This window comes from Rhynchophorus ferrugineus, unplaced genomic scaffold (assembly GCF_030347505.1).
Source record: "Rhynchophorus ferrugineus isolate W39M unplaced genomic scaffold, kcgeb_rfMv2 rfM2, whole genome shotgun sequence".
Lineage (NCBI taxonomy): Eukaryota > Metazoa > Arthropoda > Insecta > Coleoptera > Curculionidae > Rhynchophorus > Rhynchophorus ferrugineus.
In genome coordinates this window covers 23,512,521-24,617,649 of record NW_027472581.1, presented here as the reverse complement: position 1 = coordinate 24,617,649, position 1,105,129 = coordinate 23,512,521, and the positions used below count along the sequence as shown (strand labels likewise).

Sequence of the window (1,105,129 nt, the reverse complement as noted above, 5' to 3'; positions counted from 1 at the left end):
ACATATTAAAATATGATAAAAAACTTTGTGGGGTATTATTCCATTCCATAGAAAAGTTCCATTCCTTTTTACAGATCCACAGAACATTCAAATATAAAAGTAATCCTACTTCGTTTAAAATGAAATTATTAATTGCATATTAATAGTATTCAGTAATTTTTTTTCCTTTTCTTTTTTAAAGTTAGTACATGAAGAAATATATACATCTCCGTCTCGCTTATAGTACTGTTGGAAAATATAAGCACATTCTTTTCCCTCTCGCCATTTATATAGGAAAGGGTTCGTACAGTATACTATTATCATACTATTTTCAGTCGCTAGTTTTCTTATTATCGACTGTCGGTAGTTCCCAACGCTAGTTATTGCTTGGTTGATTTGACGAAAAATCTTAAGTCGTTCAGTGCAAAAGCTATTCAGTTTCCTTTTTGAGGACTAAATATATCATATAAGACCTCGTAAAAATATCGTAGACAACTGCTTCTATGGTGTAACGGTTAAAGCGTTCGGCTCCCAAACGCAGGTCGCGGGTTCGATTTCCGGCGGTGACAATAACTTTTTGTTGTTGCTTAGTTAGAACAATTATCAGTTTTTATCATTGAAGCGCTCCTTATTTTAAATCATTGTTTATTTATTCCTATTTTTCTTAATACGGGCTGCACCTTTACTTGGCCTATCCATTGTGATATTTAATAAAATAACTGCACAATTTATTGAGTAAATATCTATCACTAAACAGAGAAAAGTGAAATAATTTTAACAAAAAATTGAACCGACTCCAAAAAATAAATAAGGAACTCACTAAAAGGTAAAAAGTAAACATTGATTTTTAACAAAAAAAAAACATTAAAAAAATACGTACGTAATAATCGTTATGATAACTAAATAAAAATAAACAAAAACCTTATTTAACTTATATACTACACGCATTTTATATTGTACTAACAAGTTAATTGAAAAGTCCCCGGCCTGACATATAGATGGCGCTACTAGAATTAAATCCATATGTTTTTAGTTATCTCTAACCCTCAAAAGATGCGTGTATAAATTTGACAGCCCTCGGATCATTAGTTTGTGAATTATAGCATTTTGAGTGAAGCAACTTTTGTTATTGTGAAAAAATGGATAACACTGAATTTCGCGTGTTGATAAAATATTGCTTTTTGAATAAAATCAAATTTAAATATACAATAGCTCTACTATAAAATTATTGAACACTGATTGTTCTAAAAAGTTAAAGTATTACAAATATTTTAGGGATATTTTACAATTAAAAATAGTAATTATTACTACTAATTATTTAGTTATCTTAATTATTACCTTCTTGCAAGACTTCTTTATGTAGAAATATCACACTGACAGTAACTTGGTAGATTAATTGAATTTTATTACCACTAACATCTTCATAAGTAGGTTTTGATTTTCTGTAACTAAACAGTTGTAAACAAGTAGTACTAGATCTCCCATTAAAAAAGAATATAATTTATCTAACATGTTCATCTTCTTCACAATTTTCTCCCGGAGAATGATGTGAAAAATTGAAGTGATGATGTGCCCTTTTAAAGATTTCTCGAACATACTAGGTGATGGATGATGTTACTACCTCCATGACCTCTAATAGATCCAACAAAATTTTTTAAGCAATCTTGGCTAAGATTTGGTAAACAAATGTAGTTATTTGTAAATTTAGACAAAACAGATTTCTTTAAGGTAATAAATCCCCTAAAAGTAGCAATTACATTTTTAATTGATGGCACCGTAACAAATATTTTCTTAACAAGGCAATCGAATTTAAATATACAATAGCTCTACTATAAATTTATTGAACACCGATTGTTCTAAAAAGTTAAAGTATTACAAATATTTTAGGGACATTTTACAATTAAAAGTAGTATTTATTACTACTAAGTATCCAGTTATCTTAATTATTACCTTCTTGTAAAACTTCTTTATGTAGAGACATCACACTGACAGCATATGAACAACTTAGTAGATTAATTGAATTTTATTACTACTTATATATAAGTAGGTTTTGATTTTCTGTAAATAAACAGTATATAAAAAGACATGTAGTAGATAGATAATTTTATATGTACCTTATAAAATCAATGTTGGATATGCATTTACCTTAATACCTCTTCGTGAAGGAAGGGTAATTCTAAATTTTTCACTAAAATGTTCGTGACAGACACGATGACGTTAATATATTTGCATTGTGGTTTATCCAGGTAACGTACTACTATTTACTTGATCAACCCATTTTTGGAAAAGGAGCGAGATCATTCTTTGGGAAACGATGTCTAATTTCCGTAATAGATTTGCACCCAGGTACTCTAAATCTTTTACTACATGGACGCATTGTCATCAATTTTTATATTATTACTCCATAATAATTAATGTAAAATAGAAAATATGCAAAACGTAAAATGAAGATTTCTTGATCTAAACAAAAACCAAAACCTTCAAACAACAAACTTAAAAATGGACGCCCATAGTAAATGATGACTTCAAACAATTTGATCGACCAATCACGTTCCATGTTACCGGCGGCACCAGGAATTTAAACTAGCCAATCACAATTTGCGATCGCAGCGCTACCGTTGATTGAACTAAACAAAATATTTCCCCAAGGTCGCCTATACCGTGAAGTTTCTATTTCTTCTATGAATAATAGCTCGGATATCAAACTGACACAAATATGTATTTTCATATTAATTTTAGGATGTTGTGACATATAACATAACCACAATTTCTTCTCATTTAAAATTATTATTTATTGCATTTTGCTTAAATTTTCAAATTACATAATTTCCTATAATACATCACATAATACATTTAAATGTGTTAACCTAAACTGATGTTTTAAATAATCTCTATAGACCTACAAATAACAATAAAATCTAAAATAATTATTAAACCTTCAAACCGAATATATAAATCGCGGAAACAAATCTCGCGGCGACAACGCCGTTTTACGCTGTCGTCTGAATTTTACTCTGAATTCATTTAGTAAACCGTCAGGCATAATGCATATCTCTTTGGCATGTTGTAATCAAGATAGGAAAGTAGGTCTAGCCGCTCTATGAATAATTATTGTGTAAGCGTCGACTGCCATGTTAGAGGATGTTCTATTGAAAACAGCCTTTACTTCGTATAATAAAATTGTCTAACTTAATAGTGGATAATAGGCGTTCCATGATATAATGCAAATCAAATTGAATGCTTTAAGAAAACAATGCTTTTTGATTGTAGTAATGTTTTATACTAAAATTGTCTAACACGTGTACAAATATAAGTTTATTTGAATACGTATATTCATCTTTGTTTAAAATTACCGCTGCACTTGTTTTATCACATTTTAGGGTAATTATTTGGTTCGGTGAAACGAAATGAACCAGTGGTTGTTTACATGGTATGACCGTTATTTATTGGCAGTATTACAATGTGAAAATACAAATACTTAAATAAGGGCTGGTAGCGGTGTTACCTGAAGACGAGACTTGGGCAGTCGATGGTGGTTCGTCTGAACTGTACGTAAATAAACGTCTCGTCGCCCGTGTTTAAAATCTGAGAATATATTTCTGGGTATTTTGTAGACCGTTATTCCACGATATAATATTCGACATGCCTCAAGGTCGCTACAACATCAATCATTTTAGCTCAAGTTCGGAATATTTTTCGACTTACAAGTATAGTGGTTTAATTTTGAACCTGATCACTTAACTTTTATCTAACATGGTGTTTCCAATTTTTTGAGCATTTGATCGACGCCGAGGTCTTCGTTGATTTTGCTTGAGGATCTGGACATCTGTCAAGTGATTTGATTAGGATTATGTCTTTTCCCCGCAACGCAAAATTGACATGGACTGATTTAGACTTACTGAGCTCTCTATTAAAATCTCTAGCCAATTTATGGACCATTCATAGCTATTTGTACTTTTGTCGGACATCTAGATAAATATATTTTGCCATAATCACCGCGAGTATATAGTTATCATGGCAAAATATATATCTTTACCTAAGGCTGTAGAAAAAGTACAAGTAGCAATTAACAAGATCTACAAATAGACTAGAGGCTGGAAAATTCAGTTTAATAGTTTCAAATCTGTCCATGTTAATGTTGCGTTGCGACGAAATGACGAAAACCTAATTATATCACTTGATAGATGTCTATATCCTAAAGCAGAATAAGTTAAGTACCTCTGCATACATGTCGATTGTAGTAATTTGAACCTATAGTGTGCAAATATGGGGATGCACTAAAACATCAAACTAACTAGTAATCCAACGCACCCAAAACAAAGTTCTACGACTAATTACCAATACTTATCGCTACGTATCCAACGAAGAGGTGCACGATGACGATGAAATGGATATACGAAGTGATCCAAGATTTCGCTTTAAAACATGCAATAAGGTTGCTAAATCACAGAAACGTGGAAGAAATACAGCTATTAGACAACACACAGGAATATTTTAAATTGGGAAATACATACTGATGTATTAATCCCGTACTCGCCTTGTGTATCAATGCAAATACAACAGAACAATAGTAATAAATTAATTTGTAAATTAAGATTGTACTAAGCATATATAATGTAATACGTAATGAATTAAAAAAAATACTATATCGTTAGCAAATGCTCCAAGTACTTTTGCTTTTGTTGTTGGAATCATAAAGATAGATAGTTTCAGAAAAGAAAGATAATTTCGCTGCAATAATTTTTCATCTTGCAGATGCATGTGTAAATTAATTTAAAATATTTTGGATTTACGGGCAGAATATGAGATAGCAATATAACAGGTTAATTGAAAAGACTACTAATCCATATGTTTTTTAGTTAGTTCTAACCCTCAAAAGATAAATATTAAAAATTTATAATGAATAAATTTGAGTGCTGTCGGATCATTAGTTTGTGAATTATAGCATTTTGAGTGAAGCAACTTTTGTTATTGTGAAAAAAATGGATAAAGAGGAATTTCGCGTGTTGGTAAAATATTGGTTTTTGAGGGAAAAAAATACAGTTGAAGCAAAAACTTGGCTTGATTCCGAGCTTTCGGACACTGCCCCAGGAAAATCAACCATCAAGGATTGGTATGCTAAGTTTAGACGTGGTGAAATGAGCACCGAAGACGGTGAACGTAGTGGACGCCCAAAAGAGGTTGTTACCGACGAAATAATGTTTTCAAATAACAAATCCACAAAATGATTTTGAATGACCATAAATTGAAATTGATTGAAATAGCACACTCTAAAGATATCAACTGAAAGAAAGCTCTGTGCAAAGTAGGTGGCGCGCGAGCTCACTTTTGATCAAAAACAACGACGACTTGATGATTCGGAGATTGTCTGAAGGTGATCAAGCGTAATAAATCCGAGTTTTTGCGTCGATATATGATAATAAATGAAACATGGCTCCATAATTTCACATCCGAGTGGACTGCACACGATGAACCCGCTCCAAAGCGTGGGAAACGCAACAGTCGGCTGGCAAGGTTCTGGCCCCTGTGTTTTGGGATGCGCATGGAATCATTTTCATTGATTACCTTGCAAAAGGAAGGATCATCAACAGCGACTATTACATAGCCTTATTGGACTGTTTGAAGGACGTAATGACTGAAAAATGGCCACATTTGAAGAAAAAGAAAGTACTGGTTCACCAAGACAATGCACCTTGTGACAAGTCAGTGAGAACGATGGCAAAAATCCATTCATCCACCGTTTTCTCCAGATCTGGCCCCCAGCGACTATTTGCTGTTCTCAGACCTCAAAAGAATTCTCGCTGTGAAGAAATTTTCGTCGAGTGAAGAGGTGATCGCCGAAACTGAGCCAAATTGATTTTAAAGCAAATGACAAATCGTACTATAAAAATGGTATCCTAAAGTTGGAGGGTCGCTATAATCAGTGTATCGCCCTTGGAGGGAATTATGTTGAAAAAAAAAGTAATTTTGCCAAAAAAAGTGTTTTACTATGGTAGGCCGGGGACTTTTCAATTGGATGAGGAAGCAATTCGAAGCCCATGGCTTGCTGAGTTTGCCAACATTTGTATAATGCAATTGTCTGGTTGAGCTGGATTTGGAGTCTGTCATGGATGGCGTCGGGACTGTAACCGGTGGTGAAGAAAGCTGTGTTATCTGCATAAAATGCTGTGTGTGGAAGTTTATGCAGTGGGAAATTGGCCATGTGAAAATTGAACAGAGCTGGAGCCAGCGGAGCATCGTGCGGGACTACTGCGGAAATTTGTTTTCGAGAGGACAGTTCATCGCCGATCTTTACTTGAAAGGTTCTGTCTTCCAAGTATGAATGGATGAAAGAAATTAGATCATTCGCTTTAAGTACTAGACCGTTGGTTGAAAATGGCTCTAGCTTTGCGACCTTTTATGATGGATGGTTGCTGCGACGCGAGCAGCTTGATGGAGGCCTCAGTGTTTGTCACGGAACCCGAATTGTTCGTTCGAGACTATGTGGTGCGCGTCAGTGCGTGAAATTATTTAAAGCGAGTTATATCGCTTTTTCGGCAACTATGGAAAAAATATATTTAACAATGTTTCTAATTTATCTCTCTGACATACTGAATACCTACTCTGGCATAATTCTGACACGCGACTATTGCAGCAATAGGAAGATTGTTCTGTCGCCTTAACCACTGCATCACAGAGTCGTCAAGTTAGCAGATTAAAAGTGAATTCAACGTTAACATTGGAGTTTTATCATATTTTATAGGTTTAGGGACAATTTTAATATAAAATAATTCCTTCTAGTTAAGTCAAATTGTTTATGTCAAAACTGTTATGAAGAATTAAAACAATTAGCAAACATCTTAGAAAAAAAAAGTCTAAAATTAAAAACGGTTATTCCACGGAAAAAATAATATTTATTTGGGCTTTATAATAGTGAGAAAGAAAGAAATTAAAAGGGCCGCCCGCTGTTAATTAAAGCCGTCGTGAATGGACACGACGCCATTATAACCAAAAATGTTAAACGTTAAAAGTGAACAATAATTTTCCTCTTAAGTGTACCAGTTTCCGAAACTATTCTTTCGGGGCGTTGAGAGCCGTTTTTGCCCCATAAATCATAGCGGGCAATAATTTACACTCGCTATTGTTTTATTTTGTTATGATTTAAATTTTCTTTTGCCGTTGCGACGTGATTAATGACTAGATTACAATATTTACCGCCCGTTGTCTGCTGTTTTGGAGTTCGCTATTTGTTTAGCTTAATGCTGATTCTTCACAATAAACACTCCATTGTTTGGTAGAAAGAAAAAAGAGGAACGAAGACAGGCGCCGAATATTTTTTATTGGTGTTTTTTTGTTGTTGTCGGTTGCTCGGTAGAGGGGGTGTTTGTTGTCATTTTAATAGCCTTTGTGCGGTGTTTTGATTGTATTGTATTGATTTGTTATTAAGTTCTGTGTTATTTATGGTTTTAATACATCGGTGAAAATGAGGAAAATAACATATTTTCATTCAATATCTTTATTATTTTATTAACCGATTTCATATATATATAGATTTTTCTTATTATTTTTTTTTAATTTATTTATTTTATTCGAAAGATTACATTTCCTAGGTGGTTGGGTCTCGTATTTTCGGATGTTTGGTGATGGTAAATGTATGGTGGTAAAAACGGGCCCGCTGATATTTTTCCATAATTGACGTCGAGTACTGATGGTGTCGAGACTGATAACATGATGCTGAGGCTATCTAGCGAGTTTATGCTGCTCACGGAATAGTCGGATGATCTTAAGCTTCTTGTGTTAAGGAACTTCAAGCTGGATGCATTTTGAGCTACTCCATTGGAGAAATCTACTAGATAAATCGTTTGATAAGTATCTCCAGGAAAGGAAAAGGGCCATTCCAGGATCCGTGAATCAAATAAAATTTGTTGGGCAACGTATCGATGGCTTCTAGTCGGCCAGAATTAAAGAACTTGATGGGTAGATAGTAGTTAAAAGCAAGCAGTAAAACTTTTTTAATTAAGGGTATATTGGAGGTCAGATAATCACCCATATCACGTAAACAACTTACCAAACTATCATGCAGGAATGCCATGGCTATATCATCGTAAACGAGAGAACTGTAAACGAAATACAACATTTCAGTCACTAACTTCACCTCCCCACAATTCCCAACTTTATCCAGAAATATCCTGATACCCTAGAAAACACTTTCTAAACGGATGGTGCACGTCTAAACTAAACGATAGTCGAGTACTGCATGAATGGAAATCCCCTTCAATGACATCCCAGATAAACGTCTCGGGGTTGCCAGCTATTCGTTATCGGGTTCTAGTTGGCGCTGCTGGCACCCCGCCCGTATTCAACATCTGGGATTATACTTGTGGGTATTTTGTAGACCGTTATTCCACGATGTAAAATTTGACATGCCTCAAGGTCGCTACAATACTCCCCTGCCAGAATTTTACATACAATTATTTTAAGCAATACAAAAATGTATGAAAAAAAACCAAATACAAAAAAAGATATACCAAACAAAATATGCTGCATGAAAAGGGTGTGGCGACCGCCACGACCTTTTAGGCCACCACCAATTCACCATCAACAACTACAAAGGTTGGCAACGCCGGTGGATTGGTACCATGCAGTTCTGGAGTATAAAAGGCCATCACGACGACGTCTCGCTCTCTTTTCTTATCACCGTCCCCCTGTAACAGTACCACTTCCACAGCGCTACCGTACTTCCTTCACCTTAACCTAATATCCTGTCCATTCTCCCATCGACCACATGTATCAATCGCAAGTTGAAATAAACAACTTTGATTCAACCAGTGTTTTTAGTTCCCGTGCAAATTCCTTCCAAAGATAGTAGTGAGTGTTCTGATAAATAATCGCAGCGGCAGCCACACATTTCGACCGACCGACCGACCCGACGAACATTCCTACAATTGGTGATCCCGACGTGATCAAAGTGCCTAACAGGTAAATCAACTCAACATAAGCCACTCGACAGGTGCTTGACACGTGCATGGAAGGATAGCACGAGGAACGGAACTCATCAACATCACGTGGTCGACGACATCCCACGAGACTAGCCTGATGGACGAAAACCACAGAAGCCCATCATGTATACCAGCAACACATGAGCACCCTCGCCTCACGAAACGGGACACGTAACACATTTACAGGTACCCTCAAACAAAGCTAAACGCCTCAAGACGAACGACGTCCTGCTACAGCTCCGATGGCAGCTGATCCCGTAAAACTCCTCGCTCAGGTTGGGATCCCCATCTCATCAGCAGTCCCCGGGCGTTTGTTTGCGTGATTGCGGGTGCATTCCGGAACTTGCACCACATATAGGTACGTTCCACGGCTGTTCCACTAGGAGGGGAGTTATGTGGCGACCGCCACGACCTTTTAGGCCACCACCAATTCACCATCAACAACTACAAAGGTTGGCAACGCCGGTGGATTGGTACCATGCAGTTCTGGAGTATAAAAGGCCATCACGACGACGTCTCGCTCTCTTTTCTTATCACCGTCCCCCTGTAACAGTACCACTTCCACAGCGCTACCGTACTTCCTTCACCTTAACCTAATATCCTGTCCATTCTCCCATCGACCACATGTATCAATCGCAAGTTGAAATAAACAACTTTGATTCAACCAGTGTTTTTAGTTCCCGTGCAAATTCCTTCCAAAGATAGTAGTGAGTGTTCTGATAAATAATCGCAGCGGCAGCCACACATTTCGACCGACCGACCGACCCGACGAACATTCCTACAAGGGCTTTGAAAAATATGATAAATCGAAACGGTTGTGGTTGGTCCTGTTGCGATCTGGTACGGCTGTTGATATCTTCCGATCCTACAGATACCGTTGCTTCATCGTTGCTTTGACACTTGAAGGTGGTCCATCGACGACGTTGAGAATAAGCTATTTTTCGGACAGGGATTCCGTAATCGACGCTGTGGGAGGATCGATTGTTCGACGACGTGGTAGTTTATTTTCTTCGACGACGAGACGTTAGCAATTCTGGTACCTCAACGAAGACATGACGAGTCTACGGTAACTGCAATCGGTACCTAGCTTCTAGAGCTGCTCTGTGACTAATCCGTTGTCACATACGTTACGGTAATTAAAACGGTAATTAAAAATTAACGGTATCCGACCGAAGCTGCCCAAAACCTTTCAAATCAAAATGTCTGTCATTATGACGGAGACGGCGAGCGAATTAAGACATTATGATTTAAACATAGCGCCGAAAGAAATGTTTAGCAGAGACGCTGATGATTAAGCAGTGATGTAAAAATATCTATGAGTTCAAAACATTGTGAAAGACAACAAAACATTTTGACAAAAAAATTTAAAAAAAAATGAATTGGAAATAACTAAATAAAATTGAAGCTTCATTATTCCAGCACTAAAATAAAATTTAATGAGGAACAAATGTTTGAATGAATTTAATATAGAAGGAATTTGAAAAGGAATAGGAATAAAATGAAGAGGAATATTGAAGGTAAAATCGAAAACGAATCGAATTAAAAATATTGAAAATTTTGAAATAAAAAATATAACGGCCACGTAAAATACACCATGTTGCACGTACCCTCCATTCACGAGTCCAAACCCAATTTTGCGAAAGATCACGTCGGGGTCACCACTTTAGTGTAAATGATGTGGCTCGGTGAATGGAAGTAAAACGAAATGAAACAGTGATGTTTACATTATGTGACCGTTATTTATTGAATATATAAAAAAATGTGAAAAATACATATTTCTGGATTATATTTCTGGGTATTTTGTAGACCGTTATTTCACGATGTAAAATTCGACATGCCTCAAGGTACATATTGTTCTTAATTTTTTGAATGATTTTAGCCACAATACTCATATTAATAATCAATACTGCTATTGGCTGTTTTACTACACTAGTTATAATTTTGATAAGCCAACCTCTTTGAAAATAGTAAGGACTCGTTTAAGGTCCTAATAAAACGTACAAATATGAAACCAAATCAAACAACTTTTAGTTTAAATTACAGTATTTATTCGCCTCCCTAGAGCCTACTAACAATAAATCACCCAGATTATCTATTAAATCGACCACATAAAACCTAACCTTCTCATTAGTATCAACCCCTTCAAATGCAGCAACTTCATTCCAATAAACTTTCAGGTTTCCTTTAACTAATGAACAGGGAATAGAAACTTTATCGGCCAGGGCCTTGAAAAGAAGGGCCCGCTCGCAATGAAACCCGAGCCTGAGATAACCGATCGGTATTATATTGTTTCCCAACTTTGTTTTAAGACATTCGATATGTAGTTTGTATTCGTGGATCTTCTGGGGTAACGTAAGATTTTCTCGGGGACCGCAAAGAAGTGTATCGACGTATTCGGCCAGGAATTTACATCTGTCCTGGATTGAACCGCCGAGGAATTTCTCGTATTTTCGGATATGGTAAATGTATCGTGGTAAAAACGGGTCCGGTGATATTTTTCCATAATTAACGTCGAGTACTGATGGTGTCGATGCTGATAACATGATGCTGAGGCTATCTAGCGAGTTTATGTTTGTCACGGAGTAGTCGGATGATTTTAAGCTTCTTGAAAGTGTTAAGGAACTTTGACTATTCACGCTGGATGCGTTTTGATCTATCTCATATGAGAAATCTACCAGATAAATCGTTTGATAAGGAGAAACAAACATGCGTTCCAATATATCCAGGAAAGGAAAAGGGCCGTTCCAGGGACCGTGAATTAAATAAAATTTGTTGGGCAACTTATCGATGACTTCTAGTCGGCCAGAATCAAAGAACTTGATGGGTAGATAGTAGTTGAAAGCAAGCAGTAAAACTTTTTTAATTAATGGTGTTTTGGAGATGAGATAATCACCCATATCACGTAAACAACTTACTAAACCACCATGCAAAAACGCCATGGCTATATCATCGTAAACGAGAGAACTGTAAACGAAATACAACATTTCAGTCACTAACTTCACCTCCTCAGAATTCCCGACTTTATCCAGAAATATCCTGATACCCCCATTATCTAAAAAGCTCTTTCGAAACTCCTCAACCATCAACAGATACGTTAATATCTCACAACACAAATTCGAAATGGCAGTCGAGGATTGTTGGAATAATTTTAAAAGTTCCTTGTATAAATCGGAGGACAGAAATTCTTTCTGAAGTATCGGATGAACCAAATACTTGTATAAAATCTCTAGAATCATTTGAAAACTATCTTCTTTTAGTATCATCGACTTCGTGAAGAAATAGTTGAGAAGCGTTGATTTGAACTGCTTCTGGAAGAATATGTCAAGAGCTTTGCAGTTTCTTTTCATGAAATCGTAGATGGTCCTTAAGGCAACTTCATTCTGTGAGTCGTCGTCATCACCTTGTCGGTTTAATATATCAACAAGGGTTGCTGCAACAACAGGTGTCAGCATATGCTCGCAACAATATTTGTGTGTCGTCATGTTTGATACAGCTTGACATACCTTGTTTATTAATATTTTATTGGAATAACGAAAAAATGATAATATTGATTCTTCAACGGATAAATCAAACAAGGTTTGCTTCATCTCATTCATACTGGTTAATATCAGAAACACTTCAATTAATGGTATGAGATATCTTGGATGGCATGTCTTCACCCACTGGCACAGATCTAAAAATTCGACGGATTCTACGAAGTAATTATTTGTCTCTTCACAAGCTAAACAATTCTTGAGGATATTTAGAGCTTTATCATGTTGATCAACAGTCTCTTCTTTCATAATAATGGATAGCACTTTCTCAACTAGTCGTACGTTTTTAAAACTTTCTTGAATGAAAGGTAGTCCATAGCTGGACATCTTCTCGATGATATCCAAGACGATATTAGAGATTTTTATGTCATCATTATTGATGTGATGGATAACAATGTTTGGATCAAAATTCTTGCATTCTGATAGTTGACTCACTGCTGATGGTATGTCCATTAGTCGATAAAACAACAACAAAGTGTGATACAGTATTATAACATTCTTAGATACTTTCATATTTTCCAGAACTGGATTTAAAAGATCTGTTTTGAATATTAACACTATGATTCGAGGTATTGTTGCAACTTTGGATAGAATTTCGACACAATATTGTCTGATGTAAACATCTTTATGTTCTATATACATGTCAGTTATACGTAAAAAGGTCTCATCATACATTTCTTGATCAATCTCATAAAGGCCTTCATCGAAACCTAATAGTTCTGCAAGTAGTCTCAACGACAGTCTTAGGATACATATGTTTTTATCCATGTTCTTAACCAGTTTTTCTATAAGACCCTTCTTCGTTAGATATACAGGATTATTCTTACTTATGTCTGCATATTTCGATAGAAATAGAAGTGCTTCTAGTACCACGTCAGTTTCCGGAGACTCTAAGATTGTGATAGATGTTTCAATTTGTTTGGTATTGTAGACCTTTTCTTTGATATCGCTCTGTTTGGCTTTGTCTAATTTAACGGATTTGTTTTTTTCTGTTTGATCTGCTTTTCCTGTTTGTTTTGACATTTTGAAAGTGGAAGATGTCAATTGAGTACTGACATACTATCAAGGTAAGTTTTATGCTGGTTAAATTATCTTATCATATTTTTACGTAAAATTTTATGACAATTTTCAATTGAAATTTATTTTATATCTCGCATATAAATTTTATATTAGCTGGTTTGGTTGGCGCAGTGGTAAAGGCGACAGGACAGTCCAACTACTGTTCCGATAGTCGCGGGTTCGAATCCTGCTGGGGCATGGTAGTAAATTTATATTTGTAATTGTTTAATATTTGTGATTGTCCTAGATAAGAATGCAAAAACCGACAAGAAAAATGATTTTTCACGCCAGTAACCAGTCGCCAGTCGGTAAGTTTAATACCGAGGACCGTGGCTCGGAGATCACGTTAAACTGTAGGTCCAGTCCATTATTTATCCAGAATATTATTTCTCTTTGATTTTTTCCATACGACTTAGAAATGTTTACTAACAAATTGTGCGTATGTATTTGTGTATGTATTTTTGTATGTGTATTTGTATTTTTAAAATACAAATATGTTTAAAATATATAAAAACAAATATTTGTTTTTTTTATTAAACTCCACAAGGCAGTCAAAATGGCTAAAATCATTATTAGTTTGACCTGCTCGACCATATCAACGAATCAGCCTATAAAATTCGCCTGGTTGTCAAACGTCTGCAACATTCTTCAATACAATAATTATAATAAGGTTATAAGATTATAAACCAGCAAACTTTGTCTTAGCGTTTTGCTTGTTTTAATACATTTCAAATCGCAGCTTATTATTACTCCGGTTGAAAATGCCTAACATTAGATAGTCAGAGTCAGAGTCAGAAACAGATTGCGTCTTTAATCAGTTACTTCGAACAGGAACGAGATAATGGAGGCCCTTCCTTGGCAATAAAATGCGTTAGAGAGATAAGCGTTGATACTCTTAAAAACTATATTGCTGCGTTTTTTATTGGAAATATTTTTAGCTTGTTGCAGCTGCACTGAATATTAATATGGGTGTAGTCACTGTTAGTGACTGGTTTTTTCAATATAAAAATTACATCACAGGAAACTGTTAGTCTGGAAAGTTATTCATAGAAACTTAGAGATATGTAGCTTTTAGAGGGATGTAGAACATACCCTGTTGAGTAATATAGGAGTTAATAATAACCCACGAAGGGGTCTAATGGAATGTGCAGACATTGTTTTTGAAATACTACAATTTTTAAAAACATATCATAAAATCAAGGAAGCCTTTTTATTTCAATTTGTGTATTTAAAAGAGACATATTCTAGAATCGAACATTGGATTACTCATGGCCATATCAAGACAATATTAAAATTAGTGTAAAAGCAACAAAGGTAAATGTTGGAATAATAATTGATTAGGTTTTATTAGTCATAGCATTTATTATTAATTCATTGCAGATATGTTGTTCTTTATGCTAGAAACAGGAATAGTTTTATTCCTGGTGCAGAGTTAGTGTTTTCCTTCTAGTCCAAGGGTGACTATCATGGAGAAATATACCATAAGTTTTGAAGAAACTATGTTAGCGGATTAACTATTCCAAATTTTTACTCGGTAAATATAAGTGAAATGTTTAAATGCCTTCTATGTAATTTATTTGTTTAGAAATACGCCTGAAAAAAGATACATGATAGAACAGATGGATGAACATATGGCTGAACAATATGGTCACATAGTATTATATTTTTCTCCTTATCACTGAATATTCTATCCAATGGAATTGATATGGGGTGCGACAAACGATTATTTCAATAAATATGCAGGTAGAGAAGGATATACAAGAAAGAACTGTCTGGACATGTGGAAAGAAGCAATGTCTATAATTACATCTACTCCATTCGCAATGTCTATAATTACATCTACTCCATTCAGAAACTCTACCTCATAGGTGGTGTCGACAAGAGTTAATGTTAATATAATAAAATACATCTCTAACCTACAAACCATAATAAAATACATCTCTAACCTACAAACCATTGTTTAAGTCCTTCGATAATATATGTATTAGATGTATCTTAATATTATAATAAACTATATTTGATAACAGTATTTTTGTTTGATTATTTTATTATGTTTAAAATATTGTTATTTATCAAAATCAAAATGAATAAAAACTCGAGTTGATACAGCAACATTGCGAGTTCACTGTTTTATGGAATGGATAAATATATGTTATACTGAATTCAGATTTTGAAAACGAAATCGAAGTGGACAGGCAAGAGCAGATACAAAGAAATCGCGTTTCTACCTATATTCTTTGTAGAAAGGTAATCGAGAATTTCAAGATTTAATCAATTTATTTTATTTTTTCGTCCGGGTCGGTGTAATTTTCTTGGTATTTTCTTCGGTGGCATTAGTTGTTAAATGGCTTACGGAATGCCCCGCCATCTCGGTGTAATCTACATCTCACGGCCGTTCTTTGTTTCTGTTTTGCAAATTAGGAAAAATCTCGCTTATCCAATATATTTTTTTAATCTTTCCGTGTCAGATAAATCAGTTCGGAATGAAAATACAACTACGTGCCGAGCGCCTTAATGTCCATTTTTACTCGCCGACGGGGATTTTTGTTTCGCTTTAACTTTCTTCAAAAAATGTTTATCTGTTTACAGAAATTCGGAATTAATTAACGGGTCGCGGCGTTCTCCTTTCGCCTCCGTACAATTGCTGATTTAAATTTCGTCCAATCAGTTTTGTTCCAAAGAGATAAAAGTTATTACGTAGTTAATTTGTTTCAATCTGGATAATTTTTTGCAATTTTTTAAACAGGTTTTGTATCCTAATATCTCTTTCCTACTCTTACTACACTCTGAACAGTTCACGCGAATAGCGCTCTTCGACGACCCATCTATGGTTGAACAACCCATCGTGGGTTGAACCCTTGATGGGGTTTTATAGAAGGGTGCCACGTGGTTCTGGGATTTCTCCGATATTCCAAACCACGAAGGTGATAAGGGAGGCTCTAAATTATGGGACTCTTTTGACGTAATTACATTTCTTTGTATAAAAGAAAATTGTTTAATTTTAATTTTACGAAAATTATAATATTTTTTCTTTTGTATACTTTAATCTAATTTATTAGACCGTTTAACTGTTTTTGTAACATTTGTGGTATGGGTATATATTTTATTTAATGAAATAGCAGACACTCTAAAGATATCAACTGAACGTGTACATCATATCATTCACGAATATTTGGGCATGAGAAAGCTCTGTACTAAGTGGGTGCTGCACGAGCTCACTTGATGATTCGGAGCAGTGTTTAAAGATGATCTAGCGGAATAAACCCGAATTTTTGCGTCGATGTGTGGCAATGGATGAAACATGGCTCCGTCATTCCGTATTTGAAGAAAAAGAAAGTGCTCTTTCATCAAGACAATGCACCGTGTCACAAGTCAGTGAAAACGATGGCAAAAATCCATGAATTGGGCTTCGAATTTCTTCCTCAGTCACCGTATTCTCCAGACCTGACCCCCAGCGATTATTTCCTGTTCTCAGATCTCAAAAGAATGATGGCTGGAAGAAATTTTCGGCGAATGAAGAGGTGATCGCCAAAACTGAGACCTATTTTGAAGCAAAAGACAAATCGTACTATAAAAATGGTATCGATAAGTTGGAGGGTCGCTAATTAGTGTCGCTAATCGCTATCATCAGTGTATCATCCTTGAAGGGAGTTATGTTGAATAAAGAAACTAATTTTGCCTAAAAATGTGTTTTACTATGGTAGGTGTTATGACCATTAACTTCAAAAAGGCCCGAGATCGTGGAATTTTTGGGCATTTGTTAAGAGTCAACACACGTGTGTGATAGGCGTGAGAAGTTCCTAGCTGGCAGAGTCTTTTTCTCCCTGAAAATCTGAACGAATCGGTATGCAGAAAAGGGATTTCTGAACCAGTCTTCTTAGCTACCACCGAACTTGCAAGAGGAGCTTTAGCAATAAAGTATGATGCAACGAGAAATAGAATCAGAAGTTACCAATTAACTAGCGACAGTAACAGAATTAGACGGAGATAGAATTAAAAGAAGTAAGAACAGAACATCAAAATAAATAGAATAATTGCAGAATTTGCCCAAGAAGACTAATTAAGAAACAGTCAAGAGTGTCAAGATTTAATCAGAACTAAAAACAAAGAAAAATTATCAAGAATGGAAGTCAATAATAAAGTACAGTAGAATTTTTATATGTTGTGTGTATAATCATCAGTTGGGTCCGATAATGGAGTCAGTATTATCTAATACCACCAACAGTCTTAGGATATATATGTTTCTAATCATGTTATTAACCAATCTTTATATTAGACCCTTCTTCGTTGGATATATGGGATCATTCTTACATATATCTGCATATTTCGAACGGAGTAAAAGTACTTCTAGTACGAGATCACTTTCTGTACACACTGTTCGGTATTGCAGACCTTTTCTTTAATCTCACTCTGTCTCACTTTGTCCAATTTAACAGATTTGGTTTGTTCTGCTTGATCTGCTTCTTCTGTTTACTTGATATTTTGATAATGGATTATGTCAAATGAGTATTGACGTATCATCAAGGTAAGTTTTATTCTGGTTAATATATAACATTTTTTTACTTCAAATATTATCAAAACTTTCAATTTTTATTTTTAAAATTTTTTTTATATATCCCTTATAATTTTTATATCAACATTATTCGATTTATTAAATTAATTGTTACCTCTATTTAATAATGAAAGAAGTAAGGACGGAACATTAACATTAATAAATAATTACATAATTAGTCAATGAAGAAGAATTAATAAACATTATATTATATATATATATATATATATATATATTATTCATTATTTATATATTTTATGTTATTCATATAAATAAACAAAGTTTTTGTGCATTAATTTAGAGTTAGTGCAAATAACAGAGAAAATAAATTGTGTTTTACGTATTTTTGATTTATTATTTTCTCTCAACAGCGACTAAAAAGAGAGTAAAAGGAAAGTATTTTTATCTGTATTAGAAAAGCATGTGTGTTAATAAGAATTTTGATACTATATATGTCGATATTCTGATCATCCATACAAAAGTATTGCACAGTAAAAGTCCAGAGGAGTTTCCCTTGTTTCAAACACAACATCTGCCTGATTTATAAAGTAGTGGTCCAGGTGAAGGCCATAGTGAACTTTGATTGGAAATTTATATAGTTTTTTAGGGTTTCTCTAAGACTATTTTGTTGACGTTTGAATGGTTTGTTGGATGTTTATATTTTATTTACCAAGAAATTAAGGGATTTCTTGTAAAAGGCAACATTTTTATGATTATTTTTAATAACCTATTAGCAAGTATATAAAATACAATAGGGGATAATAATTTTAGTTCTTTTAGTAATTATGCCGGGTATGACAAGCTGCCTTCTAGATTATTCTTTAAGTTGACTATAAGGACATTAGATGGTGACCGCGAACTGTAAATTCTTGTCCATATTAAGGGGTATATTTAGTGCAGATACATTATTTTAGAGAAGTGTATGTTTCGAAATCATTTACTTTTGTATTATTTGTTTACTCTTAGTCTTGGTAATGCAGATTATATTAAAATTAATACTCAGCTTTTGTGTTATTAAGCATAATGTTACTGGATTCGTTAAGAACGTATTACTAACATATTGGTTATAATATCTATTCTTACATCCACCACTACCTTAATTAGTAGAAAAGAATGGCATCGTTTTGTAAGTAAAGCGTGTATAACAAAACCATAGTTGGAGTTTTTATTTCAGCACAGTAGAATACCTTACTAAGTTTAAGATTTTAAACGCGATTAAAGATTTAACAGAGAATACTTTTCTAGTTCTATTATGTTCTTATTATATATAGATATATTTCTTATTATGTTTACTATCTCCATTTTTCAATATTAGAACAATTGTTGCTTTTTCCATTTCTAACAGTACCCTTTCTGATCTCTATATTACAGTAATGTATTATAATAATGACCCATTGGTCTTGATCATTTTTTGCTATTAACTTGTTTTAATTCGAAATTCCTCTGAATAACTTATAACCCGCTTTTATTAATCGTAACGGGCTTAATACCCTTTACCTCTCGGAGTCGCAATTGCACTGTTGTACGCCTAAGACAGTACAGACCAGACAGATCTACAATTAGACATTCACATCGTTTTGACATCGTCTTGACAATCGTTTGACAATTTGATAATCGAAAATTTCTGAATAAATGCTTTCTGTAATTCGCCTGTTGGTTCGGAAGGTTTTCCTCCCGACAATTTTATGTAGTGAGGCAAATGAAAACCGTAAACTATTGTCATTAAGTTCTTCTTAGCTAATTTGTTCAACTTCTTGTCAGCCAGTTTGTTCTGAGCCTACATTAGAATATCCAGATAGCACAAATTAATCAGTTACTAGCATAAAAGTAAATACTTCTTGAAGTTGGTTGCAGAAGTCATATTTTGTGATATCTGAGCTTGCTTCAGTAGTTGCATACACGGATACTATATGTTTTTTGAAAAGAAAAATGATAATCACCACTGGAATAAAATAAAGTTAAGACTTCACCACTGATCGGTAAGATACTGGAAATTTCACCATATCTTACAGTTCAACAAAATTAATGTTTCAGTGATTTCTTCACTGGGTAAAACAAAAAATACTAATTTTTAATAAAAATGATTATAAAATAAATAAAATCATGAGCTCTGGATTAAACTACAGAAGGCGTTTATGTTATATAATTAACCATTAAAAGTTATTATAAATATTCTTAATATAATATCATCTTGAAGCTTGAAGTTTTTCTCTTTTACTGTTCTATCCCCTATGATGTAGCTGCAGGCTGGATATCAAAAGTTTTGAAATATTATTTAACAATATCTTGAATTGGACCTCTGGATTGCTCAAACCTGAAATATTTTCTGGAATCTTTGAGTATGTAGAAAGGAATAGGACTTGATGAAGTACTTTAACATGGAATACAGACCTATCAGCCTACTAAGTTCCATTTCCAAGCTGGCTGAAAGAGCAATTCTTTATGCCCTCAATGATTTTACGAAGACAAACAATATCATTCCAGATGAGCAATTCGGGTTCCGCGCTAAACATTCAGCCGTTCATCAGGCCCATCGGCTGGCCGCAAAAATCAACTGTGCTTTTAACCGACGTGAAAGACTTGGAGCCGTCTTCTTGGACCTAACCAAAGCCTTTGACAAGGTTTGGCACGAAGGCTTAGTGGCGAAATGCATCCGATTAGGTCTACTTGATGACCTAACAGCTCTTATCAAATCATTTCTGTCAGGACGATCGTTCCAGGTGAAGATTAAAGATATTCTCTCTAGCCGAAAAACCATCGACGCAGGAGTTCCACAAGGCTCCCCACTGGCACCCGCTCTATTTAATATCTTTCTTTCCGATATCCCTAGGAGAGCACAAGTTGAGGCTGCTTTTTACGCAGACGACACTGCTTACTTTGCTTCTTCAAGAGTAGCACCGCACATCCGAAGCAGATTCCAAAAACAACTCGATGAGACGGTCCAGTGGTTACATTTCTGGAGGTTGCAGGTCAACCCACAGAAAACCCAGGCCATCTTCTTCCACAAGAGGCGTTCTGCACCGAGCATTTCACGTCTTAAAATCGAGATCGCCGAAATCCCATGGTCAGAAGAAGCCACCTACCTCGGTCTTGTCTTCGATCGCAAATTTAGGTGGATTTCCCACATTCAAAGATCCCTCCATAAAGGTCAAGGTATTGTAAATTTGCTGTTCCCGCTTATCAACAGAGCCAGCAGGCTTCCTCTATCTATAAAATCTCTCCTGTACAAGATGCTGGTTCGATCAGTCGTTCTATACGGCTCCAGTGTCTATCTAAAATACGTCTCCCCTAGCCAGGTGGAACGTCTCCAAGTGTTTCAAAACAAAATTCTCAGGAGAATTATTAATGCCCCATGGTTCGTCAGGAACAATCAAATTCATAGAGAAACAGACGTCCCCCAAGTTCACGATTTTATATCCGAGGTTTATTCGAGATATTTCTCCACTCTTCGTCTCTCGGACAATAGATGTATTACCGAGCTGGCCGATATTTCAGGCCAATAACTCATTCGGCTCTTCGTAGCCTTATTCTATCACAGCCGACACTACCCCGTCGTGCTCTAACTCCTAATTGTCTCGACCTTCTCCGGCGAGCGATTAACTCATGTACCGCAAGCTGCGTGGTGTGATAACGACGCCACGTCCTTGCCTGGCCCTTGTGCCTCCTAACGGTGTTACCGGTTACGGGCACCCTCCTTACTAACAGTAAGAAGTATCAGTTAGGGTCATTGGATCAGCTGATAGGGTGGGGTTTAGTGGGTAGCCCAGAGGCAGCCTCCACATAACCAGTCCAACTCGCTTATTCTTGCGGGTCTTCCCGACCAGGTATCCGTAACAGGATTCCCCTACCCGGTTCCAGGCCAAAAAAAAAAAAAAAACATGGAATGTACCAAATATCCGATGGAACATTCTGGTAGAGAAAATTTTCTTCAGGCTATCTCGTTACATTACTATGCAATCCAATACTTTTATTGTGATAAATTGTCATTTAAATAATGTTTACAATAACCAGAAGTTGTATATTTTTCTAGCAAATTGATAAAAACTGTTTTTTTCAAGTCGAATAAAAACGTCTAGATTGGGTAATCAGGCATTACAAAAATTTGTCATGTTAATGTCAAACAGGTAACGTGAACACTTTAAAAATTGTATAAAACACACAAATAGTCCCTTCCGATTGCTAAATCTAAAATCGGTTCACTATGTTTTTAGATTTGAGAGATCAGAAGGACAACATTCAAAAATTGTTTAAAAGATGTCTAAAGTTAAGACATTCCATTGAAAAATTGTTAAATAATTGACTCATTGATGGTGTTAAGAAATGATATTCATATGCTATTATTAAAATCATGAACAAAAAAACAGCGAGAAATTTTTCACAAATCCAATATTTTTTATATATACGTATACTAATAATTTAAAATATTGGAAAATATATGAAAGCATAGTAACAGCATTGCTTATATTCATGTTGTCGTGAATTTTATTACAAAATAAAAATATAACATTTTAATAAAATTCTTTCCATTTAAATGTTTCTTTCGTCCGAATTTTCATTATTACCATTTTTATGAAATTTTTTAAGACGGTTGTTAATTGATGAAATGTTTGACAGCATCTATCGTGGCAATATTTGTGTAGCTGAGAAACAATTGCGTTACCACGTCAACGACTATTAAAAATCGAAATTGAGTGAAAGCTGAAGTTTGCGAGCAGATCGACTTGCGAGAGCGCAAAAAGTCGTCGATGGATAAATTGGATAAACACAAAAAAACCGCCAGGAAGCAGTTCGAGATTTATTTACAATACGTGAAAAGGTACCGCATCTTGAAAATGGGCTGGGCCGTTCAAAGGGAGTATCCGAGCGAACTGAGCAACATTTGGCAAGATATGACAATCAAACTTAACGATTGCGAAGGCCCTATTAGAGATACTTCGCACTGGAAGAAAGTGAGTCTTTTATCATACGAAATCGTTGACGCTTTGTCGCTACGCGTGACGCGCACAAAAGCTTTTTCTTCTCCTTTTATTGTGCTTCGGTATGTTTTCATTTTTATTTCATTTTTTGTCGCTTGACGTTTAGAATTAGGGCAACAATCAAAACATAATAACAACTTCGGTTTTTACGTAATAATGTATCGTTGATTGATAACCTGTCTTAAATGATCGAACGCTACATTTTTGAGTTGTCAATGAAGCCAATTGAGGACATAATTAGGCACATAATTTGTAAGTAATTGTTTGATAGTAGTTAGAAGAACTAATATAAGGTTACAAAAAATAGCAAGTAAGTTTTTTGCATTTTTGGCTGAAGTTTAAGAACACTGAAGTATTGTATTTTGTATTTGTATGAGAACTAAAAAAATATATACTTTAAGATATTTATAATTTTATTAAATAAATAATAATATATATAATATTTTATTCAGACCGTTTATTAGTATTTTTTTCCTATGAGGGTCTCTCTTAACAGTCTATATTTGATATGAAACATCTAGATAAACAAATTTCATCTGAAAGCGACTCATAAGATATTTTGGATTGAATTGAATCTAGTTTGAAATAAAATTTAAAGATCTTTTTTGAAATAAAGATAATTCTTAAGAATAATAATTATAATATTGTGAAAATTTTTTTACACAATAATTTTCAAATTGCAGGATGCTTTATTAATAATCAAGTTTTTTTATCATATCAATTTATAATTATATTATTATTATGAACAATTTATTAGCCAATTAGCTATAGTATATGGTGTTTAGTAGTAAATTTTCCAAATGTAGATTTGAAACGCTTGTTTCCATTTTGCCTGATATCACCAACATTTTTTTAGTAATATTTCTATTTCAGTAAATCTTCAAGAAGAATATTAGAGCTATTTGGTTTTCTTTAATTTTTTTAATGCGATCTATTTGGTTGATAGTCTGAGGACTATAATCTTTTGGATGCTAAGATATTATTCAAGTTTTTTTAATTACACACTTGTCGCTGGAAAAACTAACTAATTCCAACGAACGACATGTTTAAAACATCAAACGTTGGTTTTTTTAATAATCATTTGATTGACCATGGTTCAATAGCTCTTGGTGGCGTTATCATTAAAAAATTCAAGTCAAATCATCTCAAACAAATCGACTGATTTAGAACATTTATATATATATATATATATATATATATATATATATATATACTTATTATATACCATATTCAATAAACCTTTGAGTCGACTACTGAAATTTAGTTGAAGGATTTAAAAACTTTTCTAAAGGTCGAATACAAGAATTATAGTTCAATATATCGTATCCAAACTTTGAAGGGGATGAAATAACTGGAAAAATAAATTATCCGTTTGCAGTTTATTTACAGTAGTATATAATGCCTATGAATTTTACTGTCATCATGCACAATTAAGTAATTGGTTGATGGTGTATTATTATTATTTCAAAGTACTTAGGAATTTAAAAATTATACCTAATACGCTGAATTATACAGGGGGCATACTGAACTGAGTCATCTCATCACTGACATAAAAGTGGGCTTTGATGATGGAACTTTATTTTTCTATTATTATTTTTATGTAAGGATCTAAATATTTTTGTAACGTAGGATGTTAATGTGTTAATGTAAGCGTACTACTTTGATTTCGATAATTTTTTCTTTTCATATTATTTTTGAGTTGAGTAGAAAAATGAACAATGTATGTCTTTGAATTAATTTTATTGGCCTTATTTGAAACCTAGATGATCTTTCCGTCTTAACTTCACATCTAAGTTGTGTTATTGCTTGTTAATAATGCAAACAAATAAATTCAATTATTTTGATGTATATTGATTTTCTTTACAACACATTATTATTTAAAGTCGCGAATATAGGACATAGTATATAATAACTGAAATATCAAATATTCATAGCAAGACAAACAAAAATATTTCTTTTTTGATATTTCTAGATGAAATGATATTTTGAATAAAAATATTTCCTATCCGGTTTATTTCACGCCTCATCTCTCGCTGTAAAAATATTGTTATGTAATTGATATTCCTCTTTATAATTCGATATGTTTATTTCATTTTTTTTCCAAAAAATATTATTGCAATTTCGGGTAATCAGTGTAATTTTGTGTACATAATTGTACCGTGAATAGATAGTATTTGAGTTTCAATGTGAAAGACCTGGCAAGAAATAAGTTTAGTTTTTTGCATAGTCTAAAATAACATTTATTTTATATATTCAAATGATAATTGTCAATACGTGTTATGTTTGTTAAATATAGTGGATGTACAATTAATTAAATACAGTGGATTTAACTTTTATCAGTTTTTTTGATTTTTCATCTGTGTTTTTGGGATTTTGCAATATGTGCTATGTTGAGTGTCGTGCGTTTTGTTTTGACGATTCTGTTTATATAAAGGTATTTTTTCTTTCACAATGTTCAGTTCAAACACATCAAATATATCTATAATAGCATCGTCTTCTATAATAGCATCGTTCATTTTAATGTGTTTGTTCATCAACTTTTTCTTTGTATATTGTTTTGTATTGAATTTGCACTTACTATTAAATTTTGAGGCATTTAAATAAGTGAGGCAAATGAGGAATAGGATTGATTGATTATATTGGTGGAGAGAAAAAGAGATGCCTATGAGATGCCATAGAGATGATATAGTTATTCAAGGATTAGGGGTGAAGATGGAAAACTAGGACGAATTAAAGAATGACATGTAGCCTTTCATGCAATGCAGCTTCTGTATAGAAGAAGTAAAAACAACTGAAGTTAATTCATGGAGATGGATAAAACATTTATGAAATTAGATAGTATTTATGAAATTAGATAGTATCTAATAGAGGAGTTTTAATCACTGAGTTTTTATACATTCAATCACTCTGAAAGGAGATAAGAACATCAATTTTTATTAATAATTTTTATGTTCAGTACTCAGAAGTAAAAGACGACGAAAATGGTCGACATTTGACCCATGACTCTTTTACTTGGGGCTATCTTAGAAATATTTTCAATCACCAGTAAAAATGCGCTACAATAACATCTTTTTTTACCTGGTAAGCAATGAGACTGCTATATTGACAATTATTTCATCAAGACTTAAATTGTTTGAAAGTTCGTTGCGAGTTTGAGCTGGGTTTTCGTTCAAAAAGTGTTGGGACTATTTGTTTTCAATTTCTTGGCTCTCCAGGTCGTTATTTTATCGCTGACATCAAAATCAGCACTTTTAAATTATAAAATCCAAAGCCGACAATCGGGATATGATGGAGCAGCGTTAATATAATGTCTGATGGGCTTTGGTAGCATATTTCTTCAAATTTAACCACATAATTAAGGTATGTCGAAAATGTTACTTTGTAGTAGTGGTCAACAAAATCTATAAATAGACTAGAGACTGAAAAATATAGCTTAAGAGCTCCCAGCAAATCTGTCCATTTTAATTTTGTGTTGCGGCGAAATGACAAAAATATTGGAAACATCATACCAGATAAAAAGCACAGCAGAGTAAACTCAAAGTCAAACAACTATACTGATTAATCGGAATATACTGACAACTTGACCTAAAATTAAAGATATTGGTTATCAGTCAATCATAAAGCCAATTTGGACCTATAGGGTATACATATGGGTTTGCACTAAGACGTTAAACCAACTAGTATTCCAACGTACCTAAAACAAAATTCTACGATTAATTACCAACGCTTATCACTATATAACCAACGAAGAGCTAAACGATGATCTCGAAATTAAATAGATACACGAAGTGATCCAATATTTCGCCCCAAAATTGAAATAAGGTTGAAATGAATCAAACCAAAGGAACTTGTTCAGTGTATAGGTGTATTTTTAACTATTAGTAGATTAGTTTTATTTTAATTTGGGAAATACATGTTGATGTATTACTCCCGTACTCGCCTTGCTTGTGTATTAATGAAAGTACAACTTGTAATAAATTAATTATAAATTAAGATTGTACTGAGCGTATCTAATACAAGATGTAATTAATTTAAAATAATGAATGATTAGTTTCAGTTTGCACTGAAAAATTTTCGTTCTTATCCCGATCAATTTTTTAACTTATATAACTTATAAGCGTAACAGGCAGATCGATCAGAAGTTGCTGTGCATCGACGAGAAATAATGGAATCTATTTTTATTCTGATTAATATTATGTTTCAGGTTTTCACCGAATGGAAATCGCACACCAGACGGAAATTGAAGTACAATAAACAATTGAGTGATATCGAAACGGAACTGATTAATCTCACCGGATTAACGGGAACGCTGGAACGGAAGAAAACGAGAGTGCCGAAACCAAGATTTATTAGCGTAGGTTGTTTGTTTAATTTGTTTTACTTTTGACATTCAGTCAACGTTCCAGACACTGATTGTGTTTATTAAGAGGCAACGTAATTTCGGAAGCTTTCGGAAAAATGTTTTCGTTAAGGGTTTCTGTTTTGTCTCGTCGAAACTCGTTTTTTTGGTCGAGTTAAAGCGTCCATGTGATTTGTTTTTATTATTATTCAATTATTGGTATCTGATAAATTTTGATATTTAGGCTTTCTTTATATTGGTTTAACATAAAATTGCTCTTTGTCATATCCCTCAGGAACTTTATATGCCTTTTTGGTAACTTCAAAATTCGTATGAGGTGCTTGCATGTATTCTGATTTTGTCACTTTAAAAATTCATTTATTGGGAATAATATAAACAAATTAAATATTTTCCATATTTTTTTAAATAAATTTTTCTTCCTTCTGCTAATATGGTAATACCATGTCGATAGAACCATATTGGTTAGGCATCGATCCAATTATCGATCCATATTCGAACTTCTTTAGCATTTCAAAGCTGCGTGCTGCACTGATCTGAATAAATGGTAATTAGAAGACACTATGTGTGGTGAGCACCCTGGGTGCGGCCTAATTTCGACCATCCTAGCTGTGTCTCCTTGAAAACTCTTGCAACGTCTAGCTGTGCATTGCCATCCAACCTAATGCTTTTGCGTCTATCATTCGCTAATGCATTTTTTTTTTGTAACAATAAGTCTTTCAAATTCAAACGGTTCAATTGATATCTGTAGACATTTGCAGTGTTGGTGTGAATGGCTCTCATTGGACATAGTGTAATAGAACGAAAACTCAATAGGTGACCATGGACATTAAATATTTATTTTTTAATTATATTTTTGAAAATATTTTGTGATGAAGTCTTTTGGTTGTTTATATAACACCATAACATCACGTAACTAATATTTGATTTCCCAAAATTAAATATAATTCAATAACAACAAGACATATATTTTGTACAAGCACATATTTTGTTTCATATTTTGTTAGTGCTTTTAATTTAATAGGTTATATTAGAGTTCTATATTTTTGTTTCATTATTGAATTGAAAACAAATTTATAAAAATTCAATCAAAACATAAAGTGGTTTAAAATTTACATTTAAAAAAATTAATGTAAAATTACTATGATATTATTGACTAAGCAGATTTTTAGAATAAAATTGTGCAGAAGACTCACACAACATGAAACGATACGAAAATATTGACGCAACATAACAAAACAATCTTGATGCAGTCCCTAAGTGTTGTATAAGATATTGCCTTTTCACTATAAACCCTTATTTCATATTGGTCTACAGAGATAGCCGTAACGGATTTTAAACAAACATTTCACTTAACTCCTTCTTTTTACATTATAGTTGAGGGTTGTATATGTTTAACTTCATGATTTCTAATAAATCCAAAACAAAAATTCAAAATATTTTGGCTAAGTAGCCTTATGAAACAACATGTTGATTTGATAATAAGGTGAAAAATAGGTAAACTTCCTAAAAAACAATATACCGTATATATCGACCGTCCTGTGTATATGCATACCAGGTAAAAACAACGCTCATACACCACGCCGGCTTAATCCAGACAATTTCGGATTTTTTACAGTTCTATCTATTTTTTATATACTACTTGAAAGGAATAAGAGGTCAATTGAAGAGTCCCCGGCCTGACTCATAGATGGCGCTACTTGAATAAAATCCATATGTTTTTTGGCCTATGGCCTATTTTGAAGTAAATCACACTACAAACCGTACTACAAAAATGGTATCGAAAAGTATCGCTATAATCAGTGTATCATCCTTGAAGAGGATTATATTGAATAAAAAAACTAATTTTGCCAAAAAATTATATTTTATTATGATAGTCCGGGGACTTTTCAATTGACCTGTTACTATGTCTTATTATTATACTTTCTTGTACAGAACCAATTTCACTTCTTAGAACGAATATGCTTTATAACAAACTAATTTTGATTATAATTCAATCACGAATAGGTAGAAAACCACTAAAAATACTATTATTTACTTCTATAGCCAGAAAATTGTGCCCAAAATAAAAACATACAAACCATAGAACTGAAATGAACGAATCAAATATTTTCTTGACTCTTAGAATAGCGATTTAATCAAGTAATAAGTTCAAAGTAGTGACAGCGAAACATTTATCAAAATTACTTATAAAATTAAATCATAAGAATTCATTGAGAATCATTTTTTGCACTAGGGATTGTCATAGGGGAGGACTTCCAAAAAATATAACTCAACGTTGAACAGAAAATTAGAAATTATTAATTAAAAACAAATCCAGAAATAACTAAGGGAGAAATCTAACCGATGAAAAAGGAATATATTATTCGCACTGGAAAGTATCATGTCTACATAGTCCATCTATAAGAGATGCTGACCATTTAGAAAAAACTTTCAAACCAAACGAACTGATATTACATATAATTTGCCGGAATTAGAATGTGAAAATTCGACGATTCAGGCAATGACTTAATAACAGAACAAATTGCTGCAGAAACTTTTGGAAGATAGCTGTAACTATTATGATCCTAAAACCTCGCAAATCACCATGAAATAAAAGCCTGTAAGCCTATCTTACTTCTACCAGTAATACCTAAGATAGTAAAGGTAATAAAAATACTGCTGAAAAGAAAAAAACTGATTATAGAGAGAAAAAAATTAATACTGACAGATCAGTTTGGGTGACCAGGTGCATAGAATGACAGGTGTAATTGAAAAAGCCCCTGAATATATGATATGTTGGCTATATTCTTAGATATAGCATGAGCCTTTGACAAGGTAAGGCATGACGAGCTTGTTCATAGGCTACAAAAAATGTTAGCCAACAACACATTGAATTATTGAAACCTTACATTGCAGTTGGAGTGTTTAGAGTCAAGCCAGATGAAGCCCACTCTACAATAAAATAAGCTAAAACAGGTACTTCACAAGGAATTGTATTGGGGCCAATTCTTTACCTACTCTACAAATGTGATATATCACAAATGACGCGTATGTAGCGTGAGGTGCATTTAATAGAAAAACAGAGGTGTTAATACATAAACATTATTACACCAAAGAATAAGAGAGGGCCGATGGGTTGTCCTAAATATATATCTAGATATATGTTATTGTAAAGATAAATTGTAGGTTAGTCAGTTAGTTAAAAGTATTAATGAAAGTCATCTAGTTAAATAGAGACAGAATGGTGTCTGATGCGTTGGAGCACGTAAGCGAATCAGTCTATAAAATGAAATTTAAGCTGGTACTGGTCGACCCAGTTGTCGTGTTAACAAAATTTTTCAAAACATTAGTAGAGGTTATAATCCGGGAAAACGTTGTATTGTTAAATTTGATGCGGCAGCTTGCGATGTATTGATGTAAAATTTTGATGACATGCATTGGCTGTTTTATTTCATAGAACATAACAGGGGTGTGCAACTCCAATTGTAAGTAGTGGGGTTAGTTTTGTTTTGTATTAGTTAAGTTTTGTTTAGTTCAGTCATTGGCGGCGCTGACAACGTGAATTTGAGTGGTTAGTTTAGAATAGTTATCTAGAAACCTGTAAGGAAAATAGTTTGCTTTGATTGGTCTGCCATTTCGCCTGATTACTTTGTGACGTCACATTTATTGGCCAATAGTATTTAAATGAAAAGCAAATATAATTTTTAAAATTAATTTATTAAAATAAAATGCTATAAAAATATATATAAGTGTAAATAATATAAATATATATAAACAAAAAGCAAAACAAAACAATTATGAACTCTATTCTAGGCAAAATTAAAATATCTATAATTCTTCTATAACGCCTTGCCATATTTGTTTAGTGCCATCAATTTTATGGGATCTATTAGAGTTCTAACTTATCTTGATATATTGAAGGTAAAGTTAAAATCCTTCCCTGTTGATATTGCATTAACTTCATTAAACCAAAAATACAATCACACCTCATATTAACTTTTAAAATCTGGTCTTAAAAATATTATGGATTGGACAATTGAAACACTAAAAATTTATGTATTTTTTAAAGATATTCAGATTTTAAAGTATTTAATCTGTGGAACTACTTAATATAGAATGTAGACAAATATTGCATGTTGTCTCTTTTTCAGAAGTTTTGTTAAATAGCCTGAAATAAGACTAAAATACAATATTAGACCCTTGTTTTTCTCAGAGCAAAGTTCTCCGGAACTGAAAATATAGACTCAACTGGTGATTTAACAATCTCAAGTGGTACTAGATCTCCCGTTAAAAAAGAATATAAGTTATCTAACATGTTCATCTTCTTCACAATTTTCTCCCGGAGAATGATGTGAAAAAATTGAAGTGATGATGTGCCCTTTTAAAGATTTTTCGAACACACTAGGTAAAGGATTATGTTACTACCTCCATGACCTCTAATAGATCCAACAAAATTCTTTAAGCAATCTTGGCTAAGATTTGGTAAACAAATGTAGTTATTTGTAAATTTAGACAAAACAGATTTCTTTAAGGTAATAAATCTCCTAAAAGTAGCAATTACATTTTTAATTGATGGCACCGTATCAAATATTTTCTTAACAAGGCAATCAATAAATATACAATAGCTCTACTATAAATTTATTGAACACCGATTGTTCTAAAAAGTTAAAGTATTACAAATATTTTAGGGACATTTTACAATTAAAAGTAGTATTTATTACTACTAAGTATTCAGTTATCTTAATTATTACCTTCTTGTAAAACTTCTTTATGTAGAGACATCACACTGACAGCATATGAACAACTTAGTAGATTAATTGAATTTTAAGTAGGTTTTGATTTTCTGTGAACAAACAATATATAAACAGACATATAGTAGATAGATAATTTTATACGTACCTGATAAAAACAATGTTGCATATAGTTTTGATTGAACTGAACAAACCATTTCCCCAAGGTCGATTATACCGTGAAATTTCTATTTTTTCTATGGAATATAATTAATTAATGACGGTTTTTGTTCGTGCGTTCTCACAGGTAGATATCATATGTTTATACAATCCTGGAGGAAATAAGTTTAAGAAAGTTATTATATGAAAACACTTAATTATCACATTATTAAATAATTTGAAATAATACCTGTTAAACCTATGTAGATATTAATATTAACAACCGAAATATCGTCAATATATAGGAGTTCAATAATGTGAAACAGGAAGAGAAAGACAAGAACGCATTGAAAAGCGACGTGATAATAAAAGAGGAGATTCCCGATGGGTGGAGTGATACGACGAGCGCCAGCTTCATGGAAGAAGAAGTAATTGACAGTGGTAACGGCGAAGTTTGTCCGAAAACGGAACAAAAAATCGTTAGCGAGGAGAAACGGGACGTAAATAAAAAGCAAATTGCTGAAAGGGAAAATCAGAGTCACGTCGGGATGGGCCAGAGAGGAGGAAGAATTCGAAAAGTTGTTATTGTTGAGAGACCCCAGCCGACAGAAAAAAGTAATAACAGATCGTAAAGGCGGTCGTTTCTATATTGTTTTTATTTAGCCGCTACTTAAATATCTCTTTTCAGATGAGAGCACGGACCGGATGACGGATTTTGATCGAAAGAGAATTGTGATTACGACCGCCATTGCTCCTACTCTAGGTATTGGTAATTTTATTTTGATTTTCCTTGGCTCTGGTTAAAAATGCATTTTGAATTGAACATTAAATATTATTAATTAATTCATTAGAATGAAATAAAATTATTTAGGATATAATAAAAATCGCTTTTATATCACAAACTGGTATTGAGAATATACAAAAATGACTAAACGTCCAAAAAATCCTTAAACTCTTTAAAACTTATATAGTAATTAGTGCGAATTGGAATATCACCATCATTATATTGTTAGCCATGTGGAAAGCTAATTTTCATTGCATTCGCTAAATTGTTTAAACGGTAAAAAAATAATGCTCGTCGATGAAATGTTCATCTCAAGTATGTTTGGCGATATTTACAACGGTTTTTGGTATTTTATTCTTTTTTATATTAATTTTCTACTCCTCTCGATTATAAGACAAAAACTGGCAAAGTGAAAACAATTTTATAATAAAACTTGTTAATTACAAAGCTTAGACAGGTATAATTAATTAGTGACTACAATCTTCATACTGTCAAAGTGCCACCAACTGTACGTTCTTTTGACCAATTATTTATATGTTCTGTTTAATGAAGACTGTTTGATTTTTATGAAAATTATAAGTTTACATTCTTAGATTTGTATGGGAAAGTACTCTACTTCTAGCAACCTAATTAGTAATTATTTCTAGGAAGATATGTCTAGAGATATAATTTATACCTAGATAAAAACATACGTCCCAAAATGTCCTGAAATTCACCTTTTCCACGGGTTTATAGCTATTATAATCCAATACGCTCCTCTGACTTTGCTATTGGCATCTCCATTTTCTTCATCTCAAGTGTTTTATTTGGTCCCAGATACGCTTGGCTTCACATGCTATCGTACAGAATCAATATCTTAGAAATTAGCTTATGTAAATATTCCAAACCAATGCATAAGTGTTTGGAGTATTTTTGTTGCCATAAATAAATCTAACATAAATAAAATTAAAGCAAATAAACACCAGGCATACAAATACATTAGAGGCCGAATTAGCTTTATTAAAAATAAATTAGTCCTATAATGACATTCAATAGAGGTCGAGATGCAGTAAAGGATTGTTGCGCTCTAGTGGACTTGTTGCCATCAGTGTCTTCAACTGAACCGGTTCTTCTAAAAATGAACACATTTTCAGAAAAAGAAGTAACTAGATAATATACCGGCGAAGCTGAAGGAAAACTTTCTGTAGTAGAGTAGGAATGGCGGAAAAGCCATATATATATATATATATATATATATATATATATATATATATATATATATATATATATATATATATATATATATATATATATATATATATATATATATATATATTTATATATATATATAACGGCAGATCTGAAAATTAAAATATAATGCGATTTATTATTTTATGTTCATTAAAGTAGATGAAATGGTAAAACAACGGTGATTGAAAGTGATATCTCGTATGTTATATAGCCATATTTAGTAAAAGAGTCCGCAAAAAAAGTTTTAAGATCTTTTGCGACCTTTATTTTGTAATCTTTATGTCTTTTGGGTAACATTCAAATTTAATGTTATGCTAAGACTCAATTACTTTCCTAGCACATGGAAAGTGGCTCAAGTTATTATGATTCTTAAATCTGGGAAAAAATCAGAAGACGTCTCCTCTTATCGTCCTATAAGCCTGTTACCTATCATCTCAAAACTTTTCGAAAAACTATACATTAAGAGAGCCAAGATAATCGCAGAGGAGAGAAATGTTATTCCAGACCATCAATTTGGCTTTCGTAATAAACACTGAACAATAGAACAAATATATAGATTACGCAACCAAATTTAAAAAAAAGAACTTAAAACGATAAAAAATATTGCTCCGCTACATTCCTCGATATTTATCAAGCCTTCGACAACGTGTGACACATTGGACTGCATGTTAAATTGAAAAAGTTTTTGCCCCATACGTACTTTCAACTGCTGAAATCGTACCTCACACATAGACATTTTATTGTCAAACAGAGTGACGAATACACTGATCTACACCCAATATATTCGGGAGTTCCACAGGGCAGTGTTCTTGGCTCATTGTTATATCTATTGTATACATCTGACCTACCGAGTTCAAGAAACACTACTATTGCTGACATACATACAGCGGTTTTATCATCACACAAGGATCCAATTTCAGCCACAAGAAACATCCAACTTCACCTTAACAAAGTCGAATTGTGGTTGAAAACATAAGGTATCAAAGCAAATGAGACAAAATCTATATATGTGACATTCAACCTTGTGACAATTTCCGCAAGCAGACAACGTTCAATATCTGGGAATGCATTTCGATCTACGTTTAATATGGAAAAGATATATAGTGATAAAACGCAAGCAGCTTGAGGTCAAACTAAACCAAATGTACTGGCTGATCTAAGTTATCGTTAGATAATCATGTTTTGCTGTATAAGACAATACTTAGGCCCATTTGGATCTATGCTTTTGATCTGTGGAGTACTACTAGCAAATCTAACATGGATATGCTCCAAAGGTTCCAGAATAAAGTGTTGCAAGTCATCGTTGATGCCCCATATTACGTGTCCAACAAACTGATTCAGCGCGATATCGCTATAGATCTCATAACGAGTGTGTTTAATTAGTGTCGGAGTATTAGTGCGAAGTACTCTGAAAGAATATTAGTGCATCCCAATGCACTCGCCAAACAGTTAAATGTGCGTGATGACAGTGAAGTACGTAGGCTCAAACGTAAACTACCATATTAACTGATTAATAGACACATAGAGTGAGATTTAATTATCTCTAGAATAAGATAAAATAGTTTTTGGAATAAATAGACTTTAAAATAAGTTAGAATCATATCTAGAATAAGATTTAGATTATAAGTGTACACTAGATCACTCACTGAAATGATCTTCTACATGTCAGGATAGTTATATTAGTTATATTATATAACTGAAATCATATAATTATACTTATTGCTCAAGGTCAGATTGTTGACGTTCTAGCAAATTAATTTAAAAAAATGTCTTTTGGGTGTTCTGAATCCGAACATAGACTATAGGCCATACAAGATTCTCCTTGGTTAATATTCAGCATGCGCACTTACGAAACACTTTTAAATTTTATAGAGCGGGAATAATTGACAGAACATTCACGAAACACTTTTAAATTTTATAGAGCGGGAATAATTGACAGAACATTCACATGATATCATCCTTTTCGTTTAGTTAATAGAGCCTCTAAATAATTTGTTGAATACAAACTACCTACAAAGAAATTATCCGATAATATTAGGAAATTATTGGATATGCTGGAGGGACTTGTGGATAATGAAATATAGATTTAACATAGATATACACAATGCAAGTAATTACCAAGACACGGTGATTATTGAAAATAGCAGATAAGGCCCAAGAACATTATATAGTACCTTAGGGTTCAGAAAATTCAGAAATTGGTGACTATTCAACATCAATGATCTTTTCTCATCTAGTTCCACAATCTGCCCAGATGGCAATACGTATTTGTTATGTTTATATTGTATATACATGGCATGTAGAAAATCACTCCTTTAAGTGATCTCATAATAGTCAGATCGGATGATGATAGATGTTTTACTCTACGCACTTCACTGTCACTTAGCATACTTAGCTGATTAGCGAGTACATTGGGATGCACTGACACTCTTTCGAAGTATTTCACATAAAAACGTTGAATTAAACTAATTTTTGGTTCTAAAGGAATATCGCGTTATATCACTTCATTTGAAACATATGTTAGTAAGGAGCATCGACAATGGCAGGTAACACTTTATTTTGGAACCGTTGTTCCCCATAGTTGCATTTCATATGACCAATTAGGCTTGAGTATAGATTTGTACAATAATATCTTGTAATCTAATGATAACTTGGATTTGCGCCCGATGAGCCAATACATTTGGTAGAGTTAAGTCCAAGTTGTTTTCATTCCATTTGGCGAGTATGATATTTATACTCTTTGTTAATAGTCATATACAATTACGAGATTGATTGTTGAATGTTAAATGATAGGCTTTATCAAACGAAGACTGGTATATTAAGTTTGTAGAATATATCTCATTACACCTACATTAAGAATGAATCGAGTCTACCTACATTCGTTTGTGGAAATGACTATCAAACAAAAAAAAACGATAATAAATAATTTAGTAATACATAAAATACACCTATATTAAAATGATATTGAAATAAACTATATTTTATAAGATTTGTTTAATTTCTATTAGTAAAACTGTTTCAAATTCTACACAGATTTGTTCAAATGTATGGCATACATCAGGTTTTATATTTTCAACAATAACCATATATTTATTTCAAATGAAATTCATATTGCTTTCTTATTTCTCCTTACAAGCAGTTCTAATGACAAATATTCTGTAAAACACAAAGGCATAACTAAATGAAATTTTTAAGAATTATTTTAAAATTAATAATATAGTATATAATAATAGATTTAGTGTCTTAATAATATAGTTGATATAAAAAATTAACAATGGTTTATTATTTTTATGCAAGATACATTTTTCTGTTTCCCTTTTTTATGTTCCTCTACAGAAACTCTCTATAGAAACCTATCGAACAAATATTGTTTTTTTTCTAAAGCCTTACATGCGACTTTCAGCTTGCGGAGCCATTTTTGAGAGCTGCAATTAAAGAAATTCATTCAACAATTCAGTTCAGCATCAATTTGTGTTTAACAAACTTTGGTATAAGAATTTTGAAATATTACCAGTTTAGATAATTGAAATTGAAAATATGTTTTATTTGAAGGAATTAAAAGTGGTTGTATTTTACTTTTTATCAAATAAATGATATGAATAATGTGCGTGCTAATAATCCTTTATATCTACATTCATAGATATTTTACCAGGTAGACTGAGAAACGGTATGCGTCTAATATAAATAAATACCTAAAAGTATTAGCCAATTTCGAAGTGAAGATTACATATCAGTATTTGGTTTCTTTTTCTGCTTAGTTCTTTTTTAATTTAATCTTTCTATTTAAAATATTGAAGTAAATATGTACTATTTTAAATTTATAAAATAAATAAAACAAAAAGTGGAATTAATCACTATTTATCAGTAATGACAATAAGTGATACTGAAGGTATATACCAGATTAACTATCGAAATTATCCTGCGATACTAATAAAAACACATTTAATCAAAAACAGGGAGCATGGTAGTATGAAATATTAAATATGGAAATGAAGTAATAGAAGAGCACCTACCGAAGTTACCTGACCAAAAAGCCTATGCAATAGAAGCAGAACAAAACCAGAACGAATGACAGTAGATAAATAAACATGGATACAATTTAGGAAAATTATGGAAACAAAGAGTAAAGAAAATTGGAAAGATTTAAAATCTTATAGAATGAAATAATCATAATCATGTAGTAATAATCATGGAATAATACTAAAATAGAGGAGATGTAGTAACTGATGATGGACAATAAAGTAGAGATATAAATAATACTTTTCTAGAATTGCTTTGTACACAGGGTCGATACATGGAAAATATTACTATGAATAAGAAAATGACAGAAGATAGTAAGCATATAATATATTTGAAATATTATTAGAAAAAGACAAATTGTAACATATAAGATTGGCACATTAATTGCTTCCGTAGATAAAAAGGATGTTAATAGGGACTTTAATAATTTTGGAGGGATTACTCTGTTGTGCATAGGTTTGAGTATCTATGAATACATAATAGAATTACCATCGATAAAATATTACTAGAATTACAGAGGGGATAAAGACTATAAATTTAGCTATAATCAAATAGGCAAAGTACCATTTCAAAAAAAAGTGAAGATAATGAAAGCTGACGAAATCTGTATATGCAGTTTTTTTATGTACTAGTACTTGTACTAGTTGCAATCGAACTGAAAGAGCTTAAAGCAGACCGCTTAACATTACGTTGAAAATTGTTTGCTCAATGTCTTCTAGTAAAGCAATGAAGAAGTAAACTTGAACTATGAACGCTATTAAAATAAAAACATTAGAAATATATATATCAATATGTATGTTATCAATAATTGTAGTTGACTACTTTTTTACATCTAGTAAAGCAATGAAGAAGTAAACTTGAACTATGAACGCTATAAAAATAAAAACATTAGAAATATATATCAATATGTATATTATCAATAATTGTAGTTGACTATTTTTTACATCTATATTCAATCCAAATTTAAAAGAAAATAAAAAAATGTTTTGATTTCGATTTTTTCCCATAAATTCCTTTAATTCTTATTACATTATTTTAGGTTTTACATTGCCCAGACCTCCGATTCTACCTCCACGAAGGGAAATTGGAATCCAAGCCAATGTAAATAATTTTAATGAAGGAAGTTCGTCGAACTTTACAAAGCTCGAAGAAGCCTTGAACAATTTATCAAATGCAATCAACAGATATTGCGATATTGCCAAGAGACCGGTTAGTTAAGTGATACTGGAGTTGCCTTATTTTAAGTTTTTGATAAAAGTTTCTCTTGGTGATCTCTGTTCAGGCAGGGTATTTAATTGGTATGATTTCTTATTATTATAGCTTTTAGTAAAGAATAGTAGTAAATTTAATAAACTTCTGTTTTGAATACAAAATAAACTATTTTATTAGATGATTGATATTACTTACTTTGGTACCAAATAGTAATAATTAGCGTTGGGAATTATCGACTGAAAACAGTCGAAACAGTCGATATTCGCAAAACACTCGAAACAGTCGATAGTTAAAAAACTAGCGTGAAAAACTAAGCAAATATGTATGAAACCTTTCCTGTATAAATTGTGAGAGAGAAAAGGACGGAAATAATTTCTTGGGGGCAGTTAATATTATATGCGCTTATTTTTACCAATGGTGGTATAAGCGAGACGGAAATGTACATATTCCTTCACAGACTAACGTTAAAAAAGAAAAGGAAAAAATAATTACTAAATAATATTTACATGCAATCAATAATTTCATTTTAAACGAAGTAGAATTACTTTTATATTTGAATGTTCTGTGGATGTGTAAAAAGGAATGGAATTTTTCTATGGAATGGAATAATACCACACAGATGTTTTATCGTACTTTAATATGTTAATTGATATTTTTTAATAATATATTATAATAAATATAAACAATACAATAGAACTTAAACAAAACCTAAACACAAAGATGTACAATAACCATAAATACTAAATAAAAATTAAACATATACCTAATCATAGAATAAAAAACTAATTCATGACATGATTAAAAATTATCGCATATAACTACTAGAGCTTTTTAAAATAAAGTAAATGCTTTATTTATTATTGAACGGAAATATTTTTTAACAAAAATCGAGAGATTAATCGAAATATTACATATTATTGCCATAAAAGCAGTCAAAAGTATTTTACTATTTACCATTCCCAATTTTAATCGTTTTACCCTATTACAATAACAACCTTAAAAAATATCGTTTCAAAATGCTACTATATTAATATTCAATATATAGTTATTTACAAGCAATTACCAAAAACATTATGAAACTATATATATTGCATATAAATCTAAGTAGGCATAAATTGGTTACATTTTTGTCAAGGTCGCGGCTAGGACGACAGAGCCAGAATGTTAAAAATCAGTCGAATGAAACTAGTAGAACCACAAATAGTAACAAAAAGTACACGACTGAAACAGTCGATACTAAATAGTAACAAAATCAGTCGAACCGAAAATAGCGACTGAAAACAGTCGACTGAAACAGTCACTGATAAAAATGAGTAAATTCAGTTGAACCAACAATAGCAACTGAAACAGTCGATAGTAAAAAGTAGTCAATTACTAAATAATCGATAGTCGATTTCAGTCGATAGTTCCCAACAATAGTAATATTTTCTAAACAGTTATTCATACAACTCAATAATAATGACTCACCACCAGGGTTTGTAAACTAAGTGAGCAATTGACATTCCAGAAACTTCATATTTTGATGCCGATCCAACAATGGGATAATTTCGAATGGCAATAAACGTATTAATGTGCAGAAAGACCGCTGGAGTCGACCACATGAGTCTGTTTGAATTTTTGTCCTTTCTATAATACGATCGATTGTTGTGTGCTTGATACAATGTTAAACATAGTATTTTTTGAGTTTTTGTGAATTAATTTAAATCGCTATTATTTGACTAAAATGCGTACTTAGTCATAGAAGTTTTGCGAATCCAGTGTAGTGCAGAAATAAAAAACGAAAACATTTCCAACTCTATTCCAAAAACGCATTGATCAAGCCAAACAGTACAGAATAGCTAGATTAAACATGTGTATGCGATTTAGCATTGTTTTTACCTGGTATGTATATAATTACTTATATGAGAATTTGTGTTCATATATGTTATACATGTATATTGTTCTTTACAGATACCACAGAAGAAACCGAAATTGAATCAACATGAAACAACAGAAAAAATCATGAAAAAGTTATACAGAGCTTAAATATAAAATATGACGAAATGGGAAGGCAGCAAAATTACATTGAAAGTAAATGTGATTACACTATATGAGTAGTATAAAATGATTCAATATGGCCCCTAATTTTATTGCCCTCTAAATAGATGTGTGTAAAGTGCCATTAATTTAAAATTTAATTATTTTGAAAATAAATCTATTTTGGTTAAGATATTGAATCAATACTTTGGCTTAGGCTACTTAATCAAGATAGGTAGGATGCTTTTCAGATCTAAGGCATAGTCAGAATTATTCTTCCACAAGTATATTTAAAAAAATAAACTGAATGCACCTTTTGTTTACATTTATTTATCCGGTGATAAACGATAAACAGATTATACTCATATGGACCATTTCAATATGGTAATATGTCATGATTGATTTATTATATTGTTAATAGATTTTTAAGCTGTCTCTTTTATTTACTTATTTTTGTTTCAACTGTATTTTTTTCCTTTACAAAGCAACATTTTATTAACACGCGATAATTCTTTTTATCAACTTTCTCACAATAACAAAAGCTGCTTCACTCAAAATGCTATAATTCACAAACTAATGATCCGACAGCTGTCAAATTTATACAAGCATCTTTTGAGAACTAGGGCTAATTAAAAAACATATGGATTTGTGGCCACCGCCACGACTCTTTAGGCCACCATGCATTCAGCTACAAGTTCAAAGGTTGGTATCGCCGGTGCAGTTCCAGGCTACCATCACGACGACGTCTTGCTTTCTTTTCTTGTCTCCACATCCTTGTAACAGTACCACTTTCACAGCGCTACCGACTTCCTTTACCTAACCTAATATCCTGTCAATTCTCTGTCGACCACATGTTTTATTCAATGATAAAATGAACAAGTTTTATTCAACCAGTGTTTTTATTTCTCGTGCAAATTCGTCCCAAAAATAGTAGTGAGTGTTCGGACAAACAATCGCAGCGGCAGCCACATATTTCGACCGACCGACTGACCTGACATCATTCCTACAATTGGTGACCCCGACGTGATCAAAGTGCCTAACGGGTAAATCAGCTCAACATAAGCCACTCGACAGGTGCTTGACACGTGCATGGAAGGACCGCACGAGGAACGAAAACGACCCTTTAGGCCACCACGCATTTACCTACAACAAATTCAAAGGTTGGCAACGTCGGTGGATTGGTACCATGCAGTTCCAGGCTATAAAGGACCATCACAACGACGTCTCGCTCTCTTCTCTTTTCTTTTCTCCACCCCCTTGTAACAGTACCACTTCCACAGCGCTATCGTACTTCCTTTACCTAATCTAATATACTGTCAGTTCTCCCGTCGACCACATGTGTCATTCAATTATAAATCGAAATAAACCAGTATTTATTCAACCAGGCTTTTTAGTTCTCGTGCAAATTCCTTCCAAAAATAGTAGTGAGTGTCTGGACAAACAATCGCATCGACAGCCACACATTTCGACCGACCAACCTGAGAAACATTCTTATAGATTTAATTCTAGTAGCGCCATCTGTGTGTCAGGCCAGGATTTTTAAATTGACCTGTTATATTTATGCATGATTATATTTCATACACTATATAATGATATAATTTTGCTTTAGTAAATTTTACCAGAAATTATGCTTGAGTTTATTTTTAAATTTTATTCGCCAGTAAAATTTAGGATCAAGTTAAAGGTGATATTAAAATTATTATATTAAAAGTGATACAAATAAGATTGTCAACCAATCCCTTCATAACCAAATATTTTAACAGAATGTATATGAATGAAATGAATTGAAAGCAATGAAACCTGATTTCTAAAGCTTAATCAGATGTTATTCTAACCGCTACCAACTTTTGATGACTTTATGCTATTATTATTATCTTGCCTTGATACTCAATGTTCAATTTTGAAAAATCTTCCTTGATTTTATTTTGTACCTTTAAAAATTGTACCATTCTCAAAGCAATGTCTGGAGGCTTCATCGGACCTCTCTGGGTTATCTTTACCCCATTGAAATCCTATGTTTCCCAATAATATATGAAGGGATGTTCTACATCCGCCAAATACTTGCATATCTCTAGGTTTTTAATGGATACTTTTCAAAAAAACTAGTATTTATACATTTCATAAATTTGATCTTGGATACGCTAGCATTAAAGTGATCTTGATTCGTCACCAGCTTCCTACGAGGACGGTTTCACTTCCGTGAATCCAAGATTAGATTTTTAATAATTAGAGATATTTCACTCACAATGCCCCTACTAATATTCAATGCAGCTGTAACGTAATAACAAAATATTTCTAATAGAAACCGCAGCAACTTTTAATCCCTCACTCAAAATGTTTCGGTATCTTCAATCAGAGTAGTAATAAGCAGAGCAGCTAAAACGTTTGCCAATTAATAACCTGTAGATATTATATTAAGTTTTGAAGAATTTTGCAAACTTTGACAACCGGATGCCTTTTGTAGGACGACAGTAAAAAACCTAGACATCCATGTCTATACAAGTTTCGATTGGCTAGAACTACACATGCGCAATTTTTCTAATCTAGCCTGAGAGTTTTCACAACTACGCGTCCTTTTCTATATAGGCCTTGTTGTTTACCACCGTTCTGGTTAGAAGTCACTTTTAGGTTAATTTTGTATTTACATTTTGTTGAGGTAATATAATTATTTCATAGGAGAAATTTGCGGCAGATAATGCGAAAATAAGTGTATAAGGTGTCAATTATTAGTAAACTATTCTCATTTTATAACACTAATTTTGTAGGTTGCTACGGAACAAAGGATATATTTTGATGCTAAATAATATGGAAACAGGACTTATTTAAATAAAGGTAAGAATATTATAGATTTTCGAGATATTTCAACAGAAGAAGAAACGAAGAGTCATAAAATATCAGTGTACTGTAAATATAAGGTGTACTTAATAGAAAGTCGTTGGAATAAATTGATAACATAGGATTTGAAGCTTTGTGATTTATTTCTTTCGGTTTATATATACTTATAAAGAAAATGTAATCTAAGCAATATACTTCTAGAGACATAAACACAAACTATATAAATAAAATATTAAAACAAAGATTTGAATCAAAATAACTTGTCTTACATTTTCCTTTCGAATTGCTTTTTTTTTATTAAAATCTCTTAAGCACCTCTATGTTATTAACAATTTCGATTTGACATTCTTGATTAACTGATTTCGAATCTGTAGATATATTGTCTATTCTGTTATCGATGCCATTTTCCTTATTTACTTCTGCTTCTCACTGTGTGTTTCTTTGGTATGATTTTTCTAGTTTCTTGTCTTGCGATTTCATCAGTCTCTTCTCGCCCCGATCACTAGCTACATTATCTGCAAAATAATTAGTGCCCATTACACACTATAATACAAAGTTTTACAACTATTCTCGTAGATTGGATTGACATTTACATTGTATATTTTGTAATATTTGACTTCAAATTTGCCTGAATCTTGTTGAACTGTATGTATTTTATACTTATTTTTTGTACGTTGGGCTCTCTTATGGGCCCTAATAATTATACGATCCTGATAGATACTGGCGTTTGGTTTTTCAATGTTCAGAATCCTTTGTCAAATTTTCATATATACCAGATCATCTAACGAATCTAGTAGTTTTTCAACACTCTCGTATTACTTCTTTGTGCATTTGTTTTTAATAAATTATTCAAAGATTCTATGGCCATATTTGTATTGATTCGAAACATCTTTTAAAATATTTGTAAAATCAGAGATATATAAGCATAATAACAACTAGACAGAAAACGTGTACAAACATGACCATATTTTATTCTTACCCTTACTATAATCTTCAAATAAGTTCTGTTTAAATGTTATTTAACATAAAATTATACCCTTTGTTCCATAGCAATCTACAAAATTAGTGTTATAGAATGACAATATTTTACTAATAAATTATGCCTTATACACTTATTTTCGCATTATCTGCCCCTAATTTTGGCTATGAAATAATTATATTACCTCAACAAAATGTAAATACAAAATTAACCTAAAAGTGACTTCTAACCACAACGATAACAACGGTAAACAACAAGGCCTATATAGAAAAGGACGCGTAGTTGTGAAAACTCTCAGGCTAGATTAGAACAAATCCGCATGTTCAGTTCTAGCCAACCCAAACTTGTATAGGCATACATATCTGTAGGTTTTTTACTTCCGTCTTCTTTTGTAGGCTATTTTGGTTAGATGTTCGAACTTATCAGATAGCATTGTATCTCTTTTTAACTAGAACAAAATGAGAAGGAAGCTATGGTCTGACTAAACATCTTGATGACGAGTTCACTGTTATTTTTAATAGATTATACATTTGTAAATATAAATAACCTGATTTCATTTTATTACTACTTTTTAATAGCAATAGTAAATTCTTGAGCTTAATTTCGAAAAATAATATATTTGAGTTGTCAATAATACTGAACGTGCTTATTTCGTTACAAATTTACATCGGAAGTAAGTCTCTTTGTCTGGGTATTGCGCTCCAATTTGTTCAGTAACAACGCCACAAAGCCGAAACCTAGGCAAATTAAAACGAAACGTTTTCTATTATATCAAAGCAAACAATGATAACGAACGCGAATGTCTCTACGCTGATAAAACCTTTGGCGTGAGAAACTAAGATAAAATTTTCGTTCCTATTGTTAATACGAACGGCGAGAGAACCCGCAAGCTTTTGTATTTTGCATAGTAGATTGCGTTAATTGCTACGGTGGCAGCTGAGAAAACAAGATGCATTAGTTGGTTGCAGCTGCAGTAGTTTACCCGAACTGGAAAAACACAACGTTAATTTGGGATTTCCGTTTTGCATCTTTATATCGAACGGGAATAATGAGTATTTGTTTGCCGTTTCGCTGGAACGTACCGATTGCACAGACAATTTAAATAAGCGTGAAAATGTAAATGGGCATAGCGCAATTCACTATGGGCATATGAATTAACAGTCTTTCAATATCCCAATAATTTAGAATTCAATTCTGTGACATGTAAAACAAACAATACAGTAAAGAAATCAATTCTAAGAAAGCCCCTGGATTTGACCTAATAACTGGAGATTCTTAAAAGCATAAAGTGCATCAAATTATTAACATTCATATTTAATGCCATGCTAAGACCTAATTACTTTCCTAGCATTAGGAAAATGGCTCAAATCATTATGATTCTTGAACCTGGGAAAAATCCGAAGACGTCTCCTTTTATCGTCCTATAAGCCTGTGACCTGTGATCTCTAAACTATTCGAAAAACTATATATTAAGAGACTCAAAATAATTGCACAGGAGAGAAATATTATTCCAAACCATCAATTTCGCTTCTGTAATAAACACGGAACAATAGAACAAATACATAGATTAGTCAACCAAGTTAACAAAAACTTAAACGATAAAAAATATTGTCTCGCTGCATTTTTCGATATTTCAGGCGTTCGACAAGGTGTGACATACTGGACTGCATGTTAAATTGAAAAGGTTTTGACCTATACGCACTTTCAACTGCTGAAATCGAACAGAGACAGACATTTTATTGTAAAACAGGGTGCTACAGCCCATATATTCGGGTGTTCCGCAGGGCAGTGTTCTTGGCCCATTGTTATATCTTATGTATAAAGATGACCTACCGACCTCAAGAAATACTACTGTTGCAACATACGCTGACGATACAGTGGTTTTATCATCACACGAGGATCCAATATCAGCCACAAGAAAGCTCCAACTTCATCTAAACAACGTCGAATTGTGGTTGAAAACGTGGCGTATCAAAGCAAATGAGAACAAAATCTGCCCATGTGACATCCACCCTTTGTAGAAGAACATGTCCCACAGTAAAATTTAATAAGCATGAACTTCCGCAAGCAGACAATGGTAAATATCTGGGAATGCATTTCGATCGACGTTTGCATTGGAATTAACATATAGTGACAACAACTTGAGGTTAAACTAAACCAAATGTACTGGCTGATAGGGCATACATATAAGTCAATACCAGACCCATTTGGACCTATGGTATTGAACAGTGGGGTGTTTGCAAATTTAACATAGATATCATTCAGAGATTCCAGAATAAAGTGTTGCGAGTCATCGTCTGTGCCCCATATTACATGTCCAACAAACTAATTTAGCGCGACTGATTTAGTGCGAAGTACTCTGCCTATTACTAGTGAGATTATTATGCACCCCAATGCACTCGCCAAACAGTTAAATGTGCGCGATGATAGTGAAGTGCGTAGGCTCAACCACAAACTACCCTAAGAACTAATTAATAGACACATAGAGTGAGATAGATTTAATAATCTCTAGAATAAGGTAGAATAGTTTTTAGAATAAGTAAGGATAGGCTTTAAAATAGGTTAGAATAGTATCCAGAATAAGATTATAATATAATCGTAAAATAATAATTATTGCCCACGGGCAGATTGTTGACGTTCTAGGAGATTAATAAAAAAATTCTCTTCATCTTAAGCGCTTGCATGGTGATGTTATTTTTACTTTAAAATGTCTATAGTATATTCAAAATAACAGTGAATTCGTCATCAAAATGTTTAATGTATTGCCTATAGAAATTTGTAAATTCGTTTCAAAATTAGACGATATTTTCGTTCTCATTTTATTCAAGTTAAAAAGAAATACAGTGCCGTTTGATACATTCGAACACGTAACCGATTCAACCTACAAAAGCCATTCGGCTGTCAAATGTCTAGAAAATTCTTTAAAATATTAGTGATAATAATTGTAGGTTATATAGTGGTAAGCGTCTTTAGTCAGTCGAAGAGGAACGATATAGCGGAGGCCCCAAGTTGCTAGTAAAATGCACTAGAGTACTGCGTAGTAAATGAGTGTCGATACTGTTAAATACTAAGTTGCTGTGGTTTTTATTGGAAATATTTTTTAGCGTGATACACCTGTATTAAATATAATAGGAACTGTCACTAAAATATTTCAAAAAAATAAAAACAATAAGTATTAAGCGATCGAGCTTAACAATAAGCATTGAACGGATCTAAGGATTCAGCGAAATGGAACCGTCTTCATACGAAGCGGGTTACGAATCAAGATGACCTTAATGTTAGCTTTATTAGAAATAAATTTTATGTATTCTATAAAAACAGTGAGTAGTTTTTTCAAAATAAACATAATTTAAAACAATTATTTTAGAGGAAACGGTTCTAGGGAAGTAGAATATGCCTTCATACCTTATTGGGAAAAATTTAAATGGTATAAAGATAACACATGAAGAGGTCTAATGGAGCTTCCAGATAAAATATTAAAAATGACTTGTTATTTAAATTTGTGTAATTAGATAATACATTCATATATATTTCGAAATGGATCTTCCATTTCCGGTTCCTCAAGGCAAGATTATAATAAAAATTGCATAAATACAACAAAAGTTTACGGAAGAAGGTAACGTTAGAATAATATTACATTACGTTTACTTTTTTACCTTTGTCCATCAACTTTAGTTGTCTTAACACTATTTTTTATTATCATCTTGCCAAGAATAACCAGTAGGTATATTGGCCCCATTCTGAAATATCCATGTCTCATTTAAATACATATATTGAAATAATAAAATTTTTGATTTTATTACATGTTTTTTAAAAATTGTGTTCTTTTAAAAGTATTGTCTGGAAGTTCCATTAGACCTCTTCGATATTTTTCAGACTAACAGCTTCCTGTCAAATACTTGATTTCACTTATGTTTATATTGAAAAAACTACTCACCGCTTTTTGACATTTCATATATTTGATATCTGATTCTGGTAATATCAAGCTTATCTTGATTTGTTACCTCCCTTTGTATGAGGACGATTTCTTTTCGGTGAATCCTAGATTATGTTTTTAATTTTTTAAGATATTTCAGTGAACCTGTCCACACTAATATTCAGGGCAGCTGCAACACGCTAAAAATATTTTCAATAAAAACCGCAGCAAGTTTATATTTAACGGTAAAATGCTTACCTCTCTAACGAATTATCGCATTTTTAATCAGAGTAATAATATGCAGCGATTTTAAATGTATCAAAGCAAGCAAAACTTTAAGAAAACGTAACTTGACAATCGGAGGACTGTCAAACTGTTGAGTGTTAACAGTGGTTCGTTTATGTGAACTTATCAGACATCATTGTAACTCTTTTCAACTAGAATAAAATGAGAAGGAAAATATTGTCTGATTCTGAGACGAATTTACAAATTGCGGCAGACTATAAATTAAACATATTGATGACTTATATTCACAGCAACTTTGGATAGACTATGTTATGTGTGTTATGCTATATTGTAAGTATTAAACTGTTATTATATGATATTCAAATGTCAATTTGTTTGTCCAACTTCTAAGGTTACTTTTTGGATAATCTGCTAGTTCGACATGCAGTTAAACCCAAACACTTTTTTAGTGTGATGCTTGTTTAACTAAAATTACATCGATACTTAACATTTAAACCGGTCTTTACGTTTTAATTTTTTTTCTAATTTGAAATTTAAAACATCTATCTTTATTAGTCGCAGTCGAGCAGGTTCAATGCCACACCGACTTACAAAGATATCGCTCCTGTTTTTGTAAGATTTCAAAAAATGAAGCCACAATCTATTTTCGAAAACAAAGTTGACGGGGAACAATTGAACGCACCGAGGAATCCCGACAAAAACTTAATTAAACGTCGCGCCCTTGCCATTAATTAATTACGCGCCGCATTATCAGCCTCGATGACTGATGAACTATTTGAAAATATCCGCCGCAACTCCTTCAAGAATATAGAAGCCGCAAAATTTATCTTACAAATAATGGAAACGTTAGCTAAATTGAATGTTAGCCGAAGAACAATGGAGGAATGGCGGAATGGAATTGCCGGCATTATGTCAACACGCCAACAACTCCGCACTCGATCCAAGAAGGCTGATGGAAGATAAGGTTTTCCTTCGACGGATGTTGAACTTGCAATAGAGAGCGTCGTCGATGTTACGCCCCTCCACCCCTTTCTAAACACGAATATTAAATTTAATTATATAATTATGGAGGTTGGCACAATGTCGGACTGCACCAACGTGTGTATATATATATATATGCAAATGTGCCGATATAACATACCACGCTCGGATTTAAATGAAATAATATGGCGCCGATTGTAAAATGGATTAATTTCTGTTCCGTAAAATAATGACAAGCTTAGGCTCTGCCGTTAGTATACGTGTAATAAATTAATATACGTGGATCTGCTCTATGTATTAAGTATTCTAGCCAATCCATTTATTTTAGTTATCTAGAATGATGAAATTACCTAATGCTGCTAATGATATTTGATTTATTAGTAAAAAACATGTTTTGTCATCTATGTTATTTTTATCTAGCAAATGTTTAGCTAGGTATACTAGCCTGGAAATTTGGAAAAATCATATCAGCAAATCTAAGCCATCTAATAAATCGTTTGTAAGAGGATTTCTCTGATATTAAATTATTTATAGACGTAATAGGACAATTGAAAAATCCCCAGCCTGACACATATATGGCGATACTGGAATTAAATACATATGTTTTTAGTTAGCCCTAACCTCCAAAAGATGCGTGTACAAATTTGACAGCTGTCGGATCATTAGTTTGTGATTATAGCTTTTGAGTGAAGCAACTCTGTTATTGTGAAAAAATGGATAAAAAGAAATTTCGCGTGTTGATAAAATATTGCTTTTTGAAGGTAAAAAATATAGTTGAAACAAGAAATTGACTTGATGCCGAGTTTTCAGACAGTGTCGAACAGGGAAATCAGCCATCAAGGATTGGTATGCTAAGGTTAGACGTGGTGAAATAGCACCGAAGACGGTGACGCCCAAAAGGGGTTGTTACCGACGAAAACATCAGAAAATCCATAAAATGATTTTGAATGACCGTACATTGAAATTGAATGAAATAATAGATACTCTAAAGGTATCAACTGAACGTGTACATCATATCATTCACTAATATTTGGGTATAAGAAAGCTCTGTGCAAAGTGGGTCCCACGTGAGCTCACTTTTGACCAAAAACAACGACGAGTTGATGATTGAGAGCAGTGTTTGAAGATGATCAAGTATAATAAACCCGAGTTTTTGCATCGATATGTGACAATGGATGAAACATGGCTCCATCATTTCACTCCGAAGTCCAATCGACAGTCATCCGAGTGTACTACACTCGACGAACCCGTTCCAAAGCGTGGAAAAACGCAACAGTCGGCTAGCAAGGTTATGACGTCTGTATTTTGGGATCCGCATGGAATAATTTTCATTGAATACCTTCAAAAAGGAAGGACCATCAACAGCGATTATTACATAGCGTTATTGGACTGTTTGAAGGACGAAATCGCCGGAAAACGGCCGCATTTGAAAAAAGAAAGTGCTGCTTCACCAAGACAATGCACGCTGGGAAGAAATTTTCGTCGAATGAAGAGGTGATCGACGAAACTGAGGCCCATTTTGAAGTAAAGGACAAATTGTACTATAAAAATGGTGTAAAAAAGTTCGAGTGCCGCTATAATCAGGGTATCACCTTTGAGGGGAATTATGTGGAATAAAAAAATAATTTTGCCAAAAAAATGTGTTTTACTATGGTAGACTATGGTATGACTTTTCAATTGACCTGCTAGTTGTTTTAGTCATTCATCATACAGGGTCTACATCCCGGCATCTAAAAACGAAATTTTAATCGATTTTTTTTGGTTTATATGGTTTCCCGTGTTCTTCTAAATCGATAAAATTCTTTAAATTTGATGTGAGATTTTCTGTGCATTCTTCGTATTAAAGTATCAAATATCGAGCATCAAGGAAAAAAGTTAAACATAATATATTTCGCCAAATGACTACTATTCGGAAAAATGAGATATTTATTTAGGTAGACTAGATTCTAGAATGTATAAATATATTTAAATCCCAAAGAAATTAAGGAAATGGTAGCGGAAATGAAAACTACTAAAATATAGTAACAAAATAGAATACCATAACATAAAGATATCGTCAACAATATGACACAAATATTAAAAAGGGAAATACTAGAAGTTAAAGAACTCTCAAATACCTACCTGGTGAACGAACAGAAAACAGGGAATTTAGAAATTATTAAATTGCTTCCATTTATCAGCTTCGTTGCAGATATTCATCAAAGTACATGGACTTATACCGTATAAATTAAACAATTAAAGGAATGGAATCCCAAAGAAATTAAAGAAATAGCAGCGGAATATGAAAACTTCAAAAAGTATCAACAAAACCGAACGTAAGAAAATAAAAATACCTTAAACAATATAAAATAAAAATTAAAAAGAGATATATTGGAAGTTCCTCAAATACTTGTCTGCCGAACTAACAGAAGACTGCGATTTTACACATCATTAAATTGCTTCCATTTGTCAGCATCGTCGTAGTTATTTTGCAAACTAGATGCAATACGCCGCAAATTAAGTCCTCGATTAAAGGAATTTATTATCCCTAAAAATAAATTAAGAATCTACCAGTAGAAGAGGATAAATACGAAAGAATGCCAATAAAATTATATATCGGAGAATAAAAGCATTCATAAACAACTATCTTCTGAAAACGGAGAAGCAGACTATTCGCTCTGGAAAGCCGTCAAAAATATAATAGGACCACACACCATCCAATCTGAGAAATTTTGGATTAACCTTCAATTTACACCAATATTGAAATTGAGTATAAAATATCATCAAATGAGTGTGAACTTTTGACGATTCACCTAGTCATGTTAAAAGAAGTCAGCAAAAATAAAAAGTTAGTATAAACGTATGAGTTACGTTCAAAAACTGATATCAACTCAAAGAAAGTACCGGGCCGTCATTAATGCTGATTAAGACAGTATTTCAACTAGAACATGTACCGAATGCTTGGTAGATAACTGAATATTATTATCCGAAAAGCAGGAAAACCGACAACAAAATATTTCAGAGAGATGTCACTGTTGTCGGTAATAAATACTTGTAGCTAAAGTATTTGAAAAGCTTCTGTTGAAAATGTTTAAATAAAAAACAAAATAGAAAATCTAATATTTGTTGTAAATATTCAAAAATTCATCATGTGTATGGAAATGAGATAAAAAAGACTGAAAATGTTTGGCCAGCTTTCATACTGTCTAAAAACTAATCAACTATGCAGTCGATTCTGAAAGCCAGTGGAAGATAAGGTTTTCCTCCGATGGATGTTGAACTTGCAATAAGAGATCGTCGTCGATGTTACGAATCCCCCCCTGGAGGGGGGGCCCTCCAGCATCTAAACACGAATATTAAATCTAATTATATAACTATGGGGGTTGGCACAATGTCGGACTGCACCAACGTGTGTATATATATGTAAATATGGCGATATAACATACCGTGCTCCGATTTAAATGAAATAATATGGCGCCGAATGTAAAATGGATTAATTTCTGTTCCGTAATATAATGGCAAGCTTAGGCTCTGCCGTTAGCGTACGTGTAACAAATGAATATACGCGGATCTGCTCTATGTATTAGTATTCTACTTAATCTAGTTATTTTAAAAACTGTTTAAAACATCAATGGGATTTACTTATCCGGAATGGCTAGTCTAGCTAATGGTATGATTTTAGTTGAAGTAAAAAGAACATTTTTGTTATCGACGTTATTGCTATTTTGCATAACATTTACAAATTTTTATGGGGGTAGAAAAGTTACAAGTTACAGTTACAGTGGGGCAAAAGTTATTTCTGCAAAAAAATCGATTTAAAAGCAAAATTGATGATTTAAACAATAAAAAACACTCCAAATCTGCGCGCAACAATGTTGTTTTGTTCACAGTGGACGGTTTGTATTGGTGAAGGTCTTATTTACACATTATTTTCATAATTTTATGTTTTGAGTTTTAATGAGAAAAAACTAGCTGGATTAACTAGCTAATTCTTTCTGTGTTCGTCACTTCTTCGATAGCTCTCTTAGTGGTCTGCGGTTGGAGCCCTTTTATTTTAGTGCTCAGAGACTCTGTGATTTGGTTGCTCACAACTGACGATATCAGCTAGACTTTCTTGTCAATTAATGAAACACTTACTTTACACTAATTAATTTATTTGCACTAATTACAAGTTAAGTGAACCAAGTTGTTTCTTCATATGGGTCTTTCTAAGTAGATTTCTCGACTCTGACCTCACGAATTATCGCAAACTTTGAGTTTTAACTAACTTAACTGATGAAGTGAAAGAGAGTTTAGAACATCTGGGTTCTAGCTATTACTTTTACTTCCAAAATATACTGCATTTACCAATCACCTTATCTTCTAGCCAGTGATCACTTACAAGGGTTTTCAATATTCCAAATACGCTAGCGGCCAGACATTCCATCGTGTATTGATGATGTAATTATACATTGCTAAAAACCGCAAAAATGTTGTGTATTTCCGTTCCAAGGCAGAAAAATATTGCATTGTTTGTTATTAAACTAGTCAGTATAGCTCGAATATCGGTAATTAATTCACAGCAATAATGCCATTCTAATGTCAGTATTTACTATTTTAAATCCCTCTAAATATCTTTAAATTGTAATTAACGTAATATCGAGGTAAATAACACCGTTGGTAACATTTGAAGTTAGGCTTGATTTGTATCATTTATTCTGTATGTGAGTATTTAATAATTCTGTTCTAATAATTTTGTTACAGTTGCAACACTATCCAATTAGTATTCAAATCAGTGTTCAATATAATGTGGCTGGTTTAGTCATTCAAGTGGGCGTAAATTTAGTATATGTTAACAGAAGAAAGTGGGTTTCTAAATGTTGTATACTACTGGCCATATAATCTTAAAATACAAAGAATATATTTAGTTTGTTACAGTTTTACTTAAAATGAATAAAAAAATAATTTTTTCACATTTCTAAACTGGAATACACCTTTAAATTGTTGTCACTTAATAGCTCCGTTGTAGATGTTCAGCAAATTACTTATCATAATACTCCAGAAATTGAGAGCATAATTAATTGGGTTGCATCTCAAAAAAATTAAGTATATATTAGCAGAAATGAAAACTATAAAAAAATGGAAACAAAACAGATCACCAGAAAATTAAAATATCTTAAGCAATATAATACAAGAATTAAAAAGAGAAATATTGGAAGTTAAAAAAATCCACAAATACCTGCCTGCAGAAATAACAGAAATAGGGATTTTCAAATACTTACATTGCTGGCATTTATCAGCTTCGTTATAGATATTTAGCACACTGCGTGGACTACTACTCCAGAAATTGAGGTCACAATTAAAGGAATTGAATCCCAAAGGAATTAAGGAACTGGTAGTGGAGAACAAAGACTATGAAAAAATGGCAATACAATTAAACACCAAGGGATAAAATATGCACAAATAACTTTTTTAGATGTATCGTATCGTATAAATACTATATTTTAACAACATAAAACAAAAGGATAATTACAAAATATTTAAATATTTTTTCATCATACACGTTACCAATTTAGAACATAACAACTCAATTGAAAAGTCCCCGGCCGGAAAAAAATGGATAAAAAGGAATTTGGCGTGTTGATGAAATAATGCTTTTTGAAGGGAAAAGATAAAAAAGCAAAAAATTGAGTTGATGCCGAGTTTCCGGACACTACCCCAGGAAAATCAACCATCAAGGATTGGTATGCTAAGTTTAGACGTGGTGAAATGAGCACCGAAAACGAAAGTGAAAGCAGTGGATGCCGAAAAGGGGTTGTTACCGACGAAAACATTAAAAAAATCACAAAATGATTTTGAATGAACGTAAATGAAATTGAATGAAATAGCAGAACTCTAAAGATATCAACTGAACGTGTACACCATATCACTCACGAATATATGGGTATGCGAAAGCTCTGTGCAAAGTGGGTACCGCGCGAGCTCACTTTTGGCCAAAAACAACGACGAGTTGATGATTCGGAGCAGTGTTTGAATATGATCAAGCATAATAAATTCGTTATAATAGTTTTTGCGTCGATATGTGACAATGGATGAAACACGGCTTCTTCATTTCACTTCGAAGTCCAGTCGATAGTCATCCGAGTGGACTGCATACGATGAACCTGCTCCAAAGCGTGGGAAAACGCAACAGCCGGCTGGCCAGTTTATGGCGTCTGCATTTTGGGATGCGCATGGAATAATTTTCATTGAGTATCCTGAAAAAGGAAGGACCATCAACAGCGGCTATTACATAGCGTTATTGGACCGCTTGAAGGCTGAAATCGCTGAGAAACGGGCGCATTTCGTGAAGAAAAAAATGCTGCTTCACCAAGACAATGCACCGTATGACAAGTCAGTGGAAACGAGGGCAAAAATCCATGAATTGGGCTTCTAATTGCTTCCTCATCCACCGTATTCTCCAGATCTGGTTCCCAGCGACTATTTCCTGTTCTTAGATATCAAAAGAATGCTCGCTGAAATTTTCGTCGAATGAAGAGATTGTACTTATTAATGTTGTATTACTTGGTATAATTCATAAAATAATATACAGAACGCTGGTCCAATAGACTCAATAAATAAGTCACAATCCGCGTATCCAACTCTAAGAACCGTGAATACCTCTTTGGTCAGTAAATTCTATCCATCTAGAAGAACAGTTGGATTACCTTGTGTAATTCATAAAATAATAATCAGACACTGGTTCATTAGGGTTAATTATAAGTCGTTCTGAGATTATTGATTCACGAAACTGACATCATTAGTTTCTGGCTATTCACTATTTTCCTTGAAATAAAAGCAGGCTCTATCTTAACTAGGTAAAAGAAAATACGGATTTAAAAATTGTTATATTGCTGTCATTTACCAGTTTCGTTGCAGATGTTCAGCCCACCGCTTGGACTTATTACCCAGAAATTGAGGCCACAATTAAAGGAATTCAATCCCAATGAAATTAGGTAGAGAACTGGTAATGTAAAACGAAAATTACGAAAAAATGACCATACAACTAAACACCAAAGAAAGCAAATATGTACAAATAACTTTTTTATATGTAACGTATTGTATAAAAAACTATATTTTAACAAGATAAAACAGAAGGATAATTACGAAATATTTAAAGGCTTTTTTCCTCATACACGGTACCAATTTAGGACATTAGCATACAAGATAAATTTCAGCGAAACTTTTTAATCCAATTTAATTCCCCAAAAATATATTTTTATAAAATCCGTCGGGTTGTTTCTCTAAAAATCCTTAATATAAGCCATTTGCATAATATTAAGGTTTATACATTATGCATACGGTTTAAATAAAAGCAATTTTCTGTTGGAAAAACTTTTTCCGCCACCGTGTTCCTCATAAAGGCAAATATTCTTTTCGGATATTGTAAGCCAAAGTTTATATTATTTTATGCTCGTTGATTCTCCTCTTTTTTTGAGAGAAATTGGATACCACCAAATAAAAATATAATTAGAGATCGCTTACAATATTGTTTTCAGTGGATTTTCAGCTCGTTATAAATTATGTTGTTCCTTAAATCGAATAACCATCGAGGTAACTCAGTGAGTGGAAAGATTCCAGTCTAGTTAATATTAAAAAAATGAGCAATTATGAATTTATTAAGTTCACTAATACTGTGTAATATTGGTTATTTTCCCCTATTTAAAGTGGTTAAAGGGTAATATTCGGTGAATAAACAGAGATATGGAGCTCCAATGAGCTTTTGCCTCCTTGGTACAAGGCGTCTCAATAGAAAGTCTATGTTTGTTTAGATTATTACGTGAACTGAACGGATTGTTTGTTTCGATGATTTGTTTATGACGCTATTTTTGTGTGTCTGATATTGGGTGCGATCAGTATGTGTGCCTTAAATATAATCACTATTATTTGGTTATAATGTATCTTCATTCTCAGAAGTGTCGTGTATCCAGCGTATGTGCGGAGAATTAAAGAAGACAGACGTCGTTTTAATTGGAATAAACAACCCAAATTATGTAGATTAAGGATGTGTGTGTGGCATGGCATTTCTTTTATCTGGTACAGGAATACAACAGAAGAAATCATGAAAATATTACCCACACTTTAAAATCAAAATATGTCCAAATTGGGCCATGGCAAAATTACATTGAAGGTAAATATGATTATACTACATGAAAAGGTTTTGTTACCCTTTAAAAGGTTGTTTGTAAAGTGCCATCAATTAAAAACTGATTTATTTTGAAGTAGTTCATTTACTTGAAACAAATTTATATTGGTTAAAATACTTTTAATATTGTGGCTTAAGACTCCTTAATAAACTTAATAACCTTTTTAATAAGGATCTTAAAAAATACAGTAATATAAAATAAAATAATACAATTTGCAGACAAACAAGATGAGCTTGATTTTATAGGCAAAAGATTATCTCATGATTATTTTATTATATTTTTAATAGATCCTTAAGCTGTCTCTTTAACTTCTCGATTTTACCATAATAGGAGCATAGCAGTATTTTCGATATATATATTATACAATTTAATTTTTAGTTGTTGTTCTTTAGAGTATTATTCTTTGGTATGTTTTCCTCATTCTGATGTATATCATACAGTTTAACCGTTTTAGTTATGCGTTCCACAATTTTCACAACAACATTGTAAAAATAATTATAACTTGCATCAATACATTTTTGTGTTGAACAAAATGTTCATTACATACTTATAATTTAGCTTTTTGATATCTTATAATATTTGTATTTATATAGAATTCTATTTTAGTAAATTGTTTTGAAAAATTTGGGTTTTATTTCAAAATTTAATTGGTCAGTAGAATGTAGCATCAGAAGTTGGTAACGTGATGCGTATGAAATGCTCAACCAATGAAATGCTTTCCTAATAAATATTTTCATTACAGGTGCCTATAATGGTAATTTAAACTAACCAATGAAATGTAGCGAAATAACTTTCTCAGCGCCTTCTTGTTGAAACCACGCAAAACAATCCTGAAATTATTTCTGTTAAGTGAGCACTCTATATATTACTGTATACCTGAGAGTTGAGAAGTAATAATATGTGTCAGTTTTACAAAAATTCCGAGATCTCTGCTATATTGAAGGTTTTCATCACCTAAATGATGAGTAAGGTATATCTCTTATTCGATAATGGACAACCAAACAGACGAATAAGAACTAATAAAACTGTGAAAGTGGCCCACGGTCATCAAGAACCTAGAAACTAGAAAACTAAAAAAAAAGAACCTAGAAAGCATGTTAAATGAATTCGGATACCTTTCAGAAATGATGTTTATATACAACATAGAATAGTTAGATATAGAAGGCGATCTACCATATAAAATGTGACTAAATCAGACAGAGAGCACTACAAGTGGGAATATTTTTAGCGGGAAATTAAAAAAGTAATGACATACATAATAATAATGACATAAATACAATTTAACATTTGAATACTAAATAAAACAAAAACACATAAAAACAAATATAGACAATTTTTAATTTGGTTAATAATATAATTTTAAATCAGAATATGCTAGAAGTTGTGTAATACTGAAATAATTGAAATATTAAATATTATGTATGTAAAGCATATACACTTCAACCAGCACCAATATAAAATCTGTTTTCACAACGTTTGATACGAATATCCATCCATTAAAGACATCTTCTTCAGTGTGTCTAACATAATTACAATTAGAAGAATAAGAAGCAAAAACTGTCTGGATATGTTGAAAGAAGCATTGTCTACAATAACATCTTTCTTTTTTTTTTGGATGAATTAGATCAGACACACTGAAGAAGATGTCGGCAAATGGTGGAATCGTGAACAAGTTTTAGATAAATTGGAAATTAACAGCTTACTTATTCACTTGTATAGCGATTCCGAAAGTGATAGTAATTGAATGAAACTTTCTGAATATGGGATTATGATTCAATGTTGACAATTACGGAGCAAAGGCGATGAGGGTGGAAACAACTAAAGATGAGTATATAATTAATATAGGCTCTCTGTAGAAAATCGTACTGTAGTGTGTGATTAATGGGCATAGATCTGTGTGTAATTGTTCAGATTATATATGAGCATTTGTTTAAAATGGATGAATAGAAAAATAATACTTTAGGGTAAATGATATGGCTCGGTGAATGGAGGTAGAACGAAATGAAACAGTGATTTGAAAAACCGTTATTTATTGGCTATATAAAAAATGTGAAAAATACAATTAGATAAATCGGATGGGCGCGGTTTTACCTGGAGACGAGGCTTGGGCAGTCGATGGTGCCACGTCTAAATCAGACGATGGTCGAGTACTGAATGAACCTTCAATAACATCCCAGATAAACCAGCTATTCGTTATCGGGTTCTCGTTGGCACTGCTGGTACCCCGCCTGTGTTCAACATCTGGGATTATATTTCTGGGTATTTTGTAGACCGTTATTCCACGACGTAAAATTCGACATGCCTCAAGGTCGCTACAGCACTAACAGTTTTGCAGATATGGCAAAAGCATTAAGGAGAAAGACAGTGATATTAATGTGACTTTACGAGGAAACATTGCATCGATGGAAACAAGAACTAAGCGTGAAAGGTTAATTAGGTAGATTAGGCCTCCAGGGGACACTATTACATAACGAAAGGGAGCCTAGAACTCATAGTTGGTGCGGAAAAGAAAAAGTTCAAAGCAAATTTAACAAAACACAACCACAACCTACGAACTATTATGACTGCATAATTAATTATAGTTGATGTCTTCCGACAATGTATGCATTCGATATGCTATAATGCGATATGTTAACGTTAAAATAAATTATTTTTGATAACATTATATTTGTTCCATTACATTACTTAGATTAAAATTTTGTTATATGTCAAAGCCAAAATGAACTAAAACTCAGAGTTGAGGAGGCCGGAGGACGTTTTGACGTCATCAGTTTAGTTGATATGAGTGCAATGAAACACACTGAATAGGCTATGTAATTATTTTTTATAATAAAATCTGTCATGTGACACATTCCAAAGAATAACTCTTAGTCGGTACACATACATTGGATACTTGATTTTTTATTTTAGGGAAACCGCAACCCATCTAAAACATTTTAAATGATTTGTAGGTTTGAGATAAATTTTAAAATCCTGTTTTTTTTTCTCTTCGATGGTTACCAAAGTTTATCGGAAATGGAGGCTTTTAAAGCGAAAGCAAACTACGTTAATGTGATGACTCTCGGCGTAAGCTGGTGGAAAAAGTTATTTTGTCAAGTTTGGATAAATCACCAATTTATTATAGTCACCGCAAATTCAATAAGATAAAAAAGTTAGATTCGGTAAAGTTTTGATATGATTGAAAAAGGGGCCTTTTCGAAAAGCCTCTCGACGTTTACAAATCACTACACATATTGGATTAGTAATTTTCGTGAAAATGGATCAAACCTTAACATCGGTTGATAAGTACCCAGTTTAATTGACATTTAGTGCCTAAAAAAGTAAACCTTTTTTTTAACGTTTATTTATCTTATCTTTTCTCTATATATTAATCGGCTTAGCGAAAATTATGTCTCCCTTTTTGAGGAAAACGGGAATACCATCATAGAAGAAATTTTGAATTGTTAACAGTAAATTTGTAAACATTAATACATATTAAGGTTCGTAAGGATTAATGTTATAAGATATGTGAATAAATGACATTTTGCTGTTTGAACTTTGTATCAATTATTTTAATAATTATTTTAATAACCCAATAGTTAATTTAATGATTGAAAGTACATTTCTTTAATACACTTTTATAATTGTAAAAATAAATTACCTAATTGTATTTATTATTGTTTTAATATAGGTAATAAAGGCAAATATCACTTTCAAAATTCTTTTATTCATATATTCTCTATTTTCATATACAAGTATTTATTACTTCATTTATTATTCCACATTTATATTTATGATATGAAAGTGAAGAAAGAAAATACTGATATTTAATGTTCTGAAGTTGTTACAGCTCTGAAAATAATCTTGTTTATGATACTATGTTATAATATTCAGTGTTGTAATAATTTAAATTTACCAATACTTTGTTGATTATTGGAACTTTAATTAAATATTATTAAAAGATTAAGTTAAATGCCATTTAGAAAAGTTTAGTGAGTGTTAGTTCTTGAGATAGATTTTAATATGTTAAATAATAAGTTTTAATATGTCATTGATTTAACTTATTTTATATATCAAATAATTTTCTGATCTTATATAAACTGTAAACTGACAAATTTGGTTTCATATAACTTATAAATTATTCCCTTTATTTTGTTACGGAAGATTGTCTAACGGGAAAAATATTGTTTAACAAAGTTTAACAAAACGAGTTTAACAAATTGAGGACGAACTTGGATCACTAACTCTTTTGATGAACTTTTCTAGTTTTTTTTTGGTTGCTTTAGATAATTTAGATATCTATTAGTCTCAGTTCTTGTTTTATTCTTTGGCATAATTTTCGTTACTACTGACGTACATTTGTCATTTTCTGTCTGCACTTCGTATGCCCTTAATTCTTTCATTTCAATAATGTTAATATTTTCCAGGTGCTTGTTTTTTTCAGTTTATTCAGTATTTTTCTTCATATTACTTCTTTTTACTGATAAACTTTTTTTATGATATATTTTTTTTTACGTTTATCGTTATTGATAATTAAATTTTTCTTGCTTTGTTTTTTTGTTCTTTTGAATTCTATTAAAAAACAGTATCTCTGGTTGAACCTATGCTTAAGAGTAGTGTTGTCTTAATCCTTCTTCCTATTTAACCTGTACCTTCTGTTTTCTTTTGGCAATAATTCTGTAAATATTCTTTTTTTATTCTTTGAGGTTATAAATTTGAGGTTATAGGTTTTAGATTTGTTTTTTTCCTCTTTTTCATTATCTGTTTTTTATCATATTTATTTCGCTTTTTATAATGTTTATCATAATTTGTTTTATAATTTCAATTATGGAAACACACTAAAAAGATAATTTTTGGATTTTTTTAATATATTTTGAAATGTATTAATAAAATATATTTATCGTTGTAAAAGTACATTCTAAAACCGATATGCACCTATGGCAGTTTTGAGCATTTTCCGCGAAAAGTAATATAAGAAAATTACAAATTTTCCAAAACTAAGTACTAAGAGTAATTATAAGAACACCCAGATCCAATAGAAATGATTATTTACACCGAAATCCTTAGTTATCAACTGTTACTCAGGAAATAGAAAAAAGTGTAAAGGAGCATGTTGAGCCATTCCTTTGTTAACGAAGGAGTATTGCATCTCTTGGATATCAGTCGAACAAGATAAAGACTCAAAAGGATTAAATAGAAAAACCAGCAGTTTTAATAAATATATTATTACTATAGAGACCAAGTAAGAACCGATAAGTAAGATATTAAAATAATTTTATTAATCCAATTAATTAAAAAGCGTAATGAACATAGAAAGTTTGATATTTTTTGGTGATCATTGAATAGGTAAATTACAAAATCAGATGCACATTATAAACAATTTCTAACAATTCTAACAATTATTTTATCATATGGCTTAATATTTTAATATGGTTGCAACTCATTTCTAGCCATGATTTGATGATCATTTAATTGGTTTATATAGCAAGGGTTAATTTCATGTATCTGTTTATTTATATATTTATATTTTAGAATACATTAATATTGCATGCTTGCATATTTTAACTTCTGCGTACAATTATTTTTTGTTAATAATTTCTTCGTTATTTCCTGCAAATTATTTTGGTTTATACTACAGCACGTCTTAAAGGGGTTGCTGATTATTTTCTAGGAAATTCAACCGAAGGTTGTTAAGAAGATTTTCGTCTTAAGACCACCTCTGTTGATTAGAAGGTAATAAATGTTTTATTAATGAGGTAATTTATCTTTTAATCCTCTTAGAGATTATCTGTAATCTGTTAAGGCTCTCGCAAAGTTGCGTCTGATTCGGGAATTAATTAGAATATAAACTATAAACAAGAAATTATAATGAGCATGGTATTAATTACATTTTATTAAATCTATATTATGTTTAATGAATTTCGTTATCAAGGCCCGTGGCTTTAAATATAGGGACTTTTTTAATGTGGTCTTGATCTAAATGCTGCCATTTTTTCTCAATTTAAGTGAAAAATTAATAAAAATTAGTCCTTGGGTTTAATATTTTATATCACAGAAAAACTACAGATACGTTGTGTTTAATTTTCCCGATATTAAGTTTTATATAATTTTTAATATAATGTAATTTCTCTTTTGGTAATAGTCTTTTTTATAAAATATTTTCACGAATACTTTTTACATTTTCTTTTGATCTTTATCCGAGAAAATTGTCGGGAATATTGAGGAACTATCCCTTATTTTCTAGTAATTAGAAAAATGTGTGCCTATAAAAGCCTGTCGCGTCGACGAAATGAGGTGATTATTTGGACGGAGCTTCGGAAGGAATTTCTATTTAATTTCGAACGTTCTGAAAACACAGGAACAAAATTGCTGACTCATTTTTGTAGAGTATTTGCATATTTCATGTAGTTGATGAAGAATATTACTTATATTAATAAAATGTCGAGTGGTTATTCGTATTAGTGTATCTTACGTACCTTACATATATATAAAGGCATCCAAAAGTGACAGGAGAGTCAATTTTCTAAATAAAAATCGCATAGTTTATTATTTCGCCAACGCAAATGTTAATACGGAGTTATTAAAATATGGATAGAATATATATAATAAAATTCAGCATATGTATAATTATTTAATAAAAAAAAATGATTCGTGAAGATATTTCAAACATTTACAATTCTGTAATGATTACAAAATGATCCAAAATCACCAGAAGATATATTCAGTCCCAAGAGAAAAGAATGTGTATGTGTAAATTTCACTATGAGGTAGACATAATAAAACCTTAAATTAAAAATATTTCCTTTATTTGGTGATACAAAATGTATAAATGGAGTCATCAGGCTCAGTCATCGTCAACTATAGGGAGAGAAATTATATAAACAGGTATGAATTTGTATTTACCGCATAATGTGATTTATATATATTTTATTACTATTTTGAAGGTGAAATATCCGTTAAATGGGTTTAAATTACTTCAGATACAATGCCTAAGAAGTATGAAGAAATAAGAGCTGACAAGTGCAAGATAATTTGGATGGAAAAGCCACAGTCCTTATAAGAGGATAGTATCTTTTCAAATTATAAAGTAAAAAATAGACCTCCTAACAAGCATATTTGAGACATGTCTTGGAAAAAATGAAGGAGTGACATCTTGAAACTAGAGATACATCTGCTGTCTAAAGAATAACTTAGGTAAGTAACTCTTTTCTCTAAAACTACTGTGTTTAGTGAGTTTTACTTTATATTTTAGAAGAAATGTTCGAAGATATGGTTCTTTTTGGAAAGAAGCTAAGAAGTGATTGTTGAGTATACTGTATTTAATGGGTGGTTATTTTTACATGTTGATGTGTTCGTCGCATTTTAAAATGTTTGCATTGTTCTATGAATTAAATAAAATTAGTTGGCAAACTTAATATTTTCATTTTGTTAATAATCATTTTATATAAGTTTATTATTAAACATCTTTTCTCTCACCAGTTGTGAAATACTTTTTCCATATTATTTCACAAATTTTTGTACTATAGAGAATATAAATAAATGTAATTCCTTTCAATGAAAGATAAGAAAAACAATTCATAATTTCGACACGTTTCTTTAGTAATTACCATTTGTAAAATAGAAATCAAAGTTAAAGGTTATTTCAGATTCCTGCAAGTAATATATAAGTATTTTAAGTTTTCGTATTTTTAATGAGGTTTTTATATAATTATATGTATTATAATTAATCATTAATAGATATAAAATACTTATTTATCATTCAAAGACATAAAAAGTAATAAATAAATTACAAGGAAATCCAGGGTTATTTTTTCAACCAAAAAAAAAACATATGTCATTCAGAATCCCGCCAATATTTCCCACGTTCGCTCGAATTTGTTGGTCAGATCCCCGGCACCTAGAACTCATTCTGTTCGTCGCCAAGCGCTGAAAGTCGTTGTAGCGAACACTGGAACTAAGAAAAGTGCATACGCGCTACGACTTTGAACTAATTTTGAAATCTGTTCATCACGAATGTTCGCCAAATTCAGCTCTGCTCATGCGCATTTTCGATTTTCTCACGAAATTCGCCCCGAATGCTCAGGTCTGTACTCACTATTCCATTTTAAAAAATCTAGGTAAGATACCTATGGGCTCGAATAATTTTAATGAACATTCAATACTTTCAAACGTTTTTACATGTATATTCTGACAATTTTTCAACACGGTTATACCGTGTGGAAAGAACGACATTAGTTTAGCAGGAATTCAATCATCAATCAATTTTCACTTCTTGAATTTTCAATCTCTTGAATATCGAAACCATGTGCTAGCCAAGCAGTGAATTCACTACATTCAGTGAGTATACTGGTTGAAGCATAACGTCCCACTCGAGTTGCAACAGTGTCTACTACATCTACTACATCTTGTACGTCCCATCCTCTACGGAATAGGATTTATGACCATGAATATTCCATTTTGGTGTTGAGATAAATTGATTTTCTGAACTCATGACTTTTTTCTCTTGAAATTGTTCTAATAGATCCACTTTTCGTCGCCAGTCACAATATGTCACAGAACATTTTTCTTTTTTTTTACCTGGCAAGCAATAAAAATGTGATATTGAAATAGTTCGGAAATTGCAATTTCAGTCAATTAGTTTGGCATCCATTATCCATCTTTTGAGATCGGACTTTTTTGTCCTCTTTATTATTGACACTAAAATTTACACAATTGCTATATGATGGAGCAGCATCTACAAGTTGTAATAAAAAAGAATGTCGGGAATGCAATTTTGAACGTTCTAGGATTAACATCTGCATGCCATGACTCTGTAGTTTCTTTTTATTAATCTCTTAGAACTTCAACAATCTGCAATGAGTATTATATTATAATATTATATATTATAATAGTATTATATTATATTATAATCTGCGTGAGCAATAAGTATTATATTATTTCCGTTATACAATATAACTATGTTATATAGAAGATGGCTTCAGTATGTGACCTGCTGCATAAACTTGTAAACTAAATCTTCTTATTGTAAGGTCTATTCTAACTTATTCTAAAGGCTATTCTAAATTATTCTAGATATTAGTATAGTTCGTATGGTAGTTTGCGTTTGAGATTACGCAGTGCATTGTCGCGTATATTTAACTCTTGTGGCGAGTGATGACTTTGTAATAACTCAATAATACTAAGTGGAAAATTGTAATTTTATGTAGTTAAATGCCAAATTCATGTAATTTAACAGGTGACTTTAGTTATTCAAAAATTGTTTACATATACAAATAAAATATGCACGCAGAGGCATTCAAAACACAAACAATCGCAAAAATATCGATAACTTATTTAATGTCATAATATTGATACAGCTGAAAAACACGAACTCAGAGTTATATGTATGAGCTAAAAATCTGGATTGCCTTTATTGCTGAAAATGTCCACGAATAACATCTATTAAAGGAACGAAGACCCGGAATGACTTGTACATCAATAATTCCTCGCTGCCGTTCACCGCTGGAGCTGCTTCTTAGCTTCAGGCATCGATAAATCGTCAGTTACATCCGAATAAGGTACAAGTACTAATGACTAACTTAAATCACAAGAATTGTTTCTAGCTAGAGCCAAATTGCGAAATAGGTAGACGTATATTACAGCCATACGCTACGATAAATGTCAATAGACCTCTTAATTTATGGTACCACAATTGTTTCAGTTGTTATATATTGCTCAAGTTTATTGACGATTGTCGCACGGGTTGGGTCTTATGGATATTAACGCAGTTCAATTAGTCTGCTATTGATTGAGTTCTATTTCACTTAAAATGCTAATGCCGACGCTGGTTTACAACATTAATCATTCATTTCATTGTGGTACGATATTTTGTTTATTTAATGAAGTTTTGATAATATTTATTATCTGAAGCTTTATTCTATACAAATAACTGAATATTGAAAATTAGGTCACCACTGTTTCATATCATTTTAGACCTAATAATTCAGCCATAACCAAAAACACTCCGTCATATATTGCAAATCTCCCAACATACCAAGTCTATTAATAAGGCAATCAACTATCAGGGTTATTATCAAGAGTTTTTAGAAAACAGTACTTAATTTAGGAAGCAATATAGGAAAAATATAGTGACTACCAAGAAGTAAGAGTATAGAGGAAATAAAAATTGAAAAGTTAAAAAATATATTGAGAGAACTAAGTAACGGAAAAGCACCGTGTCAAGATATATATACAAGATACCAGAAAAACTGAAAGAAATTGGTCAGAAAACTACTGATTTATAATTGGAAATTTGCTATAGAGTATGGAAAGAGAACAAGGATTGAAAAATAGCAAGTATTGTTTCAATACATAAAGAAAGAGAAAACATAGATGTAATAATTAAGAAGGGAATGTATTGTCATGCATAGCAAATCACATATGGTAAATTTAAGGGCTGAATCTAAATTAATAGTCCGTTTTTTTAAATTGGAAATATTTAGTAACCGCATTATTTTACTAATTTTGACCATTAACGCCCATTTATTGATTTAAAAGATATCAAAAATGAATAGAGATTGAACCGAATCGTTTATACTGTTGGAGATCTGTCTCATGCATTAGGTTTTAACAGTAATCGCTCATTATTACTTTGTCCCAAAATCCTTGGTATCGCCTTTCGGTTTTCGCTATATATATTTCGGTCGAATGTCACTCAAAATACATTTTCTTATTTCATGTCTTGATTTTTCCAGAGGGGGTACACCAAGATATGAATGAAGAAAATTTATTTTGGGTGACATTCGATCTCCAATCTTGTGATAATTTTGCAGCAAATTATCGATTACGTGTTTATATTCCGGTCATATTTGTGGCTAGCGAGAGAGTTGCGAACAATACTTTGAAACAATAGCCCCTGATGTTGTTTTACCAGGCGTTAAATATGTTGTAAACTTTGCGTTGGCTTGTTTAGTTAGCTTCAACATTGGAAAATCTATTAAATGTATATTTGAAATATATATTTAATGAAACAAAATCCTTTTCATTGCTCGCGTATGATGAAGGCGATGATCTTTTGAGGCGAAGGCATTTTTTGTACTGGTGCCTGGAGAAATTGGAAATGGATTCGTATTGGCAATGGATGATTCGATTCGAATATTTTTTTTCAAAGGGCCCACTTGTACAGCTTTGTTCTGTTACGCGTTTACAAGACAAAGGTGGTATCCATGGCTTCTCAGTGTTTACATTAGCAATGGAATGGAACTGAAGTCAGGAGAAGGAAATGAATGCCAGAATTGGAAAAACCATTGAACTGTACTTCGAAAATTCATTTCATTAACAAAAAGGAAATATGAACCAAAACCAAAGTGGTAGTGTTCGAAGCAATTTATAGACTAATCCTAACATTCCGATTAGAGACGTGGGTACTGTACTGTCAAAGTGAGATACAAAGATAAAAGTAAGATACAAGCTGCAGAAATACAATACCTTAATATTGGAGTCAGTGGAAGAGTCATAAAACGAAGATAAATCACTCGGTGTGGAAATTTACGGTCTCTTGTGTTGAGATTCTCGGGGTGTTTTTCAACTTCCATTGCTTTCGTATAATGCCCTTTGATTCATGCATCACATTAACTTTCGCTTTTGTGTTATCAAAATCAATCTTCTGTGAAGTCATTTTCATATGTTGTGCGAGAGATGACGTTTTTTTTCGTTTTTATGGACCGCATTGCGATGTTTCTCTCTTCGTATATCTATTCATTATTCCCTGTAAACTTCTTGGCGTTTTAGCATAATTTTGGTCTGTGGTGCCTTTTATGTAACGCCGCAAATTTTTCCTAATGGCTTCTCTTTCTATTTTTTACTTTTTATTCGATGCATCATTTATTTTTGAAAATGAAATAGGTATTAGTGAAATAATGTTTTGTTAGGTTTTTTTTCCCTCGATATATTGTATTTATTTGTTGTTGCTTGTCATCTCTTCTGCAGGTACGTTGTTCAAAAGTGATACCACGTCAATATATATATATATATATATATATATATATATATATATATATATATATATATATATATATGAATTATCTTTGATAAAAACACAGGATGGTGGCAACATTCTCATCTAATCCGTTATCAAACAACATGAATTAAGGACGACGGAAAGATAAAATTGTAATAACCGTATCCAAATGAAATGGAATAACAGGAACATAAAATTTAATATTAAATAAAAGTTTGTTCGATCGGTCCCAAACGAGCTGTTAAAACGTAGGAGCCTTGCGTAAAATTGTATATAAATTGGTTCAGTGGTTATTGAGATATCCTGCTTACCGCCAAGTGCTTTTTTTAAAACAAGATTTCGATAAAAATGCTGTTCAAACTTTTTTCGCGCTTGTTTTATATTGTACGCATCGATACGTCTTAAACAAATTATCCTTGAAACATTTTAAAAATTAAATAGTAATGTTAAGGTTTTAAAATTAGTATTGGATTTGTAAAGACATTACTTATGGTGAACTTGTTAACTTATAAATAACAATAATTCTACTCAGTATGTTATATCATTTTATAACTTTTGTTAACTTTTATAACTTTTGACATTGATTTAGTGGACAGAGAACAACTCTTATTTATATATTAATCTTGATAACATTGATAAGTAATCTCTAAGGATATTATAAGATTATCAGAATTAGGAAGAATATTAGGTCACCAATTTAGTACAGAAATAATGTGCGTATAAAGAAGACGAAATCTTTACAAATTTATGTATATAAATCACTTTGGAAAACGATTTTGGATTATATAATGTATCATATAAAGGTCAAAATTCGCTTATCTCTTCCAAAAAATATTAAGGTTATAGAGGGCGATCTGAAGAATCAAAATAACTAAGATTTGCTGAGGCTACGATTAAGACGGGTTGTTATTGATGGAAAAGTTTGAAATGGTACGACATATACAACAGCCATAAACAACAGCTTTGAGCAATATATACGATATAGTTTTAAAGTAGTTTAGCACTAAATAATATACAGCAATACAAATGTTTGGAATTATTCGATTTTCTTTGTTTTATATTTTGCGTTTTCAGATCATACCTCATGGACATTTTACGGTAAAACAGGGTGACGAATACACTGATCTCCATCCAATATACTCAGGTATTCTGCAGGCCAGTATTCTTGATCCACTGTTATATCTATTGTATTCCGCTCAATACATACAAACCTCAAAAAACACTACTGTTTCAACATATGCTGACGATACAGCGGTTTTATCATTAAACAAAGATTCAATATCAACCACAAGAAAGCTCCAACTTCATCTCAACAAAGTCGAATTGTGGTTGAAAACATCGCGTATCAGAGCAAATGAGACAAAATCTACCCATGTGACATTCACCCTTTGTAAAAGATCTTGTCCCTCAGAAAAAATAAATAATTATGCATTGCATTGCATTTATGAACGCATTTTGATCGACGTTTAACACGGAAAAAGCATATAGTGACAAAATGCAAACAGCTTGGGATTGAACTAAATCAAATGTATTGACTGATAGGGCATAAAGCTAAATTATCTTTAGACAACAAGGTTTTTGTTTAATAAGTCAATACATAGGCCCATTTGGACCTATGGTATTAAACTGTGGGGTACAACTAGCAAATCTAACATAGATATTCTCCAGAGGTTCCAGAATAAAGTGTTGCGAGTCATCGTCGATGTCCCATATTGCATCTCCAACAAGCTGATTCAGCGCGACATCCCCATATAACCCACAACGAGTGTGATTGGAAGTGCTAAATACTCTGAAAATTGATATAAATGATTTGAATTAACCATTTTTCCGGTAATATAACGGTATGGTATTGAAAGAATAATTTTCATTTGGTCCATTGGATTTAGTTGATCCGATTTTGTACTTCATAAGAATTTGGAAACCGTGCGCCAATCAAGCCAAGCTGCATAAATTCGAACAAGGTAATCATAATGTCTTTGGCAGCTCGTAATACGGACCACCAAGACTTTATTATGATCATGAATATTCCACTGCATTGTCGATTTGGATGGTTCTTCTGAGCTAACTCATGGGTTTGTTCACTTGGGTTTGTCGTAGTAGATTCAATTATTGTCGTCAGTCACAATATTCTACAGAAAACATTCTTTTCTTGCCTGGTAACCAATGAAACCGCTATGTTCAAGCAGTTTGAAATTATATTTTAAGTAATTCTCTAGTTTTGAATATATAGTACTGCATTCAATGGCCTGGGAAGAGTTGATTCATCAACTGATAAGCTCTCTCATAGCTTCTTAAGAGTTTGAGCTGAGTTTTTGTCCAATACAAGTCTTGAAATACATTAACTTTTTTTATTCTCCAGGCTATTCTTTGTCATTGACTTCAAAATTACTAGTATATACTAAATATAACTGTTGTTTTATGTAGAGAATGTTAAAACCATAGAATTTAATTGGTTGTTGTTGTTTTTTTATATTGATATGTTACGTGTCCCGTTTTGTGATGCGAGGGTGTTCATGTGTTGATGGTATACGTGGTGGGCTTCTGTGGTTTTCGTCCATCAGGCTAGTCTCGTGGGATGTCGTCGTCGACCATGTGATGTTGATGGGTTACGTTCCTCGTGCTATCCTTCCATGTACTTGTCAAACACCCGTCGAGAGGCTTATATTGAGTTGATTTACCTGTTAGACACTTTGATCACGTCGGGGTCATCAATTGTAGGAATGTTCGTCGAGTCGGTCAAAATGTGTGGCTGCCGCTGCGATTATTTGTCAGAACACTCACTACTATTTTTGGAAGGAATTTGCACGAGAACTGAAAACACTGGCTGAAGAAATACTGTTTATTTTTAATATTAAATTATACATGTGGTCGACGGGAGAATTGCAAGGATATTAGGTTAGGTAGAGGAAGTACGGTAGCGTTGTGGAAGTGGTACTATTACAAGGGGATGGAGAAAAGAAAAGAGAGCGAGACGTCGTCGTGATGGTCTTTTATCGCCTGGAACTGCATGGTACCAATCCACCGGCGTTGCCAACCTTTGTACTTGCTGGTGGTGAATTCGTGGTGGCCTAAAGAGTCGTGGCGGTCGCCACAAAACCATAGAATTTAAAACTATTTTAATTTAAAATTAGAAGTTAAAAGCAGCGACACTAAGGGTTCTTATATATATAACCCTTAATGTCGCTGTTTAACAAGTCACCTCTTTTTTCCGTTAAATAAAATAACATTTTCATTTTTACAAACATATAATATTTATGTCGGTAGAAACAGCCAATGGATTTAAGCACTCAACGATGTTTCGGAAAATACTGTTACCATATATAGTGGAAGTTATTGTTCTTAAAGAATTTTTGCATTGTCTAAGGCAATAAAAAGTCCAAAGTGGTATAACCCCTTAAACTTTACAATAATAAATATACGGAGAGATATAGGGATAACAGCAGTATATTAAATAAAATTTGGCCATAAATTCCTCTCAATTGATAATTCAATTTATCTTCTGTTGAAGGTAGACGGACACATCTCAAACTTTAAACCAGTTTTACTATTGTTCCATAAAATAATTTATTATATATCTAAGAAAAAATAAAACGAGAAAATTGTGTCTTACGGTCGTTTTATTACCGAGACTCTCTATCTCGGGGAAAAGTTCCGTGAAGACTGTAAAAATAAATTAAAATCTAAGGAGCAAGAAAAGATCGGTCGTAAAGAAGAGCCTGTCCCAGGTTGCATTTAAAATTTAGGTGTCTGCATTCGGTGGGCCAAAAACTGAGAACCAATCTAATTTTATATTAATTTGTCGTAAAGCAAGATGGTCTTTTCAAGTTCTCGTCGAAATAGTTTCTCGACGAAGTGCTGTCGTTATAATTTAACGTCTGTTTAAAACTGTTTTCTTTTGTTTGGTTCGCGATAATTGCACTTTTATTAGGATCGTTAGTTGAGAAGACGGACCAGATCTGTTTGATGCATTTATGACCTACTGAATATAATACTGTTGTTTATTTAGTAATAAAAAGTAAAGGATATCATACCTAACAGATCTTATCCTATCTAAGCTATGAATATTCAATTCAATTTTGATGTACAATATGGTTAGGTTTGTCTCCTGGTGTAGAAATATATAAGGCTGAAGATTTTCTATCTTTTAATTCAAAAAATTCACAATGAAGCAATAATTTTACTTGAGGGTGCCTTGATGCTTACCAACATACCAACTAATAAAATGAACTAATAAATAATACAATTAGTAAGAATGAATGAATAGAAAGTTAATTGTGAATAAGTGAATAAATGATTTTGGCGACAATATGATTGCAAAATGGAATTACGCTATACTTGCTTCATCAGGTATTGCAGCTGCGTTGTTGGAAGGCGGTCGAACAGTTTATTCACCACTGAAGGTACCATTAAACATTGAAACTCGAACTTTCGAACGAAAACAATTTGATGACTGCATAATGGTACACAAAATTCCTTTGGAAGCACAGACCAACGTAGACGTACACGTTTTAATACTGCATTTTTAATAACAATAGGTGTTTATAATAAATTAATGATTATGCTAGGATAGTAGTTTTAATATAAAATTAATATTAAATGAAATTTATAAAACCAGTGGGTAACACAATTCAGGGGCTTCGTTTTTAAAATTAAATGCCTTACAATATGGTCATTGGTCTAATAGTTTTTAACGATTTTCTGTGAACTGTAATTCTTGTTGAATTATCACTACTATATAACCTAAAAACATATATTAAATTAAGCTTTCCCATAAAACCAAATTGTGGTGAGCAACTACATTGAACAAAGACCCTTTAACAAATTCAACACTGAATAAATGCTCTGATCGAATGGGCTGTATACTAAGAAATGAATAAAAACAATTTTTATGGATATTTTTCCACTAATACAGCTGTTGAAAGACATTTATGTAACTGTTATCAGAAATTGGAAAAATCTAAGTTATTCATAAATAACTAAACATTAAGGACCTCATTTCTATTGTTGTTCGCTTCACTTGAAATGCTCGACGTATAAAATTAACGTTACACAAGTACAATTACAATTTAATATACTTTAAATGGCTCCGGCGGGATTTGCTACTATATAAAGTTTATAGATATGGAGTATATAAATTGTCACACTATCTTGTAAACTTGTAAATGACTGGCAGTTGAAGACGTGAATTTTCATACTGTTTAATTTTCCTAAAATAACATAAACTATGGCCTACAGTATAATGACAATATGATAAAACAAAAACTATGGATACTATGAAGTTGACGAAATCTTTATGGACGCTTTAGTTACTTAAAACTAGTATATTAGATGTAAGAATAGATTTCGTCTTTTTAACAAAAACACTCCACCAGTTAAGTAATGAAGAATCGTTTGACTTGAACACAATGTTGTCAAGGATAGTGCTATTATTGAATTCTTCAACCAGTCATGAAATTTCTACTATAACTAGCGTATTGGTCTCAAAAAGGTGATCTTTGGAAAAGAAGTAAGAGTAGAAAGATATGTACAACACAAATAACAAATGAAAACCCGATATTAAAACAGTATGTAATCACATTGTTAGTTAATTCGTGTGGTGGCCATTTTCTTTCGTTTTGCATCTCCCCTGTCCCATGGAAATCTCTGGAAGTTACCACATGTTAAGCTGTTTGGAAGTTCTTTGGGAGCTTCAGCACATCATTTGTTCAATAAGACTCGCAATACCTCCAGGTTGTTCTTTGATATTGACATTAGCATTACCACTTTTAGATAGTTTAAACAAAAACCGGAAATTAGCACATGACGAAATGTAATAGTAAACCTGCTACGAGTTTATACATACTAAACAAGTCATTGATACTAAATGCAAAAATGTTATTTTATGAAAGTTATGTAAAAAAATGTTAAAACTCATTCTCATCAGTAAATATTGCTGATCAAAATACATCCCAACATTTAATATATATATATAATAATATTTCTGTACCGGTGCATATCACTGAATGCCTAAATATGAGTGCGTTCTGAGATGGTCTAGATTAAAAACAGAATCCGGTAGATGGCACTGAGGTAAGGTTACAGCAATTCTTTTTGAACTAAGAAAACTTAAAATAAAAGTGAACTCAAGTCATCAAGATGTTTAATGTATTGCGTGCCGCAATTTGTAAATTCTTTTTAGAATCCGAAAATATTTTCCTTCTCATTTTAGTCTAGTTAGTAAGAGACATAATTCTGTCTGATAAGTTCGAACATGTAACCGAATCAGCCTACGAAAGTCACCCGGTTGTCAAATGTTTGTAAATTTTTTAAAAATATTAATTATAATAAGTACATGATATAAACCGCCCAACGCTGTTTTAATTAATTTCAAATCGTTGCTTATTATTACTCTGATTGAAAATGCTTAAGCTAGATAGAAAATCGTTCTCTAATTAGTTACTTCAAACAAGATGATGAAATAGTAAAATTCGCTAGAGAAGTAAGTATCTTTACTGTTAAATATTAAGTATGTTAGTAGTTAAAATCATGTAATAAAATCAGAATTTCAATTCGTGTATTTATATAAGACAGAAGTGTATTTATATAAGAAGATATTTCAGAATGGGACTGAATGCCAAATGGTAATAAAAACAAGTGTGAAGTGTGTGAAGACAACAAGCGTTTATGGAAAAAGGTAAACGTTATAGACAAAGGATGGAATCGTGAACAAATGTTAGATTGGAAATTAACAGCTTAGTTATTCATTGGAATGAAACTTTCTGAATATTGTATTATGATTCAATGCTAATAATTCCCAATAGAGAGTGAACAACTAAAAGTAAGTAACAATTTATATAAGTAATATACGATAACTGTAGTTAATTATTATTGTACAGTGGGACAGATTTACGTGCAGATTTACACACATATCTGAGATATGTGTGTAATTGTACAAAATACACATGAGTATTTGGTTAACATGTATTAGGAGAGAAGGAATACTAACTGTTTTGCAGATATGGCAAATGAATTAGGGATAATGTAATTATTATTAGTCTAGTGTTATCACGAAAGGTATGTAACAAAAAACAGTAAATAGAAGTACAGTGATAATAAAAATGACTTTACAGGGAAACACTGTACCGAAGGAACCAATAACTTAGTGTAAAAGGCAAATATGCCCTCTAATGAAAGTAAAAGGTAATAGTTGGATATACACTTGTTAGCCTCACGAGATACCACTAGATAAATAAAACGCGCCAATAACTCTAACTCATAGATGGAATGGAAAAAAGTTCCATATAAATATAATAAAACAAAACCCTAAGCTTCAAACTATTATAACTGTATATTTATGTGGTATTAAGTCCTTCAATAATATATGAATTAGATGTACTATTATATATAGTATATTAATTAAAATTAATTATATTTGATAACGGTATTTTGTTTAATTTTTTAATTTAGATTAGTATTTTGTTGTATATCAAAACCAAAATAAAGCAAAATCTAGAATTGATCCGGTAACATTGCGACGTTTTGAGGTCATCGATTCAAATGACGTGAGTTCACTATTTTATTGAACAGACTATATAACAAAAATTTCGGGTCTCGGCAAGAATGACGTCTGTCTGGTCCGTTAGTATAGTATAAGCATTTGTAGCACTGAATAATGCACAAGATAAAGTTTTAAACCGGTTTTTAACCGAGTATATCATAGACTAATGTTATTCCTGGTTAAAATGCAGGAAGTGGTTTTACATCATACGAAATTTGAAAATATATTTTGATTGAAGTAAAAATACGCCACGAGAACTTTCGTACTTTAAAAAATATATTAACTTTCGGAAAATGCACGCGTCGGGGGCTCAATTAAAAAGTTTCTGACGCATTGGACTGAATATATTAATTTGTATTGGGTATAAATTTGTTATAAAGCCCATTTGTTTAAACTTTTAAAGTGCGTTTTCTCAGCGTTTTAAATCAAGTAGTGATCATCCAGCGATCGAAATTTGATGACATTTTATAAAGTTAATAATGTGGTCATGTATGTGGTCATGTATTATTAGAAATATATATGATATATAACATTAATTACAGTAACAAACGTCTGTATATTAAAATTCATGCAAACTATCAGAAGAACAAATACTCATAAACTTTTTTTAATTGGCATTTAATTAAATATATTTCCCATTAAGTTTTAATAATCAACAGGTTATGAATAAGTTTAAATTAATATAGCGCAAAACTCGGGTTTATTAAGCTTGGTCATTTTCAAACACTGCTCCGAATCATCAGAGCTTTCTCATACCCAAATATTCGTGAATTATATGATGTACACCTTCAGTTTATATCTGCAGAGTGTCTGCTATTTCTTTCAATTTCAATTTATGGACACTCAAAATCATTTTGTGATTTTTTTTATGTTTTCGTTGGTAACAACCTCTTTTGGGCGTCTCTGCGTTCACCGTCTTTGGTGCTCATTTTACCACGTCTAAACTTAGCATACCCATCCTTGATAGTTGATTTTCCTGGGGCAATATCCGGAAATTTGGCATCAAGCCAAGTTTTTGCTTTAACTGTATTTTTTTCCTTCAAAAAGCATTGTTTTATCAACAGGCAAAGTTCCTTTTTATCCACTTTTTTCGCAATAACAAACGTTGCATCACTCAAAATGCTATAATTCACAAACTAATGATCCGACAGTTGTCAAATTTATACACGCATTTTTTGAGGGTTAGGGCTAACTAAAAAACATATGGATTTAATTCTAGTAGCGCCATCTGTGTCCGGCCGGGGACTCTAATTGACCTGTTAGTAGTCAAAATGTTGTATCTTGTTGTGATCTGAGCGCACTACGCAAGTTTTTTTTTGTATTTGATATTTGAGTTATTGCAATATTTCTCTTTTTTTTTTATAATACTGCTTTTTATGTTCTTCATTGTTGCTTCATATATTTTCTTGGGGTTTCAGTTTCTGTAAGGACTGACATGATAAAGCGTCTAATACATTTTTCTGAGCCTTTGGTACATTTATGACAATTTTTGGAGATGGTGAGATAAGGTAAGAACTGTAATTTTTTTAGAGCAAATTGAGATTTTTGAAATTTGCTAATGTGTTTTAATAGATCAATGGTCATTGTTCGCCACGCTTTGTGTGTCATATTTAGTGTTAGAAAAGGGTTATTCTCGAACCATTTTACCACCGTCGCCTTATCCAGAATTTTATTTATTGCATTGAAAATGTCTCAGGATTATTCGTAGTTACAAAAGCTATTCGTACATCCGCTGAAGGGACCTTCGGAAGAATCTTCCCAGTCATATAATATTTTCTTAGGGTAGCGTTGTATGTTTACTAGGTTACGATGCAACCAGAGAACATGAAGTATTCAACATTTGAGAAGTTAAAGAAGTAGTTTCGTGTTAAGGTTGGTTTATTTCGTAGCCCGGTCCACTACGTTGTATATAATTAGCCTTAAGGAGAATTTACTTACTAAATATGTTACTTTTCCAATTTAATTGCGAGTAACCAAGGTGTACATTTGTAACCAACTTGATGTTGTACTCCAAGACATTTGACTTGTTATTGACTGTTATTTCGTCGAAGTGTGAACAAGAGAAAATTGAGTGCTTTGAAAATGTCTGCATTTGAACCGAGTAAATTACCTTTGAGGGAAGTTTTACTTTTGATATTTTCGAAGCTCATAGAACGCACTGACATTTTAAAAGAAATGACTTTGACGCCGAACACAAAGAACGTTTCAGAGAGATCCAAAAAGAAATTACGACAATGATTTAAAAGCATTACTAGATAATGATCCATGTAAAATGAAAAAAGAATATGTAGAGTTGTTGTGATTATCCAAAAGCTTGGATATTTTGTGCAGTATGAATTGTATCCAAGAAACTTCACAAGGCGTGCTATCATGTATGAAATTCTGCTTCAACTGTAAAGTGCTTTGAAAATATCTGCATTAGAACCAAGTAAATTACCTTTGAGGGAAGTTTTACTTTTTGTACTTTCGAAGCTCATAGATCGCACTGACATTTTAAAAGAAATGACTTTGACGCCGAACACAAAGAACGTTTCAGAGAGATCCAAAAAGAAATTACGACAATGATTTAAAAGCATTACTAGATAATGATCCATGTAAAATGAAAAAAGAATATGTAGAGTTGTTGTGATTATCCAAAAGCTTGGATATTTTGTGCAGTATGAATTGTATCCAAGAAACTTCACAAGGCGTGCTATCATGTATGAAATTCTGCTTCAACTGTAAAGTGCTTTGAAAATATCTGCATTAGAACCAAGTAAATTACCTTTGAGGGAAGTTTTACTTTTTGTACTTTCGAAGCTCATAGAACTCACTGACATTTTAAAAGAAATGACTTTGACGCCGAACACAAAGGACGTTTCAGAGAGATCAAAAAAAATTACGACAATGATTTAAAAGCATTACTAGATAATGATCCATGTAAAATGAAAAAAGATTATGTAGAGTTGTTGGGATTATCCAAAAGCTTGGATATTTTGTGCAGTATGAATTGTATCCAAGGAACTTCACAAGGCATGCTATTATGTATGAAATTCTGCTTCAACGGTAAAGTGCTTTGAAAATATCTGCATTAGAACCGAGTAAATTACCTTTGAGGGAAGTTTTACTTTTGATATTTTCGAAGCTCATAGAACGCACTGACATTTTAAAAGAAATAACTTTGACACCGAACACAAAGAACATTTCAGAGAGATCCAAACAAAATTACGACAATGATTTAAAAGTATTACTGGATAATGATCCATGTAAAATGAATAAAAAATATGTAGAGTTGTTGGGAGTATCCAAAAGCTTGGATATTTTGTGCCGTATGAATTGTATCCAATAAACTTCACAAGGCGTGCTATCATGTATGAAATTCTGCATCCGCGCTAAAATCTGAAAGGATTTTTTTCACCATATTGTTTCTGGTGATGAAAAGCGGATTATCCTAAATAAAAAGAGATCATGGAGACCACCTGATCATGCTCCAAGCTAATGCTCTATATTGGTGCGATCAGCTTGGTGTGTTATACTACCCCACTGTGGTTATCAACAACCATTGATATGTTTGACCCGATCATTGTATAAAAAACGACCGGAATACGAGCAAAGACACAACAGTGTTATTCTTCAGCATGACTACGCTCGACCATATGTTACAAAACCGATAAAAACACACTTAAAAATATTAGTCCGGATTATTACATATTTCATATGAGTGTATATGAGACTTCACTTCTTATGAAGAGAGTCTTCATAAGAGATACACCGTCTTTCAAGATGAAATCCGTAAATTATCTGAAATATAGGAAAAGTAGCGGACATGGACAAAACTTTGAATCAGAAACATTCTACCGATCAAATACAGTTCCATTCAAGGGACAATTATTTAATAACATATAAGTGGGAACATATTACTATATAACATAAACTTCTTTTCTTTATTATTAATTTTTTTTTTTATTATTATTATTTTTCAAGTAATAAGATTTACAAGAAAGGCACCTTGTAAATTATTTGATGTTGAGGGATCGATTTTGAACGAAAAGAATGAATAGTGTTGCCATTATATGTCGAGATATAGTAGGCGACATTCGGAAACATGGTCCTACATATAAGGGTTGTTTTCTTATGTATCAGTAATCCCTAATTCATGGATCATCTATGACCACTGTATGTATTTTTAATACACTGTTCTAGATTAATAATGTATTGGAGCTTGCAAATGCGAAAATAACTAAAATGGCTTTTATATTAAGCCCCATTACAAGAAGTCAAAAGAATATGCACGGGCGTGTAATCATACTGGCCACGATTGAAATATATTTTTTTCAATATTGACCATACCCGCATAATCCACTTAAGGGAGGATATATAAACTTATCTAGGCCCTATTTTATTTTATTACACGTTGTTCGGAACGAACGTCTCCGGAGAAGGGCCACCCCTCAGGCCCAAATACACCAATTTATTCGAACCTTTTTACTGCAAATCCAACGAGGGCCGGAGAAATGACAGGAGCATTTTTCATTTTCACATATTACTTATCTGCCGCAACCATGTGTTTCATCCTGCCCGCCCGACATGTGATTGATTAAGCCCGAATCGTTTTTCTTGGGGTTTGTCCACCCTTTTAACCTGGCGTCGGGGACGGGAAGGGGGACGCGGGCCGGACAAAAAAAGGGTTCTCGACCGATATGTCAAGGATATAACATAAAGCAAGTTGTCAACGGGCACTTCGCCTATGCCTTTTTTGTGTAATAACCCTTGTCCTCCTCAAAGTTTAAATAAATAAGCTTTTTGGCAAATTTACTCCCGACGCAAATTAATATACTCGGTCAGACGCGTCGTGAATTTCGAATGGAATGTTCAACATGTACGTTTATTAACAGGTAAGACACTTTTTAGGCAGCAAGATTTTACAGTACAATATATTTAATAAAAATAGAATATATACAACTATCAAATTGTGGTTAAATAAGCGTGTTTTAATCAATATACTCTGTCAGATGCGTCATGAATTTCGAATGGAATGTTCAACATGTACGTTTATTAACAGGTAAGAGACTTTTTAGGTAGCAAGATTTTACAGTAGAATGTATTTAATAAAAATAGAATATATGCAACTATTAAATTGTGGTTAAATAAGCGTGTTTTTTGAAACTCAAATTATTCTTTCTTTAAAATATACTGCAGAGTCCCTTTTATCTACCATGGTTTATCTGGACTGGACCTACTGTTTACCAGTGAGCGACCAACCTTTAAGATCATCCCAGAAGATATCCGATTTTACAATCTTGCCTAAAGACAAACACAAATGTTAAACAGTCACAAACATAACGCCCAAACCCCAGCAGGATTCAAACCCGCGTTTATTGCAACAGCAGGAGGACCGTCCTATCGCCCTTACCACTGCATCACCAAAGCGGATGTTTAATTTTAGTTTAGATTGTATTTGAAAACCTTTTGTTCCACAATCCGTATGAATTATATATTGTTGTTTTGAAGTATATAGTAGATGGTTGGTATCCATCACACCATTTCAAATTCTTATTGGATCTTGCAGGACATGGTATTATCAAACGGTTCCTAAAACAATTATCAATTTATATTTGCTTTGATGAAGAACAATATTTTTATCAGAATTGTTTTTTTATTGCGAAGAAGTTCTCCCATGTTATAAATGATGAATTTTTTCATGTTTATAGACATTTCACCGCAGCATTCAATTCTTCACCACATTCACAGTCAGTATGAACTTTTTAAATCATATTTATTTATATTATCAGTTTTATAATATCAGAGTAATTCACTAAAATCATGGCTTTTCAGCTTTAAGAATGCCTAAAAGTCTATAAATTATTTTCTTTAGAGATGACCAAGCCGCTAACACTTTCGCGGCCAGATTAAGTTTTCTTACTTGTGGGCTAACTTAATTTAGACAAAACATTCTTCGAATACAAAAATCCCTTACCATATCTAGGGTATTGACAAGATTTTTCATTAAACCAGGATTTAAGGGCGGAAGAATCATGTTTTGTTGTGGAATAAGAGGTTTATATTTAAGGTTTGATTTACCATAATTAATTTCTTACTAATCCTCTTGAATATCTATTAATACATAAAACTTGATTCAAAGTATAGTTTTTGTTAATTGTTCTAATTTTATTGTCATTATTGGACAAAACTATTCTACATATTGTAATAACTATCTTATTTTTTTTTTCTGAAATGATAATATTTTCTTAATTAAATTTGTACTTAAAAAATCTAGTGTTGTTAACGTGTTGCTTCGGAAGTTACAAAATTTGCTGAAGCTTTATAATATGGCTGGCGAAACTGCAGAGAATATTTGTTTTTCCTCCAAATATTCAATGAAGCCTGTTATTCCATGGACTTGATGATCGATTGTCAAGTGTTTCTGTTTAAATTCAACACATCCAATGCTCTTAAAGCAAAATGCATCTTAATGCTTAATGATGAGAAAAAAAGAAACCAAATATAATAATTGCTTACAAGAGGTTTGTCATGTTCGTTAAATTCATATTCCCTAAATTAGTTAACATAGTATTTTTTTGTTATATTCTGTTTTTTATAGTCTCCTTTTTTACCAACGAGGGCTTATCTAGACTGGAACGTTGTTTAATGTGGGGGCCGAATCACAGTCCTCGGCATTAAACCTACAGACTACACTGTGACCAACTTAGAGACCTTCGCAGAAGACATTCGGTCTTACTCAGCCTGGATACTGGCGTAACTGGGATGGTTATTCCTCGTCGGGCTTTCCACTGTTGCCTATAAAAAAATTATAATTACAATCAAAAAAATGAAGTAACATCAATGCCTTGCCAGGATTCGAACTCCCGGCTATCGCAAAAGTAGGAGGACCGTCTTGTTGTCTTGACCACACCGCCAACCAAGTCGGCCAAACTAATAATATGTTGAAAAGTACGAATATGTTTAAAAACTATGTTTCTTTAATGTAATAATATTTCTGTTCAAAATATTATATACAGTATATATAATAATTTGAAAATAATCATATTAAATATTGAAAAATCCAGTTAATTATTACTCAACAGATAAATTACAACAAAATATAAAATTCCTGTTAATTGATCAACCATCAATAACAAAATAATACAACCATTTATAAAAATCAAGAATGTTATAACATGAATTATTCATAAATCTGGTAGATATGAAAGCAAATTCCGGATAGGTACCGTTTTACTTTGGCGCAAACGCTAAAAATAACCGCAAAACTCGGGTTAATTTTCCAGTTTTACGATCGGAGCTTGTGGCTGCCGAAATCATCGTCCTTTTAAAAAAGATGCTCGATTATAAAGTTTTTATAGTACATAAAATAATTAATGAAGGACACTATGAAACATAATGGTGTATTTTGTATACGTATTAGAAATAGTAATAATAATCTTATCAGTGCCATCAATTGCCCATAATATTTAAACTATTTTAACGTAAATTTTGAATAGAAGTTATAGATAACCTACAAAAATACATTTGTACTAACACTAGCGGTAGTTTTTAAATAAAAACATACGAGGATAACATGGACAATGAAAGAATGCGATATACATTTAAAAAATTGTTATATTTTTCTACATAATAATTTTTGGAATCAATGGATTTGGTTCAAAACTTCCCCAATATCAAGATTCTTTTCTGGAATTGATATTGATGCAGGATGTCATGACAAATGCCTTAAAAAGGGCCGAAAACTGCATCGCGAATCGCGGTCACCATTTAGCCGATATAGTCTTTCAATCATAACGAAAAAAAATTTAAAGACCAAATAAATAAATAAACTTTTTATGAAAAGCAAACTTTATTTTCTTTGAGTAAAGTTATAGGCAATTAAAATGGTAGTGGGACTTTTACCCTACGTTGGAATTCCATTATTACGCGTGGTTTCATTTTCAACCATATTAAAATTTTATACTATTTATCATAAATATCCATTGTTCGATTGCGATATGAAAATTATTGCTACAAAATCATATTGTGCGCTACTGATTCTTTTTGAACAATATAGATATAAAGTTGACAAAATAATATTAACAAACTAAACTTATCTTTAATCATAATTGTAGCAACCTCTTATTGCATTGTATAACCAGAATGGAAATGAGCGAACATGTCAGTTAACAAGTTAAAATATGCTGATGGTAAGTCGACTATATATTCATACTTCTATTTAGTGTTCATGTTTAATCTTCGTAAAATAAACTTTGCTTGTTTTGCTTCTTGTAAACTGCTTAGTGACTGAACCAGATATACGTATCAAATATATACATCGGCCCTGGTGAAAATATCGTTATGTCGACTTCGATACTTTTAAAAATAAATAAATAATAACCTAATTAAAATATATAAATCCCAAAACAAAAGTCCGATATTCTACTTAGAAAATCCACAGTTTTTATATCGATATTTTAATTTGCAACTATAAGTTCGATATCTTCATTTATAATAATCAATACTTTTTTTAAAGAAAAATCGGTGGAAAATATCGACATTTTTTCACCTAATTCTAGCACCTTGGCCGATTGTTTTGATTTGCTACATTACCGTCCCCAGGTACTTGCTCTACCTATCTAACTTAGTTCCAAAAGATCTCAGATCAGATATTAGAGAATTCGCTCTAATAAACGTCTTGCTCATCTATTGTCTTTCCTTCCAGCTACATATCCAATACCTATCGTTATATCCTATTATGTATTAGCGATCACTTCAGAACTAATAAATCAAGATAATCAGTCTTCTTAAATTATATAAAAATCACATTTGCTCAATATAACTATCTTGAACTAGTCCCAAAATATATAACACAAATCTTTAATAACCAATTTTCGTATTTTCTATAATACTCTACATATATTTGAAACTGATGATAACGATGTTGATGGCGTAGAAGCACAACATATATCATTCGTAATTAGAAATCCATATAAGGAAAAAATATCGATATTTTTCCCCTAATTCCAGCAGCGTGGTCGATTGATTTGTTTTTCCACATTACCGTCCCAGGTTCTTGCTCCAGCTGGATGCAGTAGCAGACGATAAGCCAGTCTTCAATCAACATATGTCGTGGAGAATCAACACACATCATCAGAATATTAATTCTTAGCCGATCAAGAAGTTGGTAGCACGCCTCCAATGGCACCAACTGAAGCTTTATAGTTGCAAGAAGAGTTATTTGTTTAACTAAAATAGTTCATTTTAGTTCATTTAGTAGTTATTATTAAATATTTGACAATTAGAATATAATAATAAAATAATGACTTGAGTATACATTTATTCGTTCTACCGTATATTTGCAATAAAGTATAGTTTTAATTAGTCATCTAAAAACCATACACATACACAATAGTAATATAACATCTAAATTCCTTTTTCTTAATAAAAAAGAAGAAATTTACATAATGTGCTCGGCGGAAGTAGGTTAAAATATTCACCCCCAAATTCGAAGTCGGCAAATGACAAGCAATATATATGATTGATTGCAACTTTTATAGGTACGAAACGAAAGCAGAAGAAAAAACGTATTGGTTGTCACCGTACGAACATATATATGGCAGCGGTCTGAGAAATATTGAATGTATTCATAAATTTTTAATGAGATTCGATTTTAATAAATATTCCGACAGCAAATTGAACACAAAAAGTTCTATATGGATTTTTTTTACGAATGATATATGTTGTACTTTGACGCCATCAACATTGTCAAGCACAACGCCTGACTATGAATTATGAAATAATGTCGATCAGTATCAAATTTATGTACAGTATTATAGAAAATACGAAAATTTGTTGTATAAGGGTTGTGTTTTAATGTTTTGGGATTGGAGGTCAAAACAGTTATTTTGAGCAAAGATTATTTTCGTATTTTTTATGAAGAGTGATCTACTGTTTTATGTATTTACAATTTTTGTATACGCCTTTTTTATTTCGATGGGCTTAATTCTAAGACATCTAGTTTGAACGTGATAATAATTTTCCATGATCAATTGAAACATTTTTTCAAATAAGTTGAAAAAGTCTTTTATTTCAAACGATTTGCAATAGTTTTCATTGTTGTGGAAATTTATTCTTCTGTGGACGATCAAATATTTCATAGTATAATGTACAGAATGTACGTTGATCTTATACTGGACGTAATGCGCCACCATTATAATTACATCTTTTATTACTATAGAAGCTACAACGAATTTATAAGCGTTATAAAATGAACAAAACTATGAAATAAACTTAAATTTGTCAGCAAATAGTTTCGGTCTATCATTATTATAAATATTCTTGCATGTAAGAACATAAGATGTGTTGAATTTGTGCAGAAACATTTGACAATCGAGTATCAAGTCCATAAAATAATAGACTGCATTAAATCTTTGGAGGAAAAACAAATATTCTCTGCAGTTTTGCCAGCCATATCATACAGCTTCAGCAAATTTTGTAACTTCCAAAGCAACACGAGGAGATGTTAACATCAATAGATTCTTCAAATTTAATTAAGAAAATATTATCATTTCAGAAAAAAAAACAGTTTTGTCCAGTTTAAAATTTGGATTCTTAAATGATATCTTGTTTTCAGTAATTTTAAGGATAATCCGTAGACTGATCTGCAAAGAACAATGATAATAAAATTAAAATAATTAATAAAAATTACATTTGGAATCAATTTTTTGTGTATTAATAGATTTTCAAAAGGATTAGTAAGATTTTAATTTTGATTGGCTTGTGTAGTATCGTCTTTCCTTTCGATATAGGACTTCTATTTTCTATTATCAAAAAATAAAACAAATGTATTTTTTTTAAATAGTTGTAATATAAATTAAAATTTCTATAAAAGTTTTGATAATTTTTATCTAAAAAAAAACAGAAAAAAAATTACTGGCTTACTTAACATTTAAATTTAGTATAATTCATTTATGGATAAACTGGAATGAAAAAGTAATACATCGTTATAAAAAATTACTGAATTTATTAGATAATTTGCAACATAGAACAAATAATAATGAAAGAAATTAACCATTCTGGATGTGATTTAATGACTAGTCAACTTCTACAAGGTTTGTACAAAAATAGAATAAAATTAATAACATTTGCATTTGATACAACATTGCAAATCAATTACTTCTCCAGCGTTTAGAAGGAGTCTGAAATCATTGTCATTTTCAAACTCGAAAAAAAAATCACTTGCTAAGTTTTCCTGCAAGTTTTTTACCCGCAATTTCACAATTTTTTAAAATACTGAACCTTAAGAGACTTAAAACTATGACTGAAACTAGAAATATTATTCCAGAACATAGATTTCAACTAATAAGCCTGAAAATATGTTATAGTCACATATCACTTTGAAACCGGTGCCGAGCCCAAAAAAGACAAAAATAATAATATAATTTTGTGACATACACAAAAAATTAAATTAGTAATATAACAAATTTAAATAAATATAACTGTTTGGGTTCGGTACCGACTTCAAAGTAGTCAGTTGGTGGTTATACCTTATACCAGAACTAATAAATCAATAATGAATTACCGGAGCTCTATTAGGTACAAATTTTATGACACTCCCAAATTGATTATTATTCGTATGTCATGAACAACTAATAATAATAACTAAATAATAACCGACCTGAATATAGCAACTATTCTCATCAATCGAATTCAATCGAAATCGACGTGGAAAAATCACACACAAAAATGTCTGCACCTGCAAGCACCTGGTGACAGTCAAAAATTACTGTGGCTCGATGCTTGTATTAGTTGGATGTATTTAAAATTTGCAATATCAGACGATGGAGAATGATTAAGTCCACAATACACGCATTTAGCAAGACAAAAAGCACATTACTTTGCAAGTTCCGCAAGCTGTATATGGGGTATCAATTAACATTATCAAATAAAGATAAAATAATCGAAATATTAACCTGACGGAAAAATTTCTTTTGATAACCTTTTCACTAATTTTTTTCACGACGAACTTGAAGGGAGATAAAAGACCATTTAATAATCCAATCCACATAGAGTCTTCCATTACAAATAGATTTTCCGTTTCACACATTTGTGTACATGTTTTCATAATAAAAACTTTAACATTACATCTTTGCGGATTAATTTGCATAAAGAAGAGAGAGTTAACTGCAGCTTTTAATGTAACACGTATCATCAATGTGTAAGAAAACAGTTTCAATATCTTAAATGTAAAAATAAATAACTGCAAGTGATTCCAGATAGAACATATTCTCCTTAGAACTTCCGAAAAAACTTATACTGTTTGTGCAGCAGTTTTTGCTTTTTTCTGACATTAAGTATTTCGCTAGTAAATTTTTGTAATAACTTTATTGAATTTGACGTTTTTATTCAATACAAAAAAACTACATTGTTCAAAAAAATAATAAACGTACGTGAGTATATATGACTGAGGAAACAACATATCAATAATTAGTTAAATTGTTAAATTATATGAAATTTTAGGACTGTCTTTTATGTGAAAACTAAAATATTATTGAGTAATGTTTCAATTTCATTCTAACACAATGCAATGCTATCAATACAATACGTGTTAATCTGTTTTTCCATTATTTTCAGATTATCAAATGATTCGTTACTAAAAACAGCTATAATTTAATACCAAATGTTTAAGATATTAATGTATAATGATATCACATGGGCTCAAATGTCCCAGACTTAACATATAAATGGCGCTAGTTTTAATTCACCCACTGCTTCTTCAGTTAGTACTAACTTTTAAAAGAAAGCTGCGGAAAATTTTATGATATTCCAATGGATGAAACATGGATACATCACTTCAGTCCGGTAACAAAACGATCTTCATCTAAGTGGACAACCGTTGGTGAAAGGCCTATTTTGGGGCAAAAGTTAAATTGTTCTACAAAAGTAGTATTAAAATGTTAGAGCGGCGCTGGAACCATGGTGTGTCTCGTGATGGATATTACGTTGATGAATAAAGCCAATTTTGAACAAAAAATAGTGTTTTCTTTGTTACGCCCGGAACTTTTCAGTCCATGTGTTATATAGGTATCTCTCAACGTTATAATTGTACCACTACAAACATATACTTTTTCTATTAATGAATATAAATTTAAAAATAGAGCAACCACAGTCAAAAATTACTGTCGCCAGGTGCTTGCACTAGCTGGATGTATTTAAAATTTGCGATAGCAAACGTTAGGCCATTTTTCAATCAACAGGTGTCGTGGGGAATACTTGAAACCTAAATACCTAAGTTTTACAAGTACATCAAGAGACTTAATAATATGATTAAAACTATAAATATTATTCTAGAACATGGATTTTAACTTTGGTTTTGCAATGAGCCTGAAAATATAATCATATATCACTTTAAAGTCGGTGCCGAGCCTAAACAATACAGAAAAATATTTAATTTTGTGTTTAATATATCTGCTATTTAATAATAATATTATTGTTTGGGTTCGAGACCGACTTCAAAGTAGTCAGTTGGTGGTAGTAAAAATAATATAGTAAATATATAAATAGGTTTAGGTATGTATTAAGCTAAATTGTGTGTATCTAGTAGAATATAAAATACGTGTAGTAGATAGGTTAAATAAGGTTCTGTTTATTTTTATTTAGTTATGACAATGATTATTATGTACATATTTTATTTTGAAATGTTTCTTTTGTGTTAAAAATTTAAGTTTGTTTATTTTTTAATTTTTAGTGAGTTCCTTACTTATGTTTTAAAGTCGTTTCAATTTTTTTATTAAAAATTTGTTATTTGTTTTATGTTTGCATATGCTTTTAAATAGGGTTAGATTCAGAATAGTGTGAAAGGCAATTAATTTAGGACCGGGCAATTTATATTCCTTCGTCAAACGGACTAGGTTAGCAACAATTTGACGAAGCGGTTGGAAGTTTATTCACAATATTAATAAATCGCTATGGCGTATTAAAAGTTCCGTTGTCTAACGTCTCGACGATGAATTTAATCTAAATTATTAAATATGACTATTCGAAAGTAGTTCGTAATAAATGTAAAAGTTAATTAAGTGGGATAATAGAGCCGCTGGGACATTTGGGGATATTATTCAGTTATATTATATTATTAGGTTTCGGCGTAGCTTCGTTTAAAAGTTCGTAAAGCTGAGCTTAAAAAGGCTCAAATTGGACAATATTCTTTACTTCTAATTAGACGGCTAGACTATGTTTGAATTATATAATTGTGATACAGATTATACTCTTCTGTGAAGTATGGAAACAAGTTAAAAATAAGTTACAAGTCGGCAGAAAGTATATTCGATCGAGTTAGTATTGTAATCAATCTTCTATGCTGATTTGTTGTAATTTAACAGAAATTTCGATTGTATATGTACATGTTAGTCGTTAAGTTCAAAAGAAATTAGTATGTTATTAGAGAACAATGGCTGCTCAATGGTTGCTCTATATTTAAATTTATGTTCATTAACGAGAAAAGTATATGTTTCTAGTGGTACAATTATAACGTTGAGACATACCTATATAACATATGGACTGAAAAGTTCCGGGCGTAACAAAGAAAACACTATTTTTTGCTCAAAATTGGCTTTATTCATCAACGTAATATCCATCAAGAGTCATATAATGATTACAGCGCCGCTCTAACATTCCAATATTACTTTTGTAGAACGATTTAACTTTGGCTTCAAAATAGGCCTCTCATCAGCGGCTGTCCATTTAGATGAAGGTCGTCTTGTTACCGGAGTAAAGTGATGGATCCAGGTTTCATCCATTGTGATACATACATGTAAACATTCCTGTTTGTTACGTTTAAATATGGCCAAACGCTGCTCAGAATCATGAACACTTTTTTGGTTTTTGGTTAACAGTAAGCTAACGCAAGCACTCAGTTTGAACAGAGCTTTCTTATAGTAAAATGTTCATGCAATATAAAACCAAAACGTTCTTTTGATATCTTTACAATGCTAGCTCACTCGCGCAACTTCACTTTTCGATCATTCAAAACGATTTTGTTGATTTTTTTGATGTTTTCTGGTGTTACCACGTCCTTAAGGCGTCCACTGCGTTCTCCATCATCGATGTCCCTACGACCACGTTTGAAGTTATTAAACCAACGTTTTATTGTTGTTTCTGCTGAAGCGGGGTCTTTGTAACATTTTCGAGGCCATTGCTTCGCTGCCGTATTTTTCCCATCAAAAAGCAGTGTAAAATTAAAACACAAAATTGTTTTTGATGCATTGTTTTAAAATTAATAAAAGTAGTGTCACTTTTAACACAATAATTCATAAACTTGTGATTAGAATATCATAAAAATTGAGCAGCTCATGTATTTATTTCTTTTATCTCATATTTATTTGACAATTTCATTAGATACCCCATAAAAAGCTTGCGGAATTTCGAAGTAATGTGCTTTTTGTCTTGCTAAATGTGTCTATTGTGGACTCGATCATTCTTTTGGGTACGTAGAAATAGCCCAATTTTATGAGAATTTGGGTAGGTATGTTTCGCCTATTTTTCGTTTTTGTCTAAAAGTTTACACCTTATAGCACATTTTTGTAGTTTATTTACAGCTGTACAATTAGAGTTACAAGTTAGACTATTAGTATAAAAACAATATCGAAACTATTTTACGTGGCTGCAGAATTCATTTATAGTACATAAAAATAGACGGCTTGATGGCGCAGTGGTAAAGACGACAGGACGATCCTCCTACTGTTGTAATAGTCGCGGGTTTGAATATTGCTGGGGCATGGCCGTAAATTTTTGTTTGTGATTGTTTAATATCTGTGATTCTCCTAGGAAAGAGTGTAAAATCCGACAAGGAAAATGAGCCCAGTCACGCTAGTAATCAGGCTGAGTAAGAACGGATTTCTTCTGGGATGATTTCTAAAGTTGGTCACTCACCAGTCGGTAGGCTTAATGCTGAGGATCGTGGTTCGCAGCCCACATTAAGCTGTAGGTCCAGTCACTAAATAATCCAAGAGGTTAAAGTGACTAAATTAATATAACATTTATTTTTTTAAGTAAATCTATTTAGTTAAAAGAAGACTATTTAATTTTGTACAGGTTAGAAGCTTATCGTATATTATATATCGTTTGTCGTTTCGATTTTATTTAATTTTACTCTGTTTTTTATTCTATGTCCTCAAATTGTGATTAGGTCGATAGTAATTCTATGAATAACAACCTAAGATGATATTCTGGTGCTAGGGTATTATAGGTAAATTATTTAGTAACAACATTTAGAGGTCGTTATTTGAATTAGTTATTCTAGAACCTTACGCGTTCAGCAAGAATAAAATGTCGAGGATATAGACTTATATGTCTCATTAACCGCTACAATTTTTGTGATAAAATCCAAATAATAATAATACTAGGCCTAAAAATGTAGTTTTTGTGATGTTTTAGAGTTATTGTCTTAACTTGTGTGTATCTGGTCTGGACTTTCCGCTTAAAGTGAATTTCAAAGCATTGTCCTTGGCACTAAGCATACCGACTGGCGAGTAACCAAGTTAGATCATCCATCCCAGAACGTGCATTCTTTGCTGTATTTTGTATTCTTGCTTGATGGACAATCACTAACATAAATTTACAACCATGCCCCAGCAGGATTCGAATCAGCCACTATCGCAACACTAGGAGGCTACTGCAACCAAGTTGGAAATGTGAATTTTTAATAGAAAAATAGTAAATTATAGGCTAAATTAAATTAAAATTAGTTATAGGCATATTTATTATGAGTTGTTAGTGAATTGAAATACATTTCTTTATATTCATAATATTAAAAAATTACATAGAGCAAATACTACGCATTGTTATTAAGAAAACACAAAAGAAAGGAGACAGATACAACATAATTTAAATAAATATGAAGTACGGTTTGCCTGTGGCGTGTTCTGATAATGGAATTCGACGTAGCGTTAAAATATTTTACATGAATATTTCCGCTAACAACAACACAATGTATAGGGGATAACTGGAAATTTAAATAAACTAAAAAACCACCCATATGCACGTATCCGAAAGCGACTTAGACTATGACAGCTGGTCAGACTCAGGGGAAATTATCTTGCTCGCGCTTTTTATAGGAAGGACCGGAAAACTGTCCCGTTCAAGTGTTTTTTTTTGGTCCCCGAATTTGCATACATTTAAGAAGGGAGCTAACAAAAGAAATCGTATGTTTTAATATAGCGGTCGAATACCTGAAATATTCATGGAATTTATTTTGCGTGAAACCTTTTTATTTTCAGCCATTTTCGGTGGTAACGTAATTTTGAAAGAAACATAACTATTAAGGAAATAATACGGTACATTTTGTTAGCTACAGGTAGCTTTATAATTACATTTTATGCTCTGTCCTATTTTTTGTCCTACTCTGTATGTTCTTTTATGTTCGGGTGCTTTTCATTGTTCTTCTCTTGGTCTGATTCGTGGCATCATATGAATGGCATTGTACATACTTTTTGTTACTCAAAAGCGTTAGTCTTTATTTAATTTTCTTTGAATTTATCTGCTTCAATTTGATTATATAATGTTTACGTATTTCTAGATAATTTATTGTTTGCATACGTTTACTAAACATATCTATGCAATATTTTGAGGTTATAATAACCTACTGTTCGCAAAGTATAAAAATACTCAAGATGGATTGTTGTAAAACAAGCAAGATTAATTTTATTCTGTTTTTGATTATATGTCCTCAAATTTTTGTTAGTTTCAGGGTGCTTACACGGGCGACATTTATTACTAATTATAGGAACTTTTTTATGACTAACAGCGTCAATCTTCTTATCCTAAATATATAGTGGCTTAAAATATATATCTAAGTGTTTTAATCAAACATTAAAATCATTAGGAATAACATATAGTTGTATCTATCAGAAAAGATGATAATCGGAATTGATAATATTTGATTTGTCAATAGATCACCTGCTAAGATGGCTTTATTCAGTTTAAAATTATATCAACATGTTTTAATAATGTTACAACAAATATATTGTTGGCTAACAACATATATTATACGTGGGATATATTGTTTAATTTTAACAAAACTTGAATCGACGCCTAACTTGGGAAAAATATATAAAAACGAAGCATAAACAAATTGGGGTTAAACTCAATACATAGTATTTGCTTATTAGTAAATCAAAATACCCCGAGATAACAAGATATTGCTGTTTAAGAGTAGTAATTATATTAAGATCTAGATTAAAAGTTTGTACTGGAAATCGTACAGAAAGGAATACTCATATTTCTCTGATAGATTCTTGAAAATCTAAAGCAATAATAAATTAGCAAAATGATACATATTAAAAAGAAGTGAATATTTCATGATCAACTTTTGTACAAAATTTGTAATTAATTCTTCTTAATATATATAAGTCTTAACAAATAAGAAAATATTTTATACATACCTAAATGCTACTCAAAATGCTATGCATGTGTCATATGTTTATTATAATAACCGTAACTATTTTTTGGAAATTATAATGGCATTTTAAAGAGATAATTGAAAATCAACTACTGAAGATGGTTCACTGACAAATTTCGAGCTCTTAATAAATTAGTTGTATTAATTTAAACATTTAAAAGTTTGGTTTTATAAAATGCGCTGCAAATATATTATAGTTTATAGCCCTGACCGTTCTTAGCGAATATTTAGAAAAGATAAAGCGCTATCTCATGAATTATTGTTTATATCAAATTAGCAATACTAAAACTGACCATAAAGGAATGACTACCATAAAAAAGATAACTTTAGCATACTTAGTATGAAATTACTTATATTAAGTAGAAATCTTAAGTGCTTGTATGTATCTATATATTTATATCAATGATATATATTAGTTAAAATAAGAAGTATTAATGAAAACAACTTAAACTTAAAAAATAACGTAACCTGAACCGGTGCTTCTGACATTTATTTATATAATTTAACAGATTTCTAGTTAGTATTATTGTATTCTTCAGTGTATGCAGATCAGCATGGAAAATCTTGGAAAACTCAAAATTATCTTTGCAATATACATTTGTTAACAGGTTTAAAGAAATCCTTCAGTGAAGTCAAGCAAAAGTGCATGGATTTAAAATTCCGTCATATCCTAATTGTTTGATTCGATATTAATGATTTGAAGGTTGCGAATTTGATATCAATGTCAAAGATGAGCTCGAAAGATTAAAAAAGTTAGAAGATAATGAATTGCCGGATTTATTGCTAAAAAGCTTCCTGCCAGCTTAATAGACGATGAATCAACTGTTTAAATCCTATGGTATAGATCCAAGTAGAGGGAAAATGGCCACGCGGATTGAACTAAAATATGCGGTAGCCTAGAAGAGTCAACCCTGTCGAGAACGACACAGAATATTCATTGTCAAGTCTGAAGGGTATATGGTGCCTAACATACTTACTAGATATAGCCTCTTCTGATTACCACTTGTTCAGATCGATGAAACATGGCTTGGTTAAAACACTGTTTGAAATCGCTGAAGATTTGGAACGAATCGATGATTGACGAAAAAAGTCGTACAGAATGATGGAGAATTATCCGATTAATATATATGAATCAATTAATCACGATATATTAATATTTCTTAATAAATAGTGTAGTAAAAGGTGAAAAATATTTAAAGTAGTTACAGGTACATACAAATTACAGGTTACAGAGCAAATATTTTTTTTGGTAGTTTAACTCGACATAAAGAATTTATAATGAATTACATCTCGATTTTTACGCCTTACCATTTCTTGGATACAATTGCCTAAAAGTTTAATTTCATTATCTTTTATTTCCCCTGTAAGTTATTTTCGCTATTATTTTAGTTAATTTTCATTGGAAATATTTAAATAAAACAAAGATAACCAAAATAAAAGTTTGAGATAAGTTTAATATATATGCTATACATTTTTATTGCAAATTAAATATTGAAGCTTGCAATCAAGTAGCCGTGCCACGTTCGCCTTTATTGAAATATCTCTGCTTTACATTACTTCCCCTTCTACCCGTCTATTTAAAGCCGATTACGCATTTTAATATGTTTATTATGATAAGCGCGCCCGTCTGCTTTGTCTTACCGAGTGAAGCGCCCCCTACATATCTCGAAAAGAAATATTTCCTAACCCCCGGAAAAACCGCCCCCGCGACTGTTCGAGAATGTGAGAAGATCGCAATCTCTAATTATAGGTTTAAATAAGCTGCGGGGGTAATAAGAGTTGAACGGTGGATAAGGACGATGATGGAAAAGATTTATCTTTGGTAAAGCGAAATATTAGGGTTTTGTTACCTTAAGGTTGTTGTGATATAAGACTACAACGTTCTCGCTGTTCGCTATTAAATTACCACGTTCGGAATTATTGTTGTAATAAATTATTTGGGCAATTTTGCGAGATGAGGTGTTAAATTTCTTAGTATCGTGTCTCAAGGGGATTGATAAAATGTTCTAGCCTTGAGATATGACATAAATATATATTTTATTAATTGGTTATTTTGGTTTTGTTTGCCACTAAAGAAAGAAATTTCTGTTTTGTTGAAACAGTATTTTGATTATTTTTAACAGTTGACATCTATTGTGTTAGGATATAATTTTATTTATAGTTAACTCTTTTAACTTAAATAACATATTTTACATTCTATTTGTCCGAAGCCTCTAAAATATAAACATGCATATTTAAGTGATATATGAAGTGTTCTTACAAATTATCTGATAATGATTTTTAAACAATTCATTTATTACGTGTAACAAACTGCCGAGAAATGAAACAAAATACATATATGTTTGAGTAGTTGTGCACCCTTAAATCAAATGAATAATATTTATTTTATGGAATAAAGATACCCTATTTTCTATGGTTTGCAGGTCTGTATTTCGCTGAGAAGTAAATTTTGTTAACGATATGGTTTCTCTTAATAATTCATCATAATGCGATTACGATTATCAATAACACGTTAATTGAAAAGTCGCCGGCCTGACACATAGATGGCGCTAGGATAATTGAATCCATATGTTTTTTAGGTAGCCCTAACCCTCAAAAGATGCTTTCGTTATTGTGAAAACAATGGATAAAAAGGAAATTTGCGTGTTGATAAAATATTGCTTTTTGAAGAGAAAAAATACAGTTGAAGCAAAAACTTGGCTTAATGCCAAGTTTTCGGACACCGCCCCAGGAAAATCAACCATGAAGTATTAGTATGCCAAGTTTAGACGTGGTGATATGAGCACCGAAGACGGTAAACACAGTGGACGACCAAAAGGGGTTGTTACCGACGAAAACATTAAAAATATCCACAAAATGATATTGAATGACCGTAAATTGAAATTGAATGAAATAGCAGACAGTTTAAAGGTATCAACTGAACATGTACATCATTTCATTCACGAATATTATATCTGTGCAATGTGGTGCCGCGCTAGCTCACTATTGACCAAAAAAAATCGACGAGTTGATGGATTCGGAGCAGTATTTGAAGATGATCAAGCGTAATAAACTTCCAAATCCAAATTATAAAATAAAATTAAAATCGACAAGTAAATCGATAAGTAAAATTCCAATCGACAGTAATCCGAGTGGACTGCACACGATGAACTAGCTCCAAAGCGTGAGAAAACGCAACAGTCGGCTGTTAAGCTCATGGCGTCTGTATTTTGGGATACACATGAAATAATTTTCGTTGACCACCTTGAAGAAGAAAGAACCTTCAACAGTAACTATTATCTAACGTTATTGGGTCGTATGAAATACGAAATCGCCGAAAGAAACGGCCGCATTTGAAGAAAACCAAAGTGCTGCGTCGCCACGACAATGCACCGTGTCAAAAATCCATGAATTGGGCTTCGAATTGCTTTCTCATCCACCGTATTCTTCAGATACGGCCCCAGATATTTCCTGTTCTCAGATCTCAAAAGAATGCTCGCTGGGAAGAAATGTTCATTGAATGAAGAGGTGATCGATACAAAAATGGTATCGAAAAGTTGGATGACCGTGAATGAATGAAATTAATTGAAGGTTGGATATACTGATTATAGAGTGTATCGTCCTTGAAGAGAATTATGTTGAATAAAAGAACTAATTTTACAAAAAAATGTGTGTTTTTTTTGACTTTTCAATTGACCTGTTATTTTTGACATGTCATGTATATAATATAATCACAATAAATTTTTATTACCCACTTGGCAGATTGTTGAAACACTAAAATTAATAATAAAATAAATATTATTTAGTTTTTCGAATTAATTTTGTTACAGTAATATATAATATACTATAGAAATAGGGGTTCGTTTATATTAAAATATATTTGAGCTAACAGTATCGTTGTGGTCCCCGTTCAATAAGTCGAAATAAAATAAAAATTTTTGTTGTTTAAACTCCTCACATTTCATCATCCGGTAGGATTCCGTAGAGATCATAGGACTGTGCTCGTTTTGAATACATTCAATAACCAGAATTCAATTACTTACCAGGAGAAGAAATCAGATTGACGTTCTATTAACAATTGTCTCGCAGTTACTCGAAACATTCCTTAATAAAGTTAGCTGGACCTCAGGCAAAACTATCACAGCTAAATATCTTAGGTTACAGAAAGTAAATTGTTGGTGCCCAAAGATATATGGCCATAAAATATTTTAATTAGGAAACATCCATGTTTTGAAAATCACATCTAGTCGTGGATTTATGGCATACGAATGGTAGTTCGTGTGAAATTGCTGTGAACTAATATAGTCTGCTGGAATCTGGACAGACTCTTGCAGTTCCAGTTGTGCGGTTACCAAAACTTATTGCAGCAATTCATTTGCTCAGCCGTGGGCTGATTGACTTGGAATCACCACAAATTGGACAATGACCATTTATTTTAATTCCATTTCTTTGGTGGTTTGGAGAAGGGAGTTGTTATATCGCTTAACTGGTATGCTATTAGCTATCCAGGAAAAAGTAAGATGCTGTGTTTATATTAGACTGTAATATGTGCTGCGATGTCATGGAATTTCGTTTATAAGTATATAAGCAATACGGCTTGTGATCCGGTACAATAAGTCAGTTGTTGTTTTAAACTAATAATAGTTCATAACTTACATACATATTGATATAAAGCAAAGATAATAGGAAATAAATGTAGGATAGAAAAAAGACCATCTAAATAAGGATGATATGCGATATAAAAATAATTAATTTTTGTGTCCTCTCATCTCCAAATTACTAAATGCCTACTAATTTCGCAACGTACAATTTTCTCTTATTAAGTAGAAATTAGTTTTTTTTCTGCAGCAAAAAAACTCAATATAACGAAACTATTTCTCGGCGAGGATATCATAAAATGTTTTTTTATTGGTCGTCTAGCTACGTAACTGTCTCGTTAATACAAAAGCTCGGTCTATTTCTGCTTTTATAGTGATAGAAACAAATAGTGGCTACTCAGGTCTCACCGCCTATTATCTTGTTTTTTAGGCGGTCCCCGAAACTCAGACCATCTCTTTTTTTTAACAATGGCACAATAAATTTAATTGAAAGGTGGGTCGGAGGTTGAAAGTACCTTTTACAAGGGCCGATACAATTATTTTCTTTCTTTTAGGATATTTTCGTCGATCTAAAAAATAATTGATATGTGTTGTTTTGGTAAAGTGATATCGTTTCATCTTTATCATTTTTATTTTGTGTTAGAAGCTTAGAACAAAGGAATAATACAAAAATATGAGAATATAACCATTGCTTAGTCGGATGTATGGTACCATTGGAACAAGTGACAAATAAATTATGTCAGATATATACCGCAGGTGATACGGCTTATTATTTAGCTGTTTCTAGTGTTTTTCGATATGACGCTGTTATGAAATTGTTTTGTTGTGTTTTTATTTGTACAAGTTGTGTTCAATTTTTAGGATGTTTTTTTAGTTCCATACACGAAACTATTGTATAATTTTTTGAATAAGGTGTATAGTTTATACTAGTTACTTTCTGTTTTCTTGGAGCATATATATAAAGGGAAGAAAAAGAAAGGGAAGAGAGAAACTTGAATTAATACAAAATACAAAAAATTTATTATTTATTTGGAAGAAGTTGTAAATAATCCGTACAAAATAAGCTGCTGCTGTAAAAGCAAGTAGGAAAAATCTATATAGATCTATGCTATTATACAACTACGTCGGAATAAATGCCTGAGAAGTATTTTGGATGCACCCAGATACCATAGGACCAAATACTTATCCCGAGACCTTCGGATTCTAACTTTGATAGGGGCAATTAAGAGATTCACAACAACACATGAGGAAAGACTCCACTCTAATATTAACACCGAGGGGTTTCAAATCTTGGATAGCACATAAATAGAACGGATACTTAAGAGAACCAAACAGTGTTATCTTGTGTAGTTGTGTACTGAAGTGTACCTACTAGATGGCAAAAACACTATGCTACTAATTTATTTTTCACTTTATTTTATTAGGGAATTATTTATAAGGGACAATGGCGCATGAATTTCAATAAATTCTTAAAGCATATCTATTTATTTAAATTAGTACTAAATATAGAATACCATTTTAATTCTTCATTTTTCACGAATACTAGTAATATTTAATGATGATATTAAGTTTGATTTGATTAGCTTACAAGCTTTCGGCATAATGAATGCCGCATTGCAAAGAATTAAACACATTTGACTGTCACCTTAAAATAATATTGAAGGGATTTTATGCGTTTGTGGTTTCGTGCGTTTTGCCACCATGATTCTGAATCAAACACGAAGCCAATATTGTTGAATCGATATTTTGGCTAGAAAGCGAGTATCTGCAGAATTGGCAAGAATGTGCTAGTATAAACTTTTATGAATGTAACAGTTTTATTCACTTTTTAGGTTTAGTTTCATCTGATTTCAATTTCTTCTCAAGCTTCAATTAATTCCTTTCTGGAAAATTATTTTCATCATATGAGGAGTAGGTAGCTAGTTTCTGGGAAAATCATTTTGAATGGATCCAGGAATTGTAGAAATTGTTGACGGATAGTTGGAATAATTGTAATGAAGGCGGAAAAAATTATACTTAGAGAAAATATTATATATACAACTATAAATACGATGTCTCTTTTTTGTTTTCGAAGTCAATTTATTGCGTTCTTCCTTATATATTTTTTATATAGACTTTTTTGACTTTCTAGTTATATTTTTATCTTCGCAATTTAAAAGAGAGGGCTGATACTTGTGTTAAAAGTTGCTCCTGATGCCATCGTTTATCTTATATGTTGTTTCTGTTTACATAAAGAGGTTTTTGAGTAATTTTCCTGTATTTTTCTCGTATATATATTGAGGTGGTCATTTTGAACTATCATTCCCTTCAATATCCTCGTCTTTTTATTTGTTTGCTTTATCTCTAATAGTTTATATGAATTTTGAAATATGTGGCCATTTTCTATTATTTTTGGTACAAAGTATTTATACCAAAGTTTTGTCGACTCAAAATGGTGCTAACATTTTAGACTTTTAGAATTTTTATGAAAGGGTACCAAAGAACCGATTTTGTAGCATAATGAGTATATTCCTGGGAAACCCAAGAGTTATCGTGCCATAATTCCCACCTTTTGTACAAGCAAACATATCAATATAATCAAATAAAATTATCATATAGTAAACAAACCTAACACCTGCACAACTATTTGGTTTTATTAATTATCATTCAACAATTGACCAGGTTCACAGATTGAAGGATTAAATTAGTAAAGTAATTAAAAAGAGGCTATTAAGATAAAATATATGTTCGGCTATATTATTGTCTATGGCGAGACAGCGAGACAGCTTTGTTTATGCTACATAAAATGTTATCGAACTAACAAAATCTTACATTACAGCCACAATGTTTAGAGTCAAACAAGTGTAAGAGTACAATAACAAAATCTAAGTAGTGTATTGGGACCAACTCTTTACTTACTCGAACATGCGGTATACCGCAAATGGAAAACATCTGCTATTAAAGATACTGTGATCCTTGCTGTCTAAGATAATAGCAAGGAAACTACAAATAATTACAACAGTCAAGTGATAATATAAATAATTTCATTCAAAAATGTAAAATAAAAATTAATGAAAGTTAAGTCTGTGCCTGAACATGCATGTATAATAAGACAGCATAAACGCCGATAACAATAGATAATATTATAATTCAATATAAAAATAATACTAAGTATCTCGGAATGAACCTTGATGTGAATATTCGCTAAAAGGAAATAGAAAAGGAAAAACAGGAATTTTGAATATAGAAAGAAGTGTTGGTGAATTGTAAGAAAGTCATAACAAATGCATAACAAATTGTTATTACACAGGTAAGTTTTGAAACCTGTACGAACATACGGAATCCAATTATGGTGATATTAATGATTCAATATGGTGATTATGGTGATGTACATGAAAACAAGAGCATCGCAAGGAGACTTGATTCTCATTTCAATATCAAAGTATTATAACTTTTGGATAATACCAGGACGGAACACAGACTCAAAGAATAAAATCGTTTGTTCTTGTGTAGTGTAATGAGGTGCATTTAATACAATAACAGTAGTGTTAACACATAAACATTATTACACTAGAGACTAAGACAGTGCCGATTTATTCCCCTGGACATTTATCTAAATCTAAGTTAATGTAAATTTGCAGTAACAATGTAATAAATATTAAAAAACAATATTACCGGTTGATACTTTTATTTGGCATGTGACAAAATATGACATGAAATTTTTTAAATATTTTTACCAACGACGATTTATCTGGACCGGACCTACTCTTTAACGTGTTCTTCGAACCACGGTCCTCGGCATTAAGCCTACCGACTAGCGAGTGACCAACTTAGAAATCATCCCAGACGACATCTGATCTTACCCAGTCTGGTTACTGGCGTGACTGGAATCATTTTCGTTGTTGGATTTTGCACACTTGCTTAAGGATAACCACAAATGTTAAACAACCATAAACATAAATTTACGACCATGCCCCAGCAGCATTCGAACCCGCGACTATAGCAACAGTAGGTGGACAGTCCTGTCGCCTTTACCACTGCGCCAACCATATGGCCGGCAACAGCATGAATTGATTTCTTTGATATTTTTATAGTAGTCTTCTTTTTATTTGTTATTACAAGATTACCCGATTTACAAACTTCAATTTCGTTTAGTTCTTTTTTTTTGGAAAAAGTAACGCAGATCTTTACAGACCAATAATTTAATAAAATATTTCACTTCGTTTTGTTATTTTATTTAAATTTAAATTATATTGAATATATAAAATGATTTATTTGATTAACATATTTCGACCATACCAAAAACAAAATGTGGGATATGTATTTTTTGATAACGAATACGGTAATTATTATGCAATTAATCTAAATGTTATAGACCGCAGAATATTGTTACATAAAATTCCACAAAACACAACCGGAAATTTTGGTATTTTTAATTTATTACGAGTAATTCATAAAATAAATTTAATATGTTTTAGAGCATTATTTTGTTTTAATGTGGTTATTAGCCTGTAATTTATTTTTGATAACTAAAGGATCTTTCACAAATAAAGTATATGTCAGATTGCTTATACGAAGACAATTTAATAAGTCAGCGATTTTTAAAATTTTTCTTGAAATGTAACTGCCATCTACGAATGGACTACCGTGTGATTTTAAGTAATCTGAATCAATTAGTTCGTGTTTGAGAATCATTGACAAGTTCCCGACTTTTAACAAAAGTTAAAGAAAAAAGGGTGCTGATTAGGTATTAGTTTTTACACAAAAATATACTCACTGAAAGCGAGGAAAAGCTTGATAAATAGTATTGCTAATGTGCAGGGGGTGTGTAACCAGTACAAATGACATGGAACGCTTAGATCGCTGAAAGAGGTTGTTACGTCAGAAATCATCAATAAAATTCATGTATTAGACAATCAGATATCTGAGCTATTAGCGATAATATATAATTTTATATAATATTAATCTTATATATAAAAATGAATCGCAAAATATGTTCCTAAGCGCATAACTCAACAACGCCTGGACCAATTTGGCCAAATCTTTTTTTAAAATGTTCGTTGAAGTTCAGGGATGGTTTTTACGGCGAGAAAAATTAGAATTATTGCTGGAAAAACCCTAAAAATAGCCCTTTTTGTTTGAATTTGTTTCGTGTATCAGTTGACAATTCATCTGTCATCTGTCAAAAGTCATCTGTAACAGACAACTTTTTTTTTTTAAATTTGATATGACTTGAACTCAAATCCTTTTAATCCGTTCGAATTGTTTTATTTATTTAAAATTTTTTATTTGTTTAAAATTTAATTCAAATTTTAAATAAATAAAACAATTTGTACGGCTTAAAAGGATTTGAGTTCAAGTCATATCAAATTTAAAAAAAAAAGTTGTCTGTTACAGATGACTTTTGACAGATGACAGATGAATTGTCAAGTGATACACGAAACAAATTCGTATATCGTGTTTTGTGCAGAGTGTTTAGTTAGTTAGTGTTTGTTTAGTTCGTGATTAGTGAAAAAATAATTTATATTTGATTCGCGTGAAGCGCGAGCGCGACATTCAACTAATAATCGCGCAAGTTTGAATCCAGCTGCTTTCAGTTACGATGTGTCAATTGACTACAGTAACTACCAATGTGTTGTTATTGGTTCTATGAACTTGGTTTGCTCACACTGTAAGGCATTAAAATACAAAAACGAAGCCAATGGATTGTGTTGCGCAAATGGTAAAGTGAAATTGATACAATTGGATCCACCACCAGAACCATTGTACTCATTGGTTTCAGGAATAGGAACAGATTCTATACACTTTTTGACACATATTCAACAATATAACAATTGCTTTCAAATGACTTCATTTGGGGCAACAAATGCAGTTCGGGAAAATTTTATGCCAACTTTCAAGGTATGTGTTATAGCAGTTACTCATAATTATTTTAGCGAACAAAATTTTCTGTCACCAAAGTTAAGATGTGTTACTAATCTTCAATTTCTTAATCATTACGAAATATATCACTTAGTCATCATATTATATGGTGATTCAGTTTCAGTGACACTTTTATTATATTTTATATTTGATAGATATTAGTTAAAACTAAATATATACTTTTTAAGATCAAATATTATTTAAGTTTGATCATTGACAATCCATTAATTTATACCACACCATAATATTTTTTTTATTTACAGATACAAGGGCAAATATATCACAGAGCAGGTTCACTGTTACCAGTGTCAGATAGCGACAACAAATTCCTGCAAATTTATTTTATGGGCAATTCACCACAAGAAATTGATCTGCGTTGTGCACATAACAATTTAGTAAAAAGGTCTATTGTAGAACAATTACAAACTTTATTTCATCAACACAATCAATTGATTATATTGTTTAAAACTGCCCTGGATCTGATGCCATCCGATAATCACAAAATTGTAATCAGAGCTGATAAAACACCTGCAGGTCAACATACAAGACGTTTTAATGCACCAACTATTGATGAAGTTGCTATCGTTGTAGTTGGAGAAAACTTGGAATCCCGTGATATTGTTTTACATCGTCGGAATTTTCAATTACAACCTATAAAGGAAACACACCGCTCATATGATGCACTGCAATATCCCATTATATTTTGGCAAGGTGAAGATGGCTACGATTTATCAATAAAAATGATAAATCCCATTACAGGTAACTAAAATATTAGTTTAGCTATGGCGATAATATCTCAGTCACTATATTATGTATTTTAATTTTATATTTGAATGTTATTAAAACAAAATCTGTTTACAGGTTCTGAAACCAACAAAAAAGTCAGTTCAATGAACTATTATTCATACCGCCTAATGATTCGGGAAAATGCAGATAATCGCATATTGAAATGTCGGCGATTATATCACAAATATGTTGATGACATGTATGTTAAAATTGAAACGGAGAGATTAACATTCATCAGGTTGAATCAAACCAAACTCCGATCTGAAGAGTATATTCACCTTCGAGATGCGATTAATACTGATGGAAATGCACAGAATGTCGGTCGGATGACTATTCTTCCAGCAACATACATCGGAAGCCCTCGGCATATGCACGAATATGCTCAAGATGCCATGTCGTATGTTCGTCATTATGGTACAGCAGATTTGTTCATCACATTTACATGCAATCCGCAATGGATAGAAATTAAGCAGGAGTTATTACCTGGGAAATCATCCATTGATCGTCATGATATTACAGCCAGAGTCTTTAGACAAAAGTTGAAATCTTTAATGAATTTCATCGTAAAACATAATGTGTTTGGTGAGACACGCTGCTGGATGTATTCTGTGGAGTGGCAGAAACGAGGATTGCCACATGCACACATTTTGATTTGGTTGGTTGAAAAGATAAGGCCAAATGAAGTTGATGCAGTGATATCAGCTGAAATCCCTAATGTACAAGTAGATCCTGGATTGCATGAGGTAGTTATCAAAAACATGATACATGGTCCCTGTGGAACTCTTAATCAAAATTCACCGTGTATGATGGATGGTAAATGTTCAAAACGATATCCACGGACATTAATATCGGAAACAATTACTGGTAATGACGGTTATCCATTGTATCGTCGCAGATCGACAGCAGACAATGGAAAATCAACAATTGTCAAATTAAATCAACAAGATATTGAAATAGATAATCGTTGGATTGTTCCATATTCACCCATTTTATCAAAGACATTCAAAGCACACATCAACGTTGAATCTTGCCATTCAGTGAAATCGATTAAATACATTTGCAAATATGTAAGCAAAGGGAGTGATATGGCTGTGATTGAAATTGGTGCAGAGAATTCTAATGATGAAGTTACCCAATACCAAATGGGCCGCTATGTCAGTAGTAATGAAGCAGTTTGGCGAATATTTTCTTTTCCTATTCATGAGAGACACCCTTCTGTTGTTCACTTAGCTGTGCATTTAGAAAATGGACAAAGAGTGTATTTTACAGCACAGAACGCAGTACAAAGAGCTGCTCAGCCACCATCTACTACATTAACCAGTTTTTTTGAGACATGCCAAAACGATGATTTCGCACAAACATTGCTATATTCTGAAATGCCAAAATATTATACCTGGAATCAATCCTCAAGGAGATTTATACGACGGAAACAAGGAAAACCAGTTCCAGGATATACAGATGTATATTCCACCGATGCGATTGGCCGGATTTATTCAGTACATCCAAGCAATGATGAATGTTTTTATTTACGACTGCTATTAGTCAATGTACGTGGCCCAACATCATTCCAACAGTTACGAACTGTTGATGGTGAATTGTGTGGATCCTACAGAGAAGCCTGTCAACGTTTGCAATTGCTTGAAAATGACGCTCATTGGGATCAAACTCTCAATGATGCTGTAATATCATCACACACTCATCAAATACGAACATTGTTTTCTATAATCATATCTACATGCTTCCCATCAAACCCAATTGATTTGTGGATCAAGTACAAAGATTATATGTGTGATGATATTTTGTATCAAATACGGAATAGAATGGGAAATCCAAATATACAAATCAGTGAAGAAATTTACAATGAAGCATTGATTTCAATTGAGGACATGTGCTTGATAATGTCAAACAAACTATTAATTCAATTAGGCCTGACCGCGCCCAATCGTCCAATGCATGACGCTTTTAACCAAGAGTTGCATCGAGAAAGACTGTATGATCTCAACGCTTTGAAAGAATAAATTCAAACAAATCTTCCACTGTTAAATGAACAACAGAAGTATGTATTTGAAACTCTTATGAAAGTAACAAATGATGAAACTGGAGGGATTTATTTCTTAGATGCACCTGGTGGTACAGGAAAAACTTTTTTTATTTCATTAATATTAGCAACAATTCGCTCACAAAATAAAATTGCACTTGCACTCGCTTCGTCGGGAATCGCAGCAACTTTGCTTGAAGGTGGTCGAACAGCCCATTCAGCACTAAAATTGCCATTAAATATGCAAAGCAATGAAACTCCAACCTGCAACGTTTCGAAGAACTCTACAATGGCAAAGGTTTTGCAGCAATGTAAATTGATTGTTTGGGATGAATGCACGATGGCACATAAAAAATCTTTGGAGGCTTTAGACAGAACCTTAAAAGATCTACGTAGCAATAATAACCGATTTGGTGGTGCAATGATTTTATTAGCAGGAGATTTTCGTCAAACATTGCCAGTGATTCCACGATCAACGCCAGCTGATGAACTCAATGCATGTCTAAAGTCCTCCAATTTGTGGAAACATGTTAAAGTACTTCATTTAAGCAAGAATATGCGTGTCGAGTTGCAAAATGACCAATCTGGAAACATATTCTCTAAACAACTCATTGACATTGGTAATGGCAAATTTCCTATAGACATGTTGACGGCTTGCTTTTGCTATGACTATAAACAAGTCCCAGGGGCAATCATTAAGTGTTTGTGGTATTAATCTAGAAAACCCATGTTTCTCACATGGTCAATTGTATGTTGCCTGTTCCCGTGTTGGAAAACCATCAGATTTGTTTATCTATGCGCCAGGTAATCAAACAAAAAACATCGTATACCACAAAGCAATATAATGATAATAATAATAATAACTATGATTCACATGATTAACAATAAAGCGATTACTTACTTTTCAATCCTTATATATGTTTTATTTAATTATTTTTTATTCACAACGCCCTATCACCAGGGTGATGGTTCTGTTCAGGAGAATTTTTTAAAATACGTAGGCACAAAAACTGCCACATTACAAATCTTTTTGACAGGACGAAGTCTGTCGGGTCAGCTAGTCTTATATATAAAAATGAATCGCAAAATATGTTCCTAAGCGCATAACTCAACAACGCCTGGACCAATTTGGCCAAATCTTTTTTTAAAATGTTCGTTGAAGTTCAGGGATGGTTTTTACGGCGAGAAAAATTAGAATTATTGCTGGAAAAACCCTAAAAATAGCCCTTTTTGTTTGAATTTGTTTCGTGTATCAGTTGACAATTCATCTGTCATCTGTCAAAAGTCATCTGTAACAGACAACTTTTTTTTTTTAAATTTGATATGACTTGAACTCAAATCCTTTTAATCCGTACGAATTGTTTTATTTATTTAAAAATTTTTATTTGTTTAAAATTTAATTCAAATTTTAAATAAGTAAAACAATTCGTACGGCTTAAAAGGATTTGAGTTCAAGTCATATCAAATTTAAAAAAAAAAGTTGTCTGTTACAGATGACTTTTGACAGATGACAGATGAATTGTCAAGTGATACACGAAACAAATTCGTATATCGTGTTTTGTGCAGAGTGTTTAGTTAGTTAGTGTTTGTTTAGTTCGTGCTTAGTGAAAAAATAATTTATATTTGATATGCCTCCTATAAGACGAAGCAATTTAGGTAGAAGAACCAGAAATGCTATAAACCAAGCTAATTACCGATCTAATCGTACTGCACAAGAACGTGACGACGGAAATGAACGTGAAAGAATTCGGATATCACAAACGCGTGAAGCGCGAGCGCGACATTCAACTAATAATCGCGCAAGTTTGAATCCAGCTGCTTTCAGTTACGATGTGTCAATTGACTACAGTAACTACCAATGTGTTGTTATTGGTTCTATGAACTTGGTTTGCTCACACTGTAAGGCATTAAAATACAAAAACGATGCCAATGGATTGTGTTGCGCAAATGGTAAAGTGAAATTGATACAATTGGATCCACCACCAGAACCATTGTACTCATTGGTTTCAGGAATAGGAACAGATTCTATACACTTTTTGACACATATTCAACAATATAACAATTGCTTTCAAATGACTTCATTTGGGGCAACAAATGCAGTTCGGGAAAATTTTATGCCAACTTTCAAGGTATGTATTATAGCAGTTACTCATAATTATTTTAGCGAACAAAATTTTCTGTCACCAAAGTTAAGATGTGTTACTAATCTTCAATTTCTTAATCATTACGAAATATATCACTTAGTCATCATATTATATGGTGATTCAGTTTCAGTGACACTTTTATTATATTTTATATTTGATAGATATTAGTTAAAACTAAATACATACTTTTTAAGATCAAATATTATTTAAGTTTGATCATTGACAATCCATTAATTTATACCACACCATAATATTTTTTTTATTTACAGATACAAGGGCAAATATATCACAGAGCAGGTTCACTGTTACCAGTGTCAGATAGCGACAACAAATTCCTGCAAATTTATTTTATGGGCAATTCACCACAAGAAATTGATCTGCGTTGTGCACATAACAATTTAGTAAAAAGGTCTATTGTAGAACAATTACAAACTTTATTTCATCAACACAATCAATTGATTATATTGTTTAAAACTGCCCTGGATCTGATGCCATCCGATAATCACAAAATTGTAATCAGAGCTGATAAAACACCTGCAGGTCAACATACAAGACGTTTTAATGCACCAACTATTGATGAAGTTGCTATCGTTGTAGTTGGAGAAAACTTGGAATCCCGTGATATTGTTTTACATCGTCGGAATTTTCAATTACAACCTATAAAGGAAACACACCGCTCATATGATGCACTGCAATATCCCATTATATTTTGGCAAGGTGAAGATGGCTACGATTTATCAATAAAAATGATAAATCCCATTACAGGTAACTAAAATATTAGTTTAGCTATGGCGATAATATCTCAGTCACTATATTATGTATTTTAATTTTATATTTGAATGTTATTAAAACAAAATCTGTTTACAGGTTCTGAAACCAACAAAAAAGTCAGTTCAATGAACTATTATTCATACCGCCTAATGATTCGGGAAAATGCAGATAATCACATATTGAAATGTCGGCGATTATATCACAAATATGTTGATGACATGTATGTTAAAATTGAAACGGAGAGATTAACATTCATCAGGTTGAATCAAACCAAACTCCGATCTGAAGAGTATATTCACCTTCGAGATGCGATTAATACTGATGGAAATGCACAGAATGTCGGTCGGATGACTATTCTTCCAGCAACATACATCGGAAGCCCTCGGCATATGCACGAATATGCTCAAGATGCCATGTCGTATGTTCGTCATTATGGTACAGCAGATTTGTTCATCACATTTACATTCAATCCGCAATGGATAGAAATTAAGCAGGAGTTATTACCTGGGAAATCATCCATTGATCGTCATGATATTACAGCCAGAGTCTTTAGACAAAAGTTGAAATCTTTAATGAATTTCATCGTAAAACATAATGTGTTTGGTGAGACACGCTGCTGGATGTATTCTGTGGAGTGGCAGAAACGAGGATTGCCACATGCACACATTTTGATTTGGTTGGTTGAAAAGATAAGGCCAAATGAAGTTGATGCAGTGATATCAGCTGAAATCCCTAATGTACAAGTAGATCCTGGATTGCATGAGGTAGTTATCAAAAACATGATACATGGTCCCTGTGGAACTCTTAATCAAAATTCACCGTGTATGATGGATGGTAAATGTTCAAAACGATATCCACGGACATTAATATCGGAAACAATTACTGGTAATGACGGTTATCCATTGTATCGTCGCAGATCGACAGCAGACAATGGAAAATCAACAATTGTCAAATTAAATTAACAAGATATTGAAATAGATAATCGTTGGATTGTTCCATATTCACCCATTTTATCAAAGACATTCAAAGCACACATCAACGTTGAATCTTGCCATTCAGTGAAATCGATTAAATACATTTGCAAATATGTAACCAAAGGGAGTGATATGGCTGTGATTGGAATTGGTGCAGAGAATTCTAATGATGAAGTTACCCAATACCAAATGGGCCGCTATGTCAGTAGTAATGAAGCAGTTTGGCGAATATTTTCTTTTCCTATTCATGAGAGACACCCTTCTGTTGTTCACTTAGCTGTGCATTTAGAAAATGGACAAAGAGTGTATTTTACAGCACAGAACGCAGTACAAAGAGCTGCTCAGCCACCATCTACTACATTAACCAGTTTTTTTGAGACATGCCAAAACGATGATTTCGCACAAACATTGCTATATTCTGAAATGCCAAAATATTATACCTGGAATCAATCCTCAAGGAGATTTATACGACGGAAACAAGGAAAACCAGTTCCAGGATATACAGATGTATATTCCACCGATGCGATTGGCCGGATTTATTCAGTACATCCAAGCAATGATGAATGTTTTTATTTACGACTGCTATTAGTCAATGTACGTGGCCCAACATCATTCTAATAGTTACGAACTGTTGATGGTGAATTGTGTGGATCCTACAGAGAAGCCTGTCAACGTTTGCAATTGCTTGAAAATGACGCTCATTGGGATCAAACTCTCAATGATGCTGTAATATCATCACACACTCATCAAATACGAACATTGTTTTCTATAATCATATCTACATGCTTCCCATCAAACCCAATTGATTTGTGGATCAAGTACAAAGATTATATGTGTGATGATATTTTGTATCAAATACGGAATAGAATGGGAAATCCAAATATACAAATCAGTGAAGAAATTTACAATGAAGCATTGATTTCAATTGAGGACATGTGCTTGATAATGTCAAACAAACTATTAATTCAATTAGGCCTGACCGCGCCCAATCGTCCAATGCATGACGCTTTTAACCAAGAGTTGCATCGAGAAAGACTGTATGATCTCAACGCTTTGAAAGAATAAATTCAAACAAATCTTCCACTGTTAAATGAACAACAGAAGTATGTATTTGAAACTCTTATGAAAGTAACAAATGATGAAACTGGAGGGATTTATTTCTTAGATGCACCTGGTGGTACAGGAAAAACTTTTTTTATTTCATTAATATTAGCAACAATTCGCTCACAAAATAAAATTGCACTTGCACTCGCTTCGTCGGGAATCGCAGCAACTTTGCTTGAAGGTGGTCGAACAGCCCATTCAGCACTAAAATTGCCATTAAATATGCAAAGCAATGAAACTCCAACCTGCAACGTTTCGAAGAACTCTACAATGGCAAAGGTTTTGCAGCAATGTAAATTGATTGTTTGGGATGAATGCACGATGGCACATAAAAAATCTTTGGAGGCTTTAGACAGAACCTTAAAAGATCTACGTAGCAATAATAACCGATTTGGTGGTGCAATGATTTTATTAGCAGGAGATTTTCGTCTGATATATGTGATATGATATATTATTATTATAATGATAATAATAATAATAATTATGATTCACATGATTAACAATAAAGCGATTACTTACTTTTCAATCCTTATATATGTTTTATTTAATTATTTTTTATTCACAACGCCCTATCACCAGGGTGATGGTTCTGTTCAGGAGAATTTTTTAAAATACGTAGGCACAAAAACTGCCACATTACAAATCTTTTTGACAGGACGAAGTCTGTCGGGTCAGCTAGTATATATATATATATATATATATATATATATATATATATATATATATATACATATATATATATATATATATATATATTAATAATATAATCTAATAAATAAATAAATAGCAAACTATCTATTTATTTATTAGATTTATATTTCTAGATTTGAAGAATTGGATGGGTGCTAAGTGATTTGGGTCGAATAAAGAGGTCATCACTGAAACAAGCGCTTATTTTTTGAGTGCTTTGAGAAAACTTATTATTTGGAAACTTATTAATTATTCTGTAAGTTTTGTCATTTAATAAAGTAAATATTTTGTTTTAGTCCAATTGAAGTTTTTATAATGCCTTTTATTATTTAGATATTCAGTACATTCCATCATTTTCATAGCACATCTTCTAAAGATCGTCTGATTGATAGAATTAATCTGTATTAAAAACACTAGTCTATAATGGATGTTATAACACTAGAGATTCTGGTTTTCACAGAACATTTGGGCCTATATCTAGTTTCTAACTCGCTTAGTAGATACTTCATAAATTTAGAAACATCATTTTAATGTATTTTTGTTCAAAAATGGAATATTTTTTTATAATTGTCACTGTATTTAATATCTATAAACAATTTAAAACTATAACTTCGAACATAATAGCGTTATTTCTTGCATATAACACTGAACCTATTAAATAATTTTAAAATTTGAAAAACATTATATATTGTAATTTAAACGCAATCATACACATTTTATGGTTTCATTTAAGCTTGAATTATCAACATAATGCTGCAGACGTTTTGTAATTACTTGCATAAAGTTATGTTTGCAGCTTCAACTCTATAAAGGGTATAAACTAGAAATGTATGCTGCAGTATTTGCCGCTATATTAAACTGGGTATAATTCAGGATTAATTGTAAGTATACGTAAGTACCTGCAAGATAGTCTTTATTAATAAAAGTTTGAACTAGATGACAAATATATTGCCTTTAACAATAATGTTCAGGTATAGTAATCTCTGGCGAATATAGTAATGAGAGAAACTTTCTTAATTACTTGTGTAATTAATATGTATGTATCTTCTAGTAATTTAATAAAAGTTGTCAATTAATAAATGAAATATTTTGAGTTTTTATAATGCATTTTATTATTTAAATATTCAGTACCTTTCATCATTTTCATAGCACATCTAGAGATCGCCTGATTGATGGAATTAATCTTTATTAAAAACATTAATCTTAACATTTTTTTTGAGAAGTGAAAACTATAATGGATGTTATAATACTAGGGATTCTTGTTTTGACAGAACATTTCGGCCTATATCTTGTTTCTAATTCGCTTAGTAATTACTTAATAAATTTAGAAACCATATTTTAATGTATTTTTGTTCAATGGAGTCTTCTTTTATAATTGTCACTGTATTTAATATCTATAAACACTTTAAAACTATAACTTCGAACATAATAGCGTTATTTCTTGTATATAACACTGAACCTATTAAATAATTTTAAAATTTTAAAAGACATTATATATTGTAATTTAAACGCAATCATACACATTTTATGGCTTCATTTGAGCTAGAATTATCAACAAAATGCTGCAGACATTTTGTAATTACTTGCATAAAGTTATGTTTGCAGCTTCAACTCTATAAAGGGTATAAACTAGAAATGTATGCTGCAGTATTTGCCGCTATATTAAACCGGGTATGATTCAGGATTAATTGTAAGTATACGTAAGTACCTGCAAGATAGTCATTATTAATAAAAATTTGAACTAGATGACAAATATATTGCCTTTAACAATTATGTTCTGGTATAGTAATCTCTGGCGAATATAGTAATGAGAGAAACTTTCTTAATTACTTGCGTAATTAGTATGTATGTATCTCCCAGTAATTTAATAAAAGTTGTCATTTAATAAAAGAAATATTTTGTCTTATTCCAATTGAAGTTTTTATAATGCATTTTATTATTTAGATATTCAGTACCTTTCATCATTTTCATAGCACATCTTCTAGAGATCGTCTGATTGATGAAATTAACCTTTTTTAAAACATTAGTTTTAAAATTTTTTTTGAGAAGTGAAAACTATAATGGATGTTATAACACTAGAGATTCTGGTTTTGACAGAACATTTCGACCTATATCTAGTTTCTAACTTGCTTAATAGTTACTTTATAAATTTAGAAACCATATATTAATATATATTTTTTCAAAAATGGAGTCCCCATTTATAATTGTCACTGTATTTAATATCTATAAACAATTTAAAACTATAACTTCGAACACAATAGCGTTATTTATTGTATATAACACTGAACCTATTAAAAAATTTTAAAATTCTAAAAACTTTATATATTGTAATTTAAACGCAATCATACACTTTTTATGACTTCATTTAAGCTTGAATTATCAACATAATGCTGCAGACGTTTTGTAATTACTTGCATAAAGTTATGTTTGCAGCTTCAACTCTATAAAGGGTATAAACTAGAAGTGTATGCTGCAGTATTTGCCGCTATATTAAACTGGGTATGATTCAGGATTAATTGTAAGTATACGTAAGTACCTGCAAGATAGTCATTATTAATAAAAGTTTGAACTAGATGACAAATATATTGCCTTTAACAATAACGTTCGGGTCTAGTAATCTCCGGCGAATATAGCAATGAGAGAAACTTTCTTAATTACTTGTGTAATTAGTATGTATGTATCTTCCAGTAATTTAATAAAAGTTGTCATTTAATAAAAGAAATATTTTGTTTATTCCAATTGAAATTTTTATAATGCATTTTATTATTTAGATATTCAGTACCTTTCAACATTTTCATAGCACATCTTCTAGAGATCGTCTGATTGATGAAATTAACCTTTACTAAAATCATTAGTTTTAAAATTTTTTTTGAGAAGTGAAAACTATAATGGATGTTATAATACTAGAGATTCTTGTTTTGACAGAACATTTGGGCCAATATCTAGTTTCTAACTCGCTTACTAGTTACTTAATAAATTTAGAAACCATATTTTGATGTATATTTGTTCAAAAATGGAGTCTTCATTTATAATTCTCACTGTATTTAATATCTGTAAACAATTTAAACCTATAACTTCGAACATAATAGCGTTATTTCTTATATATAACACTGAACCTATTAAATAATTTTAAAATTTTAAAAACATTATATATTGTAATTTAAACGAAATCATACACATTTTATGGCTTCATTTAAGCTTGAATTATCAACATAATGCTGCAGACGTTTTGTAATTACTTCCATAAAGTTATGCTTGCAGCTTCAACTGTATAAATGGTATAAACTAGAAATGAATGCTGCAGTATTTGCCGCTATATTAAACTGGGTATGGTTCAGGATTAATTGTAAGTATACGTTAGTACCTGCAAGATAGTTATTATTAATAGAAGTTTGAACTAGATAACAAATATATTGACTTTAACAATAATGTTCAGGTATAGTAATCTCCGGCGAATATAGTAATGAGAGAAACTTTCTTAATTACTTGTGTAATTAATATGTATGTATCTTCCAGTAATTTAATAAAAGTTGTCATTTAATAAAAGAAATATTTTGTTATATTCCAATTGAAGTTTTTATAATGCATTTTATTATTTAGATATTCAGTACCTTTCGTCATTTTCATAGCACATCTAGAGATCGCCTGATTGATGGAATTAATCTTTATTAAAAACATTAGTCTTAACATTTTTTTTTAAGAAGTGAAAACTATAATGGATGTTATAATACTAGAGATTCTTGTTTTGACAGAACATTTGGAGCAATATCTAGCTTCTAACTCGCTTACTAGTTACTTAAGAAATTTAGAAACCATATTTTAATGTATATTTGTTCAAAAATGGAGTCTTCTTTTACAATTCTCACTGTATTTAATATTTGTAAACAATTTAAAAGTATAACTTCCAACATAATAGCGTTATTTCTTGTTTATAACACTGAACTTACTAAATAATTTAAAAATTTTAAAAACATTATATATTGTAATTCAAAAGCAATTATACACATTTTATTGTTTCATTTAAGCTTGAATTATCAACATAATGCTGCACACGTTTTGTAATTACTTCCATAAAGTTCTGTTTGCAGCTTCAACTGTTTAAAGGGTATAAACTACAAGTGTATTGTGCAGTATTTGCCGCTATATTAAACTGGGTATGGTTCAGGATTAATTGTAGGTATACGTAAGTACCTGCAAGACAGTCATTATTAATAAAAGTTTGAACTAGATGACAAATATATTGACTTTAACAATAATGTTCAGGTATAGTAATCTCTGGCGAGTGTAGTAATACGGGAAACTTTCTTAATTATTTATGTAATTAAAATGTATATATAGTATAACTTAATATTTGTCTATTCCAAACGAAAATAGCAATTTTGATAAATTGATTTAATCATTATGTTAATGTATTATTTTAACCTAATTTAAATTTTCCCAAATTATTTACTTAAAGCTCTTTTAATTCCAAGTATATTATTATTTCATTTAAATATCAATGTATTGATTAAAGATTGTAGTCAAATTTTCATTTACCTTGCTAAATTTTTATCAGGAAAGATAATGTTTTTATATTCTTTTACTATAAAAATGCCATAATGGAATCCTTTCTAAAAGGGTCATATAGAAATATTTGATTAATAATAATGGTAAATCATATTATGACCAATTTATTATTAGCATCAAAAAATAAAAAGTACCCCTCGTATATTAGGTTATTACTTAAATGGAGTTCTATTTCAACGCTGGTTGGTGGTGCAACATACAAAGCTATATTTTGGTGTTTCGTACACATATTAAAATAGGAATTATTCAGGAGTAATTGCAGTTGTGCATAGGTGTTGGTATACTGCTCATTATTTATACAGGTTGAAATAAGGTGAAATAAAACCATTAGAATGTAAAATATATTTTACTGAAATGTGGCAAAATATAGTAAATATGATGATATGTATATTGTATTGGATCTTAGCTTTTCATAATCTGTTCTCAATTAAAAAACCTAGATAAGAAACATATTATTTGAATTATAGCCTTCGTTTTGTAGATATTTTTTTTCTGTTTATGAATCTCAGAAATGTTTCGAAGTTTTGTTTAATAGGTTTATGGAGTCGCTAAAACCTCGACGTTATCGAATTGGGTGTCGAATAAGTATCTATATAACATTCAGTCGCGGGTCCCGTCCAGCTTCTTCTATTTACAGTTTTCTAAACCCACATAGTACTTCTTCTTTACCAGAGCTTTTTTGGCTTCGGAGTAAGAGAGATTATGAAACATCATCCTGTGACATTTGACGATAACTTTATGTTACGTTTTCCTATTATTAATACTTTCCTACTTCCTTTTATATAGTTTTACGAAAAATAGTTTTTCTTCATACTTACATATCTTAAATATTTATCCATTATGTAGAAAGGATAATGCATAATGCACTATTCAGTATATATATAGCTCCAAGCCAGTGCTCCGGTAAAACATCCCAGTCCCTCCAGTTTTTTCTGTTTACCCTTTTCTAAACCCACATAGTACTTCTTATACATTTACCAGAGCTTTTTTGGCTTCGGAGTAAGAGAGATTATGAGACATCATCCTGTGACATTTGACGATAACTTTATGTTACCTTTTCCTATTATTAATACTTTCCTACTTCCTTTTATGTAGTTTTACGAGAAGTAGTTTTTCTTCATGTTTACATATCTTAAATATTTATCCATTATGCAGAAATGATAATGCATAATGCACTATTGAGTATACCTATAGCTCCAAGCCAGTGCTCTGTTAAAACCTTATGACATATTTAATAGTGATCGCAAACGACTACAATTGATGCGTTTGAGCCTAGCACTTCTCGAAAAAGGGCCGGAAAGCGAGCAATGATATAACAACGTTAATCTTCAGCATGACAACGCTCGACCATATCTTGAAAATGTGATAAAAACAGACCTTGTTTCTTCTGATTACTACTTGTTCCCACATATGAGTTGAAACCTGTCTAAGCAGCGCTTTACTCCTTATGAAAAAACACTTTGGTGCGGGTTCATTGTGTGCTGTCCACTGGGATGATTGTCGATTGGACTTCGGAGTGAAATGATGGAGCCATGTTTCATCCATTGTCACATAAAACTCGGGTTTATTACGCATGATCACCTTCAAACACTGCTCCAAATCATCAACTCGTCGTCGTCAAAATAAGCTCGCGCGGCACCTACTTTGCACAGAGCTTCCTTATACCCAAATATTCGTGAATGATATTATGTGTTCGTTTAGTTAATATTTACAGAGTATCTGCTATTTGATTTATTTTCAATTTACGACCATTCACAATCATTTTGTGGATTTTTTAAATGTTTTCGTCGGTAACAACATCTTCTGGGCGTCCACTGCGTTCACCGTCTTCGGTACTCATTTCACCACGTCTAAACTTAGCATACCAATCTTTGATGGCTGTATTTTTTCCTTTCAAAAAAGCAATATTTCATCAAGACGCGAAATTCATTTTTATCCATTTTTTCACTTAACAAAAGTTGCTTCACTTAAAATGCTATAATTCACAAACTAATGATCCAACAGCTGTCAAATTTATACGCGAATCTTTTGAGGGTTAGGGTTAATCAAAAACATATGAAATTAGTTATAGTAGCGCCATCTATGTGTCAGGCCGGGGACTTTTCAATTAACCTTTTATAAGGCGTATTTAATAGAAAGTAGTTGGAATGAATTGATAACGCAGGATTTGAAATATAATACAAGGCAAAATATTATATAATTTAAAATAAACTAAATAATAGTAACAAAATAAAAAAAACATAATTTAAGCAACACACATTTAGAGACATACACAAATTATATAAATTCAATATTGAAAGGAAGATTTGAATCAAAATAACTTATCGTCATTTTCCTTATGAATTTCTTTTTTGTTAAAATCTCTTAAGCATCACCAATAATCAATAGTATAGGCTTTTCACTGTCGCCTAACGGACACATTAATTACACTTCTCTTTTGCAAACTAAATGAGTATAATGTAATAAATACCACATAAACAAAATATACACGATATCAGCGGAAAGACGAGGTTCGAATGACACCAAGCTTTCATATATTTATACTTTATTATTAATACCTACATTCCGTAAAATTACTAACCATTGTAATATTGAAATGGATTTCGGCTAAATAATAAAGTCTAGACTAAATTCCATTTGGCTTTAACCAAGATGTATTAGCAGCGTTTTTCTTCAAACATACCATGAGACTTTTCATTTTTACCGTACAGTTTAGGCCGGCATTTACCTCAAATTTATGAAAGGGAAACGTTATGATGCGAATTGAATATTTATTAGTCTAGACGGTGCTATATTCAAGTTTTGCGTTTTTTTCCGTACCAGCGGTGAGGGTATTAGAACGTGGAATATTTATTTGAAAATATAATGAACCATTAAGTCCTTAATCGTTTCTAATTTTTAACAGTGTAATTTTTCTTTTCTCATATCTTAAAAATGAAACTTTTTTAAAACATTCTTAAGCTAAAAAGTTTTATGCGAAGCAGATTTTTTATATATAAAGTCGTTCCAAAATAAGAGTAAACTTATGTCATCGCGATATAGAATGTATTACCTATTAAAATTTGTCAAATTTCAGACTGTATTTTCCCTTCTCATATCATTGAAGTTCATTTCTATATTTGCTCTATACTGCTGATATCCCTATAACAAAAGAAACAGTATCTGGAACATTTGCTGACGACACAGTTATAATGGCAAAAGATGTATCTCTGTCTAAGATTATAGAAAAAATGCAAGTAGAGGTCAACAGGATCTACAAATATACTGTACTAGATCAGAGACTATACTACAAATCTGTCCATGTTAATTTTGCGTTGCGGCGAATTGACAAAAACTTAATTATATCACTTGACGGGTACCTGATTCCTCAAGTAGAATCAAGTACCTCGAAATATATCTCGATGGTAGGTTCAACTAACATGAACATCATGTTGGACAAAAAGAAAAATATGAGTAAGGGTGTTAAATGACACCAACGTGGAAGTAATACAGCTGCTGGATAACACCCAGGAAATTAGAAGATTGAAGCGAATCAAACCACACGAACTTTTTCAGTGTATAAATTTATTTCTAACTTTATCTCAAGTAGCTTTAGTAGATTATTTTTATTTTTATTTGGAAAATACATACTATGTATTTCTCTCGCACTCGCTTTGCTTGTGTATTAAGGCAAGTACAACAGGATAGTACTAATAAATTAATTGTAAATTAAGATTGTACTCAACATATCGAATGTAACTAATAAAAACATTAAGTTGTATCATTTATGCTTGTATCATTAAGTTGTATTATATATTTAGGAATCTTAAGTTTACTTTAAAATTATTATCATTTCTTAATAATTTTTTTCATATTTTAGTGGTTTGTGTTTTCATCATTTTGAAATCTTCAAAAGTTAGTCAAAAAATCTTACAATCAATTATAAGCAAATTAGAATTGGATTTGGCAATTTTACAATGAATCTGAAAAATATGTTTGCGAAAATCTAAATGCCTAACCTTTTTTTTAGATATTTTCCCACAAGTTGTTTGTTACAGCTAATCTTACTTTTCGACATTTTTATTGTCTTCGCAAGATTTTAAAATATTTTAACTTTCTTTAGTATTTTATAGTTTATAACAATAAGTTAAAAGTATAGTAAAGTAATCAGACAAAAATAAAATAATAATTAAACAAGTGTAGCAGATATATTTTAAAAATTATTCTATACTTTCTATATACGCCATACAAAATGTAGAGTTGGCAGCACTATGTATTTGTCGTTGAAATATGCGTATTTGGGGAACCGTGTTTTGATTGCCTTTCTACATATGTTTTTATTTAATTTAATATACTTTTAGTACATGCTGTATACAAATTTAGTTTCCCGCCCTTCTCCATATAAACTTTAACTATTCTAAATCAATAATTTTAGATCTATTAGTGATTCAGAGTTTACACTTAATAAATAACTAGTAAATTGATAATTTGAATCAAGAATAACCTCCCAGGTTAGTTAATGTTTATATGTGCTATATGTCCTACTTCATTAAATAAACTACTTATTTAGCAATTTACACATTAAACATAATACTGTGACAAATGTGCTCCAAATATAGTATTTAGATATTTTGAGCAATAATATATTCAACATAAGTGGCTAAATAGTTGTATATATCCACGTTATAACACTTTTCCCTACTTTTAAAAAAGTTTCAACATTTGGATATGTAATCCTTGCTACCAGCTATTGAATCTGATAATACATTCTAGTCATCATTTGTTTATCGTACGGCTTTCCGTAACTCACCCATAGCCAATGAAAATAGAAATACATACTCATAATGGGAAACATTTCTACTTTATCGTTTAAACTCAAAATCAATTTCGGGCATATCTCGAAGCAAATATCAATTAATATTCAATTATATACATGAATTAACAATGATCAATACGTCAATTAGCATCTACAATTAAATAGGAGTAGCAAGTTTAAGTTATATTTATATATGACAAAATATATTGTATAATATCTACAATCTGTTTATTTGAACAACTATTTTTACTAAACTTTTCTATAGAAAAACGATTTAACCAAAGCTTTTTGATCTGTAATTTTTAAATATAGCAATATAATTAATTTTGAAATTAATTGAAAACAAAACAAGCCAACTAAAATGTTCTTATTTATTTAAAAATACGTTTATTTGCAATTAAAAAGAAACAAAAGTGTAGAAGTAAACTTATGCCCTTGACTCAGCTGGCAATGTTTACTCTACTGACTAATTTCTTCCCAACGAAACTTTCAGCCATCGCAATCTTGAAGCACCCAAAGCAACTTCGTCTAGACTGATGAATATTCAATTCACATCGTGTTGTTTCGCCTTTATAAACTCGAAGTAAATTTCAGTCTAAACGTTTCCAGGCCCGCGAACATGGGAAACCGAGTTTAAAGGGTTAGAATTGATGGAAGTCGCCGTTTGGGTCTGCGTCGACGAATGATAGAAATAGAGAGAGCACAAAATTAGTTCAAAAGTATTTTAGAATAACTCTGAAAAATCAGTTTAATTTGATTTTTGTTGGTTTCTTATGGACTACGTAACAAGTGGTGATTTACAATTCCAAATTAATTCATATTATACGAGCGAAGAAAATATGAAATAATTAAGTTAATGTTTTTTCACTATTTTTTTGCACTTTAATGTTTTATCATAAAAAAAACAAAAATTAACTTAAATATTAATTTGTAACTGTATAATAATAACAGTAATGGTATCTGTTAATTTCTTTAAAATTATTATGTACCTGAGAATTATTTTATATTTCTTATAACTCATCTAACAGGTCAATTAAATTCCCTGGCGTACCATAGTAAAACACATTTTTTTGGCAATTTTTCTTATTCAACATAATTCCCTTCAAGGGTGATATACTGATTATAGCGACCCTCCGACCTTTCGATACCATTTTTGAAGTACGATTTGTCCTTTGCATCAAAATAGGCCTCAGTTTCGTCGATCACCTCTTCATTCGACTTAAATTTCTTCCTAGCGAACATTATTTTGAGATCTGAGAACAGGAAATAATCGCTGGGGCCAGGTCTGGAGTATACGGTGGACGAGGAAGCAATTAGAAGTCCAATTTATGGATTTTTGTCATCATATTCACTGACTTGTGGCACGGTGCATTATCTTTGTGAAGCAGCACTTTCTTCTTCTTCAATTGCGGCCGTTTTTCAGCGATTTCGTTCAATAATGCTATGTAATAATCGCTGCTGATGGTTCTTCCTTTATCAAGAAAGCCAATGAAAATTATTCCATGCGAATCCCAAAATACAGACGCCATAACCTTGATAGCCGACGGTTTGCACCACTTTGCACAGAGCTTTCTCATACCCAAATATTCGTGAATGACATGACGTTCAGTTGATATCTTTAGGGTATCTGCTATTTCACTCAATTTAATTTACGGTCATTCAGGATCACTTTGTGGATTTTTTAAAAGTTTTCGTCGGTAACGACCTCTTTTGGACGTCCACTGCATTCACACTTTCGGTGCTCATTTCACCACGTCTAAGCTTAGCATACCAATCCTTGATGGTTGATTTTCCTGAGGCAGTGTCCGAAAACTCGGCATTAAACCAAGTTTTTGCTTCAACTGCATTTTTTCCCTTCAAGAAGCAATATTTTATCAACACGCCAAATTCCTTTTTATCAATTTTTTTCACAATAACATCAGTTGCTTCACTCAAAATGATATAATTCACAAACTAATGATCCGACTGCTGTTAAATTTATACACGCATCTTTTGAGGGGTAGGGATAACTAAAAAATATATGGATTTAATTCTAGTAGCGAAATCTATGTGTCAGGCCGGGGACTTTTCTATTGAAATTTTATCAATTGTTTATTAATTAGTAAAGACTAAGGGATTTGGATAAAATGTCGTAAAACTTGAAGTTACTGTTCTTTGATCTTTTACATTTGCTAGCCGATTAGTACATATATTCAAACGAATATCAATAACCAACATGCATCAACAATGTTCCTCAGTACTTTATCTTAGTCTAAACTTATCTTAGAGGTCTAAATCTCCTCAATTGTCGGTAAGGTATTTATGAAGATCATGGAAATGAGACGTTCCATTATATGTGTGCGGATTCGAATTGATTGATTTGAGGTTCAAGACAATGTTCGCTAAGGAAAAAATCGCCTCTTCGCTACTTTTCAATACAATAGTGGGCACAATTATACAAAAAGTGTTTAAAGACAGACATCTCGTTTTATATGATGATATATATTCGCTGATACAGATATTGAGGCTTCTAGTTAATTGTCATGATAAATTTCGCACTGCCATGCAATATAGCTTGACAATTAATTTAAAAAAAAATCCAAAACATTAACAACTGATGCTATTGTAAAACTCGACGGACAGTGCTAGAGAGGAGCACTGAAGACTAAAATCCATCCCTTTCGAATGCATATCCGGCCAATTCGGCTAATTGTTATCTATTCCTCCGAGACTTGAACAGAGGTACAGTCTGGTATTTGAAAGTTTGAAATGTGCAAATCCTCGAGGTATAAGCTTCAAGCTAAAGTTGAATATACATTTATACACTTAAGTTCATGTTGTTTGGCTCTTTTCAATATTCTGATTTCCTGTGTGTTGTCCAGTGACTGTATTGTTTCCACGTTGCTGTGATTTAGCAGCCTTACTTCATGTTTTAAGACGAAGTTGGGTCACTTTATATATCTGTTTGATGTCGAGATCATCTTTCAGTACTTCGTTGGTTACGTAGCGATAATCATTGGTAGTTAATAGTAGAATTTTGTTTTGGGTGTTTTGGATTACTAGTTGGTTTGATCTCTCAGTGCAGCCCCATATTTGCGCTCCATAGGTACAAATTGGCTTTGTGATTGACTGATAACCCAATATATCTGATTTTAGGTCAAGTTGAGAGTAGAGTTCCGACTAACCATTAGAGTTGCTTGAGTTATGTGTGATATAATTAGGTTTTTGGCAATATGAACATGGAGATATGAATATTCTAACGTGTATTGATGACGTGTATTTTCTAGTCTCTAATCTACTTTTAGATATTGTTGACCGCTACATGTACTTCTTGTACAGCCTTAGATAAAGATACATCTTTGCCATGATGGTTCTGTTGTCGGCAATTACAGTTATTATTATTTTATCGGCACGAAGCAGATGAAACACAAACACACTTCGTATTATAACTCTGACTTATAAAAAAACGTGTGCGTGAAACGACGATAAACGACTAATGAACAGTAAATGCATGATAGAGCGTCTAAATGACGGATCAACCGGTCCGAGACGCCGCGCTGACTATCAGATATGAAGTCATTAGATTAAAATGTGACAATCAGTGCACAGTTGAAGAACAGATTTAAAAACCCATGTAAATCTACCTCTTGTAGGAAAAATATCTCCTATAAAATATAGCCAGGACATGTACTAAAAACAACACAAATACCATTTGTTACAATTCAACTTAAAAAAAGTAAGGAAATACGACCTGTTAAACAGATAACAAATAAAACATCAAGATTTGGCTTAATCAAGTCAAATCTCGACAATAAAAAACTCATGTATACTTTAATATAATATATATATTAAAAAAGTAATAATATCAAGATTTAAATAATATTAATGAAAGAACAATTTACATTTATATAACTTGATACAGTATAGAAAAACACACATTTTGGTATATGCACCTTAAACATATATATGAGTTTTTCTCTCTTATAAGGATGTCCCTTAACAGGCTCTTATAGGAGGCGATATGCTCGGATGGCAGATAATATATGGGAAATCAATTTATTATAATGTGACTCCACGTTTTCTTTGTTGGGATCGCAAAGGCAGAGCTACGGAATTGAAATGAATACCGTCGGGCTATGTATACGGATATTGGATTTTACGATTAAATATCTCCAAGGTCCTTGGAATATTTAGATATCAGCTGTAAATTATCGAACATATTTGTTTTAACAATACACTTTAGAAATCAAATGTTGTGGATCGGAGTGGAATATGTTTATTTTTATTTGCATGTTGCTTTACACTCATTTGCATGTTTTATCACAAAGTCGTATATATTAGTTCTTTCAAATTTTTCCGGAACCGTGCTACAAAAATGGGACCGTGTGGGTAACTATGACACCCCACTGAAACACTTCGATAAGTTATGTAAGTTTTCCTTTAAGGCCAGGACATAAAAATGGTTTAGTTTCGTATCGGTGGACATTGCAAATGGGGTTTTTACATGTACTGCACAATAATTTAGTCTGCATGCAAAAGCTGTATCTTCGATATGCATAATGTTGAATCTCTCTTGTAGGATTTTCTTGAATCGTAACATTGCTGTTCGCAAGAAATAAATATGTTGCATTTGTTACAGTGCTGGGAAAATTATTACTATTTTGTTTCCTGTTTAGAGCATTAGGGAATAGAGTTTTGTAAAAAAAATCATCTAGTTCGTTCAATACATTTCCATTTGGGAACATTTTTAGTATCTATGATACAGGCTCTTAAATGGTCATCTTCTAGTTGAACGAATACATGAATATTCTCCATTTCTGACGATGAGATATGCATTGTGCACTTAGGATTTCGATGCGCTGCAGGCTTTGGGGGGAAATGAAGGTAACCCACGTAATTAAATCCAGTTTTTCGTCGCAAATTCCAATTAAATTTAATAATTTGTTCAAAAATAGGTTTAGTACTATATTTTCTAGGATTTTCTGGAAATAAACAACAACCAAAGAAACATTTGGAAAGTTATTAAAAAGAAACAGTATCTGGGATACCTAAAATACCCCGCTGGGCCACGAAAATGTTATCAACCTTAATTTATTTAATTTATATATCCATTAAAATATATAACATCCATTCTGGACATTTTCAACTAATGATACTACTATTTTTCAGGTATATACACTGACATATCTTTGATTTTTTTACTTGTTTGTCACAAGTTGTATTCATTGGAAGACCACATACTTAAAAGCACTACTTTTTTAAATCTCCCCTCCAGTTTGATTCCACTAAGGTGTATATTACGCCGTGATCCATTAAATGGAATTTGCTAGGAATAGTTGTAAAAATTGGTTCATTCTGTGATTTTCTGCCAATAGTAAATTATTTAACACATTATAGGGTATACTGAACTCTCAGGTATACGAATGATCCATGACGGGTTGAATGCGTAGTCAGTAAATACTATCTTGAATACAATATTAATTAGAAATACTATATTGAATTATATTTTCCATCAATTAAGTAGAGTATGTAATTGTCAGCTAAATGAAGCAGGGAAAATAATAATAATGATAAAATGCATTATTAATACTTAGATTTCGTCACAATTAGCTTAATGATACCGTTGTTGTTTGGTACTCAGACAGCTTGTCGGTAATGATATGTGAACTTTAGAATGCCCTGTGTTTGTTCGACATGTGTTAGTGGCTTCATCTTTATTTATAATCATAGAAAAATAGAGATTTAACTTCATAGGAAATTTTGGCGAAATGTATCGCAATGTCCAACATGTAAAACTCGCTATCTTTAATATATTACTTGTTTTAATCTGACTGGTTCATTTCGTTCTACGATTTGTTTATTTTGTATGCCATTTTCAATGTGCCCTATATAGAGAACATGTGTGGTTAGATTTTTATAACGTATATATTATTAATTAATTTTTATATAAAATAAGTATTATTTTATTTTATTAGTATATACAAGTCGGTAGTTGAAATTCATTCTCGTTCTAGGATGTGTTGTGTGTCCGAATGTACAAATAGTGAGGAAATGCATCATCGCTTTCCGTTAAAAAAGTACCCGGCGATCTTTAAGAAATGAGTAGAAAACATTAAAAATCCTGAACTCGTTGGGTTAAACATGAAATAGATTTATGATCGTTACCATGTCAAACACTTTTGTGATACATTTAAACTTTCCTTTAAGTACTTATGAACAATTTAGTGATGGCGAAAATAATACCACGAGCCCAGAATATGTACAAATGGAAATGGATCAAAATCAAAATTATAGAAGGTAAATTGAAGTAGTCAGTCACATATCTGTTCAAAATTGTTACCAGTAATTTCTACACTGTCTAACTTTATTTGTAGTGCCTATTGCCATCGTTCCAGGCCAACAACCAGGGTGTTCGAAGCAAATATCATCGATATTTAAACAAACACCAGAAGGTAATGGTAAAGTTAGTGTTCATGTAGCCAGTATCCTCCTTTCTGCTCATTCTTACCGTTAATTACTTGACTCTATAACTTCAGTCCAGATGTTCCTATAAGAGCAAACAAAGTTTTACAGTTTTTTTTTATTATTTTATTATACTGTCAGTAGGTCCTTGAAGCTATGTCATATTTTATTCAGCGATTTTGTCACGTCGATAATATAACAAAATTTTTGACAAATGTTTAAAAGAAAAATTAAAGTTAAAAACCTTCAATTGTGCATTCCATAATAATCTTTGGGATAAAATTTTAAAAGTACTAACAAGGTGTGATATATACTTTTGAATAAAATAGGTGAACAGAATATTAAGAGGGAAAGACTCAAAGTTTGCTCTCAGTATAAGAATATAAAAAAAACAGAACTCTAATAGATCCTATTAAATTGATGGCACTAAACAAATATGAAAAAGAAAAGAAAAACGGAAGAGATAATTATGATTTTCAATGCACCAAAATTTTTTACTTACGGTTTTATATATATGTATATAATTTTTTTTGTAGATATATTTATTTTTATATTATATTTATGTTTATTTATTTTTACATATTATATCTATATTTTTTAATTTTTAAATATTATATTTATAATTAATTGAATTCTATTTAATAAATTTATTTAAGAAAAACATTGATTTTATTTAAATTTAATTGGTCAATTAAACAGGACGTCAAGGCTGTCACGTCCCAAACATTACTAATGAGCCAATCAAATGTTTTCACAATAAAATATTTTTCTTACAGGTGCCTATAATGGAGATTTAAATTGGCCCATCATATTACTTGAATGGCCCGTTATGGCACCCTCTGAATATTGGGCAAAGCAAAACTTTGCGCCAAAGTCCCCTATCTCTATTACTCTATGTTTATAATATATTATGAATATTGTATTTTATATTTTGTTGGGACAAGATTGCATTTTAAGATATACTTTCCCTTTTAATTATAGATTTAATAAATATAGAATTAGTAAAATACAAGGTATAGATAAATTGCTTTTTTGAAATACATCAAAAGACAAGCATTGATAATTCTTGTTTATTACTCTTGACATTTCTTGTTTATTTATTTTTTAGATATATATATATATATATATATATATATATATATACTTTTAATTGTAAAAAATATTTTTTGCACTGAACAGGTCTGAGCTGCATTGGATAAAGTATATTAAAAACATATTAGTTGATTGGTTAAAGAAAGCATATTAGTTTGTCATGGCATTCAGTACTTCAGACTAGTAATAAGAAGAGAGGGTAAGGAGGTATCTATAGCTGAAGTAACAAGAAGACTTGGCGAATATGAGTTATAGAAGAGTGGAAAAATATCGGTCAAAACTAAAAGCATCTTCTTTGTAACACATATTTTGCTAACAGTAACAAAATAAGTAGACTTAGAAAGCTACAGTTGATACTCTTCTGACATATCTTTGCTATATATGGCTGCACTGTTGCTTTCGGAATGCATAAAATTTCCTAGACTATTACATTCATTAAACATTTTAATCTAGGAGGAACGATATCTTCAGTAATTTTTATCTTTCGAGTATGCTTAAAATGTTGACACAAGACATCATCTAAAATTAAAAAAAGTAAACTAGAATAAACTAAAATATAAGATATAAAAAAGTGTTTTTTTGAAATACATAAAAAGGACAAGCATTAACACTAGATATTTCTTGTTTATTTGCTTCCTTCTATGATCGTTATTACCTTTTGTCAATGTTGATACTAATATTTTTATAATTAAAAATATTCATTATTGTAAAACATAGTAACTTTAAAATATAAAAAAATAATTTTTTGCATTGGTTTTAACTGCATTGGGTAAAATATACCAAAAAACGTATTAGTTGGCTGTTGAAGGAAAACATATTAATTTGTGATGACATTCAGTTGGAATAAGTGCAGGAGTTGTAGAAGTTGGGATTAGTAATAAGGAGCGCAGGTCTCTAGGGCTGAAGTAAAATATCAGTCAAAACTAAAATCCGACTCTTTGGAACACATGTTTTGATAACAGTAACAAAATAAATAGACTTAGAAAACTACAGCTGATACTCTTCTGAAATATCTTCATACGTTACAATGTGATGTATTTATTTGACACATGATAGTGGCTTCACCTTTGTTTATAATACAATACAAATAGTGTACCTTATGTTATGTTAGAACAAGATTGCAGTTTAAGCTATACTTTCCCTTTTTATAATAGATTTAATATATATAAAATTAGCCAATTTTCTAAAAATACTAAATTGGCCTAATTGGTAAAATATATGGTACACATAAGGTGCTTTTTTGAAATACAACAAAAAGACAAGAATGAACACTAGATATTTCTTTTTACTTGTTTTGTTCTATGATCGTTATTACTTTTTGTCAATGTTTTTAATGACATTTTTTTCTTCTGCTTATAAAATTTTAAAATATTCATTATTGTGAAATATAGTAACTTTAAATTGTAATAAAATGATGTTTTGTACTGGTCTTACCTCCATTGGATAAAATATACTAAAAAACTTATTGGTTTATTGTTAAAGGAAAACAGAGTTGAAAAATTAATTTGTCATGACATTCAGTTGGAATAAGTGCAGGAGTTCTAGAAGTTGAGATTAGTAATAAGGAGAGGAGGTATTTCTGGCTGAAGTAACAAGAACACTCGGGAAGATAGGGTATAGATGAATGGAAAAATATCAGTCAAAACTGAAATCCGACTCTTTGGAACACATATTTTACTAACAGTAACAAAATAGGTAGACTTAAAAAGCTACAATTGAGACACTTCTGAAATATCTTTACTATATATGGCTGCACTGTTGCTTTCTTTCTAAGATTTTTCTCATTATTACAACAATTTTTGAATATATCGACTACGGTTGGTATAAAATTTCTGGACGATTAAATTTATTACACATCTTAATCTAGAAAAAACCATATTTCCGATATATTTTAATTCTGGAGTATCCTTAAAATGCCTCCATTTGGCGATTCTTTGTGATGCTCTTGGTCCTAAATCCATTGGATAAAGTATATTAAAAAGCATATTAGCTATTTGGTGAAGGTAAACATATTAATTTATAATGGCATTCAGTTAGAACAAGTTCAATAAGTACAAGTAAAATAAGTATACTTAGAAAACTACAGTTAATACTCTTCTGAAGTATTTTAACTATATACGGCTTCACTGTTGCTTGCCCTCAAAGATTTTTCACATTATTACAAAAAATTTTAAATATATCGTCTTCGGAAAGTATAAAATTCCTAGACTATTACATTTATTACACGCTTTAATCTAGAAAGAACGATATTTCCAATAATTTTTAACTCTCGAGTATCCTAGGTGTAATATTAAAAATTCCTCCGTTCGCAATCGCAATTTTATTCAAACATTTTATATAGCTCGCTCGAACCTATACGAGAGAGAATTTCTATTCTTTTCGGACTTATATTAAAATGGAACGAAAAGCCATTAACGTAGAACCAAAGAGCACTTTATTTTATAGTTGAACAAGGAAAATCGACATAACGGCTCGCAACAGTTTGTGGCGACGTGTGATTACAAATATCAATTAAAATTGAATTTAAAAATCAATTGAACGTAAGCTTATTGTTAAGCCGATACGTTTACTACTAGTTCTAGTGAAAGTTCCTCAGATCTTCTATTTTTAAACTACCTAGATGAATATAGACGGGTAATTCTGATCGGTGTTGAAAGCAAGTTACAGAAAAACAATTTTTCATTGGTAAAACTTTATACAAAAATGCTTCTATACATTGTATCATTTCATATATAAAATAAATTTTGCCTGCTTGGTAAGAGTGTAAAATCCGAAAAGGAAAATGACCGCAGTCACTCCAGTAACCAAGCTGGGTAAGACACGGATATCTGTTATGGGATGATTTCTAAGTTGTTCACTCACCAGTCGGAAGGTTAATGCCGAGGGCCGTGGTTCGCAATCCACATTAAACTGTGGGTCCAGTCCAGATAAACCCTTGTTGGTAAAAGGAAACTTTAGAATATATTTATAAAAAAATATATAAATTTTACAAATATTACTAGTGAGGAGGGAGTGTCTGTGGATATTGAAAAGAGAATACCAATGCTATTAAGCATCTGTTGAGAAGATAAATCAGATAAAGATATTGTCATTAATATATTTTAAGAACAGAAAGCATTGTCCTGAAATTAAATATTTGTTAAAATAATGTTTTATAATTACTTATTAAGTTTTTGCATTTATTACACGTACTTGTCTACAATTTTTTTTAGAAGAGATTCGCCTACACTCTGCTATTAGATTTTATTTTTAATAGCTGTAATTTTGCTGTGTTCTATAAGCTTTAATTTCTATACGGTGAGAACAACTGGGGAGTTCCGGCAAAAGTATTAACTGTAGGATCACAAAAGATGGATTTTAGGTGCTCAACAACTCATAAACTATATTCCAAGAAAGTAAAATTCAAGATTTGAAATTCCCGGCACCAACAACAGATTGAATTTGCTGTGGACTGGAATTTGGACACAGACTTCCAGTTTAGGCTGAATGGCCACCAAAGGCGGATTGCAAAGGCTATTTCCTACCCGTAAACTATTGGAATATGAAAATTTAGGTAAAAAGAGTGCTATTTCAAAGATTTTCAAAGGCAAACTGGCAGACGAAGGTACAAGACTCGAAAACAATTTTTATGACTATAATAAGCTGTCCAGATATCCATCTGGATTTTTCTTTAGGGGGGAGATGTTGGTCTGTTTTCTAATAGATAAGAACCCTCAGTGTCAAATTCTATCGCTTTTCAATACTTTGCCTCTTCTTTCATTAAAATAAGACAATTTTTTCAAGTGAATTAATCGTTTTTGTAATTATAAGCTTCTTTTATTTTATAACTTATATACAATACGCACAATATTTTGATGTTGGTTTTGCTCCCTACAAGGTTCTCATGTGTAAAGTTTTAAAATATATATATTACTGAATACTTATAGATGTTCTTCCTCGGGTACCGTGCTCTTTTGAGAATTTCATTTCTGTTTAAAAATGTTTTCCAATAAAAATAAAATACCTTACATGATTATAAAATTATTAATTACGTGAATTAGATCTCCAGAGGGTAACACTACATAAAAAATGCGGCTAGAAATGTAACAAATATTATATATATAACTGTATAATTAACTGTAGTAACTGTCTTAGTTCTTCGATTATATTTGCATTAGATATACTATAGTGTTATAATAAATATATTACAGTAAAGTTCCGGGATATATCAAAGCCAAAATAAACTAAAAGGTAATGTTAATGCGGCAAAATTGCGAAGTTTTTGCGTTATATACTTTGATGACGTGAGTTCACCGTTGTTTTGGAAAGATTATATCCTTTTCATATTCTGACATTTCGTTTGAAAGCTTTTTAAAATACATTGGTAAAATGCACATGTCTAGTAATAGGAAACACTCTACGCAAGTTCGCAAAAGAAATCAACTTGAAATCAATAAATACTTTATTGAATTATCTTTTCTATCAATTAATAACAGCGGATAATTGTCTAAATGAATGGATAACGTTTAAATAAAATCTAACTATATTATTAGTATTTACATTTTCTTACACTTAACTCAATGAAGCCTTTTGTTGTTGATTAAATTATTTAGAATATATAGTTAATCACTTAGCTTACTGGAACTCTTATGTGAACTTCGATATGTCGCTATTTTGATTAATAATGTACGTTAATAATATAACAACTATAATGTATCTTACATGTTTTTAAAGAAAATTTAGTTCACAACATGAATTTTTTTGTGTTAATATATTAGGCTTTAAATAGTATATCGCTCGGTTTCGCCTCGGGAATCATGACGAGCAGGATCGAGATTTCAACTTTTGGCCCGTGTGGTGTATACGATTTTTTTTCATAGCCGGTTGAAGGTACGTTATTAACAACATTCAAAACAACATTGATAATTATTTTTAAGGTTAGAGTGGTAAATAATAATGACAGCGGTAAAAAGCGGTTGTTGTAGCGTCAGAATAAATAGTCCCTAGCAGGGGTGTGCAACTGCAATGGTAAGTAGTGGGGCAAAGTTTCGCTTAGTCCAATCATTGGCGGCGCTGACAACGCGAATTTGATTGGTTAAATTAAAATAGTTATGTAGAAATCTGTAAGGAAAATACTTTGCTTTGATTGGTCTGCCACTTCCCCTAATTATTTTGTGACGTCACATTTATTGGCCAATATTATTTAAATGAAAATCAAATTTAAATTTTAAAATTAATTTATTAAAATAAAATCCTATACAAATATACATAAGTGTAAATAATATAAATATATATAAACAAAAAGCAAAAAAAAATTATGAACTCTATTCTAGGCAATATTAAAATATCTATAATTCTTCTATAACGCCTTCCCATATATGTTTAGTGTCATCAGTTTTATGGGATCTATTAGATTTCTAACTTATCTTGATATATTGAAGGTAAACTTTAAATCCTTCCCTGTTGATATTGCATTAACTTCATTAAAACAAAAATACAATCACACCTCATAATAACTTTTAAAATTTGGTCTTGAAAATCATTATGGATTGGACAGTTGAAACACTAAAAATGTATGTGTTTTTTAAAGATATTTAGATTTTAGAGTATTTAATCTGTAGAACTACTTAATATAGAATGTAGACAAATATTGCATTTTTCTCTTTTTCAGAAATTTTGTTAAATAGCCTGAAATAAGACTAAAATGCAATATTAGACTCTGGTTTTTCTAAGAGCAAAGTTCTCTGGAACTGACAATATAGACTCAACTGGTGATTTAACAATGAGCCCTTTTAAAAATTTCTCGAACATACTAGGGGAAGGAGGCTGTTTCTACCTCCATGACCTCTAATAGATCCAACAAAATTCTTTAAGCAATCTTGGTTAAGATTTGTTAAAATAAAATCCAATGTAGATATTTGTAAATTTAGACAAAATAGATTTCTTTAAGGTAATAAATCCCCTAAAAGTAGCAATTAAATTTTTAATTGATGGCACCATAACAAATATTTTCTTAACAAGGCAATCAAATTTAAATATATAATTCCATGTCCATAACAAACACCATGACGTTGATATATTTGCATTGTGGTTTATCCAGGTAACTTACTACTATTTACTTGACCAACCCATTTTTGGAAAGGAGCGAGATCATTCTTTGGGAAACGATGTTTAATTTCCGTAGTAGATTTTTACTCCGGTACACTACATCTTTTACTACACTGACGCATTGTCATCAATTTTTATATTATTACTCCATAATAATTAATGTAAAACAGAAAATATGCACAACGTAAAACGAAAATTTCGTGATCTAAACAAAAACAATAACCTACAAACAACAAACATAAAAATGGATGCCCATAGAAAATGCTGATTTCACACAATTTGATCGACCAATCACATTTCATGTTAGTGGCGGCACCAGGAATTTAAACTAGCCAATCATAATTTGCGATCGCAGCGCTACAGTTGATTGAACTAAACAAAACATTTCCCCAAGGTCGCCTATACCGTGAAATTTCTATTTTTTCTATGGTCCCTAGTTACGACTATAAATATGCATAACAAAATCTTTCCTCCCGCCGTTATAGAGGGCGTGTGTGTATATCTCACAGAGAGTAAATGTTTAATTTTTTTCGCTATTATTAGGGATGAAAGTACGTACTTTCGATCGAGGTATGAAAAAAACCTATTTATAGATGTTATTCTTCCAGTACCTTGCTCTTTTGAGCATTACATTTCTGTTTATTAAAATCTTCCTTCATCGAAAATCGGCTTAGTTAAGAGAGTTTATTTTTTGTGTTCCATTTTCACTAAATACTCCATCCATAAAGGACTTTTCCTATAACTTAAGAGCAGTAGACCGTATTTTTAACTAAGTAAATTCTAATCTCACGCCGCATTTGAACTCGAAAAAAAATACAAAAGTACAATACGGCGTTGGACAAAAAGAGGGAGGGAGAGCGAGAAGACCAGTTCAAAGTCTTTCCATAAAGATTTTTATTTCTCAATCAGTTTCAATTTGCTCGTGCCAGCCCAATAATTTTATCCCTTTGCTGCGCGCTGAGGGCCTTCATAAAATCTAAATTTATTCAACAACTCCAGTCATGCGTAAATTTGTCTTTGAATTTTAAAACAGTCTTTAAAAACGCGGGTGGGCCGGCGACTCGGTAAGTCGCGCACCAATTTATCCCTTTGTGCGGCCTTAAATTGTTTGCAATTAAAATGATAAATGTATTAGGGTTTTTAATAATTTAACATTTAAAAGATCCTCGAGTTAATTTCCGTCTAATGGGATCATTTCTCAATCTTCGAGAGAGGGACATTTTTCATGTTGCCTTTCCGAAATTAATTTCTAAAGTGGTGTGAATTAATCGACACACGATTTTTTTTCGAAGGAAAAGCGTTCCGCTTGGCGAACATTCGGCGATTTCATAATTTTCTTAATATATCTTCTTTATTTATTAAAACCACAAGGTGATTATACTTAGTAATTTTGTAATCAAAATGTGGCAACGATAATTAATATTCTCTTCCGTTCCGGTTTTGTTAGCTTATCTTTAATACTTGTCACTGAATTCAACTCTGAGTAGCAGCAGAAACTGTTTTTATGGTCCGTTCAATAAAACAGATTCACGTTACCTAAATTCATTACATCATATAGTTTTGATTCATTTTGGCTTTGACGTACAACAAAATTTTAATCTAAATAAAATAATTGAACAAAAATAATGTTATCAAATGTAATTTAGTTTAACAATATAGAACATCTAAACCTACAATTACTTAATGGTATCACCTGAAGGCCTAATTAACAATTGTATATTCAAGTAATAAATTTTACTTTCATTAGAGTTAGTTGTTGCTTCATTGTAAGTACAACTATAGTTCTCCTTAGTTTATTCTGTTACTATTTGTATACACCTTTCTTGATAAAACTAGATTTAATCACTGTATTCTCCCTAATGCATTTGCCATATCTTCAAAACAATATTCTTTCTCTCCTCACGCATTAGGCATTAACCAAATGCTCAAGTATATTCTGAAAAATTACTCACATATCTATCAACATAAACCTTTTACACTATACAATAAAAATTTCCTGCACTTAATTATATAGCTGATTTCATTCTCATCACCCTGCCTGCAAAATTGTCAGCAAAGAATCATGATCCCATATTCAGAAAGTTTCATTCAAGTGAATAATTAAGATTCCTGATACAGTTTTTCATTTTTTGAGATATTTCACTGGCCGTATACATACTAATAATCAGTGCAGCCAAATCACGTTAAAACATGTTTTCCATAAAAACCGCAGCAAGTATTTAACAGTAAAAATACTTACTATTCTAATAAATGTTATTGGCAATAGAGCGCCTCTATTATTTTTCGTTCCTATTCGAGTTAACTGATTAGAGTTCCGACTGGCCACTGTTCTGTCTGACTTCGGCATTTACAATCAGATTAAATAATAAGCAGCGATTTGAAATTTATCGAAACAAGCAAAGAGTTAAAACAACATTTACCGGTTTATAACCTATAGTTCTTATATTTAATATATTGAAAAATTTGGCAGACGTTTGACAATCAGACGACTTCTACAATCTGATTCGGTATATTCGAACTGGTCAAATAGCATTGTGTTTCTTTTTAACTAGCATAACATGAAAAGGAAAATATTATATGCAGCAGGCAATATATTAAAGGCCTTGAAGTGAGCCGTAATTTTACTGTTATTTTGAATGGACTTGTAGCGACCTTGAGGCATGTCGAATTTTACATCGTGGAATAACGGTCTACACAATACCCAGAAATATAATCCCAGATGCTGAACACGGCACCAGCAGCGCCAACTAGAACCGGACAACGAATAGCTGGCGGCAACCCCGAGATGTTTATCTGGGATGTTATTGAAAGGTACTTCGCTCATTCAGTGCTCAACTCTCGTTTGGTTTAGACGTGCCACCATAGACTGCCCAAGCCTCGTCTCCAGGTAACACTGCTGCCATCCGTTTTATTATTTGTATTTTTCACATTTTTTTATATAGCCAATAAATAACGGTCACATAATGTAAACACCACTGTTTCATTTCGTTTTACCTCCATTCACAGAGCCACATCATTTACCCTAAAGACTTTATACCGGTCGGACGGTCATATATTTAACTTAACGATATTGGTTTGGCAGCAATCCAATCATCGACCCATTTTTGCATTTCTTCGGCATTTCTAAAGCAAGTGTCGATTGAACAAATAATAATCAAAACGCTCTATGTCTGGTTACCAAAGAACTTTCCATTAGAGCTTCAAGAGTATATTCTTCAAAGCTCTTGCAATGTATGGCGGAGCGTTGTTATGTAAGGGGATGTCTTTGCGTCTATTCCTTGCTTTGGTTGGCCTTTTTTGTCGTTTGTAATACACTACTCCTTGCCGATTATCCCATTTTCAATTACGTTTTGTGGTAGCTATTTTCGCCCTCTTTGTATCTTTTGCATCATTTCGCTTTTGGAAGGTTTAATTGATTAATATAAGAGTGTATTCTTCAAAGCTCTTGCAATGTGTGGCTGAGCATTGTCATACCAGGGGATGCCCTTGCGTCTATTACTTGCTTTTGTTGGTCCTTTTTGTCGCTTGTAATACACTACACCTTGCCGATTATCCCATTTTCAATTAAGTTTTGTGGTAGCTATTTCCGCCCTCTTTGTATCTTTTGCATCATTTCTCTTTTTGAAGGTTTAATTGATTAATATAAGAGTGTATTCTTCAAAGCTCTTGCAAAGTGTGGCTGAGCGTTGTCATACCAGGGGATGTCTTTGCGTCTATTACTTGCTTTTGTTGGTCTTCTTTGTCGCTTGTTATACACTACTCCTTGTCGATTATCCCATTTTCAATTAAATTTTGTGGTAGCTATTTTCGCCCTCTTTGTATCTTTTGCATCATTTAGCTTCATGAAGGTTTAATTGATTAATATATATCAAAAATACTACATTGAGTGTTCCATGATTAGGGCCTGTATACACTAAATTGTCAATACCATTCAATATCACATTTAGGTCAGGTTGTTTTACTAACTCTAAAGATTAATAATTAATTAACATCTTGATTTAAAAGCAAAGCACCTGCATAGCGTAGACACGTTAGGAGAGGGACAACTGAAATCGCTTATTGATTAGCTTTTACTTTTTCTAAGGATTATTACTAATTTTGAAAATTATCAACACCATATGTATTACCAGTGATACACTAGTGAAAGACACCTCTAGAACAACTAGCTTAGCCCAAAAAAACTTTAAATGTACGAATCAAAAATTGCCAATTAATTAAATGTTTGTGCTAAGTGTCACTTCCTCAGTTAAGTTGCCAGGGTTTTATCTCAAACGTTTTAAAATACTTATCTTTTATCATTTTAATAGAGTCGATATCAAAATTATTTGGGAAACTGCGTACTGAAAAAACGTATTATACCAGATTTCCATTTTGGATTAACAGCGGTAGTTTGAAAAACATTTGAAGAAAATAATCATTACCCTGCAATATTCTTGGATGTCTTAAAAGGTTTTAATCTGGTATGGATTAATCTACAATAACATATGAGAACATTGCGACTGCCGTGTTAATGTCAATTACTGGAATCATATCTTTCCGATAGAAAATGTACAGTCTCGCGTGAAAGGCCATTCTCAGCACTTATTCCGGCTGGGGTTACCTAAGGTAGTGTCTTTAGTCCTGTATCTGCTCTACACTTCTGATAACCCAACAACAAAAGAATCAGGACTTAGAACATTGGCCGACTACATGTTATCATGGCAAAAGATATGTCTCTGTCTAAGGCTGTAAAATACAAGCAGCAGTTAACAAGATCTAAGAGTCTAAATACTTTAAAATACAGCTTAATAGCTCCAAATACGTCCAAGTTAATTTTGCATTGCAGTGAAATGACAAAAACCTAACTATGTCACTTGACGGATGCCTGATTCCTCAAGTAGAATCAGCCAAATGTCTCGGCATCCATCTCGATGATAGGTTAAAGTGCAAACATAATGTTAGAGAAAAAGCAGAGTAGATTAGACTTAAAGTCAAGCAGCTGTACTGGTTATTCGGAAGGTAGTTTTAACTTACTAGTCCTAAAATCAAAGGGATTGACTATCATAAATATATAGTCAATCATAAAGCCAATTTGGACCAAATGCAAATACGGGGTTACCCTAAAACATTAAACCAATTATTAATCTAACGGAGACAAAACAAAGATTTACGATTAATTACCAATGTTTATGACAAGATTTTGCATTGAAACATCACTGGGCATCACGTAGGAAATAAGAAGATTTAAGTGAACCAAACCACACGAGCTATTATATTTTTTTATAGTGGTAATGTCAGCTGGCAAATATGTAATGTTGAAAATGTATTTGTCTTTGTGGATAGATATTTTTAACAGCAATATTATTAACTTTCGCAAACTTCTTTTGAGAGTCATGATGTAAATATTAAAGTATCGACTTAACATTTTACAAATATTGAAATATTTCAATTTTGGAGGACACAAAATTGCAGAGAATAAAGTTTATAAAAATATTAAATAAAAATTTTGTAAATGGCATGAGAAAAATTATATATAATTGCACTAGAATTAATATACTGAAGATATTTATTATTTTTACGCATATTTTGTTACAATTAATCATTCATTATTTTTAGGTTATGTAGATACACGTACAATACGTTAACTAAAAGCTGGAGGTAGTCAATTTATTCATAGGGTTTGTCCAAAAATTCTAGGAACTGATATTAATTAGACGTTTACATTATTCGTGATATGTTTTAGAAATGCTTTTACTTTTTATATAGATAAACTATTGTGAGAATTTGGCTAGAGCGAAGGCAAATAAAGCGAAATTAGAATAAAAGAAGAAATTGAATACGATTAAGCATAGATAAATAAGTTATTGTTTTGTAAAATTAATGATATATATACTGGAGACTTCCTTCAAGGGAAAAGTATGATGGTATCCAAGATGACGATTTTTCTTTGGGAAACCTGAATGACATAATCGAATAAAGTTTCTGGATTTCTGTAAATAATATTCTGGAAAAGTAAATCGACAATATTTTTAACAACAATGATGTTTAAATATTTATCACCATATTAATGAGTATTACAGTAGGACAATCATTAATGCTCAATAAATAATAGCCCATTCTCTTAACCTATAATGATTATGCGTCAGTTGTTGATTGCTTGTGACTTTATTTCGTCAATAGTTTTATTGAAAAAAAAATAGTGATTTATACTAAAAACTTTCATTTAGATTAGAATAAAAACATTTTTGCAACTTTGTATATATGTTGTGGGAATACTTAGATTTTTTAATAGAAATTCGAATTGTAACATTATAAATGTGAATTATGGTAAATACATTTTGTCCTACTAATAAAACTGAATATTAAATCATAATTAGCCTAATTCCTTTCATTATAATTTCAGCCTGGAGTCGCGCCTGATAAAATGTCAAATTCTCTGCGGCAAAATCTCCACCCTTGGCAACACACATTGTGAAGTTTGGTTTCTGTTATGATTAGGTGCTTTTACCGTCGTACGGTGGTTTCAGTGATTTATCATCGGAGAAACTACACTTTGTGACCACAACCACCCAAATCGGAATTTCGAATTATTAATCACTCAGCAGCGGAGAAATATTAATAACAAGGAATATTCATTATCTGATATAGAATAAATACATTTAAATAGTTAAATTAATTGAATAATACCATCGTAAAATAGACCAATACATAAAGAGTTCTAAGATGTGTTTTTCATAGTTTTTGAAAATTTTTACAAACCTTATTTCATGGTTTTAGTATATATTAAACAGTTAATCTAGAGTGGTGACAACTAATATAAAATATGTCCATAATAATCGTTGTAATAACAAAATAAAAATAATAAAAATCTTATTTAAGCTATCTAATACATGTATTTTATATTCTACTATATACACACCATTTAGCTTAATAACCACCGGAACATATTTATTTATTTGCAATATTATTTGAACTACTACCAACTGATCATTTTGAAGTCGGTGCCGAGCCCAAGCAATTCAAAGATTACCAACAAACAAATCTAAATTAATATATATATATATATATATATATATATTAATCTATTTAATCTTTTATTTTTCTCTTTTTAGTATTTTGTCAATAAAATACGCAGGTATTTTATTTAGTATTAAAATGGCTAGGCCAAATAAAGTTGGTATTAGGAAAAATAGGAATAAAGAAACAATGATTGAAAATAAGGAGCGCTTCAGGCCTCGAGGTCCGCTACATAGCCTAGGTGATTTGACAAATGTTCTAACTAAACAACAACAAAAAATTATTGTCCCCGCCGGGAATAGAACCCGCGACCTTCGTCAGTAAGCAATTGCACTATAGAAGCAGTTTTCTTCAACATTTCTATGAGGTCTTATATGCTATATTTAGTGCTTAAAAAACAAACTAAATGGTTTTTGCACTGGACGACTTCCGATTTTCCATTACATCAGCTCAGTATAACATTATACAAAAATATCTGATTATTTTAAATAAAGAAATATATGAAAATTTTGTATGTGTCTTTGAAATATGAGCATTTCCCTTGATTTCCCCCCTTTCCCCCAACAGATCTTGATTTGTTTCCAATGGGTTCAACTTGGAAGTGCACTCTTTCGAATAAAAAAAAAGAAATTCAGCCCACAATTGACGGAGAAATCAGCGAACATACGAGGATGGTTCAAATATAATCGAGACAAACATTTTAGATGGCGCGCATGTGTGTTTTGAAGATCGTGACTTGAGTATGTCCCTTACGAACAGTGTGGCATAGTTTTCGTCGAGAGCGCATGTTTCACGCGCGTGCTACGTCCATGAGTGAACATCAAATACAGACCGCCGTAGCTCAACGTATTGTCATTCGTTTGTTAGTGTGGGAAGGCGTTAAAATGACGTAAATTTTTCTGCCTTTGCGAAATCAGTTCAGTAGTGAGTGCCTGAGTATGGCTGCTGTGTTTAAATGGGCCAAAGCATTCAAGGATGGCCGCGAAACCGTCCAGAATAAGCCGCATGATCGTCGACCGCGAACCAGCGTTATACCAGACAACATTCGCCGCGTAGAATAACTTATTTTGGAGGACCGTAGGATGAATGTTCGAGAGATTTCGGCTAAAGTCGCATCAGTATTGGTAGTTTAGAGTCTGTCATCCACGAACATCTTCAATATCGCAAAATAACGGCGCGATGGTTTCCTAAACTGTTGAACTTTGAGCAAGAATTTGCGCGATTGAAAGTTTCTCGCCACTTGCTGACGCGATACGAGGTCTCCGTCTAGTTCACTACAAACGGGACATGGGTACAGTATTACACTCCAGAAAGCAAGATGTCGTCTAAAAAGTGGATGAAGAAGGAGGAAGCGAAGACAACCAGGTCCACGGATAAGATTCTGTGTACAGTGTTCTTGGACAGGCGGGGCGTGCTGTACGTCGATTTTCTGTGTACCCAGCGTACCACTAATGCTGCAAACTACTCTAACCTTCTGAAAACACACGTGAAACCCCCTTATCACTCCAAACGGAGGAGCATTCCAGCACGAAGTGCGATTCTTCTCCAGGAAAACGCGCGCCCTCATACCGCGCGTCTCACGCCCGTTACTATACCCGAATTAGGATGGGAGGTATTGGAGCACCCCCTGCAGTCCAGATTTATAACCCTGCGACTATCACATGTTTGGACCACTAAAAGAAGCCTTTATGAAATCAAAGATTCAACACCTACGACGAGGTAGAGGAGTTCGTGTGCACATGGCTGTCCGAGTTGACCAAGGAATTCTTTGATGACGGCATTAAAAATAAATCCAGAAAGAATGACAAAATGCGTAACTAGTGAGGAGAACTACCTAGAAAAACTGTAGATTTTTAAAAATATTTTCCCTAGTAAATAAACGTATCAGAGTATTTGTATCTTATTTGAACCACCTAAAAATTACCCTATATCGCACTCCCCCCCTTCCTCCCTAAAAAATATACATACAGCCGAACATAGAACCTCTTACTTTTTCGAAGTCGGTTAAATATTAATCATATCCCTAACCCTATACTGGCTAGTGTACACTTTAAGTTTGTCCTATCATCTTAAGTGAAGAACTTTTCGATAACAAGCCTTTTAGTTGAATTGTGAGTATTCCATGACTGGATAGAAACTGCCAGGTTCAACGGAAGTTCGACGCTCTACTAGACCGCATAGTTATCTTCTACTTATTTTAGAATGCTTAAGTAAAATTAAGATTGTCGGAAAAGAAACATATCCGGAAACTGGATCTTCCATTACATGGGGGTTCAGTGAAAATCCTACATAACCTTCATTAGCCCTACCTTAATAGGTTCATTTTCCCAGTTGGGTATGCTTGATATATTTCCCTTCTTATCAAATCAAAAAGACGAGTAATTTCACTGTTTACCTACATGCGAAATTATGGATTGTTTCTCATATATACAAGATACATATACTTCAGCCAAATAGTCTGTTATTCTTGAACTGCCTTTGTTCTTTCAACCAGCTCCAGTTATTACCATATTATTTTTGTATAACAATCATGTTTGATTTTAATTTTCCTCAAAGAATCAACATTAAAACACTTATCAATTTTAGATGCTGATCTCTAAATGTATCAGCTAGTGAAGTTTTGCATAGAGATTTTAAAGGTGACAATCGAATAAATAATAGGTTGAGGTTATAAATTGTTAACGGATTTTGAGTCCAGAATAAATTTATGGTAAAGCACTATTAGGAAAAAGTCACCAATTCTGTTTCCGAAAAACCAGCCGCTGATGAAGATATATGGGTCATTGAATGATAGCTGTTATGTACAGCATTTACGTTCACTTAAACGAATGAATGGATCAAGTTAACTAAATATGAAACTATCAATAAAATTACTAATCTATGAAATATTAATTTAAACAATTTTGCCATAATTAATAATTTTGCAATATTATTTGTAATATATATCATAGATAGCAACAACATAATGTTACCATTTATTTAAAATTATATAGGGAGTATATAATCCCAAATAGAATTGTTAAAATTACTTAGATAATTGTTAAAGTAAATACATATTTATTGTTGATGGTTTTAATATTAATATCACATTTCCTAATAACGCTGCGCTATTATTTATCACATAATGCTATACTTTGCTATCATTAGAGTTATTTTAATAGCATATAACTCAATACGTATAATAGAGGTAAATTGATATGTAGTAGAAACTAGAACAATGTAATATCTATTAACATATTTTATTTGGTAATATATTTTAATATTAAGCAATTACCTCCATTAGACCATTAACATATTTACATTATAATTCTCTTAATAACATGAAATCATAATACAACTAACTTTAAAATAACTTTTCCATAAAAGTATATTTTCATTACGGTAAAATATTCGAAACTATAAAATGTAAAATGTTTTGGGCGTTTTTGAAAAATTAATTTTAAATGAAATTTAATGTGCAATATTTACATATGGCAAACATTTTGATATTTTTTGGTAAGACGTCTTAAACAATTTCATCTTTTAGTTCTAAAGTTGATGTGTCCACCCAATGTCTTTTACGTTAACCTATTTAAAAAATAGCTGAGATTGTGACTGAATTATACTTCAAACAATTTTACTGATAACCATTTTACGAAATCAGAAAGTCTTGAAATTAATCGTTCTAGGTATTCGTAAGTTCCATAATATGTATTTAAAAAACAATATATATGTGAATTACTTTAATAACATACGTTTTGGATTCGGGAAAATAACCCTATTTTTCACTTGTAATTATTGTAATTAATATATTGTATAGTATTACTACAAAGATTTTTTAAAATATAAGCATATGTTTCATATCTATTAACAGTTAATAATTATACGTATAATTGTATAAAACAGTTATAAAAAAACATGAAAAATTGAAATGAAAATATTTAATTATTGCTTTCCTTTATTTTATTATTTTTTTATTTTACAAATTATTAACAAAAGTGATCCTCTGAAAAATGTGAGCTTTCTTTCTTTCTTTTTTAATTAAATTCAATCAAATGTCAACTAATATAGAACAAATATTTTTGGACAGATGTGGTAGGAATATTCAAAAATAATCTCATATAAAATATTCATTAACAGTATAAGAAATTAAGTTTACCAATCATTATAAGAATAATTTTTTTCATTATATAATTGTTGGGAACATATATGAAAGTTGTGCAAATATTGGAAGTAGCAATCGAATAAAGTTTTGAAATAATATTGATTCATTGAACAATATAGTAAATATTTTAATAATCTAACAAATACATCAACATGTAAAAATAACCAGGCATTAACACTATTCAACAATTGGTCTTTTGCTTTCTTTCCCAACCTTTCTAGTTATGAAATTATTTAGTTAAAAAGATCTTTGAAGATTACCATATTTATTACCTTTTTTACTTCAGTAAGTACAGTAATTTTTAACAGAGTTGATATTATTCTCTATACTATACAGCAGCCCTCATATCATTGCGGTATCAATCATCCTTAATTTTTTCCAGTACATAACGATTTTGAATTATTTTGTAGTCATTAAAGAATTACAAATTTTTAAAATAATTTCAGCAAACTACAAATAGAATACTAATTCTTACCATAATCTTCAAACGAGTTGTGTTTCATCTTGTTGGTAGTTTGTTCTTTATAACTTTGTTTATTATGATACTAACCATGCTTACAGTAATTGGACATTCTTTAAAAAACGACCAGACGGTATTATTTTAGCAATAAACGTTGGTTTTCAGGAAAAGAATATCGTACACCTACCGTAGAAGATGATTCGCAAAACATTTTATTAAGTTATTTTATTATCAGAAGTATGTTTATAAAAAAACAATACGTGCCTGCGAGCAGAACGATCATAACCGATGATTGTTGACGACCAAGACTTTCCGACAGAAAACGCCATGAGTTCATTTCGATAACCAGAAAATACCGCGAACAGAGATTAGTTCACCGCATCTTCCAGATGACAGTAAATGGCTTCCACATAAAGCGTTGGCCGGCTAGAACTGCACATGCGCATTTGTTCTAATCTAGCCTGACAGTTTTCACAACTACGCAGAGAGTTGTGGTTAGAAGTAATTTTTAGGTTAATTCTATATTTACATTTTGTTGATGTAGTATAATTATTTCATAGGGAAAATTAGCGGCAGAAAATGCAAAAATATCTGTATGAATTATTAGTAAAATATTATCATTTTATAACACTAATTTTGTAGATTGCTATGGAACAAAGGGTAGAATTTTATTTTAAATAATATGGAAAGAGAACTTATTTCAAAATTATAATAAAGTTAAGAACGAAATATGGTCATGTTTGTATACGTGTTTTGTTTTTGTTTTTTATTCATTATACTTGTATCTTTTTGATTTCACAAATATTTTAAAAAATGAAAAAGCTAAATATTTAAATGAAGTAGCATATATTTTCGGAACAGTGTACTTAATAGAAAGTGGTTGGCACAAATTGATAACATAGAACTTGAAGCTTTGACATTTATTATTTAACTTAAAACATTTAATGTAACCTTTACTCGTCTCATTGAATGAAGAGGAATATCCAAATCTGCCAGAATCTGGGAAGAAAGTATGCAGACAATCTAGTGGTGACTTTTTCTATAAGCTGTTAGATACACAATAGAGTTACCTTAGCAAAAGGTATGTCTGCCCTTGAGGTCTCTAGTAATTTTAGTTTCTGAACTTGCCTCATGGGTCTACCATAGTAAAACACATTTTTTGGCCAAATTATTTTTTTTTATTCAGTATAATTCCCTTCAAGGGTGATACACTGATTATAGCGGCCCTCCAACTTTTTGATACAATTTTTGTAGTAGGATTTGTCCGTTGCTTCAAAATAGGCCTCAGTTTCGGCGACCACCTCTTCATTCGACGAAAATATGCCATATTTCATCTATTGTCACATATCGACGCAAAAACTCAGGCTTACTGCGATTAATCATCTTCAAACACAGCTGTGAATCATAAACTCGTCGTTGTTTTTGGTCAAAAGAAAGCTCGTGTGGCACCTACTTTGCACAGAGCTTTCTCATAACCAAATATTCGTGAATGATATAATGTACACGTTCAGTTGATATCTTTATAATATCTGCTATTTCATACAGTTTCAATTTACGGTTTTTACTCATTACTCATTTCACCACATCTAAACTTAGCATACCAATCCTTGATGGTTGATTTTCCTGGGACTGGGAAGTTTTTGGTTCAACTATATTTTTTCCCTACAAAAAGCAGTATTTTATCAATACGCGAAATTCCTTTTTATCCATATTTTTCACAATAACAAAAGTTGCTTCACTCAAAATGCTATGATTCATAAACTAGTGATCCGACAGCTGTCAAATTTATACACCCATCTCTTGAGAGTTTGGACTAACTAAAAAACATATGGATTTAATTCTTAATTCCGCCATCCATGTGTCAACCCAAGGACTTTCCAATTGACCTTTTAATATAGATTGCATTTGGGCATATTTTTATGTTTTTCCATAAAACCCACTTACGAAATATATTTAATTCAGTTTATGAAAATCAAACACACAATTAAAAAAAAACAGTAAACGAGCCAATCTCTTTAATTCTACCAATTTAATAAAGCAAATCTTAATGCCAAGAGGATCTGAATGGATTCGAGAACTTTAAGCTCAAAAATCGTCGATGGCGCGGAAGAAAAGAAAATATTGGAAAATAAAACCGGTAAAATGTGCTCGAAAGAAAAGTACCTTTGTTTGGGAAACTAAGCACGTATCGACCGGAGAAAATGAGATTTTGCAAATTTGGCAAAGAGCTAAGGGTACACTGATTTCTTCTTATTCATTGTGCGCTAAGCTTTGAGCATTATTTGGATTTCGGATTGTTACAAGAAAATATACTTTTCAATAAGTAAATTTATCGCATTGGCAGAAGTACATATATTTGGTCCCGGGAATAAGTGGCAAACTTTCAAATATTTATTGTGACCAAAAATGTTTGAAACCCTTTTATATATTGAGCTATCTTTTACTGAATCGGTGAATTAGCCTACATTATTCAGTAAAAAATAAATGGCTTTGGAATGGAAATAGAATATCTCATTAAAAAATAATAAATTGTATGTCCAACTAAACAAAAAAATATTTTTTGATGAATGTATGAGTAGGTAATTAACAAGAACATTTTTTTTCTGTCTCTTCTTTCTTTCTCAAGTGAGACAGACATAAAAGAAATGGGATGTTGGTCAACCATTTAGTAATAATTATCGCCTATGTATAATTGTTTTATTATAAATGTTTTAGTTATTAAGTTTAAGTTGTTGGACTTTAATTGTTTCCCAGAATAGTGATCAATAAGTAATCTGGAACTGGACTGGAATTTTTCAATTTTAATCACTGTATTTTATAATATTGTAGTATAACGAACCAGACCAAACCTTAAAAATTTTGTCTGAATGGATTAAGGCCTATTTTTTTAATTCACCATCAATTATCCAAATAAATTAAGAATTTAAGAATAAAATTAGAAACAAAAACCAAAGCATCTTTTGTGCATGAATATTTTAGTATATCATAACAGATCGCAAATTATGATTGAAGAGTAATGATATCTTAAAGGCTATATTATTTTACAGAAAGAAGTGGGGATTGAGGATGTAAATGTATTCTAATATACCTTTATAGACGTCTCACTCATCAGACCATTATATAAAACAGGTCAATTGAAAGGTCCCCGGCCTACCATAGTAAAATACAGTTTTTTGCAAAATTAGTTGTTTTTATTGAACACAATTCCCTTCAAGGGTGATACACTGATTATAGCGACCCTCTAACTTTTCGATACCATTTTTGTAGTACGATTTGTCCTTTGCTTCAAAATAGGCCTCAGTTTTGGCTATCACCTCTTCATTCGACGAAAATTTCTTCCAAGCAAGCATTCTTTGGAGATTTGAGAACAGGAAATAGTCGCTGGCGGCTAGATCTGGAGAATACGGTGGATCAGGAACCAATTCGAAGCCCAACTCATGGATTTTTGCCATCGTTTTCACTGACTTGTGACACGTTGCATTGTCTTGATGAAGCAGCACTTTCTTTTTCTTCAAATGCGGCCGTTTCTCGGCAATTTCGTCCTTCAAACGGTCCAATAATGCTAAGTAATAGTCGCTGTTGATGGTGCTTCCTTTTTCAAGGTAGTCAACGAAAATTATTCCATGCGCATCTCAAAGACAGACTCCATAAACTTGCCAGCCGACTGTTGCGTTTTTCCACGCTTTGGAGCAGGTTCGTCGTGTGCAGTCCACTCGGATGACTGTCGATTGGAGTTCGGAATGAAATGATGGAGCTATGTTTCATCTATTGTCACATATCGACGCAAAAACTCGGATTTATGATGCTTGATCATCTTCAAACACTGCTCCGAATCATCAACTCGTCGTTGTTTCTGGTCAAAAATGACCTTGCACGGCACCCACTTTGCACAGGGCTTTCTCATGCCCCAATATTCGTGAATGACATGATGTACACGTTCAGCTAATATATAGAGTGTCTGCTATTTCATTCAATTTCAATTTACGGTTATTCAAAATCATTTTGTGAATTTTTTTAAATGTTTTCGTTGGTAACAACCTCTTTAGGGCGTCCACAGTATTCACCGTCTTCGGTGCTATAAAGCCAAGTTTTTGGTTCAACTGTATTTTTTCCCTCCAAAAAGTAATATTTTATCAACACTCGAAATTCCTATTTATCCATTTTTTCGCAATAACAAAAGCTGCTTCACTCAAAATGCTCTAATTCACAAACTAGTGATCCGACGGCTGTCAAACTTATAGGCGCATCTTTTGACGGTTAGAGCTAACAAAAAAATATATGGATTTAATTCTAGTAGAGCTATCTATGTGTCAGGCCGGGGACTTTTCAATTGATCAGTTCACCCGCATTTCTTTGAAAATCAGTAATATAAATTTCATTTATATAAAAAAAAATTTTACTGACTTAATACACATTGAAACTATCAGTAGAAGGAGTTGTTTTCCTATATTTTATATGTCTGGATTATGCAACTACAATACAATAACATACTATTTAACTAATATTTTATTTACTAAATTTTATTAATTCTACATAATATTACAGCTAGTACTTAATTTAATAGACCGAAGATTCATTCATAGTGAAACGATGCATACCATCACCTTGACTTGTTCTAAATCCGTAATCCAACGTATCCAGATTCTGTTGTCGAAAAATTCGATTAAACATAAAATGAAAAATTATATTTCGTTGAATATTTATTTATTTTTTTTTTGATGAATACATTATGTTCCACGAACTTATTGAACAACCTCGTACACTTTAATACAACAACTGCTGACTTCTCATGAGGAATATTTCCACGTAAATGTAATTAAGACACCTGTCCCATTCAGTCGAAAATAGAATCTAAATCGAGTTATTTGGAACAAAGTATACCTCTCATATACAATAGACGACCCTGAAAGTTAGGAAGTTTACTAGAATTGTTACGTTGGAAAGTTTTGGCCGGCTCAAGAGACAAACAGATTACTTTTCTCTCGTGTCTAACGGATCCCGGGAAATATTAAAAAGTTTCGACTGAAATAGAAAGCCATAATAATACAAAGGCGAAACCTTAATGGTAGTTCGGATATATATTAATATCTCGAGGGAGAAATAATCTGAACAAAGCAAAATTATTATACAGAAATGAAAACATATATAAAAAAAACAGCTGAAATGTCCCGGGGCTGCTCCGTGGATAATAAAATATATGTATGATACCTCGAAAATAATGATCTTTACAGGATATCTATTAAAGATATATAATCTTTCGGTCATTAGATATAATATTACTAAGATAATGAAAAAAAGCGCTGTTTGTCTAGTTTGCTTCTTCTTTTAATATTGTATTTTAACGGAAGTAAGTGACAATTTACTGAAACCCATCTCACAGTCAGCTATAAACATGGTTTAGCAACAACTAGCAATATAATACGTCGCACTTGAAGGAGACCAAATGGATATACATGATCGTTATCCGTATTTTATTAGAATTGTAATCATGTATCTTGTTTGCAGTTGTAATAAAATTATTTGTGAGTATCGATGGCATATTGGTTGACCAATTTGCCATTCCTGATATTTTGCATTGGACTGCTTTACCCACACTTGCAAGGTATACTTTTCTTCAACAGTTAATTTCTGAACCAGAGCAGGCATGTTATGTTTAATTTCTTAATAATAGTTTTCAAAAAAATGGAAATAGTTGATGAGGGTCAATAGATCTGCTTTTAGAGCTTGAATGTAGAAGTTGTTATATCTATCAGCAATCTGAAATTGGTCGAAGTAGACTGATGAGTCAATAGTTCGGAGGTAGCAGTTTCATTTCTTTCTTTTGGTCCTTTTTTTTGGTTTTCTTTTTTTGGAATCACGGTGTTGTTTGCGTGTTTTTCAGAAAGTATTGTAGTGTGTGTATCTTACAATGGAATTGATAATGTTTATCAATTCGGCGAGTTGCTTGTATGAGAGCTATTTTAAGTCAATTAATTCAGCTTGCTGGTGTTTTCCGCAAGGAAAGTTGGCGATGTGCTGGAAGAGGATTAATAAAAGCGCTGCGTGTTCAGGTAAATTGACTGAGATTAAATGGGGGGCATTTTATCTGAGTCTCATACTATTTTGCAAGGAACTCAGTTCTTCGAACCGCAAAATTCATCGACCCTACGAATATTAAGTGTATGTAATTTTAACCTTCCACGTTAACCAATGCTTTTTAGTATATTGTTCGCCTCCCTCTTATTTTCTGGATCTGTATTATCAAGGGTTTATCTAAGGGTTTGATATCACTAGGAAATTTTACTTGTTATTTCTGAAAAAATTCTGAATTTAATGCTTCCTTTTTCAAACTTCCCAGTTTGTCTTTGGGACTTTGGAGATGGAAAGATGGGATAATAGTCCGAGTATAATTCGTTGAGCACCTATTTAAATAACAAAACCATTAATGCAATATGCTGCAAACCGGTGAGGGTTTAAAATGACACATGTAGATTAATTTTTTTTTATTATAATACATTACATTAAATATGCTAAATAGAATCTTAATTTACAAATTAATGTGTTACTATTGTTCTGTTGAACTTGCATTAGTATAAAAGTAAGGCGAGTAAGGGAGTAATACATCAGTAAGTATTTTCCAGCTTAAAATAAAACTAATCTACTTAAGCTGAAGTTAAGAATACACTTATACATTAAACATGTTTGTGTGGTTTGGTTCGGACTCTGGTCTTCTGATTTCCTGCATGTTGTCCAGTAGCTGTATTGCTTCCACGTTGCTGTGATTTAGCAACCCTATTTAATTTTTTAGGTCTATATCTTGGATCACTTCGTATATCCATTTGATTCCGGTGTCGTCGTGCACTTCTTCGTTGGTTACGTATCAATGACCATTGGTAATTAATCGTCAACTTTGTTTTGGGTGCGCTGGATTACTAGTATATGAATTACAAATGCAATATGTTGAATAAAATATTTGAAACAGTGGTAATATCATTGAAACTTGTTTCTTATGCGGCTTTTCCTCCTGATTATAAGAGAAAATCTAACAAAGTTAAAACAACTGTATATACAATAAAGTTTATTTATTACAAATATCAGATGGAACTAAATGATTAACGACGAAAACCTTCACTCTGACAAAGTGGTGCCAACTGTGTGCTCCCAGACATTTGAATGTTTTTTAAGTTTCGCGAAGACCGAGAAATTAAAATATATTCATTACCTTTGGAATTCGTCGGTTAGAAGTTCATTAAAAGGGGACAATGGCGACGACGCGATATTTTTAATCTCGTGTAGAAACAAAACACTGTTCTCCTCGCATAATTAAATACTTTTATGAAAATTGATTCGAATATCCCGCGCCCGTTAATTTTTTTCCTTTAGGCCGGCGGCCTTATCTGGGGCTACTTTTTAAACGTCCCCGTTGTGTTATAATGAAATTTTATGGCACTTTCAAGATTTCGAATTCGATAATATTGTGTCGTAGACCGTAAAGTCTAAACTCGGCGAATAAATTGAAGCAATAAATTACAAAGTAATTCGAGAGCTTTGTTGATTTTAATTTGCAGCAATGAAAAAAATGCCGGGTCGCTTAAGGGAAAGCCTCAGAGTATTGAAAAGGTTTAGACAAAAGGAGACGGGGAGCGTTGAAGTCGCGCGAGGAAAAAAATAATTAAAACGCTTTGTGCCCGTGCCTCGTATTTCTGTCTAGTCTGGACTTAAAATAACTCACGGCAGATATTTCGGGATTATTATGATTATAATTATTCTACTTTGTTCACTTTAATTAAAATTCCTGCAGCTCGGCGAACGAACGCGTATTGAAGCGATTTTCTTCAAATTCGCGTTATAACAGGAACTATTAAATTGGATAATTTTAATAAGAAAATCTGAGATAAGGTTATTATTTTTTCATTAGAATCTTGAACCAATTCTCGCCTATCCCTCAAAAAATTTTAACTATTCGAAAACAAAATAGAAAGATAGTTTACTGAAATTATTGTATATATTTTTCCCATATTTATGAGGCGATCCTCGTTTGAAAGAGATTTCTCATACAATTTTAGATATAAGGGTAATAAATCCTCTTCCTATACGACTAAATTGATATTTGCTTACATAGCTAGGCTTACATGCCGGGTGATATATGCTTACATAGCAAAGTATCTAAGAAAGACACTGAAGACGAAGCTGTGTTGAAAGACTCATATAAAGCATAAAATTTCAGAAAATATATTGACTGTTTATAACAAACTAGTGATTACTCTGTGGTCGAAATTCGACCACAATTTATATATTTACTACAGTCCCTAAATTAAAATACAGAAACAGATTTAGTTACTTTATTTTTTACAATTTATAAATTATAATAAGTACCCTATTTATAATCATTAAATGATCTATTGACATCGTAAAACTTAGGTCTATAAAGTAAATAACTAAAATAATTGATAATTGGTTCAAAGAATCAATTGTTTTATATATACTAATTATATTGCATTAGTCGTTAAACATTATTTTAACATTATTTTCTATTATTCACTATACAAGTACATTAATCAAGTCTTGTACTTGCATTAATGCACAAGCAAGGCGAGCACGGTATTAGTACATTAGTATGAATTTCCCAAATTAAAATAAAAGAAATCTCATGATTTCCTTCATGTTGTACAGTAGCTGTATTGATTCCACATCGCTATGATTTAGCAACCTTACTTCATATTTTAAGGCGAAATCTTGGATTACTTTATTTATCCATTTGATTCCGATGTCATCGTGCAGCTCTACGTTGTTTGTGTAGCGATAAGCACTGGTAATTAATCGTAAAACCTTTTTTTTTGGGTACGTTGTATTATTAGTTGGTTTGATGTCTTAGTGCAACCCTATATTTGTACCCCATAGGTCCAAATTGGCTTTATGATTGATTGATAACGCAATCTTTTTGATTATAGGTCAAGTTGAGAGTATCATCCGTCTAACCAGTATAGTTTCTTGACTTTGAATTTAATCTGCTCTGGTTTTTATCTAGCATGACGTTTCCAGTTTAAGGTACTATCGAGATGTATTCCGAAGTATTTGGCTGATTTGGCTTGAAGAATTAGGCATCCGCTAAGTGATATATTTGGGTTTTTGTCATTTCACCGCAACGCAAAATTAACATAGACAAATTTGGGGCTATTAAGCTGTATTTTCAAGTCTCTAGTCCATTTCTAGATACGCACATCCCTGTGGTGGTTTCTTTATAAGGGAGGTGATATATAATACAGTGGTGACTATCTGCCAACTATTTTAAAACTACCTGAATGAAAGCAGACATGAGACAAGAGACGAGAAAATATGAGATGAAACATTTTGTGATTAAAACCCATTCAAATTCTATAACTAATTTAAATACTTGATTGAAATTATCGTACATTTTCCCCATATTTAGGCCTAGGTGAATTCGATATTTGAAAGAGATTACATTATTCTCGGAAAGCTCATATAAAGCAGAAGAAGGAAAAACTATTAAATTTCGAAGAAGTGTTGACTATTAGCAAGATATTCTGCTCTATATAAGCTATTATTATTCTGTTGTTATATAAACAAATGCTTAAGCACATATAAACATAAGTCATCTTTATATAAGGACAAGCAAGAGAAAAGTGCAAGGACAAGCAATCTTATTTTACAAACAGACATATATTTTCGGTTTCATATCAAACTATTGAGGAATGTTTTCAATGCCCCGTATTGCATTCATAATACTGTAATATAAATATATTTCATTGGCATTATTATACAATTTCTTCACCATGTATATGATTACAGATAAGATAAATCAACACATCTCTATCAGAATAAATGATAACGAGGCGCTAAATACTGATTGAATGAAAACTGAATGCGACGCTGGGATTTGAGACTCGATGCGATATAAAAGAAAGAAAAAATAGCTATTAAATTTAAATTTAAAAATTTTATTGACTATTTAGAAGAAATTCTTCCCTATAAATATTCAATAAAGTAATGTTATATAAAGTTCTCCATACATATGACATCCAAATATTAGGTTATACTAAGAAAACCAATCTGCTGTTATGTTATATAATGCCTCGTGGTACTTCAGAAATCCCCTATATAACATGATCTTCCATCTGGACAGATTATATTATTAATATAAATACTTTTAAAATTAATACTTCTGATGATCCTACCAAATTTCGATGTTATAAATTATATCGAATGATTTCCCAAGTTTTGGCGTCTCCTAATTCAAATGGTCTATGACTGAGGAACCAAGCTACTGTAATCTGCTAATGGTTTATGGCTAAAGGGTATGGAATCTTCTCATCAAAGGTTGATCTTAGAGTTTGAACTGCGATACGTTTGTCTTCGGAATAGCCAATGCAACGTCAAATTTTCTTGATATGTTTTCTTTTTTTAATAAACTGGTGATTTTGTTGATAAGTAAATTGATATTGAAATATCAGATGTTATTGAAAAATCCTAAAAAAAAAAATACATACATACATATATATATATATATATATATATATATATATATATATATATGTATATATATATATATATATATATGTATGTATATATATATATATATATATATATATATATATATATATATATATATATATGTATGTATGTTTGTGTGTGTCAGTATGTATGACAGATAAAAGCAATCTGAACAATTTTACTTCAAACGCTTTATATAAAACAAACACCGACAATTTTCGTGTGAATTACAAAAGCGTTTTTGTACATAAATCTGTTTTTTTTGCGTATCATGTTTCATAACAAGTTGTATGAACGTATACATATCAAACATCCTGGCAACTTTAACGTCGCTTGCTTGCAAACGCAAAAAATAAAACTGTTGGATGTGTCGCGAAAAATGTAAAATAAATATGAGCATATCAAAATTGAAAACTATATTGTGTGTTAATTAAATGTCAATTTTAGCTTACTCAAAAAGCAGAAATATATATATATATATATATATATATATATTTCTTGAAATGTGATATAGTATTGGTACATCAGAATAATTTTACGTTCGGGTTAAGGTAAGAGTCATCAATTTCTTTTAGAACCGCTTCAATTCTTCACAAAATATATTCGTAGAGTTTCTGAAGTGTTTCCAACGAGTGTTAGGCTTTCGTATACAACAAAATTCTAATCTAAATAAAATAATTGAACAAACATGTCATCAAATATAATTTATTTTAATATTATAGCATATCTATAAACTGCAGTTAAAATCTCTTATCACTATTGCTTTCAAGAATTTTGCATACGTCTGACAAGTGGACGACGGCCGGTTGTCAGACACACGCAAAATAATTCAAAATATTAGTTGTAATTACTATAAGTTATAAACCGGCAAACGTTCTTTTAACGCTTTAATTATTTTAATAAATGTTAAATCACCCCGTAATATGTCATATCACTTTGTTTGAAAATTCCGAAAACAACAGATATTCAGGCACACAAATTGATTGCGGCCTTAAGAAGTTATTTCAAAAAGGAACGAGATAATGAAAGCTCCCTTATGCCCGTAAATGTCGTTAGAGAGGCAATTATTCATGATATTGAATACTATAAGTTGCTGTAATAAAATTGAAAATGTTTTTAGCGTGTTGCTGCTGCGCTGAATATTAATGTAGGTACTGTAAATCGTTAATGCTTACAAAATGATGAAGAATACGTTAGATTCAATCAAGATAACTTGACCATCTTGATATTGACTCTATTCCAGATCAAATATACAAAATGTACAAGAACAATGAGTACACAAACTACTTTATTGATATTAACAAAATTTAATAAAATCATTTCGGAGAAAATTGTTAGCAGTTAGTTAAATAAGAGTCACTTCATTTCTCGTAAATCAGCAAGATTCGCGAAAAACAGGAAAAACATAACAAATGACTGCAGAGTTACGGGCATGCAGCTTTTTGAGGGATATAAGGCATCCCTTTATACACTCTTATAGGGCATATGTTTAAATGGTGGAAAGATAACCCTCAAAGAGGTCTAATGCAACTTCCAGACATTGTCCTAAAAATAATTCAATTTGTAAAGGAATACAATAGGAACAAGGAAGATAAATTTGAATTTGTGTATTTTGGTGAAATTTGAATATTTCAAAATGATTCATTAGGGCATTCTTGGCAAGACAGTAACAAAAAAAGTGTAAAGACAACATCAATTGATTTCATTAGGTATTGTTAATCATATTATTTATTAATAATTAATTGCGGATATATCTTTACTTATGCTGGTAATTATTATGGTTCTATTCTTGGTGCAGAATTAGTGTTTTCCTCCAAATCCAAGGACGAATACCATGGAAAAATGAACCATGACCTGTCTTTATTATGGTTTGAAAATCAATTGTTAAAAAACCTGGAGGAACCATCAGTTATTATTTTCGACAGCGCACCATATCATAGCACACTGGTGGAATAAATCCCAATCAGTAAAGACTGTAATAAAGAAATGGCTTTCAAAACATGAATTGAGTTTCGAAGAGACTATGCTAAAAACTGAACTATTTCAATTGTTACAAGTTATAAATGAAATATAAATGAAATGTTTCATTGCGTTTTTTGAAATTTACTTTTTTTAGAAATAAGCTCGAAATAAGATATACAGTAGACCAGATTGCTGAACAATCTGGTCACATTATGACTTTTTCCCTATCACTGTATATTTACTCCAATCAAGTTGATATGGGGGATAGCAAAGAATTACTATAAGAGACATGCTGGTCGAGAAGGATATTCCATCAAGGACTATTGGGATATGTGGAAGGAAGCATTGTCGACCATAACACATTCGATTTGGATGAATTGGATAAGACATACCGAGGAAGAAATTGATATATGGTGGATTGTGAACATCTTTTAGACAGATTGAAAATTTACAGTTTAGTAATTGACTTGGACAGTTACTCGGAAAGTGAAAATGATTAAAGAAAACTTTCAGGATATATGATAATGCTGGAGAGTGATGAGAGTAGAAACAACTAAAGCTATGTATTTAATTAATAGAATATAACTGTAGAAAATGGTAATATAGAGCGTGAAAGATTTGTGTGCACAGATATGATTTTAATTGTTCAGAATTAAACATGAGCATTAGGTTAGAACGTATGAGGAAAGTATGAATACTAACTGTTTTATAGATATGGTAAATGCATTAGGCAGAATTCAGTGATTGATTTTATCAAGAATAGTGTACGCAGGTGGTAGCAGAAGAAATAAAAATATACCTTGATGTCAAGATGACTTGACATGTAAACACACCATCAAAGGAAACAAGAACTAAATGTAAAAAGTTAAATATGTCCCTGAATGAAAGTACTATGCGTTACTTTGATATATAATTGTTAATTAGGTGGATTAGGCCTCCTGTTGTTGTTGTATATCTAAGCCAAACTGAGCTAAAATTCAGAAAATTCAGAAATAAAAAAGAACAATTTAAACGATTATTCGTAGGACCATACCACATTCTGAAAATCTGAAATCTGAAATTTTGTGACTGTTACATCAATTCTTTCGCAGTTTAGCGTTAGCGTCCGTTATCAAGGGTTTTGCAATCGTAGACCTCCCATATATGTTAGTTTTGTGATTTTACTCAAAACAGTATTACTCAAGTGAGTGTTGAGTTTTGCTCTCACTGCATTACTGTGTCAAAGGTAGTTTTAAGATATCTGGCCGCAATCCTCCTTAAAGTTCGTCGAACTCTGTCTTGAACTGCGAACTTTGGTTTGCTACTATTATTCCTCTTCTTCGACGATGTTTTACCATTTTTAGTGTATATTCTCATTATCGTGGACGCTCGTCAAACAACATTTGAGATAGCACATATTTCACTAATCGCTTTCCTTAATAATCGCAGAATTCGTAGCCGTACAGGACTTGGCATGTCAACAGAGCAATGTATACACTTCGCATTATTTCCATAGAACCAGTGTTCCTAACATGCAACAAGATATCATGTATATTATTATTATATGATGCTGTAATATGTACTGTATATTAAACATTGTTAAGCAATTCATAATTTTTTAGTGGAAATCAAAGACGATAGCTAAAATATGATGAGACGGTATAACATTTTCCAAACTAGACGGAAAAAATAATGTGTTTTACTACTTTTAATCTTTTAATATATTCAACCAATTTTTTTAGTATCCTCTATAAGGTGGTAAAAATAAAAAAATATTTAAAGTTGAAACTTAATTTCAAATCTGTTACATCTAACAATAAGCGTTGTTTATCGAACACTGACTTTTTTCTTGGAGAAGCGAATAAAAGCCGATTTCCATAATGTATTGTGAGAGTTATCACTGATTTCCATAATGTATTGTGAGAGTTATCACTGAAAAGGAATGCCCCGGAGACGGTAAGACACTAAACTTTACACACGCTGTATACAAATTGATTGGCAGTCAACATAAATTTCCATTTCCACAGTATCTTAAGAGGAAGACAGGATTTCGTGGAAATGCCGCTTGATTCGTATTCTGTGTTGGAATAGAAATTTTGCGTTTTGCCAAAACATGTCGGATATTTTATGTGCAACCATTTTTATTCGTTCTCTATTTGAGTTCTGGCGTCGTACGTTCAAAGAATTTTCCAACAGAACTCAATATAAATGTCCATTTTTCAAAGCTAATGGCACCTTCTCCTAAAAACCATTTTGATGTATCGACGGAGTGGAGCAGTCATTTGTTATGTTTTTCCTGTTTTTCGCGAATCTTGCTGATTTACGAGAAATGAAGTGACTCTTAAATGTGTTATATTTGACGTGTTGATCGATCGTCATTCTGTTCAAGATATGATAGCATTTGTTTCATCAAATGTACAAGTAACAGTTTTATATTGTTCTCACTCAAATATAAAGCCCAATATCTTGCATTGCGCTGGGGTAATTTCTCATACTTGTCGTAAATAGTGAACTGCAACAAATATTATTGTATTTATTATGTTTTATGTTAGAGAGAGTATTTATGTATTTTAAAATTGTTACAGTTTTTACAAATATAAAAGAATGCTTTTTCCACAACCTCTTAGTTTAACAAAAAATTACATTTACAATATAATATATTGGCAATAGTATGGTTGTTTTCGAAAATGATAAACGTGAAGCATTAGAAAACCTTCAGGATATTAGTTATGAAAAGTTACCAACCCTATTGTGCTAATCTGAATCTAAAATCGAAGATACTTTGGACTTCTTACTGTTGATAGGTGATAAGTTAGGATACATTAAAAATCATCGTGGTCCAGATATTCGGCTACTTTCAGGACTATTCGTATATTGGTCGGTGCAATCTACTCGCCACGAGCCGAAATGCCAAAAGTGAATGTTGCCAAATTTAATGCTTATATAGATTTATATGTAATATATGTGGTTTTATGTTTTTCGTTTAGTTTGCTTGTGAATAACTATATATTGTAAATTAATATAGCAGCATTTTGGAACGATAGTTTTCGAGGGCAAAAAAATTAAATTGTAAATGATAAATAGTAAGATAATTTTGACTGGCATAATAGGTAATACTTTGGACTGGAATAATAGGTAATACTTTTTTGATAAATTTTCACCATTTTTGTCCAAGCCTCTTGTTTGTCAAAACTTTTGTTTTGACATAAAATCTTGAAAACTAAAATTAGATTCCAAAGGTTTCAGAAATTGCATACATCCAAAAGATTTAGAGAATTTTTTACAGTAGCATTTGTAAAATTTCTTTTAAAAATATTAACCGTAAAGAGGTGAATAAAGTATATTAAATATTTGGAATAAATACATTTACTGATAGGAAAGCCCTACTTTAATATTCAACAATTTAATTTGTTGAAAGATATCCCAACGATATCTTTTATTAATCGGTTAATAAAAGGACTGCAACATTCCATCAAATCCAGGATTTTAACAAGTGAATGGGGACAAAATTATAAAATTGTTTATTAGATGTCATCAATAGAAGACCGGAAATTTTAGAAATTAATACGATAAGCAGGATTTGGTATTGCAAATAATGCTGAAGCGATACAAAAAGTTATCACAAACGAGGTATCTTCCATTCTAGCTTCAAAAAATACAAATATAGTTCTACAATTCGAAATTCAAGACAAAACTACTGGCTAAGAATGTATTGACATCTGGAGATATTTTGATAAAAAATGGCTAGAATGAAAGAAGTAATTACTCCAAGTACTGCAGCAACTTTACAAATTTAGCAGTATTTAGAAATTCCATTTATTGGGCATTTAGAAAACACATTGGATTTTTGGCAAACCCATAAAATGAAACTACCTGAATTATATCAGTTACACGTAAAATATTCCTCTATACCCGCAACATCTGTCCTCTGGGAACGGGTTTTTTCAAAATCTGGGCAATTAATTAACGATCGAAGAAATCGCCTTGCCTCACGGGAGAAAAGTTGAACATGATAATATTCACAGTAATTTAAAAATATTTCCGTTCAAAAATAAATTAAACTTTTATTTAAAAAGGGTGTGGTACTTATTGTACGATCATTTTTATGTTCATCACGGATTAGATTTTTCAATGATTAGGTATATGTTTACATTTTATTTAGTAGTTATGGTTATTGAAAATCTTCAGTTTTTAGGTTTTATTTAGGTTGTATTGTACTATTTATATTTATTATACTATAATAGAAATTAATATATTAAAACAGGATAAAACATTTGTGGTGTTATTATTCCATTCCTTTTTACACATCAATAGAACATTCAGTATAAAAATAATCCTACTTCCTTTAAATTTATATTATTTATTACATGATAACAGAACTTAATGTTTTTTTTCCTTTTCTGTTTTAAAGTTATCTGGTAAATATCTGTCTCGCTTATACTACCATTGGAGAATATAGACATTTAAAATTAACTGCTCCAAGCATTTATCTCCGTCCTTTCCTAGCTCACATTTTATACAGACAAGAATTCGTACATCTTCGTCTCAGATCACGAGTGAAAAAAAAACAGTCCAACCATGCATTTGACTGAAAATAGTAATTACTATTCTCAGTCGCTATTTTTTTGACTATCGACTGTTTCGACTGTTTTCAGTCGATTCTTCTCAAAGCTACTTTTTACTTAAAAAGAAGGCCTTTGAATTTAATATTTCAGCATTTTAACAGGATTACAAATATGGAGAATCACAGGTAAGTTTAATTTTCAGTTGTTACAAGTAGGATAAATTAATTAAATGAGTTAAATTTTGGAGTGAAAATAAATTAGTATTTCAAGTTTATCTAACTAAATCTAATCTATATTTTAAGAATTTGTAAGGCTTTGAAAGTTGGAAGCCACAGGACGCTAAAGAAAAAAATATTATTGCTTAAAGAATTTTTCAGAAAACAAGACATTTTAAGAAGTCAAGAAGCTTATATACAACTGTATAAAGAGTAATCGTTAAGGTAGTATTTTTAATAAAACTATCGACGTGATTATTATCTTACGAATGAATTTTAGGTAGGGTACGATAAAGTAAGAAGAGCTACGCGCAAAAAATTAATTTGAATGTCTAAGTATTTTTTTTGTTAGGAATGCTATAAGTCTCAATATTGAAGCAATTACAAGTAGCCAATATAAATCCCAGAATAATATCCAACAATTGAATTTTGACAAGGTAATAGGGAATTATATATTTAAATAATTTCAATTATGTTAATCGTCCAGTTTATAGGAATCGCAGAAGTGCAGGAAAATATTGCATACCATTAATCCTATATATTAATTAGGAATTCATTAACTTAATAAATTGTAGTTATTAAAATGCAACCAGGCATTTTTAGTTCTTAGATAATTAAATTCACAGAACCGATGTTATATGATGATTTATATCATGACTGATTTATATCGTTACCTTACATTGCAGGGTTTACAGGCTGTGCTGACATGTTTATCTGTTACGCAGCAGATTCACAGTTTTTGCAAGATATATCGAGCGTCTCATATATTTTTCAAAACTAATTACTAATAAAAAATGCAAGGAATTCAATTCTTTATGAAAAGTAAGGGCTGTGATATAAATATTATCATTGAATGAAGAAAATGATATTAAAAAAAATAGAATGGTAATAACAGAATCAATGACGACCATGATGATGGGAAATGAGCTAGAAAGTAAAAGAAATAAATATTCAAATAAAGGATTTAAAATGTAGGTATAGAAATCCGGCGTAATGAAAGTCAAGAGAAATAATAAAATGCCAGGAAAATTAAGGAAAATGCCGGAATTTGAAAAACATTAATTTATATATCGTTATATATTTCCTTTTTGCTAATGAATTTACTATTTATCTTCTAAATCTCTGTCTAAACCTCGGTTGCCGGACATGGATTTTCTTAGGGCGAGTTAAAACCAAACTATAGGCAGGAAAGACGAATACCTAAGAAAAATGAATAATGGGTAAAACATTTCCACGATGATAAGTTAAGAAATATAAACGTCAACATTGAATTTGAGCAAATGTACACAGAAAGGACACCTCAGTTGGTAGAAGCATTTACAGCCTATATAATCGTTTTTTTTTCTAAATTACTCAGCAATATTATTATTTGTTTTATTTTAATACTTTTGATTATGCCAGTATTATTGACAGTGTGGAATAACAAAGGCAATTTCAGATAACTATATGATATGTATGAGGGACAGAAAACAGGTAAAGAGAATATGGCAAGCAAGGATGGAGAGTAGAAAAAGCAGAAGGCCAATTAAGCGAACTTGGACGAATGTATTAACAAACTAAACCAAACACCCACCCAAGAGCTGAGCTGAAACTGTAACATATATAGAGCAAGAGAGAACATACATTATAAACCACTTACATGTTACAAAAGGTATTTTTAGTTAGAGAATATATTAAGCAAAAATAAAGCCTTTTAAAATTATCAATCGTAATTTCAGAAAATTAATTTACCTACTTTATTGAAAAATATATGCAGCTCTGAAACAACAAAATATATGTTTAAAAATTTTATTCTTAAATAGCTTGACAGGATTCGAAAAGTTTACTAAGATATATGAAGAGTTATTTTTTTTTTACTTACAGAAAATTCGAAATACCAATAGACTCAATTGATTTTAATCTCGCTAAGTGATATTTGTCCATGAATGATTTCATCATAAATGTATAGTCATTTTAAAGTATTGGTAAATACTAATTAAGAATTAATCACCAATACAATAAAAATAGCTGTGAACTTGCTTTCCGCTTACTTAGTTTCGGTTAGTATAAATAACGGGATTACGTGTCAATTTATAAACATTTTTCAAAAGAGACATCGTCATAATTCAGAATTGAAAAACGACACGGAAAAAAGCAGATGAAAAATTCGAAATCCACGTTGCGACGGACTAAAACCGCAGCATAACCGCCCGGGGGTGTATTTATGCGCTGCAAAAGGGTTCTTTTTTTCGGATGATTGAACAGAATCTGTCTCCTGCATCGTATAAACCGTGATTTAACCGTACGTATCCATAAATTTTCATGTTTATCAGTATTGCGGTCCATAAAGTCAAATGAAGTGTTTATATCTCAGCCCGGAAGGGCCGTTATGTAGGCTGGATCAGCAAAAACCGAAACCTTCGGCGGTTTGTTTTAATATGGAAGTCCTGACCGATAAATATGGATACGTTTTATGAAACGGTCAATATGACGGCGATAAATAATATATTGTTGCTACATAAACTATGTATAAATAAAATGTTTAATATGTTGTATATTCAATGGGGGCTTATGCAAATTCTATTATAGGCATAATAATTTATTATATATAAATATACTCAATATGAGATAAAACAAGCTTCATTCAATTTAATTACAATGCATTTGTGTGGAATGGATAGGAAAATGAGCTCTTTAATAGGTTAATCCATTAGGAATATTATTTCATTTTGAAGATTATTTTTAGTTGGATAAAGCTATTATTACATAAAAATTGTTACATATGTATTTGATTAAATACTGCCTACCATTATTCGCAACCTGATCTTTGATAGCTTCAGAAGAATAAATCTGCTATTCAGCTAGACCGAGTCGGTTGACTAGAATAGATTACAATTTGGAGATTATCAAGCTAACTTTTAACCGCTTGATGGGCATGTTACAGACATTGTCCTATAACAAGGCTTTTTATCATCTTTTATCCTTGCAGATATGGTGGCCGTTTGTGTTGAACTCGATAGCGTGCTCTTGTAATCTTTTCGCCCATTTTTGGCAACTTATAGTACGCCAGACATTCTGCCACCGTATACACAACAAGACCTTTGCGTCATGAATTGGCTTGGCTTCATCGTGGACGTGAAAATATGAATGGGGGGTCTCAGACTTTTTGCGTTTGGGGTTATCATAGGGAATGCGCTTTTCATCTCCAGTAACTCCAAAGTATGGTTTGAGTGGTTCTTCCTAAGTTTAACAATATTCGGCAAACAGCTCCTCTTATATCACGTTTTCAAATTTTTCCGAAACGCTCGTGTCTTATTTTTGTCTTTGCTAAATTAAAGATTTGGCAAGTTCCCAGAAGTTACTTTTTTTGAGTGTATTAATCTCATTACCATATACCTCAGTTTTTATTCTATTCATACATTCATAATCATCAATCATTCTAATGTTTCCCTCAAAAGCGGATACATATTTTTTCTATTTATTAATATGTTCTATAAATGCATTATTATCCTATACATTAGTTACCAGTTGTAATTTAAATAATTTATTAGTTATAATAATTCATGCAACATTACAAATAATTTTTTAAATAATCATTTTTTGCCAAAGCAGAGCATCTTTGTGAATCTTACGCTTATTGATTTGAAATTTTAAACAGCGTTGCATTCAATTATGAGCAGGGTTTTATAATTGTATTATATACATATTATTGGTAGGAAGGTATCACAAATATGTCGTGCTTTAATTTACAAAATGTTTACCTGATAGATGATGAATTTTTAGCTTTTGTTTTACAATGTGTATTATCAAAATGTTTTCTATATATTTTTTAGTATGGTAGTCATATTCCTTCTTTTCCTAATCGTCCTCGTTCTCACCTGAATCAAAAATTAAAAAGCATATCATCGAAAATCAAAACTGGTAATTAAGTTATGACGGGAGCATCATCACCATAGAGTGCACGCTCCATAATATGGAGTTTTGTAGCAAGTATTTTCAAATCAAACAACAAAAGTAATAACGAAAAACTTCAGGTTTTCATGATTTGCCAGTTGAATAATTTAATAATGTTAAATGAAAAAATGTTGATTAAATGTTAAAACTATCAAATTTTATAGTTAGGTTATACTGTTTAACGGTTTTGTGCAAAATCGTTATATACCTTAAGTGTAGAATATAAGTTGTTGACCAACATCTGCAGTCTATTCTAAAAGTGATGAAATGTATTTAATACAAATGATTTACGAGAAAAAATACGAGATATAGTTGAAGATTACCATAATAAAACTAGCATTGAATCATATATACATATACATTATCACCATCAAGAAATCTAATCTTTTTGAAATTTGATCTATACATGAGTTGCTTTTCATGCGATGACTAATGACTCATATAAAGGGACAGAATGTAAACAAAGACTTGTATACTACATATCTACATTATAATATTACTTATCAAAATTGCTCGAGCTATAATTCGTCCAAAATAACATTGAACACGTCAAAATTCATAAAAATATATGACGTTATAACGTCGCAATGTTGTCAACTTGAACTTTTAGTTTATTTTGGATTTGTCATATACCATACTAAATTGTAATATAAAAAATAATGGCATAAAAATAATGTTCAAACAAAAGTCAAACGTAATTTATTATAATATTAAAGTAAATCAAATGCATATAGAAATCTACAGTTAATTATATACCCGCAACAGTTTGTAGCGTAGGGTTATTTTATTATATTTACATTAAACTCTTTTCCACGCTACCTGTGAAGTACAGTTCTATGCTCTTTTTATGTAGTGGTAACCCCTGAGGGCATAATCCATTCAAGACAAATGAGTTTTTGTAAACAATCATTCCTTCCATAAATCCAAAAAGTCCAAACATGCATTATAATAGTTCTTCGTATCTTAAACAGTGTACGAAGGGATAATCTACTTCCTTCAGAAAGCTTTACATTCTTATAAAGTTTTCTGAGAATAGTTCTCAGATTAATAGTTTCCTCTGAAATAATTGTATTAAATTATGACTTTATTGTGAACACAATATCGAATAAAATAACTCATAATTTTTATACATTTCATATATTTGATTCCGAATAGAACCAATATAAAGATAGCTTTGATTTTCCAACACCTTCGTATGTAGACGATTTCTCTTTGAGCTAAATATAACATAATAGTATTCTTCTCTTTTAGAGAGATTTTAGTGACAGTGCCCACACTAGTAGTCAGTTTAAAATAATTTCCAAACATTCAAAACCTGACCAACTTAATATTTCATAGTATCAACACTTACCTCCCTAAAAAAGTATAAATCCCTATAAAAAAGTATAAATCCCTATAAAGCATTTTGATGGCAAAAGGGCGCCTTCATTATATCGTCTCTATTCGAAATAACTCATTAAAAATGCAATCTTTTTCTTACTTTTACTATTTATAGGTTATGGCATTTCGGTCACAGAGTAATCACAGATATTATGCAGCGATTTTATATTTATTAAAACAAATAAAGCACCAAAACATTTGCCGGTTTATAACTTCTACTAATTATCACAAATGTTTTGAAGAATTTTGTTGACATTTGACAACCAAGCGAATTTTTTCGCTTGATTCGGTTAAATATTCGGAGGTGCCAGACATCAGTGCAGTTTTCCATTACAATCAAATGAGAAGGAAAAATACGGTCTGATTTTGAAACGAATTTACAAATTGTAATTGGCAATAAATTCGAATGTGTTGATGATGTTAGTTCACTGATATTTTATCTGGACTATATATATATTGTGGTATTTCTTATAGCCCTGTAATAATCTACAAACTTAGCTAAATGTATAAATATATATCAGTTGAACGAACTTATATAAGAAGTGTTGAACCACAGTGGGAGGGTGGGCAAAAGAATAAGAGAAGAAATAAACCGAAATAACTACTTATTAAGCAGAAAACCGGGCGAACGGTCTTACGTTGACCACGTCTTGTATCTTTAATTTATTTGCCGAGTCTCCCGTTACGACAAACGTAAGTTAGAATTAGGTTGGAAGGGCGCAACTGTAAATAGAGATTCCCGTATATCCAACAGAAAATTTCAGCAGGAACTTCGCTAAATATATTCCGAGATGGGTAACGCCGCTCGAAAAACAAACATTCGCAACAGAATTACCTTCTCCATAATTTAGACTAACCACAAAAGAATATTAAAACATTTTATATAATTGTTTCAAAAAAGATTTTAATGATAGTTAGTTGTTTTTTAGATATTTACCTACTTCTTTCTAATTGAAATATAACCAGGCATATTTTAGTTCTTATATAATTAAATTTATAGAACTCGTGCTTTTATATCATAATTTTTTACATTACAGATAATTTTCTCAAATTCCATAAGAGATCAGAAGCCCATATCAGGTGTAACATATTCCAAAGGTATAGGCATTTTTCGTTCTTTATAATTAAATTCATAGAACTAATGCATTTATATCATAATTTTATACAAAGCAAAACCATTTATCTGTCGATTGTGATTTCTAGCAGTTTAAACTACAGTCTGTCGAAAGTGAACTAACGTCATCAAGATGTATAATGTATGTATGTAGATGTAATAATGTATGTATGTAGATGTAATAATGTATTGCCTTTTACAGTCCGTAAATTCGTCTTAATACCAGACAACACTCTCCTTCTCATTTTATTGTAGGTAAATTATTCTAATTCATGATATTTAATTGCTTTTTAGATATTTACCTACTTCTTGATGATTCACATTTAACTAGAAATTTTTTAATTCTTAGATAATGAAATTCATAGAACTGGTATTTTTATATCATTATTTTTACATTACGGGATAAAACAGGTAAATTGAAAAGTCCCCGCCTGACACATAGGTGGCGGTACCAGAATAAAACCCATACGTCTTAGTTAGCCCTAACCCTTAGAATATGCGTGTATAAATTTGACAGCTGTCGGATCATTAGTTTGTGAATTATAGCAGTTTGAGTGAAGCAACTTTTGTTATTGTGAAAAAAATGGATAAAAAGGATTTTCGCGTGTTGATAAAATATTGCTTTTTGAAGGGAAAAAATACAGTTGAAGCCAAAACTTGGTTTGATAACGAGTTTTCGGACACTGCCACAGAAAAATCAACCATCAAGGATTGAAATGAGCAGCGAAGACGGTGAACGCAGTGGACACCCAAAAGAGGTTGTTACTGACGAAAACATTAAAGAAATCCACAAAATGATTTTGAGTGACCGTAAATTGAAGTTGAGTGGAATAGCAGACACTCTAAAGACATTAACTGAACGAGTGCATCATATCATTCACGGATATTTGGGTATGAGATGATGTGCAAAGTGGATGCCGTGCGAGCTTACTTTTGACCAAAAACAACGACGAGTTGATAATTCGGAGCAATGTTTGATGAACAAGGGTAATAAAACCGAGGATTTGCGTCGATATGTGACAATGGATGAAACATGACTCCATCATTTCACTCCGAAGTCCAATCGACCGTTATCCAAGTTGAACACGATGAACCTGCTCCAAAGCGTGGGAAAACACAATAGTTGGCTGGTAAGGTTATGGTGTCTGTATTTTGAGATGCACATGGAATAATTTTCATTGACTACATTGAAAAACAAGGATCATCAATAGCGACTATTACATAGCGTTATTGAACCGTTTGAAGAACGAAATCACCCCAAAGCGGCCGCATTTGAAGAAAAAGAAAGTACAGCTTCACCAAGACAATACACGATGTGAAAACGATGGCAAAAATCCATGAATTGGGCTTCGAATTCCTTCCTCATCCACCGTATTCTCCAGATCTGGCCCCCAGCGACTATTTGCTGTTCTCAGATCTCAAAAGAATGTTCACTGGGAAGAAATTTTCGTCGAATGAAGAGGTGATCTCCGAAACTGAGGCCTATTTTGAAGCAAAGGGCAGATCGTACTACAAAAATGGTATCGAAAAGTTGGAGGGTCGCTATAATCAGTGTATCACCCTTGAATGGAATTTTGTTGAATAAAAAACTAATTTTGCCAAAAAATGTGTTTTACTATGGTAGACCGGGGACTTTTTAATTGACCTGCTATGGGCGATAATACGATTTTTTGATTGATGACGATATAATTTTTAATCACAGTTTTTGTCACACTTATATCGAATTTTTTCGAGATTTTTTAAAATTATAGATCAGTATTATTTATATTGTTTTGTTATTTCTCATTATTACAGTATTGTTGGAGTATGAATATGTTAGAATAAGAGCAATATTAAGTAGGTAACTGATGTAATTCTGGAAATCTATCGGTCTCAGTAAGCCGATTTTATACGTCATTTATAACATATTTATAACTGCTAATTCAAACAAAAGTGAATATATCAAGATAGAGTAAATTCGGATATGATTTAGTTGTCTAATGTATAATTTTGTTAATATCACTGCTGATGACATTTTGACGTAAGTACATATGTATTTAGTATATGTAATATGTTTGCTACGTTCTGAGCATATCCATTTTGAAAACATAATTTGTGTTATGTTTATTAATTGCTAATTTATAGTTATGATTTTAATTATTTTTTTATTTATGATAATTAATAAGCGTCCTAAAGCTAATAAATTAGCTAATTATATATTACTCATACTTAATAAATAAAATTTTTAAAATTAATAAATTAAATTAAGTGGCGTTAACATAATGCATTGGTAAAATGTAAATGAAAATAAAGTATGAAGTAGTATATGTTTTGAAAGACACTATATCAACAAAATTGTAAGAATAAAGTAATTTTTGAAGGCCTCATAATGACAGAGAATGTAAACAGTAATTGGCTATCATGCACTTGTTCGTAAGGTATCAATATTGGTGTCATCGTTCATAGTGGATATTATAAGACACGATGCATAACCATATATATTTAGTAAACATATATAAGGAATATATGGATAGAATATATACATATACAGGATATCATTAGACGCCATAAGTATTATAGCTGATTTTATTTTAAGCTGTAATGGATTTGCAAAAAAGACATATCCAATACTTTTGAGTTTTCCATCGTTTATTTCCACTAATTGTGCTAATATATCAATAAATTTAATCTCATTGTTGCACCGTTACTGTTTGTTACTCCAGTGTTGCTCAAACTATTAAAGAGTTGCGGTTAGTTTGGATAAAATACGATTAAGAATAGTATTCATACGAATTTTTTTTTTGTAGGAATAACAAATTAATGTGTACGGTTTATCGAAAGGTATTCATTTGTGAAAGAAGAACACGACATATGCGAAAATTAAGAAGTATAGATTAACAAAAGTCAAGATTAAACAAAATCATATGTCCTCTTTGTTTGGATTTTCGCATGCAGCCTTTTCAGATTCACAATATAAATATTGTAAGCTTGTAAGTTTTGGGCAGTTGTGCAAATTATGTTCTTATTTCTTTTATTTTTTGCTTTTATTTCTTAAATTATTATCCACGTACATATAAGCTACTAATATAGCTGACACTGTGTGAGGAATATCGCCGAAGGCCATAATATCATAGCAAATCTGAATGAACCAGTAAGAATAATTCGTTGTTTTATATCAATAGAAGGTAATGGTGTGCATCTATTACCCAAAGTTACTCTACGTCCTCGCAGAATGATATTGCTTAACTTCCTACCATTAATTTTTTTTAATTTTATAGGGCACCTGAAAAGTTAACATCAATCAACATCAACATCAAATCAACAATCAATCATAGTCCATCATTGCTATCAGTTACCGTTTTTGTCTGTTTTATAGTGATTGCCTGTTTTCATAATGATCTTCCGTAAATAATTTACTGTTATGGACTAAGAGTTTTATTAACCATCCTGGTTAATCTATCATTTTATTGCCTGCCATTGTCTTCGGCTTTATTTGAGATTATCAGTATTTGTCGATATATTCATTTATCCATACCATATCCTTGTCATTAAAATTGGTTGCTCAGGTACATTATGTTTGCAGAATTGTCACCCGACCACCTTGAACATCAAGATCTCGCACGCTGATTTGCATTATTTATTTTGCCATTTATTGAGTGATTAGTTGTTATATCATTTGTTTTGATCTCTGTTTTTAGATATTTAAGATGTTTAATTATTTTATATTGTTTTCTTTTAACATAATTTTATTTTACCTTTATTTATATTTTTATTTTATTTACCCTGGGTTTAAAAACAACCCTCCACTTATATAAACATCGATGTGTATATTTTAATATTTTTTAATTATTTATTTTTTAATTAAAATGAATATCTGCATAAATGTTTTAAGGAATTCAGCACATACAAAATATAATTTACTCTATTATGATATTTTGAATTATGCCTTAATTAACAATTTATTGTAAGAATTGAAAATTAGTTATCATTATGACAGCGCGAATTTGCATTTAATTTAACGCAGTCGCAGTTTTCTAATCCGAGCACTATTATTATGCCGAAATTTAATTAACATTTCTGCAGTTTAATTGCCGATATTGGAAATGGAAAATCCAGTCAATATCACAGTCAGACTAGCTGCAAGTCGAACGTTTCGCTTACCGCGACGGCGAAATGTCGCTCGCGCAGATTTATAATTCAACAAGGACCGCGGAATTAAAATAATTTTATGCATTTCGACACGTTTCCTTCTCAGACGAAGCCCGTAGCATCGAAATGATTACGGCTCCGAGTTACTTTATAGACTGGAATCCTTTAGAGTGCTTAATATCTTTCGTTCAAATGGCGTGGAGGAAGATACCGCCGCCAAATCGATGAAACATGTTCGGGTTTTGGATTAATTAATGTCCCACTTATTGTTTCGTAACATCCAGTCTTATGGTGCTTTTAATAATTGCTTGTCTGGTTACTTCGCATCTACAGCCTAAGAGTCCAAATTAATGTTGAAGAATTTAAAATTGTTAAAACATCCGACATTAATGTTTTTAATAATTCTTCAAAGATACTAGCAATACTAGCAATACAACTAGCAAGCCAAAAAAAAATTAATATGAACATTTCGTAGCTTAAAATCAATTGATAGTCTTTATATTCGTCTGATCAAAAAATAATAAATGGTGATTTTCATTAATCAAAATGTTAATGTCGAATTTTATTAGGTTCCTACATGTATTTTGACCTATATCAATTTATCTTAAATCAGTAGTTTTGGTATTACTTTATATAAAATAAAAGTTCCACGCTTATTATTATTGAGTTCAATTATTCAGTGTAGATGCCAGTCATGTAGTAGAGCTAGCAACGTTTTTGAGAGAGAATTTCAGGTAAGTTGATCTCTTGACATATCATCTTTTTCACTCTCTCAATCAGCACCCGGCCCATCTGACTGGCGGCCGGGGTTGCGTTTACCAGTGCGTATTGTACTGTATAGGTACAGTACTCAATTTTTAAATTAAGTAAGAATGAATAATTTATAAATGAATTTTTGCAGGCTTAACATCGATATATATCGATATTTCTAGCCGAAATTTTTTTGACCGATATATCGATATATCGATATTTTTGTTAACCGATATTTTTCGATATAATTTCAAAAAAATTAATTATATTTCTTTAACATTATATAAAACCATGCAATTATTTTCAATAAAATTTTTTAATTGGTACTTAACGTTTAGTATAGTTTGCTTAATTTTAAAATTTGGTGTAATTCTGGTACTTAATTGCAAGGATTTTATAAAACTATCCATATACATTGCAAAAAAAAATCAATACTTTTTTTCTCCGATATATCGATAAATGTAGATATACATATAGATATATACATACATGTAGATATTTTTCAATATATTGATATATCGAAATATGGTTATTTTTTTCAACAGCCGACACCCCTATTGACAGCACACTTCAGTATCTTATTATATAATAATTGAATTATTGTCTGGCAAATGAATTTTACTAATTTTGATAATTAAATAATATCAAATAAAAATTATAGCCTTACTGAAATAATTAAAATTTTCTTTTTTTATAAGTAAAAAGTAGCGTCTGGCACATTATAAACAATTTAAAAAATGGCAATGAATTGAATATTCTTGTTAAACTTGTCAAAAGTCATAAAAAAAATATCCATTATTAATTAATTTAAAAATTGAGTATTTTTACTTGTACACATACGATGTGAACTGGTAAAAGTAGCCCCTACCACCTGTTATATAGGCCGGACGCTGAACGTCAAAGTGAAAGAGATCAAATGTCAAAAGCTTAGCTTACCTCAATTTCTTGTTTTCTCTACGTTGTTAGCTTCCGTATTAATGGAATGCCTAAATTTGCATTTTTTGACTTTGGATACTTGGGTTTTTAATTTGAAGCAATCTGCTAGGGAAATTCATAAAACACTTAAAAAGTTGTTAATGCTTTTAATTGTCGGCTTTGGTTTCAACATAACATAAAAAAATAATATAAAAGTGGTGATTCTAATACCTATGACAAAGTCGTAGGAACGTCTGGAGGAGCCAAAAAGTTTAAATATAAAAACTCACTGCTCAAAATGTAGCTTGACCTCTAAAAAAAATTAAGGCCAACTAGCAGTAGTTGAATGCTTGATTTCTAGACGTTTACATTCCATAAGACAAAAGGAGGAGAAAAAGAGGTCCAGAAATGCCATTTCGTACCGTTTTAATATCGCAGTTTCATTGCATGCTAGACAAAAATGAAGAGTTGTTCGTTAATTCCAAGAGCAAATTATTATGCCTAGCGCCATCCAGGAAAGCCATCCATATCAACATTCATCGCTAGAAAAAGTCGTAGAAAATGTTGGAAATTATTTTTATTAATATATATGTTCTACTGATTGTTCTCAATAAATATCTTTTTAAAGTGACCAAATGACCAAAATACATGTAACCACCTAATAATTCATAATTTTTAATCTTTTTAACACATCAATACCTTTTCAGAGAGCTTGTTTGTCACGTTTTTGTAAAATATTTACTTCCTAATATTCCACGTTATTCACCTGATTTAGTTCGGTCGCATTTGCAATTGATTGGAGATATTGAAATCTAATCGATTAATATTTTAACGGCTATATTAGAAATAAAATTCAACAACCTTTTCAAGGATTGTCAAAACATTTGTTTCAAATTGTTTCAATTGTTTTCCAAACATTATCATAACAATCAATACAGCGCCGCTCTAACATTTCAATACCACTTTTGTCGAACGATTTATCTTTTGCCTCAAAATAAGCATGTCACCAATTGCTGTCCACTCAGACGGCGATCATATTGATTGAGTCCGAAGTGAAGTGATGGATCCATATTTCATCGATTGTCAGATATCGACTCAAAATTTCCGGTTTATTTTTAGCGTTTAAACATGGCCAAACACTGCTCAGAATCACCAACACGTTCTTGTTTTTGGTCACCAGTTAGCAAACGCGGAACTCATTTTGAATAGACCTTTCTCATAGTTAAACGCTCATGTAATATAAAACCAACACGTTCTTTTGAATTTTTGATTTGAGCTAATTTACTCAACTTCACTTTTCGATAATTCAAAACCACTTTTCCTCGTAATTCTCCCATAAAAAAGCAACGAAATTGTGTTTGGTCCATTGTTTTCCAACCAACAAAAGTAGTGTCACTCTTAGCACAACAACACACAAACTTATGAGCAAAATATCACGAAATTTGAACAGCTTCCATTTGAAGGTTAGTACTAACTGAAAAAACAATGAATGCACCATCTATGTGCTAGATCCGAGACTTTTCAGCCCATGTGTTAAGGTTGTGTATCTAAGGAATATAACTTTCAGAAAATATTACATATATTATATAATAATACTTCAGTTTTGTTTATTTTATAAAGGAAATTTGATTTTTCAAATTTATCAAGATATATGAGATATGGAGTCAAATGTTTTTACTCTAAATAACGATGGGTGCAACGAGATTTTATTAGTTAAGATAATAAAATGGTAATTGTCAGCAATTAGCCACCTATAATTCACTTAAAATGAAAGATTATAGAGACTGAATATAGAGAAAATCATCAGTAAAAAAGAATTCTTTCCATACCGTTTTATCTATTGGCACGTAGAATAACTTCCATTGACCATTGACGATTGACCAAAGATTAGCTTCAATAGCGACTCAACAAAATTATAGATGCCAATTAAATGAAATTAGAGAATGAATATATTATTTAGGTACCGTTTTTATACGTTGTAAACGTATCACATTCCATTATCTTCTTCTTTTATTGTATTAGAGTATTTTAAAATTTCTTCTCATTTCTTTAAACATTTTCTACTTTTTATTAATACCTTCAAATATTCGTAATATTACATATATGTTCATATTATTTGACGTAAACATCCCTTTGTTCCATCTACAAAATTAGTGTTAAAAATTTATAACATTTTTCTAATAACGTATACTTTACAGACGAATTCTCGTACTATTTACTGCTAATTTTCTCTATTAAGTTATAGAAAAAATACACTAATTAAAGTATAATGAAATATTAACTTTTCGTTACCATTATAGTACATAAATCGTACTATAATGGTACCTTTGCTTCAAAATCACGCTGATTCAAAATCAAAAAGCAGCACTTCCTTTTTGTTCAAATGCAGTCGTTTTTCGGTGATTTCGTCCTTCAAACAATCCAATAACGGTATATAATAGGCGCTGTTGGTGGTCTTTACTTTTTCAAGGTAGTCAATGAAAGTTATTCCATGCGCATCCCAAAATACAGACGCCATGACTTTGCCAGCCGACTGTTACGTTTTCCCGCTCTTTGAAGCTGGTTCATCGTGTGCAGTCGACTCGGATGACTGTCGATTGGACTTCGGAGTGAAATGATGGAGCCATGTTTCATCCATTCACAGATGGATGAAAAAACTCAGGTTTATTAGGCTTGATCACCTTCAAACACCGCTCCGAATCATCAAGTCGTCGTTGTTTTTTGGTCAAAAGTGAACTCGCGCGGCACCCACTTTACAAAGAACATTCTCATACCCAAATATTCGTGAATGATATGATGTACACGTTCAGTTGATATATCTGAAGTTCATTTTACGGTCATTCAAAATCATTTTGTGAATTTTTTTAATGTCTTCATCGGTAACAACCTCTTTTCGGCGTCCACCGCCTTCGCCTTCTTCAGCGCTTATTTCGCTATGTCTAAACTTAGCATACCAATCCTTGAAGGTTGATTTTCCATGGGCAGTATCCGGAAATTCGGTATCGAGCCAAGTTTTTGCTTCAACTGTATTTTTTCGCTCCAAAAAGCAATAATTTATTTAGCTATGTGTCAGGACAGGGACTTCTCAATTGACATGTTATGCTACAATGGTGCCATATGTGACTAGTTCGAAGATATATTAAGTGATTTTTTTTTCTATACTTAATAGTATCACACTGAAATAAAAACTGCAGTGACAGAAGAATCATCTGGTATAAATATATCATTCCCAACGAGCGTACGTTCGTAGTTCCGGTCCGTATGTAACAAGAAATAATGGACGAACTGCGAAACAGTTTTTTCGCTCAAGATAAAAGTCAGTTAGCCGACGAACTTTCTTTGCTCTATTTTTACTAAACTGGAGAGAATAAGGTTGTGTAAGATTGTACCGTAAAAGTTTTAATTCCCGAAAGGTCGATGGTTTTCGAACTTAATTATAAACTACCAAAGTTAAAAATATTTAATGGATCAAACCCGGAACTTTTAAATCCGCTCCGAAATCTTATTTTTAATTAGCAAGCTTTAAGCGAGAGTTTCTTCTAAAACCGACAGCTAAATAATTATATATATATATATATATATATATATATATATATATATATATATATATATATATATATATATATATATAAATATATATATAAACAAAAATGTTGTCAAACATATATAATTTATTTTAACATTAACTCTTTTCCACACCACCCATGACGTACAGTTCTAGGCGCGTTTTTTATGTAGCGTTATTCCCTTGGAGGCCTGATCCACCTAATTAACAAGTATATATCAAAGTGCTTTCGCTTTTGCTTTCGTGAGAGAGCAAAACGCAAGCTTTTCATTATTTTTTATAATATATATATATATATATATATATATATATATATATATATATATATATATATATTTTTTTTTTTTTTCTTCTGCTACCTGTGCACACCATTCTTAATAAAATTAATCGCTGAATTCTGCCTAATTCACTAACCATATCTACAAGACAGTTAGTATTTATCTTCTCTTCATACACGCTAACCTAATGCTTATGTTTAATTCTGAACAATTACAATCGTATCTATGCCCTTTAGCCACTATCACTTTCCGAGTCACTGTCCAAACATTTCACTATTTCCATAAAATCATTCAACCATCTATCAATTTCTTCCCCGTTATGCCTTATCCAGTTCATCCAAACCGAAGGTGTTATTGTCAATAATGCTTCTTTCCACATACCCAAACGTTTCTTGATATTGAATATCCTTATCGACCAGCATGTCTATTGTAATAATTCTTTGATACCCTCCATATCTATGTGTCCATCCTTTTCAGCCATCTGATCTATTGTATATCTTTTTTCGGGCTTATTTCTAAGAAAAAGTAAATTGCAAAAAAACGGAATGAAATATTTCATCTGTATTTACCAAATAATAATTTGAAATAATTCATTCTTTAACATGGATTATTCAAAACTTATTTTATGTACTTTAAGCCATTCCTTATTTGCAGTCTTTGTTGATGCAATTGTTGGGATCTTCTGCATCAGTGTACTACGATATGGTTAATTGTCCATAACAATAACTGATGGTTTCTCCATGTGAAAAAAAAAGAAAAGCTGGAGAATTTTCAAACCACTGCAAAAACAAGTTATGGATCATTTCTCCATGGTAGTCTCTTTGGGCTTAGAGGAAAACAATATTTTTGCACCAGAAATAAAACCATTGCTGCTTCTAGCATCACGAGCTATATGTCTGCAATGAATTATTAATAAACTTTATGACTAACAAAACCTAATCGATAGTTATTCCAATGTCTACCTTCTTGCATCAACTTTTGTTAGGGATTAAATTTATGAAAAGTATAAAAACAGCGAGTAGATTTTTAAATATAAATTTAATATAATTATTTCAGAGATAACTGCGAGTATGGAACGTAACCATAGAAAACATAATGATATGTAGCTCTTTGAGAGTTATAGTGTCATCCCTTCAAACACTGTTAGGAAACATAGAATTTCAATAGTAAAGATAATCCAGGAAGAGGTCTAATACAACTTACATATATCGATTTTAAAGAATACAGTTTTTAAAGGCATATAATAAAATTACAAAAGATTTATTATTTCAATTTGTCTATAGTCTAAGATATTTCAAAATGAAATATTAGGCCACCGTTTAGCACCAAGATTGTAAAGACAACAAACGTTGATGGAAAATGGTAAAAGTTAATGTAACATTTGATTAGGTTTTGTAAATCATAATATTCTTTAATAATTCGTTGCAGATATATTGTTATTCATTGCTAGAAACAGGAATCAAACAAAAATATCCCAACAAGTGGTCGGCAAAGGCTGCAATTAAAGAAAAGTTTGCAAAACATAAATTTTGAAGATACGACGTTAAAGGGTGAAGTATTTCTAGTTTTTCATTGGTATCTATAAATGAAATATTTAATTTTTTTTATGTAAATTACTTTTTTAGAAATAGGTCTGAATAGTACACTGTAGATACACAATAATTGAGATAGCTAAAGAATATGGTTACAGAGTACAACGTTTTTCTACCTATTACTGCATTTTTAATCAAATTGTATTGTTTTATAATTTAATTTAATTTTAAATCTAATTTATTAACAAAAATGTACACAGGTAGTAACAAAAAACTTAGGAGAATACAGTGATATCAGCATGACTTGACAAGAAAATAAAGCAACGAAGAAAAGAAGAACTAAAACATACAACAACATATAATGTAAATATGCTTTTTAATGAAAGTAAAATATATTACTTGTATATACAATTTTTATTTAAGTGGACTAGACCTCCAGGGAATACCATAGGTTGTTTAGAAAAATTTTATTTCAAATATAATAAAACAACTCTAGCCTACAAACTATTGTGGATGTTTAATTAAATGTAGTTTAGTTGTGTCTTTCGATAATATTCGCATTTGATGTACTATAATGTTAAAATAAATTATATAGAGTATATTTAATTTTTGTACGATATGATATACATATTACTAATGTATGGTATGTATTATTTTATTTTTATATGTTATGTAACGCCTATGAGTTTCGAAAGACTTCCAGCTCCCAGCTTCATTTACTTTCTATCTTGGTAAAGGCGTTATCTGCTTTTTATGTCGTACATTTTTCTAGGTTACGACGCCGAGAGTGATTTTTTGCAGCAATATTTCCTGGAGCTGTCACGAAATTATTAAACTGGATTTTAAAATCGTTCCGTAGGAGGGCGCGCCTTTCTCCCTCTATTACCTGCAATTTATTATGTACGAGACATAATACAACTATTTTCTGTTGAAATGTCGAGGGAATAAACTATTAATGTTACGTTTGCGTAGAATTTATTCTGTAAAAGGTCAGAGAAATAGCGTCGGTGATATTATCATATATTTTTAATATTGTTCTGTAACATTTATTCGTGGAAATAAGTATACATATATAGTCTTTTTACAAGTATATTTTTATAGAAATACAGTATATTAATTATATATTAGGCCTATATATTAATTTTAAAGGGCTTTTTTTAAATTTTAAGCTTTACTGTGAACAATCTATAAAATGTATTTTATTCAAAATATAGTCAATACTTTTTCCCATCAAGTGAAACCTTGCTCAGACAAATCACGACAAGTAGTCATTAGGAGCAAGGTATGGGGAATAACGGCAGGTGAGGTAGCACCTCCCAGTTTCATATTTTCAAATATGTTTTCGCCTGTTTTGCAACATGTGGTTGAGCGCTACCATGTTGAAGAATACTGTTGTTGTGTCTGCTGGTGTACCGGCTGTTTGGTGGATTCATTAGCAGCTCATATTATATCACACCAAGCTGATCCCATCAAATAGAGAGCATTGACTTGAGGTCATGAAAATTCGGCTTTATCCTTGATGTTAACGAATAACCTCTCATGAAATATGTATTATCGTAATGTATGCACTTTTCATCACCAGTAACAATACGATGTTTATACATATATATATATATATATATATATATATATATATATATATATATATATATATAACAATACAAAACGACAATACGACAATACGACAATACGACAATACTCTTGGCTTCAACACAAACGGCAAAAATTACAGAAATTTTTTGATCATTCCCATGTTTTTCAAATGATTGGAAATCGTTTCTTATGTTATACAAAACATTTCTGCATATTTTTCTTGAGCAATACACACTAATAACATGCATTGTAAGTCTTTTAATATTAGTTCATAGGCCTGATAATTTTATTTATATATCAGGATATTTTCAAAATATTTTTAATTTTCACCGAAAACAGATTATGTATTTATAAAGTATATAAACATTTTTGACCATACTGCTTGTTTCTTTTTGTAAGTTATGTGTTATAAAATAAAAAAGCCTTAGTACATTTGAAATAATAAACTTCAGCAAGAACAAACTAAGCCTGAAGATGATTGGCAGGTAAATGGTCAAGCAATCTAGGTTTCAGCAAATCTAATAAAACAACAGGACCTAGCCTAATGTGTGTTAACTAAGTGTTTTTGTAACATTGAAAACCCTGGAGATGAAAATGAGTCTTTCTAGCACATCAACAATCAATAAAAATAAGAAACAGTGAAATATTTTTTTTCAATTATTTAATTGTTACATTATTATTAGTCGTTTCTGACTAACCTACAATTTGTCTTTAAGATAATTTAAATACAAGTATATAGTAGAACCCATCGGCCCTATCTCAGCCTCTGATGAAATAATATTTGTATATGTCACTGCTGTATTTTTTATTACATGCACCTCACTACTCAACACTACACAAGATCAGATGGTTTGATTTTTTTGAGTCTGTGTCCTGCTCAGGTGGTATCCAAAAGTAGCGATAATTCAATATTCTTATGAGAATGGAGTCTTTCCTCATATTCCCTTACAACTCTCTTGATTTCTTGACTGACTGTGGGTATCTGAAGGTCTCGATGTAGGTAATCAGTCCTGTAGTATTTGGGTACGCCCCATGCAGAACATCCCCATAATTGAACTGCGTATGTCCATATAGGTTTCAGTATTTGCTTATATAATAGCAATTTATTATGTACTGATAATTGTGTTTTTCTTCCAATTAGCTAATACATTTTCCTATATTTTAATGCCATTTATATGTTCCTTCCAGCGAAGTTTTGCATCAAGATTCATTCCTAGATATTTAGCGTTGTTGCAATATGGAATGATAGTATTATTTAATGTTATTGGTGCTTGTACGGACTGATTATAGGTGAACTGCATATGCATGGATTTACTTTCGTTAATTTTTTGTTTCCAAGCTTGTATCCAATTATTTACATTGTCACTTGCCTGTTGTAATTTTCGTGTGGCTTCTTCACTATTGTCTCCGACAGCTATAATCGCATTATCATCAGCAAATGTAACCATCCTAATATTCTCCATTTGTGGTATATCACAAGTGTAGAGTAGATAAAGGATTGGCTCCAGTACACTACTTTGTGATACACCTGCTTTAGCTTCTTTTATTTTAGAGTAAGCTTCTGCTTGTTTAACTCTAAACATTCTATCTGTAATGTACGATTTTAGTAGTTGTAGTTCAGTGTGTTGTTTTGGTAACATATTCTGTAGTTTATGAACAAGAATATAGAACATAGGCTTTTTTAGTAATATCTGTAATTCTGTGGGTCAATTGTGGAATGCTTATTAATAAACCCAAACTGTTGTGTTGGTACTAGGTTTTTTTTCCTCTATGATCGGTTTTATTCTTTTCAACAAGAGTTTTTCAAAAACTTTAGATGTTACTGACAGTAGTGATATAGTTCTATAGGCTTTTATTTCGTTTGGTGACTTTCTGCCTGGGACACGTTTTAATCTAAATGCTGTGTTGTTCAATTTGATGAGTTTTATAGTCTTATATAGTGTAGTTTGCAGTAATTCTCCTCTTATTAAATCATAGCTTGGTGATTTCTTGGGATTAATGTCAGTTTTAAGTGTTTAATTTTCATTCATGTTTGTTTGTGTTTAATTAATGTCAGTGTTTAGCTCTTTCTGCGTGACTAATTCACTCATCAAATTTTCAGCTTCTATGTCCGGTATTATATTTAGTTTACAATATGCTATACAATATACAATACAATATTAGTGTATTTTCTGGATATTCAGCAAATGCTTCTGTTTTTCGGTGATTGTCACGTGCCCAATGTGTTCTGTTTTACTGCCAATTTTTTCATAATTTTTGGTTTTTCATCTACCATTTCCTTCACATATGTTGGATAATTAATTCCTTTAATTGTACTCTTAATTTCTGAAGTATTATTCAAAGCAGCTTGTCGAATATCTATTACAAATTGTTCAACTTCAAAATGTATTTCTTCAATTGTCTTGAGGGATAATTATTAAAAATGATGTCTGAATCATCAGTTAATAATTGGTGATGATGTTTTGGGCATAAAGACTGTTTGAGATTAATAAAGAATCTTGATACTGCAAATAATTTCTTAAAAGTGTACTATTTATATATATTTATTTATGTTGGGTAGACACATTGGTTAACACTATACCACAGGTACATCGAGCTACAAAGATTTTTTTTATTAATAATTTTTGTATATGCATGTTCAATTTTTACCAAAAATAACAATATATTTTATAAATCCATAACAATAGTAGAGTGGATTTAGGTAGTTACAATATCTCAGTTCAAGTAATTTAAACGAATCTCATTTTGAAGTTACTGCATAATTTGCTTAAACACTTAAGTAATCTGTAAATAATTATCTGACAGTTTATAGCGAAATATTATTAATAAAGTGATGACGCCAGTTAAATTGTAGAAATAAAATAAAAATCAGTGAAACGCCTCGCACAATAAGCCTCCATGGAGGAGGCAAATTAACCCAATGGGCCTATATATTCCAGATACATCAGGCAGCTTGGATGCCATTTGTCACTGTTAAATTCATACAATGACTTTAACTTTCGCCATTTGTCAAACAAATGTCATAATATGATGATATGCCCGCAGAGAAGAGCGGGATTTTGCCGAATATATTAAGGTATAAATTTCCTATATTGTGGCTTAACTAAATTTTTTTATTTTACTTAAACAGCTAAAGTTTAGGAATACGACCGTTTTTAGACTGTATAATGTTTCTTTTTTTCTAAGAAATATTATCTGTGTAAAATATAGCTTTTGTAATACTAACTTTTAATTATATTACCTCACAAGTAAAAGTTCTTTTTAGTATAATTTTATGTTTTTACGACTAACATTAAGTTTTATTTATTATGTGAAATAATTTGTAGTTTTTTAAATTTATTTAAAATGGAATTGAATAAAATTATTAATAAAAATGTTATGTTAGTTAACTACTACTTTTTACATCTTTTGTACTCAATTTACTGACTAATTTACCGCACTAATTATACTGTCATTTTTCCATTAGGCTTATTATTTAATATTTATTAGGCTCTCAACAATCTAATTCTTAGTCAACCTTATCATTAAGCATTGTCAAGTTATAACTTAAATATATTTAACTTTCATAGCTTATAACACAGCAATATTTAACAAAATTTCATTAAACCATCAGATCATAAAAAAATAGGGCTGTATATGAAAAAGCTATCTTCTATCAGTTTACATTACACTTTTTTTGTACAAAGCTTGTTTAGTCTGATTTTTAAACGAGATTAAACCTAAAAACAGCGAAATCGTTTGCCCATTGTTATTTTAACAACACTCGTACACTCATGGCTATTATCGACATTATTATTGACATTAATAGCCCTTGTCCTTTGCAGATTTTGCAAAATTACTTTTAGCTCTAATTTTCTAATTAAGTTAGTATAATTTTTTAATTGGCCACCATTTTTAATCCTTTCAAAATGGCTGTTTGTCAACTACATCCTAGCTTATCTATTTTTACATCCGAACTCTAAAAACTAAAAAAATATATTTTTACTGCATTTAAACACAAATAAAATAAATGTATAGTTCAAAATACTCTCTTGTCATAGTTTAAAAGGCTGTCTTCTAACCAGCTGTCTTTAAAGATCAACATGAAACTTATTAGTGATCTAATTTTTTTCTCTTTCTGAAAATTGTACTGTGCCATAGATGCTTTTTCAAAGATTCTTTAACTTATTCATGTTAGTTGTAGATTCACATGCATGATGGTGAAACGACTATATCAACGATACTGATACTACAACAGAAATTAATTAGTCATCATTAGATAGATTCAGTGAATGTTCGATTGAAATTAACATAATGGAAATATTCTTCAAGTAATTAAAGTTCCTTTTTTACTTAAATTAACTACTAATTGTTATTTGGCTAAAGGTACTTTTGAGAATTATTGTTAATTGAAATAATAATTTAGAAACCAATGGGGTCATCATTTTTTATTGGCAGTAAGTCTCAATAGTGCCTAAACTAACATCAGCAAGTTATCTCAATAACATAGTAGCCATAACATCTAACAAAAAGTATACTAGGTCATATTTTAGAGGAATAATACATCCCGAAATTCAAGCTTGCTTGCTTATAGATGCATTACCATCGTAAATTATACATAGGAAATCCTGATGATGCTATCTGTCGGAAATAGCGACAACTCAATCAAGTTCCACAATAATAAGTATAGTATGTATCATCCTATTCTAATGCTGTAACTATTTTATATGCTAAACTTTTATTAGTTAAACACATAAATCTCTTCTATTTAACAAATGAAGATATACCACCTATAAAGTAATAAATTATCTAATTTAAAACATCATATCTTAATATTGCATACTGAGTGAGCTTAATTTGCAATCCATTTTTATATTAATTCTTTATTATATCAGTTTGACCGTAATCATATTTCTATCTGATACTAATAACAATAACTTACCATAACTTAGCACTCAAGTCATTTTCATGTCCTGTTTATTTTCTCTTTTGTATTAGTTTTATGCCTGCCTGATAACAAGTGTTAATTTTAATATTTTTCTGGAGTTTGGTAAAAAAATAATTGATATTTAGAGTTAAGTGAACTCTTTAATCGCTCATACATGCAGAGTATAGACGCATATATTTTACTCAGTTTACATGCCAAATCTTGTAGGTTAAAAGATATTTCAGTTGATTACACTTTAAAATAAGCAATCAAAACTAGTTAATTAATTTCATAATATATCTAGTGCCTTTCTGATTAGAAATAAGTAAGAGTTTTTATATATACAATATTAATTTTATCTCTTGTTAATGTTAGTTTTACCTCCAATACTGTGGACCATTAGTATAGCAACTTATTAAATTCGAAAGTCTCTTCGGGAATCTTCTTAATGAAATAAATAACGAAATATTACTTATATGTTGTTCGAATGAATTGTTTACTGGTTCCTTAATTGCAGCCTTTGTTGATGCTCTTGTTGAGATCTTCTCTACCAGTGTACTATAATATGGTGGTGCATTCCTCATAACAATAACTGATGGTTCCTCCAAGTTCCTTAAAAGATGATGACTAAACCACTTCAAAAACTAGTTATGGGTCATTTCTCCATGGTAGTCACCCTTGGACTTAGAGGAAAACACTAATTCTGCACCGGGAATTAAACTATTCCTGTTTCCAGCATGAAGAACTATATGTCTGCAATGAATTATTAATAAACGTTATGACTAACAAAACCTAATCGATAGTTGTTCCAATGTTTACTTTCTTCCTTCGACTTTTGTTGTCATTACACTATATTTATTATCATCTTGCCATGAGTGCCATTCTGAAATATCCATATCTCATCTCAATATACAAATTGATATAATAATTCTTCCTTAGTTATACTATCTATTTCCTATATTACCCAGTGTATGAAGAAATGTTCTACATCCCTCAAGTAGCTGCATATCTTTTGGCTATTTGTGGATACTTTCCAGACTAACAATTTTCTCTGAAATAATTGTATTAAATCATGTTTCGATTGAAAAAAATAAAATAAAACAATAAGTAGTGTTTTTTTACATTTCGTATATTTTATCTCTGATACAGCTAACATCAAACTGATCTTGATTCGTCACCTGTTTCGCATAAAGACACTTTCAGAAAATCAAGATAATTGCAAGAAGATATGAGAACAGGCTCCATTCTAATGTCAATGTCAAAGTGTTATAATTACCCAGTGTATGAAGGAATGTTCTACATCCCTCAAGTAGCTGCATATCTTTTGGCTATTTATGGATACTTTCCAGACTAACAATTTTCTCTGAAATAATTGTATTAAATCATGTTTCGATTGAAAAAAATAAAATAAAACAATAAGTAGTGTTTTTATACATTTCGCATATTTGATCTCTGATATAGCTAACATCAAACTGATCTTGATTCGTCACCTGTTTCGCATAAAGACACTTTCAGAAAATCAAGATAATTGCAAGAAGATATGAGAACAGGCTCCATTCTAATGTCAATGTCAAAGTGTTATAATTACCCAGTGTATGAAGGAATGTTCTATATCCCTCAAGTAGCTGCATATCTTTTGGCTATTTATGTATACTTTCCAGACTAACAATTTTCTCTGAAATAATTGTATTAAATCATGTTTCGATTGAAAAAAATAAAATAAAACAATAAGTAGTGTTTTTATACATTTCGTATATTTGATCTCTGATACAGCTAACATCTAACTGATCTTGATTCGTCACCTGTTTCGCATAAAGACACTTTCAGAAAATCAAGATAATTGCAAGAAGATATGAGAACAGACTCCATAATGACAATGTCGAAGTAAGATAATTCTTGGATAATACCCTAACAGGATAAAAATTCAAATAATCAAACTATTTGATCTTGGGCAGTGTAATTTAATATAGTTTAGTAGGTGAATTTAGTAAAAAAAAAACAGCAGAGTTAATATACAAATATTATTACACCAGTGACAAAGCTAAGACTGATGGATCCTCCTAGATATATAATTGGATTTAAGTTACTGTAGAGACAAATAATATCTTAGTCGGCAACGACTAAAAACAAATAAACAATACTAAAAATAAATTAAAATATCTACAAACATATAAACAGATATTTGCACCGACCTTTTTGTATTAATGGTAATTGTATAATGTAGATTGTATAATGCTTCAGAAATACATATTATTATTTTTACTAATCAAATAGTAAGTTAATAAGTTAATTTATCAGACTGTAGTTACAGAAAAAACTTTATAAAACCATTCCTAATACAATCTAAAATATTAATACAATTTTAAACTATTAAACATGTATATTAAAGAACTAGAACAAGTTTAATATTAAAGTTACCTGCATTATCGATTTTCTCTTGGCACGATAGTAACCGATGCTCACAGAACAGATATTTATTCCGGCGCTCTATGACGCTGTCTCCGCACCTTCTGCACCGAAAAAATTTACGACCTTTTCCTAGGAAAATATCCGCGGAATCTAAAACAAAATCAACTTGTTCCCATGATAAATCGTTTGTCCGTTCGTTTGGTTTTATTTACTTCTGTTTAACTGTGTATTATTCAGTACGTATATCGTTGAAGACTGTGCATCTAGAGAGAAAAGAGTATTATGACGAAAAGACATTAAACATTTTCTATTAGTTTGGTTTCAAAACTAGTTAATTAATTTCATAATATGTGTACCGTCTTTCTGATTAGAAATAAGTAAGGGTTTTTATATATACAATATTAGTTTTATCTCTTTTTAATGTTGCAAGTTTCACCTCCAATATAGTGGACAATTAGTAAAGCAGCATGTTAAATTCGAAAGTCTCTTCGGGAATCCTTTTAGGGAAATAAATAACAATATATTCTTTATATATATTAATATATTAATAGTTTACTGTTTTTTTTTCGCTTACTATATGCTAGGCTAAATGTAAACTTTATTCTTGTTTGATATAGCTTGGCCCTACCAAACATTTTATACAAGTATTTCGTTCTTGTCTCAAAATATTTCTATAACTAATATTAACTAACAAATAATACCCTTAAACTGTCTTAATTTTTGGTATCTATATTTAGAAAACTGTTAACTAACAAATCAATTGAAAATTCCCGGGTTTACCATAGTAAAACACATTTTTTTGGCAAAAATAGTTTTTATATATTCAAGATTCAACGGTAATACATTGATTATAACGACCTTCCAACTTTTTGATACCATTTTGTAGTACGATTTGTCCTTTGCTTCAAAATAGGCCTCAGTTTCGTCGATCACCTTTTCATTCGACGAAAATATCTTCGCAGCGAGCATTCTTTTGAGATATGAGAACAGAAATGGTCACTGGGGTACAGATCTGGAGAATACGGTGGATGAGTAAGCAATTCGAAGCCCAATTCATCGATTTTTGCCATCGTTTTCACTGACTTTTGACACGGTGCATTGTCTTGGTGAAGCAGCACTTTCTTTTTCTTCAAATGCGGCCGTTTTTTGGCGATTTCGTCCTTCAATCGGTCCAATAATGCTATGTAACAGTCGCTGTTGATGGTCTTTCCTTTTTCAAGGTAGTGAATGAAAATTATTCCATGTGCATCCCAAAATACAGACGCCATAACCTTGACAGCCGACTGTTGCGTTTTCTCATGCTTTGGAGTGGGTTCATCTTGTGCAGTCCACCCATCCATCCACCACACATCGACAAATGATGGAGCCATATTTCATCCATTGTCACATATAGATGCTACTCTCCATATCACTGCTCCGAATCATCAACTCGTCGTTGTTTCTGGAAAAAAGTGAGCTTACGCGGCACCTGTTTTACACAGAGCTTTCTCGTACAAAATATTCGTGAATGATATGATGTACATGTTCAGTTGATATATATTGAGTGTCTGCTATTTCATTAAATGTCAATATACGATCATTTAAAATGATTTTGTGGCTTTTTTAAATGTTTTCGTCGATAACAACCTCTTTGGGCGTCCACTGCGTTCACCGTCTTCGGTGCTCATTTCACCACATCTAAACTTAGCAGACCTATCCTTGATGGTCGATTTTCCTGTGGCAACTGTATTTCTTCCCTTCAAAAAGCAATATTTTATTAACACGCGAAATTCCTTTTTATCCATTTTTTTCACAATAACCAAAGTTGCTTCACTCAAAGTGTTATAATTCACAAATTAATGATCCGACACCTGTCAAATTTATAAACGCATCTTGAGGGTTAAGACTTACTAAAAAACATATGGATTTAATCCCACTAGCCATCTATGTGTCAGGTCGGGGTTTTTTCAATTAACCTGTTACAACATTTAAATGACAAAGATAGAAATATAACACTCACTATAATAAATACATATTTTAGTAGGCAACACTGACGCTCTTCATAGTGCATTGGTACCTGTTGGTATAATAATGTTGACGTTATGTCTATGATATATCAACTCAGCGCTCAACAGTCATCTAAGGCTTCTCAATAAATATGTTCTTATTTCCATCAGAAAATTCCACCTATGGTATGCTTAGTATACTTCCTTTCGCAACCCATGCGGTTTTTTCTAATTATATTTGAAATTTTTCTATATTACACATTTTCAGAGAGTTTTTTTACTATTACTAAGTGATTAAACATATATTAAATATTTCAGATACTTTGGTCCATAATATGTTTTTAATGACCTTTTATACATGGAAATTTTAAATAAATATTCGTCAAACTAAGAGCACGTCTCACGTGTTAGCGACAACTAAACAATTTATAGAGGTGGCTGAAGTCACACATGCTTTTAACATTCATAAATTTATTTTGCATATTTATTTAATTTTATATGAGTGGGATGTAATGGATTTACAAACTTTTCAAGATAATATAAATATAAATAACAAACAATATTTGTTTTAAACTGTTATAATTAACAAACATATTTCACCCTAGACTGTTGAAATAACACACACCAGTTGAGTAAATAATACTGTCCATCATTTTTGAGGTTAGATTTCACTTATCCTGTTCAAAGTTCGGTCATAGAATTCTGTATTATGTAATTTTGTAGATGTTTAAGAGTCTAATATTATGTATGTTAGAAGAAAGAAAATATAAAAAATATAAGAATGACAAAGAATGTTTAAATTTGCAAATATAGCAATACATATTATTAGTTTGGCCAAAATAACATCACAACGTCACAGTGTGTATAACATTTATACATTATTAATTACAATTATTAAGTGTCAATCTATTAAACGGTTGTTCACGTTTACATCAACTATCAAATTATTCTTCCCTGTGTCTGACAGAGTTTATCCAGTTCAAGGGTGTTATTGTAAACAATTCTTCTCTTCGCTTGATCAGATAATTGATTCTATATCCTTCTCTGTCGTTAGGATTGAATATGCAAAGATGGTGCGCAAGGCGTAATACCCTGCCTGATCTGCAGTGTATGTTTTTTAAATCCTGTTTCTAAAAAGAGTATACTACATTTATTGGCCGAGTAACAATTTGAACATATGATTCCGAAAAGACTCAACATCAAGGTTATCTCCATTCGTTATCCGTTACACATGTGAAAGGTTTGTTATTGTTGAATCTAATATTATATCGTTTTTCACTATTTGAAAGGTTTTAGTTACAGTGCCTATACTAATATTCAGTATAGATTCAAGAAGCTAAAAAATATTTGCAATAATAAACTAAACATTTAATAGTATCAATACTTATCTCTTTAACTGCATTTTATTGGCAAGATGGGCCTTTATTATCTGATTCCGGTTCGGAGTAACAAATTAGAGGCGTTAGAAGTGATTTGAATTTTATCTCTACAAGTAAAGCATCAAATCAACGTTAAATTACCTTATTATTATCACTCTAAGAAGTTTTGAAGAATTTTGTAGACATCAAATCAAACATAAGGTATGATTTTAAAATAAAATTACAAACTATACTTGTCAGTGCATTAGACGTCGTGATGACATGAGTTCACTGTTAGTTTGAATGGACTATACTTGGAAGTTTCAATATTTCTATATTCAGCCTAGCAACAGCTTAAAACAGCAATGAACCCACGTGATCTGGCAAAACATCGCAACGTGGCCGCACCAATTCTAATCTAAATAAAACTATATAATAAAAAATGTTATGTATTATAATTTATTTTAACATTATAGTACATCTAATGCATATATAGAAGAAGTTAAAACCACAATTAATTATACAGTCACAACAATTTTTCTGCATATAATTTTTATTCAATCACTGTCATTTTCACAAACACTAATTAAGTGAATATCTAAGCGGTTTATTTCCAATCTGTGAAAAACTTTCCCACGATTCTACCACTTGTCAATTTCTTCTTCAATGTGTCTGGCTGAGCTCATTCAAACCGAAGGTGTTTTCTTCGACAATGCCTCTTTCCATAAATCCAGACAGTTCTGGTTTTAATATCTTCCTCGACATGAATGTCTATTGCAATAACTCTTTGCAATATCCTAAATCAACTACATTTGATTAAATATGCAGTGATAAGGGGGAAGACGTAATAATATGTGGCCATGACGTTCAGCAATCTGATTTACCATATATCCTTTCTGAAGCTTATTTCTAAAAAAAGATTATATTTACCGGTAAATGTAACTATTTGTAATAATACATATACTAATGTAAAAGAAACTATTTGAAATAATTCATCCTTTAACATGGTTTCTTAAAAACGTATTTTATGTACTTTAAGCCATTCCTTAGTTGCAGACTTTGTTGATGCACTTGTCGGAATCTTCTCTACCAGTGTACTATGATATGCTGGTGCATTCTTTATAACCATAACTGATAGCTCCTCCAAGTTCTTTAAAAGCTGATTGAATCAATACAAAACTAGTTACGGTTCATTTCTCCATGGTGGAAAACACTAATTCTGCACCAGGAATTAAACTATTCCTGTTTCCAGCATGACTACATGTCTGCAATCAATTATTAATAAACGTTATGACTAACAAAACCTAATCGATAGTTATTTCAATGTTTACCTTTTTCCTTCAACTTTTGTTGTCTTTGCACTATATTTATTATCATCTTGCAATGTTCTTAAAATTGTGGAGTGTGTAAAGATGACCCACTAAGGAGCTTAATGGAACTTTCAGACAATACTTTTAAAAGACTACAAATTTTAAAAACATTCAATAAAATTGACGAATAATTATTATATCAATTTATATATTTAGATGAAACAAGGATATTTCAGACTGGTACATTGGCTTATGGCAAGATAATAAATACAGTAATGTGGTGTAAAATATACTGTAAAGACAACAAAAGTTGGCCGAAAAAGGCAATCTTTAGAAGAACTATCTATTAGGTTTTGTTAGTCTTAACAATTATTAATAATTCATTGCAGACATATAGTTCTTCATGCTGGAAATAAGAATGGTTTTACTCCTGGCGCAGGGGTTAAAATACATAAAATAAGTCTTGAAGAAACCATGTTAAAGAATGAACTTGAATAGGTATTCAAGTCGACAGGGATATTGAAACCAAAACTGCCAATATAAATATAGTAAACAAAATCTAACTTATAAATAATTGTGCGTGTATAATTAATTGTAGTTTTAAGTTCTTCGATGATATATACACTAGATGTACCAAAATGCTATAATAAATTATATTAGATAACATATTTGTTTAATTATTTTAATTAGTATGTATATAATGTACTAAAACTCAGAGCTGATGCGGCAATATTGCGACATCAATTCAGATGACGTGGGTTCTCTGCTGTTCTGAACAGACTATATGTAAGATGGCTGATACTAGACGGACAGCGGCGATCCATACCGTATTTATTCATTGGCGGGATTACGCTTTATCGTCGATTATTTCGTGAGTATTAAAACACAAAATGGGCCGATCGAAGTTCAATTTATTTTCTCATTAATATGCTAAATGTAATTACCGGGACGGTCAATGATGGTGGCGGCCCGAATGGCCATATAATAATGCGCGATGGGATCGTGAACAAATGATGCTGCGCCGAGCCGACGGAGCTACTTAAATCACGCGAAATTTACAGGAAATTCCCAACGGCCTGTCCAACGTATGCCGGCCATATATTCAACCACCCAAATCCAATTTACTTTTTATGGCACTAGTTTAATATACGTGTTGAATCATCTAATTTTTGTTCGAATTTATTTGAAGTGATTCTTCCGCGTATTCATTCCATGTTTCTGTTATCTGAACTGATTAATGAAGCTCAGCTCATTGATTTTGTTCCTAAAAAATCTCTCTATGCCTTCTGCCATGCAATTGAATTATACCTAGTTGCATGTTAACTGTTAAGTCTCCCATTCCTGATCAGAATTAGTTTTTTGGGGGTTTATGGTCCGATGAATGGAGGTAAGACAAAATAAAACATCGATTGTTACAGAATGTGACCGTTATTTCCTTTGCGAATACGCTTAGGCAGTTCATCGTGCCACGTTAGTAACTGTATGATAAAAAGTAACTCTCAATAATATCCGAGATCAACGTCTCGGTGTTACCAGATCTTTGTTATCGTTTACAGACCATCGTTGCTAGCATCCCGCACGAGTTCAATATCAGGGATAATATTTTCTGAATATTTTTAGGCCATTATGGTAAATTGTAAAATTAATATGTTTTAAAGTCGCTACACTTTAATGAAATTCACTAACGTTCACACGTGTTTTAGTTTTCCTTCTTCTTCACATTCTCGTCATTTACACTGTCCTAGTACATAGCTTTCGTATGCACAATGCCAGATCGGTTTTCAGAAAATTAATTATTGTATTAAGTTAGCGTTATTAACAATTCATAGCAACCTATAGCCAATTAAAAATGGTAATGACACACGTGACTAATATATGTCTGTTAAAAGTTGTAAATGTGTCTTACAGTCAGACAATTTTTCCTTCTCATTTTATTCTATTTAAAAAGAGATAGAATTCTGTTAGAAGAGTTCGAACATGTTCGTATGAAAGAGCCCGTAAATGTTGTACGTTTGCCAAACGTCTGCAAAATTCTTCAAAATATTTTAATTACGGGTTATAAACCGTCAAACGCTATTTTTACGCTTTGTTTTAATGAATTTGAAATCGCAGCGGTTTTTATTGAAAATATTTTTTGCGCGTTGCAGTTGTCTTTGCTTTGCGTTTCTTGAACAATAAGTTGTCTTTGCAGTAGTTTGAAAATCTTGTTGTTACTCGGTAAATATAAATAAAATATTTAATTGCATTTTATGTAATTTTCTTTCTTAGTAATAAGATCAGATTACTGAATCTTATGGCCACCGAGTATTACATTTTCCTCCCTATCACTGCATATTTAATCCAATTGAGTTGATATGGAGTATCGCAAAGAATTATTACAATAGATATTCAGGTCGAGGAAGATATTCAAACCAAAACTGTCTGAGTTTATGAAAAGAGGCATTGTCGTCAAAATAACACCTTCGGTTTGTGTGAGCTCAATCAGACACGTTGATGAAGAAGTTGACAAATGGTTGAATCTTGAGCAAGTTTTTGATATATTGGAAATAAACAGCTTGGTTATTAACTTTATTAGTGTTACCGACAGTGACAGTGATTTAATAAAAGTATAATGAATGTTGGTTTATGATTGATCAGGTTGATGAAAGAAGAAACAACTAAAGGTCAGTTTATAATTAATATACTTTAACTGTAGGAAATTGTATTATCGAGTGTGAAAACTATATGAGCATGTGTGTTATTGTTTAGAATATATATGAACGTTTGGTTAAAACGTATGGGGAGAGAAATAGTACTAACTGTTTTGCAGATATGGCAAATGCTTTAAAGAGAATGCAGTAATTAAAGGTAGTTTTATCAAGAAAGATGTTTACGGGTAAGAACAGAGGAAACTAAACAGAAGAATAGTAATAGCATAATGACTTTAGAAGGAAACATTGCATAGAAGGAAACAAGAACTAAGCGTAAAACATAAATATGCCTTTAAATGAAAATAAAATACACTACTCAGATATACAATGGTTAATTAGGGGGATTAGGCCTTCGGGGGATACCACTACATAAAAAAGGGCCTAGAACTCTACCTATACTAGTGTTGAAAAAAGTTCAATGTATATATAATAAAACAACTCTAACCTATACATTATTTATTGTAACTGTATAATTAATTGTAGTATTAAGTATTTCGAAAATATATTGCATTAGGTGTACTATAATGTTAAAATAAATTATAATACATAACGTTTTTGTTTGATTATTTTATTTAGATTAGAATTTTGTTATATCTCAGAGCCAGTATGTACTAAAACTCAGAATTGCTGCGGCAACATTGCGACGTTTTAACAGGTAACGTGTGTCACTACTGTTTTGAATAGACTATATGTCCGTAGTAGTATAACTTATATTTTACACCTTTTAATTTATTTTTCTATTTGGTATATATATCCAATACGCCAAAATTATTCTCCATGTGTTGATCTGATAATCCTCTCCTGGATTCGCTTAAGATTTTTGTAGTAGGTCTACTTTCATCGCTAAAAACAGTATGCCATTGAGGACTCGGCCAATATTTGAAAGGTTTGAAATGGAATCATTATCAATTCGTGTGGTTCCTGTTTTTCCTTCGTTTGTATATTTCCCATTGCATATTAATTTATTAACTGATAAGGTGTCTGACAGTCCCTTCAAAGTTCGAACAGGATTTTCGTGCGATAAATCTTGCAAAATTTTGATCTTCCAGGATGTTGTGATAATTGTAATAGTACATACCATGATCAAGTCTCTAAAAGTGTTTGTGAGCTTCGGTAGCAGTTTTAACCAAATCAAATATCAAAAGTAATGAATGTCGAAAAGGCAATTATGAGTGCTCCTGAAGTTCACATATATTAAAATCCTATCTAATTATTATAATATTTATATATTATCATGTAATTTGGCCAATCTGAAGTTTTTGTTACAAAACTTATAATTTACCTAATTAATTGGGTGTAACTAATATTATTCATTCCATTTTTTTCAATATTCATGATTTTATAAGAACGTATAATTATAGCAATACCTCAGAAAAAAGTTTATTACATTCATTTTAGACTTCTTGAATAGTTAATAATTAAAAATGGACTTGTTAGGTCAAAATTTTAAAACCTTAGACTAGAAAAATCAGATCAATTTTTGTCACGCAAAACAATTTCCCCTCTTTGATCCTTCTCTATTTTAACTTGAAAATATAATATCCGTCCCAAATATGACAATAATAAATTTTACCACAATGAAAAAGATTAAATCGAGTTATTCATAATTTCGCCAAATGTTAACAACCAGTCTAGGGAACGTTTTAATTAAAATCCGTCCACGTTACCCCCCAATCTAACTAATAATAAATATAAAAAATCGTTTCCCATGATACGTTTATAATATTGCTAAGAATAGTTTAATATTAATATTTATTAAGTAAATTGTAATATTGCATTATCACAGTTTAATGTAATTCATGACATTTGTGAAAAGATGTGATGTAAAAATAAAAAAGTCAGTTTTCATCAAGGCAAATTACTGAATTCAAGTATAAATTTTATGTCTGAATAGTCCGATTGGCTATTTTTAACTTCTTATGTATCACTCCATTAAAAACGTAGTATGATGCATGACTGTAGTACGCAACACTTTGTTTTGGAAACGTTGAATGCTGGCTTCCAAATGGAAAGTACTGTTATATCTTGTTGCCTCATATTAATGTTGGTTTGCATGCGATAAGCAAAAATATTTGGTTTAGCTTAAGTCTCAGTTGTTTTCATTTAGCAAGTACGTTCTACTTCCAAGTTGAACGTAGGACTAGATCCAACCGAAGATAATTAGCATTCTTCGCCTGCGGAAGTTGGCAAATATTAATATTCTCTTTTGTTTCATTGGCTTCGATACTCCAATTTCCAAGTCCACTCTAACCAATATCCATAATTTACCACCGTAAGTTTTCCGCCACAGTTGTATTTTGTTAAAGTGTGCCTGGAGTTACTTTGATGCTTTTATTGGGTATTTGTGAGTTGCCAAAATTACAGTGTCGTCGAAATATGTTGCTACAGAAATAACTTTCGTAGTCGGCATATCAATAGCATAATAGGACAATACCTGGTTGAACACGTTAAGTTCCACTATCCATTTTATTATTCCTATAGAATGGATATGAATATGGTTGAATATGTTCATCAATTTGTTTTTTGTAAACTATCTCCCTGTAAAGTAAGATTTCATTAGCTGAATAAGCTTTGAACTGGGAAAAGATGAATCTGGGCAATACATTGTAGCATTTAGTGCTGTATTTAGGCGGTGTACCTATGTTGATCTTGCATTAAGTGTATATTCGACTGTTAACAACAAAAATATATATATATATATATATATATATATATATATATATATATATATATATATTATTTCATATTCTACAAGGTTAGGCCTTTAAGAATATGCCCTTAAAAGGATATGTTATAATTTAAATTACTTTCGGCGATATTCTGTTTTATAAATGCATTACCTAAACCATAACATTGAAAAACGAAACATTAAACGAGTTTTCCTCAAAACTAATTTTTTCGAGCTGGTTGACATGATGTTTTAAGTTCTGTTGAAGGTATTTGGTTCAAATTTAATGTGAACTATAGATTATTCTATAATATAAAGTAAAGCTGTAATAAACTTTGGATTTTATCTATTTTTGGAAAATTTTAAAATTTTTAAAAAGATGATAAAAAATTTGTCGCTATTTTCAAACAGCCGCAATCAGTGTATACTTTGTGGGATAGTAACACTTTGCTAGATTAAAAATATTCTTATTTTTAATTAATTTTATGTATTTTATGTATTCTTTAAAAATTAATAAATATCTAATAAAAAAATTCTATATCTAATAAAATATTGTTCTTCTTATTTAATTTATGCTCAAAAAACCTCTAAAATTTATGCCTCAAGATTAGAATACATCCTTAAGAGTATTTTTCAAAATTATTTCCAGGGAAATGGTTGTTTTAGTGAGGCGGAATCTAAACCCAGGCTTCCAAAAATTAAATTATTTGTACGAACTACTTTTTTCCATACGGTTGGTATGAGATCTCAAGTTCTACTGAACGGATTAAATTGAGAGCATTCTCCATACTTTTTCTTTTGTATAATTGTAAAACTATTATCTGAGATTTTTATTGTAACCGTTTGTTTTTATTTACAATTTTTTAACCTTTTCTTTAATTGCAGATTATATTATTGTAAATATTTGGTCTTACCTCGTATAAAGTAATATGTATTATTTACACTTCTACATAATATTATTTCTGATAAATTATTTTATTAATTTTATATGTTTAAATATTTCCGCAAGTTAACAAGGTTATGATTTTATTAAATAGAGTGAGATCTCCAGCTTACCGTTCCACAAAAGGTGTCCGAAAACATAAATGACCCCTAAATGATGTTGAAACTAAAAGAGGGTAAAGAGCCTGTCATAAATATAGGCTAGAGGTCATCGTGTTAATGGGAGACATTCAACTGGTGTTTTATATTATTCATATAGCTAAAATAAAATTAGATACATTAAATATTCATTCACTAAAAAAATCATTCAAATGAGATTTCGTTCACATAAATACTGTGCGTTGATTTAAAATTAAATTGGTTTTCCAATTTCTGTTTAATTCTTGATTTTATGTTTGATTACATCCTAACCAACACACTGCAGTTAAGTAGTAGAACTTTGCATAATCCTCACAATATTCTGGCATAGTTAACATTTGATCACAGCAGTTGTGATGTCAGTCAGCTTGGTAACAGCAGTCATTAAAATGGGTGCAGTGGTAAAGGCGACAGGACGGTGCTCCTGCTGCTTCGAATCCTGTTGGTGCTTTGTCGTTATGTGTGTGAGTGTTTAACTTTTGTGATTGTCCTTAGGCAAGAGTGAAAAATCCGGCAAGGAAAATGATATCAATCACGCCAGTAACCAAGCTGGATAAGACCAGATGTTTTCCAGGATGATCTCCAAAGTTGGTCACTCGCCAGTCGGTTGGCATAATGTCGAGGACTGTGCATCGAAACTCACGTTAAATAATTTCAAATTTGGTAACCGGAAAGAGCACAGACAGTGTAGATTTTCTAAAAATTGGTGGGAAGGTGTTTATGAAGATCATCTATGTAAGACTTCACAAATCTCGCGAAGTGATTATACGAAATCGAATTAAATGTGGAGCAGGTCCAATTGTCCTTTGTATAGATTTTCGCCGTGCTGTCGACACTATATACTGACCCTCATTTTGAGCAGCTTTGGAAGCTAAAAATGTGCTCCTAACAGATATTGAACTTTTTCAGGCATCTTACTATGTTTTTTTTCAAATTCGATTTTAAAGGATATGCTTTTCAACATAATAGGTCAACTATAAAGTCCCCGGCCTGACAGATAGATGGCGCTAATAGAATTAAATCCATATGTTTTTAGTTCGCCCTAACCCTCTAAAATGCGTGTATAAATTTGATAGTTGGATCATTAGTTTTTGAATTATCGCATTTTAAGTGAAGCAACTTTTGTTATTGTGAAAAATGGATAAAAATGAATTTAGGGTGTTGATAAAATATTGCTTTTTGAAGGGAAAAAATACAGTTGAAGCACAAACTTGGCTCAATGCCGAGTTTCCTGATGCTGCCCCAAGAAAATCAACCATCAAGGATGGATATGCTAAGTTTAGACTTGATGAAATGAGCACCGAAGACGGTGAATGCAGTGGACGCCCAAAAGAGGTGATCGCCAAAACTTAGGCCTATTTTGAAACAAAGGACAAATCGTATTACAGAAATGGTACCTTGCTAATCGTACTATAAAAGTAAAAAATCATACTACTACAAAGTTGGAGGATCGCTATAATCAGTGCTTTACCCTTGAAGGGAATTATGTTGAATAAAAAAACTAATTTTGGCAAAAAATGTGTTTTACTATGGTAGGCCGGGGACTCTTCAACTGACCTGTTATATGAGAGGTACGAGAGGAGCAGTTAGGGATAAGATGGTCCAGGACGGGTGGATGACTCCAGTGGAAGTCAGGAAGATGGCACATCAAGCGATCTCACAGCGAATTTCAGTGAAAGCAAATCCCTGCGATAAGAAAGAGGTGGGGTGGATGTAAGACTGTACAAGTTAGTTGCAGTGGAAGATCGGAAGAGACCCAGTGGGGTACAATATCCTGAGTGCAGTATTTTGATTAGCATCAAGGGATTTGAGGTAAGTTGGAGCTGAGTGGAAGCCGTAGTCTAGCTTAGGAAGGATTATGGAGGAATATATTTTAAGTATGGTGTCCTGGTCTGCACATGTGTGCTAGTTAGATAATCAACACAGCATTTGCAAGTCCCTGGAACACCGAGTTTTAAGTTTGTTGATGTGATGCTTCCAGGATAGCCGGCAGTCGAAAATGACCACCAGGAACCTTATACGATCAACACTTGGGATTGAAGTATCATTAAGAGAGAAGGAATGGACGCAGGTAATTTGAAAGAGCGATAAGGAATCCAGGAGGACGAGGCAGAAAGACGATTTAATGCTTCTTGACGGAGCCTTTCTCGAAATTTAAGGCAACGACAATGTAGAAATAGAAAATAAGCTTTTACAAATCAAATTACATGTATGTTCAAACGAAATTTTGTGAAAATGGTTTTTTAATTAACGTTAGCTGAAGGGAATTTAATTTACATAGATGATATTTAATGTCTTCAATTATTTCAGTATATCACTAATTAAAATTATATTATTGGTATAATGAAAATGTTTCAATATTTAGTATTTATGTTATAATTCTGTTTATGTTTTTAGAAATAAAAATATTCGCGCTTGTGATTCTGAAGCACATAAATTAGTCACAACTTTTTATATGGGTGATCGCCTTCTATGTTTAACTTTTCTATGTTGACAGCTGTCTATTGAGTCATGATGCCTACTAAAACAAACTAATTTTATTGCTACGCGCGCTATATATTGAGCCTATACCTAGTTATACTGTGATATATTTAAATACATTGAAATAATACAATAATTTATGTTATTTTCGTATTTTATTCATAGTTCACTTTTGAGTTCCATTCTATTTAAATATGTTTTCCAAATACTCATCAGACTAATTTGCTTTTAGTGCATTACTTGATTTGTATTTAATATTCGATTACAATTAAAATGTTAGAATTGCATTCATTTCCAATTATTCAGGACAATCCGCTGACGTAGTCAAATTCAGAAAAGCTCGCTCGAATGTAAATCTCCTAATAAGCGTCAATTAACTTTTAATTTCAATCTCTATTTTAAAATTAAGTTTTCTCGTTCAAAAGATATTTTCGGCGTACATCTCGCGAACCTAATCTGGCGCCATTAAAAGATAATTAAATCAGATTTTTAGTAATTACTTTTCAGGTATTAATTATAAGAATCTCAAATCTTTCATTATTTTTTATAATTCTATTTATTAGTATTTAAAATTCCTGATTAACTTGTAAAATATTTAAATATAATATAAAGTAAAATTTATAGCAGCTGGACTATTACATTTTCGGATTTTATTAATATACTATAAGTTAAAATATATGATTATTTAGATTTGGTTTATATTTTTGGATATTTTTTTTCTATATTTTAAAGTCTCCTTTTATCAACTAGGGGTTTGTTTGGGCTAGACCTATCGTTTAAGGTAGGCTCCGAACCAGGTTCCTCGCCGTTAAACCTATCGATCGGCAGGTGACCAATTTAGAAATCACACCAGAAGACATCCGGTCTTACCCAGCCTGGTTACTGGCGTGACTAGGATTATTTTCCTTGTCGGATTTTGTATCCTTGCCTAGGACAATCACAAATATTAAACAATCACAAACATAAATTTACGACCATATCCCAGCAGGATGCGAACCCTCGACTATCATCGCCTTTACCACTGCGCCAACCAAACCGGCCTTTTTGGATATAATTATACATTCCAAGAAAGATCGTAGGAACATATATATTGAGAATGCCATATATATCAAGTGAATATTTATAAATAATTGTTTTTTACTATTTTCAATGTCATTAAAGTTGTTCTAAAATATCGGAAAATCTACATAATTATTGTAAAAATGTAGAGGAATGATTGAAGTCAGACATTATTGTAATAAAGATAAAAACATTTATTCAATTTAGAGGATTTTATATAAAGCCTCCTGGATGGTAGTTATTCGCTTTGTTGTATGTTTTCGGATTATTAATAACTAAAAATATATCTCTTGTTTTTATTGCTTCAGATGCATTACTTCAAACTCATGATTTCAGAATTATATTTTATATATTATATTATATATTATTTTGTTGCTATACGTATTAATAACTAATTTAATTTTTTTATTATTTACATTATAGTTTTATACGTTATAACAAAGTCTCCATAAGTGCCTTTGCCATTCAACCAATTATCAATTATAATTTTGAGATACATTTATTACAGTAAAGCAAGACAGTAATGTAAAAATAAAAGCATGTTTTCCTTATAATACATATCAAAACTCATGTAACAAATTGAAAAGTCCCCGGCTTGAGACATACATGGTGCTAGTAGAATTAAATTCATATGTTTTTTAATTAACCCTAACCCTTAGACGATGCGTGTATAAATTTGACAGCTGTCGGATCATTAGATTGTGAATTATAGCATTTTGAGTGAAGCAACTTTTGCAATTGTGAAAAATATGGAAAAAAGGAATTCCGCGTGTTGATAAAATATTGTTTTTTGAAGGGAAAAATACAGTCGAAGCAAAAACTTGGCTTGATGGCGAGTTTTCGGACATTGCGCCTGGAAAATCAACCATCAAAAATTGGTATGCTAAGTTTAGACGTGGTGAAATGTGCACCGAAAACGGTGAACGCAGTGGACGCCCAACAGAGGTTGTTATTGACGAAATCATTTAAAAAATCCACAAAATGATTTTGAATGACCGTAAATTGAAATTGAATGAAATAACAGACAATGTAAAGATAACAAGTGAACGTGTACATCATATCATTCACTAATATTTGGATATGAGAAGGCTCTGTGCAAAGTGGGTGCCGCTCGAGCTCACTTTTAACCAAAAACAACGACGAGTTGATGATTCGGAGCAGTATTTGAAGATGATCAAGCCTAATAAACCCGAGCTTTTGCGTTGATATGTGAGAACGGATTGGACTGCACACAATGAACCTGCTCCAAAACGTGGGAAAACCCAACAGTCGGCTCGCAAGGTTATGACGTCTGTATTTTAGTATGCGCATGGAAAAATTTTCATTGCCTACCTTGAAAAAGGAAGTACCATCAACAGCGACTATTAGATAGCATTAATGGACGGTTTGAAGCATAAAATCGCCGAAATACGACCGCATTTGAAGAAAAAGAAAGTGCTGCTTCACCAAGACTATGCATCGTGTCACAAGTCAGTGAAAATGATGGCAAAAAACATGAATTTGGCTTCGATTTGCTTCCTCATTCACCGTATTCTCCATATCTGGCCCGCAGCGACTATTTCTTGTTCTCAGATCGCAAAAGAATGATCGCTGTGAGGACATTTTCGTCGAATGAAGAGGTGTCCGCCGAAACTGAGGCCTATTTGCAAGCAAAAGACAAATCGTACTACAAAAATGGTATCGAAAAGTTGGAAGGCCGTTATAATCAGTGTATTACCCTTGAAGGGAATTATGTTGAATAAAAAAACTAATTTTGCCAAAAATATGTGTTTTACTATGGTTTACTCAGATATATTAACCGGAAAACTGTATTGGTAAACACGCCGTACTCATTTTTAATGTATACTTGATATTACTACCTTCCGTATTTATAGACTTAACTGACTTAATTCATTCATTTTTCACTTATGTACATGTTTTGCCTGGTGTATGGGCCTTGTTTATTGAAGATAGTCTTGACTTACACAAGATACGGTGACTAAAGAATATATAAAATTCTGTTAAACCATTTGTATCATCTAGTTTAAACGCAGTCTCATAAAATAATTATCAAGCAAGAAAGAATCAGTTGTATACATTATGTTAAGAAATCGTATTGATAGTTTATTTTAGACAACGTTAATTAAACAAATAACAGCAGGAAATATATTAAAAATAATTGCTACACCAACAATTGACAATAAATTGATATACTTGACAGAATTAAATATATAAGCTGCACAGCTTTCCATAAATAATCGTAAATCATACTCTCTTGGTTTATGTAACAATAAAAGTATAAATATATGAAATACAATAATAATAACAGTAATAAGTTTTTCTAAGTAGTCCCATCCAATGAACAACCGCTTTATTCTGTGTTGTATCACCAATATAATCAATAATAGTAATAATAATAATAATATAATAATATATAAATTCTCGTATGATATATAGAATTATATGAGCATTATTATTGTGTAATTAATTTGATAAAACTTAAATGGGAATTATTTTTCAGACGGTATAAGTTGATTTGCTCCAGAGAATAAAGAATCCTCAAAAGCAGCCAAATGCAATTTCGTATTGACTTTCAATATTATACAAATATTTACCGAACCGCTGATCATAATCAGATTCCAATCTTACTTTAAGAATTTTCATTTCCTCCTATAGAATTTTCAACGAGATGTGCAATTTGATTAAACTTATTCGGAAAACCCAACAAGTTTTCCAGTTCCGAATGGTTTAGATCGGAAATTCTTTTGATGCTGAATTAATAAGACCATTTATGGTTAGCACATGGACATGACGTGTTGTTTAGTTTAGAATTTAGTTGAAGTCGTCAATTGTATTTCAGCTAATAGTGTTTTATATAAAAAATGATTCAATGTTAATATAATCCACCAATTTCCTCGTATGTGATTTCTAATGAGTCTAACCAAATCTTTTTTTGCTTTGACACACAAAAGCATTCTAATTTAAATAAAATAATTGAGCAAAAATGTTATCAAAAATAATTTATGTTAACACAATAGTATATCTAAAAACTACAGTTAATCATACACACAGAATAATGTATAGGTACGAGTTAAAAGCTATTATCACTATTGCTTTTAAGAATTTTGCATACGCCTGACAGATGTACGCTGTCCGGTTGTCAGATGTACGCTAAATTAAATTTAAATTAAATTATTATAAACCGGCAAACGTTATTTTAGCCCTCTGATTATTTTGATAAATTCGTCGCTCCTTATTCAGATATTCAGGGCCACAAATTAATTACACCTTTAATAGGTTATTTCTAAAAGAAACTAGATAATGAAGGCCACCTTTTGTCGGTAAATTCCGTTAGAGAGGTAATTATTGATCATATTAAATACTATAAGTTGCTGCAGATTTATTGAAAATATTTTTAGCGTGTTGCTGCTGCGCTGAATATTAGTGTTGGTACTGTGAATAACATTGCTTACAAAATACTTGACTTGAGTTTAAATATACAAAATGTATAAGAACGGTGAGTACAGAAACTATTTTATGGATGTAAACATAATTTAATAAAATTATTTATAATAGTAGGAAATTCAAATTGTTATAAAACTGTTATTTTATGTAAGAAATGTCAAACCTATCGAATTAAACGGTTAGGTTGGGTTGTTTAACAACACTGCCACTTTACTTAATATATACTTTTTATATTTTTGTCAATAGATAACAGATTTCGGTGATCAAAATATGTTAGTTAGACAATGAATGAAATGTAGAGTTAATTCGGCAATGAAAACTTTTCCAGATAATTACAATTATCTCAACAATATCATTTTAGCTTTGACATATATATATATTAAATATACAATCCACAAAATACTGTAGGTTAGGGTTGTGTTTAATTATATTTACACTGAACTCTTTTCTACAGCACCTATGACGTTAGTGGTATTCCCAATAATTGTATATGCAAGTAATGTATTTTACTTTCATTGGAGAGCTTATTTACTTTTAACATTTAGTTCTTGTGTCCTTCGGTACAGTGTTTCCTTATCAAGTCATGCTGATATCACTGTATTTCTCCTTAGTTTCTTTTGTTTCTATCTATATACATCTTCCTTAAAAAATAGATTTAACTATTCCATTCTCATTCATGCTCCCCAATACATTGCCATATCTGCAAAACAGTTTGTATTGCTTAGTTTTTCACACATTTTAACCAAATGTATTTTCTGAACAATTACAGATCTAACTATACATAATGTTATACAGTTATCTTATATTAATTATATAGTTACCTTTAGTTATTTTATTTATCCTCTCATCACTTTGTCTTTGCAATTGTTAGTTTTTAACTTTAATTGTTAGTTGTCACACACCCGGAGATTCGTTCAGTCACTACCACTTTTTGAGTTGCTATTCAAGTCAATAAATTAGCTGACAAACTAATATTTCTTGTCGAATCTATGTAGCACTATTCCCCCATGTGTCAATTTCTTCTTCAATATATTTGATCGAGTTCATGTGAACCAGGAGTTATTGTACTAACAACTTTAACATAACCATACAGTTCCTGCTTTTATATCATTCTCGACCAGCACGTTTACTGCAATAATTCTTTGCCACACCTCACATCAATGCAATTGGATTGAATATGGAGTAGTAAGGAGGAAGATATAATATTCTGTGGCCATATTGTTCAGCTATCTGATTTATGATGTATATTTTAAGGCCTATTTCGAACAAAGTTAATTACATAAAATGCAATGAAATATTGGATTTAAATTTACCGGATAGCAGTTTCATCAGTTTATTGTCCATAATAAAAACCAAAGGTTTCTTCTAGTTCTTTAAGAGCTGATTTTTAAACCACGGTAAAAATACATTATGGTTCATATCTCTATGGTAGTCGCCCTTGGAAAACCATTCCTTTTTCCAGCATGAAGAATAATATACACGCAATGAATTATTAATAAATATTATGACTAGTAAAATCTAATTAAATTTTATTTTAAAGTTTACCTTTTTAAATATTTTAGTCACAATGACTGTACTAAAATTTAATATAGCTGTAATATGTTAAAGATCCTTCCAAGGAAAAGCACAGTAACTTAGTATATAATAATATAGTTGCTTTGAAGAATTTTGCAGACATTTGACAACCGGGCGACTTTTGTAGGTTAATTCGGCCACATGTTCGAACGTACCAAATAGAATTGTATCTCTTTTAACTAGAATAAAATGAGAAGGAACCTATAGTTTAAAACAAATTTACAAATTGCGATAGGCAATACATTAAAGATCTTGATAACTTGAGGGCACATGATTATTTTGAATAAACTATATTTCTATTTTAATAAAGATCTAATAAAGTAACTTATTTGTATTGTGCCATATAAACTAACTAGCACAAGACAAAATAAAAGGTCGATTTTTTCGAGGAAAGTTTTCGAATAATACAAAGACCTGAAAATCATCTTCGGGCGTCTCCGTTCGACATTGTCTTTTTAGTTTCGGCCTTGTCGGCGTTCGAACGCCGTTCAACAACTAGACGAACTTTAATTAAAACAACTGAAAACTCATAATTTTATGAAAATAACTCCGCGGAAGTTCGCCGAGACTCGCATTTCAAATTATAACGTCTATAACACGGTTTGGTATAGACAGGGGACTAGTAATTTATGGGAAGAGTTACAAAATTGTTTTAAATATGTGTAAAATTTGAATGATTATTGGCAAACTTTATACATTGTAGTTGGACAACGTGTTATTAATGATTTTAGCAAGGCGTCGCTCGTTAATGTGTTATTACGTCTTTGGTATTTTCTCTCTCTAGTTAAGCGGATGTTTTACGGCTCAAACTTTTGTCGTGTTCTATAGAAGATAAAGAGGTTCAATTATTTTAGGATTATATGCAGTTATGACTATATTTTGTCAAGAAAAATATAAAAAATGAATCTAAGTGATACTTAGTGTTACGTAATGCTGAGTGTGTACAAAAAAGAATCAGAATAAAAACCATTTTGCAAAGAAACATTAAAAATAGGTTATTTCATATAACATGGCTAGATTTTTTAAATTTTAAGAATTTGCTTGCATTATAATAAATTTTTAAAGGCTTTTAAAAGGCTTTACAAAGTATTGCGTGATATATTACATATGATAGTGAAGTGTGTAGACTAAAACATTGCATATAAATAATTATAAGAAGTGCTTATCGGAGAGATTGTTGAACCACTTAGAGTAATATTTAAAAAATGTTTTAAAATTGAGAAAAACTGGTAATTTTTTATAACTTTTTCTTACCTTTCTAACAACATGGCGTTACTATGTAGAAAGAACGATGTTGGTTTGGCAACCATTCAATCAACGATCTTCTTTCGCTCCTCCTCAAAATTTCGAAATCAGCCATGCCAAATCATCTGGGTGAGTTTACTGAGTAATGCGATATTTATCATTCTAACTACAATAATATATCCTTCACTTCTTCTATCCTTCTTCTTCTTCCGCTTCAGCTTTAATTTTTCTCAAAAGAAGCAGCAAGAGTAACGTAGAAAATAAAAATATAAAACCAACATAGAGATCATCTTAAAACTTTTGCGATTCATAGCTCTGAACATACAAGGTTTTGTGCCGTTTGTGTGTACAATACTAATAAAAAGGAACAACGTATATCGTTATGTGTAAAATACAACATCGTTCAAACGTCAGGAATTTATTTTAACGGTACTTTTTAACCTAGTTATGTGACTTTGTCTCCTAGGTCCGGCTGTTTGATGTTTTTTTGAATAGAGACTTGCGACTTCAGGAAACCGCAAACATTTTTAGCAATGTTAATCAGGTGATATTGGTGGCCAGTTTATGTCACTCTACGACGGATAACAGTATCCTGAAATTGTTAAAATAATCTCTTCCTCCGAAGAAAAGAAGATACCACTAGCTATTATTTGAAGATATTATCAGATAAAACATATCGATAATTAGATATCCTATAGACACATCTAGATAGATAAACAATTCAAGACTGGTTTCAAATAGCAAACTGCTAAGTTAAAAACCGTAGCGAAGGAGCGAAGAACGTAAACGCAGAATAGAAGGTTTAGATGCGATTAAATCATAATAGAATAATAATAATAATAATAGTAAATATAATTTGAATTAATACTTTTGAGTTGAGCTTGAGTTGATGTTGAAACATAACATGATTCAACCATTTATTGCAAAATACATGTAAAATCTAGATGGGGACTTAAATAGAAAGTGAAGTTCCGTCTATTCACCTAGCACTGCTCCTTCCACTAGTACCACTTATTCCGGTTGAAATTGGAATTGAAGTTGGCTTTAGGGAATCATGATCCTAGACAAAATTTTCACTGCCTGCTTTAGACTCGAATATTTCTCAACAAGCCACAGAGAAGGATCTCGTATAGACGTAAACCTGCCTGTAAAATATTGGAAAAATCCTTCTAGACAGAATTAAATAGCCCCTTTACAATCCCAGTGACAAGTTTGGATTGTGTTTTGGATTGTGATTATGGAACATTTGGACGAGTACATTGCGCTGTAAACGTCATCAGTAGATACCTATAAACGTTATAAAATAACGAACTAACTCTGTAGCACTACTTAAACTTATGCAATGAGAACAAATGGTCTACAAAACCATTATGAAACCAATCTCGACAGCATGGAGCACGGCAAGTAATAGCAATATTGAATTATTAGAAAGATTCCAAACCAAACTTCTAAAGCACATGCTCAATATTTCCCAAATCATGACCAACAAGTACATATATCGAGATCTCAATCACAAAATATTGAGAATTTAGAAGTTTATCTTAAATGGGCACATGCGATACAGTGTTTTAGTTTCTTAATTTGCCGCCAGGTGGCCCGAGGTATAAATTTGGTAGAGGAGCTGAAATTTGACATTTTCTGCCTATTCTATAAAATAAAAAGGCGTAGTGTACGTATGTGTATATTTGATGGAAATAATCAAAAATTTACTGGATATTTTGGACTTTTTGGTAATTCTATGCTTCCTATAGAAACAATTTGATTTATATATAAAGAATTTCGGTTTAATTTTTTTGTTCATTGCTGACAATTGTTAATTGTGTTTTTATGGTTCTTTTTTAGTTAAAATGATTTGTTTAAATCATAAGACATCCCAAGTTTTGTATCCCTGGATGTAGTACCATTTCACATAGAATTCCCAGGTTTCCTAGGGATACTGCTCTAGGTCAGAAATGGCTTTTAGCAATAAGTAATGAAAAACTGATAGGAATTAAAAAGATAATAGTAGGTGTTGTTTGTTTTGGTGGATGAAAAAAGTGAATAGAATAACAAAAGGCAAAAATGAAAAAAAAATTATTGTAATATCTAAATATAACACAGCCTATATGGATGATGTACAATTATATACTTACAATAAATATTTGGCAAAGAATATATTTAAAAAAATATTTCAAAATCAATAGTCTTCAACATATATATTGTACTGTACTCTATATTCGGCAAAGTTATATTTAAGATAATAGGAAATGTTCCATATGCTATAGTTTATTAAATTTAATCATTTAATAGATATAGAGAAAATTCTAAGAATTTTCCTTTGATATAACTGTAATGTAAATTTTACATATATTTAAATAAAACGTATTTTAAAGCTTATATTGCATTTTTATTAATAAAATATTTTAAATTTCCCGCTATTCATATTATAAATCGTGCCCTCTGGTGCCAAATTAATGCTAAACTTGTTCACTGGTGATATATGGGTCCACTTCAAATTTTTCTCTGTTTTGTGATCTCAATATGAGAATAGTGAAGCAGGAAATAAGTTATCGTAGCATAAAATATCAACAGATGCTTTAATTTCTTGTGGAAATAAATATCAATTAATTGCGAGAAGTTGTTGTGTTGTTCGAATTTCGAAGGCGAAGAATTTGAATTTCATGCGAATGAAATGAAGTTTCGGAAATCACATTGAGATATAGTACCTTTCGACTTTTGGTTCATTTTTCTTGCAGATATTCTTCCTTTTGGGTACCATTTCATATCATATAAAGATACAAAACATTGATATAATGTCTTGATAGAGTCAACAGATGAAACATTCTTCTGTCCGTAACCATAAGATGAGAAATATGTGGTTATAATATGATAATACTTAATACTTCTTACATTGTTTCCAAAAAAACAATTGAAAATAAAACATTTTTACTCATATAAACACTATTAAAACAGATTTTTAATTCTATTTATAAAATAATAAATAACGAAACAGAAATGTTTCCAAGACAAATAATTTTCGATGAGCACGATAAACACAGAACATCAACATTCGTACGGTATCTATTTCGATATAAATATTTCAACAAACAAAACTCGTCTTGCCCTATAAACGTATTTTATTGGTAACCGAGGCGACCGAACGGGAGAATGGTCCACTTAAAGGGCATTCCGAGCAAAACGAATACTTTCTTCCCTTTCCTGTCCATGTTTATCTGGTTAACATCGTCGTAGAAACGGAACACTTCCAGCCCAACGGGACATTAATATTGATGGCTCTCCCAATCCTCTCTGCGCTCCAACTGGTCTAAGATTCCCTTAATTTGCAGTTTTACAAGACCTATTTCCGATATAAATTTATTTTACTGTCTTGGTTTGTGCTGTGGCGCAGTTTTCACTGTGAATTATCGTGTATATGTAGGCAATATCAAGTTTTAACGTTCCGCAAGGATGTAAGAGTAGATTTATCAAAACATTATTAACGCCAAGTTTAAGCACGATTTATTAATACGGCGGCCGAACCACAATTATTATTGGAATTGTTATTTCGAAATAGTTGTAAACGATTGCCATTCATAATAATAAATTTATCTTTTCTTCCTTAATTTAAAAAAGTTATCTGTCTTTCGAATCACCGGCTTGGTAGTGGTGAAGGCCACCGAACGACCACCTTACTGCTGCAATAGTCGCAAGTTCGATTCCCGCCTGGGTATGGAATAATTTGTATCACAAATAATAGGCTTATAGGACGACAATAGTCTTCTGACCTTTTCCCTGGTTGGAAAATCATATTTACGAGGGTGGTTCAAATATGATGGAGAGTAACGCTGCAGACGGTGCGCATGTATGTTTTAAAGGTCGTGGCTTGAGTATATGATAGCTCGGTTCTTACGAACAGTGTGGCATAGTTTTTGTCGAGAGCACATATTCCTCGCGCGTGCTACGACCATGAGTGAACGTTAAGTGCCGACCGCCGTAGCGCAACGTATTGTCATTCGTTTTTTAGAGTAAGAAGGCGTTAAAATTATTCGTTAAAATCAAAAAACTTCCGGAAAGATGGACAAAATGCACACTAGTGAGGGGAAATACCAAGACATACTGTAAATATTTGTAAATTTTTTTAATAGTAAATAAACGTGTCAAAGTATTTGTCTCGATCATATTTGAACCACCCTTGTATTTGGGCCAATTTCCAAGCACTGGGGAAGTAGTTTAGAAGTTACATGACATAAAAAATATATGTTATTAACTTGAAGGCCTTTTCTTACAATTCTTGTAAAATTCTTCCGGTTATTACATGAAATCTGGATCCAATTTTTTAATATAAACTTTATTCATTATTATTGCTTTTATTTCCTTAACAGTAAATTTTTCATATGGTAAATCAGTGTGAAATGTAGTACTAAGAGAGTCAGAGTAATTTAAATTGTTTTCCTCGTCTACAGATATTTCGCACAAGAATAGATTAAATACGCTTTTTACATGTTAAACTATTTCTTTGTCATTCTCGATCCAGGTAGTATCACTATTCTTAACGAGTGGATTGTGTTGTTGGGACATTTTGATCTTTCTTATTTTCCAGAATATTCCGATGCATCAGTTGGCACTAAGTTTTCTATATATTCTTCTATATGTTAGTTTGTTCACTATTAATTAAATCTTTCAGTACTTTTATTGCAATGTTGAATTTTCTTCTGCTCTTGCTTGTTGTCAGGTATTTCGCAGTTTCATTTTTTTGCGATATTTTGTATAATTACGGATGATGTCAAGTTAACTTTTTGATATGCTGAACTACTAGGAGTTAGATACCATGCTGTATATTCATATAAACGACATGAATACGTATATATGTGTGAATTTCCTGAAAGAATTATGCTCTAGTGGTCTATTAGATTTCAAGAATTATCTGAAAATGGACAAAGACGCGTTCAACTTACTATTAGACCAACTTGTTGAGTTGACTTGTTAACTTCAACATAGGTATCTTGTTTAGAGACTGTAGATTCATCACCAGATATATCTTTTCTGCCCATTGCTGACTGGGAAGCGTCTTGTTGTTAAATTGTTGAGATTTCATAAGTTTTTAAATCGGCCTTCGGTCAACGTTGGCAATTTAAGATTGGATTAATGCTTATTTTAATTAAAACATCTCCCTAATAAAATAAAATAAAAACGAAATAATAAATTGTAAAAACTGTCCTTACACCTCACATCAACTTTTACCTTTTTAATTAAATCATTTGACATCGTATTTCGATTAACCACTTATTAATCATTTACGAAGCAATATATAATAGAATTTCTCGCTCGGTGGTCGGCAGTCAGGTACATCCGGACGTATCGAGAATATTAAGCAAAAACCGCAGGACTATCGGACAGGTTTTCCCCATTTTATCTGCTGTCACGTATAATATATAACGCGCCAAACTTGCTACCAGAAAAATTTCGATACGAATTAGCAGGATTTATAAAATTATATTTAGTGGAGTGATTAATATGTTGACGCCGCTACAGAACTTTTCCATTTGTGTTTGTTGTATCTAATATGTCGTATTATTTTAGTAAAATTGTCTTTAATTGGCCATTAAATTGATTATATTTATATATCATTTTTTTGCTCTCGGATCTGTCTCAATTCGTTTTATCTAACGTCATTTAAAATAATTTATTTTCGCATATTTTAAAGTATTGAAGTAATATTAAGTTATCCTTAATTATCAAAATTGTCAACTCAAAACTTAAAAATAAGTTACAACCAGCTTGATGCGAATGGTTAAGATTAGGGTTGGGAACTATTGACTGAAAACGACTATCGACTGTATAACAGCTCAATTGAAAAGTCCCCGGCCTATTATAGTCAAATACATTTTTTTGGCAAAATTAATTTTTTTTATTCAACATAGTTCCCTTCAAGAGTGATACACTGATTATAGCGACACTCTAACTTCTCGATACCATTTTTGTAGTACGATTTGTATTTTGCTTCAAAATAGGCCTCAGTTTAGGCGGTCACCTCTTCTTTCGACGAAACTTTCTTCCCAGCGAGCATTCTTTTGAGATCTGAGAACAGGAAATGGTCGCTGGGGGCCAGATCTGGAGAATACGGTTGATGAGGAAGCAATTCGAAGCCCAATTCATGTATTTTTGTCATTGTTTTCACCGACTTGTCTCACGGTGAATTGTCTTGGTGAAGCAGCACTTTCTTTTTCTTCAAATACGGCCGTTTTTCGGCGATTTCTTCTTTCAAACGGTCCAATAACGCTATATGTAATAGTCGTTGTTGATGGTCCTTCCTTTTTCAAGGTAGTCAATGAAAATCATTTCATGCGCATACCTTGCCATAACCACGATATAACTTTGCCAGCCCACTGTTGCGCTTTCCTACGCTTTGGAGCGGGTTCATCGTGTGTCCGCTTGGATGACTGTCGATAGGACTTGCGACGGAGTGAAATGATGAAGCCATGTTTCATTCACTGTCACATATCGATGCAAAAGCTCGTGTTTATAACGCTTGATCATCTTCAAACACTGCTCCGAATCATCAACTCGTCGTTGTTTTTAGTCAAAAATGACCTCGGGCGGCACGCACTTTGCACAGAGCTTTCCCATACTCAAATATTCGTGAATGATATGATGTACACATTCAGTTGATATCTTTAGAGTGTCTGCTATTTCATTCAATTTCAATTTACTGTCATTCAAAATTATTTTGTGGATTTTTTTAATGTTTTCGTTAACAATCTCTTTTGGGCGTCCATTGCGTTCACCATCATCGCTGCTCATTTCACCACGTCTAAACTTAGCATAACAATCCTTGATGGTTGATTTTCCTTGAGCAGTGTCTGGAGACTCGGCATGTAGCCAAGTTTTTGCTTCAACTGTATCTTTTCCTTTCAAAAAGCAATATTTTATCAATACACTAAATTCCTTTTATCCATTTTTTTCACAATAATAAAAGTTGGTTCAACAAACTAATGATCCGACAGGTGTCAAATTTATACACGCATCTTTTGAGGATTAGAGCTACCTAAAAAACATATGGATTTAATTTTAGTAGCACCATCTATGTGTCAGGTCAGGGACTTTTCAAATGACCTGTTAGTAAGTGACTACTGTTTAGTATCGACTATCTCACTTGCTATATTAGGCCGACGTATTATTCGACCGATTTTTAACGTTCTAGCTTTGATCCATTTACCGCGATCTTGATAATAATGTACCGAATTTATGCTTACATAAATTTATATGTAAAATATACGGTACATTAATATAGTACCATATTGGAAGTGTATTTTTCAAGATTTTTTATTCATGTAATGGGGTAAAGAGAACAACATTTTGACTGATAGCTAGTGAAATAAATTTGACTGCATTTATATTAACTTGACAACTATAAGTTCTTTTTTTCATTGACTATTTACGATTTTCTAAGTCTTTCCATGTTTGTTCAATATTTTGAAGGTTAAAATATTTTTCGTTGAAGTTTCAACGAATAGTAACCTTAAAATATTCTTGATTAACGATAACATTATTTTAAAAGGGTGCGATATTTAAATAGTCGATAAAGATAGAATGAAAATAACACAACAAAATATTTAGTGCTTATTATTCCATTCATCTTTACAATCAAGTCAAATATATAAAATAAAAAAAACTGTTTTACATAATTCAAACGTAACTGTTCTTTTGAGTATAATAAAATCCAGTAATTATATCTTTCCTTTTCTTTCCCAAAGGAAGTTTGAGAAGGACACAAAATACGTACATCATCGTCTCATATATGGCATGGTTGAAAAACAAAATTCCTAAGCACACTTTGGAGTGAAGTAGAAATAAATCAATTATTTTTATTATATTATGTCATTGTTTCTTTTCAAATATTGAAATATGATAAAACATATTTGAGATCCTATTATTTTCCTTTTATTACACTGCTAATTTAAAATTATTTAAAATGAACTGCCTTTTCATCTCTCAAAATTAGAACTCTAAGAAATTCGTACATATCTGTCTGTTATCACGAATAAAAAAACAGTGGAAGCGGCCATTTCACTGAAATAATTATTACTATTTTCAGTCGCTAGTTTTTTTGGTAACGAGTAGTTTGTTAACGACTGTTTTCAGCCGATAGTTCCCAATACTAATTTAGCTGATGCAACGGTCCTCTTAGTGACGCAATACTCGCGTATTCGAATCCTACATGAGTGTGTTTAATATCTATTAGTATATATATATATATATATATATATATATATATATATATATATATATATATGCCATCATTTATGAAATAGTGGTTCGAATTCAGATAAACCCTACTTAAAAATATAATGAAATGAATGGCCTAAATTGTGATGTAACCTTTATCGTGTTGCATTTTATTCGGTATTTCGAGTTCTTGTGAAGTCATGTTGGGTTGAACTGATTAAGTTTCCAAAACTCTTGCACCATGTGACCAAGCATAGTCATGCAAAATGATAAATATGTCTGTTACTCGCTACTGCTGGTCTTTTGTGAAACATTATGTCGATAAATTTCTTTTAATATATCCGTTTTTGTCTATGTCAATGTTGTTGGCTCTTCCGGACTAACCCATCACCTAATGCCATTTTGCGTTTGGGATTATTGCAGTAGATCCTATTTTTATCGCCAATCACAATACGCCAGAGAATTCTTTTTGTATGACCTATATTGTCGAAATGGTTTGAAATCGCATGTTCGATCAATTTGTTTAGTATCCATTTTTCCTTCTTTTGTATCTTTCTCATTGCGCGAAAACGCTGGAATTACTTTATTTATCAACTGCTAAACTGAAATGTCTTTAACAGTTCTAACGTCTGTATATAGTGAACAACTCAATTAGAATACATTTAATCATTATTTAATCATTACATTGTTAGTGGTCGTTTCCGACTAACCTACAATTTGTCTTGATGATAACTTAAATGTAGGTATAACTAGGACGACCCGTCGGCCCTATCTCAGTATCTGATGAAATAATATTTATATATGTCACTGCTGTATTTTTATTATATGCACAACACACTACCCAAGATCAGATGGTTTGATTCTTTTGAGTATGTGTCCGGTTCTGGTTGTATCCAAAAGCTGCAATACTTTAATATTCTCATAAGAGTTTCTCGGGATGTTGTTCTGAAAAATTTGTAAATTTATAGTATTTTTTATGTTACTCTTTACAGAACATCCCCATAATTGAACTAAGTATGTCCATATAAGTTTCAGTATTTGCTTATATAATAGCAATTTTTTATGTACGGATAATGGTGATTTGCTTCCAATTAGCCGGTACATTTTCCTAAATTTCAATTCCAGTTCTTTTATTTTCTTTTTTATATGTCCTTCCAGCGAAGATTCATTCCGAGATATTTAGCGTTGTTGCTATATAGAATGATACTATTATTTAATGTTACTGGTGCAGTACGGTCTGATTGTAGATGAACTGCACATGCACGGATTTACTTTCGTTAATTTTTATTTTCCAAACTTGTGTCCAATTATTTATATTGTCACTTGACTGTTGTAATTTTCATGAGGCTTCTTCACTATTATCTCCGACAGCTATAATCGCAGTATCATCAACAAATGTAGCCATCAAACTATAATAAAAGGAAAAATATTATTTTATGCAGAAAAATGTCAAAACCATGAAATTTAACAGTTAGGTGGGGTTGTTCAATAAATGTCTGTCTGTCTTCGAGATAAGACACACATCTATCTGTATTTAGGAATATTGTAATTGGAATACTGTACTTGTAGTGAATCGTCCATTTTATACCTTTTTAATTGTTAGTTTTTGATTATTTCTTCCACGGATAATAAGGGATGCTGGTCCCTAACCATGTCCTTGACATAGATCTGGTAACTTAATTTTCATATATATGCTATTCCATATTACTCTTTTTTTGTTGAGTCTCTTGCTACCCGGTATTTCTTGTCTCTGTTAGAAATAATTTCAATTAATATATTATAATTAAATAATCATAAATTTTTCGTTAAACCAATTTAATGCGTCTTTGATGTGTCTTGAAAGTCCTTTTCAAGAGACTCAGTACATTTGCTTTTTTTTAACTTCAACTAAATTTAAAAAATGGATTATAAAATTATATATCATTATTAGTGTAAAATTACTGATTCATATATCTATTCACCTATTTAATTCGTTCGGAATTTAGAGACAGTAGATGATATCCTGAGGCTTTATTGATTCATAATTAAGCTACTGTCGTCCCTAGAACTATATACAAAGATTAAGTCTATCTACTAAACATACAATTATAGTTGAGAGTTGTTTGCATAAATATTCGTGCTAATTACTGATATTATTGGATTAGTAATTAGAGCGATCTTGGGACCCTAATTCTCCTTTAAGATATTAAATAATTTGTATCGATTTATTTTTATTTCCATACATTCAGAAATATATTTTCTTTAACAATACTAACTCTGACAGGTATTATGTTCTTATCAAGCTTAATTTAAAATATTTTTAATCGACTTCAAAAACGAAGAAGTTTTATATTCGACTGTATATATTTTTAATGTATGTTCGCTGACTTCTCTGTCAATTTTATCTGTTTTTTTATTCGAAAGAGAGTACTTTCGATGGTCCCATTGGAAACAAGTCAGGATATGATGGGGAGAAGGGGGGAGATCGAGAGGAAACCTGAAATTTCAAAGACACGTACTAAGTTTCCACATATTTTTTTCTAAAATAATAAGATATTTATGTATAGTCTCAATGCTGAACTGATGTAACGGTACACCAACGGTTTAGAACGTTCAGCTAACACTTGGAGGTCGCGGGTTAGATTCATGGCGAGGTTAACGATTTTAAGTACACAAGAGGAAATCGATAAAAATTTGGAAAGCAATACAAACAAGAAATCAAATGATGAAGAAGATACTTCTCAAGGATTAGCTGGAAAATCAACTACCTCTTTAACTTTAGACAAAATAAATAAAATTTTGTCACCTGCTCATCTACTGTAGGTTTCGGTTATGGACCTAGATCTAGAAGGTTTTCTGCATCGTAACAAGTCAATTGAAAAATCCCCGGCCTGACTCATAGATGGCGCTAGTAGAATTAAATCCATATGTTTTTTAGCTAGCCATAACCCTCAAAAGATACGTGTATAAATACATTTTACAGCTGTCGAATTATTAGTTTATGAATAATAGGATTTTAAGTGAAGCAATTTTTGTTATTATGGAAAACAATTAATAAAAGAATTTTCGCGTGTTAATAAAATATTGCTTTTTGAACGGAAAAAATACAGTTGAAGCAAAAACTTAGCTTGGTGCCGAGTTTCTAGACACTACCCCATGAAAATCAAGCATCAAGGATTGATATGCTAAGTTTAGACGTGGTGTAATGAGCACCGAAGACGGTGAACGCAGTGGTCGCCTAAAAGAGGTTGTTACCGACGAAAACATTTAAAAAATGCACAAAATGATTTTGAATGACCGTAAATTGAAATTGAATAAAATAGCAGACACTCTAAAGATATCAACTGAACATGTACATCATATCATTCACGAATATTTGGTATGAGAAAACTCTGTGGCTGCCGCGCGAGCTCACTTTTGACCAAAAACAACGACGAGTTGATGATTCGGAGCAGTGTTTGAAAATTATCAAGCGTAATAAACCCGAGTTTTTGCGTCGGTATGTGACAATGGATGAAAAATAGCTCCATCATTTCACTCCGAAGTCCGATCGACAGTCACCCGAGTCGGCTGGCAAGGTTATAGCGTCTGTATTTTGGGATGCACATGGAATAATTTTCAGTGACTACCTTGAAAAAGGAAGGACCATCAACACCGTCTATTATATAGCGTTATTGGACCGTTTGACGGACGAAATCGCCGAAAAACGGCCGCATTTGAGAAAAAGAAAGTGCTGCTTCATCAAGACAATACACCGTGTCTCAAGTCAGTGAAAACGATGGCAAAAATCCATGAATTGGGCTTTGATCATCCACTCAAAAGTGTGCTCACTGGGAAGAAATATTCGTCGAATGAAGAGAATCGCCAAAACTGAGGCTTATTTTGAAGCAAAGGACAAATCGTAGTACTAAAATGGTATTGAAAAGTTGGAGGGTCGCTATAATCAGTGTACCAGCCTTGAAGGGAATTATGTTGAATAAAAAAAAATAATTTTGCCAAAAAAATTGTTTTACTATGACAGAGAAGGGACTTTCTAATTGACCTGTTATAAAGAAGCACAGGAAGATATTAAGAAAAAGGATAAGCAGCCAGCCATCCTATCATTAAAAAAAACTTTGTTTTATTTCATTTCTGTATTCTAAGTACATATAAATTTGTGACATGCGTACAAACACAATATGTACATATATACAAAAATTTTTCTTAATTAATGCATAGACATATAATTTCAACTATAAATCAAACAAAATTAAATTATTTTTCTCCTTTTAGTCCGTACATGGATGGACCCATCATTAATCGCAGTTTCAACAAACGGCTTTGATCTTATCGCAACGTAACCACCACGGATAACGAGAGATTACTGTATTACACTTTTGAACCTATTCACAAAAAGATTTCGCCTCGAAAATCACGCTAATTCATCCCACCCAACATCGAAGAAATAAAAAATGACAAAAATATATGATGATTTAAGAATTTAAGTTAATATTATTGACGGGCGTTCAATGAGGATATGTCGATTTATTATTTTGTTGGTAAAAATAAAACTTTTTTGCCTTTATAATGAGCATTTACTTCATTTTTCAAACCGGTTTTAACAAAATCATTAAATATTATAATTATTTTGGAATTAATGATTTAATATTGTTTTAGGGCCAAAAATTAACAAAGGGCACAATAATTTTGAGGTTTTTAATTTTTGTAGGTAATTTTGTAAATATTATAAATAAGTTAAACTTACCTATAATATTTCTGAACGTAATTATATGTCTTCCTGTTTCCTATCGAAGGAAGGGTCTTAAGCTGCTTGTGGTGTAAATTGGGGCTACCAGTAACAATAGCACTGGGGCTTAAGGTATTACATACAGTGTTGGGTATTTTGTCGATAAAGGCAAGTCCTAAAGCCCGCTTACAACAAGATCCATTGATACAGAAAGAATATCCAGTTTTTGATTCAGAAATCCTACTTGGAGGGATGCAATATAATTAATATGGATATGTATCGATAATGTCTTTGATACTAATGATCCGAAAGCATATTAAAATTATTGCGGGCTTTATTAATATTTTGCTGAATTTTCATTTATACTATTTGTAAATATACCTTTCGTTCTCAAACAAAAAATAATACGATATAAAATTCTTGGAGTTCGTAAGAAACTTCTTAGCTACATTGATGGAAATTATTGGTCGATTCTCTTGATTTTATCATCATAATAATACATCTACTATGTAATATGATCATAGAATTCCTTAATGATGTTACTCGACTGAATTAATAAACTCGAAAATTTGTTACGATATCATTATAGGCCTATTGAGGAGATATAAACCAAAAGGATTAAATATTTAAAAATTAAATGAAGATATTGTATCCATGAGAGATTATTTATTAAATAATCTCCCATCGCCATATTAACAATCCATAGCTGCCACTAATTTCTCTGATGCAATGATCCAAAGATATCTATTAATAAGCCTATACACCATGTAACCTGATAATTTCTGCGGGTAGACGTTGCGGACGCACCGGGTGAAAATATAAAAGTAAAACATTCAGGTTCGAGAAGTCTAGATAGTCTAGCGTCCTGTTTCTTGGTAAATAGTATTTTTATTTGAAAATATATTTGATGCTATAAATCTTATAACACTAACTACAAACTACTTCAGTGTTCGGTATTTCAAATACCAATTACAAATTGCATTTTGAGAAGTGATTTAAAAACAAATACCAAAGAGGTATATGTATTTAAATTACGTATATTAATTACAAGTAATTATTTAATTATTTATTATTATGTAAATAAGTAAATTAATAGATTAATATATTACATTATAATATTTAATTAATAATTAAAAATTAATACAATAATATTAATATAGTTAAAATAATTATATAATATTATAGTTATAAATAATTAATTTAATATATTATTTAATATATTTTAATTACAAGTAATTAAAATATGCATTACTCTGAATATAAAAGTATAGCTCCAATATTTAAAATGTTCATTTCACTGATATCTTCCTTTTTAACCGACTTCTAAAAAGGAGGAGATACTTTCCTCGGCTGTATATATTTTTTAATGTATGTTCGCCGATTTCTCTGTCAATTATAGACCGATTTTAAAAATTATTCTTTATTCGAAAGAGTGCCCTTCCAATGTAGTTCCATTGGAACCAAATTAGGATCAGATAGGGCGAAATCGAGGGAAGACATCAAATTTCAATGGCACGTACAAAGTTTTCACATATTTTTTAGCCACAGAGATCTTCACTTACTTTATATTTGTGTATTAAGTTATTGCTGAACTGATTTGACGAAAAATCCGAAGTAGTTTAGTATAAAAGCCATTCAGTTTTCTTTTTAAGCACTCACCATGTCATATTAGAAGTCGTAGAAACATTGTAGGCAACTGTTTCTATGGTGTAACAGTGAAAACATTAAGCTCACACGCGGGGGTCGCGGGTTTGTTTCCCAACAGAGCAGCAACTTTCTTTTTCTAGTTTGGTTGAAACATTTGTCAAATCATTTAGACTAGGTAGCGGGCCCCAGTGCCTGAAACATTCCTTATTTTCAATCATTGTTTCCACCACCAAAAAGAGGAAAATAATATATTTTTACAATAAAAAACTGAACCGACTTCAAAAAATAAATATGGAACTCACTAAAATGTAAGAAATAATCAAACTTAGACAATTAACACAATAAAAAACTTTTAAAATAAAATATATACGTAATAATCGTTGTAATAACTAAATAAAAATCAGTTTTAAGTTGGTACCAGATAAAAAAATGTAAAAATGAAAAATGATTGGGCTATTTCTTTGCTTCATTATCGTAGTTTGTAAAATCCACATTTTCTCTTTGTTTTTCCAATTCACCAGTTCTATTACTTTCCGAATGTACTGAGTTTTTATAATGAATAATAAATGGACAAATACATACTTTTTACCTTAAAATGATTTAGTTATTTCTGCTCTAAAAATTAACCTTAGGCAAATTTTAGTGTTAGTTTTATAAAACAGAAAGATGTTGCTTTAACGCTATTCGAAGTAAAATTACGACTGTCATCTTCAGGTATACCTGCTTCTCTTTTCTCAAATGAAATTGAATTCTGAGTGGGAAAGAGGGACGAGGGAAAGGAAAATTGAGATGTTGTTTAAAACGCATTTATATATTTATGAAGTTATACATTATATAGTATACTTTATTATTCAAGTATATTGACAAAAATGCGTCTTATAACCTTTCTGAATATAAATACATGAAACGTTAAACATAAACTTTAAACTGAGAGGGGGACCAGGGAATCGCAAACAAAATTAACATTTAAATTGAATTTACTTTCGAAGGTACGGCGAGTAAACTTTTTTCTCTCTCTTAAGTTAGACAATTTAGCAATTCAGTTTACAGTTTGGGTTTATTTCCCGATAAAATTCATAAAATAGTTCGTAAAATTTTTTATGTATCCAGTTTCACTTTTATTTAAATTAAGTCATCATCATAGAGTAATAACATTGCAATAACTATTGATTAGGTTTTGTTAGTCATAACATTTATTAATAATTCATTGCAGATATGTAGTTCTTCATGCTGGAAACAGGAATGTTTTTATTCCTGGTGCAGAATTAGTGTTTTCTTCTAAATCCAAGGGTGACCACTACGGAAAAATGGGTCATAATTTGTTTTTGCAGTAGTTTGAAAATCAGATTTTAAAAAATTTGGAGGAACCATCAGTTATTGTTATATGCAATGCACCATATCTACCATATATATAGCGCACTGGTGAGGAAAATCCCAACAAGTGCATCAACAAAGACTGCAATTAAGAAATGGCTTAAAATACATAAAATAAGTCTTGAATAAACCGTGTTAAAGAATGAACTATTTCGAATGTCAATTCAGATTGCTGAACGTTATGGCCACAGAGTATTATAGCTTCCTCCCTATCACTGCATATTTAATTCAATAGAGTTGATATGGGGTATTGCAAATATTTATTACAATAGACATTCAGGTCGAGGAGGATATTCAAACCAGAACTGCCTGGATTAATGGAAAGAGGCATTGTCGAAAATAACACCTTCGATTTGTATGAGCTCGATCAGGCAAGTTGAAGAAGAATTTGACAAATTGTAGAATTTTGAGCTAATAGATTGGAATTAAATAGATTGGTTATTAACTTGACTAGTATTTCTGAAAGTGACTGTAATGGAACAAAAATTTAAGAATGTTGCTTTATGATTCAATGCTAACGATTACTAAGACAGGGCGATGAAAGAGGAAACTGCTAAAGGTCAGTATACAATTGATATACTTTAATTTTAGAGAATTGTATTATAGAGTGTGAAAGCTTTATGAGCACGTGTGTTATTGTCCAGAATATGCATGAACGTTTGGTTAACATGTATGAGGAGAGAAATAACACTAACTGTTTTGCAGATACGGCAAATGCATTAAATAAAATGCAGTGATTAAATATATCAAGAAAGATGTATACAGATAGTAACAGTACAAACTAAAGGGAAATATAGTAATATCATAATGTCTTTACAAGGATACATTGCATCGAAAGAAACAAGAACTAAACATAAAACATAAATATGCTCTCTAATGAAAGTAAAATACATTACTCAGATATACAATTGTTAATTATGTGGATTAGGTCTTCGGGGGATACCACTACATAAGAAAACGCGCCTTGAACCCTACCTATACTAATGTGGAAAAAAGTTTAGTGTATATATAATAAAACAACTCTAACCTATAAATTATTGTGGCTGTGTAATTAATTGAAGTTTTAAGTTCTTCGATAATATATGTATTGGACGTATTATAATGTTAAAATAGATTATATTTAATAAAATATTTGTTCAATTATTTTATTTATATTAAAATTTTGTTATATGTCATAGCCAAAATGTACTAAAACTCAGAGTAGCTGCGATAATATTGCTGCGTTTCCCATGTAATTGCTATTTTGAATTGACTATATATATTTCTGTACAGTTAGTATATAATACGAGTTTATAGAGATAAGCGTAATAAATTTTTTTATTAAAATTTAAAAAAGAAAATTCTTTTAAATAATAAATAAAAAAACATGGTTCGATATTAGTTCAAAGCTGTAAGTCAGCGACCTTAAAAGAAAATGGACAAATAAAAAATAGAGAGATTTTTTATTATATTTATTGTATCCAGGGCGGGGTGTAATTTCGGGAAAGTTTTAGGCATGAGAGAATATTCGTATATGTTCTCCTAAAAGCAACATATATTAGGGAACCTGCATCAATAATGCACGTTTCACCTTGTTCTGTTCGAACAAAGCCCGTCTGCCTGTGAACTTTAACAGAAGCGAGGCGGTATTTCTGTAAAAGGTTTCTTGCGAATTACTTATTTCTTTTTGATCTAATTTTGTGTCTGCCACATGGTTTACGACAGTCTCATTACTAACGATTACTTAAACTACAAGCGAAAATAAACCATAAATTGGAAATGATAATATAATTTTAGTGGAAGAAAATGTAACAAAAATTGGATTTTTCTAAATATTAACATCACTGCATAGTATAAAACAAAGTCGCCTTTTCTGTCCCTATATCCCTATGTGCGCTTAAATCTTTAAAACTACGCAACGGATTTTGATGCGGTTCTTTTCAATAGATAGAGTGATTCAAGAGGAAGGTTTATATGTATAATACATGCATAATATACTAAGGCAACATTGCTAATTTTAGAGGTTTCTAACGTGATGTCGTAAATTAACCTATTTTTTTAGGCTTATTTGGCAATTAGCAAAAACGCTGCCTAACCCTACGAGTTAGATCAAATTAATATACTACAGTATTGTACACCATAAAAAGGTCTACAAAAAAGTCCGCGATGGTATATGTTTATCTATTAGGGATAACCCACATTAACCATTTTTATTGTTTACTTTTTACGTGAGAAAATGGCTTATTTACGAAGCTATTTTAAGCAATACGGCATTAATCCTTATCGAATTAAGTACCTTAAATACAGTGTGCAATTAATATAGATCAATATGGTTAATTACAGCATTTAAATTAAACAAATATTTTCGGAGATATTACAAATTTAAAATTTGCGTTTAAAAATGTGTAATGTAATAAAAATTGTATGAATTTAGATATTCCAAAGATAGCAGGAAATCTTCATAGTAAGTATAGGGGAAGAGGAATTGTTTTACTCCAAATTTAATGCGTGCAGGCCAAGGGCAGTAATGAATGAACCAAAAATACTGGATCGATTTTAATCATGTTTTCATTGAGTGACATAGGCATATATATTTTATGCCCGTGCAAAGTCGGAGCGGGCCGCTATGTTTTTATATACAACGTTCATATTTTTTCTGTAGTGTATTTAATTTAGTATCAGCATTGCACCCGTGCGAAGCCGAGGCGGGTCGCTAGTAATACATATAATGGTAAATTATTGCCTTTTCAGAGACTTGCATGACTTCAACATGCTGTCTAGAAGTTCATATGGATTATGAAAAATACTACTGCGGTAGAAATAATAAGACATAGATATAATATACTAAGACTTTCATTCTGGTAGCTAGACATATTATCAACATGTAATATTATTAGGTATTTTTAATTGGTATTAGTAATTTTTTAAAAATATATTTCTAAAGTCTCCTTTTACGAACTATGGGTTTATCTGGACTGGGCCTAAAGTTTAACGTGGACTCCGAACCACGGTCCTCAGCATTAAGCCTACCGATGGGCGAGTGACCAACTTTAGAAATCATCCCAGAAGACATCCGGTCTTACCCAGCCTGGTTTTTACACTCTTGTTTAGATCATTCACAAATTGTAAAAAATAACAAACATAAATTTACGACCATGCCCCAGCCGGCTTCGAACCCGCGGCTATCGCAACAGTAGGAGGACCATCCCATCGCCTATACCACTGCGCCACCACGCCGGCGGTATTAGTGATTTGATAATTTTTTTATCATAAAAAGCAAGTCACATTGGCAAATCCTCCAATATAAATAGGAATTTCATCGGAATATTGAACATTCAATATTAACATTCCGTAAACAACCAGGTATCCCAATCCCCAAGAAAAACGAATATAAAATCGACAGACTGACAAATGTTTAATTTTACCATAGAATTTTGACGATTCAAATTGTTACTATTCTCTCAGATTGTATCAAATAATAATAAATTTTTTAAAAACGTTAAATATGAAACTAATTATTTAATCCAATATCTAGATGTGACTACTTCGAGCTCATTAATTGTTTTAATTGCTTTGTTAAAAGCTGCAAGGGCATTTCTATGGTACGTTTGCAGGGCAGACAGAAGTAAAGTACAGTGCTTTTTAGTGTTGTTCTACGTTTTCATGATTAAATTTTAATCAAAATTAGTTCTTTATAATGCGTATTCGTTTTAAGACTCGTTCTAAGATTCGTTCTGTAACCAGGCATAAGTTAACCTATTTCTCATCCTCTAACCAACAAATTGGCGATAGTTGTAAAAGTATTGGCCAGTCAAGGTGAAAAAGATCCAAATAAATATGCTATGGCATAAGGCTACTTACCACGACAGTATGAATTATTATTTGGGATCTATTGGAAATCATGAAGTCAACAATATACATGACTTAGCAATTATGTAAAAAAAGTGAATTTTTTGTTTATGCTCTGTTATGGCTAACTTTGTAGATCAAGATAAGATAAGATTATAGAGACACGACAAATATATCATGAAACACTTAGCAACTCCATCAAGATTGTTTTATTATATTTTGTGTAGGTTTCTATTTTATTCCTAGATTCTGTCATGTTATAAAATTGGCATTAATTTTACATCTCTTTCAATTTACATATGCAGGCAGAAAAGTATTTAAATAAAAATATAGATCTTTGTATATATATATATATATATATATATATATATATATATATATATATATTCTATATAAAGTTTATTAAATTTTATTTTATAATTTTCCTTCAGGAATTCAATTTTGTTCTATTTAAATTTGATTGGTCTATGAAATGTGACGTTAGGTATGTCACGTTATACAGCCGTATGGCAAATTTTATCAAAGAACCAATCAAATGACCTCACAGCCGATTATAATGGCGATTATAATACCATAACCCCATCTAGATATTGGACGTAGCGAATATTTTCCAGAGATCCATATTGAGTTTTTTCTCTATTACTCTGTGATTAAATGTTAATAAAAAACATATCTGCAGCAGATCCACTATTCACCTCTAGCCATAATACGCTAGAGAAATATCAAGGAGATATAAAATAATCAAGGAGAACTCTCAAATTTCAAAAACAGGTATAAGGTATTCACATATTTGTCATCTAAAATAATCAAATATTTGGGAATAATGTTATTGCTGAGCTGATGTGATGAAAAATCATAAGTCGTTCAATACAAAAGCCATTCAGTTTGCTTTTTAAGCACTATCTATAATACATAACACCTCGAACACCTCGTAGAAATATTGGTGACAATTGCTTTTATGGTGTAGTTTTAAAGCGTTTAGCTTCCAAAGTGATCAGTAGGTAGTAGTTAAAATCATATTGTGAATAGACAAATAGGTAGGTATTGAGATAAATTGTTGTTAAAAGATTTAAACCGGGATTTTCACGGTTAGGGGCCAAAGCTTATATCATATATCATATATCTGGAAAGTTCCAGAACAGAAAATATTTAAATCTAGCGAAATTTTCAGGTATTCATCAGGATTTTCATTAATACTAAGTAATATATTACAAAGGCTGAAGAGTATGCTATGCTTTCATGAAATCATTTGTAGGATCCTATTAATTTTCCAAAACATTAATTATTTAGTATGGGACGAAAAGGTTTATTTGTTGTTTTGCTTTTTCGCTTTACTAAAACATACGAGCAGGATATTTAAGTGCTGTTAACTGGCCAACAAAAAGGAAAAGGTCGCCTAGAGCGAAAATAAAGAATTAATTTATCTGCACACGCACAGAAACATCTGCGTTACATTTCCAGAATGCTCGCCGTACCTAACAATGCAAACGAAATGGTTCACAAAGGAAGCGTTTAAATGTTTGCGACATACTAAAAAGTGTCTTTTTGCACTGCTCTTCTCCGGCTCGGTAAATATTCGTGTTCAGATTCCGACAGACAAAATCTAATTTACCACTGTTTCTAGCGATATTTGTTTAAGAAGAGTTTTCTAGTTACTGAATTATTTGTATACTAATTTTACATTTCTGTTAGCAGACTACCACCATTTTATTTTTTAAAAAACCGAAGAAAATAAATGTAAATAAAATGTTTACTTAAAAATTTGCTTCTGTATTTTATTCAGATGTATTTTTTTCATTTCTCAGTATATAGTCCCTCTAATAAAGCAGCCCATGTATGTCATAGATGTCGTCCAAAATACTGTGAAATGTAATATGTAAAAATATAAAATACGTTTTAATCCCGGGGTAGATCTTCCTTGTTATTTTACCTTAGTTAAAAAATACAGATTGCTATTTGATGCGTTGGAATAGGTAACCTAATCAATATATAAAATTCTATTAATGTTGGTACTGGTCCATCCTGTTGTTAAATTTGTACTAAATTCTTCAAAATGTCTTAAAATTATTAGAATATCAATCACATCTACGACAAGTATTACTTTTAATAAAAATATAAAAAACTGAAATTAAACATGTACATATGAACGTAAATTTTATTGTTTTATTGATGTTATTTATTTATTGTTCGTTAAAGTTGTATAAATCAAAATGCAATTATTTTGATTTAGTTTTAAAAATATACATGTTCAAATACTATTACCACGTAGGACTTGTAAAGCATATACTTTAATTATTTCTAAATTTACATATTGAAAATTTATATGAACGGTTTTAATATTTATGTTAATTTTATTTTATAACTATTTTGTAGTGAACATTTTTATTGATACAAGCAGATTGATGTTCAAATATATTGCTTGTACATTATGGGTTATACGTTTTTTCATAAGGCTAGCTTAAATATTTTTAGATAATTATTGTATTTATTATTTTAACCTGAATTTCTTTTAGCAGTGGTTAGAAGTAATGAAACGTTCAATGTTTAAATCAAAACTTTTAATTTATATTTACGCATTAACTATTTATTTTTTACGCGAAGTGGAGACTTGCTCGAACGACTGTAAGACCAATACTGCCTATCGAATGCCATTCTGATATAAATGAAACCTTTGAAAGGTAAGGATATTACTAAGGTATGGACTACCACAATGTAGTCCGTAGCCACTACGGTACTAGTCGTATGATGTAATACCTCCCTTTTAAAGGAAAAGTCACAGAGATGGCGTGGTCGTTATCTCGTCTAGTTGGTACAGGTATTTTGGATTATATTTTAAGAATTATCAAAGCAGGTTATATTTAAATCCAGAAATATATTATTAACCAAGATAAAATATATATCTATTAAGTAATAGGGGAAATAGTAATACTATTAGAAGTAAAAATATAGTACGTTAATAGACGTCCCTCGAATGCCATTTAACAGCGACGCTTCGGTATATTCTAAAACTCCCCAATAACAATTGACGAAAGGTCCTCGATATGACCGGAATACAAAATTTCTTTCGACTTTAATAAAATGTGATGAACTGCGTAACGCCCTAGGTCCTACAAATGCTAGTTATGGGGTTGCTTCTTTACATTTTTATTAGACAAGTTAGTTTACCGAATGCGAAAGATAATTCAAAGTTCTACCACGATCTACATTCGAAATACTTTCCACTTTTATGTTACATCGGTAAACATATTTTTTACAGAAACGTCCCTATGGAGTTGAGTATTGTCACTAAATTTTATCAATTTTCCTTTTTCTCTTGATATAAACGAAGTGATCAAGGAGCGTTCTCTATCACGTTTCATATTAAGATAATCAGACACATAGTTCACATGATAATACTACTTTCAATATGATGCTATAGATTCCTTGACTGATTTCGGTGATATAGTCGTTGAGAGAGACAGAGATCTGTATAATTTTATCTAATTTTAAGGCACTTTCGCGCAAACAAAATTGCCGGCTTGGTTGGTGGTAATAGTGGTCAAAGCGGCGGGACATTCTTCCTGCTGTTGTGACAGGCGCGGATTTGAATTTTGCTGGGGCATAGTTGTATACGTATGTTTGTGATTATCCATATGGCAAGAGTGAAAAATCCAAGGCTATTAACCAAGCTGGTTAGGACAGGATGTCTTCTGGGACGATTTCTAAGATGGTCACTCGCCAATCAGTAAGCTTAATGAAGAGGACCATAGTTTGGGGCTCACGCTTAGCAGTAGGTTCAATTCAGATAGAACCCAATTGGTAAAAAGAACTAATACATCACAAATAAAATCATTCAAAAAGGGTCTTGTCTTCTGGAGCCTGCTAAATCGTACTCCATTTATCAGGACAACAATTAATCAAAAGCTGCGAAAAATGACAAATGAAAAATAAAATATAGCGAGGCTGAATGTTGTACGTACAAAAAGAGGTCAATTATCAACTTACTTTACTTTCAATATAACATAAAAGAAAAATATTTCCATAACTGCATTTTGCTCCTAATTTTGTGCAGCAGGTCCGATACTTGCAGTTGGAAAAAATGGCACGAAATCAATAAGGAGAGTGAAAATAGCAGAGCACAAACATGGAGAATGAAAGGTATTGAAAAATAAATCAATCGGTGCATATACATAAAAAGATAACAACAAATACTACTACCATCCCATATAGCAACAATACAAGCCCCTTGGGTTTAATCTCAATACAAAACTCTGTTGGAAGAAACTCAGAAAAAAAGATAACTGGAATTTAAATATGAGAAAATTTGATAATTGTTAACTGAAAGAAATTTTTAATTATTCCAAGGATCTAGTTGTAGGTATGTTCTGCTAAAAACAATATAAATAAAATATGATGCATTTCTCAGAAGAAAATCTTCAAAAATATTCTAGATGAACCCAGGTTATAGGAATAATTCCTTTCCCCAAATTTTCAAATATTGATTGTTAAACACCAAATCAAGAGAATTTGAAAAAGATATGGTTAGAAACTTCATTTTCATATTTAGTACCAATATCATATTAGATAACAAGCAAAACACATTAGAACCAAAATAAAACAACTATACTGGTTAGTCGGAAAATACTCTCAACTTGATCTAAAATCAAAGAGGTTGATTTATAAGACAATTATAAAGTCAATTTGGACCTATGGGGTGTAAATATGGGGTTGCACTAAAAATTCAAATCAACTAGTCATCCAACGTTGTCAAAACAAGGTTCTTCGATTGATTACCAATGCTTATCGATACATAAAAAACGAAGAACTGCACGATGACCTGTAAATCAAATGGATTTGCGAAGTCATCCAAGATTTCGTTTTGAAACACGAAAGAAGATTACTAAATCAAACTAACGTGGAAGCAATACAACTACTGCAACCAAATCATGTGAACTTAAATAAAGTGTATAACTTATTGTTATAACTTATTTATTATACATATTGATGTATTTTCTCGCATTCGTCTTGCTTGTAAATTAAACCAAGTACAAATGAAATGTAGTAATAAATTAATTTATAATTAAGATTGTACTAAGCGTATCAAATAAAAATGTCTAGTACCGAAGTATTACAATTCTGGCATAACACTCGAGCTGAACACAGACTCAAAAGAATCAAAGTATTTGATCTTGAAGTGCTGAATCTATTAATTAGTCGGAAATAGAATTTACTTTTTAATTATAGAGTTAATATTATAGTTATAAAAAACTTTAACTTGCTTTTGAGTAAATTAATATCATTCTTTATAATCATATATTAAGTACATGTTAGTCATTGTTTCACATAATTGTAAAAACTCTATATTTCTGTTCTGTCTACCTATTATCGATAATTTTTATTTATTCATTCACTATCAGCACTATATGAGTACATAAGTGACTGTTAAATTAATATTGTTTTGCGAAATTGTCTGAAGACGTAACACAGGATTCTTCTTCTTGCGTTAACTTAGAGAACAATTTCAAACATAATGCAAAACCTTTGTTCGTTTAAATTCTTCTCTCCTATTGCTGTTTTGCAGTGCAAAACTGTAAATCAAATGGATTTGCACAGTCGTCCAAGATTTCGTTTTGAAACACGAAAGAAGATTACTAAATCAAACTAACGTGGAAGCAATACAACTACTGCAACAAAACCATGTGAACTTAAATAAAGTGTATAACTTTAGTGTAAACTTTAGCTAAAAGTTATTATAATTTTATAATTGAGGAATACATATTGATGTATTTTCTCGCACTCGTATTGCTTGTAAATTAAATCAAGGACGAATGAAATGTACTAATAAATTAATTTATAATTAAGATTGTACTAAGCGTATCTAATAAAAATGTTTAATACCGAAGTATTACAATGCTGGCATAACACTCGAGCTGAACACAGACTCAAAAGAATCAAAGTATTTGATCTTGAAGTGCTGAATCTATTAATTAGTCAAAAATAGAATTTGCTTTTTAATTATATAGTTAATATTATAGTTATAGAAAACTTTAACGTAAATTAATATCATTCTTTATAATCATATATTAAGTACATGTTAGTCATTTTTTCACATATTTGCAAAAACTCTATACTTCTGTTCTGTCTACCTATTATCGATAATTTTTATTTATTCATTCACTATCAGCACTATATGAGTACATAAGTAACTGTTAAATTAACATTGTTTTGCGAAATTGTCTGAAGACGTAACACAGGATTCTTCTTCTTGCGTTAACTTAGAGAACAATTTCGCAACATAATGCAAAACATTTGTTCGTTTAAATTCTTCTCTCCTATTGCTGTTTTGCAGTGCAAAACTGTAAATCAAATGAATTTGCAAAGTCGTCCAAGATTTCGTTTTGAAACACGAAAGAAGACTACTAAATCAAACTAACGTGGAAGCAATACAACTACTGCAACCAAACCATGTGAACTTAAATAAAATGTATAACTTTAGTGTAAACTATAGCTAAAAGTTATTATAATTTTATAATTGAGGAATATATATTGATGTATTTTCTCGCACTCGTATTGCTTGTAAATTAAACCAAGGACAAATGAAATGTACTAATAAATTAATTTATAATTAAGATTGTACTAAGCGTATCTAATAAAAATGTTTAGTACCAAAGTATTACAATTCTGGCATAACACTCGTGTTGAACACAGACTCAAAAGAATCAAAGTATTTTTTCTTGAAGTGCTGAATCTATTAATTAGTCAAAAATAGAATTTACTTTTTAATTATATAGTTAATATTATAGTTATAAAAAACTTTAACTTGCTTTTGAGTAAATTAATATCATTCTTTATAATCATCTATTAAGTACATGTTAGTCGTTGTTTCACATAATTGTAAAAACTCTATATTTCTGTTCTGTCTACCTATTATCGATAATTTTTATTTATTCATTCACTATCAGCACTATATGAGTACATAAGTGATTGTTAAATTAACATTGTTTTGCGAAATTGTCTGAAGACGTAACACAGGATTCTTCTTCTTGCGTTAACTTAGAGAACAATTTCAAACATAATGCAAAACATTTGTTCATTTAAATTTCTCTCTCCTATTGCTGTTTTGCAGTGCAAAACTAATCAAATTATCCAAACAAAACTTCAAAAATTAAATCGACCTAATGCACTCTCTATTATTGTTATACTCGGAACCGAAAGTTTCGAATGTAGACGTAGTTTGTTCCGGCTCATAGATTCTATTTTCATTGGCCTTTTTTCGATTCATTTGATTTCCCGATTTGTTTTATTTCATCAAACCTATTCACTTTTGTTTGAATATCGTGTTCGCATTATTTTAAAAGAAGTAAATATTCTTTCGACAAATACTTAGAATACGAGGGTTACGTTTCAAGATTTCGCAGAATTAGTATTGATTCCTAGCAGCTGATATTTCTATCATATAGTTTGGAATATGCTATAATGTATATATTCTAATGTATATATCGAGCGTTATCCCACAAAAATATGTGTTACCAAAACCTTCTTCAATCTTTGGTTCCCAAAAAACGAGTTAACGCAAATATCTACATCTATTTTAAATTTTGCCTAGAATACTTCTTTTCTAGTTCTTACCTTTAGCATTAATAGTTTTCCGTATTTACTAATACTTTAGTAAAAAACAGGTAAGTAACCTTACAACTTCTGGCGCGCCGCCAAAGACTTAATGGGGAAAACTTCAAATGCAATCCCCCCTCTGAAGGCCGATTCCTCCACGGATATCGCCCTTACAAATCTGGAAAAGGCGAGCTCCTCGCTGAATCATTTGAGAACCAAATGGAATCCATCACTTATACCAAAGAGACGTTAGCCTTCATGAATGATATTACCCCCTCCTTGAAGAGTAAAATGTTTCCATCATATCATCTTTCAAACAGCATAGTCTCTCCTAGAGGCCTCCAGATTTCAATTAAACGTATATCTTCTATAAAACTCCAGGCCCAGATGGTATCAAAGTAAGCCGTCTGAAAACCCTCACCAGCAACAAATTTTCAGAGCTTGCCAATATCATTAACTCCATCCTGACGTTAAAGCATATCCGAAAAATTGGAAGCATGCGATGGTCGCTGTTATCCCCAAGAGGAAAGCCAAATCAAATCCATCTGACTATAAGCCTATTGGCTTGATTAATTCACTCTCCAAACTTGCCGAAAAAGCGATATTACACGATATCACACAATTCGGCTTCCATGCCAAACACTCAATAATCCATCAAGCTACTCGCGTCGCAACAACCATCCATTATTTATGAAAGATTGCAAAGCTGGAGCCATCTTCCTAGATTTTTTAAAGCGAACCAACTAGGTCTATCGAATGACCTAATTTCCCTGATCCAGTCAGACTTGGAAGATTCTTCTCCAAAACAAGTCTCTGCAGGTGTCGCGCAAGGTGCTCCATTAGCTCCAGCCCTGTTCAACCTTTACATGGCTGATTTCTCACTCCTACAAATTCTGGTGGCTGCAATTTAACTCGAACAAAACTTAGGTTATTCTGTTCCAGCATAAGAAGGAGTTCCATGAGTATCCCCTCCAAATCGAAAAAATTATTATACCCGAACGTTCCAGAAGGATCATACCTCTGCCTCCAGTTCTACCGTAGGTTTCAATAGTCAGCTCAAATACAGCACGCTATTTACAAAGCCAATGGCCTGTAAAATCTACCAGTTCCACTCCTCTGCAGAAAAAGTAAACACACAAGCACCCAGAAAGCGACTCTATATAAGATGCTAGTCCGTCTAGTCTGCCTCTACGGAGCACAAGTGTGGTACAGATATAGTGGTCTTTGAGGGACAACTTTCACTATTCCAAGTGTTTCAGTCCAAAAAAGTTCACGCGTCACTCAATGCCCCATAGTTAATGAGGAATGTGAGCACTCACCTGAAATCACCAGTCATCCCGTTCGTGAAAAGCTTCACGAACATGCCCGGTGTAAAGTTCTCCCTTTAATTAGGCACCGGTAATTAAACCAGTTACGACAATCCCAGTCGTACACCAGGGTCTATATCGCCCGCAAAATATATCTATCCCAAACCCGAAGCGATATCAGCAAAAGACCATTTGATTTTAGCTGGTCAATCTGGGAAGAAAAATTAAAAAACAAGCATAACATTAGAGTTAGTTAATTGATTTTCTAATTATATTCATGCTATTCAAATTATATAGTCTATTCAAAACAGCAGTGAACCCACGTTATCTGAATTGATGTCGCAATGTTAGCGCATCAGCTCTGATTTTTAGTATATTATAGTACATTTAGTGTATATATTATCGAACTTAAAACTACAATTAATTATACGCCCACAATAATTTATTATATACAATATAAGTATAAAGCTAATCGAACCGGCTTTATTATATTTACATTGAAATTTTTTCCACACTAGTATATGTAGTGACCCATGTGCAATTTTTTTTATGAAGTGGTATCTCCCGAAGGTCTAATCTACCTAATTAACAATTGATATCTGTGTAATGAATTTTACTTTTATTAGAGATCATATTTACCTTTTACGCTTAGTTTTTGTTTCCGTCGATGCAATGTTTGCTTGTAAAGTCATTTTGATATTACTGTATTTAGTTTGTTCTATTACTACCTGTATATATCTTTCTTGATAAAACTTTATTAATCACTTAATGCATTTGCCGTATCTGCAAAACAGTATTATTTCTCTAGTCATACATTTTAACCAAAATTTCATGTATATTCTGAACAATTAAACAGAGAACTGAGCAAATAAAGTTTTTACACTCTATAATACAATTTCTTGCCTTAACTGCATATTAATTATATACTGACCGTTAGTTGTTTTCTCTTTCATCACCCTGTCATCTGCCTTTTTATCTGTCTTGGTAATTCTCAGCATTGAATCATAAACCAACATTCATAAAGTTTTATTCAATCACTGTCACTTTCAGAATCACTACTCAAGTGAATAACTAAGCTGTTTATTTCCAATCTATCAAAAACTTGCTCACAATTACACCATTTATCAATTTCTTTCTCAATGTGTCTTATCGAGCTCATCCAAACTGAAGGTGTTATTTTCAACAATGTTTCTTATCATAAATCCAGATATTTTTGGTTTGAATATCCTTCTCGACTTGAATGTCTATTCTAATAATTCTTTGAAATACCCCATATCAACTCAATCGGATTAAATATGCAGTGATAGGTAGGAAGACGTAATACTCTGTGACACTAACGTTTAGGAATCTGATCTGCTATGTATATTTTCTCAGGTTTATTTTTTAAAAAAGCATTTACTTTTTTACAACATAAAATGTTATTAAATATTTCATTTGTATTTACCGAAAAATAAATTCAAATATTTCATTCTTTAACTTGGTTTCTTCAAGACTTACTTTACGTATTTAACCCTTGGATTTAGAGGAAAACACTAATTCTGCACTAGGAATAAAACCATCCCTATTTCCAGCATGAAGAACTATATGTCTGCAATGAATTATTAATAATTGTTATGACTAACAAAGTCTAATCGATAGTTATTCCAAAGTTTACCTTTTTCGATCAACTTTTGTTTTCTTTACACCATATTTATTACCAACTTGCAATGATTAACTTAATATATCATTCTGAAATATCCATGTCTCATCTAAATATACAAATTGGTATAATAATTCTTCCTTAATTTTGTTATTTGTTTTTAAAAATTGTATTCTTTTAAAAGCAATGTCCGGAAGTTTATCTTTACACCAAATAGTTGCATATCTTTCAGCTGTTTATGGATACTATTCAGAATAATTCCATTATTCCCTGAAATAATTATATTAAATTATGTTTTGAATCAAAATACTACTTTTTTATACTACCGTTTTTATACACTTCGTATATTTGATCTCTAAAACAGCTATCAACTGATCTTGATTCATCACCCGTTTCGCACAAAGACAGTTTATTTTTGGTGAATTTAAGGTTATGTTGTTTTTTTTTTTAATTTTTGAGTTATTTTAATGACCTTGCCCGTAGATAATATTCAGTGCAGCTGCAACACCCTAAAAAATATTTTGAATAAAAACCTGGGATATTTGAAATGTATTAAAACAAAGCTTTAAAACAACGTTTGCCGGTTTATAACCCGTAATTATAGTACTTTTTAATTTTTAATTTTGCAGACGTTTGACAAACGGACGACTTTTACAGGCCCATTCAGTTACATATTCGTACTTCTTAGACAGCATTCTATCTCTTTTTAGATAGTATAAAATGAGAAGGAAAATATTTTCTGACTGTAAAATTAATTTAAAACCTTGGGCAGTCACCTATGTACCTTGATGACGTCAGTTCACTGCTGTTTTGAATAGACCATAGCTTTACATTTTAAGAAACAAGACAATAAATAAACAAGACTTACATTTTGGCTATAATTTAGAACACTATATACACTAATTGCGAATAGAATATTTTGATTTTAGGCTTATCTAAATGTTTGATGAGCGAATCAGCTAGTAATCGGAAGAAGCAATGTCTGTTGAATGAAAATGTGTTGTGAAATTTTGTCTCAACGTTATCAATTTCAAATAAATTTATCGTAATCTCTCTATTACTAAATCTTATTTTGTTTTACAGAAGATACTTATTTATAGAACTTGCTGGAATTTATAAGGTTGCATCTATTACTGTGTTCTTCACATAAATTATAAAATATTTCTGCTCTTAAACCTAAAATTTTAAAATCCTTATATATAAATGTCCACTTTCTTAAAATAATTAAAAAGAAGAGATTGTCCATTAATTTATTTAAAAAATTAATATACAAGAACTTTTCTGAATATTCAGATAATTATAGAACTTTGACCAACAACAAGATAGCAATAAAACAACGACAGCTTTCGTGGATAGAACGCTGGGGAAATAGCTGCTCATTAAGTCATGTCAACGAAACGACAGCAAATTGCTGGGTGACATGGCTCCACGTAGATTAAGTGAATGTTCCGTTTTGGACACAAAGAGCAATTAGAATTGCGTTTACGTAACTAGTTTCCGTGAAAAAATATCTCGCTACAGTTTACCGAAATGTTAGTAACATTACATTCAAGTTACTGCCATTCATATAGTTATGTGCTTTAAAATAACTTGCATTAAATTCTTTACTTTATTACTTTATTTATTATATTTCATATACATTTTTTGTAAAGAACAATTGTAGCATTTTAAAAATGATATAAAACCTGTTGTAGATAGTGTACAAAATACCAGTTTAACAATATAAGAAAAACTTGATATGTACTGCGCAAAAATGAATTGTATTGGATCGTATGTTTTAAAAAATTCCAATATATTTATGTTTACTTTTATCTACTATATTTTTTATCGATAAATCGATATTTTATTTATTTGGTATTCGGTACCTTTTTTCAACATTCAGGCGACATATCGATAGCATCTCTGAAGAATTCCTTATTTTACGTTATGAAAAGTTGGTTAGGTTATGTAATATGTTAGTTGAAGCAATGTCAACAAGTAAGGAAAGCAAATAAAGAAGGTTTTGTCTTCTAAACTTTGATATGTGATATGTTACTAAAAATTTTTTGTCACAGTATTTTCAATCCAAGATTAGCAATATATTTGATATATAACATTAATTAAAATAATAAATGTTTATAGAATATGTATTAACCTTTTTTATATGGCCTTTCATTAAATCTAATTTCTAATAACTTATAATAATTAACAAAGAATTAATAAGTTTAAATTACTACTGACTGAACATTATAATATGTATACATATCGCAGCTGAAGCTATAAGGTCACAAAAGGTGGATTGAAGGTACTCAGCGACCCCTAGCCATAAACTAGGGTTTGATTTTTATGGTAAAGATTCCAGGTTTAAACAATATCTCTAGTCCGTGAATTCCCGTCACGTGCATGACAATTCAATGTGTAAGGCTACCAAGGGCGGACTAAAGATACTATGGATTTCAGTCTAGTGGAATTTGCAGTTAAAGGTGAACAGCCATCAGTTTCTTGGTCGTAGATTATTGTAATAAGGAGCCACCAAAATTTGGAAATCTATTTCAGAGAGGTATACCATGGAAATTTAAAAGAAACAGTGCCAATTTAAAAATCTTCAAAGATAAACTGGCAGATGAAAATACAATCAATACTAAAAACTATAAGCTGTTTAGATAGAACAACGACCACGTATATGCCTTTAGCCGTTTCTTTACTGACTATTTTCTAATAGATAAGAAATATCAGTGTCGCCCTGTATCGTCGTTCAACAAGTTCACCGTTCCGTAAAATCAAACCGTTTTTTATGTAAAATAATAGTTTTTTTATTAATAACCTTTATTAATGAAAGTAAATCTGTACATGTGTAGTTCATCTGTAAACAGACCCTACAAGCACCAATAACATCAAGTAATAGCGTTAAATAAAGTCTATCCATATAGCAACCCCTAAATATTTTGGAATGAATCTTGATGCAAAACTTTGCTGGAATCAACACATATAATAAAGAAAAGAAAAGAACTGAAATTAAAATATAGGAAAATGTACTAGCTAATTGGAAGGAAACCATAATTATCATTACATAATAGATTGCTCTTATATAAGCAAATACTGAAACGTATATCGACATACATTCAATTATGGAGATGTACTACAAAGAGTAACATAAACAAAATATAAATTTTTCAGAACAAAGTCCTGAGATATATTGTGGGCGCACCCAAAACTATGGGACTATACTTCAATTACCCACAGTCAGTCAAGAAATCAAGAGAATTGCGAAGTGGTATCAGGAAAGACTCCATTCTCATGAGAATATTGAAATATTGCAGTTTTTGGATACCACCAGAACAAGATACAGCCTCAAAAGAATCAAACAATTTGATCTTGTGTAGTGTTGTGTAGTGAGTTGCACATAACAAAAAATACAACAATGATATTTATAAATATTATTTCACCAGAGACTAAGATAGGGCCGATGGGTTATATACTAGTTATATACTCCTGGTTATATACCTAGATTTAAGTTATCATAAAGACAAATTGTAGGTTAGATGGAAACGACTAGTAACAATGTAATAATTAAATAATAAATAAAAAATTTAATACTCTTTCACATATTGTAAGTTTAATTTATATTTAGTTTATATTTAGGTTTTGTTAGTTTGTTACAAATAAAACGAAGAAAGAAAAAAGAAAAAGCTAATTACATTTCCTGTTCCTACAGGACGTAAACAAATAATAGGCACGGGAAAGGGCAGAAAAATCAAAGAGATGGCAGGTCATCTGGTGCAGTGTGATAAGAAACCGGAATGGAGGGAAATGAAATGGAATGAAAGCCTCTCTCGGCGCGGGATGTCAATCTGTACGCAATTTTCTCTCAAAAAGAAAAATAATTAATTTCTAGAGCGGCTGAAGCGATATTGGTGTTTCAGATAGGAAGTCGTTTCGAGGCCGTTGTAGATATGATAATAAGGTTCCCCGTTTTTTGATTTCGATTGATTTTTTCGCGTTCACGCGCGATAAAAGGGAATTTTTTAATGAAATTAATTTTCAGCAGCAACAAAAACTGTTTAAAAATCATCGATAATATGTTTTTCTTTCATCTTTAATATATATAGGCTGTCCTTTTTAAAGCATATTAAATATTTATATAAATTAGTATTACTAAGCGAGAATAAATTTTTTCAATAAAAATTACAATAAAAGCAGAACAATTTATCAGGATGGGCTATATTAATTTTATTAATTATTTTTGTAAAGCTAATTTTAAACCTAGGACATAAAAGAACGGTTATATTTGATATATTTGAATAAAACAATATAAATATAAAATCTTAAACAAAAAAACAGAGATTAAAATAAATGAGCTACCTACACAATAAATGGCAAAAAAAATAAAGAAAATTCTAAGCGTGCCAGATCTTGGTATCGAGGTGGTCAGATGACAGCTCTGAAAACATACCTAGGCAACCAATTTGCAATGACAAGGGTGATATTAAAAACTGATATGAAATATAGCAAGGATCGGTGATTATCACAACAGATACTACTAATGCCAGGCAATGACGAAATATAATGATACTGATATAGATTCGTTAATAGTGGTTGCTAATAGTACAATTAATTAATTATGCTGGGGGGTCATAAAATTGATATATAATTGCACTGACAAGTATTGTTGCTGATAATGGATAGTGTTGATAAATAATATCAATGACAGATAGTGACAATGGTAGTTAACAGCAATGACGAAAGAAACAGTAATAGCCAACAAGTAACATACAATGGACAATAGCGATAATTGAGAGCAATGATAAGCTATTCTAGGATGAAGTATGAGATATGCATACGGTACGAAGGAAAGACAACAGGCACCGTACCACCTTCTACCCTAACACTAACAACAATGTAATAAATAAATTCGTTTCGTACAGAACAATTCTCAAAATAGTATGCTAAAATAAGCCACTTATACAGTTTATCAATCTAAATAATAATAATAAGTTAACAATAAATAAAAAGGTACGGATATTATACGATATTATCTGTTATAATTCCACAAATGAATTCTACCAAAATATCAATGTTAATGGTACTAATTAAAAGACAACAGACTAACTACAACTATAAAAATAGAGAGCCATGTTATCTGAAAAAAAACAAAAATAATGATGCTTCAAAATATTATAATTATATAATCTGATGCATATATAGTCCAACCTAAGTAGCAGTAAACCCGCATAATCTCAATTTATGACGTCAAAACGGTGCAATATTACTGCATTTAACGTTATTATTTTACCCGCTAGTTTATTTTAACCTAGATATATAACAACAAATCAAATAAAGAAAAAAAGTAACTATTAACTAGGCCTACAAATTAATTTAATAGGATTAAACAACTGACAGGTTTCACTTTGAAGTATGTGACTGCTGAATTTGTACCAAGTAAACCGTATTTGCAGGAGCTTTTACTTTTTTTATTTCAATTTAAAGAAAAGACAGTTGAAAGTTATCGAATATCGTGTGAGGTAAATACTGCTTTGGACGTTTTAAATTATATTTTGCAAAGAGCTTTCTGGAAAACTAAATAATACTATGAACTGCTAAACCAAATGAAACCATCAGTAGAGATCTCTACCGACTAAAATTGATGCGTCTTAGTCGAGCAGTATGAGTAAAGGACCGAAATACGAGCAATGACACAGCAATGTGATTCTTCAGCATAACAACTCGACCATATGCTGTCAAAACTGGTGAAAAAACACTTAGAAACATTAAAATGATACTACTCCACCTACGGTGTTCTCTAATTCTCTCTCTCTATTCTCTAGTTCCCTTACTCCTTCTGAATGCAACTTGTTCCGACACATGAGTCATGACCTGTCTGATCAACGCTTTACTTCAAAAAATCAAAGAACATATTTATCTTTATATGCTTAATTCTTGTTTCCTTCGTTCCTGAGTTTTCTTGCCAAATCATACTGCTATCACTGCATTATCCTTACTGAATTTGCCATATCTGCAAAACGGTTAGCATTCATTCTCTCCTCGTACATTTTAACCAGATGCTCATATATATTCTGACCCATTACACACTTATCTATTCACATAAATCTTTCACACTCTATAATACGATTTTCTACAGTAATCCTATATTAATTATATACTTACCTTTAGTTGCTTTCACTCTTATTAGCATTGAATCATAATCCCGCATCCAGAAAGTTTCATTCAGGCACTATCACATTCTGAGTTAGTATTCAAGTCAATAAATTAGTTGTTAATTTCTTTTTCTGTGTGTCTGATGGAGTTCATCCAAACTGAAGTGTGTTAGTGTAGACAATTCTGTAGTAATTATTTTCCAAACCAATTCGATTTAATTGAATATGTTGTGATAGGGGGGAAGACGTTACACTCTATGGCCATATTATTCAGCCATCTGATCTACTGTGTATAGTTTTCAGGCGTGTTTCTAAAAACTAAAGTACCTAAAATCCAATTAAATATTCAATTTTTATATTTACCAAGTGACAATTTGAAATACTTCACTCTTCAGTACGGTAACTTCAAAACTTAATTTATGTTTCAAGCCCACCCTTAATTACAGCCTTTGCCGACCACTGGTTGGGATATTTTTTTGGATTCCTAGCATGAAGAACAATATATCTGCAATGAATTATTCAAAAATATTATTATTTACAATACCTAATCAAATGTTATTCTAACTTTTGCCTTTTTTGTAAACTTTTGTTTTCTTTACACTCTTTTTATTCGGGTGTTGCCGAGGGTGGCCTAATGTTCCATTTTGAAATGCCTATGTCTACATATAAATTGAAATAACTTCCTAGTGTCCCTTAAAGTTATTATATGCATTTTAAAATTGCATTTTATTCTCCAGATCTGACCCCCAGAGACTATTTCCTGTTCTCAGGTCTCAATGCTCTTTGGGAAGAAATTCTCGTCGAATGAAGAGGTGATCGCCGAAACTGAGGCCTATTTTGAAGCCAAGGAGAAATCGTACTACAAAAATGGTATCGATAATTTGGAGGGTCGTTATAATCAGTGTGTGCTATAATCATGTTTAAAAAACCAATTTTGCCAAAAAAAATAGTTTTACTATGGTAGGCCGGGGAATTTTCAGTTGAACTGTTATATATGCAAAACGGTGCTTCTTTTTCAGGATCTACTCTAGTTAAATAATATATATTTATTGATATTTACATGTTATTGTTATTGATCGACGTCATTAATGATTATGTTATTTCATTATATATTAACGCGGCCTATATATAAACGTCCAGAGTATGTCCCATAATATTCTATCCGTAATGCAATCAGTAAATTTCCATGTCTGCAAATGCCTGTAACAGCTGCCGCATATAGGCCAAGATGAGAGGCTTTGGACATCGACGATATCACAGGCAATTAAACGTTGCATTAGGGCGCCTTTATGGATATATTTAGCAGCGGAGTACCGATAAACATAATTTATTATGTGCTTGGGGGACCAATATTACAGGTCGCTGACGCAAAGAATGCGTAAAAACACGTGTTAAATATCAACAGGGGTTAGGAAGAAGCAGTCTGATGAAAGCTGTATTATCTGGTAAAATATTGTTATGGGTGGCGTTATAAAAATGACGATCTTTATCCCATTTAATGCCGCAATAACTGGAGATATATCGTATGTTCTTAACTGGCTCATTCATCTGATAAAATTATATATACGTCTATTCAAAATAGCAGTGAACTCTCGTCATCTGAGTTGATAACATCAAAACATGGCAATCAAAACGCCGCATCATCTCTGAGTGGTAGTTCATTTTGGATATGATGTATAACAAAATTCTAATCCAAATAAAATAGTTAAACTGTTATTAATAAAAAGTTATGTGATTAAATTAAAAACAATTGTTATAAAAATATAATTTATTTTAACATTACCGTATATCTAATATATATATTATCAAAGGACTACAGGCGACAAGACCAGTAGAAGACTACAATTAATTATATAGTTATAACAATTTGGAGGTCAAGGTTGTGCTTTATTATATTAACATGTTTTTCCATACCACCTAAGAATTAGAGTTCCAGCCTAATCCGCCTAGTTCTTATCTCCTTCGGTAAAGTGTTTCCTTGTAAAGTCATCACTATATTTATCGTTAGTCCTTCTTCTCTCTATTGATCTATCCTTGGTCTCCTTTCTTGATAAAACTAGATTTAATTACTGCATTATCCCTAGTGAACTTGCCAAATCTGCAAAACAATTAGTTTTTTTCTTTCCTCGAACATTTTAACTAAATGCTCATCTATATTCTGAACAATTACACACATATATGTGCATATAAAACTTTCACATTCTACAATAAGATTTCCTAGAGTTATTGTATATTAATTATATCCCGCATTTAACTATTTCCACTCTCATCAGCATTGAATTATAATTCCTTATTCAGAACATTTCATTAAAGTGAATAGCTAAGCTGTTAATTTCCAATTTATCTATTTTTTCACAATTCCATCCTCTCTCAATTTCTTCTTCAAAGTGCTTGATCGAGATCATCCAAACCGAAGATGTTATTAACCATTCCTGTTTCCAGCACGAAGTACGATATATCTGCAATGAATTATTAATAAATGTTATGACTAATAAAACTTAATCATTTGCCTTTTACCTTCACCTTTTGTTGTCAGAAAACTATTTTTATTATCATCTTGCCATGAGTGACCGTTGCATATATTGGTCAAATTCTAAAATATCCATGTGGCATCTTAATACATAAATCGAAATAATAAGTCTTCCTTCATTTTATTATATGCTATTAAAATTTTTATTATTTTAACAGCAATATCCAGAAATTCCATTTGACCTCTTCGATACTTTTCAGGCTAACATCAAGCTGCTCTTCATTTGTCACCCGCCTCGTATAAATACGGTTTTTTTTTCGATAAATTCTATATCATATTTTTATTATTTTTTTTTTAGATATTTCAGTGACCGTGTCCATACTAATATTCACTACAGCTGCAGCACACTGAAAATATTTTCAACAAAAATCGCAGCAAATTAATATTTAGCAGTAAAAACTGTTCCTTACATTACCTGTCTAAAGTAATTGATTTTTAAGTCTTAAGTAAGCGATTTTAAATTTTTCTTAACAAACAATCATTAAAATAGCGTTTGCCGATTTTTTAGCCCTTATCACTGTTCTTTTGAAGAATTTTGCGTACGTTTGACAACCAGACGACTTTGGCAGGCTAGTTCGGTTACACGTTAGTACTTATCAAACAGCATTAATGTCTCTTTTCAACTAGAATAAAATAAAAAGGAATATATTGTCTGATTCTAAAACGTATATACAAAATAACTTTTGGTTTACAACGTTTACCGGTTTATAATCTTCAATTAACAGCTCAATTAAAAAGTTCCCGGCCTGACACATATATGGCGCCACTAGTGAAAATCCATATACTGCTTCAAAAGATGCGAGTATAAATTTGAAAGCTGTCAGATCATTAGTTTGTGAATTATAGCATTTTGTGTGAAGCAACTTTTGTTATTGTGAAAAAAATGGATAAAAAGAAATTTCGCATGTTGATAAAATATTGTTTTTTAAAGGGAAGAAATACAGTTGAAGCAAAAACATGGCTTGATGCCGAGTTTCCGGATACTGCCCCAGGAAAATCAACCATCAAGGATTGGTCTGCTAAGTTTAGACGTGGTGAAATGAGCACCGAAGACGGTGAACGCAGTGGACGCTCAAAATTGGTTGTTACCGACGAAAACATACACAAAATGATTTTTAATGACTTTAAATTGAAACTGAAGACACTCTAAAGATATCCACTAAACGCGTATATCAAATAATTCGCAATATTTGGATATGAGAATGTTCTGTGCAAAGTGGGTGCCGCGCTAGCTCACTTTTGACCAAAGACAACGACGAGTTGTTGATTCGGAGCAGCGTTTGAAGATGATCAAGCGTAACAAACACGAGTTACTGCATGAGTGCACTGCATGCATGCAGCAACATGCATCCAGTGAATCGGCTGGCAAGGTTATGGCGTCTGTATTTTAGGATACACATGGAATAATTTTCATTGACTACCTTCAAAAAGGAAGGACCATCAACAGCGACTATTACATAGCGTTATTGGGTCGCTTTAAGGACGAAATCGCCGTAAAACGCTTTTGAAGAAATATAAAGTGCTGCTTCACCAGGACAATGCACCGTGTCAGAAATCCATGAATTGGGCTTCAAATTGCTCCCTCGTCCACTACATTCTCCAGATTTTAAAGAAATTTTCGTCGAATGAAGAGGTGATCGACGAAACTGAAGCCTATTTTGAAGCAAAGGACAAATCTTACTACAAAAATTGTATCGAAAATTTGGAGGGTCGCTAATCAGTGTATTACTCTTCAAGGGAATTATGTTGAATAAAAACAACTAATTTTGCCAAAAAAATGTGTTTTACTGTGGTAAGTCGGGGTCTTTTCAATTGACCTCTTATTATTAACGTTTTGAAGTATATTTAACGAACAGGGTCGACCAATACCAACACAAATTGAATAGGTTGGCATGTTCCAATACATCAGATAGCATTCTGTTTTTATAGTATCTTTTTAACTACGGTAAAATTAGAAAGAAAAATCCTCAGTTTAAAATAAATTTTACATTTTTAAAAGACTGCAACTGACAATATATTTGAGCTAACCGTGATATTTATCACTTGTTTTATTGGAAAGGCTATATTATTGTTCGATTAATAAATTTGGCTTTATTTTGAATAAATAGTGGAATCTCTCATAATTTTAAAATATTTATACTTTTATTCACAGCTCTTATATGTTATTATAAAAAAAAAGTACCATCTTATATTACTTAACATAACAAAACCTTTAAAAAAAGTTCCAGATAAAAGAACACATCAATTAATAATAGCGTTTTTAGTGAAATGAACGAGCCTAAAACAAAAAGAAAAGCCTTCGAAGTTTTTAATTAAAACACTTCGATAACTGTTCAGTGCTATTGGCCGTGGAATATAACACCAAGCTATTCGGTTAGTACGGTATATTTTTTTGAATATTTTTCATATGGTCGTATCGAACAATTTTTTTTATCGTTAACGGTAATGGGTCGTGAAACATTTTAGGTTTATTACCATAAAGTAAATATTAAATAAATAAAATTTTTATTGTTCATGGGGTTTCCATATATGTGTGTATCCATATTCCTGCATTTTTCAGATAAAATTTTAGAGTAAAGTGTTACGTTTGATTCAGTTCCAAACCAAACAATATATATATATATATATATATATATATATATATATATATATATATATATATATATATATATATATACTAGCGACCCACCCCGGCTTCGCACGGGTGCAATGCTGATACTAAATTAAATACACTACAGAAAAAATATGAACGTTGTATATAAAAACATAGCGGCCCGCTCCGACTTTGCACGGGCATAAAATATATATGCCTATGTCACTCAATGAAAACATGATTAAAATCGATCCAGTATTTTTGGTTCATTCATTACTGCCCTTGGCCTGCACGCATTAAATTTGGAGTAAAACAATTCCTCTTCCCCTATACTTACTATGAAGATTTCCTGCTATCTTTGGAATATCTAAATTCATACAATTTTTATTACATTACACATTTTTAAACGCAAATTTTAAATTTGTAATATCTCCGAAAATATTTGTTTAATTTACATGCTGTAAGGAACCATATTGATCTATATTAATTGCACACTGTATTTAAGGTACTTAAATCGATAAGGATTAATGCCGTATTGCTTAAAATAGCTTCGTAAATAAGCCATTTTCTCACGTAAAAAGTAAACAATAAAAATGGTTAATGTGGGTTATCCCTAAAAGATAAACATATACCATCGCGGACTTTTTTGTAGACCTTTTTATGGTGTACAATACTGTAGTACATTAATTTGATCTAACTCGTAGGGTTAGGCAGCGTTTTTGCTAATTGCTAAATAAGCCTAAAAAAATAGGTTAATTTACGACATCACGTTAGAAACCTCTAAAATTAGCAATGTTGCCTTAGTATATTATGCATACATATAAACCTTCCTCTTGAATCACTCTATCTATTGAAAAAAACCGCATCAAAATCCGTTGCGTAGTTTTAAAGATTTAAGCGCACATAAGGATATAGGGACAGAAAAGGCGACTTTGTTTTATACTACGTAGTGACATATAAACGGCATTAATACAATGATAATATTAAATAATTGTCTTGGAGCGTTTTTAGAGAAATGAGCCTAAAACAAAAAGAAAAGCCTCCGAAGTTTTTAATTAAAACACTTCGTTAACTGTTCAATGCTACTGTCCGTGGAATATAATTCCAAGTTATAGTATATTTTTACCGGCTAGTACGGTATATTTTTTAAATATTTTTCATATGGTCGTATCGAACAGTTTTTTTTATCGTTAAAATAAATATCTGCTCCATTGCGAAACGGTAATAGGTCGTGAAATATTTTAGGTTTATTACCATAAAGTAATTATTAAATAGATAAAATTTTTATTGTTCATGGGGTTTCCATATTTTTGTGTATTCATATTCCTGCATTTTTCAGATAAAATTTTAGAGTAAAGTGTTACGTTTGATTCAGTTCCAAACCAAACAAAATATATATATATATATATATATATATATATATATATATATATATATATATATATTACAACGGCATTAATACAATGATGATATTAAATAAATGTCTTGGAGCTTTTTTAGTGAAATGATCGGGCCTAAAACTGTTCAATGCTATTGCCCGTGGAATATAACTCCAAGCTATAGTATATTTTTACCGGCTAGTACGGTATATTTTTTAAATATTTTTCATATGGTCGTATCGAACAGTTTTTATCGTTAAAATAAATATCTGCTCCATTGCGAAACCATTTCCAAACTCGTATATGTGAGCATAGAAGGTGGCCAAGTGGTATTTTATAAAGAAAAGAACATCAAACACTTTAAACACTTGAAGACATGTTAGGATGTATTTAAATAAAATGGTCTAAATTAGACAACACATGTTATAATCTTAAATCTGCAACAAACCGTGAATACATGGGTGTAAGCATAATACTCTAAAAGTAACAATAACGCGGGCCAGCAAGGCATTCCATGCCAGGGCCTCCCACTCGTCAAGTACAGAACGGAAACTAAACCCAACAAGTTCAAACATGTTTGATACTACGCATAAACTATTCTTCTAGAAGATATTTTACTCCGCAACATCTTTGGATTTGGCGTATGCGCATATTGGCTCATTTAATTTTAAAACAGAATAATCCGTGTATGGCGCGCATGCGTATTTACAGTTTTATTTATTTATTTTTTATCGTGATTATTAGATTTAATGTCGAACATATTAAGCAAGCAAATAGGTTCAGGAAATAAACAAAAATGGCAAAATTTTGGAAATAATAGATATTATTTTAAAAAATATATGTCCAGCTATTCTATTTTTATAAAAATATCATTATCATTATTTTTTATAAATAGAAATAAGCAAATATGATAAATAATTGATTTAATGTTGAAACTATATATAAGGAGAAAAACAAACATCGCAATTTTTTTGAAATAACACATTTTATTTAAAAAATTATTGAATAAAATGATATAATAAAAATAATTTCTATATACCTTCCTATGTTTATAAAAAGGCCATATTTAAATAAATTTACATATTTGAACAATTAACAAGAACTCCAAGAACCATACAAATAAACATTACCATAAAAAAAATAAAAAAGGCCAAAAATCTTTAGATCAAACACAGCCAATATAGTTACAACCAAACGAAAAAGACACCACTAAACATGAAAGCAGTAAAATTTTCCTAAAAATCTGCAAATATTATCGCTACTATTCTTCATCCACAAACCCCATTACAGAATTGACTAACTCGAGCATTCGATTAACATATTGTACATTTACTAGCCTAAAACGAATGGAAACGAAAGACATCTCAGTCAATACATCATTATATTTACAAAACAGTAATTTACTTACCTATTCTCTTGTAAAATAATTCATTGTATTTTAATTGTCATCAGATCATTAGGGTGTCGTTCGGTCGACTCGAAGAGAATTAAAAAGGAAAGACAATATAATTTCATACAGTTTATTCTTTTCTATGATTTATACTATGCAGGAGAGTGCGCATGCGCCAAATCCGGAGATGTTGTGGAGGGAGTAATGTATCCTCTCTTCTAGGAACCTAGCCACGGTTGTACTCGGACTACTTCTTGGGATAATGTGTATAAAGGTAATAATTTTAACATAAGTATTACTTCTAATACAATTGTTTATTATTTCTCTTGTTTTGAAAGTCATTTTGAAATCTACAGCTATTTCGGGATGAACTTTTGGCATATATTGATTTCTATATGATGTTGAAAATGTTCTGTTACAATTTTGGCAGCTAACATTCCCACTGTAAACAAAACTAGAGCTGTTACCTGTGCTTTTCCGTATTTTAAAACCAATATAAGTTAAAGTACCAAAAATAACACGACAATTTAATTATTATTCCTCCAGAATTATTAACGCAGCACTAAATTTAAATATTCTACACGTTTTTGTTGTTTTCACTTTGAAAAGAACATCATTAGAAAAGGAAATATTCTATTCTATTAGTATAACAGGTCAATTGGAAAATCCCCGGCCTACCATAGTAAAACACATTTTTTGGCAAAATTAGTTTTTTTTATTCAACATAATTTCCTTAAAGAGTTTTACACTGATTATAGCGACCCTCCAACATTTCGATACCATTTTAGTAGTACGATTTGTCCTTTGCTTCAGGAAAATGTCTCCCCAACGAGCATTTTTTGAAATCTGAGAACAGCAAATAGTTGTTGGGGGCGAGACTTGGAGAATACGGTGGATGAGGAAGCAATTCGAAGTCCAATGCATGGATTTTTGCCATTCTTTTGACTGACTTGTGGCACGGTGCATTGTCTTGGTGAAGCAGCACTTTCTTTTTCTTCAAATGCGGTCGTTTTTCGGCGATTTCGTCTTTCAAACGGTCCAATAATACTATATAATAGTCGCTGGTGATGGTCCTTCCTTTTTCAAGGTAGTCAATGAAACTTATTCCATGCGCATCCCAACATACAGATGCCATGACCTTGCTAGCCGACTGTTGCGTTTTCCCACGCTTTGGAGCGGGTTCATCGTGTGCAGTCCACTCGGATAACTGTCGATTGGATTTCGGAGTGAAATGATGGAGCCATGTTTCATATCGATTGTCATATCGATGCAAAAACTCGGGTTTATTACGCTTGATCATTTTCGAACACTACGCCGAATCATCAACTCGTCGTTGTTTTTGGTCAAAAGTGAGCTGGTGCGGCACCTACTTTGCACAGAGCTTTATCATACCCAAACATTCGTGAATGATATGATATCTTTAGAGTGTCTACTATTTCATTCAATTTCAATTTACGGTCATTCAAAATCATTTAGTGGATTATTTTAATGTTTTCGTCTGCAACAACCTCTTTTCGGCGTCCACTGCGTTCACCGCCTTCGGTGCTCATTTCACCACGCCTAGACTAGTTAATTATAGTAGCGCCACCTATGTGTCAGATCGAGAACTTTTCAATTGACATGTCATTTTTCTAAATAAATTAATCTGATTCGACGTCAGTTGTGATATACATCAGCTGTTTTATTGGATGTGCTATAATGTATTTGAATGTAGGGGGTATAATTCAGATATAAATTAATTTAAAAATATGAAAAATAAATATTCAGCATCAGTTGTATTTCGCATTCACTAAATTCAAATTTATCATGATATCTTTAAATTAAGTACTTTAAATTATGTACTATCATGTGTTAATTTATCACAGTAATTATTCTAGAATAGTAGTTATTCTAGAATCGCTGGATGATTTAGAGTATTTCTTATGCCAAATGTCCAGACTATTAAGGTTTGTTTTTGTTAATTAATTTTCAGAATAGATAATTTCATAAGCAATAGACGAGATATAATATTTAGTTACCATATCAATTTAAATTAGTTTCTATGGAACCCTTCTTACCTAGCTTAACTACAATAAATCTTAGAGTAAATTTTTCTCGTTAACTAGAAAGTGCTTCAGTAATTTAGATATACAATTTTTCTTTCATACTAGATAAATCTTTAGCCGTTAGCGGATCCGAACGAAAATATCAAACTGGTAGGGAAAGAATAACAAGACGTATAAGGGTATTAAAATCCAATTTCCGTAATAGAAAGCACAACAGCAGAATCATAAATAAAACAGCCGTAATACGATAATGCCCAACTATAAATAAAAAAGGATGTAGTATCGCCAATCCAGGAAAGTTAATTGCGTCCATAAAACAGACTTACGAATGCAATTTTAAGGCAGTTTATTGTGTGTTGTCTCTGTTCCAGAGCCCTAATGACGATTATAAAGAATTTTACGGGGTTACCATCTCGTTTTAAAAGGTATTTCCGGGGCGTATTTAAGTGCTATTTGTTTGTTAATTAAATTATTATTCAGCATTAGAATTAAACGGACATACAATTGTAGAAATGTTCGTCTAGTCGGTCGGAATGTGTGGCTGTCGATGCGATTATTTATCCGAACACTCACTACTATTTTTGGAAGGACTTAGCACGAGATCTAAAAACATGTGGTCAACGGTAGAATTGGCAGGATATTAGGTTAATGTAAAGGAAGTACGGTAGCGCTGTGGAAGTGGTACCATTGCAATGGAATAGAGAAAAAAAAAGAGAATGAGACGTCGTTGTGATGGTCTTTAATAGCCTGGAACTGCATGGTACCAATCCACTGGCGTTGCCGACTTTTGAACTTATTGTAGCTGAATGCGTGGTATTGTAGCTGAATGCGTGGTGGCCTAAAGGGCCGTGACGGTCGCCACACAATTTATTAATGATATATTAATAAGCACTATAATGAGTCTGAATTAGTAATAGTTATTTTTATCAGCTTTTATTGTGAAATATTGTGAAGCTTATTACTTTCATCTATTGTACATTAGTGGAGGTAGAATTTCCTATTTATGTTAGTATAATTACATTTCAGAGGAACGACCTTACCATACCCATCAGAGTAGCCAGATTCGGTTCTGTCCGAATGCCATTCGGTAATAACTCGCGTGGTTTTATCGAAAATTATTTCTAAATAATATTGACAAACTACTTAATATCAGAGAGATAATGCCGTAATGTTTTTTTAAATTCAACGTTTTTCTGCATTTCGGTCATAGCTGATATATATAGTATTTACATCTTCTTTATTTATTTTTCTTATAGATTTTTCTGTTAAAATATTCCTATCTCCACATAAAAATGTTTTTTTCACATAAATATTGTTAAAGGGATATTGCTGACCATGATCATTAGATATCATCACTAGGTTAGATTTAAAGCAAATTTCGTTCGTTTAAAATACAAGTTGAACAGCATCAGAAAATATTGGATTAAAAGTGGTTTTATAATTAGAAATCATTTTTGAGCGACTTCAAGAAAAGGAGGTTCTATGTTATATTTTTGCAAATGTATATTCACCGATTTCTCCATCAATTATAGACCGATACCCAAAATTATTTTTTTATTCGAACCAAGCCAGGATCTGATAGCGGAATCTGGGGAAATTGCGGGAAAACCTCAAATTTCAAAGACACGTACAAAGTTTTCACATACTTTTTTATCTAAAATAATCAGATATTTGGATAAAATGTTATGGCTGAACTGATACGACGGAAAACCGGAAGCCGTTCAGTGCAAAAGCCGCAGAAATATTGAAAGCAACTAGTTCTATGGTGTAGTGTTTAGAGCGTTCAGCGGGGGCAACGACTTTTTGTCGTTGTTCTAGTTTGGTTAGAATATTTGTCTAATCATCTAAGTTAGATAGCGGACCCCGGGGCATGAAGTGTTCCTTATTTTCAATTATTGTTACTTACTAAAAAGAAACAACTCACTAAAAAGTATAAAATGATGAGACTTATATTTTTATGACTATTAATATCATTATTTTAATATTATTTTAACTACTACCAACTAATCGCTTCGGTGAAATCGGTACGAGCAAAAAATTAGATTTGCTTTGTTAAACACTTTTAACACTAAGTTATATTATTATTTTTGTATTGTTTGAAGGCTCGGCAGCGACTTCAAACTGATCAGTTAGTAGTAATTAAAATAATATCTTAAAAAGACAAATATGTTTAGGTAGGTATTAGATAGTGTTGAGAACTAGCAACTGAAAATAGTAATTACTAATTTCAGTCAAATGCACGGTTCGACTATTTTTTCCATTCGTGATGTCAGACAAATATTTCGAATTGTTTCCTGTATAAATTGTTAGAGAGAAAAAGGCGGATCTTACTTGGGGAAAGAAAGAAAGGGACAGGAATAATTACCATGCAATGAATAATGTCATTTTAAAGGAAGTACAATAACTTTTGTATTTGAATGTTCTGTCGATCTGTAAAAAGGAATGGAATAATAACCCCTCAAATGTTTTATCGTATTTTAATAATATGTTAATTGCTATTTTTGAATAACATACTATAATCAGTTTAGATAATACAATGGAAAATTAAACATTAGTTAAATAAAAATTAAACATGAACCTAATTATAGAAAAAAACTAATCCATGGCATAACTAAAAATGATGGCACAATAACTATCATTTATTATTAAACGAAAATATTTTCACATGTTCAGCTTCTCTCCTCTTCGATTATTAATAATTTGGTCAGATTTTGAAAGGAATCTCGTTCCGACGGGATAGATGTTGCGGGTATAGCAGAATATTATAAATGTAATAGTTAGTAATTTAAATAATATAATTTTATGAGCTTGCTAAAAGTCTAATGAGTTTTCTAAACGGCCAATAAGTGGCAGTTCCAAATACTGCTTAATTTGAAAAGTTGTTGTAGTACCTGGCGTAATTAATTCTTTCATTATAGCTAGTTTTTTTTATCAAAATGTCTTCAGATGTAATACATTCTTCGTCAGTATTAGTATCTTGTATTCTGAGTTGTAGTAATGCATTTGAATTTTTTGAAGTTAGAATTTAAGATATCCCTTTTGTGACAATTTCTTGTATCGCATCAGCATTATTTGTAATACCAAATACTCATTAGTTAAATCAATGATTGCAAATAGCATAATTTGAAGATTATCTTTCAAAATATTATCAAACCATATAAAATTTCGCTGAATATATCACTCTACCGTAAAGTTATAACATAATAAATATAGATTGCAATAATTTCACTGTGTTACTTGCTGATAAAATAAATTTTAACTAAAAAGTGTCGCGACCATCATTATTTTATTGTATTTTTTAATAGCCAAGAAAATAAGTTGTTGAATACTAAAGCAGAGTTTTCCTATCAAAAAAGGTATTTATTAGAAAAATTTAGTATAAGTATTGAATATAGTTTATCACCTATTTAGGGTTAATATTTTTTTAGGAAATTTAACGGAAAGAAGGTTTGACAACCAAAAGACTTGAACAAAAATCGGGAGAGTTAGATCCCAACAAAAATCACTTAAAAAATTATTACCTATTAGTGTCATAAAAATAGTCAAAAGTATTTTACTATTTATCAACCAAAATTTTAATCTTTTTGCCCTATTATATTAATAATAATGAAAAATAGCCTTCCAAAATGCTCCTATATTAATATTATCATAATCATTTTTGTGAAGGTCTTGTCTAGAACGACAGAGCTAGAATGTTAAAAAACAGTCGAATGAAACTAGTTGAATCGAAAATAGTAACAAAAAGTACACGACCGAAACAGTCGATAGTAAATAGTAATAAACTCAGTCAAACAAAAATTTACGACTGAAACATTCGATAGTAAAAAGTGGTCAATTGCTAAACAGTCGATGGTCATTTTTAGTCGAAAGTTCCCAACGCTAATATTAAACTAAATATAGAAGAAGAATATAAAATACGTGTAGTAAATTAGGTTTTATAAGGTTTTTGTTTATTTTTATTTAGTTATTACAACGATTATTATGTACATACTTTGTTTTAAAACGTTTTTTTTTGTGTTAAAGTTTGATTAAGGTCGGTTCAATTTTTTTGTTAAAAAATATTTTTATTTCAGATTCTCGCAACTAAATAATAACATAAGCTTATTACTAGTTGTGAGATTTTTTATGCTAAGCCTGACATAAAAAATGACCATTTAGCAGGAAAGATAAACAGTCCGCAAATCGCAGAAACTACGAAACAGCTCGACTACACATAAAAAGTGGCTGACTATGAAGGGCGTCCCAGATAAATTAGCTTCCAACTATTTTTCTTCTTAATCCTGTCTTGGTTTTTTTCTTCTTTTTATCTTATCTCGGAATAAACAAATTAGTGTCCGTTACAACTATACGGATTATTTTGTTTCAGAATGCGGCATACTTTGTAAAAGTTATTGTTGACGAGAGACAGCAGAAAATATACCGACAGAACTGATTATACAGTAAATCGTAAAACGCTAGTTGTTTCTTATTAAACATATTTTTCATAATAAAGTAACATCACTAATAGTTAGTCACTTAAAACATTATTTACTTTTCAAAACAAATTCGAGATATTAAAAGAAAACTAAACGATGAATGGATTAACCAAAGGTGACCAAAATATTGCCTCCCTCCAAAAGAACCACAGAAAAAAACACCCAAAAAACAAAACAAACAAAATATATACCTGTTCAATTGTAACATGTGCTATTAAAGAAGCCTACGAAACTAAAAAAGGATATTCTTATATATATATATATATATATATATATATATATATATATATATATATACATATATATTCTCTAATGTAGCACAAGCCTTCGATAAGTTTTGGCTTGAAGGCCTTGTTCATAATCTGCAGAAAATGTTACCAAAACAACACACCGAGCTACCAAAATCGTACATTACAGCCAGAATGTTTAGAGTTAAACAAGACGAAGTTTACTCTACAATAAAAGAAGCTAAAGCACACCACAAGGAAGTGTACTGGGGCAAATGCTTTATATACTCTACACTTATGATATACCACGAATGGAGAATATTACGTTGGCTACATTTGCTGATGATACTACGATTATTGCTGTCGCAAACAATAGTGAAGAAGCTACACGAAATTTACAACAGGCTAGTGATGATATAAATAATTGGACACAAATTTGGAAAATAAACATTAACGAAAGTAACTCTGTGCTTGTGCAATTCACCTACAATCAGACCGTATAAGCATCAATAACATTAAATCAATCATTCCATATAGCAACAACGCTAAATATCTCGGAATGAATCTTGATGAAAAACTTCGCTGGAAGGAACATATAAAGAAGAAAAGAGAAGAACTGGAATTGAAATATAGGAAAATGTACTGGCTAATCGGAAGAAAATCGCAATTATCAGTATAAAATAAATTGCTATTATATAAGAAAATACTGAAACCTATATAGACATACGGAGTTCAAATATGGGGATGTTCTGCAAAGAGTAACATAAATAAAATACAAATTTTTCAAAACAAAGTCCTGAGAGGTATTGTGCGCGTGTGTCCCACAGTCAGTCAAGAAATCAAAAGAATTGCAAGACTGCATGAGTAAAGACTCCATTTTCACGAAAATATTGAAGTTGCAATAGTTTGAATATCACAAGAACAGGACGCAGACTCAAAAGAATCAAACCATCTGATCTTTTGCAGTGTTGTATAGTGAGGTGCATATAATAAAAAAATACAGCAGTTACATATACAAACATTATTTTACCAGAAACTGTGATGCGGCCGATGGGTCCTCCTAGTTATATACCTAGATTTAAGTTATCATAAAGACAAATTGTAGGTTAGTCATAAACGACTAGTAACAATGTAATCTGTATCTTCGCATGCCACTTCACCTTTGGAAATCTTCGAAATAGCACTGTTTCTACCCAAATTTCTATGGTGTACATTTATGGTTTTCTATGTTTTGGGGATTCCAGATTCCAATACTCTACGGCTATGAGAAAAAGCTGCTACAAACTTATGAGACAAAGACAAAGACAGATCAAACCGTCGCTTATTACATAACATATATACTATAATATTCTAGTACAATTTTCAATAATAAGGAAGCCAAAGCCAAATAGTGATACCTTGGTCATTTTGGTTTATCATTTGGGCACTTTTTATTTCCCCGTTTTTCAGATCTATTTTAACTGAATAATATTGTTAATCATTTCTTTTTTAATACAATCTTCTCTAGGCTTAAATTCAAAATTTATTCACTCCATATTTTTAGAGTTTAGACGAAAAGCGCCCTTGAAGTTGTTACACCTAGGAATGCCGAAAAAATAACAATATATTTGGTCGATATTTTTCGACATTTAAAAAAATTAAGCCTTATTAAAAATCTTTTGATTATTTTTAACTTTAACTTGATTTTAAATGTTTATTAAAAATTTCGCTACTTTCTAAAATATTTAGAGAATATCAACATTTTTTAGGCCTATATATCAATATTTTAATATTTTGACATCTTTTTTCTCCGATATATAGATATATCGATATTTTTAAAAATATTTACACCTAACATATAGGCTGAAAAATCCCGAGCCTAACACGTAAATGACGCTAATTTTATTGCATTCACCTTTTTTCAGTTAGCACTAAGCTTTAAAAGAAAGCTGTTAAAATTTCATGATATTCTACTCATATGCTTGTGAGTTTTTGTACTACGAATAACACTATTTTTGTTATTATCAAAACAATTAAGACAATTATCAAACAAATTAAACATTAAGACAATTATCAAACAAATTAAACAAGAATTAAAAACAATTTCGTGTTTTAATTTTACACTGCTTATTGATGGAAAAAATACCGTTCAAGAGGGGTCGTATAAACACCGATGATGCAGAACGCAATGGACGTCGAAATGAGATGGTACCACCAGAAAACATAAAAAATCCACAAAATGATTTTGAAAGTAAAGTTGCGTGAATTAGCTAACATCATAAAGATATTAAAATAACGTGTTGGTTTTATATTGCATGAACATTTGTCTATGAGAAAGCTCTGTTCAGTGGTTACTCACTCTTGACCAAAAACAAGAACGTATAAATTCTAAGCAATTTTTGGTTATGTTTAAATGTAACAAACCGAAATTTTTGCTTCGGTTTGTGACAATGATTAAAACATAGATCCATCATATCATTCCGAAATCAAAACGATGACCATTGGCCTATTTTGAAGCAAAAGAATGAAAATAAATCGTTCTACAAAAGTGGTATTGAAATGTTAGAGCGGCACTGGAATGATTGTATGGCTCTTAATGTAGATTACGTTGATGAATTGTTGAGCCAGTTTTTGAACAATTTTTTTTCTTTCTTACGCCCGGGATTTTTCAGCTCATGTGTAATACAACCGAAGCTTAGGCAGAAGTCCGGGCAGTTAAGTTATTTAAAAAAACAGTTTATTAAATAGTTATTATAAATGATTTTATCTTTTAAATTAGCGCTGACGATATTAAAACAATTAATTTTATCATTATCAGTCTAACAATTTCCAACCAATAATTGCAAATATTAAATATTAACAATCAACAGAAAATAATTGTAAAATTTCGAACGATGCATTAATTTACGTTATTATAAATTTATTTTACGGTTATGTCCGTGCACCTGTTTGGTCGTAATAGCAGCTTAGTAAAAATTTATGGGACATAAAATGTATTTTTCTCATTTAATGGGTCTGGCTCAATTGGTGACAATATCTTTTATATAAAAAACGATAAAAAGCGACCGATATTTTATTGGATTAATAAATAATCTAAATCTGTTACTGTTTCTAGTATTTAGGTATTTAGAATAGCTGAAACTTTATCATTTGATATATCGTTGGAATTAAAACAAATATAATTTCCTAGATAAATATGTTTATTGTGTCACAGTTTTTTTCCATCAATTTGATTAAATAATTTTGACGTTTTTGTCAAATTTTAGGAATACGTATTTAAAGATTACAATTGAAGATGAATTATTACTAATTTTAATAAGGTATTTATTTTTTTAACCAGGTAATTATAGTTAAAGTAATTATAATTATAAATATCATATATTGAATACAATATTAGTGATTTTTCTCGCTAATATTGTATATAGAATCTAAAATATCACTAAATGCTGTAAATGATCAAGGTTTAATATTTTCCTTTCTTTAACTTGGTATAGAAAAAGGGACGAATTTAAGAATAATTTTATTATTTAACATAAAACATTGACAGATCGATTTCTATACACATTGTTTATTGTAAATTACTCATACATTCACCAAAAATTATAAAGTTTTTTATGAGCTGAATATAAAATGTTTGTTTTTTGATGAAGTACTTAATTTTAACGAATATCATTTTTTTCTTATTTAGATAAAAAAAGCAAATGGCGCTATTGGTAAAGATGAAATGATATTAAAAAATTTACTTTTTAGACTCCTAACTATTATAAGCCTATGGGGTGCAAATAAGGGGTTGCATTAAAAATTCAAATCAACTAGTCATACAACGCTGTCAAAACAAGGTTCTTCGCTATGTAACCAACGAAGAACTGCACGATGACCTGGAAATCAAATGGATTTGCGAAGTTATCCAAGATTTCGTCTTGAAACACGAAAGAAGATTACTAAATCATAATAACGTGGAAGCAATACAACTTCTGGACAGCACGCAGGATGTCAGGAGATTGAAGCGAACAAAACCATATGAACTTATATAAAGTGTATACATTTAGTGTAAACTATAGCTATAAGTTAAATAATTAATAAATAATTATAATTTTATAATTGAGGAATACATATTGATGTATTTTCTCGCACTCGTCTTGCTTGTTACTTAATCCAAGTACATAAGAAAAGTAGTAATAAATTAATTGTAAATTAAGATTGTACTAAGCGTATATAATAAAGATCTTATAAAAAAATAACTATTATAAAGGTTTAAGGTTTTTTTTTAATTTGAAGCTTTATTGTGAAAAATCGATACAAGATATTTTATTCAAGGTATTGCCCATCGATAGCCGCTTGTTTTTCAATCTGTCAGATAATTTATGGATTTGATTTCAAAAGAACGATGGATCTTTTGAGGCTATCCAGGAATCGACCCATTGTTTGGTATCTTCATAAGAAATGAAGCGCTGCTGAGAGAGGGAAGGACTCATATCTCGATACAATAAGTAATAATCAAAACGAGCAAAGTCTGGAGAATACTGGTGGGGTAGAAATTTCTATTTCAATGTTTCCAAGGATGTCTTCACCGGTTCTGTAACATGTGGTCGAATGTTGTCATGCCGAATAACATTATTGTGTCTGTTTTATCGAGGAAAGCCTTGAAATCTTCGCCTTCAAATTTTGTGGGTCATCCAGAAGGCTATATATTTTCGGGGTCAAAATCAGCTGCCTTTTTCTTTAACTTGAAGTAAAAATTAAAACTTCCTGCTAATACGATTTACTCGATAGAAATTTAGACATTTTCAACGCACTGAAATAAATTTTAGTTCACATTTCGACGAAATGACAGATATTGAAAAGTGAGGCCTGTCACTGACGATTTTTGTTCTAAATCCTTCATTTTTCATCTGTTGTAAATCGTTTAAAATTAATATATTGATTTGATTACATTAATGGATTCGAAAATATAATCCTCACATTTCGATCTATATCGATATAAAGTACTATTTATATTGTTTAAAGTAACTTGAAAGTTATGTTTTTACGAGAAAACAGATTTCACGTTATTAACCCCGTATCATTATCCTGCACAAGTTGCATTCGATGATAAATAAAGGCAGGTCGGCATTGAACAAATAGAATAATTCAGCAAAATCGATAACGGTTAAAACCGAAATTCACGTCATTAATCAGTTTTAGTAGTCTCGCAAGTGACAAATAGGCCATTACGGCCATTGCTTAACAACTAAAGCACTGACTGTCAAATTTAAAAGATATTAGTCTTTTAAATCTCGTCCCGGATTTACCGAAAGGATTCCGAGGATATTAGAGATATCCTTGACCTTATTGTAAAATAATGCATTTTCCAAAAAAAAATAATTGCAATAGTTTCTTTAATACTCATGAAGAGAGGTTTCTTTATTAATTAATTATTACATTGTTATTAGTCGTTTCCGACTAACCTAAAAGTTGTCTTTATGGTTGAACTTAAATCCAGGTATATAACTAGGACGACACATCGGCCCTATCTCAGTCACTGCTGAAATAATGTTTATAAATGTCACTGCTGTATTTTTTATTATATACACCTCACTACACAACACTACACAATATCAGATTCTTTTAAGTCTGTGTCCTGTTCTGGTGGTGTCCAAAAGCTGCAATACTTCAATATTCTCAGAATGGAGTCCTTCCTCATGCCCACTTGCAATTCTCTTGATTCTTTGACTGACTATAGGTATCTGAAGGTCTCGATGTAGCTAATCAGTCCTGTATTATTTGGATGCACCCACAATACCTCTCAGGATTTTGTTCTGAAAAATTTGTATTTTATTTATGTTACACTTTGCAGAACATCCGAACACTCCGTGTCCATATAGGTTTCAATATTTGCTTATATAATAGCAAATTATTATGTAGTGATAATTGTGATTTTCTTCAAATTAGCCAGTACATATTCCTATATTATGAAAATAAGTACAATCAAGAAAAAGTTTAAGTTTGCTGAATTTTGGTTCATTATCTAATAGAATGCATCCAATTCTATAATTTTTTCGATAACAATTAACTTTCTAAGCCAACTCGGAGTCATTATCTATAGAGTTTTTTAAGAATGAATCGGAATTGAATACAAAAGTTGCAAGCTATTCTTGAAGCATTAGCAAAACTTTTTTTTTATTTGAAAGGCCTATGATGCCATTATGTATGAAATATAACATCGTTCAAATGCCACTTGTCACTCAAGTCCCTGTCGTTGCATTTGTACGCAAAAGTATCGTAATTTAGATGTAATATTACCAAAGGTGACGGGATTGAAGGTCCTCTAACCATACAACCTCCATAAAAAAACACATGTCCACCTCACCTATCCAAACACCTTAGTTTAGAGTGTAAATCTACCAAAGCCTAGCTAAATTGCCATGGGCTTACTCAGTCTACTGAAATTTGGACAAAGGCTACAGTTTAATGACTGCGGCCACTAAAGGCGAATTGTCGTATCTCAATTGTTGAGGCGTATAAAATTTGAAGACACCAAAACTTGAGAAAACATTCCATATTAGCTACAAAGTAGTAATATGATGTATAGTCGAGTCTCGCAAATAAATTTTATTACAGTTGTAATTTCTCCAGCATAATTATGCTTATCTTTTGATCTTTTCTTCAGATGTAGAGCGACGGCGTAATTGGTATGGTGCCTGGTGACATGATGTATTTATGTTATAAGGGTTTCATTTACATTAGAGTAAGTAGGTCCACAGTACTGTCTAAACATTGATTTCAACAAGTCACCATCTGTTATTGTTTCAACAAGCTTCCTGTTAAAATAATATTTTTTAGGCAAATTAAAAGTTTTTGTTTCACATTCTCTACTTATACTAACCTATATCCGATATAGAAAAATCTATGATACTTGTTAGGATAGGCAAGACATGTTCTATCGACTATTAAAGCCCAGTGAAACAAATATAGCTCCATAAAAATTATATTTTCTTTCAAATAATATACATTTCTCTTAAATATTAGCGAAGGAAAATTATATAGTACCTAAATAAAAACCTAAATCCTTTTTGGGCAGAGCAAATATTAGGTTTTCGTATAGTGGCAATGATTTACTGAATTCGAAACTATTAGAACTATCATATAAAAATATATAAGCAGCAGTAGATAAAATTTTAATTGAAACACATTATTTTGTTTCATTTATTGAAAATACCATTATATTTATTTATTAATTTCCATTTATAGAAAATAATAGTAAATATATTAATTTTTATCTATATTTTAAATTCTCCTTTTACCAACTAGGGGTTTATCTGGACCGGACCTATAGTTTATCGTGGGCTCCGAACCACCGTCCACGACACTAAGCCTACCAACGGGCGAGTGAGCAACTTAAAACTCATCCCAGATAACATCCGGTCTTACCCAGCATTTTCCTTGTCGGATTTTGCATTCTTGTCTAGGAAAATCACAAATATTAAACAAGCCGGCTTGGTGGCGCAGTGGTAAAGGCGATGGGACGGTCCTCCTACTGTTTCGAATCCTTCCGGAGGCATGGTCGTAAACTGTCGTAAATTTATGTTTGTGATTGTTTAAAATTTGTGAATATTCTAGGCAAGAGTGTGAAATCCGATAAGGAAAATGATCCCAGTCACGCGAGTAAACAGGATGGGTAAGACCGGATGTCTTCTAGAATGATTTCTAAAGTTGGTCACTAACCACTCGGTAGGTTTAAGCTGAGGACCGTGGTTCGGAGCCCACGTTAAAATTTAGGCCCAGTCCAGATAAACCCATAGTTGGTAAAAGGAGACTTTAAAACATATTTTAAAAAAAATATTAAACAATCAAAAACATAAATTTACGACCATGCCCCAGCAGGATTCAAACCCGCGACTATCGCAACAGTAGGTGGGCCGTCCTTTCGCCTTTAACAATACGCCAACCAAGCCGGCTCTATTATATTTAAATAAAACAATAATTGAAACAAAAATTAGTATTGAAATATTGAGTTATGAGTTCAAAAATAGTTGAAACGTACAGCCAAGAGAAAATGTTTATTATATATCAATATTACCTGAAATTAGAAGGATCTGTTGTGATAATCACCAATCCCTGTTATATCTCATGTATATTTTTAATTTCACCCTTGTCATTGAGAATTGGTTGCTCAGGTTCATTTTGAATTCGTTTTTAGAACCAAAACTCAACCACTTCAAGATCAAGATCTCGCATGCTTAGAATCTGTTTTATTTATTTTTCCATTTATTAAGTAGCTGTTATATCGTTAATTTCGATCACTGTTTTTATTTATTTCATTTTTTTATTAATATCTGAGAACTTGCCCGTGGGAAATAAGTATTATTATATGGTTTCCGTTATATAATATAACTACCCTGACATGTAGAAGATCGCTTCAGTATGTTAAGTATCTGCTGTACAACTTATAATATAAATTTTTTTCCAGATACGATTCTAACTTACTTTAAAGTCTATCCTGACTTATTCTAAAGACTATTCCAACTTATTCTAGAGATTATTAAGTCCCACTCTATGTGTCTATTAATCAGTTCGTATGGTAGTTAGCGTTTGAGCCGATGCACTACACAGTCATCGCGCACCTTTAACTGCTTGGTGCTGAGATGCACTAACAGCCTTTCAGAGTACTTCGCACTAATACTTATAATCACACTTGTTTTGTGTTCTAAGGGGATATCGCGCTGAATCAGTTTGTTGGAGGCGTAATATGGGGCATCGACGATGACTGGCAACGCTTTACTCTGGAACCTCTGGAGGATAGCTATGTTAAATTTGCTAATTGTACCCCACAGTTCAGGACCATAGGTCCAAATGGGCCTAGGTATTGACTTATACAGCAAAATCTTGTTATCTAATTATAATTTAGATTTACGCCCCATCAGCGTATATATTTGCTATATATTTTATCCATATAAAACGTCGATCAAAATGCATTCCCAGATATTTAACATTATCTGATTGTGGGAGTTCATGATTATTCAATTTTACTAAGGGTCAAGTTCTTCTAGAAAGGGTAAATGTCACATGGGTAGATTTTGTCTCATTTGCTTTCATACGCCAGGGTTTCAGCCCCAAATTGGACTTTGTTAAGATGAAGTTGGAATTTATTTCATATGTTAAATTGTTTGTTAAATTGTAACACTTTGTAAATTGTTACACCAAACCTTGAATATATGAATGAATCCTTCAAAATTAATCACAACGCCGACATATATATAACGCTCCTTTGTAATTTATGTACCATAAAAAAGGAATTTGTCAATTTATCCCAAAAATATGGAACTTTATTACGCATCCAAGTCAGCACAAGTCAGCGGGTGTTTGACGATCGGTCACCGAAGAAACACCACAAATGAATCATAAAGCAAATTGCTACTCGTAAGGCCCCGCTGCGTCAGCTTCAGTTATGGACGTCGCGTCGATGTATTAAACAAAGTTTCGGTTATAAAACGCAAAAGATCCTGATTTATCGTTTTTTCTCTCTTCGCTCATATGCTGGGGTTGTTCGGAATTATCATTTATTTAAATGTATTTTTTTCGTGAATTTCGTTGGAAGTTTAGTTTAAACTAATGGTAGTTTAAAGTTTCTTGTCTAATTTTTTGTTTTTGAAATTAGAAGTGATGAAAGTTTTATGCTGATAAATTTCTTAGCATTTCGTGTCGTATCGCCAACAGATAAAGCAAAGAGAATTATAAATGGAGGATTTCTTAAACTCTAGAGTAAAAAAGACAATATAAATCAGCTTTTTCAGAGACATAATAATTAAAATGTTTAATATTTTTAACCGACCTCAAAAAATATTGTACGTATATATGTATATTTTTTAATGTATGTTCACCGATTTCTCGGTCAATTATGGGCCGATTTTTAAAATCCTTTTTTTATTCGAAAGAACGCACTTTCGAGGTGGTCTCATTGGAACCAAATCAGTATCTTTTGGGGAGAAGGAGAGAAATTCGAGGGAAATCTTCAAATTTTAAAGGCACGTACAAAATTTTCACATATTTTTTATCTAGAATAATCAGATATTTGTGTATAATATTACATCTGAGCTGACGCGACGGAAAATCAGAAGTAATTCAGTGCAAAAGACATTCAGTTTGGTTTTTAAGCACTAACTAGTGCATATACTTTTATACTATAATGGTTAAAGCGTTAACCTAACAAACGGAGGTCACGGGTTCGATTCCCGATGGTGACAATAACTTTTTGTTGTTTTAATGGAACATTTGTCAATCATTTGTATCATTTGTATCACCTAGTCCAGGTAGCGGACCTCTAGGCCTGAAATGCTCCTTATTTTCAATCATGGTTTCTTTACACCTTTACTTGGCCTATCCATTGTAATATTAAATAAAATAACCGCGTAATTTATTGAGTAAATATCTAACACAAAAAGTGAAAAATAAAATATTTTAAACAAAAAAACTGAATCGGTCTCAACAAATAAATAAGGAACTCACTAAAATTTTAAAAATAATCACACTTAGATTTTTAAAACAAAAACACATTTTAAAATAAAATTTGTCCAGAATAATAGTTGCAATAACTAACTAAAAATAATTAAAAACTTTATGTAACCTATATACTATATGTATTTTATATTCTACTATAAACACACAATTTAGCTTAATACCTACCTAAACCTATTTATCTATTTACAATATTATTTTAACCACTACCAAGTTAGTAGTGGTTAAATAACTTTGTAGTCGGTGTCGAGCCCAAGCAATAAAAAAATAATAATACAATGTTGTTACATATACAAAAAATTAAATTACCAACAAAACAAATCTGATTTGTTACTCTAGATACTAGATGCTAGATATAAGTATCTTGACAGTTTTACACAGTACAACCTACTAAAGTCTGAATACAATCAAGTTAAAGGTTTAGGAACAGATAGACGATAAGTAAACAAATATTCATATCTAGAATTTACAGTGTATCCGTACTATGGTAATTCGGGTACTAGGGTCATGGACATAATCAAGGACAGATCCAAAAACTGAATGATAGAGGTGCTGAAAACATATCGATATATCGATATATTTTTTTTTAATATCGGTATATTATGGTCGTAAATTTATGTTTGTGAATGTTCCTATACAAGAGTGTAAAATCCGACAATGAAAATTATCACAGTCACGCCAGTAACGAGGCTGGGTAAGACCGGATGTCTTCTGGGATGATCTCCAAATTAGTCACTCACCAGTCGATAGACGTAATGATAGCGACCAAATTTAGACGACGTAAGTTCACTGATTTATTGAACGAATTGTATATCAAAATTTAAAAATATTAGAGGAAAAAAATCTTCAATTTTATGGAGTATTACATAATAATCAAACAGCAATTAAAGACATAAAAAGAATATTCTGAATTACACCAAGAAAATCTTCAAATTTCCCGTTTAAAAAATTCGATTATTTAATATGGCCAATTTCTCAATTCTCCTGCTGCATTGCTCGTAAATTGATTAGGATATTAGCTATTACAAGACGGTTTCGACCTATCGATATATCTAATTTTCAATAAAAGGGGCGCTTTTCATTCGGAAACATTAATAACAATTCTGACTCCCTCTTGATCGGTTCCTACGCAAATTGGCATTGGAGGAAATAAGCGGATGGGAGCCGACCAATAGGATGATTGAATCCGATGCATATTGAGCAACCAATAAATGCGCAGAATTCAGGGTGTAATTTTAATCATCATTCATATATGCCCTAAATTAGTTTTTTTAATTTTTTTAAATGTATTTAGTAAAACTAGAACTACAACTAAAAATTAATTTTAATTTGACTTAACCTAATAACAAAAAACTGCAACTAAGCTATTTTCCACTGAATCACTTAGTGTTCAAACATTTGCAAGGTCAAGGCTTTTTCCTTTGAGATATCTAATGCCATTATGCACATTTCGACGCTTCCACGTTGACGTGGTTCTAGAGTCTTCTTTGATGAGAATCTGCAAATGTTTTAATAGTGTCCTTAAACATATCAATTTCCAGGTCGTGATGAAGGCCGCAAACGTGTACATACGAAGGCGTATTCTTAACACTCTTTAGCACCTTAACAGGTCAATTTAAAAGTCCCCCCCTACCATAGAAAAACACATTTTTTTTGGTAAAATTAGTTTTTTTTATTCAACATAATTTCCTTCAAGGGTGACACACTGATTATAGCGATCCTCCAACTTTCGATACCATTTTTGCGGTACGATTTGTCCTTTTCTTCAAAATAGGCCTCAGTTTCGGTAATCACTTCTTCATTTGACGAAAATTGATTTCTTTCTCCCAGCGAGCATTCTTTTAAGATCTGAGAACAGCAAATAGTCGCTGCAGGCCAGATCTGGAGAATACGGTGGATGAGGAAGCAATTCGAAGCCCAATTCATGGAGTTTTGACATCGTTTCGACTGACTTGTGACCCGGTGCATTGTCTTGGTGAAGTCCTTCCTTTTTCAAGGTAGTCAATGTAAATTATTCCATGTGTATCCCAAAATACAAACGCCATAACCTTGCCAGCCGACTCTTGTGCAGTCCAATCGGATGACTGTAGATTGGACTCCGAAGTGAAATGATGGAGCCATGTTTCATCCACTGTCACATGTCGACACAAAAACTCAAGTTTATCATCTCTTCAAAGACTGCTCCGAATCATCAACTCGTCGTTGCTTTTGGTCAAAAGTGAACTCGCGCGGCACTCAATTCGCACAGAGATTTCTCATACCCAAATATTCGTGAATGATATAATGTACACATTCAGTTGTTATCTTTAGAGTGTCTGCTATTTCATTTAGTTTCAATTTATGGTGATTCAAAATCATTTTGTGGATTTTTTTAATGTTTTCGTCGGTAGCAACCTCCTTTGGGCGTCCACTGTGTTCACCGTCATCGGTGCTCATTTCACCACGTCTAAACTTATTATACCAATCCTCGATGGTTGATTTTCCTGTGGCAGTGTCCGGAAACTCGGCATCAAGTCAAGTTTCTGCTTCAACTGTATTTTTTCTCCCGTAACAAGGTGAGGTGGTGTCTAGTTTCTTCCGAAACTTCTCATGGAAGAATTATTGGGACTGAGGCATGGTAGAACATTATTCCCTTGATTTGATACCTTTTCGATAAACCAAAAATCAACATCGATATTTTAATATACAGCTATTTCGACAACAGACAAAGGATTTATAAAATATATTTAATTTTATTAAAAATATGTCTAACATGTTTCAAAGATTTCAATATTGCAATGAATAAGAAAAGGACCACAATATCACATCTCATTATTACTCTCAAACTTCACAAATACACCTATTTATTATTTTGAATAGTCTTCTTGACATTGATTTGTAAGAAAGTGTTCCTTGATATTCGACAAAAAAAAGTGATATCTTCTAGATTTGTTTTTCACTGAAACTCTGAAAAAAAGGTTAAATAATTAAAATTATTTTACAATATTGCCTTCCATAGCTTCTAATGGCATTTTATTTTATTTTAAATATTCCGTCATCATCTGTTACAGCTGGGACCTCTTGCTGTTATTCCTGCTAGTGGCGGGTTGGAATCCTGCTGGGACATGGTTGTAAATGTATAGTAGTAGGGAAGTAGGTAAGTATTATCCAGGTACCAGTAGGTAAATCATCCCCAAAGACATCCAGTCTTACCCAGCCTGGTTACTGGCGTGACTGAAATCATTTTCTTTGTCGGATTTTAGACTCTTGCCTAGGATAAGGACAAATATTAAACAATCACAAAGATACATTTACGATCATGCCCCAGCAGGATTCGAAGCCGCGGCTATCGCAACAGTAGGAGGACCGCCCTATCGCCATTGCCATTGCGCCACCAAGCCGGCTGAATTGAAAATTGAAATGGTATGAATTTATATACTCGCCAAACGGAAACAACTTGGACATAAACTCTATCAAATTTATTAGCTTATCGGGCGCAAATCCAAGTTATCATTAGATATCAAGATATTACTGTATTAATTTATACTAAAGCCTATTTGGTCATATGAAATGCAACTATGGGGAATCGTCAGCAAGCCAAATATATACATCATACAACCCTTCCAAAATCAAGTGTTGCGTGCCATTATCTATATTTTATACTATGTTGAAAATTTTATAAATGTGAAATAAAGTAATACAACACGATATTGCTCTAGAATTAATGGCGAGTATAATTCAACGTGTTTATGTGGAGTACTTCAGAAGAGTGTCAGTGCATCCCAATGTATTCGCTAATCAGCTAAATATGAGAAGTGACCGTGAAATACATAGACTAAAACGTTTAACACCATCCGATCTCATTATGGGACATATATAGACTTTAGAATAATCTTTCAAATAAGACTAATTAAAATAGCCATGTTCTACATGCCATGTATATATAATATAAACATAACAAATACTTATTGTCCTCTGATAAAAGATTATGGAACTAATAAGACTAATAAAAGATGTATCTATCATGAATGTCATGAATTTCAATTTAATGTAATTACATCAAGCATAATAAAAGAGCCATTTTTAAATTTTAATTAGGAATAGCATAAAAAATCACATAAACATAGCAAAATGAATTCAGAATTTTTTTAAAATTTTATTTCCAAAGCCTGACTATCATTTTTGAAGTATATTTTTTAGAAGTCCAGGTATAAGACTAATTGACTTCCATGTTTTGCTGACTTATATAAATCTACGCTTTCAGAACCACAAGATATTTTTAAAGACCGGATTCCGTACATATTATTATTAGCAAAAAATATTCGTATAATATATGAACAAAAAAAAGGTTACATTTTAAATGATCTTTAATTAAAGAAATAAGAAGCTTAAGAGAAAAATTATTAAAAGACCTTTAAATAAAAATCCGACATCTTCGAGATACGAGCTGTTCCTTCGGTAACGTTTATTTTTCGTCGGAAAAGTCAGCGGTCGGAGAGCTCCACCGTAAAACCTTTTATTGCATTATCTTCGGGCATCTTAATTAAAGCTTTTTCGGCTTTTTGCATATCTCCGCTAATTAGTAATAAGGGAGAAGTATAAATGCCTTGGAACGTTCTAAATGACGTTGCCACAAAAAGTCTCTGAAATACCTTTCGAAAAGCCCCCATCAAACTAATTTGATTCTTGTGATCTCTGCTTTGGAATTATAGTACAATTTACAATATTATTTTATGAGAAATTTAGGATATCTATGTTGCTAGCATACCACTAGGATAAAATAATAATAAGACGTATTGCATAAAACATCAACTAGTTATATGTAGATTACAAAATGTGTTAAGGCTATACTAATGCTATGTAAATAGATGTACTTGGTCATTATTCCATCTGAACAACTTACAATTTTTTAGTATTATTGCTCTTAATGGTTCAACAATCTGTCCAGTGTGCAATAAGTAAGTAATGATATCGTGTGTAAAGTATTAGTTAGTCCTTTTCGAAATGTTATTCTAAAATCTATATCCAAAGCGGATGTTGTTAAATCTTTTAATCTACACATTTCACTGTCATGTCGCACATTTAGCTGTTTAGCAAGCACATTCGCAAGTACACTAACACTCTTTTAAAGTACTTAACACAACCATTTTGAAATACATTCATTATGAGTTCTAGAAGGATATAACGTTGTATATATTATATATTATATTAGTACCGATTAGAAGCATCGACAAGGAAATATCGAAAAACTATCGATATATCGATAACATCAGTATATCGATATTTTTTGGCGATGTTTTTCAATATATTTTCTTAAATTAAATCTTGGAGTTTTGTACGTAATAATAACTTTATAAATATATATATAATAATAAATCATTTTTTAATTAATAATTTTGTACCAACTTCGTACTTAATTTTAAAGGTTCATCCAAAATATCTACTTTTTAAAATATTTAAAAATTATATATATATATATATATTAGGCTAATATTTCACTATTTGTATTTTTTCTTAAAAATACCGATATATTTTTTGTAAAATATCGATATTTTTTATACTTATACTTTACAAAAAATATGTCAAATCTTTTTTCTCTGATATATCGATATATAGATATAATTTTTAAAATATCGAAAACGAATTATTTTCTTTTTCGGTGGTCAACACCCCTAGTACTGATTATTGAATGTACCTTCGTCTGCCGGTTTGCCTTTAATAATCTTCTCAACTGAGTCTTTTCACCTAAATATCCATAGTTTAGCCTAAATGGAGAGATGCACAGTGATTTCCTAGTTTCTAATAGTTAATGCTTCGGCTGCTAAATAGGATTTGGATGTGTTGTAGTTTCTCTATCATTAGGTTGGAATACGTTAGCTGAATAGTCGGCGAATAAGTCTGCTTTTGAATAGTTGCGTTGAACCCACTGATTTCAATCAATTTTAATAAGCGGTACTCCAATAATTGGTCTTTTAAATCTCCTGCTTGCTGGGTTGCTTTCCGTAACGAGTAATCTTTGTCTGCTTTGGGGCTTAATTCACTTACATATTCCAAAAATAGCAACTATGTTTATAACTTTTGATTTATCCGGTTACTAGTTATGTTAAATATTGTTTTGTCTACAGCATTTCTGGTTCTAAGCTATACTCTTCTAGCTTTTCGACTTTTTTATCAATTTCCTAATTTCAAGGGGTAATTCACCTCATATTCTGTTTTCACTCTTGATATCGGTGTAGCTTCTTTTACAGCATATCGAATTTGTTCAAATACAGTTAGGGTTTGTTTCTCGCCTATACGATCGTCTATACTTTTGAGTCTTGCGTTTACAACTATTTGTTACCGCATTATAACTCTAAACGTGTCTCAATTTAAATTTACAAACAAGATTAAGCTTCTTTGTGATTTTCAGATTAGAATATTTTCATTTGTATTTGATTTTATGACATGTCTTTCGAAATGTAAAAATCTAGTAGGTACTGTATTACTGTTGGTGGATCAGTAAGCACGTTCGCGTTCTAAATTTATTCAAAATCGAAGCAAACTATTGTCTAAGAACTACACAGGTTTTTTGATCATAACAATGGCGTAGTCAAAATGTTTAAAATGGCACTGGTTCGGATGCTATCTGACAACCATAATTTCGTCATGAGACCTGCCAAGGCACCTGCCGGTAAACATACGAGAATGTTTCACCGACAATCGACGTAATGATTATTTTTACTGTCGGAGAAAATTTTCAAATAAACGTAGGTGATAGACATAGATGAAGTTCGCCGGATTAACTATTATTAAGTAAAATGTAAGCTTCAGCACAAAATATGTAAGTCCATCACCTAATGTTATCTGTGATCCAACCAGTATTAACTAAAATATATCATTTTATAGTTTGTTATACATTGACACAATTTCTGGCACTAATTAGAACGTGTATGTCTTGCTAAGAAACGGATTCGTTCGCGTAACAGCTGCCGTATTTACCCAGGTAATTAAACCATTCTCTCGGCAGCTTTATTTGGTCTTTGTTTCAAAATGGAAATTCACACCGGTGCCATCTTGTAATTATTTTCGCGTTAAAAAGTGATAATTTGCCGCACATACACGTCATCTGTTACGAGTTAGATGAGACGAAACGATTTAATTATCAATTATGCCTCGCTGGTTGATATAATAAACAGAAATTTTGTTTTCGATTATAGCGAAATAATAAGTAATTTTTCGACATCATTTAAAACACATCGGGGATATTATATTTTGAATTAGTCCTAACATTTTAAATATACTATAATAAATCGCTATAACCTCAACACTTTTATTTTATTTTATTAAATATGTATGTACTAATCGCTTGCCAATTTTATTATCATTATTACTAGTGTATATTTATTTTTCATTACCTAGGAAGACTACTCGTTTGCATTTCTCGATATTTCTGAAGGTTCTGATAAGATTCCAACTAATAAAGTTACCAAATTGTACTGAAAAGTCGTTACCGTTTTTTTTAATGTCCTGGCCCAGAGGGAGGTTAGCGGTGACGTGGGGTGCTAATCTCCCAACATGTCGACCAAGTCGCAAACAAGCAAGAACTTGAGCTGAGTTGTTGTTTGTGGAATGATTGAGATATGAAGTGTTTGATTTCTGAAGTGTCAGTTTCCCTCTGAATTTGATTATTTCTGTCAAACCATGGAGCGTTTAAGATTCTCCTGAGGAGCTTATTTTGGAAAATTTGAAGCCGTTTGACCTGGTTGGGTGTAACAAACTTGAAGTAGACATTAGATCCGTAGAGGAGTGCGGACCGAATTAACATCTTATAAAATAAGCATCTGATGGAGATGGGAAGCCTGCTAGAAGGGCAGATCAAAGAAGATAGCAGGTTTGCTATCCCCGAACCTTTCTGGGTTGTTTTCTGGGTTTGGGAATGCCAACCGAACCGTCAATCGAAGTGGAGACCTAGGTACGTGACGTTATCCAGCTTTGGAACTGTGGCGGTGTCGATCTTAAATTGGGAGACGCGCAGTGCGTAACGCTCCTTATAAAAAATTATGGCCTGGGTTTTCAGGGGGTTGATTTGCAACCTCCAGAATTTGAACCACTTGACCGCATGATCGAGCTGCTTCTGTAAATGGCTTAAGTTTGTAATGTTTTGATTTGAAAAATATGTCTTCCAAGCTATACATGTTATATTCTGCGAAAGTGACATCATCATAAATTTAAACCTTTTCAAAAATGTCAAGTTTCGTACCTGAAAAAATACATTTGCAATAATACGTTACTTTTCTTATTTAATGAAAAGAAAAAAGCCGCTGAAAATCGTCGTGTGTTGGTAGAAACTTATCGTCAGTATGCTCTAACACCATCAAACATTTAAGCGTGGTTTCGAAAATTCAAAAGTGGTGATTTCGATGTTCAAGACAAAAAACATTCTGGTATACCCAAAAAATTTGAAGATGCGAAATTGCAAGAGTTATTGGTTGAAGCAACCCGATGGTTAGCAACCGATTACAAGCGATGGGGATAATCAAAAAGATGGGAAGATGGGTGCCACATCAATTGAATGACGTCGAAATAATCTGTGAAAGGCTGCTTCGAAAGTATGATCGGAAGTCATTCTGCATCGAATAGCGACGGGTGATGAAAAGTGGATTTATTTTGAAAACCCTAAGCGCAAAAAATCATGATTATCACCGACAAGCAAAGTAGTCCGATCGACTCCAAGGCCAAATCATTTTGGTCGAAAGACAATGCTCACTGTTTTGTGGGACCAGAGGGTCGTAGTTTATTACGATACCTGGTGAAACAGTTAGTAGTGATTGCTACCGACAACACATTATCAATTGAATCAATTGATCGTAGAAAGTTTAGAATGGGCCCGAAGACACGGCAACGTGATTTTACAGAACAATAACGCACCGTCTCCTAAAGCAAAACCGATCAAGAAAGCGTTGATAACGCTCCTTCAGCCTACCAACAACACGCTCTTGTACAACAGCGCGTCGCCAATTTCGAAGAGATGTTGACCGTAGAAGGATTGTCCTCTTTTAAATATTAATAATCATAAACTATTGCAAACAGATACTGTTATATATCTTAGAATAAACATATTTACTAATAAAATCAAAACAACTTGTAAACAAATTATCCTCATAAATAATATATAATAGTAAATAAGATATTGAAGTATAAATCAATTCTTAGGCCTATATGGACGTATAGTATGAAACTGTAGGGCATTTTTAGCAAATTCAATACAGCCATCCGTCCAAAATGAAATGCTACGGGTCATCATTTACGCACCATATTTTGCAAGTAACTACCTAATTCAGCGCTATACCCCCCCTGGAAACTGTGAAATAACGAGTGTGATCCAAAATACCACTGTAAAGTTTTCTGAAAGAGTATCGGTGCACACGAATGCACTAGCTAATCAATCAAATATGTGAGATGTCAGTGTGTAGGTTAAACGATTACTACAATTTGACCTGAATAAAAGACACATAGAATAGTAATTAAAGTAAGTAAAATACTAATTTATAAGTTTGTACGGAGATTCACTTATTGGAGGAATTTTCTACATGTTATTGCGTAACATAAATCCCATCAAATACTTATTTTTCATTGGGCAGATTGTGGAATGCCAGAAAAGTGATTAAGAAAATTATTTAGGTATAGTATGCAATAGTAATTATTAACAAAATATTTTCTATACTCGGAAACTCATCACTTTTTTGTAAACCACTAATTTGATATAATAGTGAATCTCAAGTTATAAAGCTAAGATATTTCCCTATTATTTGTGCTGTGGTTAAAAAAGAAGGGAAGCGAGATTTTGTTGTTACATTTGTCTGTCCAACAGGCATGACGCAAAACTATTTTATGAAAATTCTATGTATTTATATTCCCGGTATAAAAGTTATTTCCGCAAAAAAAGTAAATTTTAAAGAAAAATTAAGGTTTGAAATAGTGTAATTTTAAATACGCGCTGAAACGCTCCAAATCTGTGCGTGACATAATCATTTTGCTCGCACTGGGCTGTTGGGACGAGTACAGGTTTTATTTACACACTTCATTTACATCTTTATTTTAAAAATGTTGTTTTGTAATTAGATATTCTAATGTATATCCATGATATAAGGTTCCATGACGTAATTATATATCAATATAAACTATAAATAAGTTATGTATTTTTGTTCCAAGTCACAAAAAAGTTAAAGAGATGTGGTTAAAAATTATAAAGCGCGAACCATCCTGTATAGTTTTAATATTGGTAATTTATTAGTATGAAAATTATTCTGATATAGGTATATACTAATTTAACTACATTTATTTATGTCTAAATGGTATCATAAACGTAATATTCAGATAATTATTCCCAACATATTTTGGATTGCCTTGATTGAATATTTTTTAGCAACAATTTTGCAAAGAAATATTTTATCTAAAATTCCATTATACTTTATACATGATTTTTATTAAATGAATTTCTCTGAATTTATTTTGTTCCATATTTCTCTATTAATTTATGGCTTTGCTTTAAAAACTTTTGCGAATTATTAACATGAACGTATAACAATGTGAGTTTCAATTTGAAGGGACAATGCTTGCTGAAAATGACAGGAAGGGTGGAAATTGGCAATGACACGTGCAGGGTACGTCTACGTCTCGCTAACGTTCGAGAATTCGCTAGCTTAAACTTTAAAATCAAATATTAGTTTGGATTTACTTTTTTGGATTTACACTTATATAATTATGGACCGATTTTCAAAATTATTTTTTATTCGAAAGAGATGGTCTTATTGGAGCCAACTCAGGATCTCATAGGGGGAAAATCGACGGGAACACCATCAAATTTCAAAGGCACGTACAGATATTTCACATATTTCTTTATCTAAAATAATTAGATATTTATATATAATGTTAGTCCTAAACTTATTTTTTTTTTTTTTTTTTTTATAATTATATACATTGTTACTAGTCGTTGCCGACTAACCTACAATTTGTCCTTATAATAGCTTAAATCTAGGTATATATCTAATAGGACTCATCAGTCCTACATAGTCTCTAACATAATAATAATTGTTTTAACACTTTGAGTTTTTTCTAATGCACCTCACTGCACTACACTACAACACACTACACAAGTTCAAATGGTTTGGTCCTTTTGAGTCTGCGTCCGGTTTTGGTGTTGTCCAAGAGTTGTAATACTTCGAAATTAACATGAGAGTGAAGTCTCTCCTCATGTCTCTTTGCAATTCTTTTAATTTCTTGATTGACAGTCGGTATCTGAAGATCTCGATGTAAATAAATGGTCCGGTAATATCTGGGTGCACCTACGATGCTTCTTAGGACTTTGTTCTGGAAAACTTGTATTAGATTTATGTTGCTTTTTGCGGAACATCCCCATAATTGTATTCCGTATGTCCATATAGGTTTTAATATTTGTTTATATAGAAGTAATTTATTATGTATAGTTAATTGAGATTTTCTTCCAATTAGCCAATACATTTTTCTATATTTTAACTCAAGTTCTTTTCTTTTCTTTTTGACATGTTCCTTCCACCGTAGTTTTGCATCAAGTGTCATTCCGAGATACTTAGCATTATTGCTGTATGGTATGACAGTGTGGTTTATGGTCAATGGTGTAAGCGCGGCCTGTTTATAGGTGAATTGAACATGCACAGATTTGTTTTGGTTAATTTGTATTTTCCAGATTTGGGTCCATTTATTTATAGCGTCAGTAGCCTGTTGTAGGTTTCGGGTTGCTTCTTCGCTATTGTTTCCGACAGCAAGAATAGCAGTATCATCAGCAAATGTAGCCATTGTAATGTTTTCGATTTGTGGTATATCACATGTATAAAGTAGGTACAGAATTGGCCCCAGTACACTTCCTTGTGGTACACCTGCTTTAGCTTCTTTTATTGTAGAGTAAGCTTCCTCTTGTTTCACTCTAAACATTCTGGCTGTGATGTAAGATTTTAATAGTTCGGTGTGTTGCTTCGGTAATATTTTCTGTAGCTTATGGACGAGGCCTTTGTGCCATACCTTGTCGAAAGCTTGTGCTACATCTAAGAATACAGCTGAGCATACTTTATTATCTTCATAGGCTTTTTCAATAACATCTGTTATTCTATGCACTTGATCAATCGTTGAATGTTTGGTAATAAACCCAAACTGGTGTGTTGGTATTAGGTTTTTTCTCTCTATAATTGGTTTTAATCTTTTCAAGAGGAGCTTTTCAAATACCTTAGCTATCATCGGTAACAGTGAGATAGGTCGATAAGCTTTTATATCATTTGGTGATTTTCCAGGTTTTGGAACCATTATTATTTCAGCCATTTTCCAAACGTCTGGGACATATTTCAGTCGAAATGCTGCATTGATTAAGTTAGTGAGCTTTATAATACCCTTTCTTGGCAGATTGTGCAGCAATTGCCCTGTTATTAAATCATAGCCTGGTGATTTATTTGGCTTGATGTTAGTTTTAATAACGTTGGTGACTTCTTTCGGAGTTGTTAATTGAATTGTCGAATTTTCGCCGTCTATGTCCGGTAAAGTATGTTCAATTTCACTTTCGTTTGGTTTGAAAGTTTTCTCTAAATGGTCAGCGAATGCTTCTGCTTTCTCCAGGTTGCTGCGTGCCCAACTTCCATGCATGTTTCTTATCGGAGGACTATGTAGACAGGATCGTTTTAGGTATTTAGTGGCTTTCCAGAGCGAGTAGTCTGTGTTCTTGTCATCTGTTAAATTTCGTAGATAGTTATTTATGGAATTGTTTTTAATTTCCAAAATTTCCCTCTTCAACCTTTGTGTTATGTTGTTTAAGATATTCTTATTTTCAGGTGTTCTATTTTGCTGCCATTTTTTCCGTAGTTTTCGTTTTTCAGCTACCATTTCCTTGATTTCTTTCGGGTAATTTATTCCTTTGGTTGAAGTTTTAATTTCTGGAGTGTTATTCCAAGCAGCCTGTTGGATGTCTGCAACGAATTTTTCGGTTTCATAATTTAATTGGTCTTCTGTCTTAAGGGGAACATTTAGTTGAATTCGATTGTTTATTTCTTCAACAAATCCTTCCCAGTCTGTCCTCTTGTTGGTTAATGTTGGATTTTGTTGTTTTCTTATAATGTTTTCACTCAGCGTCAAAATCACAGGTGTGTGATCTGAACTTAAGTCAAAATTTTCTTCAACTTCCATGTAGTTAGTGGTTATGTTTCTAGCTATAAAGAAGTCTAACAGGTCTGGAGTTTTCTCTGGATCGGTAGGCCAATAAGTTGGTTTTCCTGTCGACATGTAACTGCACCCTAGCTCAGCAGCTGCTTTATGTAATTCATTACCTTTAGTTGTCGTCATTCTAGATCCCCATCTTGTATTTTTAGCATTGAAATCACCACCGATTATAAATTTTTCTCCTAGGTTGTTTAGAACATTCAAGTAATTTTCTTTTTTTTGGTTGTATCTTGGAGGGCTATATATGGAAGCTAATGTAACCCTGTATTTGCTAGATATAACAGTTACTGCCGTTACCTGATTTTCTGCTAAACTGAGTCCGGGTTCTTGATGATGGCATATATTATTTTTTATTATTATTGCACTTCCTCCTCTTGCTGTGTTAGCTGGATGAATGGTGTGGTAAAAGTAATAACCTCTAAATTTAATAAAGGATTCCTTTGTCAAATGGGTTTCAGATATTAAGCAAATATCTATTTTTTGCAATTCTAGGAATACTTGTAGGTCAGCGTGATGTTTCTGAATCCCATTAGCATTCCAAATTGCGATGCGGATGTCTTTACTTGCCATTTTTAGTTCTTGAGGCCACCGCCCTATTGTTTTCGAGTTTAAGTAATCTTTCAGAAAACGATTCAATAATCTTTTCCTGGTTGTCCAGCTTTGCTATAAGTTTCAATAGCAGTTCGTTGGTTGTAACGTCTTCTTTTTTTGTTTCTTTTTGAGCGGTTTGGTTTATGCTTTGAGCATAGGTCATTTCATCGTTGATTTCGTTGTACATTTTTGGTTGTTTATTTTGAGTCACTGTTTTTTGCTCTTTAGCCTGACTGATTTTATTTCTTCTCTCTTGGAATGTTTTCGCAACTACGCATCCTCTGTAGCTTGCTGGATGCGCTTCATTGCAATTCGCACATTTCGCTTTTGTTCCTTTGGGTTTTTTGCATTCTCCCGTGATGTGTTTTCCTGAGCATTTTACACACCTTGGTTCCCTTTTACAGAATTTTTGTGTGTGTCCATGTAATTGGCATCTCTTGCACTGTGGCACAAGATTTGCCTTTCTAAGAGGTTCTATTTTTACTTCGACTCCTAGAATTTGTTTAATTTCATAAATTGCTTTTATGTCCGTGTTATGTTGGAATGATAACATAAACAGTGGTAAAGGCTTCTTCTGGACAACTATTTCTCCATTGTTATTTTTATTTCGTTCTTTTTTCAGGATATTTGTGACGTCAGTACATTTAAGTCCATTTTTTATTAACTCTTCCACTATTTTAGTAGTTTTAGCTGTCGGTGGAAGCCCTCTTGCCATTACTTTAATGTCTCTGGTTTGCTTATCTTCATACGAGTGCCATTGTAATTTTAGGAATTCCAAGCACTCAGCAATTTTCGTAAAAGTTTTACGACATTCGGCGTTTAATTTGATTTGTCCATTGTTTAATGTTGTTGCTCTAAATAGTATATTATTTGTTTTCATTGTTTCATATAGCAAGTCAAAGTCTGTGACATTACTTACTATAATTGGAGGTGGTCTCGGCACTTTTATTTCTTTATTCAATTCTTGTGCTTTAATGGTTTTTGGTTGTTGTGGTGAAGCTTCAGGTGTGTAGTTTGCTTTTCGTTTCTTATTTCTTTTAACTGTTATCCAGCCTACTTCTTTTTGCAATTCTTCCTCGTCTGTTTCATAGTTTACAGGCAATTTGTTTTCAGTGCACTGGTTCACTACGGGAATGCTAGTTGGATTGTATGTGTTTTGGTTTTTTATTAGGAGTTGTAGTGCATCTAATTGTTTTTGCATATTTGTTAGTGCAATTTCCAGATTCCGTCGGGCTGTTTTTTCGTTAATATACGCATTATAGAGAGCTTGCTCATTTTGCGTTCTCTTATGGTTTTCTTGACAAAATATTTGATTCTGTTGTGCCAGATAAGCTTCACCTGACGTTGAGGATTGTGTTTCCATCTCATTTAGTCTCTGGTTCTCTCTATTAATCATTTTTATTTAATGAATAGTTTAATTCACGTTTTTACAAAAATTTCAGTACCGGTATTTGTTTCAGAACCGTTATAACGCCGCATTTGTGGTACAGATGATGCACCTCCGACCCTTAACAGCCCCCAAAATTTTACCTTTGTTACTTTATTGCAGTGACCATCGTTTTAAACACATTTTCACTAAACATTTAACGCGCAGTTTTAACACTGTTATTGTCGTCACGGTTTTTACTTATTTTTTAAAATCGCATTTGTGGCACAGGTAGTACACTTTCAAATTTATTACACTGACCGTCGCTCCAAACACGTCTTTACTCTACGAAGGTCGAACGACAACTCATGTCCTAAACTTATGTGATGAAAAATCGAAATTTGTTGATCCCATCATATGCACAGCAATACTTTATGGCGTTGAATATTTCGCTTCGATAGCGATATGGATGACCCTGTATTAACTGTATGAACCTTATTAACTTATGGCCTTTTTTTGACTTGTGGTAGAAATTTTTAGTTCTTGAAAGCTTGAGCCGAGTTTTTAACTAATAAAACTTGCAATTTATTGACTTTTGGTCATCCAGACCGTTTTTTAATGTTCTTCAATGTTCTACCACATTTGATGGTTAAACAAATCGATTTTGTTTATTTGCCTTGATAAATCCCAGTTCAATTTTTACATTTATCTCTTGTTTCCTTTGGTGAACGACACCAATTTTTTAACCATGAAATATAAGATAAATAATCCAAATAAAATCAAAGTTCGCTAAAAGTTCTAGTGGTTGAACGTGGAATAGACAGTTAGGAAACGGTAGTAATTCGACTTAGTAATTCGACTTTTAATTTTAAAGTAAATGTATTTTTAATAATCCCTCTGTATTATAATATTATTATAAATAAATAATTTTGTTATTTGTTATACACTCATAACTCGATAAAACTAAATGTTATTTTATGTGGATAAATGTGAAAACTATCGAATTTAACAGTCATATTACCAATTATTTAAAAAAAAAGTTCCGCAAAAGTTCCGAAAAGAATCAAGCTCCGGATGAAAAGTTACAGTTCAAGGTACGACGATCGTTTTCCTGGTCTGGAGCGTCAATGTTATTTAAAAGCAATATCCCCAATATTCCTGATAGCGGGATCAAATTCAAATCCGAGATCTCAAAAGATAAAGCCCGTTTACCCGAGCTCGTCGAAAAAGGACTTCGAAACTCTTACCTCGGATATGACCTTTGCTGATTTTCATCTCGAGCCAGACGATGGGATGAGATCAGACAGCAAGCTGTTGGAAATAATATAAAGCAGAACTTGTTATTGGATATATACGAAAATTCCGTTAAATTCTTTTTTAAGGCATATAACAAGGGGTTTATTTTGTTCCATCCACGTTCCGACTCAATGAGCGCAACTATTTCGACTCGAGTAGGTTTTATGCCCAAACTTTTTCGACGTTTACATTCGATTAGGATCCGGCTTACGCAGGAGCTTTTTATATTTCCAGACATACTGAGTTGTCGTATGAATAATATCGATTACTGTTGAAATTTATTTTATGTTTAGGTAAATATATTCGTCGTTCATATTCAGATATAGAGTGCAAGCGCTATTTTATAATAATGTTTTAAAGATACAAATAAATTAAATTAAATTTAATATACTAAATATATTCTAGTTAATTATGAGGGTTGTTATTTTTATTTCTAGTCTAATAATGGGAAACAAATATTAATAGTAGAAAATGAATTGAAATAGATTACTCTTTACTATCGACCGACTCATTGGTCTACTTTATGTTGGTGCCTTTTTTTTAAATATATTTATTTTATAGTTTATTATATATATATATATATATATATATATATATATATATATATATATATTTAATAAACCTTTAACTCTTTTTGGCAATTAATAATAAAGGTTTGTTGCCTTTTTTTTAAAATATAATATATTTGGATCATTATATCAATATAATATCCATATTTTTGTTTTCCGACATTTTCCTTGACTATTGCAAAAAATTGCGATATATCGATATTTTTTAAAATATCCACCACGGTCCTCCGCAAAGACTAATCAGTAGTCCAAAAAGTAATCGACTGAAAATTGTAATTACTATTTCAATCAAGTATGTTTTCCACTATTTTCCCATTCGTGATAACAGACGAAGATGTACGAATTTCTCCCGTATTAATTTTAATTTGGCCTGTGACACAAAAATGGAATAATGACACAAATATACTTAAGAATATGTTAACAAAGGTAGCGATTTACAGTACAGATCACAGTACTAGATGGGTCGCTATGTAAGTAGCGACGAAGCAATCTGGCGTATCTTTTCAATTGTGATCCATGAAAGACCCCCTACAGTAGTCCATTTGGCAGTCCATTTAGAAAATGGTCAAGAGGAAAAAAGTCGAGGATTTGAGATTGTCGACACCGTTATGAACCAGGACGACGTAGTCAACTATCCCATGGAGTTTTTAAATTCACTGGAATTGCCTGGATTACCACCTCACAATTTGAAGTTAAATATAGGATCAATTGTCATCATGCTGTGTAACATTAATCAACCTCGACTGTGCAATGGAACAAGACTGGTTGTGAAAAAGATGTTGAATATCGTCATTGAGGCAACAGTCACAAAGGGAAAATGCAAAGGGGAAGATGTCTTAATCCTTAATCCCGCGTATAACGATGATTCCAACGGATTTACCATTCGATTTTAAACGTTTACAATTTCCAGTACGCCTGGCCTTTGCGATGATTATAAATAAATCTCAAGGCCAGTTATTGGAAGTTTGCGGAATCAACTTGGAGTTTCCCTGTTTCGCACATGGACAATTATACGTCGTGTGTTCGCACGTCGGAAAACCGTCATCTTTGTTTATTTACGCACCACAAAACAAAATAAAAAAAAAGTTTATCACAAAGCTTTAAATTGATTAAACTGTATCATAACTGTGTGGGTAAATATCTAATTGAAACCTTATAAATAAACAGTATTTCAGGAAAACTCTGTTTTTTTTTGTGTAATGTATAATTAATCGAAAATAATAATAAAAATTCATTCATACCGAGCATTTTTTTATTAATTACAGTTTATTAGGTCTTTTATTTATGGATTGAGGTAGTACGAAATCTGTTAGGCCAGCTAGTATTTTATATATTTGATTTGATTGTAAAGAGGAATGAAGTAATGAACACTAAATATTTGTTTCGTACCTTCTCAATCAATCAATCTCAATCAATTGTTTAACCATTGCACCCTTATTAAATACCAATATAATTTTATTTATTATTAATAGGTAATATATAGTTTATTCAAAGTATTTTGCACTTACGCCATCAAGATGTTTAATGTATTGCCTGCTGCAATTTATAAATTCGTTTTAGAATCAGACAATATTTTCTTTCTCATTTTATTCTAGTTCAAAAGAGACACAATGCTATCTCATTACTTCGAACACGTAAACAAATGAGCCTCTGAGAGTCGTCGTTAATAAGAGATTATTACTATATAATTAACTGTAGTTTTTAGATCTACTATAATGTTAAAATAATTTATATTTGATAACATTTTTGTTCACTTTATTTAGATTCGAATTTTGTTGTATGTCAAAGTCAAATTGAACTAAAATTCAGAGTTGATGCGGCAACATTATGATTTAAATGGCGTATGTACAAAATAACTTTGAACAGACTATAGAATAAGTAGGAATGTAGCGGCTAGGTCGGCAAACCCAGAACGTTAAAAATCAGTCTAATGAAATTAATATGTCCGAAAATAGTAAATGAAAGTACACGATTGAGACACTTTCGAAGCAGAATTGTAAATAACAACTTATTACTAAACAGTCGATAATATTTGCCAGTCGATAGTTCCCAACCCTATTTTTAATGTCTGGACTTCGCCGTTTTCCGTAACCTTGAAAGTGGTGTACCGAATTTACGGTACAGTCTATCAAAATAGCAATGAACTCACGTCATCTGAATTGATAACGTCAAAACGTGGAAATGTTGCGGCATAAACTCCGAGTTTTAGTTCATTTTGGCTGTGGCGTGTAACAAAATTATAACCTAAATAACAAATTATGTCTTAAGTAAAAAATTAAGTAATAAAAAAGTAAGACTACAGTTAATTACACAGTTATAACAATTTGGAAGTTAGGGTTGTGTTTTATTATATTTACATTTTTTCCCATACCATCTATGAGTTAGAGTTTTAAGTGCATTTTTTATGTAGTGGTATCCCCTGGACACCTAATCTGCCTAATTAAGAATTATATATCCAAGTAATATGTTTTACTTTCATTAGAGAGCATATTTACCTTTCAATCTTAGTTCTTATTTCCTTCGGCACAGTGTTTTCTTGTAAAGTAATTTTGATATCACTTTATTATATCACTATATCACTATAGATTATATCACTTATTTCTCCTTAGTTATACATCTTCCTTGATAAAACTAGATTTAATCATTGCATTCTGACTATCTGTAAAACAGTTAGTATTCTTTCACTCCTCGCACATTTTAACCAAATGCTCGTGTATATTCTGAGCAATTACACACATATCTGTGCACATAAAACTTTCGCACTGTACAATAAGATTTCCTACAGTTATCGTATATTAATTATATCTCACCTTTAGTTGTTTCCACTCTCATCACCCTGAATTGAAAATTGTCAACATTGAATTATAATCCCATATTCAGAAAATGTTATCAAAATGAATAAATAAGTTGTTAATTTCCAGTCTATCTATCATACATTTTCAATTCCATCATATATCAATTTCTTCTTCAATGTGGCTGATCGAGTTCAGCAGAACCAAAGGCATTTATGGCATTTAATACAAACTGATCTCTGCAGAACAGATATTAAAACGATTATCTCTGTCCTTTCCTCTCTCATAATTAAAATGGGAAGGAACTCGTAAATCTCCGTCTTTTGTCATGAATTAAAAAAGCATCGCACGTAAATTCCATCATTTTCATTAAAATACTATATTATAAGATCGGTAGGTCAGCTGTGTACAATATATATAACAGTGGACCAAGAACAGTGCCCTGCGGAACACATGAATATATTGGATGGAGGTCAGTGTATTCGTCACCCTGTTTCACAATAAATTGTCTGTGTGTGAGGTATGATTTGAGTAGTTGAAAGTACGTATGGGGCAAAAGCTTTTTCATGCAGTCCAATGTGCCACACCTTGTCGAAGGCTTGACATATACCGAGAAATGCAGCGGAGCAATATTTTATTTCATGTAGGTTTTTATTAATTTTGTTGACTAATCTATGTATTTGTTCTACTGTTCCGCGTTTCTTACGGAAGCCAAGTTGTATGATTATTTTGGGTCTTTTAATATATAGTTTTTCAAATATTCTAGAGATCACAGGTTCATAGAACGATAAAAGGAGACGCCTTCTGACTTTTTTTCTGGTTACAGAATCATGATGATTTGAGCCACTTTAGAAGACGATGAAATAAATAAGTAAATGATTAATGAATAGAGCATAATAAATAGAAAATAATAAATGGATAAGTGGAGATTTCATAAATAATAAATTGGAATTGAAAAGAGAAAACTGAAATAATCTGTGGACAAATTCACCTTTTGGTGAAGCTCAGGTTGTGCGGCACAAAACACAGCAAAATAAACTAAACAAGAAAAAGGTAGTGACTCTGAACATCGCGTCTTCACAAATGAACTCTTATGAAGTTCTAACTTCTCTTTGATATGTTAGGACATCACATCTGGCAAATACAGCCAGCGAAGAAACATTAACAATGATGCCATTCATGGTAATTATTACTGTATTCGCAAAGGCAACAAATTTTAGACTTAAAAATAAGCGGATATCCTGCCAATAATACTGTCGTTCAAACCCTTTTTTAAAGAACGTAAACGAACCAAAATTAAAAGGTCTATAAGGCTATTGAACTACGAGATGGTTTTCTAAGAAACAAATAAATAAAACTGGCTTTTTCAACTGTGACTGCAATGAAAAATAAAAAAAATTACGTTCAATATCATTTAGTTAACGTCATGAAAACAAAAAAACCCGCTGCAAAATTGTCTACTAAAAACACTTCCCCTAGCATCTGTTTACTATCTGCTTAAACAAAAGAGGGCCTTTACAACGTTATTAGGGAACAAATAGCATTAAATTATATGCACAAGACTAGAATAATAGCCCTCCGTCGTCCCGACAACAAATATTATCGAGGACATGATTACAGAGCAGAAGCGCCGTGAAAGCTCAGCACGGAAAAAGGAGACTTTCCGACATAATTACTTTTTCAGTTATTTTCCAAACGGGTCAGCGTTCCCGTGTTAATTTGATCATATTTGCAGTCGTATCGGGTAGGGCTCCAATTTCGGGAATCAGGTCACGTGTAGCCTCCACGAAAGGGAACGTCCCCTGACCGAAAGGGGAAAAGTGCCCCCGGGCCGCCGGCGAACGGAGAATTAATATTTTATTAGAAATATTCGTCTTTTGTTTGGGATCCACGACTGCCGTCTAACCGTTATAATTAAGAAATTTCTGATATTCGAGACTACGGGCTCTGTTTTCGCCAAATCCTATAGCAATTACGGGAGTAAACTTTCGGTCTGGTTGTTTTTTCTTGCTTTATTAATGAATTTTTCATTACTCTCGCATCTGTTATCGGTTTCCCACTGGTGTGCCCTTTGAATGTTTGAACTTGAACTGTTATTTGATGAATGTGCCGCGATAATATGCATTTTATTATATCATATACATGTGGGAGAGGTCATCCGTTGATTTATTTTTAATATGTCTGCATTTTCGATATTGACAATACTGTTGAACCACTAAGATAAGATTATATATTTCTTACTAGCGACCCGCCCCGGCTTCGCACGGGTGCAATGCTGATACTAAATTAAATACACTACAGAAAAAATATGAACGTTGTATATAAAAACATAGCGGCCCGCTCCGACTTTGCACGAGCATAAAATATATATGCCTATGTCACTCAATGAAAACATGATTAAAATCGATCCAGTATTTTTGGTTCATTCATTACTGCCCTTGGCCTGCACGCATTAAATTTGGAGTAAAACAATTCCTCTTCCCCTATACTTACTATGAAGATTTCCTGCTATCTTTGGAATATCTAAATTCATACAATTTTTATTACATTACATATTTTTATAGGGATATAGGGACAGAAAAGGCGACTTTGTTTTATACTATGTAGTGATATGTCTTCATTTTCGATATTGACAATACTGTTGAACCACTAAGATAAGATTATATATTTCTTATGAGTATCTATTAACTACAACTATAGTCCTTCCAATAAAACCGCCAATGCACCTCATCAACACCGTCGAACATATTGCCAAATTCACTGCCTGTCAATGTCAATGTGGGACTGCCTCTGGGCTTATTTCTAACATTGATTATTTCTAACATCATTTCTAACATTGAGAATTTGATTATTTCTAACAAACTGTGGAGCATTTAAGATTTTCCTAAGGAGTTTATTTTGGAAAACTTCAAGCCGTTTTACCTGGTTGGGTGTAACCAACTTGACATTAGATCCGTAGAGGAGTACGGACCGATTATCATCTTGTGAAATAAGCATTTAATGAAGATGGGAAGTCTGCTAGAAGGGCAGATCAGAGATATAAGATAGGTTTGCTATCCCCGAAACTTTCTGGATTGCTTTCTGGATTTGGGAATGTCAACCGAACCGTCGGTCGAAGTGGAGACTTAACTTAGAAATGCGTAACGCTACTTATGGAAAACGATGATGGCTTGGGTTTTTAGGGAATTGATTGATTTACAGACCTTCCTCTCTCCAAGCACAAAATAAAGCAATATTAATTGATGATTGATATATATATATATATATATATATATATATATATATATATATATATATATATATATTACAAAATTCGCCTAGAAATTGATTGCAGAATAATCGATGATGAATGGTAAAGATATAGATGTTCACATAATTTAAAAACAATCATTTTGCTCACTTTTCGTTAGTTTAGTTTATTTTTTGGCTATTCAGAGGTTATTTCTGACCTCTTTAGTAATTCACCCCAGCTACTACTAGAATTGTAGAAGACTATTGTGAAAAAAAGTGTCCTTGCGGTGCTGTAACTGCTTGAATTTTAACCAAAAATCCATTAACGTTACATATAAAAAAAGAAACTGGCTCACTGAACTATTAATGAAATAAAAGATCAATTCTCCAGCAACACTGTAAATATCATGCTGCTAGATAGATTAGAAAGAAAAAGTTTATTTTAAAGTTACAAAAATATTTTGATTAATACGTATTGTTTATTTTCAGTTTGTAGTTAATACATATAATTCCTTATAGCTTCAGCAATTAAAGAAACAATATTATTCTGTCGCCCTTTTTAACGCCCCAAACAAAATAATTGTTTTAGTTCGGTGAAAATTTGAACATCTCCTGGCATATCTAGATTTAGGTATGTTCCGCGAATAGTATAGTACGGAAGCTACTAATGTAGAGAAAACAAGAATTTCAGGTAAGGATCATGGATATTTTTAATAAACCCTTACAATTAAACATTTAAATTAAAGTACCGATTTAAAAAGTTTATTAAAAATAATTAAATAATATGACTTTTTATAATTTTAAAGAAATATATTTTTTTAATATGGAAAAATATCGAGTAACAAAAATATTGATACAATATCGATATTAAGCCTATCAAAACTCATTAAAAAAAGTCTTAATTCAAAAATTGAGTATTTTATTTGTACATGTTCGATGCGCGCTAGTAAACGCAACCCCTGCCGTCAGCCAGATGAGCCGAATGCCGACCGAAAAGTGAAAGAGTTTATTTGTAAAAAGATCAGCTTACCTCAATTTCTCTCTCGAATACGTTGCTAGCTCTTAGACTAGAAGTACGTGTGGGAAAAAATTAATTAAAAAATGAAGTTTTGAATCTCGAAATTTTATTCAAATATTATTAGCAAAATTATTAAAAAACTAACATACATTTATAGCTAGAGCACAATTTTGTTAACACTATTTAATCATCATATGCAAAATTATAGAAATAGTCAAAGTAGACGATAGTAACTAGCGAGTGAAAATAGTAATTACAATTTCAGTCATATGCACATTACGACTATTTTTCTATTCATAACAAAAGACGGAAATGTACGAATTTCTTCTCATATTAATTTTGAGAGATCAAAGGATGGAAATAATAAAAAAAAATTAAAAATAATTTTAAATTGGCAAGTGGCAGTGTGAAAAAAGGAATGGAATAATGATCCCAAATAACAGATTACTTGAAACGTTCCCGGCTTGACACACAGATGGCGCTATGATAGTATTGTTAAAAAAAATGATAAAAAAGAATTTCGCGTGTTGATAAAATATTATTTTTTGAATGGAAAAAATACAGTTGAAGCAAAAACTTGACTTGATGCCGAGTTTCCGGATATTACCCCAGAAAAATCAACCATCAAGCATTGGTATGCTAAGTTTAGACGTGGTGAAATGAGCACCGAAGACGGGGAACGCAGTGGACGCCCAAAAGAAGTTGTTACCGATGAAAACATCTAAAAAAAACAACAAAATGATTTTGAATGACCGTAAATTGAAATTGAATAAAATAGTAGACACTCTAAAGATATAAACTGAATGTGTACATCATATCATTCACGAATATTTGGATATGAGAAAGCTCTGGGCAAAGTGGGTGCCGCGCGAGCTCACTTTTGACCAAAAACAAAGATGAGTTGATGATTCGGAGCGGTTTTTGAAGGAGTGTTTGAAGATGATGGAGCGTAAAAAACCCGAGTTTTTGCGTCGATCTGTGATAATGGATGAAACATGGCTCCATCACATCACTTCGGCAGTCACTTTCAAGTCCAATCGGCAGTCAAGTGCTGATGCACCAAGACATCGCACCGCGTCACAAGTCAGTGAAAACGATGGCAAAAATCCATAAATTGTATTCTCCTGTATTATGTACCACCCTATTAGCTTCAAAATGACAGTCTTCTTTTGAATTATGTAAAATTATTTTTATATTCAATATATTTAGCTTCATTGTAAGGAGGAATGGAGTATATATACGACCGTTTTAAATACAATAATAATTATATTTACCGTTAATAAGAAGTATTTTATTAATAAGAATGTCGCATCGAATCATTCAAATATGAATGAAAGAAGTTTTAACATTCAAAAGGCTTCAACAAACTTTGAGAGACTAAGAAAATACGATAGCCCCAAGATAACGTAAGTGCAGTCAAAACTATTTTTTTATCAATCAAAATGTTTTTTTTTACCTTTTTACATTAACAAATAATCTTGAAAAATAGGGTCCCAAAATGCTGGTATATTAATGTTCAATAGATTATTATTTACCATCATATTACAAAGAAAACACAAAACATATATTCGCATATAGAATAATTCGCTACATTATTTTCAGGCGGTGGCTAGAACGGCAAAGCCAGAACGTTAACAGAAAAAGTACTCAGTTACTAAACAGTCAAGAGTTCCTAACCCTATTAAAAAAATGAGAATTATTTTTGAACATATGCACTTCATTAAATTGGAAATACACGCCACTGAAATCCGGTAATAGATCCAATGCACTAGCACACATTCCCTGGCCCCAGGAGGGATTTGCGTGGCCATTGACAAGAAATCACAGTCCTGCGAGGGCCCTATAACCTGACCGAAAACATATGACGTCGTAAATCTTGATACTAAGCCCTCTGGATCAGGATTAGGTATTGTCCACTATGACGAGTACGTGTTACCTATGTCGACATGGTGCAGGGTGACCCAGCCAATCTTTAGTGGTTTTCCCTGTTTTTATTTTCGGTCCGACGCAGGGACGTAGTTGCAGTCCTTTTGTTTAACGAAAATATACACTAATAGAATATCAATAGTTTAATTTGTTTACTTTACTGATATATATACACCGACTTTTAAATATTTTTTTAAATTTAAAACGAAAATAATATATATTATAACATAATAAAAAAAAACAAAGCTACTAAACAAAACAAAAATATTCAAAATAAAATGTTTACTTTTATTTTTCTTTATACACATTTTAAAGACTCCTTTTACCAACGATGGGTTTATCTGGACTGGACCTACAGTTTAACGTGGGCTCCGAATCACGGTCCTCAGCATTAAGCCTACCGACTGACGAGTGACCAACTTTAGAAATCATCTCAGAAGACATCCGGTGCCACCCAGCCTGACTGGGATCATTTTCCTTGTCGGATTTTACACTCTTGCCTAGAACATTCACAAACTTTAAACGGATCGTCCCATCGCTTTTACCACTACGCTACGAAGCCGGCTTTTACTTTCATTGCCTGTGTGTTACTAGGTAACCAAACAAATCACTAAAAAATGTGCCTTCATCATTTCATCAATAATTATCTTTTCTATATAAATCGAACCTTTTCTGCCCAAAAAGTGTAGCCGTGAAGAAATTTAGCATTGTTAAGCTTATACGGAGGATGTTTTTATGCCTAATTTTTGTTAATTTACTATAGAAATAACTAAATTCAAATCAAAAGAAATGCGCCCAAATAAAGCAATGAGGTATAATCATCAATGGGTGACACAATATATATATTATTAAAAATAACAGTGAACACATGTCATCACGATGTCGAATGTATTGCCTATCAAATATTATAAATTAGTTTTAAAATCAGACACTATTTTTCCTTCTACTTTAAAACAGATATAATGGTGTCTGATATGTCCGAACATGTAATTGAATCAACCTATAAAATTCGACGGATTGTCATATATCTGTAAAGTTCTTCAAAGCATTAGTTACCGGTTTGGTTGGGGCAGTGGTAAAGGCAGGACAGCCGACACTATGTTGTGATAGTCGTGGGTTCGAATCCTGCTGGGGCATGGTTGTAAATTTATGTAGTTGCGTACTTGTTCTAGGCAAGAGGCCAAAATCCGACAGGGAAAATGATGCCAATCACGCCAGTAACCAAGCCGTCTTCTGGGATGATTTCTAAGTAGGATACTCGCCGGTCGGTAGGCTTAATACCGAGGACCGTGGTTCAGAACCAACGTTAAACTGTAGGTGCAGTCCAGATAAACTGTCCTTGGTAAAAAGGAGAATTTAAAATATAAAAAAAACATTAGTGACAATTTACCCATTTTAGTTTATTTCAGCTTCGATATATAAAATCCCAACATAAAGAAAACAATTTAATAAAAATATTGTAAAATATTATTCATTTTAACATTATAGTACATTTAATGCATATTTATCGAGGGACTTGACAGTTAATTAAACAGCCACAATAGGTTTTTTAAAGGTTAGAGCTACTTATTATATTTACATTTCACTTTTTTCTAAACCACCTATAATAATCACCTGAAGGCTTAATCCACCTAATTAATAATTATACATCCAACTAATGTATTTTAATATCATTAGAGAATCTATTTTCCTTTCTAGGTTTAGTACTTGTTTCCTTCGTTGCTGAGTTTTCTTGTGAAATAATTCTGATATCACTGTATTTCTCATTAGTTTCTTCTACCTACTTGTATATATTTGTACTCTTTAACATGGTATCTTCAAAACTCAATGTATGTTTTTCAAGCCAATCCTTAATTACAGCCTTTGCTGACCACTTGTTGGGGTATTTTTGTTGGATTGCTGTTTCTAGTATCAAGAACGATGTATATGCAATGAGTTGTAAAAAATATTATTATTGACTAAACTTAAGCAAATGCTATTCTAAATTCTACCTTTTTCCATTAACTTTTATTCTTTTAGCACTTTTTCTTGTCAAGGGTAAAACATAAATAAAAATCACAAGCCTCTCTTAATTTCATTATATGGTTTTAAAAATTGTATATTCTTAAATGCAATATCTGAAAGTTGCACTGGACTTCTTCATGGGTTGTTTTTATACTACTTAAATCATGTTTCCTAATAGTGTTCGAAGTTATTACTTATACCTGTTGAAGTACTGAATCTTCCTAGGTTTTCTGTGTAGTAATATTCCTGGTATTTTTATGGAAAATATTTTTTGAATAAAGCTATCACCAAGGTAAGTAGATGCTTTCTTTTCGGTGAATGCAAAATTATATGCTTTTTCTTTAATTTGAGATATTTTAATTATAGTACGACTAATATTCAGTACAGCTGCAATACAATAAAAATATTTCGAGAAATTTAATATTTAATAGCACCAATACCTTTTCCATTCCTGATCGAAGTTATTGATTAGTAATAATCTTGACGTAATTTGTTATTAACTGAGTATTTATTTGGCCTTGGCATTTTCAACCAAAATTCATTTGGTTCCCTATTAAAGATATTAAAAACGGTTTGAAATTTATGCATATTAAATTAACCAAAACACCACATCATTTGCCGGTTTATAACCATTTCTCATTAATATTTTGAAGAATTTTGTAGACATTTGACAACCAAACTCTTAGGTTATATGTTAAAAATTATGAGAAAGCATTGTATCTCTTTTTAATTGGAATAAAATGAGAAGGAAAATATGGTCCTAAAACTAATTTACAAATTACGGCACCTTCAACTCTGATACGGTAGATTATACGCCGTATCTATTATGATCTATTTACAAAATATTGAAGTCGGTCTATTTTGCGGATGTATGTGAACCGACGAATAACTTTACGTCCTTGCGTAAATCTGGCAACAGTGTACCGTGAAATGCCAAAATTCAACTTAAATTCCAGGAAAAGTACCTTATTGGCAAGTCTTCACGTTTTGTATTTGAAACGATATTAAAACAGAAAATTAAGAAAATTCGTGCGAATTCAGATGTTACTAAATTGTAACTAATAACAGACTGAATAAGTAATTTAAAGCAGTGCTGTTTAAGATTTTATATTACTTGTGGTTATTCCCCTATTGTTCGTACTATTAAGGAGTTATGGTAGTTATGATTTAACTATTAACAAAGTATGGTCATATAATATATTTTACATTATTTGTAGGGAGAACAAATTAATGTTATAAAAATTATAATAATTAATAAGGATTAACAAAATTCCAGAATAACAAGAATCTATTGTCTGTTATCTGTTTACAAACTATTTAGAATTTTGCAAGCAGTTTGAGATTCGTAATATGTAAAAACTAGTCAGTCCATTTTCAATTTTAAGAATTTCAGGTGAACGATCAGGACAGCTACAAAAATTGTTCTTGATCAGAAAAAGGTAGTAATTAATGGTATGGCTTGTTGATATGTTTCTGTCGGTATAAACTTTTAATTGATTTCAGGTTTATGAGGACAAAAGACATGACTACAATGTAGAAAGTAGTAAATTAACAAAAGCCATATTAGACAAATTAAAATCAACAAAAGAAGGGATAAAATATTTTAAATTATATGAATATATATTAAGGTGTTTATGTTTAATGCAATTATTAATTTATTATTAAGTTGTGAAAAGTCAATAGTTTATTTAATGATTGTAAATACATTACTATACAATAATTTTTAAATTGTAAAAAATAAAGTGTCTAATTATTATCGTTATTACTTTAGTCTACAAACATATGTTATTAAATTAAGAAAAATCACATATCTATACTTTTTATATATACATTTTGTGTTCTAACATTACAGTTCTGAAAATAATCTTAATGATACTCTGATACTTTTGTTATATGTCCAGTGCTGTAGTCTTAAACTTATCAATATTTTTTTGATTATTGAAATTTAATGGAGATTAGATTTAATTAAATGCCATTTCAAAAAGGCTAGTGACTGTAAGTTATAGAGATAGTTTGTGTATATTTTAATATACAATTTATTATTTTAATTCATGTTACATATCAAATTTATTTCTGATCTTAAATTGAAAATATTCTGAGAACAAGTATTAGTAACATTACCATGTCAATTTTGAATTATACTCTTTATTATAAGAGTAACATGATTAATAATCGGTGGTCGAATTTTGATTATCGACTGATTACTAGTTTACATGATCTACATATATACATGATCTATATATCATATTATGTATCACAATTCTACATGTTACATATCGTTATATCGTTTTCGATATTTTTAAAAATATATCCATATATCGTAGGAAAAAAAATCGATATTTTTTTTTAAATAAGTACAAAAAATTCGATATTTTACAAAAAAATATTGATATTTTTAAGAAGAAATAAAATAGTGAAATATTAGCTTCAAAAATATATATTTTTTCTAAATTTCCTAATAAAATAGTCATATTTTTTCAGAAAATAAGGATATATGGAAATTATTTCTGCATCCATAGGGTATAGTAAAAATTTTGGCGACGTTGCCACAATGCTAAATAAGTTGGCGCCAAAATATTTTGTATCCTACCATAACCTTGATTTTAACTAAACTTTTTTTGTGGTCAATAGATTAATGCGTTCAGTACTCGTACAAGACAATTGAAAACAATTGTAAAAGTTAGTTGTTTAAAAAACTAAAAGTTGTTAAAAAAGTTAATTGTTTTTGTTATGTCGTCTTTACTAAGTGCGGATTTGGCAGCCGCGTGTAATGCCTTGGGTTATTTTGATGTTAAATCAAATAAATATTATGCCGATTCGAACACTTTGGAAACCGTAAAAGATTTGATTCGATATTTGAGGAGAGATGACGAAAGTCACGACATTCGAAGGCAGTTAGGGGAGAGCAAAGTTCTGCAAACAGATCTATTACCTCTTTTAAAAGGGTACTGGGAGGAGACAGATTTATTTGATGTTCTATTGAGGTAAGTAAACATAATTCAGTTACTTTTACTATTTATAAAATACTTATTATATTTATTGTTTTTCATACTTTGTTTATTTAGGTAATGCTTTATTTGTTGACATTTGGTTAGTTCCTTAGTATTATCAATTGTTAATTATTTATTAATAAGTTATTTATTGTAGTAAATCACAACAGTTAAATTTATATAATTATGTTTTTGTATCTGTTTAAATATTATTAGTTAGATAGTACTATTTATAATAACTAATTCTTATATTGCATGCTAATTTATAAGAAGAGATTAATATATCGATAGATTATATCTACTCGATTAATGATAATATATGTTTCAGATTTATAGGTGGGATATTGCGGTTTTTGCATTGTAATTGGAAATATATATATCTGTATAAAGACTGCAGTTTTTCATTTCAATACCACAACAAGAACTATTTTGTCGATTGGTCTTTATGTTTTTTATGTTATACTTTACTGAACTAATTTATTGGATTATTTAATAATTTTGTATTTATTTACTGGTTCTTTTCTTTCATTTATATACACTTATTCCTGTATCATTTATTCCATATATTTCACATTCATACATTTGCTATGTATTGTTAGTTTTCTAACATTCTTGATAGTTCCAAGAGTAGCTTATTAAAGGTTTGTAGGTTCAATAGATTATAAATATATTTTACACTTTAGCCTTGATGTTTGATGAATTACAGAATCAATCATATGAATTATGAAAAGTAACTTGTAATTGATTTCAATAATTTTAGGTCTTCAATGTACTAGTAAGTTATTGATGTTGTATTGATATTGCTGACTGAATTCAATAGTGATTCTTTTGATCAATATTAGTCCAGACCTACAAGCTATTACTCTTTTAAGTAACCTGTCATTTATCAGCAGTGTTACAGTTGTCACACCTTTAACATCTCTTATATTTTAAAACTGCCCAGTAAAAAACCTGAATGTTTCTCTCACTTAAATAAAAATGAATATGACAGGCAAATTTATTAATTCTAGTTTTGTGATATGTAACGATTTTAGAACAAAAGTTTTGCATTTAGAAAGGTCTATTTAATTACATATACTAATAACATTTAAAAGGTGATTATCCTTCTTTTAATGGCGTTTAAATTATAAATTGTTCAAAACAATTCCTATCAGGTTGTTGAACCTATAAATATCAATTGGTATCTCACTCTGCACTACATTGTAAAAGTTGGGTCTTTTCCTGAGGTAATTCATGATGTCTAATGCTTTGCTTCTATGATGTGGTTCCTTATTGTCAGTGGGTGGCCTTAGTGTTTTGATAGTTAGTGGGTATGCATATATTCTATTCAACATTTGTATGTCTAAAACTAGAGTTAAACAATATTTTTTATGTAATTTGACTTGACTCAGAAGGAGAAATATATGAGAATAGGCTCAAACATTTTCATTATAATGTAATTTACAATAAACAAGATAACGTAATTCAGTTTTCTTGATTTAAAGTCTTTGTCGAATAATTTTATTCAACAACTTTATTCCATTTACATATAAAGTGACTTTGTTCAAGTTATATTTCTAACAAAATAATAACTAAAACGGAAGATTATAAACAGTCGGGTTTTAGTTTATAACTCATAATTTCGTTAAGCCATAAAAGCGAGTTTAACATGTTATAGTTTACTGCCGCTATCTAATTATTTTTCAGCGGCAATTCTGATACATATGGATATGATTAAGTTTGAAATGAAACTCCAGAGGGTCTTTTCTGTCAAAACTTGAGCCCGCTAAGCTAACCTTAATATGAAACATTCAAAATTATATTTACCATAAAGTGGAATTATAAAAATCCGACTCTTAGGTCTTAAACCGGGAAACTTCATAGTCCCAAGTGCAAGCGGAAAAGCTATATTTCAAGATTTACATATTATTATGCTTACCTAGAACGAGCTATGCTCGCGGTGAGGTTTTAAGTACACTTGGTGTTGCTTACATTCCGACAGAGGTGCGGGTGGGGATAGCTACTTGGAGGAGTGTTGTAAAATGTATGGGATTAGGACTTTTGAGCGGGTTAAAGTTTCCCTCGTGTTATAGAAATAGTGTAGTGTGAAAAATGTTTTCTTTAAATTAAGGATGTAATTAGCGAGTATTGTTAACAAGAATCAATTACCACAATTTTTGCAGAATATTTCTTTGCTATACATTTCAGATCACTGTAATACTTTCGGTATTAAACAATTATGAAAAAATTTATTTTCTACAAGCTTTTATTTTAAAAGCTTAATTCCTCTTAAAGCTTCTTCGTGCTTAATTTCGATTTATTGAAGTAATTGTAATTAATACCCAAAATTTGTTAACTAAAGGCTCTTTGGCATAATTGTGTATCCATCCATAGTATACCTAAAATAATAATTTTACTAATTCATTGATATCTTTATCCAATATTTGCTGTTATTTGACACTACTTTGACACCAACTTGATTTTCGAGATCTTTTCTATGTTTTATTTCACATTATGTCATATAGTCAATGCTTTAAAATGTTTACAAATGTTCTGTTAATAATTCATAATTTGTTCTATTTGGCATTCCATCTATGCAAATTATGTAGTTAGTTTTATTTTCATATGTATTATAACAATAAATACACCAGGCTGATTAAAAGAATAATCTTTACCTAAATTATTAAGTAAAATTGCATTGTTTTTGCTTATTTATTTCGCTCTTTGATCTCACCATTGCATGTAGCTCTTCTTTAGCTTGTTTTCTATGGCTTTCATTTATCTATTGCTTTCTATTTTGTCTTATAACCCAGGTGTCCGAATTAAAATTCTATGAAACTATTTCATAACTGTTGATATTCTATGCAATATCCATTTTAACTATTGATCCACAAATTAATGAATTTATTACCTGCAATATTCGGTTACTGCTTTCAGGAGATTAATATCAGGTTTCATTTGTAAATGTATTTCTTAACAAAGCAATACCATTACAGAAAATCCTTAATAACCTTTATACTTATCTTTAGTACATTGATATACTTTGTCTCCAGGACCATATCAATGAATAATAGTCCTTAAGTACTTACTCAAAAATATTAGGCCTAAAAACTCTTCCTCGATATAATCGTTAACCGCGCTAAATTTCACGCCTCCAAGTGCTCCCGTTTTCTTTAATAAGGGAGACAACATTTTGTCCAAGACGATTCGTTCGAAATTCGCATTTTCAGAAGTAGATATCGCTAATCAATACAAGTACTTAATATAAACTGGATGTTACAATCAAATGATCCAGAAGGCCTAGGCTCTTCTTACTAGAATTATTTGATATTATTTTAATAGTTTCAAGCCAACCAGCCAAAAACTGCTAATGAATCCAAAAAAAACTTCTTACCCCATTTCTAAATGTCTAATCATTTCTATTCATTTCATAGTCATTTCTAAAAATTTCTAAAAATCGCTTTAGGGCACCACTATGAGGCGTTTTTTTGTGGCGTATTCGGCTTAAACGATACTTGGCTGTACATTAAACATCTTGATGAGTTCACCGTTATTTTGAATATACTACATAGTCTATCCAAGGTTGTTGTGAACATACGTCATCTAAATTTATGACTTCAAAACGTCGCAATGTTGCCATATCAATTCATGAGCTTTAGTTCAGTTTGGCTTTGACATATAACAAAATTATAATGTAAATAAAATAATTAGACAAAAATAATGCTTTCAAATATAATTTATTTTAACATTATAGTAAATCTAATGCATATATCATCGATTGACTTAAAACTATAGTTAAATACACAGTTATATTTTGTAGGTTAGGGTTGTGTTTCATTAAATTTACAAAACAGTTACTATTCTTTCTCTCCTGACACATTTTAACCAAATTCTCATGTATATTGTCAACAATTAGACACATATCTGTGCACATAAATCTTTTACACTCTACAATAATATTTCCTACAATTATCATATATTAATTATATACTCACCTTTACTTTACTTTTTTCGACTCTCATCACCTTGTCTTAGAAATTGGCAGCATTGAATCATATCATATTCAGAAAGTTGCAATCAAGTGAATAACTAAGTTATTAATTTTCAATCTATCTAACATTTATTCACAATTCCTATCATTTGTCAATTTTTTCTTTAATGTGTCTGATAGAGTTTATCCAAACCAAAGGTATTATCAACCAATCCTGTTTCTAGCATGAAAAACAATATATCTGCAATGAATCATTAATAAATGTTATGACTAATAAAACCTAATCAATTGTTACTCCAATGTTTACCTTTTCCCATCAACTTTTGTTATCATAACACTATGTTTATTAACATCTTACCATGGGTGACCATTGGGTATATTGATGCCATTCTGAAATAGGCATGTCTCATCTAAATACATAAATTGAAATAATAAGTCTCCCTTCATTTCTTCCATTATACCTCCTCGATACTTTTCATACTAACAGTTTCCTCTGAAATAATTGTATTAAATTATGTTTGTATTGAAAAACTACTCACTGTTTTTATACTCCACCCGCTTCATTCGAGGACGGTTTTTTCGTTGAATTCAATATTAAATGTTTAATTTTTTGAGATATTTGAGTGATCGTGTTCATACTAATATTTAGTGCAGTTGCAATACGCTAAAAATAGTAAGCAAAACAGTAAAAATGCTTACCTTTTAACGAATTTGACTGGCAAGAAGTCATTATCTCGTTCTTGTTCAAAGTAACTGATCAGAGACGCAATCTGTACTGTCTGGCTTCGGAATTTTTAACCACAAGCAGCTATTTAAAATTTATCCAAACATGCAATGCAATGAAACAACCTTTGCCGGTTTATATTCTCTTATCACTATCGTGTTGAAGAATTTTGTATACGTTTGACAACAGGACGACCTTGATAGACTAGTTCGTTTACGTGTTCGAACGTATCAAACAGCATTGTATCTCTTTTTAACTAGAATAAAATGAAAAGTAAAATGTTATCTGATTCTAAAACGAATTTACAAATTGCGGCAGGCAATACTTTAGATGTTTTGATGACGTATGTACAAAACTTCTTTGGATAGACAATATATGAAAACATATTAGGTACGAGGGTCACTATTTATATTTCGGGAATAGGAAAAAAAACAACAAATAGTTAAGCTGCGAATATATTTTTTTTTCAAAGCATTTATCCCATTCCGAATAAAGTATCTTCAAAACATGATTTTTGGACGCTCCACTAGCTTCTTCGGGCGATGAAAATCGTTGACCTCCAGTTTATTCTTCACGAATGGGAACAAAAAGAAATCATTGGCTGCCAAATCAGGGCTGTACGGCGGATAACCCATCAATTCAATGTTTTGAGTGTTCAAATAGTCTCTTGTTTGAGCTGATGTGTGAGAGCTCGCATTGTTATGATGAAGAACAATCCGGCATCTCTTGTTTATTTTCCTTATTTCACCGAAGACTTCTGGCAAACAAATAGTTGTGTACCAATCAGAATTTACTGTTCTACGATCCTCTAGAGGCATTGTCGCAATATGCCCAATTTTCCCGAACAAACAGGCCACCATTTCCTTCGAAGTGCTTTGTGCGCGAACAACTTTTGTTGGATTTGGTTCATCTTGGAACTGCTGCTTACTTTCAGGCTCATACGAATATATCCATGATTCGTGACTTGTCACAATTTTATAAACGTCTTTCGAAGCACCACGATTGAATTTCTTAAGCATTTCTTTGCACCAATCGATACGAGCCTTTTTCTGAGCAATTGTCAAATTGTGTGGGATCCAACGCGAACATAACTTTCGCACAGCTAAGTGTTCATGTAAAATATCATATATGCTGGTGGAATTAATGCTTAGGGATGCCTCAATCTCACAATAGGTGACATGACGATGTTGCTTAATCATTTCGCACACAGCATCGATGTTTTCTGGTACAACAGTCGATTTTGGACCATCTTCACGAAACTCGTCGGACAGCGAACTACGACCACGATTGAATTCACTAAATCAGCGATACACGGTGGTTTTTGATGGAGCTTTATCGCCAAAAGTCAAATTAAGTTGTCGTAAATCATCGCACGATAATGTTCACGATTCAATTAAATTTTTTGCCGAGACGAAACTTTCAACTAAATATAAAATAAACAAATAGTGTTCGTGCGACAAAATGTTCCGAGTACGTATATCGTCAAAAATGTCGAATTTTACGATGGAACCGTCACATGGACTCACATGACAACAGTGTCAATTCCTGAAATATAAATAGTGACTCTCGTCAGGGGTGTGCAACTGCAATGGTAAGTAGTGGGGCAAAGTTTCGCTTAGTCCAATCATTGGCGGCGCTGACAACGCGAATTTGATTGGTTAGTTTAAAATAGTTATGTAGAAACCTGTAAGGAAAATACTTTGCTTTGATTGGTCTGCCATTTCCCCTGATTATTTTGTGACGTCACATTTATTGGCCAATAGTATTTAAATAAAAATCAAATTTAAATTTTAAAATTAATTTATTAAAATAAAATCCTATACAAATATACATAAGTGTAAATAATATAAATATATATAAACAAAAAGCAAAAAAAAACAATTATGAACTCTATTCTAGGCAATATTAAAATAACTATAATTCTTCTATAAGGCCTTCCCATATGTTTAGTGCCATCAATTTTATGGGATCTATTAGAGTTCTAACTTATCTTGATATATTGAAGGTAAACTTTAAATCCTTTCCTGTTGATATTACATTAACTTCATTAAACCAAAAATACAATCAAACCTCAGAATAACTTAAAATTTTGTCTTGAAAATCATTATGGATTGGACAGTCGAAACACTAAAAATTTATGTGTTTTTTAAAAATATTTAGATTTTAGAGTATTTATGGAACTATTTTTTATTTAGAGTATCTGTGGAACTACTTAATATAGAATATAGACAAATATTGCATGTTGTCTCTTTTTCAGAAGTTTTGTTAAATAGCCTGAAATAAGACTAAAATACAATATTAGACTTTTGTTTTCCTCAGAGCAAAATTCTCTGGAACTGAAAATATAGACTCAACTGGTGATTTAACAACCTCAAGTGGTACTAGATCTCCCGTTAAAAAAGAATATAAGTTATCTAACATGTTCATCTTCTTTGCAATTTTCTCCGGGAGAATGATGTGAAAAAATTGAAATGATGAGCCCTTTTAAAAATTTTTCGAACATACTAGGGGAAGGATGCTGTTTCTACCTCTATGACCTCTAATAGATCCAACAAAAATCTTTAAGCAATCTTGGTTAAGATTTGTTAAACAAATGTAGTTATTTGTAAATTTAGACAAAATAGATTTCTTTAAGTTAATAAATCTAAAAGTAGCAATTAAATTTTTAATTGATGGCACCATAACAAATATTTTCTTAACAAGGCAATCAAATTTAAATATATAATTCCTCTACTATAAAATGATTGAACACTGATTGTTCTAAAAAGTTAAAGTATTGCAAATATTTTAGGGATATTTTACAATTAAAAGTAGTATTTATTACTACTAATTATCTAGTTATATTAATTATTACCTTCTTGTAAGACTTCTTTATGTAAAGACATCACACTGACAACATACGCACAACTTGGTAGATTAATTTTATTACTACTAACATCTTCATAAGTTTTTGAATTTCTGTAAACAAACAATATATAAACAGACATGTAGTAGATAGATAATTTCATATGTACCTGATAAAACCAATGATGGATATGCATTTACCCAAATACCTGTTCGTGAAGGATAATTCTAAATTTTTACTAATATGTCCATAACAAACACCATGACGTTGATATATTTGTATTGTGGTTTATCCAGGTAACTTACTACTATTTACTTGATCAACCCATTTTTGGAAAGGAACGAGATCATTCTTTGGGAAACGATGTCTAATTTCCGTAGTAGAATTTTACCCCGGTACACTACATCTTTTACTACACTGACGTATTGTCATCAATTTTTATATTATTACCCCATAATAATTAATGTAAAACAGAAAATATGGACAACGTAAAACGAAAATTTCGTGATCTAAACAAAAACCATAACCTACAAACAAACATAAAAATGGACGCCCATAGAAAATGCTGATTTTACACAATTTGATCGACCAATCACATTTCATGTTAGTGGCGGCACCTGGAATTTAAACTGCCAATCACAATTTGCGATCGCAGCGCTACAGTTGATTGAACTAAACAAAACATTTCCCCAAGGTCGCCTATACCGTGAAATTTCTATTTTTTCTATGACTCTCGTAAAACCCGTGCCCAAGAAATTTATTTTATTATTTTATTTTTTATGATTATTTTTTTATAGATCGGTGTAATCATATAAGATTCCGGGAGTACCCAGATCGACTTAGATTTAATATAGTTTCGGTCGATGCTATTTTCAAAACTACGACCGAAAATAAATTCGCGTATTATTTCCGCTTCTTTATGTTCGCGAAGTAAATTGAATTCTCCGTCCCCCAAGACGATCCTTTCGTGGGCGTTATTCATTTCGGAACTTTAAAGTTGGCGTCGCTCACCGCTCGCCGAAGCGGAACCATAAATTCCGTCAGATTTTGATTCGGACTCATAAACCTGTAATGTGACTTTATCAGGCCGGGCGTGTAACAAGCCGTCCGCCGGATTGGCCGTAAAAGAATTTGTTTTGGAATTTCAAGGGCCCGAAATTGATTTCGCTTATTGGGAAATCACATTACAGGCGAACCGGGTAAATAATGGGGGATAGAAGTTGGTTTTATTTCGGATTAATTGGGTGGCTTCTTTATGAACATGTTTGGTGACTCGATTTTTAATATATCTAAGTGGTACGCAAGTTTTTAAGTTTTTATTTATCGGTTTGAGCTTATTATTTTGACTTCTAAGAGGGCCTTTCAAAAACCTGAATCAATTTTGAGAAATTCGAAGAAAAGAAATACTGCCCTGCAATATTCCTGGATGTCTCACAAGCTTTTGACTGTGTATGACATTTGGTATTAATCTACAAAATGGGCAAATAGTTACCGCGCAATTACTGTCCATTGTTAAACCTATTTCGGCTGGAGTCCCACAGGGTAGTGTCTTGGGAGCGCTCCTGTATGTGCTCTATATTGTTGATATCCCAATAATAAAAGAAACAGTACTTGGAACATTTGCTGACAGCACAGTTATCATAGCAAAAGATGTATCTCTGTCTAAGGTTGTAGAAAAAGTACAAGTAGCGGCCAACAAGTTCTACAAATGGTCTGGAGACTGGATAATACGACTTAATAGCTACACATCTGTCCATGTTAACTTTGCTAATTATATCACTTGACGGATGCCCAATTCCTCAAGAATCCGATAAATACCTCGGAATTCATCTCCCTACATGACCAACGAAGACCTGCACAACGACCTCGAAATGTGGATATACGAAGTGATTAAAAGCGTGAAGTGACAACACGCAGGAAATCAGAAGATTGAACCGAACCAAACCACATGAACTTATTTAATTTATAATTGTATTCTTAACATTAGTTTAAATTGTATAATTTATTTTAATTTGTGTAAAATGTAGGGGTTTGTCTTCTGACGCAAAATTGCCAGTCGTTATTTTGTAGTACAGCGCTGCCAGATGCTAATTTTAAAAATTACGCGTCTGTGGATGATTTATATATAACAGAACCGACGAATAATCTACCTTACAAGACTTGGAATTGGCAACGCGTCGGCCAGAACCTAAAATATTTGTTTATATATTTTGTGTCACCGATCTGATGGTTATTCTAATCTAAGAGTTAGCAACGTTTTTGAGAGAGAATTTCAGGTAAGCTGATCTTTTGACATATCATCTCTTTCACTCTCTCTGGTCAGCACCCGACCCACCTGGCTGGCGGCAGGGGTTGCGTTTACCAGTTCGCATCTTACCTGAATAGGTAAAAGTACTTAATTTTTAATTAATTAAGAATGGATAAATTTTGTTTAATGGCTTTTGATAGGCTTAGCAGAAATATTTAATTCATTGCCAGACATTTTTATGATTGTTTATAATAATAAAAATAATTAAACATTATTTCAGTTGGGCTGTAATTTTTATATAATATTTTTTAAGTATCAAAATACCTAAAATTAATTTGCCAGACAATAATTCTATTGTTTATTAATAAGACACAGGGATTATGTCTGGAAAAGTAGTGAAAAAGGAAACTTAAATCAAGTTTCGTAATAATATAATCTTGTAATAATTAAATGTAGACACTAAGATGAAGGAATAATATTAGAATTACACTTTACAAAAGTAAAAGTAAAATAAAAAAATACGTAATTTAATGTTAGAAAAATGTCACAAAAAAACGGATGCATCTTGATAATCATCATCATCATCGCTTGCATTGTCATAATTATTGGTATCATCGTATTGGGACGTATTCTCTTCAAATATTTTATCATCTGTAAGAAAAAATATTCCGTTCAATAAATTCGGTCTAATCCTTTATTAATTTTTTGACTTACTTTCAATAATAATATCAGCTATTGACAATGGTAATTGTTCTCAAACAAACCAAACAAAATCAAATTTACCATCGTTGATGGTCTAACCAGAAGCAAGTGGTGATGAGCATTTCTTCAAAACTTTGTCACATAGCGAACTCTTAGTAAATGTTGTTGCAATTCAACCTTACACAGGGTGGTAGACTTGATGGATCGAAGTTTCGGAATTTTTTATTACTCTGTTACGATTTTTACTACAAAAAAACTTCTAAACCTGTTTAGATATCTTCAGTGTCAGTCTGAAGAATTTCGGCATAAAAGTCGGTTTCGCGGATATCTGTATCCAAATTGAAACTTGAAGCTGTATCTTCTGACGTGGTCTCATCATTCGACCTTGAGACAGCATTCCCTGACGTGGTTTGATCATTTGCACTTGGCGCAGCATTCACTGATGTGATCTCATCATTTGAACTTAGGACAGCAACTTCTGATATAATCTTATTATTTGAACTGGAAGTTGCATCTTCGTACGTGGTATCACCAATGTCTACTGAAATATTTGATAATAATGTAGTGGATTTAGATGTGATGGGAACATTGGCTTGTGATAAGAAAATTAATTTCAAATAAATTACGATACTTAGCTATTAAGGCTATAAAATTACTGTAGCATTGTCTATGATATCCATCAAATTAAACAGTTGTTAAAAATTAACAGTGAATCTTGAAAACTACCCGTTATAGCAGCTGTCGGCGTCCATCGCACTTGTGCTGTAATTGGTAACTGACAGCACTCTTTCAACTATTAATTTAATTAAATTTTCCGGACTTATTATTTAACAATAGAGTTATTGTCTGGCAAATTAATTTTACTTATTTTGATCTGCTCTACACTGCTGACATTCCAACCACACAAGAAACACTTCTTGGAACCTTTGCTGATGACACAGTTATGGCAAAAGATATATCTCTGCCTAGGGCAATAGAAAAAGTGCAAGTGGCAGTCAACAAAATCTACAAATGGACAAAAGATTGGAAAATTCAACTTAATAGCTCCAAATCTGTCCACGTTAATTTTGCATTAAGGCGAAATAATAAAAACTTAATTATATCACTCAATGGATGCCCGATTCCTCAAGCAGAATCAGCAAAATACCTTGGAATACCATCTTGACGGTAGATTAAATTGGAAGCATCACGTTAGACAAAAAGCAAAACACATTAGAACCAAAATAAAACAACTATACTGGTTAGTCGGAAGTACTCTCAACTTGATCTAAAATCAAAGAGGTTGATCTATAATACAATTATAAAGCCAATTTGGACCTATGGGGTGCAAATATGGGGTTGCACTAAAAATTCAAATCAGTTAGTCATACAGCGCTGTCAAAACAAGATTCTTCGATTGATTACCAATGCCTATCGCTATGTAACCAATGAAGAACTGCACGATGACCTGGAAATTAAATGGCTTTGCGAAGTTGTGCAGGATTTCGCCTTGAAACACGAAAGAAGATTACTAAATCATTCTAACGTGGAAGCAATACAACTGCTGGACAGTACACAGAATGTCATGAGATTGAAACGAACAAAACCATACGAACTTGTGTGAACATTTAGTGTGTATTATTAGTGTAAACTATAGATATAAGTTAATAATTAATAAATAATTGTAATTTTATAATTGAGGAATACATACTGATGTATTTTCTCGCACTCGTCTTGCTTGCTAATTAATCCAAGCACATAGGAAAAGTAGTAATAAATTAATTGTAATAATAATAATAATTAAGATTGTACTAAGCGTATCTAATAAAGATGTTATAAAAAAAAATTTATTTTGATACTTATAGTATCATATAAAAATTATAGCCATACTGAAATAATTAGATTTTTTTTATACATAATAAATAGCGCCTGGCACAGTTAAACAATCATAAAAATTTCTGGCAATGAATTAAATATTTTTGTTAAGCCTATCAAAAGTCATTAAAAAAATATCCATTCTTAATTAATTTAAAAATTGTGTTTGTTTACCTGTACATGTACGATGCGCATTGGTAAACGCAAACCTTGCCGCCAGCCAGATGGGCCGGGTGCTGACCGGGAGAGTGAAAGAGATGAAATGTCAAAACATTAGCTTACCTGAAATTCTTGTTTTCTCTACGTTGCTGGCTCCCATTCTATTCTTGGTTGCTTGATTTAGACGTATTTCCTTTTATTGGAATTTGTAACGCATATTACTTCGATGTAACTTTTAACCGTGCTAAATTTTACACCTGCAGGTGTTTTTCATCCCCCCCCCCGTTTTCCACAAAGGGGGGGGGGGGATATTCGCTGATTAATATATAGATAATTGAAAATTTTATGGTTGTTTTCCGTTTATTTTCTTTAATAATCTCCCGTATGACCTATAAGAAAAATTCGTTACCTTTTTTCTCGATTTTTCTACATTCTCGGCACAAATAATTTTCTACTGGGAATGAGAAGTCAATTTCCTGCGTTTAAAAGGTCGTTTCACGATCGATTTGGCGAACGGGTTACATGTAAACCGCGCACGGCTTGATAAAGTCATATCACGGGTTTATGAGCCCGAACCGAAATCCGAAGGATCGATGGTTTTTCGGCGAGGCGAAAAAGTTGAAGGACTTTAAATTTGACAATAAATAACGCTTGAGAAAGAGCATAGGAAATGGATTCAATTTAGTTCAAGACCGTAAAAGAGCGGAAGTAACACCGAGATTTATTGTTGTCGTCTTTGACAGATTCAGAAATCGTGATTGATTGGCCTATAAATTATTCATTTTATGGGGTAACGTTTTGAACCAATTTAATATATAAATTGAAGAAGGAATGGAGATGCAAGTGGGCCTAATTGTAATTAAAAGCCTATTAACTAAAAAGACCGTTTTATTTTCTCACTAAAAATAGTTTTTACTATAATATCTTCTTTAAATATTTCTTCATCAAAACGTGCCCAGGCATTTGGAAGATGGCGGAAATTATAATGATCACAAAACCTGGAAAGTTACCAAACGAAATAAAAGCCTATAGACCTATATCACTACTGCCAGTAATATCTAAGGTTTTTGAAAAACTCCTGTTCAAAAGAATAAAACCGATCATAGAGAGAAAAACCTAATGTCAACACATCAGTTTGGGTTTATTAACAAGTATTCAACAATTGACCAGGTCCACAGAATAACAGATGTTATTGAAAAAGCCTACGAAAGTAGAAAAGTATGCTCAGCTATATTCTTAGATGTAGCACAAGCCTTCGATAAGGTGTGATATGATGATTGTTCATAAACTACCGGGAATGTTACCAAAACAACACACCGAACTACTAAAATCGCACATTGCAGCCAGAATATTTAGAGTTAAACAAGACGAATCTTACTCTGCAATAAAATAAGCTAAAGCAGGTGTACCACAAGGAAGTGTAACGAAGAAGCCACGAAAATTACAACAGGCAAGTGACAATATAAATAATTGAACACAAGCTTAGAAAATAAAAATTAACGAAAGGAAATCTGTGCATGTGCAGTTCACCTACAATCAGACCGTACAAGCACCAATAACATTAAATAATACTATTATTCTATATAGCAACAACGCTAAATATCTCGGAATGAATCTTGATGCAAAACTTCGCTGGAAGAAACATATAAAGAAGAAAAGAAAATAATCCAATTAAAATGTAGGAAAATGTATTGGATAATTGGAAGAAAATCGCAATTATCAGTATATAATAAATTGTTATTATATAAACAAATACTGAAATCTATATGGACATACGGAGTTCAATTATGGGGATGTTCTGCAAATAGTAACATAAACAAAATACAAAATTTGCAGAACAAAGTGCTGAGAAGTATTGTGGGCGCACCCAAATATTATAGGACTAACTACCTACATCGAGACCTTCAGTTGTATTTCTGCGAGATTACCTTGTCACTTGAAAGAAAATCACAGCTATCATTAAATTTATTCTTTGAATACCTCCAGGTTGAAGTTTTCATTGGAAATTTGGCATTATGGAATATAACCTTCCTCAAAACATTTTGTAATTTGAGGGTGGTATGCGTTATTTACAGTAACTTAAGAATTTTTACTTAACTCCTGAACATTTTTGTGTGATTATTTTGTAACAATTTCGGCCGTTCAAAGTAGCAATGTGATGGGTGATCCACCGTACAGTCCTGAATTAGCATCCAACGATTTTTTTTATTCCTGTACATTAAATATTATTTACGTGGTCAATATTTTGTGAATGGTTGTGAAAGGTCTGGGTACAAAAAGAAATTCCTTCGAAAAATAAATTAAAATTCATTTAACATCCCACTGAATTAGTTCAAAAATCAAAAATTTTGGTATAAAGTTATGGTAAAACGTTTTTTACATTGGAAACGTAACGTTGAAACACTTTATTTTTAATTCTCTTTTAATGTTTAATCATTTAGTGCCGAACCACTTAGTCATATCTACTTTTTCTTCTATTCTCTTCTATTCTCTCATATCTACTTTGACTTCAACAAAGGAGACACAACAAATATTTTTTAATGTATGTTCGCCGATTTCTCTGTCAATTATGGACCGATTCTCAAAATCCTTTTTTATTCGAAATAGGCACTTCCGAGGTGGTCCAATTTGAACCAAGTTAGGATCTGGGGGAAGGCGGGGAAATCGAGGGAAAACCTTAAGTTTTCACATATTTTTTTATCTAGAATAACCAGATATTTGTGTATAATGTTATTGCTGAACTGACGTGACGAAAAATCAGAAGTAATTCAGTGTAAAAGCCATTCAGTTTGCTTTTTAAGCACTAACCATATCATATGAGAAGTCGTAGAAACTTGTGGGTAACATTCTAAGCCTTAAGTTCATATACTGAGGTCGCTAGTTCGATTCCCGAAAGCAAATTTTTTGTTCCAGTTTGGCTGGAACATTTGTTAAATCACCTGGACTAGGTAGCGGACCCCGGGGCCTGAAACGTTCCTTATTTTCAATCATTGTTTCTTTATTCCTATTTTTCCTAATACTGCCCAAAGTGGGCTATCGATTTTAATACTTAATAAAATAACTGCATAATTTGTTGAGTAAATATCTAACACTAAACACAATCATAACAATTTTTTTGGTGTGCCAGTTCGGTTTTATATTTTCATTTTATATTTCCAAATATAATAAATATTTGTATTTTCATTACGCTTTTCTTTGTTATAAATATTACTGATTGATATTTACTCTGTACTTTGATTCCTGTTTGCTATACGTAATTTAGACATACAATCGATTGAACGTTTTTGTAAATTGAGAAAAGAATTTCAAGAAAATGATTTCAACTGAACGGGAATGATTGGAGATGGGGAACCTTTCTTGTTTGTTCGGGAATTTGTTCGAATTATATTGGAAACAGAAAAAACTCCGGAGAAATTAAATGTTTGCTCTCATATTGTCGGTCTACCATTCCAATTACCGATTTGTGAAGTTTTGCTTCTGATATTGACAAATGCTTAAAAAATTCTTAATAAATAATATAACATTTTACTGTATAATTAATATGAAAATTAGACTTCATCTTGAACAATTTTATTACGTGCATTCTGGGATTCAGAAATCTGTGTGCAATTTGAATTTGAAAAAGAATTTTCTGCATTGTTGCATGATATTTTCATGTGAGTGATATTTGGGTTCACTGCCATGAAGTTGAATGAAACTATTAGGGTCGAGTTTTTGTAGGGGCAAATATTCATTTGTTAAATTAGAGACAATTTATTCTCTCTGTAATATTTATCATTATCATAGTTTCATAGTTTATATCTATTTATTAATTTATATGTGTTTGTTATTTATAGGCTAATTGTGAATTTAACCACCCCTGCTCTCATTTTATGGAATGAAGAACTGCCTTCTGAGAAGACTGTCCGAAATTACTATCTCCAGATAGAGGGTCATTTGCAAAATTACAAGGAGGCCTTTGCCGATGAAGCTGTCTGGGCTGTGTTGAGTACTAGGTTGAGCAAAATTTTAGAGATTGTAAGTAGAATATTAATATTTAGAATAATAATAAAATAATAAGTAAATAATTAAACTATATAAAGATACTAATATTAGCTAATTGTTTAGTTGCCAAAGAAACACCCTAAATTATTTATTATTTGTTTATAATATTTATAATTATTTAATAAAACATTATTATTTTGATTAAAATTGTTAATAGAGTAACGGCAGCCAAGATGGTATTCACTTCTTTCTAAAAATGGCCCTATGATTCTCATTTGCTGAAAGTATCTAAAAACTAAAAACGCCTATATTTAAATATATTTTATTGATATATTATAATTACATTAATTTCCCTTGACCATAAAGACATTGATATAATCACAGAGATATATCTCCACTAACTCAAACACGTAATCCACTGATATTATCTTCTCTCTAATATTTAAAACAAATATTAAAATAAGATAATATAACTATTAATGGTTCTGTTGTATTACTTTTTAGAATAAACTGAATTAACAACCTACCTAAATTGAGATACATTTTATCAAATATGACAACTGCAGTTCGGTCTATACAAGTCAAGTTTCAGAACAAATGACGAAAATTAGAGGTTACTACTCCAGCAGCAAAAAGGAACCTTGTTCAGTATCTGCATTAACGTTCTTCTAGAAGGCAAGCAGAATATCTTCGATAATAGTTTATATCTTCTGCCACTGCATTTCAATAAGGATAAAGCAATTAGTTTTTCGTCCAACCTGAAACGAAATTGATGGGACAGGCTGAGTTATCTGTAAATGAACATATAAATTTCAAGTTAGAACCTCCATTCTCTAATAATAAACATAAGTTTCTTATTATATACTTACCTCTGGGTCTTGTTGGGCTAGAAGAATCTCCTATATATCTATCAGCCTCAAAAAACTTATGTGATTTAATATTGCCATTGGGGGCAGATGTTCCTTGTCTTGTAGTAAAGGTAAAGAATCTCAATAAATATTGCTTAATTATTTCAATGCAATAAATCATTATTATTTAACAAAATACTTACCATTTAAATTAGTAGCAGGAATTACATCTTGTTTCAGCCATGGCTTTTCACATTTTGGTCTATAGTCTTCATCTTTAAAATGATTACAAACTTTCCTGGACCTACCTAGGAGATCATAAGAGATCCCCTTAAGATATTCTTTTTATTACACTAGTAAATTAAAATACACAGAATAATCTAAAATAATTGTGGAATATATATAAAAACACATACCGAAAAACTTGACGTAAATAAACAATACAAATTATATAATCTATAAATGGCCGTTAACTGTTTAGGTTAGAATTATTAATACCGAGGCCGAACGAGGGAGAAACACACATACATCTGTTGCATTTTTCATTTACATTTGGCCGCATAACGGGGATTCCGAAAAGCTTAAACGTGGGACCCGATTTTTCCATATAAGTTTCACTTCTAAATTTCTTTATTCTAAGACAAAAGTTGCTTCACTCAAAATGTTATAATTCACAAAAAAATGATCCTACAGCTGTCAAATTTATACACGTATCTTTTGAGGATTAGGGCTAACTAAAAAACATATGTATTTAATTGTAGTAGCGTCATCTATGTGTCAGGCCGGGGACTTTTCAATTGACCTGTTAGTTTTGATCTTGCAAATTAATTTTTTACCTGCCATTTGACCCGACTTTACTGTCCAATCATTATTATTTCACGGTGATCAACCAACTATTCCACTCGACACAATAATTATTTAAAACGGAATACGTTCTGGGGTCGATCTATGTTTGATTAAAGCAGCTCACTATCGGACTTTAATAGGACGGGCTGGGCATGGTCGACATCAAAGTCGTAATCATCCAATTTTATGTACATTAACGAGCGTGCATCGTTAATTAGGGAAATCGAAATTCAATTGTTATTTATGGAAGCGAAACGATAAAGTTTTAAATTAATTTGCCATAGGTTTGGTTAATTGCTGTTTGTTTGCAGTTGGCACGTATTGGAAAACTGAACTGAGATAGGTTTTAGTTTTGACTTTTGTATTTATGTTCATTGGGATTTGAATCTGAAATTACTTGACATGCAGTTTCTTTTAGTTACAATTACAGAACAGAACGTGGGGAAGTGCATGACAAGTAAAATTTCTTCACATTTTTACTTATTCAGTTAATGTGTTGGATCAAAACAACAATCATTGTGTTGATTAAGAATTGTTACTCACACTTTCATTTTTATTTGCATGGAGACTCGCCCTGGAGTAAAATTTCATTACATTTTTATTTATTCAGTTAATATGTTGGATCAAAACAACAATCACTGTGTTGATTAAGAATTGTTAGTCACACTTTCATTTTTATTTACATGGAAACTCGCCCTGGAGTGACGATTTGAACCGGGTTATGTAGGACTGCCTCTGGGCTTACAGATACACTAAATCGCAACCTCCTCACAGCTGATCACTGTAGATCACTACTGCTACTGCATTACATTTGGGTATTTGGCACCCGCCAACTGGGGTAAACATCACACTAGTGGGTACTGTCGTGTGGGGGTAAAATTAAAACTGTAGCGACGAATAAGGTCGTTGCAGTCTGGATAAAGAAGAGATTAGCATGTTGACCAGCCCAAGGACAAACCCATTTTCAGAAGTACTTGGGCTGAGTTATTTATGGAAAGCTTGTGACCTGAAATGTTTGATTTTTGGAGTAGTTGCTTGGGAATGCCAACCGAACCGTCGATCGAAGAGAAGACCTAGGTACGTGACTTCATCCAGCCATGGGATGGTTGCAGTATCGTTATGTTATGTATGTTAAATTGCGAAACACTTGAGTTGCAACTTGCAGAATCTAAATCACTGGACCGTGCGATTGAGCTGTTTTGGAGTCTTTTTTGAATGGTGAAGGAAGCCGTGTCGTCAGCGTATAAAGCAATATCAACGTGTTCTTTTCTCTATAACACCTCGAATCAAGCATCCCGTTTGTGAAAGATTTCATAAACATGCTCAGTGTGAGGTTCTTCATAGGAACCTGAGCACACGATAGCACCTTAATAAAATCCATACCCGTCCATAAACCCCGATAGTAAACAAACTACGGCAGTCCCAGTCGTAACTCAGGGTCTCTGTCGCCCGCAAAACAAACATATCCCGAACCTGAAGCGACATCAGCCGAAGACCATTTGGTTCTAGCTGGTCAATCTAGAAAACGAAAAAAAAATCTTTTCTTGATATATCTGAAATAAACATTTCAAATATGTTCGAAAGGAAAGATATGATGAGAGCAGTTAGGTCTTCTGGTAGACCTAGTCGGATGCAATTTGCAACTAAACCGTGCCAAACCTTGTCAAAAGCTTTGGTTAGGTCCAGGAGGACTGCTCCAAATGAGTGGTCTGTTAGACGGTTGATTTTAGTTCGTACATTGTGTCAGAGAACTTATCAGAGAAATAAATACATGACACATTGATAATTTGATAATAAACTGTTGAATTTAAAGTATGTTATTCGAGGTTGCATCTTACTTATGCCTTCATATGCTCTAAAATACTTGAATATTCATCGCCATTCACAGTGCGCCAAGGGAAACTTTCTTTTGTCTAGCAAAGAATGAAAACGTAATGTTCGTTTTCTCTCTTTCTGGATTTTTTCGTTTGTTCAAGGTTTGGAAACAGTTGATTTAACATGAGTTTTCATTCGATAAGTCCGATACTTAATTGTTTTCGAACTTTATATATAATGAATATGAATGTATTATCACCAAGACTCAATTTATCCAACTCCACATATATACACATACACATATCTTCTATTTATGAAATCTGCCTCGCATTAGTAAGGTTTTCAACAGTTATTATTTTTGTGATGGCGTGATGATTGTGCGTTACGCCACGTGTGATCGTTCTGCTAGATGAAATGTATTCAAGTTTATTTAACCTACCAAGGGTTCTTTAACCTTTTACCGCCATTTTTAATATGAGTTACTTCTGCAATATTTAATTTGTATGGGTCGTGATTTTTGTCAGTCTAAGTTTATCGATATTTTTGATTGCATTTTGCATTCTACAAGGTAGTTCAAACTTAAGTTACTTTATGGGCTCTTAATGACAACGTCAATTATTGTCGTTTCTTTCCAGAGTTTGTGTTTATCATTGTAAATTTCTTAATTTTTATTATTCGGTCCTTAGTCACCGTCTTAAATTTTTTAAACTCCTACTTCAATGTGTGTGTGTGCGAAGTAGGGATGTCGAGAAAATGTCGATATATCGATATATTTTCAAATTTATAATATAAATAATAAAATATGTAAAAATATAAGATATAGCAAACCTTTAAAATTAAGTTTCTGACACTTTAAGGTATCGAGGCGATTTTGGTATTTAATTTTACAGGTTTATAATGTTGTCCGATAATCGATTCAATTGTTTAATTCTCGGATATATTATTTTAAATGTCGACATTTTTGCAAAAAATATCGATTTTTCCTCCGTTGCCGATATCCCTGGTGTGGATCTGAACCAGTATCCGCAAAGTATTAAAATTGTTCACTTTTTGGTTCTAAAATGTTGACGAATATATTAAGAACGAACTTATTGAAAATTAGGCAATCGGTAATATATAGATATCTATGTCACCTGTTAACACTTACTCCATCATTATCGTTCATAAGGAGGTTAGGTGATTACCGTTGTATAACCGACTATGGTGGTATATAGATTTATAAAATTTTAAAAATAACATCAAATTTTAAAGATGGATTTAAAGAGTACTTAGTGAGAACAATGAGTAGAAACCTCAAATCTGAAAAAAATGTGTGTGATTTAATATTTGACGAATATATTAATCCATCCATTAATCACACACCGTTTTCCATAACACGCGGAACGATTTTCACATGGAATTATAAAATCGAAAATGAATTAAGCACGGGGTATATCCTACGATACCTGTTTATATCGAAAATCTATTATGTGAAATTGTAGCATCCACTGATGGATTTTTTACGTAGCATACGAATTTTTTTGCTTTTAAAATGCCGGAAATATTGATATGCGTCGCACATATTATATTACAAAGTATCGTGTTTATCAATAAAAAGTCTCCTTCAATACAGAATTCGGCAACCGATGTGTATCCTTTTTTTTTCTCTTTTTGTTACCAGAAACTTGTATAGGTGGGATCGATACGCTTCCTCCGTTAAAAAAAGCGAAACGTCTCAGAATTCTGAACTGAAAATAACATTTCTGTCATGTGGATAAATTATAGGAAGTATACGGGCAATAACAATTCTATGTGAACTTGTTGTATTGAGTTCCCTAACATCAAAAATGATTTAATCGATTTATGTATCTTACATAACTAAAATTGTTTATCATTAAACCCTGATCTACTCAGGATGACTGAATACGAAGATAATAAACTTCAGACTGCCTGTAACTCCTTGTTCTCCTATCTTTATTTCCTCCTTATGCATTTCCATGCTCAAAGTTGCTATGTACTTGATTTGTTTTTATTTGTTAGCTGCTTGCATGTAAACATTATTGAGAAACATTAATTTTTTAAAAGTATTTTCGATAATTTTATGGAACCTTTTTTCTTCTTTTTAGTAATATGGCAATGCCATGCCGAAAGAATGATATTGGTTTGACAACAATGTAATCATTGATCTATTTTGCACTTCGAGCTGCTACAGTGCATCCTTTAAAATTCTTGCAACTTGTGGCCGATAGTTATCACGCAAGACGATGACTTCTTCTATTACTCGCTATTCATGGTCTTTTTGCAATAACTTGTCATTTCATTTTTGTATAATTCACATCGACAAACATCTACAGTATAGGTTTCTTTCGGTTTTAGCAACTCGTAATAAACTACATTTTGCAGATACCACCATATCCACAACAAGACTCGAATATTCACCTTCAGTGTCCATGTAGATGACTCTTGCAGACTGACACATAACTTTTTGTGCTTGCTATTGCCGTAATTCATTGCCAGTTTTTATGCTATGGAAAACTCATATTTTTTGACAAATAATGAAACCATGTTATTGAAACGGTTGAAAATAACATTTCTGTCATGTGGATAAATTATAGGGAGTATGCGGGCAATAACAATTCTATGTGAACTTGTTGTATTGAGTTCCCTAACATCAAAAATGATTTAATCGATTTATGTATCTTACATAACTAAAACTGTTCATCATTAAACCCTGATCTACTCAGGATGATCGAATACGAAGATAATAAACTTCAGACTGCCTGTAACTCCTTGTTCTCCTATCTTTATTTCCTCCTTATGCATTTCCATGCTCAAAGTTGCTATGTACTTGATTTGTTTTTATTTGTTAGCTGCTTGCATGTAAACATTATTGAGAAACATTAATTTTTTAAAAGTATTTTCGATAATTTTATGGAACCTTTTTTCTTCTTTTTAGTAATAAGGCAATGCCATGCCGAAAGAATGATATTGGTTTGACAACAATATAATCATTGATCTATTTTGCACTTCGAGCTGCTACAGTGCATCCCTTAAAATTCTTGCAACTTGTGGCCGATAGTTATATCGCAAGACCATGACTTCATCTATTACTCGCTATTCATGGTCTTTTTGCAATAATTCGTCATTTCATGTTTGTATAATTCACATCGACAAACATCTACAGTATGGGTTTCTTTCGGTTTTAGCAACTCGTAATAAACTACATTTTGCAGATACCACCGTATTCACAGCAAGACTCGAATATTCACCTTCAGTGTCCATGTGGATGACTCTTCCAGACTAACATATAACTTTTTGTGCTTGCTATTGCCGTAATTCGTTGCCAGTTTCTATGCTATGGAAAACTCATATTTTTTGACAAATAATGAAACCATGTTATTGAAACGGTTGAAAATAACATTTCTGTCATGTGGATAAATTATAGGGAGTGTACGGACAAAACAATTCTATGTGGACTTGTTGTATTGAGTTCCCTAACATCAAAAGTGATTTAATCGATTTATGTATCTTACACAACTAAAATTGTTTATCATTAAACCTTAGATCTACTCAGGATGATTGAATACAGTTACTATGCCATGGAAAACTCATATTTTTTGACAAATAATGAAACCATGTTATTGAAACGGTTGAAAATAACATTTCTGTCATGTGGATAAATTATAGGGAGTGTACGGGCAATAAAAATTCTATGTGGACTTGTTGTATTGAGTTCCCTAACGTCAAAAATGATTTAATCGATGTATGTATCTTACACAACTAAAATTGTTTATCATTAAATCTTAGATCTACTCAGGATGACTGAATACAGTTACTATGCTATGGAAAACTCATAATTTTTGACAAATAATGAAACCATGTTATTGAAACGGTTGAAAATAACATTTCTGTCATGTGGATAAATTATAGGGAGTGTACGGGCAATAACAATTCTATGTGAACTTGTTGTATTGAGTTCCCTAACATCAAAAATGATTTAATCGATTTATGTATCTTACACAACTAAAATTGTTTATCATTAAATCTTAGATCTACTCAGGATGACTGAATACAGTTACTATGCTATGGAAAACTCATAATTTTTGACAAATAATGAAACCATGTTATTGAAACGGTTTAAAATAACATTTTAATTCAATATCTGTGGTAACCATTTTCTTTTTTTTATGTTTTCGATCGCATGTAAATGTCTGGGAGCTCATGAACCCTGGAAACAGACTGCTAAGCTATCTGCAAGTTCATGTGTGTTAAAAATCTAAGCTTGATTATTTTTTAATTTTTATTGAGTTCCTTATTTGTTTTTTAAAGTTAATGTTAAACCTTTTTGTTAAAAATATTTTATTTTTATCTTTTTAGTGTTAGATATTTACTCAATAAATTACGTAGTTATTTTAGTAAGTATTACAATGGGCAGGCCAAGTAAAGATGCAGCCCGTATGAGGAAAAATAGGTATAAAGAAACAATAATTGAAAATAAGGAACACTTCAGGCCTTACCTAGGTGATTTGACAAATGTTCTAATCAAACTAAAAATGTGTGAAAACTGTATACATGCCTTGGAAATTTGAGCTTTTCCCTCGATTTCTCCCTCTTCGCCCCATCAGACGGTTCCAAAGGGACCACCTCGAAAGTGCACTCTTTCGAATAAAAAAAATGATTTTGCAAATCGGTCCATACATGACGGAGAAATCGGCGATATTCACAAATTTAATCTTTTTACTCTGATACATTAACAATCTTGAAAAATATGGCTCCAAAATGCTGCTATATTAATGTACAATATATTGTTATTTACAAGCAAACTACCAAAACATTCATAAAACTATATATTATATATAAATATATGTATCTTGGTGATTTTGAGCACTGTTTGGTCATGTTTAAACTTAAGAAACCAGAATAATACGAAAACGGTAATATATATATATATATATATATATATATATATATATATATATATATATATATATGTAGCAATTACATTTAGCTGAATTCTTTTTTTTATCATGTCGGATGGTATTTTGGCGCATAATTCAAATACCGAGACCCGAAACAAGGCATAAAGAACGTGAGATAAAGGACCTGGAAAGTAAATTAATTAAAGTTTTATGGGGACATTATTAAAAGCCTAAATCGCAAGTTAAGCGCTTAGAGAAAGCCTCCGGGGGGCGAATTTAAGGTTTCTTTTCCGTTTTTTTTCTTCGTGCTCCTCGAGAGAGGAGTGTATTGTTAGGGCTTGTAAGCTTTGTCTTGAGACCTTTTGTGTTACGTTTTGTAAAATGAATCGATTCCCTTGTTATTACGCCGTAATTAGTTTTTTTCCCTCTAATGTAGAATATTTGGTCTGGGATTTCTCGCCATTCTTCTCGTAAAAAATATTAATTTCGCAACTTTAATCTTGCCCACAAAGAGGTCCATTGTTTTCGAAGGTCCACGACTTTAGATTAAAATTTGGGTTATCTGCGATATTTGTATATCGCGAATTACAATGATTTATCATTGAGTAGCTAATAAAGGTATTTCAGAAGCCTTAAATTATTATTATTTATCAAAATGAGTTTCTTATTTCTGTGAATTTTGATGCTCTGTGAATATATTTACTGACAAGTGTCGAAAAATCCAAAATATAACACGAGGAAGATGATAAATAGCATTAATATTAATTATGATCACTGTTTATTGTTTTTTTTCTGCATATATTTTAATAAACTCAGGATAAACGATTAAAATTATAAATTTTACGAGAGTGTTATTATTAAAGAGTGGTTCGATGTTGGCAGCCTGTAGCGGTCATGTTGTTTTGGAAGTGTTTGTTTAGCCCTTAGTTAATTATTCAATTTCTAATGCCAAAGCATGTCACTTGCTATTGATCTCGATTGAGGAGCCCGCCCAAAAGAAAATATTAACAGCCTATTTGGTGAGAACTTTGTAACGGAGCCTTGGACTGTAGTTTTTCATCAGGATTTATACAAGTAGCTTAGTTTGTGCGCTGTATTTTTCAATCTGCTGTTGCAATAATGTTGTTGTTGATGAGACTTCTTATTTAAGGTTTCGTTACTCATTTCTTTTAAGAGAATACTTGTAAAGATACTTAGATTACATGCCACATTATCAACATTTCTGCTGTTTTCAGTTACAAAGTCATACCCTCTAATCGAGCACAGCACCAACAATTTGATCTCTTTCGATGTCTGGAGGATCGTACATTTCACGTATTTCTTGTTTAAACTGTCACGGAACAAAGCTTAACAAATGGACTGAAAAGTCTCCGGTCTAACACATTTACACATCTTTTCAGTTCGTACTACCCTTCCAAAGAAAGCTATTAAAATTTGTAAAGGTTTGTCAGTTATTGTGATAAGAGCGACACTACTTTTGTTATTTTCAAAACAATGGATCAAAAACAATTTCGTGCTTTAATTTTACACTGCTTCTTGATGGAAACAAATACCATTCAGCTGAAGGACTAAAATGTCGGTTTGCTGACTTCAAACGTGGTCGTAGAGTCACCGATGATGCAGAAAACGGTGGACATTCAAATAAGGCGGTAACACCAGAAGAAAAAAAATCCATCAATTCATTTTCAATCTGCTTTTGCAATAATGTTGTCGTTGATGAGACTCTTCTTATTTAAGGTTAGGTTACTCATTTTTTTAAGAGAAAGCTTGTGAAAACACTCAGATTAGATAACACATCATTTTTCATTCGTGATGTTTCTTATATTTTCCTATTTCTAGTTTCTACTTTTTTGATTCTCGGTAACGGTTCCTACATGCATCCATGAGACAAAAATTACATCCAACTATAACTTTTTATCTTAATGATGTGTTTTAGTTTTTAGATGTTTTTTAGTGTTTTTCACCTTTTTATATTTATATGTGTTCACAGATTCCCCAAAGTTTCTGATATTGAATTTCAACAGAGACGTTCCCAAGGTTTTATTGCTATAGTTAGGAGTTTTCTTTCTGGCTGAATTAGCACGTTACGTGTAATTCAATAATACAAAGTACAATAGAGTACAATCATGATTATCCAAGAGGAAAGAGTGCAAAATCAGTAGTCGATAGATCAAAACCTTAGTTGATATTACTAAAAAAAATTAGATACTCTAAAATATAATGAAAAAAAGCACTTCTCTAGGATTTGATATATTTGTCTTATAATTGATAAAACATTAAAACGAGACAGAGACAAGATTAGATATTAAGACTAGACTAAACACTAATACAAACTCTGAATACATTAATAAATTGTTTTTTGATTCTTCAGCATTCTTTATAATTTCAATCCATGTATTTTTTGAAATAATTTAATGTCTATTTTGTACTAAGTAGGGTTTATCTTTACTGGACCCACTGCTTAATGCGGGATCCAAACCACGGTCCTCGGCATTAAACCTACGACTGGCGAGTGACCAACTTGGAGATCATTCCAGAAGACATTCGGTCTTACTCAGTCTGGTTAATGGCGACTGGGCTCATTTTCCTCGTCGGATTTAACATTACTGTTTTTTGGACAATCACAAAAATACATTTACGACCATTTTCCAGCAGGATTTGAACCCGCGACTATGTAGTAATGGGAGTACCATCCTGTCGCCTTGACCTGCGCTACCAAGTCGGCGAATCCATGTCTTGTTTGAAAATGACTTTTATAATCTTTTCTAAATATGAATCCCCATTAGACAGTCGTATTCAAATTGCTTGCCTTCGTTTTTGAATCAGTTTTTTAAATGTGCTTGAAATGATTTTATAGAAAGTTGTGCAAGTTAACGTTAAACATCAGGTATTACTAACAGGTCAATTGAAAAGTCCCCGGCCTACCATAGTAAACAAATTTTTTTGGCAAAATTAGTTTTTTTATTCAACATAATTCCCTTCAAGGGTGATACACTGATTATAGCGATCCTCCAACTTTTTGATACCATTTTTGTAGTGCGATTTATACTTTGTTTCAAAATAGGTCTCAGTTTCGGTGACCACCTCTTCATTCGACGAAAATGTCTTCCCAGCGAGCATTCTTTTGAGGTCTGAGAACAGGAAATAGTCTCTGGGGGACAGATCTGGAGAATACGGTGGATAAGGAAGCAATTCGAAGCCCAATTCATGGATTTTTGCCATCGTTTTCACTGACAAATGCGGCCGTTTTTGGGAGATTTCGTCCTTTGCTTTGCCAGTCGTCTGTTGCATTTTCCCACGCTTTGGAGCGGTTTCATCCTGTGCAGTCCACTCGGATGACTGTCGATTGGACTTCGGAATGAAATGATGGAGCCATGTTCAATCCATTGTCACATATCGGCGCAAAAACTCGGGTTTATTATGCTTGATCATCTTCCAACACTGCTCCGAATCATTAACTCGTCGTTGTTTTTGGTCAAAAGTGAGCTCGCGCGGTACACACTTTGCATAGAGCTTTCTCATACCCAAATAGTCGTGAATGATATGATATACATGTTCAGTGGATATCTTTAGAGTGTCTGCTATTCAAAATTATTTTGTCGATTTTTAAAATGTTTTCGTCGGTAACAACTTCTTTTGGGCGTCTACTGCGTTCAGCATCTTCGGTACTCATTTCACCACCTCTAAACTTGATGGTTGATTTTGATACATTTGATGGATACATGAAAAATACAGTTGAAGCAGCCAAGTTTCTGCCTCAACTTTATTTTTCCCTTCAAAAAGCAATATTTGATTAATACGCGAAATTCCTTTTTATCATTTTTTTTTAAATCACAAAAGTTACTTCATTCAAAATATTATAATTCACAAACAAATGATCCGATAGCTGTCAAATGTATACACGCATCTTTTAAGGGTTAGGGCTCACTAAAAAACTTACGGATTTAATTGTAGTAGCGCCATCTATGTGTATGTTATATGGCTATAGATTACAATAATTATGTTAAAAACATATAAAGTTTACTGTATACTGATGCAACTAATACATGTCTAAGAAGTTAATTAGTTAATATAAAAGTCGTATAACATAATAAAACATATACTACAAGTAATTAAAACACTGTTAATTATTTACAGGAATATACTTTACGTGGAGATGAAAACAGTCTGATCATTGAAAGGATTTTAATTCTGATAAGAAACATCCTGTATATACCAGCTGATTCTATGGAACGTCGTCCAGATAACGATGCCAGTATACATGATCAGGTAAGAATATAATATGTGTTTAAAGAACATAATTAGGAATTGCATAGATTAACAACACAGTCTTGTCTATGAAGCAAAATATTTTTATTTATGTTAGATATCTTATAGTAAATAGTATACATTAATACTTGTTGCATTAGCGTATCCGGCTTCTAAATATTTAAAAATCGTCATATTTTGTTTGTAATGATATCAGAAATATGGAAAAAGTGGAGTATAGTTATGGGCCACTAAATCATAATTCATCACTCCATCACTAGATAACACTAGATAGGTTCCTTGCTACTGTTAACAAGTTGAAAAACAATAAATCTAAATTTGATCTTCAATCTTTGCTTTTTATTATAAAATCAGGCAGGAAAATGATTTTTTTTTGTGAAATATAGAACAAATATTTCAACATATTTTCTTTCAATATAGTCTGCTAAACGGCTGAAACGATTTGGCTAATTTTAATATTTTAATTTGTGGTCCAGTAAAAATTTGTATGGTGAAAAAATATGGAATAATTTCGAAGAAAATAGTAAAGATAACAATTTTGTTTTCCCATACAAGGTGTTACTATCACTGTTATCAATACTTTCACTGCCACAAAGGATCCATATTGTTGTTGATTGTCAAATATTTATGGATGCGTTCAGAAATTTATTTTCTGACTAAATAGGTTGAATATTGATTAAAACTACCTATACTACTTGTATATAATGTTATTGGTAACAGGTCAATTGAAAATTCCCCGGCTTGACACATAGATGGCGCTACCAGAATTAAATCCATATGTTTTTTAGTTAGCCCTCATAGGATGCGTGTATAAATTTGATAGCTGTCGGATCATTAGTTTGTAAATTATAGCATTTTGAGTGAAGCAAAATTTGTTGTAAAAAAATGGATAAAAAGGGATTTCGCGTGTTGATATAATATTGCTTTGTGAAGGGAAAAGATACAGTTGAAGCAAAAACTTGGCTTGATGCCGAGTTTTCGGACACTGCCCCAGGAAAATCAACCAACAAGGATTGGTATGATAAGTTTAAACATGGTGAAATGAGCACCGAACACGAGTGGACGCCCAAAATAGGTTGTTACCGACGAAAACATTTTAAAAAATCCACAAAATGATTTTGAATGACCGTAAATTGAAATTGAATGAAATAGCAGACACTCTAAAGATATCAGCTGAACGTGTAAATCATATCATTCACGAATATTTGGGTATGAGAAAGCTCTGTGCAAAGTGGGTGCCGCACGAGCTCACTTTTGACCAAAAACAACGACGGGTTGATGATTCGAAGCAGTGTTTGAAGATGATCAAGCGTAATAAACCCGAGTTTTTGCGTCGATACGTGAAAATGGATGAAACATAGCTCCATCATTTAATTCCGAAGTCCAGTCGACAGTCATCCGAGTGGACTGCACATGATGAACCCGCTCCAAAGCTTGTGAAAACGCAACAGTCGACGGGTAAGGTTATGGCGTCTGTATTTTAGGGTGCGCATGGAATAATTTTAATTGACTACCTTGAAAAATGAAGGACTATCAACACTGACAATTACAAATCGTTATTGAACCGTTAGAAAGACGAAATCGCCGAAAAATGGTCCCATTCGAAGAAAAAGAAAGTGCTGCTTCACCAAGACAACGCACCGTGTCAAAAATCCATGAATTGGTCATCGAATTGGTACCTCATCCATCCTATTCTCCATATCTGCCCCCCAGCGACTATTTCCTGTTCTCAAGTCTCAAAAGAATGCTCGCTGCGAAGAAATTATCGTCGAATGAAGAGGTGATCGCCGAAACTGAGAACTATTTTGAAGTAAAGGACAAATCGTACTACAAAAATGGTATCGAAAAGTTGGAGAGTCGCTATAATCAGTGTATCATCCTTGAAGGGAATTATGTTGAATAAAAAAAAAACTAATTTTGCCAAAAAAATGTGTTTTACTATGGTAGGCCGGGGACTTTTCAATTGAACTGTTATCTATGTATTAACACTAATTTCGAATCGATAATTCGGAAATAGATTTTGGTGCCAACCAATCTGTTATAATTGGGAAAATGGTAAACGTTTGTCAATATAAGCGTTGATATATACGGTTCATGTTGCCCAGGTGGAAAAGTAACATTGCCATCATCGGTACCACAATCAGAAAAATTACACTCATTATTTTCTGCGATAGGAATGATTCTAACTATTTCTTGGCCAATAACAACAAAAATATAATAGTTCTTTCCAAATGACGTTTTTGGGTCAATGCGTATTACACAGTCACGTCCACATTCAACGCATTATGCCGTAAAAGTTTTTGGTAACATTCAAATATGTATCAGAAATAAGTTAACATAATTTTAAACAATTTATTTACCACTGGTGTCATTACCAGATACAGATCATCAATTCTTACAAATTAATTTATATCGAAGCAATATATTGCCCAAGAATTACAAACGTTCTTGAGACTATTCGTCCTCAGAACAACAATTCAGTCGAAATATTCAAAATAATATTGGATCGGACATCATCTGACAGTTATCATCTCAGACTAATATCGTCATGAGATCAGACCTGAGATACTCAACACCTACCGGAGAATACGCGAGGAGGATTAATGCACCGATGAAGTCGCTATTGTTATTGTCGGAGAACATTAGCAACATAGATGTAGGTGACACGAAGTTCACCGGGCCATCTAATAAAGTATATGTTGAAGCCTTAACATATGTCAGTCATACAGTCATTTTTAGTTAAAAATGTGAGCAAAATACCAAGATAAAATCGCAAAATTTCTCAATGACGAACTGAAGAAAATGAAATATTGTTACTACCTTTGGATTGTTATTTATATTTTCGTGGAATGCACACCCGAAAAGAAAAACATAAAATAAAACAAATTTGCAATATATCCGTATCAGTTGCACAAAGAAAATCACCGAAAAACTTTACACTTGTTCGAAAGTTCGAGTTTCCCAACAACATTCGCATTATTTTGGTTCAAACTTCGTCGACAGTCGTATACTTTTTGCAGGTCCCAGCTTACACCGCAAGGTTCTACATTATATAAAAAGCATTCCGGAGCTTTATTTCCATTATGGGCATAAAAAAAGTTATTCTCTCGGAAAATTAATGGGCCCGCCCATGTTTATTTTTACACAAATTTGTATAAAAATAGCGTAGAGTTTTTAAAGCCGAAGGGTAACTCGCGTATACTTTGTTATAAAAATATTTTTAAAGTTAAGGAAATAGATAAAGCACGCATATTTAATAACATTTTAATGTATTATAAAAACTTAAAAAAAGCTCCGACCAATGTTAACCTGCTTCTAATATCATTTAATTAGAGCATACAAAAATGTTCCTCAGGTAATATTTTATTCCTATATTGATTTTTAGTGGCTTTCCTATAAATTTCCAAGTAGTTTTTTTACTCGGCAAGCCTTCACAAAGGAGTTCCCCTTTATACTTACGCATAACATATTTTTCCGCTAGTAATTCTAAATTATTTTTATCTTGCTAGTTATTAACTGCCTTGTTAGCCAAGTTGTAAATATCTGTATATCTTGTCTATACCTATCTATTTTATCTATACCTTTCTTCATAATTTAAATATGCTAGTTCTACTTTAAATGTTTTGTATTTAGGAAAGTTTTACCTTGTTTATATTATTTCATTTGTAGCAATGAAATTTATAAATTTGATATATGTCATTGTCTATGTCAACTGAAATAATACTAAATCACAATGCTTCAAATCTTATAATTAAATAATCACTAATAACAATAATCAGTATTGTACACACTTTCTTTTAACATTTCTTTTTTTCTTTATATTATCTGGTACTACTTTTCTCTATTAAATAGAAAATAATCATTTATTATTATAATTGTAAACACAATATGTATTAGTATCACAAACAACATTATGTGGCGCTTTTAACTGAAATAACTGCTATGAATGACGGAAGTTGGAACATGCGCAAAGAGAAAATTGTTAATATCCTTGTTGAATTTCTGCTGTATGTTATTATTTAGGTAGTAGGTACATTTTCGATTTTATGAAGTAAAAAGTTGACAAAGTAAAATATTGGACAGCTTCAAAAGATGACCAGTTGTTTTTTAAAACCAAATTCATACCTTGTCTAAAAAGAAAACAAAGTAGAGACAACAACTATGCATAACCAGTTTTTTACCCTAAAAATTCTAAAATGTCTGAGGAACAACGAGGAAAGCCAAGGTTAACTTGTTCAACAACTATTCTTTGTGTTTACCCAAGAATTAGTTCACGTAGGGTCCTTTTTAGTCTACATACTAAACTGTGTTCACTGTAAGTTACAATATGCTACATATTATCAGTGAAACTACTGAAGTTTGGTATAACTAGTACTAACCTTATAGATAGACTCTGTTCTATTACCATATTGTTTGCTATATTTCTTAACTATGGTCACCTTTCAATGGTGACAACATTTAAAAGTTACTGGTTAAATGACATTTTGGAATTTCGGATTTAAATTTAATTCAATTATAGAGTTACAGTCACCTAAGAAATTAATAGAACCCCAAAGATACATGAGGAGAGACTTCACTCTCCTCACTTATTAACTGTCTTGTTAGCCAACTTGTAAATATCTGTATATTTTGTCTATACCTATCTATTTTATCTATACCTATCTTCATAATTTAAATACGCTAGTTCTACTTTAAATGTTTTGTATTTAGAAAAGTTTTACCTTGTTTATATTATTTCATTTGTTGCAATCAAATTTATAAATTTGATATATTTAATACTTCATGTTTAGTGATCTATTTGAGAAAGCTATGTCAACTGAAATAATAATAGATCACAATGCTTCAAATCTTATAATTAAATAATCATTAATAACAATAATCAGTATTGTACACACTTTCTTTTAACATATCTTTTTTTCATTATATTATCTAGTACTACTTTTTTCTATTAAATAGAAAATAATTATTTATTATTATAATTGTAAACACAATATGTATTAGTATCACAAAGAACATTATGTGGCGCTTTTAACTGAAATAACTGCTATAAATGACGGAAGTTGGAACATGCGCAAAAAGAAAATTGTTAATATCCTTGTTGAATTTCTGCTGTATGTTATTAATTAGGCAGTAGGTACATTTTCGATTTTATGAAGTAAAAAGTTAACAAAGTAAAACATTGGACAGCTTCAAAAGATGACCAGTTGTTTTTTAAAACCTTCTGAAACTCATACCTTGTCTAAAAAGAAAACAAAGTAGGGACAACAACTATGCATAACCAGTTTTTTACCCTAAAAATTCTAAAATGTCTGAGGAACAACGAGGAAAGCCAAGGTTAACTTCTTCAACAACTATTCTTTGTGTTTACCCAAGAATTAGTTCACGTAGGGTCCTTTTTAGTCTACATACTAAACTGTGTTCACTGTAAGTTACAATATGCTACATATTATCAGTGAAACTACTGAAATGTATAACTAGTACTAACCTTATAGATAGACTCTGTTCTATTTACTATATTGTTTGCTATATTTCTTAACTATGGTCACCTTTCAATGGTGACAACATTTAAAAGTTACTGGTTAAGTGACATTTTGGAATTTCGGATTTAAATTTAATATAATTATAGAGTTCAATCACCCAAGAAACTAAAAGAACCCCAAAGAGACATGAGGAGAGACTTCACTCTCATATTAACATTCTTCTATCTCTAGGATAGAGCTCTTGACATGAGCATAATAAATATTTCAAAGGATATTGTGGTGCAGTGAAGTGTAACTGAAAAAATATCAGTGTTCATGAATACATGATCATTATTGCTATAGAGACTAAGAAATGATCGATAATATATATATATATATATATATATATATATATATGTATATATATATATATATATATATATATATATATATATATATATGTATATATATATATATATATATATATATATATATATATATATATATATATATAACCACTAGTAACAGTGTAATAATTTTTTAAAATTATTAAAACTTGCTGTTGCTGCTGGGAAATATTAATTTACCCCAAACTTTAGGATTAAGACGCTAGAAACAATTTTCTTCTTAATTACAACAATACTTCCAAAGCTTAAAATCCCAAAAAGCATTATAAAAAATCTACTAAATTACGCCGTACGTAAAATTAGAAAATATTCGAAACTGAAAACTCCCTTCTACGGTTGTTTTATGTACGGCGAAGCAAAAGTTATCGGGCAGAAACAGAGTTATGTATCGGGGAAAGTAAATCGGAAAAACTTTACGCTTATTCCGAGGATTTGGTTTTGACACAGAATTAGCTTTATTTAAACTTTGCAGACGCCGAAGATTTTTTGCCCATCCCCGACTCCGTAAAAGAACACAGCTCTGATGTTTTATTATTTCGATTAAAGTTCTGGAATAAGCCGCCGATATTGTGGATTTTTTTGCGTTGAACTTAATTAAATCTTCGAGTTTCCTCCATTGTCTGTTGACAATTTCGGGAATTATTAAGAAATTAAATGTACATTTAATTTTAGTAGATCAGTAATATTATTTTATTTTACATTATATAATTATATTAACAATGTATATAACAATAAAGTATTAATGTGTCTTATGCTCAAATTGACTACTAGGGTGCTCAAATATTTCATAATTTAAGTTCTCAATCAGAAGTCAAAGTCCAAGGGAGCTAAATCTGGGGAATAAGCTTACATTTTTTTAAAATTAATCTCTTAGATTTTTAACAATCTGCCCGTGGGCAATAAGTATTATTATATGATTTCCGTTATGTAATATAACTATCCTGACATGTAGAAGATTGCTTCAGTAAGTGATCTGTTCTACAACTTATAACCTAATTCTTATTCTAGATACTATTCTATTTTAAAGTCCTATTCTATTCTATCTTAATCCAAATGCTATTCTAACTTATTCTAGATATTATTAAATTTCACTCTATGTGTCTATTAATCAGTTCATATCGTAGTTGGAGGCGTTTGAGCCTATGCACTACATTGTCATCGTGCACATCTAACTCTTTGGCGAGTGCATTGGAATGCACTAATAGTCTTTCAGAGTACTTCACACTAACATTTCAAATCACACTCGTTATGGGCTCTAAGGGGATATCGTGCTGAATCAGTTTATTGGAGACGTAATATGCGGCGTCGACGATGACTCCCACTTTATTCTGGAACCCCTTGAAGATAGCAATGTTAGATTTGCTAGTTGCATGTACAATGTAATCGCTGATTTTAGTTTGTTTTCGGACGTCTTGTTCTTTAGGACTTAAGCGTTTTTTGATTGTAACGATGTTCCATTCTGGCAATTGAGCTGTTTCAGTTATTGGTAGTTGATCGTTATTTCGATCGAAGAGCGGGTGATTAAATTGATAAATCAACAGAAGGTGTTGTGGTTTAGCCATTGTGTATTGAAATTAACCGTTAATAGTTATTAAATGTTTAATTTAAATTTTTAAGTTAACGGGCCTCATATTTTACTCGCTCGATTTACCGTTCCGAAATTAAAAAAGAAAATTCATAAAAAATAAATTTTAAATTTCACGTTCAAAAGTTCACGGTTTAAATCACGTTCTCACCTATAGTGGTCATAAGCTTACATGAACATTTTTTGCTCTCTTTCATTTCGAAGTTGACTTTACATTACCCATTTTAGATACGTTTGTTTCAATGAGAATTTTGATTGGAAACAAAAGTTTCATCCTTAGTAATCAAATGTATCGTATCCTTCTTAAAGTTCGCATTTGAATATGTTTTCGTTTCATTCCTAGCGGACGTAGCGTCCATTATGGACACATTATGTATTAGGCACTTGAATGTTTTTCCATCAGCGATATCAATTGGTGAAAATGCCGGGTATTAATGTAGAAAACCGTTAAAATCCAATTATTAAACTCGATGGTTTTGATATTTCTCTTCAAAATAACGGTTTTAAATTTAGTATTATTGAGTTATTTACCGTATACAGAAGTTAATAATGGAAAACTCGAAATTATATCTTTGCCATTGTTTCTATTGTTTGATTTGGAGAAATATGTTTCTGGAGCCCATTGGACAATTTACACCCAAACCTATGGTTCATCATGCTGGTTTATCATATCCCAATTGCCAAATTGTCCGATTACACACATAACTGTGCACATAAGTCTTGTACACTCTACACACTCTGCAATAACATTTCCTACATTTATCATATACTAATTGTATACTCAACTTTAGTGTTTCCACTCTCATCACCTTGTCTTAGAAATTGGCAGCATTGAATTATATTATATTCAGAAAGTTTCCAATGTATCTAAGAATTGTTCACAATTCCATCATTTGTCAATTTTTTCTTCAATGTGTTTGATCGAGTTCATCCAAACCGAAAGTGTCATTAACCATTCCTGTTTACGTCATGAAGTACAATATATATGCAATAAATTATTAATAAATCTTATGACTAATTAAACCTAATCAATTGTTATTCCAACGTTTACCTTTTCCCATAAAATTTTGTCGTTTGTTCTAGTTAAATAGAGTCACAATGCTGTCTGATAAGTACGACGTTATTTTAATGTTTTGCTTGTTTTGATAAATTTCAAATCGCTGCTTATTATTGCTCTGATTGAAAATACTTAAGTCAGATAGAGAATTAGAGATGGCTTCCTTAATCAGTTCCTTTTAACAGGAACAAGAGACTGGAGGATTTTTACTGTTAAATTTTTATATTTTTATTGAAAATATTTTTAGCGTTTTGCAGCTGCACTGAATATTAATATGGATACGGTCAGTGAAATATCATAAAAAATGAAAAATATAATCAAGATCAACTTGTTGTTAGCATTTTCAGCAACATCTTGATGACATATGTACAAAATAACTTTGGATAGACTATATATTGCATGTTATCCACATGATAAGTCCTATTTTCATTCTTCGTCTTCCAGGTCTGATCTTCAATAAGCAGTATTTTTCGGCGTGATTCTTAAGTGGTCTTAATACTATTTTGTAGTTTTGTACTACGGTTTTATTATGTTTTCTTAAAATATTATTTTAATGTTGTTGATCCTTGATGTAGTCTCTATAATTTAGCTACTGCTCGGCTTTAACAGTTTCTCCATCAATGTTTGAGCAATATACGATATTATTTTTATACGTTGTTTTGAAATAACAAAAGTCACTAAAATAGTTTAAAGATTAGTACTACCAACAAATCATGTGAGTCTATCAGTAGACTGAGACAGACATGATACCTAACATTAAAAATTGTTTTATTAAAATATACGGAAGCAATGAAGGATGAGGTATGGGAACGTTTGCTTAAGATAACATGTTTTATAGTGTTTAAATAACGATATATGTAGAAGGAATTAGGAATCATAATATAAAAATGCAATTTTCTTTTCTAGGTATTATGGGCACTACATCAATCCGGAATGCTCGACATCATATTGTACATAACCAGTTCATCGACCGAGAGTGCATACTATTTGCACATTCTGGAGATACTTTCGTTCATGCTGCGCGAACAGAAAGCCTCCGAGTTGGCCCACGCCGCATTGCAACGCAGCCAAACGGAAAAGGTGCGAGATGAAGCGGAACTTCTGGCCATACGACATCGGGAGATAAACGACCGACAGAAAAAGGCAAAAGTTTTTAGCGGCACAAGGTAAACATCGACCTGATTCCATTATTATTTTTCCCGTTAACGATTTTTGTGCTCAGTGACTCGATTTTTCGATCGATATTCTTTTCTTTATTAACCAACTTCGAAAAAGGAGGAGATTCTATGTTCGGCTGTATATTTTTATTTATATGTATGTTCGCCGATTTCGCCGTCAATTGTGCTGAAAGAGTGCACTGCAGAGGTGGTTCGGTTGGAACCAAGTTAGGATCTGATTGGGGAAAAATCGAGGGAAGCGTTGAAATTTCAAAGCCACGTAGAAAGTTCTCACATATTTTTTATCTAAACTAGTCAAATATTTGCCTATAATGTTATTGATGAGCTGATGTAAGGGAAAGTCGGAAGTCGTTCAATGTAAGAGTTCAATGAGTAAATTACGAAATTATTTTATTTAATATCACAATGGGTAGGGCAAGTAAAGGTGCAGCCCGTATGAGGAAAAATAGGAATAAAGAAATAATGATTGAAAATAAAGAGCGCTTCAGGCCCCGGGGTCCGCTGCCTGTCCTAGGTGATTTGACAAGTGTTCCAACTAAACCAGAAAAAAAAATTATTGTCGCCGGAAATTAAACCCTCGGCCTCCGATTGGGAGCTAAAAACTTTAACAATTACAGCATAAAAGCAATTGTCTACAATATTTCTACGAGGTCTTATACAAGAGGTAGTGCTTAAAAAGCAAACTGAATGGTTTTTACACTGAACGACTTCCGATTTTCAGTCACATCAGCTCGGCAATAACATTACAACCAAATATCTGGTTATTTTGGATAAAAAATTTGTGAAAACTTTGTACGTGCCTTTGAAACTTGAGCCTTTCCGTCGATTTCCCCCGTACCCCTCAACAGATCTTGACTTGGTTCAAATAGGACCACATCGGAAGTTGAAGTTGAAGTATTTTGAAAATCGGCGAACATACATTTAAAAAATATATACAGCCGAACATAGAACTTCCTTTTTCGAAGTCGGTTAAAAAATGGCTCCATTCAGGTCAAAATTCTCAAAGATTCAGTTATTTTGATATGCTATCAATAAATTGCCTGAGAGGTGCGCAAAATATATAGAATAAAATGACCAATATTTTGAATAAATATATTTTAAATTTCCATAATTATTAATGTTTTCTCTTAGCAAAACAATTGGAAAAAAATTTATCGACACACCTGGTATAGAAGGTATATTAGTAGACAGATAACTTGCTGTAATTCTGAGCAACTGCAGTTACAACCAGTTATGATCAGTTACAAAATGGCAACTATATGAAGATATATGAATGAAACAACAAACATTCCAGATGTTGAAAAATATTTTGAACATTTTGAGGTTCTCTTCCATTAACTTATCTCGTTCTCTTTTTTGTTTAAGATCCACCTGCTTAGTAAACAGAGAGAGTTGACATTAACAGTCTTTAATACAGCCACTTATCGTTAGGCTTCATGCGTCTACAACTTGGATTACCTGCCACATTTTTATTATTCTTTATTATCCATCAGTATCTTTTTAGTAATTCTCGATTGTCCCGCTTGACTCTTCTAAAGTATATTTAGTATTAATTTTACTTACATAATTTTATAAAACTTGAGTTTTTTATAATATTTAGTCAACTGTTTGCTAAGTATCTAGACAGTTTCGAAGGTACCATAGGTTTTTCGCACTTTCGATCAATATTATAATGGTAATATGGTTTTAAAAAGTCTGAAATTTATTGCCGTTTTTTTCGCAGTTGATGAAGTTTCATAAAATATTTGAAAATATATCTGGAAAAAAAGGATATGGGCTGTCTGGTCGAATCTTTCTGAAGTTTTTTCAGTAAAAAAATCTAATTTAATTCGCACAAGGTAATAATAATACAAATATTGGGAAATCTGTTATATGAATTGAATGCTGTGATTATATATTAGAAAATTTGTTAAATAAGCATTCATTTATATATTTTATTTTTTTATCTATAACACGTTCATGTCTCTTATTTTGTTACATAAGTAACATTTTCTTACGTATTTTTACTTAAACATAATAATATAACAGCATAATAATATAATAATTCTTATATTGAGCATAACTGACAAATTTACACTAATTGAACATTATCAATAAAGGCTTCAATTAAATCACGTTTATCTGAAATGGTTATTTACGTGTTCATTAAATGAACTTTCGTTATAGATTAATGTCAATAATTATGCAAATAAATTGCGCATTTGTCAATGCATAGCCACGTAATCTATATATCTATATAAAATACAACATATACATATAGATTCGTGCCAATATTTGTAAAAATCCACAAAAGTCAGCCAAAATCTTCTTTGATGTTCATTGGCATTTAATGAACATATAATTTTTAATTACCAAACTGTAAAAAGTTACGCTGCGAAAGGATTCAACCAAAAATTCATTCAAAAATTTACAACCTGCTGTCTAATCGAAGAAACCTCAACACTATAATTTTTTTTTAATTATGCTAATTGATAAATAATACATACTCACAAACATACACTCAACATGTAGTAGTGACTGCTCAGTAGTTAAAAGTTCAAGCGTAACTCAATTATTTTGTAATGTTTTCTTTGTAAAATTCCCCTAGCTGGGTTGGTTGGCGCAGTGGTCAAGACGACAGAACCGTTGCTACTATTGCTACAGTAGCGGGTTCGAATCCTGCTGGGGCAAGGTTCTAAATCTATGTTTATAATTGTCCATCAGATAAGAGAGCAATGTCCGCAAAGAATATCATCCTAGTCACGCCTGTAACTAGGCTGTCGCCCCAGTAACCAACACATTTTTTTTGTCTGAAATTTCTGCTGGTTTCTTTTTAAAATGCATTGTCAATGCTTTATAAAATATCATTTGAATAAGCTTTAATAGTATTAATAAGACCGATATTTGATTTAATAGTGATATCGAAGATGTCAGGTATTAAATAATCTTTTCTTTTTAGTTTTTCTTTTTATTGCATTTTAAATTTTCCTTTTTACCAACTATGGTTCTGCATCTGGATTCCGAACCAACCAAACCAACTTAAAGATCACCCCAAAAGACATCCGGTCTTACCCAGCTTGGTTAGAAAGAAAGAAGCAGAAGTTTGAGGCCCAAAAAATGTGATGATTACTTGGACCAAAATCGAATTAACATTTTATAGTAAATTTTTATTATACAAACAAATCTTGAAGCCAGTGTGGACCTACGCGTTATAAATATGGGGTTGCATACAGAAATGTGATGTTAGCATGATCTAAACTTACCAAAACAGTTCTCCATAGATTTGATGCCCCATGATACATTACAAATGAGGACATCTACAAAAATCTAAGGGTACTAAAAATCAGTGAAAAAGTTAAAAGGTTTTCGAAAAAGTACCAAGCACGATAGACAAAAATGCCCAAGAATAACAACTGCTAGACAACATTAAACTTGTTGTGGAGGTACACCCATCAAATATAAATTAAGTTTAGATCTTACATCTGGACTTTAAAAACAATATTAAGGAAAATTTACCAGATAGTTGTAAATAATAGCTAATATGTGTGCTATGTGCTTTTAAATATAAAAGAATATTACGACATATTTTGTCAATCAAATTCTATGGCTGGTTTCTTTAATTTTTCTCCATTATTTCATCCATATAACTAACCAACTAAGCAACCTTTTTCCTTCATACTTTCCACCTAAAATACACAGTGAGAAACAATCAATATAGCTTTTTTCGACATATGTCAATTGTCGATAATATATGATTAAATAACTTAACTACAGCTAACAATATTAGTGCACAGTTAAATATAAGTTGGACTTTCCAAACGGCTAAAAACATAAAGAATATAAATGATATAAAAAGTGTGTAACAATTACCAAAGTTTGTTAGAGCAACTTTTTACTCAACTGAACTAAATAAATTGAGAAATTCAAAAAAAAAGAAGATAAAAACGACTACTAGTTTTCGAACCATTTAATTTTATCGTAACACAAATTGAGTGTTTACCAGGACATTAATTGTTATTATACCAAATTGACATTAATCGAAAAACAACTTTGTTTCAGACACTCGAGATTCGGTGGTACGTTCGTAGTAAAATCGATGAAGTCAATTAGTGACAATGAGCTTATTTATCACAAGCCGTTAAGCAAATTGGACGCTTTAAATTTCGACGCCGACAAAATCAAGCCGAAAACAGCGAAAAATCGCCTGCCGGTAAGTGAATTGTATATGTTAAATTATTTGTATTATAACGTGTGGGTTTTCGCAAAAGCTGCGGTAATTTAGCTTTCTTCTTTATTGTGTGTGTGTGTTTTCAGCTTTAATGTACATATGATGTGGGATGATATAGGGAGAATTTCCATTTTATTTTATACTTCGCTTTTTTTTTTTGGAGGTGGTACACGTACACACATTACATATATATTTTATGTTCACATGTGTTATGTGTTATACACACATATTTTATGTTCGTTATTAAATAAATTTAGCCTTAATGACCAGTAGCGTTTTAGAGAATGAAAATTACCTGTGCGATAATGGCAAATGATATTGGGTTTTATAATTCTCTTTGAATTAGTTCTATCTTCTGTGTAATATGGTGTATTATGGCGTAATATGGTATATTTGTAATACTATCGGGTAACTATTATTTCGATAGTAAAGTTTGATATATATGTATGGTGTCGCATAGATTATAAGTTAGACAAACCATTATGCGTTACATAACGTTATTTAAATAAATATTCTGGTAGAATAAATTATCATCAAACATTATTTATTAAATAAAAGACGTTAATTATAATAATACAATTTTCAGAAAATAGGAAGGACACCATGAACATTGACATTGACTGCGAAAAGAGATAAAATACTTCAATCAAAGAAAATCCATCAGTACAAAAGATAAAAAAGTTGAAACGAACAATCGAAACAAACGAAAAGGAAAGACGGGAGAAATAATAGACACAAGAATAGTATAGAGAGTAAAATTGAGAGTGATTATTACTTACTAGTAACTACAATAAGAGAAGATACTGAATGTGCACAACACAAACAGATAACCAAGAAAGTTATACAGTTTGGTGTCATAATTATGTGTAAATTACAAAGCGAGCATAGCAACATCGACACATACATAGCAATCTATCGAAAAACTTTGGAAAAAATCTTTTCAGCACTGGATCCAGAGAAATAGATCTGTGGTATTAATAAAACAATATTTGATCAAAAACAAATAGCATGGTCATAGCAGCAATCATGTAATTTTTAAGAAGTGTAGAGCGACAGGTAAATGAGCAATAAACAATTTGAGAGGATGGAGGCAAATAGTAAAGAACACCAGATATTTTAATAGGGTTTTAAAATCAGACAGAAGAGAAAAATCATATAATTATAGATATACAAAAGATAAAGGAGACATTGTGATTATTATGAAGAAATTATTGCTATTGCTGAATGTAATATAGACATGAAAGAAATACTTGTAAGAATTGATTTGTGTGCAGTAGTTGACATATGAGAAACTATATTAGGTATATAGGAGAGATATAAATTGATGAATTTATTTATAATTAGGGTATATTGAGACAGTATGGCAATGAAGATTTATGAATAGAAATATGTTTTAGTAGATAGTAGTCAACAGTAGATAAGACCATAACAGAGTAACAGAGCTACAAGGCTTTTTATGCGGTGTAACACAAATATAAAAAATATGTTTTCAAAAAATAATATATTTAGTATTTAAAGATTTGGAAAAGGTACTTGACAAAGTAAAAAGACGTAAATTACCACATTATTATTTATAGTGGAACAAGGAGGAGTAAATTATAAACTAATAACATGTCTTAGACAAGGCTGACGTCTAATCCCAATTTTCATGTCTATATGTGAGAGTAACTGCATTAGTTCAGATCCTCTACAGAAAGCCTTGATCAGATGGAAAAAAGTGAATTAAAGGAATTTGAAATGATATTGAATAAAAGCAAAACCAAAGTTAAGGTGATGGGAGAGAGCCGCAAGAAATAAATGCCCAAAATTAAAAGTGAGATTAAATAAGTGTGGAGGTAAGATAATTTAAATATATAAAAATAGAAGTTGAAAGTAACAGAAGCTAGGAAAAGGAAAATAATTCCAGAAAAGAAAAAATTGTGAATTTATACTTCTCCTTGAACAATATTTTTGTTAATATTTGAGACAAATGACACCAAATATATCCACCATACTTCCTTATATAAGAAGTGGTTTTGAAATGTATATTATACTTTCCAAAATCTCCACTATCTAATTTTATAACAAAATTATCAAATTATACATGGGAAATATTTTAATATATTTCCATTATATCTTATTATACATTATCTAAGAAAAAAATCCCATGGAAAAAGAATTTAACATTTTAACATAACAACATAAATCTATATATTGAGAATATAAAATTCTTGATTTTATATCCCCCAAATGGAATTGCAGTTTAAGATAGCTTTTTACACCTCTGAATAAACATTAAAGGACTTACTTTTCAACGAAACTATTTGTTGGTCAATATTTATTATATTTATCTCTCATTAGCAACATTTAAATCGTAAAAGCTATATTATGTATAATATTGTTTCTACCAAATGCCTAAATAGTTAATAAAGTGTTTTATTATTGTTGTTTTTGTTGCCACTGATTAGAGTTCTCATTATATTATACTTGATATATTTGATTATTGTAAATCGGTCGTTATAAAAAAGTGTAATTTAAAATAGGAAAATATTAGATAACTAGTGACATAAAACACCTCATGACAATTCTGTGTGTTGGCTTGGGTGAGTGAGTGATCTATTATGGTAAGCAAACTTAGTGCTCTGCGATAATTTTCTATTTTTACGAATGATATTAGGCTCTGATAATGACTATTTGCTGAAATTAACACTTATTTGGAATGAATAGTATAATGAATATAATATAGTGTAACCTTCGTATAAAAAATTGTGTTATTCATTTATAAATAGCGTCCATACACATTTAAATAATGTATATTAATGTTCAACGTTCATGACATCGCTTTATTTCTGTAACGGCTACTATTTGATCACCCTATAAATTACGTACAGTGGATAGAATTACTGTTCTGGTCTTCTTATCTATTTTGCTATGTGAGCCGGATTTATATGAATATACAAAGGGATTATCTCCAGCCATTTACACGTACACATACACTATACATAGTTTCCAGGCACAATGACTGTAACATTAGCCATGTCTTTGTGCTGCCACATTCTGCATCGAGCGAAATGTTATTGTTGTCAGTTTTAGTAAATAATCAAAGGAAGCGACTCGAGCACACGGCCGGCATAAAGCATGGATTTATTTTCAGATGTTTTTATCAGTTTGAATCGGTTAAATTAAGCGTTAAAGAAGGGTGTTAAATTGGGTTTCATTTGAAAATATATAGTATTATAAATGGATTTAGCTTTAATCTGTTGCAAGGATGGTTCAGTAAGGGTCTCATGGCTGATCAGCAGACAGCTGTCAAGTTTCAAGTTGTATAAGTATCAAGAAAATGTATCGAATTGCAGTAACAGGTTAATTGAAAAGTTTCCGGACACATAGATGGCGCTACTAGAATTAAATCCACATGTTTTAGTTAGCCCTAACCGTCAAAAGATGCATGTATAAGTTAGATAGCTGTCTGATCATTAGTTTGTGAATTATAGCATTTTGAGTGAAGCAACTTTTGTTATTGTAAAAAAATGGACAAAAAGGATACAATAGCAATGTAATATTAGGTTTTATTATTTTTTGAATAATTCATTTGGTGATATATTTAATAAAACAGAACGACAATTTTGTAACTTTTTAATTTCAAATAAGATGAGCCTTTTTCGTGCCTAACAAAGCGACATTTGATATAGTCCTACAATTCAGTAGAATGCCAATGTAGGCCGGATATTTGACTTTACGGTATGCCGAATGAAATTTTGTTAATTAATAATAGGATCGATGGAAATATTTACCCCCATTTCTGAAAGTGACATATTTGAAGTTTGTTATCAGACTGACTTCAAAGGTTTTCGTTTCAACCATAATTGAAATTTAAAGAGCTTTGCCGAAAATTGGCACAAACTTTGTTGAACTGGCATTTATTTTATTAATAAAATGTACAAGAGATAGCAAACGGACTGCATTGTTTTTTTAAAGCTTCGTTCTCCAATAATTTATTTTATTCGGTTTTAAATAAATAATTTTCTTTTACTATTATTTTTACATTTAAATATATATTAAATAAAAAGTATAGATTGCTTCTTCATAAAAGTATCATGGTATCATTACTCATTGCAATATTCATATTAAGTATTCAAATGGGATCAGAAAAATATATTATTTTATCACTACATACAGCACTCTGAAAAAGTGTTTTAAAGGCATCAAAATATTGCCAGTTTTCTTGCTGTTACGAGAGTTGTTATTTATGTTTCCGGTTCCTATAATACTGAACAATTAATGTACATCAATCAAAATTGAATGTGTCATTTCCTAAAATATTTTACTTGAAAATCATTGTTCTTTTCCACTATTTGTGTGAACCAATTCGTAGCATTTCTTTTTCACTGGTATGAGGGTCAGTATTTATATTTCGGGAATTGGCAACACTATTGTCATGTGGTCCATCTGACGGTTCCATCGTAAAGTTTGACATTTTTGACGATATACTTACTCAGAATATATTGTCGCACGGATGCTATTTGTTTATTTTATATTTAGTTGAAAGTTTCATCTGAGTCGTTTTCGTGCGATGATTTTTTACGATTTTGGACGTGGATTATCACAACAAGAGTGCATCAATCAACTTAATTTGACTTTTGGCGATGAAGCTCCATCAAAAACCACCGTGTATCGCTGGTTTAGTGAATTCACTCGTGGTCGTAGTTCGCTGTCCGACGAGTTTCGTGTAGGTCGTCTAAAATCGGCTCTTGTGCCAGAAAACATCGATGTTATGTACGAAATGATTAATTGATGGGTCATCCGCCATACAGCTGTGATTTGGCACACAATGATTTCTTTTTGTTCCCACCCGTGAAGAATAAACTGCTTGGTCAAGGATTTTCATCACCCAAAGAGCGTCCAAAAATCATATTTTGAAGATACCTCATTCGGAATGGAACAAATGCTTTGAAAATTGGTTTAAGCGTCTTCAAAAGTGTATCGATCATCGTGGCGAGTACTTTGAAAAACAATAAAAATATATTCGCAGCTTAACAATTTTTTTTCCTATTCCCGAAATATAAATAGTGACCCTCGTATTAAGGCAAGTTCAAAACTTGCATTTTCAATTCTCTTTTCAGTATGTGAGATTCAAAAAAAGTCATCAGGATTGTACTGTGGATGACCCATTGGTTCGATATTTAGGTCAAAACACCATTATTTGTGCTGATGTTTTAGTACTTGCATTGTTGTGATGGTTCCTCCTCCGTATATACTTTTTCCTAATTCTCTGAAGAGTTTGGACAAATAAATGGTATACCATTCAGAATAATACTTCATTAAGGGCGAACAAACAAAAAATTCTATGACTTGTATTGGACAAACAAAAAATTCTATGACTTGTATTGGAAGATGATGTCTCCTTTGTTTCTGTTCATAGGAATATATTCATGTTTTGTCTAAAATCTAAATGTTGACTTTGACGCAGCCTTTATGCGTAACCCAACACGAACAAATCTTTTTTAATACAAAATAACCATGCAGTATTTTTTATTGATGCTTGTCATGCCAATATCGAAATATTTCCCAATCTCAAAGTATATCACACGATGATCTATAAGAACAATGTACACCAGCGATGTTTTCTGATTTTGGACGAGTTATATGGAATTCTTCCTGGAGTTGGATGGTGTTTTATCGCCGTTTAAATAACTAAGTTCATTATACACTGCTGTGTAGATCTACACTGAAAGTTATGAAATATAATCTCCAAAAAGTGTTGACCAGTTTCATTTCATGTTTTACTTGGGACTAATTTTTCTTAGATACCATAAACAACACAAATCGTGCTCAAATTACAGAATCTTATGAGGAGACTTACATTCAACAACATCAAGTTTAAAATGGAAATGACGATGACGTCTGACAACACTTAGTGCTGCCAACGCCAGAAATATATGTAGTAATTCTCCTAAATCATTTTACTATATAAATTTAAAGAAGTTTACTCAAAAATAGAAGTAACAATAGCAGGTCTATCGCAAGGCAGTGTTTTGGATCCTGTTATTTACCTACTATGTACATGTAAAACACCACAAATAGAAAAGGTTACTATGGTTACATTTGCTGATGACGCTGTGATACTTGCTGCAACACACTAGTAATTATATAAATAACTGGACCTAGATAAGGAGAATCAAAGTTGTCGAGATTGCATTTTGAATTCACCTATAACCAAACTGTTCATATAAATATCCTATAGAGTTACAGAGACGTAGAGTAGAGTCAAGTACCTTGGGATGAATCTTTACGCAAAACTTCTTTGGAGGTAGCATATCAAAATGAAAAGAAAATAACTCGAACTATAAAATCTAAATTATTCTTACATAATAAGTTGCTGCTATGTACCTATGGAATTTAACTACAAGAATTTTCGTATTGGAACTTTGCAACTAGACTCAAGAGAACCATACCGTGTAAATTTTTTAGTGAACTATTTAGTGAAGTGCTCTAAATGATAAAATCACTGAAAAGTGTTACTAGCTAAAATTTTGTTAGAGACTCAATAAGGATCAATGGGTCTTCTTAGATAACTACCTAGTTTGTAGGCACCGTAGAGACAATAGTTAGTCAGCAAGGACTAGTAATGATACATTATTTAATAAAATTGTTATACACGTAGTATCAATATTTTGAGATAATCGTTTATAAGTGATATAAAATACTTTATTTTAGTTGTATATAGAAAGGTAGTTTATCCTCCTGTAGCTATTTGTTAAAACATATTTTTAGCTACACAATGCTTAAAGTGAACAACCTTTGTTAAGTAACATATATAAAATTATTAACAAACTATTTATTATTAACAATAAAATGCAGAATTTTGTATATTATTTAAACAATACTGCAAATAAAACATATTGGACATGTCAGATACAATTCTCCATCTGATTTTGTAGCTAAACATCAAAGAAAGAGCAAAATAATCGACATTCTGTTAATCTTTTTCATGCCGGTTCAGTTTTTTCAGTAATTATATTCTTTTAGGCGTTTTCATTATGCCTGTCGACGCTTTCACGTAAATGACACTAATGCACTGTTCTGATTTCAGATAAAAGCATCTCAGGCGGAACGCCGATCCGCTTTCAGCATCCGTCTATTCCTGAAGGAATTCTGTGCCGAGTTTTTGAATGGGTCCTATAACACATTGATGTATCACGTCAAGGACAATTTGGTTAGAGCGAAGGCACAGGCTCACGACGAGTCGTATTATTTGTGGGCAATGCGATTTTTCATGGAATTCAACAGGTGTTATAAGTTCGAGGTCAAACTAGTGAGGTGAGTTTTGGTATTTTTAATTATTCTGGCATATCAAAAATATTTTTTATAATTTTTCAAATATTATTAATTTAGATATTATAGACATAGATTAATAGGCAGTCAACTCAATAGGAGACTCTGGAGAAAAGTTTTGTTTTGCCCAACATCCAGAAAATTGGCTATTCAAGTAATTTGATTGGTAAATTTAAATTTCCATTACAAGCACCTGTAAGGAAAACATTTTGTTGTGAGGACATTTGATTGGCTCTTTGATACAGTTTGGCACGTGTACTGCCCTGACGTCACCTTTAATTGACCAATAAAATTTAAATAAAAAACAATTTAATTTCTGAAATAAATTTATTAAATAAAATTGGATGAATAAAATAAATATAATTAGTAAAACTGCAAATGATGTATAAAATATAAATATAGTATAACAATAAATATATCTCTAAAACAAAAATATTATCAAAACAAAGAACTTTGGAACAAATCGAAATTATCTCTTCTGTTTTTTCCCTTTTTCATATTTGTTTAGGGCCATCAATTTAATAGGATCTATTAGAGTTCTGGCTTTTTGTTTTCTTATACTCAAAGCAAACTTTGAGTCTTTCTGTGTTAAAATTTTGTTTACTTGTTTTATCCAGAAGTATATGGTGCATACTGTTTTAACATTCTGTCTGAAAGATCATTAAAAAGTGTACAATTAAAAGGTTTTAAATTTACATTTTTTTAAAGATGTTTGACAACATATATGTTATATTATCGACGTGGCAATATATCCTGAGATAAAATAATAAAGATAGCTCAAAGAACTACTGAAATTATAATAAAACAATTTTCTGGGGCATTTTATATTGCCTTGCCTCATATGTTTATATAGGAACATCCGCAATCTGCAATTGAAGGTATAAAGTGTATATTGAACTTTGGTTAATCCTCTCTTAGAAGGATTCCTCAACTATCAAGTAATTGATCCAAGAATAAAAGTATATCACCGTTTGTGTAGCTTCTTCCGGAAAGGGATTAATTTCTAAAATTAAAAAATAAATATTTGATATTTTATATAATTTTAATATGAATAAACGTACCTCAACTTACAATAAAACACGCTACAGCGATTATAAATTTCTTTGATGGTTAATCCAGTCACTTTGAGATTTTTAACATTATCAACCATTTGTTAAAGACAGTTAAATACTTCTTCAAAGTAAAATCATTCTACATTTCTTTACTATCTGTGCATCCGAGTACACAACACTTTCTAGATCGAGAATTCTCTTAACTTATTATACTACCGTTTTATAAATACTAATGAACAAATTATTTAATATTTAAACGTTATAAAAGTCTAAATGCACTGCTCCTTAGGTTAGGTACACTGAAAATGGCGCCACAAACAAATAAACAATAAAGGCGCCATAGAGACGAAGTGAACCAATAGAATCCCGTCGCGGCCCTCGCATAGCGATTAAAACAATATGTAGCGACCGCTACGACCTTTTAGGCCACCACGCATTCACCTACAGTAAGTTCAAAGGTTGGCAACCCCGGTGGATTACTACCATGCGGTTCCCGGCTATAAAGGACCACCACGACGACGTCTCGCTCTCTTTTCTTTTCTCTACTCCTTTGTAATAGTACCACTTTCACAGTGTACTTACCGTACTTCCTTACGTACCGTACATCCTATACCTTAACCTAATATCCTGTCATTCTCCCGTCGACCACATGTATCGTCTAATATCGCAATAAACAAATATTTCTTCAATCAATATTTTTAGTTATTGTGCAAATTCCTACCAAAAATAGTAGTGAGTGTTTGGACAAATAATCGCATCGACAGCCACACATTTCGACCGACCGACCAACCGACCAAGACGAACATTCCTACAAATAGCTTAAAAATAGCGACATCTACATGTTGGATTATAAATATTTAAAAACAAAAACATTTGTGTCATCACTTATATTGATATATTAGTATCAATAAGATCTAAGTTGCGCTGATATTTTATATCTTCTCAACATACAAGAAAAGGAGAAAGCAGAGTTTAAACAAATTGCGATATCTTATTACCTTGACAACATGATTTTTTCCGCATATTTTGTGGTTAGGTACCAGAATTTTTGCCTTTTCTTTTCTTCCAAGTTCTTCTCATTGGATAAGTCCTTGAATAAACTTAAATAATCTATTAGCTTAGATATTAGGGATATAAATTAGTTTTAAATGATTTTTTAAATTTGATTTATTGTAAAAAATTGGTATATATGGTATATATTGAAAGGTCTATGTATCTTTTGAGGCTATTAACGAATAAACCCATTTTCTGGTATTTTCATAACAAGTGAAGTGCTGCTCGGACAGGTCACGACTAATATCTCTGAACAATTAATACTCAGAAGGAACAAGGTCTGGAGAATTCGACGGGCTGGGTAGCATTTCCCATTTTACTGTTTCACAGTATTTTGTCACCGCTTTTTTGTCATGTGGTTGAGCATTGTCATGCTGAGCTGAGCATTGTTGTGTTTTTTGTTCACTGAAAAGTGAAATCTGTCAGCGGGACTTCAACATGAAGTTGGTTACAAATGTACCTGATGCGATTAATTATAGGTCTGATATTTTAATATTAGTGTATTTTCTATGCATATTTTATTTGTCTGTGTATGAGAGTCTGTACTGAGGTATTGTGTGAGGTATTAGTAAGCATAGTGAACAATAAACCAATAGAGATACTCGACATTCACCAGTATTTAATTTTTAGTAATAATTGAAACCAAATTATCTTCAAGCTTAGAGGGCCATCATCATATTTACCGCTCCTTTAGGGACATTCTTCTTGAATTATTTTTGGAATTATTTGAATAATTGTGTTCAATCTCTGCGTCATTTTAGTTATTTAATTTGTTAGGTTGGACTGCAACTTACGTTTTGTTTATCATTGTATGTAGAAATCTTATATATTCTATTCTCGTTAGATATTTTATATCAGATATTTTTACAGATTTTCATTTGGATTGGGTTATTAGAAGAATCTTTAATATTTTCAAAAAGTTTTGGCGGAATCTGATCTATATTGACTCGTTATTTCGTAACTCAAAATTAATATAGCTGGGTATAGACTGACCCCAATTTTTTTTTTGCGTCATTGATTGTATTATATGGCAATTTTTTATGTTTAATAATGATCAGCTGGAAACGTATTATTTACGTAACTCTACTAATGAATTTCCATTTCAATTAGTGTAGAGTAAAATGGAGTATTCTGTTCACATGGGAGAGCAAACTCCAATTATATTTCTTTTTATGACGTGTTTTATAGCATCAGATATGTTCATAGTTATTTATGTAAAAAGGGTGTTTCTGTAATTAGCTGAATTAATAAAATAAAGCTATTTTACGAAATGTATATATTAGATATAAAGTTTTTTGGGTAATTTAATAAAATTTAATTATATCTATGGTAGGTTTTAGATCTTTTTCTTTTATAAGTTATACAGAATTTATTCATTTTCAAAATAATTTAATTTTTATACACCGTTGCATACTTTATTTTACTAAAATTGCTCAGTGAATTTTTTTGTTATTAGTAACAAAATTTTAAACTATTGAATTCAACTGCGCTTCAAAAGTTCTTTTGTATCTCGGAATTACTTAAGAATTCTTGTAAATATGAAAATTAATCTATCGAATAACATATATTGGATTTATCTTAAAATCCAACTGGCACGAACTTCCATGATTAGCGTCTATATAAACTGATCAGTATTCTGATACACTGCATCAGAATATTTGTAACAAATGTACCTTACAAATACACATTCTATTTTTTGAAAGATTAATAAACAGCAATACGTATCAGTGCGATCAGTTCGAGCCCCCCATCTATCATTCATTTCAATATTCAATTTTCAATGAAACACCAAACGCTTTCGACTTCCCTATAACCCGGCATCCTCTATATATCCACCGCCCTGACTGAAACGTATTAAAATATTTTTCCAATTTCCACTGGCAAATAACTTTGCATTTGAAATGCAAAATAGACAGTTCCTGCGACGCTTTCGAGCCGGAGCTGCAGAACGTCTCGCGACATATGTTTCAGGCAAAAATCGCATTTGAAGAGCTCGGAAATGGCAACGGCAAATAATGACAAAACTTGTCAAACTGAATCAATTGTTCGCGGAATGAAGCCAATTTAAGCGGACGATCTTCCAACTGGCTGGAAGGAATGGCAAATTAATTCGACAGAGCGCGCAGAGTTTATGGTTATTGAATTCATATTTTTAACATAATTGGAATATATTGATTAAAAAATAGATATAAACTTTAAATAGACAAAATGTTTATAAAATATAATTTATTTTAACATTATGGACATTATGGATTAATTATGGATCTAATACACATATTATCGATGGACTTAAACTACGATTATACAGTCAGAATAGTTTGTAGGTTAAAGTTGATTTATTATATTTACATTGTACCTTTTCCCAAACCACCTATAGTATCTCTTGGAGACTTAATATTACTAATTAACAACTGTATATGCAATTGATGTTTGTAGTAGTAGAGAGCGTATTTGCTTCTTTATATTTAATTGTTTGGAAAGGCACGAAATATCTAAAGCGCTCATGTCTACACAGTCCACCTTATAAGAGACTTATGTGGGAATTGAGCACGTGATAATCACCAAAAAGCAGAAGCATTTGCTGAATATATAGAAAAAACTTTCAAACCAAACGATACTAATATTTAATATTGGACATAGAAGCTGAAAATTCGATGACTAAATTAGTCACGCCGAAAGAGCTAACCAAAGTTATTAAAAGTTACATTAATTACCAGGCTATGATTTAATAACAGGATAATTACGGAAAGGGAATTATAAAACTCACCAACTTTTACAGCATTTAGATTAAAACATGTCCCAGGAATTTGGAAGAAGGCAGGAATTATAATGATCCCAAACATAAATGACAATGTATAAACATTATTTCACCGGAGACTGAGATAGGGCCGATGGGTCCTCCTAAATATATACCTAGATTTAAGTTATTATAAAGACAAATTGTAGATTAGACGGAAACCGCTAGTAACAATGTAATAATTAAATAATAATAAAAAAATGTTTCTATCACGTAAAACAATATATCTGTAATGAATTATTCGAAAAATATTATGATTACCAAAACCTAATGAAATGTTACTTTCTTTTACTGTTACTACCTCTTACGCTTTTGCAGCAATTTGTGTTGTCTTTACACTCTTTTTATTTGCGTCTTGCTAAGGCCTAATGTTCCATTTTGATATACCTATGTTATACACAAATTGAAATAAGAAATCTTTCTTAATTTTATAATGCCTGAATGTTTTGTTAGACATCTTCGTGGGTTATCTTTAAACTATTAACTATTTAAATCCTATTTTTAGTTGAAATAGCCTAATATCCCTAAGTTTTCTATTGGTACCTTTTACATTAACAGTTATGTCTCAAATAATTGTACTTAATTATGTTTATATTGAAAAAATCACTCACTGTTCTTATGCATTTTAGATATTTTATCTCTGATAGAGCTAACATCAAGGTGATGTGGATTCGTATGAGTACGGTTTCATTTTGGTGAATCCAAGATTATATTTTTCATTTTTCGAGATATTTTACAACACGCTAAAAATATAAAAACATACAAATATCTCCGGATGGTGCGCATATTTATTGAATAAAATTTAGTAATAAAAGTAATTTCTATATGCTTTTCTATTTTTATAAAAACCCAGCCAATATAGTTATAACCAAACGAAAACGCCACCACTATATATGAAAGTACTGAAATTCTCCTAAAAATCTCCAAATATGATCAACTATGATCGCTGATCCACAAACCTCATTAATGAATTGACTACCTCGAGCTTTTGATTAACATATTGTACATTTACTAGCCTAAAATGAGTGGATTATCGTACTTTTAAGCTGAAATAAATCACAGTCAATACATCATTATTTTTACAAAACAATAATTTATTAACTATACCCTTACATAATAATGCACTGTATTTTCCTTGTCATTAGATCATTAGAGTGTCGTTGATAGTTTTATATTTTGTTTATTTGATCCAGGTCTACTTTTGTTGGTAAATTTAATTATTTCATAGTATCACTGTATACTGTTCTTACATCTTAGCAAAATGTCTAATTTGTTCTTCTTTGATTCTCTGAATTTCACATTCTTCATCTTTCACTCTCAACAAATTCTAGCTAAGATGTAGCTATAACATAAAATGTAAATCATTACTAAAATATGTTATGTTTAAAATAAATGTCTAATTATTACCAGTTACTACAATTTTTGCTTCTATTCTTGGTGGACAAACCTCAGTAATGACTTGACTACTTCCAACCCAACAAGAATCATTTTCTTCTCTTTTCTTCTTATCATTAAATTTTGTTATATGTATATGTGTATTCGATATCATTGAACATTCTCACTATAAATAAAATTGATGCTCTTTATATTTTATAACTTAAACATGTAACCTTACGTTCTGCACTTACCCTTGTTCTTCCATACTTTCAAACCAGTGTATGTTAAACCACCAAGAATAACACAACAATTCAATTATTACTACAGAATTATTAATGTAACACAAACTCTAAATATTCTAGATTTTTTTGTTATTTTGACTTGATCGACTGTACCTATCGACTCGAAAAAAATATACCGCCATTATAAAGACAATATAGTTTCTTGTTTTCTGTGGTTTATTCTATGCAAGGGTAGTGTTCACGCGCCAGATCCGGAGTTATTTCTGAGTAATGTATCCTTGCAATTTGTTCGATCTGGCATCATTTTAATCAGAGTAATAATAAGCAGCGATTTAACATTTATCAAAATAAGCAAATAGTTAAAACAACGTTTACCGGTTTACAACCTCTTATCACTAATGGTTTCAGGAATTTTTCAGACATTTGACAACCGAAGTCGTTCGTAGGCTGATTCGGTTACATGTTTATACTTTGTCAGACAGCATTGTATTGTATTGGAATCAAATGAGAAGGAAAATATTGTCTGGTATTAAAACGAATTTACAAATTGCATTAGGCAATACATTATACATTTTGACGTAATGACATAAGTTCACTGCTATTTTGGATAAACTATATAAATTATTTCTATTGCGCCTATGACAACGAACCAAATCATTCATCATCTTTCACCAACCTATACATTTTGATGACTTTAATTATTTCAATCCAATATTCATACATTCATATTCACTCGGTCTAGTCCAATGAGGTGTCATTTCTAAGCTAATAAATATCGTATGCATTTTTAATGAAGCAGACTTCCCCGCATACATTTATGAAATGAAGTTGAAATCACAATATTGTTGTCAGCCGAAAATACATATTTATTTAAACTCGAATGTAAATATTTTCCCGAAATCCTTTTTCCCATTTTAACGTTGATATAATTTACAGAATAAATTTCCCATTATTTCATATAATAAATTGGCAAATATTTCCGGCTAGAGTCGCTACAATCGTCCCGCAATTGATTTAGTTTGACAAGTTTTATTATTATCTGGCAGCGCCGTTTCATTTCTGTAACATGTGTCGCGAGACGCTCGCCATCCACAGTTTAAATACGTCACCGGAATCGTCTGTTTTGCATTTCAAATGCAAACTTCCATTTATTCGACGACGGAAAATATTTTTAATATGTTTTATAGCGTCGAGTCTTAGCCGATGGAATAGCGCCATTTTCTAATGCACGACGCGAGAGCAGTCTGATATTCGATGGAATATAGAAGTATTTGTATTATGAATCATATATGGAGAACGATTATCGTTTTGGTAAATATTCGTCACGTGATATAATTCATTAAAATATTGTAAAATCCTATATTGTGAAATTGTTCAGTATGTCTTTATTTTTTTGTTTATTTTTTTAAAAGTATTTTAAAATCTCCTTTTTACCAACGAGGGTTTATCTGGACTGGACCTACACACTTTAACGTGGGCTCCGAACTACGGTCCTCGGTATTAACCCTACCGACTGGCGAGTGTCCTACTTAGAAATCATCCCAGAAGGCATCCGGTCTTACGCAGCCTGTTTACTGGCGTGACTGGGATCATTTTCCTTGTCCGATTTTGCACGCTTGCCTAAGGACAATCACAAACATAAATTCATAACCGTGCCCTAGCAGGATTCGAACCCGCGACTAATGCAACGTTACGAATCCTGTCGCCTTTACCACTGCGCAAACCAAGACGGTATATCTTTATTTGCTGATGAATATCAATTTTTATTTGAAATTTATTAGGTGCCAGCATAAAATGATCATAATACAATTTTTCTCTCTAAGAGGTGTTTATTGAGAAAATTCTACCTGTAATTATCGATCTATTTTCGCAGTTCTTCAGGATTTCGGGGCTTTGTGCCAGCAAAGCTGCATAGATATGAGCAAGTGCTCATCAGAAAGATATATCTTTTTGCTACGCTGGATACAATAGAACTTCCTATTCGAACTGCACTATATCCTTCACAACCTTTGCAACATACGGCCCAGTATATTTACGGGTGTATAGTATATTACTATACCGCTATTGCAATAGCACGTCTTTCAGTTTATTTAATTAATGTCAGTAGATCATTTTTAGATCCGTTTTTCATCACCCATCACAAAACATAGAAAATAATACTTTTTCCCTGCCAATCAATGAAGTCGCGATGTTGAAGCGGTTTGAAATTGTATTTTAAGTCAATTCGTGTGGTAGTTATTTTCGCTCTTTGAGGGTCTTCTCCATTAAATTTAAACATGTGGGAACAGTTGATTCATCATCATTCACCTGACTGAAATTTTTTGAGAGGTTGAGCTGGGTTTTCATCCGGTAAGTCTTGCAAATAATTTTTTTCGAGCTTTTTTCGTCCTACAGCCTTCTTTGTCCTTAACATTAAAATCGCCGGTTTTAAATCGTTGAACCCAAATCCGACAATTGGTATATGAAGGAGGGCCATCACCATGTTCTAAAGTGTTCGCTGGAGTTAGGCAATAGTTTTCTTCAAGTCAACCAAGAATACTATTTTGAGCCTTCCACGGACATCGATTATATACTAAATGGAAAACCGTCGATTTATATATAGATATATCAAAACATCGAATTTGACATTTAGGTTAGATCTAAATATACAAATATACGATAAACGCTACGCTATAGATAATTGAAAATCGATATTTACATTTACTGAAAAGTTACACATGCTTGTATTTTTTTTACATTATTTCTTTTAAATATCATTATATTCTTGACTTAATCCACATTGTCAAATTATCATAGTGGGAAATATCTTTGTGTCGAAGTGTAATGTTTAATAAAATGTCAATCCATCATTACTTTTTATTTTTATAAAATTTTAAAACTTCTTTATAGTAATTCTAAATTTTGATTCCTTTAATTCTTTTATTTGGTTTGTGTAGAGTCGGGTTTGATATGTGGGTTATCTATCTGTTTGTTTTAGTACTCATTTTCGTTTTTGTACTGCATGTTGCAATATTGGTTTAATTCATAGTTTAACGAGGTTAAATATATCGAGTCTTTAACCTTAAACAAACAAGAAAATTAAAGAATAAAAAGTAAAGTCAATAGTAAAATTGAAAAGTAGAAACAATCAATATGACAAAAATACCTGAAAATATATACCTGAGTCAAATATGCATTATTATGTATTACAACTACAAGCCTAATTATATTACAGTAATATAAATGGGTATGAAGACAGTTTATTAATGTCACTGTAAAAATTAATATATTCTTTTTTTTTAATTATATCACTTGACACCAGTGTATGGCTTACAATAATAACCTGATAATAAAAAATCATAGAAAAAATCTAGTATCTGCACATTAGTTAGGTTTTATGAACCAAGATTTAGCAATTGTCTAGATACATAGAATTACAGACAGTATCAAAAATTGTCTCTACAATTAGAGAAAAATTAACTCTTAAATTCCTACATCACACCCAGGATATTTGGTGTTAAACAAGAAGCTTACTCAACAATGAAAGGAACAAAAGCAGCATACCACATGTGACCTATCACAAACAGAAAATATCACTATAGCTACATTTGCATTAAAAATAAAAGAAAATAACTCGAATGCAAATACAAAAAAAATATACTAGTTATTTGAAAGAAAATCTAACAAAAGTTAACCGTTCATAATAAGTTGCTGCTGTACCAGTAAGTGCGAAAACTTATATGAACCTATTGGTGATGTTTTGCAAGAAATACTGCCATTATAATAATTATAAGTATTTTAGAATAAAGTCCTGACAGGTAAACCTACGGATTCCAACTGTCATAGAGGAAATAAAAATATTCGCAACAAGACAAGATGAAAAATTTCACTCTCATGTTATAAGCGAAGTGTTGCAACTCTTGGATAACATTGAACTAGGATGTAGATTCAAGAGAACCAATTCGTGTGATCTTGTATATTGTGGTAGTGAAGTGTACTAATTGATAAAGAGACTGACAATTAATACTTACTTTTGTTATTTTATTATTTGAGATTAAGCAAATGCCAATTGGTTCTCTAGATAAGTACCTAGTTTTAATTTACTATAGAGACAAATTGTTTGTTAGTCTGAAACGACTATTAATAATTTATGAATAAATAAATAAAAAAATATCACATAAACCTATTAGATAAATGTCTGACTATAGGTAAACAAACAAGCTAAACTATGTTTTTTTTCCAGTGAAACTATGTCGGTCCAATCATTCCACTATGTCCAGCAGCAAAGCGAAAAATACTTCGATATGATATCATCCGACAAGAAGAAACTGAAACTGTGGTCGCGTCGCCTTCATCTCGCCTTGGTCGCTTACCGGGAGTTATTTCAAACGCTATCCGCGATGGACAGATCTTCGGACGACGCCGTGCGCGAGTCGTCCAAAGTGATCAAAAGTAACATTTTTTATGTTTTGGAGTATCGCGAATTTATTCTTACGTTATTGGTGACATACGATGAACTTAAGATGTCGGACACGTATTTGATCGACCTCATTGAGACCCAACACATATTCTTGCGAATGTTGGAGACCTTCGTTAAATCGGAAGGATCGATGATCGTCCAAGGAAAGTCGAAGAAGAAAAGCAAGAAGAAACCGAAGAAAGGTAAGGATTTTTAGTTTTATTTTGATATATATGTAATAACAAATGCTTCAGACTGAAATTTTGTTCAGATTTCTGTATGATATTTTTCTCGCGAATATTATACAGTCAGAGCGTGACAATTATCGATATGTCAATATTTTTTAAGCGTCTCATACCATATTTTAAAAAAATATATCGATATATCGAAAAAATGTCAATGGTTTTTCGATTTGTTGTACTGAAGAGGAAACAAGAAGAAGTTATTAGTCCTGAAAATATATGTGAGAAAAAAAAGACATGGGTTCGGAAGAAATATCGGTTTTTTGAAATAAAATCGAACTGGAAAATACCGATATATTGATATAAATCGGAGTAAAATATCGATCTTTTGAAACATATCTATATTTTAAAAATATGGATCTATTGATTTTTTGACAACATATGAAAATAATTCATCAAAACTTATTTAGCACTTTGTAATTTGGTTCACTGGATAGTCTGTAAGAGCAATGCTTGTCACATTCGTGTTAGTTTTTTCCAACTCTTGTCTTAAAGATCCTATTAGCAACAAGTGGTCAATATTTTCGACAGATCAGAGCATGTATCCAGGTGTATCCAGGTAGTCGCTTCTAAGATATCAAAACGAACATTCAGATAAGTTTATTCATGGTCTATATTAAGTGGTTCCAACAATGGATTATTTTTGACAGCAGTTTTCTTTGACTAATCAGGAAAAGTAAAACTTGGTGTAAAATTATATTTTACTCATTTATTGTTTGAAAGTCTAACGGCAGAGGTTATTTTTTGATATATATTAGGTCCGTAGATTAGTTTTCGTGCGAAATATTTATTCAATGTATTTTACTCAAAGTATTTTCCATCCGATAACCGCTACTTTTTCTCATCTCTCAGGTAATTCACGGATTCCATCTCGAAAAAACGATACATCTTTTGAAACTATCCTCTAATCGATCGATTTTTTAATATCTTCATAAGAAGTGAAGCGCTGCTATAGGTCGTGACTCATATGTCATAACAAGTAGCCATTAGAAGGAGCAAGGTCTGTAGAATACGGCGTGTGCGGTGGCACTTCCATTTTAATGTTTTCCTGTATGATTTCATCGATTTTGCAATATATAGTCGAGCGTTGTTATGTTGAAATTCGCTCGACGCGAAGTCGTCGTAGTTGATAGCGATCCAGAACGCTCTCTCTTTTTTGTACCAAAATCACCTATTCGAAACCAGTTTTCACACTTTAAAATCGATGGAGCATGGATGCTATAATCTTCACACATCATTTGATGACCTTCAGCCAGCCGCCCTTTTTTTTAAGTAGATGTGATAGTCTGACGATTAACTCAGTAGAAATTCAGACATTTTCAACACTAACAAAAATATTGTTCACACTTCGACGAAATGACACATACTGAAAAGTGAAGCTTATCAAAGACGCTTCAATATGATGTTGGTTACAAGTATCTGTTTTAAATCCTTTAATATTAATTGATAGGCTGATATAAGATACCCTTTAAATGATTCCAATATATTCCCACACAATTCAAATTGAAAGCGTAAAACCACAAGTAGACCAGTTACTCGGAGTAATGCCGTACTGTGTATATATGAAGTTGAACCTTTTCGCTTAATTCTTAATCTTGATAATATTTTTTTGCTTTATTAAATGATCCCGTAGTCAAATATTTTATTCTTAATCTTGTTTTAAAGTCTTTTGGTTTGGTATATGTGCTTCTTTGATGTTAGACATCTTTCTGAAGGCACGCCAAATTTTTAGCAACATCCAGATTTAAAGTGCATCATAACGGCTTCAGAAATATAGAAAAGCAACATCCAAATAATGAAATCAAACTACTACCTTACATTATCAATCCATCGAAATTAACTGATCAAACTAGGTTGTGAAAAATAAATCTTTCCTGATCTACTTTATAATCAAAGTTTTTAAAGCCGACTAAACATAAACAGAAAACTGAAATTGCTGATTACTTGAACAGTTCCGAATTCTTTTGCGAGTAAAAACTTTTTAATTTAGTTTTTATTTGCTCAATTAAATATTCCGGGTTGAGTTTGGTTATTTCCGTTTCGCATTTAAAGTATTAATATGATTTTCCAAGTTCTTTTCAATTTTGAAATAATATTTATTTTAATAACTTAGTTTGTAGTGAGAATTTTGTTAACCGTCCTGATCGATATAATTACAATATTTATGTGTAAATTAAATTATGTTGATTAATAAATTAATGTTAATATATTACGTTATCAAACTCAATAAGTACCAGGTCTGTTATATTGTTGTTACTAGCTACTAACCTTTCTTAACCTAACTTAGTGTCTTAATATATATTTTTTTATTAATTGTATCTTACATTAACTAAGCATAGTACATTGTTAATTTACAAATTAATTAATTATTACTCTTCTGTTGTACTTGCATCAGTACACAAGAACGGGATAAATACATTAATATGTATTTCCCAAATTAAAATAAAATTAAACTTCTTAAACTAAAGTTGTAAAGAGTAACGTTTTATACTATACCAGTTTGTGTGGTTTGGTTTGCTTCGATCTTCTGGTTTCCTGCATGTTGACCAGTAACTGTGTTTTAGCCATATTGCTATGATTTAGTAACCTTATTTCATGTAACGATCGTGCAGGTTTTCATTGGTTACGGAACGATAAGCACTGGTAGAACGTGTAACTTTGTTTTGACAGCGTTGAGTTACTAATTGGTTCGATGATTTAGTGCAACCTGATATTTGCACTTCATGGGTCCAAATTTGCTTTATAATTGACTGATGAAAGAATCTTTGATTTTAAGTCATGTTGAGGGTATCTACCGAGTAACCAGTACAGTTGCTTTATTTTGAGTTTATTCTTTTTGTATAACATGATGTTTTTCATTTAAATCAGCATCAAGATGGATGCCGAGGTATTTAGCTGATTCTGCTTGATTGATTGATCTATCTTGACTATGTTATTTGGTGCAAGGAAAAACTAACATGGACAAATTTGGAGCTATTAAGCTGTATTTTAATAGTACGAGTGGTGATTCCGAAATTCAAACTGAATATCTGGTATTTTAATGAATAGTTTAATACGTTTTGTTACAGTTTCTCAAATAATTTTGATATCGTAAGTAGTAGTGAAAAAGGCTTTTAAAATCCTCCTTAAAACATAAAACATGCTTCAGTCTCAAACAGCCATTAAATATGTATGTCAACATGATGATTGCTTTTCGTGTCAGCTGTTTGAAATATCATGAATTCCTGGAGTCTTTTTAGGATTGAGGTTATCAATTTCCGTGACAACTTTCATTGGGGAAATCATATTTGCAGCTGCATCGGGCTGATAAACAGGAGAATTCTTTGTACATATTCCATACTATATTATTCGGTTGGAATACGTTAGTCAAAAGCTGTGCTAATAATTCAGCTTTTTCATCGTTGCGCCGAACCCATTCATTACGATCATTTTTAATATGCTGTACTCTAATAGTTGTTTTTTCTTTAAGTTCAGGCTTAATTCGCTTTGCAATTCATTCATTCATTTTTCGAAGCAATCTGTTTATATTCCGTAATTTTTTGCTTTGTTAAATTATCATTTTATCGAGCTTTATTTAGTCGCTCATTTTATCAATTCCTTAATTTCGAGGGAGTAACATAATAATGGACGGAACCTGGATTCATTATTATACGCTTAAATCAAAAAAAAATCGTCAGTTTAGTGAACATCAGCCGGTGAAGACCGTTTAAAGTGAAGTCTAAAGTAGTCTTGTCTATTTTAAAAATGACCTCCTCTATATTAAATTTTATAATTATTTATTTTACAATTTTTGTTTTTTTTTATACTAGAATGCTCATGAGATTGACTAGTCGGTAATATATATTAACAGGTAATAACAATCTAGACGGCTTGGTTGGCGCAGTGGTAAAGGCAACAGGACGGTCTACCTACTGTTGCAACAGTCGCGGTTTCGAATCCTGCTGGGACATGGTCGTAAATTGATTGAAATTATCTTATATATATATATATATATATATATATATATATATATATATATATATATATATATATATATATATATATATATATATATATATGGATTAAAAGTATTAATTAATTTATTTTTTTAAATATTTTTCCTGTATCTATTATAGATAATTTGCTTTTAATTTATCTGCAATGTCCAATTGTTATAGTGTAATGTATATTCTAATATAAATCTTTTTATTTGTAAATAATGTACTGGGTTTTTCCATACATTGTTAATTATATAACATCAAAACTAGGCCTATAAAAAGCATATATTATAATATTTTAAATGTTACTTTTAAAGAGAATAGGGAGTGTTATTCTTATTGTCCAAAACTCGTTACAGTTTTAATTAACGGTGTGTTCAAAGATATCATCTTCAAACTGCTACTGACAACCTTCAGCTAGTGAAAAATATTTTATGATATATAATGAAAAGAAGTGGCGACGTTTTATAAGGACTGTATTAACAATATGGCCAAACCGAACAATACTGCCGATCCAATCCTATTCTATGAAACAATATTATAATGAAAATGTATATAATGATCTGTATATACTTATTTTAAGAATGATCACTGCAGTAATTTTAGTCATGCTACACATATCAGATCAGTTTGAAGCTGGTGCCGAGCCTAAGCAATACAAAATAATTATATAATTTGGTGACATATACAGAAAATTATATTACGAACAAAACAAATCTAATTTATTACCCGATACTGACTTCAAAGTGATAAGTTGATAGTAGTTAAAAGAATATAGTAAATAGATTAATTGGTTTAGGTAGGTATTAAGCTAAATTGTTATTACAGCGATAATTATGTACATATTTTATTTAAAAAAATTTTTTTGTGTTAAAAATCTAAGATTGATTATATTTTACATTTTTGTAAGTTCCTTATTTATTTTTTGAAGTCGATTCTAGTTTTTTGTTAAAAATATGTTTTTAGGACATTCTTTGGGTATAATAGCTTAGGTTTAATTATTCGCAGTTTCCTCATTTAAACTAAATTATAAATAAGTAAGATTGTTACTGTCAGAGCTTCGTTAATAAAGTTGGTTGTAAGTCTAGCCGGATATAAACCAGTCCAAGTATTCCGTCAGTTTTTTTAATGAGGCCACTATTAAAACGGGAAATTCTAGAGTTGGCGAATTCCGAGATAGAAAATGCCAGTGGGCGTTTGGTTAATAAAGACTCTTGGAGAGAGCGAGAGAGCACTAATAGAAAGTTTTAACTCCGCTGGCAATTGAATTAACAAACTTTATCGTCAACTTGACGTTGGCGAAATAGAACAATCACGAATATTTCCGGTGAACATGTGGGAGTGTCGAAACATCAACATATTTCGAATATTGTTTTGTTGTTGTATCTAGTGAATATGTTGGCATATTTGATGGGGATTGTATGGCACTTTGGATATGTTTCGATATAATAGACAAACCAGTTAGACACACGTGTAATTATAATGGTGTGGACGCTCAGTTTTCGGACTTTTTTTATTATATATATATATATATATATATATATATATATATATATATATATACACATATATATACATATATGTACATATATACATGTATACATGTATGTATTTTTTTCTCAAGACAGTGAACTCACATCATCTAGATGACGTCAAAACGTCGTAATGTTGGCGCATTTAACTTTGACTTTTAGTTTATTTTGGCTTTGATATATCACATTATAATGTAAGTAAAATAATTGTTTATTAATTGGATCTTACATTCTATATGCTTAGTACAATCTTAATTTACAATTAATTTATTACTAGTGTTCTGTTTTACTTGCACTAATACACAAGCAAGGCGATTGTGGGATTAATACATCAGTATGTATATCCCAAATAATAAAACAATGTAACAAAAATGTTATAAAACATAATTTATTTTAACATTATAGTACATCTAATGCATATATTATTTAAGGAATTGTTTCATTATATTTACATTAATTTTTTTCCAAACCGCCTATGGTATTTACTGGAGGTCTAATACACCTAATTAATGATTATACATCTAAATAATGTATTTTAGTTTCATTTTAGAGCATATTTAGCTTATTATATTTAGTTCTTATTTATTTCGTGGCTGTATTTTCTTGTCAAGTCATCCTGATATCACTGTATTTCTCCACGGTTTCTTCTGTTACTACTGGTATACATTTATGTTGATAAAATTAGATTTAATCACTGTATTCTCTCTAATGCATTTGCCATATCTGTAACAGATCAATTGAAAAGTCCCCGGCCTACCATAATAAAACACATTTTTTTGGCAAAATTAGTTTTTTTAGTCAACATAATTCCCTTCGAGGGTGATACACTGATTATAGCGATCCCCCAAATTTTCGATACCATTTTTGTAGTACGATTTGTCCTTTGCTTTAAAATATGACTCAGTTTAAGCGATCACCTCTTCATTCGACGATAATTTCTTCCCAGCGAGCATTCTTTTGAGATCTGAGAACAGGAAATAGTCGCTGGGGGCAAGATCTGGAGAATACGGTGGATGAGGAAGCAATTCGAAGCCCAATTCATGGAATTTTGCCACCGTTTTCACTGACCTGTGACACGGTGCATTATCTTGGTAAAGCAGCACTTTCTTTTTATCCAAATGCGGCCGTTTTTCCGCGATTTCGTCCTTTAAACGGTCCAATAACGCTATGTAATAGTCGCTATTAATGGTCCTTCCTTTTTCAAGGTAGTCAATGAAAATTATTCCATGCGCATCCCAAAATACAGACGACAGTTGCGTTTTCCTACGCTTTGGAGCGGGTTCATCGTGTGCAGTCCACTCGGATGACTGTTGATTGGACTTCGGAGTGAAATGATGGAGCCATGTTTCATCCATTGTCACATATCGACGCAAAAACTCGGGTTTATTACGCTTGATCATCTTCAAGCACTGCTCCGAATCATCAACTCGTTGTTGTTTTTGGTCAAAAGTGAGCTGGCGCGACACCTACTTTGCACAGGGCTTTCTCATACCCAAATATTCGTGAATGATATGACGTACACATTCAGTTGATATCTTTAGAGTGTCTGCTGTTTCATTCAGTTTCAATTTACGGCAATTCAAAATCATTTTGTGTATTTTTTAAATGTTTTCGTCGGTAACAACCTCTTCTGGTAGTCCACTGCGTTCACCGTCTTCGGTGCTCATTTCACCATGTCTAAACTTAGCATATCAATCCTTGATGGTTGATTTTCCTGGGACAGTGTCCGGAAACTCGGCATCAAGTCAAGTTTTTGCTTCAACTGTATTTTTTCCCTTCAAAAACAATATATTATACACGCGAAATTCTTTTTTATAAATTTTTTTCACAGTAACAAAAGTTGCTTCACTCAAAATGCTATAATTTACAAACTAATGAACCGACAACTGTCAAATTTATACACGCATCTTTCGAGGGTTAGGACTAACTAAAAAACATATGAATATAATTTTAGTAGCGCCATCTATGTGTCAGGCAGGGGACTTTTCAATTGACCTGTTAAATCAGGGGTTTTTTAAAAGGTTACACACCAACCCTGTCCAGTATATCATTCTCCCAGCTTTTGATCATTCAGAGTAGTGTGAAAAAATGGTGTCCTTATAGGTTGATCACTTTGCCAGAACAGCCGCTTGCTTAAGTAGATGCTAATTAGGAAAACTACAACTTCAGAGCTCTCGCCCTGTAGATCTCGCCCTGAAAACGTAATCTATAGCGACTACGAAATGTTGGTGAAATGTAATTTTAATCAATAAAAATACTATTCAGTTTATCAGATTTTTCCTCGAATAAATTTTAAATAATATAATGTAATGTATAATAAACAAACACTCATCAACAATTTAATTATGTGAGAAACTTAGATTCAATTTAAAAATTGAATTAAGATTTGAATAATATATAATCTTCTCTTATTATGTGTTATAGGTTTGTGTTCAAGAATTTAAGATAACATAATGGAATTAAAATGCTTAGATTTTCAGAACATCGTAAAATGAGATGCGATAAGCAAAGTTTCGCTAATAAATTTAGTTTAAGGCCTAATAGTTATAAACCAAGCGGAGCGTTTCCATACATTTTTTATATGGAGATACTATTAAACGGCCGACCCTTCTTGCCGAATAGTAGGGGGATAGAAAATGCCAGTGGGCGTTTGGTTAATAAAGACTTTCGGAGAGATAGCACTGATGTAAAGTTTTAAGTCTGCCGGCAATTGAATTAACAAAGTTTATTGTCAATTTAGCATCGCCGAAATGGAATAATCGCGAATATTTCCGATAGGGATTTTGGGGGCTTTGAAATATCCGGATGTTTGGAATATTGTTTTGTCGTGTTATCTTTCGCTTTAGATATGTGGGTTGGTTTGACCCTTGATGTTTCGTTCAAGAAGTTATAGAGACTGAGCTTGAGAGTTTAGTTCTCTCTTTTGGTGCTATCTATATATTTTAGATTTGGTATCAGTATTGTATTTTTCTGAAAACCTTAGAGTGTGAATATCTTTTAGATATATTTATAGAACCGTAGGAGTTTTGTTTTATGCGGTCGATGCTTATCGTTTTTAGATTTCTTTATATCATTTGGTAATACTGGCGGCTGTGTTAGAGCCAATTGCATCAATTGTTATCTGTAAACCTGATTAGGTCTTAGATCGTTTTATACTAGCTCATTTTTCTTGTTATCATTAAGCAAATTAAGTTAAAGCATTTAACATTTATTTTGTATTATATCTAATATATTCACAGTATGGACAAAATAATATGAGCATCTGACATATACACATTATTTATTTGTTATTAAAGTGTTGAGCCACTATTTGCTTTAAAAAAAGGCTGCAATTCTTCGAGGAATGTTTGATGCCCCACAAACCAAATACCGAACCCTTGTGGCTATGCGTATAGACGCATTGTAATTACAGATATTCTAAACAATATTTTGTTTTCAAATTACAAGTGTGATTATTAAGTAACATTGTTACAAGTGTTTAATATTCATATTTAATGTTTAATACGTTTAATAAATCAGATCCATTATATGATTAAATTTTCGTAAAAATTTCATTTTATTTTTGGTTATATATAAATAAGCTCTTAAGATGTAATGAAAGAAAATATTACTATAGTCTATTCAAAGTTATTTTGTATATACATCATCTAAATTTGTGACGTCAAAACGTAACAGTGTTGCCACATCAACACTGAGTTTTGTTTCACTTTGGCTTTGACATACAACAAAATTCTAATCTAAATAAAATAATTGAACAAAAATGTTACCAAACATAATTTATTTTAATATTTTAGTATATCTAAAAGCTACAGTTTATTATACAGCCACAATAGTTTATAGGTTAGAGTTCTTCTCTTTACTATTGCTTTCAAGAATTTTGCATACGTCTGACAACACGACTTTAACAGGCTCATTCGTTTACGCGTTCGAACTAATCAAACAGCATTGTGTCTCTTTTTAACCGGAATAAAATGAGAAGGAAAATATTGTGTGATTCTAAAGCGAATTTACAAATAGCGGCAGGCATTACATTAAACATCTTGGCGACGTATGTACAAAAAATTTTGAATAGACTATACTATTTTTTTGTTATATTTTAAAGTCACCTTTTTACACAATTTACGATAATGCCTTTACCAGTGCGCCAACAAAGCTGGCTTACTACTGTGTTTGTTTATTTTTAATCTTAGCAACCTCTGTATGGTTATAATTATTGATTTACTTATTTATTAATAACTTACTATATTAATGTTTACTAATTTATTTACTAACGTTGAATATTAGCATATTGAAAAAAAGTATATAGAAAAAAACCACAAGAATCCTCCAATCACAAGAATATATGAAACATGGTTTTTACGATTCAAATGTTGTAATGTCAGCGTTCAAGGAAAATTGACTGGACTAACACAAAGCCAAATCAATTGCAGAAAATTTGAATATGAGCCGAACAGAATGACATTTAATTAGGATAGTGAAAAATCTTCAGTGAAATTCTGCTTCAAAGGAAGTAATTTCAGTAATGGGTGGCGAAAAATTGATTTATTTGAAAAATATCTCGCGTAAAAATCATGATTACTACCTAGCGAAACCGGCCGATAGGCCATACCCTGCAACGCCAAATCACTTTGATCGCAAGAGTATCTGGCCTAATCAGGTTGGTATCGTTAAAAATTGTTGAAGCCTGGAAAACAGTTATTTTACAGTATGACAACGCACCGCCTCACGCAGTAAAACCAATCAAAGAAGTGTTGAAATCACTCGGATAAGAATTTCTATCGCACCCGCCGGACGATTTCCTTTGTCGGTTTCCAATAGAGATGAGATTGTTAATTTGAAATACCACCTAGAAATTGCATAAGAGGAGACAGAATATACAGAATCAAAAGGCTTTTTACTTTAAGTACCTAAATTTTAATTAGCCATTGTAAATAACATATTTTCTGAAAGGAATTACCGGCATACCTGGTATTTGTCAAGACTATCAAAAGGTCACTTTTACATAGTTGATAACACACTTGTCTTCCCATTTGTATTTTATTATTCAAGTAATTTTTCTATATTGATTTATTTCAGTTCGGTAACTCAGACGTACAATAATTTTGGGTCCGAAATAAGAAATTTTATTACTGTAGCTTGACGTTGATGAAATAGAACTGTTACAAATATTTCCACCAATTGTGTGGGTGTGACGTGAGGGAACACACTTGGAACATTGTTGTGCGTGTTATATTTTCATGGATATGTAGGCGGATTTGATTTGGGTTGCGTATCCTTTCGCTCATGCGGGTTTATTTTCCATAATTGTAAAGGTATTTCACCATATGTTTTTTGTAATGTTATTGTGTATTGTTAATATTAAAAAAAATGTTTCCTGTATTTTTTAAAATGAAATAAACATTCTTCAAATAATAAAAAAAATGGAATAAAAAAACTCAATATCAATTGATGTTTCGTTCAATATTTCACGTTAATTAATTACCGCGATTTCCACTCAATTTAGTTTTAATGATTTATTTTCCAGCTTTTATTGCTTTGGCAATATTACTTTTTGATATTAAAAATGATTTATTGTTTTTATATGAATTTTTTGTTTTCTAAGCTTTGAATAATAATATAGTTATAACAGAAATCCTCCACTTGCTGAGATGAAAAGCAATAATAGCAGGGTTAAAATATACTGAGCGTTTTCTTCATTAATATGCGGTGGAAATAAATTCTCTGTTTTTTTATATGGTTTTGACCAGTTTGGATCCTTGCAGTAAGGATAATTTGGAAACAGTTGTCAAAGACGCTTCATAATTGTTCGCAAATTATTAATAAAGATCAAAAATTTTCTGGTGCACTGTTAGAATATCCATATTCGCCATTGTGATTTGTGATCAATTCTTCGTTCTTAACAACTTAACTGTGATAAATATCTTGATACTTGAATGTTTCTATGTGCATATATCTATTCTATTTTATTTAGTATAATTATATATGGGGCTGTGCACTTATACATATAGTAATATCTCTGTTATATTCAATACTTTTTCTTTTTGTTTCCAAATATAACGATTTATTAGGCTAGCTATTGTTAAAAGGACTCAATTCGGTTTGAATTCACGCCAAAGATTACTTAAATAACATCGAGGTGATTACTTTTATAATATTTATACTCAATTAACATTTGATGGCTGTACTGTACTCGTCTTCACAAGTCCCGAGCGTAACAAAGAAAATGCGTTTTTTTGTTCAAAATAGGCTTTATTCATCAACGTAATCTCCATCAAGACCCACACAATCATTCTAGCGCCACTGAAATAAATTTTTTCTTTGCCATATGCAACTTTGTATTGCAATTTCGGACTTCAAACGCACTAATAACGCTATATAATATTCACTGTTGATGGTATTGTTCTTCATAACGGTCATAACTTTTCCAGTCGATTGTTATGTTTTCGGACGCATTGGACGAGGTTCAGCAGTTGCTGTTCACTCAGATGACGTTCATTTTGATTCCGAAGTGAAGTGATGGATTGATGTTTCAACCATTCTCATATATCGATGCAAAAATTCTGGTTTGTTACGTCAGATATGACCAAACACTGCTCAGAATCATCAATACGTTCTTGTTTTCGGTCAATAGTGAGTAAACGCGGCACTCACTTTGAACAGAACTTTCCCATTGTCAAATTATCATGCAATATAAAACTTACACGTTGTTTTGATATCTTTATGATGTCAGCTAATTCACGCAACTTCACTTTTGGATCATTCAGAACGATTTTGTGGATTGTTTTGATATTTTCTGCTGTTACCACCTCATTTGGACGTCCACTGCTTTCTGCATCATCGGTGTCTGATCACGTTTGTAGTCAGCAAAGCAACCTTTATTTGTTATTTCTGATGGACCGGAGTCTTTGTAACAGTTTTCAAACCTTTGCCTCAGTTGACTTGTGTTAACTATTCAATTGTTCAAATTCAATATTCAAATATTAGCTCAAATGGTTTTTGTCCGGTCAACCTCCGGGTAAATCCCACTGTTGTCGAGCAGTTGTAGTATTTTGACGTTTTTCTGATCAGGTAATCTTTATTGAATGCTTTTCCGCAAATATTTTAAATTCTTCGCTAACCGTTGGTACTCTTAGTTGTTTGAGAATGTTTACATAACTAATGTATTATTGGCCGTTAAGTTGATAAATTATGATAATGTTAAAATTAGATTTCTTTCTGTAACCCCATAATTATACACTGGCGTCAATATTTGCTTGTTTAATAAAAGTTTGCGCCGAGTGTTTTTTGAGCCGCATGCAAAGCTGGTTTGTTAACCGCACTGGTGTGTTTCTGTTGATTCAGAGACATGCTCATCATCGACTAGCTCTTTGTTTGCCTTGTTTGTGATGTAAGCCTTGCACGTCCTCTTATTTGTCCATAAGTAATAGTGTAAAAATCGCTAAGGAACAACTATCCAAGCCAAGCCAGTAACCAAACTAAGGCCGGATGTTTTCTGATATGGTCTTTAAGTTTGTTGACGTTAACCATTAAGTCGTAAAATGTATATGCTAATCAAAGAGGTTGACATAATTAAAATTCATGTAAATAATAAGTTTTTGTGTCGGCTTGGTTGGCGCTGTGGCCAAATCGAGAGGATGGTCTTCCTACTGTTGCGATAGTCGTGGATGCGAATCCTACTAACACATGGCCCTAAATTTGTATTTGTGTTTGTCCAAAAGGCGTGAGTACAAAATTCACCAAGGAAAATGATCCCAGTCATGCTAGTTACCAGGCTGGATAAGACCGGATCTCTTCTGGTCTCCATCTTGGACTTGGACCGTTGTCTGTAAAAAAAGGAGTTCAAATATTTGAAAAACAAGTTATTGTGTATAAATGAAAAAAGAAATACTACCAAGAGCTCAATATACTTTATTGGTCAGTTAACTTTAAAAGTTGTTGAGTTTTTCCAATTTAACAATGCTACGTTAATTCAGAATTTCATTATTTAATTAACGAAGCGTGTTGGAGACTCTATCATCAGAATTAATATTATTTTTAATTTAAGCATCTTTTCAACGGAAGTTCTTCGTAGCTGTTAAAATTTAACTGTCGACAAAAACTCCCCGAACATTCCTAGTTAGTTTCATGATTCCGTCTGGTAATTAGCTAACTAAAATATTAACTCTTGCAACTTAAGACCCGCTCCATACTTAAAGGTCCAAATAAAGGAACATATCGTGGCTTTTTAATGTCTCTGTTGTATAAGAAGCTTTTAATGTCTATTTGTTCTTGATTCCGTTCCCCCGTTTCCCTTCGGTAAACCAACCCACTCCTGATCTCTCGAACTGAGCAACTTAGTCGCCTAAGTCAACAAATTTTCTTAATTAAAGTCAGTGTCTTAATTGTTGAAAGCATGGCAAATATATTCGTTAAATCTCGCATTTCAAGACCCACCCCTCTCTGCGCTCTCCCCCCTCGGCACCCCCTCGTCGCTTTTCTCGTCTTTCCAGAACCGATACCAACCGACGACGTCTTTGATATGTACCCTTAAAATTAATGCCTCGGGCTAGTCGGCCGGGTGGACGGGTGAGGGGGACCGTGGGGTCTTTATAAAATATAAATTGCAAATTAAATTTGCCCAGTAAGCAGTTCGGTCGCGGTCGAATTTATTTGCGGACGTGAGTTGGCGCTTTTTCACGGGGCCCGGTTAATTATTTAAAGGTGGAGTGTTTAGTCGCAGCCCTTTTTTTATCAACGGAGTCGATTTTTAATTTCCATAACTCAGTCGGAGGTTCGTGTAAACAATGGGTCGTAATTATATTTCACTTTTTTCGTACTCGCTTTCTTTTTAATATTCGTATGTCGTGCGTACCATTTTAATTTATATATATGAGTAATATATTAGGTCTATAAATTAATTTTTAAGGATTTACAGTAGATGGTATTACTAAATTTTAAATTTCATCGAGGAGACTTGCTGCAATTCTAGACGCCTGTCGCTGTTTACCATTTGTAATTGATCTTAGGCAAGAGTGTAAAATTCAACAAGAAAGGTGACCCTCTGTCATGCCAGTAACCAGGCTGGGTGAGGCCGAATATCTTCTGTGATGATCTCCAGGTTGGTCGCTTAATTTGTTGTTGTTGATAAAAAGGAGACATGTTGAAGTATTTGAAGATATTACTCACAATGGTCCATGTAAAATGCAAGTAGAATATGCAACATTCTTAGGAGTAATTCAAGAAACATCTTCTGATCCCTTGAAGAACATGGGAATGATCCAAAGTGTTGGATATTTTGTGCCATATGAATTGAATCCAAAGGTCATTGGAGGGTGTTTGGGCATGTCAACGGCTAAATCAGAGAAGCTTTTTGCATTGTTTTGTTACTAGTGATGAAAAGTGAAGCCATTACGATAACAAAGCCTATCCATGACTCTAAGCTAATGCTCTGTATTTGGTGGGGTCAGCTTTGTATGGTATACTATGAACTGCTAAAAAACTTATGGAACCATCAGTGCAATCGCTATCGACTACAATTGGTGGGAGCACTGCGCGATAAAAGGCCAAAATACGAGCAAGAACACAACAATGTTATTCTTCAGCACGACAACACTCGACCACATGTTGTAAAACCGGTGAAAGCATACTTGGAAACATTCTATATAAGTATTCTCTTAACCTGTCTGAGCCTTCACTTCACTTATGACTCTTTTGTCCCAAGTTTTCATAATAAAGCTTCATGTTAAATACATTAATACTAATTTACAGGTCTATATAATGCTGTATAACATTTTTAACGATAACGTCTCTCTGTACCGTTTCAGGTAGTTTTTTAAACGAGAGTAAAATGACTCCAACGTGCTTGTTGATTGGCTGTTCATACGCATTTATTCCAAATTAGCTCGACTAATTTCACCGCCATTCGTTGTTTACGAGAGTTATGGTTGGGAAGAAATTTTCAGGTTAATGTTGTATTTATAAAATTTCGTTGAGGTAATATCCTTATTTATTATTAAATAGAGAAAATCAGTGACAGACAATGCGAAGATATGTGTATAAGGTATAACCTTTATTAACAAGCATCGAGCGTCCAGTATCTTCCATTAATTTTTCCACAACTATTATTCCCACAACTGTCCTAAGCTCGATGGGTATCGATTCCTGACTTTTCTATCAAGTTCATCCCATAATTCGATAGGAGAAAGGTCTGAGGTGAGTGTGATGGCCCTTTAATTATTTACAATATTCACCAATTTCTTCAATTTCCTCCCGTATTTGTTCAATTAATCGCTAACATGATTTTAACCAATGTTTAGGGTCATTCGTTTGTTCAGAAATAAAATTTGCGCCAATTATACTCGTTCCAGAAGGAATTGTATTTGCGAGATATATTTTCAGAAAGCCTTCATTATTCAGCTTTCCATCACTTATCATGTTAATCATATGGCAGGGCTTATCAAAGTATCTGGAGACTTCACGCTACCACCAACATACTTAAAAGCCTACACAGTGCACGTTTTTGATTTCCTTAAGTCTAAAAATGTGAAAATTTCAAGTTTATTTTTGCGTTTTAGCCCTCTCCAGTTTATTTTTCATATGAATAGCAATTAGCTTTGGTTTTTTTGCGAGACATTCGCATTATCTCTGGCTAGCAGACAGAAAACATTTCTTTACAGATACATTTATTTTTCATATTTTTGAGCGACAATAAATCGTCGATTTCGTAGGAATCTTCGGATTTGCCGATTCAAAAGTTGCATGGAAATTTTTTTAGACCCCTGGGTGGGTTTTCTTTACACTATCTAAGTCCTATGTTTCCTAATAGTGTATGAAGGGATGACTTACCTACCTTCTGTGGTAACAGTTATGTCTGAAATAATTGTATTAAATTATGTTTAGATTAAAAAACCACTCACCGTTTCTATACATTTCATAAATTTAATCTCGAATTTGACTAATATAACGGTATGTAGACGATTTCTTTTCGGTGAACCCAACATTATAGTGTGTTTATTTTTTAAGATATTTTAGTACTTGAATTCAGTGCAGCTGCAATACAATAAAAATATTTCCAATAAAAACATCAGCAACTTAAAAATTTATTAGCATTTTATTGGTAAGAAGACTTTTGGACCTCGTCCCTGTCTGAAGTTATTCATTGGAGATGTAATCTGTTTCTTCTTGTAAATTATTTATATTTTGTTATTACTGGCAAAGGTTTATTATATTAGAATAAGCGTTGTAAATCTAGTATAACGTAATTACTAAAACTTTTATTTTGGAAACAATTTACTGAAAATTGTTTATTGTCCCAGATGACTTCACTTAATTCCGCATACCCAAATTCTTGTAGGTTATTTAAGATTAGTACTTTGATTCTTGAATTGACATTTTTATATTAATTTGGATATTCAAGATAAGTTGTGGTAAAATAGCATTTTCTATGACGACATATTAACCATTAAATCATAGAGTGAACGTTCTTCCGAATGCCTTAAGACATTTCCGTTCTAACCCAAATTAGAAACATGAGAAAATGTCTTTGTCTCTGCCGTTATATTAATTTTTCTATCCGTTTCTGTTCAACGGACGTCTAAGAATCGAATCGAAAATAAACCGGCCATTCTCTCCGATCGTGGTATTTCGAGTCGCGGTCACAATCCATTGTGTCCCGGGGTATCATTGGGGGGTCGTGAATTGGCCGAAGGGGGTGGAGGGCGGAAGAAAAAAAAACTCGCCGACGAGAAAATGGAAGGGCAATGAAAAATATAAGTGCTTTAATGGATGCCGCGGTATTGTTAGAGTCAAGCGTACATATTTCGGTGGAATTCTTGTCATTAATCTTTAACTTTTTTATTCCTTAATATCGGGGCTCCCCCTTGAACGTCATCGCTTATAATGGTCCGAGTTGACAAATTAGATTTTTTCTGCGGACGATGCAGTTTTTTAAAAATTCGCATTTGATTGTTGTAATGCGAACGTAAAATGATTGGTTCTGTGTTGAGGGGAGTTTCCCCGACGCCACATGAAACAACTGGAGCTATTAGGGTGAGGTCGTATTAAACGCAAACGAAAACAGTGGTTTAATCTTGAGGAGTACCTCAGCGTTTTACAAAAGGTGGCATTTCGATAAATAACATATTTTATACTGTAGACAGCTGAAAATGTACAAACATTTTAAAACACTTACTGAATTACGGTGAAAGATGCATAATTTCTTCTAATTGTAACATCCATCATGGACCACTAATGTAAATTATAAGGTTTCTGCATGTAAAATATAGTTAACTCCATAATATTTTTGACCTACACATACAAAATACTAAAATACATTTTACTACGACTTATTTGATAAAACATGACCTATAAAGAAATAAAATCATAGACTTTTACCTTCATTATCTATGTTATATTTTCTCAATTTTGCAAATGTATTTATTTCAGGCTGTAATAGCTACCCCATTTCTAGTTTATTTTTACCTTTCGTTTCTCCTTTGCTTCCAACTTTGGTTTTATTTGTATCGCATATGTGATCAAATTCACCTACAAAAGGGAATTAAAATTAATTAAAATATTATTAATATTTTTTGCAATACTTATTTTAACTCTTGATTTACAATTTAATATATTTTTACCTGCACTATTCAGTTAGTATTTTATGAACTGCATTTAAAAAGAATATAATTAAATATAAGGGTAGGAATTAATATCAATAAAATTTACAAAAAAAATCGTTACAAATATTTCTAATACAATGATCATCAGGACCAGGTTGAGTACTATCACTTTTTAATCTGAGTTTATGTTATGAATTTAACAAAGCAGCCTGCGAAAATCTAAATACCCTGTGAGCATAGAACAAACGATTTTTGTTATTCCGTAATTTAGTTACTGTTTTACTTAGGACTGCATTTTGATATGTTATATTTTCCTTTTGCAGCTGAATATACCTTCCCATGAAGCGGATGCATATAATTTGTAATACTTATAAGAGATGTAAAATATAACTTTTTATTATCATATTATAATTACTAAATTTTTACTTTTTTATAATTATCAATTATTACCATTACCAATTTACCATTACTCTTTAATGGTCTCATAACTATTGGAATAACCAAAAGTAATACAATATCCTATACAATATGGCTTAAAATTAAATATCGTCGTTTAATAATGTTTTAGTTCACAAGAGTTGGAGTCGGCAGCGTGTCGGCCAGGTCTAATGAATATAGAGACTAAAATATTTGTTTGTATATTTTGTTTATATATGTCACTGATCTGACAGATATTTCTAGTTGCTTGATTTAGACGCTTTTAGTTTTCGTTTTTAATATTCCTTGCTCGTATTTTAATTTTTTGTTAAGCCGATTAATATATAGAGAAGAAGCCAGATGTATAAATCAAGTGCTATCTGATATTTTCATTGGAAACTTACCATTATTGAAAATAACATCCTTCGGAACATTCTGCAATTTGAGCGCGGTTTGTATTGCTTACGGTAACTTGAAAAATAACTTCGGCAAAACATAAAATTAACTTGCGAACATTGTCGTGCGCTTATTTTCCCTAATTTTCGACCTCGATTATTAAAGCAATAGTGTATCGATGGGCTTATTAAGTCTTTACACTGGGTAGAAGCTCGTTCACCAAAAGTGATCCAAAACCGATTGTTGTGCATAGGAATTCTATATTATCTTATAAAGCAAGATCGGCATCTGTCCATATACCGTAAGGATGAGTCATCATTGGGCACTACTATGATAAGAATCAATAACATATTATATTATTATTTGGCCATAAAAAATATTTATTCGCGGTAAACCCCACATAATCCGGAATAATCTGAAATGCTTGAAAAATTACTTGTGTTGATTGGGTGCAAGAAAATATTAAAAATACCTTCAAGTTTATTCCTAAGAGTTTGAAACAAAACAGAAACCAAGTATATGGGTTTTCCAATATACGTTTATTGATCGAAGAAATTTGGAATAAGACGTGATCGTTCTCCATCATGGCTATTGTAAAAAGGCATGCCGAAAAACATCGATATCTTATCGATCTATATCGATATTTTTGGCCGATATATCGTTATTTTTGTTGACCGATATTTTTCTAAAAAAGAAAATTAAAGATAGTTTTTAAACATTTAAAAAATATCTACATTTTTTATTCTCTATATCAATATTTTTCTCTGTGCTCGACATCTCTAATGCTAACACATCAGTTCAAAGGATGGATTTTTTGACGGATTGTTGGTTCAAATTGATGGGTTGTTCGCCATACAGTCCTGATTGACGAAATTTTAATTTCCGCGCTTTAGAAATAAGTTACGTTGTTAATAATTTTCGACACCTGAAGAAGTTGTTGATGCGTTCAAAGACGTGTTCTGGAGCTAACAATCAGGGTGGAAAAAACGCTAGCAAAATTGATTCCAATGCACGGGAAAGTGCAGATTTCCATGCAAAATATTTTAGAAAAGCATAAATTTAATTTTGATCAGAAATATTTATTAATTATTTAGTAAAATATCATGTATCTTGGATATATTGTGGAAGGAATCGTTATTATAGGGAGTTTGATTTCATTATTTTAATACGAAAAAAATGAGTAGGCGTAACTTTGTGTTTTGTGCATTGGAATCCAGTGACATTCATGGCGATTTTTGATTTGTGTACTGCTTCATTATTTGAATGAAGAATGAAGAAGAATGCTTGATTACTTTGAAAAATTGATTTATTAAAACTCTATCAACTGATTTTTGGATTACTTTAATATTTTACTTTATTTTTATTTCGTATTTCATAAATACTTCATCCTTACGAATCTGAAAATAAACATATCAATAGTGAAAGAAAAAGTGAAGCCATTACGATAGCAAAGCCCATCCATGACTCTAAGCTAATGCTCTGTATTTGGTGGGGTCAGTCAGCTCAGTCAACACTAGGTCACATAAGCCACTGGAGTTTGTCCCTGAACAGTAGACAAAATTCTAAAAATATTGGCATGTATAAATAAGATTTACATAAATTCTTATGCATTGGAATCCAGTGACTTTCATGGCGATTTTTGATTTGTGTACTGCTTCATTATTTGAATGAAGAATGAAGAAGAATGCTTGATTACTTTGAAAAATTGATTTATTAAAACTCTATCAACTGATTTTTGGATTACTTTAATATTTTACTTTATTTTTATTTCGTATTTCATAAATACTTCATCCTTACGAATCTGAAAATAAACATATCAATATCTTCATGTCATAAAAATTACTTTGAATTACTTGAATCATTCAATTTTCATGACATCCAGCACCATCTGAGGCTTAGTTTCTCCAATTGCGTGACGAATATTGTCTTTGAGATGTTGAATTGTTCGGGGTTTATTCACATAAACTTTTTATTTTAAAAAACCCTATAAGAAAAAGTGTGGTGCTGTTAAATCCGGAGATCTGGCTGACCATGCTAAATCGCCACTTCGCGAAATTAGTCTTCTTGGAAAAACGTCATTCAATAGTTGCATTGTTGAACGAGCTATGTGTGCTGCGGCCCTATCTTGTTGAAACCACATGTTCTCTAGTCCTTGCTCTACCATTTCAGGCACAACAAAATTTCGAATCATGTTTTGGTACCGTTCAGCAGTAACAGTAACTGCAACACCTTAGTCATTTTCAAAAAAATAGGGACAAATGATGTTTCCAGCATGAATACCACACCATACAGTTGTTTTTAGTGAACGATATGATGTTTCATGAATTAATTCAAGATTCTGTGTTCCCCAAAACTGACTGTTCTGTTTATTGATGTGACCACTGAGAAGAAAATGGGTTTAATCGCTTATTATCAATTTAGATGAACAATCTTCAATTTCTCCAGATAGCCTTAGGATTGCATTACTGTACTCAATTTGTTGATCAGGATGTCTTGATAGCAGTTTTTGAACTAATTGAATTTTGTACGGGAACATTTTCAAATCAGTTTTCAAAATTCGCCTTAATCTGCGTGCAGTAATGTGTAACTGGGAACCACATCTTCGAACTGATGTTTCTGGAGACTCTGTAACACTATCGTGCACCAGAGCCACATTTTCAGCGTTAGGAGATGACCGTTGTCTTCCAGATCAAGGCCTGTCTGCTGTCGTACCGTACTGTCGAAAATTCACATGTAAGCGGTAACGTGTATATTCTTGACGCAATTTCCGCTGAGTAGCAATGATGGAAGGATTATTTTCAATACATATTGTCACTGTTTCTGCTCGTTCTTGTGGCGTATATTTATCTATAATAAAATTTGGACGTCTACACAACACAATAGTTAAAGTGAAACTGAGTTAAAAGTCACATAATCAAGATGGCGTGCAATCAAAATGGTAACGGAACTTTTATATGCATTGTGTATTCAAAAATATGTATTAAGAGGTAGTAACTTCATTAAATTATTTTATTTCACTTATAAAGCATTATCTAAAAATTTTGATACTACGTGTATAACGATGTAATTAATTATAACAGATTCATCTTGAACGATATTAAAATTAGAAATATTTCATCATTAAGAGAATTTTATAACATCGCAAAATAATTAAATGTTTTTTACTCTAATGGTTATACTGTCCTATTTCAGAAATTATGGCTTGATATAATCAAAAAATTAATGCTTTTAGGACGAAAACATTTAATAAAATATAATTACGTCGTTAATTGTATTATTTATGAATGGTAATGATGTCTTCGCTTTCAAATAAAAGCTCATTAGTCTCGAAAAATAAAATTATCCCGATAGATATAAATTATTGTCAGCGGTAAACCATTAGCTGCTTCAAAACAAATAGATTTGCGTGCTCCAATACCATTTGGGAAATATCGTTTGATGATGTTTTCCTTTATCTATATAAGTGAATAATAATAACAACGGTGATGTTTCTACTGGTTTCTCCGTATTTTTCGTGCAGACGAATGGTAACTATTGCTATAATATTTCTCTTGGTCAATGGATATTTTCGGTAACTGTATTTAAAAACCTTAATTCGTACTATACCTATTACAGAATGTTTACTGAATATACAATATACGAGCAAGGCGAAAATTAGATAGTACCGTTTTTACGCTGTACTAGTTCTTGTGGTTTGGTTTGCTTCCATATTGCTCCACGTTTTATTCCTTCTACGTTGCTGTGATTTAGTAACCTTTTATGTTTTGCGATGAAATCTTGGATACTTTGGATCCATCTTGGACATGATGCCGTTCTTTGTTGGTTTTGTAGTGATAAGCATTGATAATTAATCGAAAATGTTTTCTTGGTATCACTTATTGCAACCCCATATTTGCATCTTGTCAGTCGCAATAGGCTTTATTAATCAGTTGTTTTAAATAGTATAGTTGTTTAGCTTTGAGTATGATGTGGTCAGCTTTTTGTCTGAGGTGATTATACAAATTTAATCTATCAAGATTATTACTAGTAACTAGGATTCTGTTTTTAGCCGCAATGCAAAATTGACATGGACACATTTCTAGCTATTAAGCTGTATTTTTCAGTCTTTGGTCGATTTATGGATCTAGACTTATTCCAACTATTTAAAACTAAATAAAGAAGTTGGATAAAACCCTGTTTTGTACTTTTTAATTTTTGTTTCAGTTTCAGAAAAAAAAATCGACATTTTTTGTCGAATATTCGCGCTGCCAAAGAAGTGTCAAGAAGTTTGTGTGTATGTTTTAAAAGAACAAAAAACAATAGCAAAATGTTTGTTTCATTGATTTAGTCTATCTTTAGAGTTAGCTCTAGTACTAGAGTTTGATGCTAGGAGATGTGCCAGTAATCAAACAAAAACAAAGTAACAAAAATAAAGTATAGACTACTCAAAGCTATTTTGTAAATACGTCATCTAAAGTGACGTCAAAACGTCGCAATGTTGCCGCATCAATTCTGAGTTTTACTTCAGTTGGGCTATGATATACAACAAAATTCTAATCTAAATAAAATAATTGAACAAAAATGTTTATAAACGAAATATAATTTATTTAATATAGTACATCTAAAAACTACAGTTAATTATACAGCCACAATAGTTTGTAGTGTAGGGTTATAACCTCTTATCACTATTTCTTTCAAGAATTTTGCATACGTCTTACAACTGGACGACTTTGACAGGCTCACTTATTTACGTGTTCGACCTAATCAGACAGCATTGTGTCTCTTTTTAACTAGAATAAAACGAGAAGGAAAATATTGTCCGATTGTTAAACGAATTTCCAAATTGCGACAGGCAATACATTAAACATCTTGATGACATATGTACAAAGAAGCTTTGAATAGACTATACGAGACTTTTACAAGCATATAATCAAGGATTCATGGATAAAATATCACTTCATGTTTAACACAACGAAACAGTCACATCATAGGATAGAAGAAGAATGAATAATCTGTAAATACATAACTTTAGTACCCTGTTAAATCTTGTAAATGAGGGAAAGTGCACATATCAACATCAACGATTTGTGAGATATGGACATAGGATCCAGTGAGCTTTGAATACTGAATAGATATTGGCCACAACATTCAATTCAGTTAGTTCGAGGTTTTAGTCACTCTACGGAGCTATTTTGAAAGAAAATATTTAAATGGTTTTGGAATTTAAAAACACCAATATAATCTGGCTTATCATCCTTCCGATTTTTGAATAATTCAACGGGCCTAAAAACTCCTAAAGAGTCCTTATCTTTGAGTCGGTTGATTAAATGGGATAATCTGATTAAAGCTTCGGTATCAGAGCTCCTTGTGCGAAGATGCCACCTATAAAGTCTCTGAAACGTCGGCTAGTGTTAGCAAATAAAGGCGGGTCCACTCGGAGAGCCATTAGTTGAAATAATCAATTAATCATTTGCTAATATTCTGCCGCACCTGAATTAAGAAAATGTGTTATTTCATAAAACCAATGAAAACAAAACAATATTCTAATTATAAGACTTCACAAACCAGAAGTATAAAGTGTATATATCGGTTAGTCATCGAATTTATTTATTTATATTTTTATCTTCGGATTATTTTTTTCTTTATCTTGAAATAACTTTCATTGATAAAGTATGTGAATTTATATTAATTACTTAAATACAATAAACACTTAAATATAGCATAGCTGTTGAAAGACGCTATATCGCGCCGAAATGACGAAATCATATTTTGAAATCATCATTGAAACAATATTCGAACAAAATAAAATATAACGTCAGCCGTATAAAATATAACACCATAATATCGTATTTCGTTAAAAAAAAACCTATACGAATTATGTAAAAAAATGATGGATATGAACGATGATGGATTTCTAATCAAAACGTTCTGTTTCTGTTATCCCTCGTCCTTTAATTAAATTTGCTACTATCATCGGTTTTAGGGATTTCAACAGAAAATATATAAATTAAATGTATTTAATAGAAAATATAATTTTATCAACGGAATATATTTATAAACTGTGGGCCATTGCGTAAATGAGATGTCAATAATAACAATACTATAACCATATTAAATTGGAATTAATATTTCATAACATTTTAAAATAGCCAGTTTATTAATTAATTTATTTTATGGACTCTATATATTACCTATGATGTTTTTTACGGATTATTAGTAAAAACAATTACTTTATAATTAAAATATTAATTTCAATATTAATTCAATATTATTTAGTGTTAGCAATAATATGTTGTTTAATTTCCACTAAAATCAGTATCTGGTCGGCATATTTTATATCTATTTGCGTCTGCTGTCTGTTGTCTGGGTTTTTTTAAAGACCGAACCAAGGAAATATATAATTCCCTGAATTATTTCTGGACATCTCACATTCGTTAGGCAGGTATGCAATTTGAATGCATACAACGAATAAATTGGTGCTGTAGAACTTTTGTTAATTGCCCAAGTTGCATCGTTTCGAAAGAAACCTTATAGTGTCTACTTCGACTGATTCCTATATCCGCTGTACGCTGCCGATATCCTAACAATAACAAAAACAGTACCTGAAGCTTTTGCTAACGACGCAGTCATTATGGTCTTCCATACATTAATTAGTTTAGCAAACACTTTGTCTCCTTTTTTGAAGGAATCGGGGACTCCTGAAAGCGTGAAATTTGTGGCAATAAATAAAACGAAAAACACCAAAATCAACCAACCTGGAATAACTGTCAGGTCGGTGACACAAAATATATAAACTAACCCAACGGTTAGCGGTGCGGCTAAGACTTTAGTTCGCCGACAATAATGTACTACGATCGAATCTCACTGCGAATAACGACTTTTTTTAGTTTATAAAATAGAATAAAGGATAGAGTTCGTTAAAATTAAGTCAATGTGCTCTCTTACATTTAAAACGACATTATTTAACGAAGTGATTTAATTTTAAGCAGTGTTTCATGTTACTTTCGGTAATTCCCATATTGCCGGAATAATTAAAGAGTTATGGCAAGTCTGAGTAAAAAACGATTACCAATACACGTTTGAATACACGTCACGTAAAATTATATTTTACAGAAAATAAATTAATGTGCCCGCTTTATCGGAAGTTATATACAGCTGTGAAATAAAAACCAGACAAATATGTGAAAATTTCATCCCAACATAGATTAACAAAATTCGAGAATAACAAGAATCGTCTGTTTTCGTTACTTACAAGGACTATTACAAATTGATATAGCTCTGGATTTGATCTGGATATAGCTTTGGATTTGATCTGGATATAACTCTAGTAGTTCTAGTCTGGATAGTATATTATTGTACTAAAGGTAATCCTAAAGGTTGTTGTCTAAAGATTTTTCTGTAAATTTTACTGGTATTGACTACTGATTAATGTCAGGTTTCATCAGTAAAAGCATTACTTAACTCACCGAATATTGCAGGTAATAAATATTTTAATTTGTACATCAGGATTTGCATGGAAAATTAAATGTTATAAAAAATAGTTTCATAGAGTTCCAATTGTGAAACTTTGTGTGTGGGACAGATGGGACATAAGACAAAGTAGAAAGCAATAGATAAAGAAAAGCCATGGAAGACAAACTAAAGATGAGCTAACTGCAAGGGCGAGATCGAAGACTGAACTAAAAAAGCAAAGAACAATGCTATTTTATCAAAAATTTAGGTGAAGAAATTATTCTTTTAATCAGCCTGGTGTACTTATTGTTTTTGTAATATATATTTTAAGTGAGAAATGTGGATAAAAAATAAGGACTATATGAATACTTAAATGAAGTAATGAAACTAACTACATAGTTTCCATAGATGGAGCCCAAAGAACAAATAGAAGAAATGATGAATCATGAACAGTGTATTTGTAAACATTTTATAGGATTGACTATATTATATTGACTATTTTATTCTTTGAATCTTGGATGAATTTATTTGATTATTTACTTTATAGACCTATGTTTTGGAAAATCATTAGATAATTTAATGATTTTAAATATATTCGCTTAATATATATACATATTCATAAGTAAAAAATAAATTATCCAATTGTGTTCGTTATTGTTTCAATATACATGCCAAAGTCAAATATCAATTTAAAATTTTTTTTATTCATATATTTTCGGTTTTAATATACAAACATGTATTACTTCATTTATTATCCATGTTTATAACATAAATGTAAAGAAAGGTTATGTATTAATACTTTGTTGATTATTGAATATTAAAGGATATTAGATATAATTTTTTATATTTTAAAGTCTCCTTTTTACCAACGAGGGTTTATCTGAATTGGACCTATAGTTGAACGTGGGCTCCGATACACGGTCCTCGGCATTAAGCCTACCAACTGGCGAGTGACCAACTTTACAAATCATCCCAGAAGACATCCGTTCTTACCCAGCCTGGTTACTGGCGTGACTGGGATCATGTTCCTTGTCGGATTTTGCACTCTTGCCTAAGGACAAATAATCACAAACATAAATTTACGACCATGCCCCAGCAGGATCCGAATCACTACGCCAACCAAACCGGCAAGATATAATTAAATGCAGTTTAAAAAATGTTAATGACTGTTATTTCATGACATAGTTTGTATATGTTTCAATATCATTTTTAAATTAGTTCTTTTACTCTATGTTGAGAGAAACAAGATTAATTTAATACATTATGTTCGAATTTCGACCACAGGGCGATCACTAGTTATAATTGTTACTCCTTTACTTCTTGGTAGTCGTAAATAATACATATAAAAGAATATATGGCGCACTCTCTCTGTCTCGGTGAATTTATTATCAAATTATTATTGTAGTTTAAGACCGTCGCTATTTCACAAAAGGACCTCTTCTATTTTTTTCCACTAAATCCCGCCACAACATGAAAATATAAGCCGGTCCAATTTATTACCCATTTTTTTTGCGCGGCTCGCTGCAGCCCGAACGGGTAGAAAGGAAAGCTCCCTGTCCAAATCCCGTCGTGTCAGGGCTTATGGATTTCTCCTTATTCGTGAACCGTTATAAAGCTCTTAGCGGATCAACTTGAATTCGAATCGATATTCTGAAAGTTAGTCTCCACGCCTGACATTTCACCGAAACTCACACATATAAAATGCGAAATATATTTAATTCCTTTGCGTAAATCGATTTCGCTTCCGCGCTCGAGTCCCAATTGCCATTTTTCTGACGCGTCTGGGACGGCTAGACGCTCATATTTGCCGATATTAAATCTGAATTTCGTCTAATAGGAAATGTGGCTGCCATCCTGCAATTTCTAATTTATTTGATACAAGTATTGATGGTAGATATGAGGCTAAATCGGTAGTATTTTATAGTACTGGTGATCGCCCTGTGGTCGAAATTTGATATTATTTGAAAATATTTGATAAATAACATTAATTAAAATAATAGATAATTTAATGTATGTTAAAAAATGTTGACATATATGCAAACCATCTCAAGAAATAAACTTACTAGCAGTTTTTAAATGAATTTTAATTAAACCTAACTTTCATTAACTTTCAATATTCATATTGTATATTATAACATACTAGCGACCCGCCCCGGCTTCGCACGGGTGCAATGCTGATACTAAATTAAATACACTACAGAAAAAATATGAACGTTGTATATAAAAACATAGCGGCCCGCTCCGACTTTGCACGGGCATAAAATATATATGCCTATGTCATTCAATGAAAACATGATTAAAATCGATCCAGTATTTTTGGTTCATTCATTACTGCCCTTGGCCTGCACGCATTAAATTTGGAGTAAAACAATTCCTCTTCCCCTATACTTACTATGAAGATTTCCTGCTATCTTTGGAATATCTAAATTCATACAATTTTTATTACATTACACATTTTTAAACGCAAATTTTAAATTTGTAATATCTCCGAAAATATTTGTTTAATTTACATGCTGTAAGGAACCATATTGATCTATATTAATTGCACACTGTATTTAAGGTACTTAATTCGATAAGGATTAATGCCGTATTGCTTAAAATAGCTTCGTAAATAAGCCATTTTCTCACGTAAAAAGTAAACAATAAAAATGGTTAATGTGGGTTATCCCTAAAAGATAAACATATACCATCGCGGACTTTTTTGTAGACCTTTTTATGGTGTACCATATAGGGACAGAAAAGGCGACTTTGTTTTATACTATGTAGTGATATAATATATAGAATGTTATAACAAAGTATTATAAGTAAAATTATTTTCAGAACTGTAACAACTTCAGAGCATCAAATCTAAGTATACATAATATTTCTTTGCTTTTATATTATAAACAAAAATATGGAATAATAAATGAAGTAATACATATTTGTATATTAACAGAAAATATGAGAATAAAACAATTTTGAAATGGATATTTGACTTTAGCATATATGTTAACAAAAAAAATTGAACCGACTTTAAAAAATAAATAAGGAACTCATAAAAAGTAAAAAATAATCAAACTTAGATTTTTGACGCAAAAAACAGGTTTTAAAATAAAATAAGTTCACAAGACAGTTCAATTTTTTTTGTTAACACTTTTTTATTTTTCTATTTTTAGCATTAGATATTTACTCAATAAATTGAGCAGTTATTTTATAGTATTAAGTATTACAATGCATAGACCGAGTAAAGGTAAAGGTGCATGAGCAAGGAAAAATAATAATAATGAAACAGTGATTGAAAGTACGGAACGCTTCAGCCCAGGGTCTGCTCCTAGTCTAGGTGATTTGACAAATGTTCTAATCAAACTACAACAACAAAAATTTGTTGCCCCCGTAGGGAATCGAATCTGCGACCTTCGCATGTGAGCTGAACGCTCTAACTAGTACTTCCTAGAAGTAGTTGCCTAGAAGTATGATATGATTAGTGCTTAAAAAGTAAATTGAATAACTTTTACACTGAACTACTTCCTATTTTCCGTCACATAGGTTCAGCAATAACATTATACACAAAAAATATTTGATTATTTTATATAAAAAATATGTGAAAATGTTGTACATGCCTTTCAAATTTGAGGTTTTCCCTCACTTTCCCCCTTTTCCCCAGGAGATCCTGACTTGATTCTAGTGGGACCACCACGGAAGTGCACTCTCTCGAATAAAAAAAGAATTTTGAAAATGGGTCATTATTCGACGGAGAAATCGGCGAACATACATTAAAAAAATATATGCAGCCGAACATAGAACCGCCTTCTTTTTTAGAATTAAAAATAATAACGAACACAATTAGGTAATTTATTTTGTACAATATAGAAATCTATATTAGAGGAATATATTTACTGTCCTTAAACTATTGAATTTTCAAAATTTATGTCTATAAAGTAAGTAATCAAAATAATTGATACAAGGTTCATATAATCAAATATCATAAAATCTCATGCCTTATTAATCATTAAACGCCTTAACATTTATCAATGCTTTAAAGTGTTTACAAATTTACTGTTAATAATTCTCTTTTTTTCCTTATTTCTCACCTAAAATATATATTGCAAAATTAATGAATACAGCGAGCGTCAGGATAAAATAAAATTGTACCATACTTTGCTTATTTTTACACATATTTTTAAGTAAAATTGCGTCGTTTTTGTTTATTTATTCCTCTTTTCGATATCGCCCTTACAGATATATCATCTTTAATTTGCATTCTATGGCTTTCTTTTATCTATTGCGTTGTATTTTGTCTTATGTCTTACGTGGGCACTAATAACTTACCAGCAATTGAATAATTAAAATTATTTCAAAGGCTGCTTTCGAAAATCTAAATATATTGTAAATAAGGAGGGTAGATTCTTATTATTCTCAAAGTTTGTTAATCTATGTAGTGATGAATTTTTGGCAGAATTCGGGTTTTTTCTTTCACAGCTGTATTTACCTTCTGATAAAGCAGATTAATCTATACTCACTATAAAAATTTAACTAACATATCAAAATAACAAATTTGTCATAATTCTTTAATTGTTCCAACACTGGAATATCCGAAAATAACACAAAATCTTCTTCTGATTCTGATATTTTTTCAATTTAAAATTGGTATTGAGAAAAATAGGTATATTATATATTAAAATATCCGATATGATGGCCATATCTTATCGAAAGAACGATGTTTGTTTGGCAGCGATCCTGTAATCAACCATTGTTCACCCTGCATTTTAAAAATTGGTGCTAGCGGAGCCATGCTGTATTGATCTGAACAAGTGTAAATCTGAAGGCTCTTTATCTAATTATTGTTTAGTTACAATTCTTGCAACATGTGACTGAGCATTGGCATGCAAGAGGATGACTGTGTATCTGTTATTCGGTTTTGCTGGTCAGTTTTGCAGCAATACGTATATACGTATATACGAGGGTCACTATTTATATTGATATGATTTGTATAATCATATATTTTTATCAAATAATGAACTTCAAAAAAAGAATCAGAAATGATACGAACGAAAAGTAAAATAAATATCCACTCCGACAGATACTCAATGCTTTTGAATTAACTTTACGTTTCCCTGATATATTTCGGTATTGTACGTTATTAGTACATTTTTAATAACACTTTTTCAGCGACGGGATGTGTAAATATCCGGCGAGCGACATTAAAGGAAATTTATTACAATGTTATGTATTAAAAAACTCGAAGATATTTTCCCCTCCTTCGGGCTCTCTGGCTTTGCATTCCCGAATTAAAAGCGAAAAAGAACCGCTTTGACGGAGAGGCCGGGCCGGGAATGAAACGACTTTTAAATCTCGCATTGAATCGCGTAACGTGTGAAAAGAATAACTTTTTTCCGAGTAAATACTGATAGATTATGGAAATCTCAATGGAAATTAATGGAAATTTTATCTCGGCCCGTCTTTTTTTTTCGGGGGTGGGGTTGGGGGGTTTGGCGCCCTTGTTAGGAGCATTCATTTTGTAATAACAAAAAGTAAGAGCTTTTCTGTGTATCGGCAACAGCTGGCGACAAGAATATTTATTCACTTTTTCGAGTTAATTTCGAAAGAGTTTTAATGTAAACGGTGTCGGATTGGGAATTTTTCCAGATAATGAAAACGGCGACTGCCAGAAATATTTTCTTTTGAATTAAATATCGAGGAGAAAAACCGAACGCGAACGCTATAAATTTGCTTAATGTCGGTTTTTGCCGTTATGTTCCCCCGTAAACGTAAAAAACCCTCTGTTTTTTTCATTGGTCATTTGTTTCCATTAGTATATGAAGTTTGCGCTTGTATTTTTCAATTTTATCATTCGGCTCATCGATCACGTCTGCATACGAGGCTGTTGCTATTAGATTCTACATAAAATCATTTCAGTTCATTTGATGCGATATTTTACTGGGAAAGGTTCAGATTAAGAAAAGTTAAATATGAAATTGAAAAATCGCCGAATCTTCTCACTTTTCTTTGTTTATATGTTTGATTTATTTTAATCAGATTTAGCTAGACCTATAGTCAGTTCAATAAAATAGTTTTCGCATTAACTCAGAGTTTTAGTTCATTTTAGTTTGAAAAAAGAACATTCCTAAGCACGCGTTGGAAGGAAATAGAAACAAACTATTTACTTTTGTTATATTATGATGATAACCCAAATATTAAAATCTGTTGGAACGTATTTGTCATAATTATTTCATTCCTTTTTGTCATTGCTATTTGTAAAATCTTCTAGTTGCACTTTCAGTAACTGTTGCCTTCAGTTATGATATCATAAAATTGTGAATCATTCGATAATTCTAAATTTTTAATTTTTGCTACTGTTTGGTTTGATCTTTCTTTAACAGGAGAAAACGAGTTTAAACATGGTTGACAGTCCGACCCGCTACCAGCTCTAATTCTACTATGGTATATTATTCGCTGTTTCTGTTTTACATAAATCGACTACCGATCTAACAGAGGCAGGCAAATATTGCAGGTAATAAATAACAAAGTCCTTGGCCTACCATTGTAAAACACATTTTTTGGCAAAATTTGTTTTTTTATTCGGCATAATTCGCTTCAAGAATGATACACTAATTATATCGACCTTCCAAATTTTCGATACCATTTTTGTAGTACCATTAGTCCTTTGCTTCAGGATAGGCCTCGGTTTCGTCGATCACCTTTTCATTCGACGAAAATGTCTTCCCAGCGAGCATTCTTTTGAGACCTGAGAACAGGAAATAGCCTCTGAGGGCCAGATCTGCAAAATACGGTGGATGAGGAAGCAATTCGAAGCCCAATTCATGTATTTCTGACACGGTGCATTATCTTGGTGAAGGAGCACATTCTTTTTCTTCAAATGCGGCCGTTTTCGGCGATTTCATACTTCAGATGGTCCAATAACGTTATGTAATAGTCGCTGTTGATGGTCCTTCCTTTTTCAAGGTAGTCAGTAAAAATTATTCCATGCGCATCCCAAAATACAGATACCATAACCTTGCCTGCCAACTGCGTTTTCCCACGCTTTGGAGCGGGTTCATCGTATGCAGTGAAATGATGGAGCCACGTTTCATTCATTATCACATATCGACGCAAAAACTCGGGTTTATTATGCTTGATCATCGTTGTTTTTGGTCAACTTTCAATCTTTGGTGAACTCGCGCGTCACTCACTTTGCACGGAGTTTTCTCATACCCAAATATTGTACACGTTCAGTTGATATATTTATAGTGTCTGCTATTTCATTCAGTTGCAATTTACGGTCATTCAAAATCATTTTGTGGATTTTTTTATGTTTTCGTCGGTAACAACCGTTTTTGGGCGTCCACTGCATTCACCATCTTCGGTGCTCATGTCACCACATCTAAAGTTAGCATACCAATCCTTGATGGTTGATTTTCGTGGGGTAGTGTCCGGAAACTTGGCATCAAGCCAACAACACGCGAAATTACTTTTTATCGATTTTATTTTTACAATAACAAAAGTTGCTTCACTCAAAATTCTATAATTCACAAACCAATGATCCGACAGCCGTCAAATTTATACATGCATCTTTTGAGGGTTAGGGCTAACTAAAAAACATATGGATTTAATTCTAGTAGCGCCATCTATGTATCAGGCCTGTTATATTGGTTTGTGCATCAAGAGTTAAAATAAATGTTGTAAAGAATATTAGAAACTATAAAATTGTTTTTAGAATTTTAATCCCTTATTTGTTGATGGGTTTTTAGTCTGAATTTGGGACACAAGGCAAAATTGATAGCATTAGATTAATGAATCTTTCGCAATGGGTGAGACCCCAGAATATTACATAAAATGATGGATTGAAATAAATAGACTTACTAATAGAGGAATGTATGATAGCTACTGTTTTAAATATTTAATAGTGGAATCAATAAGTAAAGAGCGATGCAATTTTATTTAAAAATGTAAAAATTATTACATAAATCATTCTTTTATGAAATTATCACAGCTTTTTATTCAAGTTATTGTGTCATAATATATATTTTAGATACATAGGATAAATTGAAGAAAATTCCGAATTACTAACTGTAATTTTGTAAATATTTTAACACCCTAATTATTAAGATAATCTAATAAAATATGTAACTATATGACAATTTATTGTTTTAACCTATTACTTATTTTAGTTATTTACTTTATAGACCTAAGTTTTGAGAAATCAATAGTTCATTTAATGGTTATAAATACGTTAAAACGTGCTTTAATATAATAAAAAATAAAATGCCTTATTGTGTTAATTAATATACGAATATGTATTACTTCATTTAATAAGATATATGAAAATGAAAATCATGTATACTTATATTTGATGCTCCGAAGTTATTACAGCTCTGAAAGTAATATAACTCATGATGAAAAATGTTAGTCTATGTTAAGTTTACATATAGATTAATATACAGACGTTTGTTATTATAGTTAATGTTATATATCAAGTATATTTCTGATCTTATATTGAAAATATTGACAAAACAAGTTTTAGTTATATTAACATAATGTTTTAAAATTAATCTCTTTACTCTATTATGAGAGAAAGATCATTAATAAATTCCTAAATTGTGGTCCAATTTTGACTACAGGGTGATCGCTAGTATTTAAAAATACCGAAAAGGGTATAAAAATGATAAATAAAACATTCTTTTAAACTGAATTAATTAACATGTCTCGACTTAATCAACGTAAAATTAATCAATAATGACGCGCCATCGTCAACAAATGGGGTGTAGGTCACGTATTTGTTTACGGTATATCAACAGCTGCCGGTGCTTTTAAATTATGAACGGTTCCATCCGCATAAAAATTATGATTGCCATTATGGCGGCGGAAAAATTGCTGTACCGGGATTGCTTTTTTTTGGATATTGATACGCATGGAAGTCAAAAAGGGTGAATAAATGAGCAGGTCGAATAAAATTTAGCGATCCGGGCGACTAGCTTGAAATTGCGGTAGAAAATTCAATGTGTTTTTTGCTCTTTTTTTTCGATTGTTTCGATTTTTATCTAATGAATTCGATATTGATTAATAAGCTTTAATCTTTTTACTTGAATCCTTAACTAATCATTTACTTTATTCCAATACGATTTATGAGAGAAAATTTCAGAATATGCATCAAGCATCGCATATGAACTGCTTTAAATCAGATATATAATAGAGTGTAACAGTGCTTAAGCGCCGTAGGTATACAGAGTTATTGACAAAACAAATGGTTTTTGCCTCAATTGACATTTCTTCTCTAGCACACCCACCATCTTAGAGAAATAAAATTTCCTGAGGTTTGAGCGATTCGGCTTGTGGCTGTAGCCACAGATGATACTTTCTTCATACTTATCTTCTCTTATTACATCTCTCTTCTCTTATTACATATTATTGGTCACAAAAGCCTGACGTCCTGCACATGCTCTAAAAGCAAGCTTATTTACAGTAGCAGATAATCAACGAGTAGTCAATGCTTTTGTCTTTTCTCCATTAATTTAATGAAGAATAAGCCCTATGACTTTGCAGTGCCAATTATATATTGAATAATGCTTGGTATCATTGGCAACCATTAGATGAGGGAAGAAAGGTCTAGAGGATGTCGTCCAGGATGGTCTCTAAGATCAGTCAGTAGTTAAACAATAGGGTCAGTCCAGATATACCCTAGTTGGTAAAGGGAGATCCCGAAATATGACAAAAATGTAGTTATTATTATTATTATTAAGTTTTATTTGTTATTCTATATCTTTATTTTATTTTCAATACATTTAAAAGTGCCTAATATTATTTAACAATATATATTAATATTTGCTTTATATACAGTAAATATCAGTATTGTTATAATAGTTCTTCCTAAAAGCATTTTCCACTGAAAAATGCAGTTTTCTCTCAAATATTTTTCATGTTACACGAGGTTTCAGTTACAACTCTAAGCGTTATCATTTATCCATTGTTAAGAATCTGCTTTTGAGCACGACAGTTTAAAACGATTCTAGTCTCTTTTATTATAGCTTCTGATATTTCTAAACTTAGATATATATGGAATTATAGTGCACTCTACCATACTTGATTTATTTGAAACTATTATTTAGGAAAGAAAATTATGTTGCTCTAAAATTTGAGTATGTAGGATTATTTTCCTTTATACTAAATTTTAATATGTATTATATATATATGTATATATATATATATATATATATATATATATATATATATATTTATATATAGATTTAATATCAATGAATTTAACAATTTAACAATAACAACAGTTAGCAATTAGCGATACGATACGATTATTGCATTTTTTTAAACTTTGTATTATTTATATAATTTTAGCAAATCTAAAGTTTGAAATCGAATAATAATAAATAATCAACTGAATATAGTAGGCATAATGCAGCATCCATGCTCGAAATATAATCGTAGATAATGAAACTTTGAAAGTAATAGGGAATTAATTTTAATTATAATTAAATTTTATATCGACGAATTGAGTTCGCGAACGGACTCGGAATATAAATCCGGCTGAAGATGGCGCGCGTGATATTATGCAAAAATCGAATTGGTATACTTCGGGACGGGATTAGTTCTCGAACTTACTGATTGTTCCCATTCAGGCTCCGGTGGCGCTTAAAGTCTCGAGACAAATTGAATTTATTGTGCGATAATCGATTTAGCGCAATTCATTATATTAGCGCCGGCGGCACATTTTAATTTTCTTTATTAATTTACCTACTTGTGGCGTCCAAATTCAAATTTATTTACGACCGGGCAGGCGGTGGCGGCGGCGGCGGAAACTGCTGCTGCTCTTCTTGAAATGGGAGGGTGGCGAATTAGAGCGCCGGCAATTTAAATAACAAAGAGCGCGCCCGAAAAAGGCCGATGGAAAATAGGCTTTACTTTGACCATTAACCCGGGCTTTACCATGTTTTGCAGCCGGTTGGACCGCAAATAGCCAGATTAAAAGAAGTTCGGATAGGGAAACGTTATTTTTTATTGGATACTTTGCAACCAAAACCTTTTCGACGCAACCATTCGCCTTTTCGAGACTCTCGAAAGATTAATCGTCCCAATAAAAAACCGATTATTGCGATGTTTTGTAATTTTTATCAGTTCCGATTTACTTTATTGTTGACACAATAAAAATAAGTTTTTTTAAAAATATGTTCTCATGGTATTTTTTAGTTCAATATGGGAATTAATAAAATTCATTTCTTTTCCTTATTAGCTTCCAATTTGAAGTAATTGTTCAGTGTTAAATTATGCTTACTTTAATATATTGGAAGCATCACGTTAGACAAAAAGCAAAACACATTTCTAATGTAATAACCAAAATAAAACAACTATACTGGTTAGCCGGAAGATACTCTCAACTTGATCTAAAATCAAAGAGGTTGATTTATAAGACAATTATAAAGCCAATTTGGATCTATGGGGTGCAAATATGGGGTTGCACTAAAAACTCAAATCAACTAGTCATACAACGCTGTCAAAACAAGGTTCTTCGATTGATTACCAATGCCTATCGCTATGTAACCAACGATGAACTGCACGATGACATGGAAATCAATCGAAGTTATTCAGGATTTCGCCTTAAAATACGAAAGAAGATTACTAAATCATACTAACGTGGAAGCAATACAACTGCTGGACAGCGCGCAGGATGTCAGGAGATTGAAGCGAACAAAACCATACATTAGTAATAAATTAATTGTAAATTAAGATTGTACTAAGCGTATCTAATAAAGATGTTATAAAAAAAAAACTTTAATATATAATGAAAAAACACTTTTTGTACCTCTAAGTGGTGTAGCTTGTTGTGTTCAATGTCAAGCATTCTTTTTCTATTATCATTTCATGTTTTGCAATGCACGTCATCAAAATTTATGCTGCCAGTATGTATGGCACAATGTTGCCGCATCAAATTTAACTTTTGGTTTATTTTAACTCTGACATAAAATACTAATACAATTAAAATAATGAAACAAAAATAATGTGACATAAAATACTAATATAAATAAAATATTGAAATAAAAACAATGTTATCAAATATAATTTATTTTAACATACACTATCTGATGCATATTATCGAAGGACTTAAACTACAGTTAGTTAATATACAGCCACAATGATTTAAAAGTTGGAATTGTTTTATTATATTTACATTGAATTATTATAATGTAAGTAATATATTTTACGAGTACTTTCATTAGAGAACATATTTACCTTTTTATGTTTAATCCGTGTTTCCTTCGTTGCTATGACTCCATGTCAAGTCATTTGGATATAACTGTATTTCTGTGTACATTTATCTTTATCAAATTAGATTTAACCATTGCATGCTGCCTAATGTATTTGCCATATCTGAAAAACCATTAGTATTTTTTCTCTTCTCATAAAACCTAACTAATATTTAAATCTTTTATATTCCACAGTATGATTTTTTAAAGTTATTCTATAATTACATATACTCACCATTAGTTGCTTCCACTCTCATAATCTTTTTTTTTGATAATTGCCAACATTGGATCACAACCCCATTCCGAAAGTTTCATTCAGTTACTGTCACATTCTGAGTAACTATCCAAATCAATACAATATCAATACGAAAGAAATACTCTTCGTTTTTATGCATTTCATAAGTTTTATGTCGGATGGAGATATCATAAAGAGTTTCATTCGCTATCCGCTTTCTATGCGAAGGCTTTCTTTTCGATGAATCCAGCATTATATTGTTTATAATTTTTGGGATATTTTACCCACACTGCTTATATTAATATTAAGTGCAGCTGCAACACGATAAAATAACTTAATATTTAATTGTGGTCGATACTTCTCGACGAACCTCTTATTATTATCACTAATGTTTTGAAGAAATTTATGTATATTTGGCACCAAGGTCCACCAGTACCAATACCAATCGAGTACAATAAAAGGATTCGGTTACATATTCCGACGAATTACATAGCATTTTGTCTCTTTTTAATTAGAATTCTTTAACTATATATATATATATATATATATATATATATATATATATATATATATATATATATATATGTTTTTTTTAATATTCTTTATTATCCTTCATCATATTCTTTATTATGAAGCCTAATTGCCGATGCTCTTTTATTTTTACGTGCTACACTACAGCTACTTATATAATTGTTATTAAATTTTCTAACGAATATACCATCGCAGTGTTTTCATGTATTTGTATTTGTTTTAGTTATTTTAGTTAATCTGGCTACAACGCGCTTCTATTTGGCCTGTTTCAGAAGCGATATTACGCTTTTACGACATATATCTCCACACCACTGTTATTAATATATATTTGAAATCTAATACGACAATATCCTTGTATTTAATGCTTCTCTATAAAATCAACTAACCAATTTGTTTTCCAATTCAGAGTACAACAAGTGGAAAATAAACCATTCGTAGCTTCCAACGTTTTCTAAACTAGCTTATTTTACATTAAATTATTTTTTTAACCCTGTAATAAACTAGGTATAAACTTTTATAATAAATCTTTCATATGTAGTCCAATGGTGGAAAGTTATTTACATACCCAAGTTCAGAATTGAAGGTTGAAAACAATTATTCGTAAACATGAGGTATTTATTAAAATAGATGTTTTAGAAATATTCTCCATAAGATAGCTTTGTTTATAAAATTCGGAGGCTATTATTTGGATACCTGAAAAGTTGGTTATTGATGTTAAAATTCACATATCTATTACACACCCGAATAAAAAGAGCCAGTCAATATTTGATTCAATCGCCTGCAGAAGTTTATTATCTTTGAGAATAAATAATTGTTAGGAATATCTTATACCCTGAATTATAAAGAGCAATCCTTAACTGTATTATGAGGATTCATTTATTGGATTAAATTTTTGCATAAATTACATTATAGAAAGTTTTACACGATAATGATAAGTGTTTTGTCTGTGTTACAGTTCAATCCACCATTAGTTCTCAACCACAAGAATTGAATCTGGATAATATGTGGGATGAAGCGTCTCCTCAAATATCATCCATACTGGAGCATGGAGAGAAGCTAACTTCAGATATTGTGCCTTTCGATGCAACTTCGGATGTTTCAATTGATGATCAAAAGTAAGTATTGTCTTTATTTTGTGAATCAAGGATTTAAAACCAGTACATTTTAACAACGTTGTCACACTAATACTAAACAACGGTAAAAGGATATACCTGAAAAATTAATGAATCTTAATAATTGTTTTGTTTTTTTATAACTATTTGGTTGAATTGGAAATGTTTATTAATTATTCTTGTAATAACTGAAGAATGTATGGTGTTCACAGTGATTATGTTGAATATGTTTTTTATTAAAAAAAAAGTTGTTGGAAGGTGAATTTAACACCTTAGTAGGTAAACTAAACTAGTACTAGATTCATATTAATTTCAACGAATATGCATAGCATCAAAATCCTTTTTTGTTTTTTAAAATCATTTGATTTGGCATTTGTTTCTCAATTGAAACAAGAAACTTTTGTTCATTCCCAAATTCATCTAATATAAGGTTCACCACTAAAACTATTATTCAACCACCGAGCGAAGATTAGATTAGAAAGGCGAAGATTAAAAAAAATATTCAAAGTTCTATTTTGAAAAGGAAAATATACTCCCCACGAATCACATTCAGAAATTATAGAAATACTTAGAAGAGTATATTGGTATATAGAAATAAAATATTTTAAAAACATCTAAAATAAAATTTTCCTACAAACTTACTGAACTACAAGGATTTATAAAGATAGCGTAAACTGTGCTATGTCGCATTCTACATATGTTTGAAAGGTTACCTAAAATACTTATTGATTGTATACTTAATTAATTCTATACTGATTATGATTAAGTATCTGCTGAAAATGATGGTGTTGCAGGGAAGATTACGATTAATATTTTATATTGATACAAACGTTTGACTGATGGTTTCAATGTTTTGAAATGATTGGCATTTTTCTACTGAAATAATTCTAAAATGGTGGATAGTGATACTAAGAAAAAACCTTTATGGGAGATTGCCAGTGTATTATTGATCATATATCAACACGAATTTTGATATTATTTGTCATAGCTCAGTTATAATAGTTACTTAAGTCTGACGAAAATATATCGTTATATATGACGAAATGCGGTAAAATTAGTTCTCAAATAGGACTTTATAATATAAAATGTCACCAGGGTGGTTAAGGGCGAATAAATATTCGATTAATAATAACCTACATATGTTTTTGTTCTGCATTATTACTATAAAAATGTCTTATTTAATAAAACTCCTTCAATTTATTTATCTAAATTAAAGAACAAAATAAGTATAGTTATAATCAGAACGAAATATATTTCAGAGAACAGTCAAATAATCTTTTTTTATTCTCTTGGGCCTGGGTTTATCTTTCCAGTGTCAAAAACTATTTGCTCAAGAAAAGTTTTATCCGAAAAAAAGCGAAAACTTGGAATAACTTCAATAAATATTTTTTAAATTGGCGCCCAGAGGCAGAATAAGTTTTTTCGGCTCTCAATCTGAAAAAAAATCTATCAAACATTATTATTTTCTACTTACGGTTTATGTAAAACTATTTTTGATTTATATTAATTTTGTACTCGTTTCAATTTGTCTACAATTTGCCACTGCATTATTGTTTATTCAAGCTTGGGGATTAGCTATTTTTTCATGCTTCACTCCTCTTTGTTTGATTTCTGGGCTTTGTAACGTCGAAAAAGAGTGTTGCTATTCATATTTTTGGCCTTCGTAGCACTAAGTGTTTTTAAAGTCAATCTGGCCTTTTCATTTCATTTTCTTCAGAACATTGTGACTTGAGCCAGATTTTTGTTGTTTACACTAACGCGAAAAAAATATCTCTGACACAAATTTAAATTTGCTTGTAAAAAAACCGTCAAGGTCGTTCTAAATCAATTCTTATTTCAGAAAAAATTTAACACATAAAAATTGAAAATCAATTCGATACGTGTCTGGGACGAACGCATAAGTTAATCGGAAACTAGAAGATTATTTACATAAACGCTCGCAAAGAAGGTTATTAATAACAATCGATAACCTTCCTTGATAATATCGATAAGGCAAGCAATTGTATTGATATTAACGCAATCTGCCCTTACACTATATCCTTCTATAATACCTGATATTAGATTCTCACTACAAGTATCTCCAGATTATCCTTAAAAATATAGTATCAGTATTAACCATTTGATTCTATATGTTTTGACCAACTCTCAAGCCATCGCTGGATGCCATGCCAGATTAACAGTTTCTCCTTTCAGATAAACCATTCATCGAGCGATTTCTCTTCTTCCTCAAGAGATTTGGCCTTGCAGATGATAACTATGGTTATTTTTTATAGCTCACAAGGGATATTCCGTCGCTGACGAATTTCTAAATAAATACATTATTTTCGTTCTTTACTACTTGATACTGAATTGACTTCTTTTCGTACCGCTGAAACAGAATTTTATTGATGAAATTGCTAATTTTTACCTGTCAACTCATGTCGCTCCCCATCTTTTGGATCTTTTCCATCGCTTTTTTTGACGTTTTTGACGTTTTGATCTTTACTCAGTAACTCCTGCAATTCTGTGTCAAAAGGCCTTCTCTTCATTCGACGAAAATTTCTTCCCAGCGATCATTCTTTTGAGATCTGAGAACAGGTAATAGTCGCTGGGGACCAGATCTGTTGAATATAGTGGATCATGAAGCAATTCGAATCCCCATTTCATGGATTTTTGCCATCGTTTTCACCGACTTGTCACAGGATGCACTGTCTTGGTGAAGCGGCACTTTCTTTTTGTTCAAATGCTGCCGTTTTTCGCCGATTTCGTCCTTCAAACGGTCTAATAAAGCTATGTAATAGTCGCTGTTGATGGTCCTTCCTTTTTCAAGGTTCGTTTTTCGATGATTTCGTCCTTCAAACAATCCAATAATGGTACATAATAGTCGCTGTTGGTGGTCCTTCCTTTTTCAAGGTAGTCAATGAAAGTTATTCTACGTGCATCCCAAAATACAGACGCCATAACCTTGCCAACCGACTTTTGCGTTTTCCCACGCTTTGAAGCGGGTTCATCGTGTGCTACAAAAGAGCTAAAAGATAATAAAATAAAGACTAAATAACTAAAAGAGCATTTTGTTACCGTTTTATAAAAAGACTATATAACAACATTTTGTAAAATTTATTGAATTACAAGGATCTATATGGATAGCGTAATAAATATCGCATTACTCAGTTCTGTAATTAAGTATGACTATGTGACGAGGGAAAGGTTATGTAAAAAATACTGTTCCTGTGTGAAAAATCATCAGATCAGGTATTGTTAAACATTTCTGTAAAAAAGTGGAGTATTGGTTTCAACGTTTTAGAATGAATATTTTCCGTGTAGATGAACCAGAGTATTCTTCAACTGAAAAAATGTGAAGAATTGTGAGCTCACATCAATATAAACTATTTAATCATGTGACATGTACCCATTCGGAGTAATTAACTTAGCTGTTTATAGGTTATCATAACTCGGTTATAATACCACAGTTAAACTGAAAGAAAAACTGCCGAAATGGACTGACACTAAAAGAAGCGAAAATAAATGTGAAAAGAAAGTTATGCCACACAAAAAGAAAAATCTTTTTAAACGCAATGTTATCTTTTATTATTTTATAGGAAAATATTTTTTAACTAACTTAATGATTGTAATTCATAATACATTTCCTAAAATATAATGTATCCTGTACAAATTTTCTATATGACATAACATTAATTATATGACAAACTTTTTCTGTAATACTATATGCTCCAGAACACCCCAAATAAAAAACCTTAAGTGCCCTTTCACCTTTTACCGTTTATTTATTTCAGTGAAACCTGTCCGCCAACTCTAATTAAAATAAAAGCACTGACATCATAACCCCATATTTAATTCAGTTTGTTTTTGTTTGTAGTAGCAATTTTTGGCTAAATTTCCCGTCGGTGCTTCTCATAATTGAATATGGTTGCAGTCGGTGTTGGTGGTGTCGCACTCTCTCTCTCTATGGAAAAACCTACACCAGATGAGGGGCTTCAGGCGTCGCGTGCTATGAGGCGTGGTGGTGTTCGTCATTTTGCTCAGGTATAATTTCATGCCGTAATTTTTTTCGTGTATTAACGATAAAAGCAGTTTAATTAGTGCTACTCCGCGTAATTGCTCGCGTTCATACTCTTACGGGTTTTAATTAATTCGACAGTTGGGTCGAAGTTGTTTATTAGTACAAAATGCTTTATTTAATGTTAATTTTTAATTAATTGCTGTTCTGTGTTCGGGTAAAATTAGTTTTATTTAAAAGAGTTTCAATGTAGTTTGAAAAACGTCTATTTATGTATCAAAGTGTATTTTTTAATTAAAATTTATTTCTTTCTTTATCTAATAATTTCTTTATCTAATAATTTTAATATAACGAAATTGTATTCATGGAACTTATGAGACAAATTCATGTTTCTGTTCAGTAACTTTTCAAAGAAACATATTTCTACCCGTCTTTTTCTTATATATCCATAAATATTGAATTATGGGAATTAATTGCTGTTCTGTGTTTGGGTAAAATTTGTTTAATTTAAAAGTGTTTCAGTGTAGTTTGAAAAACGTCTGTTTATGTATCAAAGTGTATTTCTTGATTAAAATTTATTCTATTAGTTGTGTTTGATAAATTAATTAGGTTTCATGCTCTCTGACTGATTTTTTTATCTAATGATTTTAATATAACGAAATCGGATTCATGGAACTTATGAGACAAATTCATCGTTTCTATGAATGAAAACAAATGCATGCTCCTATTCAGTAACTTTTCAAAGACTTTAACATATTTCTATCCGTCTTTTTTATTATATATCCATAAATATTGAATAATGTATATAGCCAGTCTATAATACATCTGATACACGTCATAGATGACGTCGAATATATTGCCAATTACAGTTTGTAAAAGTTAAAATTCGTTTTAAAACGGAACCGATTTTTCCTTCTCATTTTATCTCATTTAAAAAGAGATCGGATGCAGTCTGATGCGTCGAAGTATGAAACCAGTTAACTATGTCAAATTTACACAATTTCTTCAAAACATTAGTTATAATACTTGCAGGTGTTTGCATTTGTATCTCCTTAGCCATTATATATTTATTTGACCTATGCGAGCGATATGATTTCACTTCAAAATAATGTTTAACATTAATATCAATATTTTCTTCTAACTGAAACATTTCTCTTCGAAACTGTTTGCATTCGAAAGTGAATCAGAAGTCATGCATTGTCTAATCTGGAGAGTAAGCAGGTTGTTCTGTGATTATTGTTTTGTATTTTTTTTAATACTGAAGATTCACGGCTCATGGCAAATTATTGAATACTACAGGAAAACAATATTTAACATATCCTTTAGCGGTTGTTATTTTCTGATCCTTCTGTTACATTCTTCTTTATCTCACATGGTTTCTTTATTTTCATTAACTATTGATATTTTGCTTTCTGTAAATCTATAACATGATTTGCAATTTACAACTTAATTGCAACCAAAAGAAATAATTTCTTTTCATAACTGAATTATTACGTCTTCTAAAAATAATATGTTATATATAATCTTATAATATGTAACTGCTGATTGTGTAAGATGTTCAAAGAGCATTTTCAATTTTTTTTCCAGTTATTCGCTTTCAATTATTTCGTTCTTCAAATTTCAGAATTCTATTTTTCATTCATTCCATTTTTTTTTTCAAATTCCACATTTGTGATATCAATTTCGGAGTATGATACTTTAAAAATGGTGATGATACTGCTTTACTTGATATAAGTAACTGCATTGAGGCAGCTGTGAAAAACATTACTAGGGGGACCAAGAGATGGCCAATAAAATTAAATGCTACGAAGTGTACACATCCGAATTTCAACTACAAAAATCTTAACTATCAGTAGTAATTGGATCTGAAATAATTTCATATGCGTATACAGCCACATACATAAACCACTTGGTTATAACAGCAAGTATGGAAAGAGCAGCATAAAATTTTATATGATTTTGAAGGAAGTGTGCTATTTGTTTGTATGACATTCCGAATGATCATTCACAACAAATTGTTTTTCTATAAACACATTTTGAAACCAGTGTAGACCTACGGTGTACAACTATGGAGTTGCACAAATGAATCCAGTATCAGTATGATTCAAACTAATCAAAATAAAGTTCTCCAGAGCGTTCTCTACAGTGCCAAAAAACACCAAGTGAGATTTCATGAACATAAAAACATTGAAGTATTACAACTGCTCAACAATAGTGGACACGGAGGTTAAAGATAATTTTTGAACTAGCTATTTAACTTTGAGTCTGAAACCTTAGATGTGGCTTAGTAGAATAATATTAAAAAGAAATTTCTACATAATGAATAATTAGTTGTAATGTATGTATCATATGATTTTTAAATAAAAATATATTTGTTATTTAAATTCCTTCGTTATATTCAGACTGGAAGATAAATAGAATCGTTTTATTTAAAATAGTTTTCATAAATTTAGATTCCTTCGTTATATTCAGGCTGGAAGATAAATAGAATCGTTTTATTTTAAATAGTTTTCATAAATTGCCAATGGTCTTTTATTTAGCAATTTATGCTATTATTCCAGAATGTAGACCAAACATAAACAATAAATGAGTTTTATCCTAACTATTATAACACACTGAATTAAATACTTTGTCTCTAATATATTTTAGTTGATTGGAAAATTATTTAATACAATACAGATTCGTAACGAAATTGTTACTTTGAATTGCCTGCATTTACATCAGAAGATTTAATTAAAAATACATTACTATAGAGGGCCGTTTCAGTAATAGCATGTATTCATTATGTCGCAGAGATTATTCAATTATAATACGTAGTTTATCTGCTATGGCTGTGCTTCAAAAATTCGACAAAATTTAATTTCCCCTAATTGGTGGACCCTTTTCACCCGAGGTCTTTTTTTTTTCATTGAAACCGCTTTACGGTTTGGAGTGTGATTAATATAAAAAAGTTTCAACCTCGACCTTAATTTGGTTTATTTTTATTTGCGGCCGGAATCCCACTAAATTTCTTGTCGCTGTTTTCTATAATTAAATAAAATGACAGTCCCTTTGTACCAGAAAGACCAAACAATTTTTTATTGCACATTCTGTGGTGGGAGTTTCGTTATTTCATTACAAAGACAATGTATATTTTAAAGAAGGCTCAGAGATAAAGGGAATGTAAAAAATTAATTATGTTTACTTCATTTTAAAATACTTATTGTATTTTTAGTGGACTGAAATAATAATATAGTAAAATAATTTGTTATGATTTGTATTAATAATGCTCACAATTTTTATTTCACATTCTAGATGTATAACCCCTATTGTCTATTCTGTTGTTTTACGGTGTTGAGTTCGGTCCGATCTAATCAGTATTTTATATCCTATCCTATATCAACACTTCTTGTTAATATGGTATTAGTGACAATCTAATATGGCATTACAATTGACATGATAATCACAAACCCAACAGAAAAAAAATTGACGCAGTTGTTCTGAAGTCATGCTTGTACATATATTTCGGAGATTGATTCATTCTCAATAATTGAAGTAAGAGGTATTGCTAGGCAGTATTCCTTTTAGTACTTTTACTTGTAAAAAATAAACAGGTAAGTTTTGATATATAACAATCAAAACTTACCTGTTTATTTTGGCTTGGGACGTGGTTTAAAAAGGGTTTTCTTTTTTGACCTTTCTCCGTTATTATTAATTTTTTTCTGTAGGTAATAGTTTTTCTGTATGGCTGAATTAATATTTCAGAATCGATGAAAGATGTTCTAAAGAAGCCTGACTATACTGACTATATGGACTGACTGATTATACTAATTTCAATATAATCAAAAGAAAGAAACAAATATGGCATCATTTCATAACTTTGAGTAATCTGAATAACAAACTGATCACGATTTGTTACCATTGTTGTTAACAGGCCATTTTATATGTCCGTTCAATAAAAAGGTGAACTTAGGTGATCTAAATTTATGACGTCAAAATGTCGTAGTGTTGCCACAACGACTTTGGGTTTTAGCTCATTTTGGCTTTGTATGATATATAACAAAATTCTAATCTAAGTAATCTAATATTATTTTAAAATATAGTTGTTAATTCATAACATTCTCTTTTTAGTCAGAACGTATCAAGTAAATAATTCAAGTACATCTGCATGTATTATCCCGTTCCTGTTCAAAGTAAGTGATTACAGATAATTTTCGATCAGAGTGATAATAAGCATCATATTATATAAACAGATTTTAAAACGAATTTATAATTAGGCAATATCTTCGACATCATGATGACGCGAGTTGACTGTTGTTTTGTATACACTATGGATAGTTTAATCTTCAAACATCACACATTTAAAAATTGTAAATCATCCAAATTATTAGTTTACAACTTGCAGTGATTTTAGTGAAATAAATTTTGTTACTTTCTAAGCAATGGAGAGATAATAACTTCCGGTATTGAATTACGTTTTTTGATTGGAAAATATACTGTTAAAGTCAACCTGATATGTATAATCGAAATTTTCCAACAGGGAAATTAACTTAATATTGACTAGTGTTCTCAATTTAAATTCCCATATGATTTACCCTGCAATCTGCGGTTATGTAAAACATGAATAAAGTTCATAAAATAATTTTGAAAATCGTAAAGTGAAGTAAAGTAAATTGAGATAGCTGATACTAAATGTATCAAAAGCCAATGTTATACTTTTATGTTAAAAATTTAACATAGTAAGTTGTTTGAGTAAAAACAACGTATTGTTGATTATTATTACTATTACTGTCTAAGATAAAAAAAACATTTCTTAGGTGATTATATGGTAATACATGAAACAGGTAATAGAAATACACAATTTTAACATTACATTACTTACTGCAGGTAACAGGACGGTTCTCTTATTGCTACGATATTCGTAGATTCGAATCACACACAACGTGAATGTACTTTATATCTATTATTGCAATTGCAAATATATCAGGCAACAGCATAAAATCTGCCAAGGAATGTTCATTCTAGTCACGCCATTAACCAGTTTGGATAAAACCGGATGTCCTGTGGATGTGGTCGAGGACCGTGGTTAGGAGCCCATGTTAAGAAAATATTAGGTCCAGTGCAGTCCAACCCTAGTCAGCCATAATTTATGACGTCACAACGTCTCTACATTGTCGCACCAACAGCTTATTTTGTGTTTAACATGTAACAAAATTCTAATGTAAGTAAAATAATGAAATAGTAAATAAGCCCATATGAGGAAAGTTTCATTCAGTAACTGTCACTTTTACTATCTGAATCTGAATGACTGTTCGTAATTCCACCATTTGTCAATTTCTTCTTCTGTATCTCTGATGGAGCTCATCCACACCGAAAGTTTTATTATAGACAATGCTTCTTTCTACAAGTCTAAATAGTTCTTTAATGTATATCACACTTGACCAGCATATAATATTATATTAATTATAATAATTTTTTTAATATTTTTTTCAACTCTATTTAATAGTATCCATACTTGTATTTCAAAAAGTATATCACTAGCAAGTGGTGGGAGGGGGATTATGTCGTTCCTGTTTGAAGTAACAATTAGGGACGTAGTCCGTGTCAGAAGACTCTTTCACTTTGATTCATAGCAATCATAAATATTAAGCAGAGATTTGAAATTCAATCAAAACAAGTAAAATAACGTTTTCCGGTTTATAACCTCTAATTATTTTCACTAATGTTTTGAATAATTTTTAAGACATTTGACTACCAGGTGAATTTTATGGTCTGAACTGGTTACATGTTCGGACGCATTGCACAGTATTGTATCTATTTTTGGCTAGAATAAAATGAGAAGGAAGAATACGGTCTGCTTTGAAGAGGAATTTTCAAAGTGTAATTAACGATACATTTTGTGATGTGATGACGTGAATTCACTGCTATATATATGCGACACTAGATGTAATTTTTATACACTGGGGTAGTAAAACAGAATCAATTTAATTAAAAAAAGTAGGACGCTGTATACCGACCGCAAGTAAATAAAAATAAACTGAATTAAAGGTGGGTTTGTGGCGAAACCTTTTTTTAATATTAATTACAGTCTCTACGAAACGCTTCCAATATAAAAAAAAAACGTTTTTGGTTAAAAGGGTTTACGAATTACGAGAAATTAAATTTTCCGGAATATTTCAGGTATCGCTCGGGTATTTCGATTTTAATTTTTTTAATGAGTACAGATGGATATTTTTTTAGCGAAGATCGATATTTTGGTATTTGGAAGTGCGCGATCAAATATGGTACGGTTATAGCCCAATATTCTGTGACATTTCCTGTTATTCTATCAATTATGAATAGACATCCTCATGCTTAACTTTAATATGAAATTTCTTGGCGCTGCTGAGCTAAAAATATTGCCAGGAACTGCCATTCTTGTATTAGTTTTGTTAAGAGCATGAAGTCATTTTTGTATTTTTTATTAATTTTTTATTGTAATTGTATTAATTTAATTGGTTTGAGCTTTTAACTTTGTTATTTATTACACATTTGGGATGTGCCTACGTATTTGATGTGTTATTTATCACATATTTTGGATATTTAGTCGCCTTAATGTATTATATTATATTCCCCTATAAATTAATTTTAAAGGGTTTACAACAGATGGTGTTTTGACCATGACGTCGTGTCACTGACAGGTGTCACTTTCCATAGAAATATATCCGTAGCTCCAAGCTAATGCTCTATATTTGATGGGATTAGCTTGGTATGGTGCAATGAAAGCTAATGAAACCATCCATCGACTACAATTGATGTGTTTGAGCCGAGCTCTGGGCGAAAAACGGCCGGAATAAGAACAAATACCCAACATTCTTATTCTTCAGCGTGAAAACGCTTGACCATGTATTGCAAAATCGGCGAAAGCATATTTGGAAACATTGTATTTTCCAAACTTTGTTCCTTCTGATTACTGCCTGAATGGTGCTTCTTGAATATATCAAAAATGGTTGTGACAATTTGCTTTAAAAATAGGAAAAGTTTTAAACAAATTGATAGGCCTCATATTACTCTTAATTTCTTTAATATTAAATCTGTTCCTTTGAACTTTTGCACACTAACTAAAAATTACTAATATAGATAACTATTATTTTAATGTTTGTATATCGTTACGGTACGTGACTGCGAATTTGGATATTCTGCTTCAAAAAAACGTCAGTGACAGCACAACAGTAAAAAGCTTTTTACGATCGAAACGCAATTATTTGCTTATTGTTTTCTGTAAATGTTTATATAAGCCAAAATGTAGATTAAATTCACCGAAATCAAATATTTGGTATCAAAGTTATTGGATTCAAATTATTACAAATAACGACATTTTGTAAAAACACAGGCACGTTGAATAAATCGGACAAAAAAAACTGAAATAAAAGGATACCTAACATATTTCATTGATGACATTGTATCTCAAAGCTTTGTCGTTGTGGATACGTTTTTTTTGCATAAAGTTTAATTAATTTTTTTCGTCAAAATTAAATAATTGTCAGGATCGAAATAAAATGTTATTGCTTTTGTCACGTACAGGGAGCTTTCAAATGCTTTCTTGAAAGGTCAATCAATGAATTTCATTAAATTTTAGATATCTGCGACGGCCCCCTTTAACTGATATGTAATAGCAAAGAAAATTACGATACTAGGCAGCAGTTATTGTGTGTCCCGAATGAAGCAAATCATCTTATAGATCTGGAATTTTTTGAGTTTCTCCAAAAAAAAAAAACATTCATACTTCACTGGTGACAAACAGCGCCTCCCCTTTTTTCTCTATTGGACGTTGGCCTATTTCAGCTTCAGGCTGTATTGATGAGTAAGAAACATCTGATCAACTTTCTTATTTTATTTTACTATCTAAACAAGCGTTAAATTTATTTCGCCAAATTGTTGATTTGGTGGTACTAGTGATATATCGAAATCGAAATTCGACCACGATTTATTAAGTATAAGTTTCTCATATAATAAAGTAAAGATAATTATTTAAAAATTATTTAATATTACTAAAACCTGTTTTGATAATATTTTCAATATAAGATCGGCAATATATTTGATAAATAATATTAATTAAAGTAATATATATAGTAATATATAGTCTGTATACTAAAACATACACAAAATATATACAAACTATCTCTATAACTAACATTTTTAAATTGCATTTAATGAAATCTAGTTTCCATTGAGTTTCATTAAGTTCATTTACCAACAAAGTATTGATAAATTTAAATTACTACACTTCATTATCAGAACTGTAATAACAACTTCAGAGAATAAAATATAAGTATATATGATCACTGTTTACTTTTATGTTACAAACATAAATATGGAATAATAAATAAGTTCTTAAATTTACTTCGTATGTCCTATATTGGAAGTAACAATTCACCAACAAATAAGGATTTTTAATTATATGAAGCTGTTTTATAATTACTAATATTCTTTGTAGTATTCATTTTGACTCTTAATGCACAAAATATATTATCTGCAATATTCGGTTAGTGCATTTACTAATGACACCTGAAATAAATCGGAAGTTAATACCATTAAAATATCTAGAAAACTCTTACTAAACTTTAGAATTTCCTTTAGTACAATGATATACTATGTCTCCAGAATCATATCAATTACTATAAGTCCTTAGCAAGAACAATTTTTCTTAAATTCTGATTTTGAAAATCTAAATATCTTGTAAATAAAAAGGACCGAATGATTCTTGTTATTGTCGAATTTTGTTAGTCTGTTGGGATGAAATTATCGCATATGTCGAGTTTTTCTTCCACAGCTGTATATACGTTCCGATAAAGCGGGCGCATGATTTGTTCTATTTCAGTTTTGTTAATATTAATTTGTTAAATAAATTTGTTTAATAGCGTTTTAACAGACTCACTTTCTGTTTTAATATCGTTTCTAATACAAAATTTAAACATTTGTCTTCCGATTGGTCTACCGGCATTTTACAGTACAACGCTGCCATATTTTTACTTTAAAAATTATGTAACCGTGGTTGGTTTACGTACAACAGAAACGACGAATGAACCTTATAAGAGGTGCTGTTTGCAGCGTGTGGCTCAGAGCCTAAAATATATGTCACTGATCTGACGACTATTTCTGGTTTCTTGATTTGGGCGTATTTCCTTTGTACATTTGTGCATTATGTAAGTGAAAAATGGGAGTATTTTCGCTCATTCTGACAACTAAAGAAATACTTCAAATGGTCGGCTGGTCTTGAATTATCTAAAGGTTATCCCCGCTTCTCCCTTCCGACCTTTCAGAAATAGAAGGCTTGTTTATATTGAATATTTTACAATCAATCAGCAATATTATCGAAAATCTTAACCTAGTATTTTGCTCAGAAACTTATTTTTGTAAACGATATCATGAAGTTATATGCAAATAAAAGTACATTGAGCAGTTTCGTAGATGAACTTTAATACAGTTTTTTGACGCACGTTTGTATCCACATATTAATTGCATGAAACTAGAATCCCCAGCATTTTCCACTTAATAACTCCACGTGATCCTTAATTCTTGGATATATATTGTGAAAAGTTACAAGAGTTGTGCATTGGATATGTTGCGGTTTGAATGGGAAATTCTGCAATACCCAGCTTACTCGCTTCAGATAATCGGTCGTTTAGATCGGTGCAGCATGACTTGACTTGCGAATAAGTTGTAAAAAATGATAAGAAGTATTTCCATTTTTTATTTTCAATTGCAATCATATTCAGTCTTATCAGTATTTATCTCTTTTAAATGCTTCTAAGGCTGATGTTGACATATTAGAAGTAATTGTTCAAGGAGCTTCCAAATAGTAATGTACTGCAATATGCATGGAGATAAAAGTAATGGAGAATTTTAATTGAGTTTAGAGAATGTCTTCATGGAAAATGACGTTCCTCAAATAATCGAAATAGACAAACCGTCTTTTAGTCTGAGCATTCACTCAATAATAAATGTCTCAATTTATTCATGACTAGTTCGAAACAATTGACGTTCGAAACTAAATAGTTCTTACGTACGAATACACGCCAACAGCAATAATGTATTTTGACTTGAGGCAAAAACTTCCCAGCGACAAAAATGGCTCTATAAGTGGCAATAGCGTATAAAATAGAATTTAGAAAACAATTTAGTTCTCTTTGTTACCAGTCGGGTTCTATAATTTAATAAGAACAGTGGTGGATGTGACATAAAGCAAGAAACAGACTTTTGATAAGGGCACAAAGCAGCGAGACGTATGGCAACGAAGGACAAGTCTAATATAATAAAATTCGAGTGAGGGGTCGAATTATACGGGGTTTATTGGAAAATGTAACCAGCCACTCAATAAATTCGTTCCCCAAGTGTCGTAATGGAAAACTTGAATTCTATTTTCCTTAGTTAATTATAAATCGGAAGCAGAATTTTGATAAGTTTGGGGTTAGGGGTTAGAAACAGTTCCAATTGATAATCACACCATGAATGTGATGATTTTAAATTAATAAATAACTTTCTAATTAATAACTAAATTATTTTTCTTATTTAATATATAGATAGCTACTAATATTTTTTATATTTTTGGCAAAGCAAGGCATCTCTCGTTACTAAAATATAGTAATCTGGCAAAGTGCTATATTTTTCTCCAAAAGCTATAATTTCTCCTGATAATTCTATAAGTTGTAATTTATTTTTATAAAAAATAAAAACTATACTTTACTTAAAATGATTGATTTATTTAACAGGAACAAGAGGTAACTAGTTGAATAGCGCGACAATGCCCCACTCATCTATTAGAAAATAGATACATTCGTTTCACTTGTTCATCATTAGTCTACGGCGGTATTACATAACACCTTCCTCCTAAAGATATCCTATTCCGTCTCGGCACCGCTTAGAATTGTTATATAAATTGTTTTTGAGTATCAATTGTAACTTAGTCCGCCAGTTTGCCTTTGAAGATTTTCTAAATGGCACTGTGTCGATCCAATTTTCTATGGTACCACTCTATAGAATGGTCTTCCAATTTTTGGTGACTCCAGATTGCAATAGTGGGTAAAGAAACTAAGCTACCGCAATCCGCATTTGGTGGCCGTCCATCCTAAACAACAAACTTCTCTTCAAATTCCAGTAAACTAACAAATCAATTGAAAAGTCCCCGGCCTACTTAGTTAAACACATTTTTTTGGCAAAATTACGTTTTTTTATTCAACATAATTCCCTTCAAGGGTGATAAACTGATTATAGCGACCCTCCAACTTTTCGACGCCATTTTGAGAAAATTTCTTCCCAGCGAGCATTCTTTTGACAACTGAGAACAGGAAATAGTCGCTGGGGGCCAGATCTGGAGAATACGGTGGATGAGGAAGCAATTCGAAGTGCAATTCATAGACTTTTGACACGGTGCCTTGGTGAAGCAGCACTTTCTTTTTTTTTTCAAATGCGGCCGTTTTTCGGCGATTTCGTCCTTCAAACGGTCTAATAAAGCTATTTAATAGTCGCTATTGATGGTCCTTCCTTTTTCAAGGTAGTCAATGAAAGTTATTCTACGTGCATCCCAAAATACAGACACCATAACCTTGCCAGCCGTCTTGCATTTTTCCACATGTTGGAGCGGGTTCATCGTGTGCAGTCCTCTCGGATGACTGCCGATTGGACTTCGGAGTGAAATGATACAGTCATGTTTCATCCATTGTCACATATCGACGCAAAAACTCGGCTTTATTACGCTAGATCATCTTCAAACGCTGTTCTGAATCATCAACTCGTCGTTGTTTTTAGTCAAAAGTGAGCTCGCGCGGAACCCACTTTGCACAGAGCTTTCTCATACCCAAATATTCGTGAATGATATGATGTACACGTTCAGTTGATATCTTTAGAGTGTCTGCTATTTCATTCAAGTTCAAATTACCGTCATTCTAAATAATTTTCTGGATTTTTTAAATATTTTCATCGGTAACAACCACTTTAGGGCGTCCATTACGTTCACCGTCTTTGATGCTCATTTTATCATGTCTAAACTTAGCATACCAATCCTTGGTCATGGTTGGTTTTCCTGGGGCAGTGTCTGGAAACTCGGCATCAAGCCGTGTGTTTCTTTTTAACTAGAATAAAATGAGAAGGAAAATATGGTCTAATTCTGAAACGAATTTATAAAATGCGACAATCAGTACATTAAAGATCTTGATGACGTATGTACACAAAACTTTGAATAGACTATAGTTGCATAAGTTTCGTGACATTGGCAATATTCACCAGAAATTACTTCTTTCGAAAATTTCTTGTTCTAACAAATGCCGTATGGCTTGACTGAGAAGCATTTAGATTCTTATTAAGAATAATATGGATCCCAAAGTGAGCCCATATTTCTATAATTTCCAAAGACCTTATTATCTGTGTTTTTAATACAGTGAAAACTAATTTCACAAAAATATAGCAACAACTTATAAGTTTTATCATATCTAATATCAAGCAATATTAAGATTTAATCTCATGTATATTTTGTGTATTACTAAGAGCTTCATTGATTGAGAAATCAATATTATTCATTAAAACTTTTGCCGAGAGTTTCATTCGTGTAATTTAATGACAGTTTTCTGATTTTCATAATTCAATAATGAACGTTCCCCGACGAGCGAATCAGTTGACTGAATTTTTGTGGCGTTTCGAGATTTCCGGAATTTCAATTTTCCAACACTCGAAAGCGTTTTTCACGCCTTTACAGCTCCTTTTTAGGGGTTGTTTTAAGCAAGTCCCCGGAGGGTGAGGGCATTACTACGTTTTCATTGTCGCGGAGTGACCCTTTAAGCTATTCGATACTTGGCCGGCATTTCCTTTGTACAATTTAAATAAGACGTCTTCAGGGTTATTATGGTCAATTGAATTGAGGATAATTTATTTTATTGGCTATAGATTTTCTAATTTTAAAGATAATAGTGTATCTATATTTATAGTATATTACTTGATGTTGAAATGATTAGTGTTAGAAACTAAAAGTAAACTGTACGCCTATAAATTAGTTTTAAAGCTTTTTTAAAATTTTAAGCTTTATTGTAAAATATCGGCACAATGTATCTTAATCAAAGTTGTCCATCGATAGCCGTTACTTTTTCCCGTCTTTCAGGAATTTACGGATTTCATCTCGAAAGAGTGATATATCTATTAAGGATATCTCAGATAGAGCATGACTCATATGTCGGAATAAGTAGAAATCAGAAGAAGCAAGGTCCGGAAAGTACGGCCAGTGGGGCAGCACTTCCCATTTTGATGTTTCCAAGTTTATTTTCACCGATTTTGAAACATGTGGCCCAGCGTTTTCGTGCTGAAGAGTAACATTGTTGTGTCTTTCAATTGTAGTTGACTTTCACTGATGATTTCATTAGGTTTTAGCAGCTCCTAGTATGTTTAAGATTTCAGAGAGATAAAATTGTTAAATATGTTTATAAAACTCAAATATTTGTTTCCCAAAATACCGTCTTTGTAATAACTGCACTGTTATAGCTTTATGGTGGTAGTTCGGTCTCTCTGGCAAATTGTCGGTTAGTGTTTAGTCACTTTTTACTGCCGCTGGCCTCTAGCTTATTTGGAACAGGGAAAAATCATTTTAATTAGCCATTGGTTCGAAGGAAAGGTGATTGGCAGATACAATATGCTTTAAGAGTAGACATGACATACATGCCGCCTTATATAGGACGAACCAAGAGGTTCAAATGTATTCACAACATTACCATTCACGTCATATTTAACTTTTGTTTACTATTCACGCCAAGTTATTAATCAAGTAAGATCGATCCGTACGATCGAAAATAGTTCGGGTATTTCATTGTAACGGTAAGAGTAATTATTATATACGTAGCTAAGATGCAGTTTACTTCTATTTCAAGAAACATAGTGAATGCCAAAGGGGCTAATTGATATCTGTTTCGTAAATCACATATCATTCAGGACAGCTTATTAATTAACCCTATTAAACGAGTTTAACCCTATATAACATAGCCAGCCAAGCTGATCCCACTAAATACAGAGCATTAACTTTTAGCCATGGATATTCGGGTTTTTCGTAGATCTTGATGTATGATCAAGTAGTCCTCATAATTTGTTTCACTTCGGATTATCACGATGGATCCACTTTTAGTCACCAGTATTAATGCGATGTAATAAGACCTTCCCGATTTTTCTGTTGAAGCAGAATTTCGCACTCCCAACAATTCTACATATTCTTCTTGTGTTTTACCTGGGTTCTCACTAACGTAGATCATGTCCAAAGCGCTGTATGTCTTCGGTGTCAAAATCACCAATTTTAAAACATCGAAACCAGTAACTATATGTTAAAATCGATTGAGTAAGTTTCCCACAGCTATTCGATGACCTACAGCTGCTGCCTTTTTTTTTTTAATTTGAAGCTAAAACCAAAACATTCCGCAGATGCAATTTAATCGACACAATTGAGACATTTTTAATGAACCGAAAAAATATTTGTTCGCACCTCGACGAATTGACATATGCTGAAAAATGACGCTTCAACATAAACTCTAATGCACAATAACACAATCTGTTGTAAAACCTTTAAAATTAATGTGTAATTTATTTATTTATTTAAATCCGTTAGCCTCTTGGGCTATTTAGGGTGAATTACAATATATTATATGAACATTTACAGCTTAAAATACTACACACTAGTAATGTATTCGAACAGTTGTGGATTTGTCGTCATAAGTTTGATAAATAATGCAGTTTTGTATGGTATCTGACACAGTTTTGTAGAAACTCCATGTTGTCCTCAATAATATCATCAAATTTAGGTAGGAAGAACTCTGTTGTCATGTGGCGATATCGAGATTAGCCTCATTCGGTTATGTATGATCCAGGAATAAATTCAAAATTTGCAACAGTATCAAAATTGTGCATGTATTTATTTTTTGGCAACTGCATGTCGATTTTTTGAACCCAAAATAAGGATTATTTTGGTCAAAAAACTTTGCTTATTATTTATATTCTGTTCATGATTGAAAACTCTCTTCTCTTGTTCTCTATGGTATATTGCTTCAGCTTTGTCGATCCTAAATTGTTAAACTTTTTTTTGGGCTGGCTTGATTTTGCAAGAGCATTGCAATTTCAAATTGTCAAGAATTGACAGATTACCTCTAACCGTTATTATTGTAAAAAGTCTAGACACAATTGAAGATTTACCACAGTTTGTTGCTTTAGTAAATTATTTTCTTGACTGCTTCTTCAAATGCTGCTTTTGGTCTTATGTTTTAGTATTTTTTCATTGCTGCTATTGTTTTTGTTCAATCAGTTTCTGTTTTTATTGATCTTATCGACTACTACAATGTCTAAACTGTTTTGCTCGACTGTTGATCGGTATTTTTTGTATTACGTCTTATGTTGTGTACATTTAGTACAATCTTAAATTACAAATTAAATTATAACTATTGGTTATTTGTACTTGCATCAAAATAAAAGTAATGCGAAAAGGGATAAATACATTAAATTAATTTTAAATTAAACTATTTTAAACTAGTACTTCTGATTAGCTGTGCATTGTTCAGTAGCCCTATTGCTTCCACGTTGCTGTGATTTAGTGACATTGCTTGACGTTTTAAGACGAAGTCTTAGATAAATTGGTTACGTAGCGATAATCATTATGTTTTCTATTTTATATTTTGTTATTTTCTGAATTTTAGCTCATTTTATTAATATAACATTAAATAAATATATTTAATAAATATTGACTTAGTTTTTACCATTTATTATTTGGAGAGAATTAATAAAGCATGATGAGTAAGATAAGGAAATTTAAAGCAAAGTTTTCTTTGAATTTTTAAATAGCCGAAAACATTGAAAGTTATCATCTGTATTATTGGCGTTTTTTTATCCGACCTAATAACTACTTTTCATTGCTGTTTAGATCCCCATATTATAAGAAATCTTAAAGAATAATAGCCGCCTACAAAACGGTTTTAATTAAAAAGGCCAGTCCATTTTCGCCTCGCTTGTTTTTAACGTTGCTCTTTGAGCTTCACGATTATTTTAAATTTGCTACTGAATTTTTTTAATTAAATACACCTCCGGTGACATTTTACCTTCAACCGAAGAAAAACGTTGACTTTTTTTCTGTTCCTGAGGACGCCGAACGGTATGTTAGCTAATTCGGAACGCTTTCACGCAACACCATGCTCACATATTCCTGCAATGTCCCTTTAATTCTAATTTGCGTCTCGTGTTTTTTATCGCCTAATTGTTGGCGTCATTTTTCAAAGCTGTTGACTGAAAAGCTCTGCGAAGTACGTGATTTGTTTTCTGATGCAGTGTCAGATTTTAACCCGGAGTTTCACAAAACTCGGCGTCGTTTTTTTAAATAGTAGGTCACTGCTTAAAATCTATGCTACTTCTTACATAAAAAAATGAGAATTTAAATTTACCACATTTGATACTTAATAATAATGACTTAAATATTAGGTATTTATTTTCATCATTCAAATCACATTTATTTAGAAAGTTTAGTACAATATTTTTCAAAATATTTGGTTTGGCAGTGTTTTAATCATGTGTCGATTATTTTCAGTTGTTTAACATTTCGAAATAATGCGCTAGCCAAACGTAGCATGGATCTGAATAAGTGGTTATAAGAAAGCTCTACGTCTGGTGATTACGATATAACAGGTCAGTTGAAAAGCTCCCGGCTTAACACATAGATGGTGCTACTAGAATTAGATCTATATGTTTTTTAGTTAGCTCTAACCATCAAAAGATGCGTGTATAAATTTGACAGCTGTCGGTTCATTAGTTTGTGAATTATATCATTCTAAGTGAAACAACTTTTGTTATTGTGAAAAAAATGGATAAAAAGGAATTTCGCGGATAAAATATTGCTTTTTGAAGAGGAAAATACAGTTGAAGCAAAATCTTTCCGGACACTGCTCCAGGAAAATTAACCATCAAGGATTGGTATGCTAAGTTTAGACGTGGTGAAATGAGTGTCGAAGACGGTGAACGCAGTGGACGCCCAAAAGAGGTTGTTACCGACGAAAACATTAAAAAATCCACAAGATGATTTTGAATAACCGTAAATTGAAATTGAATGAAATAGCAGACACTCTAAAGGTATCAACTGAACGTGTACATCGTATCATTCACGAATATTTGGGTATGAGAAAGCTCTGTGCAAAGTGGGTGCCGTGCGGCGTCTGTGTTTTGGGATGCGCATGTTGTCTGTATTTTGAGGCGTTGGAAGAAATCACCGAAAAATGGCCGCATATGAAGAAAAAGAAAGTGCTGGTTCACCAAGACAATGCACCGTGTCACAAGTCAGTGAAAACGATGGTAAAAATCCATGAATTAGGCTTCGAATTGTTTCCTCATCCACCGTATTCTCCAGATCTGTCCTCCAGCGACAATTAACTCTTCTCAGATCTCAGAAGAATGCTCGCTGGGAAGAAATGTTCGCCGAGTGAAGAGGTGACCGCCGAAACTCAGGCCTATTTTGAAGCAAATGACAAATCGTACTATAAAAATGGTAGCGAAAAGTTGGGTTGGGCCGCTATAATCAGTTTATCACCCTTGAAGGGCATGATGTTGAATAAAAAAACTAATTTTCCAAAAAATGTGTTATTATGGTAGGCCGGGGACTTTTCAATTAACCTGTTAATATACGTGTTGCCACTTGATTTCTGACTTGTCTGACACCTGCCAAAATTATTTCGTGAAGGATTTTTATTAAATGAATGCAAAAGATAATAACTGCCGCAGAGGGGCATTTTTTAGGTTAAGATATTTGTATCAGATCCTAAATGTAATTTCTTCGAATTCACAATGACAGAATACATATTAAAAATATATCGCCAAACTCGGTGATTTAAAAAATACAAATTTTTTATGAATGGATAGCGTTTTTTTATAAATTTTTTTGTGTAGTTCCCACTTTCAAGTTCTCACTATTTCAAGTCATGAAATTATGTTTTTTTCTATGAAACGACACAAATTGTAGAACCTATATATGTCGTAATGAATATGCGATTTATTTATGTTATTTTAAATATATTTATGATAGATTTGTTAAAATTTTGAATTCGTTTGTTATCCAATTTTATATCTGCTTGTCCAGTTTACGTTTCGCCGTTTCTTTTTTTGACAAAAGTGTTTTTTTTTGCACAAATCGCTATATGCATGATTAAAAAGTTTTGTGCGTGGTATTCTCGGACCCCAGTGTCGTTTATCTCCCCTTGTATCAAAACGTTTTATTAATTACTTGCGTGTACTTTGCCCTCAAACTGCTGCTTCAGACTTTTTATGAAATGATGACGAGAAAAAATTGTCACAGCGGTAAAACATATTGTATTGCCTCAAATAACTTTATATACTAAATCCGTTTCAAAATAATGTTATTGTGGTGAAGTTTTATTGATTGTTACAAATTCTTTCCTTTCTCTTTATATTTTTATTTATCTCGCTCTCTATTTTTATCTTTATCTGTTCCTTTCCTTCTCTCCTCCACATATCTCTGTATAACACATTTAAATTGTTTTTACCAGAAAATAGAAAGATATATTTATTAAATAATTTAATTGTTTCTTTGTATTATTTCATAATTGATGATAAGTGTATTTACCCTACTAAGAGTTGTTCTAGTTTGCTATAATTTTGATTCCTAATATGTTAATGCAAGACACATAATAATATAAATAATATTTTAGGTGTTGTGCATTGAGGATTTTTTATAATTACTGTGATTTATAATACGTTAATGCTAATGTTAATAGGTTTATATTATATTATGTGTAATAATATAACAAAAAATATTTTAAGTATTGTACATTAATAATTATATTGTCAGCTATTAAAATGTATTTTTCACAACACTAATTTCAGGATACAGTAGTTTTTATTGCTAAATCGTTCTAGAGTTGACCTTGTTTAAATGATCTCTGCGATATTCCTTAAGTATGAGTGAAAAAAAAATTTACATTTGAATTATGCTGCTTAATATTTTATAACTAACAAGTACAGAGTGTCCATACATTTCGATTGATCCCATTTTAATATAACTTCATTTCTTTTTCGAAGGATATTTTAACGTTTATTTAGTTTTTCCCATTGTAATATGTCATAATTTCTATCAATATTGTTAACATATCGGCAAAATAAACTTTAGAATGCCATTTTTTTTGGATATCAGTATTTATGAAAATATCTATTTTTTAAATATTATGTTACAATAAAATGTAATTATTTATGGCATAGTTTAGGTGATAATCCTAATAAATACTATTAATTAATATTTAAACCAATCTATTTAATGTTTCTAAATGTTCTGACTTCAGAGATTAGTAACAATTTGAGTAATGAGAGCAGAATGTTTCAATTGTGAACCAAAACTTTCTTATAGTCTTCCAGAATCTATTTGGGATTAGATGGACGTACGGTTTACCCGGACCTTTTCGAGTAGACTGTCATTTATCAGGGGAGAATTCTATAGAGTTGACGTGTCCTAACAGCAAATTTAACTGTATGGTAGAAAATCGTTTCTTTATTGGAAAAACATGTTAAGTTAGGCAGAAAAGTGGACATTTTGTAGCAGATATTTTACTATAGTTTCAATACATTTTATTCAACAATCTTCTTTTTTTGTTATGGTTTATAACTTTGTACTATATTTTTAATTATAGAAATTGTTTAATCCTTCAGTCATAATCACGAAGTGGTACCATGTACTACTTATTATTTACAGATAACTTAAGTTTATATTTAATACCTAGAAATGTACGTAATGGCTACGAAATGTATAAGATTTAAGTATTTAGGATATTAGTAGCAATAAAAACACACATTTTCAATATTTGCCATAGTAACACTAACAATTTTCTTTGGAATTGTTTAATTGGCGTCACTTAATATTTCCAAATCAATCTTTGGCTAGTCTATAAAACTGCCCTGTAGGTTGTCTTTCTTTTCATAGAAATGAATTACTGAAATTGACTTGTTGCATTCTTATCATCGGTGAATATTGCTCAACTTTGACTTGAATATTGCGTTGCCAATATTTAATAATTGGTATACAATGTTTGATAAAAATTCTCCAAATGTTGTAATATATTTATGGCATTTTTTATTATCTCTTAGAACTTTAACAATCTGCCTGTTGGCAGTAAGTATTAATATTTGATTTCCGTACAAGTTCATGCTGTACAACTTATAATCTAAATCTTATTCTATATCCTATACTAACTTATTCTAGAGACTATTATATATCATTCTATGTGTCTATTAGTTCGTATGGTAGTTTGCGTTATACAATGTTTTTTATTATTATTATACAAGTTTTTATTATACAATGGAATAAGGTATTACTACTATTTGTGCTTAGTTCATATCTTCGCTATAACTGTATGGTCATAATTGAATTAATGTTACCAATTAATAATTTTGAAAATAATAATGGAACTCTTACATTCATAAAATGATAAAATTATAATTAACATAAATATTGAAAGTACAAAATGTTGTATAAAACACTTGACTCGAGAGTGCGTAACCTTAGCACAATTCCTAAGACATATCAAACTTTTTTTACATATATCAAATTATAATTCTTCCTCAATTACTTTTGCAAAATTTATGTTTAAACATATTTTGACATATTAGGTTCTTTTAAATGTCTATTTATATTTTTAAACATGAATTCTTAATTCTTGGCTTCTTTTAGTTTCTTAGCTTCAGCGACAATACCGGAGATCAATGAATATTGCACCAAATGTTCTGCCTGCCACTAAACGCTCATACTGTAATTAATTTGCTACAAATACTTGATAATGTAGCCTAATTCAACCAAACTAGTATCAATTACCTTTAGTCTAGTAAAACATAATTCATCAAACCACTTGTTATAAAAGACACCATATTATTAACTTTTTGTAATCTGGCCAGCTTTGAACTTGAGTGACACTTTTTGAAACTTTTGTGACTTTTTTGAGTTGACTTCGCGCAACATTATAAAACTTAATGAATCACATGATATTATATATAATTCTCCCAATTATTTTGTAACTGAACGAAGAATACAGCTATTAGAAACTCATACACAAACATATACAATAAACAAAACGAATGAAATCTAACCACAAATCCGATCTAATGTGTGATTTACTTCAATATTACTTTTGTGAGACATGTTAAGGAGCTGCACACATTAGAATTCTTAATTATAACACAACAGTGGTTCAAATAACATTACAGTAAAATATTCTATACAAACTTTGGAGTGTGATGAAATACTTACGTTACATAACGATATGGAACCTTTTCTTTTATTCATATGTTATGAATCGTTATTTTTAGACGTATTTTTAGTCAGATAATGATTTCAAATTGGTGGTAATATTTCATAGAAATAAAGTCAAGAAATAATAAGTTCTATAATACGTTCACCACTTCACCTCTTAGACGAAGAGGGGTCAAATCATCATGAAAAATCGTCTGTCAATCAACTGAAATGTATTCATCACATCAGCTGATCAACTGGTGTATCGATAAGACCATGCGGTCAAGTTCTCATCATCAACAATCAGAGTATATTTGCTAGTTTTAGTAATTTCTGATTTTCTGTTATTGCTCACCAGTAAAATATTTGTTAACAATGTAGAATCTTTGAGGATTCTATCTGAGGACCTTTTAAGCTTTCACTATGAACAATCCAACTAATACAAGTAATTGAACATACTAATTGTGGCCTAGATATAAAACATTTTTTGTGTTTTCATTTTTACCTGTTATTTAGATCGGATACTTAAAATATTACCCTCGTATGTCTGACAGTAGTGTTCAATATTGTCAAAAAAAACAATATTTTATTAAGAAATATTCGTATTATAAGTCATATTATTAAGGAAAATTTTTGTCAGTGAAACAGTTTATTTATATATCTATATACATTTATATTTTGGTACTGTTATATTTCTGTATACTCATATTTTAGGTCTTCAAAAATCACGGGAATTTCACACCGTCTCGATAAAATTGATAACATCAATATCCACCAATCACATGCGTAAGCAATAAATATTTCCCGGTAATTTATTTTTCCCGTGAAATATTCATAGAGAGAGGAACCTCTTTACGATTGTAATGCTTTTTTATGATGTTTTATGTATCCTACATACTAAACATCTGGTGTTTTTCTTTTTTTTTCCAGAACCGAAGCCATGAAAAATATCCAGCGTAAGCTACGAAATGGGGAATACGAGCGTGGAATAGGACTGTTGCGGGCGTCCAGGTAAGTTCCGGGGGTTGTATTGGGTTGGTGCGCGGGAGGCGATTCTATTGTGAGGCTGTCAAACCGCTTTCTAAATAATCACCTGAAAGGGAAATAAGGAAAATGTTATTCTCGGATATGAATGTACTTATAATCCTATAATGTGTGTCTTATTTGTCTTATATCAGTTTCTGATTTACTTTTACATACTCTAATACAGAATACGTAATGCTTCAGATATAGGAACCATCAGAACTATAGCATATTCAAAACAACAGTGAACCTACGTCATCTGAATTGATGTCGCAATGTTGCCGCCTCAACTTATTTTATTATATTTGCATTGAACTTTGTTCCACACTGGTATATGTAGAGTTCTAGGCGCGTTTTTTATATAGTGGTATCGCCCGAAGGTCTAAACCTAATTAACAATTGTATATCTGAGTAATAAATTTAATTTTTATTAGAGAGCATATTTACCTTTTACGCTTAGTTCTTGGTCCCTTCGATGCAATATTTCCTTGTAAAGTATATATATTTATTCTGTTCATATTCTGTTCTGTTACTACCTGTATACATCTTTCTTGATAAAACCTTATCAATCACTGCGTTCTCCTTAATGCATTTGCCATATCTGCCAAACAGTATTATTTCGCTCCTTATACATTTTAAACAAATGTTCCGCTATATTCTGAACAATAAAACATATGCAAATAAAGCTTTTACGCTCTATAATATCTCTAATACAGCTGTCAAGCTGATATTGATTCATACCCGTTTCGCATAAAGACGGTTTCTTTTTGGCGAATTTAAGGTTATATTGTTTATTATTTTTTGAGATATTTTAGTGACCTTGTCCATAGTAATATTGAGTGCAGCTGCAACACGATAAAAATATTTTGAACAAATAACGGGGATATTTGAAAATTATTAAAACAAAGCGTTAAAACAACGTTTGCCGGTTTATAACCCGTAATTATCGTATTTTGGACAAATGGACGAGTTTTACAGGTTCGTTCGTTTATATGTTCGAACTTTTCATATAGCATTCTATCTCTTTTTAATTAGCATAAAATGAGAGGGAAAATATTGTGTGACTGTAAAACGAATATACAACTTTCGACAGGCACATATTGATGACGTGAGTTCACTGTTGTTTTGAATACACTATATATATATATTACTTACAGAATATGAATAGACAATTTTTCAAGTATGAAGTTTTTTTTGCTTAATTTCTTGTTACAATTTTACAAATTCTGGAAATTTACAGGGATTACGAAAACCATCGACAAACAATCATGTCTACTCCTATTTCAGAGATATTTTGATTAAACTTTTTTTATTTATTTATTATGAGTGTTGTTCCTTTATTGCATACAATTATGCGTTAACCTATTGTGAATTGATATTTGCGTTTTCAGTAAGATAATTAACAAAGCGAAATGTAATAATATGCTCTTGATAATTACAACAGTTTATAGAGCCTCTATAAAGTGCAAATTGTACTTTTTAAATGCCTGGTGGCACCATTCTTCTACTTAGGAAGTACCTTTTCACCACGTACACGTTTGTAGATTTGCTTATAACGAGAGCATTGATAGTTAGTGTAAATGTGTTCACCAATGCCAATATATATTTAACATATTATTTTATTATAGCGAAAAATTGAGTATAATTTGTACATCTTTTTGTTATATTAAACCTGTGATTAATAAATATAATCTTGTTGTCTTCACTGCGGTTCATTTACTCATTTTAGATAATTTAGTCATTGCATAAGTTAATGAGTAATAATGATAAATAATAATTTTAAACTTGAAAATCAATATAAAGGAATATATATTGTAATATGTATAATACTATTACAGGAACACCTTCATTTAGATAGTACACTTGTACCAGTAATCTTTTACTTTATAGATTCTATGGTGAAAATCATAAAAAATGTCCACAGTGTTATTTGTGCAATTGTTAGGTATGTAACAACAATTAGAATAGACTGAAATCTATTGGGGTAAGGTTAGTCAAAATAGAAATGTTTAACAAAATTATACTTAATACAAATAAATTTGTAGTTTTAAGATCCTACTTAATGTACTCAGGGGGTTAGTGAAGGTATTCATGCAGACATTACAAAGATCGTGCCTAGTGATTGCTACAGTCTCTTTTTTACCAATTAGGGCTTATCTGGACTGGACCTACTGCTTAACGTGGGTTCCGGACCACTGTCCTCATCATTAAACCTACCGATTGGCGAGTGATCAACTTAGAGATCATCTCAGAAGATATCCGAAGACACTGGGATAATTTTACTTGTCGGGATTGGTACTCTTGCCTAATGGACTATCAGAATTATAAACATTCATAAACATACATTTACAAGCATTATAATAGAAGGAGGAGCGTCCTGTCGCATTGACCACAAAACCAACAAAAAATATAAACGTTCAGTTCAATATAAATAATTTTAAATATTGTCGATGTTGAGTGTTGAGGAGAGAAAACAATGTTGTCAATAAAATAAAATTTATTTTCGCTCCTCTCTGCGTAAATTTATGCACAAAGGCTTGTTTGAATGAAATTAAAAGAAATATTTAAATGAATAATGAAAAAATATATAAAATGAAAGAAATAAAATAGAAATAATATAAAATGAAAGAAGTGAAATAGAAATAATATAAAATCCATACGTAATGTTGAAGATAATTATGAAATGATTTCAAATAACTTACTAAATCGTATGTCTGGTGATGATATGATTATCTGGACAAACGACCTATTAGAATTCTACTGTTTTTAGAGGTACGATCAACAAATTAGATTTGTTTTGTTGTGTGTATACGTCACAAAATTATATTATTATTTTTGTATTGTTTTTGACTTGGCAGCCACTTCAAAGTGTAAATAGATAAATAGGTTTAGGTAGGTATTAAGCTAAATTGTGTATATAGTCGAATATAAAATAGGAATACAATGTAGTAGATAGGTTAGATGTAATATACGTAATTATAAATGTTTATAAATAAGGTTTTTGTTTATTTTTATTTAGTTATTACAACAATTATTATGTAGATATTTTGTTTTAAAACGTTTTTATTTTGTGTAAAGAATCTTAGTTTAATTATTTTTTACCTTTTAGTAAGTTCCTTATTTATTTTTGAAGTCGGATCAATTTTTTTCTTAAAAGTATTTTATTTTTCTCTTTTTGGTGTTAGATATTTACTCAATAAATTACGCAGTTATTTTATTAAATATTACAATGGATTGGCCAAGTAAAGGTGTAGCCCGTATGAGGAAAAATAAGAAGAAATAATAATTGAAAATAGGGAACGATTAAAAGTGATTTCACAAGTGTTCTAACCCAACTAGAAAAACAACAAAAAGTCGTTGCCCAAGCCGGACATCTATAATATTTATACACCTTCCCATATGATATGGTTAGTGATTAAAGAGCAAACTGAACTGCTTTTGTACTAAACGATTTCCTGTCTTCCGTCACATCAGTTCAGCAGCAACATTATACACATATATATGATTATTTTGGATAAAAAAAATATGTGAAAACTTTGTGTGGCTTTGAACGTGCCTTTGAAATTTGAGGGTTTTCCTTGATTTCCCCGGATTCCATCATCAGATCCTGACTTGGTTCTAATGGGACCACAAATCGGTCCATAATTGACGAAGAAATCGGTACACATACATGAAAAAAATAGACAATCGAACATAGAACCTTGTCCTTTTTTGAAGTCGGTTAAAAACAGCGAAATAGTCTAATAAATTAGACCTCTAAACTATACAAACATTATTTTCCTAAATTTAAAATTAAACATTTTTCTTAATATTTGATGAATGTTTTAAATACTAGACTAAAATAAGGGTTTCTAATTAGAAAATTAAAAGAAACTTAGTAAGCAAGGAACCACTAGAAAAACGAAACAATAAACAAGTAATTACTAACGAATGTATGAAGCTTTAAGCCACCCGTATTATTCCTTTATGTCGGGTGTTGTCTTATACGTCTCGCCGCGCCACGAAATGTAATTACATCAAACTAATGGCTGGTACTTTGCCTTATTACAATTATACCACTGCAAACGCTAGATTTATCTTTTTCCTTAATCTGCGGCAAATCTGTCGGCGTTTCAGACACGTGCAAGTTCGCCCGCAACTTACACAACTTATGTTGTGCTAACTCTTGATGTGGCTGCGAACCATTCACAATGCATCCCCATGCAAACTTTGATCGTCGACTTGGCGCGTTATAATCTGTTTCGTGTAAGCGTTAAATAGCAAATGGAATATTTATGCGCATAAAATAACAATAAATTTTCGACGAAATATACGGCCCTGCACTCGGTGCCATTTTGTATTAGCACGTAAAAAATATAATGTATTGTTTCGTCGCATTGTATATACATCCAGTAATAACAGTAAATAAAAGATATAATATATAATAGGTTGTTCAATAAGATTTGTCGTTCGATTAAAGATATGGTTCGTTGTTTTGTTCTTCTCAAAATTGTACTACTTTTTTGTGAATGATTTTTGTGGGTAAATTGAATTGGATGATGGAGTGAATTGAAAGAATGATTGTTATTGATGGACTTACCGGAAAGTCATTACCGAGTTTATTTGGAAAAAATATTAAATTATTTAAATGGCCGTTTGGTTCTATACATCTTGCCCATCTTTCAGACAATTTCTAGATGCCATCCCAAAAAAAAACTATTTTTGATTTGAGCTAAACCATTCAACGAACCATTTTCTAACCTTTTCGAAATTGGCGAAGTGCTACACGCGGGTGTCCCATTGATGCGAGAATTTGATAGTTGGACGGGGCAAAGCAATGTTCTTGTAAGGCTTCCTAGGTTGGTTTTGCGTTATAAGACGGCGTGTTATCGTATTGTGAAACAACTTTACTGTGTTATCGGGCTCATTTTGGGACGTTCCTCGGGAAATGCAAGGTTACAATTGATCATTTGTTGTCGGTAGCAGAAAGTATTAACTATTTCACCAAGTTTCAACCGTTCATAATACACCAGGTCACTCTGGTATCATCAAACATAGAACATTGTCTTGCGACCAAAACGATTTGGCCTTGGAGTCGATCGGCAGGCTTCGCCAGGTGATAACCATGATTTTTTGCCCTTAGGGTTTTCGAAATAGATCGACTTTTCACCACCCGTTACTATTCAACGCAGAAATGACTATGAATATTGATGAATATTGAACATGATCATACCTTTGAAGAAGTATTTCACATAATATTTTTAGATTTTTTAATTGTCTTTTGGTTTTTGCCTATTGTTTTAACATAGCGAACAATTACACTAATTGTTTCTTGGGCCACATTTAACGCTTCTGGCAATTGTTTTTGAATTGAGTTGGGTTTCCCATATACTAACTTTTTTGGTCTACTAGAATGTTCTTTGTGTTGCACATCGAAATCACCACTTTTAAGTTTTCGACACCACGCCTCACGTGTTTTTGAGGTTAGAATATGCTCAGCATGTAAGTTTCTACCAGACAATAATGATCTACGATTTTTTCCTAATTATTAAATAAGAAAAATAATGCGTACCACAAATGCACGTTTTTAGACACGAAACTTGTCATTTTCAAAGAGATAGAAATTTATGGCGGTATTATTTTCGCAAAATATAACAAGTATAGCTTTGAAGCCTGTTGTCACTAAAATAAAATGACATATGTTTCGAATCACAACATTGCATACTTAAGCCTAGCGACATCTGTTAGAAAAAGCTGTAATGATTTTCCTGTACGGTATGTACGGTTTGTTTATACGAAAACTTAATATGTACTGATTTGCTTTCGTTAACTTTTGTTTTCCAACTCAGGGTGTCAATATCAGGCATATGCTATAAGGAACAAATAAAGTTATACAAAAACAATGGACTTATTTTTAACCGACTTCAGAAATGGAGGAGGTTCTGTGTTCCACTGTATATATAGTCAATTCAAAGTTTTTTTAGTAATGCGTAATGGATATTTGTGCCATACAGTTGGCTTTGACATACAAAAAAATTCTAATCGAAATAAAATAATTGAACAAAAATGTTATCAAATATAATTTATTTTAATATTATAGCATATATAAAAACTACAGTTGATTATACAGCCAGAATAATTTATAGGTAAGAGTTAAAATCTCTTATCACTAGTGCTTTCAAGAATTTTTCATACATCTGACAACCGGTTGCCGTCTGGTTGTCAGATGTACGCTAAATTGTTCAAAATATTAGTTAAAATTATTACAAGTTATAAACCGGCAAACATTATTTTAGCTCTCATTATTTTGATAATTTAAGTTGCTGCGTAATATATCATATTTGTTTGAAAATGCCGAAAACAATAGATATTCAGGGTCACAAATTGATTGCGGCTTTAATAGGTTATTTCGAAAAAGGAACGAGATAATGAAAGCCCCCTTTTGCTGGTAAATTCCGTTAGAGAGGTAATTATTGTTGATATTAAATAATATAAGTCCCTACAATTTTATTGAAAATGTTTTTAGCGGGTTGCTGCCGGGCTAAATATTACTGTGAGTACTGTGAATAATATCGCTTACAAAATGAAGAATAATTCATTAGATTCACCCAAGAAAACCCGTCTACGTACAAAGTGGGTGACGAATCTTGATATTGGCTCTATTCGATGATGAAACTTGATATTTCAAATGGTTCATTTGCAATGGCAAGACTGTAACAAAGAAAGTGTAAAGACGACAAAAATTGATGGAAAATGGTAAAAGTTACAATAGCATTCGATTAGGTTTTGTTGATCATTATATTTATTAATAATTAATTGCGGATATATTGCTGGTCGGGAAGGATATTCAATCAAAAACTGTTTGGATATGTGGAAGGAAGCATTGTCAACCATTACGCCTTGGGTTTGGATGGACTCGATTAGACATACAAAGGAAGTAATTGATAAATGGTGGAATTGTGAACATATATCAAACAGATTAGCAATAAACAGTTTAGTATTTGAATTGGATAATGAGTGGGAAAGTGAAAGTGACTGAAGGAAACTTTCAGGATATGTGAAATTCCTGAGACACAGTGATGAGAGTGGAAACAACTAAAGGTATGCACATAATTTATTGAATATAACTGTAGAAAATGCCATTGTAAGGCGTGAAAGATATGATTGTTATTGTTCAAAGCTAAACATGAGCATTAATTTAGAACATATGAGGAGATAATGAAGACTGACTGTTTTGTAGGTATGGTAAATGCATTAGACATAATTTAGTGATTAATTTTATGAAGAATGATGTACACAGATAGTAGCAGAAGAAATATAATATACAGTGATACTAAGATGACTTGACAAGTAAACACACCATTGAAGGAAACAAGAACTAAACAAAAAAAGTAAATTCGAGAGCATGAATGAAAGTAAAATACGTTTCTCAGATATACAATTGTTTATTGTTGATTAAATCTAACTTACAAACTATTATAGCTGTGTCTTAATTGTAGTTTTAAGTCCTTCGATAACATATGTATTAGATTTACTATAATGTTAAAATAAATTATATTGGAGGTGGAGAAAAGAAATTTCTTGAAATAATCAGATACTTGTGTATAATATTGTTATTGCACTGATGTGAGGGAAAATCTGAAGTCGTTTAGTGCAAAAGCCTGAATTGCTTTTTAAGCAGTAACCATATGATATGAGAAGGCGTAGAAGTATTGTAGGCAACTGCTTCTACGGTGTAAGCGTTCGGCTCATACGCGGATGTCGCGGGTTCCATTCACGGCGAGCTCAAACGATACAAAATTAATGATATAATTTTGTGACATATACACAAAATTAAATTACGAACAAAACAAATCTAATTTGTTACTCGTACCAGTATCAAAGTGATCAGTTGGTAGTAGTTAAAATAATATTGTAATTATATAAATAGATTTTAGGATTAAAAATAAAAAATAATTGTAATTGTAAATTGTGTGTATATAGTAGAATATAAAATACCTATAGTAGATAGCTTAAATAAGGATTTTATTTAGTTATTTCAGCGATTACAATATACATATTTTATTTTAAAAAGTTTTTTTTACCTTTTAATGTGTTCCTTATTTATTTTTTGAAGTCAGTTAATTTTTTTTTGTTAGAAATATTTTTAGCGACCAACGTAACATCCTCGCGACCACTTAAAGTAAAATTCTACGAATCAGCCTAACAAGGCTTTTATCATTATGAGGTTTCCTCGTCGCGTTACAAGGTAACCGAACTACGGTTACGCCTGTCTCCGTGCTCAGGCTCACACGTGCTCCGAACGTTCGCAGATCCGTCGGAGATTAAGGAAAAGATACATCTACCGTTTACAGTAGAATAATTATGATAAAAGGAAATCCGGCCCCATAATTCCCAAGAGAGTTTTTATAAAAAGGGATAAAAGGTAAAAGCAATTTGCTGCAGATTGTTCGTTGATACGCGATTAGTTTTTCGCTTTGAACCGGACCGTTATTTCGCTCCCTCCTCCCCGTCATGTCCCGTTCCCCGCCTCGATTCCCGTCTTCCTGTGGAGATATTTATTTTCGGAATATCCAAATTGATAAAGGGCGCCATAAAGGTTTATTTTCGGTTCTCGGCGCTTCGTCTTCCTCTTCCTCAGATACGTCTCCTCGAGATAATTAAATGAATAAGGAGCGTATAATTTTTTCTGGTATTGTATCTTCTTCGGGCTAAAAGCACCTTTTGAAAGTTTAATGGGAAGGTAACGGGCGATCGGAGGTCGGGACGACGTTTTGGTTTAACTTAAATGGGGATATATTTCGGTAAATTAAGAATGATTCGGGACAATACTGATGCTTTGATGTCTCTATTTTCAAGTAGGGGTTGAAAAAGATCTATTGTAATGGTATTTATTATTGATTTTCAGTGGAGAGGTTTGATTTCTTTGGGATGAGTTATTGAGAAAGTTAGGTCTGCAAAACTGAAAGGATTGTGATATGTATTGACCAGTAAGGATTATTTTAAGGTATTTTTATATAGGTTATTGCTATAACACAAGAATATTTATTTCATAAAAAGTATTAAGGAATAGCGTTAAATGTTACCTTTTATGTCGGTTTTAATTTTCAGGTTGATAAGTTAATTAAGTTTAGCATTAAGATAATGTTTCTTTTTATCAATTTTATTCATAAAATATCTAATCTTTTCAGTCTCTGTTTTTAAGTTATCTTCCAATCGAATTACTTTTATTGTCGCTGTCTGGTCTCTAGCTTATTTAGAACATGGAAAAAACCTTATAATTGTCTATTGGTCAAAAGGAAAGGTAATTGGCAGATAGAACAAGCTTTCAGGGTTCGCGTACACACCTTATATAGGGCGAACTAAGAGGTTCTCATGCATTGATGACAAGTTTTTATTCATACTAAGTCTATATTCAAGTTATAATTCAAGTAAAAACAATCGATATGATCGAATATAGTTCGGGTGTTTCATGCTATATATTTTATTGCAATAATATAAAGTTGTTACAAAACGGAATTTAGTTTACAGATACAAATTTTCTGGAACATATCGATATAGCTATATAATGGAAAATCATGTTTGAAAATATATATTATATATTATATACATATATTTTTCCGAATAGCAAATAGGTATCAAAAGTTATATTTTTTAAACCAAAACTTATTTTTGTGGTCGTCGCCGTTGTAAACTTATAACATTTTTTAAGAAACACTATATGTCGATATTTTTCTACTCCCGACATGCCTATTGCGTCCACCACTAGGCACGTAGTTTCAGTTAATAATCCTAGTTCTTTAAAGAAATACAATATTTTTGTGATCATCCCTTTACGAGCTGTTCAATATATTCATTAGATATTTTTCCTGGTACTCTTCTATATAGCTTCGAAAGATCAGTGATTGCTATCTTATATTGTTCCAGTTCCAATATGATAATGTCCTTTCATCCATCATGATATCTTGCTGGAAGCTTCATTATTGAAGAAGCACCATGGCGTCTGACAACGCCGTGGTACAAGCCTTTCCAGTAAATTAAGAATACCAAATTATGAGTTGCATTTTTATCACTAGTAAGTTTAATTAACAACAGAATATGAGTTCTTGCTATCTATTCGTGACTCTATATAGGATATCGGCTAAGAAAATCTGTGCCTATGTAGAAATAAATTCTTTGACGTGCTTTTGGCAGAACGAATATATTAAGAACGTTATAATATTATTCTATTAGACTCATTGAACAGATGCACCTTTTGAAAATAGAGCACTGCAAAAATGTATATGTTTCGAAAATATGCCGAAGTAGATGTTGGTTGAGATGCTTGAAAAAAATGGAGGGTGTTTTTCTCCGAAACTTTCCACCTACATACAAAATATTTTATTAAAATCCGACAACTAATTTTTAATTCATAACAATCATCGTTTTGTATGTTGATGTCCTTGACTTGAAATTATTTAACGAAAGCAGATATTTTTTTCTATTACAGTTTGAAGCAGAGTAAACGCTATTAACTTCTATGTTATTCCTTTAATTTGAATATATTTTCAAATGGGACACACTGATTGAGGTTGGAAGCTCATGATGCTATCAACTTAAGTGAAATAAGTATTTGGAGTATTTTGCGGTCCGATTTTGTGATATAATCTAAAAGTGTATGATTCCTCAGATTTGGTGGTCAGTGCTGTGCCCTACGCATGTCGTTCGGGATGACCCGCACGACTACCCGGTGAGTTTATTTATATATTTTGTGTCACCGGTCTGACGGTTATACCAGGTTGCTTGATTTGTATTATGATTTATTTTAGCATCATAGTACATCCAATGCATATATTATAGAAGAATTAAAACTATATTTAATTATACAGTCACAATAATTTATAGGTTAGAGTTATTTTATTATATTTACATTGAACTTTTTGCCACACTAGTATAGGTAGAGTTCTAGGCGTGTTTTTTTTTATGTAGTGGTATCCCCTAACGGCCTAATCCGCCTAATTAACAATTGCATATCTTGAGTAATGCATTTTATTTTCAATAGAGAGCATATTTAGCTTCTACGCTTAGTTCTTGTTTACTCTGATGCAATGTTTCCTTATAATCTTTTTGATATTACTATATTTCTTCTTAGTTTGTTCTGTTAATACCTGTATTTGCCATATCTGCGAAACAGTTAGTTAGTTATTATTTCTCTCCTCGTACATTTTAACCAAACTTTCACATATATTCTGAACAATAACATGCATGCTATTATAAAGCTTTCACACTCTATAACACAATTTCTTACAGTTAAAATATATTGGGTATATACTGACTGAGTTGTTTCTTCTTTCACCACCATGTCTTGGTAATTCTCAGCATTGGATCATAAACCAACATTCATAAAGTTTTATTCAGTGTCACTTTCAGAAGGACTAATCGAGTGAATAACTAAGCTTATATTTCTAATCTATTAAATACTTGCTCACGATTCTACCTTTTGTCAATTTCTTCTTCAATGTGTCTGATTCAAACCGAAGGTGTTATTTTTGACAATGCCTCTTTCGATAGATCCAAACAGTTCTGGTTTGAATATCCTCATCGACCTGAATGTCTATTGTAATTATTCTCTGCAATACCCCATATCAACTCAATTAGATTAAATATGCAGTGATGGACAAGAAGACGTAATACTCTGTAACCATAACGTTCAGCAATCTGATCTACCATGTACCTTTTCTCAAGCTTATTTCTAAAAAAGTTAATTACACAAAATGCAATTAAATATTTCATTTATATTTACTGAATAACAATTTGAAATAGTTAGTTCTTTAACACGATTTCTTTAAAACTTAGTTTATGTAGTTTAAGCCATTCCTTAATTGCAGCCTTTGTTGATGCACTTGTTGGCATCTTCTCCACCATCGTACTATGATATGGTGCATTGCCCAAAACAATAATTGATGGTTCCTCCAAGTTCTTTAAAAGCTGATTTTCAAACCACTTCAAAACTAGTAATGGTTAATTTTTCTATGGTAGTCACCTATGACCTATTCTACACCACCTATTCTATGGTAGTATCCTTGGACTTATAGGAAAACACTAATTCTGCACCAGGAATTAAACCATTGCCAGCATGAATAACTATATATATGCAATGAATTATTAATGAATGTTATGAGTAGCAAAAGCTAATTGATAGTTATTCCAATGTTTACCTTCTTCCATCGGCTTTTGTTGCCTTTACACTATTTTTATTATCATCTTGCCATGAGTGACCCAATGTACCATTCTGAAATATCCATGTATCAATAATTCTTCCTTGGTTTTATTTAAGTTTTTAAAAATTATATTAATTTAAAAGCATTGTTTGGATGTTCCAATGAACGCCTGCATTCATTATCTTTACACCACTTAAATCCTATATTACCCAACAGTGTATGAAGGGGTGTTCTACATCCCTGAAATAGGTCCATATCGATTACTTTCTAGACTAACAATTTCTGAAATAATCATATTAAAATATGTTTTGATTGAAAAAACTAGTTTATACCGGCAATATAACCCGTAATTATAATATTTTAAAGAATTTTGGAGACGTTTAAAAAACGGAAAACTGCAGGCTCATTTGGTTACATGTTCGAACTTATCCGATAGCATTGTGTCTCTTTTTAACTAGAATAAAATGAGAAGGAAAATATTGTATGGTTGTAAAACGAATTAACAACTTGCGACAGGCACTACTGTTTTGAATAGACTATTGATTTGACTCTTGAGACTGATCATTAGCTGCTTAGAATTGCACTTGTAGTTCTTATCTGCCTAGTTCAATCGTCAGCTGGACATCAGCATTTCGACGCACATTAGTGTTTTTGCCAAGCGAATAAAATATTTTTAGTTCTTTAAATAGGTAAATGTATTGACAAAAAAGGCTTATTTTATATAAATATTGGATTTTACAATATAAATTTCAGGATTAACCAGTAAGATAAAGTATGTTGGTAGCCGTAAAAACTTCGGACTGTTCTCGCCGGTGTCTTCCGTATTTGTAAACAGAGCTAAGTAAACGAGGGGTAACTAGAGATATCGGAGGTAATGGTCGCGCCGCGCTGATACCGAACTAATTAGAAATTTTAGTGGCGTAACTTGAAGTTAAACACCGAGTGTGTGTTTGTACAGGTTAATTAACTTCCACCGGCAGTCGGAATTAGTTACTTTCTATTGTCTTTCGTATTGCGAACTTTTTGCGCCATCGCAAATTTGTCTTTGACTTTTCTACGACGAAACTTCGGCAAAGCTGAAAAGTTTACACATATTATTTCGTGCACACCAGTACAGCACTTCGTTATATATCTCCATCAAGTATTATTTGGCAGGGATTTCTGAATATGAAACATGTAGATGGATAAAAAATAGTTAGAATTGAATATGGGAACTCAAAACTCAAAAACGTTCTTCATCTAAATTCTTATATCAAAAATATCATCGTAAAAATGCTTGATTGTCATGAAAGCAGTAGACAAATTAAAAAAATAGTTAGATGATCTCATCTGTGATGGAACATATCTCTTCAATGACAATTGTTAATACAACATTGGAGATAACTTAATTTCGCTTTTTGTAATACTTGGTTTTAAAGTGATATCATAGAGAGACAACTTAATAAGGGGCTCCGGAAAAAATTTCGCTTAGCACAACGTTCAGATTGGGTTCAAAAGACCATTCAGATAATTTGATTGGTCAGTTTAAATCTCCATTATAGTCACGTGTAAGGAAAACCTTTTGCTGTCAAGACATTTGATTGGCTCTTTGATAAAATTTGGCACGTGACAGCTCTGACGTCACGTTTAATTGACCAATAAAATTTAAATTAAAAAAAAATTAATATAAATAATAATATAAAATTAATAAAATATAAATATAGTATAAAAATAAATATATCTATAAATTATAAATATTATCAGAAACAACGAGCTTTGGAACAGATCAAAATTATCTCTTCTGTTTTTTCCCTTTTTCATATTTGTTTGGTGCCATCAATTTAATAGGATCTACTAGAGCTCTCTCTGGCTTTTTATTTTCTTATACTGAAAGCAAACTTTGAGTCTCTTTCTGTTAAAATACTGTTTACCTCTTTTATTACGATTAAAACGTTTTAAATTTACATTTTTTAAAAGATATTTGACAAAAAATATGTTTTATTATTGACGTGGTAATATCGTAAGATAAAATAAAAAAGATATCTCAAAGAATTACTGGCTGACAATATATTAATATTGACAATAAATGATATATGTTAAGATATTGATGTATATTATGAAATGTGACACATAGATGTTTTTAAATATTCTTTTGCTTAATTTTCTACCAATTTTTACAAATATGTAGTCCAATATTACGCTGATGATTGAATGGCTTCAGACATCGTCCACCGTCAATTATTTAAATGGATTTTTATTATTTAAGCTAAGTTTTAATATATCAATAAAATCTTATACGTCCAAAGAAATTCGAAAAATAATTAGGTCTAAGTTCAGCATCTTTGCGCTGTCTTTTTATATCTTATTTTCCCAGCAGCTTCTTTTTGCAATAGACTATTTTGTCAAAATTAATATTCATTTAGAAACTTGTGTAATATCTTCAAACATTCGTCATTAACGTCAAATGTAGGGTCTAGACGCGGTTTAGGGTCGAGATATAATTGTTTTTAGTGACCCTCTATTTATTAACACTATAAAATACTAAGGCGAAGGTCTATACCGTCCATGGTATATGTTAATTAATTATACTCTGTAATTAATTATTGTTTTACGCTCCTAGTTTTAATGCTAGTATCTACAACAAGAAAATCTGTTGAAAGTTTAGCGGATAGCATTATATAAAACCGAGCGAGCATAATATATTTTTACGGAATTACGCTCTATAAGTTCATTTAATTTTTAAAATACTTTTCGTAATAAAATTTCATTAACAAGATTTACAGCCCAAGCAAAGTGGGTACTAATATAAAAGGGAAACAGTGCCCAAACATAATTATATTTACACTGTATTAAAACCAGATATATATGGGATACTACAATTAATGTATTAGGCGAGTTTTTAGTTAGCAGATAGTAAGCAGATAACTATGGCATACTTTCGGTACTGAGAACGTTCTATAACGACTAAGCTCTCAAAAGCCAGGGTATTGACGACACCCTCAAGTCCATCGGATTGATTAGGTCCACGCAGAGTAAATATAAAATTTGCGACACCTTGTATTACGTGGGCTTCAAGGATGTTTAACCATTTCAGTTAGAAGCACGTTGTTCAAATTGATTACTCTAGGTTGTTTTCCTTGTCAATAATCTAGCATGTTAGTGTTACGGGGTGGCTTTGCGATCGTGTTATCTATTTGCAATAACGTAACAAAAATTACCTTTCCCTTAAATGTAATTAAATCGCACTGAATTTTTAATATAGGCGCTGAGACTACAGGGAACTGAACAGCGTTTGGTATATACTAGTTGAGCGCATGCGTATTTAAATAAAATTAACAATAATTCAATTTAATATGATTATGTGGGATATTTGCATTACTCACAGGCTCGTGTTTCGTTGAGAAATACATTTAAACGTACTTTATTTATTACAATTAACAATATATTAGGACAATGAGTGGACTTAAAAGTTGAAAACTTAAGTCAAAATAAAATAAAACTTGTATCAATGAATTTTTATTATGTTGTTGAAATTTGTTTATACCTTTCTGCTTGGCTAAATAACTTAAAATAGTATAAATAGTAAAAAATATTTTAATTGAAATATTGAAAACGTTAATGCAAACGAAAGAAACAAAAGGTTGATATTAAATATAGTATATTTCACTATCGAAGTAATAGCATCGATAAATTCAATTATGTATATTCCCATCGTATTGATATATTTCCTGCATTTGACTTTTCACGCTGCCAATATGTTTTAAATAAGTATAATTAATAATAATTTATTAAGTTTAGCATACCTTACTAAACAATGTTGGATAACTAGTTACATTTTACTTAATCTGCCATTGTGTGAATTTTGAAAATTACCATATCTCGGTATTATTGTTGACATTGTCACATCTAGAATATATTATAATTTTTATTCGTAGTTTAGTTTTAGTTACATTGTATAACAAATTTGGTTTGGTTTGGTACCAGTAATATATAGTACACTAATCAATTTTATACACCAATAAAAATAACTACTGTTTTGTTATTTTTTCTGAATATCATTAAATTTTCACCGTATCATTAAACTTCCAAGCCATATATAGGTAACTGAAAATATAATCATAAAATTAGCAAATAATAAAGATAACCAGATGTTAATGATCATAATGCGCATGTACAAAACTAAACAATCATATAATACATCTTGTTCACTTCCCTGTAGCCTTTGCAGATGGTTTATGTGCTCTCTTAATGAGGGAAATACGTTTGTGAAATCGAGCTGTTTATTATTGATCTAATTATTTAAACGTGCACTAATTTAACATTGTAATTGTTAATTGATGCAAAACAATGATTAAAAATGATTCAAGACATATTAAAAAATTGATATTGGGTCCTTATCTGGTTTTCATTTCGACAATTTCTTCATCTTAACTGTGGTTTTGGATCAAAACTAAAATTTTACTTTTTACTGTAAAATATCAACATACGCACAGTAGACTTCTGACCACCTTGGAGACATGCGTAATTGGAAAAAAGGTAGAGGCCCGAAGCAACCGACGGGAACTATCAGCTAAGAAACGAAGACGGGTTAGTCGATGAGGAAACTGTGGCAAAGATCAACGTTTGAGCCGAAGCGGTGATCGAATTTGAAAAGAGGGAAACCCAGAACAGCATCCAAGAGGAGACTCATGCAGGCGAGCAAGAAAGCGACCAAGCCAGAGATCAGGGCGTGAACATGGGAGGAAACTAAAGGGAATAAAAAGTGCAGTAAAGGCGCGACGGTACCGAACAGGCGCTCGGAGACTCATTCGTGAGCTGTTACGGAGATTTGATGTAGGAATGATCAGCTCAGAGCTTGAACAAGTACCAGAGCCAATGACAAATGCCCTACAATTCAAAAAAAGTAGACTTCGGACCATGCTGGTTGTATAGTTTATGCGTGGCTTTCTTATATTCACATTTTGACTTTTTGAAATATTTACCATGTATGTTGTCGTGGGCACATTTTTCAGTCATGAGGTCAAAACAATGAGTGCTGAAAGGGTTGGAAGATCTTCAATTCTTTAACTAACCCTGATTAGAAAATAGTGAGTGATTAAGAAGAAAATAAGCCTATTAACTTCAATATGAAAAATGAAGAAAATAATAAAAAATTAATAATACGTAAAGTTTTAGTGGTCAGATCTGTATACTTATTATATTGTTTTTCAAAAGGTAATTACTGTAAGTAATCGTATAAAAGCTTAAGTTATAAAAGCTTTTTAACACTATATAATATTTTGCTGATGGAAATGATAAGAAATCCGGAATGCCATCTTTATGGGATGTTAAATTCTGTAGATTGAGCGTTAGTTTATCTGAAATCAATTCATCATTTTTCTATTATCATTTAATTATTACATTGTTACTAGTCGTTTCCGTCTAACCTACAATTTGTCTTTATGATAACTTAAATCTAGGTATATAACTAGGAGAACCCATTAGCCCTATCTCAGTCTCTGGTGAAATAATGTTTATACATGTCACTGCTGTATTTTTTATTATATGCCCCTCACTACACAACACTATACAATATCAGATGGTTTGATTCTTTTGAGTCTGTTTCCTGCTCTGGTGGTATCCAAAAGTTGCAATACTTCAATATTCTCATGAGAATAGAGTCTTTCTTCATGCCCCGTTGCATTTCTCTTGATTTCTTGACTGACTGTGGGTATCTGAAGGTCTCGATGTGGTATTTGGTAGTATTTGGGTGCGCCCACAATACTTCTCAGGACTTTGTTCTGAGAAAATGGTATTTTGTTTATGTTACTCCTTGCATTTTCTTATATAATAGCAGTTTGTTATGTACTGATTGTGATTTTCTTCCAATTAGCCAATACGTTTTCCTATATTTCAATTCCAGTTCTTTTCTTTTCTTCTTTATATGTACCTTCCAGTGAAGTTTTGCATCAAGATTTATTTCGATATATTTAGCGTTGTTGCTATATGGAATGATAATATTATTTAATGTTATTGGTGCTTGTCGGATTATAGGTGATCTGCACATGCATAGATTTACTTTCGTTAATTTGTGTTTTCTAAGCTTGTGTCCAATTATTTAAATTGTCACTTGCCTGTTGTAATTTTCGTCTGAATTTTTTACTATTGTCTCCGACAGTTATAATCGCAGTGTCTTCGGCAAATGTAGCCATTCGCAATATATACTCCATTATATAAGTGTAGAGAAGATAAAGCATTGGCTCCAGTACACTTCCTTGTAGTACACCTGCTTTAGCTTCTTTTATTGTAGAGTAAGCTTCTTCTTGTTTAACTCTAAAAATTCTAGCTATAATGTACGATTTTAGTAGTTTCGTGTGTTGTTGTGGTAACATTTTATGAAGTTTGTGAAAAAGGCCTTCTTGCCAAACCTTATCGAAGGCTTGTGCTACATCTAAGAATATATCTGAGCATACTTTTTTACTTTCGTAGGCTTTTTCAATAACATCTGTTATTTTGTGGACCTAGTCAATTGCTCAGTGCTTATTAATAAACCCAAACTGGTGTGTTGGTTTTAGGTTTTTTCTCTCTATGATCGGTTTTATTCTATTCAACAGTAGTTTTTCAAAAACGTTAAGATATTACTGGCAGCAATGATATAGGGCTTTTATTTCGTTTCGTGACTTTCCAGGTTTTGGGATCATTATAATTTCCGCCATCTTCCAAATGCCCTGGACATGTGTAAATATACATAAAAATACAAATCATAGCATAATATTTGCATATTTTCAAAGGATTTTTTCGATTTTGATATCAAAAATCACCTACTGTACACCAATCCCGTTACTTTTAGGGAAATCCTCGTAATTCTACCAGTATAAATAATACCGCAAAATTATCATATTAAAATATGGAAGTGTTTTCGACTGTATTTGATTATGCAGACGTTTATGCAGATTTTTGGCGCTACGAAAAAGCAAACAAAACGAACTCGTGTATACGCTGCCGGGGTAGCAGGCCTTGCAGGAAACCGTAATAATGCAACCGCTATATCACGCCGAATGGATTATCTTTGCAAAACGGGAAAAGTTTAAACCTTTCCTAAATTTATCGTCGAACTTTAGCGGTTCTTAATAAGCAAGACATGTTTCACTTGCTAAGCTGACTTAATTTCTCAAACCTGCGCTTAGTAGATAAACGGATGATGAATTTCTAGTTATTTCGGTTATGAGGCCGTGTTAATTTTAAGTACGACAGATATATTTCATCGAATTAGTAACCAAGATCGTGTTTATTGTTGAAATTAACATTTAAATTGTTTCTTTTCGGATATCGCAATCTATTTCTAGTTATTTTGTCGTATAAAATATTATTTAACAAATACACTGTAGTGTTTTTTTTTCTGAGGTAAGACTTACAAAATATCTTCTTATAGCTGTTACTACTTTTTCGGTTGATGGAAATTTTAATTAATGAATTGTTTTCTTTATGCCAATTTTTCAACCAACTTTAATTTACTGATTTTAGCGATGATTGAGGTGTGTTCAGGTGTTTATTTTAGATCAGACTGGATATGTTGTTATGAATATTTGCATCTAATTTATTTACTATAATAGTTTGTATTTAATGTTAAAATAAAATTGCGTTTGCATCCTATATAATTGTGGCTTACACTTTTTAACCGATGTCTTATTGCGAACTTGATTGGGAACTGAAAACCTGGGTTTTCCCTATTGCTTAATTTATCGTTTTGATTCAGGACTATGGTGGTATTCTCATCCGGATTCTTATCGACTATGGTTAAAATCTTTTACCTTTTAAGGTCATGCTTGATGTGACTTTAAGCTTCTACAAATAAATATATATTTAATAACGAATACAATAGTTCTGTTGATCTCAATGTCAGAGTTGTTATCTCATTCAATGTTCTAACAAGAACAACATCGGGTTACACAGTTTCCAGGTATTTCTAATAATTTCCATGAATAATGTTAATTATTATTAAGATAGAAAATATTATTACTTGAAATAAATCACAAATTTATTATTTATATTTTCGAATTTTGGCTGCAATGTATTTATACCAATTTTTATATCAGTTTTCAAATACTTTTTGTATTTGATTCGCTATTATAATCTTTGTTTGTTTCAAAACTTCACTTAACTTGAACATTTTATAAAAATAGGCAATGAAAAGCAATAAAAAACGGTAGTTATAGGTCCATATTTACAGCCTCTTGAGACAAATAACTTCGTGAAAATGTCAAACGCTCAAATAATATTCATTATTGAAAGTTCGGCTTCTCTAAAAAGAATTTCTAAAAATAATTTGCTACGAACTTTACGTCATACTATTTTTTGGTTTTTGTTTGAGACATAGTTTCGATATTATCAGCTTTGTTATAGTGATAACTATCTGTATATAAAAATCAATTGCCGAATGTAAGCCAATTACTTTAGAACGGTTGCGTATATTTGATTAATATTATTGTTTAGTTTTGAGCGTAAGAAAAATTTTATATTGTGGGGAAATGTAAAAAATGTAGGTTAAGAAAATCACTGAATGAGGGAGATCTTAATTATCGGGGGAATATTAATATATAAACACTTAATGCTTTATTACAATGGTTTGTAATAAAGCATTAAGTGTCAACAAATATAACAAATGTAAAGTGTCGTTTATGAATGACATTTAGGTGATCAAACATTTTGGTTATAATGTTTTCTGAGGAGCAAGCTTAGCAGAACCACCATAATTTTCTAAAATTGTTTAGTTTGTTGGTAAATATTGAAAATCAGATGTTTAGATCAAAAACAAAAGTAATGACTTTCGAAAATTAAATTGTGGACATTCTATGATCAATGTCTCGGTGTACTGAATAAGTTTACAATAAAAAATAGAAAATTGTAATTTTATCTAGAGAAAGGTCAAAATCATTGAACATAACAGTTAGGTTACGTTGTTTAATGTATTGTGTCGTGCAATATTGATACTGTACATTGTCACCAATGGATATCAGGATACGTTATTTAAAAAAAATGATTTTAGCACATGCGTATCTACTACTTTGATTATATATAAGGAGGTAAATAAATATCGGAGAAATTTTAAAGTAACACATTTTATTAAACAAATAATTTTTCATTAGGAAACATTTTCGTTCGTAATGGACAAACCCCATTAATGAATTGACTGCCTCCATATTTTGGCTTCATATTACACATTTACTAAGCTAAAAGGAATCTAAAAACATCATCATTTGGCGAAGAAAAGAGTGCGCTTCCCCTATGACAAAGCACTGGCTCACACCTCCGTACTCACCACAGCCAAAGTGTTCAATTTGGACTACGAACTGCTGCCCCATCCACCTTATTTTCCAAGTTTGGTCTCATGTGACTTCTTTTTGTTTCCGAACTTGAAACAATCACTCGGTGGCCAGAAATTGTAGTCGAATGAGGAGGTCATCACCGTCACGGAGGCCCAGAGAGAACTTTTTGGACGGGTTAAAGAAGTTGGAGCATCGCTGAGTCATGTGTATCGAGTTAAAAGGAGGCTTTGCTCAGAACTGAGATAGCCACTTTTTCAAAATTTTCATTTTCCTTTTGTAAGTTAAGTATTTCCTTTTGTAAGTTAAGTAATAAGTTATAGTGCTTGCGCAGGGGCCAAAATGTTTTTGTCTGAATAACTTATCCTGTAGATATCGCTGATCAAAATATATGCATAAACCTAATAGTTTCGACTATCCTTGTCGAACTATTAATTTCTTATATTACTTTAATTATAATTATTTACTTATTGTTATAAGAATTGCCAGATATTATCTACTTCTTGGATACTTCATGCACTTTATTTTAATACCACGGAACTGTATTTTTGTCCTAAATCTAGAAGCTATACTTCAGAATATATTAGGATAGAGTGCCGGTCGCAAGTGCTTTAATGATGTTCCGGCTTCTAAAATATCCCACATTCGCTGCAATAAAGGCATACACTATACCCAATCTCGTTCTTTTGAAAAATTCAATTTCCCAGGCGATCGCGTTTCTTCAACAGCTGTTGCATTACACATTCCGATTCGTAACTACTGTAAATTGTTAACTTTATATCGGCGCATTCGTCGGTCTTCGACTTTTCCATTTTGTCGTTTTCCATTTTGGGCCTGGTCGGTAGGGGGAGGGGATGAGGGTTTTTCTCGCGCGTTTTCTAGGGCAAAGAACCCCCTGTCTGACGGTTTGCCGACGGACCCTTTTATTTTTACCGAGCTCGGAACAGGTAGTAAGCCAATATCGTTCTCTTCGGTCGTAGATTAAACAAGGGGGATGTGTAACCGATATGTGTTACCCTTATTAATTCTGAGTCAGCTTTGACGTAATTAATATATCGCTATAGTGGTGAGTACTCGCCTTAGTAGTTGGTTGGGATTTGGTTTTCGCTCTATAGTTATTTTATATAGGGAGTGTCAGCTGTTTTACGTTTTAAGGGCTTGTTATTTTTTATATTAGTGAGATGGCCGCCCTTAATATTGATAAACATGTTGGTGTTGATAAAGCATTAATACTCGTACTATTAGACCCTGTGATGCAATTTTTCTAACATAAATAAGATTATGTGTTTTAAATTCCCTATTGCATTGTTAAAAACGTTATTTTTTAGGGTTGTTTTGTATGGCTCAGTGAATGGAGGTAAAACGATATGAAACAGTGGTGTTTACATTATGTGACCGTTATTTATTGACGATTAAAATAAAATGTGGAAAATACAAAATAGATAAAACCGATGGCAGCGGTGTTACCTGGTACGTCTAAGCCAAACGATGGTCGGTTACTGAATGATCCAAAATACCCTTCAATAATCTCCCAGATAAACGTCTCGGGTTGCCAGCTATTCGTTATGGTGTTCTAGTTGGCGCTGCTGGCACCCCGCCCGTGTTCAACATGTGGGATTATATTTCTGGGAATTTTGTAGACCGTTATTCCACGATGTAAAATTCGACATGCCTCAAGGTCGCTACAATTTATTGATATTGTTGTCTAACAGTCGCCTTCCTTAGTAACAGTGTGAATACTATTTACGTTTAATAGCTCTACTACTTCACTATGGCATCCGATCCTTCCATACCTATTGCATATTCAGTGATTTTAATATAAACGCACGAAAACATAAAACTAATTTTAGACTTAATCAAATAGAAAGAATACAACTAGAAAGTTTATGCTTATTTAGAAGTTGTTACTATTTTGCGTGTACTACAGGAGTAGTGTTACAGAGTATTGTTGTTTTCTCTGTTTGTGGTACAGTAGGGACATCAAAAAAACCACTATGAAGTTAAAGAGAGGCCTAAAAGCACTGACTTTGTCTATGGTAAATCAAAGGTTAAATATGAACTTTTATTTCACAAGAGAATGTAATTATTCGACACTTACTTGTAAAACTTGGTAATGAAGATTGTTGCTAAATTAAAAGAGGATATTTTTGTTAGCCCACAATTAAAAAAAACTGTTAAATTAATAAAAGCAATAAATTCGATGAAAATCCTTCCGCGAATGGTTTGGTTATCTCTAAAGAATTCATGGATTTTCGGGAATCCAAAAGCTGAAAATGCCGTGTTTTAGTAAACGACTTGTTACAATTTTTTTTTTAACAATGAGGTGCTAAATGTCTTTAAGAATACATTTCTTACACTCCCATTTCGATTTCCATCCCTCCCTCCCCGTAATCTTGGAATAGTGGCGAACACTTTCACCAGGATAAATATATAGAAGAACATTATCAAGGAAGATGGAATGGTAAAATGTTAGCAGACTACTGCTGGTCTTTAACGAAAGAATATTCTACTGTTCACAAGAGGAAAAGTTAATATTTCGTCATTTTCTTTCAGAATATATAGCTCATTTGTGAAAAAACCGATCAGTTTGCTTTCTAGACACTAACTATACCGCAAAACCTAGAAATATTGCAGACAACTGCTTCTATTGTTAATGGTTAAAGCATTTAGCACCCAAGTGGAGGTCGCGGGTTAGATTCCCGGCGGGGACAATAACTTCTTGTTGTTCTAGTTTAATTATAACATTTGTCAAATCACCTAGGTTAGGTAGCGGACACCGGAGTATGAATTATTTTCTTATCTTTGTATTTCTTGTATTCTTACTTTCAATCATTGTTTCTTTATACCTATTTTTCCTCATACGGGTTGCAAATTTACTTGGCCTACCCATTATAATATTTAATAAAGTAATGCGCATATTTTATTGAGTAAATATCTAAACACTAAAAGGAGAAAGATAAAATATTTTTATCAAAAAAATTTAACCGACTTCAAACAATAAATTAGGAACTCAATAAAAATTAAAATACAATCAAACTTAGGTTTTTGGCACAAAAAAAAACATTTTAAAAACTCGGTGCCGAGTTCAAACAATACAAAAATAATAATATAATTTTGTTACGTATACAAAAAATTAAATTACCAACAGAACAAATCCAAGTTAATACAACTGTCTGGGTTCGGCACCGACTTCAAAGTGATCAGTTGGTAGTAGTAAAAGCAATATTATAAATAGATAAATAGTTTTAGGTAGGTATTAAGCTAAATTGTGTGTATATAGTAGAATACAAAATACACGTACTACATAGGTTAAATAAGGTTTTTGTGTATTTTTATTTAGTTATTACAATGATTATTATGTACAATTTTATTCTAAAATGTTTTTTTGTATTAAAAATCTAAGTTTGATTATATTTTAATTGTTAGTGAGTTCCTAATTTATTTTCTGAAGTCGGTTCAATTTTTTTGTTAAAAATATTTTATGGCTGCATTAATATATCAATTGTTTTTCCAAATAATGCATGTACAGATAATTTTACTATTTGATTATTATTTGTGTTTTATGCAGAACTAGAAGCAATAGGCTAGATGAATTTTAATAAAGAATTGTAAACATATTCATTTATAACAATAATATACTGTAGCGACAGTATTTTAAAATTAAAACTGGTGTTACTCACATTTTTCTTGAAGTAAATCTACAAAATTACTGTGTTGAAGAGCAATGGAGAGGCAATATCTCCTTGGCGAACACCGGCTCTGACCTCATATGGATTAGACAAATCATTTTGCATCCTCACGTGACGCCTAAAGAAGGTTAAAAACCCTTAGGGGAACCCACTCAGTTTTTAAAATAAACAAGTTTCTCCAGCAGCCATTGTTTCTGTCTTGACTTGGTCGAGTCCAGTGGTCTTACCACACTTTAATAATTTTATTGTCGGTCGCAATTCGTCCACTGTTGGTTTGTCATCAAGAAATAGAGTATCTGAAATGTCAATTGCAGGCGTTGTTGCTAAAACCTGTGGCGGGTTGTGATTGTGGTGTTGATATAAAATACTCTCCCTATTCTTAGAGACGATTATCATGCGTGTTTATTAATTTTCAATCAAAGCTACCAAATCTGTCGGATTTTACTTGTTTTTTGTTCGGTGTGATGCTTATTTATTTTGCTTTATTTCACCTGGCTTTGCAGTAAATCATCTTTGCCGTTTGCGGCTCCATTTCGCGAATAGTTCTTGAAGGATACCTTCTAACTACAGCTATAGCAAAGGTTTTGGATTAAGCTTATAGTACGATAATTAAGTTTCCTGTAAATGCTATAATGTTGGTAAAATTATTATATACACACTTGATATTCTTTGAAACCTCAGGATGTTTTCTAAAAAACTCATTTTGAAAACATATTTTGAGCATATCTCAATATAATTGAAAAGTAAATCCATTAATTTCCTGGTATGGAGAGAATCGAAAGTAGATTATAGTAGTGATGACAATTTTCAATTAGTTAGTCGTTGCCTATAATTACCCTTTTGCAAATAACTATATATGCCCACAAAGAGTTGGTTCGTCCGTTTGATTTTGGGAAGTAAATTGAACTGTAGCAGGAGACTTTATTTATGACTAAAAATTTCACTGTTATTTTTCGTCAATATGTTTTATAATGTTGAAACGCATTTATACTCGTTAAACGCGCTTTTATTATTAACTTCGTATAGTTAAATGCGAAGAATGCTTCAAAAATAGTGAAATTCAAATTTGGTTGAATCATGTTGCAGAAAGCTGTGTTTAAATATTTCAATGAAACAAAGTTAAAAAAAAACACAGAATATAAACGATAATTTATTTTACCTTTTCTATTTAGAAGGACCTTCGACTTTTAATTCCTATATTTTTTAAAGTCGAATGTTGTTCCTAGTAGACGTTGATTAATGTTAACGGAACGTCCTTAGTTGGAAGTCAACTGGGAATTTTTCTTTTCGAAGACGTCGAAAGTATAAAAAATAAACATGTTGACATTTGAAAAATGAGGCTCTCCAAGAAAAATTGCCATTCTCAACAGTTCTATAATCTAGTAGTTTTACTTAAAAAGGGAAGGCAGGCGTATAGTTATTTACATAACTATATTTTACGTTTATTTATTTTCGAAACCTTAGTTTTTTTACATGCTATTTTCAAAATGCTTTTATCGTATGTAAGTTAGTTCTATGTCAATTATTGTTATGTATCTCAGATGCTTGTCCCACTGGATACGAGTATGTCTGATAAATCATGAGAAATGAAGTCGTATATAGTATCTGTCATTATCATCACAAAAGCCATTCCTTCAATTTTATTTGCTAGTGATAACATTTTAACAATTATCTAATTAACCAAATATAGACGGAAAAGACAGATTTCAAAATCATCTTGCATGAAAACACTCGATTCTAATGACGATGCCTGACGGTCGAATGGGAAGTTCTGCCATATCCAGCGTACTCAGCAGATATACGGTCTTCTCATTACCGGTTGTTCAGATAGATTCAGGCTTCGTGGGAACATGCTTCTTTCCATATAGTATCACAATATTGCCAGAAAGATGGGAACAATGCGTAGAAAATAATTTTTCATTAAATACGCTTTTAAAATGAAAATAAAAATGATTGGAGTACGTGTAAACACCTAGTATTTATTTATCGTGTGCTCTACCAGCTTCCATTCTTACGTGAAAATATTCATCATTAAAATTAGGGTTCTTAAGTTATTCGTTTGGCCTCTGATTTTTTGTTATTTTTGTTAAGCAGTTTTATTCTATTTTTGCCTCTCCCTTCATCTTTTCTTGCTTTGTGTTATTTTAATTTTATTATTTTAACTACCAATGCCATTATAGTTTGTTTAACGTTAGTTATTTGGTATATATTTCTATCAATTTAATTGTTAAGTCTGTTTTAGGGGTGTTGGCCACCGGAAAAAATATCGATATTTCGATATATAGATATTTTAAAAATATCGATATATCGTTTTAGATTTTGTAAAAAATACATTAATTTTTTGCAACAAGTATAAAAAATATCGATATTTTACAATAAAATATATCGATATTTTTAAGCAAAAATAAAAATAGTGAAAGATTGGCCTAAAATATATATTATTTCAAAATTTATAAAAATTAATAAACCTTTAAAATTAAATACAAAAAGTGATATTTAAATTTTTCTGAAAAAATATCGAAAAATATCAGCAAAAAATATCGATATATCGATATTTCTTCTGCGGTCCTAGTCTCTTTTAATATCTTATTGTCTATTTAATTTTTGGAGCTTGTAACTTTTTCCTTAATCACAATTTATGCACTAAACAAACATCGCGTCTAAATGTTTATACTGGTTTATAAATACTTTTGTAAATATTTACATTGTTGAATCTTTCTTATATTGTTTCTAATTCAGAATAATCCCACAACAAACATAATATTCAGATATAAAGAGAAACATAAAACTGTTAAAAGTCAAAAAAGAAATATGTATTAGCATAAATCAACACATTTACTAATAAAGTTAGTTACAACATTATACAAATATCGTGTCAGAAAATCAGAGGATTCAAGCCATTAAGCGTGAACACTATTGATCCCAAAAATGCTTATTTTTGAAAACATAATCTTCTACTCTAATGGAATCATCACGCATAATAAATCAGGATAGGGCGAAAACTTCTCCCACTAGCGAAGATAATCCCTCTACGATGTAGTTATTGTATTATTAGCCGGCACCGCCCATTTAAAGGCGAATGCATTTCCTCATAAACTCCCCTTTTTGTCGATGACGAGGACTTAATGTAAATCCGGTGTTGCTAGAAAATGCAAGTCATATCACTCGAACGGTGCATTTTTAAAACGGAACTTCGTGCAAAGATTAATTTGCGAACTTTCCACGGTTTTGCGTGACAGTTTGAAGTCGATAGGAATGGCAATATTTCCATATTGTTAGTATGTAACATAGAATATACATTTTGACAAAAAAAAATCTGTGATTAAGGTTCAAAAGTCAGATAGTATATTTAAGATCGGTGTAAAACTTAAGGGGGTATTATAGTCAAGAAATTTGAAAAACTTTTTCCGGAATATAGTTGTTTTAGTGATGCTGCCTCTAAACCATTGCGTAGCTTTACCTGAAACTGGGAAGTATTCTAGTCTAAAGATTTTTGAAAAATCCATGTTCTTAACATATTCTTAAAGGTTCAAAGTTGGTAATTATGTTCGATGTTTTTCAAATTTCTGGACAAGAATGCCTCCTTAATGCCTATATGCATTATTTATGTATAGGGTGGGGCGAAAGTCTCGCTACCAAATTTGAAGACACGACAAGCAGAAATGGTGACAATATTTATTGAAAATAATCGTTCCATTATTGCCACTCGGCGGAAATTGCGTCAATGGTAGCGGGACGTTTGCTCCATATTGTACTTCTGGGTGTGAAAATACCAAACAACAAATGTGGCTTTTTTAATATATATCATTTTATTAATACGGAAAAACCAAACCAAACCACAAGAGCTTGTACAGTGTGTGCATTAATAACTGGAGCTTATTTAATTTGTATAAAAAAGTAGGATTTGGTATTGCAAATAATGCTGAGGCGATACATAAAGTTATTACATACCTATCTTCCATTCTAATTTAAATACAAAATCCAAAAAATAAAAATATAGTTCCACAACTCGAAATTCAAAACAAAACTACTGACCAAGAATGTATTGACATCTGGAGATATTTTGATAAAAAAATGGCTAGAATGAAAGAAATAATTACTCCAAGTACTGCAGCAACTTTATAGATTTAGCAGTATTTGGAAATTCCATTTATTGGGCCTTTGGAAAGCCCATTGGATTTTTTCCAAACCCATAAAATGAAAGTACCTGAATTATATCAGTTACACGTAAAATATTCCTGTATACCCGCAACACCTGTCCCTAGGGAACTAGTTTTTTCAAAATCTGACCAAATAATTAACGATCGAGGAAATCGCCTCACCGGAGAAAAGTTGAACATGATAATATTCACTGTAATTTAAAAATATTTCCGTTCAAAAATAAATAAAACTTTTATTTAAAATGGATCTGGTAGTTATTGTACGATCATTTTTAGGTTGGTCAAGTATAAAATTTTTCAATGATTTACATTTACTACGTTTGCATTTTATTTAGTAGTTATGGTTATTGAAAATCTTTAGTTTTTACGTTTTATTTAAGTTGTATTGTACTATTTAAATTTATTATTCTGTTATTTATAATAAATTAAATAGATATTTAATTTATTATAAAATAGCAATTAATATATTAAAACACCGTAAGACATTTGTGTCTCGCTTATACTACCATTGGAGAATATAAAGATATTTAAAATTAACTGCTCCAAGCATTTATATCCGTCCTTTCCTATCTCACATTTTATACAGACAAGAATTCGTACATCTTCATCTGACATCACGAATGAAAAAAGAAACAGTCGAACCGTGAATTTGACTGAAAATAGTAATTACTATTTTCAGTCGCTATTTTTTTGACTATCGACTTTTTGACTGTTTCGGCTGTTTTCAGTCGATAGTTCCCAACGCTAGTATCTACGTATGGTTGTCATTTATGTAAACTTTTAAATTGCAATTGGTTTCTTTTACCAAAGCTGTTACCAACATACATATTAGGTGTTCACGCCATTCTTTCGATACAGCATGTCTGTGTTGTCATAAAAATGGTAATAAATTATTTAAAATAATGGAAAATATTTGTTATGTATGTTGTACCAACTTTTCTCAATGAATATTTTTTTAAAGTGAAAAAATCATCCAAATATATCCAAGTAGAGCTAACCCACACAAAAAACAACAACATTTCTTGAATCCAGTTTGCATCTTGGTTGAGATCAAATCAATAACCTGTAATGAATAGGTAAATTGATCAGTATTTCGAAATTTGATATGATTTGTTAATCTTGAAATCGATTTTGCAACATTTTCTCTGCATGTTTACAAGTTACGAAGCACAATCACAGCACGAAAACAATTTCCAAATGATGTTTAATGCAACGTTGTTAGCCAAACCAAGGGCACAGTGCTACCACCATACCCGAACTCGAAAACTAGAACCTATCCTGACACACGGGTTGAAGATTTGAGTTCAGAGTATCAAATTACGTTTGAAATAACGTTTTTTCCAAAACTTGACCTAAGTATGTAAACTTGTGTAATGACCGACGAACGCTTGACACAACTAAAATGACTACAACTACTTTGTATTTATTTACGCTTTACAAAATAAATATCGATGTATTGGGGTTCTAGACCGACTTAGTTCGATATACAGTATAATCATTCTTAATGTAAAAATACAATTTTTACCTCCCATCACAACTTCGCTTCTGCAACCATTAGATCAAGGTATAATAGCAGCCTTTAAATGATATTATCTAAGGCGCACTTTTACTCGCTTCTTACAATGCATGGAAGTAGATCCTTGACTTTTACCGAAAGTTGAAAACAGTTTAATATTGGTCATTGTATAACCGTTAGTAAAGATGCATTGAGTGACTTAGGACCAGCAACTGTAATTGCATTTCCGGACAAAGAAGCCGAAGTCAATAACATTTTACAAGTTATGCATTAAATACAAAAGGAAGGTTTTGAAGATCTTCAGGCAACAGATGGTGAAGAAGTTTTAGCCGCTAATGACAATAAACTCACGGAACAGGAACTCGTCGAAATTTTGGAAAGCAATAGCAATAATGAATCAAATGATGATGATACTTCTCAACTCTCCCATTAGCTGGAAAACTGCCTCTTTAATTTTAGACAAAATAAATAAGATTTTTTCATATGTTCATCAACTGCTGGATTTGGTTTTGGACTTGAATCCTTCACATTAACCGAATATGAAGTTTAATAATGGTCTAGACGGTTTACTACAACCTTACAAAGAAGCGCAGAAATACATTAAGAAAATAATTAACAGCCAAAAATCCTTTAATCTTTTCTAAAATAAACTATGTTTTGTTACTTTTGTATTTTCTAAGTACATATAGTCTATTGAAAGTTAATATGTACATACGTCATCTTAATTTGTGACGTCAAAACATCGCAGGGTTGCTGCATAAACTCTGACTTTTGTTCAGTTTGTCTTTGACATACAACAAAATTCCAATCTAAATAAAATAATTGATCAAAAATATTATCAAATATAATTATTTATTTTAACACATCTAAAAACTGCAGTTAATTATACAGCCACAATAGTTTATAAGTTTGAGTTATAACCTCTTATCACTATTACTTTCAATAATTTTGCATACCTCTGACAAGCGGACGACTTTGACATGCTCCTCGTCCTACTTGTTCTAACTAATCAGACAGACTGAAGCATCGATGAAATGAACTTAGAAATTGCGACCGACAAATAATTAAACATCTTGATGACGTAGGCACAAAAAAAATTTGAATAGACTATATAACTTTTGTGACCTGCGTACTATATTTTTTTATTATTTTATTTTTTTATCAGCTACTAAAATATAAGTGAAAATAAATTATATATTTACGTACGTGAATAGAGAAATAAATTCAACTATAAATCTAACAAAATGACATGCTTTTCTTCTTTCAATCCGTATATGTATGGATCTCCTTTCAGCCGCGGTTTTAACAACCGCTGCTATCTTATCCCAACGTAACCCCCGCGAATGAGGGATTACTGTTCATCGTTATTGATATACCAATAATATGTATACACCTTACATCCCTATTTAGAATCGACATTATTTTCGGTATAATAAAATATAGAGTTATTTCGAAGATCGAATTATATATAAATAAATAATTTGTGACGGTTCCAGTACGTCGATAATCCCTGGAGAACCGTACTGTCTCAGGATCTATCGTACGTTACAATAATAACCGCATAAATATTTGCAGTCTTTTCACTTTCGGAGAATAAACAGCGTTAAGGCCTCTCTCACCCTACGCAAAATTTATGAGACGGCCTGCTGCCGGCTCGCATTTTTCCGGGCTGCACGTTTTTATTTCTGATACTACTTTTTGTCGCAGGGAAGTCTGGCCAGAAAACGATAGTTTTGGGAACGATAATATGGCACCGGAGGAGGAATTCCTGGCCCTGAGGGAGATTTTCTTCGCCGACTTGGGAGGTGAGTGCATTCCATTTTATTTACATTTATGGCGGTGCGACAACTGCAACCTACGTGCTTTGCTTTTACGACGTTTTCGTTTCCTTTATGCTCTTTTTTTTTTCGCCACTTGCGGAACGCCGGTTCGATATCTCCCGAAGTTTTTTGATGTCGTTGAAAATTTATTCGGCTTTATACGGACCGTAACTTTGAATCGGTTCGTCGTTCTCTTATTGTCTCGTATTTTGGTCTCGGGTTCGATAATACGAAGGTCGTTTCGTGTTGCCGCTGCGCTTTGATTTATCATCTCAAACAACGAAAGAGCATTCGACAAATGACAGTGACCGGTTCGACTTTCGGGATTTATCAATTTTATGATGATACAATTTTTATTTTAATTTATTAGATTTTTTAAAATTTATTTATTACATTGTTACTAGTCTATGCCGACTAATCTAAAATTTATCTTTACAAATTAAATTTAGATATAATATATATATATATATATATATATATATATATATATATATATATTTCTATTCAAAGTTTTTTTAGTAATGTGTCATGGATATTTGTGACGTCGAAACACTGCATGTTGCCGCATCAACTGACTTTTAGTTCAGTTTGGCTTTGACATACCAGAAAGTTCTAATCTAAATAAAATAATTGAACAGAAATGTTATCAAATATGATTTATTTTAACATTATGGTACATCTAATACATATATTAATCAAAGGAATTAAAACTACAATTAAGAACACTGGTATAATAGTTTGTAGGTTAGATTTGTTTTGTTTACATTTAACTCTATTCCGCACCACCCATGAGGTAGAGTTTCTAGGCGCGTTTTTTATGTAGTAGTATCCCCTGGTGGCCTAATCTACCTAATTAACAAGTGTATATCTGAAAAACGTATTTTATTTTCATTCAAGAGCATATTTACCTTTTCACGTGGAGTTCTTGTTTCCTTCAACGGTGTGTTTACTTGTAAAGTCATCTTGATATCACTGTATATTTTATTTCTTCTTCTACTATCTGTGTACACCATTCTTCATAAAATTAATCACTAAATTATGTCTAATGTATTTACCATATCTACAAAATTGTTAGCATTCGTTCTCCCCTCATACGTTGTAACCTAATGCTCATGTTTAATTTTGAACAATTACAATCATGTCTGTGCACACAAATCTTTCACGCCCTATAATACCATTTTATACAGTAATTTACAGCATTGTCACATATCCTGAAAGTTTTCTTCAGTCGCTTTCACTTTCCTGTCGGTTAACTTTTGTCGGTTTTTAGTCTGTAGTAATAATAACTAGTATTTTGAATAATATTGCGTAAGTCTGACAACCGGCCGCCGTCCCTTTGTCAGACGTGTCCAAAATTCTTTAATGCAATAGTGTTAAGAGGTTTTAACTCTTACCTATAAATTATTGTGGTTGTATAATTAACTGTAGTTTTCAGATATACTATAATGTTAAAATAAATTATATTTGATAACATTTTTGTTCAATTATTTTATGTCAAAGCCAAGCTGAACTAAAACTCAAGGTTGATGCGACAATTTTACAATGTTTCGACGTCCCAAATATCCATGACGCATTACTAAAAAAAACCTTGAATAGACTATATCCAGCACGATACCCACCGGCCTTATCTTCTTCGTCTCTCGTGTAATAATATGTATCTATTAATACTGCTATTTTTCTATTGAATGCTCACTACACTAAACCACACTAGACAGGATCAAATGGTTTGATTCGTTTCGAGTCTGTACTCCGTTGTGGTATAGTATTACTTCAATATTGACATGAGAATGGAGTTTGTCCTCATGTCTCCTTGCAGTTCTCTTGGTATCTGGTGTAATAGTCGGTAATATGAAGGTCTCGATGTAAGTAATGAGTCCTGTAGTACCTCGGCGCATCTACAATACTTCTCGGTACTTTTTCTGGAGTACTTGTATTTATATTATTTCTCGCGGAGTTTCCCCATAATCTTCTTGTTTCTTCCAATTAACCAATACATTTTCCTATATTTTAATTCAAGTTCTTTCCTTTTCTTTTTTACACGTTCCTTCCAGCGAAGTTTTGTATCAAGATTCATGTCGAGATACTTAGCACTGCTGCTATATAAAATTATGTTATTATTTATTGTTATTGGTCGTTGTGCTGTCTGATTATACGTGAACTTATAAGCATAGATTTACTTTCGTTAACTTTAATTTTCTAGCTTTGGGCTCAATTATTTATGTTGTCACTTGCTTGTTGTAATTTTCGCATGGCTTCTTCGCTACTGTGTTTGTGATATTTTCTCTGTGCGATGTAGATGAAAAATTGCCCCAATACACTTCCTTGTGGTTCACCTGCTTTAGCTTCTTTGTGGAATAGGCTTCCTCCTGTTTGAATTTAATGTAAGATTTTAATAGTTCCATGTGTTGTTTCGGTAACATTTTCTGCAGCTTATCAACTGGATCATCATGACATACCTAATCGAAGGCTGGTGCTACATTTAAGAATGTTGCTGACCATACCTTTTATTTTCATGAGCTTTTTCAGTTTCATCTGTTATTCTATCAACTTAGCCAATTGTTGTAACCCCGAACTGATGTGCACGTACTTATTTTTTTCTCTCTCTATGATAGGCTTTGTTATTTCCAACAGGACTTTTATCCAATATCTTAGATATTATTGATATCAGTGAGATAAATCTCTAGGCTTTTATTTCATTAGAAAATTATTAGATTAAAATATCTATTAGATAATAAAAATTGACATTTTTAACATTATCAATTATTTCTTTATTACTGTAATTATTATATTTTCATACGAAAACTGTGTTATAACATCTCCCTCCTAAATAAAATAGCACGGGGATGGACGTAGTCGTTGCCTTGTCTGGGCAGTCTTCGTCCGCCAGTTTGTCTTTGAAGGTCTTCAAAATGGCACTGTTTATATCCAAATTTCCCTGGTATTCCTCTCTGAAACAAGGCCCCAGCTCTACCAGAATTAATATAACCATTCGAAGAAAAAATTTTTTATATTATTTCTCGCGGAGTTTCCCCATAATCTTCTTGTTTCTTCCAATTAACCAATACATTTTCCTATATTTTAATTCAACTTCTTTCCTTTTCTTTTTTACACGTTCCTTCCAGCGAAGTTTTGTATCAAGATTCATGTCGAGATACTTAGCACTGCTGCTATATAAAATTATGTTATTATTTATTGTTATTGGTCGTTGTGCTGTCTGATTATACGTGAACTTATAAGCATAGATTTACTTTCGTTAACTTTAATTTTCTAGCTTTGGGCTCAATTATTTATGTTGTCACTTGCTTGTTGTAATTTTCGCATGGCTTCTTCGCTATTGTGTTTGTGATATTTTCTCTGTGCGATGTAGATGAAAAATTGGCCCCAATACACCAATTCCTTGTGGTTCACCTGCTTTAGCTTCTTTGTGGAATAGGCTTCCTCCTGTTTGAATTTAATGTAAGATTTTAATAGTTCCATGTGTTGTTTCGGTAACATTTTCTGCAGCTTATCAACTGGATCATCATGACATACCTAATCGAAGGCTGGTGCTACATTTAAGAATGTTGCTGACCATACCTTTTATTTTCATGAGCTTTTTCAGTTTCATCTGTTATTCTATCAACTTAGCCAATTGTTGTAACCCCGAACTGATGTGCACGTACTTATTTTTTTCTCTCTCTATGATAGGCTTTGTTATTTCCAACAGGACTTTTATCCAATATCTTAGATATTATTGATATCAGTGAGATAAATCTCTAGGCTTTTATTTCATTAGAAAATTATTAGATTAAAATATCTATTAGATAATAAAAATTGACATTTTTAACATTATCAATTATTTCTTTATTACTGTAATTATTATATTTTCATACGAAAACTGTGTTATAACATCTCCCTCCTAAATAAAATAGCACGGGGATGGACGTAGTCGTTGCCTTGTCTGGGCAGTCTTCGTCCGCCAGTTTGTCTTTGAAGGTCTTCAAAATGGCACTGTTTATATCCAAATTTCCCTGGTATTCCTCTCTGAAACAAGGCCCCAGCTCTACCAGAATTAATATAACCATTCGAAGAAAAAATTGATGGTAATTATTAGCGAGGTAGACTTAAGGATGGAACAAATTTACACCGTCGATAAAAGTGTTCTTTATTGCAAAATGATACCAGAAAATAGTACGCTATATGATTTGAAAAATCTGCTGCTGCTTTTAAAATGTTATTCTTTTTGTTTCCTTTTTTGATTTTTTTTACACAAAATAGAGCCAGTAACAGACAATTCTCATTCATTTAAAAAATTGTTGATTATGATTGTTCAATAACCGCTTGGATGACATTCGTGAAGTGGTTCACGATAGAACCTTCCAATAAATGTTTATTCCAATAATTGTTATCATGTGTTTTCCACTAAACGTAGGTCCATTAGCCCAATCAAGAGCCCGGAACCTAATAAGACGTTCATCCGCCGTATCAAAAAATTCTAAAAACGTACCTGAGGTTTTCAAGCAAGCCTGGGGTAGCATTGCTAGGCTCCTACATCTTACATTTATATATGGCCTGTAATATTCTCAATTAAAAAAATGTTTAAAAATATTGGAACGACCGCTTTCGTAGCAATGATGAAGATGATGATGCCCCCTTAAGTGTATTTATACTACAATTGCAACCTTTGCGAATATACTTAATATCTTTGTCAATGAGTCCTTGGAAACTATTGAAAATGGAGTATCCCAACATTGCTTGTACTTTAGCTGATATTAATGTATGGAATGAAATGGAATGAGGAAGGGCAGTGAGGACGATGAGGACGTTCCCATTGATTTTAGGAATGACGATATATAGGTTTTTCCAAGATGTAGTTTTGTGTAGGTTGTTAATATAAATATATGTATATGTATTAATCGTTTCGTAAACTACAGTTGGTTTGAATTAGATTACATTAACGAGCGGCTGCTGAATTTTATTTTCGTTTCCATGACAACTTTTTTAGTTCATTATATGTTAAATATAGTAATATACATGCATTATTCAAGCCATATATCGAGTTGTCAATGCACGAAATTTCAAAATTACACTCTTTTATGTTACCCCCTACGAGGGTTTAAAATGTTCTGCACCCTGCAATTTTTTGTCGTGTCGTAAATTCCAACTCAAAAGCCTACATTCGTGCTCCCCAGCTACATAACGATTCCATCAATGAAACCTGAAATATGAATAATATGACATAAATTAAATATTGAGACCTCGCATAAGTTTATAATATTTTTGAACAGAGAACATTAACTATATATAAGTTATGAAACGAATAAAATTTAAATTAAAAATTTTAACTCGAAAATTTTAATTTTATAACGGATATACGTGACGGCTTCTTTAATCGCCTGTACCGATAATACTGCAAATTCTATTTTAATACAAACGAAATCCATAATTTTAAATGATTCATCACATCTTACAGACAAAATACGCCTTTCGTCCAACTAGGCCCAAGAATCAGTCGCGCTATATAACATATTCATCACTGACTTTCTCAATGTGTAAACATTTCTGGTTTAGTGTTAATCATGTCTTGTTAAAAAAATAATTTTAAAAATTCAACATATTATTTATTTCAAGAATAAGTTAAGCGAGAACTTATTCATCAAACCGTAATATTTTTCAGCATATATATTTAAATGTGCTATAATTGGATTCCGTAAGACTCTAGATCAGTCACGTAAAAAACAAACGTTATTTTGATCATAGAAATGCAGATATTTTAAATCTGGTAACATTTTCCAACTGTCGATTGTTCATTAATTATTAAACAACGTCAAGCGTTACCAAGCGAGTAATTAAAATTGTCGCGAACATGAGCCTGACGTTAATTGATAAGCAAAAAAGACACGGCTTTTACCTAAATTGTAATCTGCAAGAGTATAATGTTATATTTATATATTAGTATTTACTGATGTGGTAAAATTATACAAATCTATTTCGATTTATGCGCAATAAATTATGTAGCATAGCAACGTGAAGTTCTTTCTTTCATTCAAATCTACCGTATGATTAACATCAATGTTCAGCAAATTGTGGAAGTGTTTCCATCGTAAATTACAATCATGCAGTCGTGGTATCCATTGCAAGGCATGTAGAAGCTTTTATGTGATGTGAAATTACTTTAAAGTGCTATGCCGAACAGCTCGTCTATTTAGCAGCTAATATAGGGTTTTTCAATAAGAGCAAATCGATATTCGGAGCCTATGATGTCCATAACATTTTTTCTATTTTTTCTATAACACGAAAAGACCAAATATTGATATTGATTGCCTTTGAGTTACTTAATGGTTGAAATGAAATAATTAGAATGTGTGAATAATGAATTATAATAAATATAATATATAATAAATAATTCAGTACTCAAGTGCCATCGAGTTAAATTGTTTGTTATTATTTTCATTAGAACATTTCCATGAAATGAAATTAGAACGAAATAGTAAATCAAAACAAACCCATAGAATTAGCAAACATTTAAATACAGCAAGATTTATATTATTGAAATACGCATGCCCAAAACGTATCATATAAAATCATATACAACATCTTATTTGTTTTTCTGCAGTTTTAAAAGTATGTGTAAGTTTTTTAAAGTAATTTTTATTGGCATGGCACTATTGTAGAATAATATAAAATAGAACATATTGATATAGTCCTTCCAACAAAATTTTACACAAAATTCTTAAATACATTTGAAATTATCATTAAAGATTAAAAATCCGCAAGCGTAAACCAAAATTCTAAGTTAATGCGGCAACATTGCGACGTGTTGACAGCATAAATTTGAATTAAGTGCATTGGCTATTTTATTGGATGGATTGTATGTTTGATTAATTGAGGATAATACGGTGTCTTCGACAGACTAACCTATACTGAACCTTAAATAATGAGATATGGAAGGCGATGTCTCATATATAAAGTCGTAACCAAGTTTTGCTCTTCGGAACCACAATAATAAATTATTATGTTATAATTTAAAAAACAAGTTATTAGTAATAATATAAAAATAATAATAATAACACTAACATTTGAATACTAAATCCATTAAACATAAAAGATTTTTCATTAGGCCAATAATGTAATTTTAAATGGGAATATACTGAAATGTTTATTCTTTGAAATATATTTAAAAAAAAAGGTGTTACCTATTTCAGAGAAGATATGAATTAATCACCAAAATCATACAACTCATGATCTAGAGTCACATCTCTACTAGACTTTTTCCTGTCGAGTTTGAAATAATTTCTAAAACTATTCATATTTTTGGCCAATATTTTTTCGACCCCTTTATCGATATATCGGTATTTTTGTTTGCCTATATTTTTCGATAATTTTTCCAAAAAAAAAATATCGAAAGAAATCTATATATGGAAATATTGATATATTTCGGCGGCTCGGAAGTGATGTCGATCCCTACCCTACTGCATTAATCTACCCTTGCTGATGTCTGTCGGCTAAAATAGTTTACTAGATAATAAAATAGCATTTCCAACACTATATATTTACTAGTAATAATTAAAGAACCATTAGATATGAGAACATAACACCGTTATATACTACAGAAGATTATTTAAATTAGAAAACACGGCTATAAAACACAAAATAGCCAAGTCGCACAATGAGAAAATAATAACGATCGTCCAATAAAGAAAATAAAGTACCGAAAGCGCAAATTCACGAAACGATAAAGGAACTCGTTTAAGTTTGTTTTCGGACTAAAATTGGCCCTTTGTTTTAATCGCTTCGTTATATGCTTTCGATAAATAAATGATAAATTGAGATAAACATTTGCGTCGTCTGCTACCGAACGGTAAACAACCGACTGTATACAATACACAGCTGAAAAGTTTATTTCGGTTTGTTTGTTTCGATTTGTTTTTTTTTCTGTTTGGAAATAAGAAAGTCTCTTTAATTGTATAGATTTACTCGCGGTGTATTTTTTGAGAGATTTTACAAACAGATCGCTAAAAGGAAGTTTAAAAAATCAGTGATCAAAAAAGATTTAATTTTTCTCTACGTGGCATGTCTATCACGTAACTAGACCGATCTAAAACATTTTATTTATCATGTCTTGTAGTATATTCTTCCTATCCTTGCTCTGCTCTATGAGAATTCATTTATGACATTTTTTTTAATTTAAAAGCATATGGCATACATATTACAACTAGTTGTTAATCACAACTATCTAGTAATGTTTCCTTCATATTACTTTTAAATATATCTGACCCAAACGTAATTAACAAGTAGTACAATTGGATACTGGATTTTTTTGATAAGATTAGAGTTATTCACTGCATTATCCCTAATCCATTTGCCAAATCTGTTAAACCAGCCTGTGTGCCAATACAGTTTAACCAAATGCTCATATATATTCTAAACAATTACACACATACTTATGCATATAAACCTTTTTACACGTTGCAATACGATTTTGTACACTTATGCTATAATAATATACCCACTTTTAGTTATTTCCATCATCATCACCCTGTCTTGGTGTTGTCAGTATTGAATTATAATTCCACAATCAGAAAGTTTGTCTTTCCAGATTCTGAGCTACTATTCGAGTCAATAACTAAGCTGTATAATAATAATTTCCAATCTCGCACTAGTTCATCATTTCATCAGTTCTCGATTTCATTCTCTGTGTGCCTGATGAACTTCATCCATATCGAAGGGTGTTATTGTAGACAATCCTTTCCACATATCCACAGTTTTTGTCTGTATATTTTTGTCTGTCGACCTGTATATTTACTGTAGTAATTCTTTGTCATATTCCTTATCAATTTGATTTGACTGAATATACTGTGATTGAGAAGGAAGATGTTACACTCTATGGCCGTATTATTTAGCCATCTAGTCTACTGTATACATTTTTAGGCCTATTTCTAAAATAATAAATTGCATAAAACACAATGAAACATTACATTTATATTTACCAAGTGACATTTTGAATTACGTCATTCTATAACACGGTATCTTCAAAACTTAATTTATAGTTTGCAAGCCAATCCTTAATTACAGCCTTTGCTTCACTTGTTAGGATGTTTTTGTTGGATTTCTGTTTCTAGTATGAAGAACAATATATCTGCAATGAATTATTAAGAAATAGCATGATTTACAAAACTTAATCAAATGTCATTGCAACTTTTACCTTTTTCCATCAACTTTTGTTGTCTTTACACTCTTTATTAGCGTCTTGCCAAGCGTAGCCTAATGTTCCATTTTAAAAAATCAGTTAACTCTGAAATAATTGAATTAAATCATGTTTATATTAAAAAAAACTACTCACTATTTTTATACATTTCATAAATTTAATTTTGATTAGAACTAACATCAAGGTATGTAGATAGATAGTTTCTTTTCGGATTTTAGTTATAGCGCCCATACTAATGTTCAGTGCAGCTGCTAAAAAATAAAAATATTTCCTAAAAATAACCCCAATAGCGTAATATTTAATAGTGTAGCGGTCTTGAGCATGTCGAATTTTACATCGTGGAATAACGGTCTACAAAATACCCAGAAATATAATCCCAGATGTTGAACACGGGCGGGGTGCCAACTGGAACCCGACAACGAATAGCTGGCGGCAACCCCGAGACGTTTATCTGGGATATTATTGAAGGGTATTTTCGGTCATTCAGTGCTCAACCCTCGCTTGGTTTAGACGTGCCACCATCGACTGCCCAAGCCTCGTCTTCAGGTAACTCCGCTGCCATCCGTTTTATTATTTGTATTTTCACATTTTTTTATATTGCCAATAAATAACGGTCACATTATGTAAACACCACTGTTTCATTTCGTTTTACCTCCATTCACCGAGCCACATCATTTTACCCTAAAGTGGTGACCCCGACGTGATCTTTCGGAAAATTGGGTTTGGACTCGTGAATGGAGGGTACGTAGAAAATGGTGTATTTTACGTGACCGTTATATTCTTTTTTTGTTTCAAAATTTTAAATATTGTTAATTCGATTCGTTTTCAATTTTACCTTCAAGGTTCATTTTCATTTTATTCCGATTAATTTGATTATTTCCAATTCATTTTTAAAAAATTTTTTTTTGTCAAAATTTATATTTCACAATCTTTTGAATATTTTTACGTCACTGCTTAATCATCAGCGTCTCGGCTAAACATTTCTTTCGGCGCTATGTTTAAATCATAATGTCTTCCTTCGCTCGCCGTCTCCGTCATAATGGCAGATATTTTGATTTAAAAGGCTTTGGGCAGCTTCGGTCGGATACCGTCGTTATTTGTTTTTTTCTGAATTAACCTAACGTATGTGACTACGGATTAGTCACAGAGCAGCTCCAGAAGCTAGGTACCGATTGCAGTCACCGTAGACTCGTTATGTCTTCGCCGAAGTACCAGAATTGCTAACGTCTCGTCGTCGAAGAAAATAAGCTACCACGTCGTCGAACAGTCGATCCTCCCACAGCGTCGATTACGGGAGCCCTGTCTGAAGAATAGCTTGTTTTCAACGTCGTTGATGGACCACATTCAAGTGCCAAAGCGACGATGATGCAACGGTATCTGTAGGACCGGAAGATATCAACAGCCGTACCAGATCGCAACCGTACCAACCACAACCGTTTCGAACTATCATATTTTTCAAAGCCCATTTTACACAGCACATTTTGTTTGGTATATATTTTTTTGCATTGATATTTTTTTTCAAACATTTTTGTATTTTGTAGCTTGAAATAATTTTATGTAAAATTCTGGCAGGGGAGTATTGTAGCGGTCTTGAGCATGTCGAATTTTACATCGTGGAATAACGGTCTACAAAATACCCAGAAATATAATCCCAGATGTTGAACACGGGCGGGGTGCCAACTGGAACCCGACAACGAATAGCTGGCGGCAACCCCGAGACGTTTATCTGGGATATTATTGAAGGGTATTTTCGGTCATTCAGTGCTCAACCCTCGCTTGGTTTAGACGTGCCACCATCGACTGCCCAAGCCTCGTCTTCAGGTAACTCCGCTGCCATCCGTTTTATTATTTGTATTTTCACATTTTTTTATATTGCCAATAAATAACGGTCACATTATGTAAACACCACTGTTTCATTTCGTTTTACCTCCATTCACCGAGCCACATCATTTTACCCTAAAATAGTATCGATATTTATCACATTTTACTGGTATGAACGGGCCCCCATTACCTCATTTCTGTTTGGAGTTTATGACCTCTTATTATCACTAATATTTTGAAGAATTTTGTAGTCTTTTGACAACCAAACGACTTTTGCGACAATACATTATGCATCTTGATGATGTGAGTTAATTACTACTTTGAATAGACTATAGTTTTAAAACGCGGCACAGTTTTCACATCTAACTATATTTTTACAACATTTCTTGGATATTGTTATCATCACGCAATATTTTTTGATGTCCTGTTTTGGTAAACCTTTCGATTATTTCGCTGACCGTTGGTGCCATTAGATATTTATGGATTTACTTATTCTCATGTACCATTGGACCTTAACAATGCCACTTTATTTTGGAAATACTGGACCATGCTAATAGATTTTTTCAAGATTTTCTTGTATAGTAATAGTTTGTTGTGTTGATTCGGATTGTCGTTCAAGCAACCACATGTTTGACCCTCATATAAGGTTATGCAGATTTCTTTTTAACATGCTTGAGTTCATGGTATATGTAAGGTTATATATGACTATGCAATTTGGACGCACACATGTTATAAAGTGCGACTGAATCGGCTATAGTTGTTAAAAAAAACGATGTGCTATGAGATGTAATGAGTGTAGTTTTCAACAGTTAAGTTTCAGGAGTTAAAAGTTTTGCTTATGTTAAAATAGGATTGGTTTGGCAGTATTTCAAACCCTACCCGTTCCATAAACTACATGGACATTGGTTAGAAAATTAACATACTTCGTTATGAAAGTGATCGAATATTTATCAAAAATGAGATAATAATTTGTTTAATCCTGTTCAAGTTGTTTTATACAAAATTTTATTTTCTTTTTTTTTTCAAACTTACTAGTGCTAATGCTACTTTTCATCATTTTGTGATGTTACATCTAGATCTATTAACTTATTCGTATATTATATAGAGAGGTTTAACATTCAGCATATTTTTGTTTCAGCATTAAAATACATTAATGTCAATTAATTCAATGTACAATTATTAATTTGCATACGAATTCTTTGTTTAATTATTATTACAATATTCTTGATTTCATTGATTAAAGATTAGATGCATCTACGTGAAGGACAATCAAACAGTGGTTGAGCACCAGAGATCATGCGATAAATACGGGACATTGTTTTAGATGATCATTAAAAGCGCTACAAATAATTTGTTGACTTTGAAATGACGTTTGTCGCAGTTTGTCTCTAATATGTTAAAATGATAAATACAGATTATTATTACTAACTTTGGTGTTTGCTTGATGTAATAATTCCTAAGAAAGAAATTCTATAAAATAAAGTTCAAAGTGTTTTCTAAGTTCAGATTACTACGCATATACGTTATAATATGTGGAGGGTTTCAAATAACAAAATCTTTTAATTTAGTATAAAACTATTTTATTTTAAGGAAATAAGTAACGACTTCTTAGATGGAGATATAGAACGACATTGAAGCTTTAAATCTGTTCCAAATTGAAACATAAACCAAGCCCTTATCTCTAGAACTCATTATCACACCATTTAGTCTTAATATAGACACATGCCCTTATTGCTTCGACTACACAGTCTTTCCAGACAGGGTCCTATCAGTCCTGCGATTTAATATATTGAGAGAAAATAATTCTTGTCAGTGCAAAAGTTTAGATAATTTTGTATTACAAAACATGTTTTTTGTTTGGAATAATAATCCTTATATAATAGTCTTTATTATTTTTTATTTTTTAAATAATTTCAAAATAATTTTAAATGTATACATTTTATTTTTTAATTATTTTATTTCTTATTTATGACCGTAATTTAGAAGTTATGTAACGTAACGATGTTATTTAAGATATATACTAATTAAATGTTTTGTTTTATTATTTTACTGATATATTATTTATCTTAAACAAAGAAAAGGTTTGTTACTGCACCAATATATAATAGATTTATCTCATAGCGTCAATATTTGTATAAATTCGTACAAATTCCAGATGAGATTGTCGTTGTTCTACATTGAAATTCAAGGATTTAGTACTTGTTAGGAATTGATTTAAAGTCGGATTATTGTCAATTTTTTGTTTCACTCCCCTTTGGCTTCACGGATTAGGTGGGAAAGGGGGAATAGAATATATATACATGTTGATTTTTACTTGCAGCACAGTTTGTGAATGCGGAAAATACGTTCGATAATGGAAATAAAATTCCAAGAAGAAAAAATAGGTTTTCATGGTTTGATTGATTGATGTTTATACGAAATTTTATTATACGCAAATAGTAAAATTATGGTATTTTTACTAAATGTATATATAGCCATATACAGGGGATGAACAGAATGACATGATACACAAAATTTATTTATTATTAAGGTGTTGAGGCTTCATTTATTTTTAAAAGGGCTGCAATTGTTTGCAAATTAGATTCGTAGAATGTCTGAATAGTTTTGCAACGAAATATTGTCCTTTTTTGTCACTGATCACAGATCTGCCAATTAGTTCAATGATGTTGGAGGTGGAAATGTATTCCTCACTCTCTTCTCTAAAATCCATATGGTTCAATTATGTTAAGGTCTGGCAATTGTGCTGACTAGGGATTATCTTCTTCATATCATCATGTGATATTAATTCGTAGTAATCCCGTCGATCCTTCCCCATGTTTGACTATAGTCCTCATAGTAGGCTTCTTTTGAGGTTTTCCATACGTAAACAGGGCGTTTGTAGGAAACGATATAAATAATTATTTATCGGGCCATAACACATTCTTTTAACCATCAAGTATCCAGGTTTTATGGTAATTGTACCATTTCTTTGGCAGCTTAGTGTTGATTTTATTATAAAGGGTTTCTCAATCACAGCCCTTCCATAAATGTTATGTTTGTGTTTCCCACCGTACTGTCTTTATCGAAAGAGTACTAAGGGAGTGTTGAATTTTACTGTATACTATGATAATAATTCTACTGTCAGTTTTGTCGTGGTGTTTTTGTGTTTTCTGGTCACAATCCCTTTTAACCTTCGTCGAACTGTGTCGTGGAGCAAGGTGTATAAAACACTACAATATAACCTAGATAACTTGGCATGCAAACTGAGTAATACAAACGCCTCGCATTGTTTACACGGAAACAGTGTTGCCAAGTTGCAACAAGATGTACTATATTGTATAGTATACCCCAACCGATAGCATATAGGAAATATTACTCTGAACCAACACCTTTTTGTGGGTACCGCGTTCTTAACGATATATCTTCTGGCTCTGAATATTATATTTATTCCTTAATTCTGTGTCCCTTATTCAACAGTTCCAGGTAGTTTTGAAATATTTATTTCAGAATTTTAGACTTATGATTAGTATTATATTATTATTAGTATTATTAGTATAAGTAATGTATTTAACGTTCATATTTTTATAAAGCATATTTTTATTTACGTTTAATTCTTGTTTTCTTTGGTGCATAATCTCCTTGTGAAATCATTTTGACACACTGTATTTCCCCTTAGTTTGTTTTGTTACCACCTGCATACATCTATGTTGATGAAATTTGATTTAATCACTGCATTCTGCGTAATGCATTTGCTCTCGGTCATGTATATTCTGAACATATACACATACTACAATACTCCCTTTAGTTATTTTCACTCTCATCATCTTGTTTTGATAATTATCAGCATTGGATCATAAGGAATGAAAGACATAATACCCTGTGGCCATATTGTTCAGCAATCTGATCTACCATGTATCTTTTCTGAGGTCTATTTCTTAAAAAGTAAATTACATTATTTGCTTTATCTTTGCCCAGTAATAATTTGAAATAATTCACTCTTTAGCACGGTTTCTTCAAAACTTATTTTATGTACTGCAAGCTATTCCTTAATTGCAGCCTTCTTGTCAGTCGATGCACTTCTTGGGATTTTCTCCACCAGTGTACTATGGTACAAATTGTCCATAACAATAACTGATGATTCCTCCGGCTTCCTTAAGAGCTGATATTTAATCCACAGTAAAAATATGTTGTGGCTCATCTCTTCATGGTACACCTGGAAAACACTAACTCTGCAGTGAAGGATTAATAAATATTATGACTAACAAAACCTAATCAATTGTTAGTCCAATGTTTGCCTTTCTCCATCAACTTTTGTTGTGTCAACACTATTTTAATAATGTCATGTGCCTCGTCTAAATACACAAATTGAATTAATAAGTTTTCAGTGATATTATTATATTCTTTTAAAAATTGTATAAAAACAAAAAAAACAACACCTGGAAGTTCCATTAGACCTCTTCTTAGGTTTTCCTTTCCACCAGTTAAATCTTATATTACCCAACAGTGTATGAAGTGATGTTCTACATACAACATACAACAGCTGCATATCTCTAAGCTTTCTATGCAAACTTTACCGTCTCCTCTGAAATTGAAATGTCCTTGACCTGACACATAGATGGCGCTAGTAAAATTAAATCCATATGTTTGTTTAGTTAGTCCTAACTCTCAAAAGATACGTGTATAAATTTGACAGCTGTCAGATTATTAGTCTGTGAATTATAGCATTTTGTGTGAAACAACTTTTGTTATTGTGAAAAAAATGAATAGAAAGGAATTTCACATGTTGATAAAATATTGCTTTTTGAAGGTAAAAATACAGTTGAAGGAAAAGCTTAGCTTGATGCCGAGTTTCCGGACGCTGCCTCCGGAAAATCAATCATCAAGGGTTGGTATGCTAAGTTTTGACGTGGTGAAATGAGCACCGAAGACGATGAACGCAGTGAATGCCCAAAAGGGGCTGTTGCCGACGAAAACATTTAAAAAATCCACAAAATGATTTTGAAGGACCATAAATTGAAACTGAATGAAATAGTAGACACTCTAAAGATATCAACTGAACGTGTAAATCATATCATTCACGAATATTTGGGTATAAGAAAGCTCTGTGCAAGGGTGCCGCGCGAGCTCACTTTTGACCAAAAACAACGACAAGTTAAAAATTCGGAGCAGTGTTTGAAGATGATCTAGCGTAATTAACCCGAGGTTTTACGTCGACATGTGACGATGGATGAAACATGGCTCCATAATTTCACTCCAAAGTCCAATCGACAGTCATGCGAGTGAACTGCACACGATAAACCCGCTCCAAAGCTTGGGAAAACGCAACACTCGGCTGGAAAGGTTATGGCGTCTGTATTTTGGGATGCACATGGAATAATTTTCGTTGACTACCTTGAAATTGACTTATCAGCGTTGAATTTCATTGACTTCATAGCGTTATTGGACCGTTTGAAGGACGAAATCGTCGAAAAACAGCCGCATCTGAAGAAAAACAACTGCTGCTTCACGAATGTAATGCACCGTGTCAAAAATCTATGAATTGCTTCCTCATCCACCGTATTCTCCATATCTGGCACCAACGACTATTTCCTCTTAGATCTCAAAAGAATGCTCACTGAGAAGAAATTTTCGTCAAATGAAAAGGTGATCGACGAAACTGAGGTCTATTTTTAAGCAAAGGACAAATCGTACTACAAAAATGGTATCGAAAAGTTGGAGGGTCGCTATAATCAGTGTTGAATCACCCTTGAAGGGAATTATGTTGAATAAAAAAAAAAACTAATTTTGCCATCAAATATGTTTTACTATGGTAGGCCGGGGACTTTAAAATTGACCTGTTATTTGTATTGAAATATGTTTATATTAAAAAATCTACACACTGCTTTTTATACATTTCGTATACTTGATCTCTGATAGAGTTAACGTTAAGCTGATATTAATTGGTCACCCGTTTCGTATGGGAACGGTTTCCTTTCGGTGAAATCAAGATTATATTGTATTTAACTGTAAAAATTCTTGCCTCTTTAACACATTCTACCGTGAATGCGTCCATTATTATCTCATTCCTGTTCGAAGTAACTGATTATAGTCTATCTAATGGCTTCGACATTTTCAGCTAAAGTAATGATAAGTTGTGATTTAAAATTTAACATAACAAGCAAAGCGTTAAAACGGCGTTTGCCGGTTTATAACCTACAGTGAGTGTAACTGATATTTCGAAGAATTTTGCAGAGGTTTGACAACCTGGCGACTTTTGTAGGCTGATTCGGTTACATTTTTGAACATATTAGATGGCACTGTATCTTTTTTTTATTAAGTATTGTTTGATATTAAAATATATTGATGACGTTAGTTCACTGTTATTTTTCTTACATTTTACATATTTAAAATACTAGATAATAAAGACCAATTCGAAATAGACTGTCGGAATTGCTGATTAATCTAACATATAAATATTCTTTTGTTCAATGATTCGACTGTAACACCCCTTAATCAACTACATTCTACGTCTGCCCATGACACACATATTTATAATTAATGAAGAACAATCGACGGCTGAAAAATGCCATCGGGTTTTAAATGGCTCTGCTTTTTTTTTGTCTGATATAAATAACCGGTTCGATCCCTTCTATTATCAATTATTAGAAGGAAAGCTTTTTTGAACACAATTATAATTGGTTTAGATAGTCTAGACAGTTATTTTTGAACCGTAACTTATTTATTGTGTAACATCGTTGTGTTTGCTACCTTCATATTTTTTGCATGGCGCTGTTTACATCCAAAATTTATTGCAATCGATTTAATTGCTCCATAAGTTTTGACATGGATAAGAATGGAAAAATCTTTTTTTGCTAAAATTTGTAATAACCACAAGGGAAAGCGGCAACTTGATAGAACAATTGTAATATAAACTAGAGTTATTATATAGAATTAAGTATTATTTTAATATTGGCTTTCGATATTTGAGAATATAGTACGAAATATGGAAACTATTTAAAAATGATGTCGTTTTACGTTGTCTGAAAAAAATAAATATATTTACATGAATAAGATTTTCGATACTTTTTCGGTATTTTAGATATCGATATATTTTTCTCATAAGCCTAATCAGTCCTTTTCGGTTTGTGATGTTAACTGATAGTATTTTGTTCATAACATTTCTGTTATTCCGATGGCTTAAACAACATCATACTTGGAAAATTAAGGGGGTATTTTAGACTAGAGGCATGAATTTTAGGTATTCTTTCAAGTGAAATAAAATAAGAAGCAATATTTTTTCTATCAGTATTTAGATATTCGTTGATTTTTAAGTTAAAGAATGCAGAAATAAACCAAAAAAATTAATTCAAATCCCAAAAAATCGAAGGGTGATGAAGTAAGGGTTTAAAAAAAATTCGCGCTCTCGTTGGTATGATTACAAACTTCCTAGTAATTAGTAGGGAAGTTCTGCTATCCATACAAAAGGCAAACAATGTTTTTTGCCAAATTATGCCTGTTCGAAAAAACCAGACATTTTTTGCCATTATTTTTGACTTCTGAATTCTGTTTTTGTTTAAGGATAGAAGAATGTATAGAGAAGGCTCACACCAAACTTTTTTTAAGGGAATCGGTTCAGTAGAACTTGAGATATCATATTAACCGTCTTGACAAAATAGTTTTGAGAAAAACCTATTTAATGTTTCGTGTAAATTCACGCGCAGTCTAATCCTGATATGGTATTTTATACTTAAATATTTTTTCAATCTGCGATTCCTACTCCATTCATTCGGCCTTTGCTAAGTACTGAATGTGGTCGACGGGAGGATAGACAGGATATTAGGTTAGGTTAAGCGTTGTTTATGTGAGTAGTTGTTAGGTGGTATTTTTTTGTTAATTAACATTACTCCTGGATTAGTTTATATAATTATGTATTACTTAACAGAGAAAATTAGCAGCGGACAACACGCGTGTAAAATATGAATTATAGACAAAACGTTATAATTTAACAACGCTACTTATTTAAATTGTTGAGAAACAAAAGTTTATTACTGTTAAATAATATGAAAACACTGAGCGTAGTTTCTAAAGGCACTGCCGAGTAGGGTATTGCTACAAATGGAAAATATGATTAATTTTATATAACTGCTAGTTCTGAAAATAATATCAAAGTTAAAGTGTACAAAGACATTCTTGTTGTCTTTTTTTTTATAAGATAAGCAGCCTGACCACAGCTATAACAGCAAAAATGTGAGTGGAATTTTTTCTATCACTGTCAAGCATAAACAAAATACCTCTTGAACTTGTCAACAAGAAAACTCAAAAACAAAACAATTTTATTTCGCTGGAAAGCAATGCCGATGCCGATTTTTATATGTTTATTCCGAATACAAATGTTTGCATTCGGCAATGATAAAAATTACCCTTACTTGAAACTCGATCTTTATTTTCGTACGTCATTAAGTTTTCGCATTGTTAGTCTAGAATATTATCATATTTCGAGGGAGTTGTTTACCTAACTAGGTTTATTATTTGATCGAGTATATTCTTATTCAGTTCGGTTTGTTACGAAAAATGTAGCCGCATAAAAATTCAATTCTGAACCTTATTTGTAGTCGAAATCACGCTTATCGGTCGGTCAGGTTTGTTATTTTATAATCTCGCCGATATTTGCCGCTTCCCGACTGTAAAATGGTTCTACAATGTGATAAACTGTAACAAGGCGACGAAAATATAGCATAAAATTTTGTTCCCTATTTTCGATACTTCGACAGTCAATAAAAATTTTGCGGGACGTCTACCCGTCATGATATTATGACATTTTTATAATGCGCCACCTCTTATGTGCTAAGTAATATGTTGTAAAAGTCCGAACAGTGTTTTACGACGATGATAGCGAACAGTTTAGTTTTGATAGTTCGGAGATCGTATAAAATTCAATTAATGGTTTTATGGTTTTCTGATAATAATCGTAAAACTTTTTAACGCTGCTTTATTACCTCTGGTAGTTATTTTGTGTTTCGGTTTTGCTTAGATTCAAGTTTTAAAATCGGTTATTACATAGATAGGAGCTCGTATGTTTGTATTTTATTGGGCGTAGGCTTATAAAAACTGGCCGTTAATAAACTATAGTCTAAAATATGGCAAACCCTCACTATGCGAAGATAGTTCTTACATACATTTACAATACAAAGTGTAGTTGTGGGGCTAACTATACTTATTTTCGAGACAAAATATGCTCCTTCGAATTGCATATCATAGATGACGTCGAATATACCAAATGCAGTTTGTAAAAAGGCAGAATTCATTTTAAACTCGGATCGGATTTTTCGTTCTCATTTTTCCATGGCTAAAAAAGGATGGAATATTCTCTGTTCTCGAAGCAATCTATAAAATTCGATCCTGTTGTCCAACGTCTACAAAATTCGTCAAATCATTTGTGATAATAATTAGAGTTGACAAACTCGCAAAAGTTATAAAGCATAATTCCAAAAGTTAATGCGGCAATATAGCGACGTGCTGACGTCATAAATTTGAAGTGCATCGGCTGTTTTATTGTATAGACTAAATATAGATGATGGCTACTACCGACAAGACATATTGTTTTATAGATTATAATTACATTAAAGTATAATTAATATTATTAAACATGATAGTGAATTAAAATCACCCTAAATATTCTGAAAGATTAGTCAGATATGTTATTACATATATGTTTCATTGTTATTTGATGCTTAAAAATGTATTTTTTTCAATATTTTTCCGACTACATTTTCAAATAAAACTATACAATCAATACTAAGAGGTGTAACAAAAATAAATCTATTGTTTTCGAATGGAATTCCTCAAGAACTAACTGGTAATTCTATTGTACCTCTCTGATATAATTCCTCGAGAGGGCCATGTTTTTGGAGTCTTTGACGTGTTGCAAAGATATGTGAAACCTTGCGTTGACATTATGAAAAATAGCACTGTCCTAGTGGTCAAGGTTAGCTTCTTCTGCGCCATTGCTTCTTCCAATTGTTTTTACACCATATGCTCGAATTACGAATCAAGCCATAGAGGATCAACTCATAGTAAATGAATCCCTAGCAATCCTATCAAAATACTATCAAATCTCTATAAGGCCGGTTGAGCGTGATCGTCGATGGTAGGGATATTTTGTGAAAAATATTATCTAAATAAATCTTGCGGCACCAACAGCAGCCTGTTGATTAAGAAGTATCTAAACTCCTGTTTTGGATTGATGATAACGGTGATGATGATGTTGATTAATATTTCTAATGCGCTTTTGCTATAAAAATACCCCCCCAGTATGATAACAATTTAAATATTTAAAAGTTGTTTATTCGAATTGCAAAGTTATTAAACTGTAAGCGTACATGTGTTGTGTACAATGTAGTGTGTAGTCAGATAAACGAAGATAATAAGAGAAGAGGAGGTAATTATGTAGCAGTCAATAGGACGTTAACGGGAATAGTTGATATATACCGATTAGATAACTCAACATCACAAAGCGGTAGCACAGATAATAGACGAGTTATAAATTGAGAATGAATGGGGTGGTAGAAACAGTGCTCATATGATGGTCGGCCATTGACATTTCCATTATTTTGTCGACGTTTTTGACTATTAGTTATCCAGCATGATGCATCTTGACATCAAAGTTATCAGAATGGAATCGACAAAACCAAAATAAAAGAGCATATTATTACTATTCACATTTTAGCGGTGTGGCTTGTGTTTTGACCTTTATCAAAGAAAATCGATAAAATATATATGTCTGTCCTTGACGTGAGTTCAAACTAAGCCGAGACAACTATTCATAAAACTGTGAAATTGTGTACATCTGAGTTTTCAACGGAAGTTACAGTTTATTAAAGCCGTCTGTTAGAACATTTGGATCTCTTTTTATTATATCTAATTATATTGCTGAAGGATCTAAAGATTTAACTAGCCCTAGGAGTAAGTACGCTTGCGTCACGTTGTACTTTAGTTGGGCGTTTGTTATGTTGAAGTTTTTTTACCGAAATTTTATTATATAGTCTACAGATATACAGATCCTTTTAATGACAAACTCGTAGAAAATTATTCTTTAATAGGTTTCTTCCTTAGAATTTTTTATATTTTTCTTAATATTCCATTTTTCTCTGCATATTATTTATTGTCTTAGTATTTCATTGTTCAAATTTACAGTGTGTGTTCAAACTTTTTGTTTCTGTTCATTATCGGAGTTTACAGTCTCTAAACAATTGCAAACATTAATTTCTAATATAATAGTGAAGTAGACGTATGATCACTATATTAATATTAAAGTTGGTCGTTTATTCACTTTTTTGGAGCGACGAAAGGTATAAATCACAAAATAAACGAAAAAACGTAAGATATAAAATATAGCGAAATTGTTAAAGCCGATCCGAACAATTGAATTGTATCAACTAAAGACATGACTTTATTAACAGGAGCGGCAAAACTATTTACAACGGGCCGCGCATTACAACTTTTCCGTAATAAAGTCTTCGCCCGCGCAGCTACAAAGTAGAACAACTCGACCAGCTTCAACAGAACCAACTATAATTTTCTTTCTTGTATTTAAACTTTTATACCTAACTTCCGGATTTCGAAAGTTCGTTCATTATTTCCATTTCGGCGTAAAAGTTTAAAAGTTACTTAAGGAAAAAATATAAAATCACGTAGACATTACGTGTATTTCGTTGCACTATGATTGAACCATACGAACCAATCTATATAGATACATTAAATAAGATTTATTTTTTAATCAGGGTACTGTGAGATTGTACATTGAATATAATAGATTAGAGAATTAGTGAAGTCTATTCTGTCTGTTTTATATAATAACAATTTAAAATTCTGACAATCAGTACTGCCACATTGACGCAGTGGTCAGGGCGATAGGACGGTCTTCATACTGTTGCGATGCCAAAGACTCTTAAATATAACAAAAAAAGTGGGTTCGAACATGGTAACAATCAGTTAACTCTAAAGTTATTGTGCTTTAAAATTAAGATTCCCGAAAGAACAGAAGGAATTGAAAAACGCGAAAATATAGTGCAAGCTCATCGAATATTTTTTGGAGTTTATAGTGATAAGTGCTTAAGTGAACGTCAGTGTCGGAATGGATTTTGGTTCAGGAAATTTCGGTTATAATAATGAATCTGATCCTGACAACACTTCGAGATAAATAGGCATACTTCGTTTTGCGATATCACTACCATACCGAACAATGACCATAACACATTTTTGAATCATTTATATAAGGCCGGACGCCCATGGTTCCATGTAAATTAAAATTGACACGTAGATTAAAATTTCAGCGGGAATTTTTGATGCATGACAAGCCAACACCTTGTTCAGCCAGGCTACCATTTGATCCGCTCTCTTCAGGATGCTCATAAATTTGTCTTAAAAAAAGGCTTGTGAAAATAACTTTTTGGTAATAGCTTTATAGAAACAGTTTCTAACTGCTGTTTATTAATCCCTAGTTTAACACCAAGATATTTTCTCATTTTAGAAGTATTTCTGGTTAATAATCGGCTTTTGAACTTGAGATTCGCCAACCATTAGTTTCTAAGAATGTAAATAGACCTAGACCTAGGGATTTCCTCGAATCAAAAGTGGAAAGTAATAGAGAATAAATAAGACACCAAAAAGCTATCGTTAGGTAAAAATATTGAAAATACTTCTAGGTTGTGTATGATTTCAAGTGTCAACAGTATTGCAAAAAAATTAGACCTAGTTCAACATTCATATTGAGAAGATAAAGATAATTTAATGTGTTAAATTATGTCTAAACAGATTTTTTACAAGAATTTGTAGTATTGTACGAATATAGTATTGTAGTTGTATGTGCTCTTATAAATTTGTAAGATTACTTTTAAAATAATCTTCAAAATTACAGCTAGGGAATTTTATTTAGGCCAATATCAGAATATGTTTTGGTACAGTGTCGGATACGTTTTTTTTTCACAGTTCTGTTAATTTTGAAAAAAGAAACATCCATCATCAAATGTATATACACTTTTTGAGTTTTAGTTACTATGCGCTTTGTAAAATAAATCTTTTGGTAGACACATAGACATTTTTACATCCTAATCGAAATCTTAAAATGAAATTTCATTCAAATCTTCGATAACACTCTTTAAAGAGTTCCTAATAGGCGATCTTGCTCTCATTGGCTATCTTGCTAAGTATTTTGTACTTCAATATTCTGTCACATTTTGTGGGTATTTTTGGAATACATCCTTCCATATCCATTCCTTCCATCAATGCCCTAAGAGTTTCATTATTTTTTTAAAGATTATCAGTACCAACGTTAACTGAATTATAACTATTCGGTGGTTGCGAAAATCTTATGTCAAAGTAATTTTATTGTAATTTTATTACATAGCCGTCTTGATGGCGTCGTGGTGAAAGCGACAGGGCGGTCTTCTTTCTGTTGCGATAGCCGCGGGTTCGAATCCTGCTGGGGCATTGTTGTAAATTTATGTTTTGTGATTGTCTTAGGCAAGAGTGTAGAATCTGACAAAGAAAATTATCCCAGTCACGCCGGTAACCAGGCCGGGTAAGACCGGATGTTTTCTGGGATGATTTCTAAAGTTGGTCACTCGCCTGTCGGTAGGTTTAGTGTCGACGACCGTTGTTCGGAGACCGCGTTAAACTGTAGGTTGCCCAGGTTAAACCCCGAGTTATTAAAAGGAGACTTTAAAATATGTATAAAAAAATTTATTATATATTCAAACGTGTATGTTTAACCATTTGATAAAGATAAAATTTAAAAAAAATAAAAATAGGGAAGTATATATATAGCATGGATGCTTTAATATTTCGATATTCATAATAGTCATCCTTTTATGCTATGAAATCACTCACCATCGATGGAGATCTCTTTTACATTTTTTAATTTTTTTTTTACTCTTGGTATTATACTTTAGACTATTTAGACTTTATAACTAAGAAATTTAAGATAAATAATCCAAATAACATCGAAACACGTCAAAAACTTCAAACGTATTCAAATGATATAATGTGAAAATTATGGTTAAGAAAGATTAGGTGACGTCATTATTTCGTAATGTTTCTGATTGGTGTTGGACTTACTATGGCGAATTTTACGTTTATATCGCTTTTATTTTGCTTTTTTGTACTGAAATCTTAGTAATCACACTAGTAATTTAAAAATTAGTCTTGCTTTTTATTTCTATGATTTTTTATTACTGTTGTGATTCTCCTTTCCCGAGAAAAACAATGTTTTATTTTGTTTCAATACTCAACGCTTATTTCCATCACAAAAATTAAAAATGATCTATCTTATTTTTCGATAATTAAACCGAACTTAACTTATGTTATTGCTTTAGATCTATAACATCTTTGCATGATTTCAATACTCACTGTCGTATTTTTCAATAATTAAACCGATCTGAAGGAGAAAAACAATATTTTATTTGGTTTCAATACTCTATGCTTATTTCCATCACTAAAATTAAAGATGATGTATCTTATTTTTTTATTATTAAACTGAACTTAACTTATATTATTGCTATAGATCAATATCTTTGTGATTTCTATTACTGTCGTCATACCATCTGAAGAAGAAAAACAATCTTTTATTTGGTTTCAATATTCAAGGCTTATTTCCATCACAAAAATTAAAGATGATCTATCTTATTTTTTGAATATTATATATATATATATATATATATATATATATATATATATATAAATATCACTATATTTTTGTGATTTTTGTTACCGTGGTCATACCCTTTGCATGAGAAAAATAATATTTTATTTGGTCTCAATTCTCAACACTCATTTCCATCACAAAAATCAAAGATATTCTATCTTATATTTCGAAAATTGAACCGAACTTGAAATGGATTAATAACGAAGGTTTTACATCTCGCCGGTCCCTTGATGATTCTTTAAACAAGAATATTTTTGCCTCGCTTACTCGCCGCTACACTATTCTATTTCCATATAGCCGTGCAGAAAATGCCCGGAGGAATCTAATAAATTTCCGGCCAACCATTGTTATTGCATTCAAAATTCAACGGCTTAATTTTCCTTTTGGGTAAGATTCTATGGTTATCTCCTGAATAAATACTGATACTTTAACAATTCCCGCATTACTGATAACAATTTGAATTTAAAGGACGGGGGACGGAGAGGCTTTAAGTGGGATTTTCTTCTGTTTCCCGTGGTTTTCTTTAAGCCACTTTTACGCCCGAGGACCATATTTTAAGTCAACAAAAATATCTGATTATGATAATTAAGTGCTTTTATCAGATTAATTTTATCATATTAAGTCGGATGTATAGAATACCGTTACATAGAGACGAATATAATCAGTATGAATCAGTTTCAGTATATAATAACAAATAACAGTGAACTCACTTCATCTGAATTGATGATGCCAAATCGTCGTAATGTTTTTGCATCAACTCTGAGTTTTAGTTAATTGTGGTTTTGCTATTCAACAGAATTCTAATCTAAATAAGATAATTAAATAAAAAACTGTTATCAGATATAATTTATTTTAACATTATAGTACATCTAATGCATATATTATCGAAAGGCTTGAAACTACAGTTAATTATACAGTTATAATAGTTGGTAGGTTAGGTGTTTTATTATATTTACATTGAACTCTTTTACATACCACCTATGAGTTAGAGTTTTAGGCATGTTTTTTTTGTGTAGTGTTAATTAACCCAATTAACAATTGCATATCCAAATAAAATATTTTATTTTCATTATCCCATATCCCGTCATTTTAGGCTTAGTTTTTGTTTCCATTGAAGGTCATTTTGACCTCATTATATTTCTACTTAGTTTGTTTTATCACTACCTGTATACGTTTTTCTTTATACAACTAGATGCATTCTCCCTCATTCATTTGTCATATCTGTAAATGATTCAGTATTATTTCTCTCCTCAGATATTTTAACCAAATGCTCATGTATATTCTGAACAATTACGCACATGCCCGTGCATACAAATCTTTCACGCTCTACAATAATATTTCCTACAGTCACCGTATATTAATTATATACTCACCTTTAGTTGTTTCCACTCTCATAAACCTGTCTTGGAAATTCTCAGCATTGAATGCAGTCGCCAGAAAGTTTCATTCGTGTGAATAACTAAGCTATTAATTTCCAATCTCTCTAACACAATTGTTCACAATTCCATCATCTTCTTTAATGAGCCTGATCAAATTCTTTTTCAACGTTTACCTTTTTCCACCGACTTTTGTTGCTTTAATACTATTTTTGTTATCACACCCGGACTCGGTTTCCACCTCGGAAGTGCATTCTTTCGAATAAAAAAAAAGAGATTTGAAAATCGGTCCATTATTTACAGAAAAATCGGTGAACATGTATTTAAAAAAATATATACACAGCCGAACATAGCACTTCTCCCTTTTTTTAAGTCGGCTAAAAAAAGCTAAAAATATTCCAATTTCATCAAATAAATTCAGTATGTTTGTGGTTGTTAATTACTATCATCATGCCTATTGGAACCTGTATCTATGGAACCTGGTGTACCGTTATGGAGAATTATACCGTATCATTGATTATTATTATTATTTATTTATAGTACATTTACACACTTATTTCCGGAAATTATATCATTGTTAGATATGCGTGTGTTAAAAGTTTAACTCTTTATTATCTTTCTGGCAAATGTCTACACCGCATTGTAAAAGTGATCTTGGTCCTCCAGGTCATGAAGATATTAGAAAACTTTTATTTTATATAGAGAAAAGTTAAAGCCATCGAATTTATTGGTTGTTTACATTAATCTTTTGTATTTTCATCAATATATAGTTATAGCTGATCTATATACATTCAAGCAACTAATACATATATACAGTTATAGAATTTAGAATCCACTTATATAAAAAGGGACAGCACGTTTTAGACTTATAGAGGCATCCATTTTTACTTTAAAAATTTTTTCAGAATAGTACAAAACATCTTCCATGTTTCTCAAGATCAGAATTTCAATCTCTTAAAAAATATCTACAATTTTGAGCATAAAAAAATAATTTTACCCATTTTACTCCCTAATAAAATATTGTTCTTGTCTTGCAATGGTATCTGTGTACGAACACTGATAATAACAAATTATTTTAATTTATTATATATTAGGCTACAGACTTCATGTTATGAAACTTTCAAAATTAAGTGTCAATAATGTTCAACTTGTCGAGGCTTCGTCAGATTTAACCCTGTCATAAGGGAATTATACGGGACACAGTCCTTTGTCAGATTATGTATGTCATCGTTGTTCGCCTATAACCAGGGCAACTATCATTTGAAGTACGTACTTGTTATTGTCATAAAACATTGGAATTCGAATAACAGAAAACTTTCGGCGGAAATATAGCTTTTAAAATGATCCATTTAGTTTTATTTATTTTTGGTTCTATAAAGTATGTTTCCTAAAAGAATGTTTGCTTATTTTTGTAAAGGCCAATATCGTAATATACAGCTTTAAAGATAAAAAAGTCATAAAGCCATGTTGCATCTTCAAAGATCTATTAATTTTTAAAATAATATTTTAAAATAATTTTTTGAAAAGTATACCATCAAAAATTTCAGTACGTTTAGAAGTATAGAAGTATATATTATTCCAGAAAATATCTGCCGATACGACTTCTATGTTGTTGTTAAATGAATGACAGGTGGTTTCTTATAGCTCTTTGAGCTTTAGATCTACCTTGGAATTCGAATATATCGAATCAAAAAGTAAAAATAAGGTTTTTTAATATATTTAATTCATTATGATCATCATTATCATCCTCAATCCATAGGTTTAGGAGCTGCTGCGGTTAATGCCGCAGAATATATTTCAATAAATTTTGCTGCCGTTGACTGTATCTGGTTGACGTTTGTTGTAGTCTGCTGTTTGTCAGGTTACTATTTCTGATTTTGACCCATGTACTTTTTCGAGTTGTTCGCTGTTTTCCGTATAAAAGGTATATTTCACCACAGTCTTCGACACCTATCGTTGACCATTGAAACCATTGCAATTTGCATCTGCATTTTGTCCTTAACTACTGCTCTTCGAGAGAATATGAGATTTGGGCTATAGAATAAGGAAATAGATACTATATGTTTTTAACTTCTCGTTAAAAGTTTGGTGTTGTCCATTTTAAATTGTTTAGTCCACTCTTTGAGTGAAACTGTTCATTTCAGGATCGAATTTAGGGCCCCATAACATTTTATCAGAAATATAATTTTCTCATACAGCGTTTATTATTCGAGATTTTTAAAAAATTCAAGTGATACCGCTCCACAGCCGTTATATTTACATGATTTAGGTGAGTCGAACTTCTCTCGATTCCTCAAGTTTAATTCGAATCAAAGAATGTTAATACCGATTTGGATGTTAATAAGTATTGGCATGTATTTTGATCAGCGATATACGTTGGTGCAAATTTTACCTTTAACTGTTAAATTCGATGATATTGACATTTCTCTACTTTAACTTAAATAAATAACAGTTTTACTGTATACTGACGCTAATTGTGGAGTGTTCAAAATTAAAAGTTCGATATACACTTTTAAAGAAATCTGCAGCAGAATGTCATCAAATACTTTCGGAAACTTATGGTGATGCTACTGCGTCATACCCCAATTATCAGTTTTGGTTTGAAAAAACTTGGTAGACCTACAAATTTCGAAAGCAATGAACTGCAAGACTTATTGGACGAGAATCCAGCTCAAATTCTCATGTAACTTTCAAGCAGTTGAGCAGTTGATGAATAAACCATTTCAACATCGCGAAAGTTTTCTGTAGCATATTGTGGCTGGCGATGAAAGGTAGATCTACGACTATGACAGTCCCAAGCGCATAAAGCCATCGGTAAGTCCAGCAAAGCCATCCACATCGATAACGAAGCGGAATATTCATAGGCATAAAGGTTTGCTATGCATATGTTGTTGTGATCAGAAAAGTGTAGTATATCAACAACTGCTGAAACCGAATGAAACTTGCTGCAGATGTCTATCGATATTAATTTACCAAATTGAACTACACTTTATTTTAAAAAAGACCAAATACAGCTAAACCGCCCTCTTGCATGACAACTTTTGACCATACGTTGCAAGAGTTGTGAAGCATATACTGTTGGAGCTCGAATGGAAAATTTTGTCACACCCGTAGTGACCAGACCTAGCGTCTTTTAATTACCACTTCATTTTCTATTCAGAACGATGCATAATAGCTTGATTTGCATACAATTTCTGCATAATTAAGTGCTGAAGAACTATAAACATTGATTTATTGGGTCAGGAAGGAGTGAAAATGTGATAGAAAGTTATGGAAAATAGTATGATCAATTTTTCTCAATGGATACCTTCTTAAGGTGAAAATATAATCACATATAAGAATAATTTTTTAATAGATTTTATGTCCTATATAAAAGTATAACTGTATATTTAACTCAAATAACACTTGACACTGAATTCCAATTTTTTCTAAATAGATGGGCGACCGTTGCTTTACTTTAAATTGAGTCCTCACTGTGTATTCAATTTCTGACCTACTTTTTTTTATTGCAAATGTAGGCTAAAACTGTCAAGGTGGGAAAAGTACACAAATATGGGGTAGATAAAATCAAAATCAGTCTGGTGGGTTTTCCTTTTCGGTTGGTTTGTGTTTTTTTGTTTGATCAAGGTTTATTTTTATAGGGTCTACGTGAGAATAGAGAATTTGCGCTCCAGATTGGATTACACAAAACCAAGAAATAACGAAATGAATGTGAAATATGACGAGAGGTGTTTTTTGCCTCGTTTTCCGCCTATAAATTCTCAATAATTTCTAACAGCGAGTTTCTGTTCGAGGAGTTTTTATTTCGAAATATCCGAAGAAAAGTTTCTGTACTTCTTGAGTCAAGGGTCTTGATTGTACGTTTTAAATTCTGATTATATATAGGGTGTGTCAATAAGTTTTTTGTAATTTTGAGATATTACTTTGATATGTGGTATGTATTATTTTCAAAGTATTGTCCATAGTTACGACTTTTCTGCTTCTTTTAGCTCGTATCCGTTTTGTGTTAAAAAAAAATGTTTTGTCCAAAATTCCATCCTTTTTTCAACTGCTGTTCGGTTATGAGTCATTAACTGAAACAAGTGATATTTGAAGGGAATAATGTTTTTTGAATATAGCAAGTTGTTTCACTTAGGTTGACATTATCTTTTTCTACTAAATAATAATCAGTGTGTGGCACCTGCAGATTTCTTAGCTTCTCCAGACGTTTTTTGATGTATTATTAAAATATGAAAAGAGATAAACCAATACAATATGATTACACAAGTTAAATGTATATAATAAATAAATTAATTAAGACATAGTATATGCGGTAATCGCTAGATAGTTTAATCAACAGCTCGATAAAAAGTATCCCCACAAAATGTAATCCCGTCTTCTCTATATCTGAGATAAGTGAATGTCCCCCACTGCAGGCACTATAAATGGCTTCAAGCATGTCATAAAAAACAACAGTTTAGTGTTATAGTTTACAGCAGTTCATAAATTTAAATCCACAGGGCATAAAAACTTTAGTCGTAAAATTTAAGTTGAAAATATTTATTTTGAAGAAAAGAAATTTATAAACGCTGACCCCGAAGTAATTTTGTAAAAGAGAATATCTATTATATGTCCTGTATATGCTGTTAGGATATAGATATTTTACGGTTGCATTATTATGATATCTAGGATATACACAGATGATAGTAAAAAAGTAAGAATTTACTTCCAATTTGATTTCTTACAATTTATTTTTCTACGGGGTGTTTTCAAAACGTAAAGGAAAATACGCTTGAAATGGAGCTCGTTATACCTATTGTCATAATTTTTTATTTGACAAGCATACTTAGAAATTATCTCCAGGGTTACAGCCATACTGATTATTTTGAGTTATGCCATATGTTGAAGAATTAACGCGAGTATTCTGTTGGGGAATTATTCATTTTTTATATTATAACTGATTATTATAATTAGTTTTTTATATTCGATAATTGCAGCAATTTTTTGAGCAATTGTCAGATTATGCTGAATTCAATTCGAACTATTTCTACGCATATGATCATGGCTTATATTTTTGATTATTTGATTGTTACTCTATGATCTTGCATATGTTATGAGGTCACTTAAATTAACGATGCTTTTAGGCACAAAAATTCTTCTTGTTTCGAGCGCTCACAATTATTGAATTCGCTATACCAAGTTTTTGTAATGTTGTAGGATTAACAAAAAATCGCGCTCAAATTGCACTTAATTTGTTTGAATTTGTTTAAAAGTTTCTGATGAAGATGTAAAATGAAATCTGAAGTATCTAACTAATTATATTATCTTCTGCACTTTTATTTACGGTCTATTTTCAATATTAATATTAATATTAATTTAATTTAAGCATACTTTAAACATAAACAAACTTCTGTTTCAATGTGCATATTTTCTTATAAATATATTAATATTCAATGAAAATACACTTCAAAGATAGACAATATGTGATATTAACGACTTAGTATTAATAGAGTAAATACAAAAAAATAACAGATAGGAAATTTACAAGGAAATTAATTAATATTTGCTAAATTTAGCGCCGGTTCTTATTTTCGTACAAAAATCTCAATTAATAAAATCGGAACTTTGAAACGTCTAATTTTAGACGGCAAACTAATCATAAATTCAAAATAAAATACGCTTGAGCTTATAAAGAGCAGTCGGTGGCGCTTCTAAAGATTATGCTAGGGTTTGAAGTTTGCTCGGATGCCCCAAGGATTCGGAAATTTTAATAATTCGAATTATGGTCACCGAACAAATAATTCCTCATAATTAAATTAACAGTTAACGTTGGATTACTAATAATTACTGAAATAGTTTAATAGTAATGCTACTATTGTTATCTGTGTATCGGATCTCGAATAAACATAAATGTTTGCTTAATATATTTTTGCAAACTGAACTAAGGCTGTTCTAATCAATTTTTATAATGTTTTCGTTTAATAATTATTTGTTAAGACTTTTATTGCCTTCAACAACATTTTTTTAAATCCTCATCTTTATCTTCTCATCCAACTGCTGGTGACGCGGCAGGCCAATGGACAAGCAGAAAATTCTTCACTAATTATTGTTGGTGATCGGTCGCATTCTTTTTAGTCTCGTTAATTCTCCAGTCATAATGCTCTGCAGTGCGAAGAATACTCACGCCAATGAAGAATGCTAGAATCCCAACATATTTACCAGCAAATATAGCGCTATTATCATCGAACATGTGATCAGACATGGATTTTGTAGTATCATATTGCACGCCATGTCTGTTTTTAAAACTTTTGGCATTATTACAGCTAGTGCTATTTTAAAACCAGTGGAAACATGTAGAACTTCCTAGGGATGTTCAGTTTCCAAAGCTGCACAAAATGAGGGCCAGTGTACACTCTCCATATCTAATATGTACTTCTAAAGCCCGCCTGCTCTTGGAAATATTGTCTGAAAGAAATATGGATATTTTTGGCCCATATTTTTTTTTACCGTTATATCGATATATAAGATTACTCACGTTGGAGAACCGTTGGACCAAGTATGTTGAAATCAATAAAAAAAATTAAATATCGCAGTATTTCATTGTCAAATCGAGAACTTTTTATCATTACCTTACAGGTATGTCATTTAATCAAAAAATATTTATTTAATACGTATATTAAATATACATTTTTGAGTTTATGTTATTTATCAGGGAGCACACAATTTAAAACTAAACATTAATCTTTACTGTAATTTGTGTCTGTAATATGAAGTGAAATAGTTTTAATAGTTTCACCATAGAACATCATATGTAGCTTTGTTTTGGCCAAACATTATTTTTCCTTTAGTAAATTAGGTGTTCTGTCACTAATACTTACATCCAGCTAGTTTGAAACTGGCTTCGACGAGTAACCCTAAACTTTAGTTGTTTCTTTTAATTCAAGACCATAGTAGTAGACCCAAGATTCCGTATAACAGTGTCCAAAAAAATATGTCCAATAGAACAATGAATTCACGTTATCAAAATATATGACAACACAACGTCGCAATGTTGTCATGATGATGCAACTATCAGAATCTCTGTTAATGCCAAGTAAGTAAATTGTTGATTTTTAATGTATCTAACACTTATTCATGATTGCACTGTGTATGTGTTTGAGGGTTTTCACCCTAATCGAAGGTGTTATTTTAGAGAAGGTTTTTTCTTATTCCAGAATGACCAGCTAGTCTGGTTCTTCTACTGATGGCCTTTTGCTGATGTCGCTTTGGGTTCGGGATAGGGAAGTGTTTTGCGGCCGACAGAGACCCTGCGTTACGACTGAAATTTTAGGTGGCTATCTACCGGGGTTTGTGGATGGGTAGGGATTTTATCAAGACCTTATCGTCTTCTAACGCATATAGGGAGAAACTTACACTGGGCATGTTCGTGAAACTCTTCACGAACGGGATGCCTGATTCGAGGTGAGTGTTCCACGTTCCTCATGAACCATGAGGCCTTGAGTAACGTGCGGTCTTTTTTTTGGATTGGAACACTTGAAGTAGATCAAGTCGTCTCTCAGAGATGTATTTGTACCACACCTGTGCTCCGAAGGGGCAGATTGGACGGACTAGCATTTTATACAAAGTCGCTTTCTGGGGAATTGGGAGTTTACTTTTTCTGCAGAGGAGTGGGAAGAGTAGACTGTACACGCCGTTGTCTTTGAAGAGAGCGTGCTGGATTTGGGCTGATCATTGGAATCTGCGGTCGAACTGGAGACCGAGGTATGATACCTTCTGGAACTAGGGGTCAGGAACTATCGATTTTTTTATCGGAGGCGATAAGCGGAGCTCCTTGCTGTGGAACAGAACAATCTGAGTTTTGCACGGGATTATCTACAGCCGCCGACATTTGTAATACGCAATCGGTTGGTTCAGTTGGACTTGAAGTCTTTAGCGGATGGCGTCCGGACTGTAACCGGTGGTAAACTTGCTGGATTCCTGCGGAGATCTGTTTTCGAGAAGAGATTGCATCACCGATCTCACTTGAAAGGATCTACCGTCCAAGTATGAATCTATCAGGAAGATTAGGTCATTTAATAGACCAAGATGGTTTACTTTGAAATACTTTTATGCCATACTTGATCGAAAACTTTGAAAACATCTAAAAAGATGGCTACAGCTTTGCGACCTTTTTTTCATGCCTGGTGAGTGGTTGGAAATACATATTCTTGAGTTTTCTAGGAACACGTCCCAGTTTGCTACTTCTTAATTTCCTTTGAAATAATTGTATGAAATTGTGGTTATATCGAGAACACATTACTGATAATAATTACACACTTTTTTTTATACATTTCATATATTTGATTCCGAATAGAGCCAACGTCATGGTGATCTTGATTGTTCATCCGCTTCGCATTATATTGTTGTTCACATTTTGAGAAATTTTAGTCACTATATTTATATTCAGTGTAGTTGCAACACGCTAAAAATATTTCCAATAAGAAGCCAGAAACTCAAGATTTTGTAATTTCAATACTTCTCTAATAAATTTTACTGACCAGAAAGCTCCCAGTATCTTGCTGCTAGTCGAAGTAACTGATTAGAAACACAATCTGTTTCTGACTATTACTACTAACGTTCGGAACTATCGGATGAAAACAGTCGAAACAGTCGATAGTAAAAAAATAGCGACTGAAAATAGTAAGTACTATAAAAATAGTAATTACTATTTTCAGTCAAATGTGCGGTTCGACTGTTTTTTTTCAATTCGTGATGTAAGACGAAGATGTACGAATCCTTTCCTGTATAAATTATGAAAGAGGAAAGGACGGAGATAATTGCTTGGGGCAGTCAATTTTATAACTGGTTAATTGAAAAGTCCCAGCCTACCATAGTAAAACACATTTTTTTGGCAAAGTTAATTTTTTTTATTCAACATAATTCCCTTTAAGGGTGATACACTGATTATAGCGACCTTTCAACTTTTCGATACCATTTTTATAGTACGATATGTCCTTTGCTTCAAACTAGGCCTCAGTTTCAACGATCACCTCTTCATTCGACGAAAATTTTTCGTTTCCTTTTTCCGCGTTTTCCCACGCTAGTAACAAAATCAGCCGGACCAAAAATAGCGTCTGAAAACAGTCACTGATAAAAAGTAGTAAAATCAATCGAACCAAAAATAGCGACTGTCGATAGTAAAAAGTACTCAATAACTAAACAGTTAATAGTCAATTTCAGTCGATAGTTCCCAACACTAGTGACTATTTAGTGGCATTGACATTTGACATTTGTCAGCAGAATTTGACAACCTGGAGAATTTTATTTCTTTATTTCTTTTTAACTAGAATAAAATGAGAGGGAAAAATACTCATCTGATTTTGAATGGAATTGAATGGAAATTTGCAATAAGCAATAAATTCGAGGTTAATAATTCGGCGAGTTCACTGCTATTTTGGACGGACTGTCTGTGTACGTGTGTGTGAGTGTGTGGGTGTAGCCGTTAAGGTCAAATTGGAATTTCGACACTTCAATTTGCGAAATCTTTTCTTACCAATCAATGCCTCAAATCCAATTGTTTTTCTATTCCACACAGCCCACATAACATATATATATATATAAGCGAATTATTATTTCGGGACATCCTAATTGTTTTGTTCATTGGGCCGTAAAATTTTGCTAATTCAAATCGTCGTAACTTGTTTCGTCTACTTCGCCCGGATCGAAACGAACGATACTAATCAGGTTTTAGAAGGAAAGAAAAACAGGTTTTTTAGTATTCCGTCGACGATTTATATATATACTAAACTGAAAAAACCTTCCCTACGTGATTTGTTTTAACGAGTCTAAAGGCAAAACTGGGAAAAGAATTGTCTTGACGAAAATTGTGAATCGCCTTTTTTTCTTGCCATCTATAAGTGTATTAAATTGTGGTTGTTTTTATACATTTTTTTTACTTAAATGAATTTTTCTGTCTTTTACATCTGTTGTCTGGTTTGGAGAAGTTTCCGAACTAAAATGTGTTTTTTGTTTCGTCGGGAGAAAAAGAAAACAAAACGGCCTGTCGAGAATTTTAGTAGTTTTTTGTCACATGTATCTTTACTTATTTGAAAAGCCAAGGTAATCAAATGAATTGAGGTCTAGATTTGTTTGATCTGGCATTTGTAGGAGTAGGATGGCTGTAATAAACAAAATATTTAAGATAGATTTAGAGAAAAAGCTTTTTACACTATATCAGATTTTCTGCCTGTGCGATTTTTGAAATTATATGAATTATATGGAATCATTGTTCAATATTTATTCAGTTTTACAAAGGTGGCGCAACTGCGGTCAAATACGTTACTAGTACGGAAATACCCTATTTCCAGTTGACATGAACAAACTGTTGCAATTAATATTTAAATAAGAATGTTGTTATTGGAGTATACCTGCCCAGCAATATTCCTGGATGTCTCGCAAGCTTTTGATCGGGTTTGGCATTTGGGATTAATCTGTAAGATGAGCAAATTGTTACCGCGTAACTACTGTCGATTGCTGGAGTCATATTTATTCGGAAGAAAATTTAGAGTATCGCACGAAATGGCGTTCTCGTCGGAAAGGTAGCGTCTTAGAACCTCTCCTGTATCTGCTCTACACTGCTGACATTCCAACAACAAAAGAAACACTTCTTGGAACCTTTGCAGACGACACAATTATTATGGCAAAAGATATATCTCTGCCTATCTGCTCTACACTGCTGACATTCCAACAGCAAAAGAAACACTTCTTGGAACCTTTGCTGACGACACAATTATTATGGCAAAAGATATATCTCTGCCTAGAGCAATAGAAAAAGTGCAAGGTGCAGTCAACAAAATCTACAAATGGACGAAAGATTGGAACATTCCACTTAATAGCTCCAAATCTGTCCACGTTAATTTTGAATTAAGGCGAAATAATAAAAACTTAATTATATCACTCAATGGATGCCCGATTCCTCAAGCAGAATCAGCAAAATACCTTGGAATCCATCTTGACGGTAGATTAAATTGGAAGCATCACGTTAGACAAAAAGCAAAACACATTAGAACCAAAATAAAACAACTATACTGGTTAGTCGGAAGATACCCTCAACTTGATCTAAAATAAAAGAGGTTGATCTATAATACAATTATAGAGCCAATTTGGACCTATGGGGTGCAAATATGGGGTTGCACTAAAAATTCAAATCAGTTAGTCATACAGCGCTGTCAAAACAAGGTTCTTCGATTGATTACCAATGCCTATCGCTATGTAACCAATGAAGACCACGATGCCTGCACGATGACCTGGAAATCAAATGGATTTGCGAAGTTGTGCAGGATTTCGCATTGAAACACGAAAGAAGATTACTAAATTATACTAACGTGGAAGCAGTACAACTGCTGAACAGCGCGCAGGATGTCAGGAGATTGAAACGAACAAAACCATACGAACTTATATAAAGTGTATACATTTAGTGTAAACTATAGCTATAAGTTAATAATTAATAAATAATTATAATTTTATATTTGAGAAATACATACTGATGTATTTTCTCGCACTCGTCTTGCTTGTTAATTAATTCAAGTACATCAATCTATTGTACTAAGCGTATCTAATAAAGAAGTTATAAAAAAAATTGGAGTATATTATTTTTACTACAGTGCTTAAAATAGTTTCTTACTAGTTTCTTATCAATTGTCCCTTGTTTTATTTTATTTTGCACAAAGGTTACTAATTACGAATTAGTTACTGACCCCGCCAATTGTTGTTTTGTTAAAATGGGTAGTTTATTTATTGATTTTATATTGATTATAACAGAATATTGTAAAAGTGGGTTTACAATTTCAGTTTCAGTTTAGAGTTCAGTGTCCTTTGTGATATCTAGGTGATAGTTACAAGAGTAAAAAGGAAACAGGATAGAGGTAACTCTTGATCAGCGAAGATAGGAAGCACGATACTGTCTATATCTTGTATCCGGAAGGGCATTATATGCGCCAAATTGTAGAAAAGATCGGAGTTTCACGTGGTACATTATACTCTTATATAAAAACAAACTGTTATTGAAAATCAAGACCGGAAGAAATCTAGACGTCTTTAATCTGCAACAAAACAGGAAGAAGTGTGATGTAATATAATCGAAAAGAAATAGACGTTTAACTCACATCAAATTATCGCTACTTTAAGTAAAATACGAAAAAACCGTTTCAACTACTTTTACAGAAGAGACGTTTACTGTCTGCTGACCTGGGGGTTTGCGTGGTAGACAATAAATCGATTTTAACTAGCTCCTATAAGAGAAACAGCTTGACATACATAAAAAATAGTCAGAAAAATAGTGGGAAAATGTCCTATATATGTAAAGGAGTTCCAAATTTAAAAGGAAAAACTGAAAATTTCAAAAGGCTAACAGGTTTTTGAAGCGTGCGCTGTATAGGACTCGTGCACGCTGTGTGTACGTGATGGTTTGGTTTTTTCAAAACATACATCAGGAAAATGCTGTGTGTAACAAAACGAAACGTGTGTTTATAAAAACGGATCGAACAATGGAATGTCCATCACAATCGCCAGACCTCTTTCCTATCGAATTAGTTTGGTACGAGCTTGGTATGAACTTTGTTTGATATGCACACTTGTTTTACAGTGATTGTTTACAATGCAAATGGAAAACATTAGGCTCGGAGTAATTAAATAATCTGATAAAGAGAAGAACACTTTAACTAAACGGTAGTCTAAAGTTAAGATATGTAAGTGATAACTTGTAATACTGTCGTTTTTTTAAAATTACTTTAAGGCTTACAAACTATCGAATGATAGTGTGGCATATTTTCGGACACTCGATCTTTTTAGAATGCTTATATGTACATAATATGAACTTTAATAATGTGATGAACTTTTCATGTTAACCATGTTTTTTGCTAGGTGTACTATACTAGTTTGATCAGCTTAGAGACTGTCTCCTTTAACGAAGAACGAACTTTTTGTCTTCTCTGGCGAATATTTTGTTAAAGTTACTCACACAAGAACGATATATCTTTTGAGGCCCTCCACGGATCGACCCATTTTGTTGGTATATTTATAAGCAGTGCTCAAGAACTGCTCAGTGTTGACAGGTCACGACTCATATGCCGAAACATGTAGTAATCAGATGGAATTAAATCTGGATAAAGGGCGAGGGGGGTAGCATTAAACCAATTTAATGTTTCCAAGTATGATTTTACCGGTTGTGCAACATGTGGTCGAGCTTTGTCATGCTGAAGAATAACGTTGTTGTTTTTACTCCTATTCCGTCCATTTTTCGCATAATACTCTGCTAAAACGCTTCAGTTGTAGTCGAGAGCGGCTCTTATTGTGTATCATACTGGTTTCGGAGTGGTTTCTTATGTCACTTCATGATGTGGATCATCCACTCGATGACGATCCACATCTCAAATCCAAATCCAAAACTTCATGCAAATGCGATATTCTCGGTACAAATTCAGATATTTTGAAGACACTGAAAAAACTTTATGTTTACACTTCCACCACGAAATGATACATACTGAAAAGTGAAGCCAGTCCGTGAATTTTCAACATTTTAAGTTGGTTACAAATGTATCCGTGCGATTTAATAATGGTAACACTATAACTGTCTACAAAATGCGGTCTACAGCTGTACAACAATTAATAACGTCTCGCCGAAGAAAATAAGTTACCATATCGTCGAACCATCGAACCTCCCACAGCGTCGTTTACGGAAGCCCTTTTCTAAAAATAGCTTGTCTTCAACGTAGTTCATATACCACGTTTAAGTGCCAAAGCAACGGTATCTGTAGGACCGAAGAATATCGTCAGCCGTACCAGCGCACAGCCATATAAATCAGTTTTATTCATGTTTTGTCTTCTCCATATATTTCAAAGCTCTTTGTATTTAACATACTTATTTATTTGATTGATACATCTATATTTTATATTTAATTTTTTTTTTCATACCTTTTTTGTTTGTTTTTTTTGTTGTGAATTGTATGTAAAATTCTGGCGACCTTGAGGCATGTCGAATTTTACATCGTGGAATAACTGTCTTCAAAATACCGAGAAATATAATTCCAGATGTTGAACACGGGCGGTGAGCCAGCAGCGACAACTAGCACACGATAACATCTGGGAGATTATTGAAGGGTACTTTCGATCATTCAGTGACTGACCAGCGCTCAGTTTAGACGTGCCATCATCGACTGCCCAAACCTCGCCTCCAGGTAACACCGCTGCCATCCGTTTTATATATCTGTATTTTCCGCTTTTTTATATGACGTCAATAAATAACAGTGACATCATGTAAACCCCACTGTTTCATTTCGATTTACCTCTATTCACCTAGCCATATAAATTCCCCTAAACCATGTGTTGCAATTGCTTTAAAATTAATTTATAGGCCTGATATTTTTTCATATATCCTCCGGAAAAATGTTTTTATCTTAAATCTAAATTTGTGACGTGGTCGCTCTATTTGCAATATATAGAGCATTCAAAGTATCACTAGAATAGTTGAATATTTAAATCGGCAACGGTCCAAGGTAAAAATCCGCCGACCTCTCTCCATAATTTAATCAGTTCCGGTCATTTTTTGCCATCGTCCGGGGCCTGAACTGTTGCATACACATGAACATGCATGCATAAACTTTAAACGAGCGTGAGTTCGCCGCTGCCGTCTGCGACGGAAGGCCGACACGTCATTATTCCGGGGAGAGTCGTGCGTTAAAATCGTTCCGTTACACGGCCAACTTGTCACGTTTAACGTAATTAAAAAATAATTAGGGTGCTATTTGTTTAAAACGGGAGGGCGAGGTCACGGTTCCCTGGAATTTACAATGCGGCATTAAAATTATATTAGCTCCTTTTTTTCGGTCGTATGTTTTCGGCCACTTTTAATTCCGACTTTTGACGGAAAAAAGGGGGTCGCCCGGTTCGCAAATTAATACGTTACTAATTCGTTCTCAAGTTGTAAGTTTACTTCTTTACGTTTTTGGGGAACTTAAATTAAAATGTAATTGCTGTCCTTTTTTTGCTGCAATGCTTCTATTTCTATTTGCTTTATTCTATTACTAATTGCTATTACAAATTGTGAAACTGTCTTAATACGGTATAGGTTGTAGGTCTAATTCTAATCTCATACTTTATATAATAAAAACTATTCTATTCCTGATAATAGACGGAGGTGTACGAATTCCTTCCCGTACTAATTGTGAAAGAGGAAACGATGGAGATAATTGTTTGATATTCTATAGTATACAGATCAGTTCACTTAAAATAATTTTGAATTGGCAAGCGGCAGTGTGACAAAAAGAAATATAATAATGATCCAAAATATATTTAATAGCATTTTAATATTCGGACTAACAATGATATAATATAGTAAAGGTAATCGGATTAATTTTATTTCAATCCAACATGCCCTTACTTTTTTATCAACAGGAATAATATATAAGGAATATCTTATTATTAGGAATCTTATTACTCTTTGCAACTTGAATTTTAACTTGAAACAAATTTTAACATTCAAAAGGCTTGAACAAACATCAAGAAATTTAGACAAGCGAAAGATTCTATCAAATAGTTGCCAAGATAACATAAATGGTGTCAAAATTATTTCATCAATGGAAATGTTGTTCTTTTTACTTTATTACATTAATAAATATCGTTAAAAAATAGAGTTCCAAAATGTTGCTATATTACTGTACAATATATTGTTATTTATAATTATTCTACAAACAAAAGATAAAACCATATATATTACATATACATCTATCTATGCATAAATTATTTTATTTATTTTCAAGGTCGCAGTTAAAACTACAAAGCCAGAAGTTTAAAAATCAGTAACCGAAAATAGCGACTGAGAGAGTCGATAGTAAACAGTAGTAAAATCAGTTAAGTAAAATCAGTTAAACCGAAAATGGCGACTGACACAGTCGATAGTAAAAAATAGTCAATTACTAAACGTCGATAGTCGTTTTCAGTCAAATAGTTTAAGTTTTTGTTGAAATATTGGAATATGATGGAGCCCGCTTACTGGTTTTGCTGAAACAATTTAAAAGTGCTGTTTTTATGTCAGTGACAAAGAACGATCTGGATCACTAAAAAAGTTTGAAAACTATGCTGCTGTATGAAGCTGCTGCCGACGGGAACTACCAGTTAAGGAACGCAGAGGGAATAATCAACAAGGAAACCGTCACAAAGATCAACCAGTGGTCCTATACGGTGATTGACTATGAGGAAAGTTATACCCAGGATGGCAGCCAAGAAGATGGCGCCCAATAAAGCGGCCGGTTGGAGATCAGGGAGGAAATACGATAAGGAATTAGCGAACGAAGTGCGCAATAGCGTCGCGACGGTGCAGAACAGGCGCTCGGAGACCCGTCCGTGAACCGTTCCCGAGACTTACGTAGGAAAGACCAGCTCAGAGCTTTAACAAGCACCAGAGCCATAGACAAATGGCCTACATTTCAAATTGTATGAAGCTGCAATCTTGATTAAACTAAAATCAGCTCTCAAATAACTTAGCAGTTGATGAATCAAGTGTTTTCAGAGGTCTACATATGATAGGAGAAATCCAAAAGGAGGGAAAATATCATATAAAAACGAAGAATTTTTGGTTGCTATATTGTGACTGGTGATGGCCAAAAAGTCAAAGTGCGGAATATTCTTGGCTATGAAGTTTTGCTGTGCATATGATAGAATGAGCAAGATGTGGCGTATTAAGACCTACCGAAATCAAACGAAACTTACTGCAGATGTCTACTCAGCGCAATTAATAAAATAAACGATGTTTTCGTGTAAAAAATATTAGTAATAGCGTGTAATCAAGGCAGTATTGAGGTCATAACCTCTAAGATGACGCTAAATTACACATTGTTCACCGCATCATGTTGCGCATTCAGCATACTTAACAGACATATTATATCTGACTATCCCTTGTTTAGATCAATGTAAGGCTTGGTTGGCATGGTTTCAAAATACTGAAGAAGTGCTATAATGGCTCGATGATTAGACCGCTGCCAACCCAAAATCATTCTTTCGACACGGTCACACATTGCCATCTTGCCAAAAATATGTGAGAAAGTTGTATAAAAAGATAGAAAATATGATACCGAATTTTCAGAATAAATTTTCACAAACCATATCAACTAAAAAATGAAACTTAGAGACGATCTCAGAAGATATTATTGGCATGAATATGATCTTATATTGTCTTGTTTTTTGTCTGATTTTACTCTATTGTCCACAAATATTTACAATTCTATATTAAAATCATATATCCGAGATTCTATCCAAATATCTCTGCAATAGAGACCGGAGAATTATGTCGTAATATTGTTTTTGACTGATTATTGTAAAAGCAGCAACATTTCAATCAAATAATATTTGCGCTTTTGGACATTTGAGTGCTGGCTTTGAAGATTTGAAAATAGGGATATCTGATAAAAAAAACATGAACTGTATAAAAATAGTTTATTTAACAAGCTTTTGAACAAAAGTTTACAAAAAAAGGAAATTATTCAAAATACCGAAAAAGAAGGGAATGATGTTTAAGGAAGCATTTCTTAAAAGCTATATTATAACAGGTTTAACCATTGATTAACTCATAAACACAAAAATAAAATACACAAGTATAAAATCAAATGTAAAAACAACTTCATTATGCCAAAAGTTCGGTCTTGATCTACATTACAATACAATTTTTATTACTAAAATTATTGTATTAAATTTATTCAAATATGAAGTTTTATACCTGGTGCTACAATAAATAAATTTGTAAATTATGCTATCTAGATAAACCCTTTCAGTTTCTAAATAATTTCATTATACTATTGTAAATAATTAACCAAATTTTTCAAAAAATACGGCGCGATAATGATGCTTATTCAACATGCTAACATTTTTTGTAATTTTAATAACTCTTTTTGCTAATTTTGGGGAACCATTTCTTGCTGTCACGCCCTTGCTGGAGAGCAGAAACATTCTTTGAGCTCTTAATTTGTTGCAAATTTTATCATACATTAAACATTTTAAACATTAAGCAGCATTAAGCGTACCAACTGGTATCCGTGGTCAGTGGTCAGAGATATATCCAAGACATATAAATTCCAATTTGGTCGGAGTGATTGGTATTGTATTTTCCTATTTTGTATATTATGGTTATAAGAACTATAGACAATATTGAAATGTTACGAAGAATTTGGGAGGTACATACTGAAACTCTCACTTAATATTAAATGTTGTTAGGAAGAAATCTGCAACTGACAGAATTCACTGGAAGCATATTGTATAACGTCGTCTTGCACCAAACTAGATTTACTTTATTACCTTTTCACACTTCCTGACTTATTATTATGACCTCCATATATATTCTCCGGAATTGATTAAAATTATCTCCTGAAAATGAGAGATAAATAATTTATGGCCTTTATTTTAACATTCTAATAATACCGTCCCTATCTTTGTCTTTTCCGAGTTTGTTTAAAAGTTATACATATATGCATTAAGTTTTATTCCTCTCCTTCCTCCACGAGAGGTAAAAGAATATCTCAGGAATTTTTATTGGAATTGGCCGACAGATAACTTTGATTTTTCAGAGGGAAAAATCAGTCTGTTAAAAGCACGGATATTGGCGGATGAATGGAATAATTTCAGCCGATTTGCTGTTACATTTATTTATATAGGTTTATTGTTAATTTTGCTTCGATTTTGGGGAGTTTTAATGCTGTACGTAATATGGTTATATTCGAATTGAAGCGAACCATTGTTATAATAAATAATTAAATTGTTTGTTAGAGTCCGCTTGAAATGTTCTGTAATTATTTTGAGATTCGGTTTAACATTATGGGTAAACAATACACGCTATTGAAATACATACTACGTTCGTTTATTTGGATTATAGAATATGATCGGAATTGTAATGTCAGTTAAAAATAATGTTACGGCAGATATAGTAACATAAATAGTGTTAGCTGGTTGTGTTTGACCCAATATTATTCGTTTTGTCTTTCGAAATGGTACAAATTTGGCGCTTTAGGAATCATGAAGAATTAAATAAATTTAAATATTTATAACATGAATTTATTGGTTTATCAGCGAGTTAATTACATAATTCATTAAGACAACTTCAAGCAGTTGTTACAATATTAACTCGATCTATTTATAGAATTGTAGTTCTATTTCAAGAAACCCCAAAAAAAAAAGTTTTTTATTAATTTTTAGACATGTTTACATATAGTCTTTTCAAAACACTAGTGATACACGTGACCTGTCAGAACGTCGCAATGTTGCCGCAGTAACTCTGAGTTTTTAGTACATGTTAGCTCTGACATATAACAAAATTCTAATCGAAATAAAATAATCAAAAAAAAAAATGTTATGTATTATTATTTATTTTAACCTTATTGTACATCTAATGCATATATTATCGAAGAACTTAAAACTACAATTAATTACATATCCACAATAATGTTCAGGTGAGAGTTGTTGTATTATTACATAGTATACATTTAACTTTTTTCCACACTAGTATAGGTAGAGTTCTAGGCGCTTTTTTATTTAGTTTTATCCCCTGAAGGCCTAATTAACAATTGTATATTTGAGTAATGTATTTTACTTTCATTAGAGAGCACATTTATTGTTTACGCTTAGTTCATGTTTCCTTCGATGCAATGTTTCCTTGTAAACTCATATTAGATATTATAATATTGCTCCTTACTTTGTCCTGTTAATACATATTTACATCTTTTTTGATAAAACTACATTAAAATCACTGCATTCTGCTTAATGCATTTGCCATATCCGCAAAACAGTTAGTATTATTTCTCTTCCTCATACATTTTAAACAAAGGTTCATGTATATTCTGAATAATAGCACACTTGTTCATAAAGCTTTCACACTCTATAATACAATTTCCTACAATTAGAGTATTTTAATTGTATACTGACCTTTAGTTGTTTCCTCTTTCATCACCATTCTGTCTTGATAGTTGTCAGCATTGCATCCTAAACCAACATTCATAAAGATTTGTTCAATCACTGTCACTTTCAGAAATACTAATCACGTTAATAACCAAGCTGTTTATTTCCAATCTATCAGAAACATGTTGAAGATTCTACCATTTGTCAATTTCTTCTTCAACGTTGTGTCTGATCGAGCTCACACAAATCGAAGGTGTTATTTTCGACACTGCCTCTTTCCGTTAATCCAGACAGTTCTGGTGTGAATATCCTCCTCGACTAACTAACTGAAATCTATTGTGATAATTATTCGCAATACCCCATATCAACCCAGTTGGATTAAAAATGCAGTTATGGGGAAGACTTAATACTCTGTGGCCATAACATTCAGTAATACGATCTACCATGTATCTTTTCTCAGGCTTATTTCTAATAATGTAAATTACATAAGATATATATTATATTTCATTTATATTTATCGAATAACTTGATTGAAACTTGTTAAATTGATTTAAATTAATTTGAAAAAGTTTATTCTTTAATATGGTTTCCTCTTATATTATGTACTTTAAGCAATTCCTTAATTACAGCCTTTATTGATGCACTTGTTGGGATTTTCTCCACCAGTGTACTATATATGGTGGATATGGTGCATTGTACATAACAATAACTGAGGGGTCCTCCAAGTTCTTTAAGAGCTGGTTTTCAAACTACTGCAAAGACAAGTTATAGTTCACTTCTCCATGGAAGTCACCATTGGACTTCTGCACCAGGAATAGAATCATTCCTGTTTCCAGCATGAAAACCTATATGTCTGCAATTAATTTTTAATAAATGTTATGACTCAAACCTTTTTCCATCAACTTTTGTTATCCTTACACTATATTTATTATCATCTTGCTATTAGCGACCCAATGAACCATTCATTTCAGAATTCATGTCTTATTTAAATATATAAATTGATATAATAATTCTTCCTTGATTTTGTGATATATTTTCAAAAATTATATTCTTTTAAAAGCAATCTGTGGAAGTTCCATTAAACCCCACCGTGGGTTATCTTTACACCACCTAAATCCTATATTACCCAACAATGTATGAACGGATGTTCTACATCCTTCAAATAGCTATATATCTTTTGGCTTTTTATGGATACCTTCCCGACTAAAAATTTTCTCTCAAATAATTGTATTAAATTATGTTTCGATTGAAAAAACTACTTACTCTTTTTATACATTTGGTATATTTGATCTCTGAGACATTAAGCTGATCTTGATTCGTCATCTGTCTCGTATAAATAAGGTTTCTTTTTGGTGAATTTAAGGTTATATTGTTTTTTCTTTTTTGAGATATTTTAGTGACCGTGTCCTTACTGATATTCAGTGTAGCTGCAACGCGCAAAAAATATTTTCAATAAAACCGCGGCGTTTTCAAATTTATTAAAACAAAGTGTTAAAACAAGGTTTGCCGGTTATAATATAAAGAAGAATTTTACAGACGTTTGGCAAACGGACAACTTTTGCCGGCCCGTTCGGATATATGTTCGAATTTCTCTAACAGCATTCTATCTCTTCTTAAATAGAATAAAACGAGAGGGAAAATAATTTCTGACTGTAACACGAATTTTGACAGACCTGGACAGAGATATTGGTCGCGTGGGTCCTTACTGTTTTGAATTGACTATATATGGTGACATAAAAAGTATTTGAGTTGTAAGTTATTAAGAGTTATTAACATGTTTAAGTCGACAGAGCATGGTTTCCATAACCACACTCCGATGAAATGACACACACTGAAATGTGAGACCTGTCAGTGAAGCGGCTTCAACATAAACTTGGTTGCAAAAGTACTCGATATATTTTAATACATAGTAATACCATATATTGTAAATCGTTTAAAATTAGTTTATAGGCTGAAATATTTATTTGGTTATACTTTCAATTTACTTGTGTCCGTTGTTTCAACATACCTCATATATTTTTAAAAGTTTGTATTATTTTAAAGTTTTTCTCTATATATTTTTAGCGTCTATTGTCAAATATTGAATTTAACCATATTTTATTCAATTATACACTTACAAAAGGGGGCGCAATTTATTATTTATTATAATACTTGCCTCTTCATTAATATTTCCTACTTAATTAAAATTCCTTCCGAAGCAAAGTTAATCGAATTTTTCGCAAAATACATATTTGCCGCCGTATTTTATTATATTTACTCATTTTCGCGCCTACGTATTGTTGGGAGCTTTTGATTCAGTTTATCCGTTAAGGAACTTGTATATTACTTAACGTTATAATATTAGCATCTTATTAATAATATCGTCTTATTTTCTGTTGGCTTTTGTCGTAGGATTTGAAATGTTTGCAAAGAGGTTGTTTTTACTGGTATAAATATTTTGAAGAAAATGAGGTCACAACACTGTTTTGATTGATAATTTTAATTCACACAAGAAAACTTCGTCAAACGTGCATTCATGAGTAATATTGACTATTTGTATTCGAATTTTGAGGTTAGCATCATTTGAGAGAATTTCCATTTTACTCCTATAATTTGTCGAAATCTATAGATTATATATATTGCTTTTAAAACTGACTGAAGTGCAACAAGTTGTGGGGAATTTGAAAGCTTAAAAACTCGGAACGGCTTCAAGATCCCAAAGATAGCGAATTTGGTGAAAAGAAAAGCATATAGTGAGTTGTTCAGACACAAAGTAAACTAAATTATTATGGGAAGTCATTATGAATTACGAGATTAATACGAAGCTGTGACATCTTGGCTACAAAACCTGAAAAAAAATTAGTATGCAAATTTACATAGAAATGTTACAAGAAAATAATATATAATACAATAATAGAAATGAAATATACATGAACAATCCTAGGGTACCCACCGTATTCAGTAGACATTGCTTCGTCTGACTACTACTTGAACCAGTCAACGCAGAATCCATATGCTGAATGAAAAAATGTAAAAAATACCAAACGTTATTATTATTAAAACTTATATTAATATGACATAAACCAGTTTAGAGCTGTTTGTTTTCGCTAATTGCGAAAAACTGAAATGTTTCATTATATCAACTGATTAATTCTTTTTAAAACCTTGACAATAGGCGGGGTAAAAGTACTGCCACCATTTTGCGCGCCATCTAGGTTATGTGATGTTTAGCTCGGTTTCACTTTAACTATTTTATTGTGTAGACGTCCATATATTATTAAGAATAAATATACACCACAAGAACGAGAAATTGTGTAAAAAATGTCCTAATCATGCGAATTTTCGACAGTACAGTACGACAGCAGACAGGCCTCGTTCTGGACGACAACGGACGTCTCGTAATGTACAATATTCACTTAGTCCAAAAATTGCTACCTAGAGATCCTGATCAACGAGTTGACTACAGCAATGCAATCCTAAGACTGTCTGGTGAAATTGAACATTTTTCGTCTAAATTGATTATGAACGATGAAGCAAATTGTCCTCTAAGTGACCACGTCAATAAACAGAACACTTGATTTTGGAGAACACAGAAGCCTCAATTAATTCTTGAAACATCATTGCATCAATGCTGGAAATATCATTGGTTCCTATTTTTTAGAAAATGACCATAGTGTTGCATTTACTGTTACTGCTGAACGGTGCCACGAAATAATTCGAAATTTTCTTGTGCCTGAAATGGAAGAGTAAGGACTAGGGGATATGTGGTGTCAGCAAGATGGGCCCACAGCACACACAGCTCGTTCAACAATTGAATTATTGAATCACGTTTTACCAGGAAGACTAATTTCGCGAAGTGGCGATATAGCATAGCCAGCCAGATCTCCGGATTTAATGGCACCAAACTTTTTCTTATGGGGTTTTTCAAAATTAAAAGTTTATGTGAAAATCCCTAAAAGATTCAACATCTTAAAGACAAAATTCGTCAAGAAATTGAAGAAATTTAGCTTCAGCTTCTAACATCAAAATGTTAGCGGGACTGTTAATTTTATCTGACTCTTTTCTGTTATCCCGTTTTCCTCTTTTGGCGTTGTCTTTTTCCTAAAAAAAAAGGATATATAGGCCGTTCCTAGACTAGTGATTATTTAACGAGTTTGTAATATGTAGGATTATCTCCGTACCCGTAGAAACGACTATATCAACAATACGGATTTGTACACTGTAGAAGTTTCATGATAAGTAGTCGTGATATAAAATTGATCTATAGTCTACACAAAGTTATTTTGTACATATGTCATGTAAATTTGTAATGTCAAACCATCGCAATATTGCCCCATCAACTCTGAGTTTTAGTTCAGTTGGGCTTTAATTTCCAACAAAATTCTAATCTAAATAAATAATTGAACAAATATGTTATCAAATATAATTCATCAAATATTAATATTTAATTTAACATTACAGTACACCTAAAAACTATAGTTAATTATACATCCACAATAACTTATAGGTTAAAGTTATAACCTCTTATCACTATTGCTTTCAAGAATTTTGCATACGCCTGAAAACCGGACGACTTTGACAGGCTCATTCGTTTACGTGTTCGAACTAATCACACAGCATTGTATCTCTTTTTAATTAGAATAAAATGAGAAGGAAAATATTGTCTTATTCTGAGACAAATTTACAAATTGCTGCCTGCCGCAATATATTAATCATATTGATAACGTATGTACAAAACAACTTTGAATAGACTATATATTGTAACCATTCCTGAATTAATTATACTTTTATTTTGAATTAATTTTATCACAAGAGTGTTAGTTTTTACATGGTCCCAGGTACTCCGGATTTTTACTTCAAAATATAATAATTTTCTTTTTTTATGGAAAGAGAAGCATATCGTTTTCCACTGGGCGCGTTAAATTATTATTATGAATTAAAACATTAAAAACTATTAGGGATCTTTCAGGTCATAACCTTTCATATTCCAGTTCACTATCTGTCGTTAATTTTGATGCTCCAGGCAGATTTTTCCCATTGACATCAAAATCGCCATTTTTCAATCGTAGAAATCAAAACCGATAATGGAATTTCTCAAATCATAGAACACAAATAATGAATGTTGAAAATGCACTTTTGAGGTTTCTCTGATTACCATTCAAAATACTGATATCTTGCATTATTTCCAGCAAATGTGGTGAATCGAAATACATGTAAGTACCTAATATTAAACAACACATTTGTTATAAATTTCGAACGCGCTTAATATAAGCAGCAGTTTTACGACCAATTTTCTGTTTAATTATTAATTAATTTGTCGAAGCCCCAAAAATGAAAAGAGATGTTTCCGAATTGAAACTATGGAGTATTGAGTAAAATAAAAAAAACTGAAGCTGCCACGAATTGACATGAAATAATAACATATTATTCTGCAGAATACTTAAGCTCCTTTTTTTTAGGTGCGATTGTAATTTCACAGTCTATGTGTATCTTCAGATAAAGAGTTTTTCTTATAACATAAATGAAATGTTTGGTCGTAATCCTGTATGAATAATATATGGCTTCCATTCTATATGCATAGAAGGATGTAAAGTTGACTTATAACGGCATACTAATAGCGGTGGGCCAATATGGTACGCCTCTGTGTCCAGTGGCGGCTTTTGCACAGGCGTGGTCCCCAGGGTATTCCGTATTATAGGCACGTATTGTCTGAGGCGCGAAGAGCCTCCGCAGAACACTTAAGCCCCTGGTTTCAGGCACTGGCCTGACCTTTACTGCTTATCGATTGCGTCCTGTTCGACGATGGGGTTTATAAACGTGTCATTCTATGCTCCGACGATTTTAATGGGGTATATTTTGTTTTTTTTTTCACCTCTCCCTCTTTCCCGCTCTCTCTTTACCGGTTCATTTCTTGCTTGATGGCGTTTCTCAATCGCTTGCTTTTATTTGTACTTTTTGTACACGCTACGCGAGCTCTAACGAACATAATTACAATATCCCTCCATTATTTTACTTTGAGGACTGTATGAATGTCGGGAATAATAACACTTATTTTCTATTTAATATTAATAGGCTTTCATAATACTTAGAAGAATTCTTGAGTTCTTGCTCGCGTGGAGATCGCATACTGTCGTCATGTTATATATTATATCGTATCTTTTTAACCGACTTCAAAAAAGGAGGTTTTTTTTTGTTCCAAAATGACCAGTTAGAACCAAGTAGTATTTTGCTGATGTCGCTTCGAGTGTGGGATAGTGAAGTATTTTGTGGGCGACAGAGATCCTGGGTTACGACCAGGATTGTCGTAGTTGGTTATCTATCGAGGTTTGTGGATGCGTAGGGATTTTATAAAGGTGTTGTCGTGTTCTAAGGCGCCTAGGGAGAACCTTACACTTAGCATATTCGTAAAACTCTTCACGAACGGGATGACTGATTGAGTGTTGACGTTCCTCGTAAACCATCGTGCATTGAGTAACGCGCGGACTTTTTTTTGGAATTGGAACACTTGGAATAGTTCTAGTTGTCTCTCAGAGACATACCCGTACCACACCTATGATCCGTACACGCAGACTGGACGGACTAGCATTTTATACAGATTCGCTCTCTGGGGATTGGGAGTTTACTTTTTCTGCAGAGGAGTGAAAATAGTCGACTGTACACGCCATTGCCTTTGCAGATAGCGTGCTGGATTTGGGCTGACCATTGGAACGTGCGGTCGAACTAGAGATCGAGATATGATACTTTCTGGAGCCAGGTTCTTGCGGTGGAACAAAATGCTTGAGTTTTGTTCGGGTTTATATCCAGCCGCCAGAATTTGTACCATGCGATCGCTTGGTTCAGTAGGACTTGAGGTCTGTCGCGAATAGCATCGGGACTGTAATCGGTTGTGAAAAAAGCTGTATCATCTGCATAAAATGCTGTGTGGGAATGAGTGGGAAATCAGCCATCTAAAGGGCAGGGGCTAGTGGAGCACCTTGCGGGACTCCTGCGGAGATATATTTTCAGAAAGAAACTGTGTCACAGATCCTCACTTGAAAAGACCTACCGTCCAAGTATGAATGAATCAGGGAGATTAGGTTATTCGGTAGACCAAGCTGTTTCGCTTTGAATACTAGACGGTTATGCCATACTTGATCGAAAGCTTTGGAAACATTTAAAAATTTGGCTCCTGTTTTTCGACGTTTTCTTAACGCCTGGTAGATTGTTGCTGTTACATGAACAGCTTGTTTCACTCTTTTCATACATTTCACATATTTGATTACTAATAGAGGCAACATCAAGATGTCCATCATCATCATCATCATCTATCGTGACTCGTCATCTGCTTCGCAGGTGGACGGTTTGTCTTAGGTTAATCTAACGTTATCTTATCCTCACTTTTTGAGATATTTTGGGCACAACATGAAAATATATCCAATATAAACCCGGGCAACTTAATATTTAATCAATAATATCAATACTTACTTCTCTAAGGCATTTTACTCGCTCTATTATCTCGTAGCTATTGGAAGTAACTGATTAGAGATGCAATCTTTTTATAACCGTGACTATTTAATAGAATTTTCACAATCAGATCTCCTTTTAAATAGAATAAAATGAAAAGGAAATATATAACCTAATTTTCAAACGCATTTGCAATTTGCATTAGGTAATACATTCGATGTCGTGTTGATATGAGTTCGTTGTTATTTTGGAAGGACTATCGACGATAAAGATAAAGCCGATTTTTCTTTCCTCGCGTGATCGACCGCATTTAAAACTCACGTACGAATATCCGGTGTACTTTGTTATACATTTTGCTTGCCATTTAGGGAATATGGCCAAAACGTCGACCGTCCCTTATGAAACTTTAAAACGAAACAAACATCCCACCATTCAACCAGTTAATTATAAAAGTTATCCCCGGAAGTTATTCGTTAAGATTTAATTTTCCGGCAAACTCTCCCATCCTGGGTTCTTATGTGAGTTTCGTTTAATGTAAGCAGCCTCTCCTTTTGCTGTGGAGCTGCCGTCAGATTTTATGTGCTTTATTTAAATTGCTCGCCTTCAAATTTAACTTATATTGCGGCCGCAGATTTCTCTAACGGCATCTCCCCCGTAAATTAGGTTTTCATAGCGTAAACTTTCACTGGAAAACATTAAGGACAAACTATACGGAACTAATTTGTTTTATATTTAACTATGCGAATTGAAATATTTTATTAAATTTGTACTAATATATTACCTGAAACTATAGACGTAATAAAAGGATTGTTCTTGTTCGTTGAAAATTATTTTACGTAAATAAATTTCTGTAGGCTTTGAAAACAATAACTTTTATTTTATTTTAATTCAAAGAGGTAGCCAGTTATTGAAGCAAAAGTGCGTACACAATGCTGTTTCAATCCAATTTTAATATGATCGAGGTCATTATGTTACCAGACACTAAATCTATTTCTTAGAATATTAGGTGTATTAATCATGCCATATAACAGCTCTCTCAGCTCAACGATGTACGTCCTTGTTCCGTTCAAAAGCAATGTCCGATGCGATCTTCATAATCAGACGCACCACTGCACAATTGAAGATCAAATTCACAGAGGCAGATCGCACTGGCTTTAACATGTGTATCAAATGAAAAGTGAACGAATCTGGATCGAAGATACATTAAGTAGTTCCGAAATAGACATAGACCCAAACCATAAAAAGTGATCTGAAAAATAAGAATCATTTCCGAGGCGGAAACACTTGTGGTCGACCGCCAACTGTGACCAGATTTAGTGAAGAATGTTCCCAAGTCCTATGGCACCAACAGCGGCGTATTTGAACAACTGAATTTGTAGCTAAATTATTTTGCTTTGTTGGTTTTATGAATTGCACAGTTTTAAAGAAAATTTCCCTGTATGGAATGGTTTTCCATGTTCTGGGATCTTCAAATTTCAATAGTTTACTATTGAACAACACATATTTAGTGACCGTAAAATATGAACGGCGATGGTTATGTCAGTAATCCACGGATTAGGACTGTTTTTGATTACATGGATGTTTTTTAATTATAGTAGTTTATTGCTAGGAGACTAAATAGTTTTATCTGAACCTGGGTACTAATTCTTTAGTGATATTGCTATACTATGTATCTTCAACACCGATTCAGTCATGTTTTAATGTAACCCTTATAATGTTAACACATTACTCAACGCATCCCATTACTTCACTAGTCCACAGACCGATTTCTTAGAATATCCAGTGCTGTACTAACTAACGAAAACTAATTTCTTTGTTCATTATAAGATTCTATTAGTAACCAATTTGTACAATTGATCAATTCTGTTGAAGAATTCACTAATGTCATATTTAAGGCTTAGAAGGTTGATACCTGATTATCAAATATTTGAAGAATATAACAATTTTGAACAAAACATGTATTTCATCGTAATTGTTTACTCAGTGTTTACCATTTTTATTAGGAATGTCGAACTTTATACATAAAACTTATAAAACGCGCAGCGTCTAAAACAAAGAGCTTTCAAACTATTTTATATTAACTAAGACAACTAATGAGGTTACGAGTTAATAACAAGATAATTGGTACAAAAACTAGGAAGTATGGGAGTTATGAAACTCATCAACTTGATCAATAAAGCATATCGACTAAAACATGCCCCAGCCCTTTGGAAGATGGCTGGATAATCCCAAAACCATGAAAATTTTCAAATTAAATAATAGCCTATGACCTATTGCACTGCTACCAGTAACATCTAAGGTATTTCAAAAACTTCTCTTGAAACAGGAGAAACCTAATACCTACCCGTCAGTTTAGCTTTGTTATCAAACATTCGACGAATGAACAGGTCCCTATAATCGAACGTTAATCTTCTCTTGTTGATAATATGTCAATTTTCTTGATATGCCAATTAAATTAATTCAAATATTTAATTTAATAAAATCAATTCAGTTCTCCTCGGTAGTATACTAAACTTGTAAAGTTTAAAACGAAAACATTTAATTTTGTTTTTAATTTTATTATATTAAAATTATTTTATTTTAATGTCAATTAATTATCTCACGCATCACGTCTCACAATTGGACTAAACACATTTTTTCAGTCAACAGTCAATTTCACCAGTTAAGGCCGTATGAATAGCGTTCAAATTATATAACAATATAACTCACAATTTATCAATAGAAGATAATTAAAGATTATTGTTATATTATTCGTTAACCGTATAATCACATAATTTTTTATGAATATAATTTTGTAATGCAGTAAAACATTAAACAAAACCAAGTGTTCATATTTTGAATTGAGATAGTTAAAACTGAAGGTTCGGTACTCATTTGCAAGTTAATTACAGTTCACTTTTTCTGTCCGGCAGCTCCGCATATCGATGTAAAGTTTAATCTCACGAATGCCGAATACTAATCAAACCAACTAAGACCAGAGTTCGACCACCAGTTCCCAGCTATAACAAGATATACGATCCGGGTCGAATAAAGTAGCTGTTCCAATTTTACCCAACATGCTCCTTTATTCCCCTGGTCAGCGACTGTATCATCTAGGAAATTCGCTGGGGTATCGAAACCAATTCATTTTCCGAAGAAATCATATTTCCACCGGATAACTTTATGGACCTAATATAGGAGAATTAATGTTCGTAGTTTATAAAGCAGAATAAATTCTGAACAACAGAAGCACGAAAATAGAGAAAAAATGAAAAAGTGGTCGTTCTAGACCCGAACAATAAAAAATTATTTTTCATAATATATAAACGCTTCGTTAGTTGATTATTGTGGAAAAAAATACCGATATGTTTATGTTCTAAAATATAAATCTAAATTTAAAAAATAAGGTTTGTTTTTCAACAAATCTTATTAATATATAATATAATAATACAATAAATAGTGGTAGCATGTATTCTAAACATTTTTTCATTAAAACATTATAAGAAGGCATTTATTTGGAAGAATTAGATGGTACAGCATATATTAATCAAAGTATTTTCCATCATTTTCTATAAATACAACAAGATTTTAGACCACTCAAACCCAAATTACCCCAATTGCTTTAACGTAAAACAAAAAATTATTTTTCATTATATATAAACGCGTCGTTAGTTGATTATTGTGGAAAAAAATACTGATATGTTTATTTTCTATAATATAATTGTGGCGATCGCCACGACCCCTTATAATTGTACCACTTCCACAGCGCTACCGTACTTCCTCTACCTAACCTAATATCCTGTCAATTCTCCCGTCGACCACATGTATCACTCAATATCGAGATAAACAAGTGATTATTAAACCAGTGTTTTCAGTTCTCGTGCGAATTCTTTCCAAAAACATTAGCGAGTGTTCTGACAAATAATCGCAGCGGCAGCCACACATTTCGACCGACTGACCGACCCGACGAACATTCCTACGATTATTGACCCCGACGTGATCAAAGTGCCTAACAGGTAAATCAACTCAACATAAGCCATTCGACAGGTGCTTGACACGTGCATGGAAGGATAGCACGAGGAACGGAACCCATCAACATCACATGATCGACGACATCCCACAAGACTAGCCTGATGGACGAAAACCACAGAAGCCCACCATGTATACCATCAACACATGAACACCCTCGCATCACGGAACGGAACACGTAATATAGATACCTTCAAACAAAGCTAAACGCCCCAAGACGAACGACGTCCTGCTACAACTCCGATGGCAGCTGATCCCGTAAAACTCCTCGCTGAGGTTGGGACCCCCATCTCACCAGCAGTCCCCGGGCGTTTGTTTGCGTGATTGCGGGTGCACTCCGGAACTTGCACCACATATAGGTACGTTCCACGGCAGTTCCACTAGGAGGGGAGTTATGTGGCGATCGCCACGACCCTTTAGGCCACCACGAATTCATCAACAAGTACAAAGGTTGGCAACGCCGGTGGATTGGTACCATGCAGTTCCAGGGTATAAAAGACCATCACGACGACGTCTCGCTCTCTTCTCTTTTCTCCGTCCCCTTGTGATTATTAAACCAGTGTTTTCAGTTCTCGTGCGAATTCCTTCCAAAAATAGTAGTGAGTGTTCTGGACAAATAATCGCAGCGGCAGCCACACATTTCGACCGACTGACCGACCCGACGAACATTCCTACATAATGTAAGGTGTGTTTTTCAACAATTTTTTTAAATATGCAATACAATAATATAATAAATAGTGAGTAGTTTAACAAGGGTATTCCGAATTTAATATAAATTAGGTAGGTGCATGTAATCTGATCATTTTTTCGTTATAAGACGGCGTTTACTTGGCCAACATATATTAATCGAGGTATTTTCCATCATTTTCTATACATTTTTTTTTCATATTTCTAGTAACGTACTTAGTTGGCAGCGAATCCATTTTAACACTTTTTTAATATTTCGAAACCATGCTGGGGCGATCTAACCAAGTAGCTATCGAAAGGTGTTATGTATGACAAGAACGCTGTGTGCGGTGAAACAACAAATTCCAACTGCAACAGTGTGCCCTCCACAACTAGTGCAACGTCTTGCTGAGGGTTGTTATACAAGAATATGACCCTGCGTGTGTTACTCGCTATTGCAGGCTTTTTTTGCAACGTAATAAAATACAACAAGACTTCAGCCCGCCCAAACCAAAATTACCCAAATTGCTTCAGGATTATGTCGTATAATAGTAAACATAAAAAATAATTTGAATGTTTTCGAACTCCGTTTTGGATCTACGATTCCAAATTATCTCACTCTTTTAGGGTACAATGCTTTTTTTAATACTATATGTGGGTTTTTAGAATCCCAAATTCTACAACTCTTCACTCAATTCTCTGTTATCATATTAATATTATTTTAAAAAATGCAATTCCAAAATTTTAACGGGACAAACTTCCAAGGATGAATGAAATATTGTGTGAAAAAATTTAATAAAAATAACGAGAACTTATTGAAGGTCCCAATACTCATAGCTTTTTTTTAAGAAACGAAGTTCTTTCCTTTAATCTATTTGGTATTTTAGATATTTAGTTTGTATTGCTTCCAGATCTCAAGAATGTATTGATTGCCTATATTTATTTTACATATTTTATGAGCTATATTTATACAGCCTGTGTATTAAAATTAGAAATTTCCGTTACTGATCACTAATGAAAACTCATTACGTTGTTTATTGGCATTACTGGATTACGTCAGCAGCAATTGACAAAAAACCTTCGCGAACACCACCTCTCTAGGGTTTTGTATTTTCGGGCGAGCTCTCGATAATTAATCCCATAATTTTAATCGAAATTGTATAATTAGATATTAATAGTATATGTCCTGTAAAAAATGTTATCGCTGAACTGAAATTAACCATGGGTTTAGTGTTGGATTTAAAACAATGACAACAGTTCTTTAAATACAGTTCGGTTAAAATATACATATTGTTAGAAATTAAAATCGAAAGAAAATACTCGAGCGTCCTTAACATAACAATATATTAAGATAGTAAGCGCGATGAAATAAACACTTATTAGAAACTTACTGCTTATTAGAAAAAAAAAATGTGAACAGTACGAGGTAGTTCCGAGGAATGTGTCCTCGACTTACCAAACGCGTCCTTTCGTAATCGATACTAAGGGTGAAAAGATCGCTAATCTATTTTTTTGTATTTTTTTCATTAATTAAATAACATAAACAAAACATTCTTTATATTTCCATGTTTTGAATTATTTTTCAATTTTAATATAATAATTTATAATATTTATTTTTTACAATTCTTTATTTTAATGGATGATTGAATTAATTTAATGTAATAATATTTGTAATTCAAATAACAATGTTAAATGTTAGTCCTATTGTAATAGATGTAATAACATTACCTCGGTAGCTAATTGGTCATGGTTATGGGAATCTTATTTTTACTAACTAGAGTTTAACCGGACCGCACCTACTACTTCTACTACTAGAGATCCCCCCTGAAGAGATCCAGCCTCCTTATCCAGCCTGGTTATTTGAATGACTGTGATGATTTTGCGCTCTTGCCTTGGGAACAAAAATAATTATAAACAACCACAAGCAGATATTAATAACCATGCCACAGCAGTATTCGAACCCGCGACTATCGCAAAAGTATGAAGACTTTCCTGTCGCCTAGACCACTGTACCTACCAAGCCAGCTGAAATAGCCTTTCGATAACAGTTAATTGTTTGCAATAGTGCATGGTGTATCAAAATTAGAAGTAAATAATATCACAAATGTAAATTTCAAAACCAGAAGAAGGAAAATATTTAATTTTTTGGTCTATTTTTTGTGTATAAATATAGTAAACAATATTAAATTTAAATTATTTTGTTAACATCATAAAGAACCGAAAACAGAAAAATAGATTGTAACGGTAAAAATAGATGATATGTAATAAAAATTGTATCTCTATCAAAACGCATTTTTAATAAAACATATGTTGTGGGTTAACTGAAAAATAATTACTTTTTCGGTATATGCTATCGATAAATAAAAAAATATTTGTCTCAACTGCAGGAAAAAAGAGTTGAACTACAATTTAATCGTGCTACCGACTTTTAACAAACTATTACAGTACATAAAACATATATTTTGTATTTTGTACAAATAATATTTCGTAATTAGATACATTTCAGATTATAAATAACAAAACTTAAAAAAATATTGAAGATATTCAGTGTATGGGGTATTTAAGTGACTCTGAACTGTTTGAGCCTGGACCACTGTTTTATGCCACCTTCTACGACGTACACCCATTTTAACAAAAATGTGCAAATTTTGTATATTGAACAATTGAATAAGTTTTTAAAGCCTATATATTCTTCGAGGTAGATAATTACCTCAATGCCTTGAGTTACTGTTTTAATATATTGATTTTAAAGCTTTCAAGCGTACAGCTTATAGTCTTTGTTCATTAAAGTAGATGTAGTGTTGAATGAAAGATGATCTAAAATTCTTCAAATTTGGCAATATTCAGCATCGTAACATTGCTCAACTGTTATAATAAACTTGTACAAATTGCTGTTTCGGAAACTAGTTACAGTTTTTAAATTAAATGTTTTAAGTTATACTATTTATCGTAATCTCATCTAACATGTGTAATAAACTGCTTCTTTAGAAGCAGTTTACTCTCTATTATTGAGTGCTCCTAATAAAATTCTCAAAGTAATTTTTGTCGCTCTCATCATAGGCTACTTAATTTTGTCGAATCTTTTGTTAACTTTGACAGGTTAAATTATTCCAGCCATTTTGTTAAAATTGCTTTACAATTTTGTTAACTGAATGAAATGTTATATATAAGATTTGCCTTAAGATTTTATTCTATTGCAACTGGTAGAATTTTTAAAAATATATTGAAGCATTTAAATAGTAAATATTTCGTCAATAACAATTTTGTATATCAAAATTCAATGACATTTTAATGCTACTTTTGGAATTTTCAGAAAATCAGAGAATGGGTTTTTATTGAGTTGATAAAATTGAGTAGTTAATTCCATTATTATTATGGTAACTATCTTAAATCAATCATTAGACTAGTATTGGTAAATCGAATGAATAGAAATCAGATTAATGATTCTAGAATACCGATTGATATTAATTGATTCATAAAACATAATTAATATTAACTTATAGAAATGCTAATAGTAAAAATATTTTGTTTTCCAGATAATAGCAAAAAAGTAACCTGACAATCATATGTCGATCTATTGTCACCGTTAATGAAAGTTTCTTATTGTTTTAGAAATCTTTTTTTTTTTACTTAGTTGGGATGACAAAAAAGCTATTTTCACCAAAGAAATACTTTTATTTTTATTGGAGTCACTTTCACATACATATACTTATGTCATTTACAAATAACATCGTCTATTTTCATATAATTTCTTACATTATTTTACATTTCAAGTACAAAACGTATTCAGTCATACAAAATATATATTATTACATTACGGGATGAAACCGGGTGAATATTCTTGAAACGCCAAACGATTTAATCAATAAATAACCAGACAATCACACGTTCATTATGGATATGTTAACCGTTATTGCTAGATTAATAAACAAAATTACGTATTCAATATAAATAATTCCGAATATGAGTGTATGTTATATATAATTTGTAAATTTAACTAAACTTAATTTGTATATTTGTAAATCTGAATTGGTTTGGTTTGTAGAACAGAAACAGTATTAATATTGTATAGTTAATTATAATTTATTTTTGTTGAAATTGTTATTTGTTAAACCATTTCGTTTTATTATCATATTCTCACATAGTTTTGACAAAAAATATAATAAATTATAGTTTTGATACTTATTATAATATGTTACATAGATTACTTATAGTGTTTTTTTTTCTGAACACAATTTGTTATAATTCCTTTGACGAATTTAAGTTATTTAATTTAAAAATTAATTCGGTGCTAATTGAATTTTACATTTTAAGTAATATGATGAATATTTTCTTACATTTATCGAAAGAAGAGCTGGATAATGTCAAGAATGGTTTAACCAGGTTTCATCCCAATCTATTCAGTTTTATCACAAACAAAGGTCGAGATTACTTTTATGTGACGTACGTCTCGTATAAGACCTTCCGTTCTTCGTCGACGTATCTTAAATGTCACCAAAGTTCCGTCACGCTTGGCAAACTTGCTACTTCGATATCTTCCTGGAACAGGTTATGGTTTTCTCGTTTTTTCCGACTGTTAAATTTCGCGACTAGCATCGTCAGTGTCACGATACTACACAGGACTCCCGCTGCCAGGATTAACATGCCGGGATGTAGTAGCCGTTCTTGATGATCGTTATTGGTGTACATTGACATTTCGATGGTGGAACCATTCCATTGGGACGTGCTCTCCGTCATATTACCATCGATCAAGGGCATGTCGTCGTTATTATTTGTTCTCGCAACGATTTGCTGACTAGTCAATGTGTTCGGAGGGATTTCGGTCGTGTTATTAAAGGATATAACTTGTTCCGGTTTGCCCGTCTTGTTTTCACTTCCGGTATCAAGATCGGTGTGATTAATTTGAGTTTCTGTTGACGTTGACTGTATAAGTTCCCTCGTTTCTATTGTTTTAATTGTAAGGGTTTCTGTTGGGTTCATTGAAGTCGCCGATGTTGTTAATATTGTCGATTTTTTAATGAGTTCAGTTATGTGTTGGGATTTGTTATTTCTCGTATCGTTTTCTCTATACTTATCGAGAGTTTTATTTACGTTTACAATTTTAGATGAACCGTGTATCATCCAATTAAACAGATATTTGTTTTGATTCTCCGTCGTTCCCGGTCGATGTACTTCGCTGGGTTGGAGATCGACGATCCGAGTTCCCCATAAATCCGGTGGATTGGCGCAGAGCACGTCCCTATACTCAACTTCGTCCTGACGTCTCATCCAGGCGGCGAGCCAGTGCAGCTCGCTGCAATTCAACGAATTACCGTTGACGTGAATCATCCTCAGCTGCGTGAGGAAATGTAACAGATCGGATCGGACGAACTCGAGGTCGGCGTCGGAAAAATCGACCTCCTGCAACTCCCTGGAGGCGGCCAGGGCTGCAGTGTCGGCGAGCAGTTGGCGCGCTAATCCCGGACTGCCAGATAAATCAAGCGTGATTAAGTGGTCCGGGACCGGGAGGGGAAAGGAAACGTCTTCGGCGGGAGACACGGTTTCGATGCCAGCCAGGCGAAGAACTTGCAGGGCGGAGGGTCCGGAGAGACTTCCGGGCGGCAGGGCGGATATCGGATTCCGCGACAGGTCCAATGTCGCAAGCGAAGACAAATGTCGAAAGGCGCCTTCTTCCACTAGCGTGATTTTATTGTCGTTCAGCAGGAGAACCTCGAGTTTCTGCATCCCCTCGAAATCGTCTTTAGTCACCGTTACGATTTTGTTAAATTCCAAATGTAATACCGATAGTTCTTCGGGTAAACTTCTCGGTATGTTCTCTATTTTATTATCGGTTAAGTACAGAATGGTTAACGACTCCAATCGGCCCAAGGCGTCCTCCTCGATCGATACTAAATTATTAGATGTCAAATCTAGAAGCTGCAACAAGGGATAGGTGTCGAGCTCGCCGCAGCTCACCGATTTTATCCTATTATCGGCGAGCTTCAATGTTCTAATCGAATGCGTCAGCGCGGCGGGTACTTGTTTCAAGCCGGTTTTGGACGCATCCACCGACTGAAGCTTTCCACCCGCTCCTACGAGGACCTCTCGAGATTTACCAAGACTGGGATTACCGGCTAAGAGCAAACGAGAGAGACTGGGCAATTGAAGACTTCCTGGAGCAACACAAGACAATCGATTCCAGGACACGTCCAGTTGTTGCAGCACTACTAAACTATTGAAACTCCGCTCGTGCAATTCCTCCAAACTATTATGGCTCAGGTTAAGGTACAGCAACCGCGTCAGCGCCGTGAACGTGTCATTCCCCAACTGTGACAAGTTATTCCGAGATAAATCCAAACTTTTTAACTCTGTGATGTTCTGAAACGCGCCAATCTCAGATAAATGATTCGCACTTAAATTTAACATTTCTACATTGGGCAGTGTCCTTAATGATGTTAATTTGTTGTTGGATAGGTCGAGCGATTTCAGGCTCGAAGTATTTAAAGGTAGGTCTGGGGTACTCGACAGATTATTAAACGATAATGATAAAACGTTTATTTGTTCACCAATCAGGTCTGTATAGTTCGTAAAATTATTTAGCGCACTGTGTCTTATGGTTAGTTGATTTAAAAAAGGTAAATCACTTTCAGTCATTAACTGCGTCAAGATATCGAGACCGATCTCGTCTAAGTGAGACAGCTCCAGGCTCTTCGTGGAATTGTCCAAACTCGCGTCGAAGTCCAACGTTTGGCACTTGACCGATGTATAGTACAAGTAAGTTTTTGGCATCGATTTCCTGGGGTAATGGTGACAGGTGCACATCGTAGGACATGATGCGCCTAGAGTAACCACAAACGTCAGCAGCAAGATTAATAGCTGCAACATTTTTCCAGTCACATTACTTCAACCGACACTTTTTGATCACATTTTATTATATAAACCGCCGAGGAAACATCCATTGATATGCGTATGTCGTCGATTTTAGACGCAAAGCACGAGCGGAACTTTAAACACCTGCGAATCCCGTGGGTATCGATGAACGGCGAGTCGTAACTACGCGGGTTGCGTCGAGACGGACTGAACGACCGCGCGATCAGATGGTTTGGCGTGCACTGATACTCGACGGGACTCGAAATGGTCTCGACGAGTTAACGGTGTGACGGTGCGCGCCCGAATGCGCATCAGGATGGAACTGTATGCGTGCGTGCGTGTGTGTGTGTGTGCGTGCCTCTGCGAGTGTACGTAATATTTTCTTTAAGGAGGAGGTTAATGGGTTAACCGTTAACTTTTGGATGGATTCGCTCGGATCTTTTTGTTTTTGTCGTTTTGTGATTTTATTGCCTCCGTGGGCGCATTTGTGTCTGATTGCGTGGTTAATTTTTGTTTAGGTCGTTTCTGCTTCAATTGATGTGTCATTGAAAGGCAATAGAAATGAAACGTATTTCAATATTTCTTTGCGCATATCAGAAAGCGTGGCATAAGTTATTCAGTAAATTTAGTCGTTTGATTCCTTTGATTTTAAAACGAAAAAGCTAACGTTCCGTATTATATAATGGTTTTCAAATTATTTCTCTTTTATAGTAAATCTTATTAAACTTGTTATATAAAATGTACATCATATTTCATTAAATTTTGTTTATATATTTAATATATTACATATTTTTTAAAAATTAATGGTTGATTTTTATTTAGGCCTTGAATTGATATCTCATTGAAGTGTAAATGAGTCGTTCTCTATGAGAAAATAATTTGTATTTACGTGTTACATAAAAGGATGTACTATTATCATTGGATATCTATTGTTACAGTTATGTTTAGTTTGCACCGACTTCGATGTATTTACGTTTTATAAAATGTATGCATAGGAAACAATTTCCAGGAAATATTATTAAATGTGTTTATAAAAGGTGAATCATAGTTCATTAAATTGTGTTTATATATATAATATATTACATATTTTTAAAAAATTAATGGTTGTTTTTTATTTGGGCCTTGAATTGATATCTCATTGAAGTATAAATGAGTCGTGATATATGAGAAAATAATTTGTATTTACGTGTTACATAAAAGAATGTACTATTATCATTGGATATCTATAGTTACAGTTACGTTTAGTTTACACCGACTTCGATGTTTTTACGTCTTATAAAATGTATGCATAGCAAACAATTTCCAGGAAATATTATTAAATGTGTTTATAAAAGGTTAATCATAGTTCATTAAATTGTGTTTATATATTTAGTATATTACATATTTTTTAAAAATTAATGGTTGATTTTTATTTAGGCCTTGAATAGATATCTCATTAAAATATAAATGAGTCATGATATTTCAGAATATAATTTGTATTTAGGTGTTAAATAAAAGAATGTACTCTTATCATTGGGTATCTATAGTTACAGTTACGTTTAGTTTACACCGACTTCGATGTTTTTACGTCTTATAAAATTTATGCATAGGAAACAATTTCCAGGAAATATTATTAATTGTTAAATGTGTTAAATATCTTCTGCTTGAATTGATGTGTAATTGGAAAGAAATAATAATGAGTCATACTTCAGTATTTTACTATTCTTTTGAGTTCTTCAGTTTCGTATTATAAAATAGTTTTCAAACTACCTCTCTTTGATAATAAAGCTTATTGAACTTGTTATATTAATATATCATAGTTCATTAAATTGTGTTAACATATTTTTAAATAATTAATGCTTAACTTTTATTTAGGTCTTGAATTGGAATATAAATGTGCCGTGAGATTTGTGAAAATAATTTGGTAACTGTAATAAACGGGTTTCTCTCGTTAAACGTAAAATTCAATAAACTCTTTTTATAAAGCGTGCATGATAGTTCATTAAGTTGTGTTCATATTTTAGAGACATAGCATTAGTTATTGTGTGAGCCGCCTTTTATTGAAGTGACTTTTTATTGACGTGTAATATATATGAAAATATTTCTGTGCTGTGACTTTATATGAGATATTTGATATAACTCTTTGCTTTAGTGTTTGATAAAAGTTACGTTTATTTTGAATTTATTCTGATATCTCGGTATTTTTACATCTTATAAAATGTATACATAGAAAACTGTTTACAGGAAATGAAGGTGTAACAACAGCCGTTAAAACGTGAAAGCTGACGCTTCGAATTATTGAGTGGTATTCAAACCATCTCTAGTTAACATAAAACTTATTAAACTTATTATATAAAATGTATGTCGTACTTCATTAAGTTGGGCTCATATTTTTTTTAATTAACATTGGTTTATTTTTGTTTCGATATCTCCTGCTGGAATTGATGTGTTATTGAAATAAAATAGAAATAGCATCTTCTTTAGCATTTCTGAGCTGTAAATTTATATGAGAAAATGTGAGGTAAGTTGTTCACTAAATAGTGTAGTGTAAAGATAATAGAAGGTTCTATTTTCATTTGAATTTTATAGGTACTGTTATATTTACTTTATTTAGAGTTTCCGATATTTCTCCGTCTTATAAAATTCATACATGGAAAGCAATTTTCCCGTAATAGAGCTGTAATTACAATCGCCAAAGCGTGAAAGTTAGTGCTTCGTATTATTGAATGGTTTCAAGCAATCCTCTCTCGTTGAACATACAACTTATTGAACTTATCATTTAATATTGAAATTAAATAGTAATGAAACCTACTTCAGTATTTAGATGTCCTATGAATTTATGACCCGTGAAGATGAGATATAAGCAGTTATAACAATAAACAACCACGTGTAATCACAATAAATTTTTTGATAAAATTATATAATTTTAGCATTTGATTTCCATAGTTACGGTTACGTTTAGACTACTCCGACATCGATGTTTTTACGTCTTATAAAATGTATGCATAGGAGACAATTTCCAGGATATATTATTAACTGTGTTTATAAAATGTGCATAATAGTTCATTAACTTGTGTTCATATTTTTGATATCAATACTGTTTAATTTTATGTAGGTCTCTCCTGCTTTAATTGATATGTAATTGGAATAAAATAGCAATGAGACGTACTTCAGTATTTCTACGCTGTAAGTTGATATGAGAAAATGTGACATAAGTTGTTCAGTAAATTTTTGTTCTAGTGTTTTACAAAATATTTGCGAATGCTCATCGGAATGGAACGTGTGTCTGAGTGTTTGTATGCGAGTATACATAGTATTTTCTTTAAGCAGGAATTTAATGGGTTAACCGATAACTTTTGGATGCATTCGTTCGGATCTTTTTGTTGTTGTATTGTGATTTTATAGCCGCCGTAGGCGCATCTGCGTCTAAAAAATTTCGTTTAATGCGTTGATTGGATATTTTGTAGAACATAAAGCTTATTAGACTTAATATTAGCTTTAATTATTACTTTAATATTAACTTATTAGTTATATAAAACGTACATCATAGTACATTCCATTATGCTCCTATTATATGTATGTTTTAAAATTAATGGTTTATTTTGATTTAGTTCTCTTCTGCCTGAGTTGGTGTATAAATGTAATAAATTAGAAATGAATCCTACTTTATTATTTTGTGTTCTCAGTTTAAGTAAGAAATTTTGATAAAATTTGTTCTATAAATTGTTTTTTTTTGATTTGCTATAAGTTATTCAATATATTGTGTTTAGTGGTTTCATTGGTTGTTGACCTATTTTTCGTTGAACATGAAGCTTATTAATCTTGTTTTATAAAATATTCATCATCGTAAAATTATCATGGTTCATTAGATTGAGTTAATATTTTCTTTTTAAAATTTATATTGTTTAGTTTTTGTTTAGGTCTGTTTTTTAATAATTTGCTACTGAAATGAAATAGAAATAAAACGTACTTTGATATTTCAGGGTGCTGTGAATTTATATGAGAAAATATTACTTATTACAGGCTATTGTTCAGCACTTATTGTTTAATGAGTTATTGTTATTGTTTAAACCATGCTATTAGCTGTTAGCATTTTATTTCTAAACGTTACTGTTACGTCAAAACGTGAAAGTAATGTTTCCTATTATTAAATGGTTTACGATTTATATAACAATGAGCATTTGGTTTCTATGGTTACAATTATTTTAGGTTTGCTCTGACTTATCGATATTTTTACATCTCGTAATATTCTAGAGTCTAAAAGACAATTTTTAGGATATATAGTTTTAACAACGGTCGTTACTCTTTTTGTACAAAATGTTTATTATAATAGATTATTTTGCGATCGTTGTATTTATTTAGTTCTCTTTTTTTATTATTGAACTGTTATTGAAATCAAATGTACTTGAGTATTTCTCCGCTATCTTTATATGGAGAAAATGTGATACAATTTGTTTAATGAATTATAGTTTGGTGTTTGATTATCGAATATACTATTAACATTTTATTTCTATGGTTACGGTTACGTTTAGTTTACACATAAACATGTCGATATTTTTACAACTCATCACATTCATACATAGAAAACACTATTCTATTATTATGGATATGGAGATGCAACAACAGCTGTCAAAGCGTGAAAGCTAGTTTTTCGTATTTATTATGATCTTTTATTTAAAACGTAAATAATATGTTTTAGCTTCCAGATCATTATTTATCTTTATTATATCAAAGATATTCGAAGCAGATGTAACCTATTTAACTATTTTAAAGCTCCTGATTCTAGCCTACTGCTTTTTCTATCAACTAGATCTACTATACACTATTTAATCCGAGTTATTTTTGTTTTAATTGTAACAGTTGGCTTGCTTCGGCTTCTCTGTTGCCGAGTAATGTATCTGCTTGTATATATGGATTTATATATATTGTTATTATTTAACTGTAATTAAGTTCGTTGAGATCTTAACAGGAATTTCTTATATCCTATTTCCGAATTTTTTAAATCAAACACAAATATTGCAACAGTAGTAGATAAGTTATTTATGTATATCATATGTTATATATTTATTTTTGTTTCATCCGTAAACATACATATTTAAAATTAATTACAAACTATGCTGCTTTTTGTCATTATATGCTTTAGGGGGAACAATAGGAGGAACTAAATATATAATGAGCCATGCAAATTTAATTAAATAAAACTATTTCATCAGCGGAAAATATATTTTTCTACTGCTCTTGTAAGTTGAACCGTAGTCTGTAGTTAAACAAGAATTTACACTATTTTCAATAAGCCTGAAATAATTGCTCCGTCATGTTCATATTGTCGAAACTTTGAACGTAGCCTTATTTCATATAATGTCTGTGTTAAATGATGGATAAAATTACATACTAATTAGTGGCATTAGCGAAGTGGAGCAGTCCTCGTTGTTTATTAGATCACTTTGCTTTGTTTCGTTACTATCACGGTAAACTAATATACATATAGAAATTTGGCGAAACACTACAAAGGAATCGAAATTATTCAAGAGGTTCCAAAAATGTTTATATAGCGAACTATTGTATTTGCGTAACTCGGATGTATTTATTAATTTAACAACTTTTAATACAATTAGATTATACTCGTTTATTGTTATGTTTGAGATTGTTTAGCTGTTAGATTTGTTTTTTAAGAAGCCTCAATTAGTATAATTATTATATTTTCATTAGACATTCCTCAATGGTGTCCTTCTACTTAAACTGCTTAAATCTTTTCACTCAGAAAGCAACTTCCTTTGATTCTGATTCATTCATTCTGATGATGATTTCATGATCAATATCATCTGGTCCATAGTTATTCGATTTTATTTCAGGATGACCAAGATGATTAGCGTTATTTTCATTAGTTAATATTTAATGGAACTTCCGACTACAAAATAAACAAGAAACTTAAAAATTAGGTGTCTGGAAGAACTCATCGGTCCTTACTTATTCTACACAGTAATAATTATGATATATCATATTAGCTAAAACCGCTGTTTTTTTCTGTTGATTCGTTTCACTGCATTACAAGATCAGAAATCAGCATCAAAATTGATTGAAATTATTTGTATTATTCAAGAGTTGCAATACTTCCATATGAATGATATGTTCACTGATGTCTTATGAATGATATTTACAGATATCTACAGCTCTCAGTGTGAATAACCATTCCTATGAGATCTATATATATCTTTGATATCTTTTAGGACTTTGTTATGAAAAAATTTGTATTTTATTTTCCTATCCCTATAACTGGATGCAGGTCCACATCGGTTTTAGAATTTAATTATATAACAGTAACATATTATGTACATTAATTAAATTGTACATATATGTATTAATAATTAATTAACAGTTCAGTTCTTTTGTTTTTAATATGCTACGGGGTATTAAATAATTAACACTGGGGCATCATATTAGACGTAAGAATAACTATTCCTAAAATAGTCTTCAGTCGTTAAAACTACAGTAACTCTACGATTCGTTGAGGCTAGCATATAGAGTTTGCGAATTTTATATGGTAACATAAGGAACATCGTTATATAAAAGTTAACTTGCTAATTAAGCAGCCAGTTGCTTTCTGACTATACCGAATAAGGTCACAACAAACACCAAACAATTTATTAAACGAATTCAATATTGTTGACTCGGTCTTCGAACCGAACATTGCCGACTATTTTGGAATTATTCCGGTACGATAACGGTTTTTAAATATTAATTCAATTAACTGCGAATATAATATATATAAAATAATAATTTCGCATATTTAATAATGCTCGATAAAATTGGGAAATTTAATTGAAAAAGTCGAAATCCGTAGTTGTGCCGGCTCGCGTCGAGGTCCGCTATCAATTATTCACGAATCGTAGCGTGTCGTAGAATTATGAGCTAAAACGATAGCGATAAACCATAAAAGTAATTATGTCGATTATTATTGGACGTAATGCAATTATTATATGCTTTAAATGATGGTTTTAGTTGTGGCCGCGTATAATCATCGAACTGGATAATTATTCAACGAAAGACATATTATCCTAAATCAAATCCGAACGAATGTAAATACAAGGTGTTGTTGCAAATATGTAAAACACCGAAATTTTTTATTTTTAAATTATTCATATTTAGTTCTTAACGTTCTTAATGAATTTGAATTTTAACATATTCAGGTGACATCAGGTAGCAGTTTTTTTTATACTGTTTGTTGAATATTTTGTTAGAAAATATACTTTTCCTTAGATTTTGTTATCTTTAATTTAAGAAATATTTGTATTTTGTTTTACTATTACTCCTGTTTTGTATTTTTCTTATTGGTAAATAAATAAAAGGTATCGAATTATTTATTAATAAACTGAGTTTTTGGGTAACATATGTTATACGAAAATAAAGATTAATTATTTTAAGAGAGTAATATTTAGTAATTTAGAACACAATGGTTATAAATGCTGCTTGCTAATTTTTCATCAAAAATTTTTACTTCAACTGATTTAGCTTTGTTAATTCTCAAGGTTGAAATGGAGTTATTTATGATAACAGTTAACTCTACGAAGATATTAGCATAAAGAATTAGTGAGGAGTTCCTAGAATAAATACGTTTTTTACCTAATTTGTAAGGTTTTTATCCTCGGCAAACAAATATTTCATATGGCCGGCTTGGTTGGTGCAGTGATAAAGGCGACAGGACGGTCCATATACTGTTGCGATAATTGCGGGTTTGAATCCTGCTGGGGCATGGTCGTAAATGTATGTTTGTGATTGTTTAATATTTGTCATTGTCCTAGGCAAGAGTGTAAAATCCGATAAGCAAAATTATCCCAGTCACGCCAGTAACCAGGCTGGGTAAGGCCGGATGTCTTCTGGGATGATTTCTAAGTTGGTCAGTCACAAGTCGGTAGGGTTAATGCCGAGGATCGTGGTTCGGAACCCACGCTAAACTGTAGGTCCGGTCCAGATAAACCCTCGTTGGTAAAAAGGAGACAATATTTAAAAAAAAATAAATTAAAGAAAAAATATTTCACATACATCATATTACCTTGAACAAAATAAGTTATGGTAATATGGCAGTAAAATAAGCGTTGGGAACTACGAATTGAAAACAGTCGAATTAGTCTATAGTCAAAAATCCACCGACTGAATGTAGTAATTGCTAATTCAGTCAAATACGTTTCGATTGTTTTTTTATTCGAGATAATAGACAGAGATGTACGAATTCCTTCCCGTATTAATTTTGTGAGAAGAACGGACGGAGATAATTGTTTGATTATCTTGATTTTGATTTTATTGCTGTTTAGATCACTTAATTTTAAATATGTCAATTGAAATAATATATTAAGAGTAATTAGTATATTTCTATTTCATTCCAACATGTGCATACGAATGGTTTTATTTTTGACTATGGCATAAGTGAAACGGATATGTACGTATACCTTCTCGAACTTTCTTTGGAAAAGAAAACGAAATAAATAATTGCTGGATTATATTTCGTTCAAAATAATAGTTTAATTAGAATGATGTAAAGTTATTTTTACATTTTATATATTTGATTCTATTGTAATGATAATGAGATGAATGTAGTCATGACCAATAAATACTTGCATCGTATTTTTTTTCAATCAATGTATATCAATTATTTAACCATCGCGTCTCTTTAAAATACAATAATAATTCCATGTATCGTTAGTTAGGAGTATTTTATCTTCAGTGAAAGAAGTTTTAACTCTCAAAAGGCTTCGACAAACATCGAGAGATTTCAGTCAATCTAACAAGTCTAAAAAAGACCTAAAGTTTATCAATCAAAATATTCGTTTTGTCCTATTATATTACTAAATAGTCTTGCATAATGGACTTTTAAAACGCAAAATACAAATATATTAATACAAGTACAATATATTGCTATTTACAAACATACTACAAATAAAATATAAAACTATATATACAAAATAGCGACTGAATCAGCCTGTAGTAAGAAGAAGTCAAATTAGTTAGACCAAAACTAGCGACTGAAACCATCGACAATAAAATGTTTTACTATATATTTACTATATAATAAAATACATTACTAAACAGTCAATAGTTTGCAACGCTAAGAATAGCTATTTCAAAGTAATACTTAATTTTTTTAGAGGGTTTTTAGTCTTTGCTGATAAAAATACCGAGTTTTTTCTTACCAGTTTTAATTATTTCTCCCAGAGTCATTTTCTGACCCTTATAAGTCATAAACAATTTATGTTCAGCTTTCAACATTTTTTCCCATGGGTACTTTTGAATTCCGTGGACTATATTTATAACATACTTGTAAGCGATCGTTTTTTATATTTATAACACTGTGTAATTTAGGTTAGTAATATTTCATGGTTTATATATTTCTAACAGGTCAATTTAAAAGTCGCCGTACCTGACACATAGATAGACACTAAACCTCAAAAGATGCGTGTATAAATTTGACAGTTGTTAGATTATTAGTTTGTGAATAGCATTTTGTATGAAGCAACTTTTCTTATTGTGAAAAAAAAAATGGAAGGATTTGTGTTGTTAAAATATTGCTTTTTGAAGGGAAAAATACAGTTGAAGCAAAAACTTGGCTTGACACTGCCCCAGGAAAATCAACCATGGTGGATTGGTATATTAAGTTTAGACGTGGTAAAATGCGCACCGAAGACAGTGAACGCAGTGGACGCCCAAAAGAGGTTGTTACCGATGAAAACATTTAAAAAATCCACAAAATGATTTTGAATAAACGTAAATAGAAATTGAATGAAATAGCAGACACTCTAAAGATATCAACTGAACGTGTACATCATATCATTCACGAATATTTGGGTACGAGAAAGCTCTGTGCAAAGTGGGTGCCGCGAGCTCACTTTTGACCAAAAACCACAACGAGTTCATGATTCGGAGCAGTGTTTGAATATGATCAAGCGTAATAAACCCGAGTTTTTGCGTCGATATGTGGCAATGGATGAATCATGGCTCCATTATTTCTCTCCGAAGTCCAATCGACAGTCATCCGAGTGGACTGCACACGATAAACCCGCTCCAAAGCGTGGGAAAACGCAACAGTGGGCTACCAAGGTTATGGCGTCTGTATTTTGAGATTCGCATGGAATAACTTTAATTGACTACCTTGAAAAAGGAAGGACCATCAACAGCGACTATTACGTAGCGTTATTGGACCGTTTGAAGGACGAAATCGCCGAAAAATGGCCGCATTTGAAGAAAAAGAAAGTGCTGCTTCACCAAGACAATGCATTCCTGATCTCAAAAGAATAATCGCTGGGAAGAAATTTTCGTCGAATGAAGAGGTGATCGCCGAAACTGAGCAAAGGACAAATCGTACTACAAAAATGGTTTCGAAAATTGGAGGGTCGCTAAAATGAGTGTATTACCCTTTAAGGGAATTATGTTGAATAAAACAAACTAATTTTGCCAAAAAAATGTGTTTTACTATGGTCGGCTGGGGACTTTTCAATTGACCTGTTAGTGTTACATAAAACCGTTAAAAATCTTAATAATCCTGCACTGATATATTGTATTATTAACATTGAAACTAGTGGGCAAGGCCTAACATAAAACTCATTTTGACCAACAAGGAACAACTCTTTAAACTATAATTTGTAGCGATTTATTAGTAAGTCGAGAGCTATTATGGGTAGTTAATATCGCATTATTTAAGCTAGTTGGGTAGCCGGATTGGTCACGGTGACAGAATGGTCCTTCTATGCAGCCATAGTCCTGAATTCCAATAGCGCTGGACCATGTCGTTGGACGACATTTATCGCTGTGATACTGGGACGGCCTCTAATTTGGTTGATCACCAGTTCGTACACTTAATGCGGAGGACGTGATGATAAACAGTAGTCCCAGTCACTAAAAATCTGAAAGTTTAACGTTACCAAAATACATATTAATCTGTTAAAACACACTTTACTGTTCGAAAAATTGCTCTACGAAGTCAATTAAAAAAAAAATAGTGCCAACTTAATGCTAAAGTCTTGCGATCCTCATCTGCTCACTAACTTCACATCAGCGAATTAACTCTATTTACGACTTCAAACACGCCGATAAATGGCATATATAAACCGGGCAATTTTTCTAAAATTATAAATTTGACCGAAAAACACGGACGCAGTAAGCGGTCACGTTCCCATTTCAATCAGACGGGGCGTAATTTTGTTTTCTTGGGGGCTTATTTTAACGTAATCGTGTTTTCCATTTGCCCAGGTAATATCCTTTGTTGGTTGTTTAAAAAAAATTGCTCCCGTTACGGTCGGCTTAGGCGCAGTGTGGATTCCGGACACGGAATGCCTCCGGTAATAGATGGAACAGGTTGAATTTGTCCTTCGCGTAATTAGTTTTAAGGAAGTGATCTTTGTTCGAAAGGATCGGAAAGGAGCCGGAGTGTTTTTGTTTCTGGTTACTAATAGGCTCGTTTCTCTGCGGGTTTTCCGTTCGTTCGCTCTTTCGGTTTAAGCGCTGTTACAGAATTATCATCTTAATAAACTGGAAATCTAAAAATCGCAGAATGGACTTTTTAAATAATTATTATATTTATATAATTCAGCTTTACAATACATTGGACTGATAATACAGTGATTTGGGTTTTAGGTTTTGTTTTAAATTTTATTTTACATTTTTTACGAGTTTTTTCGAAAAAAAATCGTAGCATTTGTAACGACCTTACTACAATACGACCAAAATACCCAGAAATGTTATCCCAGGTGTTGAACACGTATTGGGTGTCAACAGCCGCGTACCCTGTAGCATTCTGTCACTGAGCATCGTACAGTTCAGACGTGCTTCTATCGAATGCCCTGGTGTCTCTGAAGTAATACTGCGCCGCTCTCCTTGTATCTATTTATCTCTCACTACATTTTATAACATGTTAGACAAAAAGCACAGCACGTTAGAACCAAAATAAAATAACTATGCTGGTTAGTCGGAAGATACCCTCAACTTGATTTCAAATCAAAGAGATTGATTTATCAGACAATCGTAAAGCCAATTTGGACGGTTGGGGTGCAAATATGGAGCTGCACTAAAAATTCAAATCAACTAGTCATCCAACGCTGTCAAAAAAAATTATTCGATATTTAATTTCGAATGCCTATCGCTACGTAACCAACGAAGAACTGCACGATGACCTGGAAATCAAATGGACTTGCGAAGTTATCCAAGATTTCGCATTAAAACACGAAACAAGATTACTAAATCATACTAACGTGGAAGCAATACAACTACTGGATAAAACGCAGGATATCAGAAGATTGAAGCGAACCAAACCATACGAACTTATATAAAGTGTATACCTTTAGGGTAAGCTATAGCTTAAGTTATTATAATTTTATAATTGAGGGATATATATTGATGTATTGATGTATTTTTTTCTTCCTTTCATCATCTATCTGCCCTTATTGAAAAACCCTACGCCTGATCCATAACATTTATCTAATTTTCTCGATGAAGGTTAATATTTCTATCAATGTGCATTAACAAAATCCCTTAGTGTTTTATAGTGAATGATTTATTTATTTATTTATTGTCATGATTTACAGAAACAACACCAGCAAGAAAATTAAATGAATAATTCATGTTTTTTTATGATTAATAACATATTATTATTTGCTGCTGCCAAACTTAAAATTTGTTTTTCTAATATCCGAACTGAAACCAGTAATTTATGGGAAAATTACTAAGATAGGAAAGGGTTTTTAATATAAAAGTTATTAAAGTATTTTAAAAAATTGGCGACTTGTTGAACAGTGATACAAAACCACACTGAGGGTTTAAATCTACCCATGGCTAGATGTCCCATCATCACAATGAATAATCGTAGTGAGGCCCATCAACAATCGCATGAAATAACACCTCCTTCCTAAAGAAACGGCCACAAGGATGGACGTTGTCCCCTTTGGACATCTTAATCGAAATGACACAGTTTCTATCCAAATTTTCATAGTATCTCTCCATGGAATGGACTCCAGATTCCAATAGTCTGCGGCTGACTAAGTGACTACAATCCGGCTTTGGTGGCTGTTCACTCAGAACTGAAAGCTTGTGCTCAATTTCTAGTAGAATATGTTAGTCCCCATCAATTTCAGTCTGCCGGTGGTGGCCTTACACCCTAAACTGTGATGCCTGATCCTGGAATCCAGGGACCACGGGTGTTGTCTAATTGGAATAGTTTATGAGCTTCAACTGCTGTACTTTTGCCCAAACTCCACTTAAATACACCGAGGAATGCTTCGACTAACTGCAGAACGATTGCCAATCCAACGTAAATCTGTATTCTTTTCTTGAAAATTAATTTGCTTCCTGTTAATTTGAATGAATTCAAGAAAGAAGACCTTATGACCTACCGACTGCGAATGTAATTGGTTTTGGACCCAAAAAGTATTAATTTACTTGAAAAACTATTTTATTTAAAGAAATAAAACATGCACCTAGCTAATTATTGAATTTTTATTTATAAAATCAGGCTGATGTGCAGATTTAGATTTTTTCTTTCCATAAATGGTTTTAATCTTTTCAATAGGGGTTTTTCAAATATCTTAGCTATTACCGGTACGTATGTTACCATTTGATGGTTTTTCTTATCATTTTTAAAATTATTATATCACAAACACACGTCCAAATTCTTATTTAAACTTATCGTCTCTGGTGTTAATGTTTAGTTATGTTCTATAATCTGATATACTTTCGATATTCCATTGGATCTTCTGTGGTTTTAGTATTCCATTAAATATGTACGATTTTTCCGTTCTACAATATCCACGTCTAATTCGAAAGCGATGAGTACTCGCATTAATTTCGAGGTAGTTCCATTTTTATTACGACTTTATTGGAATTGAGTATCAAACTTAGTTGTGTTACTTCTTCACGCTTTTAAACTTTATTAGTTCTTGGGCAATTTTCCATGTTGGATTCTTTATTGTAATCTGAAGTAGTACTTCCTTAACATTTCTGATCAATAACAGTGAACTGTTCCTGTTTGCTGCCTTTTTAATTGTTTGTCTAAGTTTTTTTCATCGATCTCTTGTAAGTTAATAGTTTACGGGGTATATTTATTCATACCTAATAATTAACATTTATTATAGTAGATAAATAGCTAGTAACCAGTAGATAATTAATAACAGTATATTGAAAATAGGTGAAACATTAAATTTTATTTATCTTATATAGTAACATTTTTATTCTTTGATCCAGCAAAAAAGTTCAAATCTCAGAGTGTTCAAACGTCATATGCGTATGTCATAAAATCATATACGTCATATTCTCCTTAATAATATGCATCACATATTGAGTTTTCAGTTCCCTTCAATTTTTTAGTAATTATTTGCTTTTTACTTTATTTATACTTAAAAGGTTTGAGATTCTATTAATAATATTTTAGCCTAATAAGATGAAGCTTGAATATTTTTGAAATTGGTAATTGCAAAAATGAACGAGTAAGCAGCGGCATAAAAAAATAACAACTGTCTCATTACGAAACAAAACAGCCTCGTTACCTCTCCCTTCGCTGTAAAAATATCTCTGCTGAAACGAGAATCTAAAATTAAGAAAGCGAGATTTATAATAGTATTAGTCATTGTGTCACTTCAAACTGAATGTACGTAATATATACTTCCTAAATAGTCGTCTTTAGCACTTGCATTTCGTTTTTTTTTCTCTTATTATGCCGGGAAAAATATCACGGAAGAGCGCTTTCATATTTAACTTTGCCGAGGACGGCACCCCCAGATTTACGAGATCCGAGAAGGATTTTATGAAATATTTATTTTCGGGAGCCGAGTTACCCCCCGGTCGTTTTGATGCGATGTCCCTCTTAAAACAAAGTGATTTTAAAGACCATCACTATTCAAAAATATATTTTTAAGCAATAAAATACTTATGAGGCATTTCGTAATGATATGTAATGATAGTTTTATATATCTCCTTTAAATTATATAACTCTAGAATATTTCTGCACTGGTTAATTTTATATTATGATAAGAAAAAAGTATTTTATATTTTTAGTAACGCTTATTCCATATAGACTGTTATATTAATTGGTATAGGCATTCTAGTAAAACTCACATCAACTAAATTTTTATGACATGATGAACACGTCACAATGTTGCCTCATCGACTTTCAATTTCAGTTCATTGACATATAACAAAGTTCTAATATAAATAAAATAATGAAACAAAAATAAAGTTATCAAATATAATCTATCTTAACATTATAGTACATTTAATACTTATATTGTCGAAGAACTTGAACTATAGTTAATTATACAGTCACAATAGTTTGTAGGTTGGGATTGTGTTTTATTGTATTTAGATTTCACCTATGAGGTAGAGTTTTAGGACCGTTTTTTAACGCAGTAGTATAGTCTAATCCACCTAATTAACAACTTTATATTCAAATAATCTATTTTACTTTCTTTAGAAAGCATTTTTATATTTGGTTTTCCTTCATGCATTGTTTCCGTGTTAAGTCATTTTGGTATCAGTGTCTTTCTCCTTAGTTTTTCTGTTGGTATTACAAATAATGTTGAGGCGATACAAGAAATTATCACATATATTCCATACTAACTTCAAAAAATACAAATACAGTGCTACAACTCGAAATTCAAGACACAAATACTGATGAAGAATGTATTTCATCTTAATACATTTGGATAAAAAATTAGCTAGAATGAAATGAATAATTTCACCAGATGCTACAACAACTTTACAAATTAAGCAGTATTTCTAATTGCCACTTATTGGGCGTTTAGAAAACCCATTAGATTTTTGACATGCTCATAAAATTAGTTTACTTGATTTATATCAGTTACATTAAAAATATTCTGCAATATATATACCTTCAAGATCTATCCCCAGGGAATAAGTTTTTTAAAAATCTGGCCAAATTATTAACAATCGAATAAATTTCATCACGGAGAAAAGCTGAACATGTATATTATATTTTTGAACAGTAATTAAAAAATATTTCCGTTCAATAATAAATAAAGAATTTATTTTATTTAAAAAAGCTCTAGTGGTCATTGTGCTATCATTTTTAATTATGCCAGGGATTAGTTTTTTCTATGATTAGGTATCTGTTTAATTTTTATTTAGTTTTTATGGTTATTGTACAACTTTAGGTTTTGTTTAAGTTCTATTGTATTTTCTATATTTATTTTAGTATGTTATTTAAAAATAGCAATTAACCTATTAAAATACGATTAAAACATCCATTCCTTTTTACGGATCCAGAGAACATTCAAATATAAAAGTAGTTCTACTTGCTTTAAAACTTTAATAGTATTCAGTAATTTTTTTTTGTTTTCTTTTTCAAAGTTAGTATGTGAACGAGTACATGCATCTCCATCTTTTCCTCTGTGACAATTTATTCAGGAAAGGATCCGTACATGTTCGTCTGGTATCACGAATGGAAAAAAACAGTCGAACCGTGCGTTAGACTAAAAATAGTAATTACTATTTTCATTCGCTAGTTTTTTGACTATCGACTGTTCCGACTATTGTAAGTCGATAGTTCCCACGCTAAACATCCGTTATCAATCTACTTATTTGAATATTTTTTTACCAGTGTACTATGCTATATCCATGTAGAGTACATTGCCCATAAGAGAAAATGATAGTTCCTTCTAGTTCTTTTATATATCCAATAAAAACTGCAGCAACTTACTATTGAATAGTATCTATACTTACCTATCTAATGCATTTTATTGGCAAGAGGAGGCCTGCCTCTACTAGCCAAATGTCAAAACAACGTTTGTCGGTTTATAACTTGTTTTTATTATCATTAATGTTGAATAATATTGCAAACATCTGATTACTGTACGACTTTTGCAGGTATTGTGTATTGTGATAGTGAAAATATGTGAGTTCACTATTATTTTGAATAAATTAATATAATGTTTTATATATAAAGGTAGTTATTATAAAATATATTCTAGTATAAGCGTATAAAAGTAAAGGTAGAAATATAGGATTTTGAAACATACTATATTCCCACCGCACTGTCCTGAACTTGATTTATTTCCCGAATAAATCTCGAAGTGTTTAAGATTGTTTTTAGATCCATTTCTATATTTGTTAATGGTATAAGGTCCTTAAAAGATCTAATATTTCTTCAGGATGGGGATTATATAGCCGCCACGTTACGATTCAGACGGTCAGATAGCATCGTCTAGAGCATTCACGTTTTATTAGTGCGAGATAAATTTGGCATAATTCACTTCGTTGTATCTAGCTCTAATAGGTATTTGCCCAACATATTTGTTAAATATTGTGAGTAATTTATGAGCCACAAAATTAAAATTACTTCCGGCATCTAAACCGGCTCGGTCGAAAAAATCGAATAATATATAATAGAGATCATCCGTCTACTTACCATTATGTAAAAGGTCTAAGAGTTTATCGCCTCAGATATTACTGACTCATTGTTTATGTTTAAAACCCCAAAATAGTAATGAATCTCTCAATTCATTGGTATGGGCTTTTGCACTTACACACATGCCCGAACTCACTATGAATTTTTAATGAAGGTTTCATTCATTAAATTTAACAATATCCAAATTGAGCGTTCAGAAATGCGAGCTTCTAATGCATCAATGGAGGTAAGAACCGATCATATGAAAGACATAAGTTCGGAATGTGTTTTTTTTTGAAGTCCCAAAGGAAGTTCCAGTGTATGGAACAGTAATTGCAGATGTACCAACTTTATCCAAAACTCTCAGAGCGTTTTTCTGGAAACTTTTCTGGTTTTCTTTTTTCGAGTTCTAACTAACTGAGTCTTCTCTATATACTCTTCCTTCATATAAATATAAAACTATAACAATATTAGGATGTTTACCATTTAAAATCAAATCTGAAATATTCAAAATTCTCGTTTTTTTCGAATAATCCCCACTTCATCAGTCTTAACTAACGTAACTTTTTGGATTTTTAGTTGTTTAATTTGAAACTTTATGAATAAATTGTTGGTTTGTTTAATTTCATTTGTAAATCTACTTAAAAATATATGCCTCGGGGCTAGAATATCCTTTGAGATTTAAAGATTATGACATCAGTTTCTGACATCTGGTATTATTGAAATATAATTGAAAGGATTTCATTGGCAGTCTATTTGGATATTATTCCAGAAATAGGATATATTTCAGAACGTCTTTCTTCATATTTTGTATTTTACTTCTGAAAAGAGACAATTCAGGTATAGATCTACTGATTATTGGGTGATGTTGATGTTGACGAGTGCTTAAATGAACGCCAGTGTCGGTATCTGTTTGCTCGTTTTCGCTTCGGAAATTTCGTTGTCGAAGATGATGCTCGCGCTGACTTGTTCGTTAGAGCCTATTAACATCCTAAATAAAGGGAATATAACATAATAAATGCTTCATTCAAACTACAATATGGCACAATACAATACAGTACAAGTTTGGCACTAGAGTTTTAAGCGTAAAATTAAAATGCTTCTTCCTGATTAATTTTCAAAAATTTTAGGGTCATATATAACTGATCGATACTTCAAAATCAAATTAGGTGCTTACTCTGAGGGAAATACAATCAGGTGTGCGTCAGGTGAATGTATTGGGATCAGTCCTTTATCTGCCGTACACTCAGGACTTGCCTACATTCATTAAATATGTTTTTGCTACGTTTGCAGATGACATCTTTATTAGATACGCTTAGTACAATCTTAATAATAATTATTATTATTACTACTTTTCCTATGTGCTTGGATTAATTAACAAGCAAGACGAGTGCGAGAAAATATATCAGTATGTATTCCTCAATTATAAAACTATAATTATTTATTAATTATTAACTTATAGCTATAGTTTACACTAATAATACACACTAAATGTTCACACAAGTTCGTATGGTTTTGTTCGTTTCAATCTCCTGACATCCTGTGCGCTGTCCAGCAGTTGTATTGCTTCCACGTTAGAATGATTTAGTAATCTTCTTTCGTGTTTCAAGGCGAAATCCTGCACAACTTCGCAAATCCATTTGATTTCCAGGTCATCGTGCAGTTCTTCATTGGTTACATAGCGATAGGCATTGGTAATCAATCGAAGAATCTTCTTTTAACAGCGCTGTATGACTAACTGATTAGAATTTTTAGTGCAACCCCATATTTGCACCCCATACTTCCAAATTGCCTTTATAATTATATTATAGATCAACCTCTTTGATTTTAGATCAAGTTGAGAGAATCTTTCGACTAACCAGTATAGTTGTTTTATTTTGGTTCTAATGTGTTTTGCTTTTTGTCTAACGTGATGCTTCCAATTTAATCTACCGTCAAGATGGATTCCAAGGTATTTTGCTGATTCTGCTTGAGGAATCGGGTATCCATTGAGTGATATAATTAAGTTTTTATTATTTCGCCTTAATGCAAAATTAACATGGACAGATTTGGAGCTATTAAGTTGAATTTTCCAATCTTTTGTCCATTTGCAGATTTTTTTGACTGCCACTTGCACTTTTTCTATTGCCCTAGGCAGAGATATATCTTTTGCCATAATAACTGTGTCATCAGCAAAGGTTCCAAGAAGTGTTTCTTTTGTTGTTGGAATGTCAGCAGTGTAGAGCAGATACAGGAGAGGTCCTAAGACGCTACCTTGTGGAACTCCAGCCGAGATATTTTTAAATGTCGAGAACGCCATTTCGTGCGATACTCTAAATTTTCTTCCGAATAAATATGACTCCAGCAATTGACAATAGTTACGTGGTAAAAGTTTGCTCATCTTACAGATTAATCCCAAATGCCAAACCCGATCAAAAGCTTGTGAGACATCCAGGAATATTGCAGGGCAGTATTTCTTTTCTTCAAACGCTCTTTCAATAGCCGCAGTTACTCTGTGCACTTGATCGATAGTTGAATGGTGATTTCGAAAACCAAACTGGAAATCTGGTATTGTTATCAATTGTTTAACACGTTTATATATCAGCTTCTAAAATAGCTTTGTTATTGCGAAATAGGCCTGTAAGATTCGACTTGTTCTGCAGGTTTGTTAGGTTTTTTGAGCATAATTATTTGTGCAACTTTAAAGCATTCCGAGACATGCTTCAGCCTTAAACAGGCATTAAATATATATGTCAATATGATGATTGCTTTTCGTGGCATTTCTTTCAATAATCCAGGTGAAATGTCATCTATACCAGGTGCCTTTTTAGGATTGAGGTTATCAATTTCAGTAGCAACTTCCAGTGGAGAAATTAGATTTAGATCTACATCGGGTTAATAAATAGGAGGCCGAAAAACAATGCTGAACAGAAAAATGACGCGTCAAAAATGAAGTATAATAACAAATATACAATTATTGTTAAAAAATAATAAAATAATAAATAAGAAATAATTGTATTGCATTACTCCAGCACTGTAAAGAAAAATATATTTTATTAAAACAAAATTAATGGAAAATATTGACCATTAATTTTTTTATACATTATTAATCTCGTAGATATTTTGCAATATCGGTCTGAATTTCGAAAATGAAATATTCATAACGCGATTATTGCCGTCCTCCAAGGTTTGATGACGGCGACGACGTTGAGGAATCTACCGGAAAAGGTCAAGCCGGACGTGACTGATCCCCAGGTCAAACCCTCATTCATTGAAATTACTCTAATCGGATTGAGGTTGTCACCTCACCTATTATAGGACCTCTGGCGCTTTTTTTGCGAACTTCGAAAATATTTCATAAACATAACATGCTTTCGATCATTTTTTATTTTTCGTTGTCTTATAGTAAAGTAAAAAATTTAGTAGAGTAGAATCGAAAAGAGTTATAAACTTTTATACGAAAATGTATATGTTTCTAAATATTATTCTGATTTTTTATTAACTTTTTTAAATTGTTACAAAATTAATACACACATAATTTTCTACATATTATTATTATTATTATTATTATTATTATTATTATTATTATTATTATTATTGTTATTATTATACGTTTGTTGAGTTATGGCCTCAATTAAATAGATAATAGTATTAGGTCCTTGCATGTATTTTGAGCAGCTATAACTCTTGGTGAATATGTGAATATAACTGCTAAATTCGATATGTTTCACAGTTCTCGACATAAACAAGCAGTTTTCCATTTATTATTGATATGTTATTCAGTGTCTACAGACGCTAATCATGGAATATTCAAAACTGCATTTTGATAATTCATGTTGTTGTTTGGTTATTAAATGTACAATTTAAAAATTGTAAATTTAATGTCAATATCCTAAAAAAAAGCCTGGAGAACGAAAAGATCGAAAGCAATAAGTTTCGAGACGTGAAGGACAAAATCCTAGCTTAAAGCCTCAAATAACATTCACACCGCTTGTTATTCATGGCCATGAAGTATGACTGTGTATATAGTGAGGGTATTAGCTCTTAAAACCAAATGGAATGGTTATTAATATCTATCAACGTCAGTTATTTTTATTTATTTTATTTATATATTATAGACCTATCAGCCTCCTGAACTATTTAGGGCCTGTTTACAGATATTCAATATACAACACATTTACATCAGTTAAAGTATACAATGTTACTACAAGTATAGAATGCAAGGAACAATATAAATACATGGTCGGAATATAAAATCTAGAGTTATATGTGTAGGATAAATAGTGTATATAGCAAGATGACAAGTAAAATATGTAAAAGCAGATGCATGAATATATGAATGCCACAGTAAAACGGTTCGCACAACCCGTGACAGCGATAAGGATACAATATACAAAACATGTAAACGAACATGCATGACATTACATAGTGTATTAGCTCTTACCACTTACACTATTTATATTTCTAGTAGTAGTCCTGTTACGGTTAGAAATTTAATTTTGTCCAAGTTCTCTATCCTAAGACACTGATCCATCGTCTCTTCCAGGTTAACCAACCGTTTTTGCAAGTTGTATCTTCAGCATTCGGTTAGTATGTGTTTGACAGAGAGTGAGGAGCTACATTCGTTACATAGTAGTGGACTTCTTCCCTTAATAAGAAACTCATGGGTCAGTTTGCAGTGACCAATTCTGAGACGCGAGTATAAGCTTAAGTTGCGCCTGCTGATATTTGTGGTGTTAAGGTCCTGATAATACTCCTTTTTCACCTCCCAAAGCTTGTTATTTTTTGTTAGATCCCATCTTAGTTGATCTAGATATCTAAAGATTCTAGTAGAGTGGTGCTTCATATCTCCACTCCAGAAGGGGAAATTTTCCATAAGTGATCCCTCCCTCTTCTTGGCTAAGTTCTGTTCTGTCATTTCCAATAATCCCAGAGTAAGAAGGGAGCTCATAGTGGTGATAGTTTTGACATTCCTTTTCAATTTAGAGGTTAGTTGACGCATAAGCACTCCTAGCGGGTGTAGACTAGCGACGTCAGTTGAACAAGCTGAACTAAATTCTGTTGTATAAAATTCTGCTACGTCGGTCATGACAATGGCAGTCAACTAATTTGTCAGAAAAAGCGAACAAAAACTGCAATATAGTACTGGTTAGATATAGATGATACCAATTGAATTAGAATAGAACTTAAAAGAAGAGCGGTAGGTATTTGCAGCAAATTTTAATATCAAGAATGTAAACATGATAATTGTATATATTGTATATATGATAATATGTATTATTTTCCGTTAAAAATGAGCCCACTATTGCCGATAATGTCCGATTTGTATAGGTACTGTTCGACACTGTTGTCAAATGTCTACATAATTCTTGAACCGGAAAACGTTCTAAACCAAGGGTCCAATTTGATGCGGTAATATTGCAATGTACTGCTGTCATAAGTTTTGATGACGTGCATTGGCTGTTTTATTGGATAAACTATACTTTGGCATGCTCTCTATAGACTATATTTTGTTCGTTTGGATTATATATACTCTTCGTTCTTCAAAATGATTTGGTAGTAAAATAATCGTTAAATATAAAGAAACAACGTCTGTATTTCCTACCTACCTTAAGAAATTCATGGTGCTTACTATTAAAGGCCCATCGAAACTTTAGTACTAAAATTAGTTCTATATTTTTTACTTATTCCTTTTTGTCAGATGAAATACTTTAGAGGCAACCCCCGTAATGTTGTATTACGCTGATATATCACATGGTAATAATGAATACAAATTACTTAAACTCATTAAACTAAGTTACGCAATCCTCCCCCAGATTTATTACAACACGGAAATGATTGTTCTTATTGATTTATAGTTAATAGTCTGGTCTAACGTTAAACGACGTCACTTCTAGCGTCATAAATAACCGGCTAAAAGCCAACCAGGATAAAAATGCATTAAACTTAAGTTTTCCGTAACCCGCCGTGAAAAGTTTAATATTCAGCGCGAGAAGAAAATTTCATCGCCGGCCTGATTAATGTTCAATACATCTTCCTTGTTAAAATGTAGTTAGTCATTTTTCAATTTTAAGTAAAAATCTCGGCCCTCGTAAACGGCCATTGTATATAAATTATTTAAGCATTTTTTAAAAATTCGAGCGCAGTTATTTTCAATAATTTATTTTGCTTTTTATTAACATTTTTCTTCTTATTAACTTAACTTCTTCTTATATAACTTTTTTGTCCACCAAAAATAGTAATTGCTATGGGATTTGTATAAGGGTATATAACCGTAAAATTATGCCCCTGCTGAAGGATTTCTCGTTATAGTGTTATTACGTCACTACAGAAATTGTAATAAGCAATATTAACAAGCCTTAACCTCCCTTCAAGTATTTGATTTTCTCGTTACCTCGAAAAGTTTCTGATCTGAGCACCATCTCTGAAACTTGAAATTTTTCTTCAGGGAATGGATGAAGAAGGTTCAATTCAAAGTTCAGTCAAAGTAACAACATTTTAATTTATTATTTTACTATTAATTATATTATTATATTATTATTAGTTGCCTATCAGCTCAAAATATATCTCTATAGTGACTGGCAGTACTTAGTAATTAGTCCCTGATAAAATAAAATAAAAATTAGTATACATTTTCAGCCTTTTTACTATTTAGTGCACACTATTACATGGTTAGGTTCTCTTGAGTCTGAGTTCTAGTTCAGTGTTGTCCAATAGTTGCCGCTCTACGGTACTTACATGGCAATATACATCATCTCTCTTAACTTTTCTTAATATCTTAATTTCCTCTATAACAGTTGGGAGTCTATACGTGACCAGATTTGATTGACATTTGTTGAAGGCTTGAATTTAATTAATATTTTTATTTGTATTTTGAGATTACATGCGGTCGTTCAGTACTGAACAGCAACTGATGTTCTTCAGTGGGTTCAGTTAGTTAATTAGTTGTAGTTCGGTTATTTTCTTCTGTCTGGTTGGCTTTCGAATCTTGTAGAAATATATACCGAATTTATATTTATTTGTATGACTAAATCCGTCACCTTTTATTAAATATATCTTACCATATTATTGGGTAACTAAAAAAAGAAAAATATTCTTAGAGACTCATTTACACGATAAACAAAACAAATGAGGTCTAACCTCAAATGTTATTAACAGTGTTATTTATGTAGATATTACGTTAATTACATTTTAGGCATAATTAAAGGTACTTAAAATAGTATATACTTACATTAGAATGGTCTTATTGTTGTGAATACATTGCCAATGTTCAAACTATGCCAGCAGATTCCCGCTTGCTACTTTAGCATTTTTTATGCCTTTTATATTTTACCGCATAATTACATTAGGAACTTACACTATCGACATACATTAGTCGACATACAATTATTAAAGTAATGTATAAATAAGACTCATCACGTGCAGATCTGGAGCGTTTTAACAAGAATTTAAAATTACACAATTTCTAGCGTATATTCTTCTTTCAAATCATTGGTTTTTGGCAGAAATAACTTTTATTCCGGGTAGAGTAAATAGGTAGAATTGTCATGAAGCAGTTTTTAAAAAATCTGGCTTGTTATAATTGTCCTTGAGGCAAAAGTTCGAACTTCAATTAGTTACATCAAATACCAAGCTGAGTACCGGATGTCTTCTGGGATGTTCTTCGTTGGAAGATCGATTAGAGCCCACATTAAGCAGGTAGGTGCAATCAAGATAAACCCTAATAGATAAAAAGGACTTGCCGGCTTGGTTGGTGCAGTGGTAAAGGCGACAGGACGGTCCTCCTACTATTCGGATGGTCGCTGTTTCGAATCTTGCTGGGGCATGATAAATTTGTGACTGTCCTTAGGCAAGAGTGCAAAATTCGATAAGAAAAATGATCTCAGTCACGCCAGTAACCAGTCTGGGTAAGACCGGATGCCTTCTGGGATGATTTCTAAATTGGTCACTCGCCAAGTGGGTAGTTGGGTAAGCCTAATGCCGAGGACCGTGATTCGAAGCCCACGTTAAACTGTAGGTCCAATCCAAATAAACCCTCGTTGGTAAAAAGGAGACTTGGAAAAAGGAGAAATATATATTTTTCAAAATTAAAAAAAAAACATTTTAAATAAATGTAATTTCATAGAATTTTTTCGTTTAGATGTATTTTTTCATCATCAAATCCGTATATGTAGAATAAATAATACATGGTACAAAATGCGCAAATTTACGAATTTGTAATCATTAGTAGTCCTGTATAAAAAAATGAATTATTCATATCCATGACATTATCAGCCATCGATCAACCACCCCTCGTTTAATGAAGCTGTAAAAAAATCCGAGTAAATTATTTTTTAGTTATAAGCCATCTTGTATAACTCGGGGGAAGAGATAGAGCCCCCCCGAAACCCCATTTCATAAAAATTCATCTCGTACATTTTTTATTAAATCGCACGAAAATAAATTCTCTTTCTGTAAAGCGTCGTAAAATTTTTAACGAAAACACGATACCGTCCCACTATGCCGGAGCGTTTCTCCCCACTTGAAAAAAGAAACAGTCTACGTTTTATTTAATTAAATTGGATTATTTGTTTATCGGTGCACAATTCATTATTTATTGACGGGGGCGTAGCGGCATCGTAACAAAATAATAAAACCAAATTGTTTTGAAGCTGATAAATTGCATTACGTGTCGTAAAAATATGCCTTGTTGAAATATTTTTTGCCTGTGTTGTTTAAAATGTCCCGAATAATTTACATCTCTAAAAATTTACGGTCAAAGCCAGGGATCATTTTTTTTTGTTTAATATTGTAGTAACATTTTTTATCTATTGTAAAATTAAATTCCAGCTACAGATTAAGTATTTCTGTAATGCTGCAAAATAAACAAAGAAAGGAATTGAGTGTCTGCTGAATCAGGCTTATTATTTGTATCTTCCAAAGTATTGTTGAAATAATTCGTTGAAAAAATTCGCCCTAGTTGCAACGACAGTAAACTGTAGAAACTGTGTAAACTGTGTTAAATAAAACAGTGACATCACGTCATCTGAATTGATGATATCAAAACGTCGCAATGTTCCCGCATCAACTCTGAGTTTCAGTTCATTCTGGCTTTGATATACAATACAATTCTAATCTATATAAATTAATTAAACAAAAATACTATTATCAAACATAATTTATTTTAACATTTTAGTACATCTAATGCACATATTCTCGAAGGACTTAAAACTACAATTAGGTTTTGTAGGTTAGGGTTGTGTTTTATTATATTTACATTGAACTCTTTTCCACACCACATATGAGTTAGTGTTCTAGGCATCTAATATATTTTACTTTCATTAGAGAGCTTATTTACCTTTTACGCTTAGTTCATCTTTTCTTCGGTGCTGTGTTTCTTTGTAAAATAATTTTGATATCACTGTATTTATTCTTAGTTCGTTCTCTTACTACCTGTATACATATTTCTTCATAAAACTAGATCTAATCACTGCATTCTCCCTAATACATTTGCCATATCTGCAAAACAGTTAGTATTCTTTCTCTCCTTACAAATTTTAAGCAAATGCTCATATATATTATGAACAATTACATATTTGTGCACATAAATCTTTCACGCTCTACAATAAGATTTCCTACAGTTATCGTATATTAATTACACACTGGGAGATACACACTGTTGTATTAATCCCGTACTCGCCTTGCTTGTGTATTAACGCAAGTACAACAGAACATTTGTAATAAATTAATTCGTAAATTAAGTTTGTACTAAGCATATTGTAAGTAAGATGCAGTTAATTAAAAAAAATAATAAAATACTTGCGACTTAAAAATAATAGAAATAATTTAGTAATATATTCACGAAAATAAAATGTATACATTATTTATTCTTAAATTAATATAGACTGTAGTTTAATAAAGTATAATGCCTATATTTAGGAGAAATATTTTATGTTACATTTATCTAGTTATAACTAGCGTTGGGAACTATCGACTGAAAACAGTCGAAACAGTTGATAGTCAAAAAATTAACGACTGAAAATAGTAATTACAAATGCACGGTTCGACTATTTTTTTCAATTCGTGATGTCAGACGAAGATGTTCGAATCCTTTCCTGTATAAATTGTGAGAGAAGAAAAGATGGAGATAATTTTCTTGGAACAGAGGAACTTTAATTTTATTTGTGCTTATATTTTCCAACGAGGTATTAGCGAGACGGAGATGTATGTAGTCCTTGACGTATTAATTTTAAAATAGAAAAGGAAAAATAATTACTGAATACTATTAACATGCAATTAAGAATTTCATTTTAGAGGAAGTAGTATTACTTTTATATTTGAATGTTCTGTGGATCTGTAAAAACGAATGGAATTTTTCTGTGAATTGGAATAATACCCCACAAATGTTTTATCGTATTTTAATATGTTAATTGCTATTTTTAAATAATATACTATAATAAATATAGACAATGCAATAGAACTTAAATAAAATCTAAAAACTGAATATGTATAATAACCATAAATACGAAATGAAAATTAAACATATACCTAATCATCGAAAAAAAACTAATCCATGACATAATTAAAAATGATCGCATAATAACTACTAGACGCTTTTTAAATAAAATAAATGCTTAATTTATTATTGAACCGAAATATTTTTTAACAAGAATCGAGAGAGTAACTGAAATATTACTTATTATTGCCATAAAAACATTCAAAAGTGTTTTTCATGCATAATTTTAATATTTTTACTCTATTACATTAACAATCTTGAAAAATAGATGTCCAAAATGCTGCTTTATTAATATACAATATATTTTTATTTACAAGCAAACTAAGCATAAATTCGGTACATTTTTGTTAAGGTCGCGGATGGGACGATAGAGCAAGAACTTCAAATCAGTCGAATGAAACAGTAGAACCAAAAATAGTGACTAAAAGTACACGACTGAAACACGCGATAGCAAATAGTAACAAAATCAGTCGGACCGAAAATAGCGACTGAAACAATCACTGGCAAAAAGTAGTAAAATCAGTCGAATCCAAAATAGGGATTGAAGCAGTCGATAGTATAAAGTAGTCAGTTCCCAACGCTACTTATCACATTGTTTTTATGGCAACGATTAGATAAATACCCTTTTTAGCAGTTTTTTTGTATTTACTAATTCTTTCAGTGCGCGTTCAAACATGTTGTATATTAAGGGTTTTTCGTATTAAAGTTCGAGTTTTAATATGAAAGAACATTGTACTTTTTTAGTTTTTTTAATTTAATTATGTTATCCTAAAGAAATCGAAAAAAGTCTTCAGAAACACCAAACTAATATCCACACAACGTTAACGCTTTGTTATCTTTCTTTAATTAAATGGGTGCTGTTATATATCGACTAAAATCGGAAGCAGTTTATTGGAAAAATTTGAATCGGAATTCAAAAAGCTGCTAGTTGACGTTATGGCAAAGGCAACGGCGGAATAGTTAATATGCAGTATCATAAATCACCAGTCGCTTTAAAGGACGACTGACGAGCATCTGATGTAACATATGCGTTTCTTTTTTGTTTACCTTCCGCCGGAGTTCATTAACGTGAAACTTTAACATCTCGGCAAAAGGAAGTTTGCATCGGATTACCGAATGTAGATAATATAGAAATCCGGAAAATATTTAAATACGATAATATTTGGTTTTAAAGTATAATATATGTTCTGAGAGTCTGAATTTATGTTTATTTGTAAGATTGAAACATAAATATTAGTTAATGCATTTAAATAGATTAAAATTATTTGCTGATTATCTTATATTTTAATAAATGTTATAAAAAAACATGTAATTCATGTGAAGACTATGATTTTTATCGACTAAGATTATTAAGTATTGTTGAAAACTTAACCTTCCGTGCCTTTTGGAACATTTCTACTGTTTCCACGGAACAATTTGTCTACTCAGTCAAAATTAGTATTTTTAAAGGCATCTTCCTAACAACACACTATGTTCGAGAAGAAATCCGATATATTTGATATAATTGAATACATAAAAATACATGTTTATATAATAGAAAAACATGTTTAATAACAGCTGTTTTAACTAAGAAAGATCGTTTGCGGAATTTCAACATTTAACGTAATAACATGAAAAAATACCTTTAAAATGTAACATATTTCTATTCTGACAAATGACAATCAGAAAGAAATTTGTCTGTGGCGTATAATGTAGAACTTTTTATTTAAAGGTTTCCATGTATCTTTTCATGGATATTATACCAAATAATGTTTATTTGTTATACTGTTGCTATATTGTATCACTATATACCATATTTCAATGCTTTTCATTATTCACGCATATCAGTTGCAATCGATAGTGGTTTTCTACGATGATCGTGATGTTTACGCTTTGATTTTTAGTATTTTCGTTTGATTTGTGTTGATAAAGTGTTTTATTACTACTAAATTTAGCTTAAATTAGTTTAAGTTATAATATAATAGAAATTTCAGCATTCAAAAAATTCATACCTAGAAAACGAACGAAATCATTATCATCGAATGAAGATAATTTTGTAGAGAGATATATTATATAAAAAAATACATTTAACGCCATGAAATCCTAATTTTCTTTCGAGATTATATAATTTATTAAAGGGATAAATATGGATAAACTAATAACTGCTAGCGAGAGTAATTGATAGGTGGATGATTAGGGGCTAGAAACTAAATACAAGAGGCACAAATTGTACGCTCCCTTGTATGATAATTGTGAGTGGGCATGAATACCAACACTTAATTACCCTGACTGATTTATGAAAGTGTAACTTTAAGTTTTATTTCTTCGCTTTGTCATAAAGTGTAAAAAATGTAAAATTCAGTATTTATTATACAATAACCTAATTTCTCTAGAACTTTTAGATTGTTTTTGCATATATATTAGCATAGCAACATTTCCTACATTTACCTATAGCCGACTTCGACACCGACTTTTTTGTAAAAATATTTTATTTTTTTCTTTTTAGTGTTAGATATTTACTCAATAAATTACGCTGTTATTTTATTAAGTATTATATATATATATATATATATATATATATATATATATATATATATATATATATATATATATTTATATATATATATATATATATATATATATATATATATATATATATATATATATTTATATATATATATATATATATATATATATATATATATATATATATATATATATATAGAGCCTCCTCCTTTTTCGAAGTCAGTTAAAAACAATCAAACTTAGACTTTTAAACAGAAAAACATTATTTAACCTATCTATTAGACGTATTTTATTTCTACTATATACAGACAATGTAGCTTAATACCTACCTAATGCTATTTATCTATTTACAATATTTCAACTACTACCAACTGATCAGTTTGACGCCGGAGCCGAACCCAAATATTTATATTAATTTATATTTGTTTTGTTGGTAATTTAATTTATTGTATATGTCAAAAAATTATATTATATTTTTGTATTGTTGGTCCCCGCACCGACTTCAAATTAATCAGTTGGTAGTTGTTAAAATAATATTGTAAATAAATAAATGAGTAATAGATACCTTAAATAATGTTCTTGTTTATTTTTATCTAACTATTAAAACGATTATTATTTATATATTTCATTTTAAAATGTTTTTCTGTTTAAAAGTCTAAGTTTGATTGTTTTTAACTGACTTCGAAAAAGGAGGAGTACTAAATTATGTGTATATCGTAGAATATAAAATATGTGTGGTAGATTGGTTAAATAAGGTTTCTGTTTATTCTTATTTAGTTATTAAAACATTAATAGGTACATATTATATTTTAAAATGCTTGTTTTGTGATAAAAATCTAAGTTTGATTATTTTTTAATTTTTAGTGATAGAGTTCCGTGTTTGTTTTTTGAATCCGGTTCTTTTTTTGTTAAAAATATTGTATTTTGTTCTTTTTAGTGTTAGATATTTACGTAATAAATTACGTAACTATTTTATTTAGTATTACAACGGGTAGGCCAAGTAAAAGTGCAGCCGGATGAAGAAAAATAGAAATAAAGAAACAATGATTGAAAATAAGGAGGTGTCTAGGTGATCTGACAAATCTTCTAACTAAACTAGAACAACAAAAAGTTATTGTCGCCGCCGGAAATCGAACTCGCGACCTCAGTTTGGGAGCTAAACGCTTTAACCATTACACCATAGAAGCGGTTGTCTATAACATCTCTACGCGGTCATATAGTCATGGTTTGTGCTTAAAAAGCAAACAGAATAGTTTTTGCACTGAACATTATACACAAATATCTGATTATTTTAGATAAAAAATATGTGAAAATGTTGTTCGCGCCTTTGAAATTTGAACTTTTCTTCGATATCCCCCCTTCCCCCCATCAGATCCTGATTTGGTTTCAATGGGACCACCTCGGAAGTGTACTCTTTCGAATAAAAAATGAATTTTGAAAATCAGTCCATAATTGACGGAGAAATCGGCTAACATACATGTTAATACATAACCGAAGTCGGTTAAAAATTAAATTATTTTTCATATTTCTAGAATACTTCCAATAAGCCAAACATTTTGTCAACAAATTATAAATTAGCAAATATATTTCGTTGAAAAAAAAAACAGCATATCAATAAGTGAATCATCATAAAAAAACATATCACGTATGTTTAAAAATAAGTGCTGTGTCGTTTTTTTTTTGTTCTGTTGCAAATGTTCAGCCTTACTTACGTCCAATTCGTGTTTAAATTGAATGCATATACCAAATTGGCAAAGGGAAAAATATTGTACCGAGCCGAACAAGTAATGGAGCGGATTGCTTCGAAAGATGTGTTTTCATTTCCTTTATCTATAATTATTTTCTAAAATATTACATTTTTTTAAACGCGTTTTTCTCGACACTGTATATTTCGAGTGAGTTGATATCTCATGAACGGATTTACTTGATATTTAGCATTAGCATTTTCTATATGTATTAATTTTCACTACATTTATTTAAAAAGAAACGAGAACTTTGTACAATTTTTTAAATATTTCTTATCTTTTAAACAAAATTAATAGTAAACATCCAAATTTTTTTATAGTTTTTTACTTTGGTACTATAGAAGAATGTACAGGGAACGCTCATGCCAAGCAGATATCAAATAGATCGGTTCGAAAAATAAGCGTTTAAAGTCTCGTTTTTAGATGCCGCATCACTAAAACAGCTATATCTCCGAAAATAATTTAATGTTTCAAAAGTTCCCTTAAAAACATATTCTTAAATAAAACTGTTTTTATTTTTCTAGAATACTTGCAACAAGTCAAACATTTTCTGCACTATTCAATTATAAATTAACAAACATATTTCGATGAAAAAAGCAGCACATCAATAAATGAATCAGAAAAATCGACCTTGTTTTTGCCACAAACATATCACATATGTTTAAAAATAACTCCTGTGTCGTTATTTTTTTTTTGTTCTGTTGCAAATGTTCAGCCTGACTTGCGTCCAATTCGTGTTTTAATTGAATGCATAAACCAAACTGTCAAAGGGAAAAATATTGTACCGAGCCGAACAAGTAATCGGGCGGATTGCTTCGGAACTAAATTAACGGGAAGGGGACAGATGCCGTCGTTCAAACGGCGAGCCATAAAGGGGTGATTTAAAATTAGTGACATTTTGAAAGGGACACTAAGTTCCAAAGCGCTGGAAAATATAGATAAATTGTGATCGGTCGGCTCCCCTCGATCCGGTAGACGCGACGAGACGCGTCCGAAAGAAAATATTTTAAGTTTTATCTGATAATTACACGTCGGTGCAGCGACGATCGATAGCGTGGTGCGTCGATCAGATCGGGGGCGTATTAAAAATTCTCGGATTGTTGATAAAAGTTTTCTCTTTCAGTAAACTTCCGAAGTCGATTTAATTAAAATCGACGCCAGCGTTGAAATTGGAAGATGCTGTCAACTGAATTCGATTGTTAATTATAAATATTACTTTTTAATTTATTTTTTCTCTCTGTTTATTAATTTCTTTTTGATCTGAACTGTCTCAACTTTCATTTCTTATGAATCGTGAACTAATCATTATTTTTGTTCAGCAACAAATTTTTTAAAGTTTCTAACTAGATAGATTATTTGGATTTCGTATCACCATTTTTTAAAAATTAATCTCAAGTTCAACAATTTGTCGGTGGGCTATATGGTATTTCAATGGTATATTCAGATGTAGAAGATAGCTTCAGTAAGTGATCTTCTATACAAACTTATAACCTAATTATTATTCTAGATACTATCTCAATGTACTCTAAAGTCTCGTCCTAACTTAATCTAAAGACTTCTAGTTATTATGGAGATTATTATATCTCATTCTATGTATTTAAGCGTACGCACTTCACTGTCATCGTGCACATTTGACTGTTTGGCGAGTGCATTGGGATGCACTAACGGTCTTTCAAAGTACTTTGCACTAATACTTTGAATCATACTCGTTATGGGTTCTAAGGAGATATCACACTTAGTTTGTTGGACGTAATATTGGGCATCGACTATGGCTTGCAACTTTTTGTCCCGGAACTTCTGAAAGATAGCTCTGTTAGATTTGCTAGTAGTACCCTATGTAGTTATGTTCAATACCATAGTTGCAGTGGGCCTAATTATTAACTTATACAGCAAAACTTTGTTATCTGAGGATAATTTAGATTTACGCCTTATCAGCTATTAAATTTGGTTTAGTTTAAGCACAAGCTATTTAAGTTTTGTCAGTATATGTTTTTTCTATGTTTCCATCGATCAAAATACATTCCCAGATATTTAACATTGTCTACTTGTAGGAGTTCATAGTTAGTAGGGACAGAACTTGAAGGTGAATACCTGACTGCTGTGTGGTGATAAGACCGCTAAATCGTCAGCATATATTGTAACAGTAGTGTTTCTTGAGGCAGCTAGGCCAGCTGTTTACAATAGATATAACAATGGATCAAGAACACTGTCCTGCGGAACACCTGACTATATTGGATTTAGATCAATGTATTCGTTATCTTGTTTGGCAATAAAATGCCTGTCGGTGAGGTATGATTTCAGTAATTGAAAGTGCGTGTGGGGCAAAAGCATTTTAAATTTAACCTGCAGTCCTTCTCGAGAGCTTGAGGTATATGGAGAAATGCAGCGGAGCAATTTTTTTATCATTTAAGTTTTCATTTGGTGGACTAATTTGTGTATTTGTTCTATCGTTCCGTGTTTATTGTGTGATTAATTTGAGTTTCTTAATGTATAGTTTTTCAAAAACTTTGCAGATCACAGGTAACAGATTTATAGGACGATAGGGGAAGACATCTTCTGATTTTTCCCTACTTTAAGAATCATAATGATTAGAGCCACTTTCCAAGTGCTAGGAAAATAATTAAGTCTTAACGTGACATTAAATTAACAAACGTTACGTTATTAACTTGATGCACTTTTCTGACTTATATTTCGTGTTAAAAAATAATTCAACATAGGGTGCATAAAAAATTGCTACATAAGAAATTTAATAAATCCTGTTTTATTCGCAAAGCAATTATTTGGTAGTGGTAATTCCGAAAGGATTTTCAACTAAGTGCTTTTAAGCTGAAATAAATCTATTTCGCAAAAGAATTTACAATTTCAAATAAGATTAAAGCACAAAGTTTACAATTTATATATATATATACATATATATATATATATATATATATATATATATATATATATATATATATATATATATATATATATTCTTTTATAATATATAATTCAAATCGGTTTAAATAAAATAGTTATAAATCAAACCTAAATATTTTGTTTTAAAACCTACACTTGCCAGAACAGTCGCAGTTACTTTATTAACTTGATGCACTTTTCTGAAAGCTCTTTAAGATTCTTCTAGTAATTAAGGCAAAGCGAGGAGTTTTTTAGCGTTGACTTCTTTAATTATTGCTTGTTTTACTTCGTTAACACTAAATTTCTGATGTGGTAGATCCTCATATCACTTACATATATCTTGCGAATTTCCCCGGACCATAACAATATAGACTTCCTCCATTATTGAATTATAACCCCTCGCGTGCTCATCGGCATGCTTTTTATCAGGTTAAACATAAGTTGAGTGTAGCTACATAGAGGAGTCAATACTATAGTAGTGTTTATAATTCCAGGTAACAGATATACTAGTAATGTATAATAAATATAAATAGTTGTTGGATACAAACGCATGGCAATAATAATTCTGTAATCCGAGTCAGTCCAGTACTATTTGATTGAATGATAACATTTAATCTTATTTTATCTCAGTGAAGATTAATTTATTTTAATAGTTTATATCTTCCTGTATAAGCCAGAGTCTCTGAAGAAGGTGATTGCAAGTTTTGAGCTGCAGACAGTGCTTATTGAGTATTCAAAGTTTTGTTTATACATACGTCATCAGGATGTTTGGAACCTATGGATGTAACATATGTATCTTATGTATGAAATATTACCGACATTTGTATGAAATATAAGTCATGGTAAAGTGTTAAACGGCCAATGCAGAGAAATTTTGTTTAACGTTTGCTACACTAGATTCTGATCGTGGTTTGATAACAGCAGCTGGTAGTTTTAATCAGTGACAACCAACAAAAATGTCGATCCTTTGTAATAATACGATGCACTTTGTGTGGAAAAAAATGGATTTTTTTACTATTTTCCTCGAAATTATCCATAACTTTCACCATATAAACTATCCCAGAACTTTATTTCAAGTATACAAAAATTTCAAAGCCAAAATGAGCCAAATCGGTCCCGCCGTTCTCGACTTTTATTCGAAACTATCGAACAGCAATTAGTTTTTTTATACGTAGCAGATACTACTAGTACAATAATAGCTTTCGAGAATAAAAGTGACACAATCGTTAGTGTTAACAATTTCTGGGAGATTATGATTTGGTTATTCCTCCTTTAAAACCAGTTGCAATATGCACAGAGGCGTGCAACTCCAATGGTAAGTAGTGGGGCAAAGTTTTGCTTAGTTCAATCACTGGCGGCACTGACAACGTGAATTTTATTGGTTAGTTTAAAATAGTTATGTAGAAACCTGTAAGGAAAATACTTTGCTTTGATTGGTCTGCCATTTCGCCTTATTACTTTGTGACGTCACATTTATTTGCCAATAGTAAATATACAAAAAGCAAAAAAAAACAATTATGAACTCTATTCAAGGCAAAATTAAAATATCTATAATTCTATAATGCCTTCCCATATTTATTTAGTGCCATCAATTTTATGGGATCTATTAGAGTTCTAATTTATCCTGATTACTGAAAGTAAACTTTGAATCCTTCCCTGTTGATATTGCATAACTTCATTAAACCAAAAATACAATCACACCTCATAATAACTTTTGAAATTTGGTCTTGAAAAGATTATGGATTGGACAGTTGAAACACTAAAAATATATGTGTGTTTTAAAGATATTTAAATTTTAGAGTATTTAATCTGTGGAACTACTTAATACAGAATGTAGACAAATATTCAATGTTGTCTCTTTTTCCGAAGTTTTGTTAAATAGCCTGAAAAAAAGACTGAAATATAATATTAGACTCTTGTTTTCCTCCGAGAAAAGTTCTCTGGAACTGAAAATATAGGCTCAACTGGTGATTTAACAACCTCAAGTGGTAGTAGATCTCTAGTTAAAAAAGAATATAAGCTATCTAACATGTTCATCTTCTTCACAATTTTCTCCGGGAGAATAATGTAAAAAAATTGAAGTGATGATGTGCCCCCCCCTAAAAGTAGCAATCAAATTTTTAGTTGATGGCAACATAACAAATATTTTCTTAACAAGGCAATCAAATTAAAATATACAATAGCTCTACTATAAAATTATAGAACACCGATTGTTCTAAAAAGTTAAAGTATTACAAATATTTTAGGGATATTTTACAATTAAAAGTAGTATTTATAACTACTAATTATCCAGTTATCTTAATTATTACCTTCTTGTGAGACTTTTTTATGTAGAGACATAACACTGACAGCATACGAACAATTTAGTAGATTAATTGAATTTTATTACTGGTAACATCTTCATAAGTAGGTTTTGATTTTCTTTAAACAAACAATATATAAACAGACATGTCGTAGATAGATAATTTTATATGTACCTGATAAAAACAATGTTGGATATACATTTACCCTAATACGTAGAAAGGGTAATTCTAAATTTTTCACTAAAATATTCGTGACATACTCCATGACGTTGATATATTTGCATTTTGGTTTATCCAGGTAACTTACTACTATTTACTTCATCAACCCATTTTTGGAAAGGAGCGAAATCATTCTTTGGGAAACGATGTCTAATTTCCGTAGTAGATTTTTACCCCAGTACACTACATCTTTTACTACACTGACGCATTGTCATCAATTTTTATATTATTACTCCATAATAAGTAATGTAAAACAGAAAATGCAAAACACAAAAACCAAAACCTTCAAACAACAAACTAAAAAATGGAGGCCCATAGAAAATGTTCCATGTTAGTAGCGGCATCAGGAATTTAAACTAGCCTATCACAATTTGCGATCGCAGCGCTACCGTTGATTGAACTAAACAAAACATTTTCCAAGGTCGCCTATATCGTGAAATGTCTATTTTTTCTATGAATATGCATCGCCTTTGACAAACATGTCATATGGTCTCTTTTGACAGTGATTTGATGGACCAAAACTGATGTTTTTGATACTAATGCTTTGATGATTCTAATCTATTTTATCGACTTTAATTAATATTTTGTAATTATGTAAATGTAAATTTATAAAGATCGGAATTTCGAGTAAATTTGTTCTACATATTTAACTAGTTTTTTTTTCTTAATAAGTGTAGATCACTAAAACGGTGCAGGCTGAAATTGAAATTTCAAGAGAAGTAAATTTATATGACTGTGATAAATGTATAAGGTTTATATGACCCTATCATAACGAATATTTATATAAGGCTCATATATGTGTATAATCCCTCATAATTTGTGAAGCTTCCGGGTTTAACGACTTCGCTTTTAAAAGCAATTATGTTGGCAATACTGTTTTAGTCGCTTTGTCTTTTTTTTCTTTGTAGTTGCTCCGAGAGTTGAGCTTCCGGTATTACAATTTCTTTAATTTGTTTGTTATATTAAGTACTTGTGTAAGGTTCTTCTTTGAAAATAATTGCTTTGCGAATAAAACAGGATTTATTAAATTTCTTATGTAGCAGTTTTTTATGCACGCTATGTTGAATTATTTTTTAACACGAAATATAAGTCATTAACCTTGTCAGTCTTAATTTAATAAATAATCTGTGTAGGCACGTGTAGGTTTTAAAACAAAATATTTAGCTTTGATTTATAACTATTTTATTTAAACCGATTTGAATTATATATTATATATATATATATATATATATATATATATATATATATATAAATTATAAACTTTGTGCTTTAATCTTATTTGAAATTGTAAATTCTTTTGCGAAATAGATTTATTTCAGCTTAAAAGCACTTAGTTGAAAATCCTTTCGGAATTACCACTACCAAATAATTTAACCCTAAAGTTATAGTGCACCACGCTGGAAAATTATTTTCGAGACTGTTTCCTACCGCCAATTTGAAAATCTCTGTCCCCTTACATAAATAACTCGACTTTTAAAGAGCTTTCTCCTAATTTATAGCCCATAGAGTTGAAGCAAATTGCTTTTAATATAAGTTTCGATTTATTTAGGATTATCTTAATATTCTGTTTTTAGATAAATACTTGTAACTTCTTAGCAACATACTTGGGTCCTTTTTTTATTAATTGATAAATGCGCGTCGTCCGCACTGTGCGGAGACAATAAAATTAATGATGATCTTATTAACACTGTTGTTGAGTTTCTTCTTAAAATTGATAAATTGATGTTTGGTCATTATTATTATTATTTATTTATTATATTGTTACTAGCTGTTGCCGACTAACCTACAATTTTCCTTTACCATTACTTAAATTTAGGTTTATAACTATCTACGATCGGCTCTAAGAACATTTGTCAATTTCAACATTTCGAAGATTTATGATAATAATTTATCTAGAATATGCTGAAAGGAGTAAATTATATCCATGAAAGATGTACAAGAATTTTGACTATGTATAGGGAACTGACGAAACTCGATCTATTATTATCGACACATGTTGTGAGTTGAAGAAAATTGTGTGAAATGTACCATTAAATGAAATGTCTTAATACATCTACCTTAACGGAAAATTACTTTCAAATGTAATCATAAAGCGAAATAAAAACGACTGAATATCGATTTTATTAATAATAAACGTACCCTAACGATAGGAAATCCCACATTATTTCCCAACGTATCTTTTAACCTGAATATGATGGTATTTTTATATTCAGAACTCAGTTAGAATTATTAGAACTGGATCTTTTATATATAATATAGTTACATCGCCATATCGCATATCCATGAAATTTTTATGGTGTTATGGTTACTGTTTATAAGTTCAAAGTTAATTATATCTTATTCAAAGTATTCAAAATATATTTGTTATTTATTACAACTTTTTTGTTAGCCTATGTAGCATATTACCTGCGTTGCTTTTAGATATTTATTTTTAATGTATTGGCTGACAATTTTACCACAGTTTGTTATCTGTATTTATCTGCGAGTGATTTATTATTTGAAACTAGTTGCTTCAAGAAACGTTGCTTCAATGCATGCTTGTTTCAGTATGTGTTTGATAAATGACTTGTTTAAATACGACAAAGACAACCGAACAAAGAGACCGATTTTTAAAACATATCGTTGCAAATTAATATAATTTATACTTTTTTCATATAATTTTGAAAAGTACGTTTTTGTGGTTCCTTTAATCATATTTTGTACTCCTAGGTACGCCGATTAAAAGTACTATTCGCATTTTGAATTAACTCAAATAGTTTCTGAGATATGGCGCATTGTAATTTGATAAATTTGCCTAACCGCCGGTTTGTCAATTTTTTTACTATAATGCGAAAACTGTAAGGAATAGTGACAAGAGGTTTTCACCATAAGAATTACAACATATTTTTTAATAACCTGACGAATTTGTACTAGTTTCTGTCGGAACTTCTTTACACTTTTTTCGCGTAATTTTGAAAAGTTCGCTTTTTTAGTCCCTTTGATCATATTTTGTACTCCAAAGTACGTCGATTAAAAGTACTACTCGCATTTTGAATTACCTCAAGTAGTTTCTGAGATATGACCCATAGTAGTAATTTGATAAATAAGCCTAACCGCCGGTTTGTCAATTTTTTTACTATAATGCGAAAACTGTAAGAAATAGAGACACGGGGGTTTCACCGTAAGAATTACAACATATTGTTTAATAACCTAGCGAATTTGTACTGGTTTCTGTCGGATTTGAATATCTTGAGAAATTCCTTCGTTCCCCCTTTTACACCTTGCAGTTTTTTCACGAAGTTCTTTTTTTTAGTTCCTCTAATCATAAATCATTGCCTGACAACATTTGGCGACACGTTACATGGGTTGGGAAGGATACACTGCTCCAGTTTGAATGAGAAGCTATCGTAGTAATCAGACATAGATAGCGCCTTCTGATTACCACTAGTTCAGATCGTTCATGTCTTGGATTGCACAGTTTCGAAATTCTGAAAAAGTGTGAAAATTAATTGGCGTTTGGATTTCTGCCAAATAAACATCGTTATTTTGATACGATATCGCCATGTTGCTAGAAGGATTGTAAAATATTATAGAAAATCATGGAAAATATTTTGGTTAATTTATATTGTACCAATTTTTCTTAATAAGTGTTTTTTTTTAAGTTAAAAATTTATCAGTGTATATGCTGGTACCTAACTCTCCAAAGTTTCCTCGTTTATCACCGTTTCTGTATATTTAATTTCATATTATTTTTTTCTTATAACATCAACAACTTAAGAACTGACGCCGTTATTATTGAGAAGGGCCCCTTTCTAATTTAATCCGAGATGATGGTCCGCCGAAATGATTGAGTGGCATCGTTCATCGGCCGGACACTAAATAAATTTTCGCTTCCTAATCCTTTTTTTTATCTCCGTCCTCCTCGTCGTCTTCTTCTTCTTTTTTCGCGTAGCGTCGCACGAGGCTGCAAAAATTCCATTAAATTATCTAGGCGTACTTGGGATCCTATCGGATACGACCTTCTTTAGTGACCCGGGGATGATAAATGACGGAGCAGTGATAGATCGTTCGCGCATATATGGTGGCATCTTGTTCATTATGTCGCTAACGACTTGACACTCCCCAACCCCCACCTCCCTATTCCCCGTACCGCGTCACCAGCGCCACCCTCCGGCCGGAACAGCGTCGCAAAAATTAAACGCTTGTGCCGCGATACAACTAATGGCCGCTGAAGATACGGGACGATTTCGAACTTTAGATTTATTATCGCTAACGATAATGGGAAACGATATCGAGCCGGATAATTTGTAGATATTCGCGTATGGAAATGGGGAGATGAAGATAGCGACCCCGAGGAAAACCACTAAAATATACGTCACACTGAAAGATATTAATGATGGGTACTTTTCGTCATCTAATATTACGAGAGGTTAAGGTGTTCGAGAGGCGGGAAAGACGGGTTTCTTGGTGTTGTTGATGACGTTAATAGGCCTATCGTATATTGTCTAAAGTTTCGTTTCGAAAGGCCAGATTTATATATCAAGGGTATTTGTCATTGTGGTTTAAATTAGGAACGATCATTTATCTATCCATTTATATGTTGACAACCAATAAATGAGGCTTTTAATGAAACTTAGCACTACTAATATCCATTTATTTTATTTTTAACAGGTCAATTGAAAAGTCCCCGGCCTGACACATAGATGGTTCTATTAGAATTAAATCCATATGTCTTTTAGTTAGCCCTAACCCTCAAAAGATGCGTGTATAAGTTTGACAGCTGTCGTTGTTGATTATTAGTGTGTGAATTATAGCATTTTGAGTGAAGCAACTTTTGTTATTGTGAAAAAAATGGTTAAAAGGAATTTCGCGTGTTGATATGGAAACAAAAACTTGGCTTGATGCCGAATTTCCGGACGCTGCCTCAGGAAAATCAACCATCAAAGATCGATATGTTAAGTTTAGATGTGGTGAAATGAGCATCAAAGACGGTGAACGCAGTGGACGCCCAAAAGAGGTTGTTACCGACGAAAACCACAAAAAAATTTAAAAAATCCACAAAATGATTTTGAATGACCGTAAATTGAAATTGAATGAAATAACAGACACTTTAAAGATATGAACTGAACGTGTACATCATATCATTCCCGAGTATTTGAGTATGAGAAAGCTCTGTGCAAAGTGGGTGCCACGCGAGCTCACTTTTGAACAAAAACGACGAGTTGTTGATTCGGAGCAATGTTTGAAGATGATCAAGCGTAATAAACCCTAGTTTTTGCGTCGATATGTGACAATGGATTATATATGGCTCCATCATTTCACTCCGAATTCCAATCGACAGTCATCCGAGTGGACTGCACACGATAACCCGCTCCAAAACGTGGGAAAACGCAACAGCCGGCTGGCAAAATTATGGCGTCTATATTTTAGGATGCGCATGGAATAATTTTCATTGACTACCTTCAAAAAGGAAGGACCATCAACAGCGACTATTACATAGCGTTATTGGACCATTTGAAGGACGAAATCGCCAAAAAAACGGCCGCATTTGAAGAAAAAGAATAACGATGGCAAAAATCCATGAATTGGGCTTCGAATTCCTTCCTCATCCACCGTATTCTCCAGATCTGAATTTCGAAGAAATTTTCGTCCAATGAAGACGTTATCGCCGAAAGTGACGGCTATAATCAGTGTATCAGTGTATGTTGAATAAAAAAACCAATTTTGCCAAAAAAATTTGTTTTATTATGGTAGACCGGGGACTTTTCAATTGATCTGTTATTTAGCAGCACTCTGGTTACTAGTGTTAGGGACTATAGACTGAAAATGTCTATCGACAGTTTAGTAATTGACTCCTTTTTACCTTTGACTGTTTCATTCAACTTGTTTTTCACGTTTTAGTTTTACCGTACTAGTCGCGATCTTGAAAATAATATGCCGAATATGTAAGTATATGATTTTATGCTTTGTTTGTATCAAACTCTTAAATACTTTTCAGAAAACTTAGCTGTCGATCAATCAAGTGTTTCCACATGTTTACATGTGACCAAAAATCTAGTATTTAAATGCCATGTCGAGCCGTTTAAACACCCCGCTTTCATTGCTTGTCTCACAGACAAGACACAAGAAAAGGAGTAAAAAGTCATGGGTTGGGTCCATTGGTTGGTTTACTGATTGATTCCTTGATCAGGATGCATACAAGCACTTAATATTTCAAACACTGCTGGTGCTACGATCATCTTTCCCGACTGAGCCGTATGCAATAAATTATTAAAAAATATTATGATTTACAAAACTTAATCAAATGCTATTATAACTTTTACTTTTTTCCATAACGTTTGTTGTCTTTTACACTCTTTATTATCATCTAGCCAAGGGTGCCCCAATATTCCATTTTTAAATACCTATATCTGTACACAAATGGAAATAACTAGTCAGTCGTAATTTTATTATATGCTTTTAAAACTGTATTCTTTTAAAAGCAATATCTGGAATTTGCACTGGTCTTCTTCATGAGTTACCTTTATACTATGTAAGTCTTATTTTTCGTAGCAGTATTCGAAGTGCTGAGATCCCTAACTTTTCTATGGATAATTTCCAAACTAATGCTTTCCTCCGAAGTAATTTTTTGCATTGTTTATATTGAATAAACTACCAACCGTTGTTATACACTTCATAAATTTAATCTTGAATAGAACTGCCATCAAGGCACGTAAATAATTTCTATTCGATGAATTCGAAATTATATAATTATTTTATAATTATATATATATATATATATATATATATATATATATATATATATATATATATATATATTATGACTGACTATTTATTTTGCGTCGGAATTTTCAACCAGAGTAATCAAAAATATGAACGAGCGATTTGAAATTTATTAAAACATCCAAAGCACCAAAACAACGTTTGTCGCTTTATAACCTCTTATTATCACTAATGGTTTCAAGAATTTTGTAGACATTCTGTTGTCAGAACCACTTTTGCAAAGTGATTCGGGTACATGTTCAAACGTATCATATGGCATTGTATCACTTTATAAATAGAATTAAATGAAAAAGAAAATATTGTGTGGTAGTAAAGTCAATTTATAATCTACAATACAACAAGGAATAATACATTATACACCTTGATGACTTGAGTTCACTGCTACTTTGCGTAGACTATATGTAAAGTTCATAATTCAGTGAATTTGGTAATCGCGGAAGGTAGGTTAATGATTATTTCAGCATCTTTATCGTAACGCCAACTCAAAAAGAAAACTAAGCTTACAAAATATTGAGGACTTAGAAGGGCATCTCAAAGGTGCCCACGCGATACAGTGTTTTAGTTATTTAATTTGTCGCCAGGTGGCTCGAGGTATAAATTTTTTAGCAAAGCTGAAATTTGACTCTTTTTGCTTTCAGAAGCCTATTCTACAAAATAAGAAGGCGTAGTGTACGTATGCTTATATTTGGTGGACATAATCAAAAATTTACTGGATTATTTGGACTTTTTGGAAATTCTATGCTTCCTATGGAAACAGTTTGATTTATATACCAAGAATTTCGGTTTAATTTTTTTTGGCAAAGCTTTTGTTGAAAGCGTCTCTTTCATTGCTGACAAAGAAATCTGAAAAAGCTTATGAACTTACGTGTTAAATATTCTTATTTTGTTATCTGTGTTTTTATGGTTCTTTTTTAGTTAAAACGATTTGTTTAAATCTTAAGACATCTCAAGTGTCGCACCCCAGGGTGTAGTACCATTTCAAATAGAATACCCAGCTTTTCTAGGAATCCTGCTCTATGTTAGAAATGGCTTTTAGCGATAAATAATGAAAAACTGATCGGAATCTCTTGTGAGGTCTTAAATTGGAGCAAAAGGGTTTATAATGTACATTTTACACAGGATAACTACAAACCGAAATGTAAAAGAGCATTGCTTAACAGGGTTTCCAGTTGTTATTTACATTGTAAGTCGTTTATAATGTTAATTATATGTAACTGATTTGTAAAATATAACAAGCGACCATTTTAGCTATGGCATGGAAGAAAGAAAGCATTGATCCAAATATATTAGGAAATGTGAGTTGAAGAGTTAAGTTACTAAAGCCCGGCAGTACGATAGATGTAATTTGACAAAGCCAGAGACTTTTTTTACTTTGTTGGTAAATGATATCTTGACTATTGAATTCCCAGATTATGCACAAAACTTAACAAGCAGTCTGTCCAATATGTTAAATCACCAAATGCCTTTATTGTTCAAAAAGATCAACTGATTCTGAACAAGACCTAATTGCAAAAATAATAGTTAGGTGTTTGTTTTGGTGGATGAGAAAAGTCAACACAATAGGAAAAGGCGAAAATTAAACATTTTTATTATAATATCTAAATATAACATAGCTTATACGGATGATGTACAATTATATACTCACTTAGTAAATATTGGGAAAAAAAATATTTAAAAAATCATTTCAAAATCAATAGTCTTCAACATATATATTGTATAGTGTATTAAATTTTGTACATTTAAAAGTACCAGTTTTGTGTTAAATCCGTTATATTACGTTTTAATGTATTGCTAGTACAATATATTGTCATTAAACATAGAAAATTCTAAGAATTTTCCTTTGATATAATTGTTATGTAAATTTTGCATATATTTAAATAAAATGTATTTTTAAGCTTATATTGCATTTTTGTTAATAAAATATTTTAAATTGCTATTCTAATTGTCAGGTGCGCCCTCTGGTGGCAAATTAATGCTAAACTTGTTCACAGGTTGTATATGGGAGATACACTTCTAATTCCTCTGTGTTTTGTGACTAAGCTTCAATGATGCGATTTTATGATACATCACTGCGAATATTGTTCCGTTCGTAAACTGATATTTAACAAATTTAAAATCACTAAGCAAACAATAAAACTATGAACACAATATCAACTACAATGGGCGTTGTTATCGCGTATTCCCATTCTACACAATTATACCGTCAGTCCTCGATAATAGCCGCATGCCATTGAAAAACCACGGCCTCCTATTTAATAAACTGACCGAAAATGAAGCGGAATTCGCTCGCGATACCATAAGACGATATTCGCCATTCGGGAACTTAATGAAACATTCATCAAATACCGGCCTAGTCACGAAGTGGGGGACTTTTCGGTCAGATACGATAGACACGTCGCCTTTAATGATATCGGTATTGGAAACTGCACGCCAAAAATCTTGGGCAAGAAGTGTCTTGATCTTTTTTTAATGTCATCGAACCTTAGCCACTTTAATAGAAAATAAGTATTAAATAGAAGAATAGAAGAATTTCTTGTTAAACTATTCGAAAAATACTTAACCAGAATTACTATTATAATTAATATCTTATAATTGACTTTCTTACAAGTTCACTTAGAATTATTCTTATAGTAAAATTTATATTATTTTAATACTTTAATTAATTACATATATATACATTACAATTAATTACATATTTTAATTAATTACATTATATGTACTTAGTAAAATTTTAATGTACAAATTAATTGATCACTAGTGTTTTTTTGTGCTGACATCAATACACAAGCAAGGCGACATCAGTAAGTATTTCCCAAATTAAATTATAATAAAATTACTTAAGCTTAAATTATGTGTAGCACTTATACACTGTAAAAGTCTGAGTGGTTTGGTTCGCTACACTTTTCTGATTTCCTGCGTGTCTTTCAGTAGCTGTACTAGCTCTTCGTTGGTAGTAAGTATTAGAAACTAATCGTAGAACTTTCTTTTAATAACGTTGCACTACTAGTTAGTTTGATGTTATAGTGTAACCCCATATGTGCACCCCATAGGTCCAAATTGGCATTATGATTGACTGATAAACAAATCTCTTTGATTTTAGATCAAGTTGAATCTTTTGACTAGTATGTCTATAATTTAACTTTCTTCGTCCAAATATTGCCCTGCAATATTCCTTTTCTTCAAATGTCTTTTCAATAATTGCTGTTGACTCTGTACGCTTGGTCGAATGTTTAGTAGTGAATTCAAAATCCAGACTTGAAATGTATAAAAATAACTATAAAAGTTAAATACAGTAAAATATATTACATCGATAAGATATAAGTAAAAGTAGACGAAATTTTAAAATAGAATAGTAAAATGGAGTGTAACGTAATATAACTAGGCTTCTTAAAATTATCAAGTTAACTTTAATTTTAAAAAATATCAATAGTTCAAATTATTTTTAGTCCTAAGTTTCTTTGAACTTGCTTCAACGTTGTTGGATTATGTATTTTCTGAAATATCCTCATAATAACAATCTAATGAACTTAATCGTCATGGGCAACTATGTGTTACTTTTCTGTAGCATAAGACTAGTTTTTGTGGAAACTATCGCGCATTTGGTTTCATTCGCAATGTTCTGGTGGCTTCACCATGCCAAGTATCTGATTTTTTTTTTGAATTCTGAAAATTGTATGATTTTAAATTTTTAAGAATTCGACAATTTGACTATGTATATTATATGGTTTTTACATATTTTTTAAGAGAATAATGTCTATTGTCAAAATGACATGCAATTCTTAATTGTTAAACCTTTTTCTCTGTTTCTCTTTTCTCAATCATAACGAAAGTTCCGGTGTCCATCATGTTTTAGAAAAGTAGAAGAACTTATCTGAATAATTGCAAAATGTTTTATTGGCTAAAAATATGTCCAAATTATTTGTTATCCTGACAGAAATCGATCTTTGCTCTAAAAACTATTTTTATCTAGTAAGTACATAGCTTCATTTTATGATCTATGTCTTTTATCTACATATCATTTTGTTTGGATTTTATTTATTTCTGAAACTCAAAACATCATAAACTGTTAATGAATTGTTGCTCTATTGTGCTGGGTTTTCTTGAAACTTTGTAGAAATTGAAAAAAAATCACGTTTTCAAAACTTTTAAACCTGAAGAGGATTTTTCAAAATTTGTATTATTTTGGGAGCTATAACTCTTTTACTGAGGAGGCATCTAAACCGGCTCTTAACAATCTCCAAACTTTAGGGTTGTAAAAAGTTAAATTAGAGGAGGTCTAGAAATTTGGAAATAAAATGTTTTTTATTATTTTAAAGTTTCTGAAGCTACACTCTTAAGGAGATTTTTTAACTTTCTTTTACTTTGGTACAACACAAGACGGACGTATAGAGAAAGCTATTTCAACTTTAACTATTTTTTACGAAAGGGTTACAAAATATTTTCAGAAGAGAAAAATGTATGTTTATGGTATTAGGAAATTTGTTTCGACTTCGAGGAAATTTAAATTACCAAACTTTAATTTCAAACATCGTATACAATACACACGCTGTTCTGGTGCCACTATTGGTCAAAAATCAGTTCGCCCTTCGTGCTTCTATTATTACGCATGATAATAGTAGTAGAAGTATTTTATTTATAAGTTACACAGATGGCTAGCTATAATAAACTCAAACATAACTGAAGGGCAGACTTGAAGTCACCAAATGTTGCGTTGGTTGCTAAAATAAACTCGTATATAATATTCGGTAGATTTGTACATTTATATAGTCTAATTACGGTTTGTTGAGCTCGAGGCACTCTCCTCCGCACTCCCAGTGTTAACACGAAATAACCGAATATAATGCGATTCAGATTTTTCCCATTTGACGACGAGTCCTATCAAAATATTTGCAAAGACACTGTTAGTCATTATATAAACAGTGAAGCGAGATAAGGGTATTGTTTTCTATTATGATAGGACCCTTAGATTTGGTCAGACCGTTCGAAACCCCTCCTATTAATTGAGAAGGTAAATTTTGTACCAGACGAGGGTGGTAAGTTGGTCCGCATATGCTAAATGGAATTTTAATTGGCGGCACATTCGCATTCTAACCTAAGCGCACTTATATATTTTATTTATAAATGTTTTATTTCTGCTTCTTGACATAATATAAGATTTTTATGTTATTTTATCAAAGTATAGTTATTGAAGACGAAACTTTCACGTAAATTTCAAGCAAAGTATTTTTTAATATTTGCAATACATGCAAACAAAAAAATCCACGTACCCTCAGGGTACGTAACATCATCACCCTTTCGAAAAATTATTCTTTAATTGATAGAGCCTTCAGTACTTCTAAACCAGCTTACTTAGAGCACTAAGGCTATGTAAACGCGTGGGCTGAAAAGTCCCGGGCCTAACACTTACTTGGCGCTAGTTTTATTGCATTCAGCGCTTTTTTAGTTAGTACTAACCTTCAAAAGAAAGCTGTTGAAATTTTATGATATTTTACTTATAAGTTTGTGAGTTAATGTGCTAAGAGTGGCACTACTTGTTATATTTTCAAAACAATAGATAAAAAACAATTTCGTGTTTTCATTCTACACTGCTTCTTGATGGCAAAAAATACCGTTCAAGCGAAGCAATGGCTTGAAAAGTGTTACAAGGGCTCCGTTCCATCAGAAACCATAATAAAACGTTTGTTTAACTATTAACCAGGAAACTACAATAAAAAACCACAAAATCGTTTTGAATAATCGAAAAGTTAAGTTGTGTGAGTTGGCTAACATCGTAATGTTATCAAAAGAACGTGTTGGTTATATATTGCATGAGTATTTGACTATGAGAAAACTATGTTTGCCCTTTGTTGACCAAAAACCAGAACATGTTCATGATTCTGAGCAATGTTTGACCATGTTTAAACGTAATGTAGCGACCTTGAGGCATGTTGAATTTTACATCGTGGAATAACGGTCTACAAGATACCCAGAAATATAATCCCAGATGTTGAACACGGACGGGGTGCCAGCAGCGCCAACTAGAACCCTATAACGAATAGCTGACGGCAACCCCGAGACGTTTATCTGGGATGTTATTGAAGGGTATTTCGATTCATTCAGTGCTCAACTATCGTTTGGTTTAGACGTGCCACCATCGACTGCCCAAGCCTCGTCACCAGGTAACACCGCTGCCATCCGTTTCATCTAATTGTATTTTTCACATTTTTTTATATTGCCAGTAAATAACGGTCACATAATGTAAACACCACTGTTTCATTTCGTTTTACCTCCATTCACCGAGCCACATCATTTACAAGTAACAAACCGCAATGTTTGCATCAATAGGTGAAGACGGATGAAACATCACTTCAATCCGGAATCAAAAGGCTCGTCATCAGAGTGGATAACAACTGGTGACAGGCCTATTTTGAGCCAAAAAATAAATCGTTCTACAAAAGTGATATTGAAATGTTAGAGCGACGCTCGAATGGTTGTGTGACTCGTGATAGGGATTACGTTGATGAATAAAGCTAATTTTGTAAATTAAAAAACGTATTTTCTTTGTTGCGATCGGGACTTTTCAGCCTATCTGTTATGGCATTGAAAATCATCCATAGAAAATAGTCGAACTGGTCGATAGTTAAAAAATTACTCACATGAAAACAGTAATTACTATTTCATTCACCTGCTTGCATTGACTGTTTTTTTTTCAATCAATTAACAATCACTCAGTCCTAAGTCAGTAAGTCCTTGTAGAAATATTGTGGAAAACTGCATCTATGGTGTAATGGCTAAAGCATTTAGTTCCCAAACGGAGGTCGCGGGTTCGATTCCCGGCGGGGGCAATAACATTTTGTTGTTGTTTAGTTGGAACATTTGTCTAATCTAGGTGGCGAACCCCGGGGCCTGAAGCGCTCCTTATTTTCAATCATTGTTTCTTTATCCAATTTTCCCTCATTTGGGCTGCACCTTTACTTGGCCTACCCATTGTAATATTAAATAAAATAACTGCTTAATTTATATACTAAATATCTAACACTAAAAAGAGAAAAATAAAATATTTTTAACAAAAAAATTCACTAAACTCAAATTCACTTCAAACTCACTAAAAAATAATAAATAATCAAACTTAGATTTTTAACACAAGAAAATCATTTCAAAATAAAATATATACATAATAATCTTTGCAATAGCTAAATAAAAATAAACAAAAACCTTATTTAACCTATCTACTACATGTAGTTTATATTCTACTATATACACAGAATTTAGCTTAATACCTACCTAAACCTATTCATTTAGTTATGATATAATTTTTGCTACTACCAACTGACTTGAAAAACCGCGTTACGATATCAGAAATATGTAATAAATATGATCTATAATAATTATACTGTCCTGGAAATAGTTTTAAATGTCAGAAAAACTAATTTTTTGCTTCATTTTATAATATAGTCTTTTTGTTTCAGGTAAATTGTTCAAACTTACTATGTATGACATCACAATAGTTACTACATAGGGTCAAAAAACGTGCAATTTTATCATTGTAAGTATTAGTATTGTAAGTATTATCATTGCAAGTATACAGAGTCGTTTTTTATTTAGAGAGGTACGAACATGCCTTTGAAGCCATATGATTCTTTGAGACCGATTATATTTCATATTCGGGATTCCAAAAAGTTTTTAAAGTTATTCAGATAACTCTGGTGTGATGTTACATGGTAAATGTTCGGAAGTTTGTACTTTTTGGATCTTCGTATTATATCAACTTAAATTGAGTTTATATTAAGCTGATATACTAGCTATAAAAAAATTCACAAGCTGGGTTATGCCACTACCTCAATTTAAAATAAATTATGATGTAAATCTATTATTTTTTGTTTTAATATTATCCATTGTACGTTTATATTCACAATAATATTCACTCTTTGGGTTTTAATTTGTATACATATATACATTTGATTTGATATACGTAATATACATTTGATACTCTTATCAGTATGTACAAATAAAAATGAATCGCTGAAATACGTGTACGCGCATAACTTCAGAATCACTGCAACAACCACCACTATCAAATAGGATATTTTTTTTGCTGACAATAACGAAATTGTCACGGCAAAATTTGCATAAAAAAAATTAGAACCTTGCGGAAACATTTGTTACAGTTAAATAATATGAATAATATGATATAAGATAGGATGGGGCAAAAGTCCCGCTACCAATGTGATTGTGCTCCATATTGGTTATGTGACATTTAGCTCAGTCTCGCTTCAAACGTTGAGTTGTATAGACGTCCAAATTTTGTTATGGATAAATATACGCCACAAGAACGAACAGAAATAGGCGAGTTTTGGCCCACCCTATATATAATATGAAAAGTTCGCAAAACATTCACAGGTTGAGTTTTTTTTCGTACGAACGTACAGATTATAACAAGCATTTGGTATCGTGATTTGGTATCGTGATCGTATATTATAAATAGAAGAAAGAACATAAAAATATGCTAAAGTGGCGACCAAGCTCCCATTATTGAGCCGTACCCTGAGCCTTCTAATTATCTTCTTATCACTTTCTACGTACAATGTGTAAATATAATGCATGTTTTCAAATAGCTTAAATTCCAAGTTTCCAATTCAGGAATAATGCTTTATGGTAAGCCCAACAGGCAATAGTAGAAATTATAAGGTTGTGTTTGCTGAATCTGGTATACTCTAAGAGCAAAAGGTTGTAGCTCTTATTATGGTAGTGGTGCTTGTAACTAGTTTTTTTTTATAAATTCAAATGTATATGTCGTCATCGTCGTTGTTAATTCTTGTTAATTTACTTGCTTTAAGTACTGCGCTCACCATTTTTTCCTCCAAAAAATATAATCTTCATTAGATAATTACTAATTTTTCCCAGTTTAGGACCGTGAATTGAGCATAAAAATGAAAGTTTTTTATTGATAAATTTATTTAAAACAGTGAATAGTCTATTAAGAAAATTTAAGCCAGATTATTAAAGTACATAATTTGTGAATGTATTTCTTGAAACTAAACTCGCTTCATTATAAACTGGAATAATAAACTTCATTTTAAGAAGGGAAGGACCAATAATTCACCACTCTTAAGCTAGAGAAGAGGTTTCTGATGCTTGCATTTGCAGTTTTAAGATGAACTTCATCTGAGAACAAAATGTTGGTAATTGTATAAAAATATCCAATTGCGTGGTTCGCTGTCTGAGTCTGAGCAAAGTTAATTATCGTGTCAACCAAAGTTTGTAGTGATGCAGCTTTAGGTCTAGTATCTAGCTATTTAGGTCTGGCTTATAATCTAGCAAAATTCGATGCAATGATGATTTATGCGCATATCAAAGCAAATTTCGGTCTATTTGCTTCGAATATCGCACTACAAATTTCTGCTCCATAGATACTGAAGAGCAATCTTGCTGAATAATATACTTACAAGCCTTTTGAAGTCATTGCTTTAATGCTGCAAGCTAACACCTTGTATTACGACTGTAATAAAAATCATCATATACGATAATCACTCTAAATTTCTAATTACTTTTTTACGTGAGCACCACGGATTGCCCGACATTATTTAGTAATAAAAAACTCGAAACGCATAAAAATGCAAAACGAAATTGCCACAAAACAAAAGCAATATTTCCAACATACTTAAGTGACACTTATCAGATCGTAACACGTTCTAATATACACATATCTAATAATAATCTAGTATACAACTTCATCTGATAACAAAATATTGGTAATTGTATAAAAATATCCAATTGCGTGCTTTGCTATGTCAATTCACTGAGTGCAAAGTCCGAACGGTGTTAATTATCGTATCAACCAAAATTTGTAGTGATGCAGCTTCAGGTCTAGTACCTAGCTTAGGTTTTTTTAGGGCTACCTTATAGTCTAGTAAAATTCGATGCAATGATGATATATATACACATATCAAAGCACATTTTGGTCTATTTGTGAATGCAAAGAATGTTTGTCGTATCATATAAGCCGTAAAACTTCGAATATCGCCCTACAGACTTCTGTTGCTATATATATAGCGCCACGGATTCCCTGACATTCTTTTGTAACAAAAGCAACATTTCAAACATAATTAAGTGACACCTATGAGATCATAACATGTTCTAATATACACGCAACATATAAGTCTTACACATAGACTAGCTATTTTGTTACATATATCATAGCATTTACCATAAACTCATTAACATTTTAAACACGTCAGAATATTGTTGTTAATAAGTGGTGTAATACATTTTTTAATAGAGCTAATATTACACTTAAAATTTCAAGAATTGATATGATGACTAATTTCGAAATATCATTCTGTAATATTCTAATGTATTTACCACTTCTTTAAAACATATTATGAAAATAAAGGTTTTCAGAAGAAAAAATTCTTTTCTCTATTATAAAATTTAGATTTTTTTCTCTAAAATGCTCGCTAGCATCATATTAGTAAAGAACGAATTTTGTGTGGAAAACCATCGAAATCGTGTATTTTGCGTGATAATTATAATTTATAGTACGGGAGCTAGCAACGTAGACAAAACAAGAATTTCAGGTAAGCTAATATTTTGACATATTTCGATATATCGGTATTTTAAAAAATATCTATATATCGATTTCGATATTTAAAAAAAATCGATTTATCTATATATCGGAGAATTCAATATTGATATTATTTTGTAATATTTATGGATATTTTTAATAAATATGGTCGTTACAATTAAGTACCAAAATTACACCAAACATTTAACATTAAGTAGATATTTAAAAAACTGGATCTACCGTTTCACGTAGGCTCCGAACCACGGTCCTCGGTATTCAACTTACCGACTTGCGAGTGACCAACTTTAGAAATCATTCCAGAAGATATCCAGTCTTACTCAGACTGGTATCATTTTCCTTGTCGGATTTTACACTCTTGCCTAGGACAATCACAAACATAAATTTAAGACCATGCCCCAGCAGGATTCTAAACCGCGGCTATCGCAACAGTAGGAGGACCGTCCTATCGCCTTTACCACTGCACCATCAAGTCGGTGAAAAAAAATTATTAAACATTATTATATGGTTTTTTTTTATAATGTTAAAGAAATATATTAATTTTTTCGATATATAAACGACCTTAGACCTATCAAAAGTTATTAAAGGAATTATTCATTCTTAGGTAATTTAAAAATTGAGTATTTTACCTGTACAGGTATAATGCGCATTGGTAAACGGAACCCCTGCCTCCAGCTAGATGCACCGGGTGCTGACTGAGAGAATGAAAAAAATTATATGTCAAGAGATCAGCTTACCTGAAATTCTCTCTCAAGAACGTTGCGAGCCCTTAGACTATTAAAGTATAGAAGTGCTGTATGGCCTTGATAAAATGTAGATAAATGAATCAAATCATAAATAAAACACAAACTGTCATAGTTCGGACTAGGCTTGTTGAAAACTGATTGATTAGCTACTTCCGATATCCTTATTATAGTAAATATAGTAATTTGCGTTGGTTGATATTCAACTCACAGAACATGGCGAATTTCCGTATTTTCTGAATATATTTTATCAAATAATTTATTAATTTCAACTTTTTAAATCCGATAATTCGATTTTATTAATTAAATATAATATTTTTGTGACTGTTTAGCCGCAAATATATCTTATATCAATTCGCCTAATGTTCTTTGCTATCATCTTCTAATAATTAATCTAGATTAACAATTTACAGCAGGTGTTTAAAAATAATACTTTCGTCGTACCAAAAAAGAAGAAGCTCGATAGTTTCTAGGACAATATAACGTACAGGAGGATCCTAATTAGTTCCAGTTTAATAACTTCAGTAAACGTCGTTTGCGAAAAGTAGCTCCTGACACAAACTAGATTGTCTATCACTCCCTGCTCGTATAACTAGGATCTCGCTTTAATATAAACTCAATTTAAGTTGATATAATGCAGAGAACTGATAAAGTGAAAGCCCCAAGAACGTTTAGCGTACAGAACGAAAGTAACACACCGGGATAAGTTCGGGAAACTTTTCACTTTAGAATGCGCAAGGTAACAAGTCTGTCAAGAGTGGGAATTGGATTAATCCGGAGTTATACTCCAAATTTCCTCACGTATTATTAGCACATCTGGAGCTGTATGGGTAACATGTATAGTTTTTGTACGCGGATTTGAGTGAATCTTAGCGTATGCAAAGTTTATGAATGTTAACGTTAAATGAAATGTTAAGAAAGTTACGAGTGAATATATAATTTGACAACAGCTGCTAAAATATATCTTATGACATAAGACTTAAGCGATATTAATTCCTTAACTATTAGTTTAAAATACGATGGTTGTTTGTGAAGTACTTGTCTTTAAACTTTTTATATTTCGTTTTCATTTACGGTTTTTGAATTAGATTAATTAGTTCTTTTGTATTGCCTCTAATAACATGATTGATCCAATTTTTTAAAAGAAACATTATAAACGTTTTTTAAAGCCAATCTTTTTTCTGATCTGTTGTTTTCTCAAATATTTAAATTAGAAGTAATACAATATTTAGGCGAATTAATATTTAGGCTTCCAAAAAAGGAAATAGAAGTCGAATGATATTAAATCTGCCTAATAAGTTGGATATTGAAACAAAGTGTATTTTAATTTATTGATTTTATTGATTCTAATGTTTAGTCTTCTTTAGTTTTTCTGAGCATGGGCGCATTCTATTTGTTTGAAAAGTTGCCGTGGTTATCTGTATATATTCTTTTCCAAATTCGGAGGTAATCATAAAATGTAGGAAACCAATATCAAGAAATTTCGCTTGTGTTTTTACGAAAAATGAAATATTAGAATAATGTCCAATAACAATCCTATTATTGACGAATGCTTTTGGTGCTACTCGAACTTATTGATTAGTCTAGTAATCACTGGGTGCTAAACCTGCATAATACTGCATGTTTCATTCATTTTTCATTTTCAACAGCATTCATTGGGAAAAATTGGATCTCTGTATAACAACCAAAATATTTTCCATCAAATTCTACGGTTTTGTCACATTTTAGATAACATGGCAATATCGTATCAAAGAACAAAGGTTTTTTGCATTGATCAATTTTTACACTTCTTTTACATTTCGATCTGGACAAGTGGTAATCAGAAAATTCTATGTGGGATCAGTACGCTGAGTATCTAAGTTATTTTGCGTCTTTTACTGGTTATTCCTAGTAATATACTTATACCTATACATTGCTGATCTTACTATATAGAGAGCAAGACCTTATGGCCATGCGTATTCCACTATGGCGTCGATGTGGATGTTTCTTTTAACTCATAACTTTTTGAGCTTGTTTTTGCCTGGTAATCAATGAAGCTGCCATGCTAAAGCGGTTTGAAATTACATTCTCAGTTCAGTCCAGTTCATTTGAGCTGAGTTTTCGTCCAAATAACACTGCAATTCTTTTTCGACCTTTTTTTTTGGTTCTTTTTTATTGACATCAAAGTTACCACTTTAAGTAGTTCAAATCAAATCTGACAGCTGGGATAAAATGGAGTGGTATTACCATACGTATCTAAAGCTGTTTGATGGGCTCCGTCAGCAGACTTCTTGAAATCAAACAAGAAGAGTAACTAATGTCGATAATGTAATTTTGCATTCCATGATTAGCATCTGTTTACACCGAATAATTCATAATTCAAATGGAAAACAGTTATTTTATGTAGACAAATGCTAAAGTTATCAAATTTAATAGTTAGCTTAGATCGTTTAGCTTTTGTTTGCATTTATATTGCGAATTTTCATTAATATATATCCAAAATACATGGTGCGCCTAGTAGAAAGAATATAGATAGAATATAGTAGAAAATAGTTGAAAGTTAATAGCAATTAATAGTCGAAATTAATAGTATGTAAAACATCTATATTATATATACTACATAATAATTAACATGAGTATTCAAATATGTGTCATGTTATATCATATTTCTACTGTCGAATTCAATAGCATTCACGTAAACATCGTATATTGGATTGGTAAGGGATTTTAGGACAGTCCAAGGAAATTAGGATTGATGGCCGGAGAAAGAAAAATTATCGGCCGGTCGTTTCAGTTGCTCCAAGGTCAGAATACGACAACGATATCATATATATATTTTTAAAAGGCCGTTATATATATATTTTTCCCTCTAAATTTATTACATCCCATCTGACAACGTCCCAGGTTACCTAGCCATTATTTAAGCTAACTGTCAGTGCTTTACCTCAGAGGCCCGTTCTAATACTTTCGTTTTCTGCTGATGTTCCACCCAAAAATGGTTTTCCGTCCGTTCCGACGTGCTTTTTTCTTTTTTTCATTATACGAGAAAATATTGCTCATATTTATTTACTACGTAAATGGACCATCAATGTTAGAGTACGTGATAAATATATTGATTTATTTTAGTTATAAATAGGTAATTTTTTATTCAACTCACTACAGTGCACCCTTAGTCTAACAAACTATTACTGAAATTGTTTATTACGGTCGGTTTTAATTTATACAATATCATAACATTATTTCAAGTAACTTGTTTATCGTTATATTGTTTATTTCTACTTTTGGATTTTGTCCATTCCAAAGAGCATTAACAATATAACTTAGTACTTAGTAAATATTGTAATACTATTTAACATTAGCTTAGTTGGCGCAGTGGTCAAGGCGACAGCTCCTCCTACTGTTGCTATAGTCGTGGGTTTGAACCCTGCTGAGGCATGGATGTACGTTATGTTTGTGATTCTAATTGTAAATATCTTACTTATCTTATATGACTACATGATGGACAACAGTGGGTTCATAGGTTCTAGTCGCTCCAGTAAACAGGCCGGGTAAGACCGGATATATAAATATAAACGGATATATATATGTTAAATCTACCTACTAGTCGGCGATTAAATTGGAAAAGACATCCATTACATATGTATATATGGTTTGTGGTAATGCAAATAAACCGGTCAAATCATAAAAACGAATATCGAAAAGTATTAAACACGATATTTTTTCAACAAAGTGATGTATTTTCCCGATCAAGGAATTTTTTGGTCATCAAGCCAGTAAATTTATAATATATATTTTTTATATAATGATTATCGTTATATTTTGCCACTTCCGACATCCCTACAGCATAATTGAACACTGGCGTGTTTTGTTGTGGTTGATATTCAAGAATTTGTATTGTCATATAATAATATAGTCATGCTATAAATTACTAATTCTAAATATATTATAAATTCTAATTATGTTTTATCAAACATTTTAATCATTAATAAGCATTCCTTGAGCAATTAAGCACATTCCTTGATAATTAGTACATTTCTTAGTATCCAACAGTTGAAGCTTGAATGACCATATCTAATAATTCTATCAATATCACCTCGTAACAAAATTCTCGCTACTCTTTTAATTGCCTATAACTTTGCTCGAACAAATGATGGGTTTGGTTTTCATAAAACGTTTATTAGTTCTTTACGTTTTTTTTTCGTTATGATTGAAAAATTATATGGACTAAATGGTGACCGCGATTCTCTATGCAACTTCCGGTTCTTTTTAAGACAGTTTTCATGACACCTCTGAGGCTGACTTTCTTCAGTTTCGTGACGAATATTGTCTTTAAGATGTTGAATCATTTAGGGCTGATTCCCATGAACTTTTACTTTCCAAAAATCCAATAAGAAAAGTCTGGGGCTGTTAAATCCTACGCTAATTCGCCACTTCGCGAAATTAGTCTTCGTGGAAAAACGTCATTCAATAATTGAAGGAGCTGTGTGTGCTGTGGCCCCATCTTGCTGAAACCACATGTCCTCTCATCCTTGCTGTTCCATTTTAGGCACAAGAAAATCATCGAATCTTGTTTTGGTATCGTTCAGCAGTAAACTGCAAGACCTTGGTCATTTTCAAAAAAATAGGGACCAATGATGTTTCCTGCATGAATTCCACACCATACAGTTGTTTTTAGTGGATTCAATGATGTTTCATGAATTAATTGAATATTCTGTGTTCCCCAAAACCGACTAATCTGTTTATTGACATGGCCACTGAGAGGAAATTGGGCTTCATCGCTCATTATCAATATCTCTCGGTAGCAATTTTTGGACAAATTGAATTTTGTACGGGAACATTTACAAATCCGTTTTCAAAATTCACCTTAAACTGCGTGCCGAAATTGTAACTGGCAACCACGTTTCCGAATTGATGTTTCTGAAGACATTTTCAACGTTACGAGATGTCCATTGTCTTCCAGAACAAGGCCTGTCTGCTGCCGTACCGTACTGTAGAAAATTCGTATGTAACTGATAAATTGTGGTTTTGTGAGGCACTGGACAATTAGGATATTTTTGACGCAATTTCCGCTGAATGGCAATAATGGAACGATTATTTTCAATAAATATTGTCACTATTTCTTGTCGTTCATGTGGCGTATATTTATCTACAATAAAATTTGGACGTCTACACTACAATGGTTAAAGCGAAACTGAGCTAAGCGTCACATAACCAAGATGGCGCGTAATAAAAATGGTTTTAGTTGGACTTTTGCCCCACCTGTTACAAGTTTAATGAGGAATGCTGAACAAACAGGACAGTTTTCATCGATAGAAAAAAGTAAAAACAAGGATCAAGTTATGGTAAATACAGATAGTGTAAGTAGCATTTTATATTTCACTATTTCCATGCAGATTTAAGATTTTTCACAATTTTTCAAGATGTACGGAAATTTCTCACGTTGCAAAAACACTTCATTGCATTTTTACTTTTATAATTGACGATTTAGTTCGATTGTTAATTTCGGTTACATCTCTTCACACACCTTTGGCCTTCCAATTTCCATCACTACTCAGGAGGGTTTATTTACTTTTGTAAGCACTACCATGTGATTCCAAAAACAACTTATGTATCTACTTTGTGTCATATTTATACAAATGAAATAAGTAAAAATTTCCTCACACATAAGGTTTTACTCTAAATATAAAATCATTTGTACTTGTATATTATGTTGTTAATAGATGATCAATCTTGTGGTATAATACTTTATATAATACAATTTTAGCATAACTTACTGATAGTCGCTGGTTTTGCACATTTTATATTTCATATATTGAAGTCCTTTAGTCCGAACAGTCCATATCACGATAGATGTGCCTGTTCTAATTATCTCCCTAATAATACTTTGAAGATAGGTTAGAATCCTAACATAGATTCGAAGCTGATCTCTAACATTTCTCACCACATTTCCATATTAAATTTTATCCTCCAAAATTCAGAAATTCATTTTGGCTTTTAGGCAATATTACGGTGCTATTCTTGTTTGTTTGTATCGTTTCATATACAAAAAGAATAAGTATACTATGGCTCAGAACTAGGTTGTTTTTTTTTGGGATATTTGTGACGCAGGCGGCGGAAATGCTGTATGCATACCATACAGTAATAGAGATGTAACTCAATAGGGGCTCTGGCACAAAGTTTTGTTTTGCGCAACACCCAGAGGGCGCCATAATCGGCCGTTCAAGTAATTTGATTAGTCAATTTAAATCTCCATTATAGGTACTTGAAGAGAAATATTTTACTGTGAAGACATTTCATTGGCTCATTAGTAACCAATGAAATTTAAATTAAAAAAAAAAATTCTGAAATAAATTTATTAAATAAAATATAAATATAATCTATAGCAATAACTAAATATAAATATATAATGTAAATATATCTATAAAAGATAAAAATATCTATAAAATATAAATATTTTATATATATATATATATATATATATATATATATGTATATGTATATATATATATATATATATATATATATATATATATATATATATATATATATATATATAAAACCATAAACAAAAAACTTTGGTACATTGCAAATCAAAATTATCTCTTCCATCTTTTTCCTTTTTCATATTTGTGTAGTGCGATCAATTTAATAGGAGTGTAGCGACCGTCAGATGTTTCGAATTTTCCCGCAATTATCGGCAGCCACACATTTCGACCGATCGACCGACCCACGACGAACATTCCTACAATTGGTGACCCCGACATGATCAAAGTGCCTAACAGGTAAATCAACTCAACATAAGCCACTCGACAGGTGCTTGACACGTGCATGGAAGGATAGCACGAGGAACGGAACTCATCAACATCACGTGGTCGACGACAGCCCACGAGACTAGCCTGATGGACGAAAACCACAGAAGCCCATCATGTATACCAGCAACACATGAGCACCCTCGCATCACGAAACGGGACACGTAACACATTTACAAGTACCCTCAAGCAAAGCTAAACGCCTCAAGACGAACGACGTCCTGCTACAGTTCCGATGGCAGCTGATCCCGTAAAACTCCTCGCTCAGGTTGGGATCCTCATCTCATCAGCAGTCCCCGGGCATTTGTTTGCGTGATTGCGGGTGCATTCCGGAACTTGCACCACATATAGGTACGTTCCACGGCTGTTCCACTAGGAGGGGAGTTATGTGGCGACCGCCACGACCCTTTAGGCCACCACCAATTCACCATCAACAACTACAAAGGTTGGCAACGCCGGTGGATTGGTACCATGCAGTTCTGGAGTATAAAAGGCCATCACGACGACGTCTCGCTCTCTTTTCTTTTCACCGTCCCTTGTAACAGTACCACTTCCACAGCGCTACCGTACTTCCTTCACCTTAACCTAATATCCTGTCAATTCTTCCATCGACCACATATATCAATCGTAAGTTAAAATAAACAACTTTGATTTAACCAGTGTTTTTAGTTCCCGTGCAAATTCCTTCCAAAAATAGTAGTGAGTGTTCTGATAAATAATCGTAGCGGCAGCCACACATTTCGACCGATCGACCGACCCAGGACGAACATTCCTACAGGAGCTATCAAAGTTCTGTCTTTTTGTTTTCTTATATTGAAAGCAAACTTTGAGTCTTCCTCTATTAAAATTCTGTTCATCTGTTTTACTCAAAAGTATATAGCGCACCTTGTTATTAATTTTAATATTTTATCTGAAAGATCATTATGGAATGTACAATTGAAGGGTTTTAAATTTACTTGTTTTTTTTAAGCATTTGACAGTTTTTTTTTATCGACGTGGCAAAATCGCTGGACACAAGCTTGGAAAATAAGAATTGATGAAAGTAAATCTGTACATGTGTAGTTCACTTATAAACAGACCGTACAAGCACCAATAACATTAAATAACACTATCATTCCATATAGCAACAACGCATCATATAGCAACAATATCTCGGAATGAATATCGATGAAAAATTTCGCTGGAAGTCAAGAAATCAAGAGAATTGCAAGGGAGCATGAGAAAAGACTCCATTCTCATTCTAATATTGAAATATTGCGATTTTGGATACCACCAGAACAGGACACAGACTCAAAAGAACCAAACCATCTGATCTTGTGTAGTGTTGTGTAGTGAGGTGCATATCTTAAAAAATTCAACAGCGACGTGTATAAACATTATTTCACCAGATACTGAGTTAGGGCCGATGGGTCCTCCTAGTTATATACCTAGATTTAACTTAGCATAAAGACAAACTGTAGGTTAGACGGAAACGACTAGTAACAATATATTAATTAAATAATAAAAAAAATGCCATAGAAACGAAGTGACATTTAAATGTTGGACGTCGCGAAACATTTCCCCAAAATTTCCTATCACAAGTTAAATCTCTATTTCTCTATGATGCATACGCAATCGGGGAGACTTGCTCATAAATGGCAGGTTTGACTATGTTGTGTGGGATTGCTTATGGCCATTCCAAACTAAATCCAGTCTTTAGCTGATTCGTAAATATCTCCGAATATAACATCAAGTTGAAGATGGCACTTTAATTATTAACCACTAATCTGATGACAAGGAACAAATTACCTGAAGAAATAAACTGGTTGATTTAATGGTTTCATAAATATAACGAATCGACTAACTTCTTGATACATTTGTACAGATGCAATTATGTATTGAAATGTTGGGAAGCTTAAACCAAACGAAATCATGACGATATTAAGTAATGAGGATAGAGAACGAAAAGAAAAAGTATCATCATACTTTCCAAATCCATGTCCAAATGTGATAGAGTTGTTAGAGCTGCGTAGTGATAGACGAATAATAATAAGTGCAATTTTTCAATTAAATAATGCAAATTCATAAGTAAGGAACTAGCTATTTAGTTATGTATAAAACTAAAATTTTAAAAAAGTTAGTAAATCTTTCCGTGTTGGTTTCTATTTAAATTAATCGATTTTTAAGCTCCTCCAGATACATTTTCCGGAATTTTTCACAGCAATCCAGTTACGGACATGACTGCCGCACGATTTAGAATCGCGCTCGTCCAAGATTTATTATTGTTCTTACCTTTCTTGAGTCTTCAACACGATTCAATCACAGCGGGATCTACTTAATCCCCATATTAATCATGGAAAGTGGCCCTCTACTGAGACTACCCCATGATCCGACATGGCACCCTCAACAATTGGCTATGTGGGTCATTTGTCTTGTCTTATTCGGTATTTTAAACTTTCAACCGAGCTTTTACTTTTAGACATTGGTTCATTTATATAAATCTGTGAGAATCCTGACATTCCTCAAATATATATATATATAAAAATATAAATGAACGATAACGTCCCGAATTTCGAATTTATTAAAGTGTTTATTTACGTTTATAAGGTAAATGTATTTTGGGGGGAGTTTTGATTTTCTTTAATTACTCTCTTTCTGGAGATTTTCGTTTTAATAAGCTCTAAATTTACTGTAATTGGAGTTTTAATTGACTCTTAAATGTCTGGAATGCTATTTACTTTATTTATACTTACTGCGTCCCTTGTTATAGTATTTAAGGAAATGTCGACAACGCTAATGCCGTTTAAATGATTTGAAAATGATCGTTAATAATATTTTATTTTATACGGCACACAAAAGAAAATTTATCGATAATTTCTCTTTAAATTTATAATTTTCTTTCATTTCTTTTCTTCTGTTGTTGGATATCTATTCGTTAGATATGCATTCTGTTGCCTATAAATCAAGTGTGCATATCTCCAAATAACTTTTTATTGTCGTTCTAAGGCAGAGAATGGTTAAAAGAATGTGTAAAATCTTGCAAGATCAGAGTCAGTAGATATAAGTATTTCTATTTTTATTACCTTTTATAAAATGTAATGTGTCATTGAGGTAAGGAACACTGCCAATAAAATTTGAAGTTAGCCCTCATTTGTTTGTTTATTGAGTATGTGACTGTTTAATAACGTTATTTTTGTTTCAGTTGCCAAATAATATGAAGAAAATATATTTAATATGATGTGTTGAGTTTAGTTTAATAAGCCTGCATGACTTTAATATTCCTACCAGATTTGAATGCCAACCAAATAGAAGAAAATGTACTGAAATAACGGCTTCTAGTACCGCTGAACTACCCTATGCTCACAAAAAACATTGAAAGCTTAACTAAACACAAGTTTCGTCCTCTTTTCGTCTCTAAATACACATTTCAATGCAAGTCAAACTATTATCAAATATCTACTTCCTTGAACATCAAATAGTTAGAGGAACTATACTAAGCACAAACTAAGCGCAACTGATGATGTTCGGTTGAGGTGATGGCGAACAGGGTGATGTGTTTCAAGTTTTTACAGCCTGGTATGTGTGTGTTGTGGTAGAGAAATATTTCGAATAATACTCACGTATGTAAAGTGTATGGGTGGTCACTGAAATCGAGTTAGGGAAAATGGAACCTTAATTATCAACGTACATATAGCAGTTATATTTATACAACGTGGGGCAAAAGTCTCGCTACCATTTTGATTACCTATAACATTTCTCAGAGAAAAGATAAGTAAGTTAGGCATTTTTGACATGACATCCTGCAACATCTGAGGCTGAATTTCTTCAATTTCGTGACGATTATTGTCGTTAAGATGTTGAATCATTTGGGGCTTATTCGCATAAACTTTTGACTTAAAAAACCCCTTAAGAAAATGTCTGGTGCTGTTAAATCGGGTGATCTGGCTGGATTGAAATGTTGAACGAGCTGTGTGTGCTGTGCTCCCATCTTGCTGAAATCACATATCCTTGTTCTTCCTTTTCAGGCACAAGAAAATTTCGAATCATGCCTTGGTACCGTTCAGCAGTAACAGTAACGGCAACATTTTGGTCATTTCCAAAAAAAAATAGGAACCAATGATGTTTCCAGCATGAATACCACACCATACAGTTGTTTTTAGTGGATGCCGTGATGTTCTGTTTGTTGACGTGGCCACTGAGAAGAAAATGGGCTTCATCGCTCGTTATCAATTTAGACGAAAAATATTCTATTTCACCAGACATCCCTAGGATTGCATTACTGTACACAACTCGTTGATCAGGATCTTCCGGTAGCAATTTTTTTTATTAACTGAATTTTGTGTTGTGGGAACGTTTTCAAATCAGTTTTCAAAATTCGCCTTGAACTGCGTGCAGAAATGTGTAACTGGGAACCACATCTTCGAATTGGGAGCCACATTTTCAGCGTTACCAGACGTCCGTTGTCTCGCATAACGAGGCCTGTCTGCTATTATAGGGTACTGTCGAAAATTCGCATGTAAACGATAAATTGTGGTTTTGTGAGACACTGGACGATTAGGAAATTTTTGACGCTTTTCCGCGGAGTGATAATAATGAAACAATTATATTCAATAAATATTGTCACTATATCTTCTCGTTCTTGTAGCCTATATTTATCCATAATAAAATTTGAACGTCTACACAATACAATGGTTAAAGCGAAACTGAGCTAAACGTGACATAACCAAGATGGCGCGGAATCAAAATAGTATGAGAAATTTTGCCCCACCTGTTATTACGTTCCTGTTAAATATAAGGAATACTACTATATTATTGATCCTATGTCCATATAGTCTCTGTTTTTTAGTAAAATAAATGCTTTGAAAGTATTAATTTTCTTTAAATGTCTTTAACTTTTTTTACAGTCTTTTTATTAACATTTTGCAAGTGGTGGCCTAATGTTTCATTTTAAAATAGCTATGTATCTATACAAGAGATGAGACTTATATCCCTCAAAGAGCTGCTTATCCCTAAGCTTTCTATGGATATTTTGCATACTAATAGTTATCTTTGAGGTAATTGTATTAAATTGTGTTTATATTAAACAAAAACTACTCACCGTTTTATACATTCTCTTGAATAGAGCTAACAGCAAGGTATGTAAGTCGTTTCTTTTCGACGAATAAAAAATTATGTTGTTTCGCTTTAATTTAGGAGATTTAGGTTATAGTTTATAGATTTAGTTTGAAGTATTTATTAATATTTGTTAATAATTATTAATAATCTAAAAGCAATTATCAAAAATGCAGACTCTAACAATGTGAGCTCGTCGGCTTAAGTAAGTCGAGTACGATTTTAAATCCATCCGAAAACCCGGCCGAAATTGGCCATTTTCCTTGAGACGTCTCATTGCGACTTTTTCCAGCTGGCGCAGGCCCGTGCGGAGAAGTATTTTTATTATGAAGAGAAAGATAAATCGAGCTCCATTTGCACTGAGATGTTATTACGTCTTATATAAATCGTTTCCGTTCTGAGCTCATCAAAAAATGCTTCGAGCGTAGGTATATCTCTTTTATATTTAAATTTAAATTGATGCAAATAGTGGAGTTCTTGTATGTAACGCCTATTCGTCAAGGAAATTGTCTCTCGGCCCGACTTTTGCATAAATAAAACTGGCGCAGCTCAGATAACGGTTTTTGTTTCTGGTGATACTCGAGCATCACCTTGTTACCGCGTTTCGCGGTCGACGGGATTCGGGATCTCGTGATGAATCGCTTTCTTGAAGGCGCCATTTACTTAAACCAGTCCGGTCTATGTCAGCAATCCATTTTTCAACTTTATATGCATTCTGCGTTCGGCGCGGGAATATTAAATTATTGTGTATGGGCCTGCCACAGTGGCTTAAGACTATATTTTTTATTCGCCCTCTTGTATCTCCGATTTGTTTGAGATTGTCGAGTGTATAGAGATAGCATAATTGAAAAAGAAAATTATTTAAATTGGAAAAATAATATTTTTTATTATTATTTAGGAGGGTCCATCGGCCCTATCTCAGTCTCTAGTGAAATAATGTTTATACCTGTCTGCTGTAATTTTTTATGATATACACCTCACTACACAACACTACACAAGATCAGATGATTTGATTTTTTTTGAGTGTATCCTGTTCTGGTGGTATCCAAAAGCTGCAATATTTCAATATTCTCATGAGAATGGAGTCTTTTCTCATGCCCCCTTGCAATTCTCTTGATTTCTTGACTGACTGTGGTTATCTGAAGTTCTCGATGTAGATAATCAGTCCTATAGTATTGGGGTGCGGCCACAATACCTCTCAGGACTTTGTTCTGAAAAACTTGTATTTTATTTATGTTACTCTTTGCAGAACATCCCCATAATTGAACTCCGCATGTTCATATAGGTTTCAGTATTTGCTTATATAATAGCAATTTATTATGTACTGATAATTGTGATTTTCTTCCAATTAGCCAGTACATTTTCCTATATTTCAATTCAAAGTTCTTTTCTTTTTTTCTTTATATGTTCCTTCCAGCGAAGTTTTGCATCAAGATTAATTTCGAGATATTTAGCGTTGTTGCTATATGGAATGATAGTATTAGTTAATGTTATTGGTGCTTGCACGCTCTGATTGTAGGTGAACTACACCTGCACAGATTTACTTTCGTTAATTTTTATTTTCCAAGCTTGTGTCCAATTATTTATATTGTCACTTGCCTATTGTAATTTTCGAGTAGCTTCTTCACTACTATCTGACATTAATCGCAGTATCATCAGGACATATAGCCATCGTAATATTCTCCATTTGTGGTATATCACAAGTGTAGAGTAGATAAAGCATTGGCCCCAGTACACTTTCTTGTAGTATACCTGCTTTAGCTGCTTTTATTGTAAAGTAAGCTTCTTCTTGTTTGACTCTATACATTTTGGTTGTAATGTACGATTTTAATAGTTCGGTGTATTGTTTTGGTAACATTTTCTGTAGTTTAGGAACAATGCCTTCATACCAAACCTTATCGAAGGCTTGTGCTACATCTAACAATATAGCTGAGCATACTTTTTTACTTCCATAGGCTTTTTCAGTAATATCTGTTATTCTGTGGACCAGGTAAATTGTTGAATGCTTGTTAATAAACCCAAACTGGTGTGTTGGTATTAGGTTTTTTCTCTCTATTAGGAAAAATAATGAGGCTACTTATACGATTGAATCAGTATTGGAATTAATAATATTAGAATATAAATCGCATCGCTTTCTTAGAATATCCTATATATTGATATATGACACCTCTCTACTGAAGAACGACATGGTTTTTACACAATTGATTATGATTCCAGTAGTCTACAATGTGTCTATATGTCAATAGCTTACACCTGAACAGCTAAGCATCTGCAGTTATTAAAGGTATAGGCTTTAAAACAAATTATTTTAGTTTACTTTAAAATTATTTTTTAACGATAAAAGAATGGATTGTAACACCTTGTGATTAATAAGTTATGTATTATTTTTTATTAATTAGTCTATTATTACATTATATTTTACATACATACGTTATTACATATATTTTAAAATCTCCTTTTTACCAACGAGGGTTTATCTGGACTGAACCTACTGTTATCGTTCGGCATTAACACTATGGACTGACCAGTGACCAACTTAGAGACTATCCCAGAAGACATCTGACATTACCCAGCCTGGTTACTAGCGTTATTGGGATTGTTATTCTTTGTCGGGTTTTCCAATTTTGCCTATAAAGATATACAATTACGATAACAAACATGAAGTACATCAATGCCTAGTCGGAGGACGGTAGTAATTAAATTTGAACTCAGTTTTAACCCTAACTTATCATTTCAATTTAAATGTCATTTTACTAAAACAATTACTTCTTGGGGGAAACTATCTCTAGAATCATAAAAAGAATTTTACTGAAAATACTATTTAATAAAAATCGGTTATAAAATATTGTATAATTTCTTGATAAATGAACTGTCAGTGATCTTTAGAAATAGTTCCTGGTGCGTAACTCGTCTGTCCTTCATCAGTATTTTGATACACATTTATTCGGATGATCAAATATCATGAAACTAATATAACCAATTCCGTTATATATAAAATTAACCGACATTTTTTTCTTGTATTTCAAACCTATTTCAGTTCATTTGTCATATTTTTAATGCGCTCTATATCTTATATATTAGTATCATATGTGATATGAATTTCGTGAATTTAGAGTAAATTTTCATAAGTATTTTGATTTTTTGTGACAATTTTGATATGCTTAATTATAGCAAATCAGCTAAAATAAATAAATGAATTTACAAAATATATTTGCATAATAGTGAAATTATTTTTGTTGCAGCTTCATTAACCGATTCTATGGGCCTATAAATTAGCTTTAAAGGATTTTTTTAATATGAAGCTTTATTGTAAAAAGTACAATGTATTTTATTTGAAGTATTTTCCATCGATAGCCGCTACTTTTTCCCATCTTTCAATTCACTCATTTATATAGTATTTTCATCAAATATGCATCCAAACAAGTAGTAGTCAAAAGAATACAGTCTGGAGAGTACGTCGAGTAGGATAGGAGTCCCCTTTTTAATATTTCTCTTAATGTTCATTTAGTTGAGCGTTGTCATGGTGAAGAATAGCATTGTTGTGTCTTTGCTCGTATTCTAGCCGTGTTCGCGCTGTCCTCAGCTCAAACGCATCAATTGTAGTCCTTAACGATCTTCACTACTGATTTTATTATATTTAATCTGCTCATGATCCCACCAAATACGGAGCACTAGATTGAAGCCATGGATATTCACTTTACCGTTGATGTTGATGCATGATGAGGTAGTCCCCATGATTTGTTTCTCTTTGGATTTTTGTAAGGGGTGCACACTTTGATCACCGGTAGTAATACAATGCAAAAAACCTTTCCCATTTTTCCGTTGAAGCAGCATTTCACACATCTAGACTAAGACACATCATAGACTTAACGTTTAGTTACATAGTTAAACGTTTATCCCCTTCAATCCATAGAGCACAAATATCGATTAGTGGCTTCAAACCCTCGTCTTCAAACATTTTTGTCCTCCGGAACATTATTTGTCTTTGATGTTAAAATCACCACTTTCAAAACATCTTGAAACCCATGGAGCATAGTTGGCTTAAGCTTCACACAGCATGCGATGACCTTCAGTCGCCTTTTCCTTTAAGAAAATAGAACTTCTCGCAAATATGTTTGTCGCGGTACAAATTCAGACATTTTCAAGGAACTAAAAAAATATTTTGTTCACACCATAGAATAAATAAATTTAGAAGTGAAAGTTATATGGAAAAGTAGGGTCCCACGTTTAAGCTTTTCGGAATCCCCGTTACGCGGCCAAATGTAAAGTCCTTCGGTATGTGCTTTTATATATATTTGACAATTACTTTAGATTATTCTGTGTATTTTAATTTATTAGTGCAATAAAAAGAATATCTTAAGAGGATCTCTTATGATCTCCTATCTAAGTCCAGGAAAGTTTGTAATCATTTGAAATATGAAGACTATAGACCAAAATGTGGAAAGCCATGGCTGAAACAAAATGTAATTCCTACTAGTAATTTAAACAATAAGTATTTTATTAAATAATAATGATTTATTGCATTGAAATAATTAAGCAATATTTATTGAGATTCTTTACCTTTACATCAAGACAAGGAACATATGCCCCCAACGGCAATGTTAAATCACGTTTTTTGAGGCTGATAGATATATAGGACATTCTTCTACCCCAACAAGACCCAGAAGTAAGTATATAATAAGAAACTTATGTTTATTATTAGAGAATGGAGGTTCTGACTTGAAATTTATATGTTCATTTACAGATAACTCAGCCTGTCCCATCAGTTTCGTTTCAGGTTGGATGAAAAACTAATGGCTTTATCCTTTTTGAAATGCAGTGGCAGAGGATATAAACTGTTATAGAAGATATTCTGCTTGCCTTCTAGAAGAACATTAATGCAGATAATACAACCTATCAAATATGTGGTATCAGAGTCAGCATTAGTTGGACTACACAAAACATTCCCTCTGTTTCGCCTATTTAAGTAAAATCTCTATATATATATTCTGTGTTACAATCTACCCGGTATGTATAGGCACTTAGTTGAAACGATATAGCCAATGTTAATAATCGTCATTTTACGATTTTAATATACACGTCCAGTAAACTAGCAGCGTAAATGGGGCGGCATGAAAAGGGAACCATTCTTTTTTGCGTGAGTCATTCCAAATAAATTTCTTATGCCACTTTACACGGACATTTGTACTGTTACTCGAGCAGGAAACGTTCCCGAAGGCGTATACAAAACAGAGGCCGGTTTCCGTTTACCCGTCAAAGAAAAAAGGAGCAGTCAGTCGGGGGAGACGTATGGAATCAGGAAATAGGCCCTAAATCATGATGCATTAAATAAAATGCAACACACACGCCCAGTCGAGACACAAGGGTGTAACTACTCGAAAAATTATGACAGAATCTTCTCTCCGAGGCCAAGATTTATAGTTTTGCGTCCTTGGGGCGCTGATGCCGCATTAGGAATTCGGTGTTGGTACACAGGTAGCATTGATTTTTCAGTCGCTATTTGGGAATAAAAATGTACTTCGAAGGACTTCAAGTTTAAATAATGCCAGAGAATACGTACCCTGAAATACGAGAAAATAATGTGGACGCTCTTACGCTGGAAGTTGAAATATATCTAGTTTTGAACCAACTTTTCTATTATATCATTATTAAATAAAGCAATCTCTACTCTACAGGGTATTTCTCGTACTTACTTGGAGTTTTATATTAATATTAACTGTTGGAGTTGGCTCAGGGTTTTTTATTTTGGTTTTATTACAATGGGATCATAAAGATTATTTAAATATTGTCAGTTGGACGAGAACCGATCCATTTTAGAACAGTCTTCGTAAGGAATGAACTCTTCCACCGATAGGTTATGTTATTGAATGATGCAATTAAGGAGGAAATATATTCGAAGAATTTGCCGGTTGGGATTTGAGTTAGATATATCGATATTTCGATATTTAAAAAAAAGTTCGATACTCTACTTCAAAAATCCTGGTTTTTAATATTGATCTTTTTCCGCTACAGTCCTACTTTTCACCAAAAAAATGTTGGTTGCCTAAGGAACAAAGAATTTTCAAATAAGTTCGGTATCCTATTTTAAAATTATCAATGTTTTTTCAAAAATGTCACTAGAAAGACGAGAAAATATCGACTTTTTTCAGCATTCCTATTTTTGAGTTTTTCCGTTTTTTTTAAACTAGTTTTGGGATATATGAATGAGCATTGTCGTCATGGAAACATGAAAGAACTTTGACAGTTTTACTGGACTTCTGATAACAGTTATATTATCTTGATGATATTATTTTGTAATTTTCATGATTTTTGTATTTTTTGTATCCTAACCTTTTTCACAACTCAATGGTGAGGCATAATATTTTATATATTTTAATTGAACTAATACCTAATAATAAGTTGTCTTAGGTTCGTGTTATATCAGCAATGACCTGAAATTTTCAACTTTTTAGCAGTATTAATATTTTGGCCGCATCAATTAATTTTGGACAATCTTCACGATTTTCATCGGTGCATGAATTACTTGGTGAATGCTAAATCAAATAATAAATTGGTGTGCTCTTGTCTTGATAAAAAAACGTCGACAGTTATTCTAACTATTTATTTTCACCAGTGTGTTCCACCTTTCTATGGAGGCACTTTTGTAAGTCGCGCTAAAATCCTCAAAAAGATGAAACTACCTTGGAACAGTTTGGATTTTACCTCAGGTAATAATAGGCTATTTTCGAAACAACATTATAAAAGATTTTATTTCATTTCTGTGTTCTAATGTGTAATGAACTAAAACCTTATATTATAAACACTTAATTAATTACAATTTGATCCAAATATTAACTTTTTAGAATTTAGAATACCGATTTCTTAGAATACCCAGTGCGTCAGTCGTGTGATTTAACATATATAGGCCCATTAAGTCAACAAACATAAGGAGTGGCACGATATATTCACCTAGAATAATGTTTCAGATTGGAAAAACGGATTCTAAATTTTTAGACGCATTCAAAGCTCTCTTTAAAAATAGTCTTCAAGATACATCCGCTATGCTTTGTTTGGGTTAAGCAATTTTTCTCAATATCAAGTCATAATCGTAAAACGATGTCCCACAAAACTTAATATTTCAAGGCTCAACCTATAAATGGCAACGGTACAATTTTAGAAACATATAATTATTGTTATATAGTTCAATGTTTCTGTAGTAATATTATCAGGCACTTACATATATTTTGGTCAGCTAAAAATTATTTGATGAAAATGCGAAGTATTAATGTAACCAATTGTGTAAACAGATCGAGGCACCCACCACCATTTTCTCACCATTTTGGGAATCAAAAACATTTATTTAATTATGAAATGTTATGCATTTTTTTGAAAATTCGCCCATTGGGACCTCACATCATTTGGAATTAAGAAAAAACAAATAATTTGTATTAATAGATGTACGAGTATAAATCTTGAACAAAAGAAATAAAAATAGTTATGAACAAAGAGCCTAATTTTTTAGTCAAATTTTTACCAGGTATTTTATGAGACAAATTATTGCATATTTTTTTAACTTACATAAAAACATTGAAAATATCACCATAACAGTTTTGAATAATTTTGCAAACATATGACAACGAGTCGAAGGACTATGAAATAGTTTTTAGATTAGCATAGAATAGTAATTAAATTAAATCTCTTACTAGTTTATAATTTCTACAGATCATATTGAAGTGGTTTTTACATGTGCTTTTGTAATTTAAATCCCATCAAATACTTATTGTACATTGAGCAGATTGTACATTGCGAAAGACTTATCAGACGAAAACTTAGCTAATACTCTAAAAAAACTAAAGATTGCTGAAAGTGTAAAGGTACATTGACCTAACCAACGTTTAACAAAACCAGACGGCAAGTTTTCCGTTTCTTGAGATTGGGGAGTTAAAATTCATTTAACGGAAGTTATTTAATTTTATTTATTTACTGAGGTTTAATTAAAATTTCCCTAAGCTGGATTTCGTTTTTTCTATAAAACCCTCGCAAATATGAAATATTAAAAAAGTGATTTTAAAAAGTGTTATGGGTTATTCATTTCCTTTTGAGGAATTAAGCGACTTCAAACGCGATTCGCGACAAACCATTCCAGAAATTAAAATTTAATTCAATTTCGAAATGAATATCACTTATTCATGATTCTATCTGGATAATCTTGCGTGCGAAGCCTACAAAGAATTTTAATATTGCAAAAGTTGACGACATTTTGCGCCTGAGAAATATAGGAGTTGATAACGTATTTATTGACGCGAAATACCACTCAATTTTTCAATTTGATTTGATTCTCTGTCGACAATGCGAAGTATTATTATGTTCGGCATATAATTCATCAATGTGGTATTATTTTAATAAAAAGGTTGGAATATTGTTTTTTTCGTAAATATTAAAATTATTTAAAATACATTTTGTAGCTAATATATATCGAGGTTTATTATGTTACTATAATCGATGAAGAATTTTTATGCCTAAAATTTTTGTGTAATGTGAGATACATATAAATACATTTCAATGAAACGAAACAGGCCCAAATCAAGTAACCATGAATATCCAGATCTCTAACACAAAATATAACGATTATTTTAAGCTCTGGCCGACGCGCTGCCAGATCCAACTTTTATACGGTAGACTATTTGTCGTTCTTGGTATACGTAACTGCGGACGCGAAATTTTTAAAATTAAATCTGGCAACGTTGTACCCCAATATACCGGCTGGAAATTTTGAATTGGAAGACAAATTCCTAAATTTTACATTTAAAGTGGTGTTAAAACGGAAATTGAGTGTGTTAAAACATTATTAAACTTAAATTTTAACATTTTAAGCTGTGTTATTTAAGATTTTGTGTTATTTTCGGTTATTCCCGTATTGTTGAAGAGCTTCGGCAAGTTTTGAAAAAAAAAGGAATGGTGTGTTCACGAATATGTCCGTTTTATCAGAAAATATATACATCTGGGAAGGAAAAACCCGACATACCCGAAAATTTCATCCTAACATAGATTAACAAAATTCGAGAATAACAAGGATCGTTTGTCCTCTTTATTTACAGGATATTTAATATTTCGAAATCACCTTTTGATTTAATTTGATATCTACTGAGCAGATAACAGCTACGAAAACTTACGATTCACTTCATATTTCGTTAGCTTTTTAGTGAACGTGAAACGAAATGAAACAGTGGTGTTTTGTGACACATTTTGTGACCGTTATTTATTGGCTATATAAAAAATGTGAAAAACACAAATGATAAAACGGATGGTAGCGGTGTTACCTGGAGACGAGGCTTGGGCAGTCGATGGTGGCAGATCTAAACCAAACGATGGTTGAGCACTGAATGAATGGAAATAACCTTTAATAACATCCCAGATAAACGTCTCGGGGTTGCTAGCTACTCGTTATCGGGTTCTAGTTGGCGCTGCTGACACCCCACCCGTGTTCAACATCTGGGATTATATTTCTGGGTATTTTGTAGACCGTTATTCCACGATGTAAAATTCGACATGCCTCAAGGTCGCTCTAGCTTTGCCCCATACGCACTTTCAACTGCAGAAATCATACCTCAGAGACAGAATTATTATCAAACAGGGTGACGAATATACTGACCTACATCCAATACATTCGGGTGTTCCGCACGGCAGTCTTCTTGGCCCATTTATTTGTATACAGCTGACCTCAAGAACCACTGTCATATGTGTGTAATATCATACCCATGTGATATTCACTCTTTGTAGAAGAACATGTCCTTCAGTAAAATTGAATAATCATGAACTTCCCCAAGCAGACAACGTTAAATATCTGGGAATGCATTTCGATCGATGTTTGACATGGAAAATCATATGCTGATAAAACGCAAACAGCTTGGGGTTAAACTAAACCAAATATATTGGTTGATAGGGCGTAAAAGTAAATTATTATTAGATAACAAGGTTTTGCTGTATAAGTCAATACTTAGGCCAATTTGGACCTATGATATTAAACTGTGGGGTACTGCTAGCAAATCTAACATAGATATCTCCAGAATTCCAGAAGTTCCAGAATAAAGTGTTGTGGGTCATCGTCGATGCCCCATATTACGTGACCAACAAACTGATTCAGCACGATATCCCCGTAAAACCCATAACAAGTGTGATTCGGAGTGTTAGGGCGTAGTACTCTGAAAGACTCTTAGTGCATACCAATGCACTCGCCAAACAGTTAAATGCGCGCGATGACAGTGAAGTGACACATAGAGTGAAATTTAATAATCTCTAGAATAAGCTAGAAAATTTTTTAGAATAAGTTGGGATAGGCTTTAAAATAAGTTAGAATAGTATCTAGAATAAGTTGTACAGTGGATAACTTACTGAATTCAGATTGGTAATATTATATAATTGAAATCATATAATAATACTTATTGTCCACGAGCAGATTGTTGACGTTCTAGGAGATTAATAAAAAAGATGTTTGGTTATCAAATGCAAATACGTTAATTTGTGCATAAAGCGTTAAAATGCATGTTGCAAAGAATATTAACAATTATAAAATGGCTTCACAGAATTTCAGTTCCTCATTTCTTGGTGAGTTATTAGTTCCCACTAAAGATACAAGACAAAGTAGAAAGCAATAGATAAACGAAGGACATAGAATCCTTTTTAAAATTAAGCAATGTGTAATGGTTAGATGGAAGAGTAGAATAAATAAGCAAATAACTATGCAGTTTTATTTAAAAATTTAGGTAAAGACATTATGTTTAGTCAGCCTGGTGTATTTATTATTTTTGCAATATTTATTTAGGTTTGAAATACGGATAAAATATAAAGACTATATGAATACATAGATGAAGTAATGAAAATTAGCAACGGTTAAAATGAAACTAACTACATAATTTGCATAAATGGATCACACAGGACATGTAAAAAGTATTAATTATGAACGGTATATCTGTAAATATTTTAAACCAATGATAAATATTAAGGAATGGAACGAATTAACATGTTATTGATACTGGAAGCCTCTTTTATAAACTTTTTTGTGATTAAATTTGTGAATTCAGAGACTAATGGCACTCCCATTTCTGGATGTATTTCATTTTTTAAACCGTCTTCGAAAAAGGAGGATGTTCTATATTCAGCTGTCATATTGTTGTAATGTATGTTCGCCGATTTCTCCGTCGATTGTGCGCAGATTTTCAAAACTCTTTTTTTGTTCGAAAGAGTCCTCTTCCGAGGTGGTCCTGTTGGAACTAAAGCAAGATATGTTGGGGAGAAGAAGGAGGAATCGAGGGAAACGCTCAAATTTCAAAGGCATGTATAAAGATTTCACATATTTTTTATCTAAAATAATCACATCGGAAGTCGTTCAATGCTATTCAGTTTGCTTTTTAAGCACTAACTATTGCATATAAGACCTCGTAGAAATATTGTAAACAACTGCTTCTATGATGTAATGGTTAAAGCGTGTAGCTCCCAAACAGAGGTCACGGGTTCAATTCCCGGCGTGGATAATAACTTTTTGTTGTTGTTTAGTTAGAACATTTGTCAAATCACCTAGGTAGCGAGACCTGAAGCGTTCCTTATTTTCAATTATTGTTTCCTTATTCCCATTTTTCCTCATACGGACTGCACCTTTACTTGGCCTACCCATTGTAATATTAAATAAAATAACTGCATGATTTACTCATAATATATATATATATATATATATATATATATATATATATATATATATATATATATATATATATATATATATATATAGGTTAAATATGGTTTTTGGTTATTTTCATTTAGTTATTACAACGATTATTATGAACATATTTTATTTAAAAAAAATTATTATTTTTTTTTATTTTAAGAAATATTTTTTATGGCATGCAATAGGGCATTCAGAATCATCATAAGATTTTAAAAGTGTTTGACGGACTTTTAGAAAATCACTTCATTAAGTGATCTCGTCTCCTGATATTATCTCATTTAATTAGTCTTATTCTAAAGGCTATGAATGTCCCATAATCAGATCGGATAGTATTAAACGTTTTAGTCTACGCACTTCACTGTGACGTCGCACATTTAACTGATTAGCGACCACATAAGGTACCCATCACACTTTTAAATGACTTAACGCGAACATTATAAATTACATTCGTTATAGTTTCTAGAGGGATATCGCGTTGTATCACTTCATTAGAGAAATAGTCCGAAACATCGACAATGGCATGCAACTCTTTTTAATTTTAATATCCATATTTTATTTTTTATCATATTTTATTTTATTTTATTTATTTTTTCGTCATCCTTGGTATATACAAATGATCACATTTTACTTTGATAATTAACAATTGGATTCAGAAATATTAAAACTGTAGAATCGATAAAATCCACGTTGGTATTGAATATTGATGAATTTGCCAAAAAGCTACACTAGCGTGGTCGGAACGAAGTTTAACCTGTAACTTCCCAGCCGTGAAAATGGGCTTCGGCGGTAGAACGAAATTACAATAAAATCAATGCAGGAACAATCAAATAAATGTAGGAACTATCGATCCCAATCGACGGCCGCCATTTATATTCGTTGTTCTCGACAGAGTCGAAATTGTTAAATAGGATTAACCGTTAGAATTGCATGGAGATGTGGTCCCGGCTCGGTTATATTTTATTAAGTTTCTCGAACAGAAAATGAACTCCTCGGGCTCTATAATTACGGCATTCAAATAAACTGGTCAGGGCTCTATTTGAATTTTAGTTCTTAATGGGACCGTATTGCATCCTTTGTTCTCACGGACGAGATTGGTTTCAATATCGGTTAGATATTCAGTCTACAGGTGTTTTTGTTTAGAGCGTGTTCGGTTTGATGGTATATCAGCGAAAAAGGGGCGCGTAAGGAGCTTACAGTTCGTAAGCCAAAACAAGCCAATTAGATTACAAGATTAGCGATTGTTGGGTATGTTATATGCCTAAGACATTTCAGTTCGACGCTAATAAAAATAACTTACGAAGTTACATCTATTTTGAGCTGTATTTTTCATTGTTTCGTTGGCTAATAACGTTTATATACACTATCGGTCAAAAGTGTGGAAATAATAAGGTAATTTAAAAAAAAATAAATCAAATCAAATCTAAGACTAATATTTAGTTCATATAGACTTTGGCATCTTTTTTGCTAAACAGTTCGTTTAACTTAATCGACTCCTCTTCCCTACTTGCCAGATGGCCGGCTCTTTCATTTCCATATATTCCTTTATGGGAGAGGACCCAGAGGTATGTTATTCTTATACCCCTAAATTGTAACTTTGTCTGTATCTGTCTGATGTATGTGCCCAGAGGGTGGATGTCTTCCATTCAGTTTATAAGTATTTCCTCAGCTGTACTGAGCTCACTGAGTTGTACTGTCTTCGTTTCGTTGTTGCCCTAGAAATCGGCTTTTTTTTTGCGAATGTTTAGTGTTCTTATATTGCTGAAAAACGAACCCTCGGTCACTTCACTTCAGATGGAATCGCATTTTCCTGAAATATTTTCAGGCAGCTTCCTTTATTCAATTTTCTATCAATTTTAATGATATGGTCAGGTTTAATATTACCCAAACATCTGCAAATCATCACGTTTCACCAGCATGCTAAACAGTGTGGACAGTGAATGTTTTTGAAATCCATTCGCCTTTTATTCGGCCCACAAATTTTATTCCACTCTATTTCTCTACAATTTCTCTAATATTTTAGTCCACGCTATTTCTCTTATGAGTAATAGTTGGTTTCCGTTTTATCGCTGCCATGCATCCTGTTAGACCTACAAACAGTAAAAGTATCTTTACAGTTATCTAATGCAATGTTGATTTCCTCCAATAGCTCGTTATGGTGTAAGAGTAACATGTACACCTTTACATGAAACTCCCACCTTTCCTATAAATTGACACATATTATTCTTCCTAGCTTAAAGTATAGATAGCACTCTGCTATTTAAGAGAAACATAGTTCTCTTTTGCTATTTTATGCCCTTAGAAGCCATTTATTTATACATAAGACTATTTTGAGTAGAGGGGGTTCGGCCATGTTTTGTTTTACTTTCATAGGTTTGGGAAGGGGTATTGACAGATCTTTCTAAAGGTCACAAAATTGTGTAAATTTAGGATTATACATATTATAGAACAAACGCATCTAGTAAAAGTTTATTCAATAGGATTGAGCTACGTACGGCATCGTTTAGGTCTTTCATTATCTGATTTGGTGCTACCGCTTGATACCAATCTCGACGCAAACGAAAAAACTGCCAATAATGATTTGAGCGAACTTTACTCAAACGTGTTATATTTTCTTAGAGATTAGGATTTCGATTATTATAGACATCTAATCAGTAGTAGCACAGCATTTGCCTCCAGGTAATGACATTGAGTATTGAGCATAGTCATACAAGACATGTCCATGAGTCTCAATACTTTTTACAAATTGTAAAGGGCATAGCTAAGGAGTGGACAAACCAAACGAGTATTTTATTTCCTTTCGATACTTAGGTAATGGATATTAAACAGAGAAAAAATTGTTTTACGTAATAAATAAATGGCAGTTATGAATTGTTATAAATATTACATGAACGTATTTTAACCGAATTCTAAACAAAAAGTTTTTGAAGCTGTAAATCTATCTTTAAGAGATCGGACTACATTCATTATAAAAGCAATGAAAAAAACCGCCAATTCTAAAGAAAAAAATTGGCGGTGTTCTAACCTTTGTGATCATTAAAGACATGTATTGGTTCTTTGAATAGATATGAAAATAGAAATGTTGTATATACCAACATGTTTATTTAAAGTTTTATTGCGGTAATCTTTTTTATTTCAACTAAAAATATATTTTTCTCTAAACTATTGAATGGTGGTATTATTTATCGGTTATTTTTACAGTGCTTTAGACAATCCGGATAATCCTCATTAAATATATTTATGTGGTCACATTTGAATTCACCTCTTGGATAATGTATGACCGATAATGAATGTACATAAACCCTATAGATTTTCCATAAACTTCATTTCACTCGGTTTCAAATTTATCATATATTTTCTCTTTTAGCAATAATACGACGTATTCTGTCATTTTAATTTCATTTAGAGATTTTTTTTTGTTTAGTGAGAGTTTATCTGGACAGTACTTATAGTTTAACGTGGACTCCGAACCACGGTCCTCGGCATTAAACCTACCGGCTGACCAATAACCAACTTAGACACAATCCCAGAAGATATCCGGTTACTGACGTGACTGGGATGGTTATTCCTTGTCGGATTTTGCCTATAGATACATTTACAGTTACAATCACAATCACAAATATAAAGTACATCCATGCCCCGATAGGATTCCAACCCGCGACTATCGCAACAGTAGGAGGACCGTCAGCTTTTTATGTTGAATTGTAAGATTTATGAAAATTAGCTAAAACTAACGGCGTACTTATCACATATTTCTGAACAAATAATTTTTAAACGTATTTAGTGTTTTTTTTGCATAATATGATCAAAGGTTTGTTTCTAGTATTATTTTTTTTGGGGGGAGATTTCAGGTACGGGTAGCTTTTCAAGAAATCTGGGTCAAAACCTAATCTCGCCGTAACAATGTTGGTTCTTTTTAAGAAATTGATAAGAGGAAAAAAAGACGGATATAAGCGTGATTAATTGCCCCTAATTGAATTTCTTCGGTGTCTGCGAGATAAAATATAGTAAAAATATTTTCGCAGATTACTAATCAGGGGCTCTTTTGCAGATTAATTTTTTATGAGATGAGTTATCATTTCCTCCGTGACAACTATACTTTATATTTAATTCATTTAGATTGATTAATAAAACAGATCGTTAGGAAATTTAATGCCGGCTTATAATTTAATGAACTAGATAAAAACGAAAATAAATTAATTGTAAATTATAATTGATAGTTATGTTAATAATGACAAAAGGGGGTTTATTTTTTACGAAGTTATTGCACCAAAATATGTCATTAGGATGCATAATTTAAAAACATTCATGCTGGTTTTTGTCAAACTCTAATGTAAATATTTAATTGTTTTCTAATAGGTTTTTAATAGTTTTACAATTACAGTGGTCTCACTCATCTGGTTTTATTAAAAATTCATGCTATGCCCTATTATTGAAGCATTCGGATTACTGTACTTTATAGACACATTCAGGATAAATACGAGGGCACTACCTATAGCCTATAACACCTCATAGAAATATAGCAGACAATTGGTTCTATGGTGTAATGGTTAAAGAGTTTACCTCCCCAACGGAGATTACGGGTTCGATTCCCGGCGGGCAATTTTTTGTTGTTGTTTAGTTATGATATTTCTTAAATCAGCCTAGTAGGCTCCTATAATTCCTAATATATAACCTAATATATAAATATATATATCCTAATATATATTCCTCCTATAATTCCTAGCCTAGTAGGTAGCGGACCCGGGGCCTAAAGCGCTCCTTATTTTTAATCATTGTTTCTTCCTCACACGGGGTGCACCTTTACTTGGCTTACCCATTGTAATATTAAATAAAATAACTGCATAGTTTATTGAATAAATATCTAACACTAAAAAGAGGAAAATAAAATAATTGTAACAAAAAAAATTGAATCGATTTCAAAAAATTAATAAGAAGCTCACTAAAAATTAAAAACTAATCAAACTTAGGTTTTTAACCCAAAAAATAATCATGCGGCACCGATCTCAAAGTAGTTAGCTGGTACTAGTTAAAATAATATTGTAAATAGATAAATAGGTTTAGGTAGGTATTAAGCTAGATTGTGTGTATATAGCAGAATATAAAATATGTGTAATATATAATTTAAAAAAGGTTTTTGTTTATTTTATATAGTTAGTCTAAGTATGATTATTTTTTAATTTTTAGTGAGCTCCTTAATTATTTTTTGATATCGGTTCAAATTTTTTGTTAAAAATATTTTATTGGAGTGTCAAGGTGACTTTTTAGAATATCAAGTCGTGGATGCCTTTTTCATTATGAGATAATATTCTACATTTTTAGTTTTTAGGTAATAAAATAATTCTTGGCAGGAAATACAGGAAGTACTTCATGAAAATTGTAAAGTGAAGTTTCCTGAGATAGTTACAACCTTATTGATGGTACATTTATAGTTCTACATAAAAATATACTGGAGGTTTGTTAAATACTGTATTGTTATAAATATACACATAACGTTCATGTATTCAACCAGGGACTTTTCTTAGGTTATTTTGTTATGTGTTTACGAACCTCGTCACGATATAGAATCACATCCCTCAAAAGAAAAAAAATAAGCCGCTTATCAAACAACAAATAGAATCATTTGGCCGTCAAAGAAAAATCCTCTTTACTCGCCCACAACAACACGTTTTCCGATACCGAGCCGAATCGCAGCAAGCCGAGCGACCCTTTCCCGAAGTCAAGATATCATATCGACGCACTTCAAAGCCCGGCGACCGGCCGATGATTTAGGGACAACTTGAAGAACGTCCAATCTAGACGGAGAGAGGGCATAATCAACCGCGACACAGTAGAGGCTGGCCCGGGTCATTGTCGAAATCGCTCGGGGAGCGAAAAGTCGTAAGCTAGACCTTGTACTGCTTATTAGCATCGTTAAAAACAGATTTTACGATGCCGAAAACTATAACTTACGCTTTGATGGGTGCCTAAATGGGGGCACGGCAAAAGCTTAACTGTGTAGCTAGCGAAGTAATAATTTCGGTTTAAGCCGAAACTAGTTGGCGAACTGTGGTTTCTTTTTTTTTTAGAAAAGCTTCGGAATACTTGATTTTATGGGGGTATGGAAAGCAATTGTTAATTTTGATTAATATTAATAACATTTTATTTGATCGTGCATGGGGCTGATCTATATTGAAACAGTATGAAACCAACCAGTTTATTAACCGACTTCGAGAAAGGAGGAGGTTCTATGTGTGGCACAAATTTCAAAGGCATGCACAAAATTTTCACATATTTTTTATCTAAAATAATCATAATATGATGTCATTGCTGAGCTGATGTGATGAAAAATCGGAAGTAATTTAGTGTAGAAACTATTCAGTTTGTTTTCTAAGCACTAATCTTAGGGTATGACATGTCTCAGAAACAAAAAAGGCAACTGTCTGTTTGGTATAATTATTAGAACGTTATGTTCACACGGGGGCATTGACTTTTTTGTTCTAGCTTCTTTGGAAAAAATGTCAGATCTCCTAGACTAGGTAATGGAACCCTGGTCCTGAGACGTTTCTTATTTTTAATCATCGTTTCCTTATTACCATTTTTACTTTTAAGGGCTATCCCTTACAATACTTAATAAAATTACTGCGTAATTTTTTGAGTAAATATCTAACACTAAAAAGAGAAAATTAAAATATTTTTAACAAAAAAATTGAACCGACTTCAAAAAATAGATAAGGAACTCACTAAAAATTAAAAAATAATCAAACTTAGATTTTTAACACAAAAAAATATTTTAAAATAAAATATGTACGTAATAGTCGTTGTAGTACTACATATTTTATTTTGAAATGGATTCTTGGATCCTCAATTATTTCCAAATTTCCTGCATTCCTGCTTATCAATTCAGTGCCTAGTGCTCACGGGTTGTTATAGTGGTAGTATAAGAGTAGTGGTTAGATGGTTTTTTTTGTTAATTTTATGTTCTTATTATTATTCTTGGATTAATTTATATAATTATTTATTACTTAACACAGAAAGATTAGCAGCAAAATACGGCTCTAAGGTAAAGTATTATAGGTAAATTGTTATAATTTAGTAACATCAATTTTATAAATTGTTAAGGAATAGAAGTTTATTTATGTTAAATAATATGAAAACACTAACCCATATTATACATGATATACGAAAAGCAAATAAAAAATGTGTTTAAATTTACATAATTGCCAGAGCTCTGAAAATATTATCAAAAGTATAATTTATAAATACATTCATTGTTGTCTGTTTTTTTTTAATAAGAAAAGCCGCCCTATCACAGTTATGACAGTAAAAATGTGCGTGGAATGAATGAAGATTACTCTATGCTAGATTATTCCCCGTTTCTGTTGTACGTAAAACAATTATGGACGCCTAATTTTACGTTGTGACGTAAATCTGGTAGCGCTGTATTGCAAAATTCCGGCCGAGTAATTTTAAATTCATCGACAAGTCCTTACGTTTTGTACAACGTTTTGTTTGAAACGATATTAACACAGAAAGTGAGTGAGTCAAGACACTGTCAAATTATTGTATTTAATATAAAGCACTATTGTTTAATAATGTGTATTAGTTGTGGTTATTTCCATATTGTTAGAGTTTTCACGGTCAAAAGGTCACGGTATTCATGATTTAACAATTAAGAAAAATATTATCATAAACCTTTTACATCATTTGTAGGAATAACAAATTAGTGGGTCCATTTCTTCGTAAGGTGTATTCAGCTCTGTGAAAATTTTATTCTAATATAGATTTAAAAAAATCGGCACAACAAGAATCGTCTTAATCTTCCAAATATCCATTTCACAAACATGATTGAGATTTTTACTCAACAAAATCCATAACAAAATTTCCAGAAAATACGGAATAATGACTTGTTTACAAAGTTTTTACTCCCAAATTATGTATAAAAATATATAGTAAATATATCAAGTAGAAAATAAATCCTTCAAGTAATGTTTTTTTATGAAAAATGGTATACTCTCTAGTTTCAGTAAACAAAATACATACGAACACAGCCGATGAAACTACGAACTCGTACTGCTAGACATCGAGCGAACAAAAAATACGAATCGTGAACGAGGAGCAAAAACTAACTTAAAATTCCTAGTTCGGTCCCAATTTTCGTCAATCGAACTAATTGTCGGACCAAATGGATTTTTACAGACGGAATAAAATAACGAAATGTTAAAGTACTAATTCTCATCAGTAAACATCGCTTTGGTTAGCCCGAACAAGAAAAGTTTTAAAAAAACAAACATGTAATAACGATTTACACATAATTTTCTAGAATGGTCTGCTAAATTTAGGATTCATTTGAAATTAGAATTAATATCGAAAGGTTGAGATGTTAGGTTTTTCTATCAATTTTTATGTACAATTTTCTATAAGGGCAGCATGGTTAGGTAGTTTTCAATTTTCAATTCATTTGGATATCTAATTTGCGGTCCTTAAATACGAAAGAAGACACTATTCTTCTTTGTCATTGTTTGAAGAAATTGAGTTCATTGGTTCAAATTTTGATTGGTGGCGGCTCTCTGAGAATATCCATCTTTTATCAGTGCTAGGAAAATACCCGAAAGTACCAACTATAGGAAAGGTGTCTACAACTATTTTTGTCACCTTAGTTGTAGAAAATTTATCCAATTTTAACATCATGTTAAGCAAAAAGCCGAGTCGATCAAACCCAAAATATAAGAACTGTAAATGCAGATCCACTGTAAAGTGTAATTTAGAAATATCTTCAAATTTCGAAGGAAACAGTACAAAATACACATTTTTTAAAAATATATTTTAGCAACTAATTTTTACCAACGAGTGACCAACTTTAGAAATCATCCCAGAAGACATCCGGTCTTACCCAGCCTGGTTACTGGCGTGACTGGGATCATTTTTCTTGTCGGATTTTATACTCTTGCCTAGAATATTCACAAATTTTAAACAACCACAAACATAAATTTATGACCATGCCCCAGCAGGATTCGAGCCCGCGGCTATCACATCAGTAGGAGGACCGTCCCATCGCCTTTACCACTGCGCCACCAAGCCGGCTACAAAATACACATTAGGTCTGTCTGTTTGTAATTTGTGATTTCAATAAACGTCTGCATTAGTGATGGATGAATACTGTCTGATTAATCAGGAATATCCTAAATTACCATTAATTAGAAAATGTTCTAAAGATGAAATTTCAGATTTTGTACATTTTCATATAGTGGTCAAAATAGCTTTATTTATCCATCTATATTTAACCATTTAGGACGTCATACAGTACTTGAATCATAATGATATTTTCGAGAACTGTCGAGTTTTGTGTTAGCTCTTTGTTTAAATAAATATTATTTATTCCCTGTAAAACGCGATCTTATATTATCAATATCAACAACATATGGTGCGATTGGTAAGAGAAAATCCGAATTTCATACAAACATTGTTAGCTGCGGTTATGGATGTAGCTAATAGTTCAAGGTCGCAAACTGATTCTAATCTTTGAAAAATACAATTAAATCGTAGATTCCTGGAATTTCGGTAGAAGTATCGCAGTTCGATCCCAGAAATATTTAAAGTGTCCTTAACCATAAGCTATTGGAATTTAAAAGTTGCTGAAGCTAATTATTAAAAAATATAGACAGAATATTCAGTGCGTTTGATCACTAAAAGTTGATTAAAATAGCAGCATTTTCTTGTTGAAGCCTGTATGTGTCCTTTCATCGAAGTGTGAAAACATGTTTTCAGTGCCTTAAGAATGTCTGAATTTGTATCGAATAATTTGCATTTGCGGGAATTTTTACTTGAATTTTCGAATGATGTGATTTCAAGATGAGATACTGGTTCCAATGTTTAAAAAATGGTGATTTCGAGATCAAAGACAAAAAGGGTTCCGAACGGCCAAAAAATGTGAATGTGAAAATTCCAGGACTTGAAGGCATTACTGGAAGGATGATGATCAGTGTAAAATGCAAGAAGAATATGTAGAATGTTTCGAATCGATAGAATAATCCAATTTGCACCGTATGAATTCAAGTCAAGAGTCATTGAAATGTATTGACTGAATTACTGCTTTAACGCCAAAAGCAGGAAGGCTTTTTACATCGTATTGCTGCTGGTAATGGAAATTGATCTGCTACAATAATTCAATTGGCCAAGATTATCACTGAAACCACCTGATCTACCTGGTCCCACATCAACATCAACGGTAAAGCTGAATAGCCATGACTTCAAGGTAATGCTCTGTATTAGGAAGGATCAGCTCGGCGTGGTAAGCTGCTAAAACCTAATTATTGGGGATCGCTATCGACTACAATTGGTGAGTTTGATCCAAGCACTGCGAACATCGAGTGGTATATGAAGAAAGATACAACAATATTATAGTTCAGCATGACAACGTTTGACCATATATAGCAAAACCGGCGAAACAAAGTGGAAAATATTAAAATGGGATATGAAAATAACCTCAAAAAGTGCACGCTCTTTCGATATAGAAGGCCTAATTTAGGGAGGGACTATCGATGGACAATACCTTGAATGACATACATTGTGTCGATTTTTCAAATAAACAAACTTAAAATTAATTTAGAGGCCTTATATATTTCATTCATTGTTAAACTAGTTGAAATTTACTTTAGAAAGGATCAGTACATATATATTAAAGTTTTCAAGTTGTACATCCACTGGATTTCTAAATGTTAACGATCCACCCTTTTTGGGGAACTCATTTTATAAGTGATGTACGTTGATGGGATCTCTAGTTGGTATTTTGTTGTTTTGTTTTTGTTTCGGGAGATCCATTTTCACGGCCCGTCAATTAACCGAACGTCGAAAGTTACAGCACAACTACAATTTCCAATAGTGAAGTTTGCTTTTATTTGCGACCCTGCTTAGATATTTTATTATTCATTTACACTACGAACTTTCGTAGGTTTTTATTTAGCAACTAAACTTTCGAAATATTTTACTTCAGCTCCGTTAACGGTAAATTGTATTAAACTATTAAAGGATTTTTCTTTATTCTACGTTTATTCTATTATATAATATCCTTGGACCTTGGAAAACTGAATTACGTTACACCCATCTTATAAAATCGTTGATTATGAGTTAATTTTCAAAAGTTTGATATATTATTAGAAGTGTTATTAGAATATATTTAGCATAATAATGGAGAGTAAAATTTACATCAAAAAGAAATAAATTGAATCAATATTAGCCTTTTTTATAGCTTTTTTTATTGTATTATTAATCACTTTCTTTAGAAATGCCAATATTTTATCAATTTTTCTTGATATTATTGACCAGATCAACTATTTTTAACCGACTAGTTGAAGAAGAAGGAGGTTCTAGGTTCGGCTGTATATTTTTTTAAATTTAGGTACGCCGATTTCTTCGTCAATTATGGACCGATTTTCAAAATTCTTTTTTTATTCGAAAAAGTGCACTTCCGTGGGTGATCTTGTTGGAATCAAGTCAGGATTTTTTTGTGTAAGGGGAGAAATAGAGGAAAATTCTTAAATTGCGAAGGCATGTACAAGGTTTTCACATATTTTTTTATAAAAAATAATCAGATATTTGTGTATAATGTTATTGCTGAACTGATGTAACGGAAAATTGGAAGTAGTTCAGTGTAAAAGCCATTAGGTTTGCTTTTTAAGCACTAACCACATTATATGAGAAGACGTAGAAATATTGCAGGCAACAGCTTCTATGGTGTAATGGTTAAAACATTCAGCTGTTACGCGGAGGTCACGGGTTCGATATCCCACGGAGGCAACAACTTTTTGTTGTTCTAGTTTGGTTAGAACATTTGTCAACTTATCTAACTATACTCAAAGCATTCAATCCGATGCATTATCTGGATAAAACTACATTACACAAAAATACTTTACAAAATGAGGTCCTGTATAATACAAATAATTTCTTACTTTAAACTTTAATACCTAAGTTTGACTTTCATGAAGAATATTTTCAAATGGTATTAGTATTTCTGTAACTCCAGAAATAATCATCGAAAATAAATGTTTCAATTACGACCTATCTCTTCAGGTCAAATAAAATTAACAGAACAAAATACCATTTATCTATCGATCTCAATTGATGGCGATCACTTATTTCGTCTATGCCCCACAAAGCCGAACTTGTTAAATAGAATTAACCGTTAGAATTGCAGAGGGATGTAGCCCCAGACCGCATATATTTTATTACTAGTTTCTGAACAAACATTGAACCGTTCGCTGTTTCTAGCCGGCATCGTTTAATAGATTAGCGAGAGCTCCATTCCAATTATACCTCTTATTTAAATTTCTAATTAGGCTGCATCCATGATAGCTTATCGTTTTCGCACCCGATGATCTTTATTAATTAAATAATTATGGAAGGTAAATGAAAACTACGTTAAATTAATAAAAGAATTATATGTTAGATCAATTATAATTCGTATATATAATATAAAAGGCATTTTTAAATTTCCGTTTACGTTTAGTTTTTATTTTACGGTGTCTAGTTTTAATTTTTTTGTTTTATGCATCTCTTAGAACTCCAACAATCTACCCGTGGGTAACTATACTGACATGTAGAAGATTACTTCAGTAAGTGACCAGCTGTACAAATTTATAATCGATATCTTATTCTAGATATTCTAAAGTCTATCCTAACTTATTGTAAAGATTATTCGAACTTATTCTAGAGATCATTATATCGCACTCTACGTGTCTATTAATCACTTCGTGTGGTAGTTTGCGTTTGAGCTAGGGGTTTCGGCCACAGAAAAAATATTGATATATCGATATAACGTTTTCAATATTTTAAAAAATATATCGATATATCGGATAAAAATATCGATTTTTTTTGCAATTAGTATAAAAATAGTTAAGTATTAGGCTAAAAATAGATATTATTTCTAAATTTCTTAAAAAGCAGTAATATTTTTGATAAACTTTTAAGTACCAATTTTAAAGGTTTATTAAAAATGATATGTAACTTATTCTAAATAAATATCGAAAAATATCGTCTAAAAAATATCGAGTACTTTGCACTAACATTTCGAATCACACTTACAATGGGTTCTAAGGGGATATCCCGTTGAATTAGGTGGTTGGAGAGGTAACATGGGGCATCGGCGATAACCGGCAAGACTTTATTCTGGAATAGTTTTAAATAAACGAAACTAGTATTACTACAAAATTGTGGAACGGGCAGTGTACGGTAACAATGAACTTCGTTATTCCCTAATATTTTTCTATATTGGTATACGAAATTACTCTTCTACAACCAATTTTCACTTGCAAATGTAGACTTTGTAGCATTTAGTTTTTTCCCCGTTTATTATCCTACTTAATTTATCAAGTTCCCTCAATATTGTTATTTGTAGCCATTAAGGTAATCACCAATTAATGTGGCTATTGTTACTCCTTCACATTTAGGAATGTCAGTGGATAGGTTTCAAATCAGAATATCTGTCACCATGTCTAGAAATACAACTGAAAACAATCCATCTTTTATCAGTTTTTTTTTTCTCAAGTATTTGATCAAATGTCCAGTGGTTATTTCTGATTCCAAATTGGTAAGCCAGGGTTAGTTGTTTTGTTTTTTTATGTTAACAACTATCTCTCGTATTTGAGTAACATGTAACTTTTATATTATTTTTTATTTGTAACTTTGGTTTTATCATAGAAGCTTTGTTAAGGCTTAAGGTTTATCAGAGAATAGAACTAGGATGGGGACCAGGAGAATATATATAATAATTTTCAAGAAGTACCATATGTGCTTCAATAATCAATATTAAGTTACTTTAGTAAAATAAACAATGTAATTATTAAAGTTAACTTCATGGTATATCTAACCATAATTAAATATACATCATTCAAATACGTGGCAGTGAATATTAAACAAAAACAGGATTAAAATTGAATTAACACAATATTTGTAAAAGTTAGCTTCGACTTAACAGTTAAAATCCAAAAGAACAGACACAACGTAGCGTCTGCAGCAATGCTGACGACAGTTGCGACAAGATCATTGACCTGTGCTAAGAGAATATACTATATCTATCTAATTCGTTATAAATGCCTTTATCTTGTTTTGTTATGGTATGAAATCCGTAAATCCCATTCACAAAATGCACTAACTACAGATAACATATATAAACCATATCTTAAAGAAACATGAAAAGGAATATATTAGACTACACATGTTTTACTGTACTAATGTATTGCACTAATTACATATATATTCTAAGAACTTAGTTTTTTATAACCTTACTAAAAGAAATTTGAAACCACAAAATTACTTAAAGCTTAGTAATAAATTATAATTAGCAATAGTTTAAATAGATATTAATCGATATAAATTCATGTTATATAGGCCGGTTGATACATGATTGTATATACCAAGAAATCGGTATGGTGTCAGCGGTTTTAAAATGTGAGTATTGGCATGTTCACAACATAAAGGTTTCGTTTAAATTACAATGTTACAGAAAATGATAATAGCAATATTGGAATATCACATTTGTATTCGAGAGTGACTGGAAATAAAGTGGAATGCAACAAGTTCGTGCATGCATACAACAGCGAGCATGACACGATGAAATCTAGGAATCAACAATCTAGAGATCAACAATTCTTACAAAATAACTGAAAGTTTTCCTAAAATTTATTTTGTTTTAAAATAAATTTTGGTATTTTACTGTTAATATGTTATATTTGAATGATTTTCTAAATTCAAATTTAGTGTTAAAACAACCAATCGATATTTGGTGTTTTGCTGTTAGTATTCCTAACTTCTATCCACGGGCTCGTCAATTAGATGAACATTGAAAGTTAAAACGCAACTCCGTATTTGGACAGCTCGTCCATCGAACAATTTCTCGGGTGTGTGTTTTTCTTTCATTATTTATTGACGCCGCGGCATTGCTTTGGCAGTTTTGCCCAGCTCGCGCGGTACCCACTTTGCACAGAGCTTTCTCATACCCAAATATTCGTGAATAATATGATGTTCATATTCAGTTGATATCTTTAGAGTGTTTGCTATTTCATTCAATTTCAATTTACGGTTATTCAAAACGATTTTGTCGATTTCTTAAAATGTTTTCGTCAGTAACAACCTCTTTTGGGCGTCCACTGCGTTCACCGTCTTCGGTACTCATTTCACCACGTCTAAACTTAGCATACCAATGGTACACTGTGAATCTTGATGTGTGTGACTTGATGGTTGATTTTTCTGAGGCAATGTCCGGAAACTTGGCATCAAGCCAAGTTTTTGCTGTATTTTTTCTCTTGAAAAACCAATATTTTCATGTTTATCACAATATATTAACACGCGAAATTCCTTTTTATCCATTTTTTTCGCAATAACAAAAGTTGCTTCACTCAAAATGCTATAATTCACAAACTAATGATCCGACAGCTGTCAAATTTATACACGCATCTTTTGAGGGTTAGGGCCAACTAAAAAACATGGATTTAATTCTAGTAGCACCATCTATGCGTCAAGTCGGGGACTTTTAAACTAATGATCCCATAGCTGTCAAAATAATTCTAATCGTTTCTTGGCCAACATTCAAAGATATAATGCTTGTTTTATTGAATAGTTTCTAAATAACGTCGTTTGAAGTAATGCCTTTATCACTTACAAGCAGCGCTGTTACCACTGCGAAATGGGGGTCAGCAATTCTTACAAAATAACTGAATGTTTTCCTGAATTTTATTTTTTGTTTTAAAATAAATTTTGGTATTTTACAGTTAATATGTTAAATTTGAGTGATTTTCTAAATTCAAATTTAGCGTTAAAATAACCAATCAATATTTGGCGTTTTGCTGTTAGTATCCCGAACTTCTATTTCCACGGGCTCGCCAATTAGACGAATGTCGAAAGTTAAAACGCAACTTCGTATTTGGACAGCTCACCCATTGTACGGTTTCTCGGGTGTGTGTTTTTCTTTCATTATTTATTGACGCCGCGGCATTGGTTTTATACTGGATTTAATTTTGCTAATGTATCCGCTGCTTTTGTTTATCTTTTTCTTTTGTCTTACTCGTTTCTGATTGGTAGCAGTAGAATTCTACGGTCGTGTTAGGTAACCTGGTAATATATTCTTTTGTGTACTCGAATTGTTCATTTGTTTGATGTTACTAATGGAAAATAGTGGTATTTTTCAAAGTATTTTTCATTTTATAAAATATATGTATATATTATGATTTGGAAAACATAATAAAGGCCTGAGAACTGGAATTAAATTAAATTTAGAAGATCTTTTCGTAATCGTATTTGGTGACTTATCTAGGTGTCTTCTCGCATTTCCCATATACTAGAACGATTGTTGTATTCAATTGCTTTTATAATACACAACATTATTTTACTTATTTCGTTGGAATATCTATCTGTTTGATATATTTTGATTCGTCGTACGAACGTGTATCTGTATATATCACTAATATTATAACACTTGAGACATTTTTAGACTATTAAATGTAGTTTACTTTGAAACACTTCAGTAACTTTGATATTGGATATATCGATTGTCTCTCGGAACAATAAAATTCAGTTTCATTCGATATGAACATCTTTCTGATCTTTCCAAATTACTACTGTCTACGTATTGTCTTGTCATTCTGCTAAGCCTGCTTCTGTTGTGATATGTACTAGATTCAATTTCATTTCTAAAAAAAGTCTTTCTTTTTTTCTTACGAAATTTTTTCTTCTATAATAACCTGTAAGCACGAATTTCAAAATCAAAAAATGTATACTCAAATTTATTTGAGATATTCATGCCAATTATATCCAAATGCGTATATAGCCAAAACTCAGTAACAACGGGTTGCATGCATTTTTGTATACCAGTAACACAATCACCATTACTCTTTTAGAAACACTCTGTTGGGTATAATTAAAGAAAGTTGACTTTCCGATTTTGTTTTTGATATAAAAGTAATAGTATTTTCAGCCTTTTTCGTGATTTCCATGCCGTTTATCTTCTGTTCAATACCACCAGTTTCTTAACATTTTAAATAAGAATCAAAGTGAGCCCAATATAGTTAAACAAGTATTTTTGGTGATATGACCGGAAGAAAGGGGTAGGACGACATGAAATAATGAGTAGAATTGGTCAATGATTGTTATTTATTGTCGGTATAAAAATATAAATACAATGCTGTTCATAAAAATATATAATGCAACGTTGCCGCGTCAAATTTAAGTTTTTTTTTACTTTAACAGGCTTAATAAAATATTAACGTAAATAAAATAATGAAACAAAAATGAGTGTTATAAAATATAATTTATTTTAACATTATAGTACATCTAATGCACAAATTATTGAACTACTTATGAACTTATGAACTACAGTTCATTAAAGAGCCATATATAAATAGTTTGTAGGTTAGAGTTGTTTTATTATATTTACATTTAAGTGCTTGTCACATCACCTAGATAAAGTTCTAGGCACGTTTTTTTATGTAGTGTTTATCTCTTGGATGCCTAATCTATCTAATTGGCAAGTTTAACAGGTCATTCCAAAAATCCCTGGCCTACCATAGTAAAATAATTTTTTTTGGCAAAATTAGTTTTTTATTTAACACAATTCCCTTTAAGGGTGATACACTGATTATAGCTACCCTCCAACTTTTCTATACCGTTTTTGTAGTACGATTTGTCCTTTGCTTCAAAATAGGCCTCAGTTCGGCGATAGCCTCTTCATTCAACGAAAACTTCTTCTCAGCGAGCATTCTTTTGAGATCTGAGAACAGGAAATAGTCGCTGGGGGCCAGATTTGGAGAATACGGTGGACGAGGAAGAAATTGGAAGCCGAATTATTAGATTTTTGCCATCCTTTTTACTGACTTGTGACACGGTGCATTGTCTTGGTGAAGCAGCACTTTCTTTTTCTTCACATGCGGACGTTTTTCAGCGATTTCGTCCAACAACGGTCCAATAACGCTATGTAATAGTCGCTGTTGATGGACCTTCCTTTTTCAAGGTAGTCAATGAAAGTTATTCCATCTGAAAATACAGACGCCATAACCTTGCCAGCTGTCAGTTGCGTTTTCCCATGCTTTGGAGCGGGTTCATCGTGTGCAGTCTACTCGGATGGCTGTCGATTGGATTTCTGAGTGAAATGATGGAGCCATTTGGAGTGTCTGCTATTTCATTCAATTTCAATTTACGGTGATTCAAAATCATTTTGTGGATATCTTAAAATGTTTTCGTCGGTAATAACCTCATTTGGGCGTACACTGCGTTCACCGTCTTCGGTACTCTTTTCACCACGTCTAAACTTAGCATACCAATACTTGATGGCTGATTTTCGTGGGGCAGTGTCCGGAAACTCGGCATCAAGCCAAGTTTTAGTTTCACCTGTATTTTTTCCCTTCAAAAAGCAATATTTTATCAACACGCCAAATTTCTTTTTATCCATTTTTTTTTCACAATATCAAAAGTGCTTCACTAATTTTCTACAGTTATTGCGTATTAATTATATACTCATCTTTATTTGTTCCTACTCTTATCATTCTGTGTTGGTGATTATCAGCAATGGGCCATAAGGCCACGACAAAAATGTTTAATTCAATACATTTCTCTGTTAAAATCACCGTTTTACCAAATTATGAATTTCTAATATATTTTCTTTTCTCTTTTGCTAAAAGTAACTTTGACACGAGCTGCATTAGGAACATTTGCATTTAATATTATTACTATTGATACAACACTAATAATTAATTTAACCCTAATGTAGGCTTATATTTAATAAATAAATATTAAATCAGGAAAAACTATTACATTATAATTAGTTATTCTATTATAGATTCAAATAAACCCAAAATATATTAAAATTATTTATATTTATTGGATAAATATGAACAAAAAAAGTTCCAATATTATTAGACCGTATTTCGTGGTAGTTTTTCAGTACTATTCGGAATAATTTTAATGGCGATTTTATCCGTAAAATGCCGCAATAAATTTCGCTTTGATGCTCGACTATACTGTTCGATTTTAAACAGCATATCTTCACAAAAGCCACCGACGTCATCGGGCATTAGCTCCGAAAATATTCGGGCTTTATTTCACGTTCTGCACAATGACACAGGAATTTGTCAAATATTACGCCGAAAGACAAAAAGCCATTTATCCATCTATCCCGACAGCACAAAAACCTTTGAAACGTGTGAAATCGGAGCAAAATTCATACATTCCCTTTCAAATATCATTTCCAGTGATGCGAAATTCATTTTTATTTCCCTCTTTGTTTTCTCGTGCCATTGTGGATTACCGGAATCTACCCTCTCGGCCGGCTCTTGCATAGCGTTTCTCATTTAAATATTGGATAATTCACCGCTATGGCAAGGAGCGATCGCTTTCAAGCGTCATCACATTACAGTGATTAGGAATCGCGAGTTTTCCCTATGTTTTTGCGTAATTTCGCATTTTATACCTAAATCTCTTGGGCTCTAAGCATTTCTTCAAAAGCCAGCTTTCTACTCTACGCAAGTACATAAAAGAAAGACCTATTTTTCTTTATTATTGTTCTTGTTATGTAGTCCATAATAAATGGGACTGTTAATAATTACTTATCTGGTTTAGCAAAACAAATAGGTCGAAATAATATTTCTTCTTTTATTTTATTTTATTCTGTCTCAGGAACTTGCACAGCATTATCACATATCCTGAATGTTTCCTTTAGTCACTTTCACATTCCGAGTCAGTGTCCAAGTCAATCACTAAACAGTTAATTTCCTATTTGTCTGTCTCTGTATGTCTTATCGAGTTCATCCAAACCGAAGGTGTTATGGTCGACAATGCTTCCTTCCACATATCCGTTCCAGTTCCAGTATCCACAACAATTCCTGATACTATGTAATCATATTGTTCAGCCATCTGGTCTACTGTATATCTTTTTTCGGGCTTATTTCTAAAAACAGTAAATTGCAAGAAAACGCAATAAAACATTTCATTAGACCTAGTTAACCTACAATTTGAAATAGTTCAATTTTTAGCATAATCTAAACTATAAATCAAAACTCAATTCATGTTTTGAAAGCCATTACAGCCTTTGTTGATGCTATTGTTGGGATTTTTTCCATAGTCGACAATGCTTCCTTCCACATATCCGTTCCAGTTCCAGTATCCACAACAATTCCTGATACTATGTAATCATATTGTTCAGCCATCTGGTCTACTGTAAATCTTTTTTCGGGCTTATTTCTAAAAACAGTAAATTGCAAAAAACGCAATGAAACATTTCATTTATACCTAGTTAACCTACAATTTGAAAAAAGTTTTAGAACTCAATTCATATTTTGAAAGCCATTACAGTCTTTGTTGATGTATTGTTGGGATTTTTTCCACTATGTGCTATGATATGGTGCACTGTCTAAATTAATAACTTTATAAATTACAATTAATAACTAACAAAATAATAACTGATGGTTCATCCAGGTTTTTTAACATTTGTTTTTCAAACCATAACAAAAACATGTTATGGTTTATTCTCCATGGTAGTCGCCCTTGGATTTTGAGGAAAATACTAATTCTACACCAGGAATAAAATCATTCTTATTCCCTGCTTCAAATGCTATTGTAATATTGTCGTTTCTCCATGAATTTTTGTTTGTTGTCTTTACACTTTTCTGTTACCGTCTTGCCAAGAGTGCCCCAATTAACCATTTTGAAGTATCAAAATTTCATCAAAATACACAAATTCAAATAATTTGTCTTCCTTGGTTTTATTGTAAAAGCTGCATGTCCCTAACTCTTTTACATATACTTTCTAGACTAACAGTTTTCTCTGAAATAATTTTATTAAATTATATTTATATCGTTAAAATAGTTTGTGTACTCACTGTTCTTATACATTTGATATATTTGATCTCGAATAGAGTCATTATCAAGATGGTCAAGTTTTCTTGATTGCATCTAACGTATTGTTAGCATCAGGACGCTAAAAACATGTTGAATAATATTGCAGCAAATTATAGTATTTAATATCATCAATAATTACCTCTCTAACGGAATTTACGAGCAAGAGGATGCCTTCATTATCTGGTAAAGCCGCAATCAATTTGTGACCCTGAATATCTATTGTCTTCGGCATTTTAAAACAAAGTGATATGATATATTACTTAGTTACTTAAACGCTAAAATAACGTTTGCTGGTTTATAACCTATAGTAATTATAGTTAACATTTTGAATAATTTTTGCATGCATCTAACAAGCGGACGGCGCCCAGTTATCAGACGTATGCAAAATTCTTGAAGGCAATAGTGATAAGAAGTTTTAAGTCTTACCTATAAATTATCGTGACTGTGTAATTAACTGTGGTTTTTAGTTATACTATAATGTTAAAATAAATTATATTTGATAACATTTTTGCCAAACTGAACTGAAACTCAGATTTGATGCGGCAACATTGCGACGTTTTGACGTCACACATTTCCATGACGCATATATAAATAAACTTTGAATAGGCTCTATGTGACGAACGTAGATACCAAGAATCCAGGAAACATCTGCCCACGTCTTGAGTAAAGTGTCGGGTAAACAAACCGAAATTGGTTCAGTCTATTTTTCATGCCCCATTCAAAGACCCCAAATATTTCAGCCGGCACGAACCCCCACCAGCAACAATGTTTATTTTCGACTCACAAGTAATAACCGGTACACAAACTAGCGAAAACACGCAAATTAATAGTTGTTAGGTTTTCCCTAGGATGTGATTTCTCTTGCGCGATGGGGTCGTGGCCATGTAAGAGGGCCACGTGACGTACCCCGGGTCGCCTGGCTGCTTACGTCCGTAATAAATGTTTGCCGATGTAATTGAAATGTTTCCTATCGGGGCGTTGCCGCAAAGCCTAACCGTTGTGTGCGTGCGTGTTTGCGGAATGCGTCTATATTTGTGTCTTTATTTGATTTCGGATCCACTTGACAGTTTGCTTTAGTGTAGGCGATCAAAAGAATGTATTTTTTCTATAAATAAATATTTTATTACATTAGCCGCAATGCAATTTCCTTTTTGCGTTTACGCTTATATTTGTAATTAGTTCAGTTCCAACCTTCGTAGGGTGAAGACGTATTTTCAATACGGTCCTAGCTATAAAAAGATACCTTTCTTTAAAAAAACCCAGTATTTTATTACGGTTATTTAATTGAGTGTTAAAAACGCATAACAGATGCGGCTATCCGTCTCTCAGTGGACTATAAAGTGTAGTGAATACATGTTTACGTGACCAGACAAAAGGACTGCATCTCATTTTTATTAGTGTTTAAAATTATTTCATCTTATTTTACAACAGTCCTTTTGAAATTCATTTATAGTATTTATAGTAAAAAACTAGTGCTAAAATAACGTAAGTGAAAAATTAAGTGCGTGAAATAAACAATGTATTTATTTTATTTTTTTTATCGTCTGGAAGTAAATTAAATAAAATATTAAAAATTAAAAAATGGCAAACCATAGCGATTCAACCAAATCACCTGCACACTTTGATATAAGATTAGAACAAACAGCAATAACGCAAACTCCGCCATCAGAATGGACTACAATCATTAACAAAAAACGATTGAGAAGTCCAGAAGAAGAAATCGCGAGGAAACAAACAAGAATCAGTGACTATTGGTTGCAGAAACCGATAGAGACAAAAAACAGTTTTAGCAACCTGTCGGAAGAAATTGAAGAGAACATACAACCAAGCCCTGAAAAAGTTGTTCCCAAACCACCGCCAATAACAGTCTATAAGGTAGGAATAATAAAAAACACATGACTTATTGAAAACCATTACTACGAACTACACAATTAAAACAGTGAGCTATGAAACAATTAAAATCCAATTGTTCGAAGCGGATCACTTTAAAGTTCTTATAAAAGAATTAGATGAAAGAAACACCCAATACCATACATTCAGGCCAAAATCCGAGAGAACATTTAAATTCGTATTAAAAGGATTACATCACGGGACGGACTTTAACACCATCAAGGTAGCACTAGCTGAAAAAGGTCACGAGGTCGTAAATATTCACAATATACGACATCACACGACAAAAAAACCTCTGCCTATGTTTTATATAGACCTAAAACCTAATGGAAATAATAAGGCGGTGTATGAAATCACCAAATTGGAAAATAATATTATTAAATGCGAACCACCACATATAAAAAGAATTATACCACAATGCACAAGGTGTCAAGCGCACCGGCACACAAAGACTTATTGTCGCAAATCATATAGATGCGTAAAATGTGCAGGAGAACATAAGACAGGAGATTGTACTCGTAAAATTCGCGATGAAAAAGTGAAATGTGTTAACTGTAGCGGAAATCATCCAGCGAACTACAAGGGTTGCGCAGTTCACAAGCAACTACAGCAGAAACTCTATCCTACCTTAAGGGAAAAAAGGCATCAACAAAAACAATCCACTACTACCAATCTACCACTACCAACCAGAACAAGTCAACCAGACATAACTTATGCCCAAATAGTTGAAAATGGTTCAGCACAAAAACGAAATACAATATCACAACCTACTGAAACTAGCAACATCTCAAGATTAGAAAATATGATGGCCAAACTAATGGATCAAATGAGTACGATGCTTGGTCTACTCACAACCGTCGTAAGCAAACTTGCCTAATGCCTGAAACCAATAGCTACAAAATCGCCGTCTGGAATGCCAATGGGCTCCAACAACACGCCAGGGAACTAAAACTGTTCGTAAATGAACAAAATATTGACGTTATGATGGTTTCCGAAACACACTTTACGGACAAGAATTATCTGAAAGTTCCTAAATATAAGCTTTATCACACAAATCACCCTGATGATAAAGCACATGGAGGTACAGCCATAATAATTCGAGATGATTTAAAGCATTTCGAAAAAGAAAAATTCCGCAAAGACTACCTGCAAGCCACCAGTATAACCATAGAGGAAGCCCATGGACCATTAACAATTTCTGCGATTTATTGCCCACCCAAACATAACAACAAGGCAGAACAATTTCAAGAATTCTTCAGTACGCTAGGTAATAGATTTATAGCAGGAGGAGATTATAATGCAAAACATTTAATGTGGGGTTCAAGAATAATAACCTCAAAAGGTAGAGAACTGCTCAAAGCCATAAGGAAAGATAACTTACAACATATCTCTACTGGTGAACCAACATATTGGCCTTCAGACAGAAATAAAAAACCAGATACAATAGATTTCTGTATTACAAAAAATATTGATCCAAAAAAGTGTCAGGCAGAATCATGTTTCGACCTATCTTCTTATCATTCACCAATAATAGTAACAATTTCTTCAAAAATTACCATCAAAGATAAACCCCCTTCTCTGTGCAATAATAGAACTAATTGGCTCTCATTTAGAGAAAACTTAGACCAAAATATCTCTCTAAACTTACCGTTACAAACTGAAATGGATATAGAAATAGCAGCAATAAATCTTACAAAAAATATACAGGAGGCAGCATATTCCGCGACTCCCAACAGTGAAACATTTCCAAGAAAAAATACACATATATCATGTACAATACAGAAAAAGATAGCAGAAAAAAGAAAGTTACGACGAAATTGGCAACAGCAAAGGACTGAAGAGAATAAAAGAAAATTTAATAGGGCCATAAAAGAGCTGAGAGATCTAATCCAAATTGAACAAAACCAAGGCATTCAAGAATACCTAGAAAACTTGACATCAACTGAGGCTACAGACTATTCGTTGTGGAAAGCAACAAAAAAGCTTAGGAGATCCCAGCAGCATAACCCACCTATTAAAACAAGCGAAAATAATTGGGCGAGAAGCAATAAAGAGAAGGCCGACATTTTCTCAAAACACTTAAAAAATGTTTTTTAAACCTTTCCAGTCTCAGCTACATAAAAATGACGAAAATAAAATTACTAGCTTTCTAGATTCGCCATTTCAAATGGATTTACCGCACGAGAAATTAACGGTCAAAAAAGTTAAACATACAATAATGAGAGAGATTAATATTAAAAAAGCTCCTGGTTATGACTTAATTACTGGCAAAATTTTAAAAGAACTCTCAGAAAAGGCTATAAAACTATTAACATATATATTTAATGCTATGCTACGAATTAATTACTTCCCTAGTATCTGGAAAGTAGCTAAAATATTAATGATACTTAAACCAGGAAAAATACCAGAAGATGTGACCTCCTACCGACCTATAAGTTTATTACCAATAATCTCGAAAGTTTTCGAGAAATTATACATAAAAAACCAAACTATATAATAGAAAAAAGAAAAATTATTCCAGAACATCAGTTTGGCTTTCGCAATAAGCATGGGACTATAGAACAAGTGCATAGGCTTGTAAACCAAATAAACGCTGACCTAAATGCCAAAAGATATTGTTCGGCTGCTTTCCTAGACATATCTCAGGCTTTTGACAAAGTATGGCATACGGGCTTGCAGGTTAAACTAAAGAAACTTCTCCCTCATCCGGACTATCAGCTACTAAAATCGTATCTCACTGACAGACATTTTATTGTACATCAAGGCGATGAACATACCGAATTAAATCCCATATATTCAGGAGTTCCGCAAGGTAGTGTACTGGGTCCAGTACTGTATCTTCTGTATACGGCTGATCTGCCGACCACAAAAATAACTACTGTGGCAACATATGCAGACGATACAGCAATCTTAGCATCCCATGAAGATCCAGTCACAGCATCAATAAACCTACAAACCCACCTGGAGCAAATACAATTATGGTTGAAGACATGGCGCATTAAAGCCAATGAATCAAAATCCGCGCATATAACGTTTACCCTGCGTAGAAGAACATGTCCACCAGTAAATATCAATCATCGTCAACTCCCCCAAGCAGACCATGTTAAATATCTTGGTATGCATTTAGATCGACGCCTAACCTGGAAGAAGCACATACCCTCTAAACGGAAACAACTAGGACTAAAATTATATCAAATGTATTGGCTCATTGGGCGCAAATCCAAGTTATCATTAGATAACAAGGTATTGCTATATGAGTCTATACTCAAGCCCATTTGGACATATGGAATTCAACTATGGGGTACCGCTAGCAAATCTAATATATCCATCATTCAACGGTTCCAAAATAAGGTGTTGCGTGCCATTGTTGATGCTCCGTACTATATTTCAAATAAAGTGATACAACGCGATATTCCTCTAGAACCTATAACGAGTGTAATCCAACGTGTTTGTGTGAAGTACTTCGAAAGAGTGTCAGTGCATCCCAATGTACTCGCTAATCAGCTAAATATGCGACGTGATAGTGAAGTGCGTAGACTAAAACGTTTAACACCACCTGATCTGATTACTGGACATATGTAGAGTTTAGAATAAGCATTAGAATAAGACTAATTAATTAAGATAATATTATATACAGAAGATTGCTTAATGAAGTGATTTTCTACATGTCATGTATATATAATATAAACAGAAGAAATACTTATTGCCAATCGGGCAGATTGTGGACTCACGAAGAGTAATAAAAAAAAATATTTGTAATTCGTAAGATTATTTTGTTTCCTGGTTTTTGATGTTTTTTTTTGTTGCTATTGTTAGGCCTTTTGGCCATACTTGACTTTGATGACACAAGGATTTTAATGGACTCATTTGCTCTTTTAAAGCTTAACCTGCACAAAAGAGTGCATAATGATTTCGATACAGCCTTCCATATTTCGATGTGATTTAAACCTACGGTCATGAAATATTTTTTAATCATTATTTCAATAAACATAGTTAGCAATTAACATATATATATATATATATATATATATATATATATATATATATATATATATATATATATATATATATATATATATTATAGAATAATCGCGTTGTATCACTTCAATAGAAACACTGTAAGAAGTTTAGACAATGGTAATACTTGGAAGCAGTACTCCATAGTTGGTTTTCATATGATCAAATAAGCTGCTTTCTAATGATAAGTTTCATTTGCGTCCGGTAAGCCAACATATTTGATTTATTTTAAGTGCAAGTTATTTTCATTTACCAAGTATGTGGTTCTTGCGGGTTAGGCTTCGGTCTACATGCATATCAAGGTATTTAATATCATCAGCTTGGGGAAGTTAACAATTATTAATATTCACTGCTGGTCTTGTTCTACAATAGTATTTAATCAAGATGCGTTTGGAAGTTCTTTGATACTATTATTAGATCTTCGTAAGATGTTGTGGATATGTTGTCACAGTAATGATCTTTGTGGTCGGTATATCGGCTGTATATAGGAGATACAATATCGGACCCATCACACTGCTTTGCGGAATTTCTGAATATAATTTAGTACTAATTATGAGAGATAGATATTTAATAACTGAACATGTAAACTTGGTAGGAGTTTATTTAACTTAACATACAACCCTGTATCGATTATGTTATCGATAACTCAGGCGATTAATATTTATTGGCATTTAAATTCATATTTATTTTGTTTACAAGTTTATGAACTTGTTCTACAGTCCCGTTCTTATTACGAAACCTAAATTGATGTTCTGGATGAAATATGTATAAAATATTTTATCTATATCAGATAACAACTCTGATTGGCAAATTCTTTTTTTTGGCATTTCTTAAGAATTTAAATATGCAAATAGTGTTTGTTTGGTGGTATATCTATGTAACATTGAACCGTATTTGAAGACATAAATGATAAATAATCTTTATTCTATTTGTTTAACGGTATTTCAATAAAATTTATTAAGCTCTTATACAATATATGCGTTTATTCACAACCCTAACCATTTTATTATATCTATATTTCACTTCCTATTATATTTCAGTTGCCTAACGTCCGACTGGGTGTTTTTGTTTGTATTTTTTCAAATTTTTGTACGGATGTTATAATATTCCGTATATATTATAATAAGAAGATATTGTGTTACATGCATTACCCTAATACTTATAATGGTTGGAAAAGGTTGTTTCTTCAATTGATGTACTAATCAATGATATACTCGAAGAAAAGATGTCAATCATGTGAAATTAAACATAAATGAATAACGCTTACTACAGCTGTGATAATGAAAAGCTGCCCTTTTCTTCACAATGAAGCAGTATTTTTTGATCTACCATAGTCTCTGACAAAGGATGGAACCAAAGTTTAATTTCCAACACATTAAGGTTTGATATACCGTAGGATTTTACAAATTCGCAATTGGAAAAAATACATATTCAAAATAAAAATCGGTTATTCCGTGTGGATTAGCAGATACATTTAGTCTGGAGTCTTACAGGTTTGCTTTACACGTGCGGTACTTTTTAATATCTATATATGATATCCCCAAAGTTGACAGTTATATCTGCTAAGTTATATGTCGCAAACTCTAAGAACTGCTTAAATATGTAATATTCAAATGGCTCAAATCTTGAACGCTACTAATTAAGGGTGTTGGCGACCGAAAAAAATATGGATATTTAAAAAAATATATGGATATTTGTTTTTTTTTTCAAAAAATATATTTAATCTCTTAAAGATATCGAAAAATATCGATATTTTTTTAAGAAAATATCGATATATCTATATATCGATATTTTTTCTGCATCCCTACTACTAATTAACCGACGAAAAATCTAAGTAATAATTTTTGTATTATATATGCTGCTTTACTGGCCCGAATTTATTGATTGGGAAAATCCCATTCCGTGACTACAACAAGTTACATACGTCAGGCTTCCTTTCCATCACCATTTTAAAACTTGTTCTTATTTGGAACAATTTTCAGTATAGTTTTTGCTTATATCTATTTTTTTGCCTTTTCGAGTTTTAGCAACAATTAGTTTCCTGCGATCGAATCTATTGTTTAACCTGGACTGGGTTTCCGTCGTACCTGGGATGTTTATTCTTTGTTGGATTTTACGCTGTTTCGAAGGGATATTTACAAATAAAATCTCAAACATGAATTCATCCACCGCCAGCGTAAATTGAAACGAATATTATTGTAATTTCCGCCAAATGTGAAGTCTTACGATTTGTGCTGTTTAGTCGATTAATTGAATCATATAATTCTAATTAAATAGTAAATCAAATAATTTACCTTTGATGTTAAATTCTGGATAAATAGTAAACAAATTTCTAAGCTCACGCAAAAGTAACGTATTTCCAAGTCTCTGGTTCGATGGTTAGTTAAAATGGTCCACTAAAATTAAACAAGCCATTTGCAAGGGACAAGGCCTCGTGCTACTCTCTTTATTATGCAGAAACAACAAACTGGTTGTATCGAATAAAATCGTGCTTAAAACAGGCCCTGTCCAGATCCTCACTTGTTTACAAGAGACAAACCTGATTTGGGTTTATCAAGGTTAACCAAGTCAAGCGACATTTTTTTACATCATTAAATAACGAAAACTATTCTAAATATTTCATGCAAATTGTTATCAAAACGTGACAATAGTAATGTAATTATTATTTCATTTGTATAAATTATTATATTGATGGTAAATTCTCATTCATCGAAAAGAAATTTTGTTTCTATATTCGACAAGAAAACCAACTCCCATTTAAAAGCTTAAATATATTTTAAAATATTTTTACATATTTTAAAAGTTAAAACGTGCCAAATAATTTACGCAAAATGTTTGAGTTAATTAGTTTTAAATATTTTTTCAAGTGAAATGAAGCAGAACGAGCCATATTTTTACTAGATTGTTAATACTTTGAGAACACAGAAAATGAATGATTTTGATTTTAGGTTATTTAATATAAATACCGCGTTGTTCCATAGCAAATTTTAAAATTAGTGCTATAAAATTAGAATAATTTACGAAAAATCCGCACCTAGGCCACCAATTTTCTCTATTAAATAATAAAAAATTATGTTGCAACAAACTTTTATAAATATAAAATTAACTTAAAAGAATACCTAACCACAGTTCTCATCTAGCTGGTTTCGGGTGAATGTGTATGAGTCTCCGACATGCTGTTCGGCTTTTACTGTAGTCTCAAAATTTGTTCAAGTCTTGATACCATCGAGGAATGTGTAGAGAACACTCACGCCAAATTTCAAGTAAACGGGTTCGGTAGAACTTGAGATATCATGTCAACTGTCTCGAAAAAAATAGTTTCGCGCAAAAAGTTTCCTGGAAAGTTACGCGCAATCTAAGCCTTACAATGGAACTTTTTTTTCAATCTGCATTTCCTGCTTCATACATTGAGTTTTCCTCTACTTTTCCGATCTTATTTCATCCAGATGAGCCCTCAATCCGGGTATTGTCACGTTTAACGGCGAAGCTATAGGATTCTGGGCCTATTATAAGGGTCATTATTTTTACAACGGGAATGAAGCCTTTATTAAAAATGCAAACGGCTACAACACAGAAAGGATCCCATTTTGATAATATGGAAAAATATATTTTTCAAATTTTCAGACTAGAATAATCCCTGAAAATCTAGAATATACTCTTTGCTAAATTATTTTACTCAATGAGGTTTTAATAAGAGATATATGTCAATGGTAATTCAACTTGTTAACTGAAAAGTTTGTGATGATAACTGTTAAAACCCGAATACAGTGTACTCACAGATTCTGTTAAAGGTTTTGTAATTTCAATTTTATGTCCAGTCACAAAATTAGTTCATCCTGTGTGAACATTTGCCTAATATTTTCAAAGAGATTTTTCAACCCATAGTCATATTTAATATCTAGCGTTCAAGACAGACTATTATAAGTTTAGTTCATTAAGGAATTGCTCAAATTACATTCAAAGCAATTAAATTACCATGCAGAGACCCATAATGCATCAATTAAACCGGGTCATTTACCAAAACTCGAGCTTAACAAGGAACTGTATTGACCGTAACATTATTATAACAAATCTTGTGTAATAACACTTCACAAGAACTTTAATTGCTTATTTTCTGTGTGTCCATTTTACCAGATAAACTTGCCGTCATCCAAAATATCATCTATAGAATGTGTGAGACTTTCCAGCGTTATTCCACTTTTATCCTGTTCTTGATTACTTTTTGATTTCGTATTTCATAACCTCGTTTTTTTATTTCAGTTGGCGAAAACCTATTTTTATATTTTTGAGCTTTATGAGCCGCCGAACTACACTTTTGGGATTTCCGACTCAATATCTCCGCACACTCGTTTATATTTTTCACGGTCGAACGACACTTGATCGTGCGAAAGAGTTGAAAGCCAAAGAAAATCGACCTCGAGCTACTTAAATACTTATGGTGCGTCCAGAATTGGATTTTTTTCTTTTATCAGGCACAGTTCACCCGTATCGTATAAAGGAGCTTTTATTGAGAATAAAATAAAATTAATAAATATTTCTGTTAGTAATCTGTGGTATTATGCTCCTTATAAAATTATACTCCTTATAAAGTTGTGTAACAAAAATGTGTTATTATTTTAAACTTTTATGACCTTACATTACTAAAAAATTAATAACAGTTATTGCATTTTCTCTTAAATAAAGAAGTTATAAAAACATACAAAATGGCCTTGGTATGACTGGAAGAGTTGTTAATTAGTGTCAGTTAAGACTTCTTCAGTCGTTCAGTTCACAAAATACAATTCAATCAATCAGAGTTTTCTAATATTTTGTTTTGGGGGCTTTAAATAATTTGTACATACTATTTTGAGATGTATAATATGACTAACATATAATATATAATGTAATATAATATGAGATGTTAACACGCATAGTCATCAGTAGCTAAAGTAACAATTCTAATAAAAGATTAGTAGTTTGCAGTGTAATTGTTAACTATTGACTAAATATTCAATAAACTTGATAAACTCAAAATTCGTAATATTTGTGGGACTTATTATTATTGTTTTAATCTCTTAGTATCTGCCTTATTGCGAAAATAAATTACTCGGAAATTAATTTATTGTTACGCATACAAAAGTAGAACTGTTTGGACAGGACAATGTGTGTTACATCTGCTAGTTATTATTATTATTTGAATAATGTACGTATATTCAATATTGAATAATTACTATTTTTTGTATCGCATCATTAAACAAATGAATCCATGTTAAGGTTACTAGTCGGAAAATATATAAGATATATTGTTTTCTTTTCTTAGATTAATTACTAAGAAGGTTCATGGTTTTCTTGGAGGTTCTATTTTTTTTCGTCTGATTTCGTGATATTTCAGTTGATTTTAAATTGCCAGCAAACTTTGCCCAAAAATGACATTTGTATATAGCATTTTGAACTTGAGAAAATTCTTTAAAATAAAATAACTATGTTTATTGTATAATCATATTCGAAAAAGAAATTGATCATGATACCTCAATTCAACAAAATACAAATAAATAAAATATTTTTTAACAAAAAAATTGAACCGACTTTAAAAAATAATTAAGAAAATTCACTCATTAAAAATTTCAAAAAATCAAACGTACATTTTTAACATAAAAAAGCATTTTAAAATAAAACATGTACAATAAACGTTGTAACAACTAAATAAAAATAAACAAAAACCTTATTTAATCTATCTACTATACATATTTTATATTCCACTATATACACACAATTTAGCTTAATACCTACCGAAACCTATATATAGATAATCTACAATTTTATTTTAACTATTACCAACTAATGAATTTAGATTTGTTTTCTTGGTAATTTAATTTTTTGTATATATCACAAAATTATATTATCATTTTTGTATTATTTGATTTTTGTATTGACATATTGACATTTATATATATATATACACAGCCGAACATAGAACCTCCTCTTTTTTCGAAGCCGGTTTGAAATGGTGATTATTTTTCGAACGTAAAATAATGCTGCTAGTAGTAACTATATTCTATTTTTACCGTCCGTTATTAAATTTGACTAATTATTGATATAATAAATGAGAGGCAATTTGAGGCCCTTTTTAACCCGACGTATTTATGGTGTCTATTCAGCTAGGGGCATTGATTCCGGAGTTCCTGTCGGTAAACATCAGCGGGTCTTCCTAGAAACCAGCCTACGCCACCACCAACCCGGAAATTGATTATATTCGGGTTTGTTGACAGCTATTCAAACATTTTCAGCCTAATAATTAAAAATTGTTCGCTAGCTACAGTGTTGAAAATGTATGACTAAAATGTATGTAATTCTAATTATTTTATGGCTTAACTGACCAAACCAAATATTAAATTATGAGTTGTAATTTTCTTGTATAAATTCACACCTGATTATAATGGATTAATAAATACTATAATAGATTTAGAATCGAGTCTAATTTAACTTCTTAATTAAATGTAGTACCAAATGTACAAAATATTTTGTTTAATAATAATCATTTTATATTATATAAGATAACCCATATTTACTTGCAAACCCATTTTTGATATTTATAAAAATATATATGGCAACATAAATGTTTTTTATATTTTATATTTCTTATGTTTTTTTGCATCTGAATAGATTCAAATCATATCAATACATTCTGAATAGAAGGCCATTTTACTTTTTCGAAAATATACAATTTATACATGATATGCGTGAGTAAAATGGAAATTAAATACCAAATCCGGATTATATTGCACCTTATCCATCATTTAGAGTGACCAAAAAGTTACCTCTTTGAAAGAATTTGGAGGCTTACATCAGGACGAAAAAAATTCTTAATCTACGGAAGTTGTGCCTGAGCAAGCTTTCAAAAGTCAAATAAATTTTTTTCGACAAATTATCGCTGTTCGAACAACAGATTTTGGTACCATTTTTTTGACATTTCCGAATATTTTTAAAATAATTAAAATCCAAAATTTGTCATAGGTTTAATAGTATAGAAGGATGTATAAAGAAGGCTCACACCAAATTTTAAGTAAATCGAGTCAGTAGAATTTTGAGATATCATGTCAACAATCTCGAAAGAAGTAGTTTCGAGTGAGGTTACGCGCAGTCTTACAAGGCTATTTTAAACTTACATTTTTCAATCAGTGATTCCGGCCCTTTATTTTGTTCATTAATTCAGTTACTCATGTACTACAAATGAAGCAATCTCCGAATTTCATTCTTTCAAACAGTCAGCACTGAAAATATCAGAAAAATATCCATTTTTCCAATTTTCCAGTCTCTTCTAGACTCCCTTTAATAATAATCATATAATTTAGGAACGAGAATCAATAATATATCTTGTTTATATGTTAGGACGAGACCTAATTCGTTTCAGATTTAACAGATTATGAACTTTCCAGACGCATCGACCTAATCACTGTGTAGTTTTAGTACAGATTATTCCTTTTATTACGGTATTTGTCAATGTGTTGTGTTTATTTTACGATATTAGATCGTTTTGCTGATAATTCAAATTTCTACGAACTGCTCGTTAAACGAAAATTTTATGCTACACTTAAATAATGCATAATTTCGATCTTGCCGGAGCATTTGAACGTGTAATCAACCAGGAAACGTTGATTAACCAGATCGACGGCGGATGTGGCGGCAGCTCTGCCGCCTGTCTGTGTAGCGATGGGACAATGTTGCCAGGTTTTACATTTTTAATGACCTTTTGTTTCTCGTTCGGTATGATTTTGTTCGATATGCTTTAAATTAGTAATTTCAAATGTTTCTATGTATACAGATTATAAATTTCTAAAAATTAGTTTTATTAGTCAAGCTGAATAAAACGACACATTACGGTATTATAGCGTAGATATAACGCTAAATATCTGAATATGTGTGTATATCTCTGTGTCACTCTATGAAATTGTTTTCCAAATTACTTAGCTACTATAATTCGCCTTTTCGAATTCCAGTGGACTATGTTAATTCACAGTAACTACAGTCCCCTTTCGATGGCCTGAACTATGATGCATATGTCGGTAAACCCCGGTCTAGTGTCACTTTTTAAAGCTTGAATGTTTCCTGAATGTAAAGTTTATGGCTAGTGATCTTTGACTACCTTCTGTCAGTCTTTTATGACCTTATAATTTTATTAATAATTAATAATTTAATAAAAACTTAGTATGCGCATCAGCAACATTTCTAGTATCTTATGAATCAATATAGATATTGTTATCGAGATAATATACTATTTGTTTAATATTAAGGCATCGAAATGTTATTATTGTGTTTGGAAATACCAACAATAATATTTAGCAACTAGATAATCATATGTGGTTATCTGTCCGGATTATTTTTAACATAATTTTCATGCAGTTAATAAATAGACAAATAGATATTTCTGGAATATGCCGTGGCAAAGCGGGAAAAGTATATGGACTGTATCGAATATAGTTGTCAAGTGTCTAAAATTTATCAAAATGTATTTGCCTAAATAATGTTTACTTAAATTATTCTCATAAATATTTAGTAATATACACTAGAGTCAAACATGGACGCGCCATTACATACCAGAGAGATGATCAGAGAAGAAAATAGTAACCAGTTGTTAATCCGAAGCGACGAAAAACAAGTTTTCCTGCAATAAAAAGGCATATAAAACATTATATTCAAATTAAATAAATATATTAATTTGAAGGAAGTATATTGATAAATATACTGATATTATTTTGTTTGTTCCAACGAGCCTCAGAACAGAAACGTTCGCAGGGATGAAGTTCGGAAGAATCAATACCGGAGTGCATTTTTTTCCGCTTCGTAGAAGCCAGGGAATTCTTGGCAACGTCGACCTGATGACCTGAGGCCGGTGATTACGAGATTAGGGTGCCCCCCTGGCTGTCCGTATTCATTACGTGTTATCGGCAGGGCCGCGTTGCAACACTGCCGTCGCTAAACCTCCTGTAACCCTTTTATGTCGGCTGCCAGATATCGGGTCCGTGGCCACTTCCACTAAATGGGGCCCGAGATTTCGGTGGGAGCTTAAAAGGGTCCGGACCGATAACAACGCTGAAAGGATCGATTGATTCTGGATATCCAATTGAAAGTAAAAGCATGCTCCGGCTCATTGAGCGCGGCGACGCTGACGTTTTTGTTTATTGCAAGAAAACGTAATTATGGCCGATTGTTCGGTAACAGAACGGATATTTCAATAATCAGGTTTATTTGATGAGCCCGTTGAGGACAACGTCTGTCTGTCGAGATAATTTATATCTTTAGCCATTGAATTTAAGCCAACATTATAAACTTGTTTTGGTCTTATTCATGATTTAATATGTTATTTAGTTAAATAGTGCTTTTAACCTACGATTTCGGTTCACCACTTATTTAAATATACAGAAATTAACACGTGCCTCAAGCTCGAAGCACTAATTTATTTTTAACGTGCTATTTAGCTTTACAAAATAATAAACAATGTTCTTGACTTTTTATGGACTTTATTCCCTATTGCTTAATTCTACATATTATACTAGATGACTTATATTCATATTTTGTACACACTACTAGTTCTTTTAAAACATTTCCTAATACCCTATTTTGAACCTAATTTCTCTCTATACATGTCAAACGTTGTATCATATTACATTGAGGGCATCAGAACTAGTTTTAAACTATAGAAGAAAAAAATATTGCCGATCGACTTATGAGTATAAACGAAAAATAATAACACCGTCTTTAAATATAAAAAACGCAACAATTAGTATACTGAGAAATCGCAAATATTTTAAATCTACATAATCCATATAAATAGATTGACTGCAACTGGTTAGTAATTTGATATATATCCAGAAAGCTTCAATATTCATATTCGTAAATAAATATTAAATATATTAATGCAATATATCTCTTGAACTTTTTATCTAAGTCGTGGTTGATTTGTATAGCTTTTATAACATAGCTTTATTAAATAAGTATTACTGGACATATGTGGTATAACACATTCACGAACGAGGATCTAACGGTTGGTGCAATACGCGAAGAAGGACGCCATGCGATCAAAGGGTATAAAACAACAGAAACACCACTTTTACAGAAACAACTATGAAACAACCTAATCTAACTACATAAAATAACAGTTTTCCATTTATTATTATTAAGTTGTTCAGTGAATTACAAAACTTATTGGACGAAGAGTCAGATGAAAATGGAAATACGCAAAAGGAGACAGAGTTGTAACAGATGAATTGCATTTCCAATCGTTTCAACATCTCGGTTTTATTGCTTGTTAGAAAAAGAAACGAAGAGTGTTCTGTGGGATATTGTGACAAGGAATGTGGATGCAAAATATAATAGATAGAGAGCCATAACGTGTTGCTAATGTGAGTAACGCATGCAAAGTGTGTTACATGTTGCATATCGGTCACACGTTACAGGAATTGTGAAGGCAACATTGTTCCAGCTCAAATGGGGATATCTGACCACCACTCGTTCAGATCGACACAGTTTCAAAACGCTGAAAGAAAGAAGGGCGAAAATAGACGTATGAATGAATGGCTGCCAGACCAACTTCGTATTGCCATATTTTAAGAAGTGCCGGAAAACGCCGTACAAAATAATTGAAAATATTTTAATTAAGTGCCCCAATTTTTCTCAATAAGTGCCTTGGTGAAAAATTATCATAATACATGCAAGATCTTATTTTGTGTTTCTGCAGACTTCGACAATATCAAGGAGTAATGTTTGCTCTAATGCAGATACACAATAGCACACAAACACCACAGATAAGTGACATTAAAATGATCTATTAAGAACCGAAATTACTTTTTCCCAATGTTATATAAACCCCCTTCCTCTTGGGCATATCATGGCTACAACAATTTCGCTTCTTGATACATTGTTAGTTGCATCAGAATTTACAGTTTAGTTATAGATATAGCCGATGTTAGACACTTAATTGCCTCATATTACATTTCAGAATCTGATGAGCTTGCTGTAACATCAAGTGAATTATGTTCTATTTATCCGGGAGTTCGATTATTTAAAGCGACACTTCAACTAGTTGTTACAGAATTTAAGCGTATCCGTAGTAAATAACGTTATAATCAGTTTATATAATAATTAAGCCTTATGTACAATGTAGAACTAATTAAGGTACGATTTAATAGCCTTAAGATGATAGAGATATTTTTTTAATGTTAGGTTTCGCAGCATAAACAATGATTGATTTAAAAAAACATATATACATATATATATATATATATATATATATATATATATATATATATATATATATATATATGTATATATGTATATGTATATATATATATATATATATATATATGTATATATATATATATATGTATATATATATATATATATATATATATATATATATATATATATATATACGGGTTGAATTTTATATTTCAGGATTGTGGATTAAAAACTAATACTAATATCGAGACAGTAATAGTTTTGTATCAATTTTGCCAAATGCTGGTACCTGCCTTGGCTTAAGCCTCATTTCTCTTTTTTCTTTTTCAAATAATTTTGGATGAAATCTATTATATGCTTTTGAACTTGATCAAATATCTCAGTTTTGTGTATATTTAATTTAAAATTATATAAAAATAAAACATTCTAAACCTGAGCATTTTTAGTGACAAGGGTGAAACTAAAAATATATATGAAACCTAACATGAATTGGAAATTCATTCATGACAGAGATTCATAATGTCAGGTTATAATGAGGGTAATAGCAGCTAATAGTACGAGTAATTTATTGCGCTGACAGATCATAGTAACTACGGATAAATAATTGTAACGACAAGTAATGGTATTAATAATATCAGTAACAGGTAATTACAATAGTACTCAATAACAATGACAGACACCATAATAGACAATCATATCAGATAATAGCGATAACCGATAGCAATCATAAACATTCTGGGATGAAGTATGCAGACAGTACGATAGAGGAGATCCCACGAGATTAGACGACAGTAAAAAACCTATACATCCATGCCTATACAAGTTTTGATTGGCTAGAACTGCACATGCGCACTTGTTCTAATCTAGCCTGAGAGTTTTCACAACTACTCGTCCTTTTCTATATACGCCTTGTTGTTTACCACAGTTATGGTTAGACGTCATTTTTAGGTTGTAAGTAAATACAACACTTTTGGTTGAGGTAATATAATAATTTCATAGGAAAAATTAGCGGTAGATAATGGGAAAATATGTGTACAAGGTATGAAATATTAGTAAAATACTATCATATTATAACACTAATTTTATAGATTGTTATGGAAGAAGTGATATATTTTTATGTTAAATAATATGGAAACAGAACTTATTTGAAGAATATATTAAGGGCAAGAATGAAATATGGTCATGTTTGTATACGTTTTCTGTCTATTTATTATTGTACTTACATGTTTCTGATTTTACAGATGTTTCAAAAGATTAAAAGAAGTCATTTTAATTTTAATTTTGTATTTACATTTTCTGTTGATGTTGATATAAAATATTTATTTCACAGTCAAAATTAGCGGCAGAAAATGCGAAATTAAGTGTATAAGGTATGAATTATTAGTAATATATTGTCACTTTATAGCGCTAATTTTGTAAATTGCAAGAATTAGTGCCCATTATCTTCCCATGCGTATATACCAAATGCACATGTTTGCACAGGGTATTCCTTATCGTATATTCTGGACAGCTATAAACATATCTGTACACGCAAATCTTAGACACTACAATACAAAATTTTAAAACTATTCTCGCAGATTTGATTGATTTTGTGTATGTATTTTATACCGATATGTATTTTATACTTATTTTTTATCCTTATAGATCCTTATGAACTTTTTTATCCTTATGAACACTAACATTTGGTCTTTCAATGTCAAAATCCTTTTCCAAATTTTAAAATCAGATCATCTAACGAATCTAACAGTTTTTCAACTGACACACTATCAGTCCTACTTAGTGTATTTATTTTTAATATATTGTTCAAAGATTCTATTGCCATATTTGATTTGATTCGAAATATCTTTTAAAATATATGTAAAATCAGAAAGATATAAGTATAATAACAAATAGACCGAAAACGTATACAAACATGACCATATTTCATTATTACCTTTACTATAATCTTCAAATAAGTTCTGTTTCCCTGTATTATTTAACATAAAAATATACCTTTTGTTCCATTGTTCCAATCTACAAAATTATTGTTATCTGCCCCTAATTTTGCCTATGAAATTACTATATTACCTCAACAAAATGTAAATACAAAAATAACCTAAAACCACAACTGGTGGTAAACAATAAGGTGTATATAGAAAAGGATGCGTAGTTGTGAAAACTCTCAGGCTAGATTAAAACAAGTGCTCATGTGCTGTTCTAGCCAATCGAAACCTATATATGTATAGGCATGGATGTGTAGGTTTTTTTACTGTCCTCTCGCGAAATCTTGTCACTAGAGTTCATAAAAGCCAAAATCAAAAATAAACCAAGAAGCAAGGTTGTACACCCATTTCCCCGACTATGATGGACATGCATTGCGCACAAAGGAAAAAGTCAAAGGTGAACACGCTAGATTATCTTCTCTTCACTTTTGGCTGCGATTATGTTTGCTTACAATTAACAATAATTATAATTCATACTTTGTAGTTGCAACCATACAACGTTATTTACCTTTTATTTAAAGTAATTTAATATTTATGAGAATGATAAAGTAAGTAATAAAATATAAGATAATAAAATGGATGAAGATAGCTAGAATAGCTAATACAATAAGAAGATAATGAATGAAACATATGATGAAACTGAGATTTTGTTTTAAAACAAAAATATCAAGAAAATATGAACAAATACATTTTTATCTTGCAATTGTTATATCAAAATTCGAAATAAATGGTAAAATAAAAATATAACAAATATATGAAAAATGTTTTACTTTTGGGTATATTTGTATTTATTTCTATAAATCTATGTAGTAAATTCGGTATACGAGTTTGGAACATTTTCATTTCAATTTGTCCCTACCCGTTATGGTATTTAATTTTTTTTATAACATCTTTATTAGATACGCCTAGTACAATCTTAATTTACTATTAATTTATTACTACTTTTCCTATGTACTTGGATTAATTAACAAGCAAGATGAGTGCGAGAAAATACATCAGTATGTATTCCTCAATTATAAAATTATAATTATTTATTAATTATTAACCTATATGTATAGTTTACACTAATAATACACACTAAATGTTCACACAAGTTCGTATGGTTTTGTTCGTTTCAATCCCCTGACATCCTGCGCGCTGTCCAGCAATTGTATTACTTCTGCAATATTCTAGGTGTTCGCAACTAATGATACACTAAACAATTTCTGTAGCAAATAAAAATTTTAACGAAGCATTTTTTTCTCAAATTTTTTATACTTTCTCCAGTTTTTAATCCAATATATATTTCGTCTAATCACCAAAATATCCATGAATTGCTAAAGCTAGCGTTTAAAGTATTAGCACAGGACTTGATGTAGTTAATATTTAGCGTTATTATTAGAATTATAAAAATTAAGTATAATATTCTATATAATTCCAATATGCTATTTAAGCATGGAGAATATTGAAATATGTTCGAGATCCATAAGTAACCTAAAAATGTTGTGAACTAATTATGTGGGCGTTAGCAGTTCTTCTGGAAGTGTTCCGACTCAGTCTATCGATATGATATTTACGATGAAATATCAAAATCCTATTCAACATAATATTCCTCACAAATTGGGCAATTTCCCACAAGTTGACAACGCTGTTCTTGACCCAAGTTTTTCTGAATAGGACCATATACGTATTTGCCATTATATTTGTATGCCACGCTGCCACATGTACATTTTGTTATTTTTAGCAAAATTATAAAAAAGTTTGGAAAGAAGTTTCTTTTAATTTATATCTAACATAAAGAAACAGTATATAACACAGGGAATACAGGGACAGAATACAGGGAATAAATGATAAAAGTCTCTCATCATTAAACTTTGACGTTTCTCTTTGGAAAAACTTTCCGAACATTACGCAATTGTCGTTTCCTACCTATTGAATAAAAATAAACAAGTGAACGAGAGGGGAAAAAACGCCGTCTAGACGCCGTACCTTTTTCGATCGTATTTATAAGCTGACATAAAAGTTATTTGGTCACGTCAAAGAAAACGTAAGGCTTTTTGTTTTCGACCGCACGTCCCGACCTCAAAACTGAACGGTTGAACGGACACAACCGCAAGCGTCGGAAGTCGAAACCGAAGTAATTTGCCATCCAAAATGTCTATTATTCATCGGATTTTCGCTTCAGGTCAGTTGTAGCTGACCAATAATTCGACGACGGTCCGAAGATAGTTGCACAGCAATACCATCGAGAAATAAATAGCCCCGGAGACGGCTATTCTCCAACGAAAGGTATACTTTTATCGTTTTATTATGTGAGTGTCTTCGTGCTATTTTTGATGACATTTTTGTATATTTATAAGAAGTGATTGTCCAGATAGGATCAAGATTAGAACAAATTAATATACTATTTATATGTTACGATATAATTGCTTATTTATTTCAACACTTTATTTGGAACAAGGCTCTTACGAAATCAAATTAATGATATAAATTGTTAAGAATCTCCCCTGTGTGATATGCTAGATCAGAAAATGAATGCCCTATTTGTTTTCACGAAACATTTTTTAATATGCGTTAAGTAATATATTTATAATATATACCTTTTTTATATTCTGATATCACTGAGTCTCTTTAATGTCCTGATTATCATCAAACCAGTCTTGGTCAAATTATTCACCTTGCTCTTCACTCACTTCATTAACTTGAAAGGCGTTTCGCATTCTTGTGACGATTGTATTATAATTAGGGTTTTTATGATTGCGTAAGCATTTCTCTATGGCCTTCTTAAGGATACGATCTTACGACCTTCTTTTTGAGGATCCGTCATGGTCGTGATGAATTGTGGGTGGGTGATTTTATAAATTGCTTCATCAATCCCAACTTTATGTGAAACGGTGGGAAAAAGCTTTATATAAAAAGTTTCAATATTTCTTTGAGGATGTTCTTTTTTACCAGCTTTAAACTTCCTCAGCGGCCAAGCCTCTTTTTGATCTTGTGATTTGTCTGGCCCCTAATAGTCCCATAGACCTCAGAAGCAAGGAAATTTTAAAATTGCTTCACACCCGCCAACCACAGACTTCATATTGTAATTTGTGAAGAACCAGTTCAGTATTTTTTAGATTCCTTTGAGTTGTACGCAGTTACCTGTGGGAGTAGAAGCATGAAAACCATTGAGGCCTTCAAAGGCTCTTCTTGATGAATATATGAAATTATGCCACTACGCTGTATCGTAAAGAATATCAAAATATATAGAAATCAGTTGAAAATACTCAAACAGCTTTTTTGATGCAGATCTGTTTAATATTATTGTTATTTTATCCTAACGGATATTTCTTTCAATTAACACAAACAAATTATATATTTCGATTGTTAACGACATTTTTACGAGATACATAGCTGTACGAGCCATAGATTAGAATATAGCTGTAGTGACCATAGAAATGATTTATAGTAAAATGGCCGCGAATCAAATGTATGTTTATATTTGTGAATATATAATATTACATTAAATCCTCATACAATAATGCGCCTCTCCTGTGTAGATCAAGCGAACTACCAGTTTCATTTAAAATGCCTATGTATTATACAATAGCAATGGGCGTTTCGCTTTTCTATATGGTGTGCGAGTATGATCTTGATACCTCCAACCTAGTAAGAGTGTAACGAGTCTCTTAGTTTACAAACTTAATCACCGAACATTTCATAAAAAGATGTGCAGTAATAAATAATAGTTTAATTCCATCCATTCCCGCTCTATCGTACTGTTATATTCCATAATTTGTAACAGTATACTGATAGATAATTACGAAAGGGTTTCAGGTCTTTCTCAAGTTATTTTGGTCGGAAATTAATAAACACCTTTTAGCCACACTTTTGGTTACAAACAGCAAGGCAGAACAACAAATATTTTAGAAAAAATTTAAAATTAATTTAAAATTTTAGAAAAAAGCTCAACGTTTTCCTTTATCAAGAAAATGCAACGTTGGTTTCGATAATAAGATTATAAAATGAGTTAATGAGAAACTCAAGTTTTGGCAAACCATTAATAAACAATGGTTCTTAATGGCGCTTCACTACCAATATCGTGTTATATTCGACCACTCTAACTAGATAATAGTAAATATAATGACAGCACTAATTTTATTCAATCTTTTAATATAAATGGCAAAACCACCCACAAAAGAAATGAAATTTTAAAAATTATTTATGAAGCAGGGACTTTTTATATCTTTTGTAGTACAGAGATGATGCATCTATTTAGTTTTATAAGTTGCAGACATGGCAGAATCATTGTTATGTTAAATATATATTAGACTTGCTTAAAGCATCGGTGCTACAATAAAAGACGTAATTTTCTAGATTGGGCTTTTTTTTACTTCACCATACATGTGGTTTTCTGTAGTTTGATGTATTAGTTATTAAAAATAATTATTCTGTAGAGTTCTGACTCTTTATTCGAGTGTATTGACAGCCTGTATCGCATAAATTCCTCAATACTTTTTTTGAATTCCCTCCTTTCTTTTTCAATTACTGTACTCAAATTTTATCTATTTTATTCCTTTCAAATACCAAAATGTTTCAGCAATTTTTATCTATCTTTGTTTTAATAATATGATTTATTTTTTATAATATATACATCGATTGATGAATGTACTGAACAATGTAGTATATGGTTTCTGAATTAATATAAATAGCTGCGAATGTTTAAATAATCAATTTATTGAAGTTTTCATAATATATAGATATATTTATTGCAATATATTACATTTTCATAGGACGTTTCTTTAGATTTTGATTTAATATGATACAAGCAATTTTTTTTATTTATATACATTTGAACTAGAGATCTTTGCTGGCGTCCACACGTTAACTCATCAAGATTTCATAACAATCAGGCCATCTGTTTAGGAAAGCAGTTAGGACAAACACAAAAAATATTTTTTATGTAATTTTATATGGGATGATTTTTATATATAAAGTAAGATAGCGTTGATAATCTAGAAGTTAGACTGCGAAAAGTTAAATTAAAAAAATTAATTAATTAATTTAATTCTTATAACTCTGGCCTATAACGTCCATGTGACTTTTCGATAGAAGTTGTTTTGAAGGAACAATCCGCATTTATAGTATTTTCTAATATTTCATTTTGGAGTCTGCGCTTTATTACTGTGTTACTTCTGCTAGCTAATCTTTTTACAGCAGTGTGTTATAAATGATGGTCTACTAATTAGTCCTTATATTTTCTGCATTGACGAATAGAATTAATTAAGTAAACAATGTAATATGTTTTTGTATTTTCGAGTAAAAGGACTTTACTAAATACATTTTACATTCGTTATGCTTAGTACACTCTTAATTTACAAATTAATTTATTATTACTGTTCTGTTGTACTTTCATTAATACACAAGCAAGGCGACATCACTACATCAGTATGTATTTACCAAATTTAAGAATACATTTATACACTAAACAAGTTCGTGTGGTTTGGTTCGCTTCAATCTTCTGACTTCCTGCGAGTTGTCCAGTAGCTGTATTGCTTCCGCGTTGTTAATTAGCAACCTTATTTAATTAATCATATTAAGGAGAAATCTTGGATTACTTTGTGTATCTATTTGATTTCGAGTTCATCGTGCAGCTCTTCGTTGGTTACATAACGATAATAAAGAAAATGCAGATGAAACATTGAAATATGATATTTACTGTGAATAAGAAATATATGTTAAGACATGAATATTAGTTTTAATAAATTTAAAAATGTTATTTTAGTATATATATATATATATATATATATATATATATATATATATATATATATATATATGAATAAAACCTGCTTGAAATTAAATATATAAAAAATAAATAGACTAATAGTACGAAACATAAATATCCTTTCATTTTGCGGCTCGTACTTCTTTCACTTAGAAATTCTTTATAAAACCATCATAGATAATTTCCGAACGAGAAATGAAACGGTCCTACATAAAACTCTATAGAAATTACGTCTGTATCGCACAAATGCCTGCCGTGTTACGTGTCCTGCATATAGACATTTAAAGAAAACGTTGCTATTTATCATTTGCATTTTGCAAAAGGTGATCATTGGCTGGCAAAGCCATCAAACATCGGCCTTTGAATCTCGAATGCAATTGCAGTCTCTTGCATCGAAATAACGAAATATTTATGCACTGTACGGCTACATACGCTCCCTGCTTCTTGACATGTATATTGCTGTTTGATTACTAGAACCATTAGATGCACAAGCATTTTTAACGTATGCAGTAGTTTATAATTCAGGTCGGTGAATGACTTAATTTAATGTATTGATGAAACAGCCGGTGTTAGATAGAAATGTTTGTTTAATAGAGTTTTTTATAGGTAAATGTATCGTTGGGATGTATTTCATTATTTTCCATTGTGAATATTAAACTAATAGGTACATATAGTCAATTCAAAATAGCAGTGACACGAGTGTCAATATGTGTCTATCTAAAATTGTTGTAAATTCGTTTTACAGTCAGACAATATTATCCTTGTCATTTTATTCTATTTAAAAAGAGATAGAATGCTGTGAGAGATGTTCGAACATGTAATGGAATGAGTGAGAATAATTGAATAAAACCTTATGAATGTTGCTTTATGATTCAATGCTGACGATTACCAAGACAGGGTGATGACAGAGGAAACCACTAAATGTCAGTATACAATTAATATACTTTAGTTGTAGGGAGTTGTATTAAATAGTGTGAAAGCTTTATGAGCATGTGTGTTATTCAGAGTTTACATGAACGTTTGGTTAACATGTATGGGGAGAGAAATAACACTAACTGTTTTGCAGATATGGCAAATGCATTAAGGAGAGTGAAGTGATTAATTGTAGTTATTATCAATAAAGATAGACAGATAGTAATAAGACAAACTAAGCAGAAATATAGTAATATCATAATGACTTTACAAGGATACATTGCATTGAAAGAAACAAGAACTAAGCGTGAAACATAAATATGTTCTCTAATGAAAGTAAAATGTATTACTCAGATGTACAATTGTTAATTAAGTAGATTAGGCCTTCGGGGGATACCACTAGATACAAAAACGCGACAAGAACACTGCCGATAGTAGTGCGGAAAAAACTCAATGTATATATAATAAAACAACTCTAGCCTATACATTATTCCGGCTGTAAAATTGATTGTAGTTTTAAGTTCTTCGATAATAAATGCATTTGATGTACTATGATGTTAAAATAAATTATATTTAGTAAAATATTTGTTCAATTATTTTATTTATATTAAAATTTTATATGTCAGAGCCAAAATGTACTAAAACTCGGATTGATGCGGCAACATTGCGACGTTTTGACAGTTCTTCCGTGTGACTCCTATTTTGAATCGACTATAGTTAATATTATAGCTACTGTGTACGTACTGGGGTACAATTATTATGTACAGGTTATTAATATGTTATGAACTTATGGTAGTACAATTCTGTATTAAATGTTTTTGAAAAGTATCAGAAAAAAGAAAGAGAGATATAACATTGAATTATTTCACAATAAAAACCCTATTTTTATAAAAATAATGCAGACAAAACTTTATTTTTAAGTAACTACACAGTTGCAATAAGTTACCAATTATTTTATTAATGAAAAATTTTAAAATTTGAAATTCAAAAATTTAGTTTTCAAGTGTATTAAAAGTTTTTGTTTTAAACTCTACAACTATGCTTAAATAACTAACGTTCAGTTCATTAAGATTTATGGGAATCTATTGTTAAATACACTACTAATACATAGCAAATGTACTGAAATGTCCTGGGCGTAACAAAAACTTGTAGAACGATTCCTCTTTTGCGTCAAAGTAGTCCTCAGTTTCGAGCGAAATTTCTTACTGATGATCGATGTTTACGAGCAGCCAGAATTCGCTGGGAACCAAATCTGGCGAATGCTGTGATATTTCGAAGTTCAATTGATGTAGTTTGGTCATTGTTTTGATTGACATGTGATACGGTGCGTTGTCTTGAAACAATTTTTTTTCTTTGTCATATGCGGTCCTTTTTTCGTCAAATTCCGGTTTTTTTACGTTTAAACATGGACAAACACTGCTCAGAGTCATCAACACGTTTTTGTATTTGGTCAACAGTGAGCAAACGCGACTTCCACTTTGAACAACCTTTCTCATAGTTGAATGCTCATGCAATATAAAACCAATACGTTCTTATGATCTCTTTACGATGTTATCTAACTCACGCAACTTCACTTTTCGATCACTCAAAATGATTTTGTGGATTTTTTATGATGTTTTCTGGTATTACCACCTTATTTGGACGTGCACTGCTTTCTGCATCATCGGTATCTCTACAACTACGTGTGAAGTCAGCAAACCAACGTTTTATTATTTTTTCTGATGGAGCAAGCCGTTGCTTTGCTTGAGCTTGAGTATTTTTCCCATCAAAAACCAGTGTAAAATTAAAACACGGAATTGTTTTTGATACATTTTTTTGAAAATAACCAAAGTAGTGTCACTCTTAGCATAATAGCTCACAAACTTATGAGTAGAACATCATGACATTTTAACATCTTTCTTTTCAAGGTTGATATTAACTGCAAAAGCGGCAAATGCAATATAACCAACGCCATCTGTGTGTTAGGCCCGGGACTTTTCAGGTCATGTGTTATACATGTTACATATGTGTCATATTAATACTAGTTACTACTAATCTTAATTATCTTAAATCATGCACTTGGTAAAGTGTGGTATAATCCGTGATCATAGCCTCTTTACATATTTTAACTTAAATTTCCTTCCTTGAAAGCGCTTTCATGTTTATACACTACGTATGAAAATAAATGGTATGTACATACCTATTTATGTTCGGTCAATTATAAAGCCCATTTTGACATATTTGCACTAAAATATCAAACGAACTGGTAATCCGGCGATGTCAAAACAAGGTTCTTCTCAAAACAAGCAACGCAGAAGCAACACAGCTACAGGACAATACGCACGGAATCAAAAGTTTGAAGAAAAACAAACCCATATAAGTGTATAAGTGTTTTTTTTATTATTTAATTAATATATTGTTAGTAGTCGTTTCCGTTTAACCTACAATTTGTCGTTATGATAACTTAAATCTAGGTATATAATTAGTAGGATCCATCGGTCCTATCTCAGTCTCTGGTGATAGTCTCTGAGACTCTGATAATGTTTATACATGTCACTGCTGAATTTTTTAATATATGCACCTCACTACACAACACTACACAAGATCAGATGGTTTGATTCTTTTGAGTCTGTGTCCTGTTCTGGTGGTATCCAAAAGTTGCAATATTTCAATATTCGTATGAGAATGGAATCTTTCCTCATGCCCCCTTGCAATTCTCTTGATTTCTTGATTGACTGTGGGTATCTGAAGGTCTCGAAGTAGGTAACCAGTCCTATAGTATTTGGGTGCACCCACAATACCTCTCAGGACTTTGTTCTGAAAAATTTGTATTTGATTTATGTTATTCTTTGCAGTACATCCCCATAATTGAATTCCAAATGTCCATATAGGTTTCAGTAATTGTTTATATAATAGCAATTTATTATGTACTGATGATGGTGATTTTCTTCCATTTAGCCAGTACATTTTCCTATATTTCAATTTCAGTTTTTTTCTTTTCTTCTTTATATATTCCTTCCAGTATAGTTTTGCATCGAGATTCATTCCGAGATATTTAGCGTTGTTACTATATGGAATAATAGTATTATTTAATGTTATGGGTGCTTGTACGGTCTGTTTATAGGTGAACTGCTCATGTACAGATTTACTTTCATTAATTCTTATTTTCCAAGCTTGTGTCCAATAATGTATATTATATAAGTGTTGAGTCTTAATTTTAGCTTAGGTATTCTAATTTAATTTAAATTTGGGAAACAGATACTGGTGTATATACCCTACACACCTTTTCTTGAATAGCCATAAATAATTTTAATATATAACAAAAACGTTTCTTCTACATTCGCAGCAATAAAATTAATATAAATCATGAGATTTTTTTCAGTATTTTAGTTTTGGTTTATAGCAGATTAGCGTCATGGAGGTATACACGCAGTATTTTTCTCCGCGTTTGTTGGTCGATTACACGACCGTTATAAAGAACTCCCTATTTTCCCTGTGGTACGATTATAATTTGTGCCTGCGGTGGTCGTTTTTATTATATGAAGCTTTAGAATCATCAATTAAATTTAAAAGGTATCTTTTGGTAGTATATTTTAAAATAAATTGAATACAACGAATTAGTTAAAATTGTTGAGAATAGAAAAAATGATTTTAGTTGTCAGAATGTTTATTTTAAATTTCCTTATATCAGTACCTTCTTTTTACAATACATGTTTCTGAATTTGCAAAATAACCAGAAGTCACAACTTTTTATTCAGCGCTGCTTACCATCGCGTTTCTTACCTTATCTTCATGTTTCTATATTCGATTTTATATAAAATCTTTATTGGCATGTGAGAAAATCAAAGACATCATTTATAGGTACTGGTTTAATTGCAATAATACTTCTATATGATCTTAAAATACATAACTTACCTAATTCATTTTCATGTCATTTACATGTATTTAAATGTATACTATTTCACATTCCCTTCCCTTTTGTTTTATAGCAGCTGGACAATGCCTGTCGCCCTTTAATATTTTCTTTTTAAATATGTCATCGACGACGTTCAAATTTACCTAAAATGTTTACTAGTATGGATACATCTCGTTACTAACACTTCAAAATCTTTAAACGAGTCACATTTCAGTGTTTTGATTCAGTTTTAAATCAGTGTTATTAAGTCCATCAAGTGATGTTTATAATAATTTTTACATTACCAGGTTCGATTGCGAGTGGTCAACAAATTGTATATACTTAGATTATAAGGATCTTTACCCATTTATAGATGTTAGGGTGGATAGCTTAGAGCAAGTGGTGTGAGTGGGACCTAGTGAGAGAGGAAAACAACATTTGTCCCATTAAAAAGGACTCCTTTTTCTTTGCTACCTCTTTAGGGAATAGAGATTTGCAAATAAAATTAAACTGGTTGGTTACTGATTGGTCACTGCCAATTTACCTAGCCCGTCCTAATAAATCGAACTGAGAGGCATCTATGTCCCAATAGTGAGGAATCAATGATAGCCTTCCATATTTTGCAAAATTAAATTAACTGTCAGAAGAATTCATGACTTACCTGATTCATCGAAGGATGTGTTCTTGCATCATAACGTACCTACTCATACTGTTTAATTTCCTCAAAGGAATCGGTGTCTATTTTAAAGTCTAATTTTAACCTTGCTTGCTGTGAATCGTTAGAGATCTATCTGTGGGCAGCGATGGAAACATCCATGGCGGAAGATTTGTGAAGCTGGAGACGTTAAGTTTATCTGTATTAAGGCTGATCATCTTAACATACATCTTATTTTACAGCATAACTTTAAATAACGGGTCTTTGAAAGATCGTGCCCTACATGACGATGTGATGTGTCTCCTAATGGACAGATTTATTATTTTGCTGCTTGTTGGTATGGAGCAAAATCTGTAGACTGGTCTAAGAATTAGCTTCAACCGTCTCTATTTAAGCGGTTCAATACCAGCAAGACATTGTAGAATAACAACTGGGCTAGATTTATGTGCCCCGAGAGGCATGATTTTGAACTGTTTCAAGCATTCGTAGATAGGATCTACAAGAGATGTACAGAAATCTTCCATAATCAAGTTTAACAGGAATTGTTGAACGTTGGTTATTCAGAGTCAAGGAATGATACCTAGTACAATGCCGTTATCGGCAAAAATGCGCTATTGAAGACTTTGTAGGGGATGTTGTGAATCTAGTTGCTCGAGTCCACTGAGCCAGACCATTCAAATAAGTTTGCATCATCTCAGAAGCTTCCCTGGGATCATCCTTCCCTGGACATGCGAAGAAGAACACAATGCCGTGATGTCGTCTGCAAATAGCCTCAAATGTGTATTGGCACTGAGAATATCAAATATAGAGTTTTTATCTATATTAAACAGTGTGGGGCTAAGAACAGAACCCTGAGGAACTCCATTTTTAAGAGGATAAACAGCTGAATAATGGCGGTGTATCCGTAAACGAAATTTACGATCATGTAAAAATTGATATATAGAACAATATATTGCCCCGGATGCCCCAAGAATGTAACTGTGTAACAATTAGTTGTCTCCAGACAAGGTCGAAGGCTCTGTTAATGTCGAAAAAGGCTACGATTGTATGTTTACCTTTACTGAAGCCATCAGTAATTACAGTTTCCAATTCTATTAAAGGTTCAGTTGTGGATCTGCCAGGTGAAAAGCCATATTGACGGACCAAAATTAACCCTTTAGAGTGTAAAAGCCAATTCAGTCTCTCGCTAATTATCCGTTCAAGAATTTTAGACAGGTGGTCCATAAGAGAGATTGGTCTGTACCTAGAGAGGCTATTGTGAGGTTTCTGGTTTCTATAAATCCGAATAATAATGCTTTGCCTCCATCTAGAGGGAAAAGAATGCTTAACCCACATGTCGTTATAAATCTTGAGCAAGTATTGAATGGCAGGGGCAGAAAAATTTTTTAAAAGTTCAATGGATATACCATCCGGACCGGGAGCAGTTGAGCGGCTTTTGGAGACCGACCTCTTGAATTCAAGTAAACTGAATGGTTTGTTAATAGGTAATTCTTCAATCTCGTTAAAAGATATATTGGACAGTGGGGCTCTAATAAAAAAATGTGGAACGCTTCGCGATATTGCGTGCCATGCTTGCGCAGGGGCCATGCTAATCTTCTCTGTATCGTTCCAATTTTAGTATATGTACCGCCGAAGCGAGTACCGATTTTATTTTTGATTCTAAGCATTGTAACTGTCGATTGGCTCATTGTTTTGAAATTCCTTGGAATGAGCAACTGACATACTGATCTGATATATAACTGATATACAGCGTCAGTTTTCGTTAATAATCATTGGTCTGTTTTGATGGTCTCTATAAAATAGTAAAGCGTTAGAGAGTCTAAACCAATAATACCACTCAAGCCTATGTATGAATATTTAGCTTTAAAATAACGATAACACACAATACAGAAATGAAAACAATATATATTATATTATTATGGCACCAAGCATTCAATGGATCTCAAAATTTTTATTATAAAGATTAATTTTGAATTACTAATGACCTTTTTTTGCACATTTGTCCAATAGAGAGGCACAAACCTCAAATATGTTTATGCTATATTGATACTTCAGTTGAGATTCTATCAATATAATCGTATTTGCATGTCTTCTTTCACCAGCTTGTCCATTGTCACATCGGATGTTATTCTAATTTTTTTTTATATAGAGCTAGACTATAATTCCAAAGTTCCCTCAGAAATTCAACAATGGACGCCTTTTTAATGTTATTGTTGAGATAATATACACTTGAGGTTCATAAACTAAATTGGTATTTTGAAAATTTGTATTCTTAAATTATACTATTTAATAAGCAACTTTTGTTTTGTATTATTAACGAAATTTCTCTCTTTCCAATAGTTGTTATTTCAACCCTCTACGAAGCTAACAACAATATTAAAATATTAATTATATTGAAATGTATGCTCTAAATATGCAATTCAAATATCCCAGAATGAGTATTTGGTTATTTGTGTTCATAATTAGCTAATGGCTTCTCTATATAAAGAGAAAAATATAGTGCTGAATGTATACTTTCAAATAAATAAGCTATTGTAAATCGTAAATAATATACCGCGTTACTTTGTATAGGATTAATACCAACTTTCGTTATTTTACATTAGAACTAACATTGCTAAATAACAAATAACGTATACTATGGGATTATATTCAAATCACAGTTCTATTAATTTGTTTTTTGTTAGACGGTATTCTACTGAATTATAAATAAAATATTTTTTCAGCCTTTCTAATCCAAGGGATCAAATGCAGAATAAAAATAATTATTGTAATGTGTGAGTGCTCGTACGTTAATATTGACAACAAGCTCAGATAATGATTGTTTCAAACACTGTGTTTAGTGCTGCCAGTTTGTTGTGTACACTATGAGCTATTTTAATTACAAAATAGTCAATATATGGCTAAAGACACGATCAATTGATTTGGTAACATAGAAACGCTCAACGGGGTGTTGCAAAATATATAAGAACTATTGAAAGGGAAGCCCGACCCGACCGGCTGTAGTTACCGTAATCTGTTCGAATGTTGCTTTTATGGTTCTGGTCTAAAACTAGACGGTGGTATGCGTGACACATACCCGATCGCGAAAATTTGTTCTTGAGTGACAAGTTGGACCGGGTTATGTGGGACTACCTCTGGCTTACCGAATTCGACTTACAGTTGACTCTTGTAGATCACTACTGCTACTGCATTAAATTTGGGGATATGGCACCCACCAACCGGGCAGTCATTATGGGCACGAGGACCCGGCGAAAGTGCAGCTAGTGAAACTAACTACAGATTCGCGATCTTGAGTTAACACACGACTATGTGCGACTATGTTGCAGCCTGGATAACCGAGCAGTTCGCAAACAAGCGCGCTTTCAGAAGAACTTGAGCTGAGTTGTTGCTTATGGAATGATTGAGAAATGAAGTGCTTGATTTCTGGAGTGTCAGTTTCTCTGTGAATTTGATTATTACTGACAAACCATGGTTCAACTTAAGGTTCTCCTGAAAAACTTATTTTGGAAAACCTGAAGTCGTTTCACCTGGTTGGGTGTAACACAAGTGGTAAACAAGTGTAAACAAGACCGGATTAACATCTTGTAAAATAAGTATTTCACGGAAAAGTCTGCTAGAAGAGGAGATAGCAGGTTTGCTATCCCCGAACATTTCTGGATTGTTTTCTGAATTTAGGAATGCCAACCGGATCGTCGGTCCAAGTGGAGACCGAAGTGCGTGACTTTATCCAGCCATGGAATTGATGTCGATTTTGAGTTGCGAGATGAATGTTGCTTGTTTCGGTTTAACGCAACAGCATTTTTTTACCTGATAGGAGAACCATTAGAACATATTATTAGCTTAATAATAACAATTTTTAACTATTCACCTATCTTATATCACTTGTATAATGAAGGAGATCTACTTATACATTATTAAGCTATTACTCGACAGGAATAGAAGGAGTAGTAAAAAGAACATCCGAAGCTTCTGGCAAACTGTTATCGACATGTGAGCCTTACATTTTCTTGATCAGATACAATTCCTGTCCTGGTGGCCTAAATTGAATGCTACTGTACGATTTCTTCCTTCAGTTGACCCAACTGTCTAGAACACGGGTTCAAATTAAGAGTTTATCGTAGTATATGATTTCTTATCAATCCTATCAAACTCGTCTCAAAAATATTTGTAGATGTGATTCCTTAACGTTGTCAGCGTTTTAGAATGTGTTCAATTCATGATTTTGTCTACATTTTACCACATACATGCTCTATTATTATATATGTTTAATATTGAAATATTAAAATTGGATGTGTCTAGGATAATCGTAATTAATTGTAAACCTTTATAACATAAAGTAGAAATGAGCCCATTGGGTTTCGTATTATTAAGAGCTATTTGACTATTATCCTATATCAACTATATAAAGCACATTAAAAAGATTTATCTAATTTAAACACCGTTAATATGTTGGATAATTTTGGAAGGTTATAGGTCATTTTTACTATATTGTTTGAGTTATATAGGGTAGTAATTAACATGGGAATTTGGAGATTTTCAGATAAACATATTATCCCAACGTGAGTTAGTGCTGTAAGGCCGAGTAATTATCGAATTTATAACTTAAATTCATAATTTTAGGTTAAAACGGGGCGAGTGTTCGGTAGGAATTTAAGGTCTACTGTGTGATTTCAGTTTATTTTTCTTTGAAGGTACAATTAGTTTTGTACGGTGTCTAAAATACATTTTTTTTATTTTCAACTTGTCTAGTTGGAAATATTTTTCAATGTCTAGTTGGAAATATCCTGGGGTACCGTAACAGTCAATTTGTTGGTGTAATAAGGTACAAAATATTTGCACTATCTCTATACAAGTCTGGTAGTCTTGTTTTTGGTTGTTTTGTATTGTTTTCGATAATTATTGTGTCTTCTAATGCTTGCTTTCAAAATTGCAAATAATAAAGGTATATTCTGAAGCACATATATAATTTTGATTAGCACAATATTCTTGGTGTATCATATTAGATCCCATACAGATATTTTTTCTCTTATATTTATAACTCAAACTTATGTCAGCAGTGTATTTTTTTCATTTCTGTACATATTAAATAATGTATGTATCAATACAAGGTGATATTTATTTTACATTTAAATGGCAGTTTAATGTTATGAATTAGCGATAAGTATTTTAATTTAAACTAAAATATTTGCAATAATAATCAAACAAATGCAGATTAGAATTGTATAGTACTAAGTTTTGAAAGGTATTCATGAAGAGCTAGAATAGCCATACTTGGTATACTTGGTATAATCATTTCCAATGAATTTAAAGTTACTAAATATATTCCCCGACAATTATAAATTGGTGAAGTAATTCTTTTTAGAACAAGGAGGAAAATTTACCTTAGATAAATAAATTATAATTCTTTGGATTATTTACATTATGTAATTTTATAATGAGTATAGAATTCTTATAACACCTTAAACTAGCTCTATATCTTCTGCAGATACATATTTGCTCAAAAAATGCTATAGTCCAGCCTTTTTTAAGTAAGCTTGGTTAATTTCATACAAATTCATTACGAATTCTGTGAATGCCATACTTAAGTCATTTCACAAAGCCTTGGTTTGGTATAGCATAATAAGTATATAATATCATAATTACTTTATAATCAGTATATTTTTATCTTAAATATATATAAACTGTCTTGTAATTTCATCACAGTTATAATGAAGAAATGGTCCTCCTGAATATGCATTCATAATGTTTTTTTATCAATTATATTTCGGTTAAAAAACTCATGAGCACTCTGTCTGAAGAATCGCTCAATTTCATTCTGTCGTGCACATGGTTCTGTTTAGTGTGCACGATGTGGTTACATTCTGAGCTTATCCACATAATTTCCTATCACTCTCAATTGATTAAAATTATCAACTATTATTAACACGACTATTATCATTTTCTGTCTCTCGCTGGTTAACACGTGAAGTAAGTCGTTGCACATCTGATTGATTTACATTTCATAATATTCTACTCATAAGTTTAAGAGTTATTTTAGTAAGAGTGACACTACTTTTGTTATTTTCGAAAGAATGAAACAAAAACAATTTGGTGTTTTAATTTTGCATTGCTTCTTGATGGGAAAAAATATTCTTCAATCGAAGAAATGGGTTGAGCAGTGTTATGCAGACTCGCTTCCATTAGAAACAACGACAAAACGTTGCTTTACTGATTTCAAATGTGGTCGTAGAGACACCGATGAGGAAAAACGCAATGGATGTCCAAATGATGTGGTAACACCAGAAAACATCAAAAAAATCCAGAAAATCGTTTTGAATGATCGAAAAGTGAAGTTGCGTATGCTGTGAAATAAAATGTTGGTTTTATATTATATGAGAATTTGACTTTGTGAAAAATGGGCGCCGAAAGATTTGTAAAAGAGAAAAGTGTTGATGATTCTGAGTAGTGTTTGGCCATGTCTAAATGTAATAAAGCGGAATTTTTGCGTCGATATGTGGCAATGGATGAAACGGATGCATTCCTTCAATGCGGAATCTGAACAATCGTCATATGAGCGGACGGCAACTGTGAGAGGCCTATTTTGATACAAAAGATAAATCGTTTTAGAAAAGTGATATTGAAATGTTGGAGCGGCGCTGGAAGGATTGTGTAGCTCTTATGGAGTTTACGTTGATGAATAAAACTGCTTTTGAACAAAAAAAGCTTTTTCTATGTTAACCCCGGGACTTTTCAGCTCAAATATTATCATATTTGACAATATTTTTATGTTATCATGTCATTAAATCGATGTACTGATATTTATATGAAATATAAATCGTGGCCTATTCCACCAAATTGTCTTCAACATTTAACACATTATATTAATCACGATTTGACAGTAGTGGGCGCCAGCTTCAATCATTATTCGACAGTTTTGATCATAAAATTTATTTTCGAAACCCATAAATATTTAACAACCAACAATAATACCGATTCTTTGTGACAGTGAAACACTTGATGACAATGACAGTGACACTTTTTATGGGAAAACAAAATTATTATTTTTGCTATATTTCTAAATTCTAAAATATTTCTAAATATTGCAAGACTAAATTAGCCAAATCGGTCCAGCCAGTTCTCGAGTTTTAGCAGGACTAACGAACTGCAATTAATTTTTATGTATATACATAATTTAAAAAATGCATTTTGAGCGCCCAATGCAAATATTTTTATATCTGTAATATATTCCAATTCCAAATTCGTTTCGAAACGATAATTCACGCCATCCAGTTTAACATTCATGCTAATGAGGCGACGAAACGAAAATAGGAAAAATACTGATGCACACCCGTTTCGAACGATTAAGCTTTTATAAACCAGAAATAATATGCTAAACAGCTTTATGCAATAGTCAAAGTTCGTGCTGTGGAAGCGACGCCGAATTTGAATTTAACCTAATTTGGTGGCGTTTAGCGCGACGTAAAGTTAAATTAAGAAAATAAATTCTTAAATTAAATACGTATGGGACAGACACAACTGGAATCTGCAAAGTTTCGGGTTTTATGACGGGATTGTCGAGTTATATAATCACAAATAATAAAACAGATGGTTGGTGAAGCTTTACCGTTTCTATCTTCTAGCGCTAAATTTCTAACACTAATGTTTTAGGTACTTACGAAATACAACATTAAATTACTGCAAATTCTGACAATTTTCAGCAATCTTTCTTTTTAAATCTAACTTATTTTCAAATTGTGAATGTACAGAAGGTTTTTTTATTAACATCAGGCAAATAATGAATTTTTATTACAAAACTTATATCCCCTTTTATTATCCTAATCTTGCAATTGCGTTAACTAAAATCAGTCTTTTATCGAAAACAAGTTTTTATAGATAATAAAAAAGTCACCAAACAAAGGGTACATAGTCCTTCACAAATATGTTTTTAATTACATCTTACATTAGATATGCTTAGTGCAATCTTAATTTACAAATTAATTTATGACTATTCTGTTAAATTAAGTTAATTATATTATTACTACTATTTAGCTAAAGTTAATGCAGTTTGGTTTACTTCAATCTTCTGATTTCGTGCGTGTTGTCCCGTAGCTGTATTGCTTCTACGTTGCTGTGATTTAGCAACCTTATTTCATGTTTGAAGGCGAAATCTTTAGTAACTTCGAAAATCTATTTGACTTCGACGTCATCGTGTAGTTGGTAATTTTTAATTTAGAATTTTTTTTGACATCGTTGCCTTTCTGGTTGGTTTATGCTATGGTGCAACCCCGTAAGTCCAAACAGGCTCAGCCAAGTTCGGTGTATTTTCCCGCAAACTAGTACAGTCTTGCTTTTGAGACCACTCTGCTCTGCTTTTTATTTAACGCTATGTTTTCATATATATTAATAAATAAACGCTGCTATTTGTTTATATACGTTAAAGAGCTCTTCAAAGTTTTTATTCAACCAGTGTTTTCAGTTCCCGTGTAAATTCCTTCCACAAAAATAGTAGTGAATGTTCCGATAAGCGACCGCATCGACAGCCACACATTGCGACTGACCAGACGAACATTTCCTACAATTGGAAACCCCGGCTACATCCAAATGCCTAACAGGTAAATCAGCTCAACATAAGCCATTCGACAGGTGTTTGACACGTGTGTGGAAGGATAGCACGAGGAATGGAACCCATCAACATCACATGGTCGACGTTATCCCACGAGACTAGCCTGATGGACGAAAACCACAGAAGCCCATCATGCATAACATCGATATATGAATACCCTTGCACCACGAAACGGGACACGTAAGGCACCACACTTATAAGTAACCTCAAACAAATCGGAACTCCCCAAGACGAACGACGTCATGCTACAACTTCGATGGCAGCTAATCCCGTAAAACTCCTCGCTCAGGCTGGGATCTCTATCTCATAAGCAGTCCATATGCGATTAATTGCGTAATTGAGGTATGTTCCACGGCAGCTCCACAAGGAGAAAAGTGATATAGCTACTGCTACGACCCTTTAGGCCACCACACATTCATCTACAGCAAGTTCAACGGTTGGCAACGCCGGTGGATTGGTACCATGCGGTTCCCGGCTATAAAATACCACCACGACGATGTCTCGCCCTCTTTTCTTTTCTCTACCCCTTGTAACAATACAACTTCCACAGCGCTAGCGTACTTCCTTTACCTACCTAATATTGTGTCAATTCTCCCGTCGACCACATGTAACATATTTCATTAACGAAATAAACAAGTTTTTACTCAGCCAATGTTTTCAGTTCTACTGCAAATTCCTTCCAAAAAATCGTAGTGAGTGTTCGGACAAACAATGGCATCGACAGCCACACATTCCGACTGACCGACCAGACGAACATTCCTACAGATTAATCCTACAAACTAATGATCAGACTTAAAAATTTTTAAACTATAAATTTTGCGGGTTGTCCCGTAGTTTTGCGTACTTACGTTCTACGATAGTCGATATCATGTTAGGGACGCCGTAAAATATAAAATTATCGATTTTTTTTTACCCATATATCGATATTTTTATTGACCGATATTTGTGCTATTTAAAAAAAATGTATCGGTAAAATAAAACTTTAATATTAAGTTCTTGTTATTTAATTTTAACGATTTATTAAAATTATCAATGCTTTTTATAATTTTTAATATCAGGAATGCCGATTTTTTATAATATCAATATTTCTCTCCATATGTCAATTATCTTTCAGTTTAAATCAATTAATTTAGATATTCTAATACCAAATCACGTTGCTTTTAGCATTAGCCTTTAAATTGGTTTACCTGTATCATTGCCAAAAGATATCGATAACAAATTTTATTTTGTATGTTGGTACGTTCTATATTTTGATATCTTTTAACCTAATCCATCACATCTCGTTTTTCTTCTTTAAAACATGTCTGCATCATTTTTAATCCTTATGCCAATGACATAATTTACGTCCTTACTTTGTCATTACAGTCTATATACTAGTTGGTATTGTACTTCAGGTTTTTAAGTCTCATCTCTCAAATAACAAGTGTAGTCCAGATGAAAATCCCAGAACCAACAATGAGAATTGTTAAAATATGGCTTGTTAATAAGATATCTGGAATATTTGAAAACTGTAAGTCTAAGTCTGCGAAATAATTGCTGTTATCCAAGCCGAATACTACGGAAATAGGAAAATTATATACTTATACTATTCTTAAACCGTATGTAGTTACGTTATGTATAATTCCTATCGTATGATTCCTTTCTATAATATAAATTATTAATTAATTAATTAGTTAATTATTTAATATTAGTATATAATAATTTAATTTAATTTGAGTTATTATATATAATTAAGAGAGTTTTTTTAGAATTAAATCGAAACAATATTGTTAACAAATGATACAATTTATTACATGTATTGCGTGAAAATGAAAATCCGACTTAATACCATTTTAATAACATTGAAAGTAAATTTTCAATATAGCTCCGCTTTAAATGTAATCCTCTTATTTGGGTGATACATTAATATCACTATTCAATGCCTATGGCGTTTATCCCAAGTGTTGCAACCCCTCGGAACCTGCAGCCGTTTCTAGATTTGATGGGAATCACTGAATGAAGGGGAAATATCGGGATTGTGTGATAAGATTAAAATGGGGCCCGGCTTTGGGTAGCGGAATGGATGTTCTAGCAGTTCATAGTTCAGCTGTTCACCCTCAAATCGTCCAAAACATTGCTGCAGGCTGGGGTAATATATTCATTGGTTTGATTTACAATCGTTGTTTGGTTTGCTATTTTGGAAAATGCATTTTCAAATGTTTTTACAGTATTTAAAATGAAGGTATGATGCTTACAACAATAACTAACTCAATGAGTTTTGTGTTCTATCAATATTTTATCTTTCAGAATCTATCTTATCTTTATTGAAGAATCAAACTTTATCATTTCATTATTTATGTAACCTCCTCCTGAGGATTTTAAATCTTACACAAGAATTCTCTTGATGTAATCCGAGACTTTCATCACATCTTTATCAATATCAATATCAATGCATTAATTATCAATTAGTGGTGTATATTGTATTTCCTACATTGAGTACTACAGTATTTCTATATCTAACATTCTGCAAATTTAATGTCTGAATATAACCAAAAATTAAAAATTATTATATTAAAATATGTTTGACGGAGTTTCTGCTAAACTCTCTATGATTTGTTCAATGTCAATCGAAATATTTTTCTATATTCCTCTGTACGGCTCAGTAGTGTAGAAGTCAAAATGACCAAACACTCATCAAGTTATATTTGTTATTCTTCATTAGCAAATGTAACCTGGCAAGGAAAGACCATCCGGGGCACATTAGGCATTAGATTCAATCGGGGTTTATCTGGGTTTGTATAAAGGGGATTATAATTAAACTGCAATGAGACCATATATAATATAAATAATGTATATGTTAAACCAGTAAAATCTTATGCAGTAAAACTAAATCGTTCAAAATGGAATTATATATAATATTATGAATTGTACTTAATATAATTGATAATCGTGTTCTTGTTATTTTCTTTACTTCTTATCAAACAAAAATACCGTACGTATAGTTTATAAACTATTAACTTATAATATCTGATGGGTACAGCAAGGTGGATATAGGAATAAGTATCCAATATATTTTTAGCGTTTTCGTTTGAATATCAGTTTAATTGCATTATTCATTGCTTTACAATGATATATAATCATAATGGATCATTTATACTAATAATTTATCTTGTTTCATATATATCTTTATGTGTAACTTATTTTTATGTTATAACTTCCATATATCTCACATACATTTCATGTGTATATTTTTGAATATAACCATTATTTCATTATTTTTGTATTTATTTATTAGAAACGTTTTCGATATCGCAAAACATCTATGGTATCGTTTTTACTTTTTCTCAAATACTTCACTTACATTTTATTTACTTTGCTATTAATATTATTTAACTTGTAGTAATTAACTAATTTTATCGCATCATATCATAATTAACGCGTTTCATCTTGTACGCTGAAATCACCATTTATAAATCTCCTAACCTACAACAAATATTTGGTATCACTGTTGATCTAATTGGTCTGACTTTCAAGTGATTTTCTTGTGAGTTTTTTAAATAGTTTTTCAGGGAATGGAACAAGTGGTATTTGGAAAGGGCAAGGTTTATATGGTGGATCCACCAAAACTTGCCAGCTAATCTCTCTCAGAGTCACCGATGATGTGGGTGCTCTAGCGTGTTTATAACTCTAGCGTATTATATTTGGTAAACCGATATCGCGGATTAAAAGCCCCAACAGTTCGTAATCCATTTTCATCGTCAGATTGTTCGGTACGAAATAATCAAAATAACACGAAAATATCTGAAATTTCAATTTTGAAAGCTCATTAACTATTTATTGAGTAAGCAAATGACTCTACCTTCATATCTAGAATCGTATATTATCAAAGCTTTCAAAAGTATGGACTAATTGCATACGTACTACTAAAAATATGCGACTTCAAAGCCACTTGTTAGGGAAAACCGATTAAACATTTACATAAATATAATATATACCAGACAATATTAATAATGTCAGTTTGTGAAGTTTAAGTCAATTATAGCTCTTGAACACTAAAATATTTTGGAATTATTCTTTAAAGAAAAAGCGAAACAAAAAGCGCATTATAATTTTATAATGTCTTCATTAAAATTCGCACAGTGACGATAGCGAAACTTTAATCACCCTTATTACAGCAAGTTAGAAAGTTTAATTACTACAAACTACTCATTAGTCAAATAGTAAAGTAAAATTTTTCACCGAAAAAGGTTTAAGTTTTCGCAAACTATTGCAGCTGCTCGAGGGGTAATTTACATATTAGCCATACTCCGACATATAATTCAAAAATCTTGCAGTAATGTCGCTAGCATCTGTTTAATTATTTCTTTTTATTTAATGAGGCGAATTCACGATATTTAACTTTAACCGCTGTCACTGCTATATATTTTTTTATTCTCGGTTAACTACCTTTTTTTTATAAAATATCTATCAATGTAAATTGTAATGTGTCTTTGATAAGTAGAATCTCTGAATCTTTTTATGGCAGGTAGTCGATGTAATCAACATCAGTAGTTTTTCTAAATTTGTACAATTAGCGAAGTTGCTGAGCTAAGATTTCAGTTTTGCTATATATGTAATTTTTACTATAAAACCGCTAAGATAAGTATATTATTGAATGCTTAAGGTAGATTATTAAAGCGTTTATATCGACATTAAGATATTTTACCAAAGACGTGTTTCGTTGCCATCAACCTTACGACATATTATGAAAATAATGAAATAGCCGATAAAGATTGAGCAAAATAATGAATGAGCGAATAATCCATGGATTTTGTAAGCTCCGATATATCGATATTTTTAAAAAGAAAATTAGCTTGTTACTCTAAAAGAGGTAAAAAAGTTATTCATTCGTAAAAAATATGGATTTGTTTATATTCGGATAATATTGTCGATATGTTCTAGATTTGTTAAACCGAAGAATTTTTTTCAGAGCTAAACCCTTTAAGAGCATGTTCTTAAAAGGATTTCAAAATACAAATTGTTTTCTGAGTTATTATATACTTTGACGCAACATTCACGTACTACTTATTTCGAGGTGGCTGACATGATACCTCAATTTCTACTGAACCATTTTACTTCATATTTGGTCCTTAATAAATTATTTTATTTAACAGAATTTAAAAATATAAAACTAAATTTTGTCGTCCAATTACGACAATTCCATCTTGGAATTTTCAAAAATACTAAAAGATCCAAGTTTTGTTATACTTTTACCTAAGTTAACAAATACTTATGTAGAGAAAACAATAGTTTTTTATAAATATTATTGCTTCTGTGAATTTTGGTATATTCTGTAGGTACACTGAAAGGTATATAGCAACACATTATTTTTATCCTCTTTTAATTTGTATCAGATTCTCAAAAGTACTTTTTTAATAATATTGGTTGTAACCAACGATTTATTATGGTAAAAAACAGATACGTATTAATATATGTAAACATTAAACAATACAGACTAGAAACAGTTGAACCCCATAGATTTTATTGTCTACATAAAATAAAAACAGTTTTAATTTAATATTATTGAGTTATTATATCAACGCTAATCATAAAACATTTATTACTTTCGTTCTTTGATATCGTGAAGAAATATGCTGCCGAAACCCGAAAAACTATTTTAGAGACTTATTGTGATGCTGCGCCATCATATCCCAATTGATTGTTTTCGTTTGGTTTGGTTTAAATTGTTAACTAAAACTGTTTGTTTTTGTGTGAATGACAGAGGACTGCCTAGGCGACCAAAAAAGCTGGAAATCAATAAATTGCAGAACGTATTGGACGAAAACCCAGTCCAAACTCTCAAAGAATTTCCAGACATGAATCCATCTGATAAATCGATGCTGATGAGTTAATTGTTAAGCCTAACTATGATTCACTTTGACTTACTCTATATCATATAATAGATATTATTTAAAAAATTCTATGGATGTTCCAAATTTCTTTGTTGTCAATATATCTTTCGTCGAACTCATTTTGTCTCATATAATCTTTCATATATCTTGCATCTCTCTCGACAATAACAATGGAATCATGTGATCAATATATAATAAAATAATTGATACTTTGGCTACTGTATAGTGGGTCTGGACTAGGGATGCCGAAAAATATCGATATGTTTCGCCGATATTTTTTTCGGTCAAAAAATATAGTTGTAAATAAAAGGATCGAATGAGTTTCAGATTAAAGTATCGATATTAAAAATTTAGGATTTCTGAAGGATGGTATCGAAGTTTTGTTTTGAGATTTCTCTCCCCTAGGGGGGTCGTAAGTTTTGTGATGAAAAGTAGGACCGGAGCGGAAAATTTTCCATACAAGAACTTATAGTTTAGGAAGGAGACTATCAAACTTTTGTTTTCATTTTTCTTTTCCCCGGTCTAGTGAATTTTGCTTGGAAAATAGGGTTGGAGTGAACAAATATCGATATTGTTAAAAATCAGCCGATATATCGATTTATCGGTAATATTTTTCTCCAAGTAAGATAATCGCCATAGATAAAACACTGATAAATAATATTTGATGCTTGGAGCTCTATCTTTTAGGTTTTTAAGGAGTTATTGAGCGATCCTCGTATTTTTTTTTTCATTAAATACTTATGACTATCCTAACGAAATTCCGAATATGATATTTTATTCTGTTTCAAAACAGAATGACTACTAATGGTGTTTTATAGATCGAGTATACTGCGTCAATATCAAACTGCCGCTATCATCAAACATCCAACAGCGCATACACATCGATATTTATGAATGACCACATTAAAACTCGCTGGTCAAACGAGGTCGTCATGTCAAAGGACCCCTATAGAACACTGAGTGATTTTTATTATAGTACAAACGTAAAAAACAAAATATACCCATCTCAATAAATTCAATTTAAAGCCAATAAAAACTGCACATTTAATGTATGTGCGGGCTTTCAAACTTTCAAATCTACATAAAAGGATATCCAGATAATTGGATAAAACTGTACTACAAAACTGCATGAATATTGTCGAAAATATATCGCACAGTAAATTTTGGCTCTTATAAAAATGTTTATAAAACAACAATTAACTTTTAACCCCAAATATATTTCATAATAGTACTATCGTACAGTAAATTTTGGCTCTTATAAAAATGTTTATAAAGCAACAATTAATTTTTAACCACATATATATTTCATAATAATACAAGCCTGCAACAGAAAAGCTGTTAGTATGGTGAGAACCAAAATAATATGGAGAAGTATCTAGGATTTATTGCCACCTATGCACATAAAGTTGGGATTCATAAAACAATTTGTAAAATGAGTTCCCAAAGATCAAATATATAGTAATCAAACCAAATACGGCTTATGGCACACTCAAAATTAATCACGACTATGACTAATTGTCAAACGGATGGTGGATTGCTTCTAAGGTGGTCATAGAGACATTTCTAAAGGATAATAAAGACCCTAACTGTGAAAAATCGTCAACAGATTTAGAGCTTTAGGTGGCCTAATGAGTCTTTTTATTCAAAGTACATTTTCGTCATTCTCGCCGTCACTATTTTCCGGAAAATTTAGGATATGTGAGTGAAGAACCAGATAAACGATATCACCAGGCCATTAAAATGGTGGAGAAAGGATACCAGGGAAAATGGAGCATCTCAATGACATCAGACTACCTTTAAACGCTTCAGAGAAACTTTCCAGATTTTTCTCACAGGCGAAAATGTGCAAAGAGGAGCATCATATAAATATATAAAGTTTTAGTGTATACTAGTGAACACATATTAGATTAAAAATATGTATGGTTAATGGTCTATAAATACAATAATATTTTTCAAGTCCATTCTCTTTTATTTCATTGTAATAACTCGTTTAATATAGTTACCCAAATTGTCGTCCTATGACAAAAGGAAGTCATTTGACCAGGTATGACATTTAAATTTAGTCTACAAAATGAACAAAAGCGAGTCGACTGCTGAAATCATATTTTTCCGAAAGAAAATGTATAGTCCCGCTTGAAGGGTAATTCTTACACTTAATTAAAACACTTAAGCCTATTTTGGCTGATATCCCAACAACAAAATAAACGGTACTTGCCGACGACACAGTTATCATGACAAAATATATATCTCTTCCTAACTGTAGAAAAAGTACAAGTAGCAGTCAACAAGATCTACAAATTGACTAGCAACTGGAAAATACAGCTTAATAGTTCCAAATCTGTCCATGTTAATTTTGCGTTGTGGCGAAATGATAAAAACCTAATTATATCACTTGACGGATGCCCGATTCCTCAAGCAAAATCAGCAAAATACCTCAGAACACATCTCGATGGTAGGTTGAATTGGAAACATCATGTTAGACAAAAAGCGGAGCAGATTAAACTGAAAGTCAAGCAACTGTACTGGTTAATGGGAATACACTCTCAACTTGACCTAAAATCAGAGAGATTGCTTTATCAAGAAATCATAAAGGCAATTTGGACCTATGGGGTGAAAATATGCCGTTGCACTAAAACATCAAGCCAACTAGTGATCTAACGCAACCAAAACAAAATTTAAGATTAATTACCAATGCTTATTGCTGCATAACTAACGAGGGGCTGTCCAGTGACCTCTAAATCAAATGGATACGCAAAGGGATTCAATATTTTGCTTTATCATTCATATTCGCAAATCACAACATCGTGAAAGCAATACAACTGCAGGAAACACAGGAAATCAGAAGATTGAAGTGTATTCTTAACTTTAGCTTAAGTAGATTAGTTTTAATTTTATTTGGGAAATACATTTTAATGTATTAATCCCGTACTCGCCTTGTAAATTATGATTTTACTATGCATATCTAATGTAAGATGTAATTAATTAAAAAAAATAGTATTCACCATACCCAAAAACATAAAAATTTCTCCACAAAACCTATAATATAACTCTAACGGTGTCCAGTATTGTTCCGAATTTTGTTAAACATTTAACAATTCTTGTGTAATAAATCTTTGAAATTTATAAAATGACTGCGGTTTCCATTCATTTATTCGTTCATCCCTATTCTTTTCTTTACTTACATATGCATGTAATGGAACAAGTTTATTACCACCGTTCAAATAATGAAACTATATAAAGCTAAAATAAATAAACATATAAACCCGAAAAATATATGCATATTTGTTGTAGAACACCAAGAAAACTTCTAGAGTCTTATACTATATTTTATCTAAAACAACACAAGTAAAAAGACGACGCGTCCATATCCCTGTTTCCCTTCGATATATCCCTCGTTTTCGATAAAAATCCGACGGTGAGTCGGCCCACCTACTTTCTTCCGACACTAAAGCAGGAGCCGTGCGGAAAATTGGCCTTGGGGATCGCAGTTTCCATTATGCAAAGGCACAACCACCTGCATAAATATTATTGCTAGGTCTGACGGGGTAAACTTTGGCTTTCGGGACGATATTTTCAAAATCAACACTTTTCGAGGTGCAGTTTAGTTTTAGGTCAGTCAACATTCCTAAAGATGAGCGAACAAACAACGTTTCGGAAAAGTATTACGGAACTGTCACAAATATTTTAAACGTATTTAGACTCTAATCCTTTTAATTAAAGACTTACATCTACATTATTTTATTTAATTTATCTATACGAAATATTATATTTTTTTTAAAAAAATCCTTTTTTAAAAAAAAAGTTCCACGTTTATCACAATTCCGAGTTAATATGATAAGTATATTAGCATAAAAGTTTAGTTTGTTTCAAGAATTAAGTCACGATGATTAGCCATTTTTTAATGAGCAAATTTTTTTCATTATCTTGGTGAGAAAGGAATTTTCCATTCATCTCCGTAATATCACGTTAGACAAGATCAGATCAGACCCAAAATCAAATAACTGTACTGGTTAGTTGAAGGATACTTCTAACTTGATCTAAAATCACGGGGATTGATTTATTGGTGTATATATTAGTATACAACTTATTTGGATTTATGGGATTCAAATATGGGGTTGCCCTTAAGCACAACAAACCAATTAGTAATTCAATGATGCAAAGACAAAATTGTTCGTTTAAAAACCAATGCTAGTTCCTATTTAAAAACCAATGCTAGTTCCTATATAAACAATGAAGCTATCCAAGATTTCGCGTTAAAACATGTAATAAGGTAATTAAATCACATAAAAGTAGATGCAGTACAGCTACTACGCAGGAAATCAGAAGATCAAGCGAACCAAACTACCAAGTTTAATTTGGAAGATACATACTGATGTATTTATCTGAACAATAGTAATAAATTAATTAATTTATTACTAAAATTTTATAAATTCAGATTGTGCTAAGCATATCTAATGTAGGATGTAGATAATTTAAAGAAATTATCTCCATTAATGGTTTAGTAATTTTCAAGACAATTAGTATCAATCATTCGTACGTCCTAGAACACTATTTATTTACTAGTTTGTTAGTTTCTTTTTACTTAAGGTTATAGAAAGGCAATTTTTTAAAAATGTCCCGAAAATAAATTATTTTCAATCTATGTAACACATATTTAACTTACCTGAAATAAACGTATCTACTACTTTGAAATTCAGTTTCCTGTATCTTCTTATCAATCATTCGACAAGGTTTAGCACGTAAGATTTAACCTCAAACTTCATAAAATCTTAACAAAGCAACATACTGAACTTTTAAACTCTTATATCAACAAGCAGAAACCTATTCGAGAATAAATAACTTACATTTTCTACTTTATACATTTTATATAATATAAATGGATATTATTACCATGTCTGCCTTTGCTGATAATACTCCTCTATACATGCTCTTGTAAACAACAGTTCAGAAGGTATCAGAAAATTTCAACAGGCGATAAATAACTGCAACCATAAATAGAGAATACAAGTTAACCAAAGCATACTGAATAATTCTAACAATTGCAAAATTCTATAACAACGAATAATACGATATGACTTATGTCAACAACACTCAAGTATTACATCTCTTGGATAATACTTGATGCACATGCTCAAAAGTATAAAACTATTTGATCGTGTAGTACAGAGATGTCACATCGGCTGAATTGTCACAATACTTAATACTAACTTTCAAAAGAAGGTTGTTAAAATTTCATAATATTCTGCTCATATGTTGTTGAGTTATTGTGCTAAAAGTGACGCTACTTTTGTTATTTTCAAAACAATGAAAAACAAACAGAACATCAAAAAAATCCACAAAATCATTTTGAATACTCGAAAAGTGGAGTTTGCGTGGGTTAGATCGCAAAGATACCAAAAAAAGCATCGTAAAGATACCAAAAGGACGTGTTGGTTTTATATTGCATGAGCACTTCACTGAGAAAGCTCTGTTCAAAGTGAGTGCCGCGTTTGTTCACTGTTGACCAAAAACAAGATTGATGATTCTGAGCAGTGTTTGGCCATGTTTAAACGGAACAAACCGTAATTTTTGCATCGATATGTGACAATGGATGAAACATGGATCCATCGATTCACCCCGGAATCAAAACGATCGTCATCTGAGTGGACAGCAACTGGTGACAGGCCTATTTTGAGGCAAAAGATATATCATTCTACAAAAGTGGTATTTAAATGTTAGAGCGGCGCTGGAATGATTGTGTAACTCTCGATGGAGATTACGTTGATGAATAAAGCCAATTTTGAACAAAAAAAACGCGTTTCCTTTGTTACGGCAGGCACTTTCCAGCCCATTTGTTATATAACAGAAAAAAAGAGTAGTTCTTTAATAGATGAACATTATTATTGTAGAGATTAAATTAAACCGATTGGTTCTTCTAGATATATACTTAGGTTTTAAATTTTGCAGAAAAAAATTGTTTGATTAATCGGCAACGATTAATAACAACGTATTTTTGTTTAAATTATTTTAATACAATTAAGTTGTCGCGATTACAATCAAACAAGTATTTTATATTTATTTTAGTATAATTTTATATAATCAAATGTCTGTCTATGTGTTGCTCCACATATGCCGTATACTTTCGCTTTTATTACGGTCGTTCCTGTTTACTGAACATCCCGCTCCTCTGCTTATTCATAATTGATTAACTATTTGAATATAAGAAATTTCTCTGAATGCTCGTCCTGGCAAATTTCTTATTTATGTTATTTTCCTTTAATGTTAGGAAAAATGGAACGACGTAAATAAGATAAAATCAATGATACATATTTCCGTCGTATATTATGTGGATATATTGCTAAATAACACATAATATTCATTTTTTATAGCTTATTTTGTTGCGTGATATCAAAAATGTCAGATGCCAAGAGAAAAATTATTACTAATAATAATAAATGGGTTTGGTTTAAAAGGGTTTAATTATGGTGTACTTGTTCTATGTTCTCAATAATTACAATATCGTAATTAAAAAACAAACATATTATTTTACTTTGTAAGATACTAGGACATTTTTACTTGCAAGTTTTAAAAGTAGTATATTGGCTTCCTATAATACCGCTATACTAATAGAAACTTTTAGGAAGTCACCCGACAGTATATTTCATAAATATTATGGCTCACATAAATATTTCGATGCAGTGAAAATTTTTATTGAATATTTATCCTGCTGGAATGAATTTATGATCAATTGTTATTCCTCCTAAGCTGCAATGTCTTTCTCATATACGATTTATTTCTTTTTATGTTTCATAGTCTTGTTGTTAATATACTTTAATTGTAGGGAATTGTATTATAGTGTGAAAGCTTTATGAGCATGTGTGTTATTCTTCAGAATATACATGAACGTTTTGTTAACATGTATTAATAGAGAAATAACGCTGTTTTGCAGATATGGTAAATGCATTAAGGGGAATGCAGTGATTAAATGTAGTTTTATCAAGAAAGATGTATAGAGATAGTAACAGGAGAAAACTGAAGAGAAATATAGTAATATCATAATGACTTTACTTCGAAATTACATTGCATCGAAAGAAACAAGAACTAAGCGTAAAACATAAACATGCTCTCTAATGAAAGTAAAGTACATTACTCAGATATACAATTGTTGATTAACTGCATAAGGCCTTAGGGGAATACCACTACATACAAACACGCATCTAGAACCCTACCGATATTAGTGTGGAAAAAATCTTAATGTATATATAATAAAACAACTCTAAACTATAAATTATTGTTGCTGTAAAATTAATTGTAGTTTTAAGTTCTTCAATAATAAATGTATTTGACGTACTATAATGTTAAAATAAATTATATTTAATAGATTTGTTCAATTATTTTATTTATATTAAAATTTTGTTATATGTCAGAGCCTTTGACTATATTTATATTTATATTTATTGTATTACTTCCATAAAATCATAAATTTAGTTCAGTTAATAAGTAATACGACATTGACCGATTGTTGGGTGGTACAAAGTACAAGTCGGCGTCTTCGTGTCAGCTTGTAAATAAAAAAATCATGAACTTTTTTTTAATTTATTTTTCACATAATAAATTGAACTCAGGAATTATCTTAAAACAAATTCACAATCCTTATATAAGAACTATTCATGACATGACGCTGATCTCACCGGTATTGAATAAGTTCCCTGTTTTCGTTCTGTTACTATTTCACTCGTTTGGAAGGCAAGGAGCGTCAGGTTGAACATACTAGTTCCCGTTGCCAATTTTCTTGTCGCACGAGATGACCGACACTTGATTTACTTGACAATCTCTTTGGTAAAATGAACTGGGGAAAGTTTAGAGCGACCCGGACCAACTAACAATTCCGGAGCCTGTTCGGGTAGTTCGGGCGTTCGCTCCAATGTTTGCCGGCGGGTCCAGGGCCGGAACCCTTTCGAGATTTATTTGTTTTTCTTTTAAAGTTCTCCGTTGCCCCGAAACCGAAAGTCGGGATTGGACCGTGGACGATCGACGAAACTTTTTCCGTTACTGTCTGCCGCCGTGTAGTTATTATTTATTTGTCTGTCGATAAAGAGGTTTCTCGGCCGAATTTAGATGTGTAAATAAATCAACGGAATGGGCGGCCAACAACAGGAAATGAAATTATTCTTGTTGAGATTAAGGTTTTCGGCGAAGCTCGAGCATGAAATCTACGGTCGACGGACGGAGAAAGTTCGGAGAACTCGTTAAGATGCGGATTAGAGGAATCGGAAAAAGCTGGATGACTTAGTGGAAATTACAATATTATATAATATCGGAACGGGAGACAAAACCGGCCTATGACTTTATTCTTTCTGGGAAATATGGACGAAACCAGGATGTTTTCTGTTATTTGAGTTTGGGTTTGGTTTTATTGACTCAATGGATTTTGTATTTTGAAAGTTCTAATGATTATATGTTATGTTATTAGCTTGTTTCGTAACAGTTTAATATACTTTAAATACTGTAGACTCACTAAACCCGCCTAGGACTGTCGGCTGCGCAAAGAGATATCGATATTTCAATATATCCATAACTTTGAAAACATTAAAAATATCGGTGTATCCGAGAATTTTTTTTTTATTAATTACATCTTACATTAGGTATGCTCTTGTATAGTATAATCTTAATTTACAGACTAATTTATTACTACTGTTCTGTTGTACTTAATTAATACGCAAGCAATGCGTGTACGGGATTTAGACATCAGTATGTATTTTCCAAATTAAAATAAAACTAAACTACGTAAGCTAAACTTAAGAATACACCTATGCACTAAACAAGTTTCTCTGGTTTGGTTCGAATCAATCTTCTGATTTCCTATATCCCTTCCACGTTGTTGTGATTTAGTGACTTTATTTAATGTTTTAATACGAAATCTACGATTATTTCATATATTCATTTGATTTCGAGGTCATCATGAAGCTCTTCGATGGTTACGTAGCGATAAGCGTCGATAATTAATCGTAGAACCAAATTGGCTTTATGATTTACTGATAAATCAATCTCTTCGATTTTAGATCTAGTTGAGATTACCTCCGACTAACCAGTATAGTTGCTTGACTTTGAGTCTAATCTGCTGTGATTCTGCTTGAGGATTCTGTTTGAGGAGTCATATAATTAAGTTTTTGTAATTTAATCGCAACGCAACTAGCATGGACAGATTTGGAGCTATTATGTATGTATCACTCTCTACTCCATTTCTAGACCTTGTTGACCGCTACTTGTACTTTTTCTATAGCCTTAGACAGAGATACATCATTTGCCATGATAACTTTGTGGTCGACAAATGTTCCAATACTGTGTCTTTTGTTGTTGGGATATCAGCAGTATAGAGCAGATATAGAACCCTGTGGAACTCCAACCGAAATAGATTTAAATATTGAGAATGCCCCTTCATGTGAGGCTCTAAATTTTCTTTCGAAAAGATATGATTCTAGTAGTCGGCAGTAATTCCGTGGTAGTAATTTTCTCATTTTATAGATTAATCTCAAATGTCATATCTGATCAAAACCTTCTGAGACGACCAGGCATATTGCAGGGCAGTATTTCTGTGTCGAGTGGTAATTTCGAAATCAAAACAGGATATCTGATATATTGTATGGTTTAATACGTTTCAACAGCATTTTCTCAAATAATTTTTATATCGCAGGTAGCAGGGAGATTTGCCTGTAAGACCCAACTTATTCTGCCGGTTTGTCAGGTTTTTTAAGCATTATTATTCGAGCATAATTATTCGAGTAACCAAGATATTCCGGATCATACTTCAGTGAATAAAACATCGTTTTTTTTTGCAACAGGAAAAAATATCGATATTTTATGGCGATAAATAGTAGATTACTATAAGATATATCGGCCCAAAAAATTATCGATACTCAGTACCGAAATACCATAAACCTTTAATATTAGGTGCCATTTTTTATAAATGTTTTTGAAGTTTATGTTTAAGTGTTTAAGAAGCCAAATGTTTAAGAAGCCGGCTTGGTGGTGCACCGTAAAGGCAACGCGATCGTCCTACTGTTGCGGTAGCCGCGGGTTCGAATCCTACTGGGGCATGGTCGTAAATTTATGTTTGTGGTTGTTTAATATTTGTGATTGTCCTAGGAAAGAGTGTAAAATCTGACAAGGAAAATGATCCCAATCATGCTAGTAACCAGGCTGGGTAAGACCGGATGACTTCTGGGATGATTTCTAAATTGGTCACTTAAAATCACGTTAAATAGTAGATCCAGTCGACATAAATCCATAGTTGGCAAAAGAAGACTTTAGAATATGTAAAAGAATGTGTAAGAAATATTATTCATCAAAAAATATATCAGCTAAAAATATTTTTAAAAAATATCGATATTTCCATACTTTATGTGCATCTGTATCACATGGATACATGAAGATCTTACTTATTGAGTTTTGTATTTAGATTGATCGCAAATGTTATTGCTATATGTTATAGTATTATTGTTATTATTGTAATAGCAGTTTGATTACAAGTATGTTCTAAATCCACTGATAGGCTTTCGGTAACCTTCATTCTTCAAGTTGCCTATTGTCTGTTGCCTAATTTACAGATATAACCGAGCCATGGTCATTGCTTTTTCAATTTTTTGACTTTTTAAGGTTTTGACATCGTATATAATTAATGCGAATAATTTGAATGGTAATTGCGTTTTATAGAATTTGTGAAATCATATGACTGATTAATCGGATCATATGAAGTTCTTACATTACAATCAGAATGTTACTGTACACATATACACATACACATATGAGGAATGCCACAAATGGAAAATATGACGATGGCTATATTTGTTGATACTGCGATTCTTGCTGTCAGAGATAATGTCAAAAAAGCCACACGAAAATTACAGCAGCATACGTTCCATATAGCGACAACTCGGAACGAATCCTGATGCAAAACTTCGTTGGACGAAGCATGTAAAAAAGAAAAGGAAATAAGTGGAATTCAAATATAGGAAAATGTATTGGTTAATTAGAGGAAAATCACAATTATCGGTACATCATAAATTGCTATTACACAAGCTAGTATAAAAAACTATATGGGCATAGGAAATTACATTATGCTTTGAGACGTATTGTTGGTGCTTCCAAGTACTACAACATTGATTACTTACTTAATATACCGACTGTCATTCAGGAAATTAATAAAATCGGTAGAAGACGTGAGGAGAGACTGCATTATGTCAATATCGAAGTATTACAACTCTTGGATAACACTAGAACAGGACACAGATTCAAAAGTATGATACTATTTGATCTTGGGTGGTATAGTGAGGCGCAATTAATAAAATAAATTGTAGTGTTATACAAAATATTATTACTCCAGAAACTAAGATAGGGTCAATGGATCCCTTGTTATTGTAAAGACTGTAAAAAAATTGTAGTTTAGTCTGGTATATCAGTGAAAGTAGTGAATGTAATATATGAATTTAATGAATAAATAGTAAAAACATTTCGCTGATTCTCGTAATGTTACCTCTTAAATTTTTGGAGATTTTTTTAACAAACCGTTAAGATCAAATAATTTATAAATAAGATGTCATATTTATTAACATTGAAAGAAACTTTGTTAATTTTTCGAAATATTGTTAACAAAAAAAAAAGAACCGACTTCAAAATATTAATAAGGAAGTCACTAATGAGTAAAACTTAGATTTTTGACACAAAAAGAAAACATTTTAAAATAAAATATGTACAGAATAAACGTTGTAGTAACTAAATAAAAATAATTAAAAAAAGCCGGCTTGGTGGCGCAGGTGGTAAAGGCGATGGGACTGTCTTCCTATTGTTGCGATAGCCGTGGGTTCGAATCCTGCTGGGTCGTAAATTTATGTTTGTGATTGTTTAAAAATGTGTGAATGTTCTAGGCAAGGGTGTAAAATCCGACAAGGAAAATGATCCCAGTTACGCCAGTGACCAGGCTGAGTAAGACCGGATGCCTTCTGAAATGATTTCTAAATCTGGTCACTCGCCAGTCGGTAGGCTTCTTAAAGCTGAGGACCGTGGTTCGGAGCCCACGTTAAACTTTAGGCCCAATCCATATAAACTCATAGTTGGTAAAATGAGACTTTAAAATATATTAAAAAAATTAATTAATAAATAAATAAAAACTTTATTTCACCTATTTATTACACGTATTTTATATTCTACTATATATACACAATTTAGCTTAATACCAACCTAAACCTACTTATCTACTTACAATATTATTTTAACTACTTCCAACTGACTACTTTGAAGTCGGCGCCAATCCCAAACGGTTATATTTATTTGTATTGTTTGAGCCTATTGTCCTCCTTTTTCGATCTCGGTTAAAAAGGTTTTCGGCTGCTAACCAAAATAACCAAACGCCATTTTAATTGTAAGATCTCGCGCGCTCCTTATACCTGTCCCGGTTTCCAGCTGCAACATTTCAATGGCTTAGAGTTTTGAACAATCCTTTTACCCGCCTCATCAATGCATGTTTAGATGTGATTGTTAAAAATTAAATTGATTTTTTAAACTGATACTTTAAACCCCTTTAAACCAAGATACAGTTGTATTTCTTGTCATTTTGTTTGGTTTCTACCAAAATAAGTCATGGTCACCGAACCGTCTATTGTTACAGCAACGTGATTAAGTTATCACTTCATATACATTCTCGAAGTATTAATCGGTAACAGTTTTACCATCTCCTGTAAGCAGAAACTCGACAAAATGATTTTCCAATATAACAATACTGACATGGAAATTCTTATCCTATCGCCAGATATTACTCTTTCCAGTTGTCTGTCGTAACTTTGAGCGATACTATATCACCTGTCAACAATTTAATTTTTTATGAAAATAGTCTGAAATAAGTCCAGATTTAGTAAATCCAGAATAGTAAATAGATCTGGAAAAGTAATAATATTCGTAACTAAAAATTAGGTTTATAAAAAAAGCAACAAATTTAATTCATAGCCTTGTTCTCGTGGCTTTTTATTCTCTCTATATATATTAGGTCAAATTTCAAATAAATATGCTTGTTTAATATGTTCGTGTATTTTTATTTATAGCATTTTTATATTGAAAGACATATTTTTAGCTTCTTGTTATTTAGATTTCCGAAAATACAAACATCGTTAGGAACCATGTTAAAAAGCTTGTTTATAACTCACATTTAGATTGAAATGTTTTTTTATAGATGGTTCATAACTTGGTTTTGGATAAATATGGTAGAAATAAATTTTCCGTCTTCTAAAATTATAATATTTAGTATTTGTTCGATAAATGCGGATTTATCTAGATTTATCAGCGAAAGACCAACATATTATGAGGATACATTAAAAACCATCGTGGTTCGATAGATTGACTATACTGCGTTAGTGCGCGCGTCCCCAGTGTTAGATATATACGAATATTCTCAGTATTGTTTGTGACGTCATGAGTAGGGCTTTGTCTTATCTATAACCGAACTTCTGATATTGGCATAGTGTTAGTCTTCGAGGCGTAAATTATAGTCTGTACTTGTTATTAAAATAACGTATCGTTCATAATTTTTATGTTATATATTATTTTATGTTCTATTTTATTTATATTCGAATATTCTCAGTATGGCTTGGAACGTCATTAGTAGGGCTGTGTCTTATCTATAACCAAACTTCTGATATCGGCATAGTGTTAGTCTTCGAGGCGTAAATTATACTCTGTATTTGTTATTAAAATAACGTAACGTTCATAAGTTTTATGTTAAGCTACCATACATATGTATATATAGTAAGAATGACTAAAAAAAGCAGTGAGAAAATGAATTTAATTTATGAAACATGTTAGAGGAGGTAAAAAGAAAAATACAGTATTTTAAAATTATATTCATTTATATATTTTAAAATTTAATATTATTTTTAAATTGTAAGTTAGAGGATATAAAACAATGAACCTTAACTATGCCATATACTATTTACTAAATTACCACATATTTCAATATACAATACTACACATGTATTATATATAAATAAAATTTTATAACAACTTCCTTATAGATACATTCTTTATACTTCTCACACTAATTACTAATTAATTACAATACAATAAAAGTTGCATTAGAAAATTTCAAAATAAAGGCAAGGTTAATATATTTCATGGGAAAAGGGCTTACCGTCTAAAAAAACACCACCATAATTAATGAAATCAAGGACACAAGTACATAAAAACTCAATGATGTTAATATTTTGTGTTTTGTTTTAGTATATATGTACCTTTCAACTATTTTCTTTTATTTCGGCTTAGGTCTGCTTTTGTCTTCTTTGATATTTTGGCAGATTACTTTTCCTTATCAACAAATCATACAGGTGTGGCAAGTATTTCATTATTAGTAGCTTTTCAGGATTAATGGTATGCAATATTTTTCTGCACTTCTGCAAAGCTTATAAACTAGACGATTAATTGAAATTACTTAAATATATAATTCCCTGTTATCTTGTCAAAATTCAGTTGTCGAATATTATTCTGGGATTCATATTGGCTACTTGTATTTGCTTCAATATTGATTCTTATAACATTCTTAATAAAAAAAAACTTATCTGAACAGACTGAAATTAATTTTATGCCTATAACTCTTCTTGACTTATCCTACCCTACCTAAAATTAATTCGTAAGATATTAATCATATCAATAGTTTTATGGAAAATACATATATATACATATATATATATATAATATATAAGCTTCTTGATTTCTTGTTTTCTAAGAAATTCTTTAAGCAATATTTTTTTTCTTCATCGGCCTGTGGCTTCCAACTTTCAAAAACTTACAAATTCTTATAATATAGATTAGATTGTTTAACATCTGTATTATGCATCCGACCCGAAAAATGCTGCCGAAAGGCAGTATGTATGGATACTAAAATCATTAAATTGGAGGCACAGAAAAGGCAGTTGATCCTTCTTGTTATCGGCTTTAGTTATGCAACAAGCTCATGGTGAAACCTTTTTTCCATTGCTACTAAGTATGCCCTATTACAAACTTGACACATTCATTTACTTTCACTGCAAAATTGAAGTGATTTCTTTAAGACTCTCCATATTTTTGATCCCGTTAAAATGCTGAAATGTTATACTAAAACGCCTTCTTTTTAAGTAAAAAGGAGCATCACAATATAACTTTTAAAAAGCCATATCAAACGCTTTAATAGTTAAACAACTAAATGCTCAACGTTTAACCAAAACAATACGGTACATCGCCATTTCTTTTCAGAAACGCTTGGCTTGTAATAACATGCAATGCAGTAAGACTATATATTGTACTAAATACTTAAAAAACGTATCTACTCTATTATTGTTTTTTTTTTCATAACAAAATATAAAAGTTGATTTATAAAAGTAGAAAAAAAAATGTCACAAAGTCTTGTTAAGTATTTTTTTTTTAATAAAATACATCCATGAAGCAAATAGCCTAGCTGTAAATTTGGCAACATTGACTTTTAGCATTTCGGCTTGCGGCTAGTAGATTGCACCGACGAATATACGCATAGTACCGAGAGTATCCGAATCTCCGATTTTTAATGAATACCCATATTATGAGCTGCAACATTAGAACTATCATAGAGGTATAAAACCTTGTTTGAAACATTTTAATTGATTTTACGATTTTACATGAAAATCTTAAAATATAGTTTTTTTTGATACAGTATTTATGATCTATGTTTTATGAAATTTGAATACAGTTTTCGATCGAGTTGGTAAGAGTTGCCGAATAACATTATTGTGGCTTAGTCGTTAAGTTTTAGTGGATGAAGTTAACGTTGCTATAAATGCGTCTATTAATTTCTAAAAATATTTTAAGCGTGTAAAATTACAGAAGTCATTTTTATAATATATATTAAAAAAATGGATATGTAATGTAAATTTAACAATTATTGTTTACAAAGTTAAAAATTATACACCGAATGGTGTCTCTGATTCAACAACTAAATGTATCTTTTGTTGTTTGAAACGGAAATTAATTTTTTGATTTTTTTCAGGACAGTTTATGAAAAAAAATATCTTCAATTTCTTTACAGTTTAAATTTATACATTTCATGCTATTATATAATAACATTTGGGTTTCTAAATGAAAATTGAGTTAATAACGGTTTCGTAGACTAACACTACATTTTATTTACACTGTAATGCAATAAATATATTATTAAATTGTTTTATTTACATTAGACGTTAAAAATTCCATTTTTGTGGACATTAAAATATAAAAATCACTACATCTTTCTTACATTCTTCTGCGATGACACGGCCTCGCCACATCACACAGCACATTTGCATCTCACGAAAATCAAAAAACCTCCAAACATACCTTGATAAAGTCAACTGTTGTTGAAAACTTGATACTTAAAAAATTAAACAGAATCAATCCTTTTAACATTCACTATGCGTAGAAGAACATGCCCACTATCGGATATCAATAGTTGTCAGTTTCCTTAAGCTGAGGACGCTAAATATCTTGGTATGCATTTGGTTGACGCCTATCTGAAAGAACCACATACTTGCTAAACGAAAACTACTTGGATTTAAAATATATCATATTTCATATTACTATACGAACCAATACTTAAGCTATTTGGTCATATGTTTGGAGTACTGCTATCAAGTCTAATATAGCTCCGTACTATGCCTATAATGAAGTAATATAACGCCAGATATCCTTCCAGAATCCATAATGAGTATAGTTCAAAATGCTTGTGTTAAGTACTTTAAAAAAGCGTTAGTCGCCCCAATGTGCTCGCTAATCAGCTAAACATGCGACGTGATAGTGAAGTGCATGGACGAAAACATTTAACACCCTTCAATGTGACTATAAGACATATATACATTTTAGAATAACGTTTAGAATAGGATTAACTATTAAGATAATATTTCACAAAATATATCATACATGTCACGTACACTGTGCAGATTGTTGATCCACGAAGAATAATAATTTTTGAAATGTCTTTTGCTTGAATTATATTTCGCACCACCATTACTTTTTCACAGTTAAGAATAACATATTAAAATAGTCAAAAATGAAATTATGGTTATGTCTATTATATATGCTATCAATTGAGAGAGCGCGAATATTTGGTTTACGTCAGGTCACGTCAATATTTTCTTTACTACAGATAGTTAAAGTCAGTATTTAGTATTAGCTTACAACCACCAAAAAACAACGTATACTTCGGGTGTTATGGAATCTATAAAAACTGTCATATTATAATGAATTGCCAACATTAGGCATTATAGCAGCATAGCGAAAAAACAAGCAAACAAAAAAAGAGGTTATTTAGTAGCAGTGAAACGCTATATCGCCAGCGTCACAGATACATTTTTGACACATTAGAGATAAAAATGAATAACAAGCTCGGTTGTATAACGTTCAGCGTCGGATCCATGTTAAAATTGAAATTGAACCGCAAAATTCTATTCTATTTTCCGATAGCTGATATTCATGCGACCGATTTCGAACGTTGTTTGGCCAGTATGCCATCTAACGATAACAAAACCAATTAATATTTACATGTTTAATACCTTTTTCGCTGGTGTTATTAAAATGCATTTCGCATCATTCTAAATTTCGGACAGATCATTAGATACATTGTAAGGCATTCTTTGATTTTCTTATTCGTCATCTTCTTTTATCCGATATTATTAGGGGAGTTTGATTAATCGTGATGATGACTAGCAAATTTGTCCCATCGTTCTTCCTATTACCGTCCTGTCTTCTAAAAACATACAATTCAATTCGTGAATAGTATGTTTGCCTAATAATAATTTATAGGTTAGTGTTGTTTTATTATATATATATTAAATATTTTTCCACACCAGTATAGATAGGGTTATAGGCGCGTTTTTTTATGTAATGATATCCCCCAAAGGCCTAATCCACATAATTAACAATTGTATATCTGAGTAATGTATTTTACTGTCATTAGAGAGTATATTTATGTTTTATGCCTAGTTCTTATTTCTTTCGATGCAATGTATCCTTGTAAAGCCATTATGATATTACTATATTTCAAATGTCAAATTTCAATGATTTTTGTTCACTTTTGTCACTGTCATAATGCTCATTGACCTTACATAGCTCATTCGATATCTCTACTTCAGAAGCCTTAAGGTTTTAAAATCGATGTTTCAATTTGGTTTATTTTACGGTTCGATACGCTTTCAAACTGTCCATATTTTTCATTGAGACTAATTTCTTTACGTCTTCCTGCTTCTTCTATGTCATTACTAACTGAAATACAATTAGTTTATAGCTGGCTTGATGGCGCAGTGGGTAAGACGACAGGACGGTCATCCTACTGTTACAATAGTCGCTGGTTCGAATCCTGTTGGTGAATGGTTATACTTTATGTGCGTGATTGTAATTGAAAATATCTTTATTGGTAACAGTGAAAAATCCTAAGACCGGATGTCTTCTGGGATGGTCTTTAAGTTGGTCACTGGCCAGTCGGTAGGCTAAATGCCGAGGACCGTGGCTCGGAGCCTACGTTAAACAGTAGGTCCAGTAATGATAAACCCTCGTTGGTAAAAATGAGGCTTTAAAATATATCGAAGAAAAGAATAGTTTGAATTTATATCAGGTGATTGTGCAGTACACGAATTGTGAAGTATTCGAATGTACGTCATTTATATTAGTTTTCTCAAGTTCCTCCGTGAGTCCATATAACAAATATGTCATCCAGTCAGCCCGTAACCAGTCATAGGACTGGTTATTTTCTGTGTTTTTTGTCTGCACTGTTTACTATGACATGACCACTTTATGTGCTCTTTTTAACTTACTTCAAAAATGGAGGAGGAGGTTCTATGTTCGGCTATATATATATATATATATATATATATATATATATATATATATATATATATATATATATATATATATATATATGTATATAGCCGATTTCAAACTGATTTTTATTTAGATATTGCAACGGTTATTACGTACATATTTTATTTTAAAACTTTCTTTTGTATTAGGAGTCACAGTCTGACTATTTTTTACATATTAGTGAGTTCCTTATTTATATTTTGAAGTTGGTTCAATTTTTTTTGTATAATATTTTTTATATATTAATTAGTATTATGGTGGTTCGTTCTTATTTTTTTTAATTCCTTAATTTTTTGCGAATGTTTTGTTTATGTTTTGTTTAATATTGTTTTATACACTACAGTTCTGCTTGATTTAATTTTTAGATTTATGTGCTTATTCTTGTCTAACATAAGAGAAAGCGGTGAACCCAGGTGTTCGCTATATTTGCTTATACCATCATCGTCACGTCGTCACGACAACAAGGGTCTTCTTGATAAAAGAAACAAAATATAATAGGTATTAAGGGATAAAACTGCAAATATAGGGGAGAAGTAATAACAAACATAGGGTGAATCCGCACTAAGGCTATTAATCAAATACCCACCTCAAAATATCAGATAAAAGAAAACGGCAATAGAGAACCAGCGAATCGCCACATAATCTGTTCGGGCAACAAATTTTGAGCGCATTAAAGTGTGCACAGGGGTTAAAATTTGACACGTGCTCCCAAATTCTATTTTATTTTTTGATGGGACCATATGTACACCCCATTTCGTTCGCTTCTTGGCAGGTCTGTCGCGCCACGATAACGGAATCAATTAACATTTAGCGAGATAAAAATTCCCGCTGACGTTGTTATGACACGTTCGCTGAGTTTCTGATTTGGGGTCAGAATGTACTTAAAATTTTATTTAATTATTTTTTATTAAAAATTTTATACAATAACTTAACAAATTTTTAGTTTTCTGTAATATTTAGATACGTATAAGTTATAAGCTAACTTAACAGATCAATTAAAAAGTCCCCGGCCTACTATGGTAAAACACATTTTTGGCAAAATTTGGTTTTTTTATACAACATAATTCCCTTCAAGGGTGATACACTGAATATAGCGATTCTCCAACTGTTCAATACAATATTTTTAGTACGATTTGTTCTTTGCTTCAAATTAGGTCTCAATTTCGGCGATCACCTCTTCATTCGACGAAAATTTCTTCCCAGCGAGCATTTTTTTGAAATTTGAGAACAGGAAATAGTCGCTGGGGGCCAGATCTGAAGAATACGAGTTGGATGAGGAAACAATTCGAAGCCTAATTCATGGATTTTTGCCATCGTTTTCACTGACTTGGGACACGGCGCATTGTCTTGGTGAAGCAGCACTTTCTCTTTCTTCAAATGCGGCCCGGCGATTTTGTCCTTCAAATGGTCCAATAACGCTATGTCATAGTCGCTATTGATGGTCCTTCCTTTTTAAAGGTAGGCAATGAAAATTATAATAGTCCCCATAACCTTGCCAGCTGACTGTTGCGTTTTCCCACGCTTTGGAGCGGATTCATCGTGTGCAGTGCACTCAGATGACTGTCGATTGGACTTCGGAGTGAAATGATGGAGCCATGTTTCATCTATTGTCACATATCGACGCAAAAACTCGGGTTTATTACGCTTGATCATCTTCAAACACTGCTCCAAATCATCAACATCAAAATCGGTACTTTTGGTCAAAAGTGAGCTCGAGCGGCACCTAATTTGCACGCAGGTTTCTCATATATTCGTGAATGATATGATGTACACGTTCATTTTATATCTTCAGAGTGTCTGTTATTTCATTCAATTTCAATTTAAGGTCATTCAAAATCATTTTGTGAATTTTTTGATGTTTTGGTCGGTAACAGCCTCTTTTGGTCGTCCACTGCGTTCACCGTCTTCGGTGCTCATTTCACCACATCTAAACTTAGCATACCAATAGTTCATTTTCAAGGGCAGTGTCCGGAAACTCGGCATCAAGCCAAGTTTTTGCTTCAACTGTATTTTTTCCCTTCAAAAAGTAATATTTTATCAACACGCGAAATTCCTTCTTACCGATTTTTTTCACAATAACAAAAGTTGCTTCACCCAAAATGCTGTAATTCACAAACTCATGATCCGAGAACTGTCAAATTTATACACGCATCTTTTAAGGGTCAGTGCTAACTAAAAAAAAACACATTTATTTAATTCTAGTAGCGCCATCTATGTGTCAGGCCGGGGACTTTTTAATTGATCTGTTATATTACTAATTGCTTACATGTATTGTTTATGTGAACACACAATTTAATACTTTTCATTTAATATTATGCAGTGCTATCAAGATTTAGTCAAGGCTGCTACGAAACTTTAATTCTATTTTGGAGGAGGTATATCGAGAAAATATCGCTATGTTTTCGTCAAACTAGTCGATAGTTGTAAATGACAATATTAAGCATTTAGTTAAGAAGTAGAATATCGATATTAAAAACCTTGGGTTTTCGAAACAGTTTATGGAACTTCTATTTGGCATTTCTAACAACACCCTTCCTCATGTATGAAGTGAATTTTATGCGGAAAATATTACTGGAGTGCAAGAAGTTCGATATATGTATTGAACTATTGTTTTCAAATTTCTCTCCCTGAACATCAATTGAATTTTGTGTGGTCTGTTATCGACAATTTTTGTTTGTCAGTATATCGACATATTCTCCGCGTCCTACATCTCTAGTTTGTAGTCCCTTTTGTATTGATTATGGTTTACTTGGATTAAGGTTACTTATTATTTTGATTAATAAGTAAACTAGTAAATAGTTTTCTATTGCTAAACATGCAAAATACCGTTTCTCTAAATATTTCAAATATTCATGTATTTAATGTTAAGTATATCTTGATATCTATATGAAAGATTTAAATATTTTGTTCTATTCATCTTGCATTCTTCGTAGTATCATTTATAAGGGTCACATGGTTCACACATAACTAGTGAACTCCTTGTTGTCATGACGGCAGCTATGTTTAATTTTTTATTATTTCATCTTATATTAGATATGCTTAATACAATTTTAATTTACAAATTATTTTATTACTATTTTTCTGTTGTGTTTGTAAGATACACAAACAAAGCCTGTGTGGAATATATACATCACTATATATTTCCCAAAGTAAAATTAAATTAGACTGTTTAAGTTAGTCAAGAGTAATATTTTGCAATGTACAAGTTCGGGTGGTTTGTTCGTTTTTAATTTTGTCTCCATATATTAAAAAAATATATGTTTTGTATATCTAATGTATTTTTATTTGTTTCAGGTAAGGACTTCTTTCTTTAGTCAAAATTATTTACGGGTAAGCTAAGTTATATTACTAATTACTTGCATGTAGTTTCAACAGCAATATATATTGGTGAAAATGCGAAATATCAATGTAAATGGTTGCAATATTTTATGGTTCTTGATACTTATTTATATAAAATAATAGTTTTTTATTTAATATTAATGAGTTATTCATTACATGCAGACCCTAATGAATATTGAAAATAATAAATTGCAAATCTGATTGGACGAAAACTCAGTTTAAGCTCTGATAGTAGACTTCTAGGCAAGAAAAATAATTTTCTGTGACGTATTGTTACCTTTCAGAAGTTGATTTGAAAGAAGAATCCTGAAACTTTAGTGAAGTTGTCCTGTGCCGAGATTATTTTGATGGAAAGGCAGATTAAACTAATCCAGTGAAACATGTTCTGAAAGAGTGCTTTTTAACTCTACCATCATTCCTAACTTTAGAAAAAAAAAAACACTGTTCTGTAAACATTTTTAAATGCGATGATATACATATTTAACAGGGGTCTATTTAATATCTGTTGTTTATCTATCTGTTGGTTATCTTGTGGTTAACTTCATATATGTACAAACAAAAATCTTAATCACATATATTTAAATTATCAGGCCTACAAATTAGTTTTAAGCAATTTACAGCAATTAGTATTACTGTGTATTAAATCGCATCGGGTATATTTGTAACCAACTTCACATTGAATACTCCCTGACAGTTTTCAATTTTCAGTATGTGCCATTACGTCGAAGTATGGACAAAAAATGTTTTTAGTGCGTTGAAAATGCCTGAGTTTGTACCGAGTAAATCGCATTTGCGAAAATCTTTACCTCTTTACTTCAATTTGATGAAAAAGGTGACTGAAGGTCATCGAATGCTCTGTGAAGCTTATAGCAACCATGCTCCATCGATTTCAACATATAAATACTGCTTTCAACTTTCCAAAATATGTGATTTGACACCGAAGACAAAGAGCGTTCTGAACAGCCAAAAAAAACGAAAAAGAGGATTTGAAGGCATTACTCGACCACATGTTGCAAAACCGGTAAAAACATACCCGGAAGCATTAAAATGGGAAGTGCTACTCCAACTGCCGTATTCTCTAATATCTGCTCTTTTTAATTACTACTTGTTCCGATATACGATTCGTGAAAATTATTCTATGCGCATCCCAAAATACAGACGCCATCGACCTTTCCAGCCGACTGTTGCGTTTTCCCACGGTTTGGAGCGGGTTCATCGTGTGAAGTTTACTAGGATGACTGTCGATTGGACTTCGGAGTGAAATTTTTTTTTTTTTTTTTTTTTTTTTTATAATTATATACATTGTTACTAGTCGTTGCCGACTAACCTACAATTTGTCCTTATAATAGCTTAAATCTAGGTATATATCTAATAGGACTCATCAGTCCTACATAGTCTCTAACATAATAATAATTGTTTTAACACTTTGAGTTTTTTCTAATGCACCTCACTGCACTACACTACAACACACTACACAAGTTCAAATGGTTTGGTCCTTTTGAGTCTGCGTCCGGTTTTGGTGTTGTCCAAGAGTTGTAATACTTCGAAATTAACATGAGAGTGAAGTCTCTCCTCATGTCTCTTTGCAATTCTTTTAATTTCTTGATTGACAGTCGGTATCTGAAGATCTCGATGTAAATAAATGGTCCGGTAATATCTGGGTGCACCTACGATGCTTCTTAGGACTTTGTTCTGGAAAACTTGTATTAGATTTATGTTGCTTTTTGCGGAACATCCCCATAATTGTATTCCGTATGTCCATATAGGTTTTAATATTTGTTTATATAGAAGTAATTTATTATGTATAGTTAATTGAGATTTTCTTCCAATTAGCCAATACATTTTTCTATATTTTAACTCAAGTTCTTTTCTTTTCTTTTTGACATGTTCCTTCCACCGTAGTTTTGCATCAAGTGTCATTCCGAGATACTTAGCATTATTGCTGTATGGTATGACAGTGTGGTTTATGGTCAATGGTGTAGGCGCGGCCTGTTTATAGGTGAATTGAACATGCACAGATTTGTTTTGGTTAATTTGTATTTTCCAGATTTGGGTCCATTTATTTATAGCGTCAGTAGCCTGTTGTAGGTTTCGGGTTGCTTCTTCGCTATTGTTTCCGACAGCAAGAATAGCAGTATCATCAGCAAATGTAGCCATTGTAATGTTTTCGATTTGTGGTATATCACATGTATAAAGTAGGTACAGAATTGGCCCCAGTACACTTCCTTGTGGTACACCTGCTTTAGCTTCTTTTATTGTAGAGTAAGCTTCCTCTTGTTTCACTCTAAACATTCTGGCTGTGATGTAAGATTTTAATAGTTCGGTGTGTTGCTTCGGTAATATTTTCTGTAGCTTATGGACGAGGCCTTTGTGCCATACCTTGTCGAAAGCTTGTGCTACATCTAAGAATACAGCTGAGCATACTTTATTATCTTCATAGGCTTTTTCAATAACATCTGTTATTCTATGCACTTGATCAATCGTTGAATGTTTGGTAATAAACCCAAACTGGTGTGTTGGTATTAGGTTATTTCTCTCTATAATTGGTTTTAATCTTTTCAAGAGGAGCTTTTCAAATACCTTAGCTATCATCGGTAGCAGTGAGATAGGTCGGTAAGCTTTTATATCATTTGGTGATTTTCCAGGTTTTGGAACCATTATTATTTCAGCCATTTTCCAAACGTCTGGGACATATTTCAGTCGAAATGCTGCATTGATTAAGTTAGTGAGCTTTATAATACCCTTTCTTGGCAGATTGTGCAGCAATTGCCCTGTTATTAAATCATAGCCTGGTGATTTATTTGGCTTGATGTTAGTTTTAATAACGTTGGTGACTTCTTTCGGAGTTGTTAATTGAATTGTCGAATTTTCGCCGTCTATGTCCGGTAAAGTATGTTCAATTTCACTTTCGTTTGGTTTGAAAGTTTTCTCTAAATGGTCAGCGAATGCTTCTGCTTTCTCCAGGTTGCTGCGTGCCCAACTTCCATGCATGTTTCTTATCGGAGGACTATGTAGACAGGATCGTTTTAGGTATTTAGTGGCTTTCCAGAGCGAATAGTCTGTGTTCTTGTCGTCTGTTAAATTTCGTAGATAGTTATTTATGGAATTGTTTTTAATTTCCAAAATTTCCCTCTTCAACCTTTGTGTTATGTTGTTTAAGATATTCTTATTTTCAGGTGTTCTATTTTGCTGCCATTTTTTCCGTAGTTTTCGTTTTTCAGCTACCATTTCCTTGATTTCTTTCGGGTAATTTATTCCTTTGGTTGAAGTTTTAATTTCTGGAGTGTTATTCCAAGCAGCCTGTTGGATGTCTGCAACGAATTTTTCGGTTTCATAATTTAATTGGTCTTCTGTCTTAAGGGGAACATTTAGTTGAATTCGATTGTTTATTTCTTCAACAAATCCTTCCCAGTCTGTCCTCTTGTTGGTTAATGTTGGATTTTGTTGTTTTCTTATAATGTTTTCACTCAGCGTCAAAATCACAGGTGTGTGATCTGAACTTAAGTCAAAATTTTCTTCAACTTCCATGTAGTTAGTGGTTATGTTTCTAGCTATAAAGAAGTCTAACAGGTCTGGAGTTTTCTCTGGATCGGTAGGCCAATAAGTTGGTTTTCCTGTCGACATGTAACTGCACCCTAGCTCAGCAGCTGCTTTATGTAATTCATTACCTTTAGTTGTCGTCATTCTAGATCCCCATCTTGTATTTTTAGCATTGAAATCACCACCGATTATAAATTTTTCTCCTAGGTTGTTTAGAACATTCAAGTAATTTTCTTTTTTTTGGTTGTATCTTGGAGGGCTATATATGGAAGCTAATGTAACCCTGTATTTGCTAGATATAACAGTTACTGCCGTTACCTGATTTTCTGCTAAACTGAGTCCGGGTTCTTGATGATGGCATATATTATTTTTTATTATTATTGCACTTCCTCCTCTTGCTGTGTTAGCTGGATGAATGGTGTGGTAAAAGTAATATCCTCTAAATTTAATAAAGGATTCCTTTGTCAAATGGGTTTCAGATATTAAGCAAATATCTATTTTTTGCAATTCTAGGAATACTTGTAGGTCAGCGTGATGTTTCTGAATCCCATTAGCATTCCAAATTGCGATGCGGATGTCTTTACTTGCCATTTTTAGTTCTTGAGGCCACCGCCCTATTGTTTTCGAGTTTAAGTAATCTTTCAGAAAACGATTCAATAATCTTTTCCTGGTTGTCCAGCTTTGCTATAAGTTTCAATAGCAGTTCGTTGGTTGTAACGTCTTCTTTTTTTGTTTCTTTTTGAGCGGTTTGGTTTATGCTTTGAGCATAGGTCATTTCATCGTTGACTTCGTTGTACATTTTTGGTTGTTTATTTTGAGTCACTGTTTTTTGCTCTTTAGCCTGACTGATTTTATTTCTTCTCTCTTGGAATGTTTTCGCAACTACGCATCCTCTGTAGCTTGCTGGATGCGCTTCATTGCAATTCGCACATTTCGCTTTTGTTCCTTTGGGTTTTTTGCATTCTCCCGTGATGTGTTTTCCTGAGCATTTTACACACCTTGGTTCCCTTTTACAGAATTTTTGTGTGTGTCCATGTAATTGGCATCTCTTGCACTGTGGCACAAGATTTGCCTTTCTAAGAGGTTCTATTTTTACTTCGACTCCTAGAATTTGTTTAATTTCATAAATTGCTTTTATGTCCGTGTTATGTTGGAATGATAACATAAACAGTGGTAAAGGCTTCTTCTGGACAACTATTTCTCCATTGTTATTTTTATTTCGTTCTTTTTTCAGGATATTTGTGACGTCAGTACATTTAAGTCCATTTTTTATTAACTCTTCCACTATTTTAGTAGTTTTAGCTGTCGGTGGAAGCCCTCTTGCCATTACTTTAATGTCTCTGGTTTGCTTATCTTCATACGAGTGCCATTGTAATTTTAGGAATTCCAAGCACTCAGCAATTTTCGTAAAAGTTTTACGACATTCGGCGTTTAATTTGATTTGTCCATTGTTTAATGTTGTTGCTCTAAATAGTATATTATTTGTTTTCATTGTTTCATATAGCAAGTCAAAGTCTGTGACATTACTTACTATAATTGGAGGTGGTCTCGGCACTTTTATTTCTTTATTCAATTCTTGTGCTTTAATGGTTTTTGGTTGTTGTGGTGAAGCTTCAGGTGTATAGTTTGCTTTTCGTTTCTTATTTCTTTTAACTGTTATCCAGCCTACTTCTTTTTGCAATTCTTCCTCGTCTGTTTCATAGTTTACAGGCAATTTGTTTTCAGTGCACTGGTTCACTACGGGAATGCTAGTTGGATTGTATGTGTTTTGGTTTTTTATTAGGAGTTGTAGTGCATCTAATTGTTTTTGCATATTTGTTAGTGCAATTTCCAGATTCCGTCGGGCTGTTTTTTCGTTAATATACGCATTATAGAGAGCTTGCTCATTTTGCGTTCTCTTATGGTTTTCTTGACAAAAGATTTGATTCTGTTGTGCCAGATAAGCTTCACCTGACGTTGAGGATTGTGTTTCCATCTCATTTAGTCTCTGGTTCTCTCTATTAATCATTTTTATTTAATGAATAGTTTAATTCACGTTTTTACAAAAATTTCAGTACCGGTATTTGTTTCAGAACCGTTATAACGCCGCATTTGTGGTACAGATGATGCACCTCCGACCCTTAACAGCCCCCAAAATTTTACCTTTGTTACTTTATTGCAGTGACCATCGTTTTAAACACATTTTCACTAAACATTTAACGCGCAGTTTTAACACTGTTATTGTCGTCACGGTTTTTACTTATTTTTTAAAATCGCATTTGTGGCACAGGTAGTACACTTTCAAATTTATTACACTGACCGTCGCTCCAAACACGTCTTTACTCTACGAAGGTCGAACGACAACTCTCGCGGCAGAATTCTCGGAGTGAAATGATGGAGCTATGTTTCATCCATTGTGTCATATCGATGCAAAAACTTGGGTTTATTACGCTTGATCATCTTCAGACATTGCTCTGAATCATCAACTCGTCGTTGTTTTTGGTCAAAAGTGAGCCCGCGCGGCACCCACTTTGCACAGAGCTTTCTCATACCCAAATATTCGTGAATGATATGATGTCCATATTCAGTTGATATCTTTAAAGGGTCTGAGATTTCATTAAATTTTAATTTACGGTCATTCAAATCATTTTATAGATTTTTTTCATGTTTTCGTCGGCAACAATCTGTTTTAAACGTCCACTGCGTTCACCGTCTTCGGTGCTCATTTCACCACGTCAACTTAGCATTACCTATCCTTGATGGTTGATTTTCCTGGAGCAGTGTTCGAGCCAAGTTTTTGATTCAACTGTATTTTTGCCCTTCAAAAAGTAATATTTTATCAACACGCGAAATTCCTTTTTATCCATTTTTTTCATAATAACTAAAGTTGCTTCACTCAAAATGCTATAATTTACAAACTAATGGGCCAACAGTTGTCAAATTTATACACGCATCTTTTGAGAGTTATGGCTAACTAAAAAACATATGGATTTAATTCTAGTAGCGCCATCTATGTGTAAGGCCGGAAGCTTTTCAATTGACCTCTTAATGTTAAATAATATTTAGAGAATAATAATATAATGTGTATGATGAAATGTGTATTATAAATTTGAAAAGTGAGTTAAATAGAATGTCGAAGGATTTTTTTTATGCATTGCCATCTATAAACCAGACCAAAGACTGTTAAACTAACATGATATATATATATATATATATATATATATATATATATATATATATATATATATATATATATATATATACTTTATATATTTTATCGTTAATATACCCATATATTAACGAAAAAAAAAAGCGTGATTTGTGCCCGATAATAAAATTGTTATTAAATTATGAATGAGACATTTCTTAAAACATTTTGCTAAAAGAAAAAAGCAATTTAGCGGAACAGAATCGTTAGTTGGGCCGAGGAGGTAATAAAATTTTGACGCCGCAGATATAAAAATGAAAAACTGCTTGACGATACGATTGAATTTTCAGCCCTTACTTTATTTTCCAATGAGACCCCACGCACATTTATTTGATCGTGCGTGTTATTTGTCTAGTCTGAGACCTGGACGATAACTGAGCCAATTAGAGTTTAATGTATGCAGGGATTTTTGTGCCCTGTTGGGGTGCCGCTTATATTCACCTTAGTCAGATGATTTAATAACAGGCTATATAATATGCACAAAAGGGCATATTTTTCTTAGGTCATTTTATATTAATGTATTTGTTTAATCAAATGATATAGGTTGTTTCAGGTAGGCACTAATTCAATTTTATACCAACATTTTTTAAATTGTAAACATATACTAGCGGACCCAAAAGACCTTGTCTTGTTCAATTGTCATTTTTATACTGGGTGAAGTGTTTTCAAGTTTATCAACGACGTTCAAGATACACTGACATCATGATTTACAGTGATCTTTAACATGGCGCAAAATTTTAATTTTATCCCAGTTTTTAATTGTACGTAACTGTCATGAACGTATTTAATTTATTCCAATCTCATTGATTTTAGATCAAGTTGAGAGTATCTTCCGACTAACCAGTACAGTTGCTTGAGTTTGAACCTCTTCTGCTCTGCTTTTGTCTAATATGATGATTCCAATTAAGCCTGCCATCGAGATGTATTCGGAGGCATTTAACTCATTCTGCTAGAGGAATCGGGCATCACTCAAGTGAAATAATTAGGTTTTTGTCATTTCGCCACAACGCCAAATTAACATGGAGAGATTTGGGGCTTTTAAGTTGTATTTTCCAGTCTTTAGTCTATTTGTAGATCTTGTTGATCGCTACTTGTACTTTTTCTACAGTCTTAGGCAGAGATACGTCTTTTGCCATGATAAGTGTGTCGTCAACAAATATTCCAAGTACTGTTTCTTTTGTTGTTGGGCTATCAGCAATACAGAGTACGACACTATCCTGTGGAACTCCAGTCGAAATAGCTTTAAGTGTTGAAAATGCCCATTCATGCGGGATTCTAAATTTTCTTTATATCACAAGTATGCTTCAAATAACCACAAATTAAAGTTTTATTTTTTATGACAAGAGCTGCAAAGAACACTTCATTCTCTAAGATCGATCGACTCAAATAACAATATTGATAAAAGCTATTTTGAATTTGAATCATGGAACATGATTTTACGAAATAAAAGTGACTAGAAGCAATCTCAACATTTGATGCTAAATATATTTTTCAGGGTAAAGTATAACTTGGTACAAATTTATTTAACTCAACAAAATTGTGTAAATTTGAGCTTCAGCAAAAAAAATCGTTTTTTGAAAGAAATGATACTAGCGAAATGATATTTGCTTAAAATATGCGAATGAAATTTTTCGATACTTCGATATATCAAACATTTAAATCGAAATAATATTAAAACGAAAGAACCGAAGGGTGTTATCTGGTTGAAAATAATCGAATGGACTATCCACATAATCCTCTTAACGTTAAATCTAATTCGAAATCCGCAGTTCCTTATCTAAGGTTAAATCAGTCCCAGATCCCATAATGGTGGTTTTTATGCCCGTCTTTTTTTGGGTTTTATTGTCGGTTTTCGGTTTTAGTAAAAGTGTAGCGGGTCGCAATTTGCAATTCTCAGTTCGCCACATGCTGCAAGAACACATCGTAAAATTTACACAAACGTATATATCCTGCTCTTGCAGGATTAGGGATAAAACGGTCCATTCGGAGGAACGTTCGATTAAGGAGCGCGTTCCAGGTTTCCTTTTGATCGTCCGATTTACATCTGATCTTGTTAAAATAATGAATCGAATTATAAAATTAAAGAAATGCGGGTTAATTATTGAGATATATTAAATGTTGGTATAAATTCATCGCATTTTCTAAAGATAACGCCGGTATTGCAGAATTCTTTTGTAAATGTATTTTAAAATCTCTTTTTTTACCAAGGACGGTTTATCTCGACTGGACCTACTGTTTAATGTGTACTCCGTGCTGTCATTCTCGGCATTAAGCCTACCTGTTAGCCGAGAGACCATCGCAAGAGATATCCAGTCTTAACCAACCCGGTTGCTGGCGTGACTGAGATTTTTATTTCCGTGTCAGATTTTCCAATGTTGCTTATAAAAACATTTACAATTACAATCACAAAGATAAAGTGTATCCAGGCCACAGCAGGATTCGAACCCGAAGACATCCGACCTTAACCACTCTGGTTACTGGCATCATCAGGATTATTTTCCTTGTTGGATTTTGCACAAACTTAATTTACGGAAAGTTTCGAAACTTACAACTATCCCAACAGTAGGTGGACCGTCCTGTCGCCTTTATCACTACACCAACCAAGCCGGCTTATATTTTATTAGGCTTTATTATTTTTTAAATTATAATATTTTGTTAATACCATCCATTGAAGTTAAAAATATGTTAAAAAACTTATAATTTGGAATTGGCGATATAGAATTATTTAATTTTTATCACAACAAATCATTCAATTCATTAAATTACTCAAATTAATGTATTAATTTTATTCCTTAATTAAAATGAAAATACTGTTGAAGGTCATTGTTTGTTTATTGAAATTTATAATGAGTCATCTATCAAATTAATTTACGAGATTATCCAAGATTTCGCATTAAAGCGTGAAATATGGTTACTAAATCACAACAACCTAGAAAGAGCTTCTGGACAACACTCAGGAAATCTGAAGGTTGAAGTGAAGTAATCCACATGAACTTGTATAGTGTTAATCTTAGGTTTAGCTTCAGAAGTTTCTCGATTTTAATTTTGGAAATACCTACTGATATATTATCATTGCGCTCCTCTTGTTTGTGTAGGTGTACAACTTGAAGCAAACGCTTTGATTTTAGGTTAAGTCGAGAATATTTTCCGATTAAACAGTACAGTTGTATGATTCTGTGTCTGGTCTTCTCTGTTCTATTTTCCTAATATGAGGTTCTCAATTTAATCTACCATCGAGATGGATACCCAAATGTTTAGCCGATTCTGCATAAGGAATCGGGCCTCTGTCAAGTGATGTAATTAGGTTTTTGTCATTTCGCCGCAACGCAAAATTAACAGGGACAGATTTGGATCTATTCAGCTGTATTTTCCAGTCTCAAAAATATCAATATTTTTTGACCGATATATCGATATATTTTTCGATATTCATTATAGAAAACCGCCGAATTCTTTTTAATACTATATTCCAAATTGGTTAAATACTTAATTTTAAAGGTTTAGTGTATTTTTGTACTTAATTTTAAAGGATTGCTATATTTTTAATATTTAATTGTAAGGGTTGGCTAGAAATATTGCACGAAACTATACATATATTTTTCTTCAGTATATTGATATTTTTCTTGGTGGCCCACACCCCTAATAGATCTATCGTTCGCCAAATGACTCTATAAAGACAGAAATTGGAAATTGAGTTATTCAAAAATCTCCAACCAATCTCTACTCGAATTACTGCCAAGCGTATTTTAGAATAATCTGTTAGAAAATCTAAATAGAAAAATTAACAGGTCAATTGAAAAGTCCCCGGCCTGACCCATATATGGCGCTATTAGAATTAAATCCATATGTTTTTTTAGTTAGCCCTAACCCTCAAAAGATGCGTGTATAAATTTGACAGCTGTTGGATCATTAGTTTGTGAATTATAGCATTTTGAGTGAAGCAACTTTCGTTGTTGTGAAAAAAATGGATAAAAAGGAATTTCGCGTGTTTATATAATACTGCTTGTTGAAGGGAAAACATTGAAGCAAGAACTTGACCTGATGCTGAGTTTCCGGGCATTGCCCCAGGAAAATTAATCATCAAGGATTGGTAAGCACAGTTTAGACGTGGTGAAATGAACACCGAAGACGGTGAACGCACTGGTCCCCCAGAAGAGGTTGTTACCGACGAAGGCATTAAAAAATCCACAAAATGACCACAAAACTCTAAAGATATCAACTGAACGTGTACATCATATCATTCACGAATATTTTGGTATGAGAAGGCTCTGTGCAAAGTGGGTGCTGCGCGAGCTCACTTTTGACCAAAAACAACGACGAGTTGATGACTCGGAGCAGTGTTTGAAGATGATCAAGCGTAATAAACCCGAGTTTTTGCGTCGATATGTGACAACGGATGAAACATGGCTCCATCATTTCACTCCGTCCAAGTCCAATCGACAGTCATCCGAGTGGCCTGCACACGATAAACCCTCTCCAAAGCGTGGGAAAACGCAACAGTCAGCTGGTAAGGTTATGGCGTCTGTGTTTTGGGATACGCATGGAATAATTTTCATTGAGTACCTTGAAAAAGGAAGAACCATCAACAGCTACTATTACGTAGCATTATTAAACAGTTTCAAGGACGAAATCGCCGAAAACGGCCGCATTTACAGAAAAGGAAAGTGCTGCTTCACCAAGACAATGCACCGTGTCACAAGTCAGTGAAAACGATGGCAAAAATCCATTAATTGGGCTTCGAATTGCCTCCTCATCCACTGTATTCTCCAGATCTCGCCCTCGGCGATTATTTCCTGTTCTCAGATCTCAAAAGAATGCTCGCGGGAAGAAATTTTCGTCGAATGAAGAGGTGATCGCCGAAAGCTGCTTTTGAAGCAAAAGACAAATCGTACCACAAAAATGGTATGGAAAAGTTAGAGGGTCGCTATAGTCAGTGTATCACCCTTGAAGGGAATCATGTTGCATAAAAAAACTAATTCTGTCAAATAAATGTGTTTTTCTACGTTAGGCCGGGGACTTTTCAATTGACCTGTTAATTTATTATTTACCGAGATTTATAAAGAAACACAATCTTCAACATCATCAATCATCCAAGCGAAAATCTCGTTTATTGTGTCGCAGGATGCAACGCTTCCCCAACCGCGACGAACCTTATATAAATTAAAATCATTACCGATAATCAATATTCATTTTCCTCGCCCCGCTGCTGTCAAATTAGCTCGCTTCACGCCTAACGAGTTTATTTATTGACTACAACTTAATCCCTCCGAACATCCCCCCTACGAAAAAATAAAGCGTGTCTCCGACGGCTATTACGCGACCATAACAATTTTTTTCACTTTGTTCCACCCTCCTACTAAGTATGACGAGCAGTAAGCCCTTAAGTACGTTTTTGTCGCACCAAACAACCCCATAAAATTGAGCCGCTTTCTTAATATTCTAACGGTTTTAAATAAATAAGTTTTGTTACTGGAAAACAGAAAACCGGGGCCCGCTTTATGTGCTTCCTAAGTTACCAACTTAGGAATTTGTAATAGGTATAAAGAGAAAATATTCGAGAAATAAAAAATAATGGGGAATCTGAGGGGAAGTTGACGAACAAATTAAATCTCCGCTTTTAGGGGATGCTCTTTCTTTAGGGATATATATATATATATATATATATATATATATATATATATATATATATATATATATATATATATATATATATATATATATAGCATTGGAAACTATCGACAGAAAACAGTCGAAACAGTCGATAGTAAAAAAAACTAGCGACTGAAAATTGTAATAGTAAATGCACGGTTCGGCAGTTTTGTTCAATTCCTGATGTCAGACGAAGATGTACGAATCCTTTCCTGTATAAATTGCGAGAGAGGAAAGGACGGAGATAATTGTTTGCAACACTTAATATCAGGTATGCTTATAATTTCTAACGGTAGTATAAGCAAGACGGTTATGTACATGTCCCTTCACATACTAAATTTAAAAAATAAAAGGAAAAAATAATTACTGAATACTATTAACATGCAATTAATAATTTCATTGTAAACGAGGTAGGATTACTTTTATATTTGAATATCCTGTGGATCTGTAAAAATGAAAGAAATTTTTTTATTTAATGGAATAATACCCCACAAATGTTTTATCGTATTTTAATATGTTAATTTCTATTTTCAAATAATATACTATAGTAAATATGGACAATACAATAGAATTTAAAAAGAAAACCTAATAACTAAATATGTACAATAACCATAAATACTAAAAAAAATTAACCTAATAAACATATACCTAATCATAGAAATAAAAAACTAATTCATGGCATAATTAAAAATGATCGCACAATAAGTACTACAGCTTTTTTTAAATAAAGTAAATGCTTTATTTATTATTGAACGAAAATATTTTTTAACAAAAATCGAGAGAGTAATCGTATTTTACTATTTATCATTCACAATTTTAATATTTTTAGCCTATTACATTAATAATCTTGAAAAATATCGTTCCAAAATACTGCCTATTAATATACAATATTTTGTTATTTACAAGCAAACTCCAAAAAAATTATAAAACTATATATAACATATTACATATAAATCTATGTAAGCATAAATTGGATACATTTTTGTTAAGGTCGCGTCGTGTTAATACAACCAAAAATTGTAACTAACAGTATACGACTGAAACAGTCGATAGTAAATAGTAACAAAATCAGTCGGACCGAATATAGCGACTGAAAACAGTCGATTGAAACAGTCAATGGTAAAAAGTAGTAAAATCAGTCGATCCAAAAATAGCGACTGAAACAGTCGATAGTCAATTTCAGTCCCCAACACTACATATACAAAACGAGCGACAAAGGGAGCTAGAAGTTTATATACATATTTAGGTTCGAGACTTGGCCGAAAAAGGGTCCACCAGAAATTGTAAGATATCATTCAAGCTGGGATCCGGTGATTACGGCAACACAGCGGGAGAAATAAAGTTCGGCTTGGTTTTTTTGTCACAGTTTACGTTCGAGTATCAGTTTCATAAAATAATATGGAAGCGTCATGAGGAACCGATTGTCTTGTATTATGAATTTGTATCATTCCGTACATAAATGAATATCGATAAAACTCATTAAGTAGAATTTTATTTTATATTGTTTTAAACTATTATTATAATGTCATTATATGAAATTATATCTTATTAATACTGATCTTTGAAATTAAGTGGTACTAAAAATTTACATAGGTGTCAAATTATATTATTATTTTTGTATTGTTTGAGAGCTCGGTACCGACTTCAAACTGATTTTTATTTACTTAATACAACGACTATTACGTACATATTGTATTTTTTAAAACGTTTTTTTGTGGTTAAGATTCTAAGTTTAATTATTTTTTACATTTTTTTATATATATATTTGAAAGTTTCCTTTTGCCAACTATGATTTTATCTGGACTGGGCCTAAAGTTTAACGTGGGCTCCGAACCACGGTCCTCAGCATTAAGCCTACCGACTGGCGGTGACCAACTTTAGAAATCATCCTAGAAGTCATCCGGTCTTACCCAGCCTGGTTACTGGCGTGACTGAGATCATTTTCTTTTACACTCTTGCCTAGAACATTCACAAATTTTAAACAATCGCAAACATAAATTTACGACCATGCCCCAGCAGGATTGAAACCCGCGGCTATCGCAACAGGACCGTCCCATCGCCTTTACCACTGCGCCACCATGCCGGCTTTTTTACATTTTAGTTCGTTCAATTTTTTTGTTAAAAATATTTTATTTTTCTCTTTTTAGTGTTAGATATTTACTCAATAAATTACGCAGTTATTTTATTTAATATTGCAATGGGTAGGCCAAGTAAACGTACAACTAACGTATGAGGAAAAGTAGAATTAAAGAATCAATGATTGAAATTACGGAGCGTTTCAGGCCCCCGGGTCCGCTATCTAGTCTAGGTGATTTGACAAGTGTTCTAACTAAACAACAAAAAGTTATTGTACCCGCTGAAAATCGAACCCACGACCGCCGTCAGGGAACTAAATTCTTTAACCACTACAGCATAGTAGCAGTGTACAATATTTCTAAGACGTTATATATGCGATAGTTTGTGCTTAAAATGCAAACTGAACGACTTCTGCATTGAATGACTTCCGATTTTCCGTCACACCAGCTCAGCAATAACATTATACACAAATATCTGATTATTATAGATAAAAAATATGTGACTGGTTTTCTGGCAGACGCCAGTAAGTACAGCATTTTTAAAATCCTTTTTATAGTCGCATTTGGAAATAATTAAAACACTCTTTCTTTTTTCCTAGCAGATAATTCAATAATCATTAGAAATTTATCAATCTAATTACACTATTTCTTGCCGAAACCAAACTGAACTATTGAGTATATTAACATTTAGACTAATCAGGGATTATACTGAAACTAGCAACATTCCTTGAATATCCACAATAATAACTTCGATTAACAATATTATTGTAATCGTTTAGTGTAATGTTGTAAATATCTCAAGTTGGTGTTTCTATTCATTAGATTTAATACGATTAAAAGCCCTCGCATATACTTTGAAGACTTTGAGTGTATCTCTAAAATTACTTATTGCTGTGATAAAAACATCACTTCTCCGTCTCCACTTTTCAAGTAGATGATAATTCTTACTTAGTAAAATACAAGTAGCTGTGAGCCGTTTTACGAATTGAAGAAATAGCCAATAAAATTAATAAATACGACCAAATTTACTGACTAACGCTTAGGTATGACACTGGGTTATCTGAATCAGAACTTTGTATTGAAAGATATGATGGTTGCTTGGACGACCATCTGAGCAGTTTCTATATAACAAGTTTTTATTATAGAAATAGAATTTAAAACCAGTTTGAACTTACGGGGTCAAACTTTAGGGAAGCACAAATAAATAAGAAATATATATAAATTTATCGGGACGAAACCTAACATGTTGGAAATAGGTGCCAACAGAATACAAAGTGTAAACCTACAATACAGCGCGGACTTTTATTTATTTTGTATTGTATCTATTATAGGCTTATAAATATATGCGCACCAATAATACCAATTATATCCATCAACTGTTTAGTAACTTATAATTTATTTGGTAGCTTGAATTAGATTGCGAACTTCGGCCTTTTAAAATTTATTAGTTAATGCCCAGTGGTCGATAGTCGACCACGATTTATTAAGTTAATCATGTAAAGATATACATTAAAAACTATATGTTAAACTACTAGAACCTGTTTTAACTAACCTACAACACAGTCACTAACCTTTTTTAAATTGTACTCAATTAAATCTAATTTCTATTAAGTTTCAAGAATCAAGAAAGTATTGATAAGTTTAAGTTACAGTATCACTGAACGTTATAACGAAAGTATCATAAGTAAGATTATTTTCAGAACAGTAAAAACTCCAGAGCATCCAATATAAGCATATATGATCTTTCTTTACTTATATGTTATAAATATAAATATGGAATAGTAAATTAATACATGTTTGTATAGTAAAACAATGGAATATACGAAGAAAACAATTTGGAAATTGATATTAGGGTTTACTATGTATATTAAAACAATAACGAATAAAATTAGGTAATTTATTTTTTAAAATGCATACATTTTTAAAAATTTTATTTTTCATAAATGCATATTAAAGGAAACTTAGGTTTATAAAGTAAATAATCAAAATAATTGACACAAGGTTCAAAGAATAAAATATCAAATAGCTATTTATCTTATTGCATTAATGGGTAAGCACCTTAATATTTATCAATGCTTTAAAATGTTTACAAAATTACTGCTAATAATTTTTTTCATTTCTCCCATATGTTCTATGTTTACAAAATTATTTAGTTAGTATCATTTTAATTGCTGTATATTTTTATTACTTCATTTATATATTCGTATAATCCTTATTTTTATCAATATAAATACGTTGATTGAAAGGATAGTTTCTTTGCATAAATTTTTAAATAAAATTACATCGTTGGTTGCTTATTTATTCCACTCTTTTAACTTTTTAACAGTAGCTGTATTATTTTTTTCCCGACAGTAGATGTATTTATTTGAAGGTATTATATTATATATTTTATGTAATTCTGCCACCGATCTGACGGTTGTTCCTGTTTGCTTGACTTAGGCGTATTCCATTTTATTATAATTTACTTATTTGTATGTAAATTTCCATGCCAATTAATATATAGAAGAAGAAGATCAGAAAGTGAAAATTAATCGCAAAATATGCGCTAGGTGCGTTTAAATAATTTTTAAAAAATTCTAAATTAACATCGAAAAAAAGAGGTTAATGATGAATTTAAATACAGTGTAGTGCAATAAAAATATCTAGTTTATATTATGAATTCTATTTTATATATCGTAGCCGTTACTGTTACAATTGACGCAATTATTATAATTTAATATTAGTCGGTATTCAAGGTTCTCTCGACGATATTCTCAGCGCCTACTCGAGCGGCATTTATCTGCAAGACATGCCACGAAAATTATTTATATAGAGATGAAAATCCTGACGAGTTTCCACCTTCACAACCTTCGGCACGTATTCGTCGGTGATTAAGCCAATTATTCGGCACGTAGTGTCGGCAACATCAGGCAAATTACAGCAGGTATCATCTGCCGAATTCGCGTCTGTGTCAAACTCGAATGGCCCTAATTAGAAGCGTACGTAGATGGCGACGGCGGACAGTAACTGTGAGGCCTCCCAGCCGCCTATGTAACAATACGAATAATCTGTGGTCATGGCGAAATTACAGTCGAATCGAGCAAATTGGTCAGTCGGATGGAGGGGAAATCGGCCAATGGTGATATGGGTATAATTAAGCCTATACCTCGGGGATTAAGAAGGCGGTCGTTTTAAATTATCTGGCTTTGCGTGGAGGACGTCATCTTTTTCAATCCGATTAATAATCTTGCATTATCGCAAATTGGATGCTTTATCTATATGGTGCAGTATTTAAATATCGTGTCGTTTTGATTTATGAATTATACATATAGATTTTATAAGTAATTATCGAGATGTATCAGTATTATGTCTATCTCCAATTATAGCCTCACAGATAGCGTATTAATTTTCATAATTTGGTTCCTTTCTTTTAATGTGACTGTTCGTAATACTGCGATTGAATTTGAATTGGTGTTTGATTAAATTTAAATAGGGAGAAAAAAAATAGAAATTTGAAAAACTGTATATTTTTGTCATATTTTCAAATCTTAACCCTTTGAGAATATCCTTTAAGGATTTTTCAAAATTTATTTTATTTTCGGTGGTATAGTTGTTTTATTTAAGAGAGGAAGTGAATATTAATATCTTTGGCGTATTATTGTTCTATCGTATTCAAGTTAAAAAACCCTAATACTTTTTTCACCAAATTGCGGTTGTTTTTTAACATTTCTGAATTTTTTAAAAACAGTAAAAATAGAAACAAATTACGAAAGCACTATAGAAGAATGTCTGGAGAAGGCTCATACCAACTTTCAAGTAAATCGGTTCAGTAGAACTTGAGACATTTTATCAACTGTCTCCAACAAAGTAGATTCGAGAAAAACACGTTTAAAGTTATGTTTTTAAAGGCGGTTGTTTAGATGCCGTGTCACTAAAACTATATAGATATAGCTATTTCCAAAAATAATTGAAAATTTCTCTTAAGGATTTTTAAGCTTTGAAAAGATGTTGTAAGCTTTGAAAGAAATCGACTTTTTAAAATTCCTAGGTAATAAAACAGAATTTCTAGAGTAGAATAATTGGTATTCAGTGTAAAGTGGCCAGTCAAATGACAAGAACTCTGTTGGGGTAATATGTACGCAAGCATGATGCATTATCACAATTCTAGATGCACACTTTTGCAGACAAACACAAATTATGAATTGAAATTTATTGAATTGAAAACTGAAATGAAATTAATGAAAGCTGTTCTGTTCTTACAACATACTAAATACATTTTGTATTAAAGAAACTATTTTAATGATTTTGGAAACATAGTTCTTGAATTTGAAAACGTTTTAGTCGTTTTATTCATAAAATATATATCTAGGAGGATTAAAATAAGCGCCGAAGAAAATATAGTCAAAGTTATCCTGATCTACATAACACATTATTGACTATTCAAATGATAAAATTCTAATTATTGGAAATCGATTGCCGTGTATTAGGCGTTAGATGAACTCTTGGAAATATGCTGTAGTACCACAAACCTTAGAATTATCTCCTTATCCATCAGGAACTGCTCTCAGAATATTTTCAATGTAGGATTCGTAATATAATACATATTTACAAATGACGTCTCTCGAAATAAAAGAAGTAAACACTTTAATTCCAAGTTTGGAACCGAAGAGTAATAATTATTTTTTCAACTCTAATCAACTTTTATTTTGTGCTCAACATCTGATTTCTCTGATCAGCATCGCTCGTCTGGTCTTATCTGATATCTTTAGGTCTGGCTTTCTTCTCATCTACACCTTATTACACGCACTGAACTATTCAAGGGTGTTAATTCAACTAGTTTTTTAAACTAAAACTCGTGTTTTTAAAAATGAGGCTGCTGGATCTTGTTGCATCAGTGGCCAAGTGAGGTTGGTGGCATTGGTACAGCTACCAGAGCCACTACGTTAATTCAAAATAAAATACTATTATTAATAACTATTATATTTAGAACTACAGCATTAAAACATCTACGTCTGTCTGTCTATGCCTATATCTGTGTCTATGTCTATACAAAGATTGTATGTATTATCGTGTATTCACTAATTTACGATAAACGTGGTTGGCTACAACACTTTGCTATACTATTGCAGTATTCCTCAAAAGGCTGGAAGTTGGAATTTCATAAGTTAAATTGTTCAACGGCAGCTTGAATGCTAATCGAAGTGTTTGGCCGCTGTCCAACTGTGTAGTCGCAATAGTTGATGAAGTAAGAGCAACTACAACAGTCAAATCATTGGTAAAATCATTGATATGTGCATTTGTAGTTACACCAGGAGCATCTATGGAAAATATATTGCGCCATTTCCATCTTTCACTACCTTGATGAGCGTATCGTGTGCATATTGTGTTTCTGATTTAAAAGGGAAACATTTCTTTGAACTGTTTATTTCAATGCCTCGAAATCGTATTGAGTTTCGCATATACACCCTTGATTAAATGCGTTGTGCACTTTGCGTTCTCATTTCTAATTGCATTAATAATTCGTTGGTAAGCATCCAACATATATCCTGTAAAATTAATGATCGCTTGTCCAAATTGAATGTTTATAGCTCGACAGAACAACATCTGTGGGGTGATCTGGTATAATTTTTTTTTGTCAACGAGGGTTTATCTGGAATGGACCTACAATTTAACGTGGGCTCCGAACCACAATCCTCGACATTAATCCTACCGACTGGCGAGTGACCAACTTAGAAATCATCCCAGAAGACATCCGGTCTTACCCTGCCTGAATACTTGCGTGACTGGGATCATTTTCCTTGTCGTATTTTGCACTTTTGCTTAAGGACAATCACAAATGTTAAACAATCAGAAACATAAATTCACTACCATGCCCCATTAGGATTCGAACCCATGACTATCGCAACAGTAGGGTGACCGTCCTGTCGCTTTTACCACTGCGCCAACCAAGCCGGAATATTGATATTAAAAAAGTTCGGTAATTAAAATAAATACAAAGTTAAACGGATTTCATTTTCAAGTGATAAATTACAATGCGCTTATTGGAAAAAAAATGTTTATTCCCAAAACGCATCGATGTAAAATTCACTCTGAAGGGGCCGAAAACGTGAGCCGTAGCAAAAATCCGTTAAGCCTCTTCGAACAAACAAACAAACCGAAAAAAAAAACTTGAACGAACTTTAAAGCTCTATTCATTCGGCAAATTTAAACGCGAAAATCCCCACATATGCCAAATGAAAGTTTTTGCCGTTCTCAATAAAGTTTAGTCGTGGCGGTTCGAGAATAAATGGCCTATTCAGAATAATACCGAAACTTTTTTCCGTTGCACCACGTCCGTCCGAATCGATTCCGACAGTGAGTCTATGTCTGGGTGCAATTTAGGACCGGCGAAGGGGGGAGAATACATTTATTTATCGTCTCTCGATTTGAAAGTGGAAGGAGAAAGTTCGACGAAGGGTCGCAGATGGTTAATCGTCTCGGGACAATAAGGTACGCAATCATATAAGAAACTTTTCGGAGCCAATGGCGTCAGATAAATGGAATTTGTACCGTCCTGTCGAACAATTCCGTTAAGAAAAAACGGTCATTAAACGCGTTACACGCTTTTAAAAACAGTTTTTTTATTGTTGTATTTGAGCTTGTAGGAATCAGTACAAATTTTAGATGCATATGTAAGATGGTTTCTAATTATCTTTTAACTCGATCGACACTTATTACAGCTAGGCACCATCTATTTTTCAATGTTTCCGCTAAAAATTAAAAAAATATAACAATAGCCTTCTTAAAATTAATATTTTGATGAATCTTGCTGCGCGTCTTCCCGATTATAAAAGAGAAACTTGCAAACTTAAATTGTCTTTATTTACTATTAAACTTAAATTACAAATAATAGACGGGTACAACGATTAGTGACGACAACCTTCTCGCTGTCAACGGAGACTGTGTGTTTTGCTTGAAGATTCTGAAGGCTGTATGAAGAGAGTGTTTAGTTAGACGGATATATCGCATTTTATCCCCTATTACTCTTTGGTACCTTGTGTTAATAAAGTAGGCTGGCTTAACTATGCCACGTGATTAGTAGTTATTTCTAGAAAGGGAAAGATTTAAGGATGATTTTCTTGCATCGGTAAAAATATACGTCCAAAATTTTCCTGAAATTCACCTTCACCAAGGTCAATACGTTTCTCGAAATATATCGCTTTATTTACACAATCGGATGTCTTTCAAGGGGATGAAATATTAACATATTGCGTCTGGCCCTTGGGGTCTGCACTCTCTTTATCCCAAATGTTGTTCGGTGGAAAATATGCCTGATTTTATACCTACTTTTTCAGGCTTTTAAAGGATCGGTATCTTAGAAATTAGTTTATCTAAAAGGTTCCGAACTAATGCACATGTGTTTCTAGTATTTTTTGTTGTCGTAAATAAAGCTGACATAAATAAACTCGACACAAACAAATACTAGACAAAAATTCATTAGACGCCTAAACTAATTTCTACAAATCTTGACGCAAAACTTCCTTGGACAAAGTATATCAAAAATAAAATAACTCCACTTAAAGTATGGATACATAATAAGTTGCTGCTATATAAGCATATACTAAAACCTATATAGATCTACCAAATTCAGTTATAAGAATGTTCTGCCAGAAGTAACATCAGCATAATTCAAGCATTTCCCAATAATGTGCTGAGAAGTGTACACCTAGAGCTTCGGATTTCATTTATCATAGAAGAAATGAAGGGATTCGCAACAAGACATGAGGAAATACTTCACTTTCATATAAACGTCGAAATGTTACAACTCTTGCACAACACTGAACTAAAGTAGTACCCAGTGGTCTTGCAACACTGATACATTCTTATTTGGAACCAGATTTACAGTTTGGATTTCGAAATCATCACTCAACAATCGATCAAGTGAATAGAGTAACAGCGATTCTTGAAAATGTGTTTTATGACATGACATTGCATTTAGGACTAATTCACAATCGAACAAATTGTCACCGCGGAACTATTATCAATTGGTTGAGTTGTATCTTGTCGAATGAAAATTTTGAGTTTCGCATGAAGAGACATTTTTAACTTTTAAATTTATTTCGGTTAGACTTCCGCAGTATAACGTATTGGGACCACTCCTGTATTTGCTCTACAATGATAGTAAATAAACAACAAAAAAATCAGTACTTGAAATAGGGATAGTGAAAAAATATCGATATGTTGATTTTAAGAATACTAATAAGAAGACCAATATATTGATACTATAGAACTGACTACTATTGTATTTAAAAATATATTTCTTAAACATTTTATAGGTTTTTGTACTTAATTCTAAATCTTTAATAAAGATATCGCTAATTCTTAAAATGTTAGAATATTGATATTTTGTTGAGCCGATGTATCAAAATTTTTATCAGTTGCTTGAAAGTTGACAAAACAATAGCCGGTGTCCTGTAGCTCTATGTAATCTGTGTCATCTCTGTATAAATATACGTTATTGATATCATTGAACATTAATTTTACTGGTGAGATTATCATTATACTTACATTGAAAAGTTACATTTCCAACTGATGTTGAGCGAAAGCTCTTGAGATTTGAAACTTCACCAACTTTAATGAATGAACTTTTTACGAATTACAACTATTTATGTACTCGAAAACTAAATAACTGAGATATAGAAAACCTGGTATATACTCTATAAGCAGATAAAAACAATTTAATAAACTCATAAGTCGCTGAATTTTGCACAAAACAAAATTATTTTTCCATTAGTTTACATAGTGAAGTAAAGCTTTTTGCTCTGATTGATTTCTAACTTATCATGGTATGAATAACAGTATATATAACATTATTTATCTCCAACATGAAAATAAATATATTTTCTAAATATATTTACCTTATTTGTTCAGCATTTGGCCATTGACAAACAAACAAATTCTCAATAAATGCAATGGAAATGATTCAGATGTATAACAGCAGCCGAAAAAACCATGAAGTGTCACATACGCCCAATAAAATTGTTTGAAACACAAAAAGCAGTGGGTTTAGAATTCTTAAGACTACCTTAAGATAAAGTTAATAGTAAAGTTATATACAGATTCCAGTGGTTTGGATTTGTTAATCTTCTATAAGTTCCAAGATTCATTTGATTTCGATGCCATGATGCTGTTTTTCGTTCGTTACGTAGCTATAACCGTTGACAAATCATCGAAAAGCTTGATGAATAAGTACATAGTTATTAGTCCAAATAGGCCTCATTGACTTATTAATCAATCTCTTTGATTATTTTTTATATTACCAACTAGCCAGTTTAACTGATTAAATTTGATCAGCTTTTTCTTTAATACGGCCTTCTGATTTAATCTACCGCCCAGATGCATGCTGATTATTTTATTGATTCTTCTTGAGGAAATAGAAAACCCTAAAGTGATATAATTTGGTTTCTGCCTTTTCGCTGTTTTTTTTTCACTATGGGTCCTATTGTTATTATTGAAGAGTTAATATTTCGATATTAACATAAGAATGGAGTTTCTTCTCATGTCTCCTGCAATTATCTTGATTTCCTGACCGACAGTCGGTATCTGAAGGTATGAGTGTGAGTAATCAGTCCTGTAGTATCTGGGTGAACTTACTATGCTTACTAGGACTTCTGTTCTTGAAAATTTGTTTTATATTTGCAATAGTTTCAGCGGAACTTCCCCTTAATTGAATTAGGTGGATTCTGAATTAGGTGGATTCATATATGTTTTAATTCTTGCTTGTGTAACAGTCATTATTATTTACTAATAATAAGTGTTTACTTCTGTTTGCCTAACATATTTTCTTAAATTTCAACTCCACTTCTTTCTTTATTTTTAGTCTCTTTTTTTTTCAGAGAAGTTTCGCATGAAAAGTGTCGAAAGCATGTGAAAGGAATGCTTGAAAGTGCAGAAAATAATGCCAATCATGTTGGTTAATGTTATATCCAATATGTATGTAATACCAGTTGTACCAGTGAAACTTGTCATGTAGAGCGAGTGAGAGTAAACGAAAGAAAACATTAACAAAATTGACTTATCCCCCATTCACCCATTAAATTGTATTGTTAATTAATAACAGCCAACGAACATGTGTCTCTAATACTAATGAGTATATTAATAATTCGCGTTAAAGTAGGGTATTTTAAATACATCCACTAACTGTTATAACTCCCCTGTTGTGCTTTGTCGCCCTCGGCAGGTAACAATAATACCACAGGCCCTTTTAAGGGTGATGAAATGTATCCATTACCGCAATATCAGTTTATATTTACATGATTGCCTTGTAAGGCCTTACACAAATGCTTCGCCTAGTTGAATACGCAGAAGCTCGAAACGCGATTTCTCAAATCGCAATTAATTTGATTGATATTACTCGAAGCATTACAATTTAAATCGACGTAAGCCTATACTGTATCCTAACATCTTGTTAATGTGTGTAGGTTAAACTTATTTCAAATTGATAAATGTTTTACAACGATATTAAGCGAACAGTATTAAATTAAATAATTATTTTTTAAATTCATGACAATATTTCTTAAAATATTGGAATATTTATACATTTTATTACTTCGATAAATTAATGATCATTATTATAATCAATTATTGTTATAAATTACTGAAATCAATTGTGATTATTATATATTTTATATTTATTTTTTATTTGTTTATTTTTGGGACCCATCTTTTACAAATTGTGACATTACATGTTTAGGCAAACTATATTGTATAAAGATAGGATATAATCCTAATGGAGACAAAATTAATAATTAAAAAAAGTTTAACATAACAGTAACATACTTAGACGAACCGAATTTATTTATATGCAAGCGTTATTAAGACAATGATTATACCAATCATTTATTAGGGGTTACGGTATAGATTAGGCGTTTAAGATTAGGCACTTTTTGTTAGCAGATCAGAAGCGTAGAGAAAATTTACTGTGTCAACGTTTTGACGCTAAAGATACCCTCTGGCCACCACCAGTGCCACAGCGCTGTCTCTGCAATCAAAACAATCTACATCCTGCTGGAAAGTGCTTGACCGTTAATGCTGTGCTACAGTCTTCACAAATAAGAGATTGAGACAGCTGTAAATAGATTGCACACAGCTGTCAATAACACCACTAAGTAGACCAAGAATGACAAATGTAATTAAATTAACATATAGAGTTAATCTATAAAAATATATTACCACTGATAATTGGCTCTAGAATAAATGTATGACGCTGGATGCTGAGGGGAAAGAGCTTATTAATCATATTCAAGCCGAACTTTGTATGAGGCCAAAAATTTTAGGGGTTACTTAGGTAGTATCTCTATTATCACTTCATAACAAATGTAATATAAACACAAAAAAGTACAAAAAATACAAAATCAATATAATTCAAGGTACAACAACTGCTCGACAGTAGTGGACATAACTGAAGGTTGAAGGAACAAAAACCCTTTAAGCTAGTATAATTAACTATGTGATAAAAATATTTCAATCTCATGTGGAGTACTCGAGTGACAATGCATCCGTCAAACGCTTTAAAATATCTGATTTGAAAGATCTGAAACTTACATAAAAATAACAAACAGTAAAGAATTATTAGATTGCCTTTAAATAAAAATAACATGTTTTATTTAACCGACTTCGAAAAAGGAGGAGGTACGTTCCTCGATTTCTCCGTCAACTGTGGACCGATTTTCAAAATTCTTTTCTTATCCGAAAGAGAGCACTTCCGAGGTAGTCCTATTGGAACCAAATCAGGACCTGGAGGGGAAGGGGGTGGGGGGGTGTATCGAGGGAAACACAATCAAATTTCAAAGGCACGTACAATATTTTCACATATTTTTATCTATAATAATCAGATATTTGGGTATAATATTATTGCTGAGCTGATGTGACGGAAAATTTTCGGTGCCAACCCAAACAATATAAAAATAATAATAATATAATTTTTACCAACAAAACAAATCTAAATTAATATAACAGTTTGGGTTCGGCACCGACTTCAAAATGTTCAGTTGGTAGTAGTTGAAATAATATTGTAAATAGATAAATAGGCTTAGGTAGGTATTAAGCTAAATTGTGTGTATATATTGGAATGTAAAATAAGTGTAGTAGACAGTTAAATAAGGTTTTTGTTTACTTTACTTAGTTATGATAACGATTATTATCTACATATTTAATTTTGAAATGTTTTTTTGTGTTAAAAATCTAAATTTGATTATTTATTACTTTTTAGTGAGTTCCTTATTTATTTTTTGAAGTCGGTTCATTTTTTTGTTAATAATATTTTTTCACCTATGATTAATATTCCAAAATAGAATAAAAACTATTAATAGTTTAAACAAATGTACATCAATAGAAATTGAATATATGAAGGCATTCACAACGAAAACTCTTCCCGATCTACATGTCTTTAAATCTCTGTACTCTAGAATAACAGGTTTTTTATGATCAGGCAGTTTCAGAAGGCTATAAAGATTTTATTATTCTATGAAAAATTCGGGAATTTCTACGTGGTGCGAGAATTATTTATGAATTACTGTTATTGTTGTACAATAGCCTCAGATGTTAGTATTGTCGTAAAAAGGAATATGTTGCAAATTATAAATTATAAAGTAAATATATTGAACATTTTGGTTTAGAACTATCTATTAGCTAAGACGTTGATAAATTCAACAATACAAAGATAGAGTTGGAAGTTTCTGCTTTAAAAAAATAAGCATTGTGTGAAACCCGGGTTTAATGGAGCCTTAAAAAAATGCATAAAGCTTCTTAAATGAACTTTTACTGAACGATATATACTGTATAGTTTACCTCAAAGTAACTTTTAATAAATAATTAAAATAATATGTGAACGACATTGTATTCTTGCCTTTTCGAAATTCGGATAATCCATCGCTGGTCTCTATATTTAACCGATTTCAAAAAAAGAGGAGGTTCTATGTTCTATGTTTAATTAAATTAATTATTGATTACACGCGGAGATGGTTTGATTCACGGCTAAGACAAATGCTTTTTGTTGTTGATTTTTTGTTTTCAATTATTGTTTCTTTATTCGTATTTTTCATCATACGGGATTTAATTTATTGAGTAAATAGTTAGGCATTTGTTGAACGCATGGATTTTATTATTATTTCTCTCTGTATTTTGAGGAAATATGGTCGTTCAGTAGTGAACATCAGTGAATGTCAAGTGAGTTCAGTTAGAAAGTAATTTTCTTCACAATTTATGCTATTTTTTCGAAATCGTCATACCATCTATATTCATTGTAATATCTAATTATATCGCAAAATTAGTAAAATAATGTATAAATAGGATATGTGCCCATACAAACCGTACAATGCAAGTAAAACATCTAGCGACATAGTTTTAGAATGCAGGTTTAGAGCATTCAAATCCATTTTTTTGTAGAAATAGCTTGTATTCCTTATAAAGTAAATACGTAGAATTGTCATGAAGTAGTTCTTCAAAATAGTCATCTAGCCTATTGAATAGCAATCAATAATAGGCTACTCAATAGGAGTCAACCGAAACTAGAGTATATAATTTAATTCGTTATTAAAAAGTCATTGAACAACGCAACTAAAGCAACTATATGTTCGCTTTGCATTTGCTCGATCGATCGTCATCAATAAATAACAAAATCAATAACTCTATGTGAGGGAAATAAATATTTCTGTGCTCGAGAATCAGCAAGTCATCGGTGCTATTCTCTCCTCAAGGAAGAACAAAAGTATTGTATATTGCAAAGCTATTTTATTTAAATGTAATGTATTATTTCATTACATGGTTGTACACAGATTCTTGCTTTTAACTAAAGAAAAATATTTACCAAACCAAACTCATATCATTCCTAGTTAACAATATCCAACATAATTTGAAAGTTTCAAAGTTTTACTAACATTAAATCAGGTAATTCATTTTCGTTTTTGGCTTTAAGTGCGTTATTTAATTCGTTCCACAAACCTGTCAATTTTGCAATGTGTGTTGCAACATCTTCTCCTTGAATCGAACCAAATGCAAAATAATCGGTACATCACTTCCCACACTTCATAAGCCATGTCTTTCTCCATAAATTTTTGACATACAGCATCTGTTACTGCACTTGTGATCATAGACTTGGCATAACTGTTAGCTTTTCTATATAAATCCTATTGCACTTTATGACTCTTCACCATCTAGTCACCAGCGTCTGCCGCGCTCGGTTCCACCAAGTTGATTGCATCTAAAGCTCCCTGGTAGTAATCGAGCCAATCTCGATTTTGCACCGGCCATTCTGTTTCAGTGTTAACGCTTTCACGTATATATATATATATATATATCTAGTTTCTTTTTGGACACGATATATATATATATATATATACCCCTATCTAAACAATTGAAGACTCTATATATATATATATATATATATATATATATATGTAATGAGTGTACTGTTAAAGTAAATATTTCTTCTTTAGATAAAAGAAGGAATCTGTGTTAAGTACAATAATGATATGTTAAGAAATATTTACTTTAACAGTACACTCATTAAGAGCTGATCTATGGACATGACTAACTAGTACATTTTAAATCAAAACGTTAAGAAGTAGCTTTTAAAAGTCTCATCTCCCCTTCGGGATTATTTAATAAAATGCTTTTACAATCCGAACATAAAAGTTCAACGGCGTCTTTGAAACTTCACGAAATAATTCCTTCGACGCAACGAGAGAAAAACTTATATGTCCCTTATTGAATCGTTCCTGTTTGTGACATTAGCATAAGCAAACAAAAGATAATATCTCGTGCCGTCTAAAAAGAGCCCTCACATCCTCATCCCCAGCGACTCGCACGCCGTCGCGACCCCGTAATTTCAGACAAGCGAGTCTTCAAAGTTAATCCGGCCTTGTCGTTTCCAAATCCCCTGTCGGGCCTGATATAAGGCGCCACTGTCTTCGATATGATTGCCGCGGATCAGGGTAGGTTTCTGTAGGGCCGACATATAATTAAGGACTATAATCATCGGGACCCTCCTAAAATCTTACCCTGGATATCTTTTACATATATTAACAGGTCTCCGGAGTAGCTTGATGGTGAAAATGGAAACATTAAGTGGTAGGTTTGAGCCGCTCCCGACGTTTAGTCATGGTCGATGACAAGAGATCTATTGTGCTCTTTGAATCGATTTTATGCATGGTTAATGAATAGTATTTGTCTGAATAATTTTGATGTAATTAGTATCATAGACATCCATCTTCTTCTTCTTGGTCTATATATTAATCGCCTTAGTGAAAATTTTTGCCTCCCTTTTTGAAGATAATTGGGGCGCCTGGGGGCATAAAAATTTTGCACCGTTAAAGCTTATATCGAGGAAGAATTTTAGACCTAAAGTGTTTGTGTGATATGCGCGACAGATAAGTAAATTCCAATAAAATGAAATACGCCTAAATCAAGCAACCAGAAATAGCCGTCAGATTGGTGACACAAAATATATAAACAAATATTTTATGCTCAGGCCGATGCTCTGGCAGCTCCAAATCTTATACGACAGATTATTCGTCGTTTCTGTTTTACGTTAATCTACTACGAACACGTAATTTCTAAAATCAATTTCTAATTTCAAAAATATGGCTACGTTGTACAGTAGAATGCCAGTAGGTAATTTTGAATTGGAGGACACACCCGTACATTTTATATCTAACCGTGGAGTGCGTTAAAACGTTATTAAACGATGTTATTTTATTTTAAGCAGTGTTATTTACGATTTTATGTTACATTTGGTTATTACCGTATTGTTTGGAATTTTTAAAGAGTTATGACAAGTTTGTATACCAAAGAATTAAGTGTGATCGCATAAAATTATATTTTTAATTTTTTAGTAAATATCTAAAATAGTATCAGGCCCATAAATTAACTTTAAAAGATTTACTGTAGGTAGTGTTCATACAAAAAAAAAACAGAACAAAGCATATTTTTCAGTGTATTCAAAATTGTGTGAATATGTACCGATAAAAGCGCATTTGCTTTTAGTTTTACTTTTATTTGTAAAGAAGGCGTTTGAAGGTCATCGAATACTGCGTGAAGCTTATAGCAATGCTCCATCGATTTCAGATCTAGATACTGGATTCGATGTTTTAAAAGTGATGATTTTAACACCGAAGATAAAGAACGTACTATTCGGAAAGTCAAAATTATTTCAAGGCGAGGATTTGAAGACATTATTCAATGAAACCATCAATGGGTTTAGCTATCGCCAAAGAGTACTGATCGAAAAGGGGCCTGAATAGGAGTAAAGACATAACATTGTTATTCTGCAGTATAACAACGCTCGATCACATATTGTAATACCGGAGACATACTTCGAAACATTAAAATGGGATTGTATTGCCCGCCGTATTTTCCACACCTTGCTCCTTCTGATATGCCTAAGTAAAGTCGTATTTCTTCTGAAGATACCAAAAAATTCGAAGATACCACCGATTCGTGGATAGCCTCATAAGATGCGTCGTTCTTGTGAGATAGACAATACCGTCAAAAAATACTAAATTACAATAATATAATAATAAAGATTGAAATTAAAAATAATATATAAATATAATAAAATAGATAGTACTTTTTTTACACTCTACGTTTCCAGTTTCGATTGTTTTAATTCGATACTTCCCAATGATAATTTTTAGATATAGATTTTCTGAAATAATTTCAACTAGTTGTGTGCATCATCATGGTGGATTTGTAAGACTATACTAACACACAAACCTTTTGCCGCCACAAAATTGAGTGATCACTGAAATATCTTTACTATAGGTTACTAACTATGAATACATTTTTCGTTCTGAAAACACTATACACACACATGCACACACATAAGTACACTACCTAAAATTATTGTTACTTCATCCCCAAGTACAATCATTATACATCATATATATATATATATATATATATATATATATATATATATATATATATATATATATATATCTATATATATATATATATATATATATATATATATATATATATATATATATATATATATATATATATATATTAAATCTGTAAATATAAATTAATAGAGCGTTGATAGGTTTCTAAAACTCATGTTAATTTCGCTATATATGTAACAAGGGCTGTATGCGGTAACGTACGTATTCGCTATTTCGGAAATCATTCCGGAACGCAGCAAAAAATCTTGTACGCCCTATATTAGATCATTCCTGTTTGTGGCATTAGCATAACCAAACAAAAGATAATATCCTGTGTCGTCTAAAAAGAGCCCTCATATTCCCAGCGACGCACATGTTGCCGTAGTTCGTTTATTCTTGTCTGATATAAGCGAGTCTTCAAAGCTAATCCCGTCTAGTCGGTTTTAAATCTCTTGTCGTTACTGGAAATAATGTCACAGTGTTTTCGATGTTATTGCAAGAGTCATAGTTGCTTTCTCTAGAGTTTATGGATAATTAACGAACAATTAGCTTACTATATGCGACAATTATTCTTATTATAAAATGGAAGCAATTGATTATCACTGTTCAAATTTGTTTGGATTTTATGCCTTTTAATATACCGATGATTTGATGCTGTTAAGAGGTATATATCAAAATAACACCAAAATTGATGAGTTATTAGCCATATTATTTTGATTTAAAGGAGGAACACTTTCTTTTTTCTTTTTTTTTTTCTTTTCTTTTTCTAAGGAACACGTTGAATAGACTTCTGCAATTCTTCATTCAACTGGTATAATAATAACACGTAACACGCTTATTATAAACCCACGTCAGTTTACTCAATTATCAGCACAATAGCACGTGTACCAAGAACTTTATTCAGCTCAAGTTTAAACTCCTCAAACTATAAACTGATAGCGTTCTATAAAACATACCTACTAATTCATGACTTGAAAATCACTTTCATCCTTTATTTTAAAGAAACAAGAGTTTTAGTCGAAAATAAAAGTGTAATTATCTGATATAACTAACACTTTTACAGGCCTCTAATAAGTTATAGTACTTGCATAATTCGGAGAGATATGGCACCTTTTAAAATGTTATAAAGGCTTTTTAAAACAACATAATGTGCAGATGGTGGAAATTGTATCAATCGAATACTTAACTATTAAACTTGTATATATTTTAAAAAGAAAATGGGAGAAATAGTCTTAGTTCTTCAACGCGAATAAAATAAGTTGATTTCTAAATGCCTTCTGTAAAAAGTGTTTGGTATTTGCTTAAGAAATTCTATTGGCTAAAGTACGGAATATTAATGTAAACAACTTAATCTGTTAAACTCGATGCGTTTGACACTTCCACAGTTTCTATTTAGTATTATTAGGTTTTTCAGTATATACAGATACCAATCATGGAACGATCAAAATTACACTTTTGCGTTATTACATTTTATTTGAAGAAATCATGTACCGTTTTATCCGGTAATTCTAGTAGTCTGGAAGGCAGACAACGTAATAATTGATGTATCAGCTATGTCCAGACGTTTGTGACAGATGCAGCAATCGGTCCAATCGGAAGATAGACGATTCAAAACAGGGAAAGTGGCTACTACCTAATTGACTGAACGATACTTCGATAATCCAAGAAAGAAATTTGTCCAAGAAAACCATCCACATCAACATCAAAACCATAAAATGACCATAATGGAATATCCATAACCATAAAATATTGCTGTGCATTTTATGGGATTAATTAGGTTTAGTGTATTACGTGCGATTAAAAACCATATATACAATTTTGCATTAGGACTATTACATTATTTCTCTGCTAGGACACTAATACACAATAAAGACAACTTCACAATGCTAGAATACACAGAAATATATTTTAAGTAATGTATATGTATCTAAGTCATAACGATAAACAATTACAATATAATTAAGTCTAAAAAAATTTGATCCAGTATCATTTAACACATACCACTGGTTAAACTGTTCAAATATCAGTAAAATTAAGTTTAAGATGTTTATTAACCGTGTAACAGATATATTTTTCCTATTTTATTTCCTGTGCTACTAGTTATATTGATGCATACATTTTCATATTGTGTGCTGGTAATTTCCTCTATTAAGTAAGGTAATGTAACGTTTACTAGTAAATGCGATATTTTTGAATAATTTTTAAAATATTTTTTAATCGATATTTTCCGATATTTTTTGGCAAAATTTATAGTTTTAAATGGAGTATCGAACTTTAGTTTTTTAAAGAGAATACAATTATTAATACCCAGAGTTTGAGCTTCGTTTTCGAGTATCGAAATTAAGATGTCTTCCACTGTCGATCAACATTTTTTTCAGTGAAAATTAGGACTGGAGCAGAAAACGATCGTAGAGTTTTTGAAATACAATATCGAACTTTTCTTCAGAATTCTCCCCTTGCTCTTGCTCGAAAAATGTTTTTGTTCGAATATTAGGATTGCAATCTTGGGATTACAAAGAAATATCGATATCGTTAAATAGAAGTATCGATATTTTTATCGGAGTTCTTTTATACTCTCTGATATATCCATATGTTTTAAAAAGCATTTAAGCTGAGATATTGATGTCGTTCTCAGCGGCCAACATCATATCCCGCTGACTGTCACTGTACAAGACAAGACACATTATTGTACGTCAGAAGAATGTTCGTCAATATTTATAAAATATTGTATCATTATTGTATAATATGGTAAAAAAATTATGACAACTAGAAATATTTAAATTACTAAAATACTTATATACCTTTTTAAAAATTATTACTCTTAGTAGTTGTACACTGTGCCAGAGAGCAATAGGTATTTGTTATCTTTATATTATATATACATGGTATGTAGAAAATCACTTCATTAAGTGATCTCCTGTACAAAATACTATTTTAATTAATTAGTCTTATTTTAAAGCTTATTCTAAAGTCTATACATGTCCAATAATCAGATCGGATGGTGTTAGACATTTTAGTCTACGCATTTCACTGTCACTTCGCATATTTAGCTGGCTACATTGGGATGCACTGACACCCTTTCAAAGTACTTCACACAAACACGTTGTTAGTTCTAGAGGAATATTGCGTTGTATCACTTCATTTAAAATATAGTACCGAGTATCGATAATGGCGCAACATTTTATTTTGGAACCGTTGTATTATGGATATATTAAACTTGCTAGCTGTTCCCCATAGTTGGATTCCGTATGACCAAATAGGCTTGAGTATAGATTTATACAATAACATCTTATTATCTAATGATAGCTTGGCTTTGCGCCCGATAATCCAAAACATTTGGTAGAGATTAAGTCCCAGTTGTTTCCATTTGGCGAGTATGTGATTTTTCCAAGATAGGCGTCTATGTAGTGCAATCCCGTATGCCATATTTTATCAAAGGCCTGAAATATGTCCAGGAACGCAGCTGAACAAGATCTTTTGTCGTTTAAATCCATATTTATTTTGTTAACAAGTCTATGGACTTGTTCAATTGTTCCATGCTTATTGCGACATCCAAATTGGTATTCTGGAATGATCTCTTTCTTTTATCTATTATACAATTGAGACTCTTTGCTACTTTCCAGACGCTAAGAAAATACTTAGTTCGTAACATAGCATTAAATATGAATGTTAGTAATTTTAACCTCTTCTCTGATAGTTCCTGTAATATTTTTCAGCTAATTTATATACTAAAAAAAATTATATAATCTACTCTAATATTTGAAAATATTTTAATATACATTTTTAAATAAACGTCATTTTATGAGTCGTGCAAACAATGTAAAACAAAAAAGCCAATTTGATACGGACGCATAAAGAAGAAAATGACTCTACGAGCGAAGTGAAATACGCAACTCATAGAAACGGCAATTAAAAAAGGTAATCGGGTTTTAATGGCTAGTAAAATAAATCTGGCGCAAAAAGTTCCCGGCAATGCCTCACCGGCTTATCGACACTACATGAAATTTAGGGACACTGTCATAGCATTAATTTTAGTTTAATTGGCGGCGTTTATAGCGCCATGAACACGCGGACATTTGCAATTACAACGAACTGTTACAGCGCTGATTAGAGCCGTTCCTCGTCGCCGAGCCCGTACACAGACGTGAGGGTAAATCTGCGCGCCATTGTGAAATGAAAAGGCAGAGGGAGTTTGGTGAACCGCCATTATGCACTGGCCAAGTGTACATGAACACAACTATTATAAATTGTTTTGATTTTAATCCACATTGATATTTTTCATTTTAATTTTTGGTATTAGTAAAGGAATATATAAAACATGGAACTGAATTAAGAACCAGGCGGATGAACAGAATCTTAGATACAGCTAAATATCTCAGCACCCACCTCGGTAGTAAGTTATATTGGAAACATCATGTTAGACAAAATCAAAGCCGATCAAACTCAAAATCAAACAACTGTACTGGTTACTCTGAAGATACTCTCAGCTTGAACTCAGTCATGAAGCCAATATGGAAGACGACACTAAAAGTCGACACGGCCAAAATTTCATTTGTTCACACTGCGCATGCGCTCTTCCGAAATTTGTTTAAATCCGTCAGAGCGTAAAAAATTTACAGAAATCCTCCTGATTAACATGGCAGTGTTTACGATTAGATCATTGGTTGATAATTTTGATTAGTAATAAAAAAATTAACTTATATGGATAACTATGAATCCAATAATTTGATGCAGTTTTCCTTTGTCAATTATATATAAGGATAATAATAGAATTGGGTAAGTTTTGATTAATAATTTAAGGTTAAATTACCCTCTACTTTGTTATTTTCTAGCTAGGAGTATAATATAAAAGGACATGTATTATCTGTAACATGTCCGAGGGCTATTAACAACTCTGTACAAAAATATTAACACAACATTAACAAAATTAGGAATCATAATGAAATAACCATCCATTCTTATGAAAGTAAACGAATGGAATACAATATGCTGTCTTTTACAAACAAAAAGGAACTGGGTAGAAAGCCATGACAAAGGTAATATTTAACAATTTTTATACTTAAGTACATTTACTTTCCTACTCTTATTGTAGATATCGAATATAGATTAAGATATAGCAAGTAGTTAAATAGCAATAGTTAATAGGTCTTCGTTAGGTTAAAATGAAAATCGAGTAAATTACCTATATTAATAAAAAAAATTAATAGAATTATAATTAGTAATTATTTTAGTGTTATTCTTATATTGTAAATATTAGTAATACTTTATTAAAATCAAATATAATCACAACTACTTATTAAAGAGAAACAAAAAAGCAATTTAATTTGAAGAAACCTGTGATTTATTCCTAATGTGATGATTAAAACTTAATGAACAAAAGTATTATTTAAGCTCCAGAAAATATAAATATAATGATAAATAGACAACCAGTAGCATTTCCACTATCATCATACATTTTCTCTGATTAATCTCGCAAATGATTTATCGTCAACAAATTATTTAGAGACTCTATTGCCATGTTGGTATTTACACCTGTATTTTTGTGATAGCAGTGCGCCCACATTTTAATTCGTTCCCCATCTCTTAAGTAATACCTAAAAAAAACATAAATAACAGTATATTACCGTAAAATTTAAGTCATTTATAAATTCCACTTCACCCGTTTCGTGAAATCTTACCATATATGACTTTTCTGTTTTTATTATTATGCTTCTTAAATTTTTTTTTATTTTCTTAGAGCAGCATTTTTATTTTTTTTGCTTGGATGTTCCAATGTTTTATTACGTGTCAGGTGCCTAAGAGTCTCTGTGGAGTGCCCGCTAATATTTTTACCCAAGCATTGTAATATTTGGAATCATCATCAGACATAAAATAAAGAATCTTTAGCTGCTCCTGAATCTTTTCTTTAAGAGCGGCTATAGTAAATATTCAATATTAACGAGTTATTTAAATAAATTTTATATGCAATCCTTTGAAACATATTTAAGAAAACTTCTTGAACTTGCTGGTCCACTCTGTTACTCAAAAAAAAGGCAACGAGAAAACCACTATTTCTATCATATTTTATAAGTATGATAGTTAGGTCCATTCCTTTTTTTATTTGTACCATGAGTTGCATCAACACATATTATGCTTGGATATGCTTTTAATTCCGGTTCCACTATACTACCATTCCAAAATTTCGGAAGTGCGCATGTGCGGTGTGAACAAATGAAATTTTGGCCGTGTCGACTTTTAGTGTCGTCTCAATTTGGACCTATGTTGTGCAAATATGGGATAGCACTAAAACATCAAACCAACTAATGATCCAACAGTACCAAAACAAAGTTCTTTGATTAATTATCAATGCTTATCGCTACATACCATGTAGTATATGCAAGTATAACAGAATAGTAGTACATTAAGATTGTACTAAGATTATCTTATGTAAGATGTAATTAGTAAAAAAAATTAATAAAATTGAATGGGCATATAGGAATAATACTGCCTAAGGAAAATTGAATTTATTTAGATAAATTTAAACACTAGTGCCGTTTTTATATAACCATCATTTCGTTATTGTAGAACTGTTGAGATTTCTGGTCGAAAAAGTGAACCAAATGATTTTCACGAGTATCTTTTTAACTCAGATTTAAACCACTAAAAAAATTTTTTATAGAGACTCTATGTTAACAAATAATCGCCAGAAGGAGCTGGGTCCCGACTATACGGTAGATGCTTCAAAACTTCGTAGCGAATCCCTTTGAATCGTTGAAAATGATGATGCCATTGCAAGCCCAAGAATATATTGCACAAATACATTGTTTGATGCTGTCCGACGTTGTTAAACCATATAAGACTGTGTATCAACGAGGCGCATATTCCCCATGAGATAACAGTGAATATCTGCTCAAACGAAAGGAAATCCTCGGATTATATTCGACAATAATAGGTGAAAAAGATCGTAGTAAAAGAACGGGAAGCTTCAGAAATAGTTACAAAATCCGAATTGACATCAAGAAAAGTGCTTATTGGGATTACCATTAAGTGCTAGTTGGGCTAGCCAAACCACTAATTCTACTATTAACAATTAATGCGATTGAACACCCAGAATTGATCAATATGAATATGGCTTTGACAACATATTTGATCAGCCGAGCACTCAAACAATACAAAAATAATAATATAATTTTATGTTACAAACAAAAAATTAAATTAGGAACAAAATAAATCTAATTTAATATAACTGTTTGCATACGGTACGGACTTCAAACTGATTTTTATTTAATTATTACAGGGATTATTACGTACATATTTTATTTTAAAACATTATTTTAATTTAAATCAAATTTTGATTATTTTTACTTTTTAGCCACTTACTTATTTTTAAAGTAGGTTCAGTTTTTTTTTGTAAAAATATTTTATGTATATTTTTATTTAAAAACGTATTTATTTTATAGCTTGAAAGTTGAATCAAACTTATCACAATCAAACTAAATAATTTGTTATTGTTTCTCATTATTTCGTTTGTTACTACCATTTAAAAAATTTACGCCGTTATATCTGCGCTGCCTATATTAAAAAATTAAAATAAAAGTAATGGTGCTTTGAAAATGATATAATTTTCTGAACATTTACTTGAAGGCACTAATTATCAACCTTTTTTAAAAAAATACTTTAATTGACTTTAACGACTTGACAAAAGAGTGTAAGGCTGTATTAGAGTTTGACCTACATTTCCTTTTTTTTTAATTAAACGGGAAAAGGTGATCGTCGGAAGCCGCGTAAATTCAAAAACTGTACAATGAAAACTCTTCTTTTGTTATTTGAAATTTGGTTTGTTTTACAAAAAGTTCATTTCTGCAGCGACCATTGTAATTATAATGAGCCTCGTAAAAATTACAAACGTTGAATTTATTATATTATTAGGTTCAAGTTTTGTATAACTATCAATATATACCATAATTGCGAGTTATTATATTACTTAAATAATTATAATAATGTATAAACTTCTGGACAGCAGATCGCAGAACGGCAGATCTCTTATAGTTTCTGGCTAAAATTGCTTCCATTATTTTTGAATTAGAATAAATCTTTGGCATATTCATATTCTGGTTAGTTGCAAGATACTCTCAACTTGATCTAAAATCAAAGAGATTGATTTATCACACAACCATAAAGCCAATTTACACTAAAAATTCAAATCAACTAGTCATGACCTTATTTCTTTACATCCATTTGTTTCAAAAGTTTACAGAACTCAGTTCAGCTCGTGTAACGATGATTAGAACAAAAGTAAGCAATACCAAGATAGCAGATTCCGAAACGTCGTCAATTCATAATTGAAAACTTGTTGCTTATAATGTAATGCAAACAAAACTGAAATATATGCTACGATACAAAGTACAATTTTGTTTCTTTCTATAGGAATATCTGAAAGGGAATGTATAGAGGCAAGTTGTAATATCGCAAATCCGATAATACATCCCCCGTTAGCAAATGATCGAAATAATATTATATTTTATAATATTATATTTTATAATATTATATTTTAATAATATATATTTTGATGATGAATGTTGCGCGTTTTTTCTTCCCAATTGTGAAAAGAAAAACTTGCAATCTTAAAAAACTTTATTTTTACTAAACTTATTAATTACAAGGATGACACCAACTGTGCGCTCCTTTGACCAAGTATTCCAATTTTCTGTGTTGACTGTGTATCAAAGACTGATATCAAAAAATTAAAGGGCAAAAAAGGTGATTGTCGGAAGCCGCGTAAATTCAAAAACTGTACAGTAAAAGCTCTTCTTTTGTTATTTGAAATTTGGTTTGTTTTACAAAAGGTTCGTTTCTGCAGCGACCATTGTTTTTATAATAAGCCCGGAAAATTACAAACGTTGAATTTATTATATTATTAGGTTCAAGTTTTTTGTAGCTATCAATATATACCATAATGTAAGTTACTACAAAAGTCCAATAACTACCTTGAATGTGTTCTACTAATTCTCTAGGTTTTTGAAAATAATCTTATAGTTTATTGAAACAAATTAATAAAATGCAATACTTTGCACCATGTTCACTCAATTTTTGGCTTTCTTCTAAGGCAATTAACTTAATCCAGAGTAATCAGAAGAAACTGTGCTTATTGAGGACGATCAATGATTTCCATTTAATTATTTTCGTGTTAATTTTTAAAGTATGACTAAATGTTTTCATGCTACGAAGTCACTTGAATGCATTTTTATTTTAGATCAATAGTTTAATGCAAGCAATTTCGAGGGATAAAGCGGGCACTAGAGTCAAAACTCAATAGGAAACTCTGAGGGAAAGTTATGTGTTGGTACTTGATAGTAATTTGGATTGCCATTCAAGAAATTTCCCCAATAGCAAGAGAGAAATCAGAATATGAAGTACTTTACCCCCTCGAAATTAGAGAAATGATAAAAGAAAGGCGAAAAGCTAGAGTATGGCACAGAACCAGAAATGCTGCTGACAAAACTACGTTTAATAGAATTAGTAATCAGACGAGTCAAAAGGTCAAAGAATGTAAACAGAATTGCTTTCAAGAGTATTTAAGTGAATTAAGCCCACAAGCAGACAAAGACTAGTCGCTATGGAAAGCAACTCGAAGATTTAAAAGACCAGTTATTCGAGTACCGCCAATTAAAAATGATCGAAATGAACGGGTTCGACGCGACAATGAAAAAGCTGAATTGTTCGCACAATAGTTAGCTAACATTTTTCGACTTAATGATATAGAATCTACCATGGATACATCTTCTGTTTATCAACCCGATGTAGATCTAAATCTAATTTCTCCACTGGAAGTTGCCACTGAAATTCACAAGGCACCTGGTATAGATGATATTTCACCTGGATTATTGAAAGAACTGCCACGAAAAGTAATCATCATGTTGAGATATATATTTAATGCCTGTTTAAGGCTGAAGCATGTCCCGGAAGGCTTTAAAGTTGCACAAATAATTATGCTCAAAAAACCTGACAAACCTGCAGAACAAGTCGAATCTTACAGGCCTATTTCGCTACTACCTGCAGTATCAAAGCTATTTGAGAAACTGATATTTAAACGTGTTAGACATATGGTAACAATACCAGAATTCCAGTTTGGTTTTCGAAATCACCATTCAACAATCGATCAAGTGCACAGAGTAACGGCGGCTATTGAAAGAGCGTTTGAAGAAAAGAAACACTGCCCTGCAATATTCCTGGATGTCTCACAAGCTTTTGATCGGGTTTGGCATTTGGGATTAATCTGTAAGGTGAGCAAATTGTTACTGCGTAACTATTGTCAATTACTGGAGTCATATTTATTCGGAAGAAAATTTAGAGTATCGCACGAAATGGCGTTCTCGACATTTAGAAATATCTCGGCTGGAGTTCCACAAGGTAGCGTCTTAGGACCTCTCCTGTATCTGCTCTACACTGCTGACATTCCAACAACAAAAGAAACACTTCTTGGAACCTTTGCTGACGACACAGTTATTATGGCAAAAGATATATCTCTGTCTAGGGCAATAGAAAAAGTGCAAGTGGCAGTCAACAAAATCTACAAATGGACGAAAGATTGGAAAATTCAACTTAATAGCTCCAAATCTGTCCACGTTAATTTTGCATTAAGGCAAAATGATAAAAACTTAATTATATCACTCAATGGATGCCCGATTCCTCAAGCAGAATCAGTAAAATACCTTGGAATCCATCTTGATGGTAGTTTAAATTGGAAGCATCACGTGAGACAAAAAGCAAAACACGTTAGAACCAAAATAAAACAACTATACTGGTTAGTCGGAAGATACTCTCGACTTGATCTAAAATCAAAGAGGTTGATCTATAATACAAATATAAAGCTAATTTGGACCTATGGGGTGCAAATGTGGGGTTGCACTAAAAATTCAAATCAGTTAGTCATATAGCGCTGTCAAAACAAGATTCTTCGATTGATTACCAATGCCTATCGTTATGTAACCAATGAAGAACTGCGCGATGACCTGGAAATCAGGAATGGATTTGCGAAGTTGTCCAGGATTTCATACTAACGTGGAAGCAATACAACTGCTGGACAGCGCGCAGGATGTCAGGAGATTGAAACGAACAAAACCATACGAACTTGTGTGAAAATTTAGTGTGTACTATAAGTGTAAACTATAGCTGTAAGTTATTAATTAATAAATAATTATAATTTTATAATTGAGGAATACATACTGATTTATTTTCTCGCACTCGTCTTGCTTGTTAATTAATCCAAGTACATAGGAAAAGTAGTAATAAATTAATTGTAAATTAAGATTGTACTAAGCGTATCTAATAAAGATGTCATAAAAAAAATCAAGAAATTTGATTGCCTAATTTAAATCTTTATTATATGTAAAGAAAAATTTTGTGGTTAAAATATTTCATTGCTTCTTAAATATATTCTCAAAACTAACCTCTAACGTCACGTTTTGTTACCCAATAAACTTTATATAAGAAACGAAATTTAATTTCAAAAACAAATTAATTTTTAAAATTCCTGAAATATATACTTTTTTTTTCAGCAACAGCAATTTCCCAATTCATAGTAATACATTCCTCACTGCAAAGAAATGTAAGTTAGCTAAAATCCCTTTATGCTCTTCTTCATAATGCCTTAACAGCAAAGGGCGATAGCAAAAAATTAACTTATAATAAACGCTTTAAATGATAACATTATTGTAGTTAGTTATTGTAGGATATATGAGATATAGAAAAAATGAGATTATAGTATCATCTAGTTGGTGATTAACTCGAAAGAATTCGCCAAGGTTAACCATAAAGTTAGATTTGTCTTTATTCAATGTTAGGACACCATGGTTGAAATTATGGAAAACCCTTCAATTCAGCTGTTTTTGCTTTTTGCATGTTTAGTTTTTGCATAGTTCAAATCACATGCATTTTACAACATTTGGTACTTTAAAATATTTTCTGCCTATAGGCGTATATTTTGGATCATTCTGTAACCTCACTTTCAGCCAGCATTATCTCTATTAAGCAGCACTCAAAGGCACTATCAACAAACAAAAAACAATAACAAAAAAAGGATTCCGCAAAATATGCATTGTAAAATTAGAGAAGGAATGAAATTAATAATGATTATGGGTATTTTAATCATAAGGATACCGAAAAACACTCATAAAAATGTTGAATTTTAATGATTTTTAATAAAACTGGTATTTAATTTTAAAGATATAGTGTATTTTGGTACTTGATTTCACAGATTTATTAAGAATATCGTTATTTTTTTATCGCAAATATTTATATTTTTCTCGGTGGCCGAAATCCCTAATTAATCAATAAAGGAAAATTTAAAAAATTAAAGAAAAAGAAAAATGTTGAGTTTGTTGGATATTTATTTAGTCATTATTTTAATTTAACTTTAGATAATGTCATTCTATTAAGACCAAAAAAAGATAATCATCTCAAACTTGTTTTTCTTTCCACTTATATTAATACTCAATTCAACATAATTGAAAAGTTTCCCTAGTATCTATTTTGTCGTTTGAATGCAGACTTAAATAAAACGAAGATACGAACATTTTAAAAGACATTCGATAGTAGCGGTATCCTAAGCAAAAGCCGCATTTTGAAAGAAGTTTCCCCATTACAATTTCAAAGAGGGTTTTTATCATAAATAGTTTTTGGTGAAATTTTAAAATTTTTCGACGACAGAAAAGGTTTTTGTTATTTTTTCTTCCTCTCGAAAACTGACTGCTTCAGATAATATTGACTTTAACTGGGGAAATAACGGGCACTAGAAATAAAAAAAGGAAAGCTTTTCATGGCAGCAGTAAAACTAATAGAAGTTGGCCCGAAAGCTTTTGTAAAAACTAAAAGCCAAGTAATGGCGGAAAATCTTGCTTTTTGTGTCGGAAAATGAGGCTGGAGGAAATAATACAGCCGAAACATTATTTCTCAAATGCAGAGTTTTAATGCCATTAGGAAATTTTGCCCTGTCACGTTAATGACATTGTGCGCGATACGGAACGAGCTGGGAATAATTGCGGTTTTTCGAATAGTATTTTCGGTTGGTTATGTTCCCGCTGTACTCTAATAGGAAACGGAGATATTCTAAGGGGATCTAAGTTATATCTAGAAGTTTTGGGAGTATATGGCTCGGTGAACGGAGATAGGTCGAAAATAAAACGGGTCTGTTATTTATTGGCGTTGAATAAATATAGAAAATACATTAAATAAAGGGAGCGCTGCGTAGTGTTATCTGAAGAAACACCGGGGCTGTTGATGGTGGCACCTCCTAACTGTACGATGGTCAGTAACTGTATAATCTAAAGTACCCTTCAATGATATTCGAGATAAACGTCTCGGGTTGTCAAATCTTCGTTATCGTTTATTGGTCGTCTTCAACATCTGGGATAATATTTCTGGTTATTTTGTAAGCCGCTATTGTAAGATATAAAATTCAACAGGTCTCAAGGTCGTTACAAGTTTAAAAACAAAAACTTGTAACGACTTGTTATTTTATTTGAAAACTATTTTATTTAAATGGAGAGAAGTGGTATGAGGACTTAATGGGGCGACTGTACAGACAATACTGTCAGTTCGATCTTTTATATGTCTCCATGAGTACCTTGAAAAATCCTCAAACTAAACGAAAGGACTACTGAGTATTTACTAAGTAATAGCCAGTCTATTACTCAGTAAGAGGACAATTTCTGCAGAAACTAACACGAAAGGGATTTATAAAACTAACCAACTTAATGAATGCAACATTTTATCTGAAATATATCCCAGGCGTTTGGAATATCGTTGAAATTACAACAAAACCTGGAATACCAAGAGAAATTAACGCCTATAGATCTATCTCACTGTTACTAGTAATATTTAAGACATAAAAAACCTAATACCTAGACACCAGTTTCGGTTTACTAACAAGTACTCAAGAGTTAACTAGGTACATAGAATAACAGATGTAATTCAAGAAGCCTATGACCGTAAAAAGATTAATACAAAAAGATAAATTACAGTCAGAATTAGAACCAAAAAAGGGGAAGCCTACTTTACAATAAAAGAAGCTAAAGCAGATGCATCGAGAGAAGGCGTATTGGGTCCAATTCTTTACCTGTTACTTTATCTCTACACATGTGATATATCACGAAATATCATGATGGCTACGTTTGGTGATGATCCTGCGATTCTAGCTGTCAAAAATAATAAAGAGGAAGCTACATGAAAAATATGACAGACGAGCGACATTATAAATAATTGGATCCCATCTAGAAAATAAAAATTAACGAAAGTAAATCTGTGCATGTGTACGTATAACGTAGCGCACAAGCATTAATAACAATAAATAGTACTATAATTCGATTTGGCCAAGTACATATAGAAAGAACGCTAAATATCTCGGAATGAATCTTGATGCAAAACTTCGTTCGAAGGAATTGTAGGAAAAAGGAAGAACTCGAGTTCAAATATAGGAAAATAGAAGTATTGAAACTTATATAGCTATACGAAATTCAATTATAGGGATGTAAGTAATGGGAAAAAAGTAATATAAATACAAGTTTTCTAGAACAAAGTTCTGAGAGTTATTGTAGGTGCCCCAGTACCAAAAAGCTTAATCTTGTGTAGTGTAGTGTAACCAGGTCCATTTAATAGAAAATCATTAGTGGTAATAATATAAATAAACATTATTACACCCGAAACTAGATAAGTCCTAAATATATAACTAAATTTAAGTTATTTTAAAGACAAATTGTAGGTTAATCGGCAACGACTAATAACAATGTAATAAATAAGTAATAAAAAGAATTGCGTGTGAGTTTTTGAGGCAACATTTGAATTCTTGGTGAGAAAATCTACACATCAAAAAATCAAAATAAAAAGTGCAGCTTCACTATGCTCGTCGATCGGCATTAGATAATAATGGATATAATGATTATACATTATAGCTTATTTTTTTATATAAAGAGTAGAATCATCGAACATCGAAAAAAATTGTTGAAAGGCACAGCAATGGTTAAGCAAGACATGAGTTATTAATTAAAATAATTTTTCCGATAGGTTATTTTATCATTCAGGTTTCAAAAAATATATAAATTGGTACAGTAAAATTCACAGCAAATGTTCCTTTGTAGGACGCATATTTAACAAAGTAAAAAAGTTGTTTACGCTTCGAAGAAATTATAAAGACCCTAAATATTTTTTTGGCTTGCTTATACTATTTACGGTGCTGCCATTAATGTGTCAAAAAGCACGGGAACTTATTCAAAGTTCAAATATAATTGCTACTGTTTTTTTTTTCATATGTTTTTGTTATTTTCCTCTTGGATATTTGTTATATTTTTACATATTTTGGGATTTAGATAGGACCAAGTACTTTTAGGTGCTTAAACTTGTTTTTATGGACTTTTTAACATGAAGTACAAATAAATAAAGCATTATAATTATAAGTAGGGATAATTATATAAAGGAAATAAAAATACTTACATTCTAATGAAAGTTATGATGATATTGTTTCAAACATTGCAACTTAATTTTTAAAACATGAACAATTTTTAATAATCATAGTTATTACTCAGTTACTGATAAATTCAAAACCATATTATTATTTTATTTTAATTCCAAGATAAATTTGAAAATCGTGACTATAATGTGTTATGGCTATTAATAAGTCTTCAATAGTCTCATCTTAGTCTTTGAGTTCAATAATATATTGTTCGTTTATTATCTTTAATTTGATTACACAATAGACTTTTTTAGTATGACCTTTTGTACTAACTATATGTAAACATTAGTGAAAAAGGACCCATTTACAGAAGAAAATTATGTTTTATCCGTCATGATAAAATATCACATGTCAGATACATCGTCAAATTATTTTAACATAGCTCACTAGTTAGAGGTAACTCCATGATCTGAAGATCGTTGGAACAAGTGAATTGAGGTTGAGAAAAATTACACTGAAAAATAAAGTTAGTTTTTTTTTCGTTTTTATTTTCGGAAATTTCAGATTAAAAAGATATTTTATTTAAAAAAATTGTTGTTTTACTGAAATGTAGGCTTTAAATTTAGCGTTTATATCTTTCTTTTTTAACTAAAAAATTATATGTATTTCATTATTAATAAAATTCATTTATATAAATGTTATAAATATAATATACTTTAGGGTAATTTGATATGGCTCGGGAATGGAAGTAGAACGAAATAAAACAGTGGTGTTTACATTATGTGACCGTTATTTATTGGCATTATAAAAAATGTAGAAAATACAAAATATATAAAACGGATGGCAGCGGTGTTACCTGGAGACGAGGCTTGGGCGGTCGATGGTGGCACGTCTAAACCAAACGATGGTCGGTTACTGAATACACTCGTTGCCAGCTATTCGTTATCGTGTTCTAGTTGTCGCTGCTGGCACCCCGCCCGTGTTCAACATCTGGGATTATATTTCTGGGTACTTTGTTAACCGTTATTCCACGATGTAAAATTTTACATGCCTCAAGGTCGCTACAATACTATTAATGTAATTAAAATGACCTTATCATATCCCATACCAACTTTGCCGGACTGATCAGATGGTGAATGGCAAACCAAATTGGCTTTTTGTATAAAAGTCGAAACTTGTAAATTTCCGCGACTATGTCTTACTAAACTTAACTCGTTACTCATTATTACCCCTAGACAGTTTACTATAGCATTCAAGAAACTTTCTTTGGTTTATAGATATTAGGCTGAAATTAAACTTTAATTGTTTCAACTATCGAACTTATTGCGTCTGCTCAAAGATTAATTGCTGCGAAAGTTAATCTCCTATAATTGCCCGGTAAAATTACCGCAAAACGTCGGGGATTAATTTTCGCGTCTGCGTCTTAATCTAATATTTCAACAAGGAGATTGGTTTTGTCTATTTAGTTGAGAAATCGATTAGTATTTAAATAGTTTATAATATATATTATAATATAATATATTTATAATAGAGTTTATTTAAATTATTACACGTGTAGGATTTAAAAACAAAAATTGCCGACATTGAATCTAATGTTCATGAAACTACTATTCCTAGATACAAGTCTCACTAACACACCTTTTTGGAACAACGAGAACCTCATCATTCGAAGAAACAATCAAACATATGTACATGGTCATTTTCCGGTTTGGAGAGCTTATAGTTGTAGTAAAATTATTTCCGCGTATCAATTGCATCTTCTTCCGTCAGTTTGTCTGTTATAATATTTGCTTTTGAATTAAACTGTACTCTTTTTACCAAAATGTTTGTAGTCTATCCAAAGTTGGAGTGAACATGCGTTATCTAAATTTATGACGTCAGAACGTCTTTGAAGAGAATGTCTTTGATATATAACAAAATTCTAGTTTAAATAAAATAATTGAACAAAAAGTTATCAAATATATGTAGCTCATTTTAACATTATAGTACACCTTATACATATATTATCGAATCATTTAAACTACAGTTAATTATACAGGCACAATAATTTATACGTTAAATTGTTGTTTTATTATATTTACATTGAAATTTTCTACACCATCCATGAGGTAGAGTTCTAGGCGCGCTTTTTTATAGTGGTATCCCTCTGAAGGCCTAATCTAGCTAATTAACAATTGTATATCCAAGTAATGTATTTTTTACGTTTAGTTCTTGTGTCTTTCGATAGTGTGTTTCGGTGTCAAGTCATTTTGATATCACTGTATTTTTTATTTTTTTCTACCACTATAGGTGTACACCATTCTTAATAAAATTAATCACTGAATTCTGCCTAATGTGTTTACTATATCTACAAAACAGTGAGCATTCATTCTCCGTCATACCTTCTAACCTAATGCTCAAGTTTAATTCCCAACAATTACAATCGTATCTGTGCACACAAATCCTTCTAGCTCTACAATACAATTTTCTACAGTTATATTAAATTAATTATGTGCATACCTTTAGTTGTTTCCACACTCATTACTCTGTCTCAGAAATTTGCAGCATTATCACATATCCTGAATATTTCATTTACTCACTTTCACTTTCCGAGTCACTGTCCAATTCAATCATTAAACTGTTAATTTCCAATCTGTCTAAAACATGTTCACGATTCCACAATTTATGTTTATCTTCAAAACTTATTTTATGTGCTTTAAACCATTCCTTAATTACAGCCTTTGTTGGGGCACTTGTTGTGGTCTTCTCCACCAGTGTATTAAAATATGGTGAATTGGCCGTATCTATAACTGATGGTTCTTCTAAGTTCTTTAAAAGTTGATTTTCAAACTACTGCAAAAACAAGTTATGGTTCATTTCTCCATGGTAGTAGTCACCGTTGGACTTTGAGCAAAATACTAACTCTGCACCAGGAACTAAAATATTTCACTTATATTGCTGTTTCCAGCATTATGTAGTTACTCGTGATATATAGTTATGTCTGTAATGAAATATTAATAAATATTATAACTAACAAAACTTAATCGATAATTATTCCCACGTTTACCTTTTTCCATGAGGTTTTGTTACCTTTACGCTATATTTATTATCATCTTGCCATGACCCAATGTACCATTCTGAACTATGTATGTCTCATCTAAATACACCTATTGATATAATAGTTCTTCCTTGATTTTATTGTGTGTTTTTAGAAATTGTATTCTTTTAAAAGCAATGTCTAGTTCCATTAAACCCCTTCGTTGGTTATCTTTACATCATTGAAATCTTATATTACCAAACAGTTTATGAAGGGATATTCAACATCCCTCAAATAGCTGCATATCTCTCAGTTTTTCATGTACACTTTCAAGACAAACAATTTTCTCTGAAGTAATTATATTAAATTATGCTTCGATTGAAAAAACTACTTACTGTTTTTATACATTTCGTATATTTGAACTCGGATACAGCTAACATCATGCTGATCTTGATACCCGTTTCGCATAACGACGGTTTCTTTTTGGCGAGGTTATATTTAAGTATTTTTAATTTATATTTAAGGCTATATTGTTTTTTATTTTTTGGTATATTTTAGAGACCGTGCCTATACTAATATTCAGTGCAGCTACAACACGCTAAAAAATATTTTCAATAAAGCCCGATTTGAAATTTATTAAAACAAAGCCTTAACATTTTTCCGGGTAATAACCTGTAATTATAATATTTTCAATAATTTTACGTACGTTGGACAATCGGACAACTTTGACAGGCTAGTTCGTTTTCACGTTCGAACTTAGCAGATAGCACTGTGTCTCTTTTTAACTAGAATAAAATGAGAAGGAAAATATTGTCTGATTCTGAAAGTCATTTACAAATTGCGGCAGGCAATACATTAAACATCTTGATGAAGCATATATATAAAAAAAACTTTGAATAGACTAGTTAAAGATCCTACAGTTTACGATAACAAATGTATATATAGATGTCAAAGGTGTGAAACAATAGAGCATATTACCTGGGGCTGTTAGGTGTTTGCTTCTACCAATAGCTCGCTGATGAGCTGCAACTGTGACGAGCAAAAAAATTCCGTATTAATATAAGAGGCCTAATATTATAATAGTTAATAAAAAAAGAAAAAAGTGTAGTACTGATAACTGACTCACAAAACGAAAAAAATATCTAAATACCGTAATTTAGGATATCCGTACTATACTAGTAATTTTATCAACAAACGGTTTAATACCTAAAAACTGTTGACAATTATCCTTAGACTGAGTGAGACATAAACATATATACAAAATCACGCAGAAATGGCTTTTATTGGCGACAGCCCAATTAGTCCGAAAGTTCTTCCCTATGTAAAAATGAACAGAAGTGAGTCGTCGAGTCTATGAGTGACAAGGGCGTACAACAGAGCTTAGTCCTTCTAATATTCCTAATTTCGGCTTGGTTAAGGCGTCAGGACGGTTCTCCTACTGTTGCGATAGTTCCTATCCTGTTGGCGTATAAATCTATTTTATATTTATGATTGTAATGTCTGGGATAACTAATAAATTGGCTAACTCGATAAATTAATAATAATAATAATAATGTTCATATGATAATCTATGAATCAGAATATCAGCAGTATTGAAACTAATATCAAAATTAAAATTCTACCGTCGTCTATAAAATGATATTTTGCGGATTAAACCGGACATCAAGGGCGAAAACAGATTTCGACTTAATATTTGAGATGGGTCCAGTTTGTGGCTGTCCACAATCCCTTTTGTAACAGACTAACGGTAAACATGATCAAAATATAAGGAACGCCTAAAAGATCCCCGCTTATTCCAACCAAATATACAAAATAATTTCGAGAAATGTTCAGATAAATTCGATAGTAATACCTTTAATCATTAAAACAGCCATCACTTTGAACTCTGGTGCTGCGAAATGAAAGCAGACTTCAACGTAATTAATCTCAGGACGGTCAAACTAAATAAGTTCGATGGTCGGAACAATTAAGGTTTAATTCCCATCTAATATCAATCAGGCAAAGAAAGTTCCTCCGATGCGCAACCAACAATGAATAACGATTCAAGTTTACCGAGACATTGTCGCATTAAGTTAGGAGTTTAGACCCTTAATACAGGTAGCGAATTTGACGGTATTGGCACTATCGACATAATCTAAAGTGTTTTGCAGATGAATTATACAACATACAGTCTCAATATGTGTGTTGTTGTGTTTAAGATAGAAATATATTATATATTTTACAAATATATTAGAAAAACGTTTTATTTTCCATATAATCTCTTAAGGATAAAGTGATTATACTTTATCCAATATAGATCAGGCCTGTAAATTAATTTTAATGGATTTACAATAGATGGTGTATCTGTGTATTAAATTGTAGGGACGTTCGTCTGGTCGGTGGGAATGCGTGGTTGTGCGTGAACACTCACTATTTTTATTGAAGGAATTCGCACGGTTTATTTTCTGTGTTAAATATTACATGTGTTCGATGGAAGGATGGACGGCATAGTAGGTTAGGTATAGGAACTACGGAAGCGCTATGGAAATGGTACTGTTACAAGGGGTAGAGAAAAAAGAGAAAAGAGATGTCGTCGTGGTGATCTTTTATTTGAACTTAATGTAGATGTAATAGTGGTGGCCTACAGGGTTGTAGCGGTCGCTACAAAATCGCATCAGGTACGTTTGTAAACAACTTCAAGTTGAAGCCAGACAGACTTTACTTTTCAGTATGTGTCTTCGTCGAAGTATGAAAAATGTTCTCAATGCATTGAAAATTTCTAAATTTATATCTTTTACCCGAATTTTACTTTTTTTATTAAAAAAAGGCGACTGAATATCAACGAAAGCTCTGTGAAGCGTATAGTCCATCGATTTCAATATGTCAATACTGGTTTGGACGAGAGTGGTTGATTTTAACAACGAAGATAAAGAGTGTTCTGGACAGTCCAAAAGAGCTTGAAAATGAGGATTTGAATTGTCCGAATAACGCCTAGCTTCTTATGAAGATACCAACAAAAGGGTTGATTTATGGATGGCATCAAAAATACATAATTTTTTAAATCGTTCTTTAAATTTGATTAAATTCATTATATCAGCGTTTCACAGTTGTCCAGGATAGCGCTTTATTGCTAATAGTCGAAGTAAGTTAATCGATGCATTTCTGTCTTGATAATTAATCTACGTCAAAAGTCGTGAAAATAAAAGTAAATAAATAACTAGTAACGTAGTTAACTCCATTTTTTTCATTGAGACTGAATTGTCATCACTGTAATTGACACAAACTGTGTTCAAATAACAAAAAGGCTGTGAAGCAACTTTCTGATGGAAAATGCTTTCCCGTAGATGGCTTTCTGACGTATTGGGAAACATTGACTTATTTGTTTATTCTTTAGATGGAAAAATAGGAAATATTATGTAGAACAATTGTATAACTAAATTATAGAACTCTTTACTTACTTACTCATTTGCAGCTAGTAATTTATAAAATTTTATGGGTAAAATGATTGACTGTACAAATACAGTTCTGATCCTCTTATTATATTTTGTTTTGACCAAATTTTTAATAAAAAGAAATAAATGAGAAAGTGATAAATCTGACAAATAAGATGAGATAAGTTATCATTGTGAAACTGTTTGTTATGTAACCTAGGTCTTTTTACCTAAGTATTTACACGCAGATGGCCCAAAAGGTTACAATATTAATCCCAGGTTATTAAAAAAGAGGCATTATCAGCTATTAAAATTTTTCTTGTTAAATTTTTATGTTATTGTCGTTCACAGTGCACTTGTATTATAATACGAAACATAAAATAATGAAAAATAGCTTTATGTTCTCACAATATTTTTACAATTTCATCATATTCTGTCAGGGAAAATATTAAGCAAATATTTATCAAATTGCAGTTGGTGAGCAAGCTTCCAACAACGAGAAAACTGAAAAGCATTTCCCTCAACAGATGGTAATTCGATCCCGTAAACTTCGAGACCGACGCCGAACGAACGAACTATTTCCCTGTCGTCTACATTTAGAACAATCCTTCCGCTAATTCGAATGCCGAGCAGTTGCTTTATTATCAACGATATTATCAATTTGGTTAGCGCATAAGAGTCTAAACTTGTAAACTAACGCGACAATACATCGGCAAACTTTGCTCGTTATTCATTATTAAATTAGACACTTGCCTGGGCATTCGAGAAACTTCCCATAGTTTATAGACGCTGTACAAGAATTAGGCGTTCGTTTTCCGATCAGACTCATTTTAATTACATGTTCTTAAAATAAAAGTCATTCCATCACTAGAGTTCCAGAAATTTATTATCAATCTAATATTCCTCAAAAATTCTTTTCTGCCATTTTTCAATAGAACGTGTAATATAGTGGTGTATAGATGAAGATATAGTCCTTTCAAAATATCAGCCAATGCACGTCATCAAAATTTATGATGCGTCAGTGTTCATATTAAAATTATCAAATCCATCAAATATAAGTTAAGCAACGTTGTAGTAAATCTAATGCATATATTATTGAAGAACTTAAAGCACAGTTAATTAAACAGCCACAATAGTTTGTAGGTTAGAGTTGTGTTATTAGGTTTACGTCGAACTCTTTTCCAGACCACTATGAGGCAATAATCCAGGAAAGGTATTTGATGTTGTGGTATCACTTGGAGGCATAATCCACCTAATTTACAATTATATATCCAAGTAATGTATTTTACTTTAACTATAGAGTACCTTTAGCTTTTACGTTTAGTGCTTGTTTCCTTTGTTGTAGTATTACTTTGTCAAGTCATTTTGAAATCACTATATTTCTGCTTAGTTTCTTTTGTTACTATCTGTGTCTTCGTTACATGATAAAACTGGATTTAAATCTTCAAAACAGTTAATATTCCTTTTCCCTTCATACATTTTAACCAAGTACTCATGTATTTTTGAACAATTACACTCATATCTATGCACGCAGTTATACAGTTATCCTATATTAATTATATAGTTACCTTAGCTGTTTCCAGTCTCATCACCTTATCTCGGTAATTTTCAATATTAAATCATGATCTGGAAAGTTTCATTCAGTCACTGTCATTTTCTGAGTCGCTATTCAAGTCAATAAATAAGTTGTTAGTTTCCAATCCATCTAACACTTGTTGTCGAATCTATTTTACACGATACAAACAAAAGTGTTATTAGACAATGCTTCTTTCCACATATCCGGAAAGTTCTTGCTTGTATATCATTCTCGACCTGCATATCTATTTTAATAATTCTTTGTCATACCTCATACCAATTCAAATGGATTGAATATGCATTGATGCCCTCCTCCCTTGGTATAATAATCTGTGGTCATATTGTACAGCCATCTGATTTATCTTTTTCAGGCCTGTTTAAAAAAAAATAAATTGCATTAAAGGCAATTATACTTTTCGTTTACATAAAGAAATTAAATTAAAGGAATTAAGTCCGATGTTTCCCAACAATGTATGTTCTACATCATTAAAAGAGTTGCTTATCTCTATTTTCCATGGATATTTTTCAGACTAACAGTTTTCTCTGAAATAATCATACTATTATGCATTAAAATAATACTCACTGTTTTTATACATTCAAGCGGCCTCCACTCTCTCGCTCCTATTTGAAGTAACTGATTAGAGACGAAATCTATTTGTCACTCTGACTATCTAATGTCTTCAGCATCAATCGGGCTAGTAATAAGCAAAGATTTAGAATTTATATTTACATCATTGAATCTGTTTTTAACTACAATAAAATGATAAATATATTGTTTGCTTTCAATACAAATTACAATAGACTATACATTAATCATCTCGATGACGTGAGTTCACTGTTATTTTGAGTATATAATATATTATAATAAAAAAACTGAAGAACTGAACTGATACTGAAAAAATTTTCTGAAGAATTATAAAGAAAAACAAGACAATAACTGCGTAAAATGAACTTATATCATGTGTCATGCATAACATTTGACATGATCAATTCCTACTCTGATACCATAACATCCTTTCTTCTGAGCCCTCTGTTACATTCTCTTCTAGGCATTCTAACTACTTAGTGCAAGATTAAATAATAAGTCTCATAAATTTGACTAAAGAAAATGTGTACTGTTGGAACTAAATTACTAGGAAGCGAGGACTTAATTGAAATTTTTCTTGATTTTATCAATTTTTATTTTACTATTCATAGAAACTCAATGAGTCGGTTATAAGTCCATCAGAAAGGGCTTAACATTTTAAAAGTGAAACCATTTCTCCTTTTATCTGACATAACATCCTATTTTGGTCGCTCTAGAGTTTCCATCAGAACTGATTTGAATCAAATGGTGTAAAAACGACCGAAACTGTCTTTCATTCACCATCACGTGTGCGAATAAACGTCGTTCTCCCTCGCACGCGAAAAGAAAAAAGAAACCCAGAAAAAAAAGGTCTAAAAATCCATCCATAAAGCAATATCCCGAGCGTCATTACTACACATTTTTAACTTTAGCCATTTGAAGCTAACGACTTCGACAATAGAACCGAGAAGTCGAAAGTTTCCGCACACACATAATGGCCGGCGACTTTCATGGGGCTCCGGGTTTAAATCGGGAACAAAGGACCCAACTCGACGGGCCTAATTGTTAAACTGCCTGCATTAGTTTCTGCTATCTCAACCGATTTCACGCACAGCTAGTTCACTAAACCTTTTCGGGGAATCGCGTAAATGCTATTATTTCATTAATGCTGACTTAATGAGATTCTAGAACTCGAATAATGCGCTTACGGAAAAAAAGGAATGTATTAAATTTAAGACGCCAAATACGAGAAAAAGCGTCGTATTTTGATAGTGCGGATACTGATGTTATTTTTGAAAAAATATTTTTAACAAATTGAACCGACGTCAGAAAATAAACAAGGAACTCATTAAAACTTAAAACTTAAAAATAATCAAACTTAGATTCTTAACACAAAAAAAAAACGTTTCAATATATATATATATATATATATATATATATATATATATATATATATATATATATATATATATATATATATATAAGCAAGTAAATATGTTCTTTCTCTTTTAATAAAAACACCATATTTAAATTAATTTACATATTTGAACAACTAACAAGAACTCCAAGAACCATATAAATACACATACCATAAAAAAGACCAAAAACATCCAAACACAGCCAATATAGTTAAAACCAAACGAAAAAGCCACCACTATATATGATCAGCAGTCAGATTCTCCTAAAAATCTCCAAATGTGATCAATTATGATCACCACTATTTTTGATCCCTAGACCCTATTAAGGAATTGACTACCTAGAGTTTTCGATTAACATATTGTACATTTACTAACCTAAAATGAATAGATTATCGTACTTTTATGCTGAAAAAATCTCAGTCGATACATCATTATTTTTACAAAACAGTAAATTATTTACCTATACTCTTATATAATAATGCGTTGTATTTTCCTTGTCATTAGATCATTCTTCGACTTTCACCCTCAACAATTTCTTGCTACGTCTTACCTATAAAATAAAATTTAAATCATTACTAAAATATATTATGTTTTAAATAAATGTCTAATTATTACCAGTTAATACAATTTTTGCTGCTATTCTTGATGGAAAAACCTCATTAATAACTTGACTACTTCCAACACAATAAGAATAACTTTCTTCTCTGATCTTGTTATCTTATGTTAAATTTTGGTATATGTTGATACCTATTCGATGTCGTTGAAAATGATGTGTTATAAATTTGGCAGCTAACTTTTACACTCCAATTAAAATTAGCGCTGTTTGGATTTTATAACTTTTAAAAATTTAACCTTACATTTTGCACTTACCCATGTTCTTGCATATTTTAAAACCAATATATGTTAGACCAAGAATAACGCAACAATTTAATTATTGTTACTATAGAATTATTAATGTGACACAGATCTATATAATCTATACAGATCTAATATTATAGATTTTTTGTTGTTTTGACTTCATCGACTCGAAAATAATGTATCGCCATTGGAACAGGAAGGCAATATTGTTTACTCTTTTCTATGGTTTATTCTAGAGGAGAATGCGCATGCGCCAACATCCGGAGATAGTTGTGAAGTAACGTATCCTCACATGTAGGAAGAGCTGCGAATAGGATGAATACATTATTGCTATTGGGAAGTTCTCCCGTATTCGAAATACTCTGCGTCGGGTATAGTGCCGTCTGCTCTATTTTTTCGACATAACTCAGCTGGCACGCGGTTTAGAAATACTGAAGAAGTACGAAAACATCTATGATTGGATCGCTGCAAAACCAACATCATTTTTTTTTCAGAACGATGGAAACACTATTTTGATTAATATATATTGTTCAAGTTTCCTCAATAAATTCCTTTATTCCCAGATCACATACTAGCGCTTAATATATGCGCATGATTTGGTTCAACCAAAACGGCCTAATTTTCAATATGCGGATGAGTGAAGCGGGGGGAAAGCAACGAAGATTTTTAGATTTTTATAACAAACATCTGAGCACAGTTGGGAAAAATATGATAGAAATACGATAAAATTCTATGTACTATTGTACTAACGTTGACATATACCATACCTCAGCTAAATATGAAAAAAATCCAGCAAGGGTCAATTGCAAATTATTGTTATTAATATACTTATCAAATTATACGCATAGTTGAAGAATATTATATAAATATAGTATATCCAAAGGAGCAGTGAACTAAAGTCATCTCAATTTAAGACGCCAAAACGGCGCAGTGTTGCCGCATTTAACTTGGAAATTTAACTTTAACTTTTGAAAGGAAAAAAAAGAAAATAGAATAATATGAGAACATTACAATAACAAACGAGTCAATAAATCTAGTCTAATAAACCTGCCAAACAAGATTGCCACTGCTTTGTTATCTCTGACGTATATGACGTATCGATATGAATTCCAATGGAATTTTAGCAGCAACTTTTGGTGGAATCAAATTTTTGTCTGATTTTAGTAGAAATATCTTGCCCATCATGTTCATGTCCTACATGTTTTTTAACGTATTATATTTCAGCTCCCTGTTCCTTTTCTATCAATTTTATATTTAGAATTTATTTTAACATTAACCCTGGAAATTTGAATATCGCTCGCCCTTTGGAGGATACACTCTTATGCCTTCCTGATCAATTACACCCAAATTTGAAGTGATAATTATTATATTTTTATCGATATAGGAGCCCCCGACCTTAAAAAATCTGGACTTTCAATACTACCTTTTAGGGCCTCAACATTTTCAAGCGAACCAACCTTCAATGTTTCTTGTTCGATCTTTATTTCTAGAATGATTTTATATAATCAACGATCTGTGATTTACATGAAGTATTTTCACATTTACTATTTATAATTAAAATATGAACAATACAAGAACAGATAAACTATAATCAACAAATCTCTTAACATTACAAAACAGAGCTCTTACCAATGGCAGTATCTAACCCAAAAGAGCCGCTGTAGCTCGTTGGATTCTACCTCTTGATTGTTCGAAACTATAGAAAGCCGTCTATGGTCCTCCAAAATTAGCCAGCTATTCTAGTAATATACGTATTAACTACTATCGCATCACAGTTTCGACCATCCCATGGGATATTCAGGATGATCGAAAATATTATTTATAGTTTCGTTTCTTTTTTGCAAATATATATTAAAAATTCCAATACAGTAAATAATTTAATTTCGGTTGAAAACCATTACGATATATAATAATTATTAAATAGGTGAAAATTTTTATAAAAAGTTTTATTCCGGTACCGGGAATCGAACCCGAGCCTCCTGGGTGAGAGCCAGGTATCCTAGCCACTAGACCATACCGGACAATATTTTCTCAACTGAAATTCATAATTGAAAATGCCCGAAAAAAAAATCCGTAAAATTACATTTTCAAGAAATACATAATTGTATTGTGTACATCCATTTTATGGAAATGTTACAATTTGAACAATTGTCCATTTACTTTTATAGTTAGACTCAGCGGCTCACTTTTATTTTCTTAAGTCATTTAAATATAAATTTAAGACTCATGATGTATAACCTATTCAAAACAGCAGTGAACCCACGTGATCTGAATTGATGACGTCAAAACGTCGCAATGTTGCCGTATTAACTCTGAATTTTAGTACATTTTAACAAAAATGTTATCTAATATAATCTAGTGCATATATTATCGAAGAACTTAAAACTGCAATTAATTATACTGCCACAATAATTCATAGGTTAGAGTATAGTATAGATAGAGTTGTAGGCGCGTTTTTTTTATGTAGTGGTATCCCCCGAAGGCCTAATTGTAAAGTCAATTTTTTACAATACGACATATCCACTTAATTGAATTTTAAATAGGGAGGAAGACGTAATACTCAGTGGCCATAACGCTCAGTAATCTGATCTACCATATATCTTTTCTCTGGCTTATTTCTAAAAAAATAAATTACATAAAATGCAATTAAATATTTCATTTATATCTACCAAGTAACAATTTGAAATAGTTCATTGTTTAACATGGCTTCTTCAAAACTTATTTTATGTACTTTAAGATATTAGCAACCTTTGTTGATGCACTTGTTGAGATCTTCTCCATCAGTGTAATATGATGTGGTGCATTTTCCATAACAATAACTGGTGGTTCCTCTAAGCTCATTAAAGGATGATTTTCAAACCACTGCAAAAATAAATTATAGTTCATTTCTCCATGGTAATCACCCTTGAACTTCTTAAACTGACTAACAAAACCTAATCGAGAGTTATTGCAACGTTTACTTTATTCCATCAACTTTTTTGTCTTTGCACTATATTTATTATCTTCTAACAATTTTCTCTGAAATAATTGTATTAAATTATGTTCAGATAGAAAAAACTACTGTTTTTATACATTTCGTATATTTGATCTCTGATACAGCTAACATCAAACTAATCTTGAATTGTCACGGATTTCGCTTAAAGACGGTATCTTTTTGCTGAATTTAAGATTACATTGTTTTTTATTTTTTGAGATATTTTAGTGAGCGTCACGTACCTACTATTCAGCGCATGTGCAACACGCTAAAAAATATTTTCTATGAAAAGCGCGGCGATTTGAAATTTATTAGAACAAAGCGTTAGAACAACGTTTGCTGGTTTGTAATCCGTAATTGTAATAATCTGAAGAATTTTGCGGACGTTGGTCAAACGGGCGACTTTTGTAGGCTCATTCGGTTACATGTGTGTTACATCTCTTTTTAAGTTCTTTTTAACCATAAACGATTACAAGATTTAGCCGGCTTGGTGGCGCAGTGGTAAAGGCGATAGGACGGTCCTCCTACTGTTGCGATAGCCGCGGGTTCGAATCCTGCTTGGGCATGGTCGGTAAATTTATGTTTGTAATTGTTTAAAATTTGTGTCTGATGTCTTCTAGGATGATTTCTAAAATTGGTCGGCATTCGGTAGACTTAATACTGAGGACCGTGGTTCGGAGCCCACGTTAAACTTTAGGTCCAGTCCAGATAAACCCATAGTTGATAAAGGGAGACTTTAAAATATATTTAAAAAAAAATAGCAAGATTTAATGTAAAATGCGTTATCTATTATAACCTTAACACCTTAAGTAATAATATTAACACCTTAAGTAATAATAGTGTATACAAAGATTACATAAATACTACACTAACACAAAAGGAATTAGAATTTATAGGAATTCTAGGGAATTACTTTTATTATAATAATTTTATTACATTATTTCCAATGTACTCACATAAAGTAGAAATTAAAATTCATCCTCTTTATTTTAAAATAAACAAAACCATATCGAAATCCGGTTTTAAGACAAGAATTTCCTTCAAAGCTTATATACTAATGCAACGGACGAGCGTAAAACTAAAGCGCCTTATTCGATGGCGAATTAATCTTAAAGTTGTTTTTCGTGTTTTTGTCTCTGTTTCCTGCTTAAGGCGAGTTGAGCGACAAAAGTCGATAGCATTTTGGCACTGATTTAAGAAAAAATATCTGATTTAAGGAAAAGCGTTTTTTTCTTTCGTAATAAAATTACTTTTCGAATAATTGCTTTTTATTTATATCATATCGGTTGCAGAAGAATTGAAGAGCAACGAAATATGTTTATTCGATATTATGAATATATATATATATATATATATATATATATATATATATATATATATATATATATATAATACAAGATAGGATCATGAACTCATGGGTGGTTTTTGATAAACTATGTACAACCCGAGATCCGATTTACAAGGTGATATTTAAAATCGGATCTTGGGTAGTAATCCCCGTCTTTTTTAGTGATTCAGAGTATATATGGTCTAAAACGCCTCATGACCAAAATTTTGATAATATTTAATACAGATTTAGGTTGGAGAGTTGATCTTAAGTAGACCAACCGACAATATATTGACACCATACAAGGTGAGCTCCGATAAAAGTGGAACACCGCGCGAGAATTGTTCGTCTCGGTTATTAGTCATAGCTTACGTTTGAGTATTAGTTTCATAAAATAATATGAAAGCCTCATAAGGACCCGATTGTTTTATATTATTAATTTTTATGTTTCCGTACAGAATTGATTTTCGATAAAACTCATTAAATATAATTACATTTTATATTGTTTTTAACTAATACGTACATACAATACGTGAAATAATTTACATGGGTCTTATCGAAATTGCAAGCTTAATAATAATAATTTCCATATTTATAATTTGTGAATATATAAGATTTTCTGGTATGGTAAATACAATGTGAAAATAAAACAGGATCGAAAACAAATAATTCAGTATGTAAACTTATATGTGTAAAACTATATAGGTTATAAAACATACAGTTAGTAAATTAATTTTAGAGGATTTATATATATATATATATATATATATATATATATATATATATATATATATTAACTTAATTTTTTAACAACATTTATTCTAACATATACCTAATATTTTACAGCAATAATGAATTATAATTTGTATATAATTATGCAGGCCCAAAAAACTTTAAAATCTATTATTTTGCAGTCAGTAATCTAAACTAATCGTTGATCTAGAACAAAACAAAGACTACTTATGATAAAATTTAAGCGAGATATCTAACTGTATTTCAGACAAGAGTTCTAATCTACAATGAATCAACAAATTAGAGGTTTTAACGTTCGGTAAATATGTTTTTCCCCTTGTCAATTAATTGCTTGTCTTTTTGATTTTTGCTAATAGACTATTATAAAAATCTACAAATATACATAATTGTAATTACTTTATGAACCGAAAGGCATTTCACGGCATTGTACAGAAGTACATTAAAATATATGTTTATGAAAAAAATTAACTCATTGGCTATGGATGCTTTCGTTATCAAGTATAAGCACAGTAATATATAATTTTAAAAAAATCTAAAAAAAGTAACTATATTAAATTAGTAAATAAATAAATAGCTGAAAAGTAAAATTCATTAAAATATATTCTTATTGGCATTTAAGCTCATCGACACATATAAAGGACCTCAGTGGAATTTTGTTTACACTTCTAGGTTCGAACATTTTACTTCAGACTTATTATGATGTGAACTTAAAAATTATTAGAAGCGCTGACAGATTGGAACTAAACTAGGGCTCGCTACACATTTCGATTTTTGAAATAGGTCGGCAAGCCGTCAAGAGAAAAATAATTAATTGTCGAATAGTTTTGAGTTATAATTTCTGGTAAATCAAAGATGAACAACTAACAATAATGCAATTCGTTCTAAAACAAAAATGAAATATTAATTTTAGAACGGCTTACATTTAGAGCGGTTTATATTGGCAACCAATAGTTAGTTTAAATTGGAATAGTCAACAATTTAGATACAGACAAATTTAAATACATATAAATAACAAAAAATAAATAACAGCGAAAACTTAAGATTTATAACAAATAATTATGATTTAATTATATATCATAATTAATTATATATATATATATATATATATATATATATATATATATATATATATATATATATATATATATATATATATATATATATATCTCCGAAAGTAATTCAAATTTTGATAAATTCCTTTAAAAGCTTATTTTTAAATTAATGAATGTTTTCTAATTTATAGATTTTTAGATCTCTTTGACTGCAAATTTCAGTGAGTAACCGATGGGCTTTATCGTTTCCCCGACAGTTAATCGGATATTTTTGTCCGCATTTAACATTGCAAGCGTGACAGAAAAACTACACTAATTAGAAAAAACCGGGTCCGGAAACTAGAAGCCGCACTTAACCTTATTAAGCCAGTTACTTTTAACGTTCTTTCCCATCGTGCTCGGGGAAGAGTCGCTAGACTAATTTAAGTCTAATTATGTCCTTTTTTCAACGATTAGACGATCCAAATAACTAAACGGACTACTTTTTCACGGTGAAGCTGATTTTAACTGACGTCCGTGTATTAGTTTCATGCCTCGAGATCTCCGATTTAAGGCTGTTTTAAAAGATTTTGTTTTTAATTTTTTTTGTGCTTTGAAATAAGCTTGTGGTTATATAATTGCTATACCTGAGGTCTGAGATAAACACTTGTTTAATACAATCTTAATTCATAAAAGTTCCTACTAGTGATCCAGTAGTTGTACTGTTTCTACGTTGCCGTGATTTTATAAACTCAGTAATAGTTTCGTGTTTAGTGCGAAATCTTGAATAACTTCGCAAATCTACTTGATTTTGAGTTACTAGTTAGTAGTAGTAGTGTAGTTTTCGTTTACTAGTAATATATTGATAAACCAATCTCATTGATTATCGATTAAGTTGGAAGTATCTAACCAACACAGTTCATTGATTTTAAGACTGATTTGCTTCTCTTTTTGTCTAGTGTGTTATCTCCAATTTAATGTGTCATTGAAATGGATGCCGATGTATTTCGCTGATTCTTCTTAAGGAATTGGGCATCCAGCAAGTTAATAATAATGATTTTGGATTTTGTCATTTCGGGCTTTATGTCTTTTGTAGATCTTCTTGACTGCCATTTATAATCTATAATAGTAGTATATATCATATAAATAAAGCCGAATTTTGGTTGAAAACATGGCGTACCTAAGTAAATAATACAAAAACTAGCTATACGACATTCAAGCAGACGATGTTAAGTGCACATTAAACATAAGAAAACATATAGTGAGAAAACATAGACAACCTGGGCTTAAACTAAATCAAATGTTTTGGCTGATAGGGCGTAAATCTAAATTATCCTTAGATAACAAGATTTTGCTATACAAGTCAAGACTTAGACCCACCTGGATCGATATATACATATGAAGTAGAGTTCTAGGCACGTTTTTTTTTATGTAGTGGTATCTTGCTGGAGGCCTAATCTACCTGATTAACAATTATTTACCAAATTAATTTGTTTTACTTCCTTTCGAGGGCATACTTACCTTATTACGTTTAGTTCTTGTTTCTTTCGATGATGTGTTTACTTATCAAGTCATCTTGATAAGTTAATTCGCCTAATAAGCCTAATACCATTCACCATATCTACAATAGAGTTAGTATTCATTCTCCCTCATACATTCTAACCTAATGCTCATGTTTAGTTCTGAACAATTACAATCATAACTGTGCACACACATTTTTCTTGCTCTACAATACCATTTTCTAAAGTTATATTCTATTATTTATGTGCATACCTTTAGTTGTTTCTACTGTTATCACTCTGTCTCATGAATTTCCAGCATTATTGCATGTCCTGAAAGTTTCTTTTAGTCACTTTCACTTTCCGGGACACTATCCAATTCAATCACTAATGGTTTCTCCAAGTTCTTTAAAAGCTGATTGTCAAACCACTGCAAAAACAAGTTATGGTTCATTTCTTCATGGTAGTCACCCTTGGACTTAGAGAAAAACACTAATTCTTCACTAGGAATAAAAAATTTTCATTTATATTCCTGTTTCCAGTATGAGGTAGTTCTTCAAGACATATAGTTAGGTCTGCAATGAATTATTAATAATTGTCATGACTAACAAAGTCTAATCGATAGTTATTCCCACTTTTACCTTTTTCCATAAACTTTTGTTGCCTTTATATTTATATTTTTATATGCTATATTTATTATCATTTGGCCATGAGTGGCCCAATGTACAATTCTGAAACATCCATATCTCATGTAAATATACAAATAGATATAATAATTCATTCTTGATTTTGTTATGTTTTTATAAATTGTATTATTTTAAAAGCAATGTCTGCAAGTTCCATTAAACCAATTCGTGGGTTATCTTTACACCACTTACATCTTATATTACCCGACAGTGTATGAAGGGATGTTCAACATCCCTCAAATAGCTGCATATATTTCAGATTTTTATGAATACTTTCTTTCTTTCTTTTTTTCTTTTACAATTTTCTCTGAAGTAATTGTATTAAATTGTGTTTCGACTGAAAAAACTAGTTACTGTTTTTATACATTTCGTATATTTGAACTCTGATACAGTTAACCTCAAGCTGATCTCTGAGACGGTTTCTGTTTGGAGACCGTGCCCGTACAGTATTCAGTGCAGCTGCAACACGCTAATAATATTTTCAATCAAAACTACGGCGAATTAAAATGTATTAAAACAGAGCGTTAAATCAACGTTTCCCGGTTTATATCCCATAATTATAATATTTTGAAAAAATTTCCGTACGTTTGACAACCGAACGACTTTGAAAGGCTAGTTCGGTTTCACGTTCGAACTTATCAATCAGCATTTTGTCTCTTTTTAACTAGTATAAAATGAGAAGAAAAATATTGTCTGATTCTGAAACGAGTTTACAAATTACGGCAGGCAATACACTAAACATCTTGATGACGTATATACAAAATATAATTATCGAAATATAAAATACATATATCTAATAATACTACTAAATTTAAAGCTACTAAACTTGACTAACACATAGCCAAGCGTGTACTGCCATTTAGGGGAGGTAATTCAGTTTCTCGCCCATTTACTAACACCGCGTTCTCATATTTAATAATAATAGCTCCATTTCACAAAAATGCTTCCGTTTTATTTCTAGACCGCACCGCAATAAATGTTGCAGGGGAGTCGTCGTCATGCAACTTGCAGTTGTTAATTTCGGACTAATGTGGCTGGTAAAGAGTAACGAGGGAAAATAAACCATTAACTTCGATATTTATTGAAATAATCAGTGGTTTTATCATTGCTTATAATTTATTGGGTTTATATGCATTAGAACGATTAAAACCATGAATTTTGTTGTTATCATTTATGGTATTATCATTATGTTTTACATATTTAATGCAAAGGGATTTTTTTATTACATCTTACATTGGATATGCTTAGTATAATCCTAATTTACCAATTAATTTGTTACTATTGTTCTGTTGTATTTGTATTAATACACAAAAATACGACTGCAGGATAACGTACTTCCCAAATTAAAATTAAATAACTTAAAGTAATTTAAAAATATTAACACCCTATACAAGTTGCTTTTGTTTCGTTCGCTTCGATCTTAGAAAGAATACTTTGATCAAGAGACAAAGGTTTGAGATGAGGAATTGGAAACTCAAAACGTAGAATGAAAGATTTGTGTCGATCGATGAGTTTTATGCAAATATTATATGGTTAGCGTGAAAAGATGCAAAAATAATAAAGACTCTTACAAAAAATCCCTCAATATTCACATTTCACACCTTGAACTATATAATTAGTTCTAATATTTAATGATAATAATATTAATTTTTAATATCAGCACCATCTAAAATAAGTAAGGGTTCGTCGAAATATGAAAGAAATATGAAATCTGTAATACTCAAGTTATACCAAAGATTGGAAATTCAAAGACATTTATTGAAAAAAGCATATAATATAAATATTAAAAAGGAAAATCTGGTTCATCAAAAAAACATATCGTCACTTTATTTTTAAAAGTTACACATTTCATAACACGTTCGCTGTCAAAAACGCGCTAGCGCTAAGCCTTGTATTTAGTTCGGCGTCTGCTGGGTGCTCATATAGTTGTACCAGCATTATCTTAAGACTATAAGTGAGTAATTTACGTGCTTGGTTTCCATTCTTCCTTTTTGATTCATATGTATTACTCTTGTCCTAAAAGTGGAAAAATAGATATAAGACGTAACTTTACAACAAATATTCAGGTAATCGTATTCCAATTTACGACTTTCGTTTGTCTGTCATAACAAGGTAAGGTACAACTAAAGGTTTCGTCCAAACCTACTTCCAGAGCGGTTGTCGGAGAACATATTTTAAAAATACGAGAGGAGAAGAAAGCAGAAAAGGTAATGAGAATGCAATGTAAAAATTGTTATTTACCAAAAAAAAAAGGACATTATTTATGTATGCAGTGCATGTCCTGAATATCCTGGTAGCGGTTTAGATTGTGCAAAAATTAGTCATGATAGGGTTTTTATTTAATTTGAGTTTTTTAGTGAAAATTTGTATTAGCTTATAGTCATTCATTTATTTCTATTAACGTCTCAATTTACTTGAATAGATATTTTGTTTCTTTGCAGTAACATTTATTTAATTATTTTTTCTCGTTTTTCTGCTGAATATTTTTTTATCTTATTTTAGTAGTTGATTAGTTTAGTAGTAGTTGAATTTTGTTATGGTATGTTAAATTATATCTTCTAATCAACAATAAATTTTCCAATTTTGTCCATTTTAATTCGCCACGAGCTCATGCGTTATGCCACCATTGTCAAAAAAAGTACGTATCGGTAGTAAAATAACACGTTAAAAAACGTGATTAGAAATATTTTTATTATAATCAGAAAACACGTCATCGCTTTCAAGGGTAAGTATTTGATCTCAGATCGGTAGCGAACGTGTTAACTTATACAGTAAGATTGGTAATAATTTTATCAGATTATTGATAAATCTATTGACGTCCTTATATTTGTAACTTGTGTTTATGCTAAAAACAAACGACTGAGCATCAATCTGAATAAATCGAATTCTACCTACATTATCAATCTGTATTTGTTATTTTTGAATATTTTTTTCCATATATTATGTTCTTAATCGATCGGATGTTTATTGTTGATAAGATTATATTCGCCGATACATATGTTGGGGCTTTGAAGATTCTTCATGGTATACAAATAAATAAAGAAAATACCATTATATTGACAACAATTGTTGAAATAAAAAGAACAATTAGGACAGATAGAAAGTGAATATTACAAAGTCACATTTACCTAGGACTGACTGTGAACTAAATATCTCAATATATTTGCTTTCGAGATTAAAATAATGTCATAGTTATATGTCAGAATGTTGCCAGTTCTCTAATTTTGTTAGTTTTGCTACCGCTGCTGCTTCTTTAATTTTCTGCCATTGCCAGATGTGTAATCAGATATATCCCAATGTCGATGTAAACTACGTGGAATTAGTAATGTTGGAAAAGACCCGACTAAACGGTAAAATATATGATGGGAAAGTAGTGAAATATTACCAATTAACCTAAAATCAGGCTCATCTGAACTTTCATTTTTCCAGCATCGTTCCGAGTCTTTTCGGGACCGATATTCTGGAACAACACGGTTGTTTTCAGGTAATCAAGTCTAAAATAGACATGCAGTGAGATCATAGAAAACGATATGAAGAATCGAAGTTTCTTTATTTCTACAAAAAATTGAATTACAAATATTGATGTGTTATACATATTGCATAACCTATTTAGATTATAGTTTAAAGCCAGTTTTCTATATATAAATAAATAAATTAATATACAGCTCGTCAAACAAAACAGCCAATGTATGTGGTAGAATATGTTGCCAATTGTTGTTTGTAAAAGTATGTATTCATTCAGCTGATGACTCGGTATATGTAACCGAATCAGCCAAATTAAGTTTGAATTGGTATTAGTGCACCATGTTGCCAAACGTCTGCAAATTTATTTAAAATAGTAGTGTATAATTAGAGGCTATAAACGAGCAAACGTTAAAAACTAAAATTCTAAGTTTATGTGGCATAATATGTCATATATTTTGACGATGTGCATTGATGATCTGACATTACATAAACCACATGGGTATCTAATAAAACTCTCAAAGAAAATTAATAATACTACAGTTCTAAATAATATGTCCAGAATGATTGTAGCCGAACCCTTCTACGCGCATCCATTTCTAGAAGTAAGCCGTAAAACTCGCTTGTAAACAGCCATGTTTACAGCGTCGCAAAACGCCGTTACCATTTTAATTAGACCACATGCCTTCCACTAATGCCTTTGTTAAGAAACGCAGATAAGATAAGGCAAAACGTAATTTAATTAATTTAGTAATCTGTACTCACGCGCCCATAAAGCCAAAATAACACAATTTAAACAAAGAGGGAGAACGATTCGTCAAAATTATTCCAATTTGGAGCGACCGGTCTGGGGATGAGCGGGCGGCGGCACGGTGAAGTCTCGTTCATTAAGCAACTGAAAAATGCTTTCGAATTACCGTCGCAAAAATTAAATTAGATGACGGATGGTTTTTCGTTTCCCATTTTAAAATATATTTTTCCGCGTAGAATTGCGCGCATTTTTAACGACACGGTAAATTGACAGAAAAGGGAAACTTCAACAAAAGAGACGAATATTATTTGAATTTGGGCTTAATTGTTAATATACTACGAATGAGAAATCCTATTCGATATTAAGACGAATTTTATATACATTGTATTAATTATATATTATTAAATCTGTATACTATAGTAATTATTGCAACTAATAAACAAGAAATTGCAGCCTTATAATTTTTTTGAGCACCATTTGCAATTGCAAAAATATGCAAAAACTTAATAAAAAACCAAGAAAGTACATCATTATCATTAATCCATTGCCGGCATTCGGGGAAACTTTCTACTTCTCACTATTAGCTTTTCACATTCTCAATGTGCTATTAGTGTCGAAGGTATTCGAATATTCTTCACTAAATCATAGCTACAAACGATTGGCTGAGACCGTTCTGACCTTGAACAATGTTAGTCTCCTATTTTTCTGTATGTTTCGTAGCTGCCCAGAAACTGTTGTAATATGCGTCTCTGGCGTTGTTCTTCAACCGTGCACTGTCGCATTTTAATAAATTATTTTGTCTTTTCCACACGCGCCATCCTAGGGAAATGAAATGTTTTTCAGCAGTAACAGGTCCATCGAAAAGCCCCCGGTCAATACTAGAATTAAATCCATATGTTTTTTAGTTAGCCCTAACCCTCAAAATAGCTGACAGCTCTCAGATAGCTGTCGGAACATTAGTTTGTGAATTATAGCATTTTGAGTGAGGCAACTTGTTTTATTGTGAAAAAAGGGATAAAAAGGAATTTCGCGTGTTGATAAAATATTGCTTTTTGAAGGGAAAAAATACAGTTGATGTAAAAACTTGGCTTGAAGACGAGTTTCCAGATACTGCCCAGTAAAATCAACCATTAAGGATTGGTATGCTAAGTTTAGACGTGGTGAAATTAGCACCGAAGACGGGGAATGCAGTGGACGCCCAAAAGTGGTTGTTACCGGCAAAAACATTAAAAAAATCCATAAAATGATTTTAAATGACCGTAAATTGAAATTGAATGAAATAGCATACACTCTAAAGATATCAACTGAACGTGTATATCATATCATTCACGAATATTTGGGTATAAGAAACCTCTATGCAAAGTGTGTGCCGCGCGAGCTCACTTTTACCAAAAACAACGACGAGTTAAAAAAATGTGTTTTACTATGGTAGGCCGGGGACTTTTCAATTAACCTGTTACATTCCATTTTCCTCTTCTCTATTGCTAAATCTCAAACTCCCGCATTTACTCTAATTGTATTTCGTTGAGATTTATAAGAGGAAACCATCTATAAAGTATCAGTGTATCTTGGCATTTTCTTTATTTGTTCTCAAACCATAAAGGTCTGCAATACGGGTAGATTGATCATGAAGATCACTCGTAGCTTTAACATCTGTATCAGCAAATATAGCACTATCAGACACAGTATATTCAGTAATAAAAACTGATAGTCATTAAAGAACAAATAATTAAGCCTGAAATTCTTCTAAAATCTTTTGTTATTTAACAGTTCTTTGACAAAGTTTGGTATGTCATTCTTTCTACCGAATCAAAACGTAACCTGTCCTGTTATCTGCTGCGGCCACTCATATTTATAATATTTCCTTCATAAGATTTGTTATACAGCTTTTTCTCGGATATAATAGATTTTGTTTTTCGTTGTGAGATGATCAGCAGTAATCACCCATCACTATTGACATTCTCTCGTCCCTGATATTATTTCTCCATATCCATATCCAAGTTTTCAGGAAAGCAAATTTAATGTCTAAGACAACCATTAGTTCTGAATTACTTATCATAGTACCTACGATAAGTTTAGAGTTATTGACTGTCATATTACGCCAACATCAAAGAATCTTCATCATTGCTTCACGCTTGAAAAACAATATCATTTTACAAGTAGTAGGTCCAACGAGAACTTTCTTCAGTTAAAACAAACCCAGTTTTTTCAGTTTAGTTTCTGATAAATCAGCAACATTTTCTACACAGATATTTAAAATAATGTCGATTTTTAGGAAAAACTCACGAATTGTTTCATTAAACCTAATTTTATGTATAGAGGAAGCTTTTTGGGGTCTATTCATATGTTATCTATTTCACGCATGACATTCTTCTTGTCAGATGTCATAGTTATTGTTTTATGGGCCAATCTTGATACTTGCTCTAGAACCGCAGAGCTCAAACTCGGATATGAATTATGGAAATTTTCTAAATCCCTTTTGTTAACCAAAAAGCATCGAGACTGTTTTAAACTTCCACACTGCACCTAATGCGCCTCATGAGCTGGTAAGTTTCCTTCGGGTGGGCTGAATGAGGTATTTCCATTATGTAATAATACAGATTTTAAAATTATTTTTGATAGTGAAATGTTAAAAAGCCAGGAACTGATGTATGATACGACGTTTTTATCGATCGAATCCATCTTTCTCCCAGAAGTTTGATTTCTCTAGTATTAGGTATGCTGGAAACGAAGTTAATATAAAAAAAAATTCAGGACGGCTGTATTTTTGAAATGTTTTTAAGATACTATACAAGCCTTAAAGCAGTTCTGCTTAACAACGGTGGTTTTTATGCTTCGATTTCATTCCATACAACTCAAAGAAACTTATAAGAGTTTGGAATTATGGTTGCGTGTTTCACAAATTAAAATATGAAGACCATTGTTGGAAAATGGAGCATTTCGTTGATATCAGAGTATTGTTGAACGTTTCAGAGAGACCTTCCAGATTGTTTCCATAACAGAAAATATACAAAAAAGAGTCTCCGTAGGAAAGTCTATTCTCTTTTATTTTAAGGTTATAGTTTGTTTAACATAGTTAGTCATTTTCAAATATAACACACCCAAAATATATAGATTACATCACAGAACCTAAAGGGCTCTTCAGATTTTTTATTCAGACCTGTGTTACACAACATGAGTAAATCATTTGGCTAATATATAAATCATGAAATATCAACAACAAAAAATCATAAAGATTGCCAAGTTAAACATAACGACGTAAAATCAAAGGAAGCTTTTTTCTCGGAACCCTATCCGGAATTATTGATATTTCCTTTTCGCTCGTCAGATGACAAAATATACGAGCTGAACCAACCCCAATGAAAAAAATGTTTAGTCATGTTTTTAATTAGTGCCGAAAATATAAACCGATCCGTTTAAACGTATTAGGCTAATTAAAGCGAGTCCATTAATTTGATTAAATTGCGGCCCCTTTGTGCAGTCTCGTCGTTATTTAGCGCCGGGTTGGGGGGAACTGTTGGGCGGCGATCACCTGAACGAATTTGCCAAAAACATTCCTGTAATTATTATTTTTAATTGCTATTCTATGTTCGGTACAAACTTAATTACCCGTCCAAATTAATGGCAACAAATTATTTTACACCGCCATTTTAGTTGCTAAAAATATTATTCTAACAGCTCAAATAGAGAGCGCCAAGAGAAATATTTGTTCATCACGTTGGTTATAATTTAATTGTGCAAATAATTATATTTAATTCATCCAGTTCATTAGTATGACAACATAATCCACCGTCATTTCAATAAATCAGCCAATGTATGTCATAAATCACGCCCAATATAAAATTATAAGATTTCTTTTAAACTCGAAGTATATATTTTCTTCTCGTATTACGTTAGTTACAAAGAGGCAGGATATTATCTGACGCGTCGGAACATGTATCTGAATCAATCTATAAAATTCAATTTTTGTTGGTACTGATCAACCAGGCTGTCAAATGCCTACATAATTCTCTAAATAGGATGTTACTGATAATGATTAGAGGTTATAAACTATTAAAAGTGTCAACCCAAGAGTCAAATTTGATCATCAGCAACAACGATGACGTGCTGACGTCATACATTTTTATGGCATATTTTGGTTGTTTTATTGGACGGGCTATGCTATAGTCTCTATAAATTTTAGTTCAGTTATCGACCTTTTTAACCGACCTCAAAGAACGATGAACTTCTAGGTTCGACGGTATATTTTTTCTTAGATATGGTCACCGATTTCTCCATCAATCATGGACCGATTTTCAAAATTATTTTTTTATTCGAAAGGGTGGACTTCTGAGGTGGTTCCATTAGATCCAAGTTATGATATAATGGTGGAATTTGGAAAAATCGAGGGTAACCCTCAAATTTCAAATGCACATATAAGGTTTTCGCACATTTTTCTACTTAAGATATTCACATATTTGGGTATAATGTTATTGCTGAACTGATGTGACGGAAGGCCAGAAGTCGTTCAGTGCTAAAGCCATTCATTTTGTTTTTTAACCACTAACCATATCATATGGGAAGCTATAGAAATATCGCAGGCAACTGCTTCTATGGTGTAGTGGTTAGAGCATTCAGCTAACACGCTGAGGTCACGGGCGGAGGGTTCGATTCCCGGCGTGGGCAACGACTTTTTGTTGTTCTAGTTTTTTTTTTTTTTTTTTTTTTTTATAATTATATACATTGTTACTAGTCGTTGCCGACTAACCTACAATTTGTCCTTATAATAGCTTAAATCTAGGTATATATCTAATAGGACTCATCAGTCCTACATAGTCTCTAACATAATAATAATTGTTTTAACACTTTGAGTTTTTTCTAATGCACCTCACTGCACTACACTACAACACACTACACAAGTTCAAATGGTTTGGTCCTTTTGAGTCTGCGTCCGGTTTTGGTGTTGTCCAAGAGTTGTAATACTTCGAAATTAACATGAGAGTGAAGTCTCTCCTCATGTCTCTTTGCAATTCTTTTAATTTCTTGATTGACAGTCGGTATCTGAAGATCTCGATGTAAATAAATGGTCCGGTAATATCTGGGTGCACCTACGATGCTTCTTAGGACTTTGTTCTGGAAAACTTGTATTAGATTTATGTTGCTTTTTGCGGAACATCCCCATAATTGTATTCCGTATGTCCATATAGGTTTTAATATTTGTTTATATAGAAGTAATTTATTATGTATAGTTAATTGAGATTTTCTTCCAATTAGCCAATACATTTTTCTATATTTTAACTCAAGTTCTTTTCTTTTCTTTTTGACATGTTCCTTCCACCGTAGTTTTGCATCAAGTGTCATTCCGAGATACTTAGCATTATTGCTGTATGGTATGACAGTGTGGTTTATGGTCAATGGTGTAAGCGCGGCCTGTTTATAGGTGAATTGAACATGCACAGATTTGTTTTGGTTAATTTGTATTTTCCAGATTTGGGTCCATTTATTTATAGCGTCAGTAGCCTGTTGTAGGTTTCGGGTTGCTTCTTCGCTATTGTTTCCGACAGCAAGAATAGCAGTATCATCAGCAAATGTAGCCATTGTAATGTTTTCGATTTGTGGTATATCACATGTATAAAGTAGGTACAGAATTGGCCCCAGTACACTTCCTTGTGGTACACCTGCTTTAGCTTCTTTTATTGTAGAGTAAGCTTCCTCTTGTTTCACTCTAAACATTCTGGCTGTGATGTAAGATTTTAATAGTTCGGTGTGTTGCTTCGGTAATATTTTCTGTAGCTTATGGACGAGGCCTTTGTGCCATACCTTGTCGAAAGCTTGTGCTACATCTAAGAATACAGCTGAGCATACTTTATTATCTTCATAGGCTTTTTCAATAACATCTGTTATTCTATGCACTTGATCAATCGTTGAATGTTTGGTAATAAACCCAAACTGGTGTGTTGGTATTAGGTTTTTTCTCTCTATAATTGGTTTTAATCTTTTCAAGAGGAGCTTTTCAAATACCTTAGCTATCATCGGTAACAGTGAGATAGGTCGATAAGCTTTTATATCATTTGGTGATTTTCCAGGTTTTGGAACCATTATTATTTCAGCCATTTTCCAAACGTCTGGGACATATTTCAGTCGAAATGCTGCATTGATTAAGTTAGTGAGCTTTATAATACCCTTTCTTGGCAGATTGTGCAGCAATTGCCCTGTTATTAAATCATAGCCTGGTGATTTATTTGGCTTGATGTTAGTTTTAATAACGTTGGTGACTTCTTTCGGAGTTGTTAATTGAATTGTCGAATTTTCGCCGTCTATGTCCGGTAAAGTATGTTCAATTTCACTTTCGTTTGGTTTGAAAGTTTTCTCTAAATGGTCAGCGAATGCTTCTGCTTTCTCCAGGTTGCTGCGTGCCCAACTTCCATGCATGTTTCTTATCGGAGGACTATGTAGACAGGATCGTTTTAGGTATTTAGTGGCTTTCCAGAGCGAGTAGTCTGTGTTCTTGTCATCTGTTAAATTTCGTAGATAGTTATTTATGGAATTGTTTTTAATTTCCAAAATTTCCCTCTTCAACCTTTGTGTTATGTTGTTTAAGATATTCTTATTTTCAGGTGTTCTATTTTGCTGCCATTTTTTCCGTAGTTTTCGTTTTTCAGCTACCATTTCCTTGATTTCTTTCGGGTAATTTATTCCTTTGGTTGAAGTTTTAATTTCTGGAGTGTTATTCCAAGCAGCCTGTTGGATGTCTGCAACGAATTTTTCGGTTTCATAATTTAATTGGTCTTCTGTCTTAAGGGGAACATTTAGTTGAATTCGATTGTTTATTTCTTCAACAAATCCTTCCCAGTCTGTCCTCTTGTTGGTTAATGTTGGATTTTGTTGTTTTCTTATAATGTTTTCACTCAGCGTCAAAATCACAGGTGTGTGATCTGAACTTAAGTCAAAATTTTCTTCAACTTCCATGTAGTTAGTGGTTATGTTTCTAGCTATAAAGAAGTCTAACAGGTCTGGAGTTTTCTCTGGATCGGTAGGCCAATAAGTTGGTTTTCCTGTCGACATGTAACTGCACCCTAGCTCAGCAGCTGCTTTATGTAATTCATTACCTTTAGTTGTCGTCATTCTAGATCCCCATCTTGTATTTTTAGCATTGAAATCACCACCGATTATAAATTTTTCTCCTAGGTTGTTTAGAACATTCAAGTAATTTTCTTTTTTTTGGTTGTATCTTGGAGGGCTATATATGGAAGCTAATGTAACCCTGTATTTGCTAGATATAACAGTTACTGCCGTTACCTGATTTTCTGCTAAACTGAGTCCGGGTTCTTGATGATGGCATATATTATTTTTTATTATTATTGCACTTCCTCCTCTTGCTGTGTTAGCTGGATGAATGGTGTGGTAAAAGTAATATCCTCTAAATTTAATAAAGGATTCCTTTGTCAAATGGGTTTCAGATATTAAGCAAATATCTATTTTTTGCAATTCTAGGAATACTTGTAGGTCAGCGTGATGTTTCTGAATCCCATTAGCATTCCAAATTGCGATGCGGATGTCTTTACTTGCCATTTTTAGTTCTTGAGGCCACCGCCCTATTGTTTTCGAGTTTAAGTAATCTTTCAGAAAACGATTCAATAATCTTTTCCTGGTTGTCCAGCTTTGCTATAAGTTTCAATAGCAGTTCGTTGGTTGTAACGTCTTCTTTTTTTGTTTCTTTTTGAGCGGTTTGGTTTATGCTTTGAGCATAGGTCATTTCATCGTTGATTTCGTTGTACATTTTTGGTTGTTTATTTTGAGTCACTGTTTTTTGCTCTTTAGCCTGACTGATTTTATTTCTTCTCTCTTGGAATGTTTTCGCAACTACGCATCCTCTGTAGCTTGCTGGATGCGCTTCATTGCAATTCGCACATTTCGCTTTTGTTCCTTTGGGTTTTTTGCATTCTCCCGTGATGTGTTTTCCTGAGCATTTTACACACCTTGGTTCCCTTTTACAGAATTTTTGTGTGTGTCCATGTAATTGGCATCTCTTGCACTGTGGCACAAGATTTGCCTTTCTAAGAGGTTCTATTTTTACTTCGACTCCTAGAATTTGTTTAATTTCATAAATTGCTTTTATGTCCGTGTTATGTTGGAATGATAACATAAACAGTGGTAAAGGCTTCTTCTGGACAACTATTTCTCCATTGTTATTTTTATTTCGTTCTTTTTTCAGGATATTTGTGACGTCAGTACATTTAAGTCCATTTTTTATTAACTCTTCCACTATTTTAGTAGTTTTAGCTGTCGGTGGAAGCCCTCTTGCCATTACTTTAATGTCTCTGGTTTGCTTATCTTCATACGAGTGCCATTGTAATTTTAGGAATTCCAAGCACTCAGCAATTTTCGTAAAAGTTTTACGACATTCGGCGTTTAATTTGATTTGTCCATTGTTTAATGTTGTTGCTCTAAATAGTATATTATTTGTTTTCATTGTTTCATATAGCAAGTCAAAGTCTGTGACATTACTTACTATAATTGGAGGTGGTCTCGGCACTTTTATTTCTTTATTCAATTCTTGTGCTTTAATGGTTTTTGGTTGTTGTGGTGAAGCTTCAGGTGTGTAGTTTGCTTTTCGTTTCTTATTTCTTTTAACTGTTATCCAGCCTACTTCTTTTTGCAATTCTTCCTCGTCTGTTTCATAGTTTACAGGCAATTTGTTTTCAGTGCACTGGTTCACTACGGGAATGCTAGTTGGATTGTATGTGTTTTGGTTTTTTATTAGGAGTTGTAGTGCATCTAATTGTTTTTGCATATTTGTTAGTGCAATTTCCAGATTCCGTCGGGCTGTTTTTTCGTTAATATACGCATTATAGAGAGCTTGCTCATTTTGCGTTCTCTTATGGTTTTCTTGACAAAAGATTTGATTCTGTTGTGCCAGATAAGCTTCACCTGACGTTGAGGATTGTGTTTCCATCTCATTTAGTCTCTGGTTCTCTCTATTAATCATTTTTATTTAATGAATAGTTTAATTCACGTTTTTACAAAAATTTCAGTACCGGTATTTGTTTCAGAACCGTTATAACGCCGCATTTGTGGTACAGATGATGCACCTCCGACCCTTAACAGCCCCCAAAATTTTACCTTTGTTACTTTATTGCAGTGACCATCGTTTTAAACACATTTTCACTAAACATTTAACGCGCAGTTTTAACACTGTTATTGTCGTCACGGTTTTTACTTATTTTTTAAAATCGCATTTGTGGCACAGGTAGTACACTTTCAAATTTATTACACTGACCGTCGCTCCAAACACGTCTTTACTCTACGAAGGTCGAACGACAACTCTGTTGTTCTAGTTTGATTAGAACATTTATCAAATCACCTAGGCTAGGTAGCGGACCCCGGGGCCTGAAGCGATCCCTATTTTCATAATAATATTAAATTATTATTAAATTATAATAATAAAATAAATAATAAAATAACTGCATAATTTATTGAGTAATTTTCTAGTACTAAAAAGAGAAAAATAAAGTATTTTTAACAAAATATTGAACTCGCTAAAGATAATCAAACTTAGATTTTTAACACAATGTAAAGTTTTAAAATAAAATAAGTACATAATAATCGTTGTAATAACTAAATAAAAATAAACAAAACCTTATTTAACCTATCTACTACACGTATTTTGTATTCTACTATATGTAATACACACAATTTAGCTTAATACCTACCTAATCCTGTTTATATATTTACAATATTATTTTAACTACTACCAACTGATCAGTTTAAAGACGGTGCCTGGCCCAAACAATACAAAAATAATAATATAATTTTGTGACACATACACAACATTAAATTAAAAATCGGTCCAATTTTTTTGTTAAAAATATTTAATTTTTGTCTTTTTAGTGTTAGATATTTACTCAATAAATGACGCAGTTATTTTATTTAATATTACAATGGGTAGACCAAGTAAAGGTGCAGCCAGGCAATGTATGAAGAAAAATAGGAATAAAGAAACAATGATTGAAATTAAGGGCGCTTCAGGCACCCGGGTCCGCTACCTAGTCTAGATGATTTGTCTAGTTACTGTTCCCGTCGGGAATTGAACCCGGCACCTCCGTTTGGAAGCTAAACTCTTTAACCATTACACCATATAAGCAATTGTGTGCAATATTTCTACGACGTTATATAGGCTACAGTTTGTGTTTAAAAAGCAAACTAAATGGCTTTTGCACCGAATGATTTCCGATATTCAGTCACATCAGCTCAGCGATAGCGTTATACCCAAATATTTGCTTATTATAGATAAAAAATATTTGAAGACATTGTACGTGCCATAGTAAATTTGTCTCTTCCCCTCAACAGATACTAATTTGGTTCCAATGGGACTACCTCGGAAGTGTATTCTTTCGAATAAGAATAGAAAGTTGAAAATCGGCCCACAATTGACGGAGCAATCGGCGGACATACATTAATATATATATATATATATATATATATATATATATTAATATATAATATAATATATTTTTAGAATATTTTTCACCAAAAAAAATCTAATAATTACAATTACAAAATCTAATAATTACAGTTAAAGGAAGATATCTTGGCATTGATAAAGACGGACGGACAAAATATATACATATCTTAAATACACAATATTACAAAATAATTACCGTGAATTAAATAAAAAGGATTAGAGGTAAGCTACTTTGAAGTTACTTAACAATAAGATAAATCTTTTGATATTTGGAAAGCATCAAATAAGTCCGGTATAATGACACAAAGTCCGCCTTTTGTTTAACATCGTATTTTCAGAATTCGTTCTTTTTGAGGAGGATAATTAATACCTTGAAGGACGTAAACAAAAGATTTCTAAATAATGCTGGTAAAGTCGTTTACAACAACAGCAACTTTCTGTACAATAAATCAATACTGTTTGTATAGAATGTTAAATTCTATATTTAACTTCTTCAATAATATAGTATAAAAGAAAACTGACTTGTTTGGTTATTGATTGTATTTTATCTCTAAATATTACAGATGTTATTAAAACACTGAAACTATAAAACAATCAAAATAATTTATTACTTTTTATTTGTTACGGTTCTTCATCTAGAAGGGCTAGTTAACGTTGATTTTAGTAGCTCGGAGTCCACAGCATAACTTTTTGACTGTCTATTTTATTTCGGTTACGATATCGATTTTCTAGAACTATTATATTCCATGATTCTTATCCAAGTTGCTAGAAGAAGACAGAAATTGCCTTAAAGAAGTTAAATGAATTTTATCTCTTCCGTATAATTCTTATTCGATTTTAAAACATTTATTGATGATATAACTTAAAATACAAAATGGAACTATTAATATTTCAAATACAGACTGAAATAATTTTAAAGTTATAAAATTTGTTAAAATAAAATGTAAACGGTGAAGCATCGCTGTTATGAATATGATATGCTCCCAAACTATTTTCTACCATTATCAACAACGAAACGGATCAAAATTTTGAAGTCGTGCACTTCTATTTTTCCGCTTTCTCATTCAGTCCCTCTGAAGGAAACTACGAAAATCTCAATATTAAAATTAGCGTCCATGTATTTAACCGGCGATGACCTAGCCTTATTGTTATATTCGATGGTTTTGCCATTTCTCTTCATACAATAATACAAACTCTAATCATGGATTAAAACGTTCAAGCATTCAGAATTTGATTTTCGGTATTCCCTGTTTTTGTAGCTGATTTGAAGGATTCTACTACCAAAGCCCATAAAACACTTTTATAAACTTTTGGTGATACTGCTCCATCATATCCCAGTGCTTACTTGGTGTATATTATGAAGCCAACAAGGTGTAATGTATTATGACTTAATCGTTTCTCTAGAAGCTGATAGTGTAGATGTCTATTGATGTTATTTAAATAAATTAAACGACTTGTTCTTGCAAAAAAGACCTGCAATAGTCACATGTTGAGTGACTGAATGATAATGTTGCTGATCAAATACCAAATAGATCGGTGCAACAACTGCCAAATAGGTGGCTTGAAAGATGTAAAAAAAATGTTGCAAAGAATTACGCATTTTTTTATGGGCGTTGGGAACTCTTAACAGTTTAGTAATTGACTATTTTTTACTATTGAATGTTTCAGTCGCTACTTTCGGCCCGACTAGTCTCTATTTTTAACGATCAGACTTTGCCGTCCTAGCCTCAACCTTAAAAATATTGCGCCGAATTTATGCTTAAACTTATTTGTAATATATAGGTAGATCAGGTAAAAAAGCATCATTTTGATTCACAAATAGATAAGTAATTTTGACTGCACTTATGTTATCTTGGCACCTATTTGGTATTTTGATATTTTGATAGGTCTATTTGGATATGATATGTTGCTATTGTAAACGCCTAATTGTGTGAATAGTTTTTTCCTTCTATTGTTTTTTAGTGGAATTTAATATGTGTAATGGAACACGATGCATTTTGGTCCTTAATTGGTCTTTTAAAATTAATTAAATATGATAACGGATTAGTTTTCATTAGATAGTTAAATTTAGTAGGACTTTTTAAGAAGTTTCAATTATTTATTATAATTCAATACCTGTATATATTAACACTGAGCCAAAATGTAGCCCAATTTTTCAGAATATTGTTTGCATAAAGAAGCTAGCTAGTGAGGAATCTATTATTTAACGATTTTATTTAATTTGAAATAATATTTAATTTTCACTACTGCTTAGGCTTTCATATTTCTTATGATTATTCCAGTACTGTCAGAGCCATGAAAGATTAAAGACAATTTCTGCCAAGAAACGAAAAGGCTATATTCTGTGAATTCCATCACAGCACTTATACAATTCTAAGATAAAAAGATTCAACATTCCTCGTTTTCCACGAGAGGATAATTTTTAGCGTTTCAAGAAATAAATAATATTCCTAGTAAATAATACCAAGAGTTGTCGTTGTATTAATATATCTTCGAGTCATTAAATAACTTAAGGGCGATTATAAAGAGAAAAGCAACCTTATCAAACAGAAATCTCGAAACATATAATTCAAAGGGATAAATGAGTTTTACGATGAAATGCATATTATGCGGAAAGGGAAATATCTAATAACATTCCAAACTCAATAAATCGGCTTTTTTTGTCAAATTGTACCTGCTGAATACAAAAACTGCTGAAACAAAAAACAACGGATTTTTTGTAACACGTACAATTTTAATGTTATGATAAATTAAAGTACTATAAATAAATAAATAGACAGTATGGCAATTTTAAAACTTACATATTTATTTATGTTATTAATTTTATAGAAAAATAGTAATATATATTTACAAATAGACAATAAATTAAAATAACTCAGGTTAATGTGGTCAATGGAAAAAATGAGCCATGTATTCTGTAAGAAAATGACAAATTATTAACTTTTCGTCTTGTAAACACTAGAATCTTCTTTCATAACAAACCAGCAATAATTTGCTAACATTTTAACATTCAATCTTCCTTGGTAACGCTCTTCTATCTGTTTTATATCCTGGTGAAAGAGTTCACCTTGTTCACGCACCATTCCACTGGGTACACTTTTTCCAAGGTCGCGGCAGGAGCGACAGAGCCAGAACGTTAAAAATCAGTCGAATGAAACTAATAGTACCAAAAATACTAACTAAAAGTACATGACTGAAACAGTCGATACTAAATAATAACAAAATCAGTCGGACTAAAAATAGCAACTGAAAACAGTCGACTGAAACAGTGACTGACAAAAAGTAGTAAAATCAACCGAACCAGAAATAGCGACTGAAACAATCGATAGTAAAAAGTAGTAAGTTACAAACAGTCGATAGCCGATTTCGGTCGATAGTTCCCAACACTACTTTTAAGCGTAAATAGTATTCACACAATTACTAAGGAACGTGACGAATTAGACAACCATATAGTTACCACACAAACAATAGTTTTAACAATGGAATAGAGAAATTGTGTTTTACAGTGGATTCTTAATAAACGATACCCAGTTTTTTAGTTGTATTAATATATCTTCGAACCATTAAATAACTTAAGGGCGATTATAAAGATAAGAGCAACCCTATCAAATAAAAATCTCGAAACATATAATTCAAAGGGATAAATAAGTTTTACGATGAAACATACGCGATTACACGTTCCCATAACAATGAAACAGGGCAAACGAATATTACGCGAAAAGGGAAATATCTAATAACATTCCAAATTAGAAGTTACGGGGCCAATTTCAATTTAGTAGCGGTTGGTTGCTTCATTATAAATTTCATTTTCCGTTATTAAACACCCCGACCGGAGCAATTTGTTCATTAATGCGTTCTATATTTCATACAGTTCTAGAGGACCCGCACGGCCCGACTAAATCCAACTTACGGCCCCGGACTTGTCACAAATTATATTTATTTTCCGGCTTATTCTTTGACTTTGACTAGGACGCAAATTACCACAACAAAGCCTCTTCTTTAATTGTCGCCTCGGCCCGGCTTGCCGAATTAACCTTTTCGTTTACGAGGGTCGAGGGAGGGGATGGTGCTGCGGGCAGATCGCCGAGTGGTATAGGGATTAAAATCAAATTAATATTTTACTCTTTCATTATTTGAAGCGCGGAAAGATATTAGTGTTGGATTATTGTTAAAATCACACAAAAATATTTGTTATTTAATTTTGTATGTCCTTTTTTAATCTTGAAAAGTCAACATCGACAATTGGAGATAGATAGTCCTATATATTATAGACAATATATATATATATATATATATTAAAAGAAAACAAATATTACTTAACATATGATATAAAATTTCAGAGAGATATCTAACTGTATGTTATTTCAATCAAGAGTTAAAGGACCCTATCTCGCCACTTAAAAATAATGAACAAAATACAGGTTACTGGCGTGTTTAACATTTGGTAAACAGGTTTTTCACCTTGCCAATTGCTTGTATTCTAAATTTTTGTTAATATCGTAATTTACAAATATACACAATGTAATTACTATACGAACCCAAAAATATTTCACGACATTGTACAGAAGTACATTAACATATAACTAATGTCAACTGAAAATTCCCCGGCCTACCATAATAAAACAAATTTTTTTGACAAAATTGGTTTTTTTATTCAACATAATTCCCTTCAATGCTGATATAAACTGATTATAGCGACCCTCTAACTTTTAGATACTATTTTTGTAGTACGATTTGTCCTTTGCTTCAAAATAGGCCTCAGTTTCGGCGATCACATCTTCATTCGACGAAAATTTTTTCCCATCGATCATTCTTTTGAGATTTGAGAACAGCAAATAGTCGCTGGGGGCCAGATCTGGAGAATACGGTAGATGGGGAAGCAATTCGAAGCCCAGTCCATCGTTTACAACACTATGTAATTATCGTTGTTGATGGTCCTTCCTTTTTAGGTAGTCAATGAAAATTATTCCATGCGCATCCCAAAATAGAGACGCCATAAACTTGCCAGCCCACTGTTGTGTTTTCCCACGCTTTGGAGCGGGTTGATCGTATGTAGTCCACTCGGATGACAGTCGATTGGACTTCGGAGTGAAATGATGGAGCCATGTTTCATCCATTGTCATACATCGATGCGAAAACTCGGGTTTAATACGCTTGATTATCTTCAAACACTGCTCCGAACCATCAACTCGTCGTTGTTTTTGGTCAAAAGGAGCTCGCGCGGCACCCCCTTTGCACAGAGCTTGTTCATACCCATATATTCGTGAATGATACTGAACGTGTACATTTGATATCTTTAGAGTGTATGCTATTTTATTCAATTTCAATTTACGACCTTTCAAAATCATTTTGTGGATTGTCATTTTGAATGTTTTCGTCGGTAACAATCTCTTTTGGGCGTCCACTACTTTCACCGTCTCATTTCACCATGTCTAAACTTAGCATACCAATCCTGTATGGTTGATTTTCATGGGACAGTGTCCGGAAACTCGGCACCAAGCCAAATTTTTGCTTCAACTGTATTTTTTTCCTTCAAAAATAATGTTTAATCAACACGCGAAATTCCTTTTTATCCAATTTTAACAATAACAAAAGTTGCTTCACTCAAAATGCTATAATTCGCAAACTAATGATCCGACAGAGGGTTAGGGCTAACTAAAAAATATATGGATTTAAATCTAGTTGCGCCATCTATGTGTCAGGCCGCGGACTTTTCAATTGACCTGTTATGTTTATGAAAAAAGTGAGCTCATTGGCTATGGATACTTTCGCTATAGAACTCTTATAAACAGAGTAATATATAATTAAGAAAAATCCGAAAACAATTGTATATTTTCTCGCGCTCTTAGCTGGTTTTGTTAAATATATGATGTAGAAAAGAGGAAGAATAATTATTGCGGACGCTGTAATTTGTATCGAAGCTGTTCAAAATTGTATAAGAAACCAGATAACTAAATAAAGTTTCTTTCTTCTCTTTTGTTCCAAAGCCATAAGTGGTGTTATTAAATCCGTCCTGTCCTCAATCATAAGTGATTCGTAACAGATTTTGCTAAAATATTGCGTAGTTGAAACAGAATTTTAAAATGTAACAACGTATAAATCAGTAAAGGTTTTTATTGACATTGTCAGCTTCTAAATTAATAATTTATTTAACTGGAAACTTATTTTATATGTAACCTGCCAAACAAATATCCTCTAAAATTAATTTACTGATTATATGTAACACTTTTATATCTATAGGTTTACATACTCGATTATTTCCTTTCGCTTCTGTTTTATTTTCAGTTTGTTTTTATTATACAATAAACTCTGTTAAATCCAAAAATTATAATTATGGAAATTAATATTATTAAGCTTGCACTTTCGATGACACCCATGTAAATTATTTCTATTTCATGTATTACATGTTGTATGTACTTAAATGATCACTGTTAATATTATATAATTTTATATAATTACAAAATAATAATAAACAATATAAAATAAAATTCTATCTAGTGTCCTTTATCGATATCCATCATTTCCGTACGGAAGCATACAAATTAATAAAACAAAACAATCGGCTCCTTATGAGGTTTTCATATTATTTTATGAAACTTTCACTCAAATGTAAGCCGAATTATTAATAACCGAGCCGAACTATTCTCGCGCGATGTTCCGGCATTTATCGGAGATCACTTTATATGGTGTCTATATTAATATTGGTGTACCCTCGAACCTAAAACTGTCTATAAATTCTATATAAAACTATATAAAACTTTTGAGAAAGTGAGATCAGTCAAAAATTTTTCGATTACGCGTTTTAGACCGTATATCCTTCAAATCACAAAAAAAAAACGGGGATTACAAACCGAGATCCGATTTCGGATCTCACCTTGTAAATCGGATCTCGGGTTGTACATAGTTTATCAAAAACGTATCCCGTCATGTATTACAAAGATGTTAGCAAAGATATTACACCTTGTATGGCACTGTTTCGGGCATTTTACGCCGAAGGCCCAGTAATAATTGAAGAGGCCAAGTAGAAAAAATTGGAACAAAGCACAGCTTTCGGCACCATATTATCCGGTCACATATTGAAAACTGCAGTTTTTTTTCACATGAAATGTCCTAATCCATTCGTTGTTTTCAGCATTTTTTTTTTTTTTGGTCGATAACTTGTTCCGGTTGATGACTGATGGCCCGGCGGAATATATCTTATTGTTTACGAAATAAAAGTTATTTCGATTATTGGCTTTCTTCGAAAAACAAAAAGTGGTAAATCCATTGTTAATCGCTAGTTACAATACGCCACGGAAAACTTTTTTTTGGTCAACAATGAAATCGCAATGTTGAACCTTTTCGAAATGTCATTTTTAGTTAATTAGTGTGGCAACTATTTTCGTCTTAAAGCACTTGATTCATCAATTATCTAAACTTAAGTTCTTTCAGAGCCTTAACTGAAATCCTAAACCGACATTCGGGATATAACTGAGCAGCATGGCCATAAGTTTCTAAAAGTGTTTGATAGGCTACATCTGCAGATTTATTCAAATTATACAAAAAAGGTAGTGAATCGCTAGAATACAATTTTGAAAGTTCCATGATTAGCGTCTACATTGAATACTTGGAAGAGGAAATGTATTATTTCATACTTCGCATACGCATTTTCGCTAATAGATATCGCTGATTAAAATACGTGGAAGTATCACCTTTTAATTTTTTAGGTCTACTTATCATCGTGTGTTTATTCAAGAATTATTTTAATTGGACTCCTCAGTTATAATTACTTTTAAGGACTTCAATTTTGCTTCACAAATTGTACATTCACTGGGTCATTAAATTTAATGCTGATTATATTTTTTGGCTTTGTCAAGGGGTGCGTTGCACCAATCCTATTTAATTGCTCTGACACCTCACTTAGTAAATTGACTTTGAAGAAGGGCCTGTTTAATTTTTCATTTAAGTGATCTTTCATGTCTTTGTAGTTTTTGATTCACCCCATAAAGAAGCTAATTATGGTAAGTCAAGGAGTGGTTCGAATAAGGCATTGAATATTTATACAGTCACAGGGCTCATAAAAAGCTTTCATAAAAAGTTCAATGTACCGTTTAACTACTTAATTAATAGTTACTTTCTGACAGACTAATATATAAATAATAGGTGAAAAATTTGGGAAAGATCTTGTAAATTTTCCTGATCCAGATCTTATTAATTTAGTTTGAAACTTTATCTTATATAAAACGACATAAAATGCAAATGTTCCACAATTGAAAACCATCCCTTGGGTTATCGGATTGGATTTTATTGGTCATAAATAAGAGATCAAATGGATGATTCTTCCTACGAGATATTTTATAACATTAAGTGAATAAAAGCAAGGGAAGTAATTTTTTTCTTCATTTAATACTACATTAATTAAGTCGTAATTTTATTATAATTTTAATGAAGTTTGTCTGACAATGTACAATGTACTTTGGTAATAAGTTATTTTATAGTTTCAATTTCTAGTTTTACAATTTATCATTAACAGGATGGTTAAAATTATTGTGACTTCTGAAATATATCTGAAGTATTCAAATTATAAATAATTTGAATACTTCAGAAGATAATCTTTTAGCTTTGTTTGATATCAATAAAAATACATTATTTCATTTTTTTGCAGAGAACTTCGTTACACCAGCCCAACCTCTAGTAAATGAAGGTAAGTATTTAAAATAACCATAATACCTGTGAATGTATTGAATCTGTAATTATAGATAATGAAGAGGAAGAATTTGATGAAGAAGAAGAGGAAGATGAAAGGCCGATTTATAATGAAACCAACTTTAAATTTGAGGATTTCACTAAGAGGTACACAGACATAACCGTTTCCCTTTGAGATAACATAAATTATTTAATAAATAATTTCAGATTGCCGCATCCGAAAATCGTAAGAGCTTGCGGTCTAGCTTTGCAACAGTTTGAGAAGAATTCGGTTAATACAAACCACTGCATCGTAAAATTGCTGCACCGGATTGCTTTTGACTGCAAAATGTTTATAATGGTTTTCCAACTAAGCATCTTCCGAACTTTTCAGAAAATTTTCGCCCAACAAGATCTACCCCAACATAAGGTAAGCAATTTAAAGTTGTCTAAAATTTAACGTCTGAAAGCTTAAGTCAAAGTAAAACAGAACTGTTATAGTATAAGGAAGCAGTTTAGGAAATTATACAATAATTTCTTATATAATATATTTGCGAGGAAATAGTATTGGATTAAAGGTCTATCACTATTTTAAAATGCTTATATGTAACTAATTAATAAGGTATACGAATTAATTTTGTGATAATAAAGAATATTTATATAGTTTTTTTATTGTAAGAATGATATGCCTTGTCTAAAGATTAATGAAGTATTATTTTTGTTTATATAATATATGTAAATTCATTCTGAGCATTACATAAGCATTGAATGTTTATTCGAGAAAACTTAAACTTAAATGTAAATTGTAACTTCCAATTACAAATGATGTCTGATTTTTATGGTCGTTTGTTCATAGTATTGCAATTTAATTTTTTAATATTTAATAATTTTTGAAGAAGCATAATCATCAAATCGTCTTTTGATTGCCCAAAATATGGTCAGCAGTTTAACTTTTGCTGATTTGAGCGATGATGACAGTGACCAGCAATGAAAAAAATATTTATTTAATGAAATCGCATTAACTGATTTATGAAAATGTATTTATTTTCATAGTAAGGTCGAAATTGATAATTTATTTGATAAAATATAACCAGAAAATAAAGCAATCTGCCATGATATAATTCCCATAAGGGACAGTTACATTACTGTTCAGTGGTGGATGGCACAGGGACTTCAGAACAAATAAAAAATTTTGGTATATCTATATCCATCATTATTTGAAGAAATCTTATAACAAGCCAAAACTCAACAGTTCAAAAAAGTCCCTAGCGTGGATATGTCGGTTTATTGAACAAGTACTCTTTTAACACATTTTCTGTATTCTGAATGAATTTTATGAAAAATAATTATATACCCCAAAAATATTATATGTTAAAAATAATAAATACTTTGAAATACTTTTTTCAAAATTGGTAGTCATCCCAGTTGGTGACTCAGTATTGTTTGTTGATGATATATAAACTATGTGAATTAATTTTGAAAGATTATTGAGCAGTTGAATGCTTCATTGGATTTTTATTCACTGACCAACGAAATGCCCTTTTTATTATTTTTAGTTTATTATGGGATACCTTAGCATAATTTCCATCCGGCTATATATTTTTGGTTAATAACCCATATGTACTGTTAAGTACAAGAATTTGGTATCCATGATATTTGAAATGTCTTAGGAAGTTTTATTAGAGCTTGGGTGTATAACTTAATTTTTACGTATGATAATTTTTAACGAATTTAGTTTTTATAAAAACGTAGCAGCATGCTTAATTATGTTATTTTTTTCCTGTGATCTCACACTCTTTGTAACATACGAACTATTTTAATGAGCTATTTATTCACTAAGCCACAATGAGTTGACTCAAACAAATATTTTATGGATTGGAATAAGTTTGCGGCTAGAAGAACTTCCCATCCCAAGTCTGGTCAATTTTTAACATGCATGATATATTGGATAGCCTGCTTCGTACAAACGAATATTAAAGTTTCACATTCTTGTAGAAAATTGTTTCTATTAAACTATATTTTGCATTCTAAATATATTCCATTCAAAATATACTTTTACTCCCAGTCACAGTTTCCCACAAATATATTTTTTATCTTGCCTGATAATCAGGGAAAGCACGTGCCTATCGTACATTAACATCTTATATTGGAAACAACTTGCTGCATCCCACATGGTGCAGATGCGTTTAAACAGTTGTTAGAGTGATACCTAGCCGAGCTTGTACTTGTTAATATTTGGGTTTGCATTGAATCTTAAATCATAGGAGCTTGCAGTTAAACAATACATGCCATTGGCATGTGGAGCTACTCATTAGGATCTTCTAAAATATTCGTAGTAATAGTAACATATAAAATACAACGTCGGTACCAAGAACACCACAAATTGATTCAACATCAGTGTATAAAAGTAGTATTCTTCGCTGGCATTCGTATAAAATATATTGTCTAAAAAATAATCATCGAAAAGCTGTTTTATTTGAGGTTGTGTAATTCACTTAAACGTGTTGTACGTTATTATAAAATCTGGCATCCGGTCCTTCACAAACCACAAAAGCTTACAAAAATATATTTATTTCAAATACAATTTTAGGCTCACTAGAATAATGAAAGGTTGCAAACTAAAATGATGCATATCATAAATAATATAAATTTATTGACTATGATCAAAATTTTTTAGCTGAAATATTAAAATGCCATATAATAGGTCGGGCAAAAGTCCTGCTACCATTTTGATGCGCGCCATCTTGGTTATGTGATATTTAGCTCGGTTTCGCTTTAACCATTCTGTTGTGTATACGTCCATATTTTATTACAGAGACGAGTTGAGTACAATAAAGCAATCCTAAGAATGTCTGGTGAAATTGAAGATTTTGTGCCTAAATTGATAATGAGCGATGCAGTCCATTTTCTTGTCAGTGGCCACTGCAATAAACAGAGCAGTCGGTTTTGGCGAACACAGGATCCTCAATTAATTCATGCATGCACTAAAAACAACTGTATGGTGTGGTATTCATGGTGGAAAAATCATTGGTCCCCATTTTTTTGAAAATGACCAAGGTGTTGCATTTACTGTTACTGCTAAACGGTACCAAGACATGATTCGAAATTTTCCTGTGCCTGAAAATGAAGAGCAAGGACTAGAGGGCTGTGGTTTCAGCAAGACTGAGCCAAATCACACACATAGCTTCAACAGTTCAATTATTGAATGATGTTTTTCCACTAAGACTAATTTCGTGAAGTGGTGATTTAGCATGATCAGACAGATCTCTGGATTTAACAACACCAGACTTTTTCTTATGGGTTTTTTAAAATCAAAATTTTATGTGAATGAGCTCCAAACTATTCAATCAATATCTTATAGACAATATTCGTCACGAAATTGAAGAAATTCAATCTCAGATATTGCAGGATGTCATGAAAAATACCTTAAAAACAGCCAAAACTTGCATAGCGAATCGCGGTCACCATTTAGCCGATATAATTTTTAAGAATCGGAACGAAAAAAAAAACGTAAAGTCCAAATAAACTTTTTATAAAAACTATACTATAATTTTTTCTTTGAGAAAAGTTATAGGCCAACAAAATGGTAGCGGGACTTTTGCCCTGTTATTAAAGCGATTGTAATTACGTAGAAAATATTTTTACGACCTAATTCCCATACCAGATCCCCGAATGACATTTCTTAATCTGACTGAACCACCAGACAAAAAAAACGGCTTACGGAATCATCGAATATACATTACCGTCCCCGAAATTTTAATCTTCGACCGACCAGACGAATCTCTCCACGATCTGTTCGAAAATAGTCCCCCTTTTTATATACATTATCAAACTACGCTGCCCGCACACTCACACACACGGTCAAAAAATAACAAACTCCACCTCAACCGATAACCTTTTCCACCGAGAACATATTTAAATCAACCATAAGAAATTCTAATGCCCACATCCGCGCCGAACTTTTGAATCTCATTTTTTTGCAGCGTTATATGCTCCGATAGAATTGGGGTCAACAGTTCTGGAGGCTCTCTTAACAGTCAATATTTAAATTTGTGTCGCCTCCGTGGGCTTTATTGAAGTTTTGAATATCTTTTTCACTTTCGCTTTTGGGTTTTATTACTATCCGCTGCGGACGCTGAATGCGGGCGGTCCCGGTAGTTTGCCGGCAATAAGTGCGGTTCGAAGGGGGGCCGAGGGTGAATTTTAGGTTTACAGATTATGAGTCCGTTGCCGGTCAAATATTTATGATGTATCTCACCCTTCTTGGAATATTTATATCCGTCTTGAATAGGGCGGTCATCTTGCGGACCCCAATATTTGGTTTAAATGCCCTTTATATTACGCTAGGACTTTCATATTAAAAAAAATTATGACGTCACTCAATAAGTGTCCACTTTGGCATATATATGGCATATTGGCAGACCTTCAGTGGATATGCATTTCGTGTTGTCATTCTTTTATTAATCTCTTAGATCTTTAACATTCTGCCCGTGGGAATTTTTTATGATTTCCGTTATACAATTTAACTATACTGACATGTAGAAGATCGCTTCAGTAAGTGATCTGCTCTACAGAATTATAATCTGAATCTTATTCTATTATAACTTATTTTAGTCTACACTAACTTACTCTAAAGATTATTATCTGACTCTATGTATCTATTAATCAGTTCGTCATCGAGCGCCTTTAACTGTTTGGCGAGTGCATTGGGATACACCAATAGTCTTTCAGAGTACTTTGCAATAACACTTTGAATCATATTCGTTATGAGTTCTAAGGGGATATCGGGCTGTATTAGTTTCTTGGAGACGTAACATGGGGCATCGACGATGGCTCGTAATACTTTATTCTGGAACGTCTAGGGATATCGGGTGTTTTATTTGCAAGTACTATCTTATAGTTCAATACTATAGGTCCAAATGGGCCTAAGTATTGACTTATACAGCAAAACCTTAATATCTGAGGATAATTTAGATTTACGTCCTGTCAGCCAGTACATTTTGTTTATGTTCTTTTCCATGTTAATCCTCGATCAGAATGCATTTCCAGATATTTAATATTGGCTACTTAAGTGTTCATAATTATTCATTTTTGCTAGTGGACGGGTCCTTCTACAAAGAGGGAATGTCGCATGGGTAGATTTTGCCTCATTTTCTTTGATACTCAATGTCTTAATACACCATGTCAGCTACAATTTGACTTTGTCTAGATGAAGTTGGAGGTTTCTTGTGGCTGTTGCTGGATCTTCGTGTAATGATGAGACTGATCTGACTGATGAGCTGTATCGTCAGCATATGTTGCAACAGTAGTGTTTCTTGAAGTCGGTAAGTCAGCTGTGCACAAAAGATATAACAATGGACCAAGGACACGACCCTGCGGATCACCTAAATATTTTACATGTAGATCAGTGTACTCGTCATCCTGTTTGACAATAAAATGTCTGTGTATGAGGTATGATTTCAGTAGTCAAAAATTCGTGTTGGGCAAAAGCTTTTTTATTTTAACCTGCAATCCAGTATCTAAAGCTTGAGATATATCGAGAAATGCAGTGGAGCAGTTTTTTTATCATTTAGGTTTTTGTTAATTTGTTTGACTAATTTGTGTATTTTTTGTTGTCGTTCCGTGTTTATTACAAAAGCCAAGTCTGGAATAATATTTCTGTCTATGTGTCTCTGAATGTATAAATTTTCAATAACTTTTGAGATCACAGGTAAGAGGCTTATAGGAGGAGACGTCTTCTGATTTTTTCCCTAGTTTAAGAATCATAATGATTTGAGCCACTTTACAAGTGCTAAGAAAGTAATGAAGTCTTAATACGGCATTAACTATGAACGTTATTAACTTGATGCACTTTTCTGAGGGCTCTTTAAAATTCTTCCAGTAATTAAGTCAAAATTGTTGACATAATCCGCCTATTCACTTGTTGATTGAAATTGTACGAGGAGTAAAAGCATCGATAGATTTAATATCTTTATTTACTCGTTACTAAGACTAGCAAGGTCAGTGCAAAGACTGATGGAAAATGGGATTAAGGCTATTAATTTCAAAAAAGTTCTCTTTTTGAAACGAGATATTTTTTAATTTTTATATATTATAACTCGTACACATCACATATCATACTATACAGCTTATCATTAACGTTACGGCTCAACTTGTTTTCTTACTTTTTTGTGGGTACTAACACTATAATTTAGATAGTGATACTGAGCTCAAGATATGTTTATGAATACACATATTTATCATTAATACATATAAAACCTATATGTAAAAGTCTATTGTTTTGTTCTGTCCACCTATAAATTAGTTTTAAAGGATTTTTTTAATTTAAGCTTTAACTTATTGAGCTTTATTGTGAAAAATCGGTACAATGTACTTTACTCAAGGTATCGTTCATCAATAGGCGCTACATTTTATCATCTACCAGACAATTAGGGATTACATCTTGAAGGAATTATGTATCTATTTGAGGCTTTCTACGAGTCGATCCATATTTTAGTATCTTCATGAGTAGGAAACCGTTGCTCAGACAGGTTACGACTGATATGTCGCAAACAGTACTACCCAGAAGGAATAAGGTCTGGAAAACACTTCCTTCACTAACGCCCATAGGTCAACATGCGTTGTTATGCCGAAGAATAACATTTTATTATATGTATTTGCTCGTATTCCGGCCGTTTTTCGCGCAAAATTCGGCTGAAACGCATCCGTATATACTGCCAACAGTTCTATATATTTTTCTTGCGTTTTGCATGGATAATTCATCGAATAATGCCTTGAAATCTTCGTCTTCAATTTTTTTTTTAACGTCCCGAATGCTTTTTGTCTTTGATGTCAAAATCACCAGTTGTAAAACGTTGCAAGCAGTATTCACATATTGAAATCGATGGAGCATGGTTGCCATAACCTGCACACAGCTTTCGATAACCTTCACATAAATTCAGTTTACTCGGTATACATTTTTTCACACTTACATATGAACGAAATTACACATTAAAAAAAGAAATTTAAGAAAATTAAAGGCTGTCAGTGAGGCTTTAACATAAAGTTGGTTACAAATGTACCCAATGCGATTAACACACACTAACACAATCTGTTGTGATTCCATCAAATTTGATTTATAGGCTTATAATACATTAAAATATTCTTTATATAATTACTGCAAAGTAAATATGTACAATTATATACAATGAGACATTGAATGGAAGGGATACAATAAACTTAAAATATATCAAAACCAATATGAACTGAACTAAATGGCACCGAAAAATGTGTCATCGACATTTTTTGTCTTCATTTAGATCGGTCATCTAGTTCAAACAGTTTTGGCTGATGTGGCATCGGTGTTGGAAAACGGATATATGGGTATTTAGGTTTCTAAAAATTTTGAAAAAATTTCTTCAATGATTCGTCATCAAATAAAGAAAATGTATGTTTGGCTGGTTTTTATTAGGTTGCACTTCGTTTATATATTAAAGATGATCGTGGGACTTTGTATTCGTGTTGACTTCCATCTTACCTTCCTTTCCTATAGTTATGGAAATAACTTACGCGATATCTGTGACTACGCCATCAATTGTAAATCTTTCAAAATTAATTCACATTTTTATATAATCAAAGACACTAGAAGACATGCTCTAGGAACTATGCATCTAGAGTTTATAACTAAAATGAATATATAGTCCGTTCAATAAAACAGTGAACTCACGTCATCTAAATTTCTGGCCTCAAAATGTTGCAATGTTGTCGCATTAACTTTGAGTTGTATTCATTTTAATGCAAATACTATCTCGGTTATATTCAAAGTAATTGATTTGAGACGCAATCCGTTTCTGAGTTATATATATATATATATATATGTATATATATACCGTAACAAGCAAAGCATCGAAACAACGTTTGCCAATGAATTACATGTTCGATCGTACCAGACAGCAGTGCATCTCGTTTTAAATGGATTAAAATGAGGTGGAAAATATATGCCTGATAAAAGTATTTACAAATTATGATAAGCAATACGTTGCGACATAATGATGCTGATCAGTTCACTGATATTTTGAATAGACTAAAACAATAATGGAAATAGATGAAATCACAAATGTACAATTAAAAACTAGTGAATTTACCAAATTCGAGTATATCTTAATCTAAAAACTAAAAGAAAATTATGTATATATTTGAAAAAGTCGCAAAGGAATAAAAGAATCATTTTATTAAGGTTTAGTATATAAAGAACGGAAGAACGCACTATTTTTAATTTTGGTTGAAAATAATACTGCAATAAACCTTTAATTAAGAATGTTGGTATTGGAATTGATATATTTTTTTAATTATTAATTTCTTATTAGTTCTTTATTTTTTAGTGCTAAAATAACGTAAGTGAAAAATGAAGTGCGTGAAATAAACAATGTATTTATTTTATTTTTTTTATCCTCTGGAAGTAAATTAAATAAAATATTAAAAATTAAAAAATGGCAAACAATAGCGATTCAACCAAATCACCTGCACACTTTGATATAAGATTAGAACAAACAGCAATAACGCAAACTCCACCATCAGAATGGACTACAGTCGTTAACAAAAAACGATTGAGAAGTCCAGAAGAAGAAATCGCGAGGAAACAAACAAGAATCAGTGACTATTGGTTGCAGAAACCGATAGAGACAAAAAACAGTTTTAGCAACCTGTCGGAAGAAATTGAAGAGAACATACAACCAAGCCCTGAAAAAGTTGTTCCCAAACCACCACCAATAACAGTCTATAAGGTAGGAATAATAAAAAACATCCATGATTTATTAAAAACCATTACTACGAACTATACAATTAAAACAGTGAGCTATGAAACAATTAAAATCCAATTGTTCGAAGCGGATCACTTTAAAGTTCTTATAAAAGAATTAGATGAAAGAAACACCCAATACCATACATTCAGGCCAAAATCCGAGAGAACATTTAAATTCGTACTAAAAGGATTACATCACGGGACGGACTTTAACACCATCAAGGTAGCACTAGCTGAAAAAGGCCACGAGGTCGTAAATATTCACAATATACGACATCACACGACAAAAAAACCTCTGCCTATGTTTTATATAGACATAAAACCTAATGGAAACAATAAGGCGGTGTATGAAATCACCAAATTGGAAAATAATATTATTAAATGCGAACCACCACATATAAAAAGAATTATACCACAATGCACAAGGTGTCAAGCGCACGGGCACACAAAGACTTACTGTCGCAAATCATATAGATGCGTAAAATGTGCAGGAGAACATAAGACAGGAGATTGTACTCGTAAAGTTCGCGATGAAAAAGTGAAATGTGTCAACTGTAACGGAAATCATCCAGCGAACTACAAGGGTTGCGCAGTTCACAAGCAACTACAGCAGAAACTCTATCCTGCCTTAAGGGAAAAAAGGCATCAACAAAAACAATCCACTACTACCAATTTACCACTACCCACCAGAACAAGTCAACCAGACATAACTTATGCCCAAATAGTTGAAAATGGTTCAGCACAAAAACGAGAGACAATATCTCAACCTACTGAAACTAGCAACATCTCAAGATTAGAAAATATGATGGCCAAACTAATGGATCAAATGAGTACGATGCTTGGTCTACTCACAACCGTCGTAAGCAAACTTGCCTAATGCCTGAAACCAATAGCTACAAAATCGCCGTCTGGAATGCCAATGGGCTCCAACAACATGCCAGGGAACTAAAAATGTTCGTAATTGAACAAAATATTGACGTTATGATGGTTTCCGAAACACACTTTACGGACAAAAATTATATGAAAGTTCCTAAATATAAGCTTTATCATACAAATCACCCTGATGATAAAGCACATGGAGGTACAGCCATAATAATTCGAGATGATATAAAGCATTTCGAAAAAGAAAAATTCCGCAAAGACTACCTGCAAGCCACCAGTATAACCATAGAGGAAGCCCATGGACCATTAACAATTTCTGCGATTTATTGCCCACCCAAACATAACAACAAGGCAGAACAATTTCAAGAATTCTTCCGTACACTAGGTAATAGATTTATAGCAGGAGGAGATTATAATGCAAAACATTTAATGTGGGGTTCAAGAATAATAACCTCAAAAGGTAGAGAACTGCTCAAAGCCATAAGGATAGATAACTTACAACATATCTCTACTGGTGAACCAACATATTGGCCTTCAGACAGAAATAAAAAACCAGATACAATAGATTTCTGTATTACAAAAAATATTGATCCAAAAAAGTGTCAAGCAGAATCATGTTTCGACCTGTCTTCTGATCATTCACCAATAATAGTAACAATTTCTTCAAAAATTACCATCAAAGATAAACCCCCTTCTCTGTGCAATAATAGAACTAACTGGCCCTCATTTAGAGAAAACTTAGACCAAAATATCTCTCTAAACTTACCGTTACAAACTGAAATGGATATAGAAATAGCAGCAATAAATCTTACAAAAAATATACAGGAGGCAGCATATTCCGCGACTCCCAACATTGAAACATTTCCAAGAAAAAATACACATATATCATGTACAATACAGAAAAAGATAGCAGAAAAAAGAAAGTTACGACGAAATTGGCAACAGCAAAGGACTGAAGAGAATAAAAGAAAATTTAATAGGGCCATAAAAGAGCTGAGAGATCTAATCCAAATCGAACAGAACCAAGGCATTCAAGAATACCTAGAAAACTTGACATCAACTGAGGCTACAGACTATTCGTTGTGGAAAGCAACAAAAAAGCTTAGGAGATCCCAGCAGCATAACCCACCTATTAAAACAAGCGAAAATAATTGGGCGAGAAGCAATAAAGAGAAGGCCGACATTTTCTCAAAACACTTAAAAAATGTTTTTAAACCTTCCCAGTCTCAGCTACATAAAGATGACGAAAATAAAATTACTAGCTTTCTAGATTCGCCATTTCAAATGGATTTACCGCACGAGAAATTAACGGTCAAAAAAGTTAAACATACAATAATGAGAGAGATTAATATTAAAAAAGCTCCTGGTTATGACTTAATTACTGGCAAAATTTTAAAAGAACTATCAGAAAAGGCTATAAAACTATTAACATATATATTTAATGCTATGCTACGAATTAATTACTTCCCTAGTATCTGGAAAGTAGCTAAAATATTAATGATACTTAAACCAGGAAAAATACCAGAAGATGTGACCTCCTACCGACCTATAAGTTTATTACCAATAATCTCGAAAGTTTTCGAGAAGTTATACATAAAAAAACTAAACTATATAATAGAAAAAAGAAAAATTATTCCAGAACATCAGTTTGGCTTTCGCAATAAGCATGGGACTATAGAACAAGTGCATAGACTTGTAAACCAAATAAACGCTGACCTAAATGCCAAAAGATATTGTTCGGCTGCTTTCCTAGACATATCTCAGGCTTTTGACAAAGTATGGCATACGGGCTTGCAGGTTAAACTAAAGAAACTTCTCCCTCATCCGGACTATCAGCTACTAAAATCGTATCTCACTGACAGACATTTTATTGTAAATCAAGGCGATGAACATACCGAATTAAATCCCATATATTCAGGAGTTCCGCAAGGTAGTGTACTGGGTCCAGTACTGTATCTTCTGTATACGGCTGATCTGCCCACCACAAAAATAACTACTGTGGCAACATATGCAGACGATACAGCAATCTTAGCATCCCATGAAGATCCAGTCACAGCATCAATAAACCTACAAACCCACCTGGAGCAAATACAATTATGGTTGAAGACATGGCGCATTAAAGCCAATGAATCAAAATCCACGCATATAACGTTTACCCTGCGTAGAAGAACATGTCCACCAGTAAATATCAATCATCGCCAACTCCCCCAAGCAGACCATGTTAAATATCTTGGTATGAATTTAGATCGACGCCTAACCTGGAAGAAGCACATACTCTCTAAACGGAAACAATTAGGACTAAAATTATATCAAATGTATTGGCTCATTGGGCGCAAATCCAAGTTATCATTAGATAACAAGGTATTGCTGTATGAGTCTATACTCAAGCCCATTTGGACATATGGAATTCAACTATGGGGTACCGCTAGCAAATCCAATATATCCATCATTCAACGGTTCCAAAATAAGGTGTTGCGTGCCATTGTTGATGCTCCGTACTATATTTCAAATAAAGTGATACAACGCGATATTCCTCTAGAACCTATAACGAGTGTAATCCAACGTGTTTGTGTGAAGTACTTCGAAAGAGTGTCAGTGCATCCCAATGTACTCGCTAATCAGCTAAATATGCGACGTGATAGTGAAGTGCGTAGACTAAAACGTTTAACACCATCTGATCTGATTACTGGACATATGTAGAGTTTAGAATAAGCATTAGAATAAGACTAATTAATTAAGATAATATTTTATACAGAAGATTGCTTAATGAAGTGATTTTCTACATGCCATGTATATATAATATAAACAGAAGAAATACTTATTGCCAATAGGGCAGATTGTGGACTCACGAAGAGTAATAATAAAAAAAAAGTTCTTTATTTTTAAAAAGACAGCCACATATGTTTTATGACTACAAAACTTACTATACCGCTTAGAATGGACGGTTTTAGTCATGGCTTTTATTTTGAGTATAGCTTAGGGTTCTTTGTAAATGTCATGTAATGGCGTATAATATACTTTTACACGAAAACACGCTAGCGAAAATCTGAACGTCCTAAATCTACAACACAACAGGTAAATAAATTCGATGTAGTGTTATCGAGACTAAATCGACGTTTAACTCCTCAAATTACCTTTAGTTTCAATGATGTACGAGAAAGGGCTGTCTGAACTACAGCTGTAAAGAACTACTGAGTATGTGTTAGCCCTAGGGTGTAAGTAGTAGCCAAAAAACCAAGTTCTACTAGTACTTATGGGAGAAATAGACTGATGTGAGCACAAATACAGACAATTCGATGAAAAGTAACTGGAAAAATGTCCTAGGGACGGATGATTCCAAATTTCAGATATTTTAGTCTAGTGTCGCATGATTTTGTGCGTCAATCAAAAGGCAAATGGACTAACGTTATAGTTTGATGATGCTCCGGTATTAATAAGACCGACCATTTCATTAAAATCGCTGGAAAACCGAGTCAAGGGCATCTGGAAAAACTTTAAAGAGAAGAAAAATACGGTTTGGAGAGAATCCAATTGGCTGAAGTTTTGATTTTCAAGAAACATACTTCAAAATGATGTAATTATGTTAGGGATTCCTAAAACAAAAATAAAACGTAAAATTTTTGAAACTAATGAAGTGACTATAAAGATCACCAGACTTCTCACCTATCGAATTAGTATGGGATGAGCTTCATAGAAAAGTGAGGAATCCATGCCTCGAGCATGTTTACAAAATGAGTGGAAGACATTGAACTCCGAATATGTAAATAAGTTAATAAAAATTATACGAGGCCAAAATTTTACGAAAAATGTATATCAATTTATTTTAGGTGTACTAACTATTTTTAACTATTTTTAATTAACCAAATGCTATTCTAAGATTTGACTAATCATAATGATAATAAGTTACAAATCATAACTTGTGTTTTGTTGTCGTTTCGTTTAAATTACTGTATTTTCTACAAACTTTTGAAGGGTAGTTTATATATTTATTTTAATCTCAAGCTAACTCTGCAAATTATTTTATAAAATTAATCATGAAAATATTAAAATTGACATATGTTGGTATTCTCCAATATTGAATTGATATCTAACAATATCCTGAGATCAATTCGTATAATTTAGTTCTTAAATAACACACAGTTTTGACCAGTAAAACATTTTCAGGGCTTTCAATGAAGATATAAATACAAGATTCATTAATAAAAATATTTTAAATTAAAACAACATTCATATCCCAAGTTATTTCTATAAAAATAAAATGTTACTTGATCAATCTAATTAATTCTTGGTTAATTGCTTTATATATTGACCAGAATCAAACTTTTTGAGGTTGCCAATAAAACGGTTCTTTTATAGCGACTTCCTATAAACACACAAAACATTTCCACTTACTAAAACCTACCTAAAACTATTCCAGGAATTGGTGAAGTTTGCAACTTACATCGTGCGGCAATTCATAAAAGTGTCGGAAACTAACAAAAAAGTTTTTATGGAGGCTTTGTTCTGGAAGTCCAGTCGGGAGTGCTGCGAGATTGAAAATGGATACAATATGTCCGAGGAGAAGTAAGTAGAAAAGAGAGAAAAAAAACTGATAGAGATAAAAAGCTCTTGTGTAGTTTTAGCATATTTTTTTATAAATATTTTCGGGAGATGCCGCTCGTCTTTTATTAAAGGAGGTTTTTCCTTTGTTATGTTTTCATTATCCGTTTTATTTTGCCAACAACAAAATAATGAAGTATGTTGTCGGTTTTTTTTATCGCCCAGCGTTTTGTACAGGCCTGTTCTTTAAAATTGACTACGTTTTCTAGAAAAAAGTTTTGTTAGTATTATTATCGTCTGTTTTATGTATTTTCTCTGGGTAGTAAAAACTTTCGCTTGTTTCATTTCGAAAAATAGTATCTTTTTGTCGAATTTAGATGATGCCATGCCACCCTTGTTTGAATAAAATGCTAAATTTTGATCAATAGGATAATTTCATATTACATTTTCGAAAAATACTTTTAACACTTTTTTAATTTTGATAACTGATATAACCACACCAATTTTGTTAATGCGACGCTTTTGCTCAGAGTTATTTTATTTAATTCTAAAATAACTAATTGTTATTTATCTACTCGAGAGACACTTTTGGCTTCCATCATTGACTAGCATTTTCACCGCGGAGCTGCTGGCTATATATCCGTACTAGTAGAATCGGATTCTATGAGTTCCTTAGAGAGTTTAAGATCGGCAAGGACAGTCCACCCTGTGGTCACGTACATCAGAGAGATACAGACAAAGTTACAATTTAGTGGTGTAAGAATAACATACCTCTGGGTTTCCTCCCATAAAGGAATGTCTGGAAATGAAAGAACCGACAATGTGGCAAGTAGGGAAGAGGAGTCGATCAAGTTAAACGAACTGTTTAGCAAAAAACATGCCAAAGTCTATATGAAGGGCCTAAATAGGCAATTGACCCAATTATAATGGGACCTTCTCATAAAAAACAATAAATTATGGGAAGTCAAGAGGATCTTTAATCAATCTATAGACCATAATAACATGAGTAGACGCAAGTCAAGCGTCCTTTCACGACTGCGAATGGGGCACTGTAAACTGACACATGAATATTTGTTGAAGGGACAGAGCCCGCCCTTACATGATTTGTGTCAGATCATCAGACACATCCTACTGGACTGCCAAAAATATGATGATTTGAGGAGACAATTTGAGATGCGGACAACACTGGAACAATTGGTCCAACCTGAGCAACTGAATCTGCTGATGACTATCTAAAGACCATAGACCTACTCAACACCTGTAACATACATTTATTATTGTGTAATTGAAAAATTTTATTGTATATATTCTACTGTTTATAATCTACTGTGTAGTATTTTAAGCTGTTAATGTTCATATAATGTATTGTAATTCACCCTAAATAGCCCAAGAGACTGACGGGTTTAAATAAATAAATAATTGTTATTTATACTTGGGTGGTCCGCCAAAAACAATAAGATCCAGTCTCATTTTAGCTCGATACACTTGACTCAGCTATACTCCAACTTCTGCAACCCGACCTCCTCATTAGACTAGGGCTAACTCTGGGGTATACGGCGAGGCCTTTTTTTCTGCAATTGGTGGTTGAATCGGCCCATTAATTCGACATAGTACAGCTCTGTAACCATTTTGTCCTTCTCCTGGTAGTCGGTGTAAATCAAACCTTATAAATCTAAGAAAACGGTGTCCCTTACCTTTCCGGCCGATAGGAAAGCTTTCACCTTCTTCGAAGCACGTTCGCCGGAGGACTTCACCACTTTTTTGACTGTTTCTTAATCTCTGGTGTGTAGCAGTGGATGTATGTTTTGCGAACGGTTTCGAAAGGACGCAGAAAATACTTCAGATTGCGATTAAGCAGCGATAAACATTGTTCTGAACTGGTTCACGGTTGCTCTTGTTGTCCAGAGTGACTAACGCGGTACCTATCGCGCCGACAGCTTTTTCATGCCCAAAGTTTCATGCAGGATATGACCTACGCGGTCTTTGAAATTTCTACTGTCTCAATTATTTCACACACCTTCAATCGGCGATATTCCAATACGAGATCATTAATTTTTGCCGTGTTATCCTCCGCGATGGCCGTTACTATTAATTTCCAATATGTCTAAAACTGTTCACGGTCCACCATTTATCAATTACTTCCTCTATATGTCTCTCTTTCTATCGAGTTCAAAATAATAACTGATAGTTCCTCCAGGTCTTGTAACAAGTGATTTTCAAACAATAACAAAATCATGTTATGGTTCATTTCTCCATACACATTCCGAAGAATTTTCCGAGAATTTTCTCCATAGTAGTTGCCCTTATATTTGGAGGAAAGATACTAATTCTGTATCATGAATAAAACCATTCTTATTCCCAGCATGAATATCAATATATCTGCAATTAATTATTAATAAATATTATGATCAACACAACCTAATCAAACCTAATCAAATGCTAGCGTAACTTTTACCTTTTTCCATCAATTTTTGTTGTCTATATATTTTTTTTTACTACCTTGCCGACAGTGCCCCAATGAACCATTTTGAAATATCCAAGTTTCATCAAGATACACAAATTTTATAATTTATCTTCCTTAGTCTTATTGTATGCCTTTAAAAATTAAATTATTTTTAAGACAATGTCTGGAAGTTCCATTAGATCTCTTCGAAGGTTGTCTTTACATCATTTAAATCCTCTGCTCTGTAAGATTGTATGAAGGGATGTCTTATATCCCTTAAAAAGCTGCATGTCCCTAACTCTTTTATGTATACTTTCCAGACTAACAATTTTCTCTAAAATAATTTTATTAAATTGTGTTTATATCGATAAAATAGTTTGTATACTCACTTGTCAAGTTTTCTTGGTTGAGTCTAACGTATTGTTCTTCATTTTGTAAGCGATGTTATTTACAGTACCTACACTAATATTCATCTCAGCAGCAACACGCTGAAACATTTTCAATAAAATTGCAGCAACTTATAGTATTTAATATCATCAATAACTACCTCTCTACTCTCATTACCTTGTTCTTTTTCGCAATAACCTATTAAAACCGCAATCAATTTGTGACCTTGAATATCTATTGTTTTCGGCATTTTCAAACAAAGTGATATGATATATTACGGACCGACTTAAAATTTATCAAAATAATCAAAGGGCTAAAAAAACGTTTGCCGGTTTATAACCTTTAATAATTTTAACTAATATTTTGAATAATTTAGCGTACATCTCACAACCGGAAGGCGTCCAGCTATCAAACGTATGCAAAATTCTTGAAAGCAATAGTGATAAGAGGTTTTAACTCTTACCTATAAATTATTCTGGCTATATAATTAACTGTAGTTTTTATATATAATATAATGTTAAAATAAATTATATTTGATAACAATTTTGTGTAATTATTTTATTTAGATTAAAAATTTTTTGTATGTTAAAGCCAAACTGTACAAAAACAAAACTTTGAATATACTATAATTATTAATAACATATTAAGCTAAGATTTGCATTTAAAAGTGTTGCAATTCTTCAAGGAATGTGCAGAGTCTCTGAATCGTTTTCTATAAAGTATTTTCCCATTGTTGCACCAAAACATACGCCATTGCTTCAATGATGTTGAAGATGAAGTTCTACTCGTCATCCTCTGCTCTAAAACTCTCTATAACGGATAAATTATTTTTAGATATGGCGATATTGCTGGCCAGAGAATATTATACTAATCCTAGTAAATTGGGTAAAGTGTAATTTCTGTGTCTGGATATGGACCTTCTGTCATCTGTTCTCTTCAATAATCATCTGTGTGTGTTAATAATAAAAGCGAAACTAGCAAAGTGCATATGACATTATTAAAGTAAATGACATATAGAAAGTTACTTATAACAAAATACTTATTATAACTACTAATAAGCAGTTTTTTATTTATATTTGTCTATATATGTGTAGATTTTTCGTACGTATCACAATGAATGGGACTCATTACGTTCGTCCAAACTACTAAGTGGTACATTTCTCTTTCAAGTAACTGTCTGGTACCCTATTTTTTAAGTCGTTTTAAGATTCGTTGTTCATTCTTAATAATGGGGCATTTTATTCCTCACTAGGCTCACTAGGATTTTCTTCTTAGGTCTTCGTTAAAACGGTAAAAAAGATCTTCTACGCATTGTCGATTTGTTACGTAAAAATCACCACTTTCGTTGAGTATATATTCAAGTATACTACTCGCTACTTGTTCTAGCTGTTCTATTAGCTTTAGAGAATTACCGATATTAAAGTAGGAACTTAAGATCTGGTATAATGTATATTGTAACAGAAACAGGAACCCAGACTTTTGTATACTCCATCATTATTTATTAAATATTATTTATGATCAATTAGTTATCTTACACACCGCGATTAAATGTATTCATTAAAATAAAACATACTATAATATATTTTAATCAATATATGATATATAATAGTAATTACACTACACTTTAAATAATCCAACCTAATTAAGATAAGAATTCACACTAATTAAGTTACGAAATGTTGATTGGCAACAATGCAACGAAAAAAATAAAAGTGAAAGGGGTCATCTCATTGACACCATTATAGCGCATTCTGTGATTAGGTGTGAAAGTGAACACAACACGTACATAGCCTTCGATAGCTCAGTTGGTAGAGCGGTGGACTGTAGTGGTTATAAAAATTCATTGATATCCATAGGTCGCTGGTTCAAATCCGGCTCGAAGGAAACTTTTTCTTCGGAATGTTATATTAATTTTTTGGGGGCAAATTCTTTGCAATATATTTTCAACGAATTTTCTTCAATTTTGGTCCTTTTTAAATAACAATATATTGTTCCGTAATAAGATTCCTTATTTTAATTTTAAGTACTAGCACATTCGGGCGAGCTCAAATGTATGGTCAGAAGTCATTTTTGAATCAAATAGTGACAGGTAATGAATAGTGGATATATTTTGAGAATTCTTGTAAAAATTCTTCTGAAAATTATTTTCCCAAATACTCAGGGTTATTACCTGGCGAAGCCGACCGATGGACTCCAAGACCAGATCATTTTGGTCACAGGACAATGTGTTTGGTGGAACCAGGCGGTGTATTACGAACTCTTCAAACCTGGTGGAACAGATAATAGTGATCGCTACCGATAATAAATGATTTGATTATTATCATATCATAGAACAATTCATTTATCGAAAAACATCCAGAATGGGCCCGAAGACACGGTAAAGTGATTTTATAGCACGATAACGTGTCGTTTCCTAAAGCAAAACCGTTCAGGGGGCTTTAAAAGCATTTGGATGGGACATATTATCGCACCCGCCGTGTGATAATCCAGATATCTATCCAGATATCTATTAACTCCAGCCCGACTATTAACTTTTCGCTTCAGTAGAACATGCGCTTGCAGAGCAGCACTTTGCCAATTTCGAAAAAGTTCCCGAATGTTGAAGAAAATGGCTCAATGAATAGTTTCGCTCAAAGGACAAGCGTTTTTTTTGGGCTGGCTTCCATAAATTGTCTGAAAGATGAACGTCTTATACATCTATAAATCTTATGGAATCAAATAGCCAATACTTTGAATAAATATATTTTTATATGTTCTCAAAAACTGTGTAATTGTTTTCCGCAAAAAAAAACGGTAATGACTTTTCGATACACCTGCTATTTAATATTACAATTTAATTAATCTTAGAAACGCCATGCGTAATTTCTTGCTAATACCACAAATACCACAAAATGTATAAAATTCCCCAGAAATTAATTTCTACAAATTTATTATAATATATACATGATAGAGTTCATAAATATATGTTACTATGTTTTTGTAATTTTTAATTCCAAATACAATATAATTAAAGGAACTATAAATAAATGCGGCTTCGTAATTACTCTGTAACCTGGTTTCGGTCATAAATATTTCTTCGGTGTGAAAGTAATCGTAAAATGTCGTCAACCTTCGATAGCTCAGTTGGTAGAGCGGTGGACTGTAGTGGTTATACGCATTCATCGATATCCATAGGTCGCTGGTTCAAATCCGGCTCGAAGGAATTTTTTTTAGAATCATTTATATAAAGACATAAAAATTAAATAATCATGCATTATACAAATTATACAAATTCGTTATTTGCCAGTAATCATAATAATTTTTCCTTCGTTATTATATTTCGATTTCGTTCGATCGAGTTCGATATTACTGATATTACATAATTTATCTGTAAAATCCTTCAGTTTTTCTCAATATAAGCATAACCATTAATTGATTGATTTTGGGAACTTGTTTTTATTCCAACAATGGTTTTCATGAAAATTTTTCACGAAATCTTATGAACTATTTTCGTTTATAAAAATATACAAATAACTAAAAGTTTTTAAAGGTTTTCAGGTAATAAATTAATTTTTTAAACATTTATCATTGCTGATAGATATATTATTACCTCAGATAATAACATATATAGCTTCCTACAAGGTCAAATAAAAATCGGGAGTATTCATATGTAACCTAGTTTCAAGATACAATATTTCTTGGTGGTGAAAGTTATAATAAAATGCTATCAGCCTTCGATAGCTCAGTTGGTAGAGCGGTGGACTGTAGTGTTTGCAAAGATTAGTTGATATCCATAGGTCGCTGGTTCAAATCCGGCTCGAAGGAAAACTTTTTGCAAGTAGTTTAATTACTTCCAGAAACATAGGTCACAAATTGGAAATTTTAGAATATAATCAAGAGTCTTCAGGTCATATCATCTTCTTAGTTTTTTAAAATTTCAATGTCCAGTTTTCATTCTCTAGCAAATTTGCAAACTTCGTCTGCACAATTTTTGAACACACAATAAAGCGAATAATTTTTCAAAATGATGATCCCATGAATGATGGCAATTCTTATAATTTTATATCAATCTAGCTTGCTTTAGTTTAATTAGTGTCTGCAAAAATATTCTAAGGACTGGTTTAGGTTTTGTGGCATAATTTTAATGGTTTGTTGTGAATTCGAAAGCTACTCCTTTCTTTGTCATAGGATAACACGCTTTTAACAATGTGTGTGTGACTATGTTAAACGAGTTAAAATGTTAGATTAAAATAAAATAGTGTCGACTTAAAAAATATTATTTGCTTTACAAATCATTAACGGTATATATTTTTTATCTAATATACTCCTCTTTAAACATTTTCGCTTCTTTACACATAGAAGGTCTCTCTGAAGCGTCTAGCAGTAGTCTGATATCATTGAGACCCTCCATTTTCCGTGATATTTTTTCTCCGTCTCTTTTATGTCCTTGCTCTCGCTCACCTTGCCTGCATTCACATTTCCCAATTTTTTCGAAAACTAATCGAGGTGAGAATAAAGAAAATGTACATCTAATCTACATTAGCCAGTCTAAGGCTTCAAATGCTTTTTGCATTATTTTGGAGATTTATTTATAGTTAGGGTCTTCTAGTGATTGCCTAAAAATTTCTCGATGACTTGCTTAAAAACAATCCACTCTTCTTTTTGAGGATCTGTCATGGTCGTGATGATTCCGTCTTGTCATCCGATATAGTCATAAGTCATCTAATGCCCAGTAGGACAGAAATAGCTCGAATCGATGTATTTGAAGGAATATCTATATTTGTGAAGTGATTTTACAAATTGCTTTATTAATTTCGACTCTATGTGAAGCGATGGTAGAAAAACTTTAAGTGGACGTACTAATGTTTCTTGAAGGACGTTATTTTTTTCGATAAATCGAGTTTCTTGTGCCATTTAATTTTTGAAGAACCAATTCCATGTTACGAATCTATGAAAATGCGCCATAGTACTGAAAAATCCTGATGTCCTCTAATATTTTTCGTATTATTTCATCTTCAGCATACCAAAATGCATATAAATTAGTAGAAAATACCCAGATTTTTTGTTTCGGACCTGTGTTATCCCTGGTCTTTGAAGTTTCATCAGATTATGAGTACCTGGAGACTATAGCAAAAAATTGGTCATTATGATTATTACCATCAATCCATAACCCATGGTCAGGAAAGGCGTCTATTTCTGTTCTTCGGAAAATCTTTACCACTATTGTTGATCCATCGTAAAATTTATCGTAAATCTCGCCTCAGATAGCCAATCTCCTATTTTTAAAATCGCTTTCTTTGATTTTGATTCACGTATGTTACATCTTCCATCTAAAATCTATTTCGCCTCAGAAATCCGTATTTTTTATATCACATTATAGCCTAGTTTCAAGACAAGATATTTCTGGGTAGTGAAAGTTATAGTAAAATGATAACAACCTTCGATAGCTCAGTTGGTAGAGCGGTGGACTGTAGTGATTGTACACATTCGTTGATATCCATAGGTCGCTGGTTCAAATCCGGCTCGAAGGAGAACATTTTTGCAAATTTTGTTTTTGTTTATCTGAGAGAGCAATCGACTTGATGTTTCTTAGATAATTATTTCGAATGAATGATTGTGTATAAATATGCAGGCAGTATTTAAATGATTCAAGAGTTACTGCAGGTCATAAAATATTCATTCTGTAATCTACTCAACAATGGTCAGATCGTATAACAAACCTCCCAAAAATTTTAATATTAATTTGAAGTATATAACTTAACAAAATTTCTTTGTGAAAACAAAATGACAAAATTAATTGATTCACGGATTTGTTAGATCAGAATTTGCTCTCTTCAACTTGTTTTTGTTTCACTATCATTGCTCATCGAATCTCGGAACTGTTGCAAAATATGATATTACATTATGTTAGTCATTTTTTTTTAAAACAATTTCCCAGTGAATTATTGTTCCTATTAAAATATATAGAATGGTAGGTAGGCAAACTTAGGTAAATTATTTAAAATTTCTTGATTTTTAAAGATTAAAGTGTAAACCTTCAATAGGTAGCTGAATTAAATTATCTTTGATATGATGATTCTGATGTGACAATTCTATAGGTTCTGAAATTTGCATAGATAAGTAATAAGTAATAATTTATTTTAATATATCAATCTAATCTATCAATACGATTTTTGTCAAAGAATTATTTCAAATGCATTATTATGTAGAGCTATCTAAAGTGTTGACCAATTCATCAAAAATTATGGATATAAAATATTCACTTTATAATATTCCCGAAAACTTTAAGGTTCGTATTTTTTATTTTTAAATATCCTTCTCGTAAATTAACAGATTTTTTGCGAATATATGATACAACTAATTAGTTATTTGATTGAATCAAGTTTTTATAATTTTGTGATTTTGTTATTATAGAGTTTGTTTTGATATTATTATTACTTGTGTCATTGTGTAAAAAATGTCAATTAATCATATTGTTTACAAACTTCACTACTATTAGTTCTGAATCAGTTAACATAATATAATACGTCATCTAATTAATGACCTACTCTAGTTTCAAGCCACATTTGTCCGGTGTGAAAGTAAGCGTAAAATATCGTCAACCTTCGATAGCTCAGTTGGTAGAGCGGTGGACTGTAGTGGTTATACGCATACATTGATATCCATAGGTCGCTGGTTCAAATCCGGCTCGAAGGAATTTTTTTTAAATGATTGAAGAAATCATATGGTGGTTTTTTTCAAGCAACAACAACAATATAGTAAAATAATTAACATTATTGTCTGAAGAAATTTATGTCATTTTTTTCTTATTTATTAAGTTCTGCATATTGTAAAATTATCTAGGAAATTACTTAAGAAAATATATTGTTTCTTATTTTATTATTTTTAATATCAGAATGTCAGTAAGAAATTTGCCTAAATTGAACAGAAATCGTATAAGAAAGAGAAAGTAAGTGAATTCTAAACGAGTACGTGTGTCGTTTTCTATAATAAGAAACATTTTAAAATCAGCCTTCGATAGCTCAGTTGGTAGAGCGGTGGACTGTAGTGGTTACATAGGTTCGTTGATATCCATAGGTCGCTGGTTCAAATCCGGCTCGAAGGATAACTTTTTATATTCGCCACACTGATTTAATATTTTAGATAACTTTACAGGCATGTTTTCTGTTAATGTCTAATTAGAAGAATTTATTTTTGGATTTATACAGTTTTTGAACTTTTTTCGGAAGCTTCTCAATTATACTTAATCTACGTCCCAGTAGCGGATAATGGACTGCCAATTCTTGGTAATTTGTACCACAATTACACCCTCTCACAGAATATTATTTTCCAAAATTATTAATAATCAAAACTATATCCAATGGTAATTCTTTTAATATTTGGTAATATAAATAACCAGCTTTTTATTTCAGAAATATCTTTTGGTCACAATAGTTTAGCATAATACTTTTTATAATATTCAGTGGTATATACATTTTATCTTGTACTATTTTGTCACCACATTTCACATAAACATAGCATTTTTAAATGAAAAGAACGTCTTCGAAAAAGTAGCAATTATAGTTGTATAACATCGCACAGTCAAGTAAAACCTATTAACCTGCAAATTCATTCTTATGCCAGCGAAAATATCGATAATAGTATTTCAATTGATTTTCCACCGGATAACTATGTTTTAACTCGTCTTTCTCCGCTTCTTATATTTAAAGTTGTTACTAAACAATGTCCGTGACTATAAATCTAGATTTGCAATACAAATTTTAAGAAGACGTAATTGATTGTGAAGGGCTACTGATCTTGGGAAATGAGAATGTACATACTTCAGAACGTGCGACAATGCTATAATATTAGCGAGCAATTAGGAAATTTGTGACAGTGCGTACCATAACGTACAACCAAGTAGCGTTTGACAGAGAAACAGAGACGTTGAGACCTCAGATACTACAGAGCTTTCGAAAGGTAGAGAATTTCAGAAATGTTTATTAAAACAAATAAATACTAAGACTTGGTGTATTAACTGTGGTGCTTCCAGATAAATGCCTTGGTAATTATATAAATCATATTTTTAACCCATCATTATTTCTCAATGATATCTCTTTATGATGACGTCCCTTTAATACACAATCATTCATCAAAATTATTTTGCAACAGAATAAAAACATAAATGCATCAATTTTCTTTTTTGGTCGATTTGCAATTGTTTCATTCATGAGAATATATAGTACTTTATTGTAAATCCAATGCACTCTTCTTATTATTTTAAATTAACACATTTTGGTTTAATTTATATATTTGGATGACTTATAACTCCTATCAGAATCTGGAATTAGATCTCAGGATAAGCTCCATTCAATAAATTAAAATATTTTTGTATTAATTCTTACATTGGATAATTGTACACATTATACAAGTTCATGTGGTTTGTTCTCCTCAATCTTTTGGTATCCTGCGTGTTGTCTGGTGGCCGTATTGCTTCCATGTTACTGCGATCTAAATAAATCAATTTAATTTCAAGGTCATTGTGCAGCTATTAATTGGTAACGTAGCTATAAGCATTGGTAATTAATCATAGAACTTTGTTTTGACAGCGTGACTATGTATGTCCGCAATGGTTTTATGAATGACTATTAAACCAATCTCTTTCGACTTATTAGTATATTAGTATCTTCCGACTAACCAGTACAGTTTCTTGGTTTTGGGTCTCATCTCATTACCTACCATCGAGATGGATGCTGCGGTATTTAGCAGATTCTGCTTGAGGAATCGGGCATCCGTCAAATGATATAATTAGGTCTTTGTCATTTTGCCGCAACGCAAAATTAACATGAACAGATTTGGAGCTATTAAGTTGTACTTTTTCTACAGCCCTATGCAAAAATATATTTTTTGCTATGATAACTTTGTGGTCGGTAAATATTCCAAGTACTGTTTCTTCCAAGGCAGACCAGCCGAAATAGGTTTAGATGTTGAGAATATCCCTTCATATGAGACTCCAAATTTTCTTTAGAAAAGATATGACTCCATCAGTTGACAATAGTCCCGAGTGAGCAATTTTCTCATCTTGTAGAGTAGTCTTAAATACCATTCTCGGTCAAAGTTTTGTGAGACGTCCAGGAATATTGCTGGATGGCATTTATTTTCTTCATATACATTTTCAACTGCTATTAGTCTGCACACTTGGTCGATTGTCGAGTGGTGATTTTGTAAATAGAAGTGAATATCTGGTATCTATAAACGTTTTGACAGCAGTATGCCAGTTTACCAAATTGTTTAAGCATAATTTTTAGAGCAACATTGCAAAATTTTAGAACATGCTTCAGTCTCAAACAATTGTTAAATATGTATATCAACATTATGATTGTTATGCGTTGCAACTCTTTCAATATCTCAGGTGAAATATCGTCAATTTCATGAGGCTTTTTAGGATTGATGTTATGAATTTCGATTAAAAAAGTCAGATATGTAAATAAGGAAATGGCAAAGGTTTTAAACTAATAAAAAATTAATTTAGTTGTTATAAGATGTAGAAAATATCAAATCTACGAATAGTTTGCGCAAACCTAGCTCTTCCGAGTACTATTCATAAAATGTGTTATACTATAAAAAGTCTGTTTTTTAAAAATATGTTACAAGAATATTGGTTAAACATTTTCTATGCTCTGTTGCTGAAGAGGTCAATAAATATAAAATTCCGCCCGCCTTGGAATGTTTAATACAGTGATTTTTTCCAGGATATCCCTTAGTAAATGTGTCACGCATGGCGGGACTTCCACTGCAGGAAAATGTACACGAAATCGTAAAACGTATTCATGCAACGATTGATCAGAACAAAACGTTAAAAGTAGACGGGCGCCATTCTTCATGAAAAATACCTTTTGAACAATTTACTTTCAAAGATAAAATATTTTTTCGCAAGGCCAAATACCTTTCATAAATAATGTATGCGAACTATAAGCAATTTTTCCTTTTTGCCAAAGAATAAAGTTAGCTACTATAAAGGTTTCGGGCCATTTCTTAGGAAACTTTATCTCGCGCAGAAAAAAAAGTTAAGCTCAGATTTACGCGGCTTCCTACATTATAAACGATCGTTTGTAATTTTTTATTCCCTTTTGCTTATAAAAGTTTTATGGCTTTATAGGGATATTACCAATGAAATTCGGATGACTTTTGTCTCTTCCTGTACGAAATCAACTAGTTAACAATTAAATATTCAGTGCAAATTACTGACTGTTTTTTCTTGTTGCTAATTTAAATTAGATGAGCTAGAATCTAATTTCATCCTTGTATAAACTGCTTATTGAATTGCACCACTGGTTTTAATTATATTTAATATTTAATATTTAGTTTTAGTTACAAAATTAGGAGCCATTTTATAGGTAGCTTGCTGTTGAAAACTGTTTCCTGTTTCGTTTTCAATATCCTACATATATTTTACTTTTCTTCAGAGATTTTCAAAGATATATTTGTAGTTTTGAATATTTTGAAATTTGGGATTTTGAAGATATTTTATGTTATTGAACTCACTCCAGTCTATTTCTCTTATGAGTATTGGTTAGCCTCGGTATTTTGGCCGCTGCTCATCCTCTCAAACTAACAGACAGTAAACTCTAGTCTGTCAACAGTTAAAATTAGATTTTCTCAAGTTTTATTTAAAAATACTTAACATTAGCACAATCTTATCTCGCTGCTTTGGTACATAGCTCATTCTCGTCATCATTGTGGTTATATGAAACTCCGACCTTTTCTGCAATTTGTCACATAAACTATACTTCTTGGCTGAAGGTGCAGAGGCTTCAAGATATTCAAGATAAAGCTGTTTCCTTTTTGCGCTAGTAAGAACAACAATTATGGCGGTATGGTATCCTTTGTAGTAAAAAAAAACACGTGGCCAGTTTTTTTTTCCAAATAAGGAAAAATTAATAAGAAAATAGTTATGTTGTTGTTATGGATTATTAATAATAAATAATAGTAACAAAATTTTTGGTTTTAAAGGATCATTAAATCAGTAAACTATTCTGTGTATAGAGCTGGTAACATGTTCTTTAATAATATTGTCAATAAAGGGCCTAGCGTTAACTTCATATCGTAGTCCTATGTTTTAGTGATAATTTGATTCATTCATGTAATGTTTCTTAACTGCTCTATAGAATTTACACCTTTAATTTATACTTAAGAACCATATGCCATGTGTTAGTAGAGATATTTTATAAATGTTGTGAAATATAGTAGTCAATTTATATTATATTTTGAGGTTAAATCATCAAAATAATATTTTTCTTCATTATTTTTTGTTTCTTCGTGATTTTTCTATCGTCTTTATGGAATTGTTGTTGTTGTTATTCATTTTAAACTAGTAGAATAAATGTTTATAACAATTATCATTAATTGAGATAGAAAGGAAATGTTCTTGTAATAACTATCGAATAACAATATTACCAATATTAAAAATGTTCATAACTAAATATTCATATCAACTAATGTAATTCTAATATTAATTAATATTAGCTTAGTGATGAATCTGGTATTGATTTTTTGATGCTGGTTTATTGCTTTATCTTTGAATTGCTGAAAGTATTCTGATATCAAAAAATATAAGAATAGTTAAAGAAAACTGATATTATAACTGAAAATAATTTAAAGACATTATCATACAATTTTTCGAAAACTACAGAAATAACTCAGTTATTAAATAATAATGTACAATATCTATATTGTTATTATTTTCCTGTTAAATTATTTTTCAAATCATAAAATAGTAATTATATTTCTTTGAGAAATTTCCCATCAGTATAAGTTATAAGATACATCTTAAAATTATTTAAAATTTTAGAACAAAATCAAGCTGGACCGAGGAGCAAGAAGATGAGCTAAGGCATCTTTTCATGGAGCATCAACAATCTAACAACGAACAAGGTTTGTATTATTTTTTTCTAAAATGCATCCGTATACGACTTTTGTAAGTAGTAGTCTATATTTCGTATTATAATTAGTGATTTTATAACTAATTAGTGAATAGAATGGAAGAAACCCGAAATATTTGAACATCTCATAAGAAATAGGCCAATACTATTTTACTAGGCACATTTACAAGTTTGTTAACATTATTTGTGTTTTGATTAAATATATATCTTTTTTACATGTTTTATCATATGTTCTTAGAAGTTTACATATACATTTTCGTCTGATAATATTATTGTAACTGTTCTTATTATAAATTAATATCAAAATGTGTACGTTAGTTAGTATTAGAATATATCTGATACTTCCTCTTGATATTTTGAATAATATTATATGTTTAATGTAACTTTGTATTGCGTTATTTGTACTAATTTATATTTTCATACAATTTTCAGACGTAGTTGATTGGATTGCCGAAAATCTAGTCGATCACACCCGAACAAGACGCCAGATTCTTGGCAAACTAAGAGAATTAATGCTACTGATTGATTATAAGGGACGAAAGAAGTCAAGTGTTCGATCCCGTCCACCAAAAACCTGGACAACCGAAGAGGAAACCAACTTACAAGAATTATTCGAACTTCATCGATATACCGACGGTAATTAATTTCTTCTGCTTTAATACTTAAAACAAAACTACGAGCTTCTTTTATCGCATTATATCTAAACGAAATTTATTTTAGATCCATTGGGGAACATCATGCGGCAATTGGAAGTTCCACGGCCCAAAAATAGAGTCGTCGAGAAAATGTTGGTAATGGGCTTAATTCAGGACAAAAGGGAACTGTACAAAAAGAGGTCACGACAGAGGAAAGGATGTAAGTTTTTTTCTACTATTTTTTTACCATAGTAAGAGGATCGGCGACGATCTCTGGATGTTCTCGGACTAATAATTTAAGACGGGATTTGATGATGCTAAAGCTCGTAGTTTTTTTTCGGGGATTTTTTTACTGTTTATGGTATTTATTTCAACATTAACGTAATATAAAATGCGTCATGAAGTATTAGAACGTTGGAAAATTTCTCGCTTATTTTTGCGATCCAATATTAAAACATAACAGATCAAAGGGTGATACACTAATTATAGCGACCCTCCAAGTTTTCGATACCATTTTTGTAGTACGATTTGTCCTTTGCTTCAAAATAGGCCTCAGTTTCGGCAATCCCCTCTTCATTCGATGAAATTTTTTCCCAGTGAGCATTCTTTTAAGATCTAAGAACAGGAAATACTCGCTGGGGGCCGGATTTGGAGAATACGGTGGATGAGGAATTGGGAATGAGGAATGAGTGGCGAAGCCCAATCCATAGATTTTGCCTTCGTTTTCACTGACTTGTGACACGGTGCATTGTCTTGATGAAGCAGCCCTTCTTTTTTCTTAAAATGCGGCCATTTTTCGGCGATTTCGTCCTTCATACGGTCCAACAACGTTAAGTAATAGTTGCAGCTGATGGTCCTTCCTTTTTCAAGGTAGTCAATGAAAATTAATCCATGCGCATGCCAAAATACAAATACCTAACCTTGCCAGCCCACTGTTGCGTTCTTCCACGCTTTGGAGCGGGTTCATCGTGTGCTGTACACGTTCAGTTGATATCTTTAAAGTGCCTGCTATTTCATTCAATTTCAATTTACGGCCATTTAAAATCATTTTGTGGATTTTTTAAATGTTTTCGTCACTAACAACCGCTTTTGGGCGGCCACTGCATTCGCGGTCTTCAGTGCTCATTTCACCACGTCTAAACTTAGTATACCAGTCCTTGATGGTTGATTTTCCTTGTGCAGTGTCCGGAAACTCGGCATCAAGCCAAGTTTTTGCTTCAACTGTATTTTTTCCCTTCAAAAAGCAATATTTTGTCAACAGGCAAAATTAATTTTTATTCATTTTTGCATTTTTTTCACAATTACAAAAGTTGCTTCACTCAAAATGCTATAATGTACAAACTAATGATCCGACAGCTGTCAGATTTATACACGCATCTTTTGAAGGTTAGGGCTAACTAAAAAACATATGAATTTAATTCTAGTAATGCTGTCTATGTGTCAGGCCGGAGACTTTTCAATTGACTTGTTAAATTATGACCAAAGAGTGGTAAGACCTAAAATTTGCAATGCCACCCGTTATGAATTATTTATATATTTATATATTATTTAAATATTCCCGACTTGATCTAAAATCAAAGAGTTAGGTTTATCAATCATAGAGCTAATTTGGACTGCTTCAACGTTGTGAAAAAGAAAGTTCTTCGATTAAGTAGTAATACGTATCGTTACATTACCAACGTAGAACTACACGATGACCTCGAAATCACATGGAGTTTTGATATATTTATTCTGTATTTGTTTTGTCTGTGTATTGATGCAAGAACGACAGAACAGTGGCATATGATCAGTGACAGGGTGTTTTGTAACATCTCAAAACTCCATTAGTACTGAAACGAAAATTTATGCTATTTAAGATTTATGAGGGATGAAGAACGTGAGAGAATTCTAGAGAAATTCTAAGAGTTCGGGAGTCGTTATCAATTCACAACTTGTCGAGAACAGTTCTCCAATTTCTAGCGAAGACTCTAACAAATAAATAGTTAACAACAAATCATTCGAAGCTCTTTTTGTGTGGTTAATATTTCGGTTTCAATGTAGTAACAGAAATTAACTGAAAGAATAGGATAAAATAATTAATATGAGAATAAGAGCATTCGTGCTACAGAACTTATTCAACATTTACAAGAAATTGTATGGTTTCAGGTGATTTTTACTAATTTTATTTAATTATATAAATCCTTTTTTCTCAAAAGGAAAGCCAGCGTGAATGCAAAATGAAAGCAAAACCCAAATCAGTATATTTTAAGACCGTAGACAATATGTGTTAAATTTGATAAAATAGAGGCTCTAGACTATAATTAAAATATGTTTATGGCTACCTGCTTTACTTTGTGTGGTTGTGTATTTCATAATCGCCATCATCAATCTATAGCCAGCGCTCTGGAGGTTTCTACTTCTCAATCACAGTTTTTACTTCATAATCAATGTTCTTGGTGTTATAACTTGTCTTAACCTCACAGTTAGCGATTTCGCGGTAGAATCAATGTAGTTCGCCTTTAGTTCGTCAAATATGCCCAAATGATTGTAATCTGCGTTGGTTCTTCAACTGTACACTGGTCCCTTCATTTCTCAAAGAAAAGAAACTTTTTGAAAGAATAGGCGAAAGCTCCTGCAGTTTGGCCGATTTGGCTAATTACTTAAGCAGTAGATGCCACTTTCTGATCCGAAATTGAAATCCTTTAACAGACTACAACACACATAATAACAAACTATTCATCAGTTGTCAATAATTCGGCTTTTTCTTCAACTATATCATTCTGTATCATCATATGGCTGATATGAATATCAGTTCAGATCTCAAATGATTTTGTAAATATGTGTGTTTAACAAAATTATTATCAACCAGTGGTATTAATATTGTTGTCATATTTTGTGATGGATATCTTCTGAGAGTAGCATTTTTTGTATTATAAAAGTAATCACATAGATTTTTTTATGTAGATCAGGTCAGACCTAGGACATTTCAGCTGATGTTTTATATATAACCGACGAAAAAAATTCGATATATTTCCAGGTATCAAGAAGCACAGATATAATACCTGAGATAGATAGGAGACAATTCCTGCCGTCGTTTCTTTTATATTTCCTGTCGCGCGTTGATCTTCGCCTTCAATTGTGTGACGATTTTTGTCGAAAAGGTGGTGATTTTTTATGGATCGGGATGAGGAGAAAAAACGCGCTTGTTGAACTAAAAATAGCAACGAGCAAAAAATGGAATTGTTACGGACCAGAGAGGCGCTCTCTCGCCAGCCCATACTTGGACGAGTTGATTATCGTTGCGTCCGGAAAATCGAATATAACACGTTTTGATTTATTCGATGGCGAGCTTTTTTCACTGTCGTCATTTTCGATTAGAGTTCAGGTTGTGTGGATGTCGTCGTTTTTTTTTCGGCTGCTCATTTTTCTGCCTAAATTCATTTTAATTTTTCGATGTCCCGAAAATAACTGCGATGATTTGTGACTGGTTTTTAAATTGGCCATAACTGAATATCTTGGTAGCTTAATAGTTAATTAATAAGTACAGTGGCTAAACAAAGTAATATGAACACCTGAAATTTACACAATATTTATTTATTAATAAGGTGTTGAGTCAACATTTGATTTTAAAACAACTGCAATTCTTCGGAGTTCTTAATGGAATCTATCCTAATCCTTAAACCAAGACTGATATTTTTGGCCGTGTGTATAGGCATATTATCATTTAGTAATATGGCAATATTTGACACTATATGCTAGTTATATTAATAAGTTCTTCATTGAGGATGTTGAGATAGTCATACGAAGTAATCCTGTCAGTCCCGCCCAAATCATAATGGTACTTCCCTCATGTTTGATTGTAGGAACCATGCTGTCCGGATAGCAGGATTCTTTTAAGGACCTCCATACTTGACGTTCTACTTTTGTAGCAAACCATGTAAAAAATGATTCATTGAACCATAACTCATTCGTCCAATTATCAAGTGCTTATGTTTTATGATCATTTCACCATTTCTTTCGCAGTTTATCGTTGGTGTTCATTATAAAGTGATATATCTTTAAACTTTTACTTTCACAAGTTAAGTTTATCTAAATTATAATGAATTAACCATATATAACTGAATCCAATTTGCAAAATTCAAATAAATAATAGAATATATACTCACATGGATGAAATTTCCCCAAATCCCTGTTTATTATTTTTAGTATCCATTATTAACTACTATTTAAATCTAAAATCAGAAGATACAAGAACAGATAAAAATACAGCACTTAACTTTGTAAGTACTGTATTGTTACACAAACCTTACTAGATAAAATGTAAGGTAACTCTATATGTAAAATAAATAAATAAAAACAATATAAGCGGTGTATCTGAAACAATAATCTTACAGAACCCTTCTTATAAAAGAAAATATTGATTAATAAACTGGGTTAGTATAACAATGCATGTAAAATAACTATAACCGCTTTATGTGATATTCTATGAAATTGAGGCGGAAACTGATGAAGTTGACTGGTGTTCGACTGGCATAACTTGAGTAGTCACTACTTAAAGGTCACTCATTACGCAACGATTCATTTATTCTCATATTCTCTTTCTCGGGAGACACAACACTTTTTATCCTCTTATTTGTCAGTAACAATTATTTATAATTATTTGTATTTACCAAATACCACGTGTCTTCTGAGTCTTGTATTTCGTTAACAAATTTCCTTTATTTAAAGTCCTCGGCTTTGTAGAGCTAAACAGCCGAATCGAGTCCAGAAGGGTTACAAATATATTCTATTCCGATATTCATTCACAATTTAAACACCGAACAATACCTTCCAGCGTTCCATTAAACTTTCCCTATTAATCTTTTGATGCATGTTCCTGATGGGCCAACAGAAAGATCGCACCACTTTCATCCCAATTTTCATGCAACGAGCAATTTTTTTTGCAATTCTCATTTCAATTTCATTGCAATCATGCAATTTTGTATCTCCGAGATACACGGATAAAAGAGAAATTTACCAACCGAGAGAGTAGATAAAAGATACATAATTTCGGTGAAAGGCAATCTAAGTGTCCTGATGTTGAGAGTCATACGCAGTAATCCTGCCAGTCCCACTTAAATCATAACGGTACTTCCCCCTTGTTTGACTGTAGGAACCATGCTGTCCGGATAGCAGGATTCTTTTAAGGACCCCCATACTTGAGGTTCTTTTTTTGTAGAAAACCGTGTAAAGAATGATTCATTGAACCATAACTCATTCGTCCAATTATCAAGTGCTTATGTTTTATGATCATCGCGCCATTTCTTTCGCAGTATATCGTTGGTGTTCATTATAAAGGGTTTCGCAACCGTAGCCATTCCATGAATATTAGCTTTGTGGAGATCCCACCGTTGTTCTTGTCAAAATAATATTACTCAAGTGAGGATTGAGTCGGCAACCACTTTTGTCGCGGTAGTTTAATTTTGGCCAGGATCATTTTTAATATTCCTCAGTCTCTGTCAGATAACTGTGATTTTAGCCCGCTATCCTTCTTCGCCATGATGTTCTACCATGTTTTGTATTTGCTACCACTCGTGAAACGTTCAACAATTCAGCTATTTTCGTCACAAGTACTCCCGTCAACCGAGCACCACCGATGTGCCTTCTCTCAAAATATATGAGATTACACATTTCGCCGAGACTTGGCATGTAAACTGGCATTGATACATATGCTTCACATAATTGCATTGAGTTCATATTATTCTATTTATCTCCTATGAGTCATACATTTGATATACGATTTAAGTTGTCACTATTGTTGACAGTATTGTCAGTAAATTTATAAAATTTCATACAATAAATAAGAAACAACAATCTTATTCTTATATTTAATTTCAACATGAACTATAATTATATTAGTCAGATTATTCTCTTTGAAAATTTTGTTCATTATTTTTTATGACGTCTCATTATCTCGGAAATATATAATTGCCATTGTCAATGTTATTTACGTGTCTGAAAAATTGAAATAATAAATAAGGCGTGCTGCATTGATATGGCCAAAATCATATTCGAATAGAGGCAAAGTCTATTGAATATATTGCAGGAGAATTTTCTATCCTCAGTTCCAGATGATATTCAGATTCTTTCAGATTAAGGTTCTAGAAAGCTTTAAATATGTGGAAAACACTTTTTTATTTTTTCTGGGATAATTTTTGGCTGTACTAGCTAAATATCTAGGAAAAAGTTGTACATCACAAGTTATATATCTTACCGATGGAAACAGTTATTAGCAAACATATTATCTCGAAAACTTTAGAAATACAGCAAGCTGTGTAGCATATTGAATGCGACTTTACAAAGTATTTAAATACTTTTTTTAAATAGCTTTGTTAGGAATAAATAGATAACAGAGGTCCGATACTCTGAGGTACTAATTATATGAGTACGTGATTAATACATTTGTATTTATTCCCAAATTACAATAAAACTAAACTACTTAAGCTAAAGTGAAGAGCACACTTACACCCTGTACAAGTTCATTTGTTTTGGTTCGCCTTAATCTTCTGATTTCCTGCTTGTTGTCCAGTAGTTGTATTGCTTCCACGTTGCTGTGATTTAGCGATCCTATTTCGTGTTTTAATAAGCATTGGTAATTAACCGTAGAACTTTAGTTAAATTGGATTTATCATTGATTGATAAACTAATCTCTTTGATATTAGGTCAAGTTGAAAGTATCTTCCGACTAACCAGTACAGTTACTTGACACTGAATCTAATCTGCTTTGCTTTTTATCTAGCATGAATAACATTAGATAAAACAACTCTTTTTAACAAAACTTTTCAACTATAGGGAATGTATTATTATTTACTGGATTAGCTCTCACTGATTGGACAACTTTTCTTTCTTAATTTCACGAGGTCTACGGGAGGTTATTCTGGCTTTTATACTCTCTGACGGTATTACACCAATTCTCGTGCATTACGAGGGACTGCTTTCTCATTAGAGTATGTGCAGTGCCCTATGGTGTCATAACGGTCAATCGTTACAGAAAATACATCTGTAGATATTTTTCTATAAGAGGCGATAAACGTGTTAATAGGTTTTGTAACAAGTAAAATTGGTCAAACTCTAAATCGTTCCACTAACAATACATCCATAATTATAAAATGAATACCAGCCTTTGATTCAAAAGGCAAATATAAAACCAAAAAAAAAAACACAAAAAGCAAACAATGTACCGGATCCGGATAGGTATCGAAAAGGATTTAATCCGTAGCGATCTTGATAGAGGTCGAATTTTACATCTGGTGATGCTGGGCGTGATGCTAAACACGTGCTGGGTCCAAGTTCTCAAAAAGACAGAGAGGATAAGGGTGTTTTCGGGACGCTGTCAAATATACAAACGTAAACATATAAACCAAAAGAAATCATAAAGCTTTCAATTATATTATAGTTTATTTTACAAATTTTTTTAACTCTGTTGTATTTACTATTTTTAAAACTCAAAGTATCATCACACAGCTTTTACCATTTCTATAGTGGCAATCTACAAACTGGTATTACAAAATGTTGATATTTTGCTATTAAGTACTTTCTATAAAATATTCAGATATAATAAATAAAATATATTCTGATTTAATTAGTTAACAAACTAATCAAGTTCTTGAATCATTATAAACCAACTATTGAATAATAATTTAAATGAAAATACATATAAAAATTACAATTTAACCATTACTGTCATAAATAACATTATGTGACACCTCTACTGAAACGGCAGCTAGGAAAACGTGAAATTGGAGTTGTGCAAATAATAAATTGTTTATATCCCTAGTGAATTTTCACAAGGGTCTACTAATAGGGACTTCTCGCATGCATACTTTAACTTGGTTTTGCCACGTTACCAATTCTTATTTGATGTATTCAATAATATATATATTTCAAGAATATATTTTATTAGATACTAGCGACCCGCCCTGGCTTCGCACGGGTGCAATGCTGATACTAAATTAAATACACTACAGAAAAAATATGAACGTTGTATATAAAAACATAGCGGCCCCCTCCGACTTTGCACGGGCATAAAATATATATGCCTATGTCACTCAATGAAAACATGATTAAAATCGATCCAGTATTTTTGGTTCATTCATTACTGTCCTTGGCCTGCACGCATTAAATTTGGAGTAAAACAATTCCTCTTCCCCTATACTTACTATGAAGATTTCCTGCTATCTTTGGAATATCTAAATTCATACAATTTTTATTACATTACACATTTTTAAACGCAAATTTTAAATTTGTAATATCTCCGAAAATATTTGTTTAATTTACATGCTGTAAGGAACCATATTGATCTATATTAATTGCACACTGTATTTAAGGTACTTAATTCGATAAGGATTAATGCCGTATTGCTTAAAATAGCTTCGGAAATAAGCCATTTTCTCACGTAAAAAGTAAACATTAAAAATGGTTAATGTGGGTTATCCCTAAAAGATAAACATATACCATCGCGGACTTTTTTGTAGACCTTTTTATGGTGTACAATACTGTAGTACATTAATTTGATCTAACTCGTAGGGTTAGGCAGCGTTTTTGCTAATTGCTAAATAAGCCTAAAAAAATAGGTTAATTTCCGACATCACGTTAGAAACCTCTAAAATTAGCAATGTTGCCTTAGTATATTATGCATGTATTATACATATAAACCTTCCTCTTGAATCACTCTATCTATTGAAAAAACCGCATCAAAATCCGTTGCGTAGTTTTAAAGATTTAAGCGCACATAGGGATATAGGGACAGAAAAGGCGACTTTGTTTTATACTATGTAGTGATAAATATTAATATTAAGTTCTAATTTTGAAAGGATTAATGGTTAATGTGCGATAACAAATAATGTGTTTATCTATATATAACCATTACAAACACAAACCAAAACAACTACAGTGCTACTACAATTTTTGGCAGTATATGTATCTCTATTTTGTTCTCTCAATATTATCTTTTGACGTTTCAAAATGATCTTTTGAGTTAAATTTCAATGTTGTTGTTCAGTTTTCACTTCAACACTCCCTTCACCACAAAGTACCTCGAATAATATATCTTTAAACTTTTATTTTCACAAGTTAAGTTTATCTAAAATATAATGAAATAACCATATAATTGAATTAAATTTGCAAAATTCAAATAAATAATAGAATATATACTCATCTGGATGAAATTTCCCCAAATGCTTGTTTATTATTTTTAGTATCCATTATTAACTACTATTTAAATCTAAAATCAGAAGATAACAATATAACAATCCGATCAGATAACAATAACTTTGTAAGTACTGTATTGTTATAGAAACCTTACTAGAAAAAACGGATTCTAAAATGTAAGGTAACTCAATATGTAAAAATAAATGAATAACAAATAATAAACAATATAAGCGGTATATCTGAAACAATAATTTTACAGAACCCTTCTTATAAAAGAAAATATTGATTAATAAACTGGGGTAATATAACAGTGCATGTAAAATAACTATAATCGCTTTATGTGATAATCTAAGAAACTGAGGCGGAAACTGATGAAGCTGACTGGCGTTGACTGGCATAACTTGAGTAGTCACTGCTTAAAGGTCACTCATTACGCAACGTTACTGATTCATTTATTTTCATATTCTCTTTCTCGTGAGACACAACAATTTTTATCCTTTTATTTGCCAGTAACAATTATTTATAATTATTTGTATTTACCAAATACCACGTGTCTTCCGCGTCTTGTATTTCGTTAATAAATTTCCTGTATTTAAAGTTCTCGGCTTTGTAGAGCTAAACAGCCGAATCGAATCCAGGAGGGGTATAAATATATTTTATTCCGATATTTATTCACAATTTAAACACCGAACAATACCTTCCAGCGTTTGATTAAACTTTCCCTATTAATCTTTTGATGCATGTTCCTGATGGGCCAACAGAAAGACCGCACCACTTTCACCCCAATTTCCGTTGCATGTTTTTTGTGTCTCCGAGATACACGGGTAAAAGAGAAATTTACCAACCGAGAGAGTAGATAAAAGATAAATGATTTCGGTGAAAGGCAATCCGAGTGTCGTGTCATTGAATTTGGCGGACCCTTTCTGCGATCTGTTCTTGACGTCGGTAGGTCGAGGCGGCCCCGTCTTGAAGACGCGCCGACGTCGTGATCCTCGGGGTTGAGGGGGCCGAGTGTACAAAGACAACTCTGTGTACAGGATGTATTTCGGAATATTATTATTTATTTATTAGGTAGACTATTATTAATTTTCAGATGAAGAATTTACATTTTGTCTATAATAGGTTTTCAGTTAGTTCCCGAAAATGAATATAAAATTAAAAAATAGTATAATTTCTCTCAACTCCGATACATTTAAGAATCCACATTTTTGGGAAATAGTAACCAAGTAAAAGTAACCCTCGTTTTTTTGAATAAATAATCAACGTTTTTGGGCAATAATTAATCCACGCTTTTTGGCATTAAGTATTTACGAATTTTGGAATAATTAATCCAAGTTTTTAATAATAAGTAATCCATGTTTTTTTTTTGAAGGAAATGAAGCAATTTTTTTGAATATAGATAATCCACGTTTTTTTTTCTTTAAAAAAAAGTTTCTTGAAAATAAGTAAATCCATGTTTCTTAGAAATAGTTAATCCACGTTTTTTTGAGAGTAAGTAATCGACGTTTCATTTATATGGAATAAGTAATCCACTTCGTTGGGAATAGGTGATTCACTTTTTACGAATAAGAAATCAACGATTTTTGAAGTAAGTGATCCACGGTTTTAAAGAATAAATATCTAGTTTCTTAGGAATAAGTAATATGCGTTTTTTGAGAATAATTAATCGACGTTTCATTTATATGAAATAAGTAATCCACTTCTTTGGGAATAAGTGATTCACTTTTGTAGGAATAAGTAATCAACGATTTTTGGAGTAAGTGATCCACGTTTTTTAAGAATAAATATCTAGTTTCTTAGGAATAAGTAATATGCGTTTTTTGAGAATAATTAATCGACGTTTCATTTATATGAAATAAGTAATCCACTTCTTTGGGAATAAGTGATTCACTTTTGTAGGAATAAGTAATCAACAATTTTTGGAGTAAGTGATCCACGTTTTTAAAGAATAAATATCTAGTTTCTTAGGAATAAGTAATATGCGTTTTTTGAGAATAATTAATCGACGTTTCATTTATATGAAATAAGTAATCCACTTCTTTGGGAATAAGTGATTCACTTTTGTAGGAATAAGTAATCAACGATTTTTGGAGTAAGTAATCCACGTTTTTTAAGAATAAATATCTAGTTTCTTAGGAATAAATAATCTACGTTTTTTCAAAGTAATTAATCGACGTTTCATTTTTGCAAAATAAGTAATTATTTTTTTTAGGAATAAATAATTAGCATTTTTTAAGAGTAAGTATATAGTTTCTTACAATAAATAAATCCACATTCCTTAGAAATAAGTAATTCGCGCTTTTTGGGAATAAGTAATCGACTTTTCATTTACACGGAATAAGTAATCAACTTTTTTGAAAATCAGTAATCCATGTTTTTTCGTAGTAAGTAATCCACATTACAGTTATGCGGAATAAGTAACTTTGGATAATAAATTAACAGTTTCCGTTCTTTTTATTGTCATAGAAGAAAGAAACTCATTAAATTCATGGAACATAAATATCGCAGGACAAAATAAAAGACCCGTCTGTTCCTTCATCCAATAGTATATTTAAACACTGATTTGGTTTAGAGCCTGGTTAACGGTAATTCAAAAAGCATTAGCCACCATTTTTTTGAAAATTATACATTTAAAATATTCCTGTTTTATTCTATTTTAATATTCTATTCTATTTATTGTAATATAGTACATATTGTTGACCCCACTATATTGCAGCAAAACTTTACACCTCAGTATCCATTTGAGTGATTCTCCTGGACTAACCTCTTCCTTTTTGAACTTGGAATTATCATAGTAAGTCCACATTTCATCGCTACTCCCAATTGACCACAGAAAACTATTATTTTTTTGCTTGACGAGAAATGAAATGGTTAGAAGTGACTGTTGCAGTCAATTGGTTAACTAGCTCTTTTTCTTTTTTTTCTTTTTTTCATTGCATATAATTGAAATCAAATAACCAACCAGTCTTGAGCATTCCATAATTGGCATTTGTATACTCTAAATTATTCAATTATACTAAATGGAAGACTGTTATTTGATATAGAAAAATGCCAAAACTATCGAATTACAGTTAGATTAGGTAGTTTAATATTTGTTTGCATTAATACCTAAAATTTCCACCTATAGAGTACGATGACCAAAATACATTCAAGTAGTTAATAATAATAATTCAAAAATCCACCATATTTAGGATTATGTAACTACCTTTACGGCAGCTATTATCTCTTTGTTTGATAAAAATCCTTTTCCGCGAAATAATTTTGAGGATGTGAAAATATCCAGAACTTAAAAGAAGCTATATCTGGTAAATATGATATTGAAACAGTTCCTGCCTTGATTTGATGATTTTAATGATGATTTTTAACATACTTAAGCAAAGGCGTTACCATTATGTAAACAATTTTTTGCCAATCATTTTTTGACCAAAAACAACGATGCATTGATGATTCGGAGCAGTGTTTGGAAATGATCAAGCGTAATAAACCCGAGTTTTTGCGTTGACATGTGACAATAGAGGAAATATGGCTCCATCATTTCACTCCGAAGTCTAATCGACAGTCATCCGAGTGCACTGCACACGACGAACCCTCTGCAAAGCGTGGGAAAATGCAACAGTCGGCTGGCAAGGTTATGGCGTCTGTATTTTGGGATGCGCATAGAATAATTTTCATTGACTACCTTGAAAAAAAGGAAGAACCATCAACAGCGACTATTACATAGAGTTATTGGGCCTTTTGAAGGACGGAATCGCTGAAAACGGCCGCCTTTGAAGTGCTGCTTCACCAAGACAATGCACCTTGTCACAAGTCGAATTCGGCTTCAGCACTCATTTCTCATTCCCAATTCCTCATCCACCGTATTCTCCAAATCTGGCTCTCAGCGACTATTTCCTGTTGTTGGATCTCAAAATAATGCTCACTGTGAAGAAATTTTCGTCGAATGAAGAGGTGATCGCCGAAAGTGAGGCCTATTTTAAAGAAAAGGACAAATCGTACTTCAAAAATGGTATCGAAAAGTTGGACGGTCGCTATAATCAGTATATCACCATTGAAGGGAATTATGTTGAATAAAAAAACTAATTTTGCCAAAATAATGTGTTTTACTACATTATGCCGGGGAGTTTTCAATTGACCGTTTAACATATTATTAGAAGTAATCATAGAAGTTATTATTTAGGATGTTTCTATAAATTGTTACCGTTAATTTCAAATTAATTTATCTCATGTAAATACGCAAACCACCCGTCAAATATTTCAGAAGAGACTTAACCACAAATCTGGTTTTTCTTTATCGTTTCATTCCGGATAACTTATTGACCAACCCAGTATAGTGATGATCCATATACATGTTCTAAATACCATGCTGCGAACACTCAATTATTTTAAATCGCCTTCTCAGTATATAAATTTTCTTCTTTTATGTTCGCGACTTTTTATGGTGAAATCACGTTTTTCCGTCGCACGCAATCGTAATAAAAATCTTTATGGGATTTTCAAATGGGCTATAAAACGGCATTGTTTTATTGGAGACTACTGGTTAGAAGATCGTCTAATATGTATACTGAATTATATGTGAAAATCATGTGCGGAGTCACTTGACTGATGGATTTATCGATTAAAATATTTCTTTAAAAACTTTTCGTGTAAAAAGCACAATGGTAATGAGTCGGTCAAATAGCTTTCAAGGTAAAGGAAATTGTAATGATCGTCCATCGATCGATGGACGAACCTAAATATTTGATTCATTTGTATGCTATAGGATGAATTGGTGGAGAATAAGGTTGTCGGCCACTGAGGAAAATATCGATATTTCGATATATCGGAGAAATTGAGTGCTTCGTTGAAAAATTCTACCGTAAAGAGAGGTATGATAATAGACGGTGCACTATCACATCAGGTTAAAATTGTGATTGATGCTACTTAATGTTTTTTTTAATAACAACCTTATGACGACAGTTGTCTTAAACTTCAACAAAAATTAATAATACTTAGAATAATAATACTAAGAATAATAATACTAATACTCATTTTAAGAAATAAGTAATCTGCATTTTTATGATGAAGTAATCCTCGTTTTGTGGAATGAGTAATTAACATGTTTGTGATAAGTAATCTACGTTTTCTAGGAATAAGTAATCCACGGTTTTTGTTAATAAGTAATCTATTTGTTTCAGATTAAATATTCCACGTTTCGTGGATATAAGTAATCCACGTATATATGAATAAGTAATCCATGATTTTCGAATAAGTAATTAAATTTTTTTGAGAATATATATATATATATATATATATATATATATATATATATATATATATATATATATATAGAAAGACGTAGATTATTTATACAACCTACTCTTGAAAAATTGTTGTTACATATTAACACACGAACGTTATTAAATGTTCCTTTTTTATTTATATAATGTGTTATTTGTTGGAAACAACTTTAAATTGCCGTAATTTGAACTACTGGTCTGTCACTTCATATAATGACTCATCAGCGTCGGATTTAAAAAAATTATATTGTATGTTTGTGATAGAAATATAAGAGAAAAATCAGCATTTATTTAACCAAAATTAAAGGGCCTACCCTATAATTTATGAGTATAAATTACGCCCAACGAAAAGTTTCTATAAAATGTCGAGACACGTCGGCTGTATGCTGGCATGGTGCGTAATTTATTTCCACTTACGGAGGAAACCGAACGGCCGAACAATTTTTCTTGAGGGTCCTCCGGATCCCCTTTTGTATGCCACCATCCAGTCATACGATAATGGTCAGAAATTATTCATTAGAGTTGGCATTGATGACTGACCAATAAGGTGAAAGGCGATTCATCCTGAATGGCTTGCATATCTGTGCCCTTCTTCCTTTATAAATGTATCTTATCGGAGGATAAAGGTTTTGGATGGAGGCGATTTTTCACGTGGCGGGTCAGTTTGCAATTGGTAGTTTTGTCAGAGGGGTGCATCGTGGCTTTTGAATGATGACCGGTTTGATGCAGAAAGAATCTAAGAAGTCAAGGGGGAGGTAGTAGATTTATTTTTGCTTTTGATTTATATATATATGATATATATATATGATTTATATATATATATATATATATATATATATATGTATATATATATATATGTATATATATATATATATATATATATATATATATATATATATATATAGGATTGAGAAAACAAACGCTATTACTTTTTTATTTACTTAAATTATTAAATTTACGTTATTTTATGGAAAGAAGAGACGACTGGTTGAACGGTAATACAAAGCGATACTGCGGTTAAATTCCTAGACGTTGGGTTTTAGATATCTCACTCGTAACGCTATTCAAAATAGATGGAAACCAACATCAACAGTTTTTTAGTTTTTACGTATAAAAGAACTCAACACAATAATTTCATTTGTCAATTTGCCGCTACCTAAGCTTTTAAAGGCTACCAGATACCCTCAACTGCCATCTATTAAAAAACTACTCTGGTATTTCGGAAACAGAAAAAAGTTATTTTTGTATGCTGTTGATTATATATTATTTTTGCCCAAATAAATTATTATTGAAATCAAGGAAAGGTATTATATGGGAATCGAATATAAAATTACCGATATCAGATATTCTCGCAATAATAGGACAACCCACGCAGTTTACAATAGAAATTACATAAAATATGCTTAGTAATTTAACAATACACTTATATACTATACGACTTCGTGTGACTTGGTTCACTTCAATCTTCTGATTTCCTACCTGTTGTTCAATAGCTCTATTGCTTCCACGTCGCTCCCATTTTTGAACCACATTGACCCAAGTTGACTTTATTATTCTCTGATAAATCAATCTCTTTGATTTACTTGTTACTTGTACATTTTCTACAGCCTAGGCAGACATATATCTTTTACCAAGATAATTATGTCAACGGCAAATGTTCTAAGTACCTCCTTTTGTTGTTTGGATATCAGTAGTGTAAAACAGATCCAGGAGTGGTCCCACGACACTACCCTGGGGAACTCCTGTCGAAATTGGTTTAAGGCTTTAGAAATACCCCTTAATATGAGACTGTAAATATACTTTCAAAATGATATGATGACAACAGGTGACAGTAATTTCGTGGTAGTAATTTGCTTATTTTATAGATTAATCCCAAATGCCATACCATATTGCAGGAATATTGCAAACAGTCCCTCTTGTATACGAGGGACTTTGTATGAAGACTAGCAATAACAAATATAGACATAACATTGACATAAGATTTTAATCTCCTTTATCAACTCCCTACGATTACCTGGAAGCAATTTATTGAGTTTAAGATGTAGTCAAGAATATACCTTGATTTTATGTTGATATGGTTAGACAGAAATAGGCCTTTTCAAACGAATATCAATACTATGAATTTGACGTCTTACAATTTTTCGTTTGCAGTATCGAATATAAAATTACCGATATCAGATATTCTCGCAATAATAGGACAACCCACGCAGTTTACAATAGAAATTACATAAAATATGCTTAGTAATTTAACAATACACTTATATACTATACGACTTCGTGTAACTTGGTTCACTTCAATCTTCTGATTTCCTACCTGTTGTTCAGTAGCTCGATTGCTTCCACATCGCTGCGATTTAGCCACCTAATTTCATTATTTAAGGCGGAATCTTGAATCACTTTGTATATCCATTTGTTTTTGAGGTCATCATGAAGCTTTTCGTTGATTTTAGTAGTTTTAGTAGGATAAGCATTGGTAGATCATAGAATTTGGCTGCGTTGGACTACTAGTTGGTTTGATGTTTTAATGCAACCCCATTTTTGAACCACATTGACCCAAGTTGACTTTATTGTTCTCCGATAAATCAATCTCTTTGATTTACTTTTTACTTGTACATTTTCTACAGCCTAGGCAGACATATATATTTTACCAAGATAATTATGTCAACGGAAAATATTCTAAGTACCTCCTTTTGTTGTTTGGATGTCAGTAGTGTAAAACAGATCCAGGAGTGGTCACACGACACTACCCTGGGGAACTCCTGTCGAAATTGGTTTAAGTGTTTAGAAATACCCCTTAATATGAGACTGTAAATATACTTTCAAAATAATATAATCACAACAGGTGACAGTAATTTCCTGGTAGTAATTTGTTTATTTTGTAGATTAATCCCAAATACCATACCATATTGCAGGAATATTGCAAACAGTCCCTCTTGTATACGAGAGACTTTGTATGAAGACTAGCAATAACAAATATAGACATAACATTGACATAAGATTTTAATCTCCTTTATCAACTCCCTACGATTACCTGCAAGCAATTTATTGAGTTTAAGATGTAGTCAAGAATATACCTTGATTTTATGTTGATATGGTTAGACAGAAATAGGCCTTTTCAAACGAATATCAATACTATGAATTTTACGTCTTATAATTTTTCGTTTGCACTATCGAATATAAAATTACCGATATCAGATATTCCCGTAATAATAGGACAACCCACGCAGTTTACAATAGAAATTTAATATGAATCCCTTTTAGAATCTAATCTACTACAGCTCTCCCGCAGGACCGCAAGTAACATAGTTTAGTGCACGCTGTAAAGCGAAAATACAGGTATAGCTTCCGACGGAACTAATTAATGTAAACTAGTTCTAATCTAGTTATCTGATTTCCGTGTGAAATAATTCGCTTCAGTTAACTGAAAATTCGATAGTTGCAGGTAAAGGCGTCGCGAACCATCCCGCCGTGAAAATAAAATTAAACGGAGCGCTGATGCGCCGATGTCTTTGATTTGTCATGTAGAAGACCGTGTGAGCGTCTTGATCAACTTTATGTTTAGACAAGTTTTGCCGGTTTGCTTTGATACGATGTCTTAGTGATAAGAGGCAATGAAAATAGATTCAATATTCAATTTGACAAGTCTATAATTTAAACAAAAACTATAAACCATCCGCCCTAACGATTTTCTGTTAACTGCGAACTTCAAGACGTTGCCTTTCATTCAGTTTCATTCAATTTCAGGACGATAATAAATATATATTTTTGGTATATTTTAAAGTCTCTGTATTACCAACTAAAGTTTTATCTAAACTAAACTTGTTTCCTCTAATGCATGTTTTTTCTTTGGATTAAGTAATCCACGTTTTATAGGCACAATTATTCGTGTTTTTGGGAATAAATAATAGCAAGCATAAGCAATACGTCATACACGTTCTTTAGGAATAACTAATCGACGTTTTTTGGGAATAAGTATTTTGACTTTATGGGGAATAAATGATCCACGTTCCTTAGAAATAAGTATTTTTTGAATAAATTAACAGATTAATATTTTTTACAATGGTGGAACAAACGAATTTATTAAATGCGTGAATGCCAATTATATATTATTTTGTTATATACATCATGCAAGGTTCCCTGTATAAGATAAAAGACACGTATGTTTTCTCATTCTAGTACTATATTTAAAACTGATTTGGTTTAGAGGCCCATTAAGTAATTAACGATATTTCATGCACTGTTCTAATGATGAACTCCGTTTCGATAGACGCTAGAAAGCAGGTACTAGAATACAAAATACAACATGTACACAAAGAACAATATATTGTATACAATATGAAAATATATATTATATAGACTTAAAAATGCGATAATATAACGTAATCTTCTAACAGTTTCATAATAAGTTATGTAATAATAAAATATTCTTAACAAAAAAATTGAACCGACTTCAAAAATAAATAAGGAACTCACTAAAAATTAAAAAATAATCAAACTTAGATTTTTAACACAAAAAAACCTTTTATAATAACATATGTACATAATAATCGTTGTAACAACTAAATAAAAATAATCTAAAATCATATTTCGCCTATCTGCTACTCGTATCTTTATTCTACTATATACACAAAATTTATTTATTTTGTAGAATTTTGAAAATCGGACCACACTTGACGAGGAAATCAGGGAACATGCATTAAAAAAATATACAGTCGAACCTCCTCCTTTTTCGAAGTCGGTGAGAAACTATGCCACTGTCAAGTGAAAGTGTATATTATAATATACAAAAACATACTCATATGTATATAAATTTGAAACAAAGTAAAAACAAAATAATTTAATTAAGTCTAATAATAAATTTCGCTAATGGGGTTAAAGTTACAGTTATGCTAATTTGAGTTACGAAAACAGCTTTAATCTCGTCTAGACACTAAACATTTTCTTTTATATCGGCAACCGAAACAAATAAGTAATTGTTTGTGGTTAAATAATGGTATAAATAAGGCAGATAGCAATAGTTTTCTAAAATTAATTACAGTTTAATAAATATAATAATAATTAGTTTGTTCTATTTATAACCATTACTTAAAAAATATATGAGCAGCATATCCGATGAGAAACTTCAAAACTAAATATATATAATTTTGTTTTTCTCATATTAACGCTTCTGTTAATCAAAATGATAAAAGGCTGCTTAGAGAAAACTTGATTGTTTTAGCCTTATTGCTTGAAATATAATCTTCATTTCAAGCTCGCAAGCACTAAACAAATTTTGTAATATCATACTTTTCAATTCCAAAGGTATGATAAGCTACCATGAGTAGACTAGTTCCTTGAACTCGTTAATCAAGATCCTGCTTCGTTATTTATGTTACTATCTTTTTTATTCCTTCTGTTATATATATTTTTATTCTTATATTCCATTATCTATATTCGGCGTATAAAGAAGCTTTAAAGGATTTTGTTAATTCGAAACTTTATTTTGAAAAATCGGTACAATGTATTTTATTCAAAGTATTGTCCATCGATAGCCGCTACTCTTTTCCATCTTAAACAATTTGCGGTTTCCATCTTAAACAATTTGCGGTTTCCATCTTGAAAGAACGAAGTATCTTTTGAGGATATCTACTAATCAATCGATTTTTTAGTATCTTCATAAGAAGTGAAGCGTTGCTCATACAGATCACGACTGATGTATCGGAACAAACAGTAATCAGAATGAGCAATATATCTAGAATACGATGAGTGTGGTAGACATTTTAATATTTCCAAGTATATTTTATCATCTGCAAATGCGATTTACTAGGCATGCTGCGATATGCTGTCAGTGAGGCTTGAACCTGATGTTGAAACCGATAAATGAAGCCGATGCTATTTAATACACACTAACACCATCTGTTATAAATCTCTTAAATTTAATTTTTAGGCCCGTTATAAAAATAATCTATAAATAAATGTTGTGTGTTAAGTGAAGTTGATTTTAAGAAAAAGTAAGCTATTTAAGACTGAAAATAGGCGCAGTCTAACTGTACCTGTGAGGACAATTATAACTACCATCAAGTTATAAATTCCATAAGATATATTTACTAACAGTTAATCACTGGAGTATTGTTAAAGTATTTTAGTTCTGAAAGGAAACTAATGGGAGACGTATAAATATTTGCCGCATATAAAGAGAAAATCGAAAGAATTATCGTTTACTTCTTCAAGAAGAGGCTTCAACTTATATAATAACTTGTTAATGTACTATATATTTTTGAATAGTATAATATAAATTAAAGGGAACAGCACTTGATTACTAATAAAAAAACCTTCTTGTTTGGTATACGGGTTACAATAATTTTTTATTCACGATTTTTCCTGAAAGTAACGAGTGACGCAAGATGTACATATTCCCAGTTCATGAAAAAATGCTTTCCATCTTAAATAATACTGTCACACAAAAAATGAACACGTAATATAAAATTACAGCATGTTTTATTCAGATATTTTCGTTGTAAATCCCGTCTGATATGAGACGCGTTACAAGGACGAATTTCGAAATTCTTCTACCTCTTTGAACTCTCCCACCCAAATTACTTTCTCCTTCTCCCGACTGCTGTTTATGCATGATAAAGGTGCACTGGCTATGAACGAACGTTATTTAAAATTAAATGGTTCTCCTTTCTTTCTAAGACAAATATTAAATGTGGGTGTACCGTAATGGAAATGTGTAATTACACGGAGTTGTTTTCTTGTTGTTTCTTTTGTTTCTTCTGTCCATTTTTAATTATAAAAAAGCAGTGTAATTAAGCCATAATTTGCCTTGCTTTATAATATTAATTTTTTATATGATTATTTTTGTCGATGAGCCCTTTTTGGGATTCTTGAGTACAACTCAAGTGTATCATTTAAGTCAATTACAACAGACAAGTGACAATATAAATAATTGGACCCAAGCTTGGAATATACATAATATTAAATAATACTATTATTCCATATAGCAACAACGCTAAATATCTCGGAATGAATCTTGATTCAAATCTTCGCTGGAAGGAACATATAAAGAAGAAAAGAAAAGAACTGGAATTGAAATATAGGAAAATGTACTGGCTGATTGGAAGAAAATCATAATTATCAGTACATAATAAATTGCTATTCTATAAGCAAATACTGAAACCTATATGGATATACGGAGTTCAATTATGGCAAAACAAAATACAAGTTTTTCAGAACAAAGTCCTGAGAGATATTGTGGGCGCATCCAACTAGTATAGGATTACCTACATCGAGACCTTCAGATACCCACAGTCAGTCAATAAGTCAAGATAATTGCAAGGGGGCATGAGTAAAGACTTCATTCTCATGAGAATATTGAAGTATTGCAGCTTTTGGATACCACCAGAAGAGGACACAGACTCAAAAGAATCAAACCCTCTGATATTGTATAGTGTTGTGTAGTGAGGGACATGTATAAACATTATTTCACCAGAGAGTTACCAGAGAGTTAGATAGGGCCGATGGGTCATCCTAGTTATATACCTAGATTTAAGTTATCATAAATACAAATTGTAGGTTAGTCGAAAACGACTACTAACAATGTAATAATTAAATAATAAAAATATTAAGTGAATAAAAATGGAAATTATTGAGAAACAGAACTAAAATATACTACGGATAATTTGACGTTTTCTGAAATAGCACAAGTTATTCAACTTCTAATAAAATTTTGGGGATTGCACTGAATGTACCGTCTATAGTCTAACTTGACGTCGTTTTACTGTCGTCTGACTTTTGGATGCGAGTGGATGAAAACTACTCTTAATGTGTCAAGATTTTGCACTGCGCTTTTATAACAATTGTTAGCTGACGACATTGCATTGATCGTCATTTGGAAATTGTTTTTGTACTGTGATCGTGCTTCGCAACGTGCGAAAATGCAGAGATAATATTACAAAATCTATTCAAAATGTTTGTATTACATTTGTGCATGTTATATACATACTTGGTAAACTTGAAAAAATCTTAATAAACGCAGGCAATCTCTGTTCATTTCTTTTTGACACTTTTTAGTTCAATAAATGGCCGTTTGTTGTCAAAAATAGTAAAATTATGAATTTACTAAATATTTCTAAATCTGCTACGGCCTGCTAACTTGGACTCAACCCTTGAATTTACTTTATTAACAAGTTTTGTTTGCACAGGTCCAAAACCGTGTATACTTGTTTAATTAGCGTTAAATAATTTCAATTGAATCAACATTCAAAGTGAATAATATTCGAAAATACTAAATAATGTGGCATCACATATCCCAAAATACAAAAGACAACCCTTGCAATAGTTTGATGGTTAGGCTGATAATTCACCATAAAACATTAATTAAAAAGTACGTTTATTTTTAAAATTACAGAATACGTAAATATATCAATACCGAAACAAAATTTCTTTCCATAAGCAGAAACCATTTTAAACGAAGCCAATGAAACTTGAACTTAGTACGAGGGAAAAAAGCGCATCAAAATAGAATGAAAAAACAAGACCCATACGAAACAGAGCCATTGCCAAATTGAGTTTTTACGAAATTACGCCGAGAAAAACAATTTGAAAGTGGGCATTTAATCAATTGTAGTACCCAGGTGGGATTATTTCTGTCTCCGCACTCCACGCCCTCTCTTTCTGAAATTACATTCGCCGTAATTGGATTCGTACCGGCTCGACATTTATACTTTATGTGCATATGCTGCGAAAAAGGCGTAGCCAGAAACAAGGTGAGTCGGCCTTTATCTATCACGTAACCGAGGGCCTCGTTTTACCTACAAGTTCAAGTTCGTTACATTCTCTTTTTTTTCGGTACATACGTTATACAATGAGAAAGGGTTTAGAAAAAAAAACTATTAATTTACTTTAGGAAACTATTTTATTTAAAGGTAAGAAGAACCGGCGACGGGTTGAACGGCGATACAAAGCGACACTAAGGGTAAAAACAGGTAAAAATAATCCCAACGTCTATTTTTAGGTATATCACTCGTAACACCACTCTAAACAGATGGTGCCTCTGATCACAGTGCATTCCGTAGCCAGCAGTTATTAGTCGTGTAATATAACACCTCTCTCCCTAAATAAAAGACTACAGGGACGATCGTGGTCGTTGAAAATTGAATTTGTAGTTTTCTTGACTCCAGATTCCAATAGTCTACGGCTAAGGAACTAAGCTACTACAATCTGTCTTTGGGGGCCGATCACCCCTAAGACAAAATGTTAATTCACAGAAATTTCAGTCCGTCTTATGTTCTTACTCGTTGAACTGTAGGGCATGCGCCGCCAATCCACTGATTAAGGGTGTTTTCAAAACCTGAATATTTCTTACTTGAAATAGTTTATGGCTAGAGATATTTGGGCACCTTCAATACACTTTGTGTGGCCTTGTAGGTTCAGCTGTGATACTTTGGCCGGAACTCCACTTAACGACACCAAGGAATTCTTCGAGAAACTGTGGAAGGATTTCCAATCTAGAAAAGAGGATAGGTTAGTGTGTCCTCTTTTCTTAATAACTAATTTGATTCTAGTTAATTAATTGAATTTTAGAGATAATAGCTTTATGATCTCCAAAGAATTCTAGACCATAGGCTGCACCTGCTTTCTATTTAAAACTATTTCAAGGATTTAGAATACAAAAGCCATTAATCTAAAACTATTTTAATCAAACAAATAAGAGACAAAAAAATTATCTGTTTAAAAATAGATCAAACCCATCTTACTCGCTCACAATTATGGTGGTATTAAAAGAGATAGCCCTTGCACAGGGGGAGACTGTGATAGTCAGATTCGTAATGGTATAACACACATGTACAGAGCGGCCATTCTGAAAGTTCGTATTTGAAATGTAAATTGCTACTGTTAATATGAAGTAGATGGTAATCCCACCATAGGATGTTTCCAGTGTTAATTTGCTAAACACTGTTCCTAAAAGCCGTTTTAGGTATTCCTAAGTCTATGCATCACTTAGCAATTTTAAGAAACACGTTTCCTCAAGGGAATATTGGAAGTTTTGGTAGTCTGCGTATACTAAACTAAACTAATGCAGAATCGAAGGTTATTAAGTATAAACAAAACACCATCGGCAAATACCAAAGATGATTTGATGAAACACATTGAGCGGATGGGGAGCTCCAAAACCAATTGGCCCAGTTGTTCAACACCGTTTCCAATAGATTACCAAATTACGTTATTATAATTAAATCAGTCAGAGTACCATATGGAGAGCACTTTGAAAGATGCAATGTACCAAATGCTAATGAAGTTTAAACGCAGAGATAACACGGTGTAGATGACCTAAGACAATTATCACTCCCATGATGCTTTGCAGTATCTATTGATATTTTGGAAAGGATTAAGTGGATATCATTTAAACATTAAGCAAGGAAATCCAGTGGCGGGTGTAGCGTATACATTATTTTATTTTAAATAAATAAAAGCTAATGCGATTAACATCTACGATTAGCATTTAATATTTATATAAATGACTATCCTTCCCAGCAATAATCGGATGTTGTCGCCAAAATAATGGATTGGTATTGAAAATGGTAACTTTATTACATTGTGCATTAACATAAAAGGTGCACTACAACGAGAACTACAGCTAGAATATCAAGTTCGTCCTACAATACGAATTACGAAATGATGAGCCATATGTACGTACAGCAAACCGTATTATCTGTGATAATAAGGAATTCTGTATGAAACAAATTTAAATTATTTTGTTCTATTCTCTTTGTTCCATTCATAGTTTCTTAGTAAAATAAAGTGGTGTTTTGATGCAAATATCACCTGATAATCAAAGAGTAAAATGATTTACCCATAGTATGCGGTTATGTCTGCAGAACGATTTTGTTGGCGTTTATTTAGTTCAGATATTTTATGCGTCATCGTATGTGATGATAGTAGTATTTGAAAAAAGTAAAGATAAATATTCAAATTTGGTAGAACTAATCGTAAAAAATAAAATACCTTTGTTCAAAGTCCTTAACGAAGTTCTTTATTTTTGTGTTTTAATTATAACAGATGAATTGGAAAGTCCCGGGCCTGACACATAGATGGCGCCACTAGAATTAAATCCATATATTTAGCTCTAATCCTCAAAAGATGCGTGTAAAATTTGACAGCTGCCGGGTCATTAGTTTGTGAATTATAGTATTTTGGGTGAAGAAACTGTTGTTATTGTGAAAAAAAATGGATAAAAAGAAATTTCGCGTGTTAATAAAATATTGCTTTTTGAAGGGAAAAAATACAGTTGAGGTAAAAACTTGGCTTAATGCCGAGTTTCCGGACACAGCCCCAGGAAAATCAACCATCAAGGATTGACTTGAAGTTTAGACGTGGTGAAATGAGCACCGAAGACGATGAACGCAGTGGACGCCCAAAATAGGTTGTAACCGATGAAAGCATTTAAAAAATCCACAAAATAATTTTGTATGATCGTAAATTCAAATTGAATGAAATAGTAGACACTCTAAAGATATCAACTGAACGTGTACATCATATCATTCACGAATATTTGGGTATGAGAAAGCTCTGTGCAAAGTGGGTGCCGCGCAATGATTCGGAGCAGTGTTTTAAGATGATCAAGCCTAATTAACCGGAGTTTTTATGTCGATATGTGACAATGAAACATGGCTCCATCATTGCACTCCGATATCCAATCGACAGTCATCCGAGTGAATGCGCACGGAATAATTTTCATTGACTACTTTGAAAACGGAAGGACCATCAACAGCGACTATTGCATAGCGGTGTTGGATTGCTTGAACGACGAAATCGGCGATAAACGGTCGCATTTGAAGAAAGAGGAAGTGTTGCTTCACCAAGACAACGCACCGTGTCAAAAATCCATGAATTGGGCTTCGAATTGCTTCCTCATCCACCGTGTTGTCCAAATCTGGCCCCCAGCGCCTATTTTCTGTTCTCAGATCTCAAAAGAGTGCTCGTTGGGAAGAAATTTTCGTCGAATGAACAGATGATTGCCGAAATTGAGGCCTATTTTGAAGCAAAGGACAAATCGTACTATAAAAATGGATCGAAAGTTGGAAGGCCGCTGTGATCAGTGTATCACCCTTGAAGGGAATTATGTTGAATAAAAGAAACTAATTTTGCCAAAAAAATGTGTTTTACTATGGTAGGCCGGGGGCTTTTCAATTGATCTGTTAATTATAGTGTGTCAAATAATATGTAAACGTATTCAAAGTATTTTTTTACTGCTTCGCCCATTTTTCCCTGCAATTGACATAGCCGCAGGGGAATGCAATAAATCTATAATTTAAACGGCTGTCACTGCCACCAACTATCAGGAAATTCGAGTCCCGATCCTCGAAATTCAATATTAACGCCCCAATCCATAACCGTTTTAATTAAATTCATTTATTACCTAATTAATTCTCGACGCCTCTTCTTTGTAAAATCTTGGCTGATTTGGCGAACTACTAGCACCCAGCTAAATGCATTAATTTGATGGCGAGGTGGGAAATCGCAATTATATAATAGCAGGAAATGGCTCGAGAATTAATATGCCATAAGGAGCCTTTATATCTCCAGATTTAATGCTGTTAAGTTTTATTACATTTCATAGGTCATTTTATCAGCATAATATATCTTTATATATCTACGAAAAGCAGTGTTAATTACATTTTGGTTATCATCAATTATCAATTAGATTTTGGTTATTTAGATTTCCGTTCAATAAAACAGTAATCTCACGTCAAAACGTCGCAATTTTTCCGCATCAACTCAGCTTTAGCTCATTTTGTTTTTCACACATAACAAAATTTTTATTAAAAAAATATTGCAACAAAAATACTGCTATAAATTATTATTTATTCTGACATTATAGTACATCTAATGCATATATTATCGAAGGTTTTGAAACTACAATTAATTATACAGTTATACTAGTTTATAGGTTAAGGTTTTGTTTTATTACATTTACATTGAACACTTTTCCAGCCCACCTATCAGTTAGAGCTCTAGGAGTGTTTTTCTACATAGTGGTATCCCTTCTAGGCCTAATCCACCTAATTGGCAATTGTATATCCACGTAATATATTTTAATTTTATTAGTTCTTGTTTTCTTCGGTACTGTTTCCTTGTAAAGTGATTTTGATACCATTGTATTTCGCATTATTTTGTTCTGTTACTACCTGTATACATCTTTCATGATAAAGCCAGGTTTATTCTCTGTGTTCTACCTAACGCTTCTACCATATCTGTAAAAGAGTTAGTGTTCTTTCCTCACATATTTTAATCAAATGCCCGTGTATATTCTGAACAATTTCACATATATCTGTGTACATAAATATTTCACACTTTACAATAAGATTTCCTGCAGTTATCAGACATTAATTAATTATATACTGAACTTGTCCAGCAGTTGTATTGCTTCCACGTTGGTATGATTTAGTAATCTTCTTTCGTGTTTCAAGGCGAAATCCTGCACAACTTCGCAAATCCATTTGATTTTCAGGTCATCGTGCAGTTCTTCATTGGTTACATAGCGATAGGCATTGGTAATCAATCGAAGAACCTTGTTTTGACAGCGCTTTATGACTAACTGATTTGAATGTTTAGTGCAAATCAAAGCTATTTGAGAAACTAATATTTAAAAGTGTTTAAATCTTTTTAATAATACAAGATTTCCAGTTAGGTTTCCGAAATAACCATTCAACAATCGATCAAGTGCATAGAGTAACTGCGGCTATTGAAAAAGCATTTGAGGAAAAGAGGTACTGTCCTGCAATATTATAACAAAATTTTTATTAAAAGAAATATTGCAACAAAAATACTGCTATAAATTATAATTTATTCTGACATTATAGTACACCTATCAGTTAGAGCTCTAGGAGTGTTTTTTTACATAGTGGTATCCCTTCTAGGCCTAATCCACCTAATTGGCAATTGTATATCCACGTAATATATTTTAATTTTATTAGTTCTTGTTTTCTTCGGTACTGTTTCCTTGTAAAGTGATTTTGATACCATTGTATTTCGCCTTATTTTGTTCTGTTACTACCTGTATACATCTTTCATGATAAAGCCAGGTTTATTCTCTGTGTTCTACCTAACGCTTTTACCATATCTGTAAAAGAGTTAGTGTTCTTTCCTCACATATTTTAATCAAATGCCCGTGTATATTCTGAACAATTTCACATATATCTGTGTACATAAATATTTCACACTTTACAATAAGATTTCCTGCAGTTATCAGACATTAATTAATTATATACTGAACTTTAGTTGTTTCCACTCTCATCACCCTGTCTTGGAAATTGTCGGCATTATTTTATAAACCCATATTCAAGTTTCATTCAAGTGAATAACTAAACTTTTAATTTCCAGAATTCATCCGAAAGTATTATTAACCATTCCCGTTTCCAGCATGAAAAACAATATTTCTTCAATACATTTTGAAATAAATGTTATGGCTAATAAAACCTAATCAAATGTTATTCAAATGTTTACCTTCTTCGATCAACTTTAGTTGTCTTAACACTATTGTATTAAATTATGTTTATATTGAAAAAACTACAAACTATTTTTATACATTTCATATATTTGATCCCCATAGAACTATCATCAAGTTGATGTCGATTCGTCACCCACTTTGTATAAGAACGTTTAAGAAATAACAGTATTTCTTACAGATGATTTCTTTTCGGTGAATCCAAGATTATATTTTAAATTTTTTGAGGTATTTTAAGTGGGCGTACCCATACTAATATTCAGTGCAGCTGCAAAAGTCTAAAAAATATTTTCATTAAAAACCACAGCATATTAATATTTAACAGTAAAAATACTTATCTCTGTAACGACTAATGACGATTATCGCGCTCATGTTTGAACTAACTGATTAGGAACGCAACTTGTTCTGTCTGGCTTCAGCATTTTCAATCAGAGTAATAATAAGCGGCGATTTCAAATTTATCAAAACAAGCAAAGCGTTATGACAGTGGCGGTTTATAACCTGTAGCTATTATAATTAATATTTTGAAGAATTTTGCAGACGTTTGACAACCGGACGATTTTGCAGGTTAGTTCGGTTATATGTTTGAACTTATCAGACAGCATTGTGTCTCTTTTTAACTAAAATAAAATGTGAAGAAAAATATTGTCTGATTCTAATACGAATTTACAAATTGCGGCGGGCAATTATATATCTACAATCTTAGATATCCAGCCTAGAAACAGCTGTGTATGTGCCATGGGGGCAGTTATTAACATTGCAATACATCGCCTTGACCATTACACCAACTTAGAAAGAAAGACCTACCTTTCTGTAGAGAACTATAATAGTCATATTCAAAGTTATGAATGAAATTATAAAATAGAAAAAACCGTATACAAGGACTTAAAATAAAATCTTACAGTGCAAATGGTTTTGTTAACATTGAATGCTATGCTCACTCGTGAGATGTCTAAAAATGGACTTTGAGATTAAAACCCTCTAAGTCCTTAAAATAAAGCAGTGGTTTGATGTAAATTACTGGTTTATGTGTTTTAAATGTTCAAAACAATGAATGTTAAAAAATTAAATGAGGGGCCCTAAAAATGGCACTCGCTCGTTAACACCATTGTAACATTCCTAGTAAACTGAAACCAAAAAAAGTGGAAGTTCATTCAATAATTCAATTAATTTTTTTCGCCATTGTTTTTAAATTTATGATTTTTAAAAAAATAGTAAAAACTGGTTATTTCACAATATTATTTTATTTTATAGAATAGTTTCCTTTGTACGGTGGAAGAATGTATAAACTTGGTGTGAAACTAAATTTCAAGTAAATGGGTTCAGTAGGCCTTAAGATATCATGTCAACGAACGTCTCGAATAAAGTAGTTTCGAGAAATGCATATTTGTCAATATTTAGAGTTCTATTCCGGGCGAGCCGATTCAAAGGGCACATTACTAAAACAGTTATATCTCCGAAAATAATTTAAATTTTGAAAAATCCTTTTGAGAGCATGTTGTTCGGGGATGAGACTTTGAAAATATTTAAAAAAAACAATTTTTTGAAAAAACTATGAAATCTTTAAATAGTTTGAACAAAGCTCGATCGTCCAGGTTAAAATTTATGTTAAAATTAGTGATATAGAACCTACCATGGATATATCTTCTGTTTATCAACCCGATATAGATCTAAATCTAATTTCTCCATTGGAAATTATTGAAATTGATAACCTCAATCCTAAAAAGGCACATAATACTAACAACAATCATCATGTTGACATATATTTAATGCCTGTTTAAGACGGAAGCATGTCCCGGAATGCTTTAAGGTGGCACAAATAATTATGCTCAAAAAACCTAACAAACCTGCAGAACAAGTTGAATCTTACAAGCCTATTTCGCTACTATCTGCAATGTCAAAGCTATTTGAGAAACTAATATTTAAAAGTGTTTAAAATTTTTTAATAATACCAGATTTCCAGTTTGGTTTTCGAAATCACCACTCACCAATCGATCAAGTGCACAGAGTAACTGCGGCTATTGAAAAAGCATTTGAGGAAAAGAAGTACTGTCCTGCAATATTCCTGGATGTCTCACAAACTTTTGATCGGGTTTGGTGTTTGGTATTAATCTTTAAGATGAACAACTTGTTACCGCGTAACTATTGTCAATTGCTGCAGTCATATCTTTTCAGTAGAAAATTTAGAGTATCTCACAAAATGGCATTCTCGACATTTAAAACTATTTCGGCTGGAGTTCTACAAGGTAGCGTCCAAGGACCCCTCCTATATCTGCTCTACACTGTCGACATTCCAACAACAAAAGAAACACTACTTGGAACCTTTGCTGACGACACAATTATTATGGCAAGCGACATATCTTTACCTAGGGTAATAGAAAAAGTAAAAGTGTCAGTCAACAAAAAGATTGGAAAATTCAATTTAATAGCTCCAAATCTATCCACGTTAATTTGCATTGCAGCGAAGTAATAAAAAATTAATTATATCACTCAATGGATGCCCGATTTCTCAAGCAGAATCAGCTAAATACCTCGGAATCCATCTTGACCGTAGATTAAATTGGAAACATCATGAAAGACAAAAAGCAAAATACATTAGAACCACAATAAAACAACTATACTGGTTAGTCGCAAGATACTCTTAACTTGATCTAAAATCAGAGAGGTTGAATCATAAAGCCAATTTGGGCCTATGGGGTGCACATATGGGGTTGCACTAAAAATTCAAATCAACTAGTCATACAACGTTGTCAAGACAAGGTTCTTCGATTGATTATCAATGCCTATCTCTACGTAACCAACGAAGAACTGCACGATGACCTGGAAATCAAATGGATTTGCGAAGTTATCCAAGATTTCGCCTTGAAACGCAAAAGAAGATTACTAAATCATATTAACGTGGAAGCAATACAACTGCTGGACAGCGCGCAGGATGTCAGAAGATTGAAGCGAACCAGACCATAGGAACTTACATAAAGTGTATACCTTTCGTGTAAACTATAGCTATAAGTTATTATAATTTTATAATTGAAGAATACATATTGATGTATTTTCTCACAGTCGTCTTGCTTGTGCATTAATCCAATACAAATTAAAAGTAGAAATAAAATAAACAGGTTAAAAAAATATTTAAATAGAAGTAGATTTTCAAAGATATTACCCTTGATATCGAAAATTCTAAATATACTACAGTGTAACAAACTCTCGGCCTTACGTATGGAGACCGAGAAGTTTTCGCATTATTGAAAGAGAGTATATTCTATTTATCCCGAACTTAACTGCCTCCGATGCAATTTATTCCTTCTTAATCAGTAAATCAGTTCTCGAACCGATGAGCTATAAAGTCGACTTCGAATTTTAAATAGATTGTACTTCAGCCAAAGATTGATTGTTCAGTCTGAATATTTATTACGTTACTTTTTCTTATTTTCCGCTCTAGGCCGTTTATTTGAACCAGTAAATGAAAGACGAGAGTAAACTCGATCGACGGGAGAGCCCCGTCTTGGTGTAAGTGTCGGCGTTGTTTTGAATAATAAAATAAGTTTGCGCCGTTTGCAGAAATGTGTCGGATTTTGATTAGATCAACGATACTATTTGATTTAAAATAAGATATATCGAAAGTATAATCATCGATTGGTGTTGCATCCCGAAAACCTGGTTCGGTATATTTATGTAAAAGCAGTTTTTAATAACGACAATATTATTTGTTAATTTTATTGAAGTTATAATTAAAAAATTTTTTCGAGAAAAAAAGGATATCTAGTTTCAAGACTCCAGTATGCCTTATTCCACCATTTATAAACTTGTCTGCATCAATAAAATTCATTTTTTTATCAACTCTAGGCAGTTGATTATCTCTAGGCTTTAATTCATAAGGTAGTGAATATTCTTTTGGACCACTTGGCTGTTGTCTTCTATGAGAAAATGACCTAATTTCAACCTATGCACTTGAGCTGTAGCTTTTTTGCAAATCACTTCGAACAAATAACGCTTCTTATGCCCTAAATTAGTCATATTTATTCACTTGGATCTATAAAAAAATACACCATATTAAGTCAAACGTCAATCATAAGCATTATAATATATTGACTTACCATAACGTTTCCTAACCATAATTTCAGCATTCCAAAATTTGAATTTTTTGTACCCTTCTGTTTTATTTCCCTTCTGGTTTTTCCCTTTGTTTTAATACCCCTCTGGATTATTTCACAGTTAAAAAACCGGCTTTTTTATACATATTTTAAAGCGTCCTTTTACAAACTATGGGTTTATCTGGACTGGAGCTAAAGCTTAACGTGGGATCCGAACCACGGTCCTCAGTATTAAACCGACTGGCGAGTGACCAACTTTAGAAATCATCCAAGAAGACATCCGGTCTTCAGCCCGGTTACTGGCGTGACTGGGATCATTTTTCTTGTAGGATATTACGTTCTTGCCTAGAACGTTCACAAATTTTATACAATCAGAAACATAAATTTACGACCATGCCCCAGCAGGATTCGAACCCCTTGCGGCTATCGCAACACCAAGCCGACAAGAAAACCGCTTTTGTGCTACTGATGGGAAAAAAAATAATCGAAATAAAGTGAATTGGGATGTATCAGATCAAATAACTGTGAGTACAGTAATATAGAAATTAACTGTTTCATGGAAAACCTGCAGTAACATGTTATTATAATTTTAAGATAAAAATGCAAATGTATCTGACAAACCTACTAAAAGGTAGTTTTACATAATTCATAATTACTACAACACAAAAAAGTTTATATTACATATTTGATGATGGATGTTTGGTTTTTCTGAAACTATGATCAGTTGTGTAGAACGAAAAAGCGCGTTTGACATCAGCTTTCCTTGGAATATTTGGGTAAATAAAATGAACAAATTGTAATTTGAAAGTTTAGTTTAATATTAGCCTTACAAACTTATAAGCACATGCTTTATTATTTTAAATTCTCCTATGAATTCTTAAACTAGATTTTTGCTTAGTTTCTTTCACTTCAGTCACATGGACTCATACATTGTCTATATATAAATGTTGTTCGAAGTTTTAAATTTCTGTCTGCCATAAAACATAAACAAATCCTTAAAAGCTTCATAAAACCATAATATTCAATCAAATAACTATGTATCAATTACCCTTAACTTAGTGACTTTTAGCTCATCGAGCTATTTGGTGTGAAAGAAACCACAAAATTTAATAGTAGCTTCTTGTAATCTAACCTTGAGGAATTTGATTGACACTTGCTGAAGCCAGGTATTTAACTAATAGTTTTCTTTATATTTTCAAAATATATGGTCGTGCTGAACTGGACAATTCATTGAGTTAATGGTTCATTGATTAGAAACCCATGTTCTTCTGCCTTGTTGGCATTCGCATATTATCGGAATTTATGATAAATTTCATGCACACTTGTAAAACTAAATCCATTACATTATGCTAAATATAATTTTTCATGTTATTTGATGAGTGAAGGAATAACAAAACTATAAGTGACCCAAAGACTCAAAACAAAGAGGACTTGACCTCAAATTTTATCAATAGTGCCATTGTTAGTATTAACTACCTAATGAAATTATCAATATTTATATTATACCTGGTGGTTCGTTCTTTGCAAAATTTAACCACGTTTTTCTAATTTTTTTCTGCGTTGGAATAAATATACCCAACTTGTTTGCAGTTTTTACCGATATATAATTGCATTAAAGGATATTACACCGACGACACACCTTAGAGTATCTAATTATAGCACAAAATTATTATAATTATTAATTAAAACCAACCATTGCGACCAAGACAACCACATCACATATATATATAGTTTCACAATCACACGAGCAGTCCCATGGAAAATACTAGAGGTCTATTTTTATCATGAATCTCAAAATATAGAATCAGAAGCTTAAATCGAATCAAGCGATTATTGGAGATCGAAATACATTTAAACTGAAAAATATTATTCTAGAAATAGACACATCACTAAGTTATTTTTAAGCATGATAACATGTTGCAAATTTTGTAAAAGCATGCAACCTGCTATCCGACATACTGTGTGCGTAACTACCACTATATTCTCTAGGCATTGTTCTTTCTGTCTATAACCTATTTGGTTTTAGCTTTTTTTGCTAGCCCTTTCGATCCTATGAACAAATAAAGAGATTCGCGGATTGTATGAAAATAAAGTCTTTACAAATTGGAATACAAAACTATACCCGAAAAAGAGGATGCGATCAAAAGTAGTTGCCATTGTTGGGCAATACGTTAAAGGATGTATCATTTGACCAATTTTTAAATTCATAGTAGCTGTATATTCTTGCTTCTAAAATACCAAGAGAAGCTATAACAAAATATATTCATATTGAATCCACAAATTTATACAAAATTTCGGTTCTAGATAGATAAACTGCCAATAACATAGGTTTCATTTGTGTCATCAGACCATTTAATTATATTGGTAACACCATCATTGAAAACCCATTATTTATGTATTTATTTATATGCTCCAGACTTCATCAAAATAAGAAGTTTCGCATCTATTAATTAATAATATAGTAATATCAATTGAATAATAATATCATCGATTATTATCATATCAATATAATCATAAAATATATCAACTTAGAACAAAATGTTTGCTCATTTAACGTATTTTATAATAATTTTAGAATAAATCAATTCAACTTTATTGAAAAATAAAAATTGTTCTAGTTGAAATATAAAATTTATTTACACTCTTTTAACAAAAACAAACACCTTTAACAAAAAAAAATGTTTAATTAAAAAAATGCGGTAGTTTTGGCTTCAATTAAAATTCGCTGGATTTTGTTGTTCCTTATAAATTAGTTTTAGGTAGCCGCTATTAAGAATACTGGTTTCGTCTAGAGAAAGTTGGTAGGGAGAATTTCATTTGCCAAGTTAATTATTTGAAACAGTTTGGAAGTAAATTTTCGAGAATTAATATTTACCGTCGTATTAAAAAGAAAATAACTATTTGCGGCGGGTTCTCCGGGATTATTATTTACATTTATTATTAAAGTATTCACCCAAACATTTTATTTATTTAAACAACACAACAATTTTATTATCAGTATTTTTTAATATAATATGTCGTGTTCGATGTTCTCTTCGTTCGGTCAATTTTTCTATACTCAAAAGATAGACTTCTATACTCAAAAGACTTTCAACCTTTCAACTAATTTTAATTATGCTTTATTCCCAAAATCGGGCGATTTTATGTGGTCTCAAAAGATGTATTAAATTAATATTGATTTCTGCATATTTGCGTTTCTACGATAGTTATTACTTTTTGTTATATGATACTTATCTTTTTCAAATGATAATTCAACTTCACATTCTTTGAACTTCATTATTTTGAGATAGAGAGACGTTCTATCTATCTGTCCAATCCATCTATTTTTAGTAGAGGTCTATATAGTAATAGTGAAAATAATCTGAATGATATTCAACATGAGTTATTTTTGTGTTACTAAGGAATATTGATAATTGAACATTATATCACAATTCGAGGCCGCGACTACCGCAACAGTAGGAGGATTGTCTTGTCGCCTTTACGACTGTGTCAACCAAGCCGGCTATAATATTCCCGTACTGATGGAAAGAACGGTATGACTGCTTCGATGTTTTGTCGGTTACTTATTTCAAAAAGGTATAAGTATTCAAAAATTTAAAAAAAATTAAGTTTATGTTTTTTGATGAAGGAAAATAGAAAATGAAAGTTATATATTAGTTACTAAACACAGAAAAAATGTTTAGTTATTCATTGAAGATTAAAATTATTAAACACATACTGATCCACAAACGTTCAAGATGCTGTTTTTGCTATATGGAGATTGATTTATTCAGATATATAGTAGATACTTTATGCTATTTGGTATCTTATTCAGTATTTTATCTGCATCTTTTAAATATGTTTATTGATGTAATTTCTAAACCTACTCTGAAGTACATGTATCCTTATGTTAAATATTGTATTCTTTATATTTTAGATATTATCAAGTAGTGTAAATGCTTTAAGAATGTTTGAAATTGGAAACTAATTATATTTCTCTGTATTAAGTATTTTAACCCTAGGTTTTATGTTTTGAAACGTTATATTCGACTTTAACGCAGCTTTGAGACCCAAAGCTTTAGAGCTTGATAAACACGCGGTTCCAATATAATTGGGCTGTCTGTCACTTATCAAATGTCAAAATGAAGGTTGTACGATAAATATTTCCTTTGAAAATGATTTCTAAAAGGGGTGTGAATCTGAGTATCTATCACCAAGATCTCAGACTTGTTCACTCCTGATATTTTGATGGAGAAATCTCAAGAATTTAATTTTCAATACTATTCGAGTTAAAACAATTTTTTTGTCAAATTAAAAAAATATATATTTGGTACATTATTACTGACCTACAATCTGTCTTCATAGAATTTTAAGTCTAGATACATATCTAGGAGACCCATCGGCCCTAATTTAGTCACCGATATAATAATAATTATATATTATCATTACTGTTATTATTATTTTTTCTATTAACGCACCTCATTTTTTTTGTTATTTTTTTTTAAATTCTGTGTCCGGCTCTGGTAATAACCAAGAGTTACAATCTTTTGATATTAACGTGAGAATAGAATATGTCCTCATGTCTTTTTGCAACTATATTTATTGAGTCGATATTTGAATCACTATCATTAAGTATATCTCACTATAGTATCTAGGTGAACTTACTATACTTTATAAACTTTTATTATATTTACATTGCTTTTCGAAGAATATCCCCATATTTGAATTTCATAGGTCTACAAATTTTAGTACTTGCTTGAATAATAGTAATTTATTATACACTGATAATTATGATTATGATTTATTTTAAGTCTGGCATCTTGAGTAATTCCCAATTATTTAGTGTTATTGTTATATGGAGTGATACTAGTAGTTATTAACACTATTTGTGCAATTTGATAATAAGTAAACTGCACATGCACCGATTTACTTTGGGTAAATTCTATTTTCCAGGTTTGGGTCCTACTATTTATGTTGTCACTGGCCTGTTGTAATTTTCAGGTTGCTTCTTCTCTACCATGTCTGTGGACAAGAATTACAGTATCATCAGCAAATGTAATTCATGACTATATTTTCGATTTGTGATATATCATATGTGTAAAGTAGGTAAAGAATAGGCCCAAAAACAGTTTCTTTCGGTAGACAAGCTTTTGTTTAGTTTCTTGTAGTGTGGTGTTGTTTAACCATATTCCTGTCTGGGATGTAGCAATTTGTTAGTTCAGTGTGTTGCTTCGGTAATATGCTACCCTAGCTTATGAACGAGGTCGTCTTATCAGACCTTACCCAATGCTTTAGTGGCATTTAAGAATATAGCTAAATGTACTTTCTGTTCTTCATAGGCTTCTGTTGCTTCAATGGCATCTGTTATTCTATGCACCAGATCAGTTATTGAATATTTGTTAATATAATATATTTTTATTTTCTTCAACGGGAGGTTTTCAAATACTTTAGCTATTACCCGTAACAATGAGATACGTCTATAGGCATAGTTTTTATTTTGTGATTTTCAAGGTTTTAGGGTTGATGTGTAATCATGGCCTGATGATTGTTTTAGATTGATGTTAGTAAAGAAATAACGGCTTATCTAATAACCTCTTAAAGGCACGGCATATCTTGTTTTTTTTTTCATTAAAGGCAGATTGTATAAATCCCTTCAAATATTAAAGATATATATATGATATAGGGCCGATGGGTCCTCCTAGTTATATACCTAGATTTAAGTTATCATAAAGACAAATTGTAGATTAGTTGGAAAGGACTAAAGTAACAATATAGTAATTAAATAATAATAAAATAATTGTTATAATGTTCAGTAGAGTAGTAATTTAAACTTATAAATACTTTGCTGGTTATTGTAATTAGATTTAATTAAATGTCATTAAAAATAAGATTAGTAAGGGTTAGTTATTGAGATAGTGAAAAGAAGTTTTAGTAACATATGTTAGTAAAGAGATAACGGCTTATCTAATAACCTCTTAAAGGCACGGCATATCTTGTTTTTTTTTCATTAAAGGCAGATTGTGTTAATCCCTACAAATATTAGAGATATAGATATGAGATAGGGCCGATGGGTCCTCCTAGTTATATACCTAGATTTAAGTTATCATAAAGACAAATTGTAGATTAGTTGGAAAGAACTAAAGTAACAATATAGTAATTAAATAATAATAAAATAATTGTTATAATGTTCAGTAGAGTAGTAATTTTAACTTATAAATACTTTGCTGGTTATTGTAATTAGATTTAATTAAATGTCATTAAAAATAAGGTTAGTAAGGGTTAGTTATTGAGATAGTGAAAAGAAGTTTTAGTAACATCTGTTAGTAAAGAGATAACGGCTTATCTAATAACCTCTTAAAGGCACGGCATATCTTGTTTTTTTTTTCATTAAAGGCAAATTGTGTTAATCCCTACAAATATTAAAGATATAGATATGAGATAGGGCCGATGGGTCCTCCTAGTTATATACCTAGATTTAAGTTATCATAAAGACAAATTGTAAATTAGTTGGAAAGAACTAAAGTAACAATATAGTAATTAAATAATAATAAAATAATTGTTATAATGTTCAGTAGAGTAGTAATTTAAACTTATAAATACTTTGCTGGTTATTGTAATTAGATTTAATTAAATGTCATTAAAAATAAGGTTAGTAAGGGTTAGTTATTGAGATATTGAAAAGAAGTTTTAGTAACATATGTTAGTAAAGAGATAACGGCTTATCTAATAACCTCTTAAAGGCACGGCATATCTTGGTTTTTTTTTCATTAAAGGCAAATTGTGTTAATCCCTACAAATATTAAAGATATAGATATGAGATAGGGCCGATGGGTCCTCCTGGTTATATACCTAGATTTAAGTTATCATAAAGACAAATTGTAAATTAGTTGGAAAGGACTAAAGTAACAATATAGTAATTAAATAATAATAAAGTAATTGTTATAATGTTCAGTAGAGTGGTAATTTAAACTTATAAATACTCTGCTGGTTATTGTAATTAGATTTAATTAAATGTCATTAAAAATAAGGTTAGTAAGGGTTAGTTATTGAGATATTGAAAAGAAGTTTTAGTAACATATGTTAGTAAAGAGATATCGGCTTATCTAATAACCTCTTAAAGGCACGGCATATCTTGGTTTTTTTTTCATTAAAGGCAAATTGTGTTAATCCCTACAAATATTAAAGATATAGATATGAGATAGGGCCGATGGGTCCTCCTAGTTATATACCTAGATTTAAGTTATCATAAAGACAAATTGTAGATTAGTTGGAAAGAACTAAAGTAACAATATAGTAATTAAATAATAATAAAATAATTGTTATAATGTTCAGTAGAGTAGTAATTTAAACTTATAAATACTTTGCTGGTTATTGTAATTAGATTTAATTAAATGTCATAAAAAATAAGGTTAGTAAGGGTTAGTTATTGAGATAGTGAAAAGAAGTTTTAGTAACATATATTTTAAAATTATTTCCTCTACTGTGTTATGAGAGAAACACAATTAATTTATTAAGTTGTGGTCGAATTTGGACCGCAGGGTTAATTTAGCTTAAAACCTTCCATTTACATACATAATATTGAATGATATGATACGCCGCTGGCGAAATGACCATCTTGCGACCCTTTCCCGTCAATTCGGACAATTTATCTTTGAAGTGGAAAGCGGCTGTTTGATTGTTTGTTTTGAATGGATGTGTCACGCGGAAAAGATAAAATATTACGACTGGCTTTTTTTAAAATCAAGTTGTTTTATGAGATTTTTCGATCGGGATAACCTGAAAGCCCCGTTTTTACGAGCGGGCGGTTTCCGGGTTCTCCGTCGGCCTTTTCCTCGTCTGCTTTTTTCCCAAATTGATGTCCCTTTTTTACATTTATGTATAGAAAAAGATTAAATAATTGGTGAAAGATCGTAATGGTCTTTGAAATATATATAGGGTAAGATGTTCTAACAGAATCCAACAATGCTAGGAGGCAAATTATTCTTTCCTTTGGTATTAATATAATAATTTGTGAGAACATAAAAGGGATGCGTTTTATTCTTGACGATTCAAGATTTTTTTTTAACATTTGGCGGAAATTTTAATCCGATAACTTTTCTAATTAATGACTAACCATCTTTTAGAATATAATTATTTAAATGAACTGAGCCGAGAGAAGTATGGTATTTAATATTAAGGGATTCTTTCACAATTACTCTTTTTGTTTATAATATATAATGCAAGTTGCGATATGAGTCATTTTATAAGCTACTAACTTGTGTTTGATAATTTATATGTGGATTATTCGATACAAAAATAAGCATATTATTTTATAATAAGTTCTTAAATTATTCTGAATTATTGCTAATTATTTAAAATTGTCATTCAACAGTGGTTTTTAAGATTTAACAACCAACAACATTGTCGATTTGCCGGCATGGTTTACGCATTGGTCAAGGCGACAGGACGGTCCTCCTACTATTACGATAGTCGCGGGTTCGAATCCTCCTGGAGCATGATCGTAAATTTATGTTTGTAATTTTTTATAATTGTGATTATGCAAAAGTTGAGAGTGTAAAAACCGACAAGGAAAATGATCCCAGTCACGCTAGTAACCACCGAATACCGTGGTTCGGATCCCATATTTAACATAGGTCCAATCCAGGTAAACCCTAGTTGGAGGAGGCTTTAAAGATAACAAAAAAAGTCGATTATTTGCAACAGAGAAACTATTGATCAGAGTAATGAAGACACTTCGTTTGGAATAACATACATTTTCTCAGGTATCAAAAGAAATAAAATATATATTTTCTCAAATATATAAATAAATTTTCATATCCACAAATTAGAAACGAAGAATAGAAGCCCTTAACTCTTATTTTCTTAAATTATTGTAAAATAATTTTAAAATAGTTAATAAGTAAATATTTTATTAAAAAATTTGAATTATTCTAGATGAAATATTTAAATGTATTTTTAAAATTTAGTTTTGCGCGAACTAATAATTGCGAAATTAAATGTGCTGTCAATTATAATGACGCTTTCCATTTTACCACTTTTTGATTCGCTATATATGTCCCACGAAGTAATCTAATCGACCTACTCTAGTATTATAATCACATCAACGTTACTTTATCAACTGAAGTATTTTGAAAAGGTTTCGGATATTCTTAAGGTACTATTTTTATTTCAAATAATAATGATGAACTGTCAGGTCTACAACATAACCTCAAGGTTACATTGAAAAATCTTAAAAAAGTATAGCAGTGGCTATATGACGTCAACAAGTCATTAAAATGTCATATATTTTATTCAGAACATGACATTTCATTTAGATATTGATGTTTTTATAAGTCACTCCGTCAAAGGCTTTAAAGATAACAAAAAAAGTTGATTATTTGCAACAGAGAAACTATTGATCAGAGTAACGAAGACACTTCGTTTGGAATAACATAAATTTTCTGAGGTATCAAAAGAAATAAAATATATATTTTCTCAAATATATAAATAAATTTTCATATCCACAAATTGGAAACGAAGAATAGAAACCCTTAACTCTTAGTTTCTTAAATTATTATAAAATAATTTTAAAATAATTAATAAGTAAATATTTTATTAAAAAATTTGAATTATTCTAGATGAACTATTAAAATGTATTTTTAAAATTTAGTTTTGCGCGAACTAATAATTGCGAAATTAAATGTGCTGTCAATTATAATGGCGTTTTCCATTTTACCACTTTTTGATTCGCTATATATATCCCACGAAGTAATCTAATCGACCTACTCTAGTATCATAATCACATCAACGTTACTTTATCAACTGAAGTATTTTGAAAAGATTTCGGATATTCTTAAGGTACTATTTTTATTTCAAATAATAATGATGAACTGTCAGGTCTACAACATAACCTCAAGGTTACATTAAAATTCTTTTCAAAGTATAGCAGTGGCTATATGACGTCAACAAGTCATTAAAATGTCATATATTTTATTCAGAACATGACATTTCATTTAGATATTGATGTTTTTATAAGTCACTCCGTCAAAAATTTCTGAAACGTACATTTTTCCATTAAAACTTAAGTAGCCCTTAAATTTCGTCATCATGGATCTCCGCGGTTACCCTCCGTTCGCGGGACCACTTCTAAGCAATATACCCTTTCAATATTTCAACCCTTTCAAATACGATTTTCCATTTGCCGGAGCTCTAAATTACTTTTTAGGGGCCATAACATAATAAATTATTAAAATCACAATTTCAGGCAAGATAGAGCTTTCGTAAATGTCTACGTTGAGCATTGTAAAAGCCCTCACCATTCTAACCTTTCTCTTTATTAGCATTTATTTCGTATTTTATAGAGTAGCAGAAGTTATGAATGCAGAATCGTCTTCGTTCTTGTACTTCTTTAAATATATAATTCGACATTTAATATTCAGGGAGATTGTCATCAGTTACAGAACTATTTTAATTTATGTCGGGCTGTAACGCTGTTTCGGAACAGTAACCTCAAACTGAATACTTAATTTTATAATTATAATAGTAATAATTTGAATGATATTTCAACAATTGATATTGGACATGTATATTAGGCATTTGAAAAATTCTTCCATTATGTAAAAATCATTCTTTTGATATTGGACAAGAGAAATATATCCATTAAAAAATATTTTTAACAAAAAAATAGAACCAACTTCAAAAAAAAATAGGGAACTCACTTAAAATTAAAAATTTATCAAATTTAATTTTTTTTGCACAAAAAAAAAACGTTTTAAAATAAAATATGTATATAATAATCCTTGTAATAACTAAATAAAAATAAACAAAAAATTTATTTAATATACCTACTACATGTATTTTATATTCTACTATATACACACAATTTAGTTTAATACCTACCTAAACCTATTTATCTATTTACAATATTATTTTAACTCCTACCAACTGATTACTTTGAAGTCAGTGCCGAGCAACAAATTAAATCTATTTTATTCGTAATTTAATTTTACTTTTTTATTACCTTTGTATTGTTTGCCACTAAAAAGCAAACTGAATGGTTTTTACACTAAATTACTTCCCATTTTTCGACACATTAGCTCAGCAATAACATTGAAAACAAATATCTTTCAATGAAAAAAGAATTTTGAAAATCTGTCAATAATTGACGGAGAAATCGGCGAACGTACATTAAAATATATATATATATAAATATATTCAAATTTTTTTTAGTAATACGTTGATATGAATATTTGTAACCTGGAAACATTGCAATGTTGCCGCATCAACTCTGAGTTTTAATTCAGTTTGTCTCAGGAATTTCTAGCATTGCACAGCATTATTACGTATCCTGAAAGTTTCCTTTTTCTGATTCTCAAGGTTCATCAAGATACACAAATTCAAATAGTTTATCTTCCTTGATATTATTTTATGCCTATAAAAATTGAATTTTTAAGGCAAGATCTGGAAGTTCCATTAAACCTCTCCGGGGGGCCTGTAAGAGCGTATGAAAGGATGTCTTACATCTCTAACTCGTTTATTTATACTTTCCAGACAGACAATTTTTTCAAAAATAATTCTATTAAATTATGTTTATATTAATAAAATAGTTTGTGTACTTACTGTTCTTATACATTTCGTATATTTGGCCTCGAATAGAGCCAATATCAAGGTGGTCAAGATTCCTCATCCACTTTCTATGTAGATGGGTTTTCTTGGGTGAATCTAACATAATATTCTTCATTTTGAAAGCGATGTTATTAGTACGCACACTAATATTTAGCCCGGCAGCAATCCGCTAAAAACAATTTCAATAAAATTTTAGGGAATTTTATTATTTAATACCATCAATAATTACCGCTCTAATGGAAATTATAGGCAAAAAAAAGTCAAAGTCAAACTGAACTAAAACTTAGAGTTAATGCGGCAACATTGCAATGTTTCGACGTCACAATTCAAAACTATGTGAATATTCAAAAGATCACGTCAGAGAGGTGATATTTACAACATCAATAACGCAGGTCAGCAAAAAATATTACAAAAGAACTGTTTAAATTTTGTGCCAATCTCTGTTTTTGGGTGTGCTGGTTCCGAGAATGGGTTCTTTTTTGTCATAGAAAGATATATTTCATGATAATTTGGGTAACTGTATTAAACGAGTTATTATATTAAAACAAAAGGGAATAGATTTGAAATTTACCATTAATTATATCTTTTTTTATGTAATATACTTTTACTAGCACACGCTAAAAGCTTTTCTTTTCCTACTGACTCCTGTTTGTACCTTTTTAGCTTGTGGGAAGATTCCGAAGCGTAGAGACCTTTCAGATCCAAAGAGTGGGATCATCATTAGTATCTTTTTTCCATCTCTTTAACTGACTGACACTGACAACCTTGCTGGAAATGGGAATGAAGAAAATGAATTTTAGATACATTAGGCGACCTAAAATTCCAAATGCTTCCTTCTGTTGCTGAAATATTTTTCTTTCTTGAAAGACTCTTTTTGATTGCCTCCTTTTGAGGATCCGTCGTGAACTTCTTTCACCTCCGCTTCTGAGAGACCTCAAATCTTTGAAATTATGTATTTGAAGCAGTCTCCATTTTTGGGAAATAAGTTTACAAATGGCAAAATAACTTCATGTGCAGTTAGCATTGTTTCTTATAGTACGTTCTCTTCGCCAACCTTCCTTCCTTAGCTTCCTTTAGTGGCTAATTCTTTTTGGACCAGTGATATGACCAGTGTAGTAGTACGACCCAGACGACCCTATAGACATAAAAAGTATGGTAATTTTATAAGCCCAGTTTGTTCTTCGAAAGACATACACAACATTTTAAAATCGCCACACACTTACCATGGTCATCATATTTTAGTTTGCGAAGAACAAATTCTAAATTCTTGTATGATTTTGGGGTATACGACTGACCTACAGGAATGAAACCATACAAACAGCTATTGTAAAACAAGACTGCTTTAAAGCTTCTTGTTCATAAATATGTGAAAAACGGTATTGCACTGAATCGTATTGGATCTTAAATTTATCCTGACTTGTTCGAATATTTTGCATATTTTTTGTTTTTAAGCATACCAAAATACATAGAAACAACGTAGTCAACAACTAGCTCAACATTGTTCGAAGTATTTATGGATGAAATATCAGATCAAAAAAAACAGGATACCATAGTACATATGGTACAAAAATATGAAGAAAATGTCGAAAGGAGCTTTGGCACTGCTGATTATGTGTTGATAACAATTGAGGCACAGAAAACTCAAACCAAAAGCAACCAGATATCAGATACTAAGATAATATGGAATTATATCGAACAAAAATAAAATTAGAAAATAGATATAAGTCCAGGTAATAGAAAATAATTGCAGATTACTAGAAATAACACGAATATTCACTAATAAAAATATATAATAAACAATTCAAGGATGGACATATAAAGAAAAACGAGAAAAACAAAACCCAAACAGCAGAAATGAAAAATCTCAGAAGGCGAGAAGTGTGATAAGGATAGACAGGGTGATATAAGAAAAGATCTCAACATAGAACCATTAATAAATTGCATAGAAAGAAGACATTTCATTTGGTTGCACAAGGCAGATTAAAAGAGTTTGGGAAAGCACAAGGGAAATAAGAAAAGTAAAAGGAGAATAATTGAAATACTGTCAGGAGCAAAAACTCGGCCCGAGACAGGAATATGAAGCAAAGCTAGAACGTGAAACAACAGATACTAAATATCATACTGTGTTTTAACAGTGGTACAATAAAAACTTCAAATGAATAAATAAATATGTTCTGGCATAAAAAAAACACAGTATATGAAAGCAATAGTTGACGAACTTATCAAAATGCATAAGGATGCGACTGGTTTTCAGCACCGTTCCCATGTTGAACTGTTAAACTCTGACCCGGGATCTGTTTGCGCTCTCCACGATCTGTCACCGTCAAGTAGAGAGACAACGGAGGCAGCTCTAAGCTGTTTGAACTGTTAAGGTATATGTTTGCCGTTCTAATAGGTTTTAGTTGTGAGCTTGACGAGAACAAGAATTATGACTAGCGATCGCTAAAGACACTGGAGAATTACGTACAGAGCGTAAATATATCAACTTTTATCTTTCTAGTATAGTGTAACTAAAATATTCACTCAGTGTTTTATTTCCCATTATCATCACTTCTTCTACAATATGGTTAGTTTAGTTAAATTTAATTTAAAGTCATTATTTTTTAGTTGCATTTTTATATCTGTTATTTTCGAAGTGTAATAATCCCAAAAGTGATATTTTTGTCGAAAAATCTTAATTTATGTATACGTGCTTCAGAAATATCAACAAATCGTATATTTCATACAATATTTTGACAAAAAGTGTATTTATTTTCTTCAAAATAGGCCACCAAAATAGTACGATTCGATTTCTCAACCTCATTCTCCATTATTAGTCTTCTGTGTATAAAAAACCATTTTCTTGAAATGGTAATAACGTGGACACATTCACCTTATCGAAACTATTTTAAATTCTAAACAATTTTAAGCAATTTCAACAAAAGACTATTTGTACTAGCTGAACAACCTGGTTTATCAAAAAAAAAAACTAAAAATCTTTACAACCAACTGATGTTCAAACCTTTTAGTGTATAGCCAAAATACAAAGCTACTCATTGCATCGATTACACGGGTCAACACAAAATTTGACTTAGACTTTAAAGCATTAAATTCCAATTCTTTATTTAAAAAAAAAATATATGGCACGTAAAAGTTTCCATTTTTATTTAGGAAACCGCTTGAACGATATTTTTCAAAATCTGTGGTGTTAATTTTTAATTGAAAATGAAACCATTTAAATGAACATTTTAATTGTTTTTATTAAGTTTTACTCTCAAAATAACTTACAAAAAAGTAAAAAATAATTTAAAAGTGCATTCTTATACTTTTTCATTTATGTTCATAGGTACTATCTCTTAATAAACCCCAAATATAGTCTCCCATCATGTTTTCATTGTATTGGCCTTGATAACGTTAATAGAAGCTCATAGTTGTTTTTGAATTTATCTAAATGAGCATGCACCATATGAACTTTTAATGACATCTTGCAGCCCAGGGCCTTAAATTTTTTTAACATATTTTCAACTAGCTTTTTGTAGTTTTCCGCTTTGTTATTTCCTAAAAATCCTACTACTTTACGACTACTTTAAAACTGTTCCAACTCGCTTTTTGAGTACGGTTCAGCAGCATTGGAAATTTTGTATCGGCGAATATCTGTCTGATTTGCGGACCAACAAAAACCCCAGCCTTAACCTTTGCTTCTGATAATTTCATTAATGTGATCTTTTGGTTCTCGCCAGATTCTTGGTGTTGCAAATTTCAGTGACCTTTTCTCACCTCGATACCAACCTAAAATATAGAAATAGAATTTAATATGTCTATTATATTTAATTCGCCATTTAATTAAAATTTGCCCATTTCCTTCCAAACATCTTTTACGATTATTACAAGCAACATGTGGAGCTCATGTCTTGTCTTGATTCCGAATAGAACGGTTAAAATTATGTTTCGTAGGCTTCACAGAGAACGTGAGATGTATTTAATTCGTATGTTACGTCTCGAACTTCAATAAATTGCCCACATATATAACACAATGCATCAGCATCATATACAACTATTGCAAAAGCAAACTTTGTACCGAAAAAAGGTATTTTCTTTTAGTTTTTGTTCATAACTAAGCGGAAAATCATAAAATAAACTTTAGGACAAAGATCGAAAATTTTTTCGTAGAGTCGTTTGGTGTTATTTATCCAATCTGTAGTAGCAATCTGTGAACTTGTCATACTGCAGCTTGCATAGTATATGGGTCGTTTAACTATTAACTATAGTTTATGTAGTCTGATTTCTCTTTAATTAGGAAAATACATAATGATATATTTATTCTTCCCTCGATCTGCTTGTATTGACGCAAGTACAACAGAAAAATAATAATAAATTAAGAGTTTTGTTAAGTTTTCATTCTTAGAAAGATACAATTTACAATAATCTCGTCTTGCAGAACCCGAAATAAAATCACAGGTAATGCTATTTTTACTCCCCTCAAGGTTCAAATAGAAAATCTATAGGCCATCTAATACTGTTTGCTAAGATTGTATATTAGTCTTTTCTAAAGAATCCGCCCGAGTAGCTCGATTAGGGTACAATTCCAACAATGCAGTCTGAAAGGTAAATTTCGCTGCTTTAATAGATCTTCCCTTGATCGATTTCTATTAGATCTAAAAGCTTCTATTCGAGAGCGTAGTACAAAAACCGCATTTTCAGATTACAGCGGTCCAGGTTCGCAAAAAGCAGTACAATTTTAATTAAAAACGTTAAAAAGAATAGTGTTCCTGTTTTTAATTTATAATAGTACTTAATCTATGTATTATCTGTTATAATCACATTATTGAAATTATAAAAATTTATGAACTCTTCAAATGTATCATACGTACTTATTTGTTATGAAATTCTGCTTATTAACGTTATTAACATTATTTTTGTTGTTAACGTTATTGTAAGTGATTTGACAATATACTTTAGAAATCCATTTTGTTGCTATTTAGTAGCGCTTCACAGATGGAAAGTCCGTCTATGAGGTTTTTTAGTTTAACTCGTGTGGCATCCAAACATTCAGCTTCTTTTTGTATACATCCTTTTCCGAATACTATTAAAGGGTCTCTTTGGCATCGAAATTTACCTAACAGAGTCCATGAAATAAAAATTGTATTTGATTGGTTCTTATAGGACAATATGAGACAAAAGTCCCGCTACCATTTTGATTATCTATAACTTTGCTTTCATAAGTGAGATATCTTGCAGCTAAATTTCTTCAATTTCGCGACGAATATTATCTTTAAGATGTTACATCGTTTGGGGCTTATTCACATAAACTTTTGATTTTAAAAAACCCATAAGAAAAAGTCTGCTTCTGTTAAATCCGGAGATCTGGCTGGCCATGCTAAATCGCCACTTCGCGAAATTAGTCTTCGAGGAAAAACGTCATTCAATAATCGCTGAAACCACATGCCCTCTAGTTCTTGCTCTTCCATTTCAGGCACAAGAAAATTTCGAATCATGTCTTGGTACCGTTCAGCAGTAAGAATAACTGCAACACCTCGTTTTCAAAAAATAAAGACTAATGATATTTCCAGCATGAATACCATACCATGCAGTTGTTTTTTGTGGATACAATGGAGTTTCATGATTTAATTGAAGATTCTTTGTTTCCCAAAACCGACTGTTCTTATTATTGACGTTGTCACCGAGAAGAAAATGGGTTTCATCGCTCATTGTAAATTTAGACTAAAAATATTCCAAGTCGCTGATCAGGATCTCACGGTAGCAATTTTTGAACTAGTGGAATTTTGTATAGGAACATTTTCAAATCAGTTTTCAAAATTCGTCTTAAACTGCTTGCAGAAATGTGTAACTGGGAACTACGTCTCCGAATTGATGTTACTGAAGACTCAAATTTTCAGCGTTACGAAACGTCGGTTGTCTTTCAGAATGAGGTCTGTCTGCTGGCGTAACGTACTGTCGAAAATTCGCATGTAAACGAGAAATTGTGGTTGTGTGAAGCACTGGACGTTTAGGATATTTTTAGCGCAATTTCACCGACGATTATTTTCAATAAATATTGTCACTATTTCTGCTAGTTCTTGTGGCGTATATTTTTAAAATTTGGGCATCTACGCAACACAATAGTTAAGATGAAATTGCGCTAAACGCATATAACCAAGATGGCCCACCTGTTATGTGTATACCCATAGTTGAGTAAAAATCATAGAAAACTATATAAAGCAACAAAAAATAACTGGCAAAAATAAACCTGGATTTAATAATTCAAACTCATTTTATGAAGCCACAAAACATAAATGTAATAATATTAAATAAGATCGACAAAAGATGATTTTTTCTAGAAACGAACTGGCACAAAAAACGTTGTGGGGTTTCTAAAAACATTTATTGTTATTAAATTTTCCTGGAAATAAAATTCGAAGATTACATTATCCTTTCTCTCTTTCGAGAAATGCTATATTTTTGACAAAGTGAAGGGCTCTATTTTTAGTGTTTTTTTTTTGCTAGAAGTCAAATATATAGAAGTGAGATAATATATTCTAGCTCCTTATTATTAAAAAAAAGAACATAATTAAGCAGACATCGTTAGGAATGTTGTTAATAAAAGGTTATATTTAATGATATTTATTATATTAAGATTGCTAATTTTATAATATAATATATAATATGAAGAAGCTGATATTTGTATTATAGTATGTACCACTAGTATGACTGTCGACTGGACTTTGGAGTGAAATAATGGAGCCATGTTTCATCCATTGTCACATATCGACGCAAAAACTTTATTACGCTTGATCATCTTCAAACACTGATCCGAATCATCAACTCGTCGTTGTTTTTGGTCAAAAGTGAGCTCACGCGGCACCCACTTGGCACAGAGCTTTCTCATATCCAAATATTCGTGAATGGTATGATGTACACGTTCAGTTGATATTTTTAGAGTGTCTGCTATTTCATTCGATTTCAATTTATGGTAATTCAAAATCATTTTGTGGATTTTTTAAATATTTTCGTAGGTAACAACCTCTTTAGGGCGTCCACTGCGTTCACCGTCTTCGGTGCTCATTTCACCACGTCCAAACTTACCACACCAATCTTTGATAGTTGATTTTTCTGGGGCAGTGTTTTTGCTTTAACTGTATTTTTTTGAATCTCTGAATCATCAACTCGTCGTTGTTTTTGGTCAAAAGTGAGCTCACGCGGCACCCACTTGGCACAGAGCTTTCTCATATCCAAATATTCGTGAATGGTATGATGTACACGTTCAGTTGATATTTTTAGAGTGTCTGCTATTTCATTCGATTTCAATTTATGGTAATTCAAAATCATTTTGTGGATTTTTTAAATATTTTCGTAGGTAACAACCTCTTTAGGGCGTCCACTGCGTTCACCGTCTTCGGTGCTCATTTCACCACGTCCAAACTTACCACACCAATCTTTGATAGTTGATTTTTCTGGGGCAGTGTTTTTGCTTTAACTGTATTTTTTTCCTTAAAAATCAATATTTAATCTACACGTTACTAATTAACTAATGATCCGACAGCTGTCAAATTTATGAGGGTTAGGGCTAACTAAAAATATATAGATTTAATTCTAATAGCGCCATCTATGTGTAGCCTTCTGTTTGGACTATTCCAAACGTTTTTAGTTAATTGAAAATAGCTTTTTGAGTCACCACTATTGAATGGACAAGTTTTGAAAGAATCTTCATTCATCACATGCTCCATTTCGATGTCTTCAGATTTCTTTACTAATTCGATATGCTTCTTTGGCTTCCACATGGAAATCACTTGCTGCCAACTCTTCTGACTCAGAATCATTCCGGCACGTTATTTTACAATTACACTCGCTGCCATATGCCTCTCTTTATACTTTTCGCTGCGACATAATTCTATTTGTTAATAATCACTTACAATTATATTGCAATTAAAAGAAACAAGCACCACTTCCTGTAAATAACGGTTCCCGTTGGGCCCAAAACTAGTAATGTTTACTAACATGTAATGATAAACCAATGCGAACAAATGTTTTGGCTCCACAGGTACCATATTTTGTAAATGGTAGATTTCAATGTATTCCTCTAATACAATGTTTTCAGTCATTTTTATTAAGCCGTACTTCTAGAAAAAAAAATGTTGGTATATAGGGTACTAGAAATATTTACTAATTGATTTTGTTTCATCGAATTATTTATTTTGGTGGTCAAGTTTGACTTTAACAGAATTACACAACGTTACACATCTGCTATCTTATATAATCCGGAAAATAATTGTTTCAGAGTTTCATTTTTTATAAACATGTTTCTATTACCTGATCATTCATACTGATCATACATACTTAGCGTATCTAGAATTAATCAGTCCAGCTTCAACGTTACATATATCAACCTCAGTCACATATCTCAAATTTATGTCTCAAGCCCTTATTGAATCTCATATTTTTCTTTGAGGATTAGTGTGAATTGTAGTGTGATGTGGACATTCCGAAAGTACGGTACACAATTATAAATTATTTCGTATTAAGCCTTTAGTAAAATAGTTCGTTTCAAACATTAAAAACCAAATCAATTTACAAAATACATTTTTAAATACTTGGCCTAATACTATTTCTGTCTCTGGACCCCGTCATATTCTTTAAGCCTAATTTATAGTCCACGACATATTTGTTATTGACTATATTAACGACCGTTTTTATCTTGACTGGTTTTATTTTTGTCCGTCGATTTGCAAGGCAATAGCCGATAAAGCAAAATAATTCCGATGTTTTCGATTCCAATATTCACCCCCAATAACCGCTCCATCGTTATGTTTATGTATACAGTTGCCATCGTTGTATCGGCTTTGATATCTCCCTATCCGGGAGATTCAGTTGCTTTTTATTAAAATTCTGATGAAACATTTTTAAGCGAAATATGATTTTTTTCACTTTGTCGAAATAGTTAGAATATCTCAATTTCGGTCTTTGAATTAGGCAGCACACATGTGTGCTGAAACGAATAATCGTTATTACTACACCTATTAAATTTGAACTATTCTGTGGTAGGCGATTTAGCAGAAATAAGAACAGGCTATTTGAAAATTTTAGTTTGACTAAATATTGATTTACCACTCATACAGTTAAAACTTAAAGCCATCTAATTTTTATATTAAATAGGAGGGTAAGGTGAAAAGTTCCAGACTTCCTAATTACACCCCATCTAGTAAAAATATATAGTCTGTTCAAAGTTATTTTGTACATACGTCATTTAAATTTGTGACATCAAAACCTCGCAATGTTGCCGCATCAACTCTGAGTTTTAGCTCAGTTTGGCTTGAACATACAACCAAATTGTAATATGAATAAAATAGTTGAACAAAATTGTTACCAAAGATAATTTATTTTAATTGTACTTCTAAAGATTACAGTTAATTATACAGCAACAATAGCTTATTGGTTAGAGTTATAACCTCTTATATAGTAATGATTTCAAGAATTTTGCTTACGTCTGACAACCGGACGACTTTAACAGGTACATTCGTTTATGTGTTCGAACTAATCAGAGAGCATTGTGCCTCTTTTTAACTAGAATAAAATGAGAAGGAAAATATTGTCTGATTCTGAAACGAATTTACAAATTGCGACAGACAATTCATTAAAGATCTTGATGGATTATATACAAAAAAACTTTGAATAGACTATATGTTGTCTATACGTGCGATATTGTGTGGCGAATAAAGGTGACAAATGTCATCTCATGAAGAAAATATAACATTTCCAAGATCTTATAGGGATATTTAAAGTATTATTATCTTTATAGGGTATATTTACTTCAGTTTCAGAAAACACTTGAGAAATTTAATATTACCACGATTCAAGTTAATTGTAAATAAAAGTGACATCTTTAATAACGCTACGTTTTTATTAGAAAAATACCCCCAAAGCAAAACGCTATTAAATACGAATAAAAAATAAATATATATATACGATTTAGCTTCGAAAAGCCAGTCCATCAAATACCTTTTCGCTTCAGACAGAGATTTGTAATAGAATAGAGGACATAAAGGTGAGCTGATATTTTTATTAGAGGGCATTTCTTTGGTAATATAAGAGGAATTTAATAGGAAAGATTTTTCCAGCCCAGAAAGTTATTTTTATTTTTGATATAAAAATGGGATATATTATCAAAAGAGTGCGTCAATATTAATCATTTTTCTGATCAATCTGCTTATACTTAATTTAGTTTAGTGTATTTCAAATTTTTAAGAACGCTAAATTTTCCCTCTACCGATGCGTTCCAAAATGAATTACAACGTTTATGCTTAGAAACAAGTATTCTCCCGCAACGTTTCTAATGCGAAAGTCTTTAGCTCAGTGGCATTCACTATCCATGTTGTCTTCATAAAGTTCAAGCCGATGTAGATCAAAATCCAGCATAGCATGAGTTTACCACTCATCATCTCATTTTTGTGCTGTTACAAATTTACTAACTTGTAACTTGTATTTAACTTGTAGCAGTTGAGCTTCTGATAATTATGTAGGTATTTGATCTAAGAGTTCTCGTAGAAGTATCGCAACTCGTATAGTGCGGTTATTTTATATTTACGGTAATAATTTCAAATTCCAAGATTTTCCTCTCATAATGAAAATCCCCAGTCAACATGAAATTCTCCACAGGTCGGCAACGCTACCTGTAACATTTAGTATAAAGGAGATCGTAAACTCGGATGGAAGTTTCGGCGCTATTTCTGGATATTTTTTGTATGTTGCTAGATCCTTCTCTTTTTAGGAACAATTTTATATATTTAATATATTTAATCCCGTGGAACCTCCATACTGACATTAGATGTATGATCAGTAGTCCCATCTAACTACATATTAATTAATATCTTGAAACTTTGGATCTACTATCCAACACCTTTACAACTAACTTAAGCTTTATTAGGCCCCATTCGACATAATAAACGTCTGTTTTTTATTTGAATTCGTAATTTAAACTAATTGGTTGATATTGATTGTGATCTCCCATAATGATTTGGTTCGGTTTCGGCTTTCCGTAACTTATATAGAATTTTTTTTATCTAAGCATTTTCCACAACTACATCGAAATAATCACTTCTTAACCATCGAAACTAATACACATACTTGTGTATTGAGTATTTATATTTTTTATCTCATATTTTCAATGGTAGAGGCAACAGGACGGTCCACCTACTGTTGCGATAGTCGCGGGTTTGAATGCTCCTGTGGCCTGATCGTAAATTTATGTTTGTGATTGTTTAATATTTGTAATTGTCCTAGGTAAGAGTGCAAAATCCAACAAGGAAAATGATCCCAGTCATGCCAGTAATCAGGCTGGGTAAGGCAGGATGTCTTCTTAGATAATTTCGCCAGTCGGTAGGCTTATGCGGAGGACCGTGGTTCGGAGCTCACGTTAAACTGTAGGTCCAGTCCAGATAAACTCTCGTTGGTAAAAAGAGACTTTAAAGTATAAAAAATAATTCAAACTCTAAACCCACAATAAACTATAATATATTTAGACATTGTCAGACATGTTCATGACTGAGATACCATATCTAATATACTATATTTATTTATTTAACAAGTAATAGAAGATATAAGCTTCGTGTACTCGTAACTTGAGAAAATTAATTTTGTAGATGAAAATTTCCCTTCAAACTAGAACTCTAGTAAGTATTTTTAATAAAACTTTCACAGAGCATAAGATATTATAGAGGACTGGGTAACTACTATAAAGTTAATTTTCGTAAAAGACGAATTTGTTTATTTTTGGAAAACTATTATTAAAATAATTTTGTTGACGAGAAATCATCTTCCTATAAATGTTTGTTTATATTTGTACATTTTACTATAATATAATTTTTTAATTTTTATAACAACTTTTATTCAAATTGTTAACAAAAAATGTTTAAAATGTTTCTTTCTGCTTTTTGGCCATTATATGGCAGTTTCTGCTCAAGGTCTTTGTTCTTAGGTTGTTGGCAAATATACAGGATGGATGTCCTGTTTGGGTGCCTATGTACTGGTTCTTATAAAAAATATACTTCTGATTAGCCAACACAAGTTTCTATCAATCAGTGACATACATTTTAATTTGGGATGCGGTAATTCACCTAAACTTGTCCGGTATTTTGAAACCGTATGTCTGAACCTTTCAGAATTACAAGAAACAGCGAAAATGTTTCTATTTTAAATACTTTAAACTCAAAGAAATAAATTGTAAACATTGTCTCACCTATTATGTAATAGTTTCAATAAAAAATTCCCAGAAACTGTTAGAAATCAAACGAAATTAAAATAAGGCAATATCATGTGGATTATTTTATTTGTATGGATTTTTTAAATTTCATATATTAAAATAATCTTATCTGAACATAATTAAACAAACAAATAAATTTTTGAGCAATATATTTCGGATTTTTTTATAGCTCAAATAAAGTTGCATAAATAAAACTTTCAAATTATAACGTCAGAGAGAATGTTCGATGTTTACATACTACATAAACTAGTATTTGCAGAACATATATACTATTTCAAAATAAACTGATATAAACTGCTTTATTAAATTTCACAATCCGTTTTATATATTTTATCTAGAAACTAATAAATATGTTGTTGGTATACTATATCTCTTTATAACAATAATATATCTTATGTATCTGTTTTATTTTAAAATAATGTTTAAGTTAAATATATTTTTTATAACTTACAGTATCTATAAAAGAGTTTTTCGAATCATTCTATAAGACTACAGGCATGTGAACATGATGTAGTATATGACTGTTTCATCTGTACATGTTTTTTTTATAACATCTTTATTAGATACGCTTAGTACAATCTTAATCTATTAATTAATTTATTACTACTTTTCCTATGTACTTGGATTAATTAAAAAGCAAGACGAGTGCGAGAAAATACATCAGTATGTATTCCTCAATTATAAAATTAGAATTATTTATTAATTATTAACTTATAGCTATAGTTTACACTAATAGTACACACTAAATGTTCACACAAGTTCGTATGGTTTTGTTCGTTTCAGTCTCCTGACATCCTGCGCGCTGTCCAGCAGTTGAATAGCTTCCACGTTAGTGTGATTTAGTAATCTTCTTTCGTGTTTCAAGGCGAAATCCTGCACAACTTCGCAAATCCATTTGATTTCCAGGTCATCGTGCAGTTCTTCATTGGTTACATAGCGATAGGCATTGGTAATCAATTGAAGAACCTTGTTTTGACAGCGCTGTATGACTAACTGATTTGAATTTTTAGTGCAACCCCATATTTGCACCCCATAGGTCCAAATTGGCTTTATATTTGTATTGTAGATTGTATTGTAACCTCTTTGATTTTAGATCAAGTTGAGAGTATCTTTCGACTAACCAGTATAGTTGTTTTATTTTGGTTTTAATGTGTTTTGCTTTTTATCTAACGTGATGCTTCCAATTTAATCTAACGTCAAGATAGATTCGAAGGTATTTTGCTGATTCTGCTTGAGGAATCGGGCATCCATTGAGTGATATAATTAAGTTTTTATTATTTCGCCTTAATGCAAAATTAACGTGGACAGATTTGGAGCTATTAAGTTGAATGTTCCAGTCTTTTGTCCATTTCTAGATTTTGTTGACTGCCACTTGCACTTTTTCTGTTGCCCTAGGCAGAGATATATCTTTTGCCATAATAACTGTGTCGTCAGCAAAGATTCCAAGAAGTATTTCTTTTGTTGTTGGAATGTCAGCAGTGTAGAGCAGATACAGGAGAGGTCCTAAGACGCTACCTTGTGGAACTCCAGCCGAGATATTTTTAAATGTCGAGAACGCCATTTCGTGGTCTGTACATGTGCATTACTAATTCTATGTCTATATGTTCACATTCTAATTAATTTATTATATGCGGTTCAGAAAATTTAATGAAATACAGAGGAAAGTAACAAAACACTAATTCATTTTGTTGGTAATCGAGTAAATGAACAAATTATAGTAAAACTGATGCGACAGATTGAGATTATGGATATATATTAATCCCAATAATCTGGTTGTATACTTTATACTATTGGATTATTATGAATAAATATTATAAGATATATTATATGTGACATTATCAACAAAATTGCCAGTATAGGGTTATTTTCAAAGCTCCGTTAGGGTATATGGTAAAATTTGTATATATCAGTATTATTTTAACGATCTCTAGTTGTTTTTAAAAAAAACTATATGTAAGCATGTTAATTTAAGGAAATTTTCTAAGGAAGCGGTTCTGATACTGTTGTAGGCAATTATCCATTTGTTACATAGATGCTATTAGAAAAATAAAGTTATAAGAAAAGAATCCATACATTCAAGGAACATTTGGTGCACATTGGTGGTGCGGAAAAGACAAATATTATGCAAATATACAAAATTTTAGTTGGGATCAACCTTGTTTTGATTCCATTAGTTTTTATTAATATTTTCAATACCTCAATTAATAACTTTTTTTCATGTTATTTTAAGTTACTTAGTTAAGAAGAAAGACATGTTAGAAAATTTGAGCAACTTAATAAATATCTATTGATAAAAGTTTGATTTCATTTTCAGTTAAATTTTTCAAATTTGTCAAAATTCAAAAATTGTTCTAAAATATAATTGTAATCATATTATGATTTGTTTTAAAGAGACAATATCGTGAAGTAATTTTTATAAAGCTAACTTTGCCTATTTTTGCACACCTTCACATGTGATGTGCCATTCTATATGTCTTCCTATATTCTTTATATCTATATGTCTTCCTATATTGCTGTTTTCACTCTCTCTTCAGGCCCATCTAAATATTAAATCTTTTGGGCTTATCTCGAGTTCTTTTTATCAATCGATCAACATCAAATAGAGTAAGCTATATTTTTCTGTGAGTGATCCTATAGTTGCTACTACAAGTAAGCCAGGGACGATATATACTTCAATTAAAAATTGTTTGAGGTACTGCCTTATGCAATTACTTTGAGAAATAATTAAAATCAACTTTTTTATGCAACAATTTCACTTTATGGCTAAGTTTTGTGGCTTTTTCAAATAAGCCGGATATATATTTTAACTTCTTGCTTTTTAGATCAATTCTTTATGAAACGAGGTACTGGGCAAATCTTCTATTCTTCCTGCAATAAAGATCGTATATTAAAAGTAATATTTTACAAATATAAACTTCGATATAGTTGAATTTTCTGAGAAACGGTAGCAACGATGTGAACAAGTAGTGAGTAAATAATAAAGGTTTAATCAACTTCAGAATAATTTTTAAATTTAGTTGACCCATTTATTTTTGGAATATCAATGTTTTGCTAGCTATATACGAGGGGGAATCAAATATAAATGGTAATTTTGTAAAATAAATGTATTATTAATCAATGGTATACACAAACTAAATATTTTAATATTTTTCATTGTTATTACCTCCATTTTTTTTATTTAATTTATATTTTCACCACTCTTCCATTTTTTTCCTTATCAAAACTGAGGCCTGGCATTGTCATGAAGGATGATGACTTCTCGAATGGGCATACATAGCGATTTTTGTCAATCATTGACCGGTGATCGCCTTCAATAAGCTCTCGAACAGCACATATTGTCATTCTTGAATATCGATTCCTCTAGATAGGAATTACGTGCTAAGCTAAATAGTGAAATTACCATTTATATTTGATCCTCCCTGGTACATAGACTTATAAATTCGTCGCATTCAGTACTTAATATATAAGAGTTAGCAACATTTTTGAGAGAGAATTTCAGGTAAGCTGATCTTTTAATATACCATCTCTTTCACTCTCTCAGTCAGCACCCGGCCCATCTGGCTGGCGGCAGAGGTTACGTTTACCATTGCACATCGTACATGTACAGATAAAAATAATCAATTTTTACATTTATTAAGAATGGATAATTTTTTTAATGACTTTTGATAGACTTTAACATCGATGTATATCGATTTTTTTGACCGATATATTGATATATCGATATTTTTGTTAACCGATATTTTTCGATATTTTTTCAAAAAAAATTAAACCTTTTGAGGTGTCACTTAATATTAAAAGTTTGGTATAATTTTGGTATTTAATTATAAGGGTTTATTAAATGTATTCATATGTGTTGCAAATAAATATCAATATTTTTTTTCTCCCATTTATCGATAAATCGATAGATTTTTAAAAATATCGAAATCGATATATAGATTTTTTTTAAATATCACCCCTACCAACAGCACTCTTTCAACATACCTATTTTATTTTCCTGACTTAATCAGTGTTCGTGATTACTTAACCATAGAATTATTGTCTGGAAATTTAATTTTACGTATATTAATAATTAAATAATATCATTTAAAAATTACACCCATATGGAAATGTATTGAATTTTGTTTTAATAAAAAGTTGCGTTTGACACATCAAAGACAATCATGAAAGTGACTGGCAATGAATTAAATATTTTTGTTAAGCCAAATTATATAATTAATCAAAAGTTATTAAAATAATTTCCATTCTTAATTAATTTAAAAATTGAGTATTTTTACCTGTACAGATACAATATTCACTGGTAAACGCAACCCTTGCCTTGCCGCCTTTCAGATTGGCCGGGTGCTGACCGAGTAAGTGAAAGAGATCAAATGTCAAAAGATTAGCTTACCTGAAAATCTTGTTTTCTCTGCGTTGCTGGCTCCCGTACTGGTAGGCACTTACTTGCAGCTTTTTGCGAGTGTAGTTTCTTAAAATTGGATAGACGATCATTATGCGAAGAATCATGTGAATTATATTTTCATAACCTGATGGAAACAAAGTTATTTTTAAATATTAATTAGTGTATACATGTGATTATTTAGCATATTAGTCGAATGCATTCAGATTGCATTATGATTTCTTACTTAGTACATATTTTTACTAGAATTCTTAAGATTTTAATGTCAGTCATACTTTAATGCCAGTCTCAGTCTCTACTAACAGTCTCAAAAATTGATAAAAAAATCATTAAAACTGCAAAAAAGTAAAATGTAAACTGGTTCTAAAAACAGATATTCGCAAACATTTAATTACATATATCTTTGTTCAGCATACGAGAGACAAAGGCTAAACGCATTCATAAAACTGTCATACATTTTATCCTACGAAACAAAAAGCAACGAGAAAACGCTATTGAGCGTAGAAGAGATCGGATACTATAAGCTTAAATTTTATTTACAGGAAAATTTAATAACGTAGTTCATAGTGGAGGAGTTTTGAACAACATGAACATTATCATACTTGTTTAAAGGAAAGCTATTTAGATATTTTGTGAGTATATCGCTGCATATAAAAGTTTTCTTTTCCGCTGGGCAAAGTATAATATAATTGAAAACTATAAAAGAAATTTTTTCAATTTCTTAAACTTACGTACATTATGAGACGTATAAGAATTATAAGCCAAAAACTTTAATGTACTCTAAAACTATTTTATTTTAATGAGAAAAGGACTTATTGAATACCCTGCACGAAAAGTGCTGGTATTTTAATCTGATGTTTTAATATTAGTGTAATGTAAACGAAACGCTTGTTTCTAGACACATCACTCAATTATTTCACAGTCTAATATAAGCACACTATTTTTTCCAAATAACCAGAAACGTTGTTTTTGGTTATATAACTCGTCCCTCCTAAAAAAAACGGCAAAAAGTATTTATGAGGTCGTTATCCTATCTGGACAACTTATAGTTGTCGAGCTTCTATCCTCTGGACAACTTATAGTTGTCGAGCTTCTATCCAAATTCCTATAAATTGTGTCAGTTGTTTACCAGGAGTTTACAAGGGGTGTTCTTTAAATACTGAATGTTTACTAATATTAATGATTCATGGCTAGAGAACTTTGAGCTTCATCAATCGCCTTTGGTGACCTTAATGCTTAAACTGTAATACTTTTGTCCGAACTCAATTTGTGAATCCAAGGTCAACCTTTCGAGATTTGTATTTCTTGGTCATTTTTTCTGATATCAGTTAATTAAAAACAGTAGCTTTAGCCTATGCTGCTATGGTTGCTGTTAGTTCTTCATTCAGTTGAAATCGTTTAGATATGAGATGGTCTAAAAGTGGGACACAGCTTGATGTAAGGTATAAGATATTTTTGCCATAATTACTACCTTAACTCACTGTTTATCAGTTCTTTTAAGCTATGAAAAATTATTTTTTATACATTTTATGTCTTGTCAAACCAGCTTTTTCTCAAAACATGAAATTCGTTCCTCAGAAATTTGTATTTACGCAGGTAGGTCGTCATGCTTGAAGTTTCATCCGTTATAATCTAAGCACTGCTGCTTGCTGAGAAAACCCTGTCAATTTTAATTTAACTACTCAAAATATAATTCTTTTTTAGATTTTAGAATTAGATAGTTCATTTTCTAAAGTAACTTAAGTATTAAATAAATTGTCAGAATACTCTAACCCACATTTTTTAAAAATATTGTGTACACTAAGGAGTGAACTTGAAATTAAATACACATCGACAAAAATCACTAATACCTGACGATTCGTCCTACACCGCATAATGTACCCTAGTAGAATCGAAAGCTAACTAGCTCTAGCTGTTATACTGTAGATTCACTATTTATGTTAGACGTATGCCGAGTATCGATGTGTAATTCTTAAAAGCTTCTAGCATGCTAATGAAAAAATGAAGTAAAACAATTTAATATGAAAATTAAGTGAACGAAACTATTAATAATGTTTTTATTGCTCTTTGTTCGACAATCTGCCCAGAAGGAAATAAGCATTTGTTATGTTTATATTATATATACGTGGCATGTAGAAAATCACTTCATTAAGTCATCTCCTATACAATATACTATCTTAATTAATTAGTCTTATTCTAAAGCTTATTCTAAGCCTATATATGTCCAATAATCAGATCAGATGGTGTTAAACGTTTTAGTCACGTCGCATATCTCTTTCGAAGTACTTCACACAAACACTGGTTCTAGAGAAATATCGCGTTGTATCACTTCATTTGAAGCATAGTACGGAGCATCGGCAATGGCAAGCAACAATTTTGGAACCGTTGTATGATGGATATATTAGACTTGGTACCGGTTCCCCATAGTTGGATTCCATATTACCAAATAGCCTTGAGGATGAATAATATATTGTTATCTAATTATAAATTAGATTTGCGCCCGATAAGTCAATACATTTGGTAGTGTTTAAGTTATCTTATCTATTTCTATCTAGGTGCATACCAAGTTATATAGCATCCTCTGCGTGCGGGAGTTGACAATTATTGATATATACTGGTTGACATGTTCTTGTAGGCAGCGTAAATGCTAATTAATAATTTTTTTTTTCAATAAGTTATTAATTGTTAATCTTCATTACTTATTAATGGTTTGATACCTAGAGAAGAGTATGGTATAGAAAAAAGTATTCTTGTAAAAGAAATAACCACAGAGGTCCTGGTGATAGTATAACCTTATATTAGAGGTAATCGTAATTATGGTTTCCTTGTGAATGTTTACGATTAATTTCTAATTAATTAATCTCAGGTTTAGCACGTAAAAACGCAAAGCATTAGTTATGATGTATGTTAGATATTTCATAGTAAATTTTAATGTTTATCTGTAGCTGTTCAGTTAAAATTCAGAGTGAAGTGTAAGTACTTTCTTGTGCTGTCTTCTCATTCTAATAAGGTTATACTTATAAAAACAATTCAATGATTTATAATTAATTCAGAACCGTTATAAATATATTTTATAATCTGATTAAATAAGTTAAATTAACTTTATGTATAAGTATCAGTTTCTGACGGTACTAATCTCTACAGAGACAAAACGGAATTAATGTTTCTTGTTGAGTTTGTACCAGAAAAAGTTATTATCTACCGTCTTGTATTTTTTGCGTTGTCTTCGCTTAATATCTACGATTCGGTAAGAGGATTTATTTAATAATAGCCATTTTAATTAATGGAATTCCTTCAGATGGTAATTTTTCAATTAGAACGTTGGATTTTCCCGGAAATTCCGGAAATTTTTTTGTTTTTATTATTTCGTTTTATTAAATTCAATTCGTTCTATCAAAAGTACTAAATATCATTAGAACAATTTCTATCAATCATCTACAAGAACCTTATTATTCCTCAACGAATTAAATTAATTCACAGTAGAAAATGAATTTTACCCAATGATAAACGTTAAAGTGTTATTGTTTATTTTAAAAATGGCAGCAAAATGTGGTTACAGTTGTTACTTTTTAAAAATACTGTCAGTTTATGTATAAAAATATATGAAATGTATAAAATTGGGAGATTCTTTTATATTAATGTTAATTAGTTAAATTAAAATAGTTTTAATTAAACTTACAGTTTTTATTTTAAGGAAGCAATAGTTCAAAATCCGGCAAGTAAAATCATCCCAGTCAGCCACTGGCCAGGCTGTGTAAGACCGGATGTCTTCCAGGATGATCTCAAAGTTGATCGCTTGTCAGTCGGTAGGCTTAATACCGAGATCCGTAGTTAGGAGAAAATATTTATTTTTAGATCCAGTCTAGGTTAGCCTTAGTTTTCAAAAAACAGATTCTAAAATATAACAAAAAACTGATATTTATATAGACATATTTGAACTTCACACAAATATGATACAATAAAATTTATTTATCCACAATTTTCAATTATCTAAGACCGAGACTGATTTTATTTGCTTATTATATTATAATTAATATTCTAAAGAAATAAACAAAAATACTACGTCAGTAAGATATTTAGATGTTCAATAGTTAAAATATATCGATACATATTTATTACTGTTAGCAACCGCCACTAATGTTATACAACTTTACCAACGCCTTTACATTAACGCTGTACAGAATAGAATGAATAGGCCTATTTAATTCAAATTTCCTAATTGAGAAAATGGGTCTAAGGGAATTAAGGGAATTAAGGTCTGTATTTCGAAGGGGTTGCAAGTTTATTAATATTTAATTACGTATTGCCACTTGGAGAATTTTCTGATTACCAGTTAATTTATTAAACACAAAAGAAGCATTTCTAGTTGAGGACTCGCTATTGGTCGACGTTTTACACTCGAAAATTCGTACCTCAAGTGAATTACGTTCTGTTGCTCTAAATAATTTACGTTTTCCATTTTCCATCTTAATTATTCGATTTATTTTAATTTAATATCTCGCGCTTTGATCACCGAAAGAGGGATTACTTAATTATCAAGTTTCAAGTTGATTATTCCGTTTTAAGTCTGTTTTTTAAACATCAGTATATTTTTATTATTATGACTGTGATTTAGTTCTCGTCCGTAGTAGATTGTACCTCTACAAATTATCAAGTTTCAAGTTGATTATTCTGTTTCATATTTAACCATTTCTAAGTTAGCTTTGTCCATCTACAAATAAGTTTAATATCTTTTTCTTATATATATTTTAAAGTCTCCTTTTACCAACTATGGGTTTATCTGGACTGGGCCTAAAGTTTAACGTGGGTTTAATCACGGTCCGAACCACGGTCTTCAGCATTAAGCGTACCGACTGGCGAGTGACCAACTTTAGAAATCATCCCAGAAGACATCCGGTCTTACCCACTCTGGTTACTGGCGTGACTGGGATCATTTTCCTTGTCGGATTTTACACTCTTGCTTAGAACATTCACATATTTTAAACAATCACAAACATAAATTTACGACCATGCCCCAGCAGGATTCGAACCTGCGGCTACCGCAACAGTAGGAGGACTGTCCCATCGCCTTTACCACTGCGCCACCAAGCCGGATAGTTTAATATCTTTGATATGTTATCTGTTATTTCAGAGAAATGTAAATATAACTATTATAAATATTAATAAATATCATTAACAAAATGTTTGGTTTATATTATTCAAACAATAATGATCGTAATAGTAATGGAGATGCTATTAGTAAACACAGTAAAGTTTTGTTTATTATATTAACAAGGTTTTGTCTGAAAGGCTTCAATAATTCATAGAGCACCATGTACCAAATTGTAGGGTAACTCTTTATTTTTATGTGTATTGTATTTTTTGAGCTGTTCACTGGATCTTCCACACAAAAGGCCTATTTCGCCACAAAAGTCTGTGAAGAATTTACGCATCTTCCATTCGATAGACATGTCCAAATCATTGGAATCTGTGTCTACGAATGTGTTCCTCAACTGTGCTCTACTTATAGTATCTTAAACGGATGACGTCATTTCTAATATTATCTCGGAGACAAACATACAGAGTTTACTCAAGCTTAGATCAGTCACACTGTCGCGTCCATCTCTCGAATCCATTCAGGAGAATTGGTAAGATAAGCGTCTGGAAGAAACGGATTTTAGCATTGATTTTAATTTTTCTCTTTCAGTTTGCTATATTCAGCTTATTACATTGGCGGTAGATGCCTCTTTTTCTCCTGTATTACTGGTCCCAAGTACTTGAATTGCTGAGCTTGCTCCAAGCAGATCATATCTGTTTTAAAAAACTTTTATATATTTGCATTCACTGCTGTATTAAAATGCACTGGAAAGACGACATCACCTTAGTGAACAACGGCTTGGAGCTCTAATCAGCTCTCAGACTCTCAGACAGCCGATGGAACCTTGTATATGTATATATTTTCAGCTTCTAAAGCTGCCCAGAATGTGGGTCAATGAGGCTTCATGATAAACAATTGAAAAAATTGCTCGATCTAAACATCACATATTACCAAACACTTAAGCGTTATTAAAGTTATTCTAGTTAGTTGAGTAATAACCAAATGTCTAAAATACAAAAAATAAAGAAAATGAGTATTGAAACCCAAAGAAATTCAATAAGCCATAATTAGTATTTTGTTACTTCAACGACAAAATAGAACAGATTTTTTTTATTGGTATATAAACAAAAATAAAAACTATTTAATTCTAGATATCTGAAATGTCTAAAATTATGCGTTATTCTTGGTGTACCATCAACATTAGCAAATATAACACACAACACAACAAATATAATTTAAAAACTCCAATTGGTGCCCGACTAGAGCCGCAGTATTTTCCAGATGTTGTGATGGTTGATCGTATATTTAATACAAATATCACATGTATTTAATATAAATTTATCAGAAAATTTTGGGTCTACTTCTTACTTTATTACTATAAATCATTATTAACTCAACTTATCTAAGTCTAAATCGGAATTATCTCAGTCTAAACATTTTAAAGGCCTTAATATCCCAGAAAATATTAAACTAATATAAATTCTGGAATAACCTGGCAGACACGACAGAAAGATTTTTCTCAGCTCTCAAAATAATATTTAAAAATACTCAAATGATATCCTACTCCACTCGCCTTATCCTTATCAATTGATAGCATATTTAATAAAAATTTAACTTCTCTTTGGAATAATTTTGTCAATAAATACTAGAAATTACTATGTCTCTAAAAAAAACATGAAGAACTTATCCAATCCGGTTTGGTTGGCGCAATGGTAAAAAGGACAGGACGGTCCACCTACTATTACGATAGTTGCTGGTTAGAATCCTGCTGTGGCATGGTCGTATATATCTGTTTGTGATTGTCCCAGTCAAGAGTGTAAAATCCGACAAGGAAAATAATCCCAGTCACGCTAATAACCAGGCTGGGTAAGGCCGGATATCTTCGGAGATGATTTCTAAGTTGATAACTCGCACTGTAGATCTAGTCCAGATAATCCCTCCTTGGTGATGAGATTTTAAAATATATTTTTAATAAATTAAAAAAAAAACTTATACAAGACTCTAAAATTTACAAAACTTTAATATCCTATATAAATTCTCGAATTTCCCGAAAGACACCACAGAATGATTTTCTTAGCTCAGAAAATATAAATTAGTACTTAAAAACACCCAATTGGTATCCTATTGCACTTGCAGTATTCTCCAAACGTTGCTTCGTTTTATTAGCATTCCTTCACTTGTCCATGGATATATATTCCTCCACGTGGAAATTGAAATGGTGGATTTATGAATTGCATATAAGAAGCTAAAACCTATTAGCTACCGATTGACAATATCACAAATCTACGAATTATTCCTCAATTTCAACAAGACGACTTTCAAATCTTTATAATAACCTAGATAAAATTAAATAAACCCAAATTCATCAGATTTTTCATTGCTGCAAAAAAAATTAGTCGAAGATCATCCGATCGTAGCGGAAATTCCGAAACGAAACGGCAACCAAAGGTCAAGTTTACTTATAAATTTACAAGCGCAACTTCTCTCCTAATTAGGCTTCTGCTTTTCGTCTGCAAACATTAAGCAGTAGTGAAATATAGCCGTTCGCTCGCTGCAACGACCGAATCGTCCCGCATATAAATCAAATATTTTATCAGCGTGCATTTCCTACAAATGAGCAAATAAACGAGTTTGAAATGTAGCCAGCCCTCATCGTCAGTTAGTTATCAGCTCGTCCCGGCCCAACGACCATCGCCTCGTCGCATTCCACGAACGTTGCCAAAGCGTTATCGCTAAGACGATTTATTGATTCTATCCTAAATTGCATTTTTTAATTAGTGATAAATATTGTATATCGTCGAACTTACGTTTATATTAAAAATATTTTTAACGAAAAATTTAACCGACTTCAAAAAACAAATAAGCAACTCACTAAAAAGTAAAAAATAATCAATCAATCTATTTTAACACAGTAAAAACATTTTAAAATAAAATATGTACATAATTATCGTTGTAATAACTAAATAAAAATAAACATTTAATTAGCATTAGCTTAATACCTACCTAAACCTATTTATCTACTTACAATATTATTTTGACTCCTACCAAGTGATCACTTTGAAGTCGGTGACGAGCAACAAATTGGATTTGTTTTGATTGTAATTTAATTTTGTCTATATGTCGCAAATTTATATTATTATTTTTGTATTGTTTGGACTCAACATCGACCTTAAGCTTATTTACTTCATTTATATATGTAATATATATATTTTTTAGCTTTATATATATATATATATATATATATATATATATATATATATATATATATATATATAGGTGAACCGCAATTTTTTGTTTAAAATATCGTATTTTATCGTTTTAGTGTTAGATATTTATTGTTAGTACTCAATAATTCATGCAGTTATATTATTTAATATTACAATGGTAGGCCAAATAAAGGTGCAGCCCGTATGAGGAAAAATAAGAATTAAGAAACAATGATTGAAATTAAGGAACGCTTCAGGCGCCTTGGTCCGCTACCTACCCTAGGTGATTTGACAAATGTTGATTTGAATGGTGATTTGAAATTATTGGCCCCGCTCGGAATCGAGCCCGCCACCTCCGTTTGGGAGATAAACGCTTTAACCATTATACCATAGAGGCAGTTGTCTAGAGTATTTCTACGAGGTATTTCTACGACGCGGGGAAATCGGCGAACATACATTAATAAAAGTATATATACAGTCGAACATAGAACCTCCTGCTTTTTCGAAGTCGGTTAAAAAATGGAAAAAAAAACTTTTATAGTTTTGAATAGAATGAGACACACTATTGGACATGTCTACGTGAGTTACGTAATCTCTCATCATTTATTAGCTCTTTAACACTTTATTAGCTCTTCAGAACGGCCGCCTTATTCACCTGATGTAACCCCATCGGACTTCTGATTAGTGTCTCAATTCCTTTAAAGTTCCAAGCCAATTCAGCTTGTTTGTACTTTATTTTGTGTTATTTCTAGTAGGTATCCTTTTTAATTAGTTTTATGGATTTTCTAAATAATTTTGTTAGTCCATCTCGGAAGAACAATGTTTATTTTGAGTCTATCCACGAATTGATTTTTTTTTGGTATCCTCGTAAGAAATAAAATCACAAGGAGTAAGGTCTGAAGAATACGGCGAGGTTACATTTCCCATTTTAACGTTTTCTAATATGTTTTTACCTATTTTGCAACATGTAATCACGCTCATCATGCTGAAAAATAACATTGTTATGTCTTTGCCTTGAATTCCGGCCATTTTTCATAAATATATATCATACGGCCATAAATATCTGCAGCGTCTAATATTCATTCAAAGGCTAATAAGCTATAATATAAGTACTTTTACTTTAGGTATAATTGAGAGGTTAGGACGACCCAATTGTTCTGCATAATGTTGATCAACATATACAATTGACTAGAGAGTTGTTCTAATTAATTTTTCATTAAACCTAGACGTATTATTAATTTGTCAGTATCGGAAATATTATACACAGGGTTGCCAACTTGCGCTGAATTCTCCAATGAAATTTCGTGTTGATTGGAAATTGGCATTATGTGGGGAAAATGCTAGAATTTTGATATTTCATTGTAAATATAACATCGATAATAGTCTAATATTTTTAACTACTAACTAACTTCAGTAATTCAACAGGTTTAGACGAAATATATCTTGTATTAAGAGTTGGAGAGTGTAGGGAAAATTTTGAAAAAGGTGAAAATGTACCTCTTGTTGCTATTGCGGACTTCCACAGAACATTCCAAGAAGTTTATATTACATTGACGTCAGGCATTATCAAGCGATTTCAGCGATCCTTTATTTTCTTTTATCCACTCTAAATCCATTAGTAGCTAAACGGCTGTAAACTAAATCAGATGGCAAATCAGATAAAAATTAGATGGCAAGTAGCAAATTCATGCTATGCTAGATTTCGGTTAACATGGGTTTAAGCTTTATGAAGATGGTGAATTTTAATGGCACAGTTTAAGTGTCTCATCTTAAAAATGCTGCGGGAGAATACTTGCTCCCACACAAATTGTGATGTCATTACTGCTGATACTGCCATTTTCGATTGCATTAATCGACTTAAAATTTAGTGTCCTTAAAAATTTAAAAGCGGAGAACTACAATCGATGAAATACAGACACTGAAAAGTATATAAAGGCGACAAGAGAATGAATTAAGAAATTGGGCGACAGTTCTAGTTTAACCCATCAAGCAAAATGCTTGCAAAAAAAACATGGAAAACATTTTTAATTAATAAAACTACATAAATTAAACGGTTAAATCTCAAAATAATTTTGAGGGGAATTTGAGAATCAATCAGAACATTTTTCTCCCCTTTCTGGTAAGTTGAGTTAAAAGTTTTACAGCAGCGTATAACTTCTTAAAATTTACATTGAACATCAAGATTATTTTTAGGACAATTAAATTATTTTTACTATTAATACATGGCAAAAAATCAGCAACAATAATGCGTGTGGTATTAATACAATTCGACAACATAATATAATCAATTATCGCAATTAATTTTCGGTAATTGATATAATTGATATCTAATGAAGTGGATGGATGACTGATGTCGAAGCCATTTGCTGATATTAATTGATTAATTGAGTAGTTGCTACATGTGGATTTTCTTTATTACCTATTGGATTACCTTTCATCAAACAAATATATATTTATAGTATAAATTTGTTCAACATTCCATTTCTATAAAAATGAAGTTAAGTACTAAATAAGGATATACTAAATATTATACTTTTATATTATTTTTTGAAAAAAAATCCGATGTATTTTGTCATTAAGGAATTAATTTGTACATTTCTATTTTCGTTGGCTTTTTTTTGAGTAAATCTTTCATCAATCGAGTAGTGCCTTCAAACAATCTTCCTCAAAAATTCAATTGTCCAGAATGTTCTTTGAGGTCGGTGTCAAAATCATCACTTTTAAAATACCGAAACCAGTATTCACATGTTAAAATCGATGGAGCATGGTAGCCGTAACCTTCCCACCGCATTCGACGACCTTCAGCCTCATTTGTCTTTAAATTAAAGTAAAAAAATATTATTTCCCGTAAATGCAATTTGCTCGGTACGGCATGAGACATTTTCGCACTGAAATAATTATTGTTAACACTTTGAAGAAATGCATTTTTTATTTATTTTTCTTTTAAAACTACTAGGTTATTTTTTATGTACATTGTACAATTTTTTAATTTATTGAAATGTAATTTCTTTTAATAAATTGAATTTGCATTCAGTAGACTACGGTATATGCCTTATATATAGAAAACGTAGTATGGTGTTAAAAAAACAAACGAGCGGGGAAATTGTTAACGAAAATACAAACTTTCGTTTTGTTGAAAAACGTTATGTGGCCAAATGCATCGAAAACCCATTGGCGACTTATTTATAGTTCCCCCGCAAAACCTTATAAATAAAACGGTTCTACTCATAGTCGAAGTCTGAAACATAAACGTAATTCTTTTTACGACTGGATGACTACGGGCTACGTAGTTTTAGAGCGGAGGGATATAAATTCCGGTTGTGTATCGGATTGTCCCTACGCCAAGTAAATATCGAATAACCCAATATCACAGTCACATTTTCTTGTATGTGGGGTGAGAGCTAGACGACTGAATCGAGCCGGTATGGGGGAATATTTAAAGGGCATGCAATTCAATGCATACAAAAGATGACTGGATGAATCATAAGGTCACAAGTACGAGTTAAATATAGTTCCTTGTGTGATAAACACATCGAAGAGTAATCGCCTCTGAGATAATCCACTACAAATGCGACAGCTAATTAACAATATTTATAAGATGACACAAGAGTTTGGCAAATACAAGTCCTGATTATTTTTTCCAATTTTTTTTATAGTAATTGTAAATCTGCCAGGCTTATTTACAATCGATTTTTTTTTATAATTTATGATTTTCTTTCCAGAGTGCTGGTACTTCCGTTCTCGTATTTCTCGCTAATTTTTTTTATTTAATTATTACATTGTTACTAGTCGTTTCCGTCTAACCTACAATTTGTCTTTATGATAACTTAAATCTAGATATATAACTAGGAGGACCCATCGGCCCTATCTCAGTCTTTGGTGATATAATATTTATACATGTCACTGCTGTATTTTTTATTATATGCACCTCACTACACAACACTACACAAAATCAGATGGTTTCATTCTTTTGAGTTTGTGTCTTGTTCTGGTGGTATCCAAAAGCTGCAATATTTCAATATTCTCAAGAGAATGGAATCTTTCCTCATACCCCCTTACAATTCTCTTGATTTTTTGACTGAGTGTGGGTGTCTGAAGGTCTCGATGTAGGTAATCAGTCCTATAGTATTTGGGAGGGTCCACAATGCCTCTCAGGACTTTGTTCTGAAAAATTTGTATTTTATTTATGTTACTCTTTGCAAAACATCCCCATAATTGAACTCCGTATATCCATATCGGTTTCAGTATTTGCTTATACAATAACAATTTATTTATGCAGATTTTTTATATTGCGATTTTCTTCTAATTAGCCAGTACATTTTCCTATATTTCAATTCCAATTCTTTTCGTTTCTTCTTTATATATTCTTCCCAGCGAAGTTTTGTATCTAGATTCATTCCGAGATATTTAGAGTTGTTGCTATATGGAATGATAATATTATTTAATGTTTGTACGGTCTGTTTATAGGTGAACTGCACATGTACAGATTTACTTTCATTAATTCTTATTTTCCAAGCTTCTTCTTGTTTGACTCTAAACATTCAAGTTGTAATGTATGATTTCAATAGTTCGGTGTGTTGTTTTGGTAGCATTTTATGTAGTTTATGAACAAGGCCTTCATGCCTAACCTTATCGAAGGCTTGTGCTACATCTGAGAATATAGATCGGCATACTTTTTTACCTTCGTAGGCTTTTTCAAGAATTTTTCAGTGCTTGTTATGTCGCTAATAAAACACGTTATTTGAAATTGATAGTCAAAATGTATTAATTAAAAGTATTGTCCATTTGATTCTATTAATTTTGCCCTTCTCTCAGGGAATTTATGGTTGTCATTCAAATGAAGAGATTCTTCCTTGAGCTAAACCATTTGAGCCATTTTTTAACTTCTTTAAAATTGACTAGGTCCTATTCTGCAATTACGTGCCTAATCGATGCAAAAATGTGGTAATCGAGTGGTGCCAAGTCTGGAGAGTTAGGGGGATGAAATAAAACTTGACCTTATTACGATATTTTTTTAACTGTTTTGCTGTATAGATATAAACATCAGCTGTTCGTAATACACGACACCAAACTAGTTTCAACAGACACGGAGCATGGTCTTACATCTCTTCAGCGCAAAAATGACTTCTTTTCATATCTGCGAAGCAGTTTTTTCCGTTGCCTGTCATTAAATTCAGCGACTCAGTCTCAGCCGGTGCCTCAGCCTACATGCAATATTTCTGCTAATTGTTTTTGAATTCATGTTGGGTCTTCAACCAATTCCTCCTGCACATTTGAATTATCGAAACCATGTTTCATATGTTCTCATTATTCAATATGTAGCTACCAGCAAACGATTAGCTTGCAGCTTTTTTATTTTTATGAAATAAAAAAAAATCCAATTATTCTCTTAACATTCAACAATCTGCTCAACTGGCAATAGCAGGGCACTTGAAAAATCGGCCGGCGAATTTTCATTTGACCTGTTACATCCAAATTGACGCGAAATTAATTTTAATCAATTTTTTTTCACAACAACAAAACTTCACTTCACTCAAAGTGCTATAATTCACAAACTAATTATCTGACAGCTGTCAAATTTATACACGCATCTTTTGAGGGTTAGGGCTAACTAGCAGAACCATCGATTAACTAAATGTTAAGAGAATAATTGTTTTTTTTTTATTTCATCAAAATAAAAAAGCTGCAAGGTAATCGTTATGTATATCGTTATATAAGACCCAACAAATGAAGCGTAACATCGTTCAGTCAATAACGAAACATATTTTATTCAACACATTTTTTATTGTGGAAATAAAGAAAATCGATATACGACCTGACGATTTGTAACTACATATCGAGAAATGTAAGGTTGTGTATTTCGTGAGGGTAATATTACGAGTCATTTGAGTTTACAGTCTGACATTTTCTGATAAAACTCCGTGATTATTTACCATTCGGTAAAATGTTACGTGGTCCAGATATGTAATTTCATTGTAATATGTATGTGCTGCCTTCTGTGCTGATTATTTAGGTTGAATCATTTAGCTCTATCAGAGCTCCAATTAGAGTTCGACTTACTTGTTAAATATGCTATTAATTATTGATTTCCAAGAAATGGGATGGAATTTTTCATAAAATGTAGTAAATTTATAGGTGGAATAAATGTACTGTAATTTATAAATAGTAAATCGTGTTATAATTAGAAGGAAATATTTATTAATGCATAATTAATTAATCTAGTTGTTGCTGAAGCGTAGTTGTATCGGGAGGTAAACATTGTATTTTTACATTGGGGTAGATTAAATTTAAGATCTCCGGATGTTCGGACGCATTGTCAATGATCAGAAGTACATTATATGGTAGTGTCTTTGAGGCCAAATACTCTTTAACACTAGGTATAAAACAGTAAGTAAACCAGTCTGTTATAAACGTAATCGTAACTCGATCATTAGGTTTTGCTTTCCTAAATACAGGCAAACATTTTATATTTATTTTTCAAGGGCCAAAAGGATAAACAGGTATTGGGTTCACCATAAAAACACTTGAGGCATTACAAGGAAACAAGAGATCCTAGCTAGAGATCTGAATCTGAAAAGCGAAACCGTGGTTGGTAAGACTGCGTGTAACAAGGGATTACTGTAATCAACGAAAAATGTCGACATATCGACCATTCACTCTTTCACCATCCAGGTAGTTCTTTAAAAAGATATCATATCATTTTAAAATAGTCAGAATAGTCAGGACCGTATTTTATAGCGTGTATCTCCTTACTTTTGACACGGTTGGAAGAAATAAATGCACTGGTAAACACGCATTCGAATGAAATAGGTATAATCAATTACCGTTATTATATCATCGCACTGTTACTATTGGGATATTGAAAAAATCTTATTATTATTCCATTCATTTTTTACGAATCCGAAATAAGACTGTCAGTTTAAAATATAACATTCACATCATTCTAATTTAACATAATTTAAAATTAACAGATCCCTACAAGATGCAAACAATTATATTTCTCTAACAAAATGAGTATAACAAGGAATATCTTACGTCACGACTGGAAAAAGCATTCGAATAAGAATAAGATAATTATTATTATTTTTATTCGTCTACTTTTTTGACTATCGACGGTCTTCATTTGATAATTCCCAGCGCTACAATAATGCTTTCCACTTTTTTTGATCCCATCAATGGAAGAAATAAACAACTTATCTATTTTTATAGGACTGGTAGGACATCTAAGTTTATATTTTAACCAAAATAAACTCATGTGGTCGAAACATCTTTAAGGCGTTTTTTTTTTGTTTCAACACTTAGTTTAATGTATTTAACTATTATATATAGTGACCACTGAACTTTTACAGAGCAATTAGTAAATGACTGTTAGTAATTGGTAACTCGTGACAATTCAACAAATATTACCTACTTTTTTATTTTTGTTATTGGAAGATTTCGCAAGTTGTTCACTTGTTGTTACAGTCGAAGACTATATTTAATATAATAGTAAAATAAAATTTTATATTATAAACACCTTATTTCGAACTATAGATAAATATACTGGAGTATATCCTATTTTATTTCTTTTTCTAATATATTTTATTCTCAACATACATAACATTACAATTCGATATACCTTAACATTATTTATATTTTATCTGATTCTGGAACACGATGGAAGGGATATTTTCTTTGTCGGCTGTCATTTTAATATTTAAACAACTTTCCAAATCAGAATAACTTATTCATATAGAGATCTTCCTTCTTTCTTTTAACCTATGTTTTACATTTATTTGTCGTTTTTCATACACATCTGCGATACAAAAATATAGGTATAATTTATTTATTTTTTATATTATTTTAAATTATATTTTTAGATTTGAGTTCTTTAAAATGTGTCGTAAATATGTTTAAAAGAATTGTTTAGTAATTTACGTCTAATAATCTAATCGTCTAATAAAGTATCGTTTGTGCAAGAATAATTAAATATGAAACTTGTGCTCGCTTCGGCGGTACATATACTAAAATTGGAACGATACAGAGAAGATTAGCATAGCCCCTGCTCAAGGATGATACGCAAAATCGTGAAGCGTTCCCCATTTTTACATAGACTTCTCTATGAAGGTTATGAATAAGGAAACAAATAGTTCTTCTACAATAAAAAGCTTCTTTAGACAGATAATAGAAGAGAACTATTCAAATCATTTTATCATCTACACGGATGGTTCAAAACGTGAGAACTTTGTGAGTGCTGCTTATACGTCTAGTCTACTCGAGAGACACTTTTGGCTTCCATCGTTGACTAGCATTTTCACCGCAGAGCTGTTGGCTATATATATGGCCCTATCTGCCTTGGAATCACAGATCACAGATTAGAAAATCCAAACTAGTAGTATCGGATTCTATGAGTTCCCTAGAGAGTTTTAAGATCGGCAAGGACAGTCCACCCTCTGGTCACATACATCAGAGAGATACAGACAAAGTTACAATTTAGGGGTGTAAAACTAACATACCTCTGGGTCCCCTCCCGTAAAGGAATATCTGGAAATGAAAGAGCCGACCATCTGGCAGGTAGGAAAGAGGAGTCGATCAAGTTAAATGAACTGTTTAACAAAAAAGATGCCAAAGTCTATATGAAGGTCCTAAATAGGCAATTGACCCAGTTAGAATGGGACCTTCTCATAAAACAATAAATGGGAAGTCAAGAGGATCTTTTATCAATCTATAGACCATAATAACATGAGTAGACGCAAGTCAAGCGTCCTTGCACGACTGCGAATGGGGCACTGTAAACTGACACACGAATATTTGTTGAAGGGACAGAGCCCGCCCTTATATGATTTGTGCCAGATTCAACTTAGCGTCAGACACATCCTACTGGACTGCCAAAAATATGATGATTTGAGGATGAGATGCCAACAACACTGGAACAATTGGTCCAACCTGAGCAACTGTATCTGCTGATTGACTATCTAAACACCATAGACCCACTTCAACACCTGTAACATACATTTATTATTGTGTAATTGAAAAATTTTATTGTATATATTCTACTGTTTATAATCTACTGTGTAGTATTTTAAGCTGTTAGTGTTCATATAATGTATTGTAATTCACCTTAAATAGCCCAAGAGGCTGACGGGTTTAAATAAATAAATAAAATAAATACGAAACAAGTGTTTCAAAAATAAATTAATTTTGTACATGAATAGGTTACCTTTTTTTCAATTAGTCCTGCCGCTATGCCTGGAATGAATCTCGAATCGTACATTCCGTATCCTTTTATTGTAAAATTGTTAATAAAATTTAATTTCGTGTATAATATGAAATATTTTTAGCAATATATTTTACGGTAAAATATATAGAGATAATATTTAATAAATTTGATAACTGGCAATTAACAATGAATATAATAAATAAGGTTTGGTATTTGTTAGATATATATTGTATATAAATTATTTTTAATTGGCATGAAGGTAAAGCACATTATAATAAAATTATATACATTTTGATTAATAACATTTTATTACAATTAAAAATATCTAATTGTGATTGCTGATAAAAAGCATAGTTTTGTAGCTATATATCTTTAACGTGTAACACGTATTTCATGCGTTGACACATTATTTTTGTTGTGTGGTTTGAACTGAATTCATGGCTTTGGTTTCCATGATTTCAAAGTAATGATTTTGATTTCAGTAACGAAGAAAGGCCTGAAGGACCACACAAGTTCAAAGACAATGAATATTGGGTCTTACTGGATGAAATCTCATCTAAAACTCTCAAAGCTCGTTCAGATAGTTTAGCAGTTAACGAATCGATTTTTTCCAAGACGTTTGCATGATGGGATGGAAAAAATCCAAAAAGAGGGAAAGTACTACTACCGCACTAAAGCGAAATCGCGAAACAAAATACCATTTGACTGAAATTGTAATTTTCTTTGAATTGAATCCCAAACGCAAAAAGTCATTGGTAGTCCCATAGAGCGATCTATGTCGACAAACAAGCAGAATATTCATGGCCATATAGTTTTGTTGTGTGTTGGTGGTATCAGTAAGATGTAATGTTTCGTAATGTTACTATACTATTGTCACTATAACCAACATATTGTTGCAAGAAAAATCCAGCAGTAGCAAATAACGGACGCAAAATAATCCTCTTGCATAAGTTCGGCCATGCCTTACAAGGGTTGTGAAGGACACTGCACTGCTGCAGCTCGAATGGAAAACGCGAAAAAAAATTCGATCAGATCAGAAAAAGGATCAGAAAAAATTCCATATATCGCTATATCGATATTTTCTGAAAAAAATATAAAATATAATAATAGAAAATATAATTTTTAAAGAAACCTTTAATTTATGCAAAGATATTCCTTACAGCCGCTGTCGATTGATTTGTTAAGATTTTTCCACCAGTATGCTATGGTATGGTGCATTGCCCATAACAATAACTGATGGTTTCTTCAAGCTAGGGATTCAGAAAAAAATCGATATATCGCTATATCGATATTTTCTGAAAAAAATATAAAATATAATAATAGAAAATATAATTTTTAAAGAAACCTTTAAAATAGGTACTTAATTTTAAATGTTTATCATCGAATATATACATCGAAATATCGATATTTTTTTCGGTTGCCCCTACTTCATGCTCTTTGACAGCTGATTTTGAAAGTATAGGAAAACATATGCTTCATTTCTCCGTGCTAATGCGCTTTCGATGTGGAAGAAAACACTAACTCTGCAACAGCAATAAAACCATTCCTCTTTCCAGCATGAAGAACAAGAATGTGCAGTTAATTATTAAAAGAAAATTATGATTAACAAAATCTAATGAACTGTTATTTTTAGTAAACTTTTACCTTTTCTCATAAAATGTGTTGTCTTTACGCTTTTTTCTTGCCATGCAGATTTTCCAAAGGGTTTCTAAATGTACTGTTTTGTAACCATATCTTAATTTTATTACATGTTTTCAAAATTTTTATTATTTTAAAAGCAAAATCTGGACGTTCCATTAAAGCTCTTCGTGGATTATCTTTATCCCATTTAAATTATGTTTTCTATCAGTCTATGAAGGGATGTCTTACATGCCTCAAAGAGCTACATATCCATAAGTTTTCTATGAATACTTCTCAGACAATCAACTTTATCTGATATAATTGTGCTAAATAGCATTTATAAGGCAAAAATCACTCACTGTTTTTATACAATTCATAAATTTAACCTGGAAAAGGTTATAAAATCACGGGGATCGTCACCTGCTTCGTTTCGTGCCCCTCTTTGTATTTACCCGCCCTCAATGTTTATATTAATACTAAGAGCAGCTGCAAAATGCTAAAAAAATTGCGAATAAAACGAAAACAATTTAACATTAGAGATAGTCGAGTACTTGACTGTTACATACTATGATATCGTTCCTGTTTGAAGTAACTGACTAGAGACGCAGTCAGTTCCTAACTCTGACTATTTAATGGCTTTGGAACTTTTATGAGAATTATCACAAATTTACAACAACTATTATGTACATATTTTATTTTAAAATGTTTTTTTGTGTTAAAAATCTAAGTTTTATTATCTTGTACCTTTTACTGAGTTCCTTATTTATTTTTTGAAGTCGGTTCAATTTTTTTGTTAAAAATATTGTATTACTAACTAAATTTGGCTGTATATTTGACGGTATTGATAACGTGCACTGGTTGTTTTATTGGAAGGATTGTATTATGCTGAGAGTCATATTCGGGCGCTGAACCGATAGGTACGACAAGAAATATCAGAAATAGTGCATAAAACGCATCATCCGACGACCGAGCGAAGTATTATCGTAAAATTATTCTACCTAAAACAGTAAACAATCTCCGTCGGTGGTATGTAAATTTGTGCAAGACCCGCAAAACGTTTCACCGCCGAACGATGGCCGTCGCCCAACGAAAAATCAGATAATAAGTGACAATGAATGGGGGGTTGGCTACATTTCAAAGTCGTTTATTTGCTCCGCAGGCACAGAGGAAAAAATTACCCGCGATAAAATATTTGATTTATAAAACGGGAGGGAGGGCGCTATGACGTTGTTGTCTGGATGCCAAAATTTAACGACCTCCTCGAGATTCTATAGGCAAATTATTCCGTAAGGTTCTCGTAATTTTCCGGCTTCTAATAAAAGGCCGACTTTGATGCCTTCGGTAATGAACGAATGGGGGAAGTACTTTATTTTCTGGAAAGCGTAATAGGCACTGTTATGATAAGTGACTGACATATTTTTGTAGCCGAGTACCGAGATATGTGGCTTTATCGATATTGGTAATAAAACTTGATAATATTTCTTATACTGAAGATGCGTATAGATATCGCACGCTTTAAAGCAATAGATACAAATACCATTGATAAACCACTACATTCGTTTATTGTAGGCTGAATCTAGGCTATCAACTGACGTCACAAATATTGGTGGAAGTACCAGAATGTTATTTTCAAAAAGCGATTAATTAAATATGAGCGAAAGGTACTGTTCTGAAAGGGCCTTCCACAATTTTACAAACTATTTTAACTGGTCTGTTATGTTGAGGTCTAGCGATTGTGCGAGCCCGAGAAGATGTTTTGTCTTACTCATAGTAAGAACTTCACCACTGAGAATGTCGATATATTCGTTCGCATTAATCTGGTTATTGAATTTGACGATATTGCCTTCCAAATCATAACAGACCTCCCCAATGCTCTAATATAGGAATCGGACTGCCCGGATTAGGCTTTTTTTTACGAAACAATGTATACAATAGTTCATCGGACCATACCACATTCTTTCAATCATTAAGTATCAGGTTTTACGGTATTTCCACCACTTATTTTCCAGCTTACTACTTACTAATATACCATTATAAATAATTTTACAATTGCAATCCTTCCATAAATGTTAGATTCGTGGAGCACCCGCAAGTACTATTTTATGTACGAATATATTGCATGGTGTTCATATTATTTTTCAATCCCCTATATATCATCTTAAGATAAACGAATAGCAATTACTGTTTTATGTATGATATTGCTTTTTTTAAATAAAGTTGATGGTGGTCGTTTCATTTATTTCTATTGGTGTTTTCATGCTTCTTCTACATCACCAAGAATTCCTCACCAAAACTGAAGCGTCAGATGTCTATCTCTGTATCAACATAGTTCATAAGCTGGAATTTGATGGCGCATCTAACGCAGCTGATCTTTTTATGTATTCTTAGGTCCTTATGATAATAAGATTGGGAGAAAAATTATAGATATCAGGTAGTTTTAAGACAGTTAGTGATATATTAACAAAATTATTCCTATAATAACGTATTGCTTCACTACAATAACTTATTATATGTGTATATAAATGTATATTTTTATATATTTTTAGATATTTTTATATAGAATGTTTTATATGAAGAAGAAATCTCAGAATACCCAATATTAATTTGCAAATTCATTTATTATCATTGTTCTGTTGCTTTTTTTATGAATACACAAGCGACACGAATACTGAATTAATATATCATTATATAATTCCCAAATTGGATTGTTTAAGCTACAGTGAAGAGTAACTTATGCACACGATAAACGGTTCATGTGGTTTCGTGAGTTTCAATTACCTGTACATTATCCAATAATTGTATAGCTTCCACATTGCTGTGATTCAAAAAGCTTCTTTCATGTTTTAAGGCAAACTCTTGGTTAACTTCGGAAATCTATTTGACTCCGAGGTCGTCGTATAGTTCTTCGTTGGTTACATAGCGATAAGCATTGATCAAACTGGCAAGGCTATTTCTTTCATTTTAGATCAAGTTGGAAGTATCTTCCGACTAACTAGTACAGCCCTTCGATTTTGAATACGATCTGGTTAGCTTTTTGTCTAACGTAGTGGTTTCAATTTAACCTATTATCAAAATATTCCGCTGATTCTACTTGAGGAATAGTGCATCCGCCAAATTATCATTTCGCCACAAAACTGACATGGACAGATTTGGAGCTATTAAGTATTTTCCAGTCTTTAGTCCATTTGTGGATCTTATTGACTGGAACTTGTACATTTTTATCGCCCTATGCAGAAATATGTTTTTAGCCATAATGACTGTGTCGTCCGCAAATGTTCCAAGAATTGTTTCTTTTATTATTGAGTTCTTCCATAAGCACAGCTAATTTTAGGTACGGTTTCTCTTCCTTTGAGGTGATTTCTTTACCATTTTCAACATAAAAAAATACAACAACAACCAGGAAAGCAAGAAACGAGCTACATTATAAATTAACCCTTATATTCCAAATATTCTTTGCTGTAAGTTATTTCAGGCTCTACGTAGGAGATACGTTTTGTCTAGTTTAATTAATGATCACACCGGCTTTTGTCTAGTGAGTCCTATTGCAGCTGTATCGACGCTTAAACTTAAATCCGATTGAAAATAAATTACGAACAAAAATAAATTCTCACAATCACTTTCTTTAATTAAACGCGATCCGTTTCGTTTTTCAGAAATAAATTACGTTTTTTCCTTCCCGTCCGCCTCCTTTCGCCTCCTTAGTTCGTTGCTGCTGCCGGTGGCGTTTCCTCTCCTGGAATATCTAATTTGGCCGACTGAATGGGCCAAGTACATCGAGAACAATTCGTCGAACGAACTCTTTGTACTTCGGATTTTATTCCTATTCTCTGCTCCCGCCTGCATTATAAAATTAAACTGTCAACCGCCATTTTAAATTTCCCGAAATCAACTATTTCCCCATCTACGTTACCGGGTGAACGTGCGGGGGTGGGGGTGGCGTGTCGGAGGGCGAGAGTGAGAATCGAGGGGTGACGCTTTAAAGGCGCCGAAAATTATGGAGGCTCAAAGTGTAATTTGACGACGGCTTCGGGGAGAAAATGGAGAATGCAATGTTTCGTTATGAATGAACGAAAAAACTGAACGGTAATTATTTCACGAAGAACAGGAATGCTAACAGCTTCAATTGAAGTTATGTTGTTACGCTTCACTCTTTAAAGAAAACAATCTAACTATGCATTTAATAGATGTGATACTTAATCAAGGATTTTTCAAGGCAAGTTATAAATCCGCCATATTGAAACTTCCTACTTTTTTCCCTTTTTTCCCTGATGCATGTAAGCGCCTGAGATAGTTGATAAGTTTATAAACTGATGTCCTCATACTATTTCGCTTTATATTCAATAGCTTTTTAACACCCCAGCTAAACTATTGCTGGTATTAGTTAATAAGATGAACCTTACAAAAATACAATGCACTGATTTTACGTAATTATTATAATTTAATTTGTTGTCATGTAATAAACATTTATATTTTCTAGTAATAATAGGAAATTACTGTGTACTAAAACCTTTTTTTTAGTTACATCTTGGAGTAAATATGCTTAGTGCAATATTAATTTATACAAATAATTTTTTACTATTTTTCTGTTGTACTTTCATCAATATACAGAATGAGTGTGGGATAAATACATGATACTAATTAAAATTCATTTAGATTACTTCATTTCAAGTCAAGATTAAAGACTTACACAAGGCAAGGCACTACACAAGTTCATGTGATTTGGTTTACTTCAATATTTTGATTTCCTGCAAGTTGTCCAACTGTTGCTATGCTTTGCTGATCTGCTTTTGTCTAACGTGATGCTTTCAATTTAACATATTACCGAGATGCCGAGGAATTTCGCTGATTTTGCTTGAAGAATCGATCATCCGCCAAGTGATATAATGAGGTTTTATTGATAAAGATTTCAAAATTAATATGAATATATTTGAAGCTATTCAGTTTTCCAGTTCTCTAGTATTAATTCTAGTCTAATCAATAATTTGTGTATCTTGTTGACTGTCCCTTGTACTTTTTCTACCGAGGTAGACAGTTTTTGCCACAATGATTGCGTCTTCGACATATGTTTTAGGGTTCTTTTATACTTGGAATATTGGCAGTCTATAGCAGATACACGAATGGTCCTAAGACGCTACCCTTCGGAACTCCAGCCGAAATAGGTTTAAATATTGAAAATGTCCTTTCTTGAGAAACGCATCTTATTTATCTTGTGGACGACTCTCAAATGCCATACCCGGTCAGAAAGATATGAGACGCCCAGGAATATTACGGAGCAATATTTCTTTTTTTCAAATGCCTTTTTAACAACTGCTTTTACTCTATACACTGCTTCGATTGTTGAGAGGTTTCGAATTCCAAACTGGAAATGTGGATAAAGTCAAATAAAATTTTGAATTTAGCAAGACTGTAACAGGTCTATTGAAAAGTCCTCTGCCTGGTACATAGATGGCGCTACTAGTATTAAATCCATATATTTTTTAGTTATCCCTAACCCTTTTAAGATGCGTGTACAAATTTGAGAACTATCGGATCATCAGTTTGTGAATTATAGCATTTTGAGTGAAGCAACTTTTGTTATTGTGAAAAAATTGATAAAAAGGAATTTCGCGCGTTGATGAAATATTGATTTTTGAAGGGAAAAAATACAGGAAAATCAACCATCAAGGATTGGTATGCTAAGTTTAGACGTGGTGAAGTGAAAAGCGAAGACGGTGAACACAGTGGACGCCCAAAAGAGGTGAATGATTTTGAATGCACATAATGATTTTGAATGCACATAAATTAAGATTAAATGAAATGGAAGACACTCCAAAAATACCAACTGGACGTGTACATCATATCATTCATGAATATTTGGGTATGAGAAAGCTCTGTGCAAAGTGGATTCCGCGCGAGCTCATTTTTGACCAAAAACAACGACGAGTTGATGATTCGTAGCAGTGTTTGAAGATGATCAAGCGTAATAAACCCGAGTTTTTGCGTCGATATGTGACAATAGATGAAACATGGCTCCATCATTTCACTCCGAAGTCCAATTGACAGCCATCCGAGTGGACTGAACACGATGTACCCGCTCCAAAGCATGGGAAAACGCAACAGTCGGCTGGCAATGTTGTGGCATTTGTATTTTGTGATGCGCATGGAATAATTTTGATTGACTACCTTGAAAAAGGAGAGACCATCAACAGCGACTATTACATAGCATTATTTTACAGTTTGAAGGACGAAATTGCCGAAGAACGGCCGCAATTGAAGAATAAGAAAGTCTTTCTTCGCCAAGACAATGCCCCGTGTGACAAGTCAGTGAAAACGATGGTCAGTGATCCATGAGTAGAACTTCGAATTGCTTATCTGACCCCCCAGCGACTATTTCCTGTTCTCAGATCTTAGGAGAATGCTCGTTGGAATAAATTTTCATCCAATGAAGAGATGATCGCCGAAACTGTGGCCTATTTTAAAGCTAAGGACAAATCGTACTACAAAAATGGTATCGAAAGGTTTGAGGGTCGCTATAATCAGTGTATTACCGTTGAAGGGAATTATGTTGAATAAAAAAAAAATTTGCCAAAAAAATATGTTTTACTATGGTAGGCCGGAGACTTTTCAATTGACCTGTTATTCAATAAAATATAGCGACAAATATAAGTTGTAAGAAGTATCTCAAGAGTTATTCTTGTTAGTATTACCGCAACTCTGTACACGAGATTTATCTGTACTAATAAAAAATATATTCTCAACCTCAAATAACAAAAATCACAATAAAACTTATTGAGTCGGAAATCAGAAACCAGCATTGTTCTGTAACGAACGGTTTAATTGAAAAACATATTTAATGACAACTCATATATATCGGCCATTCTTGCCCGCATACACGCTCTAATCTTTACAACCTTCGCAAACGGGGCAAATTTTTAACCTAAGCAGCGCCAGAACTTTTATATCGTAAATTTTGTTTGTGGAGATTTTTATAACTTACATCAGCTTTTATGCTGGAGCACATTTCGGTTTTGAAAATGTGTTTGATCTTGAATGAAGTGAGGGAAACCGATTTACTACCGTTTTATGTAATATGAGAACCGCGCAGTTAGAATTCTTAAAGAAATAACAATTTATAACCAGTGCATCTTGCATGGAATCAGGCCAAGTAATGTATTGACCAAACATAACTGTACATTATTTATTATTTCATTGATTTATAGGATAAAGTTTATATATAATCTATTCAAAAGAGCAGTGGACCCACGTATCTATACTGACGTCGCAATGTTGCCACATCAACTCTGAGTTTAATAAATTTTGATTTTAACATATAACAAAATCCTAATCGAAATAAAATAGCGAAACAAGCATGTTATCTAATTCATATATTAACGAAGAACTTAAAACTACAATTAATTATACAGCCATAATTAATTATAGGTTAGAGTTGTTTTAACATATTTTCATTGAACTTTTTTTCGCACTAGAATAGGTAGAGTTCTAGATGGGTCTTTTTATGTAGTGGTATCCTCCTACGGCCTAATCCACCTAATTAACAATTGTATATCTGGGTAATGTATTTTTCTTTTATTAGAGAGCATATTTACCTTTTATCTTTTTTAGTTCTTGTTTCCTTGGATGCAATGTTTCCTTGCAAAATCATTTTGATATTACAGTATTTCTCTTTAGTTTGTTTGTTACTACCTGTATACATCTCTCTTCCTTAATGCATTTGCCATATCTGCAAAATAGTTAGTATTATTTCTCTCCTCATACATTATATACCAACGTTCATGTATATTTTAAATATTAGCGCACATGCACATAACGCTTTCACACTCTATAATACAATTCGCTACAGTTAAAATATATTAATTATATACTGACCTTTAGTTATAGTTGTTTGCTCTTTCATCTCCCTGTCTTGGTAATTGTCAGAATTGAATCATAAACCAACACTCATAAAGTTTTAATCAAACACTGTCACTTCGAGTATCACTGCTCAAGCGAATAATTAAGCTGTTTATTTCCAATCTATCAAAAACCTGCTCACAAATGGTGGTATTTGTCAATTTTTTCTTCAATGTGTCTGATCGATCTCATTCAAACCGACGGTGTTATTGTCAACAATGCTTCTTTCCATAAGTCCAAACAGTTTTGGTTTGAATATCCTTCTCGACCTGAATGCAGTCTTTGTTAAATGCACTTGGGTTCTTCTCTACCAGTGTACTATGATATGGTGAATTGTCTATAAAAATAACTGACGGTTACTCCAAGTTTTTTAAAAACTGATTTTAAAACCACTGCAAGAACAAATTATGGTTCATTTCTCCATGGTAGTCTGCCTTGGAGTTAGAAGAACTATATGTCTACAACGAACTATTAATTAATGTTATTACAAAAAAAGTAATACATAGTTATTCCAACGTTTACCTTTTTCCATCAACTTTTGTTGTCTTTACACTATATTTATTATTATCTTGGCATGAGTGACCCAATGTACCATTCTCATATATCCCTGTCTCATCTAAATATACAAATTGATATAATATTTCTTCCTTGACTTTTTAATTTTTTTTTAAATTGTATTCTTTTAAAAATAATATCCGGAAGTTGCATTAGACCCCTTCGTGGGTTATCTTTATACCACTTAAATCCTATATTACCCAGCAGTGTATGATGTTCTACATCCTTCACATAGCTGCATATCCTTCAGCTTTTTATGGATACTTTCCAGACTAACAATTTTTTCTGTAATAATTGTGTTAAATTATGTTTCTACTGAAAAAACTACTTACTATCTTTATACATTTCGTATTTTTGATTCAAGATATGCGAAATGTATAAAGATAGTAAGTAGTTTTTTCAGTAGAAACATAATTTAATACAGCTAACATCAAACTGATCTTGATTCGTTATCCGTTTCGCATAAATACGGTTTCTTTATGGTGAGTTTAAGGTTATATTGTTTTTTAATTTTTGAGATATTTTGGTGACCGGGTCCGTATTAATATTCAGTACAGCTGCAACATGCTAAATAATATTTTCAATAAAAACCGCGTCTATTTGAAATTTATTAACACAAAGCGTTAAAACAACTGTTTTAACACATTTCAACAACTGGTTTATAACCCGTAATTACAATATTGAATCGTGAACATTTTCGTTCTATTATTTTTTACGATTTTCGATGTGGATTATCACAACAAGAGTGCATCATTCAACTTAACTTTGACTTTGACTTTGACGATGAAGCCCCATCAATAGCCACCGTGTATCGCTGGTTTAGTGAATTTAATCGTGGTCATAGTTCGCTGTCCGACGAGTTTCGTTAAAGCCGTTCAGAATCGGCTGTTGTGTCAGAAAATGTCGATGCTGTGTGCGAAATGATTAAGCAAGATCGTCATGTCACCTATTGTCAGATTGAGGCATTCTTAAGCATTAGTTCCACTAACATATATGCGATTTTACATGAACACTTATCTATGCGAAAGTTATCTTCGCGTTGGATCCCACACAATTTGACGATCGCTCAAAAAAAAGGCTCTTGTCGATTGATGCAAGGAAATACTTAAGAAATTCGATCGCGGTACTTCGAAAGACGTATGAGCCCGAAAGTCAGCAGCAGTCGACTGTATGGGTGTTCCAAGATGAACCAAATCCAACAAAAGTTGTTCGCGCACGAAGCCCTTCAAAGACAATGGTGGTTTGCTTCTTCGGGAAAACTCATCATATTGCAACAGTGCCTGTAGAGACCTGATCGCCCGAAGAAGCTATTGAAGCGTATGCAAAAGTGTATCGATCATCGTGGCGAGTACGTTAAAAAACAATGAAAATATATATATATATATATATATATATATATATATATATATATATATATATATATATATATATATATATATATATATATTATTGATATATAATAATATATATTATATATATATTATTATATTATATTATTGATATCATTGATGATTCAATAGACCCTCTGGATATCATAAAGCTTATTTTCTCGTCGAACAAATTGCCAAATGTCTTCGACACGCTACGTCACGGGAACTGATAGCAGTCGTCGACTGGAAAACGTCATCTACGTCACCGGCATGTTAAATTGACATTTTCGATACAGCCACTCAATTATGTGGTCACGATCACGGAGCATCGCCGAGAAAAAATTTTCTGATATCGTGAGACGACATCTGTGCGCTCCGATATGGCCCTACGCGCGCCCATATATCTTCCTTAACCGAAAACATAAAAGCGGAAATCGGCAGATATTAAGCTCGTAAATCAAAGTCTATCTATACTGCATTAAGGCGAAACTTTTTGCCCGAATATATTTGATACATGTTCTGTAAACAACGAGCCGATGTAAATAACGAGCGCGGTGCCATAGGAAAGGGTTGCCTAGTCCTGGAGAGAAAGGCGACGCCCCTCCGTGAAATTGATTTCCGTTTACCGGCGTAGACCTCTAATGCGAATATTTATTAAGTCCGCATGGCATTTATTTTATTCGCCTCGAATATTATCGGAATTGGGGTAATAAAACTAGCGCGATGAATTAGGGTACGATAATTGTTTTCGACGTTTCATCCATTACCCTCGATTACATGTCGATGACTCCAACAATTCTCCTTTTTTTTTCGTAGAATACAGTAAATATTATATTAGTCTGTTTTCGTTTATTTTCCTTCAATATTATGTAAATGTTTGCTTAATTGTAGCCGAGTGTTAATATAAAAAATTTAAACAAATTGAACGTGTCATCAAATCAGTTTGAACATAAATCACGTATGTCAGTATATAGTCTATTCAAAACAGTAGTGACACAAGTGACCTGTCAAAACGTCGCAATGTTACCGCAGCAACTATAACAAAATTCTAATCTAAATAAAATAATGAAACAAAAAGTTATGCATTATAATTTATTTTAACATTATAGTACATCTAATGCATATATTATCGAAAAACTTAAAAGTACAATTAATTATACAGCCACAATAATTTATAAGTTAGAGTTGACTTATTATATATACATTGACCTTTTTTCCACACTACATAGGTAGAGTTCTAGGCGCGTTTTTTTATGTAGTGGTCACCTGAAAGCCTAATCCACCTAAATAACAATTCTATATCTGAGTAATGTATTTTACTTTCATTAGAGAGCATATTTATGTTTTACGCTTAGTTCTTGTTTCTCTCGATGCAATGTATCCTTGTAAAGTCATTAAGATATTACTATATCTCTCTTTAGTAATGTCTATATACTGTCCTGTTACTGCCTATATACATCTTTCTTCCTAAAACTACATTTAGTCACAGCATTCTCCTTAATGCATTTGCCATATCTGCAAAACAGTTAGTATTATTTCTTTCCTCATAAATTTTAATCAAACGTTCATATATATTCTGAACAATAACACACATGCTCATAAAGCTTTCACAGTCTATAATACAATTTCCTACAATACCTTCCTTTAGTTGTAACTGTCGGCATTGAATCATAAACCAACACTCATTAAGTTTTATTCAATCACAGTCACTTTCAGAAACACTAATCAAGTTAATAACTAAGCTGCTTATTTCCAATCTATCAAAAACTTGCTCAAGATTCTACCATTTGTCAATTTCTTCTTCAATGTGTCTGATTGAGCTCACTCAAACGGAAGGTGTTATTTTCTACAATGCCTCTTTCCATAAATCCAGACAGTTCTGGTTTGAATATCCATCTTGACCTGAATGTCTATTGCAATAATTCTTTGCAATGCCCCATATCGACTCAATTGGATTAAATATGTAGTGATATTGAGAAAGACGTAATACTCTGTGGCCATAACGTTCAGTAATCTGATCTACCATGTATCTTTTCTCAGGCTTAATTCTAAAAAAGTTATTTACATAAAATGCAATTAAATATTACATATATATTTACCCAGTAACAATTTGAAATAGTTCATTCTTTAACATAGTTTCCCCGAAACTTATTTTATGTACTTTAATCCATTTGTTAATTGCAGCCTTTGTTCTCCATTTTCTCCGCCAGTGTACTATGATATGGTGCATGGTACATGACAAAAACTGATGGTTCCTTCAAGTTCTTTAAAAGCTGATTTTCAAACTACTGCAAAAAAGTTATGGTTCCGTTTTCTATGGTAGTCACCCTTGGACTAGAGGAAAACACTAATTCTGCACCAGGAATAAAATTATTTCTAGCATGAAGAACTATATGTCTGCAATGAATTATTAATAAATGTTATGACTATCAAAACCTAATCTATAGTTATTCCAACGTTTACCTTTTCCTATCTGTTTTTAAATAGATTAAAATGAGAGAGGTAATATTATCTGACTGTAAAACGAATTTACAACTTCCGACAGATACAAATTGATCACATGTGTTACTACTGTTTTGAATAGACTATACGTATGAAATGTTATGATTTTATGTGAATTTATTCTACCGATAATAACCTCAAAATTACATTCCTAAACTAAGGTTTAGAAACTACGTTTCGCCAAACTAACAGCGTTATAGAATTTTGTGTCTGAAAATGTGCATTTGCGGTGAGTACACTCCAATCATAAGAACATGTGAAACGTCGATAATTCAAATGTTGTGATTTCAACGTCCTGCTAAACCGATAACGTTGATAGATACGGAATTGTAGGGATTAGTGTAATTTGATAAGAGGTAATTAGAAAATCGAAAAATCGTCGGTAAGATAATGTTTCAAAGGTATGATCGGAAGTCACTTCTGCATCGAATGGCAGCGGGTGTTGAAATCTGGAATAATTTCGGAAATTACAAGCGAAAAGTATCATAGTTATCGTCTGGCGAACCCATAGGCGCTGTTGCTTGAGTGATGGACAAAATTTATAGACCAATATTTTGAATAAATATATTTTAACTATCCGTTTTAAATAACGGTTTTTTTTCGTAAGTAAAAACGGAAAGGTTTTAACGATACACTTGATTCCACACATTTCTTATGGTCTCTTATTATTTTTTTCTATAGAGTTATACCCGATAAATTTTATTGAAACGCTTCTTCAACGAATTAACTATGGTTATAATGAATAATATTTAGTCTTTTGGTATGGATTCAGATGAATATGGTGCAATTTAAGATCACTATGAATATTAGTTAATTTTAAGAGATAATTTTAAGTGCCTAATTTCTTACAGTTGAAGATGGTGAGACTTCTTAGTTCTGATGAAACTAATTCACCATATTACCAAAATATTCACTATGTGGTAATAGGCAGTCAGTATAGAAACATTACTTAAATAAATTTAGTTATATTTATATATAAATGTATATTTAGTTATTATAGTTAAAGTAAAACGTATAGTATAAAATAATAATGTTCAAATTATTCAAGTGCACAGAGAAACGCGGTTATGGAAAAAACATTCGATGAAAAGAAATACTATCCATTAATATCCTCGACGTCTCACAGGCTTTTAATCGGGTATGAGATTTGGGATTAATTTACAAAATGAGCAAATTGCTACCGCGGAATTACTGTCGACTGATGGAATCATATATTTTCGAAATAAAGCTTACAGTGTCATATGAAGGTTTATTCTTAAAACTCAATCCTTTTTCGGCTGGAGTTTCACAGGGTAGTGTCTTGGGGCCACTTCTGTATCTGCTCTATACTGCTAATACCCCAACAACAAAAGAAACAGTACTTCGAATATTTGCCGACGACTCAATTATCGTGGCAAAATATGTATCTCTGTCTAACGCTGTCGAAAGAGTATAAGTGGCGGTCAACAAGATCTACCAATGGACAAGAGACTGGAAAATGCAGCTTAGTAGCTCTAAATCTGGTCATGTTGATTTTGCATTACGGCGAAATAACAAAAACCTAATTATATCATTTAACGGAAAGAGATTGGATTATCACTCAATCTTAAAGCCAATTTAGAGCTATTGGTGCAAATATATGGTTGTACTAAAACATTGAACCAACTAGTCATCCTAAGCACTCAAAACAAAGTTCTACGATTAATTACCAATGCTTATTGCTACGGGACCAACGAAGTGCTGCAAGATGCCCTCGAAATCAAATGGATACTCGGAGTGATCCTAGATTTCTCCTCAAAACTTGAAATAAGGTTTTTAAATCACAGCAACGTGGAAGCAATACCACAGCTGCTGGACAACACGCAGGAAATCAGAAGATTGAAGCGAAGCAAACCACACGAACTTATATAGTGCATAAATGTATTCTTAACTTTAGCTTACTTAGTTTAGTTTTATTTTAATTTGCGAAATACATACTGATATATTAATCCTGTAATATATCGCCTTGCTTGTGTATTAATGCAAGTACAAAACAGTAGTAATAAATTAATTTGTAAATTAAAATTGTACTAAGCATATCTAATGTAAGGTATGTAAAAAAAGTATAATAAAATGTTATTTTACATAGAATCACATCAAAATCAACGAGTGTAACCGTTAGATCGCTAATCAAAATACATTCAAGTAGTTAGCAATGTATTTAAGTCAAATTATATTAGTTCATATTTCAGTTCAAATTGCCTTTTTCAATTTCAACACCATTTGCGTTATGAAACAATGCGCTGCCTCGAACAATGGCGGAAAAAAGGGAAAATATCGCCTATTACATTTTCAGTTGAATTTCTGACCTGTTGTGTTCGAGCGGGCTGACAAAAAGGAGGTGTTTGCTGAAAAAGCGCATTGCGAAACTGCACGCTAGACTGATTGCGGATATTCAGCGAACGAAATGTGCACGATTCAGTGACTCCATATGCAAAATCATCGATTTCGACTCGGAAACCTCTTTTAAACCAGAGTGGTTCGTTTTATTTCCTTTGTCGGGATGAAACTATTAGACATCGCGACGATATAAAAGCATCAGCCAGGTTAAGATGATCATTTTAAGGAACTTATGATATTTCGTTTATATTGTCTTAATGTCATCATATTTTTTTTATTATTATTCTCATAGCATTCCACAATCGGCCTAATGCGCGAACAGTGTTTGTACAAATTTATAAACTAATACTTAACGTAATGACTCTATGTTATTTTGAACATGTTATTTTGACTCTATGTTATGTGTCTATTAATCAGGTCGGATTTTAGTTAACGTTATACGAACTTTTACTAATATCTCGCACATTTAATTGTTTATCAGGCTCAGTGAAATTCTTTTAGAATACTATAAACTCTCACTTTATCTATGTTGCATTTGCTTTCCAAATCTTCTTGTCTCCTTGACCAAATAGGCCTAAGGTTTGACTTTACTAACAGACGCCAGCAGTGCATTATTATCTAATGATAATTTAGATTTCTGCCCTATAAGCCACTACACCTGGCTCAGTTTACGCACAAGTTGATTACGCTTTATTAGTATATGTCTCTTCCAACTTAAGTGTCGATCTCCCTGATATTTAACATTATCTGCTTGCATGAGTTCAGAATTATTAATATTTACTGAAGGATTCATAATAAAAATAAATTATTTATACAATCCTTGTTTACAACTATTATGTTAAATAAAACTCCCTCATCTAAACTGAATCTTATATATTATGCTCCCTGTATATATATATATATATATATATATATATATATATATATATATATATATATATATATATATATATATAATAAAACTGAGTTCTCTTTTTCAACATTTACATTAAGAAACTTTAACGACTTTAAAATTGCTCAACGAGAAGATTATGTTGCAACAGGTCATACAAATGATTCCACTCATAAGAGAGAAATGTTCAGTGCAATATATCCTAAACCTATATCTATATTTAATTGACTAAAATGGTTACTAAAATTTTTAAACTGCATCTTTCGATAATCATCAAGATACTTTGAAGTTCTTGTAATCGCTAAAACTCTGATCTATAAATAGATCAAATGTAGTTATCCCAATGCATCGAATGAGATTATTCCATCTTTAACACAGAAGAAGAATGTGATTTAAGGCCAAAAGTTATTTGGTCTCTTCTGTTGTATAACTTCCTAGCTCGAACACTACGAATTTATTACATCAGTAAACATCATCAGCGCGCTGTGCAGCAGTTGTATTTGCTTCCACGTTAGTATGATTTAGTAATCTTCTTTCGTGTTTCAAGGCGAAATCTTGGATAACTTCGCAAATCCATTTGATTTCCAGGTCATCGTGCAATTCTTCATTAGTTACATAGAGATAGGCATTGGTAATCAATCGAAGAACCTTGTTTTGACAGCGTTGTATGACTAGTTGATTTGAATTTTTAGTGCAACCCCATATTTGCACCCCATAGGTCCAAATTGGCTTTATAATTGTATTATAGATCAACCTCTTTGATTTTAAATCAACCTAATAACAACAAAATACTAACCAGTATAATTGCTTTATTTTGGTTCTAATGTGTTTTACTTTTTGTCTAACGTGATGCTTCCAATGACAGCAACTGGTGACAGGCTTATTTTGAGAGAAAAGACAAGTCGTTCTACAAATGTGGTATTGAAATATTAGAGCAGCGCTGAAATGATTATGTTGATGAATTACGTTGATGATTAAAGCCAATTTTGAACAAAAAACAACGCATTTTCTTTGTTACACCCGGGACTTATCAGCCCATATCTAATGTATGCGGGTTGCGTACACCTAAATAATCGAACTATATATCATAGAAAATATATCAATTATGCCCAACACTACTTTAACCTGTCATTTCCTCACTAGTGCTTGTTTTCTTTATTATTATTTAGTTAAATTAGAACAAAAATAAAATATCGTATAAAAACACGTGTTCAAATATAAATCAAATGAAATCGTTAAATAAGCAAACGGAATTGTTTCGAACCGGCGAAATTGGTAAGAATGTTGCAAAGCCAAATACACCGAATACGTTGAATAAACCGTCCTAATGAACCCACCAAACTTTTCTTCCTCCCCGTAAAACGAGCCGAAAACCAAAACAATTCCAATTGTTTGGATAAACAACTTCATTTGGAACATACAAATAAAATTAATTGCTTCATTTATAACGCAAAACCATACCTAACCTCAAATACTTATTTCCCTTTAAATATACTTTTCGGCAAACCAGGAAATATTTTGTATTAAAAGCTACTTTTATGGTTTATATTAATGTTTCTTTTTGGGGGAGAGTGTACGAAAAGAACAGTGACCTAAAAGTTTCACTTATGTGAGGGATTTCCGTTTAAGATTATCTTAACTTGCTAAGGTTTCTGAATTATTGCTATTTAACACGCAACAATCAAGCTTTATCGTCTTAATTTCGAGCGAAAACCTTTTGAGATATCTCATAACATTATGTATTAAGGAAAACAATGTTTATCTATGACTATACGAGGGTGGTTTGTTAAGTGTCTAGTCTCGATTTAAAAAAAATTTGTTATAGCTATGATTATTTTATGTTCTTTCAGAAAATTATTGTTTTTCCAAATTTTGACTTGAGAAAAGCTTTTTTCTTATATCACTAAATTTTAACATTGTTCTCTCCATCATTTAGCTTCACGTGTCACACTTGGTGTATTGTAATGTGATTTTGTTCTTTGCGGGTGTTTCAATTTCTAAGATTTTTAATATTTTTAATTCACTTATACATATTATAATTCATCGTTAATACGCAAAATAAAGAATTTTTTAAGCTTTGCCATCCAACCTCATTGTTTACCAAGTGTATACTGACGTCATGTGATCTTAACATTAAAAATAGAATGGTTTCTCAAGATTAGGCGTCATCTCAATTGATTAAGCTCATGGTTTCAATAGTAGTCCTGCATTTTTATTTTCTGGGCTCCCAATATTTGTCGTCATGGACGAAAGATTGTAAAATTCAACTTAATAGCTCCAAATCTGTCCACGTTAATTTTGCATTAAGCGAAATAATAAAAACTTGATTACATCACTCAATGGATGCCCGATTCCTCAAGCAGAATCAGCAAAATACTTTGGAATCCATCTTGACGGTAGATTAAATTTTAAGTATCACGTTAGACAGAAAGCAAAACACATTAGAACCAAAATAAAACAACTATACTGGTTAGTCGGAAGATACTCTCAACTTGATCTAAAATCAAAGAGGTTAATCTATAATACAATAATAAAGCCAATTTGGACAAATGGGGTGCAAATATGAGGTTGCACTAAAAATTCAAATCAGTTAGTCATACAGCGCTGTCAAAACAAGGTTCTTCGATTGATTACCAATGCCTATCGCTATGTAACCAATGAAGAACTGCACGATGACCTGGAAATCAAATGGATTTGCGAAGTTGTCCAGGATTTCGCCTTGAAACACGAAAGAAGATTACTAAATCATACTAACGTGGAAGCAATACAACTGCTGGACAGCGCGCAGGATGTCAGGAGATTGAAACGAACAAAACCATACGAACTTGTGTGAACATTTAGTGTGTACTATTAGTGTAAACTATAGCTATAAGTTAATAATTAATAAATAATTATAATTTTATAATTGAGGAATACATACTGATGTATTTTCTCGCACTCGTCTTGCTTGTTAATTAATCCAAGTACATAGGAAAAGTAGTAATAAATTAATAATAAAGATGTTATAAAAAATATATTTGTTCTCGCCTTTCAAATATAAACATTTTAGCATGTTTGCAAAATAATAATACTAATTAGCTAATATTAACTAGAAGAAAAATTGTAGAAAGCAATAATTCAAAACCCTGCTATTAATTTTCCCATTATCATCAAATTGCCTGAAAATAAACTTGAAAACGTCGCAATGTTGTCGTATGAACTCTGAGTTTTAGTTCATTTTGACTTTGACATACAAAAAAATTCTAATATAAAAAAAATTAAACTGTTGGTACAATAAAAAAATGTAAAATTATAATACATTAAAAAATATTGTAAAATATTATTTATTTTAACATTACAGTACATCTAATGCATATATATATATATATATATATATATATATATATATATATATATATATATATATATATATGATCAAAGAACTTAAAACCACAATTAATTATATAATTACAATAGTAATAGTAGATTGGGATTGTGTTGTAAGATATTTACATTAATTGTTTTTTCCATTCCATACCACCTATGACTTCCAAGCGCGTTTTTTATGTAGTGGTATCCACTGCAGGTCTAATTCACCTAATTAACATTTATGCATTCTAGTAATATACCTTACTTTCATTAAAGAGCATATTTACCTTTTACGCTTAGTTCTTATTTCTTTCGGTAGAATGTTTCCTTGTAAAGTCAATTTGATATCACTCTTTTTATCCATAGTTTGTTCTGATACTACCTGTATACATATTTCTTGATAAAAACAGATTTAATCACTGCATTCTCAATAATGCATTTGCCATATCTTCAAAACAGTTAGTATTCTTTCTCTCCTCACACATTTTAACCAAATTCTCAAGTATCTGTGCACATAAAACTTTCACAATCTACTATAAGATTTCCTACAGTTATCGGATCTTAATTATATCTCACCTTTAGTTGTTTCCGCTCTCGTCACACAGTTTTGAAAATATTCAGCATTGAATGGTAATCCCATATTCAGAAAGATTCATTCAAGTAAATAGCTAAGCTGTTAATCATCAATCTATTTAACATTTGTTCACAATTCCATCATTTCTCAATTTCTTTCCTTTTTCCAGCATTAAGAACAATATATCTGCAATGAACTTTTAAAAAAGTTTGAGAAAATGTTGAAAATGACTAATAAAACTTAATTAATTTTTCCATCAACTCTTGTTGTCTTAACACTATTTTTATTATCATCTTGCCATGAGTGACCATTGGGTGTATTGGTCCCATTCTGAAATATTCATGTCTAATCTAAATACACACATATATAATAAGCCTCCCTTGATTTTATTATATGCTTTTAAAAACTGTATTCTTTTAAAAGCAATCTCTGGAAGTTCCATTTAACCTTTCCGTGGGTTGTCTTTACAACATTTAATCCTATATTACCTAACAGTCTATGAAAGGAAGCTCTAAATCCCTCAAAGAGCTGCATATCTCTAAGCTCTATTTTCCGATTTCATTTTCTTGTGAGTATTTTCTATTGAAAGTCCTTCAATATTAATGCACACCATATATAAATTAAAGATACCTATGATTTACAAATATTATTTAACATTTTGATAATAGAACTTATTTTGTGATTCTTAGAGAGAGAAAAAAGTTAGAATTACAAAAAATAACATGCTATATTTAAATAGACTGAAATTAAGAAAACAAGTGGAAATAAATATTCACGATCCGGCCCGGTGGAATCGTTTAGAAGTAGGTTTTTGTCATTATAGTCGTCTTAGCGTTGAATTCAAAAATCCAAAGGGAAATATTAACATTCGAAATATTTTACATTTCTAAACCCATTAAAAAGAATGGCAAAGAATATTCGAGCACTTTTTTATTTAAATTTATCCTAAGTTCAGGCTTTTCATTAAGGAGGAATTTTTTTTCGGGCATAATTATTTATAGAACTATTCAAGAAAATGTTCAATCCCTGAGGGATATTTAAATTAGCTGAATGATTTGTGCTATTAAGGTATTCTAAAGGCTCGTTACGGAGTGCATCATTAATACTATTAAGATAATGTCCGTTGGGGATGGCGAAAACTAATCTATATTTTTTGTCAATATTTTTTTGGTCGATATGTCGATAGTTGTAAATGAGAGTATCGAACTAATTAATATATCGATATTAAAAACCTAGGGTTTTCAATGTACAGTATCGAATTTTGAGATTTCTCCCCCTCCGATTACAAGTGAATTTTGCGTGGAAAAGTAGTATTGGAATAAAGAAATATCGATATTAATAAAAGTAAGTACCGAAGTTTTTTGTTCGCCAATATATCGATATTTTTTAAAATATCGATATGTCGCAATATCAATGTTTTTTTTTAAATATCGATCTATCGCAACATTGATATTTTTCTCAGCAGCCGATATCGCTAATGCCCTTACAGTGTTTTTTTTAATTTTTAAAAAAAGTTTAAATTGGTTCAAAGTACTGAACTGTAGTACTTTCGTACGGACTGACCGTACGAAATTCAAGTAGAGCAATATTTAAATTAAACCAGAAGATTGTAGATGGAAATAAGAATGTTGGTCGTAGAGAAAATTAACGATCATCGATAGATGGGTATTTAAAAAAATATCATACCCTATATATTGATAGAAAATCTCGATATATCGGAAAGTAACAAATATCGATATTTTTTTCGCAATAACCAGGAAATATATTGATATTTAAAACAAATCGAAAAACAAAAAAATTGATATATCGGTTCAAAAAACAATATATAAACCTTTAATACTAAGTACCAGAAATCATTATAAAAAATCAATAATTTAAAATTATGTACCAAAACCACCCCGAACCCGTAAAATTAAGGGCTAAAATTTAATTTTAATGCTCTATTATACATAATATATTTTTATGTATATAGCCATTCCAATAAAACAGCCAATGCACATGATCAACACCGTCGAACGTAATACCAAATTCAGTTTATAAAAACGTAAAATCCCTTTTAAACCGGGTCAATTTTGCTTTTACTTTTAACTAATTAGCAATACTCGCAAAACATATTAACAAACAAAACAATAAACATACAATAGCATACTAGTTAAAAAGAGACAGAATAAAGTCAGAGCCGTCCTAATATATAACCAAATAGGTCTATAAAAACCGATTTGTGTTGGTACTGGTCAACACCATATGTCAATCTCTAATCTCTAATAAAATAACTCTAATCTACAAATGATTGTGGCTGTTTAATTAACTATAGTTTTCTTTCAAAAATATACACTAAATGTAATAAAATGTTAATATAAATTACATTTTATAACGATCTTTTTGTTTCATTATTTTACTTACATTAATATTTGGTAGTCGGAGTAATAATAAACAAAAGCTTAAATTTGGTGCGACAACGTTGCATTGTAAATTTTGATTATTTATGTTACATTTTTGAAAAAATATCAATATTCTTTCTACATCCCAAGATGGAAAACATTGTGGGAATATTTTATAAAAAAAATATATAAAACCCCAATGAAAATAAATATTTTTTACAATTATTAATGATTTATTATTCTATTTCTGATTTAGTTAAAAATACTGACATCAGTATTGTATTTTGTTTCAGCTGAATCGGAAGACAGTGATCATGAACCGGTACGCAGCGATGAAAGCGATTCAGATGGCCAACATCGATCGCATGGCCCCTCATCAGGCAGTGCAGCTCCATCCCAGAAACGCCAAAAGAAGAAGGCTTCGTCCAATAAGAAGAAGTCCAATAAAAAGCGAATTGTAACAACCGCATCAAAGAAACGTATTATAGAAATGATGATTAAAGTATCGGATCTAGGTAAGAATATTTTCCAAAAAGAGTCCAATAAAATATATTAAATACATTCTATAAAAATATATTAAAGGTTAAAGTACTTAATTGAATGGATGAAAAATAATTGTAATATAAATAAGTACTAGAATTAAGATTTCGATGGTTTCAAATAAATTAAAATGACTTCGACATTTCTTCAAAGTGAAAATAACTATTATACTATTAAACATGTCCAATTTCAAGCCATTCGAATGTAACGGGTGGGGCAAAAGTTCCACTACCATTTTGATTGCGCTCCATCTTGTTTAGGTGACGTTTACCTCAGTGTCGCTTTAACCATTGTTTCCAAAAAGGTGGGAATACTTGTAGAAAATGATAAATTATTGATTCATATATTTTTAATACTATGTACTGCCATTGATACAGTAAATGCAAATCAAGAAGAAAAATAAAGACAAAAATTTATCAGAATACATACAGCCACCTAATATGACATGTAATCTATCCAAAGTTAGTGTGAACATACGTCAAAACGTCGCAATTTTGCCGTATCAACTATGAGTTTTAGTTCAGTTTGGCTTTGACATATAACAAAATTAACGAAAATCTTATCAAATATATATAGTTTATTTTAACATTATAGTACATCTGATGCATATATTATCGAATAATTCAAACTACAGTTAATTATACAGCCACAATAATTTATAGGTTAGAGTTGTTTTATTATAAACTCTTTTCCACGCCACCCATGAGGTAGATTTCTAGGCACGTTATTTTATGTAGTGGTATCCTTCTGGAGGCCTAATCTACCTAGTTAACAATTGTATATACAAGTATATATTTACCTTTTTACGTTTAGTTCTTGTTTGCTTCGATGATGTGTTTCCTTGTCAAGTCATTTTGATATCACTGTATTTTTTATTTATTCTGCTACTACCTACACCATTCTTGAAAAAATTATCGCTACTGTATTTGCCATATCTGCAAAACAGTTGGTATTTTTTCTCTCCTCGCACATTTTAATCAAATACTCATGTTTATCCTGAACAATTACACAACTCTTCAATTATTGTAATTACATACACACCTTTAGTTGTTTCCACTCTCATCGCCATGTCTCGGACTTAATCATCATCCAGTCATAATCCCTTATTCAGAAAGTTTCACTGAAGTGAATAACTAGGCCGTTCATTCCTAATCTATCGAACGTTTGTTCACGATTCCATCATTTCTCAAGTTCTTCTTCAATCTGTTTGATCGAGGTCATTCAAACCAAAGGTGCTATTAACCTTTCCTGTTTCCAGCATGAAGCACAATATATCTCCAATAAATTATTAATAAAAGTTATCACTAATAAAACCTAATCAATTGTTATTCCAAAGTTTACCTTTTTCCATCCATTTTAGTTGTTTTAACACTATATTAATTATCATGTTGTCATGGGTGACCGTTGAGTGTATTGGTCCCATTCTGTAATATCCATGTCTCATCTAAATACACAAATTGAAATAATACGTTTTTTGATTTTATTATATGCTTTCAAAAGTTGTATTATTTTAAAAGCAATGTCTGGAAGTTCCATTAGACCTCTTCAATACTTTACAGACTAACCGTTTGTTCTGAAATAATTGTATTAAATTATGTTTATATTGAAAAAACTACTCAGTGTTTTTATACAATTCATATATTTGATCTCTAATAGTGCGAACATCAAGTTGATCTTGATTTGTAACTCGCTTTGTATGAAGAAGGTTTCTTTTTGGTGAATCCAAGATTATGTTTTTAATTTTTTTGATATATTTCAGTGACCTTCTCCGTAATAATATTTATTTCAGCTGCAACAGGCTAAAAATATTTTCAATAAAAACCGCAACAAATTACTATTTAATAGTAAAAATGTCAAACTTATCTCTCTAACGAATTTTATGGCCAGAGGGGGGCCTCCATTATCTAGTCCCTGATCGAAGTAACTGATTAAGAAGGCAACATGTTCTACGTGGCATCGACATTCTTAATCAGAGTAATAATAAGCAGCCATTTGAAATTTATCGAAACATGCAAAGCGTTATCATTATTATTTTTGAATTTTTGAATTTTTCATACGTTTGACAACCGGAGGTTTGACAGGTTGGTTCGTTTACGTCTTCGAATGTATCATATATTGTATCTCTTTTTAACTAAGCTAATATGAGAAGGAACATATTATCTGATTCTAAAACAAATTTACAAATAGCGACAGGCAATACATTAATCATATTGATGACGTATGTTCACAGCAACTTTGGGTAGACCTTATATACATGCGTTCTAACATACAATACAGTTTTTAATCTAGAAAAAAGATCCGCCATATATAACTTACCGTCCTTGTAATTACGTATATACTCTTTACTTATTTATGTCGACCTCTTATACCCTTTAATACATTTGTGTCATCAACAGCACTATAGTTCTACTTTGTCTCTCGTCGAGTCTATTCACCTATTGTAAAAAGTATAATTGTTTACCTCATAGAACGTCGCTTTTTAAGGGTTCTTCTCTCTATAACGTCACGCTGAATAATTTCCTTTATCAGTCAGGCCTTCCTTTGTCTTTTATTTCGTCAAAAATATCTTACACCGAATCTCTTTTTGTCGTGGGCGAGACAAAGAGATTGTTTTTAAAAGGATAAGACAAGTAAAGGTCATTTCTGGCTATGTGTCGTCGGAAAAAGCTTACAATGACATACCGAAATCCTCTTACAATTTCCTGGCGTCAAACCAAATTGGTTGGCCCCCTTCGTGGCTTAATGTTCTAGGGAAACTTCCCTGTTACGGTGCTATTACAAAGGGCCTTTTTCTTTTAGGGGGCCTAATGGTGCAATTAAATGATAATAAGCTTATTTTGAAATCACTTTTAGACACAGAATGCACATCTTTTCCATTTTTTTAATGCGGCTTCAATGGGACACCGGCGGCTCCCTTAAATAATTTGAATTTTAAACTTTTAATGGATATTAATGAAAAGTGAATGTAGAATAATAAGATCTGTAATGATTGTGATCGATAGATGGCGTAACTGATGTTTAGGCTATAGGAATATTCGTTTGTTGCATGTATATTCACTTTGATTCTTCAAACACTCACTTCTATTTTATGGAAGAAACCTGTGTGGGAACAGAAAATACTGATTGGTTTGAAGCTTATTTTTTTTCGATGTTAAATACTACATTTGGTCAACAGGAGGATAAATAGGATATTAGGTTTTTTTTATTAATTATATCTTACAATAGATATGCTTAATACATAAACAGTTCGTCAAGTTCATCAAATCAAAGACTTTCTGCCAATTTATCAACAAGCCATTTTCACTCCTTTCAGAACAGTTGATTCTAGTAATATCTTCTGTATCTGATTTTCGTCCAATAAGTCTTTCAATTAATGGTTTTTAAACTTCAGGCAGCTCTTCGCCATTTGTATCAAAATCGCCACTTTCAAACCAAAACCCTCAGTTGGAATATACTGAAGCAGCAAAACCATAAATTATGTTAATTGGGCTTTTGATAGCAAATATTTTCAAACCAAATAATAATAAGTATGTATGTTGAAAGTATCGTTTTAAGTACTAAATATACTCAACAATTCACGAGAGCACGTCACGAGGTATTATTGAATACCAAATTTAGCAGTTAGGTTAGCTTGTTTAACAGCTGTTTACATTGATACTTCACATTTTCACTGATTAAAATATCTGCAAGTATAATAAAATAATCTACAACCATTCAATTAAGATGCACATAGGCCCAGTAGTTTCATGTATTCATGTATTCATTCATGTTTCATGGATCCTTTACCATGCTATTAAGAAAGTTTTTAATAATTTCTAAAGAGTTTTTAAATATAAGTTTCATAAACTTCACTGGACTTTGGTATGTGGCAAGATATCTTCTTTTTTTGAAAAAAAGTCGATATTCTTTTCTACTATATTATATAAATATTTGTTATATTTTATTTGTTGACATTTACAAACTAAATACTTATTTATAGATATCGAATTTTATTATGAGAGGTTACATTTAATAAAAACATTTTCCTTTCATCTAGGCGAAATACTTTTCTAATTTTATTCCAATAAATTATCACACGTTTTATGACAAATATAGAAGACACTCTATTATTTGAATTTCTTGCTTATTACATCATAATTGTCGATTAAAATTTTATCTATTACATGCTAAAATTTCATTATCACATTATTATAATAATAACCCAACCGCTGCACTATTTTCATATTAATTATTATTCCATATAGAAATGCAGGAAGCTCTCGAGTGGTTAAAGGAGAGTTTATCCGATGCCATTGAAGATTACGAGGTCGAGAATAACGAAGGTATTCCATTAGTTCCTGTAATGGATTACGCCGAAACTGCAATGGAAAATGCGGACTTCCAACAAATGCTTAAGGGAATCGGGATTAGTCCGCCGTTTGATGAACAGGTATGCGTTAGATTGAATTAATTTTATTTTTAAAGTTATTATGGTTATTATATTTATTTATTTATAATGTTCTTCATGTTTTTGTTTTCTTAAAACCTTGACACTCACCTTCGCCAATTTTTTATAGTTATAATCAATTTGATAATTAATATTTGAAGTTACTATCTGAGATTTTCTATAGTAATTCATATACACTTTTATGGGCCTTTATGCATGAGATATAAGCAGCCAGATAAATATTCATTTATTTATTGATAAGTACACATGATTAATTATTTTTAATCTTATATTCTTACACCAAGCACATTCACCATATATGCAGATCAAAAAATGTGCAGTTATTTTATTACAATTCACGTTAAATATCTCCCCGAAATTTAACAGCATAAAATTTTATTAGGTTTTTTATACGACTATCTTCTATTTTCCAAAATCTTTTTCCTAATCACATGATATTGTTATAATTTTTACTGTTTCAACATGATATAAAATTAATTTTTTTATACCAAAATATATGTTTCTAGATTAATTTATATAATATATTGGCTTTTAAGACGTTTATAAAATAAAAAAATGTTTCAATTTCCATATTATTTGAAGTATATTTTTGGACATCCGTTAAAAAAGAAATACTATTTTCACTATTTTATGCTGTGTACTATTTAGTAAATAACTTTATAATACTTAGAAAAAGTACCCTTATTTAGTTATTGTGGCGCCATCTCGTGAAAAAATATTAATATTATACTGGGAAATCTGTTTTCATGTTTTTCCGTGCAAAAACTCTACGTTTTACATGCGCTACAGAGATGGCGCAACATTATTTTGTTATAAAAAATAATTGCATACCTTTCTTTCATAATTTATACCATTTTCAGGAAATGTACTGGAGAATCTCAAGTCAAATTAAACCTGATGAACTGAGGAGCTACTGTGAATTAATTCAACAGGCAATTGATAAAACTCTACAAATTGAGGATCAAACTCAAGAGGTTGAAGAACAACATAATATTGAGGACAAGGATTCATCAGATGATGAAGATGTTTTCAGTAAGTTGCGCAAACTTGCGAAACCGAAAAGCCCTCAACCAGATGAAATAACTACTCAAGCAGATGATGAAAAAGAAAACGATTCTGAGAAGTTCTTACCTGAAACCCAGAAACCAGAAGTAAGAAAGAAATCCAGAATTCAGTCCAGTATCAGCGATAGCGAGGATGATGAAGAAATTGCAACAAATTCAGGACAAAACGACTTACGCGAAGATGATAACGGAAATAATGCTGTAATCCAACAACCAGAAGTAAAAAGGAAATCCAGAATTCAGGCCAGTATTGGCGACAGCGAAGATGATGAAGAAAATGCCATAAATCCAGAAGAACAAAACAACTTACACGAGGGAGATGATGGAAATCATGATCCTAATCATTCAACAAGTTTCCGTCATGCTTTAGATAGCGACAGCGATGAAGAGAATGGAGAAAATCGAAGAACCATAAAAAGAATCAGATCTGCTTCGGATTCAGGATCAGGATCTGATCCTGAGAAACCGAAAGCCAAGAAAGGAAAAATCATTGATAGCGATGAAGATGATTAGAACTGTAATATTTGTGTTTTATATCCGTTGTATTTCATTTTGATGTAATAAAGGTTTTCTAATAAAGTTATTTGTTTTATTTATCAGGATTACTAACGTTATTTACAACAATACATGTTTTTTTTCATCGTGATGATCTGATATATGAATTAATTCTCAACGTTTTTTCTTAAAATAGTTTTTATTTGAATTATTGAAAAATATATATTTCGAAAAATATTTTCTAATTACATTTTTGTCCCATATGTTGAAGAATAGGCGAATTCCGTGCTGGAATAATTTTTTAGTCGTTCTTCAAAGGTCGTAACCCCTTATTGACCATTTACTATAGTTGAAAGTCGATGGGAAGGCCTTATTTCATATATAGCATCCCAACTGTAATTCGATTATAAATAAAGAGATAATTAAGATCATAAATTTTTTTTAAAAATAAGTATCCTCCCAACTCTTATAGAAGTATTCATGAAAACCATACAAATGAGACAACAAAGAGCTTCTGAAGAAATAAGCTGAGGATTTCGACCAAATTTCAGTTAGAGTAGATATTCACTCTCCGGCAGTTTATGGAGGAAAGTATTAGATGCGAAACGCTAACATTTCGAACACTTAATAGTGTACTTCGTGGTGCAGAACATTTAAATATAATATTACTATTTTTAATCTGCCTGTTTTTATCGACTCATTTATATTTCTTTTAGTGAAACACGAATCAGTCATTTCTTAATGTTTTGAACTTTATCTGAAATCTGAAATTATTAGTCATTCTTTTTATACAAATAAAACGTGTTAAGAACTTGGAAAAATAATTTAATTCGACACGTTCATACATTCCCATGAAATCACCTTTCTTCGACTAAATTTATAAGAAACGTAAATTTCCGATGTTTCAATAATTAATACTAAACTATTTGGTAACCAGAGTTATTTATTTTATAAACATTTCAATCATCTCCCCTAAAGTCGGGAAATAATGGTAATCAAAACAAATCAGTTTTATTACATGGTTTTAGAATCATATGATATTAAAATAAACAGAAACGATGATAATCTCATCTAAAGTTGTGAAATAAAGGTAATAAAAACAAATCAGTTTTATTACTTGTTTTTAAAGAATAGAATATTAAAATAAACAAAAACAAGCCATAATAACTGATCATCTCACCTAAAGTTGGAAAATAACGGTAATCAAGAAAAGCAGCTTATGTATATAAGATATACAACGTGGGGCAAAAGTCCCGCTACCATTTTGATTGTCTATATCTTTTCTCAAAGAAAAGATAAGTAAGTTTGGATTTCATAAAAAGTTTATTTATATCAGCTAAATAATTTCTTCAATTTCGTGACGAATATTGTCTTTATAAATCCGGAGATCTGGCTTGCCATTCTAAATAGCTACTTCGCGAAATTAGTCTTCGTGGAAAAACGTCATTCAATAATTGAATTGTTGAACGAGCCATGTGTTCTGTGGCCTCGTCTTGCCGAAACCACATGTTATCTACTCCTTGCTCTTCCATTTCAGCACAACAAAATTTTCAATCATTTCTTGGTACCGTTCAGCAATAACAGTAACAGCAATACCTTGGTCATTTTCAAAAAAAATAGGACCAATGATGTTTCCAGTATGAATACTATACCATGCAGTTGTTTTTAGTGGATGCAATGATGTTTCATGAATTTGTGGGGGATTCTGTGTTCCCCAAAACCGACTGTTCTGTTTATTGGCGTGGTCACTGAGAAGAAAATGGGCTTCAACGCTCATTATCAATTTAGACAAAAAATTTTCAATTTTACCAGACAGCCTTAGGATTGCATTACTGTACTCAACTCGTTGATCAGGATCTCTCGATAATTTTTGGACTAACTGAATTTAGTACGGGAAGATTTTCAAATCAGTTTTTGGAAATTCGCCTTAAACTACATGCAGAAATGTGTAACTGGGAACCACGTTTCCGAATTAATGCATGTTTCCGGAGAGTTTGCAATACTATCGCGCACCAGAGCCACATTTCAGCATTACGAGACATTTTGTGAGGCACTGGACGATTGGGATATTTTTGACGCAATTTCCGCTGAGTGGCAATAATGGAACGATTATTTTCAATAAATACTGTTACTATTTCTGCTCGTTCTTGTGGCGTATATTTATCCATAATAAAATTTGGACATATTTATCCATAATAAAATTTGGACGTCTACACAACACAATGGTGAAAGCCAAAACTGAGCTAAACGTCACATAGCCAAGATGGCAAGCAATCAAAATTGTAGCGTGAATTTTGCCCCACCTGTTAGTAGGATATAAAGCCGATTAACGATAAAGGAATCTTTTGTTGACCTGGCATATATTTTCATACAGAATGGCAAATGAAAATATAAGTAATTAGCCATAAAATGCAATAGAATTTAAGTAAGATCTGTCCCTTAACACATAGCTCAATCTGGGTTTTTCTATATATATTGATGTTGAATGAGGCCCTTGAAGTAGATTTTTGAGTTCATGGAAAATAAGAATTGGATCCTTCTCTGTTATAAGGTCCATTATAAAAAATGATGAATCTAGAATATGATGAAAAACAAACGTTAGGTGCTTGTATGTATTCTGATAATTTTATTAAAACCTTTTTTTTAAAAACGGCATTCATGGAGAAAAAAAAGGTATAATATTTATTAATCAAAATATTCCCATTATTTTTTCCTCATCTTTCCGTAATCATGGAGATTTTGGCCTACAGCATTTGGAAACCGTGTAGACAAACCAGGGGACACTAAGTCTGGTAAGTGCGCTGGGTACGACAGGGCTTTTTATTCGATTTTAGCAGTTCGTAATCTATTAGATCTTGCTTCGGTGTCTAAATCGATGGGACTAATCCATAACATTTTGCAATTTTTTTAAATATATTTTAGAGTCACCTTTTACTAACTAGGAGATTATCTGGACTGGACCTACAGTTTAACGTTGACCCGGAACCACGGTCCTCGGCATTAAGCACTGGTAAGTGACCAACTTCGAAATCATCCCAGAGGACATCCGGTCTTACCCAGCCTGGTTATCGGCGTAACTGGGATCATTTTCCTTTTAGGATTTTGCACTCTTGCCTAGGACAATCACAAACATAACTTCACGACCATGCCCCAGCAGGATTCAAACCCGCGACTATTGCAACAGTAGGTTAGATAGGACCATCCTATCGCCTTTACCACTGCGCCAACTAAGCCTGCAATTTGCATTTTTTATTACTAATCACAATGTGACATAGAAAACTCTTCTTTTTTACCTGGAAAACAAATGTATTTTCAACGTTCATGGGAAAATGGCAATCGCTCTCTCATCGTATATTTCTCATGTAAACACGCCTGCAACTAGCTGAATAATCAACTGATAACTTATCTGAAAGTTTTTTGATAATTTGAGCTAGGTTTATGTCCATTAAGTCTTACAATTCATTGACTTTGAGCTCATTTGATTCTAAAAGCCGTTGTTTATCATTGTCATCAAAATCACTATTATGATGAAGTGCTGACTATTACCAAGAGTTGCTGAAAGCATTTATCTATGCACTGAATAATTTAATGACACTAAATGGAAAATGTTATTTTATATATAGAAATGCCAAACCCATCAAATCTAATAGTTAGGTTATTTTGTTCAACATTTATTTATATTGTTACCTTGCCTTTACACCAATAGATTTAGATGTGATTAACAAATGTTTACCATTTATATTTATGATTAACACTTTGACTCTGTATGAATGGTTTAACATATTATTTATCTTCTAGAACCATATTATGTAAAAATCATGGTATTTTTCAAGGAACTTTTAATAATAATCATTTATTATTTATAGAAAAAGAGAAATCCTTTTAAAATGATTTAAAATAGACGATATTTTTGCGCATCAGTGTATTACCTTTAATTACAACATAGAGGAACTTATATGAATAATTATTTTGAATCTGGAGGAAAACCAACAACTCTGTGGTTAAATCAGATCTTGGAATCGCTCGGATGTAGAATGAGTATTTTAATTATATCAAAGCATAATTTTATTGAAATTGTATTACTCATTTTCTATATTATTACATAAGTATTTTTCACACTAATCGTAATTCTAGTAGCAAAAATATAGTAAAACAACCAACCATAATTCTTTTGTCGGCATTCTTTTAACCATAATAACCATAGCATAGATAAATTTTAAATGTAACATGGGAATCAATGAACTGTACTAATGAATGTACATATAACTATTAATGTGTATTTTAAATCAATAGGGTTGAATAATTTTTGAAGTAATGAAATTATTTTTGAAACGTATAGTTTTTAAGACCATTTTAATGACTCATAATAATGGTAATCAAATGACCATTAAATTCACATATTAAGGAAGCAACGTATACAGGCGTGATTATATGTCCAGAAAAGAAATGTGTGCATGTGAAATTCTATGAACTATATTATATCCGAAAAAAGAATCTCTCAGCCGCAACCTAAAATATCTATGGTTGAAGTTTAGTCTAGTAAGTTTGACAAGAGTTATTTCTGAATAATAAGCCTTCGCAAAATAATATTGTAGCTTATTAACAGCACACATTGTGTGTATTTTACTTCATTTATCCATACTTAATTAATACGTCTTTTCAATTTATTACTGCTTATATTAGCTCGAGATCCATTGGAATTTTAGCATCTATCAAGTGGTAATATTTTTACGCAAATAGGAACATACAACCTTCAAAAATTTCAAGCGAACCGAACTGCAATGTTTCTGGCTCAATTTTAACAGTCTAGAATGACTATATCATCATCCAGCTGTAATTTTGATAAGATATACTCACATAAAGGACATTGAGTCATATGTATCTTTACTTTTATTTTAGTATGGTCAACTATGCCTAAAATATAATAAATTTGGTATTGAATTGAATCGAATTTACAAAATTGAATACGCACATATAGTCTATTCAAAGTTTTTTTTCATACGCCTACAAGATGTTTAATGCATTGCCTGACACAATTTATAAATTCGTTTTAGAATCAGACAATATTTTCTCATTTTATTCTAGTTAAAAAGGGACACAATGCTGTCTGATTAGTTCTAACACGTAACCGAATTAACCTGTCAAAGTCATCCGATTGTCAGATGTATGCAAAATTCTTGAAAGCTATAGTGATATGAGGTTATAACTCTAACCTATAAACTATTATGGTTTTTAGATGTACTATAATGTTAAAATAAATTTTATTTGATAACATTTTTGTTCAAAACCTTTATTTAAATTAGAATTTTGTTGTATGTCAAAGCCAAACTGTTATATAAACTAATATTGTTAATCCTATGAATTATGAAGTCATAAAATGTTGAGTTAGTTAACTAACAATTGCTTTTAGCCTGTTTCTGTCGACTGATAATTGCACTTATCTATTATTTATTGCTTATGATTATTTTTTAGTTATTTTCAGTCACAAGCTTTTATTCGTTTTTATTTTAATATACATTTAATGTTGCAGAAACTGTACTCAAAAAGGATATAACATAATAAGGATATACATGATAATACAGTTCTATAATTATTTAATTTTGTATTTTGTGTATATCTCTTCATATATTTACAAAACTTCTCTTATTTTCTTGTTAGTGAACTTAATATGTCCATTGAAATTACAAGATTATATTTTCTCCCATGTTCTTATTGAGTATTTCAACATTTCGTTGATCAAAAAATTTTATTTACATATTTACTATATGAATAGGAACTTTATGAATTGGTAGAAGATGTTATCTGACCTTTTTCCGGATTTAAAATTCATGATTAAGCCGTTTCTCAGTTGTTGAAGAAGTCATCATGAGAGTTGTATTTAATGTTATATAATAAATTTTCTTTTTTATCACATCGTCGTCATTAAGGTACTTACTGGCGGGTGACCAGCTTAAAGATTGAAAATCTTGTCCCTGTCGTATGTTGCCTATTTTCTTATACACTATTACAAAAATAAATTGATGACTGTCATAATATTTTATCAAAAATATCAAATGTCTTCTGTTTGAAGGAGTTGTTGTAAAGTATGACGAGTTGTAACGTACGAAACATATAAACTTTACATGTTAGCTTTACTTTACTTAAACTTTTATTTCCAGATTTGAGAACCAATGCTATTGATTTCCAAAATATTGACTTGCTGTGGGAGAAAAGGGAAAATAATTATGCCTGATGCCTATAGAATTCGATTTACATTCATACTAGTGGCCATATTGCCAAGTTTCCACAACATTATAAACCAAGAAATGTTGTAAACCGAAAGTCTAATAAACTAACTATGTTAAGACGGGCTATATAGATTTTTACTAAGTTTTGCCAATCTGTGGGGTGGCAGTAAATATTTAAAAAATGCAGGTAAGATGTTTTTTTAGGTTATTTGATCCAGTAGAACATGAATTATCGAAATATACATAATACAATATTTGTCACTTTTACACACGTTAGTACTATTAACCCAGATTTATTAATTAACAGTTTTACTTTTATTTTAACCTGGTTATTAGTATCATTAATGTCACATCGAGTTTCCCCAACTGTTATAATTACGTTTTAATTAAATTGATACTATAAAATAGAAAAAAACATAGAAAAATATCCTTGTTTCATTTACAAAGTTTGTTCGGCATGCTGTTGTTTTCTATAAAAAGTTTAATTTATGAATTTTTCATCAGCTGAATTATATCTAACTCGACAAACCTACACGATTCCTCGTAAAACAATGAAAATTAAAATGGCTATCGTTTTTTTCATACAGCTTATCAATAAAAAGTTTTTTGTATTTTAATGTTCATTTTTGTAAAATAATGTTTCTTTATGTTTTAGCGCCTCATTTTTGCAGGCCATGGTTTATCTTAATTCGACGTATTCAAGGTAGATGGAGGAATATGGAATCATGGTTTGGAGAGAGCTCTAATTTAACTCTAATTAACTGAGGACAGAAATTCTGTCTCACTCAAACTCATTATTGTCGTAATTGAGATGGTTGTTCCTTGTCGAATTTTAAATTCTAACAAACAAGCATGCATATCATATCAATCATACATCATCAAGTTAGCTATTTAAAATGTGGCTTTTTAATAGATCAGATATATAATATCTTATTATCGGTAAGTCATTTTTTTAATGTTATACCGTCTTGAATATTTATAATTTTAATTAACCACAATTAGTAGCATTTAAACCTTCTTCCGTTGGAAAAGACCTAAGTGGTAAAATATCGTGTAGTTGCACGAAAATGAAAATTCCGATAAATGTATACTTTATGCACTGTATGTAGAGTAAAATGCCTATTAAAAACGTAAACAATAGCAATTACGATTGTATACATTATCAGCACATTGTCACTGGGAAGTTTACATCATACTGGTGTTCTCTTTAGTATAAAAGGTACTACAAATTGTTTCAGATTTCATTTAGTCAAGACTGTGAGTAAGCTATTGACCAAAATGCAGTTTGCTTTAGTTGTTTGTTTAACTCTGTGTGCTTTAATGCCGGTTTTTGCGTCCCAGTGCAGCAAGGTGTTCAGTAAGTTTCATAAAAGTGTATTTATTTTTATTTCAATTTGAATGTCCAATCGAAAACTTGATTTGTTTTGTTAATTGAAAGTAAATTTTAAAATAAAAACAATCAAAATACATTTAAAAGTTATACATTTTTCATAGTTTATATATTTTTCACTTTTTCTATAATAATGACAAAAATCTAGTTTATTGTTATTATTTGAAATATATTTCTTGGTTTCTCACATATTGATAAATAACTAATATAATTTTAATATTAGCTATTAACGTAATAACTAATGATACTTTTTAAGATAGGATTCGGCCTACCCTTATATCTGAAAAATTAACTAATTAAAATTAATTAATTAAAAAATTAAAGGAAATTTAAAAAATTAAAGCATATAATTTGAAACTTTCATAAATATATCGTTTAATTTAAAATTAATAAGAATGTGTAAATAAAATGCTCGATTCTATTTTTATGATTAATTAATATTAATTGTTTTAAACAGTATACATTTCCTGTAGATAGTTTTTATAAAATGCTTGCTCGATTAAATTATACTTAGGATTACATAAATAAAATATCTAAAAAATTATACTGTTCGTATCAGTATTTTTTTGCAATTATTTCATATTTTAAATCATTCTTTCTAGAAACTAGGTGTTGTAGCCAAAATAAAATAAAAAAAAATAATACATACAAGGTGAATGATTTTCTTAAAAGCAATTATATATATTCAAATTAAAAATTTAAATTAGTATTCGATATAACAAGTCAATAATATTTGTGTTTCGAAACTTTTTACTTCATTTAAGCTTTTACTATATTTATTTTCATATTTATATTTAGCTTTTGCATACATATATAGTAAGTGTAAAAACTTTGAGTAAAATCTTGCTCTTTTGGTTTGAACCAACAATTTAATTTAAATATTGGCCTCCATAAATGCCTCCAAAACAGATACTTAATATTTTTCTCTCAACATTCAGTTGTTTTGTCAATAACATTAAATTAAAAAAGAAAAACAAAATTTACAGTAAATAATCATGTTCAAAAACAATCAAATGTTCATTCAACATTTGATATCTTCAGAGCTGAGGAAAATTATAAAAATGTCACATAATAAAAGTAGAAAATGATGATGAATTTTCATATTATATATTTCATATATATATATATATATATATATATATAATCAAAAACAATGCACTACAAGTATATGATCGTTATTAGACAGCTGTTGCGAAGGCCACTATTTAGTACTATTTGTTCTACATATGTTCGTGTTTTATAATGTTACCTGATAAAAAAGTTAGATTTTTCATTATAAAAATAGACTTTTTTTTTCCTTTTAATACAAGCTAATGGATAATAGCTTTTAAGTTTCTCGATAAAACATATGACTAAGTATTCCAATTTTCAGTTAATAATATAATTAGTATGTGTTGTATATATTACAATTATCATTTTTTAGTGATATATCATACGTTTTTAAAATTACCTGTTATGTTTTTTTAACTATTTATATTTATTGTCATTGTTGTGGTGTTACATATAATTATCATTGCAGCAATTTTGAAACTATGATACCAGCATATATTTTCATTGATGAAGCGACGAGACGAAAATTGTAAAACGCAAAATCAAATTCAACGCCATTAATGCCATTAATAGAATGTAATTTGTATGTCATCAACATAAAAAATTTTTAATCAGCTGTGGTTTTTCTTCGCAAAACAACATACCCTTTCTTTCCAAATTCGAATACCTTAAAAAGTGTAACTACGGATGAAGTTACTCCAAACCAGTAATCCAAGAATTTGGTAATAAAAAATTGAAGGAGATTCAGGGTGAAAATCTTTGCTGAACATAGGTAGCGATTTTACAAATTTAAGAGAAAGGTAATTATTTCTAAGAGAAGCCAAGAGACGTTCACATAAGATTTTAAATGTTGTACGTTGATATAATACTTTCAACTTTGAGATAAATATTATTTTATCAGAAACAAGGCCAATTGTGTATCATATCGTTAACGATGATGACAAGCGTATACGCTATAATAATCCAAAGAGACAACATTTCCAATCAAGCCCCAGTACACCAGAAAAGTCACTCAAAGAAAACTGGTAGGATCTGAAGAGTTTAGTTATAAACAGCTTAAACCAATCGAAGCTTTGAATGGAAAATATTACTGCTACTGATTCCATATTAAATTGAAGCAAGCAAAAAAGCAATTACACAACCATTTAAAAACTATTTTTAAAACAGCATTCTACCTAACCGTGTTGCTCAATTTTAGTCCCATCTGAGTACTACGTTCTTAATTGACGTTCCTTATTACAATTTTAACGAATAATAAATGGACATTTCTTGGGATAACGTGTTTGTTCATGCTAATGCTTCCACTTTTTAACAAACATAAAACGAAAACTTTTTAACATTAAGGTTAAGAAATTAAAAATAAAAACCATGCGAAATATAATTATTTATTAAAAATGCCAAAAGCATACTTTTTACGTCTTCATTTGTTTTAAATTTGTTTTCATTTTGTTACACATATTGCACACGGGATGACATTTATCTACAAAATGAACAGTTACTGCGGAATTACTCTCAACTGCTGGAATTATGCAGTTTAAGAAAATTTCAAGTCTTGCAAGAAGAGGAATTCTCAACACTTAAACCTATTTCGACGGGAGTTCCACAGGGTAGTGTCTTAGAACCACTCCTGTATCTGCTCTACTCTATTGATATCCCAACAACAGAGAAACAGTAGTTGCAACATTTGCCGACGACACAGTTACCATGGCAAAAGATATGTACCAGCCTAAGGTTGTAGAATAATACAAGTAGCAATCAATAAGATCTACAAATGTATTAGAAACTGGAAAATACAGGTTAATAACTCCAAATCTGTCCGTGTTCATTTTGCGTTGCAGCGAAGTGACAAAAATCTAATTATATCACTTGACGGATGCCCGACGGGTTTCTTGATGGTAGGTTAAATTGGTAACATCCTGTTAGACATAAAGCAAAGCAGATCAAACTCAAAATCGAGCAACTATAATAAGCAGCCAAAACAAAATTCTACTAATTAAGTTTTAATTACCAATACCTATCGTTACCTCACCAACGAAGAGCTTTTCGATAACCGGGAAATCAAATGGATATACAAAGTGATTCAAGATTTCTTCTTAAAACATGAAATAAGATTACTAAATCACATCAACGTGGAGGCAATATAGCTACTAGAGAACACGCACAAAATCGGAAGATTGAAGCGAACCAAACAACATGAACTTGTTTAGTGTATAAGTGTATTCTTAACTTTACTTAATACATTCTGATGTATTAATCTCGTTTTTGTCTTGCTTGTGTAATAATGCAAGAACTACAGAACAGTAGTAATATATTAATTTATAAAATAAGATTATACTAAGCATATTTAATTTATCATGTAATTAATTAAAAAAAACATATCATAGTATAGGATGTCCAAAAATGTATTAAAACTTTGAATGAAACCGATAACATGTTTTTTAATTGTAATTAATTCACGACTAGGAAATGCCTCACGCACTAATTAAATAATTTCGCAAATTGCATTGCTTGTTGCTTGTTGTAATCATATGTCAGAATCAATGTCATCTAATTTATGCAGAAAGAACTCATGTCGCTACCAGTATTGGTACATTCTTCATATCTTTTGGGTTTCCCATTGTTATCTCCATTATTATTAATATTTTGAGTTGTCATTGTTAAACCTTTTTGTAATCACAAAACACGCTAGTAAATTATATCCGGAAATATGAGACAACTCTATGGTTTTGTTTGCAAATAGTAATTCATGTTATTTATTTATTTATTTAATATTAGGTAACCATGTATCCGACCAGGACAAACGAATAATTGTGGATAAACATAATGAATTTCGAAGACTTATTGCGAATGGTCAAGTTGGCGGACAACCTAGGGGTGTTAACTTGAAGCGAATGGTGAGTAACACGTGACTAAGTGCGTTGTCCTTTATTAATAACTGTTATTGCAGAAATATGATGACTCATTGGCGGCTCAGGCACAGGATATTGCAAACACCTGTGAATTCGCTCACAAAACTGTACATGATGGTAAGCAATCCAAAAAGCAAAGATGGTAATATATTGAACTATAAATTAGTTTTAGAGGGTTTTTTAATTTGAAGCTTTATTGTGAAAAATCGGTACAATATAGTTTATTCAAAATATTGTTCATTTAGGCACTACTTTTCCCATCTTTTCACGGTAATTTACAGATTCCATCTCCAAAGAATAATGTATCTTTTGAGGCCACGAATCGGGTAGTTTTTTGGTGTCTTCATAGGAAGTGAAGTGCTGTTCAGACAGGTCACGATTCATACGTAGGAACAGGTAGTAATCAGAAGTAACAAGGTCTTGAGAATACGGCGGGTGGAGTAGCACATCTTAATGTTTCCAAGTATATTTTCACCCGTTTATCAACATGTAGTCGAGAGCATGCTGAAGAATAACATTATTGTGTTTTTCCTCGTATTCTGGCCCTTTTTCGCGCAGTGCTTGGCTCGAATACATCAATTTTAGTGGTTAGCGATCTCCATTGATGGTTTCACTAGATTTTAGAAGCTCATTGTATACAACACAAAAGTGAACCTATCAAATGCGAAGCATTTACTTGAAGCCATGGATATTTGACCATTTGGTCCTCATGAATGTTTTCACTATGGAATATTGTAATGGATGCATATTTCATCGTCAGTAACAATTCGATGCACATACATATATGCCGTTGAAACAGCATTTCACACATTTTATTTAACGCTTTTCGGTCGTTATCAAGTTCTTCGTGCGATTGAAAATAGTTTCTTGTGTTACTCCCAACAATTCTGCATGTTTGTCTAGCTTTTTATACGGATCTTTATCTAGTAATGCCTTCAAATCGTTGTCTTCAAATGTGACAGTCAAGTCCGAAAGGCTCTTTGTCTTCGGTATCATAAGTAGCACTTTTAAAAGTTCGAAACCAGTAGTGACGTGTTGAAATTGATGGAGCATGTTTACCATAAGCTTCACACAGCATTCGATGATCTTTAGTCTGTTTTCTTCAAATTGTCGATGCAATTTTCTCTACACAAATTCATTCAACATGAAGTTGGTTAAAAATGTACCTGGTGCTATATAAAACACAATAACACCATCTATTATAATATTTTAAAATTAATTTATAAGTCTATATAGTTTGAGTTCTCATGAAGTTAAAATCTTCTATTAACATTTTCTTTATTCTGGACCCACTTTGGTATGTAAGGCTTAATTAATAAAAAGGTTTTAAAGTAATGAAGCTGGCTAATTCTACCGTGATTGTATCACATATATATCATATGTTATCATTTATCCCTTAAGACCGTCAGACAACATTTTTAAAATTTGGCTGTTTTACTTTATGGTTTTAGTATTAATCTATGTTAACATTTATGCTTGTATTGAATTTTTATGTATCAGTATACTGGATTGGGGAAAAATAGTTTCAAAATTATTAGGTGCTTGTATGTATTATAAACATTTTTCATTTTAAGAAGGTATTTATTGAATAAGAAAATGTATATTAATAAAAATAAAATTATTTTTCACTACTTTTTATCATATTTCTGGGAACATGACTATACTATGTCGAAAAAACGATGTTGGTTTGACAGCAATCTAAACATCGATCTATTTTCACACTTCAATAATTCGAAATCGATCAACAATCGATCTGAACAAGTAGCAGTCTGAAGGCAATATGTCTGAAGAGTAGATGGGGTGCAACAGAAGTTCTTATTCGAGCTACAGCAATCTATCCTTCACAACTTCTATTTAAACTATTTTATCTTTTTTGCAACAATGCGTCATTCAATTTATTCAAAGTTGCTCGATATTGAAACATTTCGGGATGGCATTTTCAGTCTATTCGTGTCGTAGTGGTATTTTTGTTCCTTCTGGATTTTTTCATTGTATGTAAAAGTTTGGAAACAGTTAATTCATAACTAGTAAGCTGCCTGAAAGTTTTTAAGAGTTTGGTCTGTGTTTTCGTCTAACATGCCTTGCAATTCATTATCGTTAAACTTTTATGGTCCTCCGGAGACTGAAATTAATGGTAGTAGATGAGGTTCCCGTTATATGGTGAGTGCTTCAGACCTTCCTAGAGAATCTCTTTCAATTAACATATTGACGAGTCATTAAAATATAAGTATGATATTAAATACCTATATAGGGTTTTGGTGATGAACGATAGTACCTTTTCTGCTAAAGAATTCTCGCCATTTTTTTTATTATCCTTAATTAATTTTGACACTGCAACTTCAACGTTGATTACCATATCAAACACCACAAAATGTTCGACAAATCTGCAGTGCTTTTTCCCCTTTTCAAGAATTAAGAGGCAAAATATGATAAAAATGACTTACTGGAATATCAGAGTACTACAATAATAATTTGAAATAAAATTAACACGTTCAAATTAATAATAATTTTTGACCGAGTAGACGAATGACGCTAGATATATTTATATCTAGATTTTTACTTTTCAAACTCGCTATAACATATGACTTTAAAGCATTGACTTTTAACATTGACTTTAGGAAAATTGAAAATAGTTGTTTTCCACAATTATATTCAACTCTGTCTTTTTTATACATCTAAATCAACAAACCATTCACCAAAAAATTAACTTTAATTAATTTTGAATTCCAATGATTACTATCGTTGGGTAAATACATTTTCTTTTGTAAATCTTATCTCTTAAAGATCTATTAAAACAATCATTTACTGGAAAAGTTACTAATCATCGAAAATAACATTCTTGCAAGCAATTCGATAAGGATATTTACTGTGTGTTAGAATGACGTAAGAGGATTACTTTTTTAATAAATAGAGCAATGATTTTTTTATTATTTAATTATTACATTTTTACTAGTCGATTTCGAGTAACTTACAATTTGTCATGCAGAACATCCGCATATTCATATAGGTTTCAGTATTTGCTTATATAATAGCAATAATATAATTGTGATTTTCTTCCAATTAGCCAGTACATTTTCCTATATTTCATTTCCAGTCCTTTTCTTTTCTTCTTTATACGTTCCTTCCAGCGAAGTTTTGCATCGAGATTCATTCCGAAATTTTAGCGTTGTTGCGATATATGGTATTATTTTCCAAGCTTGTGTTCAATTATTTATATTGTCACTTGCCTGTTGTAATTTTCGTTAGACTTTTTCACTATTGTGTCCGACAGCTATAATCGCACTATCATCAGCAAATGTATCCATCGTAATATTTTCCATTTGTGGTATGTTACAATTATAGAGTAGATAAAGCATTGGCCCCAGTACACTTCCTTGTGTATACACCTGCTTTATCTGCTCTTATTGTAGAGTAAGCATCTAAAAAATACGTACATCTAAAAATAAAGCTGATCATACTTTTTACTTTCGTAGGCTTTTTCAATCAACATCTGCTATTCTGTGAACCTGATCAATTGTTGAATGCTTGTTAATAAACCCAAACTGATGTGTTGGTATTAGGTTTTTTCTCTCTATGATCGATTTTATTCTTTTCATCAGGAGTTTTTCAAAAACCTTAGATATTACTGGCAGCAGTGATATAGGTCTATAGGCTTTTATTTCGTTTGGTGACTTCCCAGGTTTTGGGATTATTATAATTTCCGCCATTTTCCAAATGCCTGCGACATATTTTAATTTAATGCTGTATCGATCAATTTGGTGAGTTTTATAATTCCCTTTCTTGGTAGTTTTTGCAGTAATTTTTAATGTTATTATTCGTCTGTTATTAAATCGTAGCCTGGTGGTTTCGTCGGTTTAATGTCAATTTTAATAACTGTGGTTAGCTCTTTCAATCATCGAATTTTCAGCTTCTATGGCAAATTATATTTAATATATGTTTTGTTTGGTTTGAAAGTCTTTTCTAGATATTCAGCAAATGCTTCTGCTTTTTGGTGATTGTCACGTGCCCAATTCCCATATAGGTCTCTTATAAGTGGACTGTGTAGACATGAGTGCTTTAGATATTTTGTAGTTCTCCAGAGTGAATAATCATTTTGTTTATCATCTGTTAAATTTATCAGATAGTCATTTATGGATTTGTTTTGAATTTCCAATATTTCCTTTTTCAATCTTTGGATTATATTATTAAAGTATTTTTATTTTCAGCTGTTCTGTTTTGTTGCCATATTTTTCGTAATTTACGTTTTTCAGCTACCATTTCCTTCACTTCTTTTGGATAATTAATTCCTTTAATTGTACTCTTAATTTCTGGAGTATTATTCCAAACAGCTTGTTGAATATCTTCTACGAATTTGTCTGCTTCAAAATTTAATTGTTCAGTTGTCTTGAGGGGTACATTTAGTTGAATTCGTTTGTTCAGTTCTTCAGCGAATCCTTCCCAGTCTGTTCTCTCATTTGTTAACGTTGGATTTCTTTTTTTTTTCTTATTTATTTTCTTTATATATTTTCGCTCAATGTCAAAATCACTGGCGTACGATCTGAACTAGCCATGAAAATGTTAATTAGAAGTCGTATTACTATACTGATTACTTTTTATTTTAGGTAGATGGTTTGCTGTCGGGCAAAATCTATACATCTCATATTCTACAGCATACAGCCCAGAAGCGCAATGGTCTGAAGCTATTCAAGCTTGGTTTGATGAACACAAGGACTACAGTTTCGGATCAGGGTTTTCTTCGAATACCGGACATTATACTCAAGTAATATTTGGTAGTGTTTGTTACATTTCTAGTTCAATATTTTATGTTTGTAGCTGGTCTGGGCTGAAACCGAATTCGTAGGATGTGGTTACGTAAACTTTGCAACTAATGATTATTGGACTTACAGGAGGTTATATGTTTGTAACTATGGACCAGCGTGAGTATACTTTAAAGGCCTTAGTTTGACGTTAGCAATTAACTTTCTTGTTGTTCTTTTTTAGTGGAAACATCATTGGTAGAGTTCCTTACCAAACCGGTTCATCTGGATGTGAAAATTTATGTTAATTCTGTGATTTTTTATATTTAAAAATGTATTAACGCTTATTTTCAGTGCTATATTTGATTATGTTAATGCGTTAAATTATTTTCTAAATTTTAAGATTGGTTAATTAAAAAATTACGAAAATAAAATAGCATCTAAAAACGATTTTTTTGTCTATTTATTTGTCTTCAATCGACATACTATAGTGTAGACAGTGTTAACTATTCAATTTTTTTTTACTCTTTGTGTCAACAAGTATTTCTTATGTCTATATTATATATACATGGCAGAAAATCACATCATTAAGCGATTTCCTGTATAAAATATCTTAATTAATTAGTCTTATTCTAAAGTATATATATGTCCAGTAATCAGATAAGTATAGACTCAGTATAGCAGTACCAGTATAGACTTCAGTATAGACTCATACAGCAGTACCTTGTTAGCTAATAATAACTTGGATTTGCGCCCGATGAGCCAATACATGTATGAGTATGTGCTTCTTAACTATTCGGTGATAGACGTGTCAATGATATGGAATAAATACGGAATAAAATAATTTAGCGATATTTAATCATATAACGTCAATAATAAAATGTAACCAGTTACCTAAAGAAAGAAATCTCTACATTAGAAGTGATATCTTTGGTTTTGTGTGAAATACCCTTTCAAATATTTTCTAAATTTGGGGACATAATCAGAGATTCAGATTTACATTTTTTAAAATTAATTACATCTTATATTAAATGCTTAGTACAACCTTAATTTATAAGATTAATTTGTTACTATTGTTCAGTAGTACTTGCATTAATATAGTGTACAAAAAGGACAAGTGTGGTATAAATATATCACAATCTATTTCCTAAATTAAAATTATTTTGAACCACTCCTAACTCCTAATTCTAAGTAGTATTCTTTCTACGTTGTTGCGATTTAACAACTTTATTTTTATTGCGAAGGCGAAATTTTGGATAACTTCGTAAATCCATTTGATCTCAAGGTCATCGTGTAGTACTTGGTCAGTTACGTAGCGATAAGCGATTTATCTAACATTATGTTTTGCACATTAACCTACAATCAAGATGGATGCCAAAGTATTTTTTGCTTATTCTACTCGAGGAATCACGCATTTATCAGGTGGTATAATTAGATTGTTATAATTCCGCCGCCATTTATTAAGCGGTTTCTGGTCTAATTGTGAATTGACACTTGTAGTTTTTTGACCGCCCATGCAGGGATAAGTCCTTTACCATAATGCATGTGTAGTCCGAAAATATTCCGAGGATCAAGAACTGTTTCTTTTATTATTGATATTGGGATATCAGCAGTGTAGGGCATATACATACAATGGTCCCAAGACACTAACCTGTGGAACTCCAGCAGAAATAGGTTTAAATACTGACGGTTTGTATTCTTTCGAAAAGATACGATTCAAGTAATTGACAATAGTTTCGGTAACAATTTACTCATCTTGTAGATTAGTCCAAAATGCCACACCGGGCCAAGAGCTTGTGAGATACCCTTGAAATGCCTTTTCAATAACTATGTACTCTATATACTTTTATTATTCTATGTACGATTGTTGAGCTAGTAAAAGCTAAGTTTAGTTTGTTGGTCGGCCACAGTTGAGATGCAATCTATGTCATAGACATCAATCATTCCAAAAAGAGAATCAGCAAATATTGTTATATTGATTTGAAGTAAAAACGACTGATTTGGCGAAGAACAACGTTTCTTTTTAATCGTACTTAATCATACTGATATCTCATCTAGCCTATTTTCCAGTTTTAACCCATTGCGACTACTTCCTCTTTCCAAATATAAAAAAATTGCTGAGTTGTAAGAGATTTTGGTCGATGGCAGAGGTTATCCCTGAATCAAATATCCATTTTGAGGGTCTTCAGCACACCTATAATTTATAAGGAATAACAGTTAAAAGAATTGGAAAACGTTCGACTACGTGCATTGGGCTAAAAAAAGATAATGTTGAAAAATAAAACCCTTTTTGGTTAAAACCTATCTTTCATTTAAAAAGTTACTGACTTATCTTATTTTTGCCCGAACATAACATTCAACTCTCATAACAACACTACAAACTGCCTTAGAATCTGATAACTCCAGTTATAACTCATATTCTATTAACATCAGCACAATATTAATCTAAGTTATTTATAATCCAGCAAAAATGTTTGTCTTAAAAGTCTTCTTTTATTTCATAAAAATATATACTAAACTAATAGGCTTACTATATAAAAATGTACATTTCAATAATGTACAAAATGTTTTTAAGTTAATATTATTTATTGCAAGTTTTTTCTTACCACTTTTAAGTAAAGTTGCTTTAACGAGACTTCATGGTTTGCTTAAACTCTTTTTTTTGGAGTTAAATAGAGAGTTTTTAGAGAAATGGAGAGTTTTTAGAGAAATGTATGTTTCGGATAATATAAATAGGACACCCTTGAGGATTATCACAAAATGCATCCGGTCTAACTTAATATAGTTAATAAGATAATAACCTCAAAATAATTATCTTGTTTTTATAATACAATAGATAGAGGTTCGAAATAAAAACAAAGGTAATATGTATTGTAACTATTTTTTAGTATAAATTAATTATACAAACACGTGATTATATATTAAAAATTAGAGTTTTATAAACGTATCGTCGAGATAAAATTAAAAGATAGGAATTAATTAGGAAATAAATTAATAAACTAGTAAATATACTAGCCTAAGATTATTGGAAGTTTGTCAAGTCGAAGACGCCAGACTATTTATCCATATTAAAATAATTGACAACAGGAAAAACTGGTAAGATTTAAACACATCAATACAAAATAATGTATATATACGTTCCTAAAATACTCATTTTTTTTTTGTTAGAATTTGATTCTGATATATTATTTAACATAATATCTTGTTGTTAAACGATATTCAATTCTCCAAATTATTCGTCACCAACATAAAAAAACCTATATTTATTAAGAACTCTATAAAAGAAACTTTGTTCGCCATCTATTATATAGGTAACAAAATAATATTTATTTAAATCAAGTGAAAACCTGTATTTATATTTATCTGGCAAAAACACAATACGAGATTGAGCAACAGCCATAATCTCCTGTTTCGACAAATATAAAAATAATATATATATTTATTAATTACATACAGGTTAATATATACAGTTTATTTTAAATTATATTATTGATTGGTTTTTGTTACATCTGTTGACAAGGTAGACAAGGCAACCAGTTGTGTAGAACTTGAATTTTTCGGTTGCCTGTCCTTCGCCAGATTATATTATATTGATATTTATTAAATTTTGGTACAAACATATTACATTAAATTTCGTTTTACAAAATTATAAATACAGGTGATTAATTCATATTTTTATAAGTAACATATGTACTTTTTTTACAAAATGAAACTCAGGAACGGATTTATAAAAAAAAGTATGTGACCAATTATACTTCGGGTCTGGTTGGCTGTGATTATATATACGTATTTTACGACAAATCTGACATCTATATATATAAGAAATTCTACTTGTAACTGTAGATCAGCGAAAGATGAAACAGATAAATTTTAAGGCAGTGAAATTTTAGTGCGGTAGATAAAATCCTTATTTTTCCTATAACATTTCTAAGGGAAGTAATGTTTGATAGGAAACTAGTAGAAAACTGTAATAATGTTGGTGAAGATGTTACAGTTTTAATTTCATTACAAGATATTTTTGCAGATATCTTTTCTGGTGAACTTGCTACAGGTATTTATTCTGTTGAATAGATATCTCTAAAAATTAAACCACTAATCAGAGTTATACATATCCAATGGCATCTTCAATTTTGATAACATCATAAAATCGACTTATAATGCGATCTCCCCTGTATAAAAACGTAACCAAATTATGTTCTGCCATGTCACCAGAGGTCGCGCAAAGCGTATTTATTTAGTACGTGGAGATTTAAAAAATAATATTAAAATTTATTAGTAGGGAGGAAATTAAAAAATAGAAATTCAACTAAATATTTTATTTAAAAACTATTTAACATTTGTTTAAAATATTTTCTAAATACATGAAAAAAATCTAATATGACGACTTATCACTTATTTTCTAATTGTACATTATTATTGCTTTAAATATTCTAACATATAAAACTATAAGTAAAATTATTTGTTCAGAGTATACTTGAATATAGAATATTTAAATGTATTAAAGGTAGTAATTACGTGTTGCAATTTTGAATACAAAATCTCCTTTTCTTGTTTATGGTTTTTTTTACAGGTTTGTCCATATGATATGTAGCCATGCAAAATTTTTCATTCCTTCCCTTTGTAATCCTATTTACTTCTTTCATCCACCAGAGCAAGCAACACTTAATTATTAGTTTTGTTATTATATTTCCCTCACCCAGATGTTGAACACTTAGTTCGTAATAGTAATAGTGTAAAGTAATAATTTTGAAAAATTGTGACATTTGCTAGTATAACATATTATCCAGAATTTTCTTTAAATTTGCTTTAACACATACTTTTGTCAATACCTAAAAAGTCTAGAAAGGGTTTCAGAAACATGTAAATTAAACTAAATTCCTGTTATCGTGAGATAACATTTGTCAAACTGGCCAGCATACTTCCTCGGCTCTGTTTTTTGTTTATTTATTCTATTAACATCTTTAGAACTAGAAACTACTAGTTTGTATACATGCCAGGTTTCTGGAGTTACCATAAGATGTCAAGTAACATTAATTGCAAATAGTATCTGATCTCTGGATTCTATAAAATAAGAATTATAAAAAACAGCAAGATAACAAAAAGATATTACACTTACTTCTTTTTGCCGTTGTATGGTTTGGCTCTTGCTTGTCTGAAGTGGAACGAACGTACTATATTTCAATATAACCTATATACTCACATAATATAATTTCAAGTACTGAAGCATCCCTATTTTGAAAAAAATTGTACTTACTTTTTACACTACATTTGGTCTACCACATTTGGGTCTTTGTTTGCTGGTTAAAAATGCCGAAAGAAAGAAATCTGTAATTTTTTCATCGGCGTACTCTAGCGGCTTGGCGGTGTACTGAGATCATTGCTACAGGTGTGTTCATTTAAGTTCCCATTCTATATTTCAATGTTTTGTAGGTAACACTCAACTCTACATAGCAATAACTCTAGAGTTTTCATAAGTGAAGTTTTTTTTGGACGGGCCATTAAGCATAAAACAAGAGGAAATGGAAGAAGCATTAAATTTAAGTAACTAAGATTCCTTAACAAATTTTGTAACATGATTTAGATTACATTTGGTAGATTTAATACATTTTTAAATTCTCGACAGTTAATTATTGTCGGTAATGTAGGAGGTATGTTGATTTTGTTAACCTGGAAGAGTTTGTTGTATGCAGAACTTCAGGTTATTGAGTGAGAGGGCTCAAGCTTATCTTAACTTCAAGCTTATAGAATCGCTCTCAAGTTTGACATTAATATTGGTTTAATATCGTCTGCAAATTACTGTTTTCCATCGTTGCGAGCCTATCTTGTCACTTGTAGTATTGGAAACAGTGCTTATCTGTTTTTATGAAGCTCAAATTAAATAAGAAAGCGGCATTTTCCGTAACTTGTGTTAATTAGTTAGGTTGAAATGGTTAATGTAGAAGTGTGTTGTTTATGCTTATGAAATGATAGTTTTTTGTAAGAATGTTTTCAAATTAATATAGCTAAAAGATGGTTTAGCATGAAGTAATATTAATTAATTTTGCTAAATCATTTTCAATAAGCAAAGAAACTTTTGAAACTATTATAATTTGTTTCTTTACAGCGGAATTTATTGAGAAAAACTGGTGCAGTGTACATTATTCAGCAAGCAACAATGGAAACATAATTTTCTACAATTTTTACAATTTTGCTGGCAACATGGCATTATCATGCAGCAAAATTATGTCGGTTTAGGAGATATTGAAAAAAAAAATTCTTAAATATTATAAAAAACTGTTTAATTAAATTTTAGAGGTTTACTAAAAATATCACTACATTTTAAAATATTAAAGAATATCAATATTTTCTTGGGTCGATATATCAATATTTTTATATTTTATTAAAATTTCGGTATATATTTTGCAAGATATGGATATTTTTTCTAATTATTCAAAAAAAAGTTCAATTTTTTTTCTCCGATATATCGATATGTTTCTGGGACCCTGTCACCCTTATTTCAAACTATATTGGCTGGTTTCCCCGCTTTGCAAGATTTTTCTGCCTTGTTTGGGTTTTTTAGCGATGTATTAGGAACCCTAACATCATCGATACACAACAAAATGTCTAATTATAACACAAAATTAGTAAAATAATGTATAAATAAGACTAAGACCAATACAAAACTTCCAGTGCGACCAAAACATCAACGTAACGTGCAGATTTGGAAAGTTTTAGCGCACATTTTCAAATTTCAAAATTTCACTATTTCAAATATCAATTTTTCTTTTTTTTTATGGAAATAACTTTCATTCCGGGGTGAGTTAATACATCGAATTGTCATAAAGTAGTATTATTGAAATGAACTTACCCTGTATTTACCAAGACAAACCAAAATTATATCGAGGCAAACCTACTGTGAAATATTTTATGATAATTTTAAGATACAGATGCAAATGTATTTGACAGTACTACCAAAATATTAACTTCAGGTAGTTGGTAGTACTACTGCACTATAAAATAAAATATATGTAATAAAATTATATACATTTGATGACTTTATATTTTATATTTTGAGAATATATGGCTAATATTGAACAGATATGAAGGTTCAGTGTGTTCAGTTATATAGATATCTTCGTTAGCCGATATTAAAAATATAAATAAATAAAAATATTTCTTAAATATTATAAAACCCTTTTTAATTAAATTTTACTTTTTAATTTAATTTTTAATTTGCATTTAAAATTTTTACTCAATTCTAAAGATACCGCTATATTTTAAAATATTAAAGAATATCAATATTTTCTTGGGCCGATATATTAATATTTTTATATTTTATTAAAATTTTTCCTAATTATTCAAAAGCTCAGTATTTTTTTTTCTCCAATATATCTATATAAGGATGTATACTGTAACACCTCATAAAATACACAGCATATTTTATTAACCAGAAATAAAGCATCCTACTCGGAACCACATGAATCAGAACTGTGATTTTTGTTTGTACTCTTACTAATTCTTATTTCCTAAATTAAAATTATATACCTTTCATTGTAATAGTGTAAAAAATACGTGGTGAAGATATTCATTATTTATTTTTAACTTAATCTTTCAATGTTATATTGTACTGATATACATATGTCAGAGAATTATAATCCCCTGTACTTTTATATAAATGATGCTGTTAGTACTGTTACATTTAGATTTGCGGTTGGTTTTAACTAATTAAGAACACGATGATTTTGATATCAAAACTTATATTTTTATGTGCGGTTATTAAAATAAGTTATGGAGAGTTAGTGGGTAAATTATATTTACATGAACAAGTGAGTTGTATAATATATTAGTTTTGCTTTAAATTTAAAGAATTTGGAGTGACCGCATCTGAACAAAAAAGTATAGTTAATATACATAATGAGTATAGACAAATGGTGGCAAATGGATCGCTTTCCGGCCAGCCTGTTGGAACTAATATATTAAGAATGGTAAGATTTAGTAATAAATATTTTTCTAAATTCCTTTAAAATCATTTTTCTTTAGTACTATGATGATTATCTAGCTCAGGAGGCACAAAAAATTGCTAACACTACCGTATATGCACATTCTTCTGTATCTGATGGTAAGTTAAACTATTAATGTATAGGAAACTATATATAGTCCGTTTAATAAAACATCTAAATTGATGACTTCAAAACGTCGCAATATTGCCGCATTTACTTTGAGTTCCAGTCCATTTTGGGTTTGAGATAACAAAAATATTATCAAATATCATTTATTTTAAAATTATAGTGCATATATTATCGAAAGACTTAAACTACAATTAATGATATAGTCATAATAATTAGAGCTGTGTTGTTTTATATTTACATTGAATTCTTTTCCACACCACTTATGAGGTAGAGTTCCAGGCGTGTTTTTTTATGTAGTGGTATTCCCTGGCGGCCTAATCCGACTAATTAACAATTGTATTTCCAAGTAATGTATTTTACATTCATCCGAGAGCATATTTGCCATTTACGTTCAGTTCTTGTTTCCTTCGATACAGTGATTCCTTATAGTCCTTTTAATATGACTGTATTTGTCTTTACTTTGTTATTTTAGTGTATACATTTTTCTTGATAAAACTAGATTTAATCACTGTCATATCCCTAATGCATTTTCCATATCTGCAAAACAGTTCTTTCTCTTCTTATACATTTTAGTCAAATGGTCTGATCGAGTGCATTCAAACAGAGGGTGATATTAACCACTCCTGTTTCCAGCACGAAGGAAAACTTTTGTAAATACATCTGAAATATGTAAATTTCCCATGTCATCTCAATATAAAAAATGAAATAAGTCTCTTGAAATTATTGTATGCTTTTAAAAATTGTATTTTTTTTAAATGCAGTGTCTGTAAGTTCCTTTAGACCTATTTATGGGTTATTTACTCTATTTAAATCCTATTTTATCCAACAGTGTATGAAAGGATGTTATTCATCCATCAAAGAGCTGCATATCTCTAAGCTTTCTGAAGATACTTTTCCGACTAACAGTTTCATCTGAAATAGTTTTATTAAATTTTCTTTACATTGAAAAAACTACTCACTGTTTTTATACGTTTTATTTATTTGAACTCTGATAAAGCTAACATCAAACTGATCTTGATTTGTCACTCCCTTCCTATGATGATAATTTCTTTTTGGTGGATCCAAGATTATATGTTTGCTATTTTGAGATATATTAGTGACTGTTCCCATACTAATATTCAGTGTGGCTGCACTGCTTTTTAATTAGAATAAAACGAGAAGGAAAATATTGTCTTGTTTTAAAACGAATTTACAAATTGCGACAGGCAACATTTTCTTGATGTGAGTTCACTGTTACTTGGGGTAGACTTATTAGATTGCTATTAATCAATATTGTTGCCTCTTATGAGATATAGTCTCATTCAGAAGTTTATATGTTGTATCATTTTCAGTATAGTTTAACTGGTAATTGGCCTAGAACAAAGTACTTCAGCGATATTTATTGCCAAAAGTGTATCAATGTAAACAACTTTTAATTCCATGATTTTTACATTTATAACTATAATATATATATATATATATATATATATATATATATATATATATATATACTTATATATATATATATATATATATATATATATATATATATATATATATATATATATATATATATATATATACTTTTAAATAATTCGAGGACACAAAGTCAATTAAATGTACTAATTAGTCGGAAGATAGTCTCAACTTAACCTAAAATCAAAGAGATTGGTTTATCAGTCAATCATAAAGCCAATTTAGACCTATGGGGTGCAAATATGGGGTTGAACTAAGACATCAAACCAACTAGTAATCCAACGTACCTAAAATAAAATTATATGATTAATTACCAATGCTTACCGCTACGTGACCAACGAAGAGTTGCACGATGACCTCGAAATCAAATGAACATACGAAGATTTCGCTTTAAAATAAGGCTGCTAAATGACAGCAGCGTTGAAGAAATAGAGTTACTAAACAACACGCAGAAAATCAGAAGTTTGAAGCGAGCAAAACCACACGAACTTGTTTTGTATATAAGTGTATTCTTAACTTTAGCTTAAGTAGATTAGTTTTATTTTAATTTGGAAAATACATACTGATATATTAATCCCATGCTAGCCTTGCTTGTGTATTAATGCAAGTATAACAGAACAGTAGTAATAAATTAATTTGAAAATTAAGATTGTACTAAGCATATCTAATATAAAATGTAATTAATAAAAAATACTTAGAAATAACTTAGAATAAATTAGTGCTAATTAAATATATCTCTAAAAAATACTTTTTCACAGCTAAATTTGTCATATAATATTTTATAAATGTTAGTGAACTAATCCTTAAGATTATAACAATTTCTGTGTGTTACGTAACGTTCTCGCGGTTTCAGTTTTCGAACAGTATCAAAATTTTCTGGTCCAATAAAAAATGTTGAGTGATGTAGCGATGGAAGCAATGTATAGCAATGGAATGGCTCATGGAAATAAATAATTAATGGAGCTTTAGGGAACAAATTGAAATAAATCGGTCGATGTACAATATATTTTATGGATTGACAAAACTTCATGTTTTCTGGAGATTAAAGTACAAATAGTTGTCTTGGTGGTAGTATTGTCAGATGTTTATGGAGCACTTTTTTCTTTTAAAAAGGCTTTTAAATCATGTCGATCTAATCCTTTCTTCAAGCTCAAACGTCGTGACGCGTTATAGTCGGTGTATCGCATAAGTATTTGCTGTTTTAGGAGATCCTAATTAATTAATTACAACACAACAATTAGCACAAAAGAACACACAAAATGCGAAAGTTACTTGCGTAAATGTATGACTAAATCATAATTAAAACAGGATAATTATTTTATGATATTTATCCGTTATAATGGGATTTATGTTATTCCGTCAATAAAAGATTCTCAGTTTTATGTTTAATTTTGTAGTCAGTTTTAAATGCAGGTGAGAAATCGTTTTGTTTCAACTCGTTCAAATAAAACGCTTTGTTCCCGCGTCATCTATGGTGTATGCCACAAATTAACGTGTATATCTTGTTTTAGATCGATTTCAGGTTGGACAAAATCTGTATCTTTATTCATCTACCGGAGCGAGCACCGCACGGAATTGGGCAAGAGCTATAGAATCCTGGTTCAATGAATATAAGAACTATAACTATTCCGCGTGCTGTTCAGGGGGCGCCGGACATTATACACAGGTATTCTTTTAACATGTTATTGATTCGTGGTCGCGACATCTGTTGAGGAGATGCGGTACTAAAACGATTAAATGTCGCCGCCTAAGAGGCAACATTTACTTGCAGCAGCTTTTCTTTAACTTCCAGCAGCCTTTTAATTCTTCGAAATGGCTGTTTCGAAATCTCTCATACTGATGACGTGGAATGCAAACAGCTTACGCGGAAAGCAAGAGGAATTGGAAGACGTCATGACATTCTATGACTTTAACATCGTTCTCATCCAGGAAACTTTACTGAAACCCTCGCATCGTCACTTTTTTGTCTACAGAAACGATAGAACTCCGTGTCGAGGCGGTGGAACCACCATTCTCGTCAGAAAAGGAGTCAAACACGAGCTTCTTCCATCGTAATCAGTAAACAACTTCGAAACAACCTTCATTAAAAGGAAGCCGTACTCAAGCTAACTCGTGATATTCAGTCTGCTCACGAATCTGCCACAGTCAACATTTTATCACAACCCCAGCCGTGGAACAACAACCTTCCCGCTTCTCTTAAACGTGAAATTAGCATCGAAAACGGTTTATGCAGATTAGCTCGATTCACTCTTGATGCTGCAGACAAAAGGGAGGCGAACAGAGCATGCAAGGGGGTAGGGGCGGCCGTCTCGACTTGGCGAGCAATGAAATGGAACTCATTTCTCGCGGACCAAAGACTGGATGGCCCCCTTTCCTTCTGGCGTGTCTCCAAATGCCTCGTGGGGAAGACACACAATGTCATCCCCTCCCTGAAGTCAGCGGTTATAGGAAATTTCGCAGTCCAAGACCAAGACCAAGGCCAAGAAAATGTCGAGCTCCTTGCAGAGACCACACTAAAGCTAAAGACAATGATACTGTCATCAACGAATCCAACTCCATCAAAAGACCAGTAACCCCAGCCTTTCTTCTCAACGACTTCGTGCCTCCAAAGTCTCTACAGACTATGCTGGTAAACTTCAAACCAAAATATCTCCAGGTTTCGATGAATATCGATTACCCATTTAAAAAAGCTCTCGCATAAGCAGTTCGCAGAACTGGCAAACACCATTAACTCCATCATGAGACTGCAACACTTCCCGACATCTTGGAAACACGCACATATAGCGGTTATACCCAAGAAAGGAGCAAAATCATCTCCATCTGATTACAGGCCTATCAGCCTTCTCAGCGCCATTTCGAAGCTTGCCGAGAGGGCAATACCCTACGCTCTCAACTCTTTCATAAAGGAAAACAACATCATTCCAGATGAACAATTCGGCTTTCGCCACTCATCCGTCCATCAGGCTACCCGTCTGGCCGCACACATTCATCACGCTCTTGACCAACGTAAAAAGCTTGGAGCAGTTCTTCTGGACCTAACCAAAGCCTTCGACAAGGTCTGGCACGACGGATTGATCGCAAAGTGCGTGCGGTTAGGCCTCCCAGAAGATCTAACCGCTCTCATCAAGTCCTATCTCTCGGACAGATCTTTCCAGGTCAAGATCAGGGAATCACTTTCCAGTCGTAAACAAATCGATGCTGGCGTACCTCAAGGTTTCCCGCTGGCCTCAGCCTTATTTAACCTCTTTATTTCAGATCTGCTGAGATAAGAGCAAATTGACGTCGCGTTTTACGCTGACGGCACCAATTTCTTCACGGCCGCCAGGTTCCAAGTTACAATTCATGAACGTTTACAGAAGCAGCTCGATCATGCGGTCAAGTGGTTCAAATTCTGAAGGTTGCAAATCAACCCCCTGAAAACCCAGGCCATCATTTTCGATAAGAGGCCTTACACACTGCGCGTCTCGCAACTTAAGATCGACACCGCAATAATTCCATGGCTGTATAACGTCAGGTACCTAGGTCTTCACTTCGACCGGCGGTTCGGTTGGCATTCCCAAATCCAGAAAGCAATCTGAAAAAGTTCGGGGATAGCAAACCTGCTATCTTCTCTGATCTGCGCTTCTAGCAGACTGACCATCTCCATCAAATGCTTATTTTACAAGATGTTAATTCGGTCCGTACTCCTCTACGGATCTTATGTCTACTTCAAGTTTGTTACATCCAACCAGGTCAAACGGCTTCAAGTTTTCCAAAATAAGCTCCTCAGGGGAATATTAAACGCTCCATGGTTTGTCAGAAATAATCAAATTCATAGGGAAACTGACACTCCAGAAATCAAGCACTTCACATCTCAATGATTCCACTAACAACTGAGCTCAAGTTCTTCTGAAAACGCGCTTGTTCGCGAGCTGGTCGACATGATGGGAGTTTAGCACCGCGTCACCGCCAAGCTCCAGGCTGAAACGACCTCATCCGTTGCTACAGTCATAACTTTTGGCCCCATACAACAATATCCAGTTGTGTGTTAACTCAGGTTCGCGAATCAATAGAATCGCCACACCCTCGTGCCCAATAACGGCCGCCCGATCAGCGGGTGCCATATCCCCAAATTTAATGCAGTAGCAGTAGCGATCCACAGTGGTCGACTGTGAGGCGATTTCGGTTTAGTGTATTGGTAACAAGAGGCAAGCCCAGAGGCAGTCCCCCATAACCCGGTCCAACTTGTCACTCCAGGGCAAGTCTCCGCGACCAGGTATGCGTCATGCATTCCACCGCCTGGTTTTTAGGCCAGAACAAAAAAAAGGTACTAAAACGTAAAGATATTTTTTTCTGGTTGCCAACAATGCAGTTCGGATTTAAACGAATCTTCAGAAGATGGATTGCAGGATTGTTCGTAGGGTCGGTCGGTCGTAATGTGTGGCTGTCGATGCGATTGTTTGTCCGAATACTCACTACTATTTTGTGGAAGGAATTTGCACGAGAACTGAAAACACCGGTTCAAGAAATACTTGTTTATTTCGATATTAAATGGTACATGTGGTCGCCGAGAGAATGGAAAGGATATTAGGTTAGGTAAAGGAAGTACGGTAGCGCTGTGGAAGTGGTACTGTTACAAGGGGGTGGAGGAAAGGAAAGAGAGCAAGACGTCGTCGTGGTGGTCTTTAATAGTTGAGAACCGCATGGTACCGATCCACCAGCGTTTCCAACCTTAGACTTTGATGTGGGTGAATGCGTGGTGGTCTAAATGGTAGTAGCGGTCGCTATAGGATAAAAAGATGAACACGTGACATATACACAATATCAATTTATTAATAATACATCGAGCTACTATTTTCTTTTAAAATAGCTGTAATTTTTGTCGGAATAGATTCATAGAGTGTTTGAATAGTTTCCAACGGAATGTCCTCCCATTCTTTCTGCTTCAGCGATGATGAAGTCTTACTATCATACTACCCATGTTTGATGATATTTTGAAACTCTGAACTTCCTTCGTTGTGCGTATGGTCGCATTATTATCTTGGAATGTGGCAGTGTTTGGTAGTAATATGCTAGTCATAGTAAGAACTTCACTATTCTTTAAATATTAATTCGCAATAATCGGGCCAATGATGAGAGGACTGGTTGAATACAACTATATTGCTGGGCTTTTTCTGCTGCTCTTCATAAGCAAACTCGGAAGTTTGTAACCAACAATTTATATAATTATTCATCGAACAATAACACATATTTCTAGTTATCGAATGTTCAGGTTTCATCATCGTTTCCTTTTTAATCTTCGTCGATGTCTGACAGTTGACTTTGGTTTCCGGCCACTTCTCCAAATATTTTACTCTGTTTGGTCTATGCTGCCATGGTAATGGCATACAGTAGGCGTCAGCATACGTATGGTGGATACTGTCGCCTGTAAAACTATTGTAAACAACAGCTGGGATCTCTTACATTTCACTGATAGTTTGTTTTAATCGTCGCCTAACAAAATCAAATATAACCTACCATACTTACACAAAAACCATTTATACGAAAGCAGTTTTGTCAAAATCAGTATGCATTAAGATGTGTTATGATTATATATGCATAATATTAATTTTATTTTGTCTATCCCCTATATATTAACATTTAGAATTATATTTTGGATTAATAACTAACTGCTTTTGATTAAAAAAGTCACAGTTTAAATTACTTTTTTTTATTAATGATTGGATATTTTTTCTGTTTTAGGTGATTTGGGCCAAGACATATTATGTTGGCTGCGGCTATGCTTACTATACGAACATGTCTGAAACCTATGCCTACAGAAAATTCTACGTGTGTAATTATGGACCAACGTAAGACACATATAATTAAAACATAACAAAATTCCAACTAAGAACTTTTAAAAACTCTTAGGGGCAATATCGTGGGTTTATATCCATATGAAACGGGTGAGTCTCAAGGCTGTGAAGCTTTATGCGAATCAAGTGAGACTGCAACAACAGTAGCTTCAGCTGTGGTAGCAGCAGCCAGCAGTAGTGAAAAGTTGATGAATACGAAAATTGTCCTCACTCAATTGTTGTTGTCTTTTACTCTTTTTTATTTGGTTAAGTATATATAAAAAGTGATAATTTAGAATTAATAAAAGTTTTTCGACTTTCAATGACTAATTAAAGAGAGTTCTTTGATTCCTCAGTTCCATTGGCACACCCAAATGTAAATCAACAGGCTTTTCTTGGTTACTGCCCTTTTTTATATCGAAGAATCACCATGACCTCACCATGACCTCATTAAAAAAGCAACTACAGGAGGCCTACTACCTACACACAGATTGTTATTGCAAGAACCACTTCTGATAAACTTATCGCACAAGCTTTAACGCAACACAATTTCTACAGTCAATACCACACGAAACGAATTTCCCTACTCATCCCAAATAAATGTATTTTGCATGCATTCTGATCAGTGATATCTATTGCTAAAAATTCGGAGTATCAATATGAACAACTTTTAAACAACTTAACCTAACGCAAACATTCAATGATTAACATTCCTTTACGTAAAGTAATGATTTGCTTTTTTGTATGATGACATGACTGGGACGAAATGGTATGCTCAAAATTGTATTTTCGACATTCATGAAATCTGCTGCCCATGCGAAGCCCATAAAAGTCTGTTAGAAACTTATGGTTTCGTACATTGGTGATGCTTTTTCAAATATCAGTATTTTTAAAAATTTAAGTAGTGATTTTGATATTAATGACACGAATTGCCTGGAAATAAGTTCGAAGGCATTGAATTACAGCGGTTCTTGGACAAAAACATAGCTTAAGAGAGTTATGAAATTAAACGACGCATTGTTGAAATAAAGACTAAAAAGAAATAGCAGGTAACAGTGGGTAAGTTACGATCGGTTACACGTTGAAGAGGAGTTGTGAAACGTATTCACTAGATATAGCGTCGTCTGACTAATATTTTTATGAAAATTAGTTATGACGAAAATATTATATAAAACATATATTGTAGCAATTATATCTCAATCAGTACCTTTTTAAAGTGAATAAATTGTTAAAATATCAGAAAGCATATCTATATATATATATATATATATATATATATATATATATATATATATATATATATATATATATATATATATATTTCCGGTAATACAATGTGTAACTGTATCTAGTCACTGATAACACGGAGGAGCTGAGGTAATGCTTTCAAATTAAAAAAAAAAGATAACGTGAACCCTAATTCTATTATTTAAGTCAATATATTATTACAGTATATTACGAACATAAGAACTACAAAATAAGGGAAAATATAATTAATAAGCATAATTACGCAACAAATTAGATTTGTTTTGTTCGTAAGTTAATTTTGTGTATATGACACAAACTTATATTGTTACTTTTGTATTGTTTGATGGCTCGGCACCGACTTCGATCTGATCAGTTGGTAGTACTTAAAATAATATTGTAAAAAGATAAATATGTTTAGGTAGGTATTAAGCTAAATTGTATGTATATAGTAGAATATAAAATACATGTAGTAGAGAGATTAAATAAGGCTTTTGTTTATTTTTATTAAGTTATTAAAAATTTAGTTATTTAAAAGTTAACAAAAAGTAGTCGCCCATGCTGGGAATCGAATCCGCGACCTCCGCGTGTGAGCCGAATGCTCTAATCATTAAACGATAGAGGCAGTTGCCTACCACATTTCTACGGTTTACCATATGATGGCTAGTGCTTAAAACGCAAACTGAACGGCTTTTGTACCAAATGACTTTGGTAAGCAAACCCTTATTGAAAAACCCCTCATTTTTTCATTAACAGCTTACCTAAATAACTTCAAAGTATACAATTAGTTTTCTGTGTGTGCCTATAATACTTAAAGAAATTTCCTCTAACTTCTAACGGTTGAGTATTTGTGTCTTTTAGACATATCAGCTCAACACTAACATTATATGCAAATTTGTGATAATTTTAGGTAAAAATGTATGTGAAAACTTTATATGGAGCCTTTGAAATTTGAGGTTATCCCACAATTTCCTCCGATTCCACCATCTGATCCTAACTTGGTTCCAATGGGCCTACCTCGAATCTTGAAAATCGTCCCATAATTGACGGAGAAATCGGTGAACGCACATAAAATAATATAGAACCTTCCCCCTTTTTTAAGTCGGTTAAAATATATTTATTCTATTCGATTAAATTAATTTATGGTTAACTTTAATTTAAATTGTTATGCATCGTGAATATTTTTATCAATAATCAAAAACAATAATTAGAACATCGTTAAAAGCTCGAATAACATATGTATCATTGTGGGATATACAATATGTGATTTATTTTAATAATTACCATTCGTTTAACAATAAACAAATTAATTATATATATATATATATATATATATATATATATAATTATTTACGCTTCTGGATAATAATGTGCAACAATATTCTTTGACAGAATTGGAAACAAATATTACTCCATCATCATATATGAGAGCGAAATAAGTTAAATTTATATGACTGGTTGTTATTCAGCTGCATAAATTTGCTGGTTTCATAGGCTGGTTGTTTATAATCCGAACTAACATTATATTAGCGCTGTTATTAATATATAATCTACATGTATATTTTAATTTCAACAAACATTATTTGAGGGATTAAATTATCGTATTCGAAAATATCGTTTATAATGATTACCTCATTTACTGCTCGACGTTGTTTCCCCTGGTTGTTCATTTTATAATAGTAGATATAGTCTATTCAAAGTTTGTTTGTAAATGCGTCATCAAGATGTTTAATCTATTGCCTGCCGTAATTTGTAATAGTAAGTCCGAACGTGAAACCGAACTACTCTGTCAAAGTCGTCTGGTTGTCAGACGTATGCAAAATTATTCAAACTATTATAATTACGGGTTATAATATGGCAAAAGTTGTTTTAAGGCTTTGTTTTAATACATTTCAAATCGCCGCGGTTTTTTTAAAAATATTTTTACCGTGTTGTGGATGCACTGAATATTAGTACGGGCACGGCCTCTAACATATCTCAAAAATTAAAAAAACAATGTAACCTTAAATTCACCAAAAAGAAACCGTCTTTATGCGAAACGTGTGATAAATCAAGATCGGCTTGATGTAAGCTTTATCAGAGTTCAAATATACGAAATATATAAAAACAGTAAGTAGTTTTTTCGATCGAAACATAATTTAGTACAATTATTTAATAGCAAATTGTTAGTCTTGAAAGTGTCCATAAAAAGCAGAAAGATGTAAGATAACATATGTGATATAAAGATAACCCACGAAGGGGTTTAAAGGAACTTCCAGACATTGCTTTTAAGAGAATCTAATCTTTAAAAACATACCACAAAATCAAATAAGAATTATTATGTCAATTTGTATATTTAGATTAGATATGGATATTTCAGAATTGTACATTGGGTCATTGATGGTAAAATGATAATAAATATAGCGCAAAGGCAACAAAAGTTGATGGGAAAAACATAGGAATAACTATTGAATAGGTTTTGTTACACATAACATTTATTAACAATTCATTGTATACATAATTATATGTCATGTACATATGTCATGTCATCAACTATTTCATGCTAGAAACAGGAATATAGATGAAATATTTTTATTCCTGGTACAGAATTAGTGTTTTCCTCTAAGTCCAAGGGTGACTACCATGGAGAAATGTACCATAACTTGTTTTTGCACTTTTAAAGAACTTGAAGGAACCATCAGTTATAATTATACACATTTCACAATATCTTAGTACACTGGTGGAGAAGATTCCAACAAGTGTATCAACAAAGGCTGCAATTAAGGAATAGCTTAAAGTACATAAAATAAGTTTTGAAGAAACCATGTTAAAAAATGAATTATTTCAAATTATTACTTGGTAAATATACGAAATAAACGAAATGCTTCATTGCGCTTTTTGCAAATAAACCTGAAAGAAGATATATAGTAGATCAGATAGCTGAATAATATGGCCACATAATATTACGACCTGCTCCCTATGAGTGTGTATTTAATCCAATTGTTATATGGAAGGAAGCATTGTCGACCATAATACCCTCGGTTTGGAAGAACTCGATAAGACATATAGAGGAAGTAATTAATAAATGGTGGAATCATGAACGTGGTTTAGATAGATCAGAAATTTACAGTAATTTACTTGGACAGTGACTCGACAAGTGAAAGTAACTAAAGGAAACTTTTAGGATATGTTATAATTCCTGAGACAGAGTGATGAGAGTGGAAACAACTAAAGATATGCATATGTAAAGTGTGAAATATTAGTGCGCACAGATATGTTTATAATTGTTCAGAATTAAATATGAGAATTAGGTTAGAATGTATGAAGGAGAATGAATATACTAACTGTTTTGTAGATATGGTAAATCCATTAGGCAGAATTCAGTGATTAATTTTACTCGTATCAAGAATGGTGTATACAGTTAGTAACAGAAGAAATAAAAAATACAGTGATATCCAGATGACTTAACAAGAAAACACACCATTGAAGGAAACAAGAACTAAATGTAAAAAGGTAAACATGTTCTCGAATTATAGTAAAATATATTACTTTGATATATAATTGTTAATTAGGTGGATCAGGCCTTCAGTGGGATACTACTACATAAAAAACATGCCTAGAAATCAGAGGTGGTATGGAAAATAGTTCAATATAGATATAATCAAACACAACCCTAACCTACAAACTATTATACCTGTGTTCTTAAGTAGTTTTAAGTCCGATAATATTTGCTATCAATATTAATATTAAATTAAGATTGAATTATATTTGATAACATTTTAGTTCAATTATTTTATTTAGATTAGAATTTTGTTGTATGTCAAAGCCAAACTCAACTAAAACTTAGAGTTGAAGGACGTGGACAAACACAAATGTTTATGCGTATAAATAAAATTTTGTATCATAAATTAAAGTGAAATATATGAGAAACAAAGTGTCTATGGATAAAATGTTGGCATAGATAAATTGAATATCAACAACGAAATGTCAACGTTCATATGAGTTTAAATACTATGATATTTCTAATTCTATTCTATTCTATTTCTATGATAATAATCAATCCCTCGTAAAAATCCCTTCAATCGATCACAATTTTAATCTTTAGCAAAACCGATGGCAGTCTCTCAAAAGCCGGAGGACAGGGACTGGGGATTGGTCACAGAATTCACAGCTCGGTGTAGTGTTTCAAAATATCAAGTGGTTGTGCGAGAAATAATAGTGTTCCCGTCTCAGAAGAGTTTCACTGCATGGGAAAGAGTAGGGGAAACACAAGGGCGGCTAAAAAATTACTTTTTCTTTCAAAAAGTTTGTTTAATCCATTCTCTAGTGTCCTAGAGTAGTTGCACTGCGGCTTTGGTAAAGGTTCTAATTATGGGATAGAGGTCTGCGCGGACACATATGTTCTCGATAGGGATTTGAGAGTCTGTCTGTTCATTCCCAAGTATCTCAACGTGAGGAGGGCAAATGACCAGTCATCAAAAGCGATTGCAGGGGACTTTTCGGAGAGCAAATCAAATATAATAAAGGAAGTGCTAGGAGACAAACGTATTGTTACCTATGAAAATACTGAAAACAAGGAATATTGATTGTTTATAAAACTCGGTAAGGCTACATGAGACCAATGAGGCTCAGACGACCGATAGTTACCGTAGTGAGATAGATAGTGTAATGAGATAGATAGTGTAATGAAACTCAATCCTAGCGAAATAATTATGAGAGATCACGATATATCGGCGATTGGGATTAATTAATTAATTGGGATTAAAACATTGTAGACGCGTATTAAGAAAACCGTTAAACTGAAAAAGTGACATTGTAACCTCAGTTTTCGTTTTTTGTTACAAAATTAATGGAAATTATTCTGGAAATTTGTCAATGTAGTCTTGCCTCACCCACTGTATTAACTGGACAGTATTCCTTCTGATTACCACCTCTTTCAATCAAAGAATAGGATAAGCAGTAACATATATAAATTTTGTAAATTTTCTTAAATATTGGATATACTGTCGTGATATTTTTACCTTACTTTATTGTCATATTTTAACATAGACAATATATCAGGCCTACAAAGAATTTTAATATTTACAACAGATGGTGTTACTTCTATAAAATCGTATCGGCGATATTTGTAACCAACTTCACGTCTCCAACCTCATCTTCAACCTCACGGACATGACAGGCTTAATTTTTCAGTATGTGTTATTTCGTCCAAGTGTTAACAAAAGTGTTTTTCACTGCGCTGAAAATGTCTCAATTTTTACCGAGTAAATCGCAAGTTGAAGAAAAAGGTTGTTGAAGCTTATGGCAACCCTTCTTCATCGATTTCAACTTGTGAATACTGGGTTCGAAGTTTTAAAGTGGTGATTTTGAAATGGACGAAAAAGAGTCTTCTGACAGCCAAAAAATTTGAACACTGGTATTTCAGAGCATTAAACAGCTGGAATCCGACCAAAGATATTAGAATGAATTTTAGAATTATATTAGAATAGAGACCTTACAATGGGTAGTGCAACTACACCCGCCGCATTCTCCAGACCTTGCTCCTTCTGATTACTACTTGTCCGACATATCGATCGACGAGTCGTGACCTGCCTAAGCAGTCTCTCAGTTCTTATGAAGATACTAAAAAATGGGTCAATTCATGGATAGCCTGAAAAGATGCATCATCCTTTCGAGAATCCCTAAACTACCTGAAAGAAATTGTACCGATTTTTCATAATAAAGCTTCAAACTTAAAAATACTATACAACTAATTCATATAGTTATATTACTTATGGTGTTGTTTTTTTTCTTGTCAAATCAAATAATTTCAAAAAGTATGTTATAATATTTAAATTTTAAATAGTTAACATATCAATCAACTTATTGATATAGTAAGTCCCTTTGATTAAAGTTAATAACTATAATATTAATGTATTTCAAAGAACGACAAAACAACCTACAATATAACTACGAGATAAAATTATTTTGATATACTTTAATAAAAATGTTTGCAATAATTGATTGTTGAAGCAGATTGATAATAAAGATATATATTGATATAAATATATATAAATTGATAATTATTGATAATAAACTGCAATATTTTTTCTTAGATTTTTAATTTACGATAAATTAATATATGATCGTAAATGGGGACCTTGTTGCATTGTAATATTTACGTAAGAAGTAAAAAATAATTATCGTTAACATAAAATGTAAACACATAAATTTAAATTCTGTACTGAAGGATACATAATTAATACAGAGGGTTTCTCATATATAAGGATGTGTTAATTATTAAGAAGTAGCGGTTATTAGTAGAGATAAATGACCTTATACATGATGATAATACATCCATATGTTATGTTTTTATTTATACAATAAATAGGTTATTGTCATGTTATTGAATATAATACCGTCAATAAAAAAAAGAAAAATAAACATTACAAGGTTTGTTATAAAAGTTCGAATGATTTATATTACAATAGATCAGTATGTGTAAACAAAAATGGGATTGTATTTAACTTTAATGGATGTTAATTGATAATAGTTAATTAATTTGTAATCAAAATATTAATACATCATATATGTGACCTTCTACCATTTCTTTAGATTCAATATAATGGTTATGTGCGGAATAGTGTAAAGGAATATCTACTATCTTGGCAATACGTATTAATTTGGTCTATAATTTGAAATATGTAGTAATTTTTGTTTTAATAATAGCTCCAATAGATTAATGAAAAATAGTACATTATTCTCTAAGAAAATGGAACCCTTAACTTTTTTTAATCTAATATAAGAAAAAAATTTTCCATAGTTGGAAATCTACCTTTTGGAGGCGCACATTATATGTTCAACATATAGTTTCCCCAGTTACAAGTTCATATTATTTATTTATATTTAATATATAAACTATTAAATTAGAATGGGTATGATACTTTTTTCTGCAATTATTTCCTCTTGTTATACTTAAATGCTGTTTGGACCCAAAAGTGTGTCGTGGAGAGAAAAAGCGAAGAATAAAGACGTTGGTTAGGTGTTGTGTCGAAAGTGGCTATCTATACGCCAAGATATTGACCCAAAAATTAAAAAAATCGTCTACAATAACAGAGTGTGTTAAAATTACAATGAAGATATATCGGCAGGATATGATTTTAGAATCGAAAAATAATTTTAAAAAATTTTCAGACATGAACTCGATATAGTGAATCGATACAACACTTTGAAAATAAAATAGAAATAGTTACTGACGGCGATACTAAAATTATGAAACAATTGTTTACATGCGAATTTTCGACAGTACGGTACGACAATAAACAGGCCTCGTTCTGGAAGACAACGGATGTCTCGTAATGCTGAAAATGTGGCTCGGAGACGTGGTTCCCAGTTAGATATTTTTGCTCGTAATTTAAGCTTAAAATTGCAACCGAGAGGTAACGCAACCCTAAGGCTGTTTGATAAAATTGAAGATTTTTCGTCTAAATTGATAGTGAGCGTTGAGGCCCATTTTCTTCTCAGAGGCCACGTCAATAAACAGAACAGTCGGTTTTGGGGAACACAGAATCCTCAATTATTTCATGAAACATCATTGCATCCACCAAAAAAAAGACTGTATGGTGTGGTATTCATGCCGGAAATCTCATTGGCCTCTATTTTTTTGAAAATGACCAAGGTGTTGCAGTTACTGTTACTGGTCAATGGCACCAAGACATGATTCGAAATGTTCTTGTAGCTGAAATGGAAGAGCAACAACTAGAGGACATGTGGTATCAGCAAGATGCACACGGGGCCACAGTATACACAGCTCGATCAACAATTCAATTATTGAATTACGTTTTCTCACGAAGGCTAATTTCGCGAAGTGGCGATTTAGCAAGGCCAGCCAGATCTCCGGATTTAACAGCACCAGACTATTTCTTGTGGGGTTTTTTTTAATTAAAAGTTTATGTGAATAAGCCCCAAACGATTCAATATCTTAAAGACAACATTAGTTACTAAACTGAAGAATCGTGGTCGCCATTTAGGCGATATAATTTTTCAATCATAATAAAAAAAATAAAATGAGAAATGGTGTAATCAAAATGGTAGCGGTATTTTTGCCCCACGTTGTATTAATACTAAAGGAAGAAAATAAAAAGGCATTAAACAAGGAAAGGGAAGGCGAAATATATTTAATATACTATCTTAATGTTCATACTTAGTGGAATTATTCATTACATAAGGAGCAAACAAGGTATGTTAACTAGCTTAATACATATGTAAACAGACGATCTTATATATCTTAATAACTACAATAAAATACGTAAATAATCAAAGAAGGTTTATTAACAGTACTAGCATACAATAAAATACAGTTCAAATATTATTCTTATATGTAAATATTTATATAATACTATAAGATTAAGTTATCAGTACATTCTACGAATGCAGATTTAACCGAAGACAAAACCATATTCGAAAAACTTAATACAATTTTATCTGCCATGATATTTAATATCAAAAAATCTCGTTTTTGTCAAGAGGAAAATTCTAGTTTTTGTTCACACTACGCGAAATAATATTAAGTCAAGCTTAAATATGGATAATGGAGATAACGAAATAAATTAATCGCCATGTTTAACGTTCTATCGACAACACTGCCAAAACTATAATTCCTCTTTCTGTTAATTAAACTTACCTAGATACAGAATCAATTTATACTAAAATTTAATCACAACACATTAAATTCATTTTAGGTACATTCAAGTAATAATCGGTTCGATTAATTAATGTTTATTCTAATGCGAAACTCTATCCAGTATAAAATTCGATATGCCGTAGTAGTAATTGTTCGGCTTCACTGAAACAAAATAAATACGTATTAAAATAAACGACGGTAGCAAATCTGTTGTTAAATAGCGTGAAACGTATACGCCATAAGCTAAATCTATGGGACATATTTAATAATCTATAAATTTTCGACTTAGTGTTCGAGTTTAAGGTGCATTCACATGTCGTATTCATATGTGTGTATGTCTACAGGGTCTAATGAAAAAGTAAACTGACGAAAAAAAATTAAATATTTGTTAATAAACATAATGTTGACTGACATACAGAGGTTACATGCTACTGCAAGTATTTTAGAAGTGGTTGAATGTAAAAGTCATGATTGCTATGGGCTATTCAAAGTAACAGTGAATTCACGTCATCACGATGTCGGAATTTGTAGATTCATTTTAAAATTGGACAGTAGTTTTTCTCATCATGTTATCATCATTTGTTATACAAAAATATCTGCTGCGTCCGAACATGTAACTGAATCAGCTTATGAAATTCGCGCGGTTGTTAAAGTTAGTAGTTAGTGATAATAATTTGATATTATAAATCGGCAAAGTTTGTTTTGACGCATTGCTTGTTTTATTAACCGACTTCAAAAAATGAGGAGGTTCTATGTTCTGCTGTATTTTTTTTATGAATGTTCGCCGATATCTCCTTCAGTTATGGACCGATTTTCAAAATTTTTTTTATTCGAAAGAGTACACTTCGGAAGTAGTCCCATTGGTACTACCGGACGATTGATGGGGGAAAATCAAGGGATAATCTCAAATTTCAAAGGCACGTACAATGTTTGCACATAATTTTTATCTAAAATAATCAGATATTGGTGTATAATATTATTGCTGAACTGATGTGACGAGAAATCGGAAGCAGTTCAGTATAAAAGTCAGCCAGTTTGCTTTTTAAGCACTAACTATATCATATGAGATGTCGTAGAGATATTGTACGTGATTGTTTCTATGGTGTAATGGTTAGAACGTTGAGATAGAGATGTCGACCACCGAAGAAAATGTCAATATTTCGTTATAACGATATTTTGAAAAATAAGTAGTAAAAACTGATTTCAAAATGATTAGTTGGTAGTAGGTGAAATAATATTGTAAACAGATAAACAGATTTAGGTAGGTATTAAGCTAAGTTGTGTGTATATAGTAAAATATAAAGTAGATAGGTTAAATACATTTTTTTAAATATGTTTTAAAGTCTCCTTTTACCAAATATGGGTTTATCTGGACTGGGGCCTAAAGTTTAACGTGGGCTCCGAACCACGTTCCTCAGCATTAAGCATACCGACTGGCGAGTGACCAACTTAGAAATCATCGAAGAAGACATCCGGTCTTACTCAGCCTGGTTTCTGGCGTGACTGGGATCATTTTCCTTGTAAGATTTTACCCTCTTGCGTAGAAGAATCACAAATTTTATCGGCGCTTTTATCGCGGCTATCGCAACAGTAGGAGGACCGTCCTATCGCTTTTACCACTGCGCCACCAAGCCGGCCACCTTTTTTTTAAAATTATAATTTAGTTATTACAATGATTATTATGAATAATAATAATAAATATAAAGATAGAACAAATATAATAATAATAATAAAGAATTATAATTAATACATTTATTTCAAAATAAACTGTTAATTATCTCTTTGAAGGATGCAAGTAATCTCTTCATACACTGTTAAGAAATAGAAGGTTGAAATAGTGTAAATAAGGATGACTACTACGGAGAAACGAACCATAACATGTTTTGTTCTAGTTTCAAAATCAGCTCTTAAAGAACTTGAATGAACAATTAGTTTTTGTTACGGACAATGCACCATACCATACTGTTGGAAAATATTCCAACAAGTGGATGGACGAAGGTTGTTGTTAAGGAATGACATGTAAAACATACATTAAATGTTGAAGATACTATGAGTGAAGTATTTCAAATTGATACTCAGTAAATATAACTAAAATGTGTATAATGAACAATATGCCCACATATTATTACGTCCATTATTACCATTATTATTACGTTATCGAATTATATTCGAATTTATACGGGGTGTGATAAAGAGGCGGACATGCAGGCCGAGAATGAAAAAGAAGCAAAAAATGTTTGAATATGTAGAATGAAGATTGTTTACTATAACACCTTTGGTCTTAACGAAGTCCATCAGATACACAGAAGAATAAATGGTGTAATAGTAGGATGGTGGAAATTGATAAAAGGAGGTGATACAAAAATGATAATTAATTGTTGGTTCAAAATTAACTTTTGATAATTTTCTTATTAAATATGAAATAATAAAATGAAGCCTAATTATTTTTTATATATTGACAAATATATGGTCTTCCATGAACTTATTGAAATTTAGATAAAACCGTTTATATTATTACGATTGAGGTTTTGGACATGCAGCTAGTCATAAAGAATGTGGAAATAAATTACAGAAAAATAAAACTGCGATGGAAGTATTTGAAAGAATGGACCCCATTAGCGTGATATTATGTAAGCCTTTTGTACGTACACTACTTATATCTTAGGGTAAACTACTTTCTATTAATTTATGTGCAAGAAAGAAATATTTATATACTTACAACATAAACCAGAATAACGGCTGGATTCCTGAAGTCCATATTCATTGCAACGTGGATAACCTTTTTCGTAAGGTGTTTGGCCCAGTACATTTCCCCTGAAATAATAAAATATCGATTGTTATAAATTCGTAACGGTACTTGACTGGATTTATCGGAACCGCTCTGAATGTACTAAATATGTCTCGAATAAATATTCGAGCATTTTGCGGGTCAACCTGCTGTTTTATGCAAAATGGAAGAAAGAAAAACGATTTCTTACCCGGGTCCGTAGTTGCAGACATAGTTTTTCGTGTAACCTTTGGACGGGTCGTAATAAAATGCAAAGCCGCATCCAATTAGGTTGGTCTCCGCCCAGAGCATCTATAAAATAAGGAAATTGAGTTTAGTTAAAGGTACGAACTTTTCTATCAGGATTCTAACCAATATGATAGTGTTTAAAAGCTTTGAGAGGAATTTAATAGAGTTATTTACCGAATCAACGGCGCTGAATATATATTATTATATTATGTATATATATATAAACATACAGTCTATTCAAAACAGTAGTGACGCACGTCATCAATAAGTGCCTGTCGAAAGTTGTAAATTTGTTTTACAGTCATAGTTTTCCTATCATTTTATTCTATTTAAAAAGAGATAGAATGTTGTTTGAGAAGTTCGAACGTATGAACTATCGAGTCTGCAAAAGTTGTCCGTTTGCCAAGCCTCTGCAAAATTTGTCTGCACGTGAATATTAGTACTGAATGTTAGTATGGGCATTAAAATATCTTAAAATATACAAAACCTTAACCTTAAATTTACCAAAAAGAAACCGCTTTTATGCGAAAGAGGTGACGATCAAGATCAGCTTCATGTTAGCTGTATCATAGATCAAATACACGAAATGTATAAAAATAGTAAGTAGTATTTTCAATTGAAACATAATTTAATACAATGATTTTAGAGAAAAGTGTTAGTCTTGAAAGTATCCATAAATGGGACGTGGTAGAATTTCAGAATTGTACATTGTGTAAAGTATAAACACAACAAAAGTTGGTGGAAGAAGGTACACATTGGAATAACAATCGATTACGTTTAGTTAGTTATAACATTTATTAATAATTCATTGCAGATATCTCTTCATGCTGGAAATAGGAATGGTTTAATTCTTGCTCCTCGAAGTCCAAGGGTGATTACCGCGTAGACATCAACCATAACTTGTTTTTGCAGTAGTTTGAAAATCAGTTTTTAAAGAACTTGAGGGCACCATCAGTTATTGTTATTGGCAATGCACCAAGTTTTGAAGGAACCATGTTAAAAAATGAACTAGTTGAAATTGCTACTTGGTAAATATAAATGAAAAATTTAATTGCATTTTATGTAATTTACTCTTTTAGAAATATGCTTGAGAAAAGATACAAGGCAGATCATATTACTGAACGTTATGGCCACATAATATTACGTCTTCCTCCCTATCATTGCATATTTAATTCAATTTAGTTAATATGGGGTATTGCAAAGAATTATTACAATAGATATTCAGGTCGAGAAGGATATTCAAACTAGAACTATCTGGATATATGGAAAGAGTTGCAGTGATTGAATAAAGGTTTATAAATGTTGGTTTATGATTCAATGCTGACAATTATCAAGATAGGATGAAGAAAAGGGATATAGCTAAAGGTCAATATATAATTAACATACTCTAATTGTAGGAAACTGTATTATAAAGTGTGAAAGATTTATGGTCATGTCTGTTATTGTTCAGAATATACATGAACGTTCGGTTAAAATCTATGAGGAGATAATTAATGCTAACTGTTTTGCAGATATGGTAAATGCATCAAGAAGAATGCTTTGATTAAATGTAGTTTTATGAAGAAAGATGTTTACAGGTAGTGCCAGAATAAACTAAGGAGAAACACGATAATATCAAAATAATTTTACAATTAAATATTGCATCAAAGCAAACAAGAACTAAGCGTAAAACGTAGATATGCTCTCTAATGAAATTAAAATGTGTTAATCAGATACACTATTGTTAATTAGGTGAATTAGGTTTTTGGGGATACCCCTACATAAAAAACTCACCTAAAAATCTACCTATACTAGTGTGGAAAAATGTTAAGTGTAAATATAATAAAACAACTATAACCTATAATTTTTTGTGACTGTATGATTAATTATAGTGTTAAGTTCTTCGATAATATATGCGTTATATGTACTATAATGATAAAATAAATTATAATACATAACACTTTTGTTTCATTGTTTTATTTATATTATAATTTTTTTATATTTCAAAGTTAAAATATACTAAAACTAAGAGCTGTGGCGTTTTAACGGATCACGTGGGTTCACTGCTGCTTTGAATTGAGTATATTTTATTTTTGCAATCAAACAAAAAATTTCTCGTTCTTTCATAGATTCCTCCCAATAAACTTCATGCAAGATCTTTTAATACTTAAGTAAAAAAGCTGAGAAAAAGGCTAAATCGGCTTTAAAATAGTTAAGAATACCGCCTTTTTCGCTTCAATCACACGATAACTTATCCAATTTACTGTAAAATTTCGTCGAGTTAAATTGTAATAAGACCTCTAGACCGAAGATCAGCTGGCGATCTGACAGGGGTATTAAGAGAATCATAAAAAGTTAAGTTGGGAATAAATTAGAACGAAATTATGCAAAACACCTAATTATCAGAAAATAAAATATTAATTGTTTCATTAACATTTTAATGTTTTAAATATAAAAATCCAAACCAGTTAAGGTGTCTAAAAATAAACAGAAATGAACTTTGACAAGGTACATGACTTGCACAGTTAGATATTCATTTAATATTAGAAACAGAAACTAATTTTAATGTTAAGGCCATTTACGTTTTCGAATTTAATATTTTTTATATTTTTCTTTGACTATATGGAATATTCTATGGATTATTAGTGCTCTATATATAATTTACACTAAGTGAAACTTAATCATATCTTAGGTGTCGAGTTTGATTTTATGAGCAAATATCACTTACTGGTACCTTGGACACCAGTAACTTGGAATCCATTATTGAAAAACATGCATGTGTGTTTAAAGGATCCAGTAAGAAGATCTAAATTGAATATGACTGCAAGTAATGTTTTTTGTAAATAATTTAAATTCATTGTTTCAGATATTTTACATAACATTACTATCAAACACTATATAAGTCTCAAATCAAGTACCTAAGAAGAACATTTATTAATTTGCTGTATTAGATAGAAGACTTAACACTAAGAGTGACTTAATACTGAAAATAGTTTTAGACTGACGCTAGTTTTTTGACTATCGACTGTTTCAACTGTTTTGGGTCTATCGACTGTTTCGACCGTTTTCAGTCGATAGTTCCCAGCTACTATTTTCGGTCCCACTAGTTTTAATCGACTGATGCTTATCATTTTGGATTAGGTGTCCTAGTCGCGACCTTGAAACTAATGTGCCGAATTTATGTTTGCATAGATTTATATGTAATATATGAGGTCTTTTATGTTTCGTTTGTAGTATGATATTGATAGTTTGATTGATAAACAGAAAAATGGTTTGGTTATCTTTGCAAGTATCAAGACATTTTTGATTTAATTTTTCTTGAAGAGTTTTTAAATTATAAAGTATCATTGATGTTTCAACCAATAATAATCTTAAAATATTCCTGATTAATGTTAAATATAATTTTTATTGTGTTTGAAAGGGGTCGAAGGGCTTTAAAAAGATCGAAAATCAAAAATGTCGAAGAGTGAATTTGACTGAAATTGTAATTACTATTTTCGTACGCTAGTTTTTTTTTTATTATCGACTGTTTCAACTGTTTTGCGACTATCAACTGTTTGTAATATTTTTAGTCAATAGTTTCCAACGCTAATTATTATTTTGGTATAGTAAGGATCAATAGATTCTCCTAGGTGTATACCTAGTTTTACATCATTGTAAAAAAAATTAGGTTAATCGGCAACTACTAATATCGATATATTAATTTTAAAAAATATTCTTTTCGATTATAAGCAGCAGATAAAATATCGGCCGTTCAATAAAACAGGGAACTCACATCATCTAAATTTAACTAATTAACTTTGAGTTTTAGTTCATTTTGGCTTTGACACATAACAAAACTATAAAAAACTGAAACTAATGAAATAATGTTATCAAATATAAATTATCTTAATAATATAGTACAACATAATGGAAATATTATCTTGTTACCGTTCGAAGTAACTGATTAGAGATGAGATCTAAATTTCTGATTCTGGCTACCTAATAGCTTCAACATTTTCAATCAGAGCAATAAACAGCGATTTGAAATTTGCCAAAACAAGCAAAGTGCCAAAACAATGTTTACTGGTTTATAACTTGAAATTATTATCACTAATATTTTCAAAAATTTTGCAGACTTTTAACAACCAGGCTAATTTTATAGGTTAATTCGGTTACATGTTTGAACATATCAGACAGCATTCTATCTCTTTTTAACAAGAATAATATGAGAACTAAAATATTGTCTGATTCTAAAACGAATTTATACATTGCGATGGAGAACTCATTCGACATCATGATAACATGTGTTCATTGTTATTTTGAATAGACTATATATCCATATTAAATTAAATTGTAGGTATATTTATCAATAAAACATGACTGATACTAAAAAAGCAAGTTAAACGCTAAAAAAATCAACCAATCTCCCTTATAAAGTAGTTTATATACAAAACGATATTCCCGCCCGCGCCTCACCGCTTCGGATTGAAATAACATTACCGCACCCGAAAAGAAAAAGCGATTTAACCAGGCAATAACTATAAAAAAAAGGTCAAAAAATAAAATACCTGGGTGTAATGGCCAGTTTTCCCTCGGCCTATTCCTCCAAAATTAAAGAATTTGTATTCGTTGAACCATTTGTAGATTGCGTCTGGGAAATCTGAATCAATATCGGCGTAAGACGATGGCGGTTTGGTCGTCCACGTCGTGGCGATATTTTGACCGACTGGGAAACGAGCTACAAAACAAAAAAGATTTTATTTTATTTCAAACCACTACCAGTATTTATTATATTTATAATAAATCTGAGATGTTTCGAAACTATGTATTAAATAAAGGTTCATTAAACGTTTCGACCAACGACAAAAGACAATGTCCGCTAAATAATATTTTACAAAAACACACATCACTTTTTTGTTCAAATTAGAGATGGCATTTTCTCATAGCCTTAGGTCCATTGGAATAATCACATCAATGTTTCAGGATGAAACGGAATGCTGGATGAATTGCCTATTGAACGGAATACTTTATTTTCTGAAACATTTTCAAGGCCTATAACTCTGTTAGTAGTTTCAGATTGGTATACATTTGTGATACCTTTTAATAGTTTGAATGTTACACCATGCAACTACTATGGCGATGGAAATTCCATCATGTCCAACAATTTTAAACACAGTACAACCCTTTGATGATTTTCTTCAGGATGGAGATATTATGGCGTACCATTGGTGCCCTGCTGATAATTTTGTCCTATCCGTAGTGCCACCTAATTTCAATTCATGGTAAGTGCTTATATTTTAAACTTCATCGAAAGGTGAGCAGATACTTGCTATGTATCTTTGAAACATGAACAGCTATGTTTGTAGGTTATTATATAATATATTATATGTTTCAAAAATATTCAAGATCTAGGCAGAACATTTTGCCCTTTGTTTCAAATGATTTTTCCAAGATATAAGGGTCTGATTAAGAGCTGGCGATCAATAGATCACGGAAGCGATATCAAGAGGATAATTATCTTCAATGTTGCTGTTGAGATTCCTGTAATAATATCCGTACAACATAATAGTATCCTCTGAGGATTATTAGATATTATGAGTAAATATTAATTCTATATTACCTCAGGATTATAAACCAGGAAAGACGTTGAATTGCATTAGTCAAATACTCAACATTGGAAAGACGTTCATAAAAGAAAACAAGACGAAATATATTTATTTGAAAGGATAGTTACTATAAAATAGACAAAAGGCAATTAACTAGGCTACGTTTTTATTTTTTATCACATTTTCTCATCTGTATCATCATATATTATTTATGGGAATTAATTTTTAATTAGGTAATTTTACGATTGATTAATAATTATGCTTAAAATAATATTAACAGCATAAGCAACTCTGGATATTTCGCCATGAACTGTTACAGGGCTTACACATTTTTTATCTGGCCTGATATATAGATAGTGATGACGAACATTGTGATTGTTGTGTGAGTGTAAGTGTCACTATGTTTACAAGTATTTAGTGGAACGAATTTTTGGAGTAGTTGTCTTGGAAGAGGGATTTCAAAGCTTTTCGCAATATGGGTGCTGCATTTGTGGAATGCTGATCAAAAGCAAATGTGTAAATTATTTTCTCAGCAATCTTCGGAACGATTTTATAAGGATCCAATCAATTCTATCAACTGATTATCTTGACAGCCACTGGTGACCAATATCATTTAAAATTATTCGGTTAATTTACTTTGAGCAGCTCATAAAAATATAAACAGTTGATTCAGATAATTCGTCGTATTTGACAATAAAATTTCAAAAGTATAATAATCTCTGCCTGTCATTCTTTATAGATTCAGACCAGTATTCTTTATTCTTCTTAATATACATTGGTGTAGAATAAAGTTTAACTTAAATTGATAATACATTTCAAGCTTTTTCTCGTAAGTTGAAGAATTATTATTGAATTATTACTAAAAATAGTTTATAGAATTATTTAACCTGAAATAAACATGTTTAAAACCTATATCATTAAAATATATTTCAAATAAAACAAGACATCGTATTTACGAATTGGTATGGACGAGTTTAATTCCTTTTATTGTACATTTTATAATTCATAAAAGCTGTATATCCAATTATTTGCTTTTTTCTTTGATTTTGAGATACATTTTTTGATAATAATTTTAGAAGAATCAAACAACAATAAAGGAACACGACGATATATGTAATAAAATTGATTTTTTTTAATGTAAAAATAAAATACAAAGGATGACATATTTTTGTTTCATTTTATTCTTACTATTTCCTTTACTAATCAAACACATTACGTATATTTCAGACTGATTCTGTAAAATGACATATAGGTAGCAATATAATATTATTAAAACGGGACGGATTCGAACAATAACTTCATCAGATCCACATGCAATACGTGGACGTGTGCTAATTTTGCCATAGAAACCGTTTTAAGCTACCGTTCGAACGCTAATGGGTCCCCAATCGACCCAAAATATTCCATTAAAATATGTCAAGGGCGGATCTATTATTCATATTTCGAAGGGAAAATGGAAAATGCACTAAAAGGTACTTACAGTTATGCCGACCCTCATCGTGCCTCTCTGAATGACACGACGAAGCCCACCATTGCGCTCGACTTGCCAATTCATCATCCCATTTCTGAAAAAAAAATATTTACAACATTACAGGGAGTAATAGAAAATAAATCGTTAATATTAAAATAGTGTTGTGCGATATAAATTATTTTTAAATATAATAAGTTATCGATTTTTTTTTATATTTTAAAGTCTCCTTTTAGCAACGAGGGTTTATCTGTACGGAACCTACAATTTAATGTGGACTCCAAATCACGGTCTTCGGCATTAAGCCTATCGACTGGCGAGTGATCAACTTAGAAATCGTCCGAAAAGACAGCCGGCCTTACCCAGCCTGGTTACTGGCTTGACTGGGATCATTTTCTTTGCCGGATTTTGCACTCTTGCCTAAGGGCAACTACAAATGTTAAACATTCACAAAAATAAATTTACGATCATGCCCCAGCAAGACTCGAACTCGCGACTATCACAACAGTAGGAGGACCGTCCTGTCGTCTTTACCACTGCGCCAACCAATCCGGCAGTTATTGATGTTATTATTTTATATGTTGACGGAAAGAAGGAAGATACTCGAAATACTTTTTCTGTTACGTTTTTTCATTAGAAATTGGATACATGTTATATTGGCTTTAAAAGCCTTATATAATACTTTTATCGATGTATGTAATGAAACAAAACAATTGGTGCAGATATGAATAGAACACATGATGAGAAATTGTTTTAAATAATCACTATTGAGATATTTTATTGTCATTATTATGAGAAACCGAAATTGTATTTATTCTATACCGCATTTTATATTTCTGTATTTATATCTATTATGACAGTACTAATTTCGATCTTTTCTTATCAATTCCGAAAGTGTTGGAATACAAATCAATAGTACGTCATTTGTGTAAAGTCTTGTTTAAAACTTTCGAAAACATACACACGTTTGTATATTTCATTCGATGTTTTAAAATTGATAAATTAGAACAGTTTGAGAGAAAATGATAGAAGTTATTAAATAATAAGAATTAGAATTATATGTTTTCTATTTTAGCCTCACTATTATTGCAAAATATAATAACATAAACTTATTTTGTTAATCTACATAAACTATATACGCTTGGATATTTTTAAGTATATTTGCTTCTTAATATTTTCTAGCCTATATAGACGAATTGATGATTAAATTAATTCCGACAATGTAGCATATCTCACTGGAGAAAAGTTAAGGATAAATAATTAAATTTATATAGTTTATGATCAAAAACACCAAAATTTGTTTAGTTACTAGTTATGTTACCATTTCCATCATATTAGAAGCTGGTGGTTGTCCTCTAACTTGTCCCAAAGCTACTGACTGCCTCATTCTATTATGACTATCCAATATTATTTGTTTTTCTTCGGGTGTTACACCATTTGACCCTATTAACGTAAATATGGTATCAGATATCTTAATATGAACTTAATATCAAATCAATTGTGTACTTACTTAATATAGTTCTTTGACAAGCACTTGCTATTGTGATAAATGTTAAGCCCAATATGGTAAAGGTACTGAAGACGTCGATGTAGATTTTTCTGTAAAAAAAACAAGAAAATTGGTCGTAAATACGTCATAAATCCAAAATATAAAATTTAATATTTTTAGATCAATTCTTTAAGTTGCTCATTTGCGTCCATATTATCAACACCTTTACGAGCAATTTAAGACTAAAATACTGCTAGAGTAAAGTATTATAATTATAATTATATGTTTTATAAATAATGACAATAAAACATAAGTTATACCAAATAAATAAACAATTTAACATTTTTCTCTATAATAGCCAAAATTTTAAGCCCTTTATAGTTAAATTTCAGTTGTATTATTCTTAAATAAATCAGAAACCTCTCAAGATAATGTAATTGGGTTTTTATTCTTTTGCATAATTGACATCCTCTGAATATGTAAAAATATTTTTCCACATTAATAATCACATTAGCAGTATTATTGTGGAAACAATATACAATGTAAAATATTTAGGATATATGTTTCTCAACATTATCATACTAACACCTTTACAACACCCTTGGCGTTTTAATTCTAAATATGTAAATATTAAGCATCTGTTTGTATTTTGATCAGCGATATTAATGGTGAAGAAGCAACGTATCAACGTAATTAACCTCACTTATTAAATTCGATATTTTTTTCTTTTATCTCTATAAAATTTGAGGTTTCCATTTAGTACTATTGAGTTATTTAGTGCATACAGACACTACTCATGGAGCGCTCACAATTATATTATCGACATTTATAACTTTTGTTGTTTGGTTTGAAGATATCTACTTCCGAAGCCCTTGATGTACTTTCAGAAACTTATGGTGATGCTGCTCCATCATATTCCAATTGCCAGTTTTGTTTATATTGATTTTAAAGTGGCAATAGTGTTGACAATGATGAAGAATGACCTGGATAACCAATAAACTTTGACGACTTGACGAAAACCCAGCTCCAACTCTGAAAGAAATTTTAGGCTAGTCGGCAGCCGATGAGTGCGTAACTATAACTAAATAGCTACTACACGTAACTGAAAGAATCTAATAACTGTGAAAAATAGATCTATTACGACAATAACCGAGAACCATCAATTAGGAACTGTTATTATAGATGTCTACCGACGTCAATTTAACAAATTTTATGATGTATTGTAGGTACCAAATTATTAGTATTGTATATCAGCAATCTTGCATTGATACAAAAGATAGAGAGTAATAGACTCGAATGGGAGACGCCATGATTGGGCTGGACTTGGTTGGCTCATGGTTTCAAATTTTCAACGGATCGATGAATTGATGGTTACTCATCCAACATTATCCTTTCGATACAGTGTTACCATATTGTAGAAAATTTTGGAAAATATTTAGATTAGTTGTATCCGTTCTTTTCAATAAGTATATTCTTAAAATGAGAATACGATCAGATTACATGCGATCACTTGATATAGTGGTGTGAGAAAGAATGTCTGAACAGTAGAAACAGACAAAGTATCTACGTTGAAAATAAAAGACTGATAAATTATTATTAACAAAAAACTGAACCAACTTTAAAAAATAAATAAGGAACTCACTAAAGAGAAAAAATAATCAAACCTGGATTTTTTACATAAAAAAACGCTTTAAAACAAAATAGGTACATAATAATCGTTGTAATAACTAAACAAGAATAAAGAAAATGCTTATTGAACCTATTTTATATTCTAATATATATATATATATATATATATATATATATACATAATTTAGCTTAATACTTATCTAAACCAATCTGTCTTTACAGTGTTATTTTACTACCACCAAATGACAACTTTGAAGCCGGTGCCGAGCCCAAACAGTTATAGTTCTGTATAGGGTTCGGAGCTGACTTCAAACTGATCAGATGGTAGTAGTAAAATAATATTGTAAATAGATAAATAGATTTAGGTAAGTATTGAGCTTATACTGAGAATTATACCCAATATATATATATATATATATATATATATATATATATATATATATATATATATATATAATACAATATATATATATATATATATATATATATATATATATATTATAACGTGTGTTAAAAATATTTCCTTTTCTTTGTTTTTAGTGTTAGATATTTACTCAATAAATTAAAAATAGGAATAAAGAAACAATCTTCAGGCCTTGGGGCCCGCTACCCAGCCTAGGTGATTTGACAAATGTTCTAATCAAACTAGAACAATAACAACAAGTAGTTCAGCCCTCCAAGAATCGAAGCCACGACATCTGGATGTGCTCCGAATGCTCTGTATAGTGATTACACCATAGAAGCAGGTGACTGCAAAGTTTCTACGGCTTCTTATATTTCTACTTCCTCTCAAACGGATCTGCTTTTGCACTGAACAACTTTCGGCCTTCCGTCGCATCAGTGCAGCAATAACATTATACCCAAATATCTGATTATATTAGATAGAAAAAATGTGAAAACTTTTTACGTGCTTTTTAAATTAGAAGGTTTCCCAATCAGATCCTAATTTGGTTCCAATGAGACCACCTGGGAGGTGCATACTTTCGAATAAAAAAGGAATTTTGGAAATCGGTCTATAATTGACGTATAATTCGGCGAAATCATATTTAAAAAAATACACAGCCGAACATAGAACCTCTTCCATTTTTGAAGTAGGTTAAAAATAATGCGACTTATGATTACTAGATAAGGTTAAATCCGAAGGTATATAAAAGTTTTCTAAAATTGGTTTTAAAAACAAGAATGTCTTATAGAGAAATAACATCAATTTAATATCCATTATAGAAGAGGAAGCCTTACAGCATCAGCCTCATAATGTTGTAACCTTGCTTGGTATTGTTTGATGATTAAAAAAAAAAGAAAAATCATTATTTTATTCCGGCATTTTTTCGAAATATCATCCGGGCCCAATTGTATGCTTTGATACCTGCGCGTTTTCCTTTGGAATTATTTTTCGTTTTGCCGACGCTGCTTTTTTTCGCGCTATTCGCAGACGCGAGACAGAATTTAATGCCGGCGTAAATCAATTGCCTTCACGCCGGGGAAAAAACCCTCGACATAGACGGATGGTTTGAACGGGAGAGGTTGAGTACATTTATTTTGAAATTAAGTAAATCTTTGTGCCCAATTAGCTGTCGCATAGTCGAACGTTTTCTTCCGCGCGACGTGCCCGACCTCAATTTAAATTAAACGCATCGTAACTCTAAATCGAAATAAAATTTATACGCGCAAAGTTTACGGGCATTTTCAGCTCTATGCTCGGGCCTAACGGTTTATCGACCATAAGATGAATAGAGAGCGAGATGTAAAATGGCTTTTTGTTAACTTTCTTCAAAATAGTTCGATAACTATGATGTTGCGTGTATCTAAACATTCAAATACAAAGAGTTATTCCAGTTTCGCGCATACGTGTGAGTAAATTGGTGATTGCATCGATTTTGCTTGCATATACTATGATATAAAAAGAATTCCCTCAAAAAATATGTAAGTGAATTAAGCAAAGAAGCAGATAAATATTACTCGCTATGGAAAGCAGCTCGGATTTAATAAACCAATTATTAAAACCGCCTATTCAAAATGATCAAAACGAATGGCTTCGACACGACGATGAAAAAGCTGAATTATTCGTAGCATATTTACAATAGATATTAATCCTGCTAATCAGCCCGATGTAGCTGTAAATCTGATTTCTCCAATGGAAGTTGCCACAGAAAATGACAATAGCTACCACGAAAAGCAATAATCACGTTGGCTAATATATATTCTATTTGAGGCTGAAGCGTATTCCGGAATATCTTGTTGTTGATAACGCATTTGAACAAGAGAAATATTGCCCTGCAATATTCCTGGACGTCTCACAAGCTTTTGACCAGGCTCAATCTACAGATAGAGCAAATTGCTACCGCGGAATAACTGTCGATTGCTGGAATCATATCTTTATCGCATGAAGGGCAACACTTGTACCTATTTCGGATGGAGTTCCATAGGGTAGTGTCTTCGGTTCACTGCTACACTGCTATCCTAACAACAAAATAAACAGTACTTGACTCAAAAGTAGACTCTGGTTTTGAAGTTGAGTCATGATGTCTCTTGCATGATTCTTGCACGGTCAAGGTTACCAATAAAATCGAAAGATGATGTCGGGGATTTGACTTCCTTTTTTCGAAAAGAGAAGTAATATTATTATTGTGATATTAATTGTAAAAAAAACTAGAGCTATTTGGAATATTTCGTAATCATATTAGTTTTTCTTAAGAAATATAATACTTTGTCTATTTTTAATTTTCATTTTATGAAACTTATTAAGAATGTACACATAAAGTGAATGAAATACTGAGCAAGCGGTGCAACCTGATATTTAGGGATTTAAAAGAAACATTATTTGTGTACTCTGTACCATGGTTTCTATTAAGAAACTGGTGTGATGTATTACACCTTATTAAATTTTTAAAATTTGTAAATTTCAAAATTGGCAATACCTAACTTACAACCCTAGTGTTCGACTTCAATGGTTTCAAAGAACTCATTTTGAGTTCAACATCAAGGAAAATCAGTAAATTTAAAATATATATACCTTTCTAGAAGCCCGCTGTACTTGATGGGAAAATGTAAATGATGGAAGGCAACTGAACTGACATTAACTTCAAATTATTACTTTCTTGTTCTAATATGAAGTAAGATGAAACACAGATGAACTATTTTATCAATAAAATCGTAAATTATTTCTTTAAAAATGATCCTTTTATTTCCATTATTATCAATAACAGCCTTAAAACAAATTTATTACACGTGTTATTAATTACTCGTCTGATATCTCATCTTCGTTACCACAAGAACAATCAGTCAAAGTAACAAATTTATTCCACTTTCCTGAAATACACACATATCCAACAGTACACCCGCTAAAACGATATTTTGTGAGAAAATTCCAGCAAATTTCGTTAACTAAAATTGAATCTTAATATTGTGATTAAACTTATATAATTAGTAGGAGGGTTTTAAGGCCAACAAAATGGAATTAATTGTTTCGTATAATTTAGTAAAATATATTTCTAAAATATGTTTGTTTAGTGGAAATTATTCACTGAAATTAATGTAGGATCTAGTTGTTATTCTGTAATTGTGGTTATAGCTTATATCTTACATGACAATTGTTGATGGTTATTGAAATATAAATAATTGACATTATATGAAGATTGAAGAAGATCAATATCGCGAACCACAACTCAATTGATACTCAATGTAAGCCAAGAGTCAGCAGGATAATTTAGTTCATAAAGTATACAGTGGTGGCATTATGTATTTTATATATGTGGAATATTCATAAACAACTTAGTATAATAAGACATACAACATAATACAAAATAAAGTTTAAGTTTAATTAAAAATATTAAGACAATATCAAAAATTTAACACTTGTAATAGACAAATCATTTTCCCTAAATCGACATCTAATTCTATACGACGGAGACGTGGTAATTAAATTTTCCAAACGCGATTTTCGATGTTATATTCGTGTTTATATACCTATTTCGCACAATTTTCGTCAATTTCAGATGTACGTCTGCGAACGTCGCTTTTTACGCTCCAAATTTGTTAGCGTAGCCATAAAAAAACTTGTTCCTGTCCAATTAGCATCTATTAGAATACATAGTAAGCTGATCTACGTTTAATTTAGTCGTTTTTTAGTGTGTGAGAAATATGATTTAAAGACCTAGGTGATACTAGACGAAAACGCTATAATATTATTTATCACATGAAAGTTAGCAGATGTCTCGTTTAATTTACATATAACTGGTTTGATATTAATCATACAGAAAATTAGATTTCATTATTTGTATTAATAAAGTCGTCTATTTCATTTTAACTATTATTTATTCAATCAATTTGAACTCGCATAAGAAGTTATACTATATATGTTGAGTAATTATATATTTATTTAATAAGAGTAGAATATTTAATATAAATAGTTTAAATAAAATGATCAATAAAACCATACCTCTTGGAAAATTACTGAGGATGATATAAAAAGGCTGATACATGTTATTAAACCGGTTATATTATCTGCTGACGAAACTGGGAAACACAAACGGACATTATACTGTAGAAAAAATCTTTTCTGTAAAAATGTTAGGGCATTGTGATCATATATAAATAAAATTACATCCATTTACCATAACACCCTTTGAAAGTTGAATTCGAGTTCTGTCCTTTAAAATTGTCTTTGGTTCGAAATTAATAATAGGTCAATTGAACAGTCCCTGGTCTGACCCATAGATAGCGCTACTGGAATTAAATCCATATGTTTCTTAGTTAGCCCTAACTCTCAAAACATGCGTGTATAAATTTGACAGCTGTTGGATCATTAGTTTGTGAATTATAACATTTTGAGTGAAGCAACTTTTGTTATAGTGAAAAAAATTGATAAAAAGGAATTTCGCGTGTTGATAAAATATTGATTTTTGAAGGGAAAAAATACGGTTGAAGCAAAAAGTTGGCTTGATGCCCAGTTTCCGGATATTGTCCTAGGAAAATCAACCATCAAGGATTGTTATGCTAGGTTTAGACGTGGTGAAATGAGCACCGAAGACGGTGAACGCAGTGGACGCCCAAGAGAGGTTGATACCGACGAAAACATTAAAAAGACACAGAAAATAATTTTGAATGACCATACATTGAAATTGAACGAAATAGCAGACACTCTAAAAATATCAACTGACGATGTATACCATATCATTCACGAATATTTAAGTGTAAGAAAGTTCTGTGCAAAGTGGGTGTCGCACGAGCTCACTTTTGACCAAAAGCAACAACGGGTTGATGATTCGGAGCAGTATTTGAAGATGATCAAGCGTAATAAACCCGAGTTTTTGCATCGATATGTGACAATGGATGAAACATGCCTCTGTCATTTCACCTGAAGTCTAATCGAAAGTCATCCGAGTGGACTGGATACGATGAACCCCCTCCAAACCGTGGGAAAACGCAACAGTCGGCTGGCAAGATTATGGCGTCTGCATTTTGGGACGCGCATGGAATAACATTTATTAACTACCTTGAAAAAGGAAGGACTATCAACAGCGACTATTACATAGCGTTATTGGACCCTTTGAAGAGCGAAATCGGCGAAAAACAGCCGTATATAAAAAAAAAGTGCTGCTTCACCAAGACAATGCACCGTGTCACAAGTTAGTGAAAACGATGGCAAAAATTCATGAATTGGGCCTCGAATTGCTTGCTCATCCACCGTATTCTCCAGATCTGACCCCCAGCGACTATTTCCTGTTCTTAGATATCAAAAGAATCGCTGGGAAGAAATTTTCAAAATTGATTTTTGAAAATTTCAAAAAATTAATTTTTCCAAAAAAATGTTTTTTACTATGGTAATTCGGGGACTTTTCAGATAAGTTAATTATTATCTGTTATCTAGTATATCCTGTTATCTAACCTCAATCTTAAAAGCCTGTCGGACATAAATCATGCAATTAGGGCGGTTGAAGTAACATAAGAAATAATGGTATATATTTTAGATAATAGTATTATACTGTTTCAAGTCGTCCTAATTCCATGCTTGAATATTTAGGCTGTTGGTTAAGGCAATATTCATTATTATCTTAAGTAAGTTACTTTGATAAAAAGATCTAGAGATGCTGTGTGACTAAACAAAAATAATCATTACACTCTAAGCGTACAAAATAATCCTATTTGATAGAATGAGTTCCATAGACCTACTACTGTTTATATTCTCTGGTATAGTATCCTATAAAAATCTTCAAATCAGATTACAATTTGCGAAGTATCGAGACAAGAATAGGAAACAGATGAACTTATTAGGTGTGAAAAAGTTGCTATTGTCGTTTCATTTACTTCACATTAGGGAATATATGTGCCTCTAAATTATTGAATTGCCTCATTCTCTTTGATAGTTCCAGGAGCTATGTACCAGTACGAAATGAAGTATCAACATATTAGTGATTTGCGCTTAATTTCCAAGAGGCAACGGTCACAATTGACTAACCAGACTGATTTAGCATGGTAATACAACAATATTCAGTTAGAGTAAGTGCTGTTAAAAAATGTTGGGATCAGCAATACAGGAGACGAAAATAACATCCATGGTAGAGGTAATAAGCCAAATTGCCCAATATAAACTTTTGTTCTTCAAGATGATATTTAATGGAATTATTATAATCAAAACTAAAACCAAATTTTCTCGAACACAGTGACATGAACGCTCAATGCTTTCTATATTTCTATATTTCTATATTTCTATATATATCTCAAATTTGGATTACCAGATTCTGACAAATGCAAGTTCGAATAATTAAACGCAATGCATAAAGAAATTTCTGCATATTGTTCTCCAAGATTCTATTAAAATTAATTTATTCGATTTTTAGAAAACAATCAACCGGAATCGAAAAATAAAATGACCAAAACCAGTAGTTTGGATACATTTTTCGGTTGAAGAATGGTGAAACAATTTTGACATAAAGATCGACCAAGAAGATCTAGATTGAGACCGTACAGAACGATCTAAATAATAGAAGGACGAGGTAAGAGTGAACATCCGACAAGGAAAATGATCTCAGTTACGTTAATAACCAGTCTGGGTAAGACCGGATGTCCTACGAGAACCGTGCTTCGGCATCCACGTTAAGCAGTAGGTCTTCAGTATAGATAAACAAATAAAAATATAACAAAAAATAGAACTCTAAAACAGTGACAATACGTAAGTGTACGAAGTACGAAGTATACATAGTACGAAGCATACTGAGCATATTGATTGATAAATATGATTCTCACAAAGCATTGGTAAGAATTAATGTTAATAGGGTAGTGTGAATCTATATTTGTTTATGTTTGTTAATACTTATGAATGGTTTACACCCTAATCTGAACTGCCTTGTAATTAACTATATCTATATTGGTTATGTTTATTTAAGTTCTGAACAATCACAAAAAAGCAATTTGCAATATTACAAATACTTTTAATACTTTCTGAACAATAACAGCTTCACTTCTGTTAAGTTTCGTTAAGCTAAAAAATACTTATATTATTTCTTTCTCGTCGTCTTCGTCTCTTTGATATTTAATTTTTTATAAGGTCACAAAAGTTGTTAACATATATTTGTTACTAGACACTCACCGTATCATTCCCAAGCCAGGTTTGGACAATAAAATATTGTTTTTAAAAACCAGCAATTTAATATTATAGTCCCTGTACAAGTATAAGTATTGTTATATACAATACCTTATATGAGTATTGTGTATTTTTATACATAAATCATTGGGAAATACCTTTATTTTAATTAACTGTTATTGTTTTATATAAAATCGTTTTTTTTTAATGGAAACTAACTTTAAATTAAAGAACAATTAAAACCAATATCAAAATTGAAACCTATCCTCAAGCAGATCGAAAAAGCTGACGTCAAATCGAATTGCAAAAATTCAATTTGCAACTAATAATTTAACATTTTATTAGATGAACTTCATTTGAAATGCAAATTAATGAAGTGTAAATTATTGTAGCAAGAACGATAATATAAATTCGATTTATACTTTTTTGATTGTTAACGACAACGTGGCCGCATAAATAACATTAAATAATTTTATGGCGAATATTTTATTTTCTGTATATATTATCAAAAATCATCGGTAATTTTAATTAATCAATTTAAACATATTTAATTTTCAGGAAGTTTTTCAACGATTCAGGAATACATTTGTTGATAAAATAATGTTATTTATATTTATATTATTAATCGGATATAAGTGAAAACCTTGAAGCTTCAGCATTTAAAATAAGAAACATATTGACATATAGAAGGATATTAAAATACTTTATATCATCATTAGTTAAAAACATATATTTATTTAAGTATAATTTAGAGTAATTTTATCAAAATTATTACATGAATTTATAAGAAAATATTAGGTTAAAACAAATCTATTAAAATTAACAATATATAAATATACTTCTATCACAGTTATATTTCAGTAACTCTTATATTATTCTATTGCAACATTCGTCTAATTTAGTGTCATTTGAATTTTAGCCATTCCCTGAGTTTAAAGAATGGCCCGGATGGAAACATTTTGAGTTAATCACGTATATTAAATCCTAATTGAAAAATAGTTTCAGCCCTTTCAGAAATGGATGTGTTTTGAAGACTAGAAAATATCAAAAAAGATTTCAAGATTTATTGATAATATATTTTAAAATTCTTACTATTCTTGCAATATATATTTATATCAATATATAAAATACAAATTTTAAAGTTAGTATTATTTCATTGGAATAGTTTTGTCCTGCGAATATTTTGCCAAATTAAATTGAAGATTGTAGGTTCGTTAACATTGCAGAGGCACATCTGAACTAAGCTTAAACAACTTGACAGCAGGCTATTTAGTTTGGATTAGTTAAAAGGTAATGACAAAAAAGTATGGAAAACAAATCTTTTATCAAGCCAGTCTGAACATACCTCAGTCTATTATAGGGCAGAGCAAGCAACAGCAGTATAGAAATATTGAAAAGTTTCAGAGCAAGGACCAAGAAAGTAATACGCTTAATATTCTTCTAAGCATACGAAACAAATATATGCATATGTATATCTGGTGTGCAAAATTAATGTATGAAATAATGCATAATGCATAAAGTATTTTAGCATAATACTCTGGAATCGGAGCACTATGAGAGATGAAGAAATAGCAAATAAGCAGATGATGCCTAAAAACACAACACAGAAAAGAGAAGGAATTAAAATCAAATTTAATAATCATAATTAAATTTCTCTTAATTCTATTATTTATAATTTACACCTTAAAATGGCATCCGTTAATAGAGTAAGTATAAACAAAACATTATTATTATTATTTTATTAATTAATTATTATTAAACATTATTTTTCCCTTTTGTATCTTATTTTTCTTTCTTTTTCTTATCGTATTCATCCATTATATTTAACTTGAATTGCATAGGAAAGATAGCGTTTTTTTTTTTCACAATCCCATCTATCTGTAATTAGTTTTTCGTAAACTTAAAAAAAATAACAATTAAAATTGATATTTAAACATTTGCTTTTATAAAAAATTAAATATGAATTTAATGGAAAGTAACTAAATAAAAAATTAGTTAAATTTAACACAAAAATATATAGGTTTTTTATTTTTCATGAATATTTTAAATTTTTAATTTATTTGATATAGTTTTATAGATCATTTTTGAGATAGTTATTACATACACATAAAGTATGATAAATAGAAATATTAATATGTTAAAATAAATAAAATAAAAACAATATAAATAACAAATTAAAAACGAGTTTATTACAATTTTAAAAATGTTATATGAAAAAGTCCAGTTAAAATAAGCTTTAAGTAAAAAACCTTATAGTTTGGTTTTAATTTTTAGTTCAAATTATAAATATAAATATATAAATATTCATTACATATAACACATATATTTAATTTTTTTTTGACATTGCATAAAAATGTTTGTATACATTTAGTGCAAATTATCTAAATCTAATAAGTTATCTAATAGATAAACTATCTAATTAATTTCATATATAAAAAATAATAACCCCAAAAATATATATGTTCGTTTATTTTCCTTGAATGTTTTATATTTCTCATTAATTTGGTATAGTTCTATTCATTTTTGCAATAGTTATTATTTACACATAAAATATATGTATTGAATAAACACGAAATAAGTAATAAATAAAAAATAAGTTTATGAAAATTCTAGAAATATTTTATGAAAAAAGTTGAGTTAATTGAGTACTAAATTAAAAAATCTAACACAGAGATATGTTATTAATTTCATGTATAAAATAAGAATTACCACAAGAATGGACATGATTTCTTATTTTTAAAAATATTTTATATTTTTCATTTATTTGACATGATTTTATTCATGTTTGTTATTATATACACATAAAAATATTAAAATATTAATATAAATTTAAAAAAACACAAAACAAATAATAAACCAAAAATAAGTTTATTAAAAATGTAAAAATATCTTATAAAAAAGTTCAGTTAAAATATATTTTATGTTAGTCTGTTATCAAAACTTCTGGATATAATTATTAATTATTAATCATAATTAATTTTAATTATTTTGAAATATATGTTGAGGAAAAATGTTATATAAAAGATATGATTTACGAAATATAATTGATATTTCATTGATATTAAATAAATGATATTTAATAATAAAAATTCATAAATAAAATAAATATCATACAGAAAGTAATATTATATATTTTTATATTATATATAAACGAATATTATTTACCAATTTATACAATTCATTAATTATTTTATTAAGTACATATACTAAGTTAATATTAATGTATTAAATAGTAAATAAAAAGAAAAATCTTACCGTGTCATTTTGAACACGTAACGAAAAAGAAACGGACAATTTTTCGATGCCAGCAAATGTGTATGAGAGAAGAGAGAAAATCGGAATCTGAACGCACCAAATCACCTTCACATACAAAACGCGGAAACGCTTGATGAATGAGTCGAACCCAAGAGCTACAATAAAAAAACTACTGCCGCCACTCCGTCTGGCACCCAGGTCTACTCTCGCGGTAGCCTACCTCGATATCTGATTATATATCCCGGCGATTTACCGAACTTGATTGTCAAGGACACGGCTCGAAGATCTTTCTGGTGGTAGCCCGAGCCGAGAGAGATGCAGAACGTCAACGCTACCCAGAAATGTCATAGACCTTCATTCTAGTGGCGAATTTGCATACGGCTGGTGTGCTGTTCCAAGGATCGTTTAACGAATTCGTTATTTGTGCGGGTTTAGGGGGGCGAAAAGGACGTGGAGGACCTGCCGTCGCATTTCCGATTCAGATAAAAATCCGATATTGCGATAATACGCTCATTATTATACATTATATATCGTGTCGAATAAATAAAACAAATAAGACTCGTGCATATGGCGAGTACTTATAAGGTCTTTTTTCTTAGCGTTAACAATAGCGAGGCTATAAAATGTTAATACGTGAAGTTATATCCATACAACGCCCACGAAAATTGTGAAGGAAAATCAAGTGTCAATATAAATATTTATTTTGACGAAGTGAACCATGAATTTAACAATTTTTTTAATGTATAGTCTATTTTAACGCATTTTAAGTATAGTATGTAAACACATTCACGTTTTCTGTTTTTTTTTTATAAGAGAAGCAACCCTACCAGACCTATAGCAGCAAAATTTGGTATTGTATACTAAACAAAAGTTATTTTATTTAATGTGTACTTTAAATGTTTCATTCTATTATTTAGTAAATAGAAACTTCAGGTCAGAAATAATTTACTCCAATGTTAAAAAGTGCCATAAATGATTAATATTAGAAATAAGTTTAGTTCGCAGGTAGTATTTTTTGATGGGCTTCAAATTGGGTTGCCATAGAAAAAATCTTGTCCTTCTTTAACTATTGTTTATGCTAAAAATATTGTTACAATTAAGATTATATATTGGATCCTCGTAGATAAGATCAATACTACACGCTATAAAAATTTCATATTATTTATAAAATACATGAAATAACAAATAAAATTATATGTTCCTAATTGCTAAGGAAAACGAATATAGATACATGAACATAAAAAAACTAGGAGACTGAGAAGAAACAGAATTTTATGAAACATCAGTTACAGTCAGAATATTTACTGAGAATTACCGTTTTATTTAAAACTAAAGACAAATTCTCAGTTATTTTTAAACGTTTTAACTCTGTGATATATAATTTCTAGCTGCTTTTACGGTTCAAAGAAAACATTTCCAATAGCTAGATAAAAGAGACTTTTCTCCCACGAAATTAATATCATTGTTAAGGCTTAAATATAGATTTTAATATTATTCCTAAAGACAGCTGCATGATTTTTTTTAACCATGGAAGGGGAGAGGGGTACTATTGTAGCCTTTATCTGGCATCTTACGAGAGTTCCATTAGCTCCGTGCGAGTGTAAAATGATTCGTCAATTCAATTCCAATTGTAACCAAAATATAAGATTTTAACAATTCTGCAAATTCTGTCCGGATAACATCTTGGTTAATTGAAATTAAGTCTTTCATGCTAGACCTTATCGAAAGCTTGCGGCACAACAAGAAAATAAGCAGTACAAACTCTTTTTTCTTCATATGATCTTTTATCTTAGTTTTTAAAGGATAAGTTGTAATTCTCTATTAGTCCTCTATTGTTATCTGGGGCTTCAGTTTTTTAAATATTAAATATTAAATTTGGAAAAACACTCATCGGATTTTTCAACCTTGCTCAATCCAGCATGGAAAGCAGCAGTATTTTTTCCAAATTCGAATTTTTCGAAATACCATAAAATTTTCTCTTGAATAGATATTATAGAAATAATGATGATTAACATATAATTCAGCATTTGAATTATGATGACAAAGGAACCAGAAAGATGACAAGGATGATGATTTTTTCTCAATAAAGCTACTGTTTCTATATATAAAAGCCCTATATATAAAAGGCCGTCAAGTGTTGTGAAAGAAAATAGAGAAGAAATAAAAATCAAATGTAGTACTTATTTCTCCATGCGATTTGTACGACTTGACAGCTTAAGCTGTCTGCACTACGCGCTGTTCTTCTTTATTTACTTGACAAGAACAATAAAGACATTCCTAGAAAGGTTAGGTGTAGTTGTAACAAGGTGACGGTAAAAAGGATAAGGAATTGATCCAGTTGTCGGCGAAGCCTGATGCTTTATTATGCTGTTTTGTCACTCTATTGCTTTTATATATTTTACTGTTTAACTGAAGCATATGTAAAAAATAATAAACAAATTAACAACTAATAAATTAACAACAGAAATAATCTGTGAATCTTTATGTAAGGTTATCAAAGTTAAGAAGAAGTCAGGTACACATTTTAAGTATCAATATATGATTATGTAATATGTTCGACTAATATAGCGAAAACAAAATTTGTTATCTTTCACATAAACTACATTTTCTTGATGATTCATATAATCGAATTCGTAATACAAATAATAAAAAATAAAGGTAGAGGTCATCATGTTTATGTTTAAAATTAATATTGATAGCCGTAGGGCTAGGTAAGTTTTGTGTTTCATTGCTATAAACTACAACAGCAGATTTCTTAACTAAGTTTTATCAAGTGTATATTACATATATTCTAGTTATTATTTCTGAAGTTATCCTGAAAAAAAAGTTACAGTGAAATACTGTTCATCACTCTTCATAACCTTGGTGGCCCATTTATCGAGTAATATGCCGATTTCGCGTTGATAAAGTAGTCTTTATCCGGGCTGTGAGCCTTTGACCGGAATATATGATAATCCGAAGGAGCAATACCTGAAGAATTGCGCGGGTAGAGTATGATATTTCACTTTAGCTTTTCGATATAAGTTTTAGCCGCAGCGTACAAGAAACGTTTGATATGTATTTTTTGCATAATGGCCGTTTTTCATTTAATGTTCTGCTAAAAATCATAAATTAAGTTTGATTGGTTGCTGCTATACTCGTTTTGTATAGATTTATGATCCCGAGGTACACCACGCCAAGAGGCTAGTACATTATAAACAAGATCTTTGCGCCATGAATATTTGGCTACGTCGTGGAAATGTAGCCGATTCCCGCGAATTTTCTTCTTAGAATAGTTACAGTGAATCCACTTTTCGTCTTCAATAACTGTGCGATGCAAAAACGCCTTTATTTTCTGTCGCCGTTTATCTACATTTCTAAATTTGAAATAATATGGCAGTCAGTGTCCTTTTTTTCCCCAAGCTTTTAATCCTCGAGAAATGGCTTTTTGAGTAACTCCTCATGAGTGGCAAAGTTCTTGCTAAGCTTAACAACAATTTTCGTCCAGAAGTTTCTCTGTATCTTGTGGAAAGACGTAGTTGCGTAATCATTTAATTCTTATTTTTTAATGATATATTGTATATAATTGCAAAATATCGAGACTGATGCCATAGAGCTTTTATTGTCTTTATATATTTTTTATAAATTCCTTATTATATATTTAAACTCATTTTTGCTAGCCCCTTTAATATATAGTATTAAAAGTCATTTTAACATATCACATTTCCCTTCTCAACTTCATCACCCTGAGGGTTTGCAGCCAATAAATAATTATTTTTACAAAACAATAAATTATCAACTGGTCTTATGCGTCGTATCTATGGCCTTGTATAAAAATATATTAATACTCTTCTATGTTCAGAGTAGTAGTCATTAGATCATTATATCAGTGTCCTTTATAGTTCATGTTAGGTTTTGTTTATTCGATTTAGGTCAATCTATTTTAGTAAATTTGATCTTTCCAAAGTATCGTCCCTTACTATTCTTGCATCTTTTACCAGCTACTGCAATTTTTGATACTATTATTGACAAACAAACTCCATTAATGAATTAACTACTGAATTGACTTTTGGTTGACGTCTTTTACGGTTTTTTCATTTATTAGCCTAAAACGAATGGATAGTTAACTGCAACAAAATGTGTATAAAATTTATATTTACTTTAGTATTACTTCTAGTAGAATTGAATATTATTTCTATCATACCTTTTGCAATGTTTTTATTTGAACAACAAGAATAATTTTCATGTCTGTTTCTTGTTATCATTTCAATCTGTAGCTATTTGAAAATTTGGCATATGCTGTTTTCTACTTCATGTTCTTGAAAATGTTTTGTTGCAAATTTGGCGGTTAATATTCTCTCTATAAATAAAACTCATGCTATTTGGATTCATTAACTTTTAAAAATTGAATCTTACATTCAGTACATACCTTATTCTTTCATAACATATCCATTGAAAACTCCCCGGCCTGATACATACGTGGCGCTACTAGAATATACAATCCATATGTTTTTTAGTTAGTCCCAACCCCAAAAGATGCGTGTATAAATTTGACAGCTGTCGGATAATTAGTTTGTGAATTATAGTATTTTGAGTGAAGCAACTTTTGTTATTGTGAAAAAAAATGGATAAAAAGGAATTTCGCGTCTTGACTAAATATTGATTTTTGAAGGGAAAAAAACAGTTGAAGCCAAAACTTGGCTTGATGTCGAATTTCCGGCCACTGCCCCAGGAAAATCAACCATCAATGATTAGTATGCTAAGTTTAGACGTCGTGAAATCAGCACCGAAGACGGTGAAAGCAGTGGACGCCCAAAAGAGGTTGTTACCGAAGAAAAACATTAAAAAAATCCACAAAATGATTTTCAATAATCGTAAATTGAAACTTAATGAAATAGCAGACACTCTAAGGATATCAACTGAACGTGTACATTATATCATTCATGAATATTTGGGTATGAGAAAGCTCTGTGGAACGTGGGTGCCGCGCGAGCTCACTTTTGACCAAAAACAACGACGAGTTGATGATTCAGAGCAGCGTTTGAAGATGATTAAGCATGATAAACCCGAGTTTTTGCGTCGATATTTAGCAATGGATGAAACATAGCTCCATCATTTCACTCCGAAGTCTAGTCGATAGTCATCCAAGTGGACTGCACACGATAAACCCGCTTCAAAGCGTGGGAAAACGCCACAGTCGGCTGGCAAGGTTATGGCGTCTGTATTTTGAATTGACTACCTTGAAAAAGGAAGGACCATCAACAGCCACTATTACATAGCGTTATTGGACCGTCTAAAAGACGAAATCGCCGGAAAGTGGCCGCAGTTGAATAAAAAGAAAGTGCTACTTCACCAACACAATGCACCGTGTCACAAGTCAGTGAAAACGATGGCAAAAATCCATGAATTGGGCTTTAAATCGCTTCCTCATCCACCGTATTCTCCAGATTTGGCGCTAATCCGCACATTCAATTCTGTATATTGTATTCTAGTTCGATTTCCAGAAAAGACCACGAATGAATAGTTGTTCGCTAAATTTTTCTTGAACGATAACACATGGTCCTTGCATAACCCGAAAGCTCTTTCCGTGCATATGTATACTCACCATAATATTTAAACGTGATATTGTCACCCGAAGTATATTCTGACCAAAGTCGAGCGAAAAACCCAACATCAAGAAAACCTTATCCTATTAAGAATTTAATAAAAATGGCCGCATAACATTCATATAAAACTGCTGGGAATTGGATAAAACTCTTTTCGATATGAAACGCACGTCACAGATTCCGTGCGTATCTACCAGTAATTACACGTGGATGATATAAATAAATTATAAAAATTCGGAACACTGGGTTATTTATTTTTGGAAATTTGATTAATTAAATAGCAAATATATATACCACTCACAGCGGGAGTCTTAAAAATAGATAAAATCGTGCATAATATTATATCGATATTCGTTCTCGCGAGCATTCGAATAGAGAGCTACGGCAGCCCGTTCGTCCATTAATATTAATAAAGCAATAATATAATGTTATTTTTTCTGTCTTGTCAGTATTTTTAATTAGTTTCCAATTTGAAGCTGGAACCGTGGCTCTCCGATTTCTTGTATCCACCAAGAAGAAGGAATAATAAAGATTTATAATATGTTCGCAGTTTTGAACTTTACCGGCTTTTATAACATTTAATTAAAATTTATAGCCCTAGAATTAACGATTCATTGTTATGTAATATATGTGAGACTTTATTTTGTTTTATTTTTTCGGTCGATCATTTAAATATGTTTTTGTGGCAACGACGGAATCGACTAATAATATTTTTAGGTTCGGGGAATTGCAGTTGGATTTGCAATTTTTTTTGCATGTTAAGCGATAGTGCGTCCGAATGCACTCGACATGTTTACGCAGTTAGTTTTCATTGGTGCGGTACGTTACGATAGTCTATTTAAAGTTTTTTGTATATGCGTCATCAAGATGTTTTATGTATTGTCTGTCGCAATTTGTAAATTCGTTTTAGAATCAGATATTTTCTTTCTTATTTTATTCTAGTTAAAAAGAGATGAAATACTGTGTGATAAGTTCGAACTTGAAACCGAACTAGCCTGTCAAAGTCGCCCGGTTGTCAAACAAACGCAAAATTATTCAAAAAATTACAGCTATAGAATAAAGAAATTTAGAAGTGAAAGTTATATGGAAAAATCGGATCCCACCTTTAAGCTTTTCGGAATCCGCGTTACGCTGTCAAATGTAAATGAAAAATGCAACAGTTTTATGTGTGTTTCTCTCTCGTTCGGCCTCAGTATTAATAATTCTAACCTAAGCAGTTAACGGCCATTTTTAGGTGATATAATTTGTATTGTTTGTTTACGTCAAGTTTTTCGGTATGTGTTTTTATATATATTTGACAATTACTTTAGATTATTGCGTGTTTTTTAATTTATTAGTGTAATAAAAAGAAAACCTTAAGGGGATCTCTTATGATCTCCTATGTAGGTCCAGGAAAGTTTGTTTTCATTTTAAAGATGAAGACTATAGACCAAAATGTGGAAAGCCGTGGCTGAAGCAAGATGTAATTCCTACTAGTAATTTAAATAGTAAATATTTTGTTAAATAATAATGATTTATTGCATTGAAATAATTAAGCAATATTTATTGAGATTCTTTACCTTTACTACAAGACAAGGAACATCTGCCCCCAATGGCAATATTAAATCACATAAGTTTTTTGAGGCTTATAGATATATAGGAGATTCTTCTACCCCAACAAGACCCAGAAGTAAGTATAAAAAGAAACTTATGTTTATTACTATCGAATAAAGGTGCTAATTTGAAATGTATATGTTCATTTACAGATAACCCGGCCTGTTCCATCAGTTCGTTTCAGGTTGGATGAAAAACAAATGGCTTTATCCTTATTGAAATGCAGCGGCAGAGGATATATTATCGATCAGGTTATCGAAGATATTCTGCTTGCCTTTTAAAAGAACATTAATGCAGATACTGAATAAGGTTCTTTTTTGCTGCTGTAGTAGTAACCTCTAATTTTGGTCGATAGTTCTGAAACTTGACTGTATAGACCGAACTGCAGTTGTCATATTTCATAAAACGTACCTCAATTTAGGTAGGTTGTTAGTTTATTCGATTCTAAAAAATAATACAACAGAACCATTGATAGTTATATTATCTTATTTTAATGTTTGTTTTAGGTTTGTTTTAAATATTAGAGAGAATATAACATCAGTGGATTACGTGTTTTGAGTAGGGGTCAAGGAAAATTAATGTAATTGTAATATATCAATAACATATATTTAAATATATTTATTTTTTTATTTTCCCAGTAAAATTAAACGATTTTTTTTAAATTTCCCGCTAAAATGTTTTACTATACATTTTTAAATTTCTCGCTCTAATTTTTAAAATTCCCGCTAAACGTTCTTAAATATCCCGCCGTAACTAACGGTCATACGGCGCATGCGTAAGCGCCCTCACACTAGGATTCCAAGCGTAACTTGGAACCAATGTTAACATAGGAGATGCCCTTCTAAGTTTATTTATTCTATGATTACAATTAGGGATTATAAAGCGGCAAAGGTTCTTTTAAGGCTTCGTTTTAATGGTTTTCAAATCGCCGCGGTTTTTATTGAAAATAATTTTAGCGTATCGCAGCTGCCCGAAATAATAGTACGGACAAAGTCTCTAAAATACATCAAAAAATAAAAAACAATATAACTTTAAATTTACCAAAAGGAAACCGTCTTTATGCGAAACGGGTGATGAATCAAGGTCAGTTTGATGTTAGCTGTATCATAATTCAAATGTACGAAATATATAAAAACACTAACTTTCAGAGAAAGTAGTTAGTCTTGAAAGTAACCATAAAAAACTGAAAGATATGCTGTTATTTGGGGGATGTTGAATATCCCTTCATACATTGTTGGGTAATATAGGATTTAAGTGGTGTAAAGATAACCAACGAATGGGTTTAATGGAACTTATTAACAATTTACAATTAACAATTTCTTTATTTAGATGAGGTGTGGATATTCCAGAATGGTACATTGGGAATGGCAAGATGATAATAAATATAGCGTAAAGGCAACAAAAGTTGATAGAAAAAGGTAATCGTGGAAATAACTATTGATTAGGTTTTGTTAGTTAACATTTATTGCAGAAAAAGCATGAAATTATTACCGAAATAAAAAAAATTGGTTCCATGTATGTGGCAGACAAGTTACATTTTAATTTGTTTGTATATTTATTCAATTATTTACGCTCTATTATGTGTAACATCTCTTCTCTTTGATCCCATAGATTTTCAAGTAGGTCTAAATATATGCTGTCTCAATTGGCCATATCAACATGAAAAATCAACTTTTATGTAAAAAGTATAGTTCGGATTTGGCTGTTTGGAAGTTATTGTTATATTAAAATTTCCAAAACAAAAGATGTTTTTAATGTATCTTCATAATATACTCTTTTCTAATACTTTTGTTTTTTTATAATCTGTCTTTATGACCAGGTTATAACATTACCATCACCAAGTATAACAGTTGAATTTACATATTCAAGATTGAAACTTCTGTTAGTTGGACGTCTCATACATCAGCCGAAAGGCTACTTTGTTGGTTTTGGTGCTGCAGCCAAAAATATTTATCGCATAATCAAATATCAAAATAATATCATACATTTTCTTGTATTAGCAAGTAAAAATTTTTCATGTGTACAAAAATTTCATTTCTCGTTTAATATTTTTAAAATCTAACTGGATAAATCTCAAACATGTCAAAATAGGAAAAATATTCAAGAAATTTCATCATCCAGATGCAGGAAGAAAGAAGCTACAAAAGAAAAACAGTCAAGCTTCTCACATATCTATTTTATTCCAAGAACAAAACTATTTCAATACTGTAATAAAAACTAATAAAAATGATTATATTATTCTGATCTTAACTGAGTAATTAATTAGAGTTTTCCTAATACCAAGCAGAAAAGCTGTCGTTTTCATAATAAGTGAATGACGATATATGAAACACAGTGAAAAGTAACTTAAATACACAGTTCTAAAATTGATAAAGTCCCTCAAAATTATTTTTAAAAGAGAGCTCTAAAATTATTGGCAAATTGAAATTATATTCTGATGCTCTACAATTATTGTTAATTACATATTTTTTATTTTGTAAACCAGCAGATATAATGCATTCATCGAAGTTTTATGTCATTGTATTATAAGTCCAATTTCGTATATAATGTTACGGAAATGATTTAATTCTAAAAGGATTTAATCTTATATATTCAAATAAATACCTCCTCAATATTTGCATCCAAGAAACGAAAATAAAATTTTAACAAATTTTTTTAAGAAAATTTATACGTGACAAATGTTTTTAGATTCAAGTTCAAAGATTTTTATTTAGATCAATGCTTTAATTTACGTCATAATTAGCGTTGGGAACTATCGACTCAAAATAGTCGAAACAGTCGATAGTGGCAAAAAAGTCGAAACAGTCGATAGTCAAAAAAATAGCGACTGAAAGTAGTAATTACTAATTATAAAGATTTTCAATAACCATAACTACTAAATAAAATGTAAACATATACCTAATCATTGAAAAATCCAATCCATGATGAACCTAAAAATGATCGTACAATAACTACCAGACCCTTTTTAAATAAAAGTTTTATTTATTTTTGAACGGTAATATTTTTAAATTACTGTGAATATTATCATGTTCAACTTTTCTCCCGTGAGGCGATTTCTTCGATCGTTAATTGTTTGCCCAGATTTTGAAAAAAGTCGTTCCCAGGGGATAGATGTTGGGGTACAGAGGAATATTTTACGTGTAACTGGTATAATTCAGGTAGTTTCAATTTATGGGTTTGCCAAAAATCCAATGGGTTTTCTAAAAAAGTTTCGACAAACAAGAGGCTTGGACAAAAATCGTAAAAGTTTATCAAAAAACAATTACCTATTATACCAGTCCAAAGTATTACCTATTATGCTAGTAAAAAGTATCTTACTATTTATCATTTACAATTTAATTTGCCTTCGAAAACCGGCGTTTCAATATGCTGTTATATTAATTTACAATATATGGTTATTCACAAACAAACTACAAAAAAAAGCATCAACATATATTACATATAAATCTTTATAAGCATAAATTCGGCGCATTAATTTTAGGGTCGCGGCTAGGGCGGCAGGTCAGAGCGTTAAAAATCAGTCAAATGAACTATTAGAACCGAAAATAGTAACTAAAAGTAATCGACTGAAACAGTCGATAGTAAATAGTTATAAAATTAATCGGACCGAAAATAGCGACTGAAAACAGTTACTAGTAAAAATAGTCGAACCAAGAATAGCTACTGAAATAGTCGATAGTAAAAAGTAGTAAATTACTGAACAGTCGATAGCCGATTACAGTCGATTATTCCCAACACTAGTCATAATACAATTTTAATATTTATGCATGAATTTGTGAGGCTAGTGTGTTAACGATATTTGTACAAAACTCTGAATATAAGCGTCATGGAAATAAGCGATCATTATAGTAAACCGGCGCAATGATATCAGCGCTATTTTCTTTTCGATTTGTTTAAAACCAATAATAACTACTAAAATCTTTGACGTTATTTCTGAAGGTTGTCAAATAACCTCAACGCCAACGTGGCGAATAAACTCATTATTTTATTGTTTTTAATAGAAGATACATCACATATTCATGTTCGTGTACTTAGTATTCTCAATGTAATACTGATCTTATATGGTATCAAAAATTGGGTAAAAATATCACTGTTAAATTTTCGATATTTTGCCTTTGGCCTCATTCATTAGTTTTGGGAGACATAACAGATTTTCATAATATAAATTTTTAGATTGCTATTACTTTAAAAAAAAACACATTTTATTTAAACAATTTTTGATCAATATATAAAATCTCACTTGATAACTCTCTATTCTAAGGAAAACAATTTTTGATCTGCTCTTAATTGGTGCTGCAAATAGAATTTACATATTCAGGCTTCGCTATAAAGTTGTAAACAATCCATTTTATATCATAGACAAATATAGCATCATCTATATGCATTTAGATTTATTACGGTACTGAATATTTTTTAAAAATTTGATTTCCCTAATACAGAGGGTCCATAATAATTATAGGCTTCAAAAGCGTTCTTTCTTATATTAATTTCTTTATATTAATAATTGACACACAATTTTAAGTTGTTAATGTTAATTTTAAGTTATCACCGATTTCTCTGTCAACTATGGATCGAATCGGCTTGGGTGGGCGGTGGTAAGAGCGACAGGACGGTCCAAATACTGTTGTGATAGTCGCGGGTTCGAATCCTGTTGGGGAATGGTCGTAAATTTATGTTTGTGATTGCCTTAGGTAAGAGTGCAAAATCCGACAAGGGAAATGATCCCAGTTACGTAAGTAGCCAGGTTGGGTAAGACCGGATGTCTTCTGGGATGATTTCTAAGTTGGTCACTCACCAGTCGGTAGGCTTAACGTCGATGACCGTTGTTCGGAGCCCACTTTGAGCTGTACCGAGAACTGTACTGGAAATCGAGGCCCAAACAATACAAAAATAATCTAATTTGTTATTCGTACTGACTTGAAACTGGTCAGTTGGCAGTTAAAATAATACAGGATCAACGACAAGTAGATAGGTTATGTAAGGTTTTATGTTTATTTTTATTTAGTTATTATTACAACAATTATATTTATACAACGATTGCTTTATACAGATTTTATATTAAAGTGTTTTTTTTTGTGACAAAAATCTTTATTTCATTATTTTTTACTTTTTGGTGAGTTCCCTATTTATTTTTTGAAGTCGGTTCAATTTATTTAAAACATATTTTACGAATTATTTTAACAACTTTAAAACAGTGTTATTTAGCCACTACAACTGTTATTTTACCTTAATATTATAGACTCTAATCTATTAGTAATTCTAGAAAAATAATAATTTCGAAATATCATAACAATGTAATAAATTTTAATTGAAAAATTTAATTTTAAGGTCAGAATGGCGAGTTTGCAGTTGAATGCAATAACTAAAACATTTACTGATATAAATGTCAGTTACAGTACAGAGTAATAAATTTATCAAATGTCATGTATATTAACTGACTAATTATAAAATTAATGCAAAAGACATAATCTTTATGTCGATTTTATGAACATTATCTAGCCTGTAGTCGAACTTTTATTGCCACAGAACTTAACTGTTTCGTTGATTAATTAGAAAAAGGACCTCAGCGATAATTTAACGTTCTACTACAATAAAAAAATATCTTTGGATCGCTCTTCGTTCGTAAGAGGTGAATTTCCTTGAAACAGTCTTATCTGATGCGACCTGCTCGATTTGCTAGTGTCTAGAATAAAAACAAACGAATCATTAACATGGTATTCGATCCGAAATTTATATCATATCTCGTTATAATCTTTTTGTGTTTGATTGCAATGATTCAGTTTTTACTACAGGAAGTGCTATTTTATAATACAAATTTTATTCTTAATAATTTTATACAAAATTTTACAAGCAGCGTAAAACTTTATTATTTTTACAATAAACAAACATTAATTATAAGAAACATTCTATGCACATTAAGTTTATTCCTGTAGACTTTTATCCTCTTTATTCGGTAAACTTCGTACGGCTTCAATCGATAAAAAAAGGACCTAATAATCCGTAATTAATAAAAAAAAATGATCGGTATGAATGAATTTTTATTATTATTTTCGATTAATTACACATGATGTTTCATTCTTAAAAAACAGACTTTTCTTGAAATACTGGCTATCCATAAGGTTTCAGTTATATATTTACAGACACAGACAGTTATGAGATAGTTTGTTAATTAATTTAAAGCTTTCTGATGAACTATATTTTTTGATTTGTTTTGTGGTGCGTAAATAAACAAAGATGACGGTTTTCCGACGCACCAACACGCGACGTATAATTGTGAAAGGATGAGCGAAACCGGGAAACTCCAAGTTGATTCCGCAAACTTCCAACGACTGGCCTCGAGATTTATTTATGGTCATCGCAAAGGCCAGACGTATTGGAAATTGTAAACGTTTAAAATCGAATGGTAAATCCGTTGAAACCATCGGTCTACGCGGGATCAAGACATTCTCTCCTTTGTATCTTCCCTTTATGATTGTTGCCTCAATGAAGTTATTCATCATCTTTTTCACAGCCAGTTCTGTTCCATCGTACAGTCGAGGTTGATTGTCACGCAGCATGATGACAACTGACCCTGCTTTTAACTGCAAATTGTGAGGTAGTGTCGACCGATTTGAAGGAAACCAACTGTCCCGAAAGAAAATTGTGAATGGTTGCATTGAGATCCTTGACAATCTCGAATCCTCGACTATTTTCCTCCTGACCATTTTCTAAATGGACTACTAAATGGACTACTGTAGGATGTCTTTCATGGATCGCATATGAAGAGATACGCCAAATTGGTTCGTTGCTACTTACATGGCGACCCGTCTGGTAATTATAATGAAGACGCTACATTTTAATTAGTCTTAGCTACATTGCAAAATTGATGTACATAAATATTGTGATTTTTATATCTTTTTTCTAAGAAACTAGGTCCTAGCTACTCTCAGAAATTGTATTTCATCCAAGTTTTTGGCAATTTCACCATACATTTGGAAACAATATTTTGCTGTCAGAGTCATATGGCATCCATAATATCGTACACTCGAGAAACAGCTTAATATAATTTCCGAATTTTTAAACCTACGAATTGGGGAGCTGCCTATCCCAGAATATATCAAATCTCAACCCACCTAACGTGATTCGATCTTTATCGATATTCATTGCCAGATTTTACGCTTTTCTTCTTTTTTCTCCTGCCTATAAGACAATTATAGACATTTCAATCGCACATACATTAAATACGAACCAGTAACTATTTGTGCAATACGACGCTTGTACCATCTATTTGACTACTACCGAGTTGACTAGTTGAACCTTCTAGTTAAGATAAAGTGTTTAAGAAAGTTTCCCTTACTTCAGTGTTTAGTTGGTTGTTGACAAGTGCTACAAAAAATCACAAGGTCAATCACAAGTCTGAATAACTATTATCTTAAACAATAAAAACAAAATGACTTGAAATGTTTTTATTTTATCAATGTTGTTTTAAATGATTTTTTTCACTTTGATTGAAAGGAATTGGTACAAAATAATCCTCATCAAAATATTTTTCAACATTGTCTACTTATTTTTCCCATCTCTCTTCATTTTTTCCATCGACTTGAACAAATAGTATTCGGAAGGCGTTAGGCCTGATGCGTACTCTATGGGCACCAAAATATCATCGGAACAGTGTATCCTTCACAACTTTTGCAATGCCTTGCTGATCCAGCTCTAGATCAAGCAGAATATCTGCAATATTCCGGTTCAGTGTGCAATGAAACTTACAAATCCTTTCCATTTCAAATAAATACCGGAAAACTGCTGAATCAGCAGTTGCAATATTCCTCTTTAAGAATTTGACCTAAGTTTTTGTGTCTTCAAACTATTTTTTGCCATTGACATCAAAATCGACAGCCTTAAATAATTGCAATGAAAACCTATAATGGACATATGAAGAAGTAGCATCAGCTTAATTTTCTAAAATGTATAAAAATTTGGCAGTATATTTTTTAAATAAATCACCAAAAGTAATAAATATTGAAAATTTAATTTCGATTATTTAATTATTACTTGAATTATATTTTACACTAAATATATCATTGGTTAATTATTTTATTTCTTTTTGATTAGTGTTATTAATAAATTCATTATTTAATGAATATACTGCTTTGATAAAAATCGTTTTCTACGAAAACATTTTCTGAAATGTCAAAAGTGTACAGAACTAACAGTGCGATCTGATATTCTCCTCATAATGCTACTAGGAGAACTCTTTTTTTTTATCTATGTACTTATCAGAGGGATGCAGCTATAGATTTACTTAGAGGGGGTGAAAAAGGCATATAGGGTAAGCACAGCTGCTGTCTCTTAATATTTTAAAATAACTAAACTAAATTTTTTGATTAAATATAATGCTCTACAAACTTATTGAACAATGTAGCATAGATAGCCATTATATAATATCGTGCAAATATACATACATTGTGCATTTTATTATAAATTGCCTTATGTAACTACATTAGAGAAGTTTTTAAAACTTAATTTAGTTAGGCAGCTATCGATTTATGTAACGCGAGGTTTATAAACCCGAAAGACCTTGACAGTGGCTCCCATCGGATTTCCATTTAAATTACAATTATTTGCGTAGAACAAATTAGTTATGCGTTTAAATGTTAAAAATATTTTATTTAATATATATTTTTATTGTGGAAATGTTAAATTATATTTTGCAACATACGCGTTTTAGTACTGACATCAATAGTAAATAAAACTCTCACTTACTTACTTACTGTCAATTAAATTAAATACTATTTGAGTTCAGATTGTAACAAAAGGGCGAAGATAATGGTTTAAGAATAAATATGTCTTCGCCAATTTCAAATGTTGGACACTGCGTGACAACATTCGTATCCAAAAACGATATTATTTTAACATTTTGGTTAAAGGGGACTTTCAAAATAAATATCCAAGCATTTTAGAAAACAGATTCAAGTTTGGTCAAGCTGCAAAGCTCGTTTGCTGCTTTTCTGCGTGTGGTGTACAGTTTATTTCTGTCTCTCTGTAAAATTCTCAAATTAGTTCACACTCCAAATAGTATAATTATTATTAAAAAGTACATTTTTGTCTTGAAATTGATAAATATTATCTCGTTGACCTTCTAAGGTGTTTTTTTGTTGTGGAACGATGGAGGAAGATCAGTATAACGTCCTCTTACGTTCAATCTCTATTTTTATAGAAAAAATGATTTTAGTCTATGTACTTTCTGAGTTCTGTTTCAAATTAAGCCAGTTCATGATCAATATTTCATTTTCATGAACATCCTCCTTTAGTCAGCGCTCGATGAGAGATTTTTGTTTGTAACCAATAAATTTTTGCTGCTGTTGGTTCCGTAGGGTTTTGTTTACCAAGTCTTGTGTGCTGGCGTTCTTGCTTCTTCTTCAGATAGTTGATATGATCTTAATCTATGGACTTCAAGTCAATATGTAATAATATATTGGCCGCTTGTATGTATTTTCATTATTAGTATATGTTGGTGAAATAACCCAAATTGCCAGTTAAATTCGATGGTTTTTATATTTCTCTATATAAAATATTTTTAACAAAAAATTGATCCGACTTAAAAAAATAAATAAGGAACTCACTAAAAATAAAAAAATAACCAAACTTATATAAAAACAAAACATTTTAAAGTAAAATATGAACATAATAATCGTTGTAATAACTAAATAAAAATATACAAAATCCTTATTTAACCTACCAACTACACGTATTTTATTTTCTACTATATACACATAACTTAGCTTAAAACTAACCTAAACCAACTATTTACAATATTTTTTTATATATATTTTAAAGTCTCCTTTTACCAACTATGGGTTTATCTGGACTGGGCCTAAAGTTTAACGTGGACTCCGAACCACGATCCTCAGCATTAAGCCTACCGACTGGCGAGTGAGCAACTTTAGAAATCATCCCAGAAGACATCCGGTCTTACCCAGCCTCGTTACTGGCGCGACTAGGATTATTTTCCTTGTCGGATTTTAAACTCTTGCCTAGAAAATTCACACATTTTAAACAATCACAAACATAAATTTACGACCGCAGGATTCGAACCCGCGGCTATCGCAACAGTAGGAGGACCGTCCCATCGCCTCTACCACTGCGCCACCAAACCGGCTATTTATAATATTATTTTAGCTATTACCTACTGATAACTTTGAAGTTGGTGCCGTGCCGATTTTCCGTCACATTAACTCAGCTATATCATTTTACACAATTTCTGATTATTTTAGATAAAAAAATATGTAAAATTTTTGTATGTGCCTTTGAAATTTGAGCGTTTCCCTCAATTGAGAAAAGAGGCCAACTGCCATTTTATAGAAGGATTGGTCACCTCAAAACGATGGATTAGTCCAGGAAAGCTATCCACATCGACACCGAAGCAGAATATTCGTGGCCACAAAGTATTGTTGTGCTTATGATGATATTATGAGCTGGATAAAACCGAATAAAACTGTTATTGCAGATATATAAGGACGTCAATTCTGCATATTGTATACAAATTACAAAGAGCAGCAATAGCGAATAAAAGACACAAATTCTCAAATTTGTACTACGATGTTCGCCTACACGTTGCAAAGTTGTGACGAAGCAAATATGTTCAATCGGTAGTTCTACCGTACACAGCGTACTAGCCAGAGTTAGTACCTCTTATTTACGACTTATTCAGATCGATATAGCATGGCTTGGATGGCGTACATTTTTGAAAAGCTGAAGAATTGCGGAAATGTTTGTTCGATTATTGTCATACTTTCGATGTCATATCGATACGAGAATTTTCACGAATTGAACAGCTTCAGTTCAAGAAATTCGAATACTAATACTTTCCCTAAATTGGAAATTTGAGTTACGGCAAGGGAAAAAGCGACTCAAATGAATGCTGTGTAAATGAATGCTGATATCAATCCCAATGTTATAACCGACACTATAGAAGTCGTATATGCCTTCAGTAAGATAACTTATTAAACATAAATGATTTCCTTAAGAAACATTTTGCTTTTATCAATAATATCCTGATTCGATCAATCAATTGGGTTACTCAATTAAATTCATCATAACTAAGTCCATAGAATACACACATGTGTACTAACATAATTTTTTTAAAGGGCAATATCCCCAGCTCAATTAACCGCAATATTATAAGATATATTTCCATGAACTGATGACATCTACGGTCCTCTTAATTTAAGTTTTTTTTTGTTAATAAAAAAACTCCGAGATTATAGGTGATTCATCTCCAGACAATAAAATATTTGATTTGTTAATTTGATCGAATAAATTCGTATGCCAATCCTATTGTGATTCACGCTTAATCCTTATTAACGATCTAATAAATTTTTATATTTCCCCGATAAGTTCGCAAATCCTACAAACGCCATTATGTGGTAGACGAAAATCATCGTTTCATTGTTTATCTATAAATATTGTTGACAAAACTTTATAACTAAGCCTTCGTGATTTAAATAAACAGTTAGAATGGACTAGTATGATAGATGTTCGATCATTATAAAGTAATTAGCATATTATATAATTTTTAGGAAATATTTTAACATAAAATCTTGATTAAGTTGTTTCAAAATAAATGGCGAAGGATAATTTTAAGAGTCAAATTTAATAGAACTAGCGAAAAAAAAAAACAAAATCAATTTAAGTACTAAACATAGATGATAATAACCTGCATGTTTAAAAGGATAAATATTATTATCACAACATTGCTATAGCAAACACATAAAAATCACATATCAACAGATATTTTCTGAAATGTAGCACTGGCATCATTTATTTATCTGTATTTTATTTTTCCGATGGGATTATCGTCAGATTTTCGTCCGCATGAAATGCAAATGTTGTCAAAGTTTAGTCGAGAAAAAAATTACAGAACATGATTGGGTTTATTATATTATGATGATTTTTTCCCAATTTTTTTATCGATAAAAAATAATACATGTAATATTAAATTGTAAAATATTTTTATTATTTTAAAAATTTATTTTTTATTTTTTTAATTAAATACATCTTACATTAAATATGCTTAGTGCAATCTTAATTTACAAATTAATTTATTACTACTGTTCTGTTTTACTTGCATTAATACACAAGCAAGGCGAGTACGGGATTAATACAATATGTGTGTATTTCCCAAATTAAAATAAAACTAATCTACTTAAGCTAAAGTTATAAATACACTGAGACATTAAACATGTTCGTGTGGTTTGGCTCCCTTTAATCTTCTGATTTCCTGTGTGTTGTCCAGTAGCTGCATTGCTTCACGTTGATGTGATTTAGCGACATTATTTCATGTTTTAAGACGAAATCTTGAATCACTTCGTGATTCCATTTGATTTCGAGGTCATCGTTGGTTACGTAGCGATAAGCATTGGTAATTAATCGTAGAACTTTGTTTAGGGTGCCTTGGGTTACTAATTGATTTGATGTTTTAGTGCAACCTTCTTTTTAACCAACCTTTTTTTTAACTAAAGTTTATTGAACAAAGTATTCTTAATTTGGGATTCGAACTTTAATGATCAACATTAAGCCTGCTTACTACCGTGAAGGCGCTTTATTTTGGGGTATGGGAAGCTTTGGCGGCTTGAAGAACCGCTTTTGGGGGAATAGTCTTCGGGGTTACCTGATTGGGAACGCTTCTGACATGGATATGATGCGGGAATTGTTGGAGAGAGCTGAGGTTGCATGGAATTTCTTGTATAAGGAGAAAGCGAACCGTCTTACTTCTGGTGTGTCAGTTTCCTGATGAATTTGGGTATCTCTGAGAAACCATGGCGCGTTCAGAGTTTGCCTGAGAAGTTTATATTGTTTGTTTGTAAGATGAGGCCGAGATATGTGGCTTTTTGCTGCCACGGGATTGAGACGTTTTCCAGTCTCAGCTGGTAGGCGCAGATGTCTCTCTGATTGTGAAAGATTATGGCCTGGGTTTTTTGGAGGTTGATTTGTAACCTCCAGAAATTTAACCATTGGACTGTGGCATTTAATTGGATTTGAATTTTTCTCTGAGCGGCATCTACAGAACGGGAACCGATGAAGAAAGCTGCGTCATCCGTGTATTGGGCGGTTTCCACATCTTTCTTCATTGGGATGTCTGACATGAAGAGGTTGAATAATGCTGGGGTTAATGGGGAATCTTGGGTGACTCCTGCTTTGACTGATTTAGGACTAGAGAGTGTATTACCGATCTTTACTTGAAAGAATCTATCCGACAAAAGGGAACGTAGTAAAATTATCAGGTCTTCGGGTACCTGCTTCGATGGCTTTGTGTATTAGGCCGTCGTGCCAAACTTTGTCAAACGCTTTTGTTGGGTCTAAAAAGACCGCGCAGAGCTTGTGCTTTTTCTTCATGGCGAAGTGAATGTCTGCGGTCAATCTAGTGGTCTGATGTGCACATGAATGTTATATAATATACCCATGTATTTTTCAAGGCTTTATATATATAGGCAAGGATGTAACGTCACGAGAACAAGAGTTAATGCACGTCACGAGAGACTTGCAAGTCAGTATACTTAATATTAGTGTTGGGAATTATCGACTGAAATTGACAATCGAAGGTTTAGTAATTGACTATCGGCTGTTTCAGTCGCTATTTTTGGTTCGACTGGTTTTACTACTTTTTACCAGTGACTGATTCAGTAGACTGTTTTCAGTCGCTATTTTCGTTCCGACTGATTTTGTTACTATTTACTATTGACTCTTTCAGTCGTACTTTTGGCTCTGTCGTCTTAACCGCGAACTTAACAAAAATGTACCTAATTTCTGCTTACATAGATTTATATGTAATATATGTAGCTTTATGATTTTTTAGTAGTTTGCTTGTAAGTAACAATATATTGTATATTAATATTATATTTTTTTGTGACGATATTTCTCAAGATTGTTAATCTAATGGAGTAAAAACATTAAAATTGTATATAATTGGCAATAATAGGTAATATTTCGATTACTCTCTCGATTTTTGTTAAAACATATTTCCGTTCAATAATAAATAAATTATTTATATCACTTCATTCAGATTATTTTTAATTATATCATGAAATAGTTTTTTTATGATTAGGTATATGTTTAATTCTTATATAATATTTATGGTTATTGTACATGTTTAGCTTTTAGTTTTTGTTTAAGTTCTATTATATTGTCTATATTTATTAAGCTATAATATTTAAAAATATCAATTAACATATATTAAAGTAAGATAAAACATTTGTGAGGTATTATTCCATTCTATAGAAAATTTCCATTCCTTTTTACACAGCCAGAGAACATTTAAATATAAAAATAATTTCTACTTCGTTTAAAATTAAATTATAAATTGCATGTTATGTATTATTATTATAATAGTATTCAGTAATAATTTTTTCCTTTTCTTTTTTAAAGTTAGTTCGTGAAGGAATTTTTACATCTCCGTCTCGCTTATACTACCGTTGGATAATATAACCACATATAAAATTAACTGCCCCAGTAATTATCTCCGTCCTTTCCTATCTCACAATTTATACAGGAATGTGTTCGTACATCTTTGTCTGACATTACGAATCTAAAAAAAAGTCGAACCGTGCATTTGACTCAAAATAGTAGCGTTGGGAAGTATCGACTGAAAACAGTCGAAACAGTCGATAGTCGCCAAAGAGTCGAAACAGTCGATAGTCAAAAAAATAGCGACTGAAAATAGTAATTACTATCTTCAGGCAAATGTACGTTTCGACTGTTTTCTGTCATTCGTAATGTCAGACGAAAATGTACGAATTCTTGTCTGTATAAAATGTGAGATAGGAAAGGACGGAGATAAATGCTTGGAGCAGTTAATTTTAAATGTCTTTATATTCTCCAATGGTAGTATAAGCGAGACAGAGAGGTATATATATTCATTCACCTGATAACTTTAAAAAAGAAAAGGAAAAAAAATACTAATTTCTATTATCATGTAATAAATAATATAATTGTAAAGGAATTAGGATTACTTTTATACTGAATCTTCTGTGGATGTATAAAAATGAATGGAATAATAACATCACAAATATTTTATCCTGTTTTAATATATTAATTGCTATTTTTAAATAACATAGCATAATAAATATAAATCGTACAATACAACTTAAATAAAACCTAAAAACTAAAGATTTTCAATAACCAATAACTACTAAATAAAATGTAAACATATACCTAATCATTGAAAAATCTAATCCATGATGAACCTAAAAATGATCGTACAATATCTACCAGACCCTTTTTAAATAAAAGTTTTATTTATTTTTGAACGGAAATATTTTTGAATTACTGTGAATATCATCATGTTCAACCTTTCTCCCGTAAGGCGATTTCTTCAATCGTTAATTATTTGCCCAGATTTTGAAAAAACTCGTTCCCAGGGGACATATGTTGCGGGTATAGAGGAATATTTTACGTGTAACTGATATAATTCAGGTAGTTTCATTTTATGGGTTTGCCAAAAATCCAATGGGTTTTCTAAACGCCCAAGAAATGGAATTTCCAAATACTGCTAAATCTGTAAAGTTGCTGCAGTACTTGGAGTAATTATTTCTTTCATTCTAGCCATTTTTTTTTTATAAACATATCTCCAGATATCAATACATTCTTGGTCAGTAGTTTTGTCTTAAATTTTGAGTTGTGGATCTATATTTGTATTTTTTGAAGATAGAATGGAAGATAACTCTTTTGTAATAACTTTTTGTATCGCCTCAGCATTATTTGCAATACCAAATCCTGCTTTTTAAATCTAAGTTCTAAAAATGCGAATTTCCCGCATATCATATTAATTTCTCAAATTGCCAGTCTTTTATTGATGACATCTAATATACAATTTTGTCATTTTTTCCCCATTCACTTGTTAAAATCCTGGATTTGATGGAATGTTGCAGTCCTCTTATTAACAGTATAATTAAAGACATCGTTGGGATATCTTTCACTAAATAACTTGGTGGTTATTATTTGCTAATGGGCCTTAAAAGTTGAACACATTCTGTTAAGATAGTCCATTCGTTAACAAATAAAAACTGTGGTGCTCTTCTTAATAGCCAACAAAATAAATTGTTGAATATTAAAATTTTCAAATTATAAGAGATATATTAAAGAGTTTTCCTATCAGAAAATGTATTTATTACAAATATTTAATATACTTTATTCACCTCTTTACGGTTAATATTATTAAAAGAAATTTAACAACTGCAACTGTAAAAAATTCTTCAAATCTTTTGGATCTATGCAATTTTTGAAACCTTTGGAATCTAATTTTAGTTTTCAAGATTTTAGGAAAAGGGTGTCGACAAACAAGAGGTTTGGACAACAATCGTGAAAATTTATTAAAAAAGTATTTCCTTTAATTATTCTATCTATTTAAGTATTTTCTGTTATAAAAATAAAATATAAAAATAAATTCGGCGCATTACTTTCAAAGTTGCGGCTCGGACGGAAGACCAGAACGTTAAAAATCAGTCGAAAGAACTAGTAGAACCGAAAATAGTAACTGAAAGTAAACGACTGAAACAGTCGATAGTAAATAGTAATAAAATCAGTCGGACCGAAAATAGCGACTGGAAACAGTTACTAGTAAAAACAGTCGAACCAAAAATAGCGACTGAAATAGTCGATAGTAAAAAGTAGTCAACTACTGAACAGTCGATAGTCGATTTCAGTCGATTGTTCCCAGCACTAGAAAATAGTAATTACCATTTTCAGTAGCTAGTTGTTTGTCTATCGACTGTTTCGACTGTTTTGCGACTATCGACTGTTTCCATGGTTTTCAGTCGATAATTCCCAACGCTACTTAATATCTAATAAATTTGAGGCTTATTTTAATTAGTAGGTCCAGATAAGTCCTAATTAGTTAAAATGGGACACGGTAATACGATCATCCATTAATTCCTTTTGAATATTTTACAATATTTAACACAGTTATAAGAACATTATCATTATCGGTAGTTTTAATTTTATTAGCAACTATTACATTATCCAATTATATATATTAATAAAAGGGAATTAATGATCCAATTATGTTCAACTTTTATTTGTGTTAAAACTGACTCCAGATTAAACATCTCAAACAAAAATGTATTTAACTTAATTGTAATCTAATTAACTTAATCGTGATATGTTAAACATGAAGAGAACAAATCAACATTGACATTGACCTTTCCAAACATGGCCACAAAATCTCGTTACTCGCCTAAATATTTTGTGTTAACCTAATAATTAAATCAAACCCTGATAAAACTATTAAAATAATTTGAAGCAAATTCCTTGATAATTTAATGATTTGATATGATTTTTTTGGTAAGTTTCCAAATTAAGAAGAAACAGTCTATGTTTTAATTTATTTTAAATTAATATGCTTATCCTCATTAATGCGTTCATCGAAATTCGCGAGGAGTTGTAGCAGCGAATTTTACGAGCAATTTATTTCCAGTTTTTTGTCAAGAAATAATTATGTTGTGATTTATTATGTCTAACAGAACTAATATTATATTCGAAATTCGAAATAATTGTGTCGATCGCACATAAACTATTTTGTAGGTGTTGATATTTGAATCTTAACTATTTTCAGATGTAAATAGATAGACGAATTTTCATATTAATTTCAAGATATGATATTCTAACGCAGAGTAGACGTCTGATTTAACGGAATTTATCAAGAGCTCGAGTTTAATAACCCAGAAATGTATATTGTATATATGTATATTTAACGTGGCTTCAGTGATAAGATCATCTTAGCTTTATACACACAGGTGCAATTTGTATACTTTATATGCCTGCGTTTTACTATTAGAGTGTTACGAAATGGCCCATTTAAGTTCTAGATATACCCAAAGTAAACATTATTTATTTATATGAGGGTGTTATTGTTTCTTATATGAATTCTTAAATGTATTACGGTAACCAAGATTTTTAAGAAGGAAGGGAACATTAAATATCTTTTAATTTATATGGAAAATATATTGTTTCAAATGAGAAGCGTCAACACTTCTTGGAACGACTGTTGGCACACTACATCCAACCTAATTCTGTTTTATTATAAATGTAGGACTTAATTCAGTTCGATCATCGCACATCAATATGGAACAACCATGTCGGCATCAGTCATGTTATTTAATACCTCCTTTCTGAGGAAACAATTAAAATGATGTACGTGGTTGTTGACCCGTCTTAACAGCTTACAATTATATTAAAATTATTTGAGATGGGATATTTATTCACAAATTTGCGTTAACAATCTTCTGAACTGTCCTTACGCGGCCATACTTTAATTTCCACTACCTATATGGTTTCTGAAGTTTTAGTGATTTCGAAAATACCAATAATCTACATATGAGTAAATAAGCTGCTTCAAGTTTCAGTAGACAATTCGCAGCCAATTCAGTCTGGCTTTGGTCGAATCACACACTGACTGAAATGAGATACTTGTGTTAGGAATATACTGACTAGGTATATAGTTTGTAGTTAGAGGATTTTGAGTAACTTAAATCCATCTTTGGAGTTCCTAGAGCCTGAACTGTGATGTGTATTACTTTGCTAAGCAACGATTAGGAATGCTTCGAGGAACCGCTGAATTATCTCTATCTTACATCCACTTGTCACTTTTTCAGGATAATTGAATACAACGTGCGGCAAAAGGCCCGCTACCATTTTGATTGCCTATAACTCTTCTCAAAGAAACAATAATTTTGGTTTTCATAAAAAATTTATTTGGTCTTTATATATATTTTTTCGTTATGATTGAAAAATTATATCGGCTAGATGGTGACTGCGATTCGCTTTATCATGACATCATGACATTATTGTCTTTAAGATTTTGAATCGTTTGGGGCTTATTCACATAAACTTTTGATTTTAAAAAAGCCCATAAGAAAAAGTCTGGTGCCGTTAAATCCGGAGATTTGGCTGTCCATGTTCAATTCCCACTTCGTGAAATTAGTCTTCGTGGAAATAGGTGATTCAATAATAGATTTGTTGAACCAGCTGTGTGTGCTGTGGCCCCATCTTGCTTTAACCACATGTCTTCTAGTCCTTGGTCTTCTATTTCAGAAACAAGAAAATTTCGTATCATGTCTTGGTACCGTACAGCAATAACAATAACAGTATCACCTTAGTCATTTTCAAAAAAATAAAGACTAAAGATGTTTCCAGCATGAATATCACACCATACATTATATGCCATATATTCTGTGTTCCCCAAAACCGACGGTTCTGTTTACTGACGTGATACTGAGAAGGAAATTGGCTTCATCGCTCATTATTAATTTAGACGAAAAATCTTCAATTTCACCAGACAGCCTTAGGATTGCATTACTGTACTCAACTGGTTGATCAGGATCTCTTGGTAGACATTTTTGAAGTAATTGAATTTAGTACGGGAATACTTTCAAATCAGTTTTCAAAATTCGCCTTAAACTGCGTGCAGAAATGTGTAACTGGGAAACATGGTTCGAAATGATGTTTCTGGAGATTTCCACACCATCGCGCACCAGCGCCACATTTTCAGCGTTACGAGATGGAAACATTTTTGAGGTCTTTTGTATTTTTAAAAAGATTGTGCATAATAATTTAGACCAAAGGTCTATTTACACCAAATGAATTTCAGTGATTACAAGTTAATAAAGAACGGACGGAGATGGAAAGGACTGAATGGATGGATTACTGGACCAGTTCAAAAGCCGCATGCGGAATATTTATCAGATTTGCGACCATTACACTGCTACTTGTTTTAATCAATAGAGTTTGTGTTAATTGATAAGTAATTCAAAACGCTGTGTTAACAGATATCTTTGGCTTTGATTAACATTAATAAAGCCTGCGCTGATAAGTTGATTTCACCAAATAAAACGTAGAAGTCTTGAATAATCGTGAGTTAGGTTCAACTTTTCGTTAAAATACTTAAAGATACTGTGAACTATCAATAATACTGTAAAGGACAGATACTTATTAACAAACAGGCACTGTTTGTTAAAAATTCAATTGAAAAATATATATATTATATTGTAAGAAACAATGTTCATCGCTAGCTGATTAGAGTTAAATTATTTTGAAAGTATTATTTTACCAAACAATAATTCCCAGACAAGCAGTGTGCTATTGATCATATGAAGGGGTCGTTAAGGTCAGTTTAAAATAATGTCGCTGTGCTGGAGCAGAAATTTTATTTTAGTTCGTCCAAATATTTGTACTGGTTTTGAACCATGTTGTGCCCATAATAATATTGATTTTGACTCATTCATTAATTGCTGGTTATAAATCGATACAAACAAATTTTCCTTTTTGTTTTTGGTACAGATGATTGCCAAATAAGACGTCAGCTTTCAAGATCCCTGCTTTAATTGGAAAGGTACTTATTATCCTTCCTTGTTTATAATTGAAGATTTTTAAAATTTGACTTTGTGTAAATAATTCTCAATAGTAAACTACAATGACTTATGATATCCGTCATTTTAAAATATAGATGTAAACTCTCGGTAAAGACACAAACAAAGTAAACTGTAGGGGACATTTATTGGGGTATATATTGTTGGCGGAAACAACAAAATATTTAACATTTAATTTAAGAAACAAGTCCAAAAATAGAAATACTAGAATGATATACATATTTCTATTTATAACATAATAACACCAATAGCACAAAGACAGTTTGTAGTTTATAAACGATGTATTGTCGTTTTTGCATTAGTAATTTATTCTATGAATATTTCAACAAGGCTCTGTTATTTTCATCTAAACCAATGTAAGCATATATAAATCCAAGAAAAACTTGCTAATGGTTAAGCATTTTCATGATAATAAGGGATTAAATTGTTTTCAGAACTAATATAATGGCCAGTATTTAAATTTGTTATCTTTAGTTATTATTAATAGGAATTATTTTTAAATCCTTTCACTAATTGTGGATTAATATTTTTTATTTTAAATTTTTTTTAGTGTTAATTCTGACACTAACTATTCTTCAAAAAATTCTTACCATTCAAAACAGATAGTATGCCAGAGAAGTTATATCCATAGTAAGATAGTAATTACTATTAAAAATAAAGCCTTACATAAAAGAAATATGATTTTACATTATTAAGCAACTTTTTTTTTATCGAAAATCTAATTATGCTTTTATTACCACATATATTATACACAAATCGTATTTTCGAGTGCAAATTTTGTACAGGAAGCATCAACGCAATATTATTATTTAAAAATCATAACCGAATAATAAAATATAATTTTAATATATAAATTATAATATACATGTGATATAATATATAATATAATTTTATTATATAAATTATAATATACATGTGATTGACATGAAATTTTGACACGGCGGTGTAATATAGTTAATAGCAATTAGTTGGTCCGAATAAAGGCGTATGTTAAACTTTAACACCAACAAACCAAACACCAAATAGCACTTAAAGAATGAACTTATTATATATACAAATTATATAAAAAATGGAATTCAGGTAAATTTATATAAGATAAAACAAGATGTGGAATTCCATGCATAAGCATTTAGTGCATAATTAAATCTGGTTGACTTACCTACGAGGGGGAATCAAATATAAACGATAATTTTTCTATTTAGCGCTTAGCACGTAATTCCGATCCATATAATTCGATGTTCGAGTATTTTTTGGTTAATGAGGAGAGGAGAAACTGGTGTAGGTAGCACCTGTGTCCGGTTTTGGTCACAGTAGAGCCTTGATTGTGCGGGAGGTACAATCGTCTGTTGCACGCTTTATTTTGCATTTTGTCACTTGTGCTGAGATGTGGGTTCATAGTTACAGTCTCCAATCAAAAATGGCGAGTAAGGAGTGGTGAAAAAGGGGTGAAGCCTGCCCAGTAAAAGTCGATCTTGACCATATTGATTCTACATTTAGATAGAGTCTACGTAAACCTGAGGAAAATCTAATTTTCATGAGGTGCCAAATGGCTTTACTTGGAAACTCGATCTCTAAATACTTAAATATATCCATTATCATTAAAATACATTAAAATGTACTGAAATTCAAGAAAACTACCGTACCGGAAAGTAAAATATTTTCGAAATATATAATACGTGTTTCTTGTGCTTGATTTTCAATTATACAATAATTTTCCGAGAAATGGGATTAATACCTCAAAAGATCAAAAATTTGAAAGAATCTATAACAAATTTTAACTTATATAAAATTTTATATAAGGAAAATTACAGTTGAATTTGTCATAATGATATTTTTAAACCAATTGTTCAATAATCTTCAGGATCGGATGGATGAAAATATCTCATAGTTTAAAAGGACAAACATCATAACATCATTTCATAACAAATAAACATCAAGAATAAATATGCTTCAATGTATCATTTCATATTATAACGATCTTTTTTCATGAAACTCATTCCGTTCACCATTACGTTAATCAGCTATTACATTGAAGCATACAATTAGAATTAGAATTATAGTCATATATATGCTATATATAATATTAAGAAGTTTGACACAAACACTAAATAAAAGAAGAAAGTCGTCCGCGCATAAAATATTTTTCTCATATATTTGTAGCAATACCTAAGACCATTTTTAAAAATACATAATAAAATTAACGAAGAATTATTATTTCCGTTTATGTATCTATAGGAGACATGGATTTTTAAAATAAAACATTGGGACACTCCGGGAAGAACGCTAATAACGAGTGTAAAGACAAAAAATTTGATGGACAAAGGTGAAAGTTTGAATAACGGTTTAATAGGTCTTGTTAGTCATCATATTTTTTGGATATACATGATGGAAACAGAAATGGCTTTCTTCCTAGCTGATTATGTTAGTGTCTGGTCACTCGGTAAATATATATTAAATGTTTTTATTTTTTGTAATTTACTTTTATTTAGAAACAAACCTGAAAAAAGTTACTGGGTAGAAAGAAGCACTGTCTACAATATTATCTTCGATTTGAATAAAATCATCACATATACAGAACAATGCAGAAGATAAATGGTGGAATTATGAACAAGGGTTTTTTAGATTAGAAATTAACAATTTGGTAATAGAGTTGAATAGTGATTGTGACTCAATGAAACTTTTTGTTGTGACACACAGTGTGATAAGAGGAGAAACAACAGAAGATAAGGAACGGAAACAACAAATAAATATGGGTCAACTAGAGAAAATCGCATATATTAATATAATTGTTTATAATGCGCATTAGGTTAGAATTTATGAGGAGAAATGAAAGTAAAATTCATTACTTTGGTATATAATTGTTAATTAGGTGGATTAGGTGGATTATTATATCCCAGTGGGATACCACTACTTAAAAATATGCGCTTAGAACCCTACCTTATGGGTGGTGTGGAAAAGAGTTAAATGTAAATATAATAAAACAACTCTAACCTACAAAATATTATACCGTCGTTCTTAATTATATATTATATGCATAAGATATATTATAATGCTAAAATAAATTATATTTGAAAACAGTATTTTTGTTTTATTATTTTACTTAGATTAGAATATTTTTGTATAAAGCCAACCTGAACTAAAACTCAGAATTGATGCGGCGTCATTGCAAAGTTTTGAGGTCACAAATTTTGATCACGCATATATAAAAAACTTTGAGTAGACTATGTATGAATGACTGTTGTTTTGGAAAAGCTGAAGCTGGTAAAAGGAATAATTGTATAATTAACAATTTTATTACTAATTTCTAAAAACTAACTGGATAAAAATTAAGATTTAAATATTATTATTAGTTCAATAAGATGAATAGAGCCTTCAAATTTAGTGATAAGTAGAAAACATGTACATTGAATATGTCAATGTAGAGTCTATTGAAAATAACAGTGAACTCACGTCATCATGTAGTTTAATGTATTGCCTGTCGCCATCTGAAATTTCGTTTTAGAAGCAGACAATATTTTACTTCTTATTTTATTCTAGTTAAAAAGAGACACAATTCCGAATATTAGATGTACTATATTATTAAAATTAATTATATTTGATAAGTGTACTTTTCTTTAATTAGTTTATTTAGATTAGGATTTTGTTGTATATCAAAACCACATGAATTATAACTCATAGTTGATGCGGCAACATTGCGATGTTTTAATGTTTTAAATTCAGATGACGTAAGTACACTGTTTAATTGAACGCACTATATAGTCTATTCAAAATTTTATTGTACATACGTCATTAAGATGTTTAGGATAATGTCTGCCGCAATTTGTAAATTCGATTCAGAATAAGACAATAGTTTCTTCTCATTTTATTCTAGTTAAAAAGAGACACAGTGCTGTTTGATAAATTCGAACGTGTAACCGAACTAGCCTGTCAATGTCGTGTGGTTGTCAAACGTATGTAAAATTCCTGAAAACAATTGCAATAAGAGGTTATAACTCTAAGCTATAAACTATTGTGGTTTTTAGATGTACTATAATGTTAAAATAAATTATATTTCATAAAATTTTTTTTCATTATTTTATGTAAATTAGAATTTTGTTATAGGCCAAAGACAAAATAAACTAAAACTCAGAGTTGATATGACATTATTTCGACGTATTTACGTCAAAAATTTAGATGACGTATGTTCAACAAAACTTTGAATAGACTATATGTAGTCTTTACACTAGAAATACTTCACAAAATTATTTTAAAAATTATTATTTTTAATATATGTATCAAAATATTATTGTTTTATCTTATATAACTTTCGATGAATCATACCACAACACGACCATCTGCAAGAGATATTTCTGATGTATCAAAACTGTCGAAGATCCATAACTTTTTTTCTCGAATATCGCATAATAAATAAAACGGTGAAGAAACTATAATTTGAACAACGTTTTTAAGAGGCGACTCATTATACTACACTGTCCTTCGACTTTTCGGCTTTAGATAATCGATTAATTTGTCACGTTCTTTCAAATTCAAACATACAACTCTTTCGATAAAACATAAAATTTATCTTAACATGTCCATCTATTTTAATATTTATTCTTTTATAATTCTGATTTACTGTAAAACGCTACTATGAATTAATTATTGTTTGAGATAAGACAATTTTGTTTTACAAGGTAAGGTTTTACAGAGTGGTCCGAATTACATAATTTGTGACGCAGCTGGGTATTGTTTAAACTCAGTTGTTAAATTAGATAACTAATTAAAACTTTATCGTAAAGCAACATAGTTTTCTAATTTTACCTAAAATATAATAAAACGTTTCTAGTTCATAGTAATAGTTTTTTTATATTGGTAATGGTTTCCAGAATTGTTCTTTTTAATTATTATTTGCTTTCAAGTATCCTACTTATTGAAAAAAAAGTATTTAGGTACTAATAACATATAATGTTATAATATATTTTGTTATAACTTTTACAAACATTGCTCAATTTTCTTCATTTCTCTTTCCAGTTCAATGTTATTTTGGTATCAATCTAACTATAAACCCATTTTTTCACTCTTGATCTTTAGCATTGATATTATAATGGAAACCAAAACTGTCAATTAGGAAATTATGTATCAACAAACTAAAAGTGCTCTATAGGATGCCGTGGCAAATTTCCCCAAATCATACAACAATAGTGATGAATGTTGGAAATATTATTTTCAGGACTCCGTAAATAAAGTTGTTTGAAAGTTTTTAACTGATTTTAATTTATTTTTGTATTCTGAAAACGAAAATAATATGAAAAAATATCCAGGATGTCAGGAACTGGTTCATTACACCAATATTGCAGGATTATAGGATGATTTCTTTTCATGGATTCATAAAAAAGAAGCCTTGAAATATGCCAAACTCTTCAAAGAGACCTATAGGAACTTGGAAATGTTTTTCCGCAAATTAAATTAAGAAGACCATGATGTAGGAAAATTGGGTACATATTGTCCAGTCAACAAGCTGGGTTTACCAAATTCGCTTGCTTCCTCTGCCAGACCAAAAATAATTGATCACCGAGGCAACCTAAAGTTGGTGAAAAGAACGTCCTCCAAGAAACATTGGTAACTGCGATAGTTCTTTCACTACCGCTGCATATGAAGTTGGGGTTTATGAAAAAATTCTGCAAAATTATTTACCAAAAAATGGAGACAGCTTCAAGGATATAGTTTCAAAGTTTCCAAGCTTCTCAGTAGCAAAGATGATGGAAGGTGTTTTCGTCGGATTAAACATTAGACGATTATTGCCTAACGCATAATTCATCATGACCATGGCGGATCCTCAGAAAGAAAAGTGGATTCATTTTAACAAGATCATAAATATATTTTTAGACAATTATAATAAAATCCCTAAATATAAACAAATCGTTGAAAAGTAATGGAAAATCTTTGAAAAGCAAGGTGAACAATTTTTCCATAATAATAAAGAAATTGAAAGAAAGATACCGAAATGATAAAAAATATTTTAGTATATTAGAAGGTATATCAGTAGTAAATGAACGAAACATGTATCGTTTATTGTTTATAAGTAAAAATAGCCTTTTCTTTTATTTAATATAATAACTCCTTTAATATATTTACCAAAATTACACTAATATATTAGTAGTAGTATATATTACAGTAAAATTAAACATATTAAACATATATAGGATAAAATTATCAAGATCATTTTATTAAATATATAAATTCTTCTAATGAATGTTATTGCATCAAACCAAATCACAGAAACATAAATAACTTAACGGTAACCAGGTTCGTAATATACTGTTACTGATATGTTAACAAACGTAGCTATGTCTTTTTTCCTTAAATCATCCTTAACATACCTTGACAGAATATTGGGTGATCACCAATAACGAGTTATTCAGTGATTCATCCTGTATAAAACAGATAACATTATCGTGAATATTTTTCGGGAAATTACTGCAACTATTATATTATATATTATACAGAAACCAAACAGTCTGGTGCGAGCAGTGGCCCTGACTGTCTTTTCCGCGGTGCCGTCTCTAAAAACACGATTTTGCCATTAAGTCTATGAATGAAACATATGAGTAAACACCTACAAAAACTGTCATTGAGTGGACGATTCGTAAATCTTCCGATTTAACTACCATCCGATCGAAACGCAGAAAGTTTATCCTGTCGGAAATATGAGTTTTTGTGTGTGTTTATGTTGGAGATATACAGACGAAATCATTGTTTATAACCCTGTTTTGAATGACATGAAAACAAAAACATATTTATATGACGTTATACAGGCATGGTTAAATGTCGAAACTCTAGACGGTCGCGTAAATCTATGAGACAACCTTTATATTAATCCGTAGTAGAATAATTACATAATTAATTATTAAACTTATGTTAAAAATTGAAGAGATGTTTTTTTTAAACATAACTGTTAATATTCTGGTTAATATTTAGTGATATTCTATTCAATGATATGTGCTAGGTCAGTTTTTACAAATAATTAATAAAGTTAAATTAATTATATTTATTTTATATGTAAACACATTATTGCACTATAAAGCAGCAGAAGAGCTGCTGGAACGAGCATTTCTTAAATAATATGGTTATGATCACCCAAAAGGTCGTGATCATTTCGTCAAAAAATTAGGGTAGAGTTTTTTTTATCCACAAACTAGAGAGTAAAGTAGAGTTTTATAATTTATTTTTTTACTATTAAATGATTAATAAATAGTGATGCTTATAATAGTGTTTTATTTAAAAAAATCAATTTATCCTTTTATGTGATTTAATGTTGAACAGACTATAAAAAACTTGCATATATGTCTAGGTAATTGATATAAAATTGATACTGATAGAAATCTTCGAATAAATTAATATTTGTTTGCTGTCCCTTTTTTTCTTATAGTTAGTTGATATGGTTTGAAAAGTATTTTGCTTCCATGTGTTTTGGAGAACGATCGCCAAGCCAATTATAATTTTCTATATTGAACGAAAGACCTAAGTTTGTTAACTTGCAAATTCATTCCTCTGACAATGAATATATTGACGACAATATTTCTATTGAGTTTCTCCATATTTTAACTCATCTTTCTCTTTGTATTGAAGCAATATATTACAAAACAATATTCAATGTCGTACAATACATGTACAATGTATTCAATTAACAAAACTAATAAGATCATAATGAAGTGTGAAGATCAACTAAACCACTATTGTCCATGAAGCTGTATTACCAATGAAACTAGCACTTGGAAGAAATAATAGGTTGCGATTCTTGATAATATAGAGTAGGAGAAGTAGTAGATGATTGAGATCTGGTAGTGGTGGTGGGCAGTGATCACAATTGATGTGAAAAGTTTTTAAAAACAAACTTGGCCTTCAATATGATGATTGAAGCTTCTAGTATTCCTCATTATATAATTCGAACTGCAGAGTCATATGGCCTGAGAATTAACGAAGGAAATAACAAAATATGGACTAATGGATCGCCATCTATTGTAAATTTCAACGGGATCCAGTTAGATCAATTCCAGAGGAAGAAAATGTTATCCATCGCCGAAGTAATAAACCGAATCGGCCATTACCCAGGAGCTTTAGCTCTAAGGTGGTGTACATAGAAGAGGCGCACTAGGCCATGTTATTGAGCCTATTAGAAATGAAGTCATTCGTTTAGGATGCGACAATTAGTGAATAATTGAGGAAAACATTTATAGTCGCAGATTAGAATGGTTTAAACATGTCTATCGAATGAAACGTGAACTATTTATTCACAGACTTCTCTAGCGAAATCGACCCGTTGGTTGAATGATACAGCGAACCAGTATATCCAAACAGTATATGGATCAAGACCAAAATGATTTGAAAAATAGAACACTAACATGATATTGTACAATGAAATACAATATTGAGTATATACTTATGTTAAAAAAACTTTTGAAAAATTCCTACAGGTCTATATTCTTACACGACACGGTCAAATACAGCATCATACATACTCATCCTCAACATCCTCAAATATTTAGCTATACGGACCAAATGAAGAAAGATTATGTAAACTTAGAGAGAGATTCTGAAGTAAATCTCAGAAATTTATCAACATCAACAACAATTTTCTTATCTTGTATTTGTTTGGTTAACTTTTACATCTAGATAAAAATCCTTTATTTGATGTTATTAAAATAATATAATAGGCATTAGTAACGTAATTAAATCAAATACCTTTGATTCTCAGTAATAATAAATTTTCCAAAATTTGACTTGTTTTTCTAGATTTTTAGACTCGTTGGTAAATAAACTTCTTTTTTTTTGAAAATAATACATGTTTATGGATGACCTACGTTAAATATGGAAGCCTCTAATTCTTATAATAGTGGGTTTTTGCGAGTATTATATTAAAATACGTTTTATGTCTATATGGTTAGCTTAAATAATAAAATAGAGACAAAAACGGATGTATCACGGTCATAAAATAGCCGTCCAATTTAGACTGTTTGAACCACCTCGTCAAACTAATAATAAAAACTACTATTTAAATATTTTTGTCGAATGATATTAGTTAAAACCATGTTTCTCATGCATTTTTTACTTAATTAATAATTAAACATTAATAATTTTGGTGTAATATTTGCATAAAGCTAATTATAAAACCTAAGAATTACTAGACAGTTAAAAAAGTGTTTAAACAAATTTAGTTTGAAAACAATTTTAAGCTATATGGGAATATTAAGCACAACAATTACATTATTTAATATTTATTTTGTCTAATACTAAAAATTATACTTTATAATTTGATATACGTTAGTAAAATATCCATAATGATGAAGTAATTTAAGAAATAATTTAATGCTTTTAGAATAATGACTTATTTTATGTGTCTGTGTTATTTATTATTAGAAAACGTCGAAAATAATTAGGCCATCAAACACAAGGATTAAAAATGTTTACATTACAATTAAAATTTACTAGTAATAAAAGTTACTATTAAATCTTGAACAAATAATTACGAAAATTTCTTATATATCTCTTATATATTTCATATATTTTTATAATGATGAAGTACACGTTTGACAAATAATTGAATTGGAAAGGTAACGTTAAATATTTATAATAACCAGATATATTCTGTTAATATAATATAATTTAATAAATATCATAAGGTAATCATTCTCAATATCACTGAAGTGAAAGATTTTCTCATAAGATTAATTAACATAGTCCATTATTCAAACAATTAATAAATTAGTTTGTTGATTAAACATACATAAAGTAAACCATTCGTCAGATATGGCTATCTGCGTGGATCAGCATAAAAGTTTTCTGCAACAACTATTTTTGTAGAGAATCTTTAAAACTTCGTTGAGCAAAAGGCATCTACGATTATGTGCAAATAAATTGCAACTTTTTCAGATAATCTACGATATAGGATGATCTTGAATATGATGACGATTGTCAAGGCTACAAACTTAAATCTTCTTTTAAGAATTTTCATAGTATATGGTTGTTTCTAACGCTAGGCGTCTGACATCTTTATACCTAACAAAAAATGCTTCAATGTGCAGGCACGTTTGTAATGAGGCATCGTCTATTAAAACTTGCAATTTAACATCATTAAAATTTTGGAACGGTCCAAGGTGTGAGACATCAAGTGGGTAACACAAAGTGCTACACATTTATACCCGCACTAAAAGTGTACTTTCTTGAATTAAGTTAATATTGTATACAGATATGAATCTTATTTACCATCGTAAAATCTGAATTTCCGAAAGGTTATGTAGCCACGAAAAACAGTCCGGAAAAAACTCCTATTCTAGCTGCATCAGCGGCAAATCCTTTACAACTCTTCCATCATGGGGTTAAGTGTTGCAAGATACGCCATGTCATACAAAAATATACCGCTCAATTTGTTCAATTGACTGAGAGTGAACATTTTTTAAATTAAGTGAAATTGCTGATCTCACCAATGAATAGCAAGACTTTATAGCTATGAATATTGCTGATGCCGATATGGATGCCTCTCTTGTACAAGTAGATCTATTGAAACTCTTCGAAAAATCATTTTCCGTCATTTTGTTTGTTTGGTAGCCGTTTTAGAGTTACTTTTAGATCTTTTCGAACACACGTAAAAGCCTGAAAATCATTAATTCAAATACTTCCAATAATACTTCTCTAATGTTTTGCCTTAGAACTTTTTTTGGTATTTGTTGGACTTTCAGGACGTTCTTTGTCAGTTACACCAAAATCAATACATTTAAACTGTAGAAACCAAAACCATAGAATAAAGAAAATATGCTATATTTATACGCGAAAAGAATACGCTCGGAATCCCCGTGTGACGGCGCTTACGCATGCGCCGTGTGATAGATAATTATGGCGGGAAATTTAAAAATGTTTAGTGAAAAATTTTAGCGGGAAATTTTGAAAAATTCTTTTAATTTTACAGGGAAAATAAAAAAATAAATACATTTTATTGATATAATACAATTACATTAATTTTCCTTGACCATAAAGACATTGATATAATCACAGAGATACCTCTATTACCCAAAACACGTAATCCACTGATATTATATTCTCTCTAATATTAAAAAAAACCTAAAACAATTATTAAAATAAAATAATATAACTATTAATGGTTCTGTTGTATTATTTTTTTGAATCAACTAAATTAACAACCTACCTAAATTGAGGAACTTTTTATCAAATATGACAACTGCTGGTCGGTTTATATATTTAAGTTTCTGAACTAACGACCAAAATTAGAGGTTACTACTCCAGCAGCAAAAAGGAACCTTATTCAATATCTGCATTAATGTTATTCTAGAAAGCAAGCAGAATATCTTCGATAACAGTTTATATCCTCTGCCTGCATTTCAATAAGCATTAAGCCATTAGTTTTTCATCCAACCTGAGAAGAGAAGTGACGAGATTGGCCGAGTTATCTGTAAATGAACATATAAATTTCGAGTTAGAACCTCTATTCTCTAATAATAAACATTAGTTTCTTATTATATACCTACTTCTGGGTCTTGTTGGTGTAGAAGAATGTTCTATATATCTATCAGCCTCAAAAAACTTATGTGTATTAACTAAAACACTTGCTATTTAAATTACTAGTAGGAAATACATCTTGTTTCAACCATGGCTTTCCACATTTTGGTCTATCGTAAGAGATCCCTTTAAAGTTTTCTTTTTATTACACTAATAAATTAAAACACAGAATAATCTAAAGTAATTGTCAAATATATATAAAAACATATACCGAAAAACTTGACGTAAATATCAATACAAATTATATTATCAAAAAATGCCCGTTAATTGCTTAGGTTAGAATTATTAATACCGAGGCCGAACAAGAGAGAAACACACATACAGCTGTTGCATTTTTCATTTACATTTGGCCACGTAACGGGGTTTCCAAAAAGCTTAAACGTGGGACCCGAGTTTTCCATATAACTTTCCCTTCTAAATTTCTTTATTCTATGACCAAAACTGACAATTAAGAGGTGACAGAACTAGATCGCCATAAGTTATAAAAATCTTTGAAAGTATCTGACAGGCTAATAAGAGTTTGTATGCACTGAATAAGTCAATACTAATAACCAGAAAAGTGATATTTTGTCTGGAGAAGTGTGAAAACCATTATATTTGATAGTTAGGTTAGGTTGTTTAGCAGTTCTTGACACTTCACATTTCCACTGTTCGATATAGTTTATAGAAGCGCCTAATATGTATCGATCAGCCTCAATAAATGTATAGATTAAGCTCATATAGCTCACCTGAGAAAGATGCAACAACGCTAGAGCATTGACAAAGAAGCAAATATTCTTCTCGAGAGCTCACTAAGGGCAGATGTTGAGGACATCAATATATATCGCTGATCAAAATTAATCTAAGCGCCTAAAAGGGAGAGAGAGATTAATGAAACAGATATAGAGGTACAATATAATAAAAAGCCCATATCTTTGACCAATATATTGACAGTATCCGATGCTATTTAAGGCAAGTTACCCGCTGTAAATTATTAACAATTAATTCACAGTCCTAGTATGCGAATGCATTTCATTGATCGTCCTAGAAAAAGATGACAATCAATTTCAGTGAATGCATTTTGAGATATTATTACTCTTGTAAAAACTGAACAGTCTAGTATGTCGTTTAACCATGAACATTTTTATTTATCATCGCCGAAACACGATTTTGCCATTAAGTATACGAATGAATCATATGACTGAACATTTACAAAAGCTGTCACCGACTAGTCTATTTGTAAATCTTCCAATTTGAATAATATAATACTTCCTGCAGAATTTATTTATTTGGTCTAAATCGAGACAAATATTCGATTTTAGTATTTTAAAAATTACTGTGATTGTTCGGCACTAAATATTGATTTCTAATTTAACTCTAATAAATACTGTTCGTAATAATATTTTGAGATAGTTAATATATCACTATAAACATTTTCATTATAAAAATATATATAGCCGGCTTGGCTGGCGCAGTGGTGAAGGCGAGAGGACGATCCTCTTACTGTTGCGATAGTCGCGGGTTCGAATCCTGCTGGTGCATGGTTGTAAATTTATATTTATGATTGTTTAATATTTGTGATTGTCCTTACGCAAGAGTGCAATATCCGACAAAGAAAATGATCCCAGTCACGTCACTAATCAGGCTGGGTAACTGGATGACTTCTGGGATCATTTCTAAGTCGGTCACTCGCCAATCGGTAGGCTTAATGCCAAGGACCGTGGTTCGGAGCCCACGTTAAATTGTAGGTCTAGTCCAGATAAATCCTCGTTAGGAAGAGGAGACTTTAAAGTAATAATAAAATAATAACAAAATACTATGAATGTCAGATGTGAAATATTTGTTAAATATACTAGAACATACAAATTTCACATTTATCAGGCCAACAAATTAATTTTTAAAAGATTTGCAACAGATGGTGTTTGTCGCTGACATGTTTTACTCTTCAATATGTATCATCTCATCAATGTATGAACAAAATATTTTTTGAGTGCATTGAAAATGTCTGATTTTTTTATCGAGTAAATCACATTTGTAGGAAATTTTACTTTTTTACTTCAATTTGAAAATAAAGGTAGCTGAAGGCCATCGAATGCTGAGTGAAGCTTGTTCAACAGTTGACATCGAACACAGTGTTCTGGACACCCAAAAAATGTGAGTATTTGAAGGCATTTATCATTGAGATCATCATTAGGTTAACTATCGACTACAATTCAAGCGTTTGACCTGAGAGTCAGCGCGAAAAACGGCCAAAATGCGAGGAAAGACACAGCTATGTTATTCTTCAGAATTTTGACTCAGCAACATCCGCTGTGAAACATATACCTCTTCATCTGTCAATTTTCTTCAAGAAACACATTGTGTAGCATTTATTTTTGACAATCCTGACAATGACAATGATAATATTTTTTGACATCGTCTTAGAAAGTACCTAGATTATTTTCTAGGTTTTCTTCAGAATTTTGATTCAGCAACTAAGATGCTTGTTCTGTGTTTGGATTTTACATAGTTGTCTTTAAAAATATAATAGCCAGAAGGCAATGTTATGTTCAAATTCCTAGGGTGGATTAGTTCTAAACTGCAATGCTTGTTTCAGCAATTTACATACTAATATATATGCGTATAATTTATGGCTAACCGGCTTCAAAGAGCAACTTCAATTCAGCTTTGGTGACCGTATAGCTCAAATTTCACTAAACAATATCAAGAAAGGCTTGATTTTGTAAAAGAAATAAGTTGATTTTGCGTAATTCGATTGTAAAAACTAAGACTTATTTTACTTATTTATTTTAATGGAGAAGATGGCGACTTCGTAATACTACCGATCTAATCTTATTTTATCATAAACGAAACCCTTAATTCCAAAAAGTTGGCTCATCAGTTACCACACAACCAATGATCGCGATATACAGCACAAATATAAATAGGCTAGAAGTTGTCGTGGCTACTTATTATATAGATCTTAAAGATATCTATCGACATAAGATAATTATAAATCGTTAGTTTAAATAATTAATTACAATGTATAGAATACAACATGTTTCTATTTCGAGCTGGTCGTAAATAAAATACCACAGAGAAGCGACTATAAAAACGCAATTAACTTAAACCTTACTTAATTCAATTATTTTTTATATCGCCATAAAACAGTTTATCGAGTATCTGATATAAAATCCTATTGATTTATAGTAAAGATAATGCTTGTAAAACAATCGGATGTATTGTCATGAATAATGTTATTGCTTAATATTGCACGTTAAATATAAGTAATAAAAAACAAATTTACAAAAGTTTTTAAAGTAATACTCATAATACTTTATTTCAACCTTTTTTCCAATAGCAACTGTTTGTTTATTATTCACGATATTCTACTAACGAATAATCAGTGATCAGTATTGATGCATGATGTGGTATTTCTTATGTGCTCTACAATTAGTGGATTAAAATTAGGGTATGTATTTTGATCGTTTTCTTAGTCTTTACTTAATATAGGCTTTTATTGAGAAAAATTAGTAATGGTAATATTTTCTACAACTTGGTCCCATCATTATGGCAACATGGCGATCATCTGTTGAAAGAACAGGAACAATATTGCTATCGCCGAAGCTTACTACTTTTAAAATATTACTAAAAAATATTTCTTATCTAACAAATAAATAATACTCAATGAATGAAAGTGAGAATCACAAAAATACTATGGAAGGCTTCAGATATCTGGTTCGATGTCCCCAAAGCTTCTTCTCCATCCATGTTACTTTTTCTCTTTCACGCTGAAATTACCGTTTCTGAATTATTTAAATCGCTCACTACATATTCCGTATGATGGAGCTTATTCGCTCCATCATATGGGCTTCAAACAAAATAACTGAAAGGTGCGCATAAAAAAGACAACCTTAAATCCTTGTCATAATTATTCGTTTTTTTTTTGACAGCGCTCAATAGTCTATATTTAAATTGTTTAGTTATTAGATATAAGATATCTAAGTATGGAACTATTTATTGGTTAGTTAATATTCTTTAATTAGAAGAAATCTGATTTAATTTAATACAGCTTTGTAAATTGAAGGCTTCAATGTAAAAAATATTTGTAATATATAAGTAAATAAAAATATTTTCTACCATCAATTGTACCTTCATCCGCTAGTATGCCTTTGAAGATCTTCGATTTCTATGCTAAACATTTATGGAATCTTTTCACAGCTTCCATGACTCCAGATTCCAATAGTATATGGCTAAGAAACCGAGCTACTGCATTTCTCATTTGGCAAGTATCTGTTCAAATTCCAGTAAACTATGTTAGCTCATAGAAACTTTAGTCCGCCATTGGTGGCCTTACATCCCAGGAGTGTATTTCAAAGTTTCAATGTTTCTTACTTGGAGTACATTACTTCAGCTGCAATTAGTTTCGGGAAGTCTATTTAATTATACCAAGAATAACAATGGATATCAACGATTATCAATCCATCTTTAATCTGCCTTTTTTTCTTAATAATTAATTGGATCCCGGTTAATTGAATAAATTCAAGAGAACAGCCTTATAATCGTTTCGGAATCCTACTGACTGCTCCAATTATATTTTATGAATAGGTCTTAAATATTATATTAGTTGTTTGATATAAGAAAACTGCTGCCGTCGGAAGACAATGAATTGCAATACTTATTCGACGAGAACTTAGCCCAAATTCTCAAAGAGTATCTTTAAAAGACAACTTAACAGTTCATGAATCAACTATTTTCAGGCATTTGCATAATACTGTAAATATGCAAAAGAAATTTAATGGAGGAATACAATACAATATCCACTGATACAATATCCACTATCCACAAAGCCATTCCAATTTGAATGTGAAGTTCTATCGCGCCCAGTGTACTCATCAGTTATAGTTCCTTCTAATTACCACTTATTCATATCGATTAAGCATGGCGAAGTTTTGCATCGAGATTCATTTCGAGATATTTAGCGTTGTTGTTATATGGAATGATAGTATTATTTAATGTTATGGTTGCTTATACGGTCTGTTTATAGGTGAAATGCACATGTACAGATTTACTTTTATCAATTATTATTTTCCAAGTTTGTGTCCAATTATTTATATTGTCAGTTGCCTGTTATAATTTTCGTGAGGCTTCTTCACTATTGTCTCCGACAGCTATAATCGCAGTACCATCAGCAAATGTAGCCATCGTAATATTTTCCGTTTGTGGTATATCACAACTGTAGAATAGATAAAGCATTGGTCCCAGTACACTTCCTTGTGGTACACCTGCTTTAGATTCTTTTATTGTAGAGTAAGCTTCTTCTTGTTTGACTCTAAACATTCTGGTTGTATTGTATGATTTTAATAGTTCGGTGTGTTGTTTTTGTAGCATTTTCTGTAGTTTATGAATAAGGCGTTTATGCCAATCCTTATCGAAAGCTTGTGCTACATTTAAAAATATAGCTGAGCATCCTTTTTTACTTTCGTAGGCTTTTTTAATAATATCTGTTATTCTGTGAACCTGGTTGTTAATAAACCCAAACTGATGTGTTGGCATTAAGTTTCTTCTCTCTATGACCGGTTTTATTCTTTTCCACACAAGTTTATCAAAAACCTTAGATATTAGTGGTAGCAGTGTTATAGTTCTATAGAATATTATTTCGTTTGCTGACTTCCCAGGTTTTGGGATCTTCATAATTTCTGCCATCTTCCAAATGTCTGGGACATGTTTTAATCTAAATCTGTATTCATCAAGTTGGTGAGTTTTATAATTCCCTTTCTTGGTAGTTTTTGTAGTAATTCTCCTGTTATTAAATCGTAGCCTGGTGATTTCCTGGTGTTAATGTCAGTTTTAATAACTTTGGTTAACTCTTTCGGTGTGACTAAATCATTCATCGAATTTTCAGCTTATATGTCCGGCAAATTATGTTTAATATTAGTTTCGTTTGGTTTGAAAGTTTTTTCTAGATACTCGGCAAATGCTTCTGCTTTTGGGTGATTGTCACGTGCTCAATTCCCACAGAGGTCTCTTATAGGTGGACTGTGTAGACATGAGCGCTATAAATATTTCGTGGCTTTCCAGAGTGAGTAATCAGTTTCTTTATCATCTGTTAAATTTCTCAGATAGTCCTTTATGGTTTTGTTTTAATTTCGGGTATCTCTCTTTTCAGTCTTTGGGTTATATCGTTTAAACTATTTTTATATTCAGGTGTTCTGTTTTGTTCCCGTTTTTTTCGTGATTTACTTTTTTCATCTACTATTTCCTTCACTTAGTTTGGATAATTAATTCCTTTAGTTGTACTCTTAATTTCTAGAGTATTATTCCAAACAGCTTGTTGAATACCTACTATGAAATTTTCTGCTTCAAAATTTAATTGTTCAGTTGTCTTGAGGGGTACCTTTAGTTGAATTCGTTTGTTCAATTTTTGTTCACTTTCTTGAAAGAATGATGTATCGTTTGAGACTGTCCACGAATAGACTAATTTTTGGTATCTTCTTAAGAAGCCAAGCGCTATTCAAACAGGTCGCGACTCATATGTCAGAAGTAACAAAGTCACTTCCCATTTTAATCGATAGCAACCCCATTAACAGTTTCATTAGATTTTAGCAGCTTATAGCATATCGCAGCATGTTGATCCCATCAAATACATTTATTAGGAATTAGTTTGGAACAGTTGACGTTGACATATAACCGGATGGTCCCCATGATTTGTTTTGTTTTGAATTAGCGAAATAGATGCACGTTTCATCACCAGCAATCCTTTGTGGTTGAAGCAACATTTCATACATAACAAAATGCCTTTCAGTGTCTCTTAGCTTCAATCCATATGGTACAAAATATCCAAGATTTTGTATCATTTCCATATTCTTTTTGCGTTTTATACGGAACACCATTGAGATCGTTAGGTTGTAATCTTTGCAGAACGCTCTTTGTCTTCGGCGTGGATGGAGCATAGTTGTTCAGTAGGATCTTCAGCCACCTTGTTCTTCAAGTCGAAGTAAGAAAATAAAATTTCTCGCAAATGCGATTTACTCAGTATATCAGACATTCTCAACGAACTGAAAATATTGTGAACAAAACATTTTTCTTCGACGAAATGACACGTAGTGAACTATGAAGCTTGTCAGTGAGGCTTCAACATGGTTGGTTGCAAATGTACCCGATGCTATTTAATACACAGTAACACCAGTAACACTATTTTATAAAGACTTTTAGTTTATATTACTGTAGGTGTAATATATTGAATAAATGTTTCACTATTTCGCATTAAATGCGTTTTATATATACATGTCTAACATATATATCCCAAAAACTTGTATTTCTTATTTATATTAGCCAAAATAAGTACATAAATATTTGATAACATCAAGCTAACTCTCTAAAAGGTAAATTTTTCAAGGTGTAAACTTTGTTGAAACCGAAAAATACATCACTTTTACTGCCGAGGGGAAGTTATAATTGAGTACTTTTATTTGTGCCACTTCAAGCCCAAAGCGAGTATGACATTCGACGGCTAAAAAAAAAATAAACTGCAAAAGGGTTGTAATGATACCTAATTTCAAAGCCTGTTGAATAGACTTTTATAAAAAATATTTTACTTTTTAATTTTTATTCCGGGGGGGAATGCGGCGGTCGGTTTGACTTAATTAGTTTTAATTGGAAAACATAAAGTGTTGTTTTGGATAGCAAGAGAAATATAACGGCGTCTTTATAATAATTTTATCGCGTTTTATACGATTTAACGGGGCTTTTTTTAAAGGTTTAAGGTTATATATACCAACATTGAATAAATTTTGGGACATGGCATTAGAGAGTGCAAATTATCTCACTACGCATCATCTACATAAGTATACATGGTTTTGGACCTGAACAACTAAACGCTGATTACAAGATAAATTGGAGTGTTGAATACTAATCAACAGATCGCTTTTTAAAATTAGTTCAAGTCTTCGAAATTTTCAATAAATTAATTATTTTATAATTTTTTATCGTTAACAACCATTTATTGAATAAAATGTACAAATCTAAAATGATCAGTTTTCGAACTGAGTCTCTTATACAGTTTGAAATCACTCATTAGGGTCCAACAGTAATCCTTCTATATTCTTTCGTCCCGAAATCCTTGGTATCACCTTTCGATTTTCACTTTACCTTGATGTAGCTGCTCTCCTTGCTCATCGCTCGTGGCCGCCCAAGCTTTGTGGGACAAATCGAAATGTGAATGCAGAAAATGCATTTTGAGAGACATTCGAGCTCCAAACTCGTGGTAATTTTGCAACAAATTGTCGATTTTGTGCTTGTAATCCGGTGATTTGTGGTCATTAAGAAAGTTGTGAACAACACTTTTAGCCATTAGTTATTTTAAAATTATCATTTTGCAAATATTTCATGAATTCAGAGAATTTTTATAATTTCACTAGCTGGCCTGGCAGACTTCGTACTGCCTCAATCGATAAATAAAAGACCTAATAATCCGTAATTAATAAATAAATTCTCGGTATAAATGAATTTTTATTATTATTTTCGATTAATTGCACAAGATGTTTCATACTTAAAAAACAGAGTTTTCCTGAAATACTGGCTATTTATCAGGTTTCAATTAGATATTTACAGACAGACACAGTTATGATACAGTTTAGTTAATTTAAAGCTTTCTGATAAACTATATTTTTTGTTTTGTTTTGTAGTGTGTAAATAAACAAAGATGACGATTTTCCGACGCGCGAAACAGGGCAACTCCAAGTTGATTCCGCAAACTTCCAACGACTGGCCTGGCAATGGCCAGACGTACTGGAAATTGTAATCGTCTAAAATCGAATGGTAAATCCGTTGGAACCATCGGTATACACGGGATCTAGACATCATCTCCTTTGTATTTTCCTTTTATGATTTTTGCCTCAATAACGTTATCATTTTTTTCACAGCCAGTTTTGTTCCATTACACAGTCGAGGTTGATTAATGTTACGCAGCATGATGACAACTGATCCTACTTTTAACTTCAAATTGTGAGGTGGTAATCCAGGCAATTCCAGTTAATTTAAATACTCCATGAGATATTTGACTACGTCGTTCTCGTTCATAACGGTGTCGACTGATTTGGAGGAGACCAACTGTCCCGGAAGAAAATTCTGAATTGTCGTATTGAGATCCTCGACAACCTCGAATCCTCGACTTTTTTCCTGCTGACCATTTTCTAAATGAATTGCCAAATGGACTACTGTAGGGTGTCTTTCATGGATCGCAAATGAAAAGATACGCCAAATTGCTTCGTTGCTACTTATGTAGCGACCCATCTGGTACTGTGATATTTCGTTATTTGCACTGGTTACAGCGGAGACGGACATATCTCTACCTTTGTTAACATATTTACATAGGTACTTTATCGACGTCACAGAGTTACAATATTCCATTTTACATTGATCTGAGTCTCAAAAGCTTTGGATAATATTGGCGAGTATGGCACGATCCAAAGATTGTCTACATCAACATTTAGTCCTCTTACCTTCACAACTACCGATCGCCCATTGTCCGCAACCGATCGCCGACGATATAATGGGTATCCATCATTTCCCGTTATGGTTTCAGCAATCAGGTCTTTTAAGTATCTCTTGGAATACTTACCGTCAACCTGTATGGTTGTATTCACCCTATAGGGTGAATTGTAGTTGAAAACTCCGCAAGGTCCATGTATCATGTGTTTGTTAACTACTGCATGCAATTTTGTGTCAACTGTGGGAAAGTGGGCATGAAATTGTCCTGTATAATATATGTTGCGCCAAATGATGTCATCTGGAAACAGTTGATATATTTCTGAATGTTGGCCAAGAAGTACTTAGAATTATTTCTAATCCCAGAAACTAAAGAGCGTAAAGGATCTGGCGGTGGGACCAATTGTGGCAATATTGCTTTGCCTCCAACACAACATAATCCAGGAGATTCACCACTGTATTTTAACACCTTGCAATATTTAAAAATTATTGTCATTTCCCCAATTGTTACGATTTGTCGGCACAATAATCTACTGAAGCATCGTAGTGGAATGCAGCTCCAGGTTCCAGGATCACAGGAGCACTGTGTCTTCGGAATTCCTCAATTTCATTATGTCGTGCTCGCTGTTGTTGTGTTTGATGTGCACGAACTCGTTGCATTCTAAGACTATCTACTTCATTATCACCCTCTAAAGAACGCAATTCTGGCATAGCAGTACGACTATTTTCTTGATCGGTCTTTCTCTGGTTATCAGTGCGGTTAGCACGTGAGGTAGCTCTTCGGACATTTGATTGACTGCGACGACCTAAGTCAGGTCGTGTTGTTCTCAGCTTCGTAAAATGTATTTAATCAAACTGAGAGAAGTTCTCGCGCACAGCAGTAAAGTGTCACAGTGTCACATCACAAAAAATAAAAAAAGAGCACATAATTTGAAATGTCACTATCACAAAGGATTTGCATGTGTATAATGAAGCATTATCTACAGTAACACAATAATACACTACATATAGATTTTCAAATTATTATCAAAAGTGTTACTGTAGACAATGCTTCTTTATACACATGCAAATAGTTCTTGCATGTCTGTTGCAGTACTTCTTTTCCACACCCCAAATCAATTCGATTGAATAGAATATGCAGTGATCTGTTTCTGGCTGACTTATTGGCTCTCAGAAATTTCAATCAGAGTTCATATATATATATATGAATTTAAAAATACAGGATGTGTTAGAATATCTTTAAATATTTGCAATTAAGATATGAATTAAAATAATTTGTAAAAAATTATATATATATATATATATATATATATATATATATATATATATATAATTATATATATATATATATATATAATTATATATATATATATATATAATTATATATATATATATATATATATATATATATATAATTATATATATATATATATATATATATATATATATATATATATATATATATATATGTATATATATATATAATTTTAAGTAAAAAACTGCTGAATAAATTTAATACTGTAATTATACTTTATATACATTCAATTAAAATAATGAATCTAAAATAACATGTTACCCAAAATGTTTAACGATTTAGTTTATCTATTTTTAAATTATATTTTTGAATAATAAAACTATTTAAATTATTAAATATTCATATTTGCTAATAAAATATCAGCACAACTATATATGCTTTTTATATATTAAATTTCGCTATATACCTTCTATTTTTAACTTTTTTTAATTAATGTGACATGTCCACATTAAATAAATTTATAACAAAAAAATATACAATGACGACAAAAACTGACTCTTTAGTATTTCCCTTGTTTCCATATTTACTATATTCTAAAGTTATTTTTTCATTTAACACAGCACCTGTGATTTATTAAATTTATTATTCAATAGCTCTTTGGTTAACATTGATATTTGATATTAGTTATGCGAGCATGTTTCATATTTTTTATGTTTTGTAAAATGTGTTTACTTTTCCATCAATGCTGCAATAATACTGGCCAATTATTCATGCAATAATATGGTAATCATATACTGTTCTTATATAATATTTGTTTAAGTATTTTAAATATGTCTTTAAAAATGTTAAATGTTTTACATCAGAAAATTTAATGTTTTGTTTTTATTTTTGCATGTAAGCTTTTTTTACTTATAACAGCACTAGAGAAAATTAAAGAAAAATTTTATATATAATTTTCTCAGGTACTGTCTACATTATTAGAATAGAATAATTTTTATATAGCTATAATATTTTAATAGAATATTTATTTTTAATTCATTAGAAACTGGCATGTTTTTTATTATTTTTCACTCTAAAAAGACATTTACTGAGAAATGTTAGAACAGTATATATTAACTAATACATTTTTTATAATTTTTTCCCATATTTTTGGTAACATTATAGGAAAAAATGTTAACAAAACCTTGATGTTAAACTCAGGTGGAAGCTACATGTTTAGGAAAATTGTAAACAACTCAAGCTGAAGTATAAAAAATGTACTATTCATTGGCTAGATATTCAGCGCTGTCAATATATAATAAGGTTTTGTTTTACCAATAAGATTTGAAATCAGTGTGGACTTATCGTGTTCAAGTCTGGAGTTGTACCAGCCAAAATAAAAGGAATATCATACAGTGATTCAAAAACGAGGTATTGCAAGGTATTGTAGATGCTCCACGGTACATCTGTGAACGACAATCTGGGACATAAAACATGAACATAGGCTCCATCAGCATTTCATTGTTGAAGTTCTCTAGCTCCTAGATAATGATGGCTTTTACCTTCAGAAGTGTTAAGAGAATAGAACCATTTCATTCAGTTCATTGAAGCTATAAGTAAAATTCAGTGCACATTGAGAATAATGACATACATATTAAGTGTCTATCGGAGAATAATTACTTTGTAATTTTAATACTGTAGCATATTAGGATGAAATAATAAATATGAGGGTTGAGAACTATCGACTAAAAATAACTACCGACTGTTTAGTAACTGACTACTTTTGACTATTGACTGTTGACAGTCGCTAATTTCAGTCCGACTGAATTTGTCCTATTTGCTACCGACTATTTCGGTCGTGTACTTTTAGTTACTATTTTTGGTTCTACTAGTTTCATTCAACTGATTTTTAACATTCTGCCTCTATCGTGCGTCCTAGCCGCGACCTTGGCAAAAATGTATGTTTTATGCTTACATAGATTTATATTTATATAACAAATATAACATTTACTTTATTTAAAAAGCTATAATATTGTGCGATCATTTTTAATTATAATATGGCTTAGTTTTTTTTCTATGATTAGGTATATGTTTTTATTTAGTATTTATGGTTATTGTATATCCTTAGTTAAAATATAAAAGTCATTCTCTTGGTTTAAAATGAATTTATTAATTGCATGTTAATTATATTTTTCCATTTCTTTTTTAATGTTGGTATGTGAAGGAATATATCCATCTATCCATATATCTCCGTCTCGCTTATACTACCGTTGGAAAATACAAGCACATATAAAATTAACTGTTCCAAGTAATTATCTCTGTCCTTTCCTCTCTCATAATTTATACAGGAAAGGGTTCGTAAATTTTCGTCTGACAGCACGAACTGAAAAAAAAAAACCGTCGAACCGTGCAAGTCGCTAGTTTTTGACTATCGACTATTTCGACTGTTTTCAGTCCATAGTTCCCAACGCTAATAAATATATATTTTTGATCAAATGTCGTTACCGTCTCTAAAAAAAATATACTGGACTCTGACTCCTTGGACAGTTTAAAATTTATTGTGTTAACATGAATTTCTTATGAAACTGTAATATAACCCAATTTATACAAAACTAATAATAATCTAACCAGAATAATTAAGAAAATTGTCCCCTAATTATATTGGCCATAATCTGCTTTGGAATACCGATGAGTTAATACCTTAAGATTAATGTTTTTACATTTGTTCAAGATTAGCACACTGACACACAAGGTGTTACGTATACTACCAAGCACGCATAGTAGATCTAACACCGATTAGTATGATATATATGTTGCGTTTTATTTATTCCTAATGATCGAAAATGAAAATTAATTTGATCCCTGGCTCGTTAGCGCGAAAGGATTCCAGCAGAAGAAAATCAGTTGTTCGTATTAAATTACTACGATTAAAATAAATTATAATTCATTAGCCATTTATTTCGAACACCTGTTTTTGGTTTATTATAATTAGGTTCGATGTTGTCTTTTGCGGTTTCGATTGGTCGGCTTGATTTTTTTTATAAAGCTGTTATCTAAGATCTGCGTTTCCAATGTTAATAATACAGTATGGAACAATGCTTTTAGTACCGTTCGCTTAACTGAATGTCAGTGTAAATTAATGAAAATTAATACCTGACATTTCATGATAATTTTATTTATATTGTGTTCGGTTTTCAGATTTTGTTTCCAGATAATTGTGGATAATAAGAAAATCGTGAAATAACGTTGTCATAGGGATATTTCTTTGCTCTGTTAATGTTTATTATTAAGCGCTCAATTTTCTATGTTATTTAGCTGAATACTTTTTTAAATTATTTTTAATTAAAATGCAAGATATCAATATATAGAATGGCCAACACCCGCCTAACCTAAATGTGATATTAGATGGTTTTAACATGCCTATATAAAATAATAGTTTTCTTTTTAGAGTTATTGAGTGTCCGTAGACACCAATCATGGAGTGTTTCATATAGCATTTTCGACATTCGTTGCTTTTGTTGTTTAATGTGAAGAAATATGCTGACGAAGTCTATTAAATATGTTTAGAAAGATTTGTTGATTGGTCTTGCTTTCAATGATGGTGGTGATTTTGATGTCAATGATAAATAAAGGTCTGGAGGACTAAACAAGTTCGACGATCAAGCATTGCATGACTTATTGGACGAAGACGCACTTCGAACTATCAAAGAATTCCCACATAGTTTACGCAACACTTTCTGAATCAACTTCCAGGCGCTTACATGCGGAAGATGATGGGAAAGATTTAAAACTGGGGGAAATGTCTACCACAAGAGCTAACTGAAAGTTGCCATATCAAATGATTATGATATTTGTTTAATGGTATTTGATGAACCTTTGGCCAGACAGTTTAGAATTATAGTTCAACGGTGACCTGTTACAATATCGGCTAATTTGCTGGATTAGATACAGCATATTGCTCGTATAATATTCTTTCAACGTAAAATTTAATATAGTTTTTTGTTCAACATTTTTATATACTAAATATAACAAACCACACCTGAAATCAACTGAATACTGTAGAACAATTAAGGGATAGGTGACGTTCAAAGGGCAGGTCATTATAAAGTACATTTAGTCCAACATACAGAAATTACTAAAATGGGATCTGTGTATAAAGGTTACGCATCGTCCAGAAGTTAGATGGTACTTTCTACCTGCAAAGAAAACATTTTGCTCTAAATGTATTTACGGGATGCATATTGTGATACGTTCTATATGGTGATCATATATATATATATATGACGTGGACTGGCTGTTTTATTGAAGTATATACCTATAGGTTATATATGCAAGTGCTCCATATAAGTAATTGTTTACATAACAGGTAAAACAATGTTAGGTCATACATACATGTTTATACTAGATAATATGGGGTTTTTAACTTAAGCTGCAAATTGCTTCCAAAGAGAACGAGGTCTCATTTCTTTCCTATCTACATATCCGCATAATCAACACTTTTTTGATGTTTGGATGCATTATTTTCAGATGATACTCACTACAATATTTTAATATATTCTTCTTTGTGTTATGAATACGAAGAACGGAGTCTAAAATAGACAAACAAACGTACCCTAGAGATCCTAGAATAATAGACAGACATCTCAATAGGTATTCTGGAGAAAATTTTGCTTTTTCCAACATCCAGATGGGATTAAATCGGCCATTCAAGTAATTTGATTGGTCAATTTAAATCTATATTATAGGCACCTGTAAGGAAAACATTTTACTGTGAAGACATTTGATTGGTTGTTTGTTAATATTTGGCACGCGACTGCCCTGATGTCACGTTTGATTGACCAATAAATTGAAATAAAAAATAATTTAATTTCTGAAATTAGTAAATAAATATAATCTGTCAATCTGCAAATTATGTATAAAATATAAATGTAGTATAAAAATAAATATAAAATATAAATATTATCATAAACAAAGAACTTTGGAACAAATCTGTTTTTTTCCTTTTTCATATTTATATAGTCATCAATTTTATAGAATCTATTAGAGTTCTGGCTTTTTATTTTCTTATACTGAAAGTAAACTTTGAGTCACTATCTGTTAAAATTCAGTTTACCTGTTTCATCCAAAAGTATACGGGGCATATTATTTTTAACATTCTATCTGAAAGATCATTAAAAGTGTACATTTAAAAAATAATCTACATTTATTAAAGATGTTTGACAAAATATATGTTATATTGTCGACGTGGAAATATCTTGCGATAAATTAAAAAATATAGCTCAAACAACTACTGACAGTATAATAAAACAATTTTCTAGGGCACGTAATATTCTTTTGCCTCATTTGTTCATATAGGAACATCTGCAATTGAAGGTATAATGTGAAGTTGTAATTTCTCAACCCCTGGTAATACATCCTCCGTTAGTCTGGAATTAATCCTCTTCACAATTTTCGAATGTCAAATGAGATAAAAAAAAAAGAGAAAATATATTTGAGAAAATATATTTATTCCGATAATTACACATTTTCTTTTCTTTAATGAAGAAAAAACCCTCAAGGTGCTCAAATTTGTAAACAAACAAATAACACACAAATAACAAATTTGTTCATAGTTGGGCAAGAAAATATAAGCGCTATTTAATTTATGATTCGCTTTGCACCAAAATTCCTAGTGTATTGAAATTTGATTAAACTTATCTTAAAAGGTTTGTATTCAGGAGCTATTATTTTAGGGGAGTATCAAATAATTGATCCAACAATAAAAGTATATGGCCATTTGTGTAGCTTCTTTCGGAATGGGATTAATTTCTAACATTGAAAAATAAATATTTGATATTTTATTTGATTAATAATATGAGAAAAAGTAGCTCAACTTACAATTGAGATTATAAATTTCTTTGATGTTTAGTCTAGTCAATTTGGGAATTTTAATATTATCAACCGTTTTTTACAAGCAACTAAATATGTCATCGAAGTAAAATTATTCTGCATTTTTTTACTATCTGTGCATCCGGGTACTGTACTGCTCCTTAGGTTAGGTACATTGAAAATGACGCACGAAACAAATAAAGAGTAAAGGCGCTGTAGAGACTAGGTGAACCGATCGGATCCCGTTGCGGCTCATAGCATAGCTGATTAAAACAAAGTAATAAGTTAAAAATAGCGACATCTACAAGTTTTCCAATAAATTTTACTTTTTAATTGTACTATTGATAATTTTCCTCGTTTATAACTTATATAGAGAGAAATGATGAAGCAAGTGGCTGCATTCTTCTTGAAGTTTGTGGCACATTTTCAGTTGAAACCAATTATATTGGTTTCACAAAAGATTGGTTTTTGATTTCAAGATAGTGAATTTGAAATAAAAAATAAAAAATGCTCAGATCGGTTCCAAAAGTGGGAAAATAAAAAATTTTAGTAATTGTAAAGAAAAGTGGGTGGCAAAATTAATGTCAATCAAAGTGGTATTCGTTAAGTCATATGTAGCTGCGTTTTGTTGTAATCGCATATCATCTACGTCAATATGGGTCAAAAAGTTATCATTATTGGTTTTCAATATTCGTTGGTTATCACTATTATAACCTATTTCATAAGTTATCATTATTTGGTAACTAAACATCATTTTTCATCATTACTTGTCAATTTTGTGAATTAAATAACATCTAATTATAACTATAAAAAGGTTCTTGTAGGAAATAATATCTTATATTAGGCCTATAAATTAATTTTTATTAATTTGATTCATTATTATAAATAAATGGTAAAATATATTTTTTTATGATGTTCTCCGTTGATAACCGTTACTTTTTCAAAATAAATATATATCTCTTAAGGGTATCCGCAAATCAATCCATTTTTTAAATCTTCATAAGAAGTGAAGCGCTACCTAGGCATGTCGTGACTGATGTCGGAACAAGTAGTAATCGCATGGGAAAGCGCTTTCCATTTTAATGTTTTTGAGTAAATTTTGATAAAAATCATCAATTTTAAGACGTCTACGCCAGTATTCACATGTTGAAATCGATGTAAATGGAGTTTGTCATAAGCTTCACACAGCATTCGATGACCTTCAGTCTTTTCCATCAAATTAAAGTAAAAAAGTATAAAAATGCGATTCACTAGGTGTAAATGCCGATATTTTCAATTCGACGAAATGACATACTAAAAAGTGAAGCCGGTCAGTAATGCTTCAACATGAAGTTGGTTACAGATATATGCTATGTAATACAAAGTAAAACTATTTGTTGTAAATCCGTTAAAATTGATTTACAGGCCTGATACTATTTCTATGATTTTTTTTTATAACTTCTATTATAATTGATCGTTTATATACCAAAATTTAAATGGCTTATTGGAATTCTATATATAAAATAATACATGCAGCAGCTATTCCGCTTCAGATTCATGATCATTATCTAGAAAACAGAACAACATTCTAACTTTAACCTTAATAACCTGGGTCAATAATCACATTACCAGCTGCTAATTTGTAAGTGTCAACTGCTTAAGATATTCCCAGTAATCTTCCCGAATCACGCATCGTTATTGGGAACTTCACAATTAATAAGTGTGAAATTATCAGTCTTGTAGTCACTTATAAAACATTCATAATCACCTGACGATTTTTTATCCGTACACATACACCGATCTATATGAGTTTTGCATAATTATCTCATAAATAACGTCAGACGAATTAAATTCACTAATGAATTTAATAGACCAAATTTAAAATGTCAGACAGATATTATGGCCATTAAGCCAAATAATGAAGTGCCCAAATATTATTATTGGAAATTATACTCGAAGGTTAAGCGACAAGTTTCCCAAGCTGACCGAACAGATTCAGAGAACCAGATGAAGCAGGGTTCACTGACAGACCAGCCATGCCATCCCATTGCAATAAACCTGATTTTCTTATGGTCTAGTCTGATATGGAAGGTGATTTTTAACAAATTTTATATTTCAATATGGACAGTTAACATAAATCCTCTGATTTATAATCCCGTAGTTTTGTTCGATATTAGTTTACGTCGATTGTTTTTTTGATAATTTACGACAAACTATTTGGTTTATCGCGTTTATAATGTTTACCAGGTGTGTCAGTAATTACTTTCCGGCTATTGTAATAGGTTCCAGTAACCATATGTTATAACTACATACATTGTCATTTTATTTTATTTATATTAACATCAAACCCACACACGTTACTTTCTTGAAAATGTTCAGTCTTGCTTGAAAACGTGCATTTTCGACACGTATAATTTTTCTTGTTTCATCAGAAGGAAAAATGTTATCGAAAGTTAACGTTAATTCAAGTTAAGTCAACAATTGTAATGATTTTAACTTTCAAGGTGCGGAATTATACGAGCTATTGCAAAAACGCGCAAATTTAGAAATGATTTGCACCGATGGGAGGGTGGGGCCACTTGAACTAAATGATAAGCAATAGAATATCGAAAAATCGTCAGTGAGATGCTGCTTCAATAGTCTAAAAGGAAGTTATTTCTAGATCTATTAATAACGGCTGATGATAAACGGATTTATTTGGAAAAACAAAAAACAATAATAATCATCGTCATCAAATGGCGAAATCAAATCGATTAGGTCGCAAGACCATTTTTTGTGTCTAGTGTAACCAGGTTGGTGGCGTATATTATGAACTGTTTTACCTAAAAAAACAGTTAATACTGGTCGCTACTGACAACAACTGGTTATGGAAACAAGGTAAAGTGATTTTAGCACGACTGTGTCCCGTTTCATACAACTAAAGCAGTCCATGAATTGTGGAAATCACTTGGATGTGAATTTTGATAGCAACCGCCGTACTCTCCAGGTCTGTTTCAATTCGACAACCACTTGTTTGCATCGATGGGACAGGCGCTTGTAAAGCAACACTTTCCTGTTTTCGATGAAGTAAAAAAAGGCTCGATGCATGAAGTTTAGCCCAGGGACATTTATTTTGGAACGGCATTCATAAATTGCCTAAAGAATCAGCAAAATGTATAGGATCAAACGGCCAATATTTTGAATATATATGTTTTAACAATCTATTGTAATTAACGTGTTTTCTCTAAAACAAAAAGAAACAATCTCATATAAACAGCGATCATAAACAAGTACTCTACCTCCAAGTAAAACTGTGTTAGAGAGAATGATAGCTCATTAAGTTAATCAAACAATTACTATAATGGTGCAATGGTGATGCTAATCACCATGTCGATAAAGATTGCTAGTTGTGAATCTGAAAAATCCAATGAGTTTTATATAGATGCAGAGCCTGAAATGAGCACATGATCAATGCTCAGAGAGCGAAATAATGCTTGTGATTTGTGTATTAGGCAATAATTAATGGAACATATTAACCTAAGATTATAATATAAGACATCAGAAAAGTACATGATATTTTTTTCATCAATCTACGGATTTTAATACCACTTGCTTTAGTTCTGATTACACCGAACTCTTCGGGCAATAGAAGCAATTGTTACTCTTCTTTAATTGAAGGCAATAATATTAAATGTTGCTAATTCCTCTATGTGTGCAGAAATATTAGAAGTTCCTATATAAAATATGACCTATTCTTAAAACATTCTAGAAACTATATTATTGACGCTTCTTATTCGGATAATCAAAAAATGATGGAAAACATGTTATCGAACAATATCTAATTAGTAAACCAAGAGTTTTTAAATCATCCCTGCCGAAGTACTGGATGCACAGTGTATGTCTCTATCACCAGAGATTATTACTGTTTTATGTGGTACATCCCTGTTATTCTTTTTCCGAATAATATTATTGACCTTAAGGTTAAATATGTTTTAGGCATAATTATAATTTTTTCTCGCTGTTGATAATTCCTTAAAAGTCAAAGCAAGCAAGCTACCAAATCAGGACTACATGGCGCTTTCTGTGTTGAGGAAGCACATTTATAAAAGTTCTTTTGATTATCAATTTCAACTATGATAATTATGTTTCTTATAAATATAAATATTTGAACACCATTTGTTTTAAGGTTGTGTCATCCATTAGAACAAATATTAGTCACGTTTGATGCACGTTGAAGTACGGCGGCTACATTTCTCTAGTTTATGGCGCCATGTTCCATATTCAGCGTCTCCAAAGTTTTCCAAATATTTTTATTTAACTTCACAAGAAGAAACATAATAAAACACCATTCAATGTTTAATACAATATCAAAAATATCGCTTAATATTAGCTGTTATTATTCGAACAGAATTTTTTTTTAAAAATGCGATGCGGATAAAATTATTCACATTTGATGGTATCTACTGCCTCTGATGACACTTAGGTAACATTAAATAAACTAATTATTTTTAAAGAAATATCAAGAATTAATAGGAACATACATTTAAACGCATTAAAACCAAAAAAAAAGTATATATAACTAGCTCTTTTACATAAATAAAACAACTGGTATTAACTAATTGCTTTATTGGCAATAAATTATGTCAGTAATAAAATAAAATTAAACAAATTTAAGCGATATAAATCAATGGATTTATGTAAACTGTCTTTCAAGAAATAAAATGGTCTCGTTTTCAAACGAAACTATAAAATAATCAGGTTTACAACGATGTCAGTAACATGATATATTTGTACAATATCAGTGTTCTTTTTTTGTATCTATAGAAGAATAATATTTGAATATTTAATTTGAATTTAGGGAAGGTTATTTATTGTTATTTTAGCTTAATTAATGTGTTGTCTAAAAACAAATTATATATTAGTTCATACAATTTCTTATTTGCTAGAATGTTACAGTTTAGTTATGTAGTAATTAGCATAATGTAATATGTAGTAACAGAGAGAAGCGTTGTGTTTACCTGTGGGAATTATTGCTGTACCAGCTCAAATATATTTTACATTAAATGTTGGTCCTAATTATATTGGTAACTCGAGCGAACTATAAGAAAATTTACATCTTATGTTTTACAACGTAGTAGTGTCAACAAGATAATGGAATGGCATTAATATTTAGACATAGATTGTGAATGAGTAGAAATTGAACAATTTCTGCCAAAAGTTGGTGCATTGTCCTTCATAGTAGGGGCATATTCTGTCAGTTCGATTCGTAAGAAATTATGATGATTGTCAGGTTAAACTAGCAATCTATTAAGCTTTGTTGTATACATCACTTATCTGGATAGATAGCAGGTGATAAAAAGCTTTTCTCTGGATGCTCCAAAGCTTGTTATCATCCTCCAGTAGGTTCCATTTAAGCTGCATCAGACACTCTATCCTATAAACTATAAATATCTTTGTAATCTTCTTCTTCTTCTAGACATTAATCAGCTTGCCTCCTCTTGCCTCCTTCTACCTCATTTATTAAGAAAAACTGGACCATCTATAGGCGTTAAATTTGGCACGGTTAAAGCTTATATGGAGGAAATTTTTTAAAAATATTTGGGTATCAATCGCTCAAATCAAGCAACGGGAATAGACGTCAGGTGAGAGACATAAAATATATAACCAAATATTTTAGACTCTTTTTTAGTACAAGCATAATAAATACATTAATAATAATAAATATGGAGATAATAAATTAACGTGTCCGCTCTATAGAAAGGTAAATACAAGTTTCAAAGAAAAACTGAACATGAGCGAGAATGTTATTTTAATATAGATTAACAAAATTCAAGAATAACAAAAATCGCCTATCCTATTTGTTTAGAAGATATTTAGATTTTCACAAGCAGCCTTTGCTTAAGATGATGCCTGGTGAGGAGAAAACAAATAAGAAAAACTGTTCTTGGCTTACGAACTGATAGTAATTTATTAGGTTATGGAGGCATATCATACCATTGTACTAGAAGATATTCTAATTTTTTTTTAAATTATTGTATATTATATAGAATTGAAGTAGTATTTAGTCGTATTCACTTCTAATTAACTTCAGGTTTCTTTAGTAAATGCATTTCCAAAGCACTAACCGAATATCGGTAATAAATAAGTTAATGTGTGCATGAAGAGATTAAATGAATGTTATAAAGAATATTAGCAATTACCAAATAGCTTCATAGCTTCAATTTTAATTCCTTATTTATTGCTAGGTCGTTAGGTGGGTTATAGGACGATAGCCCATATAATAATGTGGATAATTCTTTAATCAGCCTAGGGTATTTATTGTTATTGCAATATATGGTCTCGGTGAGAAATATTGTTAAAAGTGAAAAACTATATGAATATATAAATGAAGAATTGAAAATATGCAGAAGTTAAAATGAAACGAATCTCATAATTGGTATAGGTGGAACACATAAATTAAATAGGTGAAATTATGAATTATTAACAGTGAATTTGTAAACAATTTAAAACATTGATAAATATTAAGGTGTTTAACGATTGATGTTATAAGCAAAATTAATCAAAGAAATCATATATACTTATACTTGAAGCTCTGAGGTTGTCATAGTACTGAAAGAAACACTATTTATGATACTTTGTTATAATCTATAGTGGTTGAAATAATATTTTATATTAAATTCTGTTACCTCATTTTTACTAAAAATATATATAAGAAGTGTATATATGCGAATATAAAAACTCAATTTGTTATTTTACCAGATTATAGTTTTAGGGATGAAAGCTTACAAACAAAATATAAAAATAAATAATTTGTGAAAGAACTGGAATTATTTGTGTTTTAATTCTCAAAATTAACTTACACCAAATTAATGGAAATACAAGTTCAGTTAGTTCAGTTGCCCTTTTTGGGATCAAAAACGAATTTATTTTAGATCAATATGTATGAATACATTAAATAATACATAATACATTAATAATTAAATATTTAGTGTGGACTATCATTTTTACCATTTCTCAACGCATTTTATGAAAATCTTAACAATTTTCTAAAGGAAAAGTACATTTCTATAATCTGTTATATTATATTAGAATATTTTATAAGTAAAAAACTCTAATACTGTCTTTTTACCGACTATGGCTTGTCTAGATTGGATATATTGTATAACGTGGGCTCCAAACTACGATTCTGGTTATTAAATTTCCCAAATGGCGAGTGATCAACTTAGAGATGATCGCAAAAGACATCCGGGTTTACAAAGCCTTGTTTTTGATATGACTGGTATAATTTTCCTTTTCGGATTTTGCACTCCATGCCTTATGGACAATTATAATTATAAACAATCACGAACACATATTTACGATCATGCCCCAGTAGGATTCTAACTTGCAACTATCGCAACAGCAGGAGGTCGAACTGTTTCGTTGACCAAACTGGCTATTTGAGTTTTTAATGGCATATTGATAAGAGTATAATTACTCGCATTAATGTACTTAATCTGTGAATTCAATTATTTCGAAACGAAAATTACTCATCCTGTAAATACATAAGTTATTCGTAGCAATTGTTCATTCATAGCAACAGAAATTTTATATGTTTTCAAGTATGCGCAGTATATGCCGGACCTTTTTCTATCGGACTGCTATTTAACTTATAGCGTCCTTTTGAAAATAAAGAAATGATGAGTGACCTGGAGGGTTTTGTAAACATTTTTCTTGTAAATCAGTGAAGTGTATTTTAAATAAGTTATTATTTTGTAGTGTAGGTTTTCTATAAAAAGAATCAGATCCTATGGATATTCATTTGGAAATCAGCAGATGGAGCTTTTCGCAAAGAAATGTCATATATTCTATACTGAAGGAATTATGGTTTTAATAGAAAAGTGACAAAAGGTCATTGATGAAAGGGGCATATATACCATTAGTTAGGGTTTGGAGTTTATATGAGAGGCTACGAACTGCTAGTTTAAAAAAAAGGAGTACAGAAATGCCTTTATGAATCAGAGTAAGACCCAATATACGGAGCAAGAATGGCAGATTGAAAAAGTGTAAATATAAAATACCATAAGTAAGGCTCAGATACTGCGGCCTACGGTGAAACAAGGGCGAGCATCAGCCTGCAACTTTTTGGAATTTTTAATTTTTTCACTTCTTTCCTTTTTTGTATTCTTTGAACCCTAATAAATCCCTAGTAAAAAATTAATTGTAAAAATATTGTTTCTTTCTAATTTATCTTGAAAAAATACCCAAAAATGTATACCTCTATAGTAAAATATTAAAAGGTAGAAAAATAAAATTTAATTGACTTTTGAAAATGATTGAAAAAAACGCTTACTAATATCAGCGTTTTTCAAAACTCGAAGGTAACATAATTGGCTATCATTTCAATTTTGTAATATGGCATTTTTATTAGAATATATTAATCGAATTATTGAATACACTTCCTATCTTTCAATATAAAAACCAATTAATTGATAAATGTTCGGCAAGATGCGTTCGATCGTTCTCGCGAAACATTTTATTAATTTTAAACGAATATATTACAATGACATATCACGGCATCAAATTTATTCGCGGCATATATCGAAAAACCATGGCTTTCACCTTGAATACACTCGATAAATGATTTATGAGTTATAAAGAAACCCGATAAATCGCTAAATATTCATGCGATGCATTTTATAGGCGTTTTTATAAATTTTATACCGGAAAGAAAATGACTGGGTTTAAAGGTTTTCGTACTGTTCATGATCGTACGTACAGTGATATGAAAACATAGGCTCAAAATGTTTACATTTTAAGAAAACAATTAATAAGTTAAAAATTAAAGTATAATAAAATATATGTATGATTGTGTATGATTTTTTATGATTTTTATGATTTTATGATTTTCCTTTTGCCAACAAGGGGTTTATCTGGATTAGACCTACAGTTTAACGTGGGCTCCGAACCACGGTCTTCTGTATTAAGCCCACCCACTGGCGAGTGATCAACTTCATCCCAGAAGACAACCGGTCTTACCCAGCCTGGTTACTGAGGTGTCTGGGATCATTTCCCTTGTCGGATTTTGCACTCTTGCTAGGACAATCACAAATATTTAACAATCACATACATAAATTTACGACAATGCCCTAGCAGGATACAAACCCACGACTATCGCAACAGTAGGTGGACCATCCTGTCCACTGCGTAACCAAGCTGGCTATAGGTATAATTTATGTTTTCTCTCGATCCAACCTTGATCCTTGATTATTGTCATTTTATTTTTGGAAAGATTACTAATATATATATATATATATATATATATATATATATATATATATATATATATATATATATATATATATATATATTCTCTGAAATAGGAAACCTTTATTGACCAGTAGATGTAACAAAGCGAACGGTTTGAAATTGTTATTTATGATAGTAGCTATAAAACAGACAGATGTTATGTGAATCATGCAATAACATTACAAAACTATTACCAACAGATCAATAAATTTTATAATTTTATTAATTAAATTTTTGTCGGCTTTGACATTTGCTTTTCAATCGGAAACCGTTCGCCGAAATGTGTTGTAAAAGATCGTACCTGGAAGTTGTTGCTTTTAATGATGGTTTAGATCATTGTTATTGAAATTACGTATACGTTTTTAGCTCCCTGCTGATACTTTTGTTGTGCTAGATTTTTTTAGAGATTATAATCTACACTGCAAGAGATTCTGTAACTAAAAAGGATATTTCTGGAATAATTTAGCCCATTTTTTTACATATGAAGTAAATTTCCTTATTTTTTCATGTTCATAATTTTTCAACTATCGATTATTTATATTTCTGTAAAGATTTAATATTTTTTGGCACATAATTTGATAACTAATTTATAACTGTAGTGAAAACCACTATTTCCATATTCAGTAGAGAAAACTAGACATATAAATATCTCAAAATAATTTCGTAATTTTTTATGCAAAAACTATTATTATACCAACGACAGGTGTCTTTTCTCTGATCATTAACACCGACATTATTCATCATAATTTTTAGTTTTCTATTTGATTAATACCTGTGAAAGTATTAGATGTTGAATACGGTTTTGAGATATAGCAGACATATAGTCTATTCAAAGTTTTTTTAGTAATTTTAATAACTAGTATTTATGACGTCGAAACATTACAATATTGTCGCATCAACTCTGAGTTTTAGTTCACTTTGGCTCTGATATACAAGAAAATTTTAATCTAAATAAAATAATTGAACAAAAATGTTATCAAATATTATTTATTTTAGTATTATGGTACATCTAATACATATATTATCCAAGGACTTAAAACTACAATTAAGAACACGGGTATAATAGTTTGTAGGTTAGATTTGTTTTGTTTATTTTCAGCTCTTTTTCTACACCATCCATGAGGTAGAATTTCTAGGCGTTTTTTTAATAAAAAATTTAACAATTAATCAACAATTGAATATCTGAGAAACGTATTTTACTTTCATTCGAGAGTATATTTATTTTTACGTTTAGCTCTTGTTTCCTTCGATGGGGTGTTTACTTGGCAAGTCATCTTGATACTACTGTATTTTTATTTTTTCTACTACTACCTGTGTATACCATTCTTGATAAAATTAATCACTGAATTCTCTCTAATATATTTGCCATATCTATAAAACAGTTAGTATTCATTCACTCCTTATATATTCTAAGCTTATGTTTAATTTTTAACAATTACAATCATATGTGCACACACAAACCTTTCACGCCCTACAATACCATTTTCTATAGTTATATTCAATTAATTATGTGCATAATTCCAGCTGTTTCAACTCTCATCATTCTGTGTCAGAAATTTACAGCATTGTACAGCATTATCACATATCTTGAAAGTTTCTTTCAGTCATTTTCACTTTACGACTCACTGTCCAATTCAATCACTAGACTGTTAATTTCTAATCTGTCTAAAACATGTTAACGATTCCACCATTTATCAATTACTTCCTTTGTATGTCTTATCGCGTTCATCCAAACCGAAGGTGTTTGACACTGCTTCCTTCCACATATCCAAACAGTTTTTGATGGAATATCCTTCTCAACCAATATATCTGCAATTAACTATTAATAAATATAATGACCAACAAAACCCAATTGAATATTATTTTATACCATTAATTGAATTCTTTTTAAGGTAATGTCTGGAAGTTCCATTAAACCTTTCCGAGGGTTATCTTTACACCATTTAAACCCTATATTCTGTAGGAGTGTATGAAAGGGAAAGGGTCAAAAAGCTGCATGTCCCAATTTTTTTATGTATACTTTCCAGGGAGACAATTTTCTCTAAAATAATTTTATTAAATTATGTTTATAGCGATAAAATAGTTTGTGTACTTATGGTCTTATACATTTCGTCTATTTGGTCTCGAATAGAGCCAATGTCAAGATTCGTCATCCACTTTGTATGTAGACGGGTTTTCTTAGGTGAATCTAGCGTATTATTTTTCATTTTGTAAGCGATGTTACTCACAGTACCCACAGTAGTATTTAAGACGGCAGGAACCCACTAAAAACATTTTTAATAAAATTAGAGGGACTTATATTATTTAATATCATCAATAATTACCTCCATTAAAGCCGCAATCAATTTGTGACCTTGAATATACATTGTTTTCGGCATTTTCAAACAAAGTAATATGATATATTACGGAACGACTTAAAATTTATTAATATAAAGGGCTAAAATAATGTTTGCCGGTTTATAACCTGTAATAATTATAACTAATATTTTGAATAATTTAGCGTACATCTGACAACCGGACGGCGACCAGCTGTCAGACGTATGCAAAATTCTTGAAAACAAAAGTGATAAGAGGTTTTAACCATTTCCTATAAATTATTGCGGCTGTATAATTAACTGTAGTTTTTAGATATAATATAATGTTAAAATAAATTATATTTGATAATATTTTTGTTCAATTAGTTTATTTGGATTAGAATTTTTTTTACCAAAGCCAAACTGAATTAAAACTCATAGTTGATGCTGCAAAATGGTAATGTTTCAACGTCACAAATATCCACGACGTACTATAAAAAAAATTTTGTATAGGCTATAGGTGTAAGTGCAGTACTGCGAAAAATTAGACTCAAATCGTCATTAGATTGATTTAAACTGAACTGACAAACTAAATATATATTAAGTTTGGATAAATAAGATAAAACACTGTGTAATATAACTTAGAATATATACTAGTTTACTCAATAAATTTTGTTATTCGACAAGAATATATTATTTGTTAATATATTTTAAAGAATAGTTTACTAAATTTAAGTACTACTTTTCCGAAATTTTATAATTTAAAAGATTCATGCTTATCTATGGCTTGAGTAATATGTTTTTATATCCACCTAATAATGACAGTAATATGAGTTTAGTGTTTTAACATATTCAAACATAACTTTTTTTCAATACACTTAATCTACATATAAGGCAACTGATTAAATACTTTGATCTTAATACTGTTTGGTAGTGTTACGATATTACCCGAAACGTTATCTATAATGGAATATTTTAAATAACGCAATATTAATGATACTGTTTACTCATTTAATAGCTAACTAATAAGGTAGTGTCAATCAATTGATCGCTCAAAATATTTTAATTTATTATTTCTAAATAGCCATCAATGTAGGTCAATAACATACTTGATTAATTGATAAATTTATCCTCTGTGGTTTCATAAAAATAGCGAATCCAGTTCTTGGTACCACCATTGAATTCTGAGATTCAGAAAAATGATTTTAAGTTCATTAGATTAAAGAAATTTTTTTTGCTGTTACTGTTGCAGTTTAAAACGAGAATACAAATTAATTCAGCATTATATTAGGCGCTTGCATGAATGTTTATCAGTCATGGCAGTTGGTGAAAAGACGATATATAAACGTAAACAACTATTAAAAAACTCAGCTTTTAAATTTGATGGTTTAATATTTATCTGCATAAAATAACATTATTCTTATTAGAATTATTAAGTTATTCAGATTATACAGCTGATTCATAAATTTGTTTCATTTGAAGAAATCTGCGGATGTGAATGACAATGAAAGGTGTAAAGGGCGAAAAGATCCGAAGCCAATGAATTGACAGACTTTGTGGAAAAGGAACGAACAACTTTTAGACAACTTACCTTTTGATAAATGTTTTCAGATGTTTACTTGCAATGAAAAACTTCCATAAGTAGTGAAAATGGTGTCAACATTGCATTTTCATTGCTACCCAGAGAAAAAAAAAGAGATTTCTATGACACACTGGCATTGAAAACCGTACCTGCTGTAATATCCTAAATACAAAAATCATGAGTTAACCCAGTTAAAGCCAAATGAATCGAAGGGCGAAAATATCTCGATGATTGAATTGCTGTCAGACCAACATAGTTCTTTCAACAAGGCAACCTTGATGTTTCTAGAATAATTGGAAAGTTTGAGAAATGGGGTTGCAAAAGACGATTCAAAATATTTAAATTAGACATAACAGGTCAACTGAAAAGTACCCGGCGTACCATAGCAAAACACATTTTTTTGGCAAAATTAGACTAGAATAAAATAGACCTCAGTTTCGGCGATCACCTCTTCATTCGACGAAAATTTCTTCCCAGCGAGTATTCTTTTGAGATCTGAGAACAGGATATAGTCGCTGGGGGCGAGATCTGGAGAATACCGTGGATGGGGAAACAATTCGAAACCCAATTCATGAAATTTTACAATCGTTTTCACAAATTTGTGAGACGGTGCATTATCTTGGTGAAGCAGCACTTTCTTTTTCTTGAAATGCGGCCGTTTCTCGGAGATTTCGTCCTTCGAACGGTCCAATAATGCTACATAATAGTTGCTGTTGATCGTCCTTCCATCCTCAAGGTAGTCAATGAAAATTATTCCATGCGCATCCCAAAATACAGACGCCATAAACTTGCCAGCCTTCTGTTGAATTTTTCCACGCATTGGAGCGGGTTCATCATGTGCAGTTCACCCAGATGACTGTCGATTGGATTTCAGAGTGAAATAATAGAGCCACGTTTCATCCATTGTAATATATCGATGCAAAAACCCGTGTTTATTACGCTTGATCATCTTCAAACACTGCTTCGAATCATCAACTCGTCGTTATCTTTGGTTAAAAGTGAGCTCGCTCGGCACCCACTTTGCACAGACCTTTCTCATACCCAAATATTCGTAAATGATTTGATATACACTTGAAATCTTTAGAGAGTCTGATATTTCATTCAGTTTCAATTTACGATCATTCAAAATCATTTTGTTAATTTTTTAATGTTTTCGTCCGTAACAACCTCTTTTCACCCTCTTTGATGCTCATCTCACCACATTTAAACTTAGCATACCAATCCTTGATGGTTGATTTTCCTGGAGCAGTATCCGGACACTCGGCATCAAGCCAAGTTTTTGCTTCAACAGATTTTTTTCACTTCAAAAATCAATACTTTATCAACACGCGAAATTTCTTTTTATCCATTTTTTTTTCACAATAATAAAAGTTGTTTCACTCAAAATGCTATAATTCACAAACTAATAATCCGACAACTGCCGAATGTATACACTCAACTTTTGAGGGTTAGAGTTAACTAAAAACATATGGGTTTAATTCTAGTAGTGCCGTCTATGTGCCAGGCCGGGAACTTTTCAATTAACCTGTTAAAAGAATCAAGTGAGTAACAAATTGACAACAATCAGAAAATCTTCTTTGCAGAAAATTTAGAAGGGTATTTAGAAAATAAAATATTTTAATTTTTGATGCTTTATAACTTGATCAATAATTATGATTGCATTTTTTTTCTAACGTTTCCAATAAAAAGTATTGGTGTGATATTTTGATACGGTATTTTTATTCTATATCCAGAGATTGGTATAAATTCATAATGGCTGTAATGCTAAGGCATACAAACTTATATGAAAACTAACTGAATACAAAACCATTGGAAGTTAATGGTACGATTGTTTCAAAAAAGCATGAAAATATTCATTGCTTCACATGATTGAGAACACTTTTATTAATAAACGAGTAAGAAAACCCCTACGTCAAGGTAAGCTATGAGTACTTTGTTAAAGTTGGCCAAATTAACCAAAACCATTAAAAGAGATAGTATTTGAGTTTAGCATTGAAGGGATATACTAATAATATAAAAGTAATTTTGCAACGTGATTTTTAAAAGTCTTTCTTGACTGATTACATTTAAACAAAGTAAATAAAATCTTATATAATATAATAATATAATATAAAAACGAGACTTTGCTGTTACATAACTTCAAAAGATGCTGCATTAATTCTCATAAAAATCAGCTAATGCTAAAACCCAGATTTGGTAATAGTATATAATCTCGAAGGTTTTATTAAAAAAAAGAATAAATTATTTCGATAAAATCAACTGTTCGGAGTGCATTTAAAGATTGTAGAATTTCGTTAACATGCAAATTAATTTAGATATTCATAGAACGTAGAAGATTATACATAAGAACTGTTCAGCTATATGTTCACGTTGAAAAATAATAAAAGTTCACTCAAAAAATAAGATAAAACAATTTCTTTCAATATTCAGCAGTTTGTATAATAATAATAATTTAGTGTCGGCTTGGTGGCGCAGTGCTAAAGGCGACATGTCGGTCCTCCTACTGTTGCGATAGTCGCGGGCGGGAATCCTGCTGGGGATGGTCGTAAATTTATGTTTGTGATTGTTTAACATTTGTAATTGTCCTTAGGCAAAGTACAAAATCGGACAATGAAAATGATCCCAGTCACGCCAGTAACCAGGCTGGGTAAGACCGGGTGTCATCTGAGGTGATCTCCTAGTTGGTCACTCGCAGTCGGTAGGCTAATGCTGAGGATCGTGGTTCGGAGCCCACGTTAAACAGTACGTCCAATCCAGATAAATACTCGTTGGTAAAAAGGAGGCTTTAAAATTTTTAAAAATAATGAAATATACAATACCGGCTAAAATCATGAATTACTAGATTAGTATTACTGTAATTATATACATAGGACCAAAAATTGACTTGTTATGATAGTTTAGAGGATCTGTCAAAAATGTTTCTTTAAAAAGTATATAACATATAATAACAATAATTTGTATATCTGTAAACTTAGAGATGAAAAAAAACTTTGTTGAAAATAGAGATTAAAAAATGACCGACAAAGATGATTTTGCATAATTTTTCAATTTCATCCCAACTTAGTATATGTTCAAAGGTAAAACTATATATTTCTCATAGCGGGCGTTTAACACTCTATAACGCGCATAAAGTAAATAAACACACGGCCCATCGTATATAAGAATAGAGTATCCGTGTAATTATAAAGCTGCTTGTTACTATTACTTTTGCAAAACGTTAAATTAAATTTAGTGTTGGCTTTTATAGTGCATCGTAAAATATGTCTGTACACAAGGGACACATAACCTTTTTTCCCAATTAGTAAAAATAGACCAAACACGTGTTTATTGGAGGATTGCGTCATTTCACTCTTGCTACGTCGAGTTTGCCCAGCTTCCAGTAAATGTAAGTGTGGAAACTCCGAGGTGTTTCGGTAATTTAAGGCCAAGTGGATGACGTCGAGTAGCTAATTTAAGACAAGTTAGTTTACTGTTGTCTCTAACACTAGAGATACAACAAAGAAAATTTGTTCAAGTCTAGTTACATGGTTACGTAAATAAAGTTACATGTTACAGGCGCAAGCAACGTCCACTTAAAATTACATATGGTAACGTCAACGTAGCAAGCAATAATTAAAGTATGTCTTTTGTACCAAAGTTTCGAAACTTAAATCTGTTATTTGGAGTATATTTTGGACAATCGTAAGCTAACTGTATGTATCGAATATGTGACAAACATTGAAGATAACTTATTTCACTGAAAATCAATTTTTCAATGCGTGGTATTTGAAATATTACTTTTTTTATGCATTAGCTAAATTCGTTTTCTAAAGATAGTTCTGAGTGTTATATTAGATGATTGCATGTATTGTTGCATCAATTTTTTTGCAATTTGAAAAGGCATTTACTGAGAAAAATTAGTATAATCTTCTTATATATATTAATCGGTTTAGCGAAAAGGTTGTTTCCCTTTTTGTGGAAAACGGGGGCACCTGGAAACGTAAAATTTCACACGGTTGAAGTTTATATCGAGGAAGAATAAGCCTAATAATTTTTGTCTAATATTTTTGTGTAATATACGTTACAAATAAATAAATGCCAATAAAACAAAATACGCCCAAATCAAGTAACCAGGCACAAAATATATAAACAAATATTTTAGGCTCTGACCGACGCGCTGCCAGCTCCAACTTTTTTACGGTAGATTATTCTTCGTTTCTGTTGTAAGTATATCAACTATAGACGGGCAATTTTTTAAATCAAAATCAAAATCTGCCAAAACTATATTAAAACGAAATTTATTTAAAACTAAGCCGTGTTATTTAATATTATGCGTTGTTTTCTGTTTTTCCCCTTTGTTGGAATTATTAAGTTGTTATGGCAAATTTGGATGAAAAACGTTTAAGAATGCTGATATCACGTAAAGTTGTATTTTACATTTTTGGTAAAGAGAACGAATTAATGTATCTGATTTTTCGGAAGCAACATACAGCTGTGAAGGAAAAATCCGATATATGTGAATATTTTATCCCAACCAACATAGCTGATTTCGAAATTCTAAATCAGATTTTGATATAATTTGTCTGGTGAAGAGAGAACAGCTAAGACAAATTGTTCTTGCTTAAGAACTGCTTGTAATTGATGTGGTTATGGAGACATAGTATATCATTGTACTAGAGGTAATTCTAAAGGTTAAGATCTTTTGTAAATTTTAGTGGTATCTTGTTTATGATAACTTATTAGTGGTGTAACAGGTCAATTGAAAAGTCCCCGGCCTACTATGGTAAAAACACATTTTTTTGACAAAATTTGTTTTTTTTATTCAACATAATTTTCTACAGGGGTGATACACTGATTATAGCGACCCTCCAACTTTTGGATACCATTTTTGTTGTACGATTTTTTCTTTTCTTCAAAATAGGCCTCGGTTTCGGCGATCACTTCTTGATTCGACGAAAATTTCTCACCAGCGAGCATTCTTTTGAGATCTGAAAACAAGAAATAGTCGCTGGGGATCAGATCTGGAGAATACGGTAGATCCTCCGTCTTCGGTGCTAAATTCGCCACGTCTAAACTTAGCATACCAATCCTTGATGGTTGATTTTCTTGGGGCAGTCTCCAGATACTCGGCACCAAGCCAAGTTTATGCTTCATGTTTTTCTTTTTGATTTTTTGTGTGTCAGGCCGGGGACTTTTCAATTGACCTGTTAGTAATTTAAATTTGTTAATACTTTATAGAAATTATACCTAATAGAAATTAGATTTCATTAAGTTCCGTTTAAAAAAAGTGAATGTTAGTTCTTGAGATAGTTTAATATGTTTTAGTATACATTAATTATTTTAAGTAAAATTATATATCAAATAAACTTCTAGTCTTATATTGAAAATACCATAAAAACAAGCTTTAGTGAAACATTATTTTGAAGATATTCCCATTATATCTATATCCCATTATTTTGAAGATATTGAAGATTACTCTGTTATAAGATGAATATAATTAAATTAATAATTTGTGGTCGTATTTGAACCATAGGGCGATCACTAGTTATTAACCGATTTCGAAAAAAGGTTCTATATTCGGCTGTATATATTTCTTTTAATGTATGTTCGCCGATTTCTTCGTCAATTGTGGGCCGATTTTGAAAATTGTTTTTTATTTGAGAGAGTGGCCTTCCGACTTGGTCCATCGTAACCAAATCAGTATTTTGAGGGAGGAAGGGGGGGACATCGAGAGAGACGCTCAAATTTCAAAGGCACGTACAAAGTCTTGACATATTTGAGCTGATGCGGCGGAAAATCTGAAGTCGTTCAATGCAAAAGCTATTCACTTTGCTTTTTAAGTACTAACTGTAGCATATAAGACCTCGTAGAAATATTGTTTATATTGTACTATTACTTCTATTGTGTAATGTTTAACGCGTTTAGCTTCCAAACGGAGGTCTTGGTCCCCGCACAGAGAATAATATTTTGCTGTTCTAGTTTAGTTAGAACATTTGTCAAATCACCTAAGGCAGTTAGCGTACCCCGGGGCCTGAAGCGTTCCTTATTTTCAATCACTGTTTTTTTATTCCTAATTTTTCCTCATACGTGCTGCACTTTTATTTGACCTACCCATTGCAATATTAAATAAAATAACTACGTGATTTATTGATTACTGATACTAAAAAGAGAAAAATAAAATATTTTTAACAAAAACCAAGAAAAAATACCAACAAAACCAATCTAAATTAATATAACTGTTTGCGTTCGGCATCGTTCAAAGTGAATGAATTATTATTACATATTTTATTTAAAAATGTCTTTATTTTTATGTTAATACTCTAAGTTTGGTTATTTTTTATTTTTTAGTGAGTTCCTTATTTATTTTTTGAAGTCGGTTTGAAGTGTTTTGGTAAGAGTATTTTCTTAATATAACTTTTTATTATAAGAGTATAAATTAGTTGGGTTTAATTTATAAAAAAGGTTTTGAATATTAAATTAGATTCTTGTATGTATTATGATTATTATTTTGATTTAAAAAGGCTTTTATTGAGAAAAATTTATAAAATATATATTAATCAAAACAAAACTCCTCCATTCTCCTCAGCTTGTCCCATCTTATGGAAACTTAACTATATTGTCTGGAAACAACGATGTAGGTTTGGCAAGGATCAAATCATGGATACATTTTCGAACAACTCCAAGCATTTGAGATTGTGGTAATACATCCGCTTTTCATCGCCAGTCACAATACGGTACAGAAAGATTTCCTTTCTAGCTAGGCCAGCAATGAAACTGCAAAGTTGTAACGGTTCGAAATAGTTCAGTACTGTTAATTCGTGTGGTAGCGATTTTTAATTATTTTTAATCTTTTCTATGATATGTAACGTCTTAAAATAATTCATTCGTCATTTGTTAAATTGCCTCACATTTAAATATAAGAAACCGAAAACTGACAATTAGAGTATGATGAGGTATCATTACCATATGCTTGAAATGTTTGATAATATTTTGTAGACAATTTCTTCAAAACCTCTTGATTACAGTTTAGTCCCACAGATGCAGCATGATTTAACAGTTCACTATTACACTTAAAAAGGAGCGTCTGAATTAAATTGCCTGAGAGGATGTTCAATAATATTGCGTTGCAATTAATATAATTTTGTCCATTGAAAAATATACAGAACTAATTTCTAAGCCCTGTGTATTTCATTATATTCTGAAATATTTTATAACAAATAAGTTTCCGATAACAATTTTAGTGCTAAATGTCCATATCACGATTTCTGTCTACGAAATATGAACAGGCATAAAATAATAATAAAATGTAATATTAAAATCAGTCACGATCATGATTAAGAATATTTCTAATCTGAATTAGAATGGTAATTCGATATGTTCGTCTTAATGTATAGTAGTGTAATCAACATTGTTTTTTATATCAGTTATGAATTGCATATTTTTATATTATTAAAATTATACTCACGTAACTATGCGAATATATCCTAAGAAAACGTGCTTTTTGTGTTAAATGGTATTAAATATGATAAACAAAACTGTTACTTTTTATAGTAAACAAAACATTATGGCACACATATTTAATTTGTATGCTAATATTCTTAAATAGCGCAAATAAGTTTCTGTTTTCCAACATGTTAATTTACTTGAAATTATTGACACGTGTACATGCATAATTTGTGCATTTTATAATATTTTGGAATAGTTTTTTATTTACACATAAATATAAGGGAATATATAGAATAAATTGTTTAATTTTCATATTGTTTCATATCTTGTGACATTACCTAAAACTTTTTTAAATAATTTCTAACATGAAAAATAATTGAGCAATTATATCAAACATCAAATTGTAGTGACGGACGATATATTTTGATGATTTATCTTTACATTATTTTTTCGAGGCAATAGGATCTTTGGATATCCACTCAACTTATTATATCTATATCTTTTGGATGAAGTAACGCGTTTTTAGAATAATTTCTGAATATGCTTGGTGGCGCAGTGGTTAAGGCGACAGGACGGTCCGCCTACTGTTGCGATAATCGCGATTTTCGAATATAAATATAAGGGAATATATAAAATAAATTGTTTAATCTTCATATTGTTTCATATCTTGTGACATTACCTAAGACTTTTTTAAATAACTTCTAACATGGAAAGTAATTGAGCAATTATATCAAACATCAAATTGTAGTGGCGGACGATATGTTTTGATGACATTATTTTTTCGAGCCAATAGGATCTTTGGATATCCACTCAACTTATTATATCTTTATATCATTTGGATGAAGTAACGCGTTTTTAGAATAATTTCTGAATATATTTGGTGGCGCAGTGGTTAAGGCGACAGGACGGTCCTCCTACTGTTGCGATAGTCGCGAATTCGAGTACTTCTGAGACATTGATGTACTTCATGTTTGTGATTGTAACTGTAAATGTCTTTATAGGCAACATTGGAAAATCCGACAACAATTATGTCTGAACATAATTAAAACTTGTAATTACGTGATGTATTAGTCAGGAGATTACCTAAAACATCCTAGTGTCTTAAGAATCATGGCAGTGATTCAGATATTATAGAAGGAAAATAAAAAGCGAAACATTGGAACTGCAAACTGCTACTATTAAAATCAATAATTTTTATTATTTTTAGCAAAAATTATTCACGTTTGAACTGAACTGAACAGTGAAACAAAGTTATCTCGAATATTCCAAGGGAACATCGACCAGCGAAATCCCTTAAAACATTTTCCTACCCATCATATTTACCTCACATCACACTTTTTACTGTGGCGTTAAAAAAAAAGAGAAATAAAGAGATCAACCTATTACGAATAGTATAAACACTAATGGCAGATACCTGTTACACTTAATAATAACATAAAATCAAATATTCATTTACACATCATTCAAATTGCATATTTTTTCAAAGTAATATTTCAAAATTATAATAGTTTTTTATTAAGGTTACCTTGGGATTAAAATTTTGGTTCTATATTAAGGTTATTTTTTATTTAAGTGTTTCTCATCCTCTCTATTTTTTATACTCTTGAAGTCTCCGATGTTTCTAATTATATTTGGGATTTTTTTGTCTGCTATTGATTTATCCACATTCATATCTTACCGGATACTCATCTTACAGTCGAACATTGGAATTGATTTATGTATCTTATAATAAATGTCCATTTTAATTACGTTAAGAATTTCTTTAAAATGAAATTATATTCATGGCTAAAAATAAATCCATAGTTTCTCCAAATCTAGCATTAGTTTCCTTCCTCTGGTTTCTGTTCGACCCTGACTATAACTAATGAAAGAGAATTGTTAAATTCTAGTCAGGCATATGGTTGTGATACTATTTCGACCGGTAAACCCATATATTGGCTAACGTATCCAGATAAGATCCCAGACCTACTGGGTTTCTACACCATTAGAGACATTTCAAATAAATATAAGCAAATTGAGGAAATATAAAGATTGTGTCAGTTTAACTGATTGTGCTGATTATAAGTGAGTACATCATATGAAGGCCAAGTAATTGCTGCCTGGTTAAAAGAAGAACCGATTGGATAGGTTATGGAGTGGTATTAGAAGAAGAGATCACCTTGGGAGGATACACCATAAAGAAAATCTGCATATTGATTTGGAGAAGATAATCAAGGATCGTAAACCAAAAAAAAAATCTTTTATCACCCATCTACCACACGTATTTTATACTATATACATACAATTTAGCTTAATACCTAACTAAACTTATTCATCTATCTATAATATTATTTTAACTACTAGCATCTGATTACTTTGAAGTCGGTGCTAAAACAATTTTTTTCGTTAAAAATGTTGCATTTTTCTCCTTTTGCTTGCTTCATTCAGATTACAATATGTACCGCAATTGCGGAAGTTAGCTGAAGTAGTTATGATTTCTAAACCAGAAAAGCCACCTTATGGAATGGCTTCATACCGACCAATATCAGTATTGCCGGCAATGTCTAAATTATTTGAAAAACGTCTATTAAATAGGATAAAACCAATCATTTAGGATAAAAGTCTTATTCCAGATCATCAACTTAGTTTTTGGAAAGGTCATTACACAATGGATCAGGTATAGAGAATCACCAATGTCATAGAATAATCACTAGAAGAAAATAAAGTTTATTCCTTAATATTTTTAGATGTTGCTCAAGCTTTTGATAAAATTTGATATAAACCTTATATTAAAGAATAATTTTAAAATGCTTCTTCGCGACTAATATTCAAAAATTTCATATATAAGTCACATATATAACTGAGAGATATAGAGATCAACAGAGTCAAACAAGAAGATTCCTGTTCTCACTTGAAGATTCTCATTTGTAGCAGGTAAAACACAGTAAAGTATACTACGATCAGTCGCTTATCTGCTGTACATTCAGGACTTGTCTACATACAATGAAAATATTGTTGCAACATTTGCATATTACACTGTAATTCTAGCCATTGGAGTTAACAACAATGTTCACCCGAAAAGTTATAAATAGCTATTGTGAAACACAATAGTCGACAGCAAAATGGCGAATGGAAATGAATCAAAATAATTCAGTGCATTCCCAACAAAATAATCAAGCAAAAGCCAATACAGCCAAATATCTTAGTACGACTATTTATATTAAGCTCAGGGAGAAGCCACAAGTTAAGAAAAGATGTGAAAAACTCGAGCTGAAGTACAAAAAAATGCTTGTTATTGGGTTAATATTCAGTACTCGTAATATATAACTTACTTAGTATAAACTTTTACCTTATGAACAAGTATTAAAAGAAGTGTGGATTTATGGTGTTCAACTCGGATCAGTACCAGTGAAAGAAAATCGCACGAAGACCCCAAAACAAGGTACTGTGAGGTATAGTTGAAGCTATACGCCGAACTGTATGCCACGGTCTATGATATATTTGTAATAACAATCTGCATAAGAACCTGACGATAGAAAGTGTTAATAAAGTTATCAAATGCTATTCTCAAATAATTGAACAGAGGTTCTATCAGCGCAACAGTGTTGACGTTCTCTAGCTCTTAGATAATGATGGCTTAATCAGAAGAGTAAAGAAAGTAAAACAATTTGATCTAGTTTAGTAAAGTTATTATTAAGACTCAGTTCATTAGAAACAGTGATAATACTGTTATGCCCATAATATGTTAAGTGGCTAGCGTAGAACAAATGCTTTGTAATTTTAAAACTCTTGCAAATTAATATAAAAGAAAATAATTTATCAGTGTTAATTTACTATATTGCTATATTAAAACATTTTAAAAAATGTTGATATATCTTTCTAATTGCGTAAAATAATCCCTTTATAATTGTAGCAGAACCTTTTGTTTATCTTATTGTGTGCCCAAAAATGAGCTGTCCATTTTCCAATTTTTCGTTAGTCGACTTTTTCATACAATCCCTGAAAGTATTATTTCCACCTTTCCATTATTTCTGTCTCCTGTCTTATTTTATTGTATTTTATAACTCCATAATTACATAATTTTCTCTTCTGCAAAACTTTGAAACATTTTATATACATTTCTATTTTTTTTAGTCTTTGTCTCAATCCTCTTCCCAAATGTTATTCGTTTTCTTCTTTACTTCGGTTGTCTTTTCGGTCAGGAAGTTTATTTAATTTAATACTTTTGTTAAATAGTTCTAGTAAATTTAAGAAACGGCCGAAAAATACTTGAATGCAAGCATATAAATTGTATTTCAATACATAGCACTTAGTCTGTCAGTAGAGGAGTTCACTTTTTAGCCGACTTGGAAAAGGAAGAAATTCGCCGATTTTTCCGTTAATTGTAGACCGACTTTCAAAATTTTTTTTATTCGAAATAGTGCACTCCGAGGTGGTCCCATTGGAACCAAATTAGGCTCTGTTGGGAGAGAAGGGGGGATGGAAGAGGATAACGATCAAATTTCAAGGTCACGTACAATGTTTTTACAAATTTTTTATCTATAATAATCAGTTATTTGTGTATAATTTTATTGCTGAACTGATGTGACAGAAAATAGGAAGTCGTTCAATGCAGATGCCATTCAGTTTACATTTTAAGCACAAACTATAGCATATACAATGTCGTAGAAATATTGTACACTACTGTTACTATGGTGTAATGTTAAAGTGTTTATCTCCCTGTCGGAGGCCGCGGGTTCGATTCCCGGCCGAGACAATAACTTTCTGTTGTTTCTCTAAAAGGCTCTTTAATTTCAATCATTGTTTCTTTATTCCTACTTTTCCTCATATCGGCTGTAACTTTACTTGGGCTACCCATTGTAATATTAAATAAATTAACTGTGTAATTTATTGAGTAAACATCTAACACTAAAAAGAGAAAAATAAAATATTTTTAACAATTAAATTGAACCGACTTAAAAAATAAATAAGGAACACACTAAAATGTAAAAATAATCAAATTTAGACTTTTAACACACACAAAAAACATTTTAATACAAAATATGTACATAATAATCGTTGTAGTAACTAAATAAAAATCAGTTTGAAGTCGATACCGAGCTCTCAAACAATACAAAAACAATAATATAATTTTATATCATAAAAAAAAAATTAAAAAGGAACAAAACAAATCGAATTTAATATAACTATTTGGGCACGTTAGGTCGGTTCAATTTTTTTGTTAAAAATATTTTATTATAAAAATATATATAAACAATTTAGGCAACACATAATAATATAAACCTGTGTGTGTTTGGCTTATGAAATAACTACATGTTTAATCAACAAAAGAAGAACAAAAAATTGGCTACCAAGTTTAGGTAATATCAAATAATATATCTGAAAATCCCCATTGGTTTTAGAAGTTTTACATAATTGAAAAATAAAAATATGATTCAGTCGGGCGACCAAACTCGGTCTTTTTAACTAGTTCGGTTTAAGTTTCTAAACAAGTTACGCCATTTGTGGTTTAATTTATTAGACGTGTTTCGGTTCGAACGAATAACTTGGACATCTAAAGTTGGCCGACGGAAAGTAGCTTTTAATGATAATTGGAAAATTTTTACCAACTTTTCAAGCAAATGAAATTATGTACGTTCATTTTCTTTTATTTCTCGTAAACAGTTGTATTAAATGAAAATTTATGGACGTAATTTATCGAGGAAATTAATCTATAATATAATCATAAAGTTGTATTACTTTATTATGAATATTTGATGTTAAATAATGATTTATTTAGTTGGGTCACGCGTTTATTTTTACGGGTTCAAATATAGTTACAGTTAATGATGGAAAGAAAAACGTATTCGTCAAGTTTTTCTAACGTTAATCATACCTGGATATTATTGCGTTCATAAATAGAGAGACACGTCAATATAACCTATACTAGTGTTTTATATTTAAGCAACTAAACTGATTCTGGCGATTTGGATTAACCTGGATTTATTATTTATCATAATCTAATAATAGTGATTCCTATTGTTAGACATCCTTCAATGTATTTTATCAGCAAGATCTGAATATAGAATTCTTGCATTGCTACTTAGAACTGCTCCTTAAACCATATAAATCATAAAATTATAATTAGAAGAATCTTACAAATTTACAATAACGACGAAAACAAGGTCGAGGTATTAACCTGGCGTCAATTGTTTATAGATAAAACAGCTTCAGTCCATTCCACCCACTGCGACAACTGATATTTAAGATCAGCTAGAAAAGCGTAAACTAAGATATGAATTTTAAAAAATGATATACATGCTAAACTAATAACGTAATATTAACTAGCCTTAACTTTGTTAGTTTGTTTTAATAAACATTGTTAGGCAACATGATGATGATAATTATATAATGATTTTGCATTTTTTGGTATAACTGCCTTTGATATCCTAAATCTAATACTATTGTGGCGACCGCCACGACCCTTTTGGCCGCCATCAATTCACCTTCAACAACTACAAAGGTTGGCAACGCCGGTGGATTGGTACCATGCAGTTCCTGGAGTATAAAAGGCCATCACGACGACGTCTCGCTCTCTTTTCTTATCACCGTCCCCTTGTAACAGTACCACTTCCACAGCGCTACCGTACTTCCTTCACCTTACCCTAATATCCTGTCAATTCTCCCATCGACCACATGTATCAATCGTAAGTTAAAATAAACAACTTTGATTCAACCAGTGTTTTTAGTTCCCGTGCAAATTCCTTCCAAAAATAGTAGTGAGTGTTCTGACAAATAATCGTAGCGGCAGCCACACATTTCGACCGACCGACCCGACGAACATTCCTACAATTGGTGACCCCGACGTGATCAAAGTGCCTAACAGGTAAATCAACTCAACATAAGCCACTCGACAGGTGCTTGACACGTGCATGGAAGGATAGCACGAGGAACGGAACTCATTAACATCACGTGGTCGACGACATTCCACGAGACTAGCCTGATGGACGAAAACCACAGAAGCCCATCATGTATACCAGCAACACATGAGCACTCTCGCATCACGAAACGGGACATGTAACACATTTACAGGTACCCTCAAACAAAGCTAAACGCCTCAAGACGAACGACGTCCTGCTACAGCTCCGATGGCAGCTGATCCCGTAAAACTCCTCGCTCAGGTTGGGATCCCCATCTCATCAGCAGTCCCCGGGCGTTTGTTTGCGTGATTGCGGGTGCATTCCGGAACTTGCACCACATATAGGTACGTTCCACGGCTGTTCTACTAGGAGGGGAGTTATGTGGCGACCGCCACGACCCTTTTGGCCACCACCAATTCACCATCAACAACTACAAAGGTTGGCAACGCCGGTGGATTGGTACCATGCAGTTCCTGGAGTATAAAAGGCCATCACGACGACGTCTCGCTCTCTTTTCTTATCACCGTCCTCCTGTAACAGTACTACTTCCACAGCGCTACCGTACTTCCTTCACCTTAACCTAATATCCTGTCAATTCTCCCATCGACCACATGTATCAATAGTAAGTTAGAATAAACAACTTTGATTCAACCAGTGTTTTTAGTTCCCGTGCAAATTCCTTCCAAAAATAGTAGTGAGTGTTCTGACAAATAATCATAGCGGCAGCCACACATTTCGACCGACCGACCGACCCGACGAACATTCCTACACTATGTTATTTAAAAGGTGTCACAGCAGACAAATTCCTGATAATAGAAAGTAGTGCCACTTTAGTAGCAAAATATAAATGCATTCCAGTATATTAACATAGTATGTAGACTATTCAAAGTTATTTTTTACAGGCGACATTTAAATTTGTCAAAAACGCCAAAACGTCGCAATATTGGCGCATGAATTCTGAGTGTTAGTTCAGTTTGGCTTTGACATACAGTAAAATTCTAATCTAAATAAAATAACTAACAAAAGTGTTATCAGATATAATTTATTATAACATTATAGTATATCTAGAAACTACTGTCAATTATACAACCACAATAGTTTATAGGTTAGAGTTATAAGCTCTTATCACTATTGCCTTCAAGAATTTTGCATACGTCTGACAACCGGACGACTTTGAAAGACTCGTTCGTTTATGTGTTCGAACTAACCAGGCAGCATTGTGTCTCTTTTTAACTCGAATAAAATGAGAACGAAAATATTGTAGGAGGCAATACAATTCAAAAACTTGATGACGTTTGTCATACAAAAAAACTTAGTTATACAAAAGTCTTAATAAAACAAAGACTATAGTTATCATATTCAAAAGTTCCTATTTTTCTTCGATTGCGTGATAGCGTAGCGTAACTATAAAGTCACAAAATTAGAAATTATTGTGGTTAAGTAGTGTCTACATAATTGTTTAATTTTAAAATTCAAGAACTCCTTCACAGAACTTAGAGTCTTATTGAGTACGAAATTTTTAAAAGCGGCTCATGCTTGTACCGAAAGACTACAGGAGGTACTTCATAAATGAGATTCACAACCACCGACAAGAGTGACTTGTGATAACCGACTAACTAAATCCGCGTATCTTTATGACAATTATGATTTTTTTTTCATTTAAATTAAATTTTCGCCAGTTAGTTTTTAAAATTTAAAACGTAAAATAGTCAAATCGTTACTGAAAATCCTGTTTTTTTTCTTGTTAAGCTAACTTCTATAATATATTTTCATTAACCAAGTTTGTAATGCATAATAACATTCCCTTTGACCAAGAAATGGGAAAGAAACAACCAACATGTTGATAATGACAGTTCACGTCCCCGAATTCCCCAAGGCTGAAGGGGAATATTAGCTTCCTATTCATTATTTATCATCAATGTGGAAATTTTAAAACAATGTTTTTATATGTCTTGTTTTTAATATGCTCGTTAACGGTATTTATGTATTTTTTATAAGACTAAGGGTCTTATTTACTTTGTTATTAAACAGTTTAAGATATATATTTAGCATAAATAAAGTATTATAACTACCATTAAGTTCTAGTGTTTGTTTTTAGTACAACTAGCTAAATACATTTATTAAATTTTAGAGACTCTTTTACAATTAAATTTTGAAAGACGTAATAAGATATATGAAATAATATTTGAAAAATAATGGAAAATTTATGTGAAGAAAACTCTAAGAAATATATAATGAGTATACAGATGATGATCCACACCCTACCACTTTTATCTTCAGCAAGTGCAAACATGTTCCGTATTTGAAAATAGATTATATAAGTCAAAAAATATATTTAAATTATTGGAAAATATATCAGAAAGTTGTAGTATTTTGCAAAAACAACACAAAGCGTATTTTTTATAGAAATTAAATAGAAAAGGTACCAATATTTTTTTCCAAACTTGAATCAATATAGCCCAAAAGCCAATAGAAATAACAGCGGATTCTGCAATTCAGCAGATACAGAGTATCAGAAATAGTTAGACTTGATTGTTGCCAGCCGTTTATAGACCTCAAAGTATTTCCTCAACATTTGTCAAAAATATTTGCGCTCAAATGCAGTTACGTTTTATATAAGCATATATAAATAGTTTTTATCAACCCGTGATGAAAAGTGAATGTGTAAAATGTATCACCAATAGACAATGCAAAGGTAATTGCAAGAAACTAATACGGTTGTTAGCTCGCAGAATATTAAACCCGATGCCGCGGCATTTTCTAAAACAAATATCACAATGTGGTACTTGTCGTGAGTTTCACTAGAATTTTATTTGTTGGTGCTTTAACCCGAGATTTCGGTTAAGCAAATATTAAATTATGTTCTTAACTATTCACTAACCTTTAAATTCTACCCATTATACTAGATTACTCTTTGTTCTATCTGTGTGTTCTCATACCCAATAATCAGGAGAGGCAGGTGCCATTCTAATAATTTTGTTGATAAATTAGTATGCTGCATTTAGCAAGTTAACCCTTAAACCTTATGATTGATTAAATATTTTAATGGAACTTCCATGAGTGTACCAAGTATATACCAGTAATACCAGCCAATTTGCACATCTTTCAATAAATCCATTCCAAATACATCAATTATGAGCTATTGTTTAACAAACATTATTTTTAAAATACCAAGAAATCCAGTTGCAAATGTATTACTAGAGCCAGCTAGTCTCTAAATATTCTTGTTTATATACTCTTCGAAACCATATATTTCCAAGTCAATCTATATGAGTCCATAAATGTTAAGTGCTCTAAATCCAAATTCTATTTCCAAAGATATTTTCAGCTAGCTAACATATAAGTAGTCAACCAGCTACAGAATTACTACATAATTCCATGCATTTCCACGAAACTTTTTAATTAATTAACTCTATGCTAATAAACATACAATTTTAAATTCTTCAATGGTCAATACTTTTTTTAGTGCTTACAGCGGGCAAATTTATTCGTTATAGTTGTTTCCATTCTACGACAAAAATAAACCACTTTTTTTTTTCAACAATAAAATGTCAGACACCATTATTCAAAGTCTATTCATTTATTTCACTATATTTTTAATACCAAGCATATAATTCAACTCGAAAATCCAATTTGTCGAGATCCTTTTAATCTCTAATTTAGTTCCACTGACATTTAATTATTTCCTTAACTTTATTTCTTAGTAATTAATTGTAATTCTATACATTATAAGATGTCATAAAATAATTCATTTTGTTCGATTCAGAGAAGAACAACTGACTAGCTGAGGATTTTATTAAAGGCCTCTAAATTAAGTGCGTTTCGTATTTATCCCGCCTTCACATGCCTTTAAATATAAATTGATTATATTTTGATTAGCGACATTTATTAGCAAAATGCGAAGCTTTGGTGTAAGCAAACAAGCCAGCTTGGTTTTTAAATTTCTCTACATAAAATATTCGTTTATCATATAGTATCATTGAATTATTCAGTGTATTCAGATGTTAATCATGAAATATCCAAAATTTAATTTTCCACATTTATTAGTTTTGTTGCTTGATCTGGGGAAATCCTAGAAGCTTACGGTGTTGCTGCTGCCCATTGGAAGTTACAATAACTTAAAATTGATAATTTCATTGTTAATGGCAAAGAATAGCTTGGAGGCCCAAAAAAAGCGCGAAGTCAATGAAGTGCAGAACTATTAAATGTACGAATTGACTGAAAATATTATTTCGAACCGTTCTAACGTCGTCAAGTTGTACCTACAGTTATTTACCATGATTTACTAAGTTACTATTAATTATTCATATTTTCTTTTCGTCCTGCATGGAATGCATTCCGCCTAGGCAAATTATGTTTTAAAATATTAATACATTTTACAATTACCTATGATACAATGATATGATATATCTCCAGAACCTTGTCAATTTCTACCAGTTCTTAAGCAAGAACATTTTTTCTTAGTTGTTCTTAGTTGACCTGATATCAAATTAATTGAAACTTTTAAAATTAAAATTTTGCTTGCCGAAATCTAAATATTTTGTAGACAGAGCAAAAACGATTCTTGTTATTCTGGAAATTTGTGCATCTATATTAAGATTAAATTTTCACCTATGTCGTGTTCTTCTTTCATAGCTGAATATACCTTTATAAAATGGACATTTATTGTTAATTTGTTCTCCCTACAACTAATATAAAACATAACTTTATAGACCACACTTTTCTTAATCGTTAAATCATATCTTCCACAACTCAATAATAGTGAAATAATCACAAGTAATACAAAATCTTAAACAACGCTCTTTAAATTTAAATAAAATGATTTAATAATCTCTTAACTCACTCAATTTCCGTGTTAATATTGTTTCAAATACAAAACTTAAGGACTTGTCTTAGGATTTAAAAAGACTAAAAAAGGCTATTTTTCAGTGCTCCCGTCTTCTTCAAAAATAGAGGCGAAATTTTCACCAAGCCGATTAATATATAGAAGATAGATCGGTATATTTTGTCTATTTTTATATATTTTTTTCTATCGCACTGTTGTTGTAAAATATATTGATTTAATGCAATCATTCATTACGCATCAATTTTTACAACCACGTAATTATTCAAAATTCAAATTGGTCAGTTCAAAATATGTTGGTTTTAAATCATCAGGCCTCAATATTTGCCTATAAATTCGGCACACAAAACAAAAACGGATTTCTATGAAAACACTGATGCATACACGGACACAAAATATGTCATGGGTAAATATTATTCTCCTAGAGCTAAACTACCGGTGACTAGAAATTCTACAAATGTACCTGTGTAATTTGCTTGGGTTTAGAAAACGCTTTACACGTGCTTATTTACTTTACCAATAACTAAATGTTACGTTTACGTTTTTTACTAATCATTCGTGCGCAGATTACCGAGAATCATAATTCGCATTTCCGTTTTGATATACACAATACCGTCTACCAAGAGCAATAAACAATCATTCGAAGGAGTGTTTATTTGTTTATTAACTTGCTAATGGATAAAACATATAAATTTGTTGGTTTAATAGAAAAATAGGTTGTAATGGTGTCTAGTAAACAATTTTCAGAAAAGCAATAAAACGGTTGTTTTTGATCGAACGCTTCTTAGTAGTTATCATCAAAATATTTATTTTAAAAACTATGGGATCACGGCATAATATTTCGAATAAAAAAAAAGAGGGAACAAGGCTGATTCACCATTATTAACGTAATATTGTTAGTCATTTCTTTTTTCTTTTTTGATATGATAATAAAATTAATTTAATATAATTAATTGTTGCGGTATTTAAGAAATATAATTTTTTTTCAATATCTTTATTAAACGGTTCGACAGAGACTTTCCTTAAGGTAATCAGTTGTTAAATTTTTATTTTCGTTTTGGTAGAATACAAAAACAATCAAACTCCTTGAAATCGCAGCTGCATGTTAACAACAGAAGGTTTCCAAAATCTAAATATCTGTAATAGTAGTTATCGTCACATTCTGATCATATTCATTTGCCAGAAAGTAAACGCCAATTACATCAATATTTCAATATCTAATTCAGCATAGAATGGCTTCTTCAACTGTACACGTAGTTGTACGAAAATGTTTTTTTTTCTAGTTCCAGAATGACCTGGTCGTGGAGTGTTTTGTGGACGACACAGACCCTGGGTTACGGTAGGGATTTAATCAAGATGTTGTCCTGTTCTAAGGCGTCTAGGAAGAACCTTACACTGCGCATGTTCGTGAAACTCTTGACAAACGGGATGCCTCATTCGAGGTGAATGTTGACGTTGCTCATGACCAATAGGGCATTGAGTAACGTGAGGACTTTTTTGGATTAGAACACTTGCAGTAGTGCAAGTTGTTCCTCAGAGACTTACCTGTCCCTCACTTGTGCTCTGAAGAGCCCGACTGGACGGACTAGCATTTTGTAGAGAGTCGCTTTCTGGGGGATTGGGAGCTTACTTTTTCTGCAGAGGAGTGGGCAGGCTAGACTGTACACGCCATTGCCTTTTTAAATAGCGTGCTGGATTTGGGCTGACCATTGGAACCTGCGGTCGAGCTAGAGACTGAGGTATGGTACCTTCTGGATCCCGGGGATAGGAACATTATCGATTTGGAGGTGATAGGCGCGGAACTTCTTCTTGCGGTGGAACAGAATGGCCTGAGTTTTGCTCGGGTTTATCTGTAGCCGCTAGAATTTGCACCACGCAATCGCATGGTTCAGTTGGACTTGGAGTCTGTCGCGAATAGCGTCGGGATTGTAGCCGGTTGTGAAGAAAGCTGTGTCATCTGCATAAAATGCTGTGAGTATGTTTGTGGAGTAGGAAATTAGCCACATACAGGTTGAACAGGGTAGGGGCTAGTGCAGCACCTTGTGGGACTCTTGCCGAGATTTTTTTTCGAGAGGAGAGTGCGTCACCGAATCTATCAGGGAAATTAGGTAATTTGGTAGATCAAGAAAGCTTTGGAAACAGCTTAAAAGAAGTGTTCAGTTTTTCGACCTTATTTTAAGGCCTGGTGGATTGAGCAGCTTGATAAAGGCTTGAGTGTTGGGCACGGAAACCGAATTGTTGATTCGGGATTATGTTGTCTGCGCCTACGAAACTGTTTAAAACCTATAGTATCGCAATACTATCTGAAAAGATTCTTCTCACTCTCTTATATGGTTGATTTTTCGTGTTTTCTGTTGGACGAAAATTATCCACGGACGCATAATATTATGTTGTGACGTAAATCTGGCATCGCTGTAACGCAAAATGACATTATTAACGGAGTTATTTAATTTTATTCCGTATGGAAATATTAGGTGTTTAGGAATTCTGGCAAGTTTGCCAAATCTTACATTTTTTGTAGAGAAAACAAACACCGGAAGGTAATATGCAGTTGCGAGAAATTCATATTTATTTAGATTAACACATTTCTGATATAATTATCTGTTCTCTTTGTTTCGCAAGCAGCTTAGCATTTTTTCTAAGACTGAGTAATTAATATGACGCTGGAAACATTATATCATTGTACTATAGTAATTCTAAATAATATTAAGATTCTTCTGCAAATTTTAGTGTTATTAACTTCTAATTTGCTTTAGGTTTATAAAATAGCTTCATAGAATTTTAATTCATCATTTGTTGGTTAGTTGTTAGTAAAAGGCAAAGTAGATAGCAGTGGATGAACAAAAGCCATAGAAAACAAATTCAATTGATTTTGAAGGGCGAGATTCTAGATTTACATAAAATACACAAAATAATGGCTTCAAATAAATACATCTATCGAGATGAAAAAAAATTACAGCTACTATTTTGAAATGTGCGTGGAATAAATAAGCAAATGAAGCTTTTAATCAACCTGGTGTATATATCGGTTTTGCAATATAAATTTTTTTGATGTGAAATATGGATAAAATATAACGACCATATGAAGACAAAAAAGAAGTAATGAAAATATGCAGCAGTTGAAATGAAACTAGCTACATAATTTGTATAGATGAAACACATAGGATAAATAGAAAAATTATTAAATCATTTAACACTTCTCTCTTTAAACCTTCTATCAAAAACTTTCGATATTTACGTTATAGGTCAAAGTTTTGAAAAGTCAATAGTTCATTTATAAATAAGAGAAATATATTTCCTGTCTTCGTTATTGTTTTAGTATACGTGCTAAATCTTAAATACCAATTTCAAAATTGTTTTATTCAAATATACCATGTGTAAATATGGAAACATGTACTTTATTTATTATTCCATATTTATGTTTATAAATTAAAAGTAAACAAAAGTTATATTTATATTTGATGCTATGAAGTTATTACAGTTCTGAAAATAATCTTACTTACCATACTTTTTATACAGAAATAATATTTTTAAAATAGCCAGTGCTATACTGATTTAAACTTATTAACACTTTGTTGACTATTGGTTTTTAATGAGAATTAGATTTAATTAAATCCAATTTAAAAAAGGTTAGTGACTTTTAGTTCTAGAGATAGTTTGCATATATTTTAATACGCAAACATATATTACTTTAATTAATATTATATATCAAATGTATTTATGATCTCATATTGAAACTATTGTCAAAACAAGTTTTAGTAGCATCATATATTATTTTTAAGTTATTCACTTTACTCTGTTATGACTATGTTAAACATGATTAACTATATATTCAATTTCTGTTTGTTTACATAAGCTATGTTCAAAATGAACTTTGTCCCAAACTTTCGAACGAATTTGAAACATAAGTGTTATTCAAAAAATATTATAAATAATAAATATACAATATATTTATAATATCTATTGAATAACATGCGAAGTTTATACTAATAAACAGATGTTAAATAAGATGGTTACGTTTCAAATTCCATTTTCGAGATTCATTACGTTTGTTGCTTAATTTGAGGAACTCTGCTATCCAAGATCATCAAACCATTCTAGATACTTATCACTTTAAGTCTCAATTCTGATTTTATTAACATTTTCAAATTGTCAATTCTAGTTTCAACTATTTAAATGTGGCGATATTGATGTAAATAATAAAGAATAGACCTAGAAACAAATCAAAGGCAATTAATTGCAGAACTTCACAAATAACTCTTTTTTGAACTCTCTTTTAAACATAACTTTCAAATAGACTTTCACAATTGGGGGAGAAAAAAGAGACCAGTTGTCTGTCAATAATATGTATATATCAACCAGTAAAATATAATAGGAGGATTCTCAAAATGTTAAGGTGATTAAATTCTTTGATAAGGTGTATTTTGTGGTTTAAAATTCACATCAAGTGGTAGGTCAAATCCAGATAAATTATATTTAATATAAGGAAACTGTAAAAGGATTAAACCATTATATATAGTTTAAAAATCTATAATAATTTAGGGATATATTTCGATTTAAAATTTAGATTAACATAAAAATTAGAAATATCATTAAATATCGATTAAATATAAGAAAATATATAGAAACCTACTTTGTTCAAATTAAATTAGTATTATTTAAAATCTATAAATAATTACATTTTATTCAGTAAATTATTGTAAGTATTTATTTCACTTATTAATAAAACTCTAAAAATACATTTAAATTTATAATAAAAGAAAATAAGAAATATATGTTTGTTTTATAAGACGCTAATTAATTCTATTTAAATTAGTTTCGCTATTGTCAAGATTGAACAACGTATTGGTGCTAATTTATGAAGCTGAATAACGTGATTTAATATTGTACTTAAATAAATAGTTAAAGAAATTATAATAAAATGACAATATTCGAAATAATAAGCCAGTTTCGGTTAGATCTTAACGTCACTATCGAGTCATTTGACGCGTCAACTATTAAACAACTACGGTATATGAATTGATGAATATTTTAAGTTTATGTGTAGGTTACATTATAACTGTAGAGCTGGGCCAAAACATGCGTATAATCAGATTTTGAAAAAAATATAAGTTCCTCTTATTTATAATATTTATTATTACCATGATGTTCAACAAGTATTGTTTTTTGCTAATAAAAACATAATTTGATAGCTTGAAATACATGTTGGGAGTCAAAGTCTCTGAGCTAGTTCAATGATCTCCAAATTTATTTATTTATTATTTCTTTAAATATATTTCAAAGTCTCCTATTTACTAACGAGCGTCTAACTGGACTAGACCTACAGTTTAACGTGGGATCCGAACCAAGGTCTTCGACATTAAGCTTGGCGAGTGACCCTCAAAGAAAGCATTCCAGAAGACATCCATTCTTACCCAGCCTGATTACTGGCGTCATTGGGATCATTGTCGGATTTTGCTCTCTTGCCTAGAACAATCACAAATATTAAACAATCACAAACATAAATTTTCGTCCATGGCCCAGGAGGATTCGAACCCGCGACTATCGCAACAGTAAGTGGACCGTCCTGTCTCCTTTACCATTGCGCCAACCGGCAAGCCGGCTTCATATTTCTTAATTTATTTTAATTTATTTTAAAGTTATCAAAATATACCTCCATGGTTGCTATATCCATATGTAGCTATATTCGTTCGATGTGGGTCATTTTATGCGAGAAAGAACTACCGAATATGACTGAAGAAATTTGAATAAAATATATTTAGCAACAATTAATCCCTTAATTCGCAATGCATTTTTTCTTTCGTAAGTTTTTGTTCACGGAATTTTGAATCCTGCCAAAGATCATAATTATATTTTGAATTTATTTTTTACTAATTTAGAGATATTCGCCTACAAAATTCTTTATACTTGCCAAGAAACTGATGTTTGCTTTGGGAATAACTTGTTGGCTTTGTTAAGGACTTCCGATTTATTAGCTTAGCTTTTTATTTATATCACTACCTAGCGCCTTATTATGCTATTGTTATTCTTTGATTCATAATCATGGTGTGAGTTTAGTGAGTAAAGTTTAATTTAAAGAAATATTATGGTCGTATATATTAAGGGTTTGCATGGATTTTGGTCAGTGATATTCAATAGTGGAAATACGTACGTAAAGCATAAATGGAACGCTCAACTACATTTTCTACATTCCTGACTGTTACCCATTAAAGCTATACAGCCGAAACTCTGAAAAAACATTCATACAGCTTAGCAGTTGATAAATTAACTGTTCTAAACATGTTATGAGAAAAATCAAAAGGAAGGAACATAGTTATCACACAAATTGGCTGAAAATTCTATTTTCAACTGTTTCAAAATCGAGATTTTATTACTTGTCAGGCCAACAAATAAGAGTTTTCTTGTGCGTATTGTGATTGGCAACGAAAACTAGAGCTACTATGATAATTCCAAGTGTAAATAGCCGTAGGTTATTTCAAGAAAACAATATTGACATCGGCGCGTAATATTTATGCTATAAAGTATTTCCTTACATACGTTGGGATCAGCAAGATTTATTGTAAACTAATATAAAGGTGTTAGAATTGATTGAAACTCAATGCAGATGTCTTCCTACGTTAATAGAACAAATTTAACTGCAACTCGATAAGAATGTTCTGCCATACCCATAAAACTTGTGAAAATACATGCGGTATAGCTTTGCTGGCCCACAGTTTCAAAATTCTCAGGATGTGCGAAAGTGAATCGATGAGTGGATCACTGATTGGAAGACCATAAAGAGATATTGTTAGGAGATGTAAAATAATTGTAGAAAATGATGGAGCATGTATATTTTTATTAGTATATATTGTATCTATTTTTCTCAAAAATTGCGATTTCTAGTACTGATGCATCTTTTTCATCAATTTTGTTCATTCCAATATTAACACACGTATACTTCAATAATTAAAATAAAATATTACCAACCTAATAATGCCATCTATTAGCAAATATTTTGGAATAGCCACTAATTTTTCAAAGTATTATAAACTTTTTGTTTTAATTTCCTAGTAGCAATTTAATAAGCACGTTAACAAAATAGCATGTTTTTAAAATTGTAAAAGTTGTCACAAAACCAACCTTATTTCCCAAAACTTCAGAGAAATATAGAAATAATGGTAATACACTTTAAAAAATAATATAATAGATGAGGATTTTCTACCAATGTTACGCAACTATTCTGTTAAACTGCACTTCAAACAAAAGAAGAGGGAGGAGCGAGGACATATTCTAATCTGTCGTGATATTGAAATGATTACGCCCAAGTCGAAATGTCTAAAAATTATCGATAACCTTTACCACCTAATAAGGCTGCATTCTTAGGTGAAGGTTTAACACTCTTGTTATTTTTCTATAAACGTATCTCACATGGGTTGATATAAACCGTCAAGTTATAGCCTTCAATCTGAATAGAAAAACTGTAATTTTATGTATTTGAAATATATTATTTACCTATAGTTCTTTCTTCTTGTTAATAATAATGGAGTTATAAATAATATTTAATAACATATAATTTCAACTGCACTCCTGTTAAAAAAACACTGAAAGATTTTATGGAAAATATTCGCGTTTAAATTATTTAAAAATTGTGTTTAATGGTGTTTATAATAAAGTTATTAAAATTTTAATTTCACATAACATACATTCCATCCTGTCACGAGTAATTTCTGTGTAATAAAATTTTAAGTGATTTCATCGTATAGAAGTTTTTACACTACAACGAAAATTACTATAATAAAACTAAACGTTAAAGATTTATCTCTGAACATAACCATAATTAAATCTGAAGTTTTTATTGATATGTGCCGGATTCAGTAAATATGTCATGTCAACCTTTAGCAAATGCATTTAATTTATTTAATATCTCTCTACAACTGATTTAAAATAAAATTGTGTTGAACGTAAATATTTGTTTTTTTATATATGTATTAATTATATTCATAATTGACATTGAGAAGTATCATTTTCTACATTTTTAACACACTTCGAAAAAGGAGGAGATTTTATGTTCGGCTATATATATATATATATATATATATATATATATATATATATATATATATATATATATATATATTAGTGTTGGGAACTATCGACTGTTTAGTAATTGACTACTTTTTACTATCGAGTGGTTTCAGTCGCTATTTTCGGTCCGATTGATTTTGTTACTATTTACTATCGACTGTTTCTGTCGTGTACTTTTAGGCACTCTTTTTGGTTCTACTAGTTTTATTCGACTGATTTTTAACGATCTGGCTCTGTCGTCCTAGTCGCGACCTTGACAAGAATGTATCCAATGCTTACATATATTTATATGCAATATATATAGTTTTATGATTTTTTTGGTAGTTTACTTATAAATAACAATATAATGTATATTAATACAGCTGCATTTTGGAACGATCTTTTTCAAGATTGTTAAGGTGATAGGGTAAAAAGATTAAAATCGTAAATGATAAATAATAAAATACTTTTGACTATTTTTATGGCAATGATAGGTAATATTTCGATTACTCTGCGGATTATTGTGAAAAATATTTCCGTTCAATAATAAATAATTTATTTAATTACTAACAATTTTATTTAGAAAAGCTGTAGTAGTTATTGCGCCATTATGTTTAATTATGTCATGAATTAAGTTTTTTTTATGGTTATGTATATGTTTAATTTTTATTTAGTATTTATGGTTATTGTACATCTTTAGTTTTTAGGTTTTGTTTAAGTATTATTGTATTATCTATATTTATTATAGTATATTATTTTAAAATAGCAATTAACATATTAAAATGCGATTAAACATTTATCGGGTATTATTCCATTCCTTTCTACAGATTCACAGAACATTCAAATATAAAAGTAATTCTACTACCGTTAAAATTAATTTATTATTTGCATGTTAATATTATTCAGTAATGATTTTTTTCGTTTTCTTTCTTAAATTTAGTACGTGAAGGAATATATACATCTCCGTCTCGCTTATATTACCGTTGGAAAATATAAGCACATAAATTTAAGTGCTCCAACCAATTATCTTCGTCCTTTCCTCTCTCACAATTTATACAGGAAAGGATTCGTACATCTTCGTCTGATATCACGAATTGAACAAAAGAGTCGAACCGTGCATTTGACTGTAATTACTATTTTCAGTCGCTAGGTTTTTGACTATCGACTGTCCCAACACTACTTTTTTTAATGTACGTTCGCCGATTTCTCCGTCAATTATGGACCGATTTCCAAAATTCTTTGTTTATTCTAAAGGATCAGGATCTTTTGGGGGGAAGGGAGGAAAATCGAGGCAAAGGCTCAAATTTCAAAGGCACGCACAAAGTTTTCACATATTTTATTTATGAAAATTTATCATATCACCTAGACTATGTAGCGAAACCCGGGTCCTAAGGCGTTTCTTATTTTTAATCATCGTTTCTTTATTGCTTTTTTTCCTTATACGGGCTGTACTTTAAATTGGGATATCTATTGTAATACTTAATAAGATAACTGCGTATTTTATTGAGTAAATATCTAACACTAAAGAGGAAAATGTAAAATATGTTTAACAAAAAATTAAAAAATAATCAAACTTTTTTAAAAAATTTTAACACAGGTTTCAAAACTGGTTCAAAGTCGTAGTGAGCATGCAATTTACTCAGTTCCAATGTTCGTAGCATTATTTTGAGCGCTTGGTTTTGCGAATAATCGACTGAAATCGACAATCGATTGTTTAGTAATTGACTACTTTTTACTATCGACTGTTTCAGTCGCTATTTTTGGTTCGACTGTTTTTACTAGTGACTGTTTTCAGTCGCTATTTTCGGTCCGACTTATTTTATTACTATTTACTATCGACTGTTTCAGTAGTTTACTTTTAGTTACTATTTTCGGTTCTACTAGTTCATTCGACTGATTTTTAACAATATGGCTGTGTCATCCTAGACCCGAGCTTGAAAGTAATGCGCCGAATTTATGCTTATATTGATTTATATGTAATATATCTGGTTTTATGTTTTTTCGTTGTTTGCTTGTGAATTACTATATATTGTAAATTAATATAGCAGCATTTTGGAAAGCTAGTTTTCGAGGGCAAAAAAATAAAATTTTAAATAATAAATAGTAAGATACTTTTGACTGTCATAATAGGTAATACTTTTTTAATAAACTTTCACGATTTTTGCCCAAGCCTTTTGCTTGTCAAAACTTTTTTCCTAAAATCTTGAAAACTAAAATTAGCTTCCAAAGGTTTCAGAAATTGCATCGATTCCAAAATATTTGAAAAGGTTCTGGCAGTAACAGTTGTTAAATTAATTTTACAAATATTAATGGTGAAGATGTGAATAAAGTAAATTAAAAATTTGTAATAAATACATTTTCTGATAGGAAAACTCTACTTTAATATTGAACAACTGTTTATTTTGATAGTTATTAAGAACAGTTCCACAGTTTTTATTTGTTGACGAATGGACTATCTTAACAGAATATGTTCAACTTTTAAAGCCTCTTGAAATAATGACCACCGAGTTATCTGGTGAAAGATATCCCACGATATCTTTAATTATACCGTTAATAAGAGGACAGCAGCATTCCATCAAATCCAGGATTTTAATAAGTAAATGGGGAAAAAATTTTCAAAATTATCTATTACATGTCATCTATAAAAGACTGGAAATTTTAGAAATGAACACGATATGCGGTAAATCCACATTTTTGGATCCTAGATTTAAAAAAGCAGGATTTGGTATTGCAAATAAAACTGAGGCGATACAAAAAGTTGTCACAAAAGAGGTGTCTTCCATTCTAACATGAAGAAATTCCAATATAGTTCCACAACTCGAAATTCAAGACACAACTACTGACCAAGAATGTATTGACATCTGAAGATATTTTGACTGTCGGCTGTTTCGACTGTTTTGCGACTATCGACTGTTTCGACTGTTTTCAGTCGATAGTTCCCAACACTAAACAGAACGTTGTTCCATGAGATGCGGATCTGGCAACAAATTTGAGCGAACGTGGGAAACATTGACTGAATTATGAATGACATAGGTTTTGGCTTCAAGAAAATAACCCTGACTTTCCTTGTAGTTTAACTATTACCATAAAGATGTTTTTGAATGGGAAATATGTGTTTCATAACTATCTCTTGTGAAAAAATGTCCATATTCGTCATTCACCATTCGGTAGTCATCATTTATATTTTTTTAATTCAATCTTGTGAGATAAATTGAAGGTGACCTACGACCTGTCCATAGTTTGTGCCCACGTTAGGCAGCTTATGTTTGAAACTGTACTTTATTTAAACTGTATTTATAAAATAAATTTATTTCGCTAAAACATAAATAAGCAATAAACAGTAAATCGGTAGGTTTAATGTCGAGGACCGTGGTTTAGAACCCACGTTAAATAGTAGGTCCAGTTCCAGATAAACCCTAGTTAGTAAAAAGGAAACTCTAAATTGTTTAAAAAAGAGTCTGCGTAAAATATGTAGCAATTAATAACATACGCTTCTATTTATTTCTATTAAAGCTTTACCATTTTCCCTTCACTTTTCTATTGTTTTTTCAAGTGATGTGATCCGAAATTTGAATAGAATTAGCTAATTTATTTAACATATTTTCAGGAAATACCTGCAATTAAAAATTGCATTAATAGAAACAGAATCTTTTTATAAACCTAATTGTAATTTTAAGTAAACCTGGAAAAATTATTTAAGGTGTTAATTTGTTAAATATACCATTATCAACTTCTGATGAATTCAATGGATTTATTTGATATTCTAATTACTGATTCGGGGGAAATATGAACAGTAAAACGACAAATTTTGACGCCACTGTGTTACGCCTCCGGAAAAGTTATATCAGCGGGGATTTTCGAAACTCGACCCGTTTCAATGTCAGTCACTTAATTAATTAGTTAATTAATTTAGTGCAATGGCTTCCACAGCTTCGTTTTCAGATAATGTATATGTTTATTTTGTCCTCGATATTAAACGTCTATATTCGAGGTTATATAAAGTTTGCCCTTTAAATTTCGGGATTCGAGATCTGACACGATTATTTATTAAAGTGGCTTAATTGTTACCCAATATGTTCCCGGTGAAAATCAATACGGTTTTGTGTGCGTTTTGACCAAATTATGAATAATTTTTTCCACTCCGAATGTTTCCACTCACAGTTATGCATTTTGGATAGGCGAAAACTCTACCATTGTAACTCTTTTTTAATGGATGACTCATTTTTGAGCAAAACCGGATATTAATGTTCACATTTTAATTATAAACAAGTGCATGCATTCTTTTACTCAAAAGGCACTTATCCATAGAAGCGTACCTTATGGATTATGAGTGACTGAGAATCGATCGATCGATTATAAAAAATGACAATGAAATGTATTATCAATGGCAGTTTGTAAATTCGTTTCAAAATTAGACCGTACTTTTTCCTTCTCATTTAATTCTAGTTAAAACGAGATACAACGGCATCTGATAAGCCCGAGCATGTAACCGAATTGGTCAATAAAATTATCCTGGTTGTCAAATGTCTGCAAAATTCTTCAAAACCTTAGTGAGATCAGATCGCTGCTTAATATTTTCAATTACAGTAATTGAAAATGCCAAAGGCAATAAATAGTTAATCAGGAACAGATCGCATCTCTAATAAGTAAATATAAATGTAATATTTGTGTTGTATAATTTTCTTTTTTTTTTACTGTCTTGAACAAAATGCACTGTAGATCAGATGGCAGAACTATATAGTATAATATGATGGTGTGAAAATGTGTTTCACCTTCCTACCTATCGTTGCATATGTAATGCTATCGAATTAATATGGATGTGGCAAAGAATTAATTTAATGGACATGCTGATCGAGAGGGATATACACTGGAGAACTGTTTGGTCTTGTGAAAAGAAGCATTGATGGTTTGGATGAAAACCATCAGATATACAGAGGAAAAACTGGAATTCTGAACAAGTGTTCATTAGATCAGAAATGAAAAATTTAGAAATTGATTTGAACAATGATTCTGATAGTGAACATAAGAGTGTTTGAAATTTTTCTGATGTGGGCTTATGGCTCAATGCTGACAATAGCTAAGACAAAGTGATAGAGCGGAAAAACCTAAAGATGTATGTATATCTAATGGATATATGGAAATAGTAGAAAATAATATTATGTGCAGGATTTGTGTCTGTAAATATATATGTAATTGTCCAGATTATACATGAGCATTTGATTGGAATGTATTAGGGGAGAAGAGAGATTAATTATTCTTCAGAAAATCTGACAAATGCATTAAGAGGAGTACAGTTCAGATTAAATCAGAAGATATAGATGAAATCATTAGAAATATGAAAGAAAAATGTTCACAGATAGGAGCAGAAGAAAATAAGAAAAATTATGGTCAAAATAAAAAGACTTGACAAGGAAAAAGTGGAGGAAACAAATACTAAACATAAAAAGGTGTACACGTAAAATTATTCCCTCCAATTAAAATAAAATACATTACTTGACCTCCAGGGGACATCACTACATCAAGAACGCACGTAGAACTCTATTCCATAGATGATATGAAAAAGAGTTCAATAAAAATACAATAAAACAAACCGTGTTATAATTAAATGTAAGTCTTGGATAATATATACATTGGATGTACTATAATATTGTAATAAATTTTATTGAATTATTTCTGTTTCTGTAATTTTGCTATATATCAAAGCCAAAATAAACGTCGAAGGTGATACGGCAACATTGCGACGTTATACATGTTGATTACGTGACGTTCACTCTTATTTTAGACGGAGTATATATCAGATATTGCACATCAAGTAATAATGGATTAATTTCCAATACATTTTTAAATAAGAGCTAATTTCGGGTTGTTCATGTTTATCAGAACAAATGTATCCATATACATAAATATTTTTTAATTCTTAGTGGGTTAATAACCTGTTCCTTGCAAAATAATGTCCTTTAATCAGATTGAACGGTAGGAAAAGTTTTAATCTACACACTGCTCTGTTATTGCTCACATTTAGCTGATTGGCAAGGCAATTCTGGTGCACTGGCATTCTTTCGAGGTACTTAACAATAACACTTTGAATTATAATCGTCATGGGTTCTAGAAGGATATTACCTTGTATTATGGCTATATTATATCTACTAAAAGTACCCCATAGTTGGATTCCGTAAGTCCAAACACAGTATCCCGTCATCTAAGAATATCTTCTATTTAGCTTCTCCCAAGCTAGAGGTCGGTCCAGATTCAAGCCAAGATATTATCCGTCTAAGGGAGATCGATAATATTAACCGATGGGTATAAAACACTTAAATTAATGATGATTCATAAAATACTACTTTCTGCCACTTGTCAACAATTGCTTAATCAGTTAGGTTCATCTTTAACATCGATTTTTTTCTAACAAAAATGAGCAGACTATTTCTATGCTAGCGTTCACTTAACAACTCATCGCTATAAACTTCACTTGAGTGAAAAGCCACAACAAATTTTCCATATTTCAATTAAAATTTGTGCACAAAATGTTAAGAATACTAAGAAGGAATTAACTAAATTTTACTGGTATCAAATTACTCAAGTTACTCAGTTGTAACAAAATAAATATATACAACAGTTTTATTTTTCTCTTAATTATCTTAATATTAGGTTTCCAGATCTGAAGATTAAAGTTATTTGTTCATTATAATATTTGGACATATAATCATAAAAGCAATATATGTCGTCAAAATTTTTTAGAAATATTAATATATGGTTTTAATATAAATAATAAAGTAGACAAACTTTTTTTAATTAAAGAACAGTCTGAAGGTTTGACCGCAGCTATAGCAGAATAATTAACTTGGGATTAATAATTATTCTCCCTTTAATACTAAATTATAAAAAATCTACACCCAGTTTAATATAATGTAATAAACGTTGTATTATCATGAAATAAATGTATAAGAATTAAATTTACTTTTAGGTAAAAATTGAAATAATCCTTTCTTAAATAATTTGTTTATTTGATATTACGTGAGAAGCCTTAAGAGTTGGCTTTTAACTGTAGGATTATAAGTAGAAACTAAGTAATTAATATATTTTCATTATTCACTCTTTCAAATAGTTTTTGTAATAATTGTAATTGTTTTAATAACACTATAGAACTTTATTTTATTAATTTGATTATTAGTAAAAATAATAATTCCATTATAACAAAATATATTCCAGAATAAAATGAAATAGAAACTCGTTTAAATTTAATGTTGTTGATTTTTTTAAAATATATTTTAAAGTCTCCTTTTATCAACTGTGGGTTTATCTGGACTGGGCCTAAAGTTTAAAGTGGGCTCCGAACCACGGTCCTCAGCATTAAGCCTACCGACTGGCGAGTGACCAACTTTAGCAATCATCCCAGAAGACATCCGGTCTTACCCAGCCTGGTTACTGGCGTGACTGGGATCATTTTCGTTGTCGGATTTTACTGTCTTGTCTAGAACATTCACAAATTTTAAACAATCGTAAACATAAATTTACGACCATGCCCCAGCAGTATTCGAACCCGCGGCTATCGCAATAGCAGGAGGACCGTCCCATCGCCTTTACCACTGCGCCACCAAGCCGGCTTGTTGATTTAATATGAAAGTGTTAAGGTCATATTTTCTTACACTTTACATTAGTATATAATAGTTTGATTCTGAAATGAAAGGTATTAATAACTGTACAGTAACAAGCATTTAAAAATATATACGAATAAATCATTGTAGGAACTCTATCTGCTATCATTATATCTGGGAATACATTTAACACGGTGAAGAAAACTAACGATAGTGGAAGAATGTAATGAAATATCAATGCTCGAAGATAAATGTCAAGTTTAAACATAAATGGGTTCAATTCTTTCAAGGTACCGGCAACATTATTATATTCAAGGTAAGAAGAATTATATATTGAAGACAGTCGGTTAATTTAACAGAAATTAATTGCATACACATATACGTACAGTCTTTGAAATTCGATATGTTCATTTATATTTGTTGGTAATTATTTATTAGATAAATTATTGTGAATTATTATTTGTATTTTAGAATTTAATATTAAAATATGAAAAATGACATCGAAAATTTGGAAATATTGACGTAGTATTTAAGTTTGATTAATATAATAGTTTAAATTTTTTGTTGATATGGGTGTTAATAATAATTAATTTAAATAGATCAAATATATCAAAATATATAGTTTTGGATCGATCGTTTATAATTATGAGATGTTAATTAATTCCCTTGTAGGTTTTTATGACGTATTGATTTTGTGTTATGAGAAACAAAATTAATTTTTAAAACAATGGTTTAGTCTTTAATATAGTTTTCCTTAGAATGGCCAGGTTTACCTTTTTTATCTTCTTTCTTATATATTTTTTTAGATTCTCTCCACTTTTTGTAATTTTTTCCAAAAAATTCTAATTAGTGAGAATCGCTGATCTAAGTTTGTGAATTTTTGCGTTTTACTGAAGAAGTACCCAATCTCACTGGTATGTTTACCCTTTACTTAAGTCTTGTTTAGTGGCGTGACTGTAATTGTTATTACTCAATGAATGTGTGTTCTTTCTAACATATTATCAAAAACAATTAAAAGCAAAGATTAAAAAAAACTGCGACTATCCATTGCGTGTGTTGTTGTAAATCCCTTAACTTTCTCTATGACAGTTGGAATTCTAAAGTCTCGGTGTAAGTAAATATAAATATAGAATTAGGTGTATCCATAATACTTCTCAGGACTTTATTCTGAAATATTGGTACTATGTTAATATTACTTCTCACAATATATCTCAATAATTGATATAATAGATTCATATAAGTTTTAGTATACGCCTTTACAGAAGAAACTTATTACGTAGGGATAATTTAGATGTTCCTCCAAATAACCAACAGAGATTTATCTAATTTACATTTCGTGTTTCATTTGTTTTTTATTACCTAAGAAGTTTTTGCGTTGGAACAATTTGTTGTTGTTACTGTATGGGATAATAATAACAGGTCAATTGAAAAGTCCCCGGCCGACTATAGTAAAACATATTTTTTTGACAAAATTAGTTTTTTTATTCAACATGATTTCCTTCAAGGGTGATACACTGATTATAGCGACCCTCCAACTCTTCGATACCTTTGTAATACGATTTGTCCTTTGCTCCAAAATAGGCCTCAGTTTCGTCGATCACCCCTTCAATCGACGAAAATTTCTTTTCAGCGAGCATTCTATTGAGATCTGAGAACATGAAATAATCGATGGGGTCCAAATCTGGAGAATGCGGAGGATGAGGAAGCAATTCGAGACTCAATTCATGGATTTTTGCAATCGTATTTACTAGTGGTACATTGTCTTGGTGAAGCAGCACTCTTATTCTTCAAATGCGGTCGTTTTTTTTTTTGCCGATTTTGTCCAATTTGGCGGTTCCGTTCAAATGGTCCAATAACGCTATGTAATAGTCGCTGTTGATGGTTCTTCCTTTTTCAAGGTAGCCAATGAAAATTATTCCATGAGAATCCCAAAATACAAAACAAATTGCCAGCCAAAACGAAACGTTTTCCCACGCTTTGGAGCGGGTTCATCGTGTGCAGTTCACGTGGATGACTGTCCATTAGACTTCAGAGTGAAATGATGGAGCTATATTTCATCCATTGTCACTTGTCAACCCAAAAATTCGAGTTTATTACGCTTGATCTTCTATAAGCACTGCTCTGAATCATCAACTCGTCGTTGTTTTTGGGCAAAAGTGAGTTCGCGCGGCACTGACTTTGCACAGAGCTTTCTCATACTCAAATATTTGTAAATATTTTATTCAGTTTCAATTTACGCCATTCAAAATCATTGTGTGAATTTTTAAATGTTTTCGTCGGTAACAACCTCTTTTTAACGTAAACTTAGCATACTAATCCTTGATGGTTGATTTTCCTGGGGCAGTGTCCGAAAACTCTGCATCAAGCCAAGTTTTTGCTTGAACTGTATTTTTTCCCTTCAAAAAGCAATATTTTATCAACATGCGAATTTCCTTTTTACCCATTTTTTCACAATAACAAAAGATGCTTTACTCAAACTGTTATAATTCAGGAAATAATGATCCGAGAACCGTCAAATTTATACACGCATCTTTTGAGGGTTAGGGCTAACTAAAAACATATGGATTTAATTCTAGTAGCGCCATCTATGTGTCAGGTCGGTGACTTTTCAATTGACCTGTTATGGATAATATGAAGAATTTGGATATAGGTTAGTTTAATACTCACTGATTTGCTCTCGTTGACTATTCTCCATCTCTGGTAGCAGTTATTTATATTATTATTTGCGTGTTAGAGTTTTCTAGTTGCTTAGTCTCTATTATCTCCAGTAGCGGGTATAGCGGTATCATCGACAAATTTATCCATAGTAACATTTGCTGTTTGTGTAATGTCATATATAGATATTGAGTAGGTACAAAGCAGGACCCAAAATACTACCTTGCAGAATACCTGAGTTAATTCAACGTATTGCTTCGGCAACATTTTAAGAATACCTTAACAAATATATCCAGATTTGGAGCATGCGTATATAAACCTTCATTTTTTTACTCGTATTTTATATATAAATTATTTTTTATAAACAAATATGCACAAATTTGGTAAATAATTGATTTAATGTTGAAACTATATATAAAGAGGGACAAAAACATTGAAAATCGTTTTAAATAACACATTTTATTTAGAAAATTATTAAATAAAATGAAATAATAAAAATACAATTACTATGTGCCTTTCTATTTTTATAAAAACACCTCATTTTAACTAATTTACATATAGGAAGAATTAACATGAACTCTAAGAGCCGTATACATTAACATTACCATAAACAAGACCAAAATCATTTAGATCAAATCCAGCCAATATAGTTAAAACAAAACGAAGAAACCACTACTATATAGGAAAGCAGTGAAATTGTCCTAAAAATCTCCAAATATTATCCCTACTGCCATTTTTGCTACTATTCTTGATCCATAAACCCCATCAATAAATTGACTATCTCGAGCTTTCGATTAACACATTGTACATTTACTATTCTAAAAAGACTGGATCATCGTACTTTTAAGCTCAAAGAGACATCCCGTCAATATATTATTATTTGTATAAAACAATAATTTACTTACCTATACTCTTATATAACTATGCGTTCTCTTTTCCTTGTTATTAGATCATTAGGGTGTCATTGATGGTTTTATATTTTGTTTATTTGATTCAAGTCTACTTTTGTTTCATTCAATTTTGTTCAAATTTAGTTATTTCTTAGTATCACTGTCTAATTGTTACCAGTTACTACAATTTTTGCTAGTATTCTTGATGGACAAACCTCATTAATGAATTGACTATTTCAAACACAACAAGAATTATTTTCTTTTCTCTTTTTGTTATCCTTAAATTTTGGCATTTGTTCCCACTACAAATAAAATTAATGTTTTGTGAAAAACAATATCCGTGATTCTCTGTATCTGGCCATTTGTTAAATGTTTGTTCATCAAATCAAACTTGTGTGCAAATATTGTTCATACTTTAATTATTTAAATATCGATAAGTTTTAAATGTGCATCCCTATACGAGGGGCGATCCGATAAGTACTTAGCCTCACCGCCCGTTGGCTCCACTATCACAAAAGGAATTTACTATCGTGTAGTGCATTCTTGTAGACGGCTACTGGTGAAACTTGAGCCGAATCGGACTGTTTTGGTGTCGGGCGAAAGCGGACGTGCCCGCGGATTTTAGAAAAATAGAATTCTCAATCCATCGCTAGCATCAAAAATTCGTTTAACTAATTTCAAAACGGTCGCACGTCGGTTTTTGATGAGCCATGCTCAAAAACTCCGAAAATGGCTACCACGGAGGATAACAAAAAGGACAAAAATACACAATCTCGTATTGGCAGATCGCCTATTGAAGTTGTGAAAGCAGAGACAGTAGGCATCTCAAAGGACCGTGTGAGTCAAATTTTGTATGAAATTTTGGGCATGAGAAAGCTGTCGGAACAATAGATACCGCTTTTGATCACTCTAAACAAGAAACGCAACCTTGGGATCACTTCTGAGTAGTTTTTGACACTATTTAAGTTCAATCCGAAAGAGTTTGTGCATCGTTTCGTGGTCGTCGATGTAACATGGATCTACTGGTGGACACCATTGATCGTCGATAAACCATGGATCCACGGTCCTATCGGCCAGGAATGTGATGGTCGCCGTTTTCTGGGATTCACAAGCTGTAATCTACATCGACTAACTGGAAAGGGACAAAACGGTCATAGGGCTGTACTATACCGAATTATTGGGCCGATTGAACGCCGAAGTGCAGTAAAAGCAGCCTTATTTGGCGAAGAAAAAACGTACCAGATCACACCTCTACAGTCGTCTTGGTCAAATTAGTCAAACTGAGCTACGAACTACTGCCCCATCGAGTCGAATGAGGAGGTCATCGCCTCCACGGAGCCCCACTTGACAAACCTCGAGAAAATTTATTTCTTCAGGCAGGTTAAAGAAGTTGTAGCATCGCTGGGTCAACAACGTTTCGTTTTTCTTTTGTATGCCAAGTATTTATCGAACTACCCGCGTATAATATATATTTCATTGCCTGTTAATTTATATGCAAAAATATATACGTTATATGTTAGAAACATTATGTGTGAATAAAAAGTCCTTTCCATGCTCTTTGGTCAACAAAAGCATTGCCAAACATAATTTTTTTATATCTGAGTACGATATCAGAAAAAAAAATTAATATATAATGTACTCATTTATCAAAAGCCAGAGAGAAAAGGGATGAATTGGATCCCAAGTTCGAAGCAACAAGAAGCGTGATGAACAGAAGAGGAGACTTGAATATCATTCAAAAAAATGTTGATTAAATTTTTGAGAAATGTGAATGGCTCCATTTATAAACTTCTCATAGCTCATCGGAGTACATTTCTTGCATAGCCATCTTATCAATTTTTAAAATTCAGGTGGTGTTAGTGAAATATTATCAAAGAGATGAAGGACGATAACAGGGACAGTGGAACGAACAATCAAGACGATAGGTGCAAAAAAAACAGCAAGAATATTTACATAAAATATACGAAGAAATAATTTTCTCAAATTCGAGTTTTACTAGTTTAATATGACTGTAAATAAAATGTAAGTTATATTTAATATGATATTATTATTACTGATATTAAATATATTTTCAACACTCTGAAATATATAAACAACTGCCTAATATTTTAATGTTTTTATCTTTTAGTATTTTCTTGTCGACCTGCCATTAAAAGCATGTTAGAAACGTATTGTTATTCAAATTTACAATTTCACCAGTTTAAATACGTCTAAACATACTTTCATCGTTTTAATCTAGAACATAATCCTACTGCTGTAAAATCTTATTATCACACTAAGCCCCATTTTTCCTTAACAAAAATTTAACCTAAAAACCTGAAAAGGCTGATTTGCAAAAGTGGTTGTAGATCAGGAACTCCGCCATTGATATAAGTAAACACGCAGACTACTTCCCATCTAGATTAATTATATATCTGTGATTTATTGGAAACTATCCATTCTGAAGCCAGATCTTCAACACGCAAGTATTATTAAATATGCAAATGTGCTTAATAGAGACGTTCTATAAATCGAAATTAAGGAAATGAATGACGATGAATTTTCTAAATATATCATTTTTTTGTCAGATGTTTACAGAAAGTTATGTAGATATAAAGTCCCTTAATGTTTTCTATATCTGTTTGTTTATCTAGAATCTTGCCTTTATGTTTTTTTTTTAAATAAAGTTTTTAGCTTACATCTCTTTAGTTTAGCTATTATGTGTTATTTTTTAGTTTTCGTTACCTAAAATTTAGAATTTGTTCTAAAGATAAACAACCGAAAGGAGATATACATCGCTTGTTACTCAGAAAAAATTACCACAATGGCTGTTGGCACATCAGTGTCTGAGGTAATGTTAATTAATATGTCAAAAATACTTAAAATTGTTTGCCTTTACAAACACAGTATCTCAACAGATTCAAATTAATGAAATTCATAAAGTAACCGATCTGGACATTGCAGCTATGGATGTCAGCTTTGTAAAGATTAAAAAAATAACTTTATTTGACTAATAATACATCGGAATCATCTTTGTACGCTTTATATTGCAGGGATTTCTATTAAAACTGAATTCTTGTCATCATTAAATATATATTTATTTCTTTTAGACATTATTAATAAATTTTTTTGAGCTGGAATCAATTTTTGACGGAAACCTTTTTTATACTCTTAAAAGTGTTATTCTCTCTGCAATTTGTTTGCTCTCTGAGCGAGGAATATCTATTTTTGCTTCGAATTTTTTTTGCAGATTTTCAGAATCGAATGTCTTGATAATATATATAAATTTAAGAAAATTGTTTTCAATAATCATTTTTCTATAAAAAGATAAAATAGTCCTTTTAGTTTTATATTCAGTAGTTGAGTTAGATAAACTGAATATTTCCTTGCTATTATTCTAGTTGTATAGCCCCTTAAAAAGAGTTGTAAGAGTTGTAGGTTTTGCTGAATTGAACTTCTAGTATTTTCAAATATAGGATAATGTTTTTTTAAAGCTAAAAAAGTTCTTTTAGTTATGAGGTTTTGTGAAATTTTGTTATTGAAAACAGAAACAGACAAAAAATATTAATAATTTTGGAAAACCGGGAGATATAGAGTTTCATGATTTATGATCAAAAGTTTTTTTTATTTAAACTAAACACATATTCAGTAACATGTTACATGCGATAGAACTGAATTGTTGAGTTAGATATACTGAATATTTCCTTGCTATTATCCTAGTTGTATAGCCCCTTAAAAAGTGTTGTAAGAGTTGTAGGTTTTGCTGAACTGAATTTATAGTATTTTTAAATAGAGGATAATGTTTTTTTAAGCTAAAAAAGTTCGTTTAGTTATGAGGTTTT

The 1,105,129-nt window shown here is 31.7% G+C and overlaps 9 protein-coding genes, 4 long non-coding RNA genes and 9 other non-coding genes across 27 annotated transcripts; 14 read left to right on the top strand and 8 right to left on the bottom strand.

Annotated features, from left to right (window-relative positions):
* Positions 1 to 6,329: 6,329 nt before the first annotated feature.
* On the bottom strand, positions 6,330 to 13,513 carry LOC143190817 (uncharacterized). The gene is made up of 4 exons (XM_076395383.1): positions 10,999 to 13,513; positions 7,560 to 7,807; positions 6,582 to 6,644; positions 6,330 to 6,458 (listed from the first exon to the last, which is right to left on the bottom strand). Exons 1-4 carry the CDS (start codon positions 13,511 to 13,513, stop codon positions 6,330 to 6,332), a joined length of 2,955 nt encoding a protein of 984 aa, XP_076251498.1.
* Positions 13,514 to 17,246: 3,733 nt separating this feature from the next.
* Positions 17,247 to 39,665, top strand: LOC143190816 (uncharacterized). Its single transcript, XM_076395382.1, has 7 exons — positions 17,247 to 17,302; positions 17,354 to 17,517; positions 22,794 to 23,050; positions 27,282 to 27,431; positions 32,611 to 32,920; positions 32,994 to 33,068; positions 39,379 to 39,665. The coding sequence occupies exons 1-7, from the start codon at positions 17,247 to 17,249 to the stop codon at positions 39,555 to 39,557; spliced, it is 1,191 nt and encodes a 396-aa protein (XP_076251497.1). The 3' UTR covers positions 39,558 to 39,665.
* Positions 39,666 to 106,616: 66,951 nt separating this feature from the next.
* On the top strand, positions 106,617 to 110,706 carry LOC143191575 (uncharacterized). Of its 2 annotated transcripts, XM_076396782.1 has the most exons (4): positions 106,617 to 107,057; positions 107,342 to 107,837; positions 107,940 to 109,920; positions 109,983 to 110,073. In XM_076396782.1, the coding sequence occupies exons 1-3, from the start codon at positions 106,806 to 106,808 to the stop codon at positions 109,880 to 109,882; spliced, it is 2,691 nt and encodes an 896-aa protein (XP_076252897.1). In that variant the 5' UTR covers positions 106,617 to 106,805; the 3' UTR covers positions 109,883 to 109,920; positions 109,983 to 110,073. The 2 variants fall into 2 exon arrangements, with proteins under 2 accessions (XP_076252897.1, XP_076252898.1); XM_076396783.1 differs by having other exon boundaries at positions 107,940 to 110,706.
* Positions 110,707 to 111,802: 1,096 nt separating this feature from the next.
* LOC143191576 (uncharacterized) lies at positions 111,803 to 113,895 on the top strand. 2 transcript variants are annotated; one of them, XM_076396785.1, is made up of 5 exons: positions 111,803 to 111,852; positions 111,913 to 112,031; positions 112,316 to 112,586; positions 112,644 to 112,811; positions 112,914 to 113,895. In XM_076396785.1, exons 2-5 carry the CDS (start codon positions 111,975 to 111,977, stop codon positions 113,777 to 113,779), a joined length of 1,362 nt encoding a protein of 453 aa, XP_076252900.1. In that variant the 5' UTR covers positions 111,803 to 111,852; positions 111,913 to 111,974; the 3' UTR covers positions 113,780 to 113,895. The 2 variants fall into 2 exon arrangements, with proteins under 2 accessions (XP_076252900.1, XP_076252899.1); XM_076396784.1 differs by lacking the exon at positions 111,803 to 111,852 and having other exon boundaries at positions 111,884 to 112,031; positions 112,316 to 112,811.
* Positions 113,896 to 306,909: 193,014 nt separating this feature from the next.
* timeout (circadian regulator timeout) lies at positions 306,910 to 928,685 on the top strand. The gene is made up of 20 exons (XM_076394399.1): positions 306,910 to 307,291; positions 323,636 to 323,816; positions 336,328 to 336,459; positions 345,874 to 346,133; positions 350,184 to 350,334; positions 357,425 to 357,651; positions 368,410 to 368,828; positions 409,168 to 409,327; positions 435,496 to 435,576; positions 468,121 to 468,218; positions 790,265 to 790,303; positions 790,359 to 790,452; positions 790,513 to 790,714; positions 804,363 to 804,508; positions 819,124 to 819,206; positions 819,647 to 819,850; positions 819,935 to 820,069; positions 922,349 to 922,570; positions 926,840 to 927,024; positions 927,903 to 928,685. The coding sequence occupies exons 1-20, from the start codon at positions 307,038 to 307,040 to the stop codon at positions 928,617 to 928,619; spliced, it is 3,990 nt and encodes a 1,329-aa protein (XP_076250514.1). The 5' UTR covers positions 306,910 to 307,037; the 3' UTR covers positions 928,620 to 928,685.
* LOC143190935 (uncharacterized) lies at positions 323,928 to 325,107 on the bottom strand. 3 transcript variants are annotated; one of them, XR_013004355.1, is made up of 5 exons: positions 324,835 to 325,107; positions 324,653 to 324,785; positions 324,311 to 324,574; positions 324,127 to 324,218; positions 323,928 to 324,078 (listed from the first exon to the last, which is right to left on the bottom strand). It is a non-coding gene; the product is annotated as an uncharacterized LOC143190935 (long non-coding RNA). The 3 variants fall into 3 exon arrangements; XR_013004354.1 differs by having other exon boundaries at positions 324,653 to 324,984; positions 325,048 to 325,106; XR_013004353.1 differs by having other exon boundaries at positions 324,653 to 325,107.
* LOC143190227 (uncharacterized) lies at positions 531,615 to 534,250 on the bottom strand. Its single transcript, XM_076394404.1, has one exon. The coding sequence runs from the start codon at positions 534,127 to 534,129 to the stop codon at positions 531,757 to 531,759; it is 2,373 nt and encodes a 790-aa protein (XP_076250519.1). The 5' UTR covers positions 534,130 to 534,250; the 3' UTR covers positions 531,615 to 531,756.
* On the bottom strand, positions 665,945 to 666,051 carry LOC143192090 (U6 spliceosomal RNA). Its single transcript, XR_013004714.1, has one exon. It is a non-coding gene; the product is annotated as a U6 spliceosomal RNA (small nuclear RNA).
* TRNAE-CUC (transfer RNA glutamic acid (anticodon CUC)) lies at positions 760,643 to 760,714 on the bottom strand. The gene has a single exon. It is a non-coding gene; the product is annotated as a tRNA-Glu (tRNA).
* Positions 809,105 to 809,198, top strand: TRNAY-GUA (transfer RNA tyrosine (anticodon GUA)). Its single transcript has 2 exons — positions 809,105 to 809,141; positions 809,163 to 809,198. It is a non-coding gene; the product is annotated as a tRNA-Tyr (tRNA).
* TRNAY-GUA (transfer RNA tyrosine (anticodon GUA)) lies at positions 810,423 to 810,516 on the top strand. The gene is made up of 2 exons: positions 810,423 to 810,459; positions 810,481 to 810,516. It is a non-coding gene; the product is annotated as a tRNA-Tyr (tRNA).
* Positions 811,025 to 811,118, top strand: TRNAY-GUA (transfer RNA tyrosine (anticodon GUA)). The gene is made up of 2 exons: positions 811,025 to 811,061; positions 811,083 to 811,118. It is a non-coding gene; the product is annotated as a tRNA-Tyr (tRNA).
* TRNAY-GUA (transfer RNA tyrosine (anticodon GUA)) lies at positions 812,731 to 812,824 on the top strand. Its single transcript has 2 exons — positions 812,731 to 812,767; positions 812,789 to 812,824. It is a non-coding gene; the product is annotated as a tRNA-Tyr (tRNA).
* TRNAY-GUA (transfer RNA tyrosine (anticodon GUA)) lies at positions 813,896 to 813,989 on the top strand. Its single transcript has 2 exons — positions 813,896 to 813,932; positions 813,954 to 813,989. It is a non-coding gene; the product is annotated as a tRNA-Tyr (tRNA).
* On the top strand, positions 814,305 to 814,398 carry TRNAY-GUA (transfer RNA tyrosine (anticodon GUA)). Its single transcript has 2 exons — positions 814,305 to 814,341; positions 814,363 to 814,398. It is a non-coding gene; the product is annotated as a tRNA-Tyr (tRNA).
* LOC143192088 (U6 spliceosomal RNA) lies at positions 897,346 to 897,452 on the top strand. The gene has a single exon (XR_013004713.1). It is a non-coding gene; the product is annotated as a U6 spliceosomal RNA (small nuclear RNA).
* A 7,346-nt stretch (positions 928,686 to 936,031) lies between the features above and the next one.
* On the top strand, positions 936,032 to 960,624 carry LOC143190815 (uncharacterized). Its single transcript, XM_076395381.1, has 14 exons — positions 936,032 to 936,185; positions 940,044 to 940,162; positions 940,216 to 940,294; positions 944,779 to 944,936; positions 944,990 to 945,093; positions 945,158 to 945,219; positions 946,465 to 946,633; positions 946,676 to 946,709; positions 952,614 to 952,695; positions 952,759 to 952,877; positions 952,933 to 953,011; positions 955,988 to 956,142; positions 960,198 to 960,304; positions 960,366 to 960,624. The coding sequence occupies exons 1-14, from the start codon at positions 936,107 to 936,109 to the stop codon at positions 960,568 to 960,570; spliced, it is 1,551 nt and encodes a 516-aa protein (XP_076251496.1). The 5' UTR covers positions 936,032 to 936,106; the 3' UTR covers positions 960,571 to 960,624.
* LOC143191574 (uncharacterized) lies at positions 949,835 to 950,223 on the bottom strand. Its single transcript, XR_013004551.1, has 3 exons — positions 950,168 to 950,223; positions 950,030 to 950,101; positions 949,835 to 949,974 (listed from the first exon to the last, which is right to left on the bottom strand). It is a non-coding gene; the product is annotated as an uncharacterized LOC143191574 (long non-coding RNA).
* A 9,181-nt stretch (positions 960,625 to 969,805) lies between the features above and the next one.
* LOC143190237 (venom allergen 5 2) lies at positions 969,806 to 994,412 on the bottom strand. The gene is made up of 8 exons (XM_076394417.1): positions 994,182 to 994,412; positions 981,737 to 981,825; positions 981,548 to 981,669; positions 980,239 to 980,323; positions 977,721 to 977,890; positions 973,154 to 973,254; positions 972,895 to 972,989; positions 969,806 to 970,337 (listed from the first exon to the last, which is right to left on the bottom strand). The coding sequence occupies exons 1-8, from the start codon at positions 994,187 to 994,189 to the stop codon at positions 970,276 to 970,278; spliced, it is 732 nt and encodes a 243-aa protein (XP_076250532.1). The 5' UTR covers positions 994,190 to 994,412; the 3' UTR covers positions 969,806 to 970,275.
* Positions 994,413 to 1,001,120: 6,708 nt separating this feature from the next.
* On the top strand, positions 1,001,121 to 1,001,652 carry LOC143190245 (uncharacterized). Of its 2 annotated transcripts, none has more exons than XR_013004193.1 (3): positions 1,001,121 to 1,001,253; positions 1,001,338 to 1,001,435; positions 1,001,512 to 1,001,652. It is a non-coding gene; the product is annotated as an uncharacterized LOC143190245 (long non-coding RNA). The 2 variants fall into 2 exon arrangements; XR_013004194.1 differs by having other exon boundaries at positions 1,001,133 to 1,001,253; positions 1,001,317 to 1,001,435.
* LOC143190246 (uncharacterized) lies at positions 1,001,643 to 1,001,994 on the top strand. The gene is made up of 2 exons (XR_013004195.1): positions 1,001,643 to 1,001,780; positions 1,001,866 to 1,001,994. It is a non-coding gene; the product is annotated as an uncharacterized LOC143190246 (long non-coding RNA).
* A 58,936-nt stretch (positions 1,001,995 to 1,060,930) lies between these two features.
* Positions 1,060,931 to 1,061,595, bottom strand: LOC143190934 (uncharacterized). Its single transcript, XM_076395546.1, has 3 exons — positions 1,061,428 to 1,061,595; positions 1,061,196 to 1,061,367; positions 1,060,931 to 1,061,144 (listed from the first exon to the last, which is right to left on the bottom strand). The coding sequence occupies exons 1-3, from the start codon at positions 1,061,479 to 1,061,481 to the stop codon at positions 1,061,047 to 1,061,049; spliced, it is 324 nt and encodes a 107-aa protein (XP_076251661.1). The 5' UTR covers positions 1,061,482 to 1,061,595; the 3' UTR covers positions 1,060,931 to 1,061,046.
* Between the last annotated feature and the right edge of the window lie 43,534 nt (positions 1,061,596 to 1,105,129).

Bases quoted from the DNA above. Each gene is read 5' to 3' on its own strand.
- LOC143191575 (XM_076396783.1), top strand. From the start codon at position 106,806: ATGAACTTGGTTTGCTCACACTGTAAGGCATTAAAATACAAAAACGAA. The intron at 107,058-107,341 runs GTATGTGTTATA...TTTTATTTACAG, and splicing joins ATTTTATGCCAACTTTCAAG to ATACAAGGGCAAATATATCA. The intron at 107,838-107,939 runs GTAACTAAAATA...ATCTGTTTACAG, and splicing joins AATGATAAATCCCATTACAG to GTTCTGAAACCAACAAAAAA.
- LOC143190237 (XM_076394417.1), bottom strand. The intron at 973,255-977,720 runs GTATTTTATTTT...CTTATTTTATAG, and splicing joins AAACTGGCCATTACACCCAG to ATGCTCTGGGCGGAGACCAA. The intron at 970,338-972,894 runs GTAAGTATATAA...ATTTTGTTTCAG, and splicing joins CCGTTATTCTGGTTTATGTT to TGAAGCCGAACAATTACTAC.
- LOC143191576 (XM_076396784.1), top strand. From the start codon at position 111,975: ATGACTTCATTTGGGGCAACAAATGCAGTTCGGGAAAATTTTATGCCA. The intron at 112,032-112,315 runs GTATGTATTATA...TTTTATTTACAG, and splicing joins ATTTTATGCCAACTTTCAAG to ATACAAGGGCAAATATATCA. The intron at 112,812-112,913 runs GTAACTAAAATA...ATCTGTTTACAG, and splicing joins AATGATAAATCCCATTACAG to GTTCTGAAACCAACAAAAAA.
- LOC143190815 (XM_076395381.1), top strand. From the start codon at position 936,107: ATGCAGTTTGCTTTAGTTGTTTGTTTAACTCTGTGTGCTTTAATGCCG. The intron at 936,186-940,043 runs GTAAGTTTCATA...ATTTAATATTAG, and splicing joins CCAGTGCAGCAAGGTGTTCA to GTAACCATGTATCCGACCAG. The intron at 960,305-960,365 runs GTAAGACACATA...AAAAACTCTTAG, and splicing joins GTGTGTAATTATGGACCAAC to GGGCAATATCGTGGGTTTAT.
- LOC143190934 (XM_076395546.1), bottom strand. From the start codon at position 1,061,481: ATGCCGAAAACAATGTATATTCAAGGTCACAAATTGATTGCGGCTTTA. The intron at 1,061,368-1,061,427 runs GTAATTATTGAT...AAATGTTTTTAG, and splicing joins TGATTGCGGCTTTAATGGAG to TGGGTTCCTGCCGTCTTAAA. The intron at 1,061,145-1,061,195 runs GTACACAAACTA...AAATTATTTTAG, and splicing joins CGAAATGTATAAGACCATAA to AGAAAATTGTCTCCCTGGAA.
- LOC143190817 (XM_076395383.1), bottom strand. From the start codon at position 13,513: ATGTCAAAACAAACAGGAAAAGCAGATCAAACAGAAAAAAACAAATCC. The intron at 6,645-7,559 runs GTAATCTTTCGA...TCTGTGATGCAG, and splicing joins GACCCAACCACCTAGGAAAT to TGGTTAAGGCGACAGAACAA. The intron at 6,459-6,581 runs GTAGGTATTCAG...CGCACCACATAG, and splicing joins CGTGTCAGAATTATGCCAGA to TCTCGAACGAACAATTCGGG.
- LOC143190227 (XM_076394404.1), bottom strand. From the start codon at position 534,129: ATGTTGCAGCTATTAATCTTGCTGCTGACGTTTGTGGTTACTCTAGGC.
- LOC143190816 (XM_076395382.1), top strand. From the start codon at position 17,247: ATGGTAGGTGTTATGACCATTAACTTCAAAAAGGCCCGAGATCGTGGA. The intron at 17,303-17,353 runs GCATTTGTTAAG...AGAAGTTCCTAG, and splicing joins CGAGATCGTGGAATTTTTGG to CTGGCAGAGTCTTTTTCTCC. The intron at 23,051-27,281 runs GTGAGTCTTTTA...ATTATGTTTCAG, and splicing joins ATACTTCGCACTGGAAGAAA to GTTTTCACCGAATGGAAATC.
- timeout (XM_076394399.1), top strand. From the start codon at position 307,038: ATGTCGTCTTTACTAAGTGCGGATTTGGCAGCCGCGTGTAATGCCTTG. The intron at 307,292-323,635 runs GTAAGTAAACAT...TGTTATTTATAG, and splicing joins TTATTTGATGTTCTATTGAG to GCTAATTGTGAATTTAACCA. The intron at 468,219-790,264 runs GTGAGTGCATTC...ATTTTTTTGCAG, and splicing joins TTTCTTCGCCGACTTGGGAG to AGAACTTCGTTACACCAGCC.